General features: G+C 42.8%; 5 protein-coding genes and 1 long non-coding RNA gene across 10 annotated transcripts; 3 read left to right on the forward strand and 3 right to left on the reverse strand.

Moving 5' to 3' along the window:
* Positions 1–10,349: 10,349 nt before the first annotated feature.
* On the reverse strand, positions 10,350–41,145 carry LOC126237811 (protein max). 2 transcript variants are annotated; one of them, XM_049947752.1, is made up of 4 exons: positions 41,046–41,145; positions 39,184–39,294; positions 17,374–17,497; positions 10,350–10,815 (listed from the first exon to the last, which is right to left on the reverse strand). In XM_049947752.1, the coding sequence occupies exons 1-4, from the start codon at positions 41,046–41,048 to the stop codon at positions 10,634–10,636; spliced, it is 420 nt and encodes a 139-aa protein (XP_049803709.1). In that variant the 5' UTR covers positions 41,049–41,145; the 3' UTR covers positions 10,350–10,633. The 2 variants fall into 2 exon arrangements, with proteins under 2 accessions (XP_049803709.1, XP_049803707.1); XM_049947750.1 differs by having other exon boundaries at positions 40,941–41,079.
* Positions 41,146–111,607: 70,462 nt separating this feature from the next.
* LOC126195326 (COMM domain-containing protein 4) lies at positions 111,608–648,882 on the reverse strand. Of its 4 annotated transcripts, none has more exons than XM_049933918.1 (12): positions 648,769–648,882; positions 647,308–647,350; positions 482,177–482,258; positions 368,120–368,157; positions 278,138–278,241; positions 178,105–178,148; positions 156,492–156,563; positions 156,210–156,275; positions 138,563–138,602; positions 119,065–119,265; positions 111,876–112,058; positions 111,608–111,767 (listed from the first exon to the last, which is right to left on the reverse strand). In XM_049933918.1, exons 6-12 carry the CDS (start codon positions 178,105–178,107, stop codon positions 111,730–111,732), a joined length of 603 nt encoding a protein of 200 aa, XP_049789875.1. In that variant the 5' UTR covers positions 178,108–178,148; positions 278,138–278,241; positions 368,120–368,157; positions 482,177–482,258; positions 647,308–647,350; positions 648,769–648,882; the 3' UTR covers positions 111,608–111,729. The 4 variants fall into 4 exon arrangements, with proteins under 4 accessions (XP_049789875.1, XP_049789853.1, XP_049789870.1 ...); XM_049933896.1 differs by lacking the exon at positions 648,769–648,882 and adding an exon at positions 648,498–648,687; XM_049933913.1 differs by lacking the exons at positions 278,138–278,241; positions 648,769–648,882 and adding an exon at positions 648,498–648,688.
* LOC126195320 (uncharacterized) lies at positions 390,203–504,070 on the forward strand. Its single transcript, XM_049933887.1, has 2 exons — positions 390,203–390,274; positions 503,177–504,070. The coding sequence occupies exon 2, from the start codon at positions 503,202–503,204 to the stop codon at positions 503,877–503,879; it is 678 nt and encodes a 225-aa protein (XP_049789844.1). The 5' UTR covers positions 390,203–390,274; positions 503,177–503,201; the 3' UTR covers positions 503,880–504,070.
* A 42-nt stretch (positions 648,883–648,924) lies between the features above and the next one.
* LOC126195347 (uncharacterized) lies at positions 648,925–671,651 on the forward strand. Its single transcript, XR_007538592.1, has 3 exons — positions 648,925–649,045; positions 670,567–670,656; positions 671,331–671,651. It is a non-coding gene; the product is annotated as an uncharacterized LOC126195347 (long non-coding RNA).
* Positions 671,652–673,807: 2,156 nt separating this feature from the next.
* Positions 673,808–674,197, forward strand: LOC126218132 (RNA-binding protein 1-like). Its single transcript, XM_049942116.1, has one exon. The coding sequence runs from the start codon at positions 673,808–673,810 to the stop codon at positions 674,195–674,197; it is 390 nt and encodes a 129-aa protein (XP_049798073.1).
* Positions 674,198–772,156: 97,959 nt separating this feature from the next.
* Positions 772,157–873,533, reverse strand: LOC126218298 (uncharacterized). Its single transcript, XM_049942117.1, has 6 exons — positions 873,441–873,533; positions 867,207–867,631; positions 821,225–821,558; positions 793,428–793,775; positions 781,745–781,907; positions 772,157–773,062 (listed from the first exon to the last, which is right to left on the reverse strand). The coding sequence occupies exons 1-6, from the start codon at positions 873,531–873,533 to the stop codon at positions 773,004–773,006; spliced, it is 1,422 nt and encodes a 473-aa protein (XP_049798074.1). The 3' UTR covers positions 772,157–773,003.
* Positions 873,534–1,153,433: the final 279,900 nt, after the last annotated feature.

Raw genomic sequence — 1,153,433 nt, forward strand, 5'->3', positions numbered from 1 at the left:
AATAATGTTCCAAGAGATAAAAGGAGATTATTCACATAATTAAGAGACACAAAAATTTAATTGTGATGGGGGAATGGAATTTGATGGCATGAAAAGGGTGAGAAGGAAAACTAGAAAGAGAAGCTGGACTAGGAGAAAGAACAAAAGGGGAGGAACTTGATAGAATTTTGCAGATTGCACTATTTATTACTTACTTCAAAAATCAAGAAAGAACACTATTTATTTGGAAGAGATATGGGTGACAAGAATTTTTCAAACACATTACACAATGGTAAGAGACTTTGAAATCAGGTTTTGAACAAAGAAACATTTCCAGAGCATAGCTTATTGGTTATGAACTGCAGATTAAAACTGGAGGGGGAAAATAAAGTACAAAATTAAGGAGTTAACAGGACCTGAGTAAGCTGAAACAAGTGGAGATTGAAGACAGTTTGAAATGGAGCAAAGGATTTACTGAAACAGGAGAAGGAATACAGGAGACAACAAATGGGTAGCCTTGGAAGATGAAATACTGAATGCAGCAGATGATCAAATAGGCAAAAGATGAAGCTCCGGAGAAAATACTTGGCTAACACGAGATACTGAATCTAATTGCCGAAAGGAGAAAATATGAGAATGCAGTGAATGAAACAGGCAAAATGGAATACAGCTATCTAAAAAATGAGATCGACAAGAAGAACAAGTTCTGAAGCAGGAATAGCTACACAAGAAATGCAAGGATTATACTATGCTTGACTACTGGAAAGATAGACGCAACACATAAGAAAATTACAGAGACCTTTGAAGAAAACAGAAGTAGCTTTATGACAATCAAGAGTTCATGTAAGCAAAGGAGTGAAAACTGAAAGGTGGAAGAAATATAGAGAAAGAGTATACAAGGGAACAAACTTAAGGCAATATTACAGAAAGGGAAGAGGAGGTATATTATGATGAAAGAGAGAGATGATGCTGTGAGAAGAATGTGAAAGAGCACTATAAGACCCAGTGTGAAACAAGGCCCCTGGAGCAGACTACATTCCCTCAGAACTAATGATCTTGGGAGAGTCAGGCATGACAAAATTATTCCTCCTGGTGTGCAAGAAATGAGAGACAGGCGAAATATCCTTAGACTTCAAAAAGGATGTAACAATTCCAGTTCTAAAGATGGCAGATGCAGACAGGTGTGAATACTACTGACCCATCAGTTTGATACACAATTGTTGTTAAACACTGGTACAAATTATTTACAGAAGTTATGTGTGTAACTGGCAATGGAAAATGGATCTTATGTGATATTTAGGAGGAAAACTAATTCCAAAAATATCAGTGACAGGAATATTGGTGATGCATGTTTGGCAATATCACCCTTGTGTGTTGCTTAACTTACATAACATGTTGATGCTCAACAGCTTTGCAAACATGCAACTGAGGAAGTGCCACACAGGTTACAAAAAGGGAAAATTGACTTACTTATTATCCCTGAGGGCCTAACATCTGTGCTCCAACCGCTAGCTGTGTGTGTAAATAAGCCATTGAAAGCTCCACTTAAATGGCACTAATGCAACGAATGGCCAATGAAATCCACAACAAGTGCAAAATCAAGCAGCCAGTAGGTGAAATGAGCATAGGACTCCACTTTGCTACACTAGGGGAAAAATTTTTCAATGTATGTGGTATCGCAAGTTCATTGGACACAACCAAGAACGGCACTCTATGGAAAGCTGACGACGACAACGATTCTTCCACTAGTGATGAAAGTGATGATGAACAGAATCATTATGTTATATTATTTATTGTAAATAAAACACTAATTAAAGCTAATATTCCTTTTTTCCCTCCTCCCAAACAATAAGAGTGCATGGATTATTCAAGTGTACACAAGATTTTTAGGTGTTCTAAACCACAGAACCTATCAACACTTCCTAAAAGATTAGACCCCTTTTGGTTGGATGGAACTATAACACTGACCCTTACAATTCCCAGCAGAAGCAGTTTTTAATTGGGCACAGCTCATGACCTGCTCAGAAGATTCCATTTGGCACTAACATTCTCCTGCTTTCCAAACTCCTCAGAAACTAACCTGTTACTACATATCTGCAAGGTAGTTATCATTACCACATTCGAGCTCAACAATGTGTTACAGTCACTGCTTCAAATGGTACACACTGTGTACACAATGAGCTATGAAAGGCGCACAAAAAGCTCACAAAAAAATTAAAAATAGAAAAAATGAGATTAAACACCTATTAAAGATCATCTCCATATAGTGAATACTGATATACCCTCACTTTGCAATACCACATACCATTTAGTTTCCAACAATTATTTACACAGCACATGTACACGGTTGGTTTGTCCGCATCTAACCTTAAAACAATGTTTACATGGTCATGAAGATCATTTGGTCTTGCCAGAAACCATTGTTTAACGTAGTTTTCCAATACATACAGATTTTTTTCTTGTCTCTCCTGTGATTAACCCAATCAACACTGCGCTGTTTTACAGTGTTTGGAGTGTTGGAACTGGACCATTCACATTAGCCAGGCAGCACATACAGAGGCGTGTGGAACATTCTCAACGTGTTTTCTGTGACCAAATAACTCAACATATACCTAAAAACAAAGATGATGTGACTTACCGAACGAAAGCGCTGGCAGGTCGATAGACACACAAACACACACACAAAATTCAAGCTTTCGCAACAAACTGTTGCCTCATCAGGAATAAATATGTCTGCTTGTGAGATGTCTGCTTGTGTCTGTATATGTGTGGATGGATATGTGTGTGTGTGCGCGAGTGTATACCCGTCCTTTTTTCCCCCTAAGGTAAGTCTTTCCGCTCCCGGGATTGGAATGACTCCTTACCCTCTCCCCTAAAACCCACATCCTTTCGTCTTTCCCTCTTTCCTGATGAGGCAACAGTTTGTTGCGAAAGCTTGAATTTTGTGTGTGTGTGTTTGTGTTTGTTTGTGTGTCTATCGACCTGCCAGCGCTTTCGTTCGGTAAGTCACATCATCTTTGTTTTTAGGTATATTTTTCCCACGTGGAATGTTTCCCTCTATTATACAAATAACTCAACAGTTATATGTAAAATTTGAATGACCATTACACAAGAACAGCACGACATAATGTACGAGGGCCGGAAATTTAATAGTGGCAACTATTTATTTACAGCTTGTACAAAATAGATACATGTTTCAAAGTTTTACTGACCTTCAAAGTAGTCACCAGCATTGTGTATGACCCATTGCCAGTGATGTGGAAGTCGTAGGATACTCTTAGCAGTGCCAGTTGTGCTGACAGTTCAAACGGTACGGTCTACTGCCTGATGAATTTGTAGCATTTCTGAAGAGAATGTCATGAAGTGTTTCCTTTAGTTTAGAAATTGAGTTGAACTCATGAGGGCTTAAGTCAGGGGAGTGCAGTAGGTGGTATAGCACTTAGCAGCCCCGTCAGTCAAACAAACTTCTGTCTTTATGCTGTTCATTTTTGGAACACAACCTAAGACCAGCTTAGAGACAGAAGTGATGACATTTTCGCAGGACCTCACAATCATTTTGCAGGACAATGCTCAAGCACGTACAGTGCAAGCTGTTACTGATTTGTTTGACTGATGGGGCTGCTAAGTGCTATACAACCTACTGCACACACCTGACTTAAGCCCTCGTAAGTTAAACTATTTCTAAACTGAAGGAAACACTTCACGACATTCACTTCAGTACTGTTACAAATTCGTCGGGCAATAGACTGCCCCACTCAAACTGCCAACACAACTAGCACTGCTAAGAGTATCCTACGAATTCCACATCGTTGGCAACGGGTTATACACAATGCTGGTGACTACTTTGAAGGTCAGTAAAACTTTGAAATATGTATCTATTTTGTACGAGCTGTAAACAAATAGTTGCCACTATTAAAGTTCCAACCCTCATATATTCCAGGCAACAATAAATGTTACCAGATTGCAACAAAGTCATGCCACAAAGTTTCACTCAGTATAAAAGTAAGTGGGATGTTACAAATGAATATGTCTTACACTCAGCAAAATGAAATACTGCTACATTTTCCCACCTTACATTTCAGGGAGAGAAATGGGTCATCATTTAAATGTGCCTAAGTCCAATCCACCAACTAGTTGCTTCTGGGAAGTAAACATTTTGTCTTCATAATAACGAATCCAATGCCATCAAAAATTCTTCAGAACTAGACATGGAAGAAAACACGATACTGCAGTATTTATTACACTAACCAGTTATAGTGAAACAAGGACAAGTTTCATACTGGAAGTGATGTATGAAAGTCTCTTTTTGCAAGTCCTGTTGTAAGACAACAATACCACATTTGTGTGGAAAGGCATTATTTTAAGAGGTTGTAAATTAGTGAAATTCAATTTGAATAAGTGAATAGGGATGCAGAGGGAAAATAAACAACCACAGAAGTAAGTAAGAGTATTTAAGGCACTTCAGTTCTCACAAATAAAAATTTAAGTATATTGAGAACTCATCAGCAATACATACTGATTTGTTAAGAGGTTTGTCAATAACAGCAAGAGGAAAAAAAGTTGGCACACAAAGTGCACTGGTGATTGGAAAATCTTAAAGTAACAACTGAAATGTGCAAAACCATGCTACAGATAAAATGTGAACTGGAAACTTGTAACTGCAGTAAATATGTAGAGTGCCAAGAAATCAGGAAACGACAAACTCGACAAGGCCACGCATATTACAAGAAACATTTCATAAAGCATGAAAAGGAGCAGCAGCTTCACAGTTCAGAGCATTTCAAATTTTCACGAAGATTAAGTGTAAGAAAACAGGACTTCAAATGTTAACAATTACAGAGCAGAAGAGCACTTGCTTGCTCTCCCTCTCAGAACAGAAATCGCATCTAGCATATTAGTTTCTGCTGAACAATAAAACATGATTTGTCCTCTTACTCTTAAGACTGAAGCTGATCACTTTCAATAACTAACACTAATAAATTACACAGCAACAGCTTTCACTTAAGTCAGAAATTATAATGAAGTTAGTTCTGTCATAACAATGAAGGGGAGGGGGGAACCAACTAACACTGTAAATTATGGAAGGTAGACTGACATGAAATATGTTATCATTTAACTGAGAAAGGAGTATCCATTATGCCTAGTGGATTAGTGGGCAGAATTCCATTCAATACAAGATTGAATAACATCAAAATAATACGAGTGGCGTTTGTAAACTCCATGCAAAAATATAAACTACCTATGTGTTTGGGGTAAACATTTCTTATTTTTCGACAGTCTCCTTTTAGACTTATATACTTCGTCCAACACAGTTCTAATTTGTTGATCCCTTGCGAATAAAAGGAATTGTCAAAGTCTGCAAAACAGCTATTACTTGCTGCAATCATCTCCTCGTTTGAATAAAATCTTTGTCCCACCAGCCATTTCTTCAAATTGGGGAACAAATAGTAGTCCGAGGGAGCCAAGTCTGGAGAACAGGAGGGGAGGATGTGAAACAAGTTGGAATCCTATTTCCATTTTGCAAGCACAACTGCTGAGGTGTGTGCTGGTGCATTGTCGTGAAGGGAAAGGACTTTTTTGCAGTCCAATCGCCAGCATATTCCTTGCAGCTCGGTTTTCAAACCGTCCAATAACAATGAATAATATGCACCAGTTTTACCCTTTTCCTGATAGTCTATGAGGATTATCCCTTGCGCATCTCAAAAAACAGTCGCCATAACCTTTCCGGCCAAAGGAATTGTCTTCGCCTTTTTTTTGGTGCAGATTCTCCCTTGTTAACCCATTGTTTAGATTGTTCTTTGGTCTCAGGAGTATAGTAATGTATCCATGTTTTATCCACAGTGACGAAACGACACTTAAAGTCCTGTGGATTCTTCCTGAACAGGTGCAAACCATCCCTGCAACACTTCACACGATTCTGTTTTTGGTCAAGTGTGAGCAATCGCAGAACCCATCTTGTGGATAGCTTTCTCATGTCCAAATGTTTCGGCAAAATATTGTGTACCCGTTCATTTGAGATGCCAACAGCACTAGCAATCCCACGCACCTTAACTCTTCTGTCATCCATCATCATATCATGGATTTTATCAATGATTTCTGGAGTCTTAACCGCCACAGGGCGTCCAGAACGTTCAGCATCACTTGTCCTCATATGGCCACTCCAAAAATTTTGAAACCACTTATAAATTGTTCTAATCGAAGGTGCAGAGTCACTGTAATGTTTATCAAGCTTCTCTTTAGCCTCCTGAGGTGTTTTGTCTTTCATAATTACGGAATTCTTTTTCGTCCATTTTTTGACAATCACTCAACTTCCTTGATTCACAGGAGTGCCAAACACAAAGAAATAGACCAATATGGCTCAAACTTGGTGTGCGCTATTTCCAAAGATGCTACCAACTAAACATGATCTCAATACACGCCGGTGGTGCCATCTCTCGGACTTTTCGAACACCCCTCGTAAAACATCCATTAGCAACAAAATAACAGAAAAATGGAAATAAAAATGACAGACTCAATCCAACAGAAAGTGAAATACGAGGGCCGTTCAGAAAGTAACCTCCGGTTGATTTAAAAAAATACACCAAGTTAAATAAAAATATTTTAATATATACATCTTACAACTACATCTTTGCACTATTTTTCTACATAGTCTCCATAGCGATTGAGGCACTTATCGTATGTCTTCACAAGCTTTGAAATTCCTTCTGCATAAAAATCACCCGCTTGTGCCTGGAGCCAGCCTGTGACCGCATCTTTGAGCTCTTCGTCGTCATCAAACCGCTGTGACCCGAGCCATTTCTTCAAATGCATGAAGAGGTGATAATCACTTGGCGCCAGGTCTGGGCTGTAAGGTGGATGGTTGATAACGTCCCACTTGAAGGACTCAAGAAGGGCCGTTGTTCTGCGAGCAGAGTGAGGACGGGCGTTATCGTGCAAAAAAACGATACCGGAAGTCAGCATACCACGGCGTTTGTTCTGTATAGCCCGTCGTAACTTTTTTATTGTTTCACAGTACACGTCTTGATTAATGGTCGTACCACGTTCCATGAATTCAACCAACAACACCCCTTTGGCATCCCAAAACACCGTTGCCATCAGTTTTCTGGCAGAAAAATCTTGCGAGGCTTTTCTTGGTTTGGTAGGCAAATTTGAATGTGCCCACATCTTTGATTGTTCTTTTGTCTCAGGGTTCACGTACTTAATCCAGGTTTCGTCACCGGTCACGACTCTGTTTAACAATGGTTCTCCTTCGTCCTCATAACGTGACAGAAAGTCTAATGCAGAGGCCATTCTTTGAGTTTTGTGGTGGTCGGTAAGCATTTTGGGCACCCATCGTGCACAGAACTTACGGTAACCCAATCTTGCTGTCACTATCTCGTACAAGAGAGTCTTAGAAATCTGTGGAAAACCAGTAGACAACTCAGACATTGAGAAACGTCGATTTTCACGAACTTTTGCATCAACTGTCTGAACGAGTTCGTCAGTCACCAATGATGGTCTACCACTCCTCTCTTCATCATGAACGTTTTCTCGTCCACTTTTAAATAAACGTACCCATTCACGGACAACTCCTTCACTCATAACTCTTGGTCCGTACACGGCACAAAGCTCACGATGAATAGCTGCTGCAGAATATCCTTTGGCTGTAAAAAACCTTATGACAGCATGCACTTCACATTTGGCGGGGTTTTCTATTGCAGCACACATTTCAAACTGCCACAAAAACTAAACTAGCGCAGGTACGACGTTCACTCGACCACGGCTTGATGCCGACTGACCTGTTGAGTGCGTGAACGCACAGATGGCGTCGCTACTCCCCCCACAACCCGCACTGTGACCAATCGGAGGTTACTTTCTGAACCGCCCTCGTAAAACTAAAAAATGATTAACAGTTGTAAATGAGAGAATTACCATTCCAGGGTTCCCACAAGATTCCCCAAGTAAAGTTCCCTAATATTTCCTAATTTCCAGATAAGTTTTAGCATCTTTCCCTGACAAATTCTGGGGTCTAATGGGTAAGTTAAAACATAAGTTAACAAAAAAAAAAATTAAGGACTTCTGTATTTCTAAACGTGTGAGCAAACATATAAGTACTACCATCAACATTTTGTGTAATGAACTGCTTTTAGATGGAGAAAGCAAGCCAAAAGGTATGTTTGTTTCATTAAGACCACTGCTGTTATTTTATTTCAATAAAGCGAAACAATTGGTGACAAAAATACACATTTTGTTGGAGTTGCAAGAAAGATTTAAAATACCTTCACTGCTTTCAGAAATAACATCAGAAAAAAAGCAGGCCTCTTGAAAGAAATGTATAAGGTGGGGAAGAATTGTGTAAACCCACACTGTAGGTGACCACAAATAAAATGCTGGCTCTATTGTGTTCGTTATTGTCAGTTATTACACAGTGTGTTACATCTATTATTCTAAAGGTATTGTGCGATTTTTCTTTCAAGAAGTACATAGTGTACAAACTTCCAGCAACTGCCGCAATTTTCTTCTTCTTATCGGCCATACTTTCTAATATATAACCTAATTTTGGAATTCGAAAATGTACTACAATAAATAAAATGTCCTCAAAATGTGACACAGTTGCAATTCCAGAAATCCATCGCCTGTGGCCTCTGGCCTGCTGAGGAGCACCACAGTCCTCGCTCCATGGATAAACCATGAAAATCTGCCGTATTACACCACACACAGACTGACCCAGCCTGCGGGCAGACCAGTGATACTAGATCCAACAGGAAGGGCCCGCACATTAGTGGGAAACTATAGGCTTCAGATCAGCAGGCCCAATCCATTAACGAAATCCACAGGAATGGCCTGCGGTTTTTGCCCAACATCGAAGTCCACTCATGTGGCCAGCTATTCACGTGTCACAGACACCAAGAAATGAGACCGTGGTGATCACCCACACTAACTTGTGCAAACACTCTGAGAATCAATACTGGCGAGGATTGGTAGCAACTCACAGTAAAGATGATCACTGAGCCACAGAGGAGGACATAGGAAAGACAATCACACTTCCACAACTAAATTTTTGGCCATAGCCTTTGTCGGAAAAAGAGAGCGCACACACATTCACACAATCACTCAATCACAACTGTCTCTGGCCGTTGCGTCAACAAGCTCTGAGAAACACATCCAAACAAACCACTTCTCATGCTGCCCTGTCTCTCAATACCAGTGCCTACTGCTTTAAACCAAATATGGCAAGAAAGTGTAGATGCACATGTTTAGTTACAAAGGTGCGAATTGGTGGTTTATTCAGAAGCTAAATCTGAAACCTTTACCAAAGATTTCAATCCTCAAAAAATTCTTTCATTTTCCTGATATATTATCCAGTGAACACATAGTTAAATAATGCCTATGGCATACAGAAAGCCAAATGGGCACGAACTATTATGGAAATATTTCCAAATCGTTCATCAGTTCTGGGGAAGTGGCTTGAATGAGTAATAAATGAGTCTAACATCTGTCCTTAATGTTTGGTGTTATAGTCCACTTTTCCAATTGGATAACCACACACTACTTTCCAGGAAAAGGGAGGAACTGGTTAACTGAAATTGTTGCACCACAAATCAGATTTTAAAAAACAATCACATACCACAAATAAGGTATTCATCATGCAAATGAGGAGGAAATTATTATAGCTCATTAAATAACAATTACTGAACAAAGTAAACAACCACATGCTACCTGCAAAATTACTGCAGTGTTTAGTTCATACAACACTGTGACATTTCAGGTAAACAAATTTACGCCAACTCCATAAGCACCATTTCAATATCAATGAACTTCGATGCAAACTTATTTAAAATGTGAAAGACATGAATGATTTTGGATGTCAACATTAACCTGTAAAGAAAATTGCAGCAAATTACCGACCTTGACAATTTTAATTATTTTTAAAGTAAACTTATCATGAAAGTGAAATGTATCTGTTTAACACACCCCTAGACTTTCATAATACTTTGTGATGTGTGTTATTAACAGAAAACCTCTGAAGAGAAAATTTGTAAGAAAACATGGGTGGTGTTTCATGAAAACACTAAAATCTACTACAAACTGAAAATGCAGAAAATATGCCGTTAAAACTCCCAAATGCATTCCATAATATTACTGCTAAGCACCAATTTTAATTATGTATTCCCAAAAATTTAACATTTTAGCTGCACTGTTCCTATGTGACAGGAATATCAATCCATGTCTAGCAATTGTGGTTCAATCATCTCACCATGATTCAACAGCAGAAACTATATTAAATACTAAAATATTTAAATATATTCTGATGACATTAAGTCACAACATAATGAAGGGAGGAACTGGATGGGCAAAGGCAGTTTATCATTGGTTTCAAATGATTACACTTTTACAGTATTCAGATTCATTTCATAGGATATATCTTACATAACTAAGCACAAGTTTCAGGTACAGAGACAGGAAATGTTTCAGCTTTTACATTCCACAATTTCATTTGCATAACACAGTAAGCAACCTCACAGTTCTTGCACATGTATTCTGTACCGGTCAGAGTTTCACCTGTAATAAAATCTCTACCCTGAAGAAACAGAAGCCAGCTAACTGACGGTCTGCTTATACATGTCAAATTGGAGCATCAGTAATGCTTCATGTTGGTATCTCTTAAGACCCTTTACAAGCCAGTAACCTTGAGTTTTTTAGGACGACGTGTTGTGTGGGATGTCTCAGAATCAGAGGTGTCAGACTCCGACTCCGGCTGGAAGTTTGCTATGGCATCCGGTTTGCCAACAAGTGAAACTTCACTTGTTTCTGCAGCAAAGTTACCAGTTGCTTTGGCTTTCTCCAACGTTCGAACTGCAATATTAAATTTACATAAATACAATCATTTACAACATACAGATAAAAATACATACAAGAGAATATTGATAAAATACATTTTTATATTATGAAAGTACAAATATTAATTCTACTGGTACAGCACAGTAGCTTTTGACGCCCTGAAACTGAGATCGTGATCTGCTTTTGTCGGCCAATCATAGCTCATGTTACACGACTCGCAAGAAGCCAATGACAACAGATATTCAGAGCATAGGATTTGTGCCAGTAGCAAGATCGCTGCTAATTAGCACTTACACACAAATAGGAAAGTTAATTGTTTAAATTAGTACACATCCAGTACAGCTACACAAAAAGCTAGCTTTCACCTATAATATTAGTCATATATATATATATATATATATATATATATTATTCCAGATTTGTGCTTAGGCAGGACCCAGAGCATAGTTTCAATTGCAGCAGGTGAATATTTTAGACAATAACAATTATAAGTTTCACTGTTGGGCACCGAACATTTTGTGTGGTCCTTGGCTGAATAAATGTTCCGATGAGCACTTAAATATATGTGAAATTGCTCAAGAATTCACCTGACACTTTATTTTGAAGCATAATTATACTTTTTGCGATCGTTATTGCAGAATTTGTAATCTATGAAAGAATTATAATGAATACGAAAAACAAACCTTGAAGCTTGATCTTTTTTATCAAACACAAACATGGCAAAGAGTTTTAAGAAATGGCACAAATGGCTGGTCTTCAGAGCCATTTTTCCAAGCAGCTGGTCCTCAAAATGTTTTGAATAAGAACCAAACGAAGTGCGATTAAAGAAATAAATCACCCACTCTCACATGCAATGTAATTCATCTTGTGTAAAAGGAAACTTATTTTGAAAGTAACACTTCTCAAACCATCAATCGCAATATTTTCAGACGACCTGCTAGAAATGTAAACAGTTGTAACATCACACTCATCGAAAACAGTTCGTTGTTGCTAAGTATTGCACAGTCTTTGTCCTAACGCCCTTGACACATGTTGCTGTTGGCAGATGCTTGTGTGCGTGTAATGTTTTGTTGTAAATAGCACATTGTTTTTGCAATAAAATTTTTTTGTGTTATTCTCCTGTTTACATTTTCTTGAAGCAGTATTATTCTCCAGTAGTGGGCCAAAGTAAAATTTTTTGTTAGAGTATCAGGTCTTACCAATCGATTACAAAAATTTAAATGGAAACCAAAACATGGAAAATTCTTGGGTTTTCCCCAGATGAAAAATTTCCCATGTTTTTCCTGGTTTTACTGGCGAGTGAAGTAGAAATGATGAAGATTATGTTGCCTCAGGACAGTACGCATGTACACTAAGACTGAATACTGCAGTGAAAAAATGTACAACAAAACAATTCTCAAACTACCTTCTCCAAATTATTTAAGAAGTAAAATTACACAAGATGGCTCAAGCAAATACACCATCAGATGAAAGATGGTGCACACAGACAGTGCCTTTTTCAACAACAGAATTTATTAGTATCAAAACTCAAGTGATTAAAGGCAATTTTTTTAAAAACTGTTCACCTGGAGCATGACAATTATGTAAAAAAATGGAATCCAAGAAAATGGAATTAATTTAAATGTGGCGCCCGATAAAGATTTTATAAGTGAAATGGACACAAAACAGTGAAAGAAAGATATACACAAAAGGAATGAAGTTTAGAAGTGCCCAACCAGAAGAAAGAAGGACATGCTTGAAAATCTTCAAGAATAGGCAGCTTGTATGAAGGGTAATCAAAGTATTAACTACCACATCAAATGTGTTACATAATTAACATTGTACTTGCAGTTACATGTCTGCCATCCAGTGTCATTACACATACAGTATAAAACTAGAGAAGCCTAAACATAACGGCAAAGGCCATTGACAACATGGAATATTGTGCATTAATCAGTTTCTGCATTTGGAGGGGAACAGTGCTGCAATGATCCATGCGGAGCTGGCGGAAGTAAAAAGCAGCCATACACCATTATGAGGTAGACATATGATACAATGGTTAGGTGGCAGGAAATATTCTAGTATAGTGAAATTTTCTGAAATGACACAGAACAATGTGACAGAGCACCTGTGGAGAAACTGGAATCTCGAGAGAAGTGGAGACTATAGTGCTTCAAGATCAGCTCATTACAATCTAGGTGACAGCGGAAAAAGTTGAAAATCAATCATGGATCAGTTCTCAAAATGCTGCACGATAATTTGGAGTGTGACAAATACAGTGAAATCTCTTTATAATGTTCCTCCATATAATGTTTTCCTCTTTGTTACATCTGTTTCTTTCGGTCCCGACTAAAAGCCAATATAAACAATGTTAAATTTTCCTCTTTACTGCGTTTCCTCTATATAACAATTTCCTCTATGTAACGCTCATATTTTTGAAACCCTAGTCAATTATTCACCTCTTGATAACGTTTAAATGACTGGATGTAGACGCATCATTTTCCGTTCTGTGGATTCACAGTTTGCACCGGCTCTGAAAGCGCACACTAAGCGTATTTCATATGTCAGTGGCAGAACCTGGTCACGTGACATGTGACGCACATTCTGCTTGCGATCTTTTTGGTGCCATTTACTTTCACCCATCCACCTACCGGGCCCCATGTTTTAATTACAAAAAACTAATCATTTGATACATTGATCATTTGCGATGAATATCATATTACAGGTTGTGAAAATTTAAAATGTCACCTATGGCACCATTTGTCAAAGCTGATTAGTGGTATCCCAATCTTCAGTAATGCCCTATAATTATTATTTGGAAGCCCTCCTCTTTATAGTGTTTTCCTCTATACAGTGTTCAGAGTTTGTGGTCCCTTGAAAAACATTATATAGAGGTTTCACTGTATTTCCATCCCATATGTTCCATAACTGCTGACATTATTGAAAAAGTTTGCAGAAATGAGGCAACAGAAGAACTGTTGCAGCAGTGTCAAGCCAAACCAGATGATTTCCTTCGCCACCTAATCACCACGGAGAAGTGCTGGCTGTATCACTATGACACGGAGATAAATGAGCAGTAGAAACATCCCCACTGAAGAATACACTCAACTACTTTAGGGCAAGGGGATGCTGATTGTTTTTCCAGACTGCCGTGGTACGATGCTACTAGATTATGCTCATAAAAGGCAAACCATCATGCATTGTGTGGGAGACATTTCCAGGGTGACAAGTGGTTTTCAAGGTCTAATGTTTCCTAAACAACCAAAATGCAGATTACTACAACCAAGGTATCCATCGGTGAGAAAAACATATCGCAGTGCAAGATGAATATGCACAGAAGAATAAAAACGATCACTGAGTTTCATGGTTGCACCTCTGTTTTTGTATGTAATGACAGAAACTTTATGATCATCCCCTCATGTGGCGAAACACTTCACCCAACTTTCAAGTCATGATCATTTTATTTCTCAATCACTGCACACTTTTCAGGTGTTTTGCAATAATATATGCATTTGTATCACAAGGAGAGACTAATGCATAGAAATGTTTTCTCTTTCATGATAAATGACATGTTCCCTAAATGGTAGTAACCACCACTGACATGGCACACCCTTTGACCATCAAAATCTAGTTGTCTGCAAGCAAGCTTGCCTGGAATCCCTTGCTGTTAAAAAAGACTTTGGCACTTATAAAAGAATCAACAATTAGCAACAATATGTCCTTCCAAAATCAATATGTCCTTTAGTAAGTCTCTAATCAACATATTTCTGCACACAATGTATGTTGTAGGCGAATTATAATATACAAGCTATTTAATCAAACATTTGAAGAGAATGTAGTCATTCACAAATTGTAGACTCATTATATGATAGGTGTGATTATTCTGGATAAATCTGAATATGCATTTGTCTTTTACAGATACGTTTCACACTTTACGCTGATGACATTCAGTACAATATTGAGCAAGAAATTTGCAAAAATTTATCTTCTATACTTATGGAATAAATCTCTTGGAGAAATATGGAGAATGAATTCTACTTACATATGACTTCTTGTGGAATGACAACTCTTCTACAAGGTTGAATCATAAAAATAGTTCCAATGGGTATTAAAAATAAGCAAATGATTACAGCTTCATGACATTTGTGTAGTTGGAAAGAGACTTTGAAGGTCACATTGCGCAAGGTGCATTCTGTCATTCACTTCCAGCATGCACAATAAGCCAATTCTACCAAGGTTCATCAAGGCCTGTGGCCTGTGTATGGGTACTGGGTTACGAGTGATGATAATGCAAGAGAGTGGTGCAGAAAATTCAAGGCTGGTCACACACATGTGGCTGATGAAAGTGGTAGATGTGGCTACTGAAATTGATAACAGGTTTCATGAAAATAATTCATGAGAATACACTGACATGACATTTTACATGGGAGTCTTATAAATCTCCGAAGTATAGTGATACATAATTTGTGCAGTATCACCAAGGACTTTATCACCTACACGGTAAGTCATATGATTAACTTCATGCCTTTCATCAAAATAATAGCATCTTTTATAATGGAATAAGGATCTAACTTGTGAGCAGGGGTATCTCGGTTCTGAAACAGTTCACCAAGATATAGTCCCAAAAAAGTAACTAGAGCAGCTAAGGAAATAGTGAGCTATTAATGAAATGAAGATGACAGATGTTTTACTAGTTGAAAGTACACAAAGTGTATTAATGCTGAAATTATTTAATTTTAATTTGACCGATAGCACAACACTGGCAATACACAACCTATAGTCGAGTGCTCTATTAAATATTTTCATTGGCTGGCTGATCCATGAACAAAAATCAACAACTGCATTATGAAGGCTTCTTGTAAATAACATAACAAAAAGTATTTTTCCTTTCTCACCATATTCTACATCAAATGAGGTGAACCAAGAAACAGTTACAGAATTAATGATATGCAATCAGAAGAGTACCAAATATTAAAATAAGCTGCAGTGAAGATGTGACAAACAGTCATCACACAATGTAAATATGTTCAAGATGATGAAATATTAGCGACACTTAGGACAACAAGTAATAGAAAGTCAATTAAAAAAAAATCAGCACAGGTTGATTACTGAAGGGATCATTCTTCTTCACAACACAGCACAACCACATATTGTGAATGAAACAAAGGAAAAAAACCTCAAGACTTTCTGTCTGGGAGATTTTTCCAATGCCATCATAAACTGGAAATGGCAGCAAGTGACTTTCAACTCTTCCTCAACATGAAGGGCTGGCTGGGTACTCAGTACTTCACAACCAACAATGTGCTGAAGGTTGCCATCAACTATTGTCTGAAGCACCACCATTCTTTGATGAAGTGATAAAGAAGCTGCTGTAAATGTACGACAAATGTTTGAACTTCGGTAGTGACTATATGGAGCAGTAATGTCAATAGGCAGGTACATATTGTAAATAAAAAATTGTATATTTTAAAGAGCCAATCAGAGGCTGATTTTTGAATAGCTTTCATACGTAAACAGACATGTATTTCACAAAGCAGAGCTCTTTTAAAACTCAGCTCGCTCTCTTCTTCAATGAGATCTAAAATGCTGTAGGCTGATGCACAGGCTGATGCTGTGTTCCTTTTGGAAGGCATTTGATACCGTTCAGGAATACCATACAATGAACAAAGTGCAAGCTTACCTGTGTTGGACCAAATTTGTGGCTGGATTCAGGACATCCTAGGAGATGGAACTCAATATGTTATCCACATACTATAAGGTGGTTTGCTGATACAAAATTAGGTGTCTTTTGCAGTAAAGGCATTTTGAACATTTGTGTAACCCAGGAGAAAAGGGATTAACAATCTAATTTTCTTTGCTAATTACAAGTCATTAAAATTACTCTCTAATGGAGTAACAACAGAATGAAATGTTTGCTACTAAGAGGTAATCAACGATAAGCCTTTCAACAGAACAAAAATTTTCCGTTTAAATAGTTCTAAAAGAAAACTCCAGTCTGGACGCAGAAAATGTAAGTGGATGCAGCAACCTGATAACTATAAATAACAACAAAAAACAAGGAGAGAAGTACTTGGCACTACAAGATGAAATACCTCTTGTTCTCAATAGGAACAGTTACAAGTAAAAGATATTAATGATAACTTTCTGAACTTTCAGTTTACTTCTTTGAGAATGAAGAGGATCCACAAAACGAGGACATTTGGACTTGTGGAGGAGATCTGTGATCTATGTAATAGATTATAGGAACAGTGTTTTGGTCACATGCTGTTTTATTAATATTGATTATTGGTTTCAGCTTTGCACTGCCATCTGAAGGTTGCAAAGCTGAAAGCAGTAATCAATTTTAATAAATTAGCATGTGATCAAGACAATGACTTTGCAATCTAGAGGGATTAGTTGAGGAAGGGATCAGGTCAGCCAAGATGGTATGTTGAGATAGATTCACCTGCTTCTGCTCCAATACAGTCTCACAAATAAACAAAAATAAAAATTAATGAAATCTACCTTCTAACAACAAACAATTTGTTCACTTGCCCATAAATAATCTAACAACAAAAATGCACAAAAGGTAACAGACCACAGTGTACAACTTACTCTGAGACTCCAAGAGTGTATTCTGTCTCTTCAGATCATCAATATCTTGTTGATGGGCGGAATTTTTTCTCCTCATGAACTGAATATAGTCTGCAGCTTTCTTTAAGATAAGTGCACGACTTGCCTGGGAAGCAAAATACATATTCCATGTTATTTTGGTTTCCTTAAAACAAAAATAATGCATTACAGGATTATAAATTTCTATGAGAAACTTACGTCAAAACCAAAAACACATCTTCCACTGCTACCAAAGAGAAGTGGAAAAAAGTACAAAAAAGTGAGAGTGAAATTTATAGATTAATCTGTGTGACACACACTTCCTGACCCAAAACTCCCCATATGACTGCGTAGCTGAAAGCGGAACATTTCAGCGATTTTGATCGAGATAAACTCACGCTGCAGTATTGTTCTTCTGCACACCAGTGTAGAAGCGTGCACACAATCAACTAAGTGAAAGTTCCATGCAATATGCACATTTATTTATATATAAAAGCCTATTTAGAAATTTCCCACTGTGTGGGACTACATGTACAAGATTGTGCGCCAATGTAAAGTTCTAGATTTGCACAATGCGTCGTTTCTGCGTAATCTTTCACTGATTGTATCAATTCCCATTTGTTCTGTCACACATTGTGAAACTTTGAATATTTGTGAGTGCCATGATAAAGCTGTACTGTTATCGTTAATTGTAGGCATAAACTCAATAGTGCTCTTTTTAAAATTTTGAGAACAGTAGGCGCATCCTCCCCAAACAATCTTCCTCTAATTTAATTTTACAATTTTGTGAGAAATAGGTTATTTCGAGAATTTTCAGATGCTGCAAAGACTAAACTTTCATAAGTTACTGGTACATAATTAACATCAAAACATTTTAGGAAACTAATAGTTTTTACCACATGTCTTCGTGTTGCCTTAATAGAAATCTCATTTTGTGTATTTGCTTCAATTATTATACAGGGAATTAGCAACTTTTTAGCTTAACAGATTACAAGATAACCAGTGAGCTTAAAGTTATTTGTTCATTGTCTTGCAATATATTGCACCAGCCAAAACGTAGCCCCACTGTGTATGCCGTTCTCGAGCAAGCAATGAGTTGGCTCATATTTGTAAGTACCTGGAAATCATCCTGAATACTGTCAAATGATTGGCTGCTGCTGAAAATCACAAGTGTTGGAAGAACTCCAGAGAGCTGTGTGTACCTGTGCTACCTGTACCAGTGGCAACTCAAGTATTATTCTCCCCCATGGATCTTGTCTCCTCTGCAGAAAGTACAAATCTGCCATTACTTGTCCACTTGACTGCGACTGACATGTCAATGGTAGACCAAGGCATTCTGTACAGGGGGGACAGGGACCAGGGAGGACTGGAGTTGTAATGATCCCCCAAATCAACAAGTCTGGGGTGCTGTCTTTCACTGAAACTGAGCCAATGGGACTCATTTCACCTGTTTTGGGGAAACTTTGTACATTGTCAGGAAATGGCGAATGCAAAAGGGAAGGAGTCTATTAATCGTTAGCAGTTCAAATGTAGAGCGAACGATGGTATCCTCTAGCCCTCTAGGGATATGCAGCAAGGGACAGAAAAGGACACCATGTGAACTCAGTATGTATTCCTGGAGGCCTCATTCGACATGCTGCAGAGGCTGTTCCAGCAGCCACTGAGGGAACAGGGTGCAACCAACTGCCAATTGTGGCACACATTGGAACAAATGATGCCTGTTGTCTGAGCTCTGACGTTATTCTTGGGTCATTCCGGTAACTGGCAGAGAAATTTGAGAAGACCAGCCTTGTGCATGGAGTTTCAACGAAACTCACGATTTGCAGCATTGTTGCCAGAACACATGGTGGACCTTAGGTTTTTGGTACAGTGGAAGAACTGAACTAGAGACTTCAAAAAGTTCTGTGACAAACTAGGCTATGACTTCCTGGACTTGTGCCATAGGGTTGAAAACAGTGGAGTGCCCCTAAATGGGTCAGGTGTGCACTAAAGAGAGGCTGCTTCTCAGGTAGCTGACTGTGTCGGGTGCACACAAGGGTTTTTCAGATTAGGTGACTTGCCACCCAATCCAGATAACAATAGCTGTAGGAAACCCTGAAGTACCAGTGTAAGATAGTAAGAAATGTCTCCCACAGGTGAAAGTATTAAAATCCTAACAGTAAACTGAACTAGAGTGCCAGAGCTTGAAGAGCTCATGAAAAGCGGTGAAGCTCACGTAATACTTGGTACAGAAAGCTGGTTGAAACCCGAAATTGATAGCAGCGACACTTTTGGGGAAAATTTAAGTGTATATCAAACGGACAGGCATATGGGAAATGGAGGTGGTGTATTTGTCACAGTAGACAAGAAACTCAAATCCACTGTGGTATAAACTGAAGATGCATGTGAGATTGTTTGGGCAAGAATCAGTTTCAGGGGCGGGCATCAAAAAAAAAAAGATTATTGGATACTTCTATAGCCATCCAGACTCATCTCCTGGTGTAACCGAAAACCTCCGTTCACTTGTACATGATTTCCCCTATCATACTGTAATCTTCGGTGGAGACTTTAATCATCCAACACTTAATTGGGAAAATTACAGTTTTGTTAGTGGTTGGTGAGAAGACATTCTGTGAAACATTAGTAAATGCCTTCTCTGAAAACCATCTAGAACAGATAGTTAGGAACCCCACACATGAAGGAAATATACTGGATCTAATTGTAACAAATAAACCTGACCTCTTTGAGGATGTCCACATCAAAACTGGTATCAGTGACCATGACACGATTGTGGCAACAGTGATCCCAAAAGTACAAAGGACAACTAAATCAAGCAGAAAAATATATATGTTCAGTAAGCTAGATAGAACATCAATAGTGTCATATCTTAGCAAGGGGCTTGAAATTTTCAGCTCAGGGCAGGAGCACATAGAGTAACTCTGTCTCTAGTTTAAAAGAATAGTTCACCATGCACTGGATAGATATGTACCCCGTAGAACAGTTCACAATTGGAGGGAACCTCCATGGTATATAGTCACTCTAAAGAAACTTCTAAAGAAACAGATTATTGCACAATAGGTGTAAACCAAAATGCAGGACTATAGATAGAGAGATGCTGAATGAAATGTGTTTGGCAGTCAAGAGAGCAATGCGCGATGCCTTCAATGACTACTGTAGCAGAATACTGTCCAGTGATCTTTCACAGAACCCAAAGAAATTCTGGTCATATGTAAAGGCTTTTACTGGCAACAAAGTTAGTGTCCAGTCCCTAGCAAATGAGACAGGAACAGAAATTGAGGGTAACAAAGAAAAAGCTGAAATACTTAACTCCATTTTCAAATGTTCCTTTACAAAGGAAAACCCAGGAGAATTGCCCCAGTTTAATCCTCATACCGATGAAAAGATGAATCAAATAAGTATTAGAATCAGTGATGTTGAGAAACAGCTGAAATCGTTAAAATTGAACGAAGTTCCAGGGCCCGATGGAATACCTGTCAGACTCTATCCTGAATTTGTGGCTTAATTAGCCCCTCTTCTAACTATAATCTATTGTAGATCCCTTCAACAAAAAGGTGCGCAGTTCTTGGAAAAAGACACAGGTCACACACGTCTTCAAGAAGAGTAGTAGAAGTGATCCACAAAACTACCATTCAATGTCCTTGACATTAATTTGTTTTAGACTCTCGGAACATATTTTGAGCTCAAACATAATGAGATGTCTAAAAACAGAGTAATCTCCTCCATGCCAACCAGCATGGATTTCAAAAACACTTCATTTTAAACCTAACTCATGCTTTTCTCATACAACATATGGATAGCTTTGGATCAAGGCAATCAGGTAGAGAGACTATTTCTTGACTTCTGAAAATCATTTGACTGACAAGGGGACCTTTCTGTCTTGGAAATTCACTTTGGGATGAGACTTCACAAGTTGGTAGGGTGCCTCAAGAGTGTCCACTCATAAGTCAAAGCAAACTATCTAGAAAATTTCAAGAAAAAGAGCTCTAAAGTTTTAAGTGTAGCTCGTACGCACTTCATTTATGGTCAGTAGCAGCATTCAAGCACACAAGTGAAATAGCGAGGTCAGTAGCATGCTAGAATATAATACAGCTGATCTGGATTTGATCCTACATGCAGGCTCAATTTTTGTTTTTTTAATTGTTTTAAAATTGTAACAACTTTTAAATACAGTTAATGACCTGAAGTATTATCAATTCAATCACCAATAATTTTAGTTTCTTTGTGAAATGGCTGTCACAGGCTACTTAAAATGTGAATTACACTCATCAATACGTTCTTTTTTAAAAGTGGTAATTAATTTACCTCCATTAAAAATTATTCAACTTTTTAAAAAGAAAATACTGATGAGTGTAACTCACATTTTAAGTAGCTGTGACAACCATTTCATAAACACATAATATTATTTGTGATTTAATTGATATACTTCAGTTCATTAACTAACATTTGTTATAATTTTTAAAATGATTAAAAAACATTGTGAAACCGTACCAACAGGTAGGTAGGATTGAAACCAGGTTGGCCACATGACATAGAACACACTACTGAATGAGCTACGTCTAAATCTGAAGAGCCCTTTTCTGGATAGTGCCCCTTAAGAGTTCTATGAGTCGACACCCTTAACATATACTACTAATCCGGGAAGTCTCATCCCAAAATGACTTTCTGAGGCCGGAAGGTCTCCCATAACTACCACACCTACACTTATTGTAAGAAGTACAGCCATATGACTTATAAAGTGAAATTTGTGACTGGAATGAGGACTTTTTGGTAGAGAGGATGCATTATGTTATCTGGACGGACAATCATTATCAGATATAGAAATAACTTCAGGTGTGCCCCAGGGAAGTGTGTTGGGATCCTTATTGTCCATGTTATATATTTATGACCTAACAGACAATGTTATTAGTAACCTTAGACTTTTTGCAGATGATGCACTTATCTGCAATGAAGTACTGCCTGAAAGAAGCTGCGTAAATATTCAATCAGGTCTTGACAAGATTTCAAAGTGGTGCAAAGATTGGCAACTTGCTTTAAATGTTCAGAAATTTAAAATTTTTCACTTCACAAAATGAGAAAATGTAGTGTCCTATGACTATAATACTGTTGGAATCGGCTGACTCATACAAATTCCTGGCAGAATTTGATTATTCTAATCACTGCATGCACAAAGGCATTGAAACAATCATTCTTACCCACGTTCCATAAGTGAATGACACAGGAAGAAACCCTAGCAACTGGTACATCGGGATGTATTCTCTGCCACACACCTTGAGGTGGTTTGCAGAGTATAGATGTAGATATAGCTGACAGACAAAATAATCAATTAGCTGAGAGGAAGGCAAAAGAGTCTTTTCGTTTTGGAAAATTCTCTTCCAGTGCGGATATGGTAAAAGCCAACAGCAGGAAAGACTATGAAGCAATTTATGAAAGCAAGAGCTTGTTGGAAAGTATAATTTGTAAATAAGGAAGAGAGTACACTGTTTCAGTGCCTAACTGAACCAAGTTACATCATCAGGAGTATAGATAAACACATTTATGGATGCAACTGAAAAAATAAATAAAATAAAGTAAATTAAATGGAAAACATTGTTCAACATTCATATATCACTTGATATTTGTCAAAAGAAAGTTCAAGCAAAAACAAACATGGAAACTCCAGATTATAATATCAACAATATTAGGAAAAGTACAGATAGCTACTCCACACACACCCATGCAAGGTGGGAGTGAGGGGTGTGCACTGGCAGCTACCATGCTATCCCTCCCCCCACCCCCCTTCCTCACCTCACTCCAGACTGCTATTCATGTGACAGTCTTATTCCAATCGGAGTTGCTGGTGTTGGTCATCACATGTGCACGAGGTGTGTGTGCTTGTGTGAATGTGTGTTTTCTTTGCTGAAGAAGGCTATAATATGTAACAGTCCATTCGTTGCAGCTGTCTCCAACTCAACAGATCATCTTTACGGTGCATAAACAAAGTAGTATTCAGAAAACCACCAGTGAAACAAATTAACTTTTTTTCGGTGGAAATATGCAGAATGAATAGTGGGGACAATGTATCAGGACAGATATTCTTAGCACTGTGATTAAAATAGCTTCAAAATGAGAGTTATGACTCAGAATAAATTTTCACTCAACTGCAGAAAGTGTACCAATTTGAAACAGGCTGGAAGATTAAAACTGTATGCTGGACCAGGACACTAGTAACAGAGCCAGCGAAGCACAATTTGCGATCCGCCTCACTGCTTTATCTCCACCTTTGAAACTTCACAGAAGTTCAGTGAAGTTTGGAGATGAGCTACTGCCAGAACAAAGCAGTGACGTGGGTCACAAGTTGTGTTTGTGTGAGAATTTTGAATCTTATGCCTCACTTGGGTATATACCTTCCACGTTGCTATGGATGCACAATGTCTTTATTCTGTGTACTAAGCTGTATAAGATTTCATGTGACAGGTTTTCAACTATTAATGTGTGCATGATAAATCTTATCATTCTAATCAGATAGTGCCAAAAAATTACTCCAGGCACACTATGTGGAGCAAATTTCTCAACACGTTTAATATGAAAGGGTGTTAACAGATATCTACACCACATGGCAATATCCCACTGCTTTCTAAAGAACTGGGCATACCATACTGGCAAGCTGTCAAAAGTATTTTGAGATACCTCAAAGACACCCCCCCCCCCCCCAAGCATCTGAAGCTATTGTCTTCTAAAGCAGATGACTGCCATATAGTAGGTTAGTGCGATGCAGACTGGAACGGAGATTCTGAAGACAGGTAGTCAACAACTGGACATCTGTTTATATTTCAAGGAGAAATGATATCCTGGCAGAATAAGAAACAGCTAACAGTACCCTAATCCACAACTGTGGCAGAATGTATATCCCTGAACTCAGCATGACATGAGGCTCTACTCTATGGCTTCAACGTTTAGGCAGTGAGATATCTCCAAATTCCGAGAAGAATCCTGTCAAACTACTGTGGGACAACAACGCAGCAACTGACTTGTCTAAGATTAGTGGCTACATAAAGGCCCCAGACAGTTCAAGTAACTTTGGAGCACATACTTTCAGACAAAATGCTGGTAGACATCTGGGGAAGCCTTGCCATCATCTCCAGCTTAAAATTTAGTTTTTTGTATGTTTTACCTTTTTGCAGACATAAGTCTGGTGGGAGTGTGAGAAATTAGATTCTATTTGTGTAAATATTGTTTGTGTTGCTATGGACACACAATGTCTTTATTCCATGTACTGGATTGTACAAGATTTTGTATAACAGTTTTTAACTTGGTAATGTGTGTATCATAAATCTTATCATTCCAATCAGATACTTGCCAGCAATTACTCTAACAGATTAGCTAGCTAAGTCTGTGGAACACTTGTCCAAGATTTGAGTCCCAGTACCAGTTTTAGAGTGCCAACACGTTTCTAAGTAATGATGTCTGGTAATGCTTCAGAGCATATTTAACTGTAAACTTTGTCTCTAAACAAATGCTTTTCAATAAGAAGAAAAAAAAGGACAAAGTATATCTTGCCAAAAAAATAAGTAAGCCAATACTGCTCTGCTAGTATGAAATATAATAGTATAATTTTATTGTTAGGTGATACATCTAAGCTGAGTAATGAATTGACAGCTTGTGAAAGCTCTGCATTCATTCCATTGGCCATACTGGATTTACTGCTATGTTGGCGTACAGTTAATTATGGCACTATACTTCTTAACCAAAATTAGTAGTTTAGGTAATAAGGAAAGAGCTTTTAGCTCATTAGTCAGACAAGTATTTGTCATATTTCATACTGTACATTCAGCAGACCTCTAGAATTTTTTATTCTCTCCAGAATATCAACAAAAATCATATGGTAAACCAAGTGTAATTACATACCATATTTACTCTAATCTAAGCCGCACTTTTTTTCCAGTTTTTGCAATCCAAAAAACCGCCTGCGGCTTAGAATCGAGTGCAAAGTAAGCGGAAGTTCTGAAAAATGTTGGTAGGTGCTGCCACAACTAACTTCTGCCGTCGAATATATGTAGCGCTACACTGGCATGCTTTGCAGGCACACAGATAAATTGTGGCGCCAAAACCTCTGCGTCAGTAAATAAATTTAAGAAAAGGTGGAAGACGAGCTTTTTTTCTCTGCCCCGAGTTTCGACCACTGCATTTTTATACATTATCCAACGAAGTAAATACAAATTCCGTATTGTTCATCTTCGAACGTAGCAGCATTTCAATATACTACGAAAATCCAACTGGCAAGACTGTTTGGGATGTTTGTCAATTTGGCCAACTCTACGTTCTGAATTTTTTTCCTACCTATGAGACGAGATTGTTGCTAATAGGAACTTTTATGAATTGTGAATCACATGTAGTATTCTCTTCACCATAAGAATAATACGAATATAAACATTTTGCCATGTATACTTTCATGTTTGCTGCTATCTCATTTAAATCCTGTCTGCCTAATAAAGTACGAAGCTAGAGTGAGACAACAGCAAACGCGGAAGAATGTACATATCATGTCATGTTTATATTCGTATTATTCTTATGCCTAATAGTGATACAGTCACAAATGAAGCACACAAATTGACTAGATATTTAAATCTAAGATGACTAATTTCTGTGCAGAATGTAATGTACTAAAGAGGCGTCCAAAGATTTTCAAACGGAGAAAAATTTTCGCTAAACTCTCGTTCAGAACATCTTCTATCATACACAGTCTATTATTTGGTTCTTGTTGATCATTATCAAAGAAAGCAGCACTGTAAGTAACAACAAGTAGTAGTCTCTTGCCATTGTTTCGCTAATGAGATGATTCCTCTCTTTTTTTTTTTTTAAATTGTAAGCCGCGGTAGCGAGCACAAAAGCAAGCCATGCCGCGAGCGGCGACATGCCGTAAACACTCACTATCATAATGCGACAAACAATGCATGACACAGTACAATAATGCATTTTCAGCTTAGAGTGACGTAAACACCTATAACAAAGAGAACGGCACTTACCAGATCAAAGAACAATAAGCAATCGATTCAAACCAGACGAAGCACGTGAAAAAGGAAGGGTACCCGTATAAATACGGATGGAGCGCCTGACGCATAGGAATGGCTACGTAGTAAAGCTCAACTGCTAAGCTTACGACTCGAACCAAACTACTATAGCTGTATCGTCGTCATTCATTCCACCTAAACTGTGTCTCATATTACAATGGACCAACTTTGTTTCGATTTGGAGGTGCGGCCTAAAACATTTTTCTCCCCTTGAATTTTGAGTCTCAAATTTCAGGTGCGGCTTATTATTTCCTTGATTTCGAGTCCCATTTTTCAGGTGCGGCTTAGAATCGAGTGTGGCTTGGATTCGAGTAAATATGGTACATTGCTATTAGGCAGTCCTGTATGAACTGGAAGCTAGGGCGTAATGGGTTACAGGCAATGGTTAAATATTAATCCTTTCTGACGAAATGTTAGTTTGCAACAAAAGGACAAGTTTAAACTAATAAATCTAGAGAGACAAAGATAGTTAGGAGATCCATGGTAGCTCACACCAGCGTCACACGGGTTAGCTTGTGTTGCACTGATACTGCAGTGGTATGGCATCACTCGCATGTGTGAATTAAACAATGCCTCTGAATGTGTTAGTGCCATCTTCAAAATACGAGTATGGTCAAGGCTCCAGTTCTGGCTATTACACCACTTATGGCTACTTTGATGTAATTAGTGAATTTTTTAAGCTTCTTTTGAATACCAGCCAATCTTACTATAGCTTATTATAAACAGCATGAAATGTGGTTGGTTGGTTTTGAGGAGGCAACCAAATAGCGAGGTCATCGGTCCCATCAGATTAGGGAAGGAAGTCAGCCATGCCCTTTCAAATGAACCATCCCAGCATTTGCCTGAAGCAATTTAGGCAAATCACAGAAAACCAAAATAAGGATGGCTGAATGTGGGTTCGAACCATCATCATCCCAAATGCAAGTCCAGTGAGCCAACCACTGTGCCACCTCACTAACATGAAGTGCGCTATTCAATTAGACAGAGAAGCATTTCTTTTGTTTGTTCTTGTTTAGAGTCACAATTTTGTGAAAAATTCTGTAGTTAAGAAGCTGAGCTTAGAGTTTTTCTCCAAGCAACACACAATCTGGTTTTCATATTTTACATGATAATAGTCTTGGCTCAGCATCTCATTAATTTAATATAGCAGAAAATGCAACAGTAATTATAAGTACCAGAACATTTTTTTAACTCAAGGCCCTTGAGTCAACCAAAGAATAAGGAATTTCATTATTCTCTCAGCAAAAGTAAAAATGCACTGATTGCTGTTGTTGAGGCGATGATGATTGGTTGATGAGGCTATCAACTGTGCAGTCATCAGCACCCGAAAGTCCCAATTTTCACGCAGTTCAATTTTTTCACATTACAATCTAAACACTGTCACGAATGATGGTGAAGATGATGAGAACAGCACAAACACCCAGTCCCCGGGCAGAGAAAATCCCCAACCCAACCGGGAATTGAAACCAGAACCTTGTAGTCCAGAGGCACTAGCTACTAGACCATGAGCTGTGGATGTGTTGAGGCAATGAAGGTTGCTACTGCAAACATGTTTTACATTGCCCAAGAACATCAAGAAATAAAATTTCTGTTCTATTTCCACATGAATTTTGCGCTGGGAGAAGGAAAGAAATTGATGGACTTTGTTTTTTACTGTTCCAACACAGAGTTCCTCATTACTAAGGCATCTCTCTGTATCTGCACACAAACTTATTAAAACAGTCTCACACCTTTTTTACAGATTACCGTATTTACTCGAATCTAAGCCGTATTTTTTTCCGGTTTTTGTAATCCAAATAACCGTCTGCGGCTTAGAATCGAGTGCAAAGCAAGCGGAAGTTCTGAGAAATGTTGGTAGGTGCCGCCACAACTAACTTCTGCCGTCGAATATATGTAGCGCTACACAGGCATGCTTTGTAGGCACAAAGATAAATACTGGCGCCAAAACCTCTGCGTCAGTAAATAAATTAAAAAAAAAAAAAAAAAAAAAAAAAAGGGTGGAAGACGAGCTTTTTTTTCTCCGCCCCGACTTTCGACCACTGCATTTTCATACATTATCCAAAGAAGTAAATACAAATTCCGTATTGTTCATCTTCGAACGTAGCAGAATTTCAATGTACTACGAAAATCCGACTAGCAAGACTGTTTGGGATGTTTGTCAATATGGCCAACTCTACGTTCTGAATTTTTTCCTACCTGTGAGAAGGAACCTGATGAAATGTGAATCACATGCAGTATTCTCTTCACCATAAGAATAATACAAATATAAACATTTTGCCATGTATTCTTTCGTGCTTGCTGCTATCTCATTTAAATCTTGTCTGCCTAATAAACTATGAAACTAGAGTGAGACAACAGCAAACGGGGAAGAATATACGTATCGTGTCATGTTTATATTCATATTATTCTTATGCCTAATTGTGATAGTCAGAAATAATGCATGGCAAATGACTAGATTTTTAAATCTAAGATGACTAATTTCAGTGCAGAATTTGATGTACTAAAGAAGCGGCCGCAAAGATTTTCAAACGGAGAAAAATTTTCGCCTAACTCTCGTTCAGAACATGTTCTATCATACGCAGTCTATTATTTGGTTCTTACTGGTCAATATCAAAGAAAGCAGCAGTGTAACTAACAACAAATAGCAGTCTCTTGCCATTGTTTCGCTAATGAGACGATTCCTCTCTCTTTTTTTTTAATTGTAAGCGGCGGTAGCGCGCACAAAAGCAAGCCATCCCGCGAGCGGTGACAGGCCGTAAACACGCATTATCAGAATGCGACAAACAATGCATGACACAGTACAATAATGCATTTTCAGCTTAGAGTGACGTAAACACCTATAACAAAGAAAACGGCACTTACCAGATCAAAGAACAATAAGCAATCGATTCAAACCAGACGAAGCACGTGAAAAAGGAAGGGTATCCATATAAATAAGCGCCTGACTTATAGCAATGGCTACCTGGTAAAGCTCAACTGCTAAGCTTAGGACTCGAACCAAACTACTATAGCTGTATCGTCGTCATTCATTCGACCTAAATTGTGTCTCATATTACAATCGACCAACTTTGTTTCGATTTGGGGGTGCGGCCTAAAACTTTTCTCCCCCCTTGAATTTCGAGTCTCAAATTTCAGGTGCGGCTTAGATTCGAGTAAATATGGTAGTTTCTAGCAAATAGATTCTACAGTGATTTAACACTAGAACACCCGGCAGGGGTCAATTGACTATTTATTTTATTTTAAAATATGAATATCTTTAGTGTTTAAAATACTTTGTTCCTGTGATTTTTCTGACTTCATAGTTTTAGACTATGTTTTAAGTTTCCTTAATAGTTTCGCTCTGTAACTACAAATTTTTTGGATAATTACACACCTACCGCTGGTTCCCAAGGGCGCTCAACTGACCGCTTCTCATAGCTGTAAAGTTTACCTGGTTTAATTAATGCTTTTGTTAGCAAACAATGATCAGTTTCATACATTGTTGCAAATAATGAGTTATATACATTTTTTTGATGATGATATCTTGTTTGTGAGGCACTCGACTACATGGTGACCAGAGCCCATACAAATTCCCAATCTTTTCACTGTCCAGTCTCGCCGTTTTCCCAAACGATGATGAAGTGACGAGGACAACACACACACCCAGGGCCTGGGCGGAGAAAATCCCCAACCCGGCTGGGAATTGAACCCAGGACCCCGTGACCAAGAGGTAGCAACGCTAGCCACTATACCACAAGCTGTGGACATATCTGTTTATGTCAGTAGCAGTTCGACTGGCAGCTGTACTGGACTGCTATCACGGTTATGGCCTTTCTGAAGTTCAAATTATAGAAGCTCTTCAAGCACCTCCACCTCAGTCTGAAGCAGATGAGGCTGAGAGTGGGTACAATGAAAGTGGAGCACTACACAATGAACACCTCTTCTGCATTCAACTAGCGATTCATCAGAAATTAGCAATGATGATAACCAACCAAGAGTTTCTTCCAATGATGATGCTGCTTTAACTTGTGTAAATATATCTGGCATTGCTTTGTGAAATGCAAGTATTGAGAACTGTCGCAGATGGAGAAAAGAAGTTAGTAAAATATTATTATAATTATCAAGTGCAAACTTTTTTAAAAATATTATTTGTTTATTTTTTGTCTTACCTAAATATATAAAATTTATTTTTATAATATTTACAATGATTTTACATTATGACTTCCAAATTTTTGCAGATGTCACAAAAAATATTGGAATGAGAGCTGATACTGATCAACACGAGTTCTAATGGAACAGCCATTTCTCCTACAAACTCTACAGGAAGGAACAGTCAGCAAAATGTGATTCAAGAGATGGCTGTACCTAAAGCGCATGCAGAGGACACTGTTATGGAAGTATCCCAAAATAGTGCACTGTCTATTCATTAGAGAAAATATGTTGTTCCTGGTGAAAAAGTGCACTGAAACAGGAATACACACTGTACTCCACGATAATTTGTCGAACTTGAATTTGGAAGAGCTGGAAGCATTTATAACCATATTGTATGCTCGAGGGGCATTTGGTGCTTGGAGTCTTTGTAGGAGAAATTTGTGGAGTCTTGAGTGGGGTCCTGCCTTTTTTACTCAAAGAATGGAAAGAAAAAGACTCTTAGCAATCATGTGATTTATTTGTTTTGATATCAAAGCTACGCATCAACACTGTAAAGAAGCAGACTTGGCATCTGAAATCTGGTACATGTTTATAGACAACTGTACTGTATGTTACAAACCAATTAAATTCCTAACCGTGAAACCAATTAAATTCTTAACTGTGTATGAGCAGTTGTATCTAATGAAATGCTGATGCCCATTCATTCAATACATGACTGCAAATCTGATAAGTACAGCATAAAGTATTGGTTACTCACAGATGCTAAAGTTAGATATGTTCCAAATCGTTTTCCTTACTTGGGCAAAGACCAAAAGAGATCTGCCCATTATAGCCTGGGAAAATAATGCTATGTTACAACGAACAGCTTCTTCGCTTCACTCTAGCTGGTAAAAGTGTCGAAAAAGAGTGACACAAGCATTGTTGCCACTTTGAACAGGAGTAGAAGGGAAGTGCCACCATCTTTGAGGGAAGGCCAAGACGTACTTCATTCAAGTCTTGTTTATAAGGCTGATATCACTCTAAAGTCTTACAAAGGAAAGAGTAAGAAAAATATGCTTATTCTTAGTTTACACACTCCGACATAATAATCAATGAGGTTGCATCAACGAAAACTCTAGAAACAGTTGATTTTTACAGTAACTCCAAATTTGGCATAGATGTGAAAGATGAAATGTCCTGCAAATATCATAAGGGCCATGATGAGCTGCTGGCCAGTACATGTCTTCCATAACATTTTGGATCCGATTTTGATCATTTCTTGTAGTGTTTCGGGATATTTGTAAACATCCCAATACACCATTGGAAAGTATTCGACAAGGGATGCTCGGGACTAAATTGAATAAAGATAAATGTAGTGGGAAAGGGAAACTGTGTGTTTTCCTTTCTTGTATGCAGTGAATGTGGAGCAGTGGTGGAGCTGGCGAGAAGGGGAGCAGTAAAAATGGTATTACAACCACTGGAGTCATTTGTACCATGGTGCAACAAGTGCCTGAATCAGAGAGCCATGGACTAAATGACGCACCAACAGTGTAGTGAATAACTCTTTAAGAGTGGTAGTTATTTTTCTGGTTTTTCTCTCAGATCCTACAGTACAGACATTTGAATGTACTCAAGAGAGTGGTATTACCGTAGCAATTGGTGGTTGTGTTGTGAAAAATAATAATGAAAATATACCCCTGTTTGTGAGAAGTGTGGCCTTTTATTTAGTAATGTAAAAGAGAGAACTTGCAGAAGCATTCCAGGGATCTTCATCGCAGTTGGACCAACAGGGAGGTGGCGCCGAAGGATCCGGATAATACTACTTTCATCTGGGGGCGTATTGGGATCAGTGAAATATTGCCCTGTTATATCCACCAGGGACGCAACTTCTCACAAGTGCTGGTATACGACTCACCACAAATCTTACAAAATAAAAGGAAAAGTACACCACATGTGGCGAACCCAGTAAACACGAATGGAGAATGCAACAGCAAGTAAGTGCAGAAAATTGATTTGAGTCAGAATTAAGACTCCAAAGAACACAGCACAGAGAAGTAGCCCCTGGCAACTAGCAATCAAAAACAGTGCCTTATAAAACATGTAACAGGAAATAAAAATTCATTAAGAGCTTCTTTTGAATGAATTGTCTAAGAAAGAACAGTAAACACATAATGAATGGAAAATATAATTTACTGTCACAAATCTGAAACAGAAAGAAATAAGACAGTGGCAGCAGAAAGTGCACCCATATTACAAGCAATGAGCACACAGAATTAGTTCAAAACTTAACAAAACTGTTTCGACTTATAACGCATACTGAGATGTCGATCCGGCGAGAGGTTTCAACGCAGAGCAGCAAGCAGTTATGTGAGTACGGGTTGCTGCATTGTCCAGCCAGCGATAGCACACAGCACGAGAGCAGATGTAGGCTTGAGCTTCGGCACCAGCTTAGGCTGTTCTACAACCAGCACATAGTTCAGAGTTCCACAGGAGGGTGAGCCATGAACATTTAAAAAGTAGGAACAGTTCTTTGAGTATAGGGTTTAATGTTAATATTGTCAATTGGTAATAAATAGTGCATGCCGATCACAAGAAAGATGGCAATTCAAAACGAGGGGTTAAGATCAATACTAGAAGGTATAATCAAAGAATGTACTAGACGCAAAAACCTTGAATCGTCACACTAAACCAGAGAGAGAACGTCTCATATGCACAGATGAACTACTTGCTCATTTAGCAAAAGCAAATTATGTTAGTTCCATGGATCTTACAGTTGGGCACTGGCAGGTAAAATTACCTAAAGAATCTAGATCTTATACCGGATTTCTACATGACAGAAAGTCATACCAGTTTAAAGCCATTTGGGTTAAACATATCATTATCAGTGTTTGTAAGAGCATTAGATTAAGCATTAGGGAGAAAGTTGTTACAAGAGCTATTGATTTATGTAGATGATGTACTTACTGGTTCAGAAACCTGGGTCAAACATTGTGATTTACATGCAAAGAACACAAAAAGAAATTTTATACCACCAAGGGAATAAGTATTAAGCTCGTTAAACCATATTTTGGGCGAGAGGAACTAAAATTCTTGAGACATCTCTTAGGAATAAGATGAATTCAACCAGATCCAGAATACAGTAGGGCGATTAAAGACTGTCCACATCCACAGAGTGTGAAACAGTTACATTCATTTTTAGGATTAGTGGGATTTAATAGATGGTACATAAAAGGACAAGTCATGAATAAATCACACCTACTATTGCTATTACAGGAAAAGGCGAATTGGGTATGCGATGAAAATGCATTCCAAGCAGTATAGGATACCCTAGTCAAGGTCCCTATTTTAAACCATCCAAGTCTTCATGAACCATTTGGCATCACAACAGATGCATCAGAGTTATGCATAGCAGCAGAAGTATTTCAAGGGAAATGGGACCCAGAAGAGGGAGAACAAAATCACTGTTTTCACTAGTCGCAGCCTAGACAAACATGAACTGAATTGTACAGCAATGGAGAAAGAATTACCTGCTGCAGTATGGAGCTTAAAGAAATTTGAAACACTGATTTGGGGATCAGAAATTGTTATTTATACAAATCACCAAGCATTGATATTCTTAATGGAAAGTCATTTATTTCATTGGAGGCTCATGAGGTGGGCTATTCGAAAGACGAAGTACGTGTATTAGCTAGTAAAATCAGGCAAGGAATGAAAGATGGAGAAGAGTTAAATCCTAAAATGTTAAAGTACTAGAAAAGTGAGTTACCACCTACAAAAGACAAATTTTGGACAGCGATCAACCAAGTATTGTTTTGGAGAGAGAATACAAATACATCATATTGGAAATTTTGTGTTCCTGATTGCGCACAAAATGATTTTATTCGGTTTATACATAAAGGTTATGGGCATTTTGGAGTAAGGAAGTGTATAAAACATATGATGAAGTTTTACCATTTTAAACATCTGAGTAAGAAAGTTGTAAGATTATTATGAACCTGTCAAGTCTGTCAAAAGGTGAAGGAACATTATAAAGGAACACATTGCACAATGTATCCTATAATACCTAGAGCTTTACATTGTTTAATAGCTTTGGATTTTATGGACCATTACCAATACGTCAAGGAGGCGTCAAATATATTTACATGCTATTAGAGTGTTGGTCTAAATATGTTATATTACATCCAATTAAACAAGCTAACGCAGAGAGACAGTTATGAACTGTATGCAGAAATATTTTTTAGAAGTAGGAAAACCTAAGAGATTATTAATGAATAATGGTTCACAGATTGTGAGTCAATCATTTAAAGTTTTTCCAGCTTGGGAGAATGTAAGGCATGTCACGATATCAAAATATAAACCAAAATTGAATCCGTGTGAAAGGGTTATGAAGGAGATAGGACGTTTATGCACAACTTACTGTTCACCGAGACATACAACTTGAGCAAAATTAGTGACAGAATTTAAAATGGTTTTGAATGAACTACCCCATTTGTCTATGGGATTGTCTCCCATAGAAATATCATGAAGAAAATTTATAGGGGAACCACTATTAAAATTCTTCAAATTACTACAGGTATAGCAGGAAGAAAGTGCTAAGTTAGACAAAATAGTAGAAAACAATTGCATATATCAGCAGATGAAAGACTACGAAATTATAATACAGCATCAATAAACCCAACATTTGAAATAAACGATCTTGTGTTGGTAAAAGAAGTACATCATAGTTCTAATCTTAAAAAGGAAACAGAATTCTTCCTGAAATGTGGATGACCATTTCATGATCATGGATTGTCCACACTCTAAGGCATACTATTTAATTGACCCACATACTGGTCACGAGAAAGGTTTCTATAATACCGACAAATTAAAGAAATATAATCAAACTGTGCAACAAATAAACTTAAAAACTATGAACACAGTCACGTCATAAATTAGGAGGGGAGAGAGGGCAAGCAACCAAGTACTAAACAGTATTTGACATAACTATAATAATAGGATGACAAATACAAATGTAGGGTGCAGGTACAGTAAATGGATTAATAGAAGAAGGCAGCAGAAACTGTAATGTTTTGAACTGGTAACCTCGCTGGAGCTTGGGTTTTAAGAAAAGAGAGAACAAAAGAAAAAATAGAGTGCAATTCAGAATGCTTAGACACGTAGTGCTGTCAATAGACGAGTTGAAATATGAAGAAGATAGTAAGCAGAAGACTTAAAACGTGAAATAGAGTACAGAGATGGAAGTCAAAAGGGAACCGCCAAGTAATATTGGAGAATCGGAAAGTAGAAGAAAAGTGATGGAAGATATAAATATATCTGAAATGTGGAATGTACTCTCTAATTAGGAATGATAAATAAAAGGCAGATAGGCAGACCTAAGCAAGGCTGACCTACACTGTGCGGGCAGGGGCACAAAGAAAGGGATTGACCTGTACCATAGTAGAGTAGGAATTACTATGGGGCACTACCACACTGAATGCAATAGAAATATTTTACAGTACTGAGGCACAGAAGTGGTCTTTGGTGGAAGTGAGGATAAGTTTTGTTAAACTGATAATCCATAGATTCTTAAAATTGGTTATTTATAACAAGAGGTTTTTCCCAATGGTTTATAGTAAAGAGGTGAAAGGATCTGAGTGCAGTGGTGGAGACAATTTAAACCTCAACATAGTTGCGCGCAAAGGCTACTGAATACAAGTCTGTACTCTTGGAAGGTGGGATAGTAAGGATGTTAAGTTCTCTAAAAAGAGAAGAACAAGATGTCAATACCATGGAATTCAGAACGTTTATAATCAATATAATAACGAAAGATGAGCTACCTATGTAATGAAGGTCAATATTGTGTTACCTATTTAAAGAGGAATAATATTGTGATGTCTAAGAACATCAGAATAAATGTCTCAAGTATACAGTATACAGATAGTAAAATTGGTAATGAGATCAAGAGGATCACAAATAAAAGGAACTTAAGAATAACATTGATGACAATATGTTTATATTACTATGCACGTTCTTCAGATACTTTGGCTGATCTAGAAAAGATAGCCATACTGTTAAAGAAAGTAACAAGATATGAGAAATAATATTACAAGCATGAAGAAAAAGAAATTATCCTGCCAAACAGGATCAAAGTAGTGAAGTAATTAAGCGAACGTAGTCAGGAATGATCATTAACAACTATAAAAAGTTATGAAACTTCCTGGCAGATTAAAACTGTGTGCCCGACCGAGTCTTGAACTCGGGACCTTTGCCTTTCACGGGCAAGTGCTCTACCGAGTTCGAGTCTCGGTCGGGCACACAGTTTTAATCTGCCAGGAAGTTTCATAGCAGCGCACAATCCGCTGCAGAGTGAAAATCTCATTCTGACAAAACGTTATGTTTGTGAGATTATGTAAAAGGCAGCTTAAGGATGCAAGAGTAGGATAATAATAGAACTGTTAATAAAAATGCGTATGAAACTAGAGACTTGAATACAAGATCTCTTGTCTGAGTGGAGGGATATGTAGTGTTTCGGAATATATGTAAACATCCCAAAACACCATTGGAAAGCATTCGACAAGAGATGCTCGTGAGTAAATTGAATAAGGATAAATGTAGTGGGAAAGGGAAACTGTGTGTTTTCCTTTCTTGTATGCAGTGAATGTGGAGCTGTGGTGGAGCCAGCGAGAAGGGACCAGTAAAAATGGTATTACAACGACTGCTCATCCGGGAGTAATTTGTGCCATGGTGCAACAAGTGCCTGAATCCAAGAGCCATGGAGTAAATGACACACCAATGAGGGCGTAATGACACCGAAAGATTGGTAGCTGTTTTTCTGGTTTCTCTCTCAGGTCTTACAGTAGGCATGTACAGACATTTGAGTGTACCCTAGTTAGTGGTATTACCATAGCAATTGGTGGTTGTGTTGTGAAAAGTAATAATGAAAATGTTGGACAAAATATACCCCTGTTTGTGAGAAGTGTGGCTATTTGTTCAGTAGCGCAAGAGAGAACATGTGGAAGCATTCCAAGGACCTTCACCACAGTTGAATCGACAGGGAGGTGGCACAAAAGCATCCGGACCACCAGGAGGATAAAGGCAATTCTACTTTCATCTGGCGGTGCATTGGGGTTGGCAAAATATTGCCCTGTTATATCGGCCAGGGATGCAACTTCTCGGTAGTGCTGATATAAGACCCACCACAAATCTTACAAAATAAACAACAGCACGAAAAGAAGGAAACATACACCCCATGCTCACACCCTATACGAGCTGATAAGTGGTTCTATCACCTCTCTACGGCTGTTTGCAATGAAAATTGTAGAATTAGCAGTAGCAGTAACAAATTCTTGCCCTCAGCAATTCCAGACTCCACCTATTTTGACTGCTGACAGAAGAAAAAACATCTAAGCAAACTAAACAGAAAACTTGTCAAGTTGGGTCATGCAACGAAAACAAGACTAAAGATAGTTGTTTTATACATAAAAAAAAATTTGTACACAAGTCGTGACTAAGTAAGCAGATATGCAAGAAGTGCACTTCAGTAGTCTAGTAAAACAGTACTTACTTGTTACAGGATAAAAGTATAATTAGTAAATATCCAGCAATCCTATGACATCGACATTTGTCATGTATTATTATATTATGTGAAACACAAATGTTGAAAATGCAAACAATTTTATTACCTGTAATATGGTGTCACTTATTTTTGTATAGCATTACATAAAAATAAAATTTATCAGGTGGAAATAAGAATGTGCCCACACTATTGTATATACCAAAAAAAAAAAACAGTAAAATAATTATTAATGGCAAAAAATACAAAATATAATTATATTTTCTAAAATAAAGTGAGGAAAATTTAGCAGTCAGTTGATTTCCATTGGGCATTCTAGAGGATAGATCTAAGATGACTAATCTAGTGTCAAAGCCCCAGTTTAATTACAGTATGCAGTGACCAAAAACAGTGTAATCACTGGCCATAGCAACAGTCAATGTGGGGGAAAGAAAAACTGGAGAAGTACACCATTTTGTGTTCAATATTTTTTTTTGCTTTTGCTCTAAAAGTTAGACCATTTGTCCCTATATAGTTGTAATGTACATTCTTGAAACAATAGATGAGTTTTTGAAGTAATTTGTAAACTTTTATCCTATACTAAACATGTAGTCCATCTTGAACCGTAAGTTCGGCCTCAACCCAACAGCGTATCATAAAACTGACATGCTTATACCAAGAAAGATTATTTTTAACCATTTAATGCTTCTTAGAAAAAATAAATGAAACAGACAATGCATAAAAACATCACTCTGACAAACATGGTTTCTGGAAGACATTTTTTCACCTCATTACATGAAAATCTATGGCACCTAGACATGAAAATTACAGACAGACATCTGATTTACTTTTATAGATGCACAACACCTATCAAATTCAACTGAGAAATCTACTATTTAGTCAATTTTCTACAGTCAATATAGTGAAATTTTCACCAAATTTCCACAACCGTCGAATTCAATTGCGCACTTAACTAGTCTTTATATATTGGCCTTGGGTAATTACATCTGACAGACTGTTTTGTAACAGATTTTTGACATAAATTAGCTACAGTATTAGAATGCAAGCTGCTCACTGATTATTAGCAAAGGCATATATAATAGAGAAAAATCACAAAACACTGACCACTTTCTCTCCTTGCAATGCGGGAACTGACTCACGCAGGCTTGTGAAACTGTCTTTTATGTGATCACGGCGTTTCCTCTCAAGTGCATTGTGGTGCGCCCGCTTCTCCGCCTGCAACATTATTTTTTTTTATATTTAAGAGCAAATCTAGAGAAACATAACTACTTGCCAGAAATTTTTAGTGGAGCTCACTCAAGTGCTAAAAATTAAGTTTATACATGGAGATTAATCATACTGATAAGGGATGCTCATGGGAATATACCACTTGGCGACTCCAAAATATTTGAAGCATTCTGGATTTATAAAAAATAAAGAGAGCCTTTCTTAGTCAGAGGTGAGAAACATCTTAGTGGTGTTTTCTTTCCTTGTCTTGTTATATTAAATGTTTTCTCGGTGTTTCCATATAATTTTCTAATTTCATATTCTTTTATAATAAGCAAGTCAAGGTTAAATAGAAGTCTGATAGTGCAGAATCACCAATTGATTACCTGTACATAAAATTAATATTTTCCTTGCCCAAGTCACCACCCGTCTACAATGAATACTAAAAACAAACAAGGGAAACGTTTACACAAAAAGGATCTATATAACTACCAATCAAGTGTACGAATAACTGTTGAAAGGTTTATGATCTATGACAATGTGCATGTCAACTGAAAGCAACACATACTACAGTAAAGGTATTACTGAAATCTCATAGCATGCTAGTTAAGTAATCATTACTGCAAAGGTTAAAAACGGTTCTAAATACTGCTCTAAACATGTCAAAGTACTTCTAAACATTATAAGTTTATAGCCCATCTATACAAGTGTGCCAAATCATACAGTATGTACTATACCATATCTAAAATATTTACTGACGACAGATTCTCCTACCCATGAAACAGCAGAGGATAACCCAATGACTTAGCGGAAAGTTTAGTATACAGAAAACAAACATCGGGTGATAACGTAATGTTGTTCAGCTTCACGATCTTTTTTAACTTTAAAAACGAACAAACTAACCGATCAAAAAATTTCTTACATCAGTTTTCTCACGTCTAATCTGTGGATCTTATGATTACACACGATGCTCGTACATCCTTTATTGTTGTTATAAAGACTCACCACACATAAACGAATGCACGTATTTTTATGACGTACGCGTTACGCTGTAATGCTCTGCTTTACTTCGAGAATTTGCATGAAAAACCAATTCCCACTGTTAAAAGTAGATAATACGCATCGTACACAATTCATCGAACTGCTTCAAAATACCACTCAAGATCGTCTGGCCAGAGTAAATTTTAACAAAGCGACTAGCGTCTGCTTTTGAATTAATTTAGTTTCCATTTTTTTAATGAATTCTTAACTTCTTTGTTCAATTTATGTACGCTCAAGAGTGCTGAACTAACGGGATTTCACCAAACAATATTTTGTATACAGTGCTTTCTTCTTCGTAATTACATATCAAAAAAACTTCACTAAAAGTGTTTCCGTCCTTACGAACAAACCTTTGATCTTGATAGGCCTACTATCTAATGTTTAATGTCAATAAATCACAAGCACAAAGCTAAATATTAGAAATAATTTAAGAAAATACATATATTAACAGCTTATTCTAAAAATTATGGTCATATAGATGTAGCAAAAGCTATGATATCGCCTTGATCAAGCATAGTTCCATGGAAGTGTCTCAAGTGAAAGAGAAAGCTCCCCAAAACAAGCCATGAAAGTGTCATATGATGGCATGCACAATCGGAACGTAAGGTACATACGACACGTTTCAACTTTGGTGCGCCACACCCGTAGTTTGATCTCATTTTTCGGAACAAAAACACTGACAAAACGCAACACTTCACAACACCTTAAGCATTATTTACCATTGACGTAAGTAACAACACTTCCGTCCACCTCCCTCAAACACTCCAGTCCAATCCCTCACGTTGCTTACCCTTTCCACTGGACAACAAGCGCTGCCAACTGCGGAGAGTAAACACCCTAAATTTTATATAATATGCATTGATTAATGGTGCTACTTAACGGCGCCAATCAACTTTGCATTCAGAATCACATAAATTAATACACAATTGGAATAGATATACCTATAAAAGTTGTTATCAGTTTTAATGTTTATGGTGGTGCAGCTCCCATGCTATTTACCAGTCTCTATAACATCAGAGTGCTTCCTTGTTAATAACGGTTCGATTTGACGCTCGAGAACTAGACGAAACCTTGTTATCATTGCGTCGTGTACAATTTTTGTGACTATCGCTGCAATAATGAAAATATGATATCACTTAAAAATGATTGCTGATTCATCTGTATGTGGAATGAATACTGTCTCTCAACATGTACACAAAAAAGAGTACTATTTGCAAGTTTTTAATTGTATCACTTTATTTACCGTTAATAATACGCCTATACAAAATAACCGATCTTTATTGTGTTTTTTTCGTTACATTAAAATGAAATGTCTAAGATCAGCGTAAGAGTTAGTTGTCAATGAATAAGTACTAGTGAATGTTCGTAAACATAAAAAGTTTGCTCTCCACAGATTGTTTCACAATGGAATCCATTCCTGTTCCCAGCATCAAAGTCCCTCTTTGTTCAATACAAAGAGAAGTGAGAAGCTTAAGTGTCTTATTTTCTAAACAAAATAAATTCAATGTGTATTGTATGCTTTACTGCATGCGAATTAGTTTAGTTTCTTCTTTGTTTCTCGACAAAACAATAAATTATATTCAACAAATTGGTTAGTAAATGACAATTCATTCCCGTCTACAGGGTCTAGGAGACTTCTGATGAACAAACATTCAGATATTCACTGCACTGGAAAGGAGCTCTTGATTGAAAAATGTTTGTATTTGTTGCGAGAAAATGAGATGCAAACAATAAGGTAGCCAGGCTAGCGGAGATTACTAAGTTATTTAAGACAAAAACAATAACGTCAAAGGAAGCAGAGCAGGTGAAACCTTCAAAACGTATCTTAGCAATAAGATAAAAGTAAATTACGAACTGGTTAAAACGAAGAGAATTGAGACGAAAGGATGAGATCAATTAAAACCTACAAATATGAATGTATCTTTCAGGTAATCGCAAATTAAAAACGGATTTTGCATGATATTAATAGAGATGAAGTGCACCTCAACACAGCACTGATTGGCCTTTGTAAGTTGAAACAACACAATAGATTTTTAGGGTAAGTGCTTTATTGGAAATGTCTTCAGAAGACGTCAAATATTATGTTCTGTGCTATATTACTAAACCAGATATTGATGTAGTCTGTATTATTGAACACTAGTTGAAAGACGAGATAAAATTAAACCAAATATAAGGAATTACACTAAAAAGCTATCTTATTAAGTAATCCTCCATACATGACAGAAATAGTATTTTTGCGAAAAAACAAATGAATTTCATTGAAGTTAAATCGTCGCAATATAAAAGGATTTTGAAATATCTGTAAACAGTCTGCCAGAACTTAATTTTGTAATATTACACAAACACACACACACTCATACACAGACAGATATTTATTAAGTGGAACTTTATCTGTATTTATGAACAAATAGTACGTTCTGCTGAGCAATTTCAGCCCATTAAATATGCAGATACAGCTAAACTTCGTTAATGTATGTGTAAGCATAACATATATAGGAATAATGGCGTTAGCAAAAATTTCTAAAAGTTCTGGACCAATTTACTCCAGATATTTACACGATATTCTAATACACGGTGTTAGGTGTATAAGTGCAGATTTTTTATTAGCGGCTAAGGACACTGTACTGAACAACATTACATTAATATTTGCTTCAGTCTGAGACTAATAATTATAGCTGTTAGAAGCAGTATGTTTTTAGGTTTGTTAGTACATCCAATTACATATGTCAAGAGCAGCCATTAATGCTTATTTTCCCTGGGTTGCCTGTCAGGTCTTGAGGTGTGGACACGAAACGGTTAGTCTACACTGACAGGTGTAGTCCACTTAATGGTGCGGTTACGACCATGCAGAAAACATCAGGTAGTAAATGATATTACATATTTCCAAGGAAGACTACGATGCAGAGAAAACACAACTAACATACAGACTTGCATACATATTAATGTACCAATATTGGCACTTGTATCCCTAAAACCCTACAGATATATATATTCTTGACTGATTTACCTCAGATTTTTACATGATACTCTAATAAACAACTGGATATACACGAGATACATATTTTTTAACATACAGAGTTTATTGGATATAAGTGGAGAAATATCTGTTGGTGACTGAGAACGGTGTACTGAACAACATTGCATCAGTATTTACATAATTTGTATACTAATAATTATGGGTATTACAAATTGTATGTTTTCAGGTTGTACACATGATAAGAGTAAGCCATTAATGTTGATTTGTCTCCTGGTTAGCAGATAAGGTGTTGAAGTGTGGATTATGAGCACAGTATAGTCTACAATGATAGACAGTCCACTTATATCCATTGCACCCTGTGTATGGTATATAAATGTATATATAAATAAATAACGTTGTTAACAAAAATCTCAGAGAGTTCTTGGGTGATTTACTTACTTACTTCCTTAATTCCTTTGGCCCCTATGGGGGCATAGGGCATCCAGGAGAACTCGCCATCCATCTCTGTCTTTGGCCATTTGCCTCAATTCTGCCCAGGTCTTGCTACTCTTTTTGCTTCCCCTTCCACTGTCCTCTTCCATGTGCCCCTTGGAATTCCTCTCTTCCTTGTTCCCTGGGGATTCCATTCCAATGCTTTTTTCTCGATGGCTCCATCTGGTTTTCTCAAGGTGTGCCCCAACCAGCCCCACTTTCTCTCTCGTATCTGGTCTGCTATAGGTATCTGGTTTGTTATTCGCCAGAGCTCCTCATTACATATTTTTTCTGGCCACCAGATATTCATGATGCGTCGAAGACATCTATTTGTGAAGTTTGTAACTGGGATGTTATCTTTTTATCCATTTTCCAGCTTTCACTGGCGTACAGAAGGACAGCCTTCACATTTGTATTAAAAATACGGATTTTTGTTTTGTATGTGATATTTCTATTTTTCCATATTGGATACAACTGTATGAAGGCAGCATTTGCCTTTTTAATGCGGTTTTTCACGTCATCTCTAGTTCCACCATCTTCCGCCACTATACTACCCAGATACAGGAATGAGTTGACGGTCTCCATCCGCTGCTCACCTATTAACAATGGCACCTCCATGTTCCCTGAATTTACTCTCATTTCCTTTGTTTTGCCTATATTGGTCTTGAGGCCAGCAGTCTCTGCTTCTTCTTTCAGCAAGTTTAATTTAGCTTGCATATCAGTCAGCCTTGGAGCTAATAAAACTATGTCGTCTGCAAAATCCAAATCCTTCAGACGTTCATGGATCCCCCACTGAATTCCTCGTCTCCTGCCTGCTGTGACTCTTCTCATAACAGAGTCTAGAACGAGTAGAAAAAGTGTTGGTGACAAAATGCAACCCTGATGGACTCCAGTTGTTACTTTTATGGGCTCTGTCATATTTCCCTTGTGGAGTACGCAGCATTTGTAGCCATCATATAGATCATTTATGATGTTTAAGATCTTCTGTGGTATACCATACTTCCGCAACACCTGCCAGAGCACTTTATGTTTCACGGAATCGAAGGCCTTTTGAAAATCAATGAATGCCAGGTACATGGTTGCTTGAAATTCTTTGCTTTGCTCTAAAATGATCCTAAGAGTGTTAATAAGATCAACACAACTGCGTTGTGCCCTAAAACCGACCTGTTCTTTACGCAGTCGCTTTTCAAGGGATTCTTCAATTCTGTTTAAAATAATTCTATTGAGGACCTTTCTGAGCACTGACAACAATGTAATACCACACCAGTTGTTACAGTCTGACAAATTTCCCTTTTTTGGGAGCTTTACCACCAAACCATTTTTCCATTCATTTGGAGATTTCTCTTCAAGCCAAATATGCTTCAGCAAAGGATGGAGCATTTTAACAGTATTTTTAATATCAGCTTTTAAGAGCTCCGGTGCTATGTTGTCTAGGCCTGGAGCCTTTGTATTTTTTAGTGTTTTCAAGGCAATCCTAATTTCGTCCATTGTGGGGCACTGCAAATTTATATCTTGATCTTCTTCTACTTCCTCTGGAACATCTCTTACTTGTTCCTCTTGGTTGCCTTCACAATTTAACAGTTCCTTAAAGTGCTCTTCCCATCTCTGTAGCTGTGCCTGTTGAGTTGTAAGCATCACCACATCCTTGTTCTTAACTGGTCCTTCATGTCTGAAGTTCTTCATTGACAACCGTTTGCTAATATTGTAGAGCTCTTTCATATTTCCTTGTCTTGCTGCCTCTTCTGCTCATTTTGCTTGCTCATCTATCCATTTCCTTTTATCTCGACATAGCAATGTTTTCACTTTTTTGTTCGCCTCCATGTATTCCTTATGCGCTTCGCTCTTCTGCGCTCTTGTCTTACAAAAATTTAACTTAAGTTTTAGTTCTTTCCTGTGGCTGATTTCATTCCACGTAGCATCGGAGATCCATTCCTTCCTTTGATGTGCCTTAAATCCAAAGATTTTTTCTCCCACATCTAAATAACTGTCTTTAATTTTTTGCCAGCATGTTTCAATTCCCTCTTCCATAAAGTTTTCTTCAGAAAGGACCTGGAATCTGTTTTGTAGTTCAAGGGCAAATGTTTCTTTGATCTGTTGGTCTTTTAATCTTGCCACATCTATTTTCTTGCACCTGTGATTGAGCTTGGTTCTATTTGCCACTATCTTCAGTCTGAATTCCGCCAAAACTAGGTGGTGGTCACTTCCAACGTCTGCCCCTCTTCTATTTCTGACATCTAACAAAGAGTGTCAGAACTTGCGGCTTACGACTATGTGGTCTATTTGAGTTTCGGTAACGTGGTCTGGAGAAACCCACGTTATCTTATGGCAGTTACAATGTGGAAACAATGTGCCTCCAATGACTAGGTCATGTTCAGTGCATGTATCTATCAACATTTCACCATTTACATTCCTGATCCCCTTTCCGTGCATGCCCATGATATGCTCAAGCCCTTCATTTTCTGAACCAAATTTTGTGTTCAAGTCACCCATTAAAATTTTTATGTCCCTAGAATTTGTTTGTCTAAGGACTCCGTTAAGCTCTGTATAAAATGCATCTTTTAATTCTCCTTTAGCTATTTCAGTAGGTGCATAGCATTGAATTACAGTGACATATTGCACATTTGTTTTAAAGCGTGCGGTTATTATCCGTTCTGAGACTGGTTTCCACTCCAGTAAGCTCTTCTTGCTGCTTTTAGATAGTAAGAGCCCTACACCATTACTTCAAATTTTTACACGGTAGTCTAACAAATGTTCAGATAGACATAGGCTAAATATTTTTTTTTCAAACAATATGCAGGTTTTCTGTTAAAACCGACTTTGAGATAGAAAATGCTGTGCTGTGAAAACATGCAGTTTCGTTTTATTTCTTGCAGTCAGTTTTAACTACAATAGAAGAGCACATATATGCTTTCTTCTTATATACAATTTTAAACAAAAATTGTTTACACAGCTATATGTTGTTTTGTTTTCTTCTTTGCAGTCAGCTTTAACAGAAAAAAAGGAAAGTTGTATTTATGACCTATCAACTTACTATTAGAATACTGCAAAAGAATCTGAATCATCTGAAACATCGTAATCGTACTGATTTTCAGATCACATCTATGTGAAATACTATAATGGAAGCTGCTATTCTTAAGGTCCAGCAGCAGGAGAAGTCTGTCATACCCTGTATATCACCGATCCCAACCGATTTACTCATTCATTTTGAGCAACTGCAGTTCTGAATCAAGATTTCGTTGGCAATAACAATTAACAAGGCTCAAGGTCGGAGGAAGGGGGAAGAGGAGATCGATAGCACAGAGGAGAAGGAAATGAACATACATAGAGTGCAAGAGAGATGAACAGAGACAGGGGAAGGAAGGGGTGGGTAGAGATAGAGGGGACAGAGGAACGGAAGAGGAGGAGGTGGTGGAAAAAGAAAGAAGGAAGAAGAAAATTAGGAGTACATCCAATTCCCATACTTATTTACAATTACAAAGCATTGTCAAGACTGCTAGTGATGAGTAACACAAGACTGGAATGTTGCAGTCCGATCCCTGGTGAGTCACCACTGATGAAAGTATTACTTCCGAAATTTGCTACAAACGTAGACCATATCTTGTAATGCTCCATTAACTAAGGAGCCTTATTTAACTCCCCTACTGATGCCTGCAAGACAATTCTCACTGTGCTATGTTCTACTCTGGCCTGTGGTGGCCGTCCCTCTTCATCAGGTTAAGGGAAATGATGCTATCAGCTACCCTCAACAACAGCCTCCTCGACTATTGCAGAGATGGAGTGGAGGGCTAGCACACACAAGGCTGCCAAGAGAATAACAAAGGGATATCTGTGAACCAATATTTTGGGATATTGCAACTGAGCCCTTGATGAACACCCTAGACAGTGTCAACAGAGTAAGAGGTGTAGTGGCATACACATATGACCTGCTCACAGTGGTGTCAGCCAACTCGAGAGCAGCACTAGAGACAAAAGGCACGCAGCTTTTCGTAGAAGTGCAGATTGTAGACAAACCAGTTCAACTACAAATATTCACCAGCGCAGCCTTCGGCATTCTGCGTTACGGTACCTATTTGAAACTTGGAGTTCTTCCCTTGCAAGAAACGAAGAGGCATCTAATGGCGTATAATAAACATACTATCCCAGTAGTAGGACAACGACATATCATAATGTCACCCGCCACTAGTTGTTAACAGTGATTCCGCTGAGAACTTGTTTGGACTTGACTCTTCTCAGAAATTTGGATTTTCATAGACGATTCTGCGAATTTGGTACACGAAGATGTTCCGCAATCGGACCTAGAGACACTTTGCCAGGATTATAAGGACCTGTTCATCCCAGAACTCGGCACCACAAAGGATTTTGAGGCACACACCGCACTGAAACATAATGCATGGCTCAGCACTTTTAAGCCTGCGCTGTTCCGTTAGCTCTCAGAGGCCACGTAAAGGAAGAATTGAAAAGCAAAACTGCAATTAAAGTTCTGGAATCTATTTCTTCTAGTCAATGGGCTATCCCATTAGTCACAGTGTGAAAGCCATGGGGGAAGATCCGCCTGTGCGTCGATTTTAAAGTAACTGTCGACGTCCAAACAGAGAATGGGACATATCCTATACCGAAACCAGAGAATTACTGACAAAATTAAAAGGTGGAAATTTCTTCTCTAAGACAGATCTAGCATATGTATGCCTCCAACTTCCACTTGATGCAGAATCTCAATAGTTCATTACACTTATCACGCCGCACGGACTTTATCGTTTGAAACGCCTAATGATTGGTATAGCAAGTGCCTCCGCCATTTTCAACGGTTTCTGGAACAATTAACATTCAAAGTGGATGGATGCGTTAACTATTTAGACGACATAATTGTAACAGACGACATAATTGTAACAGGGAGAGCCACAGAGGATAACCTTCGCAGTCTGAAATCTTTATTCAACGTCTTAAGGGTGTCTGGCCTAAAATTCAGAATTGAAAAATGTTTTTTCCAGCTGGCGACTGAGTACCTCGGCCACATCATTTCCAGCTCACGCATTCATGCTCTGGATAAACATGGCAAAGCCATAATCATACTTCCCAGATCAACAATGCTTAAGGAACTTCGTTCCTTTCTGGGGAAGATATCGTATTATCAAAAGTTCTTACTGCCAGCAGCAACAGAAATCGCCACCATGTCCCAATTATGCAAAAAAGGGGTGCCTTTCTAGTGGACACCATCTTGCGAGCGCACCTTCCACAGGCTGAAATCCCTGTTGTTGACGGCCACGTGCCTCGCATATTTTGATCCTACAAAGCCGATAGTTGTTCCAACAGATGCATCCGACACAGGCGTCGGAGCGGTCCTAGCACACAGGAAGGGGGATGGTTCTGAGCACCCTGTGGCCTACGCATCGAAAACAATTGTCTGACAGCCAACGCAGGTACTCCCAAATAGAAAAAGAAGCGCTGATCATCATCTTGACATTAAAGAAATTCCATGTTGTTGTTATGGGACGAAGTTTCACCTCATCGCAGACCATAAACCGCTGATCTCCTTATTCAATCCAGCAGCAAAGATTCCAGACAGGACTGCTCAATGCCTCCAGCGCTGGGCTTTATTTTTGGCGTGCTACCAGTATGGGATGCACTTCCGCAACACGACTGGGTATGCAGAAGCTGTTGCCCTCTCCCGCCTTTCATGGGGACCCGATCCACAGTTCGCAAAAGCATTCTTTTTTCACATAGACGAAGAAGCAAAAGCCGCTGTAGATTTCTTTTCCCATTACCAGACTCAACCGGTAATGACGAGGTACTCAACAAGTCGGAGTCATATACGAGGGTTGGAACTTTAGAAGTGGCAACTATTTATTTACAGTTGGTGCAAAACAGATACGTGTTTCAAAGTTTTACTGATCTTCAAAGTAGTCACCAGCATTGTCTATAACTCCTTAACAGAGACGTGCCAGTTGTGTTGACAGTTCGAGCGGTGCAGTCTATTGCCCGACGAATTTGTAGCAGTTCTGAAGTGAATGCCGTGAGGTGTTTCTTTCAGTTTTGAAATCGAGCTGAACTCACGAGGGTTTAAGCCAGGTGAGTGCAGTAGGTGGTGTAGCACTTAGCAGCCCCATCAGTCAAACAAATCAGTAACAGCTTGCACTGTAAATGCTTGAGCGTTGTCCTGCAAAATGGTGGTCGGGTCGTGCAGAAAGTGTCATCACTTCTTTCTGTATGCTGTTCATTTTTGAAACACACCCTACGACCAGCTTAGAGACAGAAGTAATGACAATTTCTGCAGGACCTGATCATCATTATGCTGGACAATGCTCAAGCACGTACAGTGCAAGCTGTTACTGAAGTTACGGCTACACTACGTTTACGTGGAATTGGAGAGACACTGGGGAGATTGATGAACGATTCTACAAATAAACACGGCGACTTTCAACAAACTCAAGAGAACGCGACAAGAAATTTGCCCAGCTCTTTACCAACGTGTTAACAAACGACAAAACCCACACAAGGCAAGTTTAGTTTCAGTGGACATTTCAATACACCATTTGAAAACAAAGAATATCCCTTAACGCGCGAGGTGACTTTTCTGTAACTCCACGAGGTGGAGTCTCCGGGACCCATATGGACTAAAAAGTCATCGGACAGGCGAGTCCATTCGCCCAATATCCTTTAGTTCCAAGAGCCTCTCCACCTGCAGAGTTCGATGCAGTAGCGGATTCTCATCCATAAAAATGGATGGCAGTCCTGGAATGATACACATGAAGAAGGAGTACGATGTCACAATTACGTTGACCGATGAGTGTACCATATTAAAGGATCTGGAGGTCAGTACACCCATGCAACATGTTGGACGATGTTCCTGGGTGCGTTATGTGTTTCCAGTTGTAGACACACGAGGCTACGTCCAACTCTGTCAAACACGATCTTTTCCTGCTCACTACCGATACAGCAGATTCAGCAATAACATCTGAATTTATGGAACATCTGCATTGAGTGTATTAGAATACAGGTAAAACATCCAGTCTTGAACAGTTGACAGCACGCTTTTACATTATACATACTTCACACAGACGAATATCCTATGTTTGCACCACGTTTATGTTGCTCGTTCTCTCTCGTTTCTATGGCTTCCGCTCTATCTCTTGTGTACCGTATTACGAAAGTCTACCGTACATTATTTCTCTGTCCTTACAAATTGTATTATACGAAATTTGAAGTTATTGCCTAATGTAGGGCTGCCTTAATTCTCTTCCCTAAATACGTGACAGATGCACATTAGGAATGAAATATAGTGCACTGCCGATGATATAAGTAATACAGACATATATGGCATAGTTTTAATGTAAAATTTTTGCAGTACATTACAATTTAGGTTTATTGTGGCTACTGTACTTCTGTGATGACTGTACAGAGTCAAGGTATTTCAGTATTTTGTCACTGGAGATTATTCTACATCTACATCTACATCCATACTCCGCAAGCCACCTGACGGTGTGTGGCGGAGGGTACCTTGAGTACCTCTATCGGTTCTCTCTTATATTCCAGTCTCGTATTGTTCGTGGAAAGAAGGATTGTCGGTATGCCTCTGTGTGGGCTCCAATCTCTCTGATTTTATCCTCATGGTCTCTTCGCAAGATATGCGTAGGAGGGAGCAATATACTTCTTAACTCTACGGTGAAGGTATGATCTCGAAACTTCAACAAAAGGTAAAAATTGACACACATTGAAAGGTCTCTGTTGGATTCCTTTCATGTTAATTTCTTAAATCTGTTGTCATTTACGACATAAATTCCTCTTCTAAAGTTACTGTGGTGTTTCTGACTCTATCAGGGAGGGGACTGAGCAGTGGAACGTGTTACTTTTACACATAAACAAGAACGATCTGTCACACTACTGCACTTTAAAACACAGTTTATATGTAATTCATGTCACACAGTCTCATACAGAACCTACATCCGCTTTCTTTTATATACTGTATATGGTAAGATACCGTCATCCCCCTTCCCTTCTGTGTGAAAGGATGAATGAGCAATGTATTTCTAGTTGCATGGTAGCAGATAAGCCTGTCTGCTAGAGAACAGTAGGACCAACGTCAGAACAGGTAGCTACGCTTTCTAAAACCAAAGAGGGTTCTATTCTTGGTATGGTCCTGTCTGTCTCTTGTCATGTTGGTATAGGAAGTTGACTCTCTGGTCACTTCCGTTTGTATCTGTGAAACACCCTAAGTAGGGGCCCAGGGCAGTCTGTCCGCGGCGAGCGTCTGAAGTGGTAAGATCTTCGGCTAAGCGCGTCTCTGCTAAGTCCGTAGGACAATGGATTTCTTAAGTTCAGCCTAACTGAAAATTTTATCACCTTTATTTCAGGTTTCGATCTAAAATATCTAATGTTATCTTAAATTGCAACGCAGTGTAATTCGAATGTGAAGTTCAGAATATCTTCCAGCAGTTGCTTTGTCACTACTTTGTGAGTAAAGGGGAACCACGTGTTGAGGATCCGTAACTCTAACTAAGATCATCAATCTTAAATACGAATGTGTGTGAGATTATAACGTCTCGTCTTGACAATATTTTTCAATATAGCAACTTTTCTTTATATTCAACCCACGTGGGGTGTACTTTGTGAGACAAGTACCACGTGCTTATACAATTGTTTGACCCATCAGGTCAATAGTAAGACGATAGTAACCAGTTCGAGGTATTTATTTTGTAAATTGCTTTTCGATGTAATTTATTTTAATTATCAAAATTATTGTCGAGTTACACTCTTTGTGTAAACCGAGTTGACCACGTGAAGGATGTGGTGTAATCATCAAAGTAGACCTCAGCTATTCTTTTCGGGAAGATTTCACAGAGAGTTAGTATGAATTTAGTATACGAGTGTGTGGTAATTTCATGACGGGCAGGGTTGTGCTACGAACGTAACTTCTTTGGGTGAAAATTGCATCGGTTTGACGGTGGTTAATTTCCTCTTGCATACGTTTCAATGTTCTTCGTGTGTTATTTTATGAATGCAATGTTGTATGCAGTCTCCCAATCTTGGCTCCATATTTGATGTGTTCCATAAGATTACAAACTCACATTTTCACAATCCTAAATAAGGCACCAGTTTAGTAATGAATCAAGTTTAATATGCCGAAATTTTAACGGAACTATGATCAATGTTGAAATAAATGTCCAAATATAAACTGATTTATTTGTTTTTATTTAATTTCTTTTTTAATACATATATCACTGGTTGTCGTAAGATGACTATTAAAAGATTGTAATCAATGTTAGTCTGGATACCTGGTGAAACAGTTGCTCAGCAATGCAAGGTTAACTTCCCCAGATAGCTCACAGCTTTTAACCCGCTTTTATTGTCTTGAATATCAGCATCGCTTTCAGAACAACTTAATGCATCAACATTACAACATGCTTGGAATGACATGGGGTTTTATTAGAACCAGGCGCTCCACCCCATATTGCTAGATGCGTGAAAGATCTCTTGCGCGTGTCGTTTGGTGATGATCGTGTGCTCAGCCGCCACTTTCGTCATGCTTGGCCTCCCAGGTCCCCAGACCTCGGTCCGTGCGATTATTGGCTCTGGGGTTACCTGAAGTCGCAAGTGTATCGTGATTGACTGACATCTCTAGGGATGCTGAAAAACAACATCCGACGCCAATGCCTCACCATAATTCCGGACATGCTTTACAGTGCTGTTCACAACATTATTCCTCGACTACAGCTATTGTTGAGGAACGATGGTGGACATATTGAGCATTTCCTGTGAAGAACATCATCTTTGCTTTGTCTTATTTTGTTATGCTAATTACTGCTATTCTGATCAAATGAAGCACCATCTGTCAGACATTTTTTGAACTTTTGTATATTTTTGGTTCTAATAAAACCCCATGCCATTACAAGCATGTGTGTCAATTTGTACCTCTCTATCTACATTATTCCGTGATTTATTCAGTTTTCAAATTTATACTGACTTTTTGAACACCTGGAATATCTGTCTTTAGTCCAGTGAGCATATATTAGTGAAAACTCTCACTGTAGATTAATAATGTGACCATGAAGAGAGAAGTAAAACCCAATGATTTACAGCTGTTCGGAACAATGCTGTTATGGCATTCAGCTTTCAACGAACATTACCAATTTTTTGCAATTCTCGAATGACTGAACATTGTTGTGAATAATTTATTTGTAAACATGGTAGAGTTGTAAGAGTTGATGATGATGATGTTTGGTTTGTGGGATGCGGTCATCATGGCCCATACAAGGTCCCAATTTTTACACAGTCCAATCTCGCCACTGAATGATGATGGTGGTGATGATGATGATGATGATGATGATGATGATGAAATGCTGAGGGAAACACAAACACCCAGTCCCCAGGCATAGAAAATCCCCAACCCTACCAGGAATCGAACATGGGACCCCGTGAGTACTAAGAGTGATTATGCCTTACTGAACGTTGCCTCTGTGGCAGCCACTTCCCTTTCTTCTGAATTATTTGTCAGTTGCTTACTGGAGGAGGATGCTTAACTGTGCTTCACTGTACCGACATGATGTTTGATGTTACTCCCTCTCCCATGTGCAGCAGAAAAATACCGACTGTAAAGAAAAGTACTTTTCAAATTACTAAGAAGCTGTGACTTCGGGAAAGGAAATCCTACTTGTTATTTCATCAATCATTTGTTGTATTTCTTATTTTTTTAAAAAATACAAAGGAACTTGCTTGCAGAGTTTACAGTCTGCTTCATGTTCACTTTGACATCTTTCTTCACTGAAGAAAATTCTGTGGTGATTTCATCTTTAAATCCTGTTTTACGATTTGTTGCCCTGGCCTTAAAATGTTAAATACTTCTCATTTGATACCCTCGGCCACTTATCAGGATATCTGAGTGAATTTAATGGATTCCTAGAAAATTCTTCTCCTTGATACATAGAATGTCGAACAAGATATTTCCATTACTGTAGCTCAAAAGGAAGGCGCCGTGCCCCCCCCTCCCCCCCCCCCTAGCTCTCAGGAAAAGGAAAAAGAAATGTAGTAAGATCAGGTGTATTTCTTCAAAAAAATAATTTAAAAGACGGAATAACACAGGTTTTTAGCAAGGTGGGAACTGAGACTTCTTAAGTAGTAGGACCAGTATGTCGTCCCAGATGGCGTGTATAGAAGGTATCGTCACAAGTGCCCCAGGGAAGTGTGATAGGACCGGTATTATTCTCTGTATACATAAATGAGTTGGCGGACAGCTGTTTGCTGATAATATTGTGGTGTACGGTAAGGTGTCAAAGTTGAGTGGCTGTAGGAGGATATAAGATGACTTACAACATATTTCTAGTTGGTGTGATGCATGGCAACTATTTCTAAATATAGAAAAATGTAAGTTAATGCGGAAAAATAGGAAAAACAAACCCGTAATGTTCAGATACAGCATTAGTAGTGTTCTGCTTGACACAATCACGTCGTTTAAATATGTGGGTGTAACACTGGAAAACGATATGAGGTGGAATGAGAATGTGGCGACTGTGGTAGGGAAGACGAATGGTCGACCTCGATTTATTGGGAGTATTTTAGGTTAAGTGTGGTTCATCTGTAAAGGAGACCTCATAAAGAATGCTAGTACGACTTATTCTTGAGTACCATTCAAGTGTTTGGGATCTGTATCAGGTCGGATTAAAGGAAAACATCCAAGCAATTCAGAGGCGAGCTGCTAGATTTGTTACTGGTAGGTTCCATCAGCATTCAAATGTTACGGATATGCTTCAGGAACTCAAGTGTGAATCGCTGGAGGAAAGAAAGCATTCATTTCGAAGAACGATACTGAGAAAATTTAGAGAAATGGCATTTGAAGATGAATGCAGAACGATCTTACTGCTTCCAACATACACTGTGCGCAGCGACCACAAAGATGTGTGAAATTAGGGCTCACACAGAGACATATAGATAAACTTTTTTGCCTCGCTATATTTGCTAGTGCAACAGGTAAGGAAAAGACTATTAGAGATACGGGGTAGCCCCTGTCACGGGCCATACGATGGATTGGAGAGTATTATGTATGATGTGTATTGTTTAAGTAAGGTCCGTTTGAACATAAGTACTCAACGAAAAGTTATTTCAAAAAAGTAAATTTATTTTCAGAAAGTACATACTTCACTCTATTTTTCGACACAGTTGAAACACGTATTACAACTCTCAACCAATTTTAAAATACCATCTTCATAAAAACTTGCCGCCTGCTCCGATAACCAAGAGTTCACTGCCGTTTTCACGTCGTCGTCATCATTGTAATGGTTGCCACTGAGGTCTTGTTTGAGGTGAAGGAACAGATGGTAATCGTTCGGCGCGAGATCAGGACTGTGAGGTGGGTGTTCTAAAATTTCCCAGCCAAAATTGTCCAATAAATTGCGGGGCTGACCTGCTGTGTGAGGTCTTGCATTGTCATGGAAAGGACAATTCGCTTTGTCAGCATGCCACATCTTTTGTTTTGAATCGCTCTACGTAGCTTTCTCAGGGTTTGGCAGTATGCTTCTGCTTCTGCCCGGGGCCTTGTTTCGACTCAGGTCTTTCAGTGCTCTGTCATACTCTTCACGCAGTATCGGATCTCCCATTTCATCTTCATCTACATCCTCTTCCATTTCCATAATATTGTCCTCAAGTACATCGCCCTTGTATAGACCCTCTATATACTCCTTCCACCTTTCTGCTTTCCCTTCTTTGCTTAGAACTGGGTTTCCATCTGAGCTCTTGATGTTCATACAATGGTTCTCTTTTCTCCAAAGGTCTCTTTAATTTTCCTGTAGGCAGTATCTATCTTACCCCTAGTGAGATAAGCCTCTACATCCTCACATTTGTCCTGTAGCCATCCCTGCTTAGCCATTTTGCACTTCCTGTCGATCTCATTTTTGAGACATTTGTATTCCTTTTTGCCTGCTTCATTCACTGCATTTTTATATTTTCTCCTTTCATCAATTAAATTCAATATTTCTTCTGTTATCCAAGGATTTCTACTAGCCCTCGTCTTTATACCCACATGATCCTCTGCTGCCTTCACTACTTCATCCCTCAAAGCTACCCATTCTTCTTCTACTATATTTCTTTGCTCCATTCTTGTCAATTGTTCCCTTATGCTCTCCCTATCACTGTACACTTCGCAAATCTGTGGATGAATTTCTGCTGCAGATAGGTTCCTTGCTGACAAAAACCGTATCACTGAGCGAACCTCGCACGCGGCGGGCGAGTTGATAGTCTTAAACATTTTGAAAGCACAGAACAGAACTGTGCAGCTTAGCTACAGAGCTGAAGCTGACCACAGTTGTTCCCGAGGCATGCCTGTACACGACGCAAGCGCTCGTTGTGGTATGCGCGCGAACTACTAGTGTCTACAACGAAACGGACCTTACTTCAAAAAGATGCCTCGTACATGTACATATTTTTATAACTACTTCAAAGTCTTCATTTGTCTTCCAAAATATCAAAAATACCCCATAACCCCAGGTCTTCCCCTCCCCCCTCCAGTACACTCGTATGGGCGGCCTTGAGCTGAACCATGGTTGGTACGCACTTGTACCAACGTAGTTACCAGCTTCCTGCTCCCATGAAATTTTCGAAACCAAGGGGTGCTTCTAATTAGTGGTTGGATCGCAATGTAGTATTGACCTTAATGCCAGACTGAGAGGCGCTAATCCTCTGCAAGTCCTGAGACTGGTTTGATGCAGCTCTCCATGCTACTCTATCCTGTGCAAGCTTCTTCATCTCCCAGTACTTACTGCAACCTACATCCTTCTGAATCTGCTTAGTGTATTCATCTCTTGGTCTCCCTCTACGATTTTTACCCTCCATGCTGCCCACCAATGCTAAATTTGTGATCCCTTGATGCCTCAGAACATGTCCTACTAACCGATCCCTTCTTCTTGTCAAGTTGTGCCACAAACTCCTCTTCTCCCCAATTCTGATCAATACCTCCTCATTAGTTATGTGATCTGCCCATCTGATCTTCAGCATTCTTCTGTAGCAACACATTTCGAAAGTTTCTATTCTCTTCTTGTCCAAACTATTTATCGTCCATGTTTCAATTCCATACATGGCTACACTCCATAAAAATACTTTCAGAAACGACTTCCTGACACTTAAATCTATACTCGATGCTAACAAATTTCTCTTCTTCAGAAACGCTTTCCTTCCCATTGCCAGTCTACATTTTATATCCTCTCTATTTCGACCATCATCAGTTATTTTGCTCCCCAAATAGCAAAACTCCTTTACTACTTTAAGTGTCTCATTTCCTAATCTAATTCCCTCAGCATCACCCACCTTAATTTGACAACATTCCATTATCCTCGTTTTGCTTCTGTTGATGTTCATCTTATATCCTCCTCTCAAGACACTGTCCATTCCGTTCAACTGCTCTTCCAAGTCCTTTGCTGTCTCTGAGAGAATTACAATGTCATCGGCGAACCTCAAAGTTTTTATTTCTTCTCCACGAATTTCAATATTTACTCCAAATTTTTCTTTTGTGTCCTTTACTGCTTGCTCAATGTACAGACTGAATAACATTGGGGAGAGGCTACAACCCTGTCTCACTCCCTTCCCAACCGCTGCTTCCCTTTCACGCCCCTCGACTCTTATAACTGCCATCTGGTTTCTGTACAAATTGTAAATAGCCTTTCACTCCTTGTATTTTACCCCTGCCACCTTCAGAATTTGAAAGAGAGTATTCCAGTCAACATTGTCAAAAGATTTCTCTAAGTCTACAAATGCTAGAAACGTAGGTTTGCCTTTCCTTAATCTTTCTTCTAAGATAAGTCGTGGGGTCAGTCTTGCCTCACGTGTTCCAGTATTTCTATGGAATCCAAACTGATCTTCCCCGAGGTCGGCTTCTACTAGTTTTTCCATTCGTCTGTAAAGAATTCGTGTTAGTATTTTGCAGCTGTGGCTTATTAAACTGATTGTTCGGTAATTTTCACATCTGTTAACACCTGCTTTCTTTGGGATTGGAATTATTATATTCTTCTTGAAGTCTGAGGGTATTTCGCCTGTCTCATACATCTTGCTCACCAGATGGTAGAGTTTTGTCAGGACTGGCTCTCCCAAGGCCGTCAGTAGTTCTAATGGAATGTTGTCTACTCCCAGGGCCTTGTTTCGTCTCAGGTCTTTCAGTGCTCTGTCAAACTCTTCACGCAGTATCATATCTCCCCTTTCATCTTCATCTGCCTCCCATTTCCATAATATTGTCCTCAAGAACATTGACCCTGTATAGACCCTCTATATACTCCTTCCACCTTTCTGCTTTCCCTTCTTTGCTTAGAACTGGGTTTCCATCTGAGCTCTTGATGTTCATACAATGGTTCTCTTTTCTCCAAAGGTCTGTAGGAAATATCTATCTTACCCCTAGTGAGATAAGCCTCTACATCCTTACATTTGTCCTGTAGCCATCCCTGCTTAGCCATTTTGCACTTCCTGTCGATCTCATTTTTGAGACGTTTGTATTCCTTTTTGCCTGCTTCATTTACTGCATTTTTATATTTTCTCCTTTCATCAATTAAATTCAATATTTCTTCTGTTACCCAAGGATTTCTACTAGCCCTCGTCTTTTTACCTACTTGATCCTCTGCTGCCTTCACTACTTCATCCCTCAAAGCTACCCACTCTTCTTCTACTGTATTTCTTTCCCCCATTCCTGTCAATTGTCCCCTTATGCTCTCCCTGAAACTCTGTACAACCTCTGGTTCTTTCAGTTTATCCAGGTCCCATCTACTTAAATTCCCACCTTTTTGCAGTTTCTTCAGTTTTAATCTATAGCTCATAACCAATAGATTGTGGTCAGAGTCCACATCTGCCCCTGGAAATGTCTTACAATTTAAAACCTGGTTCCTAAATCTCTGTCTTACCATTATATAATCTATCTGATACCTTCTAGTATTTCCAGGATTCTTCCATGTGTACAACCTTCTTTTATGATTCTTGAACCAAGTGTTAGCTATGATTAAGTTGTGCTCTGTGCAAAATTCTACCAGACGGCTTCCTCTTTCATTTCTTTCCGCCAGTCCATATTCACCTACTATGTTTCCTTCTCTCCCTTTTTCTACTCTCGCATTCCAGTCACCCATGACTGGAAAACTGACATAGTTACCGGCGAGAAACATTCCAGGAAAAGAAGCAAATAGGCTACTGTAGGAAGAGTACGCCTACATCTTATATAGGTTACGCTCTCATTACAAAAAAGATTACTTACGTACATATTAAAGCTAAATATCCATTTTGCGATGTCTTGAGCTTGAGAAGCATTCGCTTAATCGCAATGGTGGAAGGTGTTTAAATATTTTGTTATATTTTTTTACCTTGAAAATTGCTATTATTGGCCACATATTGTTGACGCATCATAGGTTAGATTTCAAAGTTTAAATTACAATGAAACTAATGCACTGACAATCCGCAAGAATTCTATCCTGCATGGAGGTCTAACTCTACGTAGCTCTGTTTCTATGACATTTCAATAATCGTTCACTCTTGTTGACATGCACAAGATACGAAAGCTTGCCTTGCTTCTTTCCTCATTGCACACGTTTACGGGCTAGCAAAGAACACATAGGAAAGTTTTTTTGCAAACGTGAACATTAAAAATGTTTTACATGCGAGTTGAAAGCAAAAAATGTAACGAACAAGAAGCAGTACGAGTAAGCAAACAAGCATTGGTTTTACGGTTCAGCTTCATTTGCTATCAATGCAAATACAGTAAAAGTGGAATTAAATGAATTGCAAAAGCATGCTTTTCACATCACATCCTTCTCTTCTTGGTTATTCGAAATGCATCAACATAGTTACATTAACGAGGCCAAATGTCGTATTACTTGAGCAAACACGCATTCAAGGACAGAAACGTTCGAAATTGCCTTCCTTACACTATGTTATTCATGTGAGCACTGTAATTATTAGTATTTAAAATAGGTGTTGCATGCACACGAATGAAATAAAGAACAAGAAACAGTCGTAAACAGTTGTCTGCTGATGTTCTGGGCTACGCAAGATGGCGGCAGGTCCCGCCCACTCCGGCTTCTAAACAACGTGCAGCGTAAGCTTATAGAGCCACTATATCCATTATTTTTTTTACCTCCATGGAAAATAACATTAGCTTGCAGGAGCTTAAGACATATGCAAATATGATTAATACACAAAAAGAACGCTTTAAATGTAAATGGGAATGCCGTCAGTTATACTTTTTGCCATAAGTATATTTTACGTGGCACAGAATTTCATTTAAACTGAACCATCTGTATGATAAACGTATATCAGAGAGGATGCGTGATGTTTGACTATTAACAATTTGCGTACGGTAGGTATTTATAGATATAGCCTCATGTTTCATTTTGGGTGGTAAAATAAGTAAAATAATGATTTAACATTGTAATAAATTTTGCACTGTTTTGGAATAAAGAATGTGGCCTTTTCAAATAAATTATTGTTGACATACATGTAGTCGTACCGTCCTCACCTTCAGGATATGCTTAACCTGAATCTAACGACGGCGGTATTTCATCGACATGGAACGCAATAAGATTACCAGGCAGTCGAGATATGCAATTATATTTAAAGGACAAAAAACTGAACTTAACGACAAATTGTAACGGTAGGTGAGTACCCCATTCTACAGCAACACAACTGTCAATTCAGACATTGTTTTCACTCTCACGTCGTTTCGTTTAAATCGCATTTCCAAAGCAAGTTGCGTGTTATGTCAGCAGCTTCTTTACGTCTACATGTGTATTATGAAAACTTTTGTGAAGTGCTTGCTGGAGGATACTCCCCTTTCTATTCACGTGTGGAGCGTGGGAAGAATGACTGCTTGAACGCCCCTGTACATGTTGTAATTAGTATAATTTTGTTTTCGCGGTCCCTACGGGAGCGATACGCAGGGGATTGTAGTATATTCCTAGATCCTTCAGGTAACACTGGTTCTTGAAACTTGGTATGCATACCTTCAATATCCTATCTGATATGGATCCGCACACTTGAGCAACTTTATGAAATGGATCACAGTAGTATCTTTTAGGCAATCTTCTTCGTAGAATGACTGTATTTTCTCAGTGCCCTTTTAACGAACCAAAATCTGCCACGTGCTTTAGCTAGGACTGATGTTATGTGATCATTCCATTTCATATCTCTACAGATTGTCATAATCATGTTTTGGTTTGAGTGAATGAACGTCATCTCATTCCGTGAAGTTCATTGTTGATAGCAGCCGTTTTTAAGTAACAAAACAGAGACACACGAATCACCAGAGCAAATATGTGACGGCGAGTGGTTCGAGTTTGATCGCAGGTAACGATCCTCAGTGAATGGAGATGAGATATAGTGAGGGGAGCTGATTCGGGCTAGATTTTGTCATCTATAGTATAGGCATAAATTTGACACTGCTAGTAGTAAAACAATAATATGAACTGAATGTCGCTTAGGACGTTTAAAACTGTACGGTCAGAATACATCACCTCCGTTGACAAACCCCACATGCCCTGATCAATCACATTCCACCACCCAAAATTGAAACCTTTCTGTATTGGAATTTCACAAAATTTGAATAAAATTAACTGCCTAGGACAGAAATTAAAAAATCACAACAGTATATCTGGGAGATTATTTTAAAAAAATCTGTAGAAGCCAGCGTCACTGAGTATGTACTAGAACCTTCTCACTTATCATTTAGACGCTAGAATTCTTATCACATTCATGACATTATCAGATAAAACAGAAGGCAGATCAAATAGAAATCCGACAGCTGCTCTACTGTCACATATAAGATAGAGCTACTTAAAATGTGGTAGCCAGTAAGTAGTGTGCCACAAACCATCTCACAGCAGTTCTCTTAATCGAGCAGTGTACGATTTATAACGGGGTGACGGTAAAGACGCAGAGATCTGTATACTGTCTAGATGTGTAAGACCAACTGTCTCAACGTGTCACCCGCAGATGCTCGTATTTCGTTTCCCGCATAATTACCACATGGCTGCCACGAAATGTCACGAGAACGGATAATGAAAATACTTTTCGATTCACACTTGTCCATTTGTTTGTGACATTTAGTTTCGTAGAAATGGAAATGCTAGTTTCATAAAAATATGTCCATGAGTTCGGACAGTTCTACAGTAGATATGTACGTCGTTTACCATCTTTTTACGCAGGACAAAACAGCAGATTATTACTAGTAGTAGTAATGGCAGCGGATTTCGTCAGAAAATACATAGCACAGAAAATACAAGGACGTATAGTACGCTACACATTACAGTACGCAATACGGCTATCAAGACTACGTAGGCTATATGAACATTATTTACAAAAATGTATGAGCAGGATATTTTACATGGAATGAATGCATTTGGTATTTAAGCACAAATAAACTCTGAATTGTAACATATTTGTTCAAAATATTCATTTACTTTAAGGTAAGCACTTTATTAAAGACACTACTGATATATAGTAAATGAATATGGTTATTTTACAATGAATTTATTTCAGGTATTCATTTACGCTATAACAGCTGCCGCTTATCAAACGTTTTAATATTACTTTCTTAAATGAAGATTTTTTTCAAAATTTCTTTTATTCTGCTCCCGAAATTTGTTGTACAATCCTGTTCTCTGAATGTTTGTTTGTATTTGCGCTAAAGCTTTATTTATTCTTTTTATGCCGATGTCATTGCACTTTCTTGTATTGTAATAATGAAGATCTGAATGAGTTTTCATACTGTAAGTGTACCTTTTTATATTAATTACTCTCGTTTGTATATACAGGGTGCTCGGAAATCCCGTAACAAACTTCTATACCATGTATAATATTTCGAATAGGAAACCATATCCGCAAACGTACCGTTTCCGTTCTACGATGGTTTCAATTCAGACGTGTAACGCGTCAGAGTTAACTGTCCTGGTATGCAACAGGGTAGACAGGACGACGTGTACTGCTTCTTGTGGGCCCATATGCAACGTTTAATTTACGAGGCTCCTGTAGAGACAGAGGAAGATCTGCTGGCACGAGTTGTGACCGCTGCACTATAAACTGATGAGACACAAGGTGAGATGGGGGGTGTGTAGCCAAACGTGCTTCGCAGGTACAATGTGTGTAACAACGTTGGTGGTCGCCACATACAGGCGCTGTTGTAATGCATTAATACTATTCTGTATTTGCAGTATGTTGGGTTCTTTTTTTGTTTTGGAATAATGTAAACACCCAATGTTCAAGTGTGAATACAAATACATGTGCTTAAGTGTTAAATGGATGTTTCGTTATGCTTCCTTTCTAATTGTTACCTGATAATTGTTCTGCCTTGCGCCTAATTCAATTCCTCGAGCGGAAGTGGATGATTTAAACATTTCCGGGCATAGATTTCTATTCTAAATGTTATGTACTCACTCCTCTCTACAAGTCCTAGAAGTTTGTAACGGGAATTTCCGAACACGCTGTAGAGGCGTGGCAAGGGTAGAATATTTGGCTCTTGAAATAACTGTTGTGAATGTTAGTCTTGAACTGTTGGTAATTAGTTTGACACCTCATTTTTTTGTATAGTGAAGATGGTTTTCAAGTTTGTCTTATTATGACAACAGAAGTTCTGCTACACTGTCTACTACCCACACGACACGAATTATACATAACACAAAACGAGCAGAGCTCAGGTTATTAGTGAGCTAGCGGATGTGAGCTTTCCAGTCTAAATTTTCGTCAACATGCGCACCTAAAAATTTGGTTGTAGCTACCCTCTTCGTCTGTTTATTTTAAATACTGAGGTGCAGGCCGTGATGTGACTTCGCTTTCCTGTGATGGCTACATTTAATTTTTGAGAGATTTAAAGTTAACTTGTTCATTTCTAATCAGTTTTGTGTATATTCTAAAAATTTTGGTAGCAGGTTTTGGCGATATCTGGTTTATATGACTACAAGAATATTTGTGTCATCAGCAAGCATGTACTTGAGAACCACTGGAATCTCGATGTCATTTACATAAAAAAGAAATGACAGTGTCCTTGGACGCTGTTGTATGGTGCCCCTGTAGGTACAGTCTGAAACAATATTATGGTTTTGAATGTCCTAATTTAGCTAGCAACATATCATGTTGGATAGGAAGGAATGCCATGGATAAGACCACGCGTATTCCTATCGTATTGCTGCATTGTATCGTATTGTTGTATAGTCCCATTACAATATTTTCAATGAATTGAGTAGTAGCTGTTTCTCTACTCATACCTCCGCGAAACCCGTGTTGATTTACAGAGAAGAGAGAGAATTTTTGAAGGTAATTTGTTATTAGATGTTTTATATTTTTTATATTTTTAAGCCTGTCTCTAATATACAGATACTGTTATCGGTCTGTAGTTTCCCGCTTCATATATATATATATTGTTCATTTTACACAATAGTTTTACTTTGTATATCATCGGGCAGGAAGCAATAGGGACAACCGGTGCCATCCAACGAGAATTAGAGAAAGACAAGCAGCGCTTATTGGTTACTATGGTATTGGTTTGATTTTTATACCTCTATCTCAGATGTAGTTTTCCCTGTGCCGACAGAGGCATCTTCAAGCATAATTTCTAGGGCGCTCTCTGAGGACTGCCACCACCGACTCATCAGGATAGTTACTACACTATTTCCTTGCATGTTCCTTCCGGCATAACTCTGTAAAGTGCACACTCCGCTCCATGTAATAACGTCCCCATCAGCTCGTTACCTGGTATACATCGGGAATTCTGAATCGTATGCCAGTCATGAGATGCCTTATGAGTAATCAAATTTACAATGGAAAAAATGAAGAAAATAGGGTTTAATGTTCCATCGATGAAGAGGTCACGGCGGACGGAACACGAAGTCGGATTGACGATGGATGGGGAAGGAAATTGGCTGCGCCCATTCGAATGAACCACGCTTCACTTCAAGCGATTTAGAGAAAACGGGGAAAACGTCAATCTCGCTGGTCGAACGGGGATTTGAAGCGCCGTGCAAAACCTTATCTTGCTTGTCGCCGCGTCAGTTGTGGCGATGATGGAAGGAGAGTCATTTATATGCCTCTCGAGACGATGCGGGCTCAGTGCAATTGACGCGGCAAGCAACTCGAGAAGATTTTATTGCATCGAATCGCCATCCTCCTGAATACGAGACCAGTGTGTCACCAATGTACCAACTCGCTAGGCAAATTTACGTTGAAAGCCTCAAAGCTGTTTCAGTATTTGCATCTCCCAACAGCAGACTTATCTTATCCTTCATCGAGACACAATGGTTGCAACACTATCTTATTGCTCTGTTAGTCAGCAGTGGTCATCTTGCACGTTGATACGCCGATTCTTGAGAGCTACTTAGAAGCATCAGCCAAAAATTAATGGACTTTTTCCCCAATTCGCATGGCAAGAAATAAAAGTTTATCAGAGTCATTTTTTCTTCCAGATTAAGTCAGGTCTACCTCAGAGAAATAACAGAAACACATTACGAGAGAACTTCCTTGGGTTGAGCAAGTGCAAATGCGAACATAAGACTGTCTTCATAAATACTGAACGATGTGCGCTTTCCCGACCTTTACGTGGCGTGTAAGACGTTTCGCAAGCCGTGATTTTCCATGTTCGACGTGTAACATCTGTGCCAAGGTTACTCTCGCGTCTAACGGTTCGGACATACGGGTGTAAACATAAGTACAGTTAGCTGATACGCTCGCAACTCATTACGAAGTTCCTTACGAGCCCTCCTGTCCCCAGCTACAAGGGTCTGTGATTCGACACAGAATGTAGGTACTTGAAGAACGTGACCGTCATACGTGCATCGTGAACCGCCACTTTTGCTCGAACTGTGGAAATACATGCTTTATTTGTTTCTCACGACATTTCACGAGCCAATGATGCAAAATAGGACATCATTCTGTGACAGTGTAAACCTTCTCATTATTGCTTATTATGTTTCTATAATGAAGACTTTATTAACTGCGTCGCGAGATACATTCTCTTGAATGAAGTGTAGTAGGAACGGGACATTTTTTGCGAAGTTTCCTGGTGTTGGCCTACCAGCAAAGAGTGATTTACTAGATGTAGAGCGGAAGTTCCTTTCAACAGCGTCAGTTGCGACCGGGGAAATTTGATTCGTGCACAGGTGTGGCAGCGAATACTCAGGTATAGACGATCCGTAGCAGTTCTACTATTCAGGCCGTTTAGCACCTCTATCTCCTTAGACGATTTCGGCGTTGCTATCCATATCACTCTGGCAAGAACACTAATCATCTCACCATGGGATCAAGCTCAGGAAGCTTAATCTTACCCTAAGTTTCCTTTAATTTACGTCTATGGTTACAAATTTTTTTGTTAACAGGTTACCGGTTTCGGTCTGTAATGCCCATCATCAGATCTGCAGCAAAAAATGGGAAAAACATAAATACACTCGCAGATTGTCTACAGCTTAAAAACAATAAATGGACCATAATGAAAAGTACTACTGACATACATGCTTTTGTGCACTTATAAAGTATATACTGGTTTTAAAGTATATAACTGTTTTATAAAAACAAAGTCCTAATATACAGCAGCCATAGTGGCATCGTCAAATGTTAAATGCAGCATCAGCACCAGCATCGTCAAGTATATATAAGTAACATCATATGCACGAGTCATGTTGTCAATAGCACTACTGTTCAAACCAAGCTGCCGTACAGTAGCCACAAGATGTTTGTGTTGTAAGTTCACCAGATGTCGCTAATTTCGGCATACACTAGTTTTCAATAATTAATTGAACAGCGAAAATGAAGGGGGTTACAACAGTTGAAGTTTGTAATGAGCTTATAACGTATAAAAAAGGCACTACAGTAGTAGAAATCAATGAAATAGAACACGACAAAAGTAAGATTGTTAAAAAGAGGAAGAGTTAAGAGACAGTAGTTGACATATGCTCTAGTGCCACCGTTCTAGATAATGACATAAGTAATAAACACCTTTGATAGTGCACAGGATAATATTAAAATATTATATTTATTCCCGACAATGTCGCAGCTTATTAATCTTACGCTACTGTCTCACGGCTTGGGAGACGTCTTCTCGTCCATCTCGTGGCGAGCGGTTAATTTTTGGTAGACTAGGTACAAGACACTGTGTTTTCACCCATCGCCATCTGTTAAGAGGCGATTCGACACCAATTTTCTCGCACCGCAACAAACCACTGACGATGCGTCACTTTCTAAACCACTATCATCTTTCTGACTCTATACCCTTCAATACATGTATGTAACGTCAACTATTCGAAGCTTCAGGAGATACGTCGATTCTTGAGAGGAACTGAGAAATTTCAGCCAAAAATTAATCGATTGTATTCCCCGATTCACCTGGCATCAGATAAAATTTTATCACTCATTTTTCCTTTTACGCTACTGGCCATTAAAATTGCTACACCAAGAAGAAATGCAGATGATAAACGGGTATTCATTGGACAAATATATTATACTAGAACTGACATGTGATTACATTTTCACGCAATTTGGGTGCATAGATCCTGAGAAATCAGTACCCTGAACAACCACCTTTGGCCGTAATAACGGCCTTGATACGCCTGGACATTGAGTCAAACAGAGCTTGGATGGCGTGTACAGGTGTAGCTGCCCATGCAGCTTCAACACGATACCACAGCTCATCAAGAGTAGTGACTGGCGTATTGTGACGAGCCAGTTGCTCGGCCACCATTGACCAGACGTTTTCAATTGGTGAGAGATCTGGAGAATGTGCTGGCCAGGGCAGCAGTCGAACATTTTCTGTATCCAGAAAGGCCCGTACAGGACCTGCAACATGCGGTCGTGCATTATCCCGCTGAAATGTAGGGTTTTTCAGGGATCGAATGAAGGGTAGAGCCACGTGTCGTAATACATCTGAAATGTAGTGTCCACTGTTCAAAGTGCCGTCAATGCGAACAAGAGGTGGCCGAGACATGTAACCAATGGCACCCTATACCATCATGCCGGGTGATACGCCAGTATGGCGATGACGAATACACGCTTCCAATGTGCGTTCACGGCGATGTCGCCAAACACGGATGCGACCATCATAATGCTGTATACAGAACCTGGATTCATCCGAAATAATGTTTTCGTGCACCCAGGTTCGTCGTTGAGTACACCATCGCAGGCACTCCTGTCTGTGATGCAGCGTCAAGGGTAACCGCATCCATGGTCTCCGAGCTGATAGTCCATGCTGCTGCAAACGTCGTCTAACTGTTCGTGCAGATGGTTGTTGTTTTGCAAACGTGCCCATCTGTTGACTCAGGGATCGAGACGTGGCTGCACGATCCGTTACAGCCATGCGGATGAGATGCCTGTCATCTCGACTGCTAGTGATACGAGGCTGTTGGGATCCAGCACGGCGTTCCGTATTACCCTCCTGAACCCACCGATTCCATATTCTGCTACAATCCGACCTTTATCAAAGTCGGAAACGTGATGGTACGCATTTCTCCTACTTACACGAGGCATCACAACAACGTTTCACTAGGCATCGTCGGTCAACTGCTGTTTGTGAATGAGAAATCGGTTGGAAACTTTTGTCAGCACGTTGCAGGTGTCTCCACCTGCGCCAACCTTGTGTGAATGCTCTGAAAAGCTAATCATTTGCATATCACAGCATCTTCTTCCTGTCAGTTAAATTTCGCGTCTATAGCACGTCATCTTCGTGGTGTAGCAATTTTAATGGCCAGTAGTGTATATTATATCCGGTTTTTACCCAGACCAGTAACAGAAACACATTATTACGAGTAAAACTAGTGTGATGGACAAAAACACTTTGTTTAAAGCGAACTTCCTCGGCTTGAACAATGCAAATGTGAACACAGGACTGTACTCATAAATACTGAATTATGTGCGATCTCCCGTAGGAACATGCCATAAAAGATTTAAATTTTGGCCATGGACATCAGCTGTTCTAGAAACTTACCGAACGGAGTTGTGATTTCTCACTTTACCTTTCTACTGTGTTTGTATGTCTCCTAACTAGCGTCACAGGCTCACCATGACCATTCATTGTGTTTTTACCCACCTACTAATGCCATTTAGACTCTATGTGTCCACTGATTTGAACCAGAGAATGCTTTGCCTAGTAAACGCCCCGTTTTAAGCCACTATTTGCGCCTTCTGCCCCCTAAATCCCAATGAAAAACATCAGAATATCAAGAGCTATGATAAGTCGAACGGCAAGTTATTGGAACGGTTTACGGTTCTTGCAGCTTTTGTAAACATTTGTATATAAAGTTCGGCAGTGCAACAGTCCTAGAATTGAGTTACGGCGAAAAAAAAACGTCATCGATTTTTAGATCGCAGCAAGTAGCATGCTCGTGACATTCTTTGATCTTATAGTGATCCAGCTTTATATACTCCGACGGAAAAGAAATCGCATCATCACAAAGTAATTAATGTAGAGTAATGGCATTTCGGAAATACATTTGTCTAGGTAACATATGTAAATGATTAATGTTACTTGCCGTGGTGTGTTGTTCTCCGTTGATTACCACAAGTGATAAGTGATAAGTGAGTGAAAAATGGGAAGAGCACGAGTAAGCGGCAGCAGGCGAGGCTACAGGGGCGCAGGCGGTGCGGGCGCCCGGTCTCCGGCGGCAGGTGAGGCCTCGCTTCCCGACATCGGGGAGCTCGTCCGGTCCCAGGTGAGTGCGGCGCTGCACAGCAAAGACACGCTAGACGTAATCGTGCAATCCATCACGGATTCTGTGACGGCCGCGGTCATGGACAAACTGCAAGAGTCTGTCGGGCGCAACAGCACCGAAATCCAGTCTCTTAAAAAGTTCCTGGCCGCACAAGAGAAAAAAGCCGCCGACCTAGAAGCTAAACTGTCTGCGGCCACCGATGAAATCGAGCAGTATCAGCGAAAGAACAGCTTGCGCTTGTTCGGGGTAGCTGAAAACGATCGCGAAAACACCGACGACCTGGCAATTAGCCTCGTGCGTGAAAAACTTGGCGTGCGGATCGACGTGACTGATATTGACAGAAGCCACCGTGTTGGGCGCACGATACCAGGTGCCATGAAACCCAGGCCCATAAATAATTAAATTTGTGTCATACCGGAAAAGAGCTGAAGTGTTTGCTCAGAAAAGAAAACTCGCCAAGAGTGGGGTTACCCTGAGGGAAGATCTGACGCGCGAAAGACTAAAAGTTTTGAACACTGCCATCACACAGTTCGGCCTTCAAAATGCATGGACCCAGGATGGCAGGATCGTAGTCAAGGCGGAAGGAGGGAGGAAAACGGTGACGAACATGTCCGAACTGAAAGACTGAGCGAAATGTCGCGAGACAAAAAGTCTCATATTGTACTCTGTCTAATATAAGTTAATTAGTATTCTTTCTTTTCATTTTTTTACGTAAATATTGCTTCGTTATTTCTATAAGTACCATAAGTACTCTATTTAAAATCAGTCAATTGTTTCACATAGATATTGCTTCTTTATTTGTGTATCATAAGTGCTCATGTATATTCATATTGTCAGTCAAACGGGAATTAACATTCACCATTAACAGGAATCTCCTTAAAAACCGACTTTCTATATCTGTTATTTTCATCCTCGTCACTACTACTACTACTATTATCTTTTTCGTAAGCACCACTGCCACTTTCCATCTTTCTTTTCGCTCCCTTCTCCGATACCTCCAGCTTGTCTTTCACCTTTAGCCCACAGACGCTTGAGTCAGTCACGACCTTGGACACACCTGTAAATATGTTTTCCCCGCGAAATCCAGCTTTTGTCCCTCTCCCGGCCAGCAGGTAAACGGAGCGCTTTCGGTCCTACAGGCGGCCACAATGGGACGGACCGGTTCCGGCGGCGGGCTCTTTGTGGCCCACGCGAACGCTCAGTCGCTAACGGCTCACTTCGACGAGTGCTGTAACCTGTTCTGCCAATCGCTGTTCCATATTATCCTCGTCTCTGAAACTTGGTTGAAACCAAACATTTCTTCCGACGCTATCCGAATCACTGGTTACACTCTCCTAAGGGCAGATCGTGAAACACGACGCGGGGGTGGTGTGGGTGCCTATGTTCGCTCTGATCTGAGACCTACTATACTATGCATATCGGATGCAAAGTGCGAAGGAGAAGCAGAGTTATTGTTTTCGAAATAAATACATCAAATCGGAAACTGCTAATTGGAGTAATCTATAAACCTCCAAACGTCGGTGCTATGTCCTCCTTTCAGTCTGCCCTGTCCTCGCTCGTGACACTGTATGAACACATAATCATTATGGGCGACACAAACATCGACTTACAGTTAAAATCTCCCTCTGCAGAAAAACTAAGGAGACTGTTCCACTCCAATGATATGAGTTTAACACCGCTGGACCCAACTCATCACACGGCACACAGCCATACACTCATAGATATAATAGCAACAAAGCGACCAGATAAAATAATCCGCGCCAATCAGACATCCGCTCCGGGACTCTCTGCTCATGACGTGATATTCTTAAATTACTCAGTGCATACTACCAAAGAAAAATCTCACCTGGTAAACTATAGAAACCTAAAAAATGTTAACCGTGACGCTCTTCAAAAGGATTGCTCAGACATCCCTTGGCATGATATAAGCAATGAACCGGCTTTAGACGGAAAAATTCGGGAATTATGTCGCAAAATCATTGCACTGTGTGATAAACATGCTCCTCAACGCACTGTCAAGGTAAAGAGAGCTCCCGCTCCGTGGCTCACCACTGCATTACGCCAGTTAATGAATAAACGTGATGCTGCACACAGGGCCTTCAAGCGTAACCCAACTCCCGAGGCGTACGAAACTTATAGGAAACTCCGAAATAGAACCAAGCAGAGCGTGAGGAATGCCAAAATCAGACATGCCCGCTCTGTCGTATGTGGCATATCAAAACCTGCTGCACTGTGGAAAAAGCTGCGCAGTTTCAGTATAGGGAAGCGAAGATCTGACGCTGTTTATCAAGCGTCTGCAGAAGAATTAAACGATTTCTTCTCAACAGCTGTAAACTGCCACGCAGCGACAAATTACCAGCCCCAAGATATCAATCTCTCGAGAGACAAGTTTTTCCTAAAACATGTCACTACCGGCACAGTACACAAGGCAATTATGAGAATCTCTTCCGAGGCAGTAGGAAATGATGGAGTGAGCATTGGCATGATTAAGAACGAGAAAATTCCCAACTAGCAATAGGACTGACATTCATAAAAGAAAAATATGTTTACTTTCATATACATAGTCGTTGTTATTATTATTATTATTATTACTATTATTATTATTCTTGATTGTTATAATTAATTTTTGATTGTTATAATTATCATTGTACTACGTTTATAATCTCTATTTTTTTCTTAACATTAATACTGTATACCATGTTAAATGTCCTTAATGTTCTGTAGAAACTGAAATTTGTTGAATCTGAGTATGCCTGGTTAGGTGTAAGAGAGGGCCTGAAGACCCTAATCTTGCCAGGTAAAATAAATGCATAAATAAATAAATAAATAAAATAAAATAAATATAGCAAGATCACAGGTAAGCATGAGACAGGTAAGCATGAGACAGGCCACTGCAAATGTGAAATGCTGGTGCATTAATAACCGGTGTAACCGCCAGAATGTTGAACGCAAGGACGCAAATGGGCATCTATTGTATTATACGTATGCCGGATGGTTCATGGGATGGATTTCCATGCCTGTTGCACTTGGTTGGATAATATGGGGACGGTTTATGCTGTTTTTGGATATCACTGGGGTTATTGTCCGATGACGTCCAGAATGTGCTCGACTGGAGACACGTCTGGTGCTCGTTACAACAGCGGTATGTGGGCAGTGTTATCCTGTTGGATAACACCCCCTGGAATGTTGTTCATGACTGGCAGCACAACATTTCGTATCACCAGTCTGATGTACAAATTTGCAGTCAGGATGCGTGGGGTAACAACTAGAGTGCTACTGCTGTCATTCGAAATCGCACTCCAGACCATAAATCCAGGTGTAGGTGCAGTGTGTCTATAATGCAGACACCAACCACGGTCAGCAATAGCAATGAGGCAGAACCAGATGTCAGAAAACACAACAGACCCCCACCCTGCATTCCAATGAGCTATCGCTTGACACCACTGAAGTCGCATACGACGGTGATTTGGGGCCTGTGGGACGCAAGATAGAGGGCGTCTGATTCGGAGCCGTCCATGAAGTAGCCGGTTGGCTTCAGTTCGTTGTGTCACTATGGTGCCAGCTGCTGCTGAGATTGCTGCTGCAGATGCAGTACGATGCACTAGAGCCATACGCCGAACACGATGGTCTTCCATCTGGGTAGTGCCACATGGCCTCTGGAGCCCGATCTTCTTGTAACTGTACATTCTCATGACCACCGCTGCCAGCGGAAAGAACATGCACCTTCTCATAGTCCCATTAAACGATCTCGTTCAAACTCAATGAGCTATTGATAATGTCTTTGTCGCCTTAAAGGCATTCTTGGCTAAACTCAACTCACCACGTCTAGCCTCAAAGGCAGCTAACGCTCACGATCGTTACTGCGTGTACTTAAAGCAAATCTTGTTGGCTCCCTCATAGTGACGCTACTAGCTCTAGTCTTAGCTACTGGATAGACATGATCTTTCAAGTGCAGAAACACGCCTATCAACTTTCGCCTATGCCGCACAACTCCTTCTTGGTGTTCCGATTTTTTTACGTCAGTTTATATCTGTAGCCCCATACTGTATGTATGAATATTCATGAAAAGTTGTCTCGCCGATTTCTCAGATATTCATTTCCATATGGGCCCAAAGCACAAAGCACACACATTGGACTCGCATTCGGGAGGACGACGGTTCAATCCCGCGCCCGGCCATCCTGATTTAGGTTTTCCGTGATTTCCCTAAATCGCTCCAGGCAAATGCCGGGATGGTTCCTCTGAAAGGGCACGGCCGACTTCCTTCCCTAATCCGATGAGACCGATGACCTCGCTGTTTGGTCTCTTTCCCCAAAACCAACCAACCAACCAACCAACCAACCACAAAGCACAATTTTGTTGTCCTGCGTCGCTCAATTCAAAATGGTTCAAATGGCTCTGAGCACTATGGGACTCAACATCTTAGGTCATAAGTCCCCTAGAACTTAGAACTACTTAAACCTAACTAACCTAAGGACATCACACACACCCATGCCCGAGGCAGGATTCGAACCTGCGACCGTAGCAGTCCCGCGGTTCCGGACTGCAGCGCCAGAACCGCTAGACCACCGCGGCCGGCGTCGCTCAATTGTTATCTATCTAATTTAGTGTCATATCATTACACAGTGCTAATACTTCATATTCGGAGGTCTATTTGCAGTTTTACACCGGTTCCCGTCAGATCACCGAAGATAAGAGCTATCGGGCTGGGATAGCACTTGGATGGGTGACCATCCTGACTGCCGAGCGCTGTTATCAAGCGGGGTGCACTCAACCCTTGTGAGGAAAACTGAGGAGCTACTTGATTGAGAAGCAGCGGTTCCGGTCTCGTAAACTGACATACGGACGGGAGAGCGGTGTGCTGACCCCATGCCCCTCCATATCCGCATCCAGTGACGCCTGTGGTCTGAGGATGACACGGCAGCCGGTCGGTACCTTTGGGGCCTTCCAAGGCCTGTTCGGACGGAGTTTAGTCTTTATGGGCAGTTTTATCTGAACCCCAACTCACAGAATAGACTTCATGAGAACGACGATTAGCGGGGAATACAAAACGTTGCCTTAGGTCAAAATTGTGTGTGTCTTCATTTAGTAACTATTCTCTATGTTCTGATTCTAGTTTCACATTAATTATACAATTAACAACTGCCAAAAGACAGTATTGTAACTTACCTATGTATGAAAATTTTATGAATTAACATTAATAATGAATATAAATTTAAATATTAATATTTCATAACATAACGTGGGTTCATACTTTTCTCATAGGAAGTTTAGGAGGCTGAGACTAAGTTAAAAAACAATTCAAAGTTATAAGACCGGTAGTCTGTCTATAAATTTGGTTTTCACAAGCATGTATTTCTGTGAAAACTTAGTTTCCATGCTTTGGGCCCCTACGGTCCTCAGTGCCTCAGTTGGTTCATACTTTGTGGTCTACAGGAAGAACCTTCTTGGATGCAGAACGTGCCAAGGTGTGTTTTACAGACAGCAGTACAAGCCAAAAAATTGTTCTGTACGCTGTATTAACAAATACCTACCATCAAACTACTATACTCTTCTTCCCTTTTCACTGGCTGTAAATAAACATAAAATCGATAGGGGAAACTGTTTCTTTGCAAAACCACGAAAGGGTCGCCGCTTTCTTAGTTATACTAAGTCGCTGCTGGGCATTTATGAGCAAAAGAAGATAAAAGGCGTAAATTAGTGCATGAGGCCGCTTCAAGACCACATATTCCCTTTATTATTGATGAAAAACCTCTCCAAGGTGGTGATGGTGGCGCTGTTGGTAGTAGTAGTAGTAGTAATAGTTGTAGCAGTAGTAGCAGCAGTTGTCGTCGTCGTCGTCGTCGTCGTCGTCTCTGTAGTCCGAAAAAATGGTTTGATGCAATGCAGCGCTCTACGTTAGCCTAACCTGTGCATCTACATCTACATGACTACTCTGCAATTCACATTTAAGTGCTTGGCAGAGGTTTCATCGAACCACAATCATACTATCTCTCTACCATTCCACTCCCGAACAGCGCGCGGGAAAAACGAACACCTAAACCTTTCTGCTCGAGCTCTGATTTCTCTTATTTTATTTTGATGATCATTCCTACCTATGTAGGTTGGGCTCAACAAAACATTTTCGCATTCGGAAGAGAAAGTTGGTGACTGAAATTTCGTAAATAGATCTCGCCGCGACGAAAAACGTCTTTGCTCTAATGACTTCCATCCCAACTCGCGTATCATATCTGCCACTCTCTCTCCCCTATTACGTGATAATATAAAACGAGCTGCCCTTTTTTGCACCCTTTCGATGTCCTCCGTCAATCCCACCTGGTAAGGATCCCACACCGCGCAGCAATATTCTAACAGAGGACGAACGAGTGTGGTGTAAGCTGTCTCTTTAGTGGACTTGTTGCATCTTCTAAGTGTCCTGCCAATGAAACGCAACCTTTGGCTCGCCTTCCCCACAATATTATCTATGTGGTCTTTCCAACTGAAGTTGTTCGTAATTTTAACACCCAGGTACTTAGTTGAATTGTACTATTTATCGAGTAGTCGAATTCCAACGGATTTCTTTTGAAACTCATGTGGATCACCTCACACTTTTTGTTATTTAGCGTCAACTGCCACCTGCCACACCATACAGCAATCTTTTCTAAATCGCTTTGAAACTGATACTGGTCTTCGGATGACCTTACTAGACGGTAAATTACAGCATCATCTGCGAACAACCTATGAGAACTGCTCAGATTTTCACCCAGGTCATTTATATAGATCAGGAACAGCAGAGGTCCCAGGACGCTTCCCTGGGGAACACCTGATATCAATTCAGTTTTACTCGATGATTTTCCGTCTATTACTACGAACTGCGACCTTCCTGACAGGAAATCACGAATCCAGTCGCACTACTGAGACGATACCCCATAGGCCCGCAGCTTGATTAGAAGTCGCTTGTAAGGAACGGTGTCAAAAGCTTTCCGGAAATCCAGAAATACGGTATCAACCTGAGATCCCCTGTCGATAGCGGCCATTACTTCGTGCGAATAAAGAGCTAGCTGCGTTGCACAAGAACGATGTTTTCTGAAACCATGCTGATTACGTATCAATAGATCGTTCCCTTCGAGGTGATTCATAATGTTTGAATACAATATATGCTCCAAAACCCTACTGCAAACCGACGTCAATGATATAGGTCTGTAGTTCGATGGATTACTCCTACTACCCTTCTTAAACACTGGTGCGACCTGCGCAATTTTCCAATCTGTAGGTACAGATCTATCGGTGAGCGAGCGGTTGTATACGATTGCTAAGTAGGGAGCTATTGTATGAGCGTAATCTGAAAGGAACCTAATCGGTATACAATCTAGACCTGAAGACTTGCCCGTATCAAACGATATGAGTTGCTTCGCAATCCCTAAGGTATCTACTTCTAAGAAACTCATGCTAGCAGCTCTTCGTGTTTCAAATTCTGGAATATTCCATTCGTCTTTCCTGGTGAAGGAATTTCGGAAAACTGCGTTCAATAACTCCGCTTTAGCGGCACAGTCGTCGGTAACAGTACCATCGGCACTGCGCAGCGAAGGTATTGACTGCGTCTTGCCGCTTGTGTACTTTACATACGACCAGAATTTCTTCTGATTTTCTACCAAATTTCGAGACAATGTTTCGTTGTGGAACCTATTAAAGGCATCTCGCATTGAAGTCTGTGCCAAATTTCGCGCGTCTGTAAATTTTAGCCAATCTTCGGGATTTCGCGTTCTTCTGAACTTCGCATGCTTTTTCCGTTGCCTCTGCAACAGCGTTCGGACCTGTTTTGTGTACCATGGGGGATCAGTTCCATCTCTTACCAATTTATGAGGTATGACTCTCTCAATTGCTGTTGCTACTACATCTTTGAATTAGAGCCACATCTCGTCTACATTTGCATAGTCAGTTCGGAAGGAATGGAGATTGTCTCTTAGGAAGGCTTCTAGTGACACTTTATCCGCTTTTTTAAATAAAATTATTTTGCGTTTGTTTCTGGTGTATTTGGAAGAAACGGTATTGAGCCTAGCTACAACGACCTTGTGATCACTAATCCCTGTATCAGTCATGATGCTCTCTATTAGCTCTGGATTGTTTGTGGCTAAGAGGTCAAGTGTGTTTTCGCAACCATTTACAATTCGCGTGGGTTCGTGGACTAACTGCTCGAAATAATTTTCGGAGAAAGAATTTAGGACAATCTCGGAAGATGTTTTCTGCCTACCACCGGTTTTGAACAAGTATTTTTGCCAACATATCGAGGGAAGGTTGAAGTCCCCACCAACTATAACCGTATGAGTGGGGTATTTATTTGTTACGAGACTCAATTTTTCTCTGAACTGTTCAGCAACTATATCATCGGAGTCTGGGTGTTGGTAGAAGGAGCCAATTATTAACTTAGTTCGGCTGTTAAGTATAACCTCCACCCATACCAATTCGCACAGAGTATCTACTTCGACTTCACTACAAGATAAACCACTACTGACAGACACAAACACTCCACCACCAATTATGCCTAATCTATCTTTCCTGAACACCGTCTGAGACTTCGTAAAAATTTCTGGAGAATTTATTTCAGGCTTTAGCCAGCTTTCTGTAACTATAACGATTTCAGCTTCTGTGCTTTCTATTAGCGGTTGAAGCTCAGGGACTTTCCCAGCACAACTACAACAATTTACAACTACAATTCCGACTGTTCCTTGATCCAAGCACGTCCTGTATTTGCCATGCACCCTTTGAAATTGCAGCCCACCCCGTACTTTCCCGAGGCCTTCTAACCTAAAAAACAACCCAGTCCACGCCACGCAGCCTCCGCTACCCGTGTAGCCGCCAGCTGAATGTAGTCTTCTCATACTTGCATAACTACTGCATCCTACGTCCATTTTAACCTACTTGATGTCCTCCTCGCCGTGTCCGGCGACAGCGACTCCGTCAGTCTTCTCTGTCCTTGTTGTGGTAGGCTCGGATGTGGCTCGCGAATCCGAATTTCGCTTTGAATATCCTGTTGCATGAAGCACAGTGAAGTTGACCAGCAGAGTTGTAAGTATACGTGTAGACAGGCTTGAGCTGAGATTTTCGGAGCTCTCTTTTAGCGTCCAGGTTCATTAGACGCTTTTGCTCGAATTGTTCGATGCTCCTATGTACAGTTGATCGCCACTCCGATCGGCGCAATGCTAGCTCCTCCCAACGGTTGCTTGGAATGCCACAGGCTGCAAGGTGGCGTTTAATGGTGTCTTTATATCGCAGGTGTTGACCACCTTTCCTCCTCTTCCCGCACGAGAGCTGCGAGTAGAACACCGCTTTAGGTAGCCTACTGTCATCCATGCGTACTATGTGACCACTCCATCTCAGTTGATGTTTCATTATTAAAGCTTCAATACCAGCCAGTTTCACGCGGCGCAAAATCTCCGTGTTTGGGACACAGGTCTTCCCATTTGATGCGCAGAATTGATCTCAGACATCGAAGATGAAATTTATCTAGCTTCTTAATGTCAGCTTTGTAACAGCACCAGGTTTCCGAGGCATAGAGTAAGGTGGATAATACTACTGCTTTGTAGACTGCAATTTTTGTTTGTAGTTTGAGATCATGTGATTTCCATACTCGGTCATTAAGCTTACCGAAGGCTGCGATTTCCGTTGTCACGCTGTTGTCACTTCTAATTTGGCTTCCCAGGTATTTGAAATTTGACACATTTTGCAAGGGTTTGTTATTTATCTCAATACTGGAGTCATCTGCATTAAGACCTCTAAGTGGCTGTTTGAGAACTTGCGTCTTAGTGATGCTAATGGCTAAGCCAAATCTTCTGCAGGAGGCATTTAGCAGATTTATGTAAGTCTGAAGAGTTTCGCAAGAATTAGCCATCATGCATACATCATCCGCGTAGAGAATCTCTAAGATGGATACTTTGGTTACGCGACTTTTTGTTCTGAGGCGAGAGATGTTGAAGACACTTTTGTCTGTCCTTGTGTCGAGACTAATTTGATAGATTAACCTACTTACTGTACTAGTGACATATCAGAAACGTAGCTGCGAAGAAATTGAGGGCAACAGAATAAATACGCCAACTCATCGATTAAAACAGGAAGTCTAAAAAAAAAGGGCTGGAAAAGAAAATAATACGGTAAAGTACTCCATTTGGAACTGAAATTAATGGAACTACAAAAAAAAAGCTTAGCTTAAATATCTGTCGGAAAAATACGAATAAATCGAAAAGAAAATGGTTGTCTGAAGGACAGATACAGAAAAGTCAACACAATTCTCGGAGAATTTAAAAGCAAAAGTTTCAACATTAAGAGTGCAACCGGAATTTCACTGCTAAATGCAGAGGTGACACAGATCGGAATGGAGAGGATACTGATAGCTCATGCATCCATGTAGCTTATCTATTCAATCCGAAAGATAGCTTTCTCAGATAAAAGCGAGAAATACCACACAACCGGCTCGACAGCTCTTGCATCCATGTACCTAAGCAGAATATTGTATAGAAGAATGGAAAAGAGAATTGAGGGTCTATTAGGTGACGATCAGTTTAGTTTTCGGAAAGTTTTGATGTTTCATTTGATAGTGGAAGCAGCGTCTCGCCGACAGGTATTTGAAGAAGAGGAGCAAGCAACGGAAATATATCAGTAATGCTACAAAATAACAACACTCGGCCTCCACCATTTATCAGTCCTTTGACGCAGATGTGTGAATAGAGGAGTCCTTGTAGCCGATGATACTAGTACGTGTGTGTGACATGTGGGCCTCGCGTGGCGAGAAAGGCAGCAGGAGGGTAGAGACTGTTCCTCTTTATCCGATTTTCTCAAAGATATTCAGACAGCATGTTCTAAATATCACTTGGTAGGTGCCGCTCCCTCGTCAATCTGCGCTTGCTGCAGTGTATCTGCCGTGACTGTGTGTAAAACAGAAAAGGGCACTAAAATTTGAGACTCTGGCTTTTCGTCTACACCACGGTTTTCCGTCGGTGACCTGCCGGAAGAATACAATGTTATTTTGTAATGCGCGATTACTCTAATCCCCCCCCCCCCCCCCCGGACACTAAGTAGGGTTTTAGGGGCTACCTTGGCTATCAGTCAAATGATGGAAGTAGTAATGACCCCGCAAATAATCTCACCGGACAAAGTATTAATTATCCAATTAAAAGAGCACACGAATAGCTTTGGAGCGCTGTTGCTGGTACAGAACTGGTACCATGCAGTCTTCTGACCCTCTGCCGCTGACGTAAGACATGGCAGCTAAATGGTGTGTATGTGCTAGTCCGTTGCATGGAATCAGAGCTGTAATATAAGTCGACTTGCAGACGTGACAGATGGACAGGAAACGCGATGAATAGAGTAGCCCCATTAGTTGGAGTATCAATGCAGGCTGTCTAAAATGTCTATAAGGAATGGTGTTAACAATCGCATTCGTGTAGCACGGGGCAACGATGCTAACTGCTTGTCAATGTCAGTCAGACAGGAATGGCCGGTGTCAGCGAATGGAAGTGGATATCAAGCAGTTACCAGGCTAACACTGCGAAGGAAACTGGAAGCAATGGACATTTGGAATCAGACACCTCGCAACATGCCATTGCTCCAAGCGGCACATAAAAGTGCACATCATCAGTGGGCCAAACAAATCAGAAATTGTACAATAGCTGACTAGAGGCATGTACCGTGGTATGATGAGTCCCGATTTTGCGTGTGTTAAAGCGATGCAAGGCATCGATATCATCGCCGTTTCAGTGGGACCTTTAACCGCAATGTATTGTGGATGTAATTCAGGCCGGAGGTGGTTCTGTGATTATTTGGGGGTGTTTTCCTTATTATGATTTTGGACTACTGACTCAGATTACCATCAACATCAACAAGGCTGTTTACTTCAGTAATCTCGTGACCAAGCTTTACTCATTCTCCTACAACTCCCATAAAAGTCTCGCTACATGGTCACAACGAGAAAATCAGAGAAATCGCGGAGCTTCGGCGACAACCGTTCTTCAAATCGTTCAAATGGCTCTGAGCACTATGGTTCAAATGGCTCTGAGCACTATGGGACTTAACATCTTAGGTCATCAGTCCCCTAGAACTTAAACCTAACTAACCTAAGGACATCACACACATCCATGCCCGAGGCAGGATTCGAACCTGCGACCGTAGCGGTCGCGCGGTTCCAGACTGTAGCGCCTAGAACCGCTCGGCCACTCCGGCCGGCGACAACCGTTCTTCACACACGCCGTTCGTGAATAGAAATGGAAAGGGCGAGAAACATAGTGGGTACTAGACGTATCCTCCAACACACACCGTACGATACCGTAGTTTGCGGCGTACAGATGTAGATGTAGTAGATCTGTAGATACTCCTGTCTTCCAAAATGATAACACGGCGGCACAGCTACATTCGCAGTTTGACGGACACTTTAGGACTCTGTCGTTTCTCGACTCACAACTGGCCCGTAAAAACACTCGATCTCAATCCCACAGAAAATTGTCGGGACGATTTGGAACAGCGCGTGAATTTAGCAGTCAAGACCCCCGCAGTCTGGTAGTCGCACGCGATCTAATAATCAAGGAGCACTTCCAGTTGCATATGGTGTGTCTGAAGAAAAGAATGTACTATGTTCCTCGCCGGTTTGGCACCATTATGAAGGATTGAGCCATTTATCCTGGGGGTACCTACGGTCGTTAATAGACAGGAGTCGCGGTCTGGTCTAGCAGCATTGAAACCTCCATTCGTGTTTAGATTTTCTGTGTTCCCTTGAATAACATAAGGAAAATGCTGGAATGGTTCCTTTGAATAGGACGCGATCGATTTCCTTCAGCATTCTTATCTTCGCCGGGGCTCTGTGTCTTGCGACGGGCCATTAAATCCTCATCTTCAAATGGTTCAAATGGCTCAGAGCACTATGGGACTTAACATCTGAGGTCATCAGTCCCCTAGAACTTAGAACTACTTAAACCTAACTAACCTAAGGAAATCACACACATCCCTGCCCGTGGCAGGATTCGAACCTGCGAACGTAGCGGTCTTCCAGACTGAAGCGCCTAGAACCGCTCGGCTTCTCATTTTCCCTCCTTTTGTAAAAAATAGTCGCAGGACGTATGTGTGAAATATTGAATAGGATTCTAGTTGCCACTTATGTAAGGAGAGCACTGGCAGGTAGATTCGTCGAGCGGCGACACACTCCATATTCGTGGTCTCATGCTGCCCAGCACCCACTGATTACCAAGAAGGAATCCGTGACGTCGCTTTTAGAGTTGCGCATACAGTGCCGTTATGACGTGAGGAACTGAGGAAGTGAGCTGTAGGGCGCGATGAGTCACGGCAGATGATGTTGCGGTCTTCCTGGGTACCTAGCTAATGGTATATGCCTGAATGTCTTCTGTGGCAGTGAAACACGCTGGATATTGTGTGATGATCATGGGTTGTTATTGTAGTTTGCGCTCAGACCACTAATTTTAGCCGATGGCAAAACGAATGCGGGTGTTTATAACAGCATTTTACGAGGTTTGCCTTTTCAGGTTATTTCTGAAATGTTGTTGTGGTCTTCAGTCCTGAGACTGATTTGATGTAGCTCTCCATGCTATCCTATCCTGTACAAGCTTCTTCATCTCCCAGTACCTACTGCAACCTACATCCTTCTGTATCTGTTTATTGTATTCATCTTTTGGTCTCCCTCTACGATTTTTACCTTCCACGCTGCCTTCCAATACTAAATTGGTGATCCCTTGATGCCTCAGAACATGTCCTACCAACCGATCCCTTCTTCTAGTCAAGTTGTGCCACAAACTTCTCTTCTCCCCAATCCTCTATATACTCTTTCCATCTTTCTGCTTTCCCTTCTTTGCATAGAACTGGGTTTCCATCTGAGCTCTTGATATTCATACAAGTGGTTCTCTTTTCTCCAAAGGTCTCTTTAATTTTCCTGTAGGCAGTATCTATCTTACCCCTAAGGAGATAAGCCTCTATATCCTTACATTTGTCATCTAGCCATCCCTGCTTAGCCATTTTGCTCTTCCTGTCGATCTCATTTTTGAGACGTTTGTATTCCTTTTTGCCTGCTTCATTTACTGAATTTTTATATTTTCTCCTTTCATCAGTTAAATCCAATATTTCTTCTGTTACCCAAGGATTTCTACTAGCCCTCGTCTTTTTACCTACTTGATCGTCTGCTGCCTTCACTACTTCATCTCTCAAAGCTACCCATCCTTATTCTACTGTATTTCTTTCCCCCATTCCTGTCAGTTGTACCCTTATGCTCTCCCTGTAACTCTGTACAACCTCTGGTTTAGTCAGTTTATCCTGGTCCCATCTCCTTAAATTCCCACCTTTTTGCAGTTTCTTCAGTTTTAATGCACAGTTCATAACCAATAGATTGTGGTCAGAGTCAATATCTGCCCTTGGAAATGTCTTACAATTTAAAACCTGGTTCCTAAATTTCTGTCTTACCATTATATAATCTATCTGAAACCTGTCAGTATCTCCAGGCTTCTTCCAGTATACAACCTTCTTTTATGATTCTTGAACCAAGTGTTAGCTATGATTAAGTTGTGCTCTGTGCAGAATTCTACCAGACGGCTTCCTCTTTCATTTCTTAGCCCCAATCCATATTCACCTACTACGTTTCCTTTTCTTCATTTTCCTACTACCGAATTCCAGTCACCCATGACTATTAAATTTTCGTCTCCCTTCACTATTTGAATAATTTCTTTTATTTCATCGTGCATTTCTTCAATTTCTTCGTCATCTGCAGAGCTAGTTGGCATATAAACTTGTACTACTTGTGGGCTTCGTGTCTATCTTGGCCACAATAAGGCGTTCTCTATGCTGTTACAGTAGCTTATCCGCACTCCTATTTTTTTATTCATTATTAAACCGACTCCTGCATTACCACTATTTGATTTTGTATTTATAACCCTGTATTCGCCAGACCAAAAGTCTTGTTCCTCCTGCCACCGAACTTCAGTAATTCCTACTATATCTAACTTTAACCTATCCATTTCCCTTTTTAAATTTTCTGACCTGCCTGCTCCATTAACCCTTTCAAGTATAAAATTCATTTCTTACAGTGTTTTAATATATTAAGGTGGCAATGGTTTCTTTTAAATTTCATTATTGTACTTTCACCACCAAAATGTTTTTTAGTTCTCCATTTTCTTCACAATACAAAGTGGGGCAAGTATGTCCCATGAACCAATACGAGATACCTTATCTGACGACTGAGTGATTTTGTAATTTTCTTCTTTAGACATAAACAGGATTTTTTAAGGAATAAAATAACTACAACTTATACATGCATGCAATCAGAGGTAGGAGATCACTTACATAGTGATTCTGACAGTGACTGGGGTCACTGTCAGAATCACTTCCGTATTGATCTCCTACCTCTTCAATGTTTGTAACAGATGCATTATGTTCAGCCTTTTCATCAGAGTCCTGAGCAGCGAAAATACATTCCTGGAAATGGAAAAAAGAACACATTGACACCGGTGTGTCAGACCCACCATACTTGCTCCGGACACTGCGAGAGGGCTGTACAAGCAATGATCACACGCACGGCACAGCGGACACACCAGGAACCGCGGTGTTGGCCGTCGAATGGCGCTAGCTGCGCAGCATTTGTGCACCGCCGCCGTCAGTGTCAGCCAGTTTGCCGTGGCATACGGAGCTCCATCGCAGTCTTTAACACTGGTAGCATGCCGCGACAGCGTGGACGTGAACCGTATGTGCAGTTGACGGACTTTGAGCGAGGGCGTATAGTGGGCATGCGGGAGGCCGGGTGGACGTACCGCCGAATTGCTCAACACGTGGGGCGTGAGGTCTCCACTGTACATCGATGTTGCCGCCAGTGGTCGGCGGAAGGTGCACGTGCCCGTCGACCTGGGACCGGACCGCAGCGACGCACGGATGCACGCCAAGACCGTAGGATCCTACGCAGTGCCGTAGGGGACCGCACCGCCACTTCCCAGCAAATTAGGGACACTGTTGCTCCTGGGGTATCGGCGAGGACCATTCGCAACCGTCTCCATGAAGCTGGGCTACGGTCCCGCACACCGTTAGGCCGTCTTCCGCTCACGCCCCAACATCGTGCAGCCCGCCTCCAGTGGTGTCGCGACAGGCGTGAATGGAGGGACGAATGGAGACGTGTCGTCTTCAGCGATGAGAGTCGCTTCTGCCTTGGTGCCAATGATGGTCGTATGAGTGTTTGGCGCCGTGCAGGTGAGCGCCACAATCAGGACTGCATACGACCGAGGCACACAGGGCCAACACCCGGCATCATGGTGTGGGGAGCGATCTCCTACACTGGCCGTACACCACTGGTGATCGTCGAGGGGACACTGAATAGTGCACGGTACATCCAAACCGTCATCGAACCCATCGTTCTACCATTCCTAGACCGGCAAGGGAACTTGCTGTTCCAACAGGACAATGCACGTCCGCATGTATCCCGTGCCACCCAACGTGCTCTAGAAGGTGTAAGTCAACTACCCTGGCCAGCAAGATCTCCGGATCTGTCCCCCATTGAGCATGTTTGGGACTGGATGAAGCGTCGTCTCACGCGGTCTGCACGTCCAGCACAAACGCTGGTCCAACTGAGGCGCCAGGTGGAAATGGCATGGCAAGCCGTTCCACAGGACTACATCCAACATCTCTACGATCGTCTCCATGGGAGAATAGCAGCCTGCATTGCTGCGAAAGGTGGATATACACTGTACTAGTGCCGACATTGTGCATGCTCTGTTGCCTGTGTCTATGTGCCTGTGGTTCTGTCAGTGTGATCATGTGATGTATCTGACCCCAGGAATGTGTCAATAAAGTTTCCCCTTCCTGGGACAATGAATTCACGGTGTTCTTATTTCAATTTCCAGGAGTGTATCAAGAAAGACATTCGCAATTCTACAGTTACTGTTATTTGCTATTTGTGAAACGTCTGAACTATCACCTGCTGTGATGGGAATGATATTCATTAATAGCAAGCTGTATCTGTATTATTTTCAGTGCACATTAATGAAAAGGAATTAAACAGCATCACGTTATATTTCAAACCGATAAATAATCTTACAAATAAGGTCTGCTGGGACACATGTGTCCCACTAATTTTATTTCGAGTGTAAAATAATACAGTCGCTGATAAGTACATTCGACAGTGTATTTGTACTGAAAATGAATATTACGTTAGTAATAAGACGAATTACTTACTTCAGACATCTCTATAAAGTGAGAAATGATGAAAACTGCGGTATGACACAAATCAGTGAAGTTGCAGTGGCCATATGCATGCGCCAATCAACGAAAGTAGTCATAGCCTCTTTTGGTGCCTGTGCAGTGCAGTCCAGATTTTTTCTTAGGTTCATTACAGTCCTCCCTAGAGGGCAGCAACTTGCAGAGCAGGATAATATATATCCCGACACTCTAATTTGTGCTCAAAGTTAGTGGGACATATATGACCCATCAACCACGAAAGGGTTACGGACTCTGACATTCCACGCTCCGATCCATAGAACGCCAGTTTTCTTTCTCCTGATAACGACATCCTCCTGAGTAGTCTCCGCCCGGAGATCCGAATGGGGGACTATTTTACCTCCGGAATATTTTACCCAAGAGGATGCCATCATCATTTAACGATACAGTAAAGCTGCATGCCCTCGGGAAAAATTACGGCTGTAGTTTCCCCTTGCTTTCAGCTGTTCGCAGTACCATCACAGCAAGGGCGTTTTGATTAGTGTTACAAGGCCAGATCAGTCAATCATCCAGACTGTTGCCCCTGCAACTACTGAAAAGGCTGCTGCCCCTCTTCAGGAACCACACGTTTGTCTGGCCTCTCAACAGATATCCCACCGTTGTGGTTTCACCTACTACGGTACGGCTATCTGTATGGCTGAGGCACACAAGCCTCCCCACCAACGACAAGGTCCATGGTTCTTGGGGGGGGGGGGGGGATTTCTGAAATAATAAAAACTATTTTTTTTATACATATGGGTTTACTGTTTCTCTAAATATACGCCATTAAAATTTGTACTCTCCTGCAAGCGTTAGAAGTAATTCTGGAAGTATGTTTTTCCACTCTGATGTTGGTACCTTGAAAAATGATTTTGGAACGGTTAAACAGCTTCCTGAGCTGATAAAGTCGTTGTCCACGCGTCTCTTGTTTGACATAAGGTAACAAAAAGAAATAGTTAGGCGATAAATAAAGTGAAAACAGCCAGTGTGGAATTGAGTCGACATTTTTCCCGCCGCACAGTTAATTTTTTGTGTGCTGTATGACATTTACTATTGTCATGAACAGTGCAGCGGTTTCGCTTGTTTCATCTGATTTCATCGATGACTTGTGGTAACTAAGTTGCTGTGTACCATTCAGAATTAACCATTCATCCGTATGTAGATTATGACAAACGAGTTATACAGATGTGATTAAATTAAGAACACAACTTATTTCTGGAAGACATGATATCTTTATGAAGTTCTTAAAACTATTATGCTCTTAGATACAATGAAAAATAAACAAGCAGCTACCATGCATTGTAAAACATGCTAGACTCTATATTATACATGTCATGGTATAATACGCCGAAAGCCGGCCGCGGTGGCCGAGCTGTTCTAGGCGCTTCAGTCCGGAACCGCGCAACTGCTGCGGTCGCGGGTTCGAATTCTGCCTCGGGCATGGGTGTGTGGTTGTCCTTAGGTTAGTTAGGTTTAAGTAGTTCTAAGTTCTAGGGGATTGATTGCCTCATATGTTAAGTCCCATAGTGCTCAGTGCCATTTGAACCAATACGCTGAGGTGACAAGTCATGCAGTACCTCCTAATATCGTGTCGGATCTCCTTTTGTCAAGCGTAGTGCAGCTACCCGACTTGGCATCGACTCAAGTCGTTGCAAGTCCCCTACAGAAATATTGAGCCATGCTACCTCTATAGTCGTCCATAATTGCGAAAGTGTTGCCGGTGCAGGATTTTGTGCACGAACTGACCTCTCGATAATGTCCCATAATTGTTCGATGGATGGCCAAATCATTCACTCGAATTGTCCAGAATGTTCTTCAAACCAATCGCAAACAATTACGACCCGATGACGTGTTGTCATACACAAAAATTCCAAGTAGCCGAACGTAATCAATTCCAACCAATGATCGATTTAGCCGGACCACAGGACCCAGTCAATTCCATGTAAACACAGCCCGCGCCATTATGGAGTCACTATTAGTTTGCACAGTGCCATGTTGACAACCTAGGAGCCGGCCGCTGTGACCGAGCGGTCCTAGGCGCTTCAGTCCGGAACCGCGCTGCTGCTACGGTCGCAGGTTCGAATCCTGCTTCGGGCATGGATGTGTGTGATGTCCTTAGGTTACTCAGGTGTAAGTTGTTCTAAGTCTAGGGGACTGATGACCTCAGATGCTAAGTCCCATAGTGCTTAGAGCTATAAAAACCATTTGACAATCTAGGTCCATGGCTTTGTGGCGTCTGCGCCGCACTCGAAGCATACCCTCAAACCTTACCAACTCAGATCGGGACTCACCTGACCAGGTCACGGTTTTCCTGTCGTCTAGCGTCCAATCGATATGGCCACCAACCAAGGAGGAGCACTGCAGGCGATGTCGTGCTGTTAGCAAAGGCACTCTCGTCGGTCATCTGCCGCCATAGCCCATTAACGCCAGATTTCGCCGCACTGTCTAAACGGATACGTTCGTCGTAAGACCCACATTGATTTCTGCTGTTATTTCACGCAGTGTTGCTTGTCAGTTAGCACTGATAACTCTACGCAAACGCCGCTACTCTCGATCGTTATGTGTAGGCCGTCGGCCATTGATCTGTCCGTGCTGGGAGGTAATGCCTGAAATTTGGTTTTCTCGGAGCTCTCTTGACACTGTGGATCTCAGCATATTGAATTCACTAACGATTTCCGAAATGGAATGTCCCATGTGTCTATCTCCAATTACCATTTCGCGTTCGAAGTCTAATTTCGGTGGTGCGGCCATAATCACGTCGGAAACATGCACCACGCGAGTACAAGTAACAGCTCCGCCAATGCCCCGCCCTTTTATGCCTTGTGTACGCGATACTACCACCATCTGTATATGTGCATATTGCTGTCCCCTGACTTTTATTACGTTTGTATATTACTGACTGTCAGAAAACAGAGCTCTGTGAGACTGTTAGGGACCGCAAGTCACTAAGAATGTTATACCGTGATATGTATCTGTAATGGAGAGTCTTATAAGTTTCACAATCCATGTTTGTTGCTTCTTTATTTTTTCCCTGTTTACAAAAAAGGTAAAGGATCGGAAGCACAGAATTACAGGCCAATACCTCTGCAGTCCGTCTGCTGTCGGACTCTAGAACATATTCTAAGCACAGACATAACGAGCTTCCCGAAGGAAATCAAACTTCTCTCGGAGATACAGAGCGGATTCAGAAAAAATCCTTGTGTAGGAAACAGTTTTCTTTATTCATAGACGATACGTTGTAAGTAATATTTACAAGTTTGTGAACCAGTAGATGACGACTAGTTTCCAGAGAGAAACTCGACGCTTCACCACATCATCGACAGTTAACCAAGATATCTCCGCGTAGGCCTATATGTGACTGGATTGGTGAATATTTCGGTAATTGAATACATTAAGTCATATTGCACACAAAATGTTCCACAAAAACGTAACATCGGGTGTGCCCCAAGGAAGCGTTATAAGATCTCGAATATTCTCAATATATAAAATCGATTTATAAGATAGGATGAGCAGCACTATACTACTGTTCGCTGACAATGCTGACGATCGTAAGAAAGTACGGAAAGACTAGGACAATATTTCGAATTGATGTAATCAATTGCTGCTCCCTTTAAATGTGGATAAAAGTAAAACAGTGTCTGTAACATAGAGAAAGAATTCGACTGTATCTGATTACAAGATTAGTAGTGGACATCTTGAGCACTTCACGTCAGGTAAGTACTTACATTGGAGTGACGGCAAGAAGCGATATGAAATGGGAAAGTCAAGTAAAATCGATATTTGAGAAATGCGAGTGGAAGACTCGGATATGTTGGAAGGGTTCTGAGAAACTGCAGTGCAAGGAAAACACGTAAGTCGCTCTTGTGAGCAATTCAGATAACTGTCCCATTATTTGATGTCCATATCAGGCAGGCATGACGTGACATCCATCGAACGAATTCAGACACGTTCGGACAGAATCGTAGCGGGTCTGTATAGTCCACACCGAAGTGTAAGGAGAATGCTCGGGGGTGGAGGGTGGGGGGGGGGGGGGGGAGGGAGAGTTGGCGGAGGGGGGGGGGGGGAAACTTGAGTGGGAATCGTTGTTGAAAAGAGAATCTATATCCGTAATACTATCAGCACCGTATATCTTGTGCAGGAGTGGTGAGAATAAGAGAAGAGAGATTAGGCATCATACAGAGGCACAGAGACTGTCGTTTCTTCCTTGATCATCACGTGAAAGGAACTGGACGGAATGTCGATAACACTGATACGACGTACCATCGACCATACACTCTACAGGGGTTTGTAGGTTATATAAGGAAACCGAACAAAAAAATCATCCACGGACAGTTCACTTTAATGCTACATAATACGGTCTCTACCTTACTAAAAACGGTCTCAGTTCGAGTCCTTAAGTTTCTACAGGTATACAATATCCACGGAAATCATTCATTTACGAGTAGAACCTACAGAGCTAACAAATTTTTGGAATGTTCACTTATACACTGCATTCACTATCTTAAACAGAACCAGAAATTTAGTGTGAAAATCGGGTGGTTTTTGTAGTGTCGGCAGACTTGCCAACACTACGCACACTAATTGAAAGAGGCGGCCAAGATGCACGCGCTAACTCACGCAGGATGGAGTGAGGTCTGAAACAGGAGACTTAATGAATGTGATAAAGAAAATACGTATCTTTGGAATATACTTAACTTTTAATACATCCTTGTATACATCGTTCTTGATGAGACATCTGGAGATTGTGGCGATACAAGTGACTCTTTATATACAAGCTATTTAAGGCTAATGGCGCCTTGCTAAGTCGTAGCCATTAACTTAGCTGAAGGCTATTCTAACTGTCTCTCGGCAAATGAGAGAAATGGCTTCGTCCGTATAGTCGCTAGCAACGTCGTCGTACAACTGGGGCGAGTTCTCGTACGTCTCTCGAGACCTGCCGTGTGGTGGCGCTCGGTCTGCGATCACACAGTGGCGACACGCGGGTCCGACATGTACTAATGGACCGCGGCCGATTTAAGCTACCACCTAGCAAGTGTGGTGTCCGGCAGTGACACCACAGTTTTTCGCGCCACTCTATGTGCGATAGCGTACCTCACTGTTCATCAAACTGTGAACGTATGCGTGAAGCCTTGTTGACACGGCTGCCATAATCTGTGAAGACGAGTGGGTCCACAGCATACTCATGATGAAGACTTAAAGCAAGGGCACTGAGAATGTTCACATAAGCATTCTGGTTCACTTTCGCGATATCTGATTGTCCCAAACCGTGGTACGAAAAACACCCCTTAAATACCACAGAACCATCCCCTGCTTGAAGTGCACCGTCCACACACTGCACTCGCCTCGTAAGTCCAGTGTGCGATTTGCAGGGGGGGGGGGGGATGGGGGGGATTTCCCCCCCTCTGCATCAGACCATCCCCTCCTCTGGTTTTAGTTTATGCATCCCAACCTGGGATCTTTATTTCCCATGCACTGGAGTAAAACTTTACATATAATTTAAATTTGTGGAGCCGAACACTGAAAGTTTACTATTAATACTATTAATATGTTTGATTATTAATTTTGGAAAAGTGTTATGTAGTAGTTAAGCATTTCAAAACATTTAGAACTAAACGACAAGACGACGCACGCCACATTTCCGTAGCATGCCACAATGTTGCAAGACGTCACCCAAGCGTAAACGAGGCTTTAGAGCCAGGTCTATATTGTATGGTGGATGTGATGTGTTGCGTACGAAACTAAAACCTGCAATCAGATCCAAACGTCGTGGAAAACTGTGAAGAGGTGTCATCCTACAGCAAGATAACGCTCGCCCACTTTCTGCCAAAACGGACAGCCGATGCAATAAAGGAGTTCAGATTCGAGGTGCTGGGACATCCACCATACAGTCCAGACCTGGCTGCAAGCACTTTTCACATGTTTGGACCCTTAAAGGAAGCATTACAGGGAAGAAGATTTGAAAGTGATGAAGACGTCATTGCTGCTGTGCAAAATTGGTTACAGATGCAACCGGTAAACGTATTCTCTGATGAAATAAAAAAACTCGTAAAACGTCGGGAAAACTGCATTGAAGTCCAGAGAGGTTACGTAGCAAAATAACGCATGTTTCAGTTTTCTATCATCAGAATGGATACAGCTTTTCACAAATGTGCCTTTACTTTTTTAATTCCCCTCGTATACCTGTATGTAGATGATTTTGTAAATAAGCTTTACCTATAACGTACTTTTGAAGATACAACAAGGGATGGCTTTTCTGATAGTGCATACGCGTGAATAGTGAGTTTCGGCATTAACATCTATTTATAAATAACTGTTTAACCATGGGTAACGCCACGGTCCAAGCTAGTAACATACATAATTATACTAATCCCTAAGACATTCCTCTCCCCCCCCCCCCCCCTGGTAAAACCACAAATCGCACACTGCTCGTAACGTATGAAAAGAATTATCGCTACTCGTCAGACCGTACTATACGCTTCCAATCAGCAGTTGTCTATAATATTGTTTGGTCCAGTGAACACGAAAAGCTTTATGTGCCACAGTCAGCAATGGCCTTTTGTAAGGCACCCATGCAGTTCACTTCGCAATTTTCGCTGGAAAAGAGATTGAGATTGTCCCTGTATTCACTGACAGCAGCATTTCGTACCTGATTTTAAAGCAACTGTCGTCGACCAGATGTGAGACACGTCTCTTATCCATGTAGGTTAGGATCTTTTTATGATCACTTCTCTTACGCTGCGTTACATGACTGCAACTAGTACATTATTCCTTATGCAAATGGTGGACAGTCCGCATTGATATACGAACAAATAATAAAATTTAATTCATTGCTTGGTGATAGGCACATTTAAACATGGAAGATCCTCGAAAACAATGTCGTCTTACCAGCAGCGATTCCTAATTGAATTCACGAATCATCCCCGTAATACTCGCGTGCTGACCGAGCTCTCCGGCAACAAATCTAGCAGCCCGCCCGTGAATTGCTTCGATGTCTTCCTTCAATCAGACCTGGCACGGATTCCAAACACTCGAGTAGTTCTCAATAATGTACCGTACTGTGTTCTATAGGCGGTCTCCTTTATACATGAATCACACTTCGCTGAAATTCTCTCAATAAGCCGAGGTCGACCATTCGCCTTCTCTGCGACCGTCCTTAACAGCTCGTTCAATTTCATGTCCGTTTGCAACTTTACACTTAAATATTTAATCGACGTGACTGTGTCAAGCAATACACTAGTACTGCTGCATTAGAACATAACGGGATTGTTTTTCCTACTCATCTGCGTTATCCTACATTTTTATACATTTAGAGCAAGTGATGCTGATTCATAAGAAAGGCGCGCCGCGCAACGCGGAAGATTTCCGACCAACCACGCTGCTAAAGGCAGACTACAAAATAGTATCGTGATGCTCTCACCCGACGTGCGCGATACCCAGGAGAAACATTCGAAGCTATAGCCCACCTTGGCTATAGCCGACTACAGGGAAGCCATTAGCCTCACGACACTAAACAAAACCGAAGCTGCGATCGTGTTGATAGACTTCCACAAGGCCTTCAACCGCGTGGGGCACAACTTCTTGTATAAATCTCTCGAGAAATGCTGCCTTGGAGAATCGATCCTGCGAACAGTAAAGAACACCCTGATCCGTGCTACATCCATGGCGTCTACAAACGGTCGCAACACGAAGTTGACACAAACGCAGAGGCTCTGTTTATTAGTGACGCTCGATCCGGTGCTGCGACAAAGTCATAACACTGTCAACGGAATCACGCTGAATGGAACAGCTATAAAGTGCAAAGCGTATTCAGATGACGTTGGATTCTTCGTAATCAACAAGGTAGACAAGAGGATACATGATGCAATACAAACTTTCCAACAGGCAGAAATAATTAATTCACAAAAGACAGTATTACTACCGATCGGCAACAAAATATTAGACGACGATAGCACGTGGTACAAAGTAACAGAGACGCAGAAATGCTTAGGACTGCAGTTGTATGCGTGTCCTCTGAAAATGGCGGCGTAAAACTGGATACCGGCGCTGTTGTACACAGTAAAAGGAGTCGCAAGTTTAAACGCCAACAGAGCTGCACTTCTTCCAAAAGCCGAGGCTCATTAACGAGCAGCTCTTCCCGGAAGTGTAGTTCCTTGTGCAAGTCACAGCCCGCGAAAGAGACAGCGAGAGCCTTAGATGGGGCGGTTCGCTACCTTTTCTGGCGTTGCGAAGTTTTCAGGGTGCAGCGTACACGAAGAAGGAGTGTGCTTGATCGACCTGCAGACCCACCGACTGAGTGTCACGGCGGAAAAAAATTCGCAACAGTATGGCAGTTTCCTGTTTAACTTTGTATAGTTCCAAAGAGCTCCGATCAATATAGTAAATATCCTTATAAGCCAAAATATGTAAGGGAATATTTCATACAGAGAGAGTGCGTCCTGGACACAGTTGACGACATTTGCACAGGGAGGACTAAGAAACTCTATGCAGAGCTACGAGAACAGGCACTATGGAACAGAGATAAGAAAGCCGAATCAGGAGTGGAGACAAGTAACGCAAAACCTGCATTAAGTTGCCTTCGCTTTCTAAGTAAGAGCAACTTGGTATAAATGACATGGTACCCACCAAATGCAAAACTCGACGCTATTAATCTTAGGCCATCAGAAAAAATGCCATGCCTGCTATGCAGCCGTTCCCAACGTAATCAGTAGTGCAATGTCTTTAGTTATTTTTTGGACACTGTATTAAGTAGTTGAAGTTAACTATTTTATGCTCATTGCAGACATATGTGTTTATTGGATCATATAACAAACAATGGAAAATATGGGCTGGAATAACAATATGAATATTTGGATAGATTGTTACGCACCGAAGCAGGGAGACATTGAACAGCAGACACTTGCATTGAATAGATTTTATCTGATAGCTGAAAGTCAAACTGTCTACTATTAAATATACCTGTCTGCTGTTGAATGCCTCTTATGTGTTGAGTGGAAATCTATTGTAATATTCATATTATTAGATCATACAGTGTACTCCAGTCTAATGCCTGTAAATGTAAGGGAACATTCTGTAAAAAAATCTGACATTATGTTTCAGCTATAGAATCTCTAGCTTGGCTCTGTAACATGGGCCTTCAGCTTAGTCATAATCTATTTTAACATTCAGGATTAAGAGTTTTCATAAATTACAAGATGTATAAAGTTAGTATTCACTTTCCCCACAGGTGTATGCACCCTGAACTATCTTGCAATGGTAAGTCATATGTTGCCACTCCAACAACTGTCGTAACGTAATAGTTGTTCCATGAGGTCCAAACATCATAGTTTCCTTCCTGCACTGTGAATTTGGGTGTGACAGGCTTCAGTAGCTGTTATTACAGAAATTCCAGGAAGTCTATATACTCTCACTTTTCATCTGTACAGTGTTTTGTAAACAAAGCAGAAGGTCACAGATCTTTTTCACGAAAAAAAGGCTGCGTCCTGGAATGCCAATACATTTCAGACTGCAGGACTCAATAGTCTAAATTATTATTGTTCTTTGTATTATAGTTGCATCTATTATGTGCATGGGAAATAACTGGGAAGATTTATAAGTACAAAGGAATCAATTTAAAGCAGATTGCCCTTGATGTTTTGCATACAATCAAGGAACAGAACACATAACACCACCCTGCTGCCAGGGCGTGGTCACTCTGTTGCCACTTATTAATTGGTACTGAACTGAAGCCCTTCCTCCTTCCACCCCCCCCCCCCCCCCCCAGTCACTCTCTCTTTTCCTTGAACTGCACTTGGCACTTGACTAAGGCACGCAACTAACACAAGCTCATAAAAAACACTTAGTTTGTTATTACCCCATCCAAATAAATAATAATGTTCTGTTTAAATCAGTGGTTAATACATTACCTTATCTTCACTGCCAAGAAATAGCAATTTAGAAAAAATAAATAATTCGAGAAACGTTCATTAGTTAATTTATGAAGTACACATTTCATGAAATTGAATCAAGAACTGCAATTGCAGCTGGCTCACAAAACTTTGACACTGTCTAATTTACACAACACAAAAACAATATTTGCACTGACCATTTCAGTATTTCACTCAGCATTATGATTGTCAATACCATTCACGACTGGAACAGGGAAAGGAAGAAGTGACAGGGATACACAAAGCCACCATATACCTTAGGGTAGCTTATAGCTTATGGATGTAGATGAGGTATAGACTGTGGCTATGCTAGCTTGTGAATTGGGGGGGGGGGATGTACTATTTCTTTTGCTCATTTCCTGCTGCATTTGGGATAGTCTTTCCTTGCATTAATTTCCTGCTGTGTTTGGGATGATATTTTTTTTTGTATTAGTAAAGAGTCCTTACCCTTTCTGTTGCTGACACTGCCAGTAGACTCAAAGGCCACATCAGGTATGGTCAGCCTCTACTTGGCTGCAATTTTTTCTGCTGTGTATTAGGCCAAAAGCCCCTCCATGGAGGGATGCATCTGAAAGACATCCTGTGTGCAACATAACACATAATTTTCTAGAATTTCTGCTATTTTAGAGACACTTAGTTTCCTTGCTACTTCATTCCCCAAAGTAAGATGAGGCCATGTAGTATAAACAGTTGTGATTTCACTAAATATTGTCATTGTTTGCATGGCCCTCTTCCACAGCAGCTGCTTGGTGGAAAATACTAAAAATACTCTTTAATTTCAGTAAATTTAAATGAGAAAAACAACAATAGCAGATATCATTAATTATTGATGAACCAACCTGCCACTGTCCAAGCCATAGTGTAAGAACTGGGCATCATCATAAAGACAATACCACAGATGAAGTGCCTGGGGAAAATTAAGTATTCATCTACATCCATATTCCGGAAGCTACCTGACGGTGTGTGGCAGAGGGTACCTTGAGTACCTCTATCGGTTCTCTCTTCTATACCAGTCTCATATTGTTCATGGAAAGAAAGACTATCGGTATGCCTATGTGTGGGCTCTAGTCTCTCTGATTTTATCCTCATGGTGTCTTCGCGAGATATACATAGGAGGGAGCAATAAACTGCTTGACTCCTTGGTGAAGGTATGTTCTTGAAACTTCAACAAAATCTCATACCAAGCTACTGAGCATCGCTCTTGCAGAGTCTTCCACTGGAATTTATCTATCATCTCCGTAACCCTTTTCTGATTACTAAATGATCCTGTAACGAAGTGCGCTGCTCTCCTTTGGATCTTCTCTATCTCTTCTATCAACCCTATTAGGTATGGATCCCACACTGGTGAGCAGTATTCAAGCAGTGGGCAAACAAGTGTACTGTAACCTACTTTCATTATTTTCGGACTGCATTTCCTTAGCATTCTTCCAATGAATCTCAGTCTGGCATCTGCTTTACCGACAATTAATTTTATATTATCATTCCATTTTAAATCACTCCTAATGCCTACTCTTGTATAATTTATGGAATTAACTGCTTCCAGTAGCTGACCTTCCAGTTGCTGACCTGCTATATTGCAGCTAAATGATAAAGAATCTTTCTTTCTGTGTATTCGCAGCACATTACACTTGTCTACATTGAGATTCAATTTCCATTCCCTGCACCATGCGTCAATTCATTGCAGATCCTCCTGCATTTCAGTACAATTTCCCATTGTAGAACCTCTTGATATACTACAGCATCATCGGCAAAAAACCGCAGTGAACTTCCGATGTTATCCACAAGGTCATTTATATATATTGTGAATAGCAACGGTCCTATGACACTCCCCTGTGGCACACCTGAAATCACTCTTACTTCGGAAGACTTCTCTCCATCGAGAATGACCCTTCAATCCAATCACACAATTGGTCTGGTAGTCCATATGCTCTTACTTTGTTTATTAAACGACTGTGGGGAACTGTATCAAACACCTTGCGGAAGTCAAGAAACACGGCATCTACCTGGGAACCCGTGTCTATGGCCCTCTGAGTCTCGTGAACAAATAGAGCGAGCTGGGTTTCACACAATCATCTTTTTCGAAACCCATGCTGATTCCTACAGAGTAGAATGTCTTCTTTATAACAGTGTAGATAGCTATCATGAATAAGTCAAGTTAACAGTCTGAAAGCTTCATAGTAAAATTTCTTATTCTTAGTGACAATGGTGCCATGGAAATTCAACCTACTGATCAGTTCTGCTTGAGTAATTGTGTACGAAAATGTGGGACCAACCTGGTCAAACTTGGCAATGTTCCAGTGTCACCACCATTTTTCTAATATATTATAGGTGTTAAGTCTCTTTAGACATGCCGCTGGTACTGTCTCAGAAATTAATACAGACAATCTCATAGTGGTATTGTTCATTATGACTGAGGAAGTGTACTTGTACAGAAATTTGACTATCAAATTAATTTCTCAATTACTTAAATGCAAAATGCACAACTCCATGTTGCTCACGCCCACTGCACCATGTCTTCACACCTTTAACAAGATCAGATGGATGCAAATAAGATAAATTATTCTAAAGAGAAAAATTCAATAATATACATATTTTTTACTGTAACAGAAGTTACTTTGGTGGACTGTCTTGCTGCAGTTGCATCTGTTGCAACACACTTTAACATCATGTTACAAGAAAGATTCAGTTTTTACAACACCACTAACAAACATCTAAGACTATATATTTTAATAGGAAAAAAAAAAGAGTTGAAACTTTGGAATGGCTTCATGTAATCAAGTTAGTTTGAATTTACAAAACATTTTATTTATCCACTGTTCTGATTCTAACTGTGATATGAGTTTTTTTTCTTGTCTTCTTTAAAAAAGATCTCATGTCATGAACATAATATTTAAGTACACTGGAATAATTTTAAAACCCAGGAAGAGTATTGTGATTTCATAGTCAGAAGATTGCATATAGATCATATTTTTACACTATGACAAATTTTGGAAAAATAGAAGGAAAAATTTAAAAAAATATATTGATTAGTTTTCATTGACTTAGAAAAATTCCAAGGAATCTACTTTCAAAGCATTATACTTGGCAAATATAGAAGACCCCTTAGTTAACATATGTCTGTCACCGGTAGCTGAATGGTCAGTGTGACGGATTGTCAATTGTCTGGGCCCGGGTTTGATTCCTGGTTTGGTCACGGAATTTTCTCTGTAGGGACTGGGTGTTGTGCTGTCCTCATCATCATCCTTCATCCTCATCGACTGCAGGTCACCAAAGTGGTGTCAAATTGAAAGCCCGGCCCTGGCGAACGGTCTGCTCAATGGGGGGCCCTAGCCATTTGATTAAATAAATAAGTTAATATATTACAAGAAATATATAAAGATAATACATAACATGTTAAAATCAGTAGCACACTTTCACAAAAATTTGCAAGCAAGGTCCTGTTACAAGGCTGACCCTTGTCACCAACACTATTTAAAATTTATATAAATGGAAAATGATCGTATGGCGTCAGAGACCAGGAGTTCCCAGGTGGGAAGTTCGGCCCCAAGTGCAAGTCTCATTGAGTGTGACGCCAAATTGGGTGACTTGTGTGTCGACAATGGGGATGAAATAATGATGAGGACAGCACAACACCCAGTCCCTGAGGGGAGAAAATCTCCCACCCCAGCCAGGAATCAAACCTGACCCCCTGTGCGTGACATTCCAGCGTGCTGACCGTTCAGCTATTGGGGTGGACAAATTTATATAGATATTAGTCTTAGGACATGGTCTCACAAATGTAAGAGAATGGGACTAGAAATCACACATCTACTTAATTTATTATTTGACAATAACTGAGTCGGCATAGCATGAGAGTGTCATGATGCCAATTATGTACGTAATCAGTTAACATTAGAATACGGAAACTGCGGTCTGAAGATTAACCATCAAGAAACAGAATATCGTACCAATGTTCTGAATGAACTGTACGTAGTTGGAAACTAAATGAAAAAGATAAATAATTTTTGCTGCATGGAATCTGTTTTAGGGATATAGGGAAATTTCAGATGTTGAAATTAATAAAAGAATGAGTAGAGGCTGGATGGTCACTAGATTCTCAACTCACTCTTATGGAGAAAGAATGTTATGAACAAACTAAAAGTAAGTAGTAGAGAGTATAGTCTTATTTTGAGCTGTGACTTGGACAACAAATCAGAAACATTTTAATAAGCAGGATGTGTTAGGGAGAGATTTCTGGACAAGATCCGCAAAAATTTCAAGAATAGGAAAACAAATAAAAGTTAAGGATAACTGAACTAAAAAATGGAATATGTGGGTATGTAATCAGAAGGGATTAAACCAGAATACAAAAATTTATACTAGGATGAGAAACAGAAGGCAGAAGAAGCTGATGACCCATAACTACCAAAATGTACAGTTGATAATGAGAAAATCTAGCAAAGAAAAAGATCAAAACACATGAACAAACATCTTGAAAGGTAAATGTTGAATACTTGTTTAATAATGTGTTAATATTTCTGAGCTATTTTTATATTTGAGTAAAAAAATCTCTCATTCAAAAAATCTTAATTTAAAAAAAAGGATAATATTAGACAAAAACATCTTCAAGTATTTTAATTTTTTATGTTTTCAGTTCTGAATATTTACCCTTTATTGATTTTTGTGCCTAACAGTAAACAGCAATTTTGGTTGAACTATGGCACACAAAAATATGATGCCTAATTTAAGAACTTTTTATTGAGCAGTTTCCATCTCCTGCCAGGACTCCTCTTAATAGCTGCCAGCAGAAATAAGACGTGCAAACAGAAACCTACATACCAGCATCTTGAGCATCATGTTTATAAAAACATGAATTTGTTGGTTGGTTCGTTTGTGGGGGCTGAAGACAGTAATTTGTCAGATCAGTAGTGTTTGTCAGGCAAATAATAAATGGAGAAAGTGCAGCACTCAGTTGTTATGGGGAAAGCTAAACTAAATTCAAAAGTATCATTAAACTCCTAATAAAAAATACTAATTAAAAAAAATCATTACTTTGTTAACCAACCTTCAGAATAAAGCCCTTCATAACACTTTAGGAAGGAGCTCTGATCCTGTTCTGGTCCTCTGTCAGAAGGGTGGTTCAATACAGCTCTCCAAGCTACTCTGTCCTGTACTAGCTTCTTCATCTCTGAATAATTATTGCACCTCACATTCATTTGAATCTAATTACTATACTCGTCTCTTTGTCTCCCTCTGCAACTTTTACGCCCACATTTCCCTCTAGTAATAAAATGATGATTGCTAGATGTCTGGGAATGTGTTCTATCAACCTATCCTTTCTTTTAGTTAAATTATGCCACTAATTTCTTTTCACTCAAATTCTATTCATTACCAGTACCTCTTCATTACTTATATGATATAACCATCTAATCTTCAGGATTCCTCTGTAGCTCTAAATTTCAAAAGCAGCTCTTCCTATCTGAAATGCTTATCATCCACATTTCACTTCTGTATAAGGCTACACTCCAGACAAGTGCCATTAAAAAGCCCCAGAAATTCTTATAAATTTATATTTGATAACAAATTTCCCTTCTTAAGAAACATTTTTCTTGCCACTGTTTGTGTACATTTTATAGCCCATCTGTTTTGTCCATCACCAGTCATTTCACTGCCCAAATAACAAAACTCCTCAACTACTCTGTGTCTCATTTCCTAATCTAAGTCCCTCAGCCTCTCTTGATGTAATATGACCACATTTTATTCACCTTGTTTTACTTTTGTTAATGTTCATCTTTTAACCTCATTTCAAGGCACTGTTCATTCTGTTCAACTGCATATCCAAATTAGTTTCTGTCTCTTACAGAATTACAATGTCATCAGCAAATCTCAAAGCTATTATTTCATCTCCCTGTATTTTAATTCCTTGTCCAAATTTTTCTTTGCCTACTTTTACTGCTTGATCAATGTAGAGATTGAATAATACGTGAAGTAGGGTACAACTCTGTCTCACTCCCTTCCAAACCATTGCTTCCATTTCGTGCCTTTTGAGTCTCATAACTACAGTCTGTTTCTGTACAAGTTGTTTATAATGATTCACATCCTGTATTTTACCCCTGCTACCTTCCAAATTTCAGAGAGTGTATTCCAGCCAACACTGTCGAAAGCTTTCCCTAATTCTACAAAAGCTGAAACTGTAGGTTTTCCTTTCTTTAACCTACCTTCTAAGATAAGTTACAGGGTAGGTATCGCCCTGTATGTTCCAACATTTCTCCAGAACCCAAACTGTTCTTCCCTGATATCAGCTTCTACTACACTTACTATTCTTCTGTAAGATAATTTGAGTCAGTGTTTTGCAACCATGACTTATTACACTGATAGTTTGGTAATATTCACACTTTTCAGCAATTTCTTTCTTTGGAATTAGAATTCTTGCATTATTCTTGAATTCTAGGATATTTTCCCTGTCTCTTATATCTTACACACCAAGTTAAACAGTTTTGTCATGGTTGGCTCTCCCAGAGATCTCAATAAGTCTGATGGAATGTTGTCTACTCCAGGGCCTTGTTTCAACTTAGGTCTTTCAGTGCTCTGCCAAATTATTCTCACTGTTTCATATCTCCTATCTCATCTTCATACACTTCTTCTTCCCCTTCTATAGTAGAGCCTTCAAGTTCATTTGCCTTTGACAGACCTCTGTATATTCCTTCCACCTGTCAGCTATCCCTTCTCTTTGCTTACTACTGATTTTCCATCTCAGCTGATTATTTATTTATTTATTATTGTTTGTACCATGGATCAAATCAGTACAGAAGCTTGTACGGTTGATACGGGATAAGTAATAAATACAAAAATACATATTACAACATGTACAACATGAATGTCATACAGCATTTTCACAAAATTTTACTAAAAGCTTTTTAAAAACAGCAGGCAGCAACATTATAATACTGATAGCCTTATTTTTACCTATATAGCACAGGTTTTAATACCTAAAGTTTCATACAGTTTAATTATCTTATTTTCTTATGAGCTGCATGAGTGGGAAAGATGACATATATGCTCAAACAGTAACATTTTTTTTTATTTCCTTTAACTCCTACAGACAGCATAAGGTGTGCATGAAAATGAATTAAGTGACTACTGTTTTGATATACTTTTTTTATGTGGAAAGGTCAGACTTCCAAAAATGGTGTAGAAACAGTGACTTATTATGAGAGATTTTACATTCATTTTAAATTTCCACTGAGCTGACAAGTCATGGGACAGCAATATGCACATGTATGGATGGTTGCAGCATCATGTACACCAGGTATAATAGGGCAATGCATGGCGGAGTTATCATTTGTACTCAGGTGATTCATGTGGGATGGTTTCTGATGTGATTTTGGTCACATGATGGGAATTAACAGACTTTGAACAGGAAATGGTAGTTGGAGCTAGAGGCATGAGACATTCCATTTTGAAAATCATTACAGAATTCAGTATTCTGTAATTCACAAAGTCAAGAGCGTGCCAAGAGTACCAAATTTCAGACATTACCTCTCACTACGGACAACACAGTGGCCAACGGCCTTCACTTAATGAGAGCAGTGGCATTTGTGTTGAGTTGTCATTGCTAACAGACAAGCAGCAATGCATGAAATAACCATGGAAATCAATGTGGGAAGTGCGACGAATGTATCCATTAGGACAGTGTGGCAAACTTTTGCATCAGTGAGCTGTGCCAGCAGCTGACCAATGTGAGTGCTTTTGCTAACACCACAACTTTACCTTCACTGCCTCTCCTGGGCTCATGACCATATTGGTTGGGCCCTAGACAGGAAAACCAAGGCCTGTTCATATGAGTCCCCAAGTCAGTTGGTAAGAGCTGATGGTAGGGCTCAAGTGTGTCACAGACCCCACAAAACCATGGACCCAAGTTGTCAAAAGGGCACTGTGCAACCTGGTGGTGGCTCCAAAATGGTGTAGAGTTGTGTTTACATGGAATGGACTGCATCCTCTGGTCCAAGTGTATTGCTCATTGACTGGAAATGGTTATGTTCAGCTACTTGGAGATAATTTGCAACCATTCATGGACTGCAAATTCCCAAAGAATGATGGAATTTTTATGGATGTCAATGCACCACATCACCAGGTCACATTCATGACTGGTCTGAAGAACCTTCTGGACAATTCGAGCAAATGATTTAGCCACCCAGAGAACATTTATGAGACATAATTGAGAAGTCATTCTGTATGCAAAATCCTGCACTAGCAACACTTTCACAGCTGTGGACAGCTATGGAGGCAGCAGGGCGTAAAATTTTTGCAGGGGACTTCCAACGACTTGTTGTGTCCAGGCCACATCAAGTTGCTGCACTATGTTGGGCAAAAGGAGGTCTGACATTGCATCCAATGACTTATCATCTCAGTGTATTTACTTCCTGAATTTCTTTTGTTTATACAGGAAGGTGATTATATAATTTTATTCACATACATTTAACACAATAACTGTGCAAGTTTGTTCAGCGGCAATTTAGTCTTACAGAGGATTTTTATCTTGGGTCAAGATGATGGCAACCCATATTTCTGTCAAGTTTGTTAATGCTTTTCTTAGTGAAATGTAATATTTCTAGTGTGCATTGGCAAGGAAGGGGCAATATATTCCGCTTCTTAAATAATGGTTTACATGTTTCTGTCTACTGTTTGAGTAAAATTGTTCTGACTACTTTCTTTTGAAGTGTAAATAACTTAACTGACTCAGAACTTTGACCCACCTCCCCGCCCCCCAAAAAAATAAGCCAATAAATAAATATCGAGTGGAAAAGAGCATAGCATTACAAGATTTACTAATTTACTTCCATTGTTTTTTCCCCCAACATTTGAGGCTTTGCTGAAACAAGTTTGTTACACATGTATCATTCAAAGTATTTTCCATCGCTGGCCACTACTTTCTCCCATCTTTTGGGCAGTGTATGAATCCCGCATCAAAAAAATTGTTCATCTTTTGAAGCGATCCATGAATTGATGCAGTTCATGATTTCTTCACGAGATCAGAAGCGTTGGTCAGCCAGTCCATGCGCCATTGATCTAAACAGGTGATACTCGGGGGTTGCAATGTCTGGAGAATACGGTGAGTGGGGTAGGACTTCCCGTTTTAATGTTTACAAGTATGTTTTGACCTCTTTTGCAACGTGGGGTTGAGCGTTTTCAATCTGCAAAATCACTTTATCATGCCCCTTGCTGTATTGCAGCTGTTTGTCTTTTGATGCTCTGCTCAAACGCGTGAATTGTGTTCAATAATGAGCACCTGTGACTGTTTCACTTGGTTTTTAACACCTCATAGTACATGACGCTGAGCTGGTCACACCAAATGCAGAGCATGATCTTGGAACAATGAATATTTGGTTTGGCTGTCGACGTGGAAGCATGGCCCCATGATGTTTTGCATTTGAGGTTATCATAATGAACCCACATTTCATCCCCAGTCACAATGCAATGCAGAAATCCCTTCCATTTTTGCCTCTGAAGCAACTGTTCACAAACACACAAACGCCGTTCAATGTCTCTTGGTTTCAGCTCACACGGGACCCAAGTTCCTTCTTTCTGAATCAGGCCCATAGCCTTAAGACATTTTGAAATGGCTTGCTGTGTCATTCTCACTAATCGTGCCAATTCCTCTTGAGTTTGATATGTGTCTTCACTCAGTAATTTCTCCAATTCTGCATCTTCAAAAACATTCTCTCTTCCGCCACTATGCTATGAGGTTAAAATCACTGTTCTTGAAGCGCTGAAACCAATCACAACACGTTCTTTCACTAATAGCATCCTTACCATATGTACTCGAGAGCATTCCATGAGACTCAGCCGCTGTTTTCTTCATATTGAAGCAAGACAGTAACACCTCCCGCAAATGATGAGAATTAGGTTCGTAAACTGACATTTTCAATGAAGAACAACTTTATGATGCAGACACAAATCGACTAATGTTTGAATGAGGTTATGTTGACCAAGGTCCAAGCTAACTGCCTGACATCTGTGATCTGTTTCTTTTGATCGCTAAGGTGCAAGCTAAGGTGTATAAGGTGGGTGCAGAATGACTTCCCAACCCAAATTCTGTACAGCATTTCTTGTCAGTCTATCAGAATGTGGTAGGCATTATCATGTAGTAGCATCACTTCGCACAGTCTTCCTGTTCGGCGTCCTTGGATTGCGTCTGCAAGACATCTCAGTTGTTGACAATAAATGTCAGCAATGATGGTTACACCTTAGGAAAGTAATTTCTAGTACACCATACCATTACTGTGCCACTAGGTGCATAACATTATCTTTTGTGGATGCATGCAGGTCTTACTATGGGGAATTGTTGCTTTGTTTGGGCTCAACAATTCATTTCATTTCTTTTTGTTGGCATAAGTACACCATTTCTCATCACCAGTAATGATACTGGATAGTAATAGTTGGTGCTGATCATTTGCCAACTGATGACAAGCAAGCTGAGATGCACATACAGCCACCAGCTGATTTTTTGTGATTTTGGCTTAGAGCATGCAGTAACCATACATCCAGTTTTTGAAACTTCCCCATTGCATGCAAATGTTGTACAATGATGGAATGATCACAGTTCATCACATCTGCCAGTTCTTCAGTATAGTGATGTAGGTCTTTGCGGATTAATGCATTTAAACGATCTTCATTAAACACTAAAGGTCTTCCTAAATATGGAGAGTCACGAATGTCAAAACAAACCTCCTTAAAATGAGAAAACCCCTTTCTTACCATTCTGTCAAATGGCATTATCCCCATACACAGTGCAAATGTTTCTGGCTGCCTCTGCTGCTGTCACCCCTCTGTTGAGCTCAAGCATAAGAATATGTCAAAAATATTCCAATTTCTCCACTTGGTATTCCATTTTCTAGTGTCTGCAGCTCCACTCACAATCTCCGGATGAAAAAATGAAAATATATAAACTCGAATAGCAACAGTGAACTACAAGTAATAATAAAAAAATGACAGTTGATAAATAAACCCATACAACCATAACATCATCATGCAAGACAAAAACACTATGAACTCAAGCACCAACCTAATGTGTTGGGTCAGTGTACTTGTGTTTATAACATTCCTTATTGATCTGATCATAAAACATGCTTTACTGGGCTTTGACGTAGTTAAATCAATGTGCTTTTTACAAATAAGGGTTTCACTTATGGAATCCCCAAAAATTCAGTTTCATTGCCAAATTCAGCATTATTATTATTCAGTGATATAGTTGGTATAGTGGATTTCTATTTTGGACAGTCTTAAAAGTTAGTCTGACTGTCTTCTTTACATACTACACACATTTTTCAAACTCTCACATTTTTTACATTTCATTCCTATCCAGCTTGTATGTAGAACTACTAGGTGATATTGAACATATACAGAAAAGGGTGCATGAATGGTCACAGGTTTGTTTAACCCATGGGAGAATATCACTGAGATGTTGAAGGAACTGAAGTGGCAGGATCTTGAAGATAGATGGAATCCATCCCAAAAAAAAAGGCTAGGAAGAAATTTCATGAACTGGCTTTAAATGATGACTCTAGGAATATATTACAATCCCTTACATATCACTCCCACAAAAACCATGAGGACAAGATTAGATTAATTGCAGCACACAGACAGAGGAATTTAAACTATCATTTTTCCCACAATCCATAAGTTAATGAAATCAGAAAATGTACATATGTACGGTAAATCTGAATCTATACTCTGAAACCCACAGTGAAAAGCATGACAGATATTATTGCCCACTGTACTACGTATCAGAGCTTCTTCCCATTCCATTCGTGCTCAGAATGTGTGTAGAATGATTGCTTAAAACTTCTTGCATGTTGTAATAAGTCTACTCTGGTCTTCATAGCCATTGTAAGTGCAATACATAGGAAGTTTTAATGTACCCTTAGATTCTACACTTACAGCTGGTTATTGAAACTCTGAACGTTGGTTTTCGGTGGAGAGTTGGTGTCTCTCTTCATGGTCTGCCACTTCAGGTTTTTCTGCCTCTCCAAGACACTCTTGGATGGGTCAAACAAACATGTGCCCTTCTTTGTATATGTTCAATAACCTGCTAGACCTGTTTGGAATAGGTCCCAAATACACTGAAGAGCCAAAGAAACTGGTACACCTGCCTATCATCATGTAGGGCCCCCGCGAGCATGCAGGAGTGCCGCAACATGACATGGTGTGGGCTCGAGTAATGTCTGAAGTAGTGCTGGAGGGAATTGACACCATGAATCATGTAGGGCTGTCCATAAATCCATAAGAGTATGAGGGGGTGGAGATCTCTTATGAACAGCATGTTGCAAGGCATCCCAGATATGCTCTATAACGTTAATGTCTGGGGAATTTGGTGGCCAGCAGAAGTGTTTAAACTCAGAAGAGTGTTCTTGGAAAATCTCTGTAGCAATTCTGGACATGTGAGGTGTTGCATTGTCCTGCTGCAATCGCCCAAGTCCATCAGAATGCACAATGGACATGAATGGATACAGGTGATCAGACAGGATGCTTATGTACGTGTCACCTGTCACAGTCATATCTGGACATATCAGGAGTCCCATACAACTCCAACTGCATACACCACCCACCATTACAGAGTCTCAATCAGCTTGAGCAGTCCGTTGCCGACATTCAGGGTCCATCGATTCATGAGGTTGTCTCCATCCGCTCTATACAATTTGAAACGAGACTTGTCCGACCATGTAACATGTTTCCAGTCATCAACATTCCAATATCAGTGTGGATGGGTTGAGGCAATGCATAAAGCTTTGAGTCATGCAGTCATCAAGGGTACACGAGTGGGCCATTGGCTCCGAAAGTTCAAATCAATGACGTTTCATTGAATGGTTCGCACACTGACATTTGTTGATGGCCCAGTATTGAAATCTGCAGCAATCTGCAGAAGGGTTGCACTTTTCCCGACTGCAGCAAAGTCGGAGATTTGATGTTTTACCAGATTCCTGATATTCACTGTACATTCACGAAATGATTGTATGGGAAAATCCTCAGTTAATCACTCCCTTGAGATGCTGTGTCCCATTGCTCATGCGCCGACAATAACACCATGTTTAAACTCACTTAAGTCTTGCCGTTGTAGCAGCTGTAAATGATCTAGCAACTGTGCCGGACACTTATTGTCTTATTTAGGCAATGCTGACCGCAGTGCCTTATTCTGCCTGTTTATGTATCTCAGTATTTGAATACACTTGCTTATACCAGTTTTTTTGGTGCTTCAGTGTACAACAAGCAATATTCTAAGAAATGTTGCACAAGCATTCTATAAGAAATCTCTTTTGTAGACTAAGTCCATTTCCCCAATATCCTACTAGTGAATCAAAGTGTGCTACCTACTTCACCCATGAATGAGTCTGTGAGAGCATTCTATTTAATATTTCTACAATTGGTTAACTCAGGTGTAAGTTGAATGATTCTGATTGTGACTCATTGATATTGTATTCATAGGATACCACTTTTTTTCCATTTTGTGAACTGCACAGTTTTGCATTTCTGGACATTTGAAGCAAATTTCCAGTATTTTCATCACTTTCAAATCTTAACCCTTTCCAATCCAATTTTTCTACTTGCTGCATTCTTCCCAACTCTTATTTATAGTACAGCAATGGAAACATGTTGGACATTGTTCGACATTGGAACCATAGTGAAAAATCATTATGTCAGATGTATTCCAACAGTGGAGCTGAAAGGGTTAAGAATATCTGATTGAATATTACTACAACTATTGTGAGGCAGTACTTTGTCATAGATAACTGCAAAAGTCTGGGGTTACTTTTAATACTGTGATGGATCATTAATACATAGCATGAACAGCAAGGTGCAAATACTCCACCGAAGATAATATGCTACAGCCTGTGTACTGAGAAAGCCTTATTCCAGCTGCAAATTCGCTATCCAATATGATCGCACTTTTATATTAGCATATATATGAAAACTATATAGTAGGTTAATATAGGTTGATTAAATAGAAGGTACATAACATTCTGATATAAAAAAGTGTATTACCATTATACAGTTGCTCATAGGAAATGCATGGTGTAACTTATATGAAGTTGCAAATTTCTTAACATTTCATCAAGTAATACATTTCTCATTTATTACTGGAAAGAAAACAATTTAATGGAATTCCATCATAACAAAGCAGTTTTGATTTTCACAGTTTTATATTGATGTATTTCACAGCTGGAAGTTCTACAGGCTATCAATAATGCCTGTCACCTTTTTCAGATCTGAAACATGTAAATATTGAAGTATTTACAGCACAAAACACACTATAATTTATTACTGTTTAGAGTCATCAACATGAAATTGATTACAGCAATAAACAAACAGCTTACCATCAATCATTATGTTTAACTGAGCCTCTGTCACGTTAAATTGGTGATATTTTTCTTCTCCTGTTAGACAATCAAGCACCTGAAGCTTCAAGCACACTTCTGGTCTGATTTCACCATCAACAGACAAAACATTTGACCCACCAACCAAGTCAACACGCCAGCTTACATCTTTCAGATGGCTCACTATCAAAAGAACAGAAAAAAGCTGATTTAGTGCAACCTGAAAACTGCCTTTAATGCTAGCCTGATTATAAAAACATTGTGCAGTAAGTATGATACAAACAAAGAAATTTTTCATATGTTCCCTCTTTAGCACCACACATTAATTTCAGTGCTCTCTTGATAAGGAATCACTGCATAATATAAAGTTACTAACAACAGCAATAATGTCCTCAAGCTTGTGACATTAGATCTTGAGAGACACAAACAGAAACAAGCTGGAGGATCTTAATATGGAGAATGGGAGCACAAACATTGTAATTAGTTTTAGTTCATGCAGCCTCAAAGTGACTGTGGAGTTATTGTTGGTGTTGGTGGTGGTGGTGGTGGTGGTGGTGGTGGTGGTGGTGTTGGTGTTGGTGTTGGTGGTGATAGGTCACCCTATTTTGCAATAATTTTGGACACTTCAGCAATAGCACTTCATTTCAATTACCAAGGAGGCTGCTTAGTAACCACCTGTTATTGTTTGAACTTTTATTTGATAAAATTATTTCTTTATCAGCCCCAAAAACTATATTCAGAATCTCAATAAGATACAAAGCTATGTTTTTCTCACTGTACTTTTTTTACATACTGTATGTTGCTCTATGAGTATGAATTAATATTAAAAATACTCTGGACCATGAAATACCTACAATGATGTTACAATGTTAAAAGTCAAGTCTTGCAGGCTCTAATAGAAAAATTTTATGCATGTAATATTTCATTCAAGTTAGCTATTGCATATTGACTCTAATGAGATGACTAAGTCTGCAGTTCACTTAAAACCATATAACTTTAAGTCTGGCATTGTCATATTTATTATCAGTTCAATTCAGTACAAGTTCAGTGGCTTACAAACTGTGCCAGCTTGTTTGATTACATATCTGAGACACTTTAAAATGTAAAGCTTATTTTATGCTCCATCTCATCCCTTTTACTGTAGGCCAATCACTAAAAAGACTACAACATTAAAGGAAGATTGTTCTTCAAGTTACTAGCAATCACTGTGCAGATTTCTGTGTGACTATGATGAAAGGGTACTGATGGAGAGTCTGCTGAAGTGTTACACCAAGTCCTACTGCAAGAGGCACCCATTCTCACAGTGTCAAGGACCAGAGAGACTGCTCACATTTTTGCCCATTCTTCTTCCTAGTACCAGTTCTTGAGCATTAGAGTGAAAATTTAATTCCTATGTATTCTGTTATGGCTCATTTAACCTCAATTTACACTAACCTTTATTACTGCTGGCTGCTTCTATTTTACTACATTCATCTTACTAACTGCATCTAGCTTTGCCTTCTCTAAGATTTATCTTCACATTTGCTCTTCCACTAAGCCTGGATTTTTGACTGGCTCCATGACCACTTAAAACTTTTCAGTACCTCATATTCTTCTTTTATTGTATTGAGTGTCCATTGAGACAAAGTCATGTAAGGTATTCTTCTTGTTTATTATGTAGTCAAATTTTCTCACACCCTTTTCCCTCTTTTATAAGACTTCCAAAAAGCAAGTGAATTTGCTAGCTTTGGTATGCTTGTCACCTGCTTTTGCCATTATCCACCCACATCCGAATGGAAGTCTTTCATGTTTTCCAAGTCAGTCAATTTAGTGGAACCAGGTACTACTGTGTTCCAGCATTCATCTAGATTTATTCAAGCTTTCTCTACTGGGTCTGACAGTGCTGCTTTCATGTCCCAGAGAAATCATATTACTGCTCCATCTGTCTCACAATTTGCTCAGCCCATCGCCATTTCAATTTGGTAAAACTTTTGAAGATGTCTGTTACCTATGTTTTTCCTCAGATGAACTTGTTCGTCAACTTGTCTCCGAGTTTGATGCCTAGTATCCACCGCTCCAGACTGCTATTGCCTCATAAGTGGATACTACTTAAGTCTATTTGACTGTATGGACATAACAGGCTATTACAGTAATTTCTTAATTAAGGTAGTGTGGCAGTCATTTTCAAAGCATGGACTATCAATAATAAACAGGTTAAATAATATTTACTTGGCTGATGAACACCTACATCGAGAAGAAAACATGTTTCAAATTTAACATTTTCCTATACTGATTCTTTAAGAACACATAAAAAAAAAACCCACAGTATACTGGAAACACACCCTCTGTAGAATCATGAGCATCTGGCATTTAGGGATGTTAGATGCCAAGCACAGAAAGGCAGATTGACTAGCTGTAAATACATATCAAAAGGACATACATTTGTCAGAGAGAGAGAAAGGACAGGACAGGACAGAATTACATGCATCACTGAAATTTAAAAAAAAGTGTACATGAGGATATCAAGAGATGTGGCTTCTGTATTATGCAACAGCTCGTAGGTCGAACACAAACAGTATTCCATACAGCCAACACATTATGCATCATTTACTGTTATATCTAAACCAGCAGGGATACTCATAACACATGAAATAAAAATCTATTGCCAGTTTAGGTGACACTGTATCAGTCATATGTAACTAAATTTTTGCATTATGTTTGTAGCAGTGATGATATGTTCATAACTGTATGCCATGTATACTTATAACAGCATTCAGAATCATTGAAATTTTGTCTCAGATACTAACAATTGCTCAGAATGCATAAATATATGACCATATCTACATATAGATCCATAGAATTATTTTAAAATATGTTTCACTAAAGGCCTACTAATTAAATCTGATACTAATGTTACTTTAATTCCATTTCTGAATAAATGATTGTATATAAATCTTTTTGTCAGCTGTTACTTTTCTCGTTTTTATCTTTTTTCTGGTGAAATGTACAACTTTACATTCTCTACATTAACAGCTAGTTGACAGCTTGATATTTAATTAATGTTTTGTCAAGATTTACAGGCTATTACTGAAATCTTATTGGATAATAGTTCACCATAGATAATCACATCAATGTCATCATTATAATATAATGGCCCTCAAACTATCTTGTGGCTCAACCATAATTATTTCTTTCTTACTCTATGACAATATGCTGTCTGCTACCTACTAAAAAGTTATTAATTCAGCCACAAACCTGCCTAACCATGCCAGTGTGGACATAATTTAAGTTTCACATGTCAGTGTGGTACAGAATCAAAAGCTTTTTGAAAGTGAAGTCACAAACAAACTGAAGATTCTACACATCACTATGCAACAATAACAATGGTCAAGTGAGATGAAACATACATCAGAACAGAAAAGTAACATGTTCATAAATACATGTAAGTGAATTGCGCAGCATGCCAGCAATAGTTTGAGCTTCAAGCATCAAGAAACAAATTTTTCACTTGTATAAGGAAAACACTCCTAACAGCAGGTTAGAGAATGTTTCACGTCACTGACTTTCTCAGAACTTAGATAAGAACAATATAGCCCCATGTCAATATTATTGTTTAGCAATGAGTTGAAACTTGAAATGTTACTGTGACATATTAAATATTACAAATGGAAGTAATACACAATTATGTGTATGTTGTAAGTAGTACTCGTTTAACAAAGAGCACATCAATTAAGACAGCAAAGGCAAATTTTGTCACTTTAATCATTAATTTTCTGCCCACCAATACGAATGCATAGTCCATAAACAAAGCCAAGTTGGTTGAAGGCAAAACACTCAATTAAAGCTATTAACAAGAACAAAAAAAGTCTGGGCAGTGCAACATCAAAATCCAATAAGCAGAATGGTATGACTGATAGTAGCTCTAGTAGCTGTACTTGACTGAATCATTGTTGCCTGCCAGGACCCATTGCTGCGAGTGGCACAAACCATGTGGCATACCATGCTCTCAACTGGTGGCAGTAGTCAATCGCAAGCTGTAACGCCTCTGAGCCACAATTGATACTTGCCATTGTGGGTACATTAAATGACCCCCCCCCTTCCCCCCTGAATCAGCACATATGGCCATCGTAAATGTCCCAGCTTATACCAGTGCCAATGGGGCAGAGGACTGGGGCAATGGCAAAGACGAGGGGTGGAGCAGTTGAACACCCCACCAACAGATACAGAACCATGGAATTGGGGCCAGCCAAAGCTGATGGCCAGGCCGAGCACTGTGGGAGGGAGACCACTGTGCCAGGGGAAGCCGGCTGTGACAGGACAGCAAGGGAACAAGAGTCAGGGAAGGTCTGTATGGAGGCAGTGGTTCCACCTCCATATGCTCCTACACCATAATCCATTGACCAACCCTCTGGTGAGCAGTGGCATCAGAGGAGGGGGTGGAGCATATACCAGGGTGTATGTCAAGGGTGAGAGAGCACATCTGGTGGCGACCCCGGTGTCCAGCCAAAGGGTTGGAGGCAGCAGTGGAGCCAGGAGTGCCAACTGTGACTGCAGTCACAATTGGAGCTGGTTGTCGTGTTGGGTCAGACGGATGCACCCGGATGCAACATCAAATGTCTGAAGTGTCCATGGCTGCCGACAAAACGTTGGAACCACCCTGGAAGCCAACCAAATGTGCCTGCCATACCTAGGCACCACAGGCATAGGTAGGCCTGTATGCTAGCTGAGCATGCTTCATGAATTCGAACAGGACACAAGTGGTAATAGGGGTGATGGTGGGCAGAGTCCATGGCACATAAGAGAAGTTCAAGAGGGGGTCCATCACCAACAGCCATATAGCTCCAGCAAAATCAATGTGGGCCTTTTCCCATGGGTGGTCAGTACAGGACCATGAAGTGAAATGTTGCACAGCGACTGCCTGATTGATGGTGCAGGCATGGCAGAAATGAATGTCTTCTACATCAGCACAGATACTGGGCCAGTAGCCATGGCACTGGGCCAGTGCCTTCATGTGTGTCATCCCCAATGCAAAACATGAAGAAGCTGGAAGATGTGGGCATGAAGCAAGTGTGGAATGATGACCCAGTGTTCAGAGTTCTCCATGGTCAGTGTTAAGATGCCATATGTAGCATTGAGCCTATACTGCAGTGCAAATAACTGTGAAAGACATGTTAGGCCAGGCTGGAAACATACTCTGGCCACCCCTTCTGTACTGCAGAATAAACTTTTCTTAGGACTGGGTCACAGGACAATGCCATGGTTGCCTCACACATGGTCAATGAGAATTCATCCACAGTTTGTTGTAAATGATGTTCCAGGGCAAAAAATATGTTTTCTGGTGATTGAAATCTGCGTCGGGGCCAAGAGGGAGATATGGTAGGTCCTCTGTATTGGTGTGTTTGAAAAAAATGCACAGTGCTGTGATGTTTTCTCTGAGAGCTTAGAATTATTCCCAAACAATGAAATTTAGGGTTTGTGGTCAGTCTGCATGTGGAATTTGCCACCATACAAGTACAAATGAAATGTATTGACCCTGTAAATGATTGCTAAAGGCCCCTTCTTGATCTGTGAGTAGATAAGCTGCACGGGAGTCAATATTTTTGAGGTGAAAGCAATTGCGTGTCAGAACCATCCAACAACTTTTGGGTCAAAGCTGCCGCAACTCTGTACTGGAGTGCATACATTTTGACTGTCAATGAAAGGCTTGATGTACATGGCATCAGACATGGTATCACCTTGAGACTACCCTTAACATGGTAAAAATCCTGTTAACAGATGGCCAACCACATATTTGATGCTCTTCTTGCACAACTGATACAAGGAGTGCATGATTGCACCATTTGGGGAATAAAGTTGACATTGTACATCATTTTACCCAGGAGTGACTATAACTGTTTAAGATTAGTAGGAGCTTGTGTACCACTGATGGCACTGAATGAGCCTTGTGTGGGTGTGATATCTTTGTCACTCAAGTATTTGATATTGCGGGTGAAGAAACTGCTCTTTTCCAACTGACAGCATATACCGTTTTTTGGAGCTGTTTGAAAAGGGATTTGAGGTTTCCGTAGAGTTTCACTTGAGTCAACACCGTAATAATGATATCATCCAAATAATTAACACATTGCAGAATACATTTAATCAATTATTCTATGTAGTTTTGGAAAATGGTGAGTGCACTAGCAACTTCAAACAGTCAGCAGTTGCACTTGTATAAAATGAATGGTGTATTTAAGGTTAGGAGCGGCCTCAATGCTTCATCAAGCAACATGTGTAGATCTATCTTTGAAAAACATTGGCCCTCCAGCCAGTTTAGTTAATGAAACTTTTGGGTGAGCCATTTGATGGAGATCCAAGTCAGACTGGGCATTTATAGTGACATTTTAAATATCCCCACAATTGCATAAGGAGCACTACAAAATTTTGGCACCACTGAATGCTTTGAAGAGATGTGAGTAGTAAAATTAAACACACAGTCCATTATTGGTTCAAAAATTCATTGTACAAATTGCACAATGTGTCAAGGTCAGGAAAAGGCACTGTTTTGTACATAAAATAGACATAGTACATGTATGATGTTGTATGATGTTTTTCTAGTTGGCTACCATGGCAGTTCACTGAGAAGATGAATGGCCATACAGCAGTAAGACGCAACTCGGTACTGGACCCTTCACAGCAAAGGAGAGCCAAGCTGCCGATACAAATACTTATTGATTAACAACACTTCAGTGCCTGTATCCAGCTGGAATTTCAGGAACTGTCTGAAAACTATCAGGTTCAATGTAAGCTTCTGTGGTGACAGTGTGAAGCAATGTGCTCTTCCCATGCTGTGGTTGAATGCTTAAGTTTGCCACAAAATGCAGGCAGCATAATCATGATTTTATTCTAGGAAGGATGTGCAAGAGGAAGCACCGTTGGAATCATAATCTCAAACACTGCCATCACCAGAAGAAAGAGCTGACATTATGGACACCTCAAATTGTGGTAAGAGAGTATATTTATAAGAGAACAGCATTAAAAGAATTGTTATAATGATTATGTGGCAATTCTGAAGAAATAAAACACACACACACACACACACACACACACACACACACACACACACAATGAAAACCAAACAACAACTGCAGCTATTTTGAATGCTGTAAGAACATTTCAACACATATTTACCAGATCAAGATGTTGCCTGAAAAATTCATGAAAAATGACTTACAGCGGAGTGAGTTGTCACGCAGAGCAGCAGTAATAGCAGGTAGGTTGTCACTGTAGACACGACAGAGTGCAGCACTCAGTTCACGTGGCAGCCCCAACTGCTGCAGTTCGCTAGAGAGTGCTTCCTCTGTCACCCCATGGCGTGCACCTGATGTTAGCACGAAAGACACTGCTGCCACGCATCCCTTCACATCACCAGTGACTGCAACCAGTATATACATTACATGCAGGATGCACATACAAGTGTGTATCTAATACTGCCTGTGTCACTACTTTAATACGTAGGGGAATACAATGATAGAATGCTCCTGTCTGAGAGTAGAGGATATATGAAAGCTATGTCTGGAATGGATATTCTAATTCACTCCATATTCATTTAAAGAATATGTGGAAGGAGCAAGTACACTCCTGGAAATGGAAAAAAGAACACATTGACACTGATGTGTCAGACCCACCATACTTGCTCCGGACACTGCGAGAGGGCTGTACAAGCAATGATCACACGCACGGCACAGCGGACACACCAGGAACCGCGGTGTTGGCCGTCGAATGGCGCTAGCTGCGCAGCATTTGTGCACCGCCGCCGTCAGTGTCAGCCAGTTTGCCATGGCATACGGAGCTCCATCGCAGTCTTTAACACTGGTAGCATGCCGCGGCAGCGTGGACGTGAACCGTATGTGCAGTTGACGGACTTTGAGTGAGGGCGTATAGTGGGCATGCGGGAGGCCGGGTGGACGTACCACCGAATTGCTCAACACGTGGGGCGTGAGGTCTCCACAGTACATCGATGTTGTCGCCAGTGGTCGGCGGAAGGTGCACGTGCCCGTCGACCTGGGACCGGACCGCAGCGACGCACGGATGCACGCCAAGACCGTAGGATCCTACGCAGTGCCGTAGGGGACCGCACCGCCACTTCCCAGCAAATTAGGGACACTGTTGCTCCTGGGGTATCGGCGAGGACCATTCGCAACCGTCTCCATGAAGCTGGGCTACGGTCCCGCACACCGTTAGGCCGTCTTCCGCTCACGCCCCAACATCGTGCAGCCCCCTCCAGTGGTGTCGCGACAGGCGTGAATGGAGGGACGAATGGAGACGTGTCGTCTTCAGCGATGAGAGTCGCTTCTGCCTTGGTGCCAATGATGGTCGTATGCGTGTTTGGCGCCGTGCAGGTGAGCGCCACAATCAGGACTGCATACGACCGAGGCACACAGGGCCAACACCCGGCATCATGGTGTGGGGAGCGATCTCCTACACTGGCCGTACACCACTGGTGATCGTCAAGGGGACACTGAATAGTGCACGGTACATCCAAACCGTCATCGAACCCATCGTTCGACCATTCCTAGACCGGCAAGGGAACTTGCTGTTCCAACAGGACAATGCACGTCCGCATGTATCCCGTGCCACCCAATGTGCTCTAGAAGGTGTAAGTCAACTACCCTGGCCAGCAAGATCTCTGGATCTGTCCCCCATTGAGCATGTTTGGGACTGGATGAAGCGTCGTCTCACGCGGTCTGCACGTCCAGCACGAATGCTGGTCCAACTGAGGCGCCAGGTGGAAATGGCATGGCAAGCCGTTCCACAGGACTACATCCAGCATCTCTACGATCGTCTCCATGGGAGAATAGCACCCTGCATTGCTGCGAAAGGTGGATATACACTGTACTAGTGCCGACATTGTGCATGCTCTGTTGCCTGTGTCTATGTGCCTGTGGTTCTGTCAGTGTGATCATGTGATGTATCTGACCCCAGGAATGTGTCAATAAAGTTTCCCCTTCCTGGGACAATGAATTCACGGTGTTCTTATTTCAATTTCCAGGAGTGTATAATGATAAGTGGGAGAAGATGTAATACTACTACCTCGGAGACAAAATTACACTAGACAGTATGTCCTTAAAAACAACTGCTGTAAGATCAAGAAAGAAATTCCTACCTGGAACAATACACTGTACAGAAGTAAGAGAGGAGAAAAATGCAAGTATTTGAACAAATTCAAATCTTAAATAAAGTGGAAAGTCTATTACATTTGGAAATAGGTATACAATTCATACAAGAGACAAAAATGAAATACATAGTACAGATTATTGAGGACTGTGGATGTAGTTGGTGTGTAAAGCTGAGGAAATCTGTACACAACAAAGAATTCTATTAAAAATGTCACAAGATTCTTGATCAAAGAAGAGAGATAGATTTTACAACTCAAAGGCTGCACAATCATATAAAAATGATGTAATTTTTACCTTGCAGCAGAAATTGCACTGATTTTAAACTTCCTGGCAGATTAGAATTGTGTGCTAGACAAGGACTCAAACCTGGGACCAAGAACATATGAAACTTCCTGGCAGATTAAAGATGCGTACCAGGCCAGGAACTGAACCAAAAACCTTTGGCTTTCATGGGAAGTTGCTCTACTCGATGAGATATCCAGGCATAATTCACAACCTGCCTTACAGATTTACTTGGAAGACAGGACAGAGGTACTGGTGGAAGTAAATCTCTGAGGACAGGTCATGAGGCTTACTGAGTTTTGCTCAGTCAGTAGAGCAATTGCCCACAAAAGGCAAATGTTTTGAGTTACAGCCCTGGTATAGAATGCATTTTTAATCTGCTAGGAAGTTTCATATAAAAATGCTTCATAAAAACATAACATTTATCATAAAGAAGAGAAATAGTCTCTGTAAAGAGGATCATTATCAACTGACAAACTTAGCTGCAAGAACTGGCAACACCACATGAACTGATGTATGAATCCTATTTCTTACTAATACACAACATGTCCTTACTACAATTATTGATGTGACTATGAACGTATACAACATTTTTCACTGTGCTTTGTCCTAATGATGCAAGAGGTGTCCTCTAATACAACAATATCAGTAGTAGTAAATAAAATGCATGTCCCTCTTTTGCTATTCAACCAGGAAGTATACAAATGATATTCAAGTTTATTAGTGTTATAGATATTCAAGTTTATTAGTGTTATAGATTAGAGTGACTTTTGAGGTTACTACAGGAAATTCCATGTACATTCATTGTAGGAACTACATATGTGTTATAAAGGTGGAAAATTTAAGTCAGGATTTGTTAATGGAAATCTCAAGCCCTGTCTTTCCAGGTACATATCTCCATTGTCTTCTATGTCATCCCACTCAGTCATTTTAGTCCTGCCCCTCACTAAAGTGAAACACTTATTTCCATGCATAGTAAAGAGTACAAATATATTCCTCTAACAGACTACTTTACTCCCTTTATTTACTGTCTTGTGACAATATAGTTAGCTGTAGCACATTTGACAGTTCTGTTCATCAGATTATCACGAGCTGTTCTGTGAGCATTTAAGAATGCAGGACACAAGCAGCTGTGGATAACTTTTTCACCCAATCATTACTTTAGGGAACTGGCAGAAGCAGTGAAGAATGGTGACCCATTTTTGTACACTGGTGACATAATTTGCAGCACAGAATTGTGTTTTCGATGCTGAGTTCAGTGAATGGTAGCTCTTCCAGGTCTGTAATGTTCTTCACTGCACAGCCCTCCACATAGTTCCTACAGTTAGGGTTGTCCTGGATACATAAGTTACTCATTAGAAATTTTTAGTGGCTAGCTGAGTAACGAGAGCAGATATGGCTACAAGCTGGCACTTAGAACCAAACTTCTTATGTTACAAGGTGACTACTCACTAATAATAAGCAAATTATAATATTGACCTACGGAGTGAATATAGTGAAATAGAATGTTATGTCACTGGAAATAAATGCAGAAGTGTTTGTAATAGAGCCCCACAATTCACTGCTTTTATGGACATAAAACTGTGCATAGAAACATAACAAATCAAATAATTAGTGAAATTATCTCTCGTAAAATATAGCTTAGATAATCCAGGACCTGGTAGTGTGATATTTTAACAAAAATTTTGCATCTTGCAAGCCAAAAATAAATCAATTTCTTTAGGGATTTTTTTTTGGGGGGGGGGAGGGGGAGGTCAAGAGGAAGATGTAACTGTTGTTCAGTTTAAAGAAAGTTTCTGCTGACCATTAGAATTAGATACAGTAGTCACAAATTCATTTAGAGACAATGCAAGCTTCATGGAACATAGAAGTGGATTTATAGTACGTGATGTTAATACGGAGAATAATGAGTAAAATCAAAATGTTCCACTGAGGATACAAACATCTTGAAAAACTAATTATAAAACCATTCACCTATATCTGTTTTGAACAACTCATATCTGCTCACAGATGGCACAGGCCAAAGAACACAGAAAAAATCATTTTAAGAATAAAAATTAAAATCCTACACCACTCAAGATACCACCTTCAGATCCATATTGGTTAGCTAATATTTCTTGCTTTGAATGGGTGCTTAAAAATTAAAACAAACAATGTAGTCATTCATGACATCATATGTTACATATTCCACAGTAGTCAACCAGTAAAGATTTAGACAAAAGAGGTCACAATTGGTGCCACACAGAGTGGATTTTATGCTGTTTTTCATGTATAATGCAGTATTCATTGTCCCTTCAATAACTGTTAGCAGTGTATGATCATTTTACACTCTGAATCCCAACAGCGCAAGGCTCAGGGTGGATTATTTATGTCAATCTTAGAAGTCAATCCTAGTCAACACTATTATTAATGCAGAATCTGCTCTCATAATTAAACACATTTTTGTGCTGTTCATCATCCAGCCGTGTCTTTCTCTGCAATTTCGAGGCAAACTGCTTGATGATAAGATGTGACAGGTAGCCTGGTGAGTGCTACCCTTGCTTGTAGCTCATCATACAATTACTCACAGTCTTAGGTAATTCTAAGTACAAGAGTTGTCTTAATTTGTGTTGCAATCATCTTGCAATCATTGATCACTGCTCATCTGATGCAACTGTTGGTTGTTTGATTCAGGGGAGGGGACCAAACAGTGAGGTCATCGGTCCCATCAGATTAGGGAAGAATGGGGAAGGAAGTCAGCCTTGCCCTTTCAAAGGAACCATTCTAGCATTTGCCTGAAGCAATTTAGGGAAATCATGGAAAACCTAAATCAGGATGGCCAGACACACATTTTAACCGTCGTCCTCCCAAGTGTGAGTCCAGTGTGTTAACCACTGTGCCACCTCGCTCAGTATGCGACTGTTCTGACTTGAACCCCTACCCCACTCCTTCCTTGGATCAGTGATACACAAATGACACATGTCCAGCACACTGGGAAATTCTTTGGAAGGACAATCTGCATTGTTTGTTGACATCATCCTGGCCAGTCACAATGTTTACTAAGCCAGTGTGAAGACTGGAAAGATAAGTCATTCTTTCCCAAGTAAATACAGTTGTTAAGGCCTCATTATTTTCATATTCAAAGCATGATTCTTACTCTATTCCAAGCATGTTACTTGAGGTTGAACTCATTACTGCCTTCTATTATCAGACACACTAATTCAGTGCTTCCACTAATGAACATGGTATTGACAAGATGTGAGGAAGATATCAGCCACATTTTAAATAAATCAGCTGTGTTTATTTTAATTAGGTTTGACCAAACACCAGACATATTCGGCGATATCAAAAGTACCCTGACACTCCTGTGTAATGTGGAAATGAACACCAGATATCAAAAGAGGCAGATGTGGCAGTATAAAAAGAGGTGAGAACTGTTGAGCTATTAGCGGAGAAGCGTTAACAGCAGAATACGTCATCAGAGCTCAGTGACTTCACATGCACCAGTAATTGGACATTGCCTGAGCAGCAAATCCATCAGATGCATTTCAACTCCTCTAAAGGTGTCCAAATTGAATAATGGCAATGTGATTGAAGTGAAAATGCAAAGGAATAACCACAGCTAAACCAAAACCAGGCAAACCTCATGCACTGACAGAGAGGTACCGTCGAGCATTGTGGAGAGTGGTTATAAAAAAAATTGTATGAAATGAGTGGAAGGAATTTACTCACAAGTTCAAAAGTCCTACTAGCAGTCCAGTAACAAAATGACTATGCATAGTGAGTTCAAAAGAATGGGGTACAATGGTCGAGCAACTCCTCGTAAGCCACACATTTCTGCAGTCAATGCTAAGCGAAGTTGTAGTTGGTGTAAAGAGCAACAGCACTGGGCAGTGGATAACTTGAAACGAGTTGTAGTGATGAATCACGTTAGGCCTTACGGCAATCTGATGGAAGGTTTTTAGTCCGGTGAATGCCTGGAAAATATTACCTGCCATTATGTGTAGTGCCAACAGTGAAGTACAGAGGAAGTAGTTTTACGGTATAGAGTGTTTTTCGTGGTAAGGATTTGCCTCCCTTACTGAACTTCAGAAAACGACAGATGTGGTAGGATATAAACATATTTTACGGCAGTGCGTACTGTGTACAGCAGAGGAACAGTCTGGAGACAATTATTCATAGTACAAGCATGACAGACGATCCTGTCATAAAGCAGCATCTGGAGGCAATGGTTTGTGGGAATACACAATGTGATCAAAACTATCTGGACACGCCCAAAACCACGTTTTTCATATTAGGTGCATTCTGCTGCAAACTACTGCCAGGTACTCCATATCAGTGACATCAGTAGTCATTAGACATAGTGAGAGAGCAGAATGAGATGCTCCGTGGAAGTGACGGACTTCGAACGTGGTCAGGTGATTGGATGTCACTTGTGTCATACGTCTGTACGCGAGATTTCCATACTCCTAAACATCCCTAGGTCCACTGTTTCTCATGTGATAGTGAAGTGGAAACGTGAAGGGACATGTACAGCACAAACGCGTATAGACCGATCTTGTCTGTGGATTGACAGAGACCGCCGACAGCTGAAGACGGTCATAATGCGTAATAGGCAGATATCTATCCACACTATCACACAGGAATTCCAAAATAAATCAGGATCCACGGCAAGTACTTTGACAGTTAGGTGGCAGGTGAGAAAACTTTGATTTCATGGTCGAGCTGCTGCTCATAAGCCACACATCACGAAGGTAAATGCCGAATGATGCCTTGCTTGGTGTAAGAAGCGTAAACATTGGACGATTGAACAGTAGAAAAACGATGTGAGGAGTGACGTATCACGGCACACAATGTGGTGACTCGATGGTAGGGTGTGGGTACGGCGAAAGCCCGGTCTACGTTATCTGCCAATCTGTCATCGTGTGTAGTGCCAACAGTTAAATTATTGTGTGGTCGTGTTTTTAATGGGGGGGGGGGGGGGGGCTTGCACCCCTTGTTGATTTACGTGGCACTATCACAGCATAGGCCTACATTGATGTTTTAAGCACCTTCTTGCTTCCCACTGTTGAAGAGCAATTACGGGATGGCGATTGCATCTTTCAACACGATCGAGCACCTGTTCATAATGCACGGCCTGTGGCACAGTGGTTAGGCGACAATAACGTCCCTGTATTGGACTGGCCTGCACAGAGTCCTGACCTGAATCCTATAGAAAACATCTGGGATGTTTTGGAACGCCGACTTCGTGCCAGGCCTCACCAATCGACATCGATCCCTCTCCTCAGCGCAGCATTCCGTGAAGAATGGGCTGCCATTCCCCAAGAAACCTTCCAGCACCTGACTGAACATAAGCCTGCGAGAGTGGAAGCTGTAATGAAGGCTAAGGGTGGGCCAACACCACATTGAATTCCACCATTACCGATGAAAGTCGCCACGAAGTTGTAAGTGGTTTCAGCTAGGTGTTACATAGTGTAACATTCCTGAAATAGACTGACCAGCGCAGAGTGCTGACCTATACCCAGTGGAACGCCCTTGGGACGTGTTAGAACGCCGACTTTGCCCCAGACCCCAGCATCCAACATCACTACCTTCTCTGGTTTTGGCTCCTGCAGAAAACTGGGTTGCCATTCTTCCATAGACATTCGGACACCCCAGCAGAATAAATATGTCATAACGAGTGGACACTATCAAGTATCTGGATACTTTTGATCAGATAGTGTATTAATAAAAAAGGGGCCGAAATTTGTTAAGAGATACGCCAGAAAAAGCGCTGTACAGTAGACATGTAATGAAGAGGTGTCACGTGACATTGTAACCTTCATATTTTCATGTGGAACCTATTGTCGATCCTCCAGAAACCGCTGAAACTGTCGACAAAAGCTTAAAAAACTTAAAAATTATATTTGGTATGTGGGGCTCATATAATTAACACACAACACTTTCAAAGTAATAACTGATTAGCTTTTGGCAGATGACTGTGTGATTTTCTTGGACTGTCTTTCTGTAGCCGCTAAAGAGATCTAATTACTTCAGATAGAAGCAACAAGGGCTTATTTCGCTTTGCATTTGATACAGAGCGGCTCATAACGCCTCGAATTAGCGTTCAGAAAGCTTTAGGCAAATGGGAGGAAAATAAAATAGTAAAAGAAATTTGAATAGCAAGGCGAAACGATAGAGTCGAACGTCTCTAAGAGAGACTGTGAGTCAAAAATTAACGGTTTCGAACTTGCATACAATCTCACGAAAGATAAAAACGAACGTCAGGAACACTTTAAGAAAGACCTTGGAGTGTTCAGCGAAAAGTGCAAGTACACAGGAACACACAACCATAGTCTGTATTCATATGTGAAGGAAACAAACTATGTTCGGAAAACGAAGATTTATTTCTAGAGTCATCCAACACGGTCTTAATCTACGTTTCGAATAAGAAACTAAAATGATCAGATCTCCTTGTAGGTGGAAAAGAACGTGTAAGAGGTCGGGGTCTTTCACGGTAACTTGTAACATGGTCCCTTCAATGATGGTGATCGAAGAAAAATACAGGGACGCTACGATAAAGCTCGATTTCAAGGAAACTGTTGCAGTAACTGATGCTTACTGGGTCGAAATTAGTAAGGAGTAACTCATTCCACATTGTCACAATAAGTTATCAAAGTGATTTATAGAACATACAAGTACTGTAAGGAACTCGCTAACTAAGAACTTCTTTTTAGTCAGGCACCTCACGTTCGTTGCACTTCCGTCAGGTGCTGTTATATCTGTATGTCATACTGCTGATATCTGCCAATGGCAACAAATATTTCGGAACAGAAACTAAATTATCTTCAATGATACCTTTAGTAGCCTCTCATACCGCGATCAAACACAATTAACTAAGTATGCACTTACAAATCTTATGTTTAAGTACTATTTGACGTAATACACTATACCGATGTTTCCTTTGTGCTTTGATCCGATTGTGCCGAAATACCTAACCTATGTCGATAAATGTAGAACGATCCACACATTTATAGTGATGTATAAGTTATTCATCATGGTCGCCGACCACGGTAACGACTATCTATCTTCCATTATCTTGCACTTTGTACTTTAAGCAGATTTGATCTAATTCATTTGCGTTAAGTGCCAGCGCGTTGAAACATTGCGAATACAGGTAATATTTGTGTGTGTGTTACCAAGAACATGGCGTGATGCAAGCCAGTACTACGTATTTACATTTATACAGGGTGTTTCAAAAATGACCGGTATATTTGAAACGGCAATAAAAACTAAACGAGCAGCGATAGAAATACTCCGTTTGTTGCAATATGCTTGGGACAACAGTACATTTTCAGGCAGACAAACTTTCGAAATTACAGTAGTTACAATTTTCAACAACAGATGGCGCTGCGGTCTGGGAAACTCTATAGTACGATATTTTCCACATATCCACCATGCGTAGCAATAATATGGCGTAGTCTCTGAATGAAATTACCCGAAACCTTTGACAATGTGTCTGGCGGAATGGCTTCACATGCAGATGAGATGCACTGCTTCAGCTGTTCAATTGTTTCTGGATTCTGGCGGTACACCTGGTCTTTCAAGTGTCCCCACAGAAAGAAGTCACAGGGGTTCATGTCTGGCGAATAGGGAGGCCAATCCACGCCGCCTCCTGTATATTTCGGATAGCCCAAAGCAATCACACGATCATCGAAATATTCATTCAGGAAATTAAAGACGTCGGCCGTGCGATGTGGCCGGGCACCATCTTGCATAAACCGCGAGGTGTTCGCAGTGTCGTCTAAGGCAGTTTGTACCGCCACAAATTCACGAAGAATGTCCAGATAGCGTGATGCAGTAATCGTTTCGGATCTGAAAAATGGGCCAATGATTCCTTTGGAAGACATGGCGGCCCAGACCAGTACTTTTTGAGGATGCAGGGACGATGGGACTGCAACATGGGGCTTTTTGGTTCCCCATATGCGCCAGTTCTGTTTATTGACGAAGCCGTCCAGGTAAAAATAAGCTTCGTCAGTAAACCAAATGCTGCCCACATGCATATCGCCGTCATCAATCCTGTGCACTATATCGTTAGCGAATGTCTCGTGCAGCAATGGTAGCGGCGCTGAGGGGTTGCCGCATTTGAATTTTGTATGGATAGAGGTGTAAACTCTGGCGCATGAGACGATACGTGGACGTTGGCGTCATTTGGACCGCAGCTGCAACACGGCGAACGGAAACCCGAGGCCGCTGTTGGATCACCTGCTGCACTAGCTGCGCGTTGCCCTCTGTGGTTGCCGTACGCGGTCGCCCTACCTTTCCAGTACGTTCATCCGTCACGTTCCCAGTCCGTTGAAATTTTTCAAACAGATCCTTTATTGTATCGCTTTTCGGTCCTTTGGTTACATTAAACCTCCGTTGAAAACTTCGTCTTGTTGCAACAACACTGTGTTCTAGGCGGTGGAATTCCAACACCAGAAAAATCCTCTGTTCTAAGGAATAAACCATGTTGTCTACAGCACACTTGCACGTTGTGAACAGCACACGCTTACAGCAGAAAGACAACGTACAGAATGGCGCACCGACAGACTGCGTTGTCTTCTATATCTTTCACATCACTTGCAGCGCCATCTGTTGTTGAAAATTGTAACTACTGTAATTTCGAAAGTTTGTCCGCCTGAAAATGTACTGTTGTCCTAAGCATATTGCAACAAACGGTGTATTTCTATCGCTGCTCGTTTAGTTTTTATTGCCGTTTCAAATATACCGGTCATTTTTGAAACACCCTGTATCTACATGCATACTCCAGAAGCCACCATACGGTGCGCGGCGGAAGCTACCCTGTACTATTGGTCATTTCCTTTTCTGTTCCACTCGCAAATAGAACGAGGATAAAACCACTACCTACACACATCTTTTTGAGTCATCAGTCTTCTGACTGGTGTGATGCGGCCCTCTCCGAATTCCTCTCCTGTGCCAACCTCTTCATCTCAGAGTAGCACTTGCAACCTACGTCCTAAATTATTTTCTGGATGTATTTTAATCTTTGCCTTCCTCTACAGTTTTTGCCCTCTCTAGCTTTCTCTAGTACCATGGAAATCATTCCTTAATGTCTTACCAGATGTGCGATCATCCTGTCCCTTCTCCTTGTCAGTGTTTTTCATATATTACTCTCCTCTCTGATTCTGCGCAGAAATTTCTCATTCCTAAGCTAATCAGTCCACCTAATTTTCAACATTCGTCTGTAGCACCACATCTCAAACGCTTAGAGTCTGTTCTGTTCCCCACAGTCCATGTTTCACTACTATACAATGATGTACTCTAAACGTACATTCTCACAAGGGAACCTCCCCATCGCACCCCCCCTCAGATTTAGCTATAAGTTGGAACAGTGGATAGGCCTTGAAAAACTTAACACAGATCAATCGGGAAAACAGGAAGAAGTTGTGTGGAACTATGAAAAAAATTAGCAAAATATACGAACAGAGTAGTCCACGTGTAACATATGCAACTTCTAGGGTATTGTGTAGTCAGGAGCGCCGTGGTACTGTGGTTAGCGTGAGCAGCTGCGGACTGAGAGGTCCATGGTTCAAATCCTACCCCGAGCAAATAATTTACTTTCTTTATTTTAGCAAAGTTATTATCTGTCCGTTCGTTCATGGACGTCTCTGTCCACTGTAATAAGTTTAGTGTCTGTGTTTTGCGACCGCACCGCAAAACCGTGCGATTAGTAGACGAAAGGACGTGCCTCTCCAATCGGAACAGAAAACATTTCATCGCAAGGTCATTGGTCAACCGATTCCTCCACAGGAAAACACGTCTGATATATTCTATACGATACTGTTGACGGCATGTGCGTCACATGACAGTAATATGTTGTCGACCCACCTAACTTGTACACTTGGCGAATGGGTAAAAAGATTCTTCTACCTTGCCCGATTTATGTTTTCTTGTCGATGTGATTGTCACTCCCAAAAAAGTGATTGCGTCGGACGGACAGATAACAATTGTCTGAAAACAAAAAATTAAAATTTTTAGTCGAGGGAAGATCAGAACCAAGGACCTCTCACTCCACAGCTGCTCAGGACCACAGGACCACGGCGCTCCTGACTGCACATTGCCCTTGAAGTTGCATATGGCACATGGACTACTCAGTTCGTATATTTTGCTAATTTTTTTCATAGTTCCACACAACTTCTTCCTGTTTTCTCGATTGATCTGTGTTCAGTTTTACAAGGCCTATCCACTCTGCCAACTTATAACTAAATCTGAGGGGGGGTGCGATGGGGAGGTTCCCTTGTCAGAAATTTATTCCTCAAATTAAGACCTATGTTTCATATGAGTAGACTTCTCCTGGCAAGGAATGCCCTTCTTGCCAGTGCTAGTCTCCTTTTGATGTACTCATTGCTCTCTCCGTCTTTGGTTATTTTGTTATCTAGGTAGCAGAATTCCTTAACTTCATCGACTTCGTGACCACCAATCCCGATGTTAAGTTTCTCGCTGCTCTCATTTCTGCTACTTCTCTTTACTTTCGTCTTTCCTCGATTTACTCTCAATCCATATTCTGTACTCAATAGATTGTTCATCCCATCCAGCAGATCATGTAATTCTTCTTCACGTTCAGTCAGGATAGCAATGCATCAGAGAATCTTATCATTGATATGTTTTCACCTTGAATTTTAATTGCTCTCCTGAACCTTATTGGCTCTGAGCACTATGGGACTTAACAGCCCTAGAACTTAGAACTACTTAAACCTAACTAACCTAAGGACATCACACAACACCCAGTCATCACGAGGCAGAGAAAATCCCTGACCCCGCCGGGAATCGAACCCGGGAACCCGGGCACGGGAAGCGAGAACGCTACCGCACGACCACGAGCTGCGGACCTGAACCTTATTACTTATTTCCATCATTGCTTCTTCGATGTACAGATTGAACAGTAGGGGCGAAAGACTACATCCCTGTCTTACACCCTTTTTGATCCTAGCACTTCGTTCTTGGTCGTCCATTCTTATTATTCCTTCTTGGCTCTTGTACATATTGTACGTTACGCATCTCTCCATATAGCTTACCCCTATTTTTTGTCAGAATTTCGAACATCTTACATCATATTACACTGTCGAACGCTTTTTCCACGTCTACAAACCCAGTCAAAATGTTTTGATTTTTTTTTAGTCTTGCTTCCATTATCAACAGCAACGTCAGAACTGTCTCTCTGGTGCCCTCACCTCTCCTAAGGCCAAACTAATCATCATCTAACACGTCCTCAATTTTCTTTTCCATTCTTCTGTATATTATTCTTTTAAGCAACTTGGATGCATGAGCTGTTAAGCTGATTGTGCGATAATTCTTGAACTTGTCAGCTCTTGCAGTCTTCTGAATTATGTGGATGATATTTTTTCGAAAGTCAGATGGTATGTCCCCAGACTCATACATTCTACATGTCAACGTGAATAGTCGTTTTGTTACCACTTCCTCCAACGGTTTTAGAAATTCTGATGGAATGCTATCTATCCCTTCTGCCTTATTCGATCTTAAGTCCTCCAAAGCTCTCTTAAATTCTGATTCTGATACTGCATCCCCTATCTAATTTCTCGTATCTTATCTTCATGGTCCTTCTGCAAAATTTAAGTTGGCGGCAGTAGAATCGTTCTGTACTCATCTTCAAATGCTAGCGCTCTAAATTGTCTCAGAAGTGTTTCTCGAAATGAACGTCGCCTTCCCTCCATGGGTTCCCATTTGAGTTCCCGAAGCATTTCCCTACTATTTGCGTGTTCTTCGAACCTACCTGCAACAAATACAGCAGCCCGCCTCTGAATTGCTTCTATTTCGTCCTTTAATTCGACCCGGAGCAGATCCCGAACATTCGAGCACTACTCAAGAATGGCTCGCATTAGCGTCCTATTTGCGGCCTCCTTTACAGAGGAACCACACTTCCCTAAAATTCTCACAATATGCCGCAGTCAACCATTCGCCTTCCCCACCACAGTCCTTACGTGCTAATTCCATTTCATATTACTTTGTAACGTTACGCTAGACATTTGAACGACGTGACTGTGTCAAGCAGGACACTACCATTAACTTACGATTTTCTACATTTAGAGTCAGCTGCCATTCATCACACCAAATAAGTCATCTTGCATCTTCCTATAGTCACTCAACTTAGACACCTTCCCGTACACCATAGCATGATAAGCAAACACCCTGCCTGCCGGATCATTTATGCATATAGAAAATCATAGCGGTCCTATCACACTTCCCTGGGGCATTTCTGACGGTACACTTGTCTCTGATGAACACTCGTCATCGAGAACATACTGGTTCCTATTACACTACTCAAAATGGTTCAAATGGCTCTGAGCACTATGGGACTTAACTTCTGAGGTCATCAGTCCCCCAGAACTTAGAACTACTTAAACCTAACTAACCTAAGGACATCACACACATCCATGCCCGAGGTAGGATTCGAACCTGCGACCGTAGCGGTCTCGCGGTTCCAGACTGAAGCGCCTAGAACCGCTCGGCCACTCAGGCCGGCATTACACAACTGGCCATTAAAATTGCTACACCAAGAAGAAATGCAGATGATAAACGGGTATTCATTGGACAAATATATTATACTAGAACTGACATGTGATTACATTTTCACTTATTTTGGGTGTATAGATCCTGAGAAATCAGTGCCCAGAACAACCACCTCGGGCCGTAATAACGGCCTTGATACGCCTGGGCATTCAGTCAAACAGAGCTTGGATGGCGTGCACAGGTACAGCTGCCCATGCAGCTTCAACACGATACTACAGTTCATCAAGAGTAGTGACAGGTGTATTGTGACGAGCCAGTTGCTCGGCCACCATTGACCAGACGTTTGCAATTGGTGAGAGGTCTGGAGAATGTGCTCACCAGGGCAACAGTCGAACATTTTCTGTATCCAGAAAGGCCCGTACAGGACCTGCAACATGTGGTCATGCATAATCCTGTTGAAATGTAGGGTTTCGCAATGATCGAATGAAGGGTAGAGCCACGGGTCGTAACACATCTGAAATGTAACGTCCATTGTTCAGAGTGCCGTCAATGCGACGAAGAGGTGACCGAGACGTGTAAACAATGGCAATACCATCACGCCAGTATGGCGATGAAGAATACACGCTTCCAACGTGCGTTCACCGCGATGTCGCCAAACACGGAAGCGACCATCATGATGCTGTAAACAGAACCTGGATTCACCGGAAAAAATGACGTTTTGCCATTCGTGCACCCAGGTTCGTCGTTGAGTACACCATCGCAGGCGCTCCTGTCTGTGATGCAGCGTCAAGGGTAACCGCATCCATGGTCTCCGAGCTGATAGTCCATGCTGCTGCAAATGTTGTCGAACTGTTCGTATAGATGGTTGTTGTCTTGCAAACGTCCCCGTCTGTTGACTCAGGGATCGAGACGTGGCTGTACGATCCGTTACAGCCATGCGGATAAGATGCCTGTCATCTCGACTGCTAGTGATACGAGGCCGTTGGGATCCAGCACGTCGTTCCGTATTACCCTCCTGAACCCACCGATTCCATATTCTGCTAACAGTCATTGGATCTCGACCAACGCGAGGAACAATGTCGCGATACGATAAACCGCAATCCCGATAGGCTACGATCCGACCTTTATCAAAGTCGAAAACGTGTTGGTACGTACGAGGTGTGGCTAGAAAAAAAACCCGGACTAGTACTGGTGAAACAATAAAACGAATGCAATAAAGCTGAAAGTCGCGTGGCCTGTCACGTGACTCTCGCTCCGCCTACTGCTCGAGTTTCATCTGCCTCCTGCACTCAGTCTGCCCGTGGCGTCTGTTTTAAGTAGTTGACGTTTTGTCTGTGCGTCGGAAAATGTTGAGTGTACAGAAAGAACAGCGTGTTAACATCAAATTTTGTTTCAAACTAGGAAAATCTGCAAGTGAAACGTTTGTAATGTTACAACAAGTGTACGGCGATGATTGTTTATCGCGAACACAAGTGTTTGAGTGGTTTAAACGATTTAAAGATGGCCGCGAAGACATCAGTGATGACACTCGCACTGGCAGACCATTGTCAGCAAAAACTGATGCAAACATTGAAAAAAATCGGTAAACTTGTTCGACAAGATCGCCGTTTAACAATCAGAGCAGTGTCTGAGTTAACAGGAGTTGACAAGGAAAGTGTTAGGCAGATTCTTCATGAAAGTTTCAACATGACCAAAGTGTGTTCAAAAATGGTTCCAAAGTGTCTCACAATTGAACAGAAGGAACGCCGAAGAATGATTTGTTCTGACATCCTGGAAAACATTGAAAATGATCCCACCTTACAAAATGTTATTACTTGCGATGAATCGTGGTTTTTTACTTACGATTCCGAAACTAAACGCCAATCGATGCATTGGGAAACTCCTGGTTCTCCACGACAAAAAAAGCACGAATGTCAAAATCGAAATTCAAGGCAATGATGATTGTTTTTTTTTTTTTGACATCAAAGGGATTGTGCACATTGATTGGGTACCAGAGGGACAAACAGTGAATCAGCATTACTACATTAGCGTCCTGGCTACCCTACGTGAGCGAGTACGGAGAAAACGGAACGATTTGTGGAGAAAAAAGTCATGGATCCTTCACCAAGACAATGCCCCAGCTCACAGTGCGTTGTCAGTGAAGACGTTTTTGGCAAAACACAACATTCCCATCTTAGATCATCCACCCTACTCACCTGATTTGGCCCCCCTGTGACTTTTTTCTTTTCCCTAAAGTCAAGTCAGCTTTGAAAGGAACTAGATTTGAGACTGTTGAAGCAGTAAAAGAAAAAGCGACGGAAGTAATGTATGGACTTACCGAAAATGATCTGCAGCATTGCTATGAACAGTGGAAAATTCGTATGGAGCGGTGTAGAGACCGAGGAGGAGAGTACATTGAAGGAGATAACATGAAATTGTAAATAATTGTAAATAAATGTTTTTTCCAGCATCAGTCCGGTTTTTTTCTAGCCGCACCTCGTATTTCTCGTCCTTACACGAGGCATCACAACAACGTTTCACCAGGCAACGCCGGTCAACTGCTGTTTGTGTACGCGAAATCGGTTCGAAACGTTCCTCATGTCAGCACGTTGTAGGTGTTGCTACCGGCGCCAACGTTGTGTGAATGCTCTGAAAAGCTAATCATTTGCATATTACAGCATCTTCTTCCTGTCGGTTCAATTTCGCGTCTGTAGCACGTCATCTTCGTGGTGTAGCAATTTTAATGGCCAGTTCTGAAGTCCTCAAGCTATTCGCGTATCTGGGAGTGTACTCCGTATGCTAGTACATTCGTTAACAGCCTGCAGGGAGGCGCAATATCAAAGCTTATTGCAAATCTAGAAATATGAAATCTGCCTGTTACCCTTCATCCATAGTTCGCAGTATATCATGTGAGAAAAGGGCAAGCTGAGTTTCGCATAAGCGATGCTTTCTAAAACAGTGCTGATTCGCGGAAATAAGCTTTTCGGTGTCTAGGAAATACATTATATTGGAACTTGGAATATGTTCTAGAATTCTGCAGCAAACTGATGTTAAGGATAGCGGTCTGTAATTTTGGGGGTCCGATCTTATATACAGTAGTTACCTGCGTTTTTTTCCAATTTGCTTGGGCCTTTGTGTTGGGCGAAAGATTCCAGATAAATTCAACCTAAATAAGTGCCGTGGCGTGCCAGTGCCATAGAATACTCTTTGTAAAACCTAATCGGGATTCCATCCGAACTTGGCGACTTATTTGTCAACTCTTTCAATTGCTTCTCGACGGCAGGGATATTTATTACTACATCGTCCATACGGAACTGTGTGCGATGGTCACACGACGGTATGTCTGCACGACTCTCCGGGACTCAGTATTCCAGAAGAGCGTGTTTTGAATTCCGACTGTGCTACAGGATTTCTTTGGTATGACTAACACTTGTTGAGAGAATTTGAGATGTTTCTTTCCATAAGATCAAAGCCGATTTCCTGACGCATCTTGAGTCAAGAGAGCTAGTACTTCGTTTAGTGAGCGTGATGCTGATGGGACGATAAATTCTATTCATCATCTTCTACGACCTGTGTGTACTGGTTGCAGTGAACTTTTCTCCTGAAATAGTTTTATTTCCCTAGATATTTGTTCCACGATAGATCTCTTTGGACTGTGTGACTTTTATTCAGTCAACAATTAAAATCAATGAGAAAACTGAGAATTCTTTCAAGAACATTTAGTCGTTTTCAGAGGAAATTTGTGGTTTCAGTGGTAGGTAATGCCGAGAACTTGTTACCAATGTGGTCAAATTGTCGAATGCCTGAGAGTGCTACAGATTTTTCCCCTGTAATTATGCCCTAAAAATACTTGTTCTTGCCAATTTTGTCTAATGCGCACGTTGCGAAAGCAGCCAAAATGCACCAAAGGAACAGGAAGAAATGTGCAAATAACAGACTTTGTCAAGCAAACGCCGTTAGGAAGCAAGCGCTTTTTAGCAACTGAAAGTCACCCCATGTTTCAAGACCTTATTTCATCCTAATAGTTCGTGAAAACTACCATTAGATGGTGACAAGTTACCATAGTCTTGTGCACTCTGCCGAAACATTTACAAAGTTAACCTGCCAATCCCAAAAACAATAAAAGTGTCTTTACACCTGTGAAAATAACGGTAGTAAATGTAGACTTGGTTGTTGACATATTAAAGCATAATACAAAAATGCAGAGACAGCGATTTGACAGTGAAGACTCCGTCAGTCACTTTGTTGCTTTCCGTTAATTGTAAGCATCGGAGAGTTAAAATCATGATAATCTTGGAACGACACCCTTTGGCTCATCTCATTGAGCCTTCTGAAAGCATATGCGAGCTCCGTGGAAGTCATGCCCCAAACCCCTGCTACATGGAGCTAACCGACATTTCAAAGCGTGGCCTTACGACTAGTTACTGTTTTAAGAGAGAAAAAAATCACTACGTCAGCAGTTCTAAAAACGCAGACATTCAATATTTAAATGGGTATAGGAAATATTCGAAAGGCTTCCCCATAATTTTAATTCTGTAACTCATAATTGAAAACTAGGTTTTAAAATATCTGTAGAGTTGACTCCGTCTTCGAGCGTTTAACAACGGGCCGTGCTAGTTGTTATCTTAGACGAAGAGAAAGTGAATTCCCGGAATGAAGGGCACGGCTGCTGGAGCGGCGGCGAGCAGGGTGTGGCGGCCGGCTGGCTTTGACAGACGCTGCTCTGCTCATTTCCTCTGCGTCGCCGCGTGTGCCACACGCCCCCGCATTGCAAGCGATGCGTGGAATTGTCTGACGACTTACCATATTTTGCATCCGCCGTAAGCTTCTTAACTTTGTCGTACTGAAACACAAGTAGAAATGAAATGGTTTTAGTATTGCAGTATTGATACCATCTCTTGGATACCGAAATTACGGCAGCACAAATAATTGTGACATTTCCATTGTTATTTTGTCTGTGATGGATCTCTCTGCACTGTGTGACTTTAATTCAGTAAATCAAATACTGTAATCAGTGACAAAATTGTGAATTGCTTCGACAATGTTTAGTTGTTTTCAGAGGCGGCTCGTGTGTTGAACATTAAGGAAGGAAAGTGCACTACATACATAAATAATTTCAGCAAATTAGATAAGACGTAGCACCTCGCCATCAGCTGCACATTGCCTTCCAGCTCGGAAAAATAAATCCGGTTCATATTGTTTTTCTCGCTTATTACGTGTAGCCATGAGTTAACTGGATGTGTGCTTGCCTGGGAGATTGGGAGAATGGACATGATGGGGTGCGGAAGTATGGACAAGCCTGGGAAACTTAAAATACCCAGATAGTGTCCGATGCCAGGTTAAAGACTGGTGACCATAAATATGAAACATTGCGAGTTTCATCCCTAGTTACCTCCAACTTGTACGTCATTTTCGCAGAAGAGTTAATGGACAACAAGAAAATTTAATTATTAATTACGATAGTAACACGAGATGTACCATGCAAGAAACTTAGTCTTGTTTACCTCTTTAAAATGATTACCGAAATTCTTTATCTTTATTTTACCGTCCGCCTTTTCTTCTCATTTTTCTAGAGGGACTGGGCAAATAAGAAGGGAGTTACAAAATGAACGCATCGTTTCCTGCAACTGACGCCATAATGGTTCTCCCGTGTAAGACAACTGACAGTGGCTTATAAGACACTGCCTGGAATACATTGCTAGTAAGCAAGGAAGTCCTAGCGAGGTCGTGCTGTGGTTAGCACAATGGACTCGCATTCGGGAGGACGACGGTTCAAATCGCGTCCGGCCATCGTGGTTTAAGTTTTCCCTGATTTCCCTAAATCGCTTCAGGCAAATACCGGGAAGGTTCTTTTGAAAGGGCACGGCCAACTTCCTTCCCCGTCCTTCCCCCATCCGATGGGACTGATGACCTCGCTGTTTGGCCCCCTCCCCCAACTCAACCAACCAACGAAGACTGAACAACGGTCAGTGGCTATGAGGGAGGCTAGAGTTAAGCATTATATACACTTAATCAATCTAGAACTGGTTTGATACCGTCACGCATCTCTTCCTGTGTGTTCTATAATCTTTACATCTCTGCGTACCTACTATACAGCACTGTAAAAAATCTGTTATGCGAAAGGAGACAGCCAGAGTGGCAACTAAAATGGATGTTTATTTAGTCGGTGACCGGTTTCGGGCTATGCCCATTTTCAAGCAACCAATGTTTGCCGAGTAAAATTTCCGCCCAATATAGCAGTAAATAAAGTGGGTGCATATGTATATAGTCCCAACTAATGTTCATTATAAAAAAAATTTCCGACAGACGTCGCGAAGGGCTCTGCATGCAATGGGCATTTCCGATATCCCGCAAAAGGCTACTGCCTGCATTCGCTTACGAAACTACACGCCTTCAGTGGGATAAACAACACAAACTGTACAGCAGCTGACTGGAGGTGTGTAGTGTGGTCCGATGATCGCGATTTTTCGCCTCTTCAAGTTATAAAAGGCACGAGCGCATCGACGGCCCAATGAGACATTTAACCCGCAGGGTGTGTAGTTCAAATCGGAGATGGTTTTGTAAAGTTTTGGGGGTGTTTCTCGTACCATCACTTGAGCTCATTCATTCAGTTTACCGTCAGTATAAACTAAGTTTAGTTCTACGTTCGAGGTAATCAAGTGTTACCTTCTTCTTATAGCTTCATAATGAGCATTTTGTAGATTCCGAGTCCGACGAACATTCAGACACTTCCACTGGACAGTCGAATCACCCCAATTCAATCACACAGAAAATATCTGGGACTTTCTGAAACAGCAGCTGAAACGAAACAAGCAACTTCATAGCAATTTGGTAGCTTTACGACATCTAATTGTCAATGGATGGCTTCTGGCTGGATATGGCACTCTTGAAGGAACTTGCGGACTATCTTCCTTGCCGAATTGAGACTATTGTCAAGGTTAGAGACACTGTTCATGGTAACAGGTTGTTTCCTGGGGGTGATTAATTTTTTGTCAGATGTACTTATGAGGGACCAAGATACAACGAGGGCGAGATATGTTGTGCTTGACCTGTCTTTCCTGAATGCCGGTGCTGTTTTCAATCAAGCTATGTAATCATGCTAGGAGCTCACGTTCAGGTCAGTTAAATAATTTGCTGCCAGCAATGATTTAGATGCGGAAATGGCTATAGCTATTTTTGTAGAAGTAAAGTTTGCAGTCGTGTCGCTGAGTACGTTGTGAGGCGGCCTTTTTCCCGCGGTGGTTCTCGCGCAGTGCGTCAGAGGGCAATGCCGCAGCCGCTGTGAGCACCGCGCCGCTTTGAGGTGCTGGCCGGCTAATGGCTCCCTTTTCGCGGGACAGACTTATTTTGCCGGTGCCGGCGCCGTTATAGAAATGGCGCTTTATTGCATTACGACTATCCTTTCAACACCTCTTACGGCACCCGATTTGATTACGGTTAATCTATTGGCTTACTGTATCACAGTCGGTAAACCCGCGTCGCCAAAGGCTGCGCCCGGGAAGAGAGTGTTACGCCGGGAGGTGACAGCCATTCAGTGGCAGGCGCGACCTTGCACTTATCGAGTTTTCCTGTGCATGGATGTCTCATCACATGCGGCGAAGCTTTACTGTCTGTCGGTGAGAAATGACATTTTTATTTGATAAAATTCAAAGTAAACATTTTTTTCTGGGACTTCTTTGTATACAACATATGAGAGAGCCGACTTTCCTAAATAATCTGGTGAATCTTCTGAAAGATTTTAGATGCCTACGATCTAACCTTTGTCGTTTTCATGGTCCTCTGTCATCTAATAACATATCTACCGACAACAGAATTTAATGAACGGCAATTTCGAAAGAGGAAAGAAACAAGCGCCCCGTAATATTTTATTGCTTTAGTGATTTTGTATGTCCGGTGACGAATTTCAAAGTGCATCTACCGCAAGGATCGAAGAACAGTTCGTTAACAAAAGCCCCACAGTTAATCTCTATATACACACATCAAAGAACGTTTTGCATCACCTCGGTTCCGAGAGTTCCGGAACCTGTACAGACAATTGGAACAGAGATCAACATAAACATCATTTCCGCCCTTTTTAATGCTCATGAAAACCACACGTTGCATGTTGTACCACTATACAGCGAGACCTTCAGAGGTGGTGGTCGAGATTTCTGTGCACACCGGTACCTCTAATACCCAGTAGCACGTCCTCTTGCACTGATGCATGCTTGTATTCGTTGTGGCATACTGTCCACAGGTTCATCAAGGCACTGTTGGTCCAGATTGTCCCACTCCTCAACGGCGATTCGGCGTAGATCCCTCAGAGTGGTTGGTGGGTCACGTCGTCCATAAACAGCCCTATTCAAGCTATCCTAGGCATGGTCGATAGGGTTCACATCTGGAGAACATGCTGGCCACTCTAGTAGAGCGATGTCGTTCTCCTGATGGAAGTCATTCACAAGATGTGCACGATGGGGGCGCGAATTGTCGTCCATAAGACGAATGCCTCGCCAATATGGTTGCACTACCGATCGGAGGATGGCATTCACGTATCGTACAGCCGTTACAGTGCCTTTTATGACCACCAGCGGCGTACGTCGGCCCCACATAATGCCACCCCAAAATATCATCTTTGGGCGGGTTTAGTGACGTCTGTGAACAGTCGAAGGGACTGTGTCTGATACAATACCCACAGTCAACGTCTATCTTCAGGAGTTCTGGGAACCCGGGTGATGCAAAACTGCACTCGTTGGACAGTGTGTCTAAAGCGTTCAGCCTGACCGGGTTGCCTCCAAACACGTCTCTGACGATTGTCTGGTTGAAGGCATTTGCGACACTCATCGGAGAACAGAAGGTGATGCCATTCCTGAGCGGTCCATTCGGCATGTTGTTGGGCCCATCTGTACCTTGCTGTATGGTGTCGTGGTTGTAAAGATGGACCTCGTCATAGACTTCGGGAGTGAAGTTACGCATCATGACTTCTTTGAGTCGTAACACGACGTCCTGCGGCTGCACGAAAAGCATTATTCAACATGATGGCGTTGCTGTCAGGATTTCTCCGAGCCATAATCCGTAGGTGGCGGTCATCCACTGCAGTAGTAGCACTTGGGCGACCTGAGCAAGGCATGTCTTCGACAGTTCCTATCTCTCTGTATCTCCTCCATGTCCGAACAACATCGCTTTCGTTCACTCCGAGACGCCTGGACACTTCCCTTGTTGAGAGCCCTTCCTGGCACAACGTAACAATGCGGACGTGATCGAACCGAGGAATTGACCGTTTAGGCATGGTTGAACTACAGACAACAAGAGCCGTGTACCTCCTTCCTGGTGGAATGACCGAAACTAATCGGCTGTCGGACCCCCTCCGTCTAACAGGCGCTGCTCATGAATGGTTGTTTACATCTTTGGGCGGGTTTAGTGACGTCTGTGAACAGTCAAAGGGACTGTGTCTGTGATACAATACCCACAGTCAACGTCTATCTTCAGGAGTTCTGGGAACCCGGGTGATGCAAAACTTTTTTTGATGTGTGTATAAATGGCAACGTCCTGACTGACTGACTGACTCACTCATCATCGCCCAACCCAAACCGGTAAAGACAGAGACTTTAAACTTGGTGTGGATCGTATATTGTAGGCATCGTTTACGAAGGAATTGCTCGAAATTCCTATGGGGGGTGAAATAGGGGATGAAAGGCTTCTAGCTATTTGTGAAGTGTGCTCGCTGCTGTTATAGAACACGAAATAGATGATACGCATCTCTTCGGCTAGATAAAGGAATCGAACAGTTGACAGCAGACATTATTCTAAAACGACAGTGCGTTCTTCCGTGTGCATCCTGGGTGAAACCCCAGTCAATTCTGTTACTGCGGCTGCAGTCAAACTCCAGTCTCCTCTTCTCTCCAGTCATAAGCTTATCCTTCCACTCGGTGTTAAGGCAACAATCAGATTTGAACAGAAGAGAGTGTCTATTGGGTTTCCAAGACAGTCTACCATTCACATCCGAACATAAATCCTTCTGGACCATAACAGTCCTTGACGTTTTTTGGCAGTTGAGGGGTACTGGGAATAGAGTGCGGTGTATTGGTCCGTTTTCTTGTATGTTACTCTCGCAATTTTCAGTGATGGAAGCCAGCAGAATGAAGACGTCGGCGGAGAGTACGCGCACAAATTGAGGGTTCGTACAGCTTTTGTAGCTGACATGATTGGATTATCAATACTGACATTTAAAATTGTTTGAATTTTGCCGGTAATAATTGATTTAAGTCTTCCATCACTTTGGCGAGTACGAAGACCTCCTTCGCCTTCCTTTTGATATGCGACTACCCACAGTTTCTCAGAGCCCGTTGCTTCTGCCATATGAGCAGTCTGGTGGCCACGATCACATACACAGGGTATTCGGAAATTCCCGTTACGAACTTCTAGGATTTGTAGAGGAGAGTGCGTACATAATATTTTGAATAGTAACCCAGGTCCGGAAACAAACAATTTCCTTTCTACGTCGATTTTAATTCAAATGTGCAACGTGTCCACGTCTGCTGAGGGAAAGAGAAAAGTCTAAGAATGCCTGTCCTGGTATGCAACAGGGTAGACAGGACGACGTGTACTGCTTCTTGTGAGGTCGTATGGAAAGTGTAATTTACGAGGCTCGTGTAGAGACAGAGGAAGATCTGCTGGCAGGAATTGTGGCCGCTGCACTATAAACTGAAAAAACACAAGGTGAGATGGAGGGTGTGTAGCAGAACATGCTTCGTAGGTACGACGTTGTAACAACATTGGTTGTCGCCACAGCGAACCGTTGTAATGCATCAGTACTGTTCTGAATGTACAGTATGTCGGTTTTCTTCTCTGGAATAACGTAAACACGCAATGTTTCAGTGTTAATAAAAATAAATATGATTAAGTGATAAATAGATGTCGTTAAGTTTCTTTTCGAATTGTTACCTAATAACTGAGCTGCGTCAGGCCTAGTTCAATTCCTCAAGTAGCAGTGGATGAGTTAACCATCTGCACTGAAACAGTCTTAGAACATGACATGGGTTTCTATTCAAAATATTATGTATTCACTTCCCTCTGCAAGTCTAGGAGTCTACAAATGAAATTTCCAATCACCCTGAATACAGACAATGCTACTACCAGTTGTCTCACGAATATAATACACGGCCCGGAGAGATTTCATTCCCCGTTTTTATTCCCCCTTCTTTAGACAGCGGTTGACACACCTCGCAATGGATACGAAATGTCTCGCTGCAATGTCGCTAGTGGCAGTCACACCTCCAGACATTTGTCGCGGAAGATTCATAAGAGCTGGCTGCATATGTCTACAAGCAATAAAGAATAATAAAATTCGGCAATTTAATTTTTCACATTCAGAGGAGAAAGTTGGTGATTGGAATTTCGTCAGAAGATTCCGTCGCAACGAAAAACGCATTTGTTTTAATGATGTCCAGCCCAAATCCTGTATCATTTCAGTGACACTCTCTTCAATATTTCGCGATAATACAAAACGTGTAGCCCTTCTTTGAACTTTTTCGATGTACTCTGTCAGTGCCGGCCACGGTGGCCGAGCGGTTCTAGGCTCTTCAGTCCGGAACCGCGCGACTGCTACGGACGCAGGTTCGAATCCTACTTCGGGCACGGATGTGTGTGATGTCCTTAGGTTAGTTAGATTTAAGTAGTTCTAAGTTCTAGGGGACTGATGACCTCAGATGTTAAGTCCCATAGTGCTCAGAGCCAACTCAGTCAGTTCTATCTGGTAAGGATCCCACACCGCGCACCAATATTCTAAAAGAGGACGGACAACCATAGGGTAAGCAGTCTCCTTAGTAGCTCTGTTACATTTTGTAAGTGTTCTGCCAATAAAACGCAGTCTTTGGTTAGCCTTCCCCATAACATTTTCTGTGTGTTCCTTCGAATTTAGGTTATTCGTAATTGTAATTTCTAGGTATTTAGTTGAACTTACGTCCTTCAGATTTGATTCATTTATCAGGTAACCGAAGTTTAACGGATAACTTTTAGCACTCGTGTGGATGACCTCACACTTTTCGTTATTTAGGGTCAACTGCCAATTTTCGCACCATTCAGATATTTTTTCTAAATCGTTTTGCAATTTGTTTTGATTTTCTGATGACTTTATTAGTCGATAAACGACAGCGTCATCTGCAAACACCCTAAGGTTAGTTGTTAACTGACCCTAACAAGTAGTAATACTGACGACACTCGAGAGAAAAGCAAACTTCATGGTTACATGAAGCTCTGTTCTTACGGCAGTGTGTCCGCCTCTGTAGCTGAGCGATCAGCACGACGGACTTCCATGTGGAGGACGTGGGTTCGATGCCGGTACTGCCAGGTAGTTTTCCTTGGTGGGAAGACTGCAGCAGTGTGCACTCAGCTTCGTGATACCAGCTAAAGAGCCGAGTAATAGCCGCCCCAGGTTACGAAAAGTGACAAGGTCGGGAGAGCATGCTGACTCGACACCCCTCCATATCGCATCTCATTCTGGAAACATCCCCCAGGCTGTGGCTAAGCCATGTCTCCGCAGTATCCTTTCTTTCAGGAGTGCTAGTCCTGCAAGGTTCGCAGGAGAGCTTCTGTAAAGTTTGGAAGGTAGGAGACGAGGTACTGGCAGAAGTAAAGCTGTGAGGACCGGGCGTGAGTCGTGCTTCGGTAGCTCAGATGGTAGAGCACTTGCCCGCGAAAGGCAAAGGTCCCGAGTTCGAGTCTCGGTCGGGCACACAGTTTTAATCTGCCAGGAAGTTTCATATCAGCGCACACTCCGCTGCAGAGTGAAAATCTCATTCCCTTTAAGTAAATTACGGTGTAACAGGAAATGCTGCAAAATGATTTACGTCCTATATCTCTTGACAGAAAACAAAATGTGTCAATAGTAAACAGACACGTATTAAGCAATCAGGCATCATCCGATTGGGAACCAATGACATGTGGTGCCCCCACGATTCCATCTTAAGGCCCTTACTTTTTCTTGCATATATCAATGACGTTTCATCAATAACATTACCAGATTCCTAGTATGTTTTCTTTCCAGATGATACAAACATTGCAATAAATAGTAAATCAAGTATAGCCTTAGAACGGTCGACTAATGAAATTTTCATCGGCATAAAAAAATGGTTCTCAGTTAATTCTGTCATTAAACTTTGAAAAAAACATACTATATGTAGTTCAGCACTTGCAAAAGATTTCCTGCGAGTATACGCCTAAAATATGACGACAAACAGAGAGAAGACGTTGACCGTGTTAAGTTATTGGGGTTACCGCTTGATAATAAATTTAACTTTGAGGAGTATACCACAAAACTGCTGAATCGTCTAAACAAATCTCTATTTGCTATGTGAATGATGTCACGCATAGGTGGTATAAAAATAAAAAAAAGGTAACGTCCTACACTTAATTTCATTCCATAATATCATACAGGATTATTTTCTGGGAGGAATTAGTCAACTGAAAATAATTATGGGTCTCTGTATGCGCCAAGATGGAGATCTCCCAAAGTATTCAATTCGTCGCGCCGATAAGTGCTCTCTCCATCACATGCTCACATGTACAAACGCGCAATAAGAAAACGAGAGGTTAGAGATTTTAGTCTGTACACGAGTGCAATAGTTGACTAAAGCTATTGAAATGCAACAGATTTAATGGATAACAGTTTCCTCTTGGAGAGGTAGAGTATGCTGACAGAAACATCTATTTGCAGCAAGAAACCTCACCTCTGAAACCGGATCTTCAATCCATATTTCGCTTCGGTGACAACTGTTTGTATGCTAAATTAAGTAGTTGCGTGATATAAAAAGCCTCATTTTTTATTGTTTACAGTTTGAGGGTGCTTGTTGCTCACTGTGTAAATTGCTGTACACAAACTGCTCATGCCTTTTGGCACCATACTGTATGAAATACGGTTTACTGCAAGATATGTCAGTAAGCATATGAGTACCTGTAGTATGGACATACATCCTATTTGTACACATTATTGCAATACATGCACTGTGTAATTTTTAGGTGTGTGGTTGGCGAAGGGGCGTGTCAGCCTGAAACCGGTAACAACTATAGCTGAATTTGCAACTGAGACGGATAAAATAAACTATCTTGCAACTGAGACGGATAAAATAAACTATCTGATTTCCACAGTGCTATATAGTTGCGGACCTACTATCCCGTGGCAGCATGCCTCGAATAATCAAGTACCCAATTCTGTTTGTGGTATGTTGAGCAAGTAGTTGAAGCTGGGAGCCAGGGGTGAGACAGTATGTTTGTGGATGGTAGTGAACAGAGAGTAATCAATATGAGAGTCGTCAGGAGCAGGTAGTGAGGTTAGTGAGTCCATGGAATGCTTTCCAGCACTTTAAAAAGTTTATGGGGAGTGTAGACCCGTGTCTGGTGCATATCTGGCGCCAGTCCGGCTTTTTTTGTATTTAATACATTCCTGACGTGTCTATTTTTGCCAGTGGAATGTGAGTTATTCTGCTCATGAAGTCGCAGGAAGGTGCAATATATGAGATGGGATTCTGGAAGGAGGAGTGAGTCTTGTGCAGGGAGGGTGTCACAGTGAGAATATAAGGTCTTGGTAGGAATGTGGTTGGATATAGCGCCTGATAAGGTCTGCTGCAGGAAGGATGCAGTAAGAGAGATACCGTCTGATTATTGGAAGGCGAGGAGGCAGCTTCCAATCTGGGTTTCTATGGATTCCCAGGAGGCATTCCAGTTGGCGCATGAGTAATCTTGGATGGAGATTGGAAGGGACAGGACTGAATGGGGATGACGTGTCTAGGAGATGGCGAAGAGTGTAAGTAGGTGGTCACTTCCAGTTGGATCAAGGAATACTGCAATAAGGCGTCCAATGAGATTGCGAAATGCTTGGACAACATCATGTGTGGTGTTACTTTCAAGATGGGTGTGGTGGGGGATGGGCAATATGTCACCTTGCAGGGAGTCGGTAAAATGACGCCACCACTGTACTGTGGGGGACCTACTGTGGAAGCTGAGGTCAGTGGCAACAATATAGATTGAAAAGGTATGGTCTGTGCCCGTGAGAAAGTCATATGGATGTGGTAATGACGTCAAATGTAGATGGTTGCACAGGTAATGGTTACGGTTTGGAAAAAGAGGGTAAGGATAAGGTGTTTGGTGGGAGTATTGTATAAGGATTGTGGCTAAACAAGCGTGTTCTTGTGGTGGCCAATCGCAACTCCATCACTGTCCAGGGGAAGGGTGTTATCTGTGTGATGGAAGATACAGGATGAGGTTCAGATAGTATGAAAGGTTTGCTAGAACATTTAATTAAGAATAAAACTAAGGACGTTATGTTGGGACAGAGTATGCATCAAAAGACGTTTATTGGAGGGTAGGGAGCAGATGTTCTCCTACAGTATTTTGCAGAGGTGTGTGTTGGTGAGGACTAGATGGAGCTTAGACTAGGGTGTCGAAGCAGGTAAAGAGGAAGTGAACCTGGCTGTGAGAGTAGGTGTCTTAGGCGTTGGGATGGAAGATGGAGCTGGCAGCGAGCAAAATCTTTTGAAGGATGTGTGGATTACCGCCAGACACCACACTTGCTAGGTGGTAGCCTTTAAATCGGCCGCGGTCCGTTAGTATACGTCGGACCCGCGTGTCGCCACTGTCAGTGATTGCAGACCGAGCGCCGCCACACGGCAGGTCTAGAGAGACGTCCTACCACTCGCCCAGTTGGACAGCCGACTTTGCTAGCAATGGTTCACCGACAAATTACGCTCTCATTTGCCGAGACGATAGTTAGCATAGCCTTCAGCTACGTCATTTGCTACGACCTAGCAAGGCGCCATCATCATTTGCTATTGATCTTGTAATTCATGTATCATCAAGAGCGATGTTCTCCAATTATGGATTAAAGTTAAGTATTCCAGCAGTTACGTTCTTTTCTTGATAGTATAATTACTTTACCTTCTTCCAGACCTCACGCCAGTCTGCGTGAGTTAAAACGCGTGCATTTCGGCCTCCTCTAGCAACACGGTGTTGGCTCTTCTGCCAACACAACAACTGTCATGAATTAGATTTTGTCTTCAGCAGTGGGGTCTGGGCAGGGGGAATTGTTGTGATAGGTGAGGGTACCAATGGGACTGTTTAGGACAGTAAGTTCTCGTTTAGCTGTTTTGATTTCTTTGTACACTATTATATGGTCCAAAATGGGTGAAGTTACATGTTGCTACAGCATACGACTCCCAAGTTACATGTTGCTACAGCATACGACTTCCGTCTGTATATGCTGGATGTGGCGCTCCTGCTGTTTACTGTTCACTGGTTTTAAACCCTGCTGTTTCTGTAAAAAATTTAAATAGTTTAACTGTGGTAGTTGACTTGTACTTTCATTGTATTAACTGTTTTATCCTCGATGATTGGAAGTTTTAATAACGACGTTGCCTATATTCTGATATGGCATGCCCTATATGAGGTTTCCTTGTGGGAGTCACGAAAGTAGACTATCAGTTTTCTGTATGTCCTGTCACTGTTCATTAGTTAACGTGATTTTGTTATACATACATGTATCATCTTTACATGATTTATACGCTATTTTGGAAAATACTGGTTTGTCTGTCTGGTACACATATCCTGGTACGATATGCTCTGTATCTTGTTATGTTATTGTTGTGGTCTTCAGTCCTGAGACTGGTTTGATGCAGCTCTCCATGCTACTCTATCCTGTGCAAGCCTCTTCATCTCCCAGTACTTGCTGCAGCCTACATCCTTCTGAATCTGCTTAGTGTATTCATCTCTTGGTCTCCCTCTACGATTTTTACCCTCCATGCTGCCCTCCAGTACTAAATTGGTGATCCCTTGATGCCTCAAAACATGTCCTACCAACCGATCCCTTTTTCTAGTCAAATTGTGCCACAAACTCCGCTTCTCCCCAATTCTTTTCAATACCTCCTCATTAGTTATGTGATCTACCCATCTAATCTTCAGCATTCTTCTCTAGCACCACATTTCGAAAGCTTCTATTCTCTTCTTGTCTAAACTATTTATCGTCCATGTTTCACTTCCATACATGGCTACACTCCATACAAATACTTTCAGAAACGACTTCCTGACACTTAAATCAATACTCGATGTTAACAAATTTCTCTTCTTCAGAAACGCTTTCCTTGCCATTGCCAATCTACATTTTATATCTTCTCTACTTCGACCATCAGTTATTTTGCTCCCCAAATAGCAAAATTTCTTTACTACTTTAAGTGTCTCATTTCCTAATCTAATTCCCTCAGCATCACCCGATTTAATTCGACTACATTCCATTATCCTCGTTTTGCTTTTGTTGATGTTCATCTTATACCCTCCTTTCAAGACACTGTCCATTCCGTTCAACTGCTCTTCCAAGTCCTTTGCGGTCTCTGACAGAATTACAATGTCATCGGCGAACCTCAAAGATTTTATTTCTTCTCCATGGATTTTAATACCTACTCCGAATTTTTCTTTTGTTTCCTTTACCGCTTGCTCAATATACAGATTGAATAGCATCGGGGAGAGGCTACAACGCTGTCTCACTCCCTTCCCAACCACTGCTTCCCTTTCATGTCCCTCGACTCTTATAACTGCCATCTGGTTTCTGTACAAATTGTAAATAGCCTTTCGCTCCCTGTATTTTACCCCTGCCACCTTCAGAATTTGAAAGAGAGTATTCCAGTCAACATGGTCAAAAGAATTTGTTTAAGTCTACAAATGCTAGAAACGTAGGTTTGTCTTTCCTTAATCTTTCTTTACGATAAGTCGTAGGGTCAGTATTGCCTCACATGTTCCAACATTTCTACGGAATCCAAACTGATCTTCCCCGAGGTCGTCTTCTACCAGTTTTTCCATCCGTCTGTAAAGAATTCGCGTTAGTATTTTGCAGCTGTGACTTATTATACTGATAGTTCGGTAATTTTCGCGTCTGTCAACACCTGCTTTCTTTGGGATTGGAATTATTATATTCTTCTTGAAGTCTGAGGGTATTTTGCCTGTCTCATACATCTTGCTCACCAGATGGTAGAGTTTTGTCAGGACTGGCTCTCCCAAGGCTGTCAGTAGTTCTAATGGAATGTTGTCTACTCCCGGGGCCTTGTTTCGTCTCAGGTCTTTCAGTGTTCTGTCAAACTCTTCACGCAGTATCTTATCTCCCATTTCATCTTCATCTACCTCCCATTTCCATAATATTGTCGTCAAGAACATCGCCCCTGTATAGACCCTCTATATACTCCTTCCACCTCCTGCTTTCCCTTCTTTGCTTAGAACTGGGTTTCCATCTGAGCTCTTGATATTCATGCAAGTGGTTCTTTTTTCTCCAAATGTGTCTTTCATTTTCCTGTAGGCAGTATCTATCTTACCCCTAGTGAGATAAGCCTCTACATCCTTACATTTGTCCTCTAGCCGTCCCTGCTTAGCCATTTTGCACTTCCTGTCGATCTCATTTTTGAGACGTTTGTATTCCTTTTTGACTGCTTCACTTGCTGCATTTTTGTATTTTCTCCTTTTATCAATTAAATTCAGTATCTCTTCTATTACCCAAGGATTTCTAATAGCCCTCGTCTTTTTACCTACTTGATCCTCTGCTGCCTTCACTACTTCATCCCTCAAAGCTACCCATTCTTCTTCTACTGTATTTCTTTCCCCCATTCCTGTCAATTGTTCCCTTATGCTCTCCCTGAAACTCTGTACAACCTCTGGTTTAGTTAGTTTATCCAGGTCCCATCTCCTTAAATTCCCACCTTTTTGCAGTTTCTTCAGTTTTAATCTACAGGTCATAACCAATAGATTGTGGTCAGAGTCCACATCTGCCCCTGGAAATGTCCTACAATTTAAAACCTGGTTCCTAAATCTCTGTCTTACCATTATATAATCTATCTGATACCTTCTAGTATTTCCAGGATTCTTCCATGTGTACAACCTTCTTTTATAATTCTTGAACCAAATGTTAGCTATGATTAAGTTATGCTCTTTGCAAAATTCTACCAGGCGGCTTCCTCTTTCATTTCTTAGCCCCAATCCATATTCACATACTACGTTTCCTTCTCTTCCTTTTCCTACTGTCCAATTGCAGTCACCCATGACTATTAAATTTTCATCTCCCTTCACTACCTGAATAATTTCTTTTATCTCATCATACATTTCTTCAATTTCTTCATCATTTGCAGAGCTAGTTGGCATATAAACCTGTACTACTGTAGTAGGCGTGGGCTTCGTGTCTATCTTGGCCACAATAATGCGTTCACTATACTGTTTGTAGTAGCTTACCCACACTCCTATTTTTTTATTCATTATTAAACCTACTCCTGATTTACCCCTATTTGATTTTGTATTTATAACCCTGTATTCACCTGACCAAAAGTCTTGTTCCTCCTGCCACCGAACTTCACTAATTCCCACTATATCTAACTTTAGCCTATCCATTTCTCTTTTTAAATTTTCTAACCTGCCTGCCCGATTAAGGGATCTGACATTCCACGCTCCGATCCGTAGAACGTCAGTTTTCATTCTCCTGATAACGACGTCCTCCTGAGTAGTCCCCGCCCGGAGATCCGAATGGGAGACTATTTTACCTCCGGAATATTTTACCCAAGAGGATACCATCATCATTTAATCATACAGTAAAGCTGCATGTCCTCGGGAAAAAATACGGCTGTAGTTTCCCCTTGCTTTCAGCCGTTCGCAGTACCAGCACAGCAAGGCCGTTTTGGTTAGTGTTACAAGGCCAGATCAGTCAATCATCCAGACTGTTGCCCCTGCAACTACTGAAAAGGCTGCTGCCCCTCTTCAGGAACCACACGTTTGTCTGGCCTCTCAACAGATACCCCTCCACTGTGGTTGCACCTACAGTACGGCTATCTGTATCGTTGAGGCACGCAAGCCTCCCCACCAACGGCAACGTCCATGGTTCATGGGGGGGGGGGGGGGAGGGGTATCTTGTTATAAGCACTCAATAATTTTTGTGACAGTTGGGATAAACTGTAATTTTAACTTCCCGTCTCACAAGATTATTTGAAAACTGGTTCTGATAACCCAAAACTAGTAATCAGTTAAATAAAAAGTGACTCTTGCAACGTTGGCTGTTTCTACATCGAACTCAGAAAGATATTATGCTATTCTAATTAGCAACAACAGACAAATTTCTGGTGGAAAAAATTACTTTTCAGCATTACGTATTGTCATAAGTGCTGTTACAGACATTACTCTCTAATGCGTTCTAAAACATGATTCAAAAGGATGTTTTGGCACACTTCTGAACTGTGGAAATTTGAAGGAGCACGAAGAAATTCCTAACTCATTGCCTCCTTGCTCAGATAAACTCATCAACAGGTGTCAGTGGAACAATGAGAAGAGAAAGTGTGCAGGAAGGTTCTATAAATGATATTACAATTTTAGAGAACAAATTACCAAAGTTTCTTCTCGACTGTTTTATCAATGTTGACCAGTAATCCTTTTTTGAAAAGACAAAAGTTCAAAATGTTTCTTGTAGTATCTGTGTTCTCTAGATTTATTCCAGAGAAAAGTTCGCTATCGATTATCAGGATGGGGTGCAGAGCGCACACTGCAGTAATTAACAAATCACTAATTGCACTGGATCAGCTTACACAGTTACCAGTCCAGTTTCATATGCTATTGTACCTGATTATCTGCAGCATATGCTAGTTGTTCATGTTTGTAATCAGAAAATACTTCCGAACATAAAAAATAAATTTCCTAATCTTAAAGTGAAGGAATTTTTTTCTCATGGAGGTGATCAACACGTCAGTTAATTTGACTTACAACAAAGAATATTGTGGTATTGCCTTGAACTGGCTTTTCTTTTGTACATCCAATGTAAAGGATCTCGTGATGATGTTAATGGAATGCTGAAGCAACATCTGCGGCAGTGTGTGAAAGATAGAAAAGCTCTCATTACTGTCGGCACATCTTATGTACGATGCGCGAAATACACAACTGATAAAATTAATAATTAGACGTTCCAGCAAAGAAGCTAAAAAGCATGCTGATTAGTTACAACAGCATTAGAGCGCTATCAGATCTCTTCCTAACACTCTTTAAATCCGCAGTGTCCAGACCGTTGGGAAATAACACAGTTAAAATATGTTTGTTGTCTGAGGAAAACGGTACACACTTCCATTTCAGACCCATCGTAAAACAGAATGTTCGAGAAGATAACCTCATTACTTCTTTCATAAGTAGTTGAATGGTAAGTTTCCACTGTCTTTTGGTCAGTAGGTTATCGTTAAAAACTGAATGAGGACATCTCCATTAATTTATTGGACAAGCTGGCAGCGAAGAGTGTGAAAAAATTTTTGTTAAATTCCTTAAAAGGGCACAGAATAAATTTGCATGGCCAGAAAAGGATGATCTTAGTGAAGCTGACATTTCCCAATAAAAAGCCGATCACAGATTCACGGGAAAGATTAACTTCCGCTAAAATGAAATTAAAATTTTTAACTAAATTTGTTCTTTGTTATCTAAGTACTCTTCCTTATTCATAAATATACCATTACACAACGAGTTCAACATTGTTAGATATTATATGAACGAGTGTTCTTTCAGTCATGTCCGAAAGAACAGACACCACACATTCATGTAACTGGTTTGCCTTGGTGGGCCGTGAATCTACGAACTTCAGTGCAGATGCACCTTTACGTTCGACCTCCAGCGGGAATATAGGATTAATGAGCATGAAGGACATGGATGAGGGACTATGGAGAGGCAACGCTAGGTGAGAGTGTGGGTCAGCCAGGGAGCATGCCGAGTTAGTCACGCAATTGCGATAAACGCCGTGTCCAGGTGCCACAGTGGTTAACGCAAATGCCTAGTGAGCAGGAGATCCTGGGTTCGACTACTAGTCAAGCACACATTTTCACTCATCACCGCTGATTTCGCAAAAAGTTCTGATGCAGCTGATATAATTAGCTTCTTCCCTTTCCTTTCTCCGCCCCCGCCCCCCTTCAACTTCAGTTTACACAACTGTCACAGACATAATTTCAGTCCTTCATATATAATTTCAGTCCGTCATTATAAGTTAAATGAATGTGTTACACCTGTAACAGCAAAACGTTACATCCGTAACATTTACTTGTCTTCTTTTTTATTAGTTTCACTAAATTTATTTAATGTCCGATATAATTTCACGAATACTGTTCTTGTGCTTTATATAAATAATACAAGGTTCTCTCTGTACTGACGAATCTCTTAGATATTACGAGAATTTCAAATACATGTGCATCAACTTCAATTTGCTGAGTTACATCTGTAACACCACCATTTTAAGTTTTAGCGGCAAATGAACACAGTTTGCTTCATGAAACGCTGGCTGTATCTTGTTCATATTCATCTACAAAAAATTAGTATTTTTACAATACAAACATTAATATAAGCTACCTGTAGCGTTATTTTCTACAGTTTCTACTACATGAAAAGTGTAAAAACGAGCGGTTAGAGGAAAAAAGTAAAACCCAGACTAGGAGATACTTACGTCGATGTCCTCTCCTATAAGCGACCGTGCTACCTGCTGGCAAAGCAGCTTCATTTTAATTGACGTCTGGAACAAGAAAAATGCTCAATAAGTAACGTGCCTGGGCGTAGAACTGCGTAGGTTATATTTCGAATGGATACCATTTTTTAAAATATTTCCAGTCAATGTAAGTGACTATCAATTGACGAGGACCACACAACGTGATCAGTTAAGAATGTCCTAAAATGATACGTGTCAAGTGCAACATGCATATAAATGACTTGTGAACTACAGTATACGTACCATACGCGCCAACGTATTTATTTCTGCAAGAATCCAATCTGGGCAGTCCAGATCTCCGCAGAACCGGAACCTCTGAAAAAGAAGTGCCTGTTACTTTCTTCAACAAATACAACAATGATGTAAAGGCAGCTGTAGTTACGAATAAACACGTGGCTACTGCATTTGCATATCAGCATGAGTGACATGAGCAAGAAAAAAAGAATAACAGTTCAAATTTGTTGAGTTGGATTGTCAAATGTAACAGTAATTCCCGTGCTTTCCATTGTTAATGTCTGCCATTAGTAGAGCAAGGATTTTTGTGGAATTACATCCGCTTCCACGCACGTGGGAAGCGTATATGTTCACGGATTGTCAGCGCTGAGATACTTCATTTTATTGTTAGGTATTTTAACATATTTCAGTACATTGCGTGTTTAGAGGTATTTCAACTTCATGCTACATAAAATCACATTGGAATAACCGAAATAAAATGTTCAAACTTTTTTTTTCTTTTTCTTTATTGTATTTCAATTCCCCATCGGGGCGGGCTGGCAGCAGCATATACGCTGCTCTTCAGCCAAAAGACATAGAACAAACAATAGAAGACATTTAAAAATAACAAAGGAGAGAATATGGTGAACGTAGATATAAAAAAAGGGGAACATCATGGAAGGCAATAGACAAAAAAAAGGGGTGACTGTAAAATGGAGATAAAAAAACTGTTTAAAAGTAGCACACACAAAGAGCCACACACTGCGACTAGTAAAAGAACACAAGGCACAGTATGACTTGAGCTGTTCAAACGTACCTAGTTCTGTATTTATATTAAAAATCCTACCTGTTACCAACTGTTCGTCTAAAATTGTGAGCCATATGTTTGTGACTATTACAGCGCCATCTATCACAAAGCGAAAAAAAGTGATCCAACTAAAACATTCATATTTCTTTACGTACTACACGAATATGTAATGAAAAATGGGGGTTCCTATTTAAAAAACGCAGTTGATATCCGTTTGACCTATGGCAGCGCCATCTAACGGGCCAACCATAGCGCCATCTGGTTTCCCCCTTCAAGCCAGACGAGTTTCGTTCTTTGTAGTTTTTTCGTTTGATGCTTATTTCGTGAGATATTTGGCCCGGTCACTATCAATGGACCAACCTGTATATGTTACTGATGCGAAAGCACAGCAATCGTCTAAGAAGCAAATGTTATTGACGCACATATGCAAAAGACTCCTAACTGCACAAATGAATATTTATTTATGTGCTCCACTATGGTTGCTGCCAACATTCCATGGTACGAATTTCAAAATTTCAAGTGAACGAATATCGCTCCTAGAAAAGTACTGCTGGAAAATGATCCCTGGTGGACTGAGGCCAAGGAAACACTACTTAAATTTTGGTTTGGAAACCTCACTGCTGGCTATCGCGACGGAGAAAACCCTCATAACCATTACTGATTTCTTGCACAGTGTTGGAACGCACAAGTCTTTAACAGCAATTCGTTTAGTGATTGACGGTCGAAGTTCTGCGGGCTGGGGGAATTCACGAAGAAAAAGATCTCGGTATGTATTCGGATGCTACGACCTACACACTAAAGGCACTTACTTCCTACGCGTAGTCTATCCGCCTTTAACCAGATTGTCTGCCCCATGCGCTGTAACATATCGCCAAAAAAGTGCACGGCAGCTGCCAAGAAGTAAATAAAATAATTTCATACGTCAAGAAAGTGTGTTTCAAAGCCCCGCAGTGTGTCACACTATCGGCCCTTGTGCTGCCGCCTGACTCTGTCCTAATCAGTTGGGGTACATGGACTGAAGCTGATGGTTTTTATAATGAACATTTTCAAGCCTTGAAATCTAGGACTAATTTCCGAGAGAATCTTCTGTTTCGTCACTAGACGATACCGCTGTACCTAAAATCGAAAATGCTTTGGAATAGATCCATAGCAAATTCTGCTTCCTTGCCAGCTGCATTAAAAGATCAGATCTTAGCGGTTCCTTCAGCAGAAATCGTCAAGTATATCAAGTACGGGCCGCCCGGAGTGGCCGAGCGGTTCTAGGCGCTACAATCAGGTTCGAATCCTGCCTCGGGCATGGATGTGTGTGATGTCCTTAGGTTAGTTAGGTTTAAGTAGTTCTAAGTTCTAGGGGACTGATGACCTCGGAAGTTAAGTCCCATAGTGCTTCAGAGCCATTTGAACCATATCAAGTACAAGCTGACAGATTAGAAGTGATATTGGGCAGTGGGTAGTGAATATATTTGAGGCTGATTTGGAAAGAAATCTTTGTTATTCGACTTTTGATACATCTGCGATATCCTCAGTGGGGAGAAGACCCTCCAGTGGACATCTCTCCAGAATTATTCATCTCCTAAAATTTGTACCGTCAACGTCCTATGACGTTGAGAAGTAACGGTCTTCCTACAGAAACATCCTGACCGTCGACATTCTAAGACAGCAGAGAATGGGGAGACGTATCTGGTGTTCATTGCGCTTCAAAAGGAAAGATAAGAATCGTCAGCGCAACGCAAATTATGCACGTATTTATGTAATGAAATGGATAATTTTTTTATCACCGTGCCGTCTCTAAAGTAAACGAAGGTGTTTTCTTCATGCATTATAATACCATCTACAATGGAGGGAAAATTTTTGAGACTATTAAATCTGAAAGCTATGTTGCAAATGATTTTTTCTTTTGAGATTACGGAATAACAGGTTGAAGCCCCATAGACCGCTCCCCCTTCCCCCGGTTCGAATTGGCCTCTGGATGAAAAAAGCAAAAAAATGACATCTCAGCTAAATTATTCATTATTAATGCACATTTTTTATGTTTAACAGTCGCATGATGTCGCTGTCAAGCACCATAGCTGGATGAAACTTAGTCCATACATAACAGGAACTGCTGCAGTATAGTGCAGAAGGTAACTGAAAGAAAAGCGCAGTAAGACGAACAGAAATGACACTTTTATTCAAAAACAATAATTAGACTGAAGTTTAATGATTTATGTTGGTGTCCTGGGTATTACAAATGGAGGGAGATGGTTCTTAACAGAGTGAAGTTCTTGTGGTAGGGCGCTCTATCCTTTAGTCAGCGCTGTTGACAACTGCTGGATGATACGTCTCCCAACCGCTTCCCACACGTGCTCGATGGGATTTTATGTCTGACGAACGAGCGGGCGAGTCCATCCGCCGAATATCCTCTCTTTCCACCTCCTCTGTTCGCTGCGATTGCGCATTGTTATTCATAAAAATGAAGTCAGGGCCGAATGCACCGCGTCACGATAATGTTGATCGGTGAGTGTAGCGTATTAAAAGATTTGGAGCTCAGTAAGCCCGTGCAACATTATGCTTCCCCACACCTTAACACCAGCACCACCAAAACGTTCATGTTCGACAATATTCCTGGGTGCATTACTTTCTTACTTACATACACACACACACACACACACACACACACATACATACATATTTTTGTGCGGACACTGCGTAACGTTAAATTATTGTGCACCAAAAATTTATAACCAAAAGGTAAAGAAAGGCAACTAAAACACTTTAGCAGATACAAGACAGAGACTAGCTGATCACCAGACTAAAAGGTGATTAGCCGTCACTCAGAAATGGAAAACAGTAACAAGGCTCGCGTCTTATAAAGTAAAATTGTAGTGGTAGAACGTATATGAATCTACGAGCGTTGACTCTAGAATATTTTAGCTAACTACAAGGTGTGCACGTAGGACAAATATGGATGACATACAGTGTGATTCACGAAGATATGCAAATATATTTATATGATTCTACAAGTAAAACTAAAGAAAAAAGTTCATATAAACATAGCTCCGCAAATGTTTAGTAACGGAGTTACGGCTAATAAAAGACGTGTATCTGCAGAAGTCGCCCGTAACATTCGCAATACTCCGCTAATGGTTCGTGCGTTCGGAATCCTCCGAGTTGGATAACGTATGCGATATTCGTTAACTGCAGCCGCAGAATTACCATCACATGTGCCATAAACAAACACCATATCGGCGTCTTCTTCTGACGTAAATTTGAAAGATATCCCTACTTCATAAATAATCTACAAACTACAACAGTTACTATGTGGTTTCACTTAAATACATTGTTGTTATTATGTTCTTTCACTGAAAAATACAGAAACCTAACGCGTTTCAAGGTTAGCAAACGACTGAAATAACTCAGTCAAGGTTGCCAACAATGACATAAACGTTTCTACATTTTTAATGGAAAGTAAATAAATTTACTTGTATAATAATCTTTGCTTCTCTGGATGTTCTGGAAAACTACTGCAGATACACGTCTGGAACACGTTTCATTAGATTCACCAGATCAATAACAACAAAATAAATGGAAACCGTGCTTTACTTTAACCTCGTACAGTTTTGCGATCGCTTCATATTAGCGAAATTGCTAAATTTCAGGCAAAATCTTTTATTAGCCAAAACTCCGTAACTGAACATTTGCGGACCTATATTTATATTAACTTTTTTCTTTAGTTTTACTTATAGAATAACATATTAAAATATTTGCCTAATTTCGTGAATGACCCTGCATAGCGAAACGGAAGGAGCTCTCTACAATGCTAAATATCGAATGGCTCAGAATGCGGTTGATGTACCATCTCAGAATATTGTCAGTAGACAATTAATCAATGCCTTTGTATTTTTTTTTGGATCGCGACTACCCATAGGCTGCCTCGAAAGAAGACTTTTCCCAATTATGACAATATCTGTAACTTGGTTAATGTTTGATGATGTATTTTGTTAAAGTGTTGGATAAAGTGAAGTGCAATCAGTTCACAATGATTTTCGAAACAACGTAACTACAGATATTATGGAGAACAGAAAATTATTATGTAAGATGGCAAAGAATAAAGCGTAGGAAGGCTTACACCAATGTGTAGAACAAAAGCAAACTAAAGCTTTTCATTTATAATAATGTTTTCCTGATGGTTTTTGTTTTATTCATTATGTTTAGCAATAAATGTTAATACACTCAAATAATACACTGTCGGAAAGTTTCTATGAGACTGTTTGTATCTTTGGCATAAGAGCCTGTTTTCGACCATCAATAAGCGAGTGGTAAAGTATGACGAGGACATTTGATGTGGCTGTTGTTTTGGTTTTCGTGTGTAAAGACACCGTTAAAACATCTAATTAATATGTATACCTTATCGTGTGAACTGGAGAAAGACAGTGATTAATATTGAGTGAACTGTGAACTGTGCACTCTGCTTTATTCGCGGATAACTGAAAAGGGGAGGCCACGACGCTGGGATCACAAATTTACTTCAAACTTTGTACATCTTTAGCAGGCCATTAAAACAACATCATGTGTAAGTAGTAAGGTGCACCACTCTTGTAATATTGAGAAAATTGCAAGAGAAGTTTTACGCGCCTATTACGTAACTGATGTACCTGTGCGTAAGAGTGCATGGTGGTCAAGTGATAGTGTTCGAGCTTTGAAACATGTGCGTATGAGGCGACGGTTTGACTCCCGCTCACAATTTTTAATCTGTGGTGTCACCGCCAGACACCACACTTGCTAGGTGGTAGCCTTTAAATCGGTCGCGGTCCGTTAGTATACGTCGGACCCGCGTATCGCCACTATCAGTGATTGCAGACTGAGCGCCGCCACACGGCAGGTCTAGTCTAGAGAGATTCTCAAGCACTCGCCTCAGTTGTACAGCCGACTTTGCTAGCGATGGTTCACTGTCTACATACGCTCTCATTTGCAGAGACGACAGTTTAGCATAGCCTTCAGCTACGTCATTTGCTATGACCTAGCAAGGCGCCATAGTCAGTTACTATGTCTTCCGAACAGATAATATTGTGACTCATGTACCGTCGAGAGCGACGTTCATCATTAATGGATTAAAGTTAAGTATCAAACTAATTACGTCCGCTTTCTGAATTCTAATTCCTTGTCATGTTCCAGACCTCACGTCAGTATAGTTGTTCCCTCCTCACGCCAGCCTGCGTGAGCTAAAACGCGTGCATTTCGGCCTCCTCTAGTAACACGGTGTTGGTGGCTCTTCTGCCAACACAATATAATCTATATTTTTTGGTCACTGGTCATGTAATTTAATTTATATCATTTCGAGAGGTAATGTAACTAAAAAACCTCAGTGAAAGTATCTTAAGCGGAATGACTGCTTAAAAATAGCTATAGAAAAGCAGATGCCAGGCTCAGATTTATCAGATCAATTCTAAGGAAATTAATTCATCCACAAAAGAAGTGCATTCCAAAGGACTCATTTAGGTTCTTGACCAATTCTCCTTAGTATGGGTCAGTTAACAGCTGGGATTAAAGAGGAACGGCAGACGCTTCAATATAGGCAACGTGCATCATGGGAAAGTTTACTGCCTAGAGCGTACATGCCAAGCGCGATGCAACATAGTTTCGCCGCCCGGGTTACGTTGTCATAGATACCCTCCGTCACACATCGTAAGGTGGCATGAGGAGTACACGCGAAGCGCCAAAAGTCATGGGATAGCGATATCCACATATGAAGATGACAGTAATAGCGTACACAATGTATAGAAGGGCACTGCATTGACGGAGCTGGCTTTTGTATCCAGGTGATTTATGCGAAAAAGTTTTCGACGTGATTACGGCCGCATCACAAGAATTAACAGACTCTCAACACGGAATGACAGTTGCAGCTTGACGCATGGGATGTTCCACTTCGGAAACCGCTAGACAATTCAATAGTCCGAGATCCATAGTGTCAAGAGCGTGGCGAGAATACGAGATACAGGCACTATCTTTCACCGCACACAATACAGTGGCCGATGGCCTCCACTTAACGAGAGCAGTGGCGTTTGAATAGAAAAGTCAGTGCCAACAACAAGAAACGCTGTGTGAAATAACCCAGAAATCAATGTTGGACGTACGACGACCATGTCCGTTAAGACATGCAGCGAAATCTGGCTTTAATGAGCCATGGCAGGAGACGACCGACGCGACTGCTTTTGCTTCTGGACTCGTGACCATATCGGTTGGGCCTTAGACGACTGGAAAATTGTGGCCGGTTAGATAAGTCCCGACTTCGGCTGGTAAGAGCTGATGGTAGGGTTCGAGAGTGGCGCAGACCCCCATGAAGTTATGGATCCAAGTTGTGAACAAGGTAGTGTGCAACCCGGTGGTTGCTCCATAATGGTGCGGGCTGTGTTTAGATCGAATGAACTGGGTCCTCTGGTCGAACTGAACTCACCATTTACTGGAAATGGTTATTTTCAGCTACTTGAAGACCTTTTGCAGCCATTCATGAACTTCATGTTCCAACAACGATGGAACTGTTACGGACAACAATGCGCGATGTCACTGGGCCACAATTGTTCACAACTGTATTAAACATTCTCGACAATTCCAGCGAATGATACAGCCGACCAGACTGCCCGACATGAATCCCATCGAACATTTCTGGGACGCAATCCAGAGGTCTGTTCGTGCACAAGATCCTGCACTGTCAACACTTTCCCAATTATGGACGGCTATAGAGGATGGCTGAATATTTCTACAGGGAACTTACAACGACTTCTTGAGACCATGCTACGTCGAGTTGCTACACGACGGCAAGCAAAAGGAGGCCCGGAATGCTCTCAGTAAGTGCAAATGGTTCAAATGGCTCTAAGCACTATGGGACTTAACATCTGAGGTCATCAGTCCGCTAGACTTAGAGCTACTTAAACCTAACCAACCTAAGGACACTACAGACATCCACGCCCGGGGCAGGATTCGAACCTGCGACAGTAGCAGCAGCGCGGTTTCGGACTGAAGAGCCCAGAACCGCTCGGCCACAGCGGCCGGCCAGGAAGTGTCCCATGACTTTTTCCGCTCGGTGTAGTTCATGATATAGATGTTAGCGAGTACATACGTTCATTGACTGGATAACCCAGACGCACATGATTGCTCAGGCTCATAGATCTGCGCTTTCTGGGTCCGCTCTCACGGCGGTAACGCGATCAGTGCGAGTGTTATGAAGTGTTACACTCCAAGCCACTGACTCTGCTGTCATTCGGCGGGCTTTTTGCATGCGTGTGAGTAGTTGCGGAACCCAGAAGGCATATTTGCATGTACCAAATGTAATGCGAGATGTTGAATTGCGATTCGTGACTGATTTTCTACTTTTCCCACTATCGCCTCTTCAAGTTCCAGTGCCTCCACTTCTCTTGCGATTCCCAGTCCTTCAGAGAGAGATGCTCCGACAATTCGATTCTTCGTCATTCAGACTCTTTTGACTCTACTAGAAACGCCTGTTCCACCTAACCACCCTTTTTATTTTTATGCATTAGGCCGTACACTTCCGCCAACTCAGCCTGGGTAGTTCCTCTTCGCATGCAGAAAACGAATTACCGCACGAAACTTTGCTCTGTCAATGGCCTGAACCACTTTGCTTCGTTTCTACAATGTTGTGTTACGATACTGTGGCGCGAGTATTTCAGTGTGTACCACGGCTGTAGGCATGAACCCGATAGCAAAAAATTAATCACTTAAGTATTTTTTTGAAGTGATAATTAGAACTTTATAATTACCTCTCGTATTGTGAATAATTATTCTGATTTAATCAGCTTAGTTTCTTTTATCTATATCGTTCATGATTTTATTTCTGGGCGCTTTATATTCATCCTCAATCGGCGGCAAAGCACTGACTTATCCAGATGCATCACCGGCACTGTGGCGTCATTTCTCAATCGGTGTTATCAGTTCTGCGGTAAACAGTCTGCAGTTTGCTTTTGTCGGATTCCTCATGGCGCTTTCAGACATCCTTAGAGGAGAATTGCTACCTAAATTACGTATTATAGTTGCTTTTTTTTGGTATGCCATCACTGGTGCTCTTTTACTCCACCTATCCTTGTGTGAACCACAACCAATTTGTATCAAATGGTCTTTAATACACAGAAATCTTCACTCTTTCATTTCCCAACGTACCCTTTTGTCAGAAATAACGCTCAAAACATGATAGTGCTAGCCGAGTGAGGTGGAACAGTTCATAAGGCACATGGGTGAAACAGTTTCCAAATCCCCATGTGGACACCCAGATTTATGGTTTGCCTTCTCTTCTGGTTGAATGAGACAAACATCTAGACGGTTTCTCTGATATCATGCACATTGAAACTCAACAGCCCATTTTTCATATGATTCCGAAGATAATTTGGATCGCCTGATTAACAGTTGTGTCCTTAGGTAGGACCCATATATTATGTAAGTGTGATTTTCAACAACTTCATGTCAAAGTAGTATCTAAAAGTATTTCCACTCATTGGTAGCGGCGCTTGCAATTTTTACACTATTGTTTAACATAAAAACATCTAATTACTTCGTGATTACTGAAATTCACAATACGAAACTAAATTCCGAATGTAAACGAAGTGTTTATTTAGGCTACTGGATTGTATATTGAAATTCCGTCTACACTAAAAAAAATGTCATATTTGAAGCAGGCAACAAGGTAGGATTATTTGGGATAATGTAGTTTCAGTGCAGTTAACAGAAATGTAATCACCGTTGTTTATTTTAATCATTTCACTTATTTTTACATGGAAACGACATATATACACTGCCATTAAAATTGCTACACCAAGAAGAAATGCAGATGACAAACGGGTATTCATTGGACAAATATGTTATACTAGAACTGACATGTGATTACATTTTCACGCAATTTGGGTGCATACATCCTGAGAAATCAGTACCCAGAACAACCACCTCTGGCCATAATAACGGCTTTCATTCGCCTGGGCACTGAGTCAAACAGAGCTTGGATGGCGTGTACAGGTACACCTGCCCAAGCAGCTTCAACACGGTACCACAGTTCATCAAGAATAGTGACTGGTGTATTGTGACGAGCCAGTTGCTCGGCCACCATTGACCAGACGCTTTCAATTGGTGAGAGATCTGGAGAATGTGCTGGCCAGGGCAGCAGTCGAACATTTTCTGTATCCAGAAAGGCCCGTACAGGACCTGCAACATGCGGTCGTGCATTATCCTGCTGAAATGTAGGGTTTCGCAGGGATCGAATGAAGGGTAGAGCCACGGGTCGTAACACATCTGAAATGTAACGTCCATTGTTCAGAATGCCGTCAATGCGACGAAGAGGTGACCGAGACGTGTAAACAATGGCAATACCATCACGCTAGTATGGCGATGACGAATACACGCTTCCAATGTGCGCTCACCGCGATGTCGCCAAACACGGATGCGACCCTCATGATGATGTAAACATAACCTGGATTCATCCGAAAAAATGACGTTTTGCCATTCGTGCACCCAAGTTCGTCGTTGAGTACACCATCGTAGGCGCTCCTGTCTGTGATGCAGCGTCAAGGGTAACCGCAGTAATGGTGTACGTGCTGATAGTCCATGCTGCTGCAAACGTCTTCGAACTGTTCGTGCAGATGGTTGTTGTATCGCAAACGTCCCCGTCTGTTGACTCAGGGATCGAGACGTGGCTGTACGATCCGTGACAGCCATGCGGATAAGATGCCTGTCATCTCAACTGCTAGTGATACGAGGCCATTGGGATTCAGCATGGCGTTCCGTATTACCCTCCTGAACCCACCGATTCCATATTCTTCTAACAGTCATTGGATCTCGATCAACGCGAGCAGCAATGTCGCGATACGATAAACCGCAATCGTGATAGGCTACAATCCGACCTTTATCAAAGTCGGAAACGTGATGGTACGCATTTCTCCTCCTTACACGAGGCATCACAACAACGTTTCAACTGGCAACGCCGCCCAACTGCTGTTTATGTATGAGAAATCGGTTGGAAACATTCCTCATGTGAGCAGGTTGTAGGTGTCACGACAAGTGCCAACCTTGTGTGAATGCTCTGAAAAGTTAATCATTTGCATATCACAGCATCTTCTTCCTGTCGGTTAAATTTCGCGTCTGTAGCACGTCATCTTCGTGGTGTAGCAATTTTAATGGCCAGTAGTGTATTGTAATTGTAACCACCGAATGATACCATTTTCTGTATTTTTGAACAATTTCTCTGATCGTAATGAACGATACTACTATATGTAACAATGTCAGCGAATGTCCGTAAGTCCTCAAGAAGCGAGGAGTAGTCCAGTACAATGTGACATTTTGAGCTGCACTGTGTGAAGTAACATCGAGTCAAGAAATAAATAACATTCAGAGTTCTGAATCTGCGTACACTTTTGGACATTTCACATTATTGGAGAATAATGGTGTTTTCATGCCCATCATTACTTAAGAAACTTACGGGAATAATCAGCTGCAGCAGAGCATCGAAAAGAAGTAAGCTCACATCAACATTTATTTATTTATATTACTATCTGAGTTACACCCATCAGACTTCAAGAACTTTTATTTTAGCTACGATATTCAAGATTAATATAGGTAATGAGTTTTAGCTTGATTTATTTGATTTTTTGACAATAATTATGACCAGGAAGATTGTTATACCGCAACATCAGACGAGAAGTTGTTCACAGTCAAGAATCGGACCCATCTGCGACTCCACTAGAGTATTTAAGGAAGATAAATTACTACATGAAATCCATGCGACAGGCTGCCCACTTTGGTCACCTGTTAAATCAGTTTCATAAGAAAGAAGCGAAGTTTGAGTCAACACGTTTTCCAGAAATTGAAGCAACGCCTACACTCCATTCCGTGTTTGGCCACGTTCAGCCCCAGTTAGCCCTTAATTCTGGCCACAGATTCATGCCAATACAGCATCGGTGCGTTCTCCCTCACAGAAGTGCAGGTCGGAGCAGGCTACTGCGTTCACCTCAAATACGCTGTCGGAAGCACAAATAAATTATTCACAGATTGAAAAGGAGACACTCACAATCATATGATGATGATGAGGTCCCATACTCCGTGGAGCTTAGGAGACGATGCGGGACACGTGCACCGCCGACTAGGCAAGGTCCTAGCGCAGGCGGTTTTCCATTGCCTTCCTCCGACCGTAATGGGGATGAATGATGATGTTGAAGACAACACAACAACATCCAATCATCTCGAGGCACGGAAAATCCCTGATCCCGCCGGGAATCGAACCCGGAACCCCCTGCGCGGGAAACGAGAACGCTACCGCAAGACCACGAGCTGCTGACTCACAATCATATGAGGCACTACTTTCCATCTCTTTACAGACCATAAGCCGCTCATCTCCCTGTTTTCTACCCAGTGGAAGCCTCTGTATAGAATGACAGTGTTTACGGCATTTGGTCATGTTTCTGGCAAAGAACCCCTTGAAAGGGATATCGCAATTTCAATCGTTGCTAAGGCTCGTTTGAAAGTGTTGATGAAAAATTATGACAAGAAAAATATTAGCTGCTAATAACTCACCATGTGCAACAGAAGGTAGATAGAAAGTGAGTGTCCAGGAGTGCAGAAATCAACCTTCTATGGGTTGTATGTGCTACACTTCACAAACAGCGCGGAGTGGCCGCGTGGTTAGAGGCGCTATGTCACGGATTGTGCGTTCCGTGCCGCCGGAGGTTAGAGTCCTCCCTCGGGCATGGGTGTGTGTGTTGTTCATAGCATAAGTTAGTTGAAGTAGAGTAAGTCTAGCGGCCGATGACCTCGGCAGTTTGGTCCCAGAAGAATTCACACACATTTGAACATTCTTGAACACTTCATAAAATGGACATTGTCGACATTCAAGAAATGTTCAAAGCAAGCTGTTAAGTTGAACCATGAACACCGAATGAAAAATTGCGCCACAGTGATCACTAAGGTTCGCATCAAGATCGGTGACTAACTTCTTGGGAGTTACGAACCGTGCAGGACGTTCAGCTAGATATCCACTCTTAAAGAATGCATATAGAATCATACTGGTGTAACGGGGTGACGAGGACTGATGGAATGTGATGGCATGCAAAAGAATATGAAACAGTCTGTCGGGGAGCTTATCGTGAACCTCGCTATCCTTTAACGCATAGCTACAGACAGTTCTATAATAGACTGATTAGCCAGAACATCATGACCACCGATCTACTATCGATATAAATCCATCCAGGCGAAAGCAGCGTCACCTGGCTTTGAGTGGCCGCTATTCAGACACACGAACTTTTCAAGTGGCATCGGTGAGCATGCTGTCTATGTGTAGAAACGGGAAGGCAAGCGATCTATCTGAGTTTGACTGAGGGGAGGTTGTGATGACCCGGTACGAGCGATTCGGGAACTGCACGACTCGTAGGGTGTTCGAGGAGAGATGCGGCGAAAGTCTTCAACACGTGGCGAAACCAGGATGAAACTACTTCCAGACGTCTTGGGGTTTGGCGGCTACCCCTCATTACAACTGTCGGACGTCGTAGGCTAGGCAGGCTGGTAAAACAGGACAGGTGGCGAACTGTGGCGGAACGAACATGCTGGGCAGAGTACAGATGTGTCTGAATGCACAGTGCACCCAACACTCTTAAAAATAGGCCTCCGCAGCCGACGACCCATGCACGTGCCAATGTTAACTCCACGTCAAGGGCAACTACGGCTGAAATGTGCACGTGTCCATTGACATTGGCGCAATGGCAGAATGTCAATGCCCAGTCATGGAACGCAGATGCTCTGCCTCCCAAGAAAGACGCCTGTTCTGCTCGACGTCTGGGTCACAAGAGAGCGAAGCAACTGTGTTCTGCACTGCATAATCCTCCAGAGTCCACACACGTGACCTGATGAATACCGATACCTTCTTCAGCTGTACGTGGGCAGGAAGAGGGGGAAGAAGGTTGTTGGATTCTGCTTACTACGACAACGTACAGGAGGTTGGGCGGTTAGGACTTTTAATTTGGCATCCAGGGCTGCGGCTAAATGACAGAAAAGGAAATTAGATAAAATGAAGAGAATATATTTCAATGTACGGTATACAAGGGGGCGTGCCTAGGATCGGAAGTTACCAGGTGTAGGCCAGTCGAGGAGGACGAACAACTAAATATGTGGGCAACGGATGGGGAGGCGGCTCATGTTAACTTATGTCAGTGTCCAGTCATGGAACGCAGAGGCTCTGCCTCCCAAGAATGACGCCTGTTCTGCTCGAGGTCTGGGCCACAAGAGAGCGAAGCAACTGTGTTCTGCACTGCATAATCCTCCAGAGTCCACACACGTGACCTGCATCCCACGCTCGCTATTGAGTAGAGCCAAAGGTGTGAATTCTATAGCAGTTTCAGCAGAGGCTTCAAGGCGTCTCTTATCACCAGCTTAAACTGGGCAGAACTGCCTCGGTTCTGAAAGGCAGGCACCCTATGCCCCGTAGGCACAGCTGAAGTTTCTCTGAGAGAAAACTTGTAAAGATCTGACTGGGGCCGTTGAAATATTTTTTTTAAAACCAATTCCCTAAAATATTCCTTGACTGGCTGACACCCTGTACACACCATACCGATGGGAGCGCGCGAGTTCAGCTCCATTATGCTCTGAGCAACGTTCACGTGGGCATCCATGCGTCCAGTAGAGCTCGTGCAAGGCACCATGACGGCCAAGGAGTATCGTACATTGATTGCAGACGACGCACACCCCTTCATGATGATCATGTTTTACGACGGCAGTGGCATTTTTCAAGAAGGTAATGCGCCATGTCAAGGCTAGGAGTGTGATGGAATGGTTCGAGGAATATAGTGGCAAGTTCCAGTTGATGTCATGGCCTCCCAACACGCTCCAGATCTGAGCTCTATCGAACCGGCTATTAAGTAGGTGGTCATAGTGTTCTTGCTGATCAGATAATGTTTTATAGGCACGGAAAAAAAACCCACCCAGAGGCTGAATTTGTCTAGTGGTTCCAGGTGGTATGAATTGCAATGTCACACACTTATCAGGAGTGATATTTTGCTCTAAAGGAGTATTATTTTTATACACAAACCAGGAATCAAGCAAAAGCAAGTTATTAAGATCAGCTAATAGCCAAACCAGTGTTCATACCATAGTTTTAGTTCTCCTACGCTCATTTTTCCACTCTTACTTGCTGTGACGTAAATATTCCCTACTGCTTTTGCAAGATCACGCCCACTAGAAAACCGATCGAGGTGGCGCAGTGGTTAGCACACTGGACTCGCTTTCGGGAGGACTAGGGTTCAAACCCGCGTCTGGCCATCCTGATCTCCAATAACCTCATTGTCGACAGGACGTTAAAAACTAATGTTCATGTCCTCCTCCTCCTCTGACTAGGAGTTTAATTTCGCTGAGTGATACTGCCCCTCGTTATGACGGTGAGAGAGCATATCTCGGAGGTAACTTAATGGGCAACACATTTTTAATTGAGTTAGTGAACCTCTGCATCCACGTGGTGGCAATTTACCGGTACACCGTAACCACATTTTGCTCACCTTCTCATTATATGGAACACCCAAAAAAAACTTTTCAGGAGTTTTTATAGGTGTATTAGTACAGTACGGTACTACACACCATTTGTAATCCATTTGCTGAAAATTAAATCCCAAATCAAGACATCACTGTGAAATCAGTATTATGACAGTAAGGGCAGCGAGCTAGCCTGTGACGTCACAGGCATCACATGACTCGAATGGAGAGTTTTAGGGGCTTTCAAATTATTTGAATTTCATTTCCGTTTTTATAAAAGAATACTGAAATTAAAGAGGAAAAAGGCGTGTTAGGAGCATAAAATGACATAATTTAAGACAATGTCCAGAACTCAGTCAAATACTCTATATGGAACACTGTTTGAAGTTATGCAAACAATAAACTGCTTCCCTTGAAATCTATGTCTCGCGGTATTTGAGGTCACTATTATCATGCACGTCCTGTAAACTGTATCGAGCATCCTTGAAAAGCGCAAAGACCAGTTTTTGTAACAGGAGCCCCTTGTCCTCCCTTGAATATCCGTAGCTTCTCTTATGCACTACACGGTCATATTGCAGCGGAATTATTCGAAATCTGTTCATAATTGTTTTTTCACTATGCTGCAGATGATCTTTCACATACGTAATTATGTTTAGAACCCGCTTCTTGGGCAACGATTTCCATTTAGTACGAGTCACTGGGGACGGGATTTGTGGCATCCTGTCCGACAAGGATGATAAACTACATGGTTCGACACCTGTTTCAATATCACTTTCTCTTGTCAAGCACGTTTCGTCGTCATTGTACTCCTCATGTAAATTGCCCGCACAGTCGAGCGTATACGACACTACGGATTCCGCTGACTTATCTTGCAGAAACGCTAATATTTCATCTGGCACTTCCTCATTCTGCAAAATTTCTTGAATTCCTCTCTGACGAAATGTCAATTTCGGCTACTATTGTTGTAGGTATAGTGCAATGTTTGCTTTGTTTATCGTTGCCATTGCTCTGCTTTGAATAAACACCACTAGCACTGTAGTACTGTTTTAAGTTACTCGTCGACTAGGCAGTTCAGCTACGCTCCCGTAGCCTCATACTGTGCTCACCATTGGATACCTCCATTCCCGCCCCCCTATTTCAATTAGCAGCCAATATTGTGAGTGCATAACAGGCAATATGTGGAGCGTCATTAGCCTTTCGCGACTTTGCACTGAACGGGTTCCTTGTGAGTATTTATTCTTGACATTCACTACCGGCCCACCTCACAGCACGCAAATGCAGAAACATTGTCGTGGTTACTAGTGGGTCCCACTATCACCTCCCACAAGCAGAAGGTAACCTGTTCTGCAGTGGACAAGCACCTTCAAATGGCTCTGAGCACTATGGGACTTAACATCTGAGGTCATCAGTCCCCTAGAACTTAGAACAACTTAAACCTAACTAACCTAAGGACATCACACACATCCATGCCCGAGGCAGGATTCGAACCTGCGACCGTAGCGGTTGCGCGGTTCCAGACTGAAGCGCCTAGAACCGCACGGCCACTCCGGCCAGCTTAACACAAGCTCCTTCAGGATACTCTAAACGAATTTCTGTTGACAGTGGGAAACTGCGGCAGCTACGAGTGAGGATCCACCCCTGCGAAAAGTAATTAAGCGGTGCAGCGGGGATGGCCGAACGTTCTTCCCATGGGGTCAGAATCAGATCTCGGATACTTCGACCTTCACGATAGGCTCAAGCTTGCCAACAGTAGCCTACAGCTAATAAGGAAGATCAGAATTGCCGCACTGTTATGCCACCATCGTAGTGACAATGCCTTCGGCAGAGGCCTATGTTACATGCAGCACACTGGGGAATGTCGGGAATGAAAACACTGACCCAGCGACACATGTATTGGCCAGTAGTTTATTCCGCCATCGAGCACGCGGTGACTGCCTCTTCAGCGTGTGCTCACAACCAGGCAGTCCTCCCCCAAAAATTCTCTCTATTGTCCCTCCTACCAGAGGAGGCATAAGACCAGGTGCTTGTGGAAACAGCTTTCCGATATATCTAATGAAATGATGGGTGGTTGAAAGCTGTATGTTCCAGCGGTTCAAAAGTGAAACACCACCTTAAAGATATTGATTGTTTATTTTTGCCAAATTATTTTTGTATTTTTTGCTTATTATAACAGAGTGTAATTTTGTGACAAATTTTAAAATTATATTAAGAAATGAAACCAGCTTCTTAAAACAACTGATTGCTTACTTTTTGCCTGTTTCTTCTTGTATTCGTTGCTTATATGATGATAAAGGTCAATTTTATGAAAAATTTTTAAATTAGTTTTTTAATGTTATTGGGACTCAAAGGGTTAAAGGGAGGTGGGAAGGATTTGGTATCTTTGCCAGATTCATGCATGTAAGACGAGGTGTTGTTCGCGTTCGAGAGTCGCAGTGATATGCGAATCCATCGTAAAGTGGCGCGAGTGTTGCAGACGTTGGATAGCGTCTCAGAAGTCGTTGTTAACTTTCCTCTACCGGCCGTGCAGACTCCACTGTCTGTCGCATGCTAGAACCAGCCGAACTTTTTTTTACTGGGCCTATGCTCCTTTGTATTTTTTGTTGTTAAATTATTCACGCTGTCACGTTCCGTTAGTTCAGTGTTTGTTCCTGACCATGCTTTTGGACACCACGCTAGCCAGTTGGGCTGTACTCAGTGTACGTTCACGATCGCCACGTGCTGTAGTACTGCGCGCTCGGTCCTAGCATTCGCGGGTATGCTATTATCTCACTACACGAGGTGCAGCGGCTTTGTTAAAAAGAGCACGAGACGGGACAAAATAATAATAATTCGTCGCGTAAGCAAGCTGGATCGCAACCTTATGTACAGATAAATGTTAGACTGAATACTAATGATAATGTTGTTGTTTAATTTATGTGAATTGTGATTTGCTGAATAAACTGTAGATTAATATTCAAATATTATTATGATGTTGACCTTTATGGAGAAAGCAGGAGCTCTCAGCTCATCCGAACTAAAAAGGGTGAATATTAGTGGAGTACATTCCAGGTCGCATATTTCTGGTTGATCTCTTTTGCGATCACTTCTGACTTCTCACTTCTGAGAAGAATGTATGACTGCATAATATTCTATGTTGAATACAATGTCGAAAGAAGTATCTCTGTGTTATCTTGACTATTATCTTAATTCTGATTTATGAAATATAATCAGTTTTCTGCAAGATCAAATACTGAGCACTCACTGTTTCGGATTTATAGTGTGTCAAGCATTGGTATCCTATCTGGTGGTAGACAGGATTCCTTGATTAATAATTAGGCTATTATTTCATTTATCGACATTAGAACCTGCACTTCTGTAACGAGTCCGATTCACAGATTAACGTTAAGGTCATTTACAGCCATTGTAAAGTTAAATAAATGACTTATTACACCAGATAGGATGAATATTGTTTACTACTATATACTTTTTACTCATTTAATGCATAGGATGCTATACAGCGATGGCAATGAACGCCCACAGCATTAATGCTGGCAGGTGGAAAGACAACTGACAGCCATTAGATGCTATTAGTAAAAGTTAAAAGTGAAAATTAACACTGTTCCTTTGATTTTTTTTATAATTTGTACTTAGAATCACAGTTTTTTTAAGGACTTGAGTTTTTGGTTTCCAATCAACTGGGTTAGTTGGTCGGTGGAGTATGTTAACTTCATTGCTAAGAGGAAAACATTTTCTTTGCGATACATTGGGTACATTTTGCTACAAGCAGTGGTTGAATTCTACTTACTGTCGTATTCGGTGTTTTTTTTCCCATCAAGATTTGGATACAAAAGGTGGAACCTTTACTTTCACAGTACAATGATGGAATGCTCTGTTCGGGAAAAATAGTGATCATTAGTTGATTACTAAGTAAACTATGTCTCGAAAAGCCTTGGAGACATATTTCAGGGAAATTTATTAGGTCGGCAATTGTATTGATCGCTACTGGTGAGAACGGTGACTGCTTATTTGATGGAAGTATGTTATTTTGAGTACTGTGGTATTTTAGTGGTAAAATAGATGCTACTGTTAATATTTTACAGGTAGTTCGAGAAGTTTTAGGTATATTTAATACTCAAACACACAAAAAACCTCTTTGTTGCTCGATTTGCGGTTCGAGGTTATGGAATTATAGGAAGCATGGAACTGCTTTATTTACTACTTAAACAACAGGCTGCTTCGAGTATCCACCTCGATTTTGTAACCATTTCACCGGGGTTAACAGAGTAGTGAGACCCAACACCTGAGGTGGATAATTATTGATTCAATGTTTAAGAAATAGGAAAAGAGCGATGATGCCAACTAGTTGGTTTTCTTTTTCGGAAAAACCAAGAATAGTTCAATCCGGAGAAATCTGTGACAAGCAAACTAGCGAGTGTAGGCAATGGGGAAAAATTAAACGGAATATTACGTTCCAGCATAACAAATTATTCCTCTGTTTAGCCCAAAGTAGATTTCCAATACGATTTCCAAAATAAATAAACTGAAAATCCATTCTGCTTTATTCTTTAAAGCCAATAACCCACCACAGTATTTATTTAGCAGAGTGAAGAATATACATTGAATGAATTAATTGGATAATTATATCAGAAATAACTGAATTCTGGTAAAACGGGATATTAATAGCGCAATAGAATGCATGTTGAAAATCACTATGTAAAAGAAAAAAAAATTTTTTTAAAGAGAGAAATTACCTTACATATTAGCAACGAACATTATCGATAAGACACCCGATACAATGCCAGGTATCTCTGATGAAAGAACATGGCTTGTATGTTTCTTAATTGTGACCGGCAAAAGAAGATAATAAGTAGAAAAGGAACTTTCTCTGTAACTTACGATGAACGAAATATCAATTATTTTGACAATACTGAATAGAAGATGTCTGAAGATGGCGAGTGGAGTAATTTTTTTTCTTAGCTCCATGAAATGTATGAAAGATATAATTGCATCCATACGGCAACTTCCGATCGATAAAATCATAGGACTGGACCATGCTTGAATTTACTAATTGTCGGGAAAGACCGATATTTGTCTCGGGTTTCCTTGATTTGTCAATCTGGAAACCCTCGTACCGATTGAGCAGGTTGTCTGCTAATGATATTTACACAGCTAGCTTGACCACTGAATCCCAGTAGGATAAAGCTATGGCCAGTACCCTGACTTTCCTATCCACGGAAGGTTTTCCTTGATTTGTCAAACTGGAACCCTCATACCTACTGAGCAGGTTGTCTGCTAATGGTGTTTACATAATTTGCTTGACCAATGAATCCCAGAAAGGTAAGGCTGTGGCCAGTATCTTGACTTTCCTATCCATGGAATGGCCATTGGAAGTATAATGTTCAGCCATTGCCGATTTATTGGGGTGTAGAAGCCGAGTGTATCGCTAGTGTTCAATGCAGCGTTCTTATACAGTGCATATTGTTTGTCGTATCCTCCACAGATCCCAGATCTTCGTTGTGAGGTAGAAGGTACATACTATATTACCTCTAGTATCGTCTGCTTTCGCTATCACTGATAGTGTGTGCTCTTCACAAGACATAAATTAGTAACGACAGGGCACGGCCACGGTGCATCACAAACGCCTCCGGTTTACTTTCCTATCCTTCTGTAATCCCACCTTCTGCCTACCAAGGCAAGTCATCGGCATAGTGGCGTCATTTTTTAATCGATGTTAATTTAGTGACTCGGTGGGAAACTGTCTCCCATTCGCTTTCGTACGATTCCGTCGTGACATTTTTAGACTTTTCTTCGAGAAATTGCCAATTAAATCATGTGTCCTGCTTCTTTTAGTATTCAATCTCTTGTTGCTCTTTCACTCAACGTATTCGTGTATGTATGTCAACCGATTTGTTGCAATCGGCCATTCATGTAAGATAATCTTGACTTTATCTCCTACCGTAGTATTTTGTAAAAAAATAACGTTCAGCATACGACAGTACTAGCTGAGTGAGGAGCAGCAGCTCACAAGGAACTGGACTAGCGACTGACTGGAACGGACTTCTGACACCCGTGTGACATCCAGATTTGTGTTTTCCTTGGTTTCCGTTAGCTGAATAAGGCAAACGATATGTTTCGCTGAAAAGAATACCACTGCTTTACTTTCGCGTTCTCCTATAATACGAGCTTGTTGCTTCACCTTCAATGCCCCGTCTCCGACTGAAGGTTACATTTTAATCGTAGTTTTCCTCTTTGATAGTACCTGTAAATTATTAGCCCATAATAATGTACTATTTTTAATAAGATTGAAAACAGTGTTATTGTTGTCAAGTACATGTTTTGGATTTAAAAACAATAGTAACAAAGTACACTCACCATAATGAAGCAGACGAATCAAGTATTCTCAGGCTGGGATGAATCTGGAAAAGAGAAAAGACGCATGAAATGTAAAAAGGAATGGGAAACATAACAATGGCAAAGTTACAATTATCGTTCTCAGAAAGGAAAATGGTAGACACATCTAACCGACGTTACTCAACTGTAACGTGATATGATGAAAGGTGGTAGAGATACTGCCATGCATGCGAAACCGAGGTGTTATTAGTGAAAATATTTGAAGGTTGCTTATTTTGTATGAACGCAAGTAACCTGAAAGAGTAGGCTGATTCTGTGTGCACCTCAGTGATTTAGTCTATGTTCATTTATGATGGAGCAAAACTTTCTCGTAATTTAGATTGCTTGGCGTAGCAGCGAACAATTACGAAGGAAATAAAGTACAAAGAGACGTTAATGAAACTCACGATATCTTCATTGCGATTGTCTCTTGTGCATGTGATTTTTACCCAAGGGTTGCTTCGCTCACTTAAAAACTTTTTCTACTTCGTAACTGTCAATGAAGGACAGTCAGAATCTTATGAAGTGTCAGAAAAGGAGATCCATATCACTGAAATTATTCTCAGCATTCGTGGTGGATGGTTCAAATGGCTCTGAGCACTATGGGATTTAACATCTGAGGTCATCAGTGCCCTAGAACTTAGAACTACTTAAACCTAACTAACCTAAGGACATCACACACATCCATGCCCGAGGCAGGATTCGAACCTGCGACCGTAGCAGTCGCGCGGTTCCGGACTGAGGCGCCTAGAGCCTCTCGGCCACCGCGGCCGGCTTCGTTGTGGAAGTCTTCGGGGCTCTGAATTGGGGAAAGGAAGAAAGAAAGTGTTTTAATGGGACATATACTAATAAACCAAAACGATACTAAATGCCGCCTGGTGGGGCTGCGGGTTTGCGCCACGATACGTATACAAACGGAACAGGGACGAGCGTCGTCGAATCGTTCTAGGGACGATATAGGGCGCAAATGAGAAAATCCACTGACATAAGTGACACTGAAGAAGGGGATAATGTTGTAGACCGGTGCCTGTGAACGAGCATCTCAGAAACTGCGAAGCTGCTTTTCTGTCCTGGCGCTGCTGTCATGAGCATCTATGGAAAGCGGTTGAAGGTCAGCGAAATGACGTGTAGTGAACAATGTGTTGGGCTTCCAAGCCTTAAGCCGTCGGCACACGGAACGTGCTGTCGAACGTTAATGTTGAGCGTGCCAAGTTCAACGTGCTGCTGAACGCTCAGGAATGATGCGACTTGTGCACACGGTACGTGGGCCCCGCCGTGGTATACGCGATCGCAGCGCACTCCAGCGGCAGTTGAGGGATGTTTCTAGTTCGTAAACCACACTGTTTACTGAACGGGGGCATGTAAAATTCCCACGTTAGCTGTATTAAAACACACATTTCCTCCATCGTCCACGAAAAGGAAAGCACCACGCCCAACCAGTAAGGACAGAGACATATAATAGTTCCATTACAAACAGTGCGGTACAAATTTGGAATACTTCTCCGCATAAGATAAACATTATTTCATCATTCCCACATTTTAGTAAAACCCCAAGGTCAGTCTTACTTGATCACTGTTCGTACCCAGTAGCAGAATCTTTGCAATTACGAAGCGTAAAAGAGAAAGGAGCAAAATAGTTTTACACAAGTAGCGCAAGGTGTCCTGTAGATCAAGCCAATCGAACAGTCACCCCTCAAAAAAAGGTGAACTTGTATTTACATAACATCAAAAATTATACTGTATACTTATATTAAACTAATAATAAAGTATCAGAAACTAATAAAAACGCGAATGTCAGTAAAAAAAAAATCGGTTGTGTCAGGACGCGAACCACCGCCCCAACAAAAATATCTCATGTGAGACAGTTACACTATTCATTACGCTAATCCAACACGACAGCTTTCAATGCAAGTCACAGTATGTTACTACTTGCTAAAAACCTTAATCGTAGATATGTTACTAACAGAAATTTAATTATAACAAATTGTACCAAGAACAATGCGTTTTGGGTGGATCTTCAGTGTGATGCTGCCTTCAAATAGCCTACTCTCACTATGCGCGAGTTACAATAATTCTTTTGCCACGAATATGATGTTTCTCATTATTTTATTGGAACGAATCACACAGTTAACAACGGGTTTGGCAGTGATTCTCAATTTTCTGGTGCTCGGAACGGTATATATACATATCGGCTTGAAATGAATGCCAATATGGCGCCTCAGAACTCTGTACTGAAGGGAGACGGCTTGCGTGTGACGTAGGTGGCGTTGTGCCATCTCATTGGTCAACGCTCAGACGCACGTTCAGAATATCTGACATGCCAGATATTGCTCTGCACGTTCGGAAAGACTCCCAAACGTGCTATTCCACGCCATGACGTCAGAAACTCGGCCCGCTCAACGCTCAACGTTAGGATCCACGGTCCGTGTGCAGACGGCTTTACCACAGAACGAGACGTTGGAGGATTCCCTACTCTGTAAAGCAAGACAGACGGCTAACGGTGGCAAATATGACGACAGAGTACTGTGATGGTACAAGCACAAGTGCTGCGGAACGCGCAGTTCAGCGAACATTGTTAAACACGAGGCTCTGCAGCACACGAGCCCTTCGAGATACTATGATGATCCAAAGAAATTATCAGTTGCGATTTCAGTGGGCACTGGATCATTGGCACTGGACTGTGGATCAAATATAAACATGTCGCCTGGTCGGATGAATCGCGTTTCTTCTTGCACCAGCTATGTAGTCATTCAGACGATCGGCTGCTCGAAACATGAAACATGCCACCGACACAGGCCGGTGGGAACAGTATTATGCTATGGGGAGCATTTATTTGTACTTCCATGGGACCTGTCGCCATAATCTAAGCTACAATGGTAGCTGTGGGCTACGTGAATACCTCCACCCTTCGTGCTTGATGTGTTCCCTGACACCGACAGCATCTTCCAGTAGGATAATTGGCCACAGAACGAAGCCACTATGGAGCTATAGTAGACTCTGAAACCGACGACTACCAAGGATATGTTGAATCCATGCCACGCAGAATCATTGCTTTTGTGCTTTCATAGATGGAGCAACACACTATCAGGCAGACGATCACAATATTCTGTCTCAGCAGTGTAGAAATACAGGGTGTCCCAAAAAGAATGACACGGTTTTAAATAGCATTATTTATTAGGAAGAAGGGCGTAACACCAACAAATTGCATACTAAATTACTCAGAACAGACAGAAGTTTATAGAAATCCAACATAAATGTTAAATATGTCCTCCATTGGCTGCACGGACGACATCCAGCCGATAGCCGAATTCATACCAAACTGAGCGTAAGAGGTCTTCTGTCACTGAAGCTGCAGCAGCTGATATTCTGGTTTTTAGTTCATCAGTGTCACGAGGTAAGGGAGGAGCGCTTAGCACGAAATCGAATATGGAACGCCCGCTGAACTGCGACCACTGACTGAGTACCACTAAATTCAATAACACAATACGCCTTCTGCTGCGTGGACACCATATTGCGCGAGTCTGGCTGCACGCTCCAGGTCAGCGCTCGTAGCGACATCGAGCGGATTTTTTTTTTCTGAAACTCTAGACGTGCCGATTACATCTAGCGCTGTTTCAATTACCTACTGACATTTGTCTCCATATTATTACAAGTTAAAATTGGGTCATTCTTTTTGGGACACCGTGTATATTGTTGGAAAGTACATTTAAAAAAAGTATTTTTTAAATTGTTTTTCAGTGGAGTTGGTTACATACAGAGCCACAGATGCTCGCCATGAGACGCCCCACCCCATCCCCCCTGGATTCTGGAGTACAGAATTTTTGTTCATTACAGGATGCTCATTCACCACGAACCCTCCCCAAATTCTATAAGTCCCTCCAGATCCTTGAGCGTCATGCACTCCGCCTCGCCTTCCGTATACGCCTCCCGTCCCCCACGCAGATCCTCTATGATCTCATTCCTTTCCCCCATCTGCTCCTATTCCTCGAACATATCCACATCCTCTACACCTCCCGCCGTCTTGAACCCCCTCACCCCCTGGTTGCTCCTCTCCTCTCCCATCCCCGCCCCCTGCCACATCTTCACCGTTGTGTACCCCCTACCCTCCATCTCTACACCCTACATCTCCTTTCCCAAGGTGGCTTCCATCAACTCCCCCTCCCGGACGATGCCCTCTCTCCCTCCATTTATCCCTCCTATCAACTCTGATCCTCACTCCCCCTCCTTTCCTCTGTCCTTTCCCTGGGCTCCCTCTTCCCCCCCTTCCGTCCTGTTTTCTCCCCACTAAACCTCTCCCTACCTTCCTTCTCCCCCCCCCAAGTCCTTTTGTATTCCCCTCCTCTGCCTACCCCACTCACTGTCGCGTCTGCCCCCCACCCCTCTTATGGGTCCTCATTCTCCATCAGCTCCTTTCCCGGTTCCCCCCTTCGCTTTTACTCTCCTTTCCCCCATTTTTTGTTTTCCCATCATCTGTCCAGTTTCCCCCCACCTGCTCTTGGCTGTGGTATGTCACATTTGCCAACTTTTTAGTGCAGTGTTCCAGTGACTATTCAGTGTTGTTCGTCTTTCTCGTGTTGCGAACAGAAACCGTGCTGTCGCTGGGTGTGAATTTTATGTCTTTTGCGAACAGAATCCAGACTGTCGCCGTGTTTCTTAATTGTCTTTCTATTGTTTTACCTGTCTGCTTCGTATGTATTTTATTAGCATCATCATCCCTCTGTTCTTTGTTTTAAGTTCCACAATTTCTTTTCGCCATGTTACTCTAAGTCTCCGATTTTATCGCCTGTTTTTATTATTTATTCTCTTCATCTTTCTCACAAAGTCTGCAGGCTGCAGAGCGGCATACTAAGCTGCTGCCAGCCCGCCCCCTTCGGGGGGAATTGAAATTCAATAAAGAAAAAAAAAATCACCACGAACAAATACAGTAAATCTTTTGCGTCACCCATAAAATTTAGTTTCTGTGGCACAACACGTTTCGAAACTCACCAACGAAAATGTCCGAAAGAACAGACACCACTTATATATAATTGAGGACCACCAATTGATAACTTTAGTGCAGTGCAGATGCACACCAAGCTCGAAATCTTACAGGTACCGGCGAAATGGCGTGACTAATGAGAATAACGGGCTAGGGGCACTGCATCAGTAGCGCGTAGTTAGGCTGAGAATTCAGGTCTTATGGCATACGTGGTAGGGTAGTCCGTGCAGTTGCGATGTCCACTGTGTCCGGGTGGCGCAGTGACCAGTGCATCTGCCTAGAAAGCAGGAGACATCGGTTCGAAACCTGGTCCGGCATAAAGCTTCAACTTTCACCGTTGATTTAAATCAGTGCCCACTAGCAGTTAGTGTCATTAATTCCTTTGTCTCTTCATTCATAATAGCTGCAGGATCAAACTGTCTGTTCTTTCGGACATTTCGAAAGAACAGACTCCACATATATACGATTTGTATCTGACGGTACCTTCTTGCCTGGTGCCACCCAGGATTTCGTTCATTTTAAATACATACATGAAAAAAATGATAAATTTGTAACACTAGTAAGAATACAAGTAAGTGATATGATTTTATTGTCTTTCACTGAACTGATGTGACCCTCCATGATTTTCTATCCTACTGAAGTCCGAAGTTGTGTTTCTGTCTTCCCCGAAAATTTTTGTCCGCTTCAACTCGGCCGCAATTCGCGTTCTAGGGGCTAGCGTTGCTGCCTTTGGGTCCCGGGGTCCCGGGTTCGATTCCTGGCCGGGTTGGGGATTTTCTCTGCCCGGGTACTGGGTGTTTGTGTTATCATCCTCATCACTTGTGACAGTGGATAGATTGGACTGTGTAAAAAAAATTGGACTGTGAAAAAAGTGAGACTTTGTACGCGCGCTGATGACCGCGCAGTTGAGCACCATACAAACCAAACACCACCACCACCACCACCACCACCACCATACTGTGCAACTTCCTTTACGAGGCTACTACAGAAGTTACTCCCCAATGACTGAACGTACGTCCTATGACCCTGTCCATTCTTCTACTAAGAGAATTACACATATTCCTTTCCTTACCGATTCTGTGGAGACCCTCTTCAATTCGTTTTCAGCATCCCTCTGTAACACCACATTTCAAATGCTTCGTTTCTCCTCTTGCCTGTTTTCCACTGTTCTCGTTTCACTTCCTTATAATGCTGTTCATTCTCAAAAGATATATGTGGAAGGTAATTACTCAAAAATACTCTCTAAGGCATATATCTGATCCTGTTAACTTTTAGCGATAAATGCTTTGTCTGTACCAGCACAAAAGAACAAACATCACATGAATGATTAAGGCGATGACGGCCAATGATCTCTCCAGTACAGATGCATACGAAGCTTGAACTCTTTCGGGAATCGGTGAGATTCTGTGAGTAATGAGACTAATGAGCTGGGCCACTACATCAGTAGCTTGTGATATTTTACTTCCAAGGTAGCAACAATCGCTCATTTCACCTATACGTGGTCTTCTTTTTAATGCTAAGTTTGTCACTAGTCCCACTTCACCTGGTCCTCAATACTCCCGTTTTACCGAGCGGGTTGGCGCAGTGGTAGTACAACTGACTTGCATTTCGGACGACGACGGTTCAAACCCGTGTCCGACCTTTCTGATTTAGTTTTTCCATGACTTCCCTAAATCGCTTCACTCAAATTCTGGGATGGTTCCTTAGAAAGGCCACAGTCAATTTTCTTCTCCATCCTTCCATAATCCTAGCTTGCGCTCTGTCTCTAATAACATAGTCGTCGACATATTAAACGCTAATCTCCTCCTGCACTTCCGTTTTTCACTTAGTATTCGTGCCCTTTGCTCAGCAGACATTGGAAAGGTCCTCTAATTCTTCTTCACTTGTAAGGTCATCAGCAAACATTATCATTGATATACTTTCAGCCTGATTTTTTCTCTTTTCTGATCATTTCTTTTCTTTCTTACATTGCATCTTCGATGCACAGATTGAAGACTGCAACCTTGCCTCACACGCTTTTTACTCTGCACACATATTCCTTGGGCTCCAATTATTATTGTTCCCTCTTGGTTCTTGTATAGTGTATCACCCGTCTGTATCTCTTGAGTATATGCTACTTATTTTTATAATGAATTCAAACATATTGCACCACTTTAGGTTGCCAAACGCTTTTACTAGGACCAGATCTTGATTTTTCTTCTGCCTTTTGTCCTTTATCAACTTTTAAGGTCAGAATGCCTCTCAGGTGCCTTTGCCTTTCCTAAAGCTTAACTGACTGCCATGTAACAGATCCTCTTTCTCAATGTTCTGTATGTTATTTTGGTTAGCAACTAGTACACGTGTCTTTGCAATATTTCTCGTATTTATATGTCCTTGCCATCTTTGGGCGAGTGTGTATGAAAATCTTCCGAAAGACGCTATACGGTTCCAGAGATCTTTCCAACCCTCAAACATCTATGACTTGGTGAAGCTAAAAGTAGTTTACTAAATAAAGGTCTCAAACATAACATTATACCAAAACTTATTGACGAAAACATCAAAGAATGAGTTGTCAGCACGAAATTTGCATGTACATAGCCAAATTAAGCTCAAGTGAACAAATTACTCTAAGTTCAAAAGCCAAACAAATTACTGCAATAAAACTACACTCTGAGACAACTGATTCAGGAATACTCACCAGCATTAATGAAAAACTTAAAGGCAACAAAGCTGCTGTTGTTAAGGCAGATAAAAGAAACACTCAAGTTGAAACTTTCTTGGCGGATTAAAACTGTGTGCCGGACCGAGTCTCGAACCCGGGACCTTTACCTTTCGCGGGCAAGTGCTCTATCAACTGAGATACCCAAGCACGACTCACACCCCGTCCTCACAGCTTTAATTCCGCCAGTACCTCGTCTCCTACCTTCCAAACTTCACAGAAGCTCTCCTGCGAACTTTGCAGAACTAGCACTCCTGGAAGAAAGGATATTGCGGAGACATGGCTTAGCCACAGCCTGGGGGATGTTTCTAGAATGAAATTTTCACTCTACAGCGGAGTGTGCGCTCATACGAAACTTCCTGACTGATTAAAACTGGCAGGCTGTGGCTAAGCCATGTCTCCGCAATATCCTTTCTTCCAGGAGTGCTAGTTCTGTAAAGTTCGCAGGAGGGCTTCTGTGAAGTTTGGAAGGTAGGAGACGAGGTACTGGCGAAATTAAGGCTGTGAGGACGGGGCGGGAGTCGTGCTTGGGTAGCTCAGTTGGTAGAGCGCTTGCCCGCGAAAGGCAAAGGTTCCGGGTTCGAGTCTCGGTCCTGCACACAGTTTCAATCTGCCAGGAAGTTTCATATTAGCGCACACTCCGCTGTAGAGCGAAAATTTCATTCTAGAAACACTGCAGTTATGTATGAAGAAGATTAAATCGACAAAACCTTACAATTCTTTCTGAAGGCTGAACCCATAGCTAAATATCAAGTTTAGCCCAGGAAATTAAATATTCCAACTACCTTCCATCAGATGCTGATGTTCAACATAGCTCAGTCATGAACTCCGTACCTCATAAACTAAGATTTTCGCCAAAGACTCATAAAAATCAGTGCCCAATATGTCCGACTGTTAACTCAAGGAACAGTCCTGAATACTACATCTTTAAGAAGCTTAAATATTTCTGTAGCAGTTTTTACACATTTGAAGACAACTACTGAGAGAAATCCTCAAAGATTTATTAATGATGCAAACGAAGTGCACATACCAACAAATGCCAGATTTGCTTTCCTGGATATTGGAAACCTGTACACAAATAATACTATCCTGAAACTATTGAAATAATGCAATTAAAAAAACAAGTAGCTTTGCAACCCACAGATACACGAACTCAGAGATGTTAGAGTTAATTCTAGCACATAACTACTTCTGATTCAACAAGAAAATCTATATGCAGGCAGATGACCTAGCAATGGGAAGCAGTCTTGCCGGGCTTTTATCCGATAATTACATTTATCATCTGGAAAATAAATTTTTCAGGGTCAATACCCATTTAAAAGATAAACTGCTGTATCACAAAAGGTATGTTGATGACATAGTCATCTTGTTCAGTGGTACAGTAGATGAAATAGAATCATTTACAAATGCCATGAGTAACATGTACCCCAATATCAAATTCACTCTTGAGCATCAGACAAAAGAGAGTTTCAGTTCAATCAAAAGCATGCTTCTGAAATTCATAGAAAATCAACCACCACAGAAGTAATTATAAATAATTATTTATGCCACCCTACACAGCACAAAATGGTTTATTTCTGATCCATGTTACAATGTATAAATAAAATTCCGCTCAGTTGATCTGCCAAGAAGAAAGAAATCAATATTATCAAAGTTGTAGCTGAAAATAATGGCTGTAAGCCACAAATAATTGACCTCTTGCACAGTAAAATTAAAGATAGTAAATCACTTGCAGTAAATTCACAATCAGGAACAGAAAAGGAACTATTTGCACACATTCCCTTCCTAGACACAATCTAATACCAAATTGGCAATCTTTACCACAGGGCAGTAGTTCAAATTAGTTTCCATACCAACGACACAATGCAACGTAGTCCGCCCCTGGTAGCTGAGTGGTTAGTGCGACAGAATGTCAATCGAATTAGATAGGCGTCTAAAATTAGCAGACACCTGGCGTCTACTACACCAAGACCACACCGAGTCCACGTACCTGTATAACCGCGGCAAAAGCATAATCGACAGAGTATATATAAACAGAGAGACGGTCGCCTCTGTGACAGAAGTAGAAGTCTGCCCTGTGATCTCCTCAGACCACTGTGCCTATCCGTGCAAACTCCGTCTACTAGTAAGAAAGCTGCAAGCAGGAAGAGGGACGTGGAAGCTGAATACAAGCCACCTCACGGACTAAAAGTTAAGGCAGGGAATTGCTGACACGATTCATGCATGCAGACAGAGGCGAGGCGAGTATAATTCTACTACTCAGTGGTGGGTAGAACACGCCAAACCGGAAATAAGAAGGACACTGATAAGGTACAGCGCTGAGAAGGATTTCTGGAAACGAAACACGGCAGACTTCTACACAAGATGGCTACGGGACGCGATGGACGCCCCTGCGGACGACGAACTGTTTCTGCCGCGGATCAGAAGACTCAAGGCACGTATACTGAGCATGAAAAGGGACAAAATGAGAGGTGTCATCGCCCGCAGCCAGACAAACAGCGGAATCGAAGATGAACCTGCCACGCTGGGAGAGACAGAGGGCTAGCACTAAACAAATAAGGGAACTCGTTGACAAGGACGGTAACAAACTATCGACGAATAAAGAAATCATGAGCCACGTCGAAGACCATTTCAACAACCTGTCCCAAGGAAAAGACAACGACGACGCAGAAATAGCGAGGATCCTGCAAGAAACCAGCCGGATCCTTACCAAGGCAGACCGGGCGCTGTTAAATGAAAATGCGACAGACGACGAGGTGAGAGCCACCATTAAAGACATCAGACCCCCAAGAGCTCCAGGCGCAGACGGTATCCCAACGGAATTCTACACTGCGCTCTGGGGCACAGTCGGTGGTATTCTTACTGAAATAGTAAATGAAGTCTTAAGAAAGGGTTCAAATGGCTCTGAGCACTATGGGACTTAACTTCTGAGGTCATCAGTCCCCTAGAACTTAGAACTACTTAAACCTAACTAACCTAAGGACATCACACACATCCATGCCCGAGGCAGGATTCGAACCTGCGACCGTAGCGGTCGCGCGGCTCCAGACTGTACGCCTAGAACCGGTCGGTCACCCCGGCCGGCAATGAAGTCTTAAACGTGGCAGAATTGCCATCAAAATTTCTGCAAGGGACGGTGATTCTGCTCCCCAAAAAGCAGGCAGCCAACATAATCTAAGACTTTCGGCCCATAACGTTACTAAATCCTGACTACAAAATAGTAGCAAAGTGCCTGGCTACGAACATCAAAGTCGAACTCAAGAAAGCCCATGGGCGACAGCGAGGAGAATGATCGCCCACAGCAACAGAACTGACGATGGGGTGATACACGTCACAGCTGCCACTGTCCCGGAAGCGAAGCCTTTCCCCAACCCAAAACGCCGGCCACCGTGTGGATTCTCGCCACAACAGCACACACCATCGTCAGCAAACGTCAGACCGACAAGGAGCAGTTCCGCACGGACCTGTGGGAGGAACACTAGAGGGCCAAACAACGCAAGAACTACCGCGAGACCTTCCATAACTTCCTGCAGGTCCCGCTGGACGCCGCCGCCTTAGGAGACGCCGTAAACGACGCCCCCCCCCCCCGCCCCCCCGCCCCAGTAGCTGAGGACATCGCCCATCCATCTCACCAAAACACCAACATCAAAAGCCGTGTAGTGATAAAAGCGTGTGTTAAAATGTGTATGCAAAGTACAAAGTGAAAGTGCGCAAGTGTGTGTCACTTGCACAAATTCTATCGATACAGTGTCCTTTCCTCATAGGAAAACAAAGCAAGCAAACAGAATGATCAGCCAGAAATCAAGTGCAAAGGATACCAAACAAGTGAATCAAGGTAACAACGAAATCTAAATAGTGTCCTTCATACATTAGTGTGCTCTCTCGCTCAATTTATTCATATATATATATATATGTTTTTTTGTTTCTATTTGTTTCCCCTTTGTCATAAATATCGCGAACATGATACCATATACGCAATTTTTATCACCATACAGCATAAATCTAAAATAAAAAAAATATTTAAACTCAATACAACAGACCAAAGTAAGGCAAGTTGACCACAACCGCGTGAACGCAATATGCAAAAAATTATATGAAGGACATTCACGACTATAAGTGTTATTCCTTACCAAAAGACAATTCAAGAACACTAACAAAATAGAAACAAGAAAATGTCCATGAACGCTTAATAATATAGCAGATCAGTTTCACATAAAAATCTGTAATTGTTAAAACCTGTAAATAAAAGTATATATACGTTAAAAAAAAAATCCCCGGCTTCGATTCCCGGCTGGGTCGGAGATTTTCTCCGCTCAGAGACTGGATGTTGTGTTGTCCTAATCATCATCATTTCATCCCCATCGACGCGCAAGTCGCCGAAGTGGCGTCAAATCTAAAGACTTGCACCCGGCGAACGGTCTACACGACATTTACATTTATGCAACATAACCTTATCCAAAGCATCAAAACCATCAGCATAGGCCTAGAAAAATCAGGAATTTATAAGATTACTTGTGAAAACTGCCCCAGATTTTATCTTAGACAGACCAGTAAAAGCTTCAATATAAAATATCGTGAACACAAGCATGACTTTGAACTAAAAAATTCAAATAAATTTGTAGTAGCTACTCACGTGAATCAGTATGGACACACTGTTTCTAACACATATTACATACCACTCACGAAGGCAAGAAAATGGACCTTTCAGAGGAACTAGAAATATATATTCACACCCTCACCCCACCCAAACACATTTTAAATGAGCTAGAGAATAAACATTTTCTACATAATCTGCTTGGTTTGTTCACAGAAATCAAACCTCAACTGCACCCCTAACAGTCAAACCACTGCAGTTCGACCAGTACGTAATTTTATAAACTGCCATGATGAACAAATATGCTGCTCTTATCCCACCACCCAACTTTTTAATTTTGTGTTTCCTGATTCGAACTTATAAACTGTCGTGTGTGTGTGTGTGTGTGTAATTTCAACTGACAGTAAAAATACTACTAAAAAAAATTTGTCCTACAGTCTTACAACAATAAGTTTACTCTTAGAGTGCTAACTTTTTCTACTATTAAAACATTACGTTTCGTACAGCCCACACATCATCTTTGCTCTGTTTACAGCCTTGCTCAATATTTGATGAAATTAATGATAATCTTTGCATTGTAAACAAAAACATTATGTGTATAGCACATATGTGATGCTGAACACTAACATTAATAATATTATGAAGTGCGCCACAGTAATTTAATTACAATGTGTAAGTTATGTGGAAGTCAGCAACACATACATCGACCTAGAAAACCATATGGACCACAACAAAACAAATCGTCATGTACTAGAACTTCCGTAACTGAACACAACTATTTTGCATTATTTGTAAATAAATGCAAGCAATTTTTATTAATGAAACAATTTTAAAGTGGCATTAAATACTCAAATATTTTTTTACAGAGTGGGAACAGACGACATGTTGTGGGTTAAAACATGGTGGTTCAAAATCGTTTATGGCACTAAAACAAAATATTTAAAAAATATTTCGACTGGTTGCGTCATTCACCAACTAAATGTGTCGTATATATGCAGACTGATGCGATGAATGAAAATGTGTACTGGGTTCGAATCCCAGCCTTGGTACAAATTTCCATTCGTCGCTTCTCTCTGCATATACAAATCTTCCGAAAGTCTGATGATACATCTCCATTTCCATAGACCTACGCACTAACTATAGTAATTATTTGCTTGCTTCCAGAAATTTCGAAAAGATTATCATCTTTCCCTTCTGATATTTCTATCACAACTTAAGTACATGACGATACACGAAAGGTTAATAATACAAAATTGGGGATGGTCTCTCACTCAGAGAACAGAATATGGTGTTAAGTCCCTACATGCTACAATCAATGTTTCTAAATGCTTTGCCACGTGTTTCTCGAGAAATTTTCTGTGGGGGGTTTTTGTGAGAATCCACAAAACATCAAGAGTGATTTTTGGAAGATCGTTACGACAAAGTGACCGACAATCGCATCAGAGATGCGTTAGATGGGAGCAGTGTGTGAAGTGATCGGCAATGTTTATTCCGTAACCAACCAGCGAAAAAACACTATCTGAGCACAAAAAATGCGAAAATAATATTAGCCCATCGACTCCCACTTGCCCATTCTCACTCATTCATTCGGCCCTACTCATTGTCATTATCTCTTTATCTCTCTTTCTCTGTCACTGTCTCCTGTTTCACAGCCACATTCTCTCTCGTTCTGTCCTATTACAACTATCTCCTCTCACTACCACTGTCTCCTTCTTGCTCTCTCTTAATGCTACTAACTCATTCATTCTTTTAAACTGATACTGTCTCTTTTCGCTGTCAGTACTTCCCTCTTCCCGGTTGTTATTGCCCAGATTGTCTCATTATCACTGACTCTCACCCGTTTCTATTTTCTCATTATCCTTATTCATCTCCCACTGACACTGTCTCCTTTACTCTTTTCCTAGCTCTATTTGTCACCGTCAACTATTTTTCATTGCCACTCTTTTTCTTACACTACCATTATCTCGTCGCTCTTTCTATAGAACAACCACTGTCTATGTTTTCCGGTATTAAATACTTTTCTCCTTCTCTTTCCCATAGCCACTATCTCCTTCTCTCTCAGAATTAAAAGTGCAAATATGTTCGCACGCCAAAATTTGTGGGATAATTTTTAAAGGTGCTAATCAAGGTAGAATGAGGCAACTGGGACCCCACTTCTCACTCAGAGCTTTGTATATAGGAGAGTATTTGTCTTTTTTTGCTGCAAAAGGGACATTTTTTCCACTGATTTCCTTCTTTTCCCTGAAACAGCGGGGAATGTCAGTCATATGAAAAGAACTATGTTGTTGTTGTTGTTGTTGTTGTTGTTGTGGTCTTCAGTCCTGAGACTGGTTTGATGCAGCTCTCCATGCTACTGTGTCCTGTGCAAGCTTCTTCATCTCCCAGTACCTACTGCAGCCTACATCCTTCTGAATATGCTTAGTGTATTCATCTCTTGGTCTCCCTCTACGATTTTTACCCCCCACGCTGCCCTCCAGTACCACATTGGTGATCACTTGATGCCTCAGAACATGTCCTACCAACCGATCCCTTCTTCAGGTCAAGTTGTGCCACAAATTCCTCTTCTCCCCAATCCTTTTCAATACCTCCTCATTAGTTATGTGATCTACCGATCTAATCTTCAGCATTCCTCTGTAGCACATTTCGAAAGCTTCTATTCTCTTCTTGTCCAAACTGTTTATTGTCCATGTTTCACTTCCATACATGGCTACACTCCATACAAATACCTTCAGAAACGACTTCCTAACACTTAAATCTATACTCGATGTTAACAAATTTCTCTTCTTCAGAAACGCTTTCCTTCCCATTGCCAGTCTACATTTTATATCCTCTCTACTTCGACCATCACCAGTTATTTTGCTCCTCAAATAGCAAAACTCCTTTACTACTTTAAGTGTCTCATTTCCTAATCTAATTCCCTCAGCATCACCCGATTTAATTCGAGAAAAGAACTATATGGGTCAGTAAAATTTTGATAGTTTATGTGAAATTGAAATAACTCTAAACTAATTTTACACTTCACACCGGATTTAACATTCATAAAAATTTTTGCTTGTGTTTCAGTACTATAAAACGGGGTTCCCAGAACCTTTCTGACGATTACGGAGACACTTTCCAGCATTTTTCTCTGTGTTACGTCACTTTGTAAACTACGTTTTCGCCTCTCACCGGATTTTACGTGCGTATTTCACATCTATAAGTATGGTAGATTTGAAACTCTGTATCTCGGAAACGGATGAAAATAACAGTAACATTTCCAAGGTTGTTCGAGATCGGGATCTTAGGTATACAGCGACAAAATTACACGTATTTGCTATGCATAGCCGTCTTGGAACCTGCGGCTCGGTTTTGGTAACCACAAACCGCTTTATTGGGACGTTTCTCAATTTCGATAAAGATTTTTGAGTGCGGGAAGATGGTATTTCTAGACAAATGCCTACAGAATATACCGTTAAAATTTTTATGTGGTTATTTTTTATTTAAATTTCGCTTGGCAGCGGGTTTTATGTGCCCATTATATGTGTACCTGTAAGGTAGGTTGAACCTCTGCATCTCTTAAACGGATAAAGATATCAAGAACATTTTCAAGGCTATTCGAGACCGCGATCTTAGGAATATATCTTACTAATTTTAACAGTTTTCTGTGCAAAGTCGTTTTGCACTTGCAGTGTTGTTTTGTCGTCTTTTACTTGTTGTAGTAGTCAACTGCTTTTTCCGTCGCCGTTAGCAGAGGGTGCAGTTTAACTTTCACTGAACACACTCCCTGGTCCAGTCCCCAGCGCCGTAAGCATCTCATTTTCCAGTCACTTGCTTGTGACTTGGTTGCACCCATTGCTTTATGTAAAAACTTGTTATTACTCATAACTTATGAATTTTCTGTCAGTCACTCAATTTTGTGTTGTGCATTCCTTTGTTTCTGCCGTTGATTTTTTAATGCACTTCATTCTAGGAAAAGAATAAGAGTATTACAGTGGTCCCTCTATCTGCTTTTGCAATGACGCTTTTACTAGCCATTTTTTCCTTGAGTTCTTTTTAGTGCTGAATCTGTATTACCTCTTTTAATAGGATTATGTTTCACCTGTGCTATAATTTTTAACATTTCTTTGGTTTTTAGCTGTACGTTTGGACTAATCTATGATCATCGTTTCTTTTTTTTGTTTCTTTCTGTTTGCATAGTTTCATCTAAATCACATGATTTAAATCATGCTTGGCGGAAGTGTGCACCTGCCCCAGTCTGAAAACCGGGTCTATTACGGACAGAATGGTGCCTCAATTCTTCATCGTAGAAGGGCTCTTGGAAAACGTGGTTGTCGCCTCTCTAAACGTATATGCTGGGATGCTTTGTGTTTAACGATACCTGTCTATACAAGCCATTTCATTATGACTGACACATTCGTTTCGAGCTTCTGACCGGGCTACATCACATTAAGAAGGCTGATGTGTTGTACCTTGTTGGAACTATGGAAAAGTTTACTTTTATTTGACGTGTAAATATTTGGTTGTAGTTGAAACATGGCGAACTACGTGGCAATAGTGTATAGAAAGAATGCTTTTTCAAGCCTTTTTTTGCGAGTGTCAACTTCTTCGAGTCACTGAAGCAAGACCGTAATTAATTTAACAATTCCCTTTGCACAATTTAAAGATACAACCATCCTCTACTTAATGTCGGATTTTCATTGCTTTCCGATTAATCTTTTTGTCGTAATAATGACGGACGTCTATTGCCGCAGCCGGCCGCGGTAGCCGAGCGGTTCTAGGCGCTTCAGTCCGGAACTGCGCGACTGCTACGGTCGCAGGTTCGAATCCTGCCTCGGCTATGGATATGTGTGATGTCTTTAGGTTACTTAGGTTTAAGTAGTTCTAAGTTCTAGGGGACTAATGACGTCAGATGTTAAGTCCCATAGTGCCAAGAGCCATTTGAACCATTTCTATTGCCGCAGTTCGCCTAATGGTGATACGTAGACGATAAGTGAAAATGCAAACTCTGTTGTTGACTTTGAATATCTCGGTGATAGTGACGCTACAATGAAGCGAATTTTGATATGGCCTAGAAAAACTTCAAGTTTTATATCGCCAAAAAAGAGTTCTGGCAGGCTGCAGAACGTTGCATTGGACAAGTTTACACCGTGAACTCCACAATTTCTGTGTGGAAAATCAGTTTATTAACAGCAGCAGTTGTAATGGAAATGTTGAAGACTCCAGTGGAAGACTTTCCTGATATGAGTGAGAAAACCCTTTGGTGCACTGTTCGGAAATTCGGCTGCAGATGGAAAATAATTAAGTACCAGGAGAAAGAGAGAACTTGCGGGAAGTACTGCACTTAGATGGACTATTTATTACATTGGTGAGAGTTGGTGTGGTGCAAATCATTCCAGAAAGTTTGGATGACAGGAACAAAAAATGCCATAGGCATCAGAAAATGTATACAATTCTCACAGAAGTAGTGTCCAAGAATGGAATGGCCGGAAAGAAGGAATTCAAATACCGTCCGGTTCTGGAGAAAGTATTATAATATGCCACTTTGGAACGGAGATGGGTTCAGGCAAAATGGAGGTGCAGATATTCTGAGATGAATGCCAGACACCATGAAAGGTGGTTTAGGAGCGTTCTCAAAAAATTACAGAACAGATCTATTATTGGTATAGATCAGGCTCTACAAAACACGATGATCAATCCATTATCACGAGATCCATCTACGAAACTGATGAAACATTCTATGGTTCAAATGGTTCTGAGCACTATGGGACTTAACTTCTGAGGTTATCAGTCACCTAGAACTTAGAACTAATTAAACCTAACTAACCTAAGGACATCACACACATCCATGCCCGAGGCAGGATTCGAACCTGCGACCGTAGCGGTCGCTCGGCTCCAGACTGCAGCGCCTAGAACCGCACGGCCACTCCGGCCGGCGAAACATTCTATCATTGCATGGATGTAAAGCAGTAAAGTAGAGCTATTTAATGCCACGTCGTACGACGAATTTACTAAAGCACGACTATTGGAAAACGTGAGACCGCATTTCGGGTCTCAATGATACGTTTTGGAAAACTTAGTGCACTCAATGGACATAGAAGTTCAACTTCCGCTGTTGCCTGTGGCGCACTGCAAATTCAGAGCTACTAAACTTATACGATCCTTTGTCAAGAACAAGGTAGCAGAGAAGAAGTTTTTTTTTTTTAAGATAAATTATACTTTATAGTAGCGTTGCTTCACACTGAAAAGTGGAGGAATTCAGTCATGTACATAAACTTGAAAACAGATATACATAAATAACCCAGGCCCGACACAGAAATACCGTTTTGGTCAGTCCAAGAAAACGACTGCAAGAGCAGCAGCGAAACCTCAGCTTGCAGCGAAAGCGACAGTTGGCTGCATTTCATTCACTATTATTTTCAACAAAATTTATTTCAAGCTAATCGATTTTTCATTTACTTTTAATCCGTACAATATATTTCATTTATCATTGGTTGAGAGCTGCTTGTATGTCGAGAGATCACTTGCAATTTCCCATTCTATTGCCCTCTACTTGCAACAACTGAACGAGGCAGTGCTTTAAGGGAATGCGAATAGGAAGTTGCCATTCTTGGCTGGTGAATAGGTGCTTATCGCATGTATTGGAAGCTCAGTCGCAACCTACTGCATTTGACTTTATTGCGGTGAAATCATAAAAAACGAAAATACGCCTACAAATAGAAAAAGGTTTCTAATTCTCAGCTGTGAAAAGGAAATTTTTTCTCCGAATTACCGTCTGGCTTCTATGACCCCTCCGATAGCAACTGGTAAAAAATTCCTCGAAAAAGCACGCTTTCTCTTAAACATTACCGCTTATGTCGCCGCCTTTCCAACTAAAATGAATTATTCACACAAAAAATAAAAGTAGACACTTCCACCATTCCTGCGGTGCACCCACAATAAGAGCTTAAATTCAGGAGTAATCACGAAGTGATAGTCGCACGGTTGTGTACAGACGCTCCGTCCGAGATCGATATCTTGCAGGTGCTCCTTTCATCATGACACTGACCCAGTTGATCAGGTAATAATGTATAGAGCTCATTTAGCTTCAGTAGGCTTTACAGTTCTGAAATTGCTCCATTTGACTGACTAGTTCCCGTAAATGAGTCTCGGGGAAAAGGGTGGTTTTTATGGTTGGTTGAAGAGCTTGTGAGAGTATGCAGCCATGGGGATGCTCTACAGCTCTAAGGTTCTTGAACTAACGAGACGTATACTGTATGGTTTTGAAGTCTGAATACAAGTAATGTGCGTAGGACATTATTTTGAAAAAACATAAATACAACAGTTATGTTGTATTGCAAAATTAACTGGTATGTGTTGCATAGCCTTACATTTAAGGAGGATGGCATACCTGCAGAGACCAGTTTTAGTTAAACTAACACCGAACTACGAGTCGAGTACCATACGCTAAAACAACATTCTACGTTGAATGTTTTGGCTAATGACGGCGAGATGCATTACATTTTCATAAAATTTTACAAACAAGAGTTTTAGCATACAGAACTTATTTCGTGACGTGGATGCCTAGTACGAGAGGTGATACTTACGTCGAATGTACTCCGAATCAATCCGGGTCTACGAATGTAGCAGGCGTAAATAATATGCTCGTCTAACGCAAAAACAGGCCAAAATCTCAGTGCCAAACAGCAATCATTACACGAGAAACTGTAATCGTGGTAATATAGAGAGAGAAGGCCCTTCCGGAAACTCCGAGTTTCGCCAGAAACCGGTCGCCAACAGAAATGCAATTAATGGTTCAACGAGAGATTGCTTTCTAGAGAGCACACAATACCCCGCAATAATGTTCTCTCGGCGCGGCTGTATTTCCCCAAAGAGAAGAGGGTAATTTCTTCGGTCTGAGTGACTGACAACGGGCCGCGCGGCGATGTGTCTACACGGTAAAACTCGCAGCCGTGAAATGAAATGTGACTTAAAGGCGAGCGCAATGGGCGCGCCCACGGCCTGCCCTGTCCTGCCTAGTAGGCCGCAAACGAGGCACAGGGAGTCACCACAGACTGGAGCTGTTTATTAGCGCTACAATTTGGTAATGAGTAGAGATGGGCAAACCGAAACACGTAACTGTTTCGAAACAAATGAAACAGTACAATGTAATGTTTCGATACGCTGTTTCGAAGCAGTGAAACAGTTTGTGTTTTGTAATCTAATAAACCTAGACATTTTATCATCTTGAATGTCTACTGTATAGGTATGTCCATATAAACACAAATGAGGTGCGAGAGCGCTAATCATATCGCAGAGCCGGCCGCGGTGGTCTCGCGGTTCTAGGCGCGCAGTCCGGAACCGTGGGACTGCTACGGTCGCAGGTTCGAATCCTGCCTCGGGCATGGATGTGTGTGATGTCCTTAGGTTAGTTAGGTTTAAGTAGTTCTAAGTTCTAGGGGACTGATAACCACAGCAGTTGAGTCCCATAGTGCTCAGAGCCATTTGAACCATATCGCAGAAAGTATGAAACTATCACTTAGGCGTCTTGGCAGTTTCGTATTTCATGCAGCAAATGCGCTGCTTTCGTGTCGTGTGACTTTCATACTTTTCAATTGGCTGAGGACAGCCATAGCTGAAGACAGAAGAACCATCACGAACGGAAGAGGAGGTGGGAGCGAACTGCAGAAACAACGGATATGGTACTGGGATTCCCACATTCCGCTAGTATAAGAATATACAAATCCTGCTAATTCCCATGCACACAAAGGGAATCATTGTGGATAATAGGCACAGTGACTATAGACTCACAAATAATGCCAAATAATTCGAATAAATAACAAAATATAACAGAAAAATTTTTGTCTTTCAAGGTGTTTCAAACCGTAACTATAAATTCACCATGCTTCCCAGCCCTTCCCGTTCACTATTACACTATCAGTGATATGTCAAACAGATTGCTTGCAATTATACCTACATTAAATTTATGTATATGTATAATAACTGTCACTCTACGCCTTTTTTTTATTCAAAATGTTCTAGGCTTACTTGCGTTTCTTAATATGATTACTGTACTTTAACAGAGAAATGTATGTTATAAAAAAAGTGTAATTTAACTGAATGATTTTCACATATTTATTATTTTGAATGTGAATAGTATGCGTTGTTTTATTGTTTGGTTAATGTTTATAAAGCAAATATTACGCCATTTCGGAATAGGACAGTCATCTAGAAACGAAGCTTTATTTTCGGATATCTTAAGCTTCATGCTATTGCTTGTCAAATGATTTCGACACTCTTGAAAGTGTTTCACGAAGTGGTATGTTGTGTTTCAGTACCTGTGCCGAGCCCGAATCTCGTCCGACACAGAGCGGAATGAAACATCACTGTTTCGATTCAATCAGTCCGTTCCAAGCACAGGTGGACTGAAACAGCTTTATTTTGAAACAACGATACAGTTTCTGTGTCTGGCTCGAGATCGAATCTGGTCCGGATATCCGAGACAGGGGCGGAATGAAACACCACTGTTTCGAAACAGTGAACCACAGCCGTTCCGAAACACTCAAACAGTTCCACGTATCGATACACTGTATCGAAACATAGAAACAGTGGCCAAGTCTAGTGATGAGGTCACGATTTTCGGAGACTGGCAGCAAACTGAAATTTAATAAAAAGAAAGCACATCTCTGAATATTGTTAAGACATCTCTTCGATGGTGTAGTTGTGTAACACTTAGTGTGGAAAAACATACAAAACGTGCTTAAGACGTACAAGAATCCCGAAAATTGTTTGTTATAAACCTTGGTACCATTTGGCGCTAAAATTAACTTACTGATATCTATCTGTATTAAATCCTGTAAGGAATTCAACGTGAACCACACACACACACACACACACACACACACACACACACATACACACAATCACAAAATTATACATATTTGTAAATATCAGTATTAATTGAAATTTTACAAAGAATTCGAAATATTAGCGGAACGCTCCCGTTTATCCAACGTGTCAGTGACTGCTGTCACTATCCTCAAATCATTAGATTTCGCGTCGGTGTTTGTCATCGGATGAAGTCACAGTCATGTCCTCGCGTCAACATTAATCATCGACGTCTTTTCTCAACGCCGTCCTCATTTTGATGTAACAGTCGTCACTACCAAAAACAATTTTACATAACTGATTTGTGTCAAAAACTTCAGAAGGTATTCTGATACCACATAATTATGCTTCCCACCGCACAAGTCCAAAAAATTAATGACAGATTAGAACATTGTAAGAGCCACATCAGGAAACTGACTGGTTATAAGTGCCAATAAGAAAGTTTTTACAAGTTGATTCCTGTAAAGAAGAAAACAGCAACCAGCCGCGGTTAGTGAAGCTATTTATTTACGCAAATAGCGCCGTGAACGGTTTAGAATCAACAGGTTGTTCTTCAGAAGGCTGTTCATGTTTATTTTATATTTTCTGTTTACCTTAGTTGTTAGGTGTTTCTTTTCAGACAACCAACGTACATAAGCAGCCTTATTAGCGCTCGCTGGTTGCTGTTTTCTTGTCTGCAAGACTCAACTTGTATTTCAGACACAGCCACAGTTTCCGGAATGGCAGTTTTCGTCGAAATAGTAGGAAGAAAGTTTTTGTTCCATGTGATATTAATACTGATACACAACGCTGTAGTTGTGATGAAACAAGTACAGAAATACGGCATAGACTTGTAACTACCAGTTGTAGAACTGCAGGCAACAAAAACAACTTTTATATATCTTTCAAATTTTGGAACTTCAGAGGGCCACAGCTTGGCACAAGCACCATGCGCCATCTTCTAACACATTTTTGAACGACTTTCTAGAGACATTCAACAGAGTTCCGACAACGCAATAGTACTGAAAAGCGTTTTGTGAAAAAATGGCACTTCGAAAGTGTTCCATTTCCACTCTTCATTCCTACCCTCCCCCCCCCCCCCCCCTTCTCCCCGCACTCCGTTCTTACCACCTCTTCCATATCCATCGACTGCTCAAGCTGTTTCCACCTGTAGCTTCTTACCGACAGTTCTAGCCTACTTGCCTAATATTCCTCTCTCATACACCACAGTGCAACTGTCCTTTCATCATCGATACCCAAGAGGTGCAGTCAAGGTTTTTATTATGACCTCGAAAATAAAGTTACATACTTAATTTTCCGTTTATTTTCTGGTACGTGCCCAAACAGCGCAACCCACTGATAAATTGGGGATGGGCTGTCCCATTTTGTTTTGTTTCCTCTAGCAGCATGGTACACTACCGTGGCACGAGGATTATAATTGATTTCTATATTAATTACTTAAGTTTATTTTTAGAGCCGATAAAACTTTGACTAATCTAGTATGGCATATATTCCGACGGAAATTCCAGCTGCATTGCCGACTACCGCCCCTGAATTATTGCACGATATTACGCTCAGGCAACATATCTACTTTCATCCTGTCCTCTTCAGATCCCAAGAAACTCACTTCAGAAATCAGACTCTATAATTTAAGTACAGCTTTTCACTAACCTTCCAATCAGCCACTAGAGATCATGAAAAGACTATGTCCTCGTCAAATCGCACTTACCGTTATTTTGAAAAAGACCCACTGTGTCATCTTTAACCCAAACATGAAATTCAGCTTCTTCCACACCGCTTCACAAGCAGCCGAACACAACCCCTTCGCCTTCTCTTAACTTCATCCGTGTCGTCAACAGAGTCTTTACACTAGTACTCACATTCGCAAACCCCAACGACGTACAAATTTCCCCAGCCCACAACCAAAGACAAAGGACAGCTTCTCACATCCCACCTATAGACCTAACAATGCCAGAGGTATTTAAATTATGGTTATTTTCATAGTGTAAAAATCTTCCGGTATGTCCCTATTGTCAAGCTGTTACTTCTACAGTGCCACTACCAATTGCCTCCAACGACATGAAACTCTTGTCAGTTCACTCCACCTATTGATCTACTTACAAGGTAAAACACAACCCATGGAACGTGATTGAAGTGTTGCTCTCCAATCTACTAGTACCACCCTTCGATCCAATGGATCTTGCTACCCAAGATATCTTAAGATCCTTAAGTTACACCCTGAAAAAACAAAATCATCAATTCCAACAACCCTACAACCTTCAAGAAGTGTTCCTCAGAAACTATTCAGTATCTCACATAAGTTCAAACTAGCTGCTCGCTCCACCTGGTCACCTTTCCTTCAAATTATTTCAACATGCGCAGTCAACTTTTCACTTTCAACCCAAAAATCTCCTCCCTAAACATCAACTGTGATATGTCATTCCAATATTCCGCAATAGACTCCAGCATTGGTGAGCATTTATGAACTCTCTGGTTGATGACGTAGCGCATAACTATCCAGAAAGTATTTTCAGGTGTGATACTAAATCTTACTTTCCCTTAACTATTAGTGTACATCTATGTGAAAACCTTTAACAGTTGGAAGTGACCACCAACATCTACATGTCTTTCTTACTATTGCTTACACCTGAATCCACAACCACACCAAGTGTTAATGCATGCCAACTGGAAATTTTCGTAGACCCAAATTAGAATCCACTCACTTCTTTTGCCACATGCCAGATGCATTCTCCATACCACTGGTTTCAACAGAGTCAGGCGCCATATAAATTTATATCCCAACTCGGCCTACGTATCCTATTCAATCTAGAATCTTCTACTAACTCCTCTTCTTCTCCTCCTACATGAGACTAACTACGAGTATTATGTAATTCCTAGCAGACATCAGACTAGAACTCGCGCAGCACTGTCAAATACAATTACATACTCGATTAGAAAATTACACGATGCAAAAAGGAAGCACTGAAAATAGCGACAAACATGTCCAAAATCTAACCACTAGATTTCCTACAATGGCATTTGAGAACTGATAAACTTTTTCGTCGTTTTAGAGCCTATAATTCTAAAATCCTAGGTAAACTTAGTACTTTGCACAGAAACACTCTACCTCAGAATATATCTACAGTAATTATAGATAATAAAACAGGATGAACAACTCACAATCCTGGTTTACCCTTGTCAAGTATAAAAAATACTATTCGACGTTAAAAAAAGTCAAACTATCTAAATTAGGATAGAACCAGACCAGAAAATTCATCTTCAATATACTCTTCCTATCAAATACAACGAACTCTACCTTCTCAATATCAAGGCTCCCTTCTCATTCCAAGAACTAGCCTAAGTGTGTCTACTTACGGAATCATAAGCCTGTCCTTATTCACCAGATCCTTTACAACATCTAAACTTACATGCAAACATAATCGTATTATCTCAATCATTATCCTATAAATGTACTCAGACATATCCTTCCTTTCTTGTGAGTTTCTCATACCTTTATTTTAGGTCTTCTAATGAAACTGATAAGCATCATCATTCTTATCTTATCGGAAGTCATACAGACAATACTGAAGAAAGATGTAGTTGCATTGTAGCTTACATAAAAGCAAAGAATTCTGAAATACGCAGTTTTTCATAGATCTTAACCTAACTCTAAGGGCTTGTTATTGAAGAATGCATCTCTTTTTGTTGCAATGGTGTACTGTTCATCGTTGGAAAACTTCCTGATATTTATGAGAGTCACTGTTGGGTTACCTGTCTGACCAGGAGAAATGGTTAACAGTTTGTGAATCTGAGAATGTGAATTTCTTAAGATATTCTAACAGAGAAAACTGAGCTGAAAATATTATTCACCTGTTACAATCAGATTACATATTAAATTTTCCACATGGAGTACATCAGAATAGTAGAATTCTTGTTAATAATATTTCATAGACAGATTGCAGGTCGAACAATTCATTATTTACACGTGATCAATGCATATTGTGACCAAGTTGGGCAATTAGCGCCATATACCTCTGAGACATTTACACAGAATGATGAGATTTATTAATGAAACAAGGGTACAATTTTTTGACAGTAAGATGTGACAGATGAACTGTGTAAGGATAACGATCGTAGTTAAATTGTGCCAATAAAGTAACTTCTCTACAAATTGCTCCGAAATTCCACCGAAACAAGTAAAAACCATGAATAACTAAAGAGTTTAAAATATTCTGTAACACAAAAATGAAATTTATATACATACAAGAACAAGTAAAGTTCCTGTAGGAATTGCATTCTAGAAAAGTTACTGCAGTACATTGGGGAAAGTTCTTAAAAGATCCATAAATACGTACATAATAGGAAGGGTTAATGATACCGGTCATAAAATTATATATTGCATTGTGAAACAAGATGCAGGCCAACTAGACAGTGCACAAATTAGTACCACTGAGTGAATATAATGTGATTATTAAGAATACTTGTACTTCGTTGATTACGTTCCAAAGTCAGCAGAAGAAACTAGATCAAATGAAAGAGCAAGGAATATATTGAACATAGCATTTCATAAACATTTAAGCAGCAATCTTTAATGAAGTTAACAGAATTATAAGCACTCTTGAAGCTTAAAGTTCAGATTATAGTCATGGATTTTAGAGCATAATTATGTTGAGACGTTCTGACTTAAGAAATCATTAGTGATGTATGAAATTCATTGGTAGCACAGGGAAATTTTCAAGTCTAATTACAATGTACCATTGATGAACATCCTTGTAAGAAAGATGATAGGCAAACCTAAATAACTATTATATTTTTTCTAAAAAGAGTTCTGTAAGATTTAAGTAGAAACAATTTCCCTACTAGACTGCAGAATACCAGAAGATCTGCTGAAATAAGAATGCTATTCATACAGTTACTCATCAAATAATACAAGCTCTAAAAAATGACCGTGTCGAAAGGCTGAACCATATGAACACGTAAAGCATTGTACTTTTTAGGACATTCTAAATTTTATGGGAAAAAGTATTAAAACAGTTTATTTGGGATATAGTCAATAAAATAAGAAATTGGTAATGAATATTACAGAGAATCCTGAAAAATGAGCAAGTTTCATTACCTGAAGAGAAATAATGAATGAAGGGTTCAATTTTGGATCTACTCATTCTTTATATAAGTAGTGAGGAAATAGAATAAGGGAAGGAACAGGATGGTAGAACTTGTTTTACGACATCGGAGAACAACTTACACGGCGCTAGACGAAGCTGTACAGTGTAAAAATATAAGGGAAGACATAGACTGGAATATATTCAACAAATAATGGATGATGTTGGATGTAAGCAGTAATCTGAAATGAAGAGGTTGAGGAAGTTGTGACAGGCCACATCAAATGGTTCAAATGGCTCTGAGCACTATGGGACTCATCTGCTGTGGTTATCAGTCCCTAGAACTTAGAACTACTTAAACCTAACTAACCTAAGGACATCACACACATCCATGCCCAAGGCAGGATTCGAACCTGCGACCGTAGCAGTCGCACTGCTCCGGACTGCGCGCCTAGAACCGCGAGACCACTGCGGCCGGCGACAGGCCACATCAAGCAAGACAAAAACTGATAACAAAACAAAGTAAATTATCTATAACAAACTTGATCCTTTTAGCAGATGAGAAGTATTATAAGTAGTTCTGTCAAAGACAGCAATAGAGAGACTGTTAATGTTTTCATTCAGATGTAGTTGAATGTACATTGAAGCAGAATACTAGCTTAAAGAAAAAAGACCGGGTCGGCATCAAACCAGAATAGGAAAATAAGAATTCTGCTTATAGGTAGCAGTCATGGGAGGGGTGTGGGCCACCAGCTTCAGGAGAAATTAGGGACAGAGTTCCAGGTCACAAGTTTTGTGGAACCAAGTGCTAGCCTTATCCAGGTGATAGAAAACTTAGGCCAGCTATGCAAGGACTTTGAGAAGGAAGATCAGATAATTATAGTTGGGGGAGCAGGAAACAGACTGGCTATGAATCCAAGATATAGTATTAGGAGTGACCTGAATGAAATAGGAGCAGGAACTAGGCACAGAAATGTGGGGTTTGTGGAGGTCTTTCAGCGCCATGATCAGCCCTGGGTAAACACTGCTGTAAGGCATGTTAACACTGAGCTGAACAGGATGCTCCAGACACTGGCAAAGTCTCACATGAGTGTTGTTCCAGTTGATGCTATTGGTAGGGGGGGTTACACTGCACATGGCCTGCACCTTAATAGGAAGGGGAAAGATAAGTTAGCTTCTCTATTAGCAGATACTGTAAGGGGGACCACAGTCACACAAGAGGTGATCACTGTGGTTATTGGGTCCAGGCAGACAGGTTTTTTTAGGTTAAAGCCAAATTCCAGACAGACAACAACCAAGGAAAACAGAAGAAAAGAAACTTCATGCACAGCAAATAGGGATAAAGCTAAGGGTGGTATCAACTTACTTCACCAAAATATCAGGGGAATAAAAAATAAAATAGATGAGCTGATAATGTGTTTAGATGATCTCAAAAATAAGAATGAGACTGATATACTTTGTCTGTCTGAGCACCATGTAACTGTGGTGATGGAAAATGTCAGTATAAATGGATATAATTTAGCATCTTACACTTGTAGATCGAGAATGGACAAAGGAATTGCCATGTTCATAAAACAAGGGTATAAATACAGAACTGTTGAAGTAAGCAAATTTTGTGTTGATCAGCATTTTGAGGTTCGTGCATGTGAACTTCAGCTAGATAATGTTTTGTTGATATTAGCAACAGTGTACAGGTCTCCACTAGGAGATTGGGAGCTATTCATAAAAAAGTGACTCCCTATTATGCTGTCTATCAGACAAAAAGAATAAGTTATTAGCCTGTGGTGATTTCAACGTTAACTTTCTAAGTAATTCTGATAGGGAAAGTGAACTAGAAGTGTTGTTAACAACATATAACTTAGAATCAGTGATCAATTTCCCTACACATATAGCTGAGGACAGTAGTACTCTAATAGATAATGTATGTACAGCAAGAGGATGTAGAACACACACATGCTTTCCCTGTGGTAAATGGATTATCTGACCATGATGCACAACCGATTAACTTACAAAACGTAACAGGGTGTAAACTTCAGATACCATTAAGTAAAAGTGTGAGGGTGCTAACCTGGTATCTATAGATCACTTCAGAGAAAGTTTAGGAAATGTAAACTGGGAAGATGTATATAATGAGCCAAATGCTAATGATAAATGTAACATATTTCTTTATAAATTTATATCCCTTTTTGAACATTGTTTTTTAAAGAAAATTACTAAATGTAACACCACACACTTTTCAAAGAAACCTTGGATTACTACAGGTATTCAAGTGTCTTCAGAAAGAAAAAGAAAACTGTATGAGACAGCAAGAACTAGTAAAGTCCATAAGTAGTTTTACACTGTAAAAATTATTGTAACATACTAAGAAAAGTTGTAAGGAAATCAAGAAATATGTATGTTAGAGAAGAAATTAACAACTCCAGCAATAAAATCAAATCAGTATGGAATGTTGTTAGAAGGGAGACAGGAAAAGTAACCACTGGGGTAGGTAGTATTACTGTTAAAGAGAATGAGACCATCTTAACCAAAAGAGGTAGCCAATGTATTTAACAATCACTTCTAAAGTGTAGAAGAAAAAATTGGTGAGAGTAGTTCAAAAGAAAAAGTGAGGCAGTACATGGAAGAGTCAGTTTTGAAAAACTTTAGTTAGAATAAATTTCATTTAACAACCCCTCATGAAATAAGGAAAATTATTAAATCTTTGAAAAATAAATGTTCTGTTGGAGTGGATGAAATCTCTAACAAGTTATTAAAACAATGTGGAGCAATTACAGCTGATGTTTTGAGTCACATATGTAATGCATCACTGACTCAGGGTATTTTTCCAGACAGGTTAAAATATGCCATTGTCAGGCCCTCTACAAAAAGGGGGAAACCACAGATGTCAATAATAACCAGTCAGCTTACATCATTTTCAAAAATCTTTGAGAAAGTTTTGCACTCAAGAGTGGTTAGCCATCTCAACAGTAATGGGATACCTAGTAAATCACAGTTCGGATTTCAGATATGCTGTTCCACTGAGACAGCCATATACAATTTCACTGTCCACATAATAAAGACTTTTAAATAGTAAAATGTCACCACTAGGAATATTCTATGACTTATCCAAAGCATTTCATTGTGTGAACCATGACATTATGTTAGAGAAATTACAATTCTATGGTAGAAATTGAACAGCTTACGAGTGGTTTAAGTCATATCTACAGAACAGGAAGCATAAAGTCTCTTTATATGCTTCATGTGAATCAAATGAGTTTGCCACTTCATCTAACTGGGGTGAAATTACATTAGGTGTTCCACAAGGTTCGATCATGGGTCCCCTTCTGTTCTTGATATATGTGAATGACCTCCCTTCTTATGTGAAACAAGATGCTGAACTGACACTGTTTGCTGATGATACAAGCATAATTATTACCCAGTAAAAGAGGGGGCAGCAGCCCACCATATTTTTTCCATCTCTGAGTAAATACAGGCCCTATTTGAAACTTGAAATCCGCACCTGGGATCGCTGAAATGAATGTTGGGTGATAAAATATTTCTCTATCCAAATAATCGTCCAAATCATTCCCTATGATGCCCACATGACCTGGGATACAGAAAAAGACAACTGAGCAGGCAGTAAGAATAAGATTCAGAGGGGTCACCAATAGCAGATATCACAGAGTGACATGAGAAACGGTGGTCAATGGCCTGAAGACTGTTCATTGAGTCCTGTTACCGGCAACGAATGTTGTTTCTGACCTGTGGGAGATGTGAAAGCATATCCCGCCCTATATAAGGTTTTAGAGCGGTCGATGTAAATGATGTTAGCGCCTCGACATTCTTGAGAGCTAAAAGTAACGAACGGTTGAAGGTCATGGGGGCGACTGAAATTGTATGCCCGTGGAACCGATCGATTTTAATTCGTGGATAGGGTACCAACCAAGGGGAGACATGGGAGGAGGGGGATCGCGAAAACATAGGGAGTACATTCAAGGAGGTTATGTGGAAGTCCCTGTAGATGGCTGCGAAAGACATTTCAATTGGCAATCCTTCTTATTGGCAGTGTAAGGGGGTCGTTGCTCCTTGTATGCAAAAAGAATATTTTAGTGATTTGATTACATACGTTGAGGACTAGTTTTTCATTCTCTACACTACATCTTTCATCAGCCACTGAGCAAACCAGATGCAGTAAGATATCATTGCTCGAGTATCATCATACTGAATGTAGTTACATAATATCAGGACAAGAGGCACAGGCTGATGTAACATGTTATTTTCGAAAGAAATAATAACGCTAAAGTAAAGAAATGTACTGCTTCATTGTATTCATTTCTCAGTTGTAGTAACCTTGATCATTATTTAAGCACTTACTCCAGTTTTATTCTTGTGTAATGTTTCTAAAGTATTTTATGTAACACCTTGTAATAATGAGGTTGAGTACGACCTTTGTTAAGAAAGAGCATATATAGTTGTTCGAGAGGGCCTGCAGTTAGTTTTTACACAAAGTCCTCTACACAGATAACAAATTGAAGTAATAGCTCTCAAATGAGATTTTTTCAATTATGTCATTACATATTTATCTTCCCTGTACACGGAACGCTATAATGTGGTAAGTTGAATGATGAGGAAACTGTTAGATGATTGCGTAAGTGTGGAACAGTTGGTACTAAAAAAAAAACTGAAGAGGGAAGCTCCCAGTTTCAGTCTACAGGACTAGTCCTAAAGGTGCCAACGGCCGCTCAAACGCCACAATGATGGACTAGGTGTAAAAACATCAAAACTGGCAGCCAATACATAAACCTTGCAACCATAGTCCAGTCGAGATGAGAGCAAGGCCTTACAATATGGAGAAGAGTAGCAAGATCCGAACCCCAAGATTTGTGGGCAAGGAAGCAAATATCGTTAAGCTTCCACTTGAAGTTGGTTGGTAGTTGATGAATAGGGACAGCATAGTCAGCTTTTCATCAAAAGGAAGGTGCGGGACTGCGCAACAATGTCATGATGGACTGTGGGGCAATGACACAGATGCATGACCCACGTTTTTGCAGGACAGAAGTGGAAACCATGAGGCAAGGTCGAAGTGGCGCCTTGGAACTGGTTTCCAGCTGAGGATTCAGAGTGGAAAAAATATAAAAGTCATCGACACACAATGTCGGGGTGGCCAGTGCCCGTCGAAGGTCGCTAAGCCCATTGATGGCTGTGAGAAAGTGTGTGACACTCAGCACAGAGTCCTGTAGAATGCTTTTCTCTTGGACCCATAGGGTTGAGTGAAATACCAACCCTCACTCAGATCAGCTTTTGGCTAAAACCTGATGAACAGAAATTGGTAGACAGCCTCAAAAGTCCCAATCTTGGAGTGTAAGTAAAATGTAAAAAGATGGAAATGAAGTGCTGACATTTAGAAAATTCCTGGAAAACCTTTCGAAGCTAACAGGTGGACAATTGTGGATGATCCCTCTGGGAAACCAAACTTATAAGGGGACAAAAAGTCCCATGACTCGAGAACTCAGCATACCTGTGGTCAACAGTCCTTTCTACAGTTTGGAGAGCATGTAGGTGAGATTAATCAGTTGGCAGTTGTTTATAGACATTGGGTTTTGCTTGGCTTAAGGATTGTGACGATGATACACTCTCGCCATTGCGAAGGACAGACAGCTTTGGCGAATACAGTTGCAGACCCTGAGGAGATGTAATCTTTGTGTAAAATTTAGAAACTGGATCATCTGATCATGTTTTGAATCAGAGCCTGAGGCCATATTGGGAGATGAGACAAGAGCCTGAAGCAGTTCTCACTCAATAAAAGGTTCATTATACATATGACTCGGCTTGGCAGGGTGAAGATGGCAACAGAGGTATATAACAGCCAGGTGGTTCTTCGAAGAGACCATCATGTTACTTGGTCCATATGGCAGTGACAAAGAAGTGATAGAATTACTGGGAAGAGGTCACTGCCACAAAGATCATCATGGAGGAGCAAACAATGTAGCTAAGCTATAAGGTTAGGGTAATAGATCGTTATATCCGTAGTCAAAAAGGTGTCATTAACACTACTGAACTGGGTAGGAGGACTGTCATTGAGGCGGCTCAGGTCGAAAGAAGCTGGTCAGTCAGAAAGCCTTTACGAGATGTGTTACATCCCTACAGTGGATGGTGCACATTTAGATCCCAAAGAGGGATGAAAAGGAGTTGTTGGATTAGGGTGATCATCATTTGGGGAAGTAAATGCCCAGCCAAGGGGTAAATAAATGTTGCAAATGGTGACTGCTTCTCTCTAGCTTCCAGTGTGGTGTGGATGGAATTCAATAATTGACGGCGTCTGTGTGAAAGAACACATGGAGCCCTCCAGTTGGCCTAACAGGACCAGAACAATTCCGAAAAAATGCATGGTAGCTCTGAAGCATTGAGGAATGGTCATCCGAATTGAGTTTCCTGGAGGGCGACACAGAGTACAGAATACGAGGAAACTAGTTGTTGCAATTCTGCCAAGTGAAGCAGTACCCATGACAGTCGACTGGATCGTCATGTTGAGGGTATGCTAGTTAGGCCCAAAGGAGCCAGTTCACCATTCAAATACTAAGAGCTCTTTCTGTCACTGGTACGAGCAAGACAGCATCAATGAACATTGGCTCAGAATCTGATGGTGTGGGGCGGCAGTGGTAGTGGTAGTGGTAGTGGTGGCGGTGGCGGCGCCGGCGGCCGCGGAAGGGGGCGATCTGGTGCCTCCGGGGTCACAGAAATATCCTCCTCCTCCTCCTCCTCCTCCTCCTCCTCTTCCTCTTTCGCAAATTTTGGTGACCGATATTCTTCTGAGGGTTTATCCACAGTAGGTATGGGGACATACAGAGCTCAACTCCTTCAGCTACTGGCCGGTGTCAGACCTATTCTTCATTCAGTATACGACAGACTATCAAATTTTTGTTTGTTTGGTATTTTACTTTCTTTTTTAAATACTGGGCAAACCAGTAAATGTGAAGGATGGTGTTCAGTACAACTGACACCCAAAAATTGTTGTTCATAAGGATTACCTTCGTGGAGTAATCGTCCACAATTTACACTTTTTGGGTTTGCCGTGCAGAGATAAACGACCAGAGCATAAACACTGGGAACACTTCAGAGGCGCTGGGACATGAGTTTGCACGCTATACCTGCAGACCATGGCTAATTTTTTCTGCGAGGATTCGTCCTTCAAAGGCAAAGATTAAGACTCCTGTATGTGTTCAGTTATTCTTGGAACCTTTGTATGTGTTGGACGAAAGTAGGAGTACGGTGGTGCGGACCACTTGGTGTTTCTCGGATTTACTGCTAGACAGCAGACGTATGGAGTGCTTGAAACAAAGCGCAGACATCACTCCGCCATTTGCCACGACGTGAGCGATGTGGCTGTTGTATCTGTGTCACACGTAAATTTTATTTGTTTTTGAGTGTCGAGGCTGGTGAATTTTTAACACTGGTTTGTACTTTTACAGGCAAGAAGTAATATTACCATAATCATATCAACATTTTGCATCATGATTTAGATTGTATTCTACCAACTAAATACCACTCATTCGAGCGAGTTTCTGTTTCCGCCATATTTTAATGTGCAGTGTCAGCAGCATCCCGCCAGTGAGAGACGAGAGACATGGTTTGAAACTGCAATGAAGCAAGCGGTTTCAAGTGTTTTGGAAAGCGAAATGACGGAATGGTCTGCTGCCAATAATTTTAATGTCCCTAGAAGAAGACTGAAATCATTTGTAGGGAATCAGCGAAATCTATATATCTGAGACAGGGCTTTAAGCCAATATTGTTTGTGAGGAATTTTTTTGAAGAAAAATAGATCCACTGTGAAAGGTGTGATGGCTGCGAACATGAACTTTGTGCAGACCTGGGAATTCATCGAATTACTATTGTCACTACTGCAAAATGAGAATATAATGAAGCAGATTAACAAATAAACAGCTTCTTCACTTTCAACTTTGAACATTAGAGAAATATTGTTCAGTTAATTTGGATCATGTGAAAAACCAAAACAATTTCCATAGTAAGACTTACGTTTCTGTTGCAAGTTTTTACTTTAATTTTTTACAATTTTGTGCGGTTGATATATAAACTGATTATATTTGTTTGTGAACCACGAAACATTTTTTAAGAAATGAACGTATTTTTTTGTATGGCCATACTACTCGACATTTCCCTCACAATCTGGAATTTGAAGTCTTAGAAAATCTTCTACTGCTGTGTGTCGTTTTTGATAGAATATTTTTTTACCATCTGTACCAAAAAATGTTTGAATAAAAGTATTATGCAGTTATACCTCATTTCAAAACAGCAGCAAATGTTTTTTACCAATTTTGGCTTTAGCTGCCGTTCCCTAACATCTCCCCACTTCATACCAGCTCGGAGCTCGTCATCTGTCTGGCGCGTAAGGCCTCCGTAAAACTTAACTCCTCACACCACGTTCAAAGTTTTATGCGACACAGTAGCCACTGATATGTCACCCAGTCGTTCACATGACTGAAGTGTTTGAGTCTGTGCAGTACAGGACGCCTTAATCAACAATGAGTCAAATTTTCCAAATTTTTTGTTTTTATGGTCCACAAAAAATTATGGTTTTTTCGGCCTAAAAGTAAACAACGGGTACTGAGTGAATTGTGTCACCCCAAGTAGTCTGCCTCGTCCGTCTTCCCATGGGTTAGTCAGAGTAAGCTGTAGAGTTGTAACTATGTGCGTTGAAATATCTATATCTGTCTGAATTCGCATTCGGGAGGACGACGGTTCAATCCCTTGTCCGGCCATCCTGATTTAGGTTTTCCGTGATTTTCCTAATCGCTCCAGGCAAATGCCAGGATGGTTCCTTCGAAAGGGCACGGCCAACTTCCTTCCCCACCCTTTCCTAATCCGATGAGACCGATGACCTCGCTGTTTGCTCTCCTCCCCCAAAACAGCTCAACCCCTATCTCTGTCTGTTGAGAAGGCCGAATCAGAACGGCCATTGCGCTGGTTCGGTTTGATAAGTTTCATATGCGGAACTTCCGCCCTGACGTATTCTGATCAAGTTTTCTCCCAACGGGCGCCGTCCATCCACAACAAATATCATTTGGCTCGAGATCTTGGCATATGTGGGGAGCTATCAATTCAGCCACCGTAACTGTGATCCATTTGTCGTCAGGGCGCTCTACAGTAAGCATACATAATGACCCCACCGCGTCGGATTGGTTACTACCTTGGCTTTTAAGTACATAAACGAGCCTACGCCGTAACTGTGCACAAACGATGGTCAACACATTAGGCACCAAGCACTGTTTAAGACGTTCTTCGCCAGTCGCTCTACATTACAGAAAAATTTTGGAAATGAAAGTCAAATAAAAAGGCGATTAAAATTACCTCTTCCGAAAAGTAATGTGAGGGAAATGAGTGAAGATGTCGACATAGAAAGCAGAACCTAGGGAAACAGCGAAGTCAATATCCAAGGCTGCCACTTTGAGAAAGAAAGAGAAGTAAGTAGAGTCGGAGGTGGGAGATTGCTCCACGAGAAAGTGGGTGTTGCAACAGCTTGGGGCTCAGTGCTCAACATGTACGTTCTCACGAAAAAGACGTGATCGCCTTGGGGGTCTCTAGAAATAGGCTCGTACTTTACGTCGAAAAACAAAAAGAACAGTACAAAACATTCAGTTCTGTCCAACACCTCAAGAGTTAATGTATTTGGAGAAAAACGTTAGTGATTATGGTGCAATGCCCAGACGTTTCGGTGTATGCATTGAAGAAAATTTAATTTGAAAGAAACGTATTATTGAGGCCCTCAAAGAGACTAATTAAAGAGACTAATTACGTAACTTCAGTTCTTCACATAACTGCTGGTTTAATAAACAGACAAATCAACATTTACTAGTGTCCCATGCTTTAAGTTTTTGGAGTAACTGACCACTTAGGAAGAAAATATTGATAGCACAGAAGTAAGCTGTGAGAACCACACGTGTTGTTACTGGTATCTGGTAAGCTACTTTTCAGGGAGTGGAATTGTCATCACCACTTCTCGAGATATACTCGCTCTGTAGCTATTCATAAATAATCCACGACAGTTTGAGATAATGACAATGTGTATAGTTACTACACCAGACGACTAAAATGACTCTTACGCATCGCTAAAGCTATTTTTCTTTTCGTTTCTGTTTACACAAGCATGTTTTGACATCTACGTGTCATCTTCACTCGGTCTCGTTTTTACTTCTGTAAATACCAAGTTTTGGTACTTTCGCTTTTTAAGCTTAAAAACTATAAAGCGCACTTTTCTGTGATCGCTCATCTGAAACTGCATTAACTGTAAAGACTTTTACAAGTTATATGATACGACAGCATGGCATCAGCAAGGTAATCGGAAAAATGTTTCTTTGCTCAAAAAGTAAGTCTCTGTAGACTTTTTGCTGTGTTTGGCATGAACGTACTTCCTGTTTTCGTCGTATTGTGCATCTCTCCTCCCCGCTCCCTCCGTTGGCGCGTTTTGTGGGCTATAATTATGCACACCTCTTTTCCCACTTTTTCCATTTTACTCTCATCTGTCATCGCAGGTTTTCATAGACAAATCTACATTTAGAAAAATTTATATTACCACACTCACTGAGATATATTATCACTGCCTCTCGTTCACCTGCCTTAGTCCCTTAGATTTATGGCTATGGGGACATTTAAAGGCGTTGGTGGATTCCACACCCATCGATATCACACTCAAGTTACGAGAGCGTGAGTCTCATGTATGTGATCAAATATGAGGGCAACCAAATGTGTTACACTGAAAAGCCAAACAAACTGGTACACCTGCCTAATATCGTGTAGCGCCCCCGTGAGCACGCAGAAGTGCCGCAACACGACGTGGCATGGGATCGACTGATGTCCGAAGTAGTGCTGGAGGGAATTAACACCGTGAATGCTGCAGAGCTGTCAATAAATCCGTAAGAGTACGAGGGGTGGAGATCTCTTCTGAACAGCACGTTGCAAGGCATCCCAGATAAGCTCAATAAGGTTCATGTCTGGACGGTCTGGAGGCTAGCGGAACTGTTTAAACTCAGAAGAGTGTTCCTGGAGCCACTCTGTAGCAATTCTAAACGTTTGGGGTGTCGTTCTGTCCTGCTGGAACTGCCCAAGTCCGTCGGAATGCACAATGGACATCAATGGATGCAAGTGATCAGACAGGATGCGTATGTACGTGTCACCTGTCACAGTCGTGTCTAGACGTATCAGGGGTCTCATATCACTCGAACTGCACACGCCACACACCATTAAAGAGCCTCCACCAGCTAGAACAGTCCCCTCCTGCCATGCAGGGCCGGCCAGTGTGGCCGAGCGGTTCTAGGAGCTACAGTCTGGAACCGCGCGACCGCTACGGTCGCAGGTTCGAATCCTGCCTCGGGCATGGGTGTGTGTGATGTCCTTAGGTTAGTTAGGTTTAAGTTGTTCTAAGTTCTAGGGGACTGATGACCTCAGAAGTTAAGTCCCATAGTGCTCAGAGCCATTTGAACCATTTGCCATGCAGGTTCCATGGATTCAAGAGGTTGTTTCCATACCCGTACACGTCCACCCGCTCGATACAATTTGTAACGAGACTCGACCGATCAGGCAACATGCTGCCAGTCATCAACAGTCCAATATCGCTGTTGACGACCTCCAGACGAGGCGTAAAGCTTCGTGTCGTGTAGTCATCAACGGTACACGAGTGGGCCTTCGGCTCCGAAAGCCCATATCGATGACGTACCGTTGAATGGTTTGCACGCTGACACTTGTTGATGGCCCAGCATTGAAATCTGTAGCAATTTGCGGAAGGGTTCCACTTCTGTTACGTTGAACGATTGTCATCATTTGTCGTTGGTCCCGTTCTTGCATTTCCGGCCGCAGCAATGTTGGAGATTTGATGTTTTACCGGACTCCTGATATTCACGGTACACTCGTGAAATGGTCGTAGAGAAAAATCACCACTTCATCGCTACCTCGGAGATGCTATGTCCCATCGCTCGTGTACCTACTATAACATCACGTTCAAACTCACTTAAATCTTGATAACCTGTCATTTGAGTAGCAGTAACCAATCTAACAACTGCGCGAGACGCTTGTTGTCTGCCGGCTCCTGTGGCCGAGCGGTTCTAGGCACTTCAGTCTGGAACCGCGCCACCGCTACGGTCGCAGGTTCGAATCCTGCCTCGGGCATGGATGTGTGGGATGTCCTTAGGTTAGTTAAAGTAGTTCTAAGTTTTAGGGGACTGATGACCTCAGATGTTAAGTTCCATAGTGATCACAGCCATTTGAGCTTGTTGTCTTATATAGGCGTTGCCAACAGCATCGCCGTATTCTGCCTGTTCACACATCTCTGTATTTGAATAAGCATGCCTATGTCAGTTTCTTTGGCGCATCAGTGTAGTTTGAGTTCGACTTTCTTTTTCAAAGGGGGGAAAAGGAAATATGATAACGAACAATAAGCACGTCGAGGATCCCCTGTAGTGTCAACACACAGATGGCTAGCACAGGACAAAATCTCGTACATCTCGACGAGTTTTTGTTTCCAGACATACGTTTATGCGACTTTTGAGCAGTTTTGTCCTCTACCATCTCCTGCAAGGATATGGGACACTTTTAAAAACCTTACATGCTTCAATAGACTGACGTAAGTTTGATCAAACACTTGTTATTACAGAGCTGATAGTACAGATTTTATTGAAATCAAAGCAAAAACTTTCTCAAAATCTAAGAATCCTTTGAGTGACATCAAATAGCAGAAAAAACAGTGAACATGCCGTGCTTCCACGATGTAATCTGAATGACTACGAAAGACCGCTCTGAGAATAAGTTATGTTGACTTCAGACACAGAAGAAAGAAGCGGTGAGGAGACAGTTGGCGGCCCTGGAAGGCGGCACGTGGGCGCGACGCTGTCTCGCGGCGTTGTGGCCCAGAGCTGCTAGTTGGACCGGCCACCCTAGTCCACGCTGGCCGGCCGTAATTCGCGCGATTGCTTTAGCCTGCAGCCACCCCCTGCCTTATCCGAGTTCTCGTCTCCATGCTTTCCTGCCTACCTTCCTTCCTTCTTTCTTTCTTTCAATCACACAATACGGAATGCTAAACCTAAGCGAACATTTTGTCCGTAATAAAGTAGTTTGACGCTGTTGACTGCTAGACGTTCATTAACACAGACCAATACGTTTTTTATTGTTTATTGTTAGGTGATAGTTTAATCACATCGTTTTTTGACACGTTTTTTGACACATCGTTTTTTGGACACTGAATCCAAAAGTGACCTCCCCTTTTTCTGTCACGTAGGAGTTTTCACAACCGTACTTAGTTATAACCTAGGAAGTTAGGAAAACTCTTCTAATGAAAATTAAGTTTTCAATATAACAAGAAGACTTTGTCGAAGTATAAACATAAAACTACTACTCTGCCGCATTAGAATTATGCATGAATTATGAATCTATTGGCTTAAATTACATTCCTCTCTTCTTGTTGTGGCATTTCCTGTAGGTTTTCTCTGTGTAAATTGCCTGCCGTACATCTCGGTGCAGTGACCAACAGTAGTCTCCCGTTACACTGACGTTCCAGCGGCCCTGATACAGTCTTCGTATGACTTCGATGCCTTCATGATGAGAGTCTTCACCTTTTTCCTCATTGAAATCAATTTTCAGATGAATTCGTGGTGATTGCTTAGAAAATAAAGTCTTGAGACTCAAACAGTTTGATTTTTCTGAATCATTCCACTGTTGCCTACAATAGAAATATAATATAAGCTTCTTTTGTTGACTAAGAACTTTGTAACAACCTACTTGAACGATACCCTAGCTTCCCTTTCATAGTCTTTGTGTTCGAAGTTTGAGTCGAAGTTTGAGTCGAATATCATTTCTCGAAGGTCAGGTTTAGCAAATATGGTTTCTTTCGGTTTCTCTTGTGACAGATGAGGACACTTCTTGCAGAACTATTTGGAACAGTCTTCATTTTTTGCTGAGGCTATCACAAACTGTTTTAGAACCACCTTAATATGCAGACATGGTAATAGAATGTTTTACGGATCAGTGAGTTTTTTGCACAATATGTTGGTTCTCTCCAACAATGATCCTTTGACCTGCTACCTCGTTTACAAAAGAGTGAAAAATTGAAATAGTATATGTAATAGATACCATTAAAATGACTAAAAATATATTTTTTTAAATACTGCGTGTTACTTGTTGAAAAAGAGTGGCCTTTTTGTTATACTGACATTCTGCGCACCAAAATCTGTAAGAACAAGCCATAAAAAAGGATTTTCTTTCGTTTCCTGTGTAATTTGTAACAAATGAGGTACAATGAATAAAATTAATGTCTCAGAAGAGAGACGTTAACTGATCAAGATGCAGGAAACGTACATTGCATTGTGGCTTCTGAGGTACACAGCTAGATTATAACCATCCGTAAGAGGAGTCGCTTGTCACCCCCCCCCCCCCCCTCCTAGAGTGTGTAGTACACCGGTTTTATACACTACAAAATCCTCATACGTTTCTATAAGTGATTTCCCCTGGTTCCGCTAAATCTCTCGTTTAGCTAATTGTAGGATTACGTAATCGGTCGCAGTAAGACTCAACTGATCAGTTGAAATACAGACTGCACTAAAACACCACCGATAAACTTTGAGACGTTCTAGTATGGAGCAAACCAAGTAATAAATGTCTAGTAGAAACATGGAATCTAAAATTCATTCCTTAACAGCCCTGAGCACTTTCTCATTTTCGCTAACGCGAAGCACATCTCTTCTACTGAAGAACTTTAGAGCCGATGTTTACTACAGATTTTTTCTTGTTTTGCTCCTTACTACAACCACAGAAATGGTGACGGTGGAGTTCTGGTTCCCAATGCTTATAAAAAAACGGCATTTTTAGAGTCTTGCGGCCCCTCTCCCTCCCCCCGAATAAGTTTCTGTGAACGCCAATGATCTAGATGTAAAGGGACACTCACCATTTGGGAAAATGCACCAAGAGACATATTTGATGATCGAAATTTACCACCGTTGCAAAAACGTCATTCAGCAGCGTGAAAGTCAAAATACCACGAGGACATTCCCTGTAACGGAGTTGTAATGTTGGAAACGTTCTGAACACATTTTAGTAAAAAGTTAAAAAATGAGTCTATTACAAATTCTAGTAACCCTCATTTCTGATTTTCGTAATTGGATTTGAATTAGTACTGGACGTACCAGAACCTCCTGCGTATTATTTTCAAAATGAATGATAAGTTGTAATATACTATCTTAGCACTATCGCTACGGAACACAATTAGTGTTCATGCATCGGCTGTTAGTCAGGCGTACGTCGCCCCAGTGTTGTCCGTTCACTGCTTAAAACTTTTGCTGCCATGGAGCTTCCTTCCCTCTAATGGTAACCAGGTAGACAGCACAAGGTCTCCGCATTGTCCTTCCGCGTGGAGTTCGAATCCTGACTTACCTGTGCTTGAATACAAGGCCTGGTATGATGTTGCTCTGTGTTGCGTCCAGACTACTTTCGTCTATCAATGAGAGCCAGAAGCGGAAAACGCGCTGGAAAGAAAAGTCCTGGTGGTGTCCAAATTGTAATGTAGCACTCTGTACGCTTGAGTGTTCCAAAACATACCACACTCAAACTAGTTATATGTAAGATAATTTTCTCGCAATAAAAAGATGATTTGGCCAAACTGTTTTTAGATCTGCTAATTTTACTATCTCATAACCACATTCTACGAATACTTAAAGCAGATTTAATCATTTCAACTGAAGCATCACACGAATTTATTTCACTTGTCGTCACAATGCTGTGATCGTCGGTAATGTGTTAAAAACTGCCCCAACCACGGCGACTGCGGCCCGTCTCGAAAGTGTTAAAATTACAGTGTTTTCATTTTTCTGTAAAACCTTTAATGAAGAGAAAACATTCGCATCTAACGTATAGACTGCAGGCCACCATACTGTTTCGTGGTGCAAGGTATTCCGGGTGCCACCAGCATTTGTTATCTTTCCGCTTCCATTCGCGAACAGCGTGCGAGAAGAACGACTGTCGATAAGCTTCCTTATCAAAAAAAATATGCTCAAATGTGTGTGAAATCTTATGGGACTTAACTGCTAAGGTCATCAGCCCCTAAGCTTACACACTACTTAACCTAAATTATCCTAAGGACAAACACACAAAAAAAAAATGGCTCTGAGCACTATGGGACTTAACTTCTAAGGTCATCAGTCCTCTAGAACTTAGAACTACTTAAACCTAACTAACCTAAGGACATCACACACATCCATGCCCGAGGCAGGATTCGAACCTGCGACCGTAGCGGTCACGCGGTTCCAGACTGTAGCGCCTTTAACCGCTTTTCCACACCGGCCGGCCTCAAACACACACACACACACACACACACACACACACACACACACATGCCCGAGGGAGGACTCGAACCTCCGCCAGGACCAGCCTCACAGTCCATGACTGCTGCGCCCTAGACCGCTCGGCTAATCCCGCGCGATTCCTTTTCAGATCGAATATTTCTGATTTACCGATGATATTCGTTGTGCGACACATATGTGGGAGACTGTAATACGTTACCTTGCTATTCTTCAAACGTTCGCTTTCGGTTTTTAATAGTAAACTTCTCTGTGATGTACAAAACATCCGTTGCAGCGTCTGCCACTGGAGTTTGATGTGCACCCCCAACACACTCTGGAGCTCATTAAACTAACGCGTAACGAAACATGCCGATCTTCTTTGAATCCTCACTAGCTCCTCTATTGTTTCCACATTGTAGCGTTTCGTTATCATTTTCATGTCTTTTTCCCAGTACCTAACAGTTTTTCGCATGTAACTACAACTCCTGAAGTGTAGAAATGCACACAATGTCTAAGTCGCGCCTAACTGTCACAAGCTGGGCCATAGATTGCATTAAAGGAAACGCAAACAAGTCTCTTCCGAAACCACTCCCCTTCAACAGCCAGATAAACAGCACTTCGGCACTGCATTCACAAGACACAATAGGAAAGTGAGCAGCTTATGTGGCGATGTGGACTGCTTCCACGAGACCTGGTTTTTCTGCGATGCCATTGCAGCGTGCTGTGATCGCGATGTTGTCGATGTCCACTCGCAGGAGGCATGCATCTACCATCCCGCCACTTTCAGTGTCAGAACTCAAGTGGGATGCAGTACACACCATAATATATTTTTCGCTGTATTAATTCTGCGTATAGTTTAATTTTCATTGATTGAAAGAAAATGCTGATTTTGCAAGATCTGAAACAACATGATCATGCACAACGAGAATTCGTCACTAACATATTCTTCATTGAGGAGAAATGACAATTTCTTATAGTAAATATCTTTTTCACACGAAGCAACACTTCCTCAAAGAGGTGATGCAAACAGATACAACGTGCATATTTCGGGTAACGAAACACGCGCGTTTGTGAGGGCGTATGTTTCTATCAACGGTCCTGTGTACTTGGATATTCTGTAGAATTATGCTATGATCCAACTCCAGGAGATGCAGCCCGATATAGTGTTTTAACTAGATGGAGGGTCACCTCATTGAGAAGCAAGTGTCTCGAGTATTTGCATGAAGAATTAACATATCAGTGGATTCGAATGGATCGCTCAGTCCGATAGCTACCAAGATCGCTAGACAGGGTTTTTCCCTTTGAAGATATGTTAATACCAAGGTGTACGCCAAATCTGTGCCGCATATGTGCACCCTGTGTGAATGTATCATTTAAGGTGTTAAAAGTGTTATCCCGAAAACGCCACGAAATGTGCGGCGTGAGACAGTGTAGCGTTAAGGTATTTTGTATCACCTTCGTTGCTCACATTAAGTAAGTTAAATGAAATTAAATATGCTTGAACTTGATGAAGGTGTATTTGCATGTGTCAAATATTGTCCCTTTTCCGATGTTAGCTACAGAGGTCTGACCATTTTATATCTGGTGAACATTCCAGGACTCACACTATTCAGTAAAGGCATAATATTATTCGACAGAATTTCTGAAGGAGATGAAACAGATAACACAAACGGTCCTTAAACGCGATACAGCTGGGAAGTGCCTTTTAAACATGTCTACATGTCTACTATAAAGTCAAATGCTATGAGATAGATTCATTGTGTTAACTGTATGTTGGGTGATTGTCAGTGGGAGTTGCGGGTAGCGAAGGAAAGAAGCCTGGGCGCCACACAGACAGCCACAGGGTGAGGAGCCGGGGGGGGGGGGGGGGAGGGGTAGAGGGGGTGTGGCGGACTCAACAGGCCACGCCTTCCTCCTGCTGCAGTACCGCCACCTTAATCTGGTATTTCTTCCTTCCTCGAAATCAGTAGCAAAATGGCTTCGTAATCGAAACTAAATACGTCTTAAATATTGACATGTTTAATAACGATCGTAATTCTGTTAATTGCGTACACATATCACAAGGATAGAAATTAGTACGAAGCAGAGTGAAGTACAACAACAGTAACACAGCGGACAACAACGACTAACTCTCACACTACTGTCAGCAAGGTAACGTGGCTGCAGCTAGAATCAAATGACTACCATTGGAAGCCTTCTGAGTTGTACCACTTCATCACTAGGGAACAGATTGACCAACCTGCAGTTAACTCACTGTTTTCAGAATGCTAATATATGTAGTAAATATAATGCTTATTATATCTCTGAGAATACAAATTATAAAACAACTAGTTGGAAAGCCTTCGATCTAATAACTAAGAAGAATTATAGCAGCTTGAATGCAACGTCCCAAAGTAACCTTTCAGGCCATGTCTATAGTACGAAGATTCACATACCGATACATTTCCGTTCGTCTCGGAAAGAGCACCACCATTTTTAATTTTCCGCCAATTCCGTGGTTGCGGGCGGGGTGTGACTTCAGCACAGCCCCGAGATAAGGAAGTTATCGCCAAAATTCGAAATTCCGCCAAAATTTCAAATTGTCACCAACAGGGTAGGTGGGGGAGAGGAAGGGATGGGGAGGGGCAGGGGGCTAGGACCCACGCACAGGTTGAGAAAAACACGTATTGTCATCTCGGGGTGGGCAATTAATTGATCAATTTAATTAATTTGCGTGTCAATTTGACATCATTTGATATCAAAATTGTGGTGGAGCCCCCAATATCCTACTACTAAGTAAGAGGACATTGGCATCGTGAGAACAAAAAAAGAGGTTATGAGTGGACATGGAAAATGTAAAGAATAGGAAAGCAATGTACTAAAACATATTCAGTTATGGAGTTTACATTAGATATCACAATAGGAAAATACTTGTATGTGTCGATATAAATTCAGAAGGACGTGATTTAAAACGATTTACATTGATGCAAAATGTTTGTAGACTTTTGGACTGCTTAAAACAATGTAATGTGAACGTCTCAGATTTTGGGGACTCCCTGCTACAAGCTCGTCACGACGTGGACGCTTGTTAATAGCATGGCCTACCATACAGGCAAAACCGTGTATAAACAAACAATGACGGACATTCAGTCTTCGAATCCTCTCTGCGATTTTTTTTCACATTACAAAATGGTGACCACAGATAAATAATAATAATATGCATTCATTTATTAATTATTTATTTCGTATTTGTTTTATGCAGTAAGGTATGTGAATAATTAATTCATTTCAGTTGTTCCAAAAAAATAATTATTCGCATATATAACTATATAAAATAAAATAGATCCATATTGCCGTTAGCCAACAGACTTGCCGCAGTGGTAACACCGGTTCCCGTCAGGTCACCGAAGTTAAGCGATGTCGGCCTGGGCTAGCACTTGGGTGGGTGACCATCCGGTCTGCCCAGCGCTGTTGGCATGCGGGATGCACTCAGCCCTTGTGAGGCAAACTGAGGAGCTACTTGATTGAGAAGTAGTGGCTCCGATCTCAGAAACCGACATACGACGGGGGGAGCGGTGTGCTGACCACATGCACCTCCATATCCGCATCCAGTGACGCCTGTGGTCTCAGGATGACACGGCGGCCAGTCAGTACCTTTGGGCCTTCATGGCCTGTGCGGGAGGAGTTTTTATATTGCTGTTAATAATACCCTCGAATCTGGAGTAGAGTACTGCATGAATTTTCCACAGGTGTTCTCATGAAAATGTCGGTGGAAAATGGTACCTGCTTATCAGGGCTGCTTGGCATACTGAAGGTTTATTAGTAGAGTAGACAGAACGGTGGCTAATTTTTTTTCACCTGATATGATCCCACTCATTTGACTCACGCTTACAATAAACAACAAAATGAAAATGTTATTGAAGCTAATTTCATACTATAATTGCGAAGTAGCTGTCGTATTAATCCAATGGTGTAGGCCAAATGAAGTAATGACAGTTAAGAACACAGAGAGCACGTCTCTGTGCGCGGATTCAGTTGCGGCATGCCTGTCACCAAGGGACTGGGACACCGCACGGCAAAGAGGAAGTGTGAAGAAGGGAACATTCTTTGGCGGTAAGGATAGCGTTTGTAAGACATTTTACCTGGTCATCGCAACCGGGAAAATGTTGTTCATCGAAGATTGCACGGGAGAAGCAAAGCCCCCAGTCGGCCTTAGAAAGCTGAAATTTGGGTATGCACATAGGTGGGGTAGAAGGAGAGATGACAGACAACTCGAGATAGTGAGACAGTCTGCGGAGTGCAGATGGAGCAGTCCAAATGGGAATAGGTGTGAGTGGAGTCTGAAAGGAACATGGGTGCTCCTGTGTTGAGGCAGAGGAGAAAGTGATTGAGCAAGTCAGCCAAGACGGCATCTCTCTGGCAAGTTCTGGGCAAGTTCCAAAGGGTATAGTGCAAATTAGTCACCAAGAAGCAGAAAAAGGGCGAGAGAGTTGCCCAATAAGCTGAAGGAAGTTTGCCCTGGTGACATCGAATGACAGAGGGATGTAAAGGGTATGAAGAGATAAGGTCAAGTGAGGGAGGAAAATGTGGACTGCAACAGCTTGAAACCGGGTAGTCAGGGAGATAGGTTGACTATGAACATCATCCTGGATGAGATGGGATGCCGTCCATGGGAGAAATGTCAATGCGAACTGGAAAAAACTGCGAATGCTCCCAAGTGGTCATGAGGACGCAATTTTGTTTCATGTTGGTCTGCGGGGTCCAGGGCAGAAAAACTGTTGGTGGTGCGCACCGACGACATGGAGGTCAGTCGGACGAGGGTATCACGTGGCGACATTGCCGAAGGAGAAGACCGTTTGTCTTTCTTTGATTTTCTTGGAGCCTTTCTGGCTGGCAGAGGAAGACTCATATTTCTTGGCTGGAGGGCCATACTCGTCGTGGGAGTATTCCTTCTGTCCTTTCTGGTAAACCGGCTGTGTAGCAAGTGATTTCGCCTCGTGAGGCGAAAGTACAGTGGCTTGTTGCACACCTAGAGGAGGAGATGGGGATGCTAGCATGACACTGGGCGATTTCACAACTGAAGCGCTAAATTTGAGATAACAAGTTTAGGAGGCCACGTCTTTCGTGGAGCGAGATGTAGCAAGAATAGTACTGTAAATGCCGCATTTTAGAATGCAGGGTTTCTGAGTAGCCAAGAGTCAACAGCCAAGCGACCGGGTAAGGCACTTTTTCCTTCACCCGGATTTCCTCGACAGCCCGCTCATCGAGATACATGGGACGATCTCGGGAGGAAGCGGTATGGTCGCCTATGCAGTTGATACTCTGCTGTGTGGTTGTAACGTTGACACTGGGTTTGTAATGTATGGTTGGACTGTGATAACTTCATAGCCCGCTTTGATCTTTGATGGAAGCACCACTCTGTCAAAACAGAGAAACAGAGTGCATGTAGGCACTGACGATGCATTTCTCTTTTTCATCACCCGATGAACTGCAATGACGCCCTGATCAGTGAGGTACTTTTAGATTTCTGCTGCAGTCAGACCATCGAGCAGCCCAGTGTAAATAACACCACAGGAAGAATTCAGCTTTCGATAGGGCTTGACATGAACAGGATAGCTATGGAGGAGCGAAGCTGCAAAGCAGTTTTTGTGCTTGAGAATCAAAAGTAGTCTCCAAAAGCAAAGAGCCATTGTATAAACGAGAGCAAGATTTCACAGGGCCAACAATTGCATCAACACCTTTCTGAATAACAAACGGATTTACTGCAGCAAAGGACTGACTGTCTTCAGTTTGCGAAACCACGAGGAACTGTGGTGCAGATGGTGGTGGTGGTGGGGGGGGGGGGGGGGCTTTGAATCGTTAGCCTCATCCCGTTACGTTGGTAGACATTGACTATGAACTAGATGATTGACTCATTGCGAGAAAATCTCCGATAGCAAGCCCCTTCCAACTGGGGACCTTCATCAAAAGGGTGCACATGCACATCAGGTGATTATTCACACCTTACGTCACACCTGCGCAACATCTGACAGAGGGATCAATTGGCAATTTGTGAAAGTAATAGCTCAGGCAAACACCCCTCCCTGGGCCTGGCCTGTACCGGGGGCCCGTGTGAACTCTTTCTGTCAACCCAGGCTGGGAATTACGCGTTTCCCAGTCACCTGTTACGTGTCAGAAGCGTGGGCCAGCGTTCAGGAGCACCAGGGAGAAATAAGAAAAAGAGGAGCCTCAAACGCCGAAGTGGAGGAAGGTTAGGAGAAGGGGAACGAAAAAGAAAAAAATGAACGGAAAACAGTGGAGAGACATGTTCCCCAAAGGAGGGGGAAAAAGAATAGCAAGAGGATAGACATGCAGCATGGAAGGGAAAAGGTGCTGCGACAACTGGGGCCTGTGATAGCCAAGCAGCAATGGGCCAAAGAGTGGCGAGACCTGTTGGGGTCTATATTGTCTCGTGGATATGCGTCATTCGATGCAATAGCGCTGCACTTTAACGCGGCTGCGTGTCGAACACTGAATCTCCATAAGAAGGGTCGAGGCCAAAGTTTAAAGATTTGATAAATTAATTTCGAGACAATGCTTCAGTTCACTTAGCCAAAGATGACCTCTGACACAGATGCTACGATCGTCCGCAACACTACGACACAGGATGTTATATTGTCATTCTTTAAGACAAGCTCTACAATACATATCATATAAATAGAACGGCTCATTTAGATGCTTTCATATCTCCACATTCGTCTCGTGCTTCATTAAGCGAATAAGTGTATGAAATATCTTAGGTCAATGCCTGGTACATCAGCTACTACAGGAAATTTACCCGTGAATTTGTGCTGGAATGTTCACAACACACCAGGAGAGAATTTGGTTGTTTTCTAACGTGTCACGACAGGTGGAACATTTTTAATTCAGCACTATTAATTTACCCAAGAAAATACTGTTTTGTAATACTGCCAGCAACTTTATAAAACTAATAACAAGTACAATAAATTTAATTATTATAGTTACATTATTTCGTGGAATATGTTATGATAACATCGATGAGTTTTGTCTTCTGTGGATTTCATCCTTTCACAAGTAACTATGCAGACAAAATCAAACACTAATCAAACATTATCTTCGATAGCGTTAAGCAGGTATTCACTCTCCAAAATTCATCATAATAAAGCAAGCCCCAATTATCTCATGCTCCAACAGAGCATACCTATCCATAAAGTATGTTTCCTCAATCAATACATATTAATAAAAATTTTGTACACCATTTCAGTCTTTTACATCTCATGCGAAAAAGGGTTGAATCAAATGCTTCTCCATTTATCAGAAGCCATATAAACCGCAACGCGTTTGCCAATAATTTGTTTTCCTTCTACATACATGTTGTTCACAATGTATCGTGTATAACATTGATTGTGTTTCCATACTACCGATATGCAACCTCAAGAATTCACCAATCCCAGCAGTGCATCCTGTAAAACTCGGTTATAACCTTGTCTCTAACGACGGACTCTTCTACACTCTAGTTACGAAACGACTAATCTCCACCCATTTATTTTCCTTCCAAATACAAAAAACCACTGACCCAAGTCCAGAAAGCAGCACAGTCTATATAATGTACTGGCCTCCACTATAAGAGAAGCCATCCAGCCATCTTGAGTAATGCTTTCGTATCTCCCGCCCTATAGTCTGGAACAAACATAAATCTACTTTTCCACTGGTCCATTCAGGAAGCCTTCTCCACCACAGCCTCCTCAAACAATGCCATAACCCACATACTGGTACCGCCCCCTACCTAGCATCTTACCTATTCAACACAGCAACCCTCTACCCAAAAATCCTCCATTACAAAACAAGGCATCTGACCCACCCTGTCAATCCCACCCCAAGCAAACGCTCGCCCCCCCCCCCCATTGATCCAAGCCAGCACCCCCCCTCCAAACACTGATAACCCTTCCCCCATCTCCCTCTAATTCTCCTTCTCTCCACTGCCTATTCACCATGGCACAGACACATCATTCGCTGAACCACCCTGTCGCCACTCCCACCCACTGACCCAATCATGCTGCATACTGTCCCTTCCTGCCAATGACCGTTGGAACACGCAACCCACCAACTTACAGCAACCCAACCAAACCTGGCACAGTTACAATCACTGACCCAAAGAGGCTCACTTACCTCCCACCAACACAGCCCAATGCACACACCACTGACTCACAGGTGTGTTCCCCCACTCTCTTGCAACCAACAGAGGCATACACATTCCTGTGCCCTATCTGGAAAATGTCCTACCCTACCTGGAAAACCCCTGACCCTACCTGGTAAACCCCCAACCTAACACTACTGGCAAATCCCCAACCCTATCCTACTGGCAAATACCCAACCATATGCAGCAAGGAAGGACTTCTCGACAACAGTCCTCTCCAGCAACCACCCTACCCAGCAGATCTCTTTAGGCAATTCCTTTCCAGAAATCCTTTTGTGGCAATGCCCATTTCATACTGAGCCAGCGAACTCTAAAATGTCAACAACTGCTCATTGTAGTATCAGAGGCGTTCTCTTATTCCTGAAGCGGCTTCTCCATCTAATAATCTCTTGTGATCCTTCACTATACAATCTACAACATTCGAATCCTCACACTACTTACTTACTGCCTGATCTCCACACTAACTCAGTAATTGCTGCTAAGGTTTTAATTTCTACATAGTTCATTCTATGTAAATTACGTTTGGAAGCGTTTCATCTACGTTGTGCTGTCAGTGGGGTGTTAAACTATGGTGCTACACAAGTGTACATGTTAACTTACCAGGTGCAGAGCTGGTGGCTACCAGGGCGGCGTCTCAAGACGCCTGAGGCGTGGGTCGTGGCGCGGCAATCTGCGCCGCCCCCAAGTCCCCACTTTAATCTGTGCCGGCCCGCTGCCGCCACCGCGGGAGTGTCTCGCTGTGTTTGTGTGAGGGAGGGGCGGCTAAGGGGGAGGGGGAGGTGACTGCCCACTGACAGATCGGAGGTGACTCCGCCCTGGCCCGGCCTGCTGGGCCAGTATTTAAACGGCACCAGGCCCGCCGCCGTCCCACAAGTCCGCCGGACGCCGCCCTCGAAGCCCAAGGTAAAGCAGCACTGCGCCTCTTTCTCCGCAGCACAGCTTCGTCACGACGCCCGTATAACAACCCAATATGTAATTCAAAGCACATTAAATATTCAGGGATTGCTACAGAGGTACTGTCGACATAGGCACCCAGAAACGTCCATTTCTGTATTCATGAATGGGAAAGTAAGCCAAGCTTCATCGTGTGATGGATCAGGACACAATTATAATTTATTTTGTGTATGTAGTCCAGTACTTGAATAGGACTTCGTGTGCTTCAGTCCTCTCGCTTAAAAAGGTTGATGCTACATCCGAAATAACGAGCTAATGTTAAAATAGATTAAAACGGATACGATACTTTCCGAAAACGAGCCTTGGCATAGCAGTACTATAGTACAATCAAACATAAATGTTCGTTTTTAACTGCCGATTCCTCCACTGAAACAATGAAACAAAGCCACATGAATCAGCAAAGTTTTATCAGTCTGTTACTGCAAGAATTCTTTGGTCTGTTAACATTTCGATCAATGCTGATCATCTTTAGGTCCGTCTGAATTAATAAGATGAACATAACTCATCAGCAAAGAGCAGTGCGAATGACGGTCACATAAGAAATGCAATTATCGAATGCGTTATCTTTGAGTTTGAGAAATAAGCCTGGAGCACTCGAATGCTACCTCTGCACCGCTTTTGGTGTGGTGTAACTATTTGCATTTAGTGATTTACTTTAACGGAGTGGTGGCCACCACTAACATGTTTTAACCTCCATCCCACCAGTCTGCCGTCCCAAATTGGTAATTTTAGTCCTGATGGCCACTGGAACTATCGAAAACCTTAGCTATATTTCTTGTTAATGATTAGAGAATATTTTCTGAAGTTATAACGGGTTCAGACCAGTCTACCACATGCAACGTATGTGACAAGTCCAACACAATTTATTTTCCGTAGTTGGAAGCAGTTGGTTTCACAAATGTATATATCACTGATGCTATCTAACTCACACTATATACTTAGTCCATGCAACCACTTCATCCATTTTTTCGTAGGCCCGGTCAAGATTTTTGACAGAGTAGCACCGTGTAAAAACCTACGTGACCTCCGCCGGCATCTTAGCAAGTATAAATATTATATTTTCTGTAGAGTGCGGTACACAACTTGTAGAAACCTAATGGAAAAATCCCTAATTTACTACTACAAGTTGCTTTCGGTACCTTTATTATTGATACTAGTTTTCACTGTATCAAATCATCATGAGAAACAGGAAATCTTTCAATCGCAGATGTGAATAAACGTATGGCCGTTAGTCCCGCTTTGCACACGTTAAAATGCATACTGAACATCAGGACCAGATACCGATGTATAAAATATTTTGCTAGCTTGTGCTCCACAGTGATACGTAATGTATGACAGAAACAGCGAGAGCTGCTAGGTGAACTGCAGTTTACAACCAATATCAGTCTACAGATCATCTTCAGATACCTGAACCCACACGAAACAGGATTAAGTCCGATTCCCACGTGTTAACTTTCAGACTCCTGCACATGCTGTAAAAGATCTAAATTTATTATAAAATAAAAGCAATTCACCTAGTAAATGCCGGTTGTGTCTACACATTATGAATTTCATACGGATACATAAACCTTGAACATTGTTCACCAACTAGAACCAACACATTAGTCGCGAGGGAATTCAGCAACCGTATTCCTATTTAAAAAGGTATATATTGTTTATTTTATACCTCAGATGGAAAAAAAGTGTGCAACTGAGACAGAAAAGTAGAAAGTATATAATTTTTTGAACTGTTCAGGAGCCTTGTGCATCAGGTTCTGACGCTCTGCCTTTGCGTTATGTAGAATGGGAATGTATGTATTAACAGAGATACTGTAATTGACGCAGATTTGTGACAATCTTAAGTTGTAGCAATAATAACGATTTTAGTAGGAGATGGTGGTAGTTTATGATTCTCAATAACCGAATATTGATCCAAATATAATTGAAAACATATGTGATTATACAGTTTTAATTACTGCAAAGTTTTGACCGTCACATTCGAAGGCACCACGCATTAATTAAACAATATTTTTAGTCTGCCGCTAACGAAGAAAGACAAAATACTCACCGCACCAAAGCCTTACCCTCAATATAGCTTCTGAAACCCTTCGCTGGCACTGATGCGTGGTGAGAAGCCCCGCCAAAAGCAACTGCAAAGTTTCTTAACGTAAGAAAATACTTCCGTATCTAATTTTAATAAAGCTGCAAAGTATGGAGAGTGTACAGTACAGCACTAGAGACTTTCGGTAGAAAGGCCGTACAGGGATGAGCAACAGCAGCCGAAAACGCGTCTTGCCTCACAGCGCAGACGCCAGCGAAAATTTTAACAACAGGATGTACCCCGCACGCTCTGTGACGGCCATCCGGGCAGTAAAACAGCACAACGGAACTCTCAAAGTGGGCTGGAGACGGACGACAACTGGCCCTCTACATAATTTCCGCTAAAAGTCGCGTTTCTTGTTGCTCTCTCTGTTTTAAACATTTGCAAAGCATTTTCGCGGCGCGCTTAACAAATAAAAGCGATGCGGGTCCGGTTTACAAGTGAACTGACGTTTCACCAACAATTGTGTAATTAGTAAAATGAGGTGCTGGACGGGCTATGAAAATGTGCACAGTTGACAAAGCTTTAGCAGGAGGTAGCTGGTGTCAAATGAGGGACAATCGCAGAGCATTCGCCCTCGCCAACGACGGTGAAAACGTGCACGGAACAAAGGAAGAAAGAGTTTAACGTCACGTAGAGACAAAGAAAGAAAAATATTATAGTTTTCATTTTATATATTCATTGTATACGGTACTTCTTTTTGGAAACTATCAATTGCACTACAAGTAGTTTTTCGTATATTACTTGCAAATGATTATTTCAAGCAAACATCGCTGTTCTATAGGCGCGTGCGATCTCCCACTTACGAATTTGCTTGTGTCCCAAGTATTTGGCTGACTGACAGAAAATAAGATAAAGAGGAACGCCTTCCCACAGTACCTTTCCTTTTAGAAACAAAAGGAGAATTCCCGTATTGCAGCAAGTCGTGGGCCAAGAAAAGAAAGGTCAAAGTCCTACAGTTGACATATATCGGTAGTAAAATTTCCTACAAAATTACGTAATACACGTGTTCACAGTAAAGAGGAGCAATTCAGTGATACCGTTATGTTCTGGAAGGCTCGGGCGTACTTCCTGTTGTAAACCTTATTTAGTTCGGAATGGCAAAAGATGGGGCTGGAATTCGACCACGTCCTTTTCAAAGGAATCATCCCATATCTCGCTTTGATCGAATCGATGACGACGGAAAATCCGAGTCCAAGTCCTCCCGGATGGCAGCTTAATTCCTCGCTTCTCAAATGCGCGTCCAGTGTCTTAATCACTTCACTACGTCTGTCTATTTCTCCAGTTCCCTTGTTCGCCTTGATCACAGGAAATTCATTCGGGAGCATACATTAGGATAATGTTGCTGAACCCAGAATTTAGTAAATCTGCAATGTTTTGCAATAGTTAGAGAATGGTCTGAAGTATTCGAAAACACGTCCACGAATTACATGGAGTTGTTAAAGTAATAGATCAAGTTGTTCAAAATCTTTGAGTATTACAAACTTAGGCTTTTTTTTTGTGGAACGCACAATACATTCCCGTACGAATAACGAAAGAATTGAAATGATAGGTTACAGCCTATATACTGACTGCGTACAACGACGGACAGACATATGTACGACAGATTTGTTTCCCTCCTTGCGTTGCTACAGTTTACATCTAAATCCGCACGCTACAAGCAAGTGAAATGCACGGCAGAGATTGCTTCCCACTGTACCACACTTTCGGGTTTCTTCCCGTTCCATTCGCGTTTGAAGCGCGGGAAGAATGCTCAAATGCCTTTGTGCGGATTGTGTGTAGTCTAATCTTGTCTCAGCAGGTCGTATGTGAATGATATGGGGATGCAGAATATTCCTAAATTCTTTACTTGATACTGTTTACTGATTATTCGTGAGCACACTTCGGTGGGAAAACGGGTGTCTTTCTTCAGGAGTCCACCAGTTCAGATTTGCCAGTATTTTCTTGCCGCTCTCATGAATCAAACAAACGCCAGCGACAATTCGTGCCCTGTTTTTGCACACGTTCAATATCCTCCGTTAGTCATATTTTGTAGGTCCCCCACTTGAGCAATATTCTAGGTTGCAGTAATGGACCCATAAATAAAATTTTACGTACTTCCCGGTGTAGCACATAGTTCCTGCCAAGCGCGCAATAAGGAGCCAGAAATAGTCTCTTGTGAATGTTTTATACCTCTCCAATATCATCGTAATTGTAGACAGGCCACACAGAGAGATGAAAGCAAGTCAACTCTCACAAATCAGTCGCGGTGTTGATTATACAGTCTTGTATATATTCACCAGAGTTCACTTACGTAAATCTAATCAGGGCGGATAGGTTCTTCCGAATGACGATTCAGTCCTGTCACATGACATGAATAGCAACCATCTGAAAAGGAATGGTGATTTTATGCAAACAGCTCATATTTAATAAACAACATGTAAAATATACCAACTGTTAATATGTTTAAAAATGGTTCAAATGGCTCTGAGCACTATGGGACTCAACATCGGAGGTCATCAGTCCCCTAGAACTTAGAACTACTTAAACCCATCTAACCTAAGGACATCACACACATCCATGCCCGAGGCAGGATTCGAACCTGCGACCGTAGCGGTCGCGCGGTTCCAGACTGAAGCGCCTAGAACCACTCGGCCATGTTAATCAGTGCATCACAGTAAATGTGAGCGGTTGACGATTGTTTTATGTATGCTGTGGTGTAAAGGAATATCTTTTCGGAAACTAAAAAACTGAATTATAGTTCTGCGTACAACACATGTATATTTTTACTGGTCACGGGACGAACTACGCCTTGGTAGCCGCAAGGAATGTCGACAATATTTAAAGTTAAATAGACAGATTAAATGATAGAGTTCCTAAACACAGTTTTCGAATAACGGATAAGCAAAAAATGTCACGCGATAATGCAGATGAAGAAACGTACGTACTGATCTACTTCTCCATCACTTCTACCATAAAACATAAGCTGATTAAACCAACACAGTACGATCAAAATAGGTGAAAGGTTGCTTCTCGACACGAAATTTATTTCTGCTGAATGATCACAATGGGTAAGAATGGTGGTTGCAGGTATGAATGAAATGAACGCTTCATTTGGTTAGATCGAGAATACGATCAGCGCAGCATCCAACAGCACCTATGTCCAGCTCGCTAAAAAAATGTCTAGCTTAAATCAGGCGTAGAATACCAAACCTTACTTATGGTCATCCGGCCTCTGTGGCCGAGCGGTTCTAGGTACTTCAGTCTGAAACCGCGCGACCGCTATGGTCGCAGGTTGAATCCTGCCTCGGGCATGGATGTGTGCGATGTCGTTCGGTTAGTTAGGTTTAAGTAGTTCTAATTTCTAGGGGACTGAGGACCTCAGATGTTAAGTCCCATAATGCTCAGAGGCATTTGAACCATTTGAACTTACGGACAGTCGGCTATCGAACCACTGAAAGCAGTTGTGTACTTGTGCAAACGACGTCCTGTGTAAATACACGTATGTGAAGCAAAAAAAAGTTAGAAGTTCTGTTCAAAATATCATAGTAGGTGACACTGACATGGCTTGATGTAACCTCCCAGTCTCTTTTTTATCACACTGTAACACAATTTGTTCATTCTGCGAGTATTTTTTTTAGAGTTCTGTTAATTATTCCTTTTGTACTTGTCACACAGTTTAAAGAAACTGTTTATCGCATATTTTGTCGTAAAATATCAGAAATTTGAAACAAGAAACGACAAGGCAAAAATTTTTTCACATTGACGAAAAAGAGATAAAATTCGCATGTGCACTTGAGTTTTGCGATTTACATCCTATTAATTAAAATCATGTGTAAATAAATAGTGCCAAGCGGAATTTCCTGTATCACACTTATTGCCTGTTCAAGTTATCGCGTTGACAAGGCTGTAGCGCTAGAAAAACGGGCAGCTCTCACCAACAAGGATTATCGCTGTGCACGTTTTTACGGATTGACAAACTTATATTACTGCTCGTGTTTACATGTGAAGGAAACTAGTTTCTCCTCGGCGCAGTGTCGTATAGTATTTCGCAGTCAAAAAGACACTCAGTTGATGGACATGACTGTACTTTCTAATGTTGGTTATATTAACTTGCACGGTACGCGCTTTGTATCTGCTTTCTTCTGTCGATATGAGAAAGCGTACAATATCATACAAGAAAAAATAAACTATGACGAAACATTAAGTTTTAAGGCGACATTCTTATCGGTACTGAATTCAAATGAGACAACAGGAAAACGGACAGTGGTAGTCCAGAATACTAATGCTGTTATATGGCGAAAGAGTGCTGGTTGGTACAATTTTTTTACTATCCTGTGATGTACTTCAGCAGACGCCTGCTAGTTATGTAAGCCCGCGCTGCAACTCGCCGCGACACCTGGCAGGCGCCTGAGCCCCCGTCCTCCGTGTTGCAGATGCCGCGCGCCGTCGCCTGGGCCTGGCTCGCAGCCGCCGCTACGCTCGCCCTGGCACGACAGGTAAGCAGCAGCAGCAACTGTCTCTTCTCTGCGAGTGCGATCGTCATCTGACGTGCAACGCTCGGCGCACACGACTAGTAACAGCCACGGGTGCTCGCACAGATCTTTTCAATACATGCACGGTGACATGCCGGCGATAAGCGTGCATTAGTACTGAATCGCAAGACAAAGTCTGGACGTAAGCGGAAGAAAGCTGTGATTACGCTAAATCGTTCACGCCTGTACCACTATACAGGGTGGTCCATTGATCGTGACCGGGCCAAATATCTCACGAAATAAGCGACAAACGAAAAAAACTACAAAGAACAAAAGTTGTCTAGCTTGAAAGGGGAAACCAGATGGCGCGCTATGGTTGGCTCGCTAGATGGCGCTGCCTTAGGTCAAACGGATATCAACTGCGTTTTTTTAAATAGGAAACCCCATGTTTTATTACATATTCGTGTAGCACCTAAAGAAATATGAATGTTTTAGTTGGACCACTTTTTTCGCTTTGTGATAGATGGTGCTGTAATAGTCACAAACATATGGCTCACAATTTCAGACAAACAGTCCCTAACAGTTAGGTTTTTAAATTATAATACAGAACTAAGTACGTTTGAACATTTTATTTCGGTTGTTCCAATGTGATACATGTACCTTTGTGAACTTATCATTTCTGAGAACGCATGCTGTCACAGCGTGATTACCTGTAAATACCACATTAATGCAGTAAATGCTCAAAATTATGTCCGTCAACCTCAGTGCATTTGGCAATAAGTGTAAGGACATTCCTCTCAATAGCGAGTAGTTTGCCTTCCGTAATGTTCGCACATGCATTGAAAGTGCGCTGACGCATGTTGTCAGGCGTTGTCGGTGGATCACGATAGCAAATATCCTTCAACTTTCCCCACAGAAAGAAATCCGGGGACGTCAGATCCGGTGAACGTGCGGGCCATGGTATGGTGCTTCGACGACCGATCCACCTGTCATGAAATATGCTATTCAGTACCGCTTCAACCGCACGCGAGCTATATGCCGGACATCCAACGTGTTGGAAGTACATCGCCATTCTGTCATGCAGTGAAACATCTTGTATTAACATCGGTAGAACATTATGTAGGAAATCAGCATACACTGCACCATTTACATTGTCATCGATAAAATGGGGGCCAATTATCCATCGCCGGCCGGAATGGCCGAGCGGTTCTAGGCGCTACAGTCTGGAATCGCGCAACCGCTACGGTCGCAGGTTCGAATCCTGCCTCGGGCATGGATGTGTGTGATATCCTTAGGTTAGTTAGGTTTAAGTAGTTCTAAGTTCTAGGGACTGAAAACCTCAGAAGTTAAGTCCCATAGTGCTCAGAGCCATTTGAACCATTTTTTGAATTATCATTCCTCCCATAATGCCGCGGCATATATTCACCCGCCAAGGTCGCTGATGTTCCACTTGTCACAGCCATCGTGGATTTTCCGTTGCCCAATAGTGCATATCGTGCCGGTTTACGTTACCGCTCTTAATGACGCTTCGTCGCTAAATAGAACGCGTGCAAAAAATCTGTCATCGTCCCGTAATTTCTCTTCTGCCCAGTGGCAGAACTGTACACGGCGTTCAAAGTCGTCGCCATGCAATTCCTGGTGCATAGAAATATGGTACGGGTGCAATCTATGTTGATGTAGCATTCTCAACACCGACGTTTTTGAGATTCCCGATTCTCGCGCAATTTGTCTGCTACTGATGTGCGGATTAGCCGCGACAGCAGCTAAAACACCTGCTTGGGCATCACCATTTGTTGCAGGTCGTGCTTGACGTTTCACATGTGGCTGAACACTTCCGTTTCATTAAATAACGTAACTATCCGACGAACGGTCCGGACACTTGGATGATGTCGTCCAGAATACCGAGCAGCATACATAGCACACGCCCGTTGGGCATTTTGATCACAATAGCCATACATCAACACGATATCGACATTTTCCGCAATTGGTAAATGGTCCATTTTAACATGGGTAATGTATCACGAAGCAAATACCGTCCGCACTGGAGGAATGTTACGTGATACATCGTACTTATACGTTTGTGGCTGTTACAGCGCTATCTATCACAAAAAGAAAAAAGTGGTCCAACTAAAACATTCATATTTCTTTATGCACTACACGAATATGTAATAAAAATGGGGGTTCTTATTTAAAAAAACGCAGTTGATATCCGTTTGACCTATGGCAGCGCCATCTAGAGGGCGAACCATAGCGCCATCTTGTTTCTGCCTTCAAGCTAGACGAGTTTCGTTCTTTGTAGTTTTTTCGTTTGACGCTTATTTCGTGAGATATTTGGCCCGGGCACGATCAATGGACCACCCTGTATAAGAGGCAATGTCCGACTGACTGACTGCTCACTGACTTATCGTCGCCCAGCTCAGACCGCTAAGGGTAGACACTTTAAATTTGCAGAGGTGAAATGGGGGATGAAAGGTTTATTTGAAAATATATCGCTATTAATACAGTTCTGAAGCTAGAGTTACCAAAGTCTGTATTTGGTTTCTCGGTCAGAAATAAAGAATACATGTTTCAGGATTATTGGAAATTTAACTCATATGCGGGTGAAACAGTTGGTGTCATTTTTGTTGAAAACAAATCATTATAAAAAAACTACTACAGCATTTTTAATGTTACATCTACGAAAATTGGTATTTGTCTTCTAAATAAATGTGTGTTAAAGGATGAAAGTTTCTGTGTAAGTATCACCACAAGGATTCAAAAGGCAGGATTAAGAACGACCTCCGACTCTAGCTGCCAAAATTCCTTCTGGCCAGAAGTAATTACGGAAAGATCATGCTTGTACATCCTCAATTTGAGTGCAACGTTTAGAAAATTTTGTAGTTTGCAAACAACATAGAAACTGGATTGCCGGCCGGGGTGGTCGAGCGGTTCTAGGGGCTACAGACTGGAACCGCGCGACCGCTACGGTCGCTTGTTCGAATCCTGCCTCGGGCATGGATGTGTGTGATGTCCTTAGGTTAGTTAGGTTTAAGCAGTTCTAAGTTCTAGTGGACTGATGACCTCAGAAGTTAAGTCCCATAGTGCTCAAAGCCATTTGAACCATTTTTGAAAAACTGGATTAAAGGAAAACAAAAAATCTATGTGGATAATACAGTCAACGCGAGCGCTAAGCTAGTATAATATATAAACATGTATGTAATATATAAAGGAGAAACATTATCACCAAAAATCTTGAGACGTTCTTAACTCCAGATTTTCACACGATAGTCTAATGGACAGTCTGTCGGACATGTATAATGCTATAATGGGTAAAAATCTCACACAATTCTTGGCTGATTTACTTCAAATTTTATGTGACACCCTAATCAACATTCGGACGGACATAGGCTGCATATTTCCTCAAACAAGGGAGTACACATTTTCTGTTAAAGCCGACTGAGAGAAGGAAAATATTGTTCTGTGCTCTGCTTCTAAAATGTGCAGTTTGTTCTTTCTCGCAGTCAGTTTAAAAAAAAAATGGTTCAAATGGCTATTAAACAAGATTCAAAATCATAGAGAAAGAGAGGGAAGGTGGACAGAGAGGGAGGGAGGAAATGGACAGAAAAGGGGGATGGAGGACGTGATGGGCAGAACGACGATCGAGAAGAAGATTAGGATGTATATTCAATTCCCACACATGTTTAACAATTGCGAAGCATTGTCCGGTTCGCTAGTACTAACAGATGTTAATCTTTTATTACTGACACAAGATCTGTACGTTCAGATGAAAGGCCCGTCCACAGGGAGCAAAGCGTTGGCCGGTTAAGGGTTTTTGAAGTTTTGAATGGCCACATTGATGCAAAAACAGCACTAGAACATAAACACGAACTAGCTTGACAATGACTCTTCCCTGCATCGTCTCTCTCCTGATCTTATTTCACAATAACACCGAGACAAAACTAAATGGCTCTGAGCACTATGAGACTTCACTTCTCAGGTAAACTGTCCCCTAGAACTTAGAACTACTTAAACCTAACTAACCTAAGGACACCACACACATCCATGCCCGAGGCAGGACTCGAACCTGCGACCGTAGCGGTCGCGCGGTTCCAGACTGTAGCGCCTAGAACCGCTTGGGCACTCTGGCCGGCGAGACAAAACTTATCAAATACTTGAAACCATGCGGTTCTTCTTAATCTGACCGTGGTGCTCCTTGCAAGATGTATCCTATTTCAGGGTATTTCTTCACCTCATCAGTGAACAGTTCCACATCCGATACGGCTTCATCCACGGCAGTCTGACGACAGCTACTGCTGGGGCAGCAAACACTGCGAGATCTCTGCGAAGCACCAGTGGTTGGCAGCGCAATTCTCTCGCTGCGAGTTCGCAGCATCACCACCGTAGTGTGCGTGGCTCCATTGTTCCACGCGTACAGCTAAAACGCGCGAGGAAATGACGCAGCGAGCTCGCGATAATAAATCGCTCGTGTGCGTCGAGCCTAAGGTCCGAACTTGCGGCGTTATCGCGACACGACAGCCGCCACGGCGCTCCATGCTCCACGGCCGCTTTAAAGTATCTCCTAAAATCAACACTCAAAAGCTCTGAAATTCACATATGGCTTAAATCTCTGTAGTACCTCGAAGCAAGTCAAAAGTCCTAATTTGAATCGGGGTCGGATACAAAGGTTGCAATTTTTTTATGGATATATATATATATATATATATATATATATATAAAGCTTCGGAAAACAAGCCCGCTCACTATCGTTGCCAACGAATTTAAATCAGTCTATAGTGTCGAACGTTCTCCTTACGGGAGAATACATTTTCTTCTCACTTTATGCCTCTAATTCTTCAGTATTCTTCCGCCGTTTCCAGATATGTTCCATAAATTAATTCTCTCTGATTATCATGAAACAGCTTGAATTTTAGAGTGCACGAGCACTGTTTATCGTGTTTTTTCTTTTAACGGCGGACGTAATAACAAAATTTTGCAGTCGTTGACCCCCTAAAAGTACACCTCTTAAGACTGTTAATTACCTCATCTAAGGTCAAATACAACATTAAATTTTTCATGATATTGTCAAGTATTTCAGATAGGCAAGTGTACGTGAGGATGAGACGGGGAAAAAGGCCATCTTTCAGACTGGTCTAGATTTTACGAAAAAATAAAAAATGAGGACTCAGTAAATGATATTTTATAAACAGTATTACATAAAGAACAGAGTTACAGCTTTAAGAACATAGCTTCGACACAAATTCTAAGACAATTATTTGGTTCCTTCAACTTGTCCAACGTGGTATTGCTGAATATTTGAGTCTATTCCTGTATTTAGTTTTAGCGTAATTGTGCTTAGTACACAGTTTTTCGTATAAGTAGGAAGTGACAAGTGGTATCACAGTTTTTAAAGTTCTCTCACCTCACGTACGATAATGATAAAATAAAGAATCATAAAGATTGTTAGTGTTTTGTAACCTGAGATTTATTTTATAGCTTCGTCTGTAAGTAACTATCAAAAAGTCGATTCTCACACTTTACTCACGCCGACAAAAAAAGGTGCTCAATTACATCCTATATGAGTCAGGGCTGGAAATAATTCACGGAAACGTTGTGAATCGTGCAAATAGCGTCAAGATGGAATTGTTACCGGAGACTGGAAGATGAGTAAGAGTTGCCGATTGAGACACGTTCCCATAGCTTTAAACCTTTGGCATGTCATCAGTTTTGTCTTCCACTACAAATATTGTAATTTACTGTCCCAAGCTCCAACCTAGTTACAAGTACCAATTAAACAGCCGCTCTTCGCCCTCGACAAGCCCAACGTTTCACATCACGACTTTCATTTCCTGAGCCCTGTTAACGGAACTGGAGATACAAACAAAACATTTGAAAGAATTACAAAGGCATTACAAAGGCATTCGAGAAGCGTTTCCTCCATCAGTTATTACCAGTTATACAAATTTTATCCGGCGTGACCAGAAATCTAATATTTGAATACATTCACGAAAGCTTTTGAGTTTAAACCCAGTTTAAGAGCGATATACGAGGGCTATCCGGAACGTAATTCCGTGGGAAGTATTGGGGAACCCCCCGGGTAGCCGCATGTGTTAACGTGACCACATCCGGAAGGGGGAAGTATGCCAGCACCGGATTAAATCCGCCCCGTCTTAACGACGAGAAGTCGGTGGATCAGACAACCTGATCTGGCTTTTAGGCGGGTTCTCGCATCCCAACGGGTGAGTATCGGGCTGGTTCCCTTGTTCCGCCAAATGTGAAAGACGCGAAGGACGAAATTTAACGATGGTAACAGAAGTAGTCGTTTGTTCGTAGTCAGCAATGAATCGCTCCATAATAATGAAAAAAATTGTGATAATCGGCGTTTCAAGATATCTAAACCTCAGAACTTCTTTCCACACAGTTTGGAGTATTTTTTCATGAGATCAGAACCAAGAAGTTAGTGTACCCAAAAGTTGTACGCTCGTTGGGTACCAATTGACAGCATTTTATGAGAGGGTATTCTGCAACTAGTTAAGAGTTTTGATAAATACTTAAACCTGAAAAGTAATTGCATAAGTAATAAAAGGGCAGTGTTAATATTTTTCTGAAGAACTTGCTGTAACCATTGCAGAGGAGATTTTCCGAATAGTCCTCTTATTATTATGAATGCTTGCAACTGCAGAGTCCCCTGACAAAAGTATCACGCACTCCCGTTCCCGAAGAGCCCTAGGAACTCGTGCTTTAGACCTGGGTAGCTTAGCAGGTAATAACAGTGCCCACGAGTATGTATGTTTCGGGTTCGAGACCCAGTCCGATAGACAGTAGAAATAAGTTAGAAAGTTTCAGCGTCTTTATGTTTGTTACACACTTCCAGCGCGGTAGATATAGAGTTTAGTTGGAAGCAGAACGTGCGTCACTTGCAGTCATGTGGTTGTGTGTGTTGTGGCATTCAGAAATTACACATTCCATAGTCCGTTGCGTGCAGAGCGACTGATTAAGAAACAGAGCGAATGTATATAACGAAACAGTGTCTACAGACTGGGGCTTAATCACTGCAAGTGTACCTCAAGAATAGAAGTTGGGTCAGCTCTTCTTTCTCTTATCTGCTATCACTTATCCGAAAACCAAAATTAGTTATTTCTGCATTCGATGCAGGTATTAAGATCACGCCTAAATGGGAAAGCTGAACACTTGACAATGTAAGCAATACTTTCTAGAAAATTAATTATGGGTTCTCTGTAAATGGCCTATCACTGAAATTAGATTAAACACACTACGCGCAATTCAGCATTGCACAAGGTCTTACCACACCGTTAGAAGTAATGGATTACGAAAACCAATATATGAAACAGAATATTCTAAATTCTTAGGTGTTTATATTGATGTGAACTTTAACTGGGAGTCACGTGTTGCATATCATCTAACACGTCTATGCGCTAAAACTGTGATGTCACGAATAACAAAAAATTCTAGGAATGACGACGTAGAAAAAATTAGCTTCTCATATCATTCATTAATGTATTGTGGTGTCATATTTTGGGATAATGAGTCATTCAGGAAGAAAGTGTTTGTTACAAAGAAGAATGTAATATGTATAATGTGTTGTGTCCACTATAGAACTTATAATAGTTCTTTAAACAGCCCAGTATATTGAATTCAGACCCATACTCCATTAGATTAGATTAACACTTTTTCATAGATAATGAATACGACCCTTCATAATGATGTGGAACGTGTTAGTTTAACGACAGGTTTCTTTCATGACAAATAAAATAAAAATAGATCTTTTAATAATTGTAATATTACTAATTTATATCTAAAAATTCATCTGTTGAGGAGGAGTTGTCATTCAGAAATTTTTTCATTTGTTTTTAAAATATGTTGGTTGGCTGCCTGTCAGACATTTGATGCTATTTGGTTAGTGCCCAAACACTTTTATGGCAGCATATTTCACCCCTTTCTGGGCCAAGATATAAACCAAAATAGTGAAATAGCCTTTCACGTAGTGTTGTAGCTACGCACACTGCTTTTGCTTTTGAAATGGGATGGGTTATTAATAACAAGTTTTACAAGTGATTTAGTGAAGCTATTGTGAATATCCCTAGTCTAGTTCCTTGTCTGATTTTAGGTGGTCTCCTGCTATTGTTATGATTGTACGCTTTTGTGTAATGAATACATTTTTCCTTTATGATGAATTACCCTAAATATGATTCCATTCGAAAGTAGAGAATGGAAACAGGCGCAGAAACCTAGTTTACGGATACTTTTATCGACCAAATTTACAGGAACCCTAATAGTTTAAGTATCCGAAAAACGTTTCAGTAGATGATGTGTTTCTTCTAGTTCGATCTCTCATCAGTGCACACACCAAAAATTTTGAATATTCTGCCTTTGCTACAGACTGCCGTTGAAAGTCTGTATTTACTGACGGTGTCGTGCTATTTATTATACGGAACAGTATATCCTGTGTTTGCAGACAACCATTTAATACATTTCCAAAAGGCATTATTTACAGTTTACTCAACCAATTCTTGTTAGTTGGGTGTGATTACTATATTTGTATCATTATTAAAGAGGACTAGCTTTGCATCTTGGTGAATAGCGTGTGGCAAGTCATGACGAACAACAGGGGCCCCCGGACTGAACACTGACACTTCAATTCTTGATGCCTTCCCTAGTTTGAGGACTCTGCTGTTTTTCCACATTAAGTGAACTGTTTATTCAACCTTCTGCACTGTTTCAGTTAAATAAGAATTATATCATTTGTGCAATGTCCCATTCGTATCACAATACTTAAGCTTATATAGGAGAAATCCATGATTTACACAATAAAAAGCCGTTGGGAGAACACAAAAGTTCCAGTGGGTGATGTCCGGTTATTAGAGCATTTAATATTTGAGCAGTGAAAGCATATATAGCGTTTCTTTTACTAAAAAACCTTTGTGAAAGCCAAAATGACATTTCGTTAGAACTTTATTTTTTAAAAACACGTGAAACTGTTCTTGAATGCATTACTTTTTCAAGATTTTTGGATAAAGCTGGGAGCAGTGAGACTGGGCGATAGTTGTTGGCAACAGAGCTATCCTATTTTTACAAAATGATATTTTCCCAATTTCAGAAGCAGAGGTGGGTAGAATTTTAATTTTATTATATTGCATAGGAATTTTCTGTTTCATATATATAGCCTTGCCTTTTCTAGCGAACATTTGGGTCCTATTTTCTCCACAACTTTTAAAGATGATTATCAGAAATATTTTCAAATTATGACTTTTTTTCTAAATAAACTTTTCTGTCACTTTGACTGTAGTACAGTTTTTCTGTTCCTTGTTTCCGTTAAAGCAATATTCCTTATTATTTTAATTTTATAGTCAGAGGTGCTAATTTCAGACATAATAAACACATTTCTGAACTTTTCAACAACTTTTTTTTACTATGGCGCAGTAGTTTTCATAATATTTGACTCTTTCTGGGTCATTATTCTTTCTTAGAGGCATTTCCCTTTTCCGTTTACAAGATATTTTATCCCTTTAGTAAAGCATGATTCTTTACACGGTTCCTTACAATTATAGCTGACTGTTTTATTAGGGAAATGTTTTCAATTATGTATCATGAAGTACGTTATATTTTAAATTAACATCAGCTTCCCAGTACACCTTATTCCAATATAATTGCTTCCAGATTTCCCTAAACTTTGCAGTTGCTAAATTTTTAAATGAACACCACATACTGAGGATTGTTTGGCGTTACTGCATGGAGCTATGTTATAAACTGTAAGTAGCTGTGCATCATGACCAGAAGGTAAAAGAGTAATGGTTTATTTTATGAAATTTATCTTGGCCTGTGAAAATATTGCCTAGAAATGTGCTGGTTATGTGTATTATTGGAGTAATAATTCAAGGCCATTCTTACTCTCAAGACTATCAGTAAATCTGCTTTGAAATATCCACAAATAATAATTTGCATCCCTCTGTCTTACAGCACAACAAAATTCCAAGTCACTCCCTTATTAAGCTTGTAGACAATAATTATAGTCTCACAACAGTAACATCTGTAAACATAATATTATAAGGAGAAACATTTACACTATCCATCACTTGGCCTTAGTGTCGCACGAAAGGAGCGAGGTATTCACCCGTAAAAAATCTTTTGACCATTGGCACATTGATGTAAAGGATTTAATGCATAAATGTCTGCCCCAATAGCTATGTGGTCAGCGTGACGGATTGCCGTCCTAAGGGCCCGGGTTCGATTCCCGGCTGGGTTGGAGATTTTCTCCGCTCAGGGACTGGGTGTTGTGCTGTCTTCATCATCACATCATCCCCATCCGGAGCGCAGGTCGCCCAGTGTGGCATCGAATGTAAGTAACTCCAAGGCGGCCGGACCTGCCCCGCAAGGAGCCTCCCGGCCAATGACGCCAAATGCTCATTTCCATTTCCAATGCATAAATCAATTCAAACACAAACTGAAGTCTATATGATCGACAACGCCCTTCTGTTTGAACCTGAATTCACGGCAAGTGAGAAAGAAATACTATAGTTTAAGAGAAAAATGTGAATCGGTCTACACGTGGGCGTATTTTTCGTTGAGCGAACGTGCTGTAACATTGTAAAACTGACTCGTTTCACACAAGTGATGCACGGAAGACGCAGGTGACGGGCCGCGTGTCCTGCGCAGGGACCGGACAGCGAGAACGCGACGCTGGCCGAGGACAGCGCCCGCGGGCGGGTGAAGCGGGCGGGGGTGCCCGAGGTGGGGCTCACAGACGACGGCCGCAGCCGGCGCGAGGAGCCGCTCTACGTGGAGGAGCCCGCCTGGGTGAGCCGCAGCTCTGCCTCGCCTGCCGCCGCACCCCTCTCCGCGCCTAACTGCACTTCACCCCTTTAACTCACCACATACTCTGCTACTCACTCTGCTTTTCTGTTTACATTCCAAGGCCGTACGTTCCTAGACGAGTCAATCAGTAAACCGAATAAAAAGTTCTCGGGTTCTTAGCCGCGTCATGTGATTAAAATTACACGAACATTCGGTGAAGCACTCCTTAGCCAATGTTAAGTGGTACGACTGCCAGCAGGCTACTGGTACGCCGCCGCGCGGGATGAGCCAGGCGGTCTCAGGCGCTGCAGTCACGGACTGTGCGGCTGGTCCCGGCGGAGGTTCGAGTCCTCCCTCGGGCACGGGTGTGCGTGTTTGTCCTTAGGATAATTTATGTTAAGTAGTGTGTAAGCTTAGGGACTGATGACCTTAGCAGTTAAGTCCCAAAAGATTTCACACACATTTGACCATTTTTCAACTGGTACGCCCTTATATACACTAGCTGCCGGCTGTGAATTCTGTGGCGCCCGCGGCATCACCATATACGGGCATACGCTGACTGCGTTCGATGTGTCCGCTTCAACCGCGCGATCGTTGGATCCCACGCCGTGTCGAGTTGCATTTCACCGACTCTATTTAAGATGTTATCAGTGATTTTTATTTCAATGGCTTCTTTAATCACACAATCCCAGAAGCGGTTAGAGCGAGTCACGACGGATGTTTCGTCAAATTTTATCCAGTTTTCCTAACGCATGTTCAGCTAACGCAGATTTCTCGTGGTAGCGTAGGCGATAAAACCTCATGTTCCTTCTTGCACTGTTCCACAACTGTTTGTTCGCCGTAAGACTGGCCACACTCGCAATATATCCCGTAGGTCCCACGTGTTCCGAGACCTGCTGCCTCTTTAACTAGTCTCAATAATTGACGGATTTTTGTCAGAGGTCTGAAGATTGATTTCATCTTGTGTCTTTTCAGCAAACGGTTTACCTTGCCTGACACAGAATGTCGAGAAAGCAAATTTCTTTTCCTGCTCCTCGTCGGAGACCCTATTGTGCTTCTTACCTTGAAATAATTTATTTGACGAACTTAATAGCCATGAATATAAGGGGTGTACCAGCACGCCCACTGGTAGTATACCACTCGACACTTGCCAAGGAGTGCTTGGCAGGAAGGTTGAGTAATTTTAATCACTTGACGCGGCTGGAAACCCTAGAACTTTTTATTCAGTGCTATCACCGCGAGACTATGCATTCTTATATCATCCAATATACCGGTTGTTTCCATTCGATTTCACCATACAAAAAAATGGTTCAAATGGCTCTGAGCACTATGGGACTTAACTGCTGAGGTCATCAGTCCCCTAGAAATTAGTACTACTTAAACCTAACTAGCCTAAGGACAACACACACATCCATGCCCGAGGCACGATTCGAACCTGCGACCGTAGCGGTCGCGCGGCTACAGACTGTAGCGCCTAGAACCGCTCGGCCACTCCGGCCGGCTTCACCATACAGTATTTGCTCACGAATGTAGATAGAAAATTTAACTTCCGCACAGAACTACAAAGCTTTTACTGTTAAGAGAACCGAACGATTTAAAAGTTTATATCTTTTACATACAAGCATGTACAACCTTGTGGGTACTGTTTACATTTAAGTTTACAATCAAAGTTTTCATTTATCTTTCGCCAACAGTTATGACGCGCTTGCAGCAGTTGAATCCTGCGTTGTCTGAAACATATAAGTCGCCGTAAAATACGAACGACCGGCGTTCGAGGATTGGCTAATCCTTGGCTGGTACGACGAGTAAATGCGCAAAGCTTTGTCGAATTTGCTCTACGTCTTTAACGAACGGATGGGTGCGATATGTGCTTAACCCCTTCCATAAACCACCACAGTTTTGAAGCTGCTTGTCCCGTCTTCGAATACTTTTGAGGTATAAGAAGTGCAGTCCCATACTCTTGACGAAAATGAGGTTGCACAGTTGTAACGGAACTGCATCTCTTGAAATGGAGAACGCAGAACGCCTTTTCTCGCTATGTTGTTATCAAGAGCGACGACGAGCGAGCGAGTACACCAAGTTTCTATCTTCAGTCATGTGCGAGATATGTACTCTCGTGAAATTGGATGAATTTGTTTGAAAACCCTGTATCACTCCCTCCAAGATATACCTCGCGAAAACGCCACAACGGTAAAATTAGAGATATTCGGGGCTCATATGGACCCTTACCAACAGCGGTTCTTCAAACGCTATATTCGCGACTGGAACTGGAAAAAGGGAAGAGAGGGGGGGGGGGGGGCAGTGACAGTCGTACATGAAGTAATCTCAGTCACATACTGTAAGGCGACTTGTAAAGTGCAGGCATAACTACAGGGCAAAAGCACGGCAACCAGTAAGACTACGTCTGATACAGCACTACACACTTCTGCTTGTTGGTTTATTAAGCATCATGGGAAACTATCAGTTACAGCTCGTGTGGCCTCTTAGTATTAAAAAAGAACCACAACATTTAATATGCTCTTTATTTTTTCACCATAGTCACCTTCTCAAAAATATTGTTATTCAAACGCATTTCTATGTTTTTAATATTCTTAGTAAAATAAAACTTGGCCCCTAAAAAAAATATACTCAATATATGTGAATATTCGTCGATTCAGGTCTTTCTTCAGATTTCTCGGAAAAAACTGGGAGCCCAACTAGGCGGATGAAGATAATGTGGAAGCATTTCGAAGCGAAGGTCGCGCAAGTTTACAGCAAATACGCCCGGTGTGTGGAAGGACGCGTTATTATGGGAGAAAACTTTTTTTTTTCTGTCTGCGGGATACGAACGTTTCATCCCCCGTGATGGTTCTTCTGTTGAGATGGGAATTTTTCAGCTTCATCGTATCCATAATTTTATCCGCAGGTAGATGCACAATTTCTTCTCCCACGTTTCAACCGCTCAGTCTCTGGCACATTGTTACGAATTTATGCGTGATCAAAAGCTACGAAACACCAAAGAAACTTATAGGATTTGCTTTTCAGAGAGTCTAAACACTTTTGGCCCAGTTTCATGTGTATACCTCAGTGATCAAAGGTAAACAGAAGCGACACTCAACAAACGTGAAGTCTCGCCATACCCCTAACTTAGTATCTTTGGACACAGCATACAGAGACCTACCCAGTGACAGCTAGCGCCTATCCCTTCAATCGCTGAACTTGGAAAATTCTTAGCTAATAGGACAGTACGCAAGACACATCTACATCAAGTAAGTAGTTATAAACATGGCATTAATATAATTTTTGCAGTACGGACGCATTCAGTCATAATAAACTGCAATAAAATGAAAATACATACTAAATAAAAATAAACTGATGTATGACGTCATTCAGCAATCATACACGAGTAAGTTAAAAAGGCTGACAATTATGCAGATCAGTGTTCTTAATAATTCAGAATAATCTAGTGTCTGAGGCACTTATGACTTCACTGTAATAGTCATAAGGCTCGTCTCTTGACTATCGCACCGTGAACATAGAACAACAAGTTTATGGGCAGTATCTGAAGGAGTGTCAAATGCTCCTGATTAAATAAAAATTCATGACCTGCCGGGAAATCGGCAGCGCTTGCACACTGGCGACTAACCCCTCGATCTTCCTATGGTATGGAGCACCAGCCGTGTTGCGTGCCCGATTTGACACTGCCTGTTTAGCACCACCTACGCCTGCTGCACTAAGGGGAGCTCTGCCATTTCTGAGCGCTAAAGCAGAAATACCGTACAAAAAAGGAGATTAGGGTGTAATGTCCGATCAACGGCGAGGTAAATACAATATCAGCAGAAGGTTGGATTGGGAAGGGTGAGGCAAGGCAATTGGCCGTGTCCTTTTCAAAAACAATCACCGGAGAATTTGCCTTAAAAGCGATTTAGAATGTTCATTGACGGAAAAAATTAGTACTGCCTTTTAGAGATTTCCAATGCCTTTTAGAGATTTCCAATTAACTCAAGATTTATTGTTGCAACAGTGCATATGGAGTACATGAAATGATTACATTTACAAATTACAAGCACAAGCGCTTCTGAGGTATCAAGAGTCGACACATGTTGAAATGCCCATATTAGTACGTGGCGTAGCCTCTACAGGCGGTAATGCAGGCGCTAATTCTGGCATCAAGTCTATAGTACAGATGGCGAATACTGACTGCCCTGGGAAACGTTATGCCACACACGACCAACATGTTCACGTAGTTCTGTAAGGGTTGATGGCTGACGAGTCACACGAGGCACTTCCCGTTCCTCGATCGGAGACAAGTCTGGAGATCGTGATGGCCGGGAAAGTTGTTCACGTCTTGCAGAGCACGCTGAGTTTCACTGTTAGTGAGTGACCGTGGATTATCCTGTTGTAAGAACGGCAAAAGAACGGGTCTTACAGCATTCTGCACATACGGAGCGCTGGTTAGTGTCCCCCTCCAGAAACACAAAAGGTTAACAAGAGTTGTAGCTTATCGCACACCAGACTATAAGACACAGGGATGGGTGCAGGGAACAGTTTGCCGTGGGCGACCCGACGAGACAGTGCTCACCAGGTCTACGTCGTAATCCCAAACGACCATCACTTGCGTGCAGGCAGAATCTGCTTTCATCGCTGAAGACCACGACGCGCCATCCCATCTTCCAAGCGATCCTCTGACAGTACTCGTCAAGCCTTGCACATCGATGCTGTGGCGTGAGTGGAAGAGCGGCTAGAGGTGTGCGGCCCACAAGTCCCACTGCTGATAACCGGTTCGCAACAGTTCGTGTTGAGACGTCTGGGCTCACAAGCCCTCTTACCTGTGCTGTGATAGCTCTACGATCTGCCACTTTTTCCCTTGCAGTACGACGATCCTGGCGAGCGTTTGCGCTACGTGGACGTCAAGAACCACATCTAAGGGTGTGAGAATTTTTACGTGGTCACTGAAACCGCATCGTTGCGTAACTGACGTAGCACATCCATCTTGTGTGGCTATTCACCGAAAGGACTTTCAAGTTAGCTTAGTTGGCTGTAGGAAGCACGAGCGTCTCCATGGCTTGGTTGCCTGCTTGCTTCACACGTTTGACCACGCTGAGCCTTCTGGCTGTAAGCAATCCCTATTAAAGGGTACACGCAAATGACGCTCTGGTACCTATTCCACTACGCTATCTTTTGGCGGACGACGTTGAAACCATTATCAGGGCATGTACTATCCCCCAGATGGCATATACTGTCATCGGATCGAAATCGACGTAGTCTTTTTAAGTTTATTAATTTTTTGGCGGCAAAGTATGTCTGGATCACTCGACAGGGATTGACCCGTCGTTCTCTCGAATGCGAGTCTAACTTCCCAGCACCGCAGCACCTCGCTCCGAAATGAGGTACGAGGCACCGTGCACATCAATAACGCTCGGCACTACGAAGTGCCTGATGCAAATATCAAATATTTTCCAGAGTGTATCTTTAACTCTCCACTGGAATTGGTGATGTTTGGAAACTTCATAGGGGATTAAAACTCTGCGCAGGACCGCAGTGCTCTTGCCGACTGGGGTATCGTTGCACGACTCAAGAGCCGTCCTTACAGCTGCAATTCTGCTGCCACCTCTCTTCTACTTTCCAAACGACATATAATCTCTCCTGCATAACTTGCGGTATTAGCATTCCTCGAACAATATAAAACGTTTTCGAAAATTGCCGTTACAAACTTCTAGGACTTGTAGGGGGGAGTGAGTACATAATATCCTGGATAAGGACCCACGTCCGGAAAAGTGCCGTTTCCGTTCTGCGACGGTTTCAATTCAGATGTTTCACTCATGCACTTCTGCTTGAGGAATTGAATTAGGCTTGATGCAGTACAATAGTCAGGTAACAATTCGAAAGGAAACGTAGGAGAATATCCATTTATCACTTAACACATTTATAAGTATCAACCCTTAAACATTACATGTTTACATTATTCCATGCCCGCCGCGGTAGCTGAGTGGTCAGCGCGACGGAATGTCATGCCAAGGGGCCCGGGTTCGATTCCTGGCTGGGTCGGAGATTTTTCTCCGGTCAGGGACTGGTCGCTGTGTTATCATCATCATCATAATCATCATCATCTCATCGCCATCGACACGCAAGTCGCCGACGTGGCGTCAACTCAAAAGACTTGTACCAGGCGAACGGTCTACCCGAAGGGAGGCCCTAGCCACACGACATTTCAAAATGGTTCAAATGGCTCTGAGCACTATGGGACTTATCTTCTGAGGTCACCAGTCCCCTAGAACTTAGAACTACTTAAACCTAACTAACCTAAGGACACCACACACATCCATGCCCGAGGCAGGACTCGAACCTGCGACCGTAGCGGTCGCGCAGTTCCAGACTGAAGCGCCTAGAATCGCTCGGCCACATCGGCCGGCACGACATTTCATTTCATTATTTCATAACAAAAAATAACCCAGCATACCATACGTACAGGACAGTAATGATGCGTTAGAACAGCAGCTCGACGTGGCGACCACCAGCTTCGCTACAGACATTATGCCTACGAAGCATCCAACCTAGTCTCCCTTCAATTTCTAAAGCAGCGGGCAGAACTCGTGCCGGTAGGTCTTCCTCTGTCGTAGATTATATTTTGCATACGACCACACTACTACACAGGAGTTAAATGTGGCGACCCGCCGCTGCGTAAACTGGGCAAGACGTTTGTGCAACTGCGTGCTACATTGGGGAAAAACTTTCTGATACAGCAGATTAGGAGCTCTTCTGTCACGTCGAGCTTCGCCATACACAAGGAACACATCTGCGTATTTCGAAAACGTGTACCGCACCACGCTTACTGTAAAGGAGACGCACAGGCATTGAATAGGTCTCGCAAGAAAGGCAGACGTTAAGTGACATTCGATGTCCGTCTGATGTAGTACACGCCATCCTGTCTACCCTATTGCATACCAGGGAAAGCAATTATGGGATTCTTCTCTTTCCCTCAGCAGACGGGGACGCGTTACACATCAGAAATTAAACTATCGTGGAACGGAAACGATACGTTTCCTGACAAGGGTTCCTACTCAGAATGTTACGTAATGACACCCTCTAGAAATCACATAAGACTAGGAGAGGAATTTCCGAACACCATGTATATTGTAGGGGAATGGGTTCGCCATTAGTGAGTGGCTGTAAGGACGGATCGTGTGCAGGCCTGGATAGCACTGCCAGCCCAGAGCATGTTTCAGAGTTGGAGTCCCGATCTGGCATATACACTACTGGCCATTAAAATTGCTACACAACGAAGATGGCGTGCTAAAGACGCGAAATTTAACCGACAGGAAGAACATGCTGTGATATGCAAATGCTTAGCTTTTCAAAGCATTCACACAACGTTGGCGCCGGTGGCGACACCTACGAAGTGCTGACATGAGGAAAGTTTCCAACCGATTTCTCATACACAGACAGCAGTTGACCGGCGTTACCCGGTGCAACGTTGTTGTGGTGCCTCATGAAAGGAGGAGAAATGCGTACCATCACGTTTCCAACTTTGATAAAGGTCGGATTGTAGCCTATCGCGATTGCGGTTTTGTCGTATCGCGACATTGCTGCTCGCGTTGGTCGAGATCCAATGACTGTTAGCAGAATATGGAATCGGTGGGTTCAGGAGGGTAATACGGAACGTCGTGCTGGATCCCAATGGCCTCGTATCACTAGCAGTCGAGATGACAGGCATCTTATCCGCATAGCTGTAACGGATCGTGCAGCCACGTCTCGATCCCTGAGTCAACAGATGGGGACGTTTGCAAGACAACAACCATCTGCACGAACAGTTCGAAGACGTTTGCAGCAGCATGGACTATCAGCTCGGAGACCTTGGCCAAGGTTACTCTTGACACTGCATCACAGACAGGAGCGCCTGCGATGGTGTACTCAACGACGAACCTGAGTGCACGAATGGCGAAACGTCATTTTTTCGGATGAATCCAGGTTCTGTTTACAGCATCATGATGGTCGCATCCGTGTGTGGCAACATCGCGGTGAGCGCACATTGGAAGCGTGTATTCATCACCCGGCGTGATGGTATGGGGTACCATTGGTTACACGTCCCTGTCACCTCTCGTTCGCATTGACGGCACTTTGAATAGCGGACGTTACACTTCAGATGTGTTACGACCCGTGACTCTACCGTTCATTCTATCCCTGCAAAACCCTACATTTCAGCAGGATAATGCACGACCGCGTGTTGCAGGTCCTGTACGGGCTTTTCTGGATACAGAAAATGTTCGACTGCTGCCCTGGCCGCACATTCTCCAAATCTCTCACCAATTGAAAACGTCAGAATACGCCAGTCACTACTCTTGATGAACGGTGGTATCGTGTTGAAGCTGCATGGGCAGCTGTACCTGTACACGCCATCCAAGCTGTGACTCAATGCCCAGGCGTATCAAGGCAGTTATTACGGCCAGAGGTGGTTGTTCTGGGTACCGATTTCTCAGGATCTATGCACCCAAACTGCGTGAAAATGTAATCACATGTCAGTTCCAGTATAATATACTTGTCCAATGAATACCCGTTTATCAACTGAATTCCTTCTTGGTGTAGCAATTTTAATGGCCAGTAGTGTAGTTCTAATGTGGCAGGGAGATAATTGGGTGTTAGCCTCGTCTTAGTGTACAATACTTGCAGTATGAGGGCGGCGGCGGTTGCAGGTGCTGCTGGACCGGCGCGAGACGCTGGGGCCGGCGCGGCAGGCGGTGGCGGCGGCGGTGCCCGCGGGTGTGGGCGACGCCTTCTGGGTGGCGCGCGGCCGCCGCCGCCGCGAGATGTCCGCCTCCTCCGCCTCCGCCGAGGGGCCCTTCTGGGCGGCGAGGGGCCGCCGCGAGATGGAGTTCTGGCCCGCCAGGGGAAAGCGCGACCAGGAAGGTACACCTTACTTTGCCCTACCTTCTAACATTGCCTGTTGCTTATTTATTTCCATCTCGGTACGGCTGTTTCCGCAGCACTATACTTACGATGTGCTATTTCTTTAGTGATCTTCATGCAGCCACGTTATTCATACATCACCTTTTCTGTAATGCGATAACGCGCGACGGTGTGGAGATTCAGGTAATCTTTTCACCTCAAATATCTCCGGAACTGTATAAAATATCTTAATTCTGTTTTCAGGTATATGAATTGTGAGAAAGTGTTCACTACACAACGTATAGTTTCTTTTCATAGCTATATTAATTACACAGATATTGATATCAACTTTGCTTTTTCAAATGGAACTATAGGCATTTATGTACAAGTATCGTGGCTTTTAAAGAGTCGAATTTAAATGTTTTTCTCTCTTTAAAATCCGTTTACTGGTTTCAGAGTAATTACAATATTTATAACATAGGATTAATTTGTTTTGAATGCGAAACCGGTTGCTGTCCTCTGCGTAAGTTTGTGATTTCGCACACAAATAAGGGAATATTTCACGTCGGATACGGACGAAACAGAGTAACTTACCGCTGCAAAAACGATATAAAAATGGCGCTGAGGAAATGTAGCTTTCGTTCGGTGTTCTTCGCGTGTGTAGAGTGCTCATTAGTTTAAAAATATAAACGTCTTCCATAAACCGAAAGAAACCAGTTATGCTACTCCTTCACCGTGAATGCTGAAATAAGCGAAGAGTTCAATAGTGCGCACGAAGCTAACCCGATAGATGGTGTCAAGCAAAATTGACAATTCATCATAATAGCAATAAGTTACTATTGGAAGCACACTGGAATACTAACAGAGATTTACGAGCAAGCCTACAACGAGCGGAGCGAATGAAATAGGTGTTTTGACAGCTGCTACCTTGTAGTCCACATGTGAGCTTAAGAGAAACTGCGAGTGTCTCTGAGTAAAGTCAGCCAAGCGTTGCTGGCATTTTGCCCGCAGATTCCATCCATATCATGAGTCACTTCACCCGACGACTGGCCAACGGGGTAGGAGAAGGCGCGTGGAATTCTGTTCTGGACTGATTTGGGGACAACAGGTTCTTTCTTCAAAGAATACTCTTTGCTGGTGCAGCTATTTTTACAAATGATAGAAAGCTGAATGTGAGAAATATACTTTATTGGGCAGCTGATAATCCATAATAGCCGAGGAACCTTGAACACCGTCTCTTACCAGAACGTCTATGGTACTAGCGGGATGGGTGCTTGGCGCTCTAAATGCTTGTGTCTAGGAAAGCGCTCACCTAGTTCTTCTCTGGTCGCTAGATAATACGTGAAGGAATTATCAGTTAGCTTGCACGTTCGCCTTACACGACGTCGCTGCACATTTTTCTCTGAGGTAACCTCAAGGATGATGTCCGTGCCCAAGTTTCGACGACTCAGGAGGATTTAAACAATGTAATTGTTCCACTAAGTGCAATGATATCGAAGGAAAATCTTCAGTCTGGCCAGAAGTCCTTGCTCCAGCGGCTGAAAACGTGTCTCGCAGTAGATGGTGGACATTTCCAACCATTGCCGGGCGGAGTGGCCGAGCGGTTCTAGGCGCTACAGTCTGGAACCGCGCGACCGCTACGGTCGCAGGTTCGAATCCTGCCTCGGGCATGGATGTGTGTGATGTCCTTAGGTTAGTTAGGTTTAAGTAGTTCTAAGTTCTAGGGGACTGATAACCTCAGAAGTCCCATAGTGCTCAGAGCCATTTGAACTATCTAGGACTTCGGGGATGTTATGATGTTTGTATAGTTCTCCTACTTCTTAGTTTTTCTTTCTAACCTCTTTCACGTTATTTTCATCACATACATGTCCAAAGATTTTTCTTATTATCTTTCTTTCGAATATTAATAGTTTTTCCATCATCTTTCTTCCTAAATATTAATGCTTTAAATCCGTATAACGTTTCGGTATAATAGTCGATTGATACGAGCGGATTCTGAAGTTAATACTATAAAGGTGCAGCACTTCTGATTGACCAAGTATTCTGTCTGTTCTTTATTATCGCATAACCCTGTTTTCTTAGGCGATTTTGTAATAGTTTTGCATCTTTCTGATTAGTTCTGTTTTGGAAATACTAATGCTACCTCATCAGAGTAGGCAAGTCAAGTAACGTTCGCCGCGCGGGGTAGCCGAGCGGTCTCGGGCGCCTTGGGAAGGGCCGTGCGGCTGTCCCCGTCGCAGGCTCGAGTCCTCCTCGGGCATGGGTGTGTGTGTTGTCCATAGTGTAAGTTAGTTTAAGTTAGATTAAGTAGTGTGTAGGCTTAGGGACCGATGACCTCAGATGTTTGGTCCCATAAGACCTTACTACAAAATTCCAAATTTCTAGTAACGTTTACCTCCTGCATCTGGATCCCGTGTGGATTAGTTTTACTAAATTCTCTATCAGTCTTCTCAAAGACGAGGTTAAATAAAATAGGTGAATTGGTGTCACCCTGTCTCGGACCAGCGTACACCCTAAAATTTTCCGTTTCTGTTACCTCCTCTTTACACGAAAAAGTTTCATCTATATACATTTTAACTAATCTGATTAACTTCGAAAGTATTTCAGTTTCCCTCATATTTAGGAATGTGTATCGGTGTATGCTATCATAGAAACAATACGTGGGCATCTACAATGAATTCACACGCCTTCCCAGTTACCTGTCTTAGAGTGAATAAATCGTATAATGTGAATCCATTTCTGAGGAAAATGTATTTATAGTCTTCAATTAGTTCTTCCGTTATTGGGATCTGCGTATTTAATAGGCAAATCGATATGATTTTATAAGTGGCACTTAGTAACCAATCCCTCTGTAGTTATCGCACAGAAGGGGATCACTCTTATAAAAGGGAACATAATTGCGGTTTTTCAGTATGCATGTATGATTTCTGTCTTCCAAGTTGTTTCTATTAAAGACTGGAGCTATAATTTCAGTTGTGGTCCTCGATTCTTTGATAACTCAGCGTATTTCTAGCCTTTATCACAAGCATTGTTATTATTTAACATCTTTATTGCTTGATGTATTGTGTTTACTGATGGGGTGATGACTTTAACAGCAACTGTATCAGGTTCTAGTTGAGTAGCTGCGAGAAGTACGTCTTCCATCTTTTTTGTTGGCCATTATTTTCCCATGCTGATCCTTTATAAACTGTTCACTTTTAGTTAATTTACCAAAAATTGGAAGACTTCATGCTTATAATACTTTGCGTCATACCACTACCATTAATAATAATAATAATAATAATAATAATCTACGTCTACATCGATACTCCGCAATCCACGTACGGTGCGTGGCGGAGGGTACCCTGTACTACTAATAGTAGTCATTTCCTTTCCTGATTCATTCGCAAACAGAGCGAGACAAAAACGTCTGTCTACATGATTCGGCATGAGCCCTATTTCTCGTATCTTATCTTCGTGGTCCTTACGCGCAATGTGTGTTGGCGGCAGTAGAATCGTTTGGCAGTCAGATTCAAATGCCGGTTCTCAATATTTTATCAATAGTGTTTCTTGAAAAGAACGTCACTTTCCCTCGAGCGATTCCCATTTGAGATCCCGAAGCATCTTCGTAACATTTATGTGTTGTTCGAATCTACCGGTAACAAATCTAGCAGCCCGCCTCTGAATCGCTTCCATCTCTTCCTTCAGTCTACCTGTTACGAATCCCAAACATTCTAGCAGTACTCAAGAACAGGTCGCACGAACGTCCTACATGCTTTCTCCTTTAAAGTTGAACTACTCTTCTAAAATTATCGCAATAAACCGAAGTCGACGTTTTGCCTTCACTACTATAGTTCTCACATGCTCGTTCCATCTAATATCGCTTTGCAACGTTGCGCCCAATAGTAACACTGTATCCGAACATTACAGGTTTGATCTTCCTAATCATTCGCATTATCTTACATTTTTCTTCATTTAAGGCTAGCTGTCATTCATCACAGCAACTAAAATTTTGTCTAAGTCATCTTGTATCTTCCTAGAGTCACTCAACTTCGACACTTTATCGTAAACCACAGGCCTCATCAGCAGACAACCGCAGATTGCTGCCCACCCTGTCCGCCAAATCATTTGTGTACACAGCGAACAACAGCGGTCCTATCACACTTCCCTGGAGCACGTCTGACGTTATCCTCGTCTCTGATGAACACTCGCCGTCTGTTTTGTTTTAGGGCGCATTCGCCGTCGAGGACAACATAGTGAGTTCTATTATTTATTTCTATTCTATAACAACAACAATAATAAATTGTGGGCCCTACAACAGTGTAGCAGTCATTACATAGTTACTGTTGTGTTGTGCTGTCAGTCTATTCGTTTATTGTTGCGAAATGAATAATGAAGCAATTCTCGTCTATTGAGGGAACTATCTACAACTTTAGGGATGTATTTTCATGAAATATTTACGAATATGTGATGTCCGTAGCTCAATTTGATTTTCGTAGATGCCTGGTACAAAGTGCGAAGTTCGTGTGTTGTTGGTGGCCTATTAGAGGAAGATGTTCATACATCCGCTTCACAAACTGTAACTACCGCCACATTGTGTCACACGTTAGTAGTGGTGTATGGAAGAAAAATTTTTGGGAACTTATGGAATTAGTATTACACTCTTACAAAATACTGATAATAGTAACGACTTTTCAAGAACGATTTAGTTTCTGGGGGTAATCACCCCCAAGATGGGAACCACTGAACTCTAATAATACCAACTATGAATGACTATTTTGTACTGCCGAATTTGCATTGGTTATCCGAACAGCGATCTCTCTCTAAGGAGAACATAACAAGGATCTGCGTTCATTGCCAAGAACACACTCCTCTTACTTGAGATACAAGTTTCTTTCTTTAATCGCTATTGTGAAACACCCGATATTGAAATTGTCAGCTGAACTAAATTCAGCTGCACAATATGAGCTACAGTTGGGAAACTGTTGACCTAGCACCCAGGTGACCATTATTTGTATGAAGTATTTTTGTTACGTAGACACCGACTGAGCAATACTATGTTACGTTCATCCACGAAGTAGTTTGATCATCTCTCTCTCTCTCTCTCTCTCTCTCTCTCTCTCTGTGTGTGTGTGTGTGTGTGTGTGTGTGTGTGTGTGTGTGTGTGTGTGTGTGTGTCGTTCAAATGGTTACACTGGAACACCGTAAGGCCGTAGTCATCAGTTCGGACTGGTTTGATGGATCTCTCCACCCTACTGTATACTGTGCAAGTGTTTTCATCTCTGCGTAATTAAATCCACACTGCCCATTCTTTGGTGCCACAACATGAGTCTTACCGTCTCTATTCCTCTAGTGAAGATGTACCCTAAAGCTTTTTTCTTGCCTTCTTGATTCCACACTTCCTCGTGGTTATCTAATCTATTCATCTAATAAAAAAAAAATGGGTCTGAGCACTATGGGACTCAACTGCTGAGGTCATAAGTCCCCTAGAACTTAGAACTACTTAAACCTAACTAACCTAAGGACAACACACACATCCATGCCCGAGGCAGGATTCGAACCTGCGACCGTAGCGGTCGCGCGGCTCCAGACTGTAGCGCCAGAACCGCTCGGCCACCAGCGGCCGGCTATTCATCTAATATTGAGCATTCTTCTGCAACATTACATTTCAAGACCTTCTATTCTCTTCTCGTCTGTACGATACTGCCATAAGATTCCCAGTTTAGGACGGTTCACTATTAACAAAAATTCCTCCGAAGTTGATGACTGTATAAAAAGATTCAGCTACTTCATATACCGCAGTTAGGAAATAATGGCTAAACTGAAACGTTACCGTGCTCCTCTCAAAGATGATCCACTGAAGGGCGACAAAAAACTGTGCTCCCAGGTGAAATCGAAGTAATAGTTCCCAGTATGCTGTTGGAAGAATCGCGATTAAATGCGAATGAAGCGGTTTATGTTATTAGCATATTATAGGAGAATGTCATAATATACACGAAAAATTAATTATGAGAAAGTTTTACGCAATATAATTTTTAATATTACTGTTGCCTGTATACATGGTAAACTGTAACTTCTAGACTTTATCTTTCACAAAATAAAAAGGAAACTAAACCTTAAAACCTCTTAATAACTATCACGATTTATTTAGAAAGAAATAGCAAATTAATATGAGATTCTTTCTTTGTGCATTTGCTCTGTGCCTTCATTGTGTGTTCAAATGCGTGTGAAATGGGACTTATGGGACTTAACTGCTAAGGTCATCAGTCCCTAAGCTTACACACAACTTAACCGAAATTATCCTAAGGACAAACACACACATCCATGCCCGAGGGAGGACTCGAACCTCCGCCGAGACTAGCCGCACAGCCCATGACTGCAGCGCCCTAGACCGCTCGGCTAATCCCGCACGGCAAAGCATAACATCAGTGCTTTTTGTGAAAATCAGCAGAATGCAAAACTATTTGTTCTTGGGCTCTGCACACAATATGGCGACTTAACTGCGTGTAGCAAATATTCGTATCTTGACAGTAAAACACAATGTGACAACCCAGTGGAAGGGTCTGGGGGTTGGCGAATGCCTAGAAGACGTTACCTGCCATCAGGTGTAGCGTCAACAGTGAAGTGTGGAGGTTGTGGTAGTGGTGATGGTGATGGTGGTGGTGGTGGTGGTGGTGGTGGTGGTGTTGGTGGTTGTTTGTTACGGGCTGTTTTTCACGGGGGAGGTGGGGACCCTTTATTTCGTTTAATGAAACGCTAATTTCGGATGGATGTGAACACAATTTACAGCATTGTCTATTGCGCACAGTAGAGGAACATTTTGGAGACGCTAATTGAGTCTATCAACATGATAATGCATCTTGTCATCTGTGGGGCAATGGTTTGTGAACAATAACATTTCCGATAGTAAGTAGTCTGCCCATAGTTCGACTCTAACATAATAGAACTTACAGGCGCTCAACGCCGGGGTTATTAGCTCTCTAAACCAATGGAACACTCCTGGTTGCAGCTGTTGAGGACGAACGGGCCACTATTCCTCAACAGACCCTCAGAAATCTTATTGAAGGAGACGCCAGCAGAATTCAAGCCGTCATAAGGGCGAAGGGTGGACAATCCCCATATTATCATCCGCTAACAGATGATCAGATAGTGCAGTTATCGGAAGTAAGAATAGTGGCTTACTCTGAAGTCGCCACACTTGTGCCCACAGAGGTAATGGCCGGAGGGTCGGGCGAGGAGGAAGACGCCGGCCTGGCGGGCGAGTGGGCGGCGAGTCGCGACCGGCGCGCGCGTCTGCGCAACTACCTGGCCTCGATGTCCGGCGGGCAGTCCTTCGTGCCCGCCAGGGGCAAGCGCGGCAGCCCGCACGCCGGTGAGTCCTGCTCGTCTTGCTGCTGCTGTTCTGCGCAGATCTCTACAATCAGGGCACCCTACCATCATTTGTACCCGCTTACTGTAGTCAAGCCTTTGTCACCCTGTAACATGTTACACCCACCACACGCTTCCCTCCATCACTAAATTAACTATTCTTTGAAGCTTCGGGATGAGAATGATCAACCTGTCCCTTGCCAGGTTGTGCCACGAAGCTAATTTCTTTGGAGTTCGGTTCATTATGTCTTTATTAGTTAGTCTCTTCACCCACGCAATTTTCAACATTTTCTATAGCACAACAATTCGAATGCTGACCTAGACTACATCTTTACCGTTCCCTCATCTTCTTGTTACAACGAAAAACAGCAAAAAATCGTTTTATTTTATGGCCACATTCACTGTTATTTTCTGTCACATTTGGTGTTATTTCTTCCAAAAATAGTGTTACTATTTGTTAGCTTCATTGCTATTTTTGCAAATTAGTTAATACTTCTGCAAAATTCGTTATTTATTTGCGAAATTCGTTATTTATTTTCCAAATTCGGAGTATTTTTTGCCAAATTTGCCCTTATTTCCTGCCTAATTCGGCGTTATTTTTTTTCCTTTTTTTACCAAATTCGGTACTATTTTGCTCTACTATTTTGAAAATTCAGTGTTACTAGGTTTGCCGATTTCCATGTTTTTTTTTGCCAAATTCGGTGTTGTTTATTTTGCTAAATTTGGTGTTTTTTGACAAATTTGATATTGTTTTTTGCCAAATTCCGTGGTATATGTGTTAAGTTCGGTGCTATCTTCTTCGACACATCTAAGCTCGTTACGTGAGAAAATAACAGTTTATGTTACAAACGAGAGATTAGAAGTCAAAACGCAGTTATAACAGCTAATAACTATCAGTTATGAATATTAGTAAACTGCCGTTCTCACATTTAAAATTCCACTATATCTCTAAAAATCGCCGATTTCGCGTTGTTTCGCTAAATACCGCTAATTTCGAGTTATTGTTCTAGCTTAATTTTACTGTCCTGTTTCGTAGACACATTACACTCCTTTGACCTTCCAAGCCCTTTGCGTGCTGACAGAATTACAAACTCTGTTTTTATGTGTGTTTCTTGAATTCTGATTTCTTTTTCCAAACTTATCCTATGTTTTTAACTGCTTGCTGTGTACGTATTGAACGACGTAACAGCCGGTAATTTAAAAAATATGATTCTAGATTTTAATTAATATTTCCATTTGTTAACAAGTTGGAATTCTAAAAAGGTAAAATAAAGTATGCTACTAGCGAGATTCGAACCAGCGGCTTAATGATAGCAAAACATCTACGCTATGCGCTGAGTTACGGACGAATTAGTGAATAAAAAATCCACGTTTTATAGTTACCAGTGACCAGAAACCTAATCTTCAAAGGAGAATTTTTAGACTTTGAGAATTGCATCATACTGCTTTAACAAATAGATGCCTGGGCACTGCAGTTTAAACCCTATAAATCGAAGGAGATAGGAGATAGCCGATCCGTGATGTCCCCTTGCGATCTATAAAACGGAGACTTCCGTGCCATCTGGACCGAATATTCCAGAGATAAGGGTGGTAGAATTTTTATTGAGGCCAAATTTCGATACGGTTACTAAAAAAGAGCAACAAAAAGGGCTTTGCCTGACTCCTGCAACTTTCAGACTAATTTCTTAACGAAAGATTTTTCATAAAACGCAAAAAAACTTTGATCGTATATAATTTCAATAAACGGGTCGAAAGCAGCTATCTAACCACTCTCCGATCAATTTAGTATCAAAACGCAAAACATGGGGACAGAAGGAGAGCTTCTTGTGTTACATTTACTAAGGACGATTATATTACACTAGCACGATTTCACTGTCACGTAGTCTCTTAGAGGGAGGGATAGAAGTTAAAATTTTTAGTAAAAAACTTATTCGCAAAACAAAGGTAACATTGTGTCGCTGACGTACAATGAGAAGTAACTGCTCTTCTTGCACTTGGAAGACCCAATCTACGCTCATGGCCCCCTCACACGCAGCAGCAAGAAATCGCCGATGTTTGCAATACCTATTTAAAAGATTCTTACCATCCGATGATAATGGTTTAACCATCAAAACGGGCAGTGGATAAAGTAAAAATTTTGTGAATGAGGCTAAACCATATTTTAAAAACGCTACAATATCACAGCACACCCATTAAAGATGCACTTCAAATGAGAGAGAAACGCACTTGGGTTAAGAAGCCTGTAAGTCCGTTTTACACGAGTGATCTGGTCAAAATCGACTACTTAAATTCATGCACCTTTTGTGCCTGCACGTAAATCAGCAACCAACTACTACGCGAGTGTGTTTGTGACGTCAATGATGGACAGATTGTGCAGTCCCCATGCCACGGTAGCGTAGCCCGCCGATACAGGAGCAAGAACCCCGGTTTGCCCCTCCCCCTAGATCCAGGCTGCAACTAAGTTGTCTTGACACAGCTAGAGCATTTCTGTTGCTGCTGACAACCAATCACTACACGACAGTCGGCTTTGTGAATGGGCTGTGCTTTGGCTTCTCTGTCGGCCTGCTATGGTACCGTGGCATGTCGATTTCAGTGTCTACAAGGTTTGCAAACATGTACCTGCTAATGAATAAAAATTAATTACGTAACTTTATTTTTTGGAGACAGCAAAGTATGCATTAGGGTATGTGAATTATAAGTCCCAAAAGATGCAAACTGTTACGCTCAGATGCTACGCGGTGGGTTCCTGAAATAACGCTTCCCACCAAATAAAAAAAAAATTGTCAGGATTAATAAACATGGTGGATTTCAGTAAGTAGCGTCCGCGCTCACTATCCCTAGCATCACTAGAGGTAATTTGCTTCCCTCCCGCCTTCCCAATTCGTTTCTTCTCTGCATGCAATAAACAATGTGTAACGAAGTGGCACAGAGGAAAGAATTCAGTGCTATTATCTGTAATACCATATCCTTCTGAAACGGGCACACGAAGTGAACACCAAGGTTACAGTGACTCAATTATTTGCTAGACAAATTGCCTGAAAATAGAATATTTCGTAAAGCTTAGATCAAATGACTAATCAATTTGGGACTTAACCTCTGAGGTTATCAGTCCCCTAGACTTAGAACCACTTAAACCTAACTAACCTAAGGACACCATACACATCCATGCCCTAGGCAGGATTCTAGCTTCCGGCTGTAGCAGCAGCGCAGTTCCGGACTGAAGCGCCAAAAAACGCTTGGCCACAGCCGCCGGCTATCGTAAAGCAATTGGACCCTCGTGTTCCAGACTCATTTTATTTCACCTCTCTCGTATATTTTCAATAAACATTATAATTAATACGTCCAAAATTCGACAGTAAGTAAAAATTGTCATGGAAATTTTTCAGTGAAGAAATCTGAAAGTGATCCGGCTCTGAAAGACTATTTGCAGTGCGATTAGATGAAGAAATTTAATGAAATGCACACATTACACGAATATTTTTGAGTTGTTCTTCATTATTCACAAATCTGTCCTTTCATTATTTCGACATTCCTGGAACATGGACTACGAGTAATCGGCAGTTGACAGACCTGAAGTTGTAGGGACAACTGTGCTCCAACAATGACCATTCTTGCCATGGACAACTGTATTTTCTTCACCGCTGTCTGAAGATATGGTAGACTGATCAGTTTCATCAAGAAAATCATTCACGTCATATTCACAATTCAGTTTTTCTGACAGTGTCTCCGTATAGCACCCTCAGTTAGTAAAATGTCGTTCTTACGTTCTATTTTCACATAAATGAACTTCACGCTAAAAGACAAAAGAGTAACAGGATATGTACTTCAGGGTCACAGTGACCCTCCAAAAAATATTTCTGTCAAATTAATTACTCAACAATGCCTAGCAATTTCGAACGTCCGTTCCGTGTTGGATCTCACTCAATGTCGAACTTACACTACTGGCCATTAAAATTGCTACACCACGAAGATGACGTGCTACAGACGCGAAATTTAACCGACAGAAAGAAGATGTTGTGATATGCAAATGATTAGCTTTTCAGAGCATTCACACAAGGTTGGCGTCGGTGGCGACACCTACAACGTGCTGACATTAGGAAAGTTTCCAACCGATTTCTCATACACAAACAGCAGCTGACCGGCGCTGCCTGGTGAAACGTTGTTGTGATGCCTCGTGTAAGGAGCAGAAATGTGTACCATCACGTTTCCGACTTTGATAAAGGTCGGATTGTAGCCTATCGCGATTGCGGTTTATCGTATCGCGACATTGCTGATCGCGTGGGTCGAGATCCAATGACTGTTAGCAGAATATGGAATCGGTGGGTTCAGGAGGGTAATACGGAACGCCGTGCTGGATCCCAACGGCCTCGTATCACTAGCAGTCGAGATGACAGGCATCTTATCCGCATGGGTGTAACGGATCGTGCAGCCACGTCTCTATCCCTGAGTCAACCGATGGGGACGTTTGCAAGACAACAACGATCTGCACGAACAGTTCGACGACGTTTGCAGCAGCCGGCTGGAGTGGCCGAGCGGTTCTAGGCGCTACAGTCTGGAACTACGCGACCGCTAAGGTCGCAGGTTCGAATCCTTCCTCGGGAATGGATTTGTGTGATGTCCTTAGGTTAGTTAGGTTTATGTAGTTCTAAGTTCTAGGGGACTGATGACTTCAGATGTTAAGTCCCATAGTGCTCAGAGCCATTTGAACCATTTTTGACTTGCAGCAACATGGGCTAGCAGCTCGGAAACCATGGCTGCGGTTACCCTTGACGCTGCATCACAGACAGGAGCGCCTGCGATGGTGTACTCAACGACGAACCTGGGTGCAAGAATGGCAAAACGTCATTTTCTCGGATGAATCCTGGTTCTCTTTACAGCATCATGATGGTCGCATCCGTGTTTGGCGACATCGGGGTGAACGCACATTGGAAGCGTGTATTCGTCATCGCCATACTGGTGTATCACCCGGCGTGATGGTATGCGGTCCCATTGGTTATACGTCTCTGTCACCTCTCGTTCGCATTGACGGCACTTTGAACAGTGGACGTTCCATTTCAGACGTGTTACGACCCGTGACTCTACCCTTCATTCGATCCCTGCGAAACCCTACGTTTCAGCAGGATAATGCACGACGACGTGTTGCAGGTCCTGTACGGGCCTTTCTGGATACAGAAAATGTTCGACTGCTGCCCTGTCCAGCACATTCTCCAGATCTCTCACCAATTGAAAACGTCTGGTCAATGGTGGCCGAGCAACTGGCTCGTCACAATACGCCAGTCACTACTCTTGATGAGCTGTGGTATCGTGTTGAAGCTGCATGGGCATCTGTACTTGTACACCCCATCCAAGCTGTGTTTGACTCAATGTCCAGGCGTATCAAGGCCGTTATTACGACCAGAGTGGTTGTTCTGGGTTCTGATTTCTCAGGATCTATTCACCCAAATTGCGTGAAAATGTAATCACATGTCAGTTCTACTATAATGTATTTGTCCAATGAATACCCGTTTATCATCTGCATTTCTTCTTGGTGTAGCAATTTTAATGGCCAGTAGTGTACATTTGTGTATCTGCAGTGCGTGCACAGTAACAAACAGAAAACTCCAGCTTTAGACGTCTCGCTCCCCAAGCCGTTCTCTCGCCAAGTGACCATCTGTTGTATCGTTCGATGACTCTGCGATCCTACCTACTCGCTAACCTCCCGTAACAAAATTTTCCTGTACCGTGCATTAAAATTAGGAAACAAAAGTGTAATAAATATGGGTAGTGATGTGGCATAAACGCCACACGGTTACAGTTAAAAGTTTATGACTATCGCTGTTACTGTATTGGTTTACGTTACGGTGAGAGTTTCAGAGTGGTGGACTGTATTGCAGGAGTGAGTAAGCGTGCACCAGGTGAGCTGGAGCTTGTGAGCCGCCGAGCGTCGTTGGGCTCAGAGTCGGTGGAGGGGCCGTTCTGGGCGCCGCGGGGCAGGCGCGGGCAGGCGGCGCGGCTGCTGCGGCTGCGGCTGGCCTCCACGGCCGCCGGCTCGGCCTTCTGGCCGGCCCGGGGGCGGCGCGCCGGACCCTCCTCCGCCTCCGCCTCCGTAGAGGGGCCCTTCTGGGCGACGCGCGGCCGCAGCCTCGCTGCGCAGGACTCCTTCTGGCCCGCCAGGGGCCGCAGGGGCGACCCCACAAACGTAAGTTTCAAACAACACTCATCCAATGACAAACAGGTGGCAATGACGGGTCATGTGATACTTCCCAATATCGTGTCGCTTGGCGTAGTGCAGTCACTAGACGTGGCATGGACTCAACAACTGGCTGGAAGTCCCCTCCAGAAATACTGAGCAACGCTGCCTCCGTAGCCATCTATAACTGCGAAAGTGTTACCAGTGCAGGATTTTGTGCACCAGGCTACGTGGGGTTTCCTATGGTGGGGTTTCCTACAAGGGTGCAGCAGGTAGCGAAGCTGTCCAGAGCAACCGGTTCCCTAAACGAGGTTTTTGCGAATTGAGCCTCCCCCACTGCTTGTCTACCCCAGTCGCTCACCCTCAGTGCAGGTGTTGTCACCGTTTCTGAGACAGTGTCGTCGTCGATCAGCAGCAATAATTTCGCAGAGTTAACTTGCCGATTTTAGAGTTTCGTCATATAAGTCATACAAAATTAATTATTTGTATTTGGCGTATCTCATTCACAAAAGTACGCTTTTAACGGTATTTCTAAAGTTCTAACACACAATCTGCTATTTATTGAATTTTTATCTCACAAAACTGAAATTTTACTTGGTGAATTTCTTACATAACATGGTCACTCGTCCTGTGAAGCTTCCAGAATTTATGTGAGGAAGGCGGAATGAGGACTCAGACAGCTGGTTGCCCACTTATCTGTCAGAGACTTTTAAACATGATCGTATTTGCCTTTATTGTGCTCCAACAGGAGCATTTTTCAGCTGATTATTATGTAGTTCATTTTACAAAGATGAAATTCCAACTAGATGAAATTTGGTGGAGTCATCTATATTAAGCAATGAATTTTATCATCTGTAGACATCAAGAACAACACTCTAGTTATCGAACTTTATACACCGCATCTAACCATAGGGAAATATTCTCTAATTTCTTTCAAATGAACACACCCATTGTCGCGTAAATCTTTATCTAATTACTGACTGTAAACCCGGCGTTGCCCGGATATTTCTTCATCCCAGTTTTATGTCAGTTCATCCCTTCTTCCCTCATTTCTCTTGTCCATTTAGTCCTATCTCGTCTCTCTATCCACCACCTCCTTCCGCCCATCCGCCTCTCTTTCCATCTCCTCCATCTGCCCCCCTCTCTCACAACACTTCTTCCTCCTCTCCATTCTCCTCTCCTTCTCCATCCATCTTCTAGTCTCTGTCCACCTGCTCCTCCGCTTTTTCTAATAGTACATCAAATTCACAATAACACCCCTAATTTATGTATTTATTACAGTGTTCCATTAGTCATTCATCACCTTCCCCCTTTCTCTGCTTACCTGCTGCTCCCTCTCTCTTTTAATCTGCTTCTTTCACATCTCTGGATGCACCTCCTCACCCCTCCCCGCCCCATCACGTTCTCCTCTCTCCGTATATCTCCTCCTCAACCTCCGTCATGTCATCTCCTCTTTCCCCGTAAATGAAAAAATACGTATATCTGCCAACTTCGATGCTGATTGACGAGACGTTGTTGAATTTATTTAAAGGTAGGCCAACCATCTGCCATCTAGCATACGTTGGATTGTGTAAATGCCTTCACCACTAAAACATACATACATGAGCCAACTCCCAAGCTGATCAGTCAAATGGTGTGTAACTCTGTTGTAAGGCACCCTCCGCCATACAACGTATGAAATTTCACGTAGATGGTGAGGTTCCCCTTGTTTTGAAGATCAAATGTACAAAATTTCATCAAGATCGGAGCAACACTGTGGCTTTTGTTGAAATCCGTACGTAAAGTACCCTCCACCATGCAATGAACGAAGTTTTATGTAGACAGTGACCTTCCTCTTGGATGGGGAAATAGGAATTCATTTTTATACACCCCGCTCGCTCTATGCCGACTTAGTTGTGAAACATAAATAATAGATTCGAACAACAGAAATCATGTAATGATTTCTGTCGTATAAGAGGTAACATAGTTATTAAATAATAGTAACGAGATTACGAGAGCAGTCACTTTCAGTGTTACGTAAAATAACGTTATACCTTTAAATTATCACGACACAAAATGAAGATGATAAGCAATGTGGGACTTCCTTCCGTTTGCGTTTGAAACTCTCGGAGAAATCCTGTGTTGTGAGGAGGGTGGGAGGGGGCAGCAAGGGGAGCCTCGATTTGTTTTGCCGGCCCAGGCCTCTGACAGTATTAGTGTGGCACTGCTCGTAGGAAACCACATGGTAGGAAACACCACGACACCGTGCACCAAGTGACCTCTCGATTATGTCCCACAAACGTTCGATGGGATTCATGTCGGGCGAATTGGGTGGCCACACCATTCGCTAGAATTGTCCAGAATGTTCTTCAAACCAATCGCAAACAACTGTGGCTCGGTGACATGGCGTCTCGTTGTTTGGGAGCACGAAGTCCATGAATGGCTGCAAATGGTCTCCAAGTAGCCGAACACAACCATTTCCAGTCAATGATCGGTTCAGTTGAACCAGAGGATCCAGTGCCTTCCCTGTAAACGCAGCCCACACTCTTGTGGAACCACCACCATCTTGCACAGTGCCTTGTTGACAACTTGGGTTCATGGCTTTGTGGGATCTGTACCGCACTGTAATCATACCCTCAAATCTTACCAACTGAAATCGGGACTTCTCTGACCAGGCCAGGTTTTCCAGTCGTCTAGGATAAGCCGACATTGTCACGAGCCCAGGAGAGGAGCTGCAGGCGTTTTCATGCTGTCAGCAAAGGCGCTCTTGACACTGTGGATCTCGGAATATTGATTTCCTTATCAACTGCCTATTTTCGAAATGGAATGTTTCATGTGTCTAGCTCCAACTACCATTACGCGGTCGGAGTCTTAATTCACGTCGTGTAGCGATAATCATGTCGAAAACTTTTTCACGTGAATCACCTAAGTCTAGGCGCTACAGTCCGGAGCCGCGCTGCTGCTACGGTCGCAGGTTCGAATCCTGCCTCGGACATGGGTGTGTGTGATGTCCTTAAGTTAGTTAGGTTTAAGTAGTTCTAAGTTCTAGGGGACTGATGACCACAGCAGTTGAGTCCCATAGTGCTCAGAGCCATTTGAACCATTTGAATCACCTAAGTACAAATGACATCTCCGCCATTTCACTGCCCTTTTATATCGTGTACGCGATACTTCTGCCATCTGTATATGCGCATATCGTTATCCCATGGCTTCTGTCACCTAAAGACCGCGATATTATGAAGTTCTATATCAACCGACGTTTCGACAGTCTTCGCAGTGGTCGTCTTACAGGTTACTAAACTCCTGGTTTATAGACATGGTCTTCTCTACATATACCTTCTTATTTCGGTCGTCAGGTGACAATCGAGGTCACATTCTGATACTTCATTGAAGAGTTTGAAGCCAAAGTGCCTATGGTAGAGTGGCTGCACAGTAGACTATTGTCTGAGCTACTTTAGCAGGTGACTCGCAGGCAACAGTGAATCAGCAGCTCCTAACGGAGTAGCGTTTTCTAATCTGGCACTGGTGTAACATTCCACAACATTCATTACTTTACAAACCGGATTTTATTTGTTACGTCATCGTCAGGTACAAAGATAAAAATGTGCGGCTGTGAAATTTTTGTAGGATGAAAGGTTTTAAAATAATATAGAGTATCTCAATTTGTTTCCAAAGGCGAAAATTGTTAATGTTTGATTTAGGACCGAAACTCCTAAAACGTGATGTGGCACATTAAATAACTAACTACATCACAAATTGCTATAATACTTATAGTAAAATTTGGTGATATGTTCCAAGGTGGTCATTGAATAACAATCTCGTCCTCAAAAGGTCCAATAATAGAAACAGGCACTATGTAACAAGTGTGACTATCTGGTAAATGAAACACCTGTAATGTTACGAAGTAAAATTTCAACTACAGTAACTGAAATATTGAAAAAACTGGGACACGTGAGTGGGAGGGGTACTTTACAAAGCAGGTTTGAAGGGATTATTAGCAGTACCTGTAATTAAATTTTCGAGAAGTGGAATTCTTAATCTCCACTTTAATGTGACTTTCTGTACTTATATTATTTGCAAGAAAAATTACAATTATTTCTAATAATATTTATTTATTTATAAATGACAGAGCGCAGCAATCAGTCGTCCTTTTTTTGTACGTTTTATTAAGCAAATCCAGGTTTCGGCTAGTGCCTAGCCATTATCAATGCACTATTTTTTAATCTCGATGCATGTTAGTATTCAAAGCACTGTGACTGACGCCCAAACAACAGGGAACTAACATGCATCGACATTAAACAATAGTGATTTGATAATGGCTAGGCACTAGCCGAAATCTGGATGTGCGTATTAAAACCTGCAAAAGGACGACTGATTGCTGTGCTCTATCATTTACAAGTTACTTAACAGTCACTGAGTGCACCTACTTTCCTACCGAAAGGTAAACTGATTTATTTATTTGAAAAAGTAATTTCAAAATTAACCCAAAATTTATTTAAGTAAATTAAATATCGAAATTTTAATGAGATGAGTGCTGTTGGACCTTACTTTCACAGATATTCCTAGTATTCATCTTTATGGATGAACGTCAAATTCTCGTGACAGGTTCAGAATCAAGTCTTATACGGTTTTCTTTCCCTTTTTACTTTTTTTTAACATTTAGGCTAATCTGAGAACTTGTTTCAAACATGTATATAACTGCAAATGATAAAAGCACCAATCTGGCCTTTTGCAACAACTGCGCATTTCATATTTTCAACTGCATCAGAAACCCACTAATACTACTAATATAAATTTTTCTTCCAATGGTGAATGAGGCGTCGGCTCGATAAAAGTTTCTTCTCATTAGAAGGTCGTGCATTGACAAGCGACAATAATGTGCTTCGAATCCAGAATTCACTTTGACATTTAATCTTCTGTTAAGTTGGGGAAATACAGCTTAAATGCGTCACTAAAACATTTTAAATTTTTATTCGAGGCGTTAATTTTACGATACTTTGTTGAGTGTTACGAAGAATGGCACGTAATTTTCGTGGAACCCATGAGTGATCTCCACGGAACATCGTTCCTCCGTGGAACATAGATTATGGTGCGCTGTACTAGAGCGCTGCAGGCGCGTGTCCGATCCGCGTGCTCTTCTCTCGTCTGCGGTGGAGTGCGGCAGAGAGGGCGAATAAACCTCGCACAGCCTGGCGGAAGTTGCTGAAGATGACCGACGCTACCACGCCTAATCACAAAGTAGGGATGGGAAAAACAGGCCGTTTAAAATTGGTACATGTATTTTAGTTCTGAATAACCAGTATTGTTCGTTATTCGTTTGATCACTTCTATAGCAGGTGTTTTTACTAACAAAAGGGTAAAAAGCTGGCATATCAACTAGCCATAGCAGTAGTGCAACAATTTTTCAAAATGATTGAGCACAGCAGTCAGTCGTCCTTTTCTTTCAGGTTTTATTAAGCAAATCCAGATTTCGGCTAGTGCCTTGCTGTTACCAATGCACTGTTTTCATAGTGTCATTGCATGTCCTAGTACGTCAGTCCCTGTTGTTCGGGCTTCTGTCACAGTTCGTTCAGGAGTACTTGTCTTGAACGGTGACAGATGACCGAACAACAAGGGAATGACGTACTAGGACATTAATTGATTCTGTGAAACATTGCATTGATAATAGCTAGGCACTAGCCGGAATCGAGATTTTCTTAATAAAACCTGAAAGGATAGGACAACTGATTGCTGTGCTCCATCACTTTCAAAGTCATGTAACAGTCGTTGAGTGCGTTCACATTCCTAATGAAAGGTAACTTGAGCAACTATTTTTGGTTTTTAAATAAACCTTTTTTTTAAAAAAAACGAGTAAATTTTATTGGTAAAATTTCCTTTGATTTGTAATATGGTTTTATTACATGAAATGGAAAAAGCGATAGTGCTATTTTAATAACAATGTCGACTTAAACAAGCAGTAAACTCTCAAAATGAGAATTGGTATAGCATTGCTGGGACAGTAATGTACTTGTTATGTGGCGTGATCTTCTGGATGGTACGCATGTACATGCAGCATGGGAGACTTAACCTATCTGGTCTACATGTTAATTTACCACTGCTGTCGCCGAACATAAGTTGTCACAGAATGCCACCATCCCTGGTCTGTAAGTATTTTGCGAAGTGCCCCATCAGTGAAGTATAGCCCTCCATTTGCTTTAAAAGATTAAGAACGGAAGGAACCACAACAAACTTCCGACATCATATAAAGAGAAGACATAAACTGATCTGTTGCCTGCGTCTACATAATATGCCTTTATCTGCTTGTAGCCCTTGCAAAAGGACAGATTAACACGAGGAACAGAGTTCCGAACGTGAGATTTCACTTTTCAGACTGACTATTACATAATGTCCCAATTATCCCCGTTTACAACAAGATTTTTGAGTACAGAATCAAAAAATTAGCATCAGTAGGAAAATACTGGTGATTTTTTGTACTATTCAACCACTTGTCACTTCACGAGCAAAGCTGCAAATGATGGTACGGACTAAGTTTTCTTTTATTTGTCTATGTATTTTAATATTTCGATTCTATATATCTTGAAACTGAGAGAGTCAAAATTTTTCAATCTTTGGCCCGTTTCTATATTTACTGCAGGAAATAAAAGGAATAAAAATCCGAAAATCGGTTAATTCGGAAATCGGTTTTATGAGCGGTTCTTACAGTTATCTTAAACTTGTATTGAAAACCGATGTAACCGAAAACCAGTTGTATCAGCGATAACCGCCATCCACAACGATGAAGCCGCTTGCACATCTTGAATAGCAATACGGAAATCACGCAGATGCGCGTAGACCTCGAAGTTACAGCGTGCGCGGGCACGATGTTCGGCGAACAACCGACGCTCACTCGTTTTCGCTACGCGGACTCAGTGCTCTGACGTCTAGCTTGTACCTAGGGACATCTTTTACCTGCCGCTTCTGGGCTTCCTTACAACTGAAATATCAGCCACGGCTTTAGTGGTTCTTGGCAACTGCAGATGGGCTGTGTTACCCAAGTCTGACAAAACGTAATGCTAATCCGTTTTGTAATTATGGCGACAAGGATGTTGACATATTCACACAGAAGTTCGTAAATGACTGTACTGTGGACAGCGTCTACGGAAACTTTCGTCAACAGTCGTTTACGAACTTCTAGGTGATGTGGGGGAGTCTATGTTCGGGAAAACGGGAGACAGATAAGCAGTCGCGCGTTGGTGTAAAGCTGCAAGGATGGGTCGACAGTGGTGCCCATAGACTCAGTTGGTAGGAGCACTCACCTGAATAGACAAGGTTGTGGGTTCGACTTCCCGTCCAGCCCGCTGATTTCATCTGTCACGATGGTTCTGAAGAGCACAAACTCAGCTGCAGACTATGTTTAGTAATTCAAATCGTAACTGGGAAATTTTTAGCTATACACTATACATCAAATATTGAAATAGTGTGAAAAATATTGAAATAGTGAGAAACATTCACTCTGCTTACTAACATATGATTGTTTAATGACCAAACAGGATCCCTGTTATTTTACGATGGCTTCTTTAATGAGCCGCCAAGTCAAAAGTCTAATACCGTCACAAATGGCGATGTAAAGCGTGACAAGTTAGGTAACATGAGGGTGAAGAGAGCACATTCTCGATGTATGCCAACAGGTGCATATCCTTAAAAACACCAAGAAACCTACCTGTATTTTACGTGTTACGTTTGGAAGAAAGAGGCGCTCGCTCTTCTAATATCTAGATACCAGGATTCCTTCCGCGAAGACGAAGGGCAGTGGTTTGCTGTATCCTGTAACACAAATAGGATTATCAGAATGAATAGTGTTGTCACTCTAGTTAACGGAATAATACTGCAGAAGCTGAAAAAAAATGCTATTATCTGTTTCCCTGAATCTAGCATATGAGAGAAAATAATTGTGACCGTGGGTCCTGATCGCTATTCCGCAACCAAAGAATGATAATTGACCTGTGCCTTACAGTATTATGACCACAGTATTTCGTTTAAGGTAACCTGGTCAGAAACAAACGACAATAATGTTCAGCGAAGTAATGGGGTTGTGTGAATTCCTAAGGGACCAAACTGCTGAGGTCATCCGTCCCTAGACTTACACACTACTTAAACTAACTTAACGCTAAGGAAACACTCACACCCATTCCCGAGGGAGAACTCGAACCTCCGGCAGAAGGGGCCGCACGAGCGAATTTATGTATAGAAATCAGTAACACCCATAATTAACCATCTTACCACTGCACGAATAATAATAAATCGACGAGCAGGTCAGGGGGGTCAAACACTGCCGACCAACCACCGTGTCGAACTTTCCTGTGGCGACGCTGAAAGCCAGTACGGAAGGCCATATGCTTAACATACACCTCTAACAATCGTTGACCGCTAATGTAAAATTTTTGGAACTGAGCTCCTCAGCTGTCCTCAAAACGCTTCCATCCAGTTCGGTTCTCTCACACAAACGAACCGTGACACTGCCTCGAATCGGACACCAGTCCTTGTAATGCTGGAGTAGTCCTTAGGACTAGTTCTACCATACTTCGGGAGGACAGGGGTTCAAATCGTCGTTAGACCGTTCCGATTCAGGTTTCCCGTGTTTTCTCTAAATCGCCTATGGATAATGTCGAGATGGGTCCTCTGAAAAGGATACGACCGATTTCCTTCCCAAATCTGAGTTTGTGCTCAATTTCTCGATGTCGATGGGAAACTATAATCTTCCCTTTTTTTTATTTGCCAATTTATATGTGCTACATTCTGGACAAATAACCTAGCAGACCGAGGAACATGGGGACAAATTATTGAGGCAAATGAAGAGGTTGAGGAAGGAAGGAAGGGAGATTAGGATTTAATGCCCCGTAGACAGCGAGATCAAGATGGAATCACAAGCTCGAACTGATACTTTACAATAGGGCACTTCGATAAAACAAATCCTGTGCACTTCAGACTTCCGTTGTGGCCAAGCAGTTCTAGGCGCTTCAGACTGGAACCATGCGACCGCTACGGTCGCAGGTTCGAATCCTGCCTCGGGCATCGATGTGTGTGTTGTCCTTAGGTTAGTTAGGTTTAAGTAGTTCTAAGTTCTAGGGGACTGATGACCTCAGATGTTAAGTCCCATGGCGCTCAGAGCCACTTCAGACTTCTGTCGCGCTATGATAGAAGTGGCTGCTGCTATGGAAACAGCAACGGTATCAGATTCTGTATTGCACTTCTTTACTTGTCACCGGATGCTAATACAAACAAAACTTTGATTGAATTTACGCTGACATCGCAGTTTGATTAAAAATGTGAATCAGTTTGTTTGCCGTTAAAATGAATCTCTGGTCAGTGGTAGCCTATTAGGTATGAAGTACTAGCAAGAAGAAAACCAGCACCTTACTAAAATAATCACCATATGTGGTGATTCAGGGAAGCCACAATAGAAGAATATAACGCAGAAAACTGATTCCGACAAACAGAACTAGACTTCAGAAAGATTGTTTCGACATGTAACGCTTACACAGTGCTGTGCTATACTCATAACGTGGAAATCAAGGATACAGAACAAATGGCTTATAGTTCACCTGCGCCTTTTCGCCATCTACGTACAGAAGACTAGCACATCACACATTCAGAGACAAGCGGCAACCAATGCAACATAGATATGACAAATAGAAACTTGAGAAGAAACTGAAAGAAGATGTATATAAAATATAGACAGTTACAGTATTATATCTCGGTGACTTATCCACAGAAATCTTTATACTGTGCACAACAAATTTATGACTGTAAGCAATGCAATTTTTCCTCCATATGAGACGTACGAAGCACCTCTCTACACCTACATACACTGCAGACCACTGTGAATCATAAATCGGAGGACACTTAGAGTCTTATCACATGTTCACCAGTTCCAGTCACGTACGGAGTGCGAGAAGAGTAACTGCTTAAACGCCTATGTTTGCGCTGTAATTATTCTAAACTTGTCTTCGCGGTCTCTATGAGAGACACACAACCTACAGTGTGTAATAGGAGACAAAATTATAATAACCCCCTTACAGTTTTCGAAATGTACAGGGCTATTACAAATGATTGAAGCGATTTCATCAATTCACTGTAGCTCCATTCATTGACATATGGTCATGACACACTACAGATACGTAGAAAAACTCATAAAGTTTTGTTCGGCTGAACCCGCACTTCAGGTTTCTGCCCCCAGAGCGCTCGAGAGCGCAGTGAGACAAAATGGCGACAGGAGCCGAGAAAGCGTATGTCGTGCTTGAAATGCACTCACATCAGTCAGTCATAACAGTGCAACGACACTTCAGGACGAAGTTCAACAAAGATCCACCAACTGCTAACTCCATTCGGCGATGGTATGCGCAGTTTAAAGCTTCTGGATGCCTCTGTAAGGGGAAATCAACGGGTCGGCCTGCAGTGAGCGAAGAAACGGTTGAACGCGTGCGGGCAAGTTTCACGCGTAGCCCGCGGAAGTCGACGAATAAAGCAAGCAGGGAGCTAAACGTACCACAGCCGACGGTTTGGAAAATATTACGGAAAAGGCTAAAGCAGAAGCCTTACCGTTTACAATTGCTACAAGCCCTGACACCCGATGACAAAGTCAAACGCTTTGAATTTTCGGCGCGGTTGCAACAGCTCATGGAAGAGGATACGTTCAGTGCGAAACTTGTTTTCAGTGATGAAGCAACATTTTTTCTTAATGGTGAAGTGAACAGACACAATGTGCGAATCTGGGCGGTAGAGAATCCTCACGCATTCGTCCAGCAAATTCGAAATTCACCAAAAGTTAACGTGTTTTGTGCAATCTCACGGTTTAAAGTTTACGGCCCCTTTTTCTTCTGCGAAAAAAACGTTACAGGACACGTGTATCTGGACATGCTGGAAAATTGGCTCATGCCACAACTGGAGACCGACAGCGCCGACTTCATCTTTCAACAGGATGGTGCTCCACCGCACTTCCATCATGATGTTCGGCATTTCTTAAACAGGAGATTGGAAAACCGATGGATCGGTCGTGGTGGAGATCATGATCAGAAATTCATGTCATGGCCTCCACGCTCTCCCGACTTAACCCCATGCGATTTCTTTCTGTGGGATTATGTGAAAGATTCAGTGTTTAAACCTCCTCTACCAAGAAACGTGCCAGAACTGCGAGCTCGCATCAACGATGCTTTCGAACTCATTGATGGGGACATGCTGCGCCGAGTGTGGGAGGAACTTGATTATCGGCTTGATGTCTGCCGAATCACTAAAGGGGCACATATCGAACATTTGTGAATACCTAAAAAAACTTTTTGAGTTTGTGTGTGTGTGTGTGTGTGTGTGCGCGCAAAGCATTGTGAAAATATCTCAAATAATAAAGTTATTGTAGAGCTGTGAAATCGCTTCAATCATTTGTATTAACCCTTTATTAAGACAGAGAAACAATTTCGGACGTGGGTGTCATTTGTTTATTCATTTTGGCTATTTGAAGTGCCTTGGGAATCAACATGAACAAAAATATATCCACATACACACAACAAAAAAAGTTTTGCATCACCCCGGTTCCCAGAACTTCTGAAGACAGACGTTGACTGTGGATATTGTATCACAAACACGGTCCCTTTGACTGTTCAGAGATGTCACAAACCCCGCCCAAAGATGTAAACAACCATGCATGAGCAGCGCCTACAAATTAGACGGAAGGGGTCAGACAGCCGATCAGTTATAGTGATTCCACCAGGAAGGAGGTACACTGCCCGTGTTGTCTGTAGTACAACCATGCCTAGAAGGTCAATATCGCGGTTCGATCGCGTCCGCATGGTCACTTTGTGGGAAGTGTTCAGGCGTCTCGAAGTGAATCAAAGCGATGTTGTTCGGACATGGAGGAGATACAGAGAGACAGGAACTGTCGATGACGTGCCTCGCTCAGACAGCCCAAGGGCTGCTACTGCAGTGGATGACCGCTACCTAAGCATTATGGCGCGGAGGAACCCTGACAGCAACGCCACCATGTTGAATAATGCTTTTCGCTCAACTACAGGACATCGTGTTACGACTTACACTATGCGCAATAGGCGGCATGATGCGCAACTTCACTCCCGACGACCATCTTTACAACCGCAACACCATGTAGTGCGGTACAGATGGACCGCTCAGGACTGTCATGTTCTCTTCACCGATGAGTGTCGCATATGCCTTCAACCATACAATCGTCGGAGACGTGTTTGGAGGCAACCCGGTCAGGCTGAACGCCTTAGACACACTGTCCAGGAAGTGCAGCATGGTGGAGGTTCCCAGATGGTTTGGGGTGGCACTATGTATCCGAATCGCCGTTGAGGGCACCAACAGTGCCTTGATAAACTTGTGGATAGTATGCCACGATGAATACAGGCATGCTGGATATTAGAGCTACCGGCGTGTACAACTATCTGGGCCACCACTTCTGAAGGTCTCGCTGTATGGTGGTGCAACATGCAATGTGTGGTTTTCATGAGCAACTAGTAAACAACTACAGATAAAGGTGGTAATTTCAGATTCTGTACATTGCTAGTGTGTTAAAATATACACTGTCAAATAAAACGATTAAATTCGTGATTAACAATAATGAGTTGCAAAGCTTCAAATTCGTTCCATTAGACAGAAATAAGAAATTGGAAAGTTCTCATACTCATCCACCGTGGTTAAAAAACCATGTAGAAAGTCTCCACGGAAGCAAAGAGAGCTTCTTCATAGGTTTAAGCGCAGTCGAAGCCTTGTGACAGCCAGAAGCTAAAATGGCCGTAAGAGGAGTAGTGCTAGAATGTTCAATATTCGAATGATTTTGTCAATCGACCTGACCAAATATCCGAAAGAGTTTTCGTAAACGAAGCTAAATCAGTTACTCAGTCGCTCAGATACCATACTGGCAGTAAACGGGAGATGACAGAGAGAAGACCGAAATACTTAATTCGATCTTCCGAAATCATTTTATTGCACAATACCGTGATACAAATCATCCTTTCAGTCATCGGAAAAAGGCCGAAATGGCATTCCTGAGATAAGAGACCAAAGAAAAGAAAATCTGCTACAGTTGCCGAACAGTGGAAAGGTATGTGGACCGGATTAGATTCCTGTGAGATTCTACAAAGATTATGCCAGAGAATTTGCTCCTCTTCCAGCAGCAGTTTATCAAACGTCGCCAAAGCACAGAAGGATACCAAGCGATTGAAAAAAAGTGTTCTTTCCGGTTTTCAAGAAGAATGTCTAACAGCTGCACATAATTAAAGGCTCATATCAAATGGTTCAAATGGCTCTAACCACTATGTGACTTAACATCTGACGTTATCAGTCCCCTAGACTTAGAGCTACTTAAACCTACCTAACCTAAGGACATCTACACATCCATTCTGGTACCTGCTTCGATTCTGGTGTAAAGTGTTAGACATACATCTCATCCACATTAACAAATCGGCGAACGAAATCCGATGTGTTCTGCCTGAAACTGTACAGATGTTGCTGAGAATTTCGCCTGCACCACTGACTTTGGTCAACATTTAAAAAAGGCGGCAATCCTCTTGCTACGAATCGTTTTCGTCGTTAATACCCCACGCAGAATGTATCGCAATATTTCTTCTTATACGACAACGGCGTCAGATATTTCATTCACATTTAATCACCAATCGTTAAATGCCATTGTTCATTTTTACGCAGTTTCTTCTGTAACCGACTTTGGAAAAAGAGTAGACTCCTTGAAAGTTTCACCAATGTTGGATGTGTTCTGCTGTTTATAAACTTTCCGGAACCGAGAACTTTATGACAGCATGTAATTCCACACGTGCAGTTTAACACACACCTACACGCAAACGCACGTGCGCGCACACACACACACACACACACACACACACACACACACACACACACACACACACTTGGGGACCGTATGGTCAGCGCAATTTTTCTGTTTTCATTTAATGGAATTTTTATATTTTTACAGCCCGTGCTCATGGGCAAATCAACAAACGGTGCCAACAGTGTAAACCAAATACCAATATTCGTACTTGTAACTTCAAAAACTGCCTTAACGAAGACATTTTCAAAAAACCTTTCATCCCCTATTTCGCTCTCTTCGGATTGGAATTTCCGAAAACCCCTTCTTAGACAATACCTACAGTACAAGATCAACAGCATCTCCAAATTTAAAGTTTCTATCCTTAGTGCTTTGGGGTCGGCATCGACGAGTTAGTCAGGACTTACTCGGACAAGATAGGATGCATATCATTACAGGTGTGTCTAAAAGTTTAAAGTAAATCGGTCAAGAACTTTTTGAAATTTTTAGTAATAATGTTTGCCCTTTATGCATTACATATTTATTATTTATATTTAAAAAATAGTAGCAAGCTGATATTCGAAGCAATCAGTGATTCTGAACAAACGAAAATTTACATTTTTATTTATATAGATTATCCGTGTTTTTCGGATACTGGTGGAATCGAACGTCTGCATTAACTTTGAAATCGGAAGCTTGCTGTACTCTGAAAAGTCTTATAAATAAAACCATTCCGCAGTTTCACTTGTGCTATTGCGCAACGTGTGCAGATATAATAAAAGTAAAATTTCGGGGATATTAACGCCATATCGCAGAAAGTTTAATCTTGCCTTCGTATGATTACAGAGCTACTGCCAGAAGACAACGCTGAACATCACACGGACGAAGGACGTACATATTAGAAGCCACACCTATGCTGACGGAGGTGTTCGAAACAGCGACCCTTTAGTCACGGGCAACACGCGCCATCTGGTACGACTAAAGCAGCTTTTTCTCGCGTAGTGGAGGAACAAATTTTGTCCTCTCCTAAGCACATTTCACTATGCAGCCTGGAAAAGGACAGATCTGTGTCTGATTTCCTAGCCACTGTAACAGCTGCATTTGCTCAGAGGACCATCGCAGTTCCACGGCTAGTATTAACTGCTGTTTCTTGTGGACACGGCGAGCCATCCTCACACATCAGATATGGCGATGAATGAGAGCACTTACGTCGAACTTGGCGGTAGTTGCCAACCCGAAGGCAACAGTCTGAATAATCCGGCACCGACAGAAGTTGCAGGATCGAACAGCTGCAGCCTGCTTAGCTAACGAGCAAAATGGAATTTCTAGTTTTAAGGTGGAAATGTTTCACGCGATCGATGAATTTCATTGCGCGGTTTCCCTCCTCTGTTTGTTCTCAAATGCGAGCGTCCTTTTTACTCAAAGTTTACTCAACAGAAACTTTCAATGTTTGGAATACAAATGAAGGCAGATGCGATATTTTACTTTCCAGCAGATGTTACAAGCAAGCGTCACAAATGAATATTAAGTGTTAGAAAACAGAGCCGCAAAAGGCCTCTCAGTATGAATAACAGGGCGCATTTTAGTGCACGGGAAGAGATTTTATATAATTTAACTGACGTCATTCAGCTGACATCCCGTGGAACCCAAGTGAAATAAAAGCATTACATATACCCCGACGACGTACAGATACTACAATTTACATAACTATTTGTAAAAAAATGCAACATGACGAAAGCAGTTTGAAAAAATCCTTATTCTAATTAGGGTACTACATGTAAATGAGCAGAATAATACAATAGCGTGAAATTGGGCTTATCAGGAGATTTTAAATGTCCGCGTTATACACATACACAAAACGAAGTGGAAAGTTTAAAATACATTCATGATAATTTTAAAGTAAATGTCACGTTTTCGTCTTTGTTAAACCATCCTGACATTTACCCGTGAAAAATTATGTAAATTAACACAAAGAAGAAAGACTGACTTGATTTAAAAAGAAGACATAGCTTCTGAGGATGACTAAAGCTGATATCAGTAACAGGAAGCAGTGAAGCATACTTGCAGTACGTCAGCTTTGATCAGTAAAATTATCAGTCTGTACGACGATTATCGAGTCATATGGTCCATCTTCACTTAAAAAAATATCTTTCCTTCGTGAGGAAATCGTTAGCTTCGCCAACTCACAATATTTACCTGTGACAGTCACAGCTAATGGTGAGCGATGAGACGGCACTGTTTACCTGTAATAATCGCTCCAGGAACAACAAGACATCATGCCAGAATCGCGTTTAACCTACTAGCCGCCACGAACATTGCACCTCACCAATCGAATACTCTCACCTCGTCTTAAGAGTCGATAAACACCAGCAAGTCGTTCGTCACAGACATCTGAAGATTACGACACAGAACCAGCATGCACATGATAAAACACGTCGCCGAAGCCAGTATATCACGCTCTGTTTCATATTAATGAACATATACACATAGAATGTTCTTACAGCCTCTTTCTAAGGCAACCTTTCGCAGTCATTAAAACGATTTTAGATCCTCTTAATGATAAGGTTTTCTTCAGTGATAATGCAAATACCGTACTTTTATTCTCTGTGATATAACCAGTAAAAATTCCATACAGTCTGGCAGAAAACAAAACACGGACATAAAGAAAAGGGAAGTCCTGGTTTCCTGCTGATATTATAACGCAATTAAAATTAGATGTTCATCTGAATAAAGAAAAAGACTGGAAACAGAATTTGCCAGAGTGTTGTCCCGCCACCTAGGCAAAAATAATGCGCTAGATCGGAGCAGGATATGCCGGCAGAGACGTATCTAGATAGGATTATAAGAAGGATGGGAGACAAATACGAGTAATGCAATCATTATAAGCATTTACTGTCAAATATGATTTTTGTCGATACTAATTTGCTGCCAGAGATGCGAAATTCCACATGACGATCTTTGTTTTCTATTTTCTAACAGGATCGTGGAGATACAACGGACGCAGAAGGGGAAGACTCAGAGAACGCGGAAGACAGAAGCTTCTGGGAGAAGTTGCACGAGAAGGACCAGGCGAGAACCCACCAGTAGGCAGTCGTCGGCAGGAACAACCCATATCATTATCAGCAAAGGCCTTAGGCGTTTTATGAACAAATAAAGAATGAAATCTGCAGCATGACACAGAGTTTTAATAAAAATTTTCTGATTATTTGTCTGAAGAAATTATGCTACCATCCTCACAACACAAGCACTATTTGATACGTACTTTGTACAACGACAAAAAGCATTAAGTCACTCACATGAAATACAGAGAATTTATAATACCTACGTAACTCTAAGTATTAATCATTACATGCATTCAAATATTAATCTACAAGGATAATCATGCAAACAACGATGCTTTCTTTGTACATCATTTTTCACCTTTACGCCGCTTCATAACAAAACGCAATAATTGAAATGTTAATTTATTATTCTCTTTCCACCAGCATCCTCATGCATCAGTTTCTTAGTGGAAAGAAATACGCCGGGTGGGATTAGCCGAGCGGCCTAAGGCGCTGCAGTCATAGACTGTGCGGCTGGTCCCGGCGGAGGTTCGAGTCCTCCCTCGGGCATGGGTGTGTGTGTGTGTGTTTGTCCTTAGGATAATTTAGGTTAAGTAGTGTGTACGCTTAGGGACTGATGACCTTAGCAGTTAAGTCCCATAAGATTTCACACACATTTGAACATTTTTGAAAGAGAAACCTTTTCGTCCCCATGTGCTGAATACTTCAGATGTATCAGTTATATGTATCGCATTTTATCTCAATTAGGGTTTAACGAAATGTTGTAAGACTAGAGATTTGTAAGTGGACACAACGAACATGATGTACATGTGCACGAAAGCTTTTACTATCTGTGTGCAACACTGCCCCGATCGCACTAACAAAAACTTATTACTATTTCTAATATGTCTTAAGCCACTAGAATATTATGCTGCAGCGTGGTAATAAATTATTATGTTATTCCGCAGGCAGCAAGAGTTGCTGCACAGCTTAATGTGCAGCGAATAAGCTTACGAGATAGGGAGATGAGCCAAACCCGGATAGAATCCGAGCGTTGGATTAACGAGCTTTGCTCTGGTTCACTAGAAAGTATGAGCGTGGTTTTTACGCGGCTTCAGATCCTCGCTTAGGCATAACAGTGGGCTGGCACCGTACCTCCACCTCAGAAAATACTGTATAGAAACAGAACAAAGTTTAGACGACTCACGACCGATGGTGAACACAACCCCCCCCTCCCTCCCCCCCCCCTCCCCCAGATGGCAGGACGACTATAGTGAATGGAAGGGCATCCTGCCCCAATTTCAAATAAACAGATTTGTCAAATTATGAAAACAGTATACCGTGTACGACAGGAAAAACGTTAGGAAAGAGAGAAATTCTGGAGACAGCAGATCTTTGTTGCTAAAATTAAACCAGTTTTCCAGAAACACTTCATATAACTGTTTATCTTCTATAGTAAGCTATTACGTCAACGTAGAAGCTTCCGTATTCGCCATATGTAGAACAAAATGAAAAGTTCATCGGTAACACTCTGTTGCCTCATTCCACGACATTCAGGATGTTTTCTCGACGATCCGAAAAGTACACTGACAAAAAAAAAGTGAAGCACCCAGAAGACAGGGTCGGGTGTCAGTGTAAGTTCGTAGACGTACACACCCTCTGTGGAACGTGAAAGATTACAGTTGCAATCCTCTGTGACAGGAAGGACGGCCAACAGAGTGCATCGGTGTTGTTACCATGCTTGGTAGAGTATATGAGGAGCGAATCAGCGTCAGGCGTTGAGTAATCCTTTGAAGGACAAGGAGATGAACCGTAATCCATTACCAGCACCTCACAGGACTTGAGAGAGGCCTCATTGTGGCTCTCTTATTTGGCAGGCTGGTCGATTCGTGCAATATCCGCATATGTTTGGAGTTCGGGTGTGACAGTGACCCAATGTTGGACTGAACTGAATCAAAAGCGCAAGCAACTCGTCGTCAAAGTTCCGATTGACCACGTCTGACCACCACGTCGTCGTATTATACATCCACTATACTGTAATCTCTTTACATCTGCGCTGCCATCCGGGAACAAGTAACAGACACTCTGCTACATCCTCTGTCATCTTAGCAACAGCTGAACTAGGCAGTTACCGTCCAATGCATAGGCTGCTGTTAACACCACTACATAAACGGCTGCATGTTGAGTAGTGCCGTCACCAGAACGCATGGACTGCTGGTGAATGGCGTCACACCGAGCGATCTAAGGCGCTACAGTCGTGGACGGTGCGGCTGGTCCCGGTGGAGGTTCGAGTTGCTTGAGGGTTTCTCTGCTCCCCACGGTGTGTTCTCTCTCTATAAGTTCTTTGCCTAAAAGTGTAACTCACCACACCTACAGACTCCTAAAGAAGGATTCATACACATGGAAATTCGCCCTATATATCACTGTCGACAAAAACACTTCTTCTTTCTAATAAAATTTAACAACAGAGGATTGTTGCGTTAACATTATCCAGGGCTAAGTTAATATCATGATACTGCCCAGTACACGAACTCCAGCTATTACCTCGAGCGAAGCATGACCGATCCTTTTCTTTGAGAAGCCACTGCCTTATTCAACGATGGACGCAGACGTTACCTACTTTCGCGAGGCCTTCACCACTGCCACCGCAGAGATAATGGCGAAAAAGTAATTTATTCTCAGTTCAAAGGAAAGGATGACCTAGCCTTCCCCATTAAATGTTGTGTTACCCTTGAGGAGAGCCGTGGTTACGACCATCACCACAGGATTTGAGCAATTTGGTTTCACCAGACTGCGCGGAATCATGTCTTTTCTCTTCTTCTGCAGGTAAACAGGCCTTCAAGAGCAGGAAAATGAAATTTTTTCCAAAGAACGTAGCCCAGACTGTGGAGTGAGCATTGATCACCAAGCTGAGAGGAGCCCTAGTGACAGCTTAGTTTAGTTTCAGAATGAATCTTTAAGCCTGCAGTGGAATGTGAGCTTGTTTCAAATTTCTGGGCAGATTAAAACTGTGGACTTGACCCCAGTAACCTGCCATTCGCGGGCAACCCTTTTTTCCACTAAGGTATTGGGACGTAGCTGACTAATCACGGAAGGTCCTACTTCTGCAAGAGACAGTGCGACGGGGCGTTCCAAAGTGATAGCTGCTTCGAGGGACAATTTTCTCGAACACACCTCATAGTAAACCTCTGTAAGGGAAGGATCTGGAGCGAGGTGGTCATAGTTTCACGGATATTATGCCGTGTTGTTGCAAGGGAAAAAAAGGATTAAAAAAACGCCGCCCGCCCCACTTTGCGTTGCGACAGGCTGACTTGGAGTGACCGCGTGGTTTGAGGCGCCATGTCGCGGATTGCGCAGCCCCTCCTGCCGGAGGTTCGAGTCCTTCATCAGGCATGAGCGTGTGTGTGTTGTTCTTAACATAAGTTAGTTTAAGTAGTGTGTAAGTCTAGGGACCGATGACCTCAGCAGTTTGGTCCCTTACGAATTCACACGCATTGGAACATTTTGAATTTGCAGTAAACTGTCCCCATCTACCTGGAACTAACACGCTACATTATCACGATCGTCAAACTGATAGGCGAAAATCTATATGCAATAACAGTGGCCACCATTCTAATTTATTTATCACATTCTGTGAGACTATGTCAGCCAAAGCATCTTTGTCACAGAACTTGTCTGTACATAGTGTACAAAAATATCGATTAGAAAATTTATAAACTTGTAAACAAAAGAATTCAATAACTAACAAAACACGGAAAGATTGTGAGAGAGTGCACGAATAAATAACATATTACAGAGAAAAGTTCTGAATAGCTGCGAGGAAATCCTGTACAAAATAGGAGTGTGCTTTTATGAGATCTTTCAGTTTGGAATTGAATACTTCGAGTTCACCATATAATTTATTCAGTTCTGCGGGAATCCTACCGGACATTAAACACGCTGAATAGTGCACACTTTTCTGTAAACGCTTAAGGAAGTGTTATCCAAGTACATATCGCTTTTACGTCTAGTGTTCATTGAATAAATGTTGAATTTCCTTCCAAATCAAATAATATTGCCAACAACAAATTCCACGATGTACAAGAATGACACCGTAAGAAATCCGAGACATCAGAACAACGGCCTACAGGAAGCAGGCGAACTAATACCACAGAACAGTATTTTTCTGGGCTAAGAATATTCTCGGAGAGTGCACAGAGTTATCGCAAAACAGAACATCATTCGAAATAAAAGAGTGAATATAAGAAAAGTAAATAAGCCTCCGTTTTTCACAGTAAGAAATAATGGAGATTATTCTCATAGTGAAGATAGCAGTATTCAGTTTCTCCACAAGATGGGCCAGTAACATTTTGCTTTTACAAGAGTTCAATGTAAAAAACTGAATGTATTGCGTTCTTTTTTTTCAGTCAAAGCGTTAATCTGTTCTATGTTAGTGATGTTATCGGCTATTTTGTTCAAAAAATGGTTCAAATGGCTCTGAGCACTATGGGATTTAACATCTGAGGTCATCAGTCCCCTAGAACTTAGAACTACTTAAACCTAATTAACCTAAGGACATCACACACATCCATGCCCGAGGCAGGATTCGAATCTGCGACTGTACCGGTCGCGTGGTTCCAGACTGTAGCGCCTAGAACCGCTCGGCCACTCTGGCCGGCGGCTATTTTGTTAACTACATCCTTTACGTTACATTTCAAGTTACTCATAATTACAGCTTTGTAATCTGCAAAGAGGAATTTCTTGAGTCGTCTATTGTGTTTCGTGGAAGATCAAAAATGGTACAAATGGCTCTACGCACTATGGGACTTAACATCTGATGTCATCAGTCCCCTAGACTTAGAACTACTTAAACCTAACTAACCTAAGGACATCACATACAGCCATGCTCGAGGCAGGATTCGAACCTGCGACCATAGCAGCAGCGCGGTTCCGGACTGAAGCGCCTAGAACCGCTCGTCCAACGCGGCCGGCTCGTGTAAGATCATTGACATACATAACGAAAAGTAACGGACCGAAAACAGATACTTGTTGCACTTCCCCGCCCCCCCCCCCCCCACTTTAAATTATCCCGGTTACTCTCATATCTTCTCCTTGTTCGTTGACAGAGGAGGGAGGACAAGCTTTTACTTAGCCGGCCGTAGTGGCCGAGCGGTTCAGTCTGGAGCCGCGCGACCGCTACGGTCGCAGGTTCGAATCCTGCCTCTGGCATGGATGTATGTGATGTCCTTAGGTCAGTTAGGTTTAAATAGTTTTAAGTTCTAGGGGACTGATGACCTCAGATGTTGAGTCCCATAGTGCTCAGAGCCTTCTGAACCAAGCTTTTACTTCCTACTTTCCAGTTATGAAGTGAACTATTCTTAAGCTGTAAACATTGAGGAAAACTGTACACAAATGTGGTGAGTTAGTTGTAATCGCCTTCATACTACGACCTCTTTGAGTCAACGCTTGTCTGCATTCGATTATTCATTAATGAAAACATCTCTGCGTGTCGTCTTCCTTATTCACTTGTCAGTAAGATGACCTGGACACTCCTGTTCATTTAGCTTCTAGAAAAATGAAAAAAATGGCCTAGTGGTAGGGCCTTTGATAATAATATAAACATATAGTTTAATGTTCAGCGCGCTAGCCTGCCAGACGAGGAAATGAACCAGACTCGCGGCGAATTCGTGCGACGGATTACCGACCATTGGTCTGGTTCACCCGCAACTGCAAATGTGATTTTCAGGTGGTTTTCAACGCTACTTTCGGTAAATAGTGAGTCGGTCATCAATCTCCACTTCAGAAAATACGATACACAGGCAGTCAAAAATTATGTCACCGAACAACGTTCACACTATTGACAGACAGATGGCGCATTCGCTCCCTGATGGCTGTGGCGACAAGAAAGGCACCCGGTCACGAAGATAAAACAAAATAAATTTTATAGATCGTGAAAAATGGCTGATCCCATTGACGGTACAAACACACACACACACACACACACACACACACAAGAAAGACATCTAAACGAAGACTAAGGTAACGCAGAAGACACATAACACTACAAATCCATTAGTTCTTTCAGCTCAGAGCCATTTGAACCATTATGGGCAGGTCCTCCAATCAGCACGGGATTTTGACGAAATAACGTGCCAGTGGGACAGAATTTGGCACGATATCCGCTATGAGCATATCCAACAACTCTGTCGATCACTGCCAAGCCGAAAAACTGCTTGCATAAGGGCTAGAGGTGGACCAACGAGTCATTGACTTGCTCAGTTTGTGAAGCTCTTTCTCTTGAATAAATCATACAAATTTTTTTTTGAATTCGTAATCATCTGTTTGTCCGTACGTGTGCGTCAAATCTACAAATCTACCGATTTCCGTGCCATTTGGATTTTTTATTTTTGAAAATGAACGTGTTGCTCCGGTCCTTAAAAACGTCCTTCAGTTCTCTCTCATTAGCGTCAAATACCGTACTGAGAGAAAACAAAGCATTAAGCATTCGACCATACTCATTAAAGATGATCCCAAAACCACAATTTTACCAGTCCATCAGCGTATTAAACAAAGCAGTAAGGGTCTCGGACTACATTGTCTATGAACAGCAGAAAGCTTATCGTATCACTTTTAACAATGACTGGGTGTTGTGTGGTGTCCTTAGGTTAGTTAGGTTTAAGTAGTTCTAAGTTATAGGGGACTTATGACCATAGATGTTGAGTCCCATAGTGCTCAGAGCCATTTGAACCATCACTTTCAATAATGCAACAAACACTAATGAGAGTCATGGTAATAGCATTAATTAAACTGATTAAAAATCTCAGAGAAACAACGGGCAGACTCAGAGTGACCATTTTAGCGATGCTTAATCTGAACAAGGTATTTGATACCGTTAATTCCAAAAGTTTACTTTTGAAAATGAGCCGGCCGAAGTGGCCGTGCGGTTAAAGGCGCTGCAGTCTGGAACCGCAAGACCGCTACGGTCGCAGGTTCGAATCCTGCCTCGGGCATGGATGTTTGTGATGTCCTTAGGTTAGTTAGGTTTAACTAGTTCTAAGTTCTAGGGGACTAATGACCTCAGCAGTTGAGTCCCATAGTGCTCAGAGCCATTTGAACCATTTTTGAAAATGAAGCAGTGCACATCGTAATGTTAACTATAAATAGAATTTCTTATCGCGTTTGGTTAGATGTAGGAGGACGTCTGAACTTCCACGTAAAATAATTGCATAAATAAATAAAATGAAAAACCTTCTGATTCTCTTGATGGGGTTTGTAAACGGTAAGAAATAATTACTAATTTTCCGTTTGACAAAAATACAGATGCTGTCATGTCACGGTGGGCGACGTGCGATGGACATACGTGTAGCAGAGCAATTTTGGTGGAGGAACAGGAAGTGTGACATGCAGCAGTATGTTAAGGACTGTATGCCATGTGCACAGAGGGTCGAAATTTCGCATCAGAAAATGACGTTGTGAAGGATACCAGAGGCGTCCAGTCCATTTTATCTGTTAAAGTTAGATGTTCTTAGGCCATTTAATAAAACACCAACAGGAAATAGGTACGTTATCACAATCATCAATAATTTGTCTCGATTTCTGGCAATGGTACCCATGCCAGATCAATGGACTAGTACTGTAGCACAGGCATTAGTAAACAACTGAATATTAAAGTCTGGGGTGTCTGGCATCAAATTACGGATCAGGGTACGAATTTTGTCTCGGATGTAATGAAACAACTAAGCCATGTGCTGTGTATGCAGAAGTTACTGACTAGTCCAGTTCATTTGCAGACCAATGGGAGAACCGAACGCATTTACAAGACAATTGCAAAGATGCTGAGCTATTATGTTGGTTCCAGGCACAACGACTGAGACGCCTATTTACTTTATGTACAGTGTGCCTATAATTCTAAGATTCATACTGCAACGGACTTGTCGCCATTTGAGGTGATGTACAGCAGGAAAATGCAATCTCCCTTTAATGTTTTGATTATCAAACTAGAACCGAATGGTGAATCAGTGAGGAAAGGTGCCAGAAGAATTAGGGAAGGTGGAGGAATGCACAAAAGGCAAACATGAAGGCGCTGGAACGTCAGGCATAACTGAGTAAATGCATGTGCAAATTGCCGCAACACCGCGCGGGCAATATGTAATGGTCACTAGTCCCTATACATCAAAGGCGAAAATAAAGAAATTTTTAACACGTTAAGATACAGTTTCCCACAAAAACGTCTGTTATATACATTAGTCGCATAAAACCGTTCAAAGGAATGGTAGGGGGGATATCACAGTTATGAGCAACCAATCAGGAGGTGAAAGTTACAAGCCGTAGAAAGAGGGGACCTGAAATTGGTGAGCAATATACGGCGCATGACATGCAGTATCAATTAAGGGCACGTAAGTAAGATGGATAGTTGTAATTTGTTGTTTTTTTTAGTATATCAGGGGGTATGTACTTTTATTGACATAGGGATATTTGCTGTCTTTTTTAGGAGTTGCTAGTTTTTCATATCGTAATTAGTGATATTTTTTGTGGATTGTACATTTTCGGAAGGAGGGAGAGGATGACAGAGTAATTTTATTCTACAGGTGGCGAATATGTAAGGACATACTGGGGAACAAAGATGATCCTGCCGTTGCTGTGCGTCTGAATGGGCGAGGCAGGGCAGGTAACGGTTATTCATCCTCTAGAATCAGGTGTGGTGTTCTCGACACAACCAGATGTATGGCTTACTACTTACAGATAGACTCTAAAACAACAGTGGAGATCTGGAAGAAATGGAATGAGGTTTACGGGTTGGAGGATGCCTTTTCAGAATTACTGTATACAAGGAGGCATAGGGAAATAATTTATTTAGGGAGATAAAGGGAGAGTACCAGGAGTTGCAGATCACTTACATAAATTAAGGGCACAGTTGTCACAGTTGGTAGATGTGGTTCCTCAAGCTAGGAGTTAGTGGAAGAGCAGCTGGGTAGATGCTCTAGGAAAATTGTTTAAGACAAAATTGGGAACAGCAGACGAAGAGGAAGCGCAGTTGTTCAGATTCAGTAGATGGTAAGTTCTACGAAGGGTGCCCTGGAGCGGCACACAGCGCAGTTATCGAACTTAGAACAAGGGGTGTTGAATAACACAAGACTAGTACGGGAATTAGCAGCAGGGCTAACCAGGTGTGCTGTAAAATAAGGGAGGTGCTGAACAGAGATTGGAGAAAATACAGTAGCAACCGAGTACATTGGACAACGAATTGAATGTATTGAGGCTGCTGCGAGGACTAGTGGATCAACTAGAGGATTCTACGAGTGAAGTGGTGATATTACAGGAGGCGATGTTTCGTGCGGTGAATGGACAACTTGGTCCCGTATTAGTGGTAATGAGAGAATTCATGATGGGATTATGGCCGACAAAAAGTCAGTTTTCCTTGGAGTTACAGCATACAGCCAAAGTGTCGCAGGAGAATCTGGCACTGTTCTTCCATATCGCTAGAGCGTAGGTGGAAACAGATTGACCCAGAGTGAATATAGCGATCCGTATCTGTTGTGGGGACAGACTTTGAGTCATTCACCCGTATTCAGTGAAACGGGGGATATTGGGGAAGTGGGTGCAGGTGAGATACGGGAAGTATTGCTAGTCTGAAAGGACAGGCAGGCAGGCTCACTTGGTAATGTCACAGGTAAACATGGAAAGGTGCGTACAAGGGAAGGTTGTGATCTGTCTGTGTGGCCAAGTACGGACTGATATGCGGACATGTGAAGCGAATTTGTTTCTGGGGGAAATAAATGGTACGAGTTGTGGCAAGGATCTTCTGCCAGCCTGAACGTACTTCCAGAGGATGTGTGCACATATTCCGTATTCACGCCGGAAACTGTATGGCTGAACTGCTACGAAGGAGACAGACCGGCAGGGCTGAAAGAGCGTCAGCTTAAGGAAAGCAGAGTCATCGTTAAAAACACGACTTGTGAGGTAGACGGGACAGAGTTTCATCTTCAGGCTACGCTTACAGGCTCAACTGTTACGACGTTGTCGTAGAATACGTTGCATTGGCCAGAAGGATCTCTGAGGACATTGCCCGCATTCTCGTATTTAAATGACACATCCAATCCAGAGATTTTGGAGTCCTTAGAGCGATCAATAGAGTTGCAGCACTTGGAATTTCGATGGGAGAAATGTGGCACCATGTACACCATTTCCGGGAAGTACAGGAGCACGAAGTACTAGTGGTGAGCGGATCAGCCACCAGTTGTGGCGCGTTTTTAGCAAGCTTTTGCGTACTGTATTTCTTGGTAAGACGCAAGAGGGCACAGGCTGTGGGCGTACAAACACACCACTTACCAACTGAATGATTGATCGGCATTGTCCAAGGAAGCAATTAGTTTTAAGGTCTCAGTTAGTGTATAGGGGTACAATAAGAAATACAAGGTAGTAGTAAAGTGTGAGAAGAAGTTCTGTATGGTGAATTCAGAGATTTCCCTCGATATATAAATTACTAGAGTTAAGGTAGGAGAGTGGGAGCACTATGATAAAGATTCGGGAGGAATCTTTATGGAAGAGAGTACAGTAGGTATGCTACACTACGAATAAGTATAGGCTTGAATTTGTGGCATTCCCGTAAATTTGGCTGGGAGAGACCAATCGTCACATCGGATGGCAGGTGCAGGCTACGTTGATATGTAGCAAACGATAGGTGGCAGACGCCACTTTTCGTAATTTTCAGTTCTCTTCCTCCTCTCTCACGAGAAAACTGAATGCTAAGGGGTCTCTTGTAAGAAAATTAATGCAATTATACGCGTTGTAGGGGTTTTTATTGATTCATGTATATTTTTCGATTTGTATAGGGCGGGACTGAGCATTTTTGCAGAAGGGCCAAAAAAAATCGCTGCTCTTCAACGCGCTCTAGAGCAAATACTGCTCGTCAGAAAATCAAACACGACTAGTGAATTTTGTACGAACTTCGGTCTACATTAATTTTGTACTAAATGGTTGTCTTCGCAAAATGCATATTTTCGCCACATACGCGACAAGACTGAAAAAAGTGTGAAAATTTTAAGTTTTTGCCTTTTTCGTTGTGAAGCCGACCTACTACAAGGCAGCAAACATTAAATTCGGAATCAAATGGCTCTGAGCACTATGGAACTTAACTTTTGAGGTCATCAGTCCCCTAGAACTTAGAACTATTTGAACCTAACTAATCTAAGGACATCACACACATCCACGCCCGAGGCAGGATTCGAACCTACGACCGTAGCGGTCGCGCGGTACCAGACTGTAGCGCCTAGAACCGCTCGGCCACTAAGGCCGGCTTAAATTGAGGAATCAGCAACTGAAAAAAGCCCGTGGAACCGCTGAGAAAAATATTTCCGTAATTTTGTTACTGAAAAAACCCATTTGACTTGGCTGCAGGCGGCGGCAGATTGATAGAGGAAATAAACAAGATCCAAAGAAGAGCAGCGCGTTTCGTTTAGTAAGCACGAACGCGTCACGGAAATTCTCAGCTAACTCCAATGGCAGACGCTGCAAGAGAGGTGTTTTGTATCACTGTGAGGTTTACTATTGAAGTTCCGAGAGCGTACGTTGCTGCAATAGTCAACAAATTTAATGCTCTCTCCTAAGTATATCTCGCGGAAAGACCAAAAGATAAAATTAGAGAGATTCGAGCACACATAGAGGCTTACTACTAAAAATCGTATCTCCCGTCGACCATCCGCGACTGGATCAGGAAAAGAGGAACAGACAAGTACCCTCCGCGACACAATGTAGGGTGGCTTGCGGAGTGTAGTTGGAGAGAGATAACATTGCCTCCTTTTAAACGTCTCTGGCCTAGAAAACGTCAGAGAAATGACGCACTGCGTTCTGCTATATAGCATTTCCGAAGACGAGAACATTTTTAACGCTGGATGGAAATTTAAATGTTAGGAAGTCTTCTGTGAGGCACTTCTCCGAACTATAGACTTGTCTATACGTAAAAAGTAAACGAGAAGCAGTTGAGCCGAAAAGATAATAGACACTTTTGAATTTTAGTCTACCGAAAAATGCAGAGAATTAGATGGGTAAATAGAATAACAACGAGGAGGTACTTAATCGATTTGGGGAAAATAAATTTATGGCACAACTTGGAAGGTTGAAAGGACACATCCCGAGACTTCAAGGGATAGTTAATTTGACGATGGAAAGAAATGTGGAGGATAAAATTTAAAAGGGAGATCATGACTTATAATCAGTTTCAAATAGATGAAGGTCGCAATAGTTAAGCAGAAACGAGGAGACTTACAAAAAACAAATTAGCGTGTGTGGCGGTTCGCATACATTATTTCTTCGTTGATTGTCCTTGGTGTCCATGTACTGCGTTGCTACACTGGCTGAAAAATGGGGTGTGGAAATACAACCCTGACTAGTTTAAATGATGTAGCCGACAGGTGTACATTTGTGTTTCACAGTACTTTACTTTCACTGTTCACAACCCCACCCCCCACCACCACCCTCCAATAATACACAGTTATATGGCCAATGCACTATTGTTTAACTTCTGATAAGCCTCATTAAGAGGTTGCAGGTAAACATCCACATACTGCTACAATAGTTTACTATTGACCATCTACGAGCAGTGAAAACCTAACCACAAAGTTCACAGTTCTTGAAGAATAGAAGGGTACGTAGGGAGCAGACACTGCCATTGTTTTAACATACGGTCTAATTGTGTAACACTTATTCCACAGTTAAGGTGAAGCATTGTTGTTGTACTAACCAACACAGTTTTCTCGTCTGAAACTCTGTCGTGGACTGACTGTCTCGGGACCAAAAATGGGGCCCTTATATATCCTCACAATAATAGGTACTGAAACTAAACATTGTTCGAAGTTAAATTTACAGAAATTACAATTAAAGCTTTACTCATTAAATTAACTGAAAACATCGAAAAATTGGTTCTTTTTAACAGTTCCTTGTACTACGAGGGTTATGCCGAATTATTTGTTTATATAATGAAATTAACATATATAGTTACGCAAACAATACTTTTGAAAAAAACTGTTAATTATTTTGGAATTAATTAAGGGCTGGATTTGCTAACATGTTTTCGAATAGAGTCAAATAAATACTTAAAGATTACTATTAGTTGTTCCCCCAAATGTTTACAATGAGTACATAATTTATATTTGTTTATACATCAACAATAGAATTTAAGTTACGGAATAATTACTGATTTCACCCTATAACAAAAGATACTAACTAAGAAGAGGCAAAATAAATTAGAAAATCAGTTACATACATAAAACTAAGCACAAAATTAGATCTGGTGTTATATTCTTTAAAACTGAGGGTCAACCTTTCTCTTTTATGAAAATGCAAATTATATTCACGTACGTTAATGGTAATTACTTAAAAGTGAAAAAACGAATTTAAGGAGGCACATAGCATAACAAAAGGGAAAGTAAAAATATCCCAGCTTACTCTGCCACACGTGGAGAGCTACAACAAAACTGTCTTCAGACTGAAGACCATAACAATATAATCAAGAACGGTCTTGACTTGTGTCCATGTCAAATCGCGCCTGTTGTCACTTTGCGAGCTAAAGAGGAACTCAACCACAATGTATGTCATAATGCAGCGACTCGTTATGCACCGTACAAGTTGATACTCCTGACACAAACTCTTCCTCCTTTAACGGGAGGGGTACCGATATGTCTGACAGGTACACATAGTAACCACCTTCACTAAAGCATTTTCGCACAGAGTTTAGTAAATTCATACGTTCAACAGAAACAGCTATGGCAGGCTGTAAGCAGGGCAGGGTCACAGCACTAATCCCTAAAGTGTACTCTATCTGATCAAAAGTATAGGCCGCGCGGGATTAGCCGAGTGGCCTGGGGCGCTGCAGTCATGGACTGTGCGGCTGGTCCCGGCGGAGGTTCGAGTCCTCCCTCGGGCATGGGTGTGTGTGTGTTTGTCCTTAGGATAATTTAGGTTACGTAGGGTGTAATTAGGGACTGATGACCTTAGCAGCTACGTCCCATAAGATTTCACATACATTTGACCAAAAGTATACGGATACCCCTATATAATGCGGAGTCGACCACTACATGTCACGCGAGGTGGACCCAACAGTACAAAATGAGGCGAGCTACACTGTGTTCTCAGTAGAGAAGCAGTAATAGCAGAAATGGTCCGTCAGGGCAGCTCAGTGACTTCGAATGTGGACTAGTCTTTGGATACCATCGAGAGTAACAAACCCATCAGGAACATTTCAACCTTTCTGAAGCTTCCCAAGACGATTGAAGCTGATGTGATTGTGAAGTGAAAATGTAAAGGAACAGCCATAGCTAAACGAAGACCTGGCAGACTTCATGTACTGGTGGACAGTAACTGCCGAGTATTGCGGAGGGTAACGGTTAAAAAAACGCGTGACATTGCCGGAAGGAATCACTCATGAGCTCCAAAGTGCTAACAGGGGTCGATATTTTTCAATGATTGTGCATAGAGAGTTAAAAAGCAATGGGATACAGTGGTCAACCAACTCCTCATACGCGACATATTGTTCATGCTAAGCGATCCTTGAGGTAGAGTAAAGAGCGACACCAATGTACAGCGGCTGACTGGAAACGAATGATGTGGAATGATGAATCATCCTCTACCCTGTGGCAATACGATGGAAGGGTTTCGGTTTGGTGAACGCCTGGCATATGTTACCTGCCACATGCGTGGTGCCAAAAGTGAAACTCAGGGAAGGTATTGTCACGATACAGAGGTGTTTCAGGTGGTTAAGTTGTTCAAATGTGTGTCAATCCCTAAGGGATTAAACTGCTCGGGTCATCGGTCCCTAGACTTACACACTACTTAAACTAACTTATGCTAAAAACAACACACACACCCACGCCCGAGGAAGGACTCGAACCCCCGGCGAGAGGGGCTGCGCAATCCGTAACATGACGCCTCTAACCGCGCCTAGTTATGGTCAAGAATATGCTAAATATGGAAGGATATGAACAGGTTTTACAGCATTGTGCACTGCATACAACGGAGAAACATTTCGGAGATGATAATTGTTTGTATCAGTATAACAATGAATCCTGCCATAAAGCAGTATCCGTCAGGCAATGGTCTGTGGACAATAGCGTTCCTGAAATGGATTGACCTGCTCAGACCCCGGACCTGAACCCAGTGGAACACGTTTGACATGAGTTACATCGTCAGCTTAACTCCAGACTCCAGCGTCCAAGATCACGACCTTCTCCGATTTCGTTTTCGGCTCTTGAGGAAGAACGTGCTGCCATTACTTCATAGACATTCAATACCTCAGTGTCCTCCCCGATAGCGGAATGGTCAGCGTAACGGACTGGACCTAAGGGGCCCGGGTTCGATTCCCGGATGGGTCGGGGATTTTCTCCGCTCAGGGACTGGGTGTTGTGTTGTCTTCATCATCATTTCATCCCCATCCGGCGCGCAGGTCGCCCAATGTGGCATCGAATGTAATAAGACCTGCACCAAGGCGACCGGACCTGCCCCGTAAGGGGCCTCCCGGCCAATGACGCCAAACATTTCCAACACCTCAGTAGAGTTCAAGCCATCATAAAGGCCATGGGTCGACATGTGGTATTAAGGGCATCGTTGCCGACCGCACACGGTGCGCCGCTCACAGCTATGCGAGAGACGGCACTGTTAAACTGCCACCAGCGTGTCACTGGGCGACTTCGTCCCTCCATCGCTCGGTCTCCGATCGAGGTCGCTACCAGAGGACATGGCCACACAGCCCGCGAATCTGATTGGTGGGCGAGCCTTTTTAAGCAACCATACTCCGAGGATCAAGCCCAGATTCAGTGCTTTATAGACTTAACACAGTACGGAAGACTGTACGAGGACATTACATCAACGCAGCACGATGCTACCGAAAATTACTAATATTTAGCGACTATATAAGTGTATTAGCATTCAAGACTATTTGTTGTAGTCAATAACTTTACTCTCACTGTATATCACTCTGCAGCGTAGAAGAATCTACAACACTTCGAAGTTATATCTCTGTTATTAAGTATACGTAATGTAAATAAAGTTATTAATATATTATCATTTTGTAGATGTCTGATTGTCTTCATTGCCACCTATTATTAGGGACACATCAACATCCCATATCATGTTCTTTAATGGGTGTATCAGTGTACAACAGCAAAAATCGGTCATCGACACGCGCCACAGCCCGCTGCGATGTATTGTGTATGCTGATTCAAATATTGGTCTTTCATGTAGTTTTCCTGCCCAAAACAGTCCTGGAGGATACCTAGCTCCATATTTTCTGAACAGTATCGCTTTGTTTCATATTTTCTGAGTAGTATCCTTTTCCGTAAGTTGTTTTCCATTTCTGATATTGAATCTAGTTGGTACCGGTACGGTCCTCGAGAACCAGAATTGGAATAGTCGATTACAAATAGAAAATTATAAGATCCCGCGACGAAAAAGTGTTTCTCTGTAATGACAACATCTTCAATGATTGAGATTCAATAACGAAGATTTTCCAGGCGAAATGCTTGTTGAAAGGAAATGTCAAAGTATACAACACAGCTGTAAAAGCATTAAGAAATAAAAATAAATATGTAACATATATAATAACAGCGATACAAAAAAAATTTACAAAAACGTAAAATAATCCCACAGCACCAATAAATATATAGCATTGTGTCATTGTGAGTCACAATAGATAACTCTTTACACTTTGCAATCAAACCAGAGAGCTTTTTATCGCATTTGTGACATTTTCGGCTTCTATGTAGTTTCTACTCAAATTTGCACTTAGCAGATTTTGGCTGCCTGCTGGTGGCTCACGTGCTGCAACCAGTTACCCCGAACATTTGATGTTGGATCTAGGTCATGCAAACATTCAGGAACAAAGGAGCGTCGACATATCAGCCGACCTGTGATAAGGTGATGTTTTGTTTGATGTTGGGTCTTGAGTATGCTGGAGGAAGGTAATGAACTTGTCGAAACTAAGATTCAGTCGTCCCAGCGGAAGCATTCTGAATCGACAACACCGAAAAGAGTTCGACAGGTGCGGTCAAATACTCACTGTGTTCAATTTTAACGGCATAGTGCACCACGAGAATTTGCCAGAGGGTCAAATGAGCAACATGCAATAAACCAACAGATGGTGGCACAGTGGTGTTGAAACATGTTTGGATCAAATAAAAAAACAGTGTTTTGGATAAAAGGCGGCTCTTACAACCAATAACTTACACGTACAACGCCGTTTGAGTTGAGCAATCTAAAAAACGGATATATTTTCTAGCAAAACAATTGATCGCTTCTGCACTACGATGGCACACCTGCTTACACTTCGTTGCCTGTTTGTGAATTTTTGCCCAAAAGCACTACTGTAATGGCGCCTCAAGCTGCATATTCGCCAGACATGGTCCCATGTGATTTTTCTGTTTCCAAAAACAAAGAAAATCTTAACAGACCGTCATTTTACAAGAATACACGAGATTAAAAACGCGTCACTAAGGGAGCTGAAAATTATCCCAAAGTCAGCTTCAGAAGTATATCGGGAATTGGAATAAGTGCTGGCGTTAGTGAATAATATCTAATTTTGAAGGGGGTAACATTGACATAGATGAAGAAATAAAAGTCTTTGGAAAATAAAAAATTTCCCATTACTTTTTGAACACACATCGTACGTCACAGGCTTGTGATGGGTAGAGTGTCTTGCAAATTTCCTCGGAGAGACAATATAAAATTCCATGATCATTGATAGTTTCTTGTGAACCGCCTTTGAAGATGGTTCTGGTAAAGTGTTGTGCAGTACATGTGAGTCTTCGTTTTCTCTTCCGATAATAGCTTTCCGGCAGTTGTATAGTGTTTGACGGCAATCCACTGTCCACCAGTGGTCGTCAAACGCCACAGCAATGTCTGTCGTCATGGCCGTTTCGTATTTGAATGGTGCGTTTCTTATAACCGTGATTCTTTCGTGTACTGAATGTTTCGTTGACTCCCCGTTTCTAAAAACAAATTGATGAGACCTGATTCCAAGCAGTAGCCAGCTATCTGGAAAATGTCGTACCCAACTACTTTTGACCAATGTCAGACGGACACAGATCCTTAAAGCACACCCCAAATTCGTATACGCGTCACATTCAGCTAAACATGGAAAATTCTGCAGCGGAAGACAGATCAATCAGTAAACCGGTTGCCATTCCATTGTGAAGATTGAAAGTATATTTGGTAATATCGTGTCATAAAGAAATCTATATTCCACAAGAATGGAAAATGTTAGCTCCTCAGTGTCGCAATTAAGCTCGAGATTCGGCACAGGTTAACTTTAAAAAATATTCATTCTGCAGTTGTGTTTTGGTCATATAGGTTAGAATTATAAATCGTTTAGTAATATCACTCTATTAGCCACGTGTGGTACAAACGCCACTATTAATTCTTCACGAGGCAGTACTTTGTATGTCAAGCAATTTACTTCGTGCTTAACAAGCATATGTTCAGTGGTATATACATAGTTTGGACGAGGTGAAGGAAAAGTTCTAGTATTTCGTCAGATCAGAGGAGAACGCTACATGTCTCAAACAAATTGGGTATCAGTGTTATCTTCTTTTATGTTCGTCCCTCGGTTTATGAAGTCAAACATATTCTCGCTACCCACTGCCGCACAACATCTGTTCAATTGCCATTCATGTTCCTGCACCAATTTTATCGCTCCTACATAAAGACAGCTGTCACTCATATATTCTCCAGAGCAATTACACCCCGGCACGCCGGTAACATATCGATCAAAGTGATGAATGTTTCAGCACCCTCGGTCCTCGTTTTATTTCGTTTGCAACTTGATGTATCGTCTGATCAACATGTCAGTCTTCACGTACTGCTTGAGTTTAGTGTCACCCGAAATAGCAGTCGCGTAGAGATTCCTTTTTTTAAACCGATGGCATACGAAACAAAGACAGAGTTAACCCACGTGTCAGGAACTTACAGGAAAGTTTAAAACACTAGTAGTTAAAGACGTAAAATGCAAGGAGATTCAGGTATGGCGCTTACTCTCAAGTGCAGAAACCGTTATTCCAAATTGAGGAATGAGTCGAGACTTTCGTAAATGTTCAGTCCCATATAACCCTTTGACACTGCACTATCACTCACAAGGAAAGGGGTTCTAACCCTGTCTGTTTATCTATTTTTAGAATTCATTCATCACACGGCTAGCTGCTTGTCAACGACTATCAAATTCTCATAGATCATCTTTGTGTCCACAGCATGAGGACTACATTAGAAGTCTCTTTGCAGAATTACAGAATACTTCCTGATCATGTTACATTTCTCTAATAGGCTTCTTTTTATAGACTAGCTGAAAAGCGATAAGCATTAGTTGTACGTAGTTTAAATTTTTTCCCATCGGAACCGGGGCATCAACGAAATTTCACAAATTTGCCACATTGTGGATGACTCCTGTCACAGATATATCGGTTGTGAACGGTACAGCCACGCTGCAAGACAGTCTATGTACTTAGATATAATATTGTTATTGTAGAATGTATGGGCACTGGTGTTAGTACAGTGTGTCAAAAATGTGAGCAAGAAAGAGATACTGTTACCAGTGTATTAATTATTTTATTTCCTGACCTTTAGCTCCCTGCTTATTCGTACCGATAATGTACATGTAATTTCATTCCCGCAGATTATTACTCCTACGGAATGTTTCTTATCCACTTAGCTGCTATCTATTGGTGTTAGATATGGTAGATTGCACCGATAGTACACCCAAAGAGCACGACCTTGTTTTCCAAATAAATTAAAAAATAGAATAGTTAACTCGAGAAAATGACGGCAACAACTATTTATGATCGAAAATTTATTAGATATACAAATTGGCTGTCGTGGTTTTGCAACAGATGGCAGGAGCGGCAATTGGGGGTGTCTCTGTATACAATAAGTTTAGGCATTTGTAAACTAAACGCTATTAAAATACTAGTCGATTTGTGATAGCATCATAAATTTATACTCGATTGGATATGTCAACTTACGAGTCCAGTAATCGTCATTTGCTGTAACATGAAGAAATATGCGGCTCAGGGTCATAAAATGCAGAGTAAGACCTATGGTGAGATATCGATTAGTGAAAGAAAGTACAGAGAATGATTTCAACACTTCAAGAATGGTAGTTTTGACGTCGAAGAGCTGCATGGTGGTGGAAGAGAAGTTTTCGAAGCTATTGAAAGCAACGGAAACAATCACGGGAGATCGTATCGTAAGCAACTGGTGTGTTTAAGCCGGGCAATGGAAACAAGCGACCACAATACAGCGGTAGATGCGAACAGGTGATTTTGCAAGACAGTGCTCGACCTCATGTCGCAAAACCCGTCAAAACATAGTTAGAAACGTTGAAATGGAAAATCATACCGCACACCTCGTATTCTCCAACATTGCTCCCGCTGATTACCACGTTTTTGTATCAGTGGTACGCGGACCGGCGAATAACCACTTCCCAACATATGAACAATAGGATCGATTCATGGATCTCCTCAACAGGCGCCTAGTTCTTCCGCAATAAAGCCTCGAACTTCGAAAAAAACAGTGGAAGCGAGGTTGTAGACCTCATATCAAATTTAATTTGATAAAATAGAATTAAAATCATTTTCGAATGGCATTCTTACAACAGAAAAAATAAAATAAAGGCGTTTTTGACGTCAACAACTCGTCAGCACACGTCATAAATGCCTCCAGTAAAGCTAGCAGTACATCAGCTTAGACCATGTTGAACTCCCATACCAAATTCACATCACCATGTGGGCACGCCCCTTAACTTCAAGAAAATTGAAAATTGCTGAATCACAGCAATAAAACTGTTTGATAACATACACTTAGTTTCTCACTACCGCCAAGAGATTGTAAGAAAATAACTTAAACAGTATTTAATTCACTGTACCACCACGTGGCACTCTGAAATAATAATATTTCAGTTAGCTTCAGAATCTACATCTATCGAAAGTTCTCGCGGTCTGCGAACGGCTATCGCCCGTGAATGATGAAATGAAACAGATTTGAACATATCGGAAATAATTTAAAAGTCTTCATACTTGACGTGGCTGACACACCGCTCAGAATGTATCTCATGCGCTGCCTACAGCGGAACACAAAGCATAGTACTGGCGACGATTGTCGTGAAGAACAAAACGCATGACAGTTATGTGGGCTGCATAACATCAGGCGAAATATCTAACCAGGCCCTCATACTTGACGGGAAACACTATTTTCAAGGCCGGCCGCGGTGGTCTAGCGGTTCTAGGCGCTCAGTCCGGAACCGCGCGACTGCTACGGTCGCAGGTTCGAATCCTGCCTCGGGCATGGATGTGTGTGATGTCCTTAGGTTAGTTAGGTTTAAGTAGTTCTATGTTCTAGGGGACTGATGACCACAGATGCCGGCCGGTGTGGCCGTGCGGTTAAAGGCGCTTCAGTCTGGAACCGCGTGACCGCTACGGTCGCAGGTTCGAATCCTGCCTCGGGCATGGATGTGTGTGATGGCCTTAGGTTAGTTAGGTTTAATTAGTTCTAAGTTCTAGGCGACTAATGACCTCAGAAGTTAAGTCGCATAGTGCTCAGAGCCATTTGAACCACAGATGTTAAGTCCAATAGTGCTCAGAGCCGAGCCTATTTTCTAGACATCGCTGTGTGCTCAGAGATGCAAACTGCGACGTGTCGCGATCAACGGGCATACTAGCGACACTATCTTACACATCTGTGCAAAACTTCATCGGATTTTCACAGTGATTTCCATTTCGTGACCGATTGGGACTTCCTTTCCGAATAGCCATCATATTTGGTGCACATGTATAATTATTAAGATTCTGGGTCGACAGACACGTGCAATTTCATTTAGAACAGCTTACAACATCAGATCAAAATCATCCGTGATGCAAAGCATTCGTGATCAAAAGTATCCAGACACTTACTAGTGCGTCCATCCTTTGCTTTTATGCGGCTTTTACTCTTCTGGGGAAACTTTCAATGAGGCGTCTGAATGTTTGGAGGAATGGAACCCCATTCTCCCCCAAAAGCCGAAATCAGAAAAGGAGACGTTGCACAAGCTGCGACATTGTCGCGAATTAAACAGTGACCTGTATGTACAATAAGTTTCCTTTAATTTACGCCTATGGTCACAATCGTTTTGTCCGCGTCCGGCCATCCTGATTTATGTTTTCCGTGATTTCCCTAAATCGCTCCAGGTAAATTCCGGGATGGTTCCTTTGAAAAGGCACCGCCGATTTCCTTCCCCGTCCTTCCCTAACTCGATGAGACTGATGACCTCGCTGCTTGGTCTCTTCCCCCAAACAACCCCCAACAATAGTTTTGTTAACAGATTACCGGTTTCGTTCTATAATGACCATCATCAGACCTGCAGCAAAAAATGGGAAAAAATCATAAATACACTCACAGATTGTCTACACTAGCTTATAAACAATACGTCAGTGGAACTTTTCATTGCGGTCTATTAATTGTTTTTAAGCTGGCCGAGGTGGCCGAGCTGTTCTAGGCGCTACAGTCTGGAACCGCGCGACCGCTACGGTCGCGGGTTCGAATCCTGCCTCCGGCATGGATGTGTGTGATGTCCTTAAGTTATTTAGGTTTAAGTAGTTCTAAGTTCTAGGGGACTGATGACCTCAGCAGTTAATTCCCATAGTGCTCAGAGCCATTTGAACCAATTTTCGTGTGTATTTATGTTTTTTCCCCATTTTTTGCTGCAGATCTGATGATGATCATTATAGATCGAAACCGGTAATCTGTTAACAAAAAGATTGTGACCAGAGACGTAAATTAAAGGAAACTTCAGGAGACGTTGGATGCTGGGGTCTGGAGTGAACTCCCTACGCACAGTCATTAGCTGGACTGCTGGTAGCACAGTTGAGCCTACGAGTAGTCCCTTCTACTGATTTCATGCTATTTTTTATAACTACCCTCCCCAATGCTAGATGATCCACGTCCCTCAGTACGTGAGGTCTGCCAGGTCTCGGTTTATCTGTGGTTGTTCCTTAGTATTTCCACTTTACAATCACATCACCAACTGCAGACGGACAGCTTTAGATGGGCTGAAATGTCAGTGATGGATTGTTACTCAGGTGACATCCGATGACCAGTCCACGTTCGAATTCCCTTAGCTGCTCTGACTGGCCCATTCTGCTAATACTGCTTCTCTGCTAACAACACAGTATTCCCCATCTTCTTTTATACTGGCGGGTTCGCCTCTCGTGACATCTTGTAGTCAGTTCCGCATTACAAAGGCTGTCCGGATAGTTAAGATAGAGCATTTTTACCGCGGGTTTTAAATAAGTCGCCCTGGTTGAAAAAGCCAGCATGCAATGAAATCGCTGATACGGCATTATGCAGCTATGTCGTAGACAGAAAAGAGATAGGAGCCGGAAACGTTATGGTTTTCCACAGGGCTGTATATATTATGCACTAACACAAAACTTTTAGGGAATGACGTTTATGCTATGTAATGGACCTTCACATAAAAATTGCCAAACTGTTATCATTAGGTCATTTCAGAGGGATGAAATTATTTTCGTACGACATCTTGTTTATAAAACAGGAGATGGCCTAGGTATCAGTACCACAGATCTCGGTCAACTGAGAATAGTCAGTTGGGAATACAATGAGAATGGAAGGATGAACCGGCTTAATTCGTCCTCTTTTGTTAACGCTTTTTTTCTGCATCGACGGATGTTTGCTAATTAACACCTAGTTAAAAAAGCAAACGGCGATTGGAGGTTGCTACAGTTATTATCCGACAAAATAATTAAAAATTTGAATCACTAAACTATTTTTCGTCAGATTAATGCATGACACGTGTCTGATATTGCCTTCTTTTCTGAAAAGTCTCGAATCTGATGTGAACCGTTTCCAGACCAATCTCGTCAAACGATCTGTTATTTGTTGGATTTTTTTCTTTCACTCAATGTTGAAACTAAGTTTGAGTGGTAAATAATTTCTTCAGATGACATACTTCTGTAACAGCGCAGGCTTGCTTACAGAAGCTCGATGAAGGTTTCAAAAATTACGTAAACACAGGACAGCTTCTCAAAGAAAGGGACCAAAGAAACAATGATAAAGTGTTAGAATAATCTTGCTCTCCATAGTGGAAATTACACTTAAAAAAACCCTTAAGGTATCATTTAACTCTGGAACACTAGTACAACAAAATACACAGGAGAACTTCTATGCATCTCGGGAATATTGAAATATTGAAGGACCCTGAAGAGCTCAGGTGATACGTTGTTGTTGTGGTCTTCAGTCCTGAGACTGGTTTGATGCAGCTCTCCATGCTACCCTATCATGTGCAAGCTTGTTCATCTTCCAGTACTTACTGCAACCTACATCCTTCTGAATCTGCTTAGTGTATTCATCAATTGTTCTCCCTCTACGATTTTTACCCTCCACGCTGCCCTCCAATGCTAAATTTGTGATCCCTTGATGCCTCAGAACATGTCCTACTAACCGGTCCCTTCTTCTAGTCAAGTTGTGCCACAAACTCCTCTTCTCCCCAATTCTATTCAATACTTCATCATTAGTTATGTGATCTACCCATCTAATCTTCAGCATTCTTCTGTAGCACCACATTTCGAAAGCTTCTATTCTCTTCTTGTCCAAACTATTTATCGCCCATGTTTCACTTCCATACATTGCTACACTCCATACAAATACTTTCAGAAACGACTTCCTGACACTTAAATCTATACTCGATGTTAACAAATTTCTCTTCTTCAGAAACGCTTTCCTTGCCATTGCCAATCTACATTTTATATCCTCTCTACTTCGACCATCATCAGTTATTTTGCTCCCCAAATAGCAAAACTCCTTTACTACTTTAAGTGTCTCATTTCCTAATCTAATTCCCTCAGCATCGCCCGACTTAATTCGACTACATTCCATTATCCTCGTTTTGCTTTTGTTGATGCTCATCTTATATCCTCCTTTCAAGACACTGTCCATTCCGTTCAACTGCTCTTCCAAGTCCTTTGCTGTCTCTGATAGAATTACAATGTCATCGGCGAACATCAAAGTTTTTATTTCTTCTCCATGGATTTTAATTCCTACTCCGAATTTTTCTTTTGTTTCCTTTACTGCTTGCTCAATATACAGATTGAATAACATCGGGGAGAGGCTACAACCCTGTCTCACTCCCTTCCCAACCACTGCTTCCCTTTCATGTCCCTCGACTCTTATAACTGTCATCTGGTTTCTGTACAAATCGTAAATAGCCTTTCGCTCCCTGTATTTCACCCCTGCCACCTTCAGAATTTGAAAGAGAGTATTCCAGTCAACATTGTCAAAAGCTTTCTCTAAGTCTACAAATGCTAGAAACGTAGGTTTGCCTTTCCTTAATCTTTCTTCTAAGATAAGTCGTAAGGTCAGTATTGCCTCACGTGTTCGAATATTTCTACGGGAATCCAAACTGATCTTCCCCGAGGTCGGCTTCTACCAGTTTTTCCATTCATCTGTAAAGAATTCGCGTTAGTATTTTGTAGCCGTGACTTGTTAAACTGATAGTTCGGTAATTTCACATCTGTCAACACCTGCTTTCTTTGGAATTGGAATTATTATATTTTTCTTGAAGTCTGAGGGTATTTCGCCTGTCTCATACATCTTGCTCACCAGATGGTAGAGTTTTGTCAGGACTGGCTCTCCCAAGGCTGTCAGTAGTTCTAATGGAATGTTGTCTACTCCCGGGGCCTTGTTTCGACTCAGGTCTTTCAGTGCTCTGTCAAACTCGTCACGCAGTATTTCCCATTTCATCTTCATCTACATCCTCTTCGATTTCCATAATACTGTCCTCAAGTACATCGCCCTTGTATAGACCCTCTATATGCTCCTTCCACCTTTCTGCTTTCCCTTCTTTGCTTAGAACTGGGTTTCCATCTGAGCTCTTGATATTCATACGAGTGGTTCTCTTTTCTCCAAAGTTCTCTTTAATTTTCCTGTAGGCATTGATAAGTGCTCTGTTAATGAAATGCAGTGGTCTGGTTTAAAGCCCTTGTCCGACAAAAATTTTTGAAGAATAATCGAAGCAATGTTTTCTGTGTAATACATTGATTTGTCTTTAAAATTAAACAGTCCGACTAGCAAGTAACAATAAAACAAGTAATCATTCTCAGGCTAACATTTATGAATTTATCATACATCAACTCCGCTATAGGCCTAGCTACCATAAACCCGAGACCATATTTCAGAAGTGACGAGGAAGAAGGAGTGAGAGGAGTTACAACCTTTCTTTTAAAAAAGGCATGGTTCAGTTGACCCAATGATGACAATTGGCTATCGTTCAGCTATAAAACAGTTAGCTGCGGCCAAAGCATGTGAAGATGTATGGAGGCTATATCAATGCCTCATGGGCGGCGCGAGAATCATTTTGAAGAGGTGTATCTCTAGTTTCCAGAATTATCCAGCAGATCATTAAAGGAAAGGCTACAACAGAACTATGCTGGCAGACACAAAGATGTGTTGAGGAGCAAGTGGAGGCAAGGAATCCATGTCCCAAAACCTCATCCAGCGACGCTACTGAGCGTTGAAGTTATGGAGGCCAACGCGTTAAGCTATATCACTCCTTCGACAGCAAACGTGAACACGTACGCTGACACCTCCGACGCTAATGCGCGTACCGTGTGCACGGTGGTGACACGTGCGGACGCGTTCGTTCCCATTTAACGTCCTGATTGCTGACTGTCCATTGTTCGGCGTTCAGCTTGTGGGCTTTCGTCGTGCAGGCTCACGGTTGCTGCAGGAAGGGGTACCTAGTGTGGTGTCACCGCCAGACACCACACTTGCTAGGTGGTAGCCTTTAAATCGGCCGCGGTCCACTAGTATACGTCGGACCCGCGTGTCGCCACTGTCAGTAATTGCAGACCGAGCGCCACCACACGGCAGGTCTAGAGAGACGTCCTGGCACCCGCCCAGTTGTACAGCCGACGTTCATAGCAATGGTTCACTGACAACTACGCTCTCATTTGCCGAGACGATAGTTAGCATAGCCTTCAGCTACATTTGCTACGACCTAGCAAGGCGCCGTATTCAATTGATATTGAGATTCTATTAATGTATCATCAAGAGCGATGTTCTACAAATGTGGATTAAAGTTAAGTATTCCAAAAGCTACGTACTTTTCTTTATAGCATTCATTACGTATCCTGTTTCAGACCTCACGCCAGCCTGCGTGAGTTTAAGCGCGTGCCTTTCGGCTCCCTCTCATTGTGTCTAGGCTGTCTTGTCTAGACACAACACCTAGAGGCAGGCGTTGTTCGCTGTTAACTTCATCTTTCTTTAGCGCCGCTGGATGACCTTTCTGACCATGGGTTCCTCCCCTGCATTTGTCCCTCGAGACATCCTCCCAAATACCTCGATGTTTGTCGGCATATTGTTGCTACACACTGTACATCGAGAAAAGTAACTGTCTTGTATCACTCCTTTCGGGTGCGCACGAAGTTACTTCGCCATCTAATGATTTCTTCCCATTAAGCCCGTTGTGTGCGGAGTTTTATCTGCTAGAAATTCCTCAGGCCGACACGAAGCTGGTCCGACATTCCTTACGCTCCCATACGTTCACTAGCTACAGGGAACCCTATCGCATACTAACCGTAAATCAAGAACTACGGCACCTACCTGAGCCTCATTATCTTTTGTTAAACATATCTCATGAACGGACCGAACGAGCTGAGTTTTAAAAGATTGCTGTTTCTGGAAACCATGTTGATTCTTCCGGAGTAGACATTCGGTCTCCAAAATGCTCATAAAACGCGATGATAAAACGCGTTCTATGGGTCTTTAGCTGATTAATTTCAGCGATAGACGCCTAGAGTTAAGCGCACCAGTCGATGTCCTTCTTTCGAATAAAAATAGCTTCCATTTTTTTCCAGTCGCTCAAATGCTCCAGAGACCTACAATGAAGGACAAAAAATTCTCTCGCGTAATCTGTACAAAACCGTGTGGTTATCCGAATAGGTTTTCTTGCATTTCCTGTGTTGGGCGATTTTAGTTGTTTTTATATTCCGCTGCCACTTCTCTCATTACCTGGACATTCGTTCGACTATTGAAAGACCTTCAGATGACAAAGTTCAGAATTTTCGTCTTTGTTTCAGTTTTGGTGCCAGTATGATCACCAAGCCCACCCAGTTAGCCGAGCGGTCTCACGCGCGGCTTTCCGGAGCGGGAAGGAGCGCCTGGTCCCCGGCACGAATCCGCCCGGCGGACTTGTGTCGAGGTCCGGTGAACCGGCCAGTCTGTGGATGGTTTATAGGCGGTTTTCCATATGCCTCGGCGAATTCTGGCTGGTTCCCCTTATTCTGCCTCAGATACAAAATGTCGGCGATTGCTGTGCAAACACTGTCTCCACGTACGCGTACACCACCATTACTCTACCACGCAAACATAGGGGATACACTCGGCTGGTGTGAGACGTTCCTTGGGGAGGGGGTGGGGGAGAAGGGTCCACCGGGGGTCGAACCGCACAATAATGCTGAAAGAGTGGTTCGGTGTGGGGGTCAAGTGGCCTGCGGTAGTCGTCGTGGGGTTGTGAACCACTGCGGCTGCGGCGGGGACGGAGCCTCTTCGTCGTTTCTACATACAATACAATGATGAACAAACGATTCTGCAGATACCTTTGATCCGATTATTGACTCTATTCAACACCAGACAATTTTCCCGATTTCCAGTACAATTTAACCTTACTTGCACTCCAAAAAGCTATTTCTTACTCAACAATAAGATAATAACGAAAAAACTGTAATATAGTCACATATGTGGAAACATCATATAACACATTTACTAGGAGGGGAATACAAAAAGTAAGACTCACTTGTCGTCCCACGTTAAGACCATTGTGTAACAAGAGTGGACGCATTGTTAGAAGAGAGAACATGTCCTGCATTTTCTGCGGGCAGAGTTCTGCTGCGGTATGGATAATGGGTGTATCACGGTGTGGATGTGAAATGGCCCGGGAACTGAAAACGCACTCCAAAGCTGAAGTATCACGATAGTACGATTCTTGTGGGAACTGGTCTAGATGGCACGCAGACTGATCGTGAAATTATGGCGGTATGAGAATAAAATTCAGTGTCGAGTCCAGCCTTAGTGAAATGGTGCCAACAATTTCGCCTAGCCGCACAAGCGTGGGTGATGCTGATCAGAAAAGAAGAAAATCGAGATCGACCACAGACGACAATGTTCATGCAATCGAGGAACCGATTCGTAGCAATCGTAGATTTTCCGGCGATGACAGAGGATGACAGGGCGGTCGGTCGGACCCGATTGGCCAGAACGCGGAGCTTTGCTTTTTTTTTTATCATTGTGATTCTCCATCTGGCCGGCTGGATCAATCGTGCAAATCCAAGCTTGTGGGGCATTCGGACGTGACAGTGGCCCGATATTGGACTACATAGGAACGTGACAACGTGCATACTCGTAGTGAAGATTCCAGTAGATCACATCTCACAGTCACAAGTGGGGATCGCCGTACGCTGCACCGAACACATCGTAACCTCTTCACATGTGCGCCTGGCACCTCACAACAAGTAACCGACACGCTGCAACGTCTTGTAGCATCCTGCACCGATGGACGGAGAGTAGCAGCTGCCGGACTAGAGAATTACTGTCCCATGCGTAGGCTGCCGTTAACACTGTAACTCTCTAATTGGTTTGGCGGCGTCCGCGCCTGCCGATAATGCCATGACACCGTAACGCGGAACCAAACGTGCTGGCAGCCAGTGAATTGGTTACGGCGGCCGCCGCAAGGGCGCGCCTGCACCAGGTCTACTGTAGAGAGCCTGTATACAGAGAGAGTGGCCGTAGGTGAAGTTGCCCGTGATTGGTTGATTAGCTTTGGCGCCATTTTTCTGCCAAACGTCTCTCGTGCTTTCTATGTTCGACGTGCTTTTGAGTTGAATTGAAGTTCAGGGGACTTTTGGAAACGATTAAAAGGTATTTGAATTATTGAGAGACTTGTTATGCATTGTGCATGCATGTTCGATTTAGTTGTATATCGTTTCTAGTACGTAATTAGCGTTTGCCATCTTAAATACGAGGTGAAATAATGAAGCGTTTTGTGATGAAGTCGGTAGGCCTACATGTTTGAAGTAAACACGTTACTAATTGTACAGTATTGTTTTTGACATCTGTAATTCGTTCTGCAGACGTTCGTAAACGATGCCAGGTTGTGCTGCATTTGGTTGTTCCAATAGAGGCGAAGGTGGATTTCGCATGTTAGCATTTCCACGCAATGAAGAAAGACGAAAGCAGTGGGCAGTCGCAGTCAACAGGGCTGACATAAATCAAACAGGAGCCTTGTGGAAACCAACCAAGTACTCTTATCTATGCGAAGTTATTACAGTAGCCTACATTTAACATTACCTGATTTTTGTAATCTTTATCGTTTGTTATCTACGAGAGGACGTCTCACACTTTTTGCATGTCACAAGTAAACAACTGCTTACGACTTTCATTCATCTGGCGTAATATAGGTACGTTAAGTCTTTAGCGTTATGCACTTCCGATACAAAACAAATGCTATACACTATATATATATTTTTTATTTACGTTACTTTCATTGCAATATGTCTAGTAAACGAACCTTAAAGGAAATAAATGCAAGTAACGAATAATTTTTACAGCCACTGTATCAAATTTTACTGTGCTGTACGTAGTAGGCTACTATGAGTATATTATAGCTGTAAAGAAAGGCATTTAACGAATGAATTCGCCATACTGTCTTGTGCTGTTGATTCGGTGAGTGTGTACTCCACTACTGGCCATTCAAAAGTCCCGCGCGCAGTTTGGCAGAAAAATGGCCGCCGTATCGTCCGGTTGGCCACTCTCTCCCTATACAGGCTCTCTAGTCTACTGGAGAGTGCCTCTGGTTTCCGAGGCGAGGGGTTAAGACGGCTGCCGACACGTGTCAGTTGTGTTTTTGCTAGCCTAAAAGCTTGACATGCGGATATTCTGTCACACTTAGACGTTTAGGGGTATTCTCTTTCTGTTTGCCCTCTTGTCACATTATGTGTACTGTTGACGTTCTGGTTTGTGTTCGGCTTCAATTGTTAAACGCTTCGGACGTTAGAACTCGCACTATTGACAACTTGGTGCGGTCGGATACGATATTTGGAGTGCAGCCGTGGCGGTTAAGTATGGAGTGCAGATGAATGGCTTCACATTAAGGTGGCGACCAAGGAAGAGATCACGTTCTTCCAATGTTTTAGAGAAGCACAGCGATGTTAGTCCTGACGTCATGATTGGGGAGTCATTGGGTATGTCTTGAGGTGACGGCTCGCAGTGATTAGGGCACTCTGACGCCATAACGGTACGTCATGGACATCATGCGTCTTCAATTGCTACCTCTCAATTGCTACCTCTCAACTGCTACCTCTCAACACAGCATTCGTCTTCACATGGCAGCCGTGTCTACGACTGTCTCTGTGATGCTGAGAAGTCTTGTGACCTGCAAGATCTGTCCCCGATAGAATATGTGTGGGGCCAGCGCAAACGTCAACTGTGTTCCAGTACCAGTATCCAGCATATCGAGGACCAGCTACAGTAGTTGTGAGCCAGTTTGCTTCAGAGGAGGATACAACGGCTTTATGACACCCTTCCCAGCCGAATCAGTGGGTGCGTCCAGGTCAGTGGGGGGGTGAAACGTCATACTGAAATATGGGCTCATACTGCAAAGTTCTTTGTAAGTTTGGACCGATTTTGTACTCACTGGAATAACATCACATATCCTCCACCCCTTCCGAACGCTTCACTTTTTAATCAGTTAATGTATTTATCATAAAATCTCTTTAATCACCAGGAGTTAAGCCGCTAATGAAGCGCCGCTGCACTAGTGTCTTCAGCGACCTCGACAATGGGGTTGAGCTGGGAATCCAGTGATGCCAAACAAAACATCAAGGACAGACTATGCAGTAGTTTAGTCTCAATACAGAGAATACACGAATGAAAAATGCCTCACTCATAAAACGATGTTATTTTATTTGTGTAAATGTGTGTGTGTGTGTGTGTGTGTGTGTGTGGTGTCTGCACATTTCCGAAAGAGCAAACACCACTTTGATCCAGCAGCCACTACGAATTCAGACAAAACGGAATTATAGGCATTGACTGCGAGTGGGCATTGATTTAAATCAAGGGAGGAAGTTGTGAACTTGTGTCGGACCGGGATGCGAACTCGGGTCTCCTGCTAACTAGGCAGACGCTTTGACCACTAAGCCATTCAGACACAGTGGTCGCCGCAACTGCACGGACTACCCTAGCATGCCTCCCGTCAGGCTCAAATTCTCAGCTTATCCACACATTACTAATGTAATGCCCTTTGCCCATTATCCCCATCACTCGCAGCATTTCGACAATTCCTGCAAGAGTTCGAGCCTGGTGTGCATTCGCACTCAAGAGATTGACCATCCGAAAGAATATATATATATATATATATATATATATATATATATATATATATATATATATATATATAAGAAGAATTGCGTCACGAAATTTTAACCCCAGATAGCTGATGCCAGTAGGAAACAAAATTACTAATGTTCTGTAGGTCGACAACGCACCATTTCTAAACTACGGAAACTTGGAGCCATGCGCTCCGATTGGCCGTGGGATTGCCTTGTTGCCGTTAGTCGGTTGGCGGGCAGCGCTATGGTTGCCGGTCCACACATACAACCTACCCACGTCCCGTCACTGCCCCAATGTGATACGCCTATTCCCGCAGTGTCGAATAGGCGTCAAAGGGCCGCCAGTTCGAGCACCTGTTTTAAGTAAACTATGTCCTAGCTACAAAAAGGTCCTTTTGAGGGACGGCACAATCTGTAAAAGGCATTCGGCACGCGAACTAACAGCTGTTGACGGGTTTGATCCCGGTACGTCTTATCATGAAACTACAATAGATGTGTCGGGACCCCAGCGGATTCCCCCCTGGCCCCCAAAGTGGAAGGCTGGCGCGCTACCACCGAGCGTGCGGGACATCTGTCGCATTCCGGCAGGCAAAGCATTCGCGGTCATGAGTTGTACAGAGCATCCAGCAACAGGGCAATCCCGCGGACAATCGGAGCAAGTGGCGCCAAGTTTCCGTAGTTTAAAAATTGTGCGTTGTCGACCTACATACCATTAGTAATTTTGGTTCCTACAGACATCAGCTATCTAGGGATAAAATTTCGTGACACAATTTATGTTCCATTGATCGTGACCGGGCCAAATATCTCACGAAATAAGCGTTAAACGAAAAAACTACAAAGAACGAAACTTGTCTAGCTTGAAGGGGGAATCCAGATGGCGCTATGGTTGTCCCGCTAGATGGCGCCGCCATCGGTCAAACGGATATTAACTGCGTTTTTTTAAAATAGGAACCACTTTTTTATTACATATTCGTGTAGCACGTAAAGAAATATGAATGTTTTAGTTGGACCACTTTTTTCGCTTTGTGATAGATGGCGCTGTAATAGTCACAAACGTATAAGTACGTGGTGTCACGTAACATTGCTTCGTGATACTTTACCCGTGTTAAAATGGACCGTTTACCAATAGTGGAAAAGGTCGATATCGTGTTGATGATGACTATTGTGATCAAAATGCCCAACGGGCATGTTCTATGTATGCTACTCGGTATCCTGGACGACATCATCAAGTGTCCGGACCGTTCACCGGATAGTTACGTTATTTGAGGAAACAGGAAGTATTCAGCTACATGTGAAACATCAACCACGACCTGCAACAAATGATGATGCCCAAGTAGGTGTTTTAGCTGTTGTCGCGGCTAATCCGCACATCAGTAGCAGACAAATTGCGCGAGAATCGGGAATCTCAAAAACGTCGGTGTTGAGAATGCTACATCAACATCGATTGCACCTGTACCATATTTCTATGCACCAGGAATTGCATGGCGACGACTCTGAACGTCGTGTACAGTTCTGCCACTGGGCACAAGAGAAATTACGGGACGGTGACAGATTGTTTGCACGCGTTCTATTTACCAACGAAGCGTCATTCACCAACAGCGGTAACGTAAACCGGCATAATATGCACTATTGGGCAACGGAAAATCCACGATGGCTGCGACAAGTGGAACATCAGCGACCTTGGCGGGTTAATGTGTGGTGCGGCATTATGGGAGAAAGGATAATTTGCCCCCAGTTTATCAATGGCAATCTAAATGGTGCAATGTATGCTGATTTCCTACATAATGGTGGTGGTGGTGGTGGTTAGTGTTTAACGTCCCGTCGACTACGAGGTCATTAGAGACGGAGCGCAAGCTCGGGTTAGGGAAGGATTGGGAAGGAAATCGGCCGTGCCCTTTCAAAGGAACCATCCCGGGATTTGCCTGAAACGATTTAGGGAAATCACGGAAAACCTAAATCAGGATGGCTGGAGACGGGATTGAACCGTCGTCCTCCCGAATGCGAGTCCAGTGTGCTACCACTGCGCCACCTCGCTCGGTCCTACATAATGTTCTGCCGATGTTACTACAAGATGTTCCACTGCATGACAGAATGGCGATGTACTTCCAACATGATGGATGTCCCGCACATAGCTCGCGTACGGTTGAAGCGGTATTGAATAGCATATTTCATGACAGGTGGATTGGTCGTCGAAGCACCATACCAGGGCCCGCACGTTCACGGGATCTGACGTCCCCGGATTTCTTTCTGTGGGGACAGTGCATGGGGGCTTAATTAAAATAGAATGCAAATAATTATTATTTTTTTGATTTAGTAGCTGTCTGTTCGGTTACGAAGTCTCGTAACGGTTGGCCCTGACTAGTATTATTACGCAATCTGACTGCATAGAACAACAACAAAGAATGAAATGGAAATTTTCATTAACACAATTAATTAATTAAGTCCCCAGCAACTATAAAACCTACGAAACCAAAGCACAAGTGTAACTGTTCTGTGTGTGGAAGTATGACTCAACGTACGCATCTGGCACGGTTCTTCTTCAACAACACAAGAAATTTTACATATCATTTATACTGAATTAATTAAAGAAAATAGAAATACCATAATTACTCAAGAAAACCAGAATTACACTCTAATACAAGAACACAAGCCAGATGCTTTGTTGACTGAACCTGTAATGACGCATTATTCAGGACACTGAAATAATGAGAAAGAAAAGAAAAGTAGTTTGTTACCTTAATTTATATTGATGAAAAGCACTCTAGACATTACAATCTCTCCACACCGACTCGCTACTATCACATCTCAACAAGAACTTTTCAGTATCACATCTCAGCAAGCACTGCCTACTAGCTCATCTCAACAAACACTCCTCACTACGACATCTCAGCACTGACTACCACGAGTTCTCCCAAAGCACTGCCCACTACGACATCTCAATAATCACTGCCAGTGGAGGCGGCGGAACAATACTCTCTAGCGCGATCTCTGGCGCTGTGGCTCAGTGTAGCCACCTTTCAACAGCTGAAGGATATTTGCTATCGTGATCAACCGACAACGCCTGGCAACATGCGTCAGCGCATTGTCAATGTTTGTGCAAACATTACGGAAGGCGTACTACTCGCTGTTGAGAGGAATGTCGTTACACGCATTGCCAAATGCATTGACGGACATCATTTTGAGCATTTATTGCATTAATGTGATATTTATAGGTAATCACGCTGTAACAGCATGCGTTCTCAGAAATGATAAGTTCACAAAGGTACATGTATCACATTGGAACAACCGAATTAAATGTTCAAACGTACCTACGTTCTGTATTTCAATTTAAAAAACCTACCTGTTACCAACTGTTCGTCTAAAATTGTGAGCCATGTGTTTGTAACTATTACAGCGCCATCTGTCACAAAGCGAAAAAAGTGGTCCAACATTCATATTTCTTCACGTACTACACGAATATGTAATAAAAAATAGGGGTTCCTATTTTTTAAAAACGCAGTTGATACCCGTTTGACCTATGGCAGCGCCATCTAGCGGGCCAACTATAGTGCCATCTGGTTTCCCCCTTCAAGCCACACAAGTTTCGTTCTTTGTAGCTTTTTCGTTTGACGCTTATTTCGTGAGATATTTGGGAGCGTCACGATCAATGGACCTCCCTGTATATATGGCGTGGACGGCCAGCGACCTCTTCAGTGCGGATGCAAACCAGGCTCGAACTCTTACGGAAATCGGTGAAATGCCGCGAGCGAGTAATGTGGATAATGGGCAAGGCACATTACATTAGTAGTGTGTGAATAAGCAGAGAATTTGGGTCTGATGGGAGGCGTACTACGACAGTGCATGCAACTGGGACGCCCATTGTGTCTGGATGGCAGTGGTCAGAGCATCTGTTTAGTAAGCAGCAGACGGTCCGACACAAATTTTCAAATTTCCCCGTTGATTTAAGCCAATGCCCACACGCAGCCAATGTTTGTAATTCCTTTGTGTCTATTTACAAAATTAATAAGAATTAAATGGCTGATTGCACGTATCTTTCCTGTGTTCTGGAATCGGTGTTCCGAAGGTAAAAATTATAATGTGGTTGGAAACAGCGGCATAATACGTCAGAGGCACCAGTTAACTATGATCTTTTATACTACGTTTTAATATCAAAAACTGTTCCGTGCCGCAAAGTAAATTCTGCGATGTCACTTTCAACACTGTGACACTATAACATAATTCGTACACGCCTGAAGAGCGCATGACGCGACGGTTGGAAGGCCTACAAAAATGCAAGCCTATAAATTATTTATAAGTGGTTGTAGGCCGTAAAAATACGCATTGTCCCATGTACGGGACATCGACCACCGGGGCAGGTCGTTGGAGTAGCCGGGGAAAAAGGGCCCACAGCTCTTCGTCCGGAATAACACTTGCAAATGCGCTCGTCACACGATTTGCATTCTCACATATGACCCGTGCTCACATTAAAAGTCTGCGTGTAAAGCAACGGGTGATATTTTTAACGGACGGTAATTCGTCGTTCAGTGTTCCTGAGCCGTTCGTTTGCAGAAGAGTCGACGGCGCCCATTACAAAATGTAATGCTTTTCTGAGCCACTGGTCTAAAAGGGTGCTTGGCTGTTAATAGCGCGCTGCTCTTCGCTGTCCGCATGTGTCGAACTTCGTTTCAATGGAATACTGTCACTTGTTCATCAGCATACATGATCCCTCAAAAGGGCACTTTGCGTCCTTGGCCATGTCGACGAAACTTCTAGGTATACCGCGAACAAATAGTGTGTAGCTTTTCGTCGTGTAGAACCACAAACGAATAAGGCGTGTATCACAGTTATTTGGAACAACTTTGGGAGCCGATTGCTCTCTCTCTCTCTCTCTCTCTCTCTCTCTCTCTCTCTCTCTCTCTCTCACACACACACACACACACGCACAAAGAGAGAGAGAGAGAGAGAGAACATGTCTGGAAACACATTTAGTCATCAGCTGATTACACGGTGTTGTCCAGTTATCCCATCACTATTAGACAGGCAAAGGATTTAAACGTATCTGTATGGTCATTCCGTGCCAGCTGGTCTAGCCTCAAAATATGTTGGAATCTAGTATATAGATTTCAGCACTTCAAAATGTAATTCTACAAAGTATTAGCACCTGATATGCATTTCTAGAGCTGACGCACTTATTCAATTGAGCGTGGTAAAAACGTCGTGCGCAACATTAAGATTTTTTTGTACTTTTTGATAAAAGATTACACAGTAGTTACCCGTGGTCTCAGTGTAACACTTGCTGCATCAACGTACTGGTACGTGTAGTAAGCGATTTAAAATTTGCTGGATGCCGAGTAATATGTTTACCACGCCCAGTCTAAAGGTAATAAAAAAGTCGTCAGGGTAAATATTTTCAAAAGTTTGATTATTAATTTTTCCTGAACCAGACTTTAGGAAGGCCTCCATTTGTAAGAACGTAAAGTATGATTACCAAAGTCACTATGTCCAAGGCATTATAATAACTTAGTTTCAGAGATATTTTAAACTAAAGATGGTTCCAAAAAATATAGCACCAACTTTCAATCCTTGTTTGACGTTCTACATCCCAGAAGAGATATTTACACTTCCGCAGCTTTAATTATCATATGAAAAAAACTCATTTTTTCTATAAGAATGTTATTTGTTCCATCACGACAACACATCCCCATCAACCATTCATTGTGTTCAATAACATGTTTATATCTACAGACAACATCACATAAAAGTAAAGTTGTATGGCGCGAATGACTGGGAGAGCCCTAAAGGCAGGCTCAGCCGCCTGATTTCAAAAGTTTTTTTGCCAATGCTAAGCGCTCGCAGGCACCTCTTCTTCGCGAAGTATGAGAGCTCTGTGCATAAGTGTGTTTGTTAAATGTAGATTCCTTTAGTGTGTGTGTATGTGTGTGTAGTGTAGTGTACTGTAGTGCCACGTTCGTATTGGAGATGATGAAAGAAAGGAGGGGGTCAAACCTGGTGCCAGCACTTTTGGCGCAAAGACTAGTGATCAGGGACTCCACGCCAGCACCCCTCATGTGCCCTCTTCCGTAACGCAAAGGACAAAACGTCCACAGCACGCGGCGTACTTGGCTGATCACACATCCAAGTACTGGCCACGCCCGACGGTGCTTAACTACAATGAACTAACGGGAACCGGTTTATCCGACTCAACGGTCGCTGAGACAACGCCAAAGAAAATGTTCTTTCTGCAATAACTTGAAAACGAAGCATTCCCAAACACATCATTGGATTTCATGGACGATTTTAACATGTTTCGGTGAGAGCCCAGCTTCACAGATTGTCCGAGTCTTTTCTGTAAAGCTTGTATAATATTCAGAAAAAGTAGAGAATAGTATGAAAATGTAATGGTATAATTTTAAAATTTTGAGTCAGGTTGGAAAGCGAGAGCGAGAAAACCACGTACTAGGTTTTTGTTCGCCAAAGTAGACATTCAGAGTTCGAATTCATGTGCGGTGCACATTTTTATTCTAATGCCTAAGTTCGTAAAAGTCAATACATTTCTAAAACTGAAATACATCTTAACAGAATTGAATGCACTCACTTGATGGCTTCAGACAGTCCCTTATAAATGCCACAAATGCTCGGCCTCGAGCATGAACTTTTCTGAGAATTTAGTAAAAGAACTGAAAGTTTGACCTGGCCACCCATAGGTCGACGACAGGTGCTTTAGCGTCCGATCGGAATCTAGGTGGTTGCCTTCAAATGCATTCTCTCATTGACGAGGAGTCACGGTAGAACTCCGTTTAACATAAAGTCCTTTCATACACAATGCAAGTGAAGCTAGCATTGCATGGAAAGTACATCAGGTCTCTCTCCTAAGAGACGTCACACGCATTTTCTTTGGTGTTTCAGCAGGTGAAATTTCTTTTTTGCCGTGTGTAGATGGAGTCAGTTGAGACAAGTTCTGCGCTCCATTAAAAATATGTAGAAGCATTTAGATTCTGTGCATTTAGTACGTATTACACCGTCAATACAGCAGGGAACTTATATCTTCATAAAGAATTCGTTATTTCTCCTTTTGTGACTCCAGAGTCTCAAATTTATACCGAAGAGTATCTCTTTGTAGGCACAGACCACTAAGACCAATACTGTTGCAAGTGGTGTTAATTTAGTGATGATGCTTACCAACAAACGTGTTGTAGGAAATACACATTACATCCAAATCAAATGAGAGCTTCACAGTGAATCTGTTAGTGAAATCAATGTAGAAACATTTGGGGTAGCCGAATATGTTTTTCATAATGGCATGTCACTGGAAAATAGTAACTTATGTGAACACCCCCACACATTAACTGCGTCATGACTCAACAAAAAAAAAAAAATCTTGATATCGGCTTTTGTCAGAGGCCGTGTCGATACTATGAAAATATGGACCACACCCGTCACCAAAACAGACTATAAACTCCCACTTGTACGGCGTGATGGGATGGTTCTTCGATAAAACTGACCCAACATTCGTTTAAGTCCAGTTGTATTTGCCGCTAGATGATTATATGTACCTCAACATGAACTTCAGGTACCCTACCATAAACTACATTTGCAGAACAACAATGCGCTATGTAACCAACAATTAACATTATTCGAGACCGGCACAGTAATTTTCACCTCTAACAGTGAACTACTCTACAGTGATGGGAATTAAGTTACAACGTAGACAGGCTATGGACGAATAATGGCCAATTTTCTATTAATACCGTCAGCTCTAACTCCGGGTCGACTTGATGTTTTTCAACGCTGTCTGTTAGTTACCTTTTCCTTAAATTTAATCTACAGGTAGAAGATAGCGCAGGGCAATAAATACGACAATAAGGAAATTGCTGGTAAAAGCACCATGTACTTTTAAGATGCCCGGGGTAGCAAGAATGCATTTTCTTGCGAAACCACATTAAGCGCCTTATCTGAAAGTTTACCAGGCAATTTGCCCACGACAAGAACTTTGCCGATCTCTTAAAAAGTTAGAGATCTCCATTTCGACGCTAACAAAATATCTGCTAGTTACGCGTCTATTGCAGAAAGCACATTTTCATCCTTGAATGCAGGCATTGATCAGAACTAGGTCAGACATATAAGCAAGGTGCAATGACAATAATTTGAGAAGGAAATTGTTTACACACAATAGTCTGTACTACCAGTCTTTGGTCTAACAGGATAAGTCATGTAGTGTGTCAGTCAAAAGGGATTAGATTAACAGCAGATGTTTACTGGCCTCACATTAACGATTCGTACAAGCCGTGAATATCTTCAATCGCATGGGTGTAGACCATACACCATAATAATTCTGAAACACGTCTTGCTCAGCGTCTGAGATATCTCACACGGATCAGTAAGTAATACGCCAATACCGTTTAACCAGCGTTATACAAGCAAACACTAGATGTTGCTTCTGACAATAGTATTGTTTTACAATTAGCCACTAGTTACTGTCAAGACAATGGCGCTCAGAAACTGTCAGAGTAGTTTGTTTACATAGAACACTCAAATAATTAAAATTTTACGTGAGTGTTTTCATCTGATAACTTTGTGCGATTTTCCTAAAGGCCTAAATAATGATGCATGAGTTGCTTCGTTCAACTGTTGGTGAGCAATCACCATCAGAGAAGACTGTTGACAATTGATTTGCAAAATTTTGTTGTGGTCATGTTTCCATATGCCACGAATTACGTGAAGATAAAGCAAAACACATCGATGCTGGGGGCAACATAACTGGAGAGGGTCAGTAGGCGACTTTGCGTGAGACTGAAGTATCCCTACGTAAACTGAAAACTGCAATACATTTGATTTTGCATGAACATTTATCTGTTCTCGATGTAATCCGTACAGTTTGACAGAAGCGCTAAAAGCAGCCTCGTGTAAATTGGTACAAGGAAATCCGCAGAACATTCGACCAACGAAAAGAAAAAATCGTATACAACAAAAATGGTTCAAATGGCTCTGAGCACCATGGGACTTAACTACTGAGGTCACCAGTCCCCTAGAACTTAGAACTACTTAAAACTAATTAACCTAAGGACATCACACACATCCATGCCCGAGGCAGGGTTCGAACCTGCGACCGTAACGGTAGCGCGGTTCCAAACGGAAGCGCCTAGAACCGCTCGGCCACATAGGCCGGCCGTAGACAACATCACAACTATACAACATCACAACTATAAACTATTCTTAGATAGATTCGCACCAGCCGAAAACCAAGCAATAATCGATTGTCTATGTGTTCCAAGATGAACAGAAGTGGTACGTCCGAGAAGTTCTTAAAAAAGTTGGTTGTTTCTTTGATTACATTGGGCATGTTACAACCATTGACTAATAGAATCGAAGAACAGTAATGTTGAATAGTTTTCAATAATTTGCTTGCCACAATTCATCGAAAAAATCAGGAAAAATAGCCGAGTACATGTCACTATTCTTCATCATGACAATGCCACCAGTCACACAGCAGTCAAACAATTGACTATTTGACTCACAAAAACGCCGAATTAAAGTGTCATTTCTCTTTTTTACCTGCTATATCCGTAATTACTTCTTTTTGTTCCCTCATATCAAATAAAAAATAGGTGGAAAATATTTTTGTCAGCTTTTGAGTTTCTGAGGTACGACCATCAGAGTCGAAAAAACTGTTTCCAGAATTCCAAGCAAAAATTTCCAGAATTCCAAGCAATAACGCATAAAATTTAGTGAAGACTATTTTGAGAAACCAAAAAATCAATAGATTAAAAGTGTTGGCTTTCAACGTTTTTTAATAAAAATTTAAATGGCGGTATTCAGAAATTGGTTGTGAGAACGCGTTTAGCTCGCGCTCGTTTCATCACTCCACAAATAACTCAATTCTGATTCAAGTGTTAGTCCGTGCCGGACAGGCAGTACAACACCGACGCCGGCATTTCTCAGACAGCGCATTTTCACATGATCCAAGTGACAAGAGTAATTACGCTCTCAGTCAAAGCCTCAATCCCCCTAAAAGTAGAACGCCAGAGCAACAGAAAATTCAGTCTTACAACATCGCTGTGGCTGAGGTCAGACCATTATCTTCGTCGCCAGCTTCCTCTCAGGAGTGCTGGTCACGCCGTATCGTGATTGAGTCGCTGTGAAAGAGCGGGAAAGATAGATAGAGGTGATGGCAGAGCGAAGCGGTGAGTAAGTCTGCTCCGCTCGAAGAACTCTGACCAGAAAAGACGAGGATCCGGCACAACAGTTTCAACGTGTCGCACATGTGTGAACATACGCACCAGCAAAAAAAAAAAAAAAAAAAAAAAAAAAAAAAAAAAAAAAAAAAAAAAGTTGTGCCATCGCAGGAGAGAAGGGGTTTAGGACAATATCTCACAAGCGGGAAAAACCACACGCTTTGGAAATCAGGATGGAATTAATTTGAGAACTAAAAAAATTTTTTGCCTTTGCTAATATGTTACAGTACCGTCAGAAAAACGGCAGTAGTTTCCTGGCCTAGGGACAGCATTGCTGGCTCGTAAAAGCGAAGACTGCGCGCTCGAGTCTTCTTCAGTCGCAAATGTGGGCATTAAATGTGGCGTTCTTTTCTGTGTTGTGTAGTTACTGGATACGAAAGGACGATTTGATACTCAGAATAATATAATGTGCTGAAGTGTGTTCGAGAATGGTTGGATGGCAACTTACAGCTAACTGCAGTTTGCCAACCTGCCAGAAATAAGTAATTTTTATGGATGCTGAAATAGTAAAGCAGTCTCCTACTATTCATCAGAAAATGACATGAAATCCCCGAATGAACACTCTGATTTCAACTAATCATGGTTTATACAACAGAGAAGTAATACTCCGTCTTTAAGAACTCCGCTACTTGCAAGTTTTTACGTATCATGCTTTCCAGGTTTTTGATCTTCGCTCTACGACAGCTTTAACTTTCTGTGTGTCACGACGACAGTGATCAATTTCTAATGAACTTAGCAGCTTATACGAGTTTAAACACAATCTGTAGCGATATCGCATTTAGGAGCGCTCAGGAACAAATAAATTGTTTTTCCTAAAGATGCTCATTTCAAGGAAAAAAGGTTAGATTTCACGCTTTATCAACACGTAGGACAGTGGTGAAAGGAAGCACCGTGGTTAGTTTAAAACATCCACGGATTCACTTACAGTCGTTGCAGAGATCATCAGGCCACCATGAAGAAAACGAGACTAGTGTTTTAGCTATCACGTCATTAGTTCGGTTAGTGCCACCACAGCTGTCATCACTGCAGATACCGTACTGAAGTCTAATGAACTCCATTACAAAATCAAAATAAAGTTATCTTTCACCGGTCTGTTGCCACCGTTAGATCTATTTTTTAAAACACGTATGTCACATCGAAAAGAATGTTACTCATCAGGAAACTGATAATTTGTCCTAGAAATTTTCGTTGCTGGCAAGGCCTAATAGCCAGGTGGTTAGTCCACAAGCGTCAAAACCACGGCCATGAATGCAAATTAAATGTGCTTTGAAATCTTTTACTACCGAAAAACAATAACACAAGACTGGGCGTGTATATAACCAGAAAGATAAGATGTATGTCATCTTACTTCGACTTCCGTTATCACGCTTTGTCGTCAGAGTAACTCAGGGGTACTATGTTCCTCCTCTACTGCTAATATCCACCGCCTGACTCCATGCAGTAATAGTAACGCTGTGATCACCAAACTTTAGCCTTAGAAATACAATATTTTCCACAATTAGTGCGTCTCGTAAACAATCCAGCGAAGTGACCGCTACACTTTACTTTTTGTAAGATAATAAAAATGCAAACACCCTGTACCATATTCAGGGTCATCGTCCAACTAGAGTTGCAACTCAAAAATGCTCATACCGCATTCCCTAGCTGCAAGCCCTCATCCTTCTCTTTTGAGATCTTTTGCCCTATAATCTTGCGTATATTTTCGTCTTTGCCTTACTCTATGGTCTTGTTTGGGATGCTTGTAACACAGCTGATAATTTCTGCGACTGAATATCTGCCTTCTAATTACGGAACGCCCCAAAAGGAGAGAGTCCGCTGGCACTGTGTACATATGGCGGAAGTTCTTGCGGCAGACAACGGTCTAGTCCTTAAGGCATCACAAATCAGTCTAATGTGCACAACAAACTAGTTTTCGCAGAAGGGAATAAAATCTTGGATCTGGAAACTTAGCACTACATATCGTGCACGGAAAGAATTGCTTTACATAGAAATACAGGGAAAAATTGGCCACGCTGGAGTAGGACTCGCACACTGAGAATTCCGTGCAAACTTAAGTCAAGTATACGGGCAGTTCATCCACCCTGGGAATCGAGGATCTCGACAATTTGGCCTTTTATCGGCACTGTAACTGGCAAGATATCGGTCCCTGGGATTCTGAGACTTTGGATAATGTTTTAATTTCGACTTTGAAGACGAATATCAAACGACAAAATAATATTATCCGTATGTTATAATTAAAAATTAACGATTTTCGGATTTTTTTTCCTTTACTTATACCGTGAAAGCTTTCTTCTTGTTAAATTTCATGCTTCTTGGCCAACTGGAAGTACCCTAAGGGTTTTAATGAGTGAGTTCATGAGTATCAAAACATATGAAGTAAATGCACTGATTACAAGCTTCACTTTTTTACATCGCCAGGGGTCCATAGACCTTAATATGTGACCTAAATTTCAACTTGATACGTCAACCAGGCTGCTTAACAGACAGACGCACAGACAGATAGTCTGATAACAAACGGCAAAAATTTTTTCATGTGATATAATTACCAGTTAACGATTTTCGGATTTTTTTCCTTTACTTATACCGTCAAACCTTAATTCTTGCCAAATTTCATGCTTCTTTGTCAACGGGAAGCGCCCTGTAGAAAGCTTCATTTTATTTTTATATCACCAAGGGACCGTAGACCTTAATATGTAATACGGATTTCAAATTGATTTGCCTATCAGTTCCTGAGAAAAAGGGTTTTGAACAGTCACACAGAGAGAAAGACAGACAGACAGACAGACGGACAACACAGTGATCCTACATCTACATCTACATCTACATCTACGTCATTACTCTACTATTCACAATAAAGTGTCTGGCAGAGGGTTCAATGAACCACCTTCAAGATGTCTCTTTATCGTTCCACTCTCGAACGGCTAGCAGGAAAAACGAGCACTTAAATTTTTCTGTGCGATTTCTCTTATTTTATCGTGATGATCGTTTCTCCCTATGTAGGTGGATGCTAACAGAATGTTTTAGCAATCGGGGGAGAAAACTGGTGCTTGAGATTTCATGAGAAGATCCCGTCGTAACGAAAAACGCCTTTGTTTTAATGATTGCCACTCCAATTCATGTATAATGTCTGTGACACTATCTCCCCTATTTCGCGATAATACAAAACGAGCTGCCCTTCTTTGTACTATTTCGATGTCATCCGTCAGTCCCACCTGATGCAGATTCCACACTGCACATCAGTACTCCAGAATAGGGCGGACAAGCGTGGTGTAAGCAGTCTCTTTAGTAGACCTGTTGCACCTTCTAAGTGTTCTGCTAATGAATCGCAGTCTTTGGTTTGCTCTACGCACAATATTATCTATGTGATCGTTCCAATTTAGGTTATTTGTAATTGTAATCCCTGAGTATTTAGTTGAATTTACAACCTTCAGATTTGTGTGACTTATCGCGTAATCGAAATTTAGCTGATTTCTTTTAGTTCAAATGGCTCTGAGCACTATGGGACTTAACAGCTGAGGTCATCAGTCCCCTAGAACTTAGAACTACTTAAACCTAACTAACCTAAGCACATTACACACATCCATGCCCGAGGCACGATTCGAACCTGCGACCGTAGGATTTATTTTAGTACTCATGTAAATAACTTCACAGTTTTCCTTATTCAGGGTCAATTGCCACTTATCGCACCATACAGATATCTTATCTAAATCATTTTGAAAGTCGTTTTGATCACGTAATGACTTTACAAGATAGTAAATGACAGCATTATCTGCAAACAATCTACGACGGCTACTCAGATTTTCTCCTGTGTCGTTAATATAGATCAGGAACAATAGAGGGCCTATAACACTTCCTTGGGGAACGCCAGATATTACTTCTGTTTTACGCGATGACTTTCCGTCTATTACTACGAACTGTGACCTTTCTGACAGGAAACCACGAATCCAGTAGCACAGCTGAGGCGATACTCCGTAGGAACGCAGTTTGGTTAGAAGACGCTTGTGAGGAACGGTGTCGAAAGCCTTCTGAAAATCTAAAAATATGGAATCAATTTGATATACCCTGTCGATAGCACTTATTACTTCATAGTATAAGAACTGGTTGTGTTTCACAAGAAAGATAATTTCTGAAACCGTGCTATGTGTCAATAAATAGTTTTCTTCGAAGTACTTCATAATGTTAGAATACAGTATATGTTCCAAAACCCTACTGCAAATCGACGTTAGTGATATAGGCCTGTAATTCAACGGGTTACTCCTACTTCCCTTTTTGGGTATTGGTGTGACTTCAGCAATTTTCCAGTCTTTAGGTACGGATCTTTCTGTGAGCGAGTGGTTGTATATAATTGCTAAATAGGGAGCTTTTTATCAGCAAACTCTGAGAGGAACCTCACTGGTATACAATCTGGATCCTATAGGGGTCCCTCCTATAAGGGTTCCGTTTTTACTAACTGACGTACGGAACCCTAACAATAAATGAGACAGCATATTCTAGCTATAAGTAAGGCTGCCTGGATTAATACCATGAAATCAGTGCTGTGGGATGGAGGGTTTCTGTGCTAGCCCCCTTCCTCTGCGTATTTCAAACTATGACTTGTAGGCGAGGACATACTTTGCACGTGTTCGAGAACTTCTATTTAGCCGACTCAAAAATTTGGCAGAAGAGAAAGGTGACGTTTTTGACTTTGCCCTCGGAATAACACGTATGGGTGTTCTGCGCTCCTCCTCCAGGATGACGTCACGCTTGCGCTGGACAATGGAAGGGCGTAATGAAATATCTGATGCAGTCAGTCAGTGGATTGTCAAAGTGCTGTCCGCGTGTATTGTTGGCACGAACACTCTACACTAACATGTCAACTAACAATGTCCTGACAAGTGTGTATATAATGAATGCAAGGTGCGAGGCAAATATTTTACCAAATTTAGCAAATATAGTTTTCCGCACAGAAAAAAAGAAATAAAATAAAACGTGAACAGATGCGTGGATGCGCTAGATATTACAAATATAAATCAGCAAAATTTGTTTCGACATTCGTAATTCCGTCGTTCTCCTTGCATAGCTACTAGTTTTTGAAAATTGAAAGCCGGCCGGAGTGGCCGGGCGGTTCTAGGCACTACAGTCTGGAACCGCGCGACCGCTACGGTCGCAGGTTCGAATCCTGCCTCAGGCATGGATGTGTGTGATGTCCTTAGGTTAGTTCGGTTTAAGTAGTTCTAAGTTCTAGGGGACTGATGTGAGAAGTTAAGTCCCATAGTGCTCAGAGCCATTTGAACCAAAATTGAAAATGTGGTAAGGTCTTATGGGACCAAATTGCTGAGGTCCTAGGTCCCTAAGCGTACACACTAGTTAATCTAACTTAAACTAACTTCAGCTATAGACAAAACACACACCCATGCCCGAGGCAGAACTCGAAAGTCCGACGGGGAGGGGGGGGGGGGGCAGCACGGAACGTTACAAGGCACCTCGAACCGCGTGGCTACCCCGCGCGGCCTACTAGTTTTTAAAGTATGATTAATACGAATATGTAAGTAAATAAACCCAACAGCGTAAAATAGTGTCGACATCTAATTCATGTCAGAAGGAGGATTTTAGAGAATAATTAAAGGAAGACGAGGAATGATACGCCGAAGCAACCCTCTTGGTATTTGCCTGAAAGCACGAAATTCCTAAATCCGGAAGCTTTGTACCCCGGTCCCCCCAAATACGAGGGCATGGATTAACCACTCCGCTGCTTTGCTCTGTAATAATACTCAATAAAAAAGAAATATAATTTACAGTTCCATCGCTGCGATTCCGAATCGTCATTCAGGAATAGTCGCCGATACTCGAAATAATTGATGAGGACTTATAACTCCGTGATCTGGTGTAAGAAAACTATTACCTTTAACGTACCAGTATATTTCTATAAAAATGTCTGGAGTATATTGGGTTTACGTCAGTACTATGGGTCATATATGAAAAAAAAATAATGAGTGTAGAAAATAAATTTGGTCATAAATCAGGATATTTTCCATTATGAACTATGCGCTATAACGTAAGGAAAGGCAGACTAGTTAGCAAATGCGTTACACAGAATTTTGCTTGCAAACGTATTAACGAAGTACCCAACAAACATATTGTGTTTGGAGGAACCTTCTATAATCCTATAAAATACACCCTGTATTTAAACTACCCTTAAAAATACTTTTCTGGAAAGCTGTTGCAGTCTTCGATAGAAGACTACGGAAATCATGTACATTTCTTATGTATTACATATGTTTTGTAGTCATGTTAGTACAGTCCACCGTAGCGCAATGAAACACACGGACAGCAGTTGTGACTAACCATAAAGCCTTATAGAAATAATTGGGATACTGCGTAAACCACTGGCTGCATATTATGGTGGGGAAGGGAGTGCCACATACCGTCCGCTGTTCTGATTTAGGTTTTTAGTGACTTCTTCCGTTTTCAAATGTCAGTGGTGTTTCTACAGCAACGCTGCGATCTATATCGTCCCCCATGGTTGTACAACTGAATAATGAGCCCGATGTCAAAGGAACTCTACCTGCATTTCTTGAGAACGTCCACAGATTATGGACAATCGATTATATTTTACCTCACTTTATGCCCGTCGTAATACTTAAGATCAAGAACACTTCAGTTTCATACGTTGATGAGTCAAAATATTGTGCCCACTGCCCACAGAGAGATTTAGTGGGCAGCCAGAAGGCACTGCGGACGTGAGGTGGTATGGAAATTCAATAAGCGGTAGAGGGACGAATAGGAGAACCATTATAGTGACGATACGGTCTTCAAACGGGGAAGTTGACCGATACAAGCGATTATGACAAAGGGCAGATTGTTATGGTCCGGCGCCTAGGAACGAACATCCATGAAACGGCTATGCTGGTCGGCTGTTTGCGTGCTGCTCTCGTTAAGAATACATGGACAGTAATTGAAGGACACAGAGACCGCGAGTAGACGACGAAGTGTTAGATATGTCTGCCTCATCGCAAAAGTTCGAGGTCGGACATTCGCCTGCTTTGTAGGATAATAGGCACTTGGCCAGCCGCTTCACGGCTGGGATCCGCCTTGCTCTGGACTACGGGGGGAGGGTGTACATTAACCGGGTAGGACATGCACCAATTGTGACACTAGTCTTAAAATATGTTAGTATGTAGCAAGACGGGATAAGGTTTTCTAGGATAGACTGCAGCGATACCAATTTACCGGCCAGCCCAGTGCCAAGGACATGCCCACTGGGATTAGCTCAGTGGGCCAGGCCAACATCCATCAGGTTTATAGATCACTGGCACACCTGTAACGCTGCAGGTAGCATAAGTTTTGTAGATTAGGTGGAAATAGGGACCCTGTAGTGGTAAGATCAAAATCTAAGATTTACCTGTAGTGTGGAAAAATAGCTGCAATACTGTGTATGAAATTAGGACCCACTAATGTACTCAGGTAGTGGGTTACTACGTATAATGTAATGATCTGAATAAAGATTTATATTTTTAACAAATTTGAAGACAGGGTACAATGCTGTCGCAAACACAACAGTTTAGGAAGACACCGCTGAGCGCACTTTGTTCAATATGGACTCCGCAGTAGAGACCCCTGTGTGTTCCTATATTGCTTCACTAACATCACCGAGCGAGCTGAACTCGCGTTCCGGAGGACGACAGTTCAAAGCCCCGCCCGGCTATCCAGATTTAGGTTTCTTGTGATTTCCGTAAATCGCTGTGTTGTTTAATCCGTACTTGTGCTACGTCAATAAAGATCGAGTTGCGACGGGGCATTAAATTGTAATCTTCCTTCGTTCTTTTTTCAACGACATTGTCAGTTACGGTTGCAGTGGGCAGCGGATCGTGGAGGTTGGACCGCGGATCAATGGAAATGTATCGTCTGGCCGGACGACGCAGATTTCTTGTCACGGCAGGTCGGTGGTCGTGTCCGCATGTGGCGACTTCAGGCTAGAGACTATTCGAAACTTGTACTGTGATACGGACGTAGGCCACTGGGGGAAATATTATGCTATGACATCCACCTGCATTTATATGGAACCTATGGTCGTAAGGACTAGGTGAACATTATTGCGGATCACCTGCGTCCCTTCACTCGTGATGTCTTCCCCGGCGAAGATTACATCTTCCAGCAGGTTAACTGTGCGTGTCACAAGATCAGAATCGGGCTACTGTGATTTGAGATTCATGATAGTGAATTCACGTTGATGTCTTCGCCACCAAACCGACGAAACGCATACGAAACAAAATTGGGTGCCAGGTCCGCGTCCACGAACCACCAGCTCGTAATTTCCCGGAATTGCGTGATCTGTGAGTAGGCATCAAGTGCCAGATACTTCGGAGAACGTTCCAAGAACTTGTAGAATAAGTGCAATGCAGAATCGCTACTGCTTTATGTTCCAAAGAGAGACCAACAGGCAATGACACAGGTGTCCATAATGTTTTGACACATCACTGTAGTATGACGAAGACAGTGGTTAAATTAAAGGGATCATTCTCAAAACGTTAATATATTTCATGCATAGTTTCCAAAAACACGCCTAAATGATCTGTTTCTATCATGGATTCAGATGTAGTAGTATCATGTAATCAAATAATTACACATGGGAAAAGAAATCCACTACTGTACAGCTACACTACTGATGACAAACAGCGTCTCCAGTAAAATGTCTAGGCGTAACTATCCAGAGCGACCTTAAGTGGAATGACCATATAAAACAGATAGTGGGAAAAGCAGACACCAGACTCAGATTCATCGGAAGGATTTTAAGCAAATGTAACTCATCCACAAATGAAGTGGCTCATAAGACGCTTGTTCGCCCGATTCTTTACACTGTTCATCCATCTGGGATCTGTCAGTTAGGACTGATATACCGAGCGAGGTGGCGCATTGGTTAGCACACTGGACTCGCATTCGGGAGGACGACAGTTCAATCCCGCGCCCGGCCATCCCGATTTAGGTTTTCCGTGATTTCCCTAAATCGCTCCAGACAAATGATTACTTTGAAAGGGTACGGCCGACTTCCTTCCGCATCCTTTCCAAATCCAATGAGACCGATGATCTCGCAGTTTGGTCTCTTCCCCCAAACAACCCAACCAACTCAGGACTGATAGAGGAGATAGAGAAGATCCAACGAAGAGCAGCGTGTTTCGTCACGGGATCGTTTGGCTGGCGAGAGAGCGTTACGGAGATGCAAAACGAACTCCACTGGCAGACGTTACAAGAGAGACGTTATGCATCACGGAGAGAGTTACTATTGAAACTTCGGGACGGCACTTTTCAGGAGGAGTCGAACGACATATTACTTCCCCCACATACATCTCGCGTATTGACCACGAGGAGAAAATTCGAGAAATTAGAGCCAATACAGAGGCTTACCGACAATCATTCTTCCCACGCGCTATTCGCGAGTGGAACAGGGCTGGAGGGATCAAATAGCGGCACTGAAAGTACCCTCCGCCATACACCATTAGGTGGCTTGCGGAGTATGATGTAGATGTATATGTAGATTTCCCGAAAAAAATTTCGCTAACTTCTGTGAAATTTGCAAATCAAAGAAGGGTTCATGTGACTAAAGTTAGCTTGCAGGATCTTCGTCAAATGGAGTGTGCGGAGATTTATGAATGACGGGCAGTGTCGCGGAGGTTGAGACTTCCTTAAAGCAGCCGATGTGTTCAAGTTGTTCCCAGCGTTTAAATGCATACTGTAACGGATACAACCAAAAAACGCCACATACTGCTGGATTGCTGTCGTCAGATTACCGTGCAAAAACCGCATACGTTCAACGCTGTAGAAGTGGATGAACTGGAACTCGTCTCATAATATTTTGCCAGTCAGCGTGTTCGTGTGCCCATGGAAGCCTTAGACGTATGCAGGTTCTACACTTTGGAAGCTGCCAGCAGTAGACAGTGCCGTACTGTCGACGCCGGCAGATCCACGCCTTCTTCAGCGCGCCTTTAAGGGCAGGGTGGGGTATCATCGAACACTGTGTTGTTCAGCATACGCACCTCGCTGCAGACCAACTCGCTTCCATCCATTGGTTCCATACATGCAGTGCTTTTTGTAACGCTATTCGCTGTACGGTATCTAATGTCAAAATATAACAAACAAATGCCTCAGAAAACAAATAATCTGTCCCGTGTGAACCATTCACGCAATGAAAATAAGCCATTTGCCGCCGAAGAAGGCACAATGATAGCTATTACTACGTCTCCAGTTCTTCGGCTCTTTACTGACGCAGCTTGGCTAACATTATTGATTTTGGCCACACCAGCCTGCTCGAAGCTATCTTTCCGCAATCGACTTCTGGTACATTGCGCCAAATATTTGGTTTCAGTCAGGCTATTGTTACCGGATACGGCAATATTTATGAATATTGCGAAGAGATAGCCGTTCTCAACTTCGGATATGCATTTCCAGAAACAATAGAATGTACTGATGTAATTGACTCGTATTGAAGAGAAGCGGGCTTAACAAATCCTTCCTTCTGCATCCCAATTTACATTTCCTTTTGTTTCGAAGGGCAAAAGAGGCGATGTTTGCTTAAATATGACCCCAGTCAATTTCTTCCTCTTGCTCCCGCAGCTGAGATGGCGCTTTGTTTGTGAAGAGCTGCCACTGAAGGGTATACCAAACTATTTTTCTTCCTTCCACCATGTTTTCTCCAGTATTTCAAGAAACGGATAATAACATTTGTTTATCCGCTGAGAACCTTTCACAAAAAGCAGAGATTGGGCAAATCCCTTATTTTTTATCTTTTCATTATCCCTAAAAATCACTGAAACCTCTGAATATAGTTAGGTTACAGTCCTTGTGGCATCGAGATCACTAAAAAGAATAAAAAAAATATAAAAAGATTCAAATGGCTCTGAGCACTATGGGACTCAACTTCTGACGTCATCAGTCCCTTAGAACTTAGAACTACTTAAACCTAACTAACCTAAGGACATCACATACATCCATGCCCGAGGCAGGATTCGAACCTCCGACCGTAGCGGTCTCGCGGTTCCAGACGGTAGCGCCTAGAACCGCACGGCCACTCCAGCCGGCAAAAAGAATACACTTAGTTGGGCAAGGATGCGGAACATCCTGGGTACTGGACTGATAAGGGCCAAGGGAAATCAGGGGACAATTAAATCAGAATGGTGGACGGGAATTTAACACCTCCTCCCCGCCCAAATACGCGTCTACGCGTCTAGCCTCTTAGGCGGTACCCCGTTAGCTTGGTAAGGTCTGAAGACTGCGCTTTATTGATATCCGAGTCTTTGGGGGAAAGCACTAAGACAACCAAATCAACATGTGTAACGCATGAGAAGGTACGCAAATCACTTATTATTCTATCCAAGACTGAGTGCAGCAGCTTCTCTTCTCTGTTCCTGGGTACCCTGTGCAAGTCTTTTCAATTCTGTGGATGACTGACACCCTACCATTTCCTTAAGGGGGGTAGGACGTCAAACGGGCCGACTTGGAGCAGGAGAGGCACCACAGGACATTTTAATTTCCACTGTCTATACTTTTACAAATAAATTCATAAAACTTTGTCATTATGACCAGGAAGGATTCAGAATTCACACTCATAGCAGTGGAAGTTCGAAAACATAACGAAGTAATTTTTTTTACATGTGAAATTTCATCATTTTTTTCACTTACTAATGGCATCATTTGTTGTTATAGGCAAACTTTTCTTCATAAGTAGGAGAGATGGTTCGATGAATTTTGCACAGCATACAAACCATACTTAAAGGTGTATGAAACCCTAGAATTTGTGTTTTTTTCTAAACATGAAGTTTACAATACAACATATCATTGGTTTTTTCAAGATTTAAATAAATTCTAGAGTTTCATACATCTGTAAGTATGGTATGAATGCTGTGCAAAATTCATCGAAGAATCTCTCTAACTTATGAAGAAAAGTGTACCTATAGCAACAAATGCAGCCATTAGTAAGTGAAAAAATGATGAAATTTCACACGAAAAAAAAATTTATTTTGTTATGTTTTCGAACTTCCACTGCAATGAGTGTGAATCCTGAATCCTTCCTGGTGATGCTGACAAAGTTTTATGAATTTATTTGCAAAAGTACAGACACTGGAAATTAAAATGTCCTGTGATGCCTCTCCTGCTCCAAGTCGGCCCGTTTGACGTCCTACCCCCCTTAACTTGGTAAAGGTTACGTCATCCTTGTTCTGCTGCTTGTATACTGACTATTTAGCCTACAGAACCCTCTAACACATGAGGAAAGTCATTTTTCAGAACCACCATGATTTTCTGACGAAATAAACTGTTACTGACGACCATTGTCGATCGACCGATCAACATCAGGTAGCACAAAATTATGCTGCCCTTATGGCAGGGTTTCAGTTGCGCCTTAACGTCACCCAAGATGCTTGTCACCATTATATAAGTACTGTGAAGATTTATATCACCGTTTTTTAGTAGCGTCCAAAAAGCTGTAATGTAGAACTGCTAAGTACTGTATGGCAACACTTTAACTGTAGCCATACAGGCTTTTGTTCATAACTTTACAGTACCTGATAATGATCGAAACTGGTAGTTAATAACGGTTCATTTCGTCTGCTGAGCTCGTTGGTTCTTTTTTTTTTTTCAAATATTTATGAGCCGCAGAATATGTGCCTCTCAAGCATTCTGTAATAGACGACCATCTTCATGGTTTCATATGCGTGGCACATCGTCTGTATACGAGTACAAATACAAGACTTTCGGTCAGTACGATGCATCTTCCCTTGGCGCTCCCATCTGGTCTTAGTGCTTCTGTGTTAAATGTCCTATGGAAAGAGTTATACAGATCTCGAATTAGGCTACTCTTCCCTCCAGAAAGAGGACAGCAGTGAGAGAAGACTAGCCCCGCTACAAACAGAAACTATGTGAAACTGAGCCACGTGGGCGGCGTTTGCCAGGCGCAGCCTCGCGTCTTCGCACCGGCTGCCTGTTATTTCAGGCTTTGACTGTGCCGACTGTCACCACAGACAGATTGCAGGACTCTCACGCCCGGCCGCAATCGGAATTCCATCACCGGCAATCGATAGCGGCGTGTGTACCTTCCGCCCGCAGAACGCACATTCTAAATTAGTTACGCCTTTTAGTTCACACCCCGTAGCCTCCACTTCGTAAAACAAAGTGCTACATGAAAATATCAATGCGATTCAACCCGGTGCAATGGTGACCCTGTAAACACGGTTTTCTGAATTGATAAAACCAGGCATTCGCCAAAAACTGTGGTCGCCTACTGGTATCTTTGAGTTTAGCATTTGGAAAATCGACGCAGCTAAATACGAGGCCTGTTCAGAAAGTAAGCTCCGATTGATTGCCAAATTGAAACCACAGTGAACATCAGAAATGTTTTACGTGTAACAATTAGCTACACCTTTCAGCTACTTCTCTACGTAGTCGCCGTTCTGACTTAGACTTTTGTCATAGCGTTGTACCAACTTTTCAATAGCCTCATCATAGAAGGCAGCCGCCAGTGCTTTCCGCCAATTCTCCACGCTGGCCTACACCTCGTTGTCTGTGTCAAAATGTTGTCTTCAAAGACAGCGGTTCATGTGACCAGAGATGAAACTCAGGGGGAGACAATTGCGGACTGTATTGTGGGTAATCTCACATTTCCATTTGAAAACGATGCAGGAGCATCTTCATTGCCCCTGCAGAATGCGGCTGAGAATTGTCTTGAAGACGAAACAGCACGACAGTTATGTAATGTTAGCTGCATAGCTTCAGGCGAAATTTCTCACCAGGCCCTCGTACTTGGCGGCAGACACTATTTTCTAGACATCTTTACGCACTCACTGCGAGCTCAGAAATGAGAAGAGCGACGTGATGCTAACTGGGGTTATACTAGAGACACTACCCAACACATCTGTGCAAAGCTTTATCGGATTTTCATAGTCGTTTCCATTTCGCGACCGATCGGAGCTTACTTTCTGAACGCCCCTCGTATTAAGACTAACTGGAAATGATTACGCGAATCTTAGAACTGCACGCCTAAACATCGATTCGATTGTAGTGACATAGATGTCCCCAATATCTGAAATTTGCTGCGAGACCGAAACTGTGTACTGTACCGGCACTCGAAACCCGCATCTCAGGAGCCCCGAGAGCCTTACATCGGTCAGAATCCCCGTCCTGCAAATTATGCACGAGAATTTCGGTGGAGTTTGTAATGCAGGCGAGAGGTACAGCCGGAAGTTTAATTGTGAGCGTGCGTCATGCTTGGATCGCAAAAGTCGGTACAGTACTTGCCCGCGAAAGCCAAAGCTTCGGGGTCCGAGACACTATTTTAACCTTCCAGGAAATTTCAAATCAGCGAACAATCCGCTGCAGAATGAAAATTCATTGTGGAAGCTTCTAATACTGAATTTAGCATATCCAGTTTCAGTTTTCCCGAGAACTCTCCATGGTGCCATGACATATATGGAAGAAACATTACAATTAACCTTTCCACCGACAACTAAGTAATGAGAAACAGAACATTTGCTCTGAATGGATAAACACAGGTAAAGGAATATTGGTCGTGGTGTTGTCGAAGCGTCCGCAGCTCGTGGTCGTGCGGTAGCGTTCTCGCTTCCCGCGCCCGGGTTCCCGGGTTCGATTCCCGGCGGGGTCAGGGATTTTCTCTGCCTCGTGATGACTGGGTGTTGTGTGATGTCCTTAGGTTAGTTAGGTTTAAGTAGTTCTAAGTTCTAGGGGACTGATGACCATAGATGTTAAGTCCCATAGTGCTCAGAGCCATTTGAACCATTTGTTGTCGAAGGATGGTTTAGGGAAACTACGGAAAACCAAAATATTAATGGGAGGACGAGGATCTAAAAATGGCTCTGAGCACTATGGGACTTAACATCTGAGGTCATCAGTCCCCTAGAACTTAGAACTACTTAAACCTAACTAACCTAAGGACATCACACACATCCATGCCCGAGGCAGGATTCGAACCTGCCACCGTAGCAGTCGCGCGGTTCCGGACTGAAGCGCCTAGAACCGCTTGGTCACCCCGGCCGGCAGACGAGGGTCTAAACTTCGCTTCTTTCCAATGCGCGAGTTTATTGTATATTAACGACTGCTCTGTACATCACTAGATTAATTGTTCTACATACTCGTACTGGATTTGGGACAGCTGCCATGGATGCACCTCCTAAATAGAAACCGACGATTAGCCCTCGTTAGTTGTGTGTCAGGTGCGACACGACCATAGATTAACATAACACAGACGTGCTGGCGGAAAGTGTTATTTTCATTTTTTCCGACTTTTTCAACAGCTCCTGTTTCATTTTTTTATTGGTTATGTCCAAGTAAGGATTGCATGTGGACTAATGTAGCATTTCTTTCATTTTTTGTTCCTATTACCAGTATCTTCAACCGTTGGCTGCGTTTTTTTATTCTTCTGTTTATCATGTTGCTTGTCGAGAAGGCTTCCTGGAAAATTTGTGTTTTTTAATCACGACTGTAAATTTCGTTCTTTCCTTAAACACTTCTTGATGGATGATAATTTCGTGTCAGCCGACTTTTTAAGTTCTTCATAGATAAAACCAAGCTCAAAATTTTCTTTGCATGCTTGTTGTGATTCATTCTATACTAGTGGCCATAAAATTGTAATCGCTGTTTCGTAACAGAATACGTGAATTTTTCTGTATCTTAACGCATTTCCTTTTATCTACATCCACATTTCGTTTTCATATCTTGCTAGTAGGATTTTCCTCATAATTCTTCCTTTTTTCTTTTTGGATGTTATTTTATTAGAGTTCTGATGCTAATTATTATAGATTCACATGCCGTTCGTAAAGCACTATCTTTTTTAATTATTGTAATATAATATCGTACAATTGTATTTCTTATTAACTTTTTATTATACCTGTTCGTAGGTTGTTGTTCGCTCCATGTACTTCTGTAATTATTTCTCTGTTAGCGTGCCGGTTCAGTCATTTCTTTTCAATAAACTTACCTAAATATTTGAATTTGATGACATGGAGATTTTCGGATTCTGGTGATTAATGGTTGATTATTATATCACGATCGACTGTTATCGATTTAATTGGGAATGGACGTATTGATCCGAATCAGTATGCTACTGTCGCAAAGAAACAAATTTCTGCTTAACAAGCTTTGAGCGCAAATGATTCGCCATGACTTTCAGGCTCATAAGTTACTAATAAATTAGTTCATTCTTTGTAACGAGAGCGGTATCTATAGTTGCTGTATTAATAATTTATCAATTCCGATTAAGCTAATGTAATTAATAAAATGTTTCGACATTACGATAGTTGAGTTTTATCCAGCGAAACTCCGGCAGTAATCTGAAACTCACAGGTATTTTACTTATATGTTTCGTTGAAGTTCTATAAACGTTGTGACTGTGAATCGTCAACAAAAGAAAATTGTTAAATATGTGTAGATTTTAGACCACTGATGATGTCTCGACCGAATAAAACGAGACACCTACATAACTAAATAAAGTATTTTAGTTGTCGCACAGACAGTACCAGAATTAATAAAATATAAGTGACAGTGGTCGCTCAAATTATTAGCTCTATCTTCCGTAAGGGCAGAGCGCAGCAAACACACAAACTTAAAAAGTCAGGAGCAGCTGGATTCCGTCTCTGACTTCTACTGGCTCTTGAGATACGCTTCTTAAGCGATCAATGCGGTTTATTACTTCATGTGACGCTGTCTTCTATTTACTTTGCGGTGTGTGCCGAAGCCACGGAGAGCGCTGAAGGGGGCTGCGGACCGCGCGGAGAAATAACGCAATGAACGAGGCTGGGAAGGGCAGACCTCCCGTTAGCACAAAGTCCGAGACAATTCAATACCGGCCTCCCACGCGAACCAGTCAGCTCATACGCGACCGTCAAACACAACAGAATTCCCTTGTACCCTAACAAGCTGAGCAGAAGATGGATATAATTAGATGATATCGATAGAGCCACGAATTGTACACAAAAGACAATTCAGTCAATTACTTTCGTAGGAAGATAACAGTGTTATCCATTTCAGGAGGATATTCGCACTACTCACGTAGACAGAAACACCGATATTGAAAATATCGCTTTGGACATCATCTGCCGATTTCACTGTCAGAGACTGTGTGTACATTCAAAAATGTTGTGAATCATTTCACGTTTCTTCCTTCTGTTAATAAATGTGAAGGAACAAGTTCAACTCGAATACCTTCTTTTTGCTTGGGCAGGACTGAACTGATCGTCATACAGTACGTCTTCAATTTTTCCGTTTTTCTCCCCTGTATTTTGAATAGTCAATGTTATAGAAGCAAGATGAGTCTAAATATACCTGCAGGAGATTTCTCTTTAGCCCACTCGTTCTTTCCTGTAAACGACACGTAGACTACCACAAATGGCTGAATAGCCCTTATGTATAGTCCAGTGAAACAAATAACCGACCGTAGTGAGGCAGTGGTTAAGACATTGGCCTCACATTCGGGAGGAGTGGGACTGAAATTCCACTCCGGCATTAAAGTTTCGATTGTTTGTGGGTTATGTAAATAGATTAAGGAAAACTCCAGGATGATACCTTGGAAACCGGCGCGTCCGAATGCTTTGCGCTCTACGGATCATTCCGATCCTGTATTCCGTCTCTAATGACGTCGTTGTAAAAGGGAAGTTACACTATAATCGCCTCTTTTGACACTATGAACTTCGAAGCAATCTCATCGACAGCGAATTTCATGTGTGGGCCTAAATCTATCGATATTCAGCCCAACTAACACAGTACAACCGAATTTCTTGCACTAGAATCTACTACTTCATAGTTCTTCAGATTTGTAACGTATTTTTTTTATCTCTGTCTGCTGAAATTTCCATTCAAGGTAAGAATGTTTTCTCATCCGCAATTTTACTACTACCTTACCTTCTCAACTTGGCTAAACAGCACTTAATTCTCCCAAGATACATTTTTAGATCTTCCTAAAGTAATTTGTTTTCCAATTTCAGCCATACAGATTTTCTCTCTAACTGCCTGTGGTCTTAGTTCTAACGTTTTAGTAGTGATACTGCCAGCTAGGGTGGCCGAGCGGTTCTAGGCGCTACAGTCTGGAACCGCGCGACCGCTACGGTCGCAGGTTCGAATCCTGCCTCGGGCATGGATGTGTGTGATGTCCTTAAGTTAGTTACGTTTAAGTAGTTCTAAGTTCTAGGACTGATGACCTCAGAAGGTAAGTCCCGTAACGCTCAGAGCCATATGAACCATTTTGTAGCGATAGATTTCTTCCGAATATTTCGATTGTTTTATAGTTTTACATTAGTCGTTTATACACGCATTGTGGGTCCTCAGGCTAAATTCGTTCCTTCTTTATGCTGTTCACCACTTCCTTCTACTGAACTACCTCGAATGTTGTTATTTCGTCTAATAATCACAGCGTCAAAGAATTTCCTCGTCACTTTCTCACTTAATAATTTCTGTGATGACTTGTAATCTTTCTGCATGTCGGTCTAAAACATCACGATTGATACTAATCATATTGTTGGTTTTTGGAGCTCTTTTTGTCACTCACACCCGTTTTTTAGGAGTAAACATTTTTTATAGCACGGTCTTCAGCAAAATTTAAACGACTTTTTTTGTCACACAGATTTTTTGCTACCTATGTGCCATGTTCTGTAAGTCTGGCTAAGGTCCTGTAACATTTTGATAGTATTAATGATATGGCATTCTTTGAGGAAGTGCTCCTTCAGTATATTCTATCTGATTCTTCATTAAATACAGTTTTCACCAAACCTCTTAACATTGCGCTGTTACTTTTTTACGTTAGATTGTAACTACAAAACAATGAGAGATTTTTTGCTGCTCACTTGTTAAACACATTGTTTTGGGTTCAAATGGCGCAGTGTAGCCTAATAGCAGAGCAACTAAAAGTCTATTTCCTATTTCTAGTGTGATTTCTTGATGTCTTCTGCAGCTCATTTTAGCATATTCATTTTTCATCCCAGACTTTCATAATTTTTCCACATTACTCAAATGTCAAATATTATATGCTCGAACTAGTACACTTTCTACCCCTCCATATTCATGACGAAGGTGGAACGGAATTGTTCCTAAGTGTTTAAAACATGATGACATAACTGTATTTGAGACGATGTGACATAATTGGAGATAATTCTAACCGATTCAAAGAGAAAGCGTCCCTCCACCTCCACCCCGCTATTTTCATATTAGAGGAAGACAAACGCAATAAGTAATTACAAACAGAATTGGTGAACCCCGGTAGAACGGATGTTAAAAACTGATGTATATTTGTGGATGAAAGAAGGGCAGTACAGTTACAATCAACCAAAGCACACTTTTTTATTTATGGCTGTGGACGTACGTATATACACTCCTGGAAATGGAAAAAAGAACACATTGACACCGGTGTGTCAGACCCACCATACTTGCTCCGGACACTGCGAGAGGGCTGTACAAGCAATGATCACACGCACGGCACAGCGGACACACCAGGAACCGCGGTGTTGGCCGTCGAATGGCGCTAGCTGCGCAGCATTTGTGCACCGCCGCCGTCAGTGTCAGCCAGTTTGCCGTGGCATACGGAGCTCCATCGCAGTCTTTAACACTGGTAGCATGCCGCGACAGCGTGGACGTGAACCGTATGTGCAGTTGACGGACTTTGAGCGAGGGCGTATAGTGGGCATGCGGGAGGCCGGGTGGACGTACCGCCGAATTGCTCAACACGTGGGGCGTGAGGTCTCCACAGTACATCGATGTTGTCGCCAGTGGTCGGCGGAAGGTGCACGTGCCCGTCGACCTGGGACCGGACCGCAGCGACGCACGGATGCACGCCAAGACCGTAGGATCCTACGCAGTGCCGTAGGGGACCGCACCGCCACTTCCCAGCAAATTAGGGACACTGTTGCTCCTGGGGTATCGGCGAGGACCATTCGCAACCGTCTCCATGAAGCTGGGCTACGGTCCCGCACACCGTTAGGCCGTCTTCCGCTCACGCCCCAACATCGTGCCGCCCGCCTCCAGTGGTGTCGCGACAGGCGTGAATGGAGGGACGAATGGAGACGTGTCGTCTTCAGCGATGAGAGTCGCTTCTGCCTTGGTGCCAATGATGGTCGTATGCGTGTTTGGCGCCGTGCAGGTGAGCGCCACAATCAGGACTGCATACGACCGAGGCACACAGGGCCAACACCCGGCATCATGGTGTGGGGAGCGATCTCCTACACTGGCCGTACACCACTGGTGATCGTCGAGGGGACACTGAATAATGCACGGTACATCCAAACCGTCATCGAACCCATCGTTCTACCATTCCTAGACCGGCAAGGGAACTTGCTGTTCCAACAGGACAATGCACGTCCGCATGTATCCCGTGCCACCCAACGTGCTCTAGAAGGTGTAAGTCAACTACCCTGGCCAGCAAGATCTCCGGATCTGTCCCCCATTGAGCATGTTTGGGACTGGATGAAGCGTCGTCTCACGCGGTCTGCACGTCCAGCACGAACGCTGGTCCAACTGAGGCGCCAGGTGGAAATGGCATGGCAAGCCGTTCCACAGGACTACATCCAGCATCTCTACGATCGTCTCCATGGGAGAATAGCAGCCTGCATTGCTGCGAAAGGTGGATATACACTGTACTAGTGCCGACATTGTGCATGCTCTGTTGTCTGTGTCTATGTGCCTGTGGTTCTGTCAGTGTGATCATGTGATGTATCTGACCCCAGGAATGTGTCAATAAAGTTTCCCCTTCCTGGGACAATGAATTCACGGTGTTCTTATTTCAATTTCCAGGAGTGTAGATACACGCAGTGAAATATGTATCAGGAAGCTGAATGCTGTATTTTGGTACGATTTAAAGTACAGTACACACTGATGATAACAAAAAAAAGTTAAGCACAAGGAAATAATGTTCCGACGTAAAAATAACGTGAGATGGCATCCGTGTGTTTAAACCCTCACCATCCACTCATTTAGTACCTCACCAGGAAACCCATCTGGTTTAGTGTACATGGTGAGATAAAGTACTCTCGTTCTCGTCAGATCCACGTATCCTCTTGTCTCCCCATCTGTCCTCGTCGCCGGTCGGTGTGGCCGAGCGGTTCTAGGCGCTTCAGTCTGGAACCGCGCGACCGCTACGTCGCAGGTTTGAATCTTGCCCTGGGTATGTATGTGTGTGATGTCCTTAGGTTAGTTAGGTTTAAGTAGTTCTAAGTTCTAGGGTACTGATGACCTCAGATGTTAAGTCCCATAGTGCTCAGAGCCATTTGAACCATTTGTCCTCGTCATTGCCTTCGTCAAACGCCGGTCCATCGTCACTGCCTGGATCGTCCTTCGCCTCGCCGCCTGCCATTTCTGGAACTGACTTCCTGTTACCGCAGTCATCTGAGGCCTTCTACTCTATCGCTGTTTGTCATACCTACCATCAAGACTTCCTTTTGTGTCACCCTCTGCTATCTAAGTACCATCACCAGTGACCGAAACAATCAATCATGGATCGCCCCACCAGCACAACATCCACAGGCATTCATGCCCTCCTCAGTTTTACTCCTGACACCACATTTGCCTCTAGCCCCCTCTTCCCCTTCCCCCAGTACCTTGTCCCAACTACTATACCTGTTCCTTATACTAGCATGCTATACACAACTTCATCAACCAGTAAAACGTTACAGCCGTCTGCACCTGACATAGTCAGTATGTTCCTCTGCAGCTACGCCCACACACTGGGTAAGAAGTAAGACACCTTGCAATCTACAGACCAATCAACCCATTATAAATTCTGAAAAAATCCCCCCGAGAGACATAGTGCCGAGCCGACACCCCATCATTCCCAAAAATCAAAAATATTTTGCATGAGCCTGAAAACAACTCCAACAACACTCCCTCCCTCCTTCCCCCTACCCAAACTTCTACACAATCGATTCTTGACGCAGTATCTCTTCATTATAAAAACTTAGCGTCAAAAATAAAAAAGCGTCTCTCTAACCTCAGCATGACCACACTCAAACCATAAACTGTTTCTGTAACAATAAATTCTTCAGTTCCTGACTTCTATCCCATTCCGCTACTCAAAATTCTCTATATAACACTTTACATCCATCAGTCTTGATCCCCGTGATCCACCACGTTCCAAACAACTCCAGCCTTTAAGCTCACCGCCACACTTAAATGATGTGGTGGAGAGGATAGACTCTTCGATCACAATTCAGGAAGTTGAGCGGTTATTCAACTACAATTCTTAATTCTAGAACTTAAAAGTGCTCTACATCCGCTGATCCCACATTTCTTTATTTGTGTATCTTCAGAATACCCGTGAAATATTGAAATTTCACAGAAAATGGCGCCTTTATGTAGCCCTCATTCATCACAAAGAACTCACCCATTCCCAAGCCCAAGTATACCATTGCCAAAAGTGTCTTCTATAAAAGGACCGCCTAACCAATGTCTTATATAAAAGGACCGCCTAACCAAAGGACCACTCGCATGCCCCCACTTAAAATCTAATCATCACATAAATCAATTTCTCAAAGCGCAATTCCAAAGTAATACTTGCAATCATTCCCACTTGACGCACTCCTCCAAGTGTCAAGAAAGACCACCCCAACAACACTTGTATGGACTTTCCTCATCGACACCAGTGATATACCACTCTATGCAAATAACTATCCACATCCCATCTCTAACACTAAAATTGTTATCTGTTTTTCCTTTTTTTAAGACTGTACCCCAAATATCCTTCCCTTTGAGCAATCCTACATCCTTCAACGTATCAAATGTGCTGTTCATTCCATATCTCCGATGAATACCACTTTCGTATACACACAGAATCACTCCCTTTACGCGTTTATTCAGTAGTATATCCTAATTTAATTCCACATCCACCCAGCTACGTGCAGCATGTCAAATCCCACTGCATCCAATCACTTCCTGAACCACAACGATATCATGTATAACAATCCTCGAAAAGCTCATCTCACAAATTCCCTTCTACTACACCGTTCAACATGAGCTGCCCAGCTATAGGTTAGTGGGTTGATTTGGGGAAGGGGATCAAAGACCGAGGTCATCGATCCCATCGGATTAGGTAAGGAAGTCGGTCGTGTCCTTTCAAAGGAACCATACCGGCACTTGCCTGAAGTGATTTAGGGAAATGAAGTGATTTAGGGAAATCACGGAAAACCTAAATCAGGATGGTCGGACGCGGATTTGAACCGTCGTCCTCCCGAATGCTAGTTCAGTGTGCTAACCACTGCACCACCGCACTCGATGTCCAGCAATATCCCGATTCCATTTTCCTCCTACTGAAGTCACCTTTGCACATTGAGCTGGCGATTAAGCATCAAAACATCGTCCAGCCAACCTGCAGAAACAGCAACATCATTATCCAGCACAATATCAACGCCATAATACTTTGTTCATAATTGGCACTACATCGAGATCATCTATTTTAATATCATCCTTATGTTACCGATCTTTTAATGTTTGCTTTTAATTGCACTGAACTAAAAAGCTGAAAAGCAACCACATTCAGCTCGCCCACCTTGCGAGATCTAACGAAAAAAGGTCAGATAGTGTTCCATTTACATACTCTTGTTTAAACTCATTCCCACCCTGGGCTGCGCAACAACGTATTGTGCCCAGAACATTTCATGCCTCTCAATGCTCACTTCACGAATTCCCTTCAACCTTCCCGCCCTCATCCACCTCCTCCCCAACACCAGCTCCCCAGTCACTTTCACACTACTCCTAATTAATCCTATTTCATCCATATGGTTACCTGGAACTGGTTCCCACGTCTGTAAATGTCGTCGTTCATACGACCTACAGAGTCGCCAACCGAATTACTTCACTACTCCTAATTAATCCTATTTCATCCATATGGTTACCTGGAACTGGTTCCCACGTCTGTAAATGTCGTCGTTCATACGACCTACAGAGTCGCCAACCGAATTACCCAGTATATCAAACACGCCACAATCTTCACTTTGGGATTAATCACATTCTCTGCTTTAATAATATCGCATGCGTGTTTTTGATCTTGTAATATTTGTTTTTCATCATCTTGCGTTATAAAAATCTGAATGGTTGCAGAACATTATCAGCTAGCTTTTTGGAGAATAAAAGGGAACTATAAAAAATAAGTTAAACGTTTAGTGAACACTGTGAGACAACTTTACCAGAAGTAGATGAGTGTGAAAGAGGCCACATTATGGGTCTGAATGTGGCCAGTGCTGCGAAATAAACTGTAAAAATTTTGTATTTCTGGCCTACAGTGAGTATAGGCTTAGACATGAAGGAATGTTACTGTTTCGAATACTGTCTACGATGAAGTCACAACAACGCAAACGCTGTAGCAATATTAATAAACGAATAGAAAATGGAAATAATATTTTGATCCCTGATATACAGGTGCCAGCTCTGCGTGGCGTCTGTTTTAGAGCGAGAAGATGACATCTTCAAAAAATCCTAAAAATAATTCATTCTACTGCAAAATACTTGTGCATATCGAATGAAACAACAGGTTTACCGTTGCCAGTCATTGTTTATTTATATCCGCAACGCGTTTCGAAGATTTAAACTTCCGTCATGTGGTGGATTGTCCGCCCCCGGTAGCTGAGTGGTCAGCGCGACAGAATGTCAATCCCAAGGGCCCGGGTTGGATTCCCGGCTACGTCGGAGATTTTCTCCTCTTAGAGACTGGGTTTTGTGTTGTCCTAATCATCATCATTTCATATCCATCGACGCGCAAGTCACCGAAGTGGCGTCAAAACGAAAGACATGCACCCGGCGAACGGCCTACCCGACGGGAAGCCCTAGTCACACGACATTTATTTTTATCTGGTGGATTTACGTGGGTTAGTACTACATGCGTGTGCTGCATTCCGACTTTTTGGGGTAACTTGTTGCACTGTCTCCAGTAGTCAGAAGCTCCTTTCTCTGTGGTAATAAATGACATGTAAACTGTCATACTTTGTAAAGCAAAACGTGTCATAATTTGCAAACAAAGATGGTTCTTTGTTTACAAAGAATTATAGTTTACAAGTTATTTATTACGACAGAGAAAGGAGCTTCTGACTACTGGAGACAGTGCAACAAGTTACCCCAAAAAGTCGGAATGCAGCACACGCATTTAAATCCACTGATGTACGAGGCCTGTTCAGAAAGTAAGCTCCGATTGATTGCCAAATTGAAACCACAGTGAACATCAGAAATGTTTTACTTGTAACAATTAGCTACACCTTTCAGCTACTTCTCTACGTAGTCGCCGTTCTGACTTAGACTTTTGTCATAGCGTTGTACCAACTTTTCAATAGCCTCATCATAGAAGGCAGCCGCCAGTGCTTTCCGCCAATTCTCCACGCTGGCCTACACCTCGTTGTCTGTGTCAAAATGTTGTCTTGAAAGACAGCGGTTCATGTGACCAGAGATGAAACTCAGGGGGAGACAATTGCGGACTGTATTGTGGGTAATCTCACATTTCCATTTGAAAACGATGCAGGAGCATCTTCATTGCCCCTGCAGAATGCGGCTGAGAATTGTCTTGAAGAAGAAACAGCACGACAGTTATGTAATGTTAGCTGCATAGCTTCAGGCGAAATTACTCACCAGGCCCTCGTACTTGGCGGCAGACACTATTTTCTAGACATCTTTACGCACTCACTGCGAGCTCAGAAATGAGAAGAGCGACGTGATGCTAACTGGGGTTATACTAGAGACACTACCCAACACATCTGTGCAAAGCTTTATCGGATTTTCATAGTCGTTTCCATTTCGCGACCGATCGGAGCTTACTTTCTGAACGCCCCTCGTACTTCGACAGAAGTCCTAAGACAACACACACATGTAGTACCAGCACGTGTAAATCCATCAAATGGAGGAGATTTAAACCTTCTAAGCGTGTTGTGGATATAAATAAACAGTGACGGATTAGGGTAAACTTGTTGTTCACTCGATATCATTAACAGTCACGGTAAAGCCTAACCTAAAATGTTCGCGTTTATGCTTGTGCGTAGTTGCAAAGAAGCGTTTTGCTAACAGAAACTACACAAGAATATACAGATGTTCACCTATTAAAACATACTATTTGTTATCGTCACATTAGTCACACGATCGCTACGGTCGCAGGTTCGAATCCTGCCTCGGGCCTGAATGTGTGTGATGTCCTTAGGTTAGTTAGGTTTGAGTAGTTCTAAGCCTAGGGGACTGATGACCTCAGATGTTAAGTCCCATAGTGCTCAGAGCCATTTGAACCATTTTTTAGTCACACGACCACGATATGCTCAAACATAATGTCGATTTGCACTAGATGCTAACCGAGCATCACGTTACGCCATGTCACGTCATGGAATGGCAACGTACCCTCTAATGGAAGTTGGCTCACGATACTGAATACCGCTCCAAAAAAAAGAATATGAACAGCTCATGTAACCATCAGAACGTTTCGCGAGAAAAGCGAGCTATAAGAGCACAAAATACACCAATATAAAAATTAATTAGTATAAGATCGTAGCAAGCAACTGGGCAGCATTTGATTTAGAGGCTCACATAACGCCAGCATCGCATGAAAAGATTATTGTACAGAATCCTTGGCGTGACATAACGTTGACATTTCGCGGCGAACCATTCTGTCAACGTTTGGCGTGAACACCGCAATGTTAATTACATTATGGTATGTTCGACGTCGGATGAACCGACCCTCAATCACCATCGTTTCTTCTTAATGGTAACTAGCAAATGGCACGGTTCCACTGTGTTAGTGAACGTGCAGCTGTCCAGTGCAGCACGATAGGCTGACCTCGGGAGGCCAGAGGAGGCTACCCCGAGAGACGCGTGCTTAAGAGCAGCCGGATGAGGGAGTTGAACTCCGGAACGACCATTAGTGTAAACAACGCGCGCAAATCTTTGTTCGGGAAGGCAAGAACATCAAAGGTCGGGGGCAGGCGGGGAAGCGGGGTTCCTTCTGGAAGTAGCGGGAGTCCGCCCACGCAGCCGGCAGTTCCCATTACTGTAATGGAGAACAAGGAGGAGGCGTGGCGTCGCGGGCAGAGATGACGCGCCAACTGGCCGCCGCGGCGAGGCGCGCCCCAGCCGTCCGCGCGTCAGCGCCGCGACTCGCAATGCTGACACGCAGCGTCTCCTCCAGGCGGGATAGCAATCGTGGCGCAACCTAAAGAGCTGCAGTGCTCGCCAAGAAAAACTCTCGTGCAAACAGGTTCCTGTAACATTTCGATTAGAGTTCTCTATTACCGCAGCGTTACTCTAAGGCAGTTATCTTTTTCGCTGACATTAGATTTGCTATCTAGCAAACTATGGAGGGTCACAAGTATTTAATGCATCCACCATAAAGGCTCTTAATTCATTTTATTTTTAAATTTAATTTCATTCGTACAGTAAAACAGTTTCAAAACAGACAAAAACAGATATACAGAAAGGGTTAACAGATAGATAAATAGATACTTAGACGAAGAAAGAGGAGATAAAAATGTAGGATAAAGTTGAACAAGGCTAACACACAACTACCTCCAAAGTTGTGCTAATGTGAAACTTCCCGGCAGATTAAAACAGTGTGCCCGACCGAGACTCGAACTCGAGAGCTTTGCCTTTCGCGGGCAAGTGCTCTACCAACTGAGCTGCCCAAGCACGACTCAAGCCCCGTCCTCACAGCTTTACTTCCGCCAGTATCTCGCCTCCTACCTTCCAAACTTTACAGAAGCTCTTCTGCGAACCTTGCAGAACTAGCACTCCTGAAAGAAAGGACATTGCGGAGACATGGCTTAGCCACAGCCTGGGAGATGTTTCCAGAATGAGATTTTCACCCTGCACCGGAGTGTGCGCTGATGTGAAACTTCCTGGCAGATTAAAACTGTGTGCCGGACCGAGACTTCGAACTCTGCAAGGTTCGTAGGAGAGCTTCTGTAAAGTTTGGAAGGTAGGAGGCGAGATACTGGCGGAAGTAAAGCTGTGAGGACGGGGCGTGAGTCATGCTTGGGCAGCTCAGTTGGCAGAGCACTTGCCCGCGAAAGGCAAAGGTCCCGAGTTCGAGTCTCGGTCCGGCACACAATTTTAATCTGCCAGGAAGTTTCATATCAGCGCACACTCCGCTGCAGAGTGAAAATCTCATTCTTGTGCTAATGTGATTGTGCATGGTCCTAGAGAGGGTAACAAAAAAATGGTTCAAATGGCTCTGAGCACTATGGGACTCAACTGCGGAGGTCATTAGTCCCCTAGAACTTAGAACTAGGTAAACCTAACTAACCTAAGGACATCACAAACATCCATGCCCGAGGCAGGAATCGAACCTGCGACCGTAGCGGTCTTGCGGTTCCAGACTGCAACGCCTCGCACGGCCACTTAAAGAGGGTAACATGATCCACTACTATCTATTATACGTAATTGCAGCCTGATTCTATTTACGAGCGCACCAAAGTCTAAATACATATTTTTTCACTGTACATGGAGATTTAAAAAAAAGTGGAATGAAATATTCACTCTGTAGCGGCGTGTGCGCTGATCTGAAACTTTCTGGCAGATTAAAACTGTGTGCCGGACAGAGAGACGAACTCGGGACCTTTACGCGTGCTAGTGCTCTACCGACAAAGCTACCCAAGTATGATTCACGACCCCTCCTCACAGCTTTAATTCCGCCCGTCTCGAATGAATGGACTGCCGTTTCGATGTTTCTCGAACCTCCCTCTGTGCAGTAACATGCACAATGTCTTTCTATCTTTCATAGTTTGTAATAAACAACTGAGATCTAGTCTTTCTTTTGAATCACCCTGTAATGCCTAGTTACGTCTAAATCAGGTCATCTTCATCTAAAATTAGTTCTCGCGACGCGCACCAGCTGACGCCGGTAGCAACTACTTTCTTCTCCGTATTTTAGATCTGATCTACACTGCAATTTGCTCCTAAAATTACAAACAAGACCATTTTTTTACTGGCAACATAATGGCGCCTTACTGCTAATTATTTAAAACAAACGCATCACAACTAGAAGACATAAAAGTTTATGTGTATCAGGCTACAAGAATTTACTTTTTTACCTCTCTTCCTGCAGTTCATCTTGAGATACAGAGGACGTTTCGCTACTCTTTAACGGAGCTTATCTGCGGTGAAAATTTGAGAAATGTCAAAATCGTGAGCATGTCCGTGATTCAAATAAGGAATCCTGCTATGAGCATGCGGTGTCCTACCAGCTGCTTGAGTCTGTGAAGTACAGAAGAAATAAATCTAAAGTTGAAAATCTGAGTATGAGCCTGAGACGTGCACTGCCAGCGCAAGGTAGGAAACCGGGTTCGACCACAAAATCTGAAACTGCTACAAATGTTAATTTTTCAGATTCGCTCAAACCCTCTGAATTCCTTGTACGCTCCACTAGCTTTGTTTCAGCATTGTGTGATAATTGTGACAGAGCTTTAGCCGTAAAGGTCGAAATCTTTATCACACACCGTGTCTGCTGCGTATCAGACGCTTTTATTCTGACGGTCCTACTCCCGTGTCTGACACGGTAGGACAACTATGATCTCTTTGTTTGTCGTTTGTTATATATGAAGTCGACCCGACAAGGTGTCTTGGTGGTAGGGATGGTCTCATGGTGTTCGGTAGGACTTTGTCGACGGTACCGCAAACGCTGCATTACTTCCAATTTCATTGCCACTGCCAGTTTCTTCGGTTTCCTCCGCTACATCATCAGCTCCCAGATTTTGGGCTACTCTCACACTTCTCGTGAATCTTAACATATTGTCTCATACCAGCAATTCAATAAGTCTCTGGCCGTGCAGTTCTAGGCGCTTCAGTCTGGGACCGCGCGACCGCTACGGTCGCAGGTTCGAATCCTGCCTCGGGCGTGGATGTGTGTGATGTCCTTAGGTTAGTTAGGTTTAAGTAGTTCTAAGTTCTAGGGGACTGATGACCTAAGATGTTAAGTCCCATAGTGCTCAGAGCCATTTGAACCATTTTGAACCAATAAGTCTCGAAGTGGGTAAGTATTCGTTGCAGTGTAATACTTCACTTTAACGAAAAGTCTCTTTACCGTAATAAAGACAACAGTAAATTCCTTACAGCCGGCACCCCTGTAACCCCAAACCCTCTAGTACATATCTAGGCGTCGATATTTTGGCTGAGCAGTGTTGATTTCCGCCAGCTACACGTTACAGGGAACCAACGACAATAGCCGCTGGAGTGTTTCCGAAAATGATTACAAAAGGCTCACCTGGTTCTGAAAGTCCCTTTTAGAACGCCCAAGCATATATATCTGCCGACGTCTCAAAACACCTCTGGGGCGACAGAACTGATGTGCATACATAGCGACTTCAAACCTCAGAATTTAAATGACAATGTGGCTGTGTTATAGTTATCTGTGGTGCATTTTATTGTGACCTAAGTAAGTGAAAGAGATAAAGACCTTTTATCTTCCGATAAAAAAGCAGAGTGTATTGCCACCTCGCTACTGAAAGCGTCTTCATAACGGATTTGCAGAGGATCCCTACAGATCCCTAACCAACCATAAACTTTCTCTGCGTTGACATGCTATATTAAGTCACTCTTCGAAACTGAATGTTTCCTCTGCTCTACTCGTCACTCGAAAGAAAACTGCATACAATCGACAGAGTAATGTAACTGTAAAACATACGAAATAGACTGTAATAACAAATATTTCAAAAATGCACTCGCTAGGATATGACCGTGTAATAGGTGCACGCTTCGTTTAAAAATGAAAGATAAACGATGCGGGATGTTAGGCGAGGGAAACCGAGCGTTTGCGAGTAGCGAAGGGAGAGAAATTGCACCTATTATGAGTTCAGTGTTCCGCGGGAACGGTAGCTCGGATCCCCGTCCGGCCAGCGTCCTTCGCGTTTTTGTACTTCTCCGCAATTGCTTGAGGCGGATGTCGATGTGATTCCTCAAGCTAGACCGCTGTCCCATTCGCTGCGAGGTACACGTAATTTGAACAAATACTTCGTACCTGATTCAATCGATATCAATAGGGCGTTCAACTCCGAACCAAACATCCCCTTATTTTATGTCCAACACAGTGCAGCCGACAGTATTTTCCAGAACGAATTTCCGCTCTGCATCGGAATGTGTGTTAATTTGAAACTTCCTGGCAAATTAAAACTGTGTGTACTGGGCTGGGTCTCGAATCTGGTACCTTTGCCTTCCGTGGGAATGTACTCTACCAACTGAGCTATCCAGGCACGACTCTCGACCGACCCTCACAGCCTTACTTCCGCCAGTACCTCATCTCCTACCTTCCAAACTTCACAGAAGTTCTCTGCATACCTTGTGGGATTTGCTTGCCTTGAAGAAATAACACTATGGAGATATGGCTTCGTCGCTGCACTTTCTTCCAGGAATGCTAGTCCCACAAGGTGCGCAAGTGAAGTTCTGGGACGTTTCGAAGGTACTGGGTCACTCCTTGTGATAAAAAAAATAAATAAAAAAAACCTTAGAAGTTTTCATCTATGTCATGCGTAATCTGCAGAGAACTGATAACGATAAATGACGAAGTAACAGTTTTGCAGGCGAAAGGCAAAGGTGCCAGGTTAGACTTCCCGTCCAGCTCACAGTTTTAACCCTCTCGCTGCTACAGACGTGCACTCAGGAAACAGTGCTGAGTACGGCTTTGTTGTGGCTGTACTGCTGTGCCTGTGCATAGAGATGGCGTTCTGGCCGCTATGAAGTACCTGCTACCCGATTTTAAGAAAATTACTAGCTGAAAATATTTGATTTTTGCACATTTTACAATCTCATAGATTTTCTCGATAAAGGATTGAATTTCTTTTCGTTATTCGTCATAGTTAGTTACTGTGATGCATCAGATTACGTAAAACATTGCCCGAAATATTAAGAAGTTTTCACAGTAAGAACGCAATGCATAAACTTCGCCTATGGTTGATTTTAGCTAGTACACTGCAGTATATGAAATGTATGTGAGATCGAAATATTATTTCAAACCGAGAGCAGAACGATATCTCAATTCATTCTAGAGTTATTGGTTATTATATCCGACAGACGGTCGCGCACGACAAGCACTTTTGCGTCCCAGTACATCGGAAATTATGTGGTCGTAGCAATCCTCATAATTTATAAACGGTTCGAGATATCGTATCCAAGTTTTTTGCAAATGAATTTTCTTTTTTTTATTACCGAGATATGAAAATAACAGCCGGCCGAAGTGGCCGTGCGGTTAAAGGCGCTGCAGTCTGGAACCGCAAGACCGCTACGGTCGCAGGTTCGAATCCTGCCTAGGGCATGGATGTTTGTGATGTCCTTAGGTTAGTTAGGTTTACCTAGTTCTAAGTTCTAGGGGACTAATGACCTCAGCAGTTGAGTCCCATAGTGCTCAGAGCCATTTGAAAATAACACGTCCGCAGCAGTGAGAGGTCGGCGGCTCAGGACGCATACAGACGTCAATAGCTGTGTAGGAAAATCCAAGCGATGCACGTACCCACAGTACCTGGGGAACGATGGAGGAGGATGTGTATACACGTCCGCTGCAGGAAAAGTTTCGCATAGTAATTGCTTCAAAGAGCTTATATTGTCTACTTGTTCAACCATCTACCACAAAATATGATGCCGCAATCTCTGTTTCTGCTATGTCGTTTGCTGCTGACTGTAATGGGAGGCATTGTAGACTAAGGTCCTCGAAGAAAAGAACCTATTTTTGGCTCATCAGTCTTCTGACTGGTTTGAAGCAGTCCACCAACGTCTTCTCCTCGTGTGTCAACTATTTTCTCTCAGAGCAGCACTCAGTTATTTGAAGGACATATTCTAATCTCTATCTTCCCCTACAGATTCTGCCACTTTTGGGTCCCTCTAGTACCATGAAAATTATTCCCTTATGTCTTAATACATGTCCCATCATCATGTCCCTTGTTTTAAACCAAGCTTTTCCTCACATTCCTTTTATTCGTGGTCTCTGCAGAGCACCTCATTTCTTATATTGTTCACATAATTTTCAGCATTCATATGTAACACCACGTGTTAAGCGTTTCGATTTGCACACTCTTGACACAATCCACGATTCATTTCCATAAAATTCTGTGATCCACATATAAATTATTAGTACTAATTGGCAAACCTGGCACTGCTCAGGTATTCATTTTGCTAATTTTCTATTAGATACGAAACAAAAAAATTAACTGTGTTTGTACTGTAATATCGAAAATATTCGTTTCCATATATTTGTGAAAACTCGTAGATACATTCGGCGGTATATATCGATACTGTCTGCGAAACATATTGCGAACACAGTTAGTAGCAAAGAAGTAACAAATTTAATCATCATGACAATGCGGAAATTTTGCACGCATCCCAGTGTCTATGACGTGATGTCTTCTGAAGCATGTGTAGTACCATGACATAATTTTGTAGGTGCATTTAGCGGTATATGCGGATACTATCGACAAAATTTATTGCCAATGGAGTTAGTACCACAGAAGTAATTTATCTGGAAGTCATGCATGGTGCAGGCAGTTTTTCACGCATCTCGTTGTTAATGACCTCATGTCTCCTGAACTGTGATAGGCATGTGGTTCTTACTCCCACAATGATTCTTGCCTGACAGGAAGGAATATGTGTACCAAGTTTGGTTGAAATCGATCCAGTGGTTCAGGATAGGTGGAACACACACACACACACACACACACACACACACACACATCTTTGGATTTCGTACTCATATCAATGACTATGTTTGATAAATGTTAAATTTTTCGCCTATCTCATTTAAGCTTCAGCTCATTACTTCATTACCTTCGTCTGTCTCTGGATTGCTCTCAGTCCACCGTGCGGCTAGTGAAATTTGTAATGAAACTCTTTTTCACTTGTTTGCCAAAAAGCGCAAGCTAACTTTCTTTTCCATATATCACAGTCATTTTATAACTTGAAAACGTATAGTTGTTATCTCTGCTTTCATTATCCCGCAATACTGTCTGAATATAATGATACGTTCATGAGGTGAGAGAAAACAGTGCTGCGGCTGAAACAAAAATCACTCCTAAGGCCTTAGAAAGCTTGGTTCGAATGCCGTCATTTGCAATATGGGTCTTGAGAAAAATAACAGTTACTTTCTACATCTACCTATATTTATGTGATTACTCTGTTACAATAAAGTGCCTGGCAGAGAACGAATTTTTTCTGTGGGAGCCCTGATTTCTCTTATTTTATCGTGATGATTACACTCCTGGAAATGGAAAAAAGAACACATTGACACCGGTGTGTCAGACCCACCATACGTGCTCCGGACACTGCGAGAGGGCTGTACAAGCAATGATCACACGCACGGCACAGCGGACACACCAGGAACCGCGGTGTTGGCCGTCGAATGGCGCTAGCTGCGCAGCTTTTGTGCACCGCCGCCGTCAGTGTCAGCCAGTTTGCCGTGGCATACGGAGCTCCATCGCAGTCTTTAACACTGGTAGCATGCCGCGACAGCGTGGACGTGAACCGTATGTGCAGTGGACGGACTTTGAGCGAGGGCGTATAGTGGGCATGCGGGAGGCCGGGTGGACGTACCGCCGAATTGCTCAACACGTGGGGCGTGAGGTCTCCACAGTACATCGATGTTGTCGCCAGTGGTCGGCGGAAGGTGCACGTGCCCGTCGACCTGGGACCGGACCGCAGCGACGCACGGATGCACGCCAAGACCGTAGGATCCTACGCAGTGCCGTAGGGGACCGCACCGCCGCTTCCCAGCAAATTAGGGACACTGTTGCTCCTGGGGTATCGGCGAGGACCATTCGCAACCGTCTCCATGAAGCTGGGCTACGGTCCCGCACACCGTTAGGCCGTCTTCCGCTCACGCCCCAACATCGTGCAGCCCGCCTCCAGTGGTGTCGCGACAGGCGTGAATGGAGGGACGAATGGAGACGTGTCGTCTTCAGCGATGAGAGTCGCTTCTGCCTTGGTGCCAATGATGGTCGTATGCGTGTTTGGCGCCGTGCAGGTGAGCGCCACAATCAGGACTGCATACGACCGAGGCACACAGGGCCAACACCCGGCATCATGGTGTGGGGAGCGATCTCCTACACTGGCCGTACACCACTGGTGATCGTCGAGGGGACACTGAATAGTGCGCGGTACATCCAAACCGTCATCGAACCCATCGTTCTACCATTCCTAGACCGGCAAGGGAACTTGCTGTTCCAACAGGACAATGCACGTCCGCATGTATCCCGTGCCACCCAACGTGCTCTAGAAGGTGTAAGTCAACTACCCTGGCCAGCAAGATCTCCGGATCTGTCCCCCATTGAGCATGTTTGGGACTGGATGAAGCGTCGTCTCACGCGGTCTGCACGTCCAGCACGAACGCTGGTCCAACTGAGGCGCCAGGTGGAAATGGCATGGCAAGCCGTTCCACAGGACTACATCCAGCATCTGTACGATCGTCTCCATGGGAGAATAGCAGCCTGCATTGCTGCGAAAGGTGGATATACACTGTACTAGTGCCGACATTGTGCATGCTCTGTTGCCTGTGTCTATGTGCCTGTGGTTCTGTCAGTGTGATCATGTGATGTATCTGACCCCAGGAATGTGTCAATAAAGTTTCCCCTTCCTGGGACAATGAATTCACGGTGTTCTTATTTCAATTTCCAGGAGTGTATTTCTCCCTATGTAGGTCGGTCCCAACGGAATGTTTCGCAGTCAGAGTAGAAAACTGGTGATTGAAATTTCATCAGAAGATCTCGTCGCAACGAAAAACGCCTTTGTTTTAATGATTGACCCTTCAACTCACGTATCATCTCTGTGGCACTATCTCCCCTATTTCACCATAATACAAAACGAGTTGCTCATTTTGTATTTGTTCGATGTTATCCGTCAATCCCACCTGATGCGGATCCCATACCGCACAGCAATACTCCAAAATGCCGGCCGCGGTGGTCTAGCGGTTCTGGCGCTGCAGTCCGGAATCGCGGGACTGCTGCGGTCGCAGGTTCGAATCCTGCCTCGGGCATGGGTGTGTGTGATGTCCTTAGGTTAGTTAGGTTTAAGTAGTTCTAAGTTCTAGGGGACTTATGACCTAAGATGTTGAGTCCCATAGTGCTCAGAGCCATTTAAACCATTTGAATACTCCAGAATAGGGCGGACAAGCGTGTAAGCAGTTTCTTTAATAGACGTGCTGCACCTTCTATGTGTTCTGCCAATGAATCGCAGTCTTTGGTTTGCTATACCCACAACACTATCTATGTGATCGTTCCAATTTAGGTTACCTGTAATTGTAATCCCTAAGTATTTAGTTGAATTTACAGCCTTCAGATTTGTGTGACTTACCGCGTAATAGAAATTTAGCGGATTTATTTTAGTACTCATGTCAATAACTTCACACTTTTCTTTATTCTGGATCAACTGCCACTTTTCGCACCATACACATATCTTACCTAAATCATTTTGCAATTCTTTTTGGTCATCTGATGACTTTACAAGTCGGTAAATGACAGCATCATCTGTAAACAATCTTGAGACGGCTACTCAGATTGTCTCCTATGTCGTTAATACAGATCAGGAAAAATAGAGGGCCTATAACACTTCCTTGGGGAACGTCGGATATTACTGCTGTTTTACTCGGTGACTTTCCGTCTATTACTATGAACTATGACCTTTCTGACAGGAAATCACGATTCCAGTCCACAACTGAGGCGATATTCCATAAGCACGGAGTTTGGTTAGAAGACGCTTGTGCCGGCCGCGGTGATCTCGCGGTTCTAGGGGCGCAGTCCGGAACCGTGCGACTGCTACGGTCGCAGTTTCGAATCCTGCCTCGGGCATGGATGTGTGTGCTGTCCTTAGGTTAGTTAGGTTTAAGTAGTTCTAAGTTCTAGGGGACTGATGACCACAGCAGTTGAGTCCCATAGTGCTCAAAGCCATTTGATTTTTGAAGACGCTTGCGAGGAACGGAGCGAAAGCCTTCTGAAAATTAAAAATATGGAATCAGTTTGACATTCCCTGTCGATAGTACTCATTACTTCATGAGCATAAAAAGATAGTTGTGTTTCGCAAGAACGATATTTTCTGAATCCGTGCTGACTTTGTGCCAATAAATCGTTTTCTTCGAGGAACTTCATAATGTTCAAAAAACTGTAAATGCCGTGTGGCTAGGGCCTCCCGTCGGGTAGACCGTTCGCCTGGTGCAAGTCTTTCGAGTTGACGCCACTTCGGCGACTTGCGTGTCGATGGGGGTGAAATGATGATGAAAGACACACAACACCCAATCATCACGAGGCAGAGAAAATCCCTGGCCCCGCCGGGAATCGAACCCGGGACCCCGTGCGCGGGAAGCGAGAACGCTACCGCAAGACCACGAGCTGCGGACTGATGATGTTCAAATACAGTATATGTTCCAAAACCTTACTGCAAACCGACGTTAGTGATATGAACCTGTAATTCAGAGGATTACTCCTATTTCCCTTTTTGGGAGCTATTGCATCAGCATACTCTGAGAGGAACCTGACTGGTATACAACCTGGACCGGAGGTCTTGCCTTTATTAAGTGATTTAAGCTGCTTTGTTACACCGAGGATATCTACTTCTATGTTTCTCATCTTGGCAGTTGTTCTTGATTGGAATTCAGGAATATTTACTTCGTCTGCTTTGGTGAAGGAGTTTCGGAAAATCGTGTTTAATAACTCTGCTTTGTCATCAGTGACTTCACCGTTGTTATCGCGCAGTGCAGGTATTGATTACGTCTTGCCACTGGTGTGCTTTATGTATGACTAGAATCCCTTTGGGTTTTCTGCCAGATTTCGAGACAGAATTTCACTGTGGAAATTATTAAAAGCAATGATTGTAAATATCTTCCTATTTATAACAATAAATATCTTCCTGTAAATTATTATAATAATGGAAGGTTTTAAAAGTTTCATGTGCACGCGCTGATTCGTGTGACTCATATGTAACCAAGCTTAAATAAGCTGTGCAACACAATTAAAGAATCACTTTTCCGAAACCCCGAGCTCGACAACGCTTCAAACACAAGGTATCGACACTTACGAAAAGAAAGCCAAACATCAGAAAACAGGTTCACGAAAATACCGATATAAAGAATATAATCCGGCAACTAAACATAATAATAATGTCAAATAAGGTGATAACCAATTATTATTACCACATAAAAGCCTACCTAATATAAATAATAAGCAAACAGACAGTGACAGAACCACAGATGTCGGGTAGATGTCAGTATCATCAGACGTATGTTAAAAATGTGTAATAAGGAAATCCATTTAATATTAATCTACACAATTATAAATAATGTACCAAAATTTTGCAACATTTACTTACAGATAACCTGATGCTGGCAGTTCAGTGAAGCAGGCCTACTGTAAAAATAAAAACAATCAAACTTAGCATTTTATTTGGAATTAAAATTATACAATGTACTTTAGAGACATATACTACAGAAGGGTCCCAAAATAATATATTTTATTATTTCATGGTTTCCAGTCGAATAATTGCTTTCTAAAGGCTATCCTCACCGATACAATACCTATAGGAGACTCTCAGCAATAAAATTTATTTACGAGCAATTGTGTAGTTTCCTTTGCAATGTTACAGGCGTACTGAAACAGCGTCCATGACAAGTGCTCGCGGTACGCCTACGGGATAACACACGGCGCGCCTGAATGTAAGTCTGTTAAGAGTGACATGGGAAATATTTGCACTTTCTACAAATCTCCCAGCCTAGATTCCGTACAAACACACAGATAAGGCCAGAATAAAGTCGATCTATCGGAAGATCTCCTAACAACAACCGTTTCAATATGCTGACAGCACAACAACTGATGTAAAATTTGTGTTTAGCGTCCCACTGGATTACTCGTTAGATTAATTTGTTTCGTTATACCGCGAGTAGTTAAGAATCTGTTGCAAGCTCACAAAACTAGAGACACAGATTTGGAATCGATAAGAGCTTACTGTACTAATTATATAAAGTCCAAACAACCAAGGGTATTTGCGAATAGAATTTGAATGAAGACAATACTTCAGAATAATCGATTAAAATAAGTTTAAGCTCGGTTGTTAATTAGAATATGATATCGAGAAACACTAAGGACACTAGATAAATTCTGACTAGCGGTACGCAATAGCTAACTGGAAAGGTAAAAGATAATAACAAGACAGGTCTCTGTGGCAGTTGATGGATCGCATTCCACAGAGAATACACATATGACAGAATGACAGAGCTTTGGCATATAACTGTGTACCACAAAAATGGTGCTGTATTCGATGTGAATACATGCATTGTTTATTTTTCTTGCATCTAATCAGACATTCTACATATTTAACATTGCATATATTACGATAAACATGTTCTAAGTTACATTTAATATGGAAAACTGCATTTAGAAATTACAATGACGTTGATTAAAACGTATAGTTTAATTCTTCCACAATGAGTGCAATAATAAACACAAATTACGGGAAGGCAGGTTTAAACTATGAGAGCTAGTGAAATGGACATGAGAAAAAGGGGCGAAAGAAACAGGGAAAGAGGAACGTATAACATACAGTTAATGAGAATACAGGAAAAGAAAGTGGAGTAACTCACAGAGAAAGGGAAAGAGAAAGAAACCTAACTGGAATAAGATGAGAGCACTGGCTTCACTATTTGGCAGAGGGAACATTGCCCATATATATCATTTTTATGGGAAACGTTATCAGGGAGACAGAAGAAAGTGCTTCATCTTCTTTTTAAAGACAGCAGAGAATGGAACTGTGTGTAGGATGCTGGGCAGTTTGTACTAAATGCGGGCGACAGGAACAGAGGAGCTGGCGAATGTTTTTGTTTTACGTGTAGGCACGGCTGGGATACTGTGTAAGCGGGACCTTGAGTTATGCCAGATACTGCGGTGCTAGTGCATTTAGAAGCCGACGAAACGGACATAGCGTATTGAAGTCACGTAACTTATCTCGTCGCAATCAGTGGGACAACAGAAAAAGAAGGGAACAAAACAAAGAGTAACTCGTTTCCAGCCTGGACACTGGACAGTGTGACAAATCTACTTTGAGGGAACGCAACAAGGTGGCTTGGAATGGGCAAAAAGTTCTTTTCTCGGACTCTAAAGTGCAACAATTTCAACGCTAGTCTGGTTATTAAGATTCTTATTCGTCATACTTATGACTAAATATTCTGGCTCGTGTTCGTCATACTAATGATTAAATGTTCTAGCCACGAGAGGCCAATAGCGATTATTTTCTCGTTCTTGTACGATAAAAACAATTATTTTGTCTTTACTGATTTTATATAGACTCCACCTTAGTGATGCTCCAACAAACAAAGGAAAAGAAAGTATTTATATTTTTCGGATGATTAATTACTTTTGTTGTAAGCTGAATACAATCGACACATCTGCTCTACCAAAAGTACCATAGTATTTTGCTAGTTGTGTTTATCTTCACGAAGTCCTATCTTGCGAGACGGGGAAGAATAGTAAGTGAATGAGTTACCGAATGATTTGGTGACACTGTATTACGCAACAACCCGATGTAAATATTGTACAAAAAGTCAGACGATCATTTGGGTCCGCCAAACCAGCGATCAACAAAGACGAAGTTAGATCTTCGCCTAACCTCAGTCAAATTAAGCTGTAGTTTTCAAGCTGGCTACCACTTCCGACAAACTCTCTGAAGATCATATGACGCCTTGACTGGAAGTGAGTCTGTCTCTAATTTCCAGAACAAGACAATTCCGTTTCTGCACGAAATAACTCGTGGTGAAACTGCACCTTCTATTCAATAACTTATATAACATTTGCCGACACTGAAAAATGCATAGATACAGAAATGACGGTTTATCTGAAGTCATTCAAGTATTCCATTTGTTTCCAGACAAAATTATAAACACAATGATCAATTATGCAAAGCACTGCGCACTGCTAATACTCGTAGATAAAGTGCATAAAAAATGGAAGTTCAGGAGCTTAGATAAACGAACAGAATATAAGTTTTGTGACTCATCGAAAGTTTTCTTCTTTCTGAAGAATGCCGAATAAACTTCTATGAAATTGTTCGACATTAATCGTATTCGGAAGATCTTCCGAGAACGATGATCAGCTTCCCCGCTCATGGATCATTCAGTGAGAAAAGAGTCACTATTGAAGCAGCCGTTAAAAATCAGTTTCCTTCGCTTACAGCGCCGTGTTTCTAGAAAAGCGTCTATTCTGGTTGTTAAAATGTCTGCTCACAAAGTAATAAGCATTGTTTTGTGTTTCACTACGAGATCTGCCAGTTCCAACGCAAGAATACTATAGTTCATCAGATGATAAGACACATTCTTAATGTCAGTCAGTGCGATGTGAGAAGAGGGAACGTCAGTTAACTATTCAAGTTACTAAAATAGTATTTCGTTAAAGGCCGAAGGAACTAAATTACAGAAGAGAACACAGAATAAAACAGGGTAAGAGCAAGTAACAAATTTTCAAATGCGATGCAGCCACCGCTCAACAACAAAATCACATTTCCATGGATAGACTAAATGAGCTTAATAAGTGAGTTAGCTTTACCACAAAGGATTTTTAAAGTATCTATGCAATTTGTGTTTCGTTCTAATGGTTAAACTGGAATACGTCACGTAATAAAATCCTTTTGTTTTGTTTGTTTTACCACCAAGCTACTTCGATCAAACTGGTTGAAGGTTTATAAGCAGTCTGCCCTTCCAATGTCGGCAATTAAGAGCAACGACAGACGAGAACGTATAAAAGGTGCACAATATTATGTTACAGATATCGGAAATAGCTGAAGCCATAGATATATAAGAATAAAAAATAAAATACGTTTTCCATGAAGAATTAATTGTGTGACGGCTGTCTACAAGATACTGCCCGATTGGTTAAATTCCGTCTAAAAGCAAAGGTGAAAAGTAAATTACGAGGAATTTTTGAACCGATTTTAAAGAATCGGACTGATTTTTCTGCAGACTTTTTTCTGAAGGACACTTGGATGCACCGCGTTACGCCAGGAACGAAACAGGAATCTACGCAATGGAAGGAATCCGATGATCCCGCAGAAAAAAATCCGCTGACGACAGCATCGTCCGCAGGTAAAGTAAGAAGCTTATCTTCAATATTACGTGAAGTTATATCGCCACCAACATTGTTTGATAGGAATGAATATTTGCTGTATGAGAGTGAATCTTTGGTACTGAAAAAAAAGATAAGATAAAATAAAATTGCATGTCCAATGAAATGTATTTGGACAAACTGGTGAATGTGATGAACATGCCGAAAAAAAAAGAGGGGGGTGAGGCGAGAAAGCAGTCTAAGGAATGTGGGCGTGGAACAGTTATAACAAGCTTATTATCAAATGATGAGAGGAATAGTAACTGGCTGCTGCTACTTTAGTAAGGGGGAGTAATGCAACTGTTTTTGGTGATTAAGGAACAAGTCAACATAATTTTATTGGTGTTTACTAATGACCACAATTTCGTGTAATGTTATTTTTCTGCCTTTAGTTGCTGTACGGAGAACATCACATTTTATATCTTATGAATGACAGTCATTCAGTACATGTTCAGCAAAGGTGGAATCTTCGTTTTTCAGAATCTTCCTTTCACGCTCAGTCAGCCTAGTAGTTACAGTTCACCGGACTGAGGTACATATTATTTGCCACAAAGATTGCAGGTAATCTTATAATTTCCACCACTCTGGTAAAAGTGAAATCTTATCTTTACTGTTGAATAAAAGGTGGATGATAGCATCCCTGGTGAAAAAAACTGGAGTATATTTCCTGGATTTTAGTTTTCTGACAGTAACCTGTTAAGTCCTAGCTACATATTGGACGGGGCCCATTTGCCATCAGGATGGTTTTGTGGAGGATAAAAGGAGTGCTGTTATCCTCTGTCTCTTCTTCCTGCTGAGTATGTTGCCAATTAGGGTAGGGCTATAACTATTGCTGTGTATAACAAAACCAAATTTTGAAAATAATGAGAGAAATAGCATAGCATAAACTTCTTTCTCCCCATCCCCTCCTTTTTCCGGCCTGTTCAGCACATTCAACAGTTTATCCAAATAGCATAGTAACCTGTGCCATACCTCACTTATGCAACATATCTGGCTTATACTTTCATATAGTTTTAATATCTCAATATACTCTAATATAAGATTTACTTGTTCAGAGTTTCTTTGGATGTTTCTTTATGCTTGCGCTTTGTATCGATATAATCATAAAATCTCACGTATCTTTGAACAAAAATCTTTGAACAGCAACGAACTCTCGGTGAAGCTGTGTGGAATAACTGTTTAATTACCTGACGGTAGCATAAGAAGCCGAGAGCCGGTTCATAAAAAATTATTAAATAAATGTTATTGTGGTACATTAATGCTGAGAAGTTAAGTTTTTAATATGTTCCTCCAAGAACCGATGGACTGTTTCATAAATATTAGGAAGGAATGAACATATTTGATATACATGAAAAATAAGCAAAAAGGGATAGGCCTGTTCCGTCTGTTGCGAATGGAGAAGTCAAGACGGCCACTACATTTTGGTCAATATGTTGCGTAAGATAAAAAATTCAATGGAAGCCCAACAACAAGAGGGGAGCACCAAATGTGGCTGCAACAGGCGGAGCAAGGCCTAATGCCTGACAGAAGGAGTAGTCTGCTAGGATGCCAAGAAAAGATGAGATAAAAGACCTGAATGCAAAAGAAAAAAGTCATCACTGTTCGTGACAATGTATCTGCATACAAAGGTGCTTTGGCTTTAGCAAAACTGAGGTGTATTAAGTTATATTTGTTGGAACATTCGCTCTATGGTCCACATTTGGTATCATCTGTCGCTTATTTGCATGTACAGGATTTAACAAAAAGATATGGCCAAACCTCCAGGAAAAATTCCTCACACGCAGAGGAAGAAAATGTATTATGTGGACATTGACGAGGGAATGCTTTATTTCCATGCTAAGAGCTCATTTTCTACTTCTACTCCTAATCACATTGATCGTGAGAAACATGAACGTACCAACGTTACATGAAACGTTTTCTTACAAGAAATGTTCAACATACCTTCTTAGTTACTATATGAAAACTTTCCTAAATGAAATGTTCAAAATTCCCTCCGTTAGCAAGAACACACGCATTAATTCGCCGTCGCATTGAATCCCTGATATGTCCCTGGAGACTCGTCACCAACGAAGATTTTTTGTCAATGTTGGGGCAGGCAACATTGTTGACTGTTTGTTAGGACCTCATGTTCTGCCACCCAGGCTCAACGGAGAAACTTACAATACTTTGTTAGATAACACTCAACCTGTCCTGCTAGAACATGTGCCTTTACGAGTGCGACAAAATATTTACTTCGTGCACGATGGAGGGCCTCTTCATTTCAGTGTTAACGTTCGTAGGGTTCTACATAGCGCTGCAGCACCGAACCGGAGCAAAAACTCCCCCCTCGTAAATTTGAACTAGGACGTCGAAAATCTAAAAAAATAAATTTTTCAAAAAAATGATCATTTTGTAGCGCACATCTTTCTGAAGAGTTTGATGCATAAAACGTACGTGTTCGAGGAAAGGTAAGACATGTTATTTGGTCTTAAGCGTGCCAAAATGCAGTGCCACGCCTCTTCACACAGCATTCTTCCATTGCACGTCGCTGTATTTCACTCTTTGGAATTCAAACGTGTAAATTTTTTAATGGAAACCATCAAACCTATATTCAGATAAGTGGAAATTAAAATGTCCTGTGGCGCCTCTCCTGCTCCCAGTCGGCCGGTTTGACATTCTACCCCCATTAGAAAATACTCACAATTAATACTGGTTGGGATTATTTGTGACAGGGAGAATAAGAACTCTTCAGAAAATTTGATTCTTTATTGCCTATTAGCTAATAAATTTCTCTGTTACATAACATAAAATTAAATATAGGAAACATAAAACAAGTAAAGACAAGAGACAAGCAAGACAGTACACATTTCCTCAATCCTTAGCTCCCAGCATCTTTTCCTCTCTAATCTTGTTCCAGCTTTACAGAGCGTGCTTTCCTTTCTGTGAAAAAACCTACTACCACATCAAAGTTGGTCTCAATGGCTAGGACTGCGGGGCCAGATAGGCGTTCCTGACTCATTATTGAACGCAGATAGCTTTTAATTATGAAACTTCCTGGCAGATTAAAACTGTGTGCCCGACCGAGACTCGAACTCGGGACCTTTGCCTTTCGCGCGTAAGTGCTCTACCATCTGAGCTACCGAAGCACGACTCACGCCCGGTACTCACAGCTTTTACTTCTGCCAGTATCCGTCTCCTACCTTCCAAACTCTACAGAAGCTCTCCTGCGAACCTAGCATAACTAGCACTCCTGAAAGAAAGGATACTGCGGAGACATGGGTTAGCCACAGCCTGGGGGGGTCCCGAGTTCGAGTCTCGGTCGGGCACACAGTTTTAATCTGCCAGGAAGTTTCATATCAGCGCACACTCCGCTGCAGAGTGAAAATCTCATTCTGGAGCTTTTAATTATTTTTACTTTGCTGAAGTTTCGCCCACAGCTTGCAGATGTCGTCGGTAATGTGCAGTATATCCTTAAAGCTGTAGTAATATCAGGAAAAGGTCCTTGCAAGTCATGCTTGCACATATTTTGTAACAGGTCAAAAGCAGTTGATTTTTCATTAATTTCGTTCACAAACGTTTTGAATATGGCGAGTTCCAGGCAAAAATCAGCTGCATTCCAGTATTTCGAATATTTTAGTGCTAGATCGGCTTCATTTTTCTGCAGATCCTCAGTCGATATACTTAAAAATACGAGCCGCTGAGGAAGGCGAACTTTTATGTGGACTATATGCATTCTCTACCCTTTTTCCAATTTGTGTTAAAATTTTGTCAATTACTACTTTAATACCTTTGAAAAACATCTTAGTCGGGTCTCGTGTTATTGATTCGTCCTCGCAGATTTCGTCATGTTGCCTTGTCTTTCTGGAAGTTCGTCTGCTTTTGAGGGCAGGCTCGATTTCAAAATTTTCTGAAACAGGTGTAGCTCTTCCGATCCACTGCTCTATTGGTTTCTCTCTCGCCTCTTGCAAGGTCTTAACAAGGCCTTGCATTAGCACCACAGAGCGCGAAATGATAATGACCGCTTTCTGTATTTCGACGTTCACTCTATCAGTCTCTCGAAGGATACCAGTCCAAATTTTAAATTAAGGATAAATTTAAAACCCATGACTGCATCTAGTAGGCGACCAACTTCATACTTAGATTTTGCGGCAAGAGAGGATTTTTTAATTTATTCCAGAGCTTTAAAAAAAGTTCGGTAAATTATTTCGTAGAGCTGAAACAGCTAATATTTAGCCGACCACCTTCTTTGGTTACTTCCTTTTAAGTTGGTTTTTTGTACACCTCTCATTATTTTCCACCACGAGGTGGATCCAACGAAAAAGCAATAAAATTTCTCTACAACCCAAAATAAACTAACTGCTTCTGGACATGATGACGCTGAATGCACGCCCACAAGAATAAACAGTGTGCTAGACGCGGTATAAACTCCGCGAACTCATTCATTTCCATAATTCTGGATTGGACTCTAACGTATGGCGGCCATGTTAGATCCATCATCGTAAGATTGTGTATGATATTTCTGCACATCCATACCATGAGCTTCTAGTTTTTCTAGTATTCTCAGTGTGATATATTCTCCAGTCTTTCCGTCAACGTCTATAAAACCAATAAAGCTTTCCTTTATTTCACATCCAGTTTCTGTTATTTTTATACAACGAATCATTTGACTCAAATGGTTCAAATGGCTCTGAGCACTATGGGACTCAACTGCTGTGGTCATTAGTCCCCTAGAACTTAGAACTACTTAAACCTAACTAACCTAAGGACATCACAAACATCCATGCCCGAGGCAGGATTCGAACCTGCGACCGTAGCAGTCGCACGGTTCCGGACTGCGCGCCTAGAACCGCGAGACCACCGCGGCCGGCTCATTTGACTCATTTGTTCAGTGTGAGATACGTCTGGAGAGCAGTCAAACACGACGGTGAAATTGTTGGTCTCCTTGATATAACTGATAACAGTATTCCAAGTTTGTTTGCCATTATATCGATGATTTCATTTTGCATTGTCTTCGATAAATAGGATTCCTGTGCTTTTTTTTACGTGATCTACGTGGTACTTGAGAGTAGGATTATATTTGGTGAGTAGAAATATCAAATTAAGAAAATTTCGTTGACTAGGTTGCGGAAAATTTTCATTGAGAACACTCGGTGTTCCTAGAGAACCTCTAAAAGCAAGACAATTTGTGGGAAGATACGTGACAGCAGAATATGGCACCCTTTTCTTTCTCAGAGTGGATTAATCTCTCAATCTCGCGATCGATGCCCTGACACGATTTTATTTGCTGCAGATGGGTTTTCCATTTAATAAAACATTCTTTACGTGTTTGAGATGTTTCATGCTCAGATAATCTTTCTGAAGCTTTTGTGCTGTTAATGAAGCACTACCACCACAAGGCTGATGTAGAAGAGCTGCCGTATATCATGCAGGCTGTATAGTAAATTGCCTTTTTTGCTTTCGCATAAGCAAACCAAGATCTTTTAATATTTTCCTGATTTGCCATTATTCCGAATCACATGTGATATGTCAAATGCCTACCGTTGCATACAGTGGATCTGAACTCCATGTTATCTAGATGTTTATCTTTTAGTAATACAGCTTGTTTGCTGAGGAATGACCTTCGTTGATCTGTAATTTTTTCGTGGTCCAGCCATGGGTCCATCGGATCTATAACTTTGTCTTTGCTACCCGTCTGCAACAAGGCAGCAGATGCTAGCTCAAAATCATCTTCCTGCTAAGATAATACCAACGATGAAGACTGTTTACCTTCATCAGAGACTTGAACCTTCTCCTGTTCGGTCGCATTATCTTTAATGTCCAAATTACAAGAATTGTTCGAAATACTTGAAAACATAGTGTCAGTGGAGCTTAATAATGCGTTTGCTTCGTGAAGCCATCTTGTCATCTTAGTAGCCGATTTATTTATTTCTTCAGCTTTATCTTTAGTTCTTTTTCTGTTCTGAGCCCCAGAAAACTTCTTTCTTGGTACGCTCATCATTTGCTCTTTACTGCCTAAAAATAGAGATAAATATATTTTAACATTGACGTATCGTTCTTACATACAAAATCATGATCATATTTGTGAGTTTGTGTATATATGTCTTTTATATTGATACGAACAGGCACTTTTTATTTTAGCCTATCTAGGGCCAGTTACACAATCTTGCGATAAATTCAGAGATAGCAATCGGTGGAATAGGCTAACCACGGTATGACTTGGGGCGCGCATTGCACGACGTCATTTTATTCTCCGGTTAATTATCCCTGGAATGGCGTATCCGTCAAATTAGGTTGACTACAACAGTAGAGCACGCTCCGTATTCATTACAGCAGCAATTGGTGACCTACAGAAAGTACATTTGCTGAATTATTGATCACTGTTTGTGCATCTACTTTTACATTTCCTGAGCATATACAAAACCAATTTCTATAATGTGATGGTTATTAACTATTATATTTGTGACATATATAGAGAATACGTTTTAAATGTCAGTGAACGTCCCAGCATAAAGAAACAACTAAATGGGCAAGGGAAAGGTGCAGGCCACTTATCACGAGTCACTGGTTACTTCACAAGAGTCCAACAATCTTTTATTGCACAGATACCAAGAAAGCTAACAAAATACAAACGATAATAGCTGCCTACAATGAACGTAATTAAGAAGGGGCAACTAATCTGTGACAATGTTTTGCGCCAGCAACTGATTTAAAGTGTGATCAGGAGCTCAAATTCCAGCATAAAGTTAGATAAAATAGTTAAGAAAAGGCATTCAGGCAGTTACTCCAAAATTTCTCCAGTTACACCAAATAATGATAAATTATTTAGTTTAAACCAATAAAATGTAACAATTTAGGAAGGACTAACAAGCAAGTAGTAAAATCAAAAATAATTCAAACGTGCACTTAGCGATGGGCAAACAATGACAGCAGTGAAGCTAAAGATTAGAGTTCCAACAACTGGCTGGTCAAAGGGGGTGCTTGACATTAATGAATATAAATTACAAGACATGTGCTAACATGAAATTTCACATGTCTGGTATCTGACGGGCTGAGGCCCGTCAAGTACTAATATTTTATGCAACGAGCACAGGAACAATTCTCAACGCAAATATCCAATATTTGATCAATCAGAGAAGCCCCATGGGCATAATTCGGATACTGACGTGGAAAAATAATAAAATACCATTTATAAAATTGGGCATTACACCAATATTAAAACTATTACGTTAAAACCAAACTTCAACCATGGAAAACATGGAAGGGGCAGGTACGGCCGGCCAGGTCTGAGTAAGATGGTTTAGAATAAAGGGAGTTTCAGGTAAAATTAACGCCCGATTGCTACGAGGTAGGAACTCAACTTATGAGGGGTGTCGTAGCAATGCAGGAGGCCGCAACGTCTCAGAGGCTACGGCGAGACGGGAAGCGGCGCGCCGCCCGCGTGCACATACAAAGCCGACGATTACAGGCTACGCCCCATGAAACGATGGGTGACAAATAACACCCAGGGCAGCGCCTCCAAATGCTACGAACATCTCAGAAAGCCGGGAGCAAACAAGCAAACGTACGGTTCACACATAATAATCATAGAACATATGAAAATGCTCAGACTAAGACAAGAAACTCAGTGTGAGCGTGACCCCAACCCCCAACCAAGCCTTACGTACTACAAAGAGAATATTAAAATAAGAATTACTAGTGGATTAACCGATTAATCTTACAATAAAACGTAACAACGAGTTAGCGTAATAACCAAGAAATCACAGAACTACTCAAACACACTAATTTAATTGAGTTAAACGGTAACAGCCAAATCTTGAGAGCTAACACTCAAACAACTACAACAGTAATTGTATTTAGAACACTAAATATATTTTTTTGAAAGGGGCAAAATTTTACCAGAGTTAGAGAATTTAATTTCCCGAAGGAGCCAAGATTCACTGGGCCGTGAGCGTTTGCTTACCACGGTCTTAGGCAAATTAATAGTCGTTACCTCAACCAGAGAAGCAACGGCTTCCAACACAAATAAGACTCAGTTTCGACCTCAGTAGTCACTAATACACATAGCGGCCTAAAACATATGACTCAATTAATTTCAGATCACAATGACAAGATAAGCAGACACTGAACAAGTTGCAATTAAAAGAAATTTTAAACACATCAAATATGGCATTCACATAATTTCAAACAAAGGCACAAGAAAGCTTCAATGCTTGAGTCAGAGTGACGGAGAACCACAGGCAATCCAGCAGAGCGGGAGCAACTTCGACACTGGAGCACATACACTATGTGATAAAAAGTATCTGGACACCTGGTTGAAAATCACTTACAAGTTCGAGGGGAACTCCATCGGTAATGCTAGAATTCAGTATGGTGTTGGCCTTGACAGCTTCCACTCTCGCAGGCATAGGTCCAATCAGGTGCTGGAAGGCTTCTTGGGGAATGGTAGCCCATTCTTCACGGAGTGCTGCACTGAGGAGAGGTAATGATGTCGGTCGGTGAGGCCTGGCACGAAGTCGGGGTTCCAAAACATCCCAAAGGTGTTCTATAGGTTTAAGGTCAGGACTCTGTGCAGGTCAGTCCATTACAGGGATGTTATTATCGTGTAACCATTCCGACACAGGCCGTGCATTATGAACAGGTGCTCGATCGTGTTGAAAGATGCAATCGCCATCCCCGAATTGTTCTTCAACAGTGGGAAGCAAGAAAGTGCTTAAAACATCAATTTATACCTGCGTTGTGATAGTGCCATACAATACAACAAGGGGTGCAATCCCCCTCCATGACAAATACGACTACATCATTACACCACCGCCTCCGAATTTTACTGTTGGCACTGCACACGCTGGCAGATGACGTTCACCAACATTCATCATACCGACACCCTGCCATCGGATCGCCACATTTTGTACCGTGATTCGTCACTTCACAAAACGTTTTTCCACTGTTCAATCGTCCAATGTTTACGCTCCTTACACCAAGCGAGGCGTCCTTTGGATTTACCGGCGTGATGTGTGGCTTATGAGCAGCCGTTCGACCATGGAATTCAAGTTTTCTCACCTGTCATAGTAATTGCAGTGGACGCTGATGCAGTATGGAATTCCTGTGTAAAGGTCTGGATAAATGCATATTACACAATACGAGCCTCTTCAACTGTCGGCGCTCTCTGACAGTCATCAGACGAGGTCGGCCTGTAGGCTTTTGTGCTGTAAGTGTCCCATCACGTTTTCCCTTCACTGTCACATCGGAAACAGTGGAGCTACGGATGTTTAAGAGTGTTGAAATCTCGCGTGCAGACGTGAGATACAAGTGACACCGAACACCTAACCACGTTCGAAGTCCGTGAGTTCCGCGGAACGCCCCATTCTGCTCTCTCACGATGTCTAATGGCTACTAAGGTCGCTGATATGGAGTACCTGGCAGTAGGCGGCAGCACATTGCACCTAACTTGAAAAACGTATGTTTTGGGGGTGTCCGGATACTTTTGATCATATAATGTATGTCAATCAAGTAACGAGTACCTTACCCTCAAAGAACAGAACAGACGGGGCCAGAAAATTAATAGCACTCCAACACACCCATCACCAACCAAGCCTCCTTAATCCCGGGTAAACCGCCCGCGTAAACATTTGGCCCAAGTACTGCCCACCAATACAACTCTGTCGACCACCGGCCGCTTGGAAAATGGTGCGCCATTGACCTCCGTGAACAGCTCACCGTACGTCACATGTGCCTCTTGTCTCTCCTCCCATGTGGTCAACAACCCGGTCCAAAAAAACTACAACCAAAGAGTCATCCAAGAGCCGACCGAAGCACCACCCAACGACTAGACAGACACGGATCGCGGCAGCAGGCAAAGATGTAAGAACATAGAACGAGCCAACACGGATCAAAGTTACCAACAGCTTCAGTGAACAATCATAATTTTTGATGTCGCTGAGGTAGAAGTGCAGCTACGCACATATCCAGACTGGATGCTATTGCTATAGTGTGAGGAACAGTAACAATTACAAACAAAATCTTGGCTTGTGCAATCATTTCCAGTTGCTGTATGTAGTGTGGGAAGGAGGGGCAAGTAATTGGAGACATAACACTTTCACTGTGGTCTTTCTTTTTTTGCACATTCCTTTCCTTAAAACAATAAATTTTATTTTTATTTTCAGAATAAAAATACCTATTCTCAAATGTGAAAAATCTAGCACAGTTGCAGATGGAGCTGCTTCAAAAGTAACATGATGAGAACCAGAGAATGGAGAAATAGTTGTATTAGTTGAAAAAAAAAGGCATCGTGTTCAAAATAAGATTCATAAAAGAGCAATCAAAACAAAAGATTTAAGCAAAAACATGAATTAATCCATATACATTTAATTACAACAGAGAATTAAATAATTAAAAACCTGTATCTTTGCATGTTGTACATTGTCACACACGCCCGTTTACTAAGCCCGTTGGCTGTCTAGTTGTCACTATCAGTGAAGTTTCCAATGAAAAAAAAGAAATCACCAGAGGCAAAGTATTTTAGCGCCAATAACAGCTGATTAATTGGTACTTATGACAAAAAGAAAAGAATTACATGTGACAATTCTGGGCGTCAGAGGTAAACTATCGTTAAGTGACATTTCACTAACTTTACAGGAGAGCACAAAGAAGCCGCTGCGGCTCGGACTTTGCTACCTGAGAAGTAAGTCAAATACACAATTATTAACAGTCGTGTTTTTATATCCTCTTCCGCTAGTCTCTACGTGCATTTCGTCTTTATTATAATCACTTACTATTGATTACTGGTGGGTTCTGCTTGCACTACGATACAATCACGTTACTGAACATATACAGACGATAGTTTACCACTAACAAGGTACGACGTAAACAAGCCACACACGATAAAAACCTCAAAACTGTCATTTTTGAACTTACGATGGTTTTCTTCTGTCGTTCAGAATTTGGGTGGCAATTCAAAAGAAATTTAAAAACACTGCTTGCCAGTCACCCCCTCTACATGTTACGATTATTTGTATTCAATAACTAAAGATTTCTATTAACTGAAGGCCAAGTCAATGCTCTTATAGCAAAGAACTTATATTTTATGATAAATGCGGATGTTCTTACTTGGATAATACCAATAATTAAGAAGCACAACATCTCTATTACATTTCTGATTAAGTATCACCTTTCATCTCTTTTTCCTTTCTTTCAAATAAAAGGAAAAAGAAACTTAGCTTAAGTAATTACAAATACTTTACATGAACAATGCTTCATGGGAAACAATTTTGTTGCTCTGAAGCATTAATCTTCCTTTGTGAAAATTAACATGGGGAGTAGAAGGGGCATTTTCTGGCACATATAAAACATAATAGCTCACTAAGTCAACAGCCGTGGCTCTAATATTTTCACTGAAAGTTATTCTGACATTGATGTACTGTTTACAAATGGATAATTCCCTATGGAAGATAGCGTGGAACAATATTTTTTCCCAGTTGACGTAATGTGCCTGCGTGAAGTCGGGACACTAGTGCTCTGTTAAAAGTTATGCTACATGAAAAATCAAAATTTCGCTATCTAATACCAAAAAAGCTGTTAATACGAATTGTACCCAAGACTGGTGTGGTTGCTCAATCTGATTACGCCTATTTTGTCAGTGTCTGCTAAATAACGAAATAGGTCTTTGTAGTATTGCAGCAATTGCAACACACGCCAAATAAGCGAGACTGTTTAGGCACAAATGGTCACTTTTATGTACTTCATCTGCATAAATAACGCGACAGAATATAATACACGAAGTAACAATATGAAACGCCTATTAGGGCTACTACAAGCAGAAAGGTTTACGTTATGAGATAATTTCACGTTTCATTCATACGCTCCAGTTTCTAAGCAAGAGATAGAATAGTAGTAGTACGAAATTTTTATATGAATTTGGAATCGTCATGTTCTTCAATATAATTTGTGTGATGTGCCGTTTCTTCTCCTTCCTCGTTCTAACAAGCAAACTTGTCAACAATTCTGTAACTACTCCTGCCATTGTCAAAACTTATTCTCCGGTTAACTTCACTAACCCTGCTAGAACGATTGGTACAGTTATCCCCTGTTTATTCTTCGGTTAGACGTTATTACATCTTCGTCAACGCGTTTTCCGCGCTATTCCGAAAACATAACTTAAGTGTCTCCTAACCGGGGACTGTACAACTGGCCCTTAGTAGAGTAGCGTTCTGGCAAAAACTTTGTCAAAATTTCATTTCCTTGGATACACCGAGAAGATTATCTGTTATCTTCCTTACCTATTATCACTGTTAGTTGTTTGTTTCCACTCTGGTAGCCTCAATCTATGAATTTCGAGAATAATTATAACAAAGCTGATCATTCGCACACTCAATCAGTCGTATAAACAAACAGCGATTGACATTCACCCGTTCGGGTTTATTGGGCTCAACTTGCATAGACCCGTCCCCTTTTGTCTGCGGGGAAGTTTTTTATTTCTAGATGCGGCGGGGATTCCTCCGGCAGAGACATCACGGACACTATATACGCATTAAACTCATTATTCGTACAGAAAAAATCTTAGAATGCGTTCAAAAATGTTCAAAAACCAACTTGGATGTGTTTCAAAATCATATGAATAATCGATAGACCAACGTGCGCTGGATGCTACGCGCTTTATGAAACAAGGTTCTTTTCTTCAAAAATATGACTTTGGCGCCCTCTGATATTGCCACCCGGGCCAGATACCCCGATTTGCCCCCTCCTCCAACCCCTCCCTAGATCCGGGCCTGCATAGCAGATTCCGTGATGGATGGATAGAGGTGAATCAGTTCCTTAGTCTCCACGCTCTTCGACCTAAACCCACTAGACTTTTATTTATGGGAGCATTTGAAAGCTCCTCTGTACGAAACTCCGGAACAAGATGTACAGTCTTCGTGCCTGTGTTATGGAAAGCTGTGAAACAATACGCAACTCTGCAGAGATACATCGCGGCATCAAAGAGTCAGTGCAACGGCGGATTGATGCACGCATACTTGCTAACGGAGGGCAGTTTGAACATTTCATTCTGTAAACAAGAAGGTATGTTGAAAATTTCATGTATGAAAATGTTTTACGTAATGCTGGTACGTAATGCTGGTACGTCCTGTTTCTGTGTGTTTCCAGTGATTAATGTAATTAATGAAGAGAAGTAGAAAATTAGCTCTAGCACGAATATAAGCGTTTCCGGACCCATGTTCATATAACATATTTTTTCCCTCTACGTGTGAGGAATACTTCCTGAAAGTTACACAATATACGAACAGGTTTTAGCAGCTGTAGATTTGTGTATCGTTGGCCTTGCAGAATTGCACTTCAGGGATCAAATCTGCTCACAACCGAAACGTTGGAGAAAGTTTTTGGAGGCGAAAAAGGGCTCATTTGTAAGGTAGTGAATCCGAGAACTTTTCTCCTTGCCCAAGTACATCCATTCATACTTGCTTATACACTAGTAACAGCCGCTCGGAATTCAAATGTGTGTGAAATCTTATGAGACTTAACTGCTGAGGTCATCAGTCCCTAGAGTTACACACTACTTAACCTAAATTATCCTAAGGACAAACACACACACCCACGCCCGAGGGAGGACTCGAACCTCCACCGGGACCAGCCGTACAGTTCATGACTGTAGCGCCTTACCTCGCGGAGTGGCCGTGCGGTTAGAGTCGCCAGGTCACGGACTGCGCGGCTCCTCCCGCCGGAGGTTCGGGTACTCCATCGGGCTTGGGTGTGTGTGTGTGTGTTGTTCTTAGCATAAGTTAGTTTAAGTATTGTGTAATTCTAGGCACCGATGACCACAGCAATTTGGTCTCTTAGGAATTCACACACATTTGAACATTCTGAAAACCAGTAAAATGGTTCAAATGGCTCCGAGCACTATGGGACTCAACTTCTGAGGTCATCAGCTCCCTAGAACTTAGAACTACTTAAACCTAACTAACCTAAGGACATCACACACATCCATGCCCGAGGCAGGATTCGAATCTGCGACCGTAGCGGTCGTGCGGTTCAAGACTGTAGCGCCTAGAACCGCTCGGCCACCTCGGCCGGCTGAACACCAGTAAAAGATAAAGCTATCATCCACCCGGAGGTCAGTTTGAACGCCATACCGTTTTACTGTCTCCTATTTGAAATGTTAACGGAATGGACAGTGTCTTGAAAGGAGGATATAAGATGAACATCAACAAAAGCAAAACGAGGATCATGGAATGTAGTCGAATTAAGTCGGGTGATGCTGAGGGAATTAGATTAGGAAATAAGACACTTAAAGTAGTAAAGGAGTTTTGCTATTTGGAGAGCAAAATAATTAAAAAAATGGTTCAAATGGCTCTGAGCACTATGGGACTTAACATCTGAGGTCATCAGTCCCCTAGAACTTAGAACTACTTAAACCTAACTAACCTAAGGACATCACACACATCCATGCCCGAGGCAGGATTCGAACCTGCTACCGTAGCAGTCGCGCGGTTCCAGACTGAAGCGCCTAGAACCGCATGGCAACCGCGGCCGGCCGCAAAATAACTGATGATGGTCGACGTAGAGAGGATATAAAATGTAGACTGGCAATGGCAAGGAAAGCGTTTCTGAAGAAGAGAAATTTGTTAACATCGAGTATAGATTTAAGTGTCAGGAAGTCGTTTCTGAAAGTATTTGTATGGAGTGTAGCCATGTATGGAAATGAAACATGGACGATAAATAGTTTGGACAAGAAGAGAATAGAAGCTCTCGAAATGTGGTGCTACAGAAGAATGCTGGAGATTAGATGGGTAGATCACGCAACTAATGAGGAGGTATTGAATAGAATAGGGGAGAAGAGGAATTTGTGGCACAACTTGACAAGAAGGAGGGACCGGTTGGTAGGGCATGTTCTGAGGCATCAAGGGATCACCAATTTAGTATTGGAGGGCAGCGTGGAGGGTAAAAATCGTAGAGGGAGACCAAGAGGTGAATACACTAAACAGATTCAGAAGGATGTAGGTTGCAGAAACTACTGGGAGATGAATAAGCTTGCACAGGATAGAGTAGCATGGAAAGCTGCATCAAACCAGTCTCAGGACTGAAGACCACAAGAACAACATTTGAAATGGTGTGTCCTGCCTCCCTCCATTCTTTAAACTGACTTACGTAGCCAATTGTAGAGGTATAGACCAAACCACGGAACAAGTCGATATTTTCCACATTAAAAAATCATTGCTAGAGCGGAAAGAAGTGATACGAGATAGCTGTATCAGTTAATGACCAGCCACTTAACAACAATTCACACAAATCAATACAGAGATATTCAGTTCTGGTAGAATCTCAGTAATACCATGAATGTTTTATACCGCTCCGTTATTTTCTTTTGAAACTGATCTACGACAAAGTTTAATATTCGATTGTAAAATCTTTATGACACAACTATTCTCATTTGTAGAAACCTGATACAATTATTGGCCTTCAACAAATTCCTAGGAAAATTGACTTCGCTGTTGTAAGGTCCGTTTGTTCTATAACACAGAAGCAAGCGATCAGTGCATGGCACACTGTGTTCAATAATTGTTAGTGATTCGCTTTATTTTATGAGTTTCAAATCTCGTTCAAGGCAGAGTGCGGCGCACCTGGTGAAACGGGACAGCTTTTACCGAGACGAGATTACTAGCCGCTGGCGCCCGACCTGATGGAAGCCTCGAGAAATCACCAAGGAGGAAATGTGCAACGTGCACGATTCCGAGCAGCGGTGTCAAAATATAATTGCTTAATGCGAACTTTTCGCAGAAACGATACTCACGCATTCATGTAACAGTTGCCCGTATGGTGGGTGACAGTCGGACTGGTATCCCACTGCAGGCCAGGGCGTCGTCTTAGACGAGGAATATCATTGACTGGAGTAGAACTGTCTTCAGTGATGAGTCCAACTTTGAAATAAGTCCTGATGACAAGCGGAGACTTGTCTGGGAACACCCTGGACAGCGGTGGGATGGCAACCTGACTGTCGCTTGCCCTACGGCCCTACCAACAGGAGTGCCATTTCTTTCCATAGCACCAACGAAAACAATCGCATAATCAAGAATGAGTTCTGTGACATAAATGAAAGTTGGCAGGCGTAATCCTTCATCTGAAAGATGACGTCTTTTCAAATTTGTCACCAGTCACATAAGAGTGGCACTCGTAGGGTTGGTTCAAATGGCTCTGAGCACTATGGGACTCAACTGCTGAGGTCATTAGTCCCCTAGAACTTAGAACTAGTTAAACCTAACTAACCTAAGGACTTCACAAACATCCATGCCCGAGGCAGGATTCGAACCTGCGACCGCAGCGGTCTTGCGGTTCCAGACTGCAGCGCCTTTAACCGCACGGCCACTTCGGGCGGCTCACTCGTAGGGCCACTACGAGTATACAAATCAGGTTCGCTTTAAATTCACGCTGTAACGGTCGTGAGTGCAAGTTTCCTTTGAGACTGGACTTGGTGAGCTGATGTTAGTCAAGAATGCCCTTAAGGCGTCAAGGACGCCTTTATGAAGACCTCACTGAGTTTGGAGGAGGTCGTATAATAGGGCTACGAGAAGCTGTTTGTTCCTTCTCCGGTACTGCAGAAAGACTTGGCAGGAATATAGCCACTGTACGTGACTCCTATCAGCAGTAGTCACGAGAATGTACGGACTCAAGAAGACCGGGCTGCAGAAGACACGAGGGACTACCGAGAGGGAAGACCATCGTGTACGGCGTATTGGTCTAGCGCATCGTACTCCATCTGCAGCAGGAGTTTGGGCAGCTGTTGACACCACAGTAACGCAGCGAATTGTCACAACTTGGTTAGCTCCAATCCAGACACCCTATAGCGTGCATTTCACTGACTCCAAACCACCACCGTCTGCGACTTCACTGGTGTCAAGAGTGGACGTCTGTTGTGTTTTCTGATGAAAGTTGGTTCAAAAAAAATGTTCAAATTTGTGTGAAATCTTATGGGACTTAACTGCTAAGGTCATCAGTCCCTAAGCTTACACACTACTTAACCTAAATTATCCTAAGGACAAACACACACAACCATGCCCGAGTGAGGACTCGAACCTCCGCCGGGACCAGCCGCACAGTCCATGACTGCAGCGTCTGAGACCGTTCGGCTAATCCCGTGCGGCGATGAAAGTTGGTTCCGCCTCGTTGGCCGCGTGTTGGTCAGAAGGAGGTCAGTTAAGAATCTTAACCCAACCTGTCTGCGCAACACACACATTGGACCTACAAAAAATGGTTCAAATGGCACTGAGCACTATCGGACTTAACATCTGAGGTCACCAGTCCCCTAGAAATTAGAACTGCTTAAACCTAACTAACCTAAGGACATCACATATATCCATGCCCGAGGCAGGATTCGAACCTGCGACCGTAGCAGTCGCGCGGTTCCGTACTGAAGCGCCTAGAACCGCTCGACCACACCGGCCGGCACTGGACCTACACCTGGAAATATGATCTGGGGTGCGACTTAGTATGACAGCATGAATACTATCGTAATTATCCCACGCACCCTAACTGCAGAATTATACATCAGTTGGTGATTCGACTGGTTGTGCTGCCATTAATGAACTGCATTCCCACGTACCGCTGTTGCGATCCAGCATGCTCTACAGAGTATCGACATGTTGCATTGACCTGCTCGTCACCAGACCTTTCTCCAATCGAGCATACATGAACATCATAGGACGACAACCTCAGCGTCATACACAAACAGCATTAATCGTCCCTGTATCGACTGACCAAGTGCAACAGGCATTGAAATCTATCCCATAAACTGCCATGCGCCGCCTGTGCAACACAATGCATGAACGTTTGGATTCGACATTCGGGCGGGTATAGCGATTATTAATACAAGAGAATTTTACATTTGCAATGATTTATCTCACGCTTGCATTAACCTGTGATTTTGCAATGTTAAATATCTTATGTCGGTAAATGTATTCCCGAAATTTCTTACTCTACAGTACTGATTTTTTGATGTTGCGATTTTTTCGTCAGTGTATTAACGTCTGGAATGTCGTCAAAATTAAGGGATAAAAGAACACGAAAAGTTTAACAATAAGTTGTTTAACGTGCTGATGTCGATGTCTGTAGTCGGAGGATAGCGCGATCCGTAAGCGTTGACGTGGGTGGTGGGTGGAGAGAAATTGTGAAGCAAGTGCAAAAATTACCAACGGCAGCGTTGATGCACGTCGTGAGTGGCGGGGGCGGCTGCGGCCCCGCCCCCTCCGGCAGGACGGGATCTCAGCCAATGGGAGCGCGGGACGTAGGAGTCGGCACGCGTGTTATAACAGCGCGGGGCGCGCCGCGGCGGCCACCACAGTCGGCGGCGGCAGCAGGCGGGCGCAGCGCGGTACGGCACAGCACACGGCGGCTGCCTCTGCGACTGACACTCCAACAGGTACGGCAGCTGCAGCCGGTAGCCGCTAGCTACAGCAGTAGTCCCCTGGTCCGCTGCGGGCTGTCCGGCTGGCAAAGATACTGCCAGGGGTACAAAAGGCAGCCGACCGCTGTGCTCCGCGGGTAGCGTTGCTATCGCCATTGGACTCGTACTTAGGTGTAGCTACCAAATGTCTCATTACTTTGTGTTTCCTCTCCAAACTGTGTTCCTCTCTACTTCTAGGATTAAACTGAAAACATGCTGCATTCTGTTCTTCAGAAGTTGTCTGCCTGTCTGATCTTCCTACACCTGTTCTACACGCCATATTACAAATTAATTTCTTCTGCTTTTTATAATATTTATGCGACGCGACCACAAGAGTATATCACAATGACGCAACCAATTTTTTTCCAGCCAGACGTCATTTTCAGTCTCTCTACAAATAAAAAGAGGAGACGAAGAAACATTACAAACTCTATAAAATCTGCTGTCAACGATACTAAAGTCAACAGTAGTTAAACGTCGAGGTTTTGCAAGCGGTGTAAAACACTCTTCCGTGTTTCAGGGTATGAAGATGACCACTGGCTGGTCGAAATTGGTTAGGGCATTGTGGAACGCTCGCTCACGTACCTGTGTAGTAAAAAGTAATCAATCAATATAAGTAATCAATCAATCGTTTACTCTCCAAGCACAATTTGTCATTTTCCAAATTTTGTAACTTGTTTCTAATTTTTGGAACTTATCTCTCGTTTGTTTCTGTCGCGTGTTCAGAAAATTGAGGCCAATCTCCTCTTACGCTCCCTACACTTCTTCTATGTGCCTGTTTATATGCTATATGTGTACTCCCTACACATCTTCCACCGGTAAGTTTATATGCTATCGATTGTGTACTGTTCATCCTCTGTGTATACGATTAGAATATAATTCACGATCTACATTGTATAAGTTTCACGTTAGATACAGAATACAAACAGAAAGTAAAGGCTTATGATAAAAATATACTATGTGTGACGACTGTATCTTATCGATGGCTGAGCTTTCACTACAGATGTGCTGGCTATACGGCATATTAGCCAAATGTCAATAATATATAAAGAGATCTGTTAAAGTTAATATCCAGTAGTGAAGATACGTTAAACAGATGCTGAGAAGTGTACTTCTTTTATTCTGTACTATAGTTTTGAACTTCCAGTTTTTAGAAAGATCTAACGACATTTTGTTTTTTTTTGTATTCATGTTTATACAATAGATGGGCAATATACAGGGCTGCACAGAAGTGAAAAGTCGTAAATCCCTTCACTCATTATTTTGTTACCGCTTTTTCAGCCTAACTTCTGCTTTCGAAATATCAGCCTAACTTGTGCTTTTGAAATAAAGTCTTATTACTCTAATCGAAGAAACATGTCACCCTTATAGACAGTCTTATTACAGTAACAGAAGAAGTATATAATGCTTATATACAATCTTTATAGATTTGTCCCTTGTATTTTACCATATGTTAGATGCATTGATCATTCATGTACCGAAAAGGTGTGCATATTATCCGAAATAATTTTTTCTACTACGAGAAACAATAAGTCCAAACAAATATGAATCAACAGAAGTACTTCATAAGCTTTTATGGGGAAAGCACGAAATATTCATTTTTTTATAGAGTGAGAGTGTATCTCATACAACAGACAGAGCGCCCTAATCCTTGACACCTTTTATATTTGATTTTCTGATTCCCTATAAGCAGAACTGCAAAACCACTGTGAAAATCCGATGGAAATGTAGTTCAGTATGTATCAATTCCTTAATTTTTATCTGTTACAAGCTGGTGTGGACACTTTTAGTAACATACAGTTTTTGTGCTATTATGTAACTCTTTTATGCCAAAAGTAATGCCGCTGCTTGCGAAAAACAATAATTTTTACTTTCTTTGCTATGTAGAAAACTAATTAAATTTTGTTGTCAGAATAGTCTTAGTTGCGTATGGTACCTTTCATCCCTACTAAAGGCACGTTCCACTATGCGACGGAAGATATTAACGATCTCACCTGCGGTTAAATTATTTGAAAGATCCTTAATGCTCTACAGTCACAACATCACTGATACACTCTCATCATCGTTCGCAACATTAGTCACGCACTTAGTAATTGCTTCCTTATCTTTTATATTATACTCTGTATCTATGAATGTTACACGCAATAATGGCATATTTAAAACGCAGACTAACGGTCGAAGTGGAATTAAAAACCACGATCTCCACTGTAAAGAACGTCAATCAAGAACAAGGAGGCAGGTACGATTAAGTCTTAAACGAAGCAAACTATGCCACACCACCTTTCAGATTTGCCAAATACTTCATTACTTGATTTACAAGCTAACTTAAAGACTGCCTCTGTGGCATAGTGGTTAGTATCTCTGATTACTGATTTGGAAGCCGCGGCTTCGATAAGTGGTGACCATTTCCGATCAGTGAGGTCCGCTCAGCATTACGAGGTTAAATGAAAAAAGTAATAGTTGCGAATTGACGTCATACCATAATGATTTGCAGAACTCATTCATTCACACATTTTGTTGCGTAAATCTCATTATGAAGGAGAGCTATTAGTGATGAGAAACAGGTCAAGTTATATAATAACAGACAGGAAAAGCTACTGTAGGCTACTTCTGTAAAGTACAATAACAACCAATTATGAGTACTGGTAATTCACTCACACTGATAATTGCGAGAATTACTTCTAGATTACTGGTACGTGTATATGGATATTAGGAGAGTAACAACTATTATGAAAAAAATGGTCACTGCTCCTTCTCTAAGAACATTCGGCCAGTGTCTTTATCTCATACTTCAAACTAAGTATTCATTTAACTTTGCAGAACACTGCCGACTGCTCACGTAGTGGCACGGTCAAGATCTTTTTAATAAGAACTTCAGGGTTAAGCGAAATTTACATTCGTTAACAGAAGTATTCTGCCGGCCGCAGTGGCCGAGCGGTTCTAGGCGCTTCAGTCTGGAACCGCGCGACCGATACGGTCGCAGGTTCGAATCCTGCCTCGGGAATGGATGTGTGTGATGTGCTTAGGTTAGTTAGGTTTAAGTAGTTCTAAGTTCTAGGGGATTGATGACTTCAGATATTAAGTCCCATAGCGCTCAGATCCATTTGAACCAATAGAAGTATTCTTTTGCTTTGTTTTTGAATATCTGGGGATTTTTCGATTTCCTGCCTGATGTTTACCGGCATGTACGCTGAGAGACCCACTGTATTAAATATTTTAAGACACTACCATCGTGGTGCGACAACTTCTGTTACTATTATCCTTCTGTCAAAAAAAGAACGTGATCTTTCACACTTAGCTCAAATTGCTCATTAGCACAATCCTCTGTTCTAAGTTTCTGAAGTACAGCAATGCGCAAAGCGATGAGTGATGCCATACCTGTGAAGCGACTTCTCCCCCGCCACGGGCTCTTCTTTCTGACTGGTCGAGCGCACTGCGGGTCTGCCTATCACGCGGGGGCACGCAGACTCCGTACACTTGGTAAAGCGACACACTATGGGTCTGCTCGCTCGCTCTTCCCTAACGCTTGTTCTTCTGTACGTTTACAGTAGTCTAATCCTACGCCAGAAGCATACAAACCGTTCATGTACATCAGTGCTGCGCAATCCTTACATTTTCATTTACAATGAGACCGAGAATAAAGAAGTTGGTACGGAAGGGCAAGGCAAAAAAATGGTTCAAATGGCTCTGAGCACTATGGGACTTAACTTCTGAGGTCATCAGTCCCCTAGAACTTAGAGCTACTTAAACTTAAATAACCTAAGGACATCACACACATCCATGCCCGAGGCAGGATTCGAACCTGCGACCGTAGCGGTCACGCGGTTCCGGACTGTAGCGCCTAGAACCGCTCGGCCACTCAGGCCGGCGAAGGGCAAGACAGACTGGGAGAAATGTGTAGACACTATTTCCATGTGAGCAGGCAGATAGCGGCATCGGATGCTAAGAACGAAACTGACACAAAGGCAGCAGTATCTTAGAAACTTTTAAAGTATAGGCCAACAACTAATAAATCAGACAGAAATTTTTCCGTTTGTATTTGTCGTAGTTGCGATCCTCCACTTCGTATTTTTATTTCTACCGATGATACAGCATCGTCATTTGTGCCTGGCGTCTGCTGCAGCAATACGCAGGTTGTAAAAGGATGTTCTAGCGGCAAGTTCTCCCGAAATAGTAAGCACAAGTATTTCGACATGGTCTTCGCAAACTTTAATTTCAAATTTCGGTGTACATAGTGATATGTTTACGCGTTACACTGTTTAATAACATGTCTACGTAACGGAAAACACGGCCACCTACAGGTCTATACACTCAAAGATGTACGGTTCTACAAACTGCACTGACTCGTGCAGGTGCGAATGTCACATTACGCTCAAATAAAGCCTGCCCGTGTTGCGTAGTACGCTAACGTGCGAGTGTGTGAGACCTGGACAGAATCCGTGCGGCGGATTAACGTCCGTGGGTTGGCACACCGGCAAGCCTGACTGCGATTTTTAGATGGTTTCCCGCACTGAGTTAGGCAAATGCTGGGCTGTTATCCACACTGCGCCTCAGAGAAATTCCACCATACACAGAACAAAGTTTACATGATTCACAGACAACTGACGGACGCTTCTTTCTTCCCTTAGGTTACCTTGAGGACTGTGGCATCAAGTAGGGCATCCGGCCACAAAGTTAAATAGTACATAATCCTTATAAAGCGAAATCTGTACTAGACATGATAAACGCCAGGAAAAAGAGCAAAATACAATATTATGTTTAAACCAAATCTTTAGTAGCTTCACATAAATCCCCGCAGCCTATTAAAAATAAATCATGAAATGAAATATTAAGAGAATCCGAAACTCGCGGAATTTATTCTCAGATAAATGTTGACATCGTGATTATTTCTCTTGTTTCGTTACCGTCGTTTACATCAATATTTATGAAGGAAGTGAAAGTAATCGTCTTGTAACAAAGGTTACTATAGTTTGGTAATATTATGGCGTCGACACAGGCTGATAAAATTACAGTATCAAACGTAATTTGTTTATTCCGTACCACCGAAATACAATGAAACGAAAGGAAGGAAAAAGGAGAGTTGAACGTCCTGCCGACAACGAGGTCATTAGAGTCGGAACACAAGGTCGAATCACAAAATGTTGTGGAAGAAAATCCGCAGTGCCCTTTTCAAAAGAACCTTCTCGGCCTTTGCCTGGAGCGGTTTAGGGAAATCACGAAAGACTAAAAACTAGATGGCCAGACGGGGATTTGAACCATCGTCCTCCTTAACGTGAGTCGAGCGTGTTAACCATCGCGCCACCTGGCTCGGTGAAATACGAGAAGGCAAGCGAAATTGTGAAAATAGTCGAGAAACTCTAAGCGCCTACAGGAGAAGACCTGTGCATACTTGGTGAGCACCTACCGCCAAGTCTTCGCAACACCAGCTAGGTGTCTTATCGGTCTCTCATGGCCGGCCGAAGTGGCCGAGCGGTTCTAGGCGCTACAGTCTGGAACCGCACGACCGCTACGGTCGCAGGTTCGAATCCTGCCTCGGGCATGGATGTGTGTGATGTCCTTAGGTTAGTTAGGTTTAAGTAGTTCTAAGTTCTAGGGGACTGATGACCTTAGCAGTTAAGTCCCATAGTTCTCAGAGCCATTTGAACCATTTGGTCTCTCATGTGGGAGCGACCAGATTCAGATCCCCGTCCGATAATCTACTTTTTGGTTGTGTGTGATTTTCTGCAAAGGAGAATACCAGGACGGTTTATTAGAATAGAATATGGGCTATTTCGTCCCTAAATGTTGACTATTTTGACCCAGTGCTCCGTCTCTAACGGCTTACGACAGGAAAGCTGCAGATGGCGCGGAATGGCCGCGTGGTCTTCGGCGCCATGTCACGGATTGTGCGGCCCCTCCCGCCGGAGATTCGAGTCCACCTTCGGGCATGGATGTGTGTGTTGTTCTTAGTATAAGTTAGTTTTAAGTTGTGTAAGTCTAGGTACCGATGACCTCAGCAGTTTGGTCCCTTAAATATTAATACACATTTAAATAGGAAAGCAGCGTCTCATTACTCCCTCATGGAACAGCTTTTGTTTGTGGCCTTTATTATTAAATAAGAAGAAAGTCTCGTAGGATAGGTACGATGATTTACCGTTTAACTAACTTGTCTGTCAGCAACAATTGTTCTTTGCAGATGGAGTAACATTAAAGATGATACCTGCTATGAATCTTGCCGACCGGAGTGGCCGAGGGGTTCTAGGCGCTACAGTCTGGAACCGCGCGACCGCTACGGTTGCAGGTTCGAATCCTGCCTCGAGCATGGATGTATGTGATGTCCTTAGGTTAGTTAGATTTTAGTAGTTCTAAGTTATAGGGGACTGATGACCTCAGAAGTTAAGTCCCATAGTGGTCAGAGCCATTTTTTTTGCAATGAATCTTCTGCATACCGAAAAACGAAAATTGTTTGAGACATTTCATTTCACACAAGGAAAATTCCCGTGCTCCCATCCAGCTTTTGTTTTGCTGTGGTTACCCAAAGACACATAAGACAAATGGATTGATCGTTCATTTGTACAGGACACTACCAGTTTCGTTCGTCATCCATCTCCGTCCGACCTTGTTCCCCCTCTCCTTTCTTTATTTCAATATATAATATAATGCATCTTAATAATTATTATGATTACTTTTGTTATCAGATTCAGGGTAAAGAATGGCGCTCTGCCGACCACTCTTTACTCGATATCACATCAACTGGAATTTCCAACATGCTCCGACAAAGACTGAGTTTCTTGGTGCCTTTAAATACCGTCAATATGGGGTCTTCACTGAGGCGCATTCAGTTTCCTCTCTCTGATATGCAACTGAATTCATTCGTAGACTCACTTGCGTGTAACATTGTTGGGCTCTATACAGCAACATGTACGACTTCAAACAACTGGATCATCTTATATCGCCAACCTTGAGCGCTGTGTTTGTATTTGCAACTCCCATGTGATCTAACAGAATACTACTCGAATGATAGTTCATTTCGTCAGTGGTCTCATGTTCAATGATGTATGCGTACAGAAAAGTCCAGTGTTTCTTGTCCCTGGTGTGAAAGTCTCGGGAGGTAAATAAGAAATATTCCTGTTAAAATGCAGCCATCAGCCGGTGCGTCGAGTTCACTGTTCCACTTTCGTTGGGCTGGGTACCTTCAGCTATTTGGAAGTGCACTTGCTGTAAGGGCAAGGTCATTACCCTGCTACGAGCATACTACCACCTCGACGCCGAGCATTGTGTGTTTGTTTCTTACGACTAAGAAGCGACGCAGATGGCGCATTTCTATCATGTTGCGCATGTTTGAAGGCACAGAATTATGTCACTAAACGTAAATTGAAAGAAGTAGCAAAAAATAAATTATTCTTAAAACAACTCGGAAGACGGCTTTGTACGAGGGTACCTTGATCAGAAAACTCCCCGCAACAAAGAAAAATACATACTGATGTACCGCTGTTGAGTCAGGTTTTGGAGTCGGATAGAAGGTTCAAATAAAGACGATGGTAGGAAAGCATCACCTCAAGTAGTTTTCGGAAAAGCACGAAAAGCTTAATCCGGGTGGACGGACACAGTTGTGATTCCCTCTCCTCCCGAAAGCGAGTCAGGTAATGTATCTCGTCAGTTTGTTAGATGCAATGGCAAATACTACTCTGTCAAATTTCAAAAGTAAAGTTAATTTTAGTTAGCATTCAAGTTCCATGGTAACTGGTATCATTACAGACAGTTCGGTAACTCAGTTTTGATAATAAACTGAGGAGAAACACCTACTGAGTTACGTATGAAAACGGAGGAGGAGGGAATTAGTGTTTAACGTCCCATCGACAAAGAGATCATTAGAGACGGAGCAAAAGCTCGGATTAGGAGAGGATGGGTAAGGAAATCGGTCGTGCCCTTTAAAAGGAACCATCACGGCATTTTCCTGAAGCGATTTAGGAAAATGACGGAAAATCTAAAGCAGGATGGTCGGACGCGGGTTTGAATCGTCGCCCCCTCCTCCCGAATGGGAGTCCAGTGTACTAATCACTACGTCACCTCGCTGGGTGCAATATGAAAACCGAGTTAAACTTTAAAATTTGGATACGCCAGAATTTGAAACTACTTCATAAGAAGTCGATCTACCAAGGACATATCATAATTAGTAGCAAAAATTGACACGGGTGAAAGCATAAACGATAAAAGCAAAAAAAGTGCCTGTAAATATGGATTCGGAAACGAATCATTTGCGACACGGTCGAAGAAGTGTGGTTACAAGCCCCAACTTACCCTAATATGAAATGTTGTCCCAGTTTGTACAAATGTATTTTAAATGTAAACAATTCGATTCAGTGCCCACTAAAAACTTCTCAAATTAGACGCACGACCCGTGGTTGGGGACTGTAGTACACGCATCACATTTTACTGGGGATGTGAGACATAACGTGGCGCTACGTCGAAGATGGATAGGTCGAGCAGGACCTGCACTTTGGCCTCACAGGTTATGTGACCCCAACGATTTTCTGTCTGGGGTCACGTCAAAAGTAAAGTGTACAGCACTCCCGTAGTGTCGAATTTCTTTTGAATTTAGCTCGTGAGTGAAATGTCAGTCCAATTAGAAGGGGAATTAATCGAAAAGTTTTCACTGCGAATACAGTTCTATTAACCAGGACATTATTTCGTACTAAAGTCAGCGTTGGTTTCTAAACAAGCATTCACAGTTGTCTCATAAATGGCTCATTTGCGGATCCATGTTTGCGTAAATCATCTATTTGTATTATCGTTTCCTTTACCCGTGTTAGTTTCTGCTATTAATTGTGATAAATCGTGTATACTGTGCTCAATCACACACTTACAGAAGCCGAATAAACAATGTAAGACTTTTTTAAAAAATATTTCGTGATGTCTTTAGCTGCCATTCTCTTTATTTCGTGTACGATTGTAAAATTTCGGCCTTGGGCCATTCTCAAGTGTTTTAGGGATTATCTTTTAGTAGACAAATTATGGCATATACGTCCTTGTTGCTATGACTTCATATTATGCTCACAAAATAAATTAGAGAGGTTTTATGCTATTTTGGGAAGCACGCTACAGTCGAGCAGTTGTAGCAAAAAATCATCCACAAAATACTTGAAATTAGCTTAAGGCATATATTGTACAATCTTTTTTGAAATTAAGAGAATGGCAGCTGAAGTAATCACGAAATCATTCGAAAAATACATTGCAGCTGCAGACTCTCTTGTATTGAAAATTACAGAATAAAAGACTTGTTCAGTAAGTGCCTGGGACTCAAATCCTGGAAGCATTTTCCCCGTATCACAAGCGGAGTTTATTTATTACCCGCTGTAATCTTCGATAAATGTTAGAATACTGTTTGCAACTGATTTTCAGGTGTCTAATATTCATATTTACGTACGTCTAAATTCGGATGAGGAACGCGTCATATAATTGTAGCTCCCTTCACAATCAGTGCCGAATAGGCCCAATACAAAAGTCAGTTACTGCTTCAACACAGACTGGGCTAATCCCCTGAAAGCGAGTAGGCGTTCCGGCACATGTGTTAACAGACCACGTGTGTTCTCCCCATATGTACGATAGCACCGAGTGAAGCCTTCAAGTACTGCAAGTACTGCACCAGACGTAAGGAAAAGTGGAATAAAAGATAGAGAGGGTGGTTAATTACTCACCGCGTTTAACATACGTGACTACCGTCAGCGGGAGACGGACTGCAATTTCCCAATAAGCAAATTAGCTGCCTTGCGTTTGATTGCTGACAGAGCAATCCCCTTCCGCGCTGCGTTGATTGCAATCCTATGTTATCAATCGAGTTAAGTGCCTGATTTGGCTCAAGGAGTAGAGCACAGTCCGAGATGCCTCAAAAGACCACGTGAAGCGTTATTTCCCGCAATTACGGACCTCATCGCGGAGACTCCACACACTCGCCGATTCTGCTACGATACTGTCTGCATCGTAGTTACAAAGAATGAATAATTTTTTGCGGACTGAAGCTTTTTTATAACTATATTCAAAGTAATGATAAATTTTAGTCGCCAGCGTAAACATCGAGAACTGTTTGAAAAAGTGATGATTCACAATCAAGACTTACTGGTAAAAATTTCTTCATTATAAGTCAGTTTCGGTCCATATGCCAAAATCAGGTAGCACAAAATATTTACGACAGCGTACAGGACGATATAAAATCAATGACGTGAAATTATATAAAATCCGTTATTCGTCACTTTTGTAAAACAGTAATATGAAATAAATCATCAGTATTAAAAATGTACCTGGGCGTGCTGCGAAGTAATGGGAAACACTGAAAGCTTTTTAAATAAAGCAAACGCATCAACATTCTACATCTTATTCTTCATGTTTACATATTTATTTCTTGACATAGTATCCTGGCGACAAACATATTTCTCCCAACAAGAGACCAGTTTGTTGATATAGTCATTGTAGAATGTTTGACTTTGTTGACAGAGCCACTACCTCACCTCTGCTTGCACAGTTTCATCACTACCAAAGTGAAGACCTTAGTATATGTTCCTTAAGTTCTGGAAACAGATGGCACAGTGCCATGTCGGGACTGTATGGAGTATCATAGACGAGAGTGAACCCAATGCGTCTGATTGTTGTAGATATCGCACACCTCATGTCTGGTCTGCCACTGCCATGCTGAAGGAGAGATTGTTCCATGTGTAGACGAACTCTTCGATTTCGAAACTCAATTACAGCACGCTGTTTCTCAAGAACCGACATATTGACGTTACACATCGCCATGTCACACACTCTCTAGCAGCAGGGGAGTGTTATGGGACCATTGCTTTTCACAATATACACTCCTGGAAATGGAAAAAAGAACACATTGACACCGGTATGTCAGACCCACCATACTTGCTCCGGACACTGCGAGAGGGCTGTACAAGCAATGATCACACGCACGGCACAGCGGACACACCAGGAACCGCGGTGTTGGCCGTCGAATGGCGCTAGCTGCGCAGCATTTGTGCACCGCCGCCGTCAGTGTCAGCCAGTTTGCCGTGGCATACGGAGCTCCATCGCAGTCTTTAACACTGGTAGCATGCCGCGACAGCGTGGACGTGAACCGTATGTGCAGTTGACGGACTTTGAGCGAGGGCGTATAGTGGGCATGCGGGAGGCCGGGTGGACGTACCGCCGAATTGCTCAACACGTGGGGCGTGAGGTCTCCACAGTACATCGATGTTGTCGCCAGTGGTCGGCGGAAGGTGCACGTGCCCGTCAACCTGGGACCGGACCGCAGCGACGCACGGATGCACGCCAAGACCGTAGGATCCTACTCAGTGCCGTAGGGGACCGCACCGCCACTTCCCAGCAAATTAGGGACACTGTTGCTCCTGGGGTATCGGCGAGGACCATTCGCAACCGTCTCCATGAAGCTGGGCTACGGTCCCGCACACCGTTAGGCCGTCTTCCGCTCACGCCCCAACATCGTGCAGCCCGCCTCCAGTGGTGTCGCGACAGGCGTGAATGGAGGGACGAATGGAGACGTGTCGTCTTCAGCGATGAGAGTCGCTTCTGCCTTGGTGCCAATGATGGTCGTATGCGTGTTTGGCGCCGTGCAGGTGAGCGCCACAATCAGGACTGCATACGACCGAGGCACACAGGGCCAACACCCGGCATCATGGTGTGGGGAGCGATCTCCTACACTGGCCGTACACCACTGGTGATCGTCGAGGGGACACTGAATAGTGCGCGGTACATCCAAACCGTCATCGAACCCATCGTTCTACCATTCCTAGACCGGCAAGGGAACTTGCTGTTCCAACAGGACAATGCACGTCCGCATGTATCCCGTGCCACCCAACGTGCTCTAGAAGGTGTAAGTCAACTACTGGCCAGCAAGATCTCCGGATCTGTCCCCCATTGAGCATGTTTGGGACTGGATGAAGCGTCGTCTCACGCGGTCTGCACGTCCAGCACGAACGCTGGTCCAACTGAGGCGCCAGGTGGAAATGGCATGGCAAGCCGTTCCACAGGACTACATCCAGCATCTCTACGATCGTCTCCATGGGAGAATAGCAGCCTGCATTGCTGTGAAAGGTGGATATACACTGTACTAGTGCCGACATTGTGCATGCTCTGTTGCCTGTGTCTATGTGCCTGTGGTTCTGTCAGTGTGATCATGTGATGTATCTGACCCCAGGAATGTGTCAATAAAGTTTCCCCTTCCTGGGACAATGAATTCACGGTGTTCTTATTTCAATTTCCAGGAGTGTATATAAATGACCTAGTAGATAGTGTCGGAAGTTCCATGCGGCTTTTCGCGGATGATGCTGTAGTATACAGAGAAGTTGCAGCATTAGAAAATTGCAGCGAAATGCAGGAAGATCTGCAGCGGATAGGCACTTAGTGCAGGGAGTGGCAACTGACCCTTAACATAAACAAATGTAATGTACTGCGAATACATAGAAAGAAGGATCCTTTATTGTATGATTATATGATAGCGGAACAAACACTGGTAACAGTTACTTCTGTAAAATATCTGGGAGTGTGCGTGCGGAACGATTTGAAGTGGAATGATCATATAAAATTAATTGTTGGTAAGGCGGGTACCAGGTTGAGATTCATTGGGAGAGTCCTTAGAAAATGTAGTCCATCGACAAAGGAAGTGGCTTACAAAACACTCGTTCGACCTACACCGGAGTATTGCTCATCAGTGTGAGATCCGTACCAGTTCGGGTTGACGGAGGAGATAGAGAAGATCCAAAGAAGAGCGGCGCGTTTCGTCACAGGGTTATTTGGTAAGCGTGATAGCGTTACGGAGATGTTTAGCAAACTCAAGTGGCAGACTCTGCAAGAGAGGTGCTTTGCATCGCGGTGTAGCTTGCTGTCCAGGTTTCGAGAGGGTGCGTTTCTGGATGAGGTATCGAATATATTGCTTCCCCCTACTTACACCTCCCGAGGAGATCACGAATGTAAAATAAGAGAGATTCGAGCGCGCCCGGAGGCTTTCCGGCAGTCGTTTTTCCCGCGAACCATACGCGACTGGAACAGGAAAGGGAGGTAATGACAGTGGCACGTAAAGTGCCCTCCGCCACACACCGTTGAGTGGCTTGCGGATTATAAATGTAGATGTAGATGAACCATACTAGACACTGCTCCCCTTCATGTTATATCAAGACAGCTTACAACGTTACCAGAGTAGGCATTCTAGATAGTACAGAGTTGGCAGTATGTTGGGTGCCTCCTCTCGTATCTCAGTTGAGCACAAACACGGAAACTGCTCTGTTCATGTCTTTCTGCGGGATCTTTTCTAGCAGTCGCTTAATGTGACTTTTGTTAGAGAAACTAGGGAAACGACGATCAGCCAGCCTGCGTAGTTGCGAGCTTTCGTTGCAGCCCCATAATGTAGAGGTAGAGATTTGACTCCTGTCTCCGGGCATACAATAGTAGTGACAAATAAGGGAATCGCTGACAATAAATAAATACACTTTTTAACATGTATACACAAAAATGGTGAGATCTGAACATTTGTACAGCAGCTGTATGCTCCTGTAGTCTAATGAAAAACAAATTAATGGCACAACTGAGTCCCAGCTTCACGAGTCCACGAGTCCAGCTCGTTCATTTGTGCACAAAGTCACCATATTAGAGGATCCAAACCGTTTAACGAAGCAACAACATTTAATAAAAAGAACATTACAAAGCTATAAAATTTTAGTTACTTGTAAGTTAAGTAAATAAAAACTTTGAGTTTCGCCGATGACATTGTAATTCTGTCAGAGACAGCAAAGGACTTGGAAGAGCAGTTAAACGGAATGGACAGTGTCTTGAAAGGAGGATATAAGATGAACATCAACAAAAGCAAAACGAGGATAATGGCATGTAGTCGAATTATGTCTGGTGATGCTGAGGGAATTAGATTAGGAAATGAGACACTTAAAGTAGTAAAGGAGTTTTGATATTTTGGGAGCAAAATAACAGATGATGGTCGAAGTAGAGAGGATATAAAATGTAGACTGGCAATGGCAAGGAAAGCGTTTCTGAAGAAGAGAAATTTGTTAACATCGAGTATAGATTTAAGTGTCAGGAAGTCATTTCTGAAAGTATTTGTATGGAGTGTAGCCATGTATGGAAGTGAAACATGGACGATAAATAGTTTGGACAAGAAGAGAATAGAAGCTTTAGAAATGTGGTGCTACAGAAGAATGCTAAAGATTAGATGGGTAGATCACATAACTAATGAGGAGATACTGAACAGAATTGGGGAGAAGACGAGTTTGTGGCACAACTTGACTAGAAGAAGGGATTGGTTGGTAGGACATGTTCTGAGGCATCAAGGGATCACCAGTTTAGTATTGGAGGGCAGCGTGGAGGGTAAAAATCGTAGAGGGAGACCAAGAGATGAATACACTAAGCAGATTCAGAAGGATGTAGGTTCAGTAGGTACTGGGAGATGAAGAAGCTTGCACAGGATAGAGTAGCGTGGAGAGCTGCATCAAACCAGTCTCAGGACTGAAGACTACAACAACAAGTGCCAACGAGATTGAACAATTAAACATTCTAAACATCTTAAAGATACAATAACATAATATTTTGTGGTACAAGTTCCGTCGACTGGAAATTTATCAAACGCTGGTATCTGTCGTTCGTCTGTGGAAGTTTCCAAGTCGCTATCATACCGATGCTCCGGTAGTGATATTTTTTCTGCAATTCAACCATTAATTGAAGCAGATCTTGATGTTGCGCATGGAGAAGACTTCGAAGGAGTAAAGTTCAAATTCCCGCCTGGATATCATGATTTTGGGGCATTTAAGTTTATCCCGAAGTAGATGATAGGAAATTAATTCGCGGGTATACGGCCGGATTTCCGTCCCAACTGTATTCTGAGATCTGATCGTACACCGGTGAATTAAACTTCTTACGTACATTATGTTCTCTATGATTACCCTACGGCGCATACCGCCATGGTTCCCTTGCAAGGGACACTGCTGACTTCTGTGCCTATCCGAGCTTGTGCTTCATCACTTAAGACCTCGTTGTCGACAGAACATTAAAACCTTAAGACGATTTTCTTAAGTTTATTGAAGGAACATAGATATACCATTTTCTCTGGAGAATCGATTCAACGTAGGAAAAAAATGGACTTGCACTAGCCATATAAAATCCTATGTGATGTTGCACAGACGGAAACATTTTACACTATCTGGGCAGAGTATCCTGACACCTATTAGTTGATATTAAAATGGGATGTGGACACCTTTCGCCTTTATTTTTATTAAAAATGAAACTCCTCCAGCTGTACTTGAGCTTTTATATTTATTTGATCAAAGTGTACGGGCCTGCAGATGGCGTTGACGCAACGTCGAAACTAGTAGCCAAATAAATATAAAATCTCAAGTGCAGCTGGAGGAGTTCCATTTTTAATAAAAATTATACCAGCTGTGTCCCACTTTCATCCACTTTAAATATGGCTGTACGAAGATTTTGCCTTTATTATTTGAACTCTGCTGGCGAGGTGTCTGAATGTCTTCACGAGCGGAAACCAGAGAAAGTAGTGATGCTGGCCGCTAGAGTCTGGAGCGAAGTCGACATTGTAACTCATCGCACATGTGTTCCTTTGGGTTCAGGTCCCGATCTGCGCAGGCCAGTCCACTTCAATAATGTTACTGGCCATGAACCATCGTCTCACTTAACGCTGATTTGATGGACGATGCATTGTCGTGCTTGTACAGTCTGTGATTGTACCCGAATTGTTCCACTACTGTACACAGTACATAGTGTTGTAAAATGTGTTCATACCTTTCCCCATTTTGCGTTTTCTTAAGCGAAATAAGGGAACCACAAGCTAACAACGAGCAACACCCCATGTCGTAACAATATTTCCTCCGTACATCATTGTGGCACTAAGGATGATGGTAGAGGTACGGTTTTCCAGGCATTCGCCAAACTCATCAGATGATCAAAACGACTTGCAAAATGATTTAGATACGATATCTGTATGGTGCGAAAAGTGGCAATCGCCCCTGAATAAAGAAAATTGCGAAGTTATTCACATTAGTAGTAAAAGAAATCAGCTAAATTTCGATTACGCGATAAGTCACACAAATCTGAGGGCTGTAAATTCAACTAAATACTCAGGGATTACACTTACAAATAACCTAAATTGGAACGATCACATAGATAATATCGTGGGTAGAGCAAACCAAAGACTGCGATTCATTATCAGAACACTTAGAAGGTGCAACAGGTCTACCAAAGAGACTGCTTTCACTACGCTTGTCCGCCCTACTCTGGAGTACTGCTGTGCGGTGTGGGATCCGCATCAGGTGGGACTGACGGATGACATCGAAAAAGTACAAAGAAGGGCAACTCGTTTTGTATTATCGCGAAATAGGGAAGATAGTGTCACAGACATGATACGTGAATTGGAGTGGCAATCATTAAAACAAAGGCGTTTTTCGTTGCGACGCGATCTTCTCATGAAATTTCAATTACCAGTTTTCTCCTCCGATTGCGAAAACATTCTGTTGGCACCCGCCGACATAGGAAGAAATGATCATCATGATAAAATAAGAGAAATCAGGGCTCGCACGGAAAAATGTAAGTGCTCGTTTTTCCCGCGTGCCGTTCGAGGGTGGAACGGTAGAGAGACAGCACGAAGGTGGTTCATTGAACCCTCTGCCAGGCACTTTATTGTGAATAGCAGAGTAATCGCGTGGATGTAGATGTAGATGAACTCATACCGTTACACGGGTTGACAAGTGGCATAGCGCGATTCATCACTAGAAATTAATCGTTGCCAGTCATCCACTAGCATGTGGCGTCACACTTTACACCACCTCAAGCGCCCATTAGTAATGACTACAGAAATATGTCGCTTACGTGAAGCTGCTAGAACATTATACCACACTCTTTTTAACTTCTTAAGCACAGTCATAAGCTGTACTGATGATAGGACTTTGAAACCTACGAATGACTCTTTCCGCCGATTTCCTGCGGTTTTTTTGCAAACGCCCTCTACAGTGCTTGATGGTCCCTGTCGTCAGTACATGAGGCCTACCTGGACTCTGACTATGCCAATTTTCTGCAAAATTATTTGTCCCAGAAGTGCGAGTTCAGCAACGTACGAGGGTTGGAACATAAATAGTGGCAACTATTTATTCTCAACCGATACAAAAGAGTTACATGTTTGCACCTACTGGAAGGAGTAGTATACCGTTAGCAGAGCCTGTTCTGTTGATGGTGCGAATGGGGCGATGTAATATTATCGTGATTCTCGTATACGACTGTGATGGTGTTATCCTAACGCATTACGTTCCTCCACGGCAGACCGCCAATGCACAGTATTACTGTTCGTTTTTGGAGCATCATCTGCGACCATCTTTGCGAAAGAAGCGGCGACACTTTCTGCGCGACCCACCCATCATTTTGCACGACAATGCGCGGGCGCATGGAGCGCAAGTTGTGGCTGCTCTGCTCGGGCGGTGGGACTGGGAAGTACTGTACCATCCACCATACTCCCCGGAATAATGTCCTTGTGACTTTGATTTGATTCCGAAAATGAAGGAACCACTTCGTGGCATTCGCTTCAGAACTGTTCCAGAGATTCGACAGGCAGTAGACCGCTCCATTCGCACCTTCAACAGAACAGGCTCTGCTAACGGTATACAACGCCTTCCACACCTCCGACAACGGGTTCTACACAACGCTGGTGACTACTTTGAAGGACAGTAACAGGTACAAACATGTAACTCTTTTGTATCGGTTGTGAGTTAATAGTTGCCACTATTTAAGTTCTAACAAGCGTACATACGAGATATTCTGTGAAGTATAAAATGTAGAGAAGGGGTACTGTTAGACGTGAAGGTGGAAGGCAGACCGTGAGTCGAGGATGGATAGCTCAGTCGGTAAGAGGTTTCCCAGCCAGCAAAAGTAAAGGTTTCGAGTTGGAATCCCTTCATGAGAATTCGTCCTAGAAAAAGGGTCCCTTTCTACAAGAACCCGCGAATATATTATAGAACCACATTTACATTATTTCTGGTACTGTGATGCCATAAAGTAAATTTTTATTATTAAGTAAAACTTCTCAAAAAGTTTGCTGTACAGCATGCACTTTATTTTCTTTTCACTCACGTTCTCCAAGAATCTTATATGATAACAGGAATGAAACGCGTTTCTTGAATTATGGGTCGCTCCGTCACAATTATTTGTACATGTCATGTCAACAGATGCACGAAGATGCAATGAAGATGAAATGGGAGATAAGATACTGCGTGAAGAGTTTGACAGAGCACTGAAAGACATGAGTCGAAACAAGGCCCCGGGAGTAGACAACATTCCATTAGAACTACTGATGGCCTTGGGAGAGCCAGTCATGACAAAATTCTACCATCTGGTGAGCAAGATGTATGAGACAGGCGAAATACCCACAGACTTCAAGAAGAATATAATAATTCCAATCCCAAAGAAAGCAGGTGTTGACAGATGTGAAAATTACCGAACTATCAGTTTAATAAGTCACAGCTGCAAAATACTAACGCGAATTCTTTACAGACGAATGGAAAAACTGGTAGAAGCCGAGCTCGGGGAAGATCAGTTTGGATTCCGTAGAAATGTTGGAACACGTGAGGCAATACTAACCTTACGACTTATCTTAGAAGAAAGATTAAGAAAAGGGAAACCTACGTTTCTAGCATTTGTAGACTTAGAGAAAGCTTTTGACAACGTTAACTGGAATACTCTCTTTCAAATTCTGAAGGTGGCAGGGGTCAAATACAAGGAGCGAAAGGCTATTTACAATTTGTACAGAAACCAGATGGCAGTTATAAGAGTCGAGGGGCATGAAAGGGAAGCAGTGGTTGGGAAAGGAGTGGGACAGGGTTGTAGCCTCTCCCCGATGTTATTCAATCTGTATATTGAGCAAGCAGTAAAGGAAACAAAAGAAAAATTCGGAGTAGGTATTAAAATCCATGGAGAAGAAATAAAAACTTTAAGGTTCGCCGATGACATTGTAATTCTGTCAGAGACAGCAAAGGACTTGGAAGAGCAGTTGAACGGAATGGACAGTGTCTTGAAAGGAGGATATAAGATGAACATCAACAAAAGCAAAACGAGGATAATGGAATGTAGTCAAATTAAATCGGGTGATGCTGAGGGAATTAAATTAGGAAATGAGACACTTAAAGTAGTAAAGGAGTTTTGCTATTTAGGGAGTAAAATAACTGATGATGGTCGAAGTAGAGAGGATATAAAATGTAGACTGGCAATAGCAAGGAAATCGTTTCTGAAGAAGAGAAATTTGTTAACATCGAGTATAGATTTAAGTGTCAGGAAGTCGTTTCTGAAAGTATTTGTATGGAGTGTAGCCATGTATGGAAGTGAAACATGGACGATAAATAGTTTGGACAAGAAGAGAATAGAAGCTTTCGAAATGTGGTGCTACAGAAGAATGCTGAAGATAAGGTGGGTAGATCACGTAACTAATGAGGAGGTATTGAATAGGATTGGGGAGAAGAGAAGTTTGTGGCACAACTTGACTAGAAGAAGGGATCGGTTGGTAGGACATGTTTTGAGGCATCAAGGGATCACAAATTTAGCATTGGAGGGCAGCGTGGAGGGTAAAAATCGTAGAGGGAGACCAAGAGATCAATACACTAAGCAGATTCAGCAGGATGTAGGTTGCAGTAGGTACTGGGAGATGAAGAAGCTTGCACAGGATAGAGTAGCATGGAGAGCTGCATCAAACCAGTCTCAGGACTGAAGACCACAACAACAACATGTCAACAGCAATCAGGAAATACGGAACTCCTCGTCTTCATTATTTGTGTCGGATATTACAAGCCTTTTCGGGGAAACGCTTCTAACCTGTGAAAAGAAGAAGCATTCAATCTTTATATGAGTCTTTTAATAAAAGATGTTTCCTAAGAAAACTTATTTAAAATAGCTTACAAGTTACATAGACCTCCATGAGTAATACCACATCATGCTCAGTAGTAATCCCCGTAGAGCTTTCAACCATTTTTACGTCGCACTTATAAACGACGCATGACGTTTCCTTCTACGTTTGTAGAATATTGAAATACTCAACAGTAGCGGAATTTACATTAATATGATGTATAGTTTTCTGCTACCAACTAAAACAGTATTCGGTAACGCTAAAGACAATCATATTTCGTTGCTACTGTTTAAGCTATTAAGCATTTTAAAGATGAAGCCACAGTCTGTCCTTGTACAAATTATTGATGTAGACAAATAAAACACTGATTGGAAGGAAATCTGAACTGGGGTTAAGCAGAGACGGTATTTCGTATTTGCGGCAGCTAGACAAATTTAATGGAGGTTGATGAAATGAGACAAGATGGTTCTTGGGACCACGTTGGAAGGAGGTAGGCAGCAGGCGACATCCGCAAACGACAGTTGGGGAAAATGTTAATATCTCGAGAGAAATTCTGACAAGAAGGAACCTCCTACCATATCTGTGGATTCCTCAATAAGCCCTCACGCGGTTTACGACACCAGGGTCGTAATCCAAATGGTAGCGCGCCTACGATTCGCTGCCTCCAGCGAAACTGGTGAGGACGAATTAAGGAAAGACACGATGGTAGTAAAAAGAGAAATGCAGGGGGAAAAGACATATATGACAGAAAGTTGTATACCTGACGTGTAAACTACAAAAATAAATTTCCATTCCATACGACGTTACGTAGCAGGTCTGTATCAAGCCCTCAGCAATAATTTTGATATCCATTTGCTCTACACGCACTTGAGCAGTCCTTATCAAATTAAAAGAGAACAATTTAAAACATTCAGTTTTTATTTCGTTCGATAGCACTTAACACTCTGCTATTAATTAGTTACCAGTTTATTCCAGAAAAGCTGTTACATTATTTATAAGCTGAATGGAGCCAGAACTTGTCGCTCATTTACTTTAAGAACAAATACATCTTTCACTTGGGCTTTATAGTCAAATTCGCGATGAAAAAACTCCATTTCAAGCGTAGTCACACTCAGTTACGAGACAGGAAAGCTATCGCTCAGAAATCCATTTCCTACAATACCTTAACAACATATTTAATTAAATTTAACCAACAATAAGGAAAATAATGCTACAATAAAATGCTATATGGTTCAGTTTAAAAGAAACTAAAATTTAAAATTATTTTCATTTTATTGAATTTTAATTGATAGGTGAATTGACATTACAAAGACTAGATCGAGGTTTGATCAGTTACTCCCTAAAATATCGGAGCTACTAAAGCAAGTACGTTCGCACACAACTAGCTAACAAGGAGAGATAAAATATTTTAAATATTCCCTAAATCTCTTACGCTACTCGTATACAGGATCGAGATAAAATTCATCTGATTCACGAATGTTCACATAAGAAAATTACTTAATAAGTGGCAAGCTCCATCGGGCGACATAGCAGTGAACGAATGCGCAATACAAAGCGACTTCGCTTCAGATCAAATGCTGCACATACACTGATAGCTTTGCGGCTTGTCCCAAGCGTCAATGCCAATAGCGAGACGTCAGTTATTTGAACAGGAACTAGCGACTGTCACGCACAGGCTATTCCTGACAATCATCGGGGCGGTTTGAGGACATTAATCGGATGCCTATTTTGTAACAGTGATGCGGGCGAGATACGAGCAATGTTTGTTCCTCTCAGGCACATTTGGCTATCTCGTAGCAAATAGCTGTTGCTTATACCAAAGTGTGCCAATCCAGTGTTTGCATTACTGTAGACCATTTTTTGTTAATAATGTCAGCACCACCTTTTTTCATGCGTTGCAACAGGAGGGCAGCCTATAATTAAATTTCTTCCGAAAATGATGTCGCTCTCAAATAAAGGTAATACAGTGAAAACCGAATTTGCAAAATACCTTCCTTGCTTAGCCTCATAGGGTAGTATACTGCCTCACTTCGATGAGTCAGTGACAATAGAATGCTCATTGTATGTCATGGGAAAAAGCGAAATCCTGGTGAGATCATACAGCTTCGCGTCCGTAATTAGAAAATTACAATGCCACCAATACACCTGCTTTCGTATTTCTATACACAGCAAAAACTAAATTCAGTACACGTCACAAATTATTTGTAGGAGGACGTGCGTAAAAATAAGGCCTCCGAATTTCTTACGTGAAAACCCTTAAAGCATTTTAAACAAAGCAAACGTTATTAATATTCTACACCTATATTCCTCATGTCTACATACACTAATGGCCACTAAAATTGCTACACCAAGATGAAATGCAGATGATAAACGGGTATTCATTGGACAAATATACAGGGTGATTCAAAAAGAATACCACAACTTTAAAAATGTGTATTTAATGAAAGAAACGTAATATAACCTTCTGTTATACATCATTACAAAGAGTATTTAAAAAGGTTTTTTTTTCACTCAAAAACAAGTTCAGAGATGTTCAATATGGCCCCCTCCAGACACACGAGCAATATCAACCCGATACTCCAACTCGTTCCACACTCTCTGTAGCATATCAGGCGTAACAGTTTGGATAGCTGCTGTTATTTCTCGTTTCAAATCACCAATGGTGGCTGGGAGAGGTGGCCTAAACACCATATCCTTAACATACCCCAATAAGAAAAAATCGCAGGGGGTAAGATCAGGGCTTCTTGGAGGCCAGTGATGAAGTGCTCTGTCACGGGCTGCCTGGCGGCCGATCCATCACCTCGGGTAGTTGACGTTCAGGTTTCATAACTAACCTTTTTCGTAGAACTCTCCATACAGTTGATTGTGGAATTTGCAGCTCTCTCCTAGCTCTGCGAGTCGATTTTCCTGGGCTGCGAACAAATGCTTGCGGAGTGCGTGCTACATTTTCATCACTCGTTCTCGGCCGTCCAGAACTTTTCCCCTTGCACAAACACCCATTCTCTGTAAACTGTTTATACCAACGTTTAATACACCACCTATCAGGAGGTTTAACACCATACATCGTTCGAAATGCACGCTGAACAACTGTCGTCGATTCACTTCTGCCGTACTCAATAACACAAAAAGCTTTCTGTTGAGCGGTCGCCATCTTAGCATCAACTGACGCTGACGCCTAGTCAACAGCGCCTCAAGCGAACAAATGTACAACTAAATGAAACTTTATAGCTCCCTTAATTCGGCGACAGATAGTGCTTAGCTCTGCCTTTTGTCGTTGCAGAGTTTTAAATTCCTAAAGTTGTGGTATTCTTTTTGAATCACCCTGTATTATACTAGAACTGACATGTGATTACATTTTCACGCAATTTGGGTGAATAGATCCTAAGAAATCACAACCCACAACAACCACCTCTGGTCGTAATAACGGCCTTGATACGCCTGGACATTGAGTCAAACACAGCTTGGATGGGGTGTACAAGTACAGATGCCCATGCAGCTTCAACACGATACCACAGTTCATCAAGAGTAGTGACTGGCGTATTGTGACGAGCCAGTTGCTCGGCCACCATTGACCAGACGTTTTCAATTGGTGAGAGATCTGGAGAATGTGCTGGCCAGGGCAGCAGTCGAACATTTTCTGTATCCAGAAAGGCCAGTACAGGACCTGCAACATGCGGTCGTGCATTATCCTGCTGAAATGTAGGGTTTCGCAAGGATCGAATCAAGGGTAGAGCCACGGGCTGTAACACTCGGAAATGTAACGTCCACTGTTCAAAGTGCCGTCAGTGCGAACAGGAGGTGACCGAGAAGTGTAACCAATGGCACCCCATACCATCACGCCGGGTGATACGCCAGTATGGCGATGACGAATACATGCTTCCAATGTGCGCTCACCGCGATGTCGCCAAACACGGATGCGACCACCATGATGCTGTAAACAGAGACTGGATTCATCCGAAAAAATGACGTTTTGCCATTCGTGCAGCCAGGTTCGTCGTTGAGTACACAATCACAGGTGCTCCTGTCTGTGATGCAGCGTCAAGGGTAACCGCAGCCATGGTCTCCGAGCTGATAGTCCATGCTGCTGCAAACGTTGTCGAAATGTTCGTGCAGATGGTTGTTGTCCTGCAAAGGTCCCCATCTGTTGACTCAGGGATCGAGACGTGGCTGCTCGATCCGTTACAGCTATGCGGATAAGATGCCTGTCATCTCGACTGCTAGTGATACGAGGCCGTTGGGATCTAGCACGGCGTTCCGTATTACCCTCTTGAACCGACCGATTCCATATTCTGATAACAGTCATTGGATCTCGACTATCGCGAGCAGCAATGTCGCGATACGATAAACCGCAATCGCTATAGGCTACAATTCGACATTTATCAAAGTCGGAAACGTGATAGTACGCATTTCTCCTCCTTACACGAGGCATCACAACAACGTTTCACCAGGGAACGCCGGTCAAATGATGTTTGTGTATGAGAAATCGGTTGGAAACTTTCCTCATGTCAGCAAGTTGTAGGTGTCGCCACCGGCGCCAACCTTATGTGAATGCTCTGAAAAGCTAATAATTTGCATATCACAGCATCTTCTTCCTGCCGGTTAAATTTCGCGTCTGTAGGACGTCATCTTCGTGGTGTAGCAGTTTTAATGGCCAGTAGTGTATTTATTTCTCAATACAGTCACCTTCGTGACCAAAACATTTCTCCTAACGGAAGGCCAGTTTGTTGATACTGTCGCTGTAGAGTGTTTGACTTTGTTGACGAAACAACAACCTTACCTCCGCTGCAACGCTTCATCACTATCAAAGTTTTGGAAACAGATGAAAATCGGATGGGGACAAGTTGGGACTCTATGGAGGATGATCGTTGAAAGTAAACCCAAGTCGTCGGATTGTTGCAAATGTCAAAACGCTCTTGTGTTATCTCGGATTGCCATGCTGAAGGAAAGGATGTACAGTGCATACCGCCTTGTTAGACCCTACAATTCGGACCCTGTAGCGGCAGAGGGCTACCAGTACGTAGACATGAAGAATACAGATGTAGAACGCTAATAACGTTTGTTTTATTTATCAAGCTGTAAGAGCTTTCACATAAATAATTCAGAGCCAATTTTCTTTTCTTTACTATCCTCTCAATTTCGATTACTTTGCGGCTCCATACCAGTTCATTCTATCATACGTCCTGTATTAATCTCGTTATGTTTGCGTACCTGTTACATATAGAGCCCAATGTCCTCAGTAAAGTGTTCAACTTCCACCCGTAACAAGACCTGCGCAAAATAATGAAATCGCCCTGGCTGAAACACTTAGTGTACAGCCCTTCTTACTGGTTAATGTGTTGCACACAGGCATGGTGTTGTCTTTCCTCATTCTGTTGCAAAATGTCTAGAAATATATAACATGTATGGGACCATTATGCTACTGTGTTAACTTCATGTTGTGTCTGATAGATGTCAAATGAAGGCAAATAACAGGTGCCGGGCCGGCCGGAGTGACCGAGCGGTTCTAGGCACTTCAATCTGGAACCGCGCGATCGCTACGGTCGCAGGTTCGAATCCTGCCTCGGGCATGGATGTGTGATGTCCTTAGGTTAGTTAGGTTTAAGTAGTTCTAAGTTCTAGGGGACTGATGACCTCAGAAGTTAATTCCCATAGTGCTCAGAGCCATTTGAACCATTTGTGAACAGGTGCCGGTGCTGGAGAAACGCCCGTGAGAAAAAACGAAAACTACAGCGGTTAACTCGAACTATTATACACAGTGCTATGATGCCATATAAAGTTCATGGATTAACTTCTGCCGGCCGGTGTGGCCGAGCGGTTCTAGGCGCTACAGTCTGGAACCGCACGACCGCTACGGTTGGAGGTTCGAATCCGGCCTTGGGCGTGGGTGTGTGTGATGTCCTTAGGTTAGTTTGGTTTAAGTAGTTCTAAGGTCTAGGGGACTGATGACCTCAGAAGTAAAGTCACATAGTGCTCAGAGCCATTTGGACCAATTTGATTAATTTCTTTGGCGAGAATTTGTATAGGCATGCATATTGAAGTATAGTGTATGAAAACAGGCAGAATACAGCACTGCGGTCGGCAATGCCTACAGAAGGCAACAAATGTCTAGTACAGTTGTTAGGTCGGTTACTGCTGCTTAGGTCGGTTACTGCTGCTAAAATGGCAGATTATCAAGATTTAAGTGAGTTTGAACGTGGTGTTATGGTCGGCGCACGAGCGATGGGACATAGCATCTCCGAGGTGGCGATGAAGTGGGAATTTTCCCCCACGACCATTTCACGAGTGTACCGTGAATATCAAGAATTCGGTAAAACATCAAATCTCCGACATCGCTGCAGTCGGGAAAAGATCCTGCAACAACGGGACCAACGATAACTGAAGAGAATCGTTCAACGTGATAAAAGGGCAGCCCTTCCGCAGATTGCTAAAGATTTCAATGCTGGGCCATCAACAAGGATCAGAGTGCGAACCATTCAACGAAACATCATCGATACGGGCTTTCGGAGCCTAAGGCCCACTCGTGTACCCTTGATGACTGCACGACACAAAGCTTTACGCCTCGCCTGGGTCGGTCAACACCGACATTGGACTGTTGGTGACTGCAAACACGTTGCCTGGTCGGAAGATTCTCGTTCAAATTGTGCAGTGTGGATGGATGTGTACTGGTAAGGAGACAATCTCATGATCCCATGGACCCTGCTTGTCAGCAGGTCACTGTTCAAGCTGTTAGAGGCTCTGTAATGGTGTGGGACGTGTGTAGTTCGAGTGATATGGGACCCCTGATACGCCTAGATACGACTCTGACAGGTGTCACGTACGTAAGTATCCTGTCTGATCACCTGTATTCATTCATGTCCATTGTGCGTTCCGACTGACTTTGGAAATTCCAGCAGGACAATGCGACACTCCACATGTCCAGAATTGCTACAGAGTGGCTCCAGGAACATTCGTCTGAGATTAAACACTTCCGCTGCGCACCGAACTCCCCAGACACGAATATTATTGACCATATGTGGGATGCCTTGCAACGTGCTGTTCAGGAGAGATTTCCACCCCCTCGTACTCTTACTGATTTATGGACAGCCCTGAAGGATTCGTAGTGTCAGTGCCATCCAGCACTACTTCAGACATTACTGGAGTCCATGCCACGTCGTGTTGCGGCACTTCTGCGTTATCGCGGGGTCCCTAAATGATGTTAGGTGTACCAGTTTCTTTGGATCTTCAGTGTATAAATGTGGAATACAACACAAAGTTACACAAAGGGGATTATAATAAGAAGACCATTCGAGACACACTGCCAGGCTCAATATGCGTTTGCAGAAGACGGTTTCAATTAATGTGGAATTGCTTAAACGGAACATGATACGGCTCTGCACGGTAAAATTGGTATTGCCAAACGTAAATTGAACGCGATGTATAAGGACAGGGCTGGTGGTGCGCGCAGCACAAAACTGGATTAAGGGAAACACGTAATGGGAGCCGCAATGTGTGCTTCTACACTGTTCCGTGTAGCAAGGCATATTTAAATGTGGAGAACAGTAAGGAGTATACAATCCAGACTGTGAAGTATAATCGAGTTTGCATAATGATTTTGGCGGTCATGTCGTTGATTTAAGTGGTCCTGTGGTTTCGGCAGTAGTAAAACTGAGTTATAATACCCACGAAATAATTTTTGGTAAGCGTGTTCATTCAACAGCACGAATAGTTTTTTCAGTGGGGAGTTACGTCCTCCAAGATGGTAATGGTTTCACTGACACATCTATAAATATTCAAGATTGGTTGATTTATCATGACGATGCAATATTAACTGTTTCGTTGCCTCCACGACAGCCTCATTTCTATCTTATATGCTCACCGAGGTCTGAGTTACAAAAATAACATTGGGCAACAATGAAAATATTTCGGGCTTGTTGTTGTTGTGGTCTTCAGTCCTGAGACTGGTTTGATGCAGCTCTCCATGCTACTCTATCCTGTGCAAGCTTCTTCATCTCCCAGTACCTACTGCAACCTACATCCTGCTGAATCTGCTTAGTGTATTGATCTCTTGGTCTCCCTCTACGATTTTTACCCTCCACGCTGCCCTCCAATGCTAAATTTGTGATCCCTTGATGCCTCAAAACATGTCCTACCAACCGATCCCTTCTTCTAGTCAAGTTGTGCCACAAACTTCTCTTCTCCCCAATCCTATTCAATACCTCCTCATTAGTTACGTGATCTACCCACCTTATCTTCAGCATTCTTCTGTAGCACCACATTTCGAAAGCTTCTATTCTCTTCTTGTCCAAACTAATTATCGTCCATGTCTCACTTCCATACATGGCTACACTCCATACAAATATTTTCAGAAACGACTTCCTGACACTTAAATCTATACTCGATGTTAGCAAATTTCTCTTCTTGAGAAACGCTTTCCTTGCCATTGCCAGTCTACATTTTATATCCTCTCTACTTCGACCATCATCGGTTATTTTACTCCCTAAATAGCAAAACTCCTTTACTACTTTAAGTGTCTCATTTCCTAATCTAATTCCCTCAACATCACCCGACTTAATTTGACTACATTCCATTATCCTCGTTTTGCTTTTGTTGATGTTCATCTTATATCCTCCTTTCAAGACACTGTCCATTCCGTTCAACTGCTCTTCCAAGTCCTTTGCTGTCTCTGACAGAATTACAATGTCATCGGCGAACCTCAAAGTTTTTACTTCTTCTCCATGAATTTTAATACCTACTCCGAATTTTTCTTTTGTTTCCTTTACTGCTTGCTCAATATACAGATTGAATAACATCGGGGAGAGGCTACAACCCTGTCTCACTCCTTTCCCAACCACTGCTTCCCTTTCATGCCCCTCGACTCTTATAACTGCCATCTGGTTTCTGTACAAATTGTAAATAGCCTTTCGCTCCCTGTATTTTACCCCTGCCACCTTCAGAATTTGAAAGAGAGTATTCCAGTCAACATTGTCAAAAGCTTTCTCTAAGTCTACAAATGCTAGAAACGTAGGTTTGCCTTTTCTTAATCCTTCTTCCAAGATAAGTCGCAAGGTCAGTATTGCCTCACGTGTTCCAACATTCCTACGGAATCCAAACTGATCTTCCCCGAGGTCAGCTTCTACCAGTTTTTCCATTCGTCTGTAAAGAATTCGCGTTAGTATTTTGCAGCTGTGACTTATTAAACTGATAGTTCGGTAATTTTCACATCTGTCAACACCTGCTTTCTTTGGGATTGGAATTATTATATTCTTCTTGAAGTCTGAGGGTATTTCGCCTGTCTCATACATCGTGCTCACCAGATGGTAGAGTTTTGTCATGACTGGCTCTCCCGAGGCCATCAGTAGTTCTAGTGGAATGTTGTCTACTCCCGGGGCCTTGTTTCGACTCAGGTCTTTCAGTGCTCTGTCAAACTCTTCACGCAGTATCTTATCTCCCATTTCGTCTTCATCTACATCCTCTTCCATTTCCATAATATTGTCCTCAAGTACATCTCCCTTGTATAAACCCTCTATATACTCCTTCCACCTTTCTACCTTCCCTTCTTTGCTTAGAACTGGGTTTCCATCTGAGCTCTTGATATTCATACAAGTGGCTCTCTTCTCTCCAAAGGTCTCTTTAATTTTCCTGTAGGCAGTATCTATCTTACCCCTAGTGAGACAAGCCTCTACATCCTTACATTTGTCCTTTAGCCATCCCTGCTTAGCCATTTTGCACTTCCTGTCGATCTCATTTTTGAGACGTTTGTATTCCTTTTTGCCTGCTTCATTTACTGCATTTTTATATTTTCTCCTTTCATCAATTAAATTCAATTCGGGCTTAAAAATAGTAAATTTACATGTATTTCCATCTGCTGAATTCAAAAATCACCATAAAAATGACAGGTTAGCTCTTGTTTTGAAGATAAAGTGACATTTAATTTTTAGAGTGAAGATTTAAAATTTGGTTTTTTTTGGGAGTTGGCACACCTGTCAATTAACAAAACACAAATGCTCTTCAGCTGTTTGTAAGTCATAAACATAGATACCATTGCTGTGACTGTGAATTACATGTAGTTTCTACTCAAATTAATGCAAAATTTCTGGCTCGTGAGTGCTTTTTTAGTGTAAAAGTTGTAAAAATGCCACGAAAATGTGTAAATATGGTAAATAACTTTTGTTATATTTGTGGTGAAATAACATTTTCCTCACAGAAACGCAGTCTGACGCCTCTTGTAAAGACTGCCTATCAGTATTATTTCGGTATGAAAGTAGGGGACCAGGATATGTCTTGGGCTCCACATATATGTTGCAACGCATGTTGAGTTACACTGCGAGAATGGCTGAAAAAGAAGAAACGATCTCTGGCTTTCGCTGTGCCTGTGATTTGGCGGGAGCCTACAAACCATACAGATGACTTCTATTTCTAACTGACTCCGCCTATAAAGGCAGGATTGTCTATGAAGAAAAGAAGAACAGTTCAGTACCCGAATCTTCCATTTGCTATTCGACCCATTCCACATTCGGATAGTTTACCAGTTCCTACTTCACCCGAAAATTGTGTGTTTGAAGTAGAAAATGAAGACAGTGTGGAACAAGAAGAACCAAACAAGCCTTCCACATCCCATGACCCTGATTTTGAGGGGAAAGATGATAAACCGCACAGACTGAGTCAAGCGGAATTGAGTGATATCACTAGAGACCTTGGCCTGTCAAAGGAGAATGCAGAAATTCTTGGGTCTCTACTACAGGAATGGAATCTTCTCCAAAGTGATATGAGAATCTCACAGTACAGAAAACGTCACATGGAACTGCTTCCCTCTTTTGAGAAGAAAAATGATCTTGATGTTTGCTGCGACATTAATGGCTTGATGAAATCTTTGAATTTGAGCCATGATCCAACAGAATGGAGGCTATTCATAGACTTCTCCAAGCTTAGTTTGAAAGCTGTGTTACTTCACAACGGGAACCTTCCTTCATCTATTCCTGTTGGTCATGCTGTTCACATGAAGGAGATATATGCAAATATGACAGCTCTCTTGGGCTCAATTAAATATCATGAACACAAATGGAAAATCTGTGGTGATCTAAAAGTCATTGCCATACTCTTAGGAATACAACTTGGTTACACAAAGCATTGCTGCTTCTTATGTATGTGGGACAGTAGAGATAGGAAATTGCATTCTATTAAAGAAGACTGGCCTGCAATAAATCTTCACCCTAGAGAGAAAAATGTCGTTTCCCAGCCTCTTGTGGACCCAAAAGACGTTCTTCTTCCATCCCTACATATTAAGCTGGGTCTGATGAAAAACTTTGTCAAAGCTATGAACCGAGAAGGACGGGTCTTCAAGTACATAAGAGAGAAATTTTCGAAATTAAGTCATGCAAAAGTTAAGGAAGGCATTTTTGTCGGACCACAAATAAGAGAACTTGTAAAGGATCCTGCATTTGACCAAGTTTTGGAAGGGAAAGAAAAGGAAGCTTGGGAAGCCTTCAAGGGTGTTGTTCATGGATTTTTAGGAAACAAAAGCGATGACAGCTACAAGCATTTGGTTGCAGTGCTCCTGCAAAAACACTGTAACCTTGGATGCAATATGAAACTTAAGATCCATTTTCTCCACTCCCACCTAGACTTTTTCCCTCCTAGTTGTGGAGCTGTTAGTGATGAACAAGATGAGAGATTCCATCAGGACATTTCTGTTATGGAACAAAGATATCAGGGCCGTTGGCATGAAGTAATGCTTGCGGATTACTGTTGGTCATTGTGTAGGGATTCTTCGGAACTCCATTACAAGAGGCAAGCTAAAAGACGACGAAGTCAATAAGCCACCACATGATTCTTTCCAGCAATTTAGAACTCTTAGCATTTAATTACCAGTTAAAAAATCAAATGCACTTTTATTGTTGCTAGCAAGTATGTAATTAAAATGTATCCTTTTTCTCTCAATTCGTTAATATGTATTACTTCCACCTTGTGTATATCATAGAAACTAGAGCTAATAAAAATTCTTCATTGTCATATTTGTTTTTCTCAACCCAAAATTAGTAGGAATTGCCTCATGAAGTGCTAGAAACATTCGAAAATTATTTTTTTGTTGCCCAGTGTAATTAATGACTATTGCATTCTTTCAGTATTCTCAACCATTTTTAATAACTAAAAATCTGAAAGATCTGTTTTATGAATTATTGGAAGAATCATTTCATTCACCAGATTTGGCAATCACTACCTTTTCTTAATTTCTTTTCTAAAAAAAATTGGTGGTTGAAGATCGTTTTGATGTCAATGAAGTGATTGTGACAATTATATATGGGTATCTTACAAATCCAGAATCTCAATTCCGCGATGTATTACCTTCACAGAAAAAAATATTTGACCAAGTACATTGATATAAAACTGGACTACTCCGAAAAAAGATCATCTTTTGCTTGAAACAAAACGATCTTCACTTCCATTTTTTTTTCTTTGCTCTCTTTAAGTTATAGTTGTTTCTAGCGGCGTTTTCTGTAACCAATGATTAATGTTTTCTCTCAAAAAAATTACAACCTTTTGATTTCATGTGTCTTACTTTGGATCGCGATTAATTTCAGACATTTGTACTTAAAACTGGGGTCTAATGATTATACTTATTGTATATCCGGTAATAATCTCTTTCTTAGAAAACGCTTTTATTTTTCTTGCTTTATCGCGTGTAGACTGTAACGATCTTCCAAAGATAATTTGGCATGTGCTTTTGGCACAGATTAACTGCTAAACAGCTGCATATGAAATGTCCCCAATAGTATGAAATTATTTTTAATTTGAGAATTATGCTTACAGCTGCTTCAATTTACAAGAAAATGAGATTTTATGAATTCATGGTGCCACGTGCTGCGCGCCGTTAGCTGTTCTGCTGTGTTAAATTATGTCCCATGCAGAATGTACGAGTACATTACTAGGTACCACTCAACTACTCCTTATAACATCTCATCTGTATTTTAAGGACTCTAACGCAGGAAAAGTTATTTTACTGCAATATATTATTACACGCTGTCGTCTGAAATTATTTGCAAGGCCGCGATGTACATGTTTTTTTACTCTTTGATCGCGCAATTGTCTTCCTCTCCGCAAAGGCGCAGACACTATCAGAGATTAGTTCTGGATAATTATTCGTAGCAAATTAACGGTTCTTATAATAAGTTCTGCCGTTGTTTTAAGGAAGCATTACATGATTAATTATTACTGCGGTTTCTAGCGTATTCAATACATAGATCTAAAAGTAGCGTATATGAGTGCATGTTGGCAATCGACAATTTATAGTGCTCTAAAGAAGAATGAAAAATATGCCAAAAAGTTGAAAAAAAGCTTCTTCTTAATTATTTTCTGTCTTTACTAATCCCCTCGGGTTTCCACATAGTGGCAGTAAGCCGCCGGCCAGTGACGAGGTTTTGGAGAAAGCAAATTGTTCTCGTATCTCGTAATGTCATCAGTCACGATCATAATAACAACATCAAAGAGACATTAACTCTAACATAATGTACATTTATTAAAGCACATAACTAATATTTAACGAGATACGAGATCCTACAGTAGGGTTTTAGCTGAGCGCATATCACAATCTGGGGGGGGGGGGGGGTGCGCTTCCTATTTCGAATTTAATTTATAGTACAAGTACGTTGCCATGAGATGTATACGATTGCTGGAAAAGGAACAATACATTCGAATATTAAAAATCAGCTACTCCCAAAGGCACAGAAAGAGAAACTGCATCAAAGAAGTTACACATAACAGCTCACACAGCAAGTCTTTCTGAAAACAGTTTTTACGAAGTGTATTCAGGATAAAATACAGGGATCGAAAAGTTGCTTACAAGTTATAAAGAAATCAGATTTCGACTTCGAAAGACACGAAAGGGAAACCATAATTAAGAAGGGAGTGAGACAGGGTTGTAGCCTATCCCCGATGCTACTCAGTCTGTACATTGAGCAAGCTGTGGAAGAAACCAAGGAGAAATTTGGAAAGGGAATTAAATATCACGGAGCAGAAGGAAAAATTATGCGATTTGATGACGTGGGAAAGAAGCTGAATGGAATGGATAACATCTTGAAAGGAACTTATAAAATGAACGGCAATACACATAAAACAGGGATAGTGGGATGGGGTCGAAGTGAATCAGGCGATGCAGAGGGAATTCGATTAGAAAGTGACACACTAAAAGAAGTAGATGAGTTTTGTTATTTAAGCAGCAAAATAACTTATCAAGGCCGGTTTAGGGAAGGTACGAGGGTTGGAACTTTAATAGTGGCAACTATTTATTTAAAGCTCGTACAAAATAGATACGTATTTCAACGTTTTACTGACTTTCAAAGTAGTCACCAGCATTATGTATAACTCGTTGCCTGGCCGGCCGAAGTGGCCGTGCGGTTAAAGGCGCTGCAGTCTGGAACCGCAAGACCGCTACGGTCGCAGGTTCGAATCCTGCCTCGGGCATGGATGTTTGTGATGTCCTTAGGTTAGTTAGGTTTAACTAGTTCTAAGTTCTAGGGGACTAATGACCTCAGCAGTTGAGTCCCATAGTGCTCAGAGCCATTTTTTAACTCGTTGCCGGCATGTGAAAGTCGTAGGATACTTTTTGCAGTGCGCAACGCCCTCAGAATAGTACAGAAGCGAGTGCGAAACATTATTTCCTGAATAGTGGATAGCCATTCTCAACATTCCTAAACTCAATGATATCTTCATTTCTTTACTTGTAAACACCAGCCAGTATCAGAATACCAAGAAACTTCTTCATTTTATGCAAATCTATATCCACCCAGTCCTTGTAAACAATTCTACTTTCCTTGTTGGTTCACATACTCACTTTCTCAGCAAGGTGTACACGAAAGAACTACATAAAACAAGAGTCTTCATAATCACAGTTCCTAATCGAATACCTAGTAAGTCTCTGGTCTTCTTTCAATACATCCTTTTTGCTCCGTCTGACAGAAGTTCCAGCCTGAGGATCTGTAGACCATGTTTCATTCCCATTACGAGAAAGCAAAAAATCACACTCAACGGAATTTGCGCTAAATTGTTCTTCTTTTTCTCAGTACAGGGATTCTTCAATAATTATGATCATCTTCGTGTTGTTCTGAGTTTTCAGCGACGTCTGTCTCATCATCATCATCATTGGAAATTTCAAATTCACCGGGTAGATTTTCAGGATCAGAAGACTGCTCCAACAATTCCCTTATCTTCTCAACCTGTAGTCCTCTTCTCCGTAACATTTTCAGTTTGTAGAACAGACAATCGCTATGAAATAATGCACCAAAATAAACATGTGCTATCACAAGAAAGACTGTTGAACACTGAAAGAACAGCGACGCGCGTCAACAATAGCAAATGATGTAACAGAGGATACGCAGACAGACAAATGGTTATTTAAAAATTGCTTCTAACCGCACTGTCTCACCGTAGCAAAGATGAACATGTGCTCATACACTATGTGATCAAAAGTATCCGGATATCCCCAAATATATAAGTTTTTTATATTAGGTGCATTTTGCTGCCACCTATTGCCAGGTACTCGATATCAGCGACCTCAGTAGTCATTAGACACTGTGAGAGAGCAGTATGGGGCGCTCCGCGGAACTCACGGACTTCGAACGTGGTCATGTGATTGGGTGTCACTTCTGTCATACGTTTGTACGTGAGATTTTCACACTCTTAAACATCCCTAGGACCACTGTTTCCGATGTGATAGTGAAGTGGAAACATGCAGCACAAAAGCCTGCAGGCCGACCTCGTTTGTTGACTGACAGAGACCGCCGACAGTTGAAAAGGGTCGTAATGTGTAATAGGCAGACATCTATCCAGACCATCACACAGGAATTCCAAACTGCATCAGGATACACTGCAAGTACTATGACAGATAGGCGGGAGCTGAGAAAACTTGGATTTCGTGGTCGAGCGGCTGCTCATAAGCCACACATCACGCCGGTAAATGCCAAACGACGCCTAGCCAGGTGTAAGGAGCGTAAACATTGGACAACTGAACAGTGGAAAAACGTTGTGTGGAGTACATAATGTGGCGATCCGATAGCATGGGGTGGATAGGGCGAATAGCCGCTGAACGTAATCTGCCAGCGTGTGTAGTGTCAACGGTAAAATTCGGAGGCGGTGGTCATGTTTTTCATGGAGAATGCTTGCATCCCTTGTTGTTTTGCATGGCACTATCACAGCACAGGCCTACATTGATGTTTTAAGCACCTCCTTGCTTCCCACTGTTGAAGAGCATTCGGAGACAGCGACTGCATCTTGCAACACAATCGAGCACTTATTCATAATGCACGGCCTGTGGCGGAGTGGTTACACGATAATAACATCCCCGTAATGGACAGGCCTGCACAGAGTCCTACCGCTACGGTCGCAGGTTCTAATCCTGCCTCGGGCATGGATGTGTGTGATGTCCTTAGGTTAGTTAGGTTTAATTATTTCTAAGTTCTAGGCGACTGATGACCTCAGAAGTTAAGTCGCATAGTGCTCAGAGCCATTTGCACAGAGTCCTGACCTAATCCTATGTTTTGGAACGCCGACTTCGCGCCAGATCTCACCGACCGACATCGATACCGACAGCGATACCTCTCCTCAGTGCAGCACTCCATGAAGATTGGACTGCCATTCCCCAAGAAGCCTTCCAGCATCTGATTGAACGTATGCCTGCGAGAATGGAAGCTGCCATCAAGACTAAGGGTGGGCCAACACCACACTGAATTCCAGAATTACCGATTGAGGGAGCCACGAACTTGTAAGTCATTTTCAGCCAGGTGTCCTGATACTGTTGATCACATAGTGTAGCTCTTAAGGAATGCATTCTACAGCCTGTGTTTGCTGGACATTTTGTTGTTGTTTTGGACCGTGCTACCACCTCCGAAACTTTGGTTCACTCCATATCAATAGCTGACCTTCAGAAACTAGTTTCCCCACTGTCTATACCGTGTTTACTTTCCCCTACACGTTCAACGCCACGCACATGCCGAAGTTGACAGTGTTCCTATGGATGAAATTTGGGATGATATTGAGTGTCAAATTCTTGTTATTTTCAAGTGCAGTTCTCCACATCTGTAATAAAAATTATGGAATATTAATCAAACAAATACACGCACTGAATTTTAGTTTTCGCATATTCAATTAAGAAAATGAGATTTTTTTACGTAGAAGTTTTACTAGGCCTTGATATGTCAAAAGCTCATGATAAAAACAAACAAAAGAAAAGCTTCTTCGGTGCCTGAGCTGGACAGGCAAATAAGAACAAACGTTTCTCTGGGAAAGGTTAAAATCACATAAGATCAAATATTAATATAGGAAATACTACTCTGGAGCAAATCAATTAACTCTCCCATTTGGGTAGAACATTAACTGTTGAGAACAGCACTCCGACGAATGAGGAAATTGAACAAATGTTCAGCAATATCAGAATTTTTTACCACACAAATTAATTCATGAGTAAGACAGATACATGAGTAAGACAGATATGAAAAAAATGGCTGTTTAATACATTGTTATGGAGGGTTATCCGTGAGGAAACAGTAGGAGCCAATATAAATTTGGATATGGAGGTGAGTCATCAAAACATCCTGGACGAAATATAAGCCTACGAACAAGTTCTAATAGAAACAAATGTAAACAGTGCATTGATTAACACGATACAGAAAAGGGAAAAACTAAACTGACTGAGGAGTTTTTTTGAGATAAGGACTTCAAAAAGAACATCTTCGAAGGAAAACCCTAAACAGAAAACCAATGGGCAGCTTTCGATCATCGACTTGCAAATGTGTAATTTGAGACATTATAATGCGTTTTTCCTTCAAAGTTTTCTTTAATGTAATTTTAATGTAATATTTTGATGGTATCCATTAGTATGATAAACTAGCTGCTCTACGTACAAGTTCACTATACAGGTTACTTCCAGCGATAACAGCTGAATACTGTCTCACACTTTAATGGATGCTGTTGAAACTCAAGAGAAGAAGTTCATTATTCAGTGGCCGAAGTATAAAATCGAAAAACTCTCCGAAGCTCTTAGGTTTCTTCTTCCAAGAGGCAAAGGCTTCCTTCGAGAGTCACAATTCATCTTCGTAGAAAAGCAGCCCTTAGTGGAGGAAGAGTCGTGTTTTAACATGAACGGTATTGTAAACCGATAGGCACTTGAAATGTAAACTCATTTATGCAAATAATTCGGTGTTCTAATTATGTCCTTTAGAACAATCACAGAAGTTAATGGCATGAATTTGTACTGAATGACCCTTTTTTTGATTAAATGTACAGTTTACAGTGAAGCCACAGTTCGTGATTATGACAGCTTACTCTAAGTATCACGTATCAAGTTGACGTTTAATACTGCGACTGAAATACACTGACGGCAAAAAAAAATCGTAACACCAAGAAGGAGTTGTACAACATAAACGAATATTCGGAGGTGTGTTTCCAAGTCTGAAACATGGTGTTTATTCAGATTTCGCGCCAGTTGCATAATAGTGTCACTATGAGGATCCAAATCAGGTTTGATTTAAATACACGCTGTAGCGGTCGTGAGAGTTAGTTTCCTTTGAGATGGGAAGTGGCGAGTTGATGTTAGTCAAGAATCTCACTGAGTTTGAAAGAGGCCATGTAATAGGGCTACGAGAAACTGGATATTCCTTCTGCGATATTGCCAAGAATATAGATACTGTAAATGATAGGTGGCAGCGCTCGACACGAGAACGTACGTTCGCAAGAAGACCGGGATCAGAACGGACAGGTGACGCTACCGTGAGGGATGATCATAGTGTTCAATGCATGGCTCTGGCGCATCGTACTGCATCTGCAGCAGCAAACGAGAGGCAGTTGGCACCACAGTGACACAAGGAATTGTTAAAGATCGGGTACTTCAAGGACAACTCCGAGCCAGAAGCCCTGTAGCGTGCATTCCACTGACCCCAAGCCACTGCCATTGGCGACTTCCGTGATGTCAAGCGCAAGCTTACTGGAGGGCTCGGTGGAGGTGCGTTGCGTTTTTCGATGTAAGCTGGTTCTGCCACGTTGGCAGTAACGTACGTGTGTTGGTTAGTAGACGGCTGAGGGCCTGCAACCAACCTGTCTGCGTGCTAGACACACTGGACGTACACCTGCAGTTGCACCACTCTAGTGGTTATCCCATGCACCCTGACTGTAGATCTGTACGTCAGTCTGGTGATCCGATCTGTTGTGTTGCCATTAATGAACAGCATTTCAGGGAGTGTTATCCAACAGGATAACACTCGCCCAAATACCGCTGTTGTAACCCGACATGATCTACAGTCTGTCGACATGTTGCCTTGGCATCTCGATCACCAGATCCAACCTCAATCAAGCACATCGTCGGACGACAACTCCAGCATCATTCACAAACAGCGTCAACTGTCCCTCTATTGACCGACCAAGTGCAACACGCATGGAACTCCATCCCGCAAACTGACATCCAGTATCTGTATGACAAAATGGCCGGCCGAAGTGGCCGTGCGGTTAAAGGCGCTGCAGTCTGGAACCGCAAGACCGCTACGGTCGCAGGTTCGAATCCTGCCTCGGGCATGGATGTTTGTGATGTCCTTAGGTTAGTTAGGTTTAACTAATTCTAAGTTCTAGGGGACTAATGACCTCAGCAGTTGAGTCCCATAGTGCTCAGAGTCATTTGAACCATTTTTTATGACAAAATGCACGCATGTTTGCATGCTTGTAGCCAACGTTCTGGCGGTTACACCGGTTGTTAATGTAGTTGTATTTCACATTTGCAATGTCGTATCTCGTGCTTACGTTACGCTAAGATCTTGCAGTGTTAATCACTCAAGTATGGCTCTGACCACTATGGGACTTAACTGCTGAGGTCATCAGTCCCCTAGGACTTAGAACTACTTAAACCTAACCAACCTAAGGACATCACACACATCCATGCCCGAGGCAGGATTCGAACCTGCGACAGTGGCGGTCGCGCGGTTCCGGACTGTAGCGCCTAGAACCGCTTGGCCTATCAGGTCGGCTCACTCAAGTATGTTACCTAGGCAAATGTATTGCTGAAATTTCATTATTCTACATTAATTTTTTTGTGTTGCTTTTTTTCGTCAGTGTAAATGACGCCGATAGAATAATTAATAGCTAAGCCTTGACTTTAAACTATTTAATAGCAACGTTCGCAGACTGCTTTCATTTTTTTGATTAATGAAGATTTTAGGAGATCAGAATTACTTATCTAAACATGACTGTTGTCGTAATTAAAAGGTCAGTGTAGACTCATGGCGATTAGAGTGAAACAGCTGCAAAGCACGCACAATTACGGAATCAATTTCTCAGCATTTTCACCTCTTCAAGTGAACACAGGATGGTTTCTACAAAATGGCTCCTTTATTCTACCAAACATGAGCTATTGCTCCGTTTGTGGCTATCGCGTTGTCGACGGCCTGTTAAGTTCTAATATTCCGTCTTCCGACACCTCCGTCTAATTGACACCTCACAACTAATACTAAACTACGCATTGCTTTCAAGATTTAAAACTACAGGGGTTACACCTTATTCATTCATGTGAATGTGTAGGATACTATTTTCTGCTGTTCACTTTCAAGCTAATGCTGATGTAAAACTATCAAAATTATAACTTTAGATCACATTACGTGTTAATTTAATGCAGCATTCTAGATATTGTCTTATGGTGATTCTGGGACTCCACTTGATGTAAGAGGTCGTTCTTCAGACCCGTCCGCGTCTGCTTGCGCAATTTTGCACGAAACGTGATTCTATCCATCGGTTCTGAAGTGATGACCGACCCTGGCAGCTGCGGTATCCGTTCATTACCACCTCTGTGTGGACCACTGTGCATGTCTAGTTAAAACTCGTAGGCTGAATATCTACTTTTTAAGGAACTCAGTTGTTCACATAGCTCGATTTATCATTCAATTTATATAAATAAGTTGTTGTCTCCTGTGATCTTTTTATTATCAGCTCTTCAAATATGATCGTTGAACGATAACATCATGTCTTCTGAAGTTCCAACAACACCGTTTCGACACTTATCGTAGAAAACCAGTTCATTTTACACAACTTCGCTCTGTGTGACAATGGCCACATTACAAGATGGCTGCATTGTTTCATTCTGCGTAGGTCCACGACGTTTCATGTAAGTAGGTGGGCCTCCTTTCCCGCATTTGCTTTTTCCCACACTATCTACCACTCGCTGGCGATTCATTTGTGCAACCCATGCTTACTGCGAATTTTTTGACCATTTATTTCTTCCATTCTGTCTTTAGATTCCTCTCAGGAGATAGAGATAGAAGTTTGAACAGGAGCAGTAACATCATACAGCCTATTTCTCCTTCATGTCTCTTGAAAACATTGATAGGGAAAACGACTAATACGCATCGGCAATGAACTGCAACCAAAAACGCACAGTACTACAAGGTTACCAAACATTTCGAAGAAAATTACAAATACTATACACATGTGTTCTTCAAGAACTTGTTGTTAGCGAAATGACGCCACATGAATGTTATAGGTCACGCCTTACCAACAATGAGTGAGTAATGCCAGTACTTTATTCCAAGAGTATCGTGAAGTGCGATGCTTGTATTACTTAAATGCGCTGATAGTACAATAAACTTGGAACATGACTTACCTCCCCTCGAATACGAATTTAATATGGTTTGGCAATTTTATGCCATTCAGAATAGAACCTACCATATGCAAAACTTCACAGATAAATTATTCCAACATTGTATGTACATCAGTTTGTACCAAGAGAAAGCGACCGCAGAAAACCCACTTCTGCAGCGTAATACAGAACCACCCGCCTGGCACTGTAAGCTGAGAGCTAACAGGGGTGCGTGACTCAGTTACAGCAACAGAGCTACTTCTGATGCTGCATACTTGAGTCCAGCCACACATACTCGATCACTGGCCTCTTGTACCTGGCCTTGCGTGTGATGCCGTCGCTTCTTACACTGCGCTACCATACACGAAATCTGATTGGACTTCGTATGAGTACAACAACACTCCGGAAGTGGTCGGTACATCACTAAAGAAAGGACGAACGAACGTGGTGAAATCAATTATATTCTTGAGGTCCTTTGTCCTACAATTAGACTAGGGTACGCATGTTACCCCCTTTATGCAAAGCTGGCAATAGCACACATCAGAATCAGAATTAAAGGAGCTTAAACGATTGAAACTAATTAATATTGACAAGCCAACAGAACCCGCCAGAATAGTTCTGGATCTGCCGACAATAAGTCACACGGTTTCTCCAAGGCGCAAGATACACACTCGTGACCAGAAGATCATCAGCGACAATGCACAGCAAGACTCGGTCAGTACACAACTAGACATTCAGCATTGTCCAACTTAACCGACATTTGGTTCTGTGATAACGAAAGACACGCCGTAAGCTTTGTTCCATTAACGTATGTCTGTCTAAATCTGTAGATATTTTCACCCTCAAGATATACTCTCAAGCACCAATTACAAGCACTGCCTACACAACAGTACATATTTCGACTTAGTCAACATCAAATAAACAAATATACAGCTTATGGTGTAGTTAAGGTGGATTGCTAGCTGACACACGTTCCGTCTCAGTCAGGCCCCGGCATGTTCTCTTCTACTCGACGGTGTACACCCCACCATAAAAGTTTTTGACTCCTGCGATGTAAGACAAGCTAGTTAACTAATCATTTTCCTCTCAAAATTTTAGTGTTCTGCGTTGGTTCCGGTGGACTATTTTTCTTTTCCCGGTCATTTATGCCTCGGACTCGTCCATCCGCTTGTTGCTGAGGGATGTCTGCTCCTGAAAATTGGAAACTCTTCTGGAACACTATGTGAAATAAATCAGTCTTCATCCTTACACTCATAAAATGTGCTCTTCAGGAGGAGTATTTTTCTTTTCCCGGTCGTTCATGCCTCGGACTCGTTCATCCGCTTGTTGCTGAGGGATGTCTGCTCCTGCAAATTGGATCTAATCTTTAGTTCCTGCGCTTTGTTTTCTTGCACTGGCTTCCTGAAAACTTTCCGACGCTGCTCTGTAAACCCTGCCATGATGTCTTGGAGTTCTTGGGCACTCTGTCGCCCCTCCTTGTGACAAAGGCTGCCTCCGGCCTCCGCACACTTCCACAAATTCTAATTTCAGAACGTAATTAAAATTAAAAAATCTGCATAACCCTGATCACTCTGTTAAATAAACAGCTGGACCCGTACTCCTTCCTTTCCAACCTCTTTCTCCTGTACTGAATTCTCATGATTGCAGAACCAGATACACCAGCACTGAGTGAGGATAGTGAGTGTACCTATCGCTGCCATGTCTCTAACTCCCTCACACCTTGGAACTATACAGGGTGGTCCACTGATAGCGACCGCGCCAAATATCTCACGAAATAAGCATCAAACGAAATACCTACAAAGAACGAAACTCGTCTAGCTTGAAGGCGGAAACCAGATGGTGCTATGGTTGGCCCGCTACATGGCGCTGCCATAGGTCAAACGGATATCAACTTCGTTTTTTTAAATAGGAACGCCGATTTTTATTACATATTCGTGTAGTACGTAAAGAAATATGAATGTTTTAGTTGGACCACTTTTTTCGCTTTGTGACAGATGGCGCTGTAATAGTCACAAACGTATGAGTACGTGGTGTAACGTAACATTCCACCAGTGCGGACGGTATTTGCTTCGTGCTACACTACCCGTGTTAAAATGGACCGTTTACCAATTGCGGCCGGCCGAAGTGGCTGTGCGGTTAAAGGCGCTGCAGTCTGGAACCGCAAGACCGCTACGGTCGCAGGTTCGAATCCTGCCTCGGGCATGGATGTTTGTGATGTCCTTAGGTTAGTTAGGTTTAAGTAGTTCTAAGTTCCAGGGGACTGATGACCTTAGAAGTTAAGTCCCATAGTGCTCAGAGCCATTACCAATTGCGGAAAAGGTCGATATCGTGTTGATGTATGGCTATTGTGATGGAAATGCCCAACGGGCGTGTGCTATCTATGCTGCTCGGTATCCTGAACGACATCATCCAAGTGTCCGGACCGTTCGCCGGATAGTTACGTTATTTAAGGAAACAGGAAGCGTTCAGCCACATGTGAAACGTCAACCACGACCTGCAACAAATGTTGATGCCCAAGCAGGTGTTTAGCTGTCGTCGCGGCTAATCCGCACATCAGTAGCAGACAAATTGCGCGAGAATCGGGAATCTCAAAAACGTCGGTGTTGAGAATGCTACATCAACATCGATTGCACCCGTACCATATTTCTATGCACGCGGAATTGCATGGAGACGACTTTGAACGTCGTGTACAGTTCTGCCACTGGGCACAAGAGAAATTACGGGACGATGGCAGATTTTTTGCACGCGTTCTATTTAGCGATGAAGCGTCATTCACCAACAGCGGTAACGTAAACCGGCATGATATGCACTATTGGGCAACAGAAAATCCACGATGGTCGCGACAAGTGGAACATCAGCGACCTTGGCGGGATAATGTAAGGTGCGGCATTATGGGAGGAAGGATAATTGGCTCCCATTTTATCGATCGCAATCTAAATAGTGCAATGTATGCTGATTTCCTACGTAATGTTCTACCGATGTTACTACAAGATGTTTCACTGCATGACAGAATGGCGATGTACTTCCAACACGATGGATGTCTGACACATAGTTCGCGTGCGGTTGAAGCGGTATTGAATAGTATATTTCATGACAGGTGGATTGGTCGTCGAAGCACGTTCACCTGATCTGACGTCCCCGGATTTCTTTCTGTGGGGAAAGTTGAACAATATTTGCTATCGTGATCCACCCCAACGCCTGACAACATGCGTTCAAAAATGGCTCTGAGCACTATGGGACTCAACTGCTGAGGTCATTAGTCCCCTAGAACTTAGAACTAGATAAACCTAACTGACCTAAGGACGTCACAAACATCCATGCCCGAGGCAGGATTCGAACCTGCGACCGTAGCGGTCTTGCGGTTCCAGACTGCAGCGCCTTTAACCGCACGGCCACGTGCGCCGGCCAACATGCGTCAGCGCATTATCAGTGCATGTGTGAACATTACGGAAGGCGAACTACTCGCTGTTGAGAGGAATGTCGATACACGTATTGCCAAATGCATTGAGGTTGACGGACATCATTTTGAGCATTTATTGCATTAATGTGGTATTTACAGGTAATCACGCTGCAAGAGCATGCGTTCTCAGAAATGATAAGTTCACAAAGGTACATGTATCACATTGGAACAACCGAAATAAAATGTTCATACGTACCTACGTTCTAGATTTTAATTTTAAAAACCTTCTTGTTACCAACTGTTCGTCTAAAATTGTGAGCCATATGTTTGTGACTATTACAGTGCCATTTGTCACAAAGCGAAGAATGTAGCCCAACTAAAACATTCATATTTCTTTACGTACTACACGAATATGTAATAAAAATGGGGGTTCCTATTTTTAAAAAAACGCAGCTGATATCCGTTTGACCTATGGCAGCGTCATCTAGCGGGCCAACCATGGCGCCATCTGGTTTCCCCCTTCAAGCTAGACAAGTTTCGTTCTTTGTAGTTATTTTCGTTTGACGCTTATTTCGTGAGATATTTGGCTCGGTCACGATCAATGGACCACCCTGTATAATAAGCATAGGTGCGCTCGAAGAAAACAAACTTATTGAAATTGGTAGTTCAGTCGCCACCTGTAGACAGAATCGATATTTTTCGCATCAGTGCCACGATACACGAAACAGCCCAGTGCAGTGCTGACTCACGTCAGGACGACGATCGACGTCTCGCTGTTAAGACACAGTAGAACACATGATATGAGGTGATTGTGCCAGCCGATGGAGGATGATAGCGTGAAGAAGGAAACAAGAGTGAGGGTTCAACGATGCGAACTGATGTGAAGAGGACTGGATGGTGAATGCTGGAGACTCCCTACTCTAACACCTTTACCTTTTTATGTTGTTAAAGAACTAACTTTTTTAAAGTGTCTTGTAATTTTATCTGAGGATAAGAGCCTATTTTCGAAAAACATATTGAGACTTGCGATCTTAGCACGAATTATACACTCCTGGAAATGGAAAAAAGAACACATTGACACCGGTGTGTCAGACCCACCATACTTGCTCCGGACACTGCGAGAGGGCTGTATAAGCAATGATCATACGCACGGCACAGCGGACACACCAGGAACCGCGGTGTTGGCCGTCGAATGGCGCTAGCTGCGCAGCATTTGTGCACCGCCGCCGTCAGTGTCAGCCAGTTTGCCGTGGCATACGGAGCTCCATCGCAGTCTTTAACACTGGTAGCATGCCGCGACAGCGTGGACGTGAACCGTATGTGCAGTTGACGGTCTTTGAGCGAGGGCGTATAGTGGGCATGCGGGAGGCCGGGTGGACGTACCGCCGAATTGCTCAACACGTGGGGCGGGAGGTCTCCACAGTACATCGATGTTGTCGCCAGTGGTCGGCGGAAGGTGCACGTGCCCGTCGACCTGGGACCGGACCGCAGCGACGCACGGATGCACGCCAAGACCGTAGGATCCTACGCAGTGCCGTAGGGGACCGCACCGCCACTTCCCAGCAAATTAGGGACACTGTTGCTCCTGGGGTATCGGCGAGGACCATTCGCAACCGTCTCCATGAAGCTGGGCTACGGTCCCGCACACCGTTAGGCCGTCCTCCGCTCACGCCCCAACATCGTGCAGCCCGCCTCCAGTGGTGTCGCGACAGGCGTGAATGGAGGGACGAATGGAGACGTGTCGTCTTCAGCGATGAGAGTCGCTTGTGCCTTGGTGCCAATGATGGTCGTATGCGTGTTTGGCGCCGTGCAGGTGAGCGCCACAATCAGGACTGCATACGACCGAGGCACACAGGGCCAACACCCGGCATCATGGTGTGGGGAGCGATCTCCTACACTGGCCGTACACCACTGGTGATCGTCGAGGGGACACTGAATAGTGCACGGTACATCCAAACCGTCATCGAACCCATCGTTCTACCATTCCTAGACCGGCAAGGGAACTTGCTGTTCCAACAGGACAATGCACGTCCGCATGTATCCCGTGCCACCCAACGTGCTCTAGAAGGTGTAAGTCAACTACCCTGGCCAGCAAGATCTCCGGATCTGTCCCCCATTGAGCATATTTGGGACTGGATGAAGCGTCGTCTCACGCGGTCTGCACGTCCAGCACGAACGCTGGTCCAACTGAGGCGCCAGGTGGAAATGGCATGGCAAGCCGTTCCACAGGACTACATCCAGCATCTCTACGATCGTCTCCATGGGAGAATAGCAGCCTGCATTGCTGCGAAAGGTGGATATACACTGTACTAGTGCCGACATTGTGAATGCTCTGTTGCCTGTGTCTATGTGCCTGTGGTTCTGTCAGTGTGATCATGTGATGTATCTGACCCCAGGAATGTGTCAATAAAGTTTCCCCTTCCTGGAACAATGAATTCACGGTGTTCTTATTTCAATTTCCAGGAGTGTATGTGGCTGAGAGAAATTTTAATATTTTACTGATGTTTCACAACTTGGACCAATTACAATGGGAAATTCTAAATAGACAAAAATACACTGCGTTTATTAACTAAGAAGTCGCTGGTGAATCACTGGGCTCATTCGTAAGCATCAAATAAATATGGACAGGCATCCACAGCTTTTGCGGCACATAGAAAGCTGTGAGGAAGGCATATGTTAACTGGGATTCAAAGCAATAGACAAGAGCTGTATGATTCAGGGCTTAATTCAGGCACAGCGAGAGCGTCGCAGAATTGATAAATTCCAGTACGAGATGCGATAGAAAATACGTTGTGCATCACGGATATGATCACTCTTAAAATTCTGAGAGTGTACTGCCAAAGATAAGTCAGAAACATGCACGAACGTTTCTGAAAGTTAAGACAGGAATAACTGCTAGTATGGAACAAAACTCAGACGATATGTAGGGTAGGGTACCTACAACATGTGATTAATATTTTAGGGAAATCGAGTTCACATAAGCTCTCACATGGCTAGAATGGTCAGTATTATGGAAGCCTCAGCTGTTGACCACAGCATTGGTTAAATCCACAGATATTCGTTCATAGTCAACATCGACACAAAAGAACTGATTCATAGGACTATAAAGTTACTGATCTCTTCAGACACTAAGAAATGATCATGGGTTTCTCTGCACGGTCCACCCGTACAGCTGGTATGGGTAGTAGGTTGCCGGCCGTGCGCCTTAGCAGCAGCTTGTAAATGTTGCGGCTGACGGCGATTAGATATTCCTTTATGCCTTCGGCTTGTGAAGCTGATACGTGGCGAGAATCCGAGGTGCGCTGCGGCCCCCGCGGCCGAAGCCCGGCTTTGTGTGGGCTACCGCACCTTGCCTTGCACACCTGGCAAACTTCGTTAACGGCCGCAGCGGCGAAGAGGGTCTAGAGGACCATTCGCTCAAACATTCCGTTATCTGGTGATACGCATATCGATCTTTATATTTAACTAAGTATTGACTTTGGCTCTGTCAACGTTTCTTAGTCACAGAAACAGGATGCCTTTGCAGCAACTGCTATGATTACTAATTTGCGTCTAAAATATCATTCTCAGCTTAAAGGCACTGATTCTTAAGGTTGTCGTGTTGAAAATTATTCATTTAATTTGCTGCGGTAGGTAGTATGCAGCACACCTGGTTAGTAGACGCTGATAGTTTAGTGACATCTCTTCGGCGCAGGGGCGGCGAATACTAAACGACGTCTGGCGTCGCGGGGAAGCATCAGCGAACATTTTGTATCTAAATCAAGTTGTCATCTACGAGAGGCATTCAATAAGTAACGCAATACGTTCTTTTTTTTCTCGACTAGTTTCCGTTGAAAAAAATGCCGAATTTGTTGCGAAACATCTTGGAATATTCCCGCTTTAGCCCCTATAGTTTCATGAAGTTTCGGTATATGGCGGCGCTATGCGTGGTCTTCAAAATGGCGTCTGTAATGGATTTTTAGACAACATGGTTGTGGAGATGAAGCAGCGATTAGTATGATTAATTAATTATTCAAAAACAGTCTTAATCGCATTTATTATTATTATACCGCCAACCGGTTTCAACCCGACGTAGGGGTCATCTTCTCGGCGTTTAAATCATTGGTCGACTGCTGGTGGTGTCACTCCTGTCTACATAACGGCAGGAAACTGGGCATACCGGTTGGCGGTATAAAAATAATAAATGCGATTAAGGCTACTTTTGAATAATTGGTATGTAACGGAGATACATTACGACAGAGAGCTGCCATTGAGGTTCTTTTGGCAGAAAACCAGAGCATCACGGGCATTCTTAGGCGCTTGCAGAATGTTTACTGAGACCTAGCAGTGAACAAAAGCAGTTTGAGTCGTTGGGCGAAGCTTCTCTCATCATCGCAAGGTCGCGCAAACCTGTCCCATCTCCCGCATGACAGCCGAACGCACACAGCTGTGACTCTTGAAGTGTTGGACTTAAGCATTTTCGTTGCCACAAAAATGCAAATGAAGTTCTCCTTTTCTGTGACAAAGCAATGCCTCACACAAGTCTGCGCACCCAAGATGACCTCAAAAAACTTCAACGGACTGTACTTCCTCATCAACCCCAAACCCAGTATCTCGCACCTTCAGACTTCCATCTGTTTGGCCCAATGAAGGATGCATTCCGGCTAAACAGTAAGTGAATAATGGGGAGGTCTTTGATGCAGCAAGACGCTGCTCCGACATCGACCAATAGAGTAGTACAAAGCGGGCATACAGACCCTCCCAGTATGCTGGCGTAACGCCGTCGCGCTAAACGGGGGTTATGTTGAAAAACAGGTTTGTAGCCCAAAGAGTGAGCAATAATATGGTGTATTGGTGTACTGAAATCCTGAATAAGGCCAACCTGCTTTCAGAAAAAAATGTGTTACATTACTTAGTGAATGCCCCTTGTATCACCCCTATACATTTGGTGCAAAGACTTCGAAACACCCTATGTGTGTGTGTGTGTGTGTGTGTGTGTGTGTGTGTGTGTGTGTTTGTGTGTGTGCGTCCGTGTGGTATTTACGTGCGTCCGCGCATCTCTGTACGAAACGCGCAACGCACTTGAGTTGGTAACTGCTGGAAATCTGCGCGTTTAAAGTTATACATTGGTTTAAGTTCAAACGGTTCAAATGGCTCTGAGCACTATGCGACTTAACTTTTGTGGTCATCAGTCGCCTAGAACTTAGAACTAATTAAACCTAACTAACCTAAGGACATCACACACATCCATGCCCGAGGCAGGATTCGAACCTGCGACCGTAGCGTTGGTTTAAGTATATGTATATTGACGGATATATGACTTCTTCCTTAGGGGCAAATAAACAAATATATGATTATATTTGGCGGTTCCCACACCTCTACTTGCACTGCCTCATTTCTAATGTCAAGGATCATTATCGTCATCGTCATCACCCATTTATCATCCAGAGCTAGATATAGGATTGTTCCAGACTTCTCCATAAATTACGATCTTAAGCTTTTCCCATCCAACTTTTTCTCACTTGCTTCTTTAAATTATCATTGCTTCTGAAGTACAATAAATATTAACAAAGTAACACACTTGAACGGATTTTATTTGAACCACCTTCGAATTGCAGATGGCATTGTTTTATTTGCTTTAGATTCAGAAGAACGTCAGCAAAGCACGCAAGAACTGAACACAGCAGGTTTTACAGCAGGCGTGATGCTTAATCACAGACAGACCAAAATAATGTAGAATCAGTTTGATGTTAGGAAAACACTAAAGGTTAATCATGACATTACAGAAACAGTTGACAAATTTGTATGCTTACCACAGTTGAAGACTACAAGCGGATGGACCTTTAAAGAAATAAACAAGAGTATAACAACGGCCAGCAACAACTTAACACAAAGTGAAATACTCAGTCAATAAATTGATGGTTGCCCAACGGGCAATTGAAAGAAACATATTGGGCACGAAAGGAAGGAGAGAAAAACAGCGAAACGTATGCGGACGTGTACGGACTGTTACGAAACTGAAATGGATATGGCAGGGAATACCTCGAAACGAAATGTGCGGATGGACTACGGAAATTCTGAATTGGATTCCTCGTCATACGAAGAGACGTGGAGGACGATCTAATAAATTTACGTATCAAAAATAATACAACTATTATACCCCCCAAATATAGTAATTTTAAACACATAAAATATGGAGAGTTAGAGATGACTCTGCGAATGTTAGGTCTTCCTAGACATACTATTATATGGGGGAAGGGGCGGGGGCAGTCTGTGCTTACCCTTGATCTGCACTCCTCACCATTCCGGCGCGACAGTAGCCCCTCGGTGGGTTTCATGTCTTTCCTGAGGCGCTATAATTTCGTCGATTTATCTGATGCATCACTTTTGAGAAATTTCTACTTTTCAAATGACTATTTTTGAGTCTGAACCTTGTTTTCTTTATACTGAGGCTAGCAACCAGGCAGATGTCGCACGCCCCGTTAAAATTTGTCGACCTCCACTCAAGTCACAACGTTACTTTGTGCTGGTGATTACAGGACGTCCACTAGCGTTGACTTTAAGAACCCATTAAGGATCTGAGAAGTTCGTTTTTTTGGGTTGTTCTCCACAGACAACCAGGGTGCGAGGTGGCGGATGGTTAGTACATTCGACTACTCGCATTCGGGAGGACTACGGTTCAAACCCGCATCCAGCCATCCTGATTCAGGTTTTCCGTGATTTCCTTAAATCGCTTCAGGAAAATGCTGCGATGGTGCCTTTGAAAGGGCACGGCTGATTTTCTTCCCCATCCGTCCCTAATCCGATGGGACCGATGACCTCGCCGTTTGGTCCCCTCCCCCAAATCATCCAATCAATCAACAACCGGGACGTAGAATGACATTCCGTGGTGTTCAGAGATGAGATTCGCTTCTGTTTGTGGCATTCAGAATGAAACCGATACGTCCGCAGATGCCCTGGTGGGAAGTCACAGAAAGTCTAGAGACGCCCTCTCCAACTACTTGGTTTCGGTAAGGAATCAATCTCTTCCGTAGTCGTGTTTACTCGTTACAGAACGTTCCGGTGACAACAACGCGCTACTGAAGGGGAAAAAAGCAGTTAACAAATTTTAAGTGGTAGCTTGTTCAGATAAGGGCATGTTATACTTCCTGCGGTAATAGGATTTACTAGCCAAAACGCAAACTTGGAGTGTTAATGCGCTTTACAACTCAACTCAGGCTTTCTGTTATATGAATACTTGTTTGTTGAACCTGTTCGTGTGATGTTATATTCATTTTAGTGTTTCTTTCTGCTACACAGTACCGAAGGCTGTAGCAGGCAATCATGTCTAATACAATATACAATTATTTCCACGAATAATGTAGCGTTAGAACGAAACCTGTTGGTGTAAGCTGTGTGTACAGACATTACTTTGATGGCCCATCAAGTGTAGCGTCTCTGCATCATACAGCGTGTTGGAGGTGCGGTGTATTCAACAGGCCAAGAGAATCAAAATGACGTTGAGGTATACACTTATATGTAGCAATAAATAAATGAAGATATGGTTTAGAAATTCTGGTCCCTTTTTGTTTGATATTGTTTTTTGGTACCGTTGGATATGTACATACATTATAAAACATATCTTACCTTACAACGAAGGTACCCCAAAACTCTTCTATTAACAAAACAGGTTCACCGTTGTTTATGACTGATATGCCACACAAGCTATGAATGGTACGAGTTGTAAAATTAATTTAAATTTGTCCTGTTGCTTGCAATCTGTCGAAGTCTGCGATTGCGCTAGGAGGTTCATAAAATAACATTTTCTCAGCTTAAGCAACGTTTATTTTCCATTTATTGGCAACGTGCGTTATTTGCCTGTAAGTACACGACGGTACCGCATTAGTACTGCATGGCAAGTGGCATCTGACCTTGCAGCATCCTTTGGTCATGAGGTGCTTAGCCATTATGTATATATCAAAACTTAATTATAAGATTCTGAAATACATTGTTGTCCAAAATTAAAGCTACAAACTGCTATCCCACCGTGTTGTTGTTGTGGTCTTCAGTCCTGAGACTGATTTGATGCAGCTCTCCATGCTACTCTATCCTGTGCAAGCTTCTTCATCTGCCAGTACCTACTGCTTCCTACATCCTTCTGAATCTGCTTAGTGTATTCATCTCTTGGTCTCCCTCTACGATTTTTACCCTCCTCGCTGCCCTCCAGTACCACATTGGTGATCCCTTGACGCCTCAGAACATGTCCTACCAACCGATCCCATCTTCTAGTCCAGTTGTGCCACAAATTCCTCTTCTCCCCAATTCTATTCAATACCTCCTCATTAGTTATGTGATCTACCCATCTAATCTTCAGCATTCTTCTGTAGCACCACATTTCGAAAGCTTCTAGTCTCTTCTTGTCTAAGCTATTTATCGTCCACGTTTCACATCCATACATGGATACACTCCATACAAATACTTTCAGAAACGCCTTCCCGACATTTAAATCTATACTCGATGTTAACAAATTTTGCTCCCCAAATAACAAAACTCCTTTACTACTTTAAGTGTCTCATTTCCTAATCTAATTCCCTCAGCATCACCCGACTTAATTCGACTACATTCCATTATCCTCGTTTTGCTTTTGTTGATGTTCATCTTATACCCTCCTTTCAAGACACTGTCCATTCCGTTCAACTGCTCTTGCAAGTCCTTTGCTGTCTCTGACAGAATTACAATGTCATCGGCGAACCTCAACGTCTTTATTTCTTCTCCATGGGATTTAATACCTACTTCGAACTTTTCTTTTGTTCCTTTATTGCTTGCTCAATATACAGATTGAATAACATCGGGGAGAGGGTACAACCCTGTCTCACTCCCTTCCCAACCACTGCTTCCCTTTCGTGCCCCTCGACTCTTATAACTGCCATCTGGTTTGTGTACAAATTGTAAATAGCCTTTCGCTCCCTGTATTTTACCCCTGCCACCTTCAGAATTCGAAAGAGAGTATTCCAATCAACGTTGTCGAAAGCTTTCTCTAAGTCTACAAATGCTAGAAATGTAGGTTTGCCTTTCCTTAATCTTTCTCCTAAGATAAGTCGTAAGGTCAGTATTGCCTCTCGTGTTCCAACATTTCTACGGAATCCAAACTGATCTCCCCCGAGGTCGGCTTCTACCGGTTTTTCCACTCGTCTGTAAAGAATTCGCGTTAGTATTTTGCAGCTGTGACTTATTAAACTGATAGTTCGGTAATTTTCACATCTGTCAACACCTGCTTTCTTTGGGATTGGGATTATTATATTCTTCTTGAAGTCTGAGGGTATTTCGCCTGTTTCATACATCTTGCTCACCAGATGGTAGAGTTATGTCAGGACTGGCTCTCCCAAGGCCATTAGTAGTTCTAATGGAATGTTGTCTACTCCGGGGACCTTGTTTCGACTTAGGTCTTTCAGTGCTCTGTCAAACTCTTCACGCAAAATCATATCTCCCATTTCATCTTCATCTACATCCCCTTCCATTTCCATAATATTGTCCTCAAGTACATCGCCCTTGTATAGACCCTCTATATACTCCTTCCACCTTTCCGCTTTCCCTTCTTTGCTTAGAACTGGGTTTCCATCAAAGCTCTTGATATTCATGCAAGTGGTTCTCCTTTCTCCAAAGGTCTCTTTAATTTTCCTATAGGCAGTATCTATTTTACCCCTCATTAGATAAGCCTCTACATCCTTACATTTGTCCTCTAGCCATCCCTGCTTAGCCATTTTGCACTTCCTGTCGATATCATTTTTGAGACGTTTGTATTCCTTTCCGCCTGCTTCATTTACTGTATTTTTATATTTTCTCCTTTCATGAATCAAATTCAATATTTCTTCTGTTACCCAAGGGTTTCTATTAGCCCTCGTCTTTTTACCTATTTGATCCTCTGCTGCCTTCACTATTTCATCCCTCAAAGCTACCCATTCTTCTTCTTTCTTCTACTGTATTTCTTTCCCCCATTCCTGTCAATTGTTCCCTTATGCTCTCCCTGAAACTCTCTACAACCCCTGGTTCTTTCAGTTTATCCAGGTCCCATCTCCTTAATTTCCCACCTTTTTGCAGTTTCTTCAGTTTTAATCTACAGTTCATAACCAATAGATTGTGGTCAGAGTCCACATCTGCCCCTGGAAATGTCTTACAATTTAAAACCTGGTTCCTAAATCTCTGTCTTACCATTATATAATCTGATACCTTTTAGTATCTCCAGGATTCTTCCATGTATACAACCTTCTTTCATGATTCTTAAACAAAGTGTTAGCTATGATTAAGTTATGCTCTGCGCAAAATTCTACCAGGCGGCTTCCTCTTTCATTTCTTATCCCCAATCCATATTCACCTACGTTTCCTCCTCTCCCTTTTCCTATCTTGAATTCCAGTCACCCACGACTATTAAATTTTCATCTCCCTTCACTACCTGAATAATTTCTTTTATCTCATGCGTTCACTATGCTGTTTGTAGTAGCTTACCCGCACTCCTATTTTTTTATTCATTATTAAACCTACTCCTGATTTACCCCTATTTGATTTTGTATTTATAACCCTGTATTCACCTGACCAAAATTCTTGTTCCTCCTGCCACCGAACTTCACTAATTCCCACTATATCTAACTTTAACCTATCCATTTCCCTTTTTAAATTTTCTAACCTACCTGCCCTATTAAGGGATCTGACATTCCACGCTCCGATCCGTAGAACGCCAGTTTTCTTTCTCCTGATAACGACGTCCTCTTGAGTAGTCCCCGCCCGGAGATCCGAATGGGGGACTATTTTACCCCCGGAATATTTTACCCAAGAGGACGCCTTCATCATTTAATCATACAGTAAAGTTGCATGCCCTCGGGAAAAATTACGGCTGTAGTTTCCCCTTGCTTTCAGCCGTTCGCAGTACCAGAACAGCAAGGCCATTTAGGTTAATGTTAGAAGGCCAGATCAGTCAATCATCCAGACTGCTGCCCCTGCAACTACTGAAAAGGCTGCTGCCCCTCTTCAGGAACCACACGTTTGTCTGGCCTCTCCATAGATACCCCTCCGTTGTGGTTGCACCTACGGTACGGCTATCTGTATCGTTGAGGCACGCAAGCCTCCCCACCAACGGCAAGGTCCGTGGTTCATGGGGGGAGACTAATTCACGATATAATCATACAAACTGTCGACAGATGTCCATACGATTGTGTCCTGCACGGAGACGGAGAACCTCGTCGACGGTGACGTCAGGGCACCTATGAAACGAGATAGTTGAAAAAATAAGCAAAATATACAAACTGGGTAGTCCATGTGCAAGATAGGCAACATCAAGGAGAGTGTGAGCGAAGAAGCGCCGTGGTTCCGTGGTTAGCGTGAGCAACTGCGCAACGAGAGGTCCTTGGCTCAAGTCTTCCCTCGAGTGAAAAAGTTTAATTCTTCATTTTCAGTTTATGTGACAAACTCTTATGTTTTCATCACTTTTTGGGAGTGATTATCACATCCATAAGAAAACCTAAATCGAGCAAGGTAGAAGAATCTTTTTACCCATTCGCCAAGTGTACAAGTTAGGTCGGACGACAACTTATTCCTGTCATGTGACGCACATGCCGTCACCAGTGTCGTATAGAATGTATCAGACGTGCTTTCCTGTGGAGGAATCGGTTGACATATGACCTTGCGATTAAATGTTTTCGATTCCCATTGGAGGGGCACGTCCTTTCGTCTACTAATCGCACGGTCGCACGCTTTTCCGGTGCGGTCGCAAAGCATACACACTAAACTTATTACAGTGAACAGAGACGTCAATGAACGAACGGACAGATCATAACTTTGCGAAAATAAATAAAGTAAAATTTTCACTCGAGGGAAGACTTGAACCAAGGACCTCTCGTTCCGCAGTTGCTCACGCTAACCACGGGATCACGGCGCTCTAGAACCTGTACCATCCTTGATGTTGCTTATCTTGCACATGGACTACTCAGTTTGTATATTTTGCTTATTTTTTCATAGTTCCACACAACTTCTTCACGTTTTCACGATTGATCTGCGTTCAGTTTTTCAAGGCCTATCCACTGTGACAACTTATAACTAAATCTGAGGGGGGTGCGATGGGGAGGTTCCCTTGTAAGCACTATGGGTCGTAACATCTCAGGTCATCAGTCCCCTAGACTAAGAACTATTGGAACCTAACTAACCTAAGGACATCACACAATTCCATGCCCGAGGTAGGATTCGAACCTGCGACCGTAGCAGCAGCGCAGTTCCGAACTGAAGCGCCTAGAACCACTCGGCCACAGCGGCCGGCTCGAAGACCAGGGCGGGGCCAACCGCGTTTAACGTCTGAAAGAGAGGACGGTTATTTGGCTTAAGGACACGACGGTACCGCCTTAGTACTGCACGTCAATTGGCATCTGCCCTTGCAGCATCCACTGGACGTGTTGTATAGAGGCAAACGGTGTACAGAAGGCTTCGGCAGAGTGGCCTTTATTGTCAGAGACCTGCTGCATGTGTACCTACGACGCACCTTCACAGAAGGGAACGTCTAGAGTGGAGCCGTCAACATGCAGCCTGGACGGTCGAACAGTGGGCCAGTGTTCTTTTCATAGATGAGTCCCGATTTGGTCTGCACAGTTGTTTTCGACGGATTCGCATATGGAGGGAACGTGGAACACGATTTCGGGACCCAAACATTGTGGAAAGAGACTGATATCGAGGATTCCTAACGGTGTGGGCAGGGATTTGTTGACCACTCGAACACCTCTTCATGAAATTGTACGGATAAATCAGCAAGGTTTAATTACTGACGAGATCTTGGGACCTCATGTGCGGTTGTTGCGAGCTGCTGTAGGCCCAGACTTCGTATTGATGCACGATGATGCTAGACCTCATAGAGCAGGGGTGATTGATGTTTTCCTGGAAACGGAATATACTGCACGCATAGCGTGACCTGCTCGCTCCCTAGATTTGAATCCCATAGAGCACCTCTGGGATGCACTAGGGACATGGGTTGCTTCACGTCAGCATCCACCAACCAATCTCCAAAACTTGCGAGAAGCGTTGCAGGAAGAATGGGCGGTATTGCCTTAACATGAGATTGATGACATCATTCACAGCAAGCCTCGTCTTTTGTTAGGCCTGAATTGCTGCCAGAGTTGGTGACACCCCATACTGAGCGCATTAAAAACAAAAAAAAACAAAAAAAAATGTGTGTGAATTCCTAAGGGACCAAACTACTGAGGTCGTCGGTAAATAGACTTACACACTACTTAAACTAACTAAACGCTAAGGACAACACTCACACCGATGCCCGAGGGAGGACTCGAACCTCCGGCGGGAGGGGCCGCACGACTAGTGTAGCCGAGCGGTCTAGGGCGCTGTAGTCATGGACTGTGCGGCTGATCTCGGCGGAGGTTCGAGTCCTCCCTCGGGCATGGGTGTGTGTGTTTGTCCTTAGGATAATTTAGGTTAAGTAGTGTGTAAGCTTAGGGACTGATGACCTTAAGTCCCATAAGATTTCACACACTCCTCCGCACGATTAGCGAGATGGCGCCTCTAAGCGCGCGGCCACTCCGCGCGGCTGAACGCATTAACTAGTTCTCGGAATGTGTGTGTCAATCCGTTTAAGTCGAAAAAAACGAATACCATTTTTGTCTACCGCTATGCACGTTACAGTTATTTACGTTCTGTATTATTTATATTGTTTCTACTTTACTATCACTTGTTTATACTGTTTTGTGGCAAAATAAACGCAACCTTGCAAAATTTCGATTTGTTGCTTTAATTCTGGACACCAGTCAGTATATCTGCTGAGTGCGCAAGCGAAATACTGTTCCGAGATATTGTTGATCTAGTATCCTTATCTGGCAACAGAGCACAAGAACAGACACAACACTTTCTCGTTCAATAATTCGAAACATAACCTCGCTCATACAGCCAAATAGAAAACCACCTCGCACTCTAGAGGAACGTGATTATCAGTTGACGTACAAGTAATAGTCAGGTACTCGATGATGACAGCATGCTGTCAAAACTCATAACGCCAATAAATACTGGAAGATAAACGTCAAAAATGGTTCAAATGACTCTGAGCACTATGGGACTTAACTTCTGAGGTCATCAGTCCCCTATAACTTAGAACTACTTAAACCTAACTAGCCTAAGGACATCACACACATCCATGCCCGAGGCAGGATTAGAACCTGCGACCGTAGCGGTCGCGCGGTTCCAGACTGTAGCGCCTAGAACCGCTCGGACACCCGGGCCGGCATAAACGTCACTGAAGCTGAAAAAATGTTATTTTATAAATTTCTAAAATCAAAATATTAACCCGTTCTTAAAAGATAACAACTAGACGCGTTGCAACTACTGCATGATTCCTTACAGCACACAGTTCTTTGGAATTAAAAGGCACTAAGTCGCACATCTATAAGGCGCTAACAAAAGGTTTCCGTTTAAGGGCATTGCTGCGGCGTATATGAAACCGAGAGCTACCCCGGCGCAGGCGTATAAGCACCGACATGTAGACAAAGTTTTTTTGGTTGTTTGGGGGGAAGAAACCAAACAGCGAGGTCATCGGTCTCATCGGATTAGGCAAGGATGGGAAAGGAAGTTGTCCGTGCTCTTTCAAAGGAATCATCCCGGCATTTGCCTGGAGCGATTTAGGAAAATCACGGAAAACCTAAATCAGGATGGCCGGACGCGGGATTGAACCGTCGCCCTCCCGAATGCGAGTCCAGTGTGTGTAGACAAGAGTTTAGTGTGATCTTCGAACAGAAACTTTTTGATGGCGCCTTATACTTCGAACCAATGGTCATATATTAGGAAAGATATGATGTGTTGGACACATGTATGCTACACATTTGTTAATATGTTTTGTGCGGACTTTTATTTGAATAAGCCATCTACGCCAATGATAGTTCTGTATCACAGAAAACGCATTTATTATGCATGTCACTCTTTTTGTTGTTAGGCCTCGTTTCCAGAATTGCAGTTGTAGTATAGGCCATACGTCGTCTCTTGCGACTGCAATGAAAGCATTATTTCGACCATATGCGTTTCGCTTTATTTCTTGGGTATATTCAGTGGATACCGTAATAGTGTAGTTTTTCTTACAAAATCTGTTTGCTAAGGCCGTAAACAGTTCTTATGTTTTAAACTGGTGCTATTAGCTGTCTTAAATTACGATTACTACTCACGATTTGTTGTTCCCTACTTCACTCTTAATGTTCTTCTCACAGAGATGTTCGAATTTAGTACAGGAACACTCAATGTGTTTTCGTTGCCATGCCCGGTGGATCCCCTTCAACCTCTTGTACTTTGTTTTAATTGTGCGCTACGATCATGTTCTTTTTGTCTTTTTGCGATTGTGAAGGCGTCTGCTATCTTCTCTGAGTGTTATTATATTTTTCGACTGCTTGTGTGTGTGTGTGTGTGTGTGTGTGTGTGTGTGTTAGAAATTCATTCAGTCCATATGTAGCATACAGCAAACCAGTGCTTAACAGTATTGGTTAAAAACAGTCTTGGTTGCAATTTTAGTTTTTTATTTTTCAACGATGCGTTTCACCTTATTTAGGCTCTTCAGGTTATCTTTTCTAGATGGACGCGAGAGGTACCGTTATGCAGATCTTGGTGCCTCTCGCCTGCATCTAGGAAAGATGACCTGAAGATGCCTAAATAAGGCGAAACGCGTCGTTGAAAAATAAAAAAATAAAATTGCAACCAAGACTGTTTTTAACCAATACTTCATTAGAATGAAGTATGAAACCAAAAAAATTGATCACTGAAGATGCTCAAGGAATAAAGCGAAACGCTTATGGTCTAAGTAAGACTTTTATTACAGTGGCAAAAGATGGTATGTAATCTATATTACTTGCATCTGTTATGCTCCACTGGGTCGTTCGTTACTCGTGAAAAATTGTTCATATGGCAAGTGCAGCGCCTCGCCGGCAGCCCCGCCGTCATTTACTGTGGAGAGCGATCATGATGGACGTTCGCCGGCATCCCTATAAGTGTCGGCTGTTCGTTGCGCTCCAGCGAAGAGTCGCTGCCGCCGCGTGAATATACGGTCGTGGCAAGCGAGACGCGTCTCCCCTCGTGGCTGTTCCTACTAGTGTTCCGCGGGACTTCCCCTGCTGCTTCTTGTATGAGCAAGTCTCAACTCTTACGGAAGAGAGTAGATTGTTTCGGCGACGATATATGGTGTGACCTTCTGGAACAAACATTCTTAAGAACCACTTGTTACGAAAAGAGGAATTCATTCTTGCGAGTTTTAGCTGAATTTCTTCACTTAATGGAACGATTGCATCAGAACGAAATATATATGCACGATTCACAACGACCACTTACGTACATATATGCTCGCTTTCGTAACGAAGTTCCCGCCACCGAATACATTAAGGATTCTGAAGTAATGATAATGGTTATGCTACATAACAATCAAAAAACATTATGGCCTGATATACTACATGCTTCGACGTACTAAAAAAATAATAAATCATTTTTATCAATCAGCTGCATTATCACATTGTTCAACGTCTAGTTTCGATATTGGTACACTACTGGACATTAAAATTGCTACACCAAGAAGAAATGCAGATGACAAACGGGTATTCATTGGACAAATATATTATACTAGAACTGACATGTGATTACATTTTCACGCAAGTTGGGTGCATAGATCCTGACAAATCAATACCCAGAACAACCACATCTGGCCGTAATAACGGCCTTGTTACGCCTGGGCATTGAGGCAAACAGAGCTTGGATGGCGTGTACAGATACAGCTGTCCATGCAGCTTCAACACGATACCACAGTTCATCAAGAGTAGCGGCTGGCGTATTGTGACGAGCCAGTTGCTCGGCCACCATTGACCAGAAGTTTTCAATTAGTGAGAGATCTGGAGAATGTGCTGGCAAGTGCAGCAGTTGAACATTTTCTGTGTCCAGAAAGGCCCGTACAGGACCTGCAACATGCGGTTGTGCATTATCCTGGTGAAATGTAGGGTTTCGCAGCGATCGAATGAAGGGTAGAGCCACGGGTTGTAACACATCTGAAATGTAACGTCCACTGTTCAAAGTGCCGTCAATGCGAACAAGAGGTGACCAAGACGTGTAACCAATGGCACCCCATACCATCACGCCGGGTGATATGCCAGATGGCGATGACGAATACACGCTTCCAATGTGCGTTCACTGCGATGTCGCCAAACACGGATGCGACCATCATGATGCTGTAAACAGAACCTGCATTCATCCGAAAATATTACGTTTTGCCATTCGTGCACACAGGTTCGTCGTTGAGTACACCATCGCAGGTGCTCATGTCTGTGATGCAGCGTCAAGGGTAACCGCAGCCATGGTCTCAGAGCTGATAGTCCATGCTGCTGCAAACGTCGTCGAACTGTTCGTGCAGATGGTTGTTGTCTTGCAAACGTCCCCATCTGTTGACTCAGGGATCGAGACGTGCTTGTACGATCCGTTACAGCCATGCGGATAAGATGCCTGTCATCTCGACTGCTAGTGATACGAGGCCGCTGGGATCCAGCATGGCGTTCCGTATTACCCTCCTGAACGCACCGATTTCATATTCTGCTAATAGTCATTGGATCTCGACCAACGCGAGCAGCAATGTCGCGATACGATAAAGCGCAATCGCGATAGGCTACAATCCGACCTTTATCAAAGTCGGGAACGTGATAGTACGCATTTCTCCTCCATATACGAAGCACCACAACAACGTTTCACCAGGCAACTCCGGTCAACTACCGTTTGTGTATGAGAAATCGGTTGGAAACTTTCCTCATGTCAGCACGTTGTAGGTGTCGCCACCGGCGCCAACCTTGTGTGAATGCTCTGAAAAGCTAATCATTTGCATATCACAGCATCTTCTTCCTGTCGTTTAAATTTCGCGTCTGTAGCACGCCATCTTCGTGGTGTAACAATTTTAATGGCCAGTAGTGTATCTGATCGACGTCACCAAGGCCTGACTACGATACAAAAGCATTGCACTAGTCTTAATATCTCATGGTATGTGCTGGCAATGACACGACCTAGAAAACTATTATGATTCCATTAAGTGGATCACAAGAAGATAATCCTATTGAAAGTAGTCGTTGAAAGAATGAACTCATATTGGAGCTCATCCGGCGGTTCTATATTCTTCTTCAAAGGTTTTTGTTTCATTACAGTTCGAGTAAAATAATATTCCGTGTAGCCAAAGTGCTGCCAGTTACGTCTGACAAGGTCTCGCACGTATCTACGAAACAAGCGACAAATCACGCGTGCCGGCCGTGGTGGCCGAGCGGTTCTAGGCGCTATAGTTCGGAACCGCGCGACCGCTACAGTCGCAGGTTCGAATCCTGCCTCGGGCATGGATGTGTGTGATGTCCTTAGGTTAGTTAGGTTTAAGTAGTTCTAAGTTCTAGGGGACTGATGACCTTAGAAGTTAAGACCCATAGTGCTCAGAGCCATTTGAACCATTTGAGACGTATCTACGAAACAAGCGACAGATCACGCATCTGGGCTCGAGAAACAACGGTGATGGGCTGGCTGCTGGCCCCTACCTCTCCAGTCGCTGAAACAACATTTCATGTCACGCAGTACTACCGAAAAAAAAATAGTACATCTGGAAAGACGGCGCCGATTTTGATCAGATGACATACGCCACGTGGGGGATAGTACACGTACTGTTAATGATTTCAACGTCGTCCGCCAACAGATAGCGTAGTGGTACAGTTACCAGAGCACCATCTGTGTCTACCTTTTAATACGGAATGCTCACTGCCAGAAGGCTCTGTGTGGTGGAAACGTGTAAAGCAAGCAGGCAACCATAACACGCAGACGGACTCCTGTTTCGTACAGCCAAATGATTGAGTTTGAAAGGGGTCAAATTCTGACCTACCGTGTGGCGGGATGGACCTTTCGGAGAATTCCCACATAGTTGGACGTGCTATGTCTGTTGTGCAACGATGCTGGTATCAGTGATCACGTGAACATTCTCACGACTGTAGACGAGGTTCTGGACGCCCGCGCAGCATAGACGTCCGCGAGGAATGTCGTACTGAAATGGCGGCCGTCGCAGATCGTACGGCTACCAGAAGTCAGGGCTTGTGAGCCCAGACGTGTCAACAAGAACTGTTGCGAATCGTTTATTAGTAGTGAGACTAAGGGCACGCACTCGCCCAGCCCGTCTTCCACTCTCGCCACGGCATCGACGTGCACGGCTCGACTCGAGCGGTCAGAGGATCACTTGAGAGATGGAATGGCGCGTCGTGGTCTTCAGCGATGAAAGCAAATTCTGGCTGAACGCAAGTGATGGGCATTTTTGTGTACGACGTAGATCCCGAGAGCGCTGTCCCGTAGAGTGATTTCGTCCAAGACACAGTGGCCCCACCTCAGGTCTTATACTACAGGGTGTTTCAAAAATGACCGGTATATTTGAAACGGCAATAAAAACTAAACGAGCAGCCATAGAAATACACCGTTTGTTGCAATATGCTTGGGACAACAGTACATTTTCGGGCAGACAAACTTTCGAAATTACAGTAGTTACAATTTTCAACAACAGATGGCGCTGCGGTCTGGGAAACTCTATAGTACGATATTTTCCACATATCCACCATGCGTAGCAATAATATGGCGTAGTCTCTGAATGAAATTACCCGAAACCTTTGACAACGTGTCTCGCGGAATGGCTTCACATGCAGATGAGATGCACTGCTTCAGCTGTTCAATTGTTTCTGGATTCTGGCGGTACACCTGGTCTTTCAAGTGTCCCCACAGAAAGAAGTCACAGGGGTTCATGTCTGGCGAATAGGGAGGCCAATCCACGCCGCCTCCTGTATGTTTCGGATAGCCCAAAGCAATCACACGATCATCGAAATATTCATTCAGGAAATTAAAGACGTCGGCCGTGCGATGTGGCCGGGCACCATCTTGCATAAACCACGAGGTGTTCGCAGTGTCGTCTAAGGCAGTTTGTACCGCCACAAATTCACGAAGAATGTCCAGATAGCGTGATGCAGTAATCGTTTCGGATCTGAAAAATGGGCCAATGATTCCTTTGGAAGAAATGGCGGCCCAGACCAGTACCTTTGGAGGATGCAGGGACGATGGGACTGCAACATGGGGCTTTTCGGTTGCCCATATGCGCCAGTTCTGTTTATTGACGAAGCCGTCCAGGTAAAAATAAGCTTCGTCAGTAAACCAAATGCTGCCCACATGCATATCGCCGTCATCAATCCTGTGCACTATATCGTTAGCGAATGTCTCTCGTGCAGCAATGGTAGCGGCGCTGAGGGGTTGCCGCGTTTGAATTTTGTATGGATAGAGGTGTAAACTCTGGCGCATGAGACGATACGTGGACGTTGGCGTCATTTGGACCGCAGCTGCAACACGGCGAACGGAAACCCGAGGCCGCTGTTGGATCACCTGCTGCACTAGCTGCGCGTTGCCCTCTGTGGTTGCCGTACGCGGTCGCCCTACCTTTCCAGCACGTTCATCCGACACGTTCCCAGTCCGTTGAAATTTGTCAAACAGATCCTTTATTGTATCGCTTTTCGGTCCTTTGGTTACATTAAACCTCCGTTGAAAACTTCGTCTTGTTGCAACAACACTGTGTTCTAGGCGGTGGAATTCCAACACCAGAAAAATCCTCTGTTCTAAGGAATAAACCATGTTGTCTACAGCACACTTGCACGTTGTGAACAGCACACGCTTACAGCAGAAAGACGACGTACAGAATGGCGCACCCACAGACTGCGTTGTCTTCTATATCTTTCACATCACTTGCAGCGCCATCTGTTGTTGAAAATTGTAACTACTGTAATTTCGAAAGTTTGTCCGCCTGAAAATGTACTGTTGTCCCAAGCATATTGCAACAAACGGTGTATTTCTATCGCTGCTCGTTTGGTTTTTATTGCCGTTTCAAATATACCGGTCATTTTTGAAACACCCTGTATGTAGTGTGATACGCTACAACTCTCGTTCACCTTTGGTGTTTCTGGAGAGAAACCTAACCAGCGCTCGGTATGTGCAGAATGTTGTTAGATCCATTCATCTGCCGTTCTTGAAGCAGGTAGTTGATGTATGTTCCAGGAGGATAATGCTCGCCCAACACTGACCGTGAAACACAAAGTGCTCTGCAAGACGTGCAGCAAGTTCCCTGGCCAGCACGATCTCCGGACTTGTCTAAGCACATGGGAGATATGACGGGACAAGAAGTGAATCGTGCGACTCGTCAACCAACTCTTAGAGAACTACGCGAACACGTCGAGCAGGCGTGACATAACGTATGCCAGCACAGTATTCGCCGTCTGTACGATCGTTTGGGTGGCAGAGTTAGTGTCTGCATTGCCGCCCATGGAGTTTACACCATCTACTAATATGGATGTTTCAGCATGGGTCGATACCTGTTACCTCAAAATCGCTAGTGCTATTGATTTGTAAACGTAATCGTTTCATGTACTCCATATCCAATGCTGCAACAATAATTCTTGAGTGAATTGGAAACACCTAAAAGGGTGTATTTTTTTCCGATAGTATATATCACAACGAAGTTAGGACAGTCTTGCCAAACTAGATTATTCCCATGGAACAAGGTGGCACAATGGTTAATACACTGGCTTTGGATTCAGGAGTGAGGTTTCAAGTCTCTCATGATGTCTTTGAAATGGAGAGTCAGTTTCCTTATAATGCCGTCCTTATCCAATCCATGCTTAGGTCCTCTCTGATGTCATAGTTCACACGAAGTAAATCCTAACCATTTTTTTTTCTTTTGGAATATTGCTGAGACATCACATTGAGATTTTTGCATTATTACACTGATGGAATGGAAAGTTTTTCACGGTGAAACACTTGTCCCATGTTTATCACATGACGGGCATTAAATGATTAAACTTTCATTCGACACGGAATTAACGTCCATCATCAGAATCAGCATAAGATTGAGCCCCATACTAATACACACTCGTATTTCTTGTGACATGGAAGCAAACAGCCTCCGAATGCCATCTTGAGAAATTTATTGCCGTACCCAAAACAGATACTGTGACAGTTCATGGAGGTTCCTGCCTGAAAGCTGCTTCAAAGTACATTTCTTCTCATTCCACACTAGACATGCCCTATGGGTGAAAAATTATGGGACCGCTCAAGACAGTCGGAGACCCAAACATTCCTCAATGCGTCTTTGTATGCCCTCAATTACAAATGGTATTCCATTGTTGATATAACTGTTAAGCAATGACAGGTGGAAGAAAAGATCTTGTATCATCTGACGAAGCAGGGCAGTTTTATTGCGGAGACAACGTACACTTATTTCAGTAAAATGCATCATGATACAGGGATTATTTTAGATGACAACATCACTGATTTGGCAGTTGTTTAAGTGAGGATGAATGCTGGTCAGTATGTGTATGTTTCATACACGTCGTAACTCACCGATCGAGATGGCGCAATCTGGGCTCTTGCTTTACCGTACTGGAATATGCCATTTGGTATTGTGGTCATGGAGGAAGAAACTAAGATTACAGTTTAATGTCTCCTCGGACAATGAGGTCATTACGGACGGGGTACAATTCGGATTGTTTCAAAGATGGGGAAGGAAAATGGCCGTATTTCCGCAATTTGCCTGGAGCGATTTAGGGAAACCGCGAAAAACCTAATCAGGCTGGTCAGACGCGTATATGAATCGTCGTCGTCTCGACTGCAAATCCAGTGTGCTCACAACTGCGCCACCTCGGTCGGTGAGTTACGGCGTGTACGAAACATACACATACTGGCCAGCATTCATCCTCACTTAAACAACTGCCAAATCAGTGATGTCATCTAAAATAATCCTCACATCATGATGCATTTTACTGAGATAAGTGTACGGTGTCTCCTCAACAAAACTGCCCTACTTCTTCAGATGATACAAGATCTTTTCTTCCACCTGTCATTGCTTAACAATTACATCAACAATCGAATACCATTTGTAACTGAGGGCATACAAAGCACTTTGAAGTAGACATTAGGCAAGCGATACATCTCATTACAGAAAATATTCAACCAATTCTAACCAATTGTACCCTTTCACTGGCATAACACTACTTTATTGTCAGCATGGAAGTTGTTCCAAATAAATGAGGAGAAAAAAATGATAGACCCTAACCTGCCTCTATACAGTCACCACCAGGTTTACGACACAGCTTTTTGACGCTGGTAATTCGTGTGGAAAGAAACCAGGAAGCTAAATGACTTCACAACTGGAGAGAGACGAGACTCAACTTCTCATCTTCCCACTGCAGGAAACACTACAAACACTACCCTCAAAGCATCTCCTGCCGTTTTCTTCATCGGAAACTCGGAGCTGAATGGAATCTCGAAGGGTAAGGAGAATTTAGAAAAATAGCAAATCTTACCACTCTGCGCCACTCTAGGCCCCTACCATCAGCTCTTACCAACTGAAATCGAAATGCATTTGACCTAGTCGCGGTTTTCCAGTCGTCTAGTGTCCAACCGATAAGATCAATAGCTCAGGAGAGAGGCTGAAGGCGATGTGCTGCTAGCAAAGGCACTCGTGTAGGTCCTCTGCTTCCATAGCCCATTAACGCCAAATTTCGCTGCACTGTCCTAACGGAACCGTTCGTCGTACGTCCCTTATTGATTTTTGCGCTTATTTCACGCAGGGTTTCTCGTCTGTTAACACTGATAACTTTACGCAAACGCTGCTGGTCTCGGTAGTTAAGTGAACCCCGTTGGCCACTGCGTTGTCGGTGGTGAAAGGTGATGCCTCAAATTTGCTATTCTCGGTACACTCATGACACTGTGTATCTCAGAATACTGAATTCCCTAACGATTTCGAAAGTGGAATGTCAAAGCATCTAGCTCCAACTACCACTTTAGAGTATGTTAATTCTCAACGTTTGGCCATAATCACATCGGACGCCTATTCACATGAAGTCTGCCAGTGCACTGCCCTTTAGTCGTGCGGTAGCGTTCCCGCTTCCCGCGCCCGGGTTCCCGGGTCGATTGCCGGCGGGGTCAGGGATTTTCTCTGCCTCGTGATGACTGGGTTTTGTGTGATGTCCTTAGGTTAGTTAGGTTTAAGTAGTTCTAAGTTCTAGGGGACTGATGACCATAGATGTTAAGTCCCATAGTGCTCAGAGCCATTTGAAGCATTTTTTTTTTTTTACTGCCCTTTCATACCTCGTGTACGTGATACTACCGCCATCTGTATATGTGTATATCGCTATCCCATCACTTTTGTCGCCTCGAAGTAGTGCAAAGAGGACAAAAAAATTAATGTGGCGTTTACAGTAATTTACAAGGAATAGAATTTCCTTTTTTCTTTGGTTTCGCCATCTGTCGAAATTATAAACGTTACAAGATGGGGCAATAGGTCATTTGGATCAGAATGGCGATCGGATCGACACTGGCAGCTCAGAAATAAGCCTGACACAACTAACTTAAAAAAAACAACCGGACATCTGGATCAGGCAATAACGACGTTCAAATTAAGTTCATTGCGAAAAACGGATCCAATATCTTTCCACTGGAACTTCACCAGCTATTGCGATGTAGTTAATACCTTGGTGAAAGCAGACCGGCCGGCTGGTGTAGCCGAGCAGTTCTAGGCGCTTCAGTCTGGTACCGCGCGACCGCTACGGTCGCAGGTTCGAGTCCTGTCTCGGGCATGGATGTGTGTGATGTCCTTAGGTTAGTTACTTAAGTTCTAAGTTGTAGGGGACTGATGACCTCAGATGTTAAGTCCCATAGTGCTCACAGCAGTTTGAACCATTTGGAAGCAGACCACATTTAAAAACAACGTGTGTCCTCCCTTCCACAGTTTATCTTCGCATCGCCGCCAACTTATGGCTTTGGACTGTCCTGGAAGGTCAGGATCGGAACTGAGACTACTCTCTAGAGCTCTCTACGCGTGCAGCAGCGACAGAGGTCCATGGATAGCGACGAGTTCGGTTACCCCAGCAGTTACCGTGGCGGCGACAGGCAGCATTTGCCGCGTCGCCAGCTCCGTTCGGTCCGCGACTTGCCACTTTCGACCGCCGCCGCTGCTGCTGAATATTAACCAACTGCCAGCAGGCTAGGCCGCATCGGCAAATGCGTTCCGCCAATCTAAGCCGCTACCGTCTCATCAGGCAAGTTTGCCGCGGCGTCCGCGGAGCGCCAGACGGTGAACACCCTGACTCTACCGACTGCAATTGTCCGGACGACATCGGAATATCTGATTAAGATACTGCATGTAACTTACTTAAGTATACTAAGTGGCGAAACTACTACTAAGCGATTTTTTCTCTTAAATACAACAAAAGTCACCGTGAAATCTAATTCCACGCTCATGTCCAATAAATAAATAAGTACGCCGGACATAAGAAAGTGGTTTGATAAGTCTGGCAAAAAAAAAAAAAAAAAAACCGAGAAAAAACATTTGTTTCGTAAGCAAGTAATCCTACTTCTCGACATAGTCTCCTTTGAGGGATATACACTTGGTACAGCGATCCTCCAGCTTTCATCCCACCAGAAAAACAGGTTTTGTCAAACTCTACAAAATACTCGTTGACTGCAACTATCACTTCTCCATTTAATGAAAATTTCTTTCCAGCAAGCCAAAGTTTCAAGTTAGGCTAAGTCTGCTGAACAGAGCGGATGACGAACCAACTCAAAACCCACTTCAAGCATTTTCGAAACTTTATCGCCGATGTGTGGGGCGTTGCACTACACTGGTGAAAGAGCCGTTTTTTGCACGGCAGCCTTTGACTTTTTTAAGCCAATGCAATTTTCAAACAATTCCACAATGAAGTATAATAGGGTCCAATTATGGTTCTGCCTTTTTCTATGTAATCTACGACGATTATTCCTTGGGAATCCCCAAGAACAGTGGCCGTCACCATACCAGATGACAGAAATGGTCTATGCTTTCTTCGGCGCACTTTCACCAGCATTTGACGATTGTTTTGAGTGCCGTTTTGACTCTAGTGTGGAAGGATGGATCCAGATTTCATCGAGAGTCATAAATCGGCACAAAAAGTCTCAAGGATTGCGATTACACATCGCCAGGCATTATGTTGAAATGTTGTGCAAAATGCGTTTCTGCTTGACTATGAGCAATCGCAGGACCCACCTCGAACACAGTTACTTCATAGCCAATTCTCCGTGCAGGATATTATGCACTCGCTCAGGTGATAAACCCTACTGTCTCATAAATCTCATAAGTTTTCAATCGGCGGTATTGTATTACCATATCATGGATTTCATCAATGGTTTCCTTTGTGGTGAGCTGCTTCGTCTTCAGTGCTTGTCCGACCACGTTTAAATTCATTAACCTAAAAGTAAATTGTCTTCAATGACGGTGCAGAGTCCCTGTGAACATAATTCAATTCTGTTTTGATTTGTGCGGCAGTTCAACCTTTAAAATGAAAATGTTTAATAACAGCGCGAAACTCTGTTTTCTCCATTTTCAGTCGCAGTAAACACATTGACCAATTCAGACGGCTGTCAACAATGAACTTATGCTGTACACTGTTGACATGCTTTATACCATCCTTGGAATAATTAAGCTTACCAACCAAGAAGGCGCAACAAGAATGTTCCATTCTTTCATGGAAATTTACCAGGCTCATCAAACCATCCTAGTACACGTTAATACCCTGAAACACCGCCTCTGCCCTTGATGATGACCTCAGTTTGGAGGAAAAGACTCCGCGATTTGCTTTAGATATACCATATGTAGCTGACGACACCCAATGATACTTGATCCGGTAGAGCTACCAAATTATGCGGGAGCTGATTGCTAGGTATCACGTGCTGTTCCAAATAGTTGCACGCATTTTCTATTGGCTTAAGATTGAGTGATTTAGCTAGACAGTCTGAATGTTCGACACACTAGGAATGTAGCGTGCAGCTCTGTGAACATCGCTATTGTTATCTTGAAAGACGGGAGTACCCACAGCATACTCTTCATACAGATATGCACGAAAGGGCTACAGTTGGTATCTAGAATGTTAAAATAATGCGTACCTTGGATCAGTGGACTCCAGTCATGGTACGAAAAACACTCCCAAAACGTCACAGAACCACCTCCGGTCTGAACTACAATTTCCACATACTGAGAGTTGAACGCCTCGCTTGCTGTCAAAGCACTTGACGAATTACGTCATGTAGAGAGACGCCAAATCGTGACACGTCGGACAGCATATGTCTCTAGTCAGCTAAACCAGTTACAGCGTTGTTTGGCCCATTGAATCCACATAGCTTTATGTGCTGCTCTTCCTGCTGCATTTTCAACCGACAGTCATCATCGAGGTGTGCCACTCGTATCCTGTTCCTATTGACTAAAGCGCTGTTCTCACGCCACGTTACATGGCGGCAAGTGATGCGCAATTCCTTGCAGACGTGTTGGACAGTCCTTGCAGATACTTATTGGCTTGGTCATCAGAACGCCCAAATCGGATAACTGTCATATCTCAACAGCGACAGATTATACTGCTCTGATTCCATACAGCTGACTAGCACATACACATCACTTGACTGCTACGACGCGTCACCGGCAGTGTGTAGTGCTACTTCTGCACCATCTACAGCGTTCCAAAGCGATCACTGTGATGTTTAAAGGGCGTAAATAATATTTTTCCTTTTTCGACACACGTTTGTGATGCCCTTTGCAGTCGTTCAGTGTGACAAGCGGCAATCATTACGCATGATTTACAGCAAATTATATTGACACAGTTGAGCACTAGGTTCAAAATCATTTGTCTCCATTGCTTAAACACGTCGCTTACGCTCATGGTGTAACCTGTACATTCCACACCGTATTTTTCGAAGTGTGGATTTGACAGTCTAATCGATGGGCATTTACCGATGAATTTTTCTCATACCGTCCAACACCAACTCTTCAAACTGAAATGTGTGAGCAAGTCTTTGTCGACAATCATGGCCAGCTCTCTGAGGCTTGGAAGCTGATTTTAAGTTGACGCCTGTTGCAAAATATTTCTTTGTAAATTCATTCAGGTTTACGAGTTCTATATTCTGCTGACTCGTTTGCTGATAAATTATATGCAGGTCTTCAAGTTACCGCAAAGAGTATTACTGCTTCTTGGACGAACGGTAAAGGGTGGTGAAGTCCACCGTGGACACATCACAGGCGATTGTTTCTCCAAAGTAGTGCTGCCAACACACGAGCATCACACTCGACCGCGCCACTACACCACCACCGCTAGCGATCACTGACCTTGGTGCTCATCCGCTTCAGTTTGGTGGCAGCTGCGACCCATTACGGTTGCTTACTGCTTAGCCGTGACTTTAAAACGTGTGACAACATTGACGATCTCGCCAAGTTTGAGGTGTGTAGCGTTATCCCCTTTTTAAAAGCGGAAAAAGTCCGAAGCATCAAAATTGACAGATAACTGAGGTTTATGGTAACGTTATGAACCTTCGTCAGTTCGTAAGTGGTGTATCATGTTTAATGACGGACGGAAAAATGTTCACGACGAAGATTGCTCGGGCCGACTCTCAATGGTGACTGACGGACTCAAAGCAAGGACTGAAACAAAAATCCAACAAGACAGGTGTTTCACAATTAATAGACTGCTCTCAGCCTTTCCAGACATCTCAAGAACTGTGTTGTACGGGACTGTTGGTGCACATCAGGGCTATAAATAAGTGTGTACCACATGGGATCCTCGAATTCTGTCAGACGAGCACAAAACCATACGAATGGCAGCTGCATTGAGATTTCTCAGTCGCTATGAAATGGATGGTGAAGAATTTTTGAATCGCATTGTCACTGATGATAAGACTTGGATATCATACTTCACACCAGAAACAAAGTGCCAGTCAATGGAATGGCATCATTCGCAATCCCCAACGAAACCGAAAAAAAGCAAATCAAATTTTGAGTACCAGGAAGATCATGGCTACTGTGTTTTGGGATCGTAAGTGTGTCCTGCTCATCTACTAAATGCCTAGAGGTGAGACGATAAATGTAGTGGCGTATTGTCAGGCGCTTCATCGACTTCGCCGCGCCATTAAAAACAGGCGGCGCGGAATGCTAACCAGTGTAGTCACGGTACTGCACTTCTGCATGCAGCGGGAGTGGCGCAGGACTTGCTTCAGTGGTCATCCGCCATACATCCGGACTTAGCCCCAAATGATGATTATTATTCCCCAAACTGAAAGATACGTTCAGTGGAAAACGCTACCGAAGTGACGAAGAACTTAAAGAAGCCGTTAATCAGTGGTTCAACAACTTGGTGGCAACTGAGTGTGTATAAGGCTTACAAAAGCTGGTAAAATGATACGATAATAGCCTACATTTGAACAGTGACTTCGCAGAAAACTAGATTGGGTATCAAATTGTATGTTAAATACGGTTTCGTTCAATTATACCAAATAAAAATTTATTTAGATAAAACGTTCTTATTTTCCGAATGACCCTCGTAGCTGCGGGAGGAAGCAGTTGTTACGAAACATAAGCAATTTGCAAGGACGTTTTTGACAGGCAGGAGCTACTACAAGCTAAAATATTCACTTAGGCCAGTGGGTACTAACCTTAAAACACTTAGTGTAGGCCTCTTTTTTCCCCATATGTCTGGACTATGAACGAAAATGGTTCAAATGGCTCTGAGCACTATGGGACTTAACTTCTGAGGTCATCAGTCCCTTTGACTTAGAACTACTTAAACCTAACTAACCTAAGGACATCACACACATCCATGTCCGAGGCAGGATTCGAACCTGCGACCGCAGCGGTCGCGCGGTTCCAGATGTAGCGCCTAGAACCGCTGGGCCACCTCGGCCGGCTATGAACGAAAATACCTGGGATTCGTGGATAATGTTCTTTCCAACTGACCCACGCCCGTAATCCTCACGAACTGATTCGCTGTCTGTATGTGCTAAATCAAATACGGCGGATATAATGGCTCAAACTGTGACCAATGGAGATCCATTTTCTCAAAGACTGTTGCACATGGTCAGTGAACTCTTCATCAGAGAAAAATAAATATCACCAAAGTTTTGGTTAGTTCCTCGAAGCTTTATCTAGTTCTCTATATTTTTGCGCCTGAAATTAGACGCAAGAAGCCCTATTGCGTAAATTAATTGGGAATGATAACCGCATCTTAATGAGTGAACTAGGTAACGCTTTATTTAATTTTTTTTCGCTTCACCTTTTCTTGCGTCTTTTGCTGAGACTGAGGTTTCACGCAAGGCCCTGATCTTTTAATACTGTACAGGTTCTCAGCCGATTCAGACAGATGGTCGTGTGATGAAAAATCTGTCGTCGACAAAGTAGACACAGAGATTTTAAGTAGAGTCTACATGTACGTCCTACAACAAAGGAGAAAAAAATTAGAAATAGTAATTAGAGTAGTGTTTCCCATATTTTCCGTTCTAGTCTCTTGAAGACAATGATCTTTAAACAACGCCTTGCGTCACAGGCTCTGGACTTCGTCGATACCTAGAAGCTACAGTACTCTTTCACAGTCGACTCAGCTGTGTACCGTCTGCTAGAATTGCATGCGACAAAGAGGAGTACTATTGTTTTAATCAAATGTTCGGGTCTTTTTTATTATAATGAAGCGTGACCTTTATACTCAGTTTCATAGTTACAGATAACGTACTACGTTCAAAAATATAAAACGCTAACGTATCTCAGTGGCTAAAAGTAGTGGCGTCAGGCTCCAACTTGTTTCAATTTCAAAAAATGGTTCAAATGGCTCTGAGCACTATGGGACTTAACATCGGAGGTCATCAGTCCCCTAGAACTTAGAACTACTTAAACCTAACTAACCTAAGGACATCACACACATCCACGCCCGAGGCAGGATTCGAACCTGCGACCGTAGCAGTCACGCGGTTCCGGACTGAAGCGCCTAGAACCGCTTGGCCTGTTTCAATTTCCCTCCGGCCACTCCCCCTCTACATGTGAGACCTTTCAATATATTTTTCTATTTTTTAATATTTTTTCTTCAGTTATCTTTAACGTAAGTGGAAAAAATTTCCCACTCCAACAGAAACCTTAGATATGGTTTAAAGACTGCTACAAGGTCTTGTGGGTGAAAGATAATAAAACAGTACCTGTTACTGTCTCATCTAAAAGCACTGATTGTAATTAAGTGATCACCACATGTTCGTCTCTCACGACCTTCTTTAGCTGCATAGCTTCCACACTCTGTACAATATTCATTAGTATAAGGAACGAAGAACTAATACTGTGTTGCGATAAGAAATCGTTTCACTCGAATGATCGAAGAAATATTTTCCATACTGGCAGCTATGTCCCACATAAGAAAGAATTTCAACGACTTCCTGCACAGCGACTTACGGCATAATGCATGCCAGCACAAGAATGGTTCAAATGGCTCTAAGCACTATGGGACTTAACATCTGACGTCATCAGTCCCCTATACTTAGAACTACTTAAACCTAACTAACCTAAGGACATCAGACACATCCATGCCCGATGCAGGATTCGAACCTGCGACCGTAGCAGCAGCGCGGTTCCGGAGTGAAGCACCTAAAACCGCTCGCCCACAGCGGCCGGCTCATGCCAGTATAGGATGCACTCTAGTTCACGTTGAATTGGAACAGAATACCGCTCCCTGTCCAGATCTGTAGCCCACGCGTCCAGCAAGGAGACAGATATTGTTCAATGCGAAGCGCTGCACATGGCGGAAAGAAGATACGCAGTGCGCCCAGCTGGTAAGTTCCTGCCACTACGCAACACATGAATCACGTAGACACCGCAACTGATCGAAGTGAACGGATAGAGTCTAGAGGACCATGTTGGAGTCTGGCATTTTCTAACAGGCCATGAATACGCCATCGTCTTCGCTTTCAGACACTCTGTGACCAGTGGGTCACGCAATGAAAGTCTTATGTCTAGGCGGCCATTGCCAGGTGTCTCCAAGCCGAAGGATTACCACTATGACGTCATTTACGGCAGACTGCTTTAACAGCTTAACAACACCAGCAAAAATTGTAATATCACTGAGTAGTGGGTTCACTATTAAATAAGAGTGTGCTGCTGAACACCAAGAAATTCAGTTTATTACCGAACAACACGGCTGAGAGACCGCCTTCAGTGCCGATGTATTAATTCCAAGCATCCTAATAATACGTCGGTATTTCGAGGCGATAAAGTAGCTAGTTGACATGCTGTCTTGGCTTCACTCATCAGTCGAATGTCCCATCGAGGCAATTTCCGACATCACAAATCTTACATATCGAGTGTTAATCTGCACCTCCTCCACGGAGTATTCAACGATTCAGACGTCTGGGAGGTATTATGTGGTTGGGCTATAAAATAACAGGACTATTGCTATAAAACATTTTATTTCAAAAACATACATATGTAGTTACTGTAACCCTAAATACACTCTGCTCCTCTATCCCTACAACGCTCCACGGGAATTGTCATTGATGTAAACAGTGCAGCAGATCTTCCTCTGTGAACTCCTTGATGAGAAGTGCCGCTATGTCTTTCACTGCTTCAAAGAACTGAAATCTTGTTTCTTTTCATGCAGATTTGACATTGGGAATAAACAAAAATCATATGGTGCTAGGTCAGGCGAGTAAGCTGGGTGGTCTAAAGCCGGCATGCTGTACTTCGTTAGAAAACTCTTTAACAGACAATGCGGTATGAGTCGGTGCGTTGTCTCCATGACTTGTTCTTCCACAGGCCGGGTCGTTTTGTTCTTATTTGCTCAAGAGTTGAGCAAGAATTTCGAGGTATTAATGTTGATTAATAGTTTGACCTTCAGGAACCATTTTACTCAGTTCCACGAACATCGATAAAAACAGTCACCATCGCTTTGAATCTTGATTTGCTCGTTCGAGATTTTCTTGCTCTCGGTGAAGATGGGCCTTTCCAGTGCACGGACTGGGGCTGGGTTTCTGGATCATAATTGAAAATCCAATACGTTACAATCTTTGGACGATTTTCATTGTTATTCGAAGTGTTAGCACAGCCATTCTGACGAGCTTCTTTTTGCTCAATCGCGAGGATTTTCGGCACCAGTCTCGCATATAATTCTCTCATGCTAAACTGTTTAGTGATCAGATCCAATCAGATTACCTACTTTCCCGACATCTTCATTCGTTTTTGACGTTGGAGGGCGTCCCGGGCGTGAATCACCTTCAACGTCTTCTTGGCCACCATGGGAACACTTGAACCACTCAAATACTCGTGTACATGATAAAACAATCTTCGCCATACACTTCTTTTAGTAAAAGATAGGTTTCAGGTGCAGTTTTTGCAAGGTTTCACGTAAAACAACAAGACAGTTCGTTGCTCCATTATACACTTAACATTTCTCCGGCAAAACAAAATAACAGCTCTTACACAAGACCACGGCCAGAATGATTTGTCTACAGACACCCGAATGCCGTATTCGACATCTTTGGCGAATGAGTGCTTACTCTGTGACAACATCAGTCCCGTTATTTTAAAGCTACATAGTTTGTACTCACACACCAACAAGATTCACTCTGAGAATGTAAGCCTTACTGGCGTATCACAGGAACACCCATTTTTCTTGCACGCGAACTTTGATTTTCGCGCGAAAGGTATGATGTTGACAGCTTATTTTCTCTCAACACTGCCGTCATCAGGGAAACATTTGAGCATAAGTTTCCATAACGTCAAAAAGGTTAAATCAAAGGAAATCAATGAAACATTTCGGCAACTTTACGTGAACTTCATATCGGTGCGATTTTTGTTCATATAAGACAGATCTTTTCTTTTGTTAATTTATCCGAATCTGCAACTTTGTTTTTGTCTTTCTTATGACTGGCAACGTGCCCATCTCCCTTTGACTCGCACTGTAGCTACAGCCAGCAGCCGATGCAAACACTTGTTGCAATAAGTACTCATTAACCCATTGGTATCGGTGCCAGGCCGTGTCAGCCACAGAATCCCGCGCCACCCACGGAGGCGAGTGACGTCACGCGATCAGCGCCTCCGCTCATCAGGTGCACGGACCGTTCTGTAATGAGAGTTTACACTCCTGCGCACTCGCCCATTTGTTTCCCAGGTGGCAATGACAAGATCGGTTCGGCAGTCGGTCGATAGGCAATACCAATCGGATGGCTGACTGGTGGAATTTGTTTCGTATCTGCTGGTAATTATTGTCGCACCGCTTGCTCGCTGTTTACTAACACCCCCGGATGAAATTCAGTTTTATTGCGGAGGGAAGCAGTTTTAGTATAACGATAACGGTCTCATTAGCAGTTCAGCATGTTCGATCACTCGCTCCGTGGACGTTACGGCGACATGTGCGTGACCCACAGTCACGTCACTTCCCGTGGGTGGTTTCAGCCTCTGAAGCTCGTCAGCTTCCTTGCCCATAAGAAAATTTGTTGCAGCTGTTACCAACCGTCTAATTACAGACACGAGAAGGTAACAGTATTTTAAATTGTTATAGTACTGTCCGTGAATTAGTACCCATAACGCGTTCCGTAAGGAGATCCTAAAATGTTCTCTGACCCCGAAAATAATCACTTCTTCTGGAGAACAACACATCTCTCTTAAACCAAGCACTGATGTAGCATACACCAGTCAGCAGAAACAAAGGCCGCGCCTAGATATTTTGCAAATAATGAATGGGACTTAATAGGTAGATGCCTCTGTCCCAGATTTTCGGAAAGCATTTCGTTATCTACCAAGTACGCGATTGATTCTAAGAATAATTAACTAGTAGGGTAAAGGGAGGTATATTCGTGATAAATTTGTTATTTTGATAAACTACTTCTCGTGTTCATGATATTAATCTTGTATGAATACTTTCCTGTTAGTGATCGGACGTAATACAACGGTTTTAGACTGTATTTCTTATTTAAAGAGTGTTACTGAATAAATATGGCGGCATCTTCCAAACGATAAAAAGTATGTAATTTTGTGACAGGCAGGTAATTTTGTGATAATACTAGTCCAATTTTGTGATAAATCATAATTACGGTAATTTCACAACAAATGTATTGGATTACTTCTTTTTTTTAGAAACTAACAATACAAGTGGTCATGCAGGTGAAAATACGTTCACTGTATCACTGACTGTAACATATCGTAAAATAAATCGCGTACCTTCCATAGTTTCCACGCAGTGTCAAAAATACGCAGACGATGCAATAACCACCACAGTATTTCACGAAACGGCACGAAGAATGAGAAAAAGTTTTGTATTGTTGACTTTAAGCGTGGTGGAGCAGAAACAGGCATATGGTACCATCTGGCGGGAAGCACAGAACAACCACAACAAGGGCCAACCTTCTCCTTGCTTAGGGATGATCGCTGCGCACAAACAAAAAATTATAATTATACCACTAAAATATCTCCCTTTACCCTATAATCCGATAAGTAATCGTCGACGATGAACGTTCTTCAGAATGTAAATGTATGGCTGTATGGAGTCCATATAAATATTTTTTCTTTTATTATCTTGTTTTATTCTTCGTATTTAGCACTACATTTCAATGGACTTAAATAATATATCTGTATGAACAGAAATGTTTCACGGTATATACACAGAATGAACATTAACAAAACCGACAAACTGCAGAGACGGATTCCTGACTGGAAATGGAGGAAAAAGGTGATCAAAAAATTTCCTTCGATTGCAGTACAGTCCAGAATCGGAAAGCCAATATCGCCGTGAACATTGAGCCAATCACCCCACCAACGCACCACGCTGAAATACTCGATTGGTAACACAATGCTGCACAAGTCCGTAACTGGCGGTTGCACATGCTCGTGTGACAGGAATTGTCAACCCTTCAAGATCTTTTTTTAAAGGACCGAAGGCGTGATAGTCGTATGGGGACATATCAGGCCTATAGGGTGGGTGCTCGAGTGTCTCCCATTTGAGTTGGCTGTTATGACATGTGCAATATGGGGACGCGCGTTTATCATGAAGCAGCACGGAACATCGCGTACCATTTCACAACGGTGCTTTTTGACAGATATGCTGCCCCATACACATTCTTCATTCTGGTATGGATGTATACTGGTGTTTGTCCTTCGGCAGCAAAAAATAAAATAAAAAAATAAATAAAAAATAAAAAAAATGAGAATGACTGTACGTTGTTCCTATTTGGACGCATTTGGTAGTAATGTCACCATAGTTCATGTTGCCAAGTTTACCGCACGCGCGTCGGAAAGAAAGACAAGAATGCCACACTAATTACTTGTTTACATGTCGGTGGTTATACACCCGCATCAGAATCGCACTACGTTGTATACACGCCGCAGCAACGTCTTCAAACGGAAATTTTTGATCGCCCCTTGTATCTGCTGTGAGAGAACCTGTTGTCGACTATGAAAGTGAAGAATCGAGTGATATGGCAGTGTCGAAGTAGACGTATTGTTGTGACGGCGTGGCTGTTGTGTTGGTTATCGAGTGTACAGAAACATTTAAATCAATATGTGCATCGTATCGTGTGAACCTGGTATACTGAACGTACACAAAGAAGGGCAGCACGAATGGTCAGGTTTGACTGACGTATGGGGAAGTGTCATGGAGATACTGCAAGAATTGAACCGGCAGGTTCGTAGACACTTAACGCAGACTATTCCGAAAAGCTATGCTTACACCGTTCCAGGACCCAGCTTTAAAAGTTGAATACAGGAATATACTACAACCCCTTACTTATCGCTTCCATATTCATTGGGAGGACAAGATTAGACAACTTATTTGTGCGCACAAACGCATTTAACCAATCATTCTTCCCCCGCTCCATATGTGAATGATATGGAATAAAGGCCTAATAGCTGGTCCAATAGAAAGTACTAATTTTTATGTACATCACTATGGCTTGCAGAGTACGGACGTACATGTAACAGTATATTTTACCTCTTTTGAAACGATGAAAGGTGTCGAGTGCACTGACAGCGCAATGATGCGTACAGCCCGATGCGCGTGACGCGTATAATTCAAGTCGGAAGTGGTTCCATGATGTTTGATGGTGTTTTTCGTATCATGAATTGGGCGGACTATTCAGGTTAACGTGAACATGAATCAGGATATTTATTTCAACATTCTTGGCGACTAAGTGCTGCTCTTTCTTCTTTATCTTCACGATGAGTATATTTTTTGGCCATTTCCATATTCCAAGATGAGAACAGCTGTATACATATGGTTGCATGCATACGTTCCTGATTTGACGAACACATAGGTACCTTGTCGCACTCGCATTGGCCCGATCTCAACCCCACAGAAAATTTATGGGTCTATTTCGAACTGTAGATGAAACATAGTAATCAACATGCCCATAATTTGATACATCTACTGGATCTAGTCATCGATGAGTCGATTCTGTAGGATGTGGCAAATCTGAAGAAACTTGTGGACTCTCTTCCTCGCCCAGTTGAGGCCATTATCAAGGACAGAGGCGTTGTTACAGGGTATTAGCATCAGGTCTCACGGGAGTGATTAATTTTTTGTACTGCGTGACTATTAAAGTTGAATGATACTGAATTTTATTACAGCAGGCCTCAGTTTCATTCACTCTCTTATTTCACCTACTATTAGGGACTCTTTCCAGAGTAAGCCATGCCAAATACTTGTATGTTCATATTTTATTAAACAGAAGCTTCTGAAAGCGTAATCAAGTACAGATTGCAGTTTCTTTTCAGAAAATCTTTACATAATTTAAATGGAATAACAGGTGGTTTGCGACCTCTCTGCAGGGTGTAAAATCGGTAACGCAAAACGTGCTTGGCCTTAATGCAGTGAAATTTGTCAGGCAAACAGAATTTTAAACGAAGCTGCTCATCGTGAACTGACTGTGGAATAGAGTACAAGACAACACTACAGATTGTAAAGTATCAGGAAACAAAGCTGTCAGTTTCATACGGAATGCATAACGGATGTAAGTTTAAGACTGCGTGTACATGTGAGTACCATTACCATTACAGGTCACAATTTAAAAAAGAAATAATGCCGTGGTTTTGCTAAGATACCCTAGCAAAGCCGACAGCGTAAAAATAATATAGCATCATTAGCAACCGAATACATCCTAAAGGGAAAAAAAACATCACAAATATCCGTGGCAAACTGTAAAAAACTCAAAGGACAAACCAGAACGAGATTGGCTCTCAGCCCTCCACACAAGGACTAAACGCCTCCTGGAGGCACTGTGGCATTTCTGGCGCTCTGCTGTCATTGACGACTGAAGGTCCATACCAAATGATGCTACACACTCGTACAGTTGAATTTTGTCGCCGGCGGTGGTAAGTTATCTCCGCTTCTGGACACGCTGCGGCTACGACTTCTAAGGCTATGCGTCATTCTTCCGTACAAAAAGTCGCGACTTTGTGGCGCAATAAGAATATCCTTCCATATAAAAACGGCCTTAGATATTTAAGGTGAAGCCATAATTATGAATGATACGTCTACGTACAAAGGACATGTAGCATGTTTAAATGACTTCGTAAAAACGTTTCACAGCCGCCATTCATTTTCTGCACAAACCAACTAAAGCTATTGTCCTTAGGGTCACTAGACTACTGCATAATTCACCGTATTCATATAGCTACAAATTTTGCAGCCATGATATTTTTTATTCGGGGTGGCACAGGTTCGAAAAATCCTTAGCGTGTCCACCCAAGTTGCGAAGAATGATGGTTTGCAGCACTGTATTGGTGAACAGATCACATGATGCGTGTCTTCGTTGGGGTGTTATCAGTTAGACAGTCATTTTGTTACAAAATTCCATGTACAGTGGGGAAGATTTTATGGAACACGGGTGCAAGAGCTAAGCAACAGAACTAACGTTGTCTAAAACTGTCGTAACAGCTGCTGTCACAATCACGGGCCAATTTGGAGAGCCAATACTGACCTGTTTAAGCCCTGCGCTGCCTCTGTGGAGAAAACTTTGTCGCAGAAAACGGTCATCCTGACCCGCTCATGATATAGTGCAACAGAAAACTTGATTCGTCTGTCCAGTCACCTAGTTTCCACTCTTCCGCGGCCTCATCACGAAGTTCCGGTATCAGCTGTAATAATAACTGACAAGCTCGTTGGTTAAACTAGTGGACACGCACGCATCGTCTTCTATGGAGGATGATAAGGGTGCTTTCAAAAACTTGTGCCTTTTCCATTATTGAACACATCCATGCCCCAAGTCAGTATTCGGTTGCTCTATTCTCACTTAAACAGCGGGCAAGACTGCTACTCTCAACAGACTCTAACGTCAGGAGTTTGTGAAACTCCAACGAGACTTGTCCTTTAGGTGATACTAATTCCTTACCAGTTTTCCATATTTCTGCACACGTAATCGAACGAATGAATATTCCTTATTCCTAGCACCTGTACCACGCCAATTTCCCTGCAGATGATCTATATGTGTTCCTGTTTACTGGTGCAGTAGACGCAACGTAAAAAAGACTGGTGTTGAACTTCGGCATCGATGTCGTACGAGACGGAGCACCAGGTCGGATGGAACAAAATCTTGTAAGAAAATAGCCTGTACACTTGTTTCAAGAGTCACCCTAACATTCCATCAGGAGATTCAGGGAAATCTCGGAAAAATCACATAAGAATAGTCGTTCAGGGATTTGAAATCATTTGTCTCGATAGCAAACCTGTGTTTTTGCGCCACCTCACTCGGTAGGAACGGTGGACATAACGTGGTAATTGATATATATGAAACTTACAACACAATGGTTCAGTGACAATTAAAGGAAAATGTGGCCAGCTTTAGTTTTGTTTCGATATTAGTTTCCTGATATGTAATTCCCATGCTAAAGCCAAAATCACACGTTTCGGAGAGGCACTGTCTGTGGTACATAGGTTCGTATCGTAACTGTTACAGACAGCTGCAGGTAACAGAAACACGGCCTCCATGTTTGTTTAAAGCAGGTGTGAAGCAGTATGCCCTATTAATTTATTCGAAAATGTGAAAGGAAATCACTGATATTTTCTCGTACTTACAGCAGGTGCAGGTAATTTCAAATCCATTTCCCTTACGTCATTGTAATGTGGTTTAGTGTCATGAGGTTAATAGTGACGCCCTTCTGTATCCGTGTGTGACTCGAATCATCGCATCAATATGCTTTCGTACAATCAAGCAAGTTTTTAAATAAAGGTCAACATGAAAGAAAGCGTCATGATGAAGCCACACAAAGCTGCTAAATAAAGTTATCATAAAAGGTTCAGTTTTGTTTTGGTTAAAATTCTTCATTCGCACTATTACGTTTATGCGATGAAACAACGTGACGTTTTGATTTCTTAGAAATTTTGAGAGACTATTTACTTCGAGTGAGACTATTACAACACAGTTCACACAGACGAGATTTCATATGATTATTCAGAATGATTTATTTTAGATTCTATGGTCAATATAGTTTTTCCTTATCACACAGTCAAGTGTCTGTGTAGCCGGTTCTTCAAGTCATCACTTACGTTAAGTTGTATGGGAAGGATCAAACACGGTATCCAACTGCAGAGTCGAGTAGCCCATGGAAATAAAACTAAAGGCTTTAAAAGATACTTCGTAGGTCTCATCAGCTTGCACAGCGCTCTCCCCTCAACAGACTCGTAACCTGGACAAGCATAGTGACTCACATAGGTGGCAAATCGGTTACAGACAGACTGACGCACCTGCTTACGTAACAAAATTACTGATACAAATAAACACCAATCACATAACACACGTCGAGTAAACGGGTTGGTAATTATCTTCCTGATTAGGAATTGTAATTCCTGGATGAGCGACGTAATGACAAAGCTTTCAGCCTCCGGTACGGTAAACATTTCGTGAAATCCCGCCCATACAGAGCATCACAAATGCACTCACTAACGGTCTAGCACTCATAGTGTCATAATGCAACCTGTCGTATTTCTCTATATACTAGCGAATAATTTATCAAACACAGGTTTACACATATATATGAGAAGCTACAGAAAACGAACTTCATCTGTACTGACATAAGTGATAAATTTATGACTGACTCCTTAATCATTCAGGCGTTTGAATGCGATGAGAATACCCCTAACACAGTTTCGAGTGGAAAATAAGAAGTACAAATTCTATACTCGTACGGTAAAACAAGTCGAAAAGAAGTAAGTGTAGTTGATAGTATATACGTGAAAGTCTCTTACGTTTTCACGACTAAACCACTGAACCGATTTTGATGAAATTTGGTAAGGAGATAGCTTGAACGCTGAGGAAGAATATAGGCTTACTTTAGAAAGGAGAAAAGTGAAATAAAATTAAAAAGTATGCATAAACCATCCATTATAGAATATTAAATCCTTGAGGTATAATTATCCTCAAAGCAATGTATAATAGCATAGAATGGATATGTTATTTAGTGACCCTGGTGAAACTTAAAAGAAAAATTCAGCAGGGTCGCTATAGAGTATATTCGTTCTATGCTATTATACATTGCTTGGTGAATAATTACACCTCAAGTCTTTAATGTTTTACAATGGGTGGTTTATACATACTTTGTAGATTGATGGTATGTACTGAAAAATGTTAAGAATATCGACCTTTAAGATGGCGAAGAAGGGTCTTTCTTTTTTGCATCAGTGAACATAAACCATATTTAAAAATTATTAAATTTGCTAAGTATTATACATATTGTATAATGTATAGCCACTTTAATAACACAATTCATTGATGTGTGCTCCTGCCTACACCCCTCGGCACGCACCTGTCGGCAGCAATGCTGCGCGCGCCGTGTGTTAGGGCAGTTGGAATGGAACGGTGGGGGGAGGGGGTGGAGGAGGCGCACATCACCAGCAAAACACATTGATTATCTACCTATTTAGCCGCACTACATGCATTTATACATACACACATACATATCTACACCATTTTCTGCAAATGTTTGCTCTTTTTTCACATCGAATTTTTAATCAAACTTTTGTATACGGTTCGGTTCTCCGGTTGGCCCTAAGATTGCCTCTGAGCTTAATTGGTCTATAATCTCTTGTATCACTGCAGGAACCACGCCAATCTTTTCCGTGGTTGGTATTTCATATTGAACAAAGGACTAGACGAATTTCACGTCGATGAAAGCAAGGGAGTAAAGCCCTGTGTTAGAACAAATATTTGGTTTAATGAGTTCATTACTTTTTAATGTAATTTTATGTGGCATTTGCAAACCTGAAGTCAGTTGATGTTCAGCTGTTCTTGAAGCTATTCAACAGAAGCTGTACGCTATATAGCGTTCTCCGCCGTGGCAGTGTGAATCTACGAAAGTGCTTCTGAGGATCAACTATCATGCTGCTTGAAGACGGAAGGCCAGAGAATGGGTCGCCATGGTTCTGCGCTTGAGAGTGTATAACCGACATACGATCGCTTTCTGACGAAGCAGGATATTTTGTATGCAACCACAGCATCAAATTTTTATTTATAATAAATACACATATACAGAGGCGTTCAAAATTAAAGTAACAAACCGCTGTTCCTCAGTCCTGTCTAATTCACGATATAATCATACAAACTGTCAACAGATGTCCGTACGATAGTGTTCTGCACGGAAGATGGCACTTCGGTCAACGGAAAATCACGCCAACGATGACGTCAGGGCACCTATCAAACGGAGTAGTGTTTGCCGGGCAGTCCCACATCCACAACTTCAAAATGGTTCAAATGGCTCCGAGCACTACGGGACGTAACATCTGAGGTCATCAGTCCCCTAGAACGTAGAACTACTTAAACCAATCTAACCTAAGGACATCATACACATCTATGCCCGAGGCAGGATTCGAACCTGCGACCGTAGCGGTCGCGCGGTTCCAGACTGAAGCGCCTAGAACTGCTCGTCCACACCGGCCGGCTCATCCACAACTGTTACGTACGCAGTAAGCAGTATGGCACAAAGATAACGCCTATCAGATTCCCTGCGGTGGAGGGCCATAGGAAGAATGGAAGCAGATAGTCGTAAATACATGTGACCCGACGGCTTAACGTGAATCGTTCTGTTGTTTCTCGGATGTGGCGACAGTTTATAAAGATCGAACTGTATAACGAAGACCCGGGCCGACCACGTGTCACGTCAGAAAGAGTGGACCGTTATTTGGCTGTAACGGCACGACGGTACCGCCATAGTAGCGCTCGGCAACTGACATCTGACCTCGCAGCATCCCTTGGACGTGTTGTGTCGAGGCAAACGGAAACACAAAAATCTTCAGCGGTGTGGTGTTAATGTTGAAGGTCTGCTGTATGTTAACGTTTGGCGTGTCTTCTCAGAAGAGAACGTCTAGAGTGGAGTCATCAACATGCCACTGGACGGTCGAATAGTGGGCCAGTGTTCTTTTCTCAGCTGAGTCCAGATCTGGTCTGGTGAGTGATTCTCGACAGATTTGCATCTGGAGGACAAGTGGACCACGATTTCGGGACCCAAACATTATGGAACGAGCCGATATCGATGAGGATCCCTAATGGTGTGGGCAAGGAACATCTTAACCACACTACTACCTTTTCATGAAATTGTATAGGTGAATCGGCAAGTCTTAACTGCTGTTAGGTATCGTGACGAGATGTCGCGAGGTGCTGTGCGCCCAGACTTCGTACTGGTGGACGATAATACTCGGCCTCATAGAGGACGAGTGATTGATGTTTTTTTAGGAGACGGAAGATATTGCACGCATGGCGTGGCCTGCTCGTTCTCTCGGTTTGAATCCCATAGAGCACCTCTGGGATGCAATAGGGAGAAGGGTTGCATCACGTCAGCATCCAGTAACCACTCTCCAAAACTTGCGAGCAGCTCCGCAGGAAGAATGGGCGTTATTGCCTTAGCATGAGATTGATGGCGTTATTTACAGCATGCTCCGTCGTTGTCAGGCCTGTAGTGCTGCCAGAGGTGGTCGCACACCATAGTGAGCACATTAACCAGTTGTCAGAATGTGTGTGCAAATCTGTTAAGTTGGAAAAAACGAAGAACGTTTTAGTCTATTATCATGCACGTTGAAGTTGTTTACATTCTGTATTCTTTACATTGTTTCTACTTTGCTATCACCTGTTTATGCTATTTTGTGGCAAAATAAACGCAACATTGCAAAATTTCCGTTTGTTGCTTTAATATTGGACACTAGGAGAAAATCAATTTAACTGAATAAAAAAGCTCAACGTGTGATAGTAAAAGTGACACCTGCGAATAAAATAAAGAAGCATTAATATTACACCTAGATGTTTTCTCGTGGCCTCTTCGAGGTTCCCAACGGTGACAAACTGTGGCAGTCTGACACTCGTTGGTATTTCTCTCATTATCACTTTTAATTTAATGACAGCTTCCATCTTGCTCGTCCATTTAGAAGTATTTTCACGCTGACATGGCGATAATAGAATATCATGGTGTTTGCCATTTAAGCCATGGTTCAAATGGTTCAAATGGCTCTAAGCACTATGGGACTTAACATCTGAGGTCAGCAATCCCCTAGACTTAGAACTACTTAAACCGAACTAACCTAAGGACATCAGACACATCCATGCCCGAAGCAGCACTCGAACCTGCGACCGTAGCAGCAGCGCGGTTCCGGACTGAAGCGCCTAGAACCGCTCGGCCACAACGGCCGGCTTTAAGCCATGTTCTACACCAATTCTCCGTGCGTTGAATCTTAACTGCAGATACAACATTTGTAAAAATTGAAAAAAAAGCGGAAAAGAGAAAAGAGAAAAATTTTGTTTTCGGCAGCGCTAACATTGACATCGTTGTTAAGCTGTTAGACGTTGTCCAAAACTGTAAGCTGAAATTCTATATCGTCAAAAAGTTGTCTGTTTCCGGACTGTTTATCGCCGACGTAGACTCATTTAAAACTGGCGGAAGTTTGTATGAAGTCTGCTGCAACTATTTTCAACGGATAAGGTGTGGGCGAATGAATTCAAACATACCCATAATTGGGAAGAGGATCCACGTAAAACAGCATAACAGAAAAAAATATCAAGAACATACAGTACGGGGGTGGATCACTGGTGATTAAAGGCATACAAACTACGACACCAAAGGTATATCACAAGAAAAATTGTGAAATATTATCAACGGTGAATCTGAACTCCATTGACTATATTTCAGAGATTGTACAGGGATATTTTCTGAGTGCTAATGATGTAAGGGACCCGTAGGGTCTGGTGATTCATTAGAGAGTAATTGTAGTTCGTTTGATTTCTTAATCTCATTTATCTTTTATCTATATCGCACTGGCAATATATACACAACAGTACAAACGTTGACGATATGCGCTGTGTGTGTCGTCTTCGGTCTGCAGCTCGTTCCATTCTTTCACGGCCTTTGCTGCTGACAATAGCTATGCTCATTTTACTCTTCACCCTGGAAGTTGTATTCAGTATTCAAAATGGCTCTGAGCACTATGGGACTTAACATCTGAGGTCATCAGTCCCGTAGAACTTAGAACTACTTTAACTAACCTAAGGACATCACACACATCCATGCCCGAGGCAGGATTCGAACCTGCGACCGTAGTGGTCGCGCAGTTCCAGACTGAAGCGCCTAGAACCGCTCGGTCACAACGGCCGGCTATTCAGTATTTCTCGGTTCTGTGTCGCGATTGTTTTTCCGGCAGTTGTTAGTTGCGCGTTATCAGTAATGCACAGCAGTACGGCATATGTTTACTGTTGAAGGACTAGCAGATATGCACCTCTTGTACAAGTTCAAAGAATGTGTTGGAAGACTGGTACACCGACGCCGCGTTGAGCAGTTCCCGCTACACCGACGACCACGTCACACTACTTTTGCATCTGAGGGCTGTTGCATTACTCTTTGTTCGTATGTTGTACATTTTGGTGATTGCATATCAAAGGCTTTTTCACTGCTGAGAAGGTGTTTCCACAGAAGATGATTGGAGTAACGAACCGAATTAATCGTAACTACATTATTACTCTTTAACTAGCCACTGTAAACCACGGATCGCTCGTACCAGAGAACTCAGAGAGTATGACTGAACAACCTCCGCAATTTTATCGGTGCAGTTGGGATTCATCCAGCACATGAAGAGTTAACATGTCTTTTGCATATTGGGCGCACAGTTTCTTGAATGCTTACTACAGGCAAATGCAGAAACAAGTTTCTTGGCAATGTTTTAACTGTTTTAAAATGAATCCAACTAAGTTTGTGCTATTACCGTGCAGGAAACAAGTGTCCACCAGCTCATGCCAGAAATTAATAAGCAGTCAAGCAAGTGGGTGGATGCCAGCGATCTGCATTAAAGAAGGCGAAATCGGCTTGATCTGCTGGGATGGTTGTGGTAACTGTGTTGTAAAATGCAAAAGATATTCATCTTATTGATTCCTAGAAAAAGAGTAAAAATATAACTCGTGAGTACTAGTAAAATCTTCTGGAGCAAATGATCTTCAATCAGGACAAAGAAACTACACACAAAAGAGCTTTTAGAATGGAGACTCTTAGGATCAGAATTCCGAATTGCTCGAACATCTCTCTACTTATCATCTACTACCACGTGTAAGGAAAGTAGTGGTTGGTAAACTTTTTGAGTCACGAGATTATGGAAGTTGATACGTATTTTGCACGCTGAGAATGATTCATCAGGAATGTAACCACTTCATTGGAAAAAAAAGGTTCAGCTACGGGGTTCAAAATTGGAAAAGAGGTGCTTTTCTAACTATAAAACTGTCATTCAATATCAGGCCGAGAACATTCCACCTAGCAAAAGGGAAGGTTATTACAGTACACAAACAGGTTCAGAGTCATCTTCTAATTACGCTTCTTACCTGGCTTTTCGTGACGTATGATACTCAATTAAGTTTCTGAATTGTATGACTGACTACACTAGATCACGATTTCCAGAGTGAAGATCACTTACGTTGAAACCGAATAATCAGAAATGACAGCTCTAGCAGCAGGCAGTTTGCCCTCCGAGAGGCATCTGTTTTGATTATAAACAGCACACCGCCATTTATCATCGGGTTAACATCGAGCAGCGCAAAACACCACTGTTATGTCAAAGCCTTTTCGCTACGGCTACGCTTGATTCATTGGCCTACTGTATTCAGATTCTAGCCAGAATTGTACCGATTACAGTTTCTGACATAGGGCAAGGAAGTGGCGTAATATTTCTCTCGCTCACTGACTGAGAACACAAACTGTATACTTACCTAACACCAGGTATATGTCTGCTTCCACGATGCGTCCACCACAAAGTCAGCAACTTGGTACTGGTTCCAGCAGCAGAATGACCTGAAACCAAAACAGAAGCATAAGAACAGAAAACATTCTGCACGTCTACTTTTAATGGTAGCGAACTGGCATTCACGAGTCTCACCTACGATACCAGGATGATACTAATATCACATACAATTCATGGCCTTGTTGCTCATTTAGTGATGACGTCTTAGCCGGCCGCGGTGGCCGTGCGGTTCTAGGCGCTTCAATCCGGAACCGCGGGACTGCTACGGTCGCAGGTTCGAATCCTGCCTCCGGCATGGATGTGTGTGATGTCCTTAGGTTAGTTAGGTTTAAGTAGTTCTAAGTTCTAGGGGACCGATGACGTAAGATGTTAAGTCCCTTAGTGCTCAGAGCCATTTTTTTATGACTTATTATTTATTTTCATTCTTATGTCATCCCTCAAACGTTACCTACATAGCAAAAAACTAGTGCATGAAGTTCGAAAACATCGAATGGTACAAATCAGATTGTGGTGCCATACATTTACTCACACATGCCAGCAAACATTATCAACACCGAGGTTGATGTTATGTTCCTTGACGTCAAGAAGTCATTTGATAACAGTTCCGCATTGTTGTTTCGTGAACCAAATACGAGATTTGTAATTATCTTCAGGACTTCCTTGTAGATAGAACCCAATACGTCGCTCATAACGGAACAAAATCATATTCCGGGAGCACCTCTGGGTAGTGTTACAGGATCGTTACTGCTTACAGTTTAGATCAATGTTCCATCATGACGTTTACGAACGATGCTGTTATCCGTACTAAGGATGCAATGCCAGAAGACAGTAGCGAAATGTAGGAAGGCATGGAGAGGTTCCACGACTTATGCAAGAACTGGTTGTTGACCCTGATCATACATAAATGCAAAGTATTTCGAAAAAAATAGGCGATCGAATCCAACACTGTTCGATTACATTACTGGCGACAAATCAGTAAAGTACCTACGAGTATTTAGTGGAAATTTTACGGAAAGCTGATGTTAGGATGAATGCATTTTACACTACTGGCCATTAAAAATTGCTACATTACGAAGATGACGTGCTAAAGACGCGAAATTAAACCGACAGGAAGAAGACGCTGTGATATGCAAATCATTAGCTTTTCAGAGCATTCACACAAGGCTGGCGCCGGTGGCGACACCTACAACGTGCTGACATAAGGAAAGTTTCCAACTGATTTCTCATACACAAACAGCAGTTGACCGGCGTTGCCTGGTGAAACGTTCTTGTGATACCTCGTGTAAGGAGGAGAAATGCGTACTATCACGTTTCCGACTTTGATAAAGGTCGGATTGTAGCCTATCGCGATTGCGGCTTATCGTATCGCGACATTGCTGCTCACGTTGATCGAGATCCAATGACTGTTAACAGAATATGGAATCGGTGGGTTCAGGAGGGTAATACGGAACGCCGTGCTGGATTCCAACGGCCTCGTATCACTAGCAGTCGAGATGATAGGCATCTTATCCGCACGGCTGTAACGGATCGTGCAGCCACGTCTCGATCCCTGAGTCAACAGATGGGGACGTTTGCAAGACAACAACCATCTGCACCAACAGTTCGACGACGTTTGCAGCAGTATGGACTATCAGCTCGGAGACCATGGCTGCGGTTACCCTTGACGCTGCATCACAGACAGGAGCGCCTGCGATGGTGTACTCAACGACGAACCTGGCTGCACGAATGGCAAAACGTCATTTTTTCGGATGAATCCCGGTTCTGTTTACAGCAACTTGATGGTCGCATCCGTGTTTGGCGACATCGCGGTGGACGCACATTGGAAGCGTGTATTCGTCATCGCCATAATGGGGCGTATCACCCGGCGTGATGGTATGGGGTTACACGTCTCGGTCACCTCTTGTTCGTATTGACGGAACTTTGAACAGTGGACGTTACATTTCAGATGTGTTACGACCCTTGGCTCTACCCTTCATTCGATCCCTGCGAAACCCTACATTTCACCAGGATAATGCACGACCGCATGCTGCAGGTCCTGTACGGGCGTTTCTGGATACAGAAAATGTTCGACTGCTGCCCTGGCCAGCACATTCTCCAGATCTCTCACCAATTGAAAACGTCTGGTCAATGATGGCTGAGCAACTGGCTCGTCACAATACGCCAGTCACTACTCTTGATGAACTGTGGTATCGTGTTGAAGCTGCATGGGCAGCTGTACCTGTACACGCCATCCAAGCTCTGTTTGACTCAATGCCCAGGCGTATCAAGGCCGTTATTACGGCCAGAGGTGGTTTTTCTGGGTACTGATTTCTCAGGATCTATGGACCCAAATTGCGTGAAAATGTAATCACATGCCAGTTCTAGTATAATATATTGGTCCAATGAATACCCGCGTATCATCTGCACTTCTTCTTGGTGTAGCAATTTTAATGGCCAGTAGTGTAAGTATCTCATGAAAATGTAATTCATTCACGGAAAACGCAGTAGCTTACAAAACACTTTCAACTGATCATTGAGTATTGCTTATCATTCGGGGACCAATACTACGTGGATTAATAGAAGAGATTCAACGATTAGCGGAGTGTTTCGTCACGGGATCGTTTAGCCGGTGCGAGAGCGACATGAAGATGTTCAACAAACTCCACTGGCAGACGCTACAAGAGAGACGTTGTGCACCACGATCTGGTTTCCTGTAATTGAAATACCGACACAGCACATTCTGGACGTAGTCGGGCAACATATTAGATCTACTTCTTCTCACATACCTCTCGTGAAATAACCACAACGTACTGATAAGGATGTTAACCGACAATCAGTCTTCCCACGCGCTACTCGCAAAAGCTAACAGGTAAATGGTGAGTGGTAGAAGGAAGCGGCTGATAGCTGTGCCAGAAGTACTCTCGGCTGCACACCGTAAGGTGGCTTGTGGAGTATGGAGATAGATTAAAACCACCACAAACACCAAAAATTTCTACTCTTTAGACATTCCTCTTCAAAACTTTACATTATTAGAAATATTATTTTGCTCTTTAGGCCCTAGGCGTAACTGAAATTACGAAAATTTTGTTTTGCAGTATGTCTCATACGGAACATCCAAAATATTATTAATTTCATCCAAGACTGCTTGAGAATACTGCAGCTGATTTTTTAAATATCCGCGAGGAACTAAACTGCGTCAGCCACACAGGTTTTGGAACAATAATTTATTTTCCGTTACTAGTTTCGGACCAAGAGCCATAATGAGACTGCAGCGAGGATTTTGTGTGCCGATCTCTGCCTGTTTTTCTGTAATTTACGGCACTGTTGAAGGATGAAAATGTACGAATGCGTAAAAGAAATCCTCAGCACTGCCTGGTAATAGGACTAAAGTCAAAACTAGTTCTGGAAAAATAAATTATTGTTTAAAAATAGTGTGGTTGGTTGCCGTTTCCTTCCTCAAAGAAAATAATAATTTCATAACAGTTACTGCAAAAGATGGCCACTCAACCAAAGAATACCATTACCATTTGCCAACGGTTAAGAATTAACAAAGCGTTTCTACATCCTTTGTTGTTGACGTCTTCACGCTAGTAGGTAACTGATGGCTAAACTTCACTAAAAGCTGTAGTAAGCTATTTATTACTTCGGATCGCAGAGGGCGACTGAAGATGATGTGCTGTGAATTCCCCGGGATGCATTCGCGCAGAGGTGAAAACCTTGCAATCAATGAAAGCTCTTTTCATGATTAAAAGGGAAGTGACATATTATCAGGAGAAAGTTCCCGTGATACACTTCAGAGTCGTACCATGGTACAGGTGGGACGATGATACTGATTTTAGAGCGCATAACCACCACCCTACGAAAATGTGAATCGTAACCCTTGGTGCTATTCGACAAAAATAGGCTAAGTGTCGGCACCGGAATTCATCTTCTCGCTTCCCTCATCAACGTACAACACAAACACGACATTACAGTTTGCTATACTAAAGCCGCAACTCTCAAACACCGCGCGAGAGGGACCATTTTACGCGGAAAATGAAAACCAAAATCTTTTTCAATTAGGCTGCCGGAGCCAGCCCTCGGGGCCTGCTACCCAACAATGCTCTGTGGCTCCTCGTTTTCCACACATCTCTTGATAATAATGCATCTCTTCGTGTTCACGTACGAACTAGAAAAATGTTATTTGTATTGCAGTGCTATAGTACGTGTTAAAAAACGTCAATTTAGTTTGTTTTTAGTTATGTAGGGCAACAGATTGCCTAAGCTTATTATCTCACTACAGCCTGCAAGAGAGACGCAATAATAACAAAAGTTGCTAATTCCTAATCTTCAAGATAAAATGTTGAAATTTAACTGTACCTTTAAAAACTGATTACGCGCTAGGTCGTCTAAATTAGTTCTTGGGGTTGACGGAGGAAATCAGCAGATCGTGGTGCCGGGTTGTTAGACTTATAATTCGCAGGCCCCAACTAAACACCAGTACAGAGAAAATAAACTGTTTGTGACACTTCACAGCGCTGGTAGGTTTTCTGTGCTCTCCGCGAACGAAGTTATAAAGGATGGGAGCCAAAATTTGTTTTGCAATGCGACTGCGCGGTTACCAAAGTACTTTATGAACTTCCTCACGTATTTCACAGCTTATTCGTCAGTCACTTGTTCAGACTCTGAAGCGTCGAGTGTGGTAATGGCTCTCCCAAATAAATTTGTTGAAAGGGCAGTCTCGAGTTTTTGCTTCATACCTACCTCTTTCTGCCTTGATACAAAATAATAAAAAAAGACAGTTTTCAGAATACAACGCGAAGAACTACTTAATTACGCTGGCAACATAAACGAGGACACAACCCTAATCCTCTCAAATTATGCTGAGATGCTAGAGACAGAACTGATTGGAATAAATGAGGACCTATGGGCCGAAAGTCTAAGTTTCAACGAGATAATAAATATATGCATGCTTCTCCTACAATTAAAAACTGGTTTGAAGATAAAGATATCGATGCCTTGCACTGGCCTGCATTTATCCAAGATTTGAACCCCGTGGAAAACTTATCGGAGTGTTTATCACAATGGAAGGCACTTTCAGGCTGTATGTGAGCTTAAAAGAGCGATACGACAAGGGTGGGTGGCAATTTCACTGCAAAAACTACAGGCCCTAACAAAATCAAAGCCAAAGAGAATTTTTTGAAATAATTAGGAAGAAAGGAGGTTGGACAAAGAGCTAACAATGCAATAACACAACAGGACAGTGAACGCCTTTATACCAATTTCCATACAGGAAATGCAAACGCCTTATTTTATTGCTAGTTTTGTAATCATAGCTTATATCTTATATGTATTATGCAGCTCTCTATACTGTGCATTTTCATCTCTGAATAACTGCTGCAGCCAACATCCTTCTGAATCTGCTTACTGTATTCATCTCTTGGTCTCCCTGTACGATTTCCCCCCCCCCCTCCGCCCCCCCTCCCCTCACGCTTCCCTCCGTTACTAAACTGGTGAGCCCTTGATGTCTCTGAATGTGTCCTATCAACCGACCCCTTCTTTTGGTCAAGTTGTGCCACATATTTCTAGTTTCCCCAATTCTGTTCAGTAACTTCTCATTAGTTAATTGATCTACCCATCAAATCTCCAACATTGTTCTGTAGTACTACATTTCGAAACTTTCTATTATAGTTTTGTCTAAACTATTTATCGTTCATGTTTCACTTCCATACACGGCTACACTCAGATAAGACTTCCTAAAACTTAAACCTATATTCGATGTTAACACATTTCTCTTTTTCAAAAATCCTTTTCTTGCCATTGCCAGTCTACATTTTATATCCTCTTAACTTCGGCCATCGTCAGTTATTTCGCTGCCCAAATAGCAAAACTCATCTACCGCCTTAAATGTCTCGTTTCCTAATCCACTTGTCTTAGCATTGCCTGATTTAATTCGACTAAACTTCTGGGTTCGCATTAACGTTCATATTAGCGAGAGTGGGGACCTAAATCTCCCCCTGGCCTTCCTGATTTAGACAATAGAAGAAATGTATTCGCAATTGCGATTACAATCAGGTTCCAGCTGGACCTTGTCATGTCATGTCATGTGCCTTAGTTTTTACGATAACATCTGTCGATCGCAGCAGTGCCTGTTCCTTCAGACCTGCATGCATGCCTAAAGGACATTGCAAAGTATATCGTAAAAACACAGGAACTGCAATATGGTATTCTTGATTTAGGTTTTCTGTGCTTTTTTTCAAATTTTATGGGACTTAACTGTTAAGGTCATCAGTCCCTAAGCTTACACGCTACTTAACCTAAATTATCCTAAGGACAAACACACAAACCCATACCCGAGGGAGGACTCGAACCTCCGCCGGGACCAGCCGCACAGTCCATGACTGCAGTGCCTTAGACCGTTTTCTGTGCTTTCCCATGGCAGCTACCAGGCTGGTTTCCTAAGCAACGCTACGGCTGATTCCTTTTCCAAACCTTGTTCACTTCGAGCAGCATCCCGAATTACTTCGAAGTCTAGGGAATGTTAAGTCTAGCCTTCTGCCCTTGGTATGATCACCTCTTAGGCATATATTGTTCGTATTTCTCTCAGTAGTTGATTAAAATTCGCTGTTTCAGTGTTAAACTATAAATCACAGTTGCCAGTGTAATTGTAAGAAACCGCCTTGAATTCCATTGCCTTGTTTGTCCGCTATAGCGCCTTATTATACTTACTGGAACTCTCATGCACTCACATGTCGTCAACGTACGTTCGGCAATATTTCCAGAGAACATAGTTTCTCATGTTGTTACAAAAGATGTGACTTGATTTATTTCGCTCTAATTTTCAGACGCATCCATCTGAATCTAATTATATTCCTTTGTTCCCTTGCGAATCACTCTCTTCAAGAGCGGCGACCGGTTCATTTATATTCATACCGCCGTGCCTCCTCACCAACACCATAATAGCCGTCCATAATAGCCTGCCACTTGTTCTTCTATATAATTTGACAGTATAATTTGGTGTTCAGTTCTTTACCCTTGTTTCGCTTTTGTTTATGTTCATCTTTTATCCTCCTTTCAAGACAATGTCTATTCTGTTCAACTGCTCCTCCAAGTCCTTTGCTGTCTCTGACAGAACTACAACGTCATCGGCAAACCTCAAAGTTTTTATTTCTATCCCCTGAACTTTAATTCCTACTACAAATCTTTCTTTGGTTTCCTTTACTGCTTCTTCAGTGTACAGATTGAATAACCTCGGGGACAGGCTACAAGCCTGTCTCACTCCCTTCCCAATCACTGCTTCCCTTTTATGCCCTTCGACTCTTATAACGGCCGTCTGGTTTCTGTAGAAGTTGTAAATGGCTTTCGCTCCCTGTATTTTACCCCTGCTACCTTCAGAATCTCAGAGTATTCCAGTCAACATTGTCAAAAGCTTTCTCCATGCCTAAAAATGCTATAGACGTAGGTTTTGCCTTTCCTTAACTCATACTCTAAGATAACTCGAGGAGTCAGAATTGCCTCGTTTGTTCCTAAAATTCTCCGGAATCCAAACTTATCTACTACTTACATAATAAATTCGATACATATGTGTTTCAGAAATTGCACTATCACTTTCGTAGGAACCTCGCCTTTGCACTGATTTCCTCTGCTGTATTGTCTTTCAATCGTGCAGCATCGTGCAGCCACGTCACGTACTTTAAGTCAGGAAATGGGTTGTTTGCAGCAAACCGAGTATCTACATGGACCTCCCTGGAATGTCAATAAGGCGACCACTGTCGCGTGTGCCCTTGAAGCCGCAGCAGACGCCCGCAGCATTGGTGCATCCAGCGACAGCACCGACACAGCAATGGCCATACAGCCTACGCCGTCCTTTCAAAGCAGTTTCATTTGTTTCATTTCTCCAGACAGCATTAAGGGGTGTGAGGGTAGCACCTGGCCAGATACCCAAAGCCGGTTGTTTGGACAGCAGCCATTACGTTTATAACGCGTTAGGATCGATGGCTGTGCCATATTTTCAAGGCCTCCGTGCGTTACAGCTCAACAAGATAACACAAGATCGCGTGTTACCCTTGCTGTTCCGACACACCCCGATAGAGAGTGTGTCCGACTGTCGTTCTCGACAGATCTCTCACATAATGAAAACATTTGGTGATGAGCTGTCGAGAGACTGGCGCAACACCACTCGCCAGTTACTGTAACTGTTGAAGTCTTGAACAGAGCTGAAGCAACACGGAATGACGTAGCCATACCAATCAAAAAATGGTTCAAATGGCTCTGAGCACTATGGGACTTAACATCTGAGGTCATCAGTCCCCTAGAACTTAGAACTACTTAAACCTAACTAACCTAAGGACATCACACACATCCATGCCCGAGGCAGCATTCGAACCTGCGACTGTAGCAGCTCTGTGTACTAAATTTCGCACCCTGAAAATATTCCCAAACTATCTAAAAACTTAATCATCTATTCTTCCTACTAAATGTATAGACGCACAATAAGTGAAATTCTGTTATTTGCTATTCTACCTGCTGTCCTAATTGTAAGGGCCATCGAAGGACAGTTTTTTATATTCACGTAGCTATTATCCTGCTGCTTAGCAGACTTTCAGATGTATACACGGAGGTGACAGAAATTATAGGATAGCGATATGTGCATATACAGATGACGGTACAATAGCGTACACAAGGTGCAAAACAGCAGTGCATTGGCGAAGCTGTCATTTGTACTCAGGTGATTCCTGTGTAAAAGTTTACGACGTAATTATGGCCGCACGAGGGGAATTAACAGACATTTAACGCGGAATGATAGTTGGAGCTAGACGCATGGGGCATTCCACTACGTAAATCGTTAGGGAAATCAATATTCCGAGATCCACAGTGTCAACAGTGTGCGCGAGAAGACCACATTTCAGGCATTACCTCTCAGACAACGCAGTGCCCATCGGCCTTCACTTAACGACCAAGAGCAGCGGCATTTGCGCAGAGTTCTCAGTGCTACCGGACAAGCAACAATGAGTGACATTACAGCAGAAATCAGTGTGAGATATACGACGAACGTATCCGTACGGACAGTGCGGCGATATTTGGCGTTAATGGCACTTGGCAGCAGACGACTGACACGTGTGCCTTTGCTAACAAAACGATATCGCCTGCAGCGCCTCTCCTGGGCTCACGGCCATATCGGTTGGACACTAGACGACTAGAAAACCATGGCCTGGTCACATGAATCCTGATTTCAGTTGGTAAGAGGTGACGTTAGGTTTCGAGTGTGGTGCAGACCCCACCAAGCCACGGACACAAGTTATCAACAAGGCACTGTGGAGCTGGTGCTGGCTCCATAATGGTGTGGGTCCAACTGAACCGATCGTTGACTGTAAATGGTTATGTTCAGCTATTTGGGGACCATTTGCAGCCATTCATGGGCTTCATATCCCAAAAAAGATGGAAATTTTATGAAGCGACGTGTCTCCGGGCCACAATTGTTAGCAATTGATTTGAAGAACTTTCTGGATAGTTCGAGCGAATGATTTGACCATCCAAGATAGCACGACATGAATCCTTTCGAACATTTATGGGACATAATCGAGAGGTCACTTCGTGCACAGAATCCTGCACCGGCAACACTTTCGCACTTATGAACGCCTATAGAGGCAGCATGGCTCAATATTTCTGCAGGGGACTTCTAACGACTTGTTGAGTCGATGGCACTTGCAGCTGATGCACTCCACCAGGGCCCTGTGACCTCGTGCTGCTGCACTACGCCGGGCAAACGGTAGTCTGACACGATGTTAGAAGGTATGACGTCACTGTTGTCACCTCAGTCTAGTTAGCCCATTAGGTCAGAGGGAAGCAGTTCTCAAGGGACCAGACACAAACACCGGTCACGGCGGGTCACCGCGCCTGGCTGCATTGTCCCGACGTCAGCAGTTTCCCCTTGCACGGCAGTTTGCAACCCGCTCTGCGTGCGCTTTGTACGGCGTCGAGCGCACGGGTTCAGTTTGAGTTGGGCTGAACGAGAGAACCAAGTTACGATTCCGTTCTAGCGTTCACCCTACCAGTACCCGACACCACGCTGTGTCATCTCAAAGACCATCTTCTGTGAGGCCGAGTCGACCAAACACAAAGATGATACTTTCTTGGAACGGCAATATTTTGAAGTCAAAAATACACTTATATTCCGACGACGTTTTCTTTAACTCAGCGTATTTACCCCGAATGGATTCCATTCCTCAACTGCATTTCGTATGGTAGTTAGAATTCTCAGCTACGACTGACCTCATCATTGGACTCATAACGTTCTTTCGAAGTTTGAATACCTAAAACTTAAGAATGTGCGAATTTTAATGAATAAGGAGAATATATTTTAGAGTCATATAACTGCGTTCAATCACGAGTTTTCAACATTTCGTAAAAAATGCAAATCATCGCCTCGTCAAAAGAATTTGTTTCACCTTTCCAGACATCTTCTCGAGTATTATCAACCCCGATCATCAAGAAGAGTTTCGTAGTATTAACCCGTTAGTTTTGTCTTTTGCAAGGTAGTCCATAAAAGGAATCCCTTTTGCATCGTAGAAAGAAAAAAATGACAAAAAATAGGACTCTTGTAGATGAAATCGACTCCGCCTTTACCGGCACAAGCCCACGGAGTTCCACCCACTGCATCCATTGTTGTCTCATTTGTAGCGTGCAGGAAGGAATAAGGATGACTGGGATTTATCACCCCCATCAACGAATTAAGATGGATATGCCTGAAAGAGTTTACTGAAGCCTAAATCTGAACGGCCGGATGAGAATTTTGACGCCTTCCTCTCATGTGCGAATCTGGTGACTTACCATAGCGCCACCTCGCTAGGTTTTATGGGGTGTAGAAGTCGACAGACATCTCAGTCATGAAAAAGAAAAGTCGTCGTACAAACTGAGTTATCTGGCATCTGGCTTTGGTAAACACACAATCAATGCCGCACTTAATTTGCGAAGCTTTTTCATAGTAACTTTCTGTGTCAAATGTGGTGTATCTCTGCTGTAGTCTATTTTACAACTGTTAATCGCCGACCGTTCATAATTTTGTGGATGTTTCCGATTTCTTCATATTGGTTCCATCTTTGGGACATCCATTACGCGTACCATCTTCAACAGAAATGCAGTCATTTTTTATTCGGCACCACATATCTTAAATGTTGGAGCACAAGAACCAGACTCGTTATGAACCTTCAACTATGAACGAATCTCGTTAGTGATAAACACTCCAAGGCAAAGAATTTTATGACTACACGTTATTTCAGTTTCTCCATTTGAATGAAACACACAGCTTTAAAAATCCGCGTAAATAAAATTATGCCAAGATTAAATTGGCACCTGCGTTATGTTATTGCGGAACATAGGTAAAGAAAGAAAATTTCACTGATTTCAATGTCAATTCCGTGCCACGCCTTATTTCGTTTTACGTATAGGACAAAATGTCTGTTTCCTACACCGAGACAAAGTACCTACCATTACCTGAAAACTGTACTTGTTCGATCAGCTCTAGTGTAAGGGAACGGAGTGATACTGTAAAAACAGCAATACACTGACCACAAACACTGCACACAGATTTATCCTCATTCACAGTTTAAGCGGATGTATATGTTTAATGGTGTCTGTTATGTTCGTACGTACAGTACATTGAGTAAACGCGAGCCGGAGTAGGATTTACGACGCGCTGACAGATGGAAAATATATTTTGTCTGACTGTACCATTTAACCCATAGTTTACTACTAAATTATTATAACTGAGAGAAAACCAGCAAAAGCCGAATTCACGCCGGCGCTGAAAAACTGACACCCATGTCCCATCGCATCCATTTTGCCAAGAATTGGCTTTTTGGTTCGACTGTGACAACGCAAATACCAGATTATAAGTGTCTAGAACAACTGCAGTTAAATACTTGAGTAATTACACATCCATAGGACCCGACGCGTGAAGACTGAATCTATTGTCACGTAGCGTTCGAGACTCTCTACATTTTGCGAACACGAATTACAACGAGAAAATTTCAGAGATTGTTCGGCGATGTTTTCTTTAATACTAGGGACCTATGGTCTTTGAAGTTTAGTTACAGTGTAGATGCATTTCATTTGACATCTTACCTCCATTTACCTCCATATCTGTACCGCACAAAATATATCTGCCAAAAAGTGGGAACGTCAACGTTATGCGCTGTGTCTTTTGTTTGGAAACAAAATATTCGTTTGATTTCTGCGTAATAAATCACCGAAACTGGTGGCCCGATACAATAACACTTTGGAAATTAGACGGCTGAAAAGTGTTTGATTTGACATTCTACACTGAACAGGTGAGTCCTGCAATCATCTATGAAATGGACATACAGAGTTTAGAAATGTGGTGCCGAATTAGAAAATGACTGCATTTCCCTTGAAGACGGTACGCGTAATTGACGTCCCAAAGATACAATCAACATGAAGAAACCGAAAAAAATCCACAAAATCGTGAACGGTAGGCGCTTATCATTTATTAAATAGACTACTGTAGAGTTACACTAAATTTTACATGAAAAGTTAACTACGAAAAACTTGTGCAAATTATGTGCGGCATTTACCAAAGCCAGATGCGGGGTGGAGGAGTGGCCATGTACGTAAAAATCAGTATTCCATTTGAGTCCATAGACATCACGGCAGTGCACTGAACAGATATTTGAATGTTGTGCAGGGGCAGTTGAATGTAGTGAAACACAATTTCTAACTTTTGTTGTTTACAGGTCCCCTAACTCTGACTCCAGAGCATTTCTGCTCAAGCTATAGAGGGTTCTTGATTCACTTTACAGGAAGTACCAGAAATTAGTTATACGTGGTGACTTCAATATTGATTTTGAATATGATGGTGCAAGAAAAAGAATGTTGGTAGATCTCATAAATTCATATGACCTGATGCAGACTGTGCTTTTTCCATCTAGGGTGCAGGGGAACAGTATCACAACCATAGACAATGTTTTTATTCGTTCTTCATTACTAGATGGGCATTCTGTTAGTAAAAGACCATGATGCACAAATTTTGACACTAAAAGGCTTTTGTACTCAAACAAATGTCACATATAATCCAACGGCAATAGAGAGTTTTTTAAACTTCGCGAAGGAACAGGAGTGGCAGGATGTTTAAAGAGCCGATAACATGGATGACAAATATAATGCTTCCCTTAATACATTTCTCATGCTCTTAGAGAGTTGGTTTCCATCGGAACGTTCTAAACGGGTACTAGCAGTAAAAGGCAGCCTGAGTGGCTGACTGGTGGGATAAGGATATCATGTAGAACAAAGCGAGGATTATATCAAAATGATAGACGTAGTCACTATCAAGCTACAGTAGCCCATTACAGACAGTACTGTAAGGTGCTTAAAATGTTATTAGAAAGGCAAAGAATATGTGGTGCGCAAATAGAATAGCTAATTCGCTGGTTAAAATTAAAACCATATGGTCAGTTGTGAAGGAAGTGTCTGGTCAGCAGCACAAGGTCGACGATGTAAAGTTAGTCCGTAGTAAAAATATTTCTGTTGCTGATAAATCAGATATACGTACAGTATTTAGCAATCATTTTTCTGAGCATTGCTGTTGAATTAAGTAAAAATTTAGTTTCTACAGGGAATCATATAACTGTCTTGGCAAATGCCTTTCCGAGATTGATGTTTGAAATACTCCTCCATGATACAGACAAGGGGGAGATTGAGTCAATAATTAAATTACTGAAGACTAAGAACTTTCATGGATATGATGGGGTGCCTAGCAGAATATTAACGTACTATGCCGCACATGTTAGCCCTGTACTTAGATATATGTGTAATTTTTCCTTTAGGAATGGTCACTTTCCTGAACGATTAAAGTACTCAGCACCAAAGTCGCTTTATAAAAAGGGAGAAAGAGACAATGTAGACAATTTTAGACCTATTTCTATGTTATCAGTGTTTGCTAAAGTTATTGAAAAGGCTATGTATGTAAGGATAGTTGGTCATTTTATATCACACGATATTCTATCAAATATTCAGATCGGCTTTAGAAGTCGTTTTACAACTGAAAATGCTATATTCTCTTTTCCCTGTGAAGTACTGGATGGGTTAAACAAAAGCTTTCGAACGCTAGGTATATATTTTGATTTAACTAAGGCGTTTGATTGTGTTAATCATAAAATATTGATCCAGAAGTTGGGGAGTAGTTCACAATTGTTTCACCTCTTACTTTAGCAACAGACAGCAAATGTTCATTATTCACAGTGTTGAGAATGGCTGTGATTTGAGGTCTGAGTGGGGTACGGTCAAATGAGGAGTGCCCCAGGGATCAGTGTTGGGGCCCCTCCTGTTCGTTATTTATATAAATGATATGCACTCTAGTATTATAGGTAACTCTAAAATATTAAAATATTTCAGTTGCTGATGACATTGTCTTAGTAGTAAAGGATGTTGTCAGTAACACGGGCTCGGTTTCAAACAGTGTAGTTCAAGACATAAGTTCATGGCTAGTAGAAAATAAACTAACGCTAAATCACAGAAAGACTCAGTTTTTACAGTTTCTAATACACAATTCAACAAAACATGACGTTTGAATTTCACAGAACGGGCATATGATTAGTGAAACTGAACAGTTCATATTTTTAGGTGATCAAATAGTTAGTAAAATGTCGTGGAAAGCCCACGTGCAAGATCTTGTTCAAAGATTTAATGCTGCCATTTTTACTATTCGAACGGTATCTGAAGTGAGTGATCGTTTGACACGAAAATTAGTCTACTTTGCTTAATTTCATTCGCTTATGTCATATGTTCTGAGACATCGAGGGATCACCATTTTAGTATTTGAGGGCAGCGTGGAGGGTAAAAATCGTAGAGGGAGACCAAGAGATGAATACGCTAAGCAGATTCAGAAGGATGTAGGCTGCAGTAGGTACTGGGAGATGAAGAAACTTGCACATGATGGAGTAGCATGGAGAGCTGCATCAAACCAGTCTCAGGACTGAAGTCCATAACAACAACATGTCATATGGTAATATATTTTGGGGTAACTCTTCCCATTCTGAAAGGATATTTTTGTCTCAAACTGGTGATTCGGACTATAAGTGGTGTAAGTTCACGAACCTCTTGTCGACCCCTGTTCACGAATCTGGGTATTTTGACATTGGTCTCTCAATATATATATATATATTTCTTACTGTCATTTCTTGTTAACAATATTAGCTTATTACCAAGAATAAGCAGCTTTCACTCAGTTAATATTCGGCAGAAATCAAACCTGCATTTGGATCGGACTTCCTTAACTCTAGTGCAGAAAGGTGTGCAGTATACTGCTGTATACATTTTCAGTAAGCTATCACAAAAATTCAAAAATCTTCGCAGCAATCAACGCGCTTTCAAATCGAAACTGAAGAGTTTCCTCATGGGTCACTCCTTCTACTCTATCGAGGAGTTCCTTGAAAAATTAAGCTGATGCTTGTTGTGTTGTTGATTATGTTTACTTAAACTTATGGCGTTGCTTTTTTCGGGTTCATAAACATTTTATTTATATCTGTTACTACTTTTATGTTGTAATTTCATGTACTGTCACGTTCCATGACCTTGGAAATTTGCTCCTCAAGTTGGTCCTACGAAACTTTACGTGTAAATAAAAAAATAAAATAAATAAAACCATTTAATAAGAGTTCCTACTCTTTTGTACGTCGACTTTCCTTTTTTGTATCTGAGACATGTGTCTACTTTCACACTCCACAAAACTATCGAAGTGGCGCTGTAGTAAATCATCGGCTTTGCACACGAGAGGAACGCGTCCCAATTCTCATCCGGCCGTTCAGATTTAGATTTCCTTAAATTTATTCACGCAAATTCCGGGATGGGTCCTTGACAAAGGCCCACTTCACACTTAGGCCTCAAGTCTGCATCCAGTACTGCTCAGTTCTGTCCCTGGTTTGTTTCCCCGGCAGTGTTAGCTGTACGTTAACAGCTATACGCAGTAGTATGGACATATTTACTGATAAAGAGTTATAAAAGTTGAAACTGCAGACGTACTTCAATTGGTTGCCGGCACTGAGGAAATAGCTCAACTTCGTATTGTTGTGCCGCCCTACCATTGCACTCAGTGAAGCCATACACGAGGTACAGTTTTGTATTAGTAACCCTACGCCACATTGCTTTGTATCTCTGTTAACGTACAACAACAACGTCGGAAAAACAAGCACGAGATGTAACCGGAAAGTACTACACTGTACAGTCACATTAGTCTGACCACGTGTAAAAAGCCTGAATAACTTCCTTTTGCAGAGCGGACCTCTTCGAGACGCTCAGGAAGAGGGTCATCGAAGTACTGGAAGGTACTGGCAGGGATTTGCAGTCACGCCGCCTCCAATGCGATGGACAACTGCGCTAGGTTTCTCGGTTTAGGGTCGATGATCCGAAGAGAGGTGGTTCAGCAGATTATAGACTGGGTTGAAATCTGGGGTGTTTGGTAGCCAGGGGAGTGCAGCAGACTAATCCTGATGCTCTTCGAACCAAGCACGTACACTGCGAGACTGTGAGCTGTGTGGCACGTTGCATTATCCTCCTGGTAGATGCTGTTGTGCCGAAGAAACACTAACTGAATGAAGTTGTGGACTTGCTCCCCAAGGATAGTTGCATACTTGTGGTGATCCAATGTGCATTACAGATTGACATCATCATCCAGAGAATTCCGCGAAAACATTCGCCGGACCATAACGCTCCTCCGGCTCAAACCCTTCTGATAATTGTTGCAGGGTGTTTACTTTCTGTCCGACGGAGCATAAAACGTGATCCATCTGAAAAGATCACCTGTCACCTCTCAGTGGATGTCCAGATGCGGTACCTGCGAGACAGTTCGAGCCTTCGTCACCGCTGAACAGCAGTCAGTATGGGCGCATGAACCAAGCACCTGTTGCAGAAGTCCATACGGAGCAACGTTCGTTGAACAGTCGTTGAGGAGATACTGTTGGTAGCCTCTTGGTTCGTCTGGACGATCAGCTGCTCAACAGTTGCATGTAAACCGTTTAAATCCCATCTATCGTATTGGATTGCCAAGGGCGTTGCCGCAGTGGTAACACCGGTTTCCGTCTGGGCTTGTACTTGGATGGGTGACCATCCGGTCTGCCGGGCGCTGTTGGCAAGTGGGGTGTACTCAGCCCTTGTGAGACAAATTGAGGAGCTACTTGATTGAGAAGTATCGGCTCCGGTCTCGGAAACTGACATACCGCCGGGAGAACGGTGTGCTGACCACATGCCCCTCCATATCCGCATCCAGTGACGCCTGTGGGCTGAGGATGACACGGCGGCCGGTCAGTACCGTTGGGCCTTCATGGCCTGTCCGGGAGGAGTTTAGTTTTTTCAGTTTATTGTATTGGAATCCATGCATTCGGCTGTTTTATTCAATGACGCACCACCTTTTAGTGGTGTTTTATGTTGACGGACAACGAGTGTTGGCTACCAAACTCCGAGCTTTTGAGCTGTAATTTTTAGTTACATGAGTACAAAAGTTTTTAGTATTCTTATGTAAAATCTCTTAAAAGATTTTTTACAAAAATTTCTTAAAAATCTTAAATTTTTTAAAATAAAATTATAGTATCAAAGGATGTCTTTGGGTTATTATTCCTTCCGGATTTATTGTTGTGCAGATGTTAATCTGATGATGTGGCCCTAGTGATATCAAACAGGTAGCGACCTAAAAATAAAGGACTAAGTGCAGCTGAAGCGGTTTATTAATAACAAAGACGAGTACACAAAAATAAATAAATAAATAAGCAGGAGCACCACGAAGGGATTACCCGAATGGGACGTAAATAGGTAGATGTGATGTACATGTACAGAGAAATAATTGATTATAAGTCCAGAAAAATTGTATCACTCATTCAAGAGAAAGAGCGTCATGCGTTGGTCCACCATTGATCCTTATGCAAGCACATTTTTGGACTGGCATTGATAGAGTTGTTCGATGTCCTCGTGAGGGATATCGTGTGAAATTCTGTCGAGGTGACTCATAAGATCGTCAAAATCGTGAAGCTTTTGGAGGTCCCTGGCCATAATGCTCAAAACGTTATCACCTGGGGAGAGATCCGGCGACCTTGCTGGCCAAGGTAGGATTTGGCAAGCGTGAGGACAAGCAGTAGCAACTCTCGCCTTGTGAGGATAGGTGTTATGTTGCTGAAATGGCTTTCCGTGAATAGCTTTCCATGAAGGGCAACAAATCGTGGCGTAGAATACCGTGTCAAATGTGTGAACAGGGACCCCATCGCCTTGGAACAAAGCATCAGAATTGGGGAACAAACGTTAATGGGATGGACCTGATCAGCCAAATTGGCCACATAATGCTTGGCACTAATTCGACATTGCAGAGGAAGCACGGGGCCACGGAATAGCACAAAATATTTCACTCTTGGGACATAAATTCAGCCAAAAATTGGAAACAGTGTGAGCTTTCAAATGTCTCTGAATTTTTACGAGACCAAACTGCTTAGGTCATCGGTCCCTAGACTTACACACTACTTAAAATACGAACCTCCGGCGGGAGGGGCCGCGCAGTCAGTGACATGGGGCCTCTAACCACGCGGCCACTCCGCAAGTCTTGCAAACAGTGCGAGAGACGACTCATACGACCAAATGACCTCCTTCCATTGCTCCTTAATACAGGTTATATGGCTTCGGCCCGCGTTGTTGCAGGCATTTGCATTACTGATAGCAGTTTCTGGATTCCAGCTCGCCTTGCGCCTCCTTGCCTATGATTCTCTTCTTGTTGTTCAAGCCGGCCTAGGCGCTTCAGTCTGGAACCGCGCGAGCGCAACGGTCGCAAGTTCGAATCCTTCCTCGGGCATGGATGTGTGTACTGTTCTTAGGTTACTTAGGTTTAGCCGGCCGGAGTGGCCGTGCGGTTGTAGGCGCTGCAATCTGGAGCCGAGCGACCGCTACGGTCGCAGGTTCGAATCTTGCCTCAGGCACGGATGTGTGTGATGTCCTTAGGTTAGTTAGGTTTAATTAGTTCTAAGTTCTAGCGACTGATGTCCTCAGAAGTTAAGTCCCATAGTGCTCAGAGCCATTTGAACCAATCTTGTTTTGGTGCTGGCACGGTTCGCGAGTGCGACATTCAGTTCAGCAGTGACTTTTGGAGCTATCTTCCCCGTGCTTTTCGTCACTATATTCTTCAACAACCGTCCATTACGATCAGTCAATACATACTTTCGTCTGCATTGTCACTTAGCGTATGATGTTTCCCGCTGTCCTTGTGTGGGGTATAAATCTTCGATACGGTGCCTCTCAAAACCGCAAACAATTCAGCTACCTCGGTTACAGAACCACCCAACATACGGGCACCAACCATTTCTCCACGTTCAAATTCAGTTATCTCCGACATAATGCATTCACAACTACACTACTGGCCATTAAAATTGCTACACCAAGAAGAAATGCAAATGATAAACGGGTATTCATTGAACAAATATATTATACTAGAACTGACATGTGATTACATTTTCACGCAATTTGGGTGCATAGATCCTGAGAAATCAGTACCCAGAACAACCGTAATAACGGCCTTGATATGCCTGGACCTTGAGTCAAACAGAGCTTGGATGGCGTGTACAAGTACAGCTGCCCATGCAGCTTCAACACGATACCACTGTTCATCAACAGTAGTGACTGGCGTATTGTGACGAGCCAGTTGCTCGGCCACCATTGACCAGACGTTTCCAATTGGAGAGAGATCTCGAGAATGCGCTGGCCAGGGCAGCAGTCGAAAATTTTCTGTATCCAGAGAGGCCCGTACAGGACCTGCTACATGAGGTCGTTCATTATGCTATTGAAATGTAGGATTTCGCGGGGATCGAATGAAGGGTAGAGCCACGGGTCGTAACACATCTGAAATGTAACGTCTACTGTTCAAAGTGCCGTCAATGCGAACAAGAGATGACCGAGACGTGTAACCAATGGCACCCCATACCATCACGCCGGGTGATATGCCAGATGGCGATGACGAATACACGCTTCCAATGTGCGTTCAGTGCGATGTCGCCAAACACGGATGCGACCATCATGATGCTGTAAACAGAACCTGCATTCATCCGAAAATATTACGTTTTGCCATTCGTGCACACAGGTTCGTCGTTGAGTACACCATGTCAGTGATGCAGCGTCAAGGGTAACCGCAGCCATGGTCTCCGAGCTGATAGTCCATGCTGCTGCAAACGTCGTCGAACTGTTCGTGCAGATGGTTGTTGTCTTGCAAACGACCCCATCTGTTGACTCAGGGATAGAGACGTGGCTGCACGATGCGTTACACCCATGCGGATAAGATGCCTGTCATCTCGACTGCTAGTGATACGAGGCCGTTGGGATCCAGCACGGCGTTCCGTATTACTCTCCTGAACCCACCGATTCCATATTCTGCTAACAGTCATTGGATCTCGACCAACGCGAGCAGCAATGTCGCGATACGATAAACCGGAATCGCGATAGGCTACAATCCGACCTTTATCAAAGTCGGAAACGTAACGGTACGCATTTCTCCTCCTTACACGAGGCATCACAAGAACGTTTCACCAGGCAACGCCGGTCAACTGCTGTTTGTGTATGAGAAATCGGTTGGAAACTTTCCTCACGTCAGCTCATTGCAGGTGTCGCCACCGGCGCCAACCTTGTGTGAATGTTTTGAAAATCTAATAATTTGCATATCACAGCATCATCTTCGCGTCTGTAGCTCGTCATCTTCGTAGTGTAGCAATTTTAATGGCCAGTAGTGTACACAGAACACTGTTTTATCCATGACTGAGTCTTGAAATACATTGAGGACATTACAGAGATACTACTTGTGGTCAAATAGAAGAGCACAACCTGTAGGCTTGGCTAGCATCCGCATTTACGTTCAGACATGCAGTTGTTATTTTTTTGTACCATTGTACCGAGTGGCTACCCACGATCATTTTGATTTGTTGCATGTTTATAAAGAGAAACTCGTGTCTCCACTGACGGCATTACATCGTCGTTGCAGGGGCGAAGTCGTCCATCGACCGAGGATGCGAGCATTGACTGTGCTCGCGGTGGCGCTGGCGGCCGCTACGACGGGCCTCGCGTGGGCCGCGGAGCGTTGCTGTGGCGACGCGGAGCCGTGGCAGGGGCAGGCGCAGCTGCAGGCGCGCGCCAAGCGCAGCTTCAGCGCCTGGGGCGGCAAGCGCGCCGGGCCCGACGGCGTCGCCGGCGCTGACGTCGACGACGGCTACGGCGACGGCGACGGCGACGACCAGAAGAGGGCCTTCTCCAGCTGGGGCGGCAAGAGGGCGGTCGCCGGCTGGCAGGCGGCGCGGGGCAGCCCGCTGGAGGAAGACAAGCGCTCCAAGCAGTCCTTCTACAGCTGGGGCGGCAAGCGCGGCCTCGACGGGGAGGCAGAAGCCGACGGCCAAGCTCCGGAAGACGCGGTCGAAAAGAAGAGGGGAGGGGTCAGGTTCTCCAGCTGGGGTGGCAAGAGGGACCCTTTCCAAGACGACGACGGTGGCGTGGAGGACCTCGCCGACAGCAAGAGAGCTTTCTCCAGCTGGGGAGGGAAGAGATTCGGCGACGGAGCGCCGGCCGCGGAGAAGCGCGCCTTCTCCAACTGGGGGGAGTCGCTGGCCAACCGCCGCCTCGACCTCTACAACTACAGGCCCGTGCAGCTCCGCAACGGCAACGGCCCGCCCTTCTTCCCCTGGGGTGGCTAATCGCGTTCCGCCCGCTTCTTCTGCACCCCCTCTGCTTTTCGTTTCCATAACGCACACGGAATGTGTAGCGTACCGATTGCTTTGTACCCTTGTGTGGAACAGAAAACCGATATGCCATTGTTTGTGGCCTTCAGAGAAATGTAGTAATATTTGCATGTAATACATTGCAGTAATGTAGTAATATGTGAAAAAATCAGCCAATAAAGACGTAAAATGTCATCCTTTCCGTTCATTGCATTCTTCCTACCACTGACTTAAACACAATCAACATTTTGTATCGTTGGAATATACAGCATGCAGTTTCCTAACTGAATTCCTTGTAAAAGACACAATTCACTTTCTCCAATTATTTGAATTTAATGGTTAATACTCTACAGCTTACAGAAAAAAATACAGCATGGTTACACTATCTATGGCAGTTTCTTCACGTGTCAGGTATCAGCTATGATTCCCGTGCCACTGTACTCTAACATTGTTATTGAAAATTAACTAGATACACAGTACACAGAAATGTTGAGTTGCACACTGAAGTCACTTTGTACTGTAAATTCTATAACTAAACGCGAACACGTCGAAACTGAAACGTAAACAAAACCTTATGAAAATCTAATTAAAATTAAATTAAATTTGTGACGCTAAGCTTCAAGCGATAACAGTTGATGAACTTGCATCACAACAAACGTCGTGCCCTTCTACAGAATTCATTATAATGCAACGAGCAGCGTGGATTTATCGGATGATTCCTCATCGGAATTCGAACCACTGATACCACAATTTCTCGTAGAAGAAATTATTGTCACTAAAAGTTGTATCTAGTTGCTCTTCCGCAGTATATGGGCTGTTTCGTCATTTCTGAAATATGCTTAAATTCAATGTTTTGTACCTTGCACCCATAATGGTATTCTAGGTTCCTATAATCTTACAACTCTTATCAGATAAATTTTTCTTATGCTCGGCACCACAAAATATTTTGTGGTGCCGAGCATAAGAAAAATTTACCTGATAAGAGTTGTAAGATTATAGGAACCTAGAATACCATTATGGGTGCAAGGCTCCAGACTGCATAATGCACGGACAGTGTATATTGTGATGTCTGATGTAGTATCTACCGTCATACACCAAAAAATTTGAGTCTTGAAATTTTCTCTATGAATTATTGTTATAAGACGGTAACACATGCGAAAACATTATTTCAGCATATGTTTGTTTACACAGCCACAATCATTTTCTTAGGCACGAAATTGTATATGCCAGTGGATTCAGAGTAACTATGCATGACTACGGTTTCATGACCGTAGCCCGCTTAAATAAAATTATGGAGTCTTTCGGACCGCATGATAATATAAAATAAAATTATCTCTCACAATAGTCAAAACGTTGGTCATTTCATTTTAAATTACAATGTTTCAAATGCCCTAAACAATTTTTTTTTTTGAAATTTTTGTATGCTCCCCTACAAACAGCAAGAAATACAATAGCAATAAGGATTACTTTTTCTTCGAAGACAAACAATGAGACTCATTTCTAGCTGAGAGAAAAGACGCAAAAGGTAGCTTCAACACCTACTAACACAGGGTGACTACTCAAACTTGAAAAAAAGTTCCCTGAGGGTTCCAGGGCTGAGGAGGAAGATGGTGCCAAGGAGGTCCTCGTAAATTAATGGTGAGTGAAAGGCGGGGAAGGGGTATACTACAATAATTACCTTTCTTTCTTTCCTCTCAGCTGATATGAAGGGCTTATTTCAATAGTGGTACAGCTCCATTTTTGTTCATCTTGAGATACACAGTCCTAAAGTTAAATGAGCGCTGAAAAATCTGCAGTTGAGATACCAGATATATTCAAGCATATGGCTTCTTGCTAGAGATGAACCCTTCTTTCTGTTTGTTTGGATCATTAATTTCAGAAGCTTTATAGGCAGAAAAGTGGAGTTAATGGACTTTTACCACTATTGAAATAAGCCCCTCATATATACTAGCCATAAACGAGTTTAATCACAGTTTTTAAACATAGATAATTTATGTGGAATAATATTCACATAATTAACACACTTTCAAATACTAAGTACTTTAAAATTTGTGATTTATAGAACACAATAACATTAAATTTCAATTATGGGTTAAAAACATAGAATTTCCTGAGAGTTTATGAAATTCCTGATATCCCTGATTTTTCCAGATAAAATATAATTCTTGAAAATTTCAGGTTTTCCGGAAGTATCGCCGCCTTCTTAACCGTGTATGCATTACATATTACACGCGATAAAAGAAAGCAAAGACAGGTGTAAAATACGGGGGAAAAGCGTATACTGCATACTCGTTGGTCTGAATCGTTGCTGTCGCATAACGCAGTTACTGAACGCGTCAGTTTCGGCTATCACTCGTCACATACTGTTTATGACAGTGCATATGCAACAACACTCGCCAAGCGCAAACGTTGGTGATTCGGACGCATTACGCGATGACAATGTTGTCTCTGCATTAATGGATGTGTAACTGCCGTGTGCCAATAGCGCACTCTCTGCCATCGCATTGGGAAAGTGTCATGATGTAACATAGTTCATCCATAACACGAAAGAGTTTTATGACAAAGTCCATTCTACTTTTGGAGAGTGCCGAAATACAACTAAAAAGCACTTACCAGGCGCCGGTCTTCACCCTGTTTTTCTAGTCCACCTCCTCAAGCGCTTTTCTAGCTCTGAACAATAACGCGAAAGAATATACCAATACATAAAGTGGTTGTCAAAAATAGCTGAATAGAAAAACGTTTGTTCGAGTTCAGTTCTGACATCACGTTATGAACAACTAGGCCACATTTAGAAGGCAAGGAAAGATGAAGTAACACCCTCTCTACAGAGAAAAAGCCAGTTCACTCAGTAGAAAAGTATAAGTAAAATGTGACCTTAAACGAGAAAGACGGGAAAACAGCACAGCACAGCGACATGCGGCTGCTTACAGCAGGCGAAGGCCAAAGTTGAACTTGTTTACTTTTTCCTTTCTTGTTTAAAAAAAATCTGTTCCAAAATAAGATTTTTGAAAGACTCAGATTGTCTTCATTAGAGGTTTGTTTTACTGGAGTACATTTCACCATCACTAGTCACTTTTTATTCTTTTTTTTAAATATAGGCCTGTTGCTATAAGTGAAACGCGTTACGAAGCTATACTTCCCTGGTAAATGCAAACAGCCTTACACTCAAAACTGGTGTTTGGTGGCATGTGACAGTGAGAATTTCTATCGTTCTGCTTCGTTATGGTGTCATTACTGGATACGAACATGTTTATTCAAGATCAGTGGTAGGGGCATGTCATGCCATAAGAACGCATAATGTACGTCGTTTGTTACTCCACGCCTTATCCAATATTTCCACCAACCATTCTCATGGACGCTGTTGTAGATCCCATTTATATAATAACATGGCTCTCCAAAAAACAACAGTGTTGCGTAAGCCACATTTAAAATTAATGATAACTGTAGAAGCAGGTAGAGATGCTACCATGGCCTTTGCTTCTCCAGTGAGGGTCTCCCTTTGCCAATTTTTGATGAATGACTCTCTAGAAACTGCACAAAGGGCCATTGTCCGAATTTTCATAGCCAAATGAAGAGTGGGAAAAGGACAAATGGGATAACAAATTGATAATCGTGGGGTCTAGTTTTGCAAAGAAAGATGTAACTGCTTGAAAGTAATCAGGGTAATTAAGAAAAACTTAATTAGTAATTTGAGGGAAATTACACAGTGGGTTTTTATCCGAATGTTTATAGTCAAACGAAGAGTCAAAATGGACAAATGTGGTATCAAACTGGCCCGAGTGTGGACTAGTTTTGAAAAAAGGTTTAACTGTTTGAAAGTAATGACGGTAATTAAGAAAATTAGCTACTGAAGTAACATAAAGGGCATCTCTTCAAGCTCTAGCTATTTTCTGCGTAAAAAGCTACACCGGTGCACAAAATTGTTGAATTCCTTCTTTCATGCTGAAAAAATATAATAAACATCAAATGGCTGCTTAGACCGAAACTTTTCCGACTTCTCTTAAACTATACACTCTTCATAATATAAGAATACCAACTGATATATTAAAATATTAGATTTCATATTTTATAAACTAAATATGAAAATTAAAAAAACTGAAAAAAGTCCAGTCAACCGTTTCCTCAAATGATTTGTCTGAAATTGTTGTGGTCTTCAGTCCTGAGACTGGTTTGATGCAGCTCTCCATGCTACTCTATCCTGTGCAAGCTTCTTCATCTCCCATTACTTACTGCAACCTACATCCTTCTGAATCTGCTTAGTGTATTCATCTCTTTGTCTCCCTCTACGATTTTTACCCTCCACGCTGCCCTCCAATGCTAAATTTGTGATCCCTTGATGCCTCAGAACATGTCCTACCAACCGGTCCCTTCTTCTAGTCAAGTTGTGCCACAAACTCCTCTTCTCCCCAATTCTATTCAATACCTCCTCATTAGTTATGTGATCTACCCATCTAATCTTCAGCATTCTTCTATAGCACCACATTTCGAAAGCTTCTATTCTCTTCTTGTCCATACTAGTTATCGTCCATGTTTCACTTCCATACATGGCTACACTCCATACAAATACTTTCAGAAACGACTTCCTGACACTTAAATCTATACTCGACGTTAACAAATTTCTCTTCTTCAGAAACGATTTCCTTGCCATTGCCAGTCTACATTTTATATCCTCTCTACTTCGACCATCATCAGTTATTTTACTCCCTAAATAGCAAAACTCCTTTACTACTTTAAGTGCCTCATTTCCTAATCTAATTCCCTCAGCATCACCCGATTTAATTTGACTACATTCCATTATCCTCGTTTTGCTTTTGTTGATGTTCATCTTATACCCTCCTTTCACGACACTGTCCATTCCGTTCAACTGCTCTTCCAAGTCCTTTGCTGTCTCTGACAGAATTAAAATGTCATCGGCGAACCTCAAAGTTTTTACTTCTTCTCCATGAATTTTGATACCTATCCGAATTTTTCTTTTGTTTCCTTTACTGCTTGCTCAATATACAGATTGAATAACATCGGGGAGAGGCTACAACCCTGTCTCACTCCTTTCCCAACCACTGCTTCCCTTTCATGCCCCTCGACTCTTATAACAGCCATCTGGTTCCTGTACAAATTGTAAATAGCCTTTCGCTCCCTGTATTTTACCGCTGCCACCTTCAGAATTTGAAAGAGAGTCTTCCAGTTAACATTGTCAAAAGCTTTCTCTAAGTCTACAAATGCTAGAAACGTAGGTTTGCCTTTTCTTAATCTTTCTTCTAAGATAAGTCGTAAGGTTAGTATTGCCTCACGTGTTCCAACATTTCTACGGAATCCAAACTGATCTTCCCCGAGGTCCGCTTCTACCAGTTTTTCCATTCGTCTGTAAAGAATTCGCGTTAGTATTTTGCAGCTGTGACTTATTAAACTGATAGTTCGGTAATTTTCACATCTGTCAACACCTGCTTTCTTTGGGATTGGAATTATTATATTCTTCTTGAAGTCTGAGGGTATTTCGCCTGTCTCATACATCTTCCTCACCAGATGGTAGAGTTTTGTCATGAATGGCTCTCCCAAGGCCATCAGTAGTTCTAATGGAATGTTGTCTACTCCCGGGGCCTTGTTCCGACTCAGATCTTTCAGTGCTCTGTCAAACTCTTCACGCAGTATCTTATCTCCCATTTCGTCTTCATCTACATCCTCTTCCATTTCCATAATATTGTCCTCAAGTACATTGCCCTTGTATAAACCCTCTATATACTCCTTCCACCTTTCTGCCTTCCCTTCTTTGCTTAGAACTGGGTTTCCATCAAAGCTCTTGATATTCATACAAGTGGTTCTCTTCTCTCCAAAGGTCTCTTTAATTTTCCTGTAGGCAGTATCTATCATACCCCTAGTGAGACAAGCCTCTACATCCTTACATTTGTCCTCTAGCCATCCCTGCTTAGTCATTTTGCACTTCCTGTCGATCTCATTTTTGAGACGTTTGTATTCCTTTTTGCCTGCTTCATTTACTGCATTTTTATATTTTCTCCTTTAATCAATTAAATTCAATATTTCTTCTGTTACCCAAGGATTTCTAGATTTCTACTAGCCCTTGTCTTTTTACCTACTTGATCCTCTGCTGCCTTCACTACTTCATCTCTCAAAGCTACCCATTCTTATTCTACTGTATTTCTTTCCCCCATTCCTGTCAATTGTTCCCTTATGCTCTCCCTGAAACTCTGTACAACCTCTGGTTCTTTCAGTTTATCCAGGTCCCATCTCCTTAAATTCCCACCTTTTTGCAATTTCTTCAGTTTCAATCCGCAGTTCATAACCAATAGATTGTGGTCAGAATCCACATCTGCCCCTGGAAATGTCTTTCAATTTAAAACCTGGTTCCTAAATCTCTGTCTTACCATTATATAATCTATCTGATACCTTTTAGTATCTCCAGGATTCTTCCAGGTATACAACCTTCTTTTATGATTCTTGAACCATGTGTTAGTTATGATTATGTTATGCCCTGTGCAAAATTCTACAAGGCGGCTTCCTCTTTCATTTCTTCCCCCCAATCCATATTCACCTACTATCTTTCCTTCTCTCCATTTTCCTACTGACGAATTCCAGTCACCCATGACTATTAAATTTTCGTCTCCCTTCACTACCTGAATAATTTCTTTTATCTCGTCATACATTTCATCTATTTCTTCATCATCTGCAGAGCTAGTTGGCATATAAACTTGTACTACTGTAGTGGGCGTGGGCTTCGTGTCTATCTTGGCGGCTGGCCGGTGTGGCCGTGCGGTTAAAGGCGCTTCAGTCTGGAACCGCGTGACCGCTACGGTCGCAGGTTCGAATCCTGCTTCGGGCATGGATGTGTTATGTCCTTAGGTTAGTTAGGTTTAATTAGTTCTAAGTTCTAGGCGACTGATGACCTCAGAAGTTAAGTCGCATAGTGCTCAGAGCCATTTGAACCAATCTTGGCCACAATAATGCGTTCACTATGCTGTTTGTAGTAGCTAACCCGGACTCCTATTTTTGTATCCATTATTAAACCTACTCCTGCATTACCCCTATTTTATTTTGTATTTATAACCCTGTAATCACCAGACCAAAAGTCTTGTTCCTCCTGCCACCGAACTTCACTAATTCCCATTATATCTAACTTTAACCTATCCATTTCCCTTTTTAAATTTTCTAACCTACCTGCCCGATTAAGTGATCTGACATTCCACGCTCCGATCCGTAGAACGCCAGTTTTCTTTCTCTTGATAACGACGTCCTCCTGAGTAGTCCCCGCCCGGAGATCCGAATGGGGGACTATTTTACCTCCGGAATATTTTACCCAAGAGGACGCCATCATCATTTAATCATACAGTAAAGCTGCATGTCTTCGGGAAAAAATACGGCTGTAGTTTCCCCTTGCTTTCAGCCGTTCGCAGTACCAGCACAGCAAGGCCGTTTTGGTTAATGTTACAAGGCCAGGTCAGTCAATCATCCAGACTGTTGCCCCTGCAACTACTGAAAAGGCTGCTGCCCCTCTTCAGGAACCACATGTTTGTCTGGCCTCTCAACAGATACCCCTCCGTTGTGGTTGCACCTACGGTACGGCCATCTGTATCGCTGAGGCACGCAAGCCTCCCCACCAACGGCAAGGTCCATGGTCTGAAATTAAGAAATAATATAGTACAGATAAATTTTTTTTACGTGCTTCTTCAAACATCAGTCAAAGGCGAATCAAATGTTTCTCTAATCTATTTTATTTCTTCTTTTTCGATAAATCATTTCACAAAATATTTGACTGGTCTTTTTTCAGTTTTTTTCTTTCTCTTCAGACTAATACTGAAGTTTAGCTGGCAGTCGGTATTATTTTATGAAAGTGAGACACGAAGATTAAAGCAGTAAAATAAAAGAACGACAGTTTTTTTTAATGAACAAATGGACATCTGGCTGGCTGAAGTTTGCTGATCTCCAACGGTATCAAAAACTTCAAATATGTATCAGTACTAAAGTAGGAGTACCTGTGCCAGGGCATTCAGATGTGCAGAACAGAATTGTTATAGCGAACGTTCATTTCGTCCAGTCACACGACTGCAGTACGTATTAAGGTCTATCATTAACCGCCCTGCAGGTTTTGAATTTCATTACATCGTTAGTGTAAATAAATCCCCTACAAAAATGTCACAGATTTTCCACATGATGGGGCATTTAGATTGCTTGTAACAAGAAAGTTCAATTTTTTTATGTAGAATAAGCGCGAATAGCCGCTGCCTTTTTTTAGGTTTTGTACTGCATTTTCGAGTCTTTGTTTTAATAAATTATGCCGTGGTGTCATTGCGCAAAGGTTCTCTAACCCACCACTGGGAAAGTGTTCCGAAAACTTCAATTGGGGACTATAACATGCAGGCAATTTTTCATGTAGCAACTAAAATATTAAATGCGCATAATCATTCTCCACGTTAAAGGAACCAGTACTACAGTTTACTATTGTGACTACTTTAAAATAGGTATAACTGCTGGTGATCTATACAATGAGGAAATGACCCGAACTGTCATTTTCTGTGCCACTACACATTTCTCCAAATTCATATATTCAAACGGTCTGGTTAGCAGCACATTCCCACACTACCGCATTTATCTTTGTCTCGTAAATAAATGTCCATACAGCCATATAAATTGGTTCTAGTGTATTTACTCTTTATCACGCTACCGATTATCTTCAACAAGTAAAGGACGTCTTACTATGATGACTGAGTTACGTGCACCTTTGCTGTACTCACCTACGAAAAGTAACTTTTTCTCTACTGCGTATTTCGATCTGCATCCATGGAAACAACAATTATTGATACATCATTGTTGTTTCTAATAAATAAAAGAGTAGCAACAACAACTCAAACAGCGTAATATTTAAGTTACGACCTCTGCGCAAGTTGAAAACAAACATCGTTATAATAAAGTGTCCGCACAAAACACGAAAGCCACGTAACAATCCCAGTTCGCGTTGACGTCATGCACAGTACACTATGTTCACTCGTGACTCACTCCATAGATATTCCTACTCTTTAGAATACCACAACCGTTCTACACCGACAGTAATAATTAAAAAACTTACTTTTCTATTTATGAACTAAAAAGTTATTAAACAAATTGTCGACTGAAGAGCATTCAGTAATCATAAGCATAGGCTAATTCTGTATTGTGGTCAAATAAAGCTGTAGAAGAACAATCACTACATTCTTACACCACAGTCACAAGTGACATAATTACTTAAAAATTAAAATTATTCTCGCGAAGAAGCCTTCAATATATGAATGTGATTATTCCGCTATAATAATATCACTTACCTACAAGTCTAATAGTTACCCAAACAAGGTATGCTGTCAACATTTGCTCAAAAATGTTTGGCGAGATCTGATAGGCACATTAGTCAAAGAATCAAATACATCCACCACTTGGTAACTAAATACATTTGTGTGTTAATAGGTTCTCTGCACAATCTGTCCTCCATAGACTTATTTCTTCTATAGGGCCACACAACTATATAGGGACGGGAAGCCAAACACGACAACAATTAAGCTTCCTTGGACAGACAGTGTTCAATCAACTGGGAACAGCGGAAGAATCCTGAAGAAGATCCCAGCAGAGGGGTCAAAACGTCGAGTACTGAAGAAGTTAAAAGTGGAACGTGATGTGTCCTAATCATCCAGCAGATTGTACCTTCAATGTAAATGGCCACGAATGACTGCAAACGCGCATAGAACATGTCAAGCCTTAGTTTAGATCATGGTGGAGTGGTCTAGATCAGTGGTGCAGAATCCGAAGCAATTTCGTATGGCGCGAAGAGCCATCAATGGTTGGTCATCAGACACGAATCTTAACTACCAGATATTACATCTGTTTTTCAGACAGAAAATAATTTTCATAACAACCATTAGAAACAGGAGTTTGTAGTACCAACGCAATCACTCACTTAACAATTAATCGTTTACAGTTAAAATCATCGATCAGTTATGATGTTGCCCGCCCAGTGACACGATTACAAAAGCTATTTCAGTACTAACTTTCTTATGCACTTTTGCGGCGTTCGTTGCATAAGAAACTACAAAGGCATATTCTTCTGGTAGCGGTACCATTTCACCAGTTAATCTCCAGTCATCGAAAAACCTAAGTGAGTTATTATTATTATACACATCAAAGAAAAGTTTTGCATCATCTCGGTTCCGAGAGTTCCGGAACCTGTACAGAAAATTGAAATAGAGATCAACACAAACATCATTTCCGTCATTTTTATTGCTCATGAAAACCACACATTGCACGTTGAACCACCATACGGCGAGACCTACAGAGGTGGTGGTCCAGATTGCTGTACACACCGGTACGTCTAATACCCAGTAGCACGTCCTCTTGCATTGATGCATGCCTGTATTCGTTGTGGCATACTATCCACAAGCTCGTCAAGGTACTGTTGGTCCACATTGTCCCACTCCTCAACGGCGATTCGGCGTAGATCCCTCAGAGTGTTGGTGAGTCACGTCGGCCATGAACAGCCCTTTTCGATCTATCCCAGGCATGTTCGATAGGGTTCACGTCTGGAGAACATGCTGGCCACTCTAGTAGAGCGGTATCATTATCCTGAAGGAAGTCATTCACAAGATGTGCACGATGGGCGCGCGAACTGTCGTCCATGAAGACGAATGCCTTGCCGATATGCTGCCGATATGGTTGCACTATCGGTCGGATGATGGCATTCACGTATCGTACAGCCGTTACGGCGCCTTCCACGACCACCAGCGGCGTACGTCGGCCCCACATAATGCCACCCCAAAACATCAGAGAACCTCCACCTTGCTGCACTCGCTGGACAGTGTGTCTAAGGCGTTCAGCCTGCCCGGATTGCCTCCAAACACGTCTCCGAGATTGTCTGGTTGAAGGCATATGCGACACTCATCTGAGTGATACCAATCCTGAGTGGTCCATTCGGCCCATCTGTACCGTGCTGCATGGTATCGTGGTTGCAAATAAGGACCTCGCCATGGACGTCGGGAGTGAAGTTGCGCATCTTACAGCCTAAAGTGCACAGTGTGAGTCGTGACACAACGTCCTGTGGCTGCACGAAAAGCATTATTCAACATGGTGGCGTTGCTGTAAGGTTCCTCCAAGCCATAATCCGTAGGTAACGGTAATCCACTGCAGTAGTAGCCCTTGGGCGGCCTGAGCGAGGCATGTCATCGACAGTACCTGTCTCTCTGTGTCTCTTCCATGTCCGAACAATATCGCTTTGGTTCACTCCGAGGCGCCTGGACACTTCCCTAGTAACAACGCGGACGCGGTCGAACCGCGATATTGCCCGTCTAGGCATCGTTGAACTACAGCCGTGTACTTCCTTCCTGGTGGAATGACTGGAACTGATCGGCTGTCGGACCCCCTCCGTCTAACAGGCGGTGCTGATGCATGGTTGCTTACATCTCTGGGCGGGTTAGTGACATCTCTGAACAGTCAAAGGAACTGTGTCCGTGATACAATATCCACAGTCAACGTTTATCTTCAGGAGTTCTGGGAACCGAGATGATGGAAAACTGTTTTTGATGTGTGTATTATTATTGTTATTATTATTACATATGGAACGGTAAAATAAGATGTGTGGCTACATCAGTAGAAATAGTCGAAGTTACATAATTTGAAGAATAAAGATTTTGTTGTATTTTAACCTGTTATATACTTAACACCTTTAAAATATTTAGTTGGAAACAGGTATGGCCCATATAGTGTTAAGGTTTTGAGATACGTTTCGCAGATACTAAAAGTTTGACGATGCAAGTCTAGATGACATACCATCAGTTTTTGGAAGTTGCTGAGACTCCGTCACAAAGCGTGTATTCGAATTGACAGATTTCTTAACTGTCAGAACGAACTGTGCGTATGTATTGACGAATTGTTCAAATGTTCAAATGTGTGTGAAATCTTATGGGACTTAACTGCTAAGGTCATCAGTCCCTAAGCTTACAGTCTACTTAACCTAAATTATCCTAAGGACAAACACACACACCCATGCCCGAGGGAGGACTCGAACCTCCGCCGGGATCAGCCGCACAGTCCATGACTGCAGCGCCGCAGACCGCTCTGCTAATCCCGCGCGGCTACTCACGAATTCATCGACACGACAACAATGACTCTCTCTCAGCCGAAAGACCCATGCTCCGTTTGTTAATCAACGCATTGAAAAATATCGAGGGAAAGCCACAACATTGTCCATCGCTTCCCTAGATTTAGTGCTAGCATTGATGTGTGGCCTACATTAACTACTTTGGAACATTCCCCATGACCGAATTGTGGCATGGTTGTTGAATGCTGGACAGGAATACCAGCTCTTGTTCGTTGCCTAGCTATTCTATCCAACAACTTTCCAGTATCAGATGTACCGCACGGTGCATGTAGTATCAGTGAGAGTACTGTCCGTGTGTAGAATGGGGAAGGCGCGTGATCTATCTCAGTCTGACCGAGCGCACATTGTGATGGCTCGGAGGCTCGGCACGAGCATTTGGGAAACTGCACGAGTTGTCGGTTGTTCGAGGAGTGCTGTAGTGAATGTCTTCAACACGAGGCGAAACCAAGGTGAAACGACGACCAGACGTCGTGCGGTTGGGCGGCCACACCTCATTACAGACGTCGGACGTCGTAGGCTCGGCAGGCTGGTGAAACTGGACGGGGGCGAACTGTGACGGATCTAATATCAGACTTTAATGCTGGGCAGAGTACGACTGTGCCCGAAAACATTCCTCCGAACACTCCTAACGATGAGCATCTGCTGCCGACAGCCCATGCATGTGCCAATGCTAACGCCACGACATCGGCAACTACAACTGAAATGCGCACGTGACCATCAGCACTGAACGTTGGCGTAGTGGCTCAGCGTTTCATGGTCTGATGAATCCCGACACCTTCTCCATCATGTAGATGGGAGGGCGCGAACACGTCGCCTTCCAGAGGAACAGCTCCTTGACACCTATACTGTGGGGTTTACACAAGCTGGCGGTGGCTCCATTATTCTCTGGGGAACATTCACATGGGCAACCATAGGTCCAGCGGAGCACGTGCAAGCCACCACGACCGCCAAGGAGTATCGTACACTGGTTGCAGCCCACGTGCACCCCTTCATGACCATCATGATTCCCGACGGCGGCGGCATGTTTCAACAAGATAATGCGCCAAGTCACAAGGCCAGGAGTGTGATGGAGTGGTTCGATGAACACAGTGGCGAGTTCAAATTGGTGTGCTGGCCACCCTACTTTCCAGATTTGAACCCGATCGAATACATCTGGGATGTGATGGAACGTGGCGTCAGGGCTCATCGGTCCCCTTCCAGAAATTTACGGGAATTAGGTGACTTTTGCATGTAGAAGTGGAGCCAGCTCCCTCCAGCGAGCTACCAAGGCTCATTGCTTCCATGCCACGACGTGTCGCCGTTGTTATCCGTGCCAGAGATGGACATACCGGCTATTTACTAGGTGGTAATTATTTTCTGGATGATCAGTGTATAGTAAAGTTCTAATTATAACCCTTAAAAAGTCATAGATACTGGGGTTGATTTGTTGTTAACTCTTCTCTATGGAGCCACCATCCAGATTTATTCATTTTTCCCAGCATTTCTTCACGTTCCCTATGCCTTTATTGTACAAGTCTGCAGATTTTCCATTAAACCACTCTTACAGTTCATTAATGACGAATCTGGGTTGTCAAATCCGCGACCACGCAACGGATTCTTCATTCTTGGAAACAAGAAAAGTTACTTGGTGCGAGATCGGGAGATTAAGGTGGGTGCTGCAGGATCTCAAAGTCACGTGCCCTCCTTTTGTCAACTACGACTTGAGATGACTGAGTCTGTGAAGTGTCAACCTGAAGACGAACGCTTCTGGAGAGCATACCGTGACGTTCCGTAATTAGAGCTTCGCGTAACTTGTCTATAAGATTGCTATAGTATCTGCCAATGACGATTTGACTCTTAGTAAAGTAGTCTGTGAGGATGCCTCCACAACTGTCCCAAAAAACTACACGTCCATCGCAGCTGGCTTTTGCACTTGGATCATCTGTAAGGGACATTCCTGTTCCACCTCAAAACAGTGTCATAAGATGTGCATCATTTCAATAGACAACCCACATCTCATCATGGATTGCATGGACGCTTTTATCCTCGTCAACACTGATAAAATTTCATCAATATAACATAATAATTTCCAGGTGACAATGAACGACACCGTCTCGTAGATATTGTCACACAAGACCAGATTCTATATTGATTACGTTCTGATTCATGTTTCCGTTGCAGGCTAACTGCAGTCACTAGTCCATATACAGTACGACCACCACTGCCTGTTTTGGCTCTAAATGAACATAAGAGAAAATAAATTACTGGAAATTTTTTAATGTCTGGAATTGTCAGAAATAAAGATCAAAATTTACTTACGGTGCGCATAATCTGGTATCTACGGTACCACCTTCACAACAATAGAAACAGCAACAGCGCTTAATGAGGTACGATAAAATCAGTCTGGGCAACGGCATGTTGTGTGACAAATAAATGATAAGCTCCCTTAATCGAAGATATACCAAAGCAGCCATAGTGATGTAAGACATTGAGAGCCGGACGATAACAAAGCGAATTAAGAGATTTGTCCAAGCTGTGAAAAAGCATATGTTCCGTTGATAACAGGATTCTGCTTTCTTTATCATGTTACCGATGATAGCACGGATCACAGATTTCGATGATTTCTCTTTATAAGAAACAAGTTTCTCTAATACGGAAATATCGCCAGAGTATCGCTTTCCACTGTCATCCCAATTTAGAACAACCCGCAAACGAATGACAGGTGACCACGTGGATGACTTCAATAAAGGATACGTTAAGAAGAACACCTAGGTCACTAGCCTCTACATAGAAAGTTTAAGAAACCATAAAAAGAGGTGTTTTAACATACGATGAACCGAATTCTACTGAAACAGGAATATGCAAGTATGATGATAATGATGATGATGATGATGATGATGGCGATGATGAGCTGACTTCTCCGTACTGATACAAACAAGAGTTGCAGTTAAATCTTGGATATGCTGTCCAGGAATAAATTTCTTTAATACAAGCGATGACACTTAGAGAAGTCGAGATCAAAGACAAGTACCATGCGATTTTTAGCCGGAGACTTTCCTTGCACCAAGCTTCAAGGACCTGAGTCATAAAAAGGGGCAGGTAGGAATTAGTCGCACTGTATTTTCAATGAACAGTTCAAGAATTATGTTATTACAACTTTCGGCCTTGTGCTGTCAAGCGTATTACAAACTACTGATTGCTTCCACTGTAATATTACTGTACGTCTTGAACAGTGAACAAGATACGGCAGCGCTTCTCCAGATCTACATTTCTGTTCGTACGACATGACAAATTTCAAGTAGGAGACTCGTTCTCTGTATTCTACAAACAGAATGACCCAAAAGTTCGTCAGCAATTCGAAATTCAATACTTCACGGAATAATGTACGTATAGAGGTAAAAATTGATAAAAATGGTTCAAATGGCTCTGAGCACTATGGGACTTAACTTCTGAGGTCATCAGTCCCCTAGAACTTAGATTTACTTAAACCTGACTAACCTAAGGACATCACAAACATCCATGCCCGAGGCGGGATTCGAACCTGCGACCGTAGCGGTCGCGCGGTTCCAGACTGAAGCGCCTACAACCGCTCGGCCACTCCGGTTCAAAATGGTTCAAATGGCTCTGAGCACTATGGGACTCAACTGCTGAGGTCATAAGTCCCCTAGAACTTAGAACTACGTAAACGTAACTAACCTAAGGACAACACACACATCCAAGCCCGAGGCAGGATTCGAACCTGCGACCGTAGCGGTCGCGCGGTTCCAGACTGTAGCGCCAGAACCGCTCGGCCACCAGCGGCCGGCTCGACCACTCCGGCCGGCAAAAATTGACACACATGCTTGAAATGACAAGATGTTGTATCGAAACCAAAGAAGTGCACAAAATTACCAACAGATGGCGTTTCACATGACACAAATGCAACAATTAGCACAAAAACCAATTTTAGCAAAGACGATGTTCCTCATAATAAATGTTGAACAGGTCGGCTGTCATTCATCAGTAATACCTAGTTCAGAGACAATGCTGTGAACAGGTAGGTGTGGTGAGAAATTGCAGTCCGGTGCTGTCTTTTGGCATCCCTAATGAAGTCGGACGATCACGGCAGACTTGCTACTTCGGGTACCGCAAAACCAATGATCACGCGGACTTAAGCCTGGGGACCTAGGAGGCCAAGCACGGCGGAAGTGGCAGCACGGGATCCTCACTAAACGGGGATGGAGCGCCACCCTGCATAAAAGTCGTACCATTCAGCAGCTATTTATGAGCCAGGCCAGGGTTGACGCGGTTATGGAACATATCGGCGTACCTCGCGCCCTCATGCGGCGTCACTGTCTTGTTGCTGCCCAGCGCCATCTGTTGGCCGGTTTTTGCACTCATTTTTGGTTTCAGTAGAGCCCCATGTCATTTTAGGCATGTGTGTCAAGTTTTACCTCACTACCTACATTATGCGGTGAATTAGCGCATTTTCAAATGTTAACTACCTTTTGTGTCACGCTGTACTCTATTAACAGAAACTGAACCTACTCTTTGATATAGATCTTTTACATTTCTTCGACATTTTATGTAAGGTTTTACGTGTTTCTTGCCAACAATGTCTAATTTACGTGCCGTGATCATTGATACTGAAACACTGACTTTTCTGGACATGCTTTCTGGGACCAGGGACCGGGGTGGAATGTGCTTTAGCAATATCTGTCAGCCGAAATTTAGTGTGGTCGAGTGAGGTAAACAATAAAAATGTGTTGTTACGCCCTTAGTGATCAGAAGTGGTCAATTTTTGTTTAGGGTTGACTAAGCAAAAGATGAAGAATCCGCAATTCATATTCACTAATGACTGCGGCGTAATTTTTCGTAAAATTAATTCTGGCAAAAATGTGATGTCACACTCTCCCCAAAAGTAATTTACCCAAAATTTTTGGACGGGTTTTGGGTCGACATGGTTGAGATGCTTTGACCAAAACGCGATGCTAGCTGGAATTTCCGAACCTGCTAATCGAAACATCGGCAACACTGTGCCAGTCAGATGTAGATGGTCGCGTTGTTGTGCTCAAAAATAACGTGTTAGTGAATGATGTCAACGTTCTTTAACGGGTGTTAACCGGTATAATCATCTTCTTTATTTTAAACAACGTAAATGTAGCCTCTGCTGTAGTTTCAGAACAAGTTTGAATCAATTAAAGAGAAAAACGAGAATTGGACTTGAATCCACAAACACAATGATTATCATACAAGTACAAGGTGATTCCGTTATGATGTTACGAACCTTCAGGGGTAATGGAGACGGGTAAATGTAACAGTTTCAGGTAAGGGACCCTTGTCCGGAACCGAGTGAGTCGAAAGTTATTAGTGAGAATCGTTCTGATATCTCTGACAGTGAAATACTTGTACCAGAGCTGTTGTTGCAAACCAAAGCAAAAAAGCCTACTAAACAAGGACACTAAAGTGCATGCCTTAAGAGCACATCTTCGATAATATGAAACACACATCTTCTATTGAAGAAGTGCCCGTAGTTCTTGTTGTGTTGTTGTTGTGGTCTTCAGCCCTGAGACTGGTTTGATGCAGCTCTCCATGCTACTCTATCCTGTGCAAGCTTCATCTCCCAGTACCTACTGCAACCTACATCCTTCTGAATCTGCTTACTGTATTCATATCTTGGTCTCCCTCTACGATTTTTACCCTCCACGCTGCCCTCCAATGCTAAATTTGTGATCCCTTGATGCCTCAGAACATGTCCTACCAACCGATCCCTTCTTCTAGTCAAGTTGTGCCACAAACTTCTCTTCTCCCCAATCCTATTCAATACCTCCTCATTAGTTACGTGATCTACCCACCTTATCTTCAGCGTTCTTCTGTAGCACCACATTTCGAAAGCTTCTATTCTCTTCTTGTCCATACTAGTTATCGTCCATGTTTCACTTCCATACATGGCTACACTCCATACAAATACTTTCAGAAACGACTTCCTGACACTTAAATCTATACTCGATGTTAACAAATTTCTCTTCTTCAGAAACGCTTTCTTTGCCATTGCCAGTCTACATTTTATATCCTCTCTACTTCGACCATCATCAGTTATTTTACTCCCTAAATAGCAAAACTCCTTTACTACTTTAAGTGTCTCATTTCCTAATCTAATTCCCTCAGCATCACCCGATTTAATTTGACTACATTCCATTATCCTCGTTTTGCTTTTGTTGATGTTCATCTTATATCCTCCTTTCAAGACACTGTCCATTCCGTTCAACTGCTTTTCCAAGTCCTTTGCTGTCTCTGACAGAATTACAATGTCATCGGCGAACCTCAAAGTTTTTACTTCTTCTCCATGAATTTTAATACCTACTCCGAATTTTTCTTTTGTTTCCTTTACTGCTTGCTCAATATACAGATTGGATAACATCGGGGAGAGGCTACAACCCTGTCTCACTCCCTTCCCAGGGCCGTAGTTCTTAAGGTATGCATTTTAGAGCCCATAATTACTGGACATTTCTTTCTTGTTTTGGTCCATACAACCTCCTCCAAAAATGTAGAAACCAAAAGCTTGCAGTAGATGAGTACTGAAGGTGAAGAGGTGTAAAAACTCTTATGGTGTGCATTTTAGGGTCCGTGTTTACTGGTTATTTTTATTTTTTTTGGTCCATACAACCACCTATGAAAGCTACCTACGTTACAATCTTAGCAACAACGGTATCGGTACACGTGTTCCACTATCATAGATAGAGGAACGATATTTGCTGATAAATTTCGTTTCGCTCGTTTCCGGACGGGGGCCCTTACGTCAAATTGATATATTTACCCTTCTCAATCATCCGTGAAAGTCAGTAACATTATCACAGTGTTGATGCGTGCCTCTCCAAATAACCACGCATTTTAAACATTACTCTGCGAACAATTGACGCCATGTCGTAGTAAGGGTCCTAAGTACATTTATATTCTTCATCATTAAAATGAAGATCAGTTCATAAAGTTGCTTTTTAACAGATGAAAGACTCAAACTATGCTGATTAGATATGTTCGTTAATTTTGCACTGTGTTTTAAAATATACAAACAAGAACGAAAATGTACGATGCACACTATTGTGAAGTTGTTTTATAGAATTTTATTTTATATTTTATTGTATAACGCGTGTATGCTGAACTATATTACATAATCATGTTTTTTAATTCTTGATTTCATTATTTATTTTATTTTGTGATGGATGAATCTCTTTGACGCTTTTTAATATACTAGTCCATGACATCTGCACACTATAAAAAAAATTATCCCACCTGCAACATTTGCATTTTACGTTAGTTGACAAACTGCACATTGTGGCGCAAAGAATGTGTGGGTTCTCATAATACTTTATTTTTCGTTGTGCAACATCAGATGGTAGTGTTCGTAATATCATACTTCTGTAGTTTTTATTGTTGTAGCCTCTTTCTCCGTTCCAGCTAAATCCCAAGATGATCTGCAGCGCAGAAATCGGTAGTGGGTAGTAATGGAAGTGCTTCAGATGGTGTTTGTTTTTTTTATTATAACATCATCATCGTTGTGGTTGCTTCCGTTTCCTGTGTAGAGCTTAGAGCAAATGGCTTACTTCAAACGAAAAAAAATATTGAGAAACTGAGCACCAACAAAATTAATGTCTGTCGATGCTGGAGGCTGCTAAATGCCCGTTATCAGCAACCTTTTTATTTTTACTATCGGCTTATTCTGCCTGCCACATCCCCCGTGAAGTCTCAAAAGACACAAAGACAGAAATCGGCAGAATAGACAGACTGCGAGAATCCTGCCTCATCGACTGCCTTCCACATTCTGTAATACAACATAGGTGAAACAATTACATGCGTGTCAAGCTACAAAATGACACTGACGAGCGCATGTTTCTAAGATTAAAACAACTGTTTATTTCACACTATTATCTATTGTAAACTGTTGACAATTCGATTATCGTGAAAAATTCAAAGAATTCGAATGCGTAAGTCTATCTCCCGATTCCCATGAGGCAGTTCTGGTCTTACGTTAAATCGGTAAGCAGGTCAAACACATCTCTTGAGGCACTCTGTGACCATAATGACATCGAAATGGTGGATGACAGAGAGATGACCAAAATACTAAATTTCTTTCTCCAAAAGTGTTTTACCGAGGAAGATCGTACTGTGGTGTTTTCTTCCAATCATCGCACGAATATAAAAATGGTAGATATCGAAATAAGTTACCGCGAGGTAGAAAATCAACTAAAATCAGTCAGCAGAGGAAAGGCGACTGAATATCAAGCGATACCGAAACGATTCTACACAGACTGTGCGAAAGAACTTGTAGAGGCTCATATCGCCGACGTCATTCTGTTGCATCCTTTTAGAACACTTTTCATGTTCTCTTATTATGATTCTTCTGGAGACCGTATCTCATCCGCAAGCAACAGTCGTGTGGAACCCAACTCACTCTGTTTGTCCGCGGGGCCCACAGGGCAATCTACACTGGCGTCGAGGTTGGTGCTGTTTGCCTTGCCTCCCGGAAGAGGTTCGCTATAGTTCCGCATTTTCGCTTAATTAATAAAACATGAGTCTATCGTGGCACTGGAGGCAACAAGGCCATGGTACGTCGCTGGAGGTAGATAGCACCACTTCTGCATGCAGAAGTCACGTAATTCCCGTAAATTCTGGGAAGGGAACCTATAAGCCCTGACACCACGTTCATTCACATGCCATATGTGTCCGATCAGGTTTAGTTCTGGCGTGTTGAGTGGCCAGCACACCAATTTGAACTCGCCACTGTGTTCCTCGAACCACTCCATCACACTCCTGGCCTTGAGACATGGCGCTACTGTCTTGGTGAAAAATGCCCCTGCCCTCGAGAAACATCCTCACGAAGGAGTGTACATGGTCTGCAACCAGTGTACGATACTCCTTAGCCATCATGGTGCCTTGAACGAGTTCCGCTGGACCATGGATGCTCAAGTGCATGTTCACTAGAGCGTAATGGAGCAGCCACCAACTTGTCTCCGTCCCGCAGTACGGATGTCAAGGAGCTGTCCCCTGGAAGACGACGGAGTCGCGCCCCCCATCGGCATGATGAAGAAGGTGTCGGGATTCACCAGACCATGAAACGCTCTGCCACTACGCCAACGTTCAGTGCTGATAGTCACGTGCGCATTTCAGTTGTAGTTGCCGATGTTGTGGCGTTAGCATTGGCACATGCATAGGCTGCCAGCAGCAGATGCTCATCGTTAGCAGTTTTCGGTACACTGTGTGTTGAGGCACTGTTGTACTTTGCGCAGCATTAAAGTCTGATGTTAGTTCCGCCACAGTTCGCCGCCTGTCCTGTTTCGCCCGTCTGCCCAGCCTACGACGTTCCACATTTGTAATGAGGGGTGGCCGCTCAACCCCACGACTTCTGGACGTGGTTTCACGTTGGTTTCGCTCCATGTTCAGGACACTCATCGCAGCACTCCTCAGACAGCCGACAAGTCGTGCAGTTTCCGAAATGCCTGTGCCGAGCCTCCGAGCCATCGCAATCTGCCCCCGGTCTAACTCAGATAGATAGCGCGCCTTCCCCATTCTACACCCGGACAGCACGCTCACTGATACTTCATGCACCATGCGGGTGTCTGATTAGTAGTCACTTCTCGCTAGGTGACACTGCAAGGGTCTATATCGATAGTAGTTCGGCGGTCATAATGTTTTGGCTGATCAGTGTAAATGACATATGGATAACGACGAAAGCTCCATGCGTCTACTCGCAGATGATGCTATTGCTTTCAGAGAAGTGACAATGCTATATAATTGTAGCGAAGTAAAGAAAAGCCTGCAGATGATCGACGTCTGCTGCAGGTATTGGCAGTTGACCCTCAACATAAACGAATGAAACGCACTGTGCACCAATAGGCAGAGATGCCCATTATTGTATTATTACACAAACGTTGAACAATCACTGGAGGCAGCTGCCTCGATTAAATATCTGGAAGTATGCGTACAGAGCGATTTATGGTGGATCGACCATAACCACACAGAACTAATCGCAGGAAAGGCAGATGCCAGACTGAAATTCATTGCAAAAGTCCTCAGGAAGGTTAGTCCACGCACGAAGGAGGTAGCTTCCAGAACTATCGTTCGAGTGATACTTGAATACTGCTTCTCAGTCTGATGCCTGTACCAGATGGGATTGACAGATGAAATACAGAAGATCCAATAGAAGAGCAGCGCCTTTCGTTACAGGTTCATTTAGTAAGCGCGAAAGCGTCTCTTTGAATGACGGACGCTGCAAGAGAGGCTTTGTGCATCACAGTGTGGTTTACTATTTAAATTACCAGGCCGTACGTTCGTAGAAAAGTCAACCAACAGGATGATGTTACAAATTTTCAAAGATGTTAGAGAAGGGTAAATTTATCCATTTGAGGTAACGTACACTAGTTCGAAAACGACCGAATCGAGAGGCGTAAGCGAAAATCTCCTCAAGTCCTGAATTAGTCTAGCGTAACGCTCAAGCTAAAGGCCACAACTTTCGACCGTGTTCGTGACGAAAAAATTCCAGCTGAATACTCAGCAATACCCTTACATAATTTCCCCTGTTGATGTACTTGCAACGGCGCACGTAACTTCATGTCAGAGAGACCGAAAATCCTTAATCTAAGGTACAGTAATAATGAATTCCATTTACCTGCACAAGTTTCACAAGGTGCTAAATTTACAGCAGCTGTTGAAAATGGCGTTCCCTAGAGTCAGTGAGGCACGGCAACGTAGCACAAAGTTCTCTCGTACTCTTGCTGTTTGAATAGTGTTGCAGGCAGAGGGGATTCTTGCCAGGATAGTCTCTTGTCTTTCGACAGGCGTCTCGTACACAAGAATTTTCACATGACCCCACAAGAAGAGATGAAGTGGGGTGAGATCAGGTGAACATGCTGGTCACGAAACAGGAACTTCCATGCCTATCCAGTTTTCAGGGAAAGTCTGACCCACGGATTCATGAACACAGTCCAAAGTGAGGTTGGGCTCCATCATGTTGGAAACACATCGGTCTATGAATAACAAGTGGGATATCTTCCAGGAACCTACTCTCTTGCCAATAACAGTACCAGTACATGTATTCCACTGCTAGAAGGATAGAACGACATTTGCTTATAACTTTCGACTGGGTCCTTTCCGGATAAGGGCCCTTCCCTAAAAATTGACATATTTACCCTTCTCCATCATCTTCGAAAGTTTGTAACATCGTCACGAATTCATCCTGTATGTATTGCTGCTTCTTACATATTTATCTGAAGGAAAGATCGCCGGCCGAAGTGGCCGTGCGGTTAAAGGCGCTGCAGTCTGGAACCGCAAGACCGCTACGGTCGCAGGTTCGAATCCTGCCTCGGGCATGGATGTTTGTGATGTCCTTAGGTTAGTTAGGTTTAACTAGTTCTAAGTTCTAGGGGACTAATGACCTCAGCAGTTGAGTCCCATAGTGCTCAGAGCCATTTGAACCATTTTTTTTTTGAAGGAAAGATCATAAATGCAACATTAGAGAGATTCGAGCTCATATGGAGGGTTTCCAACAATCGTTCACCCCACCACTCACAACTGGAACAGAGAAAGGAGGGAACAGTGATACACAGTGATAAACACAGTACCTTCGGTGGCTTGCGGACTACGATGCAGTTATACAAAGTGCTCGGACTCACGAAGCCATTGTGCAATAACAAATATCGACATCTGACTAACAGTTTCAGTAACACCTATCTCTAACGCTGAATCACGTAAAAGGTTTGACCAACTCGACGGCCATCTAGTACACGCACCACCCTGATTGCCAGACACACAATACTGTGCATCCTATCTGCTAGTGTCGAGTAACTCTTCCCTCTCTCCACGGAAGTGTCACGCTTTGCAACAGACAACTACGTTCCAACCATTTCCTTCAGACAATGCTTACAGTCGGTAATATTAGAAGACGAAAGAAATAGGTGGCCAACTGCTATAACCGAATGATACGGTTATTGACTGAAAAGTAATGCCTCCACCTTCGTAACTCTTCAACATTGGTATGCGGCAGGTACTGGCTTGTTCCGTAGCCTCTTCTCTACAGCTCCAGTTGGCGGGAAGCTTTAGCACTGAACGGTTGTGTTGTTACAGTGTAAAGTATGGAACCCTGCGCAGATGGTCGGTCAATGAGATTTATGCAACGTACAGTCATTGAATTCTTGACAGCAGAAGGTGTCACCCCAAAGGAGATTCATCATAGAATGAAAGCAGTTTATGGTGATTGTGTTGATGTGCGTACTGTGCGTCGTTGGGCGAGTATGTTTAAAGATGTTGAGGCGGGAACATCTGACCTGCGTGACAAACAAAGAGTTGGACGTCCTGCGACAGCAACCACCGAGTTTCACAAGCAAAATGTTGACAGGCTGATTCAGGACGATAATCGTATCATTCAGAGAGAAACTGGAAGCACAATCGGCATTTCATAAGAACGTATGAGTTACATTACTCATTTGCTTGGCTGTCGGAAGATCTGTGCACGATGTGTACCCCGCATGCTCACGCCTCAAATGAAAGAGCACAGGCTTGAAATTTGCCAGGAACTCCTCTCGCATTACGAGAATGAAGACGTACAGTACTCACATCAACACAATCACCATAAACTGCTTTCATTCTCTGATGAATCTCCTTTGGGGTGACACCTTCTGCTGTCAAGACTTCAATGACTGCACGCTGCTTAAATCGCATTGACCGGCCGTCTACGCAGGTTTCCATACTTAACACTGTAACAACACAACCGTTCAGTGCTATGGCTTCCCGCCAAATGGAGCTGTAGAGAAGAGGCTACGGAACAAGTCAGTAGCTGCCGCATACTGTTGAAGAGTTACGAAGGTGGAGGCATTACTTTTCAGTCGACCCTAGTATGTACAATCTTCCTGTCCTTCTGTCACATGTGTAAATAACCGAAATCGAAAGATGAGGAACCGGTACAGTGTTTTCCTCTGGCACCTTAGTTATATTTTAGTTATTGCGTCCTGCCCTGCCGCTTAATACACAACACCGTCTACCTGACACACCGGAGCCCTCGCACAAGCGGCAGGACACGGGACGGTGCGGCCATCGATATTGGCGATCTGCGGCGGTCGGGCCAGAGTGCGTCGCACGGCTGCAGCGGCGACGTAGGCCGCAGGTGGCCGCCGCGGGAGCTGACGGCGTGGAAAATCGCCACTGCGCGCCGCCCCTCACCTGCGGTCCGCGCGTGCTCCATCGGTAGTGGCAGTTCGCGACGGGATTTCCCAGGGGAGCAGCTGGTAAGCGCCAATTGTTGCAATCAGATCCAACGGCGCTTCTAATACAGGAAGGATAAGCTGATCTTACAGCACACACTATGTGGCGAGGAACAGAAGCGGCGCGTCCTTGGCGGCATACACTGCGGCAGAGCTGATTATTGTGTACAGACTTTGAGAACAGGTTCCTCACCTGCGGTCAGCGCGTGCTCCATCGGTAGTGGCAGTTCGCGACGGGATTTCCCAGGAGAGCAGTTGGTAAGCGCCAATTGTTGCAATCAGATCCAACGGCGCTTCTAATACAGGAAGGATAAGCTGATCTTACAGCACACACTGTGTGGCGAGGTACAGAAGCGGCGCGTCCTTGGCGGCATACACTGCGGCAGAGCTGATTCTTGTGTACAGACTTTGAGAACAGGTTCCTCACGTCCTCACGTCGATACAAAAGCTACACTACTGGCCATTAAAATTGCTACACCAAGAAGAAATGCAAATGATAAACGGGTATTCATTGGACAAGTATATTATACTAGAGACGGCCGCGGTGGTCTCGCGGTTAAGGCGCTCAGTCCGGAACCGCGCGACTGCTACGGTCGCAGGTTCGAATCCTGCCTCGGGCATGGATGTGTGTGATGTCTTTGGGTTGGTTAGGTTTAAGTAGTTCTAAGTTCTAGGGGACTGATGACCACAGATGGTTCAAATGGCTCTGAGCACTATGGGACTTAACTGCTATGGTCATCAGTCCCCTAGAACTTAGAACTACTTAAACCTAACTAACCTAAGGACATCACACACATCCATGCCCGAGGCAGGATTCGAACCTGCGACCGTGACCACAGATGTTAAGTCCCATAGTGCTCAGAGCCATTTCAACCATTATACTAGAACTGACATGTGATTACATTTACACGCAATTTGGGTGCATAGATCCTGAGAAATCAGTACCCAGAACAACCAACGGCCTTGATACGCCTGAGCATTGAGTCAAACAGAGCTTGGATGGCGTGTACAGGTACAGCTGCCCATGCAGCTTCAACACGATACCACAGTTCATCAAGAGTAGTGACTGGCGTATTGTGACAAGCCAGTTGCTCGGCCACCATTGACCAGACGTTTTCAATTGGTGAGAGATATGGGGAATGTGCTGGCCAGGGCAGCAGTCGAACATTTTCTGTATCCAGAAAGGCCCGTACAGGACCTGCAACATGCGGTCGTGCATTATCCTGCTGAAATGTAGGGTGTCGCACGGATCGAATGAAGGGTAGAGCCACGGGTCGTAACACGTCTGAAATGTAACGTCCACTGTTCAAAGTGCCGTCAATGCGAGCAAGAGGTGACAGAGACGTGTAACCAATGGCACCCCATACCATCACGCCGGGTGATACGCCAGTATGGCGATGACGAATACACGCTTCCAATGTGCGTTCACCGCGATGTCGCCAAACACGGATGCGACCGTCATGATGCTGTAAACAGAACCTGGATTCATCCGAAAAAATTACGTTTTGCCATTCGTGCACCCACGTTCGTCTTTGAGTACACCATCGCAGGCGCTCCTGTCTGTGATGCAGCGTCAAGGGTAACCGCAGCCATGGTCTCCGAGATGCTGCTGCAAACTTCGTCGAACTGTTAGTGCAGATGGTTGTTGTCTTGCAGACGTCCGCATCTGTTGACTCGGGATCGAGACGTGGCTGCACGACCCGTTACAGCCATGCGGATAAGATGCCTGTCATCTCGACTGCTAGTGATTCGAGGCCGTTGGGTCCATCACGGCATTCCGTATTACCCTCCTGAACCCACCGATTCCATATTCTGCTAACAGTCATTGGATTTGGACCAACGGGAGCAGCAATGTCGCGATACGATAAAACGCCATCGCGATAGGCTACAATCCGACCTTTATCAAAGTCGGAAACGTGATGGTACGCATTTCTCCACCTTACACGAGGCATCACGACAACGTTGTACGCTTCGCCACCGGCGTCAACCTTGTGTGAATGCTCTGTAAAGCTAATCATTTGGCTTATCACAGCATCTTCATCCTGTCGGTTAAATTACGCGTCTCTAGCGCGTCATCTTCGTAATGTAGCAATTTTAATGGCCAGTAGTGTACATTAACGTAAGCCCTCGCCCTTACAGGAGCACACTATCGCTTTGGGCCACTGTAATTGGGCGATCCGGCCTCCATAATGGTGTAGAACCGGTACCAGGAGGTCATGTGATCATCTAGCTCTGATGAAAGTCATGGCTTCGAAGCGGTGTCTAGGTGCCTGTCAGTTGTAAGGAATCAAATGGTTCAAATGGCTCTGAGCACTATGGGACCTAACTTCTGAGGTCATCTGTCCCCTAGAACTTAGAAATACTTAAACCTTACTAACCTAAGGACATCACACACATCCATGCCCGAGGCAGCATTCGAACCTGCGACCGTAGCGGTCGCCTAGCGGTAGCCTAGAACCGCTCGGCCACTTCGGCCGGCTGTAAGGAATCAATACAGTCAGATGGGTCGACGTGAAAAGGTGACAAAGTGGCAGATAGGAAGTATCATGTTTGGACATTACTACGTCCAAAGCCTTAATGAAGTCGTCCAATCTGTCAGCGTATCAACGTGCATTGTCCGACGTGTCTACAAGGAACGGTGTACCATTAGCTACGTTGTAACACGGGGAAATAGCAGTGCTTACAAGGGAAGCTCCCCATCGCACCCCCCTCAGATTTAGTTATAATTTGGCACAGTGGATAGGCTTTGAAAAACTGAACACAGATCAATCGAGAAAACAGGAAGAAGTTGTGTGGAACTATGAAAATATAAGCAAAATATACAAACTGAGTAGTCCATCCGCAAGATAGGCGACATCAAGGCTGGTCTGAGCTCAGGAGCGCAGTGGTCCCGTGGTTAGCGTGAGTAGCTGCGAAACGAGAGGTCCTTAGTTCAAGTCTTCCCTCGAGTGAAAAGTTTACTTTCTTTATTTTCGCAAAGTTATGATCTGTCCGTTCGTTCATTGACGTCTCTGTTCACTGTAATAAGTTTAGTGTCTGTGTTTTGCGACCGCGCCGCAAAACCGTGCGATTACTAGACTAAAGGACGTGCCTCTCCAATGGGAACCGAAAACATTTGATCGCAAGGTCATAGGTCAACCTATTCCTCCACGGGAAAACACGTCTGATATATTCTATACGGCACTGGTGACGCCATGCGTTACATGACAGGATTATGTTGTCGACCCATCTAACTCGTACACTTGCCGAATGGGTAAAAAGATTCTTCTACCTTGCCCGATTTAGGTTTTCTTGCGGATGTGATAATCATTCCCAAAAAATTAATGAAAACATAAGAGTTTGTCACATAAACTGAAAATAAAAAATTAAACTTTTCCCTTGAGGGAAGACTTGAGCCAAGGACCTCTCGTTCCGCAGCTGCTCACGCTAACTACGGGACCACGGCGCTCCTGCGCTCAGACCATCCGTGATGTTGCCTATCTTACGGATGGACTACTCAGTTTGTATATTTTGCTTATTTTTTCATAGTTCCACACAACTTCTTCCTGTTTTGTCGATTGATCTGTGTTCAGTTTTTGAAGGCCTATCCACTGTGCCAATTTATAACGAAATCTGAGGGGGGTGCGATGGGGAGGTTCCCTTGTTAGCAAAAGATCCTACTCGCCAGGGACCGGAGGCGAATATACACCTTGTCAGTGAATTCTAATTCAAACCCGACAGGAATTGCTGTTGTCAGTGAATGCAGATCCATCTCAATCAGTTCCCAGAGAAGATAGTGAAGGGGACTGCGTGCAATAGATACTTGGAGTTTGTTACCTCGCAAAAGGCGATTGCTCAGAGCTGCACACAAAGCTGCATGTTTTAATGGGCCACAAAAACTGGACAGTAATTGACTGTACACGTTTAGCGCGGTGGTCCGATGAGTCGCGATATTGCCTCGTTTCACGTGATGCAAGGCGTTGAGTACACCCAAAGCTCAGTGATAGCCTTGGAGGGTGTAGGTCAGGCCGGAGGTGGTTCTGAGATGTTTTAGAGGTCGTTTTCGTACCATGACTTGGGCACATTCATTTAGTTATCCTGAACATGAACCAGAATGTTTATTTGAGCACTCTCGATAACAAACTGTTGCCATCACTGTTACATCTTCATAACGCTGTGGACATTACCGTCTTCTAGATGACAACAGCCATGTCCGTGGGGCTACACGCTTACATTCCTGGTGCGACGAGCACTCCGGCACGCCATCACACGTCGACGGGCCTGCTACATCACCGAAGATTAGTTCCACAGAATATGCCAAGGGCTAATTTGAACTTCAACATCTCTGCAATTTGGCAGCTATATGGGATCTACACTGAGATGGCAAAAATCATGGGACAGTGATCTGCACATACACACATGGCGGTAATATTGCATACACAAGGTATAAAAAGGCAGCCGGCCGGTGTGACCGAACGGTTCTACGCGCTTCAGTCTGGAACCGCGTGACCGCTACGGTCGCACGTTCGAATCGTGCCTTGGGCATGGATGTGTGTGATGTCCTTAGGTTAGCTAGGTTTAATTAGTTCTAAGTTCTAAGGGACTGATGACCATAGATGTTAAGTCCCATAGTGCTCAGAGCCATTTGAACCATTTTTTCTAGGGGACTGATGACCTCAGATGTTAAGTCCCATAGTGCTCAGAGCCATTTTTTTTTATAAAAAGGCAATACACTAGAAGAGGTATCATTTGTACACCGACGATACACGTGAAATAGTCTACGACGTGATTATGACCGCAAGACAGGAATTCCATATTCTGAGAACGAAAGTGTCAAGAGTATGCCAAGATTACATAATTTCAGGCATTACCTCTCACCATGAACATTGCAGTGGCCAACAGCCTTCTCTTAACGATCGATAGCAGTGCCGTTTGCATAGTGTTGCCATTCCTAACAGAAAAGTAACAATTCGTAAAATAACCGCAGAAATCAATGAGAGACTTACGACGAACGTATCTTTTAGAACAGTGCCGCGAAATTTGGCGTTGATGGACTATGGCAACAGACAACCCGACGCGAGTGCCTTTGCTAAGACCACGACTTCGCCTGCAGCACCTCTCCTGGGCTCATGACCATATTCATCGGACCCTACACGGCTGGGAAACCGTGGTCTAGCCAGGTGAGTCCAGACTGCAATTGGTAAGAGATGATGGTAGAGTTTGTCAATATGGCACTGTGCAAGCTGGTGGTGGCTCCATAATGGTGTGGGCTGTGTTTACATGGAATGGACTGGATCCTCTGGTCCATCTGGAACGCCCCTTGACTCGCGCACGTCCATTCTGTGTCAACATTGCGGCTCCTTGCAAACACTTCTGCGCCAGGAAAGTATTTCCGCAAACATAGATGGGCAACAGTGGCTGGTAAGGTTTTAGTAAACGTTGCTGCAGTTAGTGACTGGACAATATTGTCCTGATATGTTGTCAGCAATATGCGATTTTTATGGCCCATGTAAACGCATCTTTAGCAAAATGCTGCAAACTAGTTGACCAAAGTCGCTTAGACGTGGGTGATACTGATCCAAAAGTCCAGATATTGCACCATGTAATATCCATCTTTCAGGCAAGCAGAAAGAACTTCTGGAGGAAAAAGGTTTTCCGAGGACGTTTACACAGGGGTCCTCGAATGGCTCCGTGACCAAGGAGCGGACTTCTGTCGACGAGAACTGAACGATTGGTGGTTCGTTTGCAGAGACTTTGTGCCTATGTTGAAAAATAGTGTCATCTATCTGCGCCACTTTGAAGTGCAGTGCAGCATTCAATAAAAGTTACTTGGCCTCCCGTAATAATGAGTACTTTTGAAGTCCGTTCGTAAAATAATTCTGCAGATGGTTGTGTTGCACTGCTACCTGGGCCATCGGCAACTACCTGCTGAATACACTTCCTTAGGTCATATGACAATGTCCACGGTTCGCGGTGTTAAGAGTCCTGTCCCAGCAAGTCATCATCTATAAATAGCACTGAATGTTTGATGATTCGACTGTTGGCGGTCTAGCAAGGCTCGCAGATACAGCTATACAGCCCACTGAACATTGTTAAATGGTTCAAATGGCTCTGAGCACTATGGGACTTAACATCTGAGGTCATCAGTCCCCTAGAACTTAGAACTACTTAAACCTAACTAAAATAAGGACATCACACACATCCATGCTCGAGGCAGGATTCGAACCTGCGACCGTATCGGTCGCGCGGTTCCAGATTGAAGCTCCTAGGAACATTGTCATCAACACGACAGTACACAAAGTATATCCGGTTGCTCGTGGCCAACATTCATGTGTCTCTTACATCTGGTCCAGGTAGAACACACACAACAAACTGAACACCACTGTTATCCAGAGCACCAAGAGCGTCCGACAGGTAGAATTGTTATAACACGCTGAAAGACGCAATTTCTTGAATCAACGCTACATTTTATTTTAAAAAGGTTTGTATGCAAGTTTACGAAGCATGGTAGTATTTACTGGAAAGAAAGAAGGCGCTTAAGTCCCTATGACTACGACGTAACAAGGGAGCACAGACTGGACTAGGATGTGGAAGGCAATCACCCGTATTATCTCCAAGAGAGATTACCTACCTTCCACCATGAGTGATTTTGGGTGACCAAACAACAATCAGAGCTGTACTTCCTTCGCAAGCGTGTCCAGTGTCTTAGTCACTGCGCCACCTCATTCAGTATTATTTATTGTAGCTGTGACGGAGAAAGTAAGATATTCATACAATCCACGCATAAAACTATATTTCTTAGTACGAGTATTTAGAATACCACAGGTCTCAGTGGGTAAAATCTTTGCGTACACTGCGCTCCAGACCTTAACAGTCTAAACTGTATGAACGGTAGACGAGTCTAAACTGGCTATTTTGAGATAACTAGAAAACTAATGGTTGTGTAAGTTCCTCCCCTATCACCCGCTCGCTGCAAAAAATTCTGATCCTCCTCCTAAGGTGCGGGCTCATAGTGAGCGACATCACGAACGATGACACGATCGTTTACTTCCTGGTTCAGGAAATGTTTGTGAGGAGCAGCAGCACTTGTCTGATAAACTGTGAATTAATTGAGTCTTTGTTTTTTGTTCACGTGCTTCTGCAGAAAAGTGAACTGTACGTCTGTCTTTTACTGGGTAGACTAGTGGTTAGAAAATCAATCGTAGTTTTTGTTGTTGCGAAAGTCTTGTGAATATCCTTGAGTAGGGCGGCTTCCTAGTGTAAATTTTCCCGTCGCCAGAAACTCCGTCACGCCACTAAGTTTTAGTTTTGTGCTAGAAGACAGCACACAATTTAGATCAGTGCATTCTAGTTTGAATATTTTCTCGTGCAATAACTTTTCGACAAACAGGATTTCTAATAACAGGTGTCTGCAAATACATCAACTTCAGTAGATAAATTTATTTCTGTTTAATAGCTTGCGGTCTCAGAGTACAGTGAGAAATCTGCACAGCAACTTTTAGTGTTACTTTGGTATATTTTCAAACTCAGTAGCGCAATTTGAGACCTTATATCCATTTTATACACAGTACGATATGGCTAGGGACTGTGCTTGTTGTGAGCGGACACAAGGAGAGTTGGCTGCTGTCCGTAAACAGTTGGAAGCTGCGTTGGCTACCGTCTAGCTAATGCTCAAAGTTGCGGTGACGTCGGGGCGCCAGTGACGAGACCTGCAACACCGTTGGTGCCACTGGAATCCCCTGGTGACGCGGACGTCGCTGCGGCTTCTGATACGCAACATCTGACCGGTCCGTCCTCACTCCAGAGTGGGTGGCAGACAGTGGTGTGTTCGCGTCTGACTGGACGGTAGGCAAAAGAGGGAGCAGGCCGGGCGGCTGGCTCCCTACGTCTTAGCAACAGGTACGAGGCGCTTTCCAGTGTTGAAGATAACTCTGAGCCAGCACGGGATGCCTCTCCTGTTGGGCCAGCGTCAATTTTCCTGCCCAGTCCGGACAAGTACAGAGGGTAGGTACGCTAGTCATTGGGAGCTCCAATGTTAAGCGGGTGATGGAGCCCCTCATGGAGGTAGCAGGCAAGGCGGGAAAGAGTTCCGGTGTGCATTCGGTATGTTTGCCGGGAGGTCTCACCGTTATGTGGAGGAGGCCCTGCCAGTGGCTATCGAGCGCACTGGGTGCAACCGGCTGCATGTAGTGGCACGTGTCGGCACGAAGGACGCCTTCCGCTTGGGTTCTGAGGCCACCCTCGGCTCCTTTTGGCGGCTGGCTGATTTGGTGAAGGCACCTAGCAACGCACGTGGGGTGAAGGCTAAGCTGTCTATTTGTAGCATCGTACCCAGGGTTGATCGCGGTCCTCTGGTTTGGAGCAGAGTGGAAGATCGAATCCCGAGGCTCAGACGGCTCTGCGACGGTATCGGATGCGAATTTCTCGACCTCAGTTACTGGGTGCAGAATTGTAGGGTTCCCCTTAATAGGTCAGGCGTGCACTACACGCAGAAAGAGGGCCACTAGGGTAGCGGAGTACGTGTGGCGTGCACATGGGGCTTTTTTTTAAGTTATAAAACTCCTCCCTTGGGAACAAAGTAGATTTGCTTGTTAAATCAGCTACAGGGACCTCAGAGAATCTTGGTCCTGACAGATCAGAGATAAAAAAGATTAATATGACTTTAGTAAACTGCAGGAGCATTCAAGGAAAGGTTCCAGAATTAGTATCGCTTACTGAAGGTTATAATGCACGGATAGTATTGGGAACAGAAAGCTGGTTGAAACCAGACGTCAATGACAACGAAATCCTAAGTTCAGATTGGAATGTTTATTGTAAGGCTAGGTTAGTCGCCAACGGTGGCGGTGTTTTTATTGCAGTAAAAAATTCGATAAAATCTATCGAGGTTATCACGGATTCCGAATGTGAATTAATCTGGGTGAAACTGAGTATCAAAGAACGATCAAAAATGGTGATCGGATGCTTTTATAGACCACCTGGGTCAGGATCTGTAGTTGTAAAGCGCTCCAGACAGTGCTTGCAGAATATCATTAGTAATTTTCCTGATGATGCCGTTGGTGACTTCAACTTGCCAGGTATAGATTGGGAGTGTTATGCCATCAAAGCTGGTGCCAGAGACAGGAAATCGTGTGGCAGTATTCTGGATGTCTTCTCGGAAAATTGCATTGAGCAGATGGCTGGAGAACCAATTCGAGGGCCGGCCGGGTTGGCCGAGCGCTTCTAGGCGCTTCAGTCTGGGACCGCGCGACCGCAACGGTCGCAGGTTCGAATCCTGCCTCGGTCATGGAGGTGTGTGATGACCTTAGGTTAGTTAGGTTTAAGTAGTTCTAAGTTCTAGGAGACTGATGACCTCAGATGTTACGTCCCATAGTGCTCAGAGCCATTTGAACCATTTGAACCAACTCGAGAGGGTAACGTCTTAGACCTCCTGGTAACAAACAGACCTGAACTTATCGAATGAGCTAACGTAGAGGAAGGTATCAGTGATCATAAGGCTGTGACAGCATCTATGACGACGGATACTACAAGGAATGTTAAGAAAGGTAAGAAGATATATTTGCTCAGCAAGGGTGACAGGATACAAATTTCAGAATATCTCAGCAGTCAGCGTCAAATATTCGGTGATGAGGACGGAGATGTGGAGGATAAATGGAAAAAATTCAAACGCATCGTTCAATATAACCTAGACAAGTATGTTCCGAATAAGGTTTTAAGGGATGGGAAAGATCCACCATGGTTTAATAGCCGTGTTACAAAGCGCTACGTAAACAACGAGCAGTTCATCTCAGATTCAAGAGAAGTAAAAACCTAGCTGACAAACAAAAGCTGAACGAAGCGAAAGTGAGCGTAAGGAGAGCAATGAGAGAAGCGTTCAATGATTTCGAAAGAAAGACGTTGTCATCCAACCTGAGTAAAAACCCTAAGAGATTTTGGTCGTTTCTAAAATCAGTAAGTGGGTCAAAATCATCTATTCATTCTCTCAGCGATCACACCGGCACCGGAACGGAAGATAACAGGGAGAAGGCCGAAATACTAAACTCGGTCTTCCGAAGTTGTTTCCCTCCTTCCAGTCGTCGTACGAACATCGAAACGGCAGATATTGAGATAACCGACCGCGGAATTGAAAAGCAGGTACAATCGCTTAGTAGTGGAAAGACTTCTGGACCAGATGATCTAGATACCTTTAACATTCTATAAAGATTATGCAAAAGAACTTGCTCCCCTTCTAGCAGTAATTTATAGTAGATTACTTGAGTAACGAAAGGTACCTAAATAATGGAAAAAAGGGCAGGTCATTCCCGTATCTAAGAAAGGCCGTAAGACAAATGGTTCAAAAATGGTTCAAATGGCTCTGAGCACTATGGGACTCAACTGCTGAGGTCATTAGTCCCCTAGAACTTAGAACTAGTTAAACCTAACTAACCTAAGGACATCACAAACATCCATGCCCGAGGCAGGATTCGAACCTGCGACCGTAGCGGTCTTGCGGTTCCAGACTGCAGCGCCTTTAACCGCACGGCCACTTCGGCCGGCCGCCGTAAGACAGATCCACACAATTATAGACCAATATCGTTGACGTCAATCTGTTGTAGAATTATGGAACATGTTTTATGCTCAACAATTGTGACGTTTTTGGGAAATGAACATCCCCTCTATAAAAATCAACATGGATTCCGCAAACAGACATCCAGCGAAACTCAGCTCGCTGTGTTCCTCAATGAGATCCACAGCGTAGTGGACAACGGCGCTCAGGTTGATTTCGTGTTCCTTGAGTTCAGTAAGGCATTTGACACCGTCCCGCATTGCCGTTTAATGAAAACAAAATACGACCTTACGCAGTATCTGAGCAGATCTGCGGTAGGATTCAAGACTTTCTTGCAGACAGAACTCAACACGTCGCTCTTAACGGAACTAAATCGACAGATGTAAAGGCAATATCCGGAGTACCACAGGGAAGTGTGATAGGACCGTTGCTGTTTACAATATATATAACTGATCTAGTAGAAAGCGTCGGATGCTCTTTAAGGCTACTCGCAGATGATACAGTTGTCTATACCAAAGTAGCAACGCAAGAAGTTGGTAGGAATTTGTAGAACGACCTGCAGAGAATTGGTAATTGGTGGAGACTCTGGCAGCTCATCCTGAACGTAAATAAATGTAACATATTGCGCTTATATAGGAAAAGAAATCCACTATAGTACAGCTACACTGTTGACGACAAACAGCTGGAGACAGCGCCTGCCGTAAAATATCTAGGCGTAACTATCCAGAGCGACCTTAAGAGGAATGACCATGCAAAACAGATAGTGGGAAAAGCAGACACCAGACTCAGATTCATCGGCAGAATCTTAAGGAAATGTAACTCATCCACGAAAGAAGTGGGTTATAAGTCGGTTGTTCGTGCGATTCTTGAGTATTGTTGATCTACCTGGGATCCCTATCAGGTAGGACTGATGGAGGAGATAAAGAAGATCCAACGAAGAGCGGCGCTTTTCATCACGGGATAGTTTAGCTGGCGAGAGAGCGTTACGGAGATGCTAAACAAACTCCACTGGCAGACGTTACAACAGAGGCGCTGTGCGTCACGAAGAGATTTACTATTGAAATTTCGGGACAGCACCTTTCAGGAGGATCGGATAACATGTTACTGACCACGAGGAGAAAATTCGAGAAATTAGAACCAATACGGAGGCTTACCGACGATCATTCTTCCCACGCACTATTCGCGAGTGAACAGGGTTGGAGGCAACAGATAGTGGTACCGAAAGTATCCTCCGCCACACACCATTAGGTGGCTTGCGGAGTATGATGTAGCTATAGACCGCACATTAATGCAAAGCCACCAAATACGGAAAAAACACCACGTTTATTTTATCAGTTCCATCTCATTTCCACGAAACGTCCATGGTAGCGTTTATTAATGTCTTTAAAGGCATTGTGTTACTAACATACTGACAGCCCTACACATAATAAAAATCACGCAAGGCAATAAAAGTTACAGACCAGTGTTGCCTACTACCATGCGCGAACAACCTCCCAGACACGTGTCAACCCAGCAATTCTCTCACACACACTTCTACGCAGTAGTCGCTGAATGCTGTTTACAGCTCATAGTCACACCATGCATGGACTACAATGGATGCAGTTGCTGCAGGAATCGTCACGACAATGATTTGCTGCCAAGGACCAGGCACCGATGCTTATCTTCCAGCGCCCCCAGAAGAGGACTTATGCTACCTACACAAACTGTTGGATAGTAATAAAGGGAGTCTACTGTCATCGAGCAGGTTTTTACTCACCTCGACTCACCATACTCCATAACAGAAGACTCACACCTGTTACGATATACACTCCTGGAAATTGAAATAAGAACACCGTGAATTCATTGTCCCAGGAAGGGGAAACTTTATTGACACATTCCTGGGGTCAGATACATCACATGATCACACTGACAGAACCACAGGCACATAGACACAGGCAACAGAGCATGCACAATGTCGGCACTAGTACAGTGTATATCCACCTTTCGCAGCAATGCAGGCTGCTATTCTCCCATGGAGACGATCGTAGAGATGCTGGATGTAGTCCTGTGGAACGGCTTGCCATGCCATTTCCACCTGGCGCCTCAGTTGGACCAGCGTTCGTGCTGGACGTGCAGACCGCGTGAGACGACGCTTCATCCAGTCCCAAACACGCTCAATGGGGGACAGATCCGGAGATCTTGCTGGCCAGGGTAGTTGACTTACACCTTCTAGAGCACGTTGGGTGGCACGGGATACATGCGGACGTGCATTGTCCTGTTGGAACAGCAAGTTCCCTTGCCGGTCTAGGAATGGTAGAACGCTGGGTTCGATGACGGTTTGGATGTACCGTGCACTATTCAGTGTCCCCTCGACGATCACCAGTGGTGTACGGCCAGTGTAGGAGATCGCTCCCCACACCATAATGCCGGGTGTTGGCCCTGTGTGCCTCGGTCGTATGCAGTCCTGATTGTGGCGCTCACCTGCACGGCGCCAAACACGCATACGACCATCATTGGCACCAAGGCAGAAGCGACTCTCATCGCTGAAGACGACACGTCTCCATTCGTCCCTCCATTCACGCCTGTCGCGACACCACTGGAGGCGGGCTGCACGATGTTGGGGCGTGAGCGGGAGACGGCCTAACGGTGTGCGGGACCGTAGCCCAGCTTCATGGAGACGGTTGCGAATGGTCCTCGCCGATACCCCAGGAGCAACAGTGTCCCTAATTTGCTGGGAAGTGGCGGTGCGGTCCCCTACGGCACTGCGTAGGATCCTACGGTCTTGGCGTGCATCCGTGCGTCGCTGCGGTCCGGTCCCAGGTCGACGGGCACGTGCACCTTCCGCCGACCACTGGCGACAACATCGATGTACTGTGGAGACCTCACGCCCCACGTGTTGAGCAATTCGGCTGTACGTCCACCCGGCCTCCCGCATGCCCACTATACGCCCTCGCTCAAAGTCCGTCAACTGCACATACGGTTCACGTCCACGCTGTCGCGGCATGCTACCAGTGTTAAAGACTGCGATGGAGCTCCGTATGCCACGGCAAACTGGCTGACACTGACGGCGGCGGTGCACAAATGCTGCGCAGCTAGCGCCATTCGATGGCCAACACCGCGGTTCCTGGTGTGTCCGCTGTGCCGTGCGTGTGATCATTGCTTGTACAGCCCTCTCGCAGTGTCCGGAGCAAGTATGGTGGGTCTGACACACCGGTGTCAATGTGTTCTTTTTTCCATTTCCAGGAGTGTATAAGGTGGGCATCGACCAACTTCGGCAAGAAAGTGTTGCTGCGAAAATACCTGCTACTCCTACTCCCAGTGCAGCCTAGGAGATGCACAAGCTTGCGTGGTAAATAATCCTGGCCAGCGGCCGAGCTACGACCGGAGCCGGTACGACAGACTGGCTGAGTGCGGGATGGGCTGCCAGCCTGTCCCATCTGTGGCGGGTGCTGGGAGCAGAGACATCCGGGGAGCAAATCCTGATTCAGCGTCTGGCTGGCAGATGCTCAGTGGTTCGGTAGCTAGAAGGGCCTCAATTCGACCCTTGGCCCATCAATGCTGTGGGTGGATGACGGTGGAGAGGTAGCAACCTCCTGACAGAAGCTGACACTGTGAAGGACTCGAACTTGATGACACTCTGATTCAACCTGGTGACCACGCTGTCCAGCCAGCCAGTATTTATACGGGCCATATTGGTCTGATGTGGTGTGGCTGCCACTAACGTCACTTAAGCTGCCCCGGTTCCTTTATCATGTTGGTCACTGATTGCCAGATGGGCAGAGGTGCCTAGGTGGGTGCCATGGCGGAATGCAGTACCAGGGTACTGCTACATGTAGCATTCTTATGGCAACGAGCCTTCTTGTCTTAGGACTCGTGATGTTACAAATGGTTCAAATGGCTCTGAGCACTATGGGACTTAACATCTATGGTCATCAGTCCCCTAGAACTTAGAACTACTTAAACCTAACTAACCTAAGGACATCACACACATCCATGCCCGAAGCAGCATTCGAACCTGCGACCGTAGCGGTCACGCGGTTCCAGACTGAAGCGCCTAGAACCACACGGCCACAGCGGCCGGCCGTGATGTTACACTCTTCCCTCTTAGGACTCGTGATGTTACACTCTTCCCTCTTAGAATAATTTGCTCATCTGAATTCTCTCTGTTGCTATGCCTGGGTCTAATTAACAAGTTACCTGCCTCTCGAGTATGGCCCCTGCTTCCGCATCACATAATCCGAGATGCAGTGTGTCTCATAATCCAGATACTGCATCGTGCTATCCTATAAGCACACCAGTGTTGGGTGGGGGGGGGGGGGGCATCGAGAGGCAGCACCCAGCAACCTTATAAATTTAGGAGGATAACCAGAAGTGACGTCATGACATTACTGGAGAATCTGGACGATCTTGTTACTTAACCGATAATGTAAACTAAATCGAAAATGGCACACTCCTTAGCAATAAAACATTAAATGTGTCTACACCGACCACAAAACGGTTTTGTGACAGTCTTATGGCAGTTAAAATTTATGTTGAAGCGACTACCTAGAACACTTTACAGAATGGATGATATACGCAGTAAATTATTTAAGTTCGTCTCTACGAGACCTAGCTTTAATGGAAATCAACTTTAAACTATTAGGAAATTGTGAACACAGACTTCACACAAGGACGACTTAAGTGTTATACTAAGTGTTGTGCTGTAGCTGGAGAAACATATTTTTCTCAGTCCAAGGTATCGCTCTCAACAGTACAACCAAATGTAGACATTGCAGAATAAGAAGTGATTCCCACGAATAATGTTATTTCGCAGCTCTTAAGAAAAAAGAAGCGATGTGTTGAACAGACTTAAACCATTCTCTGTTTTAAAAATGACTGATTTAAGTACAGTTGGCATATTATGTGCACATAAAAGAAAACTGGAAATACAAACTGGAGTATTCGGCGAAAACATGTGCACTGAAGTAAGAATATAATCTGCTATACACAACTGGAAAAAGAACAAGCCATTGCAGACGTGCAAGAGAGGTTTGGAAAGTACCTTAAACACAGCATAACCCAAAATCGGAGTGCGACTGGGGAACAAAAGCAGCACTATTTACTGTAAATACCATGGTAGCTGAAGATCTGTTGCAGGACTCGCAGAAAAAGTTGGATCAAGAACATTTATCGCATTACCGGATATTCTTACAATCTGTTTATAAACCTTCATTGTGGTTTGGATCTGCTTAAAAAGCATCGTTACGTTGTATCTAAACGTGGTGATCTAAACATTGTGCATCTAGCAACACAAAAGCCATTTGCAGAGTTCCAAAGTGATGGAATAACTGCATTTATTTACCATTTGCTTGCTAAAACGGAAAGCTTGAAGTTCTATATGTAAATTCCACTAGAATACGGGGAAGAATCCACAGGGTTTATGAGATTGTGTGACAGAACTATGACGTTTTTGTGATGTCACTGGTTGACAGAAGTGAAACAAACAGCTGCCACGTTAATGTAAGTGTTTATGAAGCCAACATGTCCTATAGGTGGTTTTCATAGTTACACTTGTTTTTTACGAAAATATAGGTCATAGTGACTCAAGAGCTTTCAAAGGTTGGAACTGAAGTAGAGACGTGGGAAACACGGGAACTAACATCTGCCAGAAAATGTTTGGGAAGTTAGGTACACAACGTTTTACTACCTTCTTTAATTTCGTTAGTTGCAGAACTTAAAAAATGTTCACAATTCCAACATCAAAACTATTCTAGGCACCGGTCGATTGTTCGTCTGCAGAAAACAACGGTTCTCTCCTAATCGTTGTTAACTTGTAACTAGAGCCCAGATGTTAATGTTGTAAAGGATTTTAAAGATATACTTAAAAAGCTAAAATGACTTTAATAAATGACCTAAAACTTAAGAAAGTGCGTTACAAAAGGAAGAAAATAATAATAATTTTTTAAAACATAAATTAATATCTTAGGTAAAAACTTAGAATGCAAACAAAAAAAGGTTTTCAGTAACATAAGTAGTGTTTTTAATTCACCGTATTTGAATTGCAATGTCATTCACAGGTTGTCGAACATGAAGGATCATGGTTATCATCTAACAAAATTTTGTAAATCGAGAAGCTGCAGTCAAGAGATTTGACACAAAATGTTGCACCTCGCATTTTTGTCCAGCACTTTTTTCTGCTGAGATGCAATAGTTGTAGCAATTTCACGACAACTGTTTTAAATATTTTATTTCAATGTATGTTAAATAATATTTATTAATTAGCTGTTAGCACTGAGAGACGTAATTTCATAATATATTGCGACGATATGAATCAACTGGTAAAACTGACTTAAACATACAAGTTACATTAAAAGTTTCCCAAAGAAAAAAAAAAAGCTTCTAAAATCAGAGAAAAGGAAAAGTGCAAGAAAATCTCAATTAATAGGGCATATTTTAAATGGTGTTCTGAACTGATTTTATGTTAGAGCGTTACGTGATACCACTCACAGTAATAACATATCAATAGAAATAATGTTTTATGATACACAGTTATGGAATCGATAACTGAGCGTTCTAATGTACAGATTGTCCTGTTTATTTTGATTCTTGAGATGAGGTGAACGTGGTGAGGAGAGGGAGGAACAAGTTGGCCACGTCTGGGTGAGGAATGGTCCAGTGACAAGATGCAACTGATCTACTAAAGAGACTGCCTACACTACGCTTGTCGGTCCTCTTTTGGAGTACTTCCGCGCGATGTGAGATCCTTACCAGACATTGTTAACGGAGTATATCGAGAAAGTTCAAAGACGGGCAGCACGTTTTGTATTATCGAGAAACAGGGGGAAGAATGTCACGAACATGATACAGGATTTGGGGTGGAAATCATTAAAACACAAGCGTTTCTCGTTGTGGCGGGATCTTCTCACGAAATTTCAATCACCAACTTTCTCTTCCGAATGCGAAAATATTTTGTTGTAGACGGCCCTCATAGGGAGAAATCATCATAATAATAAAATAAGGGAAACCAGAGCTCGCACGTAAATATATAGGTGTTCGTTTTATCCGCGAGCTGTTCGAGAGTGGAATAATAGAGAAATATTGCGAAGGTGGTTCGATGAACCATCTGATAGGCACTTAAGTGTGATTTGCAAAGTATCCATGTACACGTAGATGTAGAAGACTTCCTGCAGTGCAGGCAACACGATCGGTTCGTACTTCATAATGATCACTTGCTGCACACAGAAGTAACAAGATTTCATAAAACGAATTTAAAGAGAAATAACACACAGCTCATTGACAAACAAAAGCTGTTCACTGCGAAATGGCTAGTGCAATGCCACAGCGGTAGATCGCCTCAGTTGGGAACAACTGCAAGAGCTCAGCTCTTAGCAGTTTGCAAGGAGAGAGAAAGGAGTACATAAACTCCTGCGGGGAAAGCGGTGGTGTGGGGGAAAGCAGTTTCGACCAATTTGTACAGTTTATCAACATATACTTTGTGCCAGTCGTCTACTATGATAGAAAAGTCACATAAAAGTGGCGAGGTTTCGTGAACGCACATTATATGGACGCTCATGTTAAATCGACTGAACACTTCTAATTACTGTTAGATTGCAACAATTGGTGGAAGCAAGGAGTAGCACAATACCTGTCGCCTATTACAGGCAACTACCAAACGGAAGTAATTCAGCTGAGTTCACTAAAACTTTTAAAAGACCTTACAAACAAATTAACAGACAATGATTTTATTTTTACGGGTTCCGTCTCTCATTTTTTTTTAGAATTGGAGGTTCTTGGTGCACCGAAACCAGTAACTTTGCATCTGAAGGTCACCACACCAACCAAATGGCTACTGAGGTGGATAAATTAATAAAAAAAATGGCTATTCAATAATTAATAGCATGTTCAACTTTTCTTTAAGTATAACCCCTTAATATTGCGCAGAACTGGTCGTCAGAATGCAGAAGTTTTTGTAACAGCAACCACTGCAGTCAGTCAATATGATTCAACACAGTGTGGCACTGCAGTGGCCACTACGAAGTGAACAGCTCCTTGCAACAAATAAGTGCAAAATGTGAAAATGAACGTCACTCATTATGGACATTCACGAAACCTTGTTACTTTTGCGTGTCATTTCATCAAAGCAACTGGTTAAAAAATAACATAAGTTGAAGATGTCAGTACTGAGATAGACCTTCCCCCAAAGCATCATCCTCATTGCGGCGGCAAGGAGTTTTTACCCATTTCCCCATTGTTCTATACGCAACGCATTCCTCGACCTCAAAAAAAGGCAGACTATACTATTTGTCCAAGAAGGTTACCGCACGACGATGAATGTTGCGGGTAGACAGTGCTCTGCAGTACTGGAAACATTGCGGTAATGTTTCATGAAAGTGCATTAGAGATCTTCACTCATGGCCACTCACCGTTAGTCACAGTATATAGAATTACTAATCGTCAGTCATAGGGTATAATGAATCAACATACTGGTAATAATGCAACGCTACCATTGTTAGTCTGCTACGTTGGCAGTTGTTCCACCGACGACGACTTTCGACATCTACCGATCAGATGCAGGGACCAAATTGTAGATGCCAGACGGTAGAAAGTGATTCATTTTTATCATTCTCCACAGGTCACACTTCAGCACAATTCTCGTTAGAGTCAAAGGAAGCTTGAACATCAGTTGAATAACTTCTGTTTCCTGCTATGTCACTGCAGACCGCAAAGATAGTTTACCTACCAGGCTATAAATGAATATTTACAACAACGCACTACAGAACATAAAATTCTACAAAATGACAAATTCATAAGCAATAATTATTTCCGTTTTCCACGTCCGTTGCTTGAACACCAGGTGACTGGTTTTTGTCGTTTTCTTTACCATCGCTCATTAAGGTATAAACAAATCCCAGACTGAATAAACTTGTCTGACCTTTTTCCCTCTCTCCTATTTCTCGCTCTTTTTTTCTCTATCTTCATTGCCCAAGACTTGTACATAGATTCCACAATCTTAATATCACTTTAATCAGGCTTGCACTCTTGCACACCAAACTCACAACTGTCGAAAATCAGAGGTCTCGAGACGGGGAGGCAGCACACTGTGGTCAGTTCTGGTCTTACAATATTACTACTCTCCGACAGTTTCCCCGTCCTGGATGCAGCTGAAATGTATCAGGTGTGCAGGCGGACTGTGATCTTTTGATAAATAGTATGGGGAATCCCGGAGGCGGAGTAATTATAGTAATTCTTTTCTTCGACATTGGTGAATGCTATCTGACGTTGACGCAAAGAGGACTGAGGAATATAGATGGGACAAACTTAACAGTTTTTCTGTCTCAGTTATAATGGCTTTTATAAAAGAGAAATAATGACTGATAACCAGGAAAGAAAGCCGCCAAAAATCCAACTTGCCATGTCAGTTGTGCTAAAATTTGCACTTTCCAAATAAAACTTTTTTATTGGTAACATTTCCATTGATCACACTGGGTCAAGGCTGTTAGGTGTATGATAAATATCATACGTATACCATAATTTTAAGTCCTGTATGATGTATGATTCTAAATGAAGAATTATACGGGAAAATATTATAATTATGGGATTTTTCTTTTCTGACCGAAATACTGTTGCGAAACAAATCAATCTTATTATTAGGTTACGGTCAAGCGATTACGAAGGACGTGCACAACATTGAACTATGCACAAATTAATACTATTCAGCTGAGTGTAAAAACGTCTTCCGATACACACGTCTTCCAGGGACTTCGTGAAGTACTGTTCATTTTACCGCAGTGTGTACCTTATAGATCAGCTTTAACTAACAATGGATCTAGGCTAGGTGCTCCTTGTAGTCTATAATTCCTCATTGCACGTGGTTATATCGGCAGCTGTGCTGTAAGCTGCTCACGCCTTGTCAAACAACATACAACATCAGCATTTTGTGTTAAACTGTGTAATTCATTAAGCCGGCGTAATGTCAAGTAGTGATGTAGAGATGTGCGGCGTTTCTACGCCAAAGAAAAAGCAGATGTAAAGAGATCAGTTGACAAAAAGTGAAAAATCTCAACGCTGGCTTCAACAGTATCGCATTGCGTGGGAGGAGGACCCAGCATTTGTTCATGAATAATAGAGGATCATAATAATTGGTATAAGATATGCATGCAATCAAAAAATCATATTAATGAGTTCTATTACCGGAAAATCATGCGCAAGTTTTGTCTAAAGGCACGACCACACTGGACAAACGAACTACGGAAGCAGAGTTTAAAATTGCTGCGTTCCTAGCAGCCCATGATATTTCTTTTAATACAACTTACCATGTGACAGCTGCCGCTGGCCTGAGTGGCCGAGCGGTTCTAGACGCTTCAGTCTGGAGCCGCGCGACCGCTACGGTCGCAGGTTCGAATCCTGCCTCCGGCATGGATGTGTGTGATGTCCTTAAGTTAGGTAGGTTTACGTAGTTCTAAGTTCTAGGGGACCGATGACCTCAGCAGTTAAGTCCCATAGTGCTCAGAGCCATTTGAACCATTTTTGACAGCTGCCTTTTAAGTGCGTTTCCCGATTGTAACACAGCACAAAATGTTCCTGATTGTAAGACAGCACAAAACATTGTCACGAGAAGGAAGCATGGCTATTATGAGACATGCTATTCCACCTTCTCTTAAAAGTGATCACATTTTCAAGCTCCAAAAAGTGGAATTAACCATTGTGACAGATGAAAGAGTTGATATTGCTTGAGTCATTTCTGCTTGCATTCTTATATGGAATTAAGACATAATGGAAGACGAAATACAGAGCAGACTCTTTAATTTGACTGAAATAATGACAATGTCTGTAAGTGGGGCGACTGGGCTTAACTAGTATGAGAAACTCGCTCAAGCCTTAATACAACAAAATATTCCTTTACAAAACGTCAGTGGGTTTTGGCTCAGATGGTGCAAATGCTATAATGGGAAAGCATAATTCAGTATCCAGTTGACTAAAAGAGTTCCTTCGTGGAATTACGCCAACATCATGCGTTTGTCAGTCAATTGTGTGCTAGTGATGATTGCAAGGAATTTCCTAGTCGTTGTAGGGAATCTGCACAAGAAATGTACATTATTACTTAAAACTAAGTTGCAAATAGCAATGTCAGCTAATGAAATTTAAAAAATATGCGCACCTTCGTACATAAAATACTACATCCAGCGCAGATTGGTTGGTTTTCACTTCTTTCGTTTGTCGAAGGAATGTTGGAGCAGTGGGATGCATTAAATTTATTTTTTATTGATCAGTCGGCAACAGAAAAGGTCAATAAGTCCAAAGAGATCGTAAACTTGCTCCGTGACCCATTCATTAAAGTTTGTTTCTAATTTCTAAAGTGGAATTAACACAATAGAAGCTTACTTCAAATCTTTAAAAGTTCTAGTGTTCAATTTAAAGAAACAAATGGAAAAATATTTTACAGACATTTTGCTAACTTACATGAAAGAGGATTATTTTCACAAAGAATCACTGGATACAATTATTGTGGATCCTGTTGTGGGAACAATGAAATCGAAGGATACTTTGGCCATGCCTCATCTTATAAGGGAATTTAGGGAGAGATGCCGCCACTTCTTAACCCGTGAATGTAAAGGAATTCAGATGCGGTTTGAATTTAATGACCGTCTGCCAGAACATTTATTTGTATTATCCTCATACAGAGATGCTTTCTCTAACAATACTCGCAGAACTTGTACCATGAGTTAAACGACTTGAAAAAGTGGATGATGAATGGCGGTCCTTGTCTTTGGATTTGCGTCCAGCAAATCTTTCTCCGGAATCCGAAATCTGACAGATTTTAGTACAAGGCAGGCTTAGAAAAAAAAATGGTTCAAAATGGTTCAAATGGCTCTGAGCACTATGGGACTTAACATCTTAGGTCATCAGTCCCCTAGAACTTAGAACTAGTTAAACCTAACTTAACCTAAGGACATCACACACAGCCATGCCCGAGGCAGGATTCGAACCTGCGACCGTAGCAGTCGCGCGGTTCCGGACTGCGCGCCTAGAACCGCGAGACCACCGCGGCCGGCGCAGGCTTAGATTTTCAAAATAATATGCTGCGTAATTTTAGCTTAAAGCCGTGTACGAAGGGAAAAGTTTTATGCCGTACTTTAAATATCTGCAAATACAGGCCTAACTAAAGGGTAATGTTTATATTTTTCAAGTTGGACAAATCTCATCCGATGACGATGTGCATTTGCATGGTGCTTTAGCGGACTTCGCCCTGGCAGTATTATCACTTCTGCATTAGACTGCGGTATGCGAGCGAGTATTCAGATAAGATAAAAATCATGATTGTCCGAAGACTGTAAGCTGTTTGTTTCATTACCATCATTATCAGCAGCTAGTGAGATTATTTAATGAACAAATTAGAGTGAGAGATAAGGCATCTAAGTTCAAAATTTTCAATATTATTATTTTTCGAAATTTTTTTTTTTTTTTTTTTTTTTTTTTGCAGCGAGATATTTGGAATGAAAACCAAGTTGAGGGTGTTGTTGTTTTTGGGGGAGGAGACCAGACAGCAAGGTCATCGATCTCATCGGATTAGGAAAGGAAGTCGGCGGTGCCCTTTGAAAGGAACCATCCCGGCATTTGCCTGGAGTGATTTTAAGGAAATCACGGAAAACCTAAATCAGGATGGCCGGACGCGGAATTGAACCGTCGTCCTCCCGAAGGCGAGTCCAGTGTGCTCACCGCTGCTCCACCTCCCTAGGTAAAACCAAGTTGAGAAACCGCTTGTCTACGTCTATAGTGAATGGGGCATCACAGTGCGTCAGATAGTCCGGCAGCTGCTGCACTACATTCCATCCGACCAAGTGTATGATTGAAAGAATGACCACAGAAAGAATGACCACCGCCCATCCTTACTCATCGAAGGATGTAGACGAAGTCGAAAAGTTTCCCACTATATCAGACGATTATATGGAAATTAGTGATAGTAAATACACTCCTGGAAATGGAAAAAAGAACACATTGACACCGGTGTGTCAGACCCACCATACTTGCTCCGGACACTGCGAGAGGGCTGTACAAGCAATGATCACACGCACGGCACAGCGGACACACCAGGAACCGCGGTGTTGGCCGTCGAATGGCGCTAGCTGCGCAGCATTTGTGCACCGCCGCCGTCAGTGTCAGCCAGTTTGCCGTGGCATACGGAGCTCCATCGCAGTCTTTAACACTGGTAGCATGCCGCGACAGCGTGGACGTGAACCGTATGTGCAGTTGACGGACTTTGAGCGAGGGCGTATAGTGGGCATGCGGGGGGCCGGGTGGACGTACCGCCGAATTGCTCAACACGTGGGGCGTGAGGTCTCCACAGTACATCGATGTTGTCGCCAGTGGTCGGCGGAAGGTGCACGTGCCCGTCGACCTGGGACCGGACCGCAGCGACGCACGGATGCACGCCAAGACCGTAGGATCCTACGCAGTGCCGTAGGGGACCGCACCGCCACTTCCCAGCAAATTAGGGACACTGTTGCTCCTGGGGTATCGGCGAGGACCATTCGCAACCGTCTCCATGAAGCTGGGCTACGGTCCCGCACACCGTTAGGCCGTCTTCCGCTCACGCCCCAACATCGTGCAGCCCGCCTCCAGTGGTGTCGCGACAGGCGTGAATGGAGGGACGAATGGAGACGTGTCGTCTTCAGCGATGAGAGTCGCTTCTGCCTTGGTGCCAGTGATGGTCGTATGCGTGTTTGGCGCCGTGCAGGTGAGCGCCACAATCAGGACTGCATACGACCGAGGCATACAGGGCCAACACCCGGCATCATGGTGTGGGGAGCGATCTCCTACACTGGCCGTACACCACTTGTGATCGTCGAGGGGACACTGAATAGTGCACGGTACATCCAAACCGTCATCGAACCCATCGTTCTACCATTCCTAGACCGGCAAGGGAACTTGCTGTTTCAACAGGACAATGCACGTCCGCATGTATCCCATGCCACCCAACGTGCTCTAGAAGGTGTAAGTCAACTACCCTGGCCAGCAAGATCTCCGGATCTGTCCCCCATTGAGCATGTTTGGGACTGGATGAGGCGTCGTCTCACGCGGTCTGCACGTCCAGCACGAACGCTGGTCCAACTGAGGCGCCAGGTGGAAATGGCATGGCAAGCCGCTCCACAGGACTACATCCAGCATCTCTACGATCGTCTCCATGGGAGAATAGCAGCCTGCATTGCTGCGAAAGGTGGATATACACTGTACTAGTGCCGACATTGTGCATGCTCTGTTGCCTGTGTCTATGTGCCTGTGGTTCTGTCAGTGTGTGATCATGTGATGTATCTGACCCCAGGAATGTGTCAATAAAGTTTCCCCTTCCTGGGACAATGAATTCACGGTGTTCTTATTTCAATTTCCAGGAGTGTAGATTCATCCAGACATGTACAAACAATTCTAGCAGTGACATAGTTTCATTTTGTTAAATTGTTTTAATTTTTTTTTTTTGTAACTGTGAAACATAGGACAATTAATACTATCAGCGTGGGTCGAGATGGTGGTAGGCGGGCCAAAACAAAAATGTATGATATTTTCATTGGTGAGATGCATACACTAAGCAGATTCAGAAGGATGTAGGTTGCAGTAGGTACTGGGAGATGAAGAAGCTTGCACAGGATAGAGTAGCATGGAGAGCTGCATCAAACCAGTCTCAGGACTGAAGACCACAACAACAACAACATTTTCATTGGTAGTATGATATGCGTTGTTTGATCCATTTACAGTGGCTTCCTAACAACACTACACTGGGTTATTAAAAACAAAGTAAAGCAAACAGAATCCGTTTAATAACAATGCCCGTACCGTAATTTCAAGTCCTGTATGTTGTATGATACGGGACGATTATAAGAGAAAATTTGACAATTTTGAGATTTTGACTTCCTTAGCCAGAAACCGTTGTGAAACAAATAAACTCTAGGTAATTACTAGGTTTCTATCAAGCGATTACAAAGCAAGTCGACAACAATGAACTACGCACACGTTAAAATTATTTAATTGAGTATAAGAATGTCTTCCGATAAATGCGCCTCGCAAGAACCTTTTTCTGCACTAAGGTTCATTTTAGAGCTATGTATCCAATACAATCCGACTTAATACTTGAATGGATTACGGCAAGGTTCTTCCTGTAGTGTACGATATCTTATTACACGTGGTTATATCAGCAGCTGTGCTGTGACTGTTTAACAAACCGTTCTCAGATTTCTCTAGTTCGGTACGTAGCACATATAACATTAATATTTGGTGTTAATTTGTGGAACTTATTAATCCAGGTGTAGTAGTAATGAAGAGATGAGTGGTGTTTCTACGCCAAAGAAAAAGCAGACGCAAAAGATGAGAGTTGACAAAAGTGAGAAATCTCAGCACAGTTTTCAACAATATTGCACCGCATGAGAGCAAGATACCGCATTTCGGTCATGAGTAGCAAAGAACCCTATCAATTGCTAGAAGGGAAAATGTAAACACTGTAATGATTCTATAGTAGCTACGGTAACTGTATTAAAGAAACACATGCAATCAAAAAGGTACGATATATTAATAAAATGAGTGGTATCACTGAAAAATCATGCGCCATATCTGCAAAGTTTTTGTCTAAAGGCACAACTCTCTACAAATGCCACTTTCGTAACAACTCATGATATTCCTTTTAACCCAACAGACCATTTGACAGCTATATTAAAAAGAGCGTTTCCTGATATTAAGATAGCCCAAAATGTTGTTACGAAAAGAAACAAAAGCATGACTATTATAAGAAATGCTACTGCACCTTCTCACAAAAATTACCTGGTTTCGAAACTTCAAAAAGTAAAATCCTTCAGTCTGACAGATGGAGGTACCGATATTGCTTCAGTCAGTTCTGCTTGCATTGTAGTGCGCTATTATGACCGACTGAAACGCCAAATATTGGACCAATTCTTCAATTTGACTCAAATAATGACAGTCTCTGTAATTTGTCATTCAATTTACTTCTGTGCTACTGATGCTTGCAAGGCACTTACTAGTCGTCGTGAGAACTAAGTTGCAAGCTTCCATATCAGCTATCTCAATTTCAAAAATGTGTGCAGCTTAAAGTACATTAAATACTACAGCCAGCACATTTCTTTGACTTTCACTTCTTTGAGTTCTCGAGGCAGTTGGAGCAGTGGGATGCATTAATGTTATTTATCAGTGGGCAACAGAAAAGGTTAGTAAAGCCAAAGAAATCCTAAGCTTACTACCTGAGCCATTTATTACACTGTATTTCCAATTTCTAAATTGGATTTTGCCCAAATTTAATATAATGACTGATAACCACGACTCTTCAAAAGTTGTAGTGTTCAACTCAAAGAAAGAAATGGAAAAATCATTCAAAACTATTTTGCTACCCTATATGAAAAAATATGATGTTCACAAAGAATCTCTGAATACAGTTATTGCGGGTCCTGTAGGGGCTGCAGATGAGACCAATTTTTTGGACATTAATTGTATATATTGTGTTGTAGAACTTCGGGGAGAACAATGAAACCGAAGAATGTTTTGGCCATTCCTCATCTTATACCGGAATTTAAGGAGAGATGCCGGAATTCCTTAAATCGTGAATGTAAAGGAATTCAGATGCTGTTTAAATTTAATGATCCTCTGATAGAACATTTATCCTTATTATCTTCGTACTGAGAGAAAAGTTACGCTTACTGTACCAACACTGGTAGATCTTGTACGAGTTAAATCACCTGAAATGTAAAAAGTGGATGCTGAATTGCGCTCTTTGCCCTTGGATGTGCTTCCGGCAGATACTTCTTCGGAATCAGAACCTGACAGATTTTGGCGCAAGGTACGTTTAGCTTTTCTTAATAATATGCTGTGTATGAGCTTTTAAATGATTTTAGTGTGAATCTGTATATGAAGGGAAAAGTGTTGTGCCATGCTTTGAATGTATATAAAGATAGGCCTTATTAATTTTTTTCAGGTTGGAGGAATCTCATCGGATAACGAGTTCATTTGTATAGTGTTTTAGCGGACTTCGCGATGCCGCTATTATCACTTCGGCATTCCACAGCAGAATGCGAGCTAGTAATCAGGTACAATAAAAATCATTATTTCGAAAACTGTAAGCTGTTTCGTTGTTACTGTATCCATCCTTACCGGCAACTAGTGAGATTATTTAATGAAAGAGGAAGAGTGAGTAATGAGACATCCAAATTTGAAAGTTATCAATATTGTTGTCTTAAAATTAATTTAAATTTTTATTTTCAGCAAGAAATTAAAAATGAAAACCAAGATGAGGAACAGCCTGTCTACATCTGCGACTCAAACTCTCCTGGCACCACAGTGCGTGGAATGCTGCTGCACTACATTCCAGCTGACCAATCTTATGATTGAACGAACGACCACTGCTCGTCTCTAGCCATCGTAGGAAGTAGATGAAGTTACGAAGTTCCCAACTGTATCACACTATGATACTGAAGTCAGTGACAGTGAAAAGACGCACCCAGATAAGTGCAAACAGTTCTAGCAGTGACATTGCTTATTTCAATTTTTTTATTAAATAGGTTTAATGTTTTTTGTCAATATAAAACACAGGCCAATTAAACATATCATTGTAGGCCTAGTTGGTAGCAGGTGGACAGAGTTTGGAAAATAAATATGTTTGATAATTTCAGTGGTAGTATGACATCTTTGTAGCGTGTTATGTGATCTGTTTCCAGTGACTTCCTAAAAACAGTGATACCGAGCAACAGTGACACGACTCTAGAACCTGTATAGCATTACTGAGCTGATGTGCAGCTGTCGCCATGTGGCGTCCATGCTCTCAGACTAGTCTATTAAGGCCCTCGTAAACGGTAAATGTGTCAAACTTTAACATATTTCCCGTTTGTCAAACATAAAGCGTTTTAGACATGTTTGAGAGAAATTCTGACAGAAAATTTGACAAGGTGGCGGACGTTCTTCGTCTTGATGTTTCACAGCATATGTTTAGTGAAAAAGAGTTTTATTACAATTTATCTCACTGTATCGTGAATTTCCGCAACGATGAAAACTGCGACCAAGGATAAAAACAAAATGACATTGCGTTTGTGGCCGAGCGGTTCTAGGCGCTTCAGTCTGGAAACGCGCGACCGCTACGGTCGCAGTTTCGAATCCTGCCTCGGACATGGATGTCTGTGATGTCCTTAGGTTAGTTAGGTTTAAGTAGTTCTAAGTTCTAGGGGACTGATGAGCTCAGATGTTACGTCCCATAGCGCTCAGAGCCATTTGAACCATTTTTGACATTGCGTCTTTCCCAGCCATACATAACGCAGGAAGAGGTTAAGGAGAAAAACTATAATGTACGCACAATATACAAGCGTGACTGCTATAAAATAAAAAAGAATCGAAATTCTGTTGCTCTTCCACAGACGATGCACATGTGGCAGACCAGAGAGGGTTCTGTGCAAACTGGAGTTCAGTATGAACAGTTCTCGCTGTGCGAATGAGTTTGCGTTTTCCCCTTGGGCGTGGTAAGGCCCGTAGATTGTTTGGCAGACATGTGTGGCATGTGGGGAAGCTGCAGACGAACCAGCGCTGGACTTATACACAGTCCTTTATACAAGGACTTGAACAAGCTTTGAATTATTCCTTCCGCCTAATACAGGTATTCAAGTGCATTTTCTTCATCATGTAAGATTCCGCACTGAGCGGCAGGTGTAGTCACGGCCAGTGGAGCAGACAGGCGAGCTGCTTACACAGTGGAGCACTGCTCGTGCGGTTAATCCCGCGAACTGTAAAATAATCGTACGGCATGTTAGCCGGAAGACCCCATGGGGGTGTTCGGCCGCCGAAATTGCAAGTCCTTTTTAGCTGACGCCACTTCGGCGACTTGCGAGTCAATGATGATGAAAGACACACAACATCCAGTCATCACGAGGCAGAGAAAATCCCTGACCCCGCCGGGAATCGAACCCGGGACCCCGTGCGCGGGAAGCGAGAACGGTACCGTAAGACCACGAGCCGCGGACACCGCGAACGGTGTAGGTGCACAAGTGATTTTGCATGGCCCTTCAGTGTTATGTGGATCTGTTCTGAATTTTACATGAACAATGATGCGGCACAGCACGGTAATGGTTCGGTTACCGTTGCTATAGCACGTGGTTGCTACAGTACGCGGCGGTGCAGACACCGTGCGTGGCCCGGCTACAGCGCGGAGCAGGCAGCGATGTCGGCTGGGATAGCGGAAGGTCACGGTGCTGCACAGAATTCGAACTGCTGGCTCGGCTGGCGACGGTTAGCGATCCCGAGGAGGCGGTGGCTTTCCAGGCTGGGCAGACACGCGGAGGTCTCTCCTTCGTGACCCGGTGGCGGCAGAGTTAACCGACGGCGCAGAAGACACGAGTGGGTGTCACTTACTGCTCAGATGGTCGAACAGTGACGTGCTGGTAAGACTGTGGGTAAATAGTGCTCCCACGTGCAGGCAGTTACGGAAGGCGTAACGCTAATGTGTCACGCTGAATTATCTGGAGTGAAGGCAACGAGCGGCTTCGTAATTGGCAGTGGCTGGTTACGATAGCTGAAAGGTCAGCGTGACGGACTGCCTTCCTAAGGAGCCCGGGGTTAGATTCCCGGCTGGGTCGGGGATTTTCTCCGCTCAGGGACTGGGTGTTGTCTTCATCATCATTTCATCCCCATCCGGCGCGCAGGTCGCCCAATGTGGCGTCGAATGTAATAAGAACTGCACCAAGGCGGCCGCACCTGCCCCGTAAGGGGCCTCCCGGCCAAAGACGCCAAATGCTCATTTCCATTACCGGCCTGATTTCGTCACACGGACACCAGGAACATGGAAGTTGTAGACGTCCATTCAGTTCGATGGTCTTCGACCGACGCCTAGCTGACTCCTGTATGTGGCCTCATTGCAGTTCTGGACTCTCACTTCTGCTTCAAGTTCGCCTATAGTTTTTTCCCATTGCATAGACCATATGATCGCACGCTGTGATGTTTTCATGAACTGTCATTAGTGGACCAAGCAGAAGACAATAAATTTTCGCATAATTGTTTCTTATTTTCAGTGTGAGGGCGAAATAACTCAGCAAGTTGGTAAAAGTTTTACTCTCCATTCGGAGAAAGCTGATTTAATCTACGCGTTTTCATGTGTAGCTTTCTCTCTAATTTTAAAACGTTCCGTGGGCCAGCGTCTTGTTTTCTTCTTCTTCTTTAAACTCAGAGCCAAAGTCAATGTTAAAATGCTTTATCTGCATTTGTAGCCATCTCCACTTGTGTGTAACTACAGCCTACAGGAACAGCATCTGCTTCAAAAATCCGGTTAAACTGACGAACTTTGTTGGTACGTGTATGGGCTTTTTGATAAATCCCTGGCTAGGTAAGAGCGAATTCAGAAAAGAAGTTTGATCATTTACGAGATGCCCCAAACGGTGCGCTCAATGCATGCATTCCCTCATTCAAAGTAAAGTAGTATGCCGTGTGCAACTTTACGCTGGAGGATTTATAACAATAATATTGCTGACTCTGCAACACTGAAATGTATTAGGAACCGATTATTGATAAATATTGGTACGGTTATGTTCTAAAAAACGCAGTTGATACCAAATTTGTTTTACAGTACCAGCCTGATGCTTGCCAACTGAGGAACGTTTGAGAGACTTGCCCCCCCCCCCCCTTTCACATTTGGAATCCTATCATTTCACTCCCCCTCCCCCTCTCTCATCAAGGCTGTGTATGTGTGTGCGCCCAAATCCCATGCCTCGCCACCACCTGTATACACACGGGTTATAACTTCATGAGGACGGTACTCACATGGGAATGGACCAATGCGGCACGTCGAATCCTACCCTGAAATTTTTCAACAGGAAGAACATAAAAAAGAGAAAAGAAAAAAAGGCAATGTCAAAATTATAGCTGCTAAGGCGCACTGCTAGTATTTAAAAGTATGTTAAAAATGTCTCAATCCATTTATTTTTTGAGTAATTGCTACCCAAGTTACTTGCAGTTGAAAGAAAATCAAGGTAGTGTACGACGATAAATGCAGACGGCTTCCACCAATAGAGACATTAACTTGTTGACTTTAAATATTTTATAATACTACCTATAGCACAGTTCTAATGATAATTTTTGAACAATGCATATTTTACTAACAATGAAACAGTTCCTTATTTGTTCCCTGTAGTCGTTACAAAAATGTGTCTATTGGACGACGAAAATCATCAATTCGGTTACATCAGGCACACCTGACAAAAGAAAAATTAATGCATTCTGGCACTTCACAGCAAATACTAGTTTTATTTACAGAGAAGTGGGATGGAGTAAGAAATGGTCGTGACCTTGTTCTGCATGTTGTACTGTAAACAGGCATACCGCATCAAATTCGTAAAACTGTGGATGAATCCAACAAACACAATGAATTATTCTTTGCAACTGTTAAGAAGACGTTTCGGATGTAATAATGAAAATTGTTCTTTCCTATTTTTCCAGACTTTATTGCGTCCAATACAAGATTTTTGCACAAATCGGCCAGCGCCTGTGTTAAATATCAGTGGATTACTGATTTCGCAGCTTTTATCTCTCTTTAGGAACCTCAAGGCAAATTATGATTTATACACATCAAGAAGCTTCGTCTTCGCTTCAACAACGAATGCCCCTATAGTATTACCTATTAATCAAATCTCCTCCGTATGTTTACTTGAAGTAGGCCAAACTTCGTAATTTTCCTACTTCCTTTTCCGCGTAATCTCCTGAATTTTAACAGGGTCGAAGAAGCCTGAAACTCTATAAAATTCATCTCACTTGCATTTCAGAGAATCCAACCTCGAAGGTATCCCTCGGTAACGGTGCACTGGCTCTCTTGATTAGTTCTAAGTCTTTCAAATAATTTTTCTTTCACAATTTTTGCGAGTTTCATTAAGGTACATATTTCATACTTGTAAATCTTTCTTCCATTTATATAATACACAATCAAATTTTACGAAACGAAACTGGCTTTGCAAGCTGCTTAACTTTAAGCATTTTGTCCCTCCTTCGTTTAACCAAATAATTTATAACCTTTTTTGTCACTGAAAGCTATTACTGAACATATTATGTTTAAATCAGGAAGGTACTGCGTTGTGTTTTGGACTTTTATTTGCGCAACAATCATCCATCGAACCGAAATTCACAACATCGTCAGAGTTCATTTCCTGTTTTTTATAACGATTCCACTATTTCAACGAAATGTCAACATCATTTGGATGAACGTTCAAGAAATTAACTAATGAATAACGCATATGTAGGTATGCCTACAACGTTCTTCAAATATCATTTTTGCATAATTGGCAGCAGTGGCGGTTCGTGAATACACATTCTAGGTGTTAACAAGTTTTTAAATTTCGATGAATTTGAGAGTGTGAAATTAATAACATCTGCTGTACAACAGTTATGCTTATCAACAACACAACTACAGCCACTTCCAATAACAACAACAACAACAACAACAATAATAATAATAGTAAACCCCGTGGAGGCCCGGGAAAAGAATAGGCCTCCGGTATGTTCTGCCAGTCGTAAAAGGCGACGAAAAGAACAAACCACTAATAGGGCTAACCCCCCTTTTAGTCTGATTAGTTGGTTCAGGACAGAACTAAAGAAGCCTCGGACAAGCGCCGTCATGGTCGGGGACGACGCTTGAACCCTATGCCCGCCCACAATGGTAACGACACTGCTAGCCAACTGGAAAATGATTTAAATCCAAATAGAGGTGTTTTGCAGGATATGCTTCCTGCAACCACCCTAGAAGGAAAACAAAGACAGAGGATGGGATGGTCAGATGAAGTTAATCGACACCTCATGTTCTGTTATTACCAAGCAACAAACCTAGGAACCAACACAACTGGATACAGATCACAGGTATACACAACATTTATTACCAGATACCCAGAATTAAAATTTTTAACAGAACAACGACAAGCTGATCAAATCCGTGTAATAATCAAAAATAACAGGATACCCCAGTCAGAATTAGAAAACATCAAACAACAAGTACAACAAATACTGGAACAAAGTAATGTGCAATCAGAAGAAGAAGAAAATACAGTAATGGACTCAAACATCCCAGAGCAAACAAACAAAGAACAACACGCACCAGTTAAACAATCAGAGGAAAACGAAATCTTAAGACAGCCACCAGAACAAGCACAAATAGAACACGAAGTGACACAGATATTAGATATAGAAGAAAAATTTCAACTAACATATATAGAATACAAAGACACAAATACAGACATTAGACCATTCTTGCATAGACCACCAAATAACCCACAAGTCGAAACAACAATAAAAACTATTAACACAATCATACACAACAAAATAAATGAAAACACAACTATGGAAGAGTTAGAACTACTGGTTTATATAGGAGCACTCACTAAACTAAATATACACACTAGGCAGAGATCAGAACCAACCAACACACAGAAGAAACCCACAAAACCAGCATGGCAACACAGGCTACAGATCAAAATAGAAAAACTGAGAAAAGACATCGGACAGCTAACACAATTTATAAGAAATGAAATCTCGGAAAAAAACGAAAAAGGTTAGGTAAAATCTCACAACAAGAAGCGACAGAGCAATTAGACGAAAAGAAGCAGAAATTACAAGCATTAGCCAAACGACTCAGAAGATACAAAAAAAGTGAAAATAGAAGGAAACAAAACCAAACATTCAACACAAACCAAAAGAAATTTTACCAGACAATAGATAACACACACATTAAAATAAACAATCCACCAAACATAACAGACATGGTACACTTCTGGAGCAACATATGGTCAAACCCGGTACAACATAACAGGCATGCACGGTGGATACAAGCAGAAACAGACACATACAAGATGATACCACAAATGCCTGAAGTGATAATTTTGCAACATGAAGTCACCCAAGCAATTCTACTCACAATTGGAAAGCCCCTGGAAATGATAAAATAGCAAATTTCTGGTTAAAGAAGTTCACCTCAACACATTCACATCTAACTAAATTATTTAACAGTTACATTGCAGACCCATACACATTCCCTGATACACTTACACATGGAATAACTTATCTGAAACCTAAAGATCAAGCAGACACAGCAAACGCAGCTAAATATCGCCCCATAACATGCCTACCAACAATATACAAAATATTAACTTCAGTCATTAAACAGAAATTAATGACACATACAACACAGAACAAAATTATAAATGAAGAACAAAAAGGCTGTTGCGAAGGAGCACGAGGATGTAAAGAGCAACTGATAATAGATGCAGAGGTGACATATCAAGCTAAAACTAAACAAAGGTCGCTACACTACGCATACATTGATTACCAAAAAGCTTTTGATAGTGTACCCCACTCACGGTTACTACAAATATTGGAAATATACAAAGTAGATCCTAAATTGATACAGTTCCTAAACACAGTAATGAAAAATTGGAAAACCACACTTAATATCCAAACAAATTCAAATAATATCACATCACAGCCAATACAGATTAAGCGTGGAATATACCAAGGAGACTCATTAAGTCCTTTCTGGTTCTGCCTTGCTCTGAACCCACTATCCAACATGCTAAATAATACAAATTATGGATACAATATTACTGGAACATACCCACACAAAATCACACATTTGCTATACATGGATGATCTAAAACTACTGGCAGCAACAAATCAACAACTCAACCAATTAGTAAAGATAACAGAAGTATTCAGCAATGATATAAGTATGGCTTTTGGAACAGACAAATGTAAGAAAAATAGCATAGTCAAGGGAAAACACACTAAACAAGAAGATTACATATTGGATAACCACAGCGACTGCATAGAAGCGATGGAAAAAACGGATGCCTATAAATATCTAGGATACAGACAAAAAATAGGAATAGATAATACAAATATTAAAGAAGAACTAAAAGAAAAATATAGACAAAGACTAACAAAAATACTGAAAACAGAATTGACAGCAAGAAACAAGACAAAAGCTATAAATACTTATGCTATACCAATATTGACCTACTCATTTGGAGTAGTGAAATGGAGTAACACAGACCTAGAAGCACTCAATACACTTACACGATCACAATGCCACAAATATAGAATACATCACATACATTCAGCAACAGAAAGATTCACATTAAGCAGAAAGGAAGGAGGAAGGGGATTCATCGACATAAAAAACCTACATTATGGACAGGTAGACAATTTAAGAAAATTCTTTCTAGAACGAGCAGGAACTAGCAAAATACACAAGGCAATCACTCATATAAATACATCGGCTACACCACTGCAATTTCATAACCACTTCTACAATCCTTTAGATCACGTAACATCAACAGATACGAAGAAAGTAAATTGGAAAAAGAAAACACTTCATGGCAAGCACCCGTATCATCTAACACAGCCACACATCGATCAAGACGCATCCAACACATGGCTAAGAAAAGGCAATATATACAGTGAGACAGAAGGATTCATGATTGCAATACAGGATCAAACAATAAACACCAGATATTACAGCAAGCATATTATTAAAGATCCCAATACCACAACAGATAAATGCAGACTTTGCAAACAACAAATAGAAACAGTAGATCACATCACAAGCGGATGTACAATACTAGCAAATACAGAATATCCCAGAAGACATGACAATGTAGCAAAAATATACATCAACAGCTTGCCTTACAACATAAACTTATAAAACAACACGTTCCCACATACAAGTATGCACCACAAAATGTACTGGAGAATGATGAATACAAATTATACTGGAACAGAACCATTATAACAGATAAAACAACACCACATAACAAACCTGACATCATACTCACCAATAAAAAGAAGAAATTAACACAACTAATCGAAATATCCATACCCAATACAACAAATATACAAAAGAAAACAGGAGAAAAAATTGAAAAATACATCCAACTGGCTGAGGAAGTCAAAGACATGTGGCATCAGGATAAAGTTGACATCATACCAATTATACCATCAACTACAGGAGTCATACCACACAATATCCACCAGTACATCAATGCAATACAGCTACATCCAAACATATATATACAACTACAGAAATCCGTAATTATTGATACATGTTCAATTACCCGAAAGTTCCTAAATGCAATATAACACATACCGTACAGTTAATAGGAAGTGACGCTTGATCAAGGTCCGTGTCACTTTCCATTCTTAACCAGACTTAACGTCTGAGAAAGTAAAGAAATAATAACATTATACCAATAATAACATTATACCAATTATACTATCAACTCCAAGAGTCATACCACACAATATCCACCAGTACATCAATGCAATACAGCTACATCCAAACTTATATATACAACTACAGCAATCTGTAATTATTGACACTTGTTGAATTACCCGAAAGTTCCTAAATGCAATGTAACATATACTGTACAGTTAAAAGGAAGTCACGCTTGATCAAGGTCCGCGTCACCTTCCATTTTTAACCAGACATAACGTCTGAGACAAGAAAGAAATAATAATAATAGTAAGATGCATAACTTATCTAACGCAAGAATTGTTTTGGTGGAATTTTGTTGTTTTGTAGATAATTAAGTACAGTTTAAGGCAACAGCGAAATAATTTGTAAGCTTTCGCAACTCTCCATTTCACATTTTTGTATAAGTGGGAAAGAAATTAACTAATGAATAACGCATATGTAGGTATGCCTGCAACGTTCTTCAAATATCATTTCTGCATAGTTGGCAGCAGTTGCGGTTCGTGAATATAAATTCGAGGTGTTCACAAATTTTTAGATTCCGATGAATTTGAGGGTGTGAAATTAATAGCATCTGCTGTATAACAGTTATCCTTATCATCAATGCAACCACAGCCACTACCAATAATAACAGTAATAATAATAATAGTAAGATGCATAACTTATCTAAAGAAAGAATTGTTTTGGTGGAATTTTGTTGTTTTGTACATAATTAAGTACAGTTTAAGGCAATAGCGAAATAATTTCTAAGCTTTCGCAACTTTCCATTTCGCATTTTTTTATAAGTGGGAGTTCTCGTGCTTTTCCATTTTATTCAAACAGATGAACAAGATCCGTAACAGACGTATTAGTTCATGGATTTACTTCAGTGCTGAAAATCAGATACTCTTACGCTGCACACACACAACAGCTTGTGCTAACTGTACACTTCCTTGTTAAATGTTTGCTTGTAGTCACACTTATTTGATTTCGTCGCTATCTCAAGCAAAGGATCTGTTCTCGGAAGCCCTTGTTCCTTTGCGGTTCACTTTTCTGCTAATTTACCTTTCTGTTCCCAGAATGGCATTTGAACTCTGGAGCGGAGTGTGCGCTAGTGTGAAACTTCCTGTCAGATCGAAGCTGTGTGCCAGTCCGAGATTCGAATTCGGGACCTTTGACTTTTGCGGGAAATTGCTCTAACGACTGAGCTACCCAGGCACGACTCACGACCAGTCCTCATAGTCCATATTTACACTGCACACGAAAGCCGATTCCCGCATAGTAAACAACCAACTCCAAACACAACGCGGCGTTTGTGGAAATAATTAAACTAAGGTAGTAAAATCTATTAACATGGTCACTTGACGTGAATACAAATTAGGCGTTGAAAACCGTAAGGGCCTAAAGCACACCGCTGTCGATCCCACATTTAAGTGAATATCAGAGGAACCAGCTATACAGCTTTCCGTGAATTTTCATATATACAATGTAGGCCTACAGCGCAGATACACCTGACTCACCATAATATCAACAGATTTCAGAAGCACAAATAACTGCTACACTCTCACAATCGACGGTGATGTGGTAGAGGACTTAATACTCTCAGTGCCTAAAATGGGTTACTTTATGACTCGTAACTTAATATACTGTAACTCATTCAGAAAAACACAAAATAAGTATACTGTCAGTACATCTTTAACATATACAGACGTCCGATCTAATTTTACGACAGTACACAGTGAATGAATTAGCATATCTGAGGAGCTGCTATCATCTAGCAGGATTTATGCCGAGCGAAGGGGATAAAAGTCTGCCGCAGTGTGCAACCATCTGATGGCACTAACGTAAATTTGTATTTGAATAGTGCGCTTGCCGTACACATCGTGAACCGTGCTCCGTATCAGATCCGTACGTATTGTATTTGGCCCGTAAGGCTAAGACTTCTTAGCCTGAGCTGAACTGTCCGCCATATTTCTCCAAAGTATAGGATATTCATACTTATTTACACACTAGTCGCGATGCGAGTGAGGATATCGAATTAAATGTATAGAAGAATTTGTCGTAAGTATGGGTAGCTGCTCAGCTGTGAAGTGCAGTGACTATTGCAGGAATGGTTTTCGCATGTTTATATTTCCTAGTGACCCTGAATGAAGAAAAATATGGACCACAGACTACCGGAGAGACAATAGGGAACCTCCAGGCGCTCAGTTGTGTATTGTAAATATTCGGTAATAAAAGTAGTTGCAAGCATGAAACCAGTTTTATGAAATTAAGCTTCTTCCCAGTCGAAAACTGTAGTGAAGCAGTTCGTCTCAAAATTTTTCGATTCCTGAGATTTTTGCAATTGGAAAAGTGGAGAGGAATATTTATGATGTATTTATATGTCTTATCATAAACACACATACACAAACTGAATAATATTGAACCCTATTTCTTATGTAGACACGGTAGAACGTTTGATAATTCAGATAGTTTTATAGCGGATTGGTCATTGTGAGCGAACCTTCACAGGTAACATAACCTTCAAAGGATAAAGTTTTTACCATAACTCAAATAACAAACCTGTCACGTAGGACATAAAATGAATAATGGTTAAATGATAGATGGAACTATTAATAAACATTCGTTTCAGTGTAAGATGAAACTATACCTTCCGCCACCTCTTTACAACAAAAATGTGGCATTTCTTTAAGTATCTCTTTTGAATAAAAAAAACACCTCTTTTGCAATTGTCTATATACAGGCAAAACTAATAAATAGCAACATGTTGTTACTGCATTGCCGGTCGCTGTAGCTGAGCGGTTCTAGGCGCTTCAGTCCGGAACCGCGCTGCTGCTACGGTCGTAGGTTCGAATCCTGCCTCGGACATGAATGTGTGTGATGTCCTTAGGTTATTTAGGTTTAAGTAGTTCGAAGTCTAGGGGACTGGTGACCTCAGATGTTAATTCCCATAGTGCTTAGGGCCATTTGAACCATTTTGTTACTGCATAACACCCATATCTGAAGACATTGGTACTGAGTTCGTAATTCATTACATTTAATATTTACAAACTATCATGCAAGATTCGAGCCAACGTGTCTATAGGCGTGTAATATTACATTTCAGTTTTCTGTTCGATGAAAAGGGAATTCTAAACATATCTATAAACTTTAATCACTGTTTGTTTCACTTCATACATGCATTATCAAATATTTTTTTAAGAAATACTATAAGAAGTTGCATGAACAGGCTAACCACACACAAGGTAAACACTGTTGAATCCTCAGACATGGGTAAAACACGGCGGACGATTCAGCCTGTTATATAGGAGCTCTACGTAAGCGAAGTTGCGCATCCGCAAAAGTTCTTAAAATGTGCACAACTGAATGCGTGCTCGTGACACTGATGCCAAGTTTCACAGAGTCCAGAGGAACTGAGCGCGGCAGATTTAAGCGACATACCTTTCAGATTGCAGCATTTCTGTTACGTTTTAACAACATTCAAAGATAAATAACCAATAAATACTCAAGGTGTCGAAAGTTAGCGTGTTCACGTGCTCTTACACAGCAGCCGCCACTGATTGGCAACATTAATTGGATTCCACGTTACTGCGAAACTCTGCATCAAGACAGACGCTATTAGCAAGCATATAAACAAAAAGTCAGCTTGATCTACATTGTTAACACTTAGTCACACCACAAAGAACTGCAATGAGCTGCAAATTCGTGTGAGTAGTAAATGTCATCAATTCTATCAAACTATTAACGGAAACTAAAATTCGCTTTACGAATTACTATTGGGTTGTATGAGTTAACAAGACGTACATAAAATTCATTTTGTATTTACCACAAGTTCAGGAAATTCAACTAACAGATGAACACTTGTTTTCACTCAAGAAATTATAAGAATGTCTTATTTGTAGAAAGCATTTGAATTAGGTGATCAAACTAGAACATCCTTCAAAGCAAATGGTGGCAACTGAAACTGCGGTTTGTCCAAGAACGTAAGCTTGACACTGCAGGTACACGATATCCCAGTTTTTTCCTGTATAAATTGTAACTTTTCTGCACTACGGTATGCAAAGAAATGGACATGCAAAATAATGTTCTCTTTGACCCATAGAACCCATTTCGACCCCTGTAACAAACTTATTTTCTGATTGAGAGAAATTATTTTGGGCAGTATTCGATTAATTTCACGAGACGCAAGTGAATTTATTACTTTCTTCATTGTGAAGACGTCGTTTCGTTGATGACAACTGACTTCGAAGACCTTTAATATGTGCTTGCAGTTTCATGCACATGTTTTTCATACGGGTATTTCTCCTCTGTAATGCAGCTACATAAGTTTTGAGCTGGCTTTATCTGAATCATTAGAACAATGTTCTCTGTGTTATTTTTCCGTGGTGAAAGCTTTTGCTAAGTCCCTATTGTTCTTCTGTGGGTCTAACAAAAATCAAATAGCTCTGAGCACTATGGGCCTTAACTTCTGAAGTCATCAGTCCCCTGGAAATTAGAACTACTTAAACCTAACTAATCTAACGACATCACACACATCCATGCCCGAGGCAGGATTCGAACCTGCGACCGTAGCGGTCGCGCGGTTCCAGACTGTAGCGCCTAGAACCGTTCGGCCACCCCGGCCGGCCTGTGGATCTAACATTTGTTGAAAGATTCTTTCCCTTCTTCTGTTACACGTGGTTTGTTAGCACTGGCGCTAATATTACAATGCAAATTACACGACGGAAATGCATCGCTCTTCAGCACCCGTTTCCGCGGTAAATTTAGCAGTTACGAACACAAGTCTCTGACAGAACCAGTTTCTCTGAAATAATGAGAGCATATTCTAGCATTTGCAACATCCACATTGTCCGTTTCACAGCATTTCGACAGCTAAATCCTTTGCAGACATGAGTCGCGAAGGAAAGCCCGAAGCACTACTTCCGTCCCTTTAGTGTTGCGATTGTCAGAACTACAGCCAACAACAGCACAACCTGGCATTGCTTTCACACACTCAACAAAATTTCACTTGCAAATAATCCACTACACAAAAGCGACTAGGCGAAAACAGTAACATTCACGAAACAACAGAGCCCTCAGCCCAACATTCAAATATGGGCGCAAATGTTCCACTCTGACGTCATGCGCACATTGGCATAAACGCGTTTGCTTCTGCGCAGCGTTTACTGTGCCCTCTGGGTGCTGTGCTTTTACTTTACAGTAAAAACTCGATTAACCGTCACTCTTTAAGCCGTCAGTTTCTGTTAACCGTCACTGCTGTAACAGCATAATAATACTGTAATAACAGAATGCTCTAAGGTGCAGTGGCGCGTTCGCTTTGTTTATTTACTCTATTTTAGTGGGAAGTGATTGTTCCCGCCCGCCGTAGAATGGTACATAAAATATGACCTTCAGTTGACGTGCTAACAAATCTCTCCATTTTCTTGTGTTTGTCTCACTTGTGAGTCAACAATCACCACTGGATCGGTTTCCAGTTGTGGCGAGAAGACTGTAATTGTCGCAGTGTATCTAGCCGGCTGAGCCGTGTTACGTGTTTTCCACTTGAATAAGCTTTATTGACTAATATTTTACACTGCCGTATTTCGTGCAGGTGTGTGTGATACAGTGACTTGATAAAATGTCTGAAAAACGTAAACGTGTTGTTTTAGGACTTAATCAAAAACTTGAAATTATAAAACGCTTAAGAAAGGGCTAAACTGCGACAAGTGTAGCGCAGATTTATGGTATTGGAAGAACAACAGTTAACGATATAAAACGTGATGCTGATAAAATAGAACAACATGTGTCAACAATGCACGGCGGTTTTCAAATTTTGAGTGATGACGAAATTGTTGCCACCAAAGAAGAAGAAGAAGAAGAAGAAGAAGAAGGGGCTGATGAAGACGAGTGTTCAAACCATGAAGAAAAAACAAACTATTAGCCATTCAGAGGCCGAAACAATGCTGTCCAAGTGTATAGAATGGTTTGAAAGTCAAGAAGAGGCTAATGCAACGCAGGCACTACTTCTCCGAAAAATACGAAACATTGCCGCGGTGAAAGCTCGAGCATCAAAAAGGCAGAAGAAATTGACTGACTATTTCCAAGCTAGATAAACTATTTCACCTGTAAGTTTATAGTACAGTACAGTACTGTACATTACGTATTTTGCAACTTTTGTAGCTATTGTACGGATGTTTTATTATGTAATAAATAGCTTTATTTGCTATTACAATCGTGTTTAATTTGTTTTCGCTCCGAAATATTATTATATTACTGTGAGAGTGATATGTGTCTATACATAAAATAATTGATTGAGGTTATGTTTAGGAGGAATACAGTGTTTCTGTTATCCGTCTATTCGATCAACCGTCACGACCACGGTCCCGAAGATGACGGTTAATCGAGTTTCCACTGTACTTATGTGCAGTCGGCCAAGGATATGTGCCTGCTATATTGCACATGCGCTATCTGTTACAGCTAGGGAGGGGTGTACATATGAGTGACATTTCATAAATAATTTAGACTATTTTTTCTTTTACTTACATGTTGTTTTCTTATGTCTCTTTACAGTCCTTCAATATATTCTCCCTGCTTCTCTACAACTGAATTCCTACGGCTCGCAAGCACTATTATTCCATACAGGACACCACTTCCGTTCATCTGTCGAACGGCTCGGGTAACGGTGGTAGAAAGCTCTTCCAGAGGAAGACAACGACGTCCACGAGTACGTTTTTTCAACTTCGGGAACAAATCATAGTCTGATGGACTCATGTCCAGGCTGGACGGAGCATATGGCAACACTTCCCATCCGTATTTGCGCAGTTTTTGGACTACAGTATTGCTGATATGTGGGCGAACATTGTCGTGGTGAATGAGAGGCCCAACCTTGAGCAAGTGAGGTTGGGTTTTATGCATTTTTCTGCACACGTTTTGCATGAAGTTACGATAATACATAGTTGCAACAATTGTCCCACAAGGGACTATGTTCCATGGTGATTCTTTGGTAATCATAAGCAAAAAATCATTTACTTGAGCCTTGATTGAACGCGTCAAATTTTTTTGAATATGGAGGATCTGAAGCTCTTCACTCATTGTACTGTGATTTCAACTACTGTTCATGATGTCTTATCCACGTGTCATCAGTACCGACAATTCGACACAAGAATCCTTGATTTTCGAGGTCGAATTATTGTTTGGGCAAGGTTGCAATGTCCAGGCGTTTCTGCTTCTCTTCAGCAGTAAAAACCGCGTGGAACCTATCCCGCAGAAAATTTTCTCTTCTTCAAATCATTTTTCAAAATACGAAATACTGATGTTGGGGGAGTTCCCGTGGCTTCAGTTCCTCCCAAGTCGCACTGCGATCTTTTTCAAGAGCACTTGCCACTAGTTTCACCCTTCGTTCATCTGTTGACGTTTTTGGCCTTTCGGGTCTTGGATTATCGTCTATGTTCATACAGCCCCCGTGAAAATGATTAACCCAACGTGAAACTCTGTTACGGCCCACTTTAAACTCGCCACAAACTTCACTTAACGCACTGTGGATTTCTGTCGGGTTTTTTGCCGCGTGAAGTCACATACTCGAGACACCTGCAAGGTACACTTATACCTCTTATTAATTTTATGTTAGAGTACACAGCGAAAAAACACAAACACTTGCTTCTTTCTCAAGCTCCCAACTACACCTGACGTAATTTGCATTGTTGTTGTATCACTCCACAATAACACCAACTTGAGCATTATTTATGAAATGTCCGTCATGTCACCAGCCACCTGGCGAGCTACGAATTTGGCAACTTTGAATTTTTTTATAATACTTGCAGTGAGCCTTAGCAGCAAAACTTTCAGCATTGTGTTTCTTTCGATGTATTCTTCCTATATAAAAAGTTTCGTGGCACATTTCGACATGTCGGATTTGGTTCTTTCCCTTGTGAAGACAATATGGCACCAAGCTTATAAACCGTCGGCTGGAAGCCCCAAACACAAAAAGTTTTGTCCGTGGGTTTCACAAAAAATGCAGCGCAGGAAGGCACTTGAGTAGGGGCCACGAAGTGTTCCCCATGTTCTTCTGTTCAGGCAGCAGCTCAATCTGAGCAGGCCACTTTTCTCATGATAGTATTTTTGCTGTCTGCTTTCCCACTGGCTCTGAGCACTATGGGACTCAACTGCTGTGGTCATAAGTCCCCTAGAACTTAGAACTACTTAAACCCAACTAACCTAAGGACAGCACACAACACCCAGCCATCACGAGGCAGAGAAAATCCCTGACCCCGCCGGGAATCGAACCCGGGAACCCGGGTGCTTTCCCACTCACAGAGAAAGTAGCAGTGCTTTGTGCATCTGAGATGCATGCCGAGAAGAATTGCAGTTACCTTGATATATCCACATACACACAATTTGTACTGCCCATACTAAATAAGTGTGAGTAGCAGTTTAAGATTCTCATGTGCCGTGTGTTCTTCACATACATGCAATTTGTGCTGTTCATACTCTATATGTGTATCAGTTTAAAATTCTCAAGCGTCTTGTTCAGATTAACTCCATGATCACTCGGCGCAGAAGAAAATTTGTTCTTATTATGAAGAAGTACTGCTTTCCAATTAACTTCGTTGGAACCTTTGAACAACAGCCACTCATTTACCTTGAAATCATGACCAAGACCCTGCATAACGAACTCTATATAATTACAAAAAACAGTGTCACCCTCCCTGGAGAAATGTTCAGAAAAAACATTGCGGTCATGATAAACTTTCACTTTTGTAACGCTAATTACATGGGTCCGTTTTTTTTAATCTCGAAGCAGAGATCCCCTTCCGAGAAGAAGTATGGTCCGTTTGGTTCACAGTGGCTTAAAAATGTGAGGTCGGTATGCCAGTCTCCTTTGCTGTCTTCTTCATGTTCGTGGTTGTCCAGTCAATCAGGGTAACATACGAGGTGTGGCTAGAAAAAAACCGGACTAGTACTGGTGAAACAATAAAACGAATGCAATAAGGCTGAAAGTCGCGTGGCCTGTCACGTGACTCTCGCTCCGCCTACTGCTCGAGTTTCATCTGCCTCCTGCACTCAGTCTGCCCGTGGCGTCTGTTTTAAGTAGTTGACGTTTTGTCTGTGCGTCGGAAAATGTTGAGTGTACAGAAAGAACAGCGTGTTAACATCAAATTTTGTTTCAAACTAGGAAAATCTGCAAGTGAAACGTTTGTAATGTTACAACAAGTGTACGGCGATGATTGTTTATCGCGAACACAAGTGTTTGAGTGGTTTAAACGATTTAAAGATGGCCGCGAAGACACCAGTGATGACACTCGCACTGGCAGACCATTGTCAGCAAAAACTGATGCAAACATTGAAAAAATCGGTAAACTTGTTCGACAAGATCGCAGTTTAACAATCAGAGCAGTGTCTGAGTTAACAGGAGTTGACAAGGAAAGTGTCGAACAAGTTTACCGATTTTTTTAATGTTTGCATCAGTTTTTGCTGACAATGGTCTGCCAGTGCGAGTGTCATCACTGGTGTCTTCGCGGCCATCTTTAAATCGTTTAAACCACTCAAACACTTGTGTTCACGATAAACAATCATCGCCGTACACTTGTTGTAACATTACAAACGTTTCACTTGCAGATTTTCCTAGTTTGAAACAAAATTTGATGTTAACACGCTGTTCTTTCTGTACACTCAACATTTTCCGACGCACAGACAAAACGTCAACTACTTAAAACAGACGCCACGGGCAGACTGAGTGCAGGAGGCAGATGAAACTCGAGCAGTAGGCGGAGCGAGAGTCACGTGACAGGCCACGCGACTTTCAGCCTTATTGCATTCGTTTTATTGTTTCACCAGTACTAGTCCGGTTTTTTTCTAGCCACACCTCGTATTACCAATCACGGCATCTTTATACCACTTACCACTATAGTTTCAAATGGCTGCTGCTCCCGCCTACTTGCATTATTTTGTACTAAAAGTAACAGTTTTATTACGTCTGATATTTCTAGTTAGTATTTCAGTTGTCTTTCTAACTTCCAACAAGCTCTCAGGCTTGTGATTATCCTTTGAGTTGCTGTAAAGAAAGCTTTTGAAGCCAGTGACTGAATTTGAACAATGTCACGTCCATACAAAGATACTGATACTTAAAACTAGGCTGTAGTACTCAATTAGCACTATTTGTTTTTACTTCTTACTAACACCTGATTTCCTTCTGGCACGATCTAAATTTACCCAGGGTATTATATATAGGAATTTTTTAAAGACTAATCTAAGGTTATCGTGAATGACAGTGTACTTTGTATCATTACTGAAATTTTATTCTAAAAGAGCATAGTTAGTACAAATTTTTAGTTTTCCAAGCACTCAATACCTATAGAAGTAAAATGTTGCAACATCTGTTGCGATGTGTAATTTATTTTGTGTCCAGTATTTTCAAAAAATGATAAAAAGAGGTACGAAGTTACCCCGATCGATTGTATTTTCTCTACTCGCTATCACATTCCCAGGTGGCGCTGATATCGGCATTTCTTCCCTTTGGCCTACAGGCCTTATAGCAGATGGTAAATTAGTGTATTGCACAGTTGTCCTTGTTTTCAAGCGATTCCCTCCTTTTTTGTCGGACAAAAATAACAATCCGTGGTTTACTCCAAATAATGGGAACATCAAAGTACGGACTCCTGACGAGATCTTTATAACCAGACTGTGAGGAATATCAGGATATACGAGAGGGGCGTGGCAATTCATGCCCTGGTCGCAAACCGTACACAAGAAACCAAGTCCGTAGCAGTTCCTTCAAGTTTGCGTTATCAGAATTAACACTCCACAGATATAACAAAAATAATTTGTGCTATTTAAAGTACAAGGCATTTCTTCTTCTGAATTAACATAAACCATAGATCACTCCGTACTTAAAATCAACAACAGTCAGTTCTAACCATTGTCAAAACTTTCAAATCTGAAACGCAAGTGGCGACAACCACGAACGTGATTCTACGTGTTCAGGCACAACTCATCGGCAATGTCATTTCTGCACTTGAGTGTGGTAATGTCCTAAAGATATTTCGATTAGTTTTCAACGATTACATTTGCAGAATATGTAGTTTGACCACAGACTATTTCATTTACGTATTCAACATCCACGACTTAGAAAAGAACACAGTTCGCAGTCTTTGTAGGGAAAATGTTGTTGACCAGTGTATTCATAGATGCATACAAAACGTGCTACAAGCACTCGGTCAATGGAGTTTTTCGCGTCCTACTGCCGATAAACAACAAATAATTAAACATTTATCTTGGTACTGAACGAACATATAACGAGGTCGACTGCCTCTTTAAAGAAGTTACAATGAACTATGCATTTCAGCACAAAAAAGTTCCTGTATCTTTGAAAGAGGACCCGTCTTGTCTCCAAAGGTGCTTGTCTCCTTAAAAGAACCGACGAAGTTCCTTAATTAAGGCAGAAACATAGTAGTCTGGTAATGAGTTTCTGACTCAGCCCTACAGTGAAACTATAAATACCTGTCACAAATTTTACTTATAACGTGTGGTGTAGCAAACTCATTACTTCTTCGCTCTTCCTTACAGGGTCTTTACCTGACGTTGCAGGAGATTTCTGTAGCAAGAACCAAGCGGAACGTGTCTAATGAAAAAAGTATTAACATGGCTGTTTCCAAATCGCACATCTCATCCTAAGGGAGTTGAACGAGAACCCTGTTGCTTTTTTTCATCCAAATAGGCACTGATCCACACTCTTAACTGTATTTATGTTTTAAGCCAGTGGCGAGTGTCTGCGTTCTACTTATTCGAAGGCCAAGATTAAAGTGATGACTTGGAGGCCAAATTTTTTTGCACTTGTCATACTGTACCGTTCCGATAGTTCTGAAAATACATGATTGTGAAAACTGGCTGTATGACGCTGGCAACTTACACTGCCACATACACTACTGGCCATCAAAATTGCTACATCAAGAAGAAATGCAGATGATAAACGGGTATTCATTGGATACTAGAACTGAAATGTGATTACATTTTCACGCAATTTGGGTGCTTAGATCCTGAAAAATCAGTACCCAGAACAACCACCTCTGTCCGTAATAACGGCCTTGATACTCCTGGGCATTGAGTCAAACAGAGCTTGGATGGCGTGTACAGGTACAGCTGCCCATGCAGCTTCAACACGATACCACAGTTCGTCAAGAGTAGTGACTGGCGTACTGTGACGAGCCAGTTGCTCGGCCACCATTGACCAGACATTTTCAATCGGTGAGAGATCTGGAGAATGTGTTGGCCAGGGCAGCAGTCGAACATTTTCTGTATCCAGAAACGCCCATACAGGACCTGCAACATGCGGTCGTGCGATATACTGCTGAAAAGTAGGGTTTCGCAGGGATCGAATGAAGGGTAGAGCCACGGGTCGTAACACATCTGAAATGTAACGTCCACTGTTCAAAGTGCCGTCAATGCGAACAAGAGGTGACCGAGACGTGTAACCAATGGCACCCCATACCATCATGCCGGGTGATACGCCAGTATGGCGATGACGAATACACGCTTCCAACGTGCGTTCACCGCGATATCGCCAAACACGGATGCGACCATCACGATGCTGTAAACAGAACCTGGATTCATCCGAAAAAATGACGTTCTGCTATTCGTGCACCCAGGTTCGTCGTTGAGTACACCATCGCAGGCGCTCCTATCTGTGATGCAGCGTCAAAGGTACCCGCAGCCGTGGTCTCCGAGCTGATAGTCCTTGCTGCTGCAAACGTCGTCGTACTGTTCGTGCAGATGGTTGTCGTCTTGCAAACGTCCCCATCTGTTGACTCAGGGCTCGAGGACTGGCTGCACGATCCGTTACAGCCATGCGGATAAGATGCCTGTCATCTCCGTATTACCCACCTGAACCCACCGATTCCATATTCTGCTAACAGTCCTTGGATCTCGACCAATGTGAGCAGCAATGTCGCGATACGATAAACCGCAATCGCGGTAGGTTACAATCCGACCTTTATCAAAGTAGGAAGCGTGATGTTACGCATTTCCTCTTACACGAGACATCACAATAACGTTTCACCAGGCAACGCCGGTCAACTGGGTTTGTATATGAGAAATTGGTTGGAAACTTTCATCATGTCAGCACGTTGTAGGTGTCGCCACCGGCGCCAACCTTGTGTGAATGCTCTGAAAAGCTAATCATTTGCATATCACAGCATCTTCTTCCTGTTGGTTAAATTTCGCGTCTGTAGCACGTCATCACCGTGGTGTAGCAATTTTAATGACCATAGTGTATTTGCCATTATGACATGGCGGAACAAGGAATCACTTAAGCCCGAAAAGACTGTTTGCTGCGGTGGTAATGTGCCTGTTACATGTTCCTCAATTATTTCGAGGCCCAGGTAAATAACTGAATTTCTCCTAGTTAACTCTCTGGCGTCAATGGTGAGTTGACGATCAAGTAGCTTGATTTCACGGATGAATGCTTTTTCCGTGTCCAGGAACCCTGCTCCTGTTGCTTCTATCCTTACTCTGGTCAGACAAACGTATTCTACCAGGCGAAGAGATTGCTGGATAGTGGAATGCTCAGCACGAAATTCAAACTGTGCAGGCATAAGGATATTGTTTTCAGTCAGGAACTGACGGAGGGGTGAAAGGATTATTAATTCTAGGGTTTTACTCAGGCCAGTTCGGAGACGAATGGGCCGGTAGCTTTAGGGGAAGGATCAGGTTTTCATTGGGTTTCGGTAGAGTGATGCCCTTTGCAGTGTTCCACGCTGAGGGAAGTACATGAGTTTCAAGCAGGCATTATAAAAGCCTGCTAGGTAGCTTAGGGCGGGAGGGGGATGTGTTTTAGGAGTGGAGTTCGGACGCGGTCGCTGCCGCTTGATGAGTCCACATATTGTCGGTTCGTTAACGGGCACGAATTCCGTAACTGGGCGCGCATTTCTTATCCGACTCACTCGTCCAATAACTATTCTCTCCTGCCTATAACTCTCGTCATTGTGGATGACGTGAGTTAGGAACTGTGACTCCAATGCTTTTGCCGTTAATTCCGCCTTTTCTTGCTCGTCGCATGCAAGACAGTTCTCGCCGTGGAGTGGCTTATTTTCTCTGGTGGGAGCTTTCCGATGCTGGGTTATTTTCCAGATTTTGCGTCTGGATATGTCTGTTTAGTTTCTTCACCCAGCAGCGACTCCCGTGCTCTTGTAATTTTGTCTCACCTGGTCTCTAGATACCGCAACAGGCGGCGGTCGACTGGGTCGCGGTAGCGTTTCCACAGCCTATGCCCCTGCGTTTGAAGACTATGAGGTCCCAGATGTCTGGGGGCAGACCCTGCGGTCAGGATCAGTGGTTATCCTAACGCTAGTTGAACGAGCACAGGCGCGGAGGATGTCCACGTCTCCTTCCGCCTGAAGTGAGGGAATTTCCTCCATGTGCTCTCCCATCAGGTAGGTATACCTGTCCCAGTTTGTGATCAGATGTGTGTCTGCTATCCTCCCAGCATCATCTTTGACGCTGGCGAGATACAGCATGACAGGACTGTGGTCGGAGTCCAGCTCGTAGTGCACTGTGGCCACCGCAACGATATCCAAGATTTCGCGACAAAAATATCTAGGATATCAGAATTCCTGTCCGCAGGGGCTCGTCTGTGGCGATGACACTAAGGGTGGCGCGCCCCTTGACAAACCCCCGTAAAGTCCTGCCACTTGCATTCTCGGAACAACAGCCCCAGGCCCCATACTTCGAATTTAGGTCCCCTCTCATGGTTGCCAGCGCTAAGCAGAGCCTGAAGGTCTTGCATGGAAATATGGAAATCCGTGAATTGAGAGGGGGAGGGGGGGGCGGTAGGCCGAAATAATTTGCCAACGATTTTGGCCAATTTTGATTTCTACATCGGCAGCCTCGATAGTTTGAGTTCCAAGAAGCGGGGGCACCTTCTGCCCGTAATCAATACCGCTGTCCCGCCGCTTGGGATCCACGAGGTCGTACCGGTGGATGACGTAAATTCCGATTGAGAATCCGTCGTCGGGCTTCAGGTGTCTTTCCGTCAGACACATAATATCGATGGCATGCCGGTCTAGATAGTCTTCCAAAACGGTTTTTCCAGTTTTAACGCCATTGGCGTTCCATGTTGGTATTTTTATTCTTCTGGATCTAGGGCGATCCGTCAAGGCATGTCATCAATGTCATTGCTCCTTCGGCAGCTCGGCGTTTTGGCAAGATGTCCTTACATGTGTTAAACAGGATAATAAGACTGAATCCTGAAAACAGTTGCTGCACTCTCTCAGACCGTCGAGAAACATCGCCGTTTGAGCGCTGGGGAGGAAGACTGCAGCTGTGTAGCAGCAGCCTCCGCGCCCTGTGGTTGCATGGCAGAGGTGGTGGGGCGGCTTTTGACAGCGGCAGAGCTGGAACCTGTGGCTGCTGGAGGAGAGCACGCGGCTGTAAAGTTAGCCTGATGGCTGTTGCCGCAGAGAGCGCATTTTGCCAACGTGTCTCGTTTCTTGGTACACGTGTTAGGGAGGTCGGGGCCGGCGCATTTGACGCACTTCGGAAGGTGATTGCAGTTCTCGACACTATGAAAGAGCTGCTGGCACTGTACAGGGTCTTCAGGCTGCCGATAATTTTCAATGATTATGTCGCAATGCAAAATGTGTTTAATCGTGTATAGTTCGCGGTTCTTCTGGTCACGGCGTAGTATAAGTTTGAAGGACGCGCGCTTTTTGCGACCTTCAGCTGGTTTTGACGGTTCAGAAGAGCCTGTTTCTTGCTTGAACTTTATGACTTTAACCTTGCGGAATGTAAGGTCCGCTATAATTTCTGTTGGGTCGGCGTCGCGGGGGAGCCCTTTAATCACCCTCTTGAATGAGTCACATTCTGTTGTTGGACAGGTGTGATGGAGCATGTTGCTCCTCTGGATGTATTCTTTTATCGTCCTATAATCGGGACGTGTGGAGGCCTGAAATTTTACCGATGTGCCCCTACATGAAATGTTGAGGCCACCTTTTAACATCGGCGCAATTTCTTTGATAATTTTCATGTTGCCATGTTGGATTGTGGCAATGATTGGGGGGGGGAGGGGGGTGTTTGGGGATGAAATCAGGGCAAAGCTTTTGGTGTTGGGGATGCTGGCGACTACAGTCTTCTCACCCAGCTCCAAGTCATCCCTGGTAGTGGAACAGTCCGAAGCGAGCTGGCTAGGAGCCAGACGCTTTGTCACTGGCATCACATCTGTGTCTGTTTGTTTGCGTGTTTTAGTTTTGGTGATGTTTGTGGAGGGATGGCTGAAGGAGCCCAGAGACAGGGCGCCGCAACGGACTGGGGCTTTGGGCTTACCCAATGTGTTTGCAGAAGTGGTTTCCGAAATCAGACTTACACTGCCAAGGTGCGCTGGTTGTTCATTCGTTGGCACTGTTAGGTTTCCCTGAACAGCACCAGCCCTAGCATACACTACGCGTGGGTGTCCCGGTAGTACAAGCGTAGTACAAGCGTAGTAATTTCCCTACTTTTAGAGGAGCAGGGAGGATGCCCAGCAGCAGTTTCTGACTGCGACACATTGGTGGCAGATCAGACGGCTCAAAGCGAAAACAGCCCAACCCCCGCAGCCGCCGTGCTGCCAATAGACTGGCAGCAGCTACATCACAAAGGGACCAAGCATAGGTCTTACCACAACAAATTTGCCGCGCACACGCAAAGCATGCACTTTCGCACATGACAATTCTGCTGATTTGCGTACTCACAACACACACGAAAACTTTTGCTTCGCTACAAGTGTAGCGCACCCAAAGAACAGCAACCAGCAACACAGGGTACACCCGCAACAAGTCCTCTCCCTCGAACGGGGGGAGGGGGGGGGGGTGAACATACAGGCCAATGGAGCAGTCGCATCTGCTGTTCTTCAAAGGACTAAATTCCTCAAGACACATGACAAGGAATTATCGCGCTGAGATATGCCCTTTGGAAATGCTTGACAGAGGCTGCAATACATCATGTTCCAAGCTCTCCGTAGTGTTTAACTGACCCCGGTACCTAAGGGTCGCGATGGCATGCTTCACGCAATGGCATGTGTCCGCTACATTGTTGAACAATAAGAGGCCAGGGGTAACATCGAATATGTATGCAGTGGTCGCTGTAAAACAGACTGAAACGGAACTCGCCCGAAAGCACTGAATTTAACCATTCATTAGCTAGTGACAATCTTCGCATGTCCATTGCATTTTGTGGGATTTACTGTTTCGAATCCGAGACAAAAGTATGCCTGCCACTAGTTTACCTCCGGACCAGAATTCGCCCATAGCTACATACCATCCTTTTCTCCTCATTAGTTTCACACAAACACACACTGAAGGGCCAAAGGAACTGGAACATCTGCCTAATATCGTGTAGGGCCCCCATGAGCACGCACAAGTGCCACAACACGACATCCCATGGACTCGACTAATGTCTGAAATAGTGCTGGAGGGAACGGACACCATGAAATCTGCAGGGCTTTCCAATAATCCGTAGGAGTACGAGGGGGTACGAAGAAGATGTTGCAAGGCATCAAAGATGTGCTCAGTAATGTTCATGTCGGGGAGTTTGGTGGTGAGCAGAAGTGTTTAAACTCAGAAGTGGTCCTGGAGCACTCTGTAGCAATTCTGGACGTGTGGGGTGTTGCATTGTCCTGCTGGAATTGCCCAAGTCCATTGGAATGCACAATGGACGTGAATAGATGCAGGTGATCTTACAGAATGCTTACATACGTGTTACCTGTCAAGAGTCATATCTAGATTTATTTGGGTTCCTATATCACTACAACTGCACACACCCCACACCGTTACAGAGCCTCCACCAACTTGAAGAGTCCCCTATTGACATGCAGGGTCCATGGATTCATGAGGTTCTCTCCATACCCATACAAGTACATCTGTTCAATACAATTTGAAATGAAACTCGTCTGACCAGGCAACATGTTTTCAGTCATCAACAGTCCAATATAGGTGTTGATGGACCCAGGCAAGGTGTAAAGCTTTGTGTCATGCAGTCATCAAGGATACACGAGTGGGCCTTCGGCTCCAAAAGCCCATACTGATGATGCTTCATTGAATGGGTTACGCGCTGACACTTTTTGATGGCCCGGCATTGAAATCTGCAGCAATTTGCGGAAGGATTGTACTTCTCTCACGCTGAACAATTCTCTTCAGTCGTCACTGGTCCCATTCCTGCAGGATCTTTTTCCGGCCGCTGCGATGTCAGAGATTTGATATTTTATGGGATTCCTGATCACGATACACTCATGAAACAGTCATACATAAAATCCTCACTTCATCGCTACCGCAGAGATGTGTCCCAAATCACTCGTGCACCGACTATAACACCACGTTAAAACTCACTTAAATGTTGACGACCTGCCATTGTAGCAGCAGTAACCGATCTAACAACTGCATCAGACACTCGTTGTCTTGAGTAGGCACTGCTGACAGTAGCGCTATATTCTGCCTGTTTACATATCTCTGTATTTGAATATGCATGCCTATACCACTTTCTTTGATGCTTCAGGGTAAATCACTATCATGAAAACAAGTATAGTGTTTTGGAAATATCATGATATGTAAAACCAACTTCTCACAAATTGATCATTCTTCCCAATTTGACTGTCTCACATACTAATATTGCAGCTTATGATGTCAACGGCACTATCACGTTTCTTCAGTTGAGAACTCTTCAGTGACTAAGCTTGGCGTAAATCTGACATTTTCAGTAGAACAACATACAATTTTGACAATAATTATGATGGTGATACAGGCAAATGAAATTTCATTTGTTCTATGTGGAGGTTTCAGATGAGATCCATGATTTGACATTAGTCTGGTGTATCCAATGATGTATATGCCTATGGACAATACAAAAGTTATAACAATGACTGGTCTTTGTATATTATCCAAGAACAGTTAAGTGGTAATACTGAAATCCTTACAGCAATTATCTTGCATTCAGTGAAGAAGTGTGCCATAGCCTTTCAATAGGCCACAGTCTAACAATATAAAAAGGTAACAGATGAAGCAGTCTCTAAAGTACAACATTAAGCCAAGTAAAACACTACTACATGGCGACTTGTCCTAAGTTGTCTGCCACGAGGAGGCTGAAGGGACAGCGCAAAATTATGTTTATATTATTAAGCTGAATTGTTAGAATAATATACAAACATAAGAGACTGTGTACTAGATATAAGGCACAACTTCTGTTGAGCCATCGTGATTTATATTTCTTGTCCTTTTTCTAATTCACTCGAGGCAAGTGCTGGGGTGATTCCCTCAAGAAGGCCATGGCCAGCACCTTACCTGTCCTCTTCTCATTAACCATATGTGTGTACTCATTTCAATTACGTTTTCCTTGCTTTACAATGGCAGATTCTGTGTCATTGTAAAATGATCCTTGGATAAAGAAATTATGAAAATGATCCTTGGAAAAAGACATTACGGATACTGAAGACAATCCTCGGTGGTAAGTCTCTACATATGAAAGAGGAGACAGAACCATTTAACAATAACAGGCAAATATTGTTAATACTTGATTGTTCAAACAGCATAGTATATAGCAGTAGCTTATTACATACACTTTATTTTGTAATAAACAACTAAACATTGCAGTGACCAACAAAGGCAAATGTTAAGAAAGCTCTGCAAACATGCTCAATATTGAATAAAAACGGTGAACAGAATGAAACTCATTTAAAATGGATTACGGCCACAAGAGACAACTCCAAGTTTAAAAAAATGATGATGATGACACCATGACAGTTATAAATTAAACGAGTGAGTGAATAAAAAATGAAATGCAATTTTCTGTTTTTTTTTTTTTGCTTTTTCTTTCAGAAGACTCATTTTTTGGAAAAACTTGATTGAGCATAATTTAGTGGCAAAGCAAATTTCAGCTGATAATTTGAGATGGATTTTCTCAAACGGACTTTATTCAATTCATTCATTCATATATCATTACCCTTCAATCCCATAATGGAGGAACACCATTAGGCTTGAATCAAGTTATACATTAATAGGCAGAAGCAACAAGTAACATTTTTACGAGAAAAATGCATGCTCCAATACATAAGTGAGGAATCGTTCATCCTGAGTTTATTGCATATAAAACAAACAAAAAAGTAACTATCTATCAAAACACTGAAGATACTCAAAATTTGGGCATGTTACTATCTTACAGATGCTTCATATGACACACCAAAGTACTGATTTATGAATATGTCGGACAGTACTGGAAAGACAGGGAAAATTCATTTCACCACATAAAATGAGCATTTGTACAATGCTATAACTACACATTGCCATCAGTGACAGTGGCAGTGTGTATATGTTCGTGTCAAGTGAAGTTTAATCCATAAATAGAAAAGTTGCCAATGGCTCCAGCCAGAATGTAGCGTTCATGTCTTGTTCACAAGAGCCGTGCTGTATGCTCTAGCTGTTATGTGGCAGGCTAAAATGTTTCTAAAGGATGCATCACAATTATAGGTAGTAGTTCCTTGGAATTTTTCCCAAATACGGAGGAGACTGACATGCACATTATCCAAGGGCTTGCTAATGGAAGAGCAGAAGTTACAAGATAACAGTATCAAGAAAGTAGGTCCTCCCTTCAGCAAAATCTTTTTATTCGGAGAATACCTGTAACGGACGATGAGGACTTGCTGCAAACTGATGGCACCTGGGCTCTCAGTACTCAGAATCTCCATTGTGTGAGTACTGCACAAATACCATTTTCATCTCTTTCAAATGCGGAAGGTGCAAGCATTCTTGTTGGAATACTACCAGCACAGGCTGGACTTTTGCAACTTCATTATTAATCATTAGTGCAAGACCAGTATTTAAAACAACCAATTTCATTGATGCAGCCTATTTCATGGTTGAGGATATAGTCAATTCTTATGGTATGCAAAGTGGCCACAAGAAAACCCCCACAGCACCAAAGCATGATGGTACAGTGTCAATATTTTGTGTGGTATTATTGATGATCATCTCATAGAGTCACATGTGCTACCACCAAGACTCACATGAGAGTGATATTTGCATTTTCTGAATGCTTCTTTTCTGAATTGTTGGGAGAAGTTTCTCTCACTAATCACACGAAAATGTGGTTTAAGCATGACAGAACTTCACTTCTGTGCATAGAGTGAAACCACGTAAACAATTCCTTTCCTTCAAAACAGATTGGTCATCGAGGCCTTTTATTATGCTACACTTTAATCTAATTGATCTGTTTTCACGGGGCCATCCAGAATCCACAATTTACAAAGCAGATTTCTTGTCATTAACCTGCTATGAAATATATATCATGCATGTGGCACCATGTGAATGGACACAGACATAATAGATCATGTTCAGTAATCCTTTCTGTGGAGATTTGAAGCTGCCACACTAACCATGTCAAATCATGTCGAACAATACTTGTGAGACACCAATGCAGCTTAAGATCGCGTGTCAGAGACCAGAGGCGTAACTTGATAACTATAATTTGTATTGTGCCTTTTTTTACATGTTCTTGAAAACTAATTGAAAACAATAAAATAAAAAACTGCATTCGTATTAATACAGATCCTTTTCAATTTCTTTACTGTGATGCAAAGAACCAGTTGAAGAAAAAAAAAGATTAAGAGGCAGTCACTGCCTTTGCTCCAAACCAACAAAATAAAAAAATGCATTCACATCAATACAGTTCCTTTTCAATTCCTTCTCCCCCTTACTTTGATGCATAGAGCTATTTGGGGAGGGAGGGAAGGGGGACGAGAGAGAGAGAGAGAGAGAGAGAGAGAGAGAGAGAGAGAGAGAGAGAGAGAGGTGTATTGTTTGCAGTTCAATGCACAAAATAGTTTCCTTCATTTGTGAACTGCCTTATATACTGGAAAAGCCGAAAACCTGTTTCATATGATCATCAGTGTTACGCGTAATTTATGCAACTGAATCTGGAAAATTATAAAAGGAGTCACTAACAAGGTGCTCATACATTGGTTCTGAACATCTGGGGACTGCGCCTGATAACTACAGCATCTGGATACAGATTTTTGCATCAGAATATAAAACTCCATTCTGATCCCTAGATAGGGGTCTGGTCTAAATGGAATTACTTTTATTTCTAGTATTTTGCTTGCAGTTTTCACTGTTCATCTTAAGTAAATTCTTATTGTTAAACAAGAGTACCATTAAGGAGTAAATGTATTGGCATGCTGAATGTAAGATCTCTACGCCACTAAAGAGGCTTCTGCAAGACGTTCAGTTATCAATCTCATGTAATATTCTTGCTGCAAGCAGTAGTGGCTCCTGAGTATACATTCTAGCTGCTCACAAATTTTTAGATTCAGATAAATTTGAGGGTGTGAAATTAATAGCATCTGCTGTACAACAGTCACGCTTATCAACAATATAACTACAGCCAAAAATAATAACAGTAATAATAATAATAATAATATGCATAGGCCTAACTTATCTAACAAAATAATTCTTTTTGTGAAATTTTGTTATTTTGTATATAACTGATTACAGTTTATGGCAATAGCGAAGTAATGTGTAAGCTTCTGCAGCAGAGTGTGCGCTGGTATGAAACTTCCTGTCAGATTAAAGCTTTGTGCCCGACCAGACTCTAACTCGGGACCTTTGCCTTTTGCAAGAAAGTGCTCTACCAACTGAGCTACCCAAGTAGGACTCACGACCCGTCCTCATAGCTTTCTTTTTCTGATAGCATTTAAAATAGATTCAACATATGGCATGTTTTCACTGTGCACAAACGCCGATTCCCGCATAGTAAACAACCGACTCCAAACACAAAGTGGCGTTTGTGGAAATGATTTAACTCAAATAGTAATATCTACCAACATGGTCACTTGACAAGAATACAAATGAGGCACTGGCATCCATAAGGGCCTAATGCACACTGCCGTCGATCCCACATTTAGGTAAATATCGGAGGAACCAGTTATAAGGCTTTTTGTGAATTTTCATATATGCAATGTGGACCTACAACACAGATAAAACTGGCTCACCATAAGATCTATAGATTTCTGGAGCATAAATAAATGCTACAGTCTCCCAATCAATGGTGATGTGGTTTGAGCCTTTTGGCTCTCAGTGTCTCAAATGGATTACTGTACGATAAAATTCATACCATAACTCAAACAATGGAAAATCCAGGATGGAATGTAACAATATTATGAAAAGGAAAGTTGCTACTCACCATATAGTGAGATGCTAAGTCGTAGACAGGCACAAAAAAGACTCTTACAATTAAATCTTTTGGCCATTAAGGCCTTCATCAACAATAGATACACACACACACACACACACACACACACACACACACACAACTCACACACATGACTGCAGTCTTAGGGAACTGATACCACACTGCAAGCAGCAGCGCCAGTACATGGTGGGAGTGGCGACTGGGTGGGAGTAAGGAGGAAGCTGGGATAGGGAGGGAGAGGGATAGTGTGGTGGGTGTGGCGGACAGTGAATTGCTGCAGGTTAGATGAAGGGCAGGGGAGAGGTGAGGAGGGGTGGGGGGCGGCAGTAGTGGAAAATGACGACTGTGTTGTGCTGGAATGGGAACAGGGAAGGGGCTGGATGGGTGAGAACAGTGACTAACGAAGGTTGAGGACAGGGTTAGTGAGAAGGATCCATATGGCATAGGCTATGAAGCAGTCACTGAAATGATGGATATCATTGGCAACATGTTCAGTAACAGGGCAGTTCACTTGTTTTTTGGTCACAGTTTGTCGGTGGCCATTCATGTGGACAGACAGTTTGTTGGTTGTCATGCCTGCATAGAATGCAGCACAGTGGTTGAAGCTTATCTTGTATATCACATGTCTGGTTTCACAGTTAGCCCTGCCTTTGATGGGATAGGTAATGTTAATTAACGGACTGGAGTAGGTGGTAAAGGGAAGATGTAAGGAACAGGTCTTGCTGACAGCAGCAGCTGGTCAAGACACATGCAGCAACAGGGAAGTAACTTATTTTGTGACTTTTACGCGTTCCTAAACAGGGGCAGATTTTATATCATCATCTGTGTGCTTTGAAAGTTTAGTTTCTTCAGTTTCTGCGAGTTAATTTAATATCTAATAGCCACAATTCTCACGTTTTCGTTTGCATCAGAAAGTAAACCGATTATGTGACATATTACAAGTTCCTAATCAGGAGCGAATTATTTAGTTTCACCTGAGTGCTTCGGTAGTCTGGTTTTTGAATCTCTGCATATTAATCTAATTTATTAAACACAGCTCGCACTGGGGGTGACCCCTCACCTGTGGTCGAGTGGGAGGTCGCCTTGGGGCGTAGCAGGTGGCGAAAGACTCCCCAGGCTGCTGCACATAAGGCCTCTCCGGTTTGATAAACAGGTTCCAGGTGCTGTCTGTAGCTAACACTGTCGCTGAGCCAGATGCTGTCGCCTGTCCTGTTTCAGAGGAAACCTCTCGGCCTGCAAGATCCGGACAATCACAGAGGGTGGGATTATTGATAGCTGAGAGCTCCAATTTTAGGCGTGTTATGGGGCCCCTTAGGGATATGGTTGCCAAGAAAGGAAAGAAACCCAATGTGGACTGTGTGCATACCGGGTGGAGTCATTCCAGACATGGACATCCTCCAGGATGTCATGAAGAGCACAGGGTGCAGCCAACTGCAGGTGGTGGCTCGCGTCAGTACCAATGATATGTGTCACTTTGGATCAGAAGAGATTCTCTCTGGTTTCGAGGGGCTAACAGAACGGGTAAAGGCTGCCAGTCTTGCTTGGGAGATGAAAGCAGAGCTGACCATTTGCAGCATAGTCGACAAGACCGATTGCGGACCTCTGGTACAGAGTCGAGTGGAGGGTCTGAATCAGAGGCTCAGACGGTTCTGCGACCGTGTATGTTGCAGATTCCTTGACTAGCGCCAAAGGGTGGTTGGGTTTCGGGTTCCGCTGAATAGGTCAGAAGTCCACTATACGCAGGAGGCAGCTACATGGGTAGCACGGGCCGTGCGGCGTGGACTGGACGGTTTTTCAGGTTAGAGGGTCTCGGGAAAACAAAATGGGCTTCAGTCACAAAGAGTGCAGGCCAAACACAGGAAGAACGTAGATAAAGGTATAAACGGTATAGCAATTGTAAATTGTCGTAGCTGTGTTGGGAAAATAACAGAGCTCCAAGCGCTAATAGAAAGAACTGATGCTCAAATCGTTATAGGCACTGAAAGCTGGCTAAAGCCGGAGATAAGCTCAGCCGAATTTTTTGCGAAGAACCTAACGGTGTTTCGAAAGGATAGGCTAAACATGGTTGGCGGTGGCGTGTTTGTTGCTGTTAGAAGTAGTTTATCTTGTCGTGAAATTGAAGTAGATAGTTCCTGTCATTTAGTATGGGCTGAGGTCATTGTTGGCAACCGGAATAAAATAATAATTGGATCCTTTTACCGACCTCCCAATTCAGATGATACAATTGCTGAAAGGTTCAAAGAAAACTTGAGTTTGACTTCAAACACATACCTGACTCATCCGATTATAGTTGGTGGTGACTTTAATTTACCCTCCATATGTTGGCGAAAATACATGTTTAATTCTGGAGGTACGCATAAAACATCATCCGAAATTGTGCTAAACGCATTCGCTGAAAACTATTTTGAGCAGTTAGTTCATGAGCCCACACGAACACTAAACGGTTGTGAAAACACGACGCCTTAGCAACAAATAATCCTGAGATAATAACGAGCATCAAAACGGATACAGGGATTAGTGAACAAAGTGTTGTCGTAGAGGGATTTAAAATGGTAACCCCAAAATCCTACAAAAATAAACGAAAAATATACCTATTGAAAAAAGCAGATAAATTCACTTGACGCCTTCCTGATAGACAATCTCCACTCTTTCAAAATAAATAATGTAAGTGTACACCAGATGTAGCTTGAATTCAAAGAAATAGTATCAGGAGCAATTGAGAGATTTGTACCAAATAAATTAACAAACGACGGAGCTGATCCTCCTTGGTATACAAATCGGGTCAGAACACTTGCAAAAACAACAAAAGAAACAAGCCAAGTTTAAACATAAGCAAAATCCCCAAGATTGGTGATATTTTACAGAAGCTCGAAATTTAGCGTGGAGTTCAATGCGAGAAGCTTATAACAGTTTCCACAGTGAAAATTTGTCTCATAACCTGGCAGATGATCCAAAGAGATTCTGGTCATATTTGAAGTATGTTAGTGGCAAGAAACAATCAATGCTTTCTCTGCGCGATAGCAATGGGGATACTATCGAAGACAGTGCTGCCAAAGCAGAGTTACTAAACTCAGCCTTCCGAAAAGCCGTCACAAAAGAGGACAAAGTAAATATTCCAGAATTCGAATCAAGAACAGCATGAAAGATCTATACCCAAAGACTGGAGAGTTGCACAGGGCACGCCAATAGTAGTGGGACAAGGTGGGCATCACCCCTTATTCTGTCGTTGCCAGATGTATCCAAGATGTCGGCGGTTACGTCATCCAAGATGCCGTCGTGTAAACTTGGCAACAGCGCGTGACGTCATCCAAGAGGGCGGCCATGACGTCATTCAAGATAGCGAGAAGTTTGAATTTTGCCACCAAAATGCCATGGCCACCTCCCCCAAAAATTGGTGTGAAGTTCAAATTCCAACAGGATAATGCAGCACACCACTGTTATCTCTACTAAGCAAAGAAATTCGCGGAGAAATAGCTCACTTGGCCTACCTCTGTGGTGTCACCGCCAGACACCACACTTGCTAGGTGGTAGCTTAAATCGGCCGCGGTCCATTAGTACATGTCGGACCCGCGTGTCGCCACTGTCAGGATCGCAGACCGAGCGCCACCACAAGGCAGGTCTCGAGAGACGGACTAGCACTCGCCCCAGTTGTACGGACGACATTGCTAGCGACTACACGTACGAAGCCTTTCTCTCATTTGCCGAGAGACAGTTAGAATAGCCTTCAGCTAAGTCCATGGCTACGACCTAGCAAGGCGCCATTAGTTACTTCATGAATCTAAAGAGTCTCACTTGTATCATCAAGAATGCTGTATACCAAAGGACAATATAAAAGTTAAGTGTTCTAGTAGCTACGTTCTTTTCTTTATCACATTCATTACGAATCCTGTTCCAGACTTAACGCCAGATGGCGTGAGTTGACGCGTGCCCTTTCGGCTACTTCACTGTGGACTTGCTGCCTTAACAGTCCACTACAACCTCCACTAACCTAAGTTACCCGACTGCCACCTCTTCCTACGCACTGGCACCAACTTTTAATTTTGTGCGGTAAACAAAATTCAATTCCCATATAAATACTAAGCTAAGAAAATGGCGTGAAAGAAAAGACACTTGTACTAACCTCAGTCGCCAGACCGCCACCGCCTCCTAAGGATTCGTGGGAAAAGGACTTGGACATAAGACTTTATTTAAACAATTCCATGCAGGTGTGTTCACCACAAGGTCAGGACTCCAAGTGACTTGGTACACATCGCCAATGCCAGAGGGCGCTCTCATCTGTGACAATCCAAGACGGCGGACACTGGGCTCGCATTCGGGAGGAAGACGGTTCAATCCCGTCTCCAGCCATCCTGATTTAGGTTTTCCGTGATTTCCCTAAATCGTTTCAGGCAAATGCCAGGATGGTTCCTTTGAAAGGGCACGGCCGATTTCCTTCCCCATCCTTCCCTAACCCGAGATTGTGCTCCGTCTCTAATGACCTCGTTGTCGACAGGACGTTACACTAACCTAACCCAAGACGGCGACACCCAGTGTATTCACCAAGAGCTCCAGACTCCAACTGACTTAGTACACTTCGCCACCGACAGAGGGTGCTGTCGTGACGTCAGGTCATGACGCATGTACCGTTATTCAAGATGGCAGCATACAATGTTTTCACCATGAGTCCTAGTACATATTCACACCACCATAGTACGTTACTGTGGACTTAGAATGAATTTTGTCGAATACCACGCCCACCTGGACTTGGAAGGAAATAGTTAAAGCCTACATCACAGTCCTCAACCGACCGCCATGTCCCATTACCGACCCACGTTGGCGGGCTACCGTGTACTAACGTGTTTTAACGTGCACAGCACGAGGTCATCCAAGATGGTGGGGCGAAATGGCAGGAAAAAAGATCTGAATACAAGTCTTTATTTTGCAGCCAGTGTCTCCAAAAAGAGATCTAGACTCCAACTGACGTAGTACACATTACTGCCACCAGATGGTGCTGTCATCCCTCATGTGACGTAATCCGAGATCGTGGTCTGGAGGGGAAAATGGCGTGAAAACGACTCAGGCTGCGCTGGGCTGCTGCATAGAGTAAGGAGGGAGTGCACTCTATTTTGGAACATTTTTTTTAGCCATTGAGTATATTTATCACACTCACGCAAAAGACTCGCCCTAATGTGCTTGGCGTCACAATACACAGTCTGCAGACATGCAAACAACTAATTTTCTGAAATAATTTCAGTACAGATCTGCAGACTGCTCCTAAATAATAAAGCACAGTGATTTGTAGACACACTAAGTATTTGAAAACTGTCCAAATAGCGCCTACAGACCTGCTCGCAAAATAATGCAATCAACACGCGCAAGCACCCTCCACCATATCCTGTCCAAAGGACCGCGAAGTGACGCGGCCATCAGATGTCAAACCACGCACAGTCCCCCACTCGGGTCCCGCAAGTATGGTGCTACCACATCCCTTTCATACTTCATTTCTGAGAAATTCCTATCCAAATACGTGTTCACCTAGACACAGCTCCTGGCACAACCAGCCAGGGATGCGCATTCCGTCGCACCCGCCAGCCGCCGCCACCGAATGCATATGTAAGTTGATTCTATATGGTCTCCGTTATACCGACGTCATAGAAGTCCAAGGTGCGCTCACGCCTGTCTCATATGCGAGACATCTCCATGCACCACTTGTCTTTTCCGCGGATGACAGAATAGCACAGGGCTCATTGCTCCTAGCATGACATGACACAGGCGTTTAACCATACTTAACTACCTAGCATGACTGACGCAACACCGCTAAGTGCACGCGCATAATTACAAACTCATCTAACAACATTCCCAAGCTTATTCTTACGTCACATTGCTTTGTAAAAAAGTAAGAGCCAAGTTGACCTCTTGGAAATTGTATAGTGTCCCAGAAATAGTTAACGCTCGCTTTCTTGATGCCTCAGCTTGTATCCACGGAAATTCTTACACTAACAGAACCTGTTTACGAAAATAACGCCGAATGCAATCTTCCCAGCGCTCCTAACGTCATACCCTTCCAGATTTCAACATACGCAGATGTTCCCTCCGCTATGTAGAGACTCCTATATCCCAGCACAGACGATGTCAATGAATCGAGCATTGTGATTGGCTCTTACCGAATTTACACGCCAAATTACTTACGTCGCCGGTATCGAAGCACCAACCACCTATTCTTTCTCGGACTTCCAGCGGTTATTTTACACAGATCGCTAAATTGCATTGACAGTTAAACCCGCAAAATTGTCTCCACTTTATCAAATACATACCAGACTCACAAGAATATTCGAAGCCCAGAATATATTTACCAATGTAACTACAATTAAATATTACCATTGCTGCTACAGTCTGACACCAATCATTGTACACGTAATGTCTCCTCTTGACGACTGTGCTTCAGTATCTGTAGCGCATATAATTTTCCACGTTAAAACTCTCCCTCATATCCTAGTCGTTATCGATGTGCCGAATCTATACATCCCTCACGACAGGACACACAGTCATCCTCTCTAGTCATACCATAACATAAACCATAGAAAACTTACAATGCAATATATACACATTTTACAGAAACAGTGCAGTTATCTTTTATATCTGTACAGCACCTGAAAAAATTATCATATACGTACAGTCACACCGGCTATATGTTGCGATGCTCCCCAGTCCTAGGGAAGCACTCTCAGCCTTTTCTTTCTTTCTACAGCCGTGACATTCAGCGATAATAAACTACTTTACACTGATCACCATTTCGCATTGACAACTAAACGTCGCAAAATTGTCTACAGATCATCAAATACATACCAGACTCGCAAGAATATTGGAGCGTGAAACTGATAACCATCCCAGCAATATGTCACCGAGTACCATGTCGATCTAGTAAACATACAATTCCTATTCTACGCCATACAAAGTCACTCCTTTTACATCAGCGGGCCGAAGTCGCTCTCAGAACTGTTCTACAAATTCGCGATCGTTTCCCCTCGCCACAAACGCGTTACTGTCTCTGCTTTCTTGCCTGCTCGCTATGCTATGCACATCTCCAGACTCTGGGAGTACAAGAACACACCTATTTCCGCCATAATGTTATACCATACTTCTCCATGTCAAGCAATAGGCGGCGTCATGCCGATCGCTAACGCAACATAATTCCCGACATATAGACTGGAAATTATTTCTCTGCAAACCCAAAACTTAAGCTAGGTCGAGCATGCTCTAGACCACTGACTAACTACAAAGAAACACATGAAAAAAGATATTTTCACCTGCGAATACCGATCTCGCTGATCTAACAAATTCCAAATCATCCATATAATTTACAAGCCAACTAAGGTATTTCCCATGTCTAGAGAACAGGAAAACATGTCTTCCACATGCCAGATGCACACACCACACTCGAGCTTCTCTCAAATAAATAAAGATGCCAAATGTGAAGAAGCAGTCAACCGAACAATTTACACGGGAGGCACTAATGGTCCAGTGCAAACGCACCTCCATACACAATCTTCTCAAATTTCCACTTGATCACAAAAGCTGCCCATCTTACGATCACGATCTCAATTGAACATCATTCAACAATGAGCTAAGTCTTTCCACAAACACATAATTTATAAACCTGATGCTCAAATATGTACATATCACGCACCCACCTCTACTACTAATTATATTATTTTGTCAGTAAATCATTGCCTACAATATGAAATAATACTGACCGAAAATCAACGATGCGTGTGCATGTCCCTTATGTCCTTCTTGCTAGTCCTACCACCATGTCATAGAAAGAGAGATGTAATCGACCAGATGTTAAAGAAAAAACCCAATCCCAACAACTACTGCATATTACTCCCACAAGCACTGCTGGTTCTAAACGTGCACACAAGTATCCATATTGAAAGCTATACCCGCATTACAAATTGTGATACGACATTACCTCTGAATTAGGTAGTTTTCTTTTTTCCGGACAAATACCGTGACGGTGATCGTAGGAATGTGTAAGCCCACGATGCAACGTAGTGATAAAAATTACCGCATTTGAAAGTCAATCGGCTAAGGAACGTGATATGTAAGTGGTGTCTGCGACTCCCTCACACAGCCCAAGGTAAATAATTTTATATTATTTCTAGTGCATTCTGCCTCGAGACCATATCAGACGTTCAGCGATATATCCACTGAGTTATAGGCGATAACTGATCGAGAAGGAACACAAACATTAGTAGTAGTAGATTATGTGCTGATTCAGATCGTAAGGAAATGTACACCAGTTTCCCCGATCTCTAGTGTCATCCTATCCACTAGAAATGATGTCGGTCATTTGGAATTGGGTCTTTCCATTCGAGCACGTACCCGCGTTCGATCCTATTGACAATTCCTTTAATTATTACAACCACTACGGAATGATATTTCTGGCGCTGTCGTATCTCGAAACGAGTTACCTTTCCTGAATCTAGCTGCTACAGTAAAATTCCAACATCGTTTTATTCACCCCCTATGCATCTTCCAACTGATTCCATTTCTACAGCTTTCCACATGTGATCGTTCCAATATAAGTCGGAACTGAGCAAAAGTCGGAGAAAGACATATCCACCACCTGCTGCAACCCATGTAGAAACAGAACGATCTTAGTCAATGCAACAGGACTGTGTTTTGACCATTCGGCAGAAATGCGAGCAATGTGGTACATCCCCAAACTACATACAAGTACTTCAGATCCACACCCATTCAAATCAGTCAGCCCAACATGCTATCATTATTCTCTAACCCCCAACAGAGAAAATTTACGAACTATAAAAGCTCATCCTATTTAGAAGTCAACTAGGCACCGATGCTGGCACAATGATGCACAGCTGTGCTGCGATCCAGTGCAGAGAAAGAGATTCCACAATACTTCCCAGAATAGCACAGTGGGTAGCCAGCCAAGCATTCCTAGTGGTATACACAGGCCCTCTGATAATTTTCACCTCAAACTGCTACTGCCTCCTGTGTCTTACAGCGGGAACCATAACACGCCACACATCTGCTGATTTTAAATAAAACACACTTACAACGTGAGCAAACTGGAAGACTTTTACGGCGTTGGCATAGGTCTCCAAACTATAGTCAAAAGGTGATTCACGAGGTCTACATTTAGACTTGTCTCTCACACTGACAGAGTAGCTGACGACTGTGAGTTCCCTTTCGACTCATTCCTCATATTGCACTTGTCTATGCAATCACTGTTTCGCTGCTAGCAACCCCCAGAAGTTGCTGTCCATCCACCAAAACTTTTTCCCCAACTCAAACAAGCCATATCAGTCAATCATTATCTACTAACCAATGCAGGGATGGGATTGAAAAGACACCATCCATGTACACTAATAATAAACATCACAATTGATAGCACGAACAATTTTATAGTAACTTCAACACCCGCCAGTGATGTGACACCATGTTTCCCCAATTTCAGTATCATAACTAAACCAGACGAATGGAAAAACTGGTAGAAGCCAACCTCGGGGAAGATCAGTTTGGATTCCGTAGAAATGTTGGAACACGTGAGGCAATACTGACCTTACGACTTATCTTAGAAGAAAGATTAAGGAAAGGCAAACCTACGTTTCTAGCATTTGTAGACTTAGAGAAAGCTTTTGACAATGTTAACTGGAATACTCTCTTTCAAATTCTAAAGGTGGCAGGGGTAAAATACAGGGAGCGAAAGGCCATTTACAATTCGTACAGAAACCAGATGGCAGTTATAAGAGTCGAGGGGCATGAAAGGGAAGCAGAGGTTGGGAAGGGAGTGAGACAGGGTTGTAGCCTGTCCCCGACGTTATTCAATCTGTATATTGAGCAAGCAGTAAAGGAAACAAAAGAAAAGTTTGGAGTAGGTATTAAAATCCAGGGAGAAGAAATAAAAACTTTGAGGTTCGCCGATGACATTGTAATTCTATCAGAGGCAGCAAAGGACTTGGAAGAGCAGTTGAACGGAATGGGCAGTGTCTTGAAAGGAGGATATAAGATGAACATCAACAAAAGTAAAACGAAGATAATGGAATGTAGTCGAATTAAGTCGGGTGATGCTGAGGGAATTAGATTAGGAAATGAGACACTTAAAGTAGTAAAGGAGTTTTGCTATTTAGGGAGCAAAATAACTGATGATGGTCGAAGTAGAGAGGATATAAAATGTAGACTGGCAATGGCAAGGAAAGCGTTTCTGAAGAAGAGAAATTTGCTGACGTCGACTATAGATTTAAGTGTAAGGAAGTAGTTTCTGAAAGTATTTGTATGGAGTGTAGCCATGTATGGAAGTGAAACATGGACAATAAATAGTCTGGACAAGAAGAGAATAGAAGCTTTCGAAATGTGGTGCTACAGAAAAATGTTGAAGATTAGGTGGGTAGATCACGTAACTAATGAGGAGGTATTGAATAGGATTGGGGAGAAGAGAAGTTTGTGGCACAACTTGACAAGAAGAAGGGATCGGTTGGTAGGACATGTCCTGAGGCATCAAGGGATCACAAATTTAGCATTGGAGGGCAGCGTGGAGGGTAAAAATCGTAGAGGGAGACCAAGAGATGAATACACTAAGCAGATTCAGAAGGATGTAGGTTGCATTAGGTACTGGGAGATGAAGGAGCTTGCACAGGATAGATTAGCATGGAGAGCTGTTTCAAACCAGTCTCAGGACAGACCACAACAACAACTAAACCATGCCCTCTCCACGTTGCAAGTATCATTGAGAACATGGATAGATGACTGAGCAGTACATCCATTCAGTCTTAATTCTCGAACACATAAGTCATCAAAGTATACCAGACAGTGTTACACATATTTCTATCACCTTGAGCATAGTGTTTAATTTACGATCTATCTCTCTGCGTATGGGAGTCACAGAGCATTCTCCCTGTCTTAGTGTAAAATAAGAATGTGAAAGACCCTCATCACACTGTAATTGACCAACCAGCGCTGCAGCACAGTTAGCGAATTAATCTCCAGCCAACCAGAAGAAGACCGCTACACTCCATGTCTCGTGAATGAACTGAACTTTCCCAGTCCTAACCCATCCAAGTGCACGAGATTTCTTGAGACGCAACCACGTCAAGGAGCTTATCACTCCTAATAACAGATTTCAAAGTGCCGTCATATAATAGACAGTTAAGAAGAACAACAAACGATTTATTTTTGAATTGTTGGCAGAAGATCCAACACCGTGTTGCTAGAGGAGGCCGAAATGCACGCGTTTAATTACACGCTGACTGGCGTGAGGTCTGGAACAGGACAATGTCTTGAGAATTGCAAATAAAGTACGTAGATGATATAATACTTAACTTTAATCCATAATTGGAGTACATCGCTCTTGACTGTACATGCTTCAATATAAATATCAATTGAATACGGCGCCTTGCTAGGTCGTAGCAATTGACGTGGCTGAAGGCTATGCTAACTATCGTCTCGGCAAATGAGAGCGTGATTGTCAGTGAACCACTGCTATGAACGTCGGCTGTACAACTGGGGCGAGTGCTAGTAAGTCTCTCTAGACCTGCCGTGTGGCGGCGCTCGGTCTGCGATCACTGACAGTGGCGACGCGCGGGTCCGACGTATACTAATGGACCGCGGCCGATTTAAAGGCTACCACCTAGCAAATGTGGTGTCTGGCGGTGACACCACAATTTTTATATGTGATGGACCCCCAGATGGATGGAGTTCGATGCATTTTTACATAAATCAACCAAGCTATCAATTCTATAAAGCATTATTCTAGAGTCTAGGACCGGCAACTGGAAGAGAGAGAACATTAACACATGCACTCTTAAGGATACAACGTTCTGCACTTAAAACGGGCCTATAATGTTAGATTGCATGTGTGTGCGACCTATCATATGTATGGAATTGTAGCGTTGTTAATAATCCAATGTGAGAAATATATTTCAAGCACATAACATATGTCCTCTTCCCGATTTCTATACCATAAATTATCTTATCGAACTGTAAAACGAAAAACAAACTACTTCCATAAAACACTTGCTCTGCATGATACGAGCACAATATAGCTTCCGTGATATGTATAGTGTCCACTGCTCACATCTGATCATAGTTCAGAAATTATACTATGCCTGCATCAGGCCTATATAAAATGATCCTTACTACTGGGGTATAGCCGGCCGTTGTGACCGTGCGGCTCTAGGCGCTTCAGTCTGGACCGCTACGGTCGCAGGTTCGAATCCTGCCTCGGGCATGGATGTGTGTGATGTCCTTAGGTTAGTTAGGTTTCATTAGTTCTGAGTTCTAGGCGACTGATGACCTCAGAAGTTAAGTTGCATAGTGCTCAGAGCCATTTGAACCATTTTTGAACTGGGGTATACATCCTACAAGGAAACAGATAAATGCAGAGCAGCAGTGTCCGAAATGTGAAAATTACAAGTCATTCCGTCACTGACTATGTAAACCGCACATGTGTCGGACAGTTGAGTACACGGGAATTGCAGCACCTCACAAGCTCCTATCGCTAACTTAGTTATGACGCCGAAGTCTCAATTTTACACCCAGGATGCGACAGAGAGGATCGCATAAATCAAAGTTCGTTTAGAGGAATGTGTCAAGTTTAATCACAGATGAGATGGCAGTCCTCTGATGACCGACAGGTTTACCGTTAACGGTCGCAAGTAGACATTGCTTTAAACCACATACAGAACACGTGGCTGTATATGAGTAGCACGGAGGTTATATCACATGACTGATGCATCCAGACAGAATCAGTCAACCATTAAATCGTACCTTGTTACGGCTCTATCTCAGTCGATCACCCTGTCCACTCTCAGTTATCCTTTAACGCAGATGCAAGTAATTTTAGATGCCAATCGTTCTCTGTCTTCCTGAAAAGCATCAAATACAGTAGTCAACTCGCGTGTATCACTCGTACCTCAATAGGCATACAGTATAATTCCGCCTCGACGGAAAAAAATTGACTACCTCCCTCATTCCATTCATTTCAACGCTGACGTTTTCCTGGATTCCTCCTGTTGCCGCATACTTGCTCCCATGTACAAATTGTTCGGCACGAACCGAAAGATCTGCACTGGATCGCAGTACAGTTGTGTGTCATTGTGCCAGCATCGGTGCCTAGTTGACTTCTAAATGGAATGAGCTTTTATAGTTCGTAATTTTTCTCTCTCACACGTTAGCTCACCAACATGGGTCGGTAAGGGGACATGGCGGTCGGTTGAGGATCGTGGTGTAGACTTTAACTATTTCCTTCCAAGTCAAGGTGGGCATGGTATTCGACAAAATTCATTCCAAGTCCACAGTAGCGCACTATGGTGGTGAGAATATGTACTACGCCTCGTGGCGAACACATTGTATGCTGCCATCTTGAATAATGGTACTTGCATCATCACTTGATGTCATGACAGTGCCCTCTGGCAGTGGCGATGTGTACTAAGTCAGTAGGAGTCTGGAGCTCTTGGTGAATACACTGGGTGTCGCCATCTTGGATTATGTCACAGATGAGAGCGCTCTCTGGTGTTGGCAATGTGTACTAAATCAGTTGGAGTCCTGACCTTGTGGTGAACACACCTTCATGGAATTGTTTAAATAAAGTCTTATGTCCAAGTCCTTTTCCCACGAATTCTTAGGAGGCGGTGGCGGTCTGGCGACTGAGGTTAGTACAAGTGTCTTTTCTTTCGCGCCGTTTTCTTAGCTTAGTAGATATATGGGAATTGAATTTTGTTTACTGCCAAAATTAAAAGGTGGTGCCAGTTCATAGGAAGAGGCGGCAGTCGGGTGACTCAGGTTAGTGGAGGTAGCCCAGTTGAGATATCTTCCCGCCATTTTCTTTGCTTAGTAGAGATAACAGTAGCGTGATGCATTATCCTGTTGGAATTTGAACTTCGCGCCATTCTTTTGGGGAAGGAGGGCCATGGAACTTTCCCACCAGAATTCAACTTCCCGCCATCTTGAATTATGTCATGTGCTGTTGCCAAGTCTACACGACGCCATATTGGATGACTTCATCGCCGCCTACTTGGATACATGTGGCAACAATGGAATGTGGGGTGACGTTCGCCTTGTCCCCCTACTACCAATATTAAAGAAAGATAGTAGGAGTAATCCATTAAATTACAGGCCCACATCATTAACATCGATATGCAGCAGGATTTTGGAACATATGCTGAGTTAGAACGTTATGAATTACCTCGAAGAAAACAGTCTATTGACACAAAGTCAACATGGATTTAGAAAACATCGTCTTTGTGAAACACGACTAGCTCTTTATTCGCATGAAGTGTTGAGTGCTATTGACAAGGGATTTCCGATCGATTCCATATTTATGGACTTTCGGAAGGCTTTTGACACTGCACCGGTACTACACAAGCGGCTTGTAGTGAAATAGCGTGCTTATGGAATATCATCTCAGTTATGTGACTGGATTTATGATTTCCTGTCGGAGAGGTCACAGTTCATAGTAGCCGACGGAAAATCATTGAGTATATCAGAAGTGATTTCCGGCGTTCCCCAAGTTAGTGTTATAGGCCCTTTGTTATTCCTTATCTATATAAACGTTTTGGGAGACAATCTGAGCAGCCATCTTATGTTGTCTGCAGATAACGCTGTCGTTTATCGACTAATAAAGTCACGAGAAGATCGAAAACAAATTGCAAAACGATTTAGAAAAGAAATCTGAACGGTGCGAAACTTGGCAGTTGACCCTAAATAACAAAAAGCGTGAGTTTATCCACGAGTGCTAAAAGGAATCAGTCGAATCTAATGGCCGTAAATTCAACTAAATACTTAGGAACCACAATTACGAACAACTTAAAATGGAAGGAACTCATAGAAAATGTTGTGGGGAAGGCTAACCAAAGACAGTGTTTTATTGGCAGGACACTTAAAAAATGTAACAGATCTATTAAGGAGACTGCCTACACTATGCATATCCATCCTGTTTTAGATTATTGCTGCGCGGTGTGGCATCTTTACCAGATAGGATCGATGGAGTACATCGAAAACGTTCAAAGAAGGTCAGCACGCTTTGTATTATTGCGAAATATGGGAGAGAGTGTCACTGAAATGATACAGGATTTGGGCTCGACATAATTAAAACAAAGGCGATTTTCATTGCGATGGAATCTTCTAGCGAAATTCCAATCACCAACTTTCTCCTTTGATTGCGAAAATATTTTGTTCACATCGAGCTACAGAGGGAGAAACGATCACCATGAATAATGGAATTCAGAGCTCATATGGAAAGATATAGGTGTTCGTTCTTTCCGTGCACTATACGAGATTGGAATAATAGAGAATTGTGAAGGTGGTTCAATGAACCCTCTGCCAGGCACTTAAATGTGATTTGCAGAGTATCCATGTAGGTGTAGATGCATCTAGCCATTTTGAGCCATCTAGGTCTATTACAGGGGTATGGTCCATGAGGTAAGGGATTGGGAGCAGGGGTTGTGTAAGGACGGATGAGTATATTGTATAGGTTCAGTGGAGGGCAGAATACCACTGTGGGAGGGGTGGGATGGATAGTGGGCAGGACATTTGTCATTTCACGGCATGATGAGAGGTAATCAATACCCTGGCAGAGAATGTAATTCAGTTGCTCAAGTCCTGGGTGGTACTAAATTATGAAGGGAATGCTCATCTGTGGCCGGATAGTGAGACTTTGGGAGGTGGTGGGAGACTGGAAAGATAAGGCACGAGGCCAATATTGAATCTTGCCTAACTCAGTTCACTCCTCCATCTAACTGTGATCTACCCCCTCTGCCCCCAAATCACCCCGTTAACTTTTCAGAATTTCTTAACCTCAAACCTTCCCTCACATCATTCCCCAAATCCCTCAACATGCAAACTAATGTTACACCTGGAGAATGAACTGCAGTCTACCATTTAAAAACTGATGCCAACCTTACAATCCTACCTGTGGACAAAGGCTCCAGTGCCGTTCTTTTGAACTGCAAGGATTACCTGGTGGAAGGACTCCACCAACTGTCAGATGCTTCCACCAACAAACGTTGCTACAGTGACCCCATTCCAGAAATTCAGCAAGCTCTCAAGTCACTACTCAAATCCTTAGGCCCATCCCAGAACCTCTCCCTGGAGTCCACGTCTCTACTCACCCCTACCACTCCCCACACTCCTATCTTCTACATCCTTCCAAAAGTCCATAAACCTAACCACCCAGGATGTCCCATTGTGGTCGGTTACTGTGCCTGCACTGAGAGAATCTCTGCTCTTGTAGACCAACACCTTACAACCTATTACCCAGAACCTACTGTCCTATATAAAAGATACCAACCACTTCCACCACCAACTCTTCACAGTTCCTGTCTCCTTACCAAATGGTGCCCTGCTGGTCACTATTGATGCCACCTCCCTGTACACTAACATCCCTAATGCCCATGGCTTTGCCACTATTGAACACTACCTTTCCCAAAACACAACGGATTCCAAACGAACAACGTCCTTCCTAGTCGCCATGACTAATTATATTCTCACTTACATTACCTACAAACAAATCTAAGATACGGCAATGGGCACCTGTATGGCACCATCCTAAGCCAATCTATTCATGGGCCATATAGAGGAATCCTTCCTAAAAACACAGAGTTCTAAACCCCTCACCTGATTCAGATTCACTGATGACATCTTTGCTATCTACATTGAAGGTAAAGACACCCTATCCACATTCCTCCAGAACCTGAACAACTCCTCTCCCATTTGCTTCACCTGGTCCTACTCAACCCAACAAGCCACCTTCCTTGATGTTGACCTCCACCTCAAAGATTACTGCATCAGTACCTCTGTCCATATCAAACCTATTAACCACCAGCAATATGTCACTTTGACAGCTGCCACCCGTTCCATGCTAAGGAGTCCCTTCCGTACAGCCTAGCAGTCCGTGGTTGCCGCATCTGCAGTGACAAGCAGTCCCTCTCGAAATATACTGAGTGTCCCACTGAAGCCTTCACCGACCATAATTATCCTCCCAACCTTGTACAAACACAAATCTCCCGTGCTTTATCTTTCCAGTCTCCCACCAGCTCCCAAAGTCCCACCACCCAGCCAAAGAAGTACATTCATCTCGTAACTCAGTACCACCCAGGACTGGAGCACCTGTATTACATTCTCTGCCAAGGTTTTGATTACCTCTTGTCATGCCCTGAAAACAGAAATGACCTTTCCACTATCCTTCCCACACCTCCCACAGTGGTATTCCACCGTCCATTGAACCTACACAAAATACTCATCCATCCTTACACAACCCCTGCTCCCAATCCCTTACCTCATGGCTCGTATCCCTGTAACAGACCTAGATGCAAGACCTGTCCCACGTATCATGTGATCTACAGGCTAAGCTCCAACCACTGTGCCGCATTCTGTGCAGGCATGAGAACCAACAAGCTGTCTGTCTGCATGAATGGCCACCAACAAACTGTGGCCAAAAAACAAGTGGACCCCCCCTGTTGCTGAACACGCTACCAAACATGATATCCTTCATTTCAATGACAGCTTCGTAGTCTGTGCCACATGGATCCTTCCCATCAACACCAGCTTTTCTGAATTGCGCAGATGGGAACTTTCCCTGCTATACATCCTACATTCCCGTAACCCACCTGGGCTCAAACTTCGTTAGTTACTGTCCTCACCAAGCTAGCATCCTTCCCTGTTCCCATTACAGCACTACACAGCCGTCATTCCACCATCACACCAAGTCTTTCTGTTTCTCTCCTTTTCCACTACTTCCTCCCCTCCTCTTCCCACTGTCCTCCATCTAACTTGCAGCACTTCACTGTCCACCACCCCCACCATACTATCCCTCCCCCTCCCCATCCCAGCCTCCTCCTTACCCTCAACCAGTCGCCACTCCCATTGTGCACTGGTGCTGCAGCTCGAATTTTGTGGTTTCAGTTGTCTGAGACTGCAGTAGTGTGTGTGAGATGCATTTATTTGTGTATGTGTGTTGTCTATTGCTGATGAAGGCCTTAATATCCAAAAGCTTTAACTGTGGGTCTTTTTGTAGTGCCTATCTGCAACTCAGGATCTTTGCTATATAGTGAATAGCAACTTTACTTTTCATAATATTATTGCATGCTATAACTCATTCAGAAATGCACAAAATAGGTTTACTGTCAGTACAACATAAACATATACGAAGTCCAATCTAATTTTACGGCAGTCTGCCACAGTGTGCTGCCATCTGCTCGCACTGACATAAACTCCTAGTCGAATGGCAAGGGCTATCTGTGCACATCGTGACCCATGCACGTTGTTTATCGAATCCATATGTATTTTGACTGCAGTATCTATGTTATGTTTAAACAGAACTCACAGAAAAATAAGCAATAAATCCTCAAGGTGTTGAAAGTTAGGGCAGTCACATGCTCTTGCGCACTGACGCAGCAGCCGCCACTGACTGCAAGCATCTGTAGAACAAATGCTTTCTTGACATTACCTCCATTGCCCTGGAAGATTATGCCATAAGATAGCACCAAGGAAAAGTATGTAAATAATGCTAGCTATCCTGTCTGCAGATCAACACAATGAAAGAGATTTAGAAGTGCAAAGAAAGCAGAACTGTGGCTTTTGGTTAATTTACGCGTGTACTGATGCCACCTCAGTTTATTATGCATTTTGATGCCAAGGTACATTGCATCAGTGTTTCATTGTATGTACCTGTTGGTCTCTACTTCTGGTACATTTACATCATTCTTATTTGTGTGGAGTTGTATAACAGGTAATTGGAGTAGGGGTTAAGCTGTTTGCTGCGAACTAGTCTGTAAGCCTATTCCATTGTTCTCGTGGCTGTACGATATGGATGTGTTTGAACCAGAGTTGTGCTCTACCAAAACTACAGTTTGGTAGTTTTCATATACTACATAAATCACATAGTAAATTGTAGGATTACTGGTTGTACTGGCAGAATTGGTAGGAAAAGAAACATATGAGGTGCTATCCAAAATTTTCAGGACTGGTGCTGCCATCTTTTGAAAATCTTACCTTTGGGCTAATGGTCACCATCACCCTCGAAGTAGTTCCCATCTGCACGTACGCACCGGTCCCAGCACTTCTGCCACTGGTCCAACATTTTCTGGAAGGCCTTTTCTTTGAGGGTGTTTATCACTGCCAGCGATGCTTGTTGAATCCTCTCTAAAGTGTTGAACCGATGACCTTTCAAGTTGAGTTTCGGTTTTGGGAATAGTGCGAAGTCGTCAGGCACCAAATCAGGCAAGAATGATGGGTGGGATACAACCACCATGTTGTTTTTTGCCAAAAAGGTCCTGGTGAGCAAGGACGTGTGACAGGGCATGTCGTCATGATGCAGCAGCCAGTTCCCTGGACGCCAAAGTTTGGGCCATCAAAGCCGAACGTTTTCATGGAGTCATTGCAAAACATCATAGTAGTACGAGGAATTCAATGTTTGGTTGCGTGCGACGAATTCTTTGTGCACAATTCTCTTGGTATCAAAGAAAACGATGATCATGCTCTTCAGTTTGCCCTTCACCTGTCTTGCTTTTTTGGGTCTTGGAGAGCCCACGATCTTCCACTGGGACAACTGTTGCTTTGTCTCTGGGTCACAACCGTCAATCCAGCTCTCGTCACTGATGATAACCCCTGACAAGAAGGGTGGATCATCAAGTGCGATCTGATGAAGGTCTGTGCACACTTCAACACACTGTGCCTTCTGATTGGCAGTCCAGATCCTTGGCACAAATTTTGCGGCTACACGATGCATGCCAAATTCATCAGTCAACATTTGTTGACATGTCCCATAACCAATCCCTCCCCTGCTAGGTCTTGAATGGTTCGACGTCGATCCCCACGAACCAATTGTTGAAGTTCGGCAACAATGTCTGACGTTGTGCGGCTAATGGATCTTCCAGTGTGAGCATCATCTTTGACATCTGTAGGGCCGGCCCTGAACTGAGCATGCCACTCACACACACACGTACAGCTCATGCTCTGTCCCCCAAACACTTGTTGAATCATTGCAAGGGTCTCCATAGCACTTAGCACTTTTCCTGAGATTCGCACAGAATTTGATTCACAGGCAAAGTTCTGTTTGTGGATCCACCGTACAATCGCCACCCACCAAACACAGAGTATTACGGAAATCACTGTGGAAATGCAGCACGTCCTCCCAGCTGAATGCCACTCTGCACAATGACTCATCAGATATGCAGCACTCGCCACTTACCAGTGCAAAGATCTACTACTCCTACTTTCCAGATGGCAGCTCCAGTCCCGAAAATTTTGGATTCCACGTCATAAGCAAATATGTAAGATAGAAAATGAAAGCTCATGACTTTTCTTTGTCTTTTTGTTTGTTGGGTAGTTGATTTTGCATATAATTACAACTGCACATCATAAAGTATTAGTCCATTGTGTATTTTATATCCTGACAGAATACAGATTGCATTCTACAGGTAATAAAAATTAGTTGATCATATAACTTCTTCACATTTACTATGGAAATTACTTTTGATGCACATACAGTTTACATGCATAAACCTAAAAATATTTTTGTGTTGCTTTGGTTTTTGTATTTTACCTTTTTGTTGAAGAAATTGCATTTTTTTGCACTGTATGATAAATCTGTTTTGTTTTCTTTATTTTTACTACAATGACGTTGTTTCATGTTACAAATATTTCAGTTTTGCTATAAATATTGTTTACTTCTAAGTTACAAACAGGAGGATAACTATGTAGAGAAAAATGTCCCATAGGTTACCCACCACTTTATACATCCTATCTCAGTTTCTATATGGTTCACGGCTTCCAGTTCCTAGAAGAATCTACACACACACACACACACACACACACACACACACACACACACACACACACACACACAAGATAGCCGTGTGTGTGGGGGGGGGGGGGTACTAGTTAGCTCTGAAGAAGGATATTCTCCAGAAGCTTCGTAACATTTTCAGTCTTGTATTTGCATTGCTCAATGCCTCAGATATGTGATGATTGTTTCCTTTACTACTTCCATTATTTGTATTCCACCTTGTATGTTCCACTATATTTGTAGCAGTCACTTGAGTCTTTCTGGTGTGATTCAGCTTTCAACTTCATACTGTAGTTCTATTATTTCCATCTACAGTTTTACGGAACAGATGTTCACAGTGTATGGTGACACACAAAATTCTTCAAATTCCATATTTAACTTCCTTATCATGTCTATACGAGATTCTCCAATACCTGCAAGAACTACAATTAGTTAATGTGATTATTTTCATAAACTACTGAACTGGCAAGTGAGACTAGCAGGTGAAGTTGCCTTTTACTTCCCTTGCCATGCTATTTGTCTTAGTCAACTATGCATTTGCAATGAGCTTCATTGAATGGCACTGTTATAGACTGTGGTATGCTTTTAAATTAGTTACAACACTACGCAAGGAGGGAAAACTGCTGGAACCGATCATTAGTAATGGGCAAGATCAAATTTGGCCATATTGTTTTGGGGGGGGGGGGGGGGGGAATAACTATACTGCTACATGATAGCACAATCCTCAGATATGCTAATTCACTCACTATATACTGTCGTAAAATTAGACTGGGCTTCAGTATATGTTAACGCTGTACTGACAGTAAACCTATTTTGTGGGTTTCTGAATGAGTTGTAGTATATGAAGTTATGAATTTTATAATACAGTAATCCATTTGAGGCACTGAGAATCATTAGGGCCTAAACCACATCACCGTTGATTGTGAGATTTTAGCATTTATTTATGCTTCTGAAATCTGATGATCTTATGGTGAGCCAGGTTTATCTGCACTGTAGGCCCACATTGTATATGTGAATATTAAAATTCATGAAAAACTGTATAACTGGTTCCTCTGATATTCACTTAAATGTGGGATCAACAATGGTGTGCTTTAGGCCCTTATGGATGTCAGTGCCTCATTTGTATTCTCACCAAGTGAACATGCTGGTAGACATTACTACTTGAGTTTAATCATTTCTACAAATGCCACTTTGTGTTTGGAGTCGGTTGTTTACTATGCGAGGATTGACTTTTGTGTGCAGTGTAAACATGAACCACATTGAATCTATTGCAAATGCTAACAGAAAAATAAAGCTGTGAGGACAGATCATGAGTTGTGCTTGGGTAGCTCTCTCAGTAGAGCACTTGCCTGCAAAAGGCAACGGTCCCAAGTTTGATTCTCAGTCGGGCACACACCTTTAATCTGACAGTTAAGTTTCACACCAGTGCACACTCTGCTGCAGAGTGCAAATCTCATTCTGGGAACAGAAAAGTAAATTAGCAGGAAAAGTTGGTCGCAAATGAACTATGGCCTCCAAGGACAGATCCTTTGGTTGAGAACAAGACGAAATCAAGTAAGCCTGACTACAAGCAAACATGTGACAAAGAAGTGTACAGTTAGCACAAGTTGTTGTGTGGGTGCAGTGTAAGAATATCTGATTTTCAGCACTGAAGTAAATTCATGAACTAATACATCTTTTAGGGATCTTGTACATTTGTTTGAAAAAATGGAAAAGCATGCAAACTCCCACTTACACAAAAATGCAAAATGGAGAGTTGCGAAAGCTTACACATAATTTTGCTATTGCCCTAAACTATACTTTATTATGTACGAAACAACAAAATTCAATTAAAACAATTCTTTCATTAGGTAAGTTATGCATCTTATTATTATTATTGTTATTACTATTATTACAATTACTCCTGCTATTATTGGCAGTGGCTGTAGTTGTATTATTGATAAGCATAATTGTTGTACAGCAGATGCTATTAATTTCACATTCTCAGATTCATATGAAACCAAAAATTTGTGAACACCCAGAATGTATACCCTTAAGCCACCACTGCCACTGAGTCTACTATGTAGCTCCAAAGCCATGTCATCCTGACAGAAAAGTATCAAGTGTGACTGTCGACAGTAACCAGATCTCTATTGCAATAGCATGTATGTACTTGATTCTCCAATGAACACTGAGGTGATCATATAAACAAAAACAGCAGCTATTCAATAAAATTGTTGCAATTTTCCTGTTAATGTTGCTATTGTAAATTTAGTGTGTTTTAGCACAAGAAGTACAAAACAGTTTAGTGTCAGTGATAGTGGACAAATTTAGTTCTGAACCACAGCTTCTTTTGTTAATACATATCTTGACTCATCTGACATTGCTGCAGCATCTCCTTCATGTTGGTATTACACAATATGATGAATTTAGAAATGGAACAAGAAAAAATGCTACAGACTTGGTAACTGAATAATACAGCAAATAATCTGTAGGAGATAATCAGTTCCTGATTCAACACTAACAGGGTGAGCCTCGATTACAAAAACTATACATATTCAATTCCTCATACAAAATTCTTATAGGGGGAATATACTACTTACAGGAAGTTTCATACCAGTGCACACTCTGCCACAGAGTGCATATCTCATTCTGGGAACAGAAAATTAAATTAGCAGGAAAAGTTAGCCACAAGGGAACTAGGGCCTCGGATTGAGACTAGACAGGAAACTCTAATACAAAGCACATATTCATCAGCTGCTGAAGAAAGTGAACATGGTTACCTGAACAATCAACACATTACCCACGCATTTATGACACACTTTAACTATACACTGTTATCCTTTGCTATGATATGCATAATATTTTGGGACAACTCAATATAGGAACAAAGAATATTTTTAGTCCAAAAGCATGTCATATATAATATTAATTTACATATCTCACAGAGGACACTATTTAATAAGCTGGAGATACTTACACTGACAAGATACTAGAGCTACTCTCTAATTTGATTTGATGATGACAAAACGCATTGATTAAAAAGAAAGAGCTGCGCCCTTCTAGTGAATAAAAGACAGAGAAATGATCTGAATGATTGACAAAAAGTTGTCCTCAATTACTTATAAAATCGAGCAGTGCTCAGACGCATGCATTCTCAACATGCTGGTGCGATAAGCAAAAACATATGTTCAAGTTCAAGATGAAAGCTTTTGTGGTCTGATAGCCTGACGGTTAAGGTGACTACTTTTGAAAAAGCAGGGCCAGTCTGGCACAAATTCTCATCTGTCACAACATATTCATTAAATCTTTTCTCTTGACATCCTACTTCCTGCAAAAGTATGTACTTTACACATACTGAAATGTTTTTATTGAAAGCTACAAAAATGATTGAAATTTAATAAATATTATTATTGCAATAAGGACTGAAAATGGTTACCAGATAAAAAACCCAGAATTCATCCTGCAAAGCTGTGGCACGCCATTTCATATAAATGTCAGGATTTTCCACACAACAGGCCATAACTATCATCTCCTAAATTCAATAACCAATTTAAACAGTCACATTATTGGCTCTTATTTCAGGGCAGGAGACCTGTCTAAGGACAGGTCTTGGTTTCTGATGGTCTGGGTGGTAACAGGAGTACTGGTTCACAGTGGTGACTTGTTTGTTGGTGTTACAGGAAGAAACTGCATGGAAAATCTCTTCCCAGATTAGGTGGGTAAGATACTGTCCCATTGCTTCCCACTGCAGGTGTGACACCATGGGTTCCAAGGCTGTAAATGGGAATGGGAGAGTGGGGGTACTATCCTCAAAATTGAGGTTGTGTTGATAGTTGATGAACTTAATACGCAGTGTGGGCAAAATAAAACCAATCTGCAAAATACATCATGCGCCTTAATCCATTAGTGCCCGGCATCCTAGTTATAGGACAGTTCCTTCCCATTACTGAATCATGCAACAATGAATGCCACGTAATTTCTGTCAGCATTCATTGTTGCCTGCATACTTTCAGTTACAACTACAGTCCATTTGGAGGCCAAGTTTCTTAGTCTGTCTTTATGTCAACATTAGTGAGTTTTTCTTGTGCACAGGATTTGCTTTCAAGTTTTGCTAGGAGACTTGTGAGAAGAATAAGGAAATTAGACCACTTAGTATTCAAATGTTGAAAGTCTATTTACGACAGTTGTATAAAATACCCAATGAAAATTAATAATCTCTCACTAAAAAATTTGAGCTGAAAATGGTGTGCTATACATAGGATGCTAGACTGTAATAATACCCATACTCAATTTACTTTTCTTTCAGGAATTCTAATATGTACAGGCAGAAAACATTCAAATTGGCCTAGGAGGATGTACAATACTTGCATTCTGAGGGGGCAAAGGCAGATATATTTGCATTACCACCTAATATCCATGAACCGACAGACGAGGAGAGTTTCGAAGATGAAACAGTGTGTGCTATGGTGCAGGATATTCTAGAAACAGTAGAAATCAACATACTGGAGGATGACGACATTCCAAGCTACTCAACAACATCTTCATCTAGTGCCAAGGAAACTGAAGTTCAGTCACAATAGCTGAATCTTTGTTCTAAAAAGAAAAAGAGAGAAGCAGTGGCAATTTGGTCTAAGACAAATCCTAACTACAGTTTCAGCAATGTAGGTAATCTGGCACAAGCTAATCATGAAAATATTGTGAATACTCTACAGGGCTATATGCCACTGGACATTTTTGAGGAGTTGCTTACTTCTGAGTTGCTGAACAGCATTATGGAAGAAACTGAAAAGTACGCAAAACAGTGGAAAAGCAAGTCGTATTATTCTAGCACAGTAGATGGACTGGATGTTTTTATTGGTTTCTAAATTTTATCTGGATACCACACATTGCCCAACTAGAGAGGTTATTGGTCTGAAGATGATTATTTGATGGTGCCCCTCATAAAATGTGCCATATCTTCTAATAAATACATTGAACCTAAAGCAATACCTCATTTTGTACATAATAATGAAGTGAATGCTAACATAAGTGAGAAATTTGACTGTCACTATGAATAAAAATTTCAAGAAGTGGGGAATTTTTTATGAAAATCTCCTGATCAAAGAAATTATGGTCAGCAATTTCTGAAAGAGAAATCCATTAGGTCTGGATACAAATTTTGGGCTTCATGTAGAAGTGGTGGCTATTGTTATAATTTTGATCTCTACTATGGGTAGGATGTCTCTGAAGATACTAAATCTTTGGAAAATCAAGTCACAAAAAAAAATACTAGTGTGTACCGCTGACCTGAACAGCCATATCGAATAATTTGATGAATTTTTTATTCATATTACCTCTTTGTAGAACTAAAACAGATGGAGTTCCCTGCCACAGTTACAATAAGACAAAACAGGACTGCTCATTGTCCTTTTGAAGCAGATAAAATCTTAGCAAAAAAAGACTGAGGAAGTTGTGATTCCTATTTTGACTTAACCATCCAAATCACCATGATAAAGTGGAATGACAATACCTTTTCATTGGCAACAAATTTTGATCTAATTGAGCCCCTGGTTTTGGTTTCAGACAGCAAATTGTGTGTCAGTACAACAAATACACTCCTGGAAATGGAAAAAAGAACACATTGACACCGGTGTGTCAGACCCACCATACTTGCTCCGGACACTGCGAGAGGGCTGTACAAGCAATGATCACACGCACGGCACAGCGGACACACCAGGAACCGCGGTGTTGGCCGTCGAATGGCGCTAGCTGCGCAGCATTTGTGCACCGCCGCCGTCAGTGTCAGCCAGTTTGCCGTGGCATACGGAGCTCCATCGCAGTCTTTAACACTGGTAGCATGCCGCGACAGCGTGGACGTGAACCGTATGTGCAGTTGACGGACTTTGAGCGAGGGCGTATAGTGGGCATGCGGGAGGCCGGGTGGACATACAGCCGAATTGCTCAACACGTGGGGCGTGAGGTCTCCACAGTACATCGATGTTGTCGCCAGTGGTCGGCGGAAGGTGCACGTGCCCGTCGACCTGGGACCGGACCGCAGCGACGCACGGATGCACGCCAAGACCGTAGGATCCTACGCAGTGCCGTAGGGGACCGCACCGCCACTTCCCAGCAAATTAGGGACACTGTTGCTCCTGGGGTATCGGCGAGGACCATTCGCAGCCGTCTCCATGAAGCTGGGCTACGGTCCCGCACACCGTTAGGCCGTCTTCCGCTCACGCCCCAACATTGTGCAGCCCGCCTCCAGTGGTGTCGCGACAGGCGTGAATGGAGGGACGAATGGAGACGTGTCGTCTTCAGCGATGAGAGTCGCTTCTGCCTTGGTGCCAATGATGGTCGTATGCGTGTTTGGCGCCGTGCAGGTGAGCGCCACAATCAGGACTGCATACGACCGAGGCACACAGGGCCAACACCCGGCATCATGGTGTGGGGAGCGATCTCCTACACTGGCCGTACACCACTGGTGATCGTCGAGGGGACACTGAATAGTGCACGGTACATCCATACCGTCATCGAACCCATCGTTCTACCATTCCTAGACCGGCAAGGGAACTTGCTGTTCCAACAGGACAATGCACGTCCGCATGTATCCCGTGCCACCCAACGTGCTCTAGAAGGTGTAAGTCAACTACCCTGGCCAGCAAGATCTCCGGATCTGTCCCCCATTGAGCATGTTTGGGACTGGATGAAGCGTCGTCTCACGCGGTCTGCACGTCCGGCACGAACGCTGGTCCAACTGAGGCGCCAGGTGGAAATGGCATGGCAAGCCGTTCCACAGGACTACATCCAGCATCTCTACGATCGTCTCCATGGGAGAATAGCAGCCTGCATTGCTGAGAAAGGTGGATATACACTGTACTAGTGCCGACATTGTGCATGCTCTGTTGCCTGTGTCTATGTGCCTGTGGTTCTGTCAGTGCGATCATGTGATGTATCTGACCCCAGGATTGTGTCAATAAAGTTTCCCCTTCCTGGGACAATGAATTCACGGTGTTCTTATTTCAATTTCCAGGAGTGTATATGGGTGGTGTAGACCACTACGAGTGGCTTCTTGAGAAACATACGCTCGCAGTACGTGGGAAAAAATCGTACTGACTAATTTTCATTAGAGCTGTAGACATGGCTGTGGTAATACACACATACTCTGCAACAATATATCTCAGGAGTTCAAAGATAACTGCCACGTCATATCTGAAAATTAGACAGAATGCACGAAGCAGCATTTGGCAGACCAAAATCATTGCAGAAGTTTTGGATACAGTCTGTCTGTATGGAAGAGGTCACAGTATTGGAAAAAGAGCCAAAACTGTTCGGGGAAGCCGCTAACATTTTGCACTAAATGTGAAGTACTCCTTATTTTTCAAACTTCCATAACTAACGAAACTCCCCAACTAAGTGTTTGATTGTAACTGTACCATCTAACTAGCTACTAATTTCTATGAATAATTGTTTTCCAACATTCAGGTCACTAATAATTAGACTCAACATTCTTAGTAAGTATAACTAAATAATTAGACTCAACATTCTTAGTAAGTATAACTAAATGAACCTGTAGTTTCTAATCACTAACTTCCATAGATAATCACAGTTAACCCTGTTACCAAGTGTATGGCTGTTATGACTCCATTTAGAGGCTAATTACAGACTTCCATAAATTAATTCTCATAATATTTAAAGAGTGCTTAACTTATTTTGTAATTTGAACATTTAAACAAATCTTTCTTTCTTTGAAATTTATCATTTTGTTTCTAATTTATCTCCTTAAAAATAATGTGGAACACAAATTGTAAAGGAAGAAAGAAAGCTGAAGAAAGATAGTTTTCTTTATAGGACACCACAAGTGTCTGGCATCGTATTTACAGGACAGTGATAATTTTTATTTCTGTCAGAGGGAATCAATTTGAACTTCGGCTATATGTTGTTTTAGATCTTCTAAACACTGCCTTAAAATGTTTAAAGAAATTCGCACTTATAAAAAAGTACTAATGGGTTAAGATAGGCAATCCAACTTACATCGTCCACGCTTGGAGCAGATAATGTAAGTTGTATTGCCTATCTTAATGTGCATAAAATATTTTCTCCACCAGTTTTATTTTGCACACCTTACAGATAGTATTTCACGTAGAGCAACCAGTAAGGCGGAGAACAATGTCTAGGAAAGTAGGCTGTCGAGCAAAACCAGTGAAGCAGATCTGTACGTACACGATGTTCTGGAGGAAAGAATTGTTGCTGTCCTTGCCAGAACTCGATTTTTTTAATGGATCTGAAGAAGAAAAGGGTTCCAGGAGTTGAAAGCGTTGTAAAAGTTCCTCTAGGTTGCCCGTGAACAGGTTGGTATAACATGGTGTATACCCTTAACCCTTTCCACCCTGGCCCGCATGATCTTGCAAGTTCGATTTTAAATTTGCCTCACCTCACATACATAACTTTTCTGCATCACTCCAGACAGCAACAACTGTGAGGGCTTCCAGCTCATGTTTGGTAGCTGTTTCATTTCATAATGCGACCACCAGAGAGCAGTAGATGACTTCAAACTTCGACGAGAAGACATGGCAATGCTTTCACGAGGTAAATACAATGTATTTTCCACCATTTCATTCATTTAAGGCAATGCTGCATTATGTTTGAGTGAGAATATTTCGATTGATGTATATAAGGTGTCTAAACAAGTGCATGATGTGCCAGTTGTATTTTATAAATGTTTGTATTTGGAACAGCATGATCGTGCATCTCAGATGTTAATGATGCCAAGCTTTGATGCTAACCTCACTTTCACATACAGTCAGTACAGTAAATATTTGCACTAAGATCTATGAATGAATAGTACTGCTTTGGTTTTTATATACAAATAAAATATCTTTTTGTCTTTTAGGGTTAACAGATGAAGAAATAGTACAACTTATTTTGGAGGATTCCGATTTAAGTGACCTCTCCAGTGACGACAATGACGATGATTTTGCATCAAGTGTTACCAATATTTGTGCATTTTCAAGGAAAAACACTGCTTTTGTGTGTGTGTGTGTGTGTGTGTGTGTGTGTGTGTGTGAGAGAGAGAGAGAGAGAGAGATTATTTGGACTGAGATAAAACCTAACTAGCTTGATCGTGCTAGTGATGTTTTGGGGGGAAAAAAAAATCACCCTGAAAATTTTTTCAGTAGTTTTACCTGATTCCATACGTCATAATGCATTAGAATTGACATATTTCAGATAAAGGTTTTAAAAAATTTCCTCATGGTGGAAAAGGATAAGGTAACAAGCTTGATGGATCACTTTATAGGGAACAGAAGCAACTGGGTTTCCAAGATGTAGCAAGCTATCAGTTTAGTAGTAACTGGGCATGCCCTGTAGCCTGAGGCAATTTCCTGTTTCCTAAAACCATGACTCACAATATTCTTTTGTCTAATGTGTAATACTGACATACAAGAAGTTGTATGTAATAGGCTGTACACAAACCTGCACCACAGACAATGTGGCTGGTCTGTCAGCTGTCCTCTAGTGACTAGACTATATAAATTACACACCACACAATGACTATGTCTGCCAAAGCAGAATGCAGACTGGAGATGAGTACTCTGCTGGTATGTGGTTGGCACCTAAACTGGTCATGTTGATCCTGTGCTCTGGCATGCGGTTGCCCTTAGGTCTAGGCTAAAACTGCTGTACTGTAATCAAAATCCCTGACAAGGTTTAGCATTGCTCACACATGCCTTCTCAAACTCTTAGGTCCTGGTAGGTTTGTGTACCATGGACAGAGCTGCGAGAGGCACTATTGACACATACTTCTTAGGGCATGGCTATTGCGTCTCAGATGAAAGAATATTGGGAGTGGTTAAATGACAACAGCCAGGAAATGGCTTCAGGCTATTGGGCATGGCCAGATACTTCTGCACCAACACCTTGCTATGAAAAGTTCAGTTATACAGATAACAGTATGGACCTTAAAACTCAGCTGCATCAACTAATTTTTAGAAGTAAATGTGACACTGAGTAACCAATAACCATGTAAATACAACGGAAAATGTTGCCAAACTTTTGGGCATATTCTTCAAAAATAACAAAGTACTGCTCTCTCTCTCTGCCCCCCCCCCCCCTTCCAAGTCACAAGCCACTCAATATCTTAACTATATATTACGAACAACTATGGCTCATAGTTTAAAAGAATAATTGACCATGAACTGGACAGATATGTACCCAGTAGAACAATTCATAATGGGAGGGAACCTCCATGGTATACAGTCACTGTAAAGGAACTTCTAAAGAAATGGAGACTACTACATAATAGGTAAAACAAAGCACAGGAGTGTAGATAGAGATATGCTGAACGAAATATGTTTGGCAGTCAAGAGAGCAATGCGCGAAGCCTTCAGTTATTACAAAAGCAGAATATTGTCAAATAATCTTTCACAAAACCCAAATAATTTCTGATCACATGTAAAGGCTGTTAGTGACACAAAAGTTGGTGTCCAATCATTCAGGGACAAGACTGGAACTGAAAGTTAGAACGGCAAAGCAGAAACAGAAATGCTTAACACTATTTTCAGATTTTCCTTTACAAAGGAAAACCCAGGAGTAGTGCCCCAACTTAACTCTCATACCAGTGAAAATACGAGTGAATCAGATACAAGTGTCAGTCACATTGAGAAACAGTTGAAATCGTTAAAATTGAACTAAGCCCCAGGACTTGACAAAATCTGTATTAGATTCCGTACCCAATTCTTGGTTAGGTTAGTCTCTCTGTTAACTATAATAATCTAACATAGATACCTTCAACAAAAAACTGGACCCAGTAGTTGGAAGAAAGCAGAGGTTAGACCTGTATACAAGAAGGGTAGCAGAAGTGATCCAAAAAGCTACCATCAAATATCCTTGATATCCATTTGTTGTTGAACCCTAGAACATATTCTGAGCTCAAACATAGTGAGCCATCTCAAACAGAGTGACCTTCTCCATGTCAACCAGCACGGATTTTGAAAACACTCGCACTTTTCTCGCACAACATTCTGAAAGCTATGGGTAAGCATTTGACTCAGTAGTGCACCTACACTTATTATCAACAGCAAGATCATATGGGGTACCAGGCACAATGTGTGACTGGATTGAGGATTTCTTGGTAGGGAGAACACAGAATGTTATCTTGAATGGAGAGTTGACAGATATAGGAATAACTTTGGATGTGTGTCGGATCCCTTGCAGTTCACGTTGTATGTCAATGACCTTGTAGTCAGTATTATTAGTAACCTCAGACTTTTTGCAGTGATGCAGTTATCTAGAACGATACAGTTATCTAGAACAACTACAGTCTGCAAGAAACTACACAAATATTGAATCATATGTCAGTAAGATTTCAAAGTGGTGCAGTGATTGGCAGTTTGATTTAAATGTTCAAAAATGTATAGCTGTGCACTTCACAAAAAAAATGGTATCCTGTGAATATAATATTAACCAACTCAGAAATATTTGGTGTAAAGCTTGACAGTTACACAAAGTGGCACGATCACATAGACTCAATCACAGGCAATGAAGGCAGCAGACATTGATTTATTGGTAGAATATTAGGGAAATGCAATCAGTCTACAAAGGAGATTCCTTACAAATCACTCGTGCGACCCATCCTATAATACTGCTCAAGTGTGTGGTGGGACCCATATCAAATATGACTAGCAGAGGATATTGAACATGTAGCAAGAAGGGCAGCACAAATAGTCACAGGTTTGTTTGACCCATGGGAGAGTGTCACCAACATGTTAAAAGAATTATCCCTAGAAAAGTCTACTGACAAAGATTCAAAAACTGGCTTTAAATGATGACTCTAGGAATATGCCATAACCCTCTACATATCACTGCCATAGGGATCGTGAGAACAAGATTAGATTATCACAAAACTTGCAGAAGCACTTAAACAATCATTTTTCCCCCACTTCATACGTGAATAGAACAGGAGATAGCCCTAATAAATGGTACAGTGGGACATATCCACTGCCATGCACTTCACAGTGGTTCACAGAGTATAAATGTAGATGGTGACATGCTGAACTGTTGTCTTTACTACTTCCATTATTTATAATCTACCAGTGCCTCTCCATTACCATCTCTCTTATCAAATAATTTTTATTCTGAGATGATCAACTGCTGAAATCTAGGATCCAAGAATAAAATATAATTGGAAGATGAGTTCAACACATTTTTATTGAAATTCACTAAGGTTATTGTAAGTGTGGGAAAAAAGAGAGATTTTTCTGTATGTGTGTGTGGGTGTGGGTGGGTGGGTGGGTGGGTGGGGGGGGGAGTGATGAGGGGGTTACTAAATACTATTAAAATAAGGTCATGTTTCTACACAGACGAACAAAGCAGCTGGAGGGAGGGAGGAACTCGGGAGTAAACATTACCGTAAGGAGAACAGTGAAAACAATATTATTCATATTGAAGAAATCTAACAGAATAATAGAACTTCTTTTAAAGATAAATGAGAGATATTCCACTTTCCACTGAAGTAATACAAACCGATGCATCAAAGTGATCACATCTCATAACTGTAAGAAACACCCCCCCCCCCCCCCCCGGCCCCTCGCCAAAATGATAATGGTAGATGCTGAAGAATCAGTAAGACAAAGACTAAAGAATGATACACTACTAAAAATGACAGACGCCATCCATTATCAGAATTTGTAGAGGGGAACAACATGGTTGCCTTTAAAATAATCTTTCAGAAGAAAACAAATAATAACAAAATTTTGAAAACTGTGTGCAGGTTAGGACTTCAACCTTTCCTTTGGTGGGCACTGAGAAGGAGAGAAGTACTAGCAGATTTAGGCCATGGATTGTACTGGGATGGCTCAGTTGGTACAACAATTGCAGACAAATATGAAGACTACAGGTTTGAGCTGTGGTCAAAAATACTGTTTTAATCCCTCAGGAATTTCCAAAAAGCACACACTCCACTGCAGAGTGGAACATGCATTCTAGAAATAAATAGGCAGGGTAGGTTGTTCACCACAGTACTTTATTAGGCATGATCCTATTGAAGATGGTTTCCCTTGCCCTCCTCCTCTGACTTTCAGTTGATGTACAAGAGGGCTGTTCAAAAAGTAAGGTGACTTTTCAAATTCCGTGGGCAACGTACATTCGATTATTGATCTTTTTTTCTGTTTTGTTGGTACACATGTCTCAAACATATGTTCACAGTTTCAAGTGTACAGCATACTTAGTTTGTTTTTGACAGGTAGAAAAGTTAGACGTGTATTAGTGTGCTCGGCAATTTTCGATTACTATAAAAAATGGAGCAAAGAATTTGCATCAAAGTTTGTGTGAAAAATGGAATCAAGTTCACTAAAACACTTGAAATGTTGACAGTGGCATATGGTGACTCTGCTGTAAGTAAAAAAAAAAAGTTTACAAGTGGTACAAGCTCTTCCAAGATGGCTGAGAAGATGCCAATGATGAACCTCATTCTGGGCACCCCAGATCATCATCAAAAGATGATAATGTCGAAGTTGTGAAGAAAATTGTTTTGAAAAATCATCGAATTACTGTAAAAGAGGTTGCTGAGGATGATGGCATATCGGTTGGCTAATGTAATGCAATTTTTTTGGATGTTCTGAGCATGAAATGCTTGTCAGCAAAGTTTGTTCCAAAACTCCTCAATTTTGATCAGAAGAACCGTTGCGTGAGCATCGCTCATGAGCTATTAATTGACATCAATGATGATCCTGATTCGCTCAAAAGGGTCATAACTGGTGATGAAACATGTGTTTATGGTTATGACGTTGAAACCAAAGCCCATTCGTCCCAATGGAAGCATCCCGGAGAGCCAAGACCGAAAAAAGCACACCAAGTTCAATCAAATGTCAAAGTTTTGCTCACTTTTTCAATTACTGTGACATAGTGCACCATGTATTTTTGCTCAATGTTGTTCAGTTAAGGAGAAGTATTACCTTGACATTATGCACTGTTTTCAAGAAGCAATACGCAAAAAAGTCGGAATTGTGGAAAACAATTCATGGCTTTTGCACCACCACAATGCACCTGATCATTCATCGTTGCTCGTGAGAGATTTTTTGGCCAAAAACAACACGTCAATCATGCCTCAGCCACCGTATTCACCGGATTTGGCCCACTGCGACTTTTTCCTGTTCCCAAAACTGAAGAGACCTATGAAAGGATGAAGATTTTCTACGATTGAGGAAATAAAAACTGCATCGCTGGAAGTACTCAAGGCTGAACCAAAAAGTGCTTATGAGAAGTGCTTCAAGGATTGCAAGGATTGGAAGAAGCATTGGCACAAGTGTATTGTATCTGAGGGGGATTACTTTGAAGTGGAATACATGAATATTGATGAAGAGCTAAATATTTTTTCATAAAAATATATAGTCACATTACTTTTTGAACACACCTCATATAATCAGTTAGAGTGGGACCTACAGGTTAATATGAAAAAATAGTGCAGCTTGGCATTTTTCAAATTAATAATTTTTTTTTTTTTTTTTTTTTCAGAAGTGAAAGAACTTTTACATGACAGAGGAAAATCCGTATGATTTTGGAGCAGAGTAAAGTTGTTCCTCCAGCCAGAATGTAAGTTTTGTAAGATCTTTCAGCACCTGCATTTGACCATGTCCAATCTTTAAAAAATTCCTGTGGTTTTGTTTCACAGGCTAGGATGATACTTTTCATCGAAGATGATACTTTTTACTGGGTTTTCCTCAGAAAAAGATACTTAAATGTAAAAAAATTATCAAGTCACAGCAGCGACCCAAATGGGAGTGCTACGAGTCATTCAGTACCCAGATGCAGTTCTCTGGGTGAAAGAAGCCACTAGAAAGTTGAGGGCGAATGTCTCATCCACTGTCCGCACCAACCAGAGGTGTGTTATGATGGAATGACACCATCACTGTGTTACTCTGACCATGGAAACTAAGTGTCGTGTGTGCATGGAGACTTAGAAAATGTTTCAAATTCTAAATACTGTTGAGTGGCTGCAGCACTTCAAACATCCTAAATAATTTTTCCTATAATGTTGGTGTTTACTGCTGCATGGTCAGTAGCTTCTTTCTATAAAGGAATATTAATTCAACTTTTATGTTTACAAGAATCCACTTTAGAGTTAGCTATTAAATGAATTTTGCCGACATGACTTGCACCTTCCTGATCTGTTTCTAATCTAATGGTGAATGCAGACTCAAGAGTGAAAAATGAGGGGAGAACTAAGATTTATTATTGCATACACAGCTTCCACGAATGACTTGATAGCTGTTATTGTAATTGAAGCACTTTCGAGAAGATGCTATTGTTGTGGTCTTCATTCCAAAGAGTGGTTTGAAGCAACTTTTCATGCTCTCTATCCTGCACAAGCCCCCTCATATCCAAATAACCTCTGCCATCCACATGCTTCTGAATCTGCTTACTACATTCATCTCTTGGTCTCCCTCTATGATCTTTACCCCCCCCCCCCCCCCCTCTACACACGCACACTAAATTCGTGATCCCTTGATGTCTCAGAATGTGTCCTATTGATGATCCCTTCTTCTAGTAAGGTTGTGTCACAAATTTATTTTTTTCTTTTCTCATTAACTCTATTCCAGATTAGTTGCATGAACTGCCTATCTAATCTTAAACATTTGTCTGTAGCATCACTTTCCAAAAGCTTGTATTCTCCAAGCTAAACTGGTTTTTGTCCACATTTCTCTTCGATACTTGGCTACACACCAGGCAAAATGCATCTGAAAAGACTTCCTAACGCTTAAATTTATTTTTGATATTAACCAATTTCCCTTCTTCATAAACTCTTTTCTTGTTATTGCCAGTCTACATCTTACATCCTCTCTACTTTAGCCATCATCAGTTATTTTGCTACCCAAATAGCAAAACTCATCTAGCACTTTCAGTCTCATTTCCTAATCTTATTTCCTTCAGAATCTTCTGATTTAATGTGACTACATTCCATTATACTTGTTTTGACTTTGTTGACGTTCATCTTATATCCTCATTTTAAGACACTGTCCATTCCGTTCAACTGCTCTTCTAAGTCTTTTGCTGTCTCTGACAAAATTATAACATCACCGGCAAACATTATTTCTTCTCCCTGAATCTCAATTCCTACTCCAAATTTTTGTTTGGTTTCCTTTGCTGCTTGCTCAGTGTACAGATTGAACAATATAGGAGATAGGCTGTAAAACTGCCTCACTCTCTTCTCAACCACTGCTTCCCTTTCATGGCCCCCATCTCTTATAACCAACACCTGGTTTCAGTACGAATTGTAAATAGCCTTTGGATCCCTGTATTTTACCCCTGTCCCCTTCGCAATTTGAACGAAAGTGTTCCAGTCAAAAACTTTCTCAAAGTTTACAAATGTAGGTTTGTCTTTCCTTAACCTATCCTCTTAGGTAAGTCATAGGGTCAGTAATGCTTCGGGTGTTCATGCATTTCTCCAAAATCAAAACTGATCTTCCCTGAGGTCAGATTCTACATTTTTCCATTCTTCTGTAAAGAATCCAAGTTATTATTTTGCAACCATGACTTATTAAACTGACATTTTGGTAATTTTCACATGTGTCAGTGTCTGCTTTCTTTGGAATTGGAATTATTACATTCTTCTTGAAGTCTGAGTGTGTTTCGCCTGTCTCTCACATCTTGCACACCATATGGACTAATTTTGTAATGGTTGGCTCTACCAAGGCTATTAATGGTTTGGATGTAACATAGTCTACTCCCAGGGCCTTGTTTAGGCTTAGGTCTTTCAACACACAGTCAAATTCTTCATATTTCCTATCTCATCCTTATCTATGTCATTTTCTCTTTCTATAATATTGCTTTCAAGTTCATCTCCCTAGTATAGACCCTCTATAAATTCCTTTCACCTTCACCTTCTTTGGTTAAGACTGGTTTTCCAACTGATCTCTTCATATTCATGTAGCTGCTTCTCTTTTCCGCAAAGACTTTAATTTTCTAGTAGACGGTATCTATCTTTTCCCTAGTGAAATATTGTTCTAAATCCTTATATTTATGCTCCAACCATTCCTGCTTATTAATTTTGCACTTCCGTTCAACCTCATTTTTTAGATGTTTGTATTCCCTTTCACCTGCTACATTTTTAACTTTTCTCCTTTCATCTGTTAAATTCAAAATCTCCTGTGTTATAGGATGATTTCTACTAGGTCTGGTCTTTTTACCTATTTAATCCTCTGCTGCCTTCACTATTTCATCTCTTAAGGCTACCCATTCGTCTCCTTCTATGTTCATTCTCGTTCTAGTCATCCGCTGAATAGTGTTCCCTCTGGAACTTTCAACTGTCTCTGGTTCTTTCAACTTACCAGATCCCATTTCCTCAGTTTCCTACCTTTTTTCAGTAATTTCTTCAGCTTTAATCTACAGTTCATAACCAATACATTGTGGTCAGAGTCCACATCTGTACCTGGAAATGTCCTACAATTTAAAATCTCTGTGTTACCATTATATAATCAATCTGAAACCTTCCAGTGTCACCAGGTCTCTTTCATGTACAGAATCCTGTTTCATGATTCTTAAACCAGGTTTTAGCGACGATTAAATTTTGCTCCGCGCAAAATTCTGCCAGGTACCTTCCTCTTTCATTCCTTTCCCACAGTCGATGTTCACCACCTATTTTTCCATCTTTTCCTTTTCCTACTCTCTAATTTGTGCTCCCCATCACAATTAAATTTTCACCTCCTTTAAGGGTCATTCCATGTCAAGTCACCCAGGCCTTGACACCAACCATGTCAGATTTTGATGAAACTTGGTACAATTACTTCTTTTATCATCCTGAAAGCACTTGTAAAATTTTTTTGCTCTTTCTCTGATAGTTTTTTTTTATAAATTTTTAAAGTTTTTAGAATTGACGTTGTTTCAGCAGTCGGAAATCTTAACTTAAACGTGTCCTCACAACTAAAAAAATTTGTATATTACAGAATACTCAAGATATCAGTACGAAATTTTGGAAAAAGTTTGTGTATTATATCTAAATGTTAAAAAAAATTACCATAAAGATATATTAAAACCTTTCAAATGAATAAAAATGTACAAGTTTTTTTTTTTTTTAGCTAACGGATGTTCAGTTTTACAAAAACTGCAATATCTAGAGTCTCAGACCTGATAGAAAGCTCAAATTTGTTTTAAAATACTCTTAATTGTATAGGCTATTAGATAAAAGAAAAATTATGTTGGCTTTTTAACCTGTTTAATAGTTATCTAATTTTTAAAATAATATTAATTATATTTTAAAAATAAAAAGTACCAAGTGACTTAGACACCGAAAATAAGTTTTTGTCTTCTTCAAGTAACAATGTAAGCTTGGATTTTGTTTTGTTACTCATGTGTTTTGAAGCAAAAAATTATTACAGTGTTAAATAGTGCTTGGATAGTATTTTATTAAGTTTATTCGAACTTTCAGTAAGTACTGTTACTTAGTTTACAGAGATTCTTTTCCAATATCCTATAAAAGTAACCAGAACAGTAATCAGACCAAAAGTGAAATCAGTATGTCAGATATTCAAACCTGTAGCGTAGGGTTATTTAAAAAATCTGACTGTTTCCAAACAACCTACACACCTTCAAAAAAGTTACAGCCGGTATCTGAATTGAGCGAGGAAGAAAAAGATTTGATCCACTTACGATCTGGAATTAATCTGTGTGAATTTAAGAATATATGTTCATACCACAGCTACTACTTTTTAAACGTTTTTGAATAGTATCAAACAACATGTGTAGACCCACTAAAAAAACACAAAAAGCCCATCAAAAAATCATTGAGAAGTGTAGGCTTGGATCTTTCTAAACAATTACTGACAAAAATATTAGCATAAAACCTGGACAAAAGTTTTGCTCAACATGCCGTAACTTTTGTGAGGAAAAATAAAGAGTTGAAGTCAATGAAAGTGAAACAGATGATGAAGTCATGGTTGAATTAGAATGACAGGAATCCAGAAATGAATCCCTCGTACAAACAAACATTGCTCTTGATAATTTAGGTTTAACACCGATAGAGCTTCATGGCTTGTCAGAACAAAGTAAAGGGTCTTATTTTAAAAGGAAGGTTAGCAGTATTGAAAAGACTGCAAAAAAGGCGGTTTCAAAAGCATTAAAATATGATGCACCAAGTTCTGATGATGACGAAGAAGATACAAGTGTGGTTGAGAAAGCAAAGGATTTTGATGTAATGATTTCTCTTATGAAAGAGAAGATTTCATCTGTTGGGAGGCCTAGAAAAATCCAGATTCTGACCTTGGCTCCAGATTCTTGGAGTCAAAATAAAGTGATGAAAGAATTTAATGTAAGTGAGTACATGGTGCGACAAGCTAGAAAGCTAAAATCTGAAAAGGGTATTTTGGAAACTCCTGGTCCAAAAAAAGGTAAAACTCTTTCTGAAAATACAGTAAGACTTGTAACAGATTTTTATGAAAAGGATGAAAGTTCCAGAGTGCTACCCGGAACAAAAGACAAAGTAAGTGTTCAAAAAAATGTGTACATGCAAAAAAGACTCATTTTGTGTAACTTGAGAGAACTCTATTATTCTTTCTAATGGGAGAATCCCGAGGTAGAAGTAGGATTTTCAAAATTTTGTTTCTTGAGACCTAAATGGTGTATCCTTGCTGGTGCTGCAGGCACACACACTGTATGTGTATGCAGTATCCACCAGAATGTTAAACTATTACTGGATGCTGTGAAAATTGAAGAATCTTATAAAGACCTAATTAAGATGCTTGTGTGCAACACGGAAAACCAAAACTGCATGCTACGTCATTGCGACAGCTGTACTGCAAATACTGCACTAACTGAGTACTTATCTGAAAAACTAAGTGAAGATTATGATTTAGAAGAAGAAATTGTAATCAGTCAGTGGGTTAATACAGACAGGGCAGAAATGATCAAACAGTATCAGTGTTGAAGACTACATTTCATTATTGGTTAGGTCATTGGAAAAGCTCAGCCCGCACTCGTTTATAGCAAAATCCCAATCAGCAGCCTTTATAAGATTGAAAGAAGACCCACCACCCAAAACAGCAATTATTGTGATGGGTTTCAGTGAAAATTATTCCTTTGTTATACAAAATGAGATCCAAAGTTACCACTGTAATAGAGGTGGTTGAACTCTACACCCAGTTGGAGTTTTTCTAAGAAATGAGGAAAACAATGTTTTTGTTTCCAACCAATGTTTTATTAGTGATGACCAAGAACGTGATACTGGTTTTGTTAACTTTGTACAAAAAGAAATTACAAAGTGGCTGTCATCACATCATATTGACATTGACTCAGTTCACTACTTTACAGATGGTTGTGCTGGGCAGTACAAAAATAGAAACAGTTTTAAAAATTTGACTGAACACTTGAGAAACTTTAATTTGAAGGCCCAACACACTTTTTTTGCAACAAGTCATGGGAAGTCAATTTGTGATGGCCTAGGAGGAACTATTAAAAGAATTTTAAGGAAAGCTAGTCTACAGCTTTCAGACAAAGAACAAATAATGACAGTAATCGATGTGTGTTCATTTTCACTTTATTGACAAAAAAGAAGCTGATTTGCTACGGTTAAAACTAGAAAACCGTTTTTCAGCAACCCGAACCATTCCTGGAACAACAAGTTTTCATAACTTCAAACCACTTCCAACAAACAACCTTGAAATTAGAAGGACTACAGATAGTGTAAAACCCTCCTTACTCTTTTCTTTCCATTCATCTTCTGATTGGGTTCGTGTTGAACCATCCATAAATAGCTATGTGGCTGTAAATTATGATGGTAACTGGTACTTTGGACTGGTAAAAACAATATTCAATGATGAAGAAGATGCAGAAATTCTATTTCTACATCCTTCAGGACCAGCTGTATCATTTTATTGGCCTGAAAGAGAAGATTCTTGCATAGTGCCTTTGGAGCACATAGTCTGTGTAGTAGACGCACCTCAATCAAGCGGCACTGGAAGAATGTATTACTTCAATAAAGACTGTATCAAAAGAACTGAAAGCTCTTGGATGAAGTGGAAAAACTAGCTGAATCAGCATTAATGTTTATTAAAAAGACAAAATTACTCAAAAAATTCAATGTTTCAAGCAATCAGTTGGGTTATACATAAGTGTCGTAAGTACACTATCTTTGTACATAATTCTAATGTAATCTACTATAATTAATAAACATGTTAAAAAGCCATCATTATTTTTATTTTATCAAGTAGCCTATATGTTTAAGAGTAAATTAAAACAAATTTGAGCATTCTATCAGGTCTGAGACTCTAGATATTGCAATTCTTATAAAACAAAACATCCGTTAAAAAAAGAAAAGAAAAAAATACATATATATATATATATATCATGGAAAATATTAATATATTTTAATAGTATCATTTATATCTTCAAATATGTATAATAAATAAACTTGCTGCAAAAATTCATGATGTTATCTAGAAGAGTTTTTAAGATAAGCAATTTTAAAGTTTTGAACACAAATTAAATTTACCATTTCGGAAGGTTCGGAAAATGCAAAACATAAAAACTTAAAAAATTTATTAAAAAAAACTATAAGAGATACAGCAAAAAAATTTTGCAGGTGTTGTCAGGATGGTATTAGAACCATTTGAGCCAAATTTCATGAAAATCTAAGGAGGTGGGTGTAAAATTTATTTTTTATTGGGTGATTTGATGTGGAATGACCCTTAAGTATCTCAATAATTTATTTTATCCCCTTATACATTATTTCAATCTCTTCATCACCTGCAGAGCTAGTTGGCATATAATCTTGTACTACTGTTGTGGGTGTTGGCTTTGCGTCTATCTTGGCTACAATAATGCGTTTACTATGCTGTTCATAGTAGTTTACCCATATTCCTATTTTCTTATTCATTATTAAGCCTGCTCCTGCATTACCCCCATTTGATTTTATACTTATAACCGCACATTCACCTGTCTAGAAGCCCTGTTCCTCCTGCCACCGAACTTCACTAATTCCCTCTATATTTAACTTCACCCTAAATCTTCTAACCTACCTGTGCGATTCAGGGATCTAACATTCCATGCTACGATCCATAGGATCCTCCTGATGACAACATCCATCTAAATAATCCCACCCGCAGATCCGAAGGGGGACTATTTTACCTCCAGAATACTTTACCTAAAATGATGCCATCATCATTTAATCATGCGGTGGAGGCCTTCAGCCATTCGCTGTGAGAGCTTAGCAAGGCCATATTGGTTGATGCTCAGGGCCAGATCAATCATTGAGAGTGTTGCTCGTGAAACTACTGTAAAGGCTGTTGTCTCTCTTTGGAAACCACATGTCTGCCTGGCCTGTCAACAGATACCCATCCGCTATGGGACCTACAATGTGGCTATCTGTATCACTGAGACATGCAAGCCACCCCACCAACATCAATGTTCATGGTTCATGGGGCAGATACCTTGTGTTACACAGTGTGTGTTCCATCCCATGTAGGGAGTTGCCACCTCACTAAAAATATTTCAGTAGCTGAGCTGCAATGCTGATCTTGTGTTTCAGCGATAATACATTAAGCACTTTGCAGGTGGGGAAGCAGTCCAGGTCATCTTTTGTTTTTAACACAAAAGTTCCTACTGAGTTGGGCAAGCATGGGTATTTCAGACAGATGCAGGGTCTTCATTTTGACCCCTCAAAGCAGTTTGCACATTCACTCCCATTACCCTCAATATGTATGTGAAGGAAGAAACACTGAAACTTAACATTCTCTACACAATAATCTTATTACAGATCTAACAAGAGAAGGAAATTGGGTGTATTCTCTATCAAGGACCAACCCTTACTTTTGTCTTTTAAGCAATTCAGGGACATCATAGAAAACCTACATGACTGATACCCCTGAATAAGTCATGAGCTAATTATTACACCACCTCACTCAAAACATATTCCATTATGAACATTGCTGTTTTACTTCCAGATCATAATGGTACACCTGCACAGAAACACAGACAATGAAACTGCACATGAAGTAAATAGTCTTGTAGATAGAATTTCAAACAATAAGAAATGAACTTTGTTAGATTTTACATCATATCCATAATCATTTAGTTTGTGTGTGTCCCATACATTACACACATCAATAAATGCCTGTCTGCCACCCTCATAGATCAATTCTCACAGTTTACCCATAATTTTAGAAATTTTACATGATGTTAAAATTGTATGTCCATCACGTTTCACTAAGGTTCGTGCCTAGTTTAAAATTATTCGCAAAAATCTTCTCATGAAATTGATGGTTTTAAGTTACTTTCTTTAGAGCATGAAAGCATTTCACGCTAATGCTTAGTTCCCTTTGGAAAGGCATTTAATACTTACTAATGTAATTGCTTAGTTAGTATACTCAAAGTCTCAGAAACTCTGAGTAGCACTTTATCTTCTCGTGGCAGCCACTAAATTAGCAGCGATGATGAATACACCAAGTCTCTATGGTACCACAACAGAGCTTGTTCTGTAACAGTCACGGCCTTAGTGTCTGCTTTCATGAAAGAAGAAATTTGAATTTTTCCTTCCAGCACTCAACTTGTGAGCGAGAGAATAATGAGATAATTTCTTGTAAAATAGCACAGACTTTTTTTCCCATTCAACTCTAAATGTCTGTCTAATTACCTCTATGCACTGTTAAACTCTGCCCTTCCCTTTTAAGCAAATACTTAGCTGTCTAATGACTGACCCACCTGTCCTAGATATCTACCAATTACTTGAATTCTGAGGAGGTATCTCTTTTCTTGTTAATTCTGACTGTCTTTGCTCCATTGCTGTACACTTTTCCTTATGTTCCCTTTTAATTCTGAACTTTCCTGAATTAGATGCATCTAGCACCTTTTGTGCCAATTCTAACTTATCCAGGTCTCAAATTCCCTACGACACTGGCTTTTCACTGTTCCTATCTCTTAACCCATCCTCTTATCCCTCTTATTGACCTTCGATCCTTGGTAGTTTTTCTATTTTAGTTTTGCACACCCTTTTTTCTCCAACTCTCTCTACCCTTCTGTTGAACAAAGAAACACCTTGTTCTGGAAGTTACCATTTGTCAAATTTTATTTATTTTTGCCTAAACCAGTTCTGTAAGTACAAGATTTGTCTTTATAATGTGATTCTACATCTCTAGTATCAGTATTGATGCCAGTGCTGTCAGAAGTAGGGTGTTAGATATCTGTAATTACAATAATGAATTGCTAATAAAATATGTAAAATTTACAAACAAAGATGGGACTGCCTACATACTTTTATGAGGTGCAACTTCCTGCACAGCCAATAAAAATACATAAATGAATAAAATAAAGTAGTTCTGTAATATTCCGACATATTATCTAATTATATGTTTTTAATAATGAATTACTTCTGTAATATTCCGACATATTATCTAATTATATGTTTTTAATAATGAATTACTTCTGTAATATTCCGACATATTATCTAATTATATGTTTTTAATAATGAATTACGTATATAATTTATGGGGAGCTGCATGCATGCGCACAACCTTGAGCGCACTCAAACATGCACACGCACTGAGAGAGAGAGAAAGGGAGAGAAACTTTGTTTATTGAAAACTCAATAATTGAGTGAGTTGTTCTTAAATTACTTACATTCTGCCAAAATGTTCCATAGGGTCACTCTGTGTAAAGTCACAGATATTTTTGTGAATCCTATGCCGACCACTTCGGAATTTAGTCATAATTGGTACACGGTTACCTGCATGTTTTAATATCAAAGTAAAACTGCCTAATTCCAACCATTTTTGATAAATTCGGGTTTGAAAAATCAAGGGTGTGTAACTGGTCATTTGTCAGGCATGAATTTCCCTATTCAGGCACCCACTTACCACTCTGTAATGCGTTAACCTACAGACCCCAATTTTTGTATGCACCTAGTATGTAGGCCACTAAGATGATCTAATGTATAAAAAGTAAGATACATCATTTAGATTTTGTACAAAAAAATGTTGAGAAACACGTTTTCCATGTTGTGCTTTAAATGTGTGATTTATTTATTTATTTACTTTTTTTAAGAATTGTAGATTTGCACAGCAAGCAGTAGAGATTTTATTTTGTGTAATAATGAAAAGCATTTGGCACTGCAATTAATAGTTCTTACCTTCACTTCAAAGACAACTCAATCACAATTTTATTAACCTCAAAGTCCTGGGAGTGTAAGCAGACAACTGAATCTCATCTTGACTTTTTGTTGCAATATTTACACATCTGGTAACAAACCTTAAGCGCAAAGAATAATATACTAATTACCTTTATTTACTAACAAAGAACAGAATGAAAATGCCACTTACACCTGCCATCCACATTCACTGCTACCGAGAATTGCTAAATAAAAACCATGTATTCCCTTAAAAACTGTTGCTAAAATGTTTTTGGTTGACATGTAGGTCAGAACTGTAGACAGGCAAGGCCTGACAACAGTAATCAATCATTTATCTTGGGGTAGTTGTTGTATTTCACTGTTAAATGTCTTTTCAGTGTAAAGAATTACAAGAGGCAGTTTAGGTGCACAAATGAGGTAATATATCCTTGTTCTGTTACTGTAAATTAGAAAGATAATTTCAGTTAAACAGAAGAAATGGTGCAAGCAATAATGAGAGTCGTTAATAATTTTTTAAATTTACAGCAGTATACACAAATATAAAAATTCTGCAAAGAACAGTTTCATAAACTCTTCTTTGGAGAATTTTTATATTTACATAGATGGTTGTATAATTATAATGAACAAAATTGTTTTTAATAACTCTTCCATGTTGCATTTAACTGTTTTCCACGACATCTTGATCCAAAAACAAATGAGTTCACATAATGGTGAGAAATACGATTTTTTTACAGCACTTAAGTTTATACAATGGTGCAATGTGACTATGTAATGATGGGACCATCCACCTCACATATAACACTTGAGAAGGGGACCCAAACACGTAGTTAATCTTAACATCTTTAAATTCAAGTGATGCCTCGGTAACGTGTCCTGATGTACCAGTTTTCATCATATTTGAAACCCACATACCGCCCGACTTGCAGCTGCTCCCACAAAGCATTTTGAAGAAGTTCGACAGCAAGATTGCTCCCATCTGGATCTGCTGGAAGTCTCTTCATTAGAAAGATGTTCCAGTAGGGACTAGGAATGAATGGTATTATCATGTTCCTGGAACTGTCTGTATATAATGCTGTACCTGTGTTCCACGAAACCATTGTAAATTTGATCTATGAAGAAACAAAGAACATATTAATGCTCTATATTTCACTGAGTACTCTGTGCACAACTATTTCAGACTAACTAAAATAAATCTTGTTTTGCTTGTGAACCTTGTTATTTACCAAGACGGAAACAATCTTTCCTTTCCTGTATGAAGTCTTGAAAAAATATTGTTGCTGTAAAGTATCAACACATTTTGTTTCAAAATTTTAGATAACATCTTTTGACCACTCCTGTGTTCTGAGCAGAAATTACACGACTACTCCTGTTAACTTTTCTTGATACATACACAACGTGCTCTGTAACACTAACAACAGATACTACTCTGAAAATACTTCATGAAGATGACGCAAGTGATAAAACTTGAATCTGTTGACTGTGAATTGAATGTCACATTTCTGACTGAGGAACTCCACCACATCAGAAAAATGGATGCACCTTTCACATTGCCACTCCACACAATACAGGGTGTCAATCCATTCTTTGTTTTTTTGCAGATCAAATAGTTTGTAGGTTTCTTAGAACACAGGTAGAGTACAGTAAGGACACTTCCAAGAATACAATCACATAATGCATTTCTAGTGAAGAGATATTCAACAGATGCAGATGGGAGCATTCTTGCTATGGAAACTCATGAAAATGCCTTGCAGGAACCACTGCATATCGGGCAGTATGTCGCTTTCAAATACTACGAAAACTGGTACAAAGAGCACATTTCCCACAATTAACGTGAATTTAAAGATGTTGAGATTAACTGCAAGCTACCGCTAAATCACAATTACTTTCATGTCCCAGTAGGAATGATGATGTTTGGGTCCCCTTCTCCAAGGTGGATGTTCCATTGTTCCAAAGTACATTTGACAGTTGTAGTAGTTGTTGTTGTCTTCAGTCCTGAGACTGGTTTGATGCAGCTCTCCATGCTACTCTGTCCTGTGCAAGCTTCTTCATCTCCCAGTACTTACTGCAACCTACATCCTTCTGAATCTGTTTAGTGTATTCATCTCTTGGTCTCCCTCTACGATTTTTACCCTCCACGCTGCCCTCCGATGCTAAATTTGTGATCCCTTGATGCCTCAGAACATGTCCTACCAACTGGTCCCTTCTTCTTGTCAAGTTGTGCCACAAACTCCTCTTCTCCCCAATTCTGTTCAATACCTCCTCATTAGTTATGTGATCTAACCATCTAATCTTCAGCATTCTTCTGTAGCACCACATTTCGAAAGATTCTATTCTCTTCTTGTCCAAACTATTTATCGTCCATGTTTCACTTCCATACATGGCTACACTCCATACAAATACTTTCAGAAACGACTTCCTGACACTTAAATCTATACTCGATGTTAACAAATTTCTCTTCTTCAGAAACGCTTTCCTTGCCATTGCCAGTCTACATTTTATATCCTCTCTACTTCGACCATCATCAGTTATTTTGCTCCCCAAATAGCAAAACTCCTTTACTACGTTCAGTGCCTCATTTCCTAATCTAATTCCCTCAACATCACCCGACTTAATTCGACTACATTCCATTATCCTTGTTTTGCTTTTGTTGATGTTCATCTTATATCCTCCTTTCAAGACACTGTCCATTCCGTTCAACTGCTCTTCCAAGTCCTTTGCTGTCTCTGACAGAATTACAATGTCATCGGCGAACCTCAACGTCTTTATTTCTTCTCCATGGATTTTAATACCTACTCCGAACTTTTCTTTTGTTTCCTTTATTGCTTGCTTAATATACAGATCTTATAACTTCCATCTGGTTTCTGTACAAATTGTAAATAGCCTTTCGCTCCCTGTATTTTACCCCTGCCACCTTCAGAATTTGAAAGAGAGTATTCCAGTCAACATTGTCAAAAGCTTTCTCTATGTCTACAAATTCTAGAAACATGTGTTTGCTTCCCTTAATCTATTTTCTAAGATAAGTCGTAGGGTCAGTATTGCCTCGCGTGTTCCAACATTTCTGCGGAATCCAAACTGATCTTCCCCGAGGTCGGCTTCTACCAGTTTTTCCATTCGTCTGTAAAGAATTCGCGTTAGTATTTTGCAGCTGTGACTTATTAAACTCATAGTTCGGTAATTTTCACATCTGTCAACACCTGCTTTCTTTGGGATTGGAATTATTATATTCTTCTTGAAGCCTGAGGGTATTTCGCCTGTCTCATACATCTTGCTTAACAGATGGTAGAGTTTCGTCAGGACTGGCTCTCCCAAGGCCGTCAGTAGTTCTAATGCAATGTTGTCTACTCCCGGGGCCTTGTTTCGACTCAGGTCTTTCAGTGCTCTGTCAAACTCTTCACGCAGTATCGTATCTCTAATTTCATCTTCATCTACATCCTCTTCCATTTCCATAATATTGTCCTCAAGTACATCACCCTCGTATAGACACTCTATATACTCCTCCCACCATTCTGCTTTTCCTTCTTTGCTTGCAAAGCTTTTCTCCAAAGGTGTCTCTAATTCTCCTGTAGGCAGTATCTATCTTACCCCTAGTGAGATAAGCCTCTACATCCTTACATTTGTCCTCAATCCATCCCTGCTTAGCCATTTTGCACTTCCTATCGATCTCATTTTTGAGACGTTTGTATTCCTTTTTGCCTGCTTCATTTACTGCATTTTTATATTTTCTCCTTTAATCAATTAAATTCAATATTTCTTCTGTTACCCAAGGATTTCTAGATTTCTACTAGCCCTTGTCTTTTTACCTACTTGATCCTCTGCTGCCTTCACTACTTCATCTCTCAAAGCTACCCATTCTTCTTCTACTGTATTTCTTTCCCCCATTCCTGTCAATTGTTCCCTTATACTCTCCCTGAAACTCTGTACAACCTCTGGTTCTTTCAGTTTATCCAGGTCCCATCTCCTTAAATTCCCACCTTTTTGCAGTTTCTTCAGTTTTAATCTACAGTTCATAACCAATAGATTGTGGTCAGAGTCCACATCTGCCCCTGGAAATGTCTTACAATGTCATGGGTGACTGGAATTCGAGAGTAGGAAAAGGGAGAGAAGGAAACATAGTGGGTGAATAGGGATTGGGGGAGAGAAATGAAAGAGGATACCGTCTGGTAGAATTTTGCACAGAGCATAATTTAATCATAGCTAACACTTGGTTCAAGAATCATAAAAGAAGCCTGTATACATGGAAGAATCCTGGAGATACTAGAAGGTATCAGAAAGATTATATAATGGTAAGACAGAGATTTAGGAACCATTTTACAGTATGTGCTGTGAAAAATTTTTCTCTCTCACCTTTACATTAACTCATTTCGTTTTTGGATCAAAATGTAATGGAAAACAAAGTTATGTGCAAGGTTGAAGAGTTTTAAAAATACAATTTTTTACTTTACAACTGAATTTGTTTATGACACTGACCTTTACGGAAGATCAGTGTCTGGGAAAAAGAAAAGACCTGCAGATTATGAGATTTCGTATGACAAAACTGTTTACCAAAACAAATTTTGTATTTTTACTGTTAAAATGTGCAGGAAAGCATTAAAATAGTAATTTAAGAAGTCTAAATTACAACCCCCCCCCCCCCCCCCCCCCCGAATGTCACAGTACCGGAACCTCTTCTTTCATAAATCAAGCAGTATATACCAATACACATTTTTAAAAATGTTATTGATGTCTCGTATTGCTTGCACCTTTTCTTTTGTTTCACAGAAGTTATCTTTCAAATTTACAGTAACAGAATAAGGATATATCACCTTATTTGTGCACCCAAGATGAAACAAATGATAACAGTGTCAAGGTCCATTCTGATCTACATGTCAAACAAAAATATTTTAGCAACAATTTTTCACGCAAGACACACAGATTTTAATTACCAATGCCCTGCAGTGTTGAATGTGAATGGTATGTGTAAGTGATGTTTTCAGTTTGTTCTTTGCCACTGAATAAATTTAGTTAGGATATTCTTCTTTGCACCTAAGGGTGTTACCACTGATGTACACACTTCAGCAAAAAGCGAAGTTGAAATTCAACTGTCTATGCACCCACCCAAGACTTTGAAGTTTGTCAAATTTGACATTTTTTTTTTTGGATGGAGTTGTCTTTAACTGAAGGTAAGAACTAATAATTTAATCACTGACTGGAAAAAGGAAGCAAGTCCTTTTTTTCTTTCGAAAATAATCTGAGATATACACAAATCAAAACAAGTTTTGCATCACCCCGATTCCCAGACAGATGTTGACTGTGGATATTGTATTACAGACACAGTCATTTTGTTCAAAGATGTCACTAAACCCACCTAAAGATGTAAACAACCATGTATGTGCAGCACCTATTAGATGGAGAGGGTCTGACAGCCGACCAGTTCCACTCATTCTACCAGAAAGGAGGAACACGGCTCGTGTTGTCTGTAGTTCAACCATGCCTAGATGGTCAACACCACGGTTCGATCGTGTCTGCATTGTTACTCTGTGCCAGGAAGGGCTGTCAACAAGGGAAGTGTCCAGGCACCTCTCAGTGAACCAAAGTGATGATGTTTGGATGTGGAGAAGATACAGAGAGACAGGAACTGTCGACGACATGCCTCGCTCAGGACGCCTGCGGATTATGTCTCGGAGGAACCCTGACAGCAACGCCACCATGTTGAATAATGCTTTTTGTGCAGCCACAGGATGTCGTGTTATGACTCAAACTGTGCCTAATAGGCTGCATGATGCACAACTTCACTCCCAACATCCATGGCGATGTACATCTTTGCAGCAACGACACCATGCAGTGCGATACAGATGGGCCCAACAACATGCCGAATGGACCGCTCAAGATTGGCATCACGTTCTCTTCACCGATGAGTGTCGCACATGCCTTCAATCAGACAATCGTCGGATACGTTTTTGGAGGCAATCTGGTCAGGCTGAACGCCTTAAACACACTGTTCAGTGAGTGCAGCAAGGTGGAGGTTCCTTGCTGTTTTGGGGTGGCATTATGTGAGGTCGACGTATACCGCTTGTGATGATGGAAGGTGCAGTAACGGCTGTACAATATGTGAATGCCATCCTCTGACTGACAGTGCAACAATACCGGCTGCATATCGGCGAGGCATTCGTCTCCGTGAACGAAAATTCGTTCCCCCATCGTGCACATCTTGTTAATGACTTCCTCCAGGATAACGACAGTGCAGAACTAGAGTGGCCAGCATGTTCTCCAGACATGAACCCTATCGAACACGCCTGGGATACATTGAAAAGGGTTGTTTATGTGCGACGTGACCCACTAACCATTCTGATAGATCTACACAGAATCTCCGTTGAGGAGTGGGACAATCTGGACCAACAGTGCCTTGATGAACTTGTGGATAGTATGCCACAACAAATACAGGCATGCATCAGTGCAAGAGGACATGCTACTGGGTACTGGAGGTACCAGTGTGTACAGCAATCGGGACCACCACCTCTGAAGGTCTCGCTGTATGGTGGTACAGCATGCAATGTGTGGTTTTCAGGAGCAATAAAAAGGGTGGAAATGATGTTTATGTTGATCTCTACTCCAGTTTACTGTACAGGTTCCGGAACTCTCGGCACCAAGGTGATTGAAAACTTTTTTTGATGTGTTTACATTTAATTTTTGAGCTGTCTACTCATCGATAAGTGGAAATGGGAAGAAAAAAACAGTACTAATACAAAAAGTACAGCATTTTAAAGTTTGTAGTTAGTGGAATAGTGAAGAATGTCCAGACATTCTTCTGTTTTCCACTCAGCAGTGTAAGCAGCATCACCAGATATCAGGCAAAGAATGTTACAACAATGCTACAAAGCGGCATTTAAACACATTGTTTCAGTTTTACTGTCCCATATTATTGTCAGTGTGTTTATGTAAGTTGCTGTTTGTAGACCTGTAGCATAATGAGTTAAAGTGACTCTGAAATTGAAAAAGTACACAGGAGAAGAAAAGATGTAAGAAATATAGAAGACTATGTCAAAGAAAGATGCAAGAGAGCTAGATCACTAGGATCTGGTGTTCTGATTATATGCAAAATGTTCCCCTTCCTTGTCTTCCTGTACAGGAAATGCTCTACTTAAGAAAACCATGGCTTTTTGTATTTGGAATCCATAACCTGAAAGACAATAGAGCAAAGTTTTACTGCTACCATGAAGGATAAGGCAATTGATGTCCCAATGAAGTGTGCACATTTCTCAGTGACTGCTTAAGTAGACTACCTGACTCAGTGAAAGAACTACATGTTTTCAGTGATTCTTGTGGCGGGCAAAACAAAAACAATACTCTTCTGTGGTACCTGATGTATCTTCCAATGACAGGAAAATTTCAAATAATTCAGCATTATTTTCCTGTTCGAGGTCACTCCTTCCTCCCATGTGATATGGATCTTGCCATAATAACGAGAGTCATATGACAACAAGACAGAATCTCCTCAGTCAAACAGTATGTTGAAATGATAGTTAATTCAAGAAAAACGCTGAATTCGTTTCAAGTCAAAATTATTGAACATAAAGATATTATTGACTTTAAGAAATGGTGGCCACACCACTTTAAAAAATCTTCAATTGCCATAAATTGTCAATCAAAGGAAAGATTTTTCGCTTACTAAATTTTGGCATTTGACCTATAAGCATCAGAATCCAGAGTATGTTTGTTCAGAATGGATAGATGGACTGCTTTGCAATACACACAGGCTTTTTAAAGGAAAAGAAATACCTGATTATCCCAGAACTATGGCATACAACGGTAAGATTCCTATAAATACGCAGAAGCTGCAAGAGCTTAATAAAATAATGAAGTACATTCCATTAGAGTATCAAGACATTTTTAACAACATTCTTCAGTGGCCCACAGGAAATAATGATTTCCAGTCTGATGTAGAAGATTAGAACTTCCAAAGAGACAACATAGTACATTTGATGAAGATTAAAGTGTTAAAGAATATTGTTAATTACAATTTTTTTATATTCTATCACAGTAAATGGTTGTTCTTAAGATTTTTACTAAATAAATTGTTAGAACATAAATAAAAATAAATAGCTGAGTAAACCTATGTTACTGTGACATTCTTTACTAACTCCCCATGAGAGGATCATTTATTGGAAAAGGGACGAATGTCCACCAACTTCCAAACAGGATAGCTTCAAAAATATTTATCAACTGCACTGGAACGACTCATCACTGTGTACAGATAACCTAGTTCTACAAGTTTGTAATGGATCACAAAACTGTAAGAACAATACTGTAAGTTTTAACAAGTTTTTTTAGTTTTCTCTAAACAGAGGTGATTGGACTTTCTTCCTTTTTCCAATCAGTGATTCAATTACACTGCCAAATGCTTTTCATTATTATTTATACTTAATACAGACTAAAGAGTTACAGTGCACAAACTGAGGTCTCTACTGTTATCAGAATTAAGCTTTGTCTAAAAAAAGAAAAGTAGGTGGCGGACACACACACACACACACACACACACACACACACACACACACACACACAGAGAGAGAGAGAGAGAGAGAGAGAGAGAGAGAGAGAGAGAGAGGGGGGGGATTGGGATCTGTACGTCAACTCATTACCAAGTAGTAGGTCTCTGAAATAGGGAAATTGGTGTCCTACTAATGACCAGGTACACTTACAAGAGTTTTCAAACCTGAATTTATTGAAAATGGCTCGAGTTGGGACAGCACTATTTGGCAGTTTACTATGAAGACACATAGGTATCCCTTTACCAAATATGACTAAATTCCAAAATGGTCACCTGAATACCCCTTGTGAGATCCCATGCTATGAATGTATTACCACATTTATTTATTTATCTGTGTTTCTACTCACTGTAATTGGACTTAACCTTCTGAAGGTAAGGACTATTCATCCCATTTGTCTCACAATTGAATGAATAGAGTCTTTATACTTGTTTGGAGTCTACAAATAACCATACTTTATATACTTACTTGGACACTGGTTAGCAGGGCAAGAACAGTTGCTGACAAGTGCAAATAGGATGGAGCATCTCTTAGAATGCAAAAGTTTTGCGATGTATTTGCTATCTTCATTTACAGTCTCTAACTTTATAAAAATTGGAAGCAGATGTTTTTATTGATGCTGGATAAACAAGACTAATATTAAATACATTTGACAGTTGATGCACATTACAAATGAAATTTGTGATACCATACAAAAGCTATTTATTTTAGTTATAATTTATGACAACCCAAAAACATTCCTGAAGGACTTTGTACTGACAGAATTACTATTCATACACAAACACTATAAAGTGCACATATACTCAATTAAATCTCCTGACAGAAGTGAAATTGTGTGTTGGGCCGTAGTTAGAACTCTAGGCATTTTTCTTTTGTCGACAGTGCTTTAACCAACGGAGCCACCGAAATGTGCATAACAACACACTCTAGTTTCATGAAGTACGCAGACAGATGTCAGTGAAGTTTTGTAAGTGTATAGAGAAGAGGTAATGACTACCTGGAGGGAGGCCATGAGATGAACTCAGATAACTGCTGATAAATTATCTACAAAATTCAAGGGTCTGAGTTCATCTCCTTGCATGGAAAATAGTAAAGATTCTGAGTTAAATGCACATTAGTGCAATTCATGATAAACCCCCAATCCCCATTATTTGTAAGCCAAACAGTGTTCACAGAAATCATTTTCATCGCCAGACTTTATACCGGGTAATTACTAGTCAGTTAACACAAATTTTATAATTGCGACTTGTCATATGAGTATCACTGAACAAATATTCTTGTCCCTTTAGAGCATTCAGGCCAATCTGTATAATACATACAAATGAGCCAAACTTCAAAAAACAGGAAAGAAGCAGAATTTATAAACATCTAAGGAGACGCTACACACACAATTTCTTCTTTCTTCCCATTTCACTATATACAAGTTCAAGATGAATTTATATCAGTCTGATAAAGTGCAACTAAAACTTGAGAGAAACTGAACCGAAGGTTTCAAGGTTTTACAATAAACACTTCTGTAGGTGCATATGAAAGTTTATTTATCAAATAATTATGGAAAAATCTCAATACATTATTAAAACGTTTGGTCAACAATTTTCCAAAAATTTAATGAACAGAAATGAAAGTAAAATCTACAAATGACTTTTTTTTTTTTTACACACTTACTGACAACAAAGTGCAGAGTATTAACTGCATAAAATATACCATTGTTTTTCTTACTATATAAAATATGAAACTTAGTTCAGGTAATTTTATCTGTTCATATCAGTACCTATCTCTTGAGAGAGATCGTGAACGAGACCGACGGGGAGAGCGGCTTCTAGAACGCGATCTGCTATATGACCTCCTACGGGGAGAGCGAGATCTTGATCGCCAGGACCTCCTGCCACCCTCACGACTTCTCCCTGTTGACATCTCAACACGAACACGTGTGCCACACAGACGTGTACCGTCCAGAGCTCGCACTGCATCCTCTGCATCCCTAGGGTCTGCAAACTCAATAAAAGCAAAACCAGGTGGGTTCCTTGCTACCCAAACATCTTTCAGCGGGCCAAACTTGCTGAAGGCAGTCTCTAACTCATATTTCGACGTGTTGCTCCCCAGGTTACCCACGTACACCTTGCACGAAAGGTCCCATTCACGGTATCGAGACATGTTTTCTGGCAGATGGCAAGATGTTGTAAATGGGAGCCCTGAAACAATTGTTTAAGTACTGAAAGTGGTCCCACTTGCCCATATTGAATTTTTAACGCCATATAAATACAAATTATTTTTTTCAGAGAGAGACTAACATAGGAAAGAAAAAATAAATAAGTAAAAAATGTGAAGTATTTTAACAGTATTTTAAAAAACATAAAAATCAAGTTACATTTCCTGAATGCAAAAACTATGTCTCCTGTTGGTAAAAGTCTAGAATAGGGCCAGTGGCATACTTACGTGTTTCGTGCAGGAATGTTGTCAGCGCTTGCCGAGAGGTATGATGGGAACAAAAGCAGATGTGTCAGCTGTATGTGTGACACAGCCAATGTGAGAGCAGCAGGCAGACGACGTGTTTCGAAGTAATACATTTGGAAGAAAGGGTGAAAGACTGCTGTAAATGAGTATTATAAATTTAATTGTTCCTTGTTTGAGCTGCAGCTATTTAAACTGTGCTAGTATCTGCAAACCAAGGACAGCGGAACAACTTACGATATATTCGAAAAAGCACTGAAATATTTCTCTGCTCTGTATTGCTATGCGACTGATCTGCACGAGCACACCGATAAGTGGATCAGTGTTGCAATTAAAAATCATGGGGGGCAGGAGGTGTTTCACTGTTTATTAATGATAAACACTGATCCACTTACATTCTCCCATGACTGAAATAAAAAACATTGATCCACTATCTCAAAGTGGCGGCTTTTGCTCCACTTCCAGATGATTCCACCCACACAAACCTTCGATTCTTTAAGAGTCATTTTACAACCATGTTTGATACATTTTTGTGTCTGTACAGTTAACCCACAAGACAACCAATGGACTACATCACTGCACAGAACTAAATCACTCTTAAATCAATCCATCTAATAGCACTTGCTGTCCTGAACACAAAATATTTCTCTCAAAACTCTCTAATGCATCGAAAAACAGCAAACAAGGCAATGGTTTCCAATCCAGTGTTAGAAATATGCTGCCTCTGTTCTTGCCTCTCAACAATTATGTCAAAATCTTCCCACTGGCTACGTGAAACTGAAGCGTTGCTAACCTATGAGCAGTAGACAATTGCTGCTGTAACTGCCGCTGGCCCTGATCTAGACTTTAGCCTTTCCTGAATTACGCTGCAGGAAGAATGTTAATGCCATAATTGCGCTATGGTAAAAATCAATACAAAGTACATTCACAATTTTACATTCAGTAAATAACGAACAGGTCCATATAGCACCAAATCAGCAAATATGCATAAACAATTATATTATAAAACCATAATAACAAGCATTTCATATATCTCGGAGAACCGATGCAATGTGAATTAATACAAAACCATATAGCAACTACACTAGTTTCAGACAGGAACAATCACAGAAATATCTTTCTTAAGTTAGGCCCAATAGAAAAATTTCTTAATCTCAAATTAACTAAATGAGTAGCTGAAAGGATTCTGTTTTTTTTTTTTATGTAAAACAATATTGAAATATAGTGATTTCATAACACTTTAATTAGTTTCAAGAGCTTCAGTGTGAGACAGACTGAAGGTGGGCCATAACAAGTGGAAGGGATAGTAAGGTGACTGGGGTAAGTGGTAAGAAATGCAGTATATATTGTGTATTTCACCTACCTCTCTATGTATTGATATGTGCTTGTATGATGTATGTGGTTGCCTGTAACGGAAGACACCTTCATTTAATATTAAATACCATCAATCAAAGAATTAAACTTGCATTTATTTCTACTTTGAGGAACACTTGTGATGTATTTTACTTAGCAACCCTCTGATATATACCTGAAACTGACTCAAACTTTTATCTGTAATTTGCTGATATTTATTAATACTCCTGTTTTTGAATGTAAAGACTGATAGTTATTCATAATTCAACAGACAATTTGTAAACATCTAACACTTTATCCTCCAAATAAAGTCTTGACATTTTGCTGAGAGACCTTCTGCAGTTTTGTTGCTGGGAAAGGTACAAGATAGTGTGTTAAAACCAATTATTAACAGCAGCAACGCTGTCTGTGGGGCCCAGAGAATGCTGTACTGCAGGGAGAAACAACAAAACATTCTTGACATTGACTGGGTGACAACGAAACTTTACAATTACGAAAAAGTTGGTAAATATGGAATTTAACCGTTGGTGATTAACTGGAATGTGGGAGATATGTTATACATCAAGGTATCGAGATAATATTTTACCATACAAGCTAGTTCTTGAACTTTCTATAACAACTAGTAAACCCTATATAGATGAAACAGGGCTTGGCTGTCGAGAGTCATTGTTATATTCAGACTCCCTAAACGACCGCAGATACTAAGCACTACTTGTCCGCAATATCATACAGCCTGCCGTTTGAAGTCGAATGCTGTATGTCAATCACACACCTGAGACTGAAATACTGGACTTAAAATGGATTCGAGTTTATGATAAAATACTAAAAGCATCAAATCTTCAGTTTTAAGTCACTAGATTTTCGCACACCATCAGTATAAGTTAATTCACGTTTCTGACTAACTTCCAATAACAAGGAGGGCCGAAGTGATAAAAAGTCAAAGACTTTTTCATCAGTTACATTCATTTATATAATTTTCAGTCTGAGACTTAGGGGTGAAAATACATGGGGTGGCGAGCAACGGGTAACAGGGAAAGGTTAAGTACATAGGCCAATACATTCGGGTTTCCTTCCATTCCAGTCATTGCGTAATCCATGCAGGTAATTCATAAATCAGATTGTTAGCTAAACAAAGTGGTGGTTAATATTACGATCCTTGTACTAAAGGCACCATTACAGCTACTCAACTTTTATACTTACGGGACACGAACACAGAAATTACAACAAATTTAAGTTCTCGAGAGTTGATCCTGCTACTGTTGTACGGCTTTTCCCGGCATGTTTCGTACGTCAACAAAGACTACAAGCATGTTCGTTGGACACAACTATGTAGTCCGTTGGTGTGAGCAAAACTATTTCAAAATGAAATTGCTTGCTTCCATATGCCCTAGTCCCGAATATCAAAATAAATTTTCATAAAATGACATGTTATACATTTTTTAACAAAAGTTAATAATAACAGAGAAATTACCACACGCTTGAAATAAACCCTGAAGAGTGATTAAAATTTTAAGTATAGGCGAAAGCTAATCAATATAACGGAATAATATTAAAATTTCTGATGAAATCCTAGTGGACATACAACTGTTGACAGGCGATCGATAGACAAAACATCAGGAAACGAAGCGTTGAGTTATAATCTCTGACGATCATTTCGGATCAAGGTGAAGCGAAAAGTATATTCTCAAAGAAACAGTGTTATTTCCGGGATATTTACGCCTCGAATTGAAAGACGTCCTAAGTGTAAGGTATGTAATGTTAGTAATATGCTTCAAATATACTGCGCGAATTGAGTAAAACAATAAAGCTGCAATAGTTGAAATATTCTAGGTAGATTTCGGTAGCCATTATGGATATCAAATACTATTGTGACTGAGGGGGAAGTCCTTAGTGGTGCAAGTATCAGATCACATTAAAAGTCAATTCTATTGGGCCTTCTGTTGCTAGCTGCGTGAAGTTTTTTTTAGGAAGGATTTTGCAACATACTTCAGAACAATTTTGAATTGCGTATGTAGTATGCCCCCACCCCCCTTTCAATGTCTTCGTTGCGGTTACACAGATCTGTAGCGTAGCCGGAGGACTGGGTAATGTTGAAAGTTCATAATTTGGTTAAGAGTTGGTGAAGCCAGTAATTTGAAAGCTAATTCAAAGTAGTGGTAACAAATTAATCAGTAGTGCAGCATAATATTTATGTCGGCGCCGTATCAATGGAGTTCCAATAGAACTTCCAGTATGCAGCTTTTACAGATTTTTGTTCCGTATAAAAACCTTTCTGAACGTTGCACTCGCCTATTGGAGTGCAGTAACCCATGTTAACAAACTGAAACAAAACGATTAGATACTCTCAAAATTTTGCATTTAAAAAAATGTCGTTACTGTATTTGAAGACGTATCAGATTTGTATGAATCATAACTTAAGATTTTGCATTTTTTTCCCTTTACGCATAGCTGAGTTATAAGTTTAGTGTGTCCATGTCTATGTAACTGTTGTAACTAGTGAATCCGATTTGGGGAGCTCAAACATGTTTTCTCTTCATGTAAAAGAAACTCAGTTTGAAGCGTTTGTGGACCATACTGAAGCTGGTGAATGCGATATTAACTAACCACATTTCCACTCGCAAACAATTAGATGCTGTACATTCGACTTGGGTATTGTCAGCTTTATATTTACTTTTTTTTCATTTAGCCCTAGTTGTAATGCATCCCTAAAATTTTCATTAAACATCGTTTCATGTGTGATTTCCTATACATCTTTCCACTCATGTTAGAAATGTTGGCTAATGCTACATACTGGACCCTTGCCCCCTTAACCCTGAAATCTTGGTTGCAGACTGATCTGTTGTGCAGCCCAAGGTGTAGGTTATGTTGGAACAATTTGGTTGTGAGTTGGCAAAGCCAACGAATTGGAAAGCAGCAAAATTGGTTGTGGTAACAAACTGATGGGTGGGAAAGCCTAATATTTACATCCAACAATGGAAAATCCAGGAAGGAATGTAACATTATTATGAGAAGGAAAGTTCCTACTCACAATATAGTGTAGATGCTGAGTTGCAGATAGGCACAACAAAGAGACTCTCGCAATTAAATCTTTTGGCCATTGGTCTTCGTCAGCAAAATACACACACATGACTGCAGTCTCAGGCAACTGAAACCACAATGCGAGCAGCAGCATTATTGCATGATGGGAGTGGCGATTGGGACGGGGTGAGGAGGAGGGGGAGGGCTAGTATGGTGGGGGTGCCGGATAGTGAAGTACTGCAGGTTAGATGTTGGGCAGGGGAGAGGTGGGAGGGGGAAGTAGTGGAAAAGGAGAGAAATAAAACGACTGTTTGTGATGGTGGAATGATGGCTGTGTAGTGCTGGAATGGGAATAAGGAAGGGCTGGATGGGTGAGCACTAACAAAGGTTGAGGCAAAGGGGGTTACGGGAACATAGGATGTATTGCAGGGAAATTTCCCACCTGCGCAGTTCAGAAAAACTGGTGTTGGGCAGGATCTGTATGGCACAGGCTGTGGAGCAGTCCTTGAAATGAAGGGTGTCATGTTTGTCAGTGTGTTCAGCAACAGGGTGGTCTCCTTGTTTCTTGGCCCCAGTTTGTAGGTGGCCATTCATGTGGACAGACTGTTTGCTGGTTATCATACGTGCATAGAATGCAGCACAGTGGTTGCAGCTTAGCTTGTAAATAACATGACTGGTTTCACAGGTAGCCCTGCCTTTGATGGGATAAGTGATGTTAGTGACTGGACTGGAGTAGATGGTGTTGGGAGGATGTATGGGACAGGTCCTGCATCTAGGTCTCATACAGGAGTATGAGCCATGAGGTGAGGGATTGGGAGCACGGATTGCGTAGGGATGGACGAGTATATTGTGTAGGTTCGGTGGATGGTGGAATACCACTGTCGGAAGGATAATGGACAGGACATTTCTCATTTCAGGACTGGATGAGAAGTAATCGAAACCCTGGCAGAGAATGTAATTCAGTTGCTCCAGTCCTGGGTGGTACTGAATTGGAATGCTCCTCTGTGGCCGGACGGTGGGGCTTTGGGAGGTGGTGGGAGATTGGAAAGATAAGGCATGGGAGATTTGTTTTTGTACAATCAGCTGGAGACAGCGTCTGCCGTAAAATATCTAGGCGTAACTATTCAGCGTGACCTTAAGTGAAATGACCAGTGGGAAAAGCAGACACCAGACTCGTATTCATCGAAGGAATCTCATCCATGATAGAAGTGGCTTTAGAGGCGCTTCTTCGCCCAATTTGTGAGTATTGTTAATCTAACTGCAATCCCTATCAGATAGGACGGATAGAGGAGATAGAGAAGATCCAATAAAGATTGGTACGTTTCATCATAGGATCATTTAGCTGGCAAGATAACCTTATGAAGATGCTAAACAAACTCCTCTGGCAGATGTTACAAGAGAGGCAGTGTCCATCATGGAGAGATTTAATCTCGAAATTTCGGAACAGCACTTTTCATGAGGAGTCGGACAACATATTACTTCCGCCCCCCTCCCCACATACATCTCGCATATTGACCACGAGGAGAAAATTCGAGAAATTAGAGCCAGTACATAGGCTTACAGTCAATCATTCTTCCCACGCACTATTTGCGAGTGGAACAGGGTTGGAGAGATCTGATAGTCTTGCCGAACATACCCTCCGCCACATACCAGTAGGTGGCTTGTGGAGTATGATGTAGATGTACAAGGTTGGAAGGATAATTAGGGTCTGTGAAGGTTTCAGTGAGTCCCTCAGTATATTTTGAGAGGGACTGCTTGTCACTGCAGATCTGACGACCACAGGTTGCTAGGCTGTACGGAAGGGACTTCTTAGTATGGAATGGGTGGCAGCTGTCGAAGTGGCGTATTGCTGGTGGTTAATAGGTTTGATATGGACAGAGGTACTGATGTAGTTTAGTTATCTTTGAGGTGGAGGTCTACATCCAGGAAGGTTGCTTGTTGGCTTGAGTAGGGTCAGGTGAAGCAAATGGGGGAGAAGTTGTTGAGGTTCTGGAGGAAAGTGGATATGGTGTCCTCACCTTCAATCCAGATTGAATCTGAACCAGGTGAGGTGTTAAGGATTCTGTGTTTTTAGGAAGGATTCCTCTAGATGGCCCATGAATAGGTTGGCTTAGGGTGGTGCCATGTTGGTGCCCATAGCCATAACCCAGATTTGTTTGTACGTAATGCCTTCAAAGCAGAAGTAATTTCTATGGGCGGGTAGGTTCCAGGTCATAGGTTGAAAGTACGAGTGTATGAGAGCAGAGATTCTCTCTGTGGGGCCAAAGTAACTGGTCACAATGGGGCGTCCTGGGTGGTGGTTAGGTTTATGAACTTTAGGAAGGATGTATTAGGTAGGATTGAGTAGAGAGATGAACTCTGGGGAGAGGTTCTAAGATTTTCCAAAGGATTTGAGTAGTGACTGCTGGATTATTGGAATGGGGTCACTGTGGCAAGGTCTGTAGGTGGAAGTATCAGATAGCTTGCAGGGTCCTTCCACTAGGTAAACCCTGTGGTTTAAAACAGTGGAGGAGCCTTTGTCTGCAGGTAGGATTATAAGATCGGATTCAGGTTTTAGATGGTGGACTGTGGTTCTTTCTGCGGATGTAACATCGATTTGCATGTTGAGGGATCTGGGGAATGATGGTGAGGCAGGGTTCGAATTAAATAAATTGTGGAAGGTTAACGGGGTGGTTTGGTGGCAATGGGTATGGATGGGGGAGTGAAATGAGTTGGGCAAGGTTCAATATTGGTCTTTTGTTGAGGCTGGGTTGTAGTGTTGTTGATGGTGAAGTGTTTCCACTGTAGGGACTGGGAGAATGAGAGAAGTTCTTTAACAAGGCCTGCATGATTGAATTTGGGAATGGGGCAAAAGGTGAGGCCTTTGAAAAGGACGGAAAGGTTCATGACTGAGTTGCGGGTCTGTTTAGGTTCTGGATTCTGTGTGGTGGTTGGAGGGAGTTTGGGAGGGTGGGGTAAGTGTCGTAGGTCTATGAGACACGATTTTTCAGCTATGAGGGGATGTGGGGGAGGTTCGGAGGTTTTTGTAGAGGCGGTGGACAGTGGTACTCCAAGGTGGGGGTAGGAAGTGAGCAGGATGGAGAGCTTTTTGAGGTGGGGTTTTGCATGTTGCTCATGTCCCTGCAGAGCAAGAGTTTCAATTTGTGTTACTGGTTCCAGGAATTTGAGATTGCGGATGGAGAGAAGGTACTGCAAGGAGGGCTAAGGATTGGCAGAATCTGAGGTCATTGTGGAAGGAGGGGTGGCAGCAAGAGATGGGTAATTTGATGGTGAGGCCATTAGGGAGGATTCCATGAGCCAAGCAACAATGCGGGAACAGGAAGTGGGGCTGGGATCTGGCTAGGGATAAGGAAACTTTTGTTTTGACGCAGATGGAAGGAGCAAGGATCCATGATGGTGAAAAAAATGTGAAAGATTATGTAAATTATGTGGAATTACGTCCAAAAAATTTCGCAAAAATACAGCCAAATATATGCAAAAATTCTCGAAAAGGATGAAATGGATGGGAAAGGTGAAAACAAGATGAAATCTGAGGGAATTAACGATAGCGAAAGGTGAAAACTCACTAATATTGGTGAGAAATCACAAGGATTTATAAAACTAAAGCTGCTTCCTTTCTTTGCTTTATTCTGCAACTTCTTTTTATAGCATTAAACCGTGGAACAAATCCAGCTGATGTTAAACCAAGCACAGTACGAACTTTTACGTATGTAATTGAAGCATGGGTAACAAAACATCAAGAAAGTAGAATGCATCCACCCAAAAAAGTGGTATGATGTAGAAGAGAAGATGTAAAAGAACTGACAGAAGTAAAGTTTAAGAAATTTATCATCCAAATGAAGAAATTTAAGTAAATGTGATACATGAAAAGGGAAAAAAAATCTGAGTACTAAAATATTGTTCATTTTAACATAAATTAAAAAAATAATACATTTGTGATTAGTGAAACAACACATACTGAACATCATCTGCTGAATAAGTGTGCTTCATTACTTATATTAAAAATATGATATGGATGTTAACTCTCAGATTTTGCTAAGAAAACATTACGTTCTTGCTACTGAATGGGAACTTCTGATATTTGGTTGGCAAAGTGCAATTTTTTTTTCCAAATTAGAAAATGTCAGGCAGATTATTACTTGTTTTAGGATAAAAAAAATTCTCTTTTTTTCCTATCAATGGGTACCTCATAGAATTTTTGATTATATTGAATGTGTTGCACTGAAGTTATTTAAGCAGTAAATGAGGAAAACAAATTGGTAGTAAATCACTGCTATAGAAGTGTTGAAGAGCACAATGTAGCATCTGTAAATGCTGCTGAGAAAGAAATGGTTAAGTTGCTGGCTGAACACTTATCATAAGTCAGTAAACTGTGTCATTCCACTAATGGGTGCACTGCTCTATATAAAAATAGAAAAAGCTTTAAAAACTGATGTGAACAAAAATGGTTTTTCTATAGGCACTGAAAGCTTCGTTTTTGCTTCTAGCCACTATAAATGTGTGTGATAGATTGGGGGAAGTGTAAAATATATGTTGAGAAAAGCTAAATAACAGCTGCCTCTGATGATTACAATTTCTGCACCGCTAACAGTGACAAAAGGGTTTTTCCTACTTGGAGAAAATCAACACTCATTTCTCTATGCAAGCATCTTGATGAATTTTACAACCTGCGCGACACATGGTACCAGATACTTTCACAATTACAAACCACATTCCTGTGGCTCATTAGAGATTAGAAGAGTAATATGTTCTGAAAAGTCTCACTTGATTTTCTCATCCAGGGAAAATGCCCTGCAGTGAAATGCGCCCATCCTCTACCAAACTATATTCTAGCAGCTGTATCTGATGAGAGGTACTTGCCTTCATAAGGAACGTGTGTGATAAAGAGGACGCTGAATTGTTTTTCACCCATCTAGACCAGCAATGTCGTTCTTTTGCCCCTTCACCTTTGGAAAACATTTTAGATGCTGCTGATGTGCCTGATTTGAGCACACTGGGACGAATGTTTTACTTTAATGAAAACAATTTTAATTTAACACAATCTAATTTTTCACAGTTGACTGCAGAGGTGTTGTTAAAACTTTGAAAACTCAAAGGAGTTCCACTCCTGAATATGTACATTTTAAATTTAAACATTTGTCTACCTGGAATAATTAATTAAACATGCTAATTTGATGGTTCTGGACAAGAGTATTTCAATTAAAACTATAACTTTAGGCTCTATCTTTTATTACTTTAACACATCTGACACATGCTAATCTTTATCACTCTACGTAATGTATTAAATGACCTTTTGTACAATGATACAGTTTAGTTGTTGTGGTCTTCATTCCAGAGACTGGCTTGATGCAGCTCTCCATGCTACTCTATCTCATGTAAGCCTCGTCATTTGTCAGTACCTACTGCAACCTACATCTTTCAGAATCTGCTTAGTGTACGGTACCGTATTTACTCGAATTTGAGATGCACTCGAATCTAAGCCGCACCTGAAAAATGAGACTCGAAATCGAGGAAAAAAAATTTTCCCGAATCTAAGCCGCACCTGAAATCTGAGACTCGAAATTCAAGGGGAGAGAAAAGTTTTAGGCCGCACTCCCAAATCGAAACAAAGTTGGTCCATTGTAATATGAGACACAATTTAGGTTGAATGAATGACGATACAGCTGTAGTAGTTTGGTTTGAGTCGTAAGCTTAGCAGTTAAGCTTTACCAGGTAGCCGTTGTTATGCGTCAGGCACTCAGTCCGTATTTATACGGGTAGCCTTCCTTTTTCACGTGCTTCGTCTGGTTTGAATTGATTGCTTATTTTTCTTTGATCTGACAAGTGCAGTACTCTTTGTTATAGGTGTTTCAGTCACTCAGAGCTGAAAACGCATTACTGTACTGTGTCATGCATTGTTTGTCGCATTCTGAAAATGAAGGTTTACGGCCTGTCGCCGCTCGCGGCATGGCTTGCTTTTGTGCACGCTACCGCCGCTTACAATTAAAAAAAAAACAAAGAGAGGAATTTCTTTGATAATGATCAACAAGAACCAAATAATAGACTGCGTATGATAGATGATGTTCTGAACGAGAATTTAGCGAAATTTTTTTCCGTTTGAAAATCTTTGCAGACGCCTCTTTAGTACATTACATTATGCACAGAAATTAGTCACCTTAGATTTAAAAATCTAATCATTTGTCGTGCTTCATTTCTGACTGTGTCACTATTAGGCATAAGAATAATACGAATACAAACATGACATGGTATGTATATTCTTACGCGTCTGCTGTTGTCTCACTCTAGTTTCGTAGTTTATTAGGCGGACAGGATTTAAATGAGATAGCAGCAAACACGAAAGTATACATGGCAAAATGTTTATATTCGTATTATTCTTATGGTGAAGAGACTACTACATGTAATTCACAATTCATAAAAGTTCTTATTAGCAACCATTTCTTCTCACAGGAAAAAATTCAGAAAGCAGAGCTGGCCATATTGACAAATATCCCAAACAGTCTTGTCAGTCGGATTTTCGTAGTACATTGAAATGCTGCTACGTTCGAAGAGGAACAATACGGAATTTGTATTTACTTCGTTGGATAATGTATGAAAATGCAGTGGTCGAAATTCGGGGCGGAGAAAAAAAGCTCGTCTTCCACCTTTTTTTTTTTATTTATTTACTGACGCAGAGGTTTTGGTGCTAGTATTTGTCTTTGTGCCTGCGAAGCGCTACATATATTTGACGACAGAAGTTAGTTGTGGCGGCACCTACCAACATTTTTCAGAACTTCCGCTTACTTTGCACTCGATTCTAAGCCGCAGGCGGTTTTTTGGATTACAAAAACCGGAAAAAAAGTGCGGCTTAGATTCGAGTGAATACGGTATTCATCTATTGGGCTCCCTCTTAAGATTTTTACCCTCCACGCTGCTGTCTAATGCTAAATTGGTGATTCCTTGATGCCTCAAAACATGTCCTACCAACCGATCCCTTCTTCTTGTCAAGTTGTGCCACAAATTTCTCTTCTCCCCAATTCTGTTCAGTAGCTCAGCATTAGTTATGTGGTCTACCCATCTAATCTTCAGCATTCTTCTGTAGCACCACATTTCCAAAGTTTCTATTCTCTTCTTGTGTAAACTATTTATCGTCCATCTTCCATACATGGCTACACTCCATGCAAATACTTTCAAAAACATTACCTCGACACTTAAATCTATATACAATCTAATTCCCTCAGCATCACGTAATTTACATTCCATTATCCTCATTTTGCTTTTGTTGATGTTCATCTTATATCCTCCTTTCAAGACACGTCCATTCTGTTCAGCTGCTCTTCCAAGTCCTTTGCTGTCTCTGACAGAATTAAAATTTCATTGGCAAATGTCAAAGTTTTTATTTCTTCTCCATAGATTTTAATTCCTACATTGAATTTTTCTTTTGTTTCCTTTCCTGCTTGCTCAATAATATACACGTTGAATATCATTGGGGATAGGCTACAATCCTGTCTCTCTCCCTTCCAAACCACTGCCTCCCTTTCATGCCCCTAGACTTTTATAACTGGCATCTGGTTTCTGTATAAATTGTAAATAACCTTTCGCTCCCTGTATTTGACCCCTGCCACCTTTCAGAATTTGAAAGAGGATATTCCAGTCAACATTGTCAAAAGCATTTCTCTAAGTCTACAAATGCGAGAAATGTATGTTTGCCTTTCCTTAATCTATTTTCTAAGATAAGTCGTAGGGTCAGTATTGCCTCGCGTGTTCCAACATTTCTGTGGAATCCAAACTTACCTTCCCCGAGGCTGGCTTCTACCAGTTTTTCCGTAAAGAATTTGCATTAGTATTTTGCCCCTGTGACTTATTAAACTGATAGTTCAGTAATTTTCACATCTGTTAACATCTGCTTTCTTTGGAATTGGAGTTATTATGTTCTTCTTGAAGTCTGAGGGTATTTTGCCTGTCTCATACATCTTGCTCATCAGATGGTAGAGTTTTGTCAGGGCTGGTGCTCCCAAGGCTATCAGTAGTTCCAATGGAATGTTATCTACTCCTGGGGCCTTGTTTCGACTTAGGTCTTTCAGTGCTCTGTCAGACAGCTCTTCCCATTTCATCCTCATCTACGTCCTCTTCCTTGTCCGTAGTATTGTCCTCAACTACATCGTATCTTGGCTTCAATAATGAATTCATGAATAAAAGTCTGATGTCTGTCAGAACTTCACCCATCTGGACCAGCAATGTCATTTTTTACCCTGAGCAGGAAAAGACTTGTTTTTTACCTTTGGAAAACATTTTACATACTGCTGGTGTGCCGGATTTGAGCACACCAGGAAGAGTGTTTTAGTTTAATGAAAACAGTTTTAATTTAACACAATCTAATTTTTCACACTGGACTGCAGAGGAATTCCAAGAAGTTCCACTCCTGAATCTGTACGTTTTAAATTTAAACATTTGTCTACTTGGAATAATTAGTTAAAATGCTCATTTGATAGTTCTAAACAAAAGTATTTCAATTAAAACTATAACTTTAGGCTCCATCTTTTATTATTTTAACACATCATCTGACACATGCAAAAGCTTATCAGTCTACGTAATGTATTAAATTACCTTTTTGTACAATGATATGATACAGTTCAGTACATAAATAAAAATCTGATGTCTGTCAGAACTTGTGTTTATTTGCTTGTAATCGTGTCATACATAAGTGTCAGAAAGTTGGTGTGATAACAGCTCTGAATGAAAGTATTTTGCAGGTGTAAGAAATCATTGTTTGGGACATGACAATTTAAATTGATTTTCTGAATTCCCAGAAGTCGAGCAGTGTTGTTAATATTTTTTGCCATAAAGGTACAGCTTTTTTCTGGTATCTTGAGGAATACAATATTGATGTGTTGAAAATAAGCTAAGTTTTTTATACACTGTGGTATCAGTTTTGATAATTTCTAGTGTCATCATAGTGAACATTATTTTATCACACACCACAAATCCTGCCCCCAAATATATGGTGACTGTTTGTCTCCACTGTATATGGTTGTATAGTTTTTCTCATTGTGCTTGTGTTGCCGAGGCCATCTTATTTCCTGCAGGGCTGTAATATTCTTCTTGTACTCTGTTAGTTCATCGAGTATCTTTGTCCTGTAGCAAATAGTGTTCTTACATTCCATGCTAGTCATAGTCCTTTATTGCTGGCAATTTGAAGTTACTAGAGGAAAAAATAGGCTATCTCAAATGGAAGTAAACACAAGCATGGATGGGTGTCCCTTCTATGATAAAAGTGTTCAAAATTCACTTCCTTTGGCAGCAGATTTGTTTTTAGGCAGCTTCACTCAAATGGGTGAAATTTTGCTGCACCCGCTCTTATTGACAACTTTGTGCCACTTGGGCAAACATAGTGAGTCAAATTACATAAAACTTACAAAATGTGTACTATGCAAACTGTTAGACTGTCACTTCTTGCCACAAGCCCAGCAACTGCCGACTAGAGGCAGGATGGCGTGAGGAGTGGTTTGTTTGGGTCTGATTTTCAGAGACTTAGACACAGTGGCCAGAGATGGCGGCCATGTATGCATGAGTTATGTGAAAGTGATTTTGTGAATGTGTGTGTTCTTGTTTTCTGATAAAAGCTGTTTGCTGACAAGTTAGTTGTGAATGTAAGATTGTCTTTCCTATGTGCCTGTCTGGGCTCAGCAATCGCCATTATGGTGACTTTCTACCTATCCTCATTATTATTGACTCTCAGCGTATTCGAACAAGTTATCTGTTTCATGGATTGATCACTGTAGTCCCATTTGATCAACATGCTGTCAGTGACTTGTGAATAGCTGGCAACAATAGTAGATTTCTGTGACTGGCCAAAATGCCAGGCCATCTCTGCAGATATCTCCAATGGATCAGGCCTGCTGATCTCAAGCCCTTTGGTTTCCAACTTGCCCTTCGGATCTAGTCTCACCAATCGGCCAATGGGCGGGCCTGTTGGTGTGTGGCATAATGCAGCAGATTGTCATGGTTTATCCATGGATGCAGGACTGTGGTGTTCCTCAGCAGACCAGAGGCCACGAGCGATGGATTTCAGGTATCATGACTGTCTCACCACAACTACGTTGTACAGTGTGGTGTTTTATAGACATTTTATTTGTTCTAGTACATCTAGACACTTCAAAATTAGCTCATGTATTAGAAAGTATGATGATACGAAGAAGAAAATTGTCGGTCTCTGGCAGTTTATATGCTGTGAACTCATACATTTCTCGAAGGAAATATCACACAGTACCTGTAAAATATTAGGATCACACAGTGGGTAATAACCGACAATAGCAAAAATAGTAGAAATAGGCCTAACCTTTTATTGGCGGTCTCGCACAGTGTTGGTTTACACAATTCTTCCCCGCCTTATATACTTCTTTCAAGAGGCCTACTTTTTTCTGATGATGTTATTTCTGAAATTAGTGAGGGTACTTTAAATCTGTCCTTCACCTCCAAAAGGAAACTTGTATTTTTGTCACCAAATGTGTTTAGTTTTATTGAAATAAATTAACATTAGTGGTCTTAATAAAACACACACACACCATTTGGTTTGCTTCCTCCATCTAAAAACAGTTCAGTACAAAAGATGTTGATGTTAGTACTTAAGATTTTTGCTCAGATTAGAAAACTCCGTCTACTCGCAAGTTTTTTTTAGATATTTCATTGTTAGCACTATTGTGTCTTGTACCATAGCTGCGAAGATGGATTGTCAACTTTCCACCTTTATGTCTTAACTTAACCTCGAGACCTCAAAATTTGTTAGGAAAAATACTAAAACTTTTCTAGAAATTGGGGAAATATCTGTGAATTTCACGGGGGGGGGGGGGGGGGGGGGGAGACTCGCGGCAACCTCATCTCATCACCAGTGATGACGTCTTTCAGAAAGTCATGCCCTTCTGCAGCATAACACGTTAAGTGATGCCAGCTTGTCATCATTCACTGTCCCTTGTGGTTGCCTGAGGTTCTTAAGCACTGTTCTTATGAAATTTCAGTGTGTCATGAACAGTACAGTACACTGCACTATAGGAAATGTTGAACTGCTGTAATAATGTTCACAGCTCCACGTGTCAGCCATTCAGATTGCTGCCTCAGTGGCTCCGACATTCTGCAGGGTTGCAGCTGTTACTAGCTGCCAGGAGTGTGGCGAAATTCTGAGTTTCACCTGGACCTCATGGAAGAATGCACACCACATGCAGATGTTGCTACAGTCTTTACACTTGTCCCCATACATGCCGTGCAAGGTCCCATGAATTTCACTTGGTTAATTCCCTTTGCCCCACAGATATCGAACTACACTTTGCTGCCCTTCAAAAGTTGACAACAGTAACATGTGCGCTATGATTGTTTTGCAGTTCAGGATTCTCTTGCTAAAGGTGCACATGAAAACAAAATACCCTCTGTAGCGCAAACTTCGAGCTGTATTGGGTGCAGTGCCTGGGGAGACAAAAAATTAAATTGTGTGTTACTTTCTGATCCTCGTTTTTATAGATATTTAAAAAAATGTTAAAAATAACAGCACACCAGCTTGAGGTTAATTATTGTTGCATCATTTTCTTCCTAAAAACAAGCAAGTAAATTTCCTAACAGCCAAAAGATTCCAGTGTTTTTTTTTTTCCTCTCTATAGTTACACATTTACCGAATGTTATACCATGAACCATGGATCTTGTTGTTGGTGGGGAGGCTTGCGTGCCTCAGCGATACAGATAGCCGTACCGTAGGTGCAACCACAACGGAGGGGTATCTGTTGAGAGGCCAGACAAACGTGTGGTTCCTGAAGAGGGGCAGCAGCCTTTTCAGTAGTTGCAAGGGCAACAGTCTGGATGATTGACTTATCTGGCCTTGTAACAATAACCAAAACGGCCTTGCTGTGCTGGTACTGCGAACGGTTGAAAGCAAGGGGAAACTACAGCCGTATTTTTTCCCGAGGACATGCAGCTTTACTGTATGATTAAATGATGATGGCGTCCTCTTGGGTAAAATATTCCGGAGGTAAAATAGTCCCCCATTCGGATCTCCGGGCGGGGACTACTCAAGAGGATGTCGTTATCAGGAGAAAGAAAACTGGCGTTCTACGGGTCTGAGCGTGGAATGTCAGATCCCTTAATCGGGCAGGTAGGTTAGAAAATTTAAAAAGGGAAATGGATAGGTTAAAGTTAGATATAGTGGGAATTAGTGAAGTTCGGTGGCAGGAGGAACAAGACTTCTGGTCAGGTGACTACAGGGTTATAAACACAAAATCAAATAGGGGTAATGCAGGAGTAGGTTTAATAATGAATAGGAACATAGGAATGCGGGTAAGCTACTACAAACAGCATAGTGAACGCATTATTGTGGCCAAGATAGATACGAAGCCCACACCTACTACAGTAGTACAAGTTTATATGCCAACTAGCTCTGCAGATGACGAAGAAATTGAAGAAATGTATGATGAAATAAAAGAAATTATTCAGATAGTGAAGGGAGACGAAAATTTAATAGTCATGGGTGACTGGAATTCGAGCGTAGGAAAAGGGAGAGAAGGAAACGTAGTAGGTGAATATGGATTGGGGCTAAGAAATGAAAGAGGAAGCCGCCTGGTAGAATTTTGCACAGAGCATAACTTAATTATAGCTAACACTTGGTTTAAGAATCATGATAGAAGGTTGTATACATGGAAGAACCCTGGAGATACTAAAAGGTATCAGATAGATTATATAATGGTAAGACAGAGATTTAGGAACCAGGTTTTAAATTGTAAGACATTTCCAGGGGCAGATGTGGACTCTGACCACAATCTATTGGTTATGACCTGTAGATTAAAACTGAAGAAACTGCAAAAAGGTTGGAATTTAATGAGATGGGACCTGGATAAACTGAAAGAACCAGAGGTTGTAGAGAGTTTCAGGGAGAGCATAAGGGAACAATTGACAGGAATGGGGGAAAGAAATACAGTAGAAGAAGAATGGGTAGCTTTGAGGGATGAAGTAGTGAAGGCAGCAGAGGATCAAGTAGGTAAAAAGACGAGGTCTAGTAGGAATACTTGGGTAACAGAAGAAATATTGAATTTAATTGATGAAAGGAGAAAATATAAAAATGCAGTAAATGAAGCAGGTAAAAAGGAATACAAACGTCTCAAAAATGAGATCGACAGGAAGTGCAAAATGGCTAAGCAGGGATGGCTAGAGGACAAATGTAAGGATGTAGAGGCTTATCTCACTAGGGGTAAGATAGATACTGCCTACAGGAAAATTAAAGAGACCTTTGGAGATAAGAGAACGACTTGTATGAATATCAAGAGCTCAGATGGAAACCCAGTTCTAAGCAAGGAAGGGAAAGCAGAAAGGTGGAAGGAGTATATAGAGGGTCTATACAAGGGCGATGTACTTGAGGGCAATATTATGGAAATGGGAGAGGATGTAGATGAAGATGAAATGGGAGATACGATACTGCGTGAAGAGTTCGACAGAGCACTGAAAGACCTGAGTCGAAACAAGGCCCCCGGAGTAGACAACATTCCTTTGGAACTACTGACGGCCTTGGGAGAGCCAGTCCTGACAAAACTCTACCATCTGGTGAGCAAGATGTATGAAACAGGCGAAATACCCTCAGACTTCAAGAAGAATATAATAATTCCAATCCCAAAGAAAGCAGGTGTTGACAGATGTGAAAATTACCGAACCATCAGTTTAATAAGTCACAGCTGCAAAATACTAACACGAATTCTTTACAGACAAATGGAAAAACTAATAGAACCCAACCTCGGGGAAGATCAGTTTGGATTCCGTAGAAACACTGGAACACCTGAGGCAATACTGACCTTACGACTTATCTTAGAAGAAAGATTAAGGAAAGGCAAACCTACGTTTCTAGCATTTGTAGACTTAGAGAAAGCTTTTGACAATGTTTACTGGAATACTCTCTTTCAAATTCTGAAGGTGGCAGGGGTAAAATACAGGGAACGAAAGGTTATTTACAATTTGTACAGAAACCAGATCGCAGTTATAAGAGTCGAGGGACATGAAAGGGAAGCATTGGTTGGGAAGGGAGTAAGACAGGGTTGTAGCCTGTCCCCGATGTTATTCAATCTGTATATTGAGCAAGCAGTAAAGGAAACAAAAGAAAAATTCGGAGTAGGTATTAAAATCCATGGGGAAGAAATAAAAACTTTGAGGTTCGCCGATGACATTGTAATTCTGTCAGAGACAGCAAAGGACTTGGAAGAGCAGATGAATGGAATGGACGGTGTCTTGAAAGGAGGATATAAGATGAACATCAACAAAAGCAAAACGAGGATAATGGAATGTAGTCGAATTAAGTCGGGTGATGCTGATGGAATTAGATTAGGAAATGAGACACTTAAAGTAGTAAAGGAGTTTTGCTATTTATGGAGTAAAATAACTGATGATGGTCGAAGTAGAGAGGATATAAAATGTAGACTGGCAATGACAAGGAAAGCGTTTCTGAAGAATAGAAATTTGTTAACATAGAGTATAGATTTAAGTGTCAGGAAGTCGTTTCTGAAAGTATTTGTATGGAAGTGAAACATGGGCGATAAACAGTTTCGACAAGAAGAGAATAGAAGCTTTCGAAATGTGGTGCTACAGAAGAATGCTGAAGATTAGATGGGTACATCACATAACTAATGAGGAAGTACTGAATAGGATTGGGGAGAATAGGAGTTTGTGGCACAACTTGACCAGAAGAAGGGATCGGTTGGTAGGACATGTTCTGAGGCATCAAGGGATCACCAATTTAGTATTGGAGGGCAGCGTGGAGGGTAAAAATCGTAGAGGGAGACCAAGAGATGAGTACACTAAGCAGATTCAGAAGGATGTAGGTTGCAGTAAGGTACTGGGAGATGAAGAAGCTTGCACAGGATAGAGTAGCATGGAGAGCTGCATCAAACCAGTCTCAGGACTGAAGACCACAACAACAACAACAACAACAACATACTAAAATATTGTTTCTGCAGGAAGATTGATCCCAGAGCAATGGAGTATAACTTTCAACATTTATTTGATCTGGTTCGTAGAGTTGTGAAAAAAATTTCATTTTTGTTCAGGTCTTGCTTCAGTAATATAGTGTTCCATGTTTTTGTTTGAAATCTCATACAGAGTGAGCAAAACAAAACTTGCCCTTAAAATATTTACAAGATTGATGTGAGTGTGACCCTGTTCCTAGTGAAAATCGTGTTATTTGCTACAGAGCCTGTTTCGTGCTATTTTACTGTTAAGTTTATATTGCAAACTTTGCTCAAAATTTTGCCAAAACACTTCAAGTCATAAACTCTTACGTAAACAGTTCCCTGCGAGAACCATGAACTGTGTGTTTCACATAACATTAAACAGCAAAAAGGTGCTGTTTTATCATAACCACTGTGTTGTGTTAGGTTCAGCTGGTCGCTAAATACATCTGCTCCTCTCACTCAAACATAGTGACGCAGTAAAGTATTCAGGACAGAGCACATGGAAGATACATGCACAGATGTGTTACAACTGATTGGTGCATTGAAATCACAGTTTCCAGGATTTTCTGTGATGGACAATTCTCCTGTTCACAAGGATGTGTTCCACTTCAGTCTTAATGTTTTCTTGCCTCGCTGTGTTTTGCCCACCCTGTAGATAAGCTCTACGTGTGCAATTTCTTGATGTGATTTCTAATTGCCTGCCGTTGCGTGTTGTTGGAATACCATGAATTTAATTTTTCATACATTATTAGGTCTGGTTTGTCCTCTCAAGAAATCTCCCCATTTAAAAGTCTAAAGATGAAAAATCCTGGTGATCATGTTCAGAGAACGTGCTGAAATTTGGCATAACATTTTTACCAGTTAGTTACCACTTTGTAGTCTAGCATCATTCTGTTAAATTGCAAAGAAGTTGCAAAAAAAAAAAATAATTATGCAACTCTTCTGATTCTTCCATAGTTAGATGACTTGCTCCTTGTGTTTGAAATGTGAAATTTAATGCCATCTTGCAGATGTGTACTTAGTGTCAAACGATTCATGCTACTTTGTCCAGTAATTATAGTTCTACTTCCGTGTGTAAACTGTAAGATGAAAATGAATCTTACTGCCTCCAGGTAAATTTTTCATTTATTGACAAAAATTATTGTTTGAGCCATTAGTGATTTCAGTTGACACATAGCGTGCAACTTTGGTTGGTGGAGTTTTATCATAATGTCAAATTTTGGTGAGTGCTATTGTGGAAAATACAAATCTTAGTTTTTCAGAGCTGTTTCCAAATGTTCAAAACGCTACATTTTTTGCAACTCCATAACAAAGAATTGGTAGGGCATATTCTAACTTACTGTGTAACTATTATTTTTGTAAAATGTTTTATGTGTGAAAGTAAGCTGTTCTCTATTTGCATGATTTCTGAGCAAAGATATGTTGTCAGCATATGATGATATTGGTTTCTGTGATTGCATAGTAAAATTCTGTAAGCTGTGTCCTTGAACTAAATTAATGGGCATTTTAAAACTTTTTTCATGAAATGTTGTAAAAATGTCATTTTATTGGTCAGTGGATATCTCTTTTACCCTGCTCACCAATAGAGAGTAGCTCCGTATTTCTGTTCTTAGTACCAGCTGTGACATGGTGGTTGTTGATTAAATTTCAATTTTTTTTTTTTTTTGTCACTTCATTCCCAGTGAGAGAATGGCATTCATGGAACAGCATTTTCAAAATGCCAAACCTATATTGTTGAAAAGTAAAATGTCAAAAGGTCAGAATACATGGGTGATGCAGTAATGGAGTTGACTAAAGCTGGATCCTCTTGTTAACAAAGGTCAAAAACATGAACAATGGGGATAGAAGATACTTTTCACTTCTTGTAGTGTACTAAGTACCTTATACTACCACTTGCTGGTGTCCCATGTTTGTTTTTTTTTTTAACAATTCCTGTGGTAATACTAGGATAAGTTGACTGTCTGATAAATTTATTTTTTCGGAATGGACTCTGCTGTGAAGTATACTAGTTGTATGTTGTGGCAGATGTCTGATATGATTCCATTGGGCTGTTTGCAAGCAGTTTGTGTTCTTGGTGATTGTTGTTCCACATTTGTAGCTGAAATGTCACTTATATTTGCAGCTTAAAGTTAATCATATGGGTACATGTGGCCATGTTACAGGGATAATTTGTGACAATCTGTTTGCCAAGGCACTTGGTTTGGCTTTGTTCATGTCACTGCTACATTGTCTCGGTCGGGCACACAGTTTTAATCTGCCAGGAAGTTTCATATCAGCGCACACTCCGCTGCAGAGTGAAAATCTCATTCTGGGACTAATTTTTTGTTGAAACTTCCTTGTATTGGCTCACATAGTACAGTGATAAGTGAATGGACTTACTGGTTTTCCTTTTGCAGGCATTGATGTAGGAATCCAGTAGGGGAAGGTGGTGTGGATTGGTGGTAGAAATAGCAAACCTTATTTTGGATAGTGTGAGTAAAGGGGATATGGCTGTGGATGTTTTCAGGGTGGCAGGAGATTATAGTATGAAGCTTTTAATTGATTTGACTGAGCAGTAAATTGCTGAGGGTGCACTGTAGTTTGTAATTGATTTGTTTCCTGTTAGGTATTAGGAAGGAGCCTGCGTGTAATCATGTAACTGTAAATTATCTGGTCAAATTTTGTAGTTGTGACACTGCAGCTTGTACATATATAATTGATAGTATTGGGAATCTTTAAAATCTATTGTTGGTGGTGGGGGGTGGAAGGGGAGTACTATTCTGTTTTGCAAGAAGGAAACTGAATGGTAGGGCTTAGGTTATTGTGCTTATTCTTCCTGTGTAGTTTGAGACTACTTTGGTGTGACAGTATATTACTAAGCAATGTTCTTCATTTGTGAGTAAACATGTAGGTTGTTGTATTATTTTTACTAGTGGAATGGATCTCCATTTTGTAGCATTTTGAAGCAATATGTTCAATAATAGGGCTACTTGCCAAGCAACACTATAGTTACCTCCACTTGACGAGTACAAAGCACGTAATTACATAGTGTAACTTCCTGCTGGAACAGTAAGTAATTGGATAACCCAAGTTCTCTATAAATTTGTCATTCAAGTTCCGAAATTGCTATTTATGTAGAAATTTTTTATGCATTTGTAGTATATGGCTGAATTTTAAGTCATCTATTCAACGATCACAGCCTTTGCACTTGAGCTGCCTTCACTGTGTACGTCATCTGAAAAATTGAACCTCTGCACTGGTTAGTAGTAGTTTTCAAGCAGTTGACAGACTCTTAAAGTTGTTACTGATTTCAGTATTTACATACCTACAAGAAATTAATTACTAGCAGTGGACAAATATCATCTCACTGTACAGAAATACTGTTTCTAATAACATACAGATATCTTTATAGTAAGAAACCATTGGTTTCATGTTAGTAACACATTGTGGACAGAGGTTTCTGAATTTGATGTAATGATAGGTTGTACATGTAAGTTAACATAAATAGTAATTAAATAGGCTATACCACTTACAAGGAGAGGTCACGGTATTGGGACTAGAGATTCACTTCAAACTTTGTACATGTTTAGTAGGCCATTAAAGCAATATAATGTGCAAGTTTCACGTGTCTATTATGTAGCTTATGTACCTGCGTGTTGGTGCCAGATGTTACTGGAGTTCTTGGTGGTCAGGTGATTACTGTTTGCACTTCTTAAGACAAACGTGTATGTAGTGACTGTTCGACTCCTGCTCAAACTTAATAATTAATCTTTTTTCCATCACTGGTCATATTATTTAATTTTCAAAATGTCAGTGAGGTGTGTTTTCCCTTAGAAACTCTTAACATTCCCTGTAAATGTGGGAAACTGCAGTCATTCAATATAGCAGATCCCATTTCAATTTGTTTTCCATATCTGTATGACAAATAACGTCCTGCAACGTGTGAGGTCGAGAGCACGTTCAGCTAGTAAATGTACATTACTCGTGTGGTGTGGCATATTGTATCTTCACTGTAGTACTGATTTTGAATATCATTTGCAGCATTATTCAGAGAGATGTGACGTGGGCTTTCCTAGCCTGTCCCTCGTACTTGGAAATTTAATTAAAAACACTAAATAGTCAAATAGCATATGAAATTCACTGCAACTTCATGAAAATGCATCTTGATTTTTTGTTATATTACCTCTCAAATGTCACACAAATTGAATAATGTGACCAGTGGTAAAAAGTGTAGATTAAAAAATAAGTTTTGATAAGATTTGAACCGCCGCCTCATCTAAAACTCCTTTGCAAATCCCAAATGCTAACCACTTGACCACAATGACCTCTTTCAACCTGCACCTTCACACAGATACATCAGTTACATAATAGACATGTAAAACTACTCTTGCTATTTTCCCGGAATAGTCCCATTATGTTGTTAAATATCCTAGGCAAAGTGTACAAAGTTTTAAATAAATCAGTGATCCCATTGTTGTGGCCTTCCCTTGTTAGTGGCCTTGACTCAGATATTACACATTTAAAAGTCAAGTATTCTAATGAAAAAACTGTCCAGACATCTCACAAGCTGATAACTATACTCTTTATTGTGCGACTTGATAGGATGCCATCCAATGTTTAACAGAATGATAAGCAGTACTATTATGTAACCGCCATATTCTGAATGATTCAGATGGTATATAATAGTCATCAATTAAATTATATTTCCCTTTTCAATAACATGATGATGATGATGATGATGATGATGATTGGTTTGTGGGGCAGTCATCAGTGCCCATACAGTCTGTTATTACACAGTCCATTTTTTTTCACAGTCCACTCTGTCCACTTCCACAAATGATGTTGATGAAATGATAAGGACAACACAAACACCCAGTCCCCAGGCAGAGAAAGTCCCCAACCTGGCCGAAAATCGAATCCTGGACCCTGTGGCCCAGAGGCATCAATGCTAGCCACTAGAACATGAGCTGCAGACCAATAACACTATAAATTTGCTTGATGACTTGACTGTTGCTATTGTGGCAATTTTTTCCCATTCATTCATTCATTCATTCATTCATTCTGTAGCTCCAATAATGCAAAAATTGTGCAACTATGTGAAATGAATTAATATGGGAAGGGATATTTATTCTCTGTCTGTGAGGAAATGAAGGGAGTGATTCAATCTATTTTGATATTTTATCAGTGGCTGCTACTACAAATTCAAGCTTCAATACAAGTTAATAAATGTGCATTACTTGAAATACGTTGTTGTCTTGTCCTTAACAAATTTGTTAGGTAATTGAAATGTCGGCTACTAAAATCGAATTTCATTCAAATGCTTTCAGGTTGTTGCAAATATTCCTTTACGGTGTTAGTGGCACAGAAAGTTGCTGTTTGGAAATTCATAGTTAATACATAAATTCTTAACTGTGCAGGTAAGTGCAATATAGTTTGTCTATCTTTAGTTTTAGTAGAGATTTCTAACATTACTGTCAAATAGTCAGTGTGCTGGGGTCACTTTGTTTTATTTTCCATGTCCATATTTTGTTTCAGTTACAGTTTGTTTAGACCAAAGGAGTACATGTAAGCTAAGTATATTGTCTATCTGCGGTTCATTAAATTAGTGTGTGTGTGTGTGTGTGTGTGTGTGTGTGTGTGTGTGTGTGTGTGTGTAAGGTGTGAAATGTTACAAATCTAGTTACTTCATATTTATTAACAGGTAAAGTTTCTGCAAGTATTACAGTTTTGGGATTGGTATGCATAATGTATATATAAAAATTAATGGGTTTGTTTTTGAAAGGAGAGAGATTGTATTTTCTGTTTGAGTGAACAGGTACTAAATTTAACTGTGTAGTGAAATTCTTTGCTTCACACATATATATTGACCTCAGCAACTGACTTAGTGTATTGATTATTCCTGTATTAGTTCAATAACTTAGCTGCAGTAGCGCGCACTCCTGTTGCGAAATGTGGTACAAAATTAATTCCTGGCATGTAATTGTTTATTTATGGTGCCAAGAATTAATTAAAAACACATATATATACAGTTATTTAAATATAATTTAAAACAATAGCATCACAAGACCCAACTCATTTGATATTTCAACAGAACTGGGTTGTAACAGATCAACCGCTACAGACCAATGGGCATCAGTAATATGCAAGCAGGTCAACATACAGCAACCACTGCAGAAATCATCGGCTGCCGCACGTGTGCAGCAGCCATGGCTCAGTTGCCTCGCTCGCCCTTTGCTGCGGAACACCGCACCGTCTCTGCCTCTCACCCGCCCGACGACACCTCATCCGACTCTCACCTCATTGCGGCACCGACAGCTGCAATTCCAGCAGTAGTGCCTCGGCTTCCAAATCATTCCTAGTTCAACGCATCTTTATTCTCTATCTGAGTCTCCACTACATCGATAGATGGAAGGTTAGGGTACAATTCTGTATAGTTAAGAAATATTTTTTTGGCTCAATGTGGCCTTATGGAGGGGGTCTGGAAGTTTACTTTCCTCCTATAAAAAGGGAAAAGTTTGCAGAAGAATCCACTTGGTGTTTTAAGTACTGTAGAGGCTACCCATGTAACATAAATGTGCAATATAAAGGAATGTTGCTGTGTTTGAGATGTAAAGTGGAAACATTGTGGCTTGAATATAAATACTGAATTTTAGTGTTAACAAACTCTTTTTTTAATTTTAATATGTCAGATTATTTGTGCCTGATTTATTCCTACTTTATGAAAACTGAAGGTGACAGTTTATAAATGCAAATTTAATAGCCAACTTTCTTTACCCATGGATTCAGGCAGAAAGTTAAATATAGATCGGAATATCTAAATTAATTTTTCTTGATATTTAATAGAGGCTGTATTCTTTTATTCACGCACTTAGAATTTTTTATTTTTTTATGTTTATGTGGCAGTGGCATTACTTTTTGTGATGGGATTTCTTCTCCGTAAGAAATGGAGAACTTCAATGTTTTAGCAGTCTAATATATTGACCCATCATAAAGAATGTTGTAATTAGAACTGTACCTCATTTGTAGAATTGTTTGGAAAAAGTTCAAATGGTCAAAAAATTAAGTTTGGGAAAAGAATTAACTTCCACATCCATGTCTTTGTTTCGTGACTGCACTTATCTTGCTATTTTGGTCATTGATTTCGAGGTAAGTAGGGTCTTACATCACCTTGGTGTTCGATATTCACCAGTAATGTGTATCAGCAACTAACAGGGTTGGGAAGCTTCTTTGTGACCAACTGTAGCTCTCTGGAACAAATGAACAGGTTTCTAATTAGATATGATGTGTATTTAATTTTTTCTTCGCGGAAAGTTGAAGTGCTTTGTTTTACTGTGTAGCGACAATGGAATCTTCATGTTGGTTGCACTCCTATTGCAGCATTGTGATTTGTATTAGCATTTCTGTTACTATGTCATAACATTAAAAAAGGGACATCAGCTGCTCTCCAAACAGCATAATCAGTATTTTCTTTTAATTTATCAAAGTCTTCTGGAAACAGACAAACTGGGATGGTATCAACTACCTCTTCAGCTATATTTTCAAATTCTTTCAACAAATATTTATCGACAGATACTGAACTCTCTTGATTAACTGTATTCCGGATGCTTTGAAAATGAAATGCTTTTTTTCTTAAAATACCTTAGAGTTTCTCAACATTTACAGATATTTGTCAGTTGGATATCTTCTGTATTGTATCCTTTCAGTTAAATGTGACCTGTATTCGAAACAGTCACCTGATTAAAGTTTTAAATACAACCTTGACTACGTTGGAACACTTTAGTTCAGTTCATTAGTGATGGAAAATAGAAGTGCAAGAATGGGTCTGAGGACTTTTTCTGAGAAAACAGATACTCTGTAGCACTGTTCATAACTGTGAGCTTAGTTATGCTGCTATTTAACATAGAAAATTAATTTGTACTCTAGAAAAATTAACCTAAAGGCTCTTCATAGGGAGTTCTTGAGAATCTTCTGTTTGTAAGCTGCTGTCAGCTTAACTTTATTTATGTGACTTCTCATTAGTGTCCTTCAATGAATTGCCATTGAATAAGTTTGCAATCAAAATTTTTGGTTGCAGTTTTACTGTTTCAGCTGTATTGTCTAAATAGGTAGTAGTGGTAAGTACATGTAATTATGTGTCTCAGGATAAAATATTTTGTGTGTTTTTTGGGAATTTTACTTACTAGAGTTTCTGCATGGAATTAAAAAGTGAAAGTTAGAAACATTTAATATACTGCTAGATTTTTTTAAAGTGAAATAATTTGAAGTAATGGACTCTTTATTTGTTAAATTTATTAAACAGGTTTCCCTTGTTAAATACTTTCAAAAGATCCAAAGTCTTTCTTGCCAAAATTATTTAAAATAGCAATGTAAAGTTGAAAGCTCATGCACTTAAGGAGAAGAGTTATGCTTGTTGTAATTCATTTTTTGAGTGTTGCTCATTTTTTCTGTTTTTACGAGTATTGAATATGTAGTGTGTGTGCGTACACATTAATTTTTAGAGATTTTATAGCAATTGTTTGATATTTCAGGAATTCAGTTGCTGCTTTGCATCAGCAGTAGATCTCAGAGATGTCCAGGTATCGTGAATGGGATCTTTCCTGCAAAGTGTATGTTGGGAATTTAGGCAGCAGTACCTCGAAGTATGAGTTGGAATCGGCATTCAGCAAGTTTGGCCCATTGAGGGATGTCTGGGTTGCGAGGAATCCTCCAGGGTTTGCATTCATTGAATTTCAAGACCCTAGAGATGCTGAAGACGCAGTAAGAGCTCTAGATGGTACACGAATGTGTGGCACCAGGGTTCGTGTGGAGATGTCAACTGGTAGGAGTCGTCGTGGAGGTTGGGGGCGCAGTGGACGACGCTCACCAACACCACGCAGGCGTTCATACAGTCGTTCTCGCTCCAGGTCTCGTAGCGACAGCCCCCGTCGTTCTCGTTCAACTTCAAGAGATAGGCGCTAATGCAGTTGTACTTAATCGTGGTATGCAGGCATTATTTTTATGACCTGATTTGAAAGTTGCTGAATGGATTTGTGTAAGTTATGACTGTAAGAGTACATTTATTTGTCATCTTCTGTGCCTTAAGTATATGCAGTTGATCTGAAGCACTCCAGTAGCTTGAAAATATTTTTTTTTGTTTTGTCACTAAGAGCAATAACTTCATTACCATTTGTAAAATTTTCATAGTTTTATTTATGAAAGACTTGACATTCGACTTTGGTATGTCAGTTTAGCAGGTGGATTCTGTAAAGTTGTATTAATTGTCATGAGATGTACTGTGCAGCTACGCTTTTCACACTGCAACACAGTTAGTCCTGACCCTTGTCAATTGTCAGTCACCATTCTGTAAGCAGAGACTTGATAAAAGTATGATGATGAATCATATCATTGAAAATTGTCAATTTTTGTAAGTAGATGTAAGTTTTAGCTTTTAAGTGATATTAGTATCATGTGCAAAATACCTAGCTTAGATACTAGTGTGTGTAGTTAATGCAATACTGTACTGCAGTGGTACCGTATTAAGTCTGTATATAATTCAGAATGTGCATCAAAACAGTGACTAAGAAGTTACATTTTGTTATTTATGAAAATTGGTATTCTGCAAGAATGTCTTGTAACTATTTGCCTATAGGCATGGAGTTCAATGTGTTCAAAGAATTTTTAGCACTTTCCTTCATTTGTATTGAAGCACTTCCCTTCATCTAAAAACAATGTGAAATAGAAAATCCTCCATTTTCCTTTCCTTCACTTGTATTGAATGAAATGTGAAAGACGTACTGTAATTTTGTAATTAAAGAATTGTGGTCTCTTTGAAGAGTAAGTATTTATTTCTGCAAATTAAAACCTAAAGCCTGTGTTACTTTGGTATTGTTTCCCTAGATATAGACAGTAGTGAGCAGGGCTATGATTACATGCCTGTATCCTGGTGGTACTCACATACAAGATATAGATGTACCTTTGTTAGAAGGTATTTAAAACTGTGTGTTCATAATAACAGAAGTATCAAATTAGTTGAGTAATTATGACACTTTTTTTGTGTGTGCCTTCTGTAACCATGTGTTTGACGTTTTTCTCTAAATTGAACCAAACCTTTCTTGTTACTTTTCAGTTAATTAGCTATATTGGGGAATACTAATAATAGCAAAAATACTGATTTGGGTCAGTGTTTGGCATATCTGAGGCACAGTTTCTCCTTGTCTACAAATCCTGCCCTGAAGTCTGAGTGACCTACCCTCCTTTCTGAGCTTTCACAAACCTTCCCTGTTTTCTTCCTGAGAAGGAACTCTTCTGAAAGCTGAGAATTTTTCAGGTGTGGGTATTGGCAGCACTGGTCTTGCTCTTGTGATGTAGACTGAATTTGGCATTTCAGTTGGCATTCCAATTATTTTACTTTTTTCGTATGGGGCTTTCATCACATTTTGCAGGCTGTAGCATTCATCATCTCAGGTTAGAGGCTTTACTAAGGAAGAAATGATTTTCGTATAGGTCTGAGTAGTAAGGATTCCCAAAACATTGCACAGTATTGATTGTATAACCAAGGATCAGTTAGGTTTTTGAGTGGATTTAGTTGTATTCTGAATCCATTGTGATAATGTACACAGGTCAGCACTGAGATTCCTACTTGCTATTTTCAGTTAAATTGAATTTAGTGCAGCCTGTAGTCCTCAGCAAACGAGTGGTGTTTGCAACAAAATAGAACTGATGTGTTAGTAACATAGACTGAAAAGAGAATGGTATGTAATGTTGAACTCAACACTTTTGGTGCAATTATTTTGGTTGTATTATTGGTGAGATGCAACGGTTTCCAGGCTGCTGAGGAGTGATCAAAGATAACTGCTATGTGTAGACCTTTCTTCAGTAGTTGTTTGACATTGTTGTTTCCAGGCTGCTGAGGAGTGATCAAAGATAACTGCTATGTGTAGGTACAAGTGTGACATTAATAAACTTGGTCAGTTGCACAGCAGTATGTTAGTGTATATTTTTGTGAAAATTGATTTTAAATTTGCAGATATGACATTCAGGTTTTAAGAAGCTATGTTCAGCATTTAGCTTAAACTTTTGTATTAGCAGGTTTAGTTTTGATTTAATTGATCGTTCCCCTTAATCAAGCATCACCAAAAGGAACATTTTCCCTAACATTTTATTTGAAAATGTGGCATAAAAGAAAGGAAAACAATTTGGCTGCATTTACACAGTCATTGCATCCAAGCATGAAATTCTGTAATACCCTCGACATAACTAATTTAACCTTGCCATCTTGTAGAACTGTAGAGCAGGATATCATACAAATGAGGTACGAAATATGTGCTGTTATGGTGGTCTGGTCTTAAAAATGAAGTGTGGGATACTCTTTTGACATACATAAAACATTTTTCTGTATTATATGCTATATTTTCCCAAATGTACAAGAGAAATGTGGCATTATGAATTCCTTTTCTAACAATTCACAGTGGAGAATGAAGGTGAGAAATGCTATCAGTGATGTAAACTTATTTTTTAGTGCACATTTCCGTCAAAAATTTAAAAAAGTAGGGTTGATAATATTCCCTCAGAATTGCAAGATAAAAAGCATTCAAGAAGACCATGATTATTCCAGTTCCAAAGAAGATAGGTACGAAACTAATTAATGTCTAATAAGTCATAGTTGCATTATAACTGTAATATGGGAAGGATTGATTGCTACGCACCACATACAGTTCTGAGGTGCAGAAAGGCTTAATGAAAAGGAGTGTTAGAAATATTTCATCTTTAGGCAAAGTCCTTCAGAAGCAGAAAAGTTTCATACAAAAACAGCTTGCACACCCGTGTCCAGTGTCAGCTCCATGTACCAAGGCCCAATTGTGGCTCGTGTAGGATGTGAGCAGCAGTCAAGTTGGTGTGCCTAGTGGGATAAGGAAAAGACATGGGGCAGGGAAAGGGAAGGATAGCAGGAAAGGGGTGGGGGAGATGCTAGTGCTCTCATTGCGGGTGTGCAGGGATGTGGTGGGGCCAGAATAGGGCTGCTGGATACAGCAGTAGGAGGCTACAATGGCAAGGAGAGGTGGAAAAGCACAATTTTGGTGCACTGGCTGGATAGGTGTATTACTGGAGTGTGGGAGCAGGAAAGGTGATGACAGGTGGAGGAGAGAGCAGCTAGTGGTGGTTGACGTCAGAAGGTTACGGGAACAAAGGAACTGTCATAGGGCAAGTTCCCACCTGTGCAGTTCAGAAAAGCTGGTGGAGTTGGGAAGGATGCGGATGACACGGACTGTGAAGCAGTCATTAAAGGGAAACTCAGTGTTGGGCAGCATGTTCAGCAACTGGGTGGTCCAACTGTGTCTTAGCGACCCTTTGGCTGTGGATTTTCTTGTGGACAGTCTGTCAGTTTTCATGCCCATGTAGAAAGTGACACAGTGGTTGCAGCTTAGTTTGTAGATCGTACGGCTGCTTTCACTGGTGGCCTCGTCATTGATGGGGTGGGTAGCGCTTGTGACGGGACTGAGGTAGGTGGTACTGGATGTATGCATCTAGGTCTATTGTGAGGGTATGAGGCAAGGAGTTAGGAGCTGGGGTACAGGAATCGCAGCAGTTTTGAGTAAAAAAGAGAGCAGTAGCTAAGAAGAGTGTGATACTGTCCCTGATGTTTCTGCAATGTACAAGCAGTCAAGGAAATGGAACAGAAATTTGAGAAGGGAATTAAAAGTTCAGGGAGAAAAAATAAAAGCTTAGATGTTTACGGGTGACATGGTAATTTTGTCACATGTCAAAGAAATTTGAAGAGCAGTCAAATTGTAAGGATAGTGTCTTCAAAGGTGGTTATAAGATGAACATGAACAAAGGACAAACTGCTGACTATTTGTAGTCTGATGCTGAGGGAATTACATTTGGAAATCAGAATTTATAAGTGGCAATGAGTTTTGGTTTGTGTAGCAAAATAACTGGTTGCTGAAGTAGAGAGAGAGTATATATACAGACTGGTGAGCAAGGAAAATGTTTCCGGAAAAGAGAAATTTGTGGACCTGAGTGTGTACATTAAATGCTAAAGTGTTTGATGAAGGTATTGTCTGATTTAGCCTTGTATGGAAGTGAAATGAGGGGAATAAACAGCTTAGACAAGAAAATAAAGGTTTTTGAAATATAGTGCTACAGGAGAATGGTGAATATTAGGTCATTAAATTGGTTAACTAATTAAAAGGTACAGAATCAAACTGGGGAAAAAATTTATGACAACTGCAGCGAAAGGAAGGATGTGTTGATAGGACACTTTGAGGCAACAGAAAAGTGTCCATTTGGTAATGTTAGCATGTTGAAAATGGCATACAGTGTCCTAAAAATTGATCCACAACTAATTATTCACTTTTTCCACTGTCGCCTCAGTTTTAATAGGATGATCTTAAAGCACTGGGGCCCCACTTCTCTTGATATTATCTGTTCTTAACATGGAAATGGTCTGCCTCTTCATTTTTTGTCATTCTTACTTGTCTGACCACACAAGGTCTGTGTCACATTACCAGTTTCATATGATGGTTCATTGTTGCTGTGCACTTCCACTAACTTAGCATATATTGCACTGGTGTTCCCCTTCAAATGTAGAAAACAAGTTACTGCAAAATAATACATTGTATCATTGAGTTGCACCATTTTGCTTTGGCTCCTCTAGTGGCATGTGATGGTGATATGTTACCGGGATTTCAGTGTGTATTAGGACTGCAGACCCATACCTGCAAATGCACAAAAAATTAATTACAAAACCATATTTTTTTGAGATGATAACGAAAAAATTAGACCATTTCTAATACAGTATTCAGAACGTGTGCTTTTCACCACTAGAACTGGTGGAATTCATATTACCAAGAAGATGGGCAGTGTCTCCATCTAAAAATGTTAATGGATTGAGCCCAGTAATTAGTAAATGAAGAAAAATCCATTTAAATTAGCTCGCATTTCATTTACATTTTTGTTCAGTTAAGGGACAGTGTCAAAATAATGTGAAAGCGGTAGTAATGGGATGGTTGTGTTCGACGGTCAACAACTCAGGTAAGGCACATGTCGCTCTGGACTGTGAGTGTTCAGCACGCACTAGGCATAAGTGCAGGTTATTTATGAGTACTGCACACTTTGTATTTGGATTCAGAGGCTGAGGTCGATGTGACATGAAAGACTGAACAGAGTTCCAAAGAGGGCAAATTTTGGGGGCTGGAGTATCAGTAATCAAGACAGCCAACTTATTGAATGTTTCAAGAGCAACTGTTTCAACAGTCATGAGAGCCTACCCAAAACATGGAAAGACATCATGTAAATTTAATAGTGGCACTAATCAAAATTAAATAACAGAGATCGTCATACGCTAATACGAATTGTCAAAACTATGGCGGCTAAAGTGACTGCAGAGCTCAATAGCCATCTTTGAGACACCATATTCATGGACAGTCCGCCCCTCGTGGTCTCGCGGTAGTGTTCTCGCTTCCCGAGCACGGGGTCCCGGGTTCGATTCCCGGCGGGGTCACGGATTTTTCCTGCCTCAAGATGACTGGGTGTTGTGTCGTCTGTGTCCCCATTACGGTCGGAGGAAGGCAATGGCAAACCACCTCCATTAGGACCTTGCCTAGTAAGGCGGTGCGGGTCTCCCGCATCGTTCCCCTACGGTCTGTAAAGTAGCATGGGACTTCATTTCCATTCCATTTTTTCCATTCATGGACAAGCTGCTATACCAAAACCATTAGTGACAACAACCGACACAAGGAAGTGTAAAATATGGTGTCAGGAGCATAAATCCTGGTCAACTGATCATTGGAAACATGTTATGTGGTCCGACGAGTCTGTTTTCGTTATTTCAATATCAGGTTGGGTTTATGTCTTGAGAACGCCAAAAGAATCCTATTCTGATTGCTTGACTCCAATGGTCAAGAATGGAAGAGTGTGTGTGTGTGTGGGGGGGGGGGGGGTGGGGGGGTGGAACCATATCATGGTATTCTGCTTGCCCAATCATTACTCTCAAAGGCCATGTTACAGCCATGGTTGTGTGAACATTTTAGATGACCAGGTGCACTGCATGATTCAAATGTTCCCCAACATCAGGACAGTACAATCATAGTATGAGAAGAACGCAACTGAACTGCAGCATCTTCCCTGGCCAGCACAGTTCTCAGACTTGAACATCTTCGAATTCTAGTGGGTGGTATTGGAGCACAGACTCCATAGCAGATTTCCACCTCCCTCATCGCTATAGGAGTTGGAAGAGGTTCTGATCGAAGAGAAGCATAACATTCCACTGGAGACTATATAATCATTATATGCCATTATTCCAAGAAGAATTGCATCTGTATTATGGGCAAATGGGCGTCCAACCCCTTATTAATAAAGCATTCCCAAGCAAGTACAGGTGTTTACATTATTTTGTGCATCCCGTGTTGGTTTGAGTAGCGGTCAAGTCTTATAACTTGAGAAACAAAAAATTTTTTGAAGTAATGTAAAGGAGTTTCACTACATGATCAGTGTAATTCATAAGACAGATCTGAATCAACATGGAAATGTTCTTGCTTCACCTCTTTGAACTTACTAGTGTTCTATTGTTGACGGGAAGTCCTGTGTTAACTTATGCCATGTTCCTGGTGTTGTATTGCTTTGTCTGTTGTTACTTCACTATTTTCAGAATCAGTTTCTGCTCTGGACGTTACTGTTGTCCACAAATCCCCAATTGTGGACATCAAGGGGTGCAGTCAGAAAGCAGAGAATCCAGATGAGGACTGCTAATTGCTTTAGACTTCCTTCTGCATTAAAAGTCTCTGTATTCGCCTGTGCTTTTGTTGTGAACAAAAATACCTTGTGAGACTTGACGTAATTTTCAAGTACCTTTACTATATGTCTTGCTTTAACATGGCTGTAGTGTGGCCACTGGCGACCACAGCAGAGTCTCTCACCTAACACTGGCCCAACCTGGTGGTGAAACATCTATCACTAAGCTTGTGGTAGTCAGTGTGTTAAAGTAATGCATATGTTTTCTCTGTCCTCCAGATTTGGTTATGCATCACAATTAACACCAGGAATTATATTAGACTTTTTCTACAAGTAAATTGTACATCTATTTACACTGTCAAAGTTCTAGTAAATTAAGGAAAACAAGCTGCGTGAGAGCAAAATCAGCAAATAAATAATCTACAGTGCTACACAGAATGAAAAAATAAACCTTCTTTGAAGTGTCTACACTTGTACCTTCTGGATTTTCTTATAGTGTGCAAGGAACTGCGTAAGATCAGTTTTTTTCTTAAAATCTAGCAAAATGATGAGATGCTTAGCATGTGAACACTAATGCTGATTGTGCAAATAAGTTCCCTGTAAATTTTTATGTTGTGTTGCTTTCATCCTGTTTTATCATTCTTATATTTAATGATAAGAGGAGATGATGTGGAATAGGCCTAAAAACAGCCCACCTCATACATAATAATACTGCTCCCAAGAGGTGGACAAGAACCTGAATTTGTGATGTGAGATTTTACTCTGAAATACATTTATGGTCTATGTGTCTGTTCACTGCGTAATATTTCAGTAAGAGGAAAGCTCAACAAACTGTTTCAAATAAATAAGTAAATAAATGAATGAATAAAATAGTTAAGTCTTAACAAGTGCAAACACATTGTGTGTAGAGCTATTTAAATTAAGGGGAAGATGTTTATTAAACATTACTTATTACCTAAAGTACCTGTAGCTGTGCTTAAGGAAAGATAAAAATAGTGTTGTTAACACTTGGTTACACTTAGTTGCTTGTTACAGAATGTTACTTATTGTTTACAAATAATATTTTATTAAGTAATTGGATAGTAGGAGGGAGTTATTGGTAGAAGTGAAGCTGCAAGAGCAGGCTGTGAGTTGTGCCTGGATAGCTGAGTGAGATTGCCAAGTTTCTGGGATTGAGTCCTGGTGTGGAGCATAGTTTTAATACACTAGAATTTTGAAAATAGTGCACACTTTGCTGTGTAATGAAAGATTAGTTCTGGAATCATTATTGGTTTAAATAACTGTTTTGTAACTGATAATTACTTTCTACATACAGTAGTCATTTCTTCAGGGAATAATTAAAATTAGTATATAAAACAATTATCTACATAAATGGTACATGATGTAGAGTCATGTCATGTTGTAAAATAATATCACTAAATGGATAAAACTGACATTTTGACCATTTAGTGAGAGTTGTTTTATAAATAACACAGATCTACGCTGAAAAAAACTTTAATGCCAGCTGACTCCTACCTCAGAAGCTGAAGCACTTACATGTTACTTACATCTATACCTGCAAATCACCTTATACTGTGTGTGAGGAGGTTAGTTACCGGTAGGTATCTTGCCCTAGATTTCTAAAAGAACACATCACTATACATTGCCAAGCACTGTGAAGTAAAGTGTGGTTAAAATTAAACTTTCCCTATTTGGGAGGGGCCTCACACGAAAAAGAGTAAGTGTAGGACAATGGAACATTGTAAACACATTTGTAAGGACATATGGAAGAGAGATAATGTATAAGCCTTTGGAAGAAACACATTTTAGTTTCCATTTGAGAGGGTAACATTTGTTAAGTGCATGCCATGTTCATATTTCAGGTTACAAATATTACTCAATGTGATGACCATCTGCATGACAGCCTGGAATCACACTAAGGATCGCTCTCCCGTTGCCTGAAACGCCTCAGGTGGAATGGACCATGGAATGTTAAGCTGTCGTGACACAGTTCACACACAGCTTGAAGATTGCACATTGCATCTGGTATCATCAGCCATGGCAACAATAATGTATTTAACACTTTGTGGTGCAATTGAGTGCCAGTCTCCTCCAAGAGAAATTCTCAATTACTAATTAATTCAAACTACCAAGTCACCTTCTTCAACTCTAATGTGGAAACAGGATCTCTGTGTGTTCCTTTAATGCATCGATACTCGTGAAGCACAGCACCCCTGCTCACCTTGTCCTTTAGTATTGTTATTGAATGAGAATGTCACTTGGAGAAGTAAGCAAGAAATGTGGAGGGAATGCCTTACATTCCCCTTTGATCACAATGTATGCTATTTCCAGATGTAACAATAACAGTTGCAGTTAACATTCACTTGGTATCACTTTTAGAGTCATGAAAGATCCCGAACAACTTTCATTGCTCTTTCGAGAGAATCATTCCACCCTTGCTGACCTTATGTTACTAAAACAATAATTAAAATTCTTGGCTGGAACAATACATAAAATAAGAGAAAGGGAGCTATTCATCTACAACATACTGACATGCAGTGCATAGACACACAATATAATCCAGTTGCCTTTCCTTTATTTTACATTATGTTACTAAAGGTGCCAGTACAAAGAATACGAGTAAAGTATAAGGCAGTAACATTTATTTTAAATGCAGCAGACCTCTTCATCCCTCATAACTTATCAATAGAATGGTGTGCCAACCCCCTCTGCCTCTCCCCTTCCGCATGTCTTTTGGCAGAAAACTTGGTACAGTTCCAGTCTTGTGACCGTCTTGATTACCGCACAGTGCTATGATACAATGGCTGCTATGATATTGTTCCCTGCCAGCTGCGAGGTTTGTGCAGTAAACTGATTTGTGAGTGCTCAAAAACGATCTCGAGGAGAGATCCATTGCCAGTTGTGCCACGTTTATGGGACAGCATTATGTGCGACAGTATTGTCAAACAATGGTGCAGGAAATTTTCTGAAGGACAAGACAAGATTTTGAACGAAGACAGTAGTGGCTGACCATCCATGGTGTCATCAGATCTGATGGAAAGTGTGCAGCAAGCAGTTCTGCGGAACTGGCACTTAACAATTTCAGAATTCTCTTATCAGTTACTCCAGATGTCTCCCTCAGTGTTGGATGAAACTGTCTCCTAGTGGCTTGGTTTTCCTAAAATGGGTGTCAACGCAACTGACAGATGAACACCAAACCAAATGTTTGGCCACAGCATTGACATTCCTACTTGTAGAACAGTACACAGAGAAAGGTGACGATCTGAAAGCTCACTTTCTGACAGTCTTTTTGTTGTACCTATCTGCGACTCAACATCTCTGCTATATGGTGAGTAGCAACTATCCTTTTCATAATATTGTTGAACTGTATCAGTTATTAGAGCTTTTTCCCATTCCATTCACATATGGAGTGTGGGAAGAATGACTATTTGAATGCTCTTGTATGTGCTGTAACTAATCCAATCTTGTCCTCACTATCTTTGTGGGAGTGATTTGCAGGGGTTTGTAGCATATATCTAGAGTTGTCCTTTATAGCTGATTCTTGAAACTTTGTAAGTAGGCTTTCTCAGGATAGTTTACGTCTTATCTTCATGAGTCTGCCACTTCAGTTCTTTCATCGTCTCTGTGACACTCTCCTGTGGTTCAATCAAACCTGTGACCATTAGTGCTGCCCTTCACCATATACATGTAATATCTCCTATTAGTCCTGTTTGATATGGGCCCCACGTACATGAGCAATATTCTAGGATGATTAACATGGCTGATTTGTAAGCAACATGCCCCTACAAGAGTTACACATAGGTATTGTATGAGTTGATCTATTCCATTTGAGACTCATTAATATTACAGCCACAGGATACATTGTTTTGTTTTGTGAAATGCACAGCTGTAGTGAACATTTAAAGCAAGTTTCCAATCTTTACACCACTTTTAAGTCTTATCATGACCTGACTGAATTTTTTCAGCTTCTTTCAGGCTGTACTTCGTTAAAGATAACTACATCATATGTGACAAGCCTGAAATTACTGTTAATATTATCTGCAAGATTATTAATATAAAACATGTACAATAATGGCAAAAGAAAATCAAAAGGTTAAGAAGGGCTTCTCATTTTGTATTATAGTGAAATAGGGGAGATAGTGCCATGGATATGATATGTAAATTAGAGTGGCAATCATTAAAACAAAGGTGTTTTTCCTTGCAGCAGGCTCTTATGAAATTTCAGTCTCCAGCTTTCTCCTCAGAGTATGAAAATATTTTGTTGGCGTCCACCTATATAGGGAGGAATGTTCACAATAAAGTAAAAGAAATCAGACCTTGCATGCAAAGATTTCAATGTTTGTTTTTTCTGTGCTCTGTTCAAGAGTGGAATGACAGAAAAATAGCTTGAAGGCAGTTCAGTGAACCCTCTGCTAGGCACTTAATTGTGAATTTCAGTGTAATCATGTAGATGAAGGGACTAAAGATACTTCCCTGGGGTACATCTGAAGTTACTTCTACATCTGTCATTGACTTTCCATCCAAGAAAACTTGCTGCTTTCTCCCTTCCAAAAAAATCCTAATCCAGTCACAAATTTTGCTTAGTAGCTTGTATGATCATACTTCTGATAACATGTGTAGGTGCAGTAGTGAGTTAATTGCTTTTCAGAAATCTAGAAATACTGCATCTACCTGACTGCATTGATCCATAGCTTTTTGTATGTCACATGAGAAAAGTGCAAATTGGGTTTTGCATGATCAGTGCATTTGGAATCCATGCTGTTTGGCATTAAGGAGGGGATTGATTTTGAGCTCAGAATATTTTCTGTCTCTAATGACCTCACTGTCGACCGGATGTTAAACCCTAATCTTCCTTCCTTCCTTCAGAACATGTTCTAAGATTCTACAACAGATGAATGTTAAGGCTATTGAACGATAATTTTGTTGATCTTTTTTGCTACCCTTCTTGTTGGCAGATGTGACCTTTGCTTTCTTCCAATATTTGGGCATGGTTTTTTGTTCAAAGGATCTACGGTAGATCATAATTAACAGAGGGGCTAACTCACCTAGGTGTAAATTCGAATAGGGGCCATGAGGCTTTCTTTAGTTTAAAAGATTGTAGCTGTTTCTCAGTGCCACTGGCAGTAATGTCTATTTCACTCACCTTTCTGTGGTTTGAGAATTAAATTGAGTCAATACCCCTGGATTTTCCATTTTAAAGGAACATTTGAAAGCAGAGTTAAGCTTTTATGCTTTTGTTTTGCTGCTTTTGATTTCAATTCCTGGCTTGTCTGTGGCTGAGAGGACACTACACAAAAACTGTGGCTTGTTTCTGTAGAACTTCACATTCCCAAAGCTTCAGCACAGGGAAGTATCACAGACCTCTTCAAACCTCATCAATGTTTTAACTGTTGTTCATAATAATCCAAAAGGATGTTACCAGTACAAGATAATGATGTATGTTTGGCTCTGTTTAAATGGGAAAGGTAAGGTATTAAAAAACAACCCAACTTTTTATATAATATTTTTATACAACTTACAAATTGTTAACCCTTGTGTCTTGCAAAGCATTCCCCTTCTCTACTGTTACACATATCCCAGTGGTGTTTCCACCTCATACAGTCCTGGATAGCTGATTTAAAATGAGTCCCCTTGACAAATTTTTCATAGTACTATCAGTAGTATCAACTGGCACCATTTCAACAATGTCTTTTAGTTTGGAAACAAAAAAGTCATATCGAATGAGGCAGAATGGTGGGGGAGAACAGTCATTTCGCTTTTGTAAGCTGACAAAAAATGGACAAATGCATTATCACAGAGAAGGGACCAGGAGTAGTCTATTGCTACTGTGGTCTCTTTCAGCGAATACTCTTTCACAACCTTTTCAAAATGCTTACGTAGCACTTATGATTGCCTATTAGCCGTTTAGGTAAAAATTTTAAATGCACATTCCATTGACCATGTCACTTTAACATTAGGTCAAGACTGTCTTTTTTGCTGTACAGATCCTTTGTCAACCCACTGTGATATAGCCTAGTCAACTAAGGCCAAAAAATGATGACTAGGGGAAAAATTTATGTAGCCACACATTTTTGTGCAGTCGTAGAGGGGAGTGTCATGAGTGTTGGGGTTTGGGAGGTGTTTAAAGGTCACTTCTTACATTTTTCTTGATCAACTCTACTTCTTGAATAACTCGGCTTCTGCTGAAAATGTTTCCCAGTAAAAAATTAAACTACGTTAAATTTACTACAAAAAAAAGGTCCTGTTCATTTTTTCTCTAGAACCAGTAGTTTCCAAGTTGCAGGGGGAAAAAAAAAAAATCACAAATTATTAAAAATAGCGTTTTAATGGTAGAAAATTAACTTTTATTGTTAAATGAAGCAGATTTAGACCAAATACTAAATGACTGTACCATATCAAAGTACAGTAGAGCTTTATTGAGGAATAAATTGTGTTGTGGGATGTGATTGGTGGCAATGGAAGGGAATGGGGATGGAAGGTAGAAGTGTGAGGGAAGTCAGTTGGCCAGAATGAGTCACTTACTTTCCTCATTTGCGCATCTGCAAAATGAACGAGAGAGCAAGTAAGTTCCCACTCTCTCTACACCACATCGCAGGAAACAATTATAAGCTGTTTCACAATCATACTGACCGTTCTGCAGCGTGCCTTGGAAATCACTGGTAACACAGTGTACAGACATATCTGGAGAGTGTTCATTTTGTGCAAAATGCATCTTGCGCAGACCCGTCTGAAAAGTGTTTATTTTCCAAAAGATGCATTAAAGACTAAATGGACTACAGATATTAGTTTTTATAAAACTACACGTATGAAGAGAATCTATGTAAATCTCTGCATACTGTCTTGCACTGCTAGTAGGGAAACTGATTGTTAGTCATCCTATACTATTACTGTGGCTTCCTTCTGAGAAAATCAGTTCCCCAATCACCAGAACTGTTCATCTTCAGTTTCCACACAGAATAATCGACTATACCCTCCCCAGCATTTCGTCAGTTCTCTTATGTGAATAGACAAAGTAACTTCTCTGTGCTTGTGTTTAAATATTGGAGTGACTGACTGTTTTTTGTTTACTTATTTGCTGTAATTAAGTGAATCTGTATAAAATATGTTTCTATAAACAATAGCTGAGAAGTGTTTAAAGAAGAAGTTAATAGATTCTGAGCATCTTGGTGATTGGAATGGCCATTTGGCCTGTTTTCAGAAAATGATACAATTTTTCCATGCAAGCGGTCATTTTCAGTATGAAGAATGTGTCTTTACGTGCAACACTTAATAGCATTAAAAACTAACCACCCACACATGTTCAAAAATTTTGCAGATAAGGCTTATTTAACCAGAAATTGAACTGATTCCCTTGGGCAGGGATTCAGACTGACATGACCATGGAGCAGACTCTGATGTACTCCATTAAAAGCTCAGTTCGCTTGACACACAAGGAAGAGACATAACTGATTCTGTTCTAGTGATTGGAGGATAGCCTAGAGCAACTGTCGTCTGCTCATCATTAGAGGAATTCACTGGATTGACTTTACAAGTGGGGATTATCATTTTTATCTATAGGTATCAGGGCAAAATAGTGATGGACAAGACTGGGCCAAAATTTAGGACTGGTTCAATGACCATCCTCCTTTTTGAGAATGAATTCATTTATGTCTCTGTCAACACAAATAATCTGAAACTCAAGAGTAAATAGTCAACAAGCCCTATAAATTGGAACAAGAACCATCCAAAGTAATATTGGTTGTAATGTTGGTGACATAAAACAGTCTCAGAAGAATATGATGTTATCTCTGGATAGAATTAACAATGTTGTAAGAGTGCACAGTGAAACAGTAATGGTGCACCCTCCAACAATTTTCCAAAGAACTGCCATTAAAAAAAGAATGATGAAGATGTGAACAATATGGAATACAAATTATCTCCATTCCTGAAGGCTCTTCTTAATGAAGGGGGAATAAGAAAAGGAAATTTTCTCTTCACAATTCTTTTTCAAAAGACAGTTATGCAACTCTTGACCTAAGAATGAGCACCAGTGTAGTAGATCACCTTGTGAAATGGAATATGGGTACCATGTTTTCCCTACTTTGCAATCAATATACAAAACCTTCAGTTGATATCAATTTTAATAAGAGCAAGGTTGTCACTGCTCAACAGGGGCATTTTCTTCCAAATGAATAGAACAAAACAAGGCTTGTATAACTCCTCAGTTATAAAATGATAGCAAGGGTAATACAAATAGTAGTTACTACAAATTACACTGATAGTACCATGGTGAGGTGTGTGTTACAGAAAGCTGCCCTGTACACAACTGTCATGATAAGGTGGAGGATGGCAAATTGATTGTTTTGCTCAGTGTTTTTTCACAGTCAGGCATATACATATACTTACTTCATGAAGCCTGATAGGGGCAAAGTTGAATCCAAATTATTTTCAACAAGCTAATAACTTTTTGCTGGATCCATCCTCCTCCTCTTCCATGCATTTAATGAATGCGTCACGACCTCAGCCATTTACAACAAAAACAGAGGAGAAATGGTTAAGCTGTTCAGTAAATTTCTTAGGAATATGAAGACAAACATCTGACATCTTCACTAGCTCCTTGACATCAGTAGACAATGTTGCACAGGCTGGTGAGAAAATGTTCTTGGAAATTTACCAAACAGCTGAATATCAGCAAGATCTGAATAAACTCTGGTATGCTGCTTTCTTAAAAACCAAATCCAAACCTCACCTACTGCTGCCAAACACATGAGCTGTACAGTGGCATTCTTTCAGAGTTTATTTACAGGTACATTAATTTTACTAATTTTCTTTTTTATGTATGGTTTTTACAACACTATTTCTTGTTACTTACAGGTGTTTGGTTACTTATTTACAGATACAACAGGGGCTCAATAACCCCCTACCACAGACCGAGTGGGGATTTAAGCTGGGGGGAGGATGGACTGCTCTATCCAGAGACCTAATAGCACTTGAAGCTATACTGAACATCTTTTGCTGATGTTCTATTGGGTGTGGGGGACAATGTGGATACCGAAAAGCCAGCGTTGCATGTTCCATGATGCAAGTTTCCAATCTTCACACCACATTCAAATCTTATCAAGCTCTGACTTACTCTTTACCCAATGAAAATAATCAGTTATTAATAATGTAAATGGATAGATAAATGATCTACTAACCAAGCGGTAGCAGGAGAACACACACGTAAAACGATTTAACGTTTACAAGCTTTCGGAGCCAGTGGCTCCTTCTTCTGGCAGAAGAGTTGAAGAGGAAGGAAGAGGGGTGAAGGGAAAAGACTGGAGAGGTTTAGGGAAAGGGATATAGTTCAGAAAAGTCACACAGAACCCCGGGTCAGGGGAGACTTACTGGGCAGAATGAGAAGGAAAGACTGACTGTTGGGGACTGCACCGGACAAGATTTGAAAACCTGAGAGCTTAAAGGTGGGAAACAGGGTAATATGCAAGACAGAGATTACTACTAAAACATCATGCATGTGTTAATAAGAGTGAAAAGCTAAGTGCATTATATGTAACAGCTGTGGGAGGGGGGACGGCCAAAAATAGACAAGTTAGAAAATGAAAGATATTGAAAATTAAAATGGAGTGAAGAAAGGAGTAGTTACTGTGAATAAATGCTAAGACGGAAGGAATTAAAGTATATTAAGGCTGGAATAGGTGGTGGTAGGAGGGTGCATAGGGCAAGTCTTGCAGTGGGGACACTCACAGGGGTCTGAGCTATAGGGTAGGGAGATGGGTGCAGAAGGAGCGTAGAGCCTGACAACGATATTGCAGAGATTGGGAGGGTGATGGAAAGCAATTCTAGGTGTGGTGGGCAAAATCTCAGACAGAATGGATCTCATTTTAGGACATGATTTTAGGAAGTCATGGCCTTGTTGAAGTAGCTGATTGATACATTCAAGACCAGAGTAATACTGGGTGACAAGTGGAGTGCTCTGAAGTTGTTTTTTGAAGGGCTCAGCGGTACCAGGATTGGTTGTGATGGCCCAGGAAATCTGCTTTTGAACCAGGCTGTTGGTATAATTACGTCCAATGAATGCTGAAGTGAGAGCAGTGGTGTATTGCTGTAAAGAGTCTGCATCCGAACAAATACATTTGCCTTAAATGCCAAAGCTGAATGGGAGGGAATGTTGCTCATGGAAAGGATGGCAACTGTCAAAATGTAAGTACTGTTGTTTGTTGGTATGTTTGATGTGGACAGAAGTGTGTAGCTGGCCCTTGGTGAGAGTAAGATCAACATCAATGGAAGTGGAATGGGATTCGGAATAGGACCATGTGAAATTTAATTGGGAGAAGGTATTTAGAGATTCCAGGAATTTTAACAGGTCAGCTTCACCATGAGCCCATACAGAAAAATATGTCATCAATGTACCTGAATCAAACCAGGGTGCCGAAGGCTTGTACAGGGATTCCATTGGACCCTGGAGCTTTGCTCATACGTGGATTACACTGGGACAATTCTCCTATGTTTTCCTTTGTAAGGGAACATTTGAAAATTTAGATAAGCATTTCAGCTTTTGCTTTGCTACCCTCAGTTTCATTTCCTGTACCATTTGCTAGGGCCTGGACACTAACTTTGGTGCCACTAACAGCCTTTACATACAAATAGAATTTCTTTGGGTTCTGTGAAAGATCATTTGACAATATTCTGCTATGGTAGTCACAGAAGGCATCACACATTGCTCTCTTGATGGCCGAATGTGTTTCATTCAGCACATCTCTCTATCCATAGCCCTATGCTTTGTTTTACACCTTTTATGCAGTAATCTTTGTTTCTTTAGAAGTTTCTTTGCAGTGAGTGTATACCGTGGTAGTTCCCTTCCATTATGAGCTGTTCTACTGGGTACATATTTATCCAGTGCATGGTCAACTATTCTTTTAAACTTGAGCTAGGGTTCCTCTACATGTTCCTGACCTTTGCTAAATGTTTCAGGTTCCTCATTGAAGTATAACACTATTGACTTTTTTATCTAGTTTACTGAAATATATATATATATATAAAATAGGGAAACATTCCACGCAGGAAAAATATATTTAAAAACAAAGATGATGTGACTTACCATACAAAAGTGCTGGCAGGTCGATAGAAACACAAACAAACACATTGAGACACACAAAATTCTAGCTTTCGCAACCAATGGTTGCTTCGTCAGGAAAGAGGGGAGAGGGAAAGACGAAAGGACGTGGGTTTTAAGGGAGAGGGTAAGGAGTCATTCCAATCCCGGGAGCGGAAAGACTTACCTTAAGGGGAAAAAAGGACAGGTATACACTCGCACACACACACATATCCATCCACACATATACAGACACAAGCAGACATATTTAAAGACAAAGAGTTTGGGCAGAGATGTCGGTCGAGGCGGAAGTGCAGAGGCAAAGATGTTGTTGGATGACAGGTGAGGTATGAGTGGCGGCAACTTGAAATTAGCGGAGATTGAGGCCTGGTGGGTAACGGGAAGAGAGGATATATTGAAGAGCAAGTTCCCATCTCCGGAGTTCGGATAGGTTGGTGTTGGTGGGAAGTATCCAGATAACCCGGACGGTGTAACACTGTGCCAAGATGTGCTGGCCGTGCACCAAGGCATGTTTAGCCACAGGGTGATCCTCATTACCAACAAACACTGTCTGCCTGTGTCCATTCATGCGAATGGACAGTTTGTTGCTGGTCATTCCCACATAGAATGCATCACAGTGTAGGCAGGTCAGTTGGTAAATCACGTGGGTGCTTTCACACGTGGCTCTGCCTTTGATCGTGTACACCTTCTGGGTTACAGGACCGGAGTAGGTGGTGGTGGGTGGGTGCATGGGACAGGTTTTACACCGGGGGCGGTTGCAAGGATAGGAGCCAGAGGGTAGGGAAGGTGGTTTGGGGATTTCATAGGGATGAACTAACAGGTTACGAAGGTTAGGTGGACGGCGGAAAGACACTCTTGGTGCAGTGGGGAGGATTTCATGAAGGATGGATCTCATTTCAGGGCAGGATTTGAGGAAGTCGTATCCCTGCTGGAGAGCCACATTCAGAGTCTGGCCCAGTCCCGGAAAGTATCCTGTCACAAGTGGGGCACTTTTGTGGTTATTCTGTAGGAGGTTCTGGGTTTGAGGGGATGAGGAAGTGGCTCTGGTTATTTGCTTCTGTACCAGGTCGGGAGGGTAGTTACGGGATGCGAAAGCTGTTTTCAGGTTGTTGGTGTAATGGTTCAGGGATTCCGGACTGGAGCAGATTCGTTTGCCACGAAGACCTAGGCTGTAGGGAAGGGACTGTTTGATGTGGAATGTGTGGCAGCTGTCATAATGGAGGTACTGTTGCTTGTTGGTGGGTTTGATGTGGACGGACGTGTGAAGCTGGCCATTGGACAGATGGAGGTCAACGTCAAGGAAAGTGGCGTGGGATTTGGAGTAGGACCAGGTGAATCTGATGGAACCAAAGGAGTTGAGGTTGGAGAGGAAATTCTGGAGTTCTTCTTCACTGTGAGTCCAGATCATGAAGATGTCGTCAAAGATTTACTGTCCTACTCTCGTACTCTCTGCTGGAAATATCACTTTGCCACGAAGAAAAATGATCCTAATCCTACTCCTAATGATCCAACTCCCCAAGACACTATCCAAATTGAACCCTGCCTGGAACAGTTCCGTCCCCCGTCGCAGTGGGACCCACCTTCTCTTCCTCAAAATCACCCTCTCCAATCCTTCCAGGAATTTCTGACTTCCAGCCTTGCATCTCAATCCTTCTTAAAAAACTTTAATCCTACTCCCAACATCACCACTGCTGAAGCCCAGGCTATCCGTGATCTGAAGGCTGACCGATCCATCGTCATTCTTCCGGTGGACAAGGGTTCCACGACCGTGGTACTTGATCGTCGAGAGCATGTGGCTGAGGGACTGCGTCAGCTTCAGACAACACCACATACAAAGTTTGCCAAGGTAATCCCATTCCCGATGTCCTGGCGGAGCTTCAAGGAATCCTCAGAACCTTAGGCCCCCTGCAAAACCTTTCACCTGATTCCATCAACCTCCTGACCCCACCGACACCCCGCACCCCTACCTTCTACCTTCTTCCTAAAATTCACAAACCCAATCATCCCGGCTGCCCCATTGTAGCTGGTTACCAAGCCCCCACAGAACGTATCTCTGCATACGTAGATCAACACCTTCAACCCATTACATGCAGTCTCCCATCCTTCATCAAAGACACCAACCACTTTCTCGAACGAACGCCTGGAATCCTTACCCAATCTGTTACCCCCGGAAACCATCCTTGTAACCATTGATGCCACTTCCTTTTACACAAATATTCTGCAAGTCCAGGGCCTCGCTGTGATGGAGCAGTTCCTTTCACGCCAATCACCTGCCACCCTACCTAAAACCTCTTTCCTCATTACCTTAGCCAGCTTCATCCTGACCCACAACTTCTTCACTTTTGAAGGCCAGACATACCAACAATTAAAGGGAACGGACATGGGTACCAGGATGGTCCCCTCGTATGACAACCTATTCATGGGTCGCCTAGAGGAAGCCTTCTTGGTTACCCAGGCCTGCCAACCCAAAGTTTGGTACAGATTTATTGATGACATCTTCATGATCTGGACTCACAGTGAAGAAGAACTCCAGAATTTCCTCTCCAACCTCAACTCCTTTGGTTCCATCAGATTCACCTGGTCCTACTCCAAATCCCACGCCACTTTCCTTGACATTGACCTCCATCTGTCCAATGGCCAGCTTCACAAGTCCGTCCACGTCAAACCCACCAACAAGCAACAGTACCTCCATTATGACAGCTGCCACCCATTCCACATCAAACGGTCACTTCCCCACAGCCTAGGTCTTCGTGGCAAACGAATCTGCTCCTGTCCGGAATCCCTGAATCATTACACCAACAACCTGACAACAGCTTTCGCATCCCGTAACTACCCTCCTGACCTGGTACCCCTCAAACCCAGAACCTCCCACAGAAGAACCACAAAAGTGCCCCACTTGTGACAGGATACTTTCTGGGACTGGACCAGACTCTGAATGTGGCTCTGCAGCAGCGATATGACTTCCTCAAATCCTGCCCTGAAATGAGATCCATCCTTCATGAAATCCTCCCCACTGCACCAAGAGTGTCTTTCTGCCGTCCACCTAACCTTCGTAACCTGTTAGTTCATCCCTATGAAATCCCCAAACCACCTTCCTTACCCTCTGGCTCCTATCCTTGTAACCACCACCGGTGTAAAACCTGTCCCATGCACCCTCCCACCACCACCTACTCCAGTCCTGTAACCCGGAAGGTGTACACGATCAATGGCAGAGCCACATGTGAAAGCACCCCCGTGATTTACCAACTGACCTGCCTACACTGTGATGCATTCTATGTGGGAATGACCAGCAACAAACTGTGCATTCGCATGAATGGACACAGGCAGACAGTGTTTCTTGGTAATGATGATCACCCTGTGGCTAAACATGCCTTGGTGCATGGCCAGCATATCTTGGCACAGTGTTACACCATCCGGGTTATCTGGATACTTCCCACCAACACCAACCTATCCGAACTCCGGAGATGGGAACTTGCTCTTCAATATATCCTCTCTTCCCGTTACCCACCAGGCCTCAATCTCCGCTAATTTCAAGTTGCCGCCACTCATACCTCACTTGTCATTCAACAACACCTTTGCCTCTGCACTTCCGCCTCGACTGACATCTCTGCCCAAACTCTTTGTCTTTCAATATGTCTGCTTGTGTCTGTATATGTGTGGATGGAAATGTGTGTGTGTGCGAGTGTATACCTGTCCTTTTTTCCCCCTAAGGTAAGTCTTTCCGCTCCCGGGATTGGAATGACTCCTTACCCTCTCCCTTAAAACCCACATCCTTTCGTCTTTCCCTCTGCTTCCCTCTTTCCTGATGAGGCAACAGTTTGTTGCGAAAGCTTGAATTTTGTGTGTATGTTTGTGTTTGTTTGTGTGTCTATCGACCTGCCAGCGCTTTCGTTCGGTAAGTCACATCATCTTTGTTTTTAGATATATTTTTCCCACGTGGAATGTTTCCCTCTCTCTCTATATATATATCAGCTTGTTTTAGTTGTCCTTTGTACTTTGGTAATCATTTTTGTCACAACCACATCTTGGCCACTAACCACCAGCAATACCTCAGTTTGACAGCTCCACCCATTCCATACCAAGAAGGCTCTTCCATACAGCCTAGCCACCCACGGCCATTGCATCTGCACTGACAAGCAATCCCTCTCAAAATGTACTGAGGGTCCCATTCAAGTCTTCACAGACCACACAAAAACAAATCTCCCATGCCTTATCTTTCCAGTCTTGCTCCACCTCCCAAAGTCCCACTGTCCGGCCACAGAGGAGCATTCCCCTCATTACTCAGTACCACCCAGGAGCAACTGAATTACATTCTCTGCCAGGGTTTCAACTACCTCTCATTGTACCCCGAAATGAGAAATATCCTGCTTACTATCCTTACCACCCCTTCCACAGCAGTATTCTGCCATCCACCAAACCTACACACTATATTCTTCCATCCCTAGACAACCCCTGCTTCCAAACTCTTACCTGATGGCTCATATCCCTGTAATAGACCTTGATGCAAGACCTATCCCATGCATCATTATATCACCACATACTACAGTGCAGTCACAAACATCACCTATCCCATCAAAGGCAGAGCTACCTGTGAAACCATTCATGTGATGTACAAGCTAAGGTGCATCGGTGCATCCACTGTGCTGCATTGTATATGGGCATGACAACCAACAAGTTGTCTGTCCGCATGAATGACCACCGACAAACTGGGGCCAAGAAACAAGTGGACCACCCTGTTGCTGTGTACGCTGCCAAACATGACATCCTTCATGTCAATGATTGCTTCACAGACTGTGCCATACGGGTCCTTCGCACCAACCACCAGCTTTTCTGAATCACGCAGGTGGGAACTTTCCTATGTTCCCGTAACCCTAATGGCCTCAACCTTCATTAGTCATTGTCCTCACACACCCAGCCCCCCCTCCCCCCACCTCTTTCCTGTCCTCCATCTAACTTGCAGCACTTCAATGTCTGTCACCCCTACCCCTACTATCTCTCCCCCTCCCTGCCCCAGCCTCCTCCTTACCCCCGCCCAGTCATCACTCCCATCATGCACCGGCTTTGCTGCTCGCAATGTGGCCTCAGTTGCCACACTGCAAGCAGCAGCACCAGTGCATGATGGGAGTGGTGACAGGGTGGGGGTAAGGAGGAGGCTGGTAGATAGTAAGGGAGGGGTGACGAAGTTGTCTGAGACTTGGGTCATGTGTGTATGAGTTGCATTTGTGTGTGTGTGTGTGTGTGTGTGTGTGTGTGAGAGAGAGAGAGAGAGAGAGAGAGAGAGAGTGAGAGAGAGAGAGAGAGAGAGAGAGAGAGAGAGAGAGTGATAAAAGCCTTACTGGCCGAAAGCTTTATTCGTGACAGCCTCTTTGTTATGCCTATTTGCGACTCAGCATCTCCACTATATGGTGAGTACCAACTTTCCTTCTCATAATATTGTTACATTTATGTTAAATGTAAGTTTGTAGGACAAAATATTAGCTACTAAGTGGAATTAACAATATTTAATTCAAAGATTTCCAAAATCAAGAAAATAATTTATTCAAATTTCCATTGTAATCCATACATTACTATACAAGCCCTGAGAACCACATCTGACACTGTTGGCATTACTGAATGAATGTTTATTCACAGCTATAGTTGTGTCCATGTTACAGTGTTTATAAGCTAGAACCTCATTAACTACTAATTTTTACCACAGGTTTTTTGTTGCCTTAATAGAAATCTCATTTTGTGTATTTGTGCAATTCTTATAGGGAATTAGCAACTTTTGTAGTTCAACAGATTAAAAGATAATCAATGGGCTTAATTCAGTCATTTGTTCACTGTCCTGAAATACATCATAGTAGCTCAAGCAGCCCCACTGTGAATGCTGCTCTCAAGTTCGTTGACACTCATAAGCAGCTGGAAATCGTCATGACTGCTGTCAAACAATTGGCAGCTGTTGCAAATCAGTGTGTTGGAAGAGCTTCTGAGGATCATGTGCCTGTGATACTGGCACAAGAGGTACTTCAGGTACTGTCCTCTCCTGTGCATCCTGTCTCCTCTACCTTGTTTATCTTTTTATGTCCATATATTGTGAGATTTTTATTTATTTTTATTATTAGTAAATCCATATGCATTTTCTATGCTACCACCATCAGTAGACTTGTGCAGCACTACACTGTTGTACACAGGGTATTTATGCAATTTTATTGTGGATAATGTATTAAATTTATCTATACTGTGATATTGGGAGATACCAAGACATGAAAATATTGAGAAGAAAATAGAATCTTTTGAGCAGAACACATAAGAAAAAAATCACTTGTATTCATAATAATGAAAAGTAGTTGTGTTTTACAAGTTGCAATTGCAAATTGTAAAATAAGTGATTTACATCAACATTATTAAGTAATATCCACTGACTTCAAAATTTTGAATAGAGAAATTTCAATTATTGGAATCCTGTCATAAATAACAAGGTGTATTGTCTGTTGGCCAGTAAGATAATGAAGCAGACAAGGACAGTTTTTTTACCATCCCAAATGTCCTTATGAAGAAGCATAATTTATTGAAAGAAACTTGAAAACAAACTCTCTGTCTCTGTCTCTGTCTCTCTCTCTCTCTCTCTCTCTCTCTCTCTCTCTCTCTCTCTCTCTCTCTCTCCCCAGAATTTGGTTCTGGGGGAGGTGCATGAGACTAGGCCATGCAGTTGAGTTGCAATGTGAGCAGGAGAGCTATGTTCAAATCCCAGCCTGGTACAAATTTTCAACTTTCCCCACTGATGTAAATTAGTATCCACAAGCAGCTAAACATCATTAATTCCTTTGCATCTTGAACCAGTTTGAACTCATGATAAACTTTGAAGTGTTGTGTGTGAAAGAGCACCTGCAATGGCAGGAAAAAGCTAAATCCTCATTGATCTTTTACATCCTGATCCTGAAATTCTGTATTTCTTACATTTTTGGTACAAAATTATCTTCTAGAAATTTGTAAAGTGTACTTCCAAAATGAAAATATGGAGAAGATAGATTTACCAAAATGAGTTTAATCAGAACAAATGCCAATCACTTTCTCAGTTTGTTAACTTTTTATTATTGCTATTAATACATTAAATTGGAATGAAACTTTCTTGCTTCTATGGTAATTTATGTTTTTAGTTATACACATTATACTTTCATTTACAGTCACTGAATTTCATTTAATCCCTCTGCACGCTGCTCTGTTAAAGTGTAGGACTTTATTTTATGGGGTTAGTCTGACCTCTGACTTCTCCTCTATTTCTCAACATTCATCCTATTTTTAATACAAGCCCAAGCACTGTAAACCACAACAGCCCTGTATGTGTTACTTTATTTGTGGATTTTTCTCCTACTTGCCAATAAGTTTCAGCTTTTGCATCTTGGCCGTGTCACTTCTGCACTGCTCAAAAATCCCATGGACAATTTGTGGTGCCCTTCTTTGTGCACATTCCAGATCTGAGATCAGATACAATTGATATGGGTCCCATACAGAATTGCAATATTTAAGATGAGGCCATGCCAAGAACAGTATGCTTCTTACTTCACTTTCTTTGATCAGCCCTTCAAAATTCTCATCACCTAGAAGGGGAACTCTTTGTCTTGAAAACAACCTCCTTCACTTGAAAACCCCAATGCTATTTCCTATCAAATGTCACTCCTAGATATTTAAAGTTAGCTGCCATGGAAAGTATCTCTCTTCCAACCCAGACTCAAATGTTGTATTGCAGATTGTTGTTGTTTTTTTAATTTTTTTTCTTTTTTTTTTTTTGCGTGAACTTACAGTCTGCCTCTTGCTTACATTGATGCTCATTCCATTTGTGTTTATTTGTTTATTTCAAGGTCGTCCTGGAGAATTTCACTATCCTGCTATTGCCTAATTCTGTGGTATACCCTAAAGTCATCTACAAACATTTTAATATTTCACTGGATTCCAGTACCTGTGTCATTTATATGTATTATACACAGCAGGAGTCCCAGAAAACTTTCTTGTAGCACCCCTGACAATAACAATACCACCACTTTATTGGAGACCTTGCTTGTACATTTACCCTCTCAGTTGTCCCCCAAAGAAGTACCTTTACCCAAGATATTACTGGGTCTTCTACTCTAGGAGTTCATAATTTATGTAACAACACTTGTGATGGACTCTGCTGAATGTCTTGGTTTAGAATGATGCAGTCTAGTTGCTCTTCCCTCCCATGTAATGTGTCTGTTACATCCTAAGTAATCGTACAGGTTGTGATTCACTAGAGTCTTGTTTCAGAAATACACGGTGAATTTACTCAGCCACATTGTTGTGTTGGGTATTGTATAGATATTCTTAGCTACAAGCCTTTCAATCATTTTTTTGAGTGCAGTGTTAGACTGGCTTGTATTTTCCAGCATCATGTGGATCACTTCTTTTGTGGATAGGGGTCACAGTGACAACCTGGCATTTCCCCTTTCTCTTATTGTAGCATAACCTGAGAAATCACACCAGATAGGGCACAACTGCCGGATCAGCCTTTTCGAGGTCAGCAGACACACTATTTGGCTATCATGCCTTCCCAGTCTTGCTGTTTTTAAGTATTTTCATGATTTCCTTTATATGTAACTGGAAATTCCCTGACACATTTGCTGCTACATGCCCATCTGGTTCCTCCCCCAGTGTCTGGTTTAAAACCCACAGTATAACTGCCATGCTCCAAAACAGGTGGCTAAAGGTGTCTACTTGTTTCTGTTAGATATGACTGAATCTCCCTCCTTTCTCCCAGAAACAGAGAACTATAAAAACTCCTTATCTCTTCTCCATGGGTCACTGTTTCTCATGCCATGTACAGCATGAAATAATATTTTGCTATCCATATTGCCAACACAAGTTTGTCCTGTATTTCTCTTAAGTGAGTCCTGTTTCTAACCTGTTTTTGACCTTATTGTGTTTTGTCCCACTTTTCCTTTTTAATCAGCCTATGTGTGTATTGGAATACACTGGCTCTGTCCTGTCACTTTTTCTCATTGGTAACATATCTCCTCTTGACCAATTCCCTAGACTTTCTCCACTTGTTGAATTCAAATGATGGACTATTTAGAATCAAATAAGAATATGAGTTGGATTGCTACTCAAAACATGGAAGAGATGTTGAATGGCTGACAGGCATAATTAAAAACAAACTATTGGAAAAGTCTTTCATCAGGTGAAAGACACACACAAACACAGTCTCACATGTACAACCCACACACCCATAACCACTGTTATCTCTGGCACTGAGGATCACTCTTTTCCAATGCAGCTCAACACTGTAGCTGACTTTTGAAAATCATGTCAGAATCAAAATACATACACTAAAAGAAAAATGTTCTAATATTATTTCTTTTATCAGTACGACATATTATTGTGAACCATTGTACTCCTCAGTAAAGTCCATGATATCAAAATACTGTTCACAGTTGATCAATCATCATCTCTCAGAATTTCTGTCACTAACCCTGACAAATAATATACTTAATTTAAAAGCTCTTCATTAACTGCTATACACGTTTTATAAGCTACATGCATTCTTGGCCTGTTTTGTTTTTGTCATTAATAGTTTTAAATAATTATTTTGTAATTCCTTTCTCTTAATTATGAATTTAATTAATACTTTTCATAGAACTTGTGAGGTTCATTTAATCAAATCAATTTAATTAAATTTGAAGTTCTGATGTGGTGAGTTGGGGGGCCAGCACATCAACTGGAATGTGAACTGGAATGTGCCACAGTATTCCTCAAACCACCCCATCACACTCCTGGCCTTTTGACAAGGTGCATTATCTTGTTGAAAAATGCCTCTGCCGTTGGGTAACACAATTGTCATGAAGGAGTGTACATGGTCTGCAACCTGTGTACGATATTCCTTAGCTGTCATGATGCCTTTCAAAAGCTCCATTGGACACATGGATGTCCACATGAATGTTCCCCATAGCACAATGGAGCTGCCACCAGCTTGTCTCCATCCCACAGTACAGGTGTCACGGAGCTGCTCCTCTGGAAGATGATGGATTCATGCCCTCTCATTGCCATGATGAAGAAAGTATCAGGATTCACCAGACCATGCAATACTCAGCCACTGTGCTAATGCCCAGTTCTGATGGTCATGTGCCCGTTTAAGTATAATTTCCAATGTTGTGATGTTAACATTGGCACAAGCATGGGTCATCAGCTGCGGAGGTCCATTGTTGGGAGTGTTCGGTGCACTGTGAGTTGAGACACACTTGTACTTTGCCCACCATTAAAGTCTGATGTTAGTTCCACCACAGTTCGCTGCCTGTCCTGTTTTACCGTTCTTCCCAGCCTACGATGTCTGACATCTGTAATGACGGTGGCTGCCCAACCCCATGGTTTCACCTGGGTTTTTCCACATTTTGAAGACACTCACTACAGCTTATCTTGAACACTCGACAAGTTGTACAGTTTCTGAAATGCCCATGGCGAACCTCTGGGCCATCACAATCTGGTCTTGGTCAAACTCAGATTCCCCATTGTGCACATGGACAGCCAAACTATGGTTATGGCACCGAGTGAAGATCGTGAGTTTGTAAGTTCTGTAATAAATACATAAATCATGAGGAAAAGTGCTCGACATGTGGAAATTTCTCCGTCTTTTGTGATAAACTGTGTGTTCTGTGCCATACACTTAAAGAAATCGCTGAAAGAAGAAGCGCTACAGGCAGAAAAGACGAAATGAACAGTGTGTTTGTTCCTGTAACATCGTCTCATGAACAATGGCGAGATATTCGTACATCATCATCTTATGAGCGAGATTTTGACCTGTGGGCTACAACCTACTGCTACTGCGGAAGAAATGCTACCAAAGGTATAATGTGCTTTAACTGTAAAACAATGTTCCACATAAAGTGTGCAAATGTCGATCCAAAGCAGAAGAGTTGGTTCTGCTCGAACTGTTTCAAAGACGATTTAGGCAAAAAATTAAACAGTTACGAGTGCAAAGACAAAATTATCACTGCACTTTCAGAAGAAATACGTGTTCTGAAAAGTAAAGGTAATGAAATAGAACAGCAGTGCCAACAGAGTGAAGTATCAGATATTTCAACCTGTGAAAAGACAAGGGTTTGTGATAAACTATGTGGGAAATGTCAAAAAACAGTGAAAAATGGAATGGTGTGTAAGGAGAGTGGGAAAATATTTCATTTTCGTTGTGGAAAAATCGATCCCTCGCTAAAAGGAGACAAGAAAACTGTAATGATATGGAAATGTGATAGGTTTAGGCATAATACTGTTGTCAGTAACAAAGAAAATGTATCTTGTGAAGCAGCAGAAACAGCAAGCAAAACAACAATCGAAAACCGGTCATACAAATCTGAAACTGCATATGAAAACAAAAAAGCAAACTGTTTACGTGGAAGTAGGGAAAGGTGTGGGATTGTCAATATATCCGAAGCAGAACGTTTATCTCTCAATAAAATAGTGCAAGAACCTCAAAATCCAACAAATAACATAGTCATATCTAAGAAGAATCAGAAAGAGCCTCAAAATCCAGCAAATAGTGTATTAACACCTAAGAAGAATTGGAAAATCAAGATTTATTCTGACAGCTATGCACGAGGATTAGCAGCTATGTTAACAGAATGAGGACCTTCTGCGATTAATGAATGCACAATAGATGGAATCGTAAAACCAGGGGCAGGTTTTTGAGATATATCAGCATCAATCAAGAAAGACTGCAACACCTTGACAGATAAAGACTTTGTAGTTGTAATGGCTGCAGCAAACGACGTCAGTAGAAACGAGAGGGAGACAGCAACATCAACACTGAAGAAAACTCTGGAAACATTTACCCATACCAACGTGATTGTTGTCAATGTGCCTCATCGACACGACTTGCCTCAGTGGTCCTGTGTTAATAAGGAAGTGGATCAAACCAACCAGGCATACAAGTACTTCAAAAATGCCTCACAGAGATTGTCATTGGAGGGGACGTCAACTCAAGTTTTGATATTCTGCAGGACAAAAAAACTGTGGCAGATTTCAAGAATGTACTTAGGCAATATAACCTGTACTATACCTAACTCCAAACCTACCAGGGGCCCTGCTTGTCTTGATAATATATTTACAGATATTAATAGAACTCATATGTCTTCAGATGTAGTTAGTTTTCATTTCCCAGTCCATAATGCAGTATATATTAGTCTTAACAATGTAACTCCAGACTGTTCCAGCCCAAAAGCTAAGACTGTAACCATGAGACCTAAGAACAAAGAGAGGATAGATAGATTTAGACTTGCCCTCACTTGTATCAGTTGGGATGCCCTATTTAGTAGACTACAACATTGTTCCTCCGACATTGTTTTTACTGAGTTTTTCTCTATATTTTTAAATACATTTGAAAATAATACTCCTTTGAGAAAATGTACTCTAAATATTAAGGATAGTAGTTGTTATAAGAGAAGGAAAAACAGGGAATGGTCTACTCCAGAGTTAGGGCAAATGAAAAACACTGTTATGCTCTATTCTGGTATGTACAAGAACAGCAAATCTGAACTACATAAAGAATTATATTCCACAGCTAAGTGTAATTATAGACAGGCTATTAATGATCCTAAGAAGCTATATAATACAGCCCTCATTGAAAAGTCTAGAAATAAATGCAAGAAAGCCTGGAGTATAATTAACTCTGTGGCACACACTAAAGGAAAAGACGTTATTGCCATATCCCCAGATGAATTCAATAAATTCTGCATCCAATCTATTGAAGAAATGTGCAGCTCAATAGACAAACCTCCAGAAAATGCCCTTAACTTCATCGATAACTATTTTGAAAGGCCCCGCCACAGTATTTTCAACTTCACAGAGGTGTGTACCAATACAATTCTGAAAATAGTTAAAAATTTCAAAGCCTCAGATAGCGTTGATTATTATGACTTATCATGTAACTTGTTGAAAGATATTATTGACTGCATAATTGATCCCTTAACCTACTGTGTAAATAAATGTCTAGCTGAAAACAAGTTTCCTGATGTACTAAAAATAACTAGAGTGGTCCCAGTATGTAAGAAAGGTGATAAGAACTGTCCTGCTAGTTACAGACCAATATCGTTAACTCCTGTTTTCTCAAAAATTCTTGAAACAATTATGTATAATCAAGTTAGCACGTATTTAGATAACTTAAACTTAATAAGTGTCAAACAATATGGATTCATGAAAGGTAAATCCACAACAGATGCTATGGATTCTCTTGTAAAATTTGTTCTGGATGTGTTTGAGGGCCGGCCGCGGTGGTCTAGCGGTTCTAGGCGCTCAGTCAGAAACTGCGCGACTGCTACGGTCACAGGTTCGAATCCTGCCTCGGGCATGGATGTGTGTGATGTCCTTAGGTTTAAGTAGTTCTAAGTTCTAGGGGACTGATGACAGATGTTAAGTCCCATAGTGCTCAGAGCCATTTGTGTTTGAGGCTAGGGGATTTGCTCAGGCTACATTTTGTGATATGAGCAGGGCTTTTGACTGTGTGGACCATGATACTTTACTGAATAAGCTATCCTATTATGGTGTTGCTAATAGCAGCATAAATATGATTAAATCCTTACTTGAGAACCGCCAACAAGTTGTATGCATTAAAGGGGAGAAACCAGATCTGATTAATGTCAGGTCTGGCGTGCCACAGGGCTCAGTACTTGGACCTCTATTGTTTTTACTTATGATTAATGACCTGCCATCTTTTGTAAACTCTCACACAATAATGTATGCCAATGACACAACTTTTTTAAATAAAAGCTCAGATTTAAAAACACTAAAAAACATAGTTAAAGATACCCTTGCTCAGAGTTGATTATGGTTTAGAGCGAACGGTTTTCTACTAAATGAAAGTAAGACCCAGGCACTTTCCATTAGCTTAAGAGAGAATCATGACATAGAAAGTATAAAATTTTTAGGTGTTATAGTAGACAACAAGTTGAAATGGGAACCACACGTCAAACATTTATCGGCCAGACGCTCAAGAGTTATCTATTTAATTAGAAACTTATGAATATAATAGAGGGAAACATTCCAAGCAGGAAAAATATATCTAAAAACAAAGATGATGTGACTTAACATACGAAAGCGCTGGCAGGTCGATAGACACACAAACAAACACAATCATACACACAAAATTCTAGCTTTCGCAACCAACGGTTGCTTCATCAGGAAAGAGGGAAGGAGAGGGAAAGATGAAAGGATGTGGGTTTTAAGGGAGAGGGTAAGGTGTCATTCCAATCCCGGGAGCGGAAAGGCTAACCTTAGGGGGAAAAAAGGACAGGTATACACTCGCACACACACCCATATCCAACCACACATACACATACACAGACACAAGCAGACATTTGTAAAGGCAAAGAGATTTGGCAGAGATGTCAGTCGAGGCAGAAGTACAGAAGCAAAGATGTTGTTGAAAGACAGGTGAGGTATGAGTGGCGGCAACTTGAAATTAGCGGAGGTTGAGGCCTGGCGGATAACGAGAAGAGAGGATATACTGAAGGGCAAGTTCCCATCTCCGGAGTTCTGACAGGATGGTGTTAGTGGGAAGTATCCAGATAACCCAGACGGTGTAACACTGTGCCAAGATGTGCTGGCCGTGCACCAAGGCATGTTTAGCCACAGGGTGATCCTCATTACCAACAAACACTGTCTGCCTGTGTCCATTCATGCGAATGGACAGTTCGTTGCTGGTCATTCCCACATAGAAAGCTTCAAAGTGAAGGCAGGTCAGTTGGCAAATCACATGGGTGCTTTCACACGTGGCTCTGCCTTTGATCGTGTACACCTTCCGGGTTACAGGACTGGAGTAGGTGGTGGTGGGAGGGTGCATGGGACAGGTTTTACACTGGGGGCGGGTACAAGGGTAGGTGCCAGAGGGTAGGGAAGGTGGTTTGGGGATTTCATAGGGATGAACTAACAGGTTACGAAGGTTAGGTGGACGGCAGAAAGACACTCTTTATTGGAGTGGGGAGGATTTCATGAAGCATGGATCTCATTTCAGGGCAGGATTTGAGGAAGCCGTATCCCTGCTGGAGAGTCACATTCAGAGTCTGATCCAGTCCCGGAAAGTATCCTGTTACAAGTGGGTCAAAGATTTACTGTCCTACACTCATACTCTCTGCTGGAAATATCACTTTGCCACGAAGAAAAATGATCCTAATCCTACTCCTAATGATCCAACTCCCCAAGACACTATCCAAATTGAACCCTGCCTGGAACAGTTCCGTCCTTCGTCACAGTGGGACCCACCTCCTCTTCCTCAAAATCACCCTCTCCAAACCTTCCAGGAATTTCTGACTTCCAGCATTGCTTCTCAATCCTTCTTAGAAAACCTTAATCCTACTCCCAACATCACCACTACTGAAGCCCAAGCTATCCATGATCTGAAGGCTGACCGATTCATCGTCATTCTTCCGGTGGACAAGGGTTCCAAGACCATGGTACTTGATCGTCGGGAGTATGTGGCTGAAGGACTGCGTCAGCTTTCAGACAACACCACATACAAAGTTTGCCAAGGTAATCCCATCCCTGATGTCCAGGCGGAGCTTCAAGGAATCCTCAGAACCTTAGGCCCCCTCCAAAACCTTTCACCTGACTCCATCAACCTCCTGACCCCACCGACACCCCACACCCCTACCTTCTACCTTCTTCCTAAAATTCACAAACCCAATCACCCTGGCTGCCCCATTGTAGCTGGTTACCAAGCCCCCACAGAACGTATCTCTGCATACGTAGATCAACACCTTCAACCCATTACATGTAGTCTCCCATCCTTCATCAAAGACACCAACCACTTTCTCGAACACCTGGAATCCTTACCCAATCTGTTACCCCCGGAAACCATCCTTGTAACCATTGATGCCACTTCCTTATACACAAATATTCCGCACGTCCAGGGCCTCACTGCGATGGAGCATTTCCTTTCACGCCAATCACCTGCCACCCTACCTAAAACCTCTTTCCTCATTACCTTAGCCAGCTTCATCCTGACCCACAACTTCTTCACTTTTGAAGGCCAGACATACCAACAATTAAAGGGAACAGCCATGGGTACCAGGATGGCCCCCTCGTACACCAACCTATTCATGGGTCGCTTAGAGGAAGAGTTCTTGGTTACCCAGGCCTGCCAACCCAAAGTTTGGTACAGATTTATTGATGACATCTTCATGATCTGGACTCACAGTGAAGAAGAACTCCAGAATTTCCTCTCCAACCTCAACTCCTTTGGTTCCATCAGATTCACCTGGTCCTACTCCAAATCCCACGCCACTTTCCTTGACGTTGACCTCCATCTGTCCAATGGCCAGCTTCACACGTCCGTCCACAACAAACCCACCAACAAGCAACAGTACCTCCATTATGACAGCTGCCACCCATTCCACATCAAATGGTCTCTTCCCTACAGCCTAGGTCTTCATGGCAAACGAATCTGCTCCAATCCGGAATCCCTGAACCATTACACCAACAACCTGAAAACAGCTTTCGCATCCCGCAACTACCCTCCCGACCTGGTACAGAAGCAAATAACCAGAGCCACTTCCTCATCCCCTCAAACCCAGAACCTCCCACAGAAGAACCACAAAAGTGCCCCACTTGTAACAGGATACTTTCCGGGACTGGATCAGACTCTGAATGTGACTCTCCAGCAGGGATACGACTTCCTCAAATCCTGCCCTGAAATGAGATCCATCCTTCATGAAATCCTCCCCACTGCACCAAGAGTGTCTTTCCGCCGTCCACCTAACCTTCGTAACCTGTTAGTTCATCCCTATGAAATCCCCAAACCACCTTCCCTACTTTCTGGCTCCTACCCTTGTAACTGCCCCCGGTGTAAAACCTGTCCCATGCACCCTCCCACCACCACCTACTCCAGTCCTGTAACCCGGAAGGTGTACACGATCAAAGGCAGAGCCACATGTGAAAGCACCAACGTGATTTACCAATTGACCTGCCTTCACTTTGAAGCTTTCTATGTGGGAATGACCAGCAACAAACTGTCCATTCACATGAATGGACACAGGCAGACAGTGTTTGTTGGTAATGAGGATCACCCTGTGGCTAAACATGCCTTGGTTCACGGCCAGCACATCTTGGCACAGTGTTACACCGTCCGGGTTATCTGGATACTTCCCACCAACACCAACCTATCCGAACTCCGGAGACGGGAACTTGCCCTTCAGTATATCCTCTCTTCTCGTTATCCGCCAGGCCTCAATCTCCGCTAATTTCAAGTTGCCGCCACTCATACCTCACCTGTCTTTCAACAACATCTTTGCCTCTGTACTTCTGCCTCGACTGACATCTCTGCCGAATCTCTTTGCCTTTACAAATGTCTGCTTGTGTATGTGTATGTGTGGTTGGATATGTGTGTGTGTGCGAGTGTATACCTGTCCTTTTTTCCCCCTAAGGTAAGTCTTTCCGCTCCCGGGATTGGAATGACTCCTTACCCTCTCCCTTAAAACCCACATCCTTTCATCTTTCCCTCTCCTTCCCTCTTTCCTGATGAAGCAACCGTTGGCTGCGAAAGCTAGAATTTTGTGTGTATGATTGTGTTTGTTTTTGTGGCAATAGAAGTCACGTAAGGATCATTCAACTGAAAAAAAAAAAAAAAAAAAAAAAAAAAAAAAAAAAAAAAAGAAGGTAAGAATAATAACTGACTCAGGTAAGTCAGAACACTGTAAACCCTTGTTTGTTAAATTGCAATGCCTGACAGTAGTAAACTTGTACATCTATAATGTTCTATTGTATGCTAGGAACAATATTTCAAATATATCATTAAGAAGGGATGTAAACATAATCATGTTTAGATGTACCATATCAATGACTATCCAAGTCAACGAATTCATATTTAGTTCTTGGACTTAAGTTGTACAATAAGTTAAGTATAGATTTAAAAGAGTTACCTGTCAATATCTTCAAAGCTAAGTTGTACAGAATACTAGTAAATAATCCTTTCTACACAGTAGACAAATTTTTTGAAACTGAAAATACTGTCTTTCAACACTGTATCTAATGGATGGCCTTATGTAATCCAAACTAAATTGTATTTACTAATTAATGTTAAAAATGTAAGTTATCTTGATGTTGTCTATTGCTTTATGAGCTGAACGACAATAAAATTTGATTGTTTGATTGCTCACTGACACTACATGCATTTGTCTGGCTAGCAGTCATTCCTTGCCAGATGATGCTGCTATTGCCTGGATGGATTTATATTGGTAGTAGTTCGATGGTCATAATGTTGTGGTTGATCATTGTATATTAAAAAACACTTAAGAATTGATTTTGGCATATATCAAACAGATACACTTAGAGGGATGAAGTTAAAAGTGAATTAAAAAGTGAATTAATAAAAAGAAAAGGAAAGTGGGTGTCTACACAAAAATGACAGTTAACTCTCAGATGGAACAATTAGTGAACATTGTGCTTAATTGCTACATTAGTGGACCTAACACACACAAATCAATATTATTGGCAGTATGCTGGCAACCAGTGTGTAATGTTTGCGGTTATATCGAGCTGTTATAGAAGGCATCAGTAATAATGTACCAGACTGACTGTCGGTTCTTTCTGTGAAATATTAATGATTATCTAGGGTTGTTGACGTCAGGTTTTGGATTATTTGTGGTAACAAAGCTTCTAAATCTGTTTAAAAGATATGTTGGCATAAATAATAAACACCATCATATTAGGTGTTCCACATGCCTCTTAGGAACTGAGTGCCCACCAGATGATACAGCTGCTGCTCAGCAGCCACCAACCTGTCTTGACTGCCATCAGCACCATTACTCTCATGACCAAATGAGGTGATATAAGATTGACAGTAATATGAAGCCATGGTTGTTCCTCTGCTTATCTCTTATAGCAAAAACTTCCTGTGACCTACAGCAAGTAAACAACTTGGATACACTAGATTTACAGGGTGATTATAATTAAAGTTAAACTTTCAAAGCACTGTAAAAATCACACCACTGGTCAGAATGATGGCAAGTTGTAATGGAATATTATCGGAGAAGGGGGAAAACGTATGGCAAAAGAAAAAAAAAATAGTGTGAAAATTGATGAATAGATGGCACTGTATGTGTCAGAATACATAAATGAAAACACTTACCATGCGCATGACTCATTGAAGTTGGTATAAAGATGCCAGGTACACAACTTATCCTCCTTTCATGTCTGCGACATTTGTCGTGATTATCTCAATGCAGGATCGCGCTCTGCTTGTGAAGCTGTATTACGAAAATGATGACTGTGCACATGTTGCTCTGCAGAAGTTCCAGACACTGAAGGGTTTGAAAAAAGGTGTTGGTCCAATGACGGCCATGGGTGTGGAGAAAATGATTCGAAAAGACATGTTCTTTTGGTTAGCAACCTGCTAGAGCTAGGAAACGAATTGATTCGACATCAGTGGAAGCAGTGGCCACAGCAAATGCAGGAGGAGATGCGCAGTGGTGTGTAAACGTGTAGTGCATGGAGAATTGCCCAAACATTGGACACACCTGTGAGCACGGTGCATAAAATTCTATGAAAGATCCTTATTTACTATCCATTCAAAATTACCCATGTACACAAGTTGCTTCCTGTTGATCTGCCAGCAAGAGAGACCTTTGATTTAAAATTTCTTGCTCACATGGAAGTGGATAATAATTGGCTGTGGAAGATTTTGTTGACAGACAAAACCCACTTCCATCTGACAGGATATCTTGATACACAGAATTGTTGAATATGGGCTACGGAAAATCCACATACAAATCAACCAGTACCACTTCATCCTGAAAAGGTCACTGTGTGGTGCAGGTTTACAGCATCATTTATCATAGGGCCATATTTTTTCAAAGAGACAGGTGCTTCCAGTCCTGTTACCTGTACTATCACTGATAAGCGCTATGAGATTCTTTTGCGCAACCATGTCATACCAGCTCTCCAACAGCGTGGATGTGTGGATAGGATCATTTTTATGCAATATGGTGCACCTCCGCACATTGCAAATCCAGTTAAGAGCTCATGAAATGCCATTCTGTCCAGTGGTGCTATTTCTACAGCGATTTGGAAGTTTAACTTTAATTATAATCACTCTGTACTTTACTAGATTACATCAATGTGATGTATAGTAGAGTAATGTAAGAACAATGTCTGATATCAGGTGGAGCTATACTGACCAAATAGCATAAAAGGCCAGATCATTACATATGAATAGGTAAATGATCTGATAGAAAAGTTAAAAATAAAAGTAGAAGGGGAATTATCTGACAATACTAGGAGTGTACTGCTCAGAAGAAGAATTCATGAAGGGTACACAAAACTTTTATGATTAAGTACAGTAGTTTCTTAATAAAGCTGACAAAAATGAATGCATTCTCATAGTAAGAGAAGTGAAAGCCAGAATAGGAAGCATATATTTATGACATATTATGCAACCCGGTGGTAACTATGTTGAATTCAATAGGAATATCATTAACCTCAAATTTTGTTTTTCACTGACACCACCTCGCCCCCAATGAACCACAGACCTTGCTGTAGTGTAAAGGCTTGTATTTCTCAAAGATCTATACAGCCATACTGATGCTGCAACCACATCTGAGGCATGAAGAGGTCAGACTAACATTTGCTGCTTGAAGAGAAGCAGCAGTCTCTCTGTAGTTTGAAACATTACAATAAATGTTGATGGTGTTGAGACAGCAACCAGCCACAAAATGGCTCTGAGCACTATGGGACTTAACATCTGAGGTAATCAGTCCCCTAGAACTTAGAACTACTTAAACCTAACTAACCTAAGGACATCACACACATCCAAGCCTGAGGCAGGAATCGAACCTGCGACTGCAGCGGTCGCGCAGTTCCAGACTGAAGCGCCTAGAACCACTCGGCCACAGTGGCCGACGCAACCAGCCACAAATTTATTTTCAGTTCCTTTATTCAAAAGGTACTGGTACCGATTTTGAAGCATTATGATTCATCTTCAGACAGTTTTCATGTTTTCATTACATGTCGTGCATTTTTTTACAGATTAATTGTCCTAAAATATAAATAATACATAATTATAAGCATGCCACACAGATGGTTGCATTACAGATTTGCATTTGATGTGACTTACGTGAAATGTCAGTTTGTAGTGTTCGTTTTCATAGTCCAAGAGATGTGAATATGGATTAGCGGTACATAAAAATTAACAGAGTAATTGTCACCCTTTTCAAGAGCTTGCAGTCTTTAACTTTCTGATCTCAACAGTTAAAACATAAAAGGAATAATAGTTTTCTCCAGGTCAGCTCATCAGAGAAGCCCTCTGCCTCTTGCATAATAATCCAAAGAGAGACAGATAATTTTTTCTAGATCGCAAAGCTAACCATAAACATGAAACATGGCACTAGGAAATAACCCTAATGTAAATCCCTTTTGTGTGCTGCAACTAATGATTCCATCTAGAATCACCCTCAAATTGATGGCATATCTGATTTTCAAAATGATTAAATTATCTTTCTCTCACTAAGAAGTCAACAATTTTTCTATCCACAGCAGCAAATGCAAGTCACACAAAAATGAATAAGAAAGAGAAGGTTATTTGATTTCATAAATTCATACATGTTGTTATGGTTAAAAATAAGTTTCAAACAACAACCATGCAAAGTTCAGAGGAAGAGAACACTTTAGACGTTATATCTGAGAGTAATGTTGAAAATGTTCAGGGTAGCGGTAGCGATGTTGTCATGCCACCAAAGTGACTCAGTGTCGCAGCTGGTGATCAACACTAGTACTGAAGTTGCAAATCCTACACCTGACCCTTTTGTATAATTATAGATTAGAGGCTTTGACTAACAATGTTAGTAAACTTACTCAGATGAAAAACACTTTGAAAACAGATGTTGCAGATCATGTCATTGAAGTGATAAGTGACAACTTAGAAGGAATAACTAATGACATTTCAACACTGAAAACTACAATATAAGATATTCCAGAACAGATTCAAATCCTGACAAATGATTTTGGTACAATGCAATTAGAACAGACAACACTTCAGTCCACAATTCAAAAGGTAGTCAAACAAGTAGATGACATAGCTACAAAGTATGAAAGTCAAGTTGATGATTTTTTATGTGAAAAAGAGACTCTAATTTATGGATTAGAAACAGAGCTACAGAAGGCTGTTGAGCAAATGATTACTGATGTGTACTCGGAGCAGAATATGTCAGTATTAAAGATACAAAGTGAGTTAGGTCATATAAAGAGAACACTTACCCAGGATCTACCTAAGTGGAAGGATCTTGTGCAAACACAAATAGGAACACAATTAGAGAAATTATATGAATGGGATAACATTAAGGAGCAAGTAAGGAACGATAGTAGCTATACAGGTGAGAGTAATGTTGAATGTCATAGTCTTGTTTTTCATGCAAATATATGTGCCTAAGAAACAGTAGCTACCATAAACATAGTTACACAACGTATGGTGGCAGACATCATACTTTCATCAGTTATAATAGAAAAAAAAGTGTTTTAAAAAACTCGACAATTCCAGGTGTTTATCCCAGAAAAGAAATCTGTTCATCTAGTTATTTTCAGTAAAAGCTTTTAGAAGCATGCAGCCTACAGCTTGATGTGAACAACAAAATATCTGGTACATATTAGGTTTTACACAAGGTGAAGCTGCACTTTGAGCATCTGAGACAGCAGAGAGCTGTCACACATTTGCACAATTTGAAAATGCATTTCTTGTTAAGTATTGGTTATGTTGTGTGCAGGAAAGATTAAGAAAGCAAGTGTTTAATCCAGAGCCATATGACATCAGGCAGGGATCTTTATGAAAATATTTCAACAGTACATAAATGAGACTCATTTCTGGGCTGAACGTAAGGCTCTTAGTGATTTTCTACACATTTTGAAATGAAACTTCCACTGCACATCAGAGAAAAGCTAGTGCAGGTCCCAGAATCTAATCTAGAATACTTTTTATTGGTCCTCAATTCAATTGACATTATAAATGAAGATATGAAAACTAGTAATAATAATAATCATAATGGTGGGGTGGAGGACAGACTATGCCCACCCAGCTGCAGTATAATGGCAACAATCATGGGCTAGCACCTGATGCACATCCCACATTTTTATTTATTTATTTATTTCATTCGTGTTCTGTAGACCCATTAGCGATAAATCGCTTGGGTGTAGAACGTGTCATTTACATAGATTTGATACATTTGTTTATAATAATAGGTTGTACAATGAATAATATATATTACATAGAAAAATGTTTACAAGAATTGTTTTTTGTAAAAAGTTACAAATTACATGGAACAGACTTACAATAGATCAAAATCAATTCACATATTCTCATACATAAATTCGTCCAATGAGTAAATGGTTTTACTTAGAAGATACTGTTTAAGTTGATCTTTAAAAGTAGGTGGATCAGTAACTGACATTTTCATTGCCTGAGGGAAAGCATTAAATATTTTTATGCAAGAGTAGTGTACTCCTTTTTGCACAATACTTAGATTCTTTTGTTCAAGATGTAGATCATTTTTTACCCTAGTGTCATAGTTATGATACATGCTGTTCATTTCAAAAAGGGAATGGTTTTTACACAAGAAACACATGAGAGAGAAAATGTACTGAGATACTATTGTGAGTATTCTCAGTTCTTGGAAGAGTTTCCTGCAGGAATGTCTGTAATTGACACCACACAGAATCCTAATGACTCTTTTCTAGGCTATGAGGATTTTGTTTGCCTTTGGCTGGTTTCCCCAGAATATAATTCCATAGGCCATCAGGGCATGAAAATAATCAAAATAGGCAGCTTTCAAAGTATTTAAGTCACTGAAGGAAGCAATCACACGAATAGCGTAAATTGCTGAGCTTAGTTTTTTAAATAGGTAAGGAATGTGTAAGGACCAGTTTAGATTGCTATTAACAAGTAGACACAGGAACTTTGTTGACTCCACTCTTGCTAAATTCCCACCATTGTATTTAACATTAATCTCCCCTTCGATATTTTGGCTTGTGTGTAATTGAATCAATTGAGGTTTTTCAAAATTTAGTGATAATCCATTAGAGGTATACCAGTTAAAAGTCTCCTGAAAATTTTCATTTACAGTGATTTCAAGATTAGTATTTGCTGAATTGTCTATCAAAATCGTTGTGTCATTGGCAAACAAAGTAAATTTTATCTTAGCCTTTGTACACATTGGAAAGTCATTTATGAAAATAAGGAAAAGTAGAGGACCCAGAATAGAGCCCTGTGGGACTTCACAGTTTATTGTGCCCCAAGAAGAGGACACTGGTTCCCCATTAGTGTCGTTTACCATAACTTTCTGTTTCTGGTCCTTTAAATAGGAGGCAAGCCACAACCCTGCTTCTCCAGTTAACCCACAAAATTCTGCCTTTCTCAGAAAAATCTCATGGTTCACGCAATCGAACGCCTTAGAAAGGCCACAAAAAAATCCAGTTGGAGACATTTTATTATTGATTGATTCAAGAATTGCATTGGTGAAAGAATATATTGCATCTTCTGTTGAGATGTTTTTCTGGAAACCAAATTGACTTTTATTGAGAATATTGTATTTACTAAGATGTTCAAGAATCCTTCTGTGTACAAGTTTCCCGAGAATCTTGGAGAAACAAGTTAAGAGTGAAATAGGACGATAATTGGTTACTTCATTTCTGTCACCCTTCTTGTACAATGGTTTCACCACTGCATATTTAAGTCTATCAGGGACAATTCCTAGTCTCAGTGATTCATTAAAGATGTGGCACAGGACTTCACAAATGAAAATATGTGCGTGTTTCAACACTTTGATGGAAATACCATCAATACCAGTTGAGTTTTTGTTTTTCATGGTCCTTATTATCTTCTTAATTTCCTCAACAGTGACAGGAGGCATGCTAAGTCCACTTCTTTGTAAAAGATTCAGAGCCTCATTTATAGAACCATTACACCCTATTTTATCCACTGCAGTCAAAAAATGCTTGTTGAAAATTTTTGCAACATTTTCACCTTTATCAATGATATTCCCATTATGTCTAACTGCAATATTTTCTGCATCGTTTGAGTACCCACCAGTTTCTTTTTTAATAATACCCCAGATGGTTTTTATTTTGTTGCCAGAATTATCTATTTCTGATTTGATGAACATACTTTTTGCCTTTATCAGAACTTCATTTAAGATCTTGCAGTACCTTTTATAATGAGCTCTTATTTCAGGATCATTAGTATTTATGAGAGAAACGTAAAGCAGTCTTTTAGTCCTACATGATGTTTTTATTCCTTTTGTGAGCCACTGTTTGCTGGTATGGCTCTGGTACTTGTTCTTTGCAGTTCTTAGAGGGAAGGCAGCTTCAAAGTGGCACATAAATTCATGTATAAATATGTTAAATTTGTCATTGACTTTCAGTGCTCTATAAATTGGACTTCAGTCAATGAGTTGAAGATAACTGTTGAAGATCATGAGATTTTCATTATTAGTTACCCTAAATGACCTTTTACAGACTTTGTCTTTCTTGTGTGGGCATATATCATTGATAGTTAGCAAGTGGCCATCATGGTCTGAAAGACCATTTAGGACTTGTTTTACTGTTGCATTGGTGTTTCTATTCTCATCAATGAAAATATTATCTATAAGACTTGAACAGTAGTCTACCATGGGTGTGAGATTGTATGTGTTCATTATATGTAGCAGGTCAGCTCTACTACTATCATAATCTAGAAAGTTAATGTTAAAGTCTCCTAAGACTACAGGATTTTTATTTTTTGAATATATATGGGCTAGAAGAGATTTGAGTTGCTTCCCACCTTTATTCGCACGAAGAATTACTTAAGGTAGTAGAAACTTCCTAGCAATAGTTGTAAAGGTCGTTTGGCAGCCTGTCCTAAGGATTGGCAGCCCCATTTGTGCTACTCCATTTAGATCCAGTTCATCAGTGTGGGATCAGACTCACAACTTGTGCCTTTCAGATGAGTCCTACATATAGTTTCTTGACAGACATGTAAATACCCACTTACATATTTAATGACTCTTATTACTTAACTATGCTGTCCATGTATCCCCCAAAGACCATCCAAATCATGATATTCCATTTCCAGATAAAAGGACACAAGCTCGATTAAAATGTCCTTGGTCTGATGCCCCAATATGACCCATCTTGTATCCATCCTCTACAAGCAACACATGAGCTTTCTGAACTCTCTTTCATATTCATTTTCATGAATCTCCCCTTGGAGGGTGTCCTGCCCATGATTTCAGCTTGGTATATCCTTCAAGCCAAAGAACACGACAGACCTATCTATTCTACAGCAAATTTTTGTTCAATGCTGGACAAATTCCAATGTGAGAAAATCATTTACAGTGGTGGATCATGCACTGATGGCCAAATATGTTATGCTTTCACACCTATGTGTGGCAGTGAACAACATTTCCAACCCACAGGAATTTACTGTCGTTACCATAGAACTAAAAGCCATTATGCAGACTCTTAAGATACATCTGTGCATGTTCACATGAGTCTTTACTAATTTGTAGTGACACTATAAGAAGCTTATAAAGCCATATCTCACTACTACACTTGACACCCACTGATATTGTCCATTCAAAGCCTTCTCTCTCAGTTCCAAAACATCAGAAGGCTAATTCACACATCATTTGGCCAAGGAGGCGACCTAAAGCATGTTCTAGAATTAAAGACACTGGCCTTGACTTTGAAGGACCCTATCCCAACAATTTATAGCACCATGGAATATAGTATGGTATGCAGGAGCTGATTGGTCACCTGTGTAGTATCATTCCATCGGTGCTGACACCACAGCATTAGCAGTGATGGTATGACACATGAAGCAACCCCCCCCCCCCCCCCCTCTCTCTCTCTCTCTTCCCATATCCACTTCCCTCCCCTGGCCAGTGTGAATATGTTGGAAGTTATCAAGATTGTTACAATTCTTTATTAACAGTTATAGAGTGTACATTATCATAATAAGGCAAACGCTGAAGCTAAGTGACTCACTACCCTCAACTTTAGCTGATGATGTGTTGTTGTTGTTGTGGTCTTCAGTCCTGAGACTGGTTTGATGCAGCTCTCCATGCTACTGTATCCTGTGCAGCTTCTTCATCTCCCAGTACCTACTGCAGCCTACATCCTTCTGAATCTGCTTAGTGTATTCATCTCTTGGTCTCCCTTTATGATTTTTACCCTCCACACTGCCCTCCAATACTAAATTGGTGATCCCTCGATGTCTCAGAACATGTCCTACCAACCGATCCCTTCTTCTAGTCAAGTTGTGCCACAAGCTTCTCTTCTCCCCAATTCTACTCAATACCTCCTCATTAGTTATGTGATCTACCCATCTAATCTTCAACATTCTTCTGTAGCACCACATTTCGAAAGTCTCTATTCTCTTCTTGTCTAAACTATTTATCATCCACGTTTCACTTCCATACAAGGCTACACCTCATACAAATACTTTCAGAAACGACTTCCTGATATTTAAATCTATACTCGATGTTAACAAATTTCTCTTCTTCAGAAACGCTTTCCTTGCCATTGCCAGTCTACATTTTATATCTTCTCCACTTCAACCATCATCAGTTATTTTGCTCCCTGAATAGCAAATCTCCTTTACTACTTTAAGTGTCTCATTTCCTAATCTAATTCCTTCAGCATCACCCGACTTAATTCGACTACATTCCATTATCCTCGTTTTGGTTTTGTTGATGTTCATCTTATACCCTCCTTTCAAGACACTATCCATTCCATTCAACTGCTCTTCCAAGTCCTTTGCTGTCTCTGACAGAATTACAGTGTCATCGGCGAACCTCAAAGTTTTTATTTCTTCTCCATGGATTTTAATACCTACTCCGAACTTTTCTTTTGTTTCCTTTATTGCTTGCTTAATATACAGATCTTATAACTTCCATCTGGTTTCTGTACAAATTGTAAATAGCCTTTTGCTCCCTGTATTTTACCCCTGCCACCTTCAGAATTTGAAAGAGAGTATTCCAATCAACATTGTCAAAAGCTTTCTCTAAGTCTACAAATGCTAGAAATGTAGGTTTGCTTTTCCTTAATTTTTCCTCTAAGATAAGTCGTAGGGTCAGTCTTGCCTCACATGTTCCAACATTTCTATGGAATCCAAACTGATCTTCCCCGAGGTTGGCTTCTATCATTTTTTCCATTCATCTGTAAAGAATTCATGTTAGTATTTTGCAGTGTGACTTATTAAATTGATAGTTCGGTAATTTTCACATCTGTCACCACCTGCTTCCTTTGGGATTGGAATTATTATATTCTTCTTGAAGTCTGAGGGTATTTTGCCTGTCTCATACATTTTGCTCACCAGATGGTAGAGTTTTGTCAGGACTGGCTCTCCCAAGGCTGTCAGTAGTTCTAATAGAATGTTGTCTACTCTGGGGGCCTTGTTTCGACTCAGGTCTTTCAGTGCTCTGTCAAACTCTTCACGCAGTATCATATCTCCCATTTCATCTTCAGCTACATCCTCTTCCATTTCCATAATATTGTCGTCAAGTACATCGCCCTTGTATAGACCCCTCTATATACTCCTTCCACCTTTCTGCTTTCCCTTCTTTGCAAGTGGTTCTCCTTTCTCCAAAGGTCTCTTTAATTTTCCTGTAGGCAGTATCTATCTTACCCCTAGTGAGATAAGCCTCTACACCCTTACATTTGTCCTCTAGCCATCCCTGCTTAGCCATTTTGCACTTCCTGTCGATCTCATTTTTGAGACGTTTGTATTCCTTTTTGCCTGCTTCATTTACTGTATTTTTATATTTTCTCCTTTCATCAATTAAATTCAATATCTCTTCTGTTACCCAAGGGTTTCTACTAGCCCTCGTCTTTTTACCTACTTGATCCTCTGCTGCCTTCACTACTTCGTCCCTCAAAGCTACCCATTCTTCTTCTAATGTATTTCTTTCCCCCATTCCTGCCAATTGTTCCCTAATGTTCTCCCTGAAACTCTCTACAACCTCTGGCCCTGTCAATTTATCCAGATCCCATCTCCTTAAATTCCCACCTTTTTGCAGTTTCTTCAGTTTTAATCTACAGTTCATAACCAATACATTGTGGTCAGAGTCCACATCTGCCCCTGGAAATGTCTTACAATTTAAAACATGGTTCCTAAATCTCTGTCTTACCATTACATAATCTATTTGATACCTTTTAGTATCTCCAGGATTCTTCCATGTATACAAACTTCTTTCATGATTCTTATACCAAGCTGATGATGTACAAACCTAATTTTACACATTTTCCAATAGTGGTGCTGCTTTAATCTTATTTGAAGGTCAGACAATATTTCTTTTTTTTGTGGGGGAAGGGGCAGGGGGTTTACAGCCCCTGGCTGTTTGTCCGTGCCCTATCTTTTAATTCATTTATCCTTCTACATTTTTCATTGTTCTAACCTAAGGGTATTACCTCATTTAATCCTAACACTGTAGTGATCTGACAGTCCCACCAAGCTTTTATAATTATAAGGTATCTGCCAGTCAGACACAGAAGATGTGCTTCCCACCACTTCACAAGGTCCAGAAGACCTTTCAGCTGTCTGTGATCAGCATACTTCTCCCAGCCTATGATACTTTACTTTTACTTTATAGCTGGTCCCATCCATCTCATTTATATTTTCCACCTGAGATGAACATACTAATGGCTCCTTGTAGAAGAATTTTATTGATGCGGCATTGCCAGAATGGAGTGACTGATGATCTGGTAGTTTGATTGTTCAAACCCATCAATCATTCCACCCATTCTACATCATTAATGTATTTATCCCCACTCTGTCTTTTAATATTATATATTTCTTGTCAGTTATATTTTCATCTCTTTGGCTTTCTTATTGTCATGGATAAGCGTCTTTATTTTCTCTAATAGTTTTTCCAGTACTTTATTTTCTTGCTGCTTCATAGAGTTTTGACTACTACAATGTTAAGTTATCATTAATATTCTACATTTCATAACTTACAGTGTCATGTTCAGGTATGTTTTTCTTTAGACAGTCCCATTTCACTGATAAGTATATTCACTGATAAATTCCAATAGACAACAAATTTAAACATTTCTTCTTGCTGTTTCTTATTTTCTGTAACTATCTACCACTTTGGAGGGATTGATAATTTTGGTATCTGTGTTGATGTCTTACCCTCTTTATGCCTTTGTGTCATGCATTACGTTAGTTAGTTTCATATTTGCTGCAGTGAAGTATATCATAGATCTACTATCATGACAGACCCATTAATATTTATTTGTGTACACTGCAGGACATTAAAATTGCAACAACATGAAAGTGACATGCAACAGACTGGTATTACATTTACTACATGCCTAGGTATGCAAACGATTACAATTTCAGGGTAATCACACAAAGCAGATAGCTGTAATGCCATCTACATTTGGTATGTACGGAAAGATTATGCTGTGGATTTCTTATTCAGACTTTTTGTTGTTTATGAGAAGATTGTGTCATGTATTATGTAAGAAGGAGAAATGGCTATCAGCACATGATGGCATTCAGCAGAGAAAGGATTCTTGGTGACAGATATAGTTGATTAACAATATTCAATCTTTACTCACAATATTTTGTAGCTAAAACTTCATTTTCAAGGACTGCGCAAACATCATGAGTATTACATTTGCTTGAGTTTTTCACCCCCATTTGACAACTTCAGATTTTGTGTACTACATTGTTCAGAATGTTTGTACAGTTGTGGAAGTTTTTCACTGGTGCAGAAAATGAATGTGGCGAAACCAAGGGTTTGTAGGGAGGCAGCATAGACGTGGGGGTACGGAGTATTTTTAATATTCTGGAAGACAAATGACAACTTATAACTAGATGCATGGAAGTTTCAGTTCTGATCCTGTTAAAAACCTGCATAATACCGATTTTTATATCATCTTCATTAAATTTTTTCTGCTTCACTAAGAGCTGTGGGCTGGCTGTGATCCCCCCCTTGCCCCCAGGTATGGGCACTCTTAAAACTGAAGCAGATGTAATGCCCATTATCTCTATACAGTCATTGAAAAGGAGGTTATTGCACCAAAATGTGTTGGATGGCAATTAGAAAATAAAAATACTATGACTAAAGCTGGAATACGATTAACAAAACATGTATCTAACCTCTAGAAGCTACAATCATGTTCAGCTGACAAGAGAGGTTAGGGGGAAATCCTGGGGCCCAAGACTCATGGGAGGCCCAAGCTTTTCCAAGGTTTCGTATCCTCTAAGGTACTCAGTTGGCAAATACTGGACTGCTATTGAAAAATAAATTTTGAATCATATTGGGTGGTTTTAAAACATATTCAAAGAGGGCAACATTCATGAGTCATCAGTTCATAATTGTTAAGTCAGTAATATTATAGGTAGACTTCCACCAACATAAGGTTACACATGGCAGTTCACTTTTACGTTGGCTGGTCTATGAATGAATAAAAGAATGTGTGCACCAAGTGCTGTCTAAGAGGCTGGTCTAAGTACGTGGATGGCACATGGCAGAAACTACATTATTGGCCCAGTAACACTGTACAAGTTCTAGCATCTAGCGAGTGTAGCTTGGGATTGTTATTAAACAACACTGCTTGCTTTACTTTGTTTTTAATAAATCAGCATTAAAAATGAATGGAAATTTTACCAATAATAACATTTTATTTAGAAACATCAACTTTTAGCACCACTGTTACAGCAAGTTGATATTTGCTGGCTTTCTTTTGCCATTGATAAGGTCTTCTTTTTAAAAAGTGATTATAGCTGAGGTCCATAAAAAACTGAAAAAATTGGTTAGTAAGACTAAAAAGACTGGTAGGTATTTCCCAACTGTGTTTTCCAATTCTCTTTGTGTCAGTAGCAGATAGCATCTGCCAATGCCAAAGTAAAGAATTACTGTAATTATGATATGTCCAGGATTGCCCTTGCTATTCTTCAAAAATCCCTTGCTATTCCTTGAAAGATCACAATCTTCACACACACCTGATATGTGGCAGCTGCACTCAGAATGGAGCAACTGCTCAAGACATGTAATATTGTAAGAGCTATTATTTCATACATAGCAATACAAATAAATCAGTTTTCTGTGTCAGTCACTTATTTATTTTTCCACTATGTGTTTGGATGGTTCACATCATCATCTTCAGGCGGAGAATTTTATTTATATAGCTTGTGTTGGTGAAGAGTACAGCAGCAGATGAAGGGCAATGTAGGTTATGTTGTATCTTTTGAGGGGTAGTAGAGTTCATAAAATGTCTGCATACTGCTGCCTGTTGTATGTTGTCTCCACTGTATATTATGTTTATACTGTTGGACATTGTATGACACCTTTGAAGCAATAGTGTAAACATAATGTACAGAGCAGAGGACATACTACAGGCAGCTGTATGCAGACTTTTTACAACTATACTACCCCTCAAGAGATGCAACATAACCTACATTGCCCTCAGTCTGCTGCTGTGAAAAGGCATCTGTACTCTTCAACACAAGCCATGTAATAAACAATTCTCCACCTAAAGATGATGGTATGAACCATTGAAACATGTAGTGGCAAAATAAATAAGTGACCAATGCAGAAACTGTTTTATTTATATTCATCAACAGTCACAGAACTTATAATTCTGTCCTTTATGAACGAAATATTCTTACACAGCAATACTAAGAGCCGACCATAGTGTGCTTCCATCTTGTATCAAGACATTTGAGTTTGCAATATTGATAATGATTTGCTTTCCGAACTTTTGGCAGTTATGAGTTTGGTTTTCAGGAGAACAAGCTTATTTAAGAGATATAACTCAATAATTTGTTAACCATTTTTTAATCAATATTTTTATTGTATGAGGCATATATACTTGTACTACTTTAGGGGTCTTGGTTTGTGTCTATCTTGGTTATGATAATGCATTCAGTAGCCTTTTATAGTAGTTTACCTGATATTTTCTTATTCATTAATAGCTGGGGTACCTGGCTTCATTCAGGGAGTTGATATGACACTTTGTGGTGGTTGGAATAAAAGGATAAACTTTAAAGTATAAGAGGTTAAAAAGTATTGAAACCATTCTAACTATTGTTAAGGTATAAGATGTAAAAAAAGTTATTGAAAACATATTTGAACTAATTACAATACCTGTTCATAAACAACATTTTTCATTTTGTTATTCAGGGTATATATATATCAATAAATGTTTCAAATTTTCTACTCGAGAACAAGCTACATGTAGTTGACTATGAGAGAAGCAGCAGCCTTTGTTTGATGCTGCAATATTTTAAAGATTCACAAGCTGCGACATCATCGGGAAAAAACAGTGACCCATATATGTAATACGTCTATGGTCACAAACTTTTTGTTAACAGATTACTGGTTTTGGTCTTTAATGACTATCATCAGATATGCAGCAAAATGGGAAAAAGAATAAATTAAAGGAAACTTATTTTGAAGATTGTCCTTGTGCTTGGTTAATTGTAAAACCGTATGCTAATTTGATTGGAAATTGCAGTCTTTTAAATTGAAATGGCTGTTCAGTAGAGATCAGTGGTATTCTGTGGATAAATAGTGTGTGTCCTTTGTACTTTCCAGTCATAAGTTTGGCTTCAATGATGTTATTCAAAACTGTTTGTTGATCATCCTTGTTCCATTACTTGGTTTTGGTGAGTTGAGATTTCTCAGTAGTGTGATTGGAGATCCAGTTTTAAGTCAAAGGCAGTAATGGCATTCCTGGTGCTTGCAAAGAGTTTAGAAATTCTGTAGAGAAGTTCACACTTCCTTCAGTGTTTACTATCATGTATATCAATTTGTATATCCTCTCCTCACCAGATTTTTTTTTTTTAATATTAAAGCTGAGATCATCAACAATACTATTTTTAGTTACCTAAATTGTTCTTTCAAATTGCGAGTCTGGATTGCTATTGAACAATGTTTGGAAAAATTTTGTCGATGAGTTTGTTTTCAGCAATGGCTATGTTACAGAAATCTTTGTTGAGTTTAATGAGGCCCATAGTCTGGTCAGTAGGATATGTGCCTTTGCCTATTTGTAAAAGTTGTTGAGCAAAATGTGCTGTTGTTTCATCTTTCAATAGTTCACCTCTCATATGTTTTGTTAATTGCAGTATTTATATGTCTGACCAGAGATGCAATTTTTTTAAGCATGCCTTGACCTTGTGTGCTGGTGTTGATGTGGGGATAACTAGAAGTGTTCATTGAAAAGATCCTGAGAGTATGAGTAGAGCTCGTAATATTACTTCAGAGTTTCCTCGCAAGTCTTGTAATGTTCAGTCCTTGTCTTTGAGTGATATTTTTATTTGCCATTGTGCATTTGTCCCAGAAGATAATTTTAGCTTGCTTGAGAAGTTTACGATGTCCACATGCTCTTTGAGATTTTACATGCTGGGAACTGTTTTTCGGCTATATTCAGTGGTAGTTGTAGGACAGAATGTGCGGTTCATCATCCTTCCATATGTGTGGCTGCAGTGCTGGATGATGCCAGTGCAAGTGTGATGTGTTGTTTAGCACATATTTCCATCAGCAATAGATTTATTAGGAACATTTTTCCGATGCCACCTGGTGTATCCAATTAAATAATTCCACCAGTGTTGTCGATCCAGTCCATGATAATGTTGTCAATTTCCTTTTGATTGCCATTGAGCAGTGGTTTATTGTGAGCAACGTATTGAAATAGTTCATGAATATTGCAGCTTTTTTCCTTTGTAATTTCAAAGTTTAACACACTGATAGTATGTTTTTGTAGTCCTTGCATACCAAGTTGTAGACTCTGTGCAGGATACTGTGGCCAATGCACAATGATCAATTTTTGTCCAAAACACTGTGTGAGTTCATTTGTTTGTTTGGAAAGGGAGGCCAACAGATGTTTGAAGCCTTGAAATATCCTCAACATTCTTTATATTTCGTAAATGGTTTGAGATATCAAAATGAGATTTTGGCAAATGATAGTACACAAAGAGAAGAGTATTTTGCCATATGGTTATTACACATAACTTCATTATCTGCCATGTTATTCCACTAACTGCAGACTTCTTCAATGAAAGAATGTAATTTTTAAGGATCATCGATAGCTGATGAAATAAGAAATGCTGTGGGTTTGGAACACCAGGGCTTTTCATCAGTTCCTCACTTAATAAACCATTGTTTCAAAATTCTCTGGCAGTTGTGTCTGCACAAAATGTTAGTGATCTGAGACTGTAAAATCCACTCTGATTTGGCAAAAGAAGCAAATTTTAACATGGTGATCAGAGAAATGTGTAAGTCTTACTCAAAATTCGCCACTCTTGATGATTCTCTGAAAGTTACAAATGGTTAACCTGCCAGCAAAAATAAATCACTGTCTTTTTGGTGGAATTCTTTTTTGGTACTAACCAAAGCAGAGGTGATGGATTTTTTTGAATGTTCACCATGTAAGTGCTTATGTGGGGGGGGGGGGGCACTTATTAGTTACAAAAAATGTGAGAGTAGGCTTCAGTAGGCTGAGTATACTCAGACTAATGCACCAGTTTTCCTGATTCCTAGATTATCTTGTACGGAAATTCCTTGTTTTCATCATTGAAAGATTTTTTCCTTGTTTTGTTCCATGTATAATAGGTAGGGACGTCAACATATAGTAATGTTTTGTGAATGAATCCATTTGACACAGTTGTTAAAAATTGTTAATGTTATATTCTGAGATTGTTCACCTGCACTTTTCCTAGCAGTTCCTTTTTTTGAAGTACATTCTCTGTCCATTCTCTAAATGTACTGCTAGATGTTACACAGTTGGTTTGTGTTCGTGTATTGGAAAAACGAAAATCCGCCATGCTGCGTTGTTACTGTTGATGTAGCTTTCCATTTGGCATATGAGAATCTTGTCATTTTTGTTTTATTGTTCACTGTTTTTGGCTATTTGAAATACTGCCATGTCACTACCTTTGTTCACATTCTTACAGACATATTTGATGGATTTCACTGAATTGTGGTATTCTACATTTATGTGTGCTTGGAACATTTTGGAAAGTAGTCTGTTATATGGTACTACCCATTGACCATTCATTTTCAGTTTGTTGTTGCCTCGTGTTCATATTTTTGCTTTGAAGCCACTATTTTTGCGTGATCATCTTCTGTATTTAGGATAGCTACCAATCCCAGTTTGTGTGTCATTAAAGTACAGTTTTGTGTATTTTTATGTACATTTTCCATCACTCATACATGCAACTTGGGGTTTAATGATCCACATGGTCTGTGAATCATGTTTTTTACTACTATGTCATACAGTTCCGGATGTTCTTGTGAATTGGGAAATGCAACTTGCATGATTTTGTTGATATCTGAAGGATGAATTCTGTCATGTAGCCACATGAGATTGTGTGAATGTGCAGTAGTTGTTTTTGCCATTCTGTTGTGTACATCCAGCAACAGTTCCAAAGATGTGGTGCTTTGTGATATCTTCAATATATCACATTTGTTTTTGTTGGATAACTTGGACTATTATGTTGTGTTGATGCATGGGGGCTTATCCATATCATACTTGTTCTTTGATTTCTGGCCACAATGAGTTGCTTGTGAATGTTATGAAGAGGTCAGGTCATCCATATTTCCTTATGTATGTCACAGTATATAGAGTGTATTAGTGCATGTGTTTTGGACTTCTTATGTATGATGCAGGTAAGATTGCCATTGTTCCAATGTTGTCAGTGTTTCTGTCATTTATCATTGCGTCTAAAAGGCAGATACATTCTTCCATGCATAGTTTCTTCTAAATCAACTGTTCAGCTTCTATTTTTGCATGAATATCTACCAGGAATTGTTAGAATAAATGGCTGTGGTGAGAATGTGATTCTGTGTTTCATTGTCTCTGATCATTAAGCAGCAAGCATAGGATTCTTGGAAGTGTCTTTTTTGTTTGTTTCTATACCTGTTTCAGGTTGAATTTTGTTTCACATTAAAATGATATCCATCCTTTTCATGCAGAAATATTAATGGATATTGGAGGGTATTTTCCTGTATATTTTACATCACTCATACATGGTAAGTTGGGGTTTAAAGGCCTGGAAGGTTTGTGAATCATGTTTTTTACTACTATGTCATACAGTTCTGGATGGTCTTGTGAATTGGGAAATTCAGTTTGGATGATTTGGTTTATATTCTAAGGATGAACGGTGTGTCTCTGCAATGTGTTGTAGCCCTTCTCTTCATCATTGTACAATTATGTCACATCTTGGGTTTTCATTTTCCACAATTATGATGAGGTAGTCTTTTGTCGGCTTGAATTATAACTTTATTGTCATCAGGAATCATTTGGTATAGTGTTGTTTTGAATATGTGAATCAGTTGATTGTATTTGGTAAGGCAGCATTCATAGTGGCACCAACAACTGTCATCATATACCGTCGCCAGTGATCACCCAATAACAATGGCCGACAGCATGGTCGTAGTGCATCCGATCTCCTCTGTCAGTTTTTGGCAGGGTCAAGAAGATTAGATTAGGTTAGAATTCATTCTATGTATGAAGTAGGTTAGATTTTAACCTCTTAGGGTGGAGTGGATATCATGATGCCTCTGTATTTGGATATGAGTGCTGCATAGTAGCTTCTGCTGTTAAAGAGATGCCAAGTGCACGTGAATGAGCTTTACTGTCTCATATAGAATGTGGCAAGTACTATGCACTCTGTACTCAGTTTTGGGAATAAGCAGACCTATTTTAAGAATATATTAGATGGTGGGAGAAACGTTCTATCACATATTCGAGATAATTTGTGGTGACCTTGAAAAGATAGTTATAAACACTCTGTTTTGCTGTATTTATTTAAAGTTGTGCTGACATACATGAATTAACCTTCAGTGACTGTCATTTAGTACACAAGTGGAAGACAAGCATAAAGTGTAGCATAAGGTACTTTGAAAACCTAAAGCACTTAAAAGTGGAAATACACACTGTGCACCACATTTGCAAACCATTTCATATTAATAGTATCACTACCCTACTGTCATAAAACACTAGTAAGCAGTAATAACTGTAATAATTTGTAGACAACTAATGACAACCTACCGCAAAAAACCACCAGTACACTAGCTATAAGTGTATAAGATAAACCACTTGAACAAATTAATTTTTGAGGTTATAATCTATGCCTAAGTTCCAATAAAGTTTTTTCTTATTTGAGGTTTTGGATAAACCAGTGATTCTGAACTATATCCCAATTATGATATTTTCATCCTTAGGATGTCACAAACTCATTCTTTATTGCACTAAACTTATCAGTTTCTTACATTCCATATTTTGTTTGTGAGAACATTAATCAGTTTGACTGAAGAATACAAACTGATTTGAATTTCACTGATTTTCGTCTGAAGTCTGTATGTTCAGGAGACATGATCGGCTATAGTATAACCATACACATAGGTGTACTGATCTGAAAAGATCGGACATCTCCAGCTGATGTTGCTCATTGGTGGATACCACCCATATTGGAGCCACTGTGAATACAGCCTAAGATCCTCCATACCTCTCAGATTACTTCTCTTCTCAGTTCACTGATACTTGTGCATTGTTGATCAGTCTCTATTTCTTCATTTCTGATGAAATATACTTGCAGAAATTTATGGTCTTCATTGGGTAGTGGTAGTAATGATACCATGTTGTGACAGATTTGTCCTAGGATGGAAAAAAACATAATCGATTACATCTCTGTTTGTGTTGATCGAAGTGACACCGAAAGTAGTCATTTGGAAACAGACATTGTGCTCTTTTATATTTTGAAAAAGTGTTTTGATTCTGGAGTTTCCCTGGTTATTTAATGTAAAAATTCCTGTGGAGGTGCCTTCAGTGGTGGTAATTGAAATTTACCATTCATACAACAGAATCCTGGTGTTTCCCTACTAAATTTTTTTGCTTTGCAAAATTGGCAGATGTTATTGATTTATCCAATTATGGCATATTTGTGATTGCTCTATTCTTTTGTTGGATTGTAATGCAATGCTTCATTTGTTAGGTTGTACTGTTTACTTGTCCTCATCCCTGCTTCTTGTAGGGTAATATTTTCACGGCAAGCTTGAGTTCGCAGTCTTTGATTATAAGACTGTGTTTCAATTCGTGATTCTTCAATCTGTTCATCTAATTGTTTGTCAGTTTCTCTGCTTCTCATGGAGCTCATTGTTGTTTGTTGGGAACTTAAACATGCTTTGTGCTGTTCATCTGTTTCGTTTTTTCACTGTTGTTATTGTTTTCATCATTTTGCTTCAGGACTAGCAAGATCTCCTCCTATTTATGTTTGGGCATTGTCTAAAATACAAATCAGTCCATCTTTTTTCTAACAGATACACTAAGTACACTTTACACACTTTCTTTTCCATTTGTATTCAGTCACTGTATCATTTTGACAGTTCACTCATCACTGTTGTTTTTGTTCAATCACTGGTCTATTGTTTCAGTGTCTCTCTTTGCCACTGATAAGAAACTGGCTTTTGAACCCACAATGGGTCTTGCTTTGTATACTTCTACCAATGCACAGCTCCACCAGTGGTGAATTCAAGAACATACCAAAAAGTCTTCAAATGGTCCACAATGTTTCAGAACATTCCACAACATTTGATAGAGTTCTAGACTGTTGCACAATGATCCAAGATATTCCAGGATTTTTCCGAGCATTCTGGACCCTTCCCAAATGTTCCAGACTATTCCAGTACATTCTGGATCATTGTGAAACATTCTGGAATGTGCTCAAATACTCTTAAATGTTCTGGTGTGTTCTCAGATACTCTCCAATGTTATGAAATGTTCTAGAAATTTATAGAAGGTGAAACTTCCCATCCCTTATATCTTCAAAATCACACCATTCAAGTGAATATTGAACCTTCTACATGGATGGGGAATAGAGAGCTACCACACCATGTAACTCCCCTGATCATACCGGGACTTATTTCTGAGTTTTAGTGGCACACATATTGTTCACTTACTTTTGTAATACACACATCTAAAAAAGTTTTGCATCACCTCGGTTCCCAAAACTCCTGAAGATAGGCGTTGACTGTTGGCATTGTATCACAGACACAGTCCCTTTGACTGTTCAGAGATATCACTAAACCCACCCAAAGATGTAAACAAACATGTATGAGCAGCACCTATTAGACGGAGGGGGTCCGACAGCCAATCAGTTCCAGTGACTCCACCAGAAAGGAGGTACATGGCTCATGTTGTCCATAGTTCAACCATGCCTAGACAGTCAAAACTGTGGTTTGATTGCATCTGCATTGTTACTTTGTGCCAGGAAGGGCTCTCAACAAGGGAAGTGTCCAGGCATCTCAGAGTGAACAAAAGCAATGTTGTTCATACGTGGAGGAGATACAGAGTGACAGGAACTGTGGATGACTGCTGCCTATGGATTATGACTCAGAGGAATGCTGACAGCAATGGCATCATGTTGAATAATGCTTTTTGTACAGCCACAGGACGTTATGTTATGACCCAAACTGCTATGACCCAAACTGCGCACAATGGGCTGCATGATGTGCAACTTCACTCCTGACATCCATGGCATTGTCCATTTTTGCAACCACAACACCATGAAGGACAGTACAGATGGGCCCAGCAACATGCCGAATGGATCTCTCAGGACTGGCATCACATCCTCTTCACCGATGAGTGTCGCATATGCCTTCAACCAAACAACTGTTGGAGATGTGTTTGAAGGTGACCCGGTCAGGCTGAACATCTTGGACACACTGTCCAGCAAGTGCAGTAAGGTGGAGGGTCCCTGCTGTTTTGGGGTGGCGTTATGTGGGGCTGACATAGACCGCTGGTGGTCATGCAAGGTGCCGTAACAGCTGTATGATACGTGAATGGCATCCTCTGACTGACAGTGCAACCATATCAGCAGCATATTGGCGAGGCAATTGTCTTCATGGAGGACAAGTGGTGCCCCAATTGTGCACATCTTGTGAATGACTTCCTTCAGGATAATGACACCGCTCAACTAGAGTGGCCAGCATGTTCCCCAGACATGAACCCTATCAACTATGCCTGGGATAGATTGAAAAGGGTTGTTTATGGACAATGTGACCCACCAACCACTCTGAGCGATTTACGCCAAACTGCCATTGAGGAGTGGGATAATCTGGACCAATAGTGCCTTGATGAACTTGGGGTTAGTATGCCATGATGAATACAGGTGGGCATCAATGCAAGAGGATATGCTACTGGGTATTTGAGTTACCGGTCTGTACAGCAATTTGGACCACCACTTCTGAAGGTCTCACTGTATGTGTGGTTTTCGTGAGCAATAAAAAGGACAGAAATAATGTTTATGTTGATTTCTATTCCAGTTATCTGTACAGGTTCCAGAACTCTTGGAACTGAGGTGATGCAAAACTTTTTATGATGTGTGCATATGTTGCTTAGGAATTGGATTTTACTCAGAATGAAGTTTTGTGTGACTTTGTTCTCCTGTATGAGAAGTTCCATACTTGAACACAGAGTAACTGGTGAGATAAAAAAATTTAGATTAAATCAGGAGGCACATCTAAAGCCCCACTCAGAGTGGTAATAATATAATACTGCCAATGTATGTCATTGACTTTCTTTCTTTTTGGATAGATTTCTCTTAGTCTTGAGAGTAAAAATAGGTCATTTGGTCTCCCTTTGTTTGTACCACTTGCATAGGACATGTCTAGTTAACAAGGGTTCTTTCTTATTTTCAAATTTGGGATAACTATGGTTTCACTTCATTGGTTGGAAAACACTTCTGTGCCAAATGTGTTTAAAGAGAGCAAGAATATTATGTTTGCATTGTAGAGGTAAACGATGTAGCATCTGTTGTGTTTGTGATCTAAGCTTGAGTCTGTGCCATATGTCACACCAAAGAACTGAGTAGTTCTCACTTATTGTATGGGTCTTTGTAAGTTACTAAGGATTGAGAATCAATCTGCTTATCCTTTATAGAGTGGAAGGTGGAAGGATAACTTTCGGATGCTAAGGCTTGGGCAAAGTGCATTGCTAGTTATTCAGCAATGATGGTGATATCATATTTAAAGACACCATTCTGATAGATGTCCGGATACCAGAGGATCACTAGTGCCTGTAAATGCAGCATACTTAGTAGGAAGTACTTTATGTGGCCTAATAGTAGTTGCAAATGTTTTCCAACACTCCATAGTGTGTTTTTAATTAGATAGCAGGCCTGGTCTCAGAGCTATTGGAGGCGATAATTATATCCCTTAATGGATGTTATTTATGTTTCTCGAATCTCTCTCTATAATGTGATTGGATAGACAGAAGTTATACTTACCAAGCAATAGCAGGAGAACACACATATAAAGATACTGAAACCTGCAAACTTTCAGAGCCAGTGGCTTCTTCCTTCCCCTTCAACCCTTCTACCAGAAGAAGGAGCCACTGGTTTCAAAAGCTTGCAAATTTCCATACCTTTATATGTATGTTCTCCTGCCATCACGTGGAGTACCTTTCTGTGATTTTTGATGGCTACAGCTATTTCAGGGCTCCATTCTAGTACAGATTTCCAGCAGTGAGGACTCTGATGAGAAGGAGATTGCTGCACCTGCTACACGAAATACTACACTAATTGTTTGTTGGATGGTAACTTTGCTTCCTCCCTTGGAAGGGAGTTCATGGCTTAAGGAAATGGTGAGACATGCCAATTGATTTTCTTAAAGTTCCAGCATGTAGAGTAGGCTAATGGGTATTGGTGTGGCCGAGAAAGAAAAAAAAGTGGTTGCTACCACATAAATCATCATTCACCTTCCAGTAAATGGATAGGAGATAGCTGGGGCTACAGACAGAAAGATGAGTGTGCTCTGATGTTTTCCCGGCATATTTCCGATATGAACAGTTCTCGGGTATCCGACCGGGTAGCGTCGTAATTTATCCACAATATTTCGGCAGACGTACACGCTGCCATCTTCAGGTGGTTCCTGACGAATGCTGCGCTGTTCCTCTTAGCGCCCTATATATACTAGCTGTTACCCCCTCCACCATTCCTCTCCTGGTGTCTTCAGTGCGGTAGGTGCGGCGGCTACTGGAGGTGGTGGGGGAAGCGGCACCTGGGTTTGTACTGGGGTCTGCAGTCTCCCTGCTGCTGTCATCGGGGGCAGTCCATGATCTCTGGGACTGCATATTTCTCTCCAGGTTGAGTGCAGGGTTCCAAGCCTGACTAAGTTGAAGGTCACTGTATTTATTAATTAGATCATCCTGTAGTCGGATTTTGATGGCCTCTTTTGTAACACAGTCCCAGAAGTAGGATTGACAGAGTATTTTTGTTTTTTCATAGTCCATAGTATGGCCAGTCTTTATACAATGATCAGCCATGGCTGATTTAGTGGCCTAGCGTAATTCGGTATGGTACTTGTGTTTGCAGCACCTCTCTTCTACAGTGCGGACTGTCTCCCTAATGTATGATTTTCTGCACTGACAGGGAATTTGATAAACGTCTGGTTTCTGAAGGCCTAGGTCATCTTTCACTGAACCCAGTAGAGTCAATGTTTTTGCAGGGGGTTGGAATACACATTTCACATTGTGTTTCCCCAGGATTCTACCAATTTTTCTTGAGGTGTTTCCGACAAACGGAATGCACACCAATGACTTGTGTTCTTCTGTTTCTTCTTCTTGTTCTCTTGGTGCAGTCTGTCAGAGTGTGTGTCTTATTTGCTTCTGGTTGTGCCCATTTTTTCAGAAATGGTGTCTCGAGGTGCTGCAGTTCTGGTGGAAGGCTCTCCTGATAGCATATCGATCGTGCCCTGTGAACAAGTGAGTGCAAAACGCCTTCACACACAGAGCTATGGTGGCATTTAGGTACAAATCGGTGTGTGTAGGTTTTCTGTATACACTATGTCCCAGGTTGCTGTCAAGTTTCTGTTTCACCAGGACATCAAGAAATGGTAGGGAACCATCCTGCTCCACCTCCATTTTGAACTGTATGTTGGGGTGCAGCGAGTTGAGGTGTTAATTCATTTAAGCTGTCCCATCCATGTGGCCAAACAATGACTGTGTCATCCCCATAGCAGAAGAAACAAGGTAGTTTTTGTTTGGCTTGTTCTAGTGCCTTGTCCTCGAAATTCTCCACAAAAGAGTTGGCTACAACAGGTGAAAGCGGGCATCCTATGGCGATGTCATCTGTCTGTTCACAATAATTTCCGTCAAACAGGAAGTGTGTTGAGGTGAGCATGAACTCAAAGAGCCTTGTTAGGTTTTTGTCGAATTTCCTGCTTATCAGATTGATGGAGTCTTTCAGTGGTACCCTAGTGAAGAGGAACACTGCGTCGAAGCTCACTAACAAGTCGCTATCCTGGAGCTGAGGTTCTTGTATACATTGCACAAAGTGGATGGAATTGCTGATGTGGTATTCGCATTTTCCCACAAATGGACTAAGGAGACCCATCAGGTGTTGGGCCAGTTCATAGGCTGCTGCTTCTATGTTGCTGACTATTGGATGCATAGGTGTCCCATCCTTGTGGACCTTAGGTAGCTCATACAGTCGTGGCGGTGCAGCCGCTCGTGATCGAAGTTTCTCAACAGTTTTTCCATCAAAGGTACTGCAAAGAAGTTCAGTGGTTCTTCCTTGAAGACAACTTGTTGAGTCTCCTTCTATCCTTCTGCATGCTGCATCATTGAGTCATTGAGAAGTTTGTACATTTTTCTCTTATATTCTGAGTGCAGGAGCAGTACTGTAGCATTGCCTTTGTCAGCAGGCAAGACCACCAACTCAGGATCGCTGCATAACTCGCGGATGGCCGCTCTCTCCTCCTTTGAGATGTTCTGTTTCAGTGGTGCGGCCCCGGTGAGCGCCACGCACTTTTTACGACATATTTCTTCTGCTTCATTGGCTGGCAGAGTGTAGGTGGCGTGCTCCACACTGCTTATAATGTCCACAATCGGTAGAGATGTTGGGGTTGGGACAAAGTTGAGTCCTTTCTCGAGCACTGACATTGCTGCATCATTGATCGTTCTTCCTGTAAGGTTGATGACAGTACGCTTAGGTGGTTCTTGCGTAGTCTTCTGTCTTTGATGCCTGCTTACTCGTAGCTTTTCTTCATACGCTGTCTGCTTGTGTCTAGGCGGCAGCGTCAGCCCATTCCCATAATATGGGAGATAGAAATGAAGATATCCTGAGATGGACATCCAGCAGTTTGTTCAAAGTGTCATCCAGGCAGCGGCGAGTATAATGAATTCTCTCTCCAGCACTAAGCTGGCTCGTCTCATGATGCGCCTGGCCACGGCAGTCCTTATGTGGTGAGTTATCTTGGCAAAAGGTGGCACAACAGTACCATCTCAGCATCTAAGCAGGAATGCAAGTAAGCACAGCAGTCACTCCTTCTTGTTCCGCAGCTTGTCCAGCATCTTCATCTGTTGAAGCATTTCCTCCCCGCAGAGGTACTTGATATGTGATCTGGAGTTCTCCTGGTGTATTTCCAATTTGAACAGTTCTCGGGTATCCGACCGGGTAGCATTGTAATTTCTCCACAATATTTCGGCAGACGTACACGCTGCCATCTTCAGGTGATTCCTGACGAATGCTGTGCTGTTCCTCTCGACACCCTATATATACTAGCCATTGCGGTCCCAGAGATCGATGACCTTCCCCAATGGCAGCAGCAGCGAGACTGCAGACCCCAGTTCAGATCTAGGCGCCGCTTCCCCCACCACCTCCAGTAGCTGCCACGCTGGCCGCACCGAAGACACCAGGAGAGGAACGGTGAAGGAGGTAATGGCTAGTATATTTAGGGTGCCGAGAGGAACAGCACAGCATTCATCAGGAACCACCTGAAGATGGTAGCGTGTACATCTGCCGAAATATTGTGGAGAAATTACGATGCTACCTGGTCGGATACCCAAGAACTGTTCAAATAAGAAAGATGAGTAACTGCAAAGGTACCATATGCTGGGCTAACATTAGTGGGAGACCCAGAATTTAAAATTCAATACAAAGATGAAAACTGAAAATATGAGTTTTAGTATTTTATCTCTGAGATTTTGGAAGTGCCCCATGAAAGATTTTGGGCATTAATAGACCTAAATGAACTTGAGTTGGAGTAGTTGCAAGATCAGATAAGTGTTCAAGTGCTATATCACCTTCGTATCTGGGATAGTTAAATGTTACAGAGCATAAGATCACTACGTGTCTATTTACATTCAGAACTGCTTCTAATGAAGCATTGAGTGGAATCAGTTCACAGAAACTGGTCTTGGGCACCAGTATACAATCCCACCTGATGCCCCTCCCACAATGACCTTGATTTTTGTAATATGCTTTGTAATCAGAATGTAATTTTCACTCTGCAACAGAATGTGTATTGATATGAAACTTCCTGAGAAAGTAAAACTGTATGATGGTCTAAGACTTGAACTTGGGACCTCTGCCTTTCACGGGTAAGTACTCTACAAACTGAGCTATCCAAGTATGACTCTTGACCCATCCTCAAAGCTGTACTTCTGCCAGTACCTCATCTCCTACCTTACCAACTTCACAAAAGTTTTCCTATGAAACTTGCAGGACTAGCACTTCTGGAAGAAAGGATGTTGTGGAGGCGTGGCTTAACCACTGCCTGGGGGATGTTCCCAGACTGAAATTTTCACTCTACAGTGGAGTCTACATTGATATGGAACTTCCTGCAGATTAAAACTGTGGGCTGGACTCAGGCTTGAACCTGGAACTTTTGCCTTTGCAAGCAAGTGCTCTACCAACTGAGCTACCCAAACATGATTTGTGAGCCAACCTCACAGCTTTACTTCCCTAAGTACCTGAGGGTGGATCATGAGTTGTGTTTGGGTAACTCAGTTAGTAGAGCATTTGCACGTGAGAGGCAAAGGTCCTAAGTTCAAATCTCAGTCCAGCACACAGTTTTAATCTGCAAGGAAGTTTCATATCTGCTTTGTAATGTTTGAGAATTGGGGAGCAATCTGCTAGGAGTTGAGTTTGCTGTAGGACTAAACCAACTGTAGCACCACCACTATTTTTTGGTGGTACTGAATAATAAAGCAATACTGCCATGGCTATTACAAAAGGGCTAGGGAGCAGCACAGACCACAGCAGACCAAACACCATTGCATCATATGTGGCAGGAACAGCTGCTATAAAATGGGGCTGTTACCACAGAGGGCAGCACTGTAATAACTGTGATGCAGCAGAAAGACAGAACACTTTTTGAGCAAAGTAGAGTGCAGCAAACTTGCAGAATGACTTTAAGGCTAGGTCAGTAGAAAATTCACATAGAAAACAATCATGCTGGTAGGTAGTAGTCATGGGAGGGGTGCAGGCCAAATGCTACAGGAGAGGCTAGGTGTAGAATACCAGTTCATGAGCACCATGAAACCTGATGGCACATTCAGTCAGGTGTTGGAGGACATAGGGACCTTGTACAGAGGTTTTGACAGAGAGGACCTGGTAATTATAGTAGGAACAGCAGGAAATGGCTTAGCTAGCAACTTGAAAGACAACATTAAAGGTGACCTGGAGGAAATGTGAGCAGCGTAACACAGACTCGTGTGGGGCTTGTGGAGGCTTTACAGTGCCATGACCAGCCATGCATTAACAAGGCTGTTAGCCTTTTTAACAAAGAACTGAACAGATTGCTTTGGACTGAAACAAAGTCTCATATCTGTGCTGTGCCTGTTGCTGCAGTTGTGAGATGGGGATACACAAATCATGGCCTGCACCAGGAGGGTGGATAAAGGACGGAGTAGCTGAGCATCTTGCAGAAAATGGAAGAGGAGGGGTGGGGAGTGGGGGTGGAGGGGGACAGGGGGGGCAGGTGGGGGGGGGGGAGGAGCCCAAGCACACAAGACATAATCCCTATAATTATTGTAGTAAAAGGGCAGCTGTGGGCTGTCCTACTCCATTGCCCTTTCACAATAGCCTTGACAGTATTGCTTTATTATTCATTAGCACCAAAAAATAGTGGCGGTGCTACACTTGGTATAGTCCTACAGGAAACTCAATTCCTAGCAGATTACTCTCCAATTCTCAAACATTGCAAAGCAGACTACAGACAGAAAGTATTGAAAGGAAAGGCTCATAATATGTTCTGGAAAAATGAAATTAATTTGTTTCATCAGAACATTAGGGGATTGAAAAAGAAGGTAGATGAGCTTATTGTATGCCTAGGAAATGTGGAAAATTTTGAAGTGATAGATGCCAATGCTTCCATGAACATCACATAACTATAGGGATGGAGAATTTAACTATCAGAGATTATAGACTAGCATCATTTTTGTGTAGAGTTAACATAGAAAAAGGAGGAGTTGGTCACAAGTCAAAAATATTGAACCAAATAGTTTTTGTGTTGATAAGAACCTAGAAGCTTGTGTTTGTGAATTGATATGGCAGAATACTTATCAGATGATTGTAACAGTCTACAGATCCCCTCTAGGAGACTTTCAGCCATTTATGAGAAATCTAGATGCATTTCTGAGCCACCTGTCAGACAAGAAGAAACAGCTAGTATTTTGTGGAGATTTCAGTGTAAATTACTTAAAATATGCAGACAGTAAAAATTAACTAGAATCATTATTTGGGTGTTTCAATCTAGTTTTAGCAGCCAGATTTCCAACTCATGTGCAGCAAGATAGTAGGATACTGATTAATAATATTTTAATAGACAGTGATCAGACTGAGACATTTAATGCATATCAAACTGCTAATATAGTTATATGGATATGGTGTCTGTTCTTTCAGACATGTCTGAAAGAACAGACATGTCTGAAAGAACAGACTCCATTGATGACCTGCAGCTGTCTAGAACACAATTAGAATTATATAATAATACCTTCAGCTGCTGACGAGTGTTGATATATATCAATGGGGACAGGTGAAAATGTGTGCCCCAAGATGTCTGAAAGAACAGACACCATAACCATATAAGTATATAGTTCTGGTGATATCAACCATGACCTTCTTCTTCTGTGCAGATGCACACATATTACCTGAACTCTTACGGGACTTAGTAAGAATGTTTTCCATGATTAATGAGTGTGTTGGGTAGGGACACTACGAATGTAGTGTGTGGACATATAAGGTGAGAATGTTAGTCTCGTGGGAGGTATGTGCGAGATAGTCTCTGCAGTTGCACTATCCTCTGGGCCCTCAGTGGCTCAGATGGATAGAGCGTCTGCCATGTAAGCAGGAGATCCCGGGTTCGAGTCCCGGTCGGGGCACACATTTTCACCTGTCCCCATTGATACATATCAACACCCGTCAGCAGCTGAAGGTATTAATATATAATTCTAATTTCGTTTCAAACTGCTAATGGATTATTTTATTGTAGAAGCAAATGGTATAGCACCTTACGGTCCTGAGCCAGGTTCACACAAAGCAGAAGCTTATTAATGAGAATAGCATCCAATATTTTAAGAGTAAGATAAAAGAGGTGGTATAGTATGAGGTATACTGGTATGTAAAAAGAGAGAATACTGTCAAATTCAATTTATCCCATGGTAAACTTGTGTCAGTATTAGAAAGTTGGTTTCCTAAAAAGTTATCCAGAAGATCCATATATAAAAAAAAAATCCAGATGGGGTGCTCTACTGAGAATGCTACTTATACATTCACTCATCAAACCTTAAATTATAAAATATTGCCAGTTAATATTTATTGTGATCTTTCCGAGGTATTTGATTGTGTAGTCCATATTACTCTCTTAGAAAAACTCAAGTTTTGTGGAATCGATGGCTTTACATGAAGCTTGCTTGAATCACACTTAACAAACAGAATATGAAAGCTGTCCTGAATAATTCAATGTTGGAAGGGTAAAAAAGTTTTAGAGACTGGGAAGAAACCAAAAAAGGGAATCCCACAGGGTTCAATTTTGAGTCCACTCCTACTACATACACTTACACTTAGCATTCAACAAACATAATTGGAACTTTGTGCAGGTGATACTAGTGTTATAATAATTCCTATTGGAGACAAAGTAACAAAATATGTTGTAAATGATGTTTTCCAAAGAATTATTAAGTGGTCCTTAGAAAAAAGACTCTCTTGAACTTTTGAAAAACCCACTATATTCATTTCTGTACAATAAACACAGCCATGCCAACAACTGATGTATCACATAAGCCAGAGTCGGTAAATAGGTTATAATGCTCCAGCTTTTGGGTGAATAAATTGATGAAAACTTTGAACTGGAAGAAGCACATTACTGAGCTTCTCAAACAATTAAGTTCAACTACTTTCACTCTTCGTATAATTGCTAATCTTGGAAACAAATAAACTAACTTCCTTACATACTAAGGATATTCCCACCCAATAACATTTTATGGAATAGTTTTCTGCAGTACAGATGACTTACAATGGGAAGCATCAGTCACAGCCAAAAGATTCATCTTGTATTTTGCGTGTCACTTGTGTAAAACCTAAAATGAAAGACTGTAAGATATTTTGGTTCATCACCCCTACTGCTCCCCCATGACTCCCATTTTATAGAAAGCTACCCCCACATGCAATCAACTCATAACTGACTCGATGTGTCCTCATAACATAACAACTGTTCAATGAAAGTACAGCTGACTTAGTGATGGAAGCATTTGGCTCAGAAGCAGAGAACATGTGTTTGATTCCCAGTTGCATTCTGCACTTTTTTCTATTTTTATTTTTTTCCACTTCAAAACCAGTAGGAATAGGAGGGTTAATAAGGTAAGTAAATCAATAAGGAATAATAACAAAGTGGGCGAGCAAATTTCTCAAATGACTCAGATTAATAAATGATTAAAATTTGAAGCCTCACTGTATGAAAATAATTCTGAGTAACACTGCTGCGAAGGTGGACATTCAGTGGTAAGGGAGAAAAACTAACCCTCGTCACAGTTGGTAGCAAGGGCACCAATACCTATGGGTAACGGGGGGGGGGGGGGGGGGATAATGGTGTAGTCAGGTATTATTCTTCCAATAAAATGATTTAAAAGTTGGTAACATGCAGGTTTTTAACAGGGTCAGAACTGGAACTTTTTTATGGCTACTTACAAGTCACCATTCATCTTCCAAAATATAAAAAACACTCCATTTCCCCAGATCTAACCCCCACCCCTACAAACTATAATATGGGTGGACTCAGTAGGTAGAGTACATAATGTAATGCATTCGCATATGGTACAATATTCCCTCGCAGCATCTGAATGACTGATGCCTAAGGTTTCCCCCTGCTTATAAGAAACATTAATTTGGTCCTTGGGGTACAGAAGAAGCCAATTTTTAACTAACCCATTAAAAAATGTTTATTTCACTCACTTCAAATCTGAGAAATAGAAGAACTCAATTTACAAAACTTATCGCGAGAATATTTTAAAACCACACATTGCTGATAACAGGTTCAGTCTGATGTTGGATTTCTGTGGGGAAAAACTAACACCATCATATATGATAGCATGTTTATACACTGCACAAAAAAAAGAATTGCCCTTTAAAGCCCCCATAATGGTCTGCGATGCATAAGTTTGAAATTTGTCTGAAAGGTGTCTACTATCTTTCGAGTGAAATGGTGAAAAAATGTGGTGCCCTGTAACATCACCCTCAGATATCACCAGTTTTGATGCTTCTGCAGTGGAAGCTTGAGCCCCAACATGCAGTGTTGAAATCATGCTTTTTTTTTTTTTTTTTTTTTTTTTTTTTTTTTTTTTACTGGTGGCTGAGGTAAACATTCAAACACACTGATGTTAAGAAACAAGAGGGAAAGCTCACAGGAAGTGGCATAAAGGGCATTCCCACACATTTTGCAGTCGAAAATGACAGTTGGCATTGTGATAAGCAACAGTTCGACACTGCTGACACCCGCAAGATGCTTTGACCCTACCTTAAGGACATCTTGGGACTTGAACTCCACTGAACATGATTTGACTCCTTTGGAATGTAGTGCAGCAGGTATGCAGGGTGGCATCACTTGGGACCATTCAAGACCATTCAATAAAATTTTAATGTGATCTGAAACAGCACAGGGTGTTTATGCTTTTTCAGCCTTCCTGTTTCATGCCCTTCTGTTGCATGATCACAGAGAGGTAGAACATTGACATGCACATGAATAAAGTGACGAAGCCTCCCTCTAAGACCCACAGTTTGGCAACATCCTTCATGCCACCTATACACATCTGGTGCCTCATGGCTGCTCTAGTGCCTGAGAGCAGGCAGTCCCTTCGCCACTACTTAGGTGGAACTGCCTGCCCACAAGTGCTAGAGCAGCCATGAGGCACCATTCAGCTAAATGGGTGTTGAAGTCTCTACCAGGTACATTTTTTATGTGCTGAACAAATATGCATGGGTGGCACTGAAGATGTTGCTCAACTTCATAGCATAATTCATGGTTAACTTTTAGCACAGATTTTTCAGGCAATGTTATGTTATGGAAGGCATTCCTGAAAAAGAAATATTTTTAAATGTAAACCAAGTTCATTTTCTTCCAAATCTTTGGAAGGAGCAATGAAGTTGCGTAAAGGTTGCATTGGTTAGATACTCTTAGTGCTGTGGGCATATTTGATTGGAATGTTTATATGACAAGTACCATTCATCTAGTTGTTCAAAGGAAACTGAAGATATATAACAGATTGAGTGAAAGAATCATTGTAAAATGACCAGGATTAAATTTCATGGAAATATAGATGCTCAGCAGATGAAGGAGTAAAAATGTATAATAACAGGTCCTGAGTTCGAGTCTCAGTCTGGTACACAGTTTTAATCTGCCAAGAAGTTTCATTCTAGAAACATCCCCTAGGCTGTGGCTAAGCCATGTCTCCACAATATCCTTTCTTCCAGGAGTGCTAGTTCTGCAAGGTTCGCAGGAGAGCTTCTGTGAAGTTTGGAAGGTAGGAGATGAGGTACTGGCGGAATTAAAGCTGTGAGGACAGGCGTGAGTCGTGCTTGGGTAGCTCAGTTGGCAGAGCAGTTGCCCGCGAAAGGCAAGGTCCCGAGTTTGAGTCTCGGTCCGGCACACAGTTTTAATCTGCCAGGAAGTTTCATATCAGCACACACTCCTCTGTAGAGTGAAAATTTTATTCTAATAACAGGTGTTGTTAAAAACCCAAAACTAATACGACTACTGATGCCATATTTTATAAATTATATAACATGATCATTGGCCGATGCAGTGCGTAACCCCACAGCTGACCTCCCTCCCTGATGCTTCCGACACTTGGACCTAATATGCCAATTCACCATCGATGTCTGTTGCACCAAGGGTGTTGATAACGTTGTCGCTGACTACATGTCATGAGTTGGTACAATCTCGTTCTTTTGAGACTTCAACGAACTACCTGCCCAGCAACAAACAGATTATGTCATACAGCAGTTACTACAGAGTGAGTCTACCTTGCTCTCAATAGAGCCTCTTTAAATTCTGGGTTCTTCCCCACTGGTCCTTTGCGACGTTTCCGTAGGCACAGCTTGTCCCCTAGTTCCAGCCGTTTTGTACTGCAAGATATTTGCTGCTATCCATGACCTCACATATTCTAGTATTCGGGCCACCACGCGCATAATAATGGAGCGTTTTCTATGGACTACAAAAACTGGGCCTGTGCATGTGTACCCTGCCAACACTCCAACGTTGGTCACCATGCATGCTCACCACTGGGTTGGTTTAACATTCCTAAGGGCAGGTTCCATCACGTGCATCTCGACCTGGTCAGCCCGCTCCCCCCTTCAGAGGGTTTTATTTACATCCTGTCTATCGTTGACCACGTTAGCCAGTAGGTTGAGACCACTGCGATCACAGGTATAACAGTCGACTCTGTCGCATGGCCCTTTATCGCCTCCTGGATCGTGTGGTTCAGCAGCCCATCTTTGGTAACAATGGATCAGAACGACGACATGTGTGGTGCAAATTACTTACAACAGCCTACCACCCACAGCGCAGTGGTTAGGTTGACCGCTGGCACCACACTTTAAAAGCCACGCTGATGTCCCATGACATGTCCTGGTCAGAGCCTCTCCCCTGGGTGCTACTTGGCATACCTACAGCCTACAAAGAGGATTTAAAAGCCTCCCTAGCTGACTTGTTGTACAGGGAAGCTCTCATCCTTCCGACTCAATTCGTCGAGGACTCAAACCCTCCCGCGCAGTCCGAACTTCCGACTTTAGTAGAACGCTTCCGACACTTCGTCACACAGGTATGCCTCCCGCGCCGCCAAGGGCACACACGGGTCCTCACTCCTTTGTCCAGAAAGACCTACTCGTTTGTGACTGTGTGATGTTGTGCGACGACACGGTGTGACACGCACTGCATCCACCCCTTCCCCCCTCCCGCCTCCCCGCCGTACTCAGGCTCAAATAAACAACTACGCCGCTCGCTGCAGACCTTTGACATTTTGCTCCACGGTAAAAGGGAAATAGTGTCAGTCTTGCGTCTCAAACCAGCTTGGCCGCTCGACGAAGATGCTAATCTGGAGGACGACTCCCACTCCTGATCACGCTTCTGTGCAACCCTTTACTCCCAGTGCTCGCAATGTGCCGAGTTCTCCTTCCGGATCTGATAGTGATAGTCCGAGTGACATTAGTGCTTGGGGTCCTCCACCCAGCTCGGGGGTTGCATGTGATGTTGGATGCGAAAAATTCTCCTCACCTTCTTCCACCCCAGTGATTCCACTGAGCGTCCGATGCTGTCCGAAGACACCTACATTACCGTCTTCCACGTCGATGTGTCATCCTTTTCCGTCGAGGACCTTTATCTGGAGCTATGTGATAGCACACTTTAAGTCCCGCATGACCTTCCAGGTGCAGAGGAGATGCCATCACCGCCTCAACTGATGACAACGACCACCTCTCTATTTGCGTGCCACTCACGGCACGCCTTGCCCCTGTGTCGCCTGGCTGCCCGATACTGGTTTCCCGGTTCAGCCGCCCGCTTCACGCACAGACGTGGCAACGCGACATCGTCATTAACGGAATATACACCCACGAGCTCTCTTTCCCCGCGGGGACATCTTTAGACACGACCATTGACTGATCGCCACCCAAACCTACAGCACCAACTCTTTCTGTGCTACGCACTAGAGAGGAGGAGGGGTCTCTGTGTCGGCCATCGACCATCGAGTGTCGACACAACGTGCTATCTTTGAACTACCAAAACCATTAACATTTCAAAATGTGTTCCACCACTGCGGTTTGTTCTTTAGTCTTATTCTGGTACTTGCCATGTGGTGGTATATTTTGTACAGTGTTTTTAGTAAATACAGGGTTTCATATAAAGTCGTGTTCAGGTTGTTAATACGACGATTGTATGACCTGTTCGCCGTACATCCACCAACAGAAAGCGCTGTGTTGTTTATCAGCTATTTAGGGGGCCCAAATTACCCACAGAGGCCGACGATACCACCCTTACCTCTTATGTATTCGAACATCACAAGATTGTTTTTTCTGCTCATCTACATTAACTTTCCTTTTTCCATATTTAGAGCAAGCTGCCATTCATCGCACCAAATAGAAATAATGTCAAAGGCATCCTGTTTCCTCCTCCGGTCACTCAACGACAACACTTTCCTGTACACTACAGCTTCATTAGCAAATAATCACAGTCTGTTATTCACCCTATCTGTCGGGCTGTATTTGTTTATACAGAACACTTTTCCCTGGGAACTCCTGCCGATACCTTTATCTCTGATGAACACTTGCCATCCAGGGGAAGGTACTGGCAGCAACCTGGAATTCTCCAAACAGGTGAAGCGTAGCAGATCAAGCTGCAAACACGCCTTTGCAAACAGCCGAGTAATTTATACGTCATCCACAGGCATAGTTGTACAGTTGGGCGCTAAAATAGCATTGGCGGAAGCTATTATCAGGGCACCACAAACCCAGCAATGCTGCATTTCGCCGTGAATGCCGTACCGTACTGCTACTTGGTGCAACACAACATGGTGTTTCCACAGCCGTGTATGTGATGAAAGTCTGCCTTCTGCGACAACATACTCACCTGAAGGGGTAGAAACAGTCCTCGCTCAGTTGGCAAAATTATTCTGTATCCTGCATTCAAATGTAACAGTCTCATGGCCAACCATTGATCGAATGTATGGTTAGACAACACTGGATCCCAACGAGGATGTCAGAGCCGCTGATCTGCGTGCCGACAGCCAGTTCTGACGGTTCCAGGCTGCGAGTGGGATCTGGTTGGGCGAGGCTATCCAACAGTCATCATTGCCAGACACACCAGCTGGTTTCCGAGGTTCCTGAGTTCAACTCTTGAGAACCTGTACCGATACACTTTCTGCCAGCCACATCGGGGTTCTGGCTTTGCACGCCAGTCGCCTGATCACATGGTGCCGGGGCTGATACGCTACAAGGTCAGCAAGGACGCCATCGCCCCCAGTTGCAGCAGTATTGCTTCAGCATTCCGCTGTAAAGACTGCCTGAGAGACACCAAGTGCAGCGCGGAAACAGCTGCTCCGTTACGGTAGGAGTCATCAGTCAATAAAATGAGTGAAGTACAAATTGCTCGTGCAACTTCGAGTACACTGTGGTACTGGAAAACCCATCTCACACTCAGCTCTGAAGTAAAAAATGGCCACCTCGTAACACTGGGAACATCTAGACGCCCAGTGATGTAGTTATTGTAAACAGATGGATCTACTGGTGCTTGCAAATAGTATGTGTGTGCATGTGCAGTTCCACTTAAGCCAGGTTTTTCTAGGAGCACGAATTCGGCCCCGCGTAGTACCTAGCGGGCGATGATTTAAGGCGTCGTCCTCTGGACAGTGAAAAAATAGTGAAGGTGTTTCCTGGCAGAGTGAAGTGCGTAGTCCGCCAACGCCTTACACCAGATGTGACAGGCCGACTGGTTCTGGACGCATCTAATGCACCGTATGCTGCATTCTAGTGAATGAGTGCCAGAGACGTGGAAGAGTATCCGTGATCACTAAAGAATACAGCGAGCAGAAGAAATAGATATCAAAGGGTTTGCTGAAAAAAAGAAGAGAGCCAGATACTGGAACTGATTAGATTTCAAGAATGCGTGGGAGACGGAAGGAACAATTTTTAAAGTGTTACACTGCACACTGAAAACGTGGAAAACTGCCATTTCGTGTCGGCGGAACCCAGTAAGGCCTCTGTAGCAACGCTACCAATAACTGTTCAGAAACAAGTGAGTGTGAACCACTTTCCCCCAAATCTTAGCAAACATTGGAAACCCCTCTTTTAGCCCTCTTCAGCTAACCAAAAACAGGAAGGAAAGTGATACCTCCACAAATATTTAAATTAGAACAAAAAAGACAGACTCCACTTTAAAAATCACCTGGAAGAGCTGTCTAAACCACCACAACAAGGGGATGAAATAGATATGTTCTTCAAAATCATGGCTATGGCCGTAAAAAGATTAAAGCCAGAACCCATTATGCAGACCGAGATTGGATTTTTTCGAATCGTCACGGAGATGGAAGTGTTCAACCAGCAGAAGTGAGTCTAGTTCACCAACCGAGAATTATTATGAAAGTCATTCACCCTCGCACTACACGTCAACACCATTCCCCAGATCCATCAATCACACGCTTACAACACCTCTCAGGGAAGTTACTTGCTGTTTCGTATAATATTCCTTATTTTATTTGCCATAAAAGAATCCCTGGGATGTATGAAAATTGTTTTGTGGTTGCACATAGCTGAGGTTTTTGTTGTGTGTTACAGACTTGTAAAAAGTGTAATTTTCCATTGAATTTCTTGCAAATAATAAAAGATTATTAATAAAAACTGTAAGAAAACTGCTTTCACACAATATGCTTCCCAGACAGCACGTTCGGACTGAATAGTTATGGGGATTGCGATTTCATTTTCTGGGAAAACATAAACGCGCAACGGATTTCAGTTTTGCATCCCTGCCGACGCAAAACGCCCTGTCCTATTGGCGCAGCGCCAAATTCCTGCTCCCAGGTGTATCCAGCTTCACTGAATGAAAGGCAGAAAGATGATATGTTTTGAGCAGCTCCTGTTCATTTAGAATACATAAAAGAGTACGTATTCCATAAAACTGTGTCAGAATTGTTAAAGTTGTCTTGAAGTATTATTTATTGATTGCCAAATTATAGACCTGTTACCTGATTTTTAAAACGGGTCGTACATCTTACAGTTTTCGTTTTTCATCTGTTTGCGGTTTTATTTTCTTTTGTTTTATCAACAACATTTGCAAAGAACAATACTTTTCAAAATAACAATAATTTAAGGTTGAAATATTAATAAAATTTTATGGTTTTTAGAAAGAATATAAAAAGATGTTAGACTAGAGGAGAGATTTGTTAGTACCATCACCGAATGTGACTGACGGTGAATAATACCTCCGAATGATCTCTTCGAGCCGTTGACCGCCAGTCACACAGACACAGACACACACACACACACACACACACACACACACACACACACACACACACAAATGGTTGTTAGTAGAGAAATAGTATTGCTTATCCTGTTTATTACTAATCCTATGTATTAACTTTAGGTGCCCATCCGTGTACAGCATTCGGTGATTTCTTGGCTTGATCGCCAGCACCTTATGCTTATTTACTGTCACATCTCGGCTTCCTCGAGATTGTTGTTACGTTGCACATAGACACGTCTGTTATGTCGTGACCGCATGTACTCGTCACGCGTTGTTTTTGAAACACTGTTTGTCAATACGCTTAACTGTGTCCATTGTTCGTCGTCTCTTGTTACTGTGTATGTGTATGTCTGTATCTGTGTAGTCTAAGTGTAGTGTATGTCTATTGTTCTCGTGTTGCCCGCAGAAAAAGGCAGTGTATTCTGGGGAACCTTCTTCCCCGGATGTGCAAGTAGGTGTCTGCCTCAGACTCACGCGGTTTAAGTGCGTGGGATGTCTGTGTCCTGTTAAGAAATGTAACATACCGCGGCTGGGCTCGATATATTTCCTTCTCAACCGCTCTCTTATGTCAGGGAGGGAGTCGTGCAATCTAAGTCCCTTATCACTTAAATCCCACTCACCTTGCCATTTATCCAAACGCCAACTTTTAAGGTGACGTATCGTCTCTGTTGGCACACCAGTTATCGTGTGTACCTTATCTCGTCTCCCCATCTTTAACCAGTACCTTGGAGCTCTGTATTTGATCGTGATATCTATGGTGGCCGAGCGGTTCTAGACGCTACAGTCTGGAACCGCGCAACTGCTACGGTCGCAGGCTCGAATCCTGCCTCGGGCATGGATATGTGTGATGTTCTTAGGTTAGTTAGGTTTAAGTAGTTCTAAGTTCTAGGAGACTGATGACCCCAGAAGTTAAGTCCCATAGTGCTCAGAGCCATTTTGATATATATGGGGCATATTCCGAGCACCACACACAGTGCATCCGATTAGGTGGTGCCGAAGACTCCAGATAACCAAAGTAGGACACTTCTCTGCCTTCGTCTGACCGATGCTTTGTTGGTGACCACGTTCAGTCTATGTGCCCACATGCTAGCTGCGAAGCTGAGTACTGATTCGAAGAGCGCACAGTAGTATGTCCGTATGACTGGTAGAGGTAATCTGTAGTGTTTTGAATTTAGCCTCACCAGTTTGTGTAGTATTTTTTTCTGCTTTATCTGTCGTTAGCCTTATGTGCTCGTGGAAATTCAATTTTTCATCTATGTGTACCCCAAGATAGCGCGTAACGTGTGCTCGTTTGATGTTTGTGCCCCCAATTTTAACCGAAGGATTCCTTTGAAGTGATCCTTTCAGTAATGAGTATGATGTTTTGTTTTCGGCTATCTTGAGTTTATTGTTGTGACATCATTGTGTAATTGTTTGTAGTATTCCACTGGCTTTCTCTTCTAACTAGGCTCTGTTGTTTGCAGTGACTACAACTAATAGGTCATCTGTGTAGGCGACAATTCTTTCTGACCTGTCATCCCCATCCAGAAGTTGTAGGAGGGGTTCGATTGTTATGTCCCAGAAGATGAGGACCCTGATCGACCCTTGAGGACGGCCTTTGGTAATTCTTTTAATTACTTTCCCGCTGTCCATCTGCCTTTCTACTACTCGGTCTTTACAGTAGTCTACGAAACTGTTGTACAGTGACTGCGGTACCTCCAGATGTCTTAACCTCTGCAACAGTGCGGTCCACCAGAGATTTCGAATGCCCCGGCAATGTCAGTCATTATTGCCATGGCGTAAATTTGTTTTGTAGTACCAACCATGTGTAGGGCCTGGTTGATGGCATTCTCTACTGATCTGCCAGTTCTGAAGCCGAATTGATGTTGGCTCATACCCCTGAGCGCTGTGTGTGTTTGCAGGCGCTTGCACAGTAGCTTCTCCTGAATCTTTGCTAGGGTGTTTATTATGCATAATGGCCTGTAAGTCTTTGGATCTGTAGGATCCCTGTCCGCTGATTTCTTAATAATGACTGCTTTGGAGGTTTCACATACTGTGGGTAACCTGCCCAGTCGTAAGGCATCGTTCAGTAACGTTGTTAGGAACTGGGTGATCTGCGGTGCTAGTTTTTTCAGTGTTTCCGTTTGAATACCATCTGGTCCAGGTGCTTTCTTGCTTTCGAGCTTTGAGATTGCTAGTGCAAGCTCTTCTTGCGCAGAAGGATAGGTGACAGTTGCAGTATTGTATGGTATGTGTAGGTTTTCTCTTAGTGTTCTATGATATTGTGTGTTTGTATCCATGACGTCGTCAGGGAGCAGTTTATGCAGCAGAAACTCCGCTGTATTCCTTCATCCCCTTGTCATCGTGCCGTCATCCTGCCTTAGCGTTCCCAGAACTAGTGGGGTTTTTATTTTCTCTGTCAGTATATTTTGCTCTGTTTGTGCTGTTATAAATAGCTCACATTGTTGTCTACGAGTGTTGTTTAGGGTCTGTCTGTCTGTAAAAAAATGGCTCTGAGCTCTATGGGACTCAACATCTGAGGTCATCAGTCCCCTAGAACTTAGAACTACTTAAACCTAACTAACCTAAGGACATCACACACATCCATGCCAGAGGCAGGATTCGAACCTGCGACCGTAGCGATCGCGCGGTTCCAGACTGTAGCGCCCAGAAACGCTCGGCCACATCGGCCGGCGTGTCTGTCTGTATAAGTCTTGTGCATGCATATATGCTTCAAGTCTTATGTGTCTGTCCCTATCTGCTATCGCCCTTTGATGTAAAATACGTTTGCACCTGGCATCTTGTTTGAGTCTCGTGAGTTAGTTGGTCCTTGGTACTGGTGAGTGTTTTGTGTTCTTTGCTGTCGATATTGATGTGTTTTGTGCATGTTGTATTATCTGTCTTAACTTGTGTGCTCTATAATCGATACCTCCATTGATGTTTTCTGGATCGTGTTGTTGGATAATTTCCGTTAATTTGTCCCAGTCTGCTTTGTGCAACAATAACTCTCTGGTGTGTGATTTCGTCGTTGTGTTCTGAGTGTGAGTTAGTGTGTATGTTATGACATTGTGATCACTACTGGTTATGTTGCCGTGTTCAGTCCAGTTTGTCATGTCTGTTATTGCTGCATTATTTGCTAGCGTAAAGTCGATATTACTGCTCGTACCATCGAACCCTGCGTATGTTGGTATGGGGCCTTCCGTGTTCATAACATGTAATTGTCTTTCTTGTATTAGGTCAGTGATTATGCGTCCTCTGTCATCTGTTCTGTCTGAGTTCCAGAGGGTCGATGTGGAATTAATGTCAGCACTTACCACTAATTTTTTGCCTCTGGCATACATTACTAGGTCTCTGATGTAGTCTGCGTACGGCTGTATTTGTTGGCTGTATAGGGCATACATGGATGCAATAACCCATGTGAGTTCCCATTAGTTATCTCTATGGTAACTAAGTGTTTATTGCATAGTTGTGTGCCCTCAATTACGTCATAAGTTCTATTTAAAATTACTATTGCAGCCTTACAGTCATTGTTGCCTGTTATTGTGGTAGCATGTTTTGGTAGACATATTAGTTGCCCATTTCTATTATAAGGTTCTTGTAAGCACATGATGTCTGCCTGCAGGTCTTGTGCTGTTTTAGAGATTTCCGCACTGACTGTCATACTGTTTTTTTGTATTATGAAGTGAGATATTAATTTTTTGTCTTTGTGTTCTGGGTGTATCACGTATACCAAACATTTACTGCCTGTCTGTGAGTAATCGAAATATGTTCGTCTGTGTGCTCTTACAAGATGTATATACAGGCGGTCCCATTTATCTTGACCACCCTAAATAACTGTTTGTCCAGATGCAAATTACAAAATGTTTCAAGCAAATGTTCGTTAGCTGTCAGTGGGACATCAATCAGCATGATTGCCTTCGTTGTTGCTTGTTTTTTGCAAATACAGGGTGAGTCACCTAACATTACCGCTGGATATATTTCGTAAACCACATCAAATACTGACGAATCGATTCCATAGACCGAACGTGAGGAGAGGGGCTAGTGTAATTGGTTAATACAAACCATAAAAAAATGCACGGAAGTATGTTTTTAACACAAACCTACGTTTTTTTAAATGGAACCCCATTAGTTTTGTTAGCACATCTGAACATATAAACAAATACGTAGTCAGTGCCGTTTGTTGCATTGTAAAATGTTAATTACATCCGGAGATGTTGTAACCTAAAGTTGACGCTTGAGTACCACTCCTCCGCTGTTCGATCGTGTGTATCGGAGAGCACCGAATTACGTAGGGATCCAAAGGGAATGGTGATGGACCTTAGGTACGGAAGAGACTGGAACAGCACATTACGTCCACATGCTAACACCTTTTTATTGGTCTTTTTCACTGACGCACATGTACATTACCATGAGGGGTGAGGTACACGTACACACATGGTTTCCGTTTTCAATTACGGAGTGGAATAGAGTGTGTCCCGACATGTCAGGCCCACTACTCTTGATGAACTGTGGTACCGTGTTGAAGCTGCATGGGCAGCTGAACCTGTACACGCCATCCAAGCTCTGTTTGACTCAATGCCCAAGCGTATCAAGGCCGTTATTACGGCCAGAGGTGGTTGTTCTGGGTGCTGATTTCTCAGGATCTATTCACCCAAATTGCGTGAAAATGTAATCACATGTCAGTTCTAGTATAATATATTTGTCCAATGAATACCCGTTTATCATCTGCATTTCTTGTTGGTGTAGCAATTTTAATGGCCAGTAGTGTAAATAGATGATTGTAATGTAGATTTAAATTATAGGTTGAGAAATAAACTGGATGTTATTTTCTGTCTGTAAATGTGTATGCAATGAGTGATAAAGATTGTGTACAAGACTAATTATTTTGTAATTCGCTAGCCAAGTATCCTACTTTTTGGATGGTGGGGAAGTTGGTAGTTGGGTAACGAAATAAACACCAAAATTGTAATGTATATGAACGTCATAGCGCTTCCGGCATTCCATCTCCTTACTCGCCGAGGATTGTCTATAACGAAACGGACCGTCCGTTTCACGTGCGTAGGAAATGACAGATGAACAGTGACACACCCGTACACCGAATGAAATACTTCTCCATGATGGACGACGCCTCTTTCATTGCTGTTGTTGTTGACCCTCAGTAATATTCTGTTAATCCTATGAAAAAGAAATACAGCACTTTTATTAATCAAACCTGGCAAGAGTCTCAGGCCAACGAGCAAATACTCATAAGAAAAAAGATCACAGATACGACTGCGTATGGGACTACGACTCACATCTTCCTATGGTTCTGGTAAAATGTTTACTATGCGGATTTAGCGTGCCGTGTCTGTCTATTGTTTCTTCACCACTGACATTCTCGTAAATTAGAGACACGTATAATAACTGTTATTACAGCAGTAAATACAGACTGTTTTTTTTTCCTCTGCTCAATGCTCCGACTAATGGAGTCTTGCCTGGCTTATCCAGCCCCTCCGTCCCATGATCGGTGTCTAACATGTGACCACAGATGCTGCCCTCAAGTGGGCATACAGCGCATTCCGCGGTTGCTCTCTAGGTAACTACTGGTGCACGGCGTCTAATAGCAGCAGCATGTTATCCAGCCCCTGCGTCACGTGATCGGTGTCTAACATGTGACCACAGATGCTGCCCTCAAGTGGGCGTACAGCGGATTCTGCGGTTGCTCTCTAGGTAACTGCTGGTGCACGGCGTCTAATAGCAGCAGCATGTTATCCAGCCCCTGCGTCCCGTGATCGGTGTCTAACATGTGACCACAGATGCTGCCCTCAAGTGGGCGTACAGCGCATTCCGCGGTTGCTCTCTAGGTAACTACTGGTGCACAGCGTCTAATAGCAGCAGCATGTTATCCAGCCCCTGCGTCCCGTGATCAGTGTCTAACATGTGACCACAGATGCTGCCCTCAAGTGAGCGTACAGCGCATTCCGCGGTTGCTCTCTAGGTAACTACTGGTGCACGGCGTCTAATAGCAGCAGCATGTTATCCAGCCCCTACGTCCCGTTATCGGTGTCTAACATGTGACCACAGATGCTGCCCTCTAAGTGGGCGTACAGCGCATTCCGCGGTTGCTCTCTATGTAACTACTGGTGCACGGCGTCTAATAGCAGCAGCATGTTATCCAGCCCTTGCGTCTCGTGATCGGTGTCTAACATGTGACCACAGATGCTGCCCTCAACTGGGCGTACAGCGCATTCCGCGGTTGCTCTCTAGGTAAGTACTGGTGCACGGCGTCTAATAGCAGCAGCATATTATCCAGCCCCTGCATCCCATGATCGGTGTCTAACATGTGACCACAGATGCTGCCCTCAAGTGGGCGTACAGCGCATTCTGCGGTTGCTCTCTAGGTAACTACTGGTGCACGGCGTCTAATAGCAGCAGCACGTTATCCAGCTCCTGCGTCCCGTGATCGGTGTCTAACATGTGACCACAGATGCTGCCCTCAAGTGGGCGTACAGCGCATTCCGCGGTTGCTCTCTGGGTAACTACTGGTGCACGGCGTCTAATAGCAGCAGCATGTTATCTAGTCCCTGCGTCCTGTGATCGGTGTCTAACATGTGACCACAGATGCTGGCCTCAAGTGGGCGTACAGCGCATTCCGCAGTTGCTCTCTAGGTAACTACTGGTGCACGGCGTCTAATAGCAGCAGCATATTATCCAGCCCCTGCGTCCCGTGATCGGTGTCTAACATGTGACCACAGATGCTGCCCTCAAGTGGGCATACAGCGCATTCCGCGGTTGCTCTCTAGGTAACTACTGGTGCACGGCGTCTAATAGCAGCAGCATGTTATCTAGTCTCTGAGTCCTGTGATCGGTGTCTAACATGTGACCACAGATGCTGCTCTCAAGTGGGCGTACAGCGCATTCCGCGGTTGCTCTCTAGGTAACTACTGGTGCGCGGCGTCTAATAGCAGCAGCATATTATCCAGCCCCTGCGTCCCGTGATCGGTGTCTAACATGTGACCACAGATGCTGCCCTCAAGTGGGCGTACAGCGCATTCCGCGGTTGCTCTCTAGGTAACTACTGGTGCACGGCGTCTAATAGCAGCAGCATGTTATCCAGCCCCTGCGTCACGTGATCGGTGTCTAACATGTGACCACAGATGCTGCCCTCAAGTGGGCGTACAGCGGATTCTGCGGTTGCTCTCTAGGTAACTGCTGGTGCACGGCGTCTAATAGCAGCAGCATGTTATCCAGCCCCTGCGTCCCGTGATCGGTGTCTAACATGTGACCACAGATGCTGCCCTCAAGTGGGCGTACAGCGCATTCCGCGGTTGCTCTCTAGGTAACTACTGGTGCACAGCGTCTAATAGCAGCAGCATGTTATCCAGCCCCTGCGTCACGTGATCGGTGTCTAACATGTGACCACAGATGCTGCCCTCAAGTGGGCGTACAGCGGATTCTGCGGTTGCTCTCTAGGTAACTGCTGGTGCACGGCGTCTAATAGCAGCAGCATGTTATCCAGCCCCTGCGTCCCGTGATCGGTGTCTAACATGTGACCACAGATGCTGCCCTCAAGTGGGCGTACAGCGCATTCCGCGGTTGCTCTCTAGGTAACTACTGGTGCACAGCGTCTAATAGCAGCAGCATGTTATCCAGCCCCTGCGTCCCGTGATCAGTGTCTAACATGTGACCACAGATGCTGCCCTCAAGTGAGCGTACAGCGCATTCCGCGGTTGCTCTCTAGGTAACTACTGGTGCACGGCGTCTAATAGCAGCAGCATGTTATCCAGCCCCTACGTCCCGTTATCGGTGTCTAACATGTGACCACAGATGCTGCCCTCTAAGTGGGCGTACAGCGCATTCCGCGGTTGCTCTCTATGTAACTACTGGTGCACGGCGTCTAATAGCAGCAGCATGTTATCCAGCCCTTGCGTCTCGTGATCGGTGTCTAACATGTGACCACAGATGCTGCCCTCAACTGGGCGTACAGCGCATTCCGCGGTTGCTCTCTAGGTAAGTACTGGTGCACGGCGTCTAATAGCAGCAGCATATTATCCAGCCCCTGCATCCCATGATCGGTGTCTAACATGTGACCACAGATGCTGCCCTCAAGTGGGCGTACAGCGCATTCTGCGGTTGCTCTCTAGGTAACTACTGGTGCACGGCGTCTAATAGCAGCAGCACGTTATCCAGCTCCTGCGTCCCGTGATCGGTGTCTAACATGTGACCACAGATGCTGCCCTCAAGTGGGCGTACAGCGCATTCCGCGGTTGCTCTCTGGGTAACTACTGGTGCACGGCGTCTAATAGCAGCAGCATGTTATCTAGTCCCTGCGTCCTGTGATCGGTGTCTAACATGTGACCACAGATGCTGGCCTCAAGTGGGCGTACAGCGCATTCCGCAGTTGCTCTCTAGGTAACTACTGGTGCACGGCGTCTAATAGCAGCAGCATATTATCCAGCCCCTGCGTCCCGTGATCGGTGTCTAACATGTGACCACAGATGCTGCCCTCAAGTGGGCATACAGCGCATTCCGCGGTTGCTCTCTAGGTAACTACTGGTGCACGGCGTCTAATAGCAGCAGCATGTTATCTAGTCTCTGAGTCCTGTGATCGGTGTCTAACATGTGACCACAGATGCTGCTCTCAAGTGGGCGTACAGCGCATTCCGCGGTTGCTCTCTAGGTAACTACTGGTGCGCGGCGTCTAATAGCAGCAGCATATTATCCAGCTCCTGCGTCCCGTGATCGGTGTCTAACATGTGACCACAGATGCTGCCCTCAAGTGGGCGTACAGCGCATTCTACGGTTGCTCTCTAGGTAACTACTGGTGCACGGCGTCTAATAGCAGCAGCACGTTATCCAGCTCCTGCGTCCCGTGATCGGTGTCTAACATGTGACCACAGATGCTGCCCTCAAGTGGGCGTACAGCACATTCCGCTGTTGCTCTCTAGGTAACTACTGGTGCACGGCGTCTAATAGCAGCAGCATGTTATCCAGCCACTGCGTCTCGTGATTGGTGTCTAACGTGTGACCACAGTTGCTGCCCTCAAGTGAGTGTACAGCGCATTCCGCGGTTGCTCTCTAGGTAACTACTGGTGCACGGCGTCTAATAGCAGCAGCATGATAGCCATCGCCTGCGTCCCGTGATCGGTGTCTAACATGTGACCACAGATGCTGTCCTCTAAGTGGGCGTAAAGCACATTCTGCGGTTGCTCTCTAGGTAACTACTGGTGCACGGCGTCTAATAGCAGCAGCATGTTATCCACCCCTGCGTCTCGTGATCGGTGTCTAACATGTGACCACAGATGCTGCCCTCAAGTGGGCGTACAGCGCATTCTGCGGTTGCTCTCTAGGTAACTACTGGTGCACAGCATCTAATAGCAGCAGCATGTTATCCAGCCCCTGCGTCCCGTGATCGGTGTCTAACATGTGACCACAGATGCTGCCCTCTAAGTGGGCGTACAGCGCATTCCGCGGTTGCTCTCTAGGTAACTACTGGTGCACAGCATCTATAGGAGCAGCATGTTATCAGCCCCTGCGTCCCGTGATCGGTGTCTATCATGTGACCACAGATGCTGCCCTCAAGTGGGCGTACAGCACATTCCGCGGTTGCTCTCTAGGTAACTACTGGTGCACGGTGTCTAATAGCAGCAGCATGTTATCCAGCCCCTGCGTCCCGTGATCGGTGTGTAACATATGACCACAGATGCTGCCCTCAAGTGGGCGTACAGCGCATTCTGCGGATGCTCTCTAGGTAACTACTGGTGCACGGCGTCTAATAGCAGCAGCATGTTATCCAGCCCCTGCGTCTCGTGATCGGTGTCCAACATGTGACCAGAGATGCTGCCCTCTAAGTGGGCGTACAGCGCATTCCGCGGTTGCTCTCTAGGTAACTACTGGTGCACGGCGTCTAATAGCAGCAGCATGTTATCCAGCCCCTGCGTCTCGTGATGGGTGTCTAACATGTGACCACAGATGCTGGCCTCAAGTTGGCGTACAGCGCATTCTGCGGTTGCTCTCTAGGTAACTACTGGTGCACGGCGTCTAATAGGAGCAGCATGTTATCAGCCCCTGCGTCCCGTGATCGGTGTCTATCATGTGACCACAGATGCTGCCCTCAAGTGGGCGTACAGCGCATTCCGCGGTTGCTCTCTAGGTAACTACTGGTGCACGGCGTCTAATAGGAGCAGCATGTTATCCAGCCCCTGCGTCCCGTGATCGGTGTCTAACATGTGACCACAGATGCTGCCCTCAAGTGGGCGTACAGCGCATTCCGCGGTTGCTCTCTAGGTAACTACTGGTGCACGGCGTCTAATAGGAGCAGCATGTTATCCAGCCCCTGCGTCCCGTGATCGGTGTCTATCATGTGACCACAGATGCTGCCGTCAAGTGGGCGTACAGCACATTCCGCGGTTGCTCTCTAGGTAACTACCGGTGCACTGTGTCTAATAGCAGCAGCATGTTATCCAGCCCCTGCGTCCCGTGATCGGTGTGTAACATGTGACCACAGATGCTGCCCTCAAGTGGGCGTACAGCGCATTCCGCGGTTGCTCTCTAGGTAACTACTGGTGCACGGCGTCTAATAGCAGCAGCATGTTATCCAGTCCCTGCGTCTCGTGATCGGTGTCTAACATGTGACGACAGATGCTTCCCTCAAGTGGGCGTACAGCGCATTCTGCGGTTGCTCTCTAGGTAACTACTGGTGCACGGCGTCTAATAGCAGCAGCATGTTATCCAGCCCATGCGTCTCGTGATCGGTGTCTAACATGTGACCACAGATGCTGCCCTCAAGTGGGAGTACAGCGCATTCCGCGGTTGCTCTCTAGGTAACTACTGGTGCACGGCGTCTAATAGCAGCAGCATGTTATCCAGCCCCTGCGTCTCGTGATCGGTGTCTAACATGTGACCAGAGATGCTGCCCTGAAGTGGGCGTACAGCGCATTCCGCGGTTGCTCTCTAGGTACCTACTGGTGCACGGCGTCTAATAGCAGCAGCATGTTATCCAGCCCCTGCGTCTCGTGATCGGTGTCTAACATGTGACCACAGATGCTGCCCTCAAGTTGGCGTACAGCGCATTCCGCGGTTGCTCTCTAGGTAACTACTGGTGCACGGCGTCTAATAGCAGCAGCATGTTATCCAGCCCCTGCGTCTCGTGATTGGTGTCTAACATGTGACCACAGATGCTGCCCTCAAGTGGGCGTATAGCGCATTCCGCGGTTGCTCTCTAGGTAACTACTGGTGCACGGCGTCTAATAGGTGCAGCATGTTATCCAGCCCCTGCGTCTTATGATCCGTGTCTAACATGTGACCACAGATGCTGCCCTGAAGTGGGCGTACAGCGCATTCCGCAGTTGCTCTCTAGGTAACTACTGGTGCACGGCGTCTAATAGCAGCAGCATGTTATCCAGCCCCTGCGTCCCGTGATCGGTGTCTAACATGTGACCACAGATGCTTCCCTCAAGTGGGCGTACAGCGCATTCCGCGGTTGCTCTCTAGGTAACTACTGGTGCACGGCGTCTAATAGGAGCAGCATGTTATCCAGCCCCTGCGTCTCATGATCCGTGTCTAACATGTGACCACAGATGCTGCCCTCAAGTGGGCGTACAGCGCATTCCGCAGTTGCTCTCTAGGTAACTACTGGTGCATGGTGTCTAATAGCAGCAGCATGTTATCCAGCCCCTGTGTCTCGTGATCGGTGTCTAACATGTGACCACAGATGCTGCCCTCAAGTGGGCGTATAGCGCATTCCGCGGTTGCTCTCTAGGTAACTACTGGTGCACGGCGTCTAATAGGTGCAGCATGTTATCCAGCCCCTGCGTCTTATGATCCGTGTCTAACATGTGACCACAGATGCTGCCCTCAAGTGGACGTACAGCGCATTCCGCAGTTGCTCTCTAGGTAACTACTGGTGCACGGCGTCTAATAGCAGCAGCATGTTATCCAGCCCCTGCGTCCCGTGATCGGTGTCTAACATGTGACCACAGATGCCGCCCTCAAGTGGGCGTACAGCGCATTCTGCGGTTGCTCTCTAGGTAACTACTGGTACACGGCGTCTTATAGGAGCAGCATGTTATCCAGCCCTGCGTCTCATGATCCGTGTCTAACATGTGACCACAGATGCTGCCCTCAAGTGGGCGTACAGCGCATTCCGCGGTTGCTCTCTAGGTAACTACTGGTGCATGGCGTCTAATAGCAGCAGCATGTTATCCAGCCCCTGCGTCCCGTGATCGGTGTCTAACATGTGACCACAGATGCTGCCCTCAAGTGGCCGTACAGCGCATTCCGCGGTTGCTCTCTAGGTAACTACTGGTGCACGGTGTCTAATAGCAGCAGCATATTATCCAGTCCCTGCGTCCCGTGATCGGTGTCTAACATGTGACCACAGATGCTGCCCTCAACTGGGCGTACAGTGCATTCCGCGGTTGCTCTCTAGGTAACTACTGGTGCACGGCGTCTAATAGCAGCATCATGTTATCCAGCCCCTGCGTCCCGTGATCGGTGTCTAACATGTGACCACAGATGCTGCCCTCAAGTGGGTGTACAGCGCATTCCGCGGTTGCTCTCTAGGTAACTACTGGTGCATGGCGTCTAATAGCAGCAGCATGTTATCCAGCCCCTGCGTCTCGTGATCGGTGTCTAACATGTGACCACAGATGCTGCCCTCAAGTGTGCGTACAGCGCATTCCGGGGTTGCGCTCTAGGTAATTACTGGTGCACGGCGTCTAATATGAGCAGCATGTTATCCTGGCAGATACCAGGTATGTCGCGCCAGAGGTAAGTATACAAATGTTTATAGTTTTTTCCTTTTAATAAGGTGCTTGTTAACCTGTTCCAATTGTGAATTTAGCAATATGTTGTTGGTATACGTTTTTGGATTTTTTACCATGATTATTTACCTGTATACTGTAATGCTATAGTGACAGATGCCTGTAAGACATCCATATAGTGCCGTCACACTCGAGGGGTGATGTAGACTTGGTATTTAGCAGGAATGTATTTGTTGTTAAATAATGCATCGCAGAATTTGTTAAACAGTCAAATGTCTGGTATATATGCATGTTTTTGGAGTACTGGTTAATGGTCGTGCGTTGTAGTACTCACATAAAATGTCATGACATAAATTATAATAATTATGCTGATAGTACAACTGCCCTGCTTTTAACACACACGACGGCACACACACATTTTAATGCAGCAATGATGTAGGTTTGGTGTGTACAACGACTTTATTTGTTTAAATATCGTGTTGTGGTAGGTTAATTATACTTACGTGTCTTCTTACTCTTTTTATTCTGCCTGGGGGCGCTGGCTTATCTCTGCCTTTGCTGGTACTTCATAATGATCTCTCTCTATTGTGGTCACAAGAGTAACAGCGCCCCCATAATTGATTTAGTAATAAAATTGGGAGGGGATGCATGATTCTTATTGGTCCAGAGAGGAAGGGAGAAGGTAAGGATTCTCATTTGTGGTAGAAACCTACCAGAATGTTTCAGATTATAGCAGCCTCTTGTCAACCATCCAAGATACTTGTAAACAGTAGTGGAGGAATGTGATTATTCGTCAGTTGCTTGCAGAAGCTATAAGCAGGGCTGTAGTGCACTTATCTACCATACCTGTCATATGATGGGGATATGGGCGAGTGGATGGCGTATTCTTAGGGCAGACAGGTGAAATTCCGTTGTTGGCGGCCCTGGGGCGCCGGCAGTGCAGAGTGTTGCGTGTCCCACAGACATCTCAGCTGCTTTCAGTTGGGTCGGCTGGTGGCTGCCGTAGTGGTTGCTTCTGTTTATTGTCTGAACGGTGGCATCTGAGTGCTGGTATGATCCCTCTCATTCTTATTATTCTAGTGTTTCCTGTAGTGGTGACGGTAATTGCTTAAAGTGCAAATTTAGCAGTGTGTGTACATCTTCGGGTTTCTTCCGGCTTTATTTTACAAATCTGCTCTAATGCTATAGTGGTATACCGTTCAAGGCAACTTTATAGTGACGTCACACAGTAATAATGCAGTGGCATATTCCTTGTAAACTAGGTGTGTGCGTGTAACAGTGTGGTACTTGTCAATAAAGCACACTGTGCAAATATACAATATTTACGCGTGTCTTTGGTTGACAGTCAGGGAAAGTATCGGTAGAATTGCAAAAAAATTGCCCAACATGTGTACATAGCAATGGGTGGTCGGAGTGCTGAAAGAATTTGCTGTGATGACATTAAATTATAGTAGCTGTCACAGATTACATCATAAATTCGTTAATATTTACCGAGATATTGTAGAATATGTCGTGACATCATTATATTGCTGTATTTCTGCCAACAGGATAACATGCTTGTTTTGACACATACATTATGACATCTTATGCACTAGTAATTTTTGAGTGACGTAGAAAGAGTTCATTTGAACATCCTGTTGTGGTGTATGTTTCATATTTAAAGTCTCAGCAGTAGCGTTATTTGTTGTTAATAATGAAAATCATAGAATATCGTCGTCATTTGTTTTAACATCGTGCGTTAGTTTTGTTAAAAATTTAAAATCTCGCTAAGAGTGTATTTGTATTTGTCTTTAAATAAATCATAGCAGAAATTGTTTAACTCGGGGCATTGAAGTACACTCCTGGAAATGGAAAAAAGAACACATTGACACCGGTGTGTCAGACCCACCATACTCGCTCCGGACACTGCGAGAGGGCTGTACAAGCAATGATCACACGCACGGCACAGCGGACACACCAGGAACCGCGGTGTTGGCCGTCGAATGGCGCTAGCTGCGCAGCATTTGTGCACCGCCGCCGTCAGTGTCAGCCAGTTTGCCGTGGCATACGGAGCTCCATCGCAGTCTTTAACACTGGTAGCATGCCGCGACAGCGTGGACGTGAACCGTATGTGCAGTTGACGGACTTTGAGCGAGGGCGTATAGTGGGCATGCGGGAGGCCGAGTGGACGTACCGCCGAATTGCTCAACACGTGGGGCGTGAGGTCTCCACAGTACATCGATGTTGTCGCCAGTGGTCGGCGGAAGGTGCACGTGCCCGTCGACCTGGGACCGGACCGCAGCGACGCACGGATGCACGCCAAGACCGTAGGATCCTACGCAGTGTCGTATGGGACCGCACCGCCACTTCCCAGCAAATTAGGGACACTGTTGCTCCTGGGGTATCGGCGAGGACCATTCGCAACCGTCTCCATGAAGCTGGGCTACGGTCCCGCACACCGTTAGGCCGTCTTCCGCTCACGCCCCAACATCGTGCAGCCCGCCTCCAGTGGTGTCGCGACAGGCGTGAATGGAGGGACGAATGGAGACGTGTCGTCTTCAGCGATGAGAGTCGCTTCTGCCTTGGTGCCAATGATGGTCGTATGCGTGTTTGGCGCCGTGCAGGTGAGCGCCACAATCAGGACTGCATACGACCGAGGCACACAGGGCCAACACCCGGCATCATGGTGTGGGGAGCGATCTCCTACACTGGCCGTACACCACTGGTGATCGTCGAGGGGACACTGAATAGTGCACGGTACATCCAAACCGTCATCGAACCCATCGTTCTACCATTCCTAGACCGGCAAGGGAACTTGCTGTTCCAACAGGACAATGCACGTCCGCATGTATCCCGTGACACCCAACGTGCTCTAGAAGGTGTACGTCAACTACCCTGGCCAGCAAGATCTCCGGATCTGTCCCCCATTGAGCATGTTTGGGACTGGATGAAGCGTCGTCTCACGCGGTCTGCACGTCCAGCACGAACGCTGGTCCAACTGAGGCGCCAGGTGGAAATGGCATGGCAAGCCGTTCCACAGGACTACATCCAGCATCTCTACGATCGTCTCCATGGAAGAATAGCAGCCTGCATTGCTGCGAAAGGTGGATATACACTGTACTAGTGCCGACATTGTGCATGCTCTGTTGCCTGTGTCTATGTGCCTGTGGTTCTGTCAGTGTGATCATGTGATGTATCTGAACCCAGGAATGTGTCAATAAAGTTTCCCCTTCCTGTGACAATGAATTCACGGTGTTCTTATTTCAATTTCCAGGAGTGTAGCTTGTCTCGGGATACCAATGGAGTTTGTTATAAGTATGCTGCGGGTAACTGTTTAGTATTGTATTGACATTTTCATTACAGTGGAGATGTAGGTGTTTAATAAATCGATAAAATTGCAACAAATTACCTAAAAATTGTAAATAGCGATTAATTATGAGAGGAAAGTGTTATTTTTATTTACGTATCTTTTTATTCAGTTTGGTGGGGGGGGGGGGGGGGGGGGCTGGATTCTGCTGAGGCTTCATGGCGATTCATCCACTACAGTACACAGACCGCCGGCCGCGGTGGTCTCGCGGTTCTAGGCGCGCAGTCCGGAACCGTGCGACTGCTACGGTCGCAGGTTCGAATTCTGCCTCGGGCATGGATGTGTGTGATGTCCTTAGGTTAGTTAGGTTTAAGTAGTTCTAAGTTCTAGGGCACTGATGACCACAGCAGTTGTGTCCCATAGTGCTCAGAGCCATTTGAACCATTTAGTACACAGACCTCGACTAATGCATCCCACACAACTGTTGTAGTACTACAAGGAAGAGGGGAAGCCTGATTCTTACAGGTATGTTCCACATACAAGAGCCTCAGATGTAACGTGGCACCGAGATTGACAATGATTAAATTCCATAAAAAAGAAGCAAGCTATTGAGGCCATGGAATGCAGAGCGGAAAAAAGACGTAGCGAAAAGTTTCTGGATAATGGCTCTGGCATATATTATTAACATTGTTAGCCGTTTTGTACGATCCAGATGCTGATCTTTAAAGTACTACAGATATTTTCTTGTTTATATAATGAAGCTGTGTAGCAGAGCATGTGTGTACATGGCGACGTCATATTATACTAAAACAAAGCAACTGAAATACTGCCTCTGCGGACACGGCATAAAATGGAGGAACCTCGATTTTCCTTCTTTTAATTAATTTTACTGATGCGAATTCCTACTGTGTACAGTGGACATGACTGACCTTCGCCTAATCAAGGCAGGCTGAAAGGTTATCTGTTTCTACCATGTGGTCCCTCCTACTCCGAGTCTGGCGATTTAACGCTGGAGAACATTTTTTGGCCTGCCGTCTACGAGGAAGACAGGCAGCCGGTCTGCAAAGTCTCAGTGGACAAAAGGATGATTAATTTTTGGATCAACACGACGATATCCGTGAGGTAGAATGTATGTATTTCCTCCTCCTGGAGAGAGGCAGATGCTTTGTGAGAGCTGACGGTAATAATGAATGAGATCGTTGCGGTTCTGGAAACAAATGGAAAGTCTAAGGAGAGAGGATGACGCCGCAGAGGTCACTGCACGCGTCCACCCATTGGCGTTTCTGGCACGTCCTGTAAAACAACACTGCTTTCATTCGCTATGGAGTTCCACCAGTGTGTCAAAAGTTGCGCAGTGAAAGTTACCATATGCAAACAACTGCTAAGGGCTGACTCAACTTCCTCTTGTGGATCAATTAGTTATGTCACACGGTGGTGACTGCGGTGTTTAGTTATATGCCTGTTTTGTTCTGGATATGCCTGTTTTGTTCTGGCAACTTATATCAGATTTATATAAATTTTGATTGTCTTTCACTAAGTATTACCTTCTCACTTAACACACTACTCGTGTGCTTCTGCTTTCCATGAGAAACAATAATCGAACGTATATATGTGTGTGATGGTATCTTATACGGATTCTTTTAATTTTTGGGTTAATTTAATTTGACTGTAGGAAATTATTGTTCCATTTTGTTGATTACTCATTGTATTGGGTATCTTGCAGGAAAAGCTGCAATCTCAACATATGAAACTGATAACTGAATATAAATGTTACTCATATTAGAAACTTTTCTCAGTCACTTTGTAAGGTGTCAGGCAAATCCAACACCTTCCATGAAAACCCTGACATGATAAGCAAATCCAGTAGTATGTCACATAGCTCCGAATAAATCGTGACATTAAATTAACCAAAGTAATACGAGTAACGAGTGAGCAAATGGAATACCACAGACTAACACAAGAATGCCTAAATGCATGTCATACCTTCCCACTGTGAGACAGACGCAGTTCAGAGGGGAGAAACGAGAACAGAAGCCGAGAGCAGAACCGTGTTAAGCTGGAAGGCCCTACGATAAGGGACGGACACCCACGTCGCCAGCTAACCGCTAGGACCACCCGCCAGCCCATGTTAAAAGCTAGAGCCCTCCAGAAGAACAGTATAGATCTTACGATAACACAAAAAGGGCTACACCACACGCAAGTTTTAGCGTGAGACTTTTTCGTGTCTCTGTTACGTTAGGACCACCCCCCAGCCCATGTTAAAAGCTAGAGCCCTCCAGAAGAACAGTATAGATCTTACGATAACACAAAAAGGGCTACACCACCGGCAAGTTGTAGCGTGATACTTTTTCGCGTCTCTGTTACGTTGCAAACTTTAAAAACATTGCCCCACCACGAAAAGAATAACGTTTCTCATTGGATAGACAGAATTTTTGTAGGCGGAGCTTAAGGTTAACATTGAGACCCTGACTGGTCAGATGAAAATACAGCCAGATAGTTTTTTTTAAACCAACTTCGGTAAATTGTAGTAAGGAGAAATTAGGAGGAGTTGCTTCGGAGACGGCGAGATGAGCGGAGCTGCGCCGGCCGCCGCCCCCTGACGAACACCGACAAGGTAATGAACGCACGCGATGCCGCATAACAGTGCATAAAGCTTCACTCAGAACTGCAGAAGTCTCATCTGTTACATCCCCTTTTTGCGTAATACTAGTGTCGATCGTCAATTAAAGCTCATGGAGTTCACATTTGCCACTTGAAGTAAAAATCTGAAACACGATGATTTTTCTGTTATATAGTTATTGAGAAGCCACATCAGCCACTGTAATTTACGACAAGTTAGATAAGTAATTAAAGATAATTGAGGGTCACTGTAAACCATTTTGATAGTTTTCTCTTTTGTGTTAATTTAAACCTAGATTAAACCCATTCAGGGAATATTCGTTCACATTTTTGTTGAACGCAGTTGGTTTTTACCATCCTGTATTAAAACATTTCCTTTTATCAATAGTGCAATTTATAAGCAATGTTTTGTGAGTAGAAAAAATTTCCAATGGTAAACTTAACTGCTTTTTCGACGTTATTTTATCAGCTAACTAAAAATAGGAAAGCCTTGAACCCCTTCCACTAAATTTAGTTAGTATTGAGATTCTTTTACAGGGAGTACAGTGGAGCTGACGCTGAAATCATTAAGTATTTGGTTATATCATCGCTAGTCTCACTGAACTCTTCTGAACTCTACATGTCATGTGTGGTCTGGCGTCTCCTTACCAGCAACAGGTCCCAGGTTCAAACTAGTCAATTCCCTAAAAAACACGCTCAGAGCGTCGTTGCGCGAAAGTGGTGGGGAGACACGATATAGAACCAACAGAAACCACGCAGAATGTTAGAACTTGAGGTTTTGAGAATATTAAAAATGAACGAGGGCTACGCGGAAAGCAACCGCAGTTTTCGCGTAGCGCGGGAAACAGTGGAGGAACGGAAACGTTTCCTGAACCTAAACGCACTGCGGGCTAACTAAGCACACGTCCGGATGCGCTGGTGGGAAGACTGAGCTGCCTCCAGTTTCTCCCAGTCCAAATAAGTGTCTGAGCTGAAACCCAGTGAGTCCATGTGATAATATGAGTTTTTTTGGTAAAAAAAGTTTATATCAGCTACCGATTTTACTCGTCAGTTTTGGGATGTCTATTATCAAACTTAGACGTTGTGATTCAGTGATGTAGCATGTTTGACTATGGCAGTACAAACTTACATGAAAAGAACAGATCGGCTCGCCGTGTGTAGTCATCTTCAGCAACCTAGTGATGAATTTACAGAAAACTGGCATTTCAATATTTCAGTTTCAGGAAGAATAGCAGAAAATTTCTCGTACTGTTTCGTATGAGATGATTAGTGGGAGACTAGGCAATCGTAAGCCCTATTGTTAACGGAACTGCTGCAGAGGAATACAAGTCACAGCCCATTCTTTCTGCCTCGGAGTTTATTTCGCTCTACGACGAGGGAGAAAACTTACTGAAGTGCTTGAAATTTGATTGCCTTACGCAATGACAAGTATTTGTTGTTGCCACGTATGCGAACAGAAGTTTGTAAAAGTAGAAAGTATTACTTTTCGTAAGAAAGTACTTGAAAGGTCTAATTATAATCATCATACCAGTAAGAGCACCGAGCGAGGTGGCGCAGTGGTTAGCCTACGTGACTCGCATTCCAGAGGAGGATAGTTCATACCCGTGTCCGGCCGCTCTGATTTAGGTTTCCCGTGATTTGCCTAAATCGTTTCGGGCAAATGCTTTGAAAGGGCACGACCGACTTTCTCCCCTATCCTTTCCTAATTCTATGGGACCGATGACCTCGCTGTATGGTAATATTTATATATAACAGTGAGTAATTTCTTCCATGCTTTATAGATTTACAACCCATTTTAGAGTCGCCACGATAGTTTGTAGCTATGATGTGGAGAATCAATATGTGGAATTAGTATTTCAGTTTCCCTAAGGATGAATTAAGATTGAAGATTTGATTCCAAAAAATAAGCGATCAGTTTTGTTCACAAAATATTTCTAATTTGGGGAAACACTTTATAAAAGAATGCTTTGATGGGAGGAAACTTGTAGATGTGTGTGTGTGTGTGTGTGTGTGTGTGTGTGTAACAGAGATAAAGCCATGGACTAGGCAGTATGGCAAGTAGTCTCTACTACTAGCTACTCTGTGTATCCCTACAGTGATATGTCGAGACTACATAACCTAAATATACAACGATGGCTCTTCTTCCTTTCGCATAAAAAATGTTCTAGCGATATCAGCTGCGACACATATCACAAAAAAAGCGACACACCCTTGAATTTTTGTCTTCAGAGCCTTAATTCAAGTACATTACAAATATCGAATTCAGATAGTTAAGATGCCTATGAAACTCGTGTACAAAATGCACCGTAATTTTTACATTAGCGGAGTAATAAAGTTCCAAATATACAGAGCAATTTCGGGTGAACCTTACAATGTAGCGAAGTGACACGGGAAGCAATGTATCTTGACGACAAAAAATTCTGAGCATCTAAATGCTCACTCAAAAGATGTAGCTACTCTATGTATCCCTACAGTGATATGTCGAGACAACAGACGCTAATTCGACTCACACATATGCCATTTATTTATAAACGTAACAATGGGCTTTGTGTCTCAAGATGGAGAACTTCACGACGATGGAATGTACATCGAAAAAAGTAAAATACATGTAATTTAAATATGTACAAAATAAGATCTCTATTTCGTACAGAATTTTATTTAGACACGCAGTGACGACTTTCCAGGTAGTGTAAAGACGTACTGGGAACTCTGATTAGACGGTCTGTGGTTTGAAGTGTGGTTATATGAGAAATACATGCAGTCAATGTTTTCGTCGACAATTATAACTGAAAACTATACGGAAAATATTGTTACCTTTCCATTAATGAACATAACCAGTAATCGGAATTGTAATTTATGGTGTTATTGGTCATAATCTTCTGAATCAACAGGCCTGTTGTTCAGATTTGGGATCAGTCATGAATTTTCATTTCAGTGGTTGTAAAATTGTTATACATGCACTTTTGGCTTCCCAAATACGATGTAATTTGTATTGAAATCATATTAGCTGAAACAGTTGGTGTTGGGTTCCGCTAAAGTTTCTTGCATTTTCTTTGAAATAAAAGTGCGCAGTTCTCTGACGCTTAAAAAGAAAAGAAAACATCCACATTCACCAATAACACCAAGTAACCCAGTCTTCGGTGTGCGTCATTTGAGAATTTTGCATTTACACGGAGGCAGTGGTTTTCACTGATGCAGATCAATTTTCTTAAAATGAAAGTGAAACTAAGGAAGTAACCACCACGTTTTGTCATTTTATCATTTGTATTGCCCTTTTATTGATATGTAGTGTAATTTTACATTTTAAAATAGTTTTTCATTCGTATTTTCCAGATATGCCAACAAAAATGATAACTACGAAAGCAACAATATAACGTAATAATCTTATATTTACGCACCATTCACCACCACATCTAATCCAGATAACGCTTGCTTTATTAAGAACTTATTCATAACAGCATAATATATGGCCAAAATTATTTTGAGCTTGAGGCGTTGTAACCGCTCTGAAAAATTATACAGGGACCAGGGAGAATGCTTAAGAATACAATAATTTGTATATAACATTACATATAAAACGAGGCCGCAGCGAAGTCTTAGACAAATACAAATTTAAAAACTAGAGACTATATAAAGTACTGTAATTGAATGAGTAGTTAAAATGTTTATGGACGCCAAAAGTATCTACTTCTGTATAGTTTTAAGAATTTTTATTGTAATGGTGCGATTTCATTCTTTGTACAGAATCTACAAGCGTAACTCAAGATTTTCTTAGGGAACATGTATCGTAGATGAAATAAAATAAATATTTTTTGACGAAATGTCCACACCTAAAAAAAGAAGAGAGACGTGTCCAATATCAGACTTAGCGTCAGTACAAAATATGACACTACAGGACACGGCAGCCTACATAATCTTGTAATACTTATCTCTCAATGACAAATCACTAATCTACAACAGGCCACTGGATAGAAGCATTAAAGTTATCTTCTTTATTACTGTATGGTTTCATGCACTAGTTAACGTTGGTTTCTGAGGGTGTCTGGAGGACTTGTGACATTGTGGATGGCACTAAGTGATTCATCATTGCTGTGACAACTTCCTATTGACTATTGATGAGAGATGAGGCGATGGAATCGCTCGAGGATGCCGCTCCACCGTCTGAAAAACATAAAATAAATTTATTAGTGAACGACATATTTAGTTTAACGTCCAACTCCACAAATTCACATGTGACGCAGCAATACGTAAATATTCTCTTTCCTTTCTCTTTAAGAAATCGTAATTACGCTAAGAAATGTGATTGAATGAATGTTTTTTTAGGTTATTAAATGTTTGCAAATTAGGTTCATTTTCGTAATTAGTGATACATGATAATAACTTGTAATTGTTGTCTTTTTTTGTTTTTAGGCCTCCGTTTTACCGCAGTCGCAATTATGTTAGTAAAAGAGGTCATAACCTTCTTTTTCGACTGCAATAAAAGTCTTATTTAGATCATTTACGTTCCACCTTATTTCTAAGAGTCTTCAGTGATCACATGTAAAACCTGAAGCTGTTTACAATCTTGAAAAATAGATCTATAAGGAAACCCAAATTACATTAACTATTAGAGGAACCGCCTTAAGTTACACAGGAAGAGAGAGGAGATAGTGTGTCTGAGCTAAAGATTTGGGGCGATGGAAATTGTTAGAGGAACTAAGGGCAATTAGTTGCAAAGGACGCGTCAAAGTCGAGACTGTTTTAGGGGATCAGTCATTAGCTCTCTTTTGAAACTGGAAACGTTATTTTCGAGGAAACCGTGAGAGATCATTTCAAAGTCAAGTTTCTGCTGCAGAACAAGATTTAGAGGAGAAAGGGGCTCCGTTTGGAGTGAGACAGAAAGGATTTTATTCTGACAGGAACGAGGAGGAGAATCAAAATCCTGAAAGATCCAGTCGCTCGTGGATTCTCATGAGTTACTACCCACTCTCTAGTGATTGCCCTCTTGTGTTTGGTTTGATACGTCGCTCCGAAAGACAAATAAAACGCTTAGTTCTGCGAAAAATGCAACACACAGGAAGAATCATCTGACTCAATCCGCCTTCATAGGATTTGTAGAACGGTGTACCATAGATAAGTGAGCAAGACCACAGAGAAATGATGTACAGCAGTACTTATCTTGTGTTACTGGATAGCTCAGTGTCACGGCAAACTGGATTGAGAATCACAAAACGAACTGGAAACTTGAAAGCAGGTACAGTATGTGTCGCCATTGTCAGTATGCCCAGTCTCAGCAAATGAGACAGTCCTAGCAGACCACAATGATCTATGTTGAGGAAATGCGGTTGTGATACAGTAACATTTCGGATCGAACAATGCGCGGTGCTGTGACATTGATGCAACTGTGGAACTGGTGGGTCATCTTAGCAATGTAGGCGTAACGAAACGCATGCTTCGTCCACAGTGAAGACTCGATGCTGAAGGACTGAGTGGGTGCAGGCCTCTTTGCGTCGATTTTTCGAAGGTAGGAAGATAAGGCTGCAACATCCCTTTGTCATTGAGGTCATTAGATACAGGGCTATTGCTGGCGTTGTTTCAAGGACGGGGAAGGAAATTGGCCGTGTCCTCTCAAAGGACCTACCGCGCCATTTACTGCGGTATAGACTGGAGGCACTGCATCGCATCGACGTCTACTGTTCAGGAACTAAATCGCATCACGTTACAGGGTGCACTTTCACATCGTCAGAATAGCAAAATAGCAAAATGGGATGTTTTCTGAGCCCTTGCTACCTTCAGAATACTAAAGAATGCATATTACTCAAAACGGGCAAGAGATTTTTCTAAATTTACAAATTCTAAAAAATGTCGGATTACATTTCTTGGCCTGTCTTCTGAGACAAGTCGTTCAGTCAGTATTGCCTTTCGTGTTCCTAAATTTCCCCGGGATCCAACTTGATTGCCTTGCGGGTCGATTTCTTCCATTCCATCCGTGTTAAACTTTGCACCCGCGACCGTCAAGAGTTAGTGGAAGCATTTCCATACAAATAGAGCACTCTGTCAGCGTTATAATGGTAGCAATTATTTTGTTACAATAAAGTAATAAAGATAATTAGGAAAATACAGTCAGTGAATTACCCTGTAACGAGCTGATGGAAACCAAGTGTTCATCTTATTAAAGCATCCAGCAAACAACGCTGATCAACTTCTCAAAGTTTGTCTGTAGTATTACTTCAAAATAATCATAGGTTTAATGTAGTAAATGAATCCGACAACAACACATTATCGAACTGAATTGGGGAAGAAAGGAAATTGTACATTTTGATTAAAAGAAGGGCTCGGCTGAAACGGCACAGCGCGAGCCTTCAAGGAACAGTCACTTTGGTACTTAAAGGAGATGCGAGGAGTAAATATTGTTGAAGAAGAGGTGAGCACGAGTACAATAATCAGGTTCAAATGGCTGAAGGTATGGCTCCTCTTTTCTAGATTTAATTTATTTTTCGTACTTTTTGTTGATGTTTGCTGTTTTACGAGTGAGAGATTATAATTCATAAAGAGATAAAGTGCCTGAGATAGTAAAGTAACAGAGAAAACTCTTCTACTCGTATTTAACCAGAGAGACGACACAGAATGCGTCATAGGTGACTTAAAATGTTTCTAATGTAAAAGTATAAATATGACGGAACAATATAAAACCGTTCATGCCTCTTGCGATTCCTATGGTTCGTTGCTGATTCATGTAAGTTTATTCAAGGTGAAAGTATTATTTCAAAGCAAATTATTGCTGAGAGTCCTGCGCATTATTTAGATACTCTGAATCATGTTTCGTTTCCGAATAACTAATAGAATTGGCTTTCAGCATTGTAATAATTGAAGCTTTCGTGGGAATTTCTGGTCGGCTTCACAGATAGTCGGTGAACCAATTTTAATCGTGAAACTGGATCTGCATCTCTTCCAAAGTACTTTAAAGGAGTCCGATAGCTTTTCTACAGGCGACACGGTGATCATTTATTTCATAATTTCAAAGAGATCCCACAAGCTGAGGTTACTCGAACGTTGACTTGGAGTGGACTTTTTAGGAATAAAAAACAATAACTTTCATAATTTGATGTATAAAAATGCAGTGTGAAAGCATTTATTAGTATTCAGAACTGACAAGTATTTTTGATCCCATCGAATTTTAAGGTATCCAGAGATCATATTTATAAGTGAAACAGTTTTTTGCTTCACATAGGAAAATGATATAGCGACATAAAATACCTACAGTGCCCCACCACGGAAAATATTTACAAACTAATATAGTAATATTTTCTTTTAATTTTGGAGCTGTCAATTAGCCGGCCGCGGTGGTCGAGCGGTTCTAGGCGCTTCAGTCCGGAACCGCGCTGCTGCTACGGTCGCAGGGTCGAATCCTGCCTCGGGTATGGATGTGTGTGCTGTTCTTAGGTCAGTTAGGTTTAAGTAGTTCTAAGTTCTAGGGGACTGATGACCTCAGATGTTAAGTCCCATAGTGCTCAGAGCCATTTGAACCATTTTGAACTGTCAATTTGGTAATCAAAGCAAATAGCAGAAATAAATATTGTTGAAATGTATGCACTAGGGAAGTGGGCAGATTCAAACGGATGGAGGTTGCATCAGACCACATTTCAGGCATTACCTCTCACTACGGACAACGCAGTGGCCGAGGCCCCTCGCTTAATGATAGAGAGCAGCGGCGTTTGCATAGAGTTGTCAGTGCTAACAGCTAAGCAGCAAAGCTTGTAAAAGTCAAGGTAGGATGTACGATAAACGTATCCGTTCGTTCAGCGGGCGATGAAATTTGGCGTTAATGGGCTGTGGCAGCAGACGACTGACCGACGCAATTGACAACAGCAACAACAACAACAAAATTTAAGGAGAGAAGAGTGACAGACAGAGATATGGTGAAGTGTGTTTTTATCTTTACATTTCCAGAAAGGATAGTACATTTTAATGTGAAGAACAAAATGAAAAATTGTCTTGACCAATAACTAAATTCGTATCATCAACGTTCATAGATTTTTATACCAACAAATCGGCAAACGCCCTAATTAACAACGTTTTAACTTCTCTGTGTATGATGCAGTGACTGGAAATTAACCTTTCATGCATTTATGAGAGCCAAAATGTATTCTTAAAAATCCTCTAAGAGCTCCTAATAAATAATTCTTTATTGCAACCATTTTCAATCCTGACATCATCATCAGATATGTGAAAGTAATTTAAAGCAGCTTACGGCAGTTTAAACCTACGGCATCAAATAGCATAAAAACAACAAATGTATTCGCATTTGCGAATACGATTAGATTTCAGCTGCCAAAATATTAATTACATATGAAAATTTGCGCCGAACCGGGACTCGAACCTGGGCTTCCCGCCTTACCACCGAGCGGTTACCTTAACAACTTCGGCTATCCCTGCACACTTCCTGGACCGACCCAAACCTCCATATGTCCACGTCCTGCACTCACACAGTTACTGTGATTTCCGCACAGGGAGAAACTTATTTATAATTGTCGTGGCCTGTCTAGGCATGTAATACGATTTTACAGTGTCTGTGTTTTACAGTGTACTACGCAATGTCCTTTAGACATACACGCATGCCGGAAAAACAGACGCTACTACGATCTACAGCTGTAAGAAATAGAACAAATGTATTGGTTCAAATGGCTCTGAGCACTATGGGACTTAAAATCTGAGGTCATCAGTCCCCTAGAACTTAGAACTACTTAAACCTAACTAACCTAAGGACATCACACACATCCATGCCCGAGGCAGGATTCGAACCTGCGACCGTAGCAGTCGCGCGGTTCCGGACTGCGCGCCTAGAACCGCTAGACCACCGCGGCCGGCTAGGAGAAATGTATTCATAATTGCATAATACACTGTAAAACACAGACGCTGCAAAATAGTATTACATGCCTAGATAGGCCGCAACGGGAGTTACTTTGTCTCTCTCTGTGCGAAAATTACAGCAACTGTGCGGGGTAGGAAGTGGACACCTGGTGACAGACGGTGGCTTGGGTCCGTCTGGGATGTGGACTCGGATAACTGAAGTGGTTATGGAGACCGCTTGCGCAAAGCGGGAAATCCAGGCCCGAGGTCCGATCCAGCACAAATTATCGTATCTCACTAATAAATTATGCAACTCTTTCTTCTGTTTCACACAGCTGTAGGTCGTAGCAGCGAAAGCATGTCTGAAGGACATTATATAGTACACGATAAAATACAGACATGCAAAAGAACATAAAATACATTTCAAGACACTGCTGTCAAGTGGTAAAGTCCTTCACAATGATTATTTGAGAATTGTAACCGGCTGTAATAAAAAAAGTATTTATTAGTAGCTCATGGTGCTGTAAGTAAGATGTTTTTAAGTACTTTCGAGCTGTGGGGTACCACCTTTAATAAAATGTATGATATAGAGTCGAGGGACATGAAAGGGAAGCAGTGGTTGGGAAGGGAGTGAGACAGGGTTGTAGCCTCTCCCCGATGTTATTCAATCTGTATATTGAGGAAGCAGTAAAGGAAACAAAAGAAAATACGGAGTAGGTATTAAAATCCAGGGAGAAGAAATAAAAACTCTGAGGTTCGCCGATGACATTGTAATTCTGTCAGAGACAGCAAAGGACTTGGAAGAGCAGTTGGACGGAATGGACATTGTCTTGAAATGAGGATATAAGATGGACACCAACAAAAGCAAAACGAGGATAACGGAATGTAGTCGAATTAAGTCGGGTGATGCTGAGGGAATTAGATTAGGAAATGAGACACTTAAAGTAATAAAGGAGTTTTGTTATTTGGGGAGCTAAATAACTGATGATGGTCGAAGTAGAGAGGATATAAAATGTAGACTGGCAATGGCAAGGAAAGCGTTTCTGAAGAAGGGAAATTTGTTAACATCGAGTATAGATTTAAGAGTCAGGAAGTCGTTTCTGAAAGTATTCGTATGGAGTGTAGCCATGTATGGAAGTGAAACATGGGCGCGCGCAGTCCGGAAACGCGCGACTGCTACGGTCGCAGGTTCGAATCCTGCCTCGGGCATGGATGTGTGTGATGTCCTTAGGTTAGTTATGTTTAAGTAGTTCTAAGTTCCCGGGGACTGATGACCACAGATGTTAAGTCCCATAGTGCTCAGAACCATTTGAACCATTTGAAACATGGGCGATAAATAGTTTAGACCAGAAGTGAATAGAAGCTTTCGAAATGTGGTGCTACAGAAGAATGCTGAAGATTAGATGGGTAGATCACATAACTAATGAGGAGATATTGAACAGAATTGGGGAGGAGTTTGTGGCACAATTTGACTAGAAGAAGGGATAGGTTGGTAGGACATGTTCTGAGGCATCAAGGGATCACCTATTTAGTATTGGAGGGCAGCGTGGAGGGTAAAAATCGTAGAGGGAGACCAAGAGATGAATACACTAAACAGATTCAGAAAGATGTAGGTTGCAGTAGATACTGGGAGATGAGGCTTGCACAGGATAGAGTAGCATAGAGAGCTGCATCAAACCAGTCTCAGGACTGAAGACCACAACAACAACAAAAATAAAGACAACAACATGGTGCATATTGTTATAGCGTTGTAATAACCCTTACTGGTCGAAAATGTATCCTTCGCCATGACCTTTGACACAGATTTTCTTTTCAAAAACTGAAGTGCAATACCATAATCCCTTTGACATGAGTTTCTTAAGCCCACTCCTCCCACTCCCACTCTCACACCCACACCCACCCACCCACCACCCACCCACCCACCCACCCACACACACACACACACACACACACACACACTAGAAACAGAAATTCGAAGCTCTTCGAAAGAAGTGGGGCACTGTGTATGAGATATCCACACTAGGTTTAACGAAAAGGTGGGGTCAGACTTTCAGGAAACATTCTTGTAACGCAGTGGAAAAAAATATTTCCTCACGTAGCAATCTCCAATCAAAATTTACGTCTTGCAGCTAGTTGTCTTACGCTCTAATAGTGTTGTCCTCAACTACACGAAGGAGTCCAGTTGAGGTGTCGTGGTCCTTCTATGCCTCCTCCAGTCGCGAGTAGAGGGTTTAGCGTCCCATTCTTCCTAATACGACGATCAATTACTCCAAACTCCTCCTGTAGAGGCACTGTATTTCTGGAAATCTCTCTAACCAAACATAATCAGCAAGCTATTTTGAACATTTCATGTAAGAAAACGTTTCGTGTAATGCTATTATGTCCTGTTCCTGTATGTTTCCCGTGATTAACGCAATTATGATGAGAAGTAGAAAATGAGCTCTAACATTGAAATAAAACGGTTCCGGACCCACGTCTATATAACACCTTTTATTCATCTACATCTACATATATACTCCGCAAGCCACCCAACGGTGTGTGGCGGAGGGCACTTTGCCTGCCACTGTCATTACCTCCCTTTCCTGTTCCACTCGCGTATGGTTCGCGGGAAGAACGACTGCCGGAAAGCCTCCGTGTGCGCTCGAATGTCTCTAATTTTACATTCGTGATCTCCTCGGGAGGTATAAGTAGGGGGAAGCAATATATTTGATACCTCATCCAGAAACGCACCCTCTCGAAACCTGGACAGCAAGCTACACCGCGATGCAGAGCGCCTCTCTTGCAGAGTCTGCCACTTGAGTTTGCTATACATCTCCGTAACGCTATCACGCTTACCAAATAACCCTGTGACGAAACGCGCCGCTCCTCTTTGGATCTTCTCTATCTCCTCTGTCAACTCGACCTGGTACGGATCCCACACTAATGAGCAATATTCAAGTATAGGCCGAACGAGTGTTTTGTAAGCCACCTCCTTTGTTGATGGACTACATTTTATAAGGACTCTCCCAATGAATCTCAACATGGCATCCGCCTTACCAACAATTAATTTCCACTTCAAATCGTTACATACGCATACTCCCAGATATTTTACAGATGTAACTGCTACCATTGTTTGTTCCGCTATCATATAATCATTCAATAAAGGATCCTTCTTTCTATGTATTCGCAATACGTTACATTTGTCTATGTTAAGGGTCAGTTGGCACTCCCTGCACCAAGTGCCTATCCGCTGCAGATCTTCCTGCATTTCGCTGCAATTTTCTAATGCTGCAACTTCTCTGTATACTACAGCACCATCCGCGAAAAACCGCATGGAACTTCCAACACTATCTACTAGGTCATTTTTATATATTGTGAAAAGCAATGGTCACATAATACTCCCCTGTGGTACGCGAGAAGTTACTTTAACGTTTGTAGACGTCTCTCCATTGAGAACAACATGCTGTGTTCTGTTTGCTAAGAACTCTTCAATCCAGCCACACAGCTGGTCTGATATTCCGAAGGCTCTTACTTTATTTATCAGGCGACAGTGCGGAACTGTATCGAACGCCTTCCGGAAGTCAAGGAAAATGGCATCTACCTGGCAGCCTATACCTAATATTATCTGGGTCTCATGAACAAATAAAGCGAGTTGGGTCTCACACTATCGCTTTTTCCGGAATCCATGTTGATTCCTACAGAGTAGATTCTGGGTTTCCAGAAATGACATGATACGCGAGCAAAAAACATGTTCTAAAATTCTACAACAGATCGATGTCAGAGATATAGGCCTTCTTGAAAACTGGGACTACCTGTGCTCTTTTCCAATCATTTGGGACCTTCCGTTCTCTTAGAGACTTGCGGTACACGGCTGTTAGAAGGGGGGCAAGTACTTTCGCGAGGAATGTTTCCTTAAAATTTGGATGTACCTTTTTGTTACACCCCGTATAAGTTGCAGTTGGGAAACGTGCAGCGAGAATAGCAGTCACAGTGGTCGATGGTGAGAAGTGACAGCCTCGCCAGCAGAGTACGTACCCGGAGCCCAGGACTTCTTGCCGCGGGTGCCGTAGAAGCCGACGGGCGCCTTCTTGGTGTTGCCCCTCTTCTGGCGAGTTGCCTCGCTGGCCTCGTTCAGGTAGTACAGCAGAGAGTCCAGGTCAGGAGGGGAAGCCCCGTCGTCCTTCTTGCCTCGTACTCCCTGAATGGCGGACAACACAGACATCACCTCAATAGCACATTCACACTAACAACAAACTCATTCAAGCTACTTTTGCTTCTATACTGAGATGACAGAAGTCACGGGATAGCGATATGCACATATACAGAAAGTGGTAGTACCGCATATACACTACTGGACATTAAAATTGCTACAACAAGAAGAAATGCAGATGATAAACGGGTATTCATTGGACAAATATATTATACTAGAACTGACATGTGATTACATTTTCACGCAATTTGGGAGCATAGATCCTGAGAAACCAGCACCCAGAACAAACATCTCTGGCCGTAATAACGGCCTTGATACGCCTGGGCATTGAGTCAAACAGAGCTTGGATGGCGTGTACAGGTACAGCTGCCCATGCAGATTCAACACGATACCACAGTTCATCAGGAGTAGGGACTGGCGTATTGTGACGAGCCAGTTGCTCGGTCACCATTAACCAGACGTTTTCATTTGGTAAGAGATCTGGAGAAAGTGCTGGCCACGGCAGCAGTCGAACATTATCTGTATCCAGAAAGGCCCGTACAGGACCTGCAACATGCGGTCGTGCATTATCCTGCTGAAATGTAGCGTTTAGCAGGGTTCGAATGAAGGGTAGAGCCACGGGTCGTAACACATCTGAAATGTAACGTCCACTGTTCAAAGTGCCGTCAGTGGAAACAAGAGGTGACCGGGACGTGTAACCAATGGCACCCCACACCATCACGCCTGGTGATACGCCAGTATGGCGATGGCGAATACTCCCGTCCAATGTGCATTCACCGCGATGTCGCCAAATAGGGATGCGACAATCATGATGCTGTAAACAGAACCTGGATTCATCCGAAAAAATGACGTTTTGCGATTCGTGCACCCAGGTTCGTCGTTGAGTACACCATCACAGGCGCTCCTGTCTGTGATGCAGCGTCAAGGATAACCGCAGCCATGGTCTCCGAGCTGATAGTCCGTGCTGCTGCAAACGTCGTCGAACTGTTCGTGCAGATGGTTGTTGTCTTGCAAACATCCCCATCTGTTGACTCAGGGATCGAGACGTGGCTGCACGATCCGTTACAGCCACGAGGATAAGATGCCTGTGATCTCGACTGCTAGTGATACGAGGCAGTTGGGATCCAGCACGGCGTTCCGTATTACCTTCCTGAACCCACCGATTCCATATTCTGCTAACAGTCATTGGATCTCGACCAACGCGAGCAGCAATGTCGCGATACGATAAACCGCAATCGGGATAGGCTACAATACGACCTTTATCAAAGTCGGAGACGTGATGGTAGGCATTTCTCCTCCTTACACGAGGCATCACAACAACGTTTCACCAGGCAACACCGGTCAGCTGGTGTTTGTGTATGAGAAATCGGTTGGAAACTTTCCTCATGTCAGCACGTTGTAGGTGTCGCTACAGGCGCCAACCTTATGTGAATTCTCTGAAAAGCTAATCATTTGCATATCACAGCATCTTCTTCCTGTCGATTAAATTTCGCGTTTGTAGCACGTCATCTTCGTGGTGTAGCAATTTTAATGGCCAGTAGTGTACAAGATATAAACAGTACTGCATTGGTGGAGCTGTCATTTGTACTTAGGTGATCCATTTGAAAAGGTTTCCAATATGATTATGGCCCCACGACGGGATTCAACATACTTTGAACGCGGACTGCTAGTTGGAGCTAGATGCATGGGATATTCCATTTCGGAAATCGTTAGGACATTCAATATTCCGAAGGCTATAATGTCAAAGTGTGCTAAGAATACCAAATTTCAGGCATTACCTCTCACAAGGGCCAGTGCAGTGGACATCCCTCGCTTAGCGACTGAGAGCAGTTGCATTTGTGTAAAGCTGTCAGTGCTAACAGACAACCGACGCTGTGTAAAACAACCGCATAAGTGAATATGGGACCTGCGACAAACGTCTCCGTTCGGACAGTTCGATGAAATTTGATGTTAATGGGCTATGGCAGCAGATGACCGGAGCGACTGCCTTTGCTAACGGCACGACATCGTGTAATATTTCTGGCTTTGCAGCCGTCATATTCAAGTACAAGAAGCTCTTCTTAGAGCAGCTGAGAAGGAAGGAGTTGGATGATGACGTAATGTGGTGTGAGGTACCGATGACAGATGGTTTGTTAGGTATGGGTATCATGAGAAGGACCGGCTAAATTGTGGTCCCTCTCCGCGATTGGCTGCTGCATTCGGAAGTTGCGCGCCAAAATGACAATCTTCTGTTATTAATATTAGACAAACTAAAGAGCGTAATTACTTGTATTTCATATTTAAAGCATCTCTCAATAGCGTGATATCATTCTATTATTTCACAAGTATTAATAACCAGCACAACAATAAACAACTATTAAACGAAAAGGCTGAATAAGCACTTCGGAGACCTTTGGATCGCGCCTAGCTTGGATAGCGCGCGAAGTGGTTCGGCTGTGAGATCAGAGCTGGTTTGGCATTGTCGGATGACAGACGTGTTGTCTGCCGCGGTCGATGTTAGTTAAGACTTTAATAGCAACATAAGGATATTTGGACATACACAATCAAAAAAAGATTTGCAGCACCTCAGTTCCGAGAGTTCCGGAACCTGTGCAGAAAATTCGAATAGAGATCAACATAAACACCATTTCCGCGCTTTTTATTATTCATGAAAACTACACATTGCATGTTGTACCATCACACTGCGAGAACTTCAGAGGTGGTGGTCCAGACTGCTGTACACACTGGTACCTCTAATACCCAGTAGCACGTCCTCTTGCGTTAATGCATGCATGTATTCGTCGTGGCATACTATCCACAAGTTCACCAAGGCACTGTTGGTACAGATTGTCCCACTCCTCAACGACGATTCGGCGTAGATCCCTCAGAGTGGTTGGTGGGTCACGTCGTCCATGAATAGCCCTTTTCAATCTATCCCAGGCATGTTCGACAGGGTTCATTTCTGGAGAATATGCTGGCCACTCTAGTCGAGCTATGTCGTTATCCTGAAGGAAGTAATTCACAAGATGTGCAAGATGGGGGAGCGGATTGTCGTCCATGAAGACGAATGCATCGCCAATATGCTGCCGATATGATTGCACTATCGGTCAGAGAATGGCATTCACGTATCGTACACCCGTTATGGCGCCTTCCATGATCACCAGCGGCGTACGGCGGGCACACATAATGCCACCCCAAAACAGCAGGGAACCTCCATCTTGCTGCACTCGTTGGACAGTGTGTCTAAGGCGTTCACCCTGACGGGTTGCCTCCAAACACATCTCCGACGAGTGCCTAGTTGAAGGCGTATGCGATACTCATCGGTGCACAGAATGTGATGCCATTCCTGAGCGGTCCATTCGGCATGTTGTTGAATCCATCTGTACCGCTCTGCATGGTGTCGTGGTTGTAAAGATGGACCTCGCCATGGACGTCGGGAGTGAAGTTGCGCATCATGGAGCCTGTTGTGCACAGTTTGAGTCGTAACACGACGTCCTGTAGTGGCAAGAAAAGCATTATTCAACATGGTGGCGTTGCTGCCAGGGTTTCTTCGAGCCATAATACGTAGGTAGCGGTCATGCACTGCAGTAGTAGCCCTTGGGCGGCCTGGGCGAGGCATGTCATCGACAGTTCCTGTCTCTCAGTATCTCCTCCATGCCCGAACAACATCGCGTTGGTTCACTCCGAGACGCCTGGACACTTCCCTTGTTGAGAGCCCTTCCTGGCACAAAGTAACAACGCGGACGCGATCGAACCGCGGTATATACCATCTAGGCATGGTTAAACTACAGGCAACACGAGCCGTGTACCTCCGTCCTGGTGGAATGACGACCCCCTCCGTCTAATAGGCACTGCTCATGCATAGGTGTTTACATCTTTGGGTGGGTTTAAATCTCTGAACAGTCATAGGGACTGTGTCTGTGATACAATAGCCACAGTTATCGTCTATCTTCAGGAGTTCTGGGAACTGAGGTGATCCAAAAATTTTTTTGATATGCGTATATTTGGGAACAGTGTGATACTAGTTACGGAAATATGCAGTTCACTAATCTGTTGAAGAATAAAAATTATTTGTGACTCCAAAGTGGAATGTGATGTGCAGTTTCCCGCGTTGTGCTAATAAAAAGCGAGTGGCATCTTGCAAATTTAATCATCCCTAAAATAACAGTTCCTCGCTAAGATTTCCTACAGCCTCAAGATTACGGATTCACGACCTACGTGCTGTTTTCTGCGCAGGGGACAACAACTGTAGAAGACTGCAGGTTAGTGAACAGTTATTAGAACTTATTCATTCCCCTCAGTGTGGTGGAAGCAAATGCACCTCGTGTGTATTGCAGTCTTAGTACAAATGAGATGAGTGACACGACATCTCTGGTAACACAGAGAAGCCATGAAGGAGAGAAATATTTTTGAGTGAAGGGGTTTGATGATACGCTCGTATAAATATCACCCTCTTTCTCTCTGCGACTCTCTCTTTTTCAACCTGCCGTAATCGCCTACAGCACTTCTTGTGGGCTCGTGACCATGTTGGCTGGAACCTATACGACTGGAAAACCGATTTCAGTCGGTAAGAGCTGATGGTAGGGTTCGAGTGCGGCGCAGACCCCTCGAAGGCATGGATCCAAGTTGTCAACAAGGCACCACGCAAGCTGGTGGTGGTTCCATAATAGAGTGGACTGTGTTTATGTGGAATGGACGCGGTTCTCTGATCCAACTGAAACGATGATCGGCTGGAAATGGTTACGTGGGGCTACTTGGAGACCATTTGCAGCCATTCATAAGCTTCATGTTTCCAACCAAGAATGGAGTTTTTGTGGATGACAATGCGCCGTTACACCGGGCCACAATTGTTCGCGATTGGTTTGAAGAACATTCTGGACAATTCGATGAAGTGATTATACACCTGTAGAACATTTATGGGACCTAATGGAAAGGCCAGTTCGTGCACTCAATTCTGCACCAGCAACTCTTTCGCAATTATGGACGGCTATAGAGACAGCAACCACTTGTTGAGTCCATGCTACGTCGAGTTGCTGCACTATGCAGGGCAAAAGGATGTCCGACACGATATTAGGAGGTAGCGCACAACTTTTGTCGCCATGAGTGCATTTGTTAGTATTCTACCTTTTCAAATTTATACTGCTGTGGCGCCACGTAGTTTCTGGGTGTGGCTGTAGATGTGACAAATACACTACTGGCCATTAAAATTGCTACACCAAGAAGAAATGCAGATGATAAACCGGTATTCATTGGACAAATATATTATGCTAGAACTGACATGTGATTACATTTTCACGCAATTTGGGTGCATAGATCCTGAGAAAACAGTACCCAGAACAACCACCTCTGGCCGTAATAACGGCCTTGATACGCTTGGGCATTGAGTCAAACAGAACTTGCTGCCCATGCAGCTTCAACACGATACCACAGTTCATCAAGAGTAGTGACCGGCGTGTTGTGACGAGCCAGTTGCTCGGCCACCATTGACCAGACGTTTTCAATTGGTGAGAGATCTGGAGAATGTGCTGGCCAGGGCAGCAGTCGAACATTTTCTGTGTCCAGAAAGGCCCGGACAGTAGCTGCAACATGCGGTCATGCATTATCGTGCTGAAATGTAGTGTTTCGCAGGAATCGAATGAAGGATAGAGCCACGGGTCGTAACACATCTGAAATGTAACGTCCACTGTTCAAAGTGCCGTCAATGCGAACAAGAGGTGACCGAGACGTGTAACCAATGGCACCCCACACCATCACGCTGGGTGATACGCCAGTATGACGATGACGAATACACGCTTCCAATGTGCGTTCATCGCGATGTCGCCAAACACGGATGAGACCATCATGATGCTGTCAACAGAACCTGGATTCATCCGAAAAAAATGACGTTTTGCCATTCGTGCACCCAGGTTCGTCGTTGAGTACATCATCGCAGGCGCTCCTGTCTGTGATGCAGCGTCAAGGGTAACCGCAGCCATGGTCTCCGAGCTGATAGTCCATGCTGCTGCAAACGTCGTCGAACTGTTCGTGCAGATGGTTGTTGTCTTGCAAACGTCTCCATGTGTTGACTCAGGGATCGAGACGTGGCTGCACGATCCGTTACAGCCATGCGGATAAGATGCCTGTCATCTCGACTGCTAGTGATACGAGGCCGTTGGCATCCAGCACGTCGTTCCGTATTACCCTCCTGAACCCACCGATTCCATATTCTGTTAACAGTCACTCGATCTCGACCAACGCGCTCAGCAATGTCGCGATACGATAAACAGCCATCGCGATAGGCTGCAATCCGACCTTTATCAAAGTCGGAAACGTGATGGTACGCATTTCTCCTCCTTACATGAGGCACCACAACAACGTTTCACCGGGCAACGCCGGTCAACTGCTGTCTGTGTATGCGAAATCGGTTGGAAACTTTCCTCATGTCAGCACGTTGTTGGTGTCGCCACCGGCGGCAACCTTGTGTGAATGCTCTGAAAAGCTAATCATTTGCATATAACAGCATCTTCTTCCTGTCGGTTAAATTTCGCGGTTGTAGCGCGTCATCTTCGTGGTGTAGCAATTTTAATGGCCAGTAGTGTGAATAGTAGTACCTTAACATGAAATTATCAAAAACTTTGGGCAAACACGGTAAATATTTTTTTAAAAATCTTGGAATACGCATATGGAGTGATTTAAAGCCGAAGGAACACATAAAAGTAGTCGCAACAAAGACAGATTGCCACAGTGAGATACAATGGAAGAATACTCCGGAAGTAGCTCATAAAACCTTTGTTGCATCGATTCTTGATCAGTACTCGTCGGTCTGGGATCCATATCAGAAGGTATTTATAAAGTACACAGAAAAGCTGCAGTAGAGCAGCTTGTTTCGTCATAGGTTCGTTCAATAATGGCGAAATCGTCATTCCAGTTTTACATTAGGTTACGTAATAATTATCGTTATTAGTCTTTCTCAGTACTGGTGTGGTGGCAGTTTTCATTACCTTTTGATCAGCATTGTATGTTACAATTATGAGGTCGTTTTGATTTCCTGTGACATTAGAATTTTGTCAGGTGAACAGTTTGGAATGCGGCCCAATCATCCTCGTGATATCAAATGGGAATCTGTTCTACTATACAAATACCGACGCGGAAACTGCCATAGTGGCGGAAAGTCGAACAGCTTTCACTAGGGTGAGAGCCACTAGTGCAATGGAGCAGCTACTGTGAAACATGAGGACAACATGGCATTAATATGCTGCTATCTACTTCAGCGTAGACAGCCATCTGCTACACCACGGACTTTGGTACATAATCCCTTTGAGAATAATGCCCGCCGACATGTTGCAAAGGCTGTTTCGAATACGCTGCAGAAATTTCGCTGGGAAGCCCTTACGCATCCTCGATACAGACCCGATTTCTCCCCGTGCGTTTTCCATATTTCTGGAGCCCTGAAGAAAGGCTTTCGTGGCCGTCAATTTGTCTCGTATGAAGAGTGGCATACCTGGGTACAATCGTGTTTCCGCAGGTAACCGTAAACGTTTTTTCCATGAAGGCATGTTTCACAGCGGATAATGTAGTTAAAAGTTACAATTATGGCAATGGCCGTTCAGAAAGTAACCTCCGGTTGATTTAAAAAAATACACCAAGTTAAATAAAAATATTTTAATATATACATCTTCCAACTACATCTTCGCACTATTTTTCTACATAGTCTCCATAGCGATTGAGGCACTTATCGTATCTCTTCACAAGCTTTGAAATTCCTTCTGCATAAAAATCACCCGCTTGTGCCTGGAGCCAGCCTGTGACCGCATCTTTGAGCTCTTCGTCGTCATCAAACCGCTGTGACCCGAGCCATTTCTTCAAATGCATGAAGAGGTGATAATCACTTGGCGCCAGGTCTGGGCTGTAAGGTGGATGGTTGATAACGTCCCACTTGAAGGACTCAAGAAGGGCCGTTGTTCTGCGAGCAGAGTGAGGACGGGCGTTATCGTGCAAAAAAAACGATACCGGAAGTCAGCATACCACGGCGTTTGTTCTGTATAGCCCGTCGTAACTTTTTTATTGTTTCACAGTACACGTCTTGATTAATGGTCGTACCACGTTCCATGAATTCAACCAACAACACCCCTTTGGCATCCCAAAACACCGTTGCCATCAGTTTTCTGGCAGAAAAATCTTGCGAGGCTTTTCTTGGTTTGCTAGGCGAATTTGAATGTGCCCACATCTTTGACTGTTCTTTTGTCTCAGGGTTCACGTACTTAATCCAGGTTTCGTCACCGGTCACGACTCTGTTTAACAATGGTTCTCCTTCGTCCTCATAACGTGACAGAAAGTCTAATGCAGAGGCCATTCTTTCAGTTTTGTGGTGGTCGGTAAGAATTTTGGGCACCCATCGTGCACAGAACTTACGGTAACCCAATCTTGCTGTCACTATCTCGTACAAGAGAGTCTTAGAAATCTGTGGAAAACCAGTAGACAACTCCGACATTGAGAAACGTCGATTTTCACGAACTTTTACATCAACTGTCTGAACGAGTTCGTCAGTCACCAATGATGGTCTACCACTCTCTCTTCATCATGAACGTTTTCTCGTCCACTTTTAAATAAACGTACCCATTCACGGACAACTCCTTCACTCATAACTCTTGGTCCGTACACGGCACAAAGCTCACGATGAATAGCTGCTGCAGAATATCCTTTGGCTGTAAAAAACCTTATGACAGCACGCACTTCACATTTGGCGGGGTTTTCTATTGCAGCACACATTTCAAACTGCCACAAAAACTAAACTAGCGCAGGTACGACGTTCACTCGACCACGGCTTGATGCCGACTGACCTGTTGAGTGCGTGAACGCACAGATGGCGTCGCTACTCCCCCCACAACCCGCACTGTGACCAATCGGAGGTTACTTTCTGAACCGCCCTCGTACTTTTGAAATAATATACACTTTATTTACTTTTTTCCATCCGTCTCGTTTCCGTTTGACTGCCCCTTAAGGTTTGCTTAAATCACTTCGATGAGGCACAGACACTTTGATAATGCCACAGCCCATTCCCTGATCCTGCCTAGTTTCAGTTCGAATGACATCGATCTCAATGAAACATCAAAATGTAACTAACTTACGACATTCAGCATTTCTTCCGACCTGTGAAATGCTACAATGGCAAATCAGTGTTTGTCTTAAGGTCTAAGTAGTTGCTGCTCGAAGGATCATATGCAGTTCAGAACTTCCAAGATATTTCCTTCTGGTGTGTGTATAAAATATGACGACATGGAAATAGGAGAAGTTGAGAGTGTAAAATTCTTGCGATCACACCAGTTGGGAGCAACATTCTAACGAACTGCTCAAGTGCCTAAACAAGTGTGTGTTTGCAATCCGAATGATGTCAGACATAGGAGATATAATTACAAAAAAACTGGCATATTTTGCTTATTTTCTCTCCATTATGTCATATGGTATCATATTTTGGGGTAACTCCACAAACAGAGAAAAACTTTTTAGAGTACAGGAGCGTATAATAAGAATAATGAGTAGTGTAAATTCAAGAACATCATGTCGAAACCTATTCAAAGAATTGGGCACATTAACCACAGCTTATCAGTATATTTATTCCTTATTGAAGTTTGTTGTAAATAATACATCTCTTTTTCCAACTAACTGCTTAGTACACAGTATCAATACTAGGAATAAGAACAATATACATAAAGATTTAAAATGACTTACTCTTGCCCAGAAAGGAGTCCAGTATTCAGCAACGCATATTTTCAATAAGTTAGCAACAACAATTAAGAGTTTAGTTTCAGACAAGCCACAATTTAAACATAATTTAAAGGAATTTTTGGTGGCCAACTCCTTCTATTCCACCCATGAGGTTCTCAACGAGTGCAGTAGACCGTTTTAATGAAAATTTATTATACTTTAATTTTTGACTATACTTGGTTGTAACAACCAAGTAACTACCTACTGTGTGAATGGTGGATGTATGGAAAGCAGATGTAAGTCTTAAGTCTGTAAATAGTGGAAGTTTAATTTTAAATCTTGTACGTAATCTGACTGTTCTTAACTGAGGATCACTGAAATGAATAATTTCCTTTAATTTTTGACAATACTTGGTTGTAATAGCCGAGAAACTAGCAAATGTCTGAATGATGGATTTAATGAAAGCAGATGTAAGTATTAAACCTGTAAATATTATAAGTTTAAATTTAATTCATGTACATAATTTTACTGTTTATTGACTGAGGATCATTAAAATTAATGAAACTCAAGTTTTTCTAATTACATTTTTGTAATATGTTTATCTAACATGGACCACACCCAGGAGGATTCCCTCTTTTATGGGTCTATGGAATGAAAACTTAATCTAATCTAATATAAACTGACTGCATCTCTTCTGAAACCCTCACAAAAAATAAAAAAAAATAGCTTATGGCCTTCATCCCGAGATCTTCGGCCGACGTTTGTTTAATGTTTTTATTCTGACATGTTGCCAGTATGAGTGGCTAGCATTGTCGAAGATTCAATCTGCGTTGCTGGTGGCAGAATTCATCATCCATTGCTGATAGCGGTCTGGTGAATCATTGATAGTGCCAACCACTCATGTTGATGAAATGTCAGAAAAATCACTACATCTAAATCTGCATTTATACTTCGCAAGCCACCCAACGGTGTGTGGCGGAGGGCACTTTACCTGCCACTGTCATTACCTCCCTTTCCTGTTCCACTCGCGTATGGTTCGCGGGAAGAACGACTGCCGGAAAGCCTCCGCGCGCGCTCGAATCTCTCTAATTTTACATTCGTGATCCTCGGGAGGTATAAGTAGGGGGGATGCAATGTATTCGATACCTCATCCAGAAACGCACCCTCTCTAAACCTGGACAGCAAGCTACACCACGAAGCAGAGCGCCTCTCTTGCAGAGTCTGCCACTTGCGTTTGCTAAACATATCCGTAACGCTATCACGCTTACCAAATAACTCTGTGACGAAACGCGCCGCTCTTCTTTGGATCTTCTCTATCTCCTCTGACAACCCGACCTGGTACAGAACCCACACTGATGAGCAATACTCAAGTATAGGTCGAACGAGTGTTTTGTAAGCCACCTCCTTTGTTGATGGACTACATTTTCTAAGGACTCTCCCAATGAACCTAAACCTGGCACCCACCTTACCAACAATTAATTTTATATGATAATTCCACTTCAAATAGTTCCGTATGCGTACTCCCAGATATTTTACAGAAGTAACTGCTACCAGTGTTTGTTCTGCTATCATATAATCATACAATAAAGGATACTTCTTTCTATGTATTCGCAATACATTACATTTGTCTATGTTACAAAGATCCTGAGACGTAAACAACAGGAAATACGTCAATAAGTGACTGCGAATGCCTCAACAGTTTTGTAATTTAGCAAAAGATGTGATCGCTAAACAGTGTAGTTGTTGCTGACTGACGGTACATCTCGTGCTAACACTAGGAGCATGGACAGCAGGCAGGTGGAATAGAAGAGCAGCTGGAAGGCTGGCTGGCGAATCAGTACGTACGTGGAATCCGAGCGAGGGCGCCTTCTTGCCGCGCACGCCGTAGAAGCCGGAGAGGGGGGCCTTCTTGCCTCGCACGCCGTAGAAGCCCGACGGCCCTTTCTTGCCGCGCACGCCGTAGAAGCCGGCCTGCGGGGCCTTCTTGCCTCGGGTGCCGAAGAAGCCCTTGAGGGCGCGCTTCTCGTCGCGCAGCCAAGGGTCGTCCAGCTGCAGCTCGTCGGCGTCGGCGTCGCCGTCGGCGTCGGCGTCGTAGTCCTCCCTGTAGGGCAGGCCCGCCAGCTGCAGGTAGTCGGCGCCGTCTCCCAGCTCTGCGTCCTCCACCTCCGCCTCATCCTTCTTGCCGCGGACACCCTGCAACAAGTTATTGTTTAATAGGCACAGGCCTTATGACCCGCTTTACTACGTACGCTCAAGCGACAGAAGTCAGTGGATGGCGATATGCACATATACAGATGGCGGTGGTATCGCGTACACAAGGTATTAAAAAGCTGTGCATTGGCGGAATTGTCTTTGCTCTCAGTTGATTCACGTTATGTCGTTTCCGACCTCGTCATAGCTGCACGACGGGTATTAACAGATTTTGATTGCGGAGAGATAGTTGGAGCTGGATGCATGGGACATTACGTTTCCGAAATCGTTAGGGAATTCAATACCCCGGGATCCACAGTGTCAGGAGTCTGAGGAGAATACCAGATTTCAGAAATTACCTCTCATCACGGACGGCCATCACTTAACGACCGAGAACAGTGGCATTTGCGTAGAGCTCCAGGCGCTAACAGACAAGTAGCACAGTGTGAAATAACCGCAGACATCAATATGGGACGTATGATGATTGTATCTGTTAGGATAGTGCGAAGAAATTTGGCGTTAATGGGGTACGCCAAGCCGGCCGCTGTGGTCGAGCAGTTCTAGGCGCTTCAGTCGGGAACCGCGCTGCTGCTACGGTCGCATGTTCGAATCCTGCCTCGGGCATGGATGTATGTGATGTCCTTAGGTTAGTTAGGTTTAAGTAGTTCTAAGTTTAGGGGAATGATAATCTCAGATGTTAAGTCCCATAGTGCTTGGATCCATTTGAACCATTTTTTGGCTACAGCAGCAGAAAACCGGCACGAATGTCTTTGCTAACAGCGTAACATCGCCTGCATCGCCTCTCCTGGCTCGTGGACCCTGGACACCTCGAAAACCGTGGCCTGGTCCTAGGAGTCCCGATTTCAGTTGGTAAGAGCTGATGGTAGGGTTCGAGTGTGTCGCAGACCCAACGAAGCCATGCAACCAAGTTGTCAACAAGGCACTGTGCAAGATAGAGGTGGCTCCATAATGGTGTGGGATGTGTTTACTTTACATGGAAGCGATCATTGATTGGAAATAGTCATGTTCGGCCACTTGGAGAGCATATGCTGCCAGTCATGGAGTTCATGTTTCCAATGTTTCCAATGTTTCCATGTTTCCAATGGGCCACAATTATTCGCGAACGGTTTTAAGAACATTCTGGACAATGCGAGCATATGATCTGGCCACACAGATCGCGCGACGTGAACCTCATAGAACATTTATGGGACATAATCGAGAGGCCAGTTTGTGCACAAATTCCTGCACAGGCAACACTTTCGCGTTTATGGAAGGCTAAGAGGCAGCATAGCTCAATATTTCTGCAGGGAACTTCCAACGACTTGTTGAGTCCATGCCATGTTGCGCTTCTGCACTACATAGAGCAAGAGTTCCGAAATGATAGTACGAGATATCTCATGACTTTCGTCTCCTCAACGTACTCTGTTTCTTCCGTCTTGTGTCACAGACCTTTTTGATGTGTATTTTTTGTATGCAAACTAGACAAAAAAATTGTCCTGCACAGGATAAATCAAGCTACTACCGCTGAACACCGTCTGTGCCCTTGACAACGTCCCGAGTTCAGCGAGGAAGAGAGTCCACAACTTCTTCAGGTATTCCGTACCCAGTCCAAGCCACTTGTTGATGATTAGATACAGCTGGACTACCAAGTTGCGGAGATGTCGACCTTTAAGTATCACACACTTTTCCAAATAGTGCCAGACATTTTTTGTGGGATTAAATTCGGGTGATTTAGCGGGCGAGTCGAGGGGCGATAGGATGCATGACTGTTTATCAAACCAGGAACAACTGTGAGCCGTCCTGTGAACTCGGCTGTTATCACAGTGGAAGAAGGGATGTAAAAGAAACGGTAACAGCTGCTCTCTGTAAACGTTGCAATAAAAATCTTGGGTCATGTTCACAGTGCAAAAGATTATGGTTTCATCTCTGGCCCCAACTGTACGCTCCACTTACTGTGCGCTGAAGGCCTCATTGGATTGTTGGCGCACTTCAACACCTGGCGTCATTTGAAAAGAGAGGCTCATCGCAACACACTACATGCCTCTAGTCAGCTACCGCTCATATTCACTAAGTGCACTTGGAAACTGGTTGAGATGGAGCTGCATTTTCTTTTCAGTACGACGGCCGGTGTGGCCGAAAGGTTGTAGGAGCTTCAGTCTGGAACCGCGCAGCCACGTCGGTCGCAGGTTCGAATCCTGAATCAGGCATGGATGTGTGTGATGTCCTTAGGTTAGTTAGGTTTAAGTACACTACTGGCCATTAAAATTGATACACCAAGAAAAATGCAGATGATAAACGGGTATTCATTGGACAAATATATTATACTAGAACTGACATGTGATTACATTTTAGCCCGCATCTCGTGGTCGTGCGGTAGCGTTCTCGCTTCCCACGCCCGGGCTCCCGGGTTCGATTCCCGGCGGGGTCAGGGATTTTCTCTGCCTCGTGATGGCTGGGTGTTGTGTGCTGTCCTTAGGTTAGTTAGGTTTAAGTAGTTCTAAGTTCTAGGGGACTTATACCACAGCAGTTGAGTCCCATAGTGCTCAGAGCCATTTGATTACATTTTCACGCAATTTGGGTGCATAGATCCTGAGAAATCAGTACCCAGAACAACCACCTCTGGCCGTGTAAGGTGTCAGGCAAATCCAACACCTTCCATGAAAACCCTGACATGATAAGCAAATCCAGTAGTATGTCACATAGCTCCGAATAAATCGTGACATTAAATTAACCAAAGTAATACGAGTAACGAGTGAGCAAATGGAATACCACAGACTAACACAAGAATGCCTAAATGCTTGTCAAACCTTCCCACCGTGGGACAGACGCAGTTCTGAGGGGAGAAACGAGAACAGAAGCTGAGAGCAGAACCGTGTTAAGCTGGAAGGCCCTACCGTAAGGGACGGATGGACACCCACGTTGCCAGCTAACCGCTAGGACCACACCACCCGCAAGTTTTAGCGTGAGACTTTTTCGCGTCTCTGTTACGTTAGGACCACCCCCCAGCCCATGTTAAAAGCTAGAGCCCTCCAGAAGAACAGTATAGATCTTACGATAACACAAAAAGGGCTACACGACCCGCAAGTTTTAGCGTGAGACTTTTTCGCGTCTCTGTTACGTTGCAAACTTTAAAAACATTGCCCCACCACGAAAAGAATAACGTTTCTCATTGGATAGACAGAATTTTTGTAGGCGGAGCTTAAGGTTAACATCGAGACCCTGACTGGTCAGATGAAAACACAGCCAGATAGTTTTTTTTAAACCAACTTCGGTAAATTGTAGTAAGGAGAAGTTAGGAGGAGTTGCTTCGAAGATGGCGAGGTGAGCGGAGCTGCGCCGGCCGCCGCCCCCTGACGAACACCGACAAGGTAATGATCGCACGCGATGCCGCATTTTTGAGCGCATAAGGCTTCACTCAGAACTGCAGAAGTCTCATCTGTAACATCCCCTTTTTTCTGTTATATAGTTATTGAGAAGCCACATCAGCCACTGTAATTTACGACAAGTTAGATAAGTAATTAAAGATAATTGAGGGTCACTGTAGACCATTTTGATAGTTTTCTCTTTTGTGAAACTTAATTTAAACCTAGATTATATATGTGATATGGCATAGGTCATCCTTCGATCTATTGTAGAACTTGGAAACCCATTCAGGGAATTTTCGTTTACATTTTTGTTGAACACAGTTGGTTTTTACCATCCTGTATTAAAACATTTCCTTTTATCAAGTGCAATTTATAAACGATGTTTTGTGAGTAGAATAAAATTTCCAATGGTAAACTTAACTGCTTTTTCGACGTTATTTTACCAGCTAACTAAAAATAGGAAAGCCTTGAACCCCTTCCACTAGATTTAGTTAGTATTAAGATTCTTTTACAGGGAGTGCAGTGGAGCTGACGCTGAAATCATTAAGTATTTGGTTATATCATCGCTAGTCTCACTGACCTCTTCTGAACTCTACATGTCATGTGTGGTCTGGCGTCTCCTTACCAGCAACAGGTCCCAGGTTCAAACTAGTCAATTCCCTAAAAAACAAGCTCAGAGCGTCGTTGCGCGAAAGTGGTAGGGAGACACGATATAGAACAAACAGACACCACGCAGAATGTTTAGAGCCGTAATAACGGCCTTGATACGCCTGGGAATTGAGTCAAACAGAGCTTGGATGGCGTGCACAGGTACAGCTGCCCATACACCTTCAACACGATACCATAGTTCATCAAGAGTAGTGACTGGCGTGTTGTGACGAGCCAGTTGCTCGGGCACTATTGACCAGACGTTTTCAATAGGTGAGAGATTTGGAGAATGTGCTGGCAGGGCAGCAGTCGAACATTTTCTGTACCCATAAAGGCCCGTACACGACGTGCAACATGCAGTCGTGCATTATCCTGCTGAAATGTAGGGTTTAGCAGGGATCGAATGAAGGGTAGAGCCAAGGGTTGTAACACATCTGAATTGTAACGTCCACTGTTCAAAGTGCCGTCAATGCGAACAAGAGGTGACTGAGACGTGTAACCAATGGCACCCCATACCATCACGCTGGGTGATATGCCAGTATGACGATGACAAATACACGCTTCGAATGTGCGTTCACCGCGATGTCGCCAAACACGGATGCGACCATCATGATGCTGTAAACAGAACCTGGATTCATCCGAAAAAATGACGTTTTGCCATTCGTGCACCCAGGTTCGTCGTTGAGTACACCATCACAGGCGTTTCTGTCTGTGATACAGCGTCAAGGGGGAGCCGCAGACATGGTCTCCGAGCTGATTGTCCATGCTGCTGCAAACGTCGTCGAACTGTTCGTGCAGATGGTTGTTGTCTTGCAAACGTCCCCATCTGTTGATTCAGGGACCGAGACGTGGCTGCACGATCCGTTACAGCCATGCGGATAAGATGCCTGTCATCTCAACTGCTAGTGATACGAGGCCGTTGGGATCCAGCACGGCGTTCCGTATTACCCTCCTGAACCCACCGATTTCATATTCTGCTAACAGTCATTGGATCTCGACCAACGCGAGCAGCAATGTCGCGATACGATGAACCGCAATCGGGATAGGCTACAATCCGAGCTATTAAAGTCGGAGACGTGATGGTACGCATTTCTCCTCCTTACACGAGGCATCACAACAACGTTTCACCAGGCAACGCTGGTCAACTGCTGTTTGTGCATGAGAAATCGGTTTTAAACTTCCCTCATGTCAGCACGTTATAGGTATCGCCACCGGCGCCAACCTTGTGTGAATGCTCTGAAAAGCTAATCATTTGCATATCACAGCATCTTCTTCCTGTCGGTTAAATTTCGCGTCTGTAGCACGTCATCTTCGTGGTGTAGCAATTTTAATGGCCAGTAGTGTAGTTCTGAGTTCTAGGGTACTGATAACCTCAGATGTTACGTCCCATAGTGTTTAGAGCCATTTGAACCATCTTTTCGGTACAGTCGTTCCGTTACACAAAATCGTCACTACGAGAGACTATTAGAGAGCACTGTTCTGTGTGGTTATCAGTAAAGATGCAAATTAACACATTTTACAGTCTGCATTGATAAAAGGAACAAATCCGGCAGCTTCATTTACGCTGCGGTCGTGGGCATGTCCAATCACAGTAGCTCCTATCTGCCATTCTGTCACGTCTTCACTTCGACGCATGCTACATGCAGTGCTGGATCCACACAGGTCACTCATGTACACATAGCCTCACAGCGATTACTCACGTCATCAGTGGAGGACCTCATGACAGCCTGTTCACACTTCTACACAGTCTGCAATGCCACAAAGCGACCAATGGACTCTCTTTGAGCGGGTGACTAATATTTTGTTCAGTGAGATTATCTGCCGAATGAAAACCCCTGTCGGAAGCAACTGATGAATGTACTTTCACGTTCAAAAATATCAGAGCAATCTGAACTACGTTCAGCCTGATAAATATGCTATTCACATCACGTAACTTTCTTGCAGGTCCTCTAATCTCTTTCTTGTACAGTCGTTTCATTATACAAAATCGTTACTACAAGAGACCACTACAGAACACGGCTCTGTGTGGCTATCAGTCCACATGCAAATTAATATCACGATAATTCAAATATCAGGAAACCTGTTATTTGAGGTGACACAATCTTTAACGCTTGTATACTCAGTTTTATTACAATGAATATTTCAAAAAGCATGTTTTAACTTGAAATTTCATGATGAAAATTTTTGTACTGAACTGAGACCTGGGACTCCTATCCAGCAACTACTGTCCCTATTGACTAACCATGAAAGATCTTACGTATGGCCGGCCGAAGTGGCCGTGCGGTTAAAGGCGCTGCAGTCTGGAACCGCAAGACCGCTACGGTCGCAGGTTCGAATCCTGCCTCGGGCATAGATGTTTGTGATGTCCTTAGGTTAGTTAGGTTTAACTAGTTCTAAGTTCTAGGGGACTAATGACCTCAGAAGTTGAGTCCCATAGTGCTCAGAGCCATTTGAACCATCTTACGTATGATTGCATTCGCAGATAACAAAGTGTGTGCAAGTTGAAACTTGAAATGACATTGCGTAAAGTTTTCTTTTGGACAGTGATTCGAATCTAGAGCGTAATAGATTGTTAACTATGCAAAATCAAATTTCACATACCTAAATTTTTCAGTAGTAGCGAGGTGATTGAAACTGAAATGATTAGACCAAAAGTTTTGCCTCACCGGGATTCTAACCCGACGTCTTTGTTTCCTTGTCGCTAACAGACGTTAAATGTCAGTTTGTTTCACCAGTAGTGTGGTGTGCGTAGTTTGAATTGGCGATAACGTGATGAAAATGTTTGTGCTGGCTGGAAGTCGAACTCGCACATATCATCGTTACTGATTACACATAAAGAGATGTTAAGTATCGCATTCTTTTTCACCTGTAGCTAGGAGTGACATAATCGAATCTGAAATGATATGATGAAAAGTTCTGTGTCTGACTGGGTGTCGAAACCGGCACCAGTATTTACAGCATCTCATGTTACAAAACAATAACAAAAATTTTCCTGTAACCTTACATGACGACTGGTTCATTAATAAAATATAATTTCTGTTGTAATAAAGCTTACTGGTGGCAGAGTTTCCACATACTTGCCGCTACTTCCACCTATGTCAAGGCCTAACCAAAATCGTCTGTGCTTCAGTCGCTAGTAGTGGGTCATAATGTTTAGTGTGGATTTGGAACGACGGCGCAACCCTACGTTGTTCAGTTGACGTTATCAGCGGTGAGGAGAGTCTGTTCGTGATTGGTAAAAATGGTTGCCTAAAATGTGAATAAAACCCAGACATTAAGCATACGAAGCTAGAATCATTTCAGTAGACCATCAAATTACACATAAAGATGGCTCACGATTTTGTGGTAACGAAGGATGCTCCAAACTGGAAGAGAATTTAGAATTCGCTGATTTGGTTAGAGCCAAAATGTCCAAAACATTTAAATCCTTGTTCGTCCGCATCGCCATTCACCTGCTGCCACAGCTATCGAATTCGTGCTTTCGACTTGATTTTGGAATCACTGAACTAAAATCACATGACGGCCATCTGCATGAACTGGTAACTCCGTATGATGCGGAAATTTCTACAGGAAGTGTTGCTTTCCATTTGAGCTGCTGCTGTGTTATAAGTATGTATGCTCTGGTGGGTAAATCTGGCACACTGCACACGCAATGCCGGGACATGTTATTTTTTAAACCACATTTCGTCTAAAACCCGCTTAGGCAGGAGCGTTGTGACGATTCTCATGTATCATATGATTTGATGAAAGTTGAAGTATGTAATCAACCAAGATGAAAACATCCTGAAAAAATTAGGTTGGTGCCTAAGACGTGCTGTCAGACAGGCTGACAATGAGACACACGGGTCATAGATGCGGGAGATGCTAAAGGATTGAATGCTTTCAGAGAGAAGCTTCTGTTGCGTGGGTTTTTTATCATAGGAGAGCAGGGGTTAATAAAATAACCGAACAATTCTACTGACGAGACGAAAACCCCGGGCTGGCCAATCCGAAAACGGCCATGCCAAGTGAAGGTTTTGAGGGGTGGTTGTGGGGTATGGGGGGGGGGGGGGAGAGGAGGATCGTCCTAGTGTGTGGCACTTTGGTGTGAGTGTGGGTGGGAGTTAGTTTTCTACTATTCCTGACGTGTAAGGGAAATTCGACATTTGTTAAGAGGTCATCCAATAATTTGTTTGTAAGCGTAAGCACTCCTGTTACAGGCCAGCACCAGTTATCTGTCTGTCCTACGGTAATGATAAAGATATTAATTGTTCTGTATTGTATTTTGTAAAGGTTAACAGAAATTAACGAGGAATGGTCCTAACAGAACATGTTTTGCCAATAAATTGGTTATGATGTACTATATTTACATTTTAATAGATGGAACGTCTGGTCTGTTTATTTATTATTAATTGTAAATGTCGGATTCAAGCAGTCATAAAAAACGTTACCAACTTTAATTATCTTTCGACTTTGACCTTAAAAAGTATAACTATACTGTTCATGGTCAACGCAACTGAATCTGTCACCATAATCTTCACTACATAGCTTTTTAAGCGGCAGGAAACAAGTTTGGCGTAACACAAGACCGTCCCTTAAGCTGAACTGAAATCACAACTGCAATTTATAAGAAGACATTATTGACTTTCCAGAAGACTGTGTAACTTTATTAAAATTATCTGAAGCTCAAAAAATTGCTTGTACAAACACTACAGTGCACGCCACGTAACTTGGCGGGTATGGTCTGGATGCGCAGAAACACTGGTACGTCACGTGACTTGCCAACCAATAGCAGTCAGTCAGCCGTAGTGCGCGCTTGAGTTCATTTCATGTAGGGCGGAGCGAGTTTACAACTGATTTTAGCATTCTGCGTGGCGTTCTTTCGAAAGTTATTTCGAGGCAGCTGATTAGTATTGTGGTAAAAGCACATCTCAACGACTATTTCACAAGCGGTCGTGAGAAATTGTCCTTCGCTTGTGTCAGTTCTTTAGATGGTAGTCGGAAGCGGCATCCACGTCTGATCACGAAGCATTTCCCTGTGTTGCCAAGTGCCAAGAACGAGCAGCTGTGACTTGCGGTATCGCATTGAGAACTGTTCAATGGATCGCGAGTGAAGCCAAAGCATATGCTGAAGAGAAATTCGTAAGTGAGCTTTCAGCAAGAATGTATTACTGAGGAAAATATTTGGCGTGTATTGTAAAGGTGAATAGACCGATCCTATGGCAGATAACCTATGTTCATACATGAAAGCAGTACACAGTTTCAACGGCACCAAATCAACCATGCTGAGAACATTAAGGACAATCAGATTCAAATACGGAAAGACTAATGCCGGAAGAAAGCTGCTCTTGGAGAGAAGTGACATTGTGGCAGCAAGAACTGTGTTCTTCTGATCGATGCGCGGAATAAGTCAAGCCGGAAAATCACGTATTTATTACTTCGATGAAACATTCGAAGGTTGGAACTTTAATAATGGCAACTATTTATTTACATCTCGTACAAAATAGATACGTGTTTCAACGTTTTACTGACCTTCAAAGTAGTCACCAGCATTGTGTATAACCCGTTGCCAGCGATGTGGAATTCGCAGGATACTCTTAGCAATGCCAGTTGTGTTGACAGTTCGAGCGGCGAGGTCTATTGCCCATCGAATTTGAAGCAGTTCTGAAGCGAATGCCGTGAAGTGTTTCCTTCAGTTTAGAAATCGAGTTGAACTCACGAGGGCTTAAGTCAGGGGAGTGCAGTAGGTGGTATAGCACTCAGCAGCCCCATCAGTCAAACAAATCAGTAACAGCTTGCATTATACGTGTCTGAGCATTGCCCTGCAAAATGATCTTTCGAAGTAAGAAGGAACTTCCGTTTAAAAGAAAATCCCAGATGGAAAAGAATAACTGCGAGATACTGAATGATTTCGTGAAGGAAAATGAGTGTGAATAGGTAGTACTTCTCGAAAATCTACAACAACAATTCAAGGATAAATATCCAAAACCTTCATCTGAGTACGACTGGATCCACAATCCGTTCAATAAGATCATAACAGACCACATGTCAACAGTAAAACAGCAGGAGCTGATAGAACTCTCAAGTGGTAGAACATTTCGAAATGAAATTAAATCGAAGTCTCGTGAAAATATTTGAGTGCAGACTGAAAGTGAACATCCCAACCTAGCGAGAATGGCGGTGGATGTGTTATTTCCCTTCGCACCAATTTACTTGTGTAGTCAATATTTTCTGCAATGAAATTAATTAAAGCGGTCTCGATAGCAGTTGGAAGAGGATCTGCGAATTTCTGTTTCAAATATTCAACCAAGACTGGATCTGATTTCTTCATAATTCAAGCACACACGTCGCACTAAATGTGCAAATGTCAGAAAATTTCCGAATTCTGAACTGCGTGCATTTTTACTCCTGTTTATTTCCTGTTCGGATAATTAGTATGGAAGTAACAGTTTTTAAAGTGGCATTTAAATGTTGAGAGTTGTGTTATCGTTATTGGTACGTCGTGATCATTCGAGTGTTAAAATATTCTAAATGAATTAAAAACCATGTATATGGAAACTAGTTAATTTGTGAACTAATTTTTAAAGAAACATGTACGTAGTGAAGTACACATACTTGCTCAATTCCAATAATTGCATTCGTGGCCGTGATTATTTGTAAACTACTTGTTGTTGGTATTTTTCACCACCTTTGAATAATACAAACGTATAATAATCTAAAAAATATTTAGCTCTAACTCACTCGAATAATTATTGTTATTGTTATAGCTGTAACTGATAGTTGCAGTAATCAGAAGAAGTAAATGTACTGTGGGCCGTTTTCATGCCCAGTGCTAATATTTGAAACACCCAGTATTTGTATCGCTGGTACTGGACTCTGTAAAGGTTCTAACAGTCTACGACAGAAAAATCAATAGTCTGCAATTGATACATCTTTTTAGAATATCTTGGAAATCAATCTCGGCCAAGAACTCCCTTCTTCGTATACATTCAGACGCCTTTATTATTGTCTGTTTAAACATGTACACTAAAAAGAAAAAGATGAACTCAAAAATGGAGAGCCAAGAAGCGATATGATACGTACACAAGACCAGTATGCGTAATAAAAGGGTGTAAAGCGGATGTAAATGAATCGCTTGAAAACACGAAGATACGGACACCTCCGTATAGAGTCTGCAGCGTACACGAGAAAACACATCTACTTCTGAAAGAGATTGCTGTCATAGCAGAGTAATGACCGTTTTATATCAACGATCGTGTTTGTTCACATCCTGGTGCAAATTTTCTTTTCCCTTCAACGTAAACAATGCGAAAATTACATTCGCATCCAGCGTAGAAATAACACAGCGGGAAATTAATGTTGCATTCAGGTTTGATATTTTTCCTCCCACAAACGTCGACGAGGGGTCGACACAAGTTGGTCAAAATAAACTAGCATAATTTCATCTGGAATGGCCGGTCGTTGAGTTGAAACTAAGGGAGCAGTGTGTCCGGTTGGAGAGAACTAGCTGTTGCGACGCCGGACAAAGCGAGTCTTGGCCGGCAGCAGAAACGGGCGCAGCTTCCTAATTACCGTCCCGCGACCCGCAATGCCAGAACAATGGGAAGCAGCGTGGCAGCTGTGCGGCACGGTGTCAAAGGCTCACTGTGGGATGCCATTAATTGCCCATTTTTCTTCGAAACTCAAATGCCAATATCTCCTCCGACAGCTTTTTCATTGTCACCGTTTAATCTAAAATTACTGAGTAAAAATACTGCAATCTCACACTTGTTGTATAAAGAACGTGGACGATTATATCCATTTTAAAGTAGCCAAAAAAAAAAAAAAAAAAAAAAACAAAAACTTACATTGTGCTACCGAAAGATCAATATTGGTACATTTCACTGGAACTGTCACCAACGGCCGGCTTGGTTATTTTATGATTGGTCGGATAAACGAGAAACTGAATGCCGCTTTTATTCCCAGATGCAAGTTAAAACTTTTAGCCGGTAGCAGACGCCACTCCTAGATTGTGAACCGAGAGCGTTCGTAGTTAAATTTTTAACTTCTCCTCATCCCCGCCTCCCATCTCCACCCCCGTCCCAACTGGATATGCTGTGACCATTACAGATGCCCAGAAATTTACTACTAATAATAACGAAATAGATAAAATGATCTGATGATGTTGCTGTTGTGGTCTTCAGTCCTGAGACTGGTTTGGACTGGTTTGATGCAGCTCTCCATGCTACTCTATCCTGTGCAAGCTTCTTCATCTCCCAGTACCTACTGCAACCTACATCCTTCTGAATCTGCTTAGTATATTCTTATCTTGGTCTCCATCTATGATTTTTACCCTCCACGCTGCCCTCCAATACTAAATTGGTGATCCCTTGATGCCTCAGAACATGTCCCACCAACCGACCCTTCTTCTAGTTAAATTGTGCCACAAACTCCTCTTCTCCCCAATTCTATTCAATATCTCCTCATTAGTTATGTGATCTACCCATCTAATCTTCAGCATTATTCTGTAGCACCACATTTTGAAAGCTTCTATTCTCTTCTTGTCCAAACTATGTATCGTCCATGTTTCACTTCCATACATGGCCAGACTCCATACAAATACTTTCAGAAATGACTTCCTGACGTTTAAACCTGTACTGGATGTTAACAAATTTCTCTTCTTCAGAAACGCTTTCCTTGCCATTGCCAGTCTACATTTTATATCCTCTCTACTTCGACCATCATCAGTTATTTTGCTCCCAAAATAGCAAAACTCCTTTACTACTTTAAGTGTCTCATTTCCTAATCTAATTACCTCAGAATCACCCGAGTTAACTCGACTACACTCCATTATTCTCGTTTTGCTTTTGTTGATGTTCATCTTATATCCTCCTTTCAAGACACTGTCCATTCCGTTCAACTGCTCTTCCAGGTCCTTTGCTGTCTCTGACGGAATTACAATGTCATCGGCGAACCTTAAAGTTTTTATTTCTTCTCCATGGATTTTAATACCTACTCCGAATTTTTCTTTTGCTTCCTTAACTGCTTGCTCAATATACAGATTGAATGACATCGGGGATAGGCTACAACCCTGTCTCACTCCCTTCCTAACCACTGCTTTCCTTTCATGCCCCTCGACTCTTATAATTGCCATCTGGTTTCTGTACAAATTGTAAATGGCCTTTCGCTCCCTGTGTTTTACCCCTGCCACCTTCAGAATTTGAAAGAGAGTATTCCAGTCAACATTGTCAAAAGCTTTCTCTAAGTCTACAAATGCCAGAAACGTAAGTTTGCCTTTCCTTAATCTATCTTGTAAGATGAGCCGTAAATGATCTAATATAATAATTATAATAGGAAAAGTATACTTGCTGCTCACCATATAGCAGAAATACTGAATCGCAGATAGGCACAACAAAAGACTGTCGAACAAAGACTTCGGCCAAAATGCTATGTGAGTCGGACCTTGACAGTCAGAGACTGCGGTCATGTTTGTGTGAGTGGCATCTGCGTTGTGTGTGTGTATGTTATCTATTCTGATGAAAGTGTGTTTGGCCGAAAGCTTTGTCTGACAGTCTTTTTGCTATGCTCATCTGCGACTCAGCATCTGCGCTATGTCGTGAGTGGTAACTATCCTTTTCACAATATTGTCATTATTCTATCCTGGATTTTCCATTGTTTAGTAATAATAATAATAATAATAATAATAATTTGTTTACATTAGTGTTTAGTATTTTTCTTTGGCTTAACTTACAAGAAATTCGCAATCCAGAAAACAAAAATAATTTCTAATGCAATTGTCCGAAGATTTGAGAAGTTCATGTGTTATGCAGTTGCTTCAAGAATTATATAGCAACAAACGCTAACAACTTCGGTACGTCATAATTCAGACGATATAACATCGAAGTGTGTTCTCACCATTATCCGTAGCCAACTTGATTGTGAATGCAGGTCTGCATATTACGGCCACAGGAACTTGTAAATGGAAGGAATGCATTTTCTCTCAGTCGTTTCCACTCCCATTCGAAAAAGTAAGCTTCTAATTTCTAGAATTCATGTGAAACAATGGAGTGGTGCACACTACGGCAGTAGCGCTGCGAACTCGTTGCGTTCGTGCACGCAAGTTAACTTGGCTCACACCGAGGCTCCGAGGCATGCTCCCTTTATTGACGGGCTGCTTACTTGCATGAAGCTTCGCATTTTTTTAGACTGATAGCTCTGGTGCTGTTTTACTTGGAACATTCTCTGAATCCTTTGTGCGGTCTCCAATCAAGGCTACTGCAGGCATCTGTCACGAGGCCTTGGCGCTGGCGCGGCCTATCTAAAAAGGAGAACATTACTGCTTTTACTGTTGCATATTGGAAAGAGTTGTTCTTACGGACTGAGAAAACTCCCAGTTTGTACTACAAAGATATTCACTTCAGACATTTTGCCACAGGTCATACGTATCCCGTGTGACAGCTTCGGTAGGCGGACCACGGCTCACCTGCTAGCCAGTAGTCCGCGCCATCAGGCAAACTTCAGCGAGACTTGCTCCGTGTGACACAGGCTCATCCTAAACACCAGACCTAGGCTAGCCGTTCGTCTTCTATGGACATGCGGATAGGTTGAGATACATTGGCTCATTGGAGCTTGGAGTCAGGCCTGATTTCTAAGTTTGATTTTTCTCATTATTGCTCTTCTTTAAACATATTATCCCTAACCTAACCTAACCTAGCATCTCACATACGTGGTTCTCTGTCAGTTAAAATGGTAACAGCGCTTTTATCGAAAGTCTAAACGTTTTAATCTTCCAGGAACTTTGATTACAGCGTATATTCCGCGGATCCAGAAAGTTACAGGGAGCAGACAAAAATATGGAAGCACCATAAACACAACAATTTACCATGACTCATACGACGCAGGAGAACCTTTAGCTCGGAGTCGTCTCGAAATGAATAAATAGACGTCCTGTATGGTTTCGAAAGAAATCCTATAGCATTCTCTCTTCAAAATAATGGCAAGTTCAGGTAAGGACGATGGAGGTGGATAGCAATACGCACCCTTCTCTCCAAAGCAGACCAGTAAGGCTCAATAATATTGGGATTTGGCAACTACGGTGGCTAGGGGTGGGGTGACAATTTATCTTCGTGCTCATTAATCCAATCCTGGACGATGTGAGCTGCGCCAACAGGGGTCTGTTGTCATCTTGGGACGCACCATCACCACTGGAGGACAAACACTGTATCAATGGATGGACCTCATCCACCCAAACAGCCATATAATTCTTGGCAGTAATGCGCCCATGCAGGATAACGATGGGGCCCATGGAATACTGCGGTATGGCTACCCAAATCGAGCTCCCGCCATGTTTCACTCTTGTAAACTCAGCTAGAAGTTGTAAACAGTGTGAAACAAGACTCATCCGAAGAAATGACTTTCTTCTATTGCTTCTAGTCCATGTTTTATGCTCCGGCACCACGTTTTCCTGTTGCGGACCTTTACATCACAGATGAGTGGTTTTGGAGTTCTAGCTCACCCTGCAATTCCCTGCTTATGGGGCTCCTTTCGCGTTGTTTTGATGCTGACAGTGTCCGCGAGTGCGACATTCATTTGTGCAGCGACTTTTGCAGTTGTCGTCCTCTTATTTTTCATCACAATCCTCTTCAACCTAGTATTAAGAAAACAGTCTTAATCGCGTTTTTTATTTATTTAGTGCCGACCGCTTTCAGCCCATCGCAGGGGTCATCTTCAGGGCGAACCCGCTGGTCGACTGCTGGTGGCGTCACGTCTACTAAGGTGTGGCAGAGACTGTTAGTATCACATCTCCCATCTCATCTACACCCAAACCGAGCGAGGTGGCGCAGTGGTTAGCACACTGGACTCGCATTCGGGAGGACGACGGTTCAATCCCGTCTCCGGCCATCCTGATTTAGGTTTTCCGTGATTTCCCTAAATCGCTACAGGCAAATGCCGGGATGGTTCCTTTAAAAGGGCACGGCCGATTTCCTTCCCCATCCTTTCCTCACCCGAGCTTGCGCTCCGTCTCTAATGACCTCGTTGTCGACGGGACGTTAAACGCTAATCTCCTCCTCCTCTACACCAGCTTGCGCTCCATTTGCTTCGTACTGGTTTTCCATCTGAGCTCTTGATATTCTGTTTCTCTTTTGTCCAAAGGCATCTTTAGATAGTATCTACCACCCTCCTAATTATACATTCCTCTACACTCTTGCATTTCTCCTCTAGCGATTTCTACTTAGTCATTTGGCATTTTTTGTCAGTCTCATTTTTTAGACGCCTTCATTCATTTTGCCTGGTTCATTTGTTGCATTTTTTAATTTTTTTCGTTTCATCAACTAAATTCAGTATCTGCTGTGCTATTCGAGGATTTCTACTAGGACTTGTCTTTTTACCTATTTGATCCTCTGTCGCCTTCACTACTTCATCTATCAAAGCTATCCATTCGTCTCCTCCTGTATTCCTTTTCCCTGTTTCAGTCAATGGTTCCCTAATGCCTCCTCTGAGACGCTCAACGATCTCTGATTATTTCAACTTACCCAAGTCTCATTTTAACTTCCCACCTTTTTCCAGTTTCTTCAGTTTTAATCTAAAGTTCGTAACCGACAAAATGTAGTCAGAGTTTACATCTGCCGCTGGCAATGTCTTACAGTTTAAAACCTGACACCGAAATCTCTGCCTCACCATTATAAAGGGTATTTCATGATTCATGTTACACACCTCCAGAGGTTGTTGAGCGGGCTTAGTAGACCAGATCATTCTGATACCTCTGGCAGTGGGATACATGTACCGGGTTGTTGCTAAGAATGTAGGGTATGCAATTTTCGGGTGTGGTAACACGGACCAAGGCTAGAAAAAATGTCTAGTAAACTTGGGCTCTAAAACGCGTACCTGAGGAGCTATGAATAATTGTTCACCTTCCTTACCATGGAACACATGTCTGTATGGAACAAGTGCTCATAGCTCTTAAGGTATGCATTTTAGAGCCCATGTTTACTGGAATTTTTTTCTTTTTGTGGTCCATACTACCACATCTGAAAGTTTCGTACCATACAGTCTTAGCAACAGCAGTACCGGTACATGTACTCCACTGTCAGAATTATTAGGACGGTTTCCGCTTATAACTTTCGACTCATTCGTTACCGGTACAGGGACACTTACCGCAAGTTGATACATTTATCCTTCTTCATCATCCTTGAAAGTCTGTCGCATCATCACGAGTTCGCCTGTATATACATACGTTTTCAGGCGCCGACGTCTATAACTTTGACGCTCTGTACCGCCTTTGGATGATGTTTCCAGACAAGGGTTCCTGTATGAAACTTGTTCTACTAAGTACCCTCTACAACCTCCAGAAGTGAGTAGCACGAATTGTGTAACACCCTGTATAATCAACTGAAACCTTCCAGTGTTCCAGGTCTCTTCCACGTATACAACCTTTTTTCATGACTGAAAGCAGATGGCTCTCTCTTTCATTTCTTTTCCCCAGTCCATATCTTCTTACTATGTTTCCTTTTCTTTCTACTATGGAATTCCGGAACCCCGCAGTTAAATTTTCCTCTCCCTTAATTGTTTCAATAATTTCTTTTATCTCATCGTACGTTTCTTCAGTGTCTTCATAGTCTGCGGACATAGTTGATATATAAACTTGTACTACTGCCGTAGGTGTCGGCTTCACGCCTAGCTCTGCTACGACAATGCATTCATTATGCTGTTCATAGTAGCTTACCTGCATTCCTGTTTGCTTTTTAATTATTAGATCTACTCCTGCGTTACCATTAATTGATAATGTGTTTATAATACTGTACTCAACTGACCAAAAGACCTGTTCCTCCTGCTACCAAACTTCACCAATTCCCACTTACTTCACACATTCTATTTTAAATTTCCCAGTGTATCTGTCACATTAAGGGATCTAACATTCCATACTCCAAGCTGTAGAATGCGTTTTGTTTTTCCTTATGACGACATACTACCGAGGAGTTCCCGCCCGGGGACGATGCCATCATTTATCCGTACGGTAGAGCTGTGTACCTCTGGGAAAAATAACAGCTGTAGTTACCCCTTGCTTTCAGCCGTCCGCAGTACCAGCACAGCAAGGTCATCTCGGTTTTGTTATAATGCTAAATCGGCCAATCATGCAAACTGTTGCCCTTGCAAATAATGAAAAGGCTACTGCCTCTCTTCAGGAACCATATGTTTGTTCACTCCACAGATCCCCTCTGTTGTGGTTGCTTATATGGTACTGGTATCAGTATCGAGGAAGACGCAAGCCACCATACGTCGGTAAAGTAGGTGGTTTATTTTTCAGTAATTTTTAATTTTGTTAAACCTACATACAACATTATAAAACTTATCAATTGGCAAAGGGTCTCTCTAAGACTCACCAGTTCGGCAAAAGCCTCGTTGACACCCAACGTCCTTTACTGAGGATTGTAATAAGGTACCCGTGCAGACACAATTCAAGGTGAAGTCCTAGGTGCTTGCAGACTGGCAGCCCTTAAGACTGATTCCGGATGGCCTACTATCACGCTCAAGGGCACCATTCTGACAGCGAAAGAGCAGCAGTGAAGGCTGCCTGCAGGCGCCTAGGTCCCTTGTTTCGGGTTCTGTCTGTACAGGTACATTTTTGAAATACGCAAGAAATGTAGGCCAGCGCCACCGAGGGTTCACCGAAATGGCCGTTTTTAGGGGGACACTTTGTCGTTTTATTCCCATATGTGCCAATGTCGCATAACCCCCATGATAACGCCACAGGAGGACACAAAGTAGAAGCTAAGCACACTTTTCTGCTTCGTATCATGTTCAAATTTCGTCGAATGATTTTGAACGGTTCCCAGTGGTTCCAGCCATAGCAAGAGAGCAAAAATTGTGGTCTCGCTGTGCTACAAACGGGTGCGATCACGTTCGATGTGGATGCAGCCCCACAACGTCCTTAGAGAAAGGTTGAAATAACCGAGAGTGTCGACAGTGACAAATGTTGTGAAGAACATTTTGCTACTCATCGCACTGCGAACTGTCGTTGTCGAGCGCGACATGTGTGGGGCAACGCCTCAGAGTAAGGGGTGGTTTCACTGACGCACTTCACACCATCCCCTGCGACTTTTTCGTGCCGATTTTGAGCATCGATGAGTCTCGCCCTCCGCGTGGTTTCAATTCTGGGTGTCGAGGTTTTGGTCTCCATCGCAGGGGCTCGAAAGAAGCCGTTAAATGTGGGTAAGAGGGACTGTGATGACTTTCCCATCGCGTGACACGCCCACTGTGGCACTAGGCTGAATTTTTGTGAAATTTTGGTGCCAATGTAACATCATTAACTACCCTTACACGTCACACGAACTTCTCAGGTGTTGCCATTTTTCGCATGTGTCGACATCTTGCTGTTCGAAGCATCGTTAAATCCGAAGGTGAAGTCACATGGCCCACGCTTTTGTACCATTACAGTGGAAGATTGTAGGCACCTTTGAGCCAAATTTCAAACTTCAGCGTCGCAATGGCTGGGACTTACGCGGTTTCGAAAAAGTGCTTCTTTCATTCTGTTGGGCTGTGTAGCTGGAGACAGAGCACATACTTGACAGAGATCCTTTGGAACAATCGGAAGGTAGCTTAGACTGATTGTCGAGTACTATTCGAGTTGGACACTTAACAGTTGGAGTTGACAGGGCAGATGGAGATGATCTGAAGAAGAGCAGCACGCGTTGTCACGGTTTTAGTAAGCGCGAGGGCGTCATATAGATGATCCTCCAACTATACCGGGAGAGAAGCATTTTGCATTTCGAGATCGTATACTTATGGGGGAGACATAATGTATTTCTTCCTTCCAGCTAACTCATGACAGTAAAACCAAATAAAATAGAGATGTTGTCGAACTCAGTTCTTCCGAGGATTAATTGCGAATGGAGTTTGAAAGTGGGGAAATGATGAAGGCAGCAGGAATAACTCCGCCACGTACAGTAAAGTTACTTGTTGAATGTAGGTATAGATGTTTCTCATCGCCGGGGGCCCTGTATCAAAACATTCACTTAGGCACAGACTGTAAAAACATCTTCAAAGGATTTCGTGTGATTCATTTTCATTGCGCGCAGCAAAATAAGCGCACGGGTTTCGTAGTGGCTATATGCAAGTCAGGAAAATTGCCGAAAAGGAGATCGACATGAAAGGTACCTTTGTTGCTCGCCGATTCATTACTCTTTGGGAGAGTGTATTACTTATTCGTTGCGTAGAATTATCTCACATATAACCAGTAAAGCCTAATACTAGTATTCGCAATACATCCGTTTCCACCATGCGTAACATAATGCGTTTACTTATATTGTTGATGCTTGTTTCACGTCGTTTATAGATACACTATGTGATCAAAAGTATCCGGACACCTGGCCAAAAAGACTTACAATTTCGTAGTGCCCTCCATCGGTAAAGCTGAAATTCAGTATGGTGTTGGCCCTCCCTTAGCCTTGATGACAGCTTCCACTCACAAAAGCATACGTTCAATCAGTTGTTGGAAGGTTTCTTGGGGAATGGCATCCATTCTTCACGGAGTGCTGCACTGAGGAGAGGTATCGATGTTAGTGTTTGAGGCCTGGCATGAAGTCAGCGTTCCAAAATATCCCAAAGGTGTTCTTTGGATTCAGGTCAGGACTCTGTGCAGGCCAGTCCATTACAGGACTGTTAATGTCGTGTAACCATTTCGCCACAGGGCGTGCATTATGAACAGGTGCTCGGTCGTGTTCAAAGATACATTCGCCATCCCCATATTGCTCTTCAACAGTGGGAAGCCAGAAGGTGCTTAAAACATCAGTGCAGGCCTGTGCTGTGATAGTGCCACGCAAAACAACAAGGGGTGCAAGCCCCCTCCATGAAAAACACGACAACACAATTACGCCACCTCCTCCGAATTTTACTGTTGGCACTACACACGCTGGTAGATGACGTTCACCGGGCATTCGCCATACCCACACCCTACCACCGGATCGCCACATTGAGTACCGTGATTTGTCACTCGTTTTTCTACTGTTCGATCGTCCAATGTTTACACTTCTTACCGTGCGAGGTGGCGCAGTGGTTGGCACATTGGACTTACATTCGAGACGACGACGGTTCAATTCCACGTTCGGCCATCCTGATTTAGGTTTTCCGTGATTTCCCTAAATCGCTTCCGGCAAATTCCGTGCTGGTTCCATTGAAAAGGGCACGGCTGACTTCCTTCCCCATCCTTCCCTAACCTGATGAGACCGATGACCTTGCCGTTTGGTCTCCTCCCCCAAAACAACGTAACCTTTGCTCTCCTTATACCAAGCGAGGCGTGATGTGTGGCTTATGAGCAGCCGCTCGATCATGAAGTCCAAGTTTTCTCACCTCCCGCCTAACTGTTATAGTACTTGCAGTGCGTCCTGATGCTATCTGGAATTCCTGTGTGATGGTCTGGATAGATGTCTGCCTATTACACATTACGACCCTCTTCAACTGTCGACGGTCTCTGTCAGTCAACAGACGAGGTCGGCCTGTACTCTTTTGTGCTGTACGTGTCCCTTCATGTTTCCGTTTCACTATCACATCGGAAACAGTCGACCTAGGGATGTTTAGGAGTGTGGGAATCTCGCGTACAGACGTATGACACAAGAGACAGGCAATCACTTGACTACTTTCGAAGTCCGTGAGTTCCGCGGAGTGCCCCATTCTGCTCTCTCACGATGCCTAATGACTACTGAGGTCACTGATGTGGACTACCTGTAAGTAGGTGGCAGCACAATGCACCTAATCTGAAAAACGTATGTTTTGGGGGGGGGGGGTGTCCGGATACTTTTGATCACTTAGTGTAGTGCCCTGCTAATCTATCATTCTCAGTTTTTTTCTCTCTCTTTTTGTCTAGTGGTTGTTTACAATGGACCACTTTCAGAATTTTTTTTTCTTTTTAATAACGTAACTTGTTTCACAAAACACCATCCTTTTAGCGCTATAAACGATTACAGCGTTTTTTATGCAAGTTAAGCCTTCCGAAGGTATGTTCTTCCAAGATCGAACGACAGGTTTACGTCGTCCATGAAGTCATTTTTTGTTCCAGAAAACACGTCTGTGAGATACCTGTCATAAATAACGAAACTGGATCTGCTATCGGAAGACTTATAACCAAAAATTCAGAGCGGAGGATAGATACAACTACATACTGGGACTATTTTTTCTCGTAACGAGCAGTGCGCAGTCGTGTAATATTAGAGTGTGAGATGGAAAAGGGAGAGTGAAATCAAGGCAGTAACTACGGTTTTTATTATCTGGCAGAATTTTATGACAAAGTAAGGTTAACATTTGTGCGTTTAACAGCAGCATGCGTGTAATTGCATTAGACAATAATAATAGGCGACTGATATCTCAGGTGCTATCAACAGACGAGAAAAATCGCCTACAGCTGATCATCACTATTGAATAATGTTACTGTGACCATCTCGCAGGTGCAAGTTTGAAAGAATAGAACGCAAATATTCGGTTAGTGGTAAATCATTTTTGCAGCACTCGCAAACTCCGCAGTCAGGTCTTCTCTGACTGTACAGGGTCTCAAAAACATAGCTTCGTAGCCCCTCCCTCCCCCCCCCCCAAAAAAAAACAAAAAGAACTAGAGCAATGTTCGTGGTCTGTCATGCCAGAATACGACAAAAACACCGTCAAAATTGACAAGAGAGTTAAAAAGCCCAGACGATTTTTCCTTTGTGACATGAAAATAAACCGTAAAGGGAAACGTTATTCCCGTGTGAGATTTTATATAGTACGTCCTCTCTACGACTACTAAAAGTGAGTAATAAGAATGGTAGAACATTTTGTATAAGAGAAATGGCAAAATGCACCCATGTCGCTCACTTCTCTGATTTGCAGTAAAGGACGATTATTGATTTTCGCGGCAAAAGGGGTAAACCAATATTTTTAATTAGAATCCATACTTTTAAGAATGCGTTATTTTATGTTACATTGGGGAATTTGTGTTTTTGTGCATATGAATGTATAAAATGGGTGCTCGGACAGTAGAGCCTAATATCTACATAAAATGCTGGATGAACTGTCCTGGCGAACCCAGCTCAGTTTGGCTTTTGGTAGTCGTGCACTTCTCGGCGATTGACGAATAAGAAGTGATAACTTTCCACCATTAACTGGCAGACTCTAAGTAACTAGCCTGCTTAAATAATGGCAGTTTATGGTGTTATTAATATTATATTTATTCAGATGTATGCCTGTATCAAGGGATGACGTGAAATACCTGTACGTACAATGGAATAAAACTAATAAAACATTAAAACCAGTTTCATGCTGAGTACAATACCATTTGTAGGGCCGGCCACTGTGGCCGAGCGGTTCAAGGCGCTTCAGTCCGGAACCGCGCTGCTGCTACGGTTGCAGGTTCGAATCCTGGCTCGGGCATGGATGTGTGTGATGTTCTTAGGTTAGTTAGGTTTAAGTAGTTCTAAGTCTAGGGGACTGATGACCTCATATGTTAAGTCCCATAGTGCTCAGAGCCATTTGAACCAATCGAAGCAGTTCCGAGACTGGGTCAGTCTTCATTAGATCCCTAGCGTGTGCTGTAGGCGCAATTTTATCTATCCTCGCAGGAGCAGACCTGCTAGTTACCTTCACATGTTTGTTACTGGCGTTCTTCGGCTGTGAACGGTATCGACGTGAGTTTCAAGACGGCTGTTTTCAAGTGACTTCGTTAGGATCGCCCCCATTCTGCCCCCCACCCCCTACCCCACTGTCAGTATCCCTACATAAATTCACTTCTTATAAAAGGCGAAGAGAGAATCTTAGCAGATTTTTGCAGCACAGCTGGGGTGTATTTAGTGATCTGAGGGCTAAAAATTGTGTTTGAACGACTAAATGATTGTTCTGCAAGGCATGTGTATGGAATGAAAATGGCTTTTCAGAAAAAATATGAGTAACTGTTGCGAGATAGCAACACCACTCGTGGCGTTGCTATCTCGTTGGCGTCGAGTGTCATCATGGGAGCAGTTGTGCACTGAAGGCCACCCAAGTCCAGTCAGTTCCCTACAAGACGAGCACACTGGACAAATTGGCCAGCCTCGTGAGACTTGACGCTGTTGTCATGCAACACCACCTCTAGCCTTGGTAATGGCCGCAATTCGGCGAGGAAGGGACTCCGAAAGTTTCTTAAGTTCATCAAACAGGAACGTATGCGTGTCATCTTGGAAGATTAGAGTGTTGAAGCAGTATGACGAACACTCTGAAAACGAGAGAGAACCGCCTCCTATGTGAACTACATAACCCCCACCCTGAGGGTTAAATGTCTCATTGGGTCGTCGCTGCTCTCGACGCCTTGCACCGCATGAAAAGAGGATCTCGCTGCACACTTTGTCATCTAGTGTCCCGTTTCTGTGCATCTACCCTACTGAAGACGTGCAACTGTACCTGCCGCTGTCAGCAGTGACCTTCTACGGGGTAATCGACTGTATGCAGTTTCTTTCGCAACGTTTAGTCTGGAAACCGGTTGAGATGAAACTACATTCTCTGACAGCAGTAGTTCCTGGCGGGTTTGAAACCGCTGCCACTGACGAAGGATGAGATTCGTCCCCAGTCGCTGTCGGTTAGGACAATTTCGTTCACGGTGTTGTCAAGGCCACGCTCAAACACAATAGCTCTTTTCTGCCATTCTGCGACGTTTCTCGTCGACTGATCCTACTGCGATGACTCTGGACGCCACTTCACCGTCATGACTTACATCAGCGATGGTGCGTCACATGACCTCTTGGTGCAGCTCTACACCACCTACTTCACTCCAAGGTGGTACGTGTGCTCTCAGGTTATGTGTGAAGCGGCCAGCTGACGTGCTGTAGAAGATCAGTTAACTGCCACCATCAAGGAAAAACTCGTGTCCATCACAGCAGTTCAACGGACGCTGCTGTTAACGGGGCTCTAGAGTATAAGCTAACTACAGAACGCGAAAAAAAGTCAATTGCATCTACAGTATCCGAAATACAATTATATCGTTATTTGCCCAGCGTCTAAGAAGTCGAGCTTTTTACACGTTTCCACGTCATTTGTTGCTCATCAAATATTCACGTCTCGACAAAATGAAAGCATCTGTGAGCTGATGCTCAGTTGCGAAAGAGAACTGGGTTTAACGCGCTGTCGGCAACGACGTCATTACAGACGACCATAAGTTCGGATTGTTTCAATGACTGCAAAGGAAATTGGCCGTGCCCTTTCATAGGAACCATCCAAGAATTTGCCGGGAGTGACGTTGTCCTCCCAAGTACAATGTGCTAACCGCTGTGGCACCTCGGTCGGTCTTAAAGTTCGTATAAGCTATTATTTCTATTGAATTATTATTACACAATTCAGTCACATTAACGTGACAACCTGTCAAAAGCTTGAACAACCACATTTTGCAGCGTGCACGTCTAGGAAGAGAGTGAAGCAGCTGCAGCCGACTGGTGCCGGCACGGTAGCTCAGCGTGTTCGGTCAGAGGGTTAGCTGCCCTCTGTAATAAAAAAACTGAGAGAATGGCTCAATAAAGAACTTCAATGGGCGTCAGGGGAGGTCCGCCACAAACAATTGCAACGAACTATAACGAACAAAATGAGATTAAAAAAAAGAGGGTTTAGCTACCCTCTGTAATAAAAAGAATGAGTGAACAGATCAACAAACAACCTGAACGAGTGTCATCTAACGTCCGCCACGAAGAAAGTCAACGAACAATAAAGAACAAAATGAGATTAAAAAAAAGGGTTAGCTTTCCTTTATAATATAAAAACTGAGCGAACTGATGAACGAAGAAACTGAACGGGTGTCGTCGGACGTCCGCCCTGAACAAATTCAACGAACAATATAGAACACAATGTTCCTTTTTTTTTTTTTAAAAAAAAAAAAAGAAAAGAAGTGCTTGGCGTCAAGCCGCTGGATCGCTGGATCGAGTTCCGTTCGTTAGTCTTTCTTTTATTTTCAACACAGTCATTTTCTTTACGATTTTTATTACAATTTATATAATGGGAAAAATACGTGTAATCGGATGAAATTTTATTAAATTTACAATGTTATTTGGCAGTCTACTAATTTTTATTATCACAAATAATATAATATTCATAACTATCGACTAGTAAACGACCAAACGCATAAAGTGATACTGAAAATGTATGCTTGTCCGTGTCTTCAAAACTGTTCGTATTTAATCGAAAGAGAACGAGAAATTGCTTCTCGGAAGACGCTATTAAAATACACTCGATACTGCATAACCGATTATCAGCGCGGATTAAACTATCGTCTGAAAGAGGTTTTGGAAAATGTTAACGAGGTTTGTTTTTCCACGGAAAACGTCAAAAGACCTTGCGAATGCGGAAACATAGCATTTATTCAATGCAGCTGGTGCCGTTTAACTTTATGTTTTCCGTGTTTTTACGAAAAATACTATCCTGCAACCTGTGCTCGTAATGTCGAAAGCGACGATTAATTGTACATCTTTCGAAAGCCGTCTGTGCCGGTCAAAACTTGAAGGTAACAAGTCGTTTCGGGCTCCTTCCAGGTATAAGGGATTTCTCAAATCACGGACAAGCATACATTTTCAGTATCACTTTATGCGTTTGATCGTTTACTAGTCGATAGTTATGAATATTACATTATTTGTGATAAAACATTAGTAGACTGCCAAATAACATTGTAAATGTAATAAAAGTTCATCCGATTACACGTATTTTGCACACTATATCAACTGTAATATAAATAATAAAGAAAATGACTGTATTGAAAATAAAAAAACAACTGACGAACGGAACTCGATCCAGCGATCCAGTGACTTGAAGCCAAAAACTTTTTTTTTAAACATTTTGTTCTATATTGTTATTTGAATTTGTTCAGGGCGGACGTCCGATGACACCCGTTCAGTTTTTTTTGTTTTGTTTTTTTTGATCGTTGTGTTTGGGCGTTGCGGACGTCACATGACATCCGTTCAAGCGTTCAAGTTCGTTTGTTGATCCTTCCACTCAGTTTTTTTTTTCATTACAGAGGCCAACCAGTATCGAGACTCGAACTCGGGACCTTTGCCTTTCGCGGGCAAGTGCTCTACCATCTGAGCTACCCAAGCACCATTTTTGTTCGTTGCATCTGATCGGGGTGGCCGTCGTAAGACACCCTTTTAAGTTCGTTGTTGCTCTATTAACTCAGTTTTTTTATTACAGAGGGCAGTTATCCCTCTGACCGAACACGCTGAGCTACCGTGCCGGCACCGCTCGGCTGCAGCTGCTTCATTGTTAAAATGGCCACGCACAGATATATATTCGACGAGCGATATTATCTTGCGATTTTCTCAGTAACGCTTGAGAAGTGCGAGCTACTGGTTACACATTTTGTTGTCCTCGTGGAATACTACCAGTGTACGAAGTTTACAGTAAATCCGCGTTCCAAACGTCGTGGCCTCCCCTTGTGACTCAAAGTGGGCAGTTGGTTGCCATTGCCGAGAATTGAAGCTGTCGCTTGCAGTGTAGCTCTTTGCGGCTCACCTGGAAGCCGCGCATGGGCGCCCTCTTGTCGAAGCCGTCGTCGTCGTCGGCGTCGTCCTTCTTGCCGCGCACGCCGTGGAAGCCCAGCGAGGGGGCGCGCTTGTCCAGGTCGTCCTTCTTGCCGCGCACGCCGTGGAAGCCGAGCAGCGGCGCGCGCTTCTCCAGCAGCGCGTCCTTGCCGTCGCCGTCGCCGTCGCCGCCAGCAGCGCGCATGCGCAGGAAGGCAGCGGCGTCGGCCGGGCCGCGCTGCTCGCCCGCGTCCGGGCCCTGGCCCGCGGCGCCCTCACACGCCACCAGCGCCACCACCAGCAGCAGCGCGCCCACGCGGCACATACTGCAAACACACACGCCGGAACACTCAGGCGGCTGCCGGTGGCAACATCGCGGTTACAACAGCACCTGCCTACAGGGTGGTTACGAGGGTTACTCCAAAAGAAATGCACACTATTTTTGTAAAAATACAATTTCATTCTGCATGTGTGAAAGTTTTAGTGTGTAGATACATCCTTCCCGATTGTTTTCAAACTTAGTTCAACCTGTTCCCGTGAGGGGCGCCGTCACAGCATGTCACACTTGACGTTCGTCAGGCAATCATCATAGGCCACACCACCCGCTCCTTCCATCTCCATGATTTCTACCTCACCCTTTATGGTCGTCCCATACAGCTCACCCCCACCCTGAGATACCTTGGCCTCACCCTCGACCGACACCTCATCTGGACCCCTCACCTACAGACCATCTGCAGAAAGCCCATTCCCGCCTCCGCCTTCTGAAAATCCTGTCTGGCCCGACATGGGGATTGCATCCTTCTACCACTCTCCACACCTACAAATCCCTCATCCGTCCTATCCTCTGTTATGCCAGCGTTGCCTGGATCTCCGCACCCACCTGCTTTTACAAGGCCCTCCAAATCCTTGAACGCGCTCCACCTTGCTTCCGTATCTGCCTTCGTTCCCCCACATGGCTCCCGTATGAACTCATCCCCTTCCCCCACCTCCTCCTGTTCCTCCAACATCTCCGCATCCTTTACATTGTCTGCAGGCTTGATCCCCCCCACCCTCTGGTTTCCTCCTTCCTCTCTACCCCCCGCCCGTTGCCGCGCCTCTATCGCTGTATCCCTACTTCTCTCCATCTCCACACCCTCTATCTCCTTCATCAGGGCAATTTCCAACACCTCTCCCTCCCGGATGATGGACTTCGCTGTGACATTTACCCTTCCTTTCAACTATAACCTGGCCTCCACCCCATCATTGCCTCTTTCCCTCCCACATCCCTCCCTACCTGGCCCTCTTCAGCGCGCCCCCCGACCATCTCCCCTCCTCTCTTCCTCTCCCTCCCTCCCTTCTTACGATCTCCCTTATCTCCTTGCACCTGGCAGATCCTCCATTTTGATCATCGTCAGTGTGCCACGTCAGTGTTGTGTTTAGTGCTGTTTCTCCTGTGTGTCAAGAGGTGTGATTTTAATTGTCTGCTGGCCTTGTACTTAGTGTCACTGTCAGTGTTTGTTATGTGCTATGCCATCCATCGATACTTTTATGCTCTGGTCATACTGTGCCTTGTGTTCTTTTAATTCTCCCAGTGTGTAGTTTTTTTGTGTGAGCTACTTTTTTACGGTTTTTATCTCCATTTTACAGTAGCCCCTTTTTTTTGTCTATTGCCTTCCATGATGTTCCCCCTTTATTATATCTATGTTCACCATGTTTTCTCCTTTGTATATTTTTAAATGTCTTCTATTGTTTGTTCTATGTCTTTCGGCTGAAGAGCAGCGCATATGCTGCTGCCGGCCCGCCCCGATGGGGAATTGAAATACAATAAAGGAAAAAAAAATGACGTTCGTCAGAAGCAACGTGTCTGTTATAGAATACTTGTGCTGTGAAAACGAGACAGTGGGAAACATCCACAAGAGGTTGAAAAAGTTGTATGGAGATGCTGCTGTCGATCACAGTACAGTTAGTCGGTGGGCAAGCAGGTTACGCGATGAAAGCGGGCACGGCAATATTGAGGATTGTCCTCGCAGCGGCAGGCCTTGTACTGCACACACTCCAGACAATGTGCAGAGAGTTAACGAACTGGTGACTGCTGACAGATGCATCACAGTGAACGAATTGTCACGCTACGTTGGGATAGGGGAAGGAAGTGTTTGCAGAATACTGAAAGTGTTGGCGTTAAAAAAGGTTTGTGCCAGGTCGGTTCCCAGTATGTTGACAGTGGCCTCACAAAGAAACAAGAAAACGGTATGCAGCGAACTTTTGGAACAGTACGAGAATGGTGGAGATGAATTTCTTGGAAGAATGTGACAGGTGATGAAACATAGCTCCACCATTTTTCACCAGAGACCAAGAGGCAATCAATGGAGCTGCATCTTGCAAATTCACCCAAGAACAAAAAATTCAAAACCACACCTTCTGCTGGAAAAATTATGGCTATGGTGTTTTTCGATTCCGAAGGACTCTTGCGTGTGAACATCATGCCAAGTGGAAACACCATAAATTCTGATGCGTATGTGATGACACTGAAGAAACTTCAACTCGACTGAGTTGTGTTCGACCACATCGGAAAAAGAAGGATGTTTTGCTATTGCACGACAATGCACAGCCACATGTCAGTCAAAAAACCATGGAAGCGATCACAAAACTCGGATGGACAACACTGAAACACCCGCCCTACATTCCTGACCTGGCTCCATGTGACTATCATCTCTTTGGGAAACTGAAAGACTCTCTTCGTGGAACAAGGTTTGAAGCTGATGACTCCCTTGTGAACGCTGCCAAACAGTGGCTCCAACAGGTTGGTCCAGAATTTTACCGTGCGGGTATACAGGCGCTGGTTCCAAGATGGTGTAAGGCAGTTGAGTGGGATGGAAATTATGTGGAGAAATGAAAATATTGTTTCTAAAGGATGTATCTACACATTGTAAAACTTTCAAACATGTAGAATAAAAGATGGATTTTACAAAAAATGGCGTGCGTTTCTTTTGGAGTTACCCTCGTACAAGGGAAATGCGGCTACTCACAAGGGCCCAATGTGGGCTGTAATTACCTTGCGGCAGCGCAATTTGGTAGATATTCTGAAGCTTTAATGCGGAACCAATGTACGCTGGAAAAAGAATTAGTTCCAAAGGTGGCCACCAGGCGTATATCTGGCGCTGTGAAGGCAAGAAAGACGTATAGACATGTTTCCATATGTAACGGATAAGGAACGGGGCATCAACAGAAAAGGTCAAACAAGTGAGTAAGACACAATGTTGATTCTATTATTAGCCGCCTGTTACACAATTTGTTCAACATGAACACCAGATACGTCGACGAGGTGCTGCATCCGCAAAACGACGTGATCAACAGTTGCTCGCAACACTAAGGGTAGAATCTGAACAACGTGTTCCTTCCTGTATGGCCTGCATATGAGGCAGAGGCCAAACGTGTCCCTTGTAAACGCGTGCTTTTAGATATCCCCAGAGCCAAAGGTCACATGCATTCAGATCAGGATACTTGCCAGGCCATGCATCTGTAAAATCTCTGGAGAGAACACGTTTGTAGAAGGTTGCATTGCCGTTCGCTGTGGTCGAGCGGTTCTAGGCCCTTCAGTCCGGCGCCGCGCGGCTGCTACGGTAGCAGGTTCGAATCCTGCCTCGGGCATGGATGTGTGTGATGTCCTTAGGTTAGTTAGGTTTAAGTAGTTCTAAGTCTAGGGGACAGATGACCTCAGATGTTAAGTCCCATAGTACTTATGGCCATTTTTTTGAAGGCTGCATTAAGCAGACCTTGCACTGTGCGAACGACATGAGATTTTGCCCCATATTGCATGAAAACAGAGGTTTCCACACAGCTGCGCTCTTCCAAAGCACAAATCACATGATATTCAAGGAGGTCTCGATAACTTACAAACATCACTATACAACTGGTATATACTATGGGTGTATTCTCTACAAAGAAGAACAGACAGGGAATTAAGGCGTTCGTGAATGTACACCACACAACCACATACGGCTAGTGCAATGGCTCTTCTTGCACAGCACGCTGCTTAATATTATCCCAAATTCGGCAGTTCTGCACGCTGTAGTGTAAAATGTGCCTCGTCACTCTACAGAATGTTGCCCGGCCACACGTCAACTTCGATCCGTGCCATAAACCGAAGAGCAAATTTAGAACGTTGCTGCAAATCATGACGTTTCAGCTGGTGCACCGTCTGGATCTTGTAGGGCTTCTAGTGTAAAATAAACTGCAGAACTTTCATACGGTTGACCACCAGATAGGCAGTTATCGTCAGACTGCAAGAGCACAAGCATTACCAGGGCACGTGCTGCATGGTCAGTTATGACGTATGAACTAAGTACAAAGAAGCACAAGTGCTCTAGAGGAAACTGGTTGCAATGAGTTTTCCTCTACCTGCAAGTGCTACATTCTTGCTCCACAGACTCTTAGCTACATCTTACATTCTCAGAGAAGGAGAAAGTGATCAAATATAGAGATATTAATATTTAAAAAAATTTCAATTGCCTAGACCGTGTACATTTCAAAACAAAAAAATTTGATATCTAATTTCAGTTGACTAAACGACCATCTCCAGAACACTCATTGTACAATAAATGTCAGCATACAGCGTACTGACATATCCTGCATCGTGGCCGGCCAGAGTGGCCGTGCGGTTCTTGGCGCTACAGTCTGGAGCCGAGCCACCGCTACGATCGCAGGTTCGAATCCTGCCTCGGGCATGGATGTGTGTTATGTCCTTAGGTTAGTTAGCTTTAATTAGTTCTAGGCGACTGATGACCTCAGAAGTTAAGTCGCATAGTGCTCAGAGCCATTTGAACCATTTATCCTGCATCGTCTATGCCGCTTGGAGCTTCTCCTGACGCATGAAACTTGCAAGACATGCAGTTAGTGGCAGAGGGTAAATCGTCTTCTTCCTGTTTTCCTTTGTCTCTCATCAGCGCAGTCTCGGATTGATTATTAGCACGAATATGGCATGATTAGCTTAAGAGGTGGCCGGATGCCCTCCACCTCATTAGCCCCCCTCCGGTACAAAATGTGTGTAGCCGGCCGCTGTGGCCGAGTGTTTGTATGAGCTTCAGTCTGGAACCGCGCGACTGCTACGGTCGCAGGTTCGAATCCTGCCTCGGGCATGGATGTGTGTTATGTCCTTAGGTTAGTTAGCTTTAATTAGTTCTAAGTTCTAGGCGACTGATGACCTCAGATGTTAAGTCCCATAGTGCTCAGAGCCATTTGAACCATTTGAACCTTAACTGATGAAAATAATGATTACAAGGGTTATTCGGAAAGTAAGGAACGATCGGTTTCGAAATGGAAAATACAGTGAAAATCTGATGAAGCTTCTCACAGATGTGTGAAGCTCTGTGTCTAGTACGCCCGTCGATCGCATCATGTCGCTCTTTTCAGTTCTGAGATCACAGTCAGAACGTAAAGATGGCTAGAAATTAGCGTCTCCCGCCAAGTATGAGGGCCTGGCAAAGACGTCGCCTGAAGCTATGCAATCCACGTAACATAACTGTCATGCGGTTCGTTCTACACGGCAATTCTCGGCTGCACTCTGCAGGGGCAATGAACGCAATGAAGACGCTCCTGCAGCGTTTTCGATGGGAAGTGTTTGATCACCCACAATACAGCCCGTAATTGGCTACCATTGAGGTTGATCGCTGCTCAAATGAACTGCTGGCTATGAAGACAATATTTTGACACAGGCAACGACCTGCAGTCCAGAGTAGAAAATTGTCAAGAAGCACTGGCGGCTGTCTTCTATGACGAGGGAATTGAAAAGTTGGTACAACGCTACTACAGATGTCTAAATCTGAGCGGCGACTGTGTAGAGAAGTAGCTGGAAGGTGCAGCTAACCGTTGTAAATAAAACAGTTTTGATTTTCACTTTGGTTTCCATTTCGCGAGCTATCGTTCCTTACTTTCCGAATAGCCCTCGTATATTGAAGGGTCATACAATATTGAGATAGAAAAGAGTTTTATAAATTCATTCTTCATGTTAGGCTTTTGTCACGTTACTTACACATTTCACTGGGACAATTAATGTAGGACAGAACCACTTCTCGCACAGAAACGGGTATAAAATTTAAAAATCTGGATTAAACACTCGACATTCCTATGTTCCTTTTTTTTATGAGGATGTTGGATTGAATCTGTTAGAAAGGAAAGGGCAAGTCCCGTCCTGAATAGAGTTTTCCTGTCCTGCTCCCTGTTCTGCAGGGCACATAAAATTAGCATACTAACTTCGGCTTTCAGCCGAGCTTAGCGCCGAGCAGAGACACGTATTGGATTAAAAACACTGGCTCGTCTCTTTAGAAGCGCAGGTTGAGGCCCTCAGCTTAAGCGGTGTTATTAAAGAGAGAAATCACGTCGTAATGATAACAGACGTCATGAGCTACAATTTAAATGGAAATTTTACGGAGCTGCACGTTTAGACAAAGCATTCCACGCTGGCGCAGATGGAGAACATGAGTAGCATAACATTCTTGTTATTTAGGGGCATGTTGGTTTAGCAAACTGAGTGTGGAAGCAGGAAGAAGAAACCTAGCTGAAAGAAAATACGAGAATAATTTGATAAGTCTGGTAAAAAAGCAGGAAAAATGTTTGTTTTGTGAACAACTCACGTTAGTTCTCGACATAGTCTCCTTTGAGGGATATACACTTGGTCCATTCCGGTTTCATTTGCGCGACGGTCCAAATCTTTGTATGAAAATGTTTAATAAGATCAGGAAACTCGGTTTCCTCCATTTTCAATCGCAGTCGACATACCGAGTAATTTAGAAAGCTGTCAAAAGTGAACTATAGGCTGTACATTGTTGAAATTCTTTATACGATACTTGGAATAAACAGGCTTACCAGCCAAGGAGGCACAACAAAAATGTTTCATTCTTTCATAGAAATCTACCAGACTAACAAACCACCCTATAGTATATGCATCCATCGCAGAGTGGAACAACTTTTGTGTGCGGCCAATAATTCGAGCTGGGCACTGAAAGCCATTCTTCCGTATATTTCGCATTAGCACAATACCTCGAACAGGACTCACATATTTCATTTCTATAGCGTATTCAGCAGCTGAATTTCTTATATTGGATTGCCGTAAGTATCGTGACCTGTCTGATGCGGATAATGAATTGTACAAGTATTAATATGAGCAGAGGATGTTCTGATAGCACGGGTATTAACATAGGAGAAACATACTTTTTCCGGTTTCCCTACGGGGTCGGCATTGTTTTCTGTGTTGACACAGTGTTAGTGGTATTTGGTTGCCTTTCTTTAAACGACATTCAAATCCTATCACGGTTTGCCTGCATATTTATGCAACTTTACTCAGATAGTATTTATTCGCAAGAAATCTGAGGTTATTACTGCTATGTGACATTCCGAATTCGAATGTTGTGAGTCATGGTGAATTTGATGATAAAGTATGAAGAATACTTGGTCACGTGTAAGATAGATCCGCGAAGTCCAACGATCAACATGACGCGGCTGTGTGAATAAGATTCTGGCTTCGCTTTCGAGAGGACGGCAGTTGAAATGCGCGTTTGGTCATCTAGATTTAGATCTTCCGTGGCATCAAAACGTTCAATTGTGTGTGAATTCCTAAGATCCCTAGATTTACACACGACTTAAACTAACTTAAATTAAGTTATACGAAGAACACACAGCCATGCCCGAAGGAGGACTCGAACCTCCGGTGGGAGGGGTCCGTGGGTTACCTAAAGCACGTGAGACGCTTATCGGAAAGTTTTCTTTTTTAAAGAAGTGATATGGCCTGATTATTCAGCATTTTCCCGTTTACGACCGTAGCTGTAGTACAGTTATATGGTTTATAGTTTAAAACTACAAACAGAAACAATTAATGTTTAAAATGTTCATTTAAAACAAACCATTACCGATTTCGGATTTATTACAAATCCGTCTTCTGATGGCTCTTACAGGTTTTCTTTTGTAGTCATTATTACTTTTTGCTCGGAGATAACATACAGTTTTTTCGCACAAAATTCTTTAAATTTTCCAGAAGTCTTTTCTTTCTTGTCGACCTTGACAGAAACCTGCATGGAATGATTAAAAAGTTATTAAAACGTGAAATGTGGCAGAAACGTATGTGGTTTCTTTTTCTGAACGATGAATGCGTCGCGTATTTGTGTTATACTTTCTAAATTTAACACATTTTGGCAGATGCTGTATAGGACTGCTGTTAAATTCTCTGGTAACTACTTAAACACTCACCATTCTATGTTTTATGGTAGCATACACGCTAAACAGTTTCAAAGCATTGCCCGGCTTTGCATAAGCAAGAAAAACAGCATTTTGAAAGACGTTAGAGTAGTAGAGATGTTAAACTACAACTGCTACATAAAGAATATGGGCACGGTAAATATATGTCTTTGCTCGAAGGATGACAGTAATTTATAGGTCGAAACGAGACGTAAAATTACGTAGAATAAATTGTAATACGATACAAACAAATATTATATACAAACAGTGCAAAGTTTCCAGATGTGAACTATCTAATCATATCTTATGCATGTTCCATTGTGAGCAGTTAAAGCATTTGTTCATTGAACAGAAGCAGTATTGAACAGTGTTAGTCATGTAACGTACATGTTCAGTGCTGATTCGCTCAACCTGTGAGGTCACTGGCAGTAGCGCGGCTACGTAAGAACGGCAGCAACAACCACACGACAATCATCACTTGACAATACGGTAGCTCGTGGATTTTAAACCACTGGACGCGGCTGGAAACCCGAGAGAATTTTATCGGTATACAGGGTGGTCGCAAACAGTCCGAAAAGCTTGCAAAGTCGGAAACTCCTTACACGAGGCATCACAACAACGTTTCACCAGGCATCGCAGGTCAACTGCTGTTTGTGTATGAGAAATCGGTTGGAAACTCTCCTCATGTCAGCACGTTGTGGATGTCGCCACCGGCGCCAATCATGTGCGAAGGCTCTGAAAAGTTAATCATTTGCATATCACAGCATCTTCTTGCTGTCGGTTAAATTTCGCATCTATAGCACGTCATCTTTGTGGTGTAGCAATTTTAATGGCCAGTAATGTATTAGGCTATGCGGCTTATTCTTGAGACTTGGTGGCTCCGTCCGATTATCGTCTCTTTGCATCACTGGGACACGCTCTCGCTGATAAACGCTCCAGTTCGTATGAAAATGTACGAAAATGACTCGCAGACTCGTTCGCTTCAAAAGGAATAACGTAGCCTGCCGGAGAGATGGAGAAATATATAAATAGCAATGGGGGTTATTTTGAATAAAATATTTTTTATCAGTTTCAAACAAGACGTGTAATTATTGCAACCAAATTCCGGTTTCATACTTCTACATCTGGTATTTGTTAGGAAAAGCAAGTACAACAGCGAAGTGAAGGAGGTAGGCTTGCCCATGTATTTCAGTACGAAAAATCAGCTGTCCGAACCCATCCATTTTCGCCGGAGACGTCCGCTGCTTTCCGAACCTGGGGCAGCCAGAGCCTGAAACGGCGAGTGCAGAGTCCAGTAGCGGCCGCGACTGGGCGACACGCCGTTTGCAGGCGCCGTGAGGGCGTGTGCTGTAATCAGCGAGGCCCGGGGTCGCCTTCAGATGCAAATGCCGTGGGCCCGCTTTTATGCGCCGCCGGCGCTGCCTGCTGTAAGACTGGCCACGCCAATTCCCGTCCGAAACTGGGGAGATCTGCTGTGCCTCTGAGACCTACTGCCGCACTAATACTCGGCTTTTTTAAAAAACTTTAGCCCCCATGGACGAAGAAAGTCTTCGGTATTAGCATAATACCATGTTAGTCCAAAAATTAGCGAGCCAATAAAACCGTAAGGAAGATTACGATTTAAAGTCCCACCGCCTACGAGATACTAGAGGCGGAGCACTGGCTTGGAGAAGAATATTTTCCGTGCTCTTTTCAATGTAACCAGACCGCTATTCGTCTTGAGCGAATTAGGGAAACCACGAAAAATCTTAGTGGCCGAGTGGGAATTTGAACTGCGATCCTCGCGAATGCAGCTCGTGGTCTTGCGGTAGCGTTCTCGCTTCCTGCGCACGGGGTTCCCGGGTTAGATTCCCGGCGGGTTCAGGGATTTTGCTTGCCTCGAGATGACTGGGTGTTGTTGTGTCGTCTTCATCATCATCATTCATCCCCATTACGGTCGGAGGAAGGCAACCACCTCCGCTACGAACTTGCCTAGTCGGCGGTGCGGGCCTCCCGCATAGTTCCCTACGCTCCTCGGAGTACGGGACCTCATCATTCATCATTCCTCGGGAATGCACACTACTGCCCAAAGGTGATATTCAGAGACATTGTATTACAGTGCAGCCGCAGTCCGAAGAATCTGGCTGTCACTTTAGATGCGTCACTTATTTGCCGAATCCATTTTTTGAAAGCAGCTGCGAAAGTGCCGCCAAAGCCAACGGGAACTTATTGGCGAGCAGACGCAAACACTCTGAGAAGAAAAATACTGGCTGTAATTTATTTATCAACTGCAGTGTTTCAACAGTCTCCACACCCACCTGGCGGATGTTCAGCTTTGCCAAGCCATGTTCATTGTATCTTGTATCTTCTGCCTACGTCTGTTCAACGGCTCCCTGCTCTGAACGACATCGCTCCGTTCTACAATCAAATTAGACCTCGTCAACCTGCTTGGAGAACCGCTATGAGCCAGTTAGGCAGTGGTTTAAATCCCAGGTCTGCTTGGAAATTGAAGTGGGCACGTTCAAGCCCAGCAAGGCTTCTTGTAAGTCGAAAACCCAACTGCCAAACACTCGGACGTGAAAGGTGCAAAATGAAACGAATCAAATGTGAGACAGCAAGAACAGCTGCTGCTCTATACAGCTGCGGATGGCGATACTCTTCAAGCTGTGACTGTGCCGGCCGCTGTGGTCGAGCGGCTCTAGGCGCTTCAGTCCGGAACCACGCTGCTTCTACGGTCGCAGGTTCGAATTCTGCCTCGGGCATGGAAGTGTGTGGTGTCCTTAGGTTAGTTAGGTTTAAGTAGTTGTAAGTCTAGGGGACTGATGACCTCAGCTGTTTAGTCCCACAGTGCTTAGAGCCATATGAACCAAGCTGTGACTGTAGTCACTGAGATGGTGCAAACGCTGCCGTATACGGCCTTCAAGACTGTCTCTTGCCTGCTTCTAGCACATCCGTGGAACAGCTGCACCATGATGATTCTAAAGCAGTTGAGTGGCTGACAAACTTGGACGTTGGTGTTTGATGTCATTCTTTTTGTTTACTGAAGTGGATGCTTATATTTTTTTCTTTGCGACTGCTAATGTGCCTGAAATTGTAGAGTAAACCACTGCTACATATCACTTGGTAACAAAACCGTGTGCAGACCTTTTCATTAAGCACTGACTTAACAACTGCATTAATCAGGGCCACGAACACGTCCCTAGGTCAGCCTCCTACCTGCAGTAATATTCATCTCGGATTATACTCCAGTGAAGAGAGACAACCATAGAACACACGCTTACTCTTATTTACCAGCGTACAGCCAGCGGTGTAGCATGTCTTCTAGTGGAGTGGATAGAGTCCTTGTACACAGGCTTTCTAAGACCTTCTGAAAGAATAACTAGTGAACATTTCGAATATCTGTTACTTATCTCTGGCTTGGGAACTATTGCAGATGTCCTTTCACGAATAACTCCAAAGCGACAGCATTATCAGAAACCAATTTATCTGAATTATTCTTTTCGTTACTGTGTGGCGAATCCCCACTAAAAATTCTATACACTCAACTGTAATGCTAGTGTAGTAACTCGCGGGACAGGAAAGCTACCCAGACCAGGACTGAAGGTACATACCAGTTCCATCTTTGCGTTAAACGGAGTATTATTTCACGACGATTAATGTACGTAAGTGCACAGAAACACAACTTAAGGAACTAACTTTGAAAATGTAAGAGTAACACTTAGAGTACCGAAGTAGGTACACAATCGTCGTAAGAAGAAATCTTAACAGTTCGTAGCTGGCAGCAGAAGACACGTAAGAGTTTGAAAACAACTTGTGTGTCAGACGACGTGTTTCCCGAAGTCTTCTCTGTTTACCTGTAACGCGAAAATATTGCGGGATTCCAGCCTGGCATCGTTCGTTGTGACAATCCATGGGTAAACTTAATACGTTTGTACACAGAGCACATACGATTTCGGATTCTGAGGCTTGTCCTACAGAGCGCGTCCACCTAACAACAGCGTCATATTTCACCCGGAACTATCAGCTAAAGCAAAAACCCAGCAACCGAATAAGGAGGATAGCATGCTGGAAAAACTATATTTTCTTCTGTATGACGACAACGTCTTATTCAAGACACGCACTATTATTCAGGTTAAGTTCTGACGACCACAGTAAACTGGAGGCCTTCGTGGATCGGCGAAGGATGATTTATTATTGTAGCAGGCTAGAGTGCCGATGTGGTGTGGCTTATATACACTCCAGGAAATGGAAAAAAGAACACATTGACACCGGTGTGTCAGACCCACCATACTTGCTCCGGACACTGCGAGAGGGCTGTACAAGCAATGATCACACGCACGGCACAGCGGACACACCAGGAACCGCGGTGTTGGCCGTCGAATGGCGCTAGCTGCGCAGCATTTGTGCACCGCCGCCGTCAGTGTCAGCCAGTTTGCCGTGGCATACGGAGCTCCATCGCAGTCTTTAACACTGGTAGCATGCCGCGACAGCGTGGACGTGAACCGTATGTGCAGTTGACGGACTTTGAGCGAGGGCGTATAGTGGGCATGCGGGAGGCCGGGTGGACGTACCACCGAATTGCTCAACACGTGGGGCGTGAGGTCTCCACAGTACATCGATGTTGTCGCCAGTGGTCGGCGGAAGGTGCACGTGCCCGTCGACCTGGGACCGGACCGCAGCGACGCACGGATGCACGCCAAGACCGTAGGATCCTACGCAGTGCCGTAGGGGACCGCACCGCCACTTCCCAGCAAATTAGGGACACTGTTGCTCCTGGGGTATCGGCGAGGACCATTCGCAACCGTCTCCATGAAGCTGGGCTACGGTCCCGAACACCGTTAGGCCGTCTTCCGCTCACGCCCCAACATCGTGCAGCCCGCCTCCAGTGGTGTCGCGACAGGCGTGAATGGAGGGACGAATGGAGACGTGTCGTCTTCAGCGATGAGAGTCGCTTCTGCCTTGCTGCCAATGATGGTCGTATGCGTGTTTGGCGCCGTGCAGGTGAGCGCCACAATCAGGATTGCATACGACCGAGGCACACAGGGCCAACACCCGGCATCATGGTGTGGGGAGCGATCTCCTACACTGGCCGTACACCACTGGTGATCGTCGAGGGGACACTGAATAGTGCACGGTACATCCAAACCGTCATCGAACCCATCGTTCTACCATTCCTAGACCGGCAAGGGAACTTGCTGTTCCAACAGGACAATGCACGTCCGCATGTATCCCGTGCCACCCAACGTGCTCTAGAAGGTGTAAGTCAACTACCCTGGCCAGCAAGATCTCCGGATCTGTCCCCCATTGAGCATGTTTGGGACTGGATGAAGCGTCGTCTCACGCGGTCTGCACGTCCAGCACGAACGCTGGTCCAACTGAGGCGCCAGGTGGAAATGGCATGGCAAGCTGTTCCACAGGACTACATCCAGCATCCCTACGATCGTCTCCATGGGAGAATAGCAGCCTGCATTGCTGCGAAAGGTGGATATACACTGTACTAGTGCCGACATTGTGCATGCTCTGTTGCCTGTGTCTATGTGCCTGTGGTTCTGTCAGTGTGATCATGTGATGTATCTGACCCCAGGAATGTGTCAATAAAGTTTCCCCTTCCTGGGACAATGAATTCACGGTGTTCTTATTTCAATTTCCAGGAGTGTACATTACAGCACACGCACCGTAGATCGACGTTCCATAGAACGCGAAGACAACGCTCTCTGTTACTGAGCACTGTATATTCACTGGACATTCAACGCAATATGATAAAACATAATTCTACCTACTGCTACATCTTTTGGGATTCTGATATTAAAGAGTCCATGTAGTTACGTATGGTGGTAAATCTTATTAGATGGGGTAGCGGCTATAAGTTGGATAATGTAGGGAATCCGACGATTTCCGTGATTTTTTCTCAGTCAGCTGAGACGACACCGTGTGCCATGGCGAGAGACACTTTGCCTGGCAACTGAGGATAGCACTTCCGCCGTCGAGACCGCTGGCGCTGCCTGTTGGTAACAGTATCGTCGGTCTTACTTCTACGAACTTGATGCATGCACGAAATATACCACTTACCATTAAAACTGCAACTCCTGGGAGGATAGCAAATAACCATATTTTAGTTAGAATGTATAGTAGACTGCATTAGGAAGAATACATGAGTATACACTGTCCAGTCACATTAATAACGACCAACTGTCAAAAGCCTGAATAATCACATTTTTCAGCACGAGACGTACAGTAAGAGAGTCAATGACTTCTGGGAGGTATTGACAGTGATATGGAGTCATGCGAACTCCAGTGTCATGGTGAGCTTATGTAGGTTTCTCGGATGACAATTCATGGAGCAAGCAACCCGACGGATGTGATCCCACAGATTATTGATTGGGTATAAATCCAAGGAGTTTGGTGGCTATAAGTATACGGTAAACCCATCCTGCGGCTCTTCGAACAACGCACGTACAGTGCGAGCTGTGTGACACGTTGCATTGTCCTACTGGAAGACGTCATCGTGCCGAGGAAAAAAACGAATTGCATATATGGGTGGACATGGTCCCCAAGAATAGATGCGCACTTGTGACGATTCATTGTGCCTCCCAGAATGAGGAGAACACGCAAGGAATGCCATGACATGTGCCCCAGATCGTAACGCTCCTCCCGGTTGCAGGGTGTTTGCATTCAGACGTTTCACGTCGTACACGCTGTCCGCTGGAGCATAAAACGAGAGTCATCTGAAAAGTCTTCCTGTCGTCACTCAGTGAACATCCAGTTGCGGTACTAGCGTGCATATCGCAGCATTCGTCGCCGCTGAGCAACAGTCAGTATGGGTGCATGAACTACGCACCTGCTGAGGAGGCACCTACGCAGCAATGTTCGCTGAACGGTCGTAGAGCCGACTCTATTGGTAGCCTCTTGGACCACCCGGACACTCAGTTGCTCAACAGAAGCACGTCGATTTGCCCTTACACATCTCTGCAGCCCTCATTCACCGCAGTTACCTCGGCGCCAGTTTTGGATAGCGCCATTTTGCCACGCATGGTGTCTTTTATCCACGGCGGCACGCGAACTGTTTACAAACTTATCCGTTCTGGAAATGCACCCATCCTTGTCCCTTTCATGCTCTTTTCGACGTCAGATAAATTGCTCCTTTTCCGCATTACGACAAGAACTGTACCGTTTTCCGCGTCTCCCCGACACGCTTTTTACATCCTCCACTGCTAGTGCTGCCACCTGCCACCTGTGGGTGGTTATTCCACGTTGAAATCGAACATAGGCGATGGTCTCATTAATGCTACTGGATTGTGCATTAGCAGGTGATTTTTTTACATAGGGTGCCTGCGACTTCTGGCAGCGACAATGGCTTCAAGCTGGCTACGTATTGAATTCAACTTAGCTTAAATGGCAGATAAAAGTACATCATTCCATGGTGTTTCAATCTGCGCTAGAATTCATTACTCATGGTGATTCGCGAGTGATGGGTGCCAGTCTCTCAGCAATCCATGATCAGATGTTTTTACTGCTAGAGATTTGGAGGACGTAGTGGTGAGTGGAACTTCCGAAAACCCTCTCGTATCGATATGAGCTGGACAGCACTGACAACACGACCAATTGCGTTATCTCCTTGAAAGATGCCACGACAAGGCATAACCACCGGCCGTAACATGTCAGAAAAATTACGCCTGTTGTACAAATTTACGGCTATGTGAAGCAGAGCTGACTAAACTATGTACCCAATACCAGCACACCAGCTACTGAGACAGTATGGCGATGATTAATGCAATCTGGCTACGTTCGTTCTCCTCGGAGCCTCCACAAACGGTGAAGTCAAGCATTATGCTGTATAAAGAACTGCATCCCATCTGAAAAGACCAGGTGGTGGCACACCGATATCCAGTGCTGTCTTTTACTGCACCACTGCCTGTGCGTCTGTATCTCTGCCGCCGCGTGAAGGGCGGTCACGTCAGAGGTCACAGTTCCGATCCTCCATGGTTCTCCAGGCATCGTCGCTCTGCCCTGGTCGATGCCAGTCTTGCCGTAAATAAGATGACTGCCTGACCCCAGGTACTGACGTGGAAGTACGATCCTGTTCGGCTGAGCGAACAGTATGTCAACCCTTTCGGGCACTAGTCGCGTGGGGCCGCTGAGATCATGCACGGTACTAAAGATGACTCTTCTAATCCAGCGATTCGATATTTGGATGACAGCCGTGGGATCTCGGCTAACGCGAACATCCATGTCGTGGGATGGTAAATGCCAATCTCGATAGATCCCCATCCTTCCGCCGTCGAATTCCGATGCCCGCTGGTAGGTGTTTATACTTCGTAGACGAGGACTAGCGCGGTATTCTTAGAAACAAACAACATTCAACAGCGTTTTCTGAATGAGAAACCCGCTGCATAATCTTTCCTTATATACAGAATGTAACTGACATTACTCATAATTACCGAGCGATGTGGTGCAGTGTTTAGCACACTTGACTCACATTCGGTTCAAACCTGCGTCCGGCCATCCTGATTTAGGTTTTCCGTGGTTTCCCTAAATCGCTTCAGGCAAATGCCGGGACGGTTTCTCTGAAAGGGCACGGCCGATTTCCTTCCCTAATCCGATCTTGTGCTCCGTCTCCAATGACTTCGTTGTCGATGGGACGTTAAACACTATTCACCTCCTCCTCCCCTCTTCACTACTTATAATTACTTTTTACACTTTCGCTGTATGCTGTCTTCGGCTGCTCACATGAAAACGTTTGGCGACTTAAACATCGTGCTTCAGAGTGAGCTACAACTGGCTGTAATACCAGAACATCGTCGCGTATCAAAAAGTGGATAGTATCTTTGAAGCAGCGTCGTTCCGCATCTACGTCCAATCGTGGATCACTGGTTTAGATCAAGTGGCTATTTCTTGTGGACTCGTCTGAAGTGCCCACTACAGTGTTAGAATTCATACTTTCCGGCAAGTTGTCTGAACGACTGTCATGTACAGATATGACAACCAGATTGTCAACTTACAGTTTCAGAGACCCTTTAAAAGAATGCGCAGCTGGTTTCCCATCTCATCCTGAGAAATACGAGCTGTCGAAATACGAATTACAGACAGCAAACGAATAAAACTCCGATTCTCACGCAGACGTTTGACAATTTCCAGGCAATGCTGTTGTCGACAGAAATGCTCAGGAAAGTTTGTGGGTCTTATTCAGAGCTTCTGTCTCTCAGGATTTTGAACTATTTTCTAATTTGTTAGTTATTGTCTGGATGAAATATGTGCGTTTCTAGAAAGTTAGTTACGCCATCCAAGTAATGAAAATAGTGAAATAGGAGCTGCTACATTGTTGAAGAGGAATATTAATACGAGACAGACGCCGGCCGCTGTGGCCGAGCGGTTCTAGGTACTTCAGTCCGGAACCGCGCTGCTGCTACGGTCGTAGGTTCGAATCCTGCCTCGGGCATGGATGTGTGTGATGTCCTTAGGTTAGTTAGGTTTAAGTATTTCTAAGTTCTAGGGGACTGATGACCTCAGATGTTAAGTCCCACAGTGCTCAGAGCCATTTGAACCAGACGAACGCAGCATCAATCATCATGGCAGACTGTAAACACACTGGACAACAAAATACACTCCTGGAAATTGAAATAAGAACACCGTGAATTCATTGTCCCAGGAAGGGGAAACTTTATTGACACATTCCTGGGGTCAGATACATCACATGATCACACTGACAGAACCACAGGCACATAGACACAGGCAACAGAGCATGCACAATGTCGGCACTAGTACAGTGTATATCCACCTTTCGCAGCAATGCAGGCTGCTATTCTCCCATGGAGACGATCGTAGAGATGCTGGATGTAGTCCTGTGGAACGGCTTGCCATGCCATTTCCACCTGGCGCCTCAGTTGGACCAGCGTTCGTGCTGGACGTGCAGACCGCGTGAGACGACGCTTCATCCAGTCCCAAACATGCTCAATGGGGGACAGATCCGGAGATCTTGCTGGCCAGGGTAGTTGACTTACACCTTCTAGAGCACGTTGGGTGGCACGGGATACATGCGGACGCGCATTGTCCTGTTGGAACAGCAAGTTCCCTTGCCGGTCTAGGAATGGTAGAACGATGGGTTCGATGACGGTTTGGATGTACCGTGCACTATTCAGTGTCCCCTCGACGATCACCAGTGGTGTACGGCCAGTGTAGGAGATCGCTCCCCACACCATGATGCCGGGTGTTGGCCCTGTGTGCCTCGGTCGTATGCAGTCCTGATTGTGGCGCTCACCTGCACGGCGCCAAACACGCATACGACCATCATTGGCACCAAGGCAGAAGCGACTCTCATCGCTGAAGACGACACGTCTCCATTCGTCCCTCCATTCACGCCTGTCGTGACACCACTGGAGGCGGGCTGCACGATGTTGGGGCGTGAGCGGAAGACGGCCTAACGGTGTGTGGGACCGTAGCCCAGCTTCATGGAGACGGTTGCGAATGGTCCTCGCCGGTACCCCAGGAGCAACAGTGTCCCTAATTTGCTGGGAAGTGGCGGTGTGGTCCCCTACGGCACTGCGTAGGATCCTACGGTCTTGGCGTGCATCCGTGCGTCGCTGCGGTCCGGTCCCAGGTCGACGGGCACGTGCACCTTCCGCCGACCACTGGCGACAACATCGATGTACTGTGGAGACCTCACGCCCCACGTGTTGAGCAATTCGGCGGTACGTCCACCCGGCCTCCCGCATGCCCACTATACGCCCTCGCTCAAAGTCCGTCAACTGCACATACGGTTCACGTCCACGCTGTCGCGGCATGCTACCAGTGTTAAAGACTGCGATGGAGCTCCGTATGCCACGGCAAACTGGCTGACACTGACGGCGGCGGTGCACAAATGCTGCGCAGCTAGCGCCATTCGACGGCCAATACCGTGGTTCCTGGTGTGTCCGCTGTGCCGTGCGTGTGATCATTGCTTGTACAGCCCTCTCGCAGTGTCCGGAGCAAGTATGGTGGGTCTGACACACCGGTGTCAATGTGTTCTTTTTTCCATTTCCAGGAGTGTAGTTACTCCAAGGAGACATCGCTGTATTATTGTGTAACACCGCCTTTAGCCCTGATAGAGGAATTAATTAGCTGAGGGAGAGAGTCGACAAGTTTCTTCCTAGGTGTATTCGAGATCACTTACTGACGATTAGATTCGGCAGAGCTACAAAATTACAGGGATGTTGATTGCTATTTTCGATCTGTAGTTCCAAATAGTTGGAGACATCTTTTGTGCGGTAAGGATTGAGTGACTTAGGAGGCCAGACGAGGAGCTATAGAGTTCCTGAGTGTTCGAAAAACGTATGCGTGCAGTCCTTTTGTCATCTTGGAAGATTTTCGCCCCGACAATATTGAAATAAACACTGGTTTACTCTCACGGAAACCTGAATCAGCGAAGTGCTCGGATTAAAAAGGGTGTATGACAGGGATGTAGCCTTTCGACCCTGCTGTTCAATCTGTACATCGAAGAAGCAATGATAGACATAAAAGGAAGGTTTAGGAGTAGGATTAAGATACAAGGTGGAAGGATATCTATGATACGATTCGCTGATGACATTGCTATTCTGAGTGAAATTGAAGAAGAATTACATGATCTGTTGAGTGTAATAAACAATCTAATGAGTACAGAATATGGATTGAGAGTAAATCGAAGAAAGACGAAAGTAATGAGAAATATCATAAAAGAAACTTAACATCAAGTTTAATAGTCACGAAGTTGATGATGTGAAGGAATTATACTACCTAGGTAGCAAAATAACGAATGACGGTCGGAGCTAGGAGGACATCAAAAGCACTGGTAAAAAGGGCATTCCTGGCCAAGAGAAGTCCACTAGCATCAAACGTAGGCCGTAATTTGAGGAAGAAATTTATGAGAATATACGTTTGGAGCACAGCATTGTATAGTAGTGAAACATGGACTACGGGAAAACCGGAACAGAAGAGAACCGTATTTGAGAGGCGGTGCTACAGACGAATGTTGAAAATGAAGCGGACTGAGAAGATAAGGAAAGAGGAGAAACTGCACAGAATCGGAGAGGAAAGGATTATGTGGAAAACACTGACAAGGAGAAGGGACAGGATGCTATGATATCTGTAAAGACATCAAGGAATGACTTTCATGGCACTAGAGGGAGGTGTAGATGGCAAAAACTGAAGAGCAGGACAGAGATTGGAATAAAGCGAGCAAATAATTGAGGACGTTGGTTACAAGTGCCAATCTGAGATGAAGAGGTAGGCACACAAGAGGAATTCATGGCGGGCCTCATCAAACAAGTCAGAAGATTGACGACAAAAAAAAAAGGTCACGTTACCACCTCAGACTTAAACTATACCCGCTACACGGGACGGGTTAAAGAGCTCGTTGGGTCCCTGGTGCACTGGACACCTTGCATTACTAGAAAAGAGGGAATTTCACGACTAGTCGGCTCATACTACACGCCTCCAATCAATTAGCGTCCAGTCCCTGTGTTATTTGGCCCATTGAAGACGTGCATCTTTATTTGCCACTGAGAGAGATGGCCTTTTTCTTGGTACCCGACTCCAAATGTCGATTGCATCCAGTGCCCTTCGCAACTTTCGCTCCGAAGATGTTTGCGATGAACCTGCATTCACTGACAGTAGTAGCAATTCCTGTCAGGTATGGAACGTATTGCGACTGACAGGGCATGACACTCGTCTCCGATTCCTGCGAGGATATTTGTATGACCACTGCTCTTATGGCTAGTTACGTGGTTCAGAGTGGTGCACATAGACACCACTTCTCTGTCATGGCTGAAGTCTGTAATGGAGGTTCACATGACCGACTACTACCAGTTCCACACCACCTGATGACGATGATGAGGTCCCATACTCCGAGGAGCGTTGGGGGACAACGAGGGAGACCCGCACCGCCGTACTAGGCAAGCTCCTAGCGGAGGTGATTTGCCATTGTCTTCCTCCGACCGTAATGGGGATGAATGATGATGATGAAGACGACACAACACTCAGTCATCTCGAGGCAGGGAAAATCCCTGACCCCGCCGGGAATCGAAACCGGGTCCCTGAGCCCGGGAAGTGAGAACGCTACCGCAAGACTACGAGCAGCTATAGCGCTCTAAAGCGACCAACATGCTCTTTAATGTGGGCGACGTTATACACTGTCGAAAAAAAATTCAACACTCTCAAGAGCTGTGTTGACCGTGAACACTGACGGAAAAAAATCGCAACACCAAAATATAATTAATGTAGACTAACACAGTTTCGGGAATACATTTCTCTAGGTAATATATGTAAGCGATTAATATTGCAAGATCACAGGTTAACGTAAACACGAGATACGCTATTGCAAACGTAAAATTGCTGGTACATTAATTACCGGTGCAGCCGCCAGAATGTTGAATGCAAGCGTGGCGCGGGGTAGCCGCGCGGTCTTGGGCGCTGGGGCGTCTTACCGCGGTCCTGCGACCCCCCCGCCCGTCGGAGGTTCGAGTCCTCCCTCGGATATGGATGTGTGTGTTGTCTATAGCGTAAGTTAGATTAGGTAGTATGTAAGCTTAGGGACCGATGACCTAAGCAGTTGATACCGAACGTCAGTTTGTGGGATTGAGTTTCATGCCTGTTGCACTTGATCGGTCAATACAGGGACGCTTAATGCTGTTCGCGGATGACGCTGGAGTTGTCGTCCGATGACGTCCCGTATGTGCTGCATTGGAGACGGATCTGGTGATGGATCAGGCCAAGGCAACACGTCGGACCCCGTGGAGCATGTTTCGTTACAACATCGGTATGTGGGCGAGCCTTATCCTGCTGGAAAACGGCTGTTCACGAATAGCAACACAGCAGATTGAGGTACAAATGTGCAGTTAAGGAGTGTGAGATAACCACGAGAGTGTTCCTGCTGTCATACGAGATCGCATCCCAGAGACCATAGTTCTAGGTGTAGGTCCACTGTGTCTAGCATACAGACAGGTCAGTTGTAGGCCCTCAACTGTCCACCTTCTCACCAAGACACGGCCCTCACTGGCACCGAGGCAAAAGCATCTTTCATCAGAAAGCACAACAGATCTCCACACTTCCCTCCAATGAGCTCTCGCTTGACACCACTGAAGTCTCAAATGGCGGTGGTTTGGCGTCAGTTGAATGCACGCTACAGGGCGTTTGAAACGGAGTTGCCCTTGAAGAAACCGATTTGTAACAGTTTGCAGTGTCACCGTGGTGCCAAGTGCGCACAGATTTCTGCTGCAGAGTAGTACAAAGCGCCAAACTCATACGCCGAGCACGATGGTCTTAGCTCTCGGTAGTGACGTATGTCCCTCCGGAGCCCGAACTTCTTGCCACCGTGCAGTGTCGTGAACACCGCTGCCACAAATCATGTACACTGGCTACATTTGTCGCCACCCCGTTCTGCAGTATCACAGAAGGAACATCCAGCTTCTCGTAACCCTGTTACACGATCTTGTTCAAACTCATGTATTGATAATGGCGTCTTTGTCGCGTTAAGGACGTTCTTGACTAACATCAGCCCTCGCCATCCAGTCTCAAAGGTAACTAACGCTTACAACCGGTACGATATACACTCCTGGAAATTGAAATAAGAACACCGTGAATTCATTGTCCCAGGAAGGGGAAACTTTATTGACACATTCCTGGGGTCAGATACATCACATGATCACACTGACAGAACCACAGGCACATAGACACAGGCAACAGAGCATGCACAATGTCGGCACTAGTACAGTGTATATCCACCTTTCGCAGCAATGCAGGCTGCTATTCTCCCATGGAGACGATCGTAGAGATGCTGGATGTAGTCCTGTGGAACGGCTTGCCATGCCATTTCCACCTGGCGCCTCAGTTGGACCAGCGTTCGTGCTGGACGTGCAGACCGCGTGAGACGACGCTTCATCCAGTCCCAAACATGCTCAATGGGGGACAGATCCAGAGATCTTGCTTGCCAGGGTAGTTGACTTACACCTTCTAGAGCACGTTGGGTGGCACGGGATACATGCGGACGTGCATTGTCCTGTTGGAACAGCAAGTTCCCTTGCCGGTCTAGGAATGGTAGAACGATGGGTTCGATGACGGTTTGGATGTACCGTGCACTATTCAGTGTCCCCTCGACGATCACCAGTGGTGTACGGCCAGTGTAGGAGATCGCTCCCCACACCATGATGCCGGGTGTTGGCCCTGTGTGCCTCGGTCGTATGCAGTCCTGATTGTGGCGCTCACCTGCACGGCGCCAAACACGCATACGACCATCATTGGCACCAAGGCAGAAGCGACTCTCATCGCTGAAGACGACACGTCTCCATTCGTCCCTCCATTCACGCCTGTCGCGACACCACTGGAGGCGGGCTGCACGATGTTGGGGCGTGAGCGGAAGACGGCCTAACGGTGTGCGGGACCGTAGCCCAGCTTCATGGAGACGGTTGCGAATGGTCCTCGCCGATACCCCAGGAGCAACAGTGTCCCTAATTTGCTGGGAAGTGGCGGTGCGGTCCCCTACGGCACTGCGTAGGATCCTACGGTCTTGGCGTGCATCCGTGCGTCGCTGCGGTCCGGTCCCAGGTCGACGGGCACGTGCACCTTCCGCCGACCACTGGCGACAACATCGATGTACTGTGGAGACCTCACGCCCCACGTGTTGAGCAATTCGGCGGTACGTCCACCCGGCCTCCCGCATGCCCACTATACGCCCTCGCTCAAAGTCCGTCAACTGCACATACGGTTCACGTCCACGCTGTCGCGGCATGCTACCAGTGTTAAAGACTGCGATGGAGCTCCGTATGCCACGGCAAACTGGCTGACACTGACGGCGGCGGTGCACAAATGCTGCGCAGCTAGCGCCATTCGACGGCCAACACCGCGGTTCCTGGTGTGTCCGCTGTGCCGTGCGTGTGATCATTGCTTGTACAGCCCTCTCGCAGAGTCCGGAGCAAGTATGGTGGGTCTGACACACCGGTGTCAATGTGTTCTTTTTTCCATTTCCAGGAGTGTATATTTAAAGCAAACCTGATTTTCATCCTGATAGTGGCGCTACTAGCTCCACTCTTGTGCGACTGCGGCGAAATTTGGATAGACATCATCTTTCACATGTAGAAACACGTCTACCAACTTTCGTTTATGTCGTACAGCTCCTTCTTGGTGTTGAGTTTTGTTTTCGTCAGTGTATGTGCATACATGAGGGGTTGTAGTTTTAGTGACTCGTTTATCACGGTTGTTAGCTATCACGCGTCGCTCTGCAGGCTTGTCTGCGCACCTGCAGCTTGGGTTCTGCAGGCAGTACCAATGCTGAGTTAAGATGTGAACAGTGTTTGCAGAATTCACTCTAGGGTACAACAATGTCCCATCGACAAGTAGGTACTCAAAAAAGTGGTTCAAATGGCTCTGAGCACTATGGGACTTCACATCTGAGACCGTAAGTCCCCTAGAACTTAGAACTACTTAAACCTAACCAACCTAAGGACATCACACACATCCATGCCCGAAGCAGGATTCGAACCTGCGACCGTAGCAGCAGCGCGGTTCCGGACTGAAGTACCTAGAACCGCTCGGCCACAGCGGTCGGCTAGGTACTCCTGTGAACAGTTTCAGCCATTTGAACGGGGTCGCATTGTGGACCTGCGGGAAGCTGGATAGATGTATTTACAGACTGCAGCACATGTTGAGCATAATGTGTCGGTGGTGTGTCACTGCTTTCAGCGATGGTCTGTGATGCATTTCTACAACTGCAGGGCGGGTTCTGGACGTCCGCATAGTACAGACGCATTGTGCAAGCAGCGGTCGCCTACCGAACATTGAGGGACGAAACCCGGGTACATGTTACTCCCTCTGTGTCATCAGGGATCGTTGGGAACCGTCTGCTTGCAGCAGGGTTAAATCAGGTGTGCCTATGGCCAGACTGTCACTGACACCAGGACACCGCCAAGCATGGCTACCTTGATGTCGTGAAAGAGTTCACTTGAGACTTCACTGGCGCTCTATTGTCTTCAGTTATGAGAGTACGTTCTGTCTGTTTGCGAGCAATGGACGTACACGTGTAAGGCGTAGACTTGGTGAGCCGCCTATTCCAGAGTGATTCGTGCGCGGCACGTAGGATCCCGTCCCAGGCTTCATGGTATGGGGGGAGGCGGTGGGAACATCAGTTACAACCCACTGTCACTTTGGTATTTCTGCAAGGTAGAGTAACCAGTGCCTGCTACATTGCACAGGCTGTCGTCTCTGCGCTACTGCCATTTCTTCGACTAGAAGGACAGTGCACGTCCACATATACCTGTCCGAATTGCAACAAAAGGCCCAAGTTACTTGGGCCAAACTGTTGTCATTCGGCATCTTTACGATCAACTTACAGCGAGCGTACACGTCTTCATTTCCACCAAAGGGACGCATTCTGTGAAATGATGCGACTGTTTGGGCGCCCCATACTGTGAGGTGAGTAAGCCATTTGGTCTGAATTTGTTATTACACTACTGGTCATTAAAATTGCTACACTACGAAGATGACGTGCGACAGACGCAAAATTTAACCGACAGGAAGAAGATGCTGTGCTATGCAAATGATTAGCTTTTCAGAGCATTCACACAAGGTTGGCGTCGGTGGCGACACCTACAACGTGCTGACATGCGGAAAGTTTCCAACCGATTTCTCATACACAAACCGCAGTTGACCTGCGTTGCCTGGTGAAACGTTGTTGTGAGGCCTCATGTAAGGAGGAGAAATGCGTACCATCACGTTTCCGACTTTGATAAAGGTCGGATTGTAGCGTATCCCGATTGCGGTTTATCGTATCGTGACATTGTTGCTCGCATTGGTCGAGATCCAATGACTGTTATCAGAATATGGAATCGGTGGGTTCAGGAGGGTAATACGGAACGCCGTGCTGGATCCCAATGGCCTCGTATCACTAGCAGTCGAGATGACAGGCATCTTATCCGCTTGACTGTAACGGATCGTGCAGCCACGTCGCGATCCCTGAGACAACAGATGGGGACGTTTGCAAGACAACAACCATCTGCACGATCAGTTCGACGACGTTTGCAGCAGCATGGACTATCAGCTCGGAGACCACGGCTGCGGTTACCCTTGACGCTGCATCACAGACAGGAGCGCCTGGGATGGTGTACTCAACGACGAACCTGGGTGCACGAATGGCAAAACGTCATTTTCCGGGTGAATTCAGGCTCTGTTTACAGCATCATGATGGTCGCATCCGTGTTTGTCGACATCGCGGCGAACGCACATTGGAAGCGTGTATTCGTCATCGCCGTACTGGCGTATCACCCGGAGTGATGGTATGGGGTACCATTGGTTACACGTCTCGGTCACCTCTTGTTCGCATTGATGGCACTTTGAACGGTGGACGTTACTTTTCAGATGTGTTACGACCGTGGCAGGTCCTGTGCGGGCCTTTCTGGATACAGAAAATGTTCGACTGCTGCCCTGGCCAGCACATTCTCCAGACCTCTCACCAATTGAAAACGTCTGGTCAATGGTGGCCGTGCAACTGGCTCGTCACAATACGCCAGTCACTACTCTTGATGAAGTGTGGTATTGTGTTGAAGCTGCATGGGCAGCAGTACCTGCACACGCCATCCAAGCTCTGTTTGACTCAATGCCCAGGTGTATCAAGGCCATTATTACGGCCAGAGGTGGTTGTTCTGGGTACTGATTTCTCAGGATTTATGCACCCCAACTGCGTGAAAATGTAATCACGTATCAGTTCTAGTATAATATATTTGTCCAATGAATATCCGTTTGCCATCTGCATTTATTCTTGGTGTAGCAATTTTAATGGCCAGTATTATATATACTCGTAAAATGAGGAACTACGTGTCACCTCAGTTGCCAATAAAATGGCATTGTCCTTTATGGTGTTGTATCTTTTATTTCGGCGTTGTATTTAGATTGACATGTGGACGTAGACTGTGAAAGCTTCTGAGTAACGTCCTTATGACTGAATATTATGTAGTTTGGTGTTTGCTGCAGGATCAGAAGCTGTCTTCGTTACCTGGCCACAATCTGACCTGCTCACTGTACGAAAAGCCGTCAAATGTACTTCGAGAGCACGGCTTTGAGCTACTGTGCGTCATGTGATCAGGCAGCCTTAGCGCCGAGATAAGCAGCGGCGTCGACACGCGACCTCTGCCCGCCCAACCGCCGGATCCTGCGATAGCGGCAACTCCGTAAAGCGCAAAGTGCCGGAAAACGTGTGCGGTTGGCCGCTCGTGAACGCACACAACCTGCGTGAAATCGTGTGCTTCTTAAAGGTCAACACCTGCATGAATATACATGCGTTCATGACGAGATGGCCATGTTGATCACACTTTCCTTCCATTTCCATTTTTTTAATGGTCGGTTCATGAATGACTTGTCACTCGGCTCCACCTCTTCCTATCGCACATCAATCTTTTTATTTCTATAGAAGCAAAATACTCGTTAATTCTGATAAACTGTATTGTTTTGTTGAAAATCTTGCAACTGAATGCTAGTATTAATTCGACAGAAAAGGATTTTACTGTCATAAGTCTTTAAAGGTGGTAGACTGCACCCTTTAGTCACTAACTTAAACACTTGCTTGACAGGGCGTCGCTAGAGCAGGAATGTGGCGACAAAATAAGAACTAATCAATAACTTTTATCAAGAGTGTGGTACAAACTGATGCATTACTTTGGTACATTTTGCTGTGTGGCGCTTGATGTCCAAAACATAATACAGTGATATCCAAATAACTTTTATTGTATGTATATGGTGTCTGTTCTTTCGGACATGTCCAACGGGCGTTGATATATATCAAGAGGGACAGGTGTGCCCCGACCGGGACTCGATCCCGGGATCTCCTGCTTACATGGCAGACGCTCTATCCATCATTTTTTTAATTGTCCGTTGTGTTTGGTCGTAGCGGACGTCACATGACATCCGTTGAAGTTCGTTGTTGATCCCTTCGCTCAGTTTTTTTATTACAGAGACCAACCTGCTCTCTGACCGAACATGCTGAGCTACCGTGCCGGTTCTGAGCTGCCGAGGGCACAGAGGATAGTGCGACTGCAGGGACTATCTCGCGCACGCCTCTCGCGAGACCCACATTCTCACCTTGTATGTCTACACACTACATTCGTAGTGTCCCTACCCAACACACTCATTACTCGTGGAAGACATTCTTACCAAGTCCGCTAAGAGTTCGGGTAATATGTGTGCATCCGCAAAGAAGAGGAAGGTCATAGCCGGTATTGCCAAAACTGCATACTTATATGGATATGGTGTCTGTTCTTTCTGACATGTACTTGGCGTAAAAGAACTGCGACTCTTTAGTGGGCTGGATCTCAAAACCTCTTACTATGCTCTTTGTAGCAGAGAATGAATACTGTAAAATAAAGAGCTCAGTACCCGTACAACTGCCTACAGTTATGTTTTCTGCTCAACAAAAGGTACAGTGGATGTTTTATATCGATCAGTACAGCTTTAGACCTGTATGCACCAAGGCGACCGGACCTTGCTCTCGTCTTCTGCGTTTAGCGATCAGATTGACCAAAAAGCCGCCACTCACATTGTGGTAAATACGGTTCATCCATATCGGATGTGCTGAAATACACCGTAGTATCGAAGGTTTTTTTCCGAAACGTCACCCAAGCTACGTCCAAGTGACTCGTTGCTTGTACCACAGACGTTACCAACATGGTACGAACAATATACAGTAGGTCAAACCATCCGTTTCGTACAAGGGCTTTCCGTAGTGCACCGATGCAGCACTCGTTTTCTGTAAGCCACATTTTCTGCTTTTGCTGAGCGCTGTATTTACACCAGACATAATGCAGTATTCTGAGCGCCAAAACAACTTTAAGATTGATGACTCAAGCACTTCGTCATGAGCACAACAATCACTGATTATCGAAAAAGTTGAACGAAGGCGCATAGGTCAAATGACTTTTTATGCTTAAATGTATTTTTCACTTAACTACGCATAGGGGAAGGCTGGGTAGTATCGGACTAGAGCTGTTTGTAAACTACTGTTGTAATAGAAGCACCTGAAGCGCCACTATAGTGTGAACTATAGAGAGACGAGACCACTCAATGAGTTGTGACTCAACGATGCGTTTCGAAGTGGCAACAAGTTATCTATTTCGTGTATACCCTAATTGTCTGCTTGTGATGTTATCCATGTGAAAGTGTGTGAAAGTTTGCTAAATGTTTGTGTTAACGTGTAACTGTGGCGGGACGGGGGTGCCAGTCCAGTATTCACCGAGTCGGATGTGGGAAACCGCCTAAAAGCCACATCCAGTCTGACTGGCACGTCCCTCGTCATTAATCCGCCGGGCGGATTCGCTCTGAGACCGGCGCGCCTGCCCGTATACCGCAGCGCCATTCTGACATTCGGGGAGGGGAGGGGGCAACTCGTCGTTTTTAAAGCCTAAAGTACCAATGGTTTCTTCCTCAAATCGCCGTTTTATTAATTTTTTTATCTGAAGTACCAGTGTCTTACGCATGAAATCACCAATCACTGAGGTACTTCTAGGATTCTAATGCGTTATAGCAGTCACTTACGGCGTTCAAAGCAACAAAAAATGGCGCTGAGTACTATGGGACTTAACATCTGAGGTCAGCAGTCCCCTAGAACTTAGAACTACTTAAATCTAACTAACCTAAGGACATCACACGCAACCATGCCCGAGGCAGGATTCGAATCTGCGACCGTAGCTGTCTCGCGCTTCCAGACTGAAGCGCCTAGAACCGCTTGGTCACTCCGGCCGGCTCAAAGCAACAGTGATCCGTGATTGTAGGAGATTGTAACATGTACTATTTTTGTTGTGTCTAGACCATACAGCCCAGACACAAGGCTGTAGCCGATAGGGCACGCAAGGCTAACGCAGACGGGCGTGAAGTCTGGAACATGAGACTTATAAATGCACTAAAGAAAAATACGTAGCTTTTTTAATACTTAACTTTATTCTCTTGTTGGAATACATCTCTCCTGCATACTCGTAAGCTATTGGCACTGATACAAATGGCGCCTTGCTAGGTGGTCGCCATTTAACTTAGCAGAGGGCTATTCTACTGTCTATCTCTCGGCAAATGAGAGCATGGCTTAGCACGTCCAATCGCTAGCTATGTTGTCCGTAGAACTGGGGGCGAGGTCTCCTCAGTCTCTCGAGACCTGCCTTGTGGTGGCGCTAGGTTTGCGATCCCACAGTGGCGACACGCGGGTCCGACATGTACTACAGGACCGCGGCCGATTTAAGTTACCACCTAGCAAGCGTGGTGTCTAGCGGTGAACCACAATTTTCATAGTGATCATACTGAGAAGATAATTGAGAGTGAAAGTAAGTACATCTACTGCTATTGTAACGCAAAATTGTACTAGTGCTTCTATGAGAGGTTTCCAAAAGAAACTACTACAGCAGTGTGTACTTTTGATTTCAGTGTATTACATTCTAGTCCCATTTTTGCTTGTTATTTAGAACTGTTATTTGTTTCGGGCATTATGAGTTCATTGGAGTATCAAGATGTGGAACTGTGTCTAGGAAAAACGCGTAATTGCTTTCAAATATTCGCATGAAATTATGGGTGGCTGAAAACGATATGCCCAAGTGCTTCCAAACTGAAATCACTTCCTTTGAGCCATTGAGTGTTTATCTTTTGCCATTTTCTGATTGTATTCGTTGCTTTCTACGATAATAAAGATTAATTTTCTTAATAAATTAGAATAATACTTTTTCATATTCCTGGGACTCAAAGGGTTAAAGAAACAAAATTCGTAGATGTAAAAGATATTTTCAGAAGTATCCAAAGGAACTAATGACCGTTACTGTTCACACAATATGTATATATATTGTCTAATGGATAACGCCGGATGTTCAGTGAGGCCGCTCGCAGGCGATACTGTTTTCGAACTTCCAGCATGCTGGAATAGCTGTGAGTCTGCAATTATGTTAATCAGTACTACGAAAAATTAGTCCAAAGTTGGAAATTTCACTTTTCTTCATTCCCTCAAAAAATGGCTCTGAGCACTATGGGACTCAACTTCTGAGGTCATTAGTCCCCTAGAACTAAGAATTAGTTAAACCTAACTAACCTAAGGACATCACACACATCCATGCCCGAGGCAGGATTCGAACCTGCGAACGTAGCGGTCTCGCGGTTCCGGACTGCAGCGCCTAGAACCGCACGGCCACTTCGGCCGGCCTTCATTCACTCGATGACTAGTTTCAAGCCGAGTCCCATTTTCAAATCATCGTAAAAAAAATGGAAAATGGTGTTTCCGAAAATGTAAAAACCATGTGAAAACTCTGTTGCGCAGTAACTGTTCGTTTGCACATTTTTGTTATGGTCTTTACATGTTCGGAAATACAGTTTTTGACTATGTTACGATGATTTTAAACTGAGTCTCGGCCCGAAACTAGTCATTGAGTGATTAAAACAAAGTGAAATTTGCAACTTTAGACTGGTTTTTCGTTGTACTGATTACGTTTATTGCAGGAAGATAGAGATGCCAGAAGATTATAATGAATTGTAGGGATGCATTATTGGTGCAACAAGTGGAAGCTGATGGAGCATAAATATGAAAAGAATTCGCTGTTGTTCGATTATGGTATTGGCGGCAATATCATTGAAGACATTAACTACTAGAAGTAACTATGCGAAGCCTAAAGTGGAATGACTTCAAAGGGAAAGCAGATGCCAGGCTGATATTCGTCAAACAACGCAAGTGCCTTACAAAAAACATGTTCGACCGATAATTGAGTACTGCTCTCAGATCTAGGACTCTTGCCAGGTTGTTGCTACACACTAGTTAAATCAAGGACACAGTAAAACTTGTGCTCACACACACCTTTATTTTCAAACGTCCATTTTAAAGTTATAGTTAAAATATATCCGCTGCAGAGGGCAGCACAATGTACAGACTTAACAGGACACCAACAGATGGCGTAGGAGTCTTCATTCCCCGACACAGTTTGCATAAACAGAAGAGAGAGAGAAAACCCGAAGAAGTGGGGTGCATTTCGTTACGCGATAGCTCAAACAGACGCTCAGCGGCAGACGCTACAAGACAAGTGTGTTTCACGGAGACGTGCCTACCGGGAAGAGTGGGGTTTACGGGGTCCCGGGTTCGATTCCCGGCCGGGTTGGGGATTTTCTCTGCCCGGGGACTGGGTGTTTGTGTTGTCCTCATCATTTCATCATCATCCTCATCATTCGTGACAGTGGCTAGATTGGACTGTCAAAGAAGTTGGACTGTGAAAAAAATTGGGACTTCGTACGGTCGCTGATGACCGCGCAGTTGAGCGCCCCACAAACCAAACACCATTACTCGGGAAGAGTCGGGAAAGATATTACGTCCCTTATATACTACACGCCGTAAGGTGGCTTGTGGAGCACAGATAAAGATGCTTTCTAGTGATGATTATGAACCTGTTACTAATGACTTCTTCCATACTTATAACTGCGACGGTATACACTGCCGGAAAAAATTAGTACATCTGGAAAGACGACGTCGATTTTGATCTGATGAGGGCATATGCCATCTATAGAATTGCAGATGTACTGATAATAGTTTCAACGTCGTCCGGCTACAGATAGCGTAGTGGCATAGCGTCCAGAGCACAATCCACATCTGCGCTTTAATATCGAATGCTCATTGCCAGAAGACTCATCTCCCCTTGTAAGCGTATTGTCATATCGCTGGCTTAGTTGTGGAGTATCTTTGCGGGCAGCCCCGTCTGTAGAGAGTCGAGTTCGATCATCGCGTTTCCGCATTATCAACAATCAACCGCGCAGCGACGGTTACGCGCACGCTCGTACAAGTGAGAGCTGAGAACTGAAAAATTAACTTTACGAACAGTGTTATATCATTACTAGTGACAACGAGGACTATTACAAGGTATCTGTATGCGTGACGAGCGTAAGAACTTTCTTTCGATCATTCGGCTTCCGCAGCATCAACAATCACCGGCGTCGTGTCGATTACGCGTACGCTCGTCTAAATGATGTTTTGTGGACTGTTAATCATCCATTAATTTGGATAACACTTCTGAATTAGAACGTAAACAGTGCAACCTGTGGTTTCCATATTGTCTCCGAATATAGATGTTCATACCAGACATAGGACAGTGTTGTGTTTTAACGTTGAGTGACTCCCCTAAACCCACTTGCATATTTCGGTAGATAGTTTCAGGCAAGCCAACATCAGTGTGGAGCAGAACAGTACGACCGCCGTGGCATTATCAGGTACGTGGTGTGGACAGGGCGCACGGTCAAGAAAAGCAACGGTCACGAAACGAGAAGTCAGTTTAAAGTACCTCACTCATTCGTACTTCCGGGCGTGTTACACCCTTATTATGTTCTTATGTCTCCCTTTCTATCGCCGTTTGTATGTACTATTTCATACTTTTATTTTTAATGTCACTCGACTGAAGAGCGGACGATTGTGCCACTGCCAGCCCTCCCCAGACCATATGGGGCAGGAGAGTTAAATCACAACAAATAAAAAACAATAAAGCCCAGAAAACTCAATGTGGTGCAAATGTGTGAAGCAAGCAGGCAACCACGCCATGGATACGCACTCGTGCTTGCTATGGTCACCTGAGCGAGTTTGAAAGGGGTAGCGTTGTGACCTTCCGAGCGGTGGGATGGTCCTTTTGGAGAATTGCCGCACAAGTTGGACGTGCCGCGTCAGTTTTGCAACGATGCTGGTATCAATGGTCACGTGAACATTCTCACAACCGTAGACGAGGTTCTGGCCGTCCATGAAGCACATATGCCCGCCAGGGCCGCCGCATTGTAAGGGCAGCAGTGGCAGCTCGTACAGCTAGCACAGCACAGGTAAGAGAGCTCGTGAACCCAGGCGTTACAAGACGAATTGTTGCTAGCTGGTTATTAGCAGTGGGACTACGGGCACGCACAACTCTAGCCTTTTTCCCGCTCTCGCCACAGCATTGACGTGGACGGCTCGACTGGTCCCGTTAGAGGATCACTAGGAATATGGGATAGCGCGCCGTGGTCTTCAGCGATGAAAGGAGATTCTGGCTGCACACAATTGATGGTGGTTTGCACATACGACGTAGACCTGGTGAGCGCTGTCTCGAAGAAAGCGTCCGTCCAAGACACAGTCGCCCCATCGCAGGCTGGGATGCGACAAGCTACAACTGTCGTTCACCTTTGGTGTTTGTGGAGGGGACGCAAACAAGCGCTCGGTACGTGCAGAATGATGTTAGACTCGCTCTTCTGCCGTTCTGGAAACAGAAAGATGTTGTTTTGTTCCAACAGGACAATGCTCACCCACACACTGCTCGAGAAACTCAGCGTGCTCTGCAAGATGTTCAGCAACTTCCACAGCCAGCACGATCTCTGGACTTGTCTCCAGTCGAGCACGTCTAGGATATGACGGGACGAGAAGTGACATGTGTGACTCGTCAACCAACATCTCTTACAGAACTATGTGACAGATTCAAAAGCACGGTTCTGGACTGCAGCGCCTGGAACCGCTTGGCCACAGAGGTCGGCACATGACAGGTTGAACAGGAGTGACATAACGTGTTCCAGGACAGGGTCGCCATCTGCACGACCAATTGGATGTCAGAGTTCGAACCTGCGACCGTAGCAGCAGCACAGTTCCAGACTGCAGCGCCTGGAACCGCTCGGCCACAGCGGTCGGCACGTGACAGGTTGAGCAGGAGTGACATAACGTGTTCCAGGACAGGGTCGCCATCTGCACGATCGACTGGATGCCAGAGTTCGAACCTGCGACCATAGCAGCAGCACGGTTTCGGACTGCAGCGCCTGGAACAGCTCGGTCACAACGTTTGGCACGTGACAGGTGGAGCAGGAGTGGCATAACGTGTTCCAGGACAGTAGTCGCCATCTACACGATTGACCGGATGCCAGAGTTGGTGCCTACATTGCCGTCCGAGAAGGCTGCACTTTGTACTAGTATCGTTGTTTCAGCATGGGTCGATACTTGGTGCCTTCGAACCTCTTGTTCTATTGGCCTGTAAGTGTGATAATTCACGTGCTCCACATGCGCTGTTGCAACAATAACTCTTGAGTGAACTGGAAACCTCTGAAACGGTGTACTAATTTTTTTCCAGCGGTGTATTGCCAGGAGACACGGTAAGCGTAATTAATGTGCGGTTTCCAGCGAGGCAGCTGACCAGACGCTGTGCGGTACAGTACGACGCCAGACGAGGCCGCGTCAAACGCAGCTCTGGCCGCCGCCGCAGCCGCGCCTGTCACGCCGTATCGCTGGCTGCCGCGAGCAGAACGCAGCCAGCGCCGCGGCCCGCGCTCCCGCTATTAATTAAAACGGACGCCACGTGGAGATATCGCGCTGAAATATGGCGCCATCCCTCCCTCCGCTCTGCCGCTGCTCTTCAGCTCCAAAGAAAATAAGTCAACTTTATGTCGGTTCATAAAACTGGTAAAGTGCAATTCTCTCTGTGCTCCTCATAAAGGCGTATCTGTCTCTATTTAATAGACACGGTCCTGCACGTGATATCTACGGAGATATACTTATCTTGCAATCTTTCTACCTTTGCACGAAAGTGCTGCACTGTGACTCCTCTAATAAAGGAAGTTCGCGCATAAAAGCAAAAGTGCTCCTAACAAAAGTCTTCATAGTGACCCATAGCTAAAATTTTATCCACTCCTTACGTTTTGATGGTGTTGGCAATGAGGAACTCAAGACTGCAGAAATACGAAATTACCCTCTGAGCTGCTGTTTTTAATCTTTTTCTCCTGAGAATCACAACAAAATCTTCTTCTTCCCGTCCATGCCACATTCCATTCCTCCATGGGACGGCATTGCTATATAGGGCTTTTCATCCTGTTAGTGACAGGTGGTGGCCAGATTTCCTTCCTGACGCCATTGTATCTATAGCTACAAATCGCCATGTAGAAATGGAAAAATAAATGAATTAAAGTGGTAATTCATTCAGAACACCACAATGTGTATACCCTCTTACTCGCAAATGATCACACGGTCTTGCGACTGATGAAAATAACTCCTAAATGGCGAGAAAATTATTAGAAGACTATAGCAAATGGGGACTAGAGATGAACATCAGGGAGACAGAATACTTAACGACAGGAATGCAGTCTCTTGAAATGTTACTTCTGATAGTGGTGAAAGTTAGAAAATACCTAGGGAGTATCTGTTATATATGTGAAGTATGGAGTAGGTATGTGTGTACGTCCAGGATCTTCTCTTAAACCACTAGACTGATTTCAACCAAATTTTGCACAGAAACAGCAGTTCTCACAAGTGTCAGTACTGTAGGGTTTAAAACCTCCTGGCCCAAATCGAAGTGGAGATAGGGCAAAAACAGTTTTCCCAGCCCCTGGCATATAGGCTGTCCTCTATGACAGTCATACTATGTAGGATATGTTTAGACTGCCTGATCAATTTGCCTACATGTCAGGTTCAAGAAACTGTTTCACAGCCCCCAACATGCACCCCCAACATGTAAGCTTCCCTACAAACAGGCATGCTTTGTTAGAGTACTATCGGCCTGTCTTAATGACTTGCTTTTACAGTGGCCTGTAACTCACGGGTAAGAAACGGTTTTTCCAGCCCCTGACTTGTAGGTTGCCCTGTGTGAGAGCATATTGTGTTTGTAGCGAGCCACGGTGGAGGGATGGGTAGTGAGAGAGGGAGTCAGGAGGGGATGGATGGAGAGAAGGGGAAATGAGGGTAGTGACAGAGAGATGGGGAGGAGGAGAAGGACAGAGAATGGAGAAGGAGTAGACACCAGAGTGTGGGAGGGGCAGATGGTGAGCACCACAGGGAAGAGATGGAGTTGATGGGCAGAGAGATGGAAGAGTAGGGGATCGAAAGAGAGAGGGGGAAGAGGAGATATTTAGTTTGTGGGGGAAGAGGAGATGCCCGGAGAGAGGGAGAAAGAAGAGGTGAAGAGAGAGACTAGGAACGAGGAGATAGAGATGGGAGCATGAAGCAGGCAGAGTGCTGGAATAAGATGTGGAAACAGAGAGGGGGACGAGATATGGGCAACATTGTGTCAAAAGTATATGTGGGTGAAGCCACAGGAAAAGGGTAGCAGTCAGTGTAGAGATGACTTGACAAAAAGGCTGAGCTCCAAATGGAGAGTAATATCAAAATTGAAAAAACAAATCTTATTTGAGCCAATTCCAATCATCGTTTAGAATGCTGGAAGATTATGAAGAAGAAATGCAAGAAGATTGAAGGTCTAGAAATTGACTTTATAAGATGAGCTTCAAGGATCGCTCATGTGGAACATGAATAAAAGAGGATATACGAGGAATAACATACAAGGAAGATACTATAATGAAGGCAATAGAACGCAAACAACTTTTGTGAATTAAATTCTTAGTGAGAATGGGACAAGAAAGAATAAAAAAAAATGTTTGAAGAGAAACCTACAAACAGAAAGCACAGAAGAAGACCGTGACTTAAATGGCTTCAACGGATTGAAAGGAGTATGACCAACAGAAATTTGATCTTTGAAAACATAAAAAAATAGATTATTATATTTATAATAATAGATTGTATGAATCACACAGGTAATCACAAAAAAAGAAATAAATACAGGCAAATGAACGAATAGAAAGGAACGGAGAGTGTGGGAAGTATTGGAGAACAGTGAGGTTTAAATGAAGTTTATAAGAGGGAATTACTAAGCTGTGTTTGGTCATCCAGTATTGAATCAGGACTGTTGGTCTGAAGTTTGTTGATGTCCAGGACTCACGACAGGTTGAGTCTTTGGCCACTGTTTGCTAAATGGAGGGAGTGGGACAGTGGCTGGTAGCTATGGCTCACACTCAGTACATGCTCAGGAAACGTGGACTCCTAATTTTGCAAGCTTCTGCTGCTTTCATGTTCAGCGAGCCTAGTTGCTGTGTCTCTGCCTGATTGACAAACAAAACTTATCACAATCAGGACACTGTATTGGGGGCCGATGCATCGGAGAAAGGGGAAAAAATCGCATTTGTAGCAATGAAATCGCAGAAATCTGCTGTACAATACAAAACATTAGTATAATACCGCGTCTCGATGTTTTTAGACCTATAAAGCACCTCACACCAATATGATATTCACTATTAGAGATTTGTTGTACATACCTTTGAAAAGTATCTGGCCCTCCTTTCACGTACTTCTCCTCACGTCCGTAGCAACAACAATACTGCACTAGGGCTGTTATTATTATTAAAATGTGTAGAAACGTATGTAAAAACAGGTGAATACGTGTAATATTAAAGTTTCGCTGGAACCATAATTTGCAGACAAGCAGCGACGTCCTACTACACGTGACTAGCCCGGTTTGATGTTGAGAACATGCTCAGAGGGATATGCTTACTACATAGATACTTATCCTCTATGAACGCTACAACAGTGACTTACGAACTGTGTTATTTGCTTGCATTGAAATTATATATACCGAAGGACATTGATTATTTGCATGTCGCCATTTGTTTGTGACTCATCTTTGCGAAAACGCAAAGTCAAATATTGTCAACTTAACTTACTGTAATAAACTCCATTAATACGATTTGCCTGAATTGTTGCCTAGCGATGCAAGAAAACAGCTTCCTAGGCACCCTATATTAGACGAGTGGTCAAGATACTACACACTCTTATTGTGCTTTTCATGAGTAATTATGTAGTTTCACCAAAAGCCGACGGAAGAATCAGTTACCGTGATACGACGACAATATTTAATCTCCGGAAAGTATTCTGATACAAAAGAGTATTTTTTTCCATTGTTCTTTAAATGTGGCGAATAATAGGTTTATAGCATATCTGATACGAAGCGTGTCAGACACTTCGTTTTGAACCATAGATAGTGTTTGGAGTTCAGGCCAGTGTTTTGCTCAGGCTTCTCCAGCAAACACTTCAGAGTGTCTACGGTCCATGGGGCTGTAGCCATCAAAATAATATCTTGCGGGGACCGAATAGTGTCATTTTTGCCACAGTGCAAGAAACATGTAGTGTAAAATCTTTTAAGAAACGCTTGTATCTTTCTTCATACGACTAATGGTCGTATAGTGAACGGAGTACTAGCGTGAATAGTATGCAGAATGCAGGAAAACCTTGGTTTGATTACAGCTAGAGTAACGTAAGCCAGATAACCACATGTCGCAAATCCACCGACATCGAGCTAACGGTGTACAACAGCACCCAGTGACTGACGAGCGAGCGAAGGTGTGTGCAGGTAACTTAACGTTTCCAGATAATAGCTGTTACACTGAAGTTACTGATTAAATTAGCTCAAAGTAACTGTTTATTCGTAAGAGTCAAAGGAATGCAAATTTTAAATTCCTACCCACAGCTGTGAAGGTGGTTAAAGCTTGACTGTTAACTCCCCTCAAATCAACCAACTTTTAACTCATATACTCTTAGAATCACCTTAATTTCATTAATATAGCATAATAATGAACTACACGACAGAAACAACACTGTGGTATGACGATAGACATGTAGTTGCATAAGTTGCAACGTTTTTAATGATGAAATCTGAAGGCTATTTTTTTAAAATTTTTGTTTATGTACGATCATGAACGATCTCCTTTTCTAACAAGTAAATCATTTACTGTAATCTAAGGCACTGTTGGAAACCAAAAGAGATAACAAATTATAAACACCTGTATTTTAAATATCAAAGTTCTACAGGACATTCTCGAAATTTCTGCTTCCAGCCTCGCTACAAATGTGACATTCTCCTCGAAATGATTGGCTTATCTCTCGAAAATTCCTAGCATGTTCTGAATGATTGTTGCAGGTTGAAATTTCCTCACGATCAGTCGTTCAGGAGTGTCGACTGCCAAGTACTTGTTGCAGATAGCCTCGAATCTCTGTGGTCAAAATTCTATGACGATGGCTGTATAGTTAATCGTTACGTGGCACTTTATGTTTGATTCATGATTTGGCCTTACTATCGCTAATTTTTCCTTATGGATTTGATGGAGCAAGAAGTTACCAAATATTTGTAGGTACAAAGGGGATTGATTATGAGTTACGTAGGTAACAATATTATCAAATATATCTGATAATTGCTGCAGTTGATCGAACCCAATTATATAGTATACGCGATCAGTTCTGCTAAATACGAGTAAATTACAATAATTATTTGAGGGGAGAGACTGACTATTGAGAAACTAGTAGAGAACACTGTCCAGAGCTTATTTCGTTAGCAATGCAGGTCCATGCAGATAAATGACTAAGTATCGACCACTACTGGAAAAAATGGCATGGGAATACTACATAGAGTCTGTTATGCACTATGACGCGCTACAGAGGAACAGAACTACCTCGTCGTTATAGCTGTGTCTGATGTGATTACATCTGGTTGAATTAAAAGGTAACCAAATAGTCATATCTTTTCAACAGTTTCGGTCTAAATAACTCAAATTCTTAACTTTTGAGGCCTCAGCATCAGTAGCTGATATGTATGTTGATAGTGGTACTACGTACGTAAGTGTCCGCCTTCGGTGCTGATTGATGAGCGCGAATCCAGGTTCGATTGCTGTTACTGTCAAGGATTTGTCTCTAGTCAGAGGACTGGAGCTGAGTGCTATCAGCCTTGTGATGACAATTGAACAGCTACTTGTCCAAATAGTAGTGGCTTCAGGTAAAGAAACTGACAACGGATACGCTGAACCCACGTCCCTTCATACCGCACCGAATGGCGCCACAGGCGAACGACGACACCGAGATCGGTCGGTACCGGTGAGCCCACCAGGGGCTGCGGAGATAATTTACGTTTCCGTGTATGTAAGTTTAAAAGTTGGGACTACAGTGAAGAGCCAAAGAAACTGGTACACCTGCCTAACATCGTGTAGGGCCTCCGCGAGCACGCAGAGGTGCCACAACATGACGCGGCATGGACTCGACTAATGTCTGAAGTGATGACGGAGGGAACTGACACCATGAACCCTGCAGAGCTGTCCATAAATCCGTAAGAGTACGAGGGTTTAGAGATCTCTTCTGAACTGCTCGTTGCAAGGCATCCCTGTTATGCTCCATAATGGTCATTTCTGTTTTCGTTGAATGGTTCCCACGCTGACACTTGCTGATGGCCCAGCATTGAAATCTGCAGCAGTTTGCGGAAGGGCTACACTTCTGTCACGTTGAACGATTCCCTTCAGTCGTCATTGGTCCCATTCTTGCAGGGTCTTTTTCCGGCCGCTGCGATGTCGGAGATTTAATGTTTTACCGGATTCCTGATATTCACGGTCACTCGTAAAATGGTCTTATGGGAAAAACCTCACATCATCGCTACCTCGGACATGCTGTGTCCCATCGCTCGTGCGTCGACTGTAACACCACTTTCAAACTCACTTACATCTTGATAACCTGCCATTGTAGCAGCAGTAACCGATCTAACAACTGCGCCAGACACTTGTGTTATACAGGCGCCGTATTCTGCCTGTTTACATATCTCTGTAATTGAATACGCTTGCCTATACCTGTTTTTTGGCACTTCATTGTATCAGAATGGAAGCTCAAGAGTGAAGCACTCGCATTAAAAAAGGTGTAAGACGGGGATGTGGCCGGGCGCGGTGGCCGAGCGGTTCTAGGCGCTTCAGTCCGGAACCGCGTGACTGCTACGGTAGCAGGTTCGAATCTTGCCTCGGGCATGGATATGTGTGATGTCCTTAGGTTAGTTTAAGTAGTTCTAAGTTCTAGTGGACTGATGACCTCAGATGTTAAGTCCCATGGTGCTTAGAGCCATTTGAACCATTTGAACGGGGATGTGATCTTCCGCCACTGCTGTTCAATTATACATTTGAGAAGCAATGGCGGAAATAAAAGAAACATTCGAATGTGGAATTAAAATTTAATGTGAAAATTCGCTGATGACATTGCTGTCCTCAATGAAAGGATCTGCTGAATGGAATGAACAGTCTAATGCGTACACGATATGGGCTGAGAGTAAATCCACGAAAGACGAACGTAATGAGAAGTAGTAGAAACTAGAACAGCGAGAAACTTAACATCAGGATTGGTGATCACGAAATAAATGAAGTTAAGGTATTCTGCTATGTAGGCAACAAAACAATCTGTGAAGGACGGAGCAAGGAGGGCATAATAAGCGCACTACCACGGGAAACAAGGGGCTTTCCTGGCCAGGAGATGTCTACTAGTATCAAACATAAGGCCTTAATGTGAAGAGGAAATTTCTGGGAATGTCCATTTGGAGCACAGCACTGTATGGTAGTGAAATATGCAGTGTGGCAAAACCGGAAAAGAAGAGAATCGAAGCATTTGAGATGCGGTGCTATGGAAGAGTGTTGGAGTGTTGAAAATTAGGTGGACTGGCAATGTAAGGAATGAGGACGTTCTCCGGAGAGTCGGCGAGGAAAAGAATATATGGAAGACATTGACAAGAAGAAGGGACAGGATGATAGTGGCCGAGCGGCTGTAGGCGCGTCAGTCTGGAACCGCGCGACCATTACGGTCTCATGTTCGAATCCTGCCTCGGGCATGGATTTGTGTGATGTCCTTAGGTTAGTTATGTTGAAGTAGTTCTAAGTTCTAGGGGACTGATGATCTCAGCTGTTAAGACCCATAGTGCTCAGAGCCATTTGAACCATTTGGACAGGATGATAGGAAATGAGGGAATAACTTTCATGGTACTATAGGGAGCTGTAGAAGATAAAAACTGTAGAGGGAAACAGAGATTGGAATACATCCACCAATAATTGAAGGCGTAGGTTGTAAGTGCTAGTCTGAGACGAAGGAGAGGAATTAGTGCCCCAGAGAAAAAATCTCTGACGGTGCAGTGAATGGAACCATGCTCCTCCGCGTAGCTTTCAGTCAGACAGCTGATAACTTTGTTATGGAGGCGGGCACTTCAGCTGCAAATAAAATGAAATGGTGAAATGGGAGGCAGTAAGCGGCAAATAACCAGGTGGAAGGTTGGTAAAGACGGGTACTTGTCACGTAGTCACTACCTCGCTGACAAACAGAAATTATGCGAAATGAAAGTAGTTGTCAGAAGGACAATGAGAGACTCTTTTAACGAATTTGAAAGCAATGTTTTATCTGCAGATTCTAAAACTAACCCCAAAACATTTTGGTCGTACGTAAAATCTATGAACTCTACAAATAAATCAACACCTTCTCTTGCTGACAGTACGGGTATTGTTACTGATGATGATAAACAGAAGGCCGAAATTCTAAACTTAGCTTTCAAAAACTCGTTCACGGTAGAGGACTGCAGCACCATTCCCCCTTTCAATTATCGAACAAACGCAAGGATGGCTGACATAGTGTTTAGTGTATCTGGGATTGTAAAACAGTTAAGATCCTTAGACGCCAGAAAGGCATCTGGACCAGACGCTATCCCCGTAAGATTTTGAATATGCTACAAATATAGCACCATTCTTATCCGTCATCTATCAGAGATCATTGGAACGGCGGAAAGTTCCACGGGACTGGAAGAAGGCCCAGGTCATAGCAATCTATAAAAAGGGTAGAAAATCTGATGCACATAATTACCGGCCAATTTCACTGACATCGATTTATTGTAGAATCATGGAACATATTTTGTGTTCAGACATAATGACCTCTCTAGACTCTGAGAAGCTCATCTGCTGAAACCAGCACGGTTTTAGGAAACAGCGGTCATGCGAGACACACTCTTTGTGCATGATATACAACAGGCTATAGATGCCGTCTCCCAGGTTGATGCCATATTTCTCGACTTTCGAAAGGCTTTCGACTCAGTTCCGCACTGTAGCTTGCTACAAAAAGTGCGCGCTTACGGTCTGTCCAATAACATATGCGGTTGGATAGAAAGTTTTCTAACAGACAGGGAGCAGTATGTCGTCCTGAACGGGATAACTTCAACAGAAACAAGAGTAACTTCAGGTGTGCCACAGGGCAGCGTAATAGGTCCTGTGCTTTTTACGCTTTATATACACGATCTGGTTGATGGTACTGACAGCGGCCTTAGACTGTTTGCCGCTGATGCTGTAGTCTACAGGAAAGTAGTATCACACGAAAGTTGTGAACAAATCAGTGAGGATTTGCAGAAAATAAAAGCGTGGTGTAATGACTGGCAGTTATCTCTCAATACTAGTAAGTGTAACCTACTGCGTATAACAATACGAAAATCCCCATTAATGTATGAGTAAGAAATAAATGATCAGTCTTTGGAAGAGGTAACATCAGTCAAGTACCTGGGTGTGACCATTCGAAATGATCTCAAATGGAATGATCAGATTACACAAGTAACGGGTAAGGCGAACTCTAGATTGCGGTTTATTGGTGGAATCCCTAAAGCGATGCAGTCCTTCAACAATGGAAATAGCTTACAATACGTTAGTTCGTCTAGTCTTAGAGTATTGTTCGTCTGTATGGGACCCTTACCAGTTGGGTCTGATTCAAGAGATTGACAAGGTCCAAATAAGAGCGGCAAGATTCGTGACTGGTACATTTAGCCATCGCGAGAGTGTTACAAATCTCATAGAATGTTTGAAGTGGGACACACTTGCAGACGGACGGCGCGCTAAACGGAAGGGGTTGCTCACTAAACTCCGAAATTCCGATCTACGCCGAGGGTGTAGAGCATATATTATTACCACCAACTTTCAAATTGCGTAATGATCATAATTCAAAGATAAGGGAAATAAGAGCTTCCTGTCAGAAGGTCGCAGTTCGTAGTAATAGACGGCAAATCATCGAGTAAAACTGAAGTGATATCAGGTGTTCCCCAGGGAAGCGTCCTGGGACATCTGCTGTTCCTGATCTATATAAATGACCTGGGTGACAATCTGAGGAGTTCTCTTAGATTGTTCGCAGATGATTCTGTAATTTACCGTCTAGTAAGGTCATCCGAAGACCAGCATCAGTTGCAAAGCGATTTAAAAAAGATTGCTGTATGGTGTGGCAGGTGGCAGTTGGCCCTAAATAACGAAAAGTGTGAGGTGATCCACATTAGTTCCAAAAGAAATCCGTTGGAATTCGATTACTCGATAAATAGTACAATTCTCAAGGCTGTCAATTCAACTAAGTACCTGGGTATTAAAATTACGAACACCTTCAGTTGGAAAGACCACATAGATAATATTGTGGGGAAGGCGAGCCGAAGGTTGCGTTTCATTGGCAGGACACTTAGAAGATGCAACACGTCCACTAAAGAGACAGCTTACACTACACTCGTTCGTCCTCTGTTAGAATATTGCTGCGCGGTGTGGGATCCTTACCAGGTGGGATTGACGGAGGACATCGAAAGGGTGCAAAAAAGGGCAGCTCGTTTTGTATTATCGCGTAATAGGGGAGAGAGTGTGGCAGATATGATACGCGAGTTGGGATGGAAGTCATTAAAGCAAAGACGTTTTTCGGCGCGGCGAGATCTATTTACGAAATTTTAGTCACCAACTTTCTCTTCCGAATGCGAAAATATTTTATTGAGCCCAACCTACATAGGTAGGAATGATCATCAAAATAAAATAAGAGAAATCAGAGCTCGAACAGAAAGGTTTAGGTGTTCGTTTTTCCCGCGCGCTGTTCGGGAGTGGAATGGTAGAGAGATAATATGATTGCGGTTCGATGAACCCTCTGCCAAGCCATTAAATGTGAATTGCAGAGTAATCTTGTAGATGTAGATGTAGATGTACTGAGGCGTTCAGACAGTCGTTTTTCCCTCGCGCGATCCACGAGTGGAATAGAGGGGGGAAATATGACTTTCGCGCGAATTGTACCGTCCGCCACACACCGCTTGGTGGCTAGCGGAGTATATATGAAGATGTACTCGTAATGCAATATTTTTCGAACAGCCAATAACACAGATCACTGGCGGTGGTGGTGCCCTCTTAGACGGCCTGCAGAACTCAGCTACCTCCATCGTGGGCGAGGCTGAGCTACGGAAGGCGACAGATGGCCGTCGGCTCTCCGGAGTCCCGGGGGGTGGCCCGCCGTCGCCGCCGCCGCCGCCTCCGCTTGCGCTTCCGCTAGTGACGTCACCGCTTTTTGCCGGCATTTCGGGATCTGCAGTCCCAGAACTAATCCGGGGCGCTCCTCCGCGACTGCGGCCGGCAGACGCGGCGCCAGAATTACGGATTTATGCAAATGCAGTCGCCTAACTGGCGCCGAGTCGGATACGTGATGCGCGGGGCGGCAGGCAGGCAGGCAAGCACGCACCTGCTTGTTATTATGCGACGCCCACGTCGCGTCGGCGAACACGCCCGTGACCCCGCCGCTGGAGATGCAACACACTGCACTGACAGGTATGGAAATTTTCAGGCATTTCTGCATCTGCTCCTTCTAAAAGAAAGAGGGGCCTGAACTTACACAGAAACATATTCTAGGATGTAGTTTCACATAGCGTTACTTTTGACTAAACAGACTTGAAGCTCCAGGTGCGGCGCGGAAGGTGTTGCATAATTCAACAGAAATATGCGTAGTAAGCCGCAACCAACTCGTGCCGCAACCGTTGACGAGAGGAGGCGACGTGACTCTCTAAGTCGGGATGCGACGTGTCATTCTCCAACATGGCAGTAATAAAGGCTGCTCCCACGTTATTCACGAGATTATACCTCCTCCACGAATGAAGATAGAAACTTGGAATCAAATTTAACATACGTATCGAAACCAGAAATTTATTTTGGTGCCCGTCGTAAGTGTATGGTTTATTGTCGTGTTCTCCCTTGTGCGGGCAGTTCATCCCCCTTTCAGGTCCTTTGTACGTCGAGTGTCGAGATGGCGATATCTTTTTATTGAAAAGGCGTTTTTGTGTTCTCTGTGTAAACAGGTGGAATACAGTTACAACTGTGGGCTGTGATTGTCGTCAAGAACATAACATTTGCAACTCCTACAGTTCAAAGAAGGGTCTGCCACTGCGTGCCAAACCGAATGCGTGCCGGGTGTGCAGGCGCCTTGTGGGCCGAATCTCTGCCGTCACGACTTTGCTCGGTATTTCCCGGAAGTAAATCGACGATATTCTACTGCACATTTTGTTGCCCTTCATGGGGAGCCATTCTGGGCTTACATTTAAGCAAGATAATGCCCGCCCGCACACGGCGAGAGTTTCTACTGCTTGTCTTTGTGGTTGCCAAACCCTACCTTCGCCACGAAGGTCTCCATAACTGCGAACGTTTGGAGCATTATTGACAGGGCCCTCCTACTACCATCTCGGGAGTTTGAAGATCTGACGCACCAAAACGTCAGACTTTGGCACTTAATCTCTCACGAGGACATCCAACAATTCAATTAATTGATGCCAAGCTGAATACCTGCTTGCAAAAGGGTCAGATGTGGACCAAAGCATTAATGACTTACTCAATTTGTGAAGTTCTTTCTCTTGAATAAATCATCCAATTTTTCTAAAATTGTAATCATTTGTTTGTATGTACCTGATGCACATAACATCTACTGATTCCCATCCCATTCGGAAAATTCCTTCATGGTGTGTCACCTTTCTTCGTCTTAAGAGTGTATTTAGTTTTGGGATGTGGAATTCTGCGATCACCACGAATCTCTTCAGTTTGGCGGGGTGCGAAGTGTGGACGACCTCCAAGATGTCGCATCCCGGGCAATGTCCTTCAAGAAAAGGACGCAAAAAGTCTACACAAACGACGACCGTACTGGATCAGCGATCATTCACGGCCCCCACCGGCAGCAGCGAAAACAAAACAAAAATGGCAATTTTAAACGCCAATTGACGAGGCACTTTGGTGCCAAATTAAGTATCTTGCAAATGAATGTAGAAGGAATCTCCAGAGACAAATGTGAATACCTAAGCAGACTGGCAACTGATAATACCATCGACATGATAAATCTTCAAGAAACTCACCTGCCACTGGAAGCTCCTGAAGCAAGAATTAATATCACAGGATATAATGTCGTAGCACACATACCATCTACGAGGGCAGTTCAATAAGTAATGCAACACATTTTTTTTCTCGGCCAATTTTGGTTGAAAAAACCGGAAATTTCTCATGGAATATTTTCAAACATTCCCGCTTCGTCTCGTATAGTTTCATTGACTTCCGACAGGTGGCAGCCCTGTACGGAGCTGTTAAAATGGCGTCTGTAACGGATGTGCGTTGCAAACAATGGGCAGTGATCGAGTTTCTTTTGGCGGAAAACCAGGGCATCTCAGATATTCATAGGCGCTTGCAGAATGTCTACGGTGATCTGGCAGTGGACAAAAGCACGGTGAGTCGTTGGGCAAAGCGTGTTTCATCATCGCCGCAAGGTCAAGCAAGACTGTCTGATCTCCCGCGTGCGGGCCGGCCGTGCACAGCTGTGACTCCTGCAATGGCGGAGCGTGCGAACACACTCGTTCGAGATGATCGACGGATCACCATCAAACAACTCAGTGCTCAACTTGACAACTCTGTTGGTAGTGCTGTCACAATTGTTCACCAGTTGGGATATTCAAAGGTTTGTTCCCGATGGGTCCCTCGTTGTCTAACCGAACACCATAAAGAGCAAAGGAGAACCATCTGTGCGGAATTGCTTGCTCGTCATGTGGCTGAGGGTGACAATTTCTTGTCAAAGATTGTTACAGGCGATGAAACATGGGTTTATCACTTCGAACCTGAAACAAAACGGCAATCAATGGAGTGGCGCCACACCCACTCCCCTACCAAGAAAAAGTTTAAAGCCATACCCTCAGCCGGTAAAGTCATGGTTACAGTCTTCTGGGACGCTGAAGGGGTTATTCTGTTCGATGTCCTTCCCCATGCTCAAACGATCAACTCTGAAGTGTATTGTGCTACTCTTCAGAAATTGAAGAAACGACTTCAGCGTGTTCGTAGGCACAAAAATCAGAACGAACTTCTCCTTCTTCATGACAACGCAAGACCTCACACAAGTCTTCGCACCCGAGAGGAGCTCACAAAACTTCAGTGGACTGTTCTTCCTCATGCGCCCTACAGCCCCGATCTCGCACCGTCGGATTTCCATATGTTTGGCCCAATGAAGGACGCAATCCGTGGGACGCACTACGCGGATGATGAAGAAGTTATTGATGCAGTACGACGTTGGCTCCGACATCGACCAGTGGAATGGTACCGTGCAGGCATACAGGCCCTCATTTCAAGGTGGCGTAAGGCCGTAGCATTGAATGGAGATTACGTTGAAAAATAGTGTTGTGTAGCTAAAAGATTGGTGAATAACCTGGTGTATTTCAATGCTGAATAAAACAACCCCTGTTTCAGAAAAAAAAAGTGTTGCATTACTTATTGAACTGCCCTCGTACTAACATGTGTCAACTGAATACATTAGGAACGCTTCCACTCGCTATAGAATCGTCAAAGAAGAACAACAATATGACGTTGAAACAATAGCCATGGAAGTTAACGGTGTAACTATCATGACTACTTACAAACCACCGAAAACAACCTAAGTAAATTCTGTGCTTCCCACCTTCCCTCACATACAAGGTAGTCCACTGATAGTTACCTGGCCAAATATCTCACGAAATAAGCGTCAAACGAAAAAACTACAGAGAACGAAACTTGTCTAGCTTGAATGGGGAAACCAGATGGCACAATGGTTGGCCCGCTACATGGCGCTGCCATAGGTCAAACGGATATAATATGCGTTTTTTTTAAACAGAAACGCCCATTTTTAGTACATATTCGTGTAGTACGTAAAGAAATATGAATGTTTTAATTGGACCACTTTGTGATAGATGGCGCTGTAATAGTCACAAACATATGGCTCACAATTTTAGACGAACAGTTAGTAACAGGTAGGTTTTTTAAATTAAAATACAGAATGTAGGTACGTTTGAACACTTTATTTCGGTTGTTCCAACATAATACATGTACCTTTGTGAACTTATCATTTCTGAGAACGCATGTTGTTACAGCGTGATTACCTGTAAATACCACATTAATGCAATAAATGATCAAAATGATGTCCGTCAACCTCAATGCATTTGGCAATACGTGTAACGACATTCCTCCCAACAGCGAGTAGTTCGCCTTCCATAACGTTCGCACATGTATTGACAACGCGCTGACGCATGTTGTCAGGCGTTGTCGGTGGATCACGGTAGCAAATATCCTTCAACTTTCCCCAGAGAAAGAAATCCGGGGACGGCAGATCCGGTGAACGTGCTTCGACGACCAATCCACCTGTCATGAAATATGCTATTCAATACCGCTTCAGCCGGCCGTGGTGGCCAAGCGGTTAAAGGCGCTACAGTCTGGAACCGCGCGGCCGCTACGGTCGCAGGTTCGAACCCTGCCTCGGGCATGGATGTGTGTGATGTCCTTAGGTTAGTTAGGTTTAATTAGTTCTAAGTTCTAGGCGACTCATGACCGCAGAAGTTAAGTCGCATAGTGCTCAGAGCCATTTGAACCATTTTTGAACCAATACCGCTTCAACCGCACGCGAGCTATGTGCCGGACATCCATCATGTTGGAAGTACATCGTCATTCTGTTATGCAGTGAAACATCATGTAGTAACATCGGTAGAACATTACGTAGGAAATCAGCGTACATTGCACCATTTAGATTGCCATCGATAAAATGTATGCCAATTATCCTTCCTACCATAATGCCGCAGCATACATTAACCCGCCAAGGCCGCTGAGGTTCCACTTGTTGCAGCCGTCGTGGATTTTCCTTTGCCCAGTAGTGCATATTATGCCGGTTTACGTTACCGCTGTTGGTGAATGACGCTTCGTCGCTAAATAGAACGCGTGCAAAAAATCTGTCATCGTCCCGTAATTTCACTTGTGCCCAGTGACAGAACTGTACACGACGTCCAAAGTCGTCGACATGCAATGCATGCATAGAAATATGGTATGGGTGCAATCGATGTTGATGTAGCATTCTCAACACCGACGTTTTCGAGATTCCCGATTCTCGCGCAAGTTGTCTGCTACTGATGTGCGGATTAGCCGCGACAGCAGCTAAAACACCTACTTGGGCACCATCATTTATTGCAGGTCGTGGCTGACGTTTCACACGTGGCTGAAAACTTCCTGTTTCCTTAAATAACGTAACTATCCGGCGAACGGTCCGAACACTTGGATGATGTCGTCCAGGATACCGAGCAGCATACATAGCACACGCCCGTTGGGCATTTTGATCACAATAGTCATATATCAACACGATATCGACCTTTTCCGCAATTGGTAAACGGTTCATTTTAACACGAGTAAGGTATCACGAAGCAAATACCGTCCGCACAGGCGGAATGTTACGTGATACCACGTACTTATACGTTTGTGACTATTACAGCGCCATCTATCACAAAGTGAAAAAAAGTGGTCCAACTAAAACATTCATATTTCTTTACGTACTACACGAATATGTAATAAAAATGGGGGTTCCTATTAAAAAAAAACCGCAGTTGATATCCGTTTGACCTATGGCAGCATCATGTAGTGGGCCAACCATATCGCCATCTGGTTTCCCTCTTCAAGCTAGACGAGTTTCGTTCTTTGTAGTATTTCGTTTGATACTTATTTTGTGAGATATTTGGCCGGGTCACTATCAATGGACCACCCTGTATATGAAGGGGACTTAAACAGCCGTAACACTAACTGGGTTTACAGCAACACTGATGAAACCGTGAAAAACTAGTCCAGTGGATAGAAAAAGAAGATCTATATGTGAGCTCGATATCAAGGACCTGCAAACTTTCCGATCCGCAAGATGGAACACAAATACCAACCCAGTCTTGTGTATGGTTTGCAAGGACAGTAATAACATCTCTCTAACACATACAAAGGAAGTATTAAAAACTTCCCAAAAAGTCAACATACGCCTATGCTAGTCACCGTGGGTATAGAATTCCCCGCAGTGAACTCCATGTGTTAGCCACGATGAAACTTTAACAAACCAAAGAAGTCGAAGACAATATTCGATGGATCAAACCTAAATTAAAAAACTATAAACAATTTATTGGGGTGACAATCAATGCTGCTAAGAGAAATGTACCCCGCGGCTATCGTAAGGAATATATACCTTGCTGGGACGAAGTCACTGAAAAGCTATACCAAGAGCACAGCGAGAGCGGTGGTAACGAAAAGGTAAAACAAGTACGAGAATCATTAAATAAAAAACGGAAACAAAGTTGGAAAACATTAACATCAGAGCTGAAACTTACCCACTCCAGCATAAAGGCATGCTCACTACTAAGGATATTAGGCTCTGCTTCTTCTAAAACTATTAGTGAACCAACATTACGGGCCTCACACATAGCACAGCACGTTAAACAACGAGCTGAAAATGTTCCTCTGACGATTCAGAGGAACATTTTCAGCTCGTTGTTTAACATCTGCAGCTGAAGTAAAGCAAGAGTTAGACGAAATGGCCAAAAATCTGCAACCTCGCCGCTATTACTCGAACACCTTCACAGAGTTAGAAATAAAAGTTCCCATTAGGAGCCTCAAAAATAGAAAAGCCGGTGGCACGGACGGGATCTTCCCAGAATTCATCAACTAGCTAGGAAATAACGGTACAAGTTGGTTAAGAGATTTCTACAACATTCTCAACACCGAGAAGATCCCACAACAGTTAAAAATAGCTCAAATTGTAGCAGTTCTCAAACCAGGTAAACCACGAAAGATCCAGCAAGCTATCGTCCAATAGCATTACTGAGCGTAAGCTACAAATTGCTGGAACGACACATATGCAACCGTATCTATAAGGCTATAGATGAAGTGATTCTACCGTTCCAGGGAGGCTTCCGCAATAATCGTAGCTGCTGCGACCAAGTACTGGCTTTGACATCACACATAGAAGCTGGCTTTCAAAGAGGACTGAAAACATCAATGGCATTCGTAGACTTAACACCTGCCTACGATACTGTGGACTCATGCTGTAACTGAAGACTCTCTTGAAGAACATACTTACTAATCGCAACTTAAAAGTGACAAGTGGAATGGACGTCAGTAATTCTTTTAAGATCAAGAATGGGCTACCTCAAGGCTCAGTCCTAGCACCACCTCTACACCAGCGATATGCCTTACACAGTGAGCAAAAAATTCGGGTAGGTTGACAACCTAACCATAGCAGTGCACAGCAGACCTCTCGAACAAGGAGCAAAGACTTTAACGGATGACCTTGAAGTTCTTAACAAATACTAAAGAAGATGGCGTCTTCACCCAAACCCGTCTAAGACAGAAGTCTACGCTTTTAATCTCAAAAACAAAGCCGTCAGTGAAAGGCTGATCGTGTTATTTGAGCAACAGAGGGTGAAACACAACTTCCATCCTAAATATTTGGGCGTAACACTGGACAGGACCCTAACCTACAATGAACACCTTAAAAAGGTTGGTCAGAAGCTCAAAATACGGAATAATATTATTAGGAAATTGGCGGGTAGTTCCTGGGGTGCAGGCGCATCAACTCTACGAACAGCAGAAACATCAACAGTCTATACCACTGCAGAATACTGTGCTCCTGTCTGGCAGGGCAGTCACTCTACCAACATGGTAGACGTGCAGCTCCACGTTACCATGCGTATTATCACTGGGACATTGAAATTTACCCCAATACCATGATTCTCCGTCATCGCCAACACAGCACCGCGAAAACTAAGACGACAGAAAAATCTACTAAATAAAGGGGTAAAAAACCCATAGATGATGCAAAATGCCTACCACTTCAAGACGTCATTAGAAATTTACCAAATCACCGACTGAAGTCAAGAAAGCTGATACGGAATAACAGCTACACGAGAGGAAAGGATAGCTTCAATCTTACAGGCGATTGGAAAAAGGAATGGGAGAACTCACTCAGTAATTATCACCTTATAACTGATCCCTCAAAAGCACTAAAAGGGTTCGACTTTGCTAAGAAAGACTGGGTTAAGCTCATCCGTTTCCGAAGTGGCCACACTAGATGCAAGGCTACTCTCCATAAATCGGGATTCGTAGATAACCCTAGCTGTGACTGTGGAGCACCTGAGCAAAATAACTGATCTTGTATTGAATAGAAACTGGCAAGTTCGTGAACGACACGGTGCTTATACACTGAAGCGCCAAAGAAACTGGTATAGGCATGCGTATTCAAACACAGATATATGTAAACAGCCAGAAGACGGCGCTGCGGTCGGCAACGCCTATTTAAGAAAACGAATGACTGGCGCAGTTGTTAGATCAGTTACTACTGCTGCAATGGCAGGCTATCAATATTTAAGTGAGTTTGAACGTTGTGTTATAGTCGGCACACGAGCGTTGGGACACAGCATCTCCGAGGTAGCGATGAAGTGGGGATTTCCCAGTACGACCATTTCACAAATGTCCGTGAATGCCGGCCGTGGTGGCCGAGCGGTTCTAGGCGCTACAGTCACAGGTCACAGGTTCGAATCCTGCCTCGGGCATGGACGTGAATGATGTCCTTAGGTTAGTTAGGTTTAAGTAGTTTTAAGTTCTAGGGGACTGATGACCTCAGAAGTTGAGTTCCATAGTGCTCAGAACCATTTGAACCATTTTTTTGTACCGTGAATATCAGGTATCCGGTGAAACGTCAAATCTCCGACACCGCTGCCGCCGGAAAAAGATCGTGCAGGAACGGGACCAACGAAGACTGAAGGCAATCGTTCAACGTGACAGAAGTGTAACCCTTCCGCAAAATTGCTGCAGATTTCAATGCTGGGATATCAACAAGTGTCAACGTGTGAACCATTCAACGAAACAACATCGATATGGGCTTTCGGAGCCGAAGGCCCACACGTGTTTCCTTGATGACTGCACCACACAAAGCTTTACGCCTCACCTGGGGACGTCAATATCGGCATTGGACCGCTGATGACTGGAAACATGTCGCCTGGTCGGACGGGTCTCTTTTCAAATTGTAACGAGCGGATGGACGTGTACGGATATCGAGACAACCTTATGTATCCATGGCCCGTGCATGTCAGCAAGGACTGTTCAAGCTGGTGTAGCTCTATAATGGTGTGCGACGTCAGCAACTGATATGGAACCCCTGATACGTCTAGATACAAATCTTGACAGGTGACACGTACGTAAGCATCCTGTGTATCACCTGCTTCCATTCATGCCCACTGTGCATTCCGACGGACTTGGCAATTCCAGCAGGACAATGCGACACCCCACAGGTCCAGAACTGCTATAGAGTGGCTCCTGGAACACTCATCTGAATTTAAAGACTTCTGCTGGCCACCACACTCATGAGACGTGAACATTATTGAGCATATCTGGGATGCATTGCAACGCGCTGTTCAGAAGACCCCTCGTACTCTTACGGATTTATGGACAGCCCTGCAGGATTCGTGGTGTTAATTCCCACCAGCACTACTTCAGACATTAGCCGAGTCCATGCCAATTCGCGCAGCGAAACTTCTGCTTCCTCGCGGGGGCCCTACACGACATTAGGCAGTTTCTTCGGCTCTTCAGTGTGTGTGTTAACCTAGACGAACAGCTTTATTCGTTTTGAGAATGATGTTTGAGCATTAACATAAACTCTACTAGGAAGAGAGTGGTACTATGATTGCTTTGAATGTTCCAGAAATAATCAGCTTCTAGTATTCACATAGTTTTTGACGGAGCACGAATGCACGTGACTATCCCCAAGAGCACATGGTTTGCTCGAAACCACACCGAATAACGAGGTATTCTGTGTGATTTCAGATATCTGGTTTCAGTTGCCCCACTAACTGTGCTAAAACTACCAGAAAGATGAAGGGCAGCGCCAACCTAATTTCGTGTAATAATAAATAATAGCATTGGTAAGATACCCGGATTTAATAACTTATGTTGTTGTTGTTTTTGTGGTCTTCAGTCCTGAGACTGGTTTGATGCAGCTCTCCATGCTACTCTATCCTGTGCAAGCCTCTTCATCTCCCAGTACCTACTGCAGCCTACATCCTTCTGAATCTGCTTAGTGTATTCATCTCTTGGTCTCCCTCTACGATTTTTACCCTCCACGCTGCCCTCCAGTACTAGATTGGTGATCCCTTGATGCCTCAGAACATGTCCTACCAAACGGTCCCTTCTTCTTGTCAAGTTGTGCCACAAACTCCTCTTCTCCCCAATTCTATTCAATACCTCCTCATTAGTTATGTGATCTACCCATCTAATCTTCAGCATTCTTCTGTAGCACCACATTTCGAAAGCTTCTATTCTCTTCTTGTCTAAACTATTTATCGTCCATGTTTCACTTCCATACATGGCTACACTCCATACAAATACTTTTTGAAACGACTTCCTGACACTTAAATCAATACTCGATGTTAACAAATTTTTCTTCTTCAGAAACTCTTTCCTTGCCATTGCCAGTCTACATTTTATATCCTCTCTACTTCGACCATCATCAGTTATTTTGCTCCCCAAATAGCAAAACTCATTTACTACTTTAAGCGTCTCATTTCCTAATCTAATTGCCGCAGCATCACCCGATTTAATTCGACTACATTCCATTATCCTCGTTTTGCTTTTGTTGATGTTCATCTTATACCCTCCTTTCATGACACTGTCCATTCCGTTCAACTGCTCTTCCAAGTCCTTTGCTGTCTCTGACAGAATTACAATGTCATCGGCGAACCTCTATGTTTTTATTTCTTCTCCATGGATTTTAATACCTACACCGAACTTTTCTTTCGTTTCCTTTACTGCTTGCTCAATATACAGATTGAATAGGATCGGGGAGAGGCTACAACCCTATCTCACTCCCTTCCCAACCACTGCTAATTTATATGTTAGTTGAATTCAGTGCAGTCTGTTGTCTGGATATTAAACTGGAGAGTACATTACAAGATCATTAAAATATAATACAGTATTGCAGTGTTCTTGAATCTTTTCCGCAAAAGTGAGTGAACGTAATATTATATTGTCGTATCTGATATTATAGTTCTGTCAGTGCATTTAGCATATTACTAGAGATCTTTTTATTAACAGACAAAATATTCAACGGTGTAAAGCTTAATAATTTGCCTGCAAAGTACGCTTACTTGCTACCAAACTGTAAGCATTTCATTAAACTTACTGTTTGGAATGGACTGTTAATTTAGTTTCTTATTTCTGCTTTCAATGATCTAGAGCGTCCTATATTTACCCCTGTAACTAACATTTTCAGACTGTCTTTATCCTTCTCTGTTTTGATGAAGTCTACCGCACTGAATGACTGCTCCGAAGTAACAAGCTTCTTTGCTCATGTCAGTAATCTTTTCGTCCACGATAAGTGCTCCATCTGCTAACTCTGTCATGAAGATGCAATTAGTGGGAGCGAAATGAGTCTAATCCTCGAAGTCCGTCTCCCTACGATTTCTGAAGCAGCGTAATGAATCGGCTTTCTATTTGTTGCCTTCACGTTACCTGACATCACATCAGGTGCAGCTGCGGTTGCTTGGTTCATATATTGTCCGCTATGATACTGTCTTTTGCCGAGTCTCTGATCCCTTAGTATACGGCATATCACTTTCTGTCAAAAACCGGCCGCTGTGACCGAGCGGTTCTAGGAGTTTCGGTACGTAACCGCGCTGCTGCTACGGTTGCAGGTTCGAATCCTGCCTCGGGCATGGATGTGTGTGATGGCCTTAGGTTAGTTAGTTTAAGTAGTTCTAAGCCTAGGCGACTGATGACCTCAGATGTTAAGTCCCATAGTGCTTAGAGCCATTTCAACCATTTGAATTAAAACGAAGTTTTGTTCAAGTTTTTCTACAAAACCTTACGATCGTCCAAACGACGATACTCCGTTATGGACATCAGCGAACACCCTTATGCTGCCGCTCTTTCTGTTTTAAGTATACTGCAAACACGAGATCCTATTACAGTTCTTCGGGGCACACTCGTATCAGTGGATCGTTTGCCGTCTAGTGTAACTTACTATCAAATATTCCTCGAGGTATTCACATATTATCTAATACACTCCGTATGATCGTATCGTGGTTAGAAGTCAACACTGAAAGTGTTTGTCAGGAAAGTCCCACAAACAGAGCTATCACCGTCCACGTGGCTTAGAAAAGAAGAATTCCCTACTTCGAATAAGTAGGTGTTCCAAGCATAACAAGATTACCTCAGGCGTCGTTACACTTCCGTTGTGAGCTGAGTGAAGGTTTCAGTTAATGCCTGATGCCACGTCGATTGTTTTTCAAGACATAATCCTCAGACGCTTTGAAACCAGTTGGATATCACCGTATCAGTATCGTTGGATTATCGACATTGTACCATTTCAGGGCATTGATAACTGTTCAGAAACGAATAAAATGATCATCGAAGGCCATTAAAGGTCTATGAAGAGTACATAGTTTAATTATTGGATGTATAATTTGCCTTAATTGTAAGGCCCAATTATACAGGATAAAACGGGTATAGGGTTGGGTTGGGTTGTTGGGGGAAGGAGACCAGACAGCGAGGTCATCGGTCTCATCGGGTCAGGAGAGGACGGGAAAGGAAGTCGGCCGTGCCCTTTCAAAGGAACCATCCCGACATTTGCCTGGAGCGATTTAGGGAAATCACGGAAAACCTAAATCAGGACGGCCGCACGCGGGATTGAACCGTCGTCCTCCCAAATGCGAGTCTAGTGTGCTACCACTGCGTCACCTCGCTCGATATATAACGGTTATAAGTGCAGGTATTTCTACTGGTGACTGACGACGGCATACTCAACAACATTAGTCGGTATTTACGTTATTTGCTGATTATAATTATAGCTATTAGGTGTACCATGTTTTTAGATTCGTTAGTACCTCCAGATACATGTGAAAAGAGCAATCTATTAACTATTGTGTTTTCCATCGGTAGCAGATCACATGATGAAGTGTGGACACATGGATGCAAAACAGTTAGTCTATACTGACAGGCACTTACTGGTGCAGTTTTACGACCATGCAGAACATTAGGCAGTACATTATTAATGTGTTTGTAGGAAGACTGTCAGACATAGAGGAAAAAGAAAACCAACATACCGATTTGTGTACATATTATGGTACCACATATAAAAATATCTGCACTTGTACAAGTCATGCCATGCATCTGTGAAACAGTTGTCTGTTTCCTTACGACCTCCTTAAACTGTAAGCTGAATGTTCGGAAAAAGGAGTTTGCGGAAAGTAGCATCTCACAGAGTCACAGAAACAACGTGGTAAAAGATAAATTTGGCGACGTTGAGCTCATGGTTTTTAATTAGCGTATGGAGCTTCAAATCCTTCTTGCGGCACCACGAAGTAAAATTTTTAATACCGACAGGTAGAGATGTGAGATGATACAACGGTATGCGATAGCAAGTCACACGACTTCACTTGTAGTGAAAACAACTTTTCGTTTTTTGAAACTTCCTAGCAGAATAAATCTTTTTACTGTTCTGGGACTCGAACGACGTTGGCGGGAGGGGATTTGTCAGGAAGGTAGGTGAGTGGTGCTTGGATACTATAGTCAATAGAGCACTTGCATGTAAAAGGCAAACGTTCGAGGTTCGAGTTACGGTCAGGTACTTAGTTTTAATCCGCTAGGAGCTTTCAGATCGACGCACACTCTGTTGAAGAGTGAAAATTCAATCAGGATATATTGGTACTTTACCATACACCCACATGTGTCGTAATCAAGCGAGGTTACGTGGTTAAATTCCTTATACACTACTGGCCATTAAAATTGCTACACCACAAAGATGACGTGCTACAGACGCGAAATTTAACCGACAGGAAGAATAAGCTGTGATAGGCAAATGATTAGCTTTTCAGAGCATTCACACAAGGTTAGCGCCGGTGGCGACACTAACAGCGTGCTGACATGAGGAAAATTTCCAACCGATTTCTCATACACAAACAGCAGTTGACCGGCGTTGCCTGGTGAAACGTTGTGATGCCTCGTGTTAGAAGGAGAAATGCGTACCATGCGGTTTATCGTATCGCGACATTGGTGCTCGCGTTGGTCGAGATCCAATGACTGTTAGCAGAATATGGAATCGGTGGGTTCAGGAGGGTAATACGGAACGCCGTGCTGGATCCCAACGGCTTCGTATCACTAGCAGTCGACATGACAGGCATGTTATCCGCATGCCTGTAACGGATCGTGCAGCCACGTCTCGATCCCTAAGTCAACAGTTGGGGACGTTTGCAAGACAACAACCATGTGCACGAACAGTTCGACGACGTTTGCAGCAGCATGGACTATCAGCTCGGAGACCATGGCTGCGGTTACCCTTGACGCTGCATCACAGACAGGAGCGCCCGCGATGGTGTACTCAATGACGAACCTGGGTGCACGAATGGCAAAACGTCATTTTTTCGGATGAATACAGGTTCTGTTTACAGCATCATGATGGCCGCATCCGTGTTTGGCGACATCACGGTGAAAGCACATTGGAAGCGTGTATTCGTCATCGCCTTACTGGCGTGTCACCCGGCGTGATGGTATGGGGTGCCATTGGTTACACGTCTCGGTCACCTCTTGTTCGCATTGACGGCACTTTGAACGGTGGACGTTACATTTCAGATGTGTTACGACCAGTAGCTCTACCCTTCATTCGATCCCTGCGAAACCCTACATTTCAGCAGGATAATGCACGACCGCATGTTGCAGGTCCTGTACGGGCCTTTCTGGATACAGAAAATGTTCGACTGCTACACTGGCCAGCACATTCTCCATATCTCTCACCAATTGAAAACGTGTGGTCAATGGTGGCCGAACAAGTGGCTTGTCACAATACGACAGTCACTACTCTTGATGAACTGTGGTATCGTGTTGAAGTTGCATGGGCAGCTGTAACTGTACGCGCCATCCAAGCTCTGTTTGACTCAATGCCCAGGCGTATCAAGGCCGTTATTACGGCCAGGGTTTGTTGTTCTGGGTACTGATTTCTCAGGGTCTATGCACCCAAATTGCGTGAAAATGTAGTCACATGTCAGTTCTAGTAAAATATATTTATCCAATGAATATCCGTTTATCATCTGCATTTCTTCTTGGTGTAGCAATTTTAATGGCCAGTAGTGTGTTAACTGTAATCAAGATGTGAATAAGTGACGATTATTGTTATTTGGCATAAACCACAAAAATGTGAGGAACGTAATACATAACGTCTCGGGTGTCAGAAAAACGGCGTAGTATTTATGTACTAAGGACCGCCAAAAGAGCAGACCCTTATATTCAAGTTACAATACATCAGCGGGAAGGTATTACTTGTACCATTTTAACCAGTGTTCTGTGATGGTACTCTCCACCATCCTCTTCCATCTGTGCCGGCCGCGGTGGTCTCGCGGTTCTAGGCGCTCAGTCCGGAACCGAGCGACTGCTACGGTCGCAGGTTCGAATCCTGCCTCGGGCATGGATGTGTGTGATGTCCTTATGTTAGTTAGGTTTAAGTAGTTCTAAGTTCTAGGGGACTGATGACCATAGATGTTAAGTCCCATAGTGCTCAGAGCCATTTGAACCATTTTCTTCTTCCATTTGTCATCACACAATATGACCTCCTGTAAGTGCTGATATGTCTTGAGACCCAAGAAAACGGGTCAGAACACATGAATTATTACTACAAGGAAGAATAACAACAGTCTTGTAATTTCTAAATTTCTTAGACAGATGCTTAATCAGTGTCAATTACGAAGTAAATGTAAGGAAGGCAAACTGAGACGATATGCTCAGAAAGCAAGTTAACCAAGATAAAATATGTAGCTAATTATCTATGTTACGAGCCGCGCAGCAGTGCTCAGTCAAGATATTTGTACCAGTTTTTCAACTGCAAAGACAACTCCAGACAGGTCAACAGCACAGAATGGATTGTGAAAAAAGAACGGAAGTAGGTCCCAACACTTCCGCGAGGCTAAGACTTCTTAAGAAGGGCGGTAGATTTATGATATACCTCAGTGCCACACATATGATTCTGACTTGAAGCTTTCTGTAAAAATTACGTAGACACCGGGTGGTGCCTAGAGAAAACATTGTGAACGTGTAACTGCAGCTAGCGGTTTGCCGAGTCGAATGGCTCCGCTGACTGGCTTTCCCAATTTCTGACCAGCCCGGGATGAACAGAATATAGTTCATTCGTGAGAGCAACAAATTAGCCTGCCACTCGAGATACCAAACGAGTGACCGACGAAGTAGGGATGCGGCACTTCAAAATATGGTTTGGCAAGTATCTGAAAAAGATACCCACGATATAAATGTAGACGTGTTGGCATACAAGTGAAATGCTGTTGCAGAAAATGAATATTACTTTCATTCTGTGTGTGGTAAGCGAATGTAAGTGCGAAGTTAAAAAGAAAAAAAAAAATCCGGCTATGGAAGGATAACGGCAAATGCGTATGGTGTATATTTCGCGGTAACATGAAAATCATACTACACATTCGAGTTACATGCAAAGGAAAAAAATGCAGGGATACCATTACCTGTAACACAGACTTACATTTACTCTTTAATTACGGCTTCATGCGTACAGCTAAAAAGAAAGCGAGCATGTATTCTAGTTTTAAGACGTAATTAATGCCTATCGGTGGAAGCTAACATTCTTGTAATAAAAGATTTAATTGGACGGATCCGTAAGCTTCTTAATCAGAGACTGAAACAAACCTGAATTAATGAAGGATTAAATAATGAACTTTGCATTGAAAAATCTAATGAGCCACAAGAGAATACTCTGAACGCACAATGTACCAGTAGCAGACAGGAGTAACTCATACCTTCGGCGCTACAGTCTGGAACCGCGCTACCGCTACGGTCGCAGGTTCGAATCCTGCCTCCGGCATGGATGTGTGTGATGTCCTTAGGTTTAGTTAGGTTTAATTAGTTCTAAGTTCTAGGCGACTGATGACCTCAGAAGTTAAGTCGCATAGTGCTCAGAGCCATTTGAACCATTTTTTGAAAACGTTTCGTTGGTGAAATGGTCATTGTAATAAAACAACAGAAATCAGAGCTCGCATGGCAAGGAATAAATCATCGGTCTTCCCTCGCGCTGTTCAAGAATGGAACGGCAGAGAAATACACACATCAAAAAAGGTTTTACATCACCCCGGTTCCGAGAACTCCTGAAGACAGACGTTGACTGTGGATATTGTATCACAGACACAGTCCTTTTGACTGTTCAGAGATGACACTAAACACGCCCAAAGATGTAAACAGCTATGCAGGAGCAGCGCTTATTAGACGGGAGTCCGACAGCCGATCAGTTCCAGTCGTTCTACCAGGAAGGAGGTACACGGCTCGTGTTGTCTGTAGTTCTCAACTGGACTTCTCTCTAGATGTTGCTAGCACACAAGTCCACCAGCTGGGGCACTGAAAGGTTTCTGATCACTGGGTTTCTTGCCGCCTAACAGAAGACCATGAAGAGCAACCAAGGGCCATCTGTGCGGAATTGCTTGCAGGTTACGAGGCTGACGTATTATGTTTGATGTCTTCCCTCATGGTACATATCTAAGTGTATTGTGCTACTCTCAGGAAATTGTGAAAAGACATCAGGTCGTCCGTCGCCACAAAAAAGCAAAAGAATTTCTCCTCGTTCACGGCAACGCAAGACGTCGCAGAAGTCTGCGCATCAGAGAGGAGCTCACAAAACTTCATTGGTCTGTTCTTTCTCCTTAACCTCCTTACAGACCTGATTTCGTTCCTTCCGACTTATTGCTGTTTGTCCCAATGAAATATGTACTCCGCGGGAGGCAGTAGGTGGATGATGGGAAGCTTAATTATGCAGCAAGACGTTCGTTCCAACGTTGATCAATAGATTGGTAGCAAACGGGCATACGACCCGCTCCCCCTCCCGCCATTAAGGTGGCGTAAGACCGTCGCATCGAACGGACATTATATCGATAAATAGCGTTTTGTAGAGCGAGGAATATTATCATGTATTGGAATCCTGAATAAAACCAACCTGCTTCCAGGAAAAATGTTGCATTACTTATTGAACGCCTCTCGTCCAATAATGAAGTTTGGCAGCTATAGTTGCACGTTCTGCAGATGGTCGGAAATCACGCTTTGAAAGAGGAATCTACTCACTGGAGAAACGTCGGACAATGTACAATCACGCAAAAAAAAAAGGCTACGCCGACGAAATGCAGCTGTTTTGTCCTAAGAAAGTCTTTTATTGCCAGGATGAGAACGTTGCAGATTGTCCTTGCAATGATACAGTCGCAACGAAAACACTGCCTGGGAAGCAAGCATTATTGCCGCCCGGTGCCAGGTAGGAAACTGTGAATCGGTGATGAGCCAGTCCCGCGATACTTTCACGCACATACACACCTACTCAGAAAGAGAGAGAGAGTTGTGGCTGCTACGTAGTCCCGCTGATCTTGTGGCGTCGTGCCACTGAGAGCTTAATCTGGGTCACTTTAATTTCATGGGACATCTCTCCAGAGATGCCCTTCGTGTGTCTCCTCCCTACTGTTGGTCGGTGCTTTTTTTCTCTGCTTCACGTTCGTGATGCATGAGACAATTCCACTTGCTCCGCGCTCTGCATTCTTTACCAACGAAGGACAGACTGGAGTAGCGCTTGATGTCTTTAGTTTCTGCTGTGTGCTCATCGCATCATTTGTGATATTTATCGACATTTGTCTAACTTTTGGAATTACTTGAAGGACTACATGTTATTCGCGACGGCGATACTAACGTAGCAGTATGAAACGATCACCGATTATGGTTTTACAAACGGTTTGTGGTGAGCCGAAGTTGCAAGTTGGGACTACGTCAGTGAACGGAACTCTCACCCGGCCACCACCTTTTACGGGAAATCATCTGTTGGCTGAACCGACCTACCACAGCTGAGGTCGATAAAAAGCAACAGATCGGTTGTATAGAGAGCACGCCATTTCGCCGGGCGCTCTACGTGTTGTCCCCCGTCCTCCTTCTAGTGCCACGGCCCACGTGCACTGACGAAAACGGTAAGTGTGAAACTTCCCCTTACAAAAATTTATGAATTACTGTGCTGGTAAACCCCTTACGTTATTTGATTTTCAAACAGCTGAGCAAAACTGAACGTGCTCGGGCATTTCTTTCTTTACTTATTCTGATCATCACTAAACTGACACACAATATTTTTAGCGCAACGCAGTCTGACTTTCAATAATCCCTACAAAAGAATGGCCCTGACTAACAGTAACCTATACCTTTCATGAATCACCTACCTCACAAAAATCTTCGTTACTCGAACTACTGCAATACAAATTGGCTCTGAGCACTATGGGACTCAACTGCTGAGGTCATTAGTCCCCTAGAACTTAGAACTAGTTAAACCTAACTAACCTAAGAACATCACAAACATCCATGCCCGAGGCAGGATTCGAACCTGCGACCGTAGCGGTCCTGCGGTTCCAGACTGAAGCGCCTAGAACCGCACGGCCACACCGGCCGGCTTTAATAGTGTTCAAAAGCCATTATATATATATATATATATATATATATATATATATATATATATATATCAGTTCATGACATCCAGTCTTACAAATTTCGTTCTTCTGACGGATACACGTCAAGATCGTCCGCTCTCAAAACTCTGTCATCTCTCTCCCCACATCCACCACTGCTGGCGGCTCACCTCCAAATGCGCAACGCTACGCGCTGTTCACATCCAACTGCCCAACACTACAATAACAAATATTCCAACAATGCAAACCAGCCACAGACTTCACACAGCACAGTCAGTGATTTTCATACAGAGCGCTGCGTGACTACCAACATAATAACCTAAACAGCCTACTTACAAGTGTTACGCCGTGGACACGTTGAACGATCGCCACAAAACTGGTAGGCAAATATTTAAATACCCTGAGATACGTTTATTGAAATTTTGTCCTGATGCGAACTTACTTTCACTGTTTTTAAGATAGAGAAGAAATATTCCTACTGGTGAAGAATGGTGTAATCACGCAATTGCTATTGGGTATCTCTAACGTTACTGGAATTTTTCCGGTGTAGATCGCATCACAGTATGCCGGGAGGAAGTGGACGATCAGTTTATCGTAATATTCAGCCTTTGAGAGTGGTCGATGATTGGCAGGAGGGGTATGCGAAGATCATACCGACAGTCTACACGCACAGCTGGCTCTAGCGTAATGACTCCAGGACAGATGGTGAGGAGACAGATTCAGGACAAATTATCCCAACTGGATATGTACGGGTCGTTCCAAAATCGTAGGGTTGTTCATTACCTCTGACGAATAGACGGATTTTGTCAGCTGATATCCGGGCGGAGTTTACACGCGGAGTGTCACCACGAACCATTCGGAACAGTACACCGGTATCTGACCAGATATCACGAGTTGTTATTCGTCTTTTATCGAGACGTACACACTGTGGAATCAGAGTCAGCTGGGGCATTGCATCATACGGCAATCAGCGAAGACCATAAATTCTCCAGAGGAGTGGCAGCTATCTGGTGATACAGCTGCGTTAAAACAACAGTCAGGATCGCAATAATATTTTATTAATGATCGGTTTCGACTTCATGTAGAAGTCACCATCAGAAAATGAGAAAGTTCTCACGCGGCAACACGATCGCCAGCTGTAGTTTATCGCGATCTAGACTGCTTTTTAACCCGATCAGCGAAGAGTCCCACTTCTGCTTGTGAGGTCAAACGGACACTAACGTCTCCGCAGACTGTCTGGCAAAAGGTCACATTAAGCAGCACTCTAGAAAAGTATACGTATGCAAATCCTGAAATTATGATGTGGGGAGCTATTCGATATGAACCTAGGAAAGATTTGTAATTGTTGGAGGGGAGGCTGGGGCGACAGCGGTGGCCGAGCGGTTCTAGGCGCTTCAGTCCGGAACTGCGCGACTGCTACGGTCGCAGGTTCGAATCCTGCCTCGGGTATGGATGTGTGTGATGCCCTTAGGTTATTTAGGTTTAAGTAGTTCTAAGTTGAAGGGTCTGATGACCTCCCTTAGTGCTTAGAGCCATTTGAACCATTTGAGGGAGGCTGAATGCTCGCTAGTAACTCCCGACAAGAGTAAAACCATATTATTATTCCGTTGTTGGCCAAGATATGAAATAGCATATTTCATCAGGATAGTACAAGACTCCACACTGCATTTCACACCATGGACACCTTGAAGAAAGAACGGGTGTTGACCTGCCCAGATCTCTGATTTTCACCATAGACCGTGTCTGGGATGTGATGGGAAGACACCTGTCTTCAGACATTAATACAAAATGTGTTTCAGATGTGGCACGAAATTCCTGAAGTTGACGATCGGAGGCTGTTTGCTTCCACGCAACACGCAACACCGAATGCGGGAGTAGTATCCGCGCATGTGGGAGGTTACACCTCAAAATAGTGTTGATGATGGACACGAGTTCTAAATGGAATTACAATTTAATCAGTTAAATATGAGATGAGATCTGCTTTGTGCTCAATTGATCCTTAGTGAGGGTAATCTTAATGGGTGTAGAAAAATAAAAGAATTCTTTAAATACTTTATTTTCATTTAAGAAGTAATAAGCAACTTGTTAAACAAAATGTAAATGTATAATACACTGCCACGCACAATAAAAGAGAAAATCGGTTTATAACACGTATTTACACTGATCACATCACTGCACCAAAGATGTGCAGAATATCCATTTTCTGATGAACGTCTCCAAAACGATGAATAAATGTCGGACTGGTGCTACATGGTTTTCACTTTCCGCACCCGTCGGTGTAATTTGAGATTGGCTACCCATCCTGGATCATTACACTACGATTGTTCAGAGTTCAATTCGTAAATATGGGAGATTAATCTTATGAAATTATTAGCCTTGAATAAGAAACATTATGGCAAGCGACACTTTTATATACTGTTGTGAATAACTGCCTCGGTCGATTCACGATAGCTTACATAATTCAACTGACGTGAAATACGATTACAAAAGCGTGATGTAACTGAAGTCCACATTTCAGTAGACAATCAGAAAGAGCCACAAGCATTAAGTTTGTTTTCAGAATAGTACATGATAGTTACTAAAATTACACTACTGGACATTAAAACTGCTACACCAAGAACAAATGCAGATGGTAAACGGGTATTCATTCGACAAATATATTGTACTAGAACTGACATGTCATTACATTTTCACGCAATTTGGGTGCATAGACCCTGAGAAATTAGTACCTCTGGCCGTAATAACGGCCTTGATAGTCTGGGCATTGGGTCAAACACAGCTTGGATGGCGTGTACAGGTACAGCTGCCCATGCAGCTTCAACACGATACCACAGTTCATCAAGAGTAGTGACTGGCGTATTTTGACGAGCCAGTTGCTCGGCCACCATTGATCACACGTTTTCAAATGGTGAGATTTCTGGAGAATGTGTTGGCTATGGCAGCAGTCGAACATTTTCTGTATCCAGAAAGGCCCGTACAGGACCTGCAACATGCGGTCGTGCATTATCCTGCTGAAATGTAGGGTTTCGCAGGGATCGAATGAAGGGTAGAGCTACGGGTAGTAACACATCTGAAATGTAACGTCCATTGTTCAAAGTGCCGTCAATGCGAACAAGAGGTGACCGAGACGTGTAACCAAAGGCACCCCATACCATCACGCCGGGTGATACGCCAGTATGGCGATGACGAATACACGCTTCCAATGTGCGTTCACCGCGATGTCGCCAAACACGGATGCGACCATCATGATTCTGTAAACAGAACCTGTATTCATCCGAAAAAATGACGTTTTGCCATTCGTGCACGCAGGTTTGTCGTTGAGTACACCATCACAGGTGCTCCTGTCTGTGATGCAGCGTCAAGGGTAACCGCAGCCATGGTCTCGGAGCTGATAGTCCATGCTGCTGCAAACGTCGTCGAACTGTTCTTGCAGATGGTTGTTGTCTTGCAAACGTTCCCATCTGTTGACTCCGGGATCGAGACGTGGCTGCACGATCCGTTACAGCCACGAGGATAAGATGCCTGTCATCTCGACTGCTAGTGATACGAGGCCGTTGGGATCCAGCACGGCGATCCGTATTACCCTCCTGAACCCACCTATTGCATATTCTGCTAACAGTCAATGGATCTCGATCAGCGCGAGCAGCAATGTCGCGATACGATAAACCGCAATCGCGGTAGGCTACAATCCAACCTTTATCAAAGTCGGAAACGTGATGGTACGCATTTCTCCTCCTTACACGAGGCCTCACAACAACGTTTCACCAGGCAACGCCGGTCAACTGCTGTTTGTGTATGAGAAACCAGTTGGAAACTTTCCTTATGTCAGCACGTTGTAGGTGACGCCAACGGCGCCAGCCTTGTGTGAATGCTCTGAAAAGTTAATCATTTGCATATCACAGCATCTTCTTCCTGTCGGTTAAATTTTGCGTCTGTAGCGCGTCATTTTCATGTTGTAGCAATTTTAATGGCCAGTAGTGTAATTTGCGAGGGTCGTTCAATAAGTAATGCAACGCATTTGTTTCTTGGCCAGTTTCAGTTGAAAAAATGCGGAACTTGTTGTGGGACAGCTTTAACCTCTGTAATTGCGGCGCTATACGTAGCCTTAAAAATGCCCTGTGTAACGGAGGTGCCCTCCAAGCAGAGTGCTGTTATTGAATTTGTTTTGGCGGAAAATCACGCCATCACAGATATTCATAGGCTCTTGTATAATGCCTACGGAATCCTGGCAATGAACAAAAGCACGGCGAGTCGTTGGGCGAGGCGTCTGTCATAATCGCAACAAAGTCGCGCAAACCTGTCCTATCTCTCGCTTGCCGGCCGGCTGCACACAGCTGTGAGTCTGTAATGTTGGACGTGCGGACACTCTCATTCGAGGTGATCGACGGATCACAATAAGACACCTCGCAACACAACTGGACGCCTCTGTTCGTAGTGCTGACACAGTCGTCCACCAGTTGGGGCACGCAAAGATGTTCGCCCCTGGTTTCCTTGCCGCCTTGCAGAAGACCATAAAGAGCAACGAAGGGCCATCTATGTGGAATTGCTTGCGGGTTAGGAGGCTTATCGTGACGACTTTTTGCCGGACACCGTCAGAGGCGATGAAACATTGGTTCATCACTCCTACGTTGACCAATAGAGTGGACCCGTGCGGGAGTACAGGTGCTTCCAACAACGTGGCGTAAGGCCGCCGCATTGAACGGTGATCTACATCTACATCTACATGGGTACTCTGCAAATAAAATGTAAGTGCCTGGCAGAGGGTTCTTCACAATTCTCTATTACTCCAATCTTGTATAGCGCTCGGAAAGAATGAACACCTTTATCTTTCCGTACGAGCTCTGATTTCCTTTATTTTATCGTGGTGATCGTTCCTCCCTATGCAGGTCGGTGCCAACAAAATTTTTCACATTCGGAGGAGAAATTTGGTGACTGGAATTTCGTGAGAAGATTCCGTCGCAACGAAAAACTCCTTTCTTTTAATGATGTCCAGCCCAAATAATGTATCATTTCTGTGACACTCTCTCCCATATTTCGCGGTAATACAAAACGTGCTGCCTTTCTTTGAACTTTTTCCATGTAATCCGTCAGTCCTATCTGGTAAGGATCCCACACCGCGCAGCAGTATTCTAAAAGAGGACGGACGAGCGTAGTGTAGGCAGTGTCCTTAGTGGGTCTGTTACACTTGCTAAGTGTCCTGCCAATAAAACGTAGTATTTGGTTAGCCTCCCCCACAACATTTTCTATTTCGTCCTTCCAATTTAAGTTGTTCGTAATTGTAATACCTACGCATTTAGTTGAATTTAGGGCTTTTGGATTAGACTGATTTATCGTGTAAACGAAGTTTAAAGAGCTCTTTTTAGCACTCATGTGGATGACCTCACACTTTTCGTTATTTAGGGTCAACTGCCACTTTTCGCACCATTCAGATCTCTTTTCTAAATCGTTTTGTATCTTGTTTTCATCTTCTGATGACTTTATTAGTCGATAAACGACAATGTCATCTGCAAACAACCGAAGACGGCTGCTCAGATTTTCTCCCACATCGTTTATATAGATAAGGAACACTAAAGAGCCTATAACACTACCTTGGGGAACGCCAGAAATCACTTCTGTTTTACTCGATGACCTTCCGTCAATTACTATGAACTGTGACCTCTCTGACAGGAAATCACAAATATAGTCACATAACTGAGACGATATTCCACATGCACGCAATTTCACTACGAACCACTTGTGAGGTACCGTGTGAAAACCCTTCCGGAAATCCAGAAATATGGAATTGATCTGAAATCCCTTGTCAATAGCACTCAACACTTCATGTGAATAAAGAGCTAGTTGTGTGTCACCGGAACGATGTTTTCTAAATCTGTGTTGACTGTGTGTCAATAAACCGTTTTCTTCGAGGTGATTCATAATGTTCGAACACAACATATGTTCCAAAATCCTGCTGCATATCGACGTTAACGATGTTGTTGTCGTTGTGGTCTTCAGTCCTGAGACTGGTTTGATGCAGCTCTCCATGCTACTCTATCCTGTGCAAGCTTCTTCATCTCCCAGTACCTACTGCAACCTACATCCTTCTGAATCTGCTTAGTGTATTCATCTCTTGGTCTCCCTCTATGATTTTTACCCTCTACGCTGCCCTCCAGTACTGAATTGGTGATCCCTTGATGCCTCAGAACATGTCCCACCAAACGGTCCCTTCTTCTAGTCAAGTTGTGCCACAAAGTCCTCTTCTTCCCAATTCTATTCAGTACCTCCTGATTAATTATGTGATCTATCCATCTAATTTTCAGCATTCTTCTGTAGCACCACATTTCGAAAGCTCCTATTCTCTTCTCGTCCAAACTATTTATCGTCAATGTTGCACTCCATACAAATGCTTTCAGAAATGACTTCCTGACAGTTAAATCTATACTCGATGTTAACAAATTTCTCTTCTTCAGAAACGCTTTCCTTGCCATTGCCAGTCTATATTTATTTTATATCCTCTCTACTTCGACCATCATCAGTTATTTTGCTCCCAAAATAGCAAAACTCCTTTACTACTTTAAGTGTCTCATTTCCTAATCTAATTCCCTCAGCATCACGCGACTTAATTCGTCTACATTCCATTATCCTCGTTTTCCTTTTGTTGATGTTCATCTTATATCCTCCTTTCAAGACACTGTCCATTCCGTTCAACTGCTCTTCCAAGTCCTTTGCTGTCTCTGACAGAATTACAATGTCATCGGCGAACCTCTATGTTTTTATTTCTTCTCCATGGATTTGAATACCTACGCCGAATTTTTCTTTTGTTTCCTTTACTGCTTGCTCAATATAAAGATTGAATAACATCGGGGAGAGACTACAACCCTGTCTCATTCACTTCCCAACCACTGCTTCCCTTTCATGTCCCTAGACTCTTGTAACTGCCATCTGGTTTCTGTACGTGGGCCTGTAATTTAGTGGATTACTCCTATTACCTTTCTTGAATACTAGTGTGACCTGTGCAGCTTTCCAGTCTTTGGGTACGGATCTTTCGTCGAGCGAACGGATTGTTAAGTATGGAGGTAATGCATCAGCATATTGCGAAAGGAACATAATTGGTATACAGTCTGGACCAGAAGACTTGTTTTTAATAAGTGATTTAAGTTGCTTCACTACTCCGAGGTTATTTACTTCTACGCTACTCATCTTGGATAATAGTGTTTTGTAGCCAAAAGGGTGAGGAATAATATGGTGCACTGAAATCCTGAATAAAACCAATCTGCTTTGAGAGAAACGCGTGTTGCATTAGTTACAGAACGCCCCACATAAATTTCTAGAATTGTCTGGAGTGTAAGACAAAAGGCAAGTGAAGATTTGTGTGACGAACATACACACAGCAGCAGTCCGTGATTACACAGACGAGCAGAAGATCTACGGTGTCAATAATTAGTTGCTGGTCTTGTTCGGCGAAACGCCTAGCGTCTACCTCGGTCTGCAGCAGCTGTTGTGTGGCGACCTCCTTGTATGTTAAGCAGTGTGTGCACGTGTAATATGCAGGTCATCTAAGGGGCAGCGGCGGGTGACATGTGTCCCGGCGGTGGCTGGCAGATAGTCCATTGTCAGGCAGGGGGCTGCGGCGGCAGGTGGCCGCCGAGCGGCGGCAGGGCTATTGAGTCAGCGGATCAGCCAACCCGGGATTTACACCGGCCAATGGTGGACGTGGCCGGGGTGGGAGGGGGGGGGGGGACCGGGGAGACGCGTGGGTTGGTCACTCTCTCCGGGATGACGTGGGGGCTCCCTGGCCGCAGGAAGCTGTCCAGTATATACGTCGTCACCCAAAGCAAACCCGAATTAAAATTTACTAAACGAAAGAGATGCAAAACAGGCTGGAAGATTAAGAGAGAAGTGCTCTGATGGAAAAGGGCGTAAAGCGAGTGTTTATGATTAAAAGTGTGGGTGAAGGAATATGAAACATAAGACGCGCTGATGACATTCCTGCCGGCCGAAGTGGCCGTGCGGTTAAAGGCGCTGCAGCCTGGAACCGCGAGACCGCTACGGTCGCAGGTTCGAATCCTGCCTCGGGCATGGATGTTTGTGATGTCATTAGGTTAGTTAGGTTTACCTAGTTCTAAGTTCTAGGGGACTAATGACCTCAGCAGTTGAGTCTCATAGTGCTCAGAACCATTTTTGATGACATTCCTATTCTATCTGAAAGTCAGGAAGCCTTACAAAACCAGTTCAATAGCGTCAGTTGATCACAGAATATGGAGTGGGAACAAAGCAGAGAAAGTTGAAAATGGAATGATCGTATGGCATCGTTGGCCGGGAGGCCCCATCCGGGGAAGTTCGGCCGCCAAGTACGAGTCTTATTGCAGTCGACGCTACTCTGGGCGACTTGCGTGTCGGTGATGAAGATGAAATGGTATTGAGCACAACACAACACTCAGTCCACGAGCGGAGAAAATCTCCAACCCGGCCAGGAGTCGAACCCGGGCCCGCTGCATGGGAGGCAACCACGTTACCACTTTTTTTTTTTTAATCTCATTTTGTTCGCGGTTGTTCGTTCCATCTGCTCGGGGCGGACGTCGTAAGACATCCGTTTAAGTTCGTTGTTGATCGATTAACTCAGTTTTTTATTACAGAGGGCACCTAACCCTCTGACCGAACACGCTGAGCTACCGTGCGGGCTTACCAGTGAGCTAAGCAGGCGGACAGTGGGGGAAGATGAAGCTATTAAAGAGTAGCAGAAATGAGATTTCGATTTCATCCATCATAACCGATGTTTCTCGAAACCCCACAACTGCGTCAGTAATGATTACGTCTTTTCAAGCACAGAACGACGAGTTTCCGGAATTTATTCCGATTGTCAAGTGGGCAGAACAACACACGATACAAAGGCTGAATAGTAGCGGAGGAAGAGAGCACCCCTGCTTTCCGCTCTCTTTAATAATCAGAACTAAAATCAGCGATGAACTTAACATAAAGCTAAGGATCCCGAAGTACAGGGGACAGGCAAAATAATGTGAACACCTGTACTTACTTGGGAATAGTTTATTAATAAGGCGTTGGACCCCCATTTGCCCGTGATACAGCTGCGATTCTTCTTGGAATACTGGGATATAATTATTGTATAGTCCCCAGTGGAATGTTGTGCCGCTCTTCGATCAGAACCTCTTCTAACTACTGTAGTGACGAGGAAGGTGGAAATCTGCTCCGGAGACTGCGCTCCAATTTGGCCCAAAAGGGTTCGATAATGTTCAAGTCCGGGGTCTATACTGGCCAGGGAAGACGCTGCAGTTCAATTGCATGCTCCTCATACCACGATTGTACTGTCCTGGCTGTGAGAATGGGTGCATTATCGTCCTGAAATATGGCATCATTGTTGGAGAACAACATTTAAATCATGAGGTGCACTTGGTCACCTAAAATGTTCACATAATCGTTGGCGGTAACACGGCCTTTGAGAGTAACAATTTGACCAGCAGAATACCATGATATGGTTGCCCACACCATCACACTTCCACCTCAGTTCTTAACCCTTGGAATCAAGCAATCAGGATTGTAGGCTTCTTTTGGCGTTGTCCAGACGTAAACCCGTCCCGATGTTGCAAATAACGAAAACGTTGATTCGTCGGCCATATGAAGTGTTTCCACTGATCAGCCGTCCAGGATTTATGCTTCTCACACCATTTTTTAAGCTCCTTTGCGTTTGTTGTCGTCACTAATGGTTTCGATACAGCAGCTCGTCCATGAATATTCGCTTTTTGGGGTTCTCGGCGGACAGTGTCGACAGATACGGGGTCTCGAAGTTGGCTATTGAGCTCTGCAGTTACTGTAGCCGCCACAGCTTTGTGTTGTTTTGACACAATTCGTGTTAGCGTATGACGGTCTCTGTCATTTAGTTTTGATTTGCGCGCACTATTACGTTTACGTGATGATGTATTTCCATATTTTGTCATGAGTGCTGTACCAGTTGCTCTTGAAACATTCAATAAGTTGGCTTAGTTGCTGATGCTCCAGTTTATCCAATCTGCCCCCTTTGGAACTCTGTCAGGTCTTCCAATGCACGTCGATCTCGGCCTGTGAATGCAAATACGAAAGGTGTACTACTCGTAAACAACCTGCACTGATGCCTAGTCCTTACTGAGTCCGCAGCCCGTGGTCTCGGGGTCGCGTTCTCGCTTCCCGAGCACGGCGTCCCGGGTTCGTTTCTCGGCGGGTTCAGGGATTTTCACCTGCCTCGAGATGACTGGGTGTTTGTGTTGTCCTCATCATTTCATCATCATTCACGCACGTGGCAAGTTTAGACTGAGAAAAAGTTGGGCATTTCTACGGGCGCTGATAACCGCGCAGTAGGGCGCCCCACAATCCAGACATCATCGTCATCATCATTAGCCCGTACTGAAGACGCACAGTCCAGCGCGACACGTGCCTTACCTGCGTTGTTGACCGTCAAACACAACCATCCCTTTATTACCACTGTTCACATTATTTTGCCTATCCCGCGTATGTGAAGTGAAGGGATGTTCAAAATGTTCAAATGTGTAGGAAATCTTACGGGACTTAACTACTAAGGCCATCAGTCCCTAAGCATACACACTACTTAAATTATCCTAAGGACAAACACACACGTCCATGCCCGAGGGAGGACTCGAATCTCCGCCGGGACCAGCCGTGAAGTGAAGGGATGCTTGGAAGCAAAATACTGCATGACGGATGAAAGAATGGGACATAAGGAGAAGACTGCCACAGACGAAGACAGCATTCCTGGCCGAAAGAAGGTTACCAGTAACGAACATAGGCCTTATTTTGAACAAAAAATTTCTGAGAATATAAATCTGGAGCACAGAATTGTACGGGAGCCAATCAAGGACAGTGAGAAAACTGGAAAAAAGAGAATTAAAGCGCTTGAGACGTGGTAATACCGAAAGATGTTGATAGTGTTTCAGGCATAGCAAAAGAAATGAAGAAGCCCTTAGCAGAATCTGTGAGGAAAGGAGTATGTCGAAACGCTTGCCACAAGAAGGGACAAAATGAAAGACCATGTCTCAAGGTATCAGGGAAAAACTTTCAAGGTTCACGGTACAAAAACTAAATGGGAAAAGTGAAACATAAACATGTAGAAAAAATATTAGAAGCAAACTGGTACAGGTCATGAAAGCTTCCTTTAATCGAAGATCTCTGCTGATATCCATACGCCTACGTAGGGGAGATCGCACGCCTGCACTATGACACTCGATTGAGGGATCAGCCGGTGCGAATACAGGTGGTGCAAAATTCACAGTGACACTATTTGGCCAGCAAATGGAGGAGACGCGGGTAGTATGAAGTTCCCGATCACCAGTCTTAGCTTCAATGTCCTGGGCTAAATTTCAAACCTCTTCGCAGTGTCTCATGAAGTGAGGGGATGTGGAACTGCGGCCTTCTGGGTGCTATTCGACACGTAGGCTATGTGCTGGCACTGGGCTGCACCGTCTTCCTTCCCGTCACTCATAACAACACGACCCCAGCACTAATCTGTGCAAGCACCCATAACAGCCATCCACACGAGACAGATACGCCCTTGACATTTCACAATAGGCCGGAGGAAGGCAACAACAAACCTCCTCCACTAAAATGGATGCCCCCCCCCCCGCCCAAACACTTTCGCTCATTACTTGAGTATGGAACTATTTTGATTTTTGACTCATTCCAGAATTGATATAGAACAAAGGAAGAAGTTCCCCAAACGTTACACGTGTGGCACAGCACTGCATGGAAGTGAAACGTGGACTATCGGGAATACCGGGAGGAAGAACTGGAAGCATTTTGAAATATGGTGCTATCGAAGAATGTTGACAAATTAGCAGAGAGATAAAATATGAAATGGAGTTAAAGAAATACTACGTATGGACAGAACTCTGTGGGAAGCACTTACCAGAAGAAGGCACAAGTTAATCAGACATCTGCTACAGCTTCTAGAAATGTTAATCTGGCACTGGGAGGAGCAGTACAATGAAATAAGTAATAGATGCAGTTAGGGGCAAGAATATAGAAAACAGGTATTGATATGCTGTGTTAAGTAGGGATGAAAATTTCAGCAAAAGATAGGAAAATATACAGGGCAGAATCGAATTACTAGAAAGACCGAGGGCTTCAAAAAATTAAGTGTTTGGAGGGTAAGTGGTACTCTGTGATGAAGAGACTGATAGAGGATAGTAAGGCCGTATCAAGACAGTCAGAAGCCTCATGATCCAAAGAAAGAATCAGGTTTCCATATTTTAATGTTTTATAGGCTCGTGATAATTTAGGAAGAAATATGTAGAAATCTCAGTGTAGAACTGTAAGTCGCAGTGGCTCTCGATCGTAAGGTAACTGGTTAATCTCCTAGTAGTGGGAAAAATTTCCCCATTAAGCTTCTCCGCATTTCTGCGACCTGCCTTGGATTGTACAGTCATTGATAAGACCAACAGCAGTCCGGTCTTCTTTCAGATGATCTCTTCATTAACGATGAGGTCTTCCCCTGAGGAGTTCTTCGCTGTCCTTCTGTACCCACTTCTCATGAGATGGATGGCAGTGGTAAACAGGGGTTCCGTTGTTGAGGAGGTGACCATGGTGGTGGAGTCTGAGTTACGGAACTTGGGCCAGTGTTCATTACGAAGCGGTTGGATAGACCTCCTCAGTGACTTCACGTCGTTGAGGCTAAGCACTGAGAGGTGGGGATGGGGTGATATGGGAAGTGATATGAGGAGTATTTGGGCCATTTTACATTTTTGGTGGGTAGTTATTTTCGAGTTGAAGGTTTTTATAAACACAGACCATTGCATGGCATAAGCTGGGTAATATTTGAATTAGTAAGTTACTTTGATATTTATGACGATAGTTCTTCTTCGGTGAAGGGATTTTGTATCATGATGGGACAGAGTACAACAGTGGAATTTTGGGGAATAAGTGTGAAGTGAGGTACGAATCGAATCATATTCCCTCTATCATCTGTACCTGTTGGCACGGAGAGAACGTCTACTACATATACTTTTTCTTTTATGTGGTTTCTCGGAGACAGCAAGCTGTGGAAGGTACAATGGCTAGGAGTAGATGACGACACTGCAGTGTTACAGGGAACTGCATCCCGTTGCGCTTCTGCGGCAGGTGTATTCAGCTGAGGTAGTGATGTTGCTGCTGGCAGTGCAGGTGAGGCTGGCGCAGAAGGTGCTGGAGGCACTGGATATTTTTTTGAGAAAGACATTGTGCCTAGAACAACTCCGGGAACACCCCTCATTTAACTTAGTTGTTTGCTGTGCAAAAGGATCAGAAGTAAATATTTCTTTACTTACTTTTTTGAGCTTATCGGTTTCTGTTAATTTTGCAAATCACCTTCAGATGTACCTGTAAAAGAGTGGTAATTCGAAATAGAAACCATATTGTATGGCGTACTGTATACCAACTCTTTGTATGTCAAACCTTGGCATAGAATTGCATAAGCTATGTTACTGAATAGACCGACTACTGTCGTAATGAATGGCCGGAGAATTATTTATTGAGTTCGTTGAAACAGATAATTGGAATATAATTAAATCTGTCTTATAATAAATATTCTGGCGTCAGACAAGCCGGTTTTAGTGACCCTCGTTTATCTTTGAAGGATGTGGCTATTCGTAAGGTTGCCGTAACAAGATAGGAGAGTGAGAACTGTTGATAAGACTGTGACTGTACTGAGAGAGGAAGAGGAACTAAAAGTGTTAGCAGTACAGAGAGGGTAGCAGTATGGAAACATATATTCTAAGACTGGACAATTTACGTGCAGATAAACTTCAATTGCGCATTTAACTTAAAGACCAGTTGGATTCAGATCTGTTACAATTCATTTCAAATTAGCTACTATTTAGTCAAAGGTTAGCATACGATTTTAAATTAAATATCAGTTTGTGGGTACATAGTCTTTGTAATACTTAAATTTTATAGAGTGGGAGGTAAAGTTACGCTAAATTTCAGACAGAAACGAAGACAGGGGAGAGACTACAAGGTTACCACAAAAACGATGATGATGATAATGTAGCAGACACCTCGTCGAACGGCGGTGGCGGCGAGGAATGTTCAGGACGGCGGGACTTCAATCGTCTAACACTACGAGTATATTCGGAGTAAGAGGTAATACCATGAGAGTAGTCCCGACAGAATAGTAGGGATGACGAGGAATTCCAATGCACGGATGTTCATAAGGGCCACGTGGGGTAGCCGCGGGGTCTGTGGTCGTCTTGCCACGGTTCGCGCGGCTCCCCCCCTCCCCCCTCTCCCCTTGCCCCCCCCCCCCCCCCCCCGTCGGATGTTCGAGTCCTCCCACGGAAATGGGTGTGTGTGTTAGTTAGAGAAAGTAGTGTGTAAGCCTAGGGACCGATGACCCCAGCTGTTTTGTCCCGTAGGACTTACCACGAACTTCCAATTTTTTTGTTCATGAGGTTGATGCATAATGCGCGATCAAAAAATTTCCGTTCGGAGGCCGTATATTCCAGAATCGATATGTCAGTCAGGCAAAATCGCCGTGAGCATTGAGGCAATCATTCCACCGACGTACTGGATTGAAGATACCCATTTTGTAAAACTGAATGATACTTGTCGTCTTTTACTACAGCAAGGCTCCGGTAAGATCAGCTACGCAAAATATCTCTTTACTGGCTCCCTAACTCCCAAGAATGACTCTGCAAGTAGAGGCTACGTTTGCTTGCCTGCAACAAGTACCGAACACAAAATTTCCGATTAGTGGGCCAAAATTATTTAAATATTATGTAAGTAAATTGATAAAATGGCACCACCTCACAGGTCATTTGATCATTTAATAAAAGACAAATCCAATAATCATGATAAATTTTATTGAAACATTGCTAAGAGGAGGTGCAAACTGACTGATATTAAGGATCCTGACTAGGGAGCGGAATAGCGGTTCTAGGCGCTACAGTCAGGAACCGTGCGACCGCTGCGGTCGCAGGTTCGAATCCTGCCTCGGGCATGGGTGCTTGTGATGTCCTTAGGTTAGGTAGGTTTAAGTAGTTCTAAGTTCTAGGGGACTGATGACCACAGCAGTTAAGTCCCATAGTGCTCAGAGCCATTTGAACCATTTGAACTTAACATCTGAGGTCATCAGTCCCCTAGACTTAGAACTACTTAAACCTAACTAACCTAAGGACATCACACACATCCATGCACGAGGCAGAATTCGAACCTGCGACCGCAGCAGCAGCGCGGTTCCGGACTGAAGCGCCTAGAACCGCTCGGCCACAGCGGCCGGCTCACTGGGTCATGGCGCGACTGCCTTCAACGGTCAGTTTTAGTGGACGAAATCCATACCTAAAATACTGTACAACTCCGTAAGTCTGTAAATAAATTTACCAGACCAGAACACATCTACTCCGTCATGAAAGTGAGATTTCAATTCGGACACGAGAGGTGTTTACTTCGAACGGGAGCCTGAAACACACATGGCGCACCAGAGTACGGGCCACTAAGTCCGTGGGAATGAAATACAAACTGAACGGTAAAGTAAATAAAATTTAGCTCAAGCATTTGACAAAGCATACAACACATTCATGCATAATACGCTAAACCAACTAAAGCTGTACAACATGTGGTGGCACCGCGCGTCCACGCCAAGTTACATTTGCACGAAAGAGCTTATCTAATAAACTGAATAATAGTGAAATTAACACCGTTCCCTGATAGTATTAGTTGGTGCGGCATGATTATCAATGCCACGCACCAGAGTGACTACCGAGAACTCAAACAAAGCTCTCACACATTTCAACTCAGCAAACAGAAATGCTACTCAGTGCATCCGCACTCACCGGCGTCCTAGGGAAGAGTAACTTAATCGGCTCTCCCGTCCGGGCTCCACACACGGTGGCCGGAAGGGCCCAGAGAGCGTAACCCGTTTCTACCTGTACCAACCTCACAGTAGGTGCTGATCAGTGGCCACTAACGCCTCTCTGACCAAACGTAGCAGTATTCGAAACTCTACACAATGGTTGGCTATACTGATTTTAACATTCATAAAACCATGTAGCGGCTCACATAAAGCCGTTACAACTGGCTGAAACGTCTTGTTAGTATCGATCTCTGTATTCCACTGATTTCTCTCTCGTATTCCGTGTGCTTTGCTCATACTTCTATGCATTTGACCGGATTATATCTCGCCTATATGAATGCAGCTCTTCTTGTCGGTTTCTAATATCTGTAATGTTGACAGGAGACGAGATACTGGCAAAAGTAAAGCTGTGAGTAGTGGCCGTGAGTCGTGCTTCGGTAGCTCAGATGGTAGAGCACTTGCCCGCGAAAGGCAAAGATCCCGAGTTCGAGTCTCGGTGTGGCACACAGTTTTAATCTGCCAGGAAGTTTCATCTGTAATGTTATTTTTCAACTTGATCCTAAGTAAGACGTTTTTGTCACTGGATGTGTCAATAGGTGCATTCCTATGTTTCCATTTTCGCAATATGTATGGCGTTTTTGTCAGAGTTTCGTACGTAGTACAGTGTTTTGTTCTTTTTGTGTTTTATTTTTGTGAATGTAGTTGCATTTGTGACTCATGCTGGAATTAAGATGGTACAGGTACCAGATGACAGTTTGAAACCGAGACCGGTAGTGCAATAAAAGAACAGGTTTGCGTTATGAAACTCATCTGAACAGTTTTGTGTTATGAAACTCAAATGAAATTTTGAGAACTATAATTTGATTGAAAAGACATTGTGTAACTCTGACGTATTGCTTGGTAGTTGTGCCATCCCATCGACAATTGGTCAATTCTGCCATAAAAAAAAGAAACTTAGAACGGGAAGTGTATCTTGCGACGAAAGAACTGTAAACGAACCTTATGTGTTTCACCGACCGCACAGGCGGCGTAAAATTTTCCTGTTTTATATTAAAAATTAAATTTAATCTTAGTATCAAGGAGTAAACTCCTTAAATGTAATAACTTCTGTCCCATTAATAAGGTAGAGGAACGCTCCTAGATTATTCCTCTCTCCCTCTCTCTCTTCGCTTGTTTCTAGTAGTAGGAAGCAGACATACTGTACCACGGAAATAATGTAAGCGTTTGTACTGTTAACCCTATTAATATAGTACGTTAAAGTTTATATGTGAGTTATTTCGATGTACAGTGAGGCCTCTGTCGTGTTCCTTGCAATGAACTATTTTTCTTAAGACATTTACAGCTCCACAATTTTAGCGGCCGCTGCTTCAAAGGACACCATTACGTGAAATCATAGCAGAAGTGCAGAGATAGCCCGCTTTAACATTTAACAAACATTTTTTCACAGCAATGAGCCGCAGCAGAGAACAACATAAAGATTTCACTTTTCAGCTAACGCCGAGAGCCAGGATTCTACTACCACAGCCTGAATATGACGGTAAGAGGAGTGTTCTTCGAATGTTGTGTGGTTCCACAACAATTTCAATATTTGAGTCCATGCTCTTAAAGTACAAATACGCCGAGCCCAATTATAATATTGTTACATTCTCATTTACAAGTAATATTCTTTGAAGTAAATCAGTCCATTATGTTTGAGGATTTTACTGTTCAGTTGTGAGTTACGTAAAAGTAAAACCGATTTTGAAATTATTTTCTAAAATAGTTAAATAACTCAAAAGTCGAAAATCAAAGCGTATATTTAAATCTCTTTGAATGATAGATTTCAAGTAAAAATCATTTAACGATTTTTGCATATTGGACCACACAACTGCATTCACGCGTGTTTTTAAAGACACCGAACAAATGAGAAAAAATATATAAATAAGTAAATAAATATACTCCTCTCGAAGTGCCACTTCATAGTGCCACAGGAATGTCGGCCCCAGCCACCATTAAACACGCTCCAGGCAAATGCCGGGATGGTTCCTTTGAAAGGAGACGGCCGACTTGCTTTCCCGTCCTTCCCTAATCCGATGAGACCGATGACCACGTAGTTTGGTCTCTTCCCCCAAACAACCCAAACCCAAACCGTTAAAGCCGGCCTGTGTGGCCGAGCGGTTCTAGGCGCTTCAGTCTGGAACCGCGCGACCGCTACGGTCGCAGGTTCGAATCCTGCCTCGGGCATGGATGTGTGTGATGTTCTTAGGTTAGTTAGGTTTAAGTAGTTCTAAGTTCTAGGGGACTGATGACCACAGATGTTAAGTCCCATAGTGCTCAGAGCCATTTTTGAGCCCAAACCGTTAAACAAGTGGCTATCTAAGCAGTTAGTGCCAGTTACCAGCAGTTAGTCACCAGCAGACTGACGGTGGGCGACGAGTGGTGACTTGGTCCGACCGCTTGAGATGAATTGGGAATGAGCGTTTGGTGTCATTGGCCGGGAGGCCCCTTACGGGGCAGGTCCGGCCGCCTTCGACGCCAAATAGGACTACCTGCGCGCAGGGTGCGGATGAAATGATGATGAAGACAACGCAACATCCAGTGCCTGAGCGGAGAAAATCCCCGACCCAGCCGGGAATCGAACCTTGGCAGTCCGTCACGCTGACCGTTCAGCTATCGGGGCGGACACTGCTTGAGATGACACTATGTACTTTCCTTTCTGGATAATGATACAGTGACAGCTCTGAGGGGGCTCGAATTAGATGCCAGAAAGGAGGGGCGGATACCAGCGCAGTAAAAAATGGTTCAAATGGCTCTGAGCACTAAGGGACTTAACTTCTGAGGTCATCAGTCCCCTAGAACTTAGAACTACTTAAACCTAACTAACCTAAGGACATCACACACGTCCATGCCCGAGGCAGTATTCGAACTTGCGACAGTATCGGTCGGGCGGTTCCAGACCGTAGCGCCTAGAACCGCTCGGCCACCCCGGCCGGCGCCAGCGCAGTAAGGCCGAGGAAATCGTCTCGAGACCTCCGAGCCTAATTATATTAGAGTTTTAGTTTGTCGATTACGAGCCTACATGGCGTAATACGCAATCCAGTAATCTGGCACGCCTTGTTAGAGGGAACGCGCTGCCAGAGGAGCACAAGAGGAGCCGCTCGCAGTTGAGTGCGTGCTGCGCACGCCGCTGGTTTGTGTTTCGTGTGGAGGAGCGCGCTCCTCTCGGCCCGCTTGGCGGTTTCATTAAGACGAATGCACGCGCCACGATAATTAGTCCGCATTGCGAGCACGCTCTGCCCGCCGAGCTGCGCTGTACGCCACGTGGGCGCCCGGCACAGGGCTCGCCGGCGCAGCCGACCGCACGCGCTGCCAGGATTAACGCAGCGTCCCTAGCGCCCACCACAAGCAAGCTACTCACGTCTACAGCCCTGCTTCCCCTGACCACCGTACGGTGAATGGCAGAGAGAATACAGTGTACCGGCGCTTGGAAAACGCCATATTGTAGCACCAAGAACTGCTAATGAATACCGGGTGGTTACAGTTAAAGTGCAGCTGCCCACAGACGTCCAGTGTGGGCTGTAATTATCGTATGGCAGCGAAACTTGGTAGATAGTCTAATGCGTTAAGGGGGGTAGGACGTGAAACGGCCGACGTGGAGCAAGAGAGGCACCACAGGACGTTTTATTTTCCACTGTCTATACTTTTACAAATAAAGTCATCAAAGTTTTTGTCAGCATGACCAAGAAGCGTTCAGGATTCACACTCATAGCAGTGGAAGTTCAAAAAAATAACAAAATAAATTTTTTTACATGTTAAATTCCATTATTTTTTCGCTGACTATTGGCTGCATTTCTTGCTATAGGTACACTTTTCTTCATAAGTAAGAGGAATTCTACGATGGGTTTTGCACAACATACAAATCACACTTACAGGTGTATGAAACTCTAGAATTTTCGAAATCTATCAAAAAATATGGTAAAAATTGAGATAATTAACTATAAAATTTGAGGTTTGTCTAAACATGAAGTTTAAAATGTAACAGCTCATTCATTTTTTTCACAAATTAAATAAATTCTAGACTCCCATACAACTGTAAGTATGGTTTGTATGCTGTGCAAAATTCATCGAAGAATTTCTCTTACTTATTGAGAAAAGCGCACGTATAGCGACAACTGCAGCCAATAGTAAGTGAAAAAAATGATGAAATTTCACATGTAAAAAAATTTATTTTGTTATATTTTTGTACTTCCTTTTCAATGAGTGTGAATCCTGAACCCTTCCTGGTCATGCTGACAAAGTTTTATCAATTTATTTGTAAAAGTATACGCAGGATAAATTAAAATGTCCTGTGGTGCCTCTTCTGCTGCAACTCGGCATGTGTGACGTCCCACCCACCTTAATGCAGAACCGATTTATCCTTGAAAAAATTAGTTCCAATTTTGGCCACCAGCTGCAAATCTGGCACTGTAAATGTAAGAAAGATGTGTTGAAATATTTCAATATGCAATGCATTAGAAATGGGACTTGGACGAAAAAGGCCAAACAAGTGAGAAAGTCACAATATTTATTTTATTATCGACCGCCTCTTACACAATTTGCTCAATATGAGCACCGGAGATGTACAACGACGTGGTCAACAGCTGCTCGCAGTTGTGGCCGAGCGGCTCAAGGCGCTTCAGTCTGGAACCCCGCGATCGCTACGGTCGCAGGTTCGAATCCTGCCTCCGCACGGATGTGTGTGATATCCATAGGTTAGTTAGGTTCAAGTAGTTCTAAGTTCTAGGGGACTGATGACCTCAGATGTTAAGTCCCATAGTGCGCAGAGCCATTTGAACCATTTTTGAGTTGCTCGCAGCAGTTCCCGTGGAATCTGAGCAACGTGTCCTTGTATAATAATCTTCGGATCAGATAGAGACCGTATGTGTTCATAGTATACGTATTCTTTTAGATATCTCAGAGACAAAACTCACATGATTCGGGTCAGGTGATCTTGCAAGTAGCATATTTCGCAAACCTCCGGAGGCAATACGTTCGTGGAAGGTTGCATTATGCTGATCTTTAACTGGGCGAGCGACATGACGTGTAGCCCGTCTTGCGCGAAAACAGTGATTTGCACACAGTTTTGCGCTATCAAAGCAGGAATCGCATGTGTACAAGGAGGCCTCGATATCGTGCAGACTTCATGGTGCACCTTACTATGTCTCTGGGTCTATTCTCTTCAAAGAAGAACGGACCGAGTGTAAAGGTGCTTGTGAATCCACACATACGGCGAGTGCAGTGGCTTTTCGTGCACAACACGCGTTTTAAGATATATAAATGTGACCGCAGAATTGTTCGTACTGGTTAACATGGGTTGGACAATTCCTGTGACACTGCAGGACAATGCACTACTCGGGGCATGTGCTGCATGGTCAGTTACAACAACAGCAGCCTCGTCAGAATCTTCCACTGGGTTTCAGCGGTTATGGGTATTCACTGAAACCTGTAGTGTAAATTGTGTCTCGTCAACCCGCACAATATTGCTCGGGCACATGTCATCAACTTCGATCGGTGCCAAAAACCGTTGCCGCAGATCATGAGGTTTCAGTTATTATAGCGTACGGAAAGCCCGCCTGGCTAGCCGCGCAGTCTAAAGCCCGTCTCACACGGAGCAAGATTCGCTATAAGTTTCCTTGCTGGCTCGCACGACGGCTACCTTGCGGGCTCCGTCGTCTGCTAGCGGGCTACCTTGCTGGGAACTTTGTAATATTTCCAGGGTAGGTCCGGTGCTATTTTTTCTTGCAAGGTTCCCTGCGTGCTACCTGCGTTGGCCAATCATGAGACGTTTCCTTTGTGACGTCAGACGCGGAAAGCTTGGGCGGGAAGCCTTTGTTGATAGTCGCTTTTCTGCTGTTATGAGGTGCGGCAGGAAGTTCTTATAATTATTAAATAATGGCACCGTAGTGGTCCAAGGAAGCGATTGAAGCATTGATATGTACTTGTAGGGAAGAACAGTGTCTGTACGTCGTCAAAAGCGCAAACTATTATAATAAACACTTGCGTGCAGAAGCACTCGAAAGAGTTGCAAATACCAATACATCCATTCGTATAAAATTTGCAAAGGATGTACGATCTTCTATCCCATAAAATAAAGTCGTATATAACAGTCATTATTGGCATATTTATAAAGTCGAACATTAATGAAATGGTGATACTTTTCAAACAAAAGTAGGTGTTATGTGAACTAACCTCAACTCTTTATGAAACATGGAGAGCATACCTTTTCCAGCGTTTCTCCTCTTAATCCAGTTTTTCGTCCATTCTTTCTTTCTTCTTCTCTCATTAGCATGTATTTCTGCATCGTTAGCACCAAAACAGGTAATAACGCCAGTTTACTCTGAACAGCTGTACCTGAAGCAGCCATCTTCGTTCGATACAACATGCAGCCGATCACAACACAGCTAGCTGCCGATCTTGCACCGTGGGAGAGCTTCGGCATGGAAGATAGCCGGCTCCTTTCCCTGCAAGCCGGCAGGCAAGAACGCCATCTCCCCAACTTGCGGCGAACCTTGCTCCGTGTGAGACGGGCTTAACGCTCTGCTTCCCGAGCGGGAAGGCGTGCCGGTCCCCAGTACGAAACCGCCCGGCGGATTAGTGTCGAAGTCCGCTGTGCCGGCCAGCCTATGGATGGTTTTTAAGGCGGTTTTCCATCTACCTCGGCGTATGCGGGCTGGTTCCCCTCATTGCGCCTCAGCTACACTGTGTCGGCGATTGCTGTGCGAACACCGATTCCACGTACACGTACATCATAATTACTCTACCACGCAAACATTTGCGGTTACACTCGTCTGGTGTGAGACGTGACCGAGGAGGGGGGGGGGGGGGGGGCGGAGGGGAGGGTGTTCCACTGGGGGCCAAACCGCACAATAACCTTGGGTTAAAAAAATGTGTTCAAATGTGTGTGAAATCTTATGGGACCTAACTGCTAAGGTCATCAGTCCCTAAGCTTACACACTACTTAACCTAAATTATCCTCAGGAAAAAGACATACACCCATGCCCCACGGAGGACTCGAACCTCTGCCGGGACCAGCCACCTTGGGTCCGGTGTGGGGTAGCGGTGGGGTGGGTGGACTGCTGAGGCCTGTTGTGGGGTTAAAACCACTGAGGGTTATGGCGGGACGAAGCTTCTCCGTCATTTCTAGATCCCCAGTTTAATACAATACAATACCATACCAGTATAAATATGACCGCAAAACTGTTCGTACTGTTTAACATGGGGTGGATAATTCCTGTGACTCTGCAGGACAATGCACTACTCGGGCCATGTGCTGCATGGTCAGTTACAGCAACAGCAGCCTCGTCCGGAGCTTCCACTGGGATACGGCGCCTCCCTCTTCCACGTGCCACACAAAGCTAAACCGTGTTTCCGAATTTCATCATGATATTCTTTAATGACACTGAACTTTCAGTCGGCGATACTCCGTCAATGCAGCACAGTAACTGTTACCATTCGCATAAAACAGTTTCACTAACAGCGCACGGTCTCTCTTCTCGATAACCGTACTGTTCATTCAGATTGGCACCTGGTCGCCAAAATTGAAACTAGTTTTATTTCCAGCGTAACTCGGTTCCGCATTAGCGCACAAGCTTCTCTACCAAATTTCGCTGCCATACGATAACTACAGCCCACACTGGAATACCGTGATTAGGTACATATCAGTTATGACCTCCAGGTACTTCTTTACTACGACCGGTTTCATTCCTCAGACCGTTATTTGGCCTAATAAGATATTTAAAACAGATTACATGGAGATATAAAAGCTATGGTGTCAATTAGCATAAAATCCATCACAAGCCACTGATAAGTATTATACTACACTCCTGGAAATTGAAATAAGAACACCGTGAATTCATTGTCCCAGGAAGGGGAAACTTTATTGACACATTCCTGGGGTCAGATACATCACATGATCACACTGACAGAACCACAGGCACATAGACACAGGCAACAGAGCATGCACAATGTCGGCACTAGTACAGTGTATATCCACCTTTCGCAGCAATGCAGGCTGCTATTCTCCCATGGAGACGATCGTAGAGATGCTGGATGTAGTCCTGTGGAACGGCTTGCCATGCCATTTCCACCTGGCGCCTCAGTTGGACCAGCGTTCTTGCTGGACGTGCAGACCGCGTGAGACGACGCTTCATCCAGTCCCAAACATGCTCAATGGGGGACAGATCCGGAGATCTTGCTGGCCAGGGTAGTTGACTTACACCTTCTAGAGCACGTTGGGTGGCACGGGATACATGCGGACGTGCATTGTCCTGTTGGAACAGCAAGTTCCCTTGCCGGTCTAGGAATGGTAGAACGATGGGTTCGATGACGGTTTGGATGTACCGTGCACTATTCAGTGTCCCCTCGACGATCACCAGTGGTGTACGGCCAGTGTAGGAGATCGCTCCCCACACCATGATGCCGGGTGTTGGCCCTGTGTGCCTCGGTCGTATGCAGTCCTGATTGTGGCGCTCACCTGCACAGCGCCAAACACGCATACGACCATCATTGGCACCAAGGCAGAAGCGACTCTCATCGCTGAAGACGACACGTCTTCATTCGTCCCTCCATTCACGCCTGTCGCGACACCACTGGAGGCGGGCTGCACGATGTTGGGGCGTGAGCGGAAGACGGCCTAACGGTGTGCGGGACCGTAGCCCAGCTTCATGAAGACGGTTGCGAATGGTCCTCGCCGATACCCCAGGAGCAACAGTGTCCCTAATTTGCTGGGAAGTGGCGGTGCGGTCCCCTACGGCACTGCGTTGGATCCTACGGTCTTGGCGTGCAACCGTGCGTCGCTGCGGTCCGGTCCCAGGTCGACGGGCACGTGCACCTTCCACCGACTACTGGCGACAACATCGATGTACTGTGGAGACCTCACGCCCCACGTGTTGAGCAATTCGGCGGTACGTCCACCCGGCCTCCCGCATGCCCACTATACGCCCTCGCTCAAAGTCCGTCAACTGCACATACGGTTCACGTCCACGCTGTCGCGGCATGCTACCAGTGTTAAATACTGCGATGGAGCTCCGTATGCCACGGCAAACTGGCTGACACTGACGGCGGCGGTGCACAAATGCTGCGCAGCTAGCGCCATTCGACGGCCAACACCGCGGTTCCTGGTGTGTCCGCTGTGCCGTGCGTGTGATCATTGCTTGTACAGCCCTCTCGCAGTGTCCGGAGCAAGTATGGTGGGTCTGACACACCGGTGTCAATGTGTTCTTTTTTCCATTTCCAGGAGTGTATATTACAATGTAAATAATGAAATATACCAAACACTCAGTCTTTTTTCTATGTGCAGGGTCTTAGAAATTGTGTCACATATTCTTACACGAGGTAGTATTGGTCAAAACTAGAAGAAACTTTTCTATAATGACATGTCTGGAAATCAATATTTGTTGAGATATAAACCTTTGAAGCTCCGCAGTTTGCAGCTCACATTTTATTTACAAAGTAAACTTGATGAACAAATGAAAAAAATTCTTTTATATACCCATCATTTTACAGCAGAGCTACACTATGTGATCAAAAATATCGGCACACCTGGCTCCAAATGTCTTACAAGTTCGTGGCGCGCTCCATCGGTATTGGTGAAATTCCATATGGTGTTGGCCCACCCTTAGCCTTGATGACGGCTTCCACTCTCCCAGGCATACGTTCAGTCAGGTGCTGGAAGGTTTCTTGGGGAATGGCAGCCCATTCTTCACGGAGTGCTGCACTGAGGAGAGGTATCGATGTTGGTCGGTGAGGCTTGGCACGAAATCGGCGTTCCAAAACATCCCAAAGGTGTTCTATAGGATTCAGGTCAGGACTCTGTGCAGGCTAGTCCATTACAGGGATGTAATCACTCTGCCACAGGCTGTGCATTATGAACAGGTGTTCGATCGTGTTGAAAGATGCAATCGCCATCCTGGAATTGCTCTTCAACAGTGGGAAGCAAGAGCGTGCTTAGAACATCAATGTAGGCCTGTGCTGTGATATGCCACGCAAAACAACAAGGGGTGCAAGGCCACTCCGTGAAAAACACTACCACACCATGACACCACCGCCTCCGAAGTTTACCGTTGGCACTGCACAAGCTGTCAGATGACGTTCACAGGGCATTCGCCATACCCACACCCTGTCATCGGATCGCCACATTGTGTACCGTGATTCGTCACTCCACACAACGTTTTTCTATTGTTCAGTCGTCCAATGTTTACGCTCTTTACATCAACGAGGGATCGTTTGGCATTTACCTGCGTGATGTGTGGCTTATGAGCAGCCTCTCGACCATGAAATCCAAAATTCCTCACCTCCCGCCTAACTGTCGTAGCACTTGCAGTGGATCCTGATGCAGTTTGGAATTCCTGTGTGATGGTCTGCACAGATATCTGCCTATTACACATTACGACCCTATTCAACTGAAGCGGTCTCTGTTAGTCAACAGACGAGGTCGGCCTATACACTTTTGTGCTGTACGTGTCCCTTCACGTTTCCACTTCACTATCACATCGGAAACAGTGGACCTAGGGATGTTTAGGAGTGTGCAAATCTTACGTACCTGACCACTTTCGAAGTCCGTGAGCTCAGCAGAGCGTCCCATTCTGTTCTCTCTCGATGTCTAATGACTACTGAGGTCGCTGATATGGAGTACCTAGCAGTAGGTGGCAGCACAATGCACCTATTATGAAAAAAGTATGTTTTTAGGGGTGTTTGGGTACTTTTGATCACATAGTGTATTTCGGTACTCTAGCAGTTTTATGAGTGGTGTGTTTATAAGGGGTGTTAGAAATGATGTACAACTAAATGTTGTTATAACTAGTCGAATAAATTCAAATTCACCTTTTTTCAAACATTTAGTGAGATTTCATGTAAGAACTGAGAAATTTTCTCCCACTGGAACACCAGGTTATTTTCGCTCCTTAATAAAACTTTAGTCCGTAAAGCACACAATTCAGGAAGGAAATATTTAGTCAGTTGCAGTTATTGTTGCTTTTCTGCAAACAAGTTCACGCATTTCATGTATAAGCGCTGTTACAGTGACAAGACTCGAACGTATACTTGATGCAAGACCTTCTGCTGTTGAAAGTCATTGACCTCTAAACTCTTCTGAACGTCAAACGGGATTCGTCATTACCGATCGCTCCAAGTCACCCAGCTCTCGTCCCAGTGGCGAAATGAGAGTTTCCTAAAAAGGCTTCATGAGAGGTAAAAATTGAATAAATGTTTGCATATGATGAATTTATGGAAGTAACAGGCTCGTTCTAGCAGAAAAAAAATATCCAAAACCCATATTCTTTTAACGTGAAAGTTAAAAATGAATGTCAGATTGCTTTCGCAAACGTACGTTCTGCCTAATGATAATTCTGCTCTCCAAAACCTGAATACATGGGAAATTCTACATAATTTGAGTAATCAATTTTTTTGTGTGTTTAATGTATTTGTCTCTTTTAATGATCACCGAATATACACAAAAATCTTCAGCTGCGAACTGCAGGGGTGCAGGAGGATTTCGACGACTGTGATGGAACATGGTAAATGGTAACACACAGAAAATTTTAACTTATCTAGCTAAACTTTATACGATGTCAGTTTCTTAAACTCATACTGATGTTCTTTTTCCAGCAGAAGTAAGTACTTGAGGCCATGGATTTATAATATGATTTCAAGCAGGGTGGAAATTAGTTTCTATTACTGAGTTCCTAGTTTTATTTCTCCGTTATTTTAGCTCGAAAGACGACGGTATCACAACAGGAAATAAAGAAATAAAGTGTATACCAGTTGTTTTAGAGAAGAAGTAAATTCAGTAACTTTAAAGACTTGTCGAGGTAAAGACCTGTTCTAGCAAGAATGTGGAAATGATTCTTTTAGTGTTGTGATATATTTCTCCCATATAACTCACAAAAGATTAAAAACGAAATGTAAATTGTTCTAAAGAATTAAGATGGACACAAGCAAAACAGTGTGTTCCATAGGGGATTGTAATGACTGAATTGGTGGTTTTTAAGTTGTGTGCCGGCCGAAGTGGCCGTGCGGTTAAAGGCGCTGCAGTCTGGAACCGCAAGACCGCTACGGTCGCAGGTTCGAATCCTGCCTCGGGCATGGATGTTTGTGATGTCCTTAGGTTAGTTAGGTTTAAGTAGTTCTAAGTTCTAGGGGACTAATGACCTCAGAAGTTGAGTCCCATAGTGCTCAGAGCCATTTTAAGTTGTGGTATTTAAGTTCTTACGTGACAGACGACAGATAGAAGCAGCATGAGCGTGACTTCAGACTTCAACTAATACAACTGCACTGCTCGCGGTCTACGTCAAGAGAATGAATATTTACTAACGTTTCTCACATTGTGCGGATGAACCTGTCTGCCTCTTCTACAGAAATCAGAAGTAGAATCGTTAAGTATTAATAATGTGCAAGGAGTTATGCAACACAATACTTTGGTAGGAACCTTTATAGTCGTGAAATGGTAAGAAAGAGGAAAAAACATTTAGGTGGATAAATTAAATTCTCTAATAATAATATGTAACACTTAGGAACAGCGGCAAAAAGAACCAAGCACAATGCTTCATGCACTTTGTTACATTTTAGAAGCTTGTGAAACAATACATAACGCGGAAGTAGATTAAGTCAGCCAAGATCGTTTTGTTTTAATGAATCGGACACTTACTTGTTTAACCTTATCTTTCTCCACGCGTTCTTGAGAAAAAAACTGTCTCTACCAAGCACACAAATTTAGAACACGGTTTAAGGACTCAGCATTTGTAAAAGAGTAGTCAGTTTCGCGTACAAACATTTCTTGCGAAGACGAAAAAGATGACATAGGAGCTGATACGGGATTTAGAAATCCAATATACCAACCCCGAGATTTTACGGATTACGTGAAATGACGTCGAAGTTTATAGCCCCGAGAAATTCCTCAACGACTCTGCCCCAACGGAAACGATGAAGATTTATCAAGTTAAATACGACCTTTCCGGATCTTCTATGGCCATTGCAAGATAAGTTAAATACTGTTTGTGGCGAGTAACCTGTGTTCTTATGTTTCTATGTGATCACAGTGGTTCCCAATAGGTCACTGCATTAGGGATAGTTGATTCGATACTTAAATAAACAGCATGGATTTGCTGCTATCCGCTATCGTGTAACTGTGTGAGAATTTGAAGGAACACAGGTTAAATGAATCGATGCCGTAACGAACCCGTTGCTTTTACTGACGAGTTATTAGTAACTGAAATTCTTCCCAATCAGATATAAAATTATGAAAAAATTTGAAAATTTTCTGTAAAACTTTTTTAAAATTTCAAAATTTTCTCTATACTGTCTCAATCGCATTTAATATTAAAATTCTTTTTGTAACAAAACGACGACCGGTTTCGTTAGCTGAACTGTGGTGTTATAAATGCATTCGCCGTGCAGAAGACCGTTGCATCGTCCGCAACATTCTTATTTTAAATCTTCAGGAAAAAGGACGATGAAACGGTCTTTTACATTGCCAATGCATTTGTAATACTACATGTGACCTGTAGATGGTAGTTAAGCTACAAAAACTGGTCAATATATAGAAAATTTAAAAGTTCTGAAAGTTTTATATGAAGTTTTTAAAATTTTTGTAATTTTGCATTTGATTAACTGCTTACGATCGCTTTCTGTTGCACCGTAAATGTCAGATATGCTCAGGATTTCTTCCTCGTGAACTGTCCGTGTGCTTTTTCATTTGTTTCTTTTGTGCACAGTAATGGCACAGTTTTAGTACGAATAAGTTTTGATTCACAATTTGTTAAAGGATGGTCGGACAGATGCTTCTCCTCCTCGATCAGTTAACTTCAGTCATAGCGTGGACGCTCCTAGATGTTAGCGATGTCGTAGACGAGGAGTGCTGGAGCAAGTATGCGTGAATATGAGGTGCTGCTTTACACTTCACTGTTATCATTGTTGACTATTCACATCGGACCCTAGCGTGAAAATCTGCACGGGCTTTGTTCTCGTGTCCTTTTCGTAGCTTTTCATTAGTTGTACAAAAAAGTGAACTGAAATGGGCGTGTGGCATTCATGGCCGGGAGGTCCCATCCCGGGAAATTCGGCTGCCTGGTTCAAGTCTAATTTCAGACGACGCCACACCATTGGTCGACTTGCGCGATACTGATGATGAAATGATGACGAGGACAACACAACACCCAGTCCACGAGCGGAGAAAATCTCTAACCCAGCCGTGGATAGAACCCGGGCACGCTGCATGGTAGGCAGACACGTTACGACTGTATTTATTTTTTATTTGTTTGTTGATGTCATTTTGTTTTATATTCGTTTGGGGCGGATGACCGATGACACCCGTTCAGGTTATTCGTTGATCCTTTTACTCAATTTTTTTATTACAGAGGATAGCTAACCCTCTGACCAAACACGCTGAGCCATCGTGTCGACAAACCACTCAGCTAAGCAGGTGGACATTACTTGTATACTCTTTTGGCTTATTCTTCATGAGTAGCATGTAAATCTGAAGGTGGTTAGAACTTAACTTACTTGTGGCTACAAATGCTGTATTATAGTATATAAAATTTGTGTGTCATTCATAAAGATCGCATTGAGCCCGCTCGGCTAGCCGCACGGTCTAACGTGCTGATTTCCGAGCGGGAAGGCGTACCGACCGGCCGGGGTGGGCGAGCGGCTCTAGACGCTACAGTCTGGAACCGCGCGACCGCTACGGTCGCAGGTTCGAATCCTGCCTCGGGCATGGATGTGTGTGATGTCCTTAGGTTAGTTAGGTTTAAGTAGTTCTAAGTTCTAGGGGATGATGACCTTAGAAGTTAAGTCGCATAGTGCTCAAAGCCATTTGAACCATTTTGAAGGCGTACCGGGCCCCGGCACGAATCCGCCCGGCGGTTTATTATCGAGGTCCGCTGTGCTGGCTAGCCTGTGGATGGTTTTTAAGGCGGTTTTCCATCTACCTCGGCGAATGCGGGCTGGTTCCCCTTATTCCGCCTCAGTTACACTGTGGCGGCGATTGCTGTGCAAACACTGCTCTACGTACCTGTACACCATAATTATTCTACCACGCAAACATTTGGGGTTACACTCGCCTGGTACGAGACGTTGCCGTGGGGGTCCACTCGGGGCTGAACCGCTCAATAGTCCTGGGTTCGGTGTGGGGCGGCGGTGGGGTGGGTGGACTGCTGTGGCCTGTTGTGGGGTTGAAACCACTGAGGGCTACGATGGGACGAAGCCTCTCTGTCGTATCTAGGTCTCCAGTTCAAGATACAATACACACACACAAGATCACTTTAATGTGTACTAATCTAGTGGAGACTAAAGTTTGTTCACATCAAAATGCTCAGAAAGAAAAGTCGGTTATGGCTAAAACTGTATCGTTAAAGTGTGCTGATAGCTTGTATTATACATAACTAGAACTTCAGGCAACTTTTAGGCTAGGAAGTGGCTCTTTTTACCGATCGAAGTGAACTATTCTGTTGATGGACATATGAGTCTAGATAGCACTAATTATTAAGTTTGTTAAGTCTGGAACACCTACTGCCATCACGTCACTGGCGCTGATTTTGTAACGCAACTAACTTTCCAGAATCAATTGCAAAAATATTCAACCAGCTGCTTGATAGCAGTATCATTCATACATGTGAGTTAAATCTGTTGTAATACCTTTTATGGAACTCCTGAAATTTGATGATAGGCATGAAAGTTTGAATTAAATGTAAAGGCAATAACTACTGCCTCATGACTGTTAAACCAAATTACGGAATGCATGAGTGCAGAATTCAGGCATACAGAGCCTATGATGATATTTATTTACAGAAAAGGGTCGCCACATCAAATGGTTGTAGGACAGAAAGAAGATTACGTTCGTTAAATTTAATCTTTAATTTATTGATAAAAAATAATATAATTCACAGATCAAGAGAAAGTACAGTGACAATTCACTATGTTATGGATAATGAAATTACTGAGTGTGGAATTACAAACAGAAAGAATTTATACCAGTCATGAAATAAAATTCCTGAATCTGTTGACTGCACTGAATAAATGGTGATGGCATCTGAAAGCTTTGTGGGAGACTGCTACTCAACAAGCCAACGACCTTAAAAAGTCAGAGCAGCTAGCAAGCGCAATAATACTGGTGAACATAGACTCATGATCTCAGTACAAGAATTCTTCCACAGAAAGGGAACTCACTCCGTGAAATAAACACGCACGTTGTGAGTTGCTCAGAGGAAAAGCAGTTAAAATACTGCCAGTGACAGTTACTCGAAAAAGAACAGCGAAAAAAGCTCCAGGCTCGGCCGGATACCTTTTGATATCTCCGCAAAGAGAAGCTTCCCGAATGGTGAATGCTACGTTCAAGGACGGAGTCCGTCTGAATGTCCTCTCCTACGTTCCTTACCGCTTCTCTGCCCTAACGGTGGAGAGAAGGAATGTCGAGTTTTGCCGTCGTGACAACCGAGTATTTGTCCTCAAATTCAAAACTGAAGGCGAATATTCTCCAAACGCGCTTGTTATATTTCCCTAAACTGACTGGGAGTTGGTACTGGATGGGCTTTCACCCCCATTGATCGAAAATTCCACTGGTCACAAAATGCAGCTCGTTCCCACGGTCTGTACGGTAATACGGCGATGGTTCCTTTCTCTGCATATACTTCAGGGAAGAGCTGAGAAAGCCAAGAGCGTTTCTGGCTACCCTCCTTCTCCTCGCCCCCTCCCCTCCCATCCCAGAACCACTAGGCTTTCGCACAGATCTGAGAAGGCGCCATACGGTACCATGGCCTGGGAACATCGTTATCTCCGCCAGCCTTCTCAATCGGCCACCCAACGTCCTATGCTTGCAATTGGCCTTTCTCACCATGTTCCAGCAACGTGGAATTTAACGAGTTCGATACTCCAGACTTCACAAGCCCTGTTCCTCCAGCCAGAAAATTTTGCATACTACAACAGCAATAATTATACAGGGTGTCCCACTCCAACCTCCATGATTTCAAAGACCCAGGAAAAAATTCGCAATAGATATGACAGTGAAAAATCTACCACATTGTACAGCATATCAAAGAATTTATTTCAAAATGGTTCAAATGGCTCTGAGCACTATGGGACTCAACTGCTGTGGTCATAAGTCCCCTAGAACTTAGAACTACTTAAACCTAACTAACCTAAGGACAGCACACAACACCCAGCCATCACGAGGCAGAGAAAATCCCTGACCCCGCCGGGAATCGAACCCGGGAACCCGGGCGTGGGAAGCGAGAACGCTACCGCACGACCACGAGATGCGGGCAATTTATTTATTTATCATCAATACACCACTACATGTGAACCATTTGTAGCACGAAGAATATCGAGTCTATGTTCAATCTCTTGCCAAGTGCTTTTTTTTTAAAAAAAAGTTTCTTTATTCTTCATCTCTATTTTATACATATGCAACCCACCACCTTACATGATTAGTGGGTACTGACGTGTTACAATATCATTAATGTTAGCAGCTAATTACATTTATTACAAGTGAGCTACAGTACAGTTTTACAATGGGCAATTTCTATTCTATTAGTACTCTACTTAGTTGTAATGGCTACTTATGACTAAACCTTTACTGCCTGCAGCGTCACAGGTGTATCAGTGATATGTATAAACCTACTGCACGACCTTGCCCATAGAGCTAACACCCATTGGCGTGCTCCTGACACTAGGCAAGCCAAGGATGACTTGAATCGCTGCAGGTTCCTATTTGTGTTTCCTATTTCTAAGTCCTACTAATTAAGATCCTATTCAATGTCAAGTCCGGTGCATGTCTCAGTTCGATTTGTTGTACCCTATGCTCCTAGTCCAACACATGGAGGATTCCAACTGTATTGTGAGTCGACCTATCCACGCACAGGCGGTGCTGGATCAGGGTATTGGTTATTTGCTGCTATTCCCTATTGTCCCTCAGATATTCTGATAGAATTTTCCGTGATACTCAAAATGTCTCCTGGAGTCTCAGTAGAAAGTATGTGTCATTGATGGTAGTTGAAGTCGTAAAGCGGCTGCTACATAATTGAAGAGGGGGCACTCGTAAACCACATGGTCGGGAGTACCCTCCGGTGCGCCACAGTCACACGCAGGCGTAGCCCTCCTTCCAAACCGACATAGGTATGTCGGATAGGGCCCATGACCAGTGAGAAAGCGGAACAGTCCCACTATTGACGTTAATATGCTGTTACGATATAGTTTTATCAGATGAGGAGGAAAATGAAATCTTTTATGACCAATGGGGGTAAGGTTGTTAAGTACTTTGGGTTACGGTTTCGATGTGCTTTCCAAAGTTCCACCTTTCATCAATGATGACTCCCAGGTAGCGTGCCTCGCGTTACCAAAGAAGTGGCGAGTCCTCAGTTCTCACTGTGGGTTTCCTTACGAGTTGTCCTTTCAGCAGAAGATATGTAGACTTATTCGGTGAGACTGTCATTTTTCTATTCCTGCACCAAAGTTGTAATTTTTCCATTGCCCTTTCCATTTTTGGCTCTATATCTTCACGGCTACGGCCGCCAACCAACAGGAGAGGGTCATCTTCGTAGGCTGTCACCTCTAGCACCTCTTCGCTCTGCTGTAGATTATCCAATAGTGGTTGCATATGGATGTCCCAGAACAAGGGGCCTAACATGGAACCCTGGGGGCATCCCTTTGTTATTTATTTCCCGAATTTCCCGCTAGGCGATGATAGCCAAGTTCTTTGTGACATCTCTTTTGTTATTGCAATCGCATTAGTGATACGATGTCGCAACGTCTGAATATCGTCCACTTTTGTCGCATATACGCGGTCCTTCACGAATCCCCACATGAAGAAATCAAGCGGCGTAATGTCGGGTGAACGTGGTGGCCAGGCAATGGGTCCTCTGCGTCCTATCCAACGATTGGGAAATTTCCCATCCAGAAACTTGCGAACAGCCGTTGACCATTGCGGCGGAACTGTATCTTGTTGAAAAATGATGTTGGGTTGTAAGTCTTGTATCTGAGGGTGCAAAAATTGCTCCAACATGTCCAGATACATTGACCCATTCACTGTTTGTTCCGCAAAGAAGAACGGCCCAACAATCCTGTCGTGCATTAGCCAGCACCAGACGTTTACTTTAGGGATATCACGAACATGTTCAATGACAACGTGCGGATTTTCCGAACCCCAAATCCAAACATTATGCCTATTAACCCTTCCTAATAGATGAAACGTTGACTCATCTGAGAATAAACATCTTTCCAGGAAGTTGGCGCACATATCAATACGCTGCAGCATATCCGCAGCAAATTGTTGTCGGCGTGGTTTGTCGTTCGGCGTCAGATGTTGCAGAATTTGCACTTTGTAAGCACACATACGAAGACGCTGGTGAACTAAACGATGCAATGTTGATCGAGATACATCAAGTTGCCTAGATCCTTGACGAATTGACTTACGTGGGCTTCTGAGAAACGTGTGTCTGATGTCCTCCACTGTCTCTTCTGAAACTCCGTAACGTGCACCGCCAGAATGTTTCAGAACACTACCTGTTGCCAGAAACTTCCTATACCATTCCTTAATTGTTTTCACATCCGGTGGGTCACATTCATAAACACGACGATAATTTCTTTGCACAGTAATCGGCGATTTTGTTTCTACAAACCATACTACTGTTTGCGCGCGCTGCTGTGGAGTCACCATTTTCACTTCATGCGACCATGCTGCACTCTGTCGACGATACTTGACAATTCTGATGCGGGAATATAAATTCTTGAGATGCTCTACAATGGGGTGCATTTTTCATTGTCCTATCTACTGTGATTTTTCTCTCCTGGGTGCTTGAAATCAGGGAGGTTTGAGTGGGACTGTATTTACAGTCGCTTAGTGACAGAAAACTGCCGGCCGGAGTGGCCGGGCGGTTCTAGGCGCTACAGTCTGGAGCCGAGCGACCGATACGGTCACAGGTTCGAATCCTGCCTCGGGTATGGATGTGTGTGATGTCCTTAGGTTAGTTAGGTTTAATTAGTTCTAAGTTCTAGGCGACTGATGACCTCAGAAGTTAAGTCGCATAGTGCTCAGAGCCATTTGACAGGAAACTATCCAGTACATCACAGTGTACACCGCACAACAGGTATACGACAGAAAAAGAGGTCGCCATAACACAAGCACAACCACTGCCTGGCGCTTTCTCAGGCCCGAGGAGCAGCCCACAGATGGCGTTCGTTATTAGGGACCACTTTCTACTTCCGCAGTGCATCGTATTCGTGCGCCGACAGCGCAGCCATTCGCCACAGAGAGCGCCGTCAATCGGGGACTACTTTAATTGCTCCTATTACAGACGGGGAAGAAGATCAATCCGCGAGCAGGGACAACACACAAGGCGTCGCGCTCACTCGCTCAACCCATGCAACGCCTGTAGTTCCTGTAGCTCGCCTTGTACCGACAGTGCGAAAATTTCCTGCAGTTGCGGTACAGAGCGCAGTTCCGCGAGTTGCGCCCTGACAACTACGTTCTGACTTAGCAATCGCCATTTACGGCGTAAGAGCACCGCCCGACAAAAGTGACAACATTATTCTTTTAGTTTTAACGACAGTAACATAAACTGCCAAAAGACAGGAAAGTTATTCAGATTTCATTGCATTAGATTCAGGACATCAAGTGCCACGCATGAAATTGTTACCAAACTAAACGTTTGTATCATAACTATTAGTAAATGTAATTCGTAATCTCTTATTGTGCTGCCACATTTCTGTTCCAATGGCATCCTATCAAACAAGTGTTTAGTTACTAACTGGCGTGGAAAGTGATACCCATTTTATAGAACCATTGTAGCAGTAAGTTTTCTGCTACAGTGGATGTTTGGGCTGAATAAAGAGTAAAATTCAGTTACAACACTACAACATTTTTCTTGGCATCTACATGTGCGTATGCGAGGCGACACACACCTCCCAAAACCTAAATTACAAACTGAAAATTTGACACTAATTAACGTAGTGCAGGCGACCTACGAAGGCCTTTTCCACAGTTATTGACTTATTATCGGATTAAAGAGATGTTAATTAAATTGACCAATTAAACAAGAGCACCACTTTCTGACGGCAGCACGACATCACTCTGTCCTCCAAAGGGGACTTCCCCATGGCTTTGTGGCCCGCAGCGTCCCTCATACAGGGTGGTCAGAAACGGTCTGAAAAGCTTGTGGGGGTGTTGCAGGGTAGGCTGTGCTGAGAACTAATCGTTAAGAAAAAAATTCGATACGTTGTGACGTTTCCAAGTTAATTAGCATTGAAGTTAGCCAATCAGGTCTTTGCGCATCCAAATTCAGATGGCCCGCCAGGTAAATTTACTGTCAACTCTTCTCATAGCGTAGATGATTGCGCACGAGACTGTTCAGCTTTTGGCTCGGGTTCGATCTGTACTATCGTTCCATATCAAATGTTAGTATCGGTCTCTTGTTCGGTTTTAGGAAAGCAAACGAAGAACACGTTTGGCGACACTGCCTCTGGGGGCTCCCTAGAATTTGCGCGCGCAACGGCCTGATTGTATAACTTCAATGCTAATTAAATCAGAAAGGCCCAAACGAATCGAATTTTTTATTAACAATTATTTGTCAGCACAACCTACCCTGCAACACCGTTACGAGCTTTTCAGACTGTTTCTGACCACCCTGTATAAGGGGATGTCCAGCCAAACCCCAAAGCTTCTACATCATCATGCAAACAGTTCACCTCCGTCTGTGATTGCTAATAGGTTGCCACTCAAGAAGGGGCATATGCATATTCTAAACCTATCAGTGCATCAAATCGCTCTGAGCACTATGGGACTCAACTGCTGTGGTCATCAGTCCCCTAGAACTTAGAACTACTTAAACCTAACTAACCTAAGGACATCACACACATCCATGCCCGAGGCAGGATTCGAACCTGCGACCGTAGCAGTCGCACGGTTCCGGACTGCGCGCCTAGAACCGCGAGACCACCGCGGCCGGCTATCAGTGCATCACGGTGTCACCCGACATCCTATGCGCTATGAAACTATCTATGGAATGAATGAAAACAGCCTTTTAAAATGTCATAATATTCATAAGTGAATCACATCGCCTTATGGAAGGCGTGATTATTACCGCATCAATTTTAGCTGAATCCTTTAGCGAGATTATTGCCAACACAGATTACAGAAAATTATTTCATCAAGGGCTATATCGCTCACTTCTATCTATTACAGAATTATTGAACACTTTTTGTGCTCAGGTACTACGACGTTTTTGGAGAACGAAAATATGTCTACATGGATTTCGGAAATAGAGATCCTGCGAGACTCTGCTCGCTCTGTTCTTCCATGAGATCCACAGCGCTGTGGACAGCGGCACTCATGTTTTTGCCGTGTTCCTCGACTTCAGGAAGGCATTTGACACTGTCCCGCAATGCCGTTTGGTGAAAAAAATACGAGCTTACCGAGCATCGGAATAGATTTGCAACTGGTTGGAAGACTTTCTTACAGATAAACTCAACATGTCGCTCTTAGTGGAACAATATCGACAGAAGTAAAGTTAATTTCCTGACTACTCCAAAGAAGTGTGATGAGACCCTTGCTGTTAACGATGCTGTTTACACTGTATATAAATGATTTAGTAGAAAGCTTCAGAAGCTCTTTAGGACAGTTCGCGCCGGCCGCTGTGGCCGAGTGGTTCTAGGCGCTTCAGTCCGGAACCGCGCTGCTGCTACGGGCGCAGGTTCGAATCCTGCCTCAGGTATTGATGTGTGTGATGTCCTTAGATTAGCTAGGTTTAAGTAGTTCTAAGTCTAGGGGACTGATGACGTCAGATGTTAAGTCCCATAGTGCTTAGGGCCATTTCAACCATCTGACTGTTCGCAAACAGTAGCGTTGTCTGGCACAAAGTGGCTACGCCAGAAGACAGTATCGAATTGCAGAATGACATCCAGTGGTTTGATGAGTGGTGCAGGCTACGAAAGTTGACTCTTAATGTAAATGAATGTAACATATTGCGCATACGTAGCAAAAAAAATCCATAACTGTACAAATACACTATTGATGAGAAACTCCTGGAAACATAATCTACCGAAAATGTCTAGAAAAGTTATCCAGAGCGAACTTAAATGGGATGACCACATGAAACAAACAGCAAGAAGGCCGGATGCCAGACTGAGGTTCATGGAAGAACCATAAGGAAATCTAACTCAATCCCGACGGAAGGCACTTACAAGGCGCTTGTTCGACCGATTCTCGAGTGTTGTTCGTCAATCTGGAATCCTTACCAGGTGGGACTGAAACAAGGGATAGAGAAGATCCAATCCGAAGGGCGGCGCGCTCCGTCACGAGATCGTTCAGCAGGCGCGAAAGATTTACAGAGATGTTCAACAAACTCTAGTGGCAGACGCTACAGCATAACGGAGAGGTTTACTTTCGAAATTTTGAGAGAGTAGTTTTCAGGAAGAGTCAGCAAACATATTACTTCGTCCCAGACACATCTCGTGCAATGACCACGACGAAAAAATTCGAGAAATCACAACTCATACAGAGGTTTACCGAGAATATTTGTTCCCAAGTGGCATTTGGGAGCGGAACAGGGAAGGGGGAATCAGCTAGTAGTACCAGAAGTACCCTCCGCCAACCACCGTTAGGTGACTTGCGGAGTATGACGCAGATGTAGAAATCGCAGAGGGGTAACACTCGCGTGATTCGACTTGTAGACGTCGTTGCTACGCTGCGAGGTGCCGAACGGATGTGAAAATGTCCCACTGGACTTGTTTTCTCGAGACCCACACTCCGGCAGTCTGTAGTTGCGCAGGTTATTCTCGCTCCTGCAGTAACGTGAGCCGAAAGCAATGTGGCAGTGCGGGCGTTAAGTGCTTTCTTCGATATGGCGCGAGTCGCAGAAGCGAGCGTGGAGCACGTACGGCATAAGCCAGCCTGCCCCAGCTCCAGTCCCAGCGGCCGCCGCTGCCACCGCCAACGCGGCGCGATCCCCAATTCCGTGCAGCCGCAGCCTAACCAGAGACGTCCGGCGCAGCGGTGTACGTGGCCAGCTGCCCGCGACCCGGCGTGACGTCAAGCGGACCTGCAGCCAGCGTGCGCGGCTACCTTCGGTGACCACTGCGCGTCGCAAACACACACACAAGTACACACACACACACACACACACACACACACACACACGCACACACACACACACACACACATATATATATATATATATATATATATATATATATATATATATATATATATACAGCTGCGTAGTTCCACGTCTTGCTGGATCACTATCGGCACTGGTCACCCTTACGAGTTCTGATAGTGGATATTATTCCCCCCACCGCCCCCTTCTACGGAACTAATATCTTTTAAAACTGAACTCATTCAGTCGGACATACGAAAACTGCACCCACTGAAATTTATGTCCATACAGATATGTGAGAAATCTGTGCTCGGTATTCCTGGAGTGTCGTTCAAAAATGGCTCTGAGCACTATGCGACATAACTTCTGAGGTCATCACTCGCCTAGAATTTAGAACTAATTAAACTTAACTAACCTGAGGACATCACACACATCCATGCCCGAGGCAGGATTCGAACCTGCGACCGTAGCGACCGCTCGGCTCCAGACTGTAGCGCCTAGAACTGCAGGGCCACGCGGCCGGCTCCTGGAATGTCGTTCTCTGCCGCCATGACCAAGCTGCCAAGTAAATGACCAGCAACGTATACATCATGCTGGCGGAAGAAGGGCGCCACCAACGGTCGAGATGGCCTTCTATATCCCCCTCTTACGTAGGAGTATTGTATTGCTTCTAGTTGTTTTAACATTTAAATCCTGCTTTTCCTTCTTTTGTTGTTGTTGTGGTCTTCAGTCCTGAGACTGGTTTGATGCAGCTCTCCATGCTACTCTATCCTGTGCAAGCTTCTTCATCTCCCAATACCTACTGCAACCTACATCCTTCTGAATCTGCTTAGTGTATTCATATCTTGGTCTCCCTCTACGATTTTTACCCTCCACGCTGCCCTCCAATGCTAAATTTGTGATCCCTTGATGCCTCAGATCATGTCCTATCAACCGGTCTCTTCTTCTTGTCAAGCTGTGCTACAAACTCTTCTTCTCCCCAATTCTATTCAATACCTCCTCATTAGTTATGTGATCTACCCATCTAATCTTCAGCATTCTTCTGTAGCACCACATTTCGAAAGCTTCTATTCTCTTCTTCTCCAAACTACTTATCGTCCATGTTTCACTTCCGTACATGGCTAAACTCCATACAAATACTTTTTGAAACGACTTCCTGACACTTAAATCTATACTCGATGTTAACAAATTTCTCTTCTTCAGAAACGCTTTCCTTGCCATTGCCAGTCTACATTTTATATCCTCTCTACTTCGACCATCATCAGTTATTTTGCTCCCCAAATAGCAAAACTCCTTTACTACTTTAAGTGTTTCATTTCCTAATCTAATTCCCTCAGCATCACCTCATTTAATTCGACTACATTCCATTATCCTCGTTTTGCTTTTGTTGATGTTCATCTTATACCCTCCTTTCAAGACACTGTCCGTTCCGTTCAACTGCTCTTCCAAGTCCTTTGCTGTCTCTGACAGAATTACAATGTCATCGGCGAACCTCAAAGTTTTTATTTCTTCTCCATGGATTTTAATACCTATTCCGAATTTTTCTTTTGTTTCCTTTACAGCTTGCTCAATATACAGATTGAATAACATCGGGGGGAGGCTACAACCCTGTCTCGCTCCCTTCCCAACCGCTGCTTGCCTTTCATGTCCCTCGACTCTTACAACTGCCATCTGGTTTCTGTACAAATTATAAACAGCCTTTCGCTCCCTGTATTTTACCCCTGCCACCTTTAGAATTTGAGAGTATTACAGTCAACATTGTCAAAAGCTTTGTCTAACTCTACAAATGCTAGAAACGTAGGTTTGCCTTTCCTTAACCTTTCTTCTAAGATAAGTCGTAAGGTCTGTATTGCCTCACTTGTTCCAACATTTCTAAGGATCCAAACTGATCTTCCCTGAGGTCGGCTTCTAACACGATGTATAAAATAAAAAGAAAGCAGACGCCGTTTATTTTCCTTGAAGACCCAACTGTACCGACCGACCACTGTGTCATCCTCAACCCTTCGGCTTAACCGGATGCAGATAGGGAGGGGCATGTGGTCAGCAGACCGTTCGCCCTGCCGTTGTCACTTTTCGTGGAAGGTGTCGCTGTTTCTCAATCAAGTACCTCCCCAATTTACTTTTACTGTTTACCAATTTCAAAAACCGTTTTATGCTGTCACCTTAAAACTTTTTGTTATTATCTTATGACAGTAGTTGGGAAATGACGCAAGCAGCAACAAATAATTTTTAAAATGTTTTATTTCAGTGGCATAAGCGGTTTCGGCTGACCATGCTCATCTTTAGATGGCCCATCTGAAGATGGACACTTTGCAGGAATCCGCTTATGCCACTGAAATAAAACATTTTAAAAATTATTTGTGACTTCTTGCGTCATTCACCAACTATCATTAACGGCCGTGGAGTTCACAGCATCCAACATGAATAAAATAACAATAATGACAATAATATGTAGAACTGTGATAATTATACAGAAAATTGCTTTCATGTTTTAAGTCACATTTAGAGGACACGAGGACACACCCACACGCTGGGGGTGTCAGGACGGCTTATGTCACTTATATACGTCCTTTCAATTACTATGAGAATGCATTTTATGTACAGGATGACTTAAAGTTCACTAACATTCGAAAATTCGGTACTTCAAGGAATTATGTAGGTAGAGAGGTAAAAACTGTCGCACGTGCTTTAAATGACATGGGGTTTTATTGAAACCAAAAAAGAGTTGTACAAAATGACTAACAGATGACGCTTCATATGATACAAAAGCAATTATTAGCATAAAATTGATTTTTAGGAAAGATGATGTTCTTTATAACAAATACTCAACATGTCGGCGGCCGTCATTCATCAACAGTACATGTAATCGAGGGACAATGTTGTGGACAGCGCTGTACAGCATATCGGTAAGTGTGGTGAAAAACTGCAGTCCGGTCTTGTCTTTTAGCGTTCCTAATGAGGTCCGACGATCACATTAGACTTGTGACTTCTGGTGACCCCATAACCAATAATCACACGGATTGTCTGGGGAACTATGAGGCCAAGAATAACCGAATTGGCGCTCAGCACGCGACCCTCACCAAACGATGTACGAAAGAGATCTTTCGCACGTGTAGCAATACTGTGTGTAGTGCAATCCTGCATAAAAGCCGTACCCTCCAGCAGGTGTTTACAAGCCAGGCTAGGTATGATGCGCCAGCCGTGGTGGCCGAGCGGTTCTAGGCGCTTCAGTCAGGAACCGCGTGACTGCTACGGTCGCAGGTTCAAATCCTGCCTCGGACATGGATTTGTGTGATGTCCTTAGGTTAGTTAGGTTTAAGTAGTTCTAAGTTCTAGGGGACTGATGACCTCAGATCTTAAGTCCCACAGTGCTTAGAGCCATTTGAGCTAGGGATGATGCGATTCTGTATCATATCGAATTACCTCACACCCGTCACGCTGACTGCTTGGAAAGCAGCATCCCGCATTTTCTCGAAGAAAAAGGGCCCGTTCACCATTGATGTGGTAAATCCACGCCACACCATGATTTCTCGACTCCCTTTCTCACTACAGCTAAATTTCCGCCATCTGTCCAGTGCCATCTGCTGGTCGCTTTTTGCATTCGGTTGCATTTGGTTTCAATAGAACTCCATGTCATTTAAGGCATATGTGTCAATGCTTTACCTCATTACCTACTTTATTTCGTGAATTTTGGCATTTTAAAGTGTTAACTGACTTTTAGGTCATCCTGTATATTATGTGTACCATATGTACATTCACGGGTATGGACTTATGTTATTTTATATATATTTCAACGTTCTGTAAATTGGAGAGAAACAATTTTTAAATTCGGCGTGTGTAATTTGGTTGTTATGTTTTTGTCATTGTAATTTCTGAATACCCGGTATAAGTATTTTGTGATTGAGCCCGACAGAAAATAAAACAAGTAGCGATCGTTACCGATTGCAAAAATCTCGTCATTACAGTTCTTTTTTTAACGTTTCCAGCCCTATTCATCAGTACACCACGCAAGGGCCCTCGGCCCTTCTACCTGCCGTGCAAGTCGCCGAGTTCAGACAGGGATATTAGTAGACCATTCCACGATCTTTTCTGGGCGCAAATTTCACTGAGCGTAGTTTACAGGACACACGTTCAGTCTGATTGTTCCTGAAACCTAATTTTACATGAAAATTAACGACATAGAATTATTTTTCTTAACTCATCAGTCTTTCGACTGGTTCGATGCTATCTATCTTTTCCTGCGGTATGCAAACACTCGTATTTTCATCTTTACGCAACTTCTACACCCAGTGTCCTCTCTGAGTCAAGAGGTTGGTTTCACAGATGTTCCATACTCGATTATATCAGATTCTGTTCAGAATTTTTAACCTCTGCTACTACTATTTCGTTCTCAATTTTGATGTTATGCAGGTCGTTACTCCACTTGTTACTACAATTCATCACGTATACTAGTGCCTAGACGCTAATGTCATCGGAATAACAAGACTGTGGAAAGAGAGAAGGTGTGGAATCAGTGTAGAAGAATGTTAAGATACGCACCAGGGCATAAATTTTGTTGCTGAGTGGAATACTCCCTACCTCTAATAGAAACGTTATTCAAATACGACAAGAAGCTGTGCATTAAGCCACAATGTTTTTGTCACGCTTGAATGTTTTCTTATGAGCAGAGTGTAGTGCCTTAATGAAATTTACAATACGATTGCTACAGAAATGAAATTCAATCTCCGAGGCGTAAGGAGGAATTCTTGAACATAAGTGAGACACACACCGCAGTCTTTCCAGCAGTGATTGTGCCACAAAGCTTGATTTAAATGCGTGCCAACGGTTACGAAACAAGCGAAACGTTCATCGCGGGCCTACACAAGGTCAACCAAAGATAGCTATCTCACCAACTTGATTTATATCTGTCCTTAAGTGAACGACAACTGTAAGACTACAGCTACCTTCAAAGTTGCAGCTCTACGAAAAATTGTGAATAGAGTGTGCAGGGCAGTTGGGGCGGACCACAGTCGCCTTGCCATGTGGAATGCGTGTCACTGACTGTAGGGTGGATACTAGGCAAGAATGTTATTGGCAAAAAGCATCAGCGAGTACATGCCTTCAAAGAAAAAAAAAAAGAAAAAATGGCTGGATCAGTAAATTTTTCAGTGACTCCATCGATTTCGATCGACTAGATATTATCAGTAATCCAGTAAAAAATAATAAGTATATAAATAGACACATAACTGCAGACATTAATGACTAATGAAATACCTACATCTACAGGACTACTCTGCAATACACACTTAAGTGCCTGGCAGATGGTTCTCCAAACCACCTTCAGACTATTTCCCACGCGTGGGAAAAATGAGCACTTAAATATTTCTGTACGAGCTCTGATTTCTCTTATTTTATGAAGATGGTCGGTAATCCCTATGTAGTATGGCGTCAGTAAAACATTTTCGCATTCTGAGGAGAAAGCTGGTGATTGAAATTTCATGAAAAGAAGTCGCTGCAACGAAAAATGCCTTTGTTTTATGACTGTCATCCCAGTTCGCGTGTAATATCCATGACATTATTTCCCGTATATCGTGATAGTACAATACGATCTGCCCTTCTTTGGATTTATTCAATGTTCACTGTCAGTCCTATGTGGCAAGGGTCGCAAACGCCTCTAACAGAGGACGAACAAACATAGTGTAGGTACTCTCTTTAGTAGACCTTTTGCATCTCCCAAGTGTTCTGCCAATAAAACACATTTTTTGGTTTGCCTTCCCCACAACATTATCTATGTCATCGTTCCAATTTAAGTCTTTCATAATGGTAATTACCAGATATTTAGTTCAAACGACAGACTACAAAATTTGTGATTAATCGTGTAGCCAAAATTTGAGGGATTTCTTTGCGTACTCGCGTAGATGAGTTTACATAAGTGAGTTTACGCTTCCCCTTATTTAGAGACAACTGCCACTTTTTGCGCCATACAGATGTCGTGTCTAAATTATTTTGAAATTGGTTTTGATCTTCTGATGACGTTACTAGACAGTAAATGACAACATCATTCGCAAACAACTCAAGAGGGCTGCTAGATTGTCTTCCTTTGGGAACGCCAGATGTCACTTCTGTTGAACTCGAGACGATTTTCCGTCGGTTACTACATACTGTGACCTTTCTGACAGGAAATCACGAATCCAGCCGCACAACTGAAGCAATAGTCCATTGGCACGCAATGTGATTAGAAAGATCTTGTGAGTAATGGTGTCAATAGCCTTTTGGAAATCTAGAAATATGGAATCAATTTGAGATCCCCTGTCGACAGCGCTCATTACTTAGTGCGAAAAAAGAATTAGCTGCGTTTCAGAAGAACGACATTTTGTAAATCCGTGACGACTATGAGTCAGTAGATCGTTTTCTTCGAGACACTATAAAAGATTTAAAAATGATACCATAAATATCACCTGGCCCTTGGGTTGCGTCAGAGCATTCTGGGAATCAACTTTTCTCTGAGACTTATACTACAGGACTGACTAAGGCTACTTTTTTCTTTACTCTTATTTCCGTTCCCACATAATGGCGAGCAGGCATCGTATAAGACCATTGCATTAACGCCGGCGAACAGTGAACAGAACAATGTTCTCATAGGTCAAAAAGTGGAAATGAACTTTATTCCACAGATTAAGTGCACGGTAATATAAAAATCATTATGATTACGAAATTACACACGAGATATTTGCATTTGAGCGTTCAGAATGCTGAGAATTTTTCACATGATACAGTCAGAGATATTATACACATCTCATCAGAAGTCTCTGGTCACCTATTAGTGGACATTAATAAGCGATGTGTCCATCCTTCGCCTTTATGTTGGTTTGAAGTGTGCTGGGGACACTTTCAATGAGTTTCTGAATGTCTGTGGTGGAACGGCAGTACATCCTTCCTCAAGAGCCGGAACCAGAGAAGATAGCGATTGGGGACGCTGGTGTCTGTTGCGAAGTCAACATTGTAACCCATACAAAAAATGTTCCATGGGGTTCAGGAAAGGACCACTGGCACGTCACTCCATTTCAGGAATGTTACTGCTTTAAGACAGGGTGTATAGCCATGCTGATACAAAGACTCATCGCCTTCGATCCTTCTACTGTAGACAGTACACAATGGTGTAAAACGTCTTCATATCCTTTCCATTGTATCGTTTGTTTAAGAGCTACAGGGGGATCACAACCTAACCGCTAAAGACACCACTGTACCGTACCACCACCTCCTCCATACTTTACTGCTCATGGTGGCAAGTATCTGTCGCCATCCATTCGTCAAACCCAGTCCCTTCCATCGGACTGCCACCACTTACCAGTTGGCTGAACCAACAACATCGTCGTGACTTCTCGGCTGTTCTGTCTGTGTTGGAAGAATCCTAAGGAAATGCAATCCGAAAACAAAAGAAGTAGGTTACAGTACGCTCATTCGCCCACTGCTTGAATACTGCTCAGCAGTGTGGGATCCGTACCAGATAGGGTTGATCGAAGAGATAGAGAAGATCCAACGGAGAGCAGCGCGCTTCGTTACAGGATGATTTAGTAATCGCAAAAGCGTTACGGAGATGATAGATAAACTCCAGTGGAAGGCTCTGCAGGAGAGACGCTCAGTAGCTCGGTACGGGCTTTTGTTAAAGTTTCGAGAACATACCTTCACCAAAGAGTCAAGCAGTATATTGCTTCCTCCTACGTATATCTCGCGAAGAGACCATGAGGATAAAATCAGAGAGATTAGACCCCACACAGAAGCATACCGACAATCCTTCTTTCCACGAACAATACGAGACTGGAATAGAAGGAAGAATCGATAGAGGTACTCAGAGTACCCTCGGCCACACACCGTCAGGTGGCTTGCGGAGTATGGATGTAGATGTAGATGTCTGCTCTTCTACAGTCTCCAATCTCCGCCTGTGCGCTTGCAAAGGGAGAAAAATGTTATTTCTTAATTTTAACTCATTTGATACTGCGTCACTCTGCATCTCTGCATCACTCAGCGTCTGTGCCTATCACCTGAAACTCCTATGCCCTAACAGCAACTCAAAAATCGTAAAAGTCCAAAATTTTCAAACACAAGACCTTGTCCCTACAATTCTACTTTCCTCGCTACTGGTATCTATTCTAACCCTAAATATTTGCAAATAACTGTTTAATACATGAAAGAAAATTCTTTCAAAGTGATAATGCTGCGACCTGCCGTACCTAACTATCATATATCATCTATTCTGACAATTTTCTCTCTTGGTAACGTAACTATTTTACCTATCCTGGCAGGGTCGTCATTTTCTATGAGTGTGTGGGTTTTATTTTGTCAAGTTGCGCAATCGATTGACCAAACAAGTACCCTTTGGCTCCTGCAAGAAACAATTTCCACCTCACACTACTACAGAAGTCAGACAGACGCTCCTAATGTACCAACAAGAACTGCTTGAAAAACATTCAGCAACAAATATCTCCTGGAGTCGTCCACTGTAAGGAAAAGACACAAAATATTCTACATTCTTACGTAACTGGTAGAATACTTGGGTACCGGAGTATTGCTAGTTAGTATAAGAAAAACATTAAACGAACGAAAAATATTATTTATTGCAAAAAATTCTGAGAAATCAAGTGAAACTTTTTCTTATAAATTAATAAATTTCCAGGTTCTTTTCGGAGCAGTAGATTGCCTCTTATGGATAGGAATGCTATTATTTTACAAAGTATGGAAGGGTTCTTTTCTCCCTTTCTTTAAGAATGTTATTTACTCAGCATGAAAAGCGTCAGAGCTTTTCATGTTTATAATTAAAGGAGATAATTGCTTTTAAAATCAATCATTAGATTATTGCAACATATGAAGTGTGATGGAGGTGAATTATTGTGTCATTAAGCATCGGTAAAGGGCTATGATTCTTCTCTTTGCAAACTTGGTACACTTTGTGCATGAAAGGAATTCTTCTGATGCGTTCCTAGCTGGGAAGCCCGGCGACCAGGTGGACACAGGTAGTCCGCCCACAGGCGAGCGGCGGTCGCTCGCCTGTGTCGGCACGCTTCACAGAGGATTAGCGACAGCCGGCCGGTGTGGCCGAGCGGTTGTAGGCGCTACAGTCTGGAACCACGCGACCGCTACGGTCGCAGGTTCGAATCCTTGCCTCGGGCATGGATGTGTGTGATGTCCTTAGGTTAGTTAGGTTTAAGTAACAGTCTGCTTTCCGCAGCGCTGCGGCGAGGACGTCTTGTTTACGTCGTCCGCGCGGTCGCGAGTGCCCGTAGTAGTTTCCTACTGCGTTGTCGCTAGTTTAGAGTCCATCACTACCGGCGCAACATGGCACATTCATACAGACAAACCACCATCAAGATCAGTTTTCAAACCGATCATGCACGACCGCGAGCTTTTGAAGTGGAACGTTTTCTACGTGACGACGTTAAAATTGACCTGCGAGACATAATTGGTATCCATCTCTCTATCACGAGCCGTGTTGTCTACGTCACGCTAGTAAGTGACGAGGTGTGCAACAGAATCGTGAGCGCACATGCGAACGATCTTAAATTCAAACATTCTGATGGCCATACTGGGGCGGTCTCTATCGATCACGCGGGGCTTGGCCTCCGTACGATACGCGTCTTCGAACTCCCTTTCGAAGTACCACCGGACGTAGTCACCGCGGCTTTCCAGCCCTACGGCAGAGTGATCAGCCATATGGCCGAAAGATGGGCCACCTTTACAACGTACCCCGTTCTTAACGGGGTGCGACAGATTAAAATTGAACTGAGCAAACATGTTCCGTCATATCTTGTCATCGGCGGATGTAGGGCGATCATTATGTATGACGGTCAGCCACGCACTTGCTCTGGTTGTGGCCAAGTAGGGCACGTCCGGTCGGATTGTCTCCGACGACGGCTTACTCAAATCCCGACAGGTGAATCTATGACTCCTTCTACGGTGACGACCCTTCCTCTCAATTACGCCGAAGTTACACGGGCAGCAACCTTTTCCGATGCTGACGACATTAGTCCGATAGCCGCCCCCGATGGCGAGGCCATAATGGCTTCTGCAGTACAGGATCCGGCCTCTACAACGGCGCACCCACCTGAAGATAATTACCGACCGACCTTGCAAGAAGACGTGGATGCCAGAATGGACATTGACCCACGGGTTGTGCCGACAGCGGCTTTTCTTCCAGACACCGGAGCAGCTGAAGAAATCCACCCACATTCAGATACTGAAACACACGTCCGTAAACAGCGTTCCCCGCGAAAACACAAGAGACGGCGGCGTGCTCCATCGGACGAGTGTTTGCAGCGATCGTCTGACATGGACTGTGGAAATTCCGACGACGGTACCGGCGGTACAGAGGCCGCTGTATCTTCAAACTCAACAGATCGCCGTGGTGACGGCTTCAGCCCCTCCGACCCCACAGAACAGCAGGATCACAAGCAGACAGCCGCTGCCGATTCCCAGCCAGCAGAGCCGATGGAGTCAGCGCCGAGTGCCGCAGCAACCACAAACAGCCACCAACAGCCGATGGTATTTCATGGCGACTGGGCGGACGACTGTGAGGAACACTCCTTGCCCATCGTGTCGGACGACACGGGGGGAAATTTACCCCACCAGTGTTGATCCTTTCCCGCTGTAAGTTACAAGGGTATTGATGGCCAACACGGATGCTGTGGATAGACCTCAAACTTATCGCGGTGCAACTATAAACATCAACACTATACGGACGCGTGCTAAGTTATCCTTGCTTCAGGATATGTTGAACTCTGCTTCCATCGACATAGCCCTTCTCCAGGAAGTGTAAGTCGACGACTTCCCAGGCATGTACGGTTACGATGCTTGCGTCTCTCCAGCTTCCCCAACAGGCAGCGGTGTCGCTGTACTTCTTCGGGAAGGGATAGTGGCGGACGATATCCTGTTTCTGCCTGGGGCAAGAGGAATGGCACTCACAGTACTGGGTGTCCGCCTTATCAATATCTACGCACCTTCCGGGACGGACAAACGTCGCGAACGTTCACGATTCTTTGCGGAAGACGTCGCCCCGCTCTTCCAAGGCCGCCACGACCATCTGGTGTTTGGAGGTGACTACAATTGCGTACTGGCGCCCAGAGACCAACTCCCACGACATAATCCGTGCCCGGAACTCGAGACGCTAATTCGAGACCTGCAGATGGTGGACAGTTGGGAACATCTTCACGACCGCGGGACTGCTACGGTCGCAGGTTCGAATCCTGCCTCGGGCATGGGTGTGTGTGATGTCCTTAGGTTAGTTAGGTTTAAGTAGTTCTAAGTTCTAGGGGACTTATGACCTAAGATGTTGAGTCCCATAGTGCTCAGAGCCATTTTGAACATCTTCACGGCCACCGACCGGGATTCACGCACTTCACAAGTCACTCTTCCAGTCGTATCGATCGGATTTATGTCTCATGCTCTCTCGCTGCTGGAACACAGGATGCGGAACTGTGGCCTGCAGCATTCTCGGACCACTCAGCTTACATTTGTGCCGTCACCCTGCGGCGGCAACAAGTGTGGAGAAGCCGCAGCCCGTGGAAATTAAACATCGCTCACCTGTCGTACCCGGATTGCCGCCAAGCCGTTGAGGATACGTGGCATTCGTGTGAAAATCGCCTCCGTGCATATCCCACAACGATCCACTGGTGGTTGGACTGCGCCAAACCGGCACTGAGGCGAACGTTGATAATCTACGGTCGTGACCACGCTACTTGGCGAAGACATACACTCGACTTTTACTTCCGGGTCCTGCGCGAATGCGATGCTATGGCGCCGTCTCCGGAACGACAAACGGCGGTCCACCGTGCTAAGGCTCAGATCCTCGCTCATATGCGACGCCACCTAGAGGGGGTAGTCATCCGCTCGAGGACGCAGGATCGGATACCTAGCGAACGCCCGTCAATGTTCCACGTCCTTCGTGAACGTAAACTACGCCAACGAGCGCTGATACGCTTCATCGACACGGAGGACGGTCATCGCCTCACCACGCAACAAGACATAAACACAGCGTTCTACAATCATTATTCTCAGCTCTATTCCGCTCAGACCCCTGATCCGACAGCACTGGAGGACGTCTCTCAGACGATTTACGGCACCGTCACCCCGGCAATGGAAGCGGCCTTGATGGAAGAAATTACAGAAGAAGAAGTGATCGACGCCATTAGAAAAGGAGCTGTCAACAAGTCTCCGGGTCCTGATGGCCTCCCCTTGGAATTTTACCGGACTGTTCAATATTTATTAGCCTCCCGATGGACGGACATCTGTCGCGAACTACTATCCCCGGACGTGCCGCTCCCTGCGGCCCTTGTGGAAGGGATGATTATTCCTATTCACAAACCGTCCGGTGGCTCACGACTGCAGGACTACCGCCCGTTGACGCTATTGAACTGCGACTTTAAGATCTTTTCTCGACTGTTGGCGGCGCGGATACGACAGACCCTACGAAATTTTATCTCACCCGATCAAACGTCATTAGGAGGCGACAATAATATTCAAACAGCACTCAGTGAATATCATGACTTGATCTCACTGGCGAGGGCATGTCGTCTGAAGGGTGCACTGGCGGCAATCGATTTTAGTCAAGCTTTCGACCGAGTGGACCACAACTATTTCGAAGCGGTCCTCCAACATATGCGGTACCCACAGCCATTCGTCACTGTCGTCATGCGACTACTCAGTGGCGCGACGTCCAAGGTGATCGTCAACGGCCGACCTTCGCAGCTCCTCACCATTTCTCGATCAATACGCCAAGGCTGCCCTCTGTCCACTTTACTTTACGCTGTGGCCATGGAACCTCTTCTCTGCGGCCTGCGCCAACGACTAACAGGTATGACGTTACGAGGCCACACTTTCCGGTGTAAAGCGTACGCTGACGACCTGGTGATTGTCATCCGCAACGGTGACGACACCGCTAGCGCACTAAATTGGATAGCGAAATATGGCATGGCCACTGGTAGTCGTATCAACGTCGCAAAATCGGTGGCGATGAACATCGGGGTCCGATTGTCTGAGAACAGTGTCACCCCCTCACAGCTCAGAGATAGTTTGAAATGTCTCGGCATTGATTTTACAGACGATATACGACGGACCGCTGCTCGCAACTTTCGACGGCTTTTACGAAATGTTCGGACTGGAATTGCCAACAACCGCCTACGAACCCTGAACATCGTCCAACGGACCCAGTATGTTAACACACATTTAGCGTCACGCATTCCGCACATCGCCCAGATATTACCTATACCGGTGATGTTAGCTCGCCGTATACTTGCGGCTTTTGGGTCCTTAGTTCAGGAATGCTTTTCAAGATCAAATATGAGACTCTCACCCTTCCCCCGGATCGGGGAGGGCTTGGCCTTTATCACGTTTATGACAGAGCGGTCGCCCTATTTGTGAGCACATTGGTCAAATATGGCACCGCCGTCCGGACAGTCTGACCAGTTTGTTAATAGAAGAACTAGCACCGCCCTCCCTGTTGCCGCCTGTGCCGATACACCACGTCCCCTCCTCGCTCTTCTACATCGGTGTCTTTTACCTCGAACTCAGTTACGTTCGACTTGCCTTACCAGCGAATCAACTGGCGACGGCAAAGACGGTTTATAGGGTCCTACAACGTGGACGACCCGATAACGTCGTGGAGAGGAAGCACCCGAACGTCAACTGGTGAGTAGTGTGGAGGACAATTCACCACGTAACACTGGACACTGACGTCACGGCGATGTGGTATATCACTGTCAACGGTAAGCAGGTGACCAGATCAAGGCTACATGCCATCCACATGGTTGACTCACCCACGTGCACGAGCTGTGGCGTTCAAGACAGCAATGAACACCGTCTTAGCTGTGGCGAGTCTACGGCAGTGTGGCACTTAGTGAGGCAAATGTCAGCATACTTCCTTCGGGTAACGCCGAATCATATCGACCCCAAGACTATCTTATTCCCGGATGAAACGTATTACCCACGCACTAAAACTAATGCACTGACGTGGCTTCGTGGACGTGCAGTGCATTATTTATTTGCAGGAACGACATTGCAAGATCCTCCGTAACCCAAAGTATCGACAATATTTTTCCAATTTTTTTGTGGAGTGCGTTCCACGACCCTCCACGTAGCTGGAACATCACGGGTAAGAGAAGCTAAAATTACAATACGATGATAGAACACTACACGGTACAACGTAGGATCTACTTTCATCATTACGAGAAGTCATACCTGGATGATACAGCAGATGCAGAGTTTCGTTGTGAACCCTCACACTCTGTAGCAGTATTTGCCCCATTTCCTCTTTTTGTCCCCGGTGCGGAAAGGTCTTCGCAGTTTTAGTTTTCCCATCCGGTGCAAGATGTAGCACTGGTTAATGGTGGTATGGATTCTACCCTTCAGTTTTGTTTCATGGTTTCCTTCGCCCGGCACTTTGCTCTCTTTCTTTATGCCTTTTTCTAAAAAAAAAAAAATAAAATAAATAAAAATAAAAGTTGTTCTAAGTTCTAGGGGACTGATGACCACAGCAGTTAAGTCCCATAGTGCTCAGAACCATTTGAACCATTTTTGATTAGCGACAGGCGAAGACGCTGCCAAGGGAAGCCGTGGACATTCGCACGTGTGCCCGAGGCAGCGGAAACTATAAACTTAGAGCGAAAAACAGGTTTGCCACGATTCTAGGTTACACGGACAGAGCGGCGAGTTGAATAGCAACAGCACGACTTGGGTGTCCAAGAATCTCAAGTGGCCCGTGGAATTTTGTCCATTTCCTGCGAGCAGAACACCTGGGAACGTAGCGGCAATACTCAAAGGGAGAAGTCTTGGTTTATTTGTATACTCTGTCTCACACAGAGTGTGGCTCTCTTTTCCTCGCGAAATGCGACGGCAAGGAGGGAGGAAATTTTGATAGGGACTTCTTCATTGGCAAGAATCTAACGTTCGCTTTGAAAAATAGTACGAGCTACGTAATTTGCGGAAGAGCAGAGACAAGACGCTGGAGGGGAGCAGCTCTCTCTCGCCAGGTGCGACGAGCGCACTAGTATTAGGACATTTCGAATGTTGCTTCCGAGGAGGCAGAGCTCACTCTTGACTGCTTCCGATAAGTCGCAAGGATTCTCTTTTCGCTTGTCATGAGACAATGCACTTTGCATTCGTCGCAAAGAGCGTAGAGAGCAAAGTTTATTAGATCCAAGTAGGCGAGCTTCACTCACTGTGCGCGTTATTAAGAGCTTAACTCAGGATCACATTTTGATTTACTACATGTCAGATGACGGTAGTAATATTAGAACAGTTTTGAGCTTTGTTTAATGCAGTTTCACGTAGTTTTGCACTTGCAGATCGACGCATACCGTTGTCCAGTAATGATAACTTCCAGTAGCAGGTTTCGGTCTTTATTTGTAGCATAAGGCATGTTAGACGCTATCAACTACGTAGCCGGCAGAGTCTTGATGCAGTCGCACGCAATCAGCCGACTCCACCGCCCCGCCGACCACGCTATGAACATGGTAATACAGAAAACTCCCGCTTTCCTAGCTGCGCATTCTTCTTTCGCTTTCTTCAGTTTCCTTGCAATGTGTTAGATGCTCATAAAGACGCAAGGCACAGTATTCACCATTTGCCCGCTAAGAGAGTCATATGTTCAGCTGTTTTTTTTTTTTTATTCGTTCCTCATTTATTACACCAGGTCAACCTGTCTCGTGTAATTTATTTATATGTTAAATTAGAATGAAGTCATACAATGCTCATATTAAAAGGAAAATACCAGGACAGATACCTTATATAATTCACTTGTTGTGAGCTCTTGATGACAATTCTATTTGTCTTTTTTTTAAATACTTTCTACAGCATCTGACGACCCAAATTTTTTTATTTTTGTTTATTATTATTTGAATAATTTGTGAGTGAATGTTTAATGACTTTGATAAAATTTCAATAATTATTGCATATACAGTTTCATGGTTATATGTTGAACAACACCCTTGCATTTCATTTATAGAATCTAAATAAAATTCACATCTCTTTCTCTCTCACACACATAGTATCTTGCAAGCAGAATAGCTGAGAGCTGCGCCTACACAACTTGAATAACTTTTCTAGGTACGGTCAAGGCTGTCGCCAGAGAAATGTAATGGAGTGTACTGTTGTGGAGGACAGATGGGGCTCGCATACGCTGTACCGGACAATACCGTGGCTGCGACGACTGCTGCCTGCGTCGCTCGCTGCTGACAAATAACACAACTATCTCTTTCTTTTTAGATTGATCTTCGCCAATCAAACTCTCCCTACGCCTTGATGAAGTCAAGGACTCCTAACCGCCCATAGTCTAACTATTGGCGTGGTACACCGGTCAGATAACCAGTCCACTGTGATGCCACTCAATATTCGCTCGCAGGCATTTAACTAGTACTCTGTCCGTGTTCACACCGCACAATAAGTGTGGTGGCCAACACAGTGAACAACGCTTAATCGCGAGCGACTCAATATAGAGTATCACTCCAATTCGATAACGACAGAGGTGCTCTCCCAGTGAAGTACTGGGGAGAGACTTTGTTCCTCACTTTTGCATACACGTCGAGCGCACCCGCTCTCGTTACGTGTTCCCGCTCCAAGAGCGGCAACGGAACGGCCTCTTTTTCTGGAAAAGTTGTAAGGGTATGTCATTCACTGTCTTCCCTCACTCCTCTGGCTCTTTGCGTCAGAAATATTCCGCTAATCAGCGTTGCTCTTTTAAACAGGAGAATGACGTTTCGTTTGAGTCGACCAGTGCGGAAATACGTAGCATCTCTGTTAGGCATATACTGTCCTCCTGTGAGAACTCAGTAACTACTATAAAAGATTAGCTTGCCGTCATTTGCAAGTTGCCATTTCATGCGATTGCCAGTTGCATTTTCGTTCACCCATCCCTCCCTCCCCCGCCCTCTTCCACGTCCTTTCCAATAATAGCGGTGGAGTGGAGACAGCGGAAACACAACAGAAATCTCATTTTTGAATAGAACGGATCATTACTGCACTATCATACCCGTGTAGAAGTATTCCTTAACATGGAAGTGCCATCATGACTGATTGGTTGTAAGTCGTGCGGACCTCGCATTGCACCATCGGTCTGCAAGGTCGCCTGATTTTCTTGTGTGTGTTTGTGAAAGTCTCTGTCTGTGTGTTTCCTCTTCCAACAGATTTGGAAGAGGAGAATGCAGTGACTGGGCACATACTCGCAAATGTATCGGACGAGTTTTGTTATCGTCCGGATGTTTGTCGTGCGTAAGGTGGAGGGAACATTGTACATTTGTGAAAAGTAAAGGAGAACTTGATTCCTAAATGTATTTGTAGAAAGTACTCCGAGTTTGTATGTGCATGCATATAAACATATACCCTTGCTAAATCGGGTAGTTCTTTCGAAAACAGAAATTTTGTAGACATAGGCGTAAATTGCAACGTTCATATTTTCACTTGTCCTGGAAATATAGTCTTGTGAAATCGCTGAATCCTTCCGAAACAGTTTGTGGTATTATTAGTATCTGAACCTTCGGACCTTCTGCTGCACCGTGGCAATAAACTTGTCTGTATAGATATGTGCATACGGAATCCGTATCCAAGTAGGTTTTAAGGAATCAACAACGCGCCATGAGCAGTTGTTAGAGAGCTATGATGAACGGCCATATCTCAGGCTTCTTGCATCGGCGACTTGTCAGGCGAATCCGCAGGACAGGAATTCAGTGGTACTTGCTGTTCGTTGAAGGGGCTTGCATGTTTCTAGCGTCATGGTGCCTGGAATTATTGCATGCCAAGCACAGTAGTGCAGTGTGGAGCTGTATAGTTACTGTTGTGTAATCAAAAATTATAAATTACGAAATGTGCTTTCCAGCAGTGCAGCATTGTACAATAGAAAAATTGCATATGCCTTCTAGATTCCTGGATCCGTGCGCCTGCTGGCCAAAGGGTGGTTTTTCTTTCTTTTAAAAATTATTATGATTTCATTTCTTTATGTGGATTCCTCCCCCTCCCCGCCCCTTCCCTTAAACACCATAACACTTTGTTATACTAACACATTTTATATCATGTTAAAATATTACGTGCTGTATTCATGCCATTTCATGTGCAACATTTGGTCCATTCTTGTACATAGTTAATATGTTAAAAGAAAATAGGAAATAAATAAATAAGTAAACAAGACTGGCATTATTCTGTTGGAGTATAGCTTGTGGTACTACCTGACTCACGGGCATTGCCTCAAACTCTAATACCTCCATCTGATCGGTTCCTGTTGAGCTTACCAACATCATATGTTATATCCAACGACAACCCGAGTTACCGGAATACGGCCACTACGAAAGCGTCTGACATGTATGTGACCAGCGATCTACGGCAGAGATAAGCGAGATTTGCTAAAAGCACTGAGTTTCGTCGTTGAGCGTGACAACGAAGATGTTCACGTGCATACTGCACACTGTGAGGCTTTTGAGGCTTTCTGGCACTCGAGGCAGAAGCTGTGGCAAGCGAACCGCTAGTCCTGCCTGCAGATGGCGCTGCTGAATCGTCGATGGAGACAGCTTTACTCCCATTACTGCAGTCCAGCACCGAGTGTACGCTGTGCACGTAGCTCTGTAATCTGTTACCGTTAGGCGCATAAAGTGACATTCATCCCATGCTGAGGTTTCACGTGTGATCCGATAAGCGCTGGTAGATGCGTAGGAGTGTCATTTATCTGCACGTTCCAAACACGCATCAGTGCCAAATTCCCTGCAAAAGCTGAAATGTCGCAACATGAAATAGAGAACCCATGTTTTTCCGCGTTTGGACTTACATACTTGCCGGCCGGAGTGGCCGTGCGGTTCTAGGCGCTACAGTCTGGAACCGAGCGACCGCTACGGTCGCAGGTTCGAATCCTGCCTCGGGCATGGATGTGTGTGATGTCCTTAGGTTAGTTAGGTTTAATTAGTTCTAAGTTCTAGGCGACTGATGACCTCAGAAGTTAAGTCGCATGGTGCTCAGAGCCATTTGAACTTACATACTTGCTACTGGGAGCCGTTTGACGCCAACGTGTTCTCTTTGTCTTGCGACTCACTAAGTGAGCTAAGCGTAACGCTGGCCGCTACATCCTTACAGGAGGGAACCTTCTTGGCATCTGAGTGTGCACTATCCTACTGTAGTGTTACACATTTATAGCGGTCACACTACCGACACATCCTCGGAGTTTGAATTCTTTCTGGACGGAGCCGGTTTCACACTTCTTACTGAATACAGGGTGAAAAGTATTTAAACCGACAAACTCTTGGAGGTTGTAGGGGACATCAAAACAAATATTTTTCCCTAATGTCATTTTTTCCTATGAGGAGTATTACACCGGTAGAGGAAGATTTCTCTGGCGGCAAATTAATTAAACCAACAAACACTTTTCCATTTTTTTATGACCAAGAGACAACAACTAGGTAGCAGATACGGCCCAATTAAACAGTCTCCAACAACACCGACCCACGCATTAACGAAGAACCGCACTTGATGAGCGCTCGTAACTGTGGCATGTGTGTTATCCTCACTCCAAACATGCGAATTGTGCATGTTTAAGACTCCATCACGCCCCAGCGTTGCTTCATCGGTAAACAACACAGAGGATGGAAATGTAGTATGCATTTCACACTGTTCCAGGTACCACTGTGAAAACTGTGCTCTGGGTGGATAATCAACTGGTTCCAGGTTGTGGACACGCTGTAAGTGAAACGGACGCAACAATTGCTCTCGTAGGACTGTTTTTACATTCGTCTGATTCGTCCTCATGTGCAATTGCACGAGTGCTGATTGAAGGATCCCGCTCCACATGCTGCAAGACAGCTTCCTCAAATTGCAGCGTTCTTACCGTGCGACGGCATCCCTGTCCAGGTAATCTGCTAAATAACCTGGTCTCACGCAGAAGTTGGTACACAGCAGCAAAGGTCGTATGATGCGGGATACGGCGATTAGGATATTGTTGTTGATAAACCCGCTGTGAAGCTCGTCCGTTGTGGTGCGCTATGTAGTACGCATCAACCATATCAGTGTACTCACTCCAGGTGTATCGCTCCATTAGTAAACAGAGACAATGCACTCCTACACTGGTGGACAGCAGTTGCCTGCAACTGAAGAGCGTAATACGCCCTCTAACTAATGAAGATCGTAATACGGCCTCTATCAACTGAAGAGCGTAATACGGCCTCCAACGGTTTAAATAATCCTCGTAGGAAAAAATGACACTAGGGAAAAATATTTGTTTTGATGTCCCCTACAGCCGGCCGGTGTGGACAAGCGGTTAAAGGCGGTACAGTCTGGAACCTCGTGACCGCTACGGTCGCAGGTTCGAATCCTGCCTCGGGCATGGATGTGTGTGATATCCTTAGGTTAGTTAGGTTTAAGTAGTTCTAAGTTCTAGGGGACTGATGACTTTAGAAGTTAAGTCCCATAGTGCTCAGAGCCATTTGAACCATTTGATGCCCCTACAACCTCCCAGAGTTTGTCGGTTTAAATACTTTTCACCCTGTATACGAAAGAAGGCACCGTAACTGGTAGTTCATAGTATCTTCAGCTACAGCTCCAACAGATAATGTGCTGCAGAAAGTGTCCGGTGGATTTTTACTAGATAGATTTCCGCTATCAGTAAAAGGGCATCACTTATGGCCTCCCAGAATTCACACTGCGGAAGATTCCGAGAATTCAGAATTCGGCAGTTAGATGGACACGTCCGGAGGAAAATTTAATTTTTCACTGTCACCAGTTTTTCCCCGCATTCTGACCACACGATGAACGGAGGTCGGGCACTGACCAGCGACGTCGCCATGCAGATTTATTCAGCGCTAATGACCGCGGAATTCACATGGGTGGAACAGCCCTGCTGACACTCGCTCTGCCGGAAAAATGGTTACCTGTAGTAACAGTGGGATTTCTGCTTGCCAGAAGCAGAAATACTGTGGTAAATTCACATTTTCTTTTTTTCGTAGGTGTGGGCTACGGTCACGTCCGCTATGAAGTCCCAACCTTCCATATTTTTAGGATATTAACGGTGAAAGTTAGGTCGATGCGTCATCAACAGGAGCAGAACATGCCAGGAAGTGTAAAATAAGAAAAGATACGTGTATCAGGAGCTACACTTTTTGTAGAGTGCTTAAGCGACAAACAACAAGTGTTTGGGTTCTGGGGAGTATATGACAGAAATAATGTAAGAATTTATCAAATTTCACAAGCATTTTCAAACAAGCGTTATGGGAATTAGTAATACGCAGTTCTGAGTAGTACAGCGACTCTCGTGTGGATTGAGAAGGGAGTACAACGAAAATAATGGAAGAAAGCCGTCAGGTTACCAAGCCGTTCTGGAGACTAAGAAAGGGAAAAGAATTTGACGGCTACCTTTTTGAAGGAATCGTACTGCGGTTCGCCCCATGCGATTTAGGTCATCCACGTAAAACGAAAACCGCGATGCTTTGATTTGAAGAAACCACGCTCGGGACCAGACAGGAGTCAAATGTTTTACCGCAGTGTCAGTTCAGCCGGTACACACTACTGAAATCCACAAGTCGCTTGGTTGGAACTATTTTCACGACGTATTACTACACTGTATTGCCAATACAGTCTTTGAGTCTATTGTCAGGTACACTCTAAAAGATGAGTTATAGATAGTAAAACATTAAAGCTAATAGCAACATTCATATTGTAGGTAAACCATTTTGTAAGGTTGCTTACTATTCAAGTGCCACGCTAGATGTTGGAAGGCCAAAGTGTACAAGTGTAAACTTTTGTTTTATTAATGCATAGTGCATACTGTAAATAAAATATGTTTATGAAGAACCTAACAACCTCATCAATGAAAAAACTGCTTTAATTGATGACAATGTTTACAGCAATTTCTGCAGTGACATAGAATGCTGAGAACATGTAATATTAAAACTCTAATATTACTACTTTTATTAAATATGAATAGTGGTATAGGGGATACAATTCTCTTTAAATGAAAATTAAATAATAAAATAATGGCCTCACAATGCTCTACATTAGCAGAAAAGGAAACAGTTCAGTATTCAACAGGTAATTACTTCTTCTTTATATCTAAGTCATTTATAAACAACTGAAAGCTATATTTCCTGACATGATCACAGACGTCTGTGAAAAATTATGTGGGTCGGTAACGGGTGTTATTCAGTGTGTGACCAAGTTTGAATTTTTCCTTGGAAGTAACAGTTCTACAGCTAAACTATTTTATTGTTTATTGGTTTCTTTACTACTAATTTCGGGCTCGCAGAACATTCTACAGCGCCCATTCTCGCTCATATCTGTAAAACAGACATGCTGCAACCTGGTAACGTCACGGCTCTGAGACCAGTCGAGGGTGGGTGGTGATGGCGCCAAAGTCGCAACTCGACTGTTTGGAAGACCTGAACGAGAATGAGAGGTCGAAAATGTTCTGCGAGCCCTAAATTAGTAGCAAAGAAGAAAAAATATAAATAAAACAATAATGCACAGATGTGGAAGCGCTACTTCCAGATAAATACTTCGTCAGCTGGTGACTCCCACAAAAAACATCTCCTTACAAAATAATGTAGAAGATTACTAAAGAAGATCCCAGAATAACTGGACAAGGTGAGCTGCGAACTAATAAACTGTTTTTACCTGAATTTAAAAATGTCCCACAGTTTTGTGTTAGAAACGGTATTGAAGAGAGACAATTGAACGGCCCCATGACTGCATAACATTGCAGAAACAATCGATTAGTGATATTTCCATCTTTTTGCTAGCGTTTTTAGTGCAAGTCTGTATCTTCCATTACTGGAGTGAGCTTTTTATAACCATGGGAGTGGTAGTAGACTGTTTATTACAAATTTGAATTCTCGGTACAGTTATGGGTAGAAACTAGTGCTGTGATTGATAACGACAGAAACCTCGACTATCTCTACGAATGGCACAGACAAGGGAACCTCCCCATCGCACCCCCCTCAGATTTAGTTATAATTTGGCATAGATCAATCGAGAAAACAGGAAGAAGTTGTGTGTAACTATGAAAAAATAAGCAAAATATACAAACTGAGTAGTCCATCGGCAACATAAGCAATGTAAAGGAGGATGTAAGCAGACGAGCGCCGTGGTCCCGTGGTCAGCGTGAGCAGTTGCGAAGAGAGAGGTCCTTGGTTCAAGTGTTCCCTCGAGCGAAAAGTTTACTTTCTTTATTTTTGCAAAGTTATGATCTGTCCGTTCGTTCATTGACGTCTCTGTTCACTGTAACAAGTTTAGTGTCTGTGTTTTGCGACCGCACCGCAAAACCGTGCGATTAGTAGACGAATGGGCGTGCCTCTCCAATGGGAACCGAAAACATTTGATCCAGTAAAACACGTCTTATATATTCCATACGACATTGGTGACGGCATGTGCGTCACATGACAGAAATATGTTGTCGACCCACCTAACTTGCACACTTGGCGAATGGGTAAAAAGATTCTTCTACCTTGCCCGATTTAGGTTTTCTTGTGGATGTGATAATCACTCCCAAAAAAGTGATGAAAACATAAGAGTGTGTCACATAAACTGCAACAAATGAATGCAACAGTTTCACAGTCGCACAGTTTCCTCTGTGCTCTCTCAAAACATATGTTTTTAACGTTTTCGAATTTTTCCGTGTGTAGACCGTCAAATCCTGTATATGTCCAAGGAAATCTGAACATGTCCTGGAATTTTGGAGAGCGAAGTTGATTATGTTTCAGTGGCTGAACTCTGATAATTGTCTAAAAATAAAAATTTTCACTCGATGGAAGACTTGAACCAAGGACCTCTCGTTCCGCAGTTGCTTACACTAACCACGGCACCACGGCGCCCCTGAACTCGCATCATTCTAAAAGTTGCCTATCACGCACATGGAGTACTCAGTTTGTATATTTTGATTATTTTTTCATAGTTACACACAACTTCTTCCTTTTTTCTTGACTGATCTGTGTTCAGTTGGCCGGCCGCGGTGGTCTCGCGGTTCTAAGCGCGCAGTCAGGAACCGTGCGACTGCTACGGTTGCAGGTTCGAATCCTGCCTCGGGCATGGATGTGTGTAATGTTAGTTAGGTTTAAGTAGTTCTAAGTTCTAGGGGACTGATAGCCACAGCAGTTGAGTCCCATAGTGCTCAGAGCCATTTGAACCATTTTTTTTTTTTTTTGTGTTCAGTTTTTCAAGGCCTATCCACTGCGCCAGCTTATAACTAAATCTGAGGGGGGTGCGATGGGGAGGTTCCCTTGTGAGAACTATGTTGAAAATTGTTCATACTGTCGGTGAATATTCCGTTTGCGGCGCACGGAACTTCAAAACAAACAATTGATCGAAGGGATACATCTTGAATTGTGAGCTGGAACTCTTACATTTTTGGGATCGATGGACAAAGACATATAAGTGGTGGAGACCACAGACAACGTAAGTTTAGCGGCTCCACCACAAGCGGCAGCAGGTGCGCCACATGACAGCCAAATGAGCAGCAACGACCACCAGAGGATCTACGAAACCGACCACATAACAGGCCTCAGGGAGGGCTGAAGTCTATTTCTCAGTGGGCAGCCGCCTCAAGCAGTCGCCGCCAGCGCCGCTACGCCGCCGTTTTCTCAGGGCCACTACCGCTGGACTCAGCCGATTTCATCTCCCTGCCCTGCAGCTCCACCTAGGGACCCTGAATCTGTCAGCAGTGCTCGACTACGGGTGATAGACCTGGCAACATTGCTTCACGCTATCTGTGCAACAGTAGCCCATGTCGTGTGCAACGTACGGAGCATGCTCCAGTTACCACAAACGGCTCTCAGCACTATGGGACTTAACTTCTGAGGTCATCAGTCCTCTACAACTTAGAACTTCTTAAACCTAACTAACCTATGGATATCACACACATCCATGCCCGAGGCAGGATACGATCTTGCGACCGTAGCGGTCGCGCGGTTCCAGACTGTGCTCCAGTTACTATTAGCTACTACAGATTGCATTGTGTGATAGATGCCGAACGTTTGGAACCTCAAGTGTCAATTCTGGTCAGTTTCAGTTTTTTACCGATACAAAGACCAGGCGATATGAGCTGTATGAATGGTTCTTGGCTAGCAAATACATTACTGACCATTAAAATTGCTACATCAAGAAGAAATGAAGATGATAAACGGGTATTGATTGCACAAATATATTATACTAGGACTGACGAAAGATTACATTGTCACGCAATTTGGGTGCATAGATCCTGAGAAATCAGTACCCAGAACAACCACCTCTGGCCGTAATAACGGCCTTGATACGCCTAGGCATTGACTCAAACAGAGCTTGGATGACGTGTATAGGTACAGCTAGCCAAGCAGCTTCAACACGATACAACAGTTCATCAAGAGTAGGGACTGTCGTATTGTGACGAGCCAGTTGCTCGGCCACCATTGACCAGACGTTTTCAATTGGTGAGAGACCTGGAGAATGTGCTGGCCTGTATCCATAAAGGCCCGTACAGGACCTGCAATATGCGGTCGTGTATTATCCTGCTGACATGTAGGGTTTCACAGGGGTCGAATGAAGGGTAGAGCCACGGGTCGTAACACATCTGAAATGTAACGTCCACTGTTCAGAGTGCCGTCAATGCGAACAAGAGGTGACCGAGACGTGTAACCAATGCCAACCCCATACCATCACGCCGGGTGATTCGCCAGTATGGCGATGACGAATACACGCTTCCAATGTGCGTTCACCGCGATGTAGCCAAACACGGATGCGACCATCATGATGCTGTAAATAGAACCTGGATTCATCCGAAAAAATGACGTTTTGCCATTCGTGCACCCAGGTTCGTCGTTGAGTACACCATCGCAGGCGCTCCTGTCTGTGATGCAGCGTTAAGGGTAACTGCAGCCATGGTCTCCGAGCTGATAGTCCATGCTGCTGCAAACGTCGTCGAACTGTTCGTGAAGATGGTTGCTGTCTTGCAAACGTCCCCATCCGTTGACTCAGGGATCGAGACGTGGCTGAACGATCCGTTACAGTCATGCGGATAAAATGCCTGTCATCTCGACTGCTAGTGATACGAGGCCGTTGGGATCCAGCACGGCGTTCCGTATTACCCTCCTGAACCCACCGATTCCATATTCTGCTAACAGTCATTGGATCTCGACCAACGCGAGCAACAGTGTCGCGATACGATAAACCGCAATAGCGATAGGCTACAATCCGACATTTATTAAAGTCGGAAACGTGATGGTACGCATTTCTCCTCCTTGCACGAGGCATCACAACAACGTTTCAGTAGGCAACGCCGGTCAACTACTGTTGGTGTATGAGAAATCGGTTGGTAACGTTCCTTATGTGAGCACGTTGTAGGTGTCACCACCGGCGCCAACCTTGTGTGAATGCTCTGAAAAGCTACTCATCTGCATATCACAGCATCTTCTTCCTGTCGGTTAAATTTCGCGTCTGTAGCACGTCATCTTCGTGGTGTAGCAATTTTGATGACCAGTAATGTACTTTAACCGTAAAAGTATTCATTTATTTGGTGGAGGTTAAAGGATGGATGACACCCACTGGACCGATAGTAAAATTAAGACATAGAAACTAAAGACGTATGGTTGTAATCAGGCGTTTGTTATAAATTCTGTTTCGCCAGTGCGTGGAAGAATTGTCGTGGAAAGGGCGCTAGGGACGTTCCTACAACAAAACAATGGAGAACGGAAATATCCACAGGAGGTGGCAGTTCAAAGTGCGAAACTCGATTCGCGCCCTCAAACAGCACTGAGGCTCGTAAAAGCGAATCGGACCTGCAGCTTCCTTTGTTTTTTAAAACACCAGCCGCCGCAGGCCTGCTGTGTCAGCGCTGGAATGGAAAATATTTCAGAACAGGTGCCAAGAGTAAGCAAATCGTGTCCTAAACTAATTACTTTCACAGGAAAAAAAGCGAAAGTTTGTCAACATTTTGCTTTTGTTAACGAAGTGGAACTTCATTTATCTTAGGACAAGGATCTCTTCATTAACAGCAGCTTCCTACTCACAGAGTTACGTTCACGCATTAGCAATAAAACATGTCATTTCTACTAGCTAGTTCAGCCTACGCAAACTCATTTAGCGGATCAGTTACGATCTCAACTAAAATATAGTTTAATTTTTTAATATATCAGTAAGGAAATTCATCTACGAGTACAAGAGCATTAAAACTAAAGCAGTCCATCTATAGCTCAATTTCCAGCCCTTTTAATTTTCTTTAAATTCTGCTACTTAAATGATTTATTAATTAGTTTAATTTCTTCGTAACGACGTGAAAAACAGACGTGAACATCTTACTGGATAATCGGAAGAAAAATGTTTCACGCACACTTTTTGCTACAAAAATTATAAAACGATAATATGATAAGATAACCATGCAAGGTTTTTAAGTCCTTCTGACAGATAAACGGTGTTAGAATATTGCTGATATTTCTTAGCGTGAATTATGAAAGGGTACTTTATTCACGATAAGAAGAGGGATTAGTACCTTCATTGCTAGGACTGAATACTACACTGGACAAACTAGTCAAGTAATCCTGATACGCACTGGCGAGAATGGATTAGAATCTTCTGTCGTTATTAGAACAGGAAGAAGGTCGTTCCGCTCAGTCAGACATGTCACGCAGACAGATGACTTGGACGTGGTGCATTGCTCAAGCATTCTAACTCCGGGAACCTTCGGAGTTTGTCTCGTGTACATTAGATTTCTCTGACGGTTATGCCCTCTTACTTATATTACTCACCTTTCATTTAGGACACATCCAGTCGTACTGTAGTCACGCACGTAGAAAGCTGGTAAGCCGTCACCCTTTTCGATGAATCACTCTTCATGCTGTCGAACCATGACACTTACATACCTAGTCTAGCAAGTGATGTAGGAGCCCTACAGACACGAACTGGACCAGTATACTTGTACAATTGGCTCTGCCATCATTTGGCATGCATTGGAAAGAGAACGGAATATAATTTCTGGCATTAAAATTGCAAAACCATGAAGATGGGATGTAGCGAACGTCAAACCGGCGTGAAGTGTGCTACACATTTGGATATGCAAATGAGTAGTATTTCAACGCAAGTGCACAAAGAGGTAGCAGTAACACTAGCTAAATATAAGGCAGTTGTTGTTTAACATTGTTACCAAGAGTCACGCAAAATGCTTGAGTGACTCACTTCAAAGCTTTACACCGTACTCTAATGAATTTTCAGACAGATATAGACTATGTACAAGTGTGTGTGTGTGTGTGTGTCTGTGTGTGTGTGTATGAAGGGAAACGCTGTTACCGAAAACATGGAAAAGTTGTCGACCGATTTACTTCAAATTTTTACACGATATTCTAATGAACATTTGGACAGACAGAATCTACATATTTTCAGTATACATAATATACAAATATGTATAAATGGGGAACGTTATTACTAAATCCCTCGAAAAGTCCTTCATAGGTTTACTTCAAATTTTTACAACATAATTTAGCAAATATTAAGATGGACATAGGCTACAGAGAGCGACGCAGGTGCCCCTACTGCTGTCGTTTTGTGCAACCCGCAATATTATAAATGGCCTTTATATACCTTTTGCAAGATTTTGCATTCTCTCCCCCGCTGTGCGCGAACTATTAGTAAAATGAATCTATATGGTTCCAGAGATCTTTTCAAGTCTCAAACATATATGATATATACATGCGGACTGAAGCAACGAATGAAAATTTGTACCAAGGGCGGAATTCGAACCTAGCTCCCCTGTTCACGAGACAGATGAGCTTAATACCACGCCACCCTGGCACTGTAGCTTTTCACAACCGCACAGACTATTCTAAAACTGTTAATCCCACTGCAAAAAATGGGCAGGACATTTTTATAGGAAACGTAATGTAGTTAAATTCCACGCCCGGGTTCCCGGGTTCGATTCCCGGCGGGGTCAGGGATTTTCTCTGCCTCGTGATGACTGGGTGTTGTGTGCTGTCCTTAGGTTAGTTAGGTTTAAGTAGTTCTAAATTCTAGGGGACTGATGACCATAGATGTTAAGTCCCATAGTGCTCAGAGCCATTTTGTAGTTAAATTCCGTACTGCGATACGTTTTCGCCAAAGGCCACCGATTTTAGAATTATTCAAGAGAAATGTACAAAGGCGACCTTCAAATGCACCTTCAAGCCACACACACGCTCAGAAGTCAGGATTTCTAGTACGTTGTTCGTGGCACTCCCTGGTACCTCTGTACAAAAATTTACGATTACATGAACTGTTCCCAATATTTGGCCTTTTTTGATCTCTTTTTGATTGGGATATTACGCCATCGGCATTGTCGGCTACTTCGTTAACAGTATTAATTTAAACGTGCATGTGAGAGTAATGAACGCAAAAAGACTTTTGTAAACGTTGCGCTAAAACTAATTGCGTTGACATTTCGCTCTAAATTTAACCTTTGCAAGCACAGTAGTTTCGTAATTGTTAAAATTAGTCAGACTGTTAAGTAAAATTATATTTTGACTAAAGTTCAGTCTTGATCACGTCATGTATGTTTTAATGATACAGGTAACCGGTTTCGGTTCTTTCTATAAAACCATCATCAGACCTATGGCTCCTTAGGATGGTAGGCGGAGCTCTCCTCGCTGCTACGCAGTCAACTGTTCAACGCAGCGTAGCAGCGAGGAGAGCTCCGCCTACCATCCTAAGGAGCCATAGGTCTGATGATGGTTTTATAGAAAGAACCGAAACCGGTTACCTGTATCATTAAAACATACATGACGTGATCAAGACTGAACTTTAGTCAAAATATAACAATTAATTGATCACTGCTTTCCAAAAATGTTTACCAAAATTGTTAAGTAAAATTTACACAAACGTCAGTTTTACGATTTGTAAGTGTTCGACAAAGCCTGGGGCGTAATAAGGCAAGTAGACGAAGACTAGGAAAGGTCGGTTGTGGCAAATAATTCGTTCAGTCGTACAGCGCTAGGAGGAAATGCCATGAGCAACATATTAGTGCGGTGCGAGAGGCCGTAAACAATTTTCCTGTGGACGCTCTGGAGGTGATTTACGAGAACAGAAACATTTCGCAAAGGCTATTTGTTATTAAGGTGGAATAAGTATTTAAATTATTACTGTATTATTAGAGGTAATGCGTATTAAACAGAAATTAGGACATTTTCAGTTAACCCTATAAGTAATTTAGCTGTGCATCTCCCCATAATTTGCCTTATTCAAACAGCTCAGACCAATATCGAATAGTCCCACTTCGTCCAATCGAGAGGGTAAATCGAATACTAGCGCTTTGTCCGTGCTATCCTGACCTCCGTTCTCTAGATCTCTCACCCTTTGATAACATCCGGTCGTCGGTTGCCGGGGGACTGACACTCCATCACACGCCAGCCACCGCAATTGATGAACGTGGCACAGAGTTGTAGCAGCATGGAATGACGTACCTGTTTCTGACGCTGATTCTCAGTTCTATTCGACCTCCGTCTGGGTTAGAGCTATTACTGCTGTCAGTGATGGCATCTTGTATGCTTTCCGAAAGCCTTGTAGTACGTAGGGAGTCATTGAGTGCTACTGTAGTTACAGCGCCACGAGAGGCGTTGTTTGGAAACGTTGTTGAGACTATAACTGCCAGAGTCTATTTGCTGGTCTTCGTTTCCTAAGAGTGGCGTCGCTATCATCTAAGGCGGAGGTCGCAGGTTTGAGTTCCAATTTGGATTTGAGAGTGGATTTTAAATTTCAAGTCTCGTCGACATCCCCGTCAATAGAGATGAATCAGTAGGTTACCAGCGCAAAAATGCTCCTATCGGAGCACAAAAAAAGCGAATGTGCTCCTGTTTAAAAGACTGGCTGAAAAGTGAGGTACGAGCTGCCTCATTCTACGTTTCCCAGAAACTTTAAAAGTTATCCCGTCTCAACGACCTCGAAGTCAACGTTACTTTAAATTCTAATTTTCCTTCCTTCCTTTAAAAGTTTTAGCAAAAAATTTGGCATGCGAAGATATTCGTGCATTTTTTAACGCGCAACTGACCTCAAACTCCCACAAGCTCCCATAACTGTAACTAATTCACACCCACTACCCCATCGCTGTAAGTCGCTCACACACATCCGCTACCACTTGGCCATTCTCATTCACTTAGTCAGCCCAGCTCACTGTCATTATCACTTTGTGTCTTTCTGTCACTGTCTCGAGTTTCTCAGCCACCGTCTCCTTCGTTCGGTTCTACTACTACTGTCTTATCTCACTGTCGTTGCCTCCCTCTTTCTCCCTCTTACTGCTGCTATCCCCTTCACCCCTTTCCACTGCTGCGGGCTCTTCTCACTGTCACTCTCTTCCTCGCTGTCTTTGTCATAGACTCTCCCTCTCATTATCACTGGCTCTCATCCACTTCCAGTTTCTCCTTCTCTTTATTCCCCTCTCACTTCCACAGTTTCCTTCACTCTTTTGCTAGTACTGCCCACTTACTGTGGACTATGTTCGAATGCCATTGTATCCCACTCATTCTCTCATACAGCCGTTGTCTTCTTCGCTATTTCTATACCACAGCCACTGCCTACTATCTTCCAGCATTTATGAGTTTTCCGTCTCTTTCCCACTGTTACTGTGTCCTTCCCACTGAGCATAAATAGGCACGAAAATGCCAAAAATTTTGAGAAAATTTTTAAAGGTGCTGAGTAGAGTTGAATGAGGCAGCTGGTACTCCACTTCTCAAACAAAGTCTTTTAAAAATGGGACCTAGCACGTTCGCCATTTTTCGCATTTTTTCCGCTGATTGCCTTCTTATCCTTGCTGCAGCAGGGCACTTCACTCATATATAAATAACTTTATGGGTCACTAAAATTTTTACAGTTTTCTTATGTGAAACTTATATAACGCAAAACTCTATAATTTGACACCTTAGACAGGATTTTATCTGCACAAAAATTTTGCAAATGCTGCAGTGCAACAAGACAGACATCTGACGATAACGGTGAAAATGGTTCAAATGGCTCAGAGCACCATGGGACTTAACTTCTGAGGTCATCAGTCCCCTAGAACTTAGAACTACACTCCTGGAAATTGAAATAAGAACACCGTGAATTCATTGTCCCAGGAAGGGGAAACTTTATTGACACATTCCTGGGGTCAGATACATCACATGATCACACTGACAGAACCACAGGCACATAGACACAGGCAACAGAGCATGCACAATGTCGGCACTAGTACAGTGTATATCCACCTTTCGCAGCAATGCAGGCTGCTATTCTCCCATGGAGACGTTCGTGGAGATGCTGGATGTAGTCCTGTGGAACGGCTTGCCATGCCATTTCCACCTGGCGCCTCAGCTGGACCAGCGTTCGTGCTGGACGTGCAGACCGCGTGAGACGACGCTTCATCCAGTCCCAAACATGCTCAATGGGGGACAGATCCGGAGATCGTGCTAGCCAGGGTAGTTGACTTACACCTTCTAGAGCACGTTGGGTGGCACGGGATACATGCGGACGTGCATTGTCCTGTTGGAACAGCAAGTTCCCTTGCCGGTCTAGGAATGGTAGAACGATGGGTTCGATAACGGTTTGGATGTACCGTGCACTATTCAGTGTCCCCTCGACGATCACCAGTGGTGTACGGCCAGTGTAGGAGATCGCTCCCCACACCATGATGCCGGGTGTTGGCCCTGTGTGCCTCGGTCGTATGCAGTCCTGATTGTGGCGCTCACCTGCACGGCGCCAAACACGCATACGACCATCATTGGCATCAAGGCAGAAGCGACTCTCATCGCTGAAGACGACACGTCTCCATTCGTCCCTCCATTCACGCCTGTCGCGACACCACTGGAGGCGGGCTGCACGATGTTGGGGCGTGAGCGGAAGACGGCCTAACGGTGTGCGGGACCGTAGCCCAGCTTCATGGAGACGGTTGCGAATGGTCCTCGCCGATACCCCAGGAGCAACAGTGTCCGTAATTTGCTGGGAAGTGGCGGTGCGGTCCCCTACGGCACTGCGTAGGATCCTACGGTCTTGGCGTGCATCCGTGCGTCGCTGCGGTCCGGTCCCAGGTCGACGGGCACGTGCACCTTCCGCCGACCACTGGCGACAACATCGATGTACTGTGGAGACCTCACGCCCCACGTGTTGAGCAATTCGGCGGTACGTCCACCCGGCCTCCCGCATGCCCACTATACGCCCTCGCTCAAAGTCCGTCAACTGCACATACGGTTCACGTCCACGCTGTCGCGGCATGCTACCAGTGTTAAAGACTGCGATGGAGCTCCGTATGCCACGGCAAACTGGCTGACACTGACGGCGGCGGTGCACAAATGCTGCGCAGCTAGCGCCATTCGACGGCCAACACCGCGGTTCCTGGTGTGTCCGCTGTGCCGTGCGTGTGATCATTGCTTGTACAGCCCTCTCGCAGTGTCCGGAGCAAGTATGGTGGGTCCGACACACCGGTGTCAATGTGTTCTTTTTTCCATTTCCAGGAGTGTAGTTAAACCTGACTAACCTAAGGACATCACACACATCCATGCCCTAGGCAGGATTCGAACCTGCGACCGTAGCGGTCGCGCTATAACGGTGACACTATACCGTATACTTCTTTGTGCTACGAGACTTTACTCGTACAAACTATGTTTTCACCTCATACCGGATTCTATGTGCGTATTCTACGTGTAAATGTAGGGTAAATTTGATACTCTGTATCTCAGAAACGAGATAAATAAAATTTTAAGTTTTGTTCGAAATTGGAATCTTAGGAATACATCGTAAAAATTTCAGTCGTTTGCTGTGCATAGCCGTCGTCGAATCCGCGGCTTGGCTTTAGTAGCCAAAAAACCATGTTTTGGTGGTGTTTCTCGATAACAGATAAAGATTTATGACCATGGGAAGATGACACTTCTAGATAAATGTCTAGAGGATATACCGCTAAATTTTGAGCAATTTTCTGCTGTTAGTTATATAGATATCTGGTGGAGACGGCGAGAATATGGCGAAAAACATTGTTTTCGATTTTTCTCAGGAATCGCCCGTGTACTAAGTGATGCCTCCATAATTTTAGTTAAGTTACGTTAAGTTTTAATGTAAACTACATCTGATGCAAAAAGAACCATCCGATCTGTTCCGTTTTCCTAAGTTAGAGGAAGCGTGTAATATTCAAATTTTGGTGGCTGAGCAGTTCTAGGCACCTCAGTCCGGAACCGCGCGAGTGCTACGGTCGCAGTTTCGAATCCTGCCTCGGGGATGGATGTGTGCGATGTCCTTAGGTTAGTTAGGTTTAAGTAGTTCTAAGTTGTAGGGGACTGATGACCTCAGATTTTAAGTCCCATAGTGCTCAGAACCATTTGAACCTTATTCAAATTTTGAACCTGTATGGTAGGATAGTTACAGTAAAACGATCCTTCCGTTAACAAGTCCAAGGGCTATCCAAAACATTTCACCCTACCTTTCTATCACCTGTTGCATGCATGCAAATCTGGGACAGTATACTTACAATTAACGGTTACTTGACAGAATTTTTGGAACGAATTTCGTTTGGATTGCAGCAGATGATGCGTACAACCCTTCACGATCTTGTCTATGTCATGCATACCATGATAACTACCAATATAATTTCAAACCATAAACCATTCTGCATTTAATGGAGTGAGAGTACATTAGCAGAAACCCCAGAAATATGTCATTATTATATGCAAGTAACTTTGCACGCATACTGTCGGTGGCTGCGATTTTCCAAAGAGACGGTAGTTGGAAAACATTGTTTTCAGAGTTCGCGCCAATGATAAAGTTCGTATTGCGAGAGTGATTTGTATTCTGTTAGAATCTACGACTGCCACAGATTATTCGTACAGTTCGATGCCCCCATCGTTTCAGCACGAAATTCTTCCGATTCACCTATTGTTTTCCATTCTATGTGCTGTTCAGTTCCATCTCGATGGAGACACACCTAGCTGGATATCGGGTAGGCAAGGACGGCTTTCATCCAGCCGCCAACAGCAAACGCGCCGAATTCGCAGCCATCGGCAAAAATAGAACGCACCTGTGGGCCGCCACATCGTTGGCGCATACGGCGCTCTTTCGTCTTATCGCCTTATCGGCAAATGTCCCAGTCGTGCGTACCCAACGGTGCTGCATCGGTGGAAGCAGGCGGACGCGCAACCTCTCCTGCTCCCCGTGGAAACTCTCAAGGTCCACATGGATCTACGCTGAAGGAGAAGCTCGTAGAAATCTAACTGCCGCATCCTTTCATAACTCAGCAAGGCGGCATCTCTAGTGGCTCGCGCGTTTCATTCTAATGTGCAACTATTACAAACAACTAGGTCCCATTAAGTAGCTACAACTATTTCGTGCCGTCGCACATTGATAACGACGATCGTTCTCATAATGGAATGCTTCTGCTTAAGAATATACTCAAATACTTTAGCACTCTCGAAGCGCCCTCTTGTGTCTGCGACTCACTTTGCTATTATCTGAAGTACACTGTCCACAAAGTTGGAGCTCTCTCAGGTGCTCTAATAGTTAGAGCTATAACATCTTATTGCTTTGTCTTGAACTGAGAGGGGTGGTTGCAACGGTTAAATATACATATCTTTCATCTATTGCCTGTCTTACTAGCACATTCCAATCCCAAAGAAAGCAGGTTTTGACAGATGTGAAAATTACCGAACTATCAGTTTAGTAAGCACTGCTGCAAAATACTAAAGCGAATTCTTTACAGACGAATGGAAAAACTAGTAGAAGCAGACCTCGGGGAAGATCGGTTTGGATTCCGTAGACATAGTGGAACACGTGAGGCAATACTGACCCTACGACTTATCTTATAAGCTAGATTACGGAAAGGCAAATCTACGTTTCTAGCATTTGTAGACTTAGGGAAATCTTTTGACAATGTTGACTGGAATACTCTCTTTCAAATCCTGAAGATGGCAGGGGTAAAATATAGGGAGCGAAAGGCTATTTACAATTTGTACAGAAACCAGATGGCAGTTATAAGAGTCGAGGGACATGAGAGGGAAGCAGTGGTTGGGAAAAGAGTGAGACAGGGTTGTAGCCTCTCCCTGATGTTATTCAATCCGTATATTGAGCAAGCAGTGAAGGAAACAAAAGAAAAATTCGGAGTAGGTATTAAAATCCATGGAGAAGAAATAAAAACTTTGAGGTTCGCTGATGGCATTGTAATTCTGTCAGAGACAGCAAACGACCTGGAAGAGCAGTTGAACGGAATGGACAGTGTCATGAAAGGAGGGTATAAGATGAACATCAACAAAAGCAAAACGAGGATAATGGAATGTAGTCGAATTAAGTCGGGTGATGCTGAGGGAAATGAGACACTTAAAGTAGTGGGGAGCAAAATAACTGATGATGGTCGAAGTAGAGAGGATATAAAATGTAGACTGGCAATGGCAAGGAAAGCGTTTCTGAAGAAGAGAAATTTGTTAACATCGAGTATAGACTTAAGTGTCAGGAAGTCGTTTCTGTAAGTATTTGTATGGAGTGTAGCCATGTATGGAAGTGAAACGTGGACGATAACTAGTTTGGACAAGAAGAGAATAGAAACTTCCGAAATGTGGTGCTACAGAAGAATGCTGAAGATTAGATGGGTAGATCACATAACTAATGGGGAGGTATTGAATAGGATTGGGGAGAAGAGAAGTTTGTGGCACAACTTGACTAGAAGAAGGGATCGGTTGGCAGGACATGTTCTGAGGCATCAAGGGATCACCAGTTTAGTATTGGAGGGCAGCGTGGAGGGTAAAAATCGTAGAGGGAGACCAAGAGATGAATACAATAAGCAGATTCAGAAGGATGTAGGTTGCAGTAGGTACTGGGAGATGAAGAAGCTTGCACAGGATAGAGTCGCATGGAGAGCTGCATCAAACCAGTCTCAGGACTGAAGACCACAACAACAACAACAACTAGCACATTCACTAAAAACACGACACACACGCACACACACACACACACACACACACACGCATCCACCCACCCACTCATCCGCCCACCGACACCCACCGACACACACACACACACACACACACACACACACACACACACACACACACAGAGAGAGAGAGAGAGAGAGAGAGAGAGAGAGAGAGAGAGCGCATAACAGCAATATAAGGGATCCAAAGTAACGAGTGAATCAAAGTCTTGTGCCGCCTGTAAACGCTTTGTGAAAACTGTCAAGTAGTGCTGACGACCATTTTCTTCAGTCCAGTGCTAGTTCTCTCATCTTGTCGTGCCTGCCACAGATCAGCCGTCTGTATCCGTATTTTACCTCTACTAATCTTTCCAGTACTGGATTAATTGTAAGAGAACCCTGCTCTTACTTATAGCAAGCTTTGGGCATACATTGCGTTTTCTTGCTAAAGCTTGTGTCTTTTTTCTGCCTAAATTAGTTGTTCATTTAATTATTACCGCTGCCGTTGGCTGGAAAAGGTGCGTCTGATTCAGAGAACTGCTGTTAGGATCGTTACAGGTCGGTATAGCCCAGTGATAGGCAAACAACAAAGCGTGTATGGGCACCCCGCTGTAGCTCCCATCGCCTGGCCATTGCTCCCTCACCCCTCCCCTACTCTGCCAGCCACGAGTTCCCCCACCACTTGGCCAACTCTCTGGCCTAGCCGCATTCATATTAAATCGACCTATCCTACATAACAAGGCCTGATGATGTTCTGTCGTTAACAGTACCTACGTTAAGATATCGTTTCTGGTAACAAGACAAATCTAGTGAGACGAAAACGGCCGCAGAAAGGTTAAGATAGACAAAACTAAAACATGATCAGTTCTTACCCTTCAATCCACAATGGGAAATAAGACAATGAGGCAGCATTTCGAAGGATTCGTTACTGTATTACACGTTCAGAGAGAAAACGTTGCTGGCAGTAGATTCAGTGACTTAAATCAGTTTGAAGTTGAATACTTTTGCAACTCCGTTTTTGCAGAGGACACTGAAAACGCACCGCCTGAAAATCTATAGTAGCTCACTGAATTTCCATGTAATGGTACGTTGAAGTAGAGGTATTGCAGAAAATTTAGAAATAATCTACAAGGATTTTCCTCGTGAACAGATCCTGCACTTGTTTAAAATACAGGCTCGAACCTGCGGCGTGTTCGTAACCACATTGCTTTAAGAGGAGCCCTACTGATATTCATCTTACTGGAGTAGTCCAGCTGATGGCCAGTGGCTTCATCAAATAGTCGAAATATTGACAAAAAGACGTTTAAAATTTACTGTAGGGCTACGCAGAAAATCTCTTTCGCTGCGAATGACACTTCCGTGAAAATGAAATCTTCTTTTAGTTGTGCATTTGTTCCGCTTCTAGGAGGGGCCGGTGTGGTTTATTTCGGATTTGGCATGGTTAATACAAGGGGGAGAGGGCGGGAAGGATGCCCTTTTTGTCGCCACCCCGATACCCCCCCCCCCCCCATGAGTGAAGAAAAAAATGTGTGTGAAATCTTATGGGACTTAACTGCTAATGTCATCAGTCCCTAAGCTTACACACTACTTAACCTAAATTATCCTAAGGACAAATACACACACCCATGCCCGAGGGAGGACTCGAACCTCCGCCGGGAACAGCCGCACAGTCCATGACTGCAGCGCCTGAGACCGCTCGGCTAATCCCGCGCGGCATGAGTGAAGATGTGTACCCCAACTGTGTGCCTGTAATGTCATTCACGTGAAAACGTGCGAACGTTTTTTAAATATTTGCTAATCGCTTAACTGAGGCGGTAGTTGGGTACCGACCTGGTATTTACCTTGTGGGCTGTGAGCAATCGCCTAAGAACCACATGCAGGTTAGTCGGCACGCCGAACGTCGTCGTTAATTCGCCGGGCAGACTGGATTCGGGGACGTCGTGTCTCCTCGAATTCCGGAAGCGGAGCGTTAATGTGCTTTTTTTTATTGTTACTCTTTTTTGCATTTGGTCTGGGCGGAAGTCACATGACACGTGTGTGCAACTTCATCGTCGAATACTTATTTATTTATTTACTTATTTTTACAGGTGACGGCCAGCCCTCTGACCAAATACGCTGAGCTACAGGTCGGGAAGCGCTCTGCTCTCCGAGTGCTTTTCTGTATAAAATAAAATGATATACACATATAAAAAAATTTCTCATCACCTCGGTACCGCGAGTTCCGGAACTTCTACAGAAAATTGGAATAGAGATCAATATAAACATATTTCCGCCCTTTTTATTGCTAATTAAAACCATACATTGCAAGTTGTACCACCAAACAGCGAGACCTTAAGGGGTGTTGGTCCATATTGCTGTACACACAGGTTCCTCTAATACCCAGTAGCACGTCCTCTTGCATTGACGCATGCCTATATTCGTCGTGGCATACTATACACAGTTCATCAGACACTGTTGGTCAACTCTTCAACGGCGATTCGGCGTAGATCCCTCAGAGTGGTTGGTGGGTCACGTCGTCGAGTATCCCAAGCATGTTCGATAGGGTTCATGTCTGGAGAACATGCTGGCCACTCTACTGGAGCGATTTGATTATCCTGAAGGAAGTCATTCACAAGATGTGCAAGATGGGACGCGAATTGTCGTCCATGAAGACGAATGCCTCGCCAATATGCTGCCGATATGGTTCCACTATCGGTCGGAGGATGCCATTCACATTTCGTACAGCAGTTACGTCGCCTTCCATGACAACCAGTGGCGTACGTATTGCCACCCTAAAATATCAGGGAATCTCCACCTTGCTGCACTCGCTGGACAGCGTGTCTAAGGCGTTCAACCTGACCGGGTTGCCTCCAAACACGACTCCGACGATTGTGTGGTTCATGGGATATGCGACACTCATCGGTGAAGAGAACTTGATACCAAGCCTGAGCGGTCCATTCGGCAAGTTGTTGGTCCCATTTGTACCGCGCTGCATGGTGTCGTGGTTGCAAAGATGGACCTCGCCATGGATGTTAGGAGTGAAGTTGCGCATCAAGCAGCCTATTGCGCACAATTTGAGTCGACACGACGTCCTGTGGCTGCACGAAAAGTATTATTCAACATTGTGGCGTTGCTGTCAGGGTTCCTCCGAGCCATAATCCGTAGATAGCGGTCATCAACTGCAGTAGTAGTCCTTGGGCGGCCTGAGTGGGGCATATCATTAGCAGTTCCTGTCTCTGTGTATCTCCTCCATGTCCGAACAACATCGCTTTGGTTCACTCCGAGACGCCTGGACACCTGCCTTGTTGAGAGCTTTTCCTGGCACCAAGTAAGAATGCGGATGCGATCGAACCGCGGTATTGACCGTCGAGGCATGGTTGAACTACAGACAACACGAGCAGTGTACGTCCTTCTTGGTGGAATGACTAGAAGTGATCGGCTCTCGGACCGCCTCCGTCTAATAGGCACTGCTCATGCATGGTTGTTTACATCTCTGGAAGGGTTTAGTGACATCTCTGAACAGTCAAAGGGACTGTGTCTGAGATACAGTATCCACAGTCAACGTCTGTCATCAGGTGTTCTGGGAACCGGGGTGATGGAAAACTTTTTTTTGATGTGTGTATTTTAATAAGATGTTTAACAAGTCACATCTGTTCTTTGCTTATTACTTTATGAATGTGTTCCATTTGCGATCAGGAAGTCAGGCACTGCAGCCTTCGCTGCAGAACCTTTTTCTGTGAACACACTGAGTCGCTTTGTGCTCTTTATCTTAAAGTACCTACTTAGTTCGCAAGGCACCGTACGGTGCATGGTGTAGGTTACCTTATACCACTGCATTTTGTCTTTCATTTGCAAATGGAGCGAGGGAATAATAGCTGTCTGTATACTCTTGAACGAACCTAACATCCCTTTTCTTGTCTTGGTGGTCTTTACACGATATGTACGTTGGAAGCAGTAGAATCGCTCTGAAATCTGTCGTAAATGCCGATTCTCCAAACTTTATTAACAGAGTTTTCGAAAAGAACGTCTTTTCCATCCAGTGATTCACACTTGAGTTCACAGAGTATTTCAATAACACTCGTGTGTTAATCGACCCTACCGGAAACAAATCCAGCAGCACGCCTCTGAATTGCTAGATATCTCCCACTACTCTCCGACGTGATAAGGTTTACAAACAGTCCAACAGCACTCAATGATGGGTCACTTAAGTATGCGGTCTCCTTTGTAGGAGGCGGCGACTTAACCTGACTTACCCTCGGCGGCCGCGACCAGCCAGTTGGACAACTGTCGGCGCAGAGCTGCTGTAGCCCATACAAAAGTGAAACAGGAATACTTTGTGCACTTAAATGGCAGTCACTGGAAGGAAGACGAAGTATCTCTCGCAATACCCTGTTGGTTAAATAACCTGTACTCGAATAAGAGTGTGTGACCATTATACTTCCAACATCGTCAAGAGAATAAGACCAAGAGAATAAGACGATGGAGATCAAGTCAGGCACAGAAGATCAAAGTTTCATTTATATTTGCAATAACTTACTCAACAGCAAGAACTTCCGTCTGAAAATTAGAAAATGGATCATGAAAGCGTCTGTTTGGAGTGTGGCGGAATGTGGTTGTGAAACTTGGAGAATAGGGCAGGAAGAGAGAAGCCCAAGGGGTTTGGTGCTACGGAATGATGTTGGAGGTCAGCTGGAGAGGCAGAGTTTCCACTGAAGAGTATCTGAGAAGTGTGAAGGAAACCAATACTTTCTGGAGATACATCCACACAAGAAGAGACAAACTCGTAGGTCACATTTTAAGACACAATAACATAGTTGGATCAATAACAGAAGAAGCTATTGAGGGGTGGAATCTCCGGCGACGACCAGGGATGTTATATTTGCAGCACTTTATGAATGATGTACGGCAACCGTTCCCAACCTTTATGAGATCATTATTTCTGAGTGTAATCAGATATTAGCTAGTATCCCTCCCCACCAGTCACCCCACCATCACCGACATTAGTACCTAAATAAACTTTTGAATGAAAATGAATTTTGCTTTGAAAATTTTATTTTTACAGCAATAAAAGAAAAATGATATTTAAATTTTGTAGATGTTTTATTAAAACCAGAACTAATGAATCAATGAGACAGTTGGTGTCTGTTTATTTCTAACCTTTTTTGTACTGTATTTGGTTCGTTTTCAGTCAGTATATATCGTTGGTCATGGTGCAAGTGCATCCAATTCATTACTTTTGTCATTAGTATCATAATCAAAAATCTACTTTTACATCTTTAAAACTTGAAAGTCACGTTTCTTTTGGAGGTGCTATTTTCGAGTAGTGTGCGACTTGAATGATACATTGTGTATGCTACCTACAACTCCTTCTCACAGTGAGGGTAGACATTTGTTGCAAAACATGCTTGCTTTGCATCAATCTTGCAACAGCATCAGTTGTTTCAGCCGCACTCTGCACTCCCATTAAGATCAATCAAGTTAAAATTCGTAAACAGGTTCTCCATGTTTCACAACCACATTCCGCCACACTCCAAACAGACGCTTTCATGATCCATTTTCTAATTTTCAGACGGGAGTTCTTGCTGTTGAGTAAGTTATTGCTTAAATTAAATGAAACTTTGATCTTCTGTGCCTGACTTGATCTCCATCATATTATTCTCTTGGTCTTATTCTCTTGACGATGTTGGAAGTATAATGGTCACACACTTAATGTTTTTAAATGGATTACTGTACTCTTTACTTATGAACTGGCAGAAACTGAAAGATTTCAGGCTGATAACGCTATGTTTCGGACAATTGCCACAAATTTTTTTTATTTATTTCTTATGGCGTCAAGGATACGTTACTTAGATTGAACTGCATTGTTGTTCATGGTAATACAATGTACATAAAGTACAGATAAAACGAACTAAATTCATTCCTGACTAGAAAAGTCTGGATTAAGTCGATAAGACAATATTATCCATGAGAGTAGAATCAATTAAAGAAAACAGTTTGATGAATTACACATAAACGAAAAAAGGTGAGTTTTATAAGCAGAATAGATATTCAAATTTGTTATTGTATCAGATAGGAAAGTTCTTTGCATATTTACAAGCAACTGGTTATAGGTGTATATCTAAATTATCCATCCAGCAGACTGCATCCTCAGGAACATGATGTATGCTGGACAGAGTTCCAGCATATTCTGTGCAGGATATTCTGTGATTATGTGGTTTACTGTTTGTCACTGGTATCCGCAGTCACCTCTTTGGCTCTTTCAGCGATTCCCCAATTACGCTTCAAGTGCTGGCATCTACCGAGCTTGGTGTGTATGAGATTTAGGGTGGTACGCAACCTCCTAGGTAGGTGGAATCCAGGAGGGGCTCGTGTAGGATGGGCAATGAGGCCTTCAGAGTCAGGACTGGCTGCGAACCACTCATCCCGCCATGCTGTTCCTGGCTGGAGTCCTTCAGAACTGAGCCTTTTGTCAAGTCTCCAGGAGGGTTTCCTAGACTTAAGCCGTAGACTTTGAGTGGCATCACAGTCCTGGTGTAGTGGCAGCTCGGGATTACTGGAACATTTCTCCCATTCCCTTTTCAATGCAGCTTGACGTCGTGTCTTCGGTGGGTCGATATTAGGTACAGGTCGCCATTCTGTGGTTGTGGATTTTATTGTGCCAGATGTACTGCTCAAAGCCACCTTCAACTGTGGGGTTGGGTTGGGGGGCTGGGTTGGGTTGTTTGGGACCTTCAGCTGTGCCTCAACCAAGTCCGTATGAGTACTATTTAGCATACTGGGCGGAGATACTCAAGAACAGAACACAAGCGAGAGATCTACTACTACTACTACTAATAACAATAATAATAATAATGTGTTCGGCACCATAGTAGCCATTATGCAGTTGTTGCACGGCAAAATAACGTACTTGGCATAACCAGATAAAATTAAGTTCCCTTCCGTGATAACGCAAGAAGCCACAAAAAGGGGTCAGGTCACAACAATTGCGCGGAATTTCAGCAGAGAACGCCCACTGATGCGGCAAGTGTTAAGGCCACACCATCAAACCTTTTGCTTCAAACTGGCGAAAATCAGGTGGCCAGAGAGCAGAAGTACCGATACAGCAGAAAGCGAAACGTGCGCGGCGCGGAGTGGAGTGGCCGATTATTTCATGCACACACCGAGGTTCTGTTACGAATTGAGTTCCTTCGGCCTACACTTCTTCCCCTGTGGACTTAGATCTGCTGACCACGGCGCTGTGCTCGTGCAGTGTTCGCCGCTGGGATTTGGCACTCTGCAACCGGAGGACCCCCAATGGCCTCTGGTTCTTGACTGGGGCGTGTAGATGCTAGTTCATTCCCACTTGCGCGAGCAAACTCCTTGCTGCCCGCACCTCTCTGCACACTAGTTGCTGCCTGAACTGTTCGAGTAGGCAGACTCTTCCGCAGGGGCTGCTCCTTCTGCAAGCAGTCTGCGTCGTGGTCGTGCTGGACCTGGGACCCTACTAACACTAGCAGTCACTGGACCGGATAGGTGACGCAGTGAGTCCGCTCCGTGGGGTCAGCGGCTCTGCAGCATCGCCGGTTCTGACTCCGCGGTTTCCTTCGTAGCTGGCCGCCTGTGCTGGTGAGTGCCTATCTCAGCAGGCGAGTGCTGGCAGCGTGGTAAGACTCCTTAACTACGCTTATATTCCAAATTCTAAATGTTTACGTTGTCACCACTGTTTCACTGACAACTGAGGGCATCTAACAGACAGCCACTCAGCTCACCACTACTCAGTCACGCCCTGGGGTGGTCGTACATCGATCTTCTGATCTCGATCTGCGCTTCACCACCACCCACCCTAACAGCCGACTACCCCGGCTGTTGCATAGTTATTTTCATGTTGTGCTGCCAATTAGTTCGTTTATCTGATTCCAAATAGGTAACCAAGCAATTTCTGATCCATTAGAGAAACTACCTACGACTTGGAGAACAAATTTTCGTGATACATTTAGCTCTGGTTTTATTAATGTTACTGTCGTAGATGCACGCTACAAAATACAAAGTATATGTGTAGAGGGTGGATATGTAAAACAGAATCTTGTTCATACATTCATTTCACAAGTTATAGAGACCAACGCATCGCGTCACACATTAATGTTAGTATTGAAAAAACGTAATTCTTTAAACTTTTGTAATTAATATTAGAAACTTAGAGTACCTATGATAATAAAAATAATAATAATTAATATTATCTTTTAAAAATAGGTTCCTGACTGAGATACAATCACAAGCTTTTGGTTTCCACCTTTAAAAAAATTAATTTTACTCCTTCAGGGGTAATTACGTAGATATTGGGAGCCTGTGACGTAAGACGTGCTACATACGCCGAAATGAAGAGGAAGGCAGAAGAGTGGAATGGTGTACTACTGCAGACCAACCTCAGGGTTGAACTCTACGGAATAAAAAGGAGAAAAAGAAGACCGAAAACTTAGTGCATGTCTGTTTCTGTTTTGTCACAGGATGGGGAGGAGGAGGAGTTTGTACGATGTTCATCAGAAGTATTCGCCACTCACTCGGAGCCTTTCAGTATTTCAGTATCCGCTCAGTAGCGTAGCGGTAGCGTTACCACCTACCACGCAGGGGACCCGGGTCAATATGTGAATGGCATACTACGGAAAATTAATAATATTGATACGATGTATCCTCTACCATGCACTACATAGCGGCTTGTGGAGTTAAATGTACATGTAGATGTCTGTTAGGAGGCGCAGTGCAGCCAATAACAGGCACTAGGCAAGTAATGAAATACTGGAAATGGAAATGATCGTATGGCACTGTCAAAAAAATGGTTCAAATGGCTCTGAGCACCAAGGGGCTTAATATCTGAGGTCATCAGTCCCCTAGAACTTAGAACTACTTAAACGTAACTAACCTAAGGACATCACACACATCCAAGCCTGAGGCAGGATTCGAACCTACGACCGTAGCGGTCGTGCGGTTTCAGACTGTAGCGCCTAGAACCGCTCGGCCACTTCGGCCGGCATGGCATTGTCGGCAGGGAGGCCGCATCCGGAGGAGTTCGGCCGCCGTACTGCAAGTCGTTTTTACGTGACGCCACATCGGCGACTTGCGGGTCGATGATGACGCGGAAGATGAAGGACACACAACACCCAGTTCCCTGCCGGGAATCGAACCCGGGTCCCCTGCGTGGTAGGTGGTAACGCTACCGCTACGCTACTGAGCGGATACTGAAATGGTTCAAATGGCTCTGAGCACTATGGGACTCAACTGCTGAGGTCATTAGTCCCCTAGAACTTAGAACTAGTTAAACCTAACTAACCTAAGGACATCACAAACATCCATGCCCGAGGCAGGATTCGAACCTGCGACCGTTGCGGTCTTGCGGTTCCGGACTGCAGCGCCTTTAACCGCACGGCCACTTCGGCCGGCGATACTGAAATACTGAAAGGCTCCGAGTGAGTGGCGAATACTTCTGATGAACATCGTACAAACTCCTCCTCCTCCCCATCCTGTGACAAAACAGAAACAGACATGCACTAAGTTTCCGGCGGGTACAAACAAAGAAAGGAGGTCTGCGAACACAGGGCGGTGGTAACGAGTTTAGCGTGTCGTGCGGAGCCAGTTACAGCCGTCACGAGTGGTCCCCTGCCGTTATTTGCGGCGGGGGCGTCCGCTGGTAACCGAGTTACCGCGGACCAGACTGTCGAGAATCGATGGAGCCCCCTCCCCCTCCCCCGCTCCCACCCCAGGCGGTAACGAAAACAGGGGCGCAACGAGGTTAGGCGCGGCCTCCCACCTCCCGTCTCGCCGACTCTGGTGTGTCTGCACGCCGGCGTGCGCTCCAACAAGTAGCAATTGTTCCGCGCGCAACGCCGGCCCATTAGCTCTCTGACAGCTACGCAGCTTCCCAGCGTGCATTACTTTGATCGCACGCGGATTTACGATTGAAACCGAGGTAAGCGACTTAACTTCCTGCCGCAATAAAAATGTTACCGACTATGTCGCGTACGTACAGATTGATTTCCGATAGCCATGATGTCGCTTTACAGTAAAATGACATTCGTTTTAGCGACTTTGTTTCTATTTGTACCAAGCGATTAGCGTTTTACTTTGTGTACTCATTTTCTTCCTAATAGAATTCTCCACATATTCGGTCGTTCGAATACATCCAGTGGCGTTGTAACGCCCCACCCGTTGCTTGTCCGATTTTTGCGTGTGTTCGCCCCTGACAAACAACTTACAGAGAAATTGGGAGTGGAACTGTACGCAAAAATGGATAACGCTAGATTTAAATGTGGCCCGTTCACCCATAATTAATCTGTGGTGGTAGCGTTGACAATGGATCACCTGTTTTTACTTCCAAACATGAATGATCATGAACACTTAGAGTGTTCAATGACATGAAACACATACACAAAAATAAAATAACGCAAAAGGGTGAATTCAGCGTCAGCTACTGAAAGTAAAGGCTCTACTGAATCACAATACTTTTATTATAACCTTTAGATCAATGCTCAATTATCCTCCTGACTGGCATTGGCAGTGAACTGTGTTAAAATTGGTCCAAAACCCGATCCCTTATAACTAGGCTGACCGACTGACATCGACACAAAACGTAAAATACGAAGAACCACTACACCCCAAAGTACTGTGAAACCTCTGTGGAAACAACAATTGCACGTGATCCAACTATTAATCGTTACTCCTAACACAGGCCGAAGCGGGAGCGATCTCACCGTAATGTTCCTGTTGCAGCGGCGGTCTCCGACGGCGACGGCGCGGCTGTGCGGTTGGCGTGTGGCGTCTCGGGAAGTACACTCCTACACTACTCGGACAACAGACCGCTGTCCATGAACTTCTCTATTTGCAGCGATCTTCCCGGCAGCAAAGAGCTGGCGTGGCTAACGTCCACTCAGAACCAAAGACCAAGACGGGAGACAACTAGGGTAACGTCCTCTCAGTACGAGAGCCCAGAACGAAAGACCATCACCTTGAGTCCAGCTAGATCGCTCTTCACCTTTGTTTTCTCCCCTCAACTTTTACCGAGCGAATCACATCACTAGAAGCTCTCAAAATACCCAGTTTGCCAGTGCCGACCAATTTACGGCCAGGGAACAGAACTCTTTTCCACCATTCTTTTATTTCTACAAAATTTCACAAGTAAACTCCGCCCTCGCCGGCTGGTAAGAACCACAGCTGTGGGCAATAACGCGTTTACTGGAAGTTTTCTCCCAAGAGACCACTCGAGATTTTCCCGGCATGATTCCCCGTCGTAGCGAACACAGATTTTTGCATTGAAAGTTTGTTATTCGGAACTCCTGGCCTGCCCCACTTGAGTTACTCGAAGGCGTAAAATTAGTGGGACATAGGCGAGAGCAATTACAGGAAAGCCCGTCCAGCTATCCACTGCTCTGTTTTGGTAAACACTTGAACACCTACAGCCGCACGTCCTTCAGAGGTTAGCGACCGCTGTGGCCTCTCTAAACGGATTTTTGAAATCCCCCAATTGACCATTCATACCGTTAGGCTGTGGCCTTCGGTGGCTAGGCGGGGAGGTAGCCGAGCTCTGTCTCGCGTACTGCCTTTCCGCAAAATCTTATAATTTCAAAATCGCGGAATTCTCGCGTGCCGATGCGTTTCCACATAGATTTCCTACACCGTAATTTAGAGTATTACTCCAACAAAACCTAAAGTGTCACGTTAAATGGTGCAAGGCCGTTGCCACATTACAGCGTAACTGGGATAACTGGCACCCAGAGCACACATCGACTTTACGACCCTTCCTCTTTCTTCTGCTCTCCCAACGCTGCTGTCATCTCCATATCTTTTGTATACTCCTCATCGTTGCCTAGCTTCCTTATTCATCACTAAGTTGCAATAAAGCAAAAGCTACATTTCTCAATAATTCTTTTGCTTTCGTATGTGACAGTTAAAACTGTGGAGCAAAACACTGTCCAAAGTTGCATTACTTGCAGCCATAACGGGGTTCTTTTCCCAATGTTTCGATCAGCGCAATGCAAAAAAACAAACAGAATCAGCAAGTAATTGAAGATAATAACAGTTCTAGAAAGAACAGGCACCATTGGTGACCGTGCAGCTCCTCTAGAATAAATGATTACTAGTTGAAACTCACAGCTGCCGACAGGTGTTGTTGATATACCTCGATGGGGAGAGCTGAAAATGTGTGGCCCCACTGGGACTCGAGCCCGGGATTCCTGCTTACATAACAGACACTCTATCCAGCTGAGCCACCGAGGACGCAGATGAATAGCGCGACTGCAGGGACATCCCTTGCACGCTTCCCGTGAGACCCACATTCCCAACTGTCCACAATCTACATACGTAATGAACCTAGTAGATATTTTCCCATCCACTGATTACTCGCGCACACTAAGGAGACGATTCCCGTAAGAGTTGGACAGTTGGGAATGTAGGTCTCACGGTAAGCGTGCAAGGGATAAGTCCCTGCAGTCGCGCTATTCATCTGTGTCTTCGGTGGCTCAGATGGATAGAGCGTCTGCCATGTAAGCAGGAGATCCCAGGTTGGAGGCCCGGTCGGGGCACACATGTTCAACTGTCCCCATCGAGTCGCCAGCTGATGGTTTCAATTAATTATCATACAATCACCAAACATAGAATACGCTTTTTTTTCATTTTCGTTGCATTGGCTACACGGCACAACCGGAAGGCTCTCTAGTGCAGTAGCTGAAAATAAGAAAGAAGTATCTCTGTACTAGGTAGAGGCATGTCTTATGGAACTGCTACCAAAAACCAGTTCGAATCTCCTTGTGGTTTCATTCCTTATAATTATACCCACTGCTTAATGACCTAGTAATCCTTATCTAACTTAGTTTTCCTCCCTCTCTCTATCTCCCTTTCCTTTCTTCCTTTATTTTCCCCTTCATCATTGCTGTACCCACGGGGAGCAGGGCTTCCACGTGTTGCAGAGGAGCCTGCAGGGATACTTACATAGTAGGCTTTTGCGGCAGCACGACACCTTAGTTCCGGTCAGCCGTATGGAGGGCACAGTGGAGAAGCAGAGGGCGTCGCCTTTGGTGAACCATTTTTGATGCGCTGGTCACGTGCGCGGAACTAGAGCTGCTTTCACTATCCTTCGGCTCGCCGAGTATTTACTGGGCTACATGGCCTGACAACAGCAGATCTGGCCATATGAATTCTCGCGTTAGCTGCCGCCTTGAAGGCCATCAAGCAGAACCAGGTTCTCTGCCAGTGGCAGCTTACTTATCATCCTGTGACGAAGTGACGAAGTGCTGGTGCAAATGGTTCAGATGTCTCTGAGCACTATGGGACTTAACATCTGAGGTCGTCAGTCCCCTGGACTTAGAACTACTTAAACCTAACTAACCTAAAGAGATCACACACATCCATGCCCGGGGCAGGATTCGAACCTGCGACCGTAGCACGACGAAGTGCCTCCGTCCCCTTCAAGACATCAAGGCTGCAGTGGACGGGCACTGCAGTGGTACTAGATGGACAAAATCACCGCCCTCAGTATCGAAGATGTTAGTGTCTGGAAAATGACGAAGCAGAATCTCCATTGGCAGCAGCCTTCGCGGACAACTTTACGCTGGTGAGGGACCCGTCGACCATGGAGACAGCCGTTTGTTGGCTGGTATAGAGGACGACAATGTGATTGAACCCATCATGGAAGAGGAGGAGGTGGGGCTGCAACTCCAGCGCTTCAGTTCGAAGAAGGCAGGAGGTTCTGATGGGGTCGACAACTTAGTCCTATGGCAGTTTCCTCGTGCCACTCATCGCTCTCTGCCCACCATCTTACCTTTCTGCAGTCCGGTATCTACCCTTCCATATGGAAACGCGTGGAAGTGATGGCAATTCTGAAGAGCTGCAAAGATCCTCGTCTGCCACATAAATACTGGCCTATCATCTTGCTGCCTTTCGTCCCCAAAGCCTTTGGAAGAGTTTAGGCCACGTCGTCGGTCATCACATGGCTGCAGAAGTATTCGCCCCGGTTGAACAATTCGGCTTTCGGAGGGGCCACTCGACATCTCATCTGCTGCTGCAGCTGGTGGAATAGGCCACGGGAGCTTCACGAATATCTTCAGGCGATGCTTTTCGACGTCCGCAGCACGTTCAGTTCTGTGTGTCATGATGACTTCCTGTAAAAACTCTTCGTGAACCGGATCCCACCACCACACGGTCGCCTGCTCTGCTCCCACATCTTTGGGACGACATTCCACGTTCGTGTGAATTGTTGAGTGTCTACGGCGGGGCAGATTCTTGGTCGGGTGCCGCTGGTGTCTGTTCTCGGCCCCGTACTGCACTTTTTGTACACGGCCGACGTTGCCATGTTGGCGCTCTTCCAGGCGGAGCTCTAAGCAAACGACGCCGCGTTCTTCGTCCGGAGCACAATTTGGAGATGCTAAGCTACAGCCTGCAGGTCGCCTGTGATGCTCTTGGCACCGCAAATTCAACGTCACCAAGAGTCAGGCGCCTGTTCACCTGATGGGCGATGCCCCCTGCCTTGCCACCTGTCACCATCTCGGGATGCCCCAGCTGGGGTGCAAGACGGGCAAGTACCTGTGATAACCCTGGAGAGCCTTTTAACTTGGCAGCCTCACATCAGGAACACTAGGAGCAAGGCGCGGGGGGCGTATCCGCACCTTGTACCCGCTTCTCTACCCGGCGTCAACGCACCCTGTACACTGTGGGGGAACACTGTCAGTGGTCCTGAACTGTCCGCTTCTGGAATACGCTACCGTCGTATGCGGCAACGTGTCTCTTCTACGAGGAGGCTCAGGAGTCTGGCAACGTCCTCATCCGGTGCCTGGGCCAACAGGTTCATCTCTGGGTGACCTCGTGATCGCTGGTCTATCTATGGGGTGAGCTGTACATGTGGCATCAGATAATGACTACATAGAGACGCTCATCACAGATGAAAACCCAGAACGTCAAGATCCGTATCACCAACACAAGAAGTCAGGAACAGCAACAGACTGCTTGGTCTGTTCTACATCGAGTCCATGGTGGTTGTCCTGAGTGCGAATCGAGCCGAGACGATGACAGCAGAGCGTAATAGAGAGTCAGTCGGTGTATTTCTGTGGCTGACAAATGCCTAACGCCGCCTTTGACAGCTGCCGCTAGTCCACCAAATCCATCGCTTAGCGAATGCCCGGAAGTGTACCTTAACGTGCTTAGGACGTTACACAAAGTGATTACTAGTCAAACACTGTGTTTTTCATTTGTGTTCTTCAGGAGAGAGTTAATCATTCTATGTATGTTACTCAGTAATAAAAGATATGCACTTTTACTCAGAACTAATAAATATTTCATGCGTGGCCAATACTGTACTTTTTTTTTTTTTTTTGCCTTTTACAAAACCGCACCCCACGGAAACGGCTCTCTTGGCACATGTCCACTAAGGGCGATATTGCATTGATGTAACTTATTGAAATACCCTACTCTAGAAATTTATTTTCTCCCTCTATCCATTTCCTTCTGTTTGCAATGTCTCTGCAGACATAGCAGGTCCCACTTTATGGCAGTAAGGAGTGCCAGTATTGTGTGGTTTCCATACTCATTAGAGTCTACATCAGTTGTTTCTAAGGGGAACGGTATCGTCCATCGGCGATCGTTGAAGAGACCTACAGGGACTTAATTAGTGGAGGGCAAATGTATGGGATGTCGAGAATCAACCCCCCCTCCCCCTTTTTCCTTCCGAGCAATACTGGCAAGAATGTTCTGAAAAATTCAGTTAATACTAAAAAATAATGATTCTGAATACCTATCATGCCCATTCAGTCAGTATTAAAAGTAAATATTGATAGCTATGCATTGCTGAAAAAATGGGAAGCGTAGAAAAAATCGGACTGACTAAAGAAGCGAGAGTTACAGGGATATGCAGCAGTAGTCTCTCAAGGTGAAGAAGTTATGATGTTAAAATTTTGTTTTTGAGGGGATCCAAAGCCTCAAAATTGTTAGTAAAAGAAAACACGGTCCGTAGTCGGCTGTAATGTAGATGATCTTTATTTAAACCATGTGAATAGCTAAGTTCGACGACGTGATTTTTATTACCCAGTAAAATCAAAGTGGAAGAGTTGTCTGCGTAAATCTCCATACGTCGCTATGTGTAAGTAACATGTTAACACACCTCACATTAACATACCAGCATACAGTGCTAATTCATATTTAATATGTAATATTATGTATTACTTGTCGTAACCGTCAAAATATTTTTCACTGCACGAAAAATGTAGTCGTTATATTCCATCCTTACATCGTGAATGGATACACATTGACGTGAGAACTTTAAACATCACATTGCAGACATTGCTGCAAGTACTACAGCCTGACAACTAACGGCAGCTGATACTCATATTTTGTTGTCAAAGATACACATACACCCAAACGCTGTAAGACTATCGATAACAAATATCAATGGCACATTATATATATCGTTGGCGTACCAGACTTAATTGAGAACCAGCTTCCGAAGACTAGCTGAGGGCATACAAACAGACATAATAAAATATTTTATAAAGTTTATTACGAATTTCACAAAACATTAAAAAATAAACAATCTATTAATTGCTGGCGAACCCGACTTAATGAATGCCTTACATCGTTGGTCATCAACGTCTCAATGCTATGTATAGATACATAGAAGTCAAACGAAGGACGTTTTTTACAGAATTGTTATCCATGGAAACACAATTGTTTAAATTATATTATTACTGACGAAGTAGCAGATATATGTTTACGTGTATACATTGAAGATTCTGCTGGTTTGTCTGTAATAATATAGTTTAAAAAATTGTATTTCAATGGATCACTCTTCTTTAAAAAAATGTCAATTGTTTGGCTTCCGTGTAACTATTCATAGCATTCAGGCATTTATGACCTTCGATATAAGGCATTCCTTAAGTCTAACTAGCCACCAGTTAATGGATTGTTCATTTTTCATATTTTGTGAAATTTACACTTATTTCTTTTATTATGGTTAATGCACTGTATAAAATATTTTTTCATGTCTGTTTGTGTGCCCGTAAGTAGGTTTTGGTCGCTGATTGGTATAACACATCAACTAACTATAATACGCCATCTATATATATAACGTGCTACTGACACTTGATATCAATAGTCTTACAGTGTTTGGATGTATGTATATCTTTGACGACAAAATATTAGCTGCTGTTAGTTGTCAGGCTGTAGTACTTAGTGCAAAGTTCGCAATGTGAAGTTTATACTGGCACGTTAATGTGGATCCATTTATAATTAAGGATGGAATATATCATCTACTCTTTACTGGTAGCGAAAAATAATTTGTCAATTACGACATGTAATGCATAATATTACACATGTAAGTCGGAATTTCACACGGTAAGATGGTACGTTAATGTGAGATACGTGATATGTTACTTATACATGGCGATGTATAGAGATGTATGCAGACAAAGTGATACTCTTGCATGCTGGCTTTACAGATGTTTGAAAATGACAAGTCTTCGAAATTAGCTAATCGCACGATTTAAATAATGATCATCTACAGTGGAGCGTTCTAACTATCATATTTTCTTTTGTTAAGATATGGTGTTGTTTGTTGCAAAGTTAATTGATCTATTTTTTATTAGTGTGTGAGATACAGTACATTATGCTGAATCACTCTACACAAAAAATGAGCTATGATCCAAAAGTGTTGGCAAATTATGGGTGACATTATTGGTTTTCTTTTTTGAGAGGAATCAGTGAATAACCTTTCTTTTTAAATAGAGCGTGGTGGCTAAAAAATGTGTGGGAATCTATGGCCTATTTAAACGTTTAAGGAATCCCATGAAACCTCTACTCAGGGTGCAGCTTTACTGTATACGCAAGAAGGCTGGTGGTGGTAAGGTGCAGGTTAGCGAGAAACAGCATATCACTTTGTGAACCGGCCAACACACTCAGTCTCGTGTATTTTCCTTTTACGCTGCAGGTAGTGCCTTGAATATCTAGCATTAGATTTCCTTTTAGTGAACGTACTGTGACCCATATCTTGCCATTGCAGTGTTTGTTACAACTGACATCAAGCAAGTTCCATAAACATTAACAATCGATAGTAATAGTGTTGGATATACATAAATTTTCTAGAAGATAGTCAAACGGAAATAATCCCCCATTCCCCCCTTCCTCATCACCCAGCATTGCTTGTTGTCAAATAAGAAAGCAACTGGAGTATGTGATCTGAAAGAGAGACAGAAAGAAAAGTGATGACGCTGCAGCTTAAGCATACTTTCTTTCAGTCTCTGGGCAGAATACATCATCTTTTCTCTTTCTTAGGTTCACACCATTCTAGCTTGATGAATTCACTACGTTCGTACAGCGCAAGACTTCGTGTGTCATGTGCTACATTGGGAGACAAAGCAGCCAGGCTTGATTTACCACATTCAACTAGAAAAATGATGAAATAATTTCCCATTTTTTGCCACAGGCTGACGGTTAAAACACGAAAACACAAAGAACACTTGAACAAGTGGCGTTCACGAAACGCTCTTATCTCCATGTTGGGGTGAAATGTCATACGGTCACGGCGTAAAGTAATTCTTAGCTACGGAATGAGCGTGGGTCCATCATCATGTGCGATACACAAAAAACATACATAAAACGAGGAGAAATCATTTCCTTCTAAGGACAAGGTGTTATAGTCACCTGCTACGTTCTCTATCATCCATCCACTTCTTACGACGTCTACCTAGTTCTCTCTTTACAATCGGCTGAGAGAAAATAAAAATATCACGAGAGAGATAGAGAGAGAGAGAGAGAGGTAACTATGCTACGCAAGTTTGATACTCTAATGCAGGGTTCAGATAGAAAAGCTAGAAGAAAAGTCCTTGAAGAATTAGATTAGACTGATTTATGAACAACTTCTATCGCGTTACATGAAGACGAATTTCACTTTGTCTTCGCAGTATCTGAAAGATTCAGTTCTTACTTTTCTGGTGCGTTTCGACTCCGTTTTGTCAACCTATCATCCAGGCAACATTGACGACAGCGTAGAGGAATATCAAGAGACTCTGACATTGTTTGTCCCATTTCTATGTGGCGATTTCGTAGTACAGATATCAGAGTACTTTATCAAGAAGCGAACGATAATCTTGTTTTCCCTTAAGTAAGATTTTTGCCACAGCTTAGTTAATGTGGGAGAAAGATGTGAATGACTTGCAGTATTCCACAAACCACTGTCACCGATAGTGGGGAGAGCATTTACGAATTATTTGTTAGCAATAATACTTTTTTCTATGCAGATTTTTTTCTATAGAATGCAACAATAAAGTGAATGGAAAAATATTGGTATAAAACTAAAATACCCTGTGTATTGCGATATTCTTTCAACTTGTACCGTAACCAAAGAAAAACTGTATACGGAATGCAGAACGTCTGCAGTTGTAAATAACTTAAGGGAGAAACTTCACTGAGATTCTATATACAGGCTGTTCTATTTCATTTCGGACAGCAGGAAACTGGATTTTTTGTGCGGGCTGAATTTTCTGTCATCTAAAGTAGATGCTAACTTCATATCTTTTCCAAACTCGCAGCTGTGATAAACGGTTTGGAAAAGATGACAGAAAATTGAATCCTCACTATATTTAATACCATTTTCAAAATCGCCTTATTCGTTTATTAAGTATAAACACGTTTTTTTAACGGTCAAAGTTACCATAATTTAATAAAATCATGCGATTCTATTGAAAGTAAAATTCTGAAAGAAAATTAAAAATGAATGTAATATTGTACAGTTATAGACTTGTAATTTTCATCGTGTTCGGTACTTTTTCTGAAAAACACAGTTTTAAATGGAAGAAAAATTATGCCATTTTGTTCAGTATGTCATTTAAAACTATAATAGTAAACCTGTATGTGATATCTTCAATGGAGAGCTACAGAACAAAATAAAAAGTAAATAGAACCAGCGACAACACCCACGAATCACGGCAAGGTCTTTGGCGACCGCCTGTTGCTTATGTTTCACGGCAACAAATCGCATCCCCAGTACAGCATGAGGTTCAGTATTTATTATTTAATTATTTATTTTTGCGCGTCGTATACAAGCGGCTCCATAAAACGTAGAACTGCAATTAATGTGTACTAAAAAGAGGTTCAAACCTATGGAAGTTTAATCTTCATGAAAATCGTGTTTGTACCTAATACACGAGTGAAACGTTTTTAAAAACTATACTAATTATTTTTATGTTATTGTTATAAATGGCTCTGAGCACTATAGGACTTAACTGCTGAGATCATCAGTCCTCTAGAACTTCGAACTACTTAAACCTAACTAACCTAAGGACTTCACACACATTCATGCCCGAGGCAGGATTCGAACCTGCGACCGTAGCGGTCGCGCGGTTCCAGACTGTAGCGCCTAGAACCGCTCGGCCACACCGGCCGGCTTATTGTTATATACCACCATCAACAACAGACATTCAGTTTCAAAATGAATCTTAGGAGAGTGATGTCCGATATAGGGTTCTTAAGTTACACGGCAGCCAAATCAGCGCGTTCGGAAAATAACGTACACTTTACCGATTTTTAACTCTGTAATTAGTAAGCATTTAATAGATAGCTTTATGAAAGTTATTTTCTTTTACGGTAATGGACACAAGCAAAAACTGTTAATGATTTAAAAAAATATGAAGTCAGTGTTTTTGCCCTATTTGAAATGGAGTAGCCCATACAAAAAGCAAACAAATTTCTTAGGTAACACATGGGTTAAATGTTCTCTATATTGTACATTGTAATTCTACGTACTTTTTCATTTAAAAACAATGGACACGGGTTTATATCATGTTGACCCTGCAATGAATGTCCTTGAATAATTGCCTCTTGTAATGATAAGTTGTTGCTCTGTCAATGCCGTTTCCATTATTTTGTCCTCTGACCTTCAGGAGAAACATCTGTACTGGAGCTGGTTTCTGAGGGAGCGGGTAACTTGACAAATATTATATACTAGCTGATAAACCCGACTTTGGGTATTCATATTGCCAGTTTTCTGTTAGAAACGGAAACAAAATATGACCTGCGTTTTTACACAAGTATTGAAAAAATTTCATTTCCATGTATTCGTGAAAACACTTTTGAAATTGTGAAAACAGTCGTTCAAAGAAATATGCATAATTTAAAAATGTAAAAGTACAGAATCCAAAATAAGGAACATGATCCCGGACAGTTTTTGTACTCTGGCGCAGCTGTTTTGCGTGTCTGCAACGCGTGTTTGTAAACGTTTCCATGCAACGCCTCTTCATTTCTCGCGACTGAAAATTGTCAAAAACGCTGCAAGGTGTCAGGAATTTCCTGAAATTTACTCTACTGTAGGAGAGTCTCAGCAGGAAAGAATAAACGTATTAAAACTTCATGAACGATGCGGTGTTTTTCACGTATGTAAGTATTTATGACGTCAGATCTCCTAAACTGTCTCGTACGATGATATGTTTCAGCAGGTACGTTCATCAGCATACGTGGATATTCTCAGTGAAATACGTTGCGAATAGAGTTAGTAGCAAAGAAGTAATAAATTTAAATGTCATGCACAATGCGACAGTTTTTCATACATTTCAGCATTTATGACGACATATCTCGTGAACTACAATAGGTAGGTGGTTCTTACCCCCACAGAGATTGTTCCCTTAGAGTAAGGGAAATCGGTCCTGTGGTTTAAGAGGAGATATGGAACATACAAACACCCATGCGCTCGCACACAAACACACACACACACACACACACACACACGCGCGCGCGCGCGTAAACAAATACATACATTTTTATTATATGTGTGATTTATTTTACTAGAGAAAAATTAAAAAAAATTATCCAAATCAAAATAATTGCTAGAAGGGATGTTACAGGCATTTCATCACAACCAACATAGCGCATAGTAGAACTCCTCCAATTTTCGTAAAGTAGGAGTATCGGGAGATACAAGCTATGAACTGACTGCTTAACCGTGCCTGGATAGTTCAGAATGCGAGACCGTTGATTGTAGAACAAAACAGTCCGCGATCCATACCTAGATCAGAATTAAAATTTTAATGCGTAGGGAGATTTCAATCGTATGGTGTCTCGTTATTCTCTGCATTTTCGTCTATACTCCGCAAGCCACACTGTGGTGCGTTGCGGGTAGTATTTTGTGTACTACTATTGTTCTCGCGTAACCACAAGCGCCGGCACGAACATGAATAGCCGCTTTTGTGACCGAGCGGTTCTAGGCGCTTCACTCTGGAACCGCGCGACCGCTACGGTCGCAGGTTCGAATCCTGCTTCGGGCATGGACGTGTGTGATGTCCTTAGGTTAGTTAGGTTTAAATAGTTCTAAGTTCTAGGAGACTGATGACCTCAGATGTTAAGTCCCATAGTGCTCAGAGCCATTTGAACCATTTTTGAACATGAAGGACGCAAGAGAAGAGAAGGCTGTGAGACCACGCTAGCCAACAGCACGCTGAATTGGACGCAGCCACTGTAAGAACGGCATCTAGACGTGGGTGGCCGTTGCTGTTTAAGTACTCAACATTACCTCTCAATTGGAACCGATTCCATATGCGCACTACATCATTTTGACTCCGGTGGATCCGTCGATCTACCTCCTTACTGACAAGTCTTCTGAACGTAACGTGATGATGCGGACCCGACTTATGGTCGTGATTATTCTTCATCCCGTGGAGGATGTTCACTCTTCTGTTCCACAGTCGTATCCAATGCGTCCCTACTGGTGCTTTACTTTCAAATGAAATGCTGCAGTCCGTTTTGAGCGTTCTCGTCCAATGTCAGTCACTCATTATGGTTCTTATCCGTAGCTTGCAACTTTTGGACGCCAGCAGACGAGATATTTCTGCAAATGTCTCTTGTGTTCTGGGGAAATTGTACACTGATCTGAAACGTCGTAGTGCTGGCTCATAGCCGGATTAACAGTCGATAGGAGATATATGTGCTTTTGTCCTTTCTGGTCTAGCCACTATTTATCAGCGAATGTCAGAAGGCGTTACGCCAGGTAAACAATGCAGATTCCACCGTGTTAATGGGCATGACAGTCCGTAGCAAAGTGGCATACAGTATACACAGAACCATCTATGGTGTTCGCTCGGCGCAATATAGACCACACTCGTTATATACACTGAAGCGCCAAAGAAACTGGTATAGGCATGTGTATTCAAATACAGAGATATGTAAGCAGGCAGAATACGATGTTGCAGTCGGCAACGCTTATATAAGACAACAAGTGTCTAGCGCTGTTGTTAGATTGTTTATTCCTGCTACAATAGCAGGTTATCAAGATTTAATTAAGTTTCAACGTGGTGTTATAGTCGGCGCACGAGAAATGGCTCTGAGCACTATGGGACTTAACTACTGTGGTCATCAGTCCCCTAGAACTTAGAACTACTTCAACCTAACTAACCTAAGGACATCACACACATCCATGCCTGAGGCAGGATTAGAACCTACGACCGTAGCGGTCACGCGGTTCCAGACTGTAGGCGCACGAGAGATGGGACACAGCATCTCCGAGGTAGCGATGAAGTGGGGATTTTCTCATACGACAATTTCACGAGTGCACCATGAATGTCAGGAATCCGGTAAAACATCAAATCTCCGGCATCGCTGTCCGAAAAAAGATCCTGAAAGAACGGGACCAACGATGACTGAAGAGAATCGTTCATCGTGACAGAAATGCAGCCCTTCCTCTAATTGTAGCAGATTTCAATGCTGGGCCATCAACAACTGACAGCGTGGGAACCATTCAACGAAGCATAACCGATATTGGCTTTCGGAGCCCAAGGCCCACTCTTGTACCCTTGTTGACTGCACGACACAAAGCTTTACGCCTCGCCTGTGCCCGTCAACACAGATATAGGACTGTTGCTGACTGGAAACATGTTGCCTGGTCGGATGAGTCTCGTTTCAGATTTTATCTAGTGGATGGACGCATACGGATATGGAGACAACCTTATGAATCCGTGAACCCTACATGCCAGCAGGGGACTGTTCAAGTCGTGGAGGCTTTGTAATTGTGTGGGGAATGTGCAGATGGAGTGATATGGGACCCACGATACGTCTGGGTACGACTCTGACAAGTGACACGTACGTAAGCATCCTGTTTGATCCCATGTATCCATTCATGTCCATTGTGCATTCCGACGGACTTGGGCAATTCCAGCGTGACAATACGACACCCCACACGTCCAGAATTGCTACAGGATGACGCCAGGAACACTCTTCTGAGTTTAAACACTTCGGCTGCCCACCAAACTCCCCGGACATGAACATTATTGAGCATATCTGGGATGCCTTGCAACGTGTTGTACAGAAAAGATCTGCTCTCTCTCATTGTTGTTGTTGTGATCTTCAGTCCTGAGACTGGTTTGATGCAGCACTCCATGCTACTCTATCCTGTGCAAGCTTCTTCATCTCCCAGTACTTACTGCAACCTACATCCTTATGAATCTGCTTAGTGTATTCATCTCTTGGTTTCACTCTACGATTTTTACCCTCCACGCTGCCCTCCAATGCTAAATTTGTGATTCCTTGATGCCTCAGATCATTTCCTATCAACCGGTCTCTTCTTCTTGTCAAGCTGTGCCACAAACTCCTCTTCTCCCCAATTCTATTCAATACCTCCTCATTAGTTATGTGATCTACCCATCTAATCTTCAGCATTCTTCTGTAGCACCACATTTCGAAAGCTTCTATTCTCTTCTTGTCCAAACTACTTATCGTCCATGTTTCACTTCCGTACATGGCTAAACTCCATACAAATACTTTCAGAAACGACTTCCTGACACTTAAATCTATACTCGATGTTAACAAATTTCTCTTCTTCAGAAACGCTTTCCTTGCCATTGCCAGTCTACATTTTATATCCTCTCTACTTCGACCATCATCAGTTATTTTGCTCCCCAAATAGCAAAACTCCTTTACTACTTTAAGTGTTTCATTTCCTAATCTAATTCCCTCAGCATCACCTGATTTAATTCGACTACATTCCATTATCCTCGTTTTGCTTTTGTTGATGTTCATCTTATACCCTCCTTTCAAGACACTGTCCGTTCCGTTCAACTGCTCTTCCAAGTCCTTTGCTGTCTCTGACAGAATTACAATGTCATCGGCGAACCTCAAAGTTTTTATTTCTTCTCCATGGATTTTAATACCTACTCCGAATTTTTCTCTTGTTTCCTTTACTGGTTGCTCAATATACAGATTGAATAACATCGGGGAAAGGCTACAACTCTGTCGCACTCCCTTCCCAACCACTGCTTCCCTTTCATGCCCCTCGACTCTTATAACTGCCATCTGGTTTCTGTACAAATTGTAAATAGCCTTTCGCTCCCTGTATTTTACTTCTGCCACCTTCAGAATTTGAAAGAGAGTATTCCAGTCAACTTTGTCTCTCTGATACGCATATGGATTTATGGACAGCCCCGCAGGATTCATGGCGTCAGTTCCCTCCAGCACTACTTCAAACATTAGTCGAGTCCATGCCACGTCATGTTGCGGCACTTCTGTGTGCTCGCGGGGGACCTACGCGGTGCTAGGCTGGGGTAGCAGTTTCTTTGGCTCTTCAGTGTACAGTAAGTTGTTAGGGGTGGTCTTTCCCCCTCAACACTAATTTATAAGAAGTAATGTGAAAAATTATCACGAAATAATGTTTTGCGCACAGAATATATTGGTAAAATTTTTTTTGTATTTACAACAAGGAAGGATAGTATTTAACTGTATCATCAGAAACGGCCAGCCAACTCATACGAACGGGGAAGAGAAACACTGAGTTATCGTCTCTGAAAAGCTACAATCACTGTTTCTGCTAAAGTGATCAGTCAGGATAGTCGAAATGTGTATTCGAACTCTCCTCTTCCATGTTGTTAGCTCCAGTGCACTTCTCTCGCTGCGTAAGAATCAAGCCACTCCATATCTCTTGGCCCTGAAGTATAGCTGCCCTGTATTCGCTAAATGAATTGGCGATACGAACGTGTGAGAAAGACTTTGGATAACGTGTCATTAAAATTACAATGAAATGAACACCCTTAGCTGCTTACTGGCATTGACATACGTCAACGGGGACAGATGAAAATGTGTGCCCCGGCCGGGACTCGAACCCGGGATCTCCTGCTTACATGGCAGACGCTCTGTCCATCTGAGCCACCTAGGACACAGTGGATAGCGCGACTACAGGGATTTATCTCTGGCACGCCTCCCGCGAAACCCACATTCTCAACGTATTGTCCCGCACTACATTCGTAGTGCCCCCGCCCATTATACTCATTACTCGCGGCGCGTTGCTGATTCCCGTAAGAGCTCGGGCACTGTTTCTGCATTCGCACAGAAGAAGAAGATGGTCAAGCGCTCGGTGAGCCTTAACTATATATATATATATATATATATATATATATATATATATATATATATATATATATATATATAATGTCATTAAAATTCGTAGTACTTATTAGATTCAAAGTGTCTCTCAAAAAATATCGGACGCTGGTGAATAGAAAGATATAAGAGGAAGAAGAAACGGACGTTGGGAAAGGACAGAAAAGACGAGGAGAAGAGGAGGAGCGTGTGAAGAGCGGCGCGCCGCAAGTATTCGCAATAGATGGGCTGGACGGGGCGGGACGGCGGCGGCTGGAATGCAGCCTGCCGGCGCCGCTGCTGGGATTGCCTGTGTCAGGCGTCGCGGGGCGCAGCCCGCAGCCAGCGGCCGCTTATATTCCGTACCAGCTGCCCGCCACGATCCAGAGATGCATCCTTCCACAGGCATACATTACTAGACTGGCCAAGGCGTATCTCTCAACGAAGCCCGGCGTTTGGTGAGGTAAGGTAGCGGTGTCAGGAAGTTTGTGTACGATACTACTATTTTCTTAAACGAAATGGCGTTGTAAGCTTTAGAAGGCGATCCAAACAAGTTGTACAGTTGAGAAAATATCTGCATTATAGTTGAGTTTAAAACATACATTGTATGCTGATACTGTACGTTTAGTACAGTCCAGCCGAGGCTGGCAGGAGCGGCGCTTATATTCATTTTGTCTAGATGCCGCTCCTATAGTGGTTGCGTCCTATTCAGCGTGCTACTTGCTGAAGTCTTCTTACAACCTTCTCTTCTCTTGCGTTCTTCATGTTCGTGCCGGCGCTTGTGGTTACGCCAGAATAATAGTAGCACACAAAATACTCTCCGCAACGCACCGCAGTGTGGCTTGCGGGGTATAGACGAAAACAGAGAGAAAAACGAGGGACCATACGATTGAAATCTGAGCTATACAGGCACAGTTAAGCAGTCAGTTCACAGCTTGTATATCCTGCTACTCCTACTTTACGAAGATTGCAGAAGCTCTACTATGAACCGAGCGAGGTGGAGCATTGGTTAGCACACTGGACTCGCATTCGGGAGGACGACGGCTCAATCCCGTCTCCAGCCATCCCGATTTAGGTTTTCCGTGATTTCCCTAAATCGTTTATGGCAAATGCCGGGATGGTTCCTTTGAAAGGGCACGGCCGATTTCCTTCCCCATCCTTCCCTAACCCGAGCTTGCGCTCCGTCTCTAATGACCTCTTTGTCGACGGGACGTTAAACACTAACTTCCTCCTCCGCTCTACTATGCGCTATGCTGGTTGTGATGAAATGCATGAAACATCGCTTCTAGCAATTATTTTGGTTTGGATAAACTCTCTTACTTTTTCTCGTGTAAATCTAAATCGCACACATAATAAAAATGTATGTATGTATGTGTGTGTGTGTGTGTGTGTGTGTGTGTTTGTGAGTGCATGGGTATTTGTATGTTTCATATCTCCTCCTAAACCACCGGACCGATTGACCGATTTCGATCGAACTTGATACACATTCCCTTACTTTAAGGGAACAATCTCTGGGAGGTGGGGGACGGGGGTAAGAACCACCTACCTATCGTCACACATATAACAAAAATGTATGTATGTACGCATGTACATGTGTTCGACAAGAGTACAGAATGATCGATATCAATGACTTTGAGTCAAAGAAAGCGTGGGCTGAGTGCTCCAGAACTGAATTCAGTGTTTGGAGATGCTACAGGACGTCATGTATCGCATCAGAATGATAGGAGACGATCGCAAGATGCCATTGTCTATTTCCGTCGATCATAGTGAACACCACGTCGTACACCAGAACATCGTGGACTCCGTTATAGATGGTCAAGAAATCATGCGGCACGGACGCACCAGGATTGGCGTCGGGTGTTGTTTACGTACGAAACAATAATCGGGTGATGTTTACGGCCGAAACCATAATCGCAGTCAACGTGTATGTAGACCACTCGGTAATATCGGACGTCTTCAACACTGCGTCTCTCGTGTGCAACAAGGTGGTGCTGGAGTGATGTTCTGGGGTGGCATTACATGGAGCGATCGTATACCTACGGTACAGGGCAGAGATTCTCGAACCAGTGTGGGACTGCATCGCCATTTTCATATTGACGGATGATAGCCATGTGCTCACAGTGATGTTCTCCTAAAGGCGTTCGTTCAGCATGCTACGATCGCAGTGATGTTCTCCTAATGGCGTTCGTTCAGCATGCTAGGGTCACAGTGATGTTCTCCTAAAGGCTTTCGTGCAGCATGGTAGCATCACAGTGATGTTCTCCTAAAGTCGTTCGTTCAGCAGCATGCTAGGATCACAGTGATGTTCTCCTAAAGGCATTCGTTCAGCATGCTAGGATCACCAGAATGGTTCAAATGGCTCTGAGCACTATGGCACTTATCATCGCAGGTCATCAGTTCCCTAGACTTAGAACTACTTAAACCTAACCAACCTAAGGACATCACACACATCCATACCCGAGTCGGGATTCGAAACTGCGACTGTAGCAGCAGTGCGGTTCTGGACTGAAGCGCTAGAACCGCTCGGCCATAACGGCCGGCCACCAGAATGGAGTGGCCTATCCATTCCCATGAATGAACCCAACAAGATGTGTGTGGGATCGATTGAGAAGAGCCGTTTTTGGACGTCGACAAGAACCACGTAATCTGCGCGAATCTTCATTAAAAAGTGGGACAGTTTAAAGCAGAGTTGGCTTGATGATCTCATCGATGGTACTCCATGATGAATTGAATAGTGCATCCGAGCAAGGGGACGTTCCACCACGTACAGACGTTGCTCAGGAGGGCTGCGGAAAGCCCCTCAAGGGGAAACAGACGATTTTGTCGTTCAATTTTTTTTACTTCATTTTCTGATCTGGGCACATTGGGAATGAATACATACGCATGCGACAGAGCCATTTTTTGTTTTCTGTGCCATGAATTTCGAATTAAAAAGGGTGATGCAAAACTTTTGTTTATGTGTGTACAGTTCGTGGCTATCTGTACAGAAAAATGATTTATTCCAATTTAATCGCAACTACAGTCTATTTTACACGTTAATGACATTAATGTACACTCTTTTATGGTGACTGATCTGTGGTGTATACTTTTCTGTGTGTTGCGATACGGACTTCGTTATTTCGCTTAGCGGACATGACCTATCATGAAGCTTTCCAGAGAAAAATAAAACACGTCAAGGAGAAACAGATGGCGGTGCTCCAGCGTCAGTATTTATCGTTATTAGCTACTGTAGACAGGGCACACAGATATTTTTGTGTCAACGTTGAGCGCGCATGCTATAAACGCATTAATCACACTTCTTTGGGTGATCAGTGGAAACATTTTTGGTCGATGTAAAACTGATGTAGTGACACTGCTAGACAGATTTGAAGAAGCTAGAAACCTTAGCAATTCGAAGTTTTATTCGAAAAATAATTTGAATTCTAGATTCAGGAGTAGAGATGTTTATGAATATGCTAAAGAGGTAATGCTAAGACGTATGCAACCTGCGAATTTTTGACGAGGTGAGCATGGAGAGTACAATATGATTCTGAAGAAATGACAGTGCATTTGCTAATCGTAATGTAGATTGAAAGAAGTAGATCTGAAAAGGAGAGGTCTAAGAACCTAAAATTAATTAAGCTTTCCAGCTCTATTGATAGAGAAAATAAGGACGATCCACAGAAGTGAAGCGCATTTCGTTACGGAGATGCGTATCTAATTCCAGAGTCTCGGTGTTGAATACTGTTAAAATTGTGAGACTTAATGTTCCTAGAAGAGTGAGCCAACATGTTACTCCCGTTTCCATTCTTCTCACAAAAAGGCTGCGAAGGCAAAATGAGAGATTTGAAATTCATCCACTATTTCACTGTCTCAGTAGCACATCTATTTTTATAATGAATAGTTTCAATGTACTATATTCTGAGGTGTAATTTCGTATGGATGCGGCGGGTTATTTACGCATTACATAGATTTGAAGATTATCGAAATTAGTCATCATAACAATAAATGAACAACTGAGACGGTTGCGAAATATATCCTGTCAAATAGGTCAGCAATAGTAAAAATGGTTCAAATGGCTCTGAGCACTATGGGACTTAACATCTGTGGTCATCAGTCCCCTAGAACTTAGAACTACTTAAACCTAACTAACCTAAGGACATCACACACATCCATGCCTGAGGCAGGATTCGAACCTGCGACCGTAGCAGTCGCGTGGTTCCGGACTGCGCGCCTAGAACCGCTAGACCACCGCGGCCGGCCAGCAATAGTAAAAGGAGAGAGGTATGAGTTCAAGCTGTATGACATCCATTCCTTTTCCCTATAGTGTAGTACTGTCCACGATGGTGATATTCCCTCGTCACTCGCCGCTTTATAAGATATTCTTTAAGTAATTTTCCAGTTTATAACTGACTTATATTGTATAACTGACTTTTATTACAGCTTTGTCCGATGTTACCAGCAGGTACGAATCATAGTTGTTACTCAGATTTATTTCTTCTGGTCGGCGTGGTTAAACAGGAAAATACCTCCCGAAGGGTGCTGTTTGATGATGTGAGACAGATTTGACTTAAAAATAGTGATTATTTATTATTATTCGGGGAAGTTCGGCCACCAAGTGTAAGTCTTATTTCATTCGATGCCCCATTGGGCGACTCGCGCTTCGGTGATGAGGATGAAATGATGATGAGGACAACACAGCATTCAGTCCCCGAGCAGAGAAAATCTCCAACCCGGCCAGGAGTGGAACCCAGGCCCACTTGCATGGGTGGCCGGCACTTTAGATTATGCTAATTCATAACATGCAACGGTGTGCTATTGTCTCAATTGTTATCCGAACTTTCACGCCAAACTTGATATTTAATTATGGTAAACAATTGAATTTACTTCCATTCGGTCCATATCAGTAAGCTTTTGCACATTTCAGTTTCCAACATGAGACTATGAAAACTATTAACAAGCACTATCAACAAACACTACCGCATATGCAGAGTGTCCGAGCAATGTTGTGACAAACTTCTAGGGGTCTCGAGGAACAAATCAAGGATAGGAACCCGAGACCGAAAAGTCGTCCAACGACACTACAGAGCATCGATTTTATAGGTGCCAGAGCCCGCCATTAGACCATCCCTTCGGCAGCAAACGTAACTCTGTATTTTGACATACCTTAGGCGGAACTTTCCTCAATGTTGTTTGTTATTCAATGATCGCGACTGCCTACCACCATCGCCAGTGGGGAAGATGGAGCAGGCTGCTGCATTGCTGAATGACGGTTTCGGACAACGGTTTCCATCTGCAGTTTATTTTTCTCCTGTATACCGAGAAACAACAACGATCTGTGCAGACCAACTGCACACTGCTCGCAGTTTAGGTGCTACAATGCACCGCAGAGGGGTTTACACATTCTTCCACAGGCTTAGAGGTCGGTGCCGACTACCTGTCATGTGACAATAAATAAATAAAACACAAAGAAAATAAATGTTTGTAAATCATATGCCATGTAAGGATGCCGTCTCCTCACAATAAGAGGGCAGAGACCTGCTAATACTCGTTCTTCCACTGCAGAGAAAAGAAGGAAATGACAAAGGTATAAAAATTACCCTCAACCATGCACAGAAGATGACTTTCGGAGTAGTTCTGTAGAATAAGTGTATCATTCTGTGGAGCAGAAGTAAATACACTGCACAGTACACTGCGTAAGGGTCACTCATTTGAAACTCCGCCATTTTCCCTCATTGTGAGGGATAACTTTGAAATTTGGCAGGAACGTGCGTATGACCTCCCTCTTTAATGGTGCAAAAGCTTGGAACCTTGTGACGTCACCCTGGGACTCGGCGACGCTACAAACAGCAAGGTGCCGGAGCTCAGAAGCTCACGTCAGGTGTAAGGCGCATTAATGACGTCACATTGGCACCAGATTTCACTGCAGCTCTGCTCAACGGCATCGTGGACTTGTCACATGATTGGAAGGCTCTCGCCCTTACCCAAGTCTCACCCTTCAGTTGATGCCTCATCGATGGAGTTCAGAATCGCGACGTATCTTTGAATTGACGCATTTTTCTTACTGATGGCTGTGGAAAACATTTAAGATACACCACCGCTCAGAGTCGACACTTAAAGGCATCTATGGCTTCAATGAAATCGCCCCTTTCGCTGGGACGTTCATTTACACACACTTCGTGATCGAAAACGGCAGTATGCAGTGCTATGTGCAACCGAACGACGTTCTTGATAACCTTTGACACTGTTGCTATCCCTAGGACATCGTGAGGGTGCAACCGCACTGAATGTGATCTGATCGCAATTTTTGCTCTAGTATACTCTAGCGACCATTCAAATCAATCGATGAAATTTGAACGTCATCCAAAGCAGCAATTAGTGTTTTGTTTTTCAGCGCTGACGGGGGTCCCTCTAAGCGCCTCCAGCTCGACAGCACCTTCGGTGCCGCACACCCACCTTTGTTGATCACTCTGAAAATGTACCTGCACGGAGACTACCCGTAACTGTTTCCTAGGCGCGCTCGGTTAGGAAACCCACTCGACACCCCTCAGATTCCGCCTACTCCCAAGCACGTGCTAGAGAAACAATCTAAAGACACCCAACTGTAAGGTATCGAAGAGATCGTCTGTCCACAGGAGCCTAGGAATTGGTCAAGGTTTTTTGGCATTTTTAAAATGCTCAACATGCTGTGCAGGTGGCACCCAAGGTGTTGCAAAACCAGGGGATATACTGTCCTTCGAAAAGGGTGAATCGTCTGGGGTGTCATGAGTGTCAATGGTTGTCAAGAATGTTGTTCTGTTGTACACCGTACTGCAAATGGTCCTTTTAGACAGGGAAATATGTGTAATGAAAGCCCAAGGGTAGGACTGATTTCTTTGACGCCTCTTATGCTACCACCAGAGGCTTTTACCTGTCGTTTCCGAACAGTGGCGTGTCTGAAATGTCTTCCCCAGAAACCGGTAAAAAAACAGTGTGACCTCAACTCTGGTTGTCTCAGTTCTCACTTTCACCATGTAAGAGTCAAGAGATGCGATGTGGTTATGGAGGGGGGGGGGGATGACAGTCTTCCCATGGTGTGACAGTTTCACCGCGACTTTGGGCAGAACTGTGGTGAAATTTGTTGCCTATGTGACCTCATTAGACTCCGTTGCATCTGAGACGATTTTCTGAAGTCTGGCGTTTAATCCGCAAGTGTCGGCACGTCGTTGTTTAAAACGTCGCTGAGTCCGAGGATTACGTCGCATGGGGTCGTGCTATTGCACCATTGCAGAGGAGTTTTACATGCACCCTTGAGCCAAATTTTTTACTTCTGCGTTGAAAAATGACGGGGATTCAAAAATGCGAGCGTTCAGTTCTTTTCCGCAGTGTAGTTTGCTGCTGTCGGACATTTCTTCCCTTCTTCCATTGACTAGTTGGTGATGTGTTGTCACCACCTACGTCACTGTACTAATACAAGAACACATTTTAATTGGTATCGGAAGCATGTCTGAGCACACCATCTTGATACATATATCTACTGTGAAGGACTATGTCTGCTTCTTTGATCGTTGAGAACGGAATTACATTGAGGTGACAGAAGTCATTGGATAGCAATATGCATTTATGCAGATGGCGTTGGTATCGCGCACAAGATATAAAAGAGTAGTGCATAGAGAAAGCCGTCATTAGTTCTCAGTTGATCCATATGGAAGGATATCGGACGTTATTATGGTTGCACGACGGTAATTAACAGACTTTGAAGATGCAGTGGTAGTTGGAGCCATACACAGGGGAAAATATTCATTTCGGAAATGGTTAAGGAATTAAATATTCCGAGATCCACTGTGTCAAGAGTGTGCCGAGACTGCCAAATTTCAGGCATTACCTCTCATCACGGACAATGCAGTGGCTGACGGCCTTCACTTAACGGCCGAGAGCAGAGACGTTTGCGTAGAGTTTCATTGCTAAGCGACAAGCAACAGTGTGTGAAATACCTATATAAATCAAAGTGGGATGCACGACGCAAGTATTCGTTAGGCCAATGTGGCGAAACCGCGGCCTTGTCAAACGAACTTCGATTTCAGAGGATAAGAGCTAATGGCATTGTTCGAGTGTGGCGCAGACCCCACGAAGCCAGCGACCCAAGTCGTCAACCAGACACTGTGCAAGCTGCAGGTGGCTCCACAGTGGTGTGGGGCGTGTTTACATGGAATGAGCTGGATCCTCTGGTCCATCTGAACCGCTAATTGACTGGAAATGGTTATGTGCGGATACTTCGAAACCATTTGCAGCCGTTCATGAACTTCATGTCACCACAACTGTTCGCGATTGTTTTTGAAGAACATTCTGGACAATTCGAGCGAATTATTTGGCCCCCCGGATCATGCGGGATGAATCCCATCGAACGTTTATGGAACATAATCGGGATCTTAGTTCGTGCACGTAATCCTGCACCCTCAACACTTTCTGTAGAGAGGCAGTGTGGTTCGATTTTTCTATAGGAGAGTTCCAACGACTTGTTCAGTCCACGCCACACCCAGCTGCGGCACTACGCCGGGCAAATAAGGTCCGACACGATATTAGAAGCTATCCCATAACTTTTGTCACTTCGGTGTATTTAATTTGTAACTGGATAGCAGCCGCAGGGGCTGACCTCTGTCTAACAGCCCGTCCCGGAGGGCCCTCTAGGGATTAGCCACGGTCCCCGGTGACGGGACAACGCTGGCGCTTCGTCGTCGCCGCCGGCAGCAGAGGGCCGCAGTATTGTTCCACGGCGCGAGGGCCTCCTGGCATAGGAGGGCCAGCTAATCCGGCGCGGCTGACCTCCGACCCTGGGGCGCAGGCCAGTCGGGTCAGCGCGCCCACCGCCCCCACGGGACATGCAGATTAACCCCCGGCCAACGCCGCAGCCGCAGCCGCAGCGGGCCCCTGCTCTTGTTTACGAGCGCACACCCGGCAGCCGCACCACACTGCACTACGCGTCATTTCCCGACCTCAGGCCCACAGTGCCCTCCACATAGCTGTAGAATCACATAGTCTAAATGAGCAGCGCGGCTTACGTTGTCCTATCTTGAAGATAAAACTTCTCAAGTGGTTTTTATATTCGTTTTTGGAAAGCATCTCTGGTTAAACCATTTAATACTACCTACACTCCTGGAAATTGAAATAAGAACACCGTGAATTCATTGTCCCAGGAATGGGAAACTTTATTGACACATTCCTGGGGTCAGATACATCACATGATCACACTGACAGAACCACAGGCACATAGACACAGGCAACAGAGCATGCACAATGTCGGCACTAGTACAGTGTATATCCACCTTTCGCAGCAATGCAGGCTGCTATTCTCCCATGGAGACGATCGTAGAGATGCTGGATGTAGTCCTGTGGAACGGCTTGCCATGCCATTTCCACCTGGCGCCTCAGTTGGACCAGCGTTCGTGCCGGACGTGCAGACCGCGTGAGACGACGCTTCATCCAGTCCCAAACATGCTCAATGGGGGACAGATCCGGAGATCTTGCTGGCCAGGGTAGTTGACTTACACCTTCTAGAGCACGTTGGGTGGCACGGGATACATGCGGACGTGCATTGTCCTGTTGGAACAGCAAGTTCCCTTGCCGGTCTAGGAATGGTAGAAAGATGGGTTCGATGACGGTTTGGATGTAGCGTGCACTATTCAGTGTCCCCTCGACGATCACCAGTGGTGTACGGCCAGTGTAGGAGATCGCTCCCCACACCATGATGCCGGGTGTTGGCCTTGTGTGCCTCGGTCGTATGCAGTCCTGATTGTGGCGCTCACCTGCACGGCACCAAACACGCATACGACCATCATTGGCACCAAGGCAGAAGCGACTCTCATCGCTGAAGACGACACGTCTCCATTCGTCCCTCCATTCACGCCTGTCGCGACACCACTGGAGGCGGGCTGCACGATGTTGGGGCGTGAGCGGAAGACGGCCTAACGGTGTGCGGGACCGTAGCCCAGCTTCATGGAGACGGTTGCGAATGGTCCTCGCCGATACCCCAGGAGCAACAGTGTCCCTAATTTGCTGGGAAGTGGCGGTGCGGTCCCCTACGGCACTGCGTAGGATCCTACGGTCTTGGCGTGCATCTGTGCGTCGCTGCGGTCCGGTCCCAGGTCGACGGGCACGTGCACCTTCCGCCGACCACTGGCGACAACATCGATGTACTGTGGAGACCTCACGCCCCACGTGTTGAGCAATTCGGCGGTACGTCCACCCGGCCTCCCGCATGCCCACTATACGCCCTCGCTCAAAGTCTGTCAACTGCACATACGGTTCACGTCCACGCTGTCGCGGCATGCTACCAGTGTTAAAGACTGCGATGGAGCTCCGTATGCCACGGCAAACTGACTGACACTGACGGCGGCGGTGCACAAATGCTGCGCAGCTAGCGCCATTCGACGGCCAACACCGCGGTTCCTGGTGTGTCGCTGTGCCGTGCGTGTGATCATTGCTTGTACAGCCCTCTCGCAGTGTCCGGAGCAAGTATGGTGGGTCTGACACACCGGTGTCAATGTGTTCTTTTTTCCATTTCCAGGAGTGTATTACAAAAACAATTAAAATGTGCCAAAGTACACTACTGGCCATTAAAATTGCTACACCACGAAGATGACGTGTCCGCATCTCGTGGTCGTGCGTTAGCGTTCTCGCTTCCCACGCCCGGGTTCCCGGGTTCGATTCCCGGCGGGGTCAGGGATTTTCTCTGCCTCGTGATGGCTGGATGTTGTGTGCTGTCCTTAGGTTAGTTAGGTTTAAGTAGTTCTAAGTTCTAGGGGACTCATGACCACAGCAGTTGAGTCCCATAGTGCTCAGAGCCATTTGAACCATTTTTGAAGATGACGTGCTACAGACGCGAAATTTAACCGACAGGAAGAAGATGCTGTGATATGTAAATGATTAGCTTTTCAGAGCATTCACAGAAGGTTGGCTCCGATGGCGACACATACAACGTCTTGACATGAGGAAAGTTTCCTACCGATTTCTCATACACAAACAGCAGTTGACCGGCGTTGCCTGGTGAAACGTTGTTGTGATGCCTCGTGTAAGGAGGAGAAATGTCGGATAAATGTCGGATTGTAGCCTATCGCGATTGCGGTTTATCGTATCGCGACATTGCTGCTCGCGTTGCTCGAGATCCAATGACTGTTAGCAGAATACGGAATCGGTAGGTTCAGGAGGGTAATACGGAACGCCGTGCTGGATCCCAACGGCCTCGTATCACTAGCTGTCGAGATGACAGGCATCTTATCCGCATGGCTGTAACGGATCGTGCAGCCATGTCTCGATTCCTGAGCCAACAGATGGGGACGTTTGCAAAACAACAACCATCTGCACAAACAGTTCAACGACGTTTGCAGCAGCATGGACTATCAGCTCGGAGACTTTGGCTGCGGTTACCCTTGACGCTGCATAACAGACAGGAGCGCCTGCGATGGTGTACTCGACGTCGAACCTGGGTGCACGAATGGCAAAACATTTTTTCGGATGAATCCAGGTTCTATTTACAGCATCATGATGGTCGCATCCGTGTTTGGCGACATCGCAGTGAACGCACATTGGAAGCGAGTATTCGTCATCGCCATACTGGCGTATCACTCGGCCTGATGGTATGGGGTGCCATTGGTTACACGTCTCGGTCACCTCTTGTTCGCATTGACGGCGCTTTGAACAGTGGGCATAACATTTCAGATGTGTTACGACCCGTGGCTGTACCCTTCATGCGATCCCTATGAAATCCTACATTTTAGCAGGATAATACACGACCGCATGTTGCTGGTCCTATACGTTCCTTTCTGGATACAGAAAATGTTAGACTGCTGCCCTGGCCAGCACTTTCTCCAGATCTCTCACCAACTGAAAACATCTGGTCAATAGTGGCCGAGCAACTGGCTCATCACAATACGTTAGTCATACTCTTGATGAACTGTGGTATCGTGTTGAAGCTGCATGGGCTGTACCTGTACATGCCATCCAAGCTCTGTTTGACTCAATGCCCACCCTTACCAAGGCCGTGGTTGTTCAGGGTACTGATTTCTCAGGATCTATGCACCCAAATTGCGTGAAAATGTAATCACATGTCAGTTCTAGTATAATATATTTGTCCAATGAATACCCGTTTATCATCTGCATTTCTTCTTGGTGTAGCAATTTTAATGGCCAGTAGTGTAACTTGGAAATATGAGCCCACGTATCAGTACGACGTTGCATCATCTCTGGTCTGTATTCACGCACTGATTCGATCCGAAAGTGTGTCACGAAGCTGTTGTATCCTTTCCCGAGGCAAGTAGGCCTACAACTGTTGTATCTGGTCCTTGATATCCGCGGTATTGGCACTGGGATGGAATTTACGTCCCAGGCGCTCAGACCTGCACGCGTCCACAAAAGAGAATGTTACGTATGTGGTGGAACAGCGACGATGTGGTGTGCTACGCATTGCTGCGGACATTTATTGTTAACAACTGGGATGTCTCGCAAACTTGAGCCAAGAACAATGAGCAGGAAGACTGTGGTTGCATTGGAAGGTCACTCCTGTTTCATCTAATTCACCAGATCTTGCGCCCTATGATTTTCACGTTTTCCGCTCTCTATCGCACAACCTACGTGTACAAGGAATTCCTTTGCGGATGAAAATACGCTCAGAACATGAATCGACGAGTTCGTCTCCTCAAAACGCCACGATTCCTAGACTAGGAAAATTTACCCCAGCGTTGACAGATTGTTATAAATAGTGAAGGGGAATGTATTATTGATGACTACAACCTCTGTTATGTGTATCTGTTGGGTTTACCAAACTTATGAAAAACGTCAAACAAACTTATGCACTAACCCGATGTACAGGGTGTAAATTTTAAGCTGCCAAACCAGAATAACTCGAAAAATAAGCTTGACACAAAAAAATGTGTAGAATCCAAAGTTGATTATTTTCGAGAGAGACATCTGTTTGTGCTAAAATTAGCCCGCCACCCCAGCCCCTGGGGGCGGGGCAGGAGGAAATTTTAAAATTTGAAATGGGAACCCCCATTTTTTATTGGAGAATTAGATTCTACGTAAAAACCTACGTACATTTTATCTTAAACATTTGTTTTGATTCTTGGTAGTTGGCGCTGCAATTCAAGAAAACCCATGTTCTCATTTTTGCGTGGAAAATGGTTACGGATAGATAAAAAATACTTATTTACTTCATAAATTTTGATTCGCTAAAACTAAAACTCTCCCTCTCTCCCCATAGGGTGGGGTTTGAGAGAGAGGAATTAGAGTTTTATAAATGTTGAACCAATTATTTGGGAATCTTCGGAAAAAATTAATATTTATGTCAACATTTGTAAAACTAATTCCTCTCTCTCAAACCCCACCCTAAGGGGGAGAAAGGGAGAGTTTTAGCTTTAGCGAATCAAAATTTACGAAGTAAATAAGTATTTTTTATCAATCCGTAACCATTTTCCACGCAAAAATGAGAACATAGATTTTCTTGAATTACAGCGCCAACTACCAAGATTCAAAACAAATGTTTAAGACAAAATGTACATGGTTTTTTACGTAGAATCTGATTCTCCAATAAAAACATGGGGTTCCCATTTGAAATTTTAAAATTGCCTTCCGCCTCACCCCCAGGGGGGCTGGAGTGGCGGACCATCAGAGTCCCCCTCGAAAATAATCAACTTTGGTTTCTACACATTTTTTCGCGTGAAGCTTATTTTTCGAGTTATTCTGGTTTGTCAACTTAAAATTTACGCCCTATATAAATATCCCGTTACAAGACAAGAAAAATGTTCAAATGTGTCTGAAATCTTATGGGACTTAACCGCTAAGGTCATCAGTCCCTAAGCTTACACACTACTTAACCTAAATTATCCTATGGACAAACACATACACCCATGCCCGAGGGAGGACTCGAACCTCCGCCGGGACCAGACGCACAGTCCATGACTGCAGCGATTAAACCGCTCGGCTAATCCCGCGTGGCGTTACAAGACAATCTTGCTGCAGAAATTTGTCTCGTGAGTGGTTGTTGAAATGAATAAAATTTTGACAAACTAAACAGCAGTGGTATGGTAATTAATGCTCTTCAAAATTAGCATGGAAATAGATCATTAACGAGAAAATTAATAAGACTGAAGGAAATAGAGATCGAGCCTACGTAAATGGAGAATTACAGTTTCCTAAGATCATTTCCGGTTATCCTTCAATTTTACCAAACGGAGCATATTATACATGGAATTAATTTGTCAGACATAAATTTGCTACGCTGGATCGATTGTGAAGTCTCCACGAAATTATTTACGATTGAATGTCCCGCAGTTCATGTGAGTTTTCGGCTGGTTCTTATTATACGCGGCACTTGGAAAACGTGGATGAGACTGGAATATTACGCATGCCAATAGCGACCCGTTTTTGAGATATGACGCGTGGCGCGGTGTCAGGAGAGATGATAGGTATTTGTCTCGTCCCCCAGGCAGCCCTCGGTCACTCGCTAGGCCGCGCCGTGCTGCTGGGATTTCCCTTCGGCCCGCTGCCAACCTGAGTGATGCCCCACCCTTGTTCTGGGCGGACAGCTCTTCCTCCCCTGAACGGACCAGCTGAAAGGGCACTTTCTCCTCCAACGCGCAACTTTTTCTTGTCCGCTTCAGCAAACGGTACGATGGCAACGCTACCAAGAAGCGAATAAAACTGCCTGTTGTGATGGAAAGACTGCGGACACCGTGTGTGCGTTTCACCGGGATTTTTAACGCCATTTACTAAGTTAAAAATTTTGTTTCTTTCGTTATTAAGACAGTTAGTTCTAGGACGATTGTTTCTGTGACGCCACCTAAATGGTTCAACATATCAGAACCATATTCTGACAAAAGCTATAAGATTTCTGTTTACTTGTAATCTTGTACCATCATCCTATTTAAACGTTTTAAGATAACGTTCTTTCTTCTGTGCCTGTGGTCAAGGAATAGTAACCGAAAAGCCCTGTGTCCCGGATTTGAAGCCGACCACTGCTTAAATTACGCAAAAAATTAGTAACAATAGCGGAAAAAGGCTTCTGGTACAAGCAGTCATCCTGGTTCGGCCTTGTCAAAGAAGGCAGAGGGGCTGACAATTTCTTGCCCTCGATATGGGGAGTTGCCACTAAAAGACGAAAGAACTAGCAATGATCATCGGTATGCGGATACAGCAGGCAATGCAAACCAATGCATGTGAGACACACTGTGAGTATTCACAGGACACGTGCCCCGGAGCTGAGAAACTCTCATGATGATCTCTCCATTCCCAAAAGTCTTCGAATTAGTTCCCCTTTAGAATCTCCTGGAGGTAACTACCAATGGCTTGATAATCATGAGAAAAAGGCTGAATAAGTAACGAAAGAGCCGGGCCGTCGAAAAGTAGTAATTTGAATGTGACAGGGAATTCAGAAAATCTGACAGGGAAACGCAAAAGCTTAATCTAGATATAGTGGGGCTTCTTGAAGTGAACTGGAAAGAAGATAAGAATATCTTATCATACGAATATAGGGTAATGTCAATAGTAACAGAAAATGATGTAATGGGAGTAGGATTTGTTATGAAAAAGAAGATAGGGCAGAGAGTGAGTTAATGTGAACAGTTCAGTGAAGGCGTTGGTTTGCTCTCGATTCTGACGAGAACAACCCAAACAACGATAGTTCAGATATAGGCGTACATGCCGGCATCATTAGCAAAGAATGAAGAGATAGAGAAAGTACATGAGGATATTAAACGTGTAATTCAGCATGTAAAGGAATCTAATATTCATGGAAGATTGGAATGCGGTAGTAGGGGAAGGAACAAAAGACATAGCTACCGGACAAAGAACGCAGGCAACTGGGTGCGGAATGCACTCTGAATACTTGTCGTACCAGGAAGTAGTTGCGTCCCGAAGTGAACTGGCGGCTCGTCAGTCTAGACGAAGAGAACGCTGATTTTGTCCCGTACTATATAATCCAACGACTATCCTAATTCCATCACATTCGACTGCGTCCAGTCCCTTCTTATATGATGAACATCGTGCAACCACATTCTAGACGTGGCAGCGTAAATGGTCTGTAAAACTGGAACACGAAACTGGACTTGGTAGTGGAAATGAGAGAGGAGAAAGACTCATTCAGTTTCTCAACAAATTGCACCTAAATATAGCGAATACTTTTCAAAAATCACAGGAGTAAGATGTACACTGGGGACACAGGAAGGTTCCAGCCAGATCACGTTACGAAATCAGATAACGGATTGTAAGGAGCACCCAGTAGCTATATAGATTCACTTCATGGTCTCCTAGTCATGAAAACTAGTCTGAAGGTTAACAGAATCGTCAGGCAGAAACATTGTGGAAAGATGTGGGATACTGAAGTATTGCGGAGTGATAAAATGCCTTTCAATTGCTCTAAGGCTGCAGTTACTATGGTAATGAATATCACAGTAGGCAGTTCAAGTGAGGGGAAGTGGGGCATCTAAGAAGAGAAATCAAGAAAGTTGCATAAACGAACATAGGCACTGTGAAAGTAACTGCTAAGGAATCTTAACTAACAAAAGGAATTTTTCAATTATTGACGACAGAATAAAGCGCAACAAGTTGAGAGAAGACGGGATTACAGCGTTATGAACCACTTAGGAATGCAATGAACAGGAAGTTCAGGAAAGCCAAGGTGAAATGGCTGCAGGAAAAAACATGAAGAAATCGAAAGAGAATTTTGATTCAGCATATAGATATGTCAACACAACATACCATAAAACTGAAAACAAGAGCTTCAACAATATTAAGAGTGCAATGGGAATTCGACTGTTGAGCGCAGAGGAAAGAGCATATAGGTGGAAAGAGTACGTATAAGCTTTCCAATGGCAGGAACTGTCTGATGAGGTGACAGAAGGAGAATTGGTATTTTAAATGGAAGACATAGGATATTCAGTTTCAGAGTTCAACAGAGAACTTTGGAAGACTTGGGATCAAATGAGGCAGAAGGGATAGATAACATCTCTTCGAAATATCTAAAATTGTTGGGGAAAGTGACAAATAGACGTCATTTCAAGTCGTTGTGTAGCAACTATATTACTGGCCACATATTTTCGGATTCTCGGTAAAGTGATACCCACGTAATACGGTGGATAGAAAGAGCAGGTAAGTGTCAGAATTATCAAACAGTCAGCTTAACAGCTGATACAGGAATCATACACAGAAGAATGGAAAAGGAAACTGAGGATATCGTAGTATCAGTTTGGCTTTAGGAAAGGTGGGGGCACCAGATATGCTGTTCTGACGATGCGATTGATAATGGAACAAGACTTAAGAAAAATCACGTTCATAAGACATATCGACCTAGAAAAAGCGTCCTACATTATAAAATGTCAAAATTCTGATAAAAAAATTGGTGAAAGCTGTAGCAGAAGACGGATAATATACAATATGTATAACAACCGAGTAGGAACAGTACGAATGGAAGACAAAGAACTAAGATCTCGGATTAAAAAGAAGGTATAAGAGAGGGATCCAATCTTCTCTCCTTTTGTTCAATCTCTACATCGAAGAAGCAAAGATGGAAATCAAAGGAAGCTTCAAAAGTGGGATTAAATTCCAGTGTGAAATGAGATCAGTGATAACATTCTCTGACCAAGTTGCGATCAGGGAAACTGAAGAAAAATTGCAGGACCATTTGAATGGAATGAACATTCTAGTGAGCACAGATTATGAACTGAGAGTAAGGAAACAAGGACGAAAATAATGAGGATATGCAACGTACTATTTGTTTTTCTCTTTTGTGTCAAAGGGTTTAGCTAACAGTAAGTGATGGACTTACTCAGTTCGTTTGTTTCTTATGTGTCTGGGGAATGTCTACACACCAGTCATACCTACTGCTACATTCCGTTAATTTCCTACAACATGACTAAAACTGAGGTAGTGTTAAAGGTGGGAAACTGAATAAATGTCCTTAACACAGGATGGGTACAATTTGGTAATGAGAATGTCTAGTAAACCCTTGCTTAATACCGGGAGAGCAATGACTGACTGAATACTAGCTTGATTAAGTATGCACTAAGTCCGGACTCCACGATGCTTTCGTAGGCCTCATACAACGCCAGTAGCTGGCGTGGACGTGTCGTCTACTGGCCACACAGGGACCTCCACACTCTACCTCCTCGCCAACTATGTTCTACTGTGTTAGGTTGTGACGATTCTCAGTATCTTGAGTGATACTGTACGTCGACAGGAATAGTGATCAGTGTCACATACATGTGAACTGTTCTGTTCAACCCGTTAAGATAAATTCACATGAGTCAGTACAGCGTTCACGTACATGCTTTTCACTTTCATTGCGCCTCGAAGAATCTTATTGGTGATATCAGAGACCAGGGGTTTGAATTTCACAGAAACTCAGATGCGGAAAGGAAGAAAAACATGCGGTATAAACTGAAATACATCTGGACGTATACCGGTAGTCACCACTCAAAGTAATTAAATGCGTTGTTCAGTACACGTACGTATTCAGCATAACGACCAGGACGGGACGGACAAATGTCGTATATTGGTGAATTCCCAGCTTTAGGAATCAAAGTACCCTGCAATTTTTCGCTTGAAATTGAACAAAATCTTCAAATTACTGTTTCTCAGAGTCTCGACGTGCAATGAGAATTCCGAAATAGATAGTTATTCTAAATTAGATTAATTAAGCGTCGAAAGTCTTAAGCCTGCAATGGCTTGTATTTGTAACAAGTCCTTGATACGATGAATACTATAAAATCACACTGTCACAATGTCGTGGGATAGCAATATGCATATACACAGATGGTGGTAGTATTACGTACACGAGGTGTAGCCCGCCCGGTGCGGTCTAACGCACGGCTTTTCGGGTTGGGAAGGAGCGGCTGGTCCCCGGCACGAATTCGCCCGGCGGACTTGTGTCGAGGTCCGGTGAGCCGGCCAGTCTGTGGATGGTTTTTAGGCGGTTTTCCATCTGCTTCGGCGAATGCGGGCTGGTTCCCCTTATTCCGCCTCAGCTACACTATGTCGGCGACTGCTGCGCAACCAAGTTCTCCACGTACGCGTTCACCACCATTACTCCACCACGCAAACAGAGGGGTTACACTCGTCTCGTGTGAGACGTTCCCTGGAGGGATTCACCGGGGGCCGAACCGCACAATAATCCTGAAAGAGCATTTCGGTGTGGGGCGGTGGAGGGGCGACGTGGACTACGGTAGCAGTCGTGGGGTTGTGGACCACTGCGGCTGCGGCGGGGACGGAGCCTCTCCGTCGTTTCTATGCCCCCCAGTTAACAGGCAGTACAATACACGAGGTATAAAAGGGCAGTGCATTGGCGGAGCTGTCATTTGCACTGAGGTGAAAATATTCCCGACGTGATTATGGCCGCACGATTACAATAAACAGACTGTGAAAGCAGAATGGTAATTGGAGCTGGACGCATGAGACATTCCATTTTGGAAATTGTTGTCCGCTCCCGTTAGCTGAGTGGTCAGAGCAGAGGAAAGCCACGCCAAGGGGGCCCGGGTTCGATTCCCGGCTGGGGCAGGAGATTTTCTCCGCTCAGGGACTGGGTGTTGTGATGTCCTCAACATCATTTCATCCCCATCTCCGACGCGCAAGTCGCCCAATGTGGCGTCGAATGCAGTAAGTACTTGCCTTCGGCGGCCGAACCTCCCCGAATGGGGGACTCCCTACCCACAATGCCGTACGCCCATTTCCATTTTTTTCGGAAACCGTTAAGGAATTGACTATTCCGAGATCCACAGAGTCGAGAGTGTGCCGAGAATACAAAATTTCAGGCATTTCATCTGACCATGGACAACGCAGTGGCCGACGGCCTTCACTTAACGACTGAGAGCAACGAAGTTTGCGCCGAGTTGTTAATGCTGCCAAACAAGCAACAGTGCTTGAAATCAATGTGAGGCGTACGACGAACGTATCGGTTAGGACAGTGCTACGAAATTTGGTGTTAATAGGCTTTGGCAGCAGACGACCGACGCGAATGCCTCTGCTAAGACCATGGCTTCTCCTGAAGCGCCCTCCTGGGCTCGTGACCGTACTGGTTGGACCCTAGGCGAAAGAAAACGTAGTCTAGTCAGATGAGTCCCGATTTCAGTGTGTACGCGCTGATGCTGTTGTTCGAGTGTGGCACAGACTTCACGAGGCCGTGGACCCGCGTTCTCAACAAGGCACAGTGCAAGCTGGTGATGGCTCCATAGTGGTGTGGCCTGTGTTTACATGGAATGGACTGGGTCCTCTGGTCCAACTGAAGCAATAGTTGATTGGAAATGGTTATGTTCAGCTACTTGGAGACCGTTTGCAGCCATTCATGGACTTCACGTTCCCAAACAACGCCAGAATTGTTATGGATGACAATGTGCCATGACACCTGGCCATAACTGTTCGCAAATGGCTTGAAGAACGTTGTGGACAATCAGAGCGAATGATTTGGCCACCCATCGAACATTTATGGGACATAATCGAGAGGTCAGTTCGCGCACAAAGTCCTGCGCTGGGAGCACTTTCGCAATTATGGAAGGCCATAGAGGCAGCATGGCTCAATATTTCTGCAGGGGATTTACAGTGACTTGTTGAGTCCATGTCACGTCCAGTTACTACACCAAGTCGTACAAGAGGACTTCCGACACGATGGTAGGAGATATCCCATGACTTTTTCAACCCAGTATATCGTTTCAGACGGAATCAAATGAGATAAGTGATTAAAATGGTTCTCACTTTATATTTAGGCGAATGTAACTGGTATGGTTTTCAATCACGTCGTGGAGTTACGTCCACTAAGTGTTTCAGTTTTCCAAAATTGTGAAATATAACTTACTTTAGTAATAAATCGTACCTTTACTTATGTGTTTCAGTACATAGAGCGAAATAATCTGTTTCCCTATCTGAGTAATCCTTCAGAGCGTCTGTCTTGATTCATTTTCTATCGCTTTTTACGTAAAGTAGAAATGCATTTACAGTGCATTAAAATCGCGAGAATCTGTGCCAACCACAGCATATGAAATGACCTAGTAGATAGTGTCGGAAGTTCCATGCGGCTTTTCGCGGATGATGCTGTAGTATACAGAGAAGTTGCAGCATTAGAAAATTGTAGCGAAATGCAGGAAGATCTGCAGCGGATAGGCACTTGGTGCAGGGAGTGGCAACTGTCCCTTAACATAGACAAATGTAATGTATTGCGAATACATAGAAAGAAGGATCCTTTATTGTATGATTATATGATAGCGGAACAAACACTGGTAGCAGTTACTTCTGTAAAATATCTGGGAGTATGCGTGCGGTACGATTTGAAGTGGAATGATCATATAAAATTAATTGTTGGTAAGGCGGGTACCAGGTTGAGATTCATTGGGAGAGTGCTTAGAAAATGTAGTCCATCAACAAAGGAGGTGGCTTACAAAACACTCGTTCGACCTATACTTGAGTATTGCTCATCAGTGTGGGATCCGTACCAGATCGGGTTGACGGAGGAGATAGAGAAGATCCAAAGAAGAGCGGCGCGTCTCATCACAGGGTTATTTGGTAACCGTGATAGCGTTACGGAGATGTTTAATAAACTCAAGTGGCAGACTCTGCAAGAGAGGCGCTCTGCATCACGGTGTAGCTTGCTCGCCAGGTTTCGAGAGGGTGCGTTTCTGGATGAGGTATCGAATATATTGCTTCCCCCTACTTATACCTCCCGAGGAGATCACGAATGTAAAATTAGAGAGATTAGAGCACGCACGGAGGCTTTCAGACAGTCGTTCTTCCCGCGAACCATACGCGACTGGAACAGGAAAGGGAGGTAATGACAGTGGCACGTAAAGTGCCCTCCGCCACACACCGTTGGGTGGCTTGCGGAGTATAAATGTAGATGTAGATGAACTATGCAGCACAATAAAATAAATACATGAATATTAGTTACAAGTACCTATGAAATAATGTTGGAATTAACAAAATGGTTCAAATGGCTATGAGCACTATGGGACTCAATATCTGAGGTCATCAGTTCCCTAGAACTTAGAACTACTTAAACCTAACTAACCTAAGGACATCACACACATCCATGCCCGAGGCAGGATTCGAACCTTCTACCGTAGCGGTCGCGCGGTTCCAGACTGTAGCGCCTAGAACCACTCGGGCACTACGGCCGGCTGGAATTAACACAGTGATCTGTTTCTGTGCATTTATTTTCTGCTTTCAGAACAAGTATGAAATCGCTATGGCCAAGCGTTTCAATTATTCATACAGTTATAAGCAGTTGCACAAAATGCCTTTTCCAAAGGAAACTTCTCAGTAACAAAATTACAAATGTTAAAATTACAGTCTTATTCCGAAATTAGCAACATCGCCAAGTTTGCAAATAATTTTTTACACTATGGCTACGCGAAACATTGCCTTACATGAACCAGCCCTGGGAAGCCTGCGGTACGAGGTGAACGAAAATTAAAAGCCTTTCTTGGCACAAAATGGAGTACATCGTAACAAAAAATGAAACAACATTTATCAAATACAGTAATCTAGATTCTTTTTTTATTGACACGATGCTATGTGAGTACACATTGTAATTCAGGCTATTTTAATTCCCTCTAGTCGCAGTTATTGGCAATATATGATTGAACCTGGCAATTGATAGGTGTCTCTCGCAGCGCCTGCCAACTCGGCCGCACTGACTGATGGTGGTGAAGACGAATTATACTAGTGGAAAAAGAAAGGACAGAGTAAAAATCTCCCCATTTCCACTCAATATGCGTTGTATTGTTACATTGTAGTTAGAACGAACGTATAAAACTGCTGACAGGAATGCTTTCGAAAGAATTCACCAGCATTCAGGTACGTAACGACCATGTAATGAGTCGCGATAAATTTATAACACAAAATAAACGAACTGGAAAGAAAACAACTTTAAAATTGATTCCAAATATATTTAAATTTACGTATTCTCCTGATACTGAAGCGATTTGTTACAAGGTCTTGCGAAGCACCGTGCAGCGTCATGTGTCATACTAGGGCGTGTGTAGCATCGTACGTCCGCCTGTCGTCTCTCAGGTAACAGAAATGAAATTAGCGAGGAGCTTAATATAAAATTCGTTGACCACGAAGTGGATGAAGTTACGGAGTACTGGTATCTCGAAAGCACAATAACACTCCGGTGACGAAGGAAAGAGGACATGGAAAAGGAGGCTGGCACAGGAAAAGAGAAGTGTACTGGTATGAAATGTAGGTCATAATTTGAGAAATAAGCTTTGAGGACGTACGCCTGGAGCACAACAATGTATGTTAGTGGACTATGGGGAAACCAGAAAGGAAGAGAATTGAAGCGATCTGGATATGGTGCTATACAACGATGATGAAAATTAGGGGGACTAATAAGATAAAGAGTGAGGAGGTCGGTCATAGAATCGCTGCAGAAAGAAACATATGGAAAAGGAAGACAAAAAGAATGAACAGGATGGCTCGATAAGTCTTACGACATGAGGGACAGTCAGAAGCTCGATGATTGAGAAAGAAAACTGAGGCTCACTATTCGTCATATTACTCGAATATGCTTGGATACAACGTTTCCGAAAAACAACTGGTAAGACAGATCATGTAAATTTCTGTGGAAGTTGCAACACCAAGAAGTGTACCTGTGACTGATGCGAACGGTTATCACAGGTTTGATACGACTCAGTACAGAAATAATTAGGTTTACAGAAACGCACGTCGTCTCTTTAAGGATTCATTGTGGTCTTTCCTCCTATGATCGCTGAGTCGTGGAATCAAAGAGGGACCGGATTTGTTACTGCGAAATTCTTTCTCAAACGTCTGTGTGTGGAAATCAACCAAATGCCAACAATAGTTGCTGGATGATGGTGAAGGACAAGTTGACCCTCATTCACGCTTATTCGCTGCACTTACTCGCCGAGTAAATGTGAGCCAGGTATCTCGAGTAAACACCACAACGTAAGATCAGAGAGATTCGAGATCACACAGAAGCTTACCAACAACAGTTCTTCCCGCGAAGCTTTTGTGACCGGTACGGGAAATGGGCGATGTGACAGTTATAGACAAACTACCCTACGTCACACACTGCAAGATGGCTTGCGGGGTATAAATGTAGCCGTAGAAGTAAAGTGTGCTGGTCAGAGATGTAGTTGTACCACGCAACACATACGAGGTGTGGCTAGAAAAACACCGGACTAGTACTGGTGAAACAATAAAACGAATGCAATAAGGCTGAAAGTCACGTGGCCTGTCACGTGACTCTCGCTCCGCCTACTGCTCGAGTTTCATCTGCCTCCTGCACTCAGTCTGCCCGTGGCGTCTGTTTTAAGTAGTTGACGTTTTGTCTGTGCGTCGGAAAATGTTGGGTGTACAGAAAGAACAGCGTGTTAACATCAAATTTTGTTTCAAACTAGGAAAATCTGCAAGTGAAACGTTTGTAATGTTACAACAAGTGTACGGCGATGATTGTTTATCGCGAACACAAGTGTTTGAGTGGTTTAAACGATTTAAAGATGGCCGCGAAGACACCAGTGATGACACTCGCACTGGCAGACCATTGTCAGCAAAAACTGATGCAAACATTGAAAAAATCAGTAAACTTGTTCGACACTTTCCTTGTCAACTCCTGTCAACTCAGACACTGCTCTGATTGTTAAACGGCGATCTTGTCGAACAAGTTTACCGATTTTTTCAATGTTTGCATCAGTTTTTGCTGACAATGGTCTGCCAGTGCGAGTGTCATCACTGGTGTCTTCGCGGCCATCTTTAAATCGTTTAAACCACTCAAACACTTGTGTTCGCGATAAACAATCATCGCCGTACACTTGTTGTAACATTACAAACGTTTCACTTGCAGATTTTCCTAGTTTGAAACAAAATTTGATGTTAACACGCTGTTCTTTCTGTACACTCAACATTTTCCGACGCACAGACAAAACGTCAACTACTTAAAACAGACGCCACGGGCAGACTGAGTGCAGGAGGCAGATGAAACTCGAGCAGTAGGTGGAGCGAGAGTCACGTGACAGGTCACGCGACTTTCAGCCTTATTGCATTCGTTTTATTGTTTCACCAGTACTAGTCCGGTTTTTTTCTAGCCACACCTCGTAGTCCGGCGTTCTCACACTGGAATACACTAATATGACAAAAGTCATGGGATACCCCCCAAAGCTGTGTCGGACCTCCATTTGCCTGGCGTAGAGTTGATGTTCGACGTGGAATGGATTCAACAAGTTGTTGGAAGACCTCTGTAGAAAAGCTGAACCATGTTGGCTCTATAGACATCCATAATTGCGGAAGTGTTGCCACTACAGCATTTTGTGCATGAACAAATGTTCCACGGAATTCATGTTGGGTGATCTGGATGGTCAAATCATTCGCTCGAACGTCAAGAACGTTTTTCAAACCAGTTCCGAACAATTCTGGCCCGGTGACTTGGCGCATTGTCATCCACAAAAATGTATCGTCGTTTTTGAACGTGAAGTCCATGGACGGCTGCAAATGCTCTCCAAGTACCGAACATAACCATTTCCAGATAATTATCGATTCAGTTTGACCAGGGGGACTAATTTATTCCACGTATCAAGGCACCTTCAGCTTGCACAAAACCTCGTTGACGACGCGGGTCCACGGCTTCTTGGGGTCCGTGCCACTCTCGAACCCTATCATCAGCTCTTATCAAATGAAATCCGGACCCATCTAAACCAGGCCACAGTTTTACAATCGTCTATGGGACAAACGATTTGGTCACGAGCCCAGGAGAGGCGCTGCAGGCAGTGTCGTGGTGTTAGGAAAGCTATTCCCGTCGGTCGTCTGCTGTCATAGCCCATTAACGCCAAATTTCTAAGTACTGCCGTGACGGATACGTCATCGTACATCCCACATTGATTTCTGTTTTTATTTCACGCAGTGTTGCTTGTCTGTTAGCACTGACAACTGTACACAAACGGCGCTGCTCATGGTTGGTAAGCGCAGACCGTCGGCCAATGCTCGTCCGTGGTGAAAGGTAATGCCTGAAATTTGGCAGTCTCGGCACAATCTTGACACTGTGCGTCTCGAAATATTGAACTCCTTAAGGATTTCCGAAATGGAATGTCCTGTGCGTCTAACGTCTACCATTTCGCGTTCAAAGTCTGGTAATTCCCGTCGTGCGGTAATCACGTCAGAAACCTTTTCACATGAATGACGTGAGGACAAATGACAGCTCCGCCAATGCACTGCCCTCTATACCTTGTGTACGCGATTCTACCACCATTTGTATATGTGCATATATATCAACCCAATGGCTTCTTCTCTCTGTATGCCTAGTGGGAGATGTCTGAAGAAGGTGCAGCACCTCGAGTTCTTACACTTCCGTGAACCAATATTCAGATAACACTGAGTACATATACGTTGAGACTGTATGCACCTGCGAACCATTATCAGTGACATTTGTCCGCTATGCCCCTCCGCATAGCGATCAAGTATTGGTCTAACTGGTAGACAGCCAACATTATAGCATGTGATAAATTGGGAACTGTAGGAATAAGTTTCATTTTGCAACTGATCAAACCAGAGAGGACATGATAGAGCACACTCCAGTCTGAGGAGTTCGCTTTTTGTGACTAATGGAAGCTTGTGATATGGCATGCATACTGCAGGAATGGATGAAATTGTGGACCGGTCGGTTTTAAGTGGAGAAACTGATAACAAAAACAAGGTTTCTGTTCAGTTCTTTGACCTAGAGATATGGGCAACTCTCCTGTCTGTAATTAGTCAGTGCATTAGTTATTCAGCCAGCTACTATATCACTGACGCTTGCCAACCGATCTTCCCACTCTACAAGAGCTGTGTCTACAGTTGGAGATGACACTCGAAAAGTGCTGGAAGAAATGGTAGCCCTGTACAAAGTCTTACTGCAGGCTCCTATCAAGCTGCTTACCTGAACACTGCAAATACTCCGCCACATTCTCTGTAACAGCAGCTTTGTAATGCAAATCCGTAAAGGGAAAGAACAATTACAGTCCGCAAATTTTCCAACTCACTCATTTAGTATGGTCGATTAACGCTGCAAACAAGACGATGTTCACTATGAAAAAAGACCCTTTTAATCGTCATAATAGTTTTGAAATAGAAACGCTGCAGTAGTGTTGTCCTCTTCGTTTTACGCCCTCTTCTTCGGCACTTGCAGTTAAATAAGTTATGTCTAGGTTAATGTCGGCTTTTGCGATTGCAGTAAAAGTCTTATTAAGACCAAATGCAATGCATTTAGTTTTACAGAATCTTTTGCGATCATTGTAAAAATATGGGTTTTCTTACAATTTTGTGGCTAATAGCATGAAGAGTTCACATGCTTTAACTTACTACTACTAGTAGCAGTAAATTATTATCATCACTCACAGTTTTTTGTTTCATACGTCGTTCTTAACTATCTTTACATATATGTGTTAGACTTTTATATACATCACTTCCGCTGACACAAAGTACATTTCCATTTTTATGTGTTTTAGGTTCACTGCCATCTCGAAGTTTCGTGTACTTTGTTTTGTTATTGCGGGATGGGCTCGTCTTTTTTCGTGGCAGTGAGATGGTCTGCTGTTTCTTAGAACTGACCTAATACAGACTGCTGTACTGTATTAGATATTGAAATAGGGAAGACCGAAAATGTTCAAATGTGTGTGAAATCTTACGAGACTTAACTGATAATGTCATTAGTCCCTAAGCTTACACACTAATTAATCTAAATTAAGGACAAACACACACACCTATGCCCGAGGGAGGACTCGAACCTCCGCCGGGACCAGCCACACAGTCCGTGACTGCAGCGCTCAGACCGCTCTGCTAATCCCGCGCGGCAGGGAAGACAGTGCTTCCTTTCTTACAGTACAACTAGATTTTTTGTGGCAGTGAGATGGTCTGCTGTTTCTTAGAACTGACCTAATACAGATTGCTTTACTATATTAGAAATTGAAATTGGAAGACCGTGATTCCTTCCTTACAGTACAACAGTACAACCAGATTAACCCACAGCAGACAGTGTCTAATCGCTCATTAGGTCATCGTCGGTCAAAAGTCTGGTTCCCGTTACATCGGACCGCAGTTATTTTGCGAGGTGACCGCACTGTCTAAACTAGTTTACAGTTCGATATTGCCTACACACGTCTTATACATGAGTCGTTCTCGCTGGCAGCATGCCGTCTACATGTCGAATTATATCAAATACACCCTAGAGGGAGCACTGCATGAATGAGGATCAAATTGAACGTAGAAACACGGAAAACAATAATTACTTAGACATACAGCACGTGTGATGAATTCCGAATATTTGCATGTGCATGACTTTTCAATGTGTCTTTTGCAAAAGAAACTGTTTATATTTAAAAACGGTTCTCGGCCATCAGACTATTCAGCGGCGTACCGCGCCTTTTGAAACATATTACCGAATACTGGCAGAGAGAACTGTGATGTACGGTTGATTGAAATTTTATGCAGTCCTTTGTAGAAGCTCTCTCTGTAGTGGACTGTTAAGGCAGCCAGTCCACAGTGAAGTAGCCGAAAGGGCACGCGTCAACTCACGCCGTCTGGCGTTAAGTCTGGAACAGGATTCGTAATGAATGTGATAAAGAAAAGAACGTAGCTACTAGAACACTTAACTTTTATATTGTCCTTTGGTATACAGCATTCTGGATGATACAAGTGAGACTCTATCTTGAGGTACATGCAATGGTACAAATGGCGCCTTGCTAGGTCGTAGCCATTAACTTAGCTGAAGGCTATTCTAACTGTCTCTCGGCAAATGAGAGAAAGGCTTCGATCAGTGTAGTCGCTAGCAATGTCGTCGTACAACTGGGGCGAGTGCTCGTACGTCTCTCTAGACCTGCCGTGTGGTGGCGCTCGGTCTGCGATCACACAGTGGCGACACGCGGGTCCGACATGTACTAATGGACCGCGGCCGATTTAAAGCTACCACCTAGCAAGTGTGGTGTCTGGCGGTGACACCACACTCTCACTACTCTGTTCGAAGATGTACACGCGATTTATAGCCGTTTTGTAAGGTTTTTCGCCTCCCAGTAAAAATAAACACCGCAATGCTGCATCATCTACATCTACATCTACATTTATACTCCGCAAGCCACCCAACGGTGTGTGGCGGAGGGCACTTTACGTGCCACTGTCATTACCTCCATTTCCTGTTCCAGTAGCGTATGGTTCGCGGGAAGAACGACTGTCTGAAAGCCTCCGTGCGCGCTCTAATCTCTCTAATTTTACATTCGTGATTTCCTCGGGAGGTATAAGTAGGGGGAAGCAATATATTCGATACCTCATCCAGAAACGCACCCTCTCGAAACCTGGCGAGCAAGCTACACCGCGATGCAGAGCGCCTCTCTTGCAGAGTCTGCCACTTGAGTTTATTAAACATCTCCGTAACGCTATCACGGTTACCAAATAACCCTGTGACGAAACGCGCCGCTCTTCTTTGGATCTTCTCTATCTCCTCCGTCAACCCGATCTGGTACGGATCCCACACTGATGAGCAATACTCAAGTATAGGTCGAACAAGTGTTTTGTAAGCCATCTCCTTTGTTGATGGACTACATTTTCTAAGCACTCTCCCAATGAATCTCAACCTGGTACCCGCCTTACCAACAATTAATTTTATATGATCATTCCACTTCAAATCGTTCCGCACGCATACTCCCAGATATTTTACAGAAGTAACTGCGACTAGTGTTTGTTCCGCTATCATATAATCATACAATAAAGGATCCTTCTTTCTATGTATTCGCAATACATTACATTTGTCTATGTTAAGGGACAGTTGCCACTCCCTGCACCAAGTGCCTATCCGCTGCAGATCTTCCTGCATTTCGCTACAATTTTCTAATGCTGCAACTTCTCTGTATACTACAGCATCATCCGCGAAAAGCCGCATGGAACTTCCGACACTATCTACTAGGTCATTTATATATATTGTGAAAAGCAATGGTCCCATAACACTCCCCTGTGGCACGCCAGAGGTTACTTTAACGTCTGTAGACGTCTCTCCATTGATAACAACATGCTGTGTTCTGTTTGCTGAAAACTCTTCAATCCAGCCACACAGCTGGTCTGATATTCCGTAGGCTCTTACTTTGTTTATCAGGCGACAGTGCGGAACTGTATCGAACGCCTTCCGGAAGTCAAGAAAAATAGCATCTACCTGGGAGCCTGTATCTAATATTTTCTGGGTCTCATGAACAAATAACGCGAGTTGGGTCTCACACGATCGCTGTTTCCAGAATCCATGTTGATTCCTACATAGTAGATTCTGGGTTTCCAAAAACGACATGATACTCGAGCAAAAAACATGTTCTAAAATTCTACAACAGATCGACGTCAGAGATATAGGTCTATAGTTTTGCGCATCTGCTCGACGACCCTTCTTGAAGACTGGGACTACCTGTGCTCTTTTCCAATCATTTGGAACCCTCCGTTCCTCTAGAGACTTGCGGTACACGGCTGTTAGAAGGGGGGCAAGTTCTTTCGCGTACTCTGTGTAGAATCGAATTGGTATCCCGTCAGGTCCAGTGGACTTTCCTCTGTTGAGTGATTCCAGTTGCTTTTCTATTCCTTGGACACTTATTTCGATGTCAGCCAGTTTTTCGTTTGTGCGAGGATTTAGAGAAGGAACTGCAGTGCGGTCTTCCTCTGTGAAACAGCTTTGGAAAAAGGTGTTTAGTATTTCAGCTTTACGCGTGTCATCCTCTGTTTCAATGCCATCATCATCCCGGAGTGTCTGGATATGCTGTTTCGAGCCACATACTGATTTAACGTAAGACCAGAACTTCCTAGGATTTTCTGTCAAGTCGGTACATAGAATTTTACTTTCGAATTCACTGAACGCTTCTCGCATAGCCCTCCTTACGCTAACTTTGACATCGTTTAGCTTCTGTTTGTCTGAGAGGTTTTGGCTGCGTTTAAACTTGGAGTGAAGCTCTCTTTGCTTTCGCAGTAGTTTCCTAACTTCGTTGTTGTACCACGGTGGGTTTTTCCCGTCCCTCACAGTTTTACTCGGCACGTGCCTGTCTAAAACGCATTTTACGATTGCCTTGAACTTTTTCCATAAACACTCAACATTATCAGTGTCGGAACAGAAATTTTCGTTTTGATCTGTTAGGAAGTCTGAAATCTGCCTTCTATTACTCTTGCTAAACAGATAAACCTTCCTCCCTTTTTTTATATTCCTATTAACTTCCATATTCAGGGATGCTGCAACGGCCTTATGATCACTGATTCCATGTTCTGCACTTACAGAGTCGAAAAGTTCGGGTCTGTTTGTTATCAGTAGGTCCAAGATGTTATCTCCACGAGTCGGTTCTCTGTTTAATTGCTCGAGGTAATCATAAGAGTACATATGCGTGGAATTATTTTAATTCTACACGCACTGAATAGATAAGAAGAATAACGTGGGAATGAAACAAATGTGCTGATAACCAGATTGGACCCAAGGACCTCGCGCTAGTGAAACTACCACTTACTAGTTCACCTGTGAACTGCCTGAATGCTAGCGATCATACATAGTTCAAATGGTTCAAATGACTCTGAGCACTATCGGACTTAACAGCTGTGGTCATCAGTCCCCGAGAACTTAGAACTACCTAAACCTAACTAACCTAAGGACATCACACACATCCATGCCCGAGGCAGGATTCGAACCTGCGACCGTAGCAGTCGCGCGGTTCCGGACTGAGCGCCTAGAACCGCTCGTCCACCGCGGCCGGCTCATACATAGTTAAGCACGTCTATTTTCTCGAAAATCGTTGAGATTAGAAGCTCCATGTTTACATAGGTTGAAGCCGTTGTCGTGCCGTACACACCACGTCAGTATAAATCTACATCTACATCTACATCCATACTCCGCAAGCCACCTGACGGTGTGTGGCGGAGGGTGCGGACAAGATCGTGCGGTTTCCATTTAGTTCTTCTGCGGCGCAGCAGCTTGTCAACGCTGCCGATGGTGCCTCTCACACACAGAGACCTGTTCTCCTCTTCCTTTATATTTTTCATCCTAACTGAAAATAAACACATACGTTATGTAGGAAACCGACGCACATCGACAGATACCCTATGTGATCAAAAGTATCCGGACACCCCCAAAAACGTACGTCATTCATATTAGTTGCATTGTGCTGCCACCTGCTGCCAGGTACTCCATATCAGCGACCTCAGTGAGAGAGCAGAATGGGGCGCCCCGCGGAACTCACGGACTTCGAACATGGTCAGGTGAAATGGTTCAAATGGCTCTGAGCACTATGGGACTTAACATCTATGGTCATCAGTCCCCTAGAACTTAGAACTACTTAAACCTAACTAACCTAAGGACAGCACACAACACCCAGCCATCACGAGGCAGAGAAAATCCCTGACCCCGCCGGGAATCGAACCCGGGAACCCGGGTGTGGGAAGCGAGAACGCTACCGCACGACCACGAGATGCGGGCCGTGGTCAGGTGACTGGGTGTCACTTGTGTCATACGTCTGTACGCTAGATTTTCAAACTCCTAAATGTCCCTAAGTCCACTGTTTCCGTCGTGATAGTGAAGTGGAAACGTGAAGGGTCACGTACAGCACAAAAGCGTACAGGTCGACCTCGTCTGTTGACAGACAGAGACCGCCGACAGTTGAAGAGGGTCGTAATGTGCAATAGGCGGACATCTCTCCAGACCATCACACAGGAATTCCAAACTGCATCAGGATTCACTGCAAGTGTTATGACAGTTAGGCGGGAGGTGAGAAAACTAGGATTTCATGGTCGAGGGGCTGCTCATAAGCCACACATCACGCCGGTAAATGCCAAACGACGCCTCGCTTGCTGTAAGGAGCGTAAACATTGGACGATTGAACAGTGGAAAAACGTTGTGTGGAGTGAAAAATACGGTGCACAATGTGGCGATCCGATGGCAGGATGTGGGTATTGCGAATGCCCGTTGAACGTCATCTGCCAGCGTGTGTAGCGCCAATAGTAACATTCGGAAGCGGTGGTGTGGTCGTGTTTTTCATGGAGAGGGCTTGCACCCATTGTTGTTTTGCGTGACGCTATTACAACAAAGGCCTACGTTGATGTTTTAAGCACTTTATTGCTTCCCAATGTTGAAGAGCAGTACGGGGATGGCGACTGCATCTTTCAACACGATCGAGCACATGTTCATAATGCACGGAATGTGGCAGAGTGGTTACACGACAATAACATCCCTGTAATGGACTGGCCTGCACGGAGTCTTGACCTGAATCCAATAGAACGCCTTTGAGATGTTTTGATACGCCGACTTCGTGCTAGACTTCACCGACCGACATCGATACCTCTCCTCAGTGCAGTACTCCGTGAAGAACGGCCTGCCATTCCCCAAGAAACCTTCCAGCATCTGACTGAACGTATGCCTGCGAGAGTGGAAGCTGTCATCAAGGCTAAGGGTGGGCCAACACCATATTGAATTCCAGCATTGCCGATGGAGGGTGCCACGACCATGTGTCCGGATGCTTTTGATCACATAGTGTATCTGTATTCAGTGCCACTCCATGATACAGGACAAAAAACACAGTGACTTGCACGCTGTCAGCTCGAGCTCACCGGAAAAGCGATGGTCAAGACCTCCAAGTCAACGATCTTCAGGTGACACATCGTACTAATAGGTGCAGTAGTGAAAAGAAAGAAAGAAGAATTGGGCGTATCCTCAGCCCCCCGCTTTTGGTCATCCTGAAGAGGAGCGAAAAAGTCAGTTTATCGTTGTTTTAAATGTTTTATAATGCGGGCCAATGCCCTGAAGGGGTTTCAAACTCACGCTGCTGAAACCTACGCACTTGAGTCAGGATCTGAATTGTCTACTCCGGGTCGCACGCTATCGAACTGGTGGCTATTGTCACACATCACGTTCTCTGTCCTCTCACTGTTATTGTCAGGAACGCCGATAACATTGATTCCACAGAGGTAATAAGATGAGTAGGGGTGGAGTATTGCAGCAGCAGGTCTGTGTGACCGGTGAAAAGCTCCCAGAAGGCATACTGCGTAGGAAGACCCTTCGAGAGTCCTCGAACCACGCAGAAGCGGTACGCAGCAACTCGCGGCGACACACGGGTCTGGACAAGAGCGTAGCGACAAATCGAATTGCGCGCCTCTTCCATTACGTTTGTCTCGCCGTGTTTGCAGAGCAAACAGCGCGCCGGCTGCTGCAGGCGGGTCCACCCGTCACGTGTACTCTCGGCTGGCAGCCGCAGAAGCGCCGCCACTTTGCGCCATCCTCGCTATGCACCCACACTTCTCACGACTTGGGCGACAAACTTTATGTCCCGGACGCCTTTCATCTTTGCTTCCAGCAGGATACTTCTTATGCACAAAGAAACACGGGGTATTCTGCAGTAAACGGAAGTTCCTTTAGAAACTTTTGTTCGCTCAAACCGAATGCTCTGTTCGTTGACGTTCCTGTCCCCAATTCTTTCACTGTGTACGACGCATGTATATAAAGTAATAGCAGTGACTTTTCCACCTGTTTCGTTACAATGACGTTACAAGCGACAATTGTCTCCTTGAACGTATACCTACGAAAGAAAACCGCAACACCAAAAATTAATTAATGTACAGTAATGAAATTTCGGGAATATATTTGTATAGGTAACATAGTTAACTCATTAACACTGGAAGATCATAACTTAGTGCAAGTGCCAGATAAGATAAAGCAAACGTGAAATGCTGGTACATTAATAACTGGCGTAACCGCCAGAATGTTGAATTCAAGCATGCAAACGTGCATTTATTGTATTGTACAGGTGCGAGATGTCAGTTTTTGGGATGGAGTTCAGTATCTCATCCACTTGGTTGGTTAGTAGAGGGACGGTTAATACTGTCTGTGGATGACCCTGGAGTTATTATCCAATGGCGTCACGTATGTGTTTGATTGGAGATCGAGCAGGCCAACACATGTTGACACTCTGTAGAACATGTAGGGTTACAACAGCGGTAGGTGGGCGAGTATTATCCGGTTGGAAAATACTCTCTAGAATACTGTTCATGAATGGCATCATAAAGGACTGAATCACCAGACTGACGTAAAAGTTTGCAGTCAGGGTGCTTGGGATACTGACGAGGGTGTTCCTGCTGTCATAAGAAATCGCACCCCAGACCGTAGCTCGAGGTGTAGGTCCAGTGTGTCTGGCACGAAAACAGGTTTGGTACAGGTCCTCAAGTGGCCTCGTTCTAACAAACTTACGGCCGTCACTGGGACTGAGACAGAAGCAATTTCATCTGAAAATACAACAGACCTCCGCCACGCTCTGCAACGAGCTCTCGTTTGACACCACTGATGTCGCAAATAGCGGTGGTTTGGGGTCATTGGAATGCCCGCTACAGGACACCTGGCTCGGAGTTGTCCTAGAAGGTACTGGCAGAAGTAAAGCTGCGAGGACGGGGCGTGAGTCGTGTTTGGGTACCTCAGTTGGTAGAGCACTTTCCTGCGAAAGGCAAAGGTCCCGAGTTCGAGTCTCGGTCCGGCACACAGTTTTAATCTGCCAGGAAGTTTCATATCAGCGCACACTCCGCTGCAGAGTGAAAAATCTCATTCTGGAAACATCCCCCAGGCTGTGGTTAAGTCATGTCTCCGCAATATCCTTTCTTTCAGGAGTGCTAGTTCTGCAAGGTTCGCAGGAGAGCTTCTGTAAAGTTTGGAAGGTAGGAGACGAGGTACTGGCCGAAGTAAAGCTGTGAGGACGGGGCGTGAGTCGTGCTTGAGTAGCTCAGTTAGTAGAGCACCTTCCCGCGGAAGACAAAGTTCCCGAGTTCGAGTCTCGGTCCGGCACACAGTTTTAATCTGCCAGGAAGTTTCATATCATCGCACACTCCGCTGCAGAGTGATAAATCTCATTCTGCAAACCTGATTTGCTTCCTCAAAGTGGCGTTACTAGCACCTCTCTTATGCGACTGGCGCGAAAGTTTTAATGGACATCATCTTTTAAATGTAAAAACGTGCTAGCAACTTTCGTTAATGTCTTAAACTCCTTTCTGGTGTTGCGATTATTTTTTTTTCGTCAGTGTATTTGCCTTCGGAAACAACAACTCAAATACTGGAATAACCTCGAGCTGGTCGTTTACAACCGTTTGAATGTTGTCTCCAAAGCGACCTCCCCTGATGTGAATTTTCAATTTCGGAAAGATAAACAAGTTACAAGCAGTCAAGTTGGGCGAAAAAGCAGGCTGAGGAGCAATTCCTGCTGTCTAAAAACCAGTTTAGTGAAACTGCTATGTGACATGTCCAGGTGGTCCTGCGCTAGATGTTTCGGGACCAGTTTTGAACAGATTTTTCTCATCAACAATTCATTGGTCAATATTTTATGATTGATGATGTGACTCAAATGCTATTCTGGCTCAATCATTTGGTTAGACGATGATCTGCATGCCCAAGATCCTGGACTCTTTCGACATTTGCATCAGTTCTTTTAACCGAAGGGCCGGCCGGAGTGGCCGTGCGGTTCTAGGCGCTACAGTCTGGAACCGAGCGACCGCTACGGTCGCAGGTTCAAACCCTGCCTCGGGCATGGATGTGTGTGATGTCCTTAGGGTAGTTTAATTAGTTCTAAGTTCTAGGCGACTGATGACCATAGATGTTAAGTCGCTTAGTGCTCAGATCCATTTGAACCATTTTTTTAACCGAAGGCCTTCCAATGCGAGGGTCACCTTCAGCTGTCTGTCTTTCTTCTGCAATTGCCTTAATCCACCGACACGCCTGGCACCCTACAAAACACTCTCTCTGGAGGCCTACCGACATTTTGCAAATTTTCCTTTGTGCTGTGTCTAAGTATGAAGCAAATCTGATCACACACCGTTGCTCGAAATTAGTGTCACTCGTTGTAAGATCGCACAAACAATAACTTCTTCACTAGAAAAGCGCCGGCCGGTGTGGCCGTTCGGTTCTAGGCGCTTCAGTCTGGAATCGCGTGACCGCTACGGTCGCAGCTTCGAATCCTGCCTCGGGCATGGATGTGTGTGATGTCCTTAGGTTAGTTAGGTTTGAGTAGTTCTAAGTTCTAGGGGACTGATGACCTCAGAAGTTAAGTCCCATGGTGCTCAGAGCCATTTGAACCATTTGAACCACTATAAAAGCGCTACAGACAACCAACGAGACACTAGCGCGATCCAGCGCGCACTAATGGCGTATCACATTTTCACCCGTCTCCCCTCCAAGTCTGGCGTCACCAGTATTGCCAGATGGAACGCTACTCCATTTGTCTCATTACTTTATTTACACACCTCGTACAGTTCCTGTAGCTTGTCAACACTAATCTGTAACTAATCTTTTTTTTTTCCTTTACAAACTCTTCCGTCGCTTCTGACATCGACTAGCAACAGAAGTGGACAGTGAATTTACGCAGTGTAAGTGGTGAATTGTTTTGATCTCTCTACGTCCCCACTTACGCCTTCAGCGGCCTGTTAGCTCACCAATGGCAACTATGCCTAAAATTCATGTACTCCAAACGCTGTCATTGTCTACCAATTTACAGAAGCATAGCCGACGATGAAAGTTTCGTGTTATGAAATGAGTAAATCTGTTTCACCAAGTTCAATAAAAAGTGCGATTACGTAGGGATTTACAGATCAGTTGACTGCTGACTTTCACTTAGGACAGACTGTTTATTTATACATCTACATCTGTACTCTGCAAGTGACCTTATGGTGTGTGCCGGGAGGTACTTTGTGCATCGATAAGCCCCCGTGTCAGCTCGACTCTCTGTAATTTCACTTTTGTGGTCCTTCGCTAGATATACGAAGGGGGAAACAATGTATTGGTGGAGTCTTTTAAAAACTTATACTCCTGAAAATGTGTACCACGTTGTGATGTGCGACGCCTATGCTGTAGCGTCTGACACTGCAGTTGGACGAGCAACTCCGTAACGTTTTCGCGCCGAATAAATGAACCTGTGTCTAAACGCGCCGCCCTTCTTTGGATCTTCTTTGTGTCTTCTGTCAATCCTATCTGGCACGGGTCTCAGTCTGAATAGCAATATTCAAGTATCAGTCGAACGAGGGTATTGTAACTTAACTTCCTCTGCGGGCAGATACATCCAGTGTTTCTCAGTCTGGACTTGCCTTAGAGTCATGTAGTCGTTTCACTTTAAGTTGCTTCGTAATTTCACTCCATGATATTTTATGTATGTGACCGTTTCCAGTGATTATTCTGCATTTGCCGCGCGGGATTAGCCGACCGGTCTGGGGCGCTGCAGTCATGCACTGTGCGGCTGGTCCCGGCGGAGGTTCGAGTCCTCCCTCGGGCATGGGTGTGTCTGTTTGTCCTTAGGATAATTTAGGTAAAGTAGTGTGTAAGCTTACGGACTGATAACCTTAGCTGTTAAGTCCCATAAGATTTCACACACATTTGAACATTCTGCATTTGTTTATGTTGACGGTCAACGGCAATCTGTGCACTAAGCGTCGATACTGTGCCTGTCTTCCCGCATTTCACTCCAATTTTATAGCATTGCGATATCTGTGGATACACTATACGACAAAAAATACGTGGTCGGATGTTAATGTAAGTCATATAAGTACACACCATTAGTGGGTTGTAAATGATTAGAGTTACAATTCTCTGTGACAGGTAGAGCGAAACCAGAGTGCAATAGTGTTGTTCGTGTTCATTGTTGTTGCCAGACCTGGTAGCGTATATAAGGGACATGAACAGCGCCAGATGTTGAGCGATCACTGTGTGGAAGACAGAGATGCTGGGTACAGTTGAGAGGCATTGTTATCAGCAGCTGACAGAGTTTGAAAGAGGCGTCATTGTGGGGTTTCGATTTGGCGCGGTGGTCGAACCGTGCAATATCCAGATTTGTGGGGCATTCGGATGTGACAGCCGCCCGATGTTCGGCTGCATGCGAACGTGACCGCAGGCATACTTGTCGTCGAGGTTTCGGTTGACGATGTGTCGCCACCACTAGGCAGGATCTCCGTATTGTGCATCAGCACATTGTAATCCCTCCACATCAGCGCCTGCCATTCAAGAACAAACAACGGACTCCCTGCAACACTCTGTGTTATCCTGCAACATTGGTCGGTGACTGACAGCAGCCGGACTAGGGAATTACCATCCTGTGCAAAGGTTGCCGTTAACATGACAATACAAACATCTGAGTTTGGAGTGGCTCCTTGACTGGGAGGAAACAACTACTGATGAATGGCGTTGCACTGTGATTATCTGTGAATCGTGGTTCTGTACTACCCTGCATGGCCATCGTTGGCGAATATATCGGCGGGCTGTGTCGAGATACCATTCTTCCAGTGTTTTGGAGAGGCATAGCGGTGTTATTGCTGGCGTCATGGTATGGGGAGGCATCGGGTATGACTTCAGGTCACGGCTGGTACTGATTAAGGGAACTCAGCGGGACATAAAGACACGTGCTCCTCACGTGTTCATGAGTCAGTATCGTGGTACCACTATGAAACAGGACAGTGCTGGTCCAAACATGACATGTGTCTCTCTGAACTGACTGCGTGATGCTGAGTTGATCACGCGGCCAGCAAGATCCACAGATCTATTCCCGGCAGAACACGTGTGGGCCCAGCTCGGACGTCAACTCTGCCCCAATTCCAGTATACAGGATCTCAAGGACCACTTGCAACAGTTTTGGACCAGCTTGCCTAAGTAGAGGATTCGACGGCGTTATGCCACCCATCCCAACCGAATCAGTATATGAATTCAGGCCACGGGGTGTACATCGTCATATTGATGAGTGAACTCTTATTGCCAGGTTCTTCGTAAACTTCACTCTATACTGTCATCAGTGACACGACTTTACGTACCTCTCAACTCGTGATGTTTCATTCCACTTTCCTGCATTTTGTGTACCTCACTATTTGTGTCAAGGAGTTTAATAAAAGCGATTTATGTCGTACGAGTGGCGTTTAGTAAATAATGCAACGCTTCTTCATTCTCCGCCAATTTCAGTTGAAAAAATAATGAAATTACTGTCGGACATCCTGACATATTTCCGCTTCAGCCCCTATAGTTTCACGGAGTTGTGGTAGGTGGTGGCGCTATATGTAGCCTTCAAAATGGCGTCTGTAACGAAGATGCGTTCCAAGCAGAGAGGTGTCATTGAGCTACTCTTGGCGGAAACCAAAACACCGCAGATATTCCTAGGCGCTTGCAAAATGACCGAAAGAAAGCACGATGAGTCGTTACACGAGGCATCCGTCACCATCGCAAGAAGGTCGCGTCAACCTGGCCGATCTTCCGCGTGCCGACCGGCCGCACACAACCGGTACTCTTGCAGTGTTGGAATATGCGGACGCTCTCATTCTAAGTGATCGACGGATCACAGTCAAACACCTCACTGCTCAACTGGACGTCTCTGTTGGCAGTGCTGAAACGCTCGTCCACAAATTGGGGCACTCAAAGGTGTGTGCCCACTGGGTCCCTCGCCGACTACCAGAAGACTATTGGAGACGGTCCTTCGTTGGGACCATTTGTGTGGAACTGCATGCGTGTTACGAGGCTGATAATTACAATTTTCTGTCTTACGTCGCCACAGGCGATGAAACATGGGGTCATGACTTCGTACCAGTAACAAAACTGAAATCCATGCAATGGTGCGCAAGCCGGTGTGGCCGAGCGGGCATGGATGTGTGTGATGTCCTTAGGTTAGCTATGTTTAAGTAGTTCTAGGTTCTAGGGGACTGATGACCTCAGAAGTTGAGTCCCATGGTGCTCAGAGCCATTTAAACCATTTGAACCATGCAATGTTGCCACACGACCTCTCCTCCGAAGAAAAAGTTCAAAGCCGCACCTTCAGCTAGCAAAGTCATGGCGACGATCTTCAGGGATTCTGAAGGGGTTGTACGAGGTGCATTCAAGTTCTAAGGCCTCCGATTTTTTTTCTCCGGACTGGAAAGAGATAGAAATATGCGCATTGTTTTAAAATGAGGCCGCGTTCATTGTCAATACGTCCCAGAGATGGCAGCACCGTACGGCAGATGGAATTTTACCGCCAGCGACGAGAATGAGAACTGTTTTAAATACTTAAAATGGCGATGTTTTCCTTACTTTAACATCGTGCAATCATTCGTTTTCTGAATTTTCGTGGTGTGAAATCAATTGAAATTCATCGACAGTTGAAGGAGACATGTGGTGATGGAGTTACAGATGTGTCGAAAGTGCCTTTGTGGGTGCGACAGTTTAATGAAGGCAGAACATTGTGTGACAACAAACCGAAACAACCTCGGGCTCGCACAAGCCGGTCTGACGACATGATCGAGAAAGTGGAGAGAATTGTTTTGGGGGATCGCCGAATGACTGTTGAGCAGATCGCCTCCAGAGTTGGCATTTCTGTGGGTTCTGTGCACACAATCCTGCATGACGACCTGAAAATACGAAAAGTGTCATCCAGGTGGGTGCCACGAAAGCTGATGGACGACCACATGTGGCATGTTGCCAAGCAATGTTGACGCGCAACGACAGCATGAATGGGACTTTCTTTTCGTAGGTTGTGACAATGGATGAGACGTGGATGCCATTTTTCAATCCAGAAACAAAGCGCCAGTCAGCTCAATGGAAGCACACAGATTCACCGCCACCAAAAAAATTTCGGGTAAAAAAAAATGATGGTGTCCATGTTCTGGGACAGCGAGGGCGTAATCCTTACCCATTGCGTTCCAAAGGGCACTACGGTAACAGGTGCATCCTACGAAAATGTTTTGAAGAACAAATTCCTTCCTGCACTGCAACAAAAACTTCCGGGAAGGGCTGCGCGTGTGCTGTTTCACCAAGACAACGCACCCGCACATCGAGCTAACGTTACGCAACAGTTTCTTCGTGATAACAACTTTGAAGTGATTCCTCATGCTTCCTACTCACCTGACCTGGCTCCTAGTGACTTTTGGCTTTTTCCAACAATGAAAGACACTCTCCGTGGTCGCACATTCACCAGCCGTGCTGCTATTGCCTCAGCGATTTTCCAGTGGTCAAAACAGACTCCTAAAGAAGCCTTCGCCGCTGCCATGGAATCATGGCGTCAGCGTTGTGAAAAATGTGTACGTCTGCAGGGCGATTACGTCGAGAAGTAACGCCAGTTTCATCGGTTTCGGGTGAGTAGTTAATTAGAAAAAAAATCGTAGGCCTTAGAACTTGAATGCACCTCGTAATGCCACTTCCTCGGACGAGAAATAAAAATCAAAAATTAGCTCCCAATACCCCAAAGATTTCCCCCAAGTCCCAAATTCCCAAAAAAGTGAATAAGCGAACGAAGTTCCATTTATCACTATTATTAGGTCAATAACAAGTAATTAAATCAGGAATATAAGACTTGACAATTTAGCAATCTACGAAAGAAAGATTAAATTTCAGTAAAATTAAAATAAAAGAATCATAATAAATCGCAAAATTAGCATAAATTAACATTCGCAAAGTAGAACCGACGATCCCAAAGAATACTCCGTGTGAGTACTCTTTGGGAATCGTGAGTAATGACTAAGTATAATTCAATGCATCGTCACTACGCTACGAGAGTTAACCGAAGCAGGTCATATATTTGAATGCTCGTACATGTAGGTGCGCTTAGATTGTTTTTGAGATTGAATAATTGCGATCTATTACGATGCAGTAATAAGATCTTCTGACTTCAAATATCACGGCATTAGAATTCGAACGGAGGACTTTTACCTACTAGAATAAAGTGAACTTTTAACTAGATAATTGAATTAAACATTACTTAGACAGTGGTTTAGACAACGAACACTGATAGACAATTTTCATTCATAATAGCCAGTGGTTTATGGAACTTCAGTGATACGTCTGAAGCATATAATTTAAATCCCCCCCCCCCACCCCCCCAACGCCTGGGAAAGTTTTCTTCTCAAGGCTCGGCTAGGAAGTGACTGATATTGTGCAATAAAACACCCTCTCGTGCCAAGTCGTGCATTTGTGATTTATAATTCTATCAAATTATTGACATGAAACTCCCGAGTAATAATTACGCGCAGCGATAATATTTGGCCCGCATCTCGTGGTCGTGCGGTAGCGTTCTCGTTTCCCACGCCCGGGTTCCCGGGTTCGATTCCCGGCGGGGTCAGGGATTTTCTCTGCCTCGTGATGGCTGGGTGTTGTGTGATGTCCTTAGGTTAGTTAGGTTTAAGTAGTTCTAAGTTCTAGGGGACTGATGACCATAGATGTTAAGTCCCATAGTGCTCAGAGCCATTTGAACCATTTTTGATAATATTTGACTGTAGCGCTCCGCGCTTGTGTAGAATCTTTGACTCAAATAACAAGCCCACTGTACCGATTTCTTAGATACTTGAAATTACGACCAGCTTGTAAGGAATTTGTTGTGGATGTGACTGTATTGGTTTTATCATTAATATTTCATCATTAATCTATTAAACATCGATTACGAACGATTAATTATGATTCTTGATGAGGTAAATATCTCACGCACGTCGACATTTCGGTTCAGCACTGTTATTTTGTATAACGTCATCTTGGTAACTTGGTAACGATCTCAACACTCTATCGACTGTCGCCGAGTTTTAGCCGAGGCCAAGTACAAATCAAACCAAATCATCAAGAAGAAGAGCCGATATAGGCTCAAATGGCTCTGAGCACTATGGGACTTAACGTCTGTGGTCAACAGTTCCCTAGAACTTAGAATTACTTAAACCTAACTAACCTAAGGACATCACACACATCCATGCCCGAGGCAGGATTCGAACCTGCGACAGCCGTTATAGAGTTATTCTGTTTTATATCCATGCTCATGGTGCTACGATCTATTCTGGAGGTCGTCGCACTGAACAGAGATAATGTTGGAAAACAGGCTTTTGTAGCCAAAACAGTGAGGAATAATATGGTGTATTGGAATCCTGAATAAATCCAATCTGCTTTCAGAAGAAAAAATGTGTCGCTTTACTTACTGAACGCTCCTTGTGATGAAATTTCATTAACTCAGTTAAAAACAGTTCGTCATTGTGAGTATTAGATATTTTAATTCTTGCACGAAATATTTGTGACTATCTCGTAAAGTTTTTTTTTGTTAAAAGATAGCTACCAATAGTTATGTCGTTTTTTAAATTAACCATACCAGCAGTAGCTGAATTAAAATATCGATACTTTCATGCTGAGAGAGAGTGGTGGTTTTGGAAATGCTGAAAGAGTTTTATAAAGCGAAGTCGTATTTGCAATGAAGTAGTCAGCCAAAAGAGGAAACGCCAAAAGTAAGGGGCGAGTATTTTATCAAGCGAAGTAAACAGAGGACAAATGCGGTAATAACTCTTTCATTTTGATAACCGCATGGCACTTATTAAATTCCTGCACAAACAATTATTGGAAAAAGACGCAACGATGCAAGAGGAGACTGAAATTGTTTGGTATCACATCCGTAAAATAAACATGCACATCGACGATGATGCGCGTGGCAGTCTTTTAGAGTAGGACTGCAATTTTTGATCGCCGTCGAGCCATCATTTACCGACCGATTTGCGACGGAGGGCTATCAGCCAAACTCAGGGGTAGTCAATCGATTAAGTTTTCGTTTTTCTGTTATTAATAAATATCGGCACCAGTTTGTGTCCATGTCCGGCCAGAATATTAACGAAAAGCCACCAAGAACAACGACACGCGCCGAAGGCTGATTTTCTATTATACAAGGAGCGCGACTGCGTCTCCATCTATGCTCTGCTTTTACTGGTGATGCAATCGAATACTACAAGTAGGTGCTAGTCCGCTATACGATGTGCCACTTGTGTACTGATCTCCATTCGGTATAAGAAAGAGAGTAGAAAGCAAAGTGAACAGTGAACTGCACATTAGCCGAATGTTGTTTTCTTCACAGACACAGTGATGAGTCACAACTTTATGACAACTGACCACCACAGAATGGCGACAAGGTGTTGGACCCCCACGCCTCATCGCAGAATGTGGAGTTCGGAGCCTCCCCCACTCTGTAAAGCAGGGTATTTGGTGACCTTCGGCAGATCTGACGACAAAGTAAAATGCTGGAGCAGACACAAGTGTTTCAGAGTACACCGTCCAGCGAACACTGTTGAACAAGGGGGTCCACAGTAGATGACCTGCACGGGTTACCGTATTGACCCAACGATATCATCGTCAACTAAGATTGCAGTGGGCAAGGATTGCAGAATCATCGAATCTGAACCGCGAATCAATGGAAACTTGTCACCTGGTCAGATGAATCACTTTTCTTGTTACACCATGTCAATGATTATGTCCGTGTGCGCCCTCAACGAGGTGACCGGCTGCTCGAAACATACGGCACACCTTGGACGCAGGCTGTTGGGGGCAGTATTATGCTACAGGGGAGATTCAACTGGGCTTACGTGGACCGTGTTAGAGGTCAGCTGTGGACTATTAGACCATTACTGCAGCCCACCTTGATTTGATGTCTTCCCCTCGTCATCCCACCTGATGGCTATTCGTGTCGCAAGACCAGAATCGAGTTCGAGTGGTTTGAGGAGCGTGACAGTGAACTCACGCTGATGTTTGCGCAGCCAAATATGCGTCTCCTATATCTGATAGAACACATCTGGGACGCTGTCAGGCGCCAGCTCCATTCCCAAAAAACAACCGACAGTAATTCACGGGAATTGTATGACCTGGGCATAGACATCTGGTATTACATACCTTCGGGACCTGCCGAGGAATTTTTGAATCAGTGCCACACAGAATCGTTGCGGTGTTTCGTTCCAATGGTTGACCATCAAGATATTAACTCGGCTATCATAATGTTTTGGCTCTCTGATGTATGTCTCTCTGTAGCTTGCGATGTGGCAGCAGAGATGTTTAGATACGTCGTGAAGCTGGAAAACTCTGTCACCCGTCACATTTCAGAGAAAAGAACGCCTCTGAAAGATTACCGTCTTTTTCAAGTAGAACTGTGAGTCTGCAGAGCGGTTCTGACGATTGTCTCCGTTATTGTTCTAATGGAACTCATGGTGATTGCATACCACAGTGCAACAATACTTGTCCAAGCTGAGGTCTTTCCGTGAAGCAATGTCGTAAGTAGGAAGTAATTCTGTGAATGGAATGACTGGTCAGATATTTCGGCTTGAATCCCAGACAGCATGTTCACGATGCACCCCTGGGAGGCGTTTCCCGCTTGCAGTTATCCTTCGAATACCTTTAGCATGTTGACAGCAGCGCTCTAAGAACATTCGCTTATTATGGATTTCAGACACACTTCGCCCTTAGTAACGTTACATACGCAGTGTGTGGTGTGTTACTTCGCGAGAGAGACACATTCCGACGTTATTTGTATCGTACCAAACTGACCCATCCATTTGGTTCATTTCAAATCTTTCTTAGTTTGAACTTTGATTATTTGTCTGGAATGGCGTTTTGATACGTTACTTATGGTGTGTAGCGTGACCTATGATTTAGTTGAGATTGATGGGACGTGACGTCCCTGCTGTTTATGGAAACTGTCAATTTCCTTAAGACTCTCTACTGATTAACACTGTGTTTTAATATTTACTACTCTCCCAGCCTCATAAATAACGAGTTTGTTTGCAGCAGTAGCGAGTATTTTATAAAGGCCACTGACAACTTTGAACTTGTACTAATAATCCACCTATGCTAAATATCCTTTCTGTCGACATTTTTCACCTTACCGAACGCTAAGCTGCACAATATTTGTACGGACTGAATGTGAATTAAACATTTATTTATTTGTTTTAATAAATATATGCTGTTAAAAAATGGTTCAAATGGCTCTGAGCACTATGGGAGTTAACAACTGAGGTCATCAGTCCCCGAGAACTTAGAACTACTTAAACCTAACTAACCTAAGGACATCACACACATCCATGCCCGAGGCAGGATTCGAACCTGCGATCGTAGCGGTCGCGCGGTTCCAGACAGAAGCGCCTAGAACCGCTCGGTCACATTGGCCGGCTATGCTGTTAAACCTTTACCTAGCCTCTGTCAGCATTCATGAAATATGTCTCTGGGAGAGATTATTTTACTACAGCCTTAGGTTTCAGAACATACGCACATAGTGGATGTGGAATAATCGATGAACACACAGTCAGTACAAACTTTGGTCAATCCACTACAAGCGTTGAACGCTATTAGGCATGGTTCTTATTAGTAATTATGAATGCGTACATTAGTCTGACAAACCGTAGAGTAAGGAATGCAGCCTCGTGAAAAGACTGGGAGGAAAATGTTAATAACTGACTACTCGAACTGCATGTTAGATCTCTCGGCATGCTGTGATTCTTCATCGCATTGTTCCATCGGAGCGAACAGGAACGAATACGAGGAATGGGTATTCACAAAACAATTCGCTAGTGTTCACTACTATTCACTTGTGCCGACAAAGTATTTACATTGCAAGGAACGGACAGGGGCGGGAGAGACGGAACACCGACATATGCGAACGCTACAAACGCTGCGTTTTTGATTTTTGGCTGTTAAGTCATCGGCATGTAGGTTTTATTCGATACAACACGCGATATAAAACTTATAATCAGTTACGGTTGTTTTGTATGGAGAATGGTTTTAATGTGATGAGAAAAGCTAAGTGGCATTAGAGAAGAAAAATATGGATGCCTGAATTTTTACGCAGTCTTGAAACACATGGTGTTGTTGCTCTTATCACTGAACTGCAGATTGAGCCATTCTTGGAAGGAGAGTTTTGGATAGATGTCGGTACGTTTTTGCTGGCTCGCCACAGCAGCCGAGGGGAAGATTGCAGCAAGGATCATATCATCCAGGAACAATTCTAGTAGTAACTGATTATAGTTTCGTTGAATTTACATGCCTGTTTCGCACTTTAAAACACTTATATGCTTGTACCTTCTTAATCCGTTCACGTAATGAATTCATTCTCTTCCTCACTTCCGCAGTTGGTACGTTGAGTAATTCGACAATGTCCTGCCAACACCTTTCTTTTTCTTTCGTTCTGCCTTTTTCCTGTGGATCTCATGGCTATTGTACTGTATTGAAATGGGGACCCAGAAACGACAGAGAGGCTTCGTCCCCGCCGTAGCCCGCAGTGGTACACAACCCCACAATAGGCTACAGCAGTCCACTCACCCCATCGCCCCTTCACACCGAACCCAGGGTTATTGTGCGGTAATTGGTATACAGTCTGGACCAGAAGACTTGCTTTTATTAAGTGATTTAAGTAGCTTCACTACTCCGAGGGTATTTACTTCTACGTTACTCATGTTGGCAGCTGTTCTCGATTCGAATTCTGGAATATTTACTTATTCTTCTTTTGTGAAGGCATTTTGGAAGGATGTGGTTAGTAACTCTGCTTGGAAAGCGAATGCTGGGTGTGCTGTTCACAGTGGGACAAGCGCCGAAGTGGAGAGCGCGCGGGCTTCCTTTGACGATTCGATGAAAGGCCAACAAACAACGGAACATGAACTAGCATATAAAAATACGCACCGAACATGACCGAACGTTGTTCGCTCCGATTATCTGTAGTTTTCTGCTGCACGCTCGCTTGTCTTCGCTCCGGTAGACTTAAGTCCAACAAAGGAAAATTATCAGCAAAACTGAGTTTTACATTTATGAATACATCAAAAATGTTGCTTTAGAGAATAGCCCACATTCTGGAGGAAATGTGAAGAGCTATATCGCCGACGTCATTTTGAAGTTCTGAAGCGCGTTCTATGTAGTTCACGCTGTGTCACACCGGATCTTTCTTCTTTTGTTTCAGAGAGATAAGATCTACGACAGTGAAGATGTATGTACTACGATCAAAGTTTCGTTGCATTTACGGCACAAAGATAAGCCAAAATTTCTTTTTTCCTTAGTGTAACAGGAAATGTTACTGCATATAAATCGTTTATGTTACAAAAAAGTCTTTAACAAACTAATAGAGTATTCGTTTAAATGAGTGTTGAATCGTTATGTATAAAATGACAAACAAAGCTACTAAAATATACTATAGAAAATAAATTACATCAGTTAAAATGTGGAAAGAACGATTTTTAGTTCATATTTCGCAATAAGATTAATTTTGACGACTTATTGCATCACTAAATAGCGAACGCTGCCATCTGGCTGAGACACATCGATGTGAAATGTGAATAGTCGTGCAGGTTCGCCAGTGTTCGGTGATGTGTGGTTGGTAACGGCAGCGCAGGAGCGACCAGCTTTGTGCTATGCACTCCGTTGGTACTCGCTGGCTACCGGGAAGAACAATATTTGCTTACAGAAGAAAAGAGCGTTGTTCAGAATGGCTCTGAGCACTATGGGACTTAACATCTGAGGTCATCAGTCCCCTAGAACTTAGAACTACTTAAACCTAACTAACCTGAGAACATCCCACACATCCATGCCCGAGGCAGGATTCGGACCTGCGACCGTAGCGGTCACGCTGTTCCACACTGAAGCGCCTAGAACCGTTCGGCCACACCGGCCGGCAAAGGGCGTTGTGAAGAGAATTATATCAGGATTACTGTCAGATCGACTCTCACTCTAGAATACTATCGTTTATAGTGCCAGCTAGGAATATCGTCTGCCTTGATTAAAATGAAAGCAGAAAATTACATCAGAAATCTAATACATCACGTCTCTGATCTTTAGGCAGAACAGCCAACTTTATGTTTATTGCTAGTTTTAACTGCTTTACGGTGTAATAAAATTTTCTTCCACCGTTTGATGAAAATTTTATTAATATCTACGACGAGGACAATTTTCTCTAAAACGTGCCCTGGAACGATAATTCGTTTTCTCAGCGTTACCTTTTACTTTGCACTGAATTACAATATAAAACGCAGAAGACGGCTGTAACAGCTATGAAAATTGTAGGTACTGTTACAATTCGGGAAGATAAGGCAGTGTCCATTATTTAGAAATCTAACGTCCTTGCTTTGTCCAAAAAACTTTCGAGCACTTTTTGTGACATAGGAATTTCTCTTCACTTCAAACAGAAATGAAGAGGTATTTACTACTTCGCAATAGGGACTGATAACATTGTATGACAATATTAAACGCCTATTAGAAACTAAAAAGGGTAACTAACAAAGAACGGCTCACAAAGAGACCACATAGGAAAAGAGGATGTTATACAATTTCAACGAAAGTTGCCAACAAATAATCGGACAGAGGAGAGGAGTGACGTAGCTATACTCCTGTTTCATACCTGTGCTGCTAGATCTGACGTGAGAAATTTTTGCATCTGGTGGAAAGTCGATCAAGAATTTAGTTCTGAGCATAATAACTGTCAGTCGGAGCCATTATCTGTAATGGCTGGCCCATTTTGCCGGCAGTGTCACGCAACGACCATCTGGGAGATGTCATGTCATGAGTTTCTTGAAACTGCAATCCGCCACACACTGCCTGGTTATGAAGTGCGCTAATAGTTAAGTAAAAATGTGTCTACAAGCCGCGCGGAGTGGCAGCGCCGTTTGAGGCGCTTTGTCACGGACTGCGCGGTCCCTCCTACCTGAGGTTCGAGTCCTTCCTCGGGCATTAAGTTAGTTTAAGTAGTGTGTACGTAAGTAGATTAAAACTGAAGAAACTGTAAAAAGGTGGGAATTTAAGGAGATGCGACCTGAATAAACTGAAAGAACCAGAGATTGTAGAGAGTTTCAGGGAGAACATAAGGGAACAATTGACAGGAATGGGGGAAAGAAATACAGTAGAAAAAGAATGGGTAGCTCTGAGGGATGAAGTAGTGAAGGCAGCAGAGGATCAAATAGGTAAAAAGACGAGGGCTAGTAGAAACCCTTGGGTAACAGAAGAAATATTGAATTTAATTGATGAAAGGAGAAAATATAAAAATGCAGTAAATGAAGCAGGCAAAAAGGAATACAAACGTCTCAAAAATGAAATCGACAGGAAGTGCAAAATGGCTAAGCAGGGATGGCTAGAGGACAAATGTAAGGATGTAGAGGTTTATCTCACTAGGGCTAAGATAGATACTGTCTACAGGAAAATTAAAGAGACCTCTGGAGAAAGGAGAACCACTTGCAAAAATATCAAGAGCTTTGATGGAAACCCAGTTCTAAGCAAAGAAGGGAAAGCAGAAAGGTGGAAGGAGTATATAGAGGGTTTATACAAGGGCGATGTACTTGAGGACAATATTATGGAAATGGAAGAGGATGTAGATGATGATGAACTGGGAGATACGATACTGCGATAAGAGTTTGACAGAGCACTGAAAGACCTGAGTCGAAACAAGGCCCCGGGAGTAGACAACATTTCATTAGAACTACTGACGGCCTTGGGAGAGCAAGATGTATGAGACAGGCGAAATACCCTCAGACTTCAAGAAGAATATAATAATTCCAATCCCAAAGAAAGCAGGTGTTGACAGATGTGAAAATTACCGAACAATCAGTTTAATAAGTCACGGATGAAATACTAACGCTAATTCTTTACAGACGAATGGAAAAACTGGCACAAGCCGACCTCGGGGAAGATCAGTTTGGATTCCGCAGAAATGTTGGAACACGTGAGGCAATACTGACCCTACGACTTATCTTAGAAAATAGATTAAGGAAAGGCAAACCTATATTTCTAGCATTTGTAAACTTAGAGAAAGCTGTTGACAATGTTGACTGGAATACTCGCTTTCAAATTCTAAAGGTGGCAGGGGTAAAATATAGGAAACGAAAGGCTATTTACAATTTGTACAGGAAGCAGATGGCAGTTATAAGAGTCGAGGGGCATGAAAGGGAAGCAGTGGTTGGGAAGGGAATGAGACAGAGTTGTAGCCTGTCCCCGATGTTATTCAATCTGTATATTGAGCAAGCAGTGAAGGAAACAAAAGAAAAATTCGGAGTAGGCATTAAAGTCCATGGAGAAGAAATAAAAACGTTGAGGTTCGCCGATGACATTGTAATTCTGTCAGAGATAGCAAAGGACTTGGAAGAGCTGTTGAATGGAATGGACAGTGTCTCGAAAGGAGGATATAAGATGAACATCAACTAAAGCAAAACGAGGATAATGGAATGTAGTCGAATTAAGTCGGGTGATGCTGAAGGAATAAGATTAGGAAATGAGACACTTAAAATAGTAAACGACTTTTGCTATTTGGGGAGCAAAATAACTGATGATGGTCGAAGTAGAGAGGATATAAAATATAGACTGGCAATGGCAAGGAAAGCGTTTCTGAAGAAGAGAAATTTGTTAACAGCGAGTATAGATTTAAGTGTCAGGAAGTCGTTTCTGAAAGTATTTGTATGGAGTGTAGCCACGTATGGAAGTGAAACATGGACGATAAATAGTTTGGACAAGAAGAGAATAGAAGCTTTCGAAATGTGGTGTAACAGAAGAATGCTAAAGATTAGATGGGTAGATCACATAACTAATGAGTAGGTATTGAATAGAACTGGGGTGAAGAGGAGTTTGTGGCACAAGTTGACAAGAAGAAGGGACCGGTTGGTAGGACATTTTCTGAGGCATCAAGGGGTCACAAATGTAGCATTGGAGGGCAGCGTGGAGGGTAAGAATCGTAGAGGGAGACCAAGATATGAATACACTAATCAGATTCAGAAGGATGTAGGTTGCAGTAAGTACTGGGAGATGAAGAAGCTTGCACAGGATAGAGTAGCATGGAGAGCTGCATGAAACCAGTCTCAGGACTGAAGACAACAACAACAACAATGTGTAGGTTTTGGAATTCACACACATTTGAACATTTTTTGTGCCTACAAATGTTTCATTTGGCTCAAAATAATAATTAACTCCCAAAGAATGATCCTGGGAAAGGGTAATAGCACTTTCCCACGAAAGGCAAAGGTCCCGAGTTCGAGTCTCGGTCTGGCACACAGTTTTAATCTGCCGGGAAGTTTTATATCATCGCATACTCCGCTGCACAGTGAAAATTTCATTCCAGTTAATGACATATTTGCGAAAACAACGATCATGTCTATCTTTGCTCTTGTACACACTCCCTACCTCACTGTAATAAAGTATCCTTCTTTCTCACCAAAACTTCCTTCATTTTCCATAGCCATTAGCTGGTGCACACTGCCTAAATGTCTGCCATCAAAAGTCGGCAGTCAGAAAATTTGAATTTTGTTCACCTTAAATGTGTTTAGTACTATCACTGTCGTTATTATTAGTAAATCTTATTATTATTATTATTATTATTATTTGATTACTTTCTCAGACTTTTTAGAAGTCTGGTTAAGAATGGAGTGACGCGGACCTTTATCAAGCGTCACTTCCTTTTTGCTGTACGGTACATGTTATATTGCATTTAGGAACTTTCGGGTAATTGAACATGTATCAATAATTACGGATTTCTGTAATTGTATATATATGTTTGGATGTAGCTGTATTGCATTGATGTATTGGTGGATATTGTGTGGTATGACTCCTGTAGTTGATAGTATAATTGGTATGATGTCAACTTTATCCAGATGCCACATGTCTTTGACTTCCTCAGCCAGTTGGATGTATTTTTCAATTTTTTCTCCTGTTTTCTTTTGTATATTTGTTGTATTGGGTATGGATATTTCGATTAATTGTGTTAATTTCTTCTTTTTATTGGTGAGTATGATGTCAGGTTTGTTATGTGGCGTTGTTTTATCTGTTATAATGGTTCTGTTCCAGTATAATTTGTATTCATCATTCTCCAGTACATTTTGTGGTGCATACTTGTATGTAGGAACGTGTTGTTTTATAAGTTTATGTTGTAAGGCAAGCTGTTGATGTATTATTTTTGCGACATTGTCATGTCTTCTGGGGTATTCTGTATTTGCTAGTATTGTACATCCGCTTGTGATGTGATCTACTGTTTCTATTTGTTGTTTACAAAGTCTGCATTTATCTGTTGTGGTATTAGGATCTTTAATAATATGCTTGCTGTAATACCTGGTGTTTATTGTTTGATCCTGTATTGCAATCATGAATCCTTCTGTCTCACTGTATATATTGCCTTTTCTTAGCCATGTGTTGGATGCGTCTTGATCGATGTGTGGCTGTGTTAGATGATACGGGTGCTTGCCATGAAGTGTTTTCTTTTTCCAATTTACTTTCTTCGTATCTGTTGATGTTATGTGGTCTAAAGGGTTGTAGAGGTGGTTATGAAATTGTAGTGGTGTAGCCGATGTATTTATATGAGTGATTGCTTTGTGTATTTTGCTAGTTTCTGCTCGTTCTATAAAGAATTTTCTTAAATTGTCTACCTGTCCATAATGTAGGTTTTTTATATCGATAAATCCCCTTCCTCCTTCCTTTCTGCTTAATGTGAATCTTTCTGTTGCTGAATGTATGTGATGTATTCTATATTTGTGGCATTGTGAGCGTGTAAGTGTATTGAGTGCTTCTAGGTCTGTGTTACTCCATTTCACTACTCCAAATGAGTAGGTCAATATTGGTATGGCATAAGTATTTATAGCTTTTGTCTTGTTTCTTGCTGTCAATTCTGTTTTCAGTATTTTTGTTAGTCTTTGTCTATATTTTTCTTTTAGTTCTTCTTTAATATTTGTATTATCTATTCCTATTTTTTGTCTGTATCCTAGATATTTATAGGCATCTGTTTTTTCCATCGCTTCTATGCAGTCGCTGTGGTTATCCAACATGTAATCTTCTTGTTTAGTGTGTTTTCCCTTGACTATGCTATTTTTCTTACATTTGTCTGTTCCAAAAGCCATACTTATATCATTGCTGAATACTTCTGTTATCTTTAGTAATTGGTTGAGTTGTTGATTTGTTGCTGCCAGTAGTTTTAGATCATCCATGTATAGCAAATGTGTGATTTTGTGTGGGTATGTTCCAGTAATATTGTATCCATAATTTGTATTATTTAGCATGTTGGATAGTGGGTTCAGAGCAAGGCAGAACCAGAAAGGACTTAATGAGTCTCCTTGGTATATTCCACGCTTAATCTGTATTGGCTGTGATGTGATATTATTTGAATTTATTTGGATATTAAGTGTGGTTTTCCAATTTTTCATTACTATGTTTAGGAACTGTATCAATTTAGGATCTATTTTGTATATTTCCAATATTTGTAGTAACCATGATTATTACTATTATTATTATTATTATTATTATTATTATTATTATTATCATCATCATCATCAGAAGCAGTAGCAGCGGTAGCAGCAGTAGTAGTTCTTAGTCAATAGTGTCAATCACATTATCATTAGATACATTCAAAACATTTTTAGTTCTATTAACATCATTCTGTTATTATTTATCGTATTAAAATTATTATCATTTCTGAAGCAACTATGATGTAAAAAGTACTGCATGGTGAACCCTTGGTCCAATGTAAGAGAGGGCCTGCCCTAATCTTATCCCGTTAAATAAATAAATATTAAAATATAAGATAAAGTTTGTGGATATAGTAGATATTACAAAATGATTTGGTGCAATTCTCTTTTTATTTGATATTAATTGCAAATACCGCAACCAAGCGCAATTTTATAATTAACGAATACAATTCATATAGTTTTACTCCCAAGCAAAACTTAAATTCGCTTCCAAAATGAGCGTAAGTAAAGCTTAACTAAAACTAAATATTACTGATGCAACTGGAATTACTTACTAATGGATTGATGAATCTTTAACCACAAAGAAATTATTTTCCCGAACTGATATTCGCTGCACTTATGAGTAACTTGATTTGACTGTATTGTAAGGCTCTGATCTGATATTAAAATGAATAACTTGCTTTGAAATAACCAGTTACTATTAATTTCCATTCGTATTTATTGAAGAAATACATGAGTTACTTCTCTACCAAGCACACAAGTAACATGCATAACAATGTTCAACTTCCAATCTGCGTTCGAGATCGATGTTTCACATTGAGTCATAATGTGTTATTATGTCTCCATTTGCATTTAGTACCAATTAATTAGTCACTATTTTCTCTTTCCATTTTCACTCTTTACCCTGTTATGCTGAAATTTTGGACTCAAATGTATGCACAGTACATTTAGAGAGTAACCCTCATCGTGAAGTATATTAAGGGAGAAGTGCACTAAACTTGACTCTCCCGCCCCTTAAGCAGATCCCGTGGTTGCTTGTTCTGCATTCTCCCGAACTCTAATTGGACCGATGTGTAAATAGTTGTTTAGGCTTCTCTCACTCTGTAGCGGAATGCCGAAGTCGCCCCCTTCATTTGTTACTAATCAGTTCGCCATTACATGTTTTGACAATGAAAAAGTTGGTACATTGTGCAACGTTTTCCATTATTTCTCCTAGATACTGGTAGGTAAACCATTTCAGCCTATGTGTGGTTTACAAAAGTAGGTGAAAGGTGAATGTTTACGAGTAAACCATTTCATGTATATGTTTAGTTAAAAATTTACTTCGTCGTTGTAGTTGCATAAACTGGATCCCCTACAGCTGCTTTAACCAGATCCCCCCCCCCCTACTTTTTCATGTTTATACTCTATCTGTATTATAATACACTCTTATATTCGTGGTATTCTAAGGCAGATTTGAAGATGATAATGAGGAAGGTTGATGAAAAGAAGTGGCATCCTTCTAAAATGATGAAGTTATAGACGCAGTTAACAAAAGTAGATAGCTTGAATGAAGGCCAGTAAACAGTTGAATGTTCCAAAAACAAAACTTACGAGGCTGTCCGACATGAAGTACGGTACACTTGAGGAAGCAGTGAAACAAAAAGAGGCAGACCTACAATTTTGGATGGATCTTGAAGAAGAACTGTTTTAGTATTGTCTTCTTATAGAAGCTTCTTTCCTTGGGCTTACTGATTAACTACTTGTGAAGAATGACCTTACAGCTGGCAGAGAGAAATAACATTGTACAGACTTTGAAAGACGAAACTGCTTGGAAAAATATGGGTTAGTCATTTTCTTAAACGTCACAAAATCAAACTTTCAGAAAGGAAACTTTGGGGAACATACAACAGCAATGCTCTTGGGTCCAGGAACCTTCTGAAAGACGTTATAATATACGTACTTTTGAACTAAATTATGTTTGGTCTGATTTAATACCTTCTTCCAATTATGTTTAGAGCAATTTTGATTATTTTCAGAAGTGGTCCGATTTTGGGAACGATTTTTGAAACTCGCCAAGTGTAAGTTATTTGAAAATATTTTACTCATAATAATTGTAAATTATTTTTTCTAAGAGAAAAATGTAAATGGTGCGCAACATTATAAAGGAAATACACTGAAGGGGTAAAAATCTCAGCACCAAGGAGGAGTTATTGACATAAATGGAAATTGTTAGGCGTGTTTCTACATCTGAGAGATGATGTCTATTCGTATTTCACACCAATCGCGTAAGAGTGGCGCTAGTAGCACTACTACGGCGATGTAAATCAGGTTTGCTTTAAATACACGCTTTCATAGCCGCGAGGGCTGGTTACCTTTCAAATTGGACTTGGTGAGTTATGTTAGTCAAAAATGAGTTTAAGGTGATAAGGACGCCATTATCAACGCCTCACTGAGTTTGAACGAGGTCATGTAATAGGGCTACGAGAAACTGGATGATCCTTTCGCGATATTGGAGAAAGATTTGGCAGGAACATAGCCACTGTCGTGGTTATCCCATGCACCATGACTGCAAATTTGTTCGTGAATCTGGTGATTCGACGTGTTGTGCTGGCAGTCATGAACGGCTTTCCAGGGTGTGCTTCCCAACAGGATACACTCTCCCAGTGTCATGTCCCACTGACGAGTCCTGAGAGGGAGTAGAAGGAATGCAAGAATGCACGTCAAAGAACTTACTTGACAGGCGGTCTCGTGGTCGCGGGCTGCCTTCCGTGCACCTGCTCCACTGAAAAGAGGGCTGTAGGGTGAGTTAGAATACGGAACTCGGCTGTGATCTCAGGGTACACTGGATGCAACCATAAATGCAGTGCATGAGGATATATACACTGGAAGCACCCCTGGCACATCCATTTTATACACAGGTTTATATACAAAGTCTACTAACTGCCTTCTTCGTAGTGTAACTTATCATAGTGCCCTGACCACGGGTGCTTATCGGACCAGTCCCGTACCCAGCCTCTGTGCTGAGGCTGGCGAACCGCCACTTACCATCCGGCGGCAGCTCCTGCTGGTGCGCCAGGCATGTAAGTTTCTTGCAGCTCCCAGCTCGCCTGCTCACCATCTTGTTGCCCATCCACCTCTGAACCGCCTTTTTTCGCGCCGTCCCCGGGCTACGTTGTCGTTTGGGATCCGTGTGCAACGTGTGCTAGAGTCCCTCGGTGTGGAATCTGTACAGCCCCAACTCCTGGGTTTTAACCGCCTGCCACCCTGGTTACTGAAGAGGCCCGGAGTGGTTTTAGATTTATTGCACTACAAGAGAGATTGCACTCCTGCCACCGTTTTTAATGCAGCATTTTCTGCCATTTTATCTGAGCACCACGACTATGTAGCTGTTTTTACGGATGGATCGAAACAACGGGATTCCGTTGGTTGCTCAGTTGTTTTTCCGGATCGTGTCCTCAAGGTCCGACTGCCTCAGACTTTTACTGTCTTTGATGCAGAATTGTCTGCGATCTTGCGGTCACTGGAGCAGATGAGGCTTTCTTCCTCTCCTAAATTTCTTGTCTGTTCCGATTCACTCAGTGCCCTTCACTCATTGCAACGTTTGTATCCGGCAGACAAAATAGTCCCGACCATCCAGGATGCCCTCCTCCAACTACCACGACTGGGGAAGGTTGTAGCTTTCTGCAGGGTTCCGGGGCATGTCGGCATTGCTGGGAATGAAAGGGCAGATCTCGCAGCCAAGGAGGCGTGTCTCGAACTACAAGTATCTCAGTGTGCTATCCCCCTGCACGCACTCACCTCGCTGTTGAGCTCACGAGTCATGCGTCGGTGGGAGGATGAGTGGCTGGAAGTGACTGACAATAAGCTCCGTATAGTCAAGCCCACAACGCGTGTATGGTGTACTTCCTTTCAGCCCCGTCGACGGGACGAGGTTCTCCTCACGCGGCTTCGAATAGGCCACAGCCCTATGACACATGGCTTCCTGCTCCGGCGGGAGGACCCTCCAATTTGTGGTGCTTGTGGCGTTCAGGTCACTGTGCGCCACGTTTTATTGGATTGTGTTTTATTTTCTGACCAGCGGGCCGCGGCTGACTTGCCAGCGGACCTGCCATCTCTTTTAGGCAATACTCGGACGAATGTGGTTAAAGTTTTAAAGTTCTGTGCCTTGTCAAATGTTTTTACAAAGATTTTAGGGAGAGGATTTTAATTTGCTCACTGTGTGACAAGCTCGCCCATATTTTATGTAAGTGGCCAGCCAATGACAATTTTGTGTGGCATTCTTGTTGCTATGTTTTCCCTTTCCTTCGGTTTTACTTTCTTATGTAGTATTTTCCTTCTTTTCTTGCTTTCTTTGAGAGTGTTTTTCTGTTTTATTAGGTCTCTTCACATTCGTTCCTTTTAATGTGTGTCAGGGCGCTGATGACCTCGATGTTGTGCGCCCATAAGCCCCAACACACACACACACAGACACACACACACACGCACACGCACACACATAGTACCCTGAGTTTACGTCCCCATATAGCAGAGGCGGTCGCGCCGGACTAAGTGTTGACTACATGGAAATAAGTCTAAGTCTCCTCGTAGTTACGCAGCACTGCACTGCGATCTCACAGCATCATAACTCCAGCTAAACCATACCCGACCGACCGTGCTGAGGCTCCATCACTGCCATCACTCCCAGCACCGTCCCAACAATATGGCGGCTAGCCTTTTTATAACGGTAATGCACCCGGCACCACTAGTTCTAGACGTTTCCAGTACTCTTGAGCATTGCTTGTGCGTCACGCGGTCGCACGTGAGGCCTACATGACGAACAGGCCGTACGCCGCTGTCCAATGGTTGTGTCTTGCGACGGCTCTCGAGCCTCGTGATGCGGCATAGTCCGCTCTTGTTAGCAACAAGTCAACATTACACATAAGCCACGTCCGGTCACGTCCGCCTCGCTGGTAGCAAGAATTTCCAAGCCTACATCTCAATTGAGTTTTAATTCTTTTTCTATCATTCGCGACACCAGACACCGCTATTGTAACCCAACATGTTCTACAGAGTGTCGACGTGTTGCCTTGACCTGCAAGATCACCAGATCTGTCTCCAATGCAGCACATACGGGATATTGTCGGACGAAAACTCCAGCGTCATCCACAAATAGCATTAACCATCCCTGTATTGACAGAACAATAGTAACACGTGTGGAGCTCCATCCTAAAAACTGCAGCCGGCACATGTACAACACAATGCATGCAAGTTTGCATGCTTGCATTCAACATTCTTGCTGTTATATCGGTTATTAATGTAACAGAATTTCATATTTGTAATTGTTTATCTCGTACTTACAATGACCTGTGATCTTGCGATGATAATTACTTAAGTATGTTAACTATAAAGATATATTACCGAAATTTCACTACTCTTTATTAATCATTTTTTGGTGTCGTGATTTTTTTCTCGGAGACATAAAATTGTTACCATTTTCTATTTTTTAAAAAGTCAAAAACGAAATGCATATCCGGTTTTGGGGACTTTCCTCTATCAGACATGTGATAGCTTCAAAAATAAATTGAAATCATATCTCTTTGACAACTCATTCTATATCATAGATGAATTCTTGAATAGCAATAAGGAATACACTCCTGGAAATGGAAAAAAGAACACATTGACACCGGTGTGTCAGACCCACCATACTTGCTCCGGACACTGCGAGAGGGCTGTACAAGCAATGATCACACGCACGGCACAGCGGACACACCAGGAACCGCGGTGTTGGCCGTCGAATGGCGCTAGCTGCGCAGCATTTGTGCACCGCCGCCGTCAGTGTCAGCCAGTTTGCCGTGGCATACGGAGCTCCATCGCAGTCTTTAACACTGGTAGCATGCCGCGACAGCGTGGACGTGAACCGTATGTGCAGTTGACGGACTTTGAGCGAGGGCGTATAGTGGGCATGCGGGAGGCCGGGTGGACGTACCGCCGAATTGCTCAACACGTGGGGCGTGAGGTCTCCACAGTACATCGATGTTGTCGCCAGTGGTCGGCGGAAGGTGCACGTGCCCGTCGACCTGGGACCGGACCGCAGCGACGCACGGATGCACGCGAAGACCGCAGGATCCTACGCAGTGCCGTAGGGGACCGCACCGCCACTTCCCAGCAAATTAGGGACACTGTTGCTCCTGGGGTATCGGCGAGGACCATTCGCAACCGTCTCCATGAAGCTGGGCTACGGTCCCGCACACCGTTAGGCCGTCTTCCGCTCACGCCCCAACATCGTGCAGCCCGCCTCCAGTGGTGTCGCGACAGGCGTGAATGGAGGGACGAATGGAGACGTGTCGTCTTCAGCGATGAGAGTCGCTTCTGCCTTGGTGCCAATGATGGTCGTATGCGTGTTTGGCGCCGTGCAGGTGAGCGCCACAATCAGGACTGCATACGACCGAGGCACACAGGGCCAACACCCGGCATCATGGTGTGGGGAGCGATCTCCTACACTGGCCGTACACCACTGGTGATCGTCGAGGGGACACCGAATAGTGCACGGTACATCCAAACCGTCATCGAACCCACCGTTCTACCATTCCTAGACCGGCAAGGGAACTTGCTGTTCCAACAGGACAATGCACGTCCGCATGTATCCCGTGCCACCCAACGTGCTCTAGAAGGTGTAAGTCAACTACCCTGGCCAGCAAGATCTCCGGATCTGTCCCCCATTGAGCATGTTTGGGACTGGATGAAGCGTCGTCTCACGCGGTCTGCACGTCCAGCACGAACGCTGGTCCAACTGAGGCGCCAGGTGGAAATGGCATGGCAAGCCGTTCCACAGGACTACATCCAGCATCTCTACGATCGTCTCCATGGGAGAATAGCAGCCTGCATTGCTGCGAAAGGTGGATATACACTGTACTAGTGCCGACATTGTGCATGCTCGGTTGCCTGTGTCTATGTGCCTGTGGTTCTGTCAGTGTGATCATGTGATGTATCTGACCCCAGGAATGTGTCAATAAAGTTTACCCTTCCTGGGACAATGAATTCAAGGTGTTCTTATTTCAATTTCCAGGAGTGTAAATAAATCTACAAATATAGTATATGCATTTTTTGCCTTTTAAGGGAATGGGAAAATAATATAACGGCCTTGCCGCAGTGGATACACCGGTTCCCGTGAGATCACCGAAGTTATGCGCTGCCGGGCGTGGTCGGCACTTGGATGGGTGACCATCCAGGCCGCCATGCCCTGTTGCCATTTTTCGGGGTGCACTCAGCCTTGTGAGGCCAACTGAGGAGCTACTCGACCGAATAGTAGCGGCTTCGGTCAAGAATACCATCATAACGACCGGGAGAGTGGAGTGCTGACTCCATGCCCCTCCTATACGCATCCTCAACTGAGGATGACACGGCGGTCGGATGTCTCGGTAGGCCACTGGTGGCCTGAAGACGGAGTGCTATATACATATATTTAAAAAAAATCTTGTTTCTTATGTGCATTGCTTGTGCACTTTACACGTTCCACATCATAACGGCTACCGTACCGAGCGATTGATCAATGGAACACGCAGCCAACTAACTAACAAACTAATTAACTAACTGACGCGTATCGGATCAAGTGTGGTTAACGGCAGATAGATTGTGAGGGTCGGGGGCGGGAGCCATAAATCTCGATCCCGCTGAGTGGGCTAATAAGCGCGGAGTAGGGATCCAGGTGCTGGAGTCTGGAGGGAGTCGGAGAGACGTCTTATAATTGCGGAGGGGCCGCCATTACGCAGAGCTACGACTTGCAGAGGCGGCGTTGATAGAGAGAGAGAGAGAGAGAGAGAGAGAGAGCTGGGAGGCATTCCCCGCACAAGGTGGCTGGATTATGGGGAACCCGCTAATTGTCCAGCGACGGCACCGGCTAGGCGCCTTATAGACAGAGGGCGAGTCCAGTGGGTCCGGCTCAGTGTGGCCTTTCATTAGGCGCTGGGCACTGTCCCTGGATAGAGCTGCCTGTAGTCGAGGCCCCATAGAAAACAGAGGCCGCCCCTCACTGCGGAATTACTGCGCCGTAACTCCTGTCGGCCTAACGACAGGCGCTCTCTGCCGACCTGACGGCAGTAAGTCTCCGGCTGCCGTAAACCATAGCTGTTCGGTCTGCGGCCTCGATTAATGCTGTAAATGCGAACTAAGCCTGTACTCGATCCTCACACCTTCCCTAACAGGACATAGCGCACTGTGAACCGTACGAAATAAGCACACTGAGACAAAAAAGTTATATACTGCAGGACACGTGTCGCTAATGACACGTATGTCCTTGTTAATGACGTCAGTTTGCTGAGGAGGAGAGTGACACGTTTCTTCGGCCAGGGCAAAGTATTGTACGTGGAGGATAAAATACCAAGGAAGACACCGTGTTTTTTGGTTAGTACTTCAGTCTAGTGACTGATTTTAGAATTACGCGAAGGAATGCGCATTAGAGACCGGTACAAACAGTATTCATTTTCTGTAGCTTTTGTGCAGCATTTGTAAACATTACGAGTTCTACATTTTTAAGCTCTGTAAAATATATTAGCCAACCGCTGTGGCCGAGCGGTTCTAGGCCTTTCAGTCCGGAACCGCGATGCTGCTGCAGTCGCAGGTTCGAATCCTGCGGCAGGCATGTATCTGTGTGTAGTCCTTGGGTTAGTTAGGTTTAAGTAGTTCTAAGTCAAGGGGACTGATGACTTCAGATGTTAAATCCCATAGTGTTTAGAGCCATTTAAACCATTTTTTGTAAAATATATTAAATCTCTCTGGAATGTATTGTTAATTCTTCAGTTACAGATTTTTGTAGCAAGTAAAATTCTACATGTTTTTAAAATAGCTACATGACGAGTGGACGTGTAAGCCACAATTCGTCAATCGTTTTTTTAATGTTTTAACAATTTTACGTGCCTTGGAAATGGAAATACCTGTTGGTTTCCAATAACTTCAATTTACCTAGTGACTGGTGTTTGGTAATACCTCTGCTTATTTTGATTTCATTTACTGGTTATTGCTGTGTAGTAGAGTAATAATGTAACATATAGTACTGACAGGATTTACTCGATTGAAACGCTTTTAAATAACAATACAACTGCCAGATAAGAATCGTGGATGTCATCATTTAAAAATAGAATGAAAAAAATATGTAAATATTCTATTAGAGGGCTGGGTAGAGACGGAAATCTGAGAAGTGTTCCATGGTACAAGACTCTTCCCAATGCCGCATCGTCGATGTTTAGATCTCGTACAGCTACGAAATTGCAAGGATGTTGACTACTACGTTTCACCCTCTGTTCCAAATACTCCCAGACTTTTCTGTGGGATTAAGATAGGGTGATCTAGCGGATCAGTGGAGATGCAACAGGATACCTGAAATTACGTCAAGCAACGAACACAAACGTGCAGCCCTGTAGAAACGGCTGTAGCCATCTTGTAACACGGAAGTGTCTAAAGCATAGTCGTCATGAACATGCAGAGGAAAGGGTAACACTTGGTCACGAAGAACATTGAAATTATCATTCTTGTTCCTGGAAACCGGAAATTTTTGTCGCAAAAATCAGCGATCCACCTTCGGCTTGAGCTAAGCCCTCTACACAGTGCAGATTAAACGACTCGTTAGGTCGTCGATGTACTGTCTCCCGAACTTCACTAGAAAAGACAGAGAAGCAGGACTCGTCGAACCACACCACCCACTTTCTGTGCTGCATTGCCCACTAGAGATTTGCAGCTTCACACTGAGGTGACAGAAGTCGTAGAATAGCAATATGCAAATATAAAGATGGCGGTTGTATCGCGTACACAAGGTATAAAAGGGCAATGCACTGGCGAAGCTATCATTTGTAGTCAGATGATTCATGTGGAAAGGTTTCTGACGTGATTACAGTTGGTCGACGGGAATTAACAGACTTGGAACGCGGAATGGTAGTCGGAGTTAGATGCATGGGACATTGCATTTCGGAAATCGTTAATAAATTCAACATTCCGATATCCACAGTTTCAAGAGTGTGCGGAGAACACCAAATTTCAGGCATTACCTCTCCGTACGCACAACGCAATGGGTGACGGCTTTCATTTACCGACCGAGAGCAACGGCGGTTGCTCCGAGTAGTCAGTGTTAACAAACAAGCAGCACAGCGTGAAATCAATGTGAGACGTACGACGCGAGGACAGTGCGACGAAATGTGGCGTAAACGGCCTATGGCAGAAGATGACCGACGTGAGTGCCTTTGCTACCAGCACGACGTCGGTGACAGCGCCTCTTCTGGGCTCGTGACCATATAGGTTGGACCCTACACAACCGGAAAACCGTGGCCTTGTCAGATGAATCCCGTTTACAGTTACTGTGAGCTGATGGTGGGGCTTGCGTGTGGCGCAAACCCCACGAAGCCAAGCACCCAGCCGGCCGGTGTGGCCGAGCGGTTCTAGGCGCTACAGTCTGGAACCGTGCGACCGCTACGGTCGCAGGATCGAATCCAACCTCGGGCATGGATGTGTGTGATGTCATTACGTTAGTTAGGTTTAAGTAGTTCTAAGTTCTAGGGGACTGATGACCTCAGAAGTTAAGTCCCATAGTGCTCAGAGCCATTTGAACCATTTTGAACCAAGCACCCGGTTTGTCAACAAGGCACTGTGAAAGCTAGTGGTGGCTCCATAACGGCGTGGGCTGTGTTTACATGGATTGGGCTGTGTTCTCTGGCCCAGATGAACCGACAATTGACTGAAAATGGTTACGTTCGGCTGCTTGGAGACCATTTGTAGGTATTCACGGGCTTCGTGTCCCCAAACAACGATGTACTTTCTATCGATGACAATGCGCCTCATCATCGGGCCACAGTTTTTCGCATTTGGTTTGAAGAACATTCTCAACAATTCGAGCGAATAATTTGGCCACGCAGATCGGCCGCCGTGAATCCCGTCGAACATTTATGGGACATAAATCGATAGGCCAGTTCGTGCACAAAATCCTGCACCGGCACACTTTCGCAGTTATGGACAGCTATATAGGTAGCATACTTCAATCTTTCTGCAGGGTAGTTCCAACGACTTGTTGAGTCCATGCTACATCAAGTTGCAAAAGGAGGTACGACACGATATTAAGAGGTACCCCACGGCTTATTTTAGTGCATGCACCACTGCAAGCATCGGTCTTTTCCTAGATAATAGACTCCAAGTGTCCATTGCATGTAATTCTTTTCACTACACTAACTCGGAAAATGGTTGAAACGGACCTGAATTCACTGACAGCAGCAATTCCTGTCGCATTTGAAACCAAATGGAGCTGACAACGCCTGGAAGCTGTCCCTGCTCCCTGGCCGTTAATGTCATTTTACGTCTACTGCCCGTACGCAGTGTCACATGGCGACGTGATGCAACTTACTTCACGGTGGAGTCATGACCACGTCCATGGCGATGATAGCTTCCTGCCTACAGGGGTAACGTGATCTCCATGCAAGGCTGGAGACAGCGCTTATGTCGAACTGAAAGTCCCTGTATCTTTGTATTTCCGGGTCATACTGAAATACTGACCTATGATCCTCATTCTGACTAAAAAAAATTAAGGAAAAGAATGAACAGTGGTGTGAGAAGGTAGCCAACTCCTATCGAACCGCACGAAGGTGGACGCTGAGCGTGCTGTGTATTCATGGGACACTTCAGAAACATTTGATATACAACCCAGGACATCTGCGCACAGAACTGCGTCCATGATTTACATGATCCAACTTATTCTTACACTACCGGCCACCACTGAGAAAGCCGGCCGGAGTGGCCGTGCGGTTCTGGGCGCTACAGTCTGGAACCGAGCGACCGCAACGGTCGCAGGTTCGAATCCTGCCTCGGGCATGGATGTGTGTGATGTCCTTAGGTTAGTTAGGTTTAATTAGTTCTAAGTTCTAGGCCACTGATGACCTCAGAAGTTAAGTCGCATAGTGCTCAGAGCCATTTGAACCATTTGAACCACTGAGATTCCACTAGTATCCTCCGGAAAGAAAAGAGTTCATTATAGACAGCGTAGAAGCCCTGTTTGCGGGAATATGCTAAAGTAAGTCGCCCTTGCCATTTCAAAGTAACCATCTCTGCATTCGCTTAAAGCAGTTTGAGGAAAGCATGCAAAACCTAAATACGGACAACCGGACGGGAACTTGAAGTGTCTTCTTCCAGCCCGCGAATCCAGTGCCTGTTATCGCCGAGGAGTGCGCCACAGCATTAGCAAGGGCTAAATCTTTATATGTAAACTTGTGGTCAGTGGACTACCAACGAACGAAGTATCCGGACACGTGGCTGAAATTCACTTACAATGTCCTGGCGCTCTCCATCGGCAGTGCTGGAATTCCATATGGTGTTGGCCCACCCTTAGCCTTGACGACAGCTTCCACTTTCACAGGCATACTTTCAATAAGGTGCTGGAAGGTTTCTTGGGGAATGGCAGCCCATTCTTCACAGAATGCTGCATTGAGGAGAGGTATGAATGTCGGTCAGTGAGGCTTGGCACGAGTCCTGTTCAAAAACTTCTCAAAGGGGTTCTATAGAATTCAGGTCAGGACTCTGAGCAGGCCAGTCCGCTACAGGGATGTTATTGTCGTGTAAGCACTCCGCGACAGGCCTTGCATTATGTACTGGTGCTCGATCGTGTTGCAAGATGCAATCACCATTCCCAAACCGCTATTCAACAGTGGGAAGCAAGAAGGTGATTAAAACGCCAATGTAGGCCAGTACTGTGATAGTGCCATGAAAAAAAAAATGAAAATAAACAAGAGTTGCAAGCCGCCTCCATGAAAATTCGACTATACCGTAACACCACCGCCTCCGAATTTTACCGTTGGCACTACACACGGTAGCAGATGCCATTCACCGCGCATTCGCCATACCCACACCACATTGTGTACCGTGATTCGTCATTCTACACAACGTTTTTCACTGTTCAATTGTCCTTTGTTTACGCTCCTTACACCTAGCGAGGCGTCGTTTGGCTTTTACAGGCGTGATGTGTGGCTTATGAGCACCCGCTCGACCATGAAATCCAAGTTTTCTCACATCCCGCCTAACTGTCATAGTACTTGCAGTGGATTCTGATGCAGTTTGGAATTCCTGTGTGATGGTCTGGATAGGTGTCTGGACTGTCTGCCTATTACGCATTACGACTCTCTTCAACTGTTGGCGGTCTCCCTGTCAGTCAACAGACGAGGTCGACCTGTACGCTTTTGTGCTGTACGAGTCCCTTCACGTTTCCACTTCACTATCACATGGGAAACACTCGAGCTAGCGATGTTTAGGAGTGTGGAAAACTCGTTTACTGAAGTATGACATGAGTGACACCGAATCACCTGAACCCCATTCTGCTCTCTCACGATGTCTAACGACTACCGAGGTTGCTGATATGGAGTACACGCCAGTAGTTGGCAGCACAATGAACCTAATATGAAAAGCGTATATTTTTGGGGGTGTCCGGATACTTTTGGTCACATGGCGTATTTCTGCTTGGTCAGTGTGATCAAATCAAAAATACCCATTATCTGACCTTTTTATTTAAATGTAAACCTGTGTAAGTAGGCTGTTTAGGTTTTTTTTATTGGTAACGCCACCTCAGTATGAAAAACACCGGCTGTGCCGTGTGCAGTCTGTGGCTGCTTTGCATTGTTGTAATACTCAACCATTGTAGTGTTAGGCAGCTGGCTGTGAACAGCGCGTAACGTTGCGCAGTTGGAGGTGAGCCGCCAGCAGTGGTGGATGTGGGGAGAGAGATGGCGGAGTTTTGTAATTTGTCATGATATCAAGGTAAATACATTGTTTGTTCTCTATTAATATCTTTCATTTGCTAACTATCCCTATCAGTAGTTAGTGCCTTCCGTAGTTTGAATCTTTTATTTAGCTGGCAGTAGTGGCGCTCGCTGTATTGCAGTAGCTTGAGAGCGAAGATTTTTGTGAGGTAAGTGATTTGTGAGACGTATAGTTTAATGTTAGTCAGGGTCATTCTCTTGTAGAGAATTTTGAAAGTCAGATTGCGTTGCGCTAACAAAACATTGTGTGTTGAAAGTCAGATTGCGTTGCGCTATAAAATATTGTGCGTCAGGTTAAGCACAGTCCTGTGTATAATTGTTAAAAGGGGACGTTTCATATGTCGACCCTTAGCCTAGGATACCTCACTGGAATCTTCTGATTTTTTCCTTGTAGTTTGTGTAATTAGTGTAGATTTTGTTTATTGCTAGCGCGTAATTATAGAGAGAATTTCCTTTGTAGTTGTAGTTTTTCATTGTTGTACAGTAAAACAGTTGTGGCATGCATGTAGATTTGCAGCAAGTATTTCGCAGCTGCGCTTGCATTTAACTAGATATTATTTTCAGTGCTATGTTAATGTGTTTTCTTATTTTTGCTCTTCAAATTGTGTTTTTCTGTGTTGTCGTGTGAAATACTGTGACAATAATGGCGTGTGAAAAACGTAACACTAGGCTCCAAACTAAATTGAGAAATGACAGTGAAGACGAAAGCAGTATGTTAGCGCCGCAGAGTAGTGAATTAACTAATGTTAAAAGTAGTAATTTGGTAATTGCGCATAGGGAGATGGAGCGGGTTGCAAACAATGGCGTAGACAGTGAAACAATCAGTGAGCAGGGAAGCATTATCGATCGGTCGGTCGGCAACAGCTCGCCTCAGGAATCCGAAATGACAGGACACGATCTCGCAAATACTGTAGATTCAGGTTTTGGATCCTCACTGTTTTCTCAAATAAGTCAAGACACATTTTCTGCTTGTCAAAATGTGAATGTTTCCGGTGCAAATTCACTGCCGAAAAGCACTGAGGAACATGTTTCAGACACCAATGCATTGTTATTACAATTAATACAACAAATGGGACAAACACAGCAAAAGCTTCAAAAATTAGACACAATTGAGCAAAATCAGAAACAAATGGAACAAAATCAGAGTCAAACACAGCAACAGTTAGACGCAATGGAACAAAATCTTCAAAAGTTAGACTCATTGGAGCAAACTCTTGAACAAACACGTGAGGATTTAACTACTGAGTTACATCACATTGAATCGAAATGTCAAAAAGTCTGTAATGACGTAAAAACACAAATTTGTGAGCATTTCCAACCTATTTTTTCGCGTCATGAAAATGCACTACAGAATCACGAAGCAGCCATAAAAGAACTGCAAACTACTGTTCATGAAAATCATGAGACCTTGCAAGCTAAATTTGACTCAGTTGCATCTACCGATTCGGTTATGCAACTTGCAAAAACTCAGGAAAACTTGAAGGACACAGTAGATATGATTTCAACTCAAATGGACACTCTGAAACTTGGTTCAGAAAAACACACGGAGGAAATGTGTTCACTATCGGAGAAAGTAGGCGAACTTTCGGATCAGGTCACTAACTTATCTACAAAGGTAGATGATGATCTGAATGACACAAGACCTGTAGCCTTCACTGACACAGAAGAGTATGAACAAATTAGAAAATTCAAACAAAATCAAAATCAAATTAATACGCAACACAAAAGAGAAATCCGCGAAGTACAAGATCAGCTGACACAGGTAATACAAGAATTACGTATTTCAGAGGACACTCGCGCTCCAGTACGGGAAGAGGGACATAGAAATACGGAACAACCACAAAATAATAACACAGGACACTTCGGAAATTATGAAAGAAATTGGCAAGGCACACCAAATTTTGAGATGGAACCGCCGACACGACGTAACAATGACCGATATGCGACTCGCCGACATGATGACTTTGACTATAAGCTGTTCATTACTACACGTAAATTCAAAACGTTTAAAAATTCTGCCAACGACATTCATCCACAAGCGTGGCTCCATCAATTCTCTCATTGTTTTCCCCCTAACTGGTCATTAGAACACAGATTAGAATTTATGTGTGGCTATTTAGAGAATGAACCAGCTGTAAGAATGCGTTCGGTCATTCACGATTGTCATAGTGAAGGAGAATTTTACCATGCCTTCCTCTCAGCATATTGGTCTCAAGCCACACAAGACCGAGTAAAACATGGCATCATAATGATGAAACATTTCGAACAATCTGAATTCTCCAGTCTTGTGAAATATTTTGAAGACATGTTGCACAAGAATCAGTACCTGTCAAACCCATACAGCCCCTCAGAACTCATCCGCATTTGCTTAATCAAACTGCCTGAACATTTGCGACATATTATTTTGGCAGGACGTTGCAAAGACGACATTGAAGCTTTTCAGGGACTCTTACAAGAACTGGAAATTGACACTGACAATCGCGGAACGCAGGAGCACAACAATTACAGATTACATCCGTCGCAATTCCGCGATGAAAGAAATAATAACTGGACGCGACAAGGCTATTCTCACAACACAAATCGTGACCGAAACAGACACCACCCGTATAACAACCGTTGGCAGAGTAGTAATAATTACAGGGAAAGATCACCTCTCCGCGGTAATGACTATCACAGAGACAATCAGAGAAACAGACAATATGGGAACCAAAACAATTATTATTACGAGGGACAGAATAACTTTAGACGCAACGGTCCAGCGCGCAGTTACGATTCAGGGAGAAATTCTCCACCACTTAACCGACAAGAAAGAAACCACAGAAACTACCGACATGACGACAGACGATGTGATCGTAACGACAGACCTGAATTGCATCAGAACTGGCGGGATTCAAACAGAGCTGGGCCCTCTCGGCAAGGCGAATTTGTAGAAGTTCGGTCTCCTAATCCGAATAACGACGCGCGCCAGCAAAGAAACAGACAATGACTCGCACAGCAGGCAGCCGCGTGCGCCCGCTGGCTCCGAGAAAAATAACACAGACGCTAACCTTGAGAAAAATTCCAGTATTCTTTACCGACGTATACCACTTGATAATTGCGTTAAAGTTGAAACTCTGCGTACTAGGAAGAGCAAAGGTTTACACCACATTTCACATGTAACACCGTTTATTGAGAGATAATGTGCTTTTTTAACTTGAGATTTTAATGCAACATTTTGGTTTATTTGAAAATACATTCTGGATTTAAAGTGCTTTCTGAGAGATACTAGATGACACAGTGGTTAGTTTATGTGACAGCTACAGGATTTTATCACGACGTTACTAATGAGTGACAATTTACAATGTTGCTTTTGCGGTGTATCTGTTTTATATCTGCACAGTTTTTCGGCATTATTCAAGAAATTAAAACATGTTTTAGTAGTAACTTTTGTGGTATAGCAACAATGAGACAGCCTTTTTCGTAGCACAACAATACGTTACAGTACAGTACTTTCCTCATCACGGCAATAAGCGTAATAACTAAGATATCTATACGCAAAGCATTTCACTTTTGTTTATCATGAGGTAAGTACATTGACTTCTGCAGAACTTAGCTTTCGGAAGACGATAACTACGACACTGCCACAGAGATTATGTTGCAACAAGACGCACATTTAGCGCTACAGGACACGTATTTGAGTGATTAATTTTGTACTTAAAACATTTATTTTTTAAGATTTTTGAATTACAAAGAAAGTTTTCCGTGATACATTTCATTCCATTGCTGTAATTTGTAACACCTGAGGGTATAATTACATTAATCCTCAGGGGGGTACACGCTTACTTTGTGTACCATGTGTGTGGCAACCACAAGGAACCCTAGCTAATATGGTATTTGCTTATACAACTTTACACATCGGTACCATATTTCTCCAACACATAAATTACACAACTATCTGATCATGTAACTGAGAGATAAACATTTTTTTTACTACATTAGTGACAGATGTTTACGTAATTACACAGTTGAATAACTTCATACGTATGAACTTGTATTTTGTTTGCACATTGTGAAATGTTCATATTTTTTTGGAACCATTGTGATACTATGAGAGCTTTGAATGAGATATTTGGTAAGGGAGCATGATTTTAAAGTACGTTTGAGGTAGATGACACTATTGAAATGAGCAGAGAATTTTTTTAGGTTTTGAAATTATTGGAGGAAGCTACGACGATTTTGATCCTCAGGGGGGTACACGCTTACTTTGTGTACCATGTGTGTGGCAACCACAAGGAACCCTAGCTAATATGGTATTTGCTTATACAACTTTACACATCGGTACCATATTTCTCCAACACAGTATTACACAGCTATCAGATCATTTAACTGAGAGAGACAAACATTTTTTTTACTACGTCAGTGACAGATGTTTACGTAATTACACAGTTGAATAACTTCATACGTATGAAATTGTATTTCGTCTGTACTTTGTAAACTGTTCATATTTTTTCGGAACCATTGTGATACAATGTGAGCTTTGAATGATGTGTTTGGTATGGAATCATGATTTTAAAGTACGTTTGAGGCAGATGACACTTTTGAAATGAGCAGAGAATTTTTTTTAGGTTTTGAAACTATTGGAGGAAGCTACGACGATTTTGAGATTTGACTGAGGTGTTATGATGTTATTTTTTACGACGACGATGTGTATTATGTTGTTGAGGTATGTTTATGATTAGTAAGCTAATGTTATATGAAGAATTTGATTATGCTATGTATCTAATGATGAAGTATTGAAGAAGCGTCGACGAATTTGTATATGTGTAATAAGGTAAGGAGTAATGAGTAGTGGTTAGGAACTCTGCCTTGTGAAGACGTATGTTGGAAACCGAGAATCGTACTTTTAGAGTTATGAAATGTGTGTATATGCGTGAATGTATCACAATGCCAACGAAAATTTTTTTGGACACTGTTATATCAATAAGATTTTGTTTCTACAGATTTGCAACGCTAATTCTTGACCTGTGAAACATTTTTATATAAGACTGCCATTGTAGCAAACTGCTGTCGTAAATATTTCCGTACGAAAGTTAAGTGACCACCTGCACGTAATACGTCGTGGGCACACAGCTGTGTCAGACACCTGGGCGACGGCCGCCCGGAAAAAAAAAAAAAAAAAAAAAAAAAAGCCATTAGCCTTCCAGCGGCACAGAACGAACGATGAGAAACATTTCACGGCTATTGTCGTGCTAATTGAGAGAAATGGCATATGGCTAGTGAATGACGTTTCACGCCTTGCTTTGCCCATTTTGTTTAATATCTAGTTTCTAGCTGCACTGCAGCACTGGTTAAAATAAAATTTTATAGATGTACTAATATAAATATTTTCTGTCTGCAGATCTATTAAATAATAATTTTGTAATCCACATTCTTCGAAAAAGGAGCTCTTGGAATGGAAAGAACAATAAGAAGGGACTAATACCAGGAACTGCATACATAATTTTCTTTTCAACTACTGAGTAATTTTTTGTAGAATTAGTTTTTGTGGTGCACCACTTTAATTACTTAGACATTAAGATGTGATTATACATTTCCCTTATCTGCATTGTTATCTTTAGTGCACTATTTTTTCTGCTTGAGCTATGTCATATTTAGGTATAAGTTGCTGCTGTTTGCCAGGCGTAGTGTTATTGAATTTGATTTTGTATTATTCTGTTAAGCCAGTTTTACTAATGATTTATTTTTATATTTTTATTGTTTGCTGCACATTGCCTTAGATTAGTTGTAGTATTACAATTGCTTTGCTAATTTCTTAATGCTGCTTGCTTCGCAAATCTGCGTTTTTTTATTGTTGTTTGTATTAATTGTTTTATGTGATGCTGCATTGCCTCGTCCCTTAGTTTAGCATCTGAGCTCAGTAGATATAAGTTAGCTTAAGAGGGGGTAGACTATATAAGAAACTAACTATGATGAATTGGAAGAAATACATTGAAAATCTATAAGAAAATGGTTTGGCCAAAACAGTATTTTGAAATAGGATATGAACCAAAAAAAAGTAGGGTTTAGGGACAACAGGTTTAGGTAGGATTTTCTTGGAAATAAATGATGAAGTAAGATAATGGAAAATAAATAATGAGGTAAGAAATATGTGAACATATATATATACAGAAAGCATGCTTGAATAGGATTTTTTTGGTGGAAACAAATGTGGAAATAAGACGAAAGATCTATGGAATGAAGTTTTGGGTTGGACTGCAGTACCAAAAGTTACACTGAAAACGAACCCTGTCCTTTCCATTGTGTTATCCCACTATGTGTTTGTGTACCCTTGTGTATTTGTTTTCTTCCTGTCTTTGTGTAGTTTCATAGAATTTTTTCTTCTTCTAATACTAAGCTACATTCATCCTCAGGGGGGTACACGCTTACTTTGTGTACCATGTGTTTGGCACGCACAAGGAGCCCTAGCTAATATGGTATTTGCTTATACAACTTTACACATCGGTACCATATTTCTCTAACACAGAATTACACAGCTATCTGATTATTTACCTGAGAGAGACAAACATTTATTTTACTACATCAGTGACAGATGTTTACGTAATTACACAGTTGGATAACTTCACACTTATGAAACTGTATTTGGTCTGTACTTTGTAAACTGTTCATATTTTTTTCGGAACCATTGTGATACTATGAGAGCTTTGAATGTTGTATTTGGTATGAGATCATGATTTTTAAGGTACGTTTGAGGTAGATGACACTATTGAAATGAGCAGAGAATTTTTTTTAGGATTTGAAATTATTGCAGAAAGCTACGACGTTTTTGAAAGTTGACTGAGGTGTTATGATGTTATATTTACGACGACGATGTGTATTATGTTGTTGAGGTATGTTTATGATTAATAAGCTAATGTTATATGAAGAATTTGATTATGCTATGTATCTAATGATGAAGTATTGAAGAAGCGTCGACGAATTTGTATATGTGTAATAAGGTAAGGAGTAATGAGTAGCGGTTAGGAACTCTGCCTTGTGAAGACGTATGTTGGAAACCGAGAATCGTACTTTTAGAATTATGAAATGTGTGTAAATGCGTGAATGTATCACAATGCTGACGAATATTTTTTTTGGACACTTATATTTATAGGATTTTGTTTCTACAGATTTGCAACGCAAATTCTTGACCTGTGAAATATTTTTATATGAGACTGCCATTTTAGCGCAAACTGCTGTCGTTAATATTTCTGTACGAAAGTTAAGTGACCACCTGCACGTAATGCGTCGCGGGCACCCACCTGGGCGACAGCCGCCCGAACAAAAAAAAAGCCATCAGCCTTCCAGCGGCACAGGTAGAAGAAAAAGCCATTAGGGGATGCCATTATCCTCGCTATTGACGTTCCTTTGTAGAAAGCATTGCAAAAACGACAGGGTCGAACTTGAAAACGATGAGAAACATTTCACGGCTATTGTCGTGCTAATTGAGAGAAATGCCATATGGCTAGTGAATGACGTTTCACGCCTTGCTTTGCCCATTTTGTTTAATATCTAGTTTCTAGCTGCACTGCAGCACTGGTTAAAATAAAATTTTATAGATGTACTAATATAAATATTTTCTGTCTACAGATCTATTAAATAATAATTTTGTAATCCACATTCTTAAAAAAAAAGGAGCACTTGGAAAGGAAAGAACAATAAGAAGGGACTAGTAACAGTAACTGCACACACAATTTTCTTTTCAAGTACATGGTAATATTTTTTTTTTACAATAAGTTGTTGTGGTGCACCACTTTAATTACTTAGACATTAAGATGTGATTATACATTTCCCTTATCTGCATTGTTATCTTTAGTCTACTATTTTTTCTGCTTGAGCTATGTCATGTTTAGGTATCAGTTGCTGCTGTTTGCCAGGCATAGTGTTATTGAATTTGACTTTGTATTATTCTGTTAAGCCAGTTTTACTAATGATTTCTTGTTATTATTTGTTGCACATTGCCTTAGATTAGTTGTAATATTACAATTGCTTTGCTAATTTCTTAATGCTGCTTGCTTCGCAAATCTGCGTTTTTTTTGTCATTGCTGTTTGTGTTAATTTGTTATGTGCTGCTGCATTGCCTCGTCCCTTAGTTTAGCATCTGAGCTCAGTAGATTTAAGTTAGCTTAAGAGGGGGTAGACTATATAAGAAACTAACTATGATGAATTGGAAGAAATGCATTGAGAAGCCACAAGAAACAGATAGGGCCAAAATGAGTATTGTACAATGAGAAATAATTATTTTGAAAGAAATATGGTTAGAATACAGAAAAGAGGTACAGATAGGACCATTTGGGAATAATGATGAACGAAGAGAGATCTCCAAGAACAAAAAAGGTTTTGTTCACAAAATACTGCAGTACCAAAAGTTACACTGAAAACGAACCCTGTCCTTTCCATTGTGTTATCCCACTATGTGTTTGTGTACCCTTGTGTATTTGTTTTCTTCCAGTCTTTGTGTAGTTTCATAGAATTTTTTCTTCTTCTAATACTAAGCTACATTCACTATGATGAGGAATACTGTGATCCTCAAATATAATTTGCATTGATAATATGTTATTTACTTTGTAAAGATGTTTAGACATTTATCTGTTCTGTGTTAATGCTTAGGTGTGAAGTTGATGTTTCAAAAGTTATTCTGATCTTGTATGTATGAAATTATGTCATAATTCCTGTAACACTGATGTATATGTTTATTTCTATTCTTTTGTAAAGCCCCTATTACCGCAACTGTTATTTGTATTGTTATGTTCTTGAATGATGTGTTTTGTACCTTTGTTATTGTGTTCTTATGTTATAAAATTGTAATTGACACCAGGTCATCAAATTAAGTAACTTGTAAGTTACATTTCACTGCACACGTTTCTATTGGTCATAGTATATGGACAATATGTGAGAAGTAGGGACTGTTAGTGTTTGCACGTGTGTTAATAATTCAGCAAGGGACTGGATAACAGCATTGCTGGTTCTGAGGACAATTCCAAAAACTTTGTGAGTGCACAAGTGGTGGTTATGGACTTGCTATATTATCCGCAAGACTCTTCAATGGTGATTGTGCACCTGCACAGTCACAACAGATGGCTGCTGGCATTCTCTACAAGGACTACAGTGGGTCTGCATCTTTGATGACCCACCAGTACCATTATCTCTACAAGGACTACAGTGGGTCTGCATCTTTGATGATCCATCAATACCATTATTTCTACAAGGACTGCAGTGGGTCTGCACCTCTGGTGGCCCACCAATACCATAATCTCTACCAGGACTACAGTGGGTCTGCTCTGTGATGACCTACCCACCAATACTCTTCAAAACTTCGACTGACTCCGCTGTGGGTTTGCTCTGTTGTGGCCCATTACCTGTCAGCATGTCAAGAGTCAGCACTCTCTTTCCGTTGGAAGGGCAACACTACTTCTTCAAGACTGCATGGAAATCCACTACTTACGTGTGCATTTTCTTTTACTGCTCAGACTTTGAGAAAAACACTGCAATGTGATGAATGATCAGGACTGTCTTTATGGACTGTGAGAAAAAATTTTAGCTTTTGACCAACATTGTATCAATAAGTGTGTGCATTTGATTTCTTTGTTATTGTAATTACGATTATGAAAAATTTTAACAAATATGTGTTGCCCACTGCCCAACAAAATTTGTAAAATTTTTTGTGGGGAGCATGGGGGCTATGTAAGTAGGCTATTTAGGTTTTTTTTATTGGTAACGCCACCTCAGTATGAAAAACACCGGCTGTGCCGTGTGCAGTCTGTGGCTGCTTTGCATTGTTGTAATACTCAACCATTGTAGTGTTAGGCAGCTGGCTGTGAACAGCGCGTAACGTTGCGCAGTTGGAGGTGAGCCGCCAGCAGTGGTGGATGTGGGGAGAGAGATGGCGGAGTTTTGTAATTTGTCATGATATCAAGGTAAATACATTGTTTGTTCTCTATTAATATCTTTCATTTGCTAACTATCCCTATCAGTAGTTAGTGCCTTCCGTAGTTTGAATCTTTTATTTAGCTGGCAGTAGTGGCGCTCGCTGTATTGCAGTAGCTTGAGAGCGAAGATTTTTGTGAGGTAAGTGATTTGTGAGACGTATAGTTTAATGTTAGTCAGGGTCATTCTCTTGTAGAGAATTTTGAAAGTCAGATTGCGTTGCGCTAACAAAACATTGTGTGTTGAAAGTCAGATTGCGTTGCGCTATAAAATATTGTGCGTCAGGTTAAGCACAGTCCTGTGTATAATTGTTAAAAGGGGACGTTTCACCTGGTATGTTAAGAATCTTGATGAAATAATCCTCTTTCTAGCGTCTAACGTTCAATCTCCATTATTAGCTTTATTGTGATATGTAAATTTTACTTTAGTAGCTTTAGACATGAAACCTTTCTTAATTGTTGTGTACCTTGAAAGAACGAGATGTTTTACTTGAAGCAGTGCTACAAATGAAGGTGATTCATAAACGAAATACGTTTGAAATTTGATTGGCATTTCAGTATTTGATCTCAACCATCTGATTCATTCACATCTTTGTTGCACTCGTGAAACACGTGTTTCCATCAGATTCTAATGTTGGAACAGGCCCCCTTGTAGTGGAAGTTGCTTCTGAAGTCGGTGACACATGTTCTACGCCTGGAAATAAGCCGCTTACAAGTTTGTCCTCTGACAGCGCTCTTCTTGGCGCTGTCGTTACGTTTATGTTGACTGAGCTGATTAACCGTCGGCAACATCAGCATCAAGAGAACAATTTTATGGGGCATTTTCCGTCAGGTGCCAGCGACGATCTTTTGCGTACATCATAATATTCTCCACGAACAGTAAACGACCTGCCAGTTGTTATGTACAGTAAGTAAAACGCAAGCGTCGAATCTTCAATCTCAGTTCTTTCAGAATGTGGTAAGATTGTGTGTTTATCATCACTACGTGTGAAATGGAGACCTGTGTGACCTATGATCCCTCCAGTGATTAGGAAGCACCGTGTAATTTGTTTCATTTTGATACCTATGGAACAAATAGAAAAAATTTGGAACTTTAATGGTATTATTTGTTCAGCTGTTGAATGACAGCTTATACAGACCTATTCTATTAGTTTTCCAAATCTTACAGTAAGGAAATGAATAATGTAGTGGTGAGAAATTGCAGATAAGATATATGCAAAAGGCATCGCGCAACTATCATAGTGGACGAGACCTTGAGATGGATTTCCACATTCGTTTAGGTGAGTGTTGTATTATTTCCTAATGTGTGCTATAATACAAGGTTATGACGCCCACACCTAGAAAAATATCTGAGCCATTTATATGGCCTTCTTCACCAATCACAGGGTAACATACAGCAGTTTTACGCCAGTTTGTTGGTGCGCGGAACAACTCAGTCGTGAAATTACCATCGGACAATTTGCTTTTCCGTTTCGAAAGAATGAAATGTTTAAAAAAATTCCTTTGTGCTTACCCAGACTTTCAAAAACGTGTTTTACACATTTTGCATTGAAGTTATCAAATATTTGAAGCAGAATTTAAACCCAACACATTGTTCTTCCTTTCCACTTGTATTTAAAAATTCGACTACATATCGTCATAAATGTTTACCGACCAGCTGTAGCTCAGAACTATATATTGTAACATGGCGCATGACATACACTACATCTCCAAATAACACCTCACTTAGTCGAACAATGTTTACCTTTGACAAAAGGTATGTAACGCTTAGGAAACAGTGTAGAGCAATATGTACTGTGTATTCCTGAACTTCCAGTCTATTAAACAGATTAACACCTGATGTCCATTGAATCACTATTCCACCCTCCGGGAGTAGATTAGGAAATTGATTCTGCTGCAACTCTATATTAGTGCCAAGTAGACTTGGACAAATGGCCTACTGATCTCCATAAGATCGAGTTTTTGCAATAATTTCTTCTTCCTACAAGCGCCATTACGAAATACTTAACAAACTAATGACGACTGGAAATGGCTAAGGCATGATGCGGAATTTTGGCAGTGAAACAAAAAGGAAAAAGTTTTACTGTACGTCGCACTGTCACTATGCTTAAATCATTACCTGGATTACTGAAGCCTTTTTTAAGATGGTCAGCGCTGAAAACAGACTTGTAACAGCGATTGAGGCACTGGACTCCTGGTCTGGCCGCCCAAACTCAAGTTTCGCGTGGTTTCTCTAAATCACTCAAACGTTATGCTGGAATGATTCTTTCGAACAGGACACATCCAGTTTTATTCTCAGATCAGAATAAAATGAGCGGGTGTAATTACTGAATGAAAAATACACTTTATTCAGTCTGTCGATCGCCGTTTATTACTTAAGATTACAGTCGCTCTCGCCCATCTTCAGACCAAACTCGAAGTTGCACAGTAACTCGTCTTACCAAAACACTATCAGTTTCACTCTCATACATACTTCTTACTTACAAATATCGCCTGTTTTGTAAAATTAACTAACTATTTAATTTATTACTTGAGTGTGTGTGGAGAACAATACTATGTAGGTTTTCTGGATCGGCAAATACAAAAACGGGAAGAAGTTTGAAACGAAAACGTAACGGATGTGGCAGACGCTGCGAGAGAGGCGTTATACAACACGGTATGGTTTATTGGTTTTTCTTCTTCCTACGTATATTTCGCGGAAAGAGCATGATCGTAAAATAAGAGAGATACGAACTCATATGGAGGGTAATAACAATCGTTCTTCCCCTGCACTATTCGCGACTGGAACATGAAAGGGGAGAAATGAGGAACACCTTAGAGGGACTTGCGGAGTAAACAAGTATAGACGTAGATGTAGATCAAAGGTTACTAGAGTAAAGGAATTGAAAATTTCGATGAGTTGAGTGCCTTAGAAAAGAATGCATTCTGCGTATAACCGACAGCCACGGAAATTAGCATTGTCATTTGTAGCGTTTTAATTTATCTTTGTATCGAGTTTTATTGTTGCAACCCATTAATGTGTCTCTGCTGGATAATGGTTTCTCTCAACTTCTTACTGCCGTCTGTCCTCTGCCATCGTTGACCAATCTGGTCAGTCCATCTCACTATTTCCTTCTTTACCACCCTTTCTCCTTCTCTCCTTTTAGGGACTGCTTCTCTGTTCTTAATTTGCTCCGAATATCATTAGCCTTCTCATGACGTATCCCACATATTGTTGTTTTATTGTTTACCGTGGATCAGCGCTTCGTTTGCGTCTGTTTTCTGTCTTAAGTCTCGGTTTCTGTCAAAAATGTTCAAATGAGTGTGAAATCTTGTGGGACTTAACTGTAAAGGTCATCAGTCCCTAAGCTTACACACTACTTAACTTAAATTATACTAAGGACAAACACACACACCCATGCCCGAGGGAGGACTCGAACCTCCGCCGGGACCAGCTGCACAGTCCATGACTGCAGCGCCAAGACCGCTTTTTTTTTTTTTCCGAACAAAGTCACCCATCAAAAAGAGGTGAATTTATATTTACATAACATCAAATATTACAGTATGTACTTATATTAAACTAATAATAAAGTATCAGAACCTAACAAAAACGCCAATGTTAGGAAAAAAAAATTGCCGTTTCAAGCCGCAAACCACCGCCCCAACAAGTATTTAATTACGAGACAGTGACGCTGCTCACCACGCTTTTTTTTTTCGCGAGCAAGTGCTCTACCAACTTTTTTTTCTCTTTTTTGTTTTTCTTTTTTATTTTTTATTTTTTTATTTTTTATTTTTTTCCTTTTTTGTTTTTTGTTTTTTTTCTTTTTTTTCTTTTTTTGTTTTTTAAAGAAAACAAATAAAAACCTCTTGGGTATGAAAATAAAAGACGACGTTCTTCATAAAATAACACAATATCCGTTGAAAACTTAAAACATAAAAGGTAGCTATATTTCCGCAACGGCCTTCTTGTGTATTTTTATGTTTTTTTTTAACATAAATGAGTATACAGTCTCACCATCAGCAGCATTTTTTTTTTTGAGCACAAGGGAAAGAAAACAAATAGGCTGCAGATAGAGAGCTATGTGTGAAATGGATAAACATACATGTGTAAGGAGAAAAACAAATTTAGAAGAGGAGGAGAAAAGAGAAGTGAAATAAAATAGGACTACTTTCCGCGCCATGCTCCACTGTGGCGCGCCAGCAGAACAAAATGCATTCTATCATTGACCATTGAAGGGGAACGTGGGATCGTCCAGTCTTGGCTGGCACGGTTCGTTGAGATTCCAGCTTTGTGGCGGGTTGGTGAAAATGCTCTGTAAATAGTTCGCGAAAGTGGCCCGATAGTGTCGATGCCGGCGAAGGGTGTGATGATGTACTTGGAGGCGTGTCCAAAAGTCCGCCGGATCGACGATGTCGTCCCGGAAGAGGTAGTTGACAGCCATGCCACTGATCCATGTGATGGCGTGCCACTTAGCCGATGGAAAGTAGGTCGTGTCGGGATATATCATCATTGTGGGAGAAACGTGATGTGGTGGTACTCGGAGGTAGAAAGCCACAATCTTCTGTACGAGGGTCCAGACAGCTGCTGCTGGCCCACACTCAAAACGATGTAAATCTGTATCTTCGACATTGCACTTGAGGCACAGGGGTGAGTCCACCAGTGCGATGCGATGCAGTTTCTGTCTTGTAGTATACTTGCCGTTGACGAGAAGATACCACATAGAGGTGGTATCAGTTGTGTGATATGGTTGGTGGATCGTTTTCCAAACTGTAGGCCATGAAACCTGGGGGTGACGTGTTTCGACGGGGTTGCGGGGTAGAGACTTTCGGAGAAGGCGGTAGATGTCGCGGGTGGTCGTCTTCCTGGTCCTGGGGAGCTCGGTGCATATGTAGCTGTACTCCAAAAAGAAACGGCCGATATGTGACATCGGAGGTGGGATGTGTGCCAAAGACGTCGGTGGTCGTCGCGAAACAGGTGCGAGCTCGGTGGTCAACATTCCAGTAAAACTAGCATTTTGGCTTTTCCATAACCGGAGCATAGTATTGGTGTAAAGTGCCGTAGTCCTGGCTCTCACATTAACCAGATCGAGGCCACCATCCCGCTTCGGTAAGGTGAGAGCTTCATACTGGACTTTGAAGATGTGTCCAGAACAAATGAAATAGCCGAATGCCGCCTGTAACCTGGCCGCCATTGTCGCAGTGATGGGCAGAATCTGCGCTATATGGGGTATCCGAGCTGCCAGATGGGTATTGACGAAGGTGACTCTCTGGCACATAGTCAGCGGGCGTAGTATGTGGTTTTGTATGTTGGCCCGGATGCGTTGCAGCAGCGCCCGAAAATTGATCGTCGAGGTGCGGCGAATGTCTCGCGTGTACACCAATCCGAGACAACAAAGGGTGTCCAGCAGTTGAAATGGAACTACGCTGTATGCGGGAAGGCCGCGGCCGATCTTCATGGCGCATGATTTTGCCACGTTCATAGCGCTCCCTGCCCCTGCACTGTAACGGGTAATCCACTGCATCGCAGCTTGTACGTCAGCCGCTGAACGTACGACGAGGGCCAAGTCGTCCGCGTAAGCTCGGCAGCGGAACATATGATCCCGGAGTGGAATACCTGTCAAACGTCGCCGTAATCCGCAAATGAGTGGTTCCATCGCAATGGCATAAAGCACCGTCGACAAAGGGCAACCCTGCCGTACTGAACGTGCAATCCGTATAGGTTCTGTAAGTCTGCCGTTGACGAGAAGTCTGGACGTTGCTCCACGAAGGAGCCGCATAATCACTTGCGTGAACGTCGGGGGAATTGCCATTCGGTCCATCACTGCGTTGAGGAATGCATGATTGACGCGGTCAAACGCTTGTTTGAAGTCGATGGAGATTAAAGCGCCTGGCAGTCGCGAGTGTGTTGCCACAGCGATCACATCTCGATACTCACTGAGGGCTGTCTGTATATTACGATCGCCGCCTAAGGATGTTTGTTCGTGGGAAACAATGTCCCGTAAGACACGTTTGAGTCGCACTGCTAGAAGGCGTGTGAAAATCTTGCAGTCAGAATTGAGTAACGTGATCGGCCGATAACTGTCGAGTCGTGTTCCTCCTACGGGTTTCGGGACTGGTACAAGGAAGCCTTCCATGAACATTGGTGGCGGGTTCGCCGCGCCGGACAAAAGTTCCCAGTACATGTCCCTCCATCGTGGCATCATCAAATCGTGGAAGGTTCTGTAAAATTCGAGAGGTAAACCATCCGGGCCGGGAGATCGATTCAGAGACCCCTTGGCCACAGCGCCTTGGACGTCGTCGGTGGTCACTTCAGCAGTCAGGAGGGTTGCAGCTGCTGCGTTGAGAGTACCAAGTGTCTCCTGGGCAACCTCAGCAATGGCCTCTGCACCGGCAGGTACTTCTTGATAGAAAAGTCTATAGTGCGTTGTGAATGCATCCGCAATGGTAGCTTGCGAAGTCAGCCGTCGTCCATCAGGTAAGTCTAAAGTTGTCATTAAAGCCTGTCGACGTCGACGAACGTTTTGAACAATATGATGCATAGAAGGTTCTTCACCGTTAATCCTGTCTTGGCTGCGGGCTCGGACAATGGCTCCCTCTAGACGGCATCTGGTCAAGGATAAAATCTTTGCCTTGATGCGTTGAGCTTCTTTGAGGCGATCCGGGGATGGAGGATGATCCATGAGTTCACGTAGAGCGCTATAATAGAAATCAGTGGTATGGTGATTCCACCTGGCTTTGGCTCTGCCATAGTGTGTCAATGTGCGTCGGATGGCCGGTTTGGCGCACAGCAACCACCATTGCAGTGTGGTCTCGTAACGCATAATGCGTTGAACACAGGTGTGCCACGTGTCGGAGACCTGTTGTCGACATTCAGGGTCCTGCAGTAGCGCGACATTGAGTTTCCAAGGTCCTGCACTGCGCCATATAGATTTTCGACGTAGGTTCATGGTACAGATGTAGATGTTGTGATCCGAAAAGGCAGACGGCCAACGTTCCGCGTCGAGGAGAACTGATTTCAGAGCGTCAGAGATGTATATTCTATCGAGTCGGCTGGCGGAGTGGCTCGTGATGTGTGTATACCCCGGGCGGTCGCTGTGTACCACTCGCCAAGTATCGAGGAGACGAAGGCGGCGGACGAGGAAGCGAAGTTCCGGACATGTGGTGAAATGGGGGTATTGGTCTGTGCGCTCGAGAACACAGTTGAAATCTCCACCTACGATGAGATGATCGTATCGACCGAGGAATAAAGGCGTGATATCTTCTGCGTAGAACTGGGAGCGATCCCTCCGTTTGTCAGTGCCCGATGGGGCGTAGAGATTGATGATTTTGAGTCCTTCAACTGTTATGGCCACCCCTCGCGCTGTTGGGAGGTATGCGACATCGGAAACTGCAATTCCTTCTCGCAGGAGGATGGCTGCGCCTGTGTGTTCCATAGCTGCAGGGGCGGCGTACGTCTCATATCCATAACACCCAGTCCAAGTCGCTGTCCTCAGTTCTTGTAATAGGGCGATGTCGATGTCGGCTGCTCTTAGGGTGTCACGGAGCAGTTGAAGTTTAGCGTGGGAGCCGATATTATTAGTATTGATAGTAGCTATTCGGTACGCCTGATGGGAGATCCGTGGTGCCGATAGGTTCGTAGCTAGTGAAGATTGTTGTGGTGGATGCTGGAAGTCCATAGAAGTCGCAGGAGTCGCCGTAGAAACTTCCCCCATTTTAGTTTTGGTCTAACGGAGAAACAGATCTCATTTCCGCATCAGATGGAGGTGGGAAATCCGTGTCATCCGCCCATGAAAGGTGTCCGATAGGTTTGACATCGGCGAGAGGTGGCAGCTCTGGCCGAGTCGGCTCAATGGCGTCGGTGACAACAGGCGTGCTATGTTCCATGTCTTCTGGGCGCGGGGCTTGCGCACGATCTCTGTTGGACGGTTCACCGTCTTGTGGATGACGCGTCTCCGTGGCAGAGGAGAAAGTGTTATCGTGTTCTCCGTCGGAGTGATGTGGCATCTCTTCGTCCTGCGGAGGGGGCTCAATGGTCGAGTCTGATGTCTTACGGCGTTTTTTTCGTCGTTTGGGCGACTTCTGCTTTCGGCAATGAGTTTCGGTGTCGGAGGAAGGAAGAGATTCACGTCGTTCCGGTACAAAAGCCGCGGGTGCTATGATGCGGTCTTCATTCTCCAGGACACTCTCATTGGTATCCTTGTGATCTTCTTGCGGGGGTGTGTCCGGCTGTTGGACATGTTCACGGGCGGCATCGCCGGTGTCAAGGTGCTGGGACGCCTCCGGTTGTATCGGACCAGAGAGGCGCTCATGAACGGCGCCTTGTGAAGGCTGGACGTGCAGTGTCGCCGCATAGGTGACTGGAAGGGTGGTCGTGGTTCTGTCGGTGTTCGTATCGTCGGGCCTTAGTTGTGTGATGCGGCGTTGCAGGCATTCATTACGGACGTGGCCTTCTTTGCCACAACCGGAACATGTTCGAGGTTGTCCGTCGTAAATGACCACCGCACGGCAGCCGCCGATAGAAATGTACGATGGAACGTGCCGTTTGAGATCGATTCGGACTTGTCTCACACCATTAAGCACCGGATACGTCGTAAACTGTGCCCATGTCTCGGCTACGTGGCTCTGGACTTTTCCGAACGGGCTTAGCGCCGCGATGACTTCATCTTCATTCACCTCGAAAGGCAGTTCGAATACACGGATCGTCCGAAGGCCAAGTCCTGCATGGTCGACATCCACAGGCCCTACGTTTCCGTCGGAGTGCCGAAATTTTAGTCCATGTCGCGTCCTTTGAATGATCTCGTTGCAGGCAGCGTCGGAAGTCATCTTAACATAAACGACGCTGCTAACGATCGATAGGTGTATGCCGATGAGTTCGTCACGCGGGATCTTCACGTCTTCGCGTAGGAAGCGTTCGACGGCCAGTGCTTTGGGTCGTGCGTATTCGTTTGAGAAGGTGAACTTAAGAGTGTTCTTCCTGTAAGAGTTGGCCATTACAGCTTGTTCGACTGAGAAGCGCTGTGACGAGGAAGTAAACAAAACACTCCGCGCGCGCAGCGGCGTGGACGGCCGAGCGCGGTGCGCACTGCTGCCCTGCCGAACGCAGACTGACCGCTCGGCTAATCCCGCGCGGATCAGTTTCTGTACCTTTCCCTTCGTACTATGTATAAAATGCTGCGTTGCAAACCACTTTGTGTGACACTGATTTTTGATTTATGTGTGAGAGATGGAGTTTAAAAATAGATTTTGTGTACCATATGGCCATTTGTCGTTTTAATTGTAACAGTCAGTCTCCCTTCGTAAGACAGCTCAAGCTGCAGCCCATTTCTGTATATTCTTAAAACCGGTGTCCATTTCCAATTCCTGAATGAAAAGCCTTGTTCAAGGCATGTATGTTGCTGCGTGTTTTCGCGCTGAGTGTTATTTAACTGCATCAGTGGTTCTTAGGGATCGAGTGTCATGATATTTATCTGTGATAGATTAATATCAAGGCCAACATGATTACTCATATCGTTGAGTTGTTCTTGAGTCTTCTGTGGTTTATCTTGACTATCTGCAAAGAGCATTTTGTTGCCTGCAAATCACAGATAATTTAATTTTCTTTTTTGTGATGCCATCGCTGTCCCATTCTATTATCCTAGTGGTATATTCTAAAGTTGCTGTAAATAAATTTGGTAAGATTGGGTCTCCTCATCGACTCCTCTTCTATAGATAAATTTTTCGCCTGATTTCTGCGGTCTACATTAGGCTATGTTGTTGTTGTAGACAATGTATGGAGAAGTACTGTGTCTGGGGGATAAGATACCTAGGAACACGTGATGTGTACGAGTTGGTGTTTGGATCTAGTGACTGATTTAAAATCACCCAAAGCAATGTGCAGTAAAGATCGCCATAATCATTTTACGACATTTGCTGTTGTGAGGTACGCTGTTATCTTTTGTGGAGTGTTTGTAAATATTTCAAGTTCTACATTTTCGCCGGCCGCAGTGGTCTAGAGGTTCTAGGCGCCCAGTCCGGAACCGCGCGACTGCTACGGTCGCAGGTTCGAATCCTGCCTCGGGCATGGATGTGTGTGATGTCCTTAGGTTCGTTAGGTTTAAGTAGTTCTAAGTTCTAGGGGACTGATGACCACAGCTGTTAAGTCCCATAGTGCTCAGAGCCTTTTGAACCATTTTTTTCTACATTTTCAAGTTTTGGATAATATAATAAAGCTATGTGGGGGATACTATTCGTCGGTCGTCCACCATCTTGTACCTTGAAACAGAAGGACGCCTTCTACCACGGAACATCTGATATTTGCAAATGAACTAAATTTCTTTATCGTGTTAACAATGTTCCCTGTCTTAAAATGGAAATTTGTGTTGGTTGCCAGTAGCTTCTATCTCAAAACTATTTTAACTTGATACTGGTTATTGATAATATTTCTTTTTGGTTTGATTTGACTTGCTGATTATTGGTGCGTACTAAAGTAAAAATGTAACAGATAGACATTCAAATACAATATTGACAGGATTTTCACGATTGATACACATTTAAATTTGAATATAATATTTATTCGTTGATACATGACCATATTGTACCTTCGAACAGTTTTTCAAATTTGGAAAAGCTTTACTTTTCGGAGTAATTTCTGTAATTTCCGAAAAAGATAGCAACACACATAAAGTGAGGTCTATAATTTCAAAATGGAATAAGAAAAATATTTAAAGTTCTATTAGATGGCTGGCTGGAGCCGAAAGTCTGAAAAGTGCTCCAAGAGCCAACATTACCCCTATTATACTGGGATATACGTTATTTTAGGACATACTTTGTACATACTAGGGCATAATGTATGCACATACAGTATATTATATTGATATAGTCGTTTCAATTCCAAGTTATTTTATAGTTTCAAATATGGTTCTACAGGGTGATTCAGCAGCCCCTATCGATGTCGTTTTATGCAGCCCGCAATTTTTTACCTGGCGCACCAAAACCACGTGCGAGATTTTCATATTCTCTCTCTCACTACGCGCAAACTATCAGACCTACATAATTAACAATCAGTACCTCCTTGTTGTTATTGTTGTGGTGTTCAGTCCAGAGACTCCTTGCTACTCTATCCTGTGCAAGCTTCTTCATCTCCCAGTACCTACTGCAACCTACATCCTTCTGAATCTGTTTAGTGTATTCATCTCTTGGTCTCCCTCTACGATTTTTACCTTCCGCGCTGCCCTCCAATACTAAATTGGTGATCCCTTGATGCCTCAGAATATGTCCTACCAACCGATCCCTTCTTCTAGTCAAGTTGTGCCACAAATTTCTCTCCTCCTCATTAGTTAGTTGATCTACCCATCTAATCTTCAGCATTCTTCCGTAGCACCACATTTCGAAAGCTTCTATTCTCTTTTTCTCTAAACAATTTATCGTCCACGTTTCAAAAGTGTTCAAATGTGTGTGAAATCGTATGGGTCTTAACTGCTAAGGTCATCAGTCCCTAATCTTACACATTACTTAACCTAAATTATCCTAAAGACAAACACACACATCCATGCCCGAGGGAGGACTCGAACCTCCGCCGGGACCAGCCGGACAGTCCATGACTGCAGCGCCTAGACCGCTCTGCTAATCCCGTGCGGCTCCTCGTTTCACTTCGATACATGGCTACACTCCATACAAATACTTCCAGAAAAGATTTCTTGACACTTAAATCTATACTCGATGTTCACAAATTTCTCTTAGTACCTTCTTTTAGTAAATTTAATATACTTAAATTTTGTACTTGGAGACGTTATCACTAGAAATAAGCATCAAACTAGAAGAAACGTGCATATGTGACCTTCAACGGCATCCCCACTCCCACACTCAGCCCCCATCAGTCAGGATTTCTAGTATGCTGTGATCATGGCTTCCCCTCCTACCACTGTACAAAAGATTGCGATTGCACGAATTATTTTCCGCATTCGACCTCTTTCGTCTTCATTGACTAGCAATATTACGCCACCGGCTTATTCGAGCACTTACAAATTGTAAAATTGACGCTTGTGTAAATTTTACCTAACAATTTTGTGTATTATAACAGCATTAAATAAACAATTACATCGTTGTATTAGTCATATACTGAACTACTGTGCTTGTCGGGATTAAGTGTTGATCGAACTGTAAACGTAACCAGTTTTAGCGTAAAGTTTACAAGAGTCATATTTCTTTCATTACAATTGCAGACACTTTTAAGTCAACAATGTTAACGAAACATCCGACTATGCGTAATAGCCTAATCAATGGAGACCAAAAAAGCCTAACACCGAAAATAGTTCGAGTAATCGGAAATCTTTTTACAGTGCTAGGAGGGAAAGCCAAGAACAAAAAACGGGAAATCCTGACTGCTGAGGGATGAGTATGGGGGTGGAGATGCATTTGAAGGCCATTTTTGTATATTTTTCTTGAATAGCTCGGAAACTGTGGCCTCCAGCAAAAAATATTCCAATACAAAATCTAACTACATTAAATTTCCTACGAAAAGGTTCTGTTCGGTTTTCATTGGGGACTAACAGTTTGGGCGTAGCGAGCAAGAGAATATGAAAATGTCGCTAGTGGGTTTTTGAAGGCCAGATATAACATTGTCAGTTGCATAAAACGACATCGATAGGGTCAGATGAATCATCCTGTATAAAATAGTCGATAGTTTTTTTTGTACCTGATGAAGGATTGATACATGGTGGTCCATTGATATCTCACGAAATAAGCATCAAACGAAGAAACTACAAAGAACGAAACTCGTCTAGCTTGAAGGGGTAAACCAGATGGCGCTATGGTTGGCCCGCTAGATGTCGCAGCCATAGGTCAAACGGATATCAACTGCGTTTTTTTTAAATAGGAACCCCCATTTTTTTATTACATAATCGTGTAGTACGTAAAGAAATATGAATGTTTTAGTTGGACCACGTTTTTCGTTTTGTGATAGTCACAAACGTATAAGTACGTGGTATCACGTAACATTCCGCCAGTGCGGATGGTATTTGTTTCGTGATACATTACCCGTGTTAAAAAGGACCGTTTATCAATTGTGGAAAAGGGCGATATCGTGTTGATGTATGGCTATTGTGATCAAAATGCCCAACGGGCGTGTGCTATGTATGCTGCTCGGTATCCTGGACGACATCATCGAAGTGTCCGTACCGTTCACCGGATAGTTACGTTATTTAAGGAAACAAGAAGTGTTCAGCCACATATGAAACGTCAACCACGACCTGCAACAGATGATGATGCCCAAGTAGGTGTTTTAGCTGCTGTCCCGACTAATCCGCACATCAGTAACAGACAAGTTGCGCGAGAATCGGGAATCTCAAAAACGTCGGTGTTGAGAATTCTACATCAACATTAATTGCACCCGTACCATATTTCTACAAACCAGGAATTGCATGGCGACGACTTTGAACGTCGTGTACAGTTCTTTCACTGGTCACAAGAGAAATTACGCGACAATGACAGATTTTTTGCAAGCGTTCTATTTAGCGACGAAGCGTCATTCACCAACAGCGGTAACGTAAACCGGTATAATATGCACTGGGACCACCCTGTATAATATCATCTTGCCTTCAATACATGAAATGTATTTGCCATTGCGAATATTGACAACCACTGGAATGACGACAGTGAAAATTTGTGCTAGGCCGATATTCGAACCCGGATTTCCTGCTTATCGCGAGCGGTCGCCAAACATTTAGCCTGTCCGAGCATGACTCATGGCCAGATCCAAATTTCCACACGTCGTCAACCACGTGTCTACAATCTCTAACCATACAGCCATTATGTATATGCCTGTACGGGCGAGACATTTTACTTGAAAGTCGCTTGCCCGGTGTCACCTGACAAATAGGATATTGCAGTGCCTATATTATTCAGAATTACGATGCATGCGTGCATGTCCAAAGGAACTTTGCATCATAATTCGGATTAACACAGGCACTGCGATATCTTATCCTATCGTGTCTTCATTACAGTTCCCTGTCATTTAGTTGATAGTCTGAAAGTGATCAGTTACTGAGGAACCTTTGCTCTAGTTTTATTGGCTGATTTTCATTTGGAATAGCGTTGAATCCGTTCTTTGTTATTACAACAAATAATTTTTAATTTTATTACATCACGCAGATTAGGAAATAGTTTGGTAGGTGAAATTCGCTTCTTAGTTTTACATCACATTTGAATGATAACAGCCTTAGAACGTCACACATATAGTGCCAAACACCAATTGGAACCACTGGGAAATTGATGTTATGCATTACGGAAAGGCTTGGCTTACTTTTAAAATTTCGGAGGAACCAAGAATTATATTACTTAGTGCCATATATAGTTCATGGCCGTGGCAGCAAAAGTAAAATGGTTGGAGCTTGTCGGTAGATGGATTGATAGACATTCTTCTAGCCCAAATGAAAGCGGGAGGAAGATGTCGGTATGCTACGTGAGCGAAGCAGCACATCTGGCTGGAGCACAGATGTAAAGGAAAATGATCCCATTTCACTTTCTTAGATTCAGTCATCGTATTCCCTTGAAAAGTGCTGAGTGAAATTGTGACAGCTCTGTCTCTCTTGGCAAAGGTAAACCTCCTGTGAACAAGTAAAGCGGATGGAGGAATGCCTTCACGGCAGGAGACAGAATGCGCGATCCTCAGAACACGTGGGTTCCCGACAGAGTGGAGCGATAGCGGCGGCCCTTGATCTTACAGCTCCGGAAACTAGTATGGTGCGCGCACAGTGTTCTCAGGGAGTTGGAGATGTTGCCTCACAAGGAGAGTCTCAGCAATGACGCGCCGTAGGCGCTGGTTAGGTTCGGCTTATCTCGAATTCTTCGAACAGTTATGATACTACTTTGTCCCTATTTTGTGCGATAAGGAGTTCAGGAGTTTCTCACTGCCTCGGGCAGAAACGAGAGAGAGAGAGAGAGAGAGAGAGAGAGAGAGAGAGAGAGAGCTGGAAACTTGGCAATTGACATATAGGTTGATTTTCGTTCACTAAACTGCGCATTGGTACGCAGACCCGCGAACCGAGAGTAAAATCGAGAAATGCTTCAAAAAGGGAATTAAGGAGCCTAACGAAATTCTAACTAAGCGATGGTTATGTAACGCGTTGATACATTATTTATTCATTTATTTTACTCTGTGCGATTAATACTAATCATTGTAGGTAATACTGTAAATGTTAAACATCATAACAAATTTAAATCACCACTTAGGACAAACTTTTTCTTTGATTGTGAAGTAATTTAACTAAAATGTGAAAGTACAATCATATGCTGTTTGACTCTGATTTTTAGTTTCTCATTAACGGATTCAGTCACAAACTTACCACTAGAAAAGACGCTCTACCGAAAACTACTCCTAAGCAGGTCAAAGTTAACACAACTTTATTGAGTCAAAATTGTTATTCAAATTGGCTTACGTCGCGCATCCTCTAAATCTGCAGACAACATCTATTGAGACTAATTACTTGTCATTGTCATTGTAATTGTTGCGGCTCTAAAGTGTATAATAAATAATGATAGGTATGTAGATTAAAACTGAAGAAACTGCAAAAATAAGGAGATGGGACCTGGATAAACTGACTAAACCAGAGGTTGTACAGAGTTTCAGGGAGAGCATAAGGGAACAATTGAAGGAATGGAGGAAAGAAATACAGTAGAAGAAGAATGGGTAGCTTTGAGAGATGAAGTAGTGAAGTCAGCAGAGGATCTAGTAGGTAAAAAGACGAGGGCCAGCATAAATCCTTGGGTAACAGAAGAAAAATTGAATTTAATTGATGAAAGGAGAAAACATAAAAATGCAGTAAATGAAGCAGGCAAAAAGGAATACAAACGTCTCAAAAATGAGATCGACAGGAAGTGCAAAATGGCTAAGCAGGGATGGCTAGAGGACAAATGTAAGGATGTAGAGGCTTATCTCACTAGGGGTAAGATAGATACTGCCTACAAGAAAATTAAAGAGACCATTGGAGAAAGGAGAACCAATTGCAATAATATCAAGAGCTTTGATGGAAACCCAGTTCTAAGCAAAGAAGGGAAAGCAGAAAGGTGGAATCAGTATATAGAGGGTCTATACAAGGGCGATGTTCTTGAGGACAATATTATGGAAATGGAAGAGGAGGTAGAAGAAGATGAAATGGGAGATATGATACTGCGTGAAGAGTTTGACAGAGCACTGAAAGACCTGAGTCGAAACAAGGCCCCGGGAGTAGACAACATTCCATTAGAACTACTGACGGCCTTGGGAGAGCCAGTCCTGACAAAATTCTACCATCTGGTGAGCAAGATGTATGAGGCAGGCGAAATACCCTCAGACTTCAAGAAGAGTATAATAATTCCAATCCCAAAGAAAGCAGGTGTTGACAGATGTGAAAATTACCGAACAATCAGTTTAATAAGTCATTGATGCAAAATACTAACGCGAATTCTTTACAGACGAATGGAAAAACTGGTAGAAGCCGACCTCGGGAAGATCAGTTTGGATTCCGTACAAATATTGGAACACGAGAGGCCATACTGACCTTACGATTTATCTTAGAAGAAAGATTAAGGAAAGGTAAACCTTCGTTTCTAGCATTTGTAGACTTAGAGAAAGCTTTTGTCAATGTTGACTGGAATACACTCTTTGAAATTCTGAAGGTGGCAGGGGTAAAATACAGGGAAAGAAAGGCTATTTACAATTTGTACAGAAACCAGATGGCAGTTATAAGAGTCGAGGGGGAATGAGAGGGAAGCAGTGGTTGGGAAGGGAGTGAGACAGGGTTGTACCCTATCCCCTATGTTATTCAATCTGTATATTGAGCAAGTAGTGAAGGAAACAAAAGAAAAATTCGGAGTAGCTATTAAAATCCATGGAGAAGAAATATAAACCTTGAGGTTCGCCGATGACATTGTAATTCTGTCAGAGACAGAAAAGGACTTGGAAGAGCAGTTGAACGGAATGGACAGTGTCATGAAAGGAGGGTATAAGATGAACATCAACAAAAGCAAAACGAGGATAATGGAATGTAGTCGAATTAAGTTGGGTGCTGCTGAGGGAATTAGATAAGGAAATGAGACACTTAAAGTAGTAAAGGAGTTTTGCTATTTGGGGAGCAAATTAGCTGATGATGGTTGAAGTAGAGAGGATATAAAATGTAGACTGGCAATGGCAAGGAAAGCGTTTCTGAAGAAGAGAAATTTGTTAACATCGAGTGTGTCAGGAAGTCGTTTCTGAAAGTATTTGTATGGAGCGTAGCCATGTATGGAAGTGAAATATGGATGATAACTAGTTTGGATAAGAAGAGAACAGAAGCTTTCGAAATGTGGTGCTACAGAAGAATGCTGAAGATTAGGTGGGTAGATCACATAACTAATGAAGAAGTATTAAATAGGATTGGGGAGAAGAGAAGTTTGTGGCACAACTCGACTAGAAGGGATCGGTTGGTAGGACATGTTCTGAGACATCAAGGGATCACCAATTTAGTATTGGAGGGCAGCGTGGAGGGTAAAAATCGTAGAGGGAGACCAAGAGATGAATACACTAAACAGATTCAGAAGGATGTAGGTTGCAGTAAGTACTGGGAGATGAAGAAGCTTGCACTGGATGGAGTAGCATGGAGAGCTGCATCAAACCAGTCTAAGGACTGAAGACCACAACAACAGTGTATCATAACTCAGTAGTGTGTTTTCTTTTGGTTTGTCTCAGCTTGTCTGCCAAAGTTGCTTGGATTAACCAAAGATTTTGTTATTTATACGTCCCATACTGCAATCAAAAATGTTAAATTACGCTGGCACATTTTGAATATCGAGTTCCTGAGGAAAGACATGATGAACGTATTTTTTAAATTCTTAACATTCACTATAGATGAAGCGATGTTACGTATTAGTATTACACCAAAGAAAACCAGAGACGTTGGAGTGATGGAGCACTGTTGGACTCTTTGCTCAATTTCCAGATCGATGTAATATGTCTTAAAAGAACTAAGAATTCTACAGTGGGCTACATTACCTTGGGTGGGGAATAAACAAAAGGAGAAAACTTGTGACAAGAAGGAAAATAAGCCATGGGCAGAAGATACACAGGACTCCACTGTCAGCAAAACATCACCGCGGAACACTCCGCACTAGCTTGGTACTCGAGAATATACTGCATTCCGACTTAAAGTAGTTGCCATTTGACGGCCAAAATATCGATGGTAGCTTGGCATTGCGTGCTCCAGCTCGGTTGACACTTAAGATGAACAAAGCGGTAAACGTTTCTGTAAGTGAAAATTTTTCCTGTTTCAAGAAAAAATGTAGCTGATACCTTGATTACGTTTAAGAACAAAATTTTTGACATGCTTAGAGGTCATAAGCTTTTCGTGGTTTTTGAACGAAATAGAGATTTGAACTTCATGCTTGCTACGAGTTAAACATTGACAAATTGAGAAAGAAACGCACTTTTCGGAAAACAACACACAGCTAACGCAGTGCGCTACGCAATTTTGGAAAGATCCGTTGATGCGTGGTATTTTGCGAGATGTTTTGGTAATCAGCCCAAAGAAAGTAATTCAGCAAGTACAATAGTTTCCGAGATATGATGTGACAAGTTTAAAAAAAATAGCTAACTCTGGCCCTGATTTTTTATGCTCTTAGACCCAACAAAAAGATCTATATTATACGTGGCTACTTGATATTTTCCCTTGATTTTTGTAGGAGATGGTGACTTTAAAGTGAGTTTTCCGTGCCGGCCGCGGTGGTCTAGCGGTTCTGGCGCTGCAGTCCGGAACCGCGGGCCTGCTACGGTCGCAGGTTCGAATCCTGCCTCGGGCATGGGTGTGTGTGATGTCCTTAGGTTAGTTAGGTTTAAGTAGTTCTAAGTTCTAGGGGACTTATGACCTAAGATGTTGAGTCTCATAGTGCTCAGAGCCATTTTTTGAGTTTTCCATGGCCACGGAGAGCAAAGCGCTGCATGGGCTGGCTACAGCAGGGAGGCAGCTTAGGACATTAAACCACAGAGGGCAGTTGATTTAAATCTGACTGTAACTTCGAGAGTATAATCGTTTCGATTTAGCTCACATCAACTATTTCTATTTAGTTAATGATTTGTAAATAAACATGTCCATAACGTGCTGAAGCAATGCCTACCAGCGCTGTTGCGAACCGTAGTGCTGACGATCTTAATACGTGAAGGACTGAAATAGTATTTCCGGTTTTCCTTCGCCTTGCGACGCTGCAAACGCATGAATATGCTTTTCATTTACAAGAATCTGTCTGTGTTTGAGAGTAGTGTTCCCAGCTGCTCAGTTTACTGCGTTAGCGAGTACTTAAGACAGATGCATTACCATAGCGTGATTTTCAATTTTTAAGCCCGAGTTCTACCATACAGCGCGCAACAGGAGACATAAGCAAGGCTGTAGCAAGCATGAGGTCCGTAAATGAATCCTAGAATCCTTAAAGATGTATGATCCAGGAAGAAAAAAGTTCGTAAGTGTGCATTTATGGATGAAACTATTTTGTTGTGTCTCAGATTCTGAAAATCATAGCGCCACGAGAAGTAGAAATTTCTTCGATGTATGTATTGTGCATGAAGTCGTGAACAGGTAATACAGCCAGTTGTCATCGACCAGACGAGGTCCGTGCTTTGAACTATGTAATAAGGCTGTATCTGGGTCTTATTAAATTAATTAAATTCTGGACAAAATATTTTTGTACCTTTAAATCATATATTTCTTTATGTAACTGAACTATTCAGTGAGCTAACAGGAAATTTAACGGAAAATCTCTTTTGCGCTCCATTCCATGGAAATGTTGCAACTTTCCGAGGAAAGAAACCTCGACAACTTCCATTTTTCAAGGCCAATCCTGCAGCTCTTCCATTTGCCGTCCTGGTCTTTTAAAATGTACTTTCACACTGATGCAAAGCAAAAAAGAGACAGCTCTGACATCAGTGTAAAACTAAGGAGATGCCATTTATATCACAATATCGAACAGTTAAACAACGTCTATATAAATAAATCCAATAGTGATAGCTTTATAATCGTAGTAGTGTGAGAGCTAATTTACCTGTGACTCAATAGTTCTAAATATATCTACAGTTACTACGTAACATGAGAGGACTGATTGTATCAAGGTTTGGTATGTTTACTGGGTCTCATAGTAGCTTCGTAGAAGAGGGGAAACAGTAAGTGAAAGCGTTTATCTTCCCTATACGTCAGGGTTTGCTTTCCAAGATATCGGCGCACCGTTGTTGACGCACTATGATCAGAAAACACATAGATTGCGGTGTCACCGAAAATTAAAATAAAACTAAAAATAAACACAAACTTTCTGCATGAACTTCGTGTAAAGAAGCAGTACAGTGCTGCGTTTTTCCTCAGACCAATGATTTTACGAAGTGTAAGTTATGATGTCAGCATGTGACATCGTGAAGCTAAATACATTTCTTTAAGTTAAGATGTACTGTCACATTAAAGCATACTTATTAAAACCAGAGTCTTAACTCATTGTACGACGTAGTCCTAGCAGAGACAGTATGACAAGTGTAGTGCATATGCCATCAAGCCAGATTAGTATTCTGTATCAACTGCAACAAGGTTCTTCTTAAAAAATATTAACTTTTAAATCACACCGATTATCTTAGAGACTACAAAATAAGGAGATCATCCTTTCTTTATGTTGGTAGTGGTGCACTTATTACTAAAGAATGCGTGGCGTTCTGTTGAGCTTGGTGAGGGATATTCTCTGCTTTTTGGGACAACATTTATTTCAATACATGCGGCACTTGATGTTTTTCCTTATGTTTCATGTCATTTAATATATTTTTCTTATTCTTAAAGACGGCCGCCACCGGTAGCTGAGTGCTCGCCGACACGGTAGTTCAGCGTGTTCGGTCAGAGAGCTGGTTGGCTTCTGTAATAAAAAACTGAGTGGAAGGATCAAGAAACGAACTTTAACGGATGTCCTGCGACGTCCGCAACGACCAAACCCAACGATCAACAACGAACAAAATTGGAAAAAAAAGTGGTTAGCGCGACAGAATGTCAATCCTAAGGGCCCGGGTTCGATTCCCGGCTGGATCGGAGATTTTCTCCGCTCAGGGAGTGGGTGTTGTGTTGTCCTTATCATCATCATATCATCCCCATCGACGTCCAAGTCGCCGAAGTGGCGTCAAGACTTGCACCCGGCGAACGGTCTTCCCGACGGGAGGCCCTAGCCAAACGGCTTTTACATTTTTATTCTTAAAGAGAATAGGAATAAGATAAACATAAAGAAGAGCTCAGAAAGATAACGAATGAAGAAGATGACGCAGCAAGGTGTAGCACCAGAAGGAACTACCTTAATTTAAGATGAAAATAATGAAACGAAATGGGCGGCTCCGTTCAGGTGTAACTTTCAGTAAATATGTATCAGGACGTTTTTATGAAGTCTATACTGTACTTTAATCTTACTGGGATGCAAATACACTAGCTTTAGTGCTATGATCGTGTCTGCTCGCTCTTCACTTTTAATATCACCGCGTTTCGTATCGCGAAACTTAGCGCTGATAACCTCCGCGTTGACCGCCCGTAAGCTCCAAACACATGCGAAGCTTAGATTTCAAAAGTTCTAGGGGACTAATGACCTCAGCAGTTGAGTCCCATAGTGCTCAGAGCCATTTGAGCCATTTAGATTTCAACTTTACGGCAAACATATAGGGAGAAAATGAATAAGAACGTTACGAATAGTCATTGCGTATTTTAAAAGAATTCATTGACTCTTTGAACGCAGCGACTTATGTGGGACATATACGGAATTGGAGATGACGTGTCCGCTTGGGTTAATCGAAAAATCGTTTATCGCAAAAGCCGAGGATACATGCTCAAGGAGCAACTACAGCAGTGACAGAAACACCTATAGCAGAAAAATAAAATCCAGAAAATACAAGTGGCTTACAATTAATGTGTAGCGATTAGGCCCGAAAAATTGAGTTAATATATTCGGAAAGTTACATTCATGGCATAAATTTCAATTGTAAACGTATACACGAGGCATCACTCTGAGACACATCGAGTTCTCCAGACCAGAACGTGCAGTTTAGAATTAACAGTTCTCTCTTTGTGTGCATACTCACGGGGAACAACAAAAAATCGAGGTTTTGGCTGGTTGAACAGGCATAATTCAAAACGACAGCTTGATGGGTTGCGTTCTCACAGCTGAATATATACTAGTAGATCTAGATCTCTACAGATATCACGTGATGGTGACGCCTTCGCAGCGTTTGTGATGAAAGTGTGACAATAACGACAAATCAGAATATTTCTTACGATAGTAATCATTCCCATGAAACTAGCTGCATCAGTTACCGAAGCGTTGGCACAGTGAAATCGAATGCTTTGGACAGGTAAAAGCTCATGTGATGTATCACAAGCATCGGGAAGCTCACAGCTATCAGTGAATGTGGCCTCGTGCGGATATCTGTGCTCGCACCCAGTTTCACCTCATGAAAAAAAAATCAGAATACCGATGCGATATTCCATCACAGTAGGCAAGAATAAATGTCTGCCGTGGATGATTATGTAAATAATAATGACGTCAGATACTAGACACTACTTTAAGTTCACTGTTGTATAATGTGTTTAAAAGTCAACGGGGAACACCAATTCTCCCAAGAAATCGTGAACTGAAATTTTCAATACGTGAAAATTCTTAATTTGAATAGTAACAGCACGTTACCAAAAACGGTAATCTTATTCCTCAATTTATGAGCCTAGGCATTCTTGGCAGGTATCTGACTGAATAAAGTTTTTCAGACTGCGTTGACACCAGTGATTTATAATGAACGCCAACGCTTCGGTAACTGATGCAGCTAGTTTCATGGGAATGATTACTATCGTAAGAAATATTCTGATTTGTCGTTATTGTCACACTTTCATCAAAAACGCTGCGAAGGCGTCACCATCACGTGATATCTGCAGAGATCTAGATCTACTAGTACATATTCAGCTGTGAGAACGCAACCCATCAAGCTGTCGTTATGAATTATGATTGTTCAACCAGCTAAAACCTCGATTTTTTGATGTTCCCCGTGAGCATGAAGACAAAGAGAGAACTGTTAATTCTAAACTGCTCGTTCTGGTCTGGAGAACTCGATGTGTCTCAGCGTGATGCCTCGTGGATGGATCACGCGATACTGCTGAAAAATTCGGCCAGAGAGCCGATTGAGGAACAGCTGCCCCTCTAAGGCGATACTACGTGACACAGATTCTCAGATTCTACAAGTCATTGGTGTCTTTATGGACGTATGTGACACCAGATGTCTACGCTCAGGCCTTGCAATTCCCGTAAATTATAAGTTGGTGGTTCGTGGGCGCCGATATGACGCCGGATGGCGTCCCAGGAGTACTCCATCGCGTAAAAAAGGCGAATCTCGTGACCGAGACGTCGTCAAAGTGAGTTCCCTATGGTGCTCCTCAAACCACTGTAGCACGATTCTGTCCTTGTGACGCAGACATTCTGCTGGAAGATCCATGTCAAAGTCGATAAGTGCATTAATCATGAAGAGATGCAGTTGGTCAGCAATAGTGCACAACCGTCATGGTGCCTTCGATTACTAGCGCAGGTTCCATGGAAGCGCAGAATAATGTCGTCCATAACGTAATACTGCCCCTACTAGCAGTGTGTATGTTCCGAGGAGACGTTCGTCTGGATGGCATCGAATCGGGACAAGACCATCGCCCTGAAGCAACGAGGAAGGTGATTCATCCGATCCGGCGACCCGTTTGCATTGATCTGCGTTGCCGCGTCGATAATCGCATGCGCGCTGCAGTCGAAATTGACGATGTCGTTGGATCAGCATGGGAACAGGAAGGAGTTTTCTGCTGCGGAGCTCATTTTTCAACAACATACACACAACGGTATGCTCCGAACCACCTGTGTGCCGGTACCAGCATTATACTCTGTCGTCAGATCCGCCACAGGTCGCCGCTTATAGTGCTTTAAAGTGCGCGCAAGCCTTTGAAAGCCACGTGGCGTGTACATCGAACACTTTAATGCCTGCTCATGAGCTCACTGACCTTCAACCAATTTCGACAGATACTCATAATGGCACCACGCCGAACAGCTTCGCCAGTTCCGATATGCACGTTTAGAGGTCCCGGGTCATAACAAGATGCCCTTTGTCAAAGTCGCTTATGTCGGTGGGTTTCCCGTATCATCCGCAGAATGATTCCGCATTCGTCTGTGCTCTGCTTACACGCTTTCTTTACGCGTCACGTGCCTTCAACGTCACTGGACGACATTCAGTTTCGCGGTGGGCAGTGTTCCTAACGTTTCGGCAGATTAGTGTGTGTATTTATTTATTTAAGCATTTCTTTCATCTATTATATCGAATCAGACTTCCAATGTGACTAAACATTACAATGTGCATATTACATAAGTAGTATGTAATTATATTGATAATAACAATAATATTAATAATGACAATGTGTAAAATAACCCTGTACTAAGATGGCGTTACTATCTACTTGGTCCGGTTCTTGTGAAATACTAATCATTTGGGAATCCAGGCATGTAGCATACTAAATTTAATATGAAGTTTGTTACAAGGTGTCTTCTTGGCGTAACTGGCAACAATTAATATGAAAAATTCAGTACAGCATTCTACAATATGTACAAACCTGGCATTGAATGCAGGTGCCAATGACCATGTTGGCACCTCCTGGTGGTAGCTAAGAGGCAGCAGCGCCTAATGCACGGGAATTCCAAAGAAAGATGGAAGGTCAGAGTCTAACTTCCCGTCGACTGCGCCGCCATTGGAGACGAAGAACTAACTCGGATTACAAAAGGATTGGACAGGAAATCGGCCGTGACCTTTTCAAAGGAAGTATCCCGGCATTTACCTGGAGCGGTTTAGGGAAATCACAGGAAACCTAAATCTGGGTGGCCGGACGGGTATTTGAAGCGTCTTCCTCTCAAAAGCGAGGAATAATAGAGCAAGATTAGCACTTGAGTTGGAAAGAAGAAAACAGAAATAGAAAGATGCAGATGAATGCTCTTTCGGACATGTTCGAAAGAACGAACACCATGCAGTCACATAATTGATTAGCCTCGGTAGGCAATGAATCCAAAACCTTCAGTTCAGATGCACATTTACGTTCTACCTCAAGCAGGAATCTAAAATTAGCGAGCATGGAGGAAATGGAAAGGGTATAAGGATATGTGCACTAGGTAGGAGCAAGATAGTACGCGCCTTTGCGATAAACACGTGTCTGGGTGGAGCAGTGGTTAATGCAACTGCCTAGTAATCAGGATATCATGAGTTCGAGTCCTGGTCGGGCGCACATTTTCAATTGTCATTGCTGACTCCGCACGAAGCCCCGATACAGCTCATATCGATATTTCCTTTCCTTTCGCCCCCTCCCTCCTCTTCAGTTTACGTAGCATAGGTGAACTATGCCAATTATGAGACACGAGCTTTTATCTTCTTCAATACAGAATTGTTTTGGATAAGACGCAGGATCTCAAGTCGTGTGGTTGGTATGGAGACGGAGATGTAGAAAGATTTAGTGTTGTGCAAAGATACAACCAATATGCTGGACGTATCCGATCTGGTATTGCAGTTGCGGAACGATGGTGGGTGCTTGATACGTGAGGAGAGGTATTAAGGACAAGAGTGAGTAAGAACACCGACGAAGAAAGCCGAGCGTATCAAAATCATGCCTCATATCTGGCCGCATCTAGCATGAGAATAGGAAGGATCGATACAATCGAACAACCGATCATTAACAAAAAGATTACGCAAGCGTTCCTCGCTATCTCGAGTCGTCTGGAGCTTTCACTGTTTGCGCCATGTCGAACTACAGCACAATATAAGGATCTGGCAGGAGTAAAGACTGGACAAATTGTTGTATAATTTGGTGTGGACGTATTTTTCTAAATTTTTGGATTACATGTAGATTGGAGAGAGATTTCTTGCGAGTTGCAGCAGTTTGTTTTTCATAGTCAAGATGCTGACTGTGCCCAGGTCTTTTGCTGTTTTTTTGAAATACTGACTAGATTTCACTGAGGGACGGTTTCACGAAAATGTCCACTGATCAGCTTCCGGTGCGGTGTGAGGATGACGTCCGACTTGGGTGTTAAGTACAGTATAAGCGATACTGAACAAAGATTGTGGTTCATGCCTGATACAGCAGCAGAGGGTTTCAGGCCTTACGCACAACTGGAGGACAAAGCTAGAAGTAGGTCCTACATGTAAACTGGTGTAAGACTCATGATGGTATAGACCACAACCACGTAATTAATAGACAGGCAGCCCAAGCGATGTGCCGTTGGCCAAAGAACAAAGGATATACTGATTGTTTTGATGGATTTCATGCTTACTGTGCAATATTGTTCTCAGTGACGTTGGTGTGGGCTCTGACTGGAACGTAGAGCGGATGTTACACAGTCGTCAGTCAAATATTGTATAATATTCCTCGTTTTACCACAACGGAGTTCGTAGAAAGTCTGTTAACTAATAAACCAAATTGATACTAAGATACATCGAAAACATATATACAGATAAAAACAGTTTTCCATACGATGGAAGTACCTGTAGGCAGTTTACCGGTACGATCTTCAAATTTATTAACGAATGAGAGAAAACATTAGTTAAGATAAATATCAGAACACAACAATATTTCTGGTGGCTGTATGTTCAGCTGTGAACAGACATGAGAACAAAAGATATATAAGACGCCAACATGTAAATAAATTGCGCGATTCCTTCTGTTCTTATTTAAAAATGCAATAAATTCTATGAATGTGAACCGTGAAATGCAAGTGTATCACATGAAGTTTAAGTAGTAATGTATGTAAAATTTATGGACAACAAAAATTTCAAGATAGTTAACATTGCTCTTGTGTAATTATGAAATGCAATGGGAAAATAACTTTTTCAAAAAATCTATCAATACCATTTTGTATATAATGGAATGCCCTCGAGAGTTTAGTAGAAGAATAAATGTTTGAAGACTTAATATATACCTTATTTACGCTTGAAATAGGACTTGGAATAAATTGAAAACTGCATATTTTTTGTATCTTTGAAATGTGGAATGCATGTAAACGACAAGCGTATATGATTGATAGCCGGGACAATGGTTTTTTCATATACACTCCTGAAAATTGAAAACAAGAACACCGTGAATTCATTGTCCCAGGAAGGGGAAACTTTATTGACACATTCCTGGGGTCAGATACATCACATGATCACACTGACAGAACCACAGGCACATAGACACAGGCAACAGAGCATGCACAATGTCGGCACTAGTACAGTGTATATCCACCTTTCGCAGCAATGCAGGCTGCTATTCTCCCATGGAGACGATCGTAGAGATGCTGGATGTAGTCCTGTGGAACGGCTTGCCATGCCATTTCCACCTGGCGCCTCAGTTGGACCAGCGTTCGTGCTGGACGTGCAGACCGCGTGAGACGACGCTTCATCCAGTCCCAAACATGCTCAATGGGGGACAGATCCGGAGATCTTGCTGGCCAGGGTAGTTGACTTACACCTTCTAGAGCACGTTGGGTGGCACGGGATACATGCGGACGTGCATTGTCCTGTTGGAACAGCAAGTTCCCTTGCCGGTCTAGGAATGGTAGAACGATGGGTTCGATGACGGTTTGGATGTACCGTGCACTATTCAGTGTCCCCTCGACGATCACCAGTGGTGTACGGCCAGTGTAGGAGATCGCTCCCCACACCATGATGCCGGGTGTTGGCCCTGTGTGCCTCGGTCGTATGCAGTCCTGATTGTGGCGCTCACCTGCACGGCGCCAAACACGCATACGACCATCATTGGCACCAAGGCAGAAGCGACTCTCATCGCTGAAGACGACACGTCTCCATTCGTCCCTCCATTCACGCCTGTCGCGACACCACTGGAGGCGGGCTGCACGATGTTGGGGCGTGAGCGGAAGACGGCCTAACGGTGTGCGGGACCGTAGCCCAGCTTCATGGAGACGGTTGAGAATGGTCCTCGCCGATACCCCAGGAGCAACAGTGTCCCTAATTTGCTGGGAAGTGGCGGTGCGGTCCCCTACGGCACTGCGTAGGATCCTACGGTCTTGGCGTGCATCCGTGCGTCGCTGCGGTCCGGTCCCAGGTCGACGGGCACGTGCACCTTCCGCCGACCACTGGCGACAACATCGATGTACTGTGGAGACCTCACGCCCCACGTGTTGAGCAATTCGGCGGTACGTCCACCCGGCCTCCCGCATGCCCACTATACGCCCTCGCTCAAAGTCCGTCAGCTGCATATACGGTTCACGTCCACGCTGTCGCGGCATGCTACCAGTGTTAAAGACTGCGATGGAGCTCCGTATGCCACGGCAAACTGGCTGACACTGACGGCGGCGGTGCACAAATGCTGCGCAGCTAGCGCCATTCGACGGCCAACACCGCGGTTCGTGGTGTGTCCGCTGTGCCGTGCGTGTGATCATTGCTTGTACAGCCCTCTCGCAGTGTCCGGAGCAAGTATGGTGGGTCTGACGCACCGGTGTCAATGTGTTCTTTTTTCCATTTCCAGGAGTGTATTATGAACCTCCGAGTACCGCCAGCCAAATCCCTCTCAAATTTCTTTCCGTCCCGCAGTTGGCTTTTCCAGGGATAGAATTGCCACACGGCACAGTGTAAAATTATTTTAAGTCTCTTGCGCTTTCACGCAAAACGCGATCGCGTGATTCACGTACGTCTGTCACGCTACCTGCTCTCATAGAGGCCTGTTGCACGACTGGAGAGTTCCTATTCATTTCTGATCTTACCGCGCAACATCGACGGAACAGCTCTGTCAGACAAGTAAAACTCTTAACTGTGGAATGTCCGTTTAGATATTCTAGATGCATTACCTGTGCAATGGAAATGAATGGCACTGATGTGATAATTAGTAAATTAGAGTTTCTCTGTACGGTTGTGTGTTCGTCAGGTATTAGATTACAGCTGCTCTTATATTAAAACCTTAAATCTGCTATAGATGTACATATCAATAGAAAAAGTTGTTGCTAGATCTTTATGACAGACATGGATTATCTTCACGAAACTACACTAAAGATCATAATGAAAGTATTATTCTTAGTTTATCAAACACGGTAGTAATCGCCAGCACAGCAGTGCGGACACCAATGTGATTCTAGATTTCGAAGTACTCTCTATGCTACGAACACTTCCCCTGACCACACTTCTCTTTACTTTGGGTAACGTCTGATTTCTTTACACGCGCTAGGACCCTCACCGACAGCCAATAAAGAACTTCTCTAGTATCAGACAGGACAGAGAAATCGGGGTTCTTTCTCTGCGTCACTGTTTACACACGAAATACATGAGACATGTTCCCTTGTTTCACAACTGAGTTGTCCATGCGTTTTGGTCATTGAAATGTAGTGTGTTCGATGGCAAATTGTGAAAGTCGCGAGGACGGAAGTTTTTGCAAACGGAATGTGATTACTGATTTGCATGCTGTTGGACTATAAAAAAAATGACACATTCAATCCGAACACGGAGCTATCTTGTAGAATCCGACCCAGCCGTGAAAGCATATACAGTATGTTCTTCATTAGTCTGTATATGTCTGCAAGCTTTCTTAATATGTTCCGAGCTGCTGTGTGATCATTGCGTTCTAGAAAAAGAATAAATTGGGTGAGGAAAGCGATGTGGCTCAACGGCCTAGATAACAGCACTTGGAATGGTTAGTGTGAATCGTTAAGGGATGCTTCTAGTTTTGTGATAACGGGCAATTGCTGCAGTTGTATCAACCTCCAAGCGCACTTAGCCTTAGACACGAAGAGTCCGAAAATTGGCTGGATTGAAGTGGTGCAGTGACCAACACACTGGACTCGCTTTTGAGAGGAAGACGCTTCAAATACCCGTCCGGCCACCCAGATTTAGGTTTCCTGTGATTTCCCTAAACCGCTCCAGGTAAATGCCGGGATACTTCCTTTGAAAAGGTCACGGCCGATTTCCTGTTCAATCCTTTTGTAATCCGAGTTAGTTCTTCGTCTCCAATGGCGGCGCAGTCGACGGGAAGTTAGACTCTAACCTTCCTTCTTTCTTTGGAATTCCCGTGCATTAGGCGCTGCTGCCTGTTAGCTACCACCAGGAGGTGCCAACATGGTCATTGGCACCTGCATTCAATGCCAGGTTTGTGCGTATTGTAGAATGCTGTACTGAATTTTTCATATTAATTGTTGCCAGTTACGCCAAGAAGACACCTTGTAACAAACGTCATATTAAATTTAGTATGCTACATGCCTGGATTTCCAAATGATTAGTATTTCACAAGAACCGGACCAAGTAGATAGTAACGCCATCTTAGTACAGGGTAATTCAGGTACCCTACCAATGTCATTTTACTTAACCCGCAACGTTATATCTGGTCTTCAAAAACCATGTGCGAGATTTTCATATTCTCTCTCCCGCTACTCGAAAACTAATAGTCCTACAGAAAAAATGAACAGGACGTGTTTGTATGGAATTTAACATAGTTAAATTTTGTACCGGTATATGTTTCCGCTAGAGGCAGTGTATTTAAGAAAAACCTACAAAAGTGACTTTCGAACGTACCCTCAGTTACTCACTCAGCCCCCACCGGTCAGGATTTCTAGTATGTTGTTCATGAGCCTCCCTTCCACCATTGTAAAAAAAATTTGCGGTCGCACTAATTATTTTCCTCATTCGAACTCTTTCGCTCTTCAGTGACTGGCCTTATAACGTGACCGGCATAGTCGAGCACTTAAAAATTGTAAAACTGACGTTTTTGTAAATTTTCTCTAACTACATTAAACCTTCTACAGAAAAGATTCTGTTCATTTTTTCTATAGGACTAATAGTTCGAGCGTAGCACAAGAGAATATGAAAATCTCACGACTGATTTTTGAAAGCCAGATATAACATTGCGGACTGCATAAAACGACATCTGTATCGGCAGCTTAATCACCCTGTATAAGGGAAGCTGAGGCAGCAGGTTTCTAATTCAGAGATCGTATTTGAATGATTTTTTGCGTGTGAGAACATCGTGTTATGGCAGGTGTAACATGGTGAAACACTTACAAGAACATATAAGTGTTCGACAGCGGCAGGATCGTAGTCTATCGAGACTGGTTTACCGTTTCCCAGTGTTGCTGCTCACGTTCATTGGAAATCCATGCTTTCATATAAACTGATGGTGGAGGGGGAGAAAGGAAAGGAAAGGGAAGGGAAGGGAAGGGAAGGGAAGGGAAGGGAAGGGGTGATCGATATCAGCTGCTTCGATACATGGCACGGAATCAGCGGTGACGAGTGAAAATATATGCCGGACCGGGATTCGAACTCATGCTTATTAGCAGTTGCATTAACGAGTGCGCCACCGGGACACATTGTTTGTTGCAATCGTGCGGGCATGTCCGAAAGAAAAGACAGTAAGCATTCACATAATTTCATGATTGTCATTCGCATATCGAATCGGTGAGTTCAGGAGGACTGACAACATTGCTCGTTCTGCCGTGCAGGGTCGTATTGAGACGCCACGTTACTCGAGTGAGGAAATAAACTTGTGAGCAGCCAGACGAGTATCCACACAGTCAGCGCGACGGCGTCTGGAGCGGTACTGGTTGTTAGCGCGGCGGCCCTTGTTGCGGATTCAACTGAAGCGACAGCAGAGAGTGAGTGTGGGGCAGTCATGATGGACGATTGTATGCGTCAAGAGTCCAAGAAGAATAAAGAATATTCATTTATTGCACGTTCATCAGTGGACGAGTTGCTGACAAAACACACTAATTCGTTGCCTTCCAGAATCAGAATGTTGGGGGTCCATTGGTATCTATATGCTTTGGTGGGCTGTTTATCTAAGTTGCAATAACTCTAAGGATACAAAGGTCAGATCAGATGCAAGGAGTCTTCCGCTTATAATACATCAATATGTTCTACCTACCTCGCTGTACAAAGATGGGATGAAAAACTTATATATCACTATGATTCGATACTTCAATTCCCAAGTGTGTTCTCGTTTCATGCTATTAATTCCATTATGGAGCTCCTTTCAGTAGTTGAAATTTGGTGACTGGTCTTTTTTTTATGCACTGTTAAAGCCACTGGCTATTAAAAGGTTTTGGGGGTTTCTTCTTAAGAGATAAGGAAAGTCCTCTTTATTATAAGTGTATCTGTGTAGGTTCTTACTATTGCTTGCCTGTACATGTTGGTAATTGAGCTGACATTGCAAACCGTACGATATATTTCTCGACTGGAATCTACAATATCGAAATTGTTTACTGGAGTGCCATCTCTAAATAAAACAGATGTGGCTGTGTTTTCTTCTGGTGCTACGTTCGGTACTGTTTTATAACCAGGTATCAATAAACTGAAAATACTAGCTTTTCTGTAACATAACTATATCTGCTCTTGAGATAAACTGTTATTGAATTGCAACGTTTAATTCACATTTTGCCGGCCGCTGTGGCCGAGCGGTTCTAGGTGTTTCAGTCCGGAACCGCGCTGTTGCTACGGTCGAAGGTTCGAATCCTGCCTATGGCAAGGATGTGTGTGATGTCCTTAGGTTAGTTAGGTTTAAGTAGTTCTAAGTCTACGGGACTGATGACCTCAGATATTAAGTCCCATAGTGCTTAGAGCCATTTGAACCATTTTTGAATTCACATTTAATTCTGTTAATATTCAGAAAGAGTATAAGCTCGACTCATAGCCACAGAGAATCTCAGTAATACTGACTAAACGAGCTTAGTCTCACGCCTTCTTCGTTTGAGTTTCAGACTGGGATTCTTTTCCGTTAGTAGTAATACTGACGGCTTTCTAGTCTTAAGTTTTGTTATTCTTCCGTACTGCTTTCAAATTTGGATGGATTCTGTTCTTATGCCGTGCGCTAGTGATGAAAATCTCGGAGGACAGAGGTGACTGAGGTTGTTGACGGATATATGAATCCATCTGTTCTTGAGTCTCTTCCTTTGTCTGCGTCGCAGACGTGTGTTCCTCTACAGCCAGTCTGCATCCGCTTTCCCTTTCGTTTCCTTATTTTGTTGTTGTCACTAAGCTTCTCCTCTCATTTGTTTTGGGTTTGGGAGAGAGACTTTTCAGTTCGTTTACAAGCGCTGCTTTGCTTGTTATGCTTATCGAGAGTTCGTTCCTGTTGTGGTCCTGCTTGTTTTGATGTGGCGACTTGCTTCAGCGAGCACGGCGTCAGCATGGCCTTTGCATGTTGTGGTTCCAACGCTGCCTGTGTGTTGATAGGTGTGACGTCCTGCGATAGGTATAAAATGTCCGATCCGTGCGGTGTAGGGTGCCTTGCCACGGCACGTGCGGCTCCCCTCGTCGGAGGTTCGAGTCCTCCATCGGGTGTGTGTGTATGTGTGTGTGTGTGTGTTGTCCTTAGCGTAATTTCAAGTTAGATCAAGTAATGTGTAAGCCTATGGACCGATGACCTCAGCTCTTTGGTCCCATAGGCACTTACCGTAAATTTCAAACAAAATGTCCGAGCTGCACGAGGACTAAACGGGAACTATTACTTCGTTTACGGTGGCAGACAAATAAGCAATATACGCCCAATAATTATCGTTAAGCTATTTGCTGTCACTCCTGGTGTTGTAATTTTAATGGCCAGAAGTGTATTAAAACACTAAGATCTCAGTTTTGTTCCTCTCGTCTGAATAACAACTAATCGAGAAAATGTCACAGTTGCCAGCCAGCACGGCGTGTTGTGCGCTGGGAGACTCTGACTTATAACTATGTCATCAGCGGGAGTTAATCAACATCACAGTAGCATCAACACTCACTACGTGACCACTTTCGTTCCCTTACCTAGACGGCAGTCGTAGATACACATACACCTAGGTGACGTTGTTAATGTTGGACTGTCACTGACGCTAACACATCCATTGCAGTAGGAAGCGTGGTATTTATTTCAGATTAGGGCAAAATTTTTTTCAGGCTCTTGAGACTTTCCTTTTTAACACATCTGGGGTTGTGGTGTTCTCATTATCGTCTCTTATGATTTATATCTTCAGTGGCTGGTGGAATTCCGTGTCCCAAATGTGTCTTGCATCTGGAGGAATAACATCAAAAATCGTCAGTTTGGATGATAAACTGACGAGAACTTGTATTCATATCGTTTTCTTGTTTTTTATTCTGTTGTGTTATGGATTCCTTTTTTCTCGTTTGCTTCTTAGATTTTTACTCAGTTCATGACAAGGCGATAATGATAGCTCGGAAGAATTTCTTGCACCGGTTTACATTTTTAAGATTTATGCACAACACTATTTTTGTGAACTCCCGAATAAATCGATAATTTTATCAATGTTAATGTAAATATGGTATCTCATGCCCTATAAATCACGTCTCAAATTAAATGATATATTTGCGCAGGCGTATCGTAATGCCTTATAAGATGGCGCACATACACAGTTACACTCTTCGGGAAAAGAACGCCGGCCGGAGTGGCCGAGCGGTCCTAGGCGCTACAGTTTGGAACCGCGCTACCGCTACGGTCGCAGGTTCGAATCCTGCCTCGGGCATGGATGTGTGTGATGGCCTTATGTTAGTTAGGTTTAAGTAGTTCTAAGTTCTAGAGGACTGATGACCTCAGATGCTAAGTCCCATAGTGCTCAGGGCCATTTGAACCATCTGAAAAGAACGGAAAGAACGGCCTCAGTAATAAGAGACGATGGTGCTACAATTTTCTGCTGATACTTGACGCCTCGTGCTGGAAGACTGACTTCAGGTAACAGAGTGTCTGATCGCATTGTATTGAAGCACATGCTCTACCATATATCGTGCAAATACTCGTAGTAAATACTCGCCGTATATGGCGTATCCATCTAACGTGCCATTGACATGTAAACACCATTCGACGGTTTCGCAATACAACACGATTAAGAACTGTAAGACTAGTATCGTAGAATCAAGCGAATTTGAATGACGTATTCCTTCGAAGAACAAGTCGATATGCTTGTTATTTACGGAGAATGCCAACGAAATTTAGTGGGAGCTAGAGACTTATACGCTGAAAGATATCCTCAACGTACTCGCCCTACAAGTCGTACATTTATATATGTGTATGATAAATTGAGAATAACTGGATCTTCAGCGCATCGCAAACACATTTGGTAAAGGAAACTTACTAACAACGAAACGGAAATTGGTACTCTTGCGCTGTGGTTCTAGATCTTTGTGTTAGTTCGTGTCAAATCGCAAGGGAATATGGCATGAGCCAGAGTAGTGTTGCTCCTGTTCTGCATCGCCATGAATATCATCATTAGCATATCAGTCTCCAGCAAAAATTAACTGGTACGGATTGTTTGCGTAGCACTGATATCTGCCGATGGGCTCAACTTTAGATTAAGAGGTACGACACATTTATTAATTTTATTTTACTTACTGACGGGGCTACATTCACGAACCATTGAAATGTTAATTTGTATAACATACTTTATTGGGCAACTGAAAATCCATGTTGGTTGCTGCAAGTTGCACACGAAAAACCGTGCTCGGTGAGTGTATGGTGTGGTATTCTGGAGGACAGAATTATTGGCGCCCTACTTCATCAAAGGAAATCTTAATGCTAGGTAGTACACCACATTCCTGCGAGAAAAGTTAGGTCTGTTATTGGAAGAAATATCTTTAAGAATAACGAACAGAATGTGGTATCAACACAATGGATGTCCGGCACATTTTTCGCTGATGGCTAGAAATGAGTTGCAGAGACAATTGGACGCGGAGGAGATGTATCGTGGCTGGCTCGTTCGGCAGACTTGAAAGCTCTGGATTTTTTCTTGTGGGGATTCGTGAAAGGCATTGTTTATAAAGACGTTCCAACTACACCTGAAGATATGCAAGAGAGAATTGTCAGAGCATGTGCTTTGATAAGTGCCAATGTGATAAGGAATACCACTCAATCCATAATAAGAAGATTGCAGCACTGCATTGATACCAATGGTCATCATTTTCAACACCTTCTGTAAATGGACGTTCATGCCACGTTTTTGACCTTCGTTGACGTTCAAAGACCTTACTGTTACACATCATTGGATTCGTCTCGATAGCCCCTATCAGAAAGTAAGTGCCAAACTACGATCCCATTTAAGAAAACAAAGCTGACCTTCAAATCTCTGAAGCGACCCCACCTAGCAACAAAAAACCAACGTCATACTGTGGCCCCCGTTGGCCCCTGCAACTTTAATCCCACAAACGTTTCAGGTCCTGTCATGCTTTCAGAGCTATTCTTGGTGTCAACGGTTAGTGATTCACCCTGTATAAGTGTCTCTCCCCTGAGATTCGGCTGCCGCTTGTGATCTCGCGCAGCGTTCTCGCTTCCCGAGTACGGGGTCGCGGGACAAGATGACTTATTTCCATTGACTACTGTCCAGTCTCAATGATCCTGTGCTCACTACAAACGTAACTGATGATGTTGCTGGGTCAATATGGGAAGACCTAGGGATCATCTGGGTGTAACTCCGCGTTCAACATTGTACGCTGTACAGTGTGCCCAAAAACATTAGTACCTGCACCACCACTGTACTTTGTCGGCAGAAATCCCACAGATGGCTGTCTGACATATTTTGCAGAAAGGACATGTCATTGACCTCCAAGTTCTGTGATACGGTATGTCTCTCCAACACGTCGTCGTTTCCTTGCCATTTCGCCGTCCTTCAACCTCTTCTCATATATGTTAACGACAGCAGTACGCCAGCAGCCGACCAGCTCACCATTTTCAAGACGTTCGTTCCCAGCTCACAGGCTATATCAGCCTGGACTTTATTGAGGACTCTTACTTGAGTAGAATTCCCCCATACTGCGGTCCGTATCGTTGCTAGAATTATGTCCCATTTGTCTCAGCGCGTCTTATATTCTTTCTTTACCGCGTCACTTGCCCGAAACATCTACAGGCCGCATTCCAACTCTGGGTATGAAGTCCTCATAACGTTATGGCTCATCAGTGTATCAGCGGAAAAATGCTCGTATCGGAGCACAAAAAATGCGAATATGATCCTGTTTATTTATAAGACTGACGGAAAAGTGAAGTTCCATCTGCCTCAGTCTACCTTTTCCCAAAATGTTTGGCGTCCAAACATATTCGCGCTGTTTTAAACATGCAACCATGCAACTCAGTTACTGGGCATTACCACAAGCAAAACTGCTTGGCATGTAGAACAATTAAAAAAAGAAAATCACAATCTTAGGTAAGAGAACAAAAACAAGACGGTCCGTTCGTTCAATAGTGTGGCAGTCACTATTCCACTCTTTCAGACGGTGGCCACAAAATGAAAGATTGAGACCACCAAGCCAAGTGAGGTAGCACACTATTCATCAAATTCAAGGACAGGAGAGACTCAAAGGAAATGCAGACACATCTGACAGAACTAATTGACCCGAAGAAAGAAAAGATAAGAATCAAGAAAATGAAGCCATCAAACAAGTTAGTCATAGCTGACACAGAAACAGAAGAGGATCTACATCTACATCTATACTCCGCGAGCCACTTTACGGTGTGTGGCGGAGGGTACTTATTGTACCACTATCTGATCCCCCCTTCCCTGTTCCATTCACGAATTGTGCGTGGGAAGAACGACTGCTTGTAAGTCTCCGTATTTGCTCTAATTTCTCGGATCTTTTCGTTGTGATCATTACGCGAGATATATGTGGGCGGTAGTAATATGTTGCCCATCTCTTCCCGGAATGTGCTCTCTCGTAATTTCGATAATAAACCTCTCCGTATTGCGTAACGCCTTTCTTGAAGTGTCCGCCACTGGAGCTTGTTCAGCATCTCCTTAACGCTCTCGCGCTGACTAAATGTCCCCATGACGAATCGCGCTGCTTTTCGCTGGATCATGTCTATCTCTTCTATTAATCCAACCTGGTAAGGGTCCCATACTGATGAGCAATACTCAAGAATCGGACGAACAAGCGTTTTGTAAGCTACTTCTTTCGTCGATGAGTCACATTTTCTTAGAATTCTTCCTATGAATCTCAACCTGGCGCCTGCTTTTCCCACTATTTGTTTTATGTGATCATTCCACTTCAGATCGCTCCGGATAGTAACTCCTAAGTATTTTACGGTCGTTACCGCTTCCAATGATTTACCACCTATGGCATAATCGTACTGGAATGGATTTCTGCCCATATGTATGCGCATTATATTAAATTTATCTACGTTTAGGGAAAGCTGCCAGCTGTCGCACCATTCATTAATCCTCTGCAGGTCTTCCTGGAGTACGTACGAGTCTTCTGATGTTGCTACTTTCTTGTAGACAACCGTGTCATCTGCAAATAGCCTCACGGAGCTACCGATGTTGTCAACTAAGTCATTTATGTATATTGTAAACAATAAAGGTCCTATCACGCTTCCTTGCGGTACTCCCGAAATTACCCCTACATCTGCAGATTTTGAACCGTTAAGAATTACATGTTGTGTTCTTTCTTCTAGGAAATCCTGAATCCAATCACAAACCTGGTCCGATATTCCGTAAGCTCGTATTTTTTTCACTAAACGTAAGTGCGGAACCGTATCAAATGCCTTCCTGAAGTCCAGGAATACGGCATCAATCTGCTCGCCAGTGTCTACGGCACTGTGAATTTCTTGGACAAATAGGGCGAGCTGAGTTTCACATGATCTCTGTTTGCGGAATCCATGTTGGTTATGATGAAGGAGATTTGTATTATCTAAGAACGTCATAATACGAGAACATAAAACATGTTCCATTATTCTACAACAGATTGACGTAAGCGAAATAGGCCTATAATTATTCGCATCTGATTTATGACCCTTCTTGAAAATGGGAACGACCTGCGCTTTCTTCCAGTCGCTAGGTACTTTACGTTCTTCCAGAGATCTACGATAAATTGCTGATAGAAAGGGGGCAAGTTCTTTAGCATAATCACTGTAGAATCTTACGGGTATCTCGTCTGGTCCGGATGCTTTTCCGCTACTAAGTGATAGCAGTTGTTTTTCAATTCCGATATCGTTTATTTCAATATTTTCCATTTTGGCGTCCGTGCGACGGCTGAAGTCAGGGACCGTGTTACGATTTTCCGCAGTGAAACAGTTTCGGAACACTGAATTCAGTATTTCTGCCTTTCTTCGGTCGTCCTCTGTTTCGGTGCCATCGTGGTCAACGAGTGACTGAATAGGGGATTTAGATCCGCTTACCGATTTTACATATGACCAAAACTTTTTAGGGTTCTTGTTTAGATTGTTTGCCAATGTTTTATGTTCGAATTCGTTGAATGCTTCTCTCATTGCTCTCTTTACGCTCTTTTTCGCTTCGTTCAGCTTTTCCTTATCAGCTATGATTCGACTACTCTTAAACCTATGATGAAGCTTTCTTTGTTTCCGTAGTACCTTTCGTACATGATTGTTATACCACGGTGGATCTTTCCCCTCGCTTTGGACCTTAGTCGGTACGAACTTATCTAAGGCGTACTGGACGATGTTTCTGAATTTTTTCCATTTTTGTTCCACATCCTCTTCCTCAGAAATGAACGTTTGATGGTGGTCACTCAGATATTCTGCGATTTGTGCCCTATCACTCTTGTTAAGCAAATATATTTTCCTTCCTTTCTTGGCATTTCTTATTACACTTGTAGTCATTGATGCAACCACTGACTTATGATCACTGATACCCTCTTCTACATTCACGGAGTCGAAAAGTTCCGGTCTATTTGTTGCTATGAGGTCTAAAACGTTAGCTTCACGAGTTGGTTCTCTAACTATCTGCTCGAAGTAATTCTCGGACAAGGCAGTCAGGATAATGTCACAAGAGTCTCTGTCCCTGGCTCCAGTTCTGATTGTGTGACTATCCCATTCTATACCTGGTAGATTGAAGTCTCCCCCTATTACAATAGTATGATCACGAAACTTCTTCACGACGTTCTGCAGGTTCTCTCTGAGGCGCTCAACTACTACGGTTGCTGATGCAGGTGGTCTATAGATGCATCCGACTATCATATCTGACCCACCTTTGATACTTAACCCAGATTATTTCACATTCGCATTCGCTAATAACTTCACTGGATATTATTGAATTCTTTACTGCTATAAATACTCCTCCACCATTGGCGTTTATCCTATCCTTGCGGTACATATTCCATTCTGTGTCTAGGATTTCGTTACTGTTCACTTCCGGTTTTAACCGACTTTCCGTTCCTAATACTATATGCGCACTATTTCCTTCAATAAGAGATACTAATTCAGGAACCTTGCCCTGGATTCTCCTGCAGTTTACCAATATTACGTTAACTTTTCCTGTTTTTGGTCTCTGAGGACAGACGTTCTTTATCAACGATGCTGATGTTCTCTCTGGTAAGCCGTCAGGTATTTTATCGTTTCGCCCAAGGGGGGGTCCCTCTAACCTAAAAAACCCCCGTGTGCACGCCACACGTACTCTGCTACCCTAGTAGCTGCTTCCGGTGTGTAGTGCACGCCTGACCTGTCTAGGGGGGCCCTGCAGTTCTCCACCCAATAACGGAGGTCGATGAATTTGCAACCATTATAGTCGCAGAGTCGTCTGAGCCTCTGGTTTAGACCCTCCACACGGCTCCAAACCAGAGGACCGCGATCGACTCTGGGCACTATGCTGCAGATATTAAGCTCAGCTTGCACTCCGCGTGCGATGCTGGTTGTCTTCACCAAATCAGCCAGCCGCCGGAAGGAACCAAGGATGGCCTCAGAACCCAAGCGGCAGGCGTCATTCGTTCCGACATGTGCTACTATCTGCAGCCGGTCACACCCAGTGCGTTCAATAGCTGCCGGAAGGGCCTCCTCCACATTACGGACGAGACCCCCCGGCAAGCACACCGAGTGCACACTGGCATTCTTCCCCGACCTACCCGCTATTTTCCTGAGGGGCTCCATAACCCGCCTAACGTTGGAGCTCCCTATAACTAATAGGCCCGCCCTCTGTGACTGTCGGGACCTTGCCGGAGAATCGGCCACTGGCCCAACAGGCGAGGCATCCTGTGGTGGCTCGGAAACGATGTCATCACCACTAGGAAGCACCCCGTACCTGTTGGAAAGGGGTAAGGCAGCTGCCACGCGGGCAGATCCCACCTTCGCCTTTCGGCCAGGCACGCGCGAGCCCACCACTGTCCGCCATTCACCCTGGAGTGATGGCTGACCGGTAAGATGCTCACTGCCGGAAGACGCAGCGACATCAGGGGTTCCATGTGATTCCAAGGCCACCGAAGTAGGCATAGGTCTCACCACAGTTGCCCCAACGCCACTACGAGCCGACGCCTGCGCCTCGAGCTCGATGAGCCTAACAGACAAAGCCTCCACCTGCCCCCGAAGAGTGGCCAATTCTCCTTGCGTCCGCTCACAACAACCACAGTCCCTACACATGACTATGTTTACCCTACTCTATACGGTGACAAATTCCCAAGATAATCTTCTGATGAGCTACTCTGATAATCAAGAAACACTCACTGAAATACGAGACGCGAAAACTACGCTAGGTTTTCCCATAAAAACTATTTAAAAGCTAAGCGCAGCAAATAAGTACAAAATAAATTTCTCTCCTAACGATCAAGAACTGTTAGTTTCTATGCAGAGCAGATAAACACAAATAGAATCCCTTCCTTAGTGGAAGGTCGTAAACAAAATGCAAAATAAACGCTTTATACAAACAGTACTCGCTGCTGCTGGTGCTCTCGCTCTGGCTATCACAAGACAACTGCTGATTCAAGTGACTAGTGGCTAACGGCCGCGAAACAAACAAAAGACGGTTTTAGGGCGCTTTCTGTTCTAAACGATCAAGAAAACACTAAGAAATCTAACACGAAAACTACGTAAAGTTTTATCAAGAACTGTTAGTTACTATGCAGAGCAGATAAACACTAATAGAATCCCTTCCTTAGTGGAAGGTCGTAAACAAAATGCAAAATAAACGCTTTATACAAACAGTACTCGCTGCTGCTGGTGCTCTCGCTCTGGCTGTCACAAGACAACTGATATCAGGAGATTGAAACAAAATTCAGAGCTAAATAAACAAATGATATGCAATCCACCAAGGAAGCGATATCATGCCTGAAAGTGAATTAAATGAGTCATTGTATGAACAGAGCTTGGAGGGACGACAGATAGAAGCAGTTCTTTATTGCCACCAGAGCCCGAGGTGCGAGAGCCGGACAATCCTGATTTTATGCGCGGCGTTTTGGAACATACTGTGTGAGCATGCTGTTGCATGAATACCGATAAAGCGTATAAAGAGCTAACCACACATCCTGAGGAATTTTTCCGAGATAATCGACGTTCGCGGACTCCTGCGCTCTTGTATCACGTGCAGACTGCTTGAATTGTTCGGTGTTCGTTTGCAGGCTCTGACGGTCACGCGCCAGCAGCGCAGCGCATTGACGGTCCGGCGCCACTCGGCTCGCCTGCCAATTACCGCGCAAATTTCCTCATTAATTACGGCGCGGCGGATTGCTCTTTAACGGAGAGTCGGCGGCGGCCACCGCCAACCCCAAGATTTCCCACGGGGCCGCGTTTGGATGGCTGTCCCTCCGGACAGACGGCACTCTGACGTGCTGCTACCACCGGAAACACCCTAGCTGCTGAATCCAAGAGATTTGTTGTGCGTTATCAGCGTAAGTTACTCCGAATTCGATATAGTGAGACCAAGCCAACTGCTGGAGAACTTTAACAGGCTAAGAACAGGACCCAATGCCAACATCCCTGACAGCTTTCAGACATTAATACACTGTTCTGTTTATGCGTGGAGAAGAAGATTGAGATCTACAATGTGTTGACACGAGGAAAATTTTCAACCGATTTCTCATACACAAACAGCAGTTGACCGGCGTTGCCTGGTGAAACGTTGTTGTGATGCCTCGTGTAAGCAGGAGAAATGGGTACCATCACGTTTCCGACTTCCATAAAGGTCGGATTGTAGCCTATCGCGATTGCGGTTTATCGTATCGCGACATTGCTGCTCCCGTTGGTCGAGATCCAATGACTGTTAGCAGAATATGGAATCGGTGGGTTCAGGAGGGTAATACGGAACGCCGTGTTGGATCCCAACGGCCTCGTATCACTAGCAGTCGAGATGACAGGCATCATGTCCGCATGGCTGTAACGGATCGTGCAGCCACGTCTCGATCCCTGAGTCAACATATGGGGGCGTTTGCAAGACAACAACCATCTGCACGAACAGTGACACAACGTTTGCAGCAGCAGGGACTATCAGCTCGGAGACCATGGATGCGGTTACCCTTGACGCTGCATCACAGACAGGAGCGCCTGCGATGGTGTACTCAACGACGAAGCTGGGTGCACGAATGGCAAAACGTCATTTTTTCGGATGAATCCAGGTTCTATTTACAGTATCACGATGATCGCATCCGTGTTTGGCGACATCGCGGTGAACACACATTGGTTGTGTGTGTTCGTCATCGCCATACTAGCGTATCACCCGGCGTCATGGTATGGGGTGCCATTGGTTACACGTCTCGGTCACCTCTTGTTCGCATTAACGGCACTTTGAACAGTGGACGTTACATTTCAGATGTGTTACGACCCGTGGCTCTACCCTTCATTCGATCCCTGCGAAACCCTACATTTCAGCAGAATAATGCACGACCGCATGTTGTAGGTCCTGTACGGGCCTTTCTGGATACAGAAAATGTTAGACTGCTGCCCTGGCCGGCACATTCTCCAGATCTCTCACCAATTGAAAACGTCTGGTCAATGGTGGCCGAGCAACTGGCTCGTCACAATACGCCAGTCACTACTCTTGATGAACTGTGGTATCGTGTTGAAGCTGCACGGGCAGCTGTACCTGTACACGCCATTCAAGCTCTGTTTGACTCAATGCCCAGGCGTATCAAGGCCGTTATTACAGCCAGAGGTGGTTGTTCTGGGTCCTGATTTCTCAAGATCTATGCACCCAAATAGTGTGAAAATGTAATCACATGTCAGTTCTAGTATAATATATTTGTCCAATGAATACCCGTTTATCATCTGCATTTATTCTTGGTGTAGCAATTTTAACGTCCAGTAGTGTAGACAAATCTGATTTTCGCATTACCTGCGGGATCGATCTGAAGTGCATCTATCTGCTCCTCTTCTCTTAATACCGGTTCCTGTAACTTCGTAAGGAGGCTTCTGTGGGATAGCTGGTATCCATCTTCGAGCCTCTGGGAATTCAGACTTTTCTGATTTTCCGTGGCCCTCTCCCGTGAATCTAATAACCCTGCCTTTCTTTCCATGCATTCAATACCCTCCGTTAGTCCTATTTGGTACTGGTCCTACACATCAGAACAATAATATGGGACGAGCAAGTGATTTTAAAGTGCAGTCTCCTTTCTAGATTGACTTCAATTTCTAGTATTCTGTCAACGAACGGACGACTGCCGTCGGTCTTACGTACGACTGAATCTACATGATCATTCCGTGTCATATCCCTAAGATTATTACATCAAAGTTTTTGTATGAGTTCACTGATTCTAACGGTGGCCTACTGAATTTTATTCGTAGGATACTGCTTTTCTGTGTTTAGTAAAGTGCACAATTTTGCTTTTTTGTAAGTTTAAAGAAATTTGTCAATCTTTGCACTAATTTGAAATATTACCAAGATGCGAATGGATAATTGTACAGCTTTTTTATAGTTAACTGCATCATCTGAGACACGTCTGAGGTCGCTTGGGGTTAAATTCGGGGATCCTGGTGGCCACGGAAGTACGATAAACTCATGGTGATGCTCTTCGAACCACACACGTACACTGTGGGCTGTGTGACTCCTTGCATTGTCCTATTGGTAAATGCCATCACGCCGAGGAGAAACAAACGGTCCCCAAGCATAGATACATACTTGTGTTGATCCACTGCACCGTCGAGAATGACGAGATCACTCAGCCTCCTGCCTTCTAGCCTCAACCCTTCCAGTGACCGTTGAAGGGTGTTTGATTTCAGACGATTCAACTGTACACGATTACGGTCATCTGTCCGATGGGGCACAAAACGTGATTAATCGGTAAAGGCTACTTTTCGCTACTCAGAGGACGACCAGTTCTGGTACTGGTATGCAAATTCCTGTCTTCAAAGCCGATGAACAGCAGTAAGCATGGGTCCCTGAACGAGGTGCCTGCTGCGGTGGCCCATACGCAACAACCTTCGCCGAACGGTCGTTGAGGAGGTACTGTTGGTAGCTCCTTGGTTCATCTGGGCGCCAGTTGCTGAAGAGTTGCGCATCTATCGCTCGTACACATGGTCGCCGCCATCTTTCACTCCAAGTTGCCTCCGCGCTGGTACGATTTCACCACGGCGGAATGCGAACAGTTTGCAAACCGCCGTTTCGGAAATGGCAGGATAGCCAATGATCATGCCCTTTTGGACGACAACGGCTGTACTGTTTCCGCGTTCCCCAGACCAGCTTCATGTATCTTCCAGTGCTAGTCCAGCCACCCGCCGTCTGTGGTGATTGCACGTTGACGTCGAACCTAGGCGGTAGGAACACTAACGTCACCGGACCGTGTAATATTGTCTGTCAGCTTATTAATATAGGTAGATAACAAGAGTACCGACCACTTCCCTGGTGCAGACCCGAAGTTACTTAGACGTCGATCACATGCTACCTCCTCACTACTAAAATATCGCCAGCCCAGTCATAAATTTCATTTCATATCTCATATGATGAAACTTCCGCTGATAAATATTGGTGTGGTACTGAGGCAACCGATATTCGTAAGTCCAGAAATATTGCCTCCAACTGTTACCTTGATCCACGGCTTTGAGAATGTCATGCGAGAAAAGTGCATGTTGTGTTTCGCATGGACGATGTTCTTGGAATCTACCCTCGCTGATGTGGAGGAGACCATTCTGTTCGACATAGTCACTGGTATTTGAGCTCGGAATATATTCTAGGATTTTCCAAAAGACGAACGTCAGTGAATTAGAACGGTAGTTCTGTCGCTCACTTGTACTGTTTCTCTTGTAGACGGGCGCAGCTATGCTGTGTTCCAATCACAGCGCACAGTTTTATGTTAGGAGGATCTACGGAACATCGAAGTTAATGTGGGAGCTAACACGGCACCGATTTCTGTATAATATCTGACAAGGATCAAATCACAATCGAAGTGCGTACTTGAATTATAGAAAGTCGACTGCAACGAACGGATATCGTTCGCTTCCCCCTCCTTGAGTTGACGTCGCTTTCCAAGTGCGTTACAGCGATTATACACCATAAAAAAAAGTTATGCACCCTCTGATTGTTCAGAGATGTCACTAAACCCGCCCAAAGGTTTAAACAACCATGCATGAGCAGCGCCTTTTAGCCGGGTGGGGGAGGGGGGGTGGGGGGGGGGGAGTTCCGACAAAAGATCAGTTCCAGTCATTCCACCAGGAAAGACGTACACGGCTCATGTTGTCTGTAGTTCAACCATGCCTAGACGGTCAATACCGCTGTTGGAAAGCGTCCGCATTGTTACTTTGTGCCAAGGAGGGCTCTCAACAAAGGAAGTGTCCAGGCGTCTCGGAGTGCACCAAAGCAATTTTGTTCGGACATGGAGGAGATACAGAGAGACAGGAACTGTCGATGACATGCCCCGCTCAGACCGCCCAAGGGCTACTTCTGCAGTGAATGACCGCTACGTACCGATTATAGCTCGGAGGAACCCTTACAGCAACGCCACCTTGTTGAATCGTGCTTTTCGTGCAGCCACAGGACGTCGTGTTACTACTCAAACTGTGCGCAATAGGCTGCATGATGCGCAACTTCACTCCCGACATCCATGGCGAGGTCCATCTTTGCATCCACGACACCGTGCAGCACGATACAGATGGGCCCAACAACATGCTGAATGGACCACTCAGGATTGGCATCACGTTCTCTTCACCGATGAGTGTCGCATATGCCTTCAACCAGACGATCGTCAGAGACGTTTTTGGAGGTAATCCGGTCAGGCTGAACGCCTTTGGCACAATGTTCAGCGAGTGCAGCAAGGTGGAGGTTCCCTGATCTTTTTGGGGTGGCATTATATAGGGCCGATGCACGCCGCTGGTGGTGATGAAGGCGCCGTAACGGCTGTACGATACGTGAATGCTACCCTCCGACCGATAGTGCAACCATATGGGCAGCATTCTTCATGGACGACAATTCACGCCCCCATCTTTCACAACTTGTGAATGACTTCCTTCAGGATAACGACATCGCTCGACTAGAGTGTCCACCATGTTCTCCGCAAACGAATCCTATCGAACATGCCTGGGATGGAATGAAAAGGGCTGTTTATTAACGACGTGACCCACCAACCACTCTAAGGGATCTACGCCGAATCGCCGTTGAGGAGTGGGACAATCTGCACCAACAGTGCCTTGATGAACTTATGGATAGTATGCCACGACGAATACAGACATGCATAAATGCAAGAGGACGTGCTATTGGGTGTTAGAGGTACCGTTGTGTGCAGCAATCTGGACCAACACCTCTGAAGGTCTCGCTGTATGGTGGTAAAACATGCAATGTGTGGTTTTCATGAGCAATAAAAATGGCGGAAATGATGTTTATATTGATCTCTATTCCAATTTTCTGTACAGGTTCCGGATCTCTCGGAACCGAGGTGATGCAAAACTTTTTTTGATTTGTGTATAATAAAGGAGGACAGTCTGAGTCCGGCAGTCCTTCGGTATACGTCGTCAAATGCATGCTAGTTTTCTCTCACTCATAACGGGCACCTGGAGTGCAACTGTTGTTGTAGATACATGCAGTGTTGGCTTTATTTCTCGTTGTCCTTGGTCTGCTTTGCGGTCTACGGCGCTGCAGTCATGGACTGTGCAGCTGGTCTCGGCGGAGGTTCGAGTCCTCCCTCGGGCATGGGTGTGTGTGTTCGTCCTTAGGATAATTTAGGTTAAGTAGTGTGTGAGCTTAGGGACTGATGACCTTAGCAGTTAAGTCCCATAATATTTCACACATTTTTTGGTCTGCTTTGTGTCAACACCATTAGCGTTGTAGCACTGTGTAGTGAGTTACTCGGCGACAAAGCTGTTCAACTACGCTCCGTAGTTTCATGCTGTGCTCACCTTCGGATACCTCGAGTATCGCCCGTTGCCATTAGCAGCCAATATTGTGGTTGCATGGTAGACAACATGTGGGGCACTGAATGCCGTAAATAACACTGGCCTCTTGCGGGCTCGCAATCCTTGTCAGTAGTCTGTACGGAAGTTTAGTGTAATCAAGAACTTATTTGCTATATCCATGGAAAATACCATAACAGTAGTGCTACAAGTCATCCCGCGTTTTGTAACTTGATGCCAGAATGTTTAACGAAGCGCATGATGGCCCAGATAACAAATCGCAGTAGAACGATGAAAGAAATTGAGGAAAGTGTAAATAATCCAAAAAAAATTCTGTAATTGTTTATGTACTTATATGACATGGCAAGATCACCTTCTCTTATATCCGGCCATAGTTCTTAGTTAATATTATTATAAATATGCACAGTACATAAACAATATATAGCCTAATGATAAGAATATAACCTAATGATATTAACAGTGGCAGTAATAATGTATTAATGAATATATGAAGTTCAAGAAATGTCGGTGTTTTCGACATTGTGTTAAGCAATATTCTTGTTACACTTTTGTCGAACGTGAGTAGTCACATCTAACAGAATTGTATGTCAGCAATACAGAACGAATCCTGGTTGACTTTAAGACAACTCCTCAGACGAAGAGCGAAAAAAAAAAATAGTGTACGACTGGCAGAGGACATGGAAATGGGATATTCCGAGATGCGAGCTAAGGCAGTGTCACGTGGTACACGGACACGATCCACAATATTAACAGTATGTTTCGAAGGACGACTTCACAACCAAGTACCGCGCAGCAGCAGTATTTCGCCCAAGACCAGAATAGCGTCCAGTTTCAACAGTTAATTGTCCAGACACTGTTATCGGAAAACCAGGACAGCGCCAGCAATGAGTTTCTCTCAGCTTCCATCTAGCCCAACAACTCCAGCAACCAGAGCACTCAGGAGATATTCAAACTATACATGTGTTGTAACAGTGGTGTCAAGATGCCAGTATAAAATCGATACGACACAATCTGAATACTTGTACGAATGGAAGTGAACCACTGGAAAATACAGACCCTCTGCAGCCTACTACAAAAACCAGTATTCTTCTTGAATGTATGAAACTAAAAAGTTGGATGACATAGCAAAAGTCCTGCCAGGTACCCTTGGTCGTCTGCACTTGACCAGATGCTGAGTGGACGCTACATTTACAATAGGCAAGATAGGATGAGACCTTATGCGGCTAGGCAATATACTTCTAACTTCAGTGGCATACACCATATAACTGGAATCTGGGGATCTGACACTCGTTTATTCAATTTAGAGCAATGAGTTCTCAGATAATAAACACAGGTTTCCACACTGGGCAGTGCGACAAGGTGTAATTGCATCAAATGCTCTGCACAGGCCGACAAAAATAGTATTAAACCCAGCACAAGCGTCTATAGTGTTCCGAATCTCTTGAATAAAAAGAGCATCTTGTGGAATCCATGTGGGGTTCTTCAGATGACTTGTTCAGAGTGCAGTAAGTCAATTTATGTTAGCACAAAACTGATGAAGGCCATAACTGAGAGCAATATCATGCACTGCAGTTACAGTTTGCTCCTTATTGTGATGTGTTGTTTCCCAAAGTATTCTATAACTACCTCTTATAACAATGATCCACTACGTAATCTCCTGAAACTGGACATCGTTGTACACATTGATAAGGCAAAACGTAATGACCATCTTGGTAGTAGTTAGTCTGTCCGCCTTTGGAACGAAGTGCGGCACTGATTCTGTGTATCAGGGAACCGGCGCTTTGTAGGTAGGTTTGTGGGGGTATGTGGCATTAGATATCTACACACCGGTCATGTAATTCGCGTAAATAATGGGCCGCTGATTTGCCCGGTGGTGAAGCGCGATAGCGACCCAGATGGGCTTAATAGTATTTACATCAGGCGAATTTGGTCCCCGAGACATCAACGTTAGTTCATTAAAATGTTCCTCAAACCACAGTAGCAAGGTTCTACCTCCGAGACACTGACAATTATAATGATGAAAGATGACACCGCCGTTGGGGAAGATATCAAGCATGAAGGGATGGAGTTGGTTCGCAGCTGTCAGCGTGTCTTCGATTACTACACCAGATCCCTTGCAAGCGCTGGAAACAAAATACTGCTCCCACCAGCCTACGCGTTTCGAGCCGCCGTTCAGCCTGACGGCGGCTATCGACCTAGTGTAGCAGAAGCGTGATTTACCCGGACAGCCGACACGTCTCTGATCGACAGTCGAATCCCGATTGTCCCGTGTCCAGTGCAATCTTAACTGACGGTATCGTTGTGTCAACATGTAAATACGTTAGGGTGATCTGCTTCGGAGCTCCATGTTCAATATTGTCCGATGAACCGTGTGTTCCGAAACACTTGTGCGTGCACGAGCATTGTGCTCTTTCGGTAGAGATGCCACAGATCACCATCTATCCTGCTTTACACAGAGGAAAAGCCTCCGATCCCTACGTTCTGTGACGCGTCGTGGACGTCCAGCCATTTACCGCCTAATGGTAGTTTCACTGTGCTACTTCCTTCCGTAGATGCTCACGACAGCAGTACGTGAGCATTCGACCAGCTTCGCCGTTTTCGAGACACTCGTTCACAGGCTCAGCGTAATAATAATCTGCCCTTTGTCGAAGTCGCTTATATCGATGAATTTCCTCACTGGCAGCTCATATCTTCGCTAGGATGATCCCCGTCCGTGTCTGCTCCGCTTACAAACTTTCGTTACGTGCTCGCAAAGCCACCAGGCGGCGTCCATCGTCGCGTTCTGCAGTGCTCATAATGTTTTGGCATATCAGTGTATATCTTTAATTGCTCTGTGACAGTATTCATACTATTGCGCATTGCCCATGTTATAATAGGGACGCAGTAATTGACTTCATAGCCTATACGAGCCGTCGTGTTACTACATTGAAGAATAGTTTCCTTGAACAACTGTTCTGATTCACTAACGGTAATTTATTATTTTTAGCCTGAATATATGCATTCTTCATCAGCCTATGCCTAACCATTACTGTCATGGTCCTGCGAAGTAAACAAATCCTCTTTTGTATCCAGGAGCCAGTCCGATTGTAATTTTCAGAGGTTTAAGAAAAACGATGCGGGGCCCCTTGGTAGTTTATTATTTCCTGACTTCTCGTGCCTAAGGGCAACAGCAGTAATAGGAAATAAAATCGGGAACAGATTAGATGAACAATTTCTTTTATGTACGAGTTTAGCGGGCATATGAATGCTTACGTCAGGAACTGTAACTTCAAATTACTTTTCTCTGTAAATTTTATGTTGAGTGATTTGTTAGAAAAAATAAATTTACAATCATGTAATGTTACTGATATGTTTAAAAACGGTTACAAGAAGATATTAAACTTTTAGAATATTGATAATACGTCTACAGCGTAAAGTATTGTAGCTTTGTTTCATGTAAGAATTGCATTAACCTAGATGCTGTTTTTTGTTGTTACTAGGTACACTTACCTGAAGTTCCTCGTTTCAACTATAACTATGGTGTTCAGCAACATTGGATTGGCTGGCGGCGTAATTTAGTATTACTTCGCTAATGAATTTCAAGCGTAGTGCTTCTGCCCCATTCTCGTTTAGACAATGAGATTTGCATCTAAATGAAACATGAAGTCTTTCAATAAGGAAATTGAATTGAAAAGGTATCGCAGACTCTGCAACACAATACAGTACATTCATTTTAATGTAAAGTATCGTGTGGAGGAGCAGAGAACTCGGTCTCTGCATCGCGAACCAAGATTACACTGGCAGGTGGAGTGTAAACAGGTAGGGCATGAAGGTACGCCACGCTTGTAGTGGCGGATCTCTCATTCTCCATGTCTAAAAGGTACATCTGTTTGACCAACAGAGAGACTTGTTTTCTAACAAATACACGCATGGTGTCCACCTGTTTGAGGACGGCGGGCTCTCGAAACGCGTGCACCAAACTAGCGCCTGCCGTTTATTGGAGTGTAAAAAAGAAAACGGCTAACAAGCGAGTTGAGGTGGCCTTGCAAAAACGCACCAGAGCGCGCAATTGGGACATCATATTTGAATGCATTTGTCGCAAGCGGCGCGCGTTATGTTCGTTGGCTGAGTACGCGATGTAATACGTTTACATGCGGCTTTTGAAATAACGTGAATGCCGTGTAACGAATTTCTGCATCCAACATTCAACAGCATAGGTGGGACAAATCGAACTAAATGCATGCTCTCTGTTCTGTCACACGCAAACAACATTCTCTGGCGTGCGATGCAAGTTTTGATAAGCGAAACCTTTTAAGCGGTCTGAAATATTTAGTGCTTCGTGATGCAACCTAGCCAGTGAATTATTAAGCATCGATTCTGCCTCTGATGTCGTGTTGTCGTATTTGCAATGCGAACTTTGATATAGATAACACCGTTAACAAGCATTAATGAAGTGGTATGAAAGTTTTTCGGATAGTAAAATTACATTTTAATGCATATGGCTATTACGAAACTGGTGCATGAGAGCATTTCAACAGTGAGCCAAAATTAACGGAAGAGGATTACAATGAAAACAGAAGTGACTACTGATGGTTTACTTAGACAGTACCCATGTAGGACTTGTGTCGAATAGATATTGCTGCAATAATTATTGGTTGCGTTCAATTGTATCCCACACCCCGAGGAAGTGTTTCGAGAGGCAATGCGTTCATCATTGCGTTGAAAAATTTAGCTCATGAAGTTAAAAACACTAGAATATCGAACAATAATAATAATTTTGTGGTTCATAAGATGAAAGAGTGTAGCATCTCACTACCCAAGCTTTTAGGTTGGTTCAAATGGCTCTGAGCACTATGGGACTCAACTGCTGAGGTCATTAGTCCCCTAGAACTTAGAACTAGTTAAACCTAACTAACCTAAGGACATCACAAACATCCATGCCCGAGGCAGGATTCGAACCTGCGACCGTAGCGGTCCTGCGGTTCCAGACTGCAGCGCCTTTAACCGCACGGCCACTTCGGCCGGCAAGCTTTTAGGTAATTAACCTATATCAGTATGTAGATTCCCAATGAGAACCTTAAACAATCATTTGTTACACAAGTATTTTTAACTAACCCTAAATTACGGCCCTTCAGACCTCAAAAAAGTGGTGGATTAGTGACACTGTAATTTAATTTTGTGACCAGGTGAGACACGTATGTTTTAAAAGCCAAAGTAGTACGTTGTACTGTTTATTATACAGTAATCCTCATACAAAACGAGCGCAATAGTTGCACTGAAGTACAACACTGACATGTTTAATAACATCCCATTCACTGTCAGATTGCCCGCATCTCGTGGTCGTGCGGTAGCGTTCTCGCTTCCCACGACCGGGTTCCCGGGTTCGATTCCCGGCGGGGTCAGGGATTTTCTCTGCCTCGTGATGGCTGGGTGTTGTGTGCTGTCCTTAGGTTAGTTAGGTTTAAGTAGTTCTAAGTTCTAGGGGACTTATGACCACAGCAGTTGAGTCCCATAGTGCTCAGAGCCATTTGAATTTGAACCACTGTCAGATTATCAGAAGTACATGAAACAGTTACAAGTTACTAAGGTTGGCGGAGATTCAGGAGAAGGAACCGTCAGTTAAGTTACTACAGTATTAGCACACTAAACCGTTTCCGCGACCTGACCACAGTGATTGCCAAAATTTGACTTTATAAAATTATTAAGCCAGAAGAGCGTCTTCCTTCTGCCCAGTAACACTCTAACGTTTACTGTGTACATTGCGACCTACACACGCCAAGCCGATTACAAATCTTACCATTTTTTAACACCATTGTAGTACTGCTGTCGACGGCCATGTCTTGGATACAATTCCTGTCAATTCCGAAAAGCAACCTTACGTAAACTTTACGTCAAACCCCTGTTGCTAAGTGAAATGACTACTACTCAAACCAAATTCTGCGAGCCGAGTTCTAAGCAGCGGACGAAGTCTCTCTTTAGTTTGTCCTGTCTTCCCTAGTAACTTTCGCTCCTTCTTCGAGAGCCAATCCTAGATTCTCACAAGCAGTCATCCGATGACAAGTCAATTCTCCTGGAGCGTCGTACCAATTCTAATAATTTTCCAAAACTACTATGTCAGACCAGGCTGACCAATGAAATTCCCGCATTTTCGCACCTATAGACCTCCAGCTGAAGGCTGAAGAAAGGAATTTGTTTTGGCTCTGTTCTGTCATTGCCTCAACGGAGCACTATATTATGTTACAGCATGTTGTTGCCTATGGCCGTCGTAGGATTCATATTTGCTTTATACACTCCTGGAAATGGAAAAAAGAACACATTGACACCGGTGTGTCAGACCCACCATACTTGCTCCGGACACTGCGAGAGGGCTGTACAAGCAATGATCACACGCACGGCACAGCGGACACACCAGGAACCGCGGTGTTGGCCGTCGAATGGCGCTAGCTGCGCAGCATTTGTGTACCGCCGCCGTCAGTGTCAGCCAGTTTGCCGTGGCATACGGAGCTCCATCGCAGTCTTTAACACTGGTAGCATGCCGCGACAGCGTGGACGTGAACCGTATGTGCAGTTGACGGACTTTGAGCGACGGCGTATAGTGGGTATGCGGGAGGCCGGGTGGACGTACCGACGAATTGCTCAACACGTGGGGCGTGAGGTCTCCACAGTACATCGATGTTGTCGCCAGTGGTCGGCGGAAGGTGCACGTGCCCGTCGACCTGGGACCGGACCGCAGCGACGCACGGATGCACGCCAAGACCGTAGGATCCTACGCAGTGCCGTAGGGGACCGCACCGCCACTTCCCAGCAAATTAGGGACACTGTTGCTCCTGGGGTATCGGCGAGGACCATTCGCAACCGTCTCCATGAAGCTGGGCTACGGTCCCGCACACCGTTAGGCCGTCTTCCGCTCACGCCCCAACATCGTGCAGCCCGCCTCCAGTGGTGTCGCGACAGGCGTGAATGGAGACACGAATGGAGACGTGTCGTCTTCAGCGATGAGAGTCGCTTCTGCGTTGGTGCCAATGATGGTCGTATGCGTGTTTGGCGCCGTGCAGGTGAGCGCCACAATCAGGACTGCATACGACCGAGGCACACAGGGCCAACACCCGGCATCATGGTGTGGGGAGCGATCTCCTACACTGGCCGTACACCACTGGTGATCGTCGAGGGGACACTGAATAGTGCACGGTACATCCAAACCGTCATCGAACCCATCGTTCTACCATTCCTAGACCGGCAAGGGAACTTGCTGTTCCAACAGGACAATGCACGTCCGCATGTATCCCGTGCCACCCAACGTGCTCTAGAAGGTGTAAGTCAACTACCCCGGCCAGCAAGATCTCCGGATCTGTCCCCCATTGAGCATGTTTGGGACTGGATGAAGCGTCGTCTCACGCGGTCTGCACGTCCAGCACGAACGCTGGTCCAACTGAGGCGCCAGGTGGAAATGGCATGGCAAGCCGTTCCACAGGACTACATCCAGCATCTCTACGATCGTCTCCATGGGAGAATAGCAGCCTGCATTGCTGCGAAAGGTGGATATACACTGTACTAGTGCCGACATTGTGCATGCTCTGTTGCCTGTGTCTATGTGCCTGTGGTTCTGTCAGTGTGATCATGTGATGTATCTGACCCCAGGAATGTGTCAATAAAGTTTCCCCTTCCTGGGACAATGAATTCACGGTGTTCTTATTTCAATTTCCAGGAGTGTATATGAGGGGCCAGCTATAGACATTTTTGGGACAAGAAAGTTGCAGTCTCTCACTTACAGAATCCTCACGCCTCTCATGCCGTGTTCTGCCAAGAACATAGAGACATAAATAACTGTAGCTTTCACAGAACTTGCATAGCGTCCATTGGTATGTTGCTCTCCTATCGGCAGACTGGCGGCGTCTTCTCTGCGTTCTCCACTCAAGGCTCATTGTTTCCCACTTTCTGGGACCTTCACTCTACTCTACAACACCCTCACCGCGGAAAAACGGCTTAGGAACGTGGGAGCGGTTCGTGACGGGCGTCCCCTCATCCAGTCCAGTACACACAACAGCCTCATGTGAATTCTACCCTATCTGGCGTCGGCATCATCTTTTACAGCCTGTGTTCAATCAAGCAATGGAAAATCCAGGATGGAATTGGCAGTGTAGTTTCAGCTCTCTGAGACTGCAGACGTGTGTGCAAGTTGCGTCTGCGCGCGCGCGCGCGCGCGCGCGCGCGCGTGCGTGTGTGTGTGTGTGTGTGTGTGTGTGTGTGTGTGTGTGTGTGGGTGGGTGTGTGGGTGTGTGCGTGTGTGTGTGTATGTGTGTCTACTGCTGACAAAGGCCTTAATGGCCGAAAGCTATGACTGTGTGAATCTTTTTATTATGCCTATCGCGACGCAGCAGCCCCGCTATGTGGTGAGTAGCAACATTACAACATGTATTGAGTTAGTTGTGCCCTTCGGCCGACTTTGATCTGCTTTCTGTCTGTGAAATTGGCAGCCCAGCCAAATGTAGCTCTTAAGAAATAAAACGCCTACAAGTACAGCATGTATTGGCAATAACTAACACAAAATTTGTGCCGCTCTCTTGTTCGGTTTTAGGAAATCAAATGAAGAACACTATTGACAACACCATCTCAGGCAGGCCAACTAAATTTGTGCACGCAGTGGCCTGATAGTTAACTCGGAAATGGCGCAACATATCAAATTTATTACTTACGAATTAGTTCTCAACACAACCTACCCTACAACCCACTTACAAGCGTCTTGTGACTGTTTATGGCCACCATGTATATGATTGGCACCAGCTGATTTCTCACAATTACTTAAGTTGAATGAATCTTTATGTTCCTTGTACCTGTCTGTCCAATATGTTTTGCATCACAGGGTGCGCTTTGAACTTTAAAAACTCCAGATCTTAGGAATTCATTTATCTTTTAACCAACATCGTGCTGCATTACCGAGCCACTCCATCCTGCCGGCGTGGGCCAGTCTTCTCCCCTGAAAACAGAGTTAGACATCCTGCATCACTGACACTTTCCGACTGATTTTGTTACTGATATCTCAGTATCGAATTTGGGCACTTAGCACACTGACAGAAATGGATAACATTGCAATATTTTTCGGTATTTATTAAACTTTATAGATATGATCATTAGATAATAGGTATTAAATGACTGAAATTTCAGTTCATTGAGAACTGATATCTACTATGAATATTAGTTGACCCCCAGTTACTTATACACTATATCAGCGGAAGAATGCTCCCATCTGAGTACAAAAATGCGAATAAATTCCTGTTAATTTAAAAGAATGACTGAAAAGTGGGGTACTAGCTGCCTAATTCTACCTTCCTCAGCACCTTTTAAAATTTTCCCAATACTTTTGGCATGCGGACATATTCACGCTTTTAATATGCAAGTCATCTCAAACTCCTACAAGCTCCCCTAACTGTAAATCACTCACAGCCACTAGTCTATAGCAGTGAGTCGCTCATAACCATCTATTCCCAGTTGCCCTTTCTGGCTCACTCATTCAGCTATACTCATTGCCATTATCTCTTCTTGTCTCTCTCTGTCGCAGCCACAAACTCCTCCGTTCTGTCCTACTACTACAATCTCCTCTCACTTTCATTATCTTTCACTTGCTGTCACTTACTGCCAATATATCTTTCCTTCCTTTCTTCGCTGTTGTCTCTTCTCACTGTCACTATTCACTATCTCTCTCTATCTTGTTGTCACTGTCATACCCTCTGTCTCTTATAATCATTGGCTATCACTCACTTCCACTTTTTCTTTATCCCTACCACCCCTCCCCTCCACCCTCGCCCCTGGCACTGTCTCCTTGACTCTTTTCCTAGTAGTGTTCTGTTACTGTCAATTATGTTCCTTCTCTAACATGTCATTGTCTCCTTCGATCATTCTGTAACACAGCTACTGTCTAATATCTTCAAATATTTATTACTTTTCCGTGTCTTTGCAATTGCCACTGTGTTCTTTTCTCTCAGCATAAAAAGCGTGAATATCTTTAAATGCCAAAATTTTGGAAAAGTGCTGAGGAAGGTAGAATGAGGCAGCTGATACCCCAATTTTTTACTCAGAGTCTTTTAACTAACCGGGAAGACATTCGCCTTTTTTGTGCTCTGATAGGAGCACTTTATCCGCTTGTTCCCTTCTTTTCCTTATTGCAGCAGGACATTTAATTCGTTTGAAAGGAAATGTATTGGTCAGTAAAATTTAGTTAGTTTACTTATGTGAAACTCAAATAACGCGAAACTAATATTAGGCCTCTGACCGGATTAGTTACATTAGCTGTGGCACAACAACATGGGGTTTCCAGATGATATAGGAGACACTTTACAGCATATCTACCAGTGCTAAGTCGCTTTACGAACTACGTTTTCTTCTCACACCAGATTCTTAAGTGCGTATTTTACGCGTACAAGTAGGGTCGTTTGGACCCCTGTATGTCGGGAACGGATAAAGACATGAAGAAATTTTCAAAGTTGTTTGAGATCTCATCATAGAAGTACAGCGTATAAATTACAACCATTTGCTACGCATAGCCGTCTCGGAATCCGCGGCTGGATTTTGGTGCCCAAAAACAAGTTTTTGGAAGGTTTGTCGATAGCGGATAAAGATTTTTGAAAACGGGGCGGTGGATCTTCTAGATAAATGCCTAGAGAATATGCCGTTAGAATTTGAGCAATTTTCTATGCTTATTTTTTAATTTAGATTTCGTCTCATACCGGTAGAAGTAGGGTAACTTTGATTTCTTTATCTTAGATAGGGATAAAGATATCATCAAAAGGTCTAAGGTTTTTCGAGTTCTGGATCTTAGGAACGTATCGTAAAAACTTCAGCCACTCTCTGTGCATAGCGTCTTTGAATCCTAGGCTGTGTTTTGGTCTGTTGATTACGGCGAAAATATAGTGAAAAAAGAAAAAAAAAACAGTTTCCTTGGGGTTTCCCGCGAAACCCCTCGTTAACTAATGGCGCCTTCGAATGTCCCATCAAGCTCACCATTCACCGCATGAAATACCAAAATTACCAACAGATTTGCTCGATTTTCCTAAGCAGAGTGGAGTTTATAATGTTCATAATTTGACCCTATACTGTAGCATAGCGACACTAAGACGATCTTTTGATTGGGTATAAAAATGGTCCCTAGCCAAGGGCCACCCAAAACACTTGACCATACGTTCGTATCACCCGTAGATCTCGATATTTTAGCACTGGAAAATCCCATTTTTATGCGTGGAGTTTTAGAACATATTAGATAAGCATGCTGTCGCATCCATACTGATTCGTTGTGGCATGGAAGCAGTCAGCACTCGAATGTCATCTTGATGAACTTAGTGCCGTAGCTGAAACACATGCTGTATCAGTTTACGAATATTGCTTGGTGGAGGCTGATACTCAAGTATACGTCTTTCCTTCACATCCCAGACATATTCCATGGGTGACAGATCAGGGGACTAGACAGGTCAGTCAAGGCGTTTGTGGCGTCAACAGCGGTCTAGAGTCTTGCACTATCCTAATGGAATATGCCATTTGGTATGCTGGTCATGAATGGTATGACAATATTCTTATAATTTACTTTCGAGCACTCGGTCTCCTTCCGGTATTACCAAATCAATTCTGATATCATATCCAATAGCTCCCCACACCATGAGAACAGGAGATGTATCCGTTTCAAGAATCGCTGATTCCTGCAACTTTTCATCAGGTGGTCTATGGACTCGTTGGAGTCAATCTGACCCATAAAAATAGAAAGACTCATCGCAGAAAACCAAAGTACCGTGTGATCAAAAAGTCTGTGTAAATCTGAAAACTGAATAAATCACGGAATAATGTAGATAGAGAGGTACAAATTGACACCCATGCTTGGAATGACATGGGGTTTTATTAGAACCAAAAAAATACAAAAGTTCAAAAAATGTCCGACAGATGGCGCTTTATCTGATCAGAATAGCAATAATTAGCATAACAAAGTAAGACAATGCAAAGATGATGTTCTTTACAGGAACTGCTCAATATGTCCACCATCATTCCTCGACAATAGCTGTAGTCGAGGAATAATGCTGTGAATAGCACTGTAAAGTATGTCCGGAGTTATGGTGAGGCATTGGCGTCGGATTTTGTCTTTCAGCATCCCTAGAGATGTCGGTCGATCACGATACACTTGGGACTTCAGGTGACCCCAAAGCCAATAATCGCACGGACTGAGGTCTGGGGACCTGGGAGGCCAAGCATGACGAAAGTGGCGGCTGAGCACACGATCATCACCAAACGACGCGCGCAAGAGATATTTCACGCGTCTAGCAATACTTTTTTTTTGTTTTTTGGTACTAATAAAACCTCATGTCATTCCAAGCATGTGTGTCAATTCTTACCTCTCTATCTTCATTATTCCGTGGTTTATTAAGTTTTCAAATTTATACTGACTTTTTGATCACCCGGTATGTCACTCAATGTCCCAGTTGACTCTGGCTCCACAGCATGCAAGTGTCTATGAAAGACGCATTACAACTGGAGATCACAATACAGATTCCAGTAATCTGTACTCTAAAGTTCGTAGTGATACTCTGCCTATAATGTATGCCAGGCTTTCAGCTGTTGTCATCTATATTTTTGTCAGAGCCAGTCGAATAATTCTGCGATCTCCTCGTCGTGTAGTCCTTTTGAAATGGCCAGCTGCTATTTGTTTTGCCAACCCTTTGGATGTCTCGTCGTGACTCGTTCTCCACTCATTCCCGTACAGTCAATTGCCTGTGTGATCTGTCGATGTGTTGCTCGCATGTCCCTCATGCCAACAGCTCTACCTTTTTCAAAGTCCGAAAAATGTGAATAAGCTGAATATGCAACGTCCGCTGGTGATGCTGTGTCGCGATCTCTGCTTAAAAGCTCCAGCACCATTAGACACGTCCAATAGCCGCCATGTACTCACACTTTTCGTCATCTGTTAAAATGGCTTTTCTCTATACCGATAATAAGTCCACAGAAGGATGATATTTTAATCAACTCACCCCACCGGATGATTCAAATGGTTCATATGGCTCTGAGCACTATGGGACTCAACTGCTGTGGTCATTAGTCCCCTAGAACTTAGAACTACTTAAACCTAATTAACCTGAGGACATCACAAACATCCATGCCCGAGGCAGGATTCGAACCTGCGACCGTAGCAGTCGCACCCACCGGATGAAAGTAGTGGAGTGTCGCCTAGTAGTGTTCGGTCAACGTGATCATGGTATAGCACTTTCCATTTCTGTGAGTGTAGCAGGCATATTTATTCCCCTCAACTTTATAGAATTAGTTATTTATAAAGAACAAGATCTTCAAGCATAGGCACAGTAACAAACACAGAAATAAACTGGAGATCTAGATGTAGCCTCAAGAGAGGTACTATTAGGTCCACAGCACAAAGTAAGTGAACACTGAAATGATGACAGAGAGTGCTATGAAATCAATTAGGCGATTAAAGTATTAGGAATCAGAACATTTTGTAGTTATTAACTTTAAGTGCAACGTGGATGTAAAGACAAAGCACCTGGAAGAATTACTTTTCGTAGCATGAGATAATTGAAGTCAAGAAGGAAATGAGAATGAGCGAGGGGCAACCCTGGCTGACGTATGACAAACGGTTAACGACTTTATCCGGCCAAGAACTGGACAACGCACAATGATCCGCTGCCGTAAGGCTGTTTGACTTTCATTGCTCGCAAACCGCGGCTCCATGTCAATCTATCCTGTACAAGTCTCTTCTCTCTGACTAACTGCTGGAACCTATGTCCACTTTTACGTGTTTAATGTTGTTAGGCCGCCGTCTCCCCATGCAAACTCCATTCACATCATCACTTCCTTGCATTACCAAATTAACTATTGCCCGTTGCGTCAGGATGTGTTATTACAACCTGTCCCTTCTTTTAGCGTAGTTCTGCCATAAAGCTCTTTCTCTCCATTTGTATCAATACCCCCTTTTCATTGATTACCCGATCTATGCATCTAATCCTAAGCATTTCTCTAACATGACATTTCAAACGCTTCTATTTTGATCTTGTCTGTACAGTTTGTCGTCTGATTCACTTTCGTACAAAGCTAGACTCTACAGATATGCTTTCCGAAAGAATTCTGTACACTTAAATTTATATTCGATGTTAACAAGTTCCACGTTCGCAGCAACGCATTTCTTATAAAAACTAGCCTGGATTTTATACCCTCTCCACTTCGACCATCGTCATTTAATTCGCTATGCGGCCACTTTCAGACTGTTAGGTTGCCAGCCGCCGTCTCTTCAAACTGCCAAAACGTCCGATCATTGAGCGTGTTGTCAAGCGCAATTCAGAAATAGCTTGCCTAAAGGCTGCCATTTTAACATAAAATACGATCTTCCACTTAGGTCCAAAAAAATGGTTCAAATGGCTCTGAGCACTATGGGACTCAACTGCTGAGGTCATTAGTCCCCTAGAACTTAGAACTAGTTAAACCTAACTAACCTAAGGAGATCACAAACATCCATGCCCGAGGCAGGATTCGAACCTGCGACCGTAGCGGTCTTGCGGTTCCAGACTGCAGCGCCTTGAACCGCACGGCCACTTCGGCCGACTCCACTTAGGAATGATGAAGTAAATGTCTAGCAGTTTAGCATGTAGGGAATAACATAGCATATCATTTAGCTCTAGAATATTTCAGGAATAGAGTGAAGGTACCATTACAATGTAATGGGAATTTAAATACTATTTTTATTGTAAAGTTAATATATTTGACTGAGACTACTATGGACATCGCAAAAATATACATATTAACTGTCATTACTCAGCCTTTTTGTGACTATGTCGTTCAAGGGTTTGTGTAAGATAATTCCCATACGCGAAGAAGTGTTCAAAGTGTTTCTGAGTTATTTACTCTCAGATTCCAGGAAGGCATCAATAGCAATATGCAGCTAGCAACGGGCGACGCATATGGATGATGCCAGGAACATCTGTTACGTAGTAATTTGTGCATATACAGATATGTAAATGTTTGTGGCTTAACTTGTTGAATAGTAGAGTCGGTAGGGACACATAATTGGCAGCCTCCCGGTGGTAGTGGTTGCTGCTAATTGCGTGCCATTGAAAGATGTCTTCAAATTCTACGTCTGAAGTGTGTGTAACGTATTTTCAAGAAGCGTCTGCCTTTACGTTCCCGCTGTTGAAGAGCAATTTGGGGATGGCGATTGTATCTTTCAACACGATCGAGCAGCTATTCATAATTCACGGCCTGTGGCAGAGTGGTTACAGGACTATAAAATTCCTGTAATGGACTGGCCTGCACAGAGTCTGTCCTGAATCCTATAGAACACCTTTGGGATGTTTTGGAACGCCGACTTCGTGCCAGGCCTCACTGATCGACATCGATACCTCTCCGCAGTGCAGCACTCCATGAAGAATGGGCTGTCATTCCCCAAGAAACCTTGCCCAAGAAACGTATGCCTGCAAGAGTGAAAGCTGTCATCAGGGCTAAGGGTGGGCCAACACCATATTGAATCCCAGCATTAGCGATGAACGGCGCCACGAACTTGTAAGTCATTTTCAGCCAGGTGTCCGCATACTTTTGATCAAATAGTGTATAATACAGCCAGTTTAATCCCTAGTGCTTTCAGCCAACTTTAAACGCAATGTTTAGTGCTGTCAATGCTTTAAACGTAAGTCATCATACTAGAAATAGAACATGTACTTTACGTAACGTCAGTGTAATGCTCTTGTTCATTTGAAGAGCGAAACCGATAAATAAAAAATACTAATTGTGACTTGTGACTGTTTTCCAAAAACTTAGAAATGTATACATTTTACTACTCGAGTCCTGTGAGAAAATGATTCCTTATTTCGCTTCCTTGTGGCGGTCTGATTTGGTTTTACAGCCAAAACGTTCAGTTCAAAAAGGGGCGTGCAGTTCCGTCTCTCGTCCTCGTTCAGACATAACGTGTGTCCCTTCTGTAATTGTTGGATGTGAGATCAGCCAGTTATGCAAAACACCGTTTTTTCTCAGTAGCCAAACATGTTTCGGCACCACTGTGCCATCATCAGTGGGTTTTCGTTTTTATTTATTCTGTAATGTGAACGTTTTTGTTAAACGATTGTAGAATTATGTGCATCTTTAGTTCAAACAGTAGATCGTTTCTTTTTGTAAATACCTTTACCTTTGGTGTGCATGAATTTTCTGGATCACTTGTGTGTTAATTACTACAGGTAGCTTGTCATCTGCAAGCAAACGATGTTGATGAGAAAGTTTTTTGATGGGAATTAACCTATCTTCTAGAATGTAATTTAGTTTGTCGCGATGTTTTCGCCCCTATATTCGTTTTTACTTACGTTTTCGTGTGGCAGGGACTTCCATTCTCCGCATCATGCTGAGGTGTTGTCATGCACACGTAACTATAACAAGTATTTTCCACAAAAAACGTAGTTAAACACTTTCACTTCACCGAAACACAGTGTGATTGTGGTTTATTTTGTTCATTTTTTCACCAGAGGGTTCGGCGCCAAATTTGAATTTTGTTTGCATTTTATCTTTGTGTGTGTGCGTGTGTGTGTGTGTGTGTGTCTGTATGTGCGTGTGCGTGTGTGTGCGTTTTCTGTGAGCATCTTAGCTGTGTGTGTTGTCTTTTATATGGTATTCCTTTTGCGCGTAAGTGTGTTGGTGAAGTGAAAAGTGTATTACTACATTATTTGTGGAAAAAACTTGTTATAGTTACGTGTGCATCACAACACCTCAGCGTGATGCGGAGAATGGAAGTGGTTGCCACAACAAAACTTAAGTAAAAACGTACATAGGGGCGAAAATATCGCGACTAACTAAATTACGTTCTAGAAGATAGGTTAACACCCAGCAAAAAATTTTGTCATCAACATCGTTTGGTTGCAGATGACAAGCTACCTGTAGTAATTCACACACAAATGATCCAGAAAATTCATGCACACCAAATGTAAAAAGGTACTTACAAAAAGAAACGATCTATTGTTTGAACTAAAGATGCACATAATTGTATAATCATTTAACAAAAATGTTTACATTACAGAATAAATAGCCGTCCGGAGTGGCCGTGCGGTTCTAGGCGCTACAGTATGGAACCGAGCGACCGCTACGGTCGTAGGTTCGAATCCTGCCTCGGGCACGGATGTGTGTGCTGTCCTTAGGTTACTTAGGTTTAATTAGTTCTAAGTTCTAGGCGACTGATGACTTCAGAAGTTAAGTCGCATAGTGCTCAGAGCCATTTGAACCATTTGAACCAGAATAAATAAAAACGAAAACCCACTGATGATGGCACAGTGGTGCCGAAACATATTTGGGTACTGAGTAAAAACTGTGTTTTGCATAACTGGCGGACCTCTCATCCAAAAATTTTAACTGCAAACACGGCCAACACAAGGAGCTGCAAATCAAAATGTTGAATAGACCCCTCTGTAATGATTTACTTATTCTTTTTCTTATCAGTACGGGAAGTGAGAGGCAGTGCTCGCGGCACCCATTACTTCCTAGAGACGCCGTCCCTGTGGAAGTGCTCGCTCTGAGACACCTGACGCGCCTCACCAGCTGGAGCGTCAGGTAGTTTTTTTAGCACCGAGCAGGGCACGAAGAAGTGCAGCCCCAAAGACGAATTTCGTGTCAGCGCCACCCACCTGTTCCGCCTTTATTCTCGCTTCTCTTGCAGAGTACAAAGGAAGAAAGTACGGGCGCAGACAGTGCTCGCGATACCAGAGGGAGTTGTTGGGGGCGGAAGGCTGAGAGTAGGGGGGAGGGGGGGAGACACGTGCACTCAGCGCAGATAGCCGAGACAGGTTCCGCGTTCCGTGCCGCTCCCACGCCACTGCACGGAGCGCCGGCTGATGCATCACCGGCGCGCCGTTTTGGCGTGCGGCGCGAGACTCGCAGAGAGCTGCCGCTGGGGGCTGCGCGGTCACCAGCAGGCGAGGAGCGGCGACCTCGCTGGGCAGACGCGGCTCGTGCTTCCCACTGTGGGGAAAGTTGCGAGTCTACATCTACATCTACATCCATACTCCGCGAGCCACCTGACGGTGTGTGACGGAGGGTACTTTGAGTACCTCTATCGGTTCCCCCTTCTGTTCCAGTCTCGTATTGTTCGTGGAAAGAAAGATTGTCGGTATGCCCCTGCGTGGGATCTAATCTCTCTGGTTTTATCCTCATGGTCTCTTCGCGAAATATACGTAGGAGGGAGCAGTATACTGCTTGACTCCTCGATGAAGGTATGTTCTCGAAACGTCTACAAAAGCCCGTACCGAGCTACTGAGCGTCTGTCCTGCAGAGTCTTCCACTGGAGTTTATCATCTCCGTAACGCTTTCGTGATTACTAAATGATCCTGTAAGGAAGCGCGCTGCTCTCCGTTGGATCTTGTATATCTCTTCTATCAACCCTATCTGGTACGGATCCCACACTGGTGAGCAGTATTCAAGCAGTTGGTGAACAAGTGTACTGTAACCTACTTCCTTTGTTTTCGGATTGCATTTCCTTAGGATTCTTCCAATGAATCTCAGTCTGGCATCCGCTTTACCGACGATCAACTTTATATGATCATTCCATTTTAAATCACTCCTAATACTTACTCCCAGATAATTCACAGAATTAACTGCTTCCAGTTGCTGACCTGCTATATTGTAGCTAAATGATAAAGGATCTTTCTTTCTATGTATTCGCAGCACATTACACCTGTCTGCATTGAGATTCAATTGCCATTCCCTGCACCAGGCGTCAATTCGTTGCAGATCCTCCTGCATTTCAGTAAAATTTTCCATTGTGACAATCTCTCGATATACCACAGCATCATCCGCAAAAAGCCTCAGTGAACTTCCGATCTCATCCACAAGGTCATTTATGTATATTGTGAATAGCAACGGTCCTACGACACTCCCCTGCGGCACACCTGAAATCACTCTTACTTCGGAAGACTTCTCTCCATTGAGAATGACATGCTGCGTTCTGTTATGTAGGAACTCTTCAATCCAATCATACAATTGGTCTGATAGTCTATATGCTCTTACTTTATTCATTAAACGACTGTGGGGAACTGTATCGAACAGGGAATCTGCCGCAAATCTAGCCAAATTCTTGCGTGCCGGAGAGTTTCGCGTCTTTATTACATCTAATCGTTGATGAAACGCTCGCTGGGTAGTGACACGTCACGGTACCGTATTCTAGAGAGTTATGGCAACATACATAAACATAGCTTGCCTTTACTGCAATGCACAGAACTGTAAATGCTAGAAACGAAAAAAGTATATTTACCACTTTCGAAACGTTAACATCAATCACTAATTAACAACGCATCTGACAGTAATATACAGGGTGGTCCATTGATAGTGACCGGGCCACATATCTCACGAAATAAGAGTCAAACGAAAAAACTACAAAGAACGAAACTTGTCTAGCTTGAAGGGGGAAACCAGATGGCGCTATGGTTCCCACGCTAGATGGCGCCGCCATAGGTCAAACGGATATCAACTCAGTTTTTTAAAATAGGAAGCCCCATTTTTATTACATATTCGTGTAGCACGTAAAGAAATATGACTGTTTTAGTTAGACCACTTTTTTCGCTTTGTGATAGATGGCGCTGTAGTAGTCACAAACGTATAAGTACGTGGTATCACGTAACATTCCGCCAGTGTATTTGCTTCGTGATACATTACCCGTGTCAAAATGGACCGTTTACCAATTGCGGAAAAGGTCGATATCGTGTTGATGTATGGCTATTGTGATCAAAATGCTCAACGGGAGTGTGATATGTATGCTGCTTGGTATCCCGGACGACATCCTCCAAGTGTCCGGACCGTTCGCCGGATAGTTACGTTATTTAAGGAAACAGGATGTGTTCAGCCACATGTGAAACGTCAACCACAACCTGCAACAAATGATGATGCCCAAGTAGGTGTTTTAGCTGCTGTCGCGGCTAATCCGCACATCAGTAGCAGACAAATTGTGCGAGAATCGGGAATCTCAAAAACGTCGGTGTTGAGAATGCTACATCAACATCGATTGCACCCGTACCATATTACTATGCACCAGGAATTGAATGGCAACGACTTTGAACGTCGTGTACAGTTCTGCCACTGGGCAAAAGAGAAATTACGGGTCGGTGACAGATTTTTTGCACGCGCTCTATTTATCGAGGAAGCGTCATTCACCAACAGCGGTAACGTAAACCGGCATAATATGCACTATTGGGCAACGGAAAATCCACGATGGCTGAGACAAGTGAAACATCAGCGACCTTGGCGGGTTAATGTAGGTGCGGCATTATGGGAGGAAGTATAATTGGCCCCCATTTTATCGATGGCAATCTAAATGGTGCAATGTATGCTGACCTCCTACGTAATGTTCTACCGATGTTACTACAAGATGTTTCACTGCATGACAGTATGGCGATGTACTTCGAACATGATGGATGTCCGGCACATAGCTCGCGTGGAGTTGAAGCGGTATCGAATAGTATATTTCATGACAGCTGGATTGGTCGTCGAAGCACAGCACCACGGCCCGCACGTTCACCGATCTGACGTCACCGGATTTCTTTCTGTGGGGAAAGTTGAAGGATATTTGCTATCGTGATCCACCGACAACTCCTGACAACATGCGTCAGCGCATTGTCAATGCATGTGCGAACATTACGGTAGGCGAACTACTCGCTGTTGAGAGGAATGTCGTTACACGCATTGCCAAATGTATTGTGTTTTACCGACATCATTTTGAGCATTTATTGCATTAATGTGGTATTTACAGGTAATCACGCTGTAACAGGATGCGTTCTCAGAAATGATAAGTTCACAAATGTACATGTATCACAATGGAACAACCGAAATAAAACGTACATACGTTCTGTATTTTAATTTAAAAACGTACTTGTTACCAACTGTTCGTCTAAAATTGTGAGCCATGTGTTTGTGACTATTACAGCGCCATCTATCACAAAGCGAAAAAAGTGTTCCAACTAAAAGTCATATTTTTTTACGTACTACATGAATATGTAATAGAAAATGGGGGTTCCTATTTTAAAAAAAACGCAGTTGATATCTGTTTGACCTTTGGCAGCGCCATCTAGCGGGCCAACCATAGCGCCATCTGGTTCCCCCTTCAAGGTAGACATGTTTCTTTCTTTGTAGTTTTTTCGTTTGACGCTTATTTCGTGAGATATTTGGCCCGGTCACGATCAATGGACCACCCTGTACACTAAGGTAACAAAAGTCATGGGATAGCGATATGCACATGCACAGATGACGATAGCATCATGTATAAGAGTTATAAAACGCAGTGCATGGGCGGAGTTGTCGTCTGAAGTCGGGTGATTCGTGTGAAAAAGTTTCCAACTTGATTAAGGCCGCACGACGGGAACTAATAGACTCTGAACGGGGAATGGTAGTTGGAGCCTTAGGGTCACAGTTATTCAATTATATGAAAAAATTAGTTGCAAACTACGGCGTGCACATACTTTATTCAACATGTAAACGTCCCTACAGGTGTTCGGATTTAGGTTATGACATATTCGATCATGTGGCGCCGACGAATAGCGAAATTCTGCATGACCCGCTAAAGCGTCGGAACATCGATGCTGTTGATGACCTCCCGAATGGCTGTTTTCAGCTCATCAAGGTTTTGGGGTTATTGCTGTGCACCTCAAGTTTAAAACAGTCCCACAAAAAAGAGTCGCATGTGTTCGGATGTGGAGAATATGGCGGCCAATCGAGGCCCATGGAAGTGGCCTCTGGGTACCCCAAAGTGCTCCTGCAGGACATCACAGTCCTGCTTCAATGGGGTCGAGCTCGTCTAGCATGAACTACATCCCGTCGAAATCAGAGTCACTGGATATTGGGGATGAAATCGTCTTGCGAAACCTTCACGCACTGTTCGATAGTTACGTGGCATCACGGAGTATCGCACCCGTTATTCCGTGTCTGACATTACACGCCACACAGTCACCCGTTGAGAGTGAAGGGACGTCTCGATGATCGCGAAATACGGATTCTCATTCCCTTAAATGCTCCAATTTTGCTTATATTCACGTGCCAATGGCCGCCAATAACAAGGCGCGTGCGCATGTGCATACTAATTCCCTCCATGCCCTGCGGCCAACTGTGCAGTTTGAACGTCCTAAGCCGACCTGAGTGGGCGAGCGATTCTAGGCGCTTCAGTCTGGAACCGTGCGACCGCTACGGCCGCAGGTTCGAATCCTGCCTCGGGCATGGATGTGTGTGATGTCCTTAGGGTAGTTAGGTTTAAGTAGTTCTAAGTTCTAGGGGACTGATGATCTCAGATGTTAAGTACCATAGTGCTTAGAGCCATTTGAACCATTTTTGAACGTCCTAAGGCAAACCGTTCAGAAGTTATAACGATTTTATTTTATATAGTTCAATAATTATCACCCTGTAAGTACATGGGATATTTAATTTTGTAAATCGTTAGGGAATTCAGTATTCTGAGATCCGCAGTGTCAAGAGTGTGCCGAGAATACCAAATTTCAGGCATTACCACTCGCCACGGACAACACAGTGGCCGACGACATTCACTTAACGATCTAGAATAGCGGCGTCTGTGTAGAGCTGTTGGTGCTAACAGCCAAGCAACAATGCGTGAAATAACCGCAGAAATCAATGTGGGACGGATGAAGAAGGTATCCGTTAGGGTGCGGCGAAAGTTGGCGTTAATGGGGTATGGCAGCAGACGACCGACATAAGTGTCTCTGCTAACAGCATGATATCGCCTGCAGCATTTCTCCTGGACTCATGACCGTATCCACCTTGTCCACAAGAACTCGTATACTACAGTCTGTGGCATATTAACTGAGACAGATTCACGTGATGATAGAGGGAAAATGCTCCGGAAAGCGCAGTGAAAAGACTAATAAATGTGACTAGTTTCGGAAATCTGTGTTTTCAGGTGATACATCGATAACCGTCACACAATAGAAAGAGTCGAGCGTCAGCTTCATCTGCGGTGTGGTTTACTTTATAAATATTTTTGCAGAAATCCTATGTTTATTCGATTACGTTTTATTATTTGTGATTCGACTGGAACTCTGGGTGCTCATGAAATTTTGGAAAATTTTTATGAAGTTTTATCGTCAATGATAACGGTAAAGGCCAAAGCGCCTGCTGCTTCGTCTTCAGTGATTAAGAAGAGGCAGACATAACTCGAATGTGGGATTATTTGTTGTGAAGGTAGGCCACATGGACTTCCCAGAAGTACCCACACAGCATAAAACGTGATCAAAATGTATAACACAGCACCAGGTGATGAAGAGTTTAGTAGCGAATGTAGTCCATAATGTGATAGGCGTATCAGCAGAAAGACGACGGCATATTTTGCCCGAGAAACCTTTGAGCAAAATAGGTGCGGTATTTGTTTAACGCTAAGCTACAGGAAATGGGGAAATATCTTCCTCTGCAAAAGTCTGGATCGTCTTAGGAACAATCCAACTGATTTCGTGTGACGATTTATTGCCGTATACAAGTAATTCGTTTCCTTGCAAAGTAAACATTTATCCGGTGAATCAGTTGATAGTCATCTGGACCAATACAATGAGTAAATGTTTGGGAAGAGGTCAGAATTAAAAACGGGAACGCAAATGAGACGTCGCACCAGTCCAAAGATGTGCCCCAGCGATCGAAAAAATATGAAAGTACAAGTTTTTTGAACGTCTGCTCTATTCATCAGATCTACATCCTCAGACTCCCATACATGCACAAATATGAAGAAATTTGTGACTGAAAAGTACGTTGGTTCCTATGATGAACATACAACAGTGTTAGATGGATAATTTGCGGACCTTGCAGTATAGCACTTCACAGAGAAATGCGCTCACTAAAAAACCTTTAGTCAAAAAGCACTGAGCTAAATGGAGACACCAAATTTTTTTTTACTCAGATGTCTTGAATATTCTCCTTGCCCTAGTATTTACGAAGTGTGATTTCGTTGTCTGAATAAATGTGCCTGCATTTTCAAGCTCTCTTTCTGTGACGCAATTATTTGGGAGAATTAACATACGGATAAGACATATAATTACAAAGGTTTCCAGTGTAAATATTCTTGCTTCACGCGTTTTCGCGATAGTTTTACATTTCCCAGTACACAAAAAAGTCCTGAAACTGAAGAAAAGATGAAGTGAAATGATAATTAAATGGACACCCTAGCTGCAACCAGGCATTGATATACTTCATTGGGGACATGTTGAAAATGTGTGCCCCGACCGGGACTCGAACCCGGGATCTCCTGCTTACATGGCAGACGCTCTATCCATCTTTTTTTCCCCTCAATTTTCATTTTGTTCGATATAGTTCGTTGCGTTTGGTCAGGGCGGACGTCACAAGACATCCCTTCAGGTTGATCGTTGATTCCTGGACTCAAGTTGTTTTATTACAGAGAGCACGCAGCCCTCTGACCGAACACGCTGAGCTACCGTGCCGGCGTCTATCTCAGCCACCGAGGGCACAGAGAATAGTGCGCCTGCAGGGACTTATCCCTTGTACGCTCCCCGTGAGACCCACATTCCCAACATGTCCACACCACTACATTCGTAGTGCATGTTCATCTACGGTAACTGTTCTTTCGGGAACAGATACTACCGTCATATATATATATATATAAGATGAAGTACTAGTGAAAGCTATTACTCAGTCGGTAGATCTTAGCCAAAGACCTTACAAAAAGCACAGGTGTGAGTGTTCCATATACAAAAATACAGCGGTCTTACATCAATGGTTCAAATGGCTCTGAGCACTATGGGACTCAACTGCTGTGGTCATAAGTCCCCTAGAACTTAGAACTACTTAAACCGAACTAACCTAAGGACAGCACACAACACCCAGCCATCACGAGGCAGAGAAAATCTCTGACCCCGCCGGGAATCGAACCCGGGAACCCGGGCGTGGGAAGCGAGAACGCTACCGCACGACCACGAGATGCGGGCGGTCTTACATCAACGTGGCTTGTATTGTACTGCATTATTCATCGACGGGTGTACAACCTCAACGGAGGCTACACAGCGCGACGATAATAAACTTGTCAGGAAGAAATTGCAAATAGCCGATTAATTCCATTCATACAGTTACCTGACGAAGCTATTTTTACCAGAGGTTCACAAATTCTCGTTCCAACCTGCCTACCACTCTTTCCGCTGCAACCATTAAAGCAGCTCAATCTGCCGCAACTGACACATAAAAGTTCACGTGTACTGAAGCACAGACCATGTTGGTTTTCCGCAAACCTGGCAAGATTCACGGGGTCCGTTCAGCCTGCTGTGTCTGCCAACAGGTTGAATCCAGCGTGACTGGCTAGATGTATGTTTCCGTAGATAGCTTAACTGCAGCTCAGCGGTGAGAGCAGCAGAACGAACAAAACGAACTTAAAGGCAATCAAGGAGAAATTAAAAATTGAGGAATATATACCAGTCGCGAAAAAGAGCGCAAGTCCATCAGGGGAAAAGCTATCGTCAGGCAGCTTCAAATAAACTGATAGGTGTCTAGCAATGCAAAGTGCGTAAAAAGTTACTAAACACCCGTTCTGGAACTTCTAGCATGTTACGATATGTTTGTAAATTTGACTAGCAGTTCCTTCACACCATAAATATTTTGAAAAAGGACAAAGATTTAGTTGCTGATGAGTGTGTGGAAATTTGTGCTATGAATTTGAGGTCATTTAGCAATATATAGGCTTTCTAAACTTAGGGCAAACAGTCATTGAAACAGGAAAAAATATGGCTCAGTGGATACTAAAAAGCACATTCTTTTGCTATGCAACATAGTGCAAAGAAAATTTAGTATGGAAGAGAAGCTTGTTATTTCAAACATGTACTTTTTAGATTAACAGTATAGAAAAATCTAATTTCGTGTTTGCTAAAATGCATTTGGGGAATTAAGAATATATGATTTCAGCAAACCCACAATACACATCCTGGAAAAAGTAGTTAAAGCTGGTATAACTTGGGTCCTGTTTGGCTGAAACACACTAAGGTTACAGAAATTACACTTCCAAAACCTTACTTTACTGGGCAATGCAGTATAATAGATATGTTCAGGTTCTTAGGTGGAAAGGATTTCGATTTTCAGAAATAGTTCTGTTTACTGTAGAAAACATGTATTACAGGTGACCTGATGATGGTTCGATATGAGAATAGCCAGTACTAGTCGAAAGGGGGTGAAGTTGTAGAGAAAGCCCCTAATTTTAAAAGCTGTCATAAGAAAGAAGACTGTTGTTCTGAACAACGATTGATGCTCAAAGTAACTGTTCTTCTGAAAATGACGTAGGAAGTGGTTTAATTTTGTAGGGCTAGAGGGTATGTTTTTCCTGGAAAAGTGAATAACTGCTGGAAGAGGAAAGTGAAAATTTTCGCAACAAAGTGCTCGTTTAGTACCGGATTGGCTCACAATTACGGGACAGAGTACATCAAAGCTGCGTCTTTGACGGTTGTGATTGGTGATTGAGTAGAAACGCACTGTTAACTGTTTTAAAATACGATTGATTAAATTCTGTTCTTCGGTCGCAGATTATTAATTTTCCTGGCTTTGTAGAAAGAAAATAACAGAACGGCAAGAGTTACGATCGTGAAAGGTAGTCACACTTTTTCTTTTTTTGTTTAACACATCCGTTTGGAAACTCATTTCACACGGGAAATAGTGTACGCAATTGCGCTTTAGTTCAGTTCTGAAGGGTCTGCAGACTACAGGAAAGAGACGGGAAGAGAGACTGGTAATTTCGTTCTTTTGTTTTATTAATTACGCAATTATGTTTGTTTATAGAAAATGTGCTTGAATTAAAGGGCAGAATTGTCCATATCTATTAGCCAGAACAACGCAGCGAGAAATGTTTGCTTTGTAAGAGGGAGAGGAGTGGTTGGCATTCAGAGTATAAGAAGAGAGATGTAGGCTATTTATTTTGGGACTCTGAATTTCCGTGATAGTTGCGTGTTTCTGGGAATGGGCTCAGTGGGGGATAATGTGTGTAAATTATTATTAACAGAGAGATGCCGATAAATAGTCGCGGAAATCTGTGCTAACGGAAGTAGTAAGATTCATTCCAAAGCTGCTATCTAGTAATGTTCGTTGACTACAATAAAGCTACTTTGTGGCTTCTAGATTGCTTTTTAGCTGTACTGTCCGCCAAATTCATTACTTAGAACTCAGTAACGCCACCATGATCGCCGGTAATCTGTGATGAGACATAAAAGCAGTTAAATCTTTTATGCGTGTCTAATGAAGCTAACGAGGTAGCAGATACCGTTTATTTATTTATTATTTATTTAGCCTGACCAGATTAGGACCTTAAGGCCCTCTCCCTCATCTGACCAGGAACAACAGACATAAAAAATATTAAATAACAGTAACAATAATAGAATAATATTTTGTATTATTAATAAAAATAATAATTCATAATAATAATAATAATAATCATAATAGTAAAAGTAATATTAATAATGATGATAAAATAATGGAAGAATTAAGAATGATAATTAGTGTTTGCATAACAAACTCAGTAATAATTATTTGTATTATTAATAAAATGTAATAACTTGCAATAATATTAGTAATAGCATCACAAATAATAACAGTAAAACAATGGAGGCATTAAGAATGATATTGTTTAGTTTAGCACTTTTGAAGCCTTAGTGGAAGGCACAACGAAAGAGGAGAAGATAGAAATGAAATTGACAATGGCTGCTTGGAAAGAAGAGATCTTCAATAAAAAAAACTCTATAGACAAACGGGTGGTGGGGAGGGGGCAGGAGGGGGGGGGGGATGCAGTGGGCGAGATATGGTTGAGAAGAGTGAGCTGCAAGAAGGGATATGGTTCAAATGGCTCTGAGCACTATGGGACTTAACATCTGTGGTCATCAGTCCCCTAGAACTTAGAACTACTTAAACCTAACTAACCTAAGGATATCACACACATCCATGCCCGAAGCAGGACTCGAACCTGCGACCGTAGCGGTCGCGCGGTTCCGGACTGAGCGCCTAGAACCGCTAGACCACCGCGGCCGGCAAGAAGGGATAGCTACTGTGATAGGAGGTGGGCCATTAGCTAACTTTTTTGTAGTTTGAAAGGATTTTAATTTCTCTGCTATTTTCAGGGAGAATGTTAGAAAGTCGAGCAGGAGTATTTCCACTGTGTTGTTCAGATAGTAGCAGAAGGGTGGAAGGCAAGTATGAGAAGAGTGCAATGACTAAGAAGACGGTACAGCAAATCCAGAGCATGATAATCTCTACGCTCATCAACACGCAGCAGTGATAATTTTTCATAAGCAGGAGTGATATGGTCTAAATAGCTCACATCACAAATGTATCACACAGAAGCATTCATCACCAGATAACCATCTGAAGTGAGCTTTTATACGAAAGACTTTTGAGAATAGGACAACGTAACCTAGGATAGGGAGTATCAGTGGCTCTTCGAATTTCTTTTTAAGGTCTGGAGGAAACACTTTTTTATATTAACTTTCTGCAGTGGTTGAAGTGATGCTGACGCCTTTTTACAGACTGCAATTGTGTTCTCGAAGTAGCACTGAAGTCACACATTAATTTGCTGAAATGCTTTATGACAGAAGTGAAAGCGAAATATTAAAACTAAACGTACCGAGTTGATCGAAAGCAGTGGTGGAGCCGCATTCGAGAGGACGCCATTTCAAACCCCTTCGAATCCGCCATCAGAATTTAGATATGCAATGATTTCTCTAAATTGTTTAAGGCAAATGCCCGGGTAGTTCTACTGAAAAGTACACGGCCAATTTCCTTCTCCATCTTCCCATAGTCTGAGTTTGAGCTCTGTCCCTCACGATCTCGCCTTCGATGGGACTATAAATCCTAACCTTCCTTTCTTCAATTAGTGGTGCAGTAACAAATGTGGTACCGTAACCGTATGCGTCACATCTCAGGACGACTACGACAATTTGTGCAGACGATGCCGCTCCTGTGTTTTTACCTAAGTCATGGAATTCACTGTCTTCACCAAGAAGGCGGATACAACCATTTATTCAAATTTCGAGGTCGTCGGTTTCCTCAAAACGTCAGAATGACGTTATTTCATGCTTCGCATTTTCATTTCGTGAAAGGAACTCTCGGACTAAATTTGCCAACAGTTTCGGAACCAGTATGTGGGCATAACTGCACTTTACATTTGCATCCAAGTAGTTGCTCACACTTGTTACTGAGTGCTTTCTGTGCCTAACATTCCTTGATACACTAGTACCGTTTCTTATTTGATTCACCATCATCATAACTAGAGTTAAGCGGCTGTGAGATGCGAGGCTAGAGAGTTTCACACACTGAAATCAATGGCCACGTGCCGTATGGCTTGAATACTGTTTTGCTTGGTCTCAGAAGCATGAAGTGCTATTTATGACGTACTTAGTCGACGTGTGAGAAATTGCAGACATCAGTAACAGCAATGGTACTTAACATTTTTGTCTATTTTATTCGCGCATTATTTTTAATTTTAAAATTAATTCAAGTGTGGTCCCTATAGAGTTAATGATGAAGCCGCTGTTATATTATACAAAATAATCAAAAATGGTTCAAATGGCTCTGAGCACTATGGGACTTAACTTCTAAGGTCATCAATCCCCTAGAACTTAGACCTGCTTAAACCTAACTAACCTAATGACATCACACACATCCTTGCCCAAGCCAGGATTCGAACCTGCGACCATAGCGGTCACGTGGTTCCAGACTGTAGCGCCTAGAACTGCTCGGCCACTCCGGCTGGCCAAAATAATCACAGATGCAGTTCAAGGCAGCCCTCAGTCGACGAAAAGAACATTATCTGCGAAAGGATAGAGGAGCAAGAACGCAGTCTGAAAGCAGACCCATATTGAGTAGTTGTTCAATTAAACTGTCGAATCCTATGAAAAGAACACCGTGAACTACGCCTGAGGTAATTCTTACAAAGTGTTTTACTGTGGACACACACGGTATTATAACAGCGTATGCAAGAAAAACAAAAATATGCAGTGAATTACAGCCATAGTAGCCAAACAACAACTATCTTTGTAGTAGAACCAGGATCCATTTACGAACTACCAGATGTACGGAATTTCCAAGGCGGATATCATCTTTATATTTCACTGAGGAGAGTAAAAAATCTGTAAACGGATGAGCTTAGTTTAGTCTGATGTTAAATAAAATAGCACATTATTCTCTTCTACGGTGTATTTATTCTTTTGCTGCATTGGAAAGCTTTTGGACAGTTACTGCACCGGCCATAGTAAAGTCAGTCCGTTGCTAATCTACGTCATAAAGCTGTCTGCAGTTCGCTTATAATTTCAGTAGCTAAACAGGAAAAAATTAGTTGAAGCATGTCTACAAACAACTTTCAGTACGTGACATTTTGATAAGTCGTGACGCTGTGCAGAGTTTGTGATGGGATTTACTACGTAAATTGCTTCACGGGCAAATTAAATACGGACAGCTATGAGACTACAGTAGTCTTGGAATATCTTTTTATCTGCACTAGTCCCAATCATGCAAACTCTGCTGTTTGCACCACTTTCCGTCTACATCTACACGTACATCTACATACGTAGTTCGTAAACCACAGTACCGCGCATGCCGGAGGATATCTTGTACCACTGCTAGTCACTTTCTTACCATGTCCACTTCCAAACAGAATGAAGGAAAAACGACAGTCTACATGCCTCCGTACAAGCCTTAATTTTCTCATCTTGTGTTCCCATTCTTTACGCGAAACATACACTCATGCTCATAAATTAAGGATAATGCTGATACCTGGTGAAACAACGCTCTGGTGGGCGGTTTGCGGGTTTAAATCACCTCGGACTGTGACCATGCGGTTCATTTGACCTGCGGTCGTCGCACGGTGGCGCTGACAGCAGTCCACATACGCAGAGGTGTGTTGGTGCATGTCAGAGTATGGTGCAACGAATAAGTGTGCAGACGTCTTCAGACGTGCTAATGGCGATTTTGTGTTGAAAATGGTTCAAATAACACATATTGATGATGTTATGAGGGGTAGAATACTAGGGCGACTTGAGGCTGGTCAAACGCAGCAGGTCGTAGCAAGAGCTCTCCGTGTGCCACAAAGTGTGATCTCAACATTATGGCAACGATTACAGCACACAGGAAACGTGTCCAGGCGCTACAGTACGGGACGTCCACAGCGTACAACACCACAAGAAGACCGATGTCTCATCATCAGTGCCCGCAGATGGCCACGGAGTACGGCAGGTAGCCTTGCTCGGGATCTTACCGCAGCCACTGGAACAGTTGTCTCCAGACGCACAGTCTACAGACGACTGAACAAACATGGTTTATTCACCCGGAGACCTGCAAGGTGCATTCCACTGACCACTGGTGACAGGAGAGCCCGTAAAGCCTGGTGTCAAGAACACAGTACATGGTCATTGGAACAGTGGTCCGAGGTTATGTTGACGGATGAGTCCAGGTACAGGCTGAACAGTGATTCTCGCAGGGTTTTCATCTGGCGTGAAACAGGAACCAGATACCAACCTCTTAATGTCCTTCAAAGGGACCTGAATGGAAGTCGTGACTTGATGGTGTGGGGTGGGATTATGATTGGTGATCGTACACCCCTGCATGTCTTCGACAGAGGAACTGCAACAGTTCAGATGTATCGGGACGTCATTTTGCACCAGTATGTCCTCCTTTTCAGGGATGCAGTGGGTCCCACCTTCCTCCTGATGGATGATAACGCACGGCCCCACCTAGCTACCATCGTGGAGGAGCATCTTGAAACAGAGGATATCAGGCGAATGGAGTGCCGGCCTGTTCTCCCGACCTAAACCCCATCGAGCACGTCTGGGATGCTCTCGGTCGACGTATCGCTGCACGTCTTCAAACCCGTACGACACTTCAGGAGCTCCTACAGGCACTGGTGCGTGAATGGGATGCTATACGCCAGCAGCTGCTCGACCTTATGATCCAGAGTATGCCAACCCGTTGTGCGGCCTGTGTACGTGTACATGGTGATCATATCCCATACCGATGTCGGGGTACATGCGTAGGAAACAGTGGAGTTTCGTAGCAAATGTGTTTCGGGACGGTTTTCTCAACTTATCGCCAATGACGTGGACTTAAAGACCTGTGTCGTATGTGTTCCATATGTGCCTATGCTATTAGCGCCAGTTTTGTGTAGCGCCACGTTGTGTGGCACCACATTCTGAAATTATCCTTAATTTATGAGCGGGAGTGTATATTGGCGGCAGTAAAATCGTTCTGCGGTCATCTGCAAATGGCATTTCTAAATTTTGTCAATGGTCTTTCGCGGAAAGACCATCCTCTTCCGTCCAGGGATTCTCATTTGAGTCGACGAAGCATTTTCGTATTACTCGCGTATTGTTCGAACCTACCGGAAATAAATCGAGCAGTACGCCTCTTGAATTGCTTCGATACCTTTCTTTGTGACGTGGTGGGGATCCCAAAGACTTGGACATTACTGATGAATGGGTGGCACTAATGTTGTAAACGCAATCTCCTTCACAGATGAGCTGCAATTTCCTAAAATTCTCTCAGTTAACCGAAATCGATCATTCGCCTTCACTACTACCGTGTTACGAGCTTTTTCCATTTCACATCGCTTTGCAACGTTACGACTAGACATTTAATCGATGTGAACGTGTCAAGCAGCACAGTACCGATACTGCATTAGAACATCACGGTGTTGTTTCTCCTACTCATTTGCATTAATTTACATTTTTGTACATTTACAACAAGCTGCAATAGAAGCTCTGTAATAAGTCGTCTGTACCCTCCTACAGTCACACAACAACGATATTCTCCGTTTACTACAGCGTGATCAACAAACAGTTGACGACTGCTGCGCACCCTTTCCGTCAGATCATTTATATATATATATATATAGAGCCGTACTGTCACACTTTTCTGGGACACTCTTGACGATACCATTGTCTCTGACGAACAATCACCAGTCGAGGAGAACGTACTGGGTTCTATTACTTAACAAGTATTCGAGCTACTCATATATCTGGGAACCTATTCCGTATGCTCGGACTTTCCGTGAGCAGTCTGCAGTGGGGCATCGTGTCAAAAGATTTCCGGAAACATAGGAATGTAGGATCTGATTGTTGCCTTTAATCCATGATTCACACGATGTCATTTGAGAATAGGGAAAGCTGAGTTTCGGGCTGATTTAGGGACAGAAGCTTTTTTTTTTCCTCGAGGAAATTTGCTATCTCAGAATAAATGGCTCTGAGCACTATGGGACTTAACTTCTGAGGTCATCAGTTCCCTAGAACTTAATACTACCTAAACCTAACTAACCTAAGGACAGCACACACATCCATGCCCGAGGCAGGATTCGTGTGGTGTCACCACCAGACACCACACTTGCTAGGTGGTAGCCTTTAAATCGGACGCGGTCCGTTAGTATACGTCGGACCCGCGTGTCGCCACTATCAGTGATTGCAGACCGAGCGCCGCCACACGGCAAGTCTGGTCTAGAGAGACTTCCTAGCACTCGCCCCAGTTGTACAACCGACTTTGCTAGCGATGGTTCACTGACAAAATACGCTCTCATTTGCCGAGACGATAGTTTAACATAGCCTTCAGCTACGTCATTTGCTACGACCTAGCAAGGTACCATTATCAGTTACTATTGATATTGAATCATGTACCGTCAAGACCGACGTTCTTCATTAACGGATTAAAGTTAAGTATTCCACCAGCTACGTCCGTTTTTCTAAATTCTAATTTCCTTGTCCTGTTCCAGACCTCACGCCAGCCTGCGTGAGCTAAAACGCGTGCCTTTCGGCCTCCTTCTAGTAACACGGTGTTGGCTCTCCTGCCAACCAAAACAATTCGAACCTGTGACATCAGCAGTCGCGCGGTTCCAGACTGTAGCGCCTAGAACCGCTCGGCCACTTCGGCCGGCTATCTCAGAATACGTTCAAGCATTCTGGAACAAACCGATGGTAAGGTCACTTGTCTGCAATTTTGGGGGGTCCGTTCTTTTACTTTTCTTGTATACAGGACACACCTTGCCTTTTTTCCTCTTTTCCAGTCGTTAGGTACTTCTCAATAGGCGAGAGATCCCGATAAATGCGAGCTAAGTATGGGGCTTGTGCCATAAACGACTCTCTGTGAAACCGAACTGGGATTGCAACCGCATCTTGCAACTTATTTATTTTCAAACCTTTCAGTCGTTTCTCTGCTTCGGGGATGCATGTGACGACAGCCTCTGTACGGAAGGCTGTGCCAACATCAAACGACAGTCCGACAGACCATCCTCCGTGTATGATTTCTTAAACGCAAAATTTAAAAGTTTGGTTCATCTGTTGTCACACCATAGTAGTTAGCGAGTGACTGGATAGAAGCCTTCGACACGCTAAGTGTTTTACGTAGGTCCAGAATTTTCTCGTGTTCTCCGCGAGATATTTCACTAAGATATAACGATGGAAGTTGCTATATGCTTCGTACATCAATCTTTTTATGAACGTATGAATTGATACTACGTTTTGCGTGCAACAACTACAGGTTCTTTGTTTGAACCAAGACTGCAACAATCTCTGCTACCTCATGATTTTCCGAATTTTGTTACTGAACCTCGGTGGGTCTTATCCCACCTCAGCGTTTCGCTCATACCTCTCCAGAGCGCGATTTACGATGCGTTTCAACTTGCCAATAATTTATCTACGTCCATTTTATGGGAACTAAATGATGATCATTCACTGTATAAGTAGGATGCTGAAAACGGATTATCTGCTCTTGCCGGCACAGATGCTCTTTTAGCTTTCTTGATGAATTTATTAGTTTTAGTAATCATCATCGCTATGATGACATCATGATCAGTAATTCCTGTCTCTATACTGACACTGTCGATAAGGTCAAGTCTGTCTGTAGTTAACAAGGTCTGGTATCGAGCTATTTGCTCGAGACGGTTTTCGGAAATCAGTTTATAATTGCGTGTCATTAGCGACATACAAGTGAATTCGCTAGTGGATCTGCTGATGCAGAGAGGTATAAGATATACTACTACGTAACGGTCATGCGCTTGTTTTAACTGAACCAATCAATCGTCTGTAACTGATCAAGTCTCATATGATGCCAACGAACATTTCAGGAGATCGAAGCATTTTACTAATATTCTAAGTGAAACACGACTACACAAAATCAAATCATCTAGGTAAATTATCTATAGTTTGCCTAATTAGACTTTGAAGTGCAATGATCACAGTCCTGCAGATAATAACTCACTAACGTTTATGAAAATTACAAATGTGTGCAAAACAATGCACCAGCAATGATACATTAAGGTTGCAGAACGTTAGTGTAAATGTAAGCCCTGCGGTCTCTTCTCTTGTGTGAATGTAAAAATCAATCTGAGCTAGTGAGCCATTAAACGAACTGGAGACACGGAAAGAATATTAGTAAGCCTCGTCTACGTCAAAAGGCGCAATATCAACATATGAGAGAGTTCTAATGGCGTAGAACGATATGTCAGCAGGAAATACGTTTTTGGTACTATGCAATTTCGGCTGGTACTGACTCAGTGATACATACACTCCTGGAAATGGAAAAAAGAACACATTGACACCGGTGTGTCAGACCCACCATACATGCTCCGGACACTGCGTGAGGGCTGTACAAGCAATGATCACACGCACGGCACAGCGGACACACCAGGAACCGCGGTGTTGGCCGTCGAATGGCGCTAGCTGCGCAGCATTTGTGCACCGCCGCCGTCAGTGTCAGCCTGTTTGCCGTGGCATACGGAGCTCCATCGCAGTCTTTAACACTGGTAGCATGCCGCGACAGCGTGGACGTGAACCGTATGTGCAGTTGACGGACTTTGAGCGAGGGCGTATAGTGGGCATGCGGGAGGCCGGGTGGACGTACCGCCGAATTGCTCAACACGTGGGGCGTGAGGTCTCCACAGTACATCGATGTTGTCGCCAGTGGTCGGCGGAAGGTGCACGTGCCCGTCGACCTGGGACCGGACCACAGCGACGCACGGATGCACGCCAAGACCGTAGGATCATACGCAGTGCCGTAGGGGACCGCACCGCCACTTCCCAGCAAATTAGGGACACTGTTGCTCCTGGGGTATCGGCGAGGACCATTCGCAACCGTCTCCATGAAGCTGGGCTACGGTCCCGCACACCGTTAGGCCGTCTTCCGCTCACGCCCCAACATCGTGCAGCCCGCCTCCAGTGGTGTCGCGACAGGCGTGAATGGAGGGACGAATGGAGACGTGTCGTCTTCAGCGATGAGAGTCGCTTCTGCCTTGGTGCCAATGATGGTCGTATGCGTATTTGGCGCCGTGCAGGTGAGCGCCACAATCAGGACTGCATACGACCGAGGCACACAGGGCCAACACCCGGCATCATGGTGTGGGGAGCGATCTCCTACACTGGCCGTACACCACTGGTGATCGTCGAGGGGACACTGAATAGTGCACGGTACATCCAAACCGTCATCGAACCCATCGTTCTACCGTTCCTAGACCGGCAAGGGAACTTGCTGTTCCAACAAGACAATGCACGTCCGCATGTATCCCGTGCCACCCAACGTGCTCTGGAAGGTGTAAGTCAACTACCCTGGCCAGCAAGATCTCCGGATCTGTCCCCCATTGAGCATGTTTGGGACTGGATGAAGCGTCGTCTCACGCGGTCTGCACGTCCAGCACGAACGCTGGTCCAACTGAGGCGCCAGGTGGAAATGGCATGGCAAGCCGTTGCACAGGACTACATCCAGCATCTCTACGATCGTCTCCATGGGAGAATAGCAGCCTGCATTGCTGCGAAAGGTGGATATACACTGTACTAGTGCTGACATTGTGCATGCTCTGTTGCCTGTGTCTATGTGCCTGTGGTTCTGTCAGTGTGATCATGTGATGTATCTGACCCCAGGAATGTGTCAATAAAGTTTCCCCTTCCTGGGACAATGAATTCACGGTGTTCTTATTTCAATTTCCAGGAGTGTATATGAAATCAGTGTGGGGAAGAAAATGATTTTCAGCGACGAGCGCTACTAGAACAAGTAATCTGTCGACAGCAGAGAATGGTCGATATTCTGTATGACGCCCAAAGTGGAAGTACAGCCTCGTCCCGAGTGCTGGCTCGATGTTCGGACACTGCAGTGGGTGCTGGCTTGCCTGCATGAATATTTTGGCGAAATCTGGAGGCAGAAAAACCACTGTATCGGTTTTCGGTCGTCCAGATACCTCAAGCGCGTGAATGGTGTCGCTGGCGTACTCAGTGACAAACAGATTTCAGGTACCAGTGTCAGCCACATACATCTTATATAACACTCTTGTGACCATAATCTGTAGCCCTCGATTGTTGATCTGCATAGCGAATGATGGTCAGTTGTGATGGTTTGGTTGTGGCATT

Source organism: Schistocerca nitens, chromosome 1 (genome assembly GCF_023898315.1).
Source record: "Schistocerca nitens isolate TAMUIC-IGC-003100 chromosome 1, iqSchNite1.1, whole genome shotgun sequence".
Taxonomy (NCBI): domain Eukaryota; kingdom Metazoa; phylum Arthropoda; class Insecta; order Orthoptera; family Acrididae; genus Schistocerca; species Schistocerca nitens.

Excerpts from the sequence above, each read along its gene's own strand:
- LOC126237811 (XM_049947750.1), bottom strand. The coding sequence starts at position 40,985 with ATGAGATCAAACTACGGGTGTGGCGCACCAAAGTTGAAACGTGTC. Across the intron at positions 17,498-39,183 it reads CATTGCAAGGAGAGAAAGTG|GCAAGTCGTGCACTTATCTT; the intron begins GTCAGTGTTTTG and ends TTTGCTTCCCAG. Across the intron at positions 10,816-17,373 it reads TACACTCTTGGAGTCTCAGA|TTCGAACGTTGGAGAAAGCC; the intron begins GTAAGTTGTACA and ends TTAATATTGCAG.
- LOC126195326 (XM_049933918.1), bottom strand. Across the intron at positions 119,266-138,562 it reads TACGGCGGATGCAAAATATG|TCACTGGTGATGTGAAGGGA; the intron begins GTAAGTCGTCAG and ends TACTGGTTGCAG. Across the intron at positions 112,059-119,064 it reads GCGTGACAACTCACTCCGCT|TGAGCCATCTGAAAGATGTA; the intron begins GTAAGTCATTTT and ends TTCTTTTGATAG.
- LOC126195320 (XM_049933887.1), top strand. The coding sequence starts at position 503,202 with ATGCGAGCATTGACTGTGCTCGCGGTGGCGCTGGCGGCCGCTACGACG.
- LOC126218132 (XM_049942116.1), top strand. The coding sequence starts at position 673,808 with ATGTCCAGGTATCGTGAATGGGATCTTTCCTGCAAAGTGTATGTTGGG.
- LOC126218298 (XM_049942117.1), bottom strand. The coding sequence starts at position 873,533 with ATGTGTGAGGCCCGTAATGTTGGTTCACTAATAGTTTTAGAAGAAGCA. Across the intron at positions 867,632-873,440 it reads ATGCCTTTATGCTGGAGTGG|AAGGAGCAGATGCAGAAATG; the intron begins GTAAGTTTCAGC and ends TCTTTCTTTTAG. Across the intron at positions 821,559-867,206 it reads CAGCCTCGCCCACGATGGAG|TATGTGCCGCGTGGGCGCGC; the intron begins GTAGCTGAGTTC and ends GTGTGTTTGCAG.